We start from the raw sequence: 1037467 nt of genomic DNA on the forward strand, positions 1-1037467 counted from the left end.
TTCAGCTCTCTAGAGACTTCCCTTACTCATTGACAATGGGTGGGATTTAGCAAGTAAATGGTGGGACAAAAAGAAGATGGGATTTGCAAGTTCCATGGCTTGCTTCAGGCAGCCTATTTTTAAAAAAAATGCTCAGGAAAGAATGAGGGACAGCAGCTCTTGCACTTGCTACCTTTTGTGTGAGATGTGATGCAGCGCACCACCGCAGCTTGGTGGGACGGGATGGACTGCACTCTCAGTGAAAGGGCCCGTTATGGACCGGTGATTAATACAGGAATAATCAGGAGATCATGGGGAGCAGGAAAAAGGTAATCCGTAATGAGTCCTCAGATTACTTGTCAAGAATACTTTTTTTAATGACAAAAAGATCTTGTATTTCCCTAAAGAGTAAGTTTTATTGCCTAAAATAAGTATATGGGAAATCCCCATTCCAGTCTTTATAGATAAGCATTTGGAGTTAGTTGTGGGTGACCCAAGTTAGAAAAACAAAGCACTGACACAGAGGTACCTAAGGGCTCTTCTGCAGCCTAAGCTGTCGCCATCAGATCTGCAATGCCAACGCAGTCTGGGTCCAGAGAAGGGAAAGCACAAGAAGCCAGCTAGACAGAAACGCAAGATCCCAATAGCTTGGGCAGGAGCGAGATGCACCAGCTTTGCTTTGGGCAGACTAGTAGCTGCCAGAAAGAGAAGAGGTAAGCCAGAGAAGAGGTAGGCCAGCAGTGCACAGCTCCAGCTAGCCCCTAAGGAGCCCTCGGAGGTGAGGAAAACAGGACTGATGTTTTGATGTTTTCTTTGGCTTGTACTAAGCAGAAAAGAAACCTCTTCTCTAACTCCTTCAGGAAATTCCTTTTTCTCAAAGCCTTAGGAAACTATTTGTGTTGCAATTTGCAGGGGATTTGGGTAATGGCCTTGTGACAGACCAAAGTGGCATTGCCCATCACAGACCCAGTTAGAGCAGGCACAGAGCTTCCCCAGCGCTTTGCTGTGTCCGTTTGCAAGAGCAGTTTGCTTTGGGAAGAGTCTAAACAAGGAAGTAAAGAGAAATGGGGCTTTGGCAACAAATCTAGCACTTTTACTAAAAGCTTGGGGAGCTGATAGCCCAGGGATTAGCTGGGAACACCAAGCTTTGGGGACAGAGCATGGCAGGTCATGGGCTCAGCCCTGAACAAGGCATCACTGCAGGCACTACAGCCCAAGGGCTTCCCCCAGCAGAGCTGTTCTGAGCATAACAAGAAAAGAAAAAAAAAAGGTGTTTGTAAGTTTAACTTGGAAAATATTTTTTTCCCTTCATGCACATCTTTCAAGGAGTGTGTGCACGCAGGCAAAGGCTTGCCTCCCCTCGGCCTGGCCCCTGTGGCCGCAGCACAGCTTGAGGCCTCCACGCGGAGGTGGCTGGGACCCCTTGCAGGTGTCAGCACAGCGATTTCTTTGTCTTCTCACAAAAACCTCCTGCTCCATTAAGCTTCCCTAATTGCTGCATTTATCATCAGCCATTTTCTGCTTGCTCTCTTCCTCATCCAACAAGGACGTGTCAAAACAGAGCTCTCCCTGCCCGTCCCTCCCATGGACAAAGCTGTCCTTCAGACGCCGGCTGTGCAGCACCCTATTGACCAGCAGGTCCCTCAGCGGCAGTGCGTCCTACAGATTGTAGCAGCCAGGCCATGATGACTGGGTGCTACAGCCCTTAATTCCCCCTGAAAGCAGTCTGAGGAGTGGAGGGTGTCTAAAATGCCCTCAAAAGAAACTGGAGCCCCATTCACACCTGCATCGGCCACGGCCACACACCGCACATCCCTGCCAGCAGCAGGAGAAACTGTGAGAGGACATGGCTGCGTCTCAGCCAGGAGAAGGCAGGTTTCCACTGCAGTTTTTGTCAAACAACTGGGGGGGAGGAGTTTTCCTCCCTGAACTCCTCATCTGCTTGCTCCTGTGAAGAAACCAGGCACAATCCCTCACATCCAGCAAAGCCATGGGATGAGGAGAGGTGTAGGCCGAGGTTTCTGAAGGGAGAGAAAACATGGGTTCACCCAGCCCTAATTAGCTCTTCTACAGCCTTTGCTCTGCTAAGTGTCACAACACTTCTGTTAATAAACATTATCACTGCAAGGAAAGGAAACTCCATTTGGACACTGCTAAGTGACCAACTCCTCACCAACGCTCTGCTCCCTACTGCAGCCTCCCTCAGAGCGAGGGCCCTGGGGCCTGACTGGAGGCGCCGCCATCTTAGAGCTTTCTTCCAGGCCCTGCCTTAGAGACCCCCTCAGGAGCGCAGGCACACGAACACAGGCACACGAATGCAGGCGAAGCGAGAAAAGCAGGAGCAGGGAATGAGTTTGGGGAAGCTTTTCTATCTCGTTATTCAAAATATTTCTTTTCATTTTGAGTGCTCTTTTATTTGACTCCAAAAAACCCTGAAATTAGAGTGATTTTTGAGATGAAGGAAGTTTGTGGGGAAAAAAAAAAAAGGAATGAATAATTCCAACTTGAGAGGGAAGGAGCCCTGTGCTGGGTGAGGCCATGTGCCAGGAGGTCAGGACCTCTCCCACTTTGTGGTGATGGCACCACAAGGGTCAAGATGCTGGGAAGGCCTTTTTTTCAATTGTACCATGAGGCAAAGGCCCCCCAACACACGTCCCTCTGTGTCTTGGAAAGTCCTTTCATTCAGGTCAGTGTCTTAAACATCAATACAGGAACCACCAGGACCTGTGAAACCCTTCCTGGGGCTTGCTAAATTGCTGCCACAGACACAGGGCCAATGCAATGCTCTGCAAAGAGGAATTTAAGTCTGTCTCCTTAATGGCTTGTTGTACGAAAAAGCTGGAAGAAAACTGGCTGAAAGCATTTTAGGTTCCTTTCTGGGATCCATATTATTCTTAGCACCTCACCAATATGCACCACAAGCTACAAACCTCCTGCCTGCTTTTAAGGATGCATTCAGCCACAAAAATCCATTCCCACAAAATCCATTAAGATGCAGGAAGCCATACCTTGTCTGTCAGCCCACAAAGGACTATGAGGAGGAGAGGAAACAAGCGAGTGGCTTTCCTGCCATTTCTCAGTTACAAATTGCAGTGCGCATCACTGTGAAGATCACCTGCCTTTCCATGTGCCTGATGATGTTAGTGGGTACTTGGTCATGGGAACTGAGGTCTTCTACACCTGCAGAGTGAACAAAGGAAAAGGGAGGAATTTTATGGTCATTTTTTGTTTGTTTGTTTGTGGGGTTTTGGGTTTTTTGTTTGTTTTGTTTTCCAAAACTGAGATGTCTCAGGATTACCGGTTTATTTAATGGATGTCTAAGAAACTATAATGTGTAAAAAACACCTGACGTGGAATCCAAACTGATTGCTGGTTTGCGCTAAGCCCCTTTGGACAGGGGATGTGATAGTACCATAAAATATTATTGTTATGGCTTTTGTTTTAAATTGGAAAAGCATACCTTAATTCTCAGTGCATATGACTGGTAGCCCTGCAGAGGCCAGAAGCCAGCTCTGCTCTCATGGAGCTGTACAGGCTAATCACGTGTCTGCAGCCGAGAAAGCAGGCATTGAAACAAGATCAGCTATTCAAGGAATTAATTCAGCTTGCAAGGATGGCTCTGGAGGTCACACACAGCCAGATCAGTCTTTTCAAGAGCTCAGCATTTTCTACTGTGTCCTAAGGAGTTTCACTGATCAGACTCTTCAGAACTAAAGGTTAAGGCTCAGGCACGACCCAGCTGCCCTCCAGCCAGACACAGGATCAATGCCGTGTCTCTGGCCAACACACCAGGTCAGCGGGCTGCCAACAGCACAAGTCCACGAGGAGCCAGTGCCCCATCCCACGCCGCTCTGCAAAGCACACGTTGGCCTATTTGTACCGGCACTGGAGGATCATGTGGCAAAGAGGCGATGGCTTCTCTGCACCCTGCATCCAATGTGTTCACTGGATGACTTCACACAGCCAGACATGGCCAAAAATGTGCCTCTGTGAACTAATGAATTGGTTTAATTGTCTGCCAAACCTGAGAGCAGCCAAAAGTAACAAATTAAAGTTTACAATCCTGTGGTCTCATTTACAAGGGGATAATACAGCAACTGTTTATTTTGTGAGATGTTGGAGCGAGGCGGGAGAAAATTACAGCCCCTGTATAATATTAATAATCATCATCATCATAAAAATACTTTTAATAGGAAACACCGATGGTTGTTTTGCTCCATTAACTTGCACTATTGTTTCAGCCTGCCTGGCTGCCGACTCGGCAGGGCAGGGGGTGTTGATTCCCCGGGGGCTGAGCTGGCTTCACAGCCCCAGCCGTGCACAGCAGCTTCATGCCATCGAGCACAGCTTCGGTAAGAGGCACTGCTGGAGGCTCTGCAGGGCCAGGTGGTGCCTGACAGAGCTGGTAGAGCCCGACACAGGGTGTAAGTACTGCAGAGCTCATCCCCTGCAGCTCCCCGCAGGTGGGGCCAGGTTGGATGTGGCCCCAAAGGGATGGGTGCCTCCAAGGGGGCAGTGGCACCTCCAGCTGCAGGCTCCAGAGAGGTGGGGGCTTGTGAGCAGGGATTTGTTGGGGAGGGGGGTCCTAAGTGTGGGAAAACTGCAGTAATTGTCTATTTCTGCTTCAGAATAAATGATGACTGCACGAATAAGCTCAGCAGCTGGGTGAATGGCTGTGTTGCTGAAGGCAGCTGAATGGGAATGCAAGAGGGGGAAAAAATAAATAAATACATGCATACATCCCCATGAAACAAATCCTTCCCCATTCAGACATTTCCCTTTATTTCTTCCTTTGAGAAGCAAGGTTATCAGGTCTAACATCACATCCAAACATTTCAGCACTCGCGTTATACGGGATGCTCCAAGGTCAGCGCCTGCAGCTGTAAACTCATTAGTCTTGTCTTTTGTGAGAGAAGAAAGCCTCTTCATTCCTCTCTCACCCCCTTCCCCCCTAATTAAAATTAAAGTATTTCCTGGCCAAAAGTCATTTCTGCATTCATTCATCTCAATTCTTTTCTGTTTGGATAAACCACCCTCTGGTGCTCCGAGGGTGTTATGTATACAAACTATAAACTCTTAATGGTCCTGCAGTGTGTTATGACTGGCCTAAAGAGCTAACTCAGGCTCTGAAAAAGTGGTTCTTGGCAACGCTGTGTGTGGAGCTCACGCTCATCAGTCATATGCAATTAGAGATTAAAAGTGCTTGATGGACTATAGGGGAGACCAGCTCGGAGGGAGATTAGGAATGTAGGAGAGAAAAGGCAAACAAAAGCTTTTATCTGGCACAGCAGTTGCTACTACAAAAGCGGAGATGGGAGGACAGTCCTCATTCTCTAGAGGCACCCACGGCCTTTCTGGGCTGCAGAGCCCAGGCTGCTGACCACAGGGCCCCATCTCAGTGCTGATGACCACCCACGTCTGCAGCGGGTGGGGCTGGTCCCCGGGGACCACCAGGGCCGGTGCTTGGGGAGGCCGCAGGGAGGCTAGGCCGGGGAGGACACTTGCCTCGTGGGGTGGTGCCACCAGCTGCAAGGGATGCATAGTGTCTGGCAAAGCCCCCAGCTGCTGGCAAGGGCCAATCTGCCCCAAACAGAGGCACCTGGGAGGCATCAGGTGGGCTTATAGGGGAGGGAAGGGAGCATTGCTGCTTCTTCTGCTACTGCATGGACATGCCCAAGGGCAGGAACAACATGTAAGTAGGGGTGAGTTGTGCAGCTGGGACTGCCCTTTCTCTCCTGCCTTTCCTTCAGCCTACACAGTCTCTCTGGTTTTGGGCAGGCTTGAAACATTGAATTAATGCGGGCTGTGCTGAGGCACAGAAATGTTTTTGTTTGCACTGCAGAGAAGGTTAACTTCTTTTGGCTACCTAGGGAGAGCTCCGCTGGAAAGTTCCCCTGACCCAATGTTGAACATGCCTTGGGTAGTCCCATGAGTTGGTATGTTTTTCCATGCAGTGAAATGAAGTTGTTTTCTTAACAAGGTTTTCTTTGAGCTAAGGAAACATTTGGTGTGTTCCATTGTGTGGGAGCAGTGTAATTCAGCTTGGGGAGTAGTTGCAGCTCCAAGGTGAGATGTGGGCAGGTCGCTGAGGCCTAAGTGTTCTCCTTGCTATTGCAGTACCCAGGTGCCAGAGGCATTTCTGCTCATCACCAGGACTTCTGGAGCACCTTTAGCAGTTTGGTGCCACCCTCTGAGCCTGTGACAAAAGAGGGGGAGGGCTCCATTAGCTGAGCTGCCCATGTGGCCCAGCAGGCCTCCTGTGGGAACAAGGGTGCGGCCTAGCAAAGCTGCATGAGACTTGAGGCTTTGTTACCTGTGTTTTGAAGCACCTCTGAGCTTTGTGTAGGAGGAAGGTGTAGGACAGCTCTCTGTGTGGTAGTCACTGCAGGCCAGGGAGCCTCTTCCTGCAGGAGACATGCTTCATAATCCTGTTTGTTAGGCTGTGTGAGAGCATCAACTGGTTAAAAACCCAGAGGCTTCCCTCCTGTCTCCCTACAGCACAGCTGTCCCTCCGTCCTTGGCTTTTCTTAACCACAGGTAGCGAGCAAGCAAGGCAGGGAGGCACTGGGCCTGCCCAGCCTGAAGGAAGGAGCTGGTTCCTTATGGACTTCCATTACAGAAGTCTCAATCAACCATTAGAGATACATTTAAATGGGCTTTCTCAAGCATTAATAGGTTACAGTAGCGCATTCATAGCCAGCTTTCCTCAGGTTTTGCTGAAAGTAGTATAAGAGGGTTTCTTCGAGTATATATGATTGCTTATAGCTGCTGAAGTTGATTTGAATCACTTGCTACCAGGCTCACCAATTTAGCCTGATAAATTGTGCATTATTAAATGGGGGAAGGAACAGAGCTGTGTTCTCCTAGACAAGAAAATGCAGGGCTTCTCATCAGTGAGGAGTGATTCCTCTCATCAGCACAGCCTGGGAGAGGCCATGATGAGTCCCCGTGCTCTGAGATCCAGATGTGATGGGTCCTGCCCAGAGCCAGCCATGGGGACAGGTAAATCTAACAGCAGCGCTGAGCATGTGGCAAAGCGTGCTTGTATTGGCGCTCCTTGTCTGATCTTTCTCACTGAGCATGGAGCAAACAGATGTGAGTCCTACCCTCTGTAAAGCTGATGGCAGCTCTGTCCTCCTACACAGGAGCACTTACTAACTGTGAGCTGTGTGGAAGAGGAGTTCAGCCCCTTGCCATGAACGTTTGCATTGTCATAAGTAATGAACGTATTTGGCAGGCTTTTCTCTGTGATGTGCTGAATAGGAAGCCTCTGCTGTGTAGGAAACCCTCACTGAGCTCCAAGGAGTTGGTCTCGCTCTTGCCCACGCTGCCTGCTCACCAGTCAGGACGCTGCCTTCTCACCAGTCAGGAGTCACTTGCATGGATCCATACACTTGGTGCTTGGAAAGGGACATGTCTGCAATGCTGCAGAAATGAGATTATTCCTTTACATTGATATTTGGAAATGTATTTTAGGTGGTTTCAATACAGACTCCCCAGTCCCTGAACCCAGCTGCAGAAGTGACTGGGTACACAAATAACCCTCTATATTTGCGGACTCTGAAGTATAATTAGTGTTTCTAATGCACTGCTCAAGCACAGGGCTTGCTGGATCACACTGCAGGGGCTGTATGCTCAGGTGCCATGCTCTGCTTTCGCGTGGGCTCCGTGGTTATTAGTGCATTGCCGTGCAGCAGCCGAGCCCTGCACACCAGGTCCCAGGGGAGCGTGGGTGCCATGCATCTCGTGCTCAGCCTGGTGGCCCAGCGGATGGACCTGTGTTAACGAGCTCCAAAGGGACCCCAGCGGAGCCCTCCTTGCTGCAGGCAAGGGCCTCAGGGGTGGGATTGGAGCTAAAACGGGGCAAAGAAGAGCAGCAGAGAGAAGGGATAGGCTCCAGATAGCTCCTTTGGGGATGCGAAGATTGTGCTTGATTAAAAGCAGTGCTTTATGAAAATGTTATTTGCTACGCTTGGAAGGTGACAGTCAGTGCAATGAGGGTGTACAGCAAACCTAATATGCTCCCTGTGGAAAGGGCTGGTGCCTGCAAATGCATCTGATCCTTGTGTCTTTGATCCCTCCTCTCTAGTAGCTGGGTTTTTCCTCCTGGTGCAGGCGGGTTCCAAGCTCCCAAGTAAGAAGACATCCTTCCTCTGTGGCAGTGATGCAGAAAGGGCCCTTGATGAGAAGATTTGAGGAGCAGAGAACTGGCTGTCTTGGGTGTATGTGTGACTGGTATTGATCTCAGCCCTCAAATCCTGCCCTCATCTCTCAGGGTGTGTTTGCTTTTTGGCTATGCCAGCATGGCTGGAATGAGCCTTTCAGAAGGTGATGCACAGATCTATTTCCAAGTGGTTCACACTAGACTTTGTCTGGACGTGTTTGGTTTTCAGTGCTTTCCCAGAACACTTGTAAATTTTTATTTCTGCTGAGAGTGGGAGAAACTAGCTGCTGTGCACAGAATAAAGTTGATTGTCTACAAAGTTTAATGCTGTTTTCTTGCTCTATTATTTGGCCATTCTGTGTTTGTGCAAAACTTTTAAAGCTCACTCAGAGCTCCTGGGTTGTGCAAGGAAGAGAAGGGGGAAAAGCTATTTCTCTGCAGTGCCAAAATACACACAAGTTTTATGTACCATGATGGAAAGTTGAGGTGAAAAGGGTTGGATCTGAGACAAGAAACATTTCTTTAATTTTCTCTACTTTTTTTAACAGGATTTGCTGTTGCTTTGAAAGCCTCCTGCTATTTTACAGGCAATAAAAAAGAGAGACTGAAAACATTTATTTCCTGAGACTTGCCCGTTTTTTGAGCTCTGTTAAACCAAGCATGCCTAGCAGGGGGAAGAGGCAGCATGAGCCCCACGGACCCTTTGTCCAGCTGGGGAGACCAACGCTTGAGCGCCTGGTTCTGACAGCTGAAAGCTTTGTTCTCCTTGGCAGCCCTCGTCCCCTGCCCTGCCCCTGTGCAGCACTGGGATGTGTGAGGACAAGACCTGCATCTCTGAAGCCACACACGCTCCTGAGCGCTGCCAGCCCTGCAGGTGAGCTGGCCGATGCTTTGTTTCCTACCCTGGTGGCTGCTCTTGGTCACAGGGAAGCCAGAAGGCTTTGCACAGCCAGGTGTTGGCTGCAGTAACTTCCCCTGCTTGGGCATAATGTCATCTGTCATCTTCTTGTGGGCTGATGGTGTCACGGGTGCGTGGAGCGAAAATATTTTCATATAATTCTCATAGAGCTTAGCCTTAGTTTGACCTACAGCTTTTACTTACTGCCATTGTTTTTGGCTGAATGTTACAAAGCTAAAAGAGCATCTGTTCCAAATAACGCAGGTCAGGCTTCTGGAGAATGGCTCAGCAGCTTCCTGCCAGGAGCAGTTGCTGTGGCTTCCAGATTACTTTGAGGATGTATTGATGTTTTGGGGAGGATGAGGGAGTATCATGAGAAAGGTAGGAAATGTCTGTTTGTAGGAAGCCTAAATACCAAAGATCCAACTATCTGAACTTACCACATGTTTTAAAGATATATACAGTTCAGGTGAAATTTTTCAGTGGGAAAGAACGTAATAAAGCCTCTAAAGAGCATTAAACAAGAATGGTCTGGAGGAAAAAAAAAGCTATGAAATACTAAAAGATTACAAAATAGGATCATCTGAAAGGTAGGTAATTAATGGATCCAAATTTTCTCACATCTAAAGACTTTCTCCTGATTTAAGTTGCTGCCAGATGGCTGCTGGGCTCCTGAGAGCCCCTGCCCACTCCCACCCCAGCAGCCTGGTGCTGAACTCCCCTGGCTGGTCAGGCTCCAGTAGCCTTCTCCTGTTCAGCCAACCCAAATCCCTCCTGGATTCTTGGATACCATATTTTCCTTCATTTCTCTTCAAGAAATGGCTGAAGGCTGACCTTATTTATACCATTACACATGAATCCACGCGTGTTGTGGACCCGTGTTCATCAGAGGCACATAGCTCCATTTACCCCTCATGTGCCAGCTGCCTTTCCTTTTAACACAGCTTTATTTTGGGCAGAGGGCAGGGATGCAACCCCAGTGGCTGGGCACTTGCACCATGTCATAGAAGCAAAGAAAGGAAATTCTGTTCCCAGAGAGTGGCTCCAGCTGGTGTCCTACCACCCAAGCAAGGTGATGATGAGATGCACACTACCATATACATCCGAACCTATTTTTTTTAGCTCTGAGTTCTAACAATTTTATTTCTCTAAATTTCTGAAAATGCATAGCAAAGACATAAGGTGACTTTAAATAAATAAGCCTCAGTTACTTATTTCCCTTATTCACTCCAATATATTACCAAAAAGGACACACATGTACTGTCCTTTACAGTCCTACAGTTAAAATACTAACTATTAAACAGAATGAATGGGATGTCAAAGTCTGACCCCATTTCCCATTCTTGGCTTCAGAGACACAAGATCAAATCCCATAGTGAAGCTTTCTTTTTAAATTCGAACAATGGCAAGAGCTGCACATTTGTCACAGCCAAGTGTCTCTTTGCTCAGTCTTCACAACTTGAACTCACCAGCAGCAGTAGCTGGAGACCAGAGGTTACTGATCCTGCAAGCCAAGGGATTGTTGATGGGATCTTGTGTCCCCAGATCTGGTGCTGGGCTTTGTCGCTGCCAGTTGGAAATACGTGGCAGGGTCCTTGCTGTGATGGGGTGGGAAGGCCTGCTTTTGTCGTGATTAACTTGACTCCTGTTTTCTCTGGTATCTTGGATGAGTTGCTCGTGAACATGGCTTTGTGTTCCTGAGTATTATTTCTCTCCTTTCCTTCAAGTCTTATTATTCCTGCTCTAACAGTACTTTATTATCTGTTCAGGTGGTTAAACTGGAGATTAAATGGAGTAAAAAGTTATTACATTGAAAAAATGAAACTTCTAATATTTTTTTGGCTGAATTCCCTTGACTAAATTATGTGGGTATTTTATTTGCTATAGCAGGTCCCCAGGCTCGTGACTAATATTACAACATGTTAATGGTTTCTTTCACTTCCCTGCATCCCAACCAATGTCATGGTCTGTCCATCCTGAGTGGTTTTTAAAGTCCCTGCTTTGCCACTGTAATAATATTAGTGCAGGTCCATTAGTGCTAGCACACATGGGCCCTGTGGTTATCTTAGGCTGTCTAAATCTATACCCTAAACTTCTTGGTACATGAATCTTCAAAGAAATGATCAGAAGGAGGTCAGCCAGCTTGACATGCTTGTGTAGAAGAGGGTCACTAATTTATACTTACATGTAAAGAAAAATATTTTCTTGCAATACTATTATTGAGCTTGTAGGCAGACAGCAAAGTCCCTCACGGATGAATCTGATCCCAAAACAGCGGGCTACAGACCATTACTGTAAGAAGTAGGTTCCTGGGATTTTGTGGAGGGGTCAGACTGAGGCACATCAAGAGGCTTTCCCCAAGGTGGGTGCCCAGAGGTTACCTCCCCATTTGGACTGTTTGGAGCACAGGAATAACAGGAGCTTCCTCAGAGGAGAGCCTCCCCAAGTTAGGGATGGCTGCAGGGTGGGAGAGTTGCTTCAAAAGTCACTTGCCCAAAGCACAGTCCTCTGTTAATGAACAGGAAGATTTCCAGGTGCTATAAATTCCAGGAGGCTTTGCTTGGGAGCCCTGTCAATCATTCCCAGTGCACTCTAAGAAGAGAAATTTGGGCGGCTTATAATTCTTTGTTGCCTGCTGTGTATTGAGCACAGACTTTTACATCTGCCCTGCTGCTCATGAACCATGCAAATGCTTTAGTGGGGCTGTTTTGCTTTATCTGTGATGTGGGCAAGTGAGCAGCTGGCAAGGCTAAGCCGTATCCCTCCTACACCCAAAGGTTGAACTGTTGCTGAAATGTTCATTTTTCTAACATCCTAAAAGAGACAACACAGCCCTGGGTGTCCCGGTCCTGGTGCGCGCATGCCAGCTGCAGGCAGTGAGAGGGCAGATTACAGCAGCATCAGTTCAAATCTTTGTTTTCATTCCCACACCAAAAAGCCTACAAACAACCCTCCCCTGGGCTTCCATGAAATGAAGCTCAATGTTCACAAGGTAGTGAAAAGCAAAAACTAAAAAAATAATATAAGGGACTTGTTATTCCCCAAACCATGCATTATAAATGTAGGAAATCCACAATTAGAGCTGCACTTTCAAGGCACAACCCAGAAAAACCGTAGAAGAGCTCCAAAAAAAAGTGACTGCATGGGTATGGCATCCAAGGCAACCTCAGCCTGACCCTGTAGTGACCCTACGTAATGACCACAAATTTGTGATTCAGGCATTTAGGCCTGTTATTCCTGATTACTTCAAAGGAGAGCTAATGGAGCAGCGGGGGGCTTTGTTGCTTGTTTCCTGGTCCTTTTGTGGCCTGGCTGGGGGCAGTTTCCGTGCAAAATGGCTAGACAGAGCGGCCTGGAGGAGCTCTGCAGCCACAGGATGTTCCTGCGGGGACAGGGCAGCATCTGGGACCATCAGCACCAAGAGCAGGAGCTTGCTGCCACCGCCACAGGGTGACCTGCTGCATGGCTCCTGCAACACGCCTGGCTTTGGGGCGAGGGCTGCCTGGTGGAGCTGGGATGTGCTGGTGAGCATGAAGCTAACTTTGCAGCTTTTTCTAGATTTGCAGTCAATTCAGCGTTTTACAGGCTGTACCACACCCTGTGCCCAAGGCTTCGGTGCTTCACAGAGCTGCAGTCCTGCCTCAGTTTCTCCCCGACTAGCACTGAGGGCTCATGTCCTTAAGCACAGAGTGCTGCAGGAGCCTTCAGCACTCAAGTTTTGGGGCACAAGCCTGAACCCCTTAAAGAGAGAGACAGCCAAGCCAAGTCAGCTGCTAAAGCATCCCTGCCCCATCCTGGGCCCTCCTGTTCCCCCTGCAGGAAGGCAGCAGGCAGCTCAGTCCTCGTGTCACAATAACTCCACTCCGTTACTTGAGCTTGTTTGTAGCCTATATAATCATAGCAATTAGATACAACCACTCTTTGCTGCATAGCTTAATTACAACTAATGCACATCGTTTCAATTAATTTTAATTATATGGAAAATGTGAAGAGTCTGTTACTCCATTGTTAAAATCGTTTGGGACAAACAAGACTAAAGTGCTAAATTTCATAAAGGACCTAGTTATTAATTTTAACTCGCTAATGAATGAATGTGTCTCTAAATTCTCAGAAGATATATTCTCTACTTGAAGAGTAAGTGCTGTAGATTTATGGATTTCCTGGCTTGTACAGAGAGATTCAGTCGAGCTTTAAATGCAAAATGGAAGTCCCCCATGCTGCACTCCCAAACAACACTTCTTCAGAAGTTATTTTATATTAATTAAAGTAACCACCTTAAAACTAACATGCGCAGCTGCTGAAATACCAGCGTGTATTTCACTTTTCTGACAAAATAAATGTAGGCACGACATTTACTTGGAATAGTTTTAGCTTTTAATTAAGCCAATGATTTTTTTAAGATATTGAAATCTACCTCCTACTAGATCATTTCTATTTGGTCTTTGGAAGAAAATGTTTAATGTTCCTTGGGCAAGTTTGCAAAGTCTTATTTATGATATGTACTATTTTTATCTGCTCTTATAAATACCACTCCCTTAGAAATAAAATGTTTCTGGAGTTTGCTAAATTAAAAGGAAAAGAAAACATAGCAGAAACTTTGAGTCCTGTTTTAAAGCATAAAAGGGTTTATCTTATCTAGAGCAACCGGTACAGGATAACCAGTGTTATCTTATCACCACATATTGATGTCAGGGTTTAAAAGGACTTGAGGCTGTTATGCTACACGGAGCAGAACTCCTACACTGATAAACACTGATAAAGCCGCTGTGCTCTAATCTAAACTACACCTCCTTTCTGCCCCAAATACACATGAGAAGAGCCAGAAGCATTTTTCCTCGCACAGCACGCTCCTCTGGGCGAGGCGGGCTCCTGGGTGCTGCTGGGGACAGGCCCAAGCATGGCCAAGGCTGGCAGCAGCTCACAGGCCTCCCCAGCCTCTACGTGGCTGCAGAAAAGCCTGGCGGCCCTTCTCAGGGCTCAGTTATGCCTGTAGCCATGGCCGAGCTCCAGCCTCATAGGAATAACCTGAACCAGGGCGTGGAGCTCTGTCAAAGGGCGATGTTTGTCTGAGAAGGTAATGAGGGGGCTTAAAGCTGATTGCCTTCTCTAGGAGGTAGCAGCCCACACTTGCTGCTCTGACTATACCAGGTTCAAGCCCTCGGCAGCTTCCTGGCAGATTCCTGTTTGGAATCACTGGAATTTCTGCAGTCCCAAGGCCTTCACTTCGACACACACAAAGCAAACCCTTTGTGTCCAGTGAGGGGAGAGCTTGTCAGGCATGGGATGCGGCCTGTGAACCCGGGTGGCACGGGTGGTTTCTCCTTGCCTGTGATGTTAGAGAATGCCAGTGACTGATGTTAATGTAATCCTCCTGTGCTAAGCCACTGAATCAGCCTTCTGGAAGAATTAAGTGGATCCCAATTAACAACGCACTGACCCAGGCATGCCCATGCTGCTTAGGAACATGCTAATGACCTCAGGATCCTGCTTTGTCCTGCACAGCCAGCCACTGTGCTCCAGTTTTGGAGCACACCCACAAAAGCATCAGGCTCTGGATATGTCCTGCAGTTGGCCTAAATTTTCTTCAGGGTTTGCTTCAGGGAGTGGGTTTCTTTCCAGGCTGTGTTAAGGGCATGGAAAGGCGGTATGACACTGGTAATGTTGAGTAGGTTGGAGTTGAAGGGAAACCAAGTCATGGAGGAGCTCCCTGTGGCATTTCTGGCCACAGGCAGCCTTTCCATGGCAGTAGTGCAATGAGGCAAAGGGCAGAATGTGAAAGAAATAAGTATGTGCAGTACCGGTAACCAACACGAAAGTTCACAGCAAGGACCAAAGTACAAGGCTGAGACAGTCACACCACAGATGTTCGAAATGCAGTACATAGGACACCCACATAATCTATGCTTGAAAGCAGATCTTGACACCTCTTGCCTGCTTGTGCAATTCCAATTAAATCTGGGTGCATTAATCTCGCTATATTTAATAAAAATTCATTCATTTGCTCTCTCTCACCTCTATTTTCTGCCAACTACAGATAAAAAACCCAGCCAGCCCTCTGCTTATTTGATCCTAAGGTGAAGCGATCAAACAAGCTTGCAACCTCACTGACGGATCACACAGAATGAGAAAGTGGGCTGCAAGTCAGATTAGTGAAATAGCTTCCATTACAGCTTGAAGCAGGGCCATATGCTGTCTTGGCAAGTTTCTTTAACAACAAGCCCAACTTTCCTCTCGTCTCCTTCAGTTTCACTGTGGTGCCACAATCCCCTTCTCTAGGCACTCAGGATAACACTCCACTTTGGAAGTATGGTGCTGCGGCTTTGAAAAGCTCAAGGTTGCACTCTACCATGAGCTGCAGGGGCTGCTTTTACTTCGGTAGAGCTGCTCCCTCCAGATGTAGATGTCACAATGCATATGGTACAACATGCATCCTCGCCACCTTGCCTTGAGCTGACAGAGCGTGATTCCCATCCGCATGGCGGCAGGTCACTGCTGCTACAGTCCTGGGGACCGACATCCTGCTCACTCTTTCCATGCTTTGTTATAAACAATAGGAGGCAATTTTACCAATTAAGTGTGTGGGGAAGCAGCGAGCTTGGATCAGATGCACACAGCAGCTGCCACAGCATGACTGCGCCGCACAGAGAGGCTGCAAGCTCTTAAGCAAGACAGAATTATCATAGCACAAGATTAGTTCAGATATCATAAAGCACAGTTCCACTTCCAACAGCTCCCCACCAGGAAATCTCCACCCATCCCTGCAGTTCAGATGCGTATCTATCTTGCAGTGTTAATTGTGCTGGCCTGCCACTTTACAGTGTTTTATGTAGGCGGCCCAGCTTAACAAACCTGGACAGTAAGGGCATTCCAGTGCTGGGGTGGATAGTCTGAAAATGAATAAATGCAAGTCATGCAGTTCTGCTGAACCTGTGGTTTAAAGCTTCTAATTGCTAACTTTCATCTTTTACCAGCATAAATAATAAATGTGGCATGTTCCCCATTTTCCATCACCACCACATTATTAAAGCAATAAAACAATTTCAAAGGTGTGGTTATCATGAGCTAATGGCACCTCTAGGGGATTAGTAACACCCCAGGAGACTTCTTAGTCTTAAAAAACCCAATACCCCCTGTCAGGCTCTATTAGCTCAGCTCCGTGAGAGTGTCTGCACAGAGCTCCCTGCTCATGCTATGCCACTCGGCACGCGGGACAAGTTAAGTGACACAACTGCAGGCATAATTAGGTCAGGAGATGCTTCCAGGCAGACAATTAAATAAAAGAGAGGAGCCCTGCAATCACACACAGCTCAGATTATGTATACACACAGGTATCCCAGCTGCCTACAGGCTGGCTGCAGCTTTTTTCAGCCCAGCTCCAGAGCAAATGAAGTCACCCCTCTCACAAGCAGAAGTGGGGAGCAAGCACTGCCACGCAGAGCACCGGGGTGTGAATGCAGGGAGCTCTCCTTGCTGCACACCTGAGAGCATCTCCCCAGGATCAGGCTGGTGGTGAGGGAGTAGGTGACTTTGAGGGAGCCTGCCTGGAAGCATCACTTCACAGGGTTTTGCAAATCTGTGCTGACAGCAGAGCTGTCTGTGAAGCCGAGCCTGCTGCCTGGGGAGCACTCCCTGCACACAACTGCTCTGCAGATAGTCCCCCCTCTTGCCTCCGACAGTCTCTGGAATCTTGGCGTGACATCATTGGGAATTACGTTAGGTTTAGTATCTACTGGGGCGTTAAGACCGAGCTATTTAGCACATCAAAACAACAGTATTAGCAAACAGACCTTCATTTAAGGTAATTACGCACCAAGGAGACTGCCTTATCTTTCATCTCCTGTTTATTTTGCTAACAGTCACACAGATTCTTTAAGTAATACCTTCCCTGCTATCAGTTATCAAAGCAATGATGGAGGTGGAGGACAGCTGAATGCACTAAGCTCTGAGAGCAAAAGCCTCGCAGGTGGGAGGCGGGGGGGGGGCATGAATCAGGGTGAGAGAGGAGGGCTGCCTGCCTCTGCCTTTGTCTGGCCGTCAGCACTGCTAAGCTGGGAACCCTGATCCCACGGGACTTTGTGCAGCCTGGAGCAGGGATGGGATTTGCAGGGCATGTGCTGTGCTGCCTCAGTCCATTGAGGCTTCAGGTGAGTTCAGTAGAGCACAGCTCTTTGCTAATTGCTATTGCAATGATCACACTGAATCTTAAAGCCCTGCTGTGCCCACACTTTGCTATCATCCCCAGTGAAGATAAAGAGGACATGGGTGGGAGGATCTAGAGAATGGGTGTATGCCAAAGCACAATGACCTCAAAGATCGGTATCAAGCTAAACAAGGTCTTTAGATCCACGCTTCTCTCTGCTCCCCCTTGAAGGGTGTATTCAAAGTTGGTTGCAGTCAGCGGAAGGCACTAGCGCGACCACTGAGCAGTTCTGCCTTAACCACACCACCCAAAGCGCAGTGGGAACCGAGCTGCTTGATCCTGTGCTCAGCTGTAAAATAACAAAAGACAGAGAAATCTCAGGGACATTTAAATGTCTTTTTCCACTACAGAATGAGTGTGGGGGAATGTGACTCATGTCATAGTGATGGTGAAGCAATGGAGTGCTTGCATTTGGGAAGAACTACTGCAGACTGGATAGCCTTTGTTGCTGTTGCTGTGAGGACTTAGCCAATAGGCTGGTTGTGGAGGTAAAAACCCTCTTACTGTGACTCAGGGGAAGGATATACTTACTACCTGGGTTCTAATTCTCGAGTGCATTCAAAAGAAAGGAGCTATGAAATGTCTGGAGTGAACAAAGCCTTGGAATAAACCATCCTGCAGTGTTGAAACAGCAAAAGCACAAGGAATAAGCGTAAACGTAAGATGTAGGATCTGGCTGTCCATTAAGAAGAGAAAAGAGCAGAGGTCTGGAAGTTACCATAAGCTTATACATGGTAAAATGATACAGATTTGAAGAGGGAAGTCTCACAACATTCAGAAGTTAAACTAGCTATGGCTGATAAGTAGAACAATTGGGGGAATTGTTTTGGTTTTTATAGCTTTTTCATATGTGTCTCGTGGAAACATTAATTTAAGTCCTTTTGGATATTGGTGCGATCATGCAGATGAAAAAAATCATGAACTGTAAACAAAGGACTGCAAAAAAATGAATGTGCTATGTTACAGAAGGACATCCAAGAACGCATAATTCAGTCATAGTCTAACACAAAGAGTAAATTGGGATACCAGAGGATTCTGCTGACTATGCTAAATAGGGAGATTTTGAATGCACCCACAGGAATAATACCAAAAAAGGACCTAGATAGACTAGAAAGCAACAAAATGCTGAGATTTAGTGTGGAAAAACTGTAAGTAAATCTGTCTAGGGAAAACTAATCCAAAACACAGATGTTCTACTGGAGAGAGAAATCTTGAAAGCAGTCATGTTAAAGCAGACCAGGAATGACAACAGAGTTAATACTAAGTCCCCAGCGCAACAGGCAGCAAAAATCAGGCTGGGGAGTTTGCATGTGTGCGCTGACAGCCCACTGCTGGCTCGCTCGCTCCTGTGGAGCTGCTGTAATCTCTTGCCTGTGAAATGCTAATTCTAGCGGTGCGATCAGCAGAGAGATAACACAAAGTGGAGGCAACTCTGAGAAGTGCAACAGAATTATGACAAGCGTGGAGGAAACAACTCATTTAACACATACCACCACTTGGGTAAGGTGTAAGATCAGAGATAAGCCCATTAACACTGAAACTGAAGTAATGCATGTTCCATCATATAGCACACTTGAAAACTAAACAAATACCTAGAAACCTAGCAGCAAATCGTCTGTGTTGCAAAGGTCAGGTGTTCCAAAAGGCTGTCCTTTACCATTCTTTGTGAAAGTTCCTCTTAAAAACCTGCCCAGGACTGACAGACAAAGCATGCAAAGGCAAAAGCAGAAAAAGGTCTTCCTGTGTGACTTTCTCGAGAAAGTCTTTCTTCTTAAGAAAAAGCTACTGGATTAAAGGTAATTAATGAAATGTCTGGGTAGACACTCTCAGAAATGCTATTCTATACTCAGAAGAGGGAATGTTATTTTCTGCTGGGCGGAAAGGCTGCTGAAGACAGCCAAAGCTGGCAGTTCGTGGTGGTGACGAGGCTGGTGCTTTCACAGAATCACAGAAAGGCTGAGGTTGGAAGAGACCTCCAGAGATCATCTAGTCCAACCCCCTGGCTCAAGAAGGGTCACCTAGAGCATGTTAGACAGCATTTCCTACCAGCAGAATCACGGGTGTGCGTGGCCTGAGAACAGCTTGGGCACAAACACAGCACAGGCACAATTTGCTGCCTGCAGGTGAGGTTTGCTGCCCTGCAGTCTCCCGTGGGTGCCGTCAGGCTGGCTCTCGGCGTGCTGCTCCCCGGCTGCTGGAATACCTGGCATGGGCAGCACAGCCAGCCCCGCTGCCAGCTCCAGCTCTTATTTCCAGAGATGGCTGGCATCCAGTCTGGGAAGAGAGGCAGCTGTTGGAGGCACAGGGCAATGACAGCCGCCAGGGAGAATTTCTTTCCGCGTTTTCTCCAGGAGGCCGCCTGAGGTGTGGCAGGGGGGCACGGGGAGGGATGCAGAGTGATGCCCAAGGGGTGCCCGGGGTGCCCACCCCCAGGCTCCCCCAGAGCCGCTTTCCCAGGGCTGCTGAAGACCCACATTGCCATCTAGTGCCAGAGGAGCACCAGCACAGCCAGCAAGCTCCGCGGGCATGTCTCCCCGGAGCCTCAGGACGCGGCAGTAAATCTTGTGCTGCTCTGCTGGAACCCAGCGACCCGAGGGCAACCATGCCGTCGGGACTGCTCTGCCCCGCAGACGCTAAAAGGCTTAAAAAGCATGCAAGAAAAGCTTTGATTAAGCTCAAAACGCTGTAGCTCCTGATGACCTTGTGTTAAAAAAAGATGCAGCTAAAGTCAGGTTCAGTAGTGATTAAATTATCTGATATTTAGTTACTTCTGTGGAAGTTTACGTGCTGATAAACCTCCTGCCTCCCTGACCTACAGCCTGGGTGCCGCAGCCTGGCCCTGCCGTGGGTGTTGAGCAGGGCTGGGTACGGAGGGCTCTGGTCAGGCACTGAACTGTGACGGTTTCGGTGAGAATCGGGGTGTTCGCCTTGCGGTTCTGGCCAGGACCCACCTGGAGCACCTCAGCTCCACCAGCTGCGGTTTGCCTGCAGGGAGAGGGCGAGGGAAGGTGCGAGGCTGAGCAGGCTGGGTCCTGCCCACGGGCCCCGGCCGCACGCTGCTCCTGTGAGGTCTGGAGCAGTTGTTCCCTTCCACCCAGAGCTGATCACGTTACGGTCTACCTCCAAAAGAATAGATTGTAATTACAGTATTTTCTGCGGCATCTTTTCATGCCAAGCACTTGCATATACACAAAGGCAGGCATGTACTAAATATTTTTCATGGGAATTCCTGCCATTAGAGATTGAACTGTTAACTGTTGCTATTGTGTGCTACAAAAATGCCTAGAAGCCTCAGGTGAGATGAGGGCTTCCCTGTTCAATAGGGTTTACACACTTAATAAAACTCAATCTCGCCTGTGCAGAGCTGGTAGCCTGATTGGGATGGGAGAGAGGTGTGAGCAAGCACAGTGATCTGCTCCACACCATAAAGCAGGTCAGCAGGTGACCCAGGTCTTCCAGGTTCCAACTTGCCAGGCGGTCTTTCAATTAAATGTTGCATGCGGTGGAGTTTGTTTATTTTTCAGACTGTGGTCATACCCTCGTAACAAAGGGCTCCCAGGAAAACCAGCCACTTCATGCTTTCATGGGCTCATTGAGAGAAGAGAGATCCTGTTTGCTTGCCTTCCCTTCTCGTGCCATAAGTGGGAACTTGCAGCACCACTTGGCAAAGATGCAGAGAGCTGGCAAGCTGGGCTGGAATATTCATTAGTGGATCCTGAAAACTATATCAAGCAACTTGGTGGCACAGTGCAGTTATTAAAATTGCACAGGGAAGTGGCAATCTGTGACCAGACAGCTCATGGCTTTCCAGCCCAGTAGGTACAACAGCGAGCTTTGTCACCACAAAGGTGAGGTGCAGGGCAAGGTCAGCTGCCCGCTGCCACAGGAGGGGTGGGTGGAAGGGGTAAGGCCTGAAGGCAAATGTCCTCCTCATGCATTGTGATCTCTTGAGAGATCCCATAAAGGGAAAGACATTCAGAAACACCAGCTGATGGCAATCATCTCCTCAGCTCAACCGAAAGTCAGGCTCATCAGGTGACAGGAAGAAAACACATAATGCTTTGGGAGCTGGAAGTTACACAGGTTCAGAGGACTGCAGCATTTCACCTACAGCCCCTTAAATTGCTGCTGCAAGACAACATCCCCTGGGTGACACCCAGGCCCTGTAAACAGAACACCTCTTTACTGAGACAGGGAAATTTTAGCACAAAACAATTACTATAGGATCTTTTTTTTCCCCCAATACCAGTATCTCTGTGAAACCTATTTATTTCAGGCCTGCTGTGTCAGATCTAATAGCTGCATTTTTCTCTAAGAAAGCGGCAAGTTTTCTTTTAAAAGTGTTAGTTTTTCATGACATCCAGTCTCAGTTTCTGTACAAGGTTTTAAACTCCTGCTCTCTGATGCAGATCAAGGACCAGCTTCCTCCTCAGTGTAATTCTGCCTAAGCCCATGCATTTACACTGGGGATGAATTTTGTCCATAAGGTTTGTGATTCTTAGGCAGAGGCTTATTGACAAGCACTGTGCTGAAGACATTTACATTCAGCAAGGCTCGTAAGCCAGTGAACATCTGTTCTCTCGTTAGCAGCCTCCTCAGCATTTGCCCTGTAGGCAATAATCTACAGGACAAGTTTCCCAGCACCTAAACTACTGTAGGATAATTCTTTAACTAAATGGAAAGCAAAGCCCAAGGCCCTGGGAATTTGCTTTTGTACAATAATCTTTTGTGTGCATACAGTGGAAACCAGAGGATTATGGAGTCAAATCATGAGAATTCAGGTCAAGTGAGATTGGGGGGGGGAGAGAATATGACAGAAGCACCAGTGGGAAGGTAATGATCCCAGGGGAAGTAACGTGACACTTGCAGATAAGCCTGTTCTGCTGTCATGGTTTAATTTTACACATCAGTATTAAAATTTCTGAGCATTTGCTGAACATCAACTCTCCTTTTACCACATGAGGTTCTTCTGTAGTTTTCTTTTTTTTTTTTTTCCCCTTTAGCAGTTGCATAATTTTGGACTCTCCTTGTTTTCTTTTGCCATGCCTCCATTTTCTAGCTCTTTTACTATTTTTCTGCAATCTGAGTGTTTGTGTTTAAAGCTCTTTCCTCTCTTCCTCTGCCGTTATTTTTCTCATTCCTACACACTTAGCCTGGATCAAGGATTTTCAAGATCCTCTAGATATACAAAGCAGTTCATTTATTTCCCCTGGACATTCGCTTAATGGAAGGAAGGAAATGTTACTAGAGAAAAGCACTATGAAAAATGTGATGCTTTTTTTTCTTTCTGGCAAGGGATTGATCTGGATATCCAGACTGACACCCAGAAACTGTATTCAAATGACTGCCTGATCTTGCTACAATGCAGACAGAGCCAGCTGAATCCCATCAACTATTTAACATGTACTCAGCTGGTGTAGGATGTTGAAGTGATGGGAGGGTGTGCTGTTGGGCAGTGACTGCTGGGAAAGCAGGGGAACAGAAGGTGTTAAATTAGACATAGATGTAAGCGGAGAAAACAAGACCTAGGAAAACTTAGTCCTCTGCAAAACTGAGTAGCTGTACAGCTCAACTGGAAATGAGGATTTTCGTTACCTTTCTAAGAAGCTAGGTAATGTGGCAGAAAGGTTATTTTCTACCTGTGACACAACATCCTGTCTCAATTACCATGTATGAGACCTGGAACAAAATATCTTCTCTACTGTCTTTGTGAGATCTAACAGGCTAAACAAGATAAGAGCAAGCCATTGCACAAAGCAGCTCTACTTTCCAATCTGCAGTGGTGGTGGGGAGCGAGAGTCTATAGGTAGTTGGACCATGAAAGCACTGTAGGCTGGTAAATGTGCATGCGTGTGTGTGTATATATATATATATGTATTTCCCAGTTATAGCATTTTACCACTTCCAGGAAAAGAGTATGAGTCTGCATGGATGGGAAATCTTCGTTATATGAAAGTCACATGTGGCACTACATTATGAATTTATGCTACTTGCTGTACCACTATTTACTCACTGTCATGCTATTTGCTAGACAAGCTATGTCCTGCCTAAGTTAGCTCTATATGCAGAGAGTGTCACTTAATAAGCAGCAGCAGCAAACACTTTGCTTCCTAGTCATCCTCTGGAAAAAAAGAAAAAAATATACATATATAACCTTAGTCTGTCACATACAAAAGTAGAAGATACTTTGTTAGTGCTTGTTTTGGTAGACTTGCAGTCTATAAAATAATGTATACTATTGCCCTAAAGAATGACATAATCTTGATCATTGTAGTCATATATGTCGGAAAAGTCCAGAACTTTTTTTTATTGTCCAAGGACTGTTAATTCAGTCCTCTTCTGTGTGTGTTATGAAAGTCCCAAGTCCTCTGTCTACATGCAGTTTTTCCTAATACCTTTGAGAGATTCTGCATTCTTACTCTTTTTCCTTTGCATCCCATCTTTAGTTGGTTAGTTCACATGTTCCACATGAGCATGATGGGCCAGAAAGGGAGCATGGAGGGATCATGTAAGTCTTTGTAGGGAGTAACCTAGAGTTTGGATGTCACATTTTAAAAAGGACAGTAGAGAATACAGATGTTATGGATTGTATTAGCTTGGTCTGCAGAGATCTACATCCTGTATTGGATGAAATAGTTTGACCTCTTCTATTGAAATGCTAACGTCTGACCGTTTCCTCCAGCAAAGTGAGTCTCATTATTTCTCCTTGTAGCCTACGTTTACCCTTCCTCCAGTCTCCATCACCCTGACCCCAGAGTTTCTGCTTTTCAAATATGCGCTTAAAATTTGTCTGCTATGTGATCGTTTTATGAGGTGATATCATGAAGTATAAGTATGTGTTCCAGCTGTGCTAGTGACCCTGCCTATAAACCAAGGAGGTTGGCTTAGTATACTCTTGCCCTCCTGCTTAATGTGACTTAAGACAAGATGCAGTGATCCAAAGTGCAAAAGTGAAAGAGAGTGAAAATCCAGATTAGACCCTGGAAAAAGGAAACTCTAAGTGAAACCGACTTTTTATCTCTTTGCGTCTTCATGTTGACACTACATTAGGAAGGCTGACATCAGATATCCCCAGAGGCCCAAATTCAATTTTCAATCAAATGTGAAAGACTGGCTTGTAAAGGCCAAGAATGAATTGGTTCTGCCAGAAGAAAAATTAGCACAGAAACAAGCTTATTTCCAGAGAAACTACTAAAACAACTCTGTGACGACTTAATAGGGATCGTCCTTGTCTGATTTTTTTTTTTTTTAAACTTAGTGGAAGTCCAGGGTTTGAAACGATCATTCTCTACAAGGAACACATCCATCTCCAGACTCATTGCATGCAGTAATTTGTAGTCAAGATTACTTGATTACAAGATAACAAATATTTACAAAAGCTATACAGACATGTCAGTCCTACTTGCTTCCATTTTCCTCTGTAAGAAGCTGCAGATATTTTGTTCTGCGTAGCTGTCATGCTATTTCTTAGCACCGAGTTCTCATATTGCTATGGTTCTAGGCCATTTGCTATTACAGGAGAAGATTTAGGTCTGTGGTTTTTCAGCCTTTTTTGATTTGTAGACCCCTAAAAATTTTTCCAGCAGTAATGCAGTCTCCTTTAGGATTTTCACATATGTAAAGTGATGTTTGGCATACATGAACTTGCTTTTTCTCCATCACTTCATGCAGATTCTTTAGTTTTCCATGGGCTTGCCAGGCTCTGCAGGTCATGAGCTGGAAACCAATGATTTAGGTGAGCTCTTGAACTATTGCTCCTCCAAGTATACACTGGTGCAATAGATGAGTGCCATAAGACGAGTAACATCAAGGCTAATGTTTGGGGGATATTGCGACTTTCAGTGCTTTACAGTTTCAAACTTGAATACGGGGTGTTTAAGTGACTAGTGTTTGCATAAACAAAAAAATACATGGTGATGGTGCACCAAAATCGATGTTGTCCTACTGCCTCAATGGCTTTGGATGCGGAGCTGTGGGTATTCCAGCTGACCCATAAATTGTAACAAGTTGCTCCAGAGCTTTAGTTATCAAGTAATACATGTTCTTTGTTTTTTCTAAGCCTAGTCCAAATCAAATAATCTACAATATGATTACTTTAGATGGAGCTCAGGCTTAGGAGGAAATGTGGGATAAAGCCCATGCATAAATCAACTTTGTCTCTGCGCTGCTTTATGCACCATATTCTTCTGCCCCAGGAGAACTGGCACAATTTTAGAGGCCATCAACACCTCTCTAATGGCTGAGAGACAGCTATTAGTAGGAAACACCATCCTCACTGCAGTAGGCTGAGCTGCTCAGCCTTTGTAGCCCCTGTATTTATACAGAAGAGGGGTACTGCATCTTCTCCTGCTCATCACTTTGCTGTCAGTGACCTGGAGCGGAACAACATCCACCCACTTAGAATTATGGAAAGACTGCTGTAATCATTTCCATTACTATAGTCCCTGAATGCTCTAAGCGTTGACCACGTTTCTACTGTATGAGTTTCAGTGCTTGTGTGAAACATGAAGAGGGCCTAAAGATCATCCGAGGTGATCTCCTGACAACAGGAGATTGTTGTCAGGATTGTTTGTCTCCTGACAAAAGTGGGTATCAGGGAAAGGCAGATGGAACAGTACAAGACAACAATAAGATAAGATAAAGCCAATGTATTAGTCCATGGTCTTGGAACACCATCTGGGCCATCTGGTGATATGTGCTTCTGCAGGTACCACAGGGGAAAAAAAAAAAGTTTTGAAGGATGATGACTTCCTGTAGCTGTTCCACAGCACATATGGTAGTAGTCTGAAAATGTAACCAAGAAGAACTGTAGACTGGCAATGTTGCCAACCAGAACTGAACTCATAAAAGTGAATTGAAGATGATAGGCTAGATGGACACAGGTCACAGTCAGTCTTGGAAATGAATCAAACAGCTTTTTCCTTGCTGCAACAGAGAATGCTCAATCAAAGTAGGGAGGTAAGCAGGGCTCTGGTTAGGAAAAACAATCAAGTGAGACATCCAATGATTAAAAACACAGGAAATAATAATGCAGCAGCGGTGATGCAAAAGTGAAGAGAATGTAGCTAAGAGCTCTAGATGTATGTATGGAGACAAGGTTATGTATCTGGTCTGTTACAGTGGAAGAAACTATAAATGTGGACATTTTTTCTGAACAGGAGGGTCCAGAACAAGGTCCAAGTTGAAGAAGACATCTGACTCGCATTTCTTCTTACTCTCCTTTACTTGGCATCTGTTGTAAACCTACCGTTCCCTAGCCTGAGACTGATCTCAAGGTCATTGTTTTGATTCTACTCGTATCCCTCCTGCCAAGAATTTTATAGAGCTTGGTGTTCTTTATAATGAAAGTATACTGCCCATCAGCTGATACTTCCAGATTTTCAATTTTCTTTTTGGCCTCCTAAGGCTTTAATATGAAACCTTCCATCTCACTGTCCGTCAGAACCACTGCTCTTGAATTATGGCCAATTTCCTCTTAATATCCACAGCAGGAGTTTTTAATAAATCAAAACAACAAAAAAATGCTGGCCTATTCCCATCCTCCAGTGCTGATGGATTTAACTCCGTGCCAACAATAAGCCAGACAAGATGTTATGGAACCTTTTTCTGTACAGGCAGTAGAAGATACACTCTTCCCTTCCTCAGGAGTCAACTCAGTGTAAAAGAGGCATGTAACCCTGTGCCTCCGAAGATAATGCAAAATAAAAACAATAATGCTTCTCCAGCAAACGGCATTAAGAGAAAGCAAGGAAAAAGGTGAGATGTTCCATTAGGTCCAATAGGTCTCTGTTCTCTGAGCCAGTGAAACTTCTCTGCTTTAATTACATTTACGGACATCCTACTTGGGGCTGACTTTCCCTGCAGACCTGTAGAAAACCTGATGACACTCCTGAATGTCTTTTCTTCTGATTTTCTTGTCATTTTAGTTACTGTGTTTAGGTTTCTGCCCTTGTTCATAACCTGGTTGAAGCTACATGCAACTGTCACTACATCTGTAACTTCTCCCCTCCCTAAGGTCTTTCTTTCAAAGGCTGAGATGGATGTATTTCTCCACTCAGCCACTCTCAAAGCTCTTTTCCAAGGGATGCATCCTATCTGAACTTGGCAGGGAATGTGCATGACATTAATTGCAGGACCAGTCAGCACTGTTGCTGACTTCCTCGAGAGAAGCTCACGAGTGAACAGCTGAGACATTTCACCCTAAACAGCGGTGTCTTTGGCCCCAGCTGGAGGGGGCGTATCACTCACAAGCTACAGTGAAATGTGTGGTGTGGACAGTTATGTCCTTTGTGTGTATCACTTCTACATTTTTACTTTCCCATGGTGTTAATTTGGCACCCCCTGGAGGAAATACGTTTGAGAACACTTACAGGAAGCAAATATTTTAAAAATCACCTTTGATTAAATCTATTGTTTAACCAGTCTTTAAGTTTTCCAATTATCTATGGAGAGTGAGTCTTTGCAGAAATGTTAATGCAATTTTTCTGTAGGCAGATTTTTTTATCCTGAGATGATACGTGCATTTTTTTTCTTCTGTAGACTAAACATGTCAATCTAAGACTGTGACTGTGGAAGTGTTGGAGAATTTCTCTAACATCATGAAGTAAACGCTCAAAAATAAAAATGGAATGGCACCTATGACAAGACAAAACTTGAATCTGGCACAAGATACATAAGAATCGGTATACATACTTATTCTCATGGCTAGTATGGGCTTATTCCAGGTAAAATGGGGGAAAAGACCTCACTGTAGGCTGTGTCTGGATTTACAGACCAAACCAGTATCTTGGACCATAGCAAGAAATACTTCCATTTTGCTAATGAAGTCAAATCACTTTTTGTTAGACAGAAAAAACAATGTTCTGGGCTTGTGAACTAGCTACAGATTTTCACGGTCAGAAACTGAAAAATGCCGAAGTATCTCTTTTGCCACTCCAGGCTTTAAGGGGGGGAAAAAAAAAAAAAAAAAAAGATGTAAGTAATTCTAAGATGCATATTGGCACAGCTTTAAAATTCTCTTTCAATTGAACAAAATAACTGAATGTTAGCAATTTTTAAAGACGAAAGTCAACAAGGTATTTTGTAATTATTACCACTTTGCTCTCTTCAAGAAATACCTGATTGAATTACAAAGGAATTTTAAAGAGATCTGTGAACGTTGCATATCAGTCCTGCATCCAGTCAAGCTAACCTGTGAAGTGTGAACAATAATTGCATTATTTTTGATCTATGTTTGTCAGCTGGGCACAGAGCAGTGTTTTCATTGCTCCTTCTACCCCAGCAACAAAGCTGAGTCATTGTCCCTGGTGAAAGGGACTTCTTCCTGGAAAAATGCATTGTTTCAACAGCTCCTGCATGCATGTTTTTGGTGTGTTGTTTTTTGTTTGTTTTCCTGGAAAGTCCTTTGCATTTTCCTGGGGCCTGCTGCCTAGAATATGGTCCTTCATTTTGAGATTCTTAAATCCAAACTCGTTGCAGCTTAACCTTGAAACTCATGGGAAATTCAAAGGCTTTTCAGCGGACTAAAGGAGGAAGTCACAACACAGATATTGTCATGTTGGTTTCCACTAGATTAAAAATTTCCCAAACACAAGCAGTGGTCAGTAATGGATGTTTGGATAAACAGTGTAAGAAAAGGAACACAAATGATCCTTTTCCTGTTTCCTTCTCATACGATGCCTCTAGCCATCTTCCTTTCTCTACCACATAATAAGGCAGAGATCCGGGACTGGCTGCCTGATCTGGAAAACACTTTACGTTAAGAGTGCATTCCCATTTACATCAAGGGAAGAACATTGATCATTTGCAGGACTGGACTATCAGTATTTAGGAAAATGGTTGACAAAAAGGCTGTCCTTGGTATGTTTTCTTTTGCCCTACAAAGTTGTTTTTCCTTGTCCGCTGACAAGCAGCCAACAGTAGGAAACCACCATTGAAGATGGCTGTGATAACATTACTCTTGCTGGGTTAGGAAGATCTTTATTTTCCATGCAAAACACACAATTATTAGTTTAATTATATAGCATGTTTTTCATGTTGCATTTGCCAGATCTGATATTGTTAAGAATTTAATATTACTTTTGCCAGTGGTGAAAAAATGTAGAGAAAATTAAACAGCATCGGTCTTTCCACGTTATCTATCACGGGGTGACAGAGAGCTCCAGTCATTAATGTAATACAAATACATTTGAAATTTTACAGTAGGATATGATTAGCTGCCTTCACGTCCTTTTCAATAGGATTGATATCTATGTTATTCTTTATCAGGAATTCCTAAATTTCTTTTGCTAGAAACACTATCAAAGGTGCCAGTTTCTGGCTTGTATCCATCTGTGTATCATGGAGCATTTTGAAACAGCTTCTGTATGTACCCCTACAGGTAGGCAAAAAGGAAATAATATTTGTAGCTTCTTTTTCTCCTGAAATTAAAATATACCTACACAGTCCAGAGCCTGAAAGTGTATTCCTTTTAGAATGACCTGGAGTGTAGAAGGAAGAAAGAGAGGGAGTGTATTGCTAAAGAAACATTAACTGATGGAACAGATGGGAAAGACAGACTCTCTAGAAAAAAGTTCCTGTTCATTTTGCCCAGCTCTGGGCGGTGACTGGTACAAAACCAGCCTGTTCAGGGGTGGCTTCTTTGTAATGTCATGTAAACCACCCTGAGCAGGGAGGGACACGTCCTCAGTGTACACTGAAGGCAGCTATAGCAGTCTGCTGTTCAACTACATAGAGCAGCAGATCGGTACATCTCTAATTATTATTTATCTGGCTGGCTAAGCAGCGCAGCATTTAAAACCTAATTTGTTGTATAATTTAATTTTAATTGAGTCTCCCATCCACACAGGACTCGTTAAGCTAGCTGTATGTTTCACTTGCTGTCTTTTTACATGGATACTATGGGAGAGCTGCAGGAGCTGAACCAATCGTTCGCTTGCACTGTGCTATCACCAAGGTGCAGTAATTCCTTGGTGTGATTGCAGAGGGATCTCTTGGCAGGAATATTTGGGAAATACGTTTTCTCTATGCCACAGCGTAACAAAACAACTTCCTCCCTCAGCTAATGCCATGGTTTACACAAAAGATTTGGTTGTTGGGCTTTCAGTTACATCTCCCATATGCTGGTATTTTCCTCTGCTGCTCAGAGATAACAATTACTAGTAAATGTGAGCAGTAATAAAAATGAAGCACTGTGACAATGCTTTTGAGTGATAGTAACTTTCACTGATGTGCCTCTCTTCAAGTGTATAAAAGGCACTAGTTCTCAGTGAGGACAAAGTTGAAAGTAAGCAGGGCATTTTACAGACCAATCCTTTTGGAGGAATGCGCAGGCCTCAAAGAACCAATTTTGTGTAGTAATATTACTAAGGGAAGAGTTATAGGCTAAGGTCAGTAATGCAAAGCTCTTAAATACGTGCATCAATTTTGACTTACATGGATGCTTATGTTTTCTCCTGAACTGGGGCCCATGCGACTGAGAACTGTGAAGCAATAGTGTACTTTATATATCAGTTAAAACTGCAGATCTGAAACACTTTTAAAAATTATTTAGCTTGTACCCATAGAGATGTGGGGCTTTCTTGCATAGGCTGGTGTCACTGTGAAGTTCACGTGGCCAAGGGGATCCACAGGGGTTCCAGGAAAGCTTAAGATAAGAGCAAAGTCTCATCATTCAAGCCTGTGAATCAAGTAGGAGTATCAAAGCAAAGAAGTCCAAATGGTTTTGTTTTCAGTGTGTTTTCTTTTTCTTTTTTTTTTTTTTTTATGCCTTCTGATTTAATCCAAACTTCAAATTTTTTGGGGGGTGGTGGGGAGGCGGGGGCAGAGTTCACTGCAACTGTCTGGGTTGTATGACTAATGTAAGAAGCTAATCGTTGGTGAGATCTAGGGTATCTCAGTTTCCTCCTGCTCTATTTTGATGCACTTAAAACCGTCCAAGTTCCTTGGATGAATGTGGTGAAGGAACTCACAACCAGAAAGCTGCTACTGGTGTTGTGCACAAGGATAACAGTTAATCTGCCTAAGAGGCCATCTTACTTGCGGCGCTAATTGGCTTGAGAGGATTATGGTACTATTAGTACAAATGTCCCAGGAAACACTTGAAACAGATACACAGAAACAAGGGACAGGTGTGCAGGCTGACCAACAAATGGGCAGTATTGATAATTCTTTATGCAAGGGGGGAGGAAAGGACTAAATTCAGGTGCTTTCTGTCTTAATAGCCTTTGTGGACCTGATGTGTGTGTGTGGGGGGAGTTAGGTTATTTGTGAAGTTCTTCAATGATTCAGAGAAAGAGGCAGTGATGCATAAGAGGATATCTTTCAGGAGACCCTGAGGAAGATGCTCCAGACTACATGGATGTGTCCACCAGAGGACACGCAGCTGCTGGTGGGCAGGCATGAGGGCTGACTGCCTGAGGTAACAGCCGTGAGGCTGGAGGGTGAAGGCAGCACCAAGCACGTGGTGGAGGGAGACGGCGCCGCTCCATAGGATTTCAGACTGACCTAAGGCAGGAGCAGCATGTGCTCAAGTGAGAAGGTAAATTGTTCTTGGTCAGTTTAGCACCTTAAGGTGGCTCCCAACGGGATGGAAGGGTGGAAGGTGAATTAGAGGACCTGGGGAAACAAGGATGAGACTGATGGCCCCACAGAGGCTGGGTTAGTGCAGTGGGGCTGGGAGGGCAGGCCCTGCCAGCCCGGTAGGGTTGCCCTTGGGGAACTCATGAGACCTCCCACTTGGTGTTTTGTTCAGTTATGTTGTTTGTTTGTTTACAACTGTAGAAGAGGGTGTTAAAACAGGGTGCAAGCTACAACCTCAATGCTCACAGCAGAAAGCAAAGATTTAAAAACAAACAAACAAACCCTACCACCTTTGCTACAATCTCTTCATAGTATAAAAATGAGAAGGTTATGGGGATAACAAAGAGCAAGGTGATGATTCTTAAGGGTGTGGAAAGCGCTGCTGCTTGCTCTCGTCCCTGCTAGCCCTGGGTTTGGGTACATAAGGACTCCCTCAGTGATTCAGCCGGGGCTCCCCACTGTGGGCACGGACCCCACCAAAGGGCACTGATCCCACCTCAGTGTGAACATCATTTCTAAACGGTTTCCCTTGCAAGTATGTTTTTATTTAACTACCAACTCTTCAGTAACTAAGAGTTAAGCTACGAGTATTTTTCACTATCCGCGACCGAGCTCAGCCGCTTGCCAGCACGCCCGACCCCCTGTGAGACCCTCGGTCCGCCCTCAACAAAGATGGCGCCCGTTGCGTTGTTCCCCCTAGCGAGCCAGCCCACACCCAAGATGTCCGCCGAGGCGTCGCCCTCCGTCCCTCCCCTCCCCGTCTCGCTTCTCTCCCCGATGCGCCGCGGAAGACGCGACGCTCCAGCCGGCGCGGCTCGGTGTCGGGCGCCGGAAGGTCCGCCCCCGCCGCCGGTGCGTTCTCTATGGCCGCCTCCAATGGCGGGCCGGGCCCCGCCCCGCGGCGATCAGCTGAGGGCGGCAATGTCTGGTGACAGGAGCCGCCTCGGCCGCCGCGCTGGGTGTAAGGGCCGGGCCGAGGGGAGGGGGCGCCGGGCACCGGGCGAGCAGCCGGGGGGGGGACCTCGGCACCCCGCGGCGCCCCTCGGCCCCCCCCTCGGAGCGGGGCGGAGGGGAGAGGGGCGGTGAGCTGCGGGGAGAGGGGAGCGCGGGCCTGCCCTGCCCGCTGCCCCTCAGGCGGAGCCCTGCGAGGCGGCGGCGAGCGGCCCGGGGAGGGCGTTCCGCCTCGGCACAAAAGGGGGCGGGCGGGGGCAGGGAGGGGGCCCGGCGAGACCCCGGGGGGCGAGGGGCTGAGGGGCGGTGTGCGGGGCCCGGCCCCCGTGAAGGGAAGCGGCCGGCCGGCTGGCTGGCCATCCTCCCCCCGCCTCACCCCGAGTGCTGTGTGATTTGGGGTCGCTTTGTTTGTTTGTTTTTGTCAGATGTGAATCCAAATGGAGCGCTCGGAAGGAGGCGAGCAGAGCAAGCAGCAGCAGCAGCCCTGGGGGAAGCTGATCCGGCTGGGTGCTGATGAGGCAGAGCCGCACGTCCTGCTGCTGAAAAGAGAATGGACGATTGGTCGGAAGAAAGGTGGGACAGGCTGCTTGTGCTAGGGCGGGTTGGAGGGGACAGCAGGGAGCCCCTCCTGGCCTTTAAAGCATTAGGAGGTGGAATGTAAGTCGTCGGACTGAGAGTAGTTGGGTCTGGCCGCTTTCAGCTGTCGGAGGTGCTCCCCAGACTGTCCCTTGTTCCCCTTGGCACTGTGCAAAGAGAAAGTGTTACACTGACCTTTTTCTCGTTTTCATCAGATTTCAGCATGTGCACGTTTATAAGTGACTGTGCCTTTTAGGTCGTCTGTGACAGTTTGTACAAATAAGAACAAATGATAGTTGATTCAGAAGAGTGTCTGCATCAATCTTACTTAGGTTCCCTTTTCATTACTGTGGTTAAAATCAGTTGGAACTGCAATACAAAATGCTTGGGCTTCACAGAAATGAAAACGTCCACATAAAAGCTCACGCTACTTCTGGCTATATAAAGATTGCCAACAAGTACAGAAAGTTTCTCAGAGTGGATGTAAAAGCTTTATGTTCTGCATCTAAGGCTATTAATATTTGTCTCTTATTTTAATGCTTACTGTACTTGTCACCATGGTGTTATAATTTTTTCTACTCTGCCATGACAACCCTGATTTCCAATTCCTGTCCATCAGATCAAACTATTTAGCTAATTGCATTTTGTAAAGCAATAGTCTTGAACAAGTGCTAGATGTTATTGCTCTATGAGTGATGCAGATAGCATGTTGTTGGAAAAACGTTTTATGTATTTACACATGGTAATATATATTTAGATTGCTTAACATTATCTAAGCTGTAGATAAATCCTTCAAATTGAAGTCTAGATGAGGGTTGGATTTCTTGCAAGTTGAATTGTTTCTGTGCCTGTCTACTGATAGATCAATAAAATGAGTGACTCTGAGAATGACAAGCTTTGGCTTGTAAATATTACTCGTAACATTTTCAAGAACATTAGAAAGGACAAAATGCTCCAAATGAGCTTTCCTGCTACTGGCGTGATTCTGAGTAAAATTTAGTTTACTCGCTTTCATTGTGCTTCCTGTTGTTGCAAGTTGTGCAACAGTTAACTGTAGCTGTTGACTGTGCCCTGAGTCTTTGGAGCAGGATAGCAATAAGCTGTCACAACTGTCACCAGCATTAGTGGCTGCTCCTTTTGGGTATGTTGTTTTTGTCAGCTGAGGTACAGTGCACCTACAGTGTGAGTAGGTGAAAGAGAATCATATTTTTGGGGTTTAATTTTCCTGGAAGCAGGTCCTTTGAGTCATTTGTGAGAGAGATTAGTGTCTTACGCAAGGAACTTTGAGAATTGCCTTGAACAGTCCATGTTAAAGGGAAGTAAAAAACACTTGATTTGCTCAGAGCCCTGGAGCTGTAGGGAGGAAGGTCTCTACCATGTCAATATTGTCACTACGCTTCTCCAGCATATCCCTAAATCTTAGTCAGTCCTGGGGTTTTTAATCTCCAGTCAGCTTTAATAATGTAACAGCACTGTCAACAAAGATAAGGAATATTTTCTTATTTAAAACCAAACAAAAGAAAAAGGCAGGAAATTTATCAGCTCTGGGTTCCACTACTTCTTCCCACTACACCAGGATGAATCAGAAGTTAAATCCAATCAATCAGCGTTACACTTATGTGGAAAAAGAGCTGGGTGCTCTGTGACATATCCCTCTAGAATTTAGGTTGAATGCTTCTCAAGTATTTGTGAATTGGTACCACTCTGGAGCAGAGTAATTGTGACATGATTTCCATCTGTAAAGGCTGGGAGTGGGGAAAGAAAGGGAATGAAAATATCTTGAAATGGTTGATATAAAGGTGTATCAGTACATGGGGCTTCTTTATTTATGTATCACATAGATGGACTATGTTTCTGCCTATGTGCCAGTAGAAATTTTGAACTACTGCAGATGTACATGAGCCAGTTTGTTGTGCATTTATAGCCATGTAGAATGCTGATCTGTCTGTGTAATGTGTATTTTTAAGCACACTGGAAAATCTGCTTTCTTTTTAAGGTTGTGACTTATCTTTCCCTGGCAACAAGTTGGTGTCTGGAGATCACTGTAAAATCATAGTGGATGAAGAATCTGGTCAAGTGTCATTGGAAGATACAAGGTTGGTTCTCCTGTGTACTTCTGTTGTTGTCTTCTCTTTAGTCTGTGAAGTAAAATCTTGTGTATTGCTCAAGGCATCGAGAGTAAATTCTTCTCATTTTCCTTCCTTTTTCTCTCTTTTACTTTTTGCATCTGTGGGGTGGCATTTTTTTTAGATTTTTTTTTTTGGTAATTTCTAAGTATTTTTTTCTTCTTTAAAGGAATTAATGAAAAATACTGATGATGTAATAGTTCCATGGGATATTTCTTTAGTCTTGTGGGGGGGAAAAAAGATGATTACAGTGATGCCGATGTTCTTAAAAGCTGTAAGCATGAGTGTGCTTCATTTCAGGTACTTGTGAAGGGAGGTAGATACCAGCAGTGATGATCTCAAATAAAACTCATAAAATAGTAAAAGTCTGTATTTGTTATACATCTTTCTGGTATTCAAAACATCAATAGTCTGTATACCACAGGCAGCGTAGTTATCTGTCTGTTGTGGTGGGCATGTCAGATGCAGATTAAAGCCTATTCAATCTACTTGAATAGTAAAAGATGCTTGCTAGATTTCTACTGTTGAAATTTGTTTTGTTTTCTTTTGTTTAACCAGAATGATTTATTTTTTTTCCCATGGTGTCTGTATTCAGTTAAGGGTTTGAGAACTAAGGCTCTTAATGTAAGAAGATTTAAGCACATATCTCATTGTAACTACTGTTAAAAAGCAAAGCTAATTTAGTGGAACTACTTTTAGTATATAAATTTAATTACATGCTTCTTCATATACTGAAGGCCAACGAACTTGCTATGCTGGTGAAGTTATTTTCTGCAGAGTTTTAAGGCTACTGTGGAACTCAAGTAGCACTGCAGAGGTTGTGGGTGGTTTCTAGTGGATTTTAGTTTTTCTTTATAAAATTTGAAATGGAATTTGAATGGAAGGGGATTTCTTCGGAGATTGTAATCCCCTTCAAATTTTCATCTGCTTCATTTTTGACAGGATTTTTTGTCTAAAATTGCAGAAAGCTTCTGGTTTATTACATGTCAAGAAATCTGTGACACTTCAGAATGTTTCTGTAAACCACATTCTTTTTATGCCATGCCCCTGCAGTCAATAAAGAAACAAATAATACTTTTCTGCCAGCTCCCCCCATTCTTTGTGTCTAGAAGGCATTTTACCCAAAGATGAGGATAACAGTTCAAAATACAGTGAAGTATATGCATAAAGACAAAATTTAATGTGGGAGATTTTACAGGGTATCATACTGAATCTGTTGTTTCCTCTTCAAACATACTAGAATGCAGTTAAATATATTGTTCTGGTAGTTCAAGGTTAGCATCGTGTACTTGCTGAAAAAAATGTTTTTAGTTGACATCTTTCTTTTAGCAAAACGTTTGTCTCTTGTTCAACGAGAGGCTGTGCTGATATTAAAAGGAACTCACTTCTAGGTATTTACATGGGCTATTTATTTTTGTTTCCTCAAGTGAAGCAGAACGTCATGGAATTGTTCTGCTTGGAAGATGCCTAAGGAGGTCCCCTACTTCAATTTTTTCATTTCCCTTTGTTTCAATTTATGATCTTTGTTACCTCAGTAAAGAGCCTGGCTCTGTCTTCTTGGTAACTTCCTCATAGGTACTGGGCGGTTGCTATTAGGTCCCATGCTCCCCAAGCCACCTTCTCACAGGTAAAACAAGTCCAATTCCCTTAGCTCTTTAGTTCATAGGTATTGTGCTCCAGCCCTCTGGACATTTCAGTGGATATCTGCTGGACTTTATCAAGTTTATTAAGACCTTTCTTGTACTAGGTTACCCAAAACTAGATGTAATATTGTAAACGTGGGTTAATGAGTTCCAAGCACAGTGGAATAATAATCACTGCACTTGATCATCCGACTACGCCCTGTTAATACAGCCAAGTGTGCTGTAGGCCTTCATCACTGCCAGGGCATGCTGCTGACTTATGCCTAGGCATAAGTCCAAGGTGCATGATCTCATGCTTAGGCATAAGATCCGCCAAGATCCCTTGTTGATGTGTCCCCAGCCTTTACCGCTGCAGGTGGTTATTCCATCCCATGTGCAGGACATTGTTTTTGCCCTTGCTGAACATCGTGGTGTTCCCATCAGCCTGCCTAACACCCTCTCTAGAGCCCAACTTTTGCATATACTGAATATAACCCCTACTTTGGTATCATCCACAAGCTTGATAAGAGTGTACTTCCTCTCCCCATCTAGGTTGTAGCTAGAGATAGTAAACAGGATAGGTCTCTGGATAAATCCCTGATGGTTTGTGGCTGTTGGGAAAGCTTGTACTGCAAGAGGCTGTGGGATGAAATGCTAAACTTCAGGGAAAAAATGTCAGATCTAGCTAGGACATCTAGGTAATGGCTTGTAAATGTCATCCACCAATATTATTCCACAATTCCAGATATTTCAAACAGCAGGTCAGGTCATGTTTGCCGATCTGTGGTAGATTCAGAGGGCAGCTGTAAACCCAAGTTTGTAAAACCATCCATTGTTTCAGGTGCGTTTAGCTGGAAGAAGTAGTTCAGACCTATATGGTGATAAGAAAAGCCAAAGAAATTGTGAATGATGTAGTTTTCCTACCTTTCCTTCTTCCCCTCCCACACCCACATACCCAGCCCAGGCAAAAGGTGCAGCCAGCAGGAAGAGAACTAGCGAAGTCAAATTAGTACTCCAATACTGTGGAGTACTACCAGTTAGCTGCTTATGCATGTTGCACTTCTGTGTGGCTAACAAAAAAAGAATAAGGTCATCCATGTGTTCTGATTGCCTGTGAGTTGGTATGAAGCATAGTTACCTCTTGCTGAATGAAGAGACTAAACGAGTCAATGTAACTACTTGCAGAAGACCCCACTCTTCTGGGTCTTCCAATGTTTGCACTGAATATCAGCTGAGTTCCAAACAATCAAGCAGGCTGAAAGAAGAAGAATTTTGAATGTTTGAGTTGGCAATACTGATGCCTAGAGTCCCAGAAAAATACTGCAGCATCAGCTTTTTCTGCTGCTAAGTGGAAAATAGTTTGGAAACATTGCTGTGGTCAAGCTCAGATTTTTCTGGTGAAAAGGAATGCATCGAAGGAGGCAGTTGGTGTGGGACAGTTGAACTGAGTGGACTTTGTTTTTCTATTGTAACTAATTCAAAGAACATCATTAAACACATTGTTGACTGTCCACATGTTTTTTTATCTCTGTGGTAGCATTCTTGGATCTATTTTTGAAAGACTTACCATAAGTTCGCAGGTGGAAGGAAATGTGTGGAAAACTTAATTATTGAGTAAACAGAAGTTTGGAAATAACAAAACCAAGAGTTAGCAAATAGTACGATACAAAATCCATGGAATCACCCCTTTTTGATGTATGTTTCTGCTTTATTTTCCAAACCATGCCCTAGTTGCTTGGTACTCCTTGAAAGAAATACAAGTTAACCTAACACAGCTGAAGCAGTCATTGGTTTGCTGTAAGTAAAAGCAATTGTAAGATTCTTTGAAATAGAAATTTAAAAAGCAACTAAGGTAACTTCTAAGGACCTTCTCTTGTTGTATTCTAATGTGTTTTTTTGTTTGTTTGTTTTCAGGATTCTGATTAAATATTAAGTGATTTTTCAGAGCAGGAAAGGTTTATTTGCACAAAACTCTTACTTGTGACAGACGAGCCGGTATTCCCTTTCTGTGGGGGAACAAGAGATTGATCTTCAGTGGAGAATGGTGTCCTTTCTGCTACTAAATTCTACTTATCCTGCAGTCAAGCTATTTCTGTGAACGTAAAATAAATAAAAAAATGAAACCGATACCATATAGAAGGGCTTCAGTAATTTATTAAAATTCAAAATTAATTTCAGTTTATAGTGTGTTCAGGATAATATGCACTTAAATAACTTCTAAAACTATTAACCCATAAGCTTTACCATAAATTACATTATTTTCCTGGATGGACACCAGTAATTACTAGAAAGTAATAGACCGTCATTTTTCTGGGAAGGATACCAAAGTATCTTCCAATATACAGATCATTTATCTACTTCAAAAATGGGCGTCGTCTGAGCGAAACGTGGTTGTTCATATCAATTCTGTATAACAGCCTGGATAATGTATAGTTCATTAATCAAACTGTAAAGTCATCAGCTGTGTTGGAACTGAGTCAAGGCCTTTTTTTTTTTTCCGCCTTTTTAGAAAGGTGACATTGGGACCTTTCGTGACATTGTTTCACAACTCAGACAATTTATGTCTGATAGTCCTTTTTTTCTTCTCTGCATCAAAAAAAAATACAGCCAGTTAAAATAAATTCAGTAATAAGTCCACAGTAATGACCTTCATATTTAGGATTCTCATTGTATTTTCTACTTATAAGGACCTTACTATAGTCTGAAACATCAGAGGAACGTGCAAATATCATTATTTATTGTGTGTCTCATTAAAAATACAAAATTAATCCAGTATGTCGCCATATCTGTTAAATGTCTCTGAACATTTAAACTGAACCCTGAAACTGGAAATGCTAAGTGAAAGAATAACACAGTTATCTGGGGTAGTTGGATTTTTTTTTTCTTTGATAATTGTGAGATATGAAGACAACTGCTTCAGTTTGCTAATGTACTTGAGAAAAGCTTATGATCTTCTGTGTTAAGTGGGACCAATTTATTCCTACTTCATTTGGATCCGTAGAAACTACATAATTACTTAGTTCTCATGGATGTCAGTATAACTGTGCAGGACTGAAAAGATTTGGGTATTTGTAGCTACTTTGTGAATTAGGGTCCTGGGTGGCAGTTTCTGCAGCTTGCATCATTAGACCAAGAATGAGTGGTTACTGATGCATGATGGTGATAATTTTTTTTCCAAGAATGCCTCACTTGACTTATTGCCCCTCATAACCATCTTTTTAATATAGTATCACTAACATCAGTCTCAGGTTAAAAACAAATATAGTTTCCAACCGACTGACTAGAATTATTTTTTCTTCTTAATTGCTAAACTTCTGGTTCTTTTAGTGACATGTCTGTTCTGCTGTCGTTTTCGTTCTCCAGTCTTTCAGGCTTCAACGTCTATATGTCTAAAGTGAAAACGCAAGCTCAGAATAGTTTTTTTGCTTATAAGAGAAGCCTGAAGATTCTTTAATGGAGCAAAGATTGTTGTGACCTGAAGATTTTTGTTTGTTGACATCTGAAGTCGCTTTTATTATTATTTATATTGGATTAGTTGATTCATCCATATATAGAGAGAAAGCAGTTGCATAGGAAAAAGGAAGAACTAGTATCTTGTTCAAGACATGCTGTGGTTATTCAAAAGGACTTCCTTTCCCTTCTAACTTTTCAATGTAATGCTTTTGACTTTGTGTCTGAAAAGGTCAGCAGTCCAAAGTTCTTTTTTTTTTCTTTCTTTCTCTGTTGATATTACTAAATAACAAGAGAATTTTTTAGGCTCAAGTTGCTTTTTTTCAAGGAAAAATACGGAGGAGAAGGGAAGGTGCTAGTTTCTAAATAACTGTTGCTCTCTTCTAGAAAAACTAGGTTTCTAGGTCTAGTTGAAGACTGCAGTGTCCTGAGAATGAGTGGTGGCCACCAGGAGGTGGCAGCAGAGATTTGCTGTCATTTCATGGAGAAGCTTGCTCTGCTGAGGGGGAAAAAACAGATCTGTTCTTTCATATTTGGTACTCATTGCTGAGACTTGAAATAGCAGAAGTCTGAAGTTCTAGAATGCTGCAGCCCTGAAAGAGGCTTATTGCAATTGAGCTGAAATTTTTCAGTATTTGAATAATGTGATTGAGTTGTAAAGCTTGTATATAAAACATCACAGTGAAAGAGCAAAGATCTCTATTAATCAGCAATGCTTTGTATTTGCCTCTTCCCCGGTTTAATTTCTTCCATGAGTCTTGCAGCTTTTATAAATACCAAAATAATTCTTTCCAACTCATCTTTTAATTGTGCATAATGTTTTTTTCACTTTGTCTTGATTTCATATATTTCCTGTTTTATACTTAAAGGGAGGAGATTTTTCTACAGAAAGAATCATCTAATTATTTTGACACAGTGGCCAAATGTCAGGGATCATTTGTCTGTCTATCTGTCAGCTACCATCTCTTTACTAGGAGCTGTAAATGAGCTCTGAAGTCCAAATAGCCCTGAACTTCTGTCTCTCTAACAGTTGGTTTGGTGTTTTGTTTTGTTTCTGAACAGTTTTTTTTGATCCTTTCTTAAAATGTTTTTGAGAGACAACAGTTTTCGTCATGAAAAGTATCTTGTATTTTCCCTTCCTTCTCCTAGGTATTTATGAAAACATTTACTCCAAGTTATCTTTTCTTTCTCTTTATAGTACTAATGGAACAGTAATTAATAAACTGAAAGTGGTTAAGAAGCAGACATACCCTTTACAGACTGGAGATGTGATCTATGTTGTTTACAGAAAAAATGAGCCAGAGAACAGTAAGTAAATAATATTTTTTTAAAATGGTATACTTAGTCATTTTTGAATCATGAAAGGGAAAAAAATATAATTAAAACAGAATTACTTCATTTTAAGACAAACAATTTGTTGACGTGTAGAAACAAATCTCCATAAAAGAGGTCATGGACATGCCAATTTTTACAGTGACAAGTAGCAAGTTAGGGAAATCTTTCAAACCGTATTAGTTTGAAGTGTTTGGTTTAAAAAAAATAAAATCGGGGGGGAATGGGGATATATTTTCCAGTTGGTTTTATTAATATATACTCAGTTAGTTTCTCGATGAAACTTAGAGCATGCCATAAATCTGTTGTTTTTTGAGTTCATGCATTTCACAAATCTAAACAAAATGGATTGAAGAATTTGAGAAATGAATTAAGAAATAATAAGCTTAATGAAGCTTAATAAGAAGAACAACTTTCGCTGAATTATCGCTGAAGATACTCGCAGTCTGCTCTGACACAGAGCAATTTTAGGTTTAAGAAACGTTTAAGCCTCTGGTTCCACGGCTGGCACAAGTTAAACTTCACACAAAAGCCTCTCTGCCTGGTTTCCTGAGAAGAAAAGATCTTGCTGTGCTGTTCCTAATTGCCTCCTAAGTAGGAGTAATTAACATTGTACTACAAAGGTGATCCCTCATGTCCCTATTCTGTTGTCAGGCACTTTGGAGAAGCAGCCACTTGGACATAGAATTTGCTTGTGTGAGATTAAGGTTAGCTGTTTTTTGGTTAAAAATTCTGATTAATATTCTTATCTCTTTTAGATGTTGCGTATCTTTATGAATCCTTAAACACAAAACAGGATGCAACTCAAGAAACAGTAGGTAAGGAAGTAATTTAAGACCCAAGAAGAGAAGCTAAGCTAAGCTCCAATAACTAGTGCAACCTTTTTGAGAGAATTTGATTCCTTGGGAATTCTGAAGCCATGATGTGGTGACTGTCACACAGATCTTTCTTTCCCCTTTTTTTCCCCCCCTCACTGTAGAAGCTAATGTAGAAAACCAATGCCATGTGACCAAAGATACCTCAAGTACAGGAAGAAGTAATGATGAGACCCAAATTACCTCATCGCCATCAGCTACTCAGTCTTGCTATGAGGAACCACAGCCATCTACTTCTACATCTAACCTCTTTAATGCTTCTTCTACCTCTCTTATTGAGTCTGCATCTGAGCAGGATAATCCTTCTACATCTGGTAAGAATTGTGTCAAGTATTTAAAGTTTGTTATCACATCAGCTGTTATTCCAGATTTGAACTTTAACCTTACCCCTCTCTGGGTCTGTAGCATTTACTTCGTGAAATTCTAATGAAAATACCAGGTGGATGTGTGTACTTCCTCTGAGTAGGCAGGGTAAATCTTGGTGGATAGGTAGAGCAGTTACAATATCCTTGTAAATCCCAGACTGTTCTGTTGGTACACTATGGGTTTGTAGCAGTCTGGTGAAACCTTAGCAAATGTATATGGTTCATATAACAAAGCAAGTAGATACAAGTGCTTGCCTGCATGCAGTCACTCCAAGAAAATACTGTAGTTGTCACTGTTTCTGCTGCCAGTCACCAGACCCCTTTCTCTTGCTTAGAGCTCTAAGGCCAAAATATACCATGTAAATCCCTTGTCTGTGATCTTGTATTGGCAAGTGTTAATACCCCAGTGCTGCATAACTTCTATGATAGAACTGGAGTAAGAGTAGTTCTCTGAAAAATGGCATTTGTCAACAATTCATTGGGACTTCTTCCACTCGTTTGAAATATATGGAAATAAAGCTTTGTGCTCTGCTGTGCTCCTGACCTGTTGAATATTATCAATATTGTATAAATCCTCTGCCTAGCATCTTTGTCAGAAAATAATAGTCTTTGAATAAATACTCTATACTTTAGAGAAGGGTGAGTTGTGGGTGTTTTAAGTAGGGTTACACAGCTAATAGCCTTATTTTCAGGTCTTCCAGTTAGATTGGCTCAGTGTGCCTGTAGTGTAGTTAAGCAGATATTACTTCTGTGCTTTTGCACCACTTTTTTCTATTCAGCTGTTGAAATTGATGCATGTGCATCATCAGCATTTGAATAATTTTTTTTTTCACGTCCCATATCTGTATGCAGTTATGTTCAATCTTCTGTTTTTATTTTGCAGGATCGCAATCCTCAGTTTTCACTCCTGTGCCTGCTTTCCCAATCTTAGAATCTGTGTGTCTAAGAGCACTGCATGATGAACGTGAGAAGCTTGATGACAACACTGAAACTTCTGCAATTGCTTCAGAAATCAATGATGAAGAAAAAGCAGAATCAGATGCTCAAACAACAGGGGAGGAGGAAGTTTTGGAACCTGCTAAGAAGAAACTAAAAGAAGGCTAGTATACTGCACTATTCTGCAACCTACTCTGCACTCTAAGATTATTGTTGAAAGTTAGTTTAAAACGCTTAGACATAGCTTTAAGTTTCTAATTTAAGTTTTTTAAAGAAGCCCCGTGAGATTAAGAAAAATAAGCACAGATTATTAGATTTCTGTTAAAGTGAAGTAAATTGAAAATGCACACCTATCAAATGTAAGGAGGATTGAAAGGCTAGGTTAGCGTGGGATAGGTAATGTTTTCCCTCCTCACAATGTAATTCTATGTTTTAGTATTGTATTAAATAAGGAAAGTAACACTTAGCCCCCTCTCCTCCCATCTGCAGATTGAGTCAGGTCAGCTGTCATCAGTCCATTTTCAATTTCTTCTCATTTATTTGTTTTCTGGTCCAGTGAAAATGACGACTTCTTTAGCAGAAACTGTTATGTGTAAAGCAAGAACCTTTAGTGGGGCCACTGTCAGTGAACCGTGAATTAGTGTACACCTGTCAGGTCTTTTTTTTAACAATTAAAAAATAATTTAAAAAAAAATACTATGGAGTCTTCTGCCTTTGTAGATGAAGATTCCTGTCCAAATGTTCCAGCAGCAGCTCCAAGTGAATGTATAATTAAAATTGGCTCTGAAGATGCAAAAACATCAAATGTGAAACCAGATAAAATGGAAGAAACATTAACTTGCATTATCTGCCAAGAGCTGCTGCATGACTGTGTAAGGTAAGTATGATTGACAAAAGCTGTAATCATGTGATATTAAGATAAGTTCAGTGACAACTGCTTGAGGTGCCCAGGATATTTAGGGTATTCACAAGCCCTTCTGAGTCTTTTTTTTCCTCCCCTCCAAACTATATAGTTTAATCAAGCAGATGCTTTACAACTGTGTCTTTCTGATTATCTCAACGCATCATAAATATCTTCTGAGTGTTAAGAATGTAACTAAAAAATTGAAAGATTTGTATTTTACTTCGTGCTTTCATTGCTGTCATGCTTGTGTTTTTCAGCTTGCAGCCTTGTATGCACACTTTCTGTGCTGCCTGCTACTCAGGATGGATGGAGAGGTCTTCTTTATGTCCAACGTGTCGTTGTCCAGTAGAACGTATTTGTAAAAATCATATATTGAACAACTTGGTTGAAGCTTATCTAATTCAGCATCCAGGCAAGTTGAACAGTGTGTATAAAAGAATCTGATGTATTTCACACATTAGCTGTGTATGTAACTGATGTAAGCGCAAAGACTATTGTCTGTTAAATTTGTATATGTCATGCTACTCTGCTGTTTTCTCTGACATGGCTGTAAGAAAACAACTGCTTACATTTAATCTGACATAATAGCTTGTAATATTTCAGGTAGTGGGTGAGAATTAAAGGCGATTTAATGCTGTAACTGCATATGCTAGGAATTCTTAATTTTATCTTACTACTTAATCATGGGAAGAATATCAGTTCTATCAAATAGGAGGCACTGACTGATTAGGCTGCCTAAACTCAGATAATTCTGAAAAATATACTTGAATATGGATTTAATTAACTTTGATCATAGACTCATGAAAACAAAACTTCACTTGCCTGATATTAGAGTCTCATTAGCAGACAGTGGAATTTAACTAAGATCTTCTAGAACTGTTATCTAAGAATAAATCTTATGGAAATGAAAATGCAATAACCACATTGTTAAAGTAGGGTGGGAGTAAGAAATGTGATGAATCCTGTGCTCTTTTCTTGAAATCTGAATTTGGTTTTCATGCAGATAAATGTCGTAATGAAGATGATGTACGTAGCATGGATGCTCGAAACAAAATTACTCAAGACATGTTGCAACCTAAGGTGCGGAGATCTTTTTCGGATGAGGAAGGAAGTTCTGAAGATTTACTGGAATTGTCAGATGTAGATAGTGAATCTTCAGATATCAGGTATGTCTATCCAAATGGTGCATTAAATTAGATTTGTTTATGCTTGAATACCTAAACCCACAAACTAAACTAGTTCCACAAACACTGTTATTGCTAATATTGTTTCCATGATCATTTCCAGAATGAATCTTTTGTTTTCAGGTAAGTTCATTCTTACCAGTAATTATCTCGGCAATTCTACTGCCATCCTACTGAACTTTGACCAGTCAACAAGAAATATTTAATACCAGAACACCCCAAAGCCTAGCAAGATTCAGTTTATTACCAGGGGCTCTATCCGGAATAATACAACAGATTCATATGAGATGTGTGAAAATGTCTTTTGTGGCTGTTGCTTTACAGAAAATAGATTTCTGGCTAAGGTCTTGTTATGAGATAAGCAGTCTATGACCCTATGAGTCTAGCTGCAATAATTGTGCTTTCTTACATGTCAGGCATGCTGCTTTAACCAGGTATATGCTACTGAAGCATCTGATGCTTGACCTAGGGATTCCCAAACACGAAAATAGCTTCTCATTTCCAACAGCAAACACTTTTTGCTGTATGTCTAGAAGAGAACAGAAAAACTCTTCCAGTAGATAATTATTCCAACTTTGTTCCATTCTTTTTTGTTCATCTCAATTCCAGTCACGCCACTCAATTTTCTTTTTGAAGCTGTTAAAAATCCTTTCTTTCATAGTATTTCCTATATGTTACAACTAAAGCATTCTTCACAGCTGTGAGGTACTGAGTTATGTAAACTTCCATATGTTACTGGATGAAGAAATTCCAAATTTAAACTTCAAGAATGTGACCAACCTTGTCTAGCATAGGGATTTGAGTTATATTTGCATTTGTTGGGTGTTATTTCCTATGACCTTATTTCTTTTTTTCAGTCAACCATATATAGTATGCAGACAGTGCCCAGGATATCGAAGACACTCTGTTCCAACTCTGCCTGGCACAGGCCAAGAGACAGAAGCAGGAGGAATGCAAGCACTGGGAGATGCACCCTCTACATCTGCCAACTTCCCTGCAGGTTGGTGTCATAAAGTCTTCACAGAAGTATGCAACTAAGATATTCCAACTCATTCACCTGTTACGAACTAAGTTTGCTTACTGTAGTAGTACTGTGAGAGTGTCACCACTCCACATAGTTATCTTTGCACATATCATGAAATTTGGCTGTGGTTCAGATAGACTTCTGATGGTCGATAATTTGTAAATTGTTTTACATATTCAAATATTTTTACAGACCTCTGTAGTTTAGAAGTCTTAATGTAATTTTTCTGTTCTTTTAAAGAATCTTTCTAAATATATATATATATACTGCTTCCTTGATACTTGCAATTTTTTTTTATCTTGTGTTCACTAAGATCCCTAGTCCAGATTGCAATCCTGTGCATCATTCAGTCTATACTTTTGTTCCTTTTTCTTTGTCTTTTTCCATCCATCTAGCTGTCCAGGAATATGTGTGTCCTGCTCAAGGAAGTCACGTAATATGTACCTGCTGCTTTCAGCCAATGCCTGACCGAAGAGCAGAGCGTGAACAGAATCCTCATGTTGCTCCTCAGCAATGTATGTGTATATATATATTTTTTTAAGTTTTTCTTAAGTTTGGCTACAAAACTAAGTCTTGCCTTATTTTAGTGAAGTTTAAGTTTATTTTTAAGAGTGTTCTTTATTTGAGTATTCTTTATTGGATTCTTGTAGTCAGCGCATGAAATAAAATTTATTATTCCTCTATAGAGTTTATTTTAAATCTGAAAGTTTTACTTCTTTAAAAAAAAAAAAAAAAAAAAACAGGTTTATCAGGGCTCTATTATTATTGCTTTATAGGGACAGTGACTATTGAGTTTTGTTGTGTGCAGTCCTTACAGGGGTTTTCTTTGTTATTTTACAGGTACAGTTTGTCTGCAACCCTTCTGTCACTTATACTGGGGCTGCACTCGGATGGCATGTTTTGGCTGTTTGGCACCATTCTGTGGTATTTGGGGATAAAATGTTTCTTATGAGCATGCTTTCTTTGCAATAATTTCTGTCTGTCTTGAACTTCGGGTAATTTAAGAAATCTGATAGATTAGTTTGAAACACAGTCATGCAAAAGGAAACACAGGCTGTGTCCTCACATTCCAAACAAATAATTCTTGAGCAATGTGTATTAGCTTCGAGAGGATTTGATTTCTTGTGTCCTTACCATACTGAGCTTGAAAGCTGTGCTTGTCGAGCAAAATGCTTTCCAGTATAAAAAGGATCAAAGTGTATTTCAGCCTGGTAAGAGAATCGTGCAAGTCAATGCAAGAGCACTGAACATTTGGTGTTAACTGAATGGAAAAGAACCTTACTCTCTTAAATATGCTGAAAAACTGCTGAAACTCAACATTTAAAAAAAAATAAAAATAAAAATAAATGAGAAATACATTAGAACAGTTGAAATTACTTGACTGTAGTTTGAAGCTAATGGAATATGCTTTTATAACACTGTTAATTTGTGTAGATCACCACTACTTGTGGACTGAAGGTGAAATTGTAAAATCTTAATGTTTTATCTTTGATTTCAACTGGGAATTATGTATCACATGCTTTAGCACATGTTGAACACAGCCATGTGCTTGGAGCTCACATGAGTTTGTGCACGTTATTTCAGGAAACAGAAGAAACTTCAGAAAATGTTTGAGGGCCGAAGGGTTGGGGAAGAAATAGTAACTGTTCTTCTTCTTCTTCTGATTAGAAATAAATCTTGGTGACAAGTGTTTAGATGGAGTCCTAAATAACAACCACTATGAGTCAGATATCCTAAAGGTATGCTTAAAAATCTTTATGTAGGATGCAAAATAATAAATGTACATTGCTTAAGATTTACTCCTGAAATTATAGTTATGTGCTGCCTGACAACTAAAGTGATGGCATTGTGTCACTTGCAGCATGTGATTCTGGAAGGCAAGTCAGATGAGCCCTGAATGTTCATCTGGACCAAGACTGTAGTTACTGTATCTAGACTGGAAGTATTTTGAGGTGGTAATTTGGCTCTTCCCATCTTTGTATAATAGGGCATGAATCCTGTAGATACGTTCTATTCAGCAGCTCTTCCCTTACCACCCAAATTAACAAAAAGTAATTGCCATAACTCGTGAATTTGAGTTTTAATGACTAGAATTCAGATATGTTTAGTTGTTAGATCATCCATGAACTTTACTTTAAGTATTTGTTTGAAGTATTTGTTCAGGAAGTCAGTTTCCACAGTCTAAAGTGTAACATCTGAAATATTAATTAGAGAAAAATAAATCACTAAAATATATCAGGAAAATGTTTTTTTTCCCAGAATAGTTAAAATTGTATTTGTGATGCATGGAAAATATTTTGTCCATGCCATGCCTAGGCTATCAAAATTAGGTAAAGATTGGATGAAATCTTGATGCAAGTTAAATGAGAATGTGACTGAAGGGAGATGATGCAACTTAAATGAGAATGTGACTGAAAACAATTTGCATTGTTTTGGCAAAAGTAGGTATACTCTGAACAAAAGATACTGAGCTAAAGACTTTATTGGTGATCTGAAAATATCTTGCTCATTAAGCTAAAGAAAAGGTATTTTTATTTGTAGTCAGAATCATCCCATTTTGAAAGCCCAGTTAGATCTAGATTTGGAAATATTTGGTGGTAAATGACTTTGTCTGTCTTGTAATGTTGGAGATTTTTCTAATTTAAGTGCTTAAATCACTCTTTTTTTTTTAGGATTACCTGGCATCCAGGGGTTTGACTTGGAAAAATATGTTAAATGAAAGTCTGTTAGCTCTTCAAAGAGGAGTTTTTATGTTGTCAGGTATGTTAATGTTCATTTTGGTCTATGTGTAACTCCTTGTATATGTATAACTCAGTAAGTAATATTATCAAGAGGTTTGAAGTTCTGTATATATAACCAGTGTCATGATGTTTTTGTTAAGTCTGATTTCTTATTCCTTACACTGACATTATGTACAAACTGGATTTCTCCCCAGATTACAGAATTACTGGGAACACAGTGCTTTGCTACTGTTGTGGCCTTCGCAGCTTTCGAGAACTTGCCTACCAGTACAGGCAGAATATTCCTGTTGCTGAATTGCCAGGTGGGGATAGCTTTGCACAGTACAGAGAAAGTCAGTTAAAGAGTTAGTTTTATTCTTGTATCTTCTGTTTGAAGCCTTAGATTTAAATGAGATGTGTGTTTATATTCTCCAGGTTAACAGGTCCTGGTGTAGGGCAATTTTTTAGCACCTTTATGTAGCTTGGTGGAAGTCTTTTTGCAGAGCTAATACGCTGGTTGCTTTACTTGTCAGCTGCTAAATTTGCATATAGTTATTGTCAGACTCCCTAATGGGATCATTTCTTTCAATATGATTTCTTATGCATATAATAAATGTATCTGCTTAGTGAAAAGAGGAACTCAGTAAAATCCAGAATAGATTCATCATGAACTAGTTGATGTAATTTATTTTTCTCATTTAAATATGTAAGATGATACATTTCCTGAACAACTTCATATTCTTACCAGCTCTCGACTAGGAACAAGAATGTTTTCATAAATTAATTCTAAATCTGTTTGCATTTACAGTTTTAGTATAAAATAGCATACAAGCAACTGTGCCTCCGTCAGTCCCAAATCTGTTGGGAACAGAAGCTCTTCCAACAGTCTACTTTTAAACATTACGTTTGTCCAGTCAGTTCTTGCTAGAAACCGCTTCCATGTCTTTAACTATTGAGAACTCTGCATCTGTGCATAACAAAAGGCAGTCAGTCTAGCTTGTTTCTTCTTCGTGTTGCTTTTCTTTTTAGTGTAATGCCCTGCTGGACCACTGAGTTATAACGTATGTAAAACTAAGGAAGAATGACAAACTACCCAGATTAGTTTTTCTTTCATATGGAAATGTATATAGACATGCTCAGTGTCCTAAACCGTAAAGTCCGTTAAACAGTCCATTAGTCTATTAACTAAGTAGTAAACTTTCACTTGAAAGCACTGAGAAACAAATCTTTTTATCGTAAGTCTGTATGAGATTCGGAATGTTTTTTCTTTTTTGGTCCTTTACTGAGTGTTTTCTTCCTTTCTAGAAAGGTGAACCAAGATAGTTTATTGCAGTTTCTTGCAAATGTCTTGTTTCTTTACAATGTTTGCTCTGGTCAGTAACCAGCACTATCAGTGGTGTAATAGTATATACCACCTTATTCAATAGTTTATTTAATAAACGTAGCATTTTATTTCTTCTTCTTGTAGTGACTGTCACGTCACGTCCTGATTGCTACTGGGGGCGCAACTGTCGAACTCAGGTCAAAGCACATCATGCCATGTAAGTTATACAATTTAGAAAGTGTTTTTGTTTGGTTGTTTTTTTTGGCTTAAAAACAAAATCTGTCACGTGATAAAAATGAAATACGGAGCCTGAAAAAAGGGTAATGCTCTATTTCTCAAATGTTTTAATACATGTAAGAGATGTAGACTCCTGGTTATTCATGTGAAATGTCCATCCGAACTAAGGTCCTTGATTTAAAAAAAAAAAATAAAAAAATTCAAGGCCACTGATAACCAATGAAATGCCATTCTTAAAAGAAGAGGCATGTGTGTTAAGACAAATATTAGAGAATTTTAAAAACAAAACAAAAATTGTCCACCAGCTAACTCGCTTCAGGGAAGGTTAAAAAAAATCCTTCTTGCTGTATTCTCTAAATTCTCAGTGTGGTTCAAGACAGAAGAGCTGTAACCCCTTATTGAGAAACTGCTTTTAATGAACAGTAGATTTTGCACCATCTTTCTAATGCTGCAGTGAACATGCACACTTAGTATAATTCCTTTAATATTTCAGGTACTGTGGGTTGAAAATAACCAGTCTGTACAGCTTATTACAGATCATAAGAAAGACTTTTAAAATATTCATCCCCAGTCATTTACAAATTCAGAGGGTTTTACCAAATACCTTTCAAAAATAACTTGGAATTTAAGTTGCAGATTTAATTCAGAAGCACCACCGTTACCTGTAACTTCATGTTACAGGACTGTATATGTTCACACAGGAAATATTGTTTTGAAATGTTAGAGAGTTAATTCGGTATTAAAGCACTTACTAGGTGTGTGCCTTTGCATTTTGGTGGATAATTCCATCTAAAATGGAAATGACTGATTTTTTTTTTTTTCCTTTTACTTCTTTTCTTTCAACCATTAGCAGTTTCTAAAACTTCACTGACTGCTGCTGTTAGCTATTAAAATCCATAAACACAAATAAACCTGTCATACTGTTCCTAGATATCCAGTCATGGTTTTGTTATTGAGCTAAGCAGTTAAGTAGTTTGGTTATGTAAGCAAGGTTTCTTCCTAATCTTTCATCTGTTTCGGTAAGAGGGGAGAAAATTCATGGTCTCATTTGCATTCTCTCTTCCACACATGTATATACACACTCAGCACCCCAACTCATGTTTCACTTGTCGGGATACACATAACCCAAAGAGAGAAGCAGAATGAATAGTGAGAGGTTTTTGAGAATTCAAAAGGAGTACCTTGTATAGAATTTTGTGCTATCTGTTTAGAACAGGCAGACAGGCTTGCCATTCCCATAGAACCTAAATAATATAGAATGAGAAAAACGTTACTTATATTTTATCACCAGAAGAAGACTGTAAGCCAGCAAAAGAACATATTTGTGCTCAAATGTATTATTAGACTGCTTAATACTAATTCCCAGTGAGTTGTGTAATGCTGCCTACTAAAAATAACCTATGTCTCGCAGGACAAAATGAATTCTCTTGATTCCTGTTTTAATTGCCTTCTGGACTTGAAGTATGCAGAAGTATAGAGGAATGCTTTTAATAACACGTTTTCTGTATGCATAATAAAACTACCAAGTGTTAGGCAGAAGAGATGCTGAAAATCCTGTTACAGATAACATGTTAGTAGAGTTTGATCTAAACAGGTTCTTAAAAACACTGTTAGTGTGTAAATGTTCGGTTTTAAACATTTAAAATACCCCGTGAAAGATGCTGACTTCTGTGTTGCTTGACTTCTGAGAACTGTGTTGCATTTTAATATTTTCTTTTTTTTTATTTCAGGAAATTCAATCACATTTGTGAACAAACACGATTCAAGAACTGAATACTTGTAGTCTGTAGAGAGGGGACAAAAACTTGTTATACTGCTTGTACAGTTTAAGGTTTCAGGGGATCTTCTCAGTTCTCCCAGTAGCAGGGAATCAATAACTTTTGCATCAGGTAATCTGGTGTGAACTTTTTAATTTGTAGAATTTTACAGCTGTATATGAATAAGGTAGATTTTTTTCCAAGACAGTCAGCAAGCATTGCATTCCATCCTCATGACTACAGTGTCCCTGTATCACTTCAGTGAAGAACACATACAGAAATCACACACAAAAGCCAGCCATATCTTGGGAAGACCTAAGAATAAGGAGTGTATTTGCACTACTTGTGAAGAAACTACGTAAAATCCTTAGACTTAAAATAGAAATGTTTTGTATAAGTATCTGATGATTATTTCAAGAGCCATTAATATTTAAGAAGGAAATTGTCAGTGTATATTTGTAACTGCATTTTGCGGTAGTCTGATATTTTGTCACTACCCTTTGCATTTGGGCTAGAAATACATTAATCTTCATTTAAAAAGAAATTCCGTCCATTAAACAGCTGTTTCAGCTTAAAGCTTCTACCCTATGTGCAGTGTTATAGTGGAAGAAGTACAGTTTCTTTTCTTAGTTTTGTTGTGTTGATGGTTTTTATTCACGTTAAATTACAAAAATAATTGCACAAAAATTTGAAAATCACATTTAAAGTTGGGGTAATACTTGAAGCAAAACAGACTTCTGCTAATATTACTTCTGTAGTATTTTATATCAGAAGACCAAACCGTGCTTTTGACATAGAGCAGCAGCCAGTAGGACACTGGCTCATTTTTTTGTATTTCTTTTTTGGTTTGATATTGTATGCTAAGTATGTACCTCTGCCATGCAGCTGTTCTCTAGCATGCATACACTGGTAAAAAATGTAGAAAAAGCTATAATTTAAAACTGAATATAGCGGCTTTACTGGGAAGAACAATCTTACAGAAAATAATTACTTGGACAAATTGTAGCAATATGGAGGCATTTCTGGCTAGGGATAGGGATGATGAAGGGGAACGCTGGTGTTGCTGACATAAATAACATAGATCTTATTTTCATGCCTTTTGCAGAGTTCATTCAGGAAATGTCCCATGCATCATTTAAAAAAAAAAAAACAAAACACCACCACCCCTCCCTGCTCCACCAAATGATTTGATCCGAACTGTTTCATAATAATTTCGTAGTTAATGTTCACAAAGCTCAGCTGGGACCAATTTCTCTTTTTCATCATACTTAGAAGAGAGTGAAACAGAAAGAGAAGAAAGCATACAAAGTTACCTCTGTAGATACCATGTCGTTTTTAAGTATGCCTTACTTGTGAGTAGGATTTATACTGCAACGTTAAAAAGTCTGCACACTATCTTGCGATATAATGGAGCACAAATGATGCAGCACATCACGTCTACTGGTGTCAGTGAATTAAAAAACAAAAACTATTTCCAGTAATGCACATCTTAATATGAATGCTAATTAAAATTATGCATTTATGTTTAGATTTTTATTTTTTAAAATAGCTGCCGCAAGGCTGGGTCTGCTGACCATGTCCTTATGCTATTAAAAATACACTTTGGTGTGGACTTCTCTTCCTAGTCTCTGGGCATTTTCTCCTGTGAGTAGGGTTGAAATTGGATCTGGAATAATACTTGAAACTTCTTTTAACAACAACAGTGTGTTTCTGTCTTTTAGTATTATTAACAATGTTCTGTTGCTTCTGTATTTGTATTTTATGTTTAGATTTTTTTAATGGTTATTTGTATCTTCTCAGGACAACCATTCCCAACTGTTTTTGATCTCATTTTTCATCTCTGGCTGTGCATGTAGCAAAATGAGTGCAGTTGTAGAGATCAAGCCTTTGCACATTATATGCAGAAATGTGCTTTGCATTCTCATTCACCACTTCCCACACCCCAGATGGGCTTTCAGCATAGACTTGTCACTGTGCTAGTGTTCAAGCCTCTTGTGCTGATTTTTTTTTTTGGTCAAAAGTAGTATCTACAGTACTATGTACAACCTCGCTTGCACTTACTGAAGTTATGTTTGTATAGGGATATATTATGTGACAAAAAATCTGGAAAAAAATTGGAACTTATGTACTTAACATCTAAACTACCTGTGCAGTAGAGGTTCTTCAAATTCCTTTTAAAAAACCCTTTTTCCCTGTTATAGGTAATTGATCTGCCTTTCTATGCATATAGGGTTGCAGTAGTGCAATGGAATGAAGGGATTTTTTTTTATCATTTGTATTGTACCAGGAAGAGATGAGAAGTTAACTTGCAGATGGGGAGGGTGAATAAATCCTGATCTTTATATGCTCTTAAGTAAGTAAGAGTATCTGTCATGGGTATTACATACTCTATACGTTAGACCTTTTTAAATGTATGGTTACCAGGTGATAGTTAATGTGATAAATGTATGAACTATGCTTGGTGTAATTGTTTAAATACTGTAAAGGTGCAGCATATTTTTTAACCTGTCTAAAGCACACCCCCACCTCCTTTATAAGAGATATTTGGAAGCTAAGCATGAAATGTAGTAGAATAGATGTTGTGAGAACCAGGGTAATTATGATAGAGTTTGACATAGTGGTGAATAAGGTACATAGTCTCTTTGAGAAAGTTCTTTTATAAAGAAGGTGGAGTGTAGTTCTTCCAGTTCTCTTTTGTGATTTATTTTTTTTCTTCAATTAAGAAGTTATTAATTAAAAAAAAAAAAAAACACAAAACAACAAAAAATATTCACTGAAGTTGTCTGTTTCTGTTTCTTCTGTGGCATATTCTTTCACCACAGAAATAGATGTGTGTGACATTTTCTCGTGACTGGTCAAGCTAGCAATTATTCGAATGTTGAGATTTTACAATGAAGTATCATCCTTGAACTTGTAGTAACTGAAAATGACATGAGGTTTTTTGTCAATTGAAACTCAATCTGACACTTGAAAGTTTATACCACAAGGGATCATTAGTAGATCTACAGGATTTGTAGCAAATAATGGAAGTTTAAAAAGTATAATGTTTGCAAACAAGGTGACTTCAAGATACTAGTAAGGAAAAAAAGTTCACTTAAAAAAAGCGGATACAACTTATATTTCTTGCTACATTGTAGAGACTGACAGGGCAAGCATTATAACAGCGTTATAACACTACCAACCTTAACAGCAGACTAGAGAAAATGAATGTCATACTGTGCTAATCTTTATACCTTCAGGATTTTCAATGATCTAATGCACATAAATGATAAGATTTCAAATGGCCGCTATTAATGGGACTTTTTTAAATAGAACTATTCCCCTGCTGAAGAAATAGAAGGACTTGTTTGCAGTCCTTTCTGCGTGATGCTACGGACAGTGAGGCCAGAGTAGTTGAACTTCCAGTTGCAGCTTAGCATTCTAGGATTCTTTGTGGTGTTGTTGTTCCCACACTTGAAGCTAGGTTTCTTTAACTTGTTGTAGCCTATCTATACTGCTGTTCTTAACCCAAGTGTCATTTGTTCTTCAGACTAAGTTTAAGAGAGGCTCAAACTCACGGTTAAGTAATAAAAGAGTGAAAATGCTACGTTGTTCTGTATGCCTTAAAGACAAACTGACAGACCTTAAATCTTTTAATGGTTTTCATTTGTCCTGCACATATATTTGTGGTTTTAAGTGTTTTATGCTCCATTATATCACCAAATGACCTGTAACTAATTTAGTTTAAGAGGACACTGTTGATTTTTGGACTTAATGCCCTACCAAGTGATCAGTGCTGGCACAACATAAGCACTTCAGAGCTCTTCCCCCATAAAGAAAAGGGTATCAAGCTTGTGAGAAAAAACTTGGCCTTTTGCAACTGCAATAGCTGACAAAATACTAATCTCAACAGTTGGTTTTAATTTGAGAGTCCTCAGTATCTCAAGTATCAGCAACTTTGTAGGATAATTTGTGTTTAAGCTCTGTACAGTTTTCTTGGAATTTAATAGAATCTTGGTTTTGAAGGTCAAGCATTAGCTCATTCATTTTACAAAAAAATGCATCCATTTTATATCAATTTCTAATCTTTGGTAGAATTGTGTAGTGCAGATGGCTTAGCCTACAGAAAGAGCTTAGGGAAGTAAGTAGATTCAAGTACAAGGAGTTAGGCGGTTGAGAATGCTCCATTCTAAATTATGCTCTGAAAATCTTTTTTTTTTTATGGTCTCTTACAAAATTCTGCTGGAAGGGGGCCTTATTTTGTACAGTCTGCCCTCTAAAAATAAACCAACAGTCTCCGCGTTACTGGAAGCTAGGAAAAGGATCTTTTGGTTTTAAAAAGAATGTGTGGGGATTTTGCATTTTTTCTACCTATTTTATCTAACATTCTTTCTGCATGATGTTTGGGAGCTGAAATACCACTTACACAATTCCAAGGAATAACTTCTGAAGAAAACTAATTATACTATTTCCCATAGCAATGCTTAATATGCAGAGATTGCTACTAAATCTGCTTTTCAGGTCATCCTTCTTTTCTTCACACTTCACCATTTTGACTTTCAATGAGGTAATTTCACCCTTAAGCTCATTAGTTTCCATAGGAAATGAATTATAAAAAATGCTAAGTGTGCCATATGAGGTTTAACATCAAAGACATTTCTAGACACACCATGAATATATGTTGAAGCTAGATTTGGTCTCTGTTGGGTATTCTTTTCAGTCCTGCTGAGTTTCAGTTGCTCGCTTTCGTTAGGTAAGTGTTGGCTTAGGACTTATCTTTTTCCTTGCAATCCAAATTAATCTTCAGTTGTGTAGAATAAGATCTAGTAGCTGACTGCTTGGAATAGTTGAACTCAAACGTGTTTAGTTATGACTCATGTGCCCTTCTCGTGGAGGGGAAAAAAAAACAACCCACAGTTAAGAGTAGGATGTTTTATAACCAACTGCTCTTAAAGAAAAGGTAGGTTTCTGAAAGGAAACTTCAGCTCATATTTCTGCTAGCAAGTTATAAATGAATTTTTGTTTTTATTTCCACTGCCACCACCTCCCCATCTACATAGTGACAGTAGTTTAGGTACTACCTAAACCAACCACAATGCTCTGCTTTAACCAAAGTCATGCTGAATTTTAGTCTGTGTCCTTGAGGTTAGGATGCATGAGCTGCATGGTTAATCTTTCATTTCTTCCCATTGAGCCTCCATTCTCAACCATTTTAGCTGCCTGACAGCAAACAAAAAAAAAAAAAAACCAACCTGGCACACAGGATTCTTGTCAGCTTATATAACTTCAAGCTTTTATTTTGAATCTCTTATTTCCAACAATTAAAAAAAAAAAAAAAGGAATGCCCACAGTTCTGGTTCTGTGTGGTTTGTTTTTGTTTTGTTTTTGTTGCTTGTTTGTTTTAATGTCCTATTCAATCTATATAACACACTGGCTGGAGGGAGTGCCCAGCATGTTACAGAATATTATTTTTTTTAGTGTACATTATTCAAATCCAATTTTAGTGGGGGGAAAAAAACTTTTTGTTAGATCTATAAGATTTTAAGACATAATTTCATTCACAATTGAATAGGAAAATTTTTCTTCCTCTTCAGCAAGTGTTTAGCATGCTTATCCCATTTGCTGCTTAGTTACAGTATGCAAAATAGCACAGTGAAGTGACTGCATTACCACAAAGGTAAAACTGCATCTCAAGTCCACGAGCTGTGAGGTTTTCTCTCATTAAAAAGTTGCAGTGTATCTCCTCTCAAAAGTAATATAGCTGTTAGGAGGAAGTTAAGTGGCACAGAAACATTCCTGTTTAAGAACTAATCCTAGTCAATATTTACAGCTGAAAGCATTAAAGCACTTTATTCCACCCAGAGCTGGGCGGGAGGAGGTGTGGTGGGGAGAATTTCAAAATAGTTCCTCTTTGCTGTAAGAGGAGGAAAATCTCTTTCCTGTTCTTTGCAGGTACAAAATGCAAATACCTCTGTAGCAGGGCATTTCGGTGATCTGCCTAAAAATAATAAGAACTTGAAAAAGCAGGTCAGGAATTTAAGCTTAAGTCTCCCATATGTTGTGCTCCTGGCTGATAAGGGTTGAACGGGAGGGAGGGGATGGTATTCTGTGCATCTGCAGTGGGTGCTGGTTTGGCATTAGGCTTTGCTATCTTTCAGGGGTGTAAGATATCATCTTTGTATAGTGTAGGATGTCTGCCACCCCTGCTCTGAGAACAAGCAGCATTGTTCAATACTGCATACGGTTCAAGTTCAGGAGAGCCTCTCATCATGCACACGTAGTCCTTGCTGATCATGCGGTGTCCAATTTAGTGTCTCAGGTATAACTGGCTATGTATTGCTACAGCAGGCAATGACAGAAGCGCTACTCAGTGATAAAATGAGCAATATATGAAAGGAAACCCAAACTCCCACAGAAACCATCCTCTGGCAGCAGTCTTTGCAGATTTAGAAGTCTGCTCTTTGGTTACAAAGGTAGGTAGTAAAGAAAGTCCATGTAAACAACCCCCTTGTTACCTAGCTGGGTTACTGAGGACAAACCAGGATCAAAACCTTGAGTATTTGACTGAGCCATGCAGCAGTTTTTGTGCTCGTTTCATTGCAGCAACTGCAGCAGTAGGGCTGCTGTACTGGTGTACATCACAAGATGGCCTGGTACTCTGGGGCAAGGCATATACAACTTAGTATTGCAGCAAAATAAACTGTGTCATTACATTGCAGAAATGAATAGTTAAACACACTTTTATTGAAAAAGTCACTTTTCCCAGCCCTTCACACGTAGGTATTGTCAGTAACTGAACACAAATACTTTTCCAAAGTAGATTTTAGTAATTCAGTCTCCAGAAATGTAATAAGTAACATAGCATTGGCTCTGATTTACAATGTGTATGAATTTAACATGGTGGAAGTTATTAGAGTACTGTAGATGTTTAAATATTTTCTTGTCGTAAATATATTAACTCTTCCCTTTGATTCATGTAACATTAATTTAAAAAAACAAAACAAACAAAAAACTTGGAGCCAGACTCTTGTGCTTCAAAACTACTCAACGCAGTCTGGTAATAATAAATGCTGACATTTGTCTGCTGTTCATTTTTGAGTCAACTGCTGCTAAAGGGCATATACGTTTTTACTTCCACTGCTACTAGATGCAAGCCTTATATGTCTACGTAAACAAGTACACAAAATATTAGGCAAAACCTACAATCTTGTGTTGCATATCTCAGACAATAAGTGGCAGATGGAAGCTGTAATAGCAGGTGGAATCATAAATAATTCAGTTAAATATTCCAGGAATCCGACTTAAATGCCTTCACATAGAAGGATTAAGATAACGCGATGCACAGTGTAGCTAATATAGGAGAAGACTTGTATGGGAGATCTCTTTCTGGCACCTGTTTTATGACATGCTGTTGCCTTAGAACAATGTCCTGCATCAGCTGCAAAATACAACTTTATAGGGATTTTTTTTTTAAGAAAACAAAACGATTCAAGTTGCAAAATACAGCTTCATTGGGAGTTTCTTTCATTTAAGAAAGCACAATAATTCTAAGTTGTGGGTTGAATATTCAGGATTCTCTTGAAAAGGCAGGGAAATATCACCAGGAGGCATTAAAATAATGATTGGGTTATTAAAGGCGATAGGACAAGCAGGCTTCCCTTTGGTTCAGTGCTCTATTGAATGTGCTGGATTTGTGATCGGGGGCACAGCTACTTAGTAGTTCATTTTTAAAGAGAATGAGCACTCAAAGTTTGCCACGCTTAATTTTGTCTTTTAAGTCTTGCCTGCTAAAGGAAGGGAAATAGTTTCTCTAGTTAATGTGCGTTACCAGTAATAAATAGCTGGTGGATATAGGATCAGAGCAGCTGCAAATATCCAAGTGTTGGATACTGAAGACTATTCCAAGCAAGTATTTCAGTGTTTTTGTACACATGCTCCTGTTGCCATGAGGAGTCACCTTAAAACATAGTGGACTGAAGTGTTTAAGCCTATGTAGATCTAACAAAAATAAAGCTAGTCAGACTTTCTTAGCTCGTCTGCACTCTAAAGAGTTAGGATATGAGAGAGATACTCATGGTCTTTAATATTAGAGATGCTAATGCTTGGTACGCTTTGAGCTAGAGTGCAGAAGTTATGAAATGTTTAAAATTGTTTACAAAACAGTATGCAGACATGCATGATTGAATTCTTACCCTTGGCTTGGCAAGGCTTGAATTGTACAGGCATACCTACGAGCAGAATTTAACTCATAGCTTCTAACAGAAAGACTCAAGTGGTACCACAGTGACAGAGGACTGATTTACATTTCAGATATAAGCCATGATGTAACTGTCTCAGATGACATCCATGTCTCATTCCAGAAAAGATTTTCTGCAGTATGAAATACCTTTTCAGAGGATGCTTCCTTGAATAAAACACATCAAAATTCCATGCAGAAGAATAGGTTTGTTAATGAGCAAAAAGGAAGATGGCATTTGTGCTGTGGTACATATAGCTATAATCCCAGTGCCGACAGGTGGGAAGCAAAGATCACTCTTAACAAAGTTGTGTCCACGTATGGCTACCATGCTTGGCACCACTTCCATTCAGATCATGTGCCTGCTGCCTCTGTTTATGTGAACTGATGGTTGTCTTTCTGAGAGCATCATTGGACTGAGGCTTCACATATTGTAGGAGCAGCTAAGGTATCAAAGTTCTGTGAGGTCTCACTAGTATTAGCATCTACTGCCGACAAGCTCTGCTGGTCCCTGGAAGAGTTAGGGGCCTTCACTTGACCTTTGTATAAACCGGGAGACTTTGCCCAAAATGGAAGATTTGACATGAACGTGGCAGAACTGTTGCCCTCAGCAGTCAGAACCACGGGCTGTTTGTCTGGCACAGCTGGTGCATACACAGCATTTTGCTCAGAGAGGTGATCTCCACATTGGTTAAGATGTTCTGCTAAGACCAGAGGCTGCTGATCATCTCCTTCTTCAGAAATAACAAAAACCGGTTTGTTTTTATCTGTTTCTACCACAAGCTCTTTTGTTTTTGAACCATTGACCAAGTTGATTTTCAGGGTGTTGGAGCTCTCTAGAGTATTTGTGGGGCTTTGGCTGTTACCTGGCGATACTACCCCTAGATGTCTTGAGGGATCCAAGGGCCTCACACGTTTGCTGTCAGGGGAACCAGCTAAAAATCCAAAGTAAGGGTTCCCAAACCTGGATTTCTTCAAGTTGCAGGAGCTTAGCTTCCGCTGCCTTTGTGCAGACAGAGTGAGGGGATATGAGGCATTGCTGGCAGATGAATCAGAGTAAACAGTCTCTGAAGCTCCTTCTATCTCAGTGGCAGAAATCACCTTTCTGGTTGGAACACCTTGGGTTCTTGCAGCTGTAGGAAAAGCCTGTACAAAATAATAATAAATTGGTAGACATGCTTTGAAAAGAAACTCTTAAGAAACCCTGTACAAAATAATAATAAATTGGTAGCCATATTTTGAAAAGAAACTCTTAAGAAACATCGATCCCAAGGGAACTAAAAGTTAAAATTCCTTCTTAGGGTAAAGGTAAGATGCTTTCTTTTGCAAAAACCTATGGTATTACCCTAAAAGAAAAAGGAACATCCTCTGTTAACTTTGTAACAATTGCTGTTGGTTTGCTGATAACCATCAGTGAGACCTAGATATCCCTCCCATACCTATGGCCTCCTTGCTATGCAATAGTAATATGTCAAAATTAATGTAAGGTATAGCCAGGAAAAAGGGAATATGTCAGAAATCTCAATGAATGCAGCATTTTAGCAATTCAGGAAAGCCTAAATAAATTACAATATGGTTAGACAAAAGAGTTTCCCGTACACCAAGCAAGATGGTATGGAAAGTGCATTGCGTTTGCAGGTTGGAGAGGCAAAGCAGTAGGCCAAGGGGAAAACATGGCCCATCAGCAAGCGGACAGAGCACAAAACCTGACCACCCCATACTCCTCTCTTAGCAAGACTTACACTGTTGTCAACCAGCTTTGTGAAGGGACTGTTGGTGGTCCAGCTACACCATTTTTTCTGTAACTGTGGTAAGGGAGCCAGGAAGTCATGGAAAGTGCGGGCACTCCATGTGCGTTGTCTGGGATAATGATTTTCCATCTGAATATTCCCCTTCTCAACCGTGTCTGCTCCTACAGCCGTTGGATTAGAATTCAGCCAGTCAGAAACAGAGGCTGGGCTTGTGACACTTCTTTTTAGGTTTTTGTCCTGAAAATAATAAGTAAAGATCATTTACAAAACTTGTTGTGAAAAGGTTTTAAAAACACTTTAAAAATAGGCCTTTAGTGCAAGTGAGTGATTTCTTCAGTGGCTCTTTTCCCAGGACAAGACACAGGAATACAATTTCTACTCATTTCTCTTCCAGTATACTGCATGGGATTCACTGTCTTCACTGGACAGCAGTTTTACTTTGTTTCTTCAGTTTCAGGTTTTACAGTGAATTGGGAATTTTCAGTTATATAAGAAAAAAATCCTACCACTAACTGCATATATCAAATACCTAGAGCTTCATTACACTGAAGATATCTGACAGATTACAGTACTAAACTTCACAGTGCAAAACATAATTCTTCCACTCTGCTAGGCTCTTGGTAGGCTCCAGATGTGTTTTGTCAAACAAAACTCCAAGGAGGGGATGAGGCCCACTGGATGAAATCCAGAAGCAAGCAACAAGAGACTCAGAAGTCTAAAAAAATGCATGATTCAGGAGGAAAGACTAAATTAAGTGGTGCTCTTCAGTCTGAGTTAGGGAAGAATCAAGAGAATACAAAGAATTAAAACAAAGAGAAAGGCAGTAATCTGTTCTCGATGTCTGTGGTGAGTGGAACAAGAGACATAAGGCCAAGAGTAGAGCCAATTTCACATAAGAAATGTTTTTTCAGGTGGAAAACATGTTTTAGCAGGAGAATAAGATGTCTAGACAGGTGTAAAATTGGCATCATCAGGAGCTGAGCACATAAAACCACTCACCATCTTTGCATATGAGCAGAATTGCTCTGTTGAATTCACCTGTTGTTCATATAAGCCTCCTGTTTCACAACGCTATATGTATTTTTAATTTTCAGCTGTGTGAATATGACTGTCATGAGAAGAATGCAACATCCACATTCCCACAGTTTATGCAGTCCTTAAAGAGGCTCTGAAATAAATCCCACCATGTCCTGGATTTAAAAGTCCTGAGAGACCAAAAGCTTGTCATTTTTTGTTTCTGATAAACGGAATCTCCTAAGTTTCTACAAATCAAAGAAAGTATTTAGTTATGATGTCATACTGGAAAAGGATGGGCAGAGACAAGAATGAGCTTCTCTGTAGGAAGCTGGCAGAGGGTGTATTCAGGCTCCAGATAAATTTGTTTCAATATTGAGCTCCTAGTCTCAGATTTGATTAAAGTAAGAAACTTTATTTATACATTTATAATCCAGCTGTCTTCTCCTCAGAAGCCTTTTCAGGCTGTCTCAGGGTTTATTATTTTGATGGTTTTGAGACAGATGTACTGGGAACAACTGTCGAGATGAATAATGTATTTTCTAGATTTCTGAAAATCTTTCAGAAAAAAAAAAAAGTGATTCTTAAACGTCCATGATAGTACTCTGCTAGTCTTTACTCAAACCTGTTCCTCTGGAACTTGTCTGAATAGAAGTAACAGGTCATAGGTGTAAATTAGCCAAAGGCTGAGCGATGACTTAAACCAAACAGGACTTAGAAAGCCATGACCCTCCTGGGGACACTGTGTTCCTCAGAAGCCACCTTAAAGACACTGGTTCCTCTTGCATCATCAGCCCTGCCCTCCATTTCCTCACACTAGTCCCCATACAGAGAGGTGTGGTTGCTATCTCAGCTGTTACCTTCTGACAGGGGACTGATTTCATCAAATGGATTTTAAAAGCTAAAAAGCAAAAGCCAATTTATGACTGGTGCCTGCCTAGCAGAGCTGAGGATCACTCTTACTGAGAGGCGTAGAACCAAGAGGCCACCATTCCTCAGTAAAAAGATTTGGATTTTTTTTTTTTAAATGAAAACTCTTTGCTGTTTGCTTTGTCTAGATGAGCATTTTGGGTGAGATGAATCTGAAGACATCATTTACTGTGCTGTACAGGCTCAGCATTTCACTGGTCTTTTCACACGCAGATTACTTCTTGGGCCCTGCCAAGAGAGCAGCTAGGCCCCAGCAGGTAACTCATCCTACCCGCCCAGTGTAGGGGCGCAACACAAACACTGTGTACCTACCCTCTGCAGGGCTCAGAGACAAAAATCAGGAGCTGGATGGCCAGATTCATCATACACCCTAAAATACACATCTAGAAATGTAACTGTGAACATAAATCATCTTTATGTCTAATATTTAGTAACCCAATTAGCCTGAAGATAACACTTAAGTGCAGGTGTGCAAATCACCTGCTGGGCTCAATTTCCACCCCAGTCAGAGAGGATAGTCTTCAGCTGTGCTGAAAAAGCCAGTGCTTTTTTAAAGGTGGTCTTTCACGGAACCTCTTTTTTTTTGTTTGTTTGTTTGTTTTTGATCCTTTGGAGGTTTGGCTGAGAGCGCTGTAAAAAGGATATCACTGAGAAGGAGCAGTATCCTTGGTCAATATTGTGGTAAATCAATTTAATTCTGTGCATTATGTTCAGTTAGAGTTGCTGTAACACTATATTATATGTGTGTATATAGACATACATTCTCTGCTGGCTTGCTCGTAGAAGGCATGGTATAAAAGAAATGTTTTGCTTTAAGTGTGTTCTTCATTCTGACTAAAGTAGGGGAAAGAAGAAGAGAAACAGGTTTCCTCTCTGTCTAGAAGCTGTATTTGTAAGTGGCTGCCACCAGGTGAAGCTCTCTCCACTGGAAAGAAGGAGCAAGGAGCACTGGGGTTCAAGGGTGTCTGATTTGGGTATTTGGGTACCAATACAGTTCACGTGCCCTGCTCCTCAGAAGGTAATGTGCTTGGGCAAGGGAAGACACTAGATTTTCTTCTGTGTATGTGTGTGTGTTAATCAGTGCAGTTGACTGGAGGGGAAGCTTTAGCATGTGACTTGCAATAGTGTAGGAAAATTCTGACTAGCCTGACCCCCTGGCCAATATGCTAATCAAGTGTAGGGGTACTGGCTGCTTTTGTTCCATAAACTGTGACAGTATTGTGTGGACTGGTCCTACAGTCCACTGGCAGACCATTGCATTGTCACCTATAAGGTCCAAGGTAGACTTCTGAATTTGATCTTATCTAAGCTGGGAAGATGCTGGCTTGAGGGATCACAGCCCACATAAGTTCAAAGCAGCTCAGCCTGATGGTCAGGAGAACTGCCTGGTTAGTTCACTACCATTTCTGCAAGCAAGAAGTGTTAAGTGAAGGGATATGACAAGTGCTTTTCAAGAAGGACATCCTGTGGCTTGTTGGGCTTCTAGAGATGCCCAAGAGCATTCCTACCTGTATTCTGTAGGTGGTAAAGCTCAGCCCACTGGCTCCAGGTCCAGCAGAAATAATAAACACTTCATCGCTCCCTGTCTCAGTGGTCACTGCGGAGGTGGAAGAGGGCACATCTGGGTCAGTATCCTGTGGAGACCGTTCTATGCTGCCTCCGCAGGAAGTGACTGAGAAAAGAAAATCCATAAAGACTGCTTGGGAGAGTCCAAAACATCTGTTCCCGACTTATCTATGATAATCCCTCCTCCCTCACCTTTGCTTCTCTCCTCAGATAAACTAGACCCGTGTCTGGCTGTTGCACTAGTCAGAACAAAACACAAGCCAACAGTTTGCTTTCCTGAAACTACATGCCTTTAAAAACAAAACAAATGGTAGTGGGTGAGGGAAAGAAAGAAACACCCTTGGGTCTGCTGTCTAATAAAGCCAGATCCAAACTGAAATCCCCCATACTAAATGCATAAGGTTTTTCTGCAGATCAGAAACTTGCAGAGTTTCTTAACTCGTTCTTTATTTGTTGTTACTCATTCCTATTAATAGTGAACTTTGATTTTTGTCACAAGTGTTTACAAGTCCTTTTTGCTTGAGCCCTGGCGATGCTGCTCCCTCAGGCAGCCCTATGTTCCAGGCATTGCCATAGGTGTATGTGCGTGTTTGCATCTGCAAGGTCTGTACTTTAGGCCCAGGCCAGGAGAGCTCTGGCTTCTGGCCATAACCTTCTTAATGACTCTTGGCAGAACAGAAATAGCTTTTTAGGAAGATATCCACGTGAGAACTGTGTATAAAAGCTGATGGTTTAGTGGGAAACTGATGGTGTGTTGCAGCGCACCATGTGTGCCATGAAGTGGCTCCTTGTTGGCATCCGACCAAAAGGTGCGCTTACAGGATTCTGTGACTCAAGATTTCAACAAGTGACAATGTCTGCAGCTTGGCTGGAGAACTCCCTGTTCTTGTTCTGGAAACACACTGTGAGGTAAATGTCATCTAAAGCAGTCTCATCCATACTGCCCTGCAGAAAAATTTAGCTCCGGGAGTCAAAGTTGTTCAAAGCCAATGTAAGCATTGTAAAACCCATCCTTATCCAGACAAGGTTAGACACAGGGCAGATGAAAGTCTTCCACAGTTCGTGGATGATTATAAGCTGTGGTTGTAGCAGCCTGAAGCAGACACATTAGCGTTGCTAATGCAGTGCCTCTGCAATGCTCTGTGCTATGACAGCTTCTGCTGGCGGTGTCCCGGAGCTGTGCCTCTGTGTGTTCCTTGCCAGGGCAATTGCCCTACCAGTGAGGGGGGAGAGCAGCAAGGGATATTCCCACAACAAAGCCTTTCTGCTGTGAAGTAGCTCTCCAGCTGTGCCTGGGCGAGACGGGGAGGAGGATGGCAAGGAAGAAATGGTCTGATTAGCAGGCCGAGGCCTACAGGGTGCCCTGACCCGCCCCTGCCGGTGCGCCGCACTTACCCGCCTGCTCCCGGCTGACAGAGTGGTTGTTGTTTTCATTCTCCCGACTTGGCACCACGAGCTGGAGCTCATTGATATCAACGGCGGAGTTCTGGATCCCGTTCTACAACTCAGAACATGCCCCAGTAAACATCGTCAGATAAACAGTGCAACAGCCAATATGAAAGAGAGAAACAGAAATTGCTGAAGCCATTAGCACTAACCTCCTGGTCACTGCATGCGTTGGATGAGCTCCTTTTGGGGCACGTTCTCTGCCTGAAAAGGAGAGACAGCAACAACAACAAGAAGCCCACAAGTGAGTTAAACCCAGAGAAGGGAAGGTCTCGGCTGTGCTCTTCCTGCAAGGGTGGCCTAGCAGGTTACAAGCTGTTCGGCCTACAGGAGCATCCAAAACACTTGCCAAGGCTCAAGGCCTGTAGGCCGGGGGAAAGACTGATATGCTCATGTAGTGGAAAGTCTGCTGAAGAGGAGAAGAATCTGTCTTCTTCCCATGATCACCACAAAAATGGGAACAGAGTTCAGACCTCTTCAAAGTCTTACTGGCCTTCCCCCCACAGTCTGTTCTTTGATGTCAGTAACTAAATAGCAGAACTGAAATCCTTCCTTTGGTCTGAGCAGTGACATTGTTCTTATCCTGTTATACAGAGTATTTCATCTGCGTAGTTGGTATTGCATGCTGGATTATATTTAGCAAGCAGAGAACATAAAATGTTCATCTGTATGACCATTTTATTAATGGAAACTGCTATGGCAGATGGTTACCAGCTAAATGTGCCTGTTGGGATGAAGGGAAACAATCATATTCTTAACAATTTTTATTTTTTTTTAAGTTTTACTAAATCCAACATTATGAAACAACTAGTGTTATTTACATTTTGGATGAGTAAGATGTAAACATGTCATGAAGACAGGCTGAACACAATCATGACTGAAGCAAGTATATTTTATTTTGGTGTACAGCAGTTCTTCATGGGACAGTGCAGAAACACACAGGAGTGTTAATATATGATGTGACCTGTGTTACTATTTTTCCTTACTAACTGTGCTGTTGGCTGGCATATTTCCTCTTGCTGGCTTCCATACAAGGTTTGTGGTGGTGTCTTTTAAATGATGTGCTGAAGTCAAGATTTCAGGCACCATTTCATTGTTGCTTCTCTCTAAGACTTGGGGGCTAAGAGGCCACTTGATGAGTCTGGCCAGGAGTCAGCATCTGCTCCATTTCAGGCATAAGGTTTCATTTCTTCACCATATCATTGGAACTCTTTAAAAAATGGTTATTGACTGGCAAGTGAAATGATAGAGGGGAAAAAAAGCATGATGTGTCGCCAGGACTATTCCTAATGAATACGGAGGAGACTACAGAAAGAGGAGAGCAAGTCGGCACTTCAGACTTTAATTCAGAAGGACTCCAGATGGATAGCTGTTACTCCAGGAAGCAAGATCACATCAGCTGCCACATGGGCTTTGCCACGGTATGCAGGGCTGCCTTAACTCAGTGGTTTGGGGAGAGGGAGCAGCGAGAGATTTCTGAGAAGTGTTGTTTCCTAATTGGAAGATCAAGATCAAGCCAAGCAGGAAATACTCATGAGTAGAACATGCATATGTAAATATGCCCCCCCACACACACACATGCACACACACACCAGAAGTTCTTATTAGCCACCAGAACTATTTAAGCAGGAGAGACTGAGTAAAACATGACCCAAAATAATGAATTAGCATAGTGGTCAAGGCATTCAGGTAGATGGTGTGAGAACTACGTGCAGTTTCCTGCTTTTTCCATATCACGTTCATATTTTCTTCTCTTACCATATTCCTACTCTTTCCTGCTAAAGCCCATTTACTCAAATCTCAGAATCATAAATATTCTTGTTTCAAACAACTGGTGTGTTACAAACATTTATTGAAATATTACCACCTAAGGACTGAAGACCAAAAAGGGAATGTTCTCTTTTAAGAAAAATAAATAAATTAGCACATATTTCTTCTGCACTGAACACCGGGCCTTGTCAACCCAGACTTGTTAGTAAACTGGATGGTCTCACTTCCGAGTTTATTTGAACTCTTAATGTGACAAACAAGATGCTCAAATCCTTGGAAACATGACTGAAAATGTGTTCCTCTGAGTCCTATATACAGATGTCCCATTTATAAGATATTCATATTCGCTGGGACAAAGCTGAAAAGATGAAATATCCATTATAAAAGTCTCAGCAGCTGACAATTGATAAACTAGGATAAACAGTGCAAGTTCTGCACTAAGAAATGTCAATATCTTACACCGATCTGGTTCTTTTCCATTTTTTATAAATGTGCTTTACAATATTTAGCAGGCACCATAGCTACCTTGAAAGCCACACTGCAGTTTGGCAGAATGAACCAGAGGGACAGTAAGGTGTTGCCAGTTTTCCAGAAAATATCAGTTTTCTGTGCAAGGACAGTAGAAGAAGGGAGAACAGGAGAGGGAAGAGTCCTGTTCCTCCCAAGGTTTAAATTAGGATAGCAAAGTGTAACTGCTTGAAATATCCCCTATCTAACTTCTTCCTTTATCGTGCTTTGGGTATTGAGTGTCTTATTTCCAACAAACGGTTTGATTTACTGTCAAAAACTAACGCACACCAAGGCTAAGGATTTCTAGATTAGGCCAACAAAAAGTTCTGGTGGAAACTTGAGATTTTTTTTCTTTCTATTCAGAGCTGCAGCTAAAGTGCCTGGAGAGATGCTCTAATTTGCAAGACTTGAGCCAGTGGTCTTTAGTTCTCTCTCCAGCTGCACTGCACCTCCCATGGCATGCTGCAGTGCCTGGCCACCAAGTAGATCCGTGATTTAGATCAGTGCATAGCTCATGCATATAAAATACCCAATGTGCAAATATAACAGTTTTCATCATTTAAAAGAAGGTGCATTTTTTAAAAGCTGCTTAAACCTTCCCAAGTAAACCAAAAATTTAAGTCTGTTGAAAGCTTTGAGAAAATTGCCCTGTGCTCCCCCGCAGGCAGCTCCTTCTATGTCCAGCCATCTTATGTTTCTAACTAAACTAGCCTCTTGTAGAGAGACAGGAGCAGAGGACACATCTACAAACAGGCAGGTTAGGGTTTCTGGGTTATACTTAGTATGAGGATGGCAGAGAAAAGCTCTGGTTTTAGCCCAGAAGTGACTAGGATCCTCTAGGAGGGTGTTATAGGAGGAAGGAGAAGTTCCATCCCCAGGTGAAGATCAGGCTGCAGGCAGGGCAGCTTGTATGGAGTGAAATGGCAGCGCATGACAACGTGATGAAATAGCTGTACGTGTAGACGGGTTGTAATTGGAAACAGGTCACTGGCAGGCTATGCAGATGTAATATGCAGTTGCAATCCATGGATTGCAACCATTGAGCAAAAGTCTGGCTGCGCTGGACAGGATTAAAATTAAATAAGGTAGATGTGTCTCTTGTTTTTGGGGCTTGGGAAAGAAAATAAAAAATACCCCATTGCTTGAGCCAGGCCTCATGGCCAAAAGTAATTAGAATTATTGGCCAACTAACAACTGAAGCTTTCATTTCCTCCCCAAACAGCAAACAAAAGCTGCAGTGTGGCGGAGACTTGGAGTTTCCCCAGAGAGCTTTGCCCTGGCTGAATGCAATGAGCCTGAGCAGACACTGCTGACGACTTGGTGCATCAGAGTGGCAGTAGTTGCCAAGCCTGGCCTGGGCCATTTCTAACCCTGGCAAAGCTAACCCCCTGCTACTTTTAGCTGAGCAAGAGCAGCAGATAGAAATGGTAGAATCGCAGCTAAATGCCAATGTGGAACCAGAGGAGCAAGCAGAGCACGAAGAGAAGTGAAAGGCAAGTTTACGGGGCAAAGAGCCTGTGGGTTACTCTTGGCATCTCCTTTGCAATGGCATATTCCAGCCAGGGTAAGTACTGTCATGCCTCAGAGAGCCGGTCGCATTTCTGAATGTGTTGTGTTATTAAAGCATCTTCACTTCTTCCCTCAGCCCACCCCTTGCAGTCTTGACATTTTTGGCAATGAGGACAAGCTATGGCTAAAACACTCCTGACACCTGATTTCAAGCCCCTATTTAGGGCAAGAAGCATAAAATAGAGTTTGGTAGTCTCAAACTGAAAGAAGGTTAGATGTGCTTAATGGTCTCTGCAGTCTTATTCTAAACTTTGTTTTTAGAAAAAAAAACACAAAACCTCCACAGCTGGAAAGTGTAGGCGAGCTCCAACCAGCGCCAGTGGTGCTGGGGCCAGAGACAAATATCCTTAAAGCAGTTAGGGCAGGAAAGAGCGAAAAAGAATTTTCCAGTGCAGCCTAAGTGATGTGCTCAGCACAGGTCATGGCATTGCTTCCACACCACAGATCTCACAGGGTTTAAGTCTAACAAGAAATAAAAGTAATCAAGGCCTCCCTGGAATACTGTGCAGGGAACAGGCAGCTGGCATAGCAAAGAGCCTTTCACGAGACTAAAGGACTAGGGATAGTTCTCTCTATATACAGTCAATATCTGACAGATATTTTCCTTCCTTTTTTTTTTTTTTTTCAAGATGTCCTCAGTGACCAGAACATATAACATTTGGGGGGGGAAGCATTGTTTTCTCTGTCAGTCAACTATAGAACATTACTATGTTTTGTAAATATCTGAGAAGCAAAAAGCCAAATCGTACATGTGAGCAGCATGCCCTGACTTTCTGAGCAGACTGCACAGCACAAATTACAGACAGTGGAATCTCACATTGATTTACTTTGGTTTGAATAATACTCAGCTTCATGGATAGCTGCAGTGAAATTAAATAGGGAAAATGGAGCAAGAACAGCCTACTCAACATGTGTATTAGCAAGACTGCTGCCATAGCAAAGGCAGCATGTTTCTGCCGCTTTTGAAGTTTGGCAAGGGTATAAAAATGAAGTATTTAGTATCTGGAAGACATTTTCCACCAGACGTTTTCCTTTAGAGCTAGCAAAAAAATTGTGGTCTAAATTAGTATTCTGCAAGCTCTTTAAAAAGGAAAAAGGTTAGTTAGATGTAACACATGCAAGTTTAACTCTTGCAACTATGAAAAGCCCAGACCCTGAAAGCAGGAATTTCTATATACAGCAAGGGAGATTATATTTAAGCTCCACCACCTTGCCCACATTTTCTCATTCTCAGTACAGTGATGGCCTATATTTTGTATTTATTCAGCACAGCTAGAAATGCAGCCTCCAAAAGGACAAGGAAAACAAATTTCCTTTATCAAACCAACCTCAGCTACTAGACGTTGCTGGGCCATCCTGAGAACTTTTGTGTTGGAGGATCCAAAATACTTGAGGTAGAGGATACAGGAAGAGGGGACAGACCAGTTGAATGCTGTCACTGTGAAACAAACGCTATTACTAATACCCAGGCACTCCTGGCACTCCAGAGCCCACAGGGCTCTGCTGAGCCCTACAAGGGGCAGTATTTGTTTCAGTTTGCCTGATGCTTCCATTGCAGTCAAAATATTTGAAAAAATACTGTTTGTTTTGACAAAAACCTGGGGAGCTTGTGCTTTGTTTTGAACTTGTTGGAAGGAGAAGAAAAAAGGCAATGTTTTTACAGAAATGTTTTCACTAGAGTTAGTAAGAAAAATGCAAACGTGCTGGGGGGGTGGAGAAGCTTTCTCCTGATAGATATATCAGGAGAAAACAAATAAAAGCAATTGACTGGAGAGGACTGCTTTCATCACTGGCTGGTTTTAGCTGTTTAACTGGTTAGCATCAGGACCTGGAAACCAGCCACCCAGGCTAACCTTAAGCTCACTTGGCCAAGTCATTTCAGATGACCTTTGTGGACAGGCACAGATACCACAGCACAGCTCGTGGCTCTTCCCCTAGCAGTGACTGGGATGTGTAGGTAACTGCTTACCTCATGAGGTGCATTAGAATTTCAAAGTCTCAGAGTCGCTTGAATAAAATTTGCTTCCAATTGGAAAATGCTAGTTAATGTAGGTAACCACATGTTAATTCCAAGTGGAAGTATTTTAGTTGCTATTTACTTTTCTGCAGAGTGTTAATGTGCAGTGCTTGGCCTGCTTGGGATACTCAGGAAAAGGTGATCTCTGTTCTGCATTTGTCCCCAATGCACCTAGTGTCCCAAAACTGAGAAACAAGTAGCAAAAGCAAATAATGACCAAGAAAGTCCTCACTTTCCAGGTGTTTCTGCAGGAAAAATAAAATAGATTGGAGGCAGTGGAGCTGTAGATCTGGGAAAGAAAACTGTGGAGCGTGTGGCAGGAATAGAATCTGGCTTTGATTTCCTCTGTAGCCACACACTAATGTACTTAAAGGACAGCAAGCATTAGAAGAGCAAAGGAAATGTATATTTGTTTTCTGGTCTTTCCCATCATGTACAGATAATGTCACATGCTTCAAAGGCTCAGACATGCATCATCTTACCTGCAAGCTATGCAGAGGGCAGAGAGCAAAGCCAGTGCGAAGAAGACGGTCCCTGTTAAAATTGCCAGCATCATCATGTTTTCCTTTCTTTCCTGCCTCACAGCATCTACAGTGTTGGGTTCAGTGATGTTCTTGTATTCAAAGAGCATTGCAAAACCTCGTCCCCGGTCAGTGGTGGTAATTAGCTCCATGATAACCTCAACCATTTCCAGAGATGAACCAAAGACCATGGTCTTGTTTAAAGGTGAATTTGGTCCACAGAAGCGAGATGAAAAAGTGATGAGATCAGAAACATACAATACATCATGGGGACAGACATCCACTGCTGACTGTGGGCTGGAGGAGATTTCCACTGGCAGTACTGTTGTGGGGAGAGTCCAGCTCTCTCCCAAAACTTCATCTCTCTCACTAGCAGCTAGGCGGGCAAGCAAAATTTTGCCTTTCAAATCTTCCTCTGTTTCTTGGTCACTGATATTTTGTCTCTGCATCGTGGCACCACTCGCCACAGAGAATGGCAGTTCTTCTGTTTGGGTCTTGGTGATCCCTTTGGGTTCCTTCATCTGTTTAGACTGGTTTTCTTCAGATGCTTGTTTGGCTTCATCTTTCTTTGAGGCAGCTCCTGGAAATTGTTCCAGGTGACCAGAAAGCTCTTTTGACTGATCTCCTGTGCTGCTCAGATTCTGAGCCACCTTCGACATCCAGGTCTGGAGAGAGGATTCTGTGGTATGGAGAGCGAAGTCCAGGTTTTCCTCAGGAGGGGGCATGTCCTTACTTTCCGTTACAGCAGGGGCTGAAAAGCCATCCCAGGAGGGTGGAGTTTCACTAGAGCTTTCAAAAATGTCAAAGTCAAAAATTTCCAAGATGAGATGGGTTCTCATGGGAATGAAAAATTGCCAAACGCAGTGTGTCCCTGGGTAGTAGTTTTTTGGAAAACCTGGTGATAAAATCAGGCCTCTTTCCATTGATTCCACAACTGCACCACAGGAATAATATACCTGGGAAATTAAACAAATTAGCTTACATCTTGCCAGAGACAATATACAGGATGCAGCCTCCTAGACCTACTGAAAGTCCTATCCTTCCCCGTTAGTGACTGGTATAAGAGCCTCAAGAAATGGGAATTCATTAAGCTCATAAAAGTCTGTCTTCTACTTTCACATTTAGAGCATTTATCTCTCATATGGACAGCCATTCTTAAAGACCGTGCAAGTGTATATGGAATAATCAACCTCTGCAGAAATGTAATCTAGATAAGTAATTAATTTCCATTCCTTTTTCTATTACTGATCATAATAGCATCAATTTCTGCTTTTGGCTAAGAGGTGTTCCCAGGTTATTGATTACTGAATACATTACTTGCTGACATACAATTTTTTCACCGCACAAATGTGTCATCCTAAATGGCTTGTTGTATGTTCAAAATCTTAAGAAGCTAAAGAAAGACTGTCACCACAGTATCTTGAACTCTGTGTTATTTTCATTACAAAACCATTTTTTCAAATGTAAAAAGGCCCTTGCAGTGATTATTACGCATGATTCATGCAACCAACTCATCCTCTGTTTCAAAGACATTGTCTTATTTACTTCAATAAGCAGTAAAATTTAGGTGGTTGTTATTGGGTAAATTGTACTTCAAATGCAAAGCCTCTCAAAATAGTGATAGCAGATACCAGCTCTCACTAGCAAACTAGCAATCAACATGCATTTTGTGTAACAGTGATAGTCCAATGTGAAATATGTTATTTCTTCTTTCTCCATAAATAGTCTTCACAGTCCAAAGAGGACTCTCCGTAAATGGTTGTGCTACCTACCACTTTGCTTGTTCTCTAAAGGTGTATGAGGCTGTTTTCTGCATATCATGTTTACAATGACCTTCTCCCAAAGATGCTCTCAGAGCCTTTTTTCAAGATTCTTTCATAAATTTGGAGAGCAAAGAGCCCTGTCTCTGCCTTGGGCAATTGTTTTTGAAAAGGAGAAATAATAAGTCAGAAGTACTTAGGTCACAAGCCTTATCTAGGGTCACGTGTTTACTAGCATTAATTGGAAGACAAAGGGAAGGCTTTGGGGGTTTGTTTTTCTTTTTTATTATTATTATTGGAAATGATTAGTCGTCTTGGTCTGTTATCTATTTAAACACAAAGGAAGTTTGGCAGTAGAACAAACAAAGCTTATGAAGTCCATATAAAGCCACAAAGATCAAAATACTCAATTTTTTTTTCTCATGCTCCTTTCCATTGGCCCATATTGAAATGGAAAGAAAAAATAATGCAATGCCAAATGTTAAAAGCCCTTAAGTAAAAACAAAAAGCCAGACCTGTTCTGCAAGGCATGAACTTTGTTTTCCAGCAGGTGCTTTTCATATTCAGAGTAATTTCAGGGTAGATGTCAGGGTGGCAATAAAAAAGGACCAAAACAGCAAAGTGGGTAGAAATTGTTTTCCATACTACAGATTGAAATCCAATCTTTGACTTTTAAAAGTGTCACTTAAATCAAAGGTTGTGCTAATTATAGTGGAATAAACTACGGGCTTCTAACTTAAGGCACCTGGACTATGGCTTGAAGTCTCAAGTGGAAAAGAAACCATATTCATGCACCCAGATCATATTATTTTCTGTGAATGCTTTAGGTGCCCCACAGCATGTAATGCCAAAATAGGTAAAGAGAAATTTACAGATCTTTCCTCTAGGAGGTAATTTGTTGTTGTTGTTCTGATCTAAATTAGTTAATTCATGGTAAAAATCCAGCTGAGAACAGCAAAACTTTGTCAATTTAGGAGGATATGAATCCTAACATTTAGTTTCACTTCCTAATTTACTTTAGAATTACAGATACTTTTGTTGTTGTGTGGGGGATTTTACTGAAAACTAGATGATTTCCAGTGATTATACCCTTTCTTCTGTTAGGGAGAGGGTTACTCCTACACTAAGAAGAAAGAGGGCTTCTCTGTGACTTCCTTCTCTCGTGGAGTAGCAGTGCAGACATGTCTTTGTTCTGTCTCTTGAGCTCACTCTTAAATATTTGTATATCAGGAACCAACAAATAATGTCTAACTTTTCATTTAAAAGAAGTACCCAGTTTTGGAGCCAGAATGTGCACCAGAACTGCTGCTACTGAAAGGTACTCATGGCTGTAGGAGGATTACACATCAGCCCAAACTTCCTTAATTAGCAGTGATTGAGGGTTGAGATTTTATTTTGAGAAATACGTGAACTGACCTAGTTGTCTTTTTTCAGATACTGAGAAGGCAGTTGGAAGCATTCACAGCCCCACCTCTACTACCAGAAGACTTTGTTAACACCCAAAAGCAGCAGCCATCAGCTCAGTGGATCTCGTGTGATTAATCAACGAAGTGTTGAATGGGTAAGTGCATTGCTATAAATCCCTCGCCCCCACTCTCAAGAGACGTTCGAATTCCTGCCTTCATTTTCACTTGAATCTGTCATCATTTGGAGACTCTGTGCATGTCCATGGAGCCTCAGTGTCAGGCTCAGATGCTTTTTGTTCACCTGCGAGACACGTGGTTGCCAGTCAGCAGCAATATTTAGTTGAATCCCAACAGGTACCCTGTGTCCGCAGACCTAGGGATGGTGGATTTGTGCAACACATGCATTCCAGAAATATGGCTGAAAGGTCATGGCAATAGGGCAATTTTTCATTTATTATGGCTTGGGAGACTGAAAACCTTCAAGATTTGTTTGGAGAACAGGAAAAAAAAATACACAAGGGACAGGAAATGCAAGACAGATCTGCAAGGGAGAGGGGGGGAGGATTTCTGATGAGTTTATAATCCACAACTGAATTACTGACAAAACTGTTTAGTTCATTTACATCATCCATTATGAAGGCTGAATTTCATCAATTAAACACAGATGTTCCCTTCCGCAGCAAGTTATAAATTCACAGGCTTTTGACAGAGGCATGCAAAAAATTTGGCACATTTTTTAATCTTTGCTAATGGTAGGTTGTTTTTTTTAAAAAGCAACAGTTGATATATGCCTACACCAATTAGGCCAATTATGAAAAGGGTGGGGATTTATTTATTTTTCCAATTTTTTATCTGTTCAGAAGATAAGCCGCTGAGTTTGTTGATGAGACGCACATCAAACTCATGTGGGTTCAGAAGGGACCTATTCAGAGGAACATTTTTTTTGGCAGGCAGCAAGGGTTGCAGTTTTCAAGCATACAAAGGGGTGTGATTGGCAATGGTTAATGTACTGATACATGAAATACAGTGGCTTGCCAGAGGAAATCTTAAGGTGTGAGGAATGGATAGGTGATTACCAGGCAGGAGGGTCTTGCAAAAAGCCACGAATGTGGCAGCTTGCCCACAAGAGCTCTTCAGTGATGGGTAGCGGCCTCTGCCCAAACCACTAGAAGCAGGCAAGGCTCAGTTTTTCAAGCTTCTCTGGCCTGCCTCCAAGAGAGGAATGCTTCAGGCGTGAGGTGGTGCTGGGAGCCCAGAGAGAATGTGGGGAGGTTGCTGTTACATGTAGCTGGTAGGAGAAGGTGACACGGCTGTGCAGTTTAGCTTGTAAAGACGTATGCCCTGCTGAAGAGGAGACAAAGTGATGCAAGGTCCTGGTTAGGGAAACCCTCAGCCCATTTGTGTTCATAGCTTTTGTTGAAGCCCTGAGTGCAGTGGTGATACATTTTCTTCATTCATGTTAATGCTGGTTATGAGGAGCTGCTGTTCACAGCATTCTGGAGGACGCTGTCCTGCCTGCATAGTCCCAAAGACTGTTTATTTTTGAAGTGTTTATCTCAAAGAAGGGGAAGGAGGACGTCCTGTCTTGATGTTTGTTATTTGTGAGCACAATCTCAGATTCTCTGGCTTGAGACCTGTCCAGTGTAGTTTGTTTTCTTTTACAACATACCCAAGAAATATCAAGTTATCTTGGTGTGTACACAGAGCCAGAGTGAAAACCTCAGCAGACCAAACTGGAGACATACAGTGGAGCCACTAAATTTCTAAGACAACCTCAGGGGCCAAGATGCACACTTGATAGAGAATACCCAGTTTCAGGTGTGTGGGGAAAAGATGTGCAAAGATCATAATCCACTTCTCCCTCATTCATGCATTATGCACATCTCAGCTTCTGTGCATTTCTCACAAGTATTTCCAGTTTTAGGCATAAAAATGTCACTTCCACTTCTTTTTAGAAATGCCAGAGAAGGAATAATCAACTACACTTCAAGCTGACTGAACTTTTAAGAGCTGCCGCATTTATTAGTGTCTTCAGGAACAGACGTGTCTTATCTCCTTATCCAAGTTAAAGGGCTTTTAGGTCTTTGTTTGAAGGCTGTACTAGAAAGATTTAATATTAGAGTAATGAGTGAAGATGAGGATAGAACTTGTTTATGCAGACCTTAGGCCCTTAAAGAAGATCACTCTGAAGTCAAAATGTTTGGTTATGATCCTGTGCTTGTGACCACAAGGTTCTTTTATATTTTGTCATTTCCTGTAAAGTATACCCACTAAATAGATGATACATCACTGATTACGTGGTGGTTTTTTTTTGGGGGGTGGTAGTAAAAAGAGAACCCTTCTCCAGGTAGATTTTTTGCTTTGTTTATAAAACAGTCTCCTAATGTGTCGTGTGTCCCGTCCCGCCCACCCCCCCCCCGCCCACCAAGGCTGCCTAGTAGCCTTATCTTGTCAGCTTACAGCCGACTGTACACCATATGTAGAGATATGCAATTAGATGTTGGACAGAAATGGACGTGGTCTTAGAATACAAGACTGTTCAGTCTGGATAGTTAAATTTAGCCATCTGAACTCACCATAGTATTTATGGGGTGAAAATCCAGGAAGCTTTATTTAGGATCCATCACCCCTCCAAAATTAAAAACATATAATGTGCACACATGCATGTACATGTGTGTTTCTTTCAAAGAGTTGGAAATGTTTTAAGACTACCTCATCAGCTCTTTCACATTTTATTCTGCACCAGGGACCTCTTTAAAACCCTGGCTCAACCGATCCTTGCAATTGCTCTTAACATGCAGAGCTAGGTATGGTATCTCAGTTACTTGCCCCTCCAAGCACAAGAGGTTCATTCTGAGTTAAAGATCACTCAGACTCACTTGGATATTTGAACAGAGCCAACCACCTGGAATGAAATAGGAAGTGGCCTGAACTTTCATCCAGAGCAGAAAGAAAATGATTGAATTTAGGACTTAAAAAAGGAAAAAAAAAAAAAAAAAAAAAAGAAAAAAAAAGAAAAAAAAAAGAAGAGGGAAAGAGATCATTCCCCACTCCTAGCTAAAGGGGGGAGAAACAAAATATGGACAAGTCTTTACTTGCTGATGTGGTTGGAACTAGCTGCAAAGCTACCAGAAATACAATTCTTGTGGTTCCCAGCAGAAGGACCAAGTTCTCCTCTCACAGTATTTCCAAGTTACAGAAGTCTGAGTTTTTTGGATGCTCATCAGATACAGGATCTAAGGAAAGACTATCCCAAGAGTAAGATCTTAAACTAACAGTTTTATAAGTGAAGTTTTATAAGTGACCACGTTTACTTCACTAGCTGACTGATCTAGAGATCAAAGATGTTAGGGCTGTTTCCAAGTGGAGGACAAAGTTAATCGGAGGTTTTATAAAATGAGCACTCTACATAATTTTGTATTTTCAGCTCATCTTATCATTAAAGGTTTATTTTCTTTCATTAGAATGAACTAGATACAGCAGCAGCACATCAACTTATTTTTCCACCTGGCAGTACAGAAATTCCTGGAACTGCCTTGGAATCACCATTTTCCCCTCTGTCAAATTGCCTTTGCTGTTTAAAGCATGAGACAGCAGCAAAAGGAGAACCTCTCATCCTGTATTATGGCAACTCTTCAAGCATCTCTGGATGCTTGGAAATAGCATGCCTGGCAGCAGTAGATCAGGACATGGGATTGACAGAGCATAAAAAAACTGCTGGTAGCTTGCTTGAATTTAAGGAGTTGTCCCTGTCTCCTTTTTCCAGTCCTCAACGGTGACTTTTTTCAGAATGATCCCCCAAAGAGCTCTCAATTTGGAGAGTATTCTGTCTGGTGAGGGGTCTTGTTCTCTCCTTCTCAGTAGCCGTGTCCTGACACAAATCCATACACCAGCACACATAGTCTGTGTTCTTGCCTTGTGCCCTGAGGAAATTCACATAAATGAGCACTGAACAGGCCTCAATTGTAGGACCCTGAAACCAGGCTGAGCATACATTTGCTTTTAATACATTTAATACAGAGCAGTTGCACTCCTGTTTTTAAACAAGGGTCTAATATTTCTTGAAGTGCGTGCAACCTGCTGGATTTAAGCAAAATCAAAACTACATTTTTTTAACAGATGTTCTGTTATTTCAGTAGTGGGTAACAGCAGTTCCACCACATGATTGTGATTATGGATGTGACATTTCCACTCTGCAAATCCCATTTCCAAGAACCCAACTCATCTTATATTACTACTTGGTGCACATCAAGCTGCTTTACAGGGCCCTGTTTTCATGCCTATCGACAAGTTTTCTACTGTTCTTAATGGCTGACAGGACATTGAAGAGAACCCACATGCAGGTAGGAAGGGGAGGGGACTACGAAGGCCTGTAGCTGCAGGAGACAAGGAAAAAGTTTTGTTAGAAGGGAAGAGGAGGGAAGCAGGAATTCACTGCAGCAATTACAGCAAAATGCAAAGTCTGAATGAGACTTAGGACTTGGAGGCCCAAATGTACCTCAGACTGTAGGCATGCTATTTTGTCTTATTCTTCCCATATGTGACTTTGCTGCAGCTGAGCCCTAAAAATTTGCAAAAGATTGCTTGGAAGGTGCTGCTTTATTTCACAGGAGAACAGACAACCTTCTCCTCACTTCGTGGGGAGGAAAAAAAAAAGGCAAGGATGTTAATGTTTGCATAAGCTTGGAAAGAGGCAAGTAGGCTTTGTCACGACGGAAAGAGAATGATGGGACTCGGGACATCCCCACCTGCTCCTGGGTCAGAGTGGCCAGCTCCTCGTGCCTGCCCAGAGATGCAGCATTTCCTACGGCAGCATGCCAAACCATTAGGCAGGCCATTGCCACAACAAATCTCTGTGAATCAAAGCAGCTGCAGAAGTGGCAGGAGAAGGTCAGCAATCTCATTAGAGGCAGGAGGCCCAGGCCCCCCAGCCACGGCAAGGTCCCAGCTTCACAGCTGCAGCATATTTTGATACCTGGCCTCAAGCAGATTGCATAACTGTGCCATGAGGTCACCATCCCTCCTACTTGATCCTCTCTGAGAACAGGAGGTGGGGAAAAGGAGAAATAAAAAAAAAAAGAAAGAAAACACAAAACCATGGGCGCTCAGGCAACCACCAGACACAGCAACGCACTCCAGTTTCTGTGGAGAACAACAGACCTCCTCATTTAACTCCAGAGACGCAAGGCCTTTTTCTGCTTACAAAAAAATGCTTGTTCCCAGAGACACAACAAACAAGAACTGTTTTCCGAACAATCACCCATGGAACAGTACAGCTTTCCATAGCATGATCAGCAGTATACGCAGTCTGTGCATATATTGTAACTTGACATTTTGTACTTGCTTTCAGAGCAACCAGAGAAAAGTCAGGTTGATGCTCTCCTTCTTTTGAGAGGTTTTCAGATGAGAAGCAAAAGCAGTTTATCCTTATTAGGCCAGAGATGCCAACCTTCACTGGAGTTATGTATGGTGGGCAGAAATTTCTGCAGACATTTTGAAGATCCTTATGTAAGGTAATGAATAAGATCACCCAGCTGTGGTCCTTGCCTCCTTCTAGACACAAAAGGCAGAGACATTTCCTGCAGAGGGAAATTCATGGTCTTAACAGCCCTCTCAAACTAAGCCTCTCAACTAAGGTGGAGACCTTAGGAGACTTACTGGCTAACTCAGTTTTCTAAAATTTCCTAGGTGAAACCTGCCAGAATACTTTCAGGATACTGAAAAGATAACAAAAATGATTCTTGTTCTTTTTCCCAACATCACAAATATGCAGAAGTTTTAGTTCTCCCCTTTACAGTTCTTTAATTAAGATTGATTTGGATTCACCTACGAAAGTCTTGCAAGTTACGGCTATGTAAGTTTGGCTAAGTGAAGTTCTCTCTCCTTAGCCAGTTCTTTATTTGTTTTAGATTTTTTTTAGGGCTACCTCTATGTAGGTATTTCTACTTCATATATACTTCCACTATAGGTACTTCTGTTATTTGACAGTTTCCCAAGCTGAAGTTACTACCACAGGAGTACCCTGGTGTTTACCGATAACTCAGTAATTGCTGTATGCCAGGTGGAGAAGAACAGGTGAAGAAGTGGATAAAACATTGGAAGGAGTGTGAAATGCAGATAGAAATGCTCTGGAAGAGACCTAGGGCAAGGCATAGGACATTTTTTTTTTTTCCTTTAATTTCATCAATACTCTTACATCTGGGTGCTCTTACTAGAAACCGAGTGCCAGGTCTTATTCTGAGCTCTTCATCCCTCACTCTGCAGCCCCACATTGCAAAATTCATGTCCTCATGTCCTTCTTCTCATCTCAGTCTGAAAAAGAAAACACCCAGGCTGCTTTTCTATGAAATTATTTGAAAAATCTATTTAAAATATGCAAATCCAGTGCTTGGAAAGACCCATTTGACTAGGCAGTCTTCCCTTGGGAACTACAACTATTACACTTGTGAGGTAGAACTATGTCAGGTAGAAATCTGTCATTAGTATCTCAAATTTATCATGCTACGTTCATGCAACAAATGCAAGTGAGATGTGTCATTATGAAGGCAGTCTGATCGTTGTTTTCCTGCTCTCATCCCAACATTATTTTTTATGGTTAAGGAAGCAAATGATATGTAAGATAACATCCACCAGGGAGTGCTAGAATTCATATCAACGACCAGCTTTTCCATGCAGACTTTTCAGGCTAATCCTTGAGTGGAAGTTCTAATTCTTGTGACTGGACACTCAATGGACATATAGAGTTCTTCCAACAGAAATGCAAGATACCATATCACATAAGATCCTATAACCATACAAAGCTTGTTCTTGTTTTATTTTCCTTCAGAAAATACTCTTATTCAAATATCTAAAACATAAATAAATAAAAATAAAGCTTTAGAAAGAGAAATGAAATCATCATTTAGAGTGCCTCCTCAGGCAAATGATCACAAATATGACGAGGAGCATCATAAATCAAAGTAACGCTGTATAATAAAGAGTTCAAGATGCTATGGCCATTTGCTTCAGGGCTTTAATAGGTCAGCATAGGTCTTTTTTCTTATAAAGTAGGTTCTCATTAACAAGGTGCACACGACACACCATAAAAAAAAATAACAGTAAACGACAGAGTTGGTGGGAACTGACAGGGTGATGAAGGAGTTTCCAGAAGATCAATCTGGTTTTCATTTTCTATAAACTGAACAGGCCAAAGCAGCTCAAATTAAAGAGTAGAAAACATGGTCAGATTATGTCTGAACTGCTTGGTAACCAGACAAAACCTATAACAAAACAAAAGCTATAGCACTGCAGTAAAAGTTTGCTTTCAGAGTTCAATATAAAAGTCCATTCAACAAGCTAAGTATGCGTTCATAGCAATCTGTAAAACTAGTGTTCCGAAATTAACTTTAAATATATAAACCTCCCAAATACTTGGGGGAGATTTAAATAAATCCATATGCAGCTTAGGTGCTCAAATATGCTTTGTTTTGTGTTGAGAGTACCAAAAACTGGAGAATGAGGAACTGGAAAGCAATCACAAGCAAATTTTGCTGGCCACTTCCCAGCAAAAAATTTTGATCTTTAAAAGCAAACAAAAAACCACACACATACATGTAAAGTTGCTTTGGAAAAAAAAAAAAAAAACTGTTTGTGCTTGGATTTCCAGCTGCATGACCCTATTGTTTCATCCAGACACTTCAGATGTTCCACGTGATGGAAGCCTATTGTACAAACATATGGAGAAGGAAACATTCCACATGTGAAAGCTAAAACCTGCTAATATCGCCACTAGCATGCTGAAAATCTTTAGGAACTGGTTTGATGTTTCACTAAATGTCACTAGCAGGTGAGAGGGCTTATGCAGAAGACATGGATAGTGATCCGTAATAAGCAAATAAAGATAAACCTCCTCCCTTTCATGCAAAAAACTTGGAGTAAAAAATATTTGTAACTAAGTTGTTAAGCAAGTATTTGCTACAGCTGAGGCTGGCCATTCAGAGGTCTGTTATGGTCTGAACACACACAGACACACACACACACACACACTTGTCTTTGGATGGTATACAAACAGCAGCACCTATCTTCACCTCACTGTTTCAGGATTCATCTCCTCTTTTATGCTCTGAATAGGGAAATTTCTAAGACTCCTCCTTTGCCAGGATTTCAGAGAGCAGGATGCTTGTAAATTTTACTGCCTACGCATAAGGAGAGACCATGAGGGCACAGCAGGGACGGTGTGGGAGAACACAGAAAAAAGTATAACAGACGCTGCAGCCAGAGGAAAACCTAAGCACTGGGTTTGTTGTTATAGGGTCTCAACCAGTGAGCAGTTTATTTTTCCAAATAAATCTGCTTTGCAGACATCCTTTCTTCTTCCCCATTCAAGTTTCAACCAGGAAGCCTGGAATAAGTTACTGTTGATTTCAGAGGCAAATCAAAGTGTTCAGCCTACTAAGCTCGCATTTAAAGTTAGTCTTGATGAGAAACTCCTTGGGGCCCTTGTATTCAAATAGTGAAGTCTGAGATTCACCTGAACTGCCCACCCATGCAGATCTGTAATACAGGCAGGAAGATAAGCGGATGGGCAGCCTGGGCTTCAGGCCTTGGGTCTAATGGTATAGGCTCCATATTTTAAGTCAAATGTAGAAGAAAAAAACAACCTTTAATAAAATCCTAGTCACTCAAGACAGGAGAATACTTACTAACCAAGACCAGGAGAGGGCTGGATTTAGGCAGAATAAGTGGATTGGATCTCCAGCAGGCACACCCACTTTGGAAAGGCTGAACAATCGTCTCTCTGGGATTTGGATTAGGTTGGAATTTTAGAGGCATTTCATCCCAGATCTCCTGTATTCGTGAATCTTTCCTTACTGGCATCCTTGGTACCTGGCCCTTGTTAATAGTCCTGCTATTACTTAACAGAATAATGAAACACGATCACTATGGAATAGATCAGTAAGAGATCAGTGATCCAAAAGTCCCTCTTCAGACCTGACAGTAGTTCTGAATGGAGGCTTGGGCCAGCCCATTTTGTTGAGGTGGTTTGATGTTGCAACCTGGCTGCTAATATAAAGAAATTAGAAGAATAGAATAGTGGATGAAAATGAGATAGCACAGCAGGTTATGGCTTGTATGTGGCAAATTTGCTTTTGTTTTGCCACTTTGAACACCACCCACCCCTGCTTTATACTGAAGTGTAATGGTGTTGCCTGTACTCCCCCAGGACCAAGGATTTCATCTAATTTAATAGTTTCTGTAATTAGATATTTGTGAAACTCTGAAATCCTCTGATGAAAGGTGCTGTAGAAGTATTACCAACTCTTCTACCATGAAAGGACTCCACCCAAACCCAAATACAGATGTTGTCCTCAATGTACATCATTACTAATCCAAATCAGCAGTACTTATGGCCTGATTTAAATCCTCCTGAAGTCCAAGATGACTTCTGTGGTTTTCAGTAGGGCCCCAAGAATTCTAGAAAGGAAATAAAGGCAAATCAGCCTTTTCTCCTCTCAAAATTGGGACCTCCTTTTCCCCGGACAGGACCAAGACTACCTGAAGTGAAGCATAAGGCCATTTTCTGCTGAGGGCTTGTTAAGAGGAGTTATAACATCCTTACATTGAGTCCAAGGACTAAGGCTGCCAGTAAGGCTCTTCTCAACTGTTGTATAATCATTCTACATATTAATGCAAGACCCTGTCCCAACTCCACTGTCTTCCTGCCATGGATTTGTACAAGTAAAAGAGGATTATTTTTTACATTTAGTAATTCTCATACTCAAGGAAGGGCCTAAAATATCTTAAAACTTGGCTGGTGTTGTCATCTATATCTAACTATCGAGCTGGATATTGATAATTTAATATTGATAGACCTGAGATACCTGTGCATGGACTGAACTTGTAGTAATAATAATAGCGTGGAAAGGGAAGAGCTGCTACACCAGCTTTAGTCTAGCTAGCTACATACTGCTGTGTAGTCACTCTCTGGTACCAAACATGCCACGCATTCTTTTAAGAAGAAGGGGAGGCAGGAAGAAAGACAGACAGAGGAACATTTTATCACCATTCCTGGTCTGTCATGCAAAGAATTAAATGAAGGGGAAGAGTAATTGTTTGCTGGTTACTACAGGAAAGTTTGTTAACTTTGTTAACTGGGTCTTTTTAAACCAGTGCAACAGGATTGTTTGCTTCAAGCTACTTAGATATTAAAGGAACAAAAATGATTTCAGTGTTTTCATCTAGGAGATGGCTGGCATCTCTAGTGGTACAGAACGCTTTTACCTCCTTCAGCATAAATATTACTCACATCATTCCAGCAGGCTTCTGCCACTGGCTCACTTCTCTTACCTTGGCTGCTTCTTCTATCACCGGCTTTGGCAAACAGGAGAACTGTGGTTCAGCTCTACAAAGAGAGAGTCCCATGTGTTGTGCAGGACTCAAGGCCAGCCTCATCCATCTTCTCAGCTTTCAGCTTCTTCAGTGCTTCAGTAATTAGAATTATCAGGACTGAAACACTGTGGACATTATTGCTGCTTAGTGTGAAGTTAACAAGAGAGCCAGATTTACGACACTCTGGCCAGACAGAGAATTTATTAAAAAAAAAAAAAAGTTACAAATGATTGCCCAGTTCCAGGGATACATACTCCAGAATCTTATTTTGCCAGAGACTCCACGTGAACTTTAGCCTCTAGGAGAAATCCGCCTGCATTTTTCTAATTGAAATACCAGTCAGACCAGTGGCGGGATGCAAACTAACATGCATGAAAAATAAAAGTTCAATGACCCAAATCAATTATGTTTTAAGGGCACTGCTCTGGACTCAGTAGGAAATATTTTAAACAGGAAAAAGAACTAAATAGGATCATTCATTGAACTGACCTGGAAATGAGACAGAAATTTGTTAAATAAGTTCAATGCAAGCCAGTTTTATGTACCAATTAATAGAAAGAAATAAAGACAAAAAGAAAAAGAAAGAAAACAGATATTTCTTAGACTCCAATAGTGTTTCAGACTTCTGCGTACTAAAATGAACAGTGCAATAAAACAAAACAATTCTCGTGCCTTCCTTGAGTACAGGTGGTATAACACAGTTTACTTCCAGACATAAAAAAAAAAAAAAAGAGAGAAAAAAGCTGTTTATAGAAATCCTGAAACCATATCTTTATTAAAATAGGATGTCCCACAGCTCTTCTGTATAAAACAAAAATAATAATTCAAAGCAAGAGCATCTTCTGAAGATCAGAACAAGGTACTGTGGCTGGATTTTAATTTTTAAGCACACAGGCACAAGTTAAGGAGAAACAATGCTACTGCTTCAAGATATAAGAATATAGCTACTCTCCAAACATCCAAGCTTTTTGCACAGTACATATCTGCCAAGGTATATTGTAAACACAATAGGAAGCAGCTACAGCAATTAATCAAGATCTAAAGAAAATAGGAAAGACCTATCATTTTTCTTCTTCTGAAGCAAAAAGTACTTTCACAAACAGTGAAGAGATTAATAGACACTGAGCTTCTTGCCAGCAAAACTTTCAGGTACTGTGAAGGTGCCTTATTTGTCTTGACTGGTTTAGGTTGTTGGGCCAGAAAGACAGTCTTGTGTGCATATACAGTGCTTTATAGTGACCTATAAAGCAAAACCTACCTGGACCTTAATATCCCATTAAAGTGTAACTAAAATAACCTCCACACCTGGCAGCTGGGATTGAAACCAGATGCGTAGCACATCTGGTAAAGAACCGGGCTGCTGCTGTCAGGCACTGAGCTGTCTGAGGGATGTACTTTTCTGTCCAGCAGTTGTTTGGAGAGACTTCATAAAGTTTATCTATATTGCCTCCACTTTTCTTAAGGCAGACACGGACCAGTAACATGCTCAGACCAATTGTATGTCAATTTTAAACATTTGATAATTTCCATGTCCTTCCCTCCCAATCAGAAGTGCATATTTTGCTGCTCCAGTTGCGTAATTTACTGATTCAGCTGCATGCTTGGTTGATCTGGCAGGAGACTAGTACAGTAGTTGAGATTCTGGATACATTGCCAATTGTGCAGTGTGCTTTGTTGATCGGGGCCGTAGAATTTAATAGATGAAATTTCATACACTTTACTAATCAGGCCACATTCTTTGCTAATTGAGGTGCATATTTTAGTAGTTGATTATTTTTTTTTAATCCTTCACTGATCTTGGGAAGGATCCTGCTCCCTCTGAAACCAGCAGGAATTTTGCCATGGTCCTCATTGGGAGCAGGACTTTCACTAAAAGGTCAGTATTACTGAAGATTTCCTAACAGAAAAAAGAAAGGCTTGACATTTTTTTAAGCCAGCAAGTGAACAGAAGAATACTAGGTGAAAGATGGCACTGGCACAGAGACCTCCTCCACAGGGATTTGATTAAACAGATAATATTTTATGGACGTACAGAGACCTGGAATTTTGACTATGTTATTCTTTCATCAGCTTACATTCTTCCTTCAGGATAAACAAGCCGCTTATCTGCACATCTTGTTCCATCTGATACAGACACACAGGAGGAAACATCATACACCTTATCTTCAAATTTTCTTTCATTTGATCTAACTCCTATTTTAATGTTGCTGTAGTCCTTAGTAAAGGGTTCCAGAGAGAGCTCTATTTTGCTACAAAACCTGTTTCAAACATCCATGCTACCCAACAGCATCCCCAAGTTCCTCAACTCTGACTGGTGGAGACCACCTTCCTGGATGAAAAGAGCAGTTCAGTCTCCCATACATCATGCAGACTTTACTCTTTCCAAGGGAGTTCCTGTTTAATTTTCTTTTTTTTTGGTACTGCTAACTCTATGTTAGCAGTATGCTACTCTATGCTACTCTAACTCTATAATTAATTTCTCATAAATCTTTGAATACCTTTTTTCAACTGCTAAATTGAACTAGATTTGAACCATCAGTTTAGAATGAATTTTCTCCTAGCATAGCAGCACTGTCAGAATGTAGCCAAAAAAAGATAAAAATAATGAAGCCTACACAGCATAGTGCAGTCCTTGACAAGTGGAGAGCAAGTGCAACTTAATCAAAAAAATAACAAAAAGAGGGAGCAAGAAATGTACACACGTGTCTAATGCACAGATTTCAATGTCACATTTAGGAAGATAAGCAACAGAAAGTGCTTAAGTTTCATTCTGCAAAAGAAATTGCTCTTCATGTTTAGAGACTATAGGCAACATGTGATCAAAAGAATAATTGACATGACAAGAAGTCATGTCTGGGAAAGTAAGTGGGAGGCTGCTGCTGCTTCATTAAGGAGGCAGTTTCTTTTCTATGGTACCAGTGGTCAATACGTAACCAGTTCAGATATTGTCTGATGGGAAATCAAACAGTCCTGATACCAGAACTAGAGAACAACAGAAGCTGACTAGGAAACAGAAAGGGGAAAAAAAATCAAGCAAAATTAATAGAGCTTGTTGACACATTCAGTGTCCCACTATTACAACTCACACCCAAAGGCACACGACACAGCTAATACTTGTTCTGCCTCATGACTGCCCAAGCAGAATTAGAACAAAACTAGCACAGGAAGGATGTAATAACTTTGGGCAGCAATCAAGTTATACACTTTAAGTACGCAGCTGGATGAGGGAGTTGTTCATCTCCAGTAACAAACCCAAGAGGAGAGTAAACTTGCAGATTACATGATGCAATTCTGAGTTAAAAGAGAGACAAAAGACAAAAATCCACAACTGTACAATTCAATAGATTTGTGTGCACCTTTGTGAAGTTAATACTTAGTACTTCAGTGGCAAAAATGTGGCTTAATTAAGTTCTCGATGTAGCTATCTTCCTAGGATACCAGAGTGAGATAAAACATCTTCGTTTCAACCACAAAGTCATTGCTGTATTCGTATGTGCTGTGGCAGGGAGTTGGTGTATCAGGCTGAATTACAATGCTGTTTTCCACAGGGAAAGCAACCCCCCCACACTTATATATTTATATGTAACAAAAGACGTACATTCATGGAATATTTTTTTATAGCATAGTGGCTCATCCTTTGTGGATCTAAGAATCCCTAGCAGAAGTGTCAAATCCTGCTCCTATCAGAGTCCACAGGAAAAGTCCCCGCTGTGTCAGCGGGACCAGGACTGCTCACCCCTCTCAAAGCCCACAGCCAGGGTTTGCTCTGCAGCTGCTCCAAGTTATGGGGTGCTCCTTGCTTCCAAGTCTGCCTTTTCCACCACCGCTCTGCTTCCCCCGGGGCTCACCTCGTGGCTCCCAGCTATGCCAAGGTCCCTGTCCTGAGAGCCGCCAGGTACCTGGTTCACCTGCCAGCCCTGCTACAGACGAGGTGCACAAGCCTGGAGCGCACAGGGACAGTGACAGGGCACAAGGCGGTTGTTTGGCTCCCTTATGCCAGGCTACCGTTCCTTATGGATGCTTTTTGGGCGAGCGCTCCCATTTCTGCTGGAAATGCCGTTACATCGGTTACCGCGGGGCTTGCATAGATTTTGGCAATGCTTGCCGTCCCGAAGCAGACAGGGCGACTCAGACACGGGCCGTGCCGCCCGCTGCCCTTTGGACTCGGGGCGAGCCTCGCGAGGCGCTGCCGATCCCCGCCGCCGACTGGGCAGGGACCGGGGGGCACCGCTCCGCATCCCCTCGTCCCGGGACCGCCGCTGCATCCCCCCCGCCCGCCGGAGCCCGCTCCCTGGGACACCCCCCCCGTCCCGCCGGGGGGCCGCGGGGCTTTACCTTGCCTCCCGCCCCGCCGAGGCACAGCGCCGCGGCCGCCGCCAGGACCAGCCCCGCACCGGGGAAGCTCCGGACCATGGTGTGGGGAGCTGAGCCGTGCCGTGCCGAGCTGTGCTGAGCCGTGCCGGGCTTTGCGGAGCCGTGCCCCGAGCCGAGCCGTGCCGTGCCGTGCCGTGCCCCGGGCGGGCTCCTCTGACAGCGACCCCCTCCCTCCCCCGGCCTCCCCGCCCCTCGCCCCCTCCCCCGGCCGCTCCCGGCCCCTGCCCTCCCCCGGGGGGCACCCGCGGCGCGGGGCCGGGCAGGGAGCGGGGGTGGCCGCTGCGAGCCCCCCGCTCCCCGGGGGGGTGCCCGGCCCGGCGCTTTTTGTCCTCGCCGGGTGTGGAAACGGCCGGGGCTGGAGGCGGCCCGGCCCCTGCGGGCAGCCTCCCCCAGCGGCCTCCTGGGGAAAAGTGCCTCCCGCCGCCGGGGTTCGAGATGAGGGGCGAAGTGCGCCCCGTCGGCCCCCGGAGCACGGGCTTGAATGATCAGGGGAAGGGGAGACGGGAGAAGGGCCCTTTCCAAGGAGGGAAAATCCCTTTCCAAGGAGGAAAGGGAAGGACCGCTGCCAGGCACCCTAAGGAGCCCCTCAGCCTTTCTGGAGATCATGGCAGGGCAGGGGAAGCTCCTCGTTTCCGTGGCATTTCGTGGTTTTCCAGGTCAGAACCTCTCCTGTACCCTTTCCAGTAACAGACGCTGCAATGAGCATCAGCCAGCCCTATAGCCCCCAGCAACCAAAAAGTCTTCTGTCCTTGCAGGTGGCAGTGAGCACGCACTGATAGCTTCAGTTGATTCCTGTGCTCTGTGGAAGGAGTTTCAGTAGTTTATTTTAAAGGTAAAAGTTTTGGTCAAAAGACTGTGGTTTTATACTTGGAGCTGCTTTTATGTGGCTCAGTGACACAAACGCTCCCTGGTAAGCAGCACATGGAGCCCTCAGAGGCTCCAGCTGCCTGGTGTGTGTGGGGACACTGCCAGCCCAGGTTGTGTCAGGGTTTGTCATGCCTTCCCCAGAAAATTCCCATGCTGGCTCCTATTGGACAAAGGACACTGTCATGGCAAGTCCTGAATTCCTCCTTTCCCAAAAGGCAGGGATTCACTCGGCTTTCAGAGGACAATGTCATCAGTGCAAAATCCCTGGATAACACCTTCGGTTGGGGTCCAAGCAGGTACATGTAGTGAGCATGAAGCTGGAGGACTGATACCTGAGAAAACCAAGGGATTTTTGTCATAGATACATGGATGTGCTCTGTATTTGACTTTCCGTATTGTTCTCTTCATTGTGTAAATTGGAAGTAATGTCTTGAATTTATACCTTTTAGTGAAAGCGTGAGAGGCTGTGCGCAGGCACTGAGGCAGCAGTCTTGCACTGACTGCACGCTGACACTGAACTCATCTGGAATCCTGGGCTACTTGCCACAGGTTTGATGCCCTTTCTGTAAAAATAATGCTCAACTTCCAAAGAGGTGAAATAGATACCCACATAATCCTTGCAGTGCCTCTGAGCTGAGGCTGCCTGCTATCACTTATTGTACAAACCGGGGACACCTGGAGAAAATAATGACATGATTTGCCCAAGGCTCACAAGGAATTGGGGACAGGACTCTGACCGCTCTGTCTGCTCACTCCCCTCCTGGACCATGCTGTATTTGCTGGGGCAGAAATACCCCTTCAGTGGAAGGGCACATAAGCAATATCTTGGTAGCTAAATTGGGTTGTTTATCCTCCTTGCACTGAAGGAAGAAGATGCAAATAATTCTTTCTGTGGTCAATTCTTATTTCACTGTTTTCTTTTCAGGGCAAATTTTGTGTAAATGGTGTTCCCAGGCTATGACCTTGTCAGTCATTTACTGAGATTGCTCATGTTCAGATTTACATTTTGCTTCTCCTATGTAATATTTCTTTGAGTTACCTGTCAACTGAAAAAGCAGATGTATCTACGTTATGTCTATTCTGAATAAACACAAAGCCCAGGACACTTGGCATCTCTGGCAGGAGAGGGGGGTGTGGAGAGCAAAGGGATTTTTTCAAGCAGAACACTTCTGCCTGAAGGGCAGTTTGGTCTCTGTAGCACAACACTGTGGCGCATTGCTTTTCTTAACACTCACAGTTAAATCTCAGGGCAATGTCACCATAAATGCATGTTAAGCTTTCAAAAATCCCTGAAACAAGAAATCTACTTTTTTTTCCACATGAGGCTCAGTGTGACAGCAGTAAATACAGAGATTCCATCTGCTGTTTCCTTCTGTTAATGCACAGTTGTTGAGGACATAAGTCAAGGACTAGCTGGCAGAAAGGGGTATTCAGAAAGTGATTTTTTTTTTGTCATTTGGACAGGAGTGGAAAAATAATATAGAAAATATCCAAATGAAAGAAAGGGAACATGTTCAAGTCTAGCAATGCAGCTCTCTTTTTAAGGATCTTACATCCCTGTTATTTGGATTCTTTTCCAGGGGTCATCTGAGTGCAGGCACCCATAATCCTTCTGAGGCAAATAGGCTGCTGTGTGGGCTATGCTGCTGTTCCAAGCTGTAGACCTTGAAGTGTAGCACAGACACAAGTGTATGCTGATTTCTTGTGTTTGTGTTTACTCTGTTCTTGGCCTAGGAGTTTCTGTTAGTATGTCTGTGCTCTCTTATCTCGGCATCCCCTTGCTAGCAAGACCTGCCTGCACAACACTCCATCACTATGGCTTAGCAATGACTTAACACCCAGAATTCAGGACCAAACATATAGCAGTCTGCTTAAAAGTATTTTCAGCTCAGATTGGTTACCCTTTCAAACCATAGCTTTTGTGAAGATTGTGTTCTATATCTGTCAGCTCCCTTTGTAAGCAGGCAGTGGGACTCTGCATGGGCATGGGCAACTTCCCACACAAGGCAGCACACAAGAATAGGACCAAAAGATGTCTAATTACCTGCTGAAGGTATCAGCCATGAGGCAAGGCATGCATACAGAGCACATAGTTGCTACACAGCCTAGATGTGAGCTGTACCCATTCCCACTGGGCTGTGGAAGGAGAGATGCAGGTGCAACTCTGCACATCCTCAAACAGGCAAGATCAAGTTTCTTCCACACTCGTTGAGACGTTTTTAAGAAAGTAAGTGTCCTGCTCCCCGCATTGAGCCACCTGCTGAAAAATTCAAGGCATCCATGCTCCTTTAGCGAGTCCTTCCAAGGACTAGCCCATGTACTGTACTGTGCCATTCTGGGGGCTTCTGGGTTGCTGAAGCAAGCACTACATTGCAGTGGAACAGTGATATTTATGAAGTTATTGAAGTTAGTAGTTAGGATTTCTACATGCAATGGCAACACTTTCTTAACAAGTAGCCCCAGGCTGGGAAAGTCATTTGCAGGAGAGGAAAAAAAAAAAAAAAGAAAGAAAATTACTGTTCGCAGGCTGACAGCAAAAATCATTTATTGTGGGAAAGCTAAGCTTAAAACCACTAAAAACCAGTAATTTCCATCCCATCCCTCCATACACACACAACACACTCTGATACACGGAAAGAGAACTTTATGAATTCATTTCCTTAAGTATGTAAGGCATCCTGATACCAAAACTAACCCTGCTCACCCAGGGACAATATAGTGGAATGTTCCACAGAAATTAATGCAGCTCTTAGCAGTTTCTGTTTTTCAAAACAGCTGGTGTGACCAAACTGAATCCAGCTTTAAACAGGAGGAGGGCATTGGCAAGACACTCTCAGTAACAAGGCCTTAAATCTTAGTTTATTTTCTGTACGCAAGAATTCTCATCTGCAAACCTTCTGTTATACAACACTGCTTTTTATACTTTCCCAGGCTTCTTTTATGTAGAGTAAAGGTTGATTAAATCCCTTCTGAGTCCTGTTGTTAAATCAGACACACCACTGTTACATGTGAGTGTCTCCCCTGTTTATAGAAATGAGTCAGGAAAGTAACACTTTAAACTTATCCCTTCTAAAACAGACACACTGAAAATTGTTGGGGCAGAATGCTGTATAAATGCTTCATGTATATAAATAAAACATATAAGTACATAAAATCTAAAAATAAAATATTAAGGCAGTCTTTAATAAAGCCCATTTCTCAAGACCTGAGTGCTAGTTGCATAGTCTGTGTTTAATACAAAATCATTTTTTTTGGGTGAGTGGCTGGGAGAGAAGAGCCGGACGCCTAAGCCTGATTGCAGTCTGCCAGTAATGGAGCTATTTATATGTGGTTAGCACAGGTTTCTTTTTTAATGAAGTTTTTGCAGACTGAGTGACACCAAATAATAGAAAGATGTAAGCAGAAAAGTATGCAATAAGCAGAGGGAATTGGAACATGGTTCTGTCAGTGGTTAGAGAACAAGATCTCTGCTCAGGAATTATTTAGAAAAAACATGTTTGTAGCTATAATAACTGGAACTCCACACATGGGTTTTGTGCTGTGCAGAGAGTGCCACCCACTGCTCCTGCAGAGTATGGAGCTTTTCTCCCCCACCTCTCCGGCTGGTGCCGTTCTGACACATCCACGCACACACAGAGTTCATATTTTAGAAGCTGCAGCCTTTTCTCAAGAATGTTTACATTCATTACAGTGAGAGAAATAGGGTGAAATTCTGCAGCTCTTTGTGGATAGACTCTGAATTTAACAGAACTTCTGGTCTTTGCTTGGCCCGTCCCTTAAGGCATCAGAAAGGGAAGGGGGAGAGTGAGAGGAAAGATGTTTTCAGCTGAGGTTATTGCAGTGCATAAATAAAATACCCTGATGGATAGGTAATTCTGCAAATGGTCTGTCTTTACCTATTAATTGTTAGCTCATTTCTTTAATTTGGCATTAAACACATTTTCTTTCTTTTTATTTTATTTTTTTTTTAATTTATTTTTTTTTAATTTATTTTTTGTCAGAGTAAAGATGAATAAATCAGCCTTCCCCATTTAGGGGCAAGGCCCTGTGGGTTCCCAAATAGGACAATTCCTATTAAGGTCTGAGAGAGCTTGCTTGGAGAGAAGGCGGCAGGACAGCTTTGCAGGCAGCCGTGCTGCAGGGCAGAGGAATGCTGCGCTGGCTGCGGTTAAAGGACCAGTGCGCTACCTTCTGAGTTCTGTGTCTGGAGAACAGAAGAGCTCTCGGAGAGAGGAATTTCTGTAGACTTTGGGAAATGCCATTGGCTCTTTCTCTGCTGGAGACAGAGACTGCAGTGCACACAAACACGTCTCCTGCAAGTTTACAGGAATCTCTTCACTTCAAGGCCTCGTGTTAGTGCCTGATGATTTTCCCAACATTTTAAGCAACTACCATGACACCTCACTGTCGTGTTAAAACTTATTGATGATAGGTGTCTTTCAGTACGAAGGATCCCCTTTCTCCTTCAGGCAGCCTGTTTAAGCCTGCTGCAGCTTTGTGTCGTTCCTGGGTGGCAGCCTCTGAACTAGTGGTTATTTTTGTAGCTGGGGGGCTTGGTGCCATATAGCAGACTACTAAGTAAAATTAGAGATACTTTGGAGGTTTGCCCAAGCAATATATTGTCTTAGATGGCATGAAAATAAAGAAGAAAATGTAGACAAATATTCGAACTGAAAGGCTACATTAGTGTCTCATTAATTCTTAATTTGAGCTCTGTGTGGGAGGCAAAAGTCCTGCTTTTTATATTCTTACAATACAGACACAGCAAAAGATTGAATGAGCGTTAGACATTCTAGTCTTCTTCACCATACTGTCCTTGGCATCTTATGTGGAAGCGTATTTGGTGAAGGCAGAATAGCTGCTGTTAGAAAAAATATAAAGAAAGTATATCCAAATATACTGAAAGTATATCCAAATATACTTTTGTGTATGTTGTGTATTTTTTGTGATATTTGTGTAGCTCTCTTACTGAGACTGAATTAGTGAACAGCAAAAGGCACAATAAGTGAATTCAGTCATTCATTTCATCCAATAAATTCTCTAAGAAAATTATGCGATGTGCATACTACTCAACCCTTCTTGATCACGCTCATCTAGTCTGTATGTTTGGCCATCTCGCTTGCCAGCATCACTTGGATCCATGCTTACCTACTTTTCCACTTGCAAATAACCCTCTTCCTGAATTAATTTGTGAAGTAATGTTCTCTTCCAAATCTTGCCTTGGGGGCTACCTCTGCATAATGCTTACAGGAAAACACCCAGTTACTGCCATTAGCAATGTGTCAGGAGCCTGATTGACAGGTTTGTAACTGATTTCTTTAAACAATTTAGACTCACTGATAGTGTTGGTTTAACTCTCTTCCTGACTTCTACAAGTCAGACAGCCTCTCATCTTCCCAGAGAAACAGCTCAGTGTGTTCTTGTTCATATTTAGGATAATTTGGGCAGGTTAATAAAAGCAAAGAGGATTATATCCTGGATCATACCTGGAAAAGCTGACTAAGTATGTTTACACAGCAATTATATTTAGAGGGATAATACGATGTTGGAAGGCATTTTCATTATGAAAATTAAAAGGTTCAGAGAAAGGGGGCAATGATGGGAACTTTTAGAGAAATGTATGTTTTTCCAGCCATATTTATTGACATTTTGCACAATACAGAGGCTCTAGCAATGCCAGGTGTACAATCTACCCAACCAATAAACTCTTCACCAACCTCACTATAAAGACATCAGCTACTTCTACCAGTGGAAAAAATGTAGAAAAACAAAGCCCAGAAACCTAAGTGCAGAACGAAAGAGTTCTGTGAAATACCACTGTGATGTGACAGTTCTTGGTACCCATAGGATTTCTGGGATGCCCAATGCCAGCAAGATGCTAAAGCCTTTAAGGATTGATTCATGAGGAAAAGCTCATCAGGAATGCTGCAAACACGACGTAAGCAGGACATTTTACTGAACTCCCCAGACTCTAATCCAGTAAATGCTAACACTTCTGCACGAACGTGAATAAGACAGGTGAGATCAGGGTGCCTAGCGTGTGAAGTTAAATATGAGCACACTGAAGGATTGGGGGCAAAGGTGCCTCTGCTAATATCATAGTAGGAAATGGGTTGAAATTGGTGGAAATTAGTCACCCCCTCCTTCTAGATCAATGGAATGAGCAAATTGATTTTAGTGATATAAATGAAATGTGCCCCTGCAAAACGGCATACAGAGGAGATCAGCCGCTGAAGGACGCAAAAGGCAAAGCAATTGCCCATAACAGTGTAGGTTTGGGGCAGTTGTTTTCTTTAAATTGTGTATATGTGAAAAGAATAAAGAGCGGGAAAAAAAATATATGAAAAAAAAAAAAACAGGGGTGAAAAAAAAGCCAAACCCAGGAGCTGAGCACCGAACAAGCACCAGCACTGTGAGCCTGGGGCGGGCAATGACAGAGGGCTGGCTGGAAGCAGAGGCTCGAAGGATCTGCCGGCGGCATCCTGCCGGTTCCCACCACGTTCAAAGGCTCGGCAGAGATCTTGAGGACACCTCTGGTGCCTCGTCCTCGGGCACAAAACCGCCTGAGGCTCCCAAACCCGCTGCGGGCGCAGGCAGCTCCCCCGGGCACAGACCGAGGCGTTTCGAAATCTCTCCGGGCCTCGGCGCCTGGGAAGCAAGCGCGGCGGGAAGGGACAAGAGAAGCTGCAAGGGGCGCGTCGCTTTTCGGCACACATTTAATTTCCGAGGGTGAAGCAGGTGAGGGAGTAGGGAAGTCTTGCCCCCGCCGCGGGCTGGCCCTGCCCTCGCTCTGAGGGGAGGCCTGGCCCGGCTGAGGAAGCCGCTGCCCCTCCCTCTGCTGCCGGAAGGGTCCGTCAGGAAAAGCCGCCTCCTTTCCAGCCACCCAGCCGGCATCGGCCGCCTGCCCGGCTGCCCCCGGCGGCCGCGGCTCCCCGCCGAGGGGCCCGGCTGCGTGAGGGAGGCGGCGGCGGGGCGGGCACCGCGCCTGTGGAGGCTGTGGAGGCGGCGGCGGGTCCCGGCCGGGCAGGCCGGCGGGGAGGGAGAAACTCGTTGCACCGCCGCGCCCTCCTCCCCTTCCCGGCGGAGGCAGCGCCACGTCTCGGGCAGAGCCGGGCTGGGCGGCCCCAGGTCTGCGGGGGGCTCGGCCGGGAGGTGGGAGAAGGGGGCGGCTGAGGCGCGGTGCCCGCCGCGGGGGTGGGGAGGCCGGGAGAGGCGGCTCCGGGCTGCCCGCCCTGCGGCCTGAGGGGAGCGGGAGCCGCCGGGCCCGGCACCGCGGGTGTAGGGCCTCCGGTGCCTGTCCCTGCCTGCCTGGAGCCGGGCCCCGCTGCCCTTCCGAGCGGCCAGGCGGGCTGGGTCGGTGCCGCTCCGGTCCTCTGAGGGCACGGCTGGGCTGCCGTGGGGTGTGCGTGTCTGTGGGTGGGCTAAGGTGAGGGTACATAAAGGGCTTTGAATCTGTTAATGGGAATGGGTCACACAGGAGACCCTGGTTGTAAAAAGGTGCTTTTAAATCCCCTCTTAGAGCGAGCGCTCTTGTGGCAAGGAAAGGGCGCTGTTCTTGGTGGATAACAAACCCTCTAACGTCCTCTTGATTTGCAGAGGTGTGAGCAGTCTCTGAATCGTCCTTGCCTTTTGTCTGTGATTCCTCTTTGTCACTTGGTGTGCTGTCTGTTTGCCATGTGACAGCTGTTCTTTCAGACCGCCCTATTGTAAGCTTTCTGACACAGAAATGCTTTTAAAGTCTTTAACAAATTCCAGTGGAGGTTTTCATCTTTCTGTTCGGTGGACAGTTCTGTTTCAGAACCATGCCTCAGGTGTCTGGCAGCTTCACGGCTCACCTGTGTGGGCCAGGAGGCAGGGGCACTGATCTAGTCCTGTGTACCCTGAACTTCTGGTAGTTTCTGTGACACCCTGGTGATGAGCAGTGCACCAGGGCAGCTTGGTGCAGTAGCAGTTACACAAGGGCTCTCTGGAGGTATGGAAGGAATGTTGCTCAAAATGTCTGTGTAAAAAATGCAGCTAAAATATCTCCGACCTGAAATCCTCCCCTTTTGTTTTAACTGGGGATTTCTGGTGTTTCTTTAATAAACAGGAATCTGTAACATCTCCTAATCTGATTTCAGTTGTCAGTATCTATTTGAACAAAATTTAGGCAACTGAAGTGACTATTTACAACAGCTTCTATCAAATTGTATCAAGTGACAAGGTTTATAACTACGGGTACAATCTGAATGCCTAGAGAATGATTTGCAAACGCTATAAAAACTGTGTTTGGAAATCTTCCTCTTGACTCACTGTAGGAGAAGGCCAGCACTGGGCTGCAGCCTGGGCCTTGTTCTAACTGCCAGCGCACGCTGTAATTAGTAGTTCGGGCTCTGTACAGTGATAAGTACTGGTTGCTCTGCAGGCAAGTAAACAGTATGATGTCAGTTAAATAAATAAAAAGCCTGAATTCCCTCCTGCATTCTAACTAAAGTAATTGCAACTTAAATAGCATTAGGTCCTTGAGATGAAATATGTGGTATGAAAGTCCAGGCCGTGATTTACAGAGCAGAATGCTATTCTGAATGTTGTCCGGTTTATTAAAGCCGAGACCAAGGAAACATTTCTATTAAAAGGGACAGTGATCTTAAATCAGTTGTCTTGCTGAATATTATGTTGTTGCATTGTTACACTGGTGTATTAATGCAACTTAAAAAAAAAAAAGTGACAATAAAAATGCTGTTAAATAGATCACTTCCTATTCACAAAATCTGGATACTTTGTTATTGCCTCTGTTATTATCATGGTTCTGCCTGTTGAAGTTGGTGGGCTGGTGGATAATCTGTGAGTACTGCTTGCTTTTTTTAACTGGTATTTTCAAAGCCCTAAGGAACGTTTGTAAATTAAATACATTTGTTTATAGAGAATGCAGCTCCTTGCTGATTACAACTTTGACTGCAAGCTGTTTTCATGATCTCCTGGAATTATCAACTGTCTGCTGCACACCAACAGCTGAAAAGCTCAAAAAACTGTGCTCCTGCCTAACATCTCTAGGCTGTTGTTGCTAATGGAGAGAAACCGGACTTGGTAGTTCACTTGGCAGCAAATTTAAAAGAAATACTTCCCTGGATCTGGATCGTTTTTACCATGGACACCTCATCTGTCCAGCAGGACATTCTGTTGGATGATAGAAGCAGCAATGGGGTGCCTAACACCTCTGAAGAAGTCGTGGATTGTAAAGCCAAGTTGGACTTGCCAGTTACGAGAGATGAAATTAACAGTAAGTTATTTCACGTGAACTTCTCAACAATTTCTTATTTTGTTGTTTGGTTGATGCTTAAGGACTTTGTCCTTGAAGTCAGGAATTTATTGTACAGTGGTATGCAGAGCCATAGCCTTCACCAAACTTTCTACATATGAGAAAACTCTTCTATTTTAAAACTTATTCTTTCAAAACAAATCCAAACTGTTCACTTAACTACTGTTAGCCATCTACTGAGCACGTGCTTTTCAAGTGTTACTCTGTCTTCTGAAAATGTTTCCAAGAATGTCTATGTGAAGTTCTTTAGAACTAACAGTTCTGAAATAATTATTGGGGAATAAGCTTAGGAGTGGAATATTTTATTCTGGCATAAGAAATTATTCTGTTAATTCCATTAGGCAAAAATTAAAATGTACTCAAAAAGTCTCTCCAAACTTCCATAATGGAAGAGAGAGGCTGGCATCTATTCCCCAAATTATCTCACCCAAATTATCTCAAAATAATGTAGACAAGCTCTATAAGAAAATAATGCAACTGCTTAAAAGAAACTTAAGAATGTGCTCACACTGATCTGGGTAGATTACCGAGTCATGGAAAACTTCAGGCTGGAAGGCACCTCTGTGGGTCATCTAGTCCAATCTCTAGCACAGAGCAGATCTAGCTTTTAAGTTGCTCAGGCTCTTGTCCTGCTGAATTTTGAAAATCTCCAATGGGGGAGTTCAACAGCCTCTCTACTCAATGCCATTACTTAACTACTGTCATTGTGAAAATATTTATATTGTATTGAATTGAAGTTTCCATGTTTCCACTACAGATGTCTAGGGAAAAATTGATATATGAGGGTGTGGTGATAGGTGGGTGGAGGAGGTCTATATACCGTGGCTGTGTAGATGCACAAAAGTATACAGGGTCTTTATGTAAAAGGAACCTTTTTGTTGATATGGATGTCATCACGTGATGAAGTTGGTAGTCTTCCGCCCTACCCTGGTATCGCAGATTTGTCATCTTGTCGTGGGCAGGAAAGTGGAGTCCTAAGACTTTGTGTTTGTCGTGCTGCCCTTTATCACAATCGCAGCGTAACTGTATGATGATTCACTCATCGTTTATGAAGTCGGAGATCATACTTTCCTGCCTTCTTCCGTCTTGAGCATCGTGCAAACAATTGAATTGTGCCTTACAAATAGGTAATGTGTGTCTCTAGTATTTTCAGTCTAATTGCATCTCCTCCCCCACTGTTCTGACCACAGCTGTTTTGACACTAACTTTAGTTCAAGGCATCACTTAGATTCTGAGCGTCTCATGGCCTCAGGAAGTTGCCAGGAAACCATTCTTCTAGAATTTTGCTCCAGTATCTCTTTTATATATGGGTACCACTCATGGAAGTGAAGATAAAAAATAGAAAAAAGGTATTAACTTGATGCAGTAATAGCTGCAGTTTCTGAAAAGTGGGCAGAAACGATATTTCTCATTGTGTAAGATGTCATTATTTTTGTTTGCTTGTACTATTCATAACACTCACCTCTCTTAAATTTTTTGACAATCTAAGCTGCAGTTTTAAAATGTCTTCATCTGACTTATGTCGGTCAGTCGTTAAAAAAGCAATCCCATTTTCTTTCTTCCTTTGTGTCCTTGTTGTACCCATCCCTTCTCTCATGGTGAGCTAAATCAGAGAACTGATTCAGGGTAAAATGGCCTTCAAATGTTCTCTGTGTGATTAAAAAAAGATACCTGAAATTGTGTGAATTCAAAACTTAGTGAACTGATACGGTCAGGCCACTTACAGCTGAAAGTTTTAGATATATTTTTTTTAATCCACATTGCTTCCTTATTCAGTTTCCTCTGTGCTGATTCACTCTACAAACATCTGTGCTGGCTCAAGGGAGGATGTACCACAGAGGTGGGAACAAATGGGTAGCAGTGGAAAAAGTCCTGCTTTCCTACCTCTGACTTTTTCCCATATGGCTTATTTAATTAAAGAGGTATGCTTACATGTTCACCACGTAGACGAATAGCTTTATTTTTGAATTGTTTTGCTTTCAGAGGGCTGTAGTGATTCATAATGTGGGGGGGAAAGTTTAATAGCAATATGGTAAAGGACCGATATCTAAATCAATAAAGCTTTCTTTAATCTCTGTGATCAACTTCCTGGATACAGAATATTTGTGCATATGTGTCTTAGAAACACTTAAGTTTTGAGAGGATCTTTTTACTAATTTGATGTTTCTCAGTTCTGTTTTTTTCCCCACATCATAATTTTTTAAAAGAAAATGCAAGAAACTGCTTATTCAAGTCTGTAGCTGTGGGGAGAGAAAATAGAAGGAGGAAACTTGATTTTTCTGCTTGCAAATACTTTGATAAAAAATGCTAAATGTTTTCATACGTCTTTATGGAAAAAAATCTTCCATATATTCTGATGAGTTCCAGTCACTACAGTGGTATATGGTGTGTGAACAGAATGACAGTGGCTCTTCCTGTTCCCTGCTTGTTTGAGTTGTTTTACTGAGATTTAAAATAGTGCATTTAATGTTAGATGTATAGTTTTGTTGCAACAGCACTTTTATAAACATAAGTAGTCCCCAACCAAGTGAAGTGAATATGTGTGAGAAATCCAAAATACAAACCTATGAAGTGTTGAGCTGTTATTGCAGATGCATTTTTCATGATGGAAAAGAGGGAAAAAAAACACACAGATAAGTCAAGATAAGATTGGTATTAAAGTGGTTCTTGAATTGCCTTATAATTGCTAGATTTATTCTTCTAATTCATGTAAGGTTTTCTGCAGTACTTATGATTGGAGACATTTTCTTTGAAAAAATTTAAACTCTGTATAAAATACAGAAACTCTGCTTAGCCCATGCTGGGAGTTGGGCTGGTGGGTGCTTTCTCACCAGTGCCCAGAGGCATACCAAAGAGCTGAATCACTCAGCAGAGGCCTGCAGTTGCCACGTCTTATTTGTAGTAGATTGCGGCTCAGTGTGACACAGATTACATTACTTATATTTGGTGTAAAATGCTTCTAAATCTAACAAGATTTAGAAACCCAAGTGAGGTTTTGAAAATAATTTATGGCCACTTTTTTGAGATCCTGTCTGAAGGCACTATATTAAAGTAAATTAAAGGTGTTTCTTCATTTTAAAAGAGCAGAAGAAACATACTTTATAAAATTTGTTGTCATTAGCAATCTATATTCTTACAGTCTAAAGGCAATAGTGTTGGTGTTGTATTTATGTGGCAGTGTAAGGATAAACGGAGTAGCTTAGTGAAACTTTCTCTTTCAGCTACCAGTGTTAACATCAGTGAAGTGCCAAATGAAGAGGAAAGTCTGAAGATAAACATCAAAGTGGATGCCTGCCAGAATGGGCCAGAGTCGCTCTTCCCTGACTCTCCTATATCTTTTGATCCCACCAGCATTCCTCAGGGTCAAGAGTCATCCCCAGGTGTGACTGGTTTCCATGACAGCCTAAGGAAGTCTCAGGGAACTAGTGCTGAGGGCATAGTTCTTAGAAAAGAAGCTTTGCAGTCTCTCAAACTAAGTCTTCCCATGCAAGAAACAGAATTGTGTAAGCATCTGTTTATGATAGCGCCCCTGCTTTCTATTGCTGCATAAAGCTTTTTTCTCTGAGCCTGACTGTAAAATCTATAATATCATTTCAGCTTGGACTAAGTGTCATTTTGGCAGTAAGCTTTTACTTTGAACTAAAATTCATTTTCTTTCGGTAAACCACTCTGCTGCAACTAAAGCACGTGCCTTAACATTTAAAAATCATTCTCACACTGGACGGGAATTTATGTTTTCTGGGACTGAAGCTATTCTAATCTTCCTTCCTGATTATTAGAAATAATAGGTGACAACTTAAAAAAACAGACAAACAAACAAAAACACAGCACAACGAGGTGGTTTTAAGATAAGTAATAAACATGGGAGTAGAAGGGCAAAGCCTTTATAGTAAGGTGTCTAATGCTGCAGCTATCTTCAATAATGTTTTTTAAAAGCATTACTATTAGATAGACCTAATGTGATTTTACGAAGTAGAAAATTTATCTAATGAATAGTTTTCTCAGGCCTTTAAGGAATGAGTAGACTGTGTAGGTCTGTCTTAGTTTTTTAATTTCAGTACTACCAGAAGTGCAGAACAGATGAGATAGCAATAGTTTTGTTTTTGCTGTAGAATCTTTCTCTTTTCATATATATACTTGGAGGAGCTACAGTATTTGCAGACTAGAAAGCTGAAATACAAAGTCATTGTTAATGCTTACACAAAGATATATTAGAGAAGGGTATTCTGAGGTGCATGCAACGGGCTTTCCTTGTGTCCTTTGCTTAAGCATGAAGCATGTTGCTGATGGTAGAAGGGGCTTTTTCCTTTTGCATCAGATTTGCCTGTGTTGGAGGTTTCTTTCTGACTGTAAAGATACCTTTCACTTACAGGCTCAGCAGAGTCTTCACTCCCATTGGAGAATGAAGAACAAATAAGACTTCAGGCAAGAAGACGGCTAGAAGAGCAGCTCAAACAATATAGAGTGAAGAGACATCAAGAAAGAGTGAGTACCACATAACAGATGTTCTAGATTCAGTTGTTGATGGGAACTTTATACAGTCTATGCTTTAAATTACTGTTTGCTCTGCTTCAAATGTTCAGTAGCTTTTTTAAATGTGAGAAAACATTCATTTTCTTCTGGAATTGGTTCTCTGTATTGTTTCTCTGTTATTGCATTGGTAACACCATTTTTTTGCTACCTGAAATAAGAAAAAAAAAAACACAAATGTAGGCAATCTTAAGCTTAAGAAAACAGTTATTCGAAATCTGAATTCTTTAGTTTTCGTTTTTTCCTGTATCTTTCAGTTTTTAGACTCTACCTCGATTGCTTTCAACCTGTCTATATTTAGTCTTGATTGTTGCCATAGTTTACTCATTCGTGAAGTGATACAGAAATTTAAATATTAATATAATAGTTTAAAGCTTTATGTATTAAGTTCGACAACAAAACAAATCCTTGATGCCAGTTCAAATGTAACATTCTGAAATTTACTGTCTCGGTTTCTTTTCATCTAATCAGTCTACATCCAAAAACCGGCCCTCCAGCACACTAGATCCTGAGTTGATGTTAAATCCAGAAATCTTGCCAAGAGCTAGCACTGTAGCAATGACAAAAGAATATTCCTTTTTGCGGACCAGCGTCCCCAGAGGACCCAAACTGGGTAGTTTGGGACTTCCAGCATCCTCAAAAGAGAGAAGAAGTTCAAAATCTTCAAAGTCCAGTAAGATCCGGTCCTTGGCTGACTACAGAAGTGAAGATTCAGACTCTAGAAATGCTACAGGGAGTCTTCTGGCTACTGATTTACCTGGTGGGATGCTGAAGCAAAGCAGAAGTGGTCCAACATCAGTTGTTTCTGAGATTAGTCTACCCTCCGACACAGATGATCGAATAGAGAATTCCTCCTTGGCAGGAGATAGCATTTCAGAGATTGATGGAAGTGAAGTGGGAATGAGGCTGGATGGAAATGAAAGTGACAGCTCTACCTACAGCAGCGTGTCAGGAAAAGTGGTGTTTAACAGTTTACAGAATGCAGAAGGCAAACAGAGCATTCCATATACAATAAATGGTCAGAAGATACATCCTGATGCCATGGGGCAATTTCCTTCCATCAGTGAGGTTCTGCAGGCTGCAGCAGTGGAGCACCAAGCCCAAGAGCAAGAACTTAATGGGGAAGTACGGAGCCGGAGAGACAGTATTTCTAGCAGGTAAGAAAGATTGGTGGGCAGTGAGATGACTACGGTGTTATGCTTTTTTGGGATAGGCAGTCTGTTACTCTTATCTTTTACTAGCATTGGATCCAATTTATGTTCGTCATGATCAAATCAGCTTTTAACTTACGGATTCTAAAAGAAACTGAAAGGTCACTTCACTGAGTACCTACTTAATATATCTTTAGAGAAAAATAGTTTTGACACTGATAGAATGTTTTAAATGGTCTGCTAGCGATTGCTTCTATCTGTATTTGCTCCGTTTATTCACTGAATCACTTTTGCGGCATTGATCTTTAAAGCCTGAAAGTGTTGATATAACTGTCTCAAACAGTGATTTTTACTATGGTCGTTTACCTGATCTATGTATCTTTCAGACCTCAAATCATGAAATGCTGAGAGTCCTGTCCTATACGCTTTTACCCTCTTCAGCCCCTTAACTGTAGTCTCACAAGCTTGTGTGTTTGTAATAGGTATTAAACTTATCCCTTAGCCAAATACCTGCTCTTTCTTTTGCACTAGTTATTGCTATTTCTCAGGAACTTTTGCATTAAAGCAGGCATCGCGGACAACATTTGTAGAGATTTTGTTGTTCATATTATGTCCATTTGTCTGCTTATAAAGGCATATACAGCTACAGAACACACTGAAGTCAACCATTGCGTTTTTGTAAACATTACAAATATATGGGTACCACAATAAATTCTAGTTGCTGCAAATATAGGAAGCTAACATGTACAACTTCAGTGTAAATCTAATTTCTTTGTTCTTTGGATGGTAATGAAGGTTGTTTCCCTGTATTTTGGATCCATCATGAAGTGAGAAAGCATATCCTGATTTCTAGTTTAGATGAAAAGCATATTATCTTAGGGAGTCTGAGTACCTCTTAATTTCAGACTCGTTTTTCTTCAGCTAGGTGAGTGTTGTATTCTAACTCTTCAACTGTGTGTGTGGTATCTCTGTCTCCAGTGTATCTATGGAAAGCTCTATCGCAGGAACTCATGATGAAATGCTGCAGGTGCTAAAGGAGAAGATGAGACTTGAAGGGCAGCTAGAGGCACTTTCAGTAGAAGCTAATCAGGTACAAAATGAATTTCTGTATTTAGCAAATTATATTAATATGTTAATTTTCAAGAGCTTCCTACTCTTATGGGAATGTGTTTTGTAAAAACATTGTTGAATTGGGTACATTACAAGTACACTTATGAAGATAGTCATTAAAGCCTTCAAAGGTTTAGGAAAAAAGACAACAGAACTTTAGAGATGATGAATCCAGAATTATGCTAATGATGTCTGTGTTTTCTCTTTGTATTGACTGATGGTATAACATAGGTAGGTAATGCAAAGCATTCTTACTTAAAGTGTGGAAACACATCTTGTATGTCAATAACCATGTCAGGATTTTTGATAAATATATGTCTTGTCTGTGCCTTCTTCTGTTTTCTTTGAATATTTGAACTATTTGCTATGTGAGGTGTCACTTCAAAAAATCATTCTTAGAAGTAAGTGGTCTTTGCCTTAGCAAAGCCATTTTGCTAGGTATCTTCTCTAATCAGCCATTAATGTATTTTCTCTTTCATATTTAATTTTTGGGACACATTCAGGCTCTCAAAGAGAAGACTGAGCTACAAGCCCAACTTGCAGCTTTGAACATGAAGCTTCAGGCACAGATGGAGCACAGCCAAAACAGCCAACAGAAGCAGGAATCGCTGAGCTCAGAAGTGGCCACATTAAAGCAATCATGCTGGGATCTGGAAAGAGCAATGGCCGACCTGCAAAACACCTTGGAAGCAAAGAATGCTAGTTTGGCTTCTTCAAATAACGATTTGCAGTTGGCAGAGGAGCAGTACCAAAGACTCATGCTGAAGGTTGAAGATATGCAAAAAAGTGTTCTCACCAGAGACAGCACAGGTGGGCTGACGCAAATTTTGATCTCTAAATTTTATTATTCCATAAATCATTTTAGTTCAACATAATTCTGAAGTCCAAGAGCAAGAAATAATTTTAATTTGTGTTTTATTGATGTCATACTAAATAGCTGAATTTTAAGGTGATTGTTTTTTATGTTGTCACAAATGCCATAATTTGCAAGACACAGCCAGATTGTAGGAGGAGGCATAAATATTTAATCTAGTAACTGTTTGACGGTGGACTAATGTTTTTTAGAAAACTGCACAAATACTGGTCTGTAATGATGCATCTCAATGTCAGGATACCTGCTTTCTAATTTTGTGTGTTTTTTAATTCATATTTTCTGCCTCTAATGAGCTTTGAATGCTTAAATAAATTACTCATTTATTTTAATTTTGTTCTGTTCATGAGCCTAATTCTTTGGATTCTAGAATTTTCATTTTTTGCTTTTGCAGGAACAGCCAATCTTTATGTAATTAGGTGCATATATTTTTGTTCAAATAAATAAGCTATGAATATAGCAATAAGCCTTGAAAATGTGCGCGTAAAAATTGAGCAATGGAGTAGTCCAGGTCCTTTCTTTTCCTTTCTCTAGTTCATGATCTGCGACAACAGTTGGCTTCCTTACAAAACCAACTTCATAAAGTGCAGTTGGAACGGACCACGCTGACCAATAAGCTAAAGGCATCTGAAACAGAAATCACATCGCTCCAAAATGTGCGACAGTGGTACCAGCAGCAGCTGGTACTCGCTCAGGAGGCTCGTGTCAGGCTGCAGAGTGAGATGGCTAATATACAGGTATTGCGATTTGCTTGCACATAGGACTGAGAATCTGTTCTTTTAATTTTATCCAGATGTCCTAGTTTCAGCTAGGATAGAGTTATTTTTCCTCCTAGTAGCTGGTATGGTGCTGTGTTTTGGATTTAGGATGAGAACAGTGTTGATAACACATTAATGTTTTGATCGTTGCTTAAACTACATTAAGGACTTTTTCAGCTTCTGATGCCACCCTGCCAGTGAGGAGGCTGGGGGTGCGGAAGAAGCTGGGAGGGGACAGAACCAGGACAGGTGACCCAAACTGTCAAAAGGGATGGCTGTCCACAATACCATGTGATACCATGCTCAAAAATTTTATGGGGTGGCTGGCCAGAGTATGGGGGGGATGACCGCTGCTCAGGGACAGGCTGGGCATTGGTCAGTGAGTGGTGAGTGACTGCATTGTGCATCGCTTGTTTTGTACATATTACTATCATCATTATTTATCTTCCTTTTCTGTCCTATTAGACTAACTTCATCTCAACTCACAAGCTTTTACTTCTTTTTTCCCAAGTCTCTCCCCAATCCCACTGAGTGCTTAGCTGCCTGTCAGGTTAAACCACAACACCAGAGGACATTGAGAGCGGCTCCATTGTTGGAATTCATACACAATCTCTTTATACTTCAGGTGGAGAGCAGGCTGGACGGAGCTGTTTTGTTTTTTGTTGTAAGGTGTTAGCTCATGTTGATACTGAGGCATAAATTTAATCACTTGTCTTATGTGGATGAACATCTATAGTGCAATGTAAGTAGTAGTTGAGATTAGGCACAGATAGATTCAGTGTGTTGTGTTTTTTCTTTTCCTTCCTAGAACTTGCAAATTTGAGCTGTTGGTATTAATCAGTGATATTTTTTTCCCCCTCTTCCAGGCTGGGCAAATGACCCAAGCAGGTGTGTTGGAACATCTCAAACTAGAGAATGTGGCATTGTCTCAGCAGTTGACTGAAACCCAGCACAGATCAATTAAAGAAAAGGAACGTATTGCGGCACAGTTGCAGAATATTGAGGTGAGGTTGTAGGTGGTCTTCATGAATTATGTTCTGTTTAAGTTGTGTATTTAGTTTTTGCAAGCATAGTATTTGAAAACTCAAGTATTTTCCATCAAAGCAGCATGGAATTCTTATGAATTGGTTAAAATGATGCTTTATAAAAACAAGAAATGTTTCAGAACAAATAAATTTGCATGAAACTACAAACAGTAAGAGGGAGAAAGGCCATATGTTGCCCATTCCAAGGTGATGCCTGCATTTTCAGAGCTGGTATTTGTTTTTAATTGAGTTTTAAAAGTGGATGTAAATGTTCTGCTTTGTCCGTTCGTGAACTTTTCCAAGAGAAAACTTACTTGGAAGATAAAGTCAGTAATATTCTTCTTAAATATGTGAAATTGTTCGGTACTCAGGTTTATCCTTCCTGTACTTCAGGAAGAAAAGATGAGTAAAATCTATTCAAGTGCAGCACACTCACTTTCAAAGCGTTTAGAACCCATCTCCATTGCTTCTGATAGCAGTTGTGTAAATGACAGGATTTTCTATTTCATGGAGTTGCTACAGTATCCAAGGAATTTACTTTTGTTTCAGAATTTTCTGAGCAGCTTAATTTTAATACTTTAAATATTTGTCTTATTTATACCTTGTTTCATCCATTTAGAAAGGACATGGTGCTATATAAGGGACTCAGATTGTCACAAGTATACAAGACACTCAACTTATTCTAAGGTGTCTTAAGTATATGGGTGAGTGACTTCAGTAAAGATATACAGATGTATAAGGCAGACATCAAAATTATATTTGCTTGTTACTTTCTTCTAGAAATGTTCTTGATAACTTAAACTTTTCTTTTTTATTCCCCGACACACACATCCAACAGCCCCTGCCAATTGAAACCGTAGATGTTGACTACTTGCTTTTTCTGCGCAGGCTGACATGTTAGATCAAGAAGCTGCCTTCATGCAGATCCAGGAGGCTAAAACCATGGTGGAAGAAGATTTGCAGAGAAAACTAGAGGAGTTTGAGGATGAGAAAGAACAGCTTCAGAAAATGGCTGATTCTGCAGCAACATTGGAGCAAGAGTTGGATCAGGTAGACTGTTTTTAGGCAAATTACCAAAGGTTGTAAGGGAAATAGTTAATTGGCTGAAAAGGCAGTAGTAAATAAATACTGAGCTCTAAACTTTTTTTAAACAGTCTGAAAGATTGCTGCAAAAATGAAGTCCGTATCAAAGTCACTCTGTCCCAGGTGAAAAGGCCCCCCACATTTTTCAAAATCATCTCTGTAACTGTAAATTTTTTTTTGAAATTTCATATTCATTTTGTATGAATTTAATCTTACGAATTTAATCTTAAAACACTTTTTCTCAGGTCAAGCTGACTTTGCATCAGAGAGATTTGCAGCTTGAATCTTTACAGCAAGAACACCTAGATCTAATGAAGCAATTCACTATGACCCAAGAGACGTTGCACACCAAAGAGCAGTCCCTGGATGACCTGCAAACACAGTACGATGAACTGAAGGCCAGATTAGAAGAGTTCCAGAGTGATGCTACTTCTAAAGATGACACGATACAGTATTTGCAAAATGAGAAGATTGTCTTGGAAGTAGCTCTGCAGACAGCAAAAGCAAGCCAAGAGCAGCTTGATAAAGGAACAAAACGCCTTGAAGAAGACACGGAAGTAGCATCAGAAGTGTTGGAACAACTGAGGCAAGAAATGGCAATAAAGTCAAGCCAGGTAAGAAATTGCTGAAAATATCTGATTAAAAATAGCTGCTCCAGACAAGTATTGCCACAGGCACGTGACATTGCCAGTTACATGATAGATTTGTACATGATTTGATCATGTATATGTGAACTGGTGCCATCTGCTTACCACGTATGTAGATTAATGACACACACTAAAACGTTACTGGCAGGATAAGGGACGTTTGTTTACTCCCAAGGGTTGAGCTCATTATAAAGTGTGAGTTTATTTCCGTTGGGTTATCTAAAAGTGCCATTGAGATACCTAGTCAGAAACAGGATCCTCGTTAGATTAGGCAATTTGTACAAGCATAGCTAAAAATACTGTCAGTACTTGAAATAATGTAGAATATGACGTGTTTCACATGTAAAACATGTTTGTTTCTTTCCTCTGGCAGGTAGAAAATCTTCAACAGGAAAATGTCAGCCTCAGAAAACAGGTTCAAAAGGTGAAGGAACAGTTCCTGCAGCAGAAGGTAAGCAAAAGCAAGCTATTTCAAAGAAATGAAAACATAAATTATGTTTTACAGTGTAAGTATGTATTTCTGAGGGCTACTGTGAGGAGACTGGAATTCATTTTCTGTATCAAATAAAAAGAACTTTGCGTCATAGTTACATGGTTTCAGTTGAATTTTTACCTGCAGTTAAGAAAAAGTGGATCCATCAATCATTTCAAGCTTTCATTGGTCTTGAGGAAGTTTGCTAATTGATCCTCTTTGTAAAGTCTCTCTCTGGCTTGTTATTAGGTTTGCTTTTGCAAAAGCACTTAGAAAAATCTTCAGTTGTCTTCATTTTCCTTCAGTTTTGAAAAATTGTAGTTGCCTGAGGAATTGGATTGAGAATAAAATTGTTTTATCGCAAATTTTATTCTAAATAATTAGTTTTAAAATAGTAATTTAAAATTGATACGTCATTAGTTTTGTAAATATCTATTATGCATAGAGGCACCATTAATTTACCACTTGATTGCTCATTAACGTAATGCCAAAGGTGGTTTTTAGCTTATTTGGTTTAATTTTGAGAAGGCTGCTTAAACTGCAATTAACACCCCCTCCCCCTTCTCATGACAAAAGTTCTTAATTATGTGCATGGAATAGTTAATTTTTACAATTATTTTTTTATTTGCGTTTAAGTAGTGTAGTTCCATAAAGAATATGAAGAAGAGTATACCATACTGCTATAAACACTTATTCATATTTACTTAATGAACAAGTTGGCCTTGTTTAGCCTGGAGAAGAGAAGGCTGGGAAGGGATCTTATCAATGTATATGAATATCTTAAGGGAGGGTGTCAAGATGTTGGGGCCGGATTCTTTTCAGTGGTGCCCAAAGATAGGACAAGAATCAATGGGCACAAACTAAAACACAAGAAGTTCTATTTGAATATGAGGAAAAACTTTACTGAGAGGGTGACAGAGCACTGGAACAGGTTGCCCATAGGGGTTGTGGGATCTCCTTTTCTGGAGATATTCAAAACCTACCTGGGCGTGATTCTGTGCAAAGTGCTCTAGGTGACCCTGCTTGAGCAGGGAGTATCACCAGATGACCTCCAGAGGTCCCTTCCAACCTCACCCATTCTGTGATTCTGTTACAGATGACATTCGTTTGTATTCTTTGATACCACCTCCCCCCAAAACTAGAATAACATCGGTAAATATTTTAGAAATTTAAGAGTAATCTACAGCAAAGTTGTAACAGAGATGATATGTTGCTCTTGAAACTCTTGTGTGCAAGGTAATGGTGGAAGCTTATCGAAGAGATGCAAGTTCTAAGGACCAGCTGATTAGCGAATTGAAAGCTACAAAGAAACGTCTAGACTCAGAAGTGAAAGAGTTAAAACGAGAGCTACTGAAAATTCAAGTTGAAAAACAATCACTCGAGTCTGAACATTCGAAACTACAGAAGGAAGTATCTCAGGTTCACCAGCAGATGGTGGAAATAGAAAATCATCTTCAGTCAGTGCAGAAAGAACGAGACGATATGGAAACACGCCTACAGGTATGGAAGGTGTCAAGCTTTGGACTTGGAGAGAATATTACATACAGAATATGTTGCTATTTCTGTTAGTTTTGGAAATAAACAGAATGGCTGCAAGTTTAGGTTCTTGGATACATATTTAATACTGTATATATAGTTGAGCATATTACTACCACAATTCTGTTAATGTGACTGCTCATTAACACCTCATGTAAGTCAGTGGGGAGAAGCATGCTACAGTAGGGGTAGAAGTGTGGTGTGGAAGCACTTTGCCTGGTCCCAAAGTGAATGTTGTCTGAGAGCGGAGATCAAAGTAGAACTCTGTGCATACATGTTATGGTGGTGGCCACAGAGGAAAGAATTTAAAAGGTAATAAAAAGGAGTCAGGAAGCAGAGAAACTTGAAATAGGTGTTTTTTTTCCACATTTTTTTAGAACTGTAAATAATTTTGAAACTTTGTATTTATTTTCCTGTAAAGTAACAGAAAACACGTTTTTGTTCTTACCTAGTGTTTTTGATTTTTTTTTTTTTTTTTTTCTCCTCTCTCCCTATAAAGTCTTTGCAGTTCGATAAGGAACAAATGGCATCTCTTGCTGAGGAAAATCAGGCATTAAAACTAGAAGTAGAACAAATGCAAGAAGAAGCAAAAAAGTAAGTCTGTTCTTTTGGTACAGACAAAAGATCTATTACATTGATCTCTCATATCCACACTTTTAGTAATCAGTCTTTTCCTATTCTGTTTGGGAAATAACATCCATGGCCAAGTGCTGAATGCATACTGCGGGAGTTCCATCTTCTCTGATTCACTCATGCTTTTAAATGATATATATGTTGTATGGCATGAATTGTGTTAACATGTTGTAACATATTTAATGGAGTTAATCCTAATTTTCTTTCAGTAAATTTTAACCTTGAATGGCTAGAATGTTGGCCTTAATGAGAACAAGTTGTTGTGTTTTTTTTTTTAACTGGTAACCATAGAAGAAAACCTTTATACCGAGAAACGACGTACCCACTGAAGATATCAGATTAGATGAGACCTTAGTTAGATTCTTATTCTAAATTCTGTATTATTTATAGAGAGAGTAGTGTATCTTCCTTCATACTGGAATTTTAATAATTCTGACAAAGACCTCTTAATTATCATAACAACTTTCCTAGAATGTGTTCAAAAGTCTTAGTCACTACCTCACAAGGGGCTAAAATTGTACCTTACCAATCTGATGGCTTTTTCTGAGATGAGTGACTTGGGACAAGGGGAGAGAAGTGGGTGTCATTTACCTTAACTACAGCAAGGCATTTGGCACAGTCTCCTGTAGTATCCTTACAGTTCAGCTGGTGAAATGTGGACTATATGCAGATTTTACTTACTTCTTTCTTTTCAATTGAGCCATGCTAAAATTTAATCATTCAATATCATTTTCTGGCAAATTTTGTTTTAACCTTATGCTTTGTTTTTTGCTTTCGTTCTAGGGCCATTACTGAGCAGAAACAGAAAATGAAGCGTCTAGGGTCAGATCTGACAAGTGCTCAGAAAGAGATGAAAGCAAAGCATAAAGCCTATGAGAATGCAGTCGGCATTCTTAGTCGGAGGCTACAGGAATCCCTCACTGCAAAGGAATCTGCTGAAGCAGAGTTGAGCAAACTAAAAGCACAAATCACTGATGGTGGAAACAACCAGATCGCTCAAGTATGCAGGTGTCTTCTAACATTGTTGATACAAAGATAGCACTATCACATTATTAAATACATGTTGAAATATTACTATACACTGAAGTGATGAAAATACTTGGAATATAAAGTTAGATAAGAACCCTGGTATCAGTGTTATGAATACTGAGAATTTCCTTAATTATATTTGAGAGAGAGTTTGGCAGGCTTTGGATTTTTGTATTTTACTCATGTTTTTTGAGATTATTAATTGCTTGGGATCTGAAAAATTTCCCAAACTCTAACTGCCTTTTTTCTCATAGACAGTTGCCATCTCTTCAGGGTAGCTGTAATTTAATCATATATGTTATGACTGTAATACGGTTTAATACGAGAATTAATTTACAGGGGGAAAGACCTAAATTCCTTGGACTAATGGAGCAAAATATAAAAAATGCTATAAGTAGTGGTTGGATTCAAAGGGTTGAAAGCTCTGAGCTAGACCTTTACATTAATCACTAGCAGCTCATTTAATATTTGGTAGAGAAATAAACTTCCTAACAAAACAAAATTGCCTCTGCAGAGATGGATGATAAATGAATCAGGCTTGTGATCCCTTTGTCTTTAGGAAAAGATTCAAGCTCTGGAGACAGAATTGCAAACTGTTAGCAAAAGCAAGTTGATGCTGGAAAAAGAGTTGCAAGAAGTGATTTCACTTACCAGCCAGGAGCTTGAAGAATACAGAGAGAAAGTGCTGGAACTAGAGGATGAGGTGATTACCTGAATTTACGTGGTAGATGGGAAGGTGGCAGTAAAAAGCACCTAGAGGCGGGGAGAGATTTTCAGTACCATAATTTTATTCCAACAGTGCAGGAAATCAGAATCTGACATAGCAAGCATTGTGTTGCTGACACTATATAATTTTTCTGCCCTGTACTGTCTCTTCATGGTTTTATGAACCACTGTAGTATAGGAGAAAAGAAGATACCAGCTGTGTCTGGCCATAAGATAGTGAGTATGCATGAATAGTTATCTTTTGAAACTATTGGGAGTCATGTATGCTCAGTGATTTTGGAGGGCAGGGTGGTGGTGTTCAGTTGTAAAGTTGCACAAAAAAACCCATCAACTACTCTTTATCTCCGCATGAACAGTACTCATTGATTGTGCTTTCTAGCAAGCATTTTAGTCTTCCATTAGGAAAAAAATGTGAAAATGCACATGTTTTGAAGTACCTTTTTAAAAAGGGGGGCAGAGAGAGTGAAGGAAAACTGTAAAAGCAAAGAAATTAATTTACATCAGTTTTTTTTTTTGAGGTATTAATCTGGAGATGTTTGTATTTACTTTCAACTGTTCTTTGGTTGTAGCTTCAGGAATCTAGAGGCTTCAGGAGGAAGATAAAACGTTTAGAAGAAATTAACAAGAAGTTGGCCCTTGAACTGGAACATGAACGAGGAAAACTTACAGGCCTTAGTCAGTCAAACGCTGCTTTGCGGGAGCACAACAATATCCTAGAAACTGCTTTAGCAAAAAGAGAGGCAGATTTGGTGCAACTGAATCTACAGGTATTATGACTTTTTGGTATTATGCCTTAAGAAAGGAAATGGTTAATATTTCTGATAAGATGTATAGGTCTTCACTGATACAATGCAATGTTGGTGTGTTTTCTTCAGATGCAGGCCTCCTGTATGTTGCGTAACAGTAGTAACGTATGAGAATACAAACAGATCAGAAACGATATTTTGCACTAAACAGAGCTGTTTCTCTCTTAGGGTGTAAAGAAATCATGCTGAAATACTTGCAGTTGTGAAAGTGTGGCTTATTTAAGATTTTTGGAACATGCAAACTGTATCACATAATGATTCGCTGAGGTTAATGTTGATTTTTATGCCAATGGTAATGTATTCTTGTGGTATAAGAAAAAGGGAATATAGGCAATTCATTGCCTGTAATGTGCTACCATTTAACCATGGCTACTTTAAGCTTGAATGGTACTCTATAGAAGCAGTTATCAGTGAACAGCAGAGAGAAGCTTTGCAACTGCTACATTGGCTGATGTTTGTATTTACTCTATTGGCATTTCTGGTCTTCCAGTGAGTACACAAAATGTGCATTTGTTCTTGTGATGTGCTACAGGTTCAGGCAGTCCTAAAGCGAAAAGAGGAAGAGGACCAGCAAATGCAACAACTTATTCAAACTTTACAGGCTTCCTTAGAGAAAGAAAAGTCAAAAGTTAAAGACCTTAAGGAACAGGTAATAGGTCATAGTTTTATTTATTTATTTTAAAAGATGATTTAAATGTAAAGTATTTGAAAACTAGCTTTACAGAAAATCTATGCTTTGTAATATGCTGCTTCCTGCAGGGTCTCTGACATGATGGCTGATAGTTGAAAGATCAATTGATATCTTTTCTGTTGTGCCCTGTGTTAACCATGATCGCTGACTACCAAGAAAGTTCCACTTTGGCTTGCAGGGCATGGAGTGCATCCTAAAGTGATGCTACTTCATCAAAAATTTGCAGTAAAAAAGCAGTTTAGCAGACGTGATTTTTCATTATGTAATTATTAACTGCTATTAGCATTAAGGCTGACAACACTAACAGTATTTTTCTAAACAAAAATAATTATAAACAGCAAATTAACACTGCTGCACAATTTTCTTCTTGATTTGTTCTGTACCCTTCTAGCCTAGTTCTTTTTTGATTCTCGTACAGTGATAAAACAAAGAAAAATAGTATCTTTTTTCTTGCAGGTAGCAGCAGCCAAAGCAGATGCAGCACACAATCGCCGTCATTACAAAGCTGCTTTCCTTGAGCTCAATGAAATCAAGAAAGAGCTACAAGCCAAAGAACTCCTTGTCCAAGCCCTTCAGGCTGAAGTGGACAAACTGCAGTAAGTACGCTGTAATAAATGCCCAAGTTCTTGAAGTACAGTAAACAAAGTAAATCCTCTGAAAAACACATACATTAATGAATTTTTGGTTTTGCCATTCTGAAGTGGATTATGTTGAAATGCATCCCAGCTGAGACTGATCGTAAAATACATGTTTGAATGCTAGGCAAATATTTACATGTTCATGTCTCTTAGTAATTCAATTAGACCCGAAGTAGGCTGTATATAGGCTTCACCACCCTTTTTTCTCCAGTTTCGACATGGATTTTTGCTATTTCTTGTTACTAGTAAGGGTTAACACTTTACGTACATATTATCCTGTTATTCTCCCCTCTTACATCCCTAAGGAATTATGTAGAGGATGAATTTGAGCATTGCATATATCCCACAATATACTGAAATGCAACTTGTTTTGTTGTATAGAACCTATTTTCTTACATTGTAAGAAATTATCAGACCTACATAAGAATGGATATAAGACTAACTCTAATTCTCCTAAAACAAAAGCACAATTACTGACAGGCTTTTTGTTTTGTTCACTGTATAATCTGTTGTTTGTAATGGAATGTTACCAGTGCTCAAAGAATGTGGTTTTTGCGGCATTTAATATATTTACGCATCTGTCTTTTGTGACTTAACTCTTGCAGCAAATGTGTTGGCAAGCCTTCAAAGGTATCACCAGGTGTCATGAGCTGCCATATAATTAACAATTATATATTAACATAGTGAAGTACTTGTTTTAAAGGACAGATTGTGTAAGTACTGTATCTGTTTCTGTTAATATTGCTGTGTAGGGCAGAGGATGAGAAACATTCCCAGGAAGTATCACAGTTTCAGCAAGAGCTGGCAGAAGCCAGATCTCAGCTCCAACTTCTGCAGAAAAAGCTGGATGACAAGCTTAGTGAACAGCCTGTAGTAAGCCAAGAGGTAAAACCTGCACACTTACTGTGTTTATCCTTAGGATGTGTTGTATGATTTCATTTGTGTTTCATTCAGGAATTTTTAATGAAGTTTATTTTAGGAAGTTTTCTTAAAAATAGGAAAGGTTCATGAGACACAGATAATATATTTTTGTGATTGATTTCCCGCATAGAGAATTCTAAAGCTACTTTTTTTTGTTGTTAGGTGGAAGACCTCAAGTGGGAAGTAGAACAAAAAGAAAGAGAAATAGAAACACTTAAGCAGCAGTTGGATATGAGTGAACAGCGCAGCCATAAGGAATTAGAAGGGATGCAAGTTGTCCTACAGGTATTTAATCCAGCAGGTGGAGATTCTGATGGATACCTGGTATTGGTGTAGGGGGATAATTAAAACAGTATTTTGTAGTTCAAACACATTTAAAAGCATTTACACTGATTTTTAATATACATTTTTATTCAAAAAAATAATAATTCATGATGTGTTTTGCAGTCTTTTTCTTGATTTCACTGGGCTGTTAGTTTCATATTTCATTGACCTTACACTGTAAAAATAGGTTACTGACTTTTAATCTTACTTCTAGTTTTCTGTCAGGGTGAATTTGTTTCACATAGCAGTATCATTTTTTTATTCTTTTTCTAGTTTCCTCTGGAATCTGGAAAAGGTGATGAAAGCCTTAGTTCTGGATTTTTTGTATCGCTTTCTTGTATCAGATTGATTCCCTTATTTTCCTATCTAGAATATCAAGACTGAGTTAGAAATGGTGAGAGAAGATCTGTCAGTGACTCAGAAGGATAAGTTTATGCTGCAGGCTAAAGTGAGTGAACTGAAGAACAGTATGAAGTCACTGCTGCAGCAAAACCAGCAGCTGAAGTTGGATCTGAAGCACGGCAAGATGAAGAAGGTATTGGAGTAGGAAAAATATGTAGTAGTGTAACTGGATTGCAGTACTGGAAAATACTCTGCTGCAAGGAAACTTTGGTGAAAACTCTTAACTGAAATGTCTACCTGTGGCACAGAGTTACTGATGTTCTTATATTTAAATAATAAATATTTAGTATTTTATTTATTATTAATAATAATACAATAATAATTTTATAATAATTTTATATTTTAAATAATTTTAATAATATCAAAAACAACAGCAACAATAATAATATTTAATATTAATAAATATTTTGCAGGCAAAAGTAACTTTACTGGTCTTGACTTCTAATCTTTTTCATTAGAAAACTTTGTGTCTACCGTATTATCTTCCACTTACATTTTAACTTATTATAATAAAGTAAAAAAAGAAGTGCTTAAATTAAATAGTGAATCATGGCCAAATATTTAGTCAGTACTTTCTTAATGTTCATGTGTCTGTCTTCTCTATTCTGGTCCTATCTAGTTTTTCATCCTTCCACAATTTCAAAAGGTGACTATTAACAGCTTCTTTGATTATTTTTTTTCCTATTTGCTAATCACATACAGAAAATGCAGTAATAGTAGATCTCTTGCTCCTTCCTTCTCTGAAGTAATTCTCTCAGTTAAGAGAACTTCATATGGAACTCATCTGTATCATTCTTCTAGACATTAATCTAGATATTTCATCCTGCAGGTTCTAGAATTTCCAGAAGGACTTATTTGATTATACTAAACTTCTTTGTGGTTTTTTTTCTGATTTTTTTTTTCTCTTAACTATACTGATAGGCTGTTATTAAAATTTGTTGTGAAGATCCGGGTTTAAATCTTTAATGTTTTATTTCTTTCGTAAGGTGATTTCTTAAGTAGTCCTTCTGTATGCTCTGTGTTTACCTATAAGCATGACTAGAAGCTGATGTTAGGTTAGGAACTTTTGCTTGTGACCCATGAAACTTAACTGTATTGTAGAGCAGGTATCAGAACTACATTTATGTTATGTACCAGTAGTGCAATGTGAGACTTCGTGTGATAGAAGTGAAGTGGATGGAATAACCTGATTTTATTTATGGCTCTTTTTTTTCCTTTTTTTTTCCTTAACCAGAGGAAAGGAGAGAATAACTCTTCAAATCCTGTGACTCCAGTCAAGATTCCTGATTGTCCGGTCCCTGCTGCCTTGCTGGAAGAATTGTTGAAACCATCAACAGCTGTGAGCAAGGAGCCTTTAAAAAATCTGAACAGCTGTCTCCGGCAACTTAAGTATGGCCTGTTACTTAAAACCATATTAAATAATTTTTTTTTAATGTTTCCAGGAAGCCATCTGCCAGCCTAAGAAAAACAAGGATTTGTGAAATGAATTATTTTCCTCTTATGGGGCTATATTTAGGACACTAGGATGTTCTGTCATCCTAAGTGTTTGCTTAAATGGCAGTGAAATAACGAAAGAAGCCTTTACAATATACTAGGCAAAACGTCCATCCTAGATTGATTTTTAGTACGCAAATAAATATACTGCAAAACAAACCAGAAACAGCTATTTTTAGTTGTTGCCAGTGGAGAAGCTGGTGTTTCTCTCTTCATAGCACCAGCAGGGCTGCTTGTGATAGGGGCCCAGGCAATGTATTAATAAATCTATATAGAGAAATTTTATTCTGCCAAGAATTTATTTTCATGTCTTCCCTCACAAGGATACACGCACAATTCTGAGCTTGAAAGCTCCAGCTTCAGGAAAATGGGGATTTGGTGTTAATGTGGAGAACTGAGCTGCAAATACCACCTTCGTTGATGTTTTAGGAGACGGGATCATGGAACATCATCACAGGCTATTACCAGACTAATCTTTTTACTAAATTGGTGTCTGAATATGAGTCATAATGTGTTTATCTAGTTTATTTTTCTCTGGTGCTTTCCTTACCTCTTCGTCTCATGTTGCCTTTATACCAGCAATAGCACCATGTTCATCAGGTTGCAGTCACTTAGTGCCTGTGCTGAGGAAATGATGCTGCATCATGCCTGGCAACAAGTATGTGCAGTAAAGGAGATGCTGCAGTGTTGGCATTTATTTTTGGATTAAGCATGTTGTATTTGTTTTGCTCGTAAGTGAAAGACAGTTTCTAAGGTTCCTTTAGACTTCTTTCTCAGCTATAGCTTAGATTATCTCAGAGTAGTTATCAAGAATCAGAAAAGTAATTGTGATCTTGCATTTAACGTGTAGCTTTCTGCCTGATAATATTTGTTCTTTTTTTTTGTTCCCAAAACTTTAAAAGGCAAGAAATGGACAGTCTTCAGCGTCAGATGGAGGAACACACCATTACAGTACATGAATCAATGTCTTCATGGACTCAGATTGAGGGGCAGCTAATGGACCTTACTTCCACCAGTCCTGCAACTGCATCAGACCAGCAGGAGATTCCTACTGTAGATGAAAAGAAACAGAATTGCGATGTTAGTGACAGGGAGGTTTTGACACTATAACCTTCTCTGCAGTTGTCTTTCTTCCTATTGCTTTGTGTGTAAACAAATCTTTATCAAAATTATTTATTTATTTCATTTTAAAAATGGTGTTCAGAATATTGCTTTTGCCTGTAGAAGCCAAGGGCATGGTTTTGAAAAACTATCATAAGTGCCGAATGTGCTATTCCAAGGATTTGTTTGAAACCTTACCATAATAATTCTACCATGTTTGGGACTGCCAAGTGGTAAATCTGACTCATTTGGCTTTAGTGAGAGATTAAGAAGGTTCAAAATGAGGCCAAGAAGAGCATCTGCTTCCAGGTCTGCATTTGTTTAATCTGGGTAAGTTTGTTAATAGATGACTGTTAATTATGTATCATCTGGTTTTTGTTCTGTTTATTTTTTTTTTAGGTTGGGGGTCGGGGTGTTGATTTTTCACCCTCACAGTTTTTCCCCTTTCTTGGGCAGTATCCAAATTGCAGGAAAAAAAAAAAGTCCTGCTCCTGTTCAGTTATTAGCAGTGGTTGAGAAATGGATACTCCTAGTAGAGCATCCTTCTTCCTCCCACCTACAATGTCTTATTTTTTACATTCAGATTACAGATGTCTGCATTTAGGGGAAAAAAAAAAAATTGAAGCCATTTGTAGTTACGAAGATGACCTTTGATCTATGGCAAAAGAAACAGACTGCAAAGATGACAGAACTTTGGCAAATTTGCCTGGGATGTTTTCTGAAGTGTCACAGTTTTTCTCTTACAGTTGCAGGCCAGTAGGGAGCTTTGCTTCACTGCACAAACACTTCTTGCACCTTTTTAGTTCGACTCTTGAAGTAGACATCCTTGATTAAAGGTATGCTTGTAATATATATACATATATATATATAAAAGAAAAATCATAATTTTCTGACTTTGACTATCTGTTTTAATATTCTTATATACTGTAAGTTAAGGCTGACATGAGGGTTTTTGGTTTTGTTTTGGTTTTGTTTTGTTTGTTTGTTACTGCCATTTGTTTTAATGTTACATTTAAGTTTGCTGGTTTTTGACATACTGTACAAATGGCTTAGGGAAATTAGCCCCCCAAAGCCAGAGCTTTTAGAAATGTAATTATTTTACTGTAAAAGACAAAATTATAATGCATATACCATTATTATTTTGATTATCTTCTTCCACGTGCTGTTCCAACTTCCTGCATACTCTACAACAAGGTGTCCATTGTGAATGTAAACGGTGGAACTATGGCAGCACCTCTGTAGAGGTGCCTTGGCTAGATTATTATTAAAGCAGCCCACCTTAGTTCCTTCTTCTTTGGTCCCGTCGGTCTATGTGGCCTAGAGTGCAGTGATAAGCCCCTCTTCTCATTCAAAAATCAGTGCAGGGATGCTGCTTCATCTAATGTGCTAAAGCACAAATCAAAATATACATGACGTTATTTGGAAGAATCATTGGCAACTCAGGTACCAACATGTTTTTGTTTTTAAAACATATAGAAAACACATCGATTATATTCACTACAGATTGGCATTAGAAAATCTAATAAGATGACTAAATAGCTTTTTTTAAAAAAAAAAAGCATCTCCAATTATTTTTTTCATAATTAGCTATAACAGCATTCAGAAAAGTCACGTCTCTAATTTCTATTTGTCTTGTTTACGTACTTTTCTAAAGAGGCAGTTGCTTCTTTGAGGAGGCTTCTTTTGGATGGGTTTGTATGTTTCTGTGGGAAATGACTGCAGTTTGCTTAACAATAAGCCAAAACCCAAACAAGTGGGGAGAAGTGATGTTTATTCAGAGTCTTAGTTCTCATAATTACCAACTCAAGATCCCATCCAGTTGAACACTTTGCAGTTAGTGTTCCAGAGTGACATTGTGCCCTTCAGTTCCTTGGAATTCAACTTCTATTTTATGGGGTCAGAGTCAAGTGATGCTAAAAGACAAGGTTTTCAATTTGATGAAGGGAGAAATGCATTAGTGTGACATTAGGTGTCCAACATATAGAATTACTGATCAATTTAAAGAAAAGTCAAGAGCTTTACTAGCTTAGACATGTTAATGTCTGCATACTACTGCAGTCTACTTTGCAGAGTTAATGGTACTGATTATCTTGCTGCTGTCATGTTCTCAAAGTTGCCTGTGTATTAAGCTCTAAGAGGGGAAAAATATGCAGTGTTGTTAAATAACAAAATTAAAACTACATAGTGAATAATATATTCAGTACAAAAAAGGTTACCAAATGTTCAGGATTTTAAATAAAATAACACTTGTGCAGGGTTAATGTTGGTGTTCATTTTGGTGAATACATTGCCTGTAGTTAATCCGTTATGTTTTAAGTGCGTAAGTTTGGCGACAGTTGTAATAGATAAAGCTTTTATCTGGTATCGAAGAAGACAGAATTGTAAGAAACCTTCATAGGTCTTAAGAACATCTGCTCTCCTTTCTGTATCAATAAGAGTGCATTCAGTTTTCAGTGCAGTGCAGCACTTTCTCACTAGCTCTCTGAAAGACATCTGAGTTTATATGATCAAGTAGCCTCGGATGCATATTTTTCCTTTTAAAGATGAAGAAGCTGTTGTGAAGTTCTCCGATTAGATTTCTGCATTGATCCACCAGTTTCTCTCTCTCTGGAAATTCCTGGACACTAGTTACTTTCATTTTATGTCCCCCATGTGGCTTTCTATAAACACAAGCGGTATGCCATTTATTTAAATGAAGCACAGATGACAAGACTTGCAGTTCTAAGTCTGGTGAGGTACTGAGCCACTGATGTTACAGAAGTCACTGAGGAGCATTATAGAAAGAGCACTCAGCATGTGACAAAAGCAAACCCTCTTCTTTGAAGCTCATCAGCTATGTATCTTAATTATCCAGAGAAACAGTTGCTGTTATATTAAAAAGCCTCACCCTGCGGCTGAGCACACTCTGTATTCAAAGCTTCTGGTCTCTTGCTGTCTAGGCAGTAAACAAACTAGGTATGAGAATGAAACCTGAGTTCCCTCTGCATGTCTCAGCACTACCAAATAGATCAGAGGAGTATCAGTACCTCATTAATATCGATGTGTATTTAGAAATTTAAGAATAATTTTCCAAAGTTTTTTTTTCATTTTTTGAAGTAATGTGCAATTTTTTCCCGCAATGGACTGTGTTTTCCATGTCTGTTCAGTGGTTGCTACCCACTGAACAAGTTTTGTTGATGAAGCAGAAATGTTGTTGTAAAATTAGAATGTTTCCCAAATACTGAAAGTTGTTAAAGGCTGCAGCATAGCTTTTTCAAATGGGTTGGGTTTTTGAGGACTCTGGAATAATTGTCCATTATACAACAACAACAAAAGCCCTACAATGGAAAAAATCTTAGTTTACTGAGTCTGTGCTGTTGCTGAACATTGTATAATGTTCCATTCTATCGTCTTCCACTTCTCTTGGAAATATTTGTGCACTATATAGGGATCAGCTAAGCCCTTGATCCACTCATGCTGTGGGAGGATCTGATCCCAAACTGTTCAGGCAATATGCTAGCTGAAATCTATGAGAATTTCACACATTTAAAGAGTAGAGTAATACCTAGAATGGAAGTTCTAGTGCTCATATTTTCATGGATTACTTGTACCTCCATAGGGGAGTGAAATGCAGTGGCGCAGAAGTTTTAATGCTAGTTATGACAATGTTAAAGGTGCACTGGGGACAGATAGTATCAATACAAAATTAACTTAAAGATGACAAAGTCACTACTGGTGATGCAAAAGCTTGTGATGTATGTTCTAATAACTTTGCCAGGGAAGTATGAGTAGTATGCATGTGACTTGATGTGACCAGAGCCTTTAAATATTTTCATATGAAAGTAATTACAGTCCAAAGTAATTACTAATGCTCATAAGCTGTCAGTCTGATCACACTTGTCTCCTATTGTTGCATAACACTTCAGTCTTGGAGAGTAGAGCAGCTTATTTCCAATACAGATGCACAGATTTCTGGAGGAGATAAAGATGTTCTCAGTATTGTAAAAGAAATATGTTTTATACATGACATTTAATAATTTAATGTCTGCTTAGGCTGTATTTGTAAAGATGGAAGTTAATCATTTCATGTTCTTGAGTGGATGACCCAGGGGACAGAGGAGTTACGCTATGTACCATTAATATTTATGATCACATAAAGCATGTTGATTATAAAAATAATGTGCATAGGAATTCCTTTAAAAGTTTTGTGCAATAAACTATTTTTGGTAAAGGGCTCCATGATGTTTTTACTTGTAAGGAGAAATTGGTGTCTTTTCTTTATTGTTTGACTTTATGTTTTGGGACATATGCCACCCAGCCACTTAAAAAAAAAAAAAGTGTTATTTTGAAAGCCTATTGTCTAGTTGTTTTTTTTCCTTTTCTTGTAGTGCAATGCCTGTATAGTCTCACTATATCCATCAAATACTTACCTTACACATAATGAGATGACTAGTTTAAATCTGTTAACTGCTTTTTCTTCTCATGTACTAAGACCTTCCTTTTTTATGCTGTACGTGTTTGAAACTACTGCAGTATTTTGAGTTTGAGCTTTCTAAAGTGTCACAGTACCCTGCTTTTTTTTGTCTTGTTAAAGAGGATTTTTGAATCTTGAAAAATGCTGTAAGTTGTAAATAGAAATATCCTGTACTGCATTTTTTAAAGCGCCTCTCTCTACAGCAGCAGACACTTCACCTCATTAAAAGGAGCTTTTTTCATCGAACACCTTCTCCAGCAGGTCTCACTGAGGTAAGCTTACAGAAAACCTCCCTCTTTAGCAGCACTCTGTGCCGCACCTCTCCGGCACACGTCCTTCCTTCACAGCGGCGAGCTGTCGGCTCGGGCCGAGCACTCATTTAGAAACCGGCCTTTCCTCGGCGTGCGCGCCCTCCCTCCCACCGCGCACCGCGGCCGGGGCAGCGGGAGCCTGGCGGCGGAGGCGCGGGAGGCTCGGCGGCGGCGGCTGGCCCCGGCTGCAGGAGGGCAGGCACGGAACCACCGAACCACCACACGGCTTCAGCCGCCTGCTCGCCGCTCCTGCAGCAGCCGCCTCTCGGTGCTGGACCGGCCGCTCGCCTCGCAGGCCGCCACGCCCGGCCCTCAGCGGCCTTCCCCCGCCGTCAGGCGCCGAGCGGCGGCCAGCAGCGCCAGCGGGAGACTCGAGGCGGCCGCCCCCGGCACGGTAAGGCCTGGCCGCGTCCCCCCCTCACCCCTCCCGGCCGGGCTTGGGGCGCTGAGGTAGCGGCGCCACCTTCCCGCCGCCCCCCGCGCGGCGCCCATGAGCGGGCCGGGCGGGAGGAGCCGCCTTCCCGGCATGCCGTGGGGCGCGTTGCCGGGGCAACGGGGCCGTTTCGCGGCGGGGCGGGAGGCCGCTGAGGTACCGGGCCCGGCCCGGCGGGGAGGGGCGGCGGGCGGCGGGCGGGCCGCGGCATGGAGCGCTGGGCCGGGGCCGCCGGGGGCGGCTGGGGCTCTCTGTGGGGGACCGGCTGGGGCCGCTGGCCGGCCTGGGAGCTCCTGGCCGCCTGCGCCGTCATCGGCGCCGTGGGCTGGCTGCTACGGCTGCTGGACAGGAGGCCGCGCGGCCGCCGGGCCCCGCTCGGCCCTCCCGCGCCGCCCGCTGAGGGGAGCCGGCGCCGCGGCGGGAGCCGCCCAGGTGAGGGGCGCGGGGCTGGGGCTGGGGCTGGGGCTGGGGCTGGGGGGAGCCCCGCGGCGCTCCGCGGCCGGGCTGGGCGGCCCCCCTCGGCAGGCCCCGGGTGCCCGCTGCAGGCCCCGGTGGGCTCGGGGCCCAGCCCCCCCGCGCCGGGGTGCGGCTCTGCCGCGTCGCTCGGAGGCGTTTGGTGGTGACCGGCGGCACGGGAACGGCGGGGGGCACAGCCGCTGTTAGCCTGCGGGTCGGCGCCGCAGCCCTCTCGGTCGGTGTGCTGCGACAGGCAGGATGTGTCTCGTGGTGAATAACTGGCTCGAGGGGAAAACGTGTGCTTGTGCTGCTTGTTTACTGAAGGGCTTGATAAGCAGTGGGAAAAAAAAGTGTTCTCGCAGTGTTTATTTACTGAAAGCTTTGATAAGTAACGGAAAAAAGAAAAAAAGCTTATTACATTGCTAATTTACTGAAGGATTTGATAAGTAGTGAAAAAAAAAACAAACTGTGTTCTTGTATTGCTAATTTACAGAACGATTTGATAAATAGCGGAAAGAATAGCATTGCTGCCCTTAAAAGTTGATTATTCATTCTCTCCTGGTACTGGCCTTAATTTTTTGAAGTAGGTTCTGCAGTTTCATACTTATGTAGCAAGGCAAAAGAAAACACGTTTTTTGCCCATTCTTTCAGGTTTTGATTGATTAGGAAGAAGCCACAAACGTGCAGTGACTGTATTTGTAAAGCCACTGAAGGTAACTTGTAGGACCTTGTGTGTTAAATTAGAAAAAAGTAACTGCACTAGTGCTGGCCATACTCTGGATCATTCGAAATTACAGAAAATGCATTTAAAGGTTCAAATAATAACCTTTTGTAATCTGCACGTACAGAACCGTCAAAGGATTATCTTAAAACAGCTGCTATTGTGCAGGTTTGCAAGTCACACCTTTTGTTTTGGACAGATGGAAATAGGCGGTGCATTTAAAAATTGATAGATGTTTATTAGCATTAGCTAAGAGCTTAACGTCAGAACAAACGTTTCATGGAAGTTCTGTCTTATTTTTAAATAAATTTCAAAACTCTAAAATAAACCGTGTTATTAAAAATATGAATCTATTTAATGCTATAATAAATAAACTGTCATGGGAGATTCCAAACAACTATGTTGCTTTGAGAAACTGAATTGTGTTTCTGAACAGGAAAATATATTATCACGAAACTAGTCAGCAGGTAATTTGAATATTGTCTTTGACAGCTGGGTGACTTGTCATGCAAACGATTTTTATCCAGAAAACTCTTCATACTGACAGATCTGAAACCAAAGATCAGTTGCTTCACGGAGGGACTGCTTTGTCATTTGACTCTCTGATGTAGTTGTACACGGTTGTAATGGATGCATGAAATAAATTTATTTTCTTACACTGATGAGGAAGAAAATTAAATTTCAGGCAGTAAATTCTATCAAAATTAAAGATACCAGAGAAATCACTCGTTTCCTATGTTTTTGACTTAACCACAAGCCAAGGAGAAAGGTTTCACGTGTGCCTGCGTGCTCTACGTATATGAACTATACGTACTTTAGAGTCTGCTCTTGTGCAGTGTTTGGAATGAACATGCTGGTTCTGAACCCTAAAAACATGAACGTTTCCTGAGTTAATTCTTCAAGGCAGTATATAATGCCTTTCAAATTACTTCTGTTGAGATGTTTCTGCAATAACCTGTCTTGCTCTGAGTTTTCATTTTTACTGCGTTTTTCAGTTAATCTCAAAAATAAAATGATCAGAATAGAAAGTCTTAATATTCTTGCATATAATGTTATGGTCACATTTTATCCTTAATTAAAAGAGTGGCATAAAACTTATTAAAAAAAAATGAAGTGAGAAAATTGTAGAATCAGAGAATGGTTTGGGTTGGAAGGGACCTCAAAGCCCACCCATTCCAACACCCCTGCCATGTCAGGGGCACCTTCCACCAGCCCAGGCTGCTCCAAGCCCCCTCCAGCCTGGCCTTGGGCACTGCCAGGGATGGGGCAGCCCCAGCTCCTTGGGGCATCTGGGCCAGGGCCTCACCACCCTCACAGACCCTTCACGTGTGTCTGCGGAGTCGCAGGGCCATGGGTAGGTCAGATAACCCTAGCAGTGCGGTTCTCTGGAGGTTCAGGCATCACGAGGGAGCTGGAATACTCTGGGGAGGTGGCTCAGCAGCATCAACTGTGTCTTTGCACAGCTTGTTTTCTGAAGCTGCAATACTCTCATTTCCCAGGGTTTCTGTAAGGTTTCAGATAGTATTTGTGAAATACTCTGGGACTGAGGTACGTGCTCCAAGCACAACACGTTTAAAAGTAGGCATGGAAAAAAAAAACAATTACCGCTCAAAGAAAACATCCCTCACACTCACATAACTATACCTGCCAAGTTAAAATATTTGAAAGTCTACCTAAAGTTTGGCATTAACATTGTTTCCACAGTTTTAGAAAATATTTCCTAGTTTTAGAAATACGATAGCTTTGAATTCTGATGCCAGTGAGAATTTTCCTTGGCTGTATTTGCTATTCCAAAAATTTATGAATACTGAATTTTTTTATATTGAGAAGTTTCGCTCTTTGCCACCTTAACCTTCAGATAATTTAAAAAGCAATGCGGTCATGTATAGTTTGTTGATATATTTTGTGATAATGCTGCTGGCCATACGAATGAAATAGAAGGAGTGTTGGCTATACTGCAGTTCTGTGATGAAGATGCAATGTTGGAATCACTTCTGAGTTTGTCCGCTTTGACAAAAAGCACGCTGAGCGTGTTAGGATCCCGTGTTTGAAATGCTGCAGGCCTGCTGCCCTAGGGTGCAGCCGCTCACTGCTCGAGCCTCACATTAGTAACCCAAAGATGCACATCGTAGTGGATGTTCTGGTTCATGCGAAGTGCTGCTTTAAACCCTGTTCATAAACCAGGACAAGTCTTTGAGTGACCAGGTGTTTCTCATACCATGCTTAAACAACAGAAAGTAGTGCATGGGGAGTGCTACAGGGGAGAAAAAAAATAAGAACACCACAAAACCCTTTGCTTTAAATAGAAAGAAATAGTCCTAGCTGAGTTTCTGATCCATGCCTTGGTGTGCAAATACAACCGTTTAAATACTATTTTTACTTCTTCCATTTGTGAAGCGGTAACTTGCTTGAATTGGTGCTTAAAATGTCATGAGCACCAGCCCCAGGCGTGAACTGGTTAGGTGGTGAGGGAAGGGCCGAGTTAAGGAGGAGCGAAAACGAGCTAAAGGAGCGCGGCAGCGTAATCGTTCCTGCCATAATGCTGTCATTTCTAAATCGTGTACAGCAGGCAACATTCACAGCCTTTATGATTATATGGATGCATTATCTAATGAAATAATGTTGAAGCTTTTTATGTTACTGAACGCGCCAAATCCTGTATTTTTTAGGTTCAAAGGTTTTTCACAGCAAGGAATTTGTACTGGCATCATGTTTTCAGTATCTTTTTGCTGCCCATGCAGAAGCTGTAAGTGTGTGGGTAACGTGGAAGGAAGTGAGCAGGGAAATTTACGGTGTCATACTAGAGAGAAGGGTTTTCATTTGGAAATACAGAAATTCTTTCAGTTGCTGCTCTTTGTCAAGGAGGGAAATGTGAAAAGATCAACCGTTTTTCTGGCTGCTTGCTGTCAAAACGGGGGCTGAGAAAAAAATATGTTGTGTAAATAGTTCCAGCCTTGAGTCACTGCCAGAGATAGACTCCTCTTGCTGCTGCATCATGCTTCCGTCTTACACTTTTTTCAGCTAGAAATTCTTAGTGAAATAACAGAAATACTGGCTGTGCCTTTAGCTGTAGGCGCTGTCTAACCTGAGTCTCTTGCGGTAGCTATCGTGTCCTGCTATGCCATTACTCACCCCAGTTGTTCATTTCCTGACGAGAGTCAAATATTATCCCTGCCTGTCATACATTTTCATGCATGAACATTCTGGATTGAATTTACATCCTGAAAGTGTTAAAGAAATCTAAAAAGAACAAAAGAAAATAAAATGTACATTGTAAATACACTTTCAAGTATTCGTGAGAGGAGAGGGAATAATGGTTAAAGGCTCGTGGCTTGAAAACTCTACTGTTGGGTTGGGTTGAAAAATATTTTGCCTTCTCTGCATCTGCATTCACCTCCTCGGAATCAGAAAAATTGTTATAAGATACTTTTTTCTTTTTTTTAATACAGCATTTAAATAGTAGGAGAAAGGTTGTTGGTCTAATTTACAGTTCCTCTCATCTCTTTTTCCCCCCCTCCTACAGGTGAAATAACAATGGATGCAATATTATCCCGATTGAAGCAGCTCACCTCTGATGAGCTTAGAGAAGAAGTTGTAAGAGCAGGACTCAAGTGTGGGCCCATTACCTCAACTACCAGGTTTATTTTTGAAAAAAAATTGGCTCAGTTTTTGTTGGAGCAGCAAGGAGCATTGGAAGAAAAAGAATCAGGTTGGTCAGAGGCTGCTGCTGGAAATGTCCCTTCTGACAGCAGCCAGGCAGAATCTCAGAAGGCTTTGAAAAATGCAATGCTGAATCACAACCATGAGGGAAATGTTCCTGAAGAGGCAGACTTTGGGTATTGTGTGGGTCTGAACCCTCCAGAAGAAGAAGAAGCTGTGATGCACATGAACTGTTCAGCTCCAGTCTGTGGAGCAGGATATGCTGATTCACAGATGAGTGTTCAGACGCCATCCAGAGATCCTCCGCTATACTATGGTGTTTGTCCCGTTTATGATGACATATTGGCAAGAAACGGTAAATATCATGTGTGTTTCTGAGGTGCTCAAATCTGGCCTGTGCTTTTCATATTGTGTAGTAAAACAAAGTATTATTTTCTCAGGAGTGCTTTCCATAATATCCAGTTACATATCACTGTAAATTAAGGCAGTAAAGGTGAGTGGACACCAAATATGAGCAAAAAGCATTTGTTTGTGAAGCATGAATGCACATGATTTTACACTATTAAAATTGCCATGACTTCTTTATCTTTCTTTTTCTCCCTTGAGGAAAAAGGGAGAGGAAGAACTACGTGAATAGTAGCAGTCTTGCCAAAAAATGAAATAATTTCTATTGTGCAGGAATTAATTGTGGACATATCTGTGTGAATTAGTATTAAGAAACATTGGGCCAGTATTTAAAAAGACTGAGCTTTATTAATTATTAACAAATGTATTTTTATGTAAGTTACAAGTAACTTTGCTTGTTCAGATATGACATAATTAACCTTTGACTGCAATTGCTTCGTGGCTGTTTGCCCTATCAGCTGGGACATGTTCACACTGTTGTTGTTTCGGTTTTCATACAATCCCATAGCTAGGTTATTCAGGATTTTTTCATTTAAGACCTAAACTGGACGTCTGTTCTGTGAAGTTCTGCTTAGTAGCCCTTGTAGTCAGAGTGAGAGTTCAGTGATATTTGGGTGGTTTAATGAGGAGGTAGATGTATAAGCAACTGTTACAGAAAGTACTCTGTAGAATTAAGATGTGTTGATTTTGGTAATGTGATTATTTTGAGTTTAGAATCCATGCTGTACTCCCAGTTGACTAGTTTAAGTCAATCTGGAAAATCAGGATGGTATTTCATCCTTTTTAAAATTCCTTTCCTGAAGTCCACCATAGACTGCAACTGTGCTGTTTCAGTGACAGTTGGAGATACCCATTTGAGGAATGACACATGAAGTTGCCTCTCAACACACACACACACACAAAAACAACAAAACAAACAAACAAAAAAACATAAAGTTTGACTATTAAGAGATTGTGTATTTTGCTTTCTAAGATAGTAGACCTTTATAATAATACTCAAATTCTTTATTATAAATGATTTTCCTAGCATAATTTATATTATGCTTTATTACATTATTAGAATCCATGTTCTGTAAAGCACTGTAAGACATACTGTGGTTTCTTCTGCTCTGTGCTTGTGCCAGACTTGCCCCAATTTCTGTCTATCTGTGACAAGCATTATCTGAAATTGGACATACACAGTTGGGTTTTTTTACTTCCAACCATAACCATTTTACAATCATATGTAGATAGACTTTTTTCTGTAAAGCAGATGGTACAAACACCACTGTGCTACTATTTTAGGCGCTGATTGAAGCTGTGGTTTTTTTGTTCCTGTATATAGCACTTACTGGATCTTTTGAGGCATGGAAATACAGTTATGAAACATCCCAGCTGTTCTGCCATAGTATTTGATGCACATGAAAATCCTCTACTAGGTATAGCTTAGCTATAAAAAAATAGAAAGAAAAAATCTTTCTCCTTCTCTTGTACCCCTCCTGTGATTTTATTTCCACTCAAGAATAAAAAAGTAATCTTAAAAATAAACAATCAAAAAGCTATTTATACTACCATCAGTCGAAGCTAAAATGATATAACAAATTTCATATTTTCCTTTCTATCTGAATGCCAATTGGTATCAAGAGGCATTGGTCATTCTTCACATTTCACCTGTAAATACTGCCATAAGGAATTACTAAGTGACCTAGTGGCAGGCTTACAGTAGTGCATAAAGCGTCATGCACTCTGAGGCAGTAGTAAGTATTTGTTCTCATACAAAAGATAGTCCCGTATCTTAAGTTGAACAAAATTACTTAAATGGGAAAGGAGAGGAAGGAGAATGGTTTGATTGCTATCTAAGGTTCTGTGGAGAAGTCTGAAAGTTCTGACAGTGTGTTGGTCACTTACATACTGAGCTTCCTGCACAGAAAAACATGGAAAATAGTGCAGGGTGCAGCTCGAAGTTTGCTTTTCAGTCTAGATGTGAAATACTGTCATATAGAAGCTGGCTGTATATAAAAGAGATCTTCAAAACATTGATTGATGTGAACGTCCACTGTACAGATAGCACCTGATGTTAGTTGGAATGTGTAAAATTCTTCCTCTCAGTTTCCTAGGATAAAATTTAAATAGACTTTGATTCTTTTGCCATGTTCGTAGAGAAGCAGTTTACGACCAAACTGGAAGGATAGTCTGATAATTTTATAATCTGTTTCTAGGAACAAATCTGAGGTATTGAAATGCCAATGTTGATTGTACATTGTTTCAGAGAGAATACATGTTTATGAAGATAAAAAAGAAGCTCTCCAAGCTGTTAAGATGATTAAGGGTTCCCGTTTTAAAGCTTTTTCAAACAGAGAAGATGCTGAGAAATTTGCTAAAGGAATTTGCGATTACTTTCCATCTCCAACCAAGTCCTCTTTAACTTTGTCTCCAATGAAAATAGGATCATTTAACAGAGGTTAGTGAGAGTATTCATGTGTACTGTAGATACAATATGCAATCTGTTTTTTTAATCAGAAAAGAACCGACCACTTCATAACCAATGTACTTATAACAAGAAAAAAAAATCAAAGCGATACAGTGAAGCATCTTAATGAATTGCGATTGGTTTGTTGTGATAAATTTATTACTTTTAAAATGATTGCCTTTGTACTGGTTTGCACAAATTTTACACTAAAAAATATTGCTACTCTTCAAAATCTGAAATGTTGTTAACAGCCTGCATAGATATGTTGCTTAGTAGTGTCTGGTTATATTTGGTGGCATTTGATTCTACTCACGGACTTCAGGAGTTTCAGGTTTAATAAGGTGCAGGTAAAATTGCACAGTATATTAAAACTCTACTTAATTGTTCAGTAAGGTCTGATATTCAGAAATAAAATGGTAACCCATGATCGTATTTCACAGTGTTCCCAGTTGCTAGATTAAAGAGACTTGAATCATATAATTGCAAAAGCAATTTCAAATATTCAGAAAGTTCTTATTTCTTGTTGAATTTTGCTTTTAGTTTTGGATGGAAGCAGATTAGTAGTTACACAATTTTTCAGTCCATATTAACTCTGAAACAGTTTCACAAGACAATTGAGTCATATTTTCCTCCCTACCTGTTACTACCTACTAGTCTGTTGAAATGTCTTGTCAATAATATATATATATATATATGTATGTATGTATTTACCTCTTTACGTTAATGAGGCAAAATTAATAGTTTAGATTAAAAGATTATGATGGTGGTATTAAAGTAGCGATCACTTTAAAGAATGCATATAGAAGTATGATACTTTTGTTTTAATAGATGGCTTATGCTCCCCTGAGACGGAAACTGCTAATAAGGAAAGGGCCAACAGTTATAAAAGTCCACGTACTCAGGATCTTACTGCTAAACTTCGGAAAGCTGTTGAGAAAGGAGATATATCAACGTTTTCAGAACTTATTTGGAGCAACCCTCGCTATCTGATTGGATCTGGAGACAATCCAACAGTTGTGCAGGTAAAAAAATAAAAATATAAAAAAATCCCAGTTCTAGTTCAGTGATTTAACTTCGGGGCCTGATAAGCAGAACTGGAATTAATATTGTTCCTGCTCTTCCTTTGAGAAAACTTCTTTCTATGGTGCACAGTTTCTCAGTGTTTACTGATATTAGCTGGAAGCTTACAGAAATGTGGCCGTTGTCTGTCTTTCAGAAGTACCCCCAGGATATTTGAGTTTTCTTTGCTTCAGAAGAGCTAAAGAAACGGAGTATGCAGTTCTTGAGGGAAAGAATAGTTTTGATCAGTAATGGAGAATAGCCTTGTCTTCACTTGGTATTGATAACTTTCAACCACTATTTTTAATGGAATGATATTATGGAACAGGGGAGTGTCTAGGCTGTGACTAGATGATCCTACAGCACTGCTCACCTTGGGACCACCATGCTGTGAATTTCAAAACATGCTGCGGATCTAAAATCCACTCGTAGCTTATCATTTAGCAAACACTGGCAATCACACTTTAACAACTAACTTCTATCAAACCAGCTTTGTGAGGCTGTTAACATTTAGTATGTAATGTGTTACAGTGCACTGAATTTTATATATATGCCTTCTTGCTCTTTTTACATAGTGCACTTCCTATCCTTTTATTATGTAATACCTTAATACCATGTACCTTCTTTGCTACGTTTTTGCCCTAAATGTCAAAACAGACTATAGCTGAGTGGAAGGATAATGTAGTTAATTTTAAGAATAATGTGGGTATGTAGATACATGTCTTTACAGTGCTGTGTAACCTATTGCAGCTCTGAATGTTTACCTACTGTTTTGTAAACGTATTTTCCTAAGATAATATTAAGAAATAAAAATCTAAATATAAGACTGTGTGGGAACCTTTGTATTTTCATCGTTAAATCAGTAGAGAGTATGAGTGTTTAGATTTTTGTTCAGTCTAAGTCTGTTTTGTTCATTCTAAGTCTTTTTTGTTTTCAGGAAGGGTGCAGGTACAATGTCATGCATGTTGCTGCCAAAGAGAATCAACCTGGTATCTGCCAGTTATTACTGGACACTTTGGAAAATCCCGAATTTATGCGGCTTATGTATCCAGATGATGATAGTACAATGTTAAAGAACCGCATCCGATATATTGTTGACCTTTACCTTAATACACCAGATAAAATGGTAAGATTTGTACATTTGTCAGTTTCTTACTGTTATGAAAACAGCTGGAAGGGATTAGGAAAGTGTAAGGGAGAAGAAAAGACAGTAGAAGGGGTCATTTCTAGGAAAAATGAGCTGTTCATGGGTTTTGTGTTTTTTAATCATCATTATTCCACAGTATGGTGAGAAACGATCTATTAAGAGCCCGGTCAATCAGTCATGATGTTTGGTTACTTCCTAGTCTCAAAATAAAGTACAGGGGAGTGACTCTATTGTGTTTCCAAATATATGTGAATTTTCCCTCTTTCCCGTCACAGGGATTTGATACTCCATTGCATTTTGCCTGCAAGTTTGGGAATTTGGACGTTGTTAATGTGCTTACCTCACACCCAGCTATTGTAAAAAATCCAAGGAACAAATACGATCAAACTCCAGCAGAAGTAAGTCTCTCCATGGTTCACAACAAAAACATTATGCCTTAGCAGCATTTTTCAAGGTTGAACATTTACTGACTACTGTAGATAGAAGGCTGAGATACTAGTGCCATGACTAGAGTGTAAATCTCTGATAACATGGAAAATATTTTGTGTTGATTATATCCGAAAGAAAGTTCTGGATTTTATGATTCCCTGTTTTTTCTTTACAGTGTCCATTTTATGGATGTGGGTGTATTTTAGTGGTTAGTTGAACTATGAATTAAAAGAACTGGATGAGGTTGGTAGAAGCCAGTAATGTGACTATTCAAGAACTCATTGCAATTGACTGGAGATTGATGCCTTATGTTTTTTTAATAAACAACTATTATTATATTAACAGGTAGTGTGTGAGAGAAGCAAGAATAAATCTGCAGAATTGAAAGAAAAACTAAGAGAGTATTTGAAAGGTCTGTATTCAGAGTTATATACCATATCAGGCACATGATACATTTTATTCTTCGCCAGGACCTTTGCTGTCTTCTCTTTGTTTTCTGTAGCATTTCTGTTCATAAGTGGTGCTACTGTACAGTGCTGTAAAAATCAAAAAGAAACTCTAAAACTGGCAAGGAACAGAGAACTTTTTGTGTCTTTTAAATTATGTGGTCAGTACTCTTACTGTATGGATCACAAGGTGTTCCTCATAGCTCTGTAAGGTAGGCATGGCCCTTATTCTATCCATTGAGTCTATAACAGAAAATTTAATCTAAAAGCAAACAAAAGCCCTCTACAGAGCAGGAGGTTTATTTGTCATGTTTGGAAGTCATGTAATTTCCTCGACATGAAAGATTTCCCTGTTTTGTCACGTGTGAGTTTGGGCATTTGAAAACCTAAGTTTCGAACTTTGCTGACAATCTTTAGGAATTGTCGTGTTAATCAATGCATGCATTGTTGCATTTGAGAGAGAAGGGAGCCTGAACTGCATTACAACCTGCAAGCAGTCAATAAATACTGAAACAGTGAGTTTGAATTACAAGCATTTTTACTAATGAAAGTCAGATGGTGAAGTAGGAGGATTGATTTTCTTGGAAGAAACAGCAGGCTAACGTAACATGAAGTTAAGAAATGTATTATTTTATTTGAGGTCGATACTATGTACCACTGCTGCGAGCAGAAGACAATTCCTCAGCTCCTGTAATTGGTGCGCCCTGGTCACCCGATCAGACAGATGAGAGCCCCCAGACACCTTTATCTAAATACCCTGGCAGCCCCAAAGATCCGGTGTTGTCTATAAGAGCTTTTGCAGGCCCCATGAGCCCCTCAAAGGTAAGGATATAACGAGAACTCCATCCAACTCTAATGCCTTTTTTTTTTCCATTTTTATTTTTTTTCTCCAATAAGGAGAAAACACAGTTCATTGTTCCTCCTGTTATAGATCGTGGCTTTCTTGTTCTTGAACAGGGTCTACTTCCATAGTGAGGGAAAACCACAGAAACTTCTAAATCTTTTTATTGCTGAAAACACAGAAACAGGTGGCATAAATAAGAATGGAAATTTCATAGAATCAGCGAATGGTTTCGGTTGGAAGGGACCTTAAAGATCACCCAATTCCAACCCCCTGCCATGGGCACGGACACCTCCCACCAGACCAGGTTGCCCAAAGCCACATCCAGCCTGGCCTTGAGCGCTGCCAGGGCAGCCACAGCTTCTCTGGGCAGAAGCCAATCTAGTCGAAAGAAAGTTGTTCTGTTCTTTTTGTTACTGTAATCTATTTAAATCATTTTGGTCAAAGAGTATTCTTTAACAAATGTTGCATTGTCTCACAGATAATTTCTCTAACTTTCTAATGCAAAACAAGCCTTTATGTGTTGCTATGAACTGGGTTAAAAAAAACTACATCTTTGTCTCATTTCTAGGAAGTTTGAAGTAGTTCACCGTGCCTTTGCTTCTTGAATTAATGTTCATATTTTTTTCTAAATGGAAAAGCTGATGAGGAAGTAGTGGCTACTGGATAGTTTTGGAAGAGTAGTGATTGTATAGTAGGAAAAGTCTTTTGTTTTCATGAGGAATACTTAGATACCAGTGAAATGTATTTTAAATTTATAGGCATTTCCTTTACTCTTTCGTTTCATATGACCATGCTGACAGTACAACAGCTTTAGACGTAGTGAGTAAATGAGATTGAGAATGTTCTGTCTTGCGATGCTTCAATTCCTACAGGACAGAGTTTTACCAAAACGCTTAAGAATTTGTTTTTTTCTAAAGATGCTTTTTGGTCAATTTTCTGTTCACCTGACAGAAATGTAAATATGCTTTATACTCAGAAAAATTTTACATAGGGTATAAATAATGCATTATTTTGACTACTGACATACTGTTAGTGATCCTAGTCACTGTTGCATATATAAAGGCGTAGAGTTTGGGAGTTCAAATTCAAACTTCTGAATAAACAGCAAGAATATATTATGATAATCGAAACAAGTCTGTGGAATCAGATACATACATGTAAAAACACCACCTTTGCATCGTGGAAGCCTCTAAACAAATGAACATTTGTCATTAAATAAAATTATAATGTTGTAAGATACACCTCTTATTTCCTGCTGTGCACAAATTAAAACCATCTAGACCTAGTATCAATACAGATTACGCTAAGGTGGTTATATACTATCATCATTATTCTTTTAATAAATGGTTATGAGACCAAAGTAAGTTAATAAACATACTGGGAGGAATAACCTTAGATCCAAAATGAGATGTTTCCTAGCTAGAATTGAGCAATACTTGTGGCAGAACATGAGTTTTGTTGCCTGTAGACTGAACATGTAAACAGCACAGCAAAATGTCTTCTAAACCTTATAGGTAGGCATTTTGCCAGCAGTGATTTACTTTCATATTGTACGTGGTGATTTTTAAAAAATTATTTCCTTTTTTAAAGGCTGAAGAATTTCGCAGGCTGTGGAAGACTCCACCCCGAGAGAAAGCTGGCTTCTTTCACAATGTCAGGAAATCTGATCTGGAAAGAGGTGTTGAAAGAGTTGGAAGGTATCTAATAGAGTATCAGTATAGAGAATTAGCAATAGCGCAATTAAAAGCAAAACACTTGTACTAAGAGTACAATTATTACTTAGTGAACAATCTCTTTGGGCAAAAGTTATTTGCCAGAAATATTTTATAACGTATATTGTACTTGGATTTTTATTGTACTTTTGTATGAACAAAATACTTCAGCTAAACCTGTGAGACCTGGCTTTCCAGCTTTGCCAATAACAAAATATTTTGGTTTTGTTGATACATGCTGAATGCTTTTCCCAAACATTCACTCACCTAATTTGTCAGGAGATCTAAAATTATGCTCAAACTACTTATTCTGTAAAATGTGGAACTATTAAAAAGATAGCAGAATGAAAAGGTCCTAATACAAATGTTCTGCTTTACAAAAATTGTGTGTTATCATGTGTCCTTGCTGTTAAAATACCTTGTATCAGCAATATATAGAGAAAACCATACTTTGTTACCAGCTGATCACATTCCTTTCCTTAAAAGAACCCCTTGCTTCCTCTTACCTTCTCCCATCCCCAAATAATAAAAAAGAAAGCCATTAAATGGAGTATCATCCAAACCATGCCTACATCGGTGTGGATTCATGTCCATCTGATGTCTAGATACAGTCAGCTTAAAAATGGCAATATGTACAGTGCTAACTGTAAAAACAGATAACATTTGAAAAATATTCTAAAAAACCAGATGATACTATGCTTGCTAACAGCGTGTGTACCGCTTGCACAGACTGTTGATTGTTGTGGAATTGTGTTGCCTAGTTGCACGTTTATACTCCTATTAATAGCTGATAAAATGTATTCAGAAAAAGTTATTGTCAAACTAATATTTATGTCTTCACAAATGATTCGTTTTATTTTATTTATTGCAGGGAGTTAGCTCATGAACTGGGGTTCCCGTGGGTTGAATACTGGGAATTTCTGGGCTGTTTTGTTGATCTGTCTTCCCAGGAGGGGTTGCGAAAATTAGAAGAGTACCTGAGTCATCGGGAAATGAGCGAAAAGGCTCAGCAAGAGACAGGGGAAAATGAAACCTGCAATAGATTTAAAACTCCACATCCTTCTGGTAAGAAAAGGCAAATGTTACAAACAACAGGTTGTACCTAGGGAGAGGAGGGAGGGAAAAGCATGGTGCCCAGGGAAATGGTATTCACCTGTTGTGGTTGCTATTATTAATCTCTTATCCAAACAGTCTGATTATAGCATTGAAAAAGTAGCTAACAACAATGTGAACATGGGAGAATTAGAACAGACCTCATTAGAAGTTCTTTACTTGATTATAGCCCCTAAATGAAATTCCTGTAAGAACACCTCCACTTTAAGTATATATTTTTTTTTCTTCAGAGCATTTGGGAATTCCTTTGTAGAGTATGGAATTTTGTAATCCACAGATACAGAATAAATTACTTCTTAAAATACTGAACTAGCTATTTACACTTCAGGGTGAGAGATAGACTCAACAAAACCCAGGAAGCTTTTAAACGTTCTTAGATCACTGCTTGCTAGGTATTTATGGACTACACACACTGCTCCCAAGTCTTCGTACTCCTTCCTCATTTCCTTTGTGACTATGGATCTGAAGGGGGTCTGGTACTGGGATAAATCTGGGCGGACAAGACCCTGAAGGATAATCGTTGGAGTAGTCATAAGCATCTGTGCTGCTGAGGAGACAAAAACATACACTATTCCATATTAGTAATGTTTTCCTAGCCTATTCTGCTTTTGGATTTTATCCTTTGTTGCTGGCTAATGATTGCATTAAGGAGTGTAGGAAATAGGGTTCTTGGACAGCTAGGATATAAAAGGTTAGTTGCAAAAAAGATTAATCCGTGAGGTTGTCATTTTGTGTTGTAGGTTAAGTTAGGTTAGTTCATTCTGCTGCATAAGTAAAATTACAGGGGGCCTTAATAAATAAAGTAAGGCATAAAGACTGTGGTTTCGTTCCTACTTTATTTATTTGATGGGAGTTCTGTTGCAAGTCAGCTTATGTGTTGCTCTTATTAAAATTGTTTACAGGCAAGAGTAAAAAGTGCTGCAATTCTATTTCTGTTGGAGCGTTTTTGGATGAGGATGACGATGACATGAGCTTAGAAGAAATTAAAAACAGACAAAATGCAGCACGGAATAACAGCCCACCTATTGTGTCCAAAGAGCCTAGCATCGATGCTATTGGAGACTCTGAGTGTGATATCTTGTCGCTGGAGCGTACAGTAAACATCATAGAAACAGCCGATCACCCCAGGCACTACGAAAAGGTGGCTTCTTCCAGCAAAAATGGATTTTGTAATCCTGTGGCCAGTGAAAGGATAATTAGTGATAGAAAGCACTTGCGTGATGGAGAAGAATGCCGTGTATCACCCGTTCGCAGTTTGATGTCAGAATTTGAAAGCCTGACCTTCCAAGAACAAGAGGGCGCAGGAGAATCAAGTAAAATCAGTGAAAAAACTGTGAATGAGAGAATTCTGGCTCAAAGAACAAGTCAGGGTAGAATAGCCAAGGACCAGATGGATAAGACCTGCTATGCGGTTTCACTGGCAAGTTCTGAGCCAATTGCTACAGGTAAACCTGAAGAGGCCAAGTTAAGGACAGAACACAAAATACCATCAGAAAAGGAGCGATTGTCCATGGAATCTGGAATTCAGACTAATAAGGCACAAATACGTCAAGAGCCTCCTTCCCACAAATTTCTGTTGAAGACTCCACCCACAAATAAGAAATTATTTCTGCTTGGGTATGAATTATCTTTTATTTGTCCTTTGGGCCATATACGCAAAACAGAATGCTTTTTGTAGTATCACTGGCAGCAAGGTTAAGTTCATGTGATACTAAGCAACATTTAAGATACTTCAGTGCTTGTACAGTAGCCATAGGGCTCTTGCAATTAATTACCTGAATACTGTATCTGAAACGCAAGGAACAGAGACGAAATCTTTCCAAATCACAGTTTCAGGTAACTTTGCTGTTTACCATTCATCTGATGGACTTGTAACTTCATGGTGTGCCTATCTTAAATTAGCAAAGTGTTCACTACACTGTTGGGATGGCCTCAGATTAAACTTTCAAAACTTTCACAATGAGGCTACTGCGTAATAATGGACAGTTATTTATAGCTGGGCCTGCTGCAAAAAGTTCATACAGAAACTGTTTATAGAGGAACATGGGTAATTTGCTTTTATAAAAAAAAATATTTTGGAATTGGGATGTCTTACTGCCTAGACAAACGTGTCATTCTCTTTTATCTTGTTCTGTTTTTATTCTAGGGAACAGCCCTCGAAGCTGGACAGCGACGTCTTAGCAGCTATAGAAGCAGCACAGATTGATCCACAGAAGTACCCCCTTATTTACAAATGGAAACATGCGGTGCAGTCGTACTCGTCATCTGACAGGCAAAGGTACTGCTGCAAAGCCAAACAAATGAGCCATAATACCTACAGCACTAACCAAGCTCAAGTGGATTTTGACCTTAATGCCCCTTTTTTATGGGAGCATTGGACCAAAATCATCAGGGTGCTTCACAGGCACCCATTTCTTCTTCATGGCCATTCTGGAGCAAATTACATTTCACTAATTAAGCACCATGTCTAATTCACTGTGATATATTGTGCTGTCACTTTTTCTTCTCAGACATCTACCAGTTACAGTGCTTCTCTGCTGGTGCATTATTTCTAAGACTTACAAGTGATACTGAGTAACACTACTGCTCTCTCTATTGCAGTTCTCTTAACAAAATGCAAAATGCTTTTGTCTTCCTTCCAGTTGGCCAAGTCCGGCATTGAAGGGAAGATTCAAGTCCCAAAGCACAGCTGCTGGCCCACCAAATGCTTCAGTGTGTTCTAGTCCAGGAAGAAACAGTCCTGTGACAGGAAGTCCAGGGAAATATGGTAATGCTGCCTCACTCTCTCCAGACCCTGGGAGCCCTGGGCGCTACAGTCCAGCTTGCATCAACCATGCTCTGTTAAAACTGCGTTATTTTTCACAGCCTCCTGCTCACTAAGCTATGATTTATTTTCCTGGAACTTTAATTATATTTTCATTGTTAGAGTGGAGGAAAAAATTACAATGTTACTAAAGTGACATGAGGTTTGCACTTGGCTATTTATTTTTCCTCAATTGAGGACAAATGTATGTTGCAAAAATTGAATATATGTCTTTATGCCATATATGAGATGATAGATTACTGGTGATATGCAAGAAGTTAGTGACAGTCAGTGCAGTTGTCCAGTAGCTATGAATTAACCCTTGTTGCCAGTAGAGCAGTGAGCTGAACCTTTACTTAGAAATGGTGGTATTTTACTATCACCAGCAGTCATCACAATTAACTCATTAGCCCTCAACTACATTTCTTTGGCTGGGTAGTCTGAAGGAAGCACATCAGCAGCAAAGTCTTACCAGAAATCTTATTAGAAGGAATGGATGGCAGGCTGTAAAGTGTTCTTCCACTTGCAGGGGAACATGGCAATTGAAAAGCCTAAGACAGAGCCTCAGTAACAACGACCTTCCAGTGACGGGTATGAATGTGATACCGTCGTGCATAATCAGCCAGCAGGTTGATCTAGATAGTTGAATACACACACACACATATGCACACATATATATGTATGCATGTATTTACACAGAAAACCTCAAGTTTTACCTAATCTGAGGCTGTTACAAACGCCATGATAATAACAAGTGTTTTAGTAAAGGGACACTGTAGAAATTACTGGTATTCTGCTAAAGGTTAGTTTTAAGATTAAAAGATAAAATTAGTTTGTTTTTCCCCACAAAAGCTTTTATCATTAGCAGATGTTAATCGTTATCATGGAAAAGCACATCAGCAATAATTTCAGGAAGTTTACCAGCAACATATCTTAATGGTCTAGATTGTAATATATTACAGTGGTATCCAGTGGCCTGTGATACAGCTACTTATTTCCCAACTGTTAAGAAAGACGAGTAAGGCCTACAACTATTTTCACTGAAATCTACACTTTCACTATGTCTCTAGCCTGGATGTGGTAATGACTTTTTATTACAGCAGTCAATAATTTTATTCTTTCTTTAGCCTTCTGTAAAAATGACTTGTTTTGACAGTACAATGCTGAGACTGAAGACTGCTTTTTCAAAAACGAGACAGTTTCATGTTTGTAATGTTGCTTGAAAGAAGGCTTCCAGAAAGAGTTCTCTAGTGCTGCTAGCTGTTTAAAATAAATACATTTTAAAAGGAAAAAAAAAAAGGCAACCTAGCTTATATTTACAACACAAAACTGATTAGAAAAATAATTAAAACCTTAAAAGGCTGTGCAATTTAAAAAAAAAAAAAAGGATTAGGACTCATGGGTGCCGCAGGAAATGTGAGTATATAGCCTTCTGGGACTTTTGTAACCTAAATGTATGGCTAAAGAAACACTAATGGTAGGCAGGCTGTTATCATGTCATACTGGTCCCGTCACCACCTGTAGCTCTCACTGGTACAGAGCGTGGCTTTACGAATGCAAACCTTAACGGGATTGATGGCTATTGCTCACTAGTGACTGTTTCATACACACTTAAATAGCTTCATTATTTGGTATAAACCTGAAAACTGCACTTAATGCTTTTGCAAGCTCAATAGTGCCTTTTGTAACATACCTTTTTAATTAAACTTCTGTTCTTTTAAAGTTTAAAAAAGTGGCACCCGCTTACAGTGGGGCACACAAAATAGAGTTTTTCTTCTGGGATTTCTGGAATGGAACGTATTTTAACTTCTCTTTCTAAGTTTATTTGGTGCAACAGCTCTGCACTGTGGAAGAACATTCCTATTTTAGAAATTAATTATTTTTTAAAAATAAACAATTAGATCTTCCTTTATAATTCTTTTTCCAATAATCTAGACATTAGGAAGAACCATTTTACTCAAATGACTGTCATTCAGAGATATTCCAGACAACAAGTTTGGGGTGGGTATCATTCTTTAGCAGACATTTAAACAACTATAACTGACTATGTTACCGAGTATATTAACTTGACTTTTTCACAGTTTTTTCAGTTGTTTGATGCAGCAGTCTCTGTGGTCTCAAACTACTTTTGGAGAGCTCAAAATTCCTACAGTTTTAGTTAAAATTTTTTTTGGGGGGGGGGTTAATAATTCAATGTAAATGATGTCTTTGTCATTCTGGAGAAATTATTCAAATGATAAAGGGAAGTAATTGCATGATATCAAGGTAAAGACAAAGTCATAGGGAAAGTTGCTAAGCCGATAACCGGCCCTTCTTGATTTGTCATATAGCAACGTTGTACTTTTGATAAGGGTTTATCAGAGCCAGGAGACTGATACTAACACAGTAGTATTTTTTCCTTTTTATGCTTTGCTTTCTCTTTTTTTAATATTTAAACGTATATTACTGCTATGTATGTGTATACACACACACGAAAACACACTAAGACACTTCCCTACCCTACCACCACCAAACCCTGCCTTCCACTTTGTAATTTTGTTTTGGTTCAGTCAAGAGAATATTTTTTTATTTGTTAAATGATTTGCATTACTCCAGTTGTAGTGCATTTTAAAGGGGAATTTTTCTAACAATGTATTTTCTTCATCTACTTAAAAAAAGGAGCAATTTATGTAGTGATCGATCAGTCACCATGGTGAAGTAAAGCTCTTCCACACAGAGCCTGTGGAGACACTGAATCAGATTGGGATTGCTTCAGTTCACTTTTAAAGGTGCAAAAGATCAGGTTTTTGTTGTTCTTTTTAAATTAGCCAAGTGTCATGTTAAAAACAAACACAGCGTTACCCTGCTTTCTATTCAAAAATAAATGAGTGCTAAAAGTGTCACAATGTATTTACTTAATGGGGCATAATGGTAAATAGGTGGGGTTGATACCATGACACGGTTAAATTACTCATTACTCAAATCCTTTGTGTGTGTGTGCGCACAATGAGGTTTGATTATTAAGCCACTACTTAAGTACTTTCATAATCTTTAAGAGAAAAGAAATCTGCATACAATAAAAATTATCTTAATACTATCTTAATTTGATATTTCATACACACACACCCCTCAACTTAAGTGCCACGAAAACAATATAGCTAATTTTTGTACCTGTCCAAAGATGTTTGTACGCGCACTTGGGGCTACCACCACCAAGAATGGGGAGGGGGGGGAAGGGAATAAAAAGACGTTTCTTCCACATGTGTAAATAAAAAAAAGTGCACTTAACCTTGACCTTTAGAAGACTTGTTAACACCTCTGCAATATGTACACAGTGTGTGGAATTTTCATCTTACTTGCCTTGGTGTTCCTGTTCCATGTGCTGGTAAATGACACAGCATTTTACTATTCAACTGAAGGGACAAGAAAGAAAGACAGACCAGTTATTTTATTCAAAACTTTTAAAAAGTTAATAGACAAAAACTGATAAATTATTCTCATTGCATCAATGAGACGTACATCACAATGATTTCCTGCTGCTCCTGGGAAACTTGCACTACAATTACCGTATTTTGTTCCCTACCAGCCCCAGTTTCCTTTAAGTCATTCTGATGTAGCAGTCCTGTATGAAACGAGCCACTAAATCTTGTTGCTAGGTTCTGTGCCATGGTTATGCTTCACACAGCTCTGACAGAAGTGAGCTTGAGGTTTCTTCAAGATTTTTGGGATAAGAGAACCTATAAGACATGCAATGCCTTACTTTCACTGTACTGCAGCAGGTGCACTATCCATCACCAAGGCAGAGCATGCGTATGAAGAAACTTTTCAGTATTACAGGCATTGTGTGCTGAGTTATTAGCGTGGCTCAGGTGCCTATCAAACATCCTTAAACTTAAATGCTTCTGAGCCTTTCCCCAAAAATGACTCTTAGTTCTCAACCACTTGCATTTTTCCTAGAACAAGTCCAGCAATGTTAAAGTTGTACAAGGGAGTAACTTAAAGCATTCTGCCTGATGTTTATACTCGCACTTTGCCTAGACAAAACATTCCACAGATCCTTTTTCACTATTCGAGCAACAGCAGCTTTAAGCAGCAGTTTGCTCCAACACTGCAGAACCTCTGACCTGCAGTGCCATTACCTTGAATTCAGTGCTGTTATTTCTCTACTCTGAAAGCATGGTACCAAAAATACAAAGCAAGGGGAGAAAGCAGGAAAAAAAAAAAAATGAAAAAAGGCTCAACTCCTTGCAAAATCTAAGAGTAAGTAGAAGAACGCGCAGATAACTACTTTACATTCCTTCCATCTTACTGCTACAAAACTCACCCCTACATCCTTCTACAGACCAAGTCTTAATTAAACGGCTTTACAAGACTGAAAAACATTGTTCAGAACAGCTTAAAGTACTTACTGGGGATGCAGGAACACTTAATATAAGCAGCAGTTAATTCTAGCACCGCAGCTCTGAGGCAAATGGTTTTTTTACCCTCTTTTCTTTACAAGGTCCAGGCACAGTTTACACGAGCATTTAGGGGGTAGAGGGGAACAAGGAGACAACATAAACATACACCCTCAACAGCTTACAAATACTGAAGCCTTATCCCTTTGTCCTTCAAACAGCGAAATACCCTCAGTTCGTCACTTCCTCTGCAAGAGCTGGAACAAGCTGGCTCATCTTCAGTTTTAGCTGCAGTGTGATAAAGGCTGCTCTTTTCAGTTCCCGTATCATTATTTTCCTGCACAAGAAAAATATCCACAGGAGCAAGCTTTGGTTATAGAAATGCACAGGGGAATAAAAAGTCAGTGCTCTTGTAGCTGCTGAGCACACAGACATTCAATCTTTTTGTATTCCACAGATCAGCTTCAAGTTTTGGGGAATACTTGAGGACTGGACAGCTTCAGGCTTAGAAAGATTTCTTCTTTTCTGGACTGAAAGGCAGATATGAATAAGTATGAAGGAGGCAAGGGGCTAAAGGACATTTTAAGACAGCATCACATCTTAACAGATAAAAAACCTAGTGGTACTGTAGCTGAATGTACTAGTGCAAAGAGTCTAGAGGCAGCTCCTGGGTAGCCAGCTGTGTCACTCATTCAGGTGCGCGTGATTTTATCTGGAGGCATGAAACCTGTGTCACCCAGTGTTCGAAGTGCCACTCTTCCATTTGGCCGTATCACCAAGTGAGTTATACTGCCATTGTTAAGAGACATTCGCAACCAGCCTTCTGGGGGGAACTGCAATGCTCTATTAAGAAGAAAAAGAAAAAAGGAAAGAAACATTACTACTCATTCATCAACAGCTATATTAACATGAAGTTGGCAGCATCACCTTCTGTTCCAGATAAGGAAAAAAAAAAAATTGGTCGTTTTGCAGCTTGCATGCAAATGCTCCTACAGAGTCAGCTTTGGGAAAAAAAAAAAAGTATTTTTCTTGTGCAATTGATACCAAACTGCAGTTTCGGTAACTGGACCAGCGTCAAGAATACACTTCCATAAGCAGATTCCAGCAGATGGACGTGATTAATATAGACAGGATTAATTCAAATTGACAGAAGGTAGAAGCTCTAATGTAGTCTGGTTGCTGGGAGTGCTCTGAGCAACCTAGTACCGAGCAGGATGACAGATGCTCTATGCGCAGCTGGTCATTAGGCCAAGTGCTGTACAACAAAACCCCGCGCTGTTCAGGACAGGTAGAGCAGACAGCTCACTTCTCCCCAGTAATTCTCCCCAGCAGACCACAGGCATAAGCAGCACACTGCATGTATGCACCTACCTCTGTTGGGAAGGCTAAAATAGCGTAAGTAATAACACCAGAGAAGAGGGAATGATATACAGTTGGTTCTAGTTACCAGCATGTGCCTATAGAAAGAATTCACCAGAACTATTTTCCATCAGTGATATTGTTCCCCAGAAGAGAAAAAAGAGAGAACCTTGTGCTTTCTGTAGAAATACAGTCTCACGGGTCTTTTTAGTCTCCAGCTATTCTAAAAGTCCTAACTGACCAGCCTCAGAGTTAAACCACTTGTAGTAAACAACTCAAGGAAATAAGTTGTCTCAAACATCTTTTGTCTTAGATACTGAGGAAAAAAATGGTTTCTGACTCTACAACTGTCCTTTAGAAAGTCTTAAAAAAAGTAAGTAACAGCTACAGGCAAGCTAAACTCAAAAGGAACTCTATATGGATTGCATGTAATTGTTAACAGATAGCCCATAATGGCAGATATCGAAGGTAAGGTGAAAAGAAGATGGAAGAAATAGCAATGAGAAAAAGTATAGAGTGTTTCAGAAAAAGCCTAGGTAGCAGAAAGACAATCTCTTTGGCACAGGGAAGAATACTCTGTGTACCTAATCAATAATTTTAAGTATAGCAATTTTGAAAAGCTCTAAAGCAGTCCACAGAGCAGACAGGCTAGCATATAACTAGCTCAGCTAAAATAAGCTAACTGAAATTGTTGCAGCTATTGATCAGATTAAAGTTTAATCATATCTATCCTGCTCAAGACAAATTATCTAACAGATACCACTTTGCTGATGAGGAGAAAGAATAAAGCAGATGCAGGTGACTGGATAGGGAGACAGGCAAAGATCCAGAACTGTTTTCTCCTTCATGGGACACCTTGATGTTAGTTGAAAGATGCCCTCTTCCCTACAATCCAATACTGGATGTTTTGCAAAAACACACTAATACAATTTGAACATAATACAAAAAAAATTCAACCAATAAAGAATTCCCAAAACCAAATCAATCTTTCATTATGTAAGATCAAAGTCACATCATCTCAAAGATGTGAGTCAGATGCTCTAGAGTCAGATCCAGTCAGATGCTCTATTTGTTGTCTTTTCCAACAGTCTACACAAAAGTATTATCTTCAGGATTGTGTGAAGCAGAAGCACGTGGTATTAAAGAGACTGTTCAGACACACAAAAAGGTATCAAGTCTCATTGATTTGGCCATTTTCACTTTCACTGTAAAGTGTTCTAACTTTCACGTATTTCCTGTATCTCCGAATTCGTCCTGTGAGGTTGCAGGAGCAGTTGCTCACAATGCAAGCAACTCATCTCCAACTAGCTCAAACACACAAATCAACGGATCTCCAAGCTCAGCAGTACAATATGCCAACACAATTTCAGCAAAGCTATGAACTTTTAAAGAACAGAGATGAACATGCAATGCAACACGTACCTGCAGACAATGTAGCGGATCACGTTGGCATGACAGACAAAGATCTCGTAGCTGTCTTCTTCCTGCTTTGCATCAGCTCTATGAATAAAGTTTCGAAATGCAGCCTCAATTCGAGCTCCATCTTCGTAATACTGCTAATGGCACAGAGTTCAGAATTAAACATAACTCAGAGCAGCATGAGCCATTATCTGCGTTTGCAGATGGGCTACATCTTCTGACAATTTCTTCTTTAGAGGGGTCCACACTTGAGGCTCAACTAACACAGATTTTTAAGTTATTTCACTGGTTTTGTACACTTACGGAGGAGGAAGAAAGTATGCAATTATCTACGGTTTATGATGAAAAGCATCAGCTCAGATACCACAAGTTATAGCTTTTGTCAATTGAAGTATATTCAAAAAAATAAAAAAAAAGTAAGTAAAAAGTTACCACAGCTTCTGGTTTCCAGTGAGAGACTGGAGGGTCTGGTTCTATAGGCGCTCCCTCTCTCAGCAGATCAGTACTAATTTTTTTGACTCCTGAAATATTAAAATAGACATTCAGAAAGGAGTTGTTACTTCACATGTCCCTGCAAACAGACCCACAACTCCACAATAGATTTTTTTTTATACTCTTTGAGGAAGCCTTCCTCTCCACACTAAAGATATTTTAGTCTAAACATTTCCCATCAAGGTGTGTACATCTCTCCAACACAACTGTTTTGTCATCAACAAGGTGAAGTTTATTCCAACTGAGAACAAACAAGACAATTTGGCATAGCAAGTTGACTTCCCAGTCTGCTGCATTTTGAAGAAATGTATTTGTAAGGGTATTAATCTTAAATTATATGGCAATTAATGTTTACTAATTAGGCTAATTAATGTTAATGCTACACTTTTGATATGTTAATATTTATGTTTTAGTCTGAGGAAGGGGACTGCTCTTTTTAAACAGCAGCATAATCAAGAAAACAGATCAGTGAATATGTAAGAGAACTGACTTTTACCTAGTCATATCTGACTACATGCTAAAATAACAAAAGAATGCCCTAGATGGAACTATCTACAGTCAGCTATCTTTAAGTTTAGATTCTGGTATGTCTGAATGGCAGGAAAAAATAAACAACAACAAACAAAAAAACACATCCCAAAGCCCTACAAACAAAGGAGCCACTCTCACAAATTACAAAAATACATACCACCTTTGAGCATGCCACATCTTCCCCTGCAGGCAGGAGTAGCACAGCACACAATAAAGGCCTGTTAGCTAACCCACCGTTCATCACTACAAGAACTGGAGTTTAAGGCCCTCTTCTCACCTGCACTATTGCCCCCTGAGACCAGGTAAGGACTGAGACAACCCTGATGACCTGCAACAGTCTTTGCTTTACAAAAAGCCTAAGAGAAGAGTAACCAGGAGAGTTATCCGACATAGGAACACATACAGGCACCAGCCAGTAACTCAGAGGCAGCTCCCACTTATATTTTTAAAGATAAACTGGAAACCAGCAGAATTAGGGGTGTTTCTTTATAGACATTCACACAGGTCTAGAAGTTGGCTAATAATGGCTCAACTACACCTTAAGAATAAGCTTAAAATTTTACTGGAAGCAATTTTAAGAATGAGAAGATACTGAAAAATTAACAGAAGTCACTTACCTGGGAGGTATTTGCTTATAATTTCTGTTGTTTCAGTTGCTCTTGTCATGGAGGAGTGGATAATCTGATCAAATTTCAACCCCAAGCTTGCTAGCCTGCGTCCCGTCAATTCAGCCTGCTCTCGACCTTAAAAAAAAGGATAAATCAGGAAATTAACAAACACAACCCATTGTTTAAAGAGAAACCTAGCTCCATAACTACCTTTGAGATAAGATTAAGACAAAAGCTTTAGCCCTGGGGAATTACATCAGCTAGTGTGAAAATTTGCTGGAAAACCTTAAAAGAACAGGAAATTTCCTTTATGAAGTTTCTTTAGCATTAAGAGTTTTTCAAATGCCAAATAGCACGTTCTAATGTTTGGATTTAGAGGATCAAAAACTGAAAAAACAGATTTACTTGTACCATCTTTCTGACACAAAGGATCCAGAAAGTGGATTAAACTTTGGCAGTGAGACCAGAACAGAGCTGGGTTACCGACCCGTACTCATAAGGACGGCAGCACATGACAAGCACTTTTCTTAAAGTAAAAAGAATGATGTTTTTAGTAATACATACCAAGTGGGGTCAGAGTTCTATCTTTATCAGCCCGGCCATCTAAATTGTATTGAGAATGACGGATAAGGAAGATGTGCCTGGTGGCTTTTGCTTTGCAGTGATCTAAGCGGGAGGCAAGTTCTTCTTCCCCAGTTTCTTCATTTTTCTTCTTGAGGTTGATCAGAGCCAGTGGTTCACGTCTAAACACGCACATTTAAAACATCATTTGACAGATATATTCAACAGTTTCAAAAGCCACCTCTAAATGAATTCTAGTGATTAAAAAAAGCAAACAACGAAGAGAGTTAAATCCTAGTATAAACAGATGATGTCCACTAAAACACACAAAAGCTACAGTCTGTCTGGACAAGAAGATTATAAACATTACTGTGGTCTTTATATTGAACTCCTGATGATTTAATAATCGTTCTCAAAATTTTCACTGAAAAATCACAGGCACCCTGGTAGGTTATTTGACAAGAAAAAAACAACCAGGAATGACACCCAGGAAAAGAAAAAGAGGTATTGACTGATTACAAAGCAATGAAAATGTTTCATACCTATAAGGCCCTGTGATAAACTAAACCTACAAAATTAGCACTTTATCAATCACATTAGCAACAACAGCACAACAATATCCTAGAAATATTCCAGCTTTTTGAAATGCACCCAGAGAATTATTTTGTGCTTTACATTAGGTCGTATCAGGTCTCTCCAGGAACTTGATTTTTTATTTTTAAGCTTGAAGCATTTGTTTATCCTTTCAACTTTTTAAATCACTCTCTCCCCTGAAGCCACTTTCATCCTTCTTCCATTTTGTCATGCCGCATACCAACCTCCCTCTCTGCACACCATCCATTGCCCTCCTCTTGCACATCACCCATTCCTCAAGAGGACACCGGGCAGAGCATCTTCCCCTTGTCCCCCCCATTGAGGCAGATTAGCGGCACAGATTTCCTGCTGCTAACACCAACGCTGCACTATCATCATCAACCCTGTCCAAATCTGCCTCAGATTAGTCCTCTGGTCCCCTCCCTGCACTGAGCCTCTACCCGTTAATACGAATCTGCTGCTATGTCTCTCCATCTCAGATTATAAAATCCTTTCCCTTGATCTTATTCCTAAAAGAACAGTTAAATTCATTTAATCCATCACAGATTTCGTTTCTTCCATTATTATAATTAAACCTGCTTCTTTATCTGTTTATCGATTTTTAATCAGGAGTATAATTTTATCCAGTCTGAGGCAAAGTTGGTCACAGAGAACTGCTGCCTCACATACCTGCAGTTCACAGCAAGGGTAGCGTTTGCCTTAGTAAAGACATGATTTCTGTTAAAGAATAAGGCTCAACACATCCCTTAAACCATTCCTAACATTCAGCAAAGCATCAAAAATGAAACATCAGTCCAGTAACAAGAAGTTCCGTTGCTATTTCACAGGATATGTCTTTTGATTCAGTAGACGTGATGTTGTTAGAAAGATACATTAGAAAACTGAAAAAATGTCACAAAAATTCAAGCACATTTGTAAACTAACATAGGGATTAACTCACCTATGGCAGAAACGCCTGACAAGAAATACCTGAGCAAAGGTCCTCCCCTCTCATCCTTCAGCACCTCTGCAATTACTTTATGCTAACATGTGCTTTGAAAAGCAGCAGATGCTTTAACAAGTCATGAGGAGATAACCCAGCTTAACTACAGTTTTAGCATAAGCTATTTTTAAAAGAAAAATATGAGCAGGAAAACTTTTAATACTGCTAAAGCTTATCTTCACTAGGTTCTTTTAGGCTGCTGAAATTCACAAGTTGGCAAATGGAGTTTTCTGTACTCCCTCCTAAAAAAATCCCCTAAGATCATAGCTTGACAGAACTTTGCAGAAAAGCAACAGCGATATCTAGGACCGTCTTTAAACGCAATTAAACAGCAAATGCCATTTAATCCACAGCAGTGCCCTTTTCACCTCTCTTCCAGGAAGCCCTGCATGTCACTGAAACACATCAGTCAGCCTGACAATTTTTTAAATTCTTGTAACACACTTAAAAATCTAGATATTTTGACTTTTATTCCTCATAAAACTATTTGCAAGAACCACTCAAAAAATGAAGCCATAAAATTTAGACAATAATGAAAAGCTTTTTTTCTCCTATCCCATACCAAGCTTTCCAGTTAATAGGAGCTTAATTAGAACACCTTTCACATATAGTGCTGGCAAGTGAAACGGAACTGTAACTAGTCTTCTCCAAAAACTAAACAGTACAACATGCTCCTGCACATACAGGAGACCCATGCAACACCCTGGGTGTATCACCTGATCAGATCAACAGGACGTCCGTAAATAAGGTATTTGCATTCTTCTGTTTCAAACTTCACAAGGACAGTTGTTAAAAGAATATTAATATATGTGGTTATCTGCTCACAGAACTGTTCCCCCAGCCTGCCCCCCCAGGAGAAGTGTATTTATAAGGCATTTAACAACCTCACACATTAAGTGTTTCTGTCAACCTCACCCCAAAGTCAGAAGTAAGATCTCAGCCAGGTATTGCCAAAGCCACACAACAGGTGGACAATGTGGAACAGACAAACGGAACAAGCTTGCGATGATTATTTGCATAACACACTTCCACTGTTTGCACACTCTAACAAATGGTGACGTAGAACATTGCCCTTAGCTGCTATTAAATGTCATCCAGCTGCGTTTATTCGAGCAGTTGTGACAGCTCCATCAGTTATAACTCAACCCCTGCTTCCTGACCTGGTAGCGCTGAGGTGCTGCCGGCACAGGCACACAGCGAGGTCACAGCACTCGGACTGGACCCGAGAACCCCTGCACAGAGCCAGTCCTTAGCAGGAGCAGAAAGGCCAGGACCTGCAGCTAAACAGGCAGCTTCAGCACCTACCTCAGGGTGACTTTTTAACACGGTATAACCTTATTTAATGAAAGTCGGTTTTATTTTTGCAATTGGGGTGTAAAGGCCACTATTTATACAGGCATTTCATACTAGAGCATCACAAAAAAAAGAGAAAAACGATAATAATAAAAAAGCCAGGATACAATAAAAGTCTGTTAGTGCTTAAGTTTCGCTTTACCACGATTAAACCGGAGCCTGACACAAGTCTCCCCGGGGCAATAATCCCACCAGCCGGAACCTAACCGAGCCCAAGTTCAGCCCACACACTCGCACCCCCTCCCCAGCCCCTCAGAGCCCCGGTACCCCTCTGGCGGCTCAGCCCCACGCCGGACCCGGCCCTGTCAGCGCCGAGGGCAGCGCCCGGGCCGGCCGCGCTTCCCCTCCCCGCGCTGAGGCGAGCGGCGCCCCGCGGGCAGCTCCCCCCGGGACGGCACCGGGCCCCGCGCTCCACCCCCCCCCGACGCCTCCCCGTCCCCCTGGCCGCGCACCTGTCCCAGTTGCTGTCCCAGTAGCCGCCGGTGCCCCCCGCTCTCTCGATCCAGCCGGCGGCCGGCGGGCAGGAGGCGGCGGCGGCGGCGGCGGGCGGCAGCAGCAGCAAGCCCTGAGGCGCGGCGGGAGCGGCGGGCACGGCGGCGGTCCCCGGCCGCGGCTCGGCGTCGCCTCCCCCGCTCCGAGCCGGCGGCTTGCCCACGGCAACGGCGGAGAAGAGGACGGAGCCCCCGGCCAGCCCGCAGGCGGCCAGCGCCAAAGCGCGGCGGAACGACATGGCGGCGGCGGCGGCCGCGTGCCTCGCCTCGGCCTCGGAGCGGCCCCGCCCCGCACGGAGCGCGGCGGGAGGCGGGGGGCGAGGCTCCGCCGCGGGCTCCCCTCAGGAGGGAAGGCCCCGGCCCGGCACCGGCCCCGGCCCGCTCCTCCCGGCTGCGTGTGGGGAAGGGCCCGGTGCGGTGCCCCGAAATGGCGGCGGAGCGTGGAGGGGCTTCCCCGGCGCTGGGAGAGGAGGGCCGAGGGAGGCTTGGCCTCGGTGGGATGCTGTGGTGGTGGGGAATGCCCGCAGCAGGGCAGCTATATGGCTCAAAGGAAATATATCCCATGTAGGTCAAAGGAAAAGAATGTTAATTAATGGTTCGTGGCGACGTGAGCTGCTTTTAAATTACCGTGCTTGGGTGCCACTAAAGTCCATCCGTAATAGCATGTATTTCTGCACCAGTCAATTTAGCTTGCAGCAATCATGTATTACTTCATATGTACTTCCTTCTGTTGTTTTCTGAATCAAGGAAAAAGGAAAATAAATTTCTGTTGTTCAACTGATAAATTCATCTTCAAAAAAAAAACAAAACACTCCCCTTTAAACCTCACCCCAGAAAAGCAGAGATTTTTATCCCCCCAAAAAGAGACTACCAGTAATCTGTGCAGTCTGCTAGTCTTCTATTGGTATTCATTTTTATGCAGAAAGCACTCAAATTCTATATATATAAATTTATATGCAATATTATTTTAACAGTTACACATTTTCTAACAAATAGCCATAGCAGAGATTGCTCTCTTTTCCATGTCTTTACGTGTCTGTGTTCCCAAAGACCTATCAGGAACCATTAAAATGAAAAATGAGTTGCCATAGCTTAGTTAGGGTTGCTGGTTGGGATTGGGGTTTGTTGTTTTTTGTTTGTTTGTTTGTTTTGAGGCACTAACTTCAGTGTTTTCTTACATCACTGAAGTGAGTACCATTTTATGAGAAACTAAATTAGGATTTGATATTGCAACTCTGACACATTGGGTCTTAACAGCATACAGACATATTTTTCTTGAGAAGTTAAATTCAGTCTCATGCTATTTATCAAACGGCATTACTTGGTAAGTTTAAGGAACATGCACTTTTCTCTTTCCTACCATGCCAGATAATACTGCTTAGCCAAAGCTTCCTGTAAATGTGATTTAATTGCTAAATTTCAAATATCTCATGATCAATACTTTAGAGCTTTGTAAAAATTTATTTGCAAGCTAAAAAAACACAAGCCTTGGGGAAAGGTAAGCAGAGCCTGCCCCTCCCACACCCTTTTTTTTTTCTGAGCTGACATCCAAAATTCATCACTGATTTCTACCTGTTAAATTCAGAATTTCGGAAATGCTGACAGAAATCCTATTGAATCTGTGTCTCAGGATACCGGCAGATTTTAGAGATGCCATTACTCAGATTTTGCATAGTTAAGTATGCATTCTTATCATTCCCATCCACCTGTTGAAACCTCACCTCCCTGCCCACATTCCCCATACTGCAAATGGCACTATTCATGTTATTCCACTTATATGCCAGCTGGGTCCAGAGTTTCCAACAGCCAGATTTCAGTCAGTGTGACTCCAGAATAACTGCAGCTAGAGCCTCTTCCCTCTCCACAACCACCACAAATCTGTTCTGCCTGCTCTCGGGGCTAACGCGCTCCTCATTCTGCGGGACTTAACAGCTGAACAACAAGCACACTGGGCCTGCTAAAGAAGTTAAACCAATTTCCAGCTTTCTCAACTGAGTGTCTTTCCCCTGTCCACCACTTTGTGTCTCTGCCTCACGCATGTATGGTGTGGACAGAGAAATAGATCTGACTGTATTACAGGTCCTTTCACTCTTGAACATTTTGCAGATCAGCCATGGCCCCCGCAGGGCAGACAAATGAATCAGAAATCCTGATTAAAATTGCTACAGACTAGATCTAGATTTTTATTATTTTTCTTTAGTTCAGCTTGGAACTAGCCTAGAGGCAAGTGTGTGTATTTATGCTATATTTATGCTGTGTATGTTCTTTCTTATCAAGAGCCCAAAATGAAAAAGTTTATTTTCAAAACTTCACATCTGAATCTTCATAAAGAGCACTGTTCTTTTTCCCCAGCTGTCGGTCATGTAGCTTCCTGCAGATGACTTCTAAATCTTTTCCTGCGTAATTCCTTTTCTTTTATGCACCATAACACTCTTTTTCCTTTAACTGTCCAAATTGTATCCTATGTCTCTTCCCCTGCAATCTGCGCTCTAACCTGGAATCCCAGCTCATGCATTTTACCTCTAACAACTCATGGAAGAGGGAAGCCTGAGCAAGATGTCTGCACATATCAAAATTGCACTGGTACCATCCCGTGCCTGAGGGCAGGGACAGGTAGAAGCTGGATGGGACAAACACTACAATTCCTAAAGAGTCTCTGAGTTGCTTGAACTGAGGTCTAAAATTATATGTCTCAGTTTGCAATTTCAGTGTTACTCAAGATGCACCGATTGCACAAAATGTCCAACACTTGAGATCAAAATCCCAGTTTAGACAAAGGGAAGTTTGCCAAGTGCACAACTGGCACCAGCTGACACCAGGGCTGAGCTTAGACCACTGTCAGAAAAGTTTCAGACTGTTGTTAAGCAGTAATTAAACCTGTTTCCTCAGCAAAAATGTTTTGCTGAACATCTGGTAAATCTCACTGCGCTAGAACAGGAAAGTGGATAATATTGATTGTTTGCCTCAGTGCTGCATTTTGGATGTCATTCTTCTGTGATAACACCACCATCAGAAATCTCCTGTGCGGATGCTCACATTCCGCAGTTTATTTTTGGTTGCCTCTGGTACTATTATACACTTTACGTGCAAAAGTCTTTTGAGATTATCTTAGATTTTGATGAGTAAGTCCAAAAACGTTATTTTAAATTATTTACTGCTTTGTTTGTAAAGCTTGCAATTCAATTAGGTAAAAAAAAAACCAAAACAAAACAAAAAAAAACAAACAAAAAAAACCACTCTGGAATAATTTGTTGAAGTGTTACCACTAGCTCCATCATTAGTTCTGCATTACTTTAATAATTACTTAACTTCTCGCTCTTTTTTGTATAGGTAGGGGCTGTTGTTTTTTGTTTGTTTTTAATATTCATATTGCTACTATTCTAATCCAGTTTTATTGTGTTGTGTTTCATCTGTGAACAGAAAATCCACCTAAGAGGATAACAACCAACTGATGGTACCCACTAATGGAATTATCCTGTTAGCTAAAACAGTAAATGTTTGTGCTATTGATGCCATAGGTCCGATACTCAGGGATGACCCCCAGTGGGGTTATTCCATTTCTGTGGCTAGATGCAGAGATACCTTCAAGCCAGGTGCCCAAGGCTAAGATGGCCTATTAACTATGTTGTGACTGGAATAAAGCAAAACTGAAATCAGAAAGCCAGTACAGTTCTCAGAAAACTTAGTATGGATGGCACCTGACAAATTATGTTGCTTTCCCCTGGCAGGCAGAAAAATCTTATGGCAACAGCAGGAGCAACAGCAGTTTTGGGGGGTAACTTCACTGCACAAGGAATACGAAGAACTTCTGTTTTCTGGATGGGACCTGGATCACTGCAGGGATGCGTCATTGCTTGGATGTTTTACCATTAGCTACAGGGAGAGCACGAGCATGTCTCTAGCCTAAAATTGGCAAGTGAAATTTATGAACTTTCAGGCATTTTTTTAAAACAAAAAGTAATAAAAGAGCATTTGAAATGAAGAAAATGTGTTTTTGAAAAGCCTATTCCATGACCCCAGGCACATTTACTCACGATGTATCATCTTCCCACTGTAACAAATACAGCTGTAAATTTATTAGCAAAAGAGAGAAACAGAAGAGAGAGAGAGAAAAGGAAACTTTAGGTCATTGGATCCAAATGTATTCAGACATATACTGTGGGCTTACTGCTGGCTTTCTTAAAGGAAATATTGATGTCATCCTGGCTTCCTACAGATCCAGCAAAATTTAAATGATACACTAGTTTAAACTATTGGGTTATAAAATGATGTCTACTTAAGCTCACTTAATACATTTTTAGAGAGCAAGAATACTGCTTTTAAGCAACATTGGTTTGCATGACTTAACCAGCTAAAAAAAAAAAAAGTAATTTGAAGCTGTGATAGTGGCTTTGTGACCACATCTGACTGCTTCGCTGAAGAGTTTAACACAACTGTGCAAGTACTGTGTTGGTTAAATACAGTACAAAATCTAGGGAGATTTTGCTATGAAAGGAAGTTTACATACATTTATGCTCTCAGCGATTCAGATCTTGAATTTAATCTAGGTGTTGCGAATCACACACTAGAAGATCCTTCAGCTCTCTTTTGGCCACAAAAATGCGAGAGAAGCTCATTTAGGATGAAAGACTACTCTTCCCCAGACGCACTCTCCATAAGCATACTTAAAACTACATTTCACCTTATCTAAGGCAGAAAAAGTCAATCATGAAAGATTAACCCACTTCATAATTTTAAGCTCACAGTCACCATCTTTCTAGCTGAAGTAGATTGAAAGGAATTTCTTTAGCAATGCTGAGTATCACTGGTAAACAGAAGTACCTTGATACAGCTGTAAGGAACCGATCTTTCCCGAGGCTATTTCTTTCCTTACTCCTTTAATAAGGAGTAAGCCTCTTTACTAAACTGTGACTAAAGCCTTATTAACTCCGAGAATTTAAAATTTTAAAAAATCCCCTTGTAGACTGTCCCAGAATGGTTGAGACTACAATGACAGGACAGCTTTAGGATAAAAGTGTGTCATCTGCACATTAGTGTTATGAAGCCTTTCTCTCTGATGGAAAGTGTGAGAAAAGAGCTGCTACGCAGGGTGAGAATGAAAACTTCTAGAAAGCTTCCTCATGGGAGTTACCTGCCAGTTCTTTAGTTGCTCTAGAATCACAAGGGTGAGTGCCTTGAATGCTACAGGGTGTTGCACATTTACAAGAATGGACGTCACCCCATTAAATACAGGAAGTAAAAGATCCTTTCTTATTACGAAAGTTGAGCAGATACATTTGTGTTTTCAGATTTAGGCACTTATGAACAAGTCTTTCTCAGTGACTTAGCTTTTAGTCATTTAAAAACAGAAATTTCAGCCTACCAAACACACAGTTACAAATCAGAAGACATACCAAAACCATATTTGTGAAAAGAAAGACTAAAAACCAAACCAAAACAAACAAAAAAAAAAGCCATTTCTGACCTGGTAAACTAGTTATATTAATACAGTCTCTAGACCTTCCATTAAGTAAACATCCAGTTCTGCCCCTAAAGAAACTCATGAAACTAAGGGTTTATAACAAAAATACTAACACTGCATTATCTAACTGTAATGCTCTAATAAATAACGATGTATCACGCCAGAAGGGTTTAATTGGAAACAGATGGTCTAAGGAATGGAAACATAAGCAGAGTATTTTACTGTAATCACTATCCAGGAAACAGAAAGGGATTTGATATTATTGCCTCAAGAACAGCTCTCCCCCAGCCTTTTTGTCTTAGCTAACAGTAAACTTACTTTGCTAACGAAGCACAGGTGCTGCTGATAGCTCACAACAACGGCACACAGTTCAGGCATTTTTCTTGATCCTGATTAGCAAGTGAGAGTCAGCACTTGCTGCTTTTGCAGAGTTCAACTAATCTCTCTTTACAACCATTTTCTTTACTTTTTTTCCTGTTTTAGAAAACAATGAATTTGGAGTTGCTATGAATGTCAGGGTTGGATTCTGTTGCATTTGATAGTGTAAGTCTCTACCAAGCAGTCAGTGTTTAGGCACCACAGTCTAGGCCCTAAACCCAGCTCTGATTTCAGGTGCATTGACAAGCAATTATAAGACCTGATCTGTGACCTTCACTTAGCAGGAAAGAGAGCATTTGGCTTGCAAAACCAGGTGCTGAGAGGTACAGAATTACACAGTTTAGGGGATTTCCAGTTTTAACAATCCATTAATGCTTTACAGAATATACAAAGGCAAAATTCTAGTCCCCTCAAAATGCATGTTGCAAAATGTTCCTCTCTGTCAGGAGCTGGTTCACATCATCCCTGCTTTAATTCAGAAAAATCACCCTTAGGATGAGCTTGGCACAGGCTGTCGAAACCCTGCTCTTTCTCTTTTGGAAACAAGCATTTAAATGCAGTGTTTTCACATACAAGCCCTATTGAGGCTATGTAGAGAAAAAAAAAAAAAGCGGGATGAAATAGTTTTGGTGAAGTGCTGCTAACAGCAAGTCTGGAGAACCTGCAAGATATTCAGCCACATACGTATCATTCTCTGCTGGTGACACGGCAGAAATAGCAGCTGTTGCTGGGTTTTTGCTAGACGAGCTTTCTGAACACCACCCCCATTTTTAGAGACACTAAGGTCCATACAAAGCAAAGCACTTTCTTAATGTGTGCCTGCCTTGCTTAAAAAAATCACATTTGCAGGAGAAATAATGATCTTGACATATTTTTTTCATGTTTGGATGTTTTTGCAGAGGTGGTATTTTTGCATTTCAAACTTTTCTCTGTAATGTTGAAGAGTTTTTTTTTTTCTTCACCTCTCACAAAAGCTCAGAAAATCCCATAAACAGGTGCTTACTGTGACTTCAGGAGCTTGGGGCCTTAAAAATCCCAAGCACACAATGATCAGTCCATATAGCTTGAGAATTAAGATGAATTAATGGGACATTCAACTGTTTAAATATAGATGTATGCTTAAGTGTCTTATTACAGATTAGTTGCACCATCTAGTAACCTTGGTGCAAAACTAGAAGCAGAGAATTCTTGAATATTAATTGCTATTCTCTTCATTTAGTAAGAAACAGCCCAAGAGCATTGTCCTGGGAGCTCCATAGAGACTGTCTGAACACAGAGCCAATGTGGATGAGTTTCATGCTGTGTTCATTGGGCTTACAGCTCTAGGGAGAATGCTGATGGAAAGGTAAATTTGTCCCAGTGACCGTATTTCTCAAGAAAAATGGACATAACGTACATCTGTGTGACTGATGACACAGAAATAGCCTTTCCTCTCCTGATAGAAATAAGCACATCACTGAGCAGTGCTGTCTCCTGATGGTGTGGCTGAGAGCCATCAGTTCCAAGTAAGAGTTAGTACAGTTCCTGTGTCTGTTCAGGGTTTATTTTTGCCTAAACACAAAATGAAAAGGTCAGGACTGAGAGCCTAATCTGTTACAGCAGTCAGCACCTGGAATAGTTTGGCTGAATCCTTTGGAATTATTCCAAACTTGCATAAGTACAGTTGAGACCTGTCCTACAGCATAACATCCCCTCCCCAGATCTAAATCTCCTACCTGGGAGTAGCACATATTGATGTTATTTCACCCGAGGTTTGGGGTTGTGGATTTTTAAAATTAATTAAATTTTTTTTTTTGGATCAACAAGGAGAAAATTATGGAGAGCATCTTCTCATATTACAAATACTCATTACTACATGTTGTCTTTCTGTCTCATTCCCAATACTATTAAGTGCAGAACCTAATTATCCCCATTTATAAATAACTTTCTTCATCCTATCTCTATCCAACAATGTTTTGGCAGACATCCTCAGCAGGAGATTTGAAATTATGTCCCTGCCAAAAGCTATTGCTGTTGATGAATCACAGCACACACACAATTAAAAGGCTGTGGTTCTTATTATACATATCTACACACATACATATATACATAAATAGTGTGTGTGTGTGTGTAGTGATGTGGAAATTCTGTACAGTATTTGCCAAACATATCCCGGTGTCAGAAGTGGCCACCTGGCTTCACACTAAGTCTGTTTCTGAATGTCTTTGCTAGCTAAGACTTACAATAGGGTGCCAAAGATGTCCCCTGTCTCTGCTGGTATGGACTAAACAAGACATTAAGCAGCCCGTCTAGGATCCTGTATATTGTTAGCCCACTCTCACATATGACTGGACAGGCACTCTTCACACGATGGGATGTATATGCCGCTCACATGTCCAGATGTGCAACCCACCATGGCAGGATCAACCACTTCTCCCTGGCACGTGCTCAGTTGCAACCAGTCATTAAGACTACAGGGAGCAGGCTGGGCTCACTTCAAATAAATTATTGTGGTGGTTGTGTTTTGTCTGAAAATCAGGCAAAATGGCCTGGTGGCTTTTTCTCCCTTCCAGATGATGTTACTTAGCTCACTTGATCAAATTTCTGCTAATGTATTCATAAAATCCTTGGGGTTTTAAAGGAACCTCAGATGAAAATTAGCCCTCTGCAAGGAGCTAGTCTGACCAATACATCAGTTTAAGTTATCAAAGTCCTAAGTTGTAGGACTGAAGTGATGAATTTGTTCTTGAGCACGTAATTAGGCAGTCATGGAGCACCCAAGGAACTAGGCTTCAAAAATAAACATTAACCTCGACTAAAGAGAGCATCGCTTTCACAGCCTCTGCACGAGATTGCTAGGAACAACAGCAGAATTAATGCTGCGCTAGAGGATACCTTTGCTGCTTTTCTCATCCAGCGATACGGTTTTCACAACATCCTGTGGCAATTTAATCTATTTTCTTGAAAAGGTTCTGCCTTGTGTTTCCATTCTGCTTTTTGGTGATTTCTTGTAGTGCTCACTACTTCTTGTGCTGTGGGAAACAGAGAATACTCATTCCTTGTTTGCTTCCTCCATGGCATTCATAACTTTACATCATTTAAACCAGCTGATTTCAAGAGAGAGTTCTTGACGGGAGGAGTTTCAGAGAGAAACTCTTTGAAGAGAATTGTTTTTCTATTCTGATTTACCACTAGTATTTTACTGTTATAACCTGGTGTCACTTACCAGTGACTTTGCTTCAAAAAGAAGGAATGTATGAAAACTACTTAAAAATGGTTTCATTACCTAAAATAATTGTTGCCATTAGTAGGAATTAATGCAGCACACTTTTAAAAATATTAGCAAAATCTACATACATCAGCCATTGCTGTAGCTATAGCTGAAATACACAGTATACATTTTATGCAAGTTTTTTGAATCTGGATTTCAGATCCTGTGCAAGTTTATATATCTGCAAAATGAACAGTAATAAGCAATTTACTGTAACTTCAGATTTAATTTATATTTTGTAACAAAATTATTATGTCCTGCAAAACATAACTTTGAGCTGCAAACTGGCCTAGAAAATTACAAATGTTGTCTTCATGCCAACTCCAGCAACTTGGGAAGGGGAATTATTTTTACAAAGCATCTGTTGTTGTTTTTTTTTTTTTTTAATGGTTCAGTTGACAGACACATGGCATTGTGAGACTGGTTGCTGCTTAAAATAAAATTAAAAAAAAAAAAAACATTTTATACTAAAAGTATCCCTCAAAGATAAATACAGAGCAACTTGGAATTGTCAAAAACTAATGGCTATCCTGTGAGGACAGAGCTCCATTTGAACTTCTTCCTGCCAGCTTGCCTTCTGTCCCCAGTGAAATGTGTTAAAGGGCTCTGAAGATTTATGCTGGTACTCTGTCTTATACCCCTGCCCTTGTCAAGGCCCTGCCTACATTATACATTATAACCTTCTGACATTCTGAAACCTAACAATGGGAATCCACCTGGAGCAGGAAGAAGAGACCTTCTATGTACTTAACACCGTGCTACCTTACCCAGGCAATCCTTCGTGATGATAGCAACTGGAGGAAGTATTTCTTGCCAGCAATAAACCCAACTACTCTTTGTTCTCTTTTGACACTATTTCCCTTCAAGTCAGCTGAAGATACTTCTTTTCCCTTTTATATTACTTTTTTTTGTTGTTGTTTTCCTTTTTTGACCTGAGCCAAGGATTGTGAAAAAGCCCTCTGAAGCTCCACACCTCTGCCACAAGACGGTGTCCATGCCATCATCCGAAAGCCTCTACCAAGCAATGCCCCGTTGCCAACTGCTTCCAATCTGGCCCCAGACTCAAAAAGGCAAGTCATTTAGCAATTTAAATCCAGAAGATCTCAACTTCTGTGTCATACTGGAATATCAGCTGCTGAGCGTGACGTGACTTTCCCAAGGTGACAGAGTGAGTCAGTGGCACAGCTGCAAACACAAACTGTCACTGGTTCCTAGGTCTGCCTCATCCCTGCCATGTGCAGATACCACAGAAGAGCTCATTGCTTAAACCGCCTGCTGTTTCACCTAGGAGGAAGCACAGACACACTGGACCTAGAAAGACAGAAAAACACTTTGCAGATCTCTTCCTCAGGTGAGCAAAGCATTTCTGAGTGCATAAGTTGTCTGATGACTCTATCCAAGAGCAGGATGCTCAGTTTCCTTCTGGTCACGAGCCCATCATCTGGAAACTTCTGTGGATATGTGCATATATATATAAATAAACCACCCCAAAAAAAGGGGGGGGGGATAGCACACCCCAAGTCTTTTGTACCCTAAAGGACCCTCTCCATCATTTGTGGCACAGTACTGAAATGAAGTTCTGCAGCACCCGGGGCTTTAGATATGTATAAAAGAAGAGTTTGTACAGATACCTGATTCTTGTAGATATAACACAAGAAAAAAAGGTTTCAAAAATAAATGAAAAGTAATATAGTCATAAAGAACAGTTTTATAAATTCTGAATTAAAAATAGGGAGAAACACAGTAAACTATCATGGTATATTTTCTTATGATGTTTTACATGTTTTGGAAAATGCAGCCATTCTCTGCTTTAATATAAGTGAAAATAAATATATTTGATTTGCCTTTACAGTTAAAAAACTCCTGCTATTTTTATTTTCACATGCATACATCTAACTTTCCAGCTCCTTAGAGCAGGGTGTACTTTCCTGTGTTAAAAATCCCAACGATTAATAACTTTTAACCCTTTCCTTCCCCCTTTACTAGAAAGGGATTATTGACTAAAAGACCATACTAGCAAAGACACTATTTTTTGCACCAACAGGCAATGTTATTCCTTCTTTAATAATCTTCATGTGCTACGAATACAGTGCTGTGGGTAAATATATATGTATTTCTGTGCAACAAAATAGATACAAGAAAGACCGAAATTAATGAGAGTTTTCTCACGGTGACCTTTTTGAGGTCACTCCCAACATACAGCTGTTTTACTGTATTTCTGCTCAGTAATTTTAATTATTATTTATGTGAACAAGTATCCCAATAAACAGGCATGGAAAAGTTGAATTGCTTGAGGCAACCAGGCATATGGTCTCTTGGAATGAGGATAGTGCTGCGCGGGTATTATGAAGAGGGTTTGGATTATGAGGAGATATGCAGGAGGTCAAAGGAGGGATCAAGGCAGAAATTTCTATCATATTTTTACTAAAACAGCCTTTCAAAGTCAGTGCAAAAGACCAAGACTACTGTCAGCAACACCCATCACACAAACACACAAAAACTTCCTCCCCAGGAATGTGACCTGAAATGATACTTTCATTTGAGGTTAAATATGCCCCAAATCTGCCCTATTGCTCCTGGATGCCTGTGGGATGCATCTGCTTGGCTCCAGCCACACAGCTGACTGCAGAATGATAGGATTTGAGACTCTCACAGACAGTCACAACACATTTGTGAGGCCAAGAAGTCACATCCCCATCTGACATGGAGCGAGGAGGCACAGGAAGATGTACAAGTCCAGCAGTAATTTGTAGTGGAGGCAGGAACTGGTGCCAAACTGGCTGATGCCCATTCCTGTGCCTTAATTTTAGACCATGTTTCCAACTGAATATCTAACTGGTATGTCTCTTACTGCATATCACAGCTTAACACTGGGAAGCTGCCAACAAGATAGCAGTGCAAAGCATGTGCCTCTTGATACAGAAGATTGTGGCCAACAACACAGCAGTTCATCTGCATGGTGTCATAGTGAGTCTGAAAAATTAGTCATAACCAACACCTATTTATAAGTACTTACTTCCTTGTTTTTACATCTATTATTTTAGACATCTTTCCGTGAGAAATGAGGGCCGATCCTGAAGCCAGATGGACTCCTAACACGCAGGCTGCAAAAATAGGATCATGCTGTTACTCACTGAATTTCACCAGACACTGGTTTCTACAAGGTGAGTTTTTCCTACGAAAAAATAGCATTGGTTTCTATTTATTAAAAACACACACACATACATACACACACACACACACACAAAAAAAACTTTTACCATCTGTTCAAATGACTGTACAGGAAAAAAAATAAAAGCTGAATACTGTAAAGCTGTATTCCTGCTAAACCACCTGCGCCCAGGATTAGAACCAGATTATAACGCCGTTTTATGAACTTCCATAGTTATCTCTCATCCAAAGATCCCCATGTCCTGTGCACTTACATGGCTGAAAGAGACTTTTGAAATGTATGCTCCATGGTAGGTGTGCTTTGCAAGTGACACACACAGGATCCATCCACCTCATATTCATTCAAGCTGTGGATGCAGGAAGAAATCACTGCCTAGGAGCCACTTACCTGCAGACTGTGTGAAAGGACAAGCCAGAAGAAAGAAGTGTACCACTTTGGTGCTCCACTAGTACACCCTAATTCCACCTTGCTGGCTGCCACTCAGAAGATCCTACATGGAGACTGTGTAGTAGGGACAGAGGCTGCTTTAAAAATTGAGTTGTCCAAAAAATGGAACATTTATGAAATTCCACTTTCCCCATTGTTCCTTGTTGGGGAAAAACAGACTTGAAGTCCTATTGTCAATGAACTGTAGCAGTGAGCTAAATCCCATGGATGCCACTCCTAATAGCAAGTTGGGCTTAACGAAGCTCCACTAACATTAACAGAAAAACTATCGTAGATTTTAGGGAAGCTAAGATTTCAGTGTGAGCAAAGCACAGCATTCATGAGCTTCATGTTTTACTGTGCCACTGTGAAAACATTCTCATTTTAGGTGTTCATCTCAAGTATTCAAAGGTTGTGATTTTGGTGTGAAGTTCTACATTGACTTCCTACTCCTGACTGCGCGTAATGACATGATTTGTTGAACCCAAACTCATGGGCATTCTTTGGTTCCAAACAGTGCTTCATTTGTCTGGAAGGCTACATTTTCCCTTAAAGAGTTCTAGGCATTGCCCTTTCCCCACCTAATCAGACAAATCCTCCCCATCATTTCTCTCAGTTACTACTGACTTCAGTGGAAGGGTTTCACACACAGAGACAATGCTCAAACACATCCTTGAAAATCCTCTTTATACCCAATAATGGGGAAATAGATTGATAGTACAAACCCTACATGGAAGCTGGGAGTTTAAAGGTGTGAAATAAACTGCATGATAGAGTGTATGGACCTTATGGATTTTACATGGCAGATACCTTGTAGTTTGCTGAAAGGCTTTTGAATTACATAACTACAACTGCAAGAGTCATGTTGTGCACTTCTGGCCACATAGCTTGATCAAGCTGCCCTGTGCCCAAGAATGCAGGAATGACTTTCCTTAATGAGTTCTGGGTAGGCAGAATGTCTTAAAACAGTCTGGAAATACTGGTAAAGCTCAGCATTGCCCACACTCCTTGTGTGCTGTTCACCTCAGACCAGGTACTTCTTAGATCCAATACCATATGGATAGGACATGTCAATCCTTTATATTCCTTGCAAATAAATGGTCACACTACTGTCTGAAATTCCACAGAAAAGATGCATGTCTAAAAGGCAAAGTGGATGGCAACATAGCATGAAAGAATTTGTAAGAAAAAGGAAACATGAATAATCTTCCTTACAATCATGAGATGAGAGAGTCTCTTCTGCAGAAGTCATTTTTCTCTCTCTCTAGATGTCTGAAGCTTTGCAAAAGTCCTCATGCTGGACCTAGCCTGTATCAAGAATATTGCATGCCTGCTGGGAGAAAAAATAACACTTGGAGGAAAGAATCAGATTGCCCATTTGAAAGAACTAGTGGATCAGTGCCAGTGGGGCTGAAGGATTCTTTCTGTCACAGCCAAAAGCCAGGTTTCTCAAGGCCACTTGTTTGAGCAATTTCTGACAGTTCATCTAAGCTCTCAGCTTCCCCTGGAAGACAGCCCATCCCCTCCTCCTGCACCTCTCTTTTATAGGTCCAAGCACTGGGGTGCTCTCAGGGATCCCTCATGCTCTTACAAGTTTCCATGGACAGCTCCAACTCCAGGAATGCTCTGAGTCACCACCTGCTGCTGAGAGCCTCGTGGCAGGTATTTGAAAGATGCAGCATAGAAATACAGCATTTGTTGCAGCAGGTCAGGCCACCAGGGTCTTCAGGTCCAATAACCAAACTTATACATGGCTTCAGGAGAAATGATGCTTAAGAAAAAGGGAAATTCATGAGACAAGGTGCAATGGGAGGGTGCAGGTATGAAAATAAGGGCACAGCGCCAGAGTGAAGGGAAAGCTCCTTGATACATTCTCCACTTTCTCCATCACTGCTTTCTCTTCTCTGAATAGCCCGTAAAACAGTGGGTCTACCTACCAGCCTTCCATGGCATGGAACATAACCACTGGCAGAAACACTGTTTCCAGTCTGTTTTATTTGCTAACGTTTTAATAAGTATTTTTGGTTTTGTATTTTGCTGCTGATACAACCGTTTCTTTTTCTATCAACACAGATCAGTTCCATTTAAAATACACCAGATCGGGACACCTGTAACTAGTTTTACTTGAATATATGTACACAGTTATGTATACATTATATACATATAGGCATTATATATACATATATATATACACATATATATAAGGCACTGTAAAATGTACCATCACTTTTCTAGGACTGTTTTTAATCTGTGGAAGTAGATCATATTTCTTCATATAATTTGAAATGTCTAACCAAGACATTTTAAAAATGTTTCAGGGTTATACAGATATCAGCTGTGAAATAAACCTTACTTTAAAATTCAAGTTATTGTGACAAGATGAACAAAACCTATTTTGACAGTAACTCTAATCCATTTATTATATAACTGCTTCTCTCTTAAAAGATATATTCACCTGTATAAATAGTTTCCTTTGTCTCTCCTTATTACGTTCCAAAATGTGAACTGAAACTTGTCCTGCAGAATAAAAAATAACAATAATGGAGAACTGCAACTTGGATAATTTATCCATTCCTTAGCGAGAGGAAAGCCAAGATCTCTGTAAGCCAAGATGTCTGTAAATAAAACGTACTAAAACAGATCGTGACCTTATATAAATCTGTTTGATTTAGCCAGTGTCAATGGAGCCTGGTAATTAAGTTTCTGGTCATGTAATAAAGTAACCTCTGCCACATGAAGACACTACAGCACACAAATATGACTGGCATTTATAATGAACATGTTTGAATGGAATCTTGCTCGATATAATCAGCCTATATATGCAAATTACAGCATCAGAAATCCTGAAGCAGCTGCCACTAGGAGGGTTTAGCAACTGCAAATTATAAGCCAGTCTTGCAGATCAAATGAACATATTTTTCAAAGAATAGAAACAAATGGATAGATGAAGATAGAAAAAGTTATACATCTTTAGGATGTATAAATCCAGACATCCTGGATAGAACATTTCAACAAACATATAACATTTTTTCCACAGTTACTCTGTAGCAACTATTCTCAATTGTGCTGGAGCACACGATTCCTATTAACCCCCACAACTTGAACAAAAAGCGCTACAAAACCCTTCATTTAGTGTTGTTCCATGAACCACTTACTGTGGCCTCACAAGCACGATCCATTGGTCACAAGTAGGAGGCACTCTTTCAAAGACTCAGCATATTTTCTACTCTATTGAAAGCACCTTGAAAATGAGACTTCATCTGCAATCACTTTGTTTAATGTTTTGACACCGGGGGGTTCTACACTGGAACTGGCGTGTCCAGTTGTACTGTTTCAGTTCACGTTTTGCACAAGGGGAAATGAAAAGGGGCAGCACCCAATGAACCAACTCAGCAAATGAATGCATTTCAGGCATAACGCACCAGGGAAACCGGACACTTTAAAATACTGAAGTGACTCAAAGGTTTAAAAAATATATATGTATTACGAGAGCCACAAAAAAGGTTACAGACAGAGCTCCACAAAGCCTGCACAGATACATTCCAACAATTCAAGGTGGCAGAACAGGTGAGATACAGACCATAAAAACGGTTCGACATGAACTTTCCAGACTGTCAGAGACAGCAACCTTGACCTCATCTTTCCCACATAAAAAATAAAATAAAAATTGTATATATATATATATATATCTAGTCTGGACCACAGATATAGTCCAAAGAAAACCACATTGCAATTTCCACATTAGGCTTATAGGAGAATAGGCATTATCTGAGGAACGTCCGCTATAACGCCCATGAGGTGATTATCTTAGGCCAAGTTGACATGACATTACACTTGGTTAGCAATTTTGGAACAGCAACACAACACAGTTCATTTGCTGCACTTGGCTACTAATACAGCTCTGTGCAACCCTTTGAGCTGACTTTAACCAAACTACGTAATTACATTTGTTTTGTTTTAATTTAAAAAGAAAATGCAAATGTAAGGTATTTGGGCAGTTCACACTATCACCTTTCTTCAAAATTCAAGATTTGAGGACTTCTTTAATGTACTTCCTTACAGACACATCTTTCAGACTGTATTAAAGATCTTCAGGAAAACATGCCACCCTGAAGCATTTTCCCTTGTTCACTTCAGGTTATGTCTGCATCCAGTTTTGATGTAGGGGGCCAAATGCTGGTTATATATCAGTGCAGTATTTGGCCCAAAGTTTCAAAGTCTTTGCTATTCAGACTTTCCTATGAGGTCAACAAACAAAGCAGTAAAAAAAGAAAATATTAAGGCTTCAAGTAAAAATATTTCCTTTCTCTCCCACCCATGTAGTAAGTTACATTTAATTTCATAATACTCATTATATTATACAATTAAAGATACAGAGATCCAACTTTTCAAGGCAGATTGTACTACAATGAAAACCTGGAGGCTAAATGGGAGTTTATGAACAGGGAATGAATGGCTAATAAAATGCGATATGCAATGAAAATTGATGCATAAACTAAACAAAAACTATTGCTGTTCTTAAAAAAAAGTAATACAATCCACAGCTAAAAATAAAAACACGCTGAAAAGTTTTAAGACTTCTGAAACATGAAATAAACATGACAAAATCAAGAAGCTACTTTATAATATGTGTTAACTTGTGCTGGATTTTCATGGCTGATCCCCACCTACTGTAAATTAGCATCACTTACACTCGTTTCAGCAGAGCCGCACCAATTTATACCACCTGAAGATTTGGCCTGTAGTGTCTGTAAAAACTGAGTATCTCAGCAGAAGAAAAACTCTGCTGCTAATCTGTAAACTGTTTGAGAACTATGCTTTAACATGGGCTGGATTCTGCTCCAAAATTAGATGTACTAAGTAGGACCCCAGTCCCGCAACAGGAGCTGTGGAAGCAGACACTTACATTTTTGAGAAAACAGCTGTAGGTTCAGTGCCTTGGGTGGAAATGAGGCTGGATTTGCTGCATGCAATCTCCTGTTAACAGTTCTGCTTAGATTATTCTTTCAGAAGATTTGAATAACTTACTCCAGGCAATGTGCACTGAATTATATACAAACCTCAAAAGGAAAAAAAAAAGACTTTGGTACCATTGTAAACCTATTACTGTATCAGATGTGTCTCAACTGTGGCCAGAACTACTCACAAAATATATAATAATCCTTACAATTGAACCTGTAATGACACAGTGCATTCATTCTTTCCTCGCTTGCCCCTTGTGAACTATTTCAAAAATAACCCTGGATATTAGTGCTTTATACACACAATACTGTGTTTAGTCTTGCCGAGAAATTCTCTCATGAACTAATGTAGTTAACTTCAAAGGCTGTTTGGCCCTTCAAGTTCCTCAGTAGCTTTTTCTTTTATAAATGTAGGAGAAGAATGATTAAAGTGAAGCATCACATGGATGCAAATCTCAAATATTACATTGGTACAGACTTTCAGCCTTGCTTGCATGAATTTCATGTACGTATTCAAAAATACATGATAAAATGTGCCCTTGTTTAGATCACTAACCCAAATTCTGCGTCACTCATCCCCTCTTTCTGAGTGCTTACAAGAGGCATACATGATACTTTAAAAACAGATAAGTCTTGTGTTATTCTATGCACCAGAGTGAATTCCAGTCCTTGAGGAAGTACTGCACCTTCCTGAGGAGTTAACATCAGGGCAGAGTTGCAGATTAGTAACAGTTAAGGATGGAAGAAATCTATAAGGCCATTTGGTCTAGCCCCTTGCCCCTGCAGGTTCGCCTCTTACAGAAATTTCTCTAATGACTTGTCTGAATACGGTTTGACTCTGAAATAGGTAGTCTCCAGTACTCTGCCTTGGAAGACTATTCCACTGCCCCTTCCCCATCATCTTTTCTCCTCCCTCTAAATGCAGACCAATTGGTAACCAGTGACAATCCTTTGATTTCTATGATTTACCTTTGGTTTTATATTTTTTAACTAATATTTGTAAAATTATCATATTCAATTTCCACTTCATTGCTTAGCCAGTGACATTTTTTAGCCCTTTAAATCTTCTCATCAGCCAGCCTGTCCAGTCTTTTAATATATATATTGCTCCCTCTGTACCTGATACAGACTGCCAGCATCTTTCCGGCACTGTGTGCCTCAAACTAAAGGCAATATTCTACACGCCAGTGAACAAATCTGCACAGGACTATTGCTTCTCTGCTCTGTAATGTCCCTATAGTAGGCATTTAAAATATCACCAAGGCCATAAAATGCACACTGATTTCTAGTTCACTGTCTCATAACTGGCCTATTTCAGCCACATCATTTTGCAGATTTCTCTCTTCAGACAACATTGAGCTTTACACATAGAGATAATTAACTTTCTTATATTCTCTTCAATCTTCCTCTCCAAAAATTATGTGATACAAAAGGAACATATAGTAAGCATGTATTGCAGTGGATGTCAAGATTTATCAAATCAAAAGATAAATTTTAACCAGGAAAAACTAAGGTCAACATTTGCCTTCTGGAATAATTGATCTTGACATACATGAAAACAAGTACGATGTTATCAATGCACTCTGAATTGCTACCAGATATCTGGAGACTTCTCCATTATAGTCAAGGACTGAAAAGGACTTAGCGCCTTGAAACAAATATCCTGAAAAACAACCAATTTAGCTCTCCAGTCAAAACTATTCACCAGGAGAACCAGGTGGAAAGTCAAGGTTTCATATGATGACTGGCTCAGTGATAAATAATCATTTTTACTGACTTTGGCAACAGTCACTCAGGATATTCTTAATTGCACACATGATCTGGCTATTTAGCATTGGTCCAGACCTCAGTACTTTTGACAGTAAGTAAATGGGAACAAAAAGGAGATAAGGAAAGAAGAAAAAAAATGCATTTGTCCCAAAATTAGTTATCAGAGTCCTGATATCTATGACAAAAATAATGTAACTCTTTCTTGTTTTTTTTTTTTTTTTGTTTGTTTGTTTGTTTTATAGTAAAGTTGTCTTTAAATCCAGAAAGTAAATGTAGTTCTCAAGACAGGAAAAGGAAACCTTAGAATGTTAAATAGATTTGATAGATATTATTTTAAAAAGTTGTTCCCAAGGGGAAAGAAAACTCAAAAACCAAACATAAAAATCCTTTGTCTAACAGTATTGAAGACCAGAGGGAATGTGCTAGTCATTCGGCAGACAGCAAATTTATATCCTTTAGACTTATGCTTGGCTCAGTTACACACACTGTAAATTCAACAGATCGTGATAACCCTGCTGCAGGATTACACAGAGGGCACCAGGGCAAGGCAGTAAACCACGTTATTGCCTAGATCCAACAGGTAATAAGGAGGGTGCAGGGAAAGCAGCTGACAACTGTTTACAACATGTTCCCATCCAAACACTTCCTTTCTTATCCACTTGGTTTTGTTTCTGAGTCAGAGAAGCCTTTAAAAAACAGAGGGAGCAAGAGGTGAGAGTGGAAGATCCTTACTGGTGTTGCGGTCCTTCTCCATGAGAAACAAACACACGGGCGCACACACACGATTTCACACATGGGGAGGCACACTGCAGACAGTGAGAAGCTGTTGCTATCCTTTTTCCTGCACCCAGCCATGATAAGGGGAGCAGGAAGGCTTTTAAAGATGAGACGGCGTTCATTGCCCAGGGTGCCCCTGCCCTGCTCCTGCCCAGGAGGAGGAACCTGACCTGCAGTTCTTGTGAGATGCAGAGCAGTTCTCATACACGCAGACTGCCCAGCGCAGGGAGCCTGCTTTCCTTCTCAGTAGGAAAACAGCAGCTGGGCCTCTGACTCCTGCTGGACACACCACTGGCCAGAAGAAGCAGGAAGGGGCATGGAAAAACTGAATGATCCTGGACATTTCACTTGTTCACTGCACAACTGGTACACAATGGGTTTGTTGGACAGACAGACGCACAACGGCGTTAGCACTCTCTTGCATGAACAAAATCCGCTCTGTGGTTGTGGTGTTATGTGGTAGCCAGTTCCCGTCCGTCAGGTTAATGAAGAGTCTGATGGACTGTACAATTTTATTCCCTCAAGAATAAGGCTGCAGCTGGTTTTTGGCCAAAGGATAGAGATGAAAACAGAACAAACCCAAAACAAGAAAAGGAGAGTGGCCGACTGCTGCTGCTCCTTCTTTGTTGTTATTTGAGTCTTCACAGTGCTCCTAGCTTCATGGCTGGCTGAGTGGATGGCTCTTTATTTTTATTTAATTTTTATTTTACACTGAAATTTCATAGGTCGTTCCACCAACTCCAGACACCTTCTTAACATTTGAGTGTCTAGCAGGGCTGACAGGTGTCCCCTGGGAACTTGATGTTGAACCCAACCTGGATATTCCTTTTGGCTGTCCATTTATTTTACTGTGAGGTGTCTTCAACTGCATGTCATCCCTGCATCAAAAGAAATATCAAAAGATGCAGTGTTAGTTTCTGAAGTATGATAATGGAATGGCTTCATTGAGGATGAATAATTATCCCTGTTTCAATGAGTCCCACTCACGCAAAAATATTCAAGCATGGAAACAATCTGGTTGAAGCCAATAACTTGAAGAAAAGACACTGAAATGAGAGAATTTCTTTGCCCATTAGCTTAGTGGACCAGACCCCAGTAATATTTGCTCATTTGTTCATTTAATCACTTGCTTAAATACTTTGTTGAACCAAACTAGTTGCACAAGCATCTGCAGGAGGGTATAACTGTCTTCACTGCTGACTTTAATCCAAACTGTGTCTTTCTTACAGTTAGAAATACAAAACTCAGAAAAAACACTACCCAGTTAAATATTCAAAGTTAAAATTATGTTGCTCATCTCTGAAAGACATAGGAAAACTGAAATGAAGATCTTCTAAATGACTGAAGACACAAACTGAATCAAGTCAGGAAGCACAATAGGATGCCGGTAATTAAAGACCATATTCCTGATGGACTCTTTAAAATAATTTCCTTTCTTAAGACATACTGCCAGAGTGTACAGGCAAAATGGCTTTTCTCAAAACATCTTTTAAATCTAGACTATTACACTAAAACTTAGTGTGCCTCATCTCCAAGATTCACCGAGCAACTGGATAAAAGCCTACCAAAGACCTTGTGTATGTTCTGGAAGTGCCAGAACAAGTAGGATCTGCTGTATTCTCACATCTTCCTCCTGCATAGTGAATGTTTGTCTGCTTGGGTTTGGCTCACTGAAGTTTAAGACTGGCTCATGTCAGCAGCAGTGACCTAGGACTGAAATACCTTTTAGAAGGGAATACTTCCTGCCTGCCTGCAAACCAAAATGTGTTAGGTTTACAAAGCAGAGAGTACTTGTGGCAGGTTTACTTCACTAGGTAAAAAAGACAAATTTATTGAGCTATTTAATCTAGATACTCGACTTGATTTAAAAACTTGAGTAAAAAAGATCCTCTTCATTGGTATCAAATGTCTGCAACTTTCTTTAACATCTAATGGGATCTGTAGCTATTTTAATTGCTATTTTTAATTTGCTAGAGCACTTCTGCCAGACTTTGTGGTTTTTGGTATTTCAAAGAGCTGAACTAGAGTAAATTTACAGGCTCTACATTTTAAACAAACACAGTGTAAAAGCAGTGTGACCAACAAGCTGACACAGCATAACCAAGAAACAGAGACTGAGAAAATGCAATGCGCTTTTCATATTAGCATCTTTCCTAGAGCAGCAGCTGATGTGTCCAGAGCTCAAACAGAGGGCAGAGAGACAAGAGAAAGTCCACAGGTCTTCTTTTACTGAAATAAACTAATTTCTTTAATGTATGTGAGGAGGGGAGAATAGTCTGCCTGCTCAGTGTTAGCTCTTCCATCAGTAGACAAATCATCTCAATGAATACAATTCACTTGGAAACACCGGGGAAAAACTTGCTGGCACTAAACTCTGGGAGAACTACAATAACGGTTGTCCCACATTTCAATAACTTTCCCTAAAATGTTGGATAATGCAGGAGTGAGAAACTGGGGACCTTAACTAGAGGACAGAATAGTGCAGTAATTGCCAGGTGCAAAGAAAACCTAAATATTTCTGATTAGCCCTCCAGGCCTCACTTGGCTGAAATACTGCAACCTCAGCTGGATCACATGGCGCTTTTCAGACTTTCCTTTCCAAGGAACTTCCAAGGAACTTTCCTATTTCCAGAAGGAATAGTGCATGGAGAACCTGCAGCTGAAGATCTTGCTCAGACACCACTTTGCTCCCCGCTTTCTTACAGTAAGGAAGAAGACAGAGAGATGGCCTCTGCTTTTATCACCAGTTCTGTATTATGGGGCACTCAGTACAGCTAAACATGCAGCTCTCTATGACAAGCACAATTCCCAGGACTTGCCTCAGCCGCCGTGTCCCTTAGTGTAGGGTACACTTGCACATGCCATGATCCTACCTTTACTTCTGTGTCCAGGCAATGGCTGGGTCCAGCCTCCATTTAGGCTGCAAACTAAAAGAACTTTTTGCGTGTAACAGGAGGGACAATTTGCCCTGTATCTTGCAAATAATTATCCAGTTCAGCTAACACATTAAACCACTATGAATTTTACAACTTAACCTTCAGTCCAAGTTACAACAAATGTGCAAACATTTTGTCATGATGTGGTTGCTCTGTGGTGTCACAGAACTGAAGAGCACCCACAAATGTCCCACCCTCACTGGCCTACAGTGAACACGTAACCTGGGCCATGCCACCAGGGAAATATCTGTGCTCAGTTGCAAGCAGGCTCTCATTGCTAAGCAGCTCCAAAAGCAGTACGTACCTTTGTGCTCCCACTGATTGCACCTCTGTAATTTCCACAGTGTTTACAAACGAGACAGCTTTCGGGCCTCCATAAGAGGGTGACCTAGGCATCCCTGTGGGGGACGATGGGACCTGGTGGCCTGGTGATTTGTAGGAGCCATTGCTCACCCTGCCCTGTAGTGCTTGATGGGACTGGACATTGTTATTAGCTAAATCAGCTTGAAGAGAGGTTGTGGAAGTCCTTGGTGCTCTTGTCATTGCACTTGAGAGTGAAGACACTGAGGACTGCAGTATAGGGTTCCTTGTGCTAAAACTGGTAGCAGCCATCAGATTGTCTCTAGATCCATATCTCATCGCCATGCTGCGCGGGTCTTCAGAGAGCGTGCTGACTTGCTGAAGGCTGTAAGAGCTAGGGGTGTCATAGACACCTGAGTCTGCAAACACTGAATCAGGGTGTGAGTGGAGGAGCTTCTCCCTCTCTTCCATCTCCTTCCTCTCCTGGATGGATGCCATAATGGTTTTGGAAAGGTTGTCATAGCGGACTGGTGAGGGGTCTCGCTGATGTGGAGCTGGGCCCCCCAGCACTGGGCTGAAGCTCTGAGGTGGCTGGCGCTGCAGCTCACTCCCCCGTAGATGGCACATTTTGGCTGATAAATATGGTGAGTGGTACCCGACAGAGCTGACTGCAGAATGGGCGATGCACTTCCTCCCCGAGGGCGACATGGGGTTTAGCAAACTGTCATATGAAAGACTCCCATTTCTGTTTGACAGAGAATTGGGAGAAAAGATGCTTTTGTAAGGGGTGGAAGTCGCCCCTTCGGACTTTATTGGATGAAGGGGCACTTTGTCTGTCCCTCTCCTGCCAGCAGATTTCAGGCTCAGGGATCGTGAATTGATGGCAAAGGAATCTATCTGGAGTGGGGAAGACTGATAGGTCTTGTGAAGGGAGCTCTTTCGGTAGCTGGGGATGTCCAGGCTTGGTTCAGACTGGTAGTCAAGGCTCCCGCCATCCTCTTCTATCAGAGCTCCTTGACTGTGTCCCTCCTGCATGGTGATCTAAAACAGAGGTGAGTATGAGAAACAGAAGACTATAATGCATATGTACAGGTTTGCTCTCCATGGGAGTGCACAGGACAAAAAAAAACATCAATGTCTTCTCGCAGACTCATGGCCTAGCTATGACAGAGGTTCATTATAAGGAATCTCCTAACTCCTGCTCAGCATATGGATAAGCACCTCAGAAGCAAGGAGTCAGTCACAGTAAGCGTTAAATAATATTGACTAATAAGTAAATCAATACACAGACACAATGAGAAAACTTCTAAACTGAAACTCTGTTAAGGTAAATCAGATTGTAATCAGATAATACTGCCCTTGGAAAAGCACTTTGCTTCAACTTTTCTAGAAATAGCTCATGAGTTGAGGGATGTCTGCTTTTGAGTGCTGAGTCAGTCATATCTTAGGTTTCATTTCAACACACTGGGGACCAGCACACTCTTAACCACTTTACTCAGAGCTATGATGTTCAATAATTCTGAATTTCAGGTCATAGGTCTTCAAAATTAAGCATCTGAGATTAATTAAAGTAGAAAGGCTCCTTCCCATGATTTAGACAACAAAATGAAGCAATCTTCTTTTTTTTTACTGCCTGTGTAGAAGAGATTAGCGACCTCAGAGAAGGAAACATAGGCCATAACTTATTTACTTGCATTGAAAACAGATAGAACTTCCCTTTGTTTTCACTCCGTGAAAGATTGCTTGCAGTTCTGTTCACTTAAAAGGCCATTCTGTGCTAAGCAAATAATTTTTGCTTCTTCTTTAAGGAAGAGTTTGCCATAATGCATAATAAATTGGCTGCACTGTCTCTACAGAGAATGATTATCAGCCACATATTTAAGCAGAAATGCAGACAATGCACTTTGTTCTTTATCTATTTTTTAAAGGCAAATTAACAAAATAGCATAACTTGCAAAAATCTGTTTTATTCCAATTTTTTCTTAATTTTTTGGTCTTTAACCTAGAAGATAGGGAAATATGTAAAACAGCTCACTGTCTTCTAGAGCGTGGTACTAAATTTGGCCTTCTCTGGAAAAAGGAGACCAAGTGACAGCCTGTAAAGGAGGAGGAAAAAGAAATGACGTAGCTTGTAAGTGTATTTGTGCTACTTATCCTTGTGATCCGATCCCTCTTTCCTAACAGCTTTCACTGCTCAAAAGCAGAGTTACATTGACAGGCTGAAGAACTGATAGGAATGAGACAACATGATATTCCTCACACAAACTACTCTCTTTCTCTCTGTACGTTATACTTAGATATGGTTTGGCACACAAATACATGTAATCCTCTCGGATTGCCAAATGAACTCATTTTTATGATATTCCCACTTGACTACTAGAAAGTTGTGATTACTTGAAAATTGCACAAGTCTACAAAGCTCTTTGAATGTACACCAGTCAGCTTCTAGTAACAGCACTTTTTTAGGCTGAGATTGAAACTGCAACCCTCAGAGTGGAGACGCTGTACTCCGTTCTCAATTCATAACACCACCCAGTCTCCTGGCTTAATCAGAACCTATCCTGGATCTATATTGTATCTATGTGTGCTCAGAGTATCTTCACTGATGTATAAAGATTTAGATGCATATTGAAAGCTATATCAATGATTTTCAAATCACTCTTCTCTGGTCCTGGAGGGAGAACTTGCAACAAGCCTATTATCAGTGAGTTTAGTTTTGTACTGTTCTTCCAAAGAAAACACTGTGAACTGTTTCAAAATTTCTAAGACAGGCAACATTCATGCCAAGGAAAAGGCTCTCTGTCTGGACCTCGGTTTTCTTAATAGGAAGAAAAGATGTGAAGTGCTGGAAGTTTTTTTCCTCCAATATATAATCCAAACGCTCTCACAAGGTGCTAAAGCAGGTCGAACATGAAGAATTTTCCATTAATGTAACTAAAATATCTCTTGGGAAGCTTACATGTTTTTTATGTTTTGCCAGCTGACATGCTAAGGAATCACTGAGCATGTTGTCTGTTGTCTAAAGGATGTGATGCAGAAAAGCGCTAAGCATGCCCAGCTTCCACTGAAGCAAATGGGAGTTGGCATCTATGTCAGGAGAAGCCAATGGGAGGTGACACTTCTCAGCATCTCAGGATCAGGCCGAGACACTGGCCAAGCAGCCATGCATGCTTGCCAGCAAGGCACATGTGTCAAGCTCAACAAAGGAATGCTGCAAAAGCAGACATGTTTCCAAAAGAATCATAACGAAAATCTACACTATCACACAACAATGCCTAATGTTGTTATTTGTATTTACGCTTTGACATTCACAAAAGCCCTGCGGTAAATTTTTCCTCAGCTCCAAGTTGTCTGGTATTAATTGGGAACTGATTCTCCCAGGCTACTGCAGTTCATTCACCTGCTCAGCTGCAGCATGGTAGTGGACTTTGGGATTGTTGCTGAAAGCCGGCCGATACTTGTACATGGCAGGTGTAGGAGGGCTGATCAATTTGGGTGAAAGGCCACCTTCTGGAGAAGAAGAAAAGCAACAAACAATTTAGTATTAGAATGTATGGACAGCATACTATCATCCCTGAGTGCTTGCTATCCATGGCCCTCTGCAAACTGAGCTCTGTGCTGGAAAGAACGAGACTTGCAGTACTTTTGTGTATAATTCCACCAAAATCAACAGGGCCCCATGAGGAAATAACAGTGCCTGTGGCCAGATCAACAATCTAAAGAGAAGAAGAAAATATAATACATTAAAGTGAAATGATGTATTTTGGTGAGTAGTAATTTTGCCATATTTCAAATTACTGGTTATTTGGGTTGAATTCAACAAATAGTTTTGTCCGAAAAAGATTTCTTAAATAGTCTCAGAGCTTTAATTTAATCTTTTCATAAATGAAGTAATTGTTTGCAATGTCTAAGCATTTCACGTTAATATTTCTGATTCCTTATTTCAAAATGACATTTTTCATTTTAAAACTGATTGAAAAATTAAGGAGTTTAAAAGGGTTTAAAAACTCTCCAAACCGAAATGAAATATCCAGCCTAGGCTTGAATGAGCCACTTCAAGTCGACTTTTCTCCTTCCTGCTGTTTATTCCTCTAGCTCAGAACTCTTATAACCCACTACTGTTTTGAAAGAATACCACAAGCCTTTTGAAGAGGCTAAAATGTTTTCGTATTATTAAAAATAAAACTCTGATCCATGCAACTATACCTTCACTGGTTCCCAGCTGCCCTTTTAGCTCAGAGTACTTGCTTTGATCTCCTTTGGGTGGGAGAGGTGGCTGCACATCCATGCTTTTATCCTCCAGACCTTCCAGGCTAATTTTAGACTGAAAATGACCAAAGAATCAATCATTACCGCAACTTGGTTAGATAACAGCATGTGTCAGAGTGCTGGAGTTACCAAAGAATGAGAACTACCTGTAACAACAAATATAATTGAGCATTCACTGCAGACAAGAGCTGTCATACATGAAATTAGCATTGTCATCACAAGTCAGTATAATTTTAAATGCATTATCTTAGTCTACTTGGCACGCTAAATAACATTACCATCACAGTAATCATAGAATTATGTAGTTATCACAGAATTATAGAATGGTTTGGACTCGAAAGGACCTTAAAGATCATCTAATTCCAATTACACTGCCATGGGCAGGGACACCTTCCACTAAAATCTGGTTGTTAGTTAATATGTGGTAGAATACAATTGTGTTTTCTAGCATTTTCCAGCAACTTTCCAGGTAGCTCTCAGCAAGTAACTGTCCACCACAAAAATCTTACAAAGTGGCTTCTAATGAATCCACTACTTTTTTATAATCCTTATTTCTATTTCATGTCAGGAAAAATTAAACAAACAAACAAGAGGAGAGTGGAGAACTCAGCTTCTGACACAATATTCTTCACTGGACCACAAACCTCCCTACAGTCTGGAAGTTTGTAACTTTCCTCAAAGCAGAACAGCTGACCTGGTTCCCACAACATGGTAAGTTAGTTAAAATTAATTTGAACACCAGGAGGTGCAAAGTCTTGGGACATAAAGTAACTAACTATTGCAAAGAACAACAGCCTCTTCCAAAAGATGCCCAGAAGGCTGTTACTGGATCAAGAGCTGCTGTTATCAAATCTGTGTTACTTTCAGAAGATAAAGTGTAAGACAAGGGCTTAATCTCCGTCAATTTTTCCACGAGATGCATTATCTCAAGAAGACTTTCAATGATAAAGTTATTTCCAGGCTTGATAACACTTAAGACATGCTCTTCAAAAGAAGTGCTTGAAGACTACCTTACCTTGCTCCGGTTGAGGTTGGCTTGGATCCCATTGTCACTGATCTTCACTGTGATTTGTCGTTCAGATAAATCAGGTCTGAGGAAAGGAGGCTTCACGCTCACAGCTTGCTTCTTCTTGGGCTCGACTATATACCTGATTAATTGTTCAACAGTCATCATTAAAGTAAACTACAACCTAACAACTAGGCATAGAGACAAGAAAATCTTCCTACTTCCAGGGGATGATTTAAGAATGTGGTAGAATCTACATACGCAAGCTCCATTTATTTCAATGGATGTCAGCCCAGGTAATAATTAAAAAGCGATAAAAAAGATTTTTAGTGAGCAAAAGGAGAGGATGCATTAAAAACAAAAGAGAAAAGCAAATTTTGAAGCACTGATGGACAAGAACACAGTTGCACAGTTCATGTGAAGACAGAAAGAGAGGCCTACCACCAATGGAATTGATTTACTAGAGCTTACCTAGTTAACATGAAACAGCTTCCCTGCGGTGGAAGGTGGAGACTGGGGGAATAAGACCCAGCACATGGGGAATTAACATGGAGAAGATGATGTGTTGTCAGTTCTAGCTTACCACATTGTGACTTGTTTCTGTAGCTTGTTTAGAGTGTTCAAATAAATGGAGGAAAAAGAAACAGGCCTATAGCAAGCAACAAACCTGAAGGGAAATGGCTGATTTTAGACAGTTATTTTATTTCCCGTGGACTATAATTCTGTGAGCGCAGTTGGGCAGTGGTTGTACCATGTACAAATATCAAAATACACACACAGGCTTTCTCTGTTTTATCTAGTGAACAGGACATTCTGGTAATGATGGCTCAGTGACTTACAATATACAGGACAATTTGAACAGGTCTTCCCAAAACAGAAAAATACTGCTTGCTAGAAGTCTGAGAATAGCAATGATGATATTACTCACGCACCTCTCTTAACATGAGTATATCCCAACTTCTAATATTGAATTCTCTTAAAATATCTTGACCCGATTTTTAAGTTTTGGTAAGTTTGAGAAGCAGTGTCTTCACTTTAATACAAGTAACAGACATTTAGAACTTATCTGTTGCACAGCAAAATAAAATAAAGTAAAAAGACACATAGTGGTATTGGTGCCTGGGATTGCTCAGCACCCTGAAAAAGCTCAAATAAGTCTTCTTGTAATTAACACGTATACAGACTGGACAGCTCAGCATCTAGGATATTTATACTCCATCTATCTATTGCATTAAAATCTTGATTTCAGGATGTGAAGGGATAAATCTATTTCCTCAAAAATAGAAAGCCATAAATAAAATCCTAAGGTCCATAATGTAGACCTGGTTGAAAATCTGTTTTATGATAATGAAAGTGCCAGTGAGATTGAAAACCACAGCTGCCTTAAATTAGATTCAAGTCTCAAGGGGAAAGGCCAATTTTAGATTCGTTCTTTCTTTCTAGTAGACTAGAATCCCTCACCTATACTCAGACAATGCAAAAAGTCATTTTGGAAATAAGATTAACCTACTGAAATTTGTTACTGAAATTCACTGGATGAACAAGTTGGTGAGACAAAGCTATCAGCTCTTGATATAATTTGATTTGCTCATTCCAAATACATATTTCTGGGATGAGGATTATGAATTACATGAAGAAAGCAACTGCTTTGACAGGTTACAGCCATGCAACAGTGAAGCAGCTACCACAGAGACTTCTGGAGAGTTTTGCTTTACTTCCCTGTCATTTCATTAATTGTCTTTCACTTGTGAGCCCAACAATGCATGTTTTTTCCCTTTGTCCCAACAACTCCTCCACCTCCATTATTCCCAGCTGAGAGCATTTCCCTTACCTGGGAGCCAAAGGGCTGCAGAGCACATGTTCCACATTTCCACAGCATCCTCGGGTAAAAGGATTCACTCCCCCTCGAAATTTACCTGTCACCTGGAAACATATTCAGGACAGTGCTCAAGCTTCTTGTTAAATAATACTCATCATCCAGCCCTCAGAAAGCCAGGGACAAGTATTCCTTGTTCTAACACTACTGTCCTTCCCAAACAGGAGACCATTTTACCTCGAATGTTGCTCCTTTTCCCTCCTTCTCTAACACACCACCTGCAATTGCCACTTCTAGCCAGCATGCACACCAACAAAAGATTCCTTCCCCAACACACTGTGAGCCCAGTATATTTCCAAGCTGTCACGTTCACCTTCCAATGCTGTTTCCGCATGAGAGTTGTGCCTGCTGTCAGCCTGACTTCATGTTTTTGTCCCTTTCCTTCCCTGGTCACCTCCACTCCTCTACCCTGGCAAGTCCCCTCCAGACAAAAAGGAGTGTCAATTCTACATTCTCTATGTTGGATGCGATCAATGTTTCTACTAAAACAGCATCCTATCCCTAGCAGCAACCAGTATGAACCACTGCCTTATGTGGGAGGGTGCCAGGAACTCCCTGGTGATTACAATGCTTGCTTGGAAATTAGCTACTTTAATAAAAGTCAAGTCTCATTAGACTGGCAAGATATATTCAAAGCTTCACAAGCATTATACAGGGTTTGCACTCAACAGGCAGATACTTGAAAGTAACCATATGGGGATAAATACCAATAAAGCCAGAGAGATTAATAGTGGTTGCCGTTAAAAGCATTACTGTTGCTTTTTGCAAGTAATGCATTTTAATCAACTCATAGTCCTGATCAAGCACCAAGTTTAAAGAGTACCAGAAACACTTTAATTACTTGCACATAAAATACCAACGATTAAATGATTTTGCAATATATTATGCTGGCTTCTTTGATCTTCCATAGAACTCTTTAAAAGGCCAAGAGAGAAATGTTGGAAGTTCTGAGTGCTGGAAGAGTAACATGATGACTAAAGCATGGGCCTGGGACATTTGGCAAATCTACATTCATTCCTGGGCTTAAACTGACTTGCTGCCAGATATTGGCAAGGCAACTTCATCTCTCTCTGTCCAGTTTCTCAAACACAACATGGAAATAAAATTTCTCTAACTCACAGATTACATTACTAATTATATCAATTTGGTTTCTAAAGTAGTTTGAGATAGAGAGAGAAAGCAGTCTCAGAAGAAAGGGTATTTATTAACTATTCAGAAACTAAAAATACCAGGCTACGACCAGATGTTGGTTGTTTTGATTCCATTAAAGACTTTCAGAGGCATTCAGAAAGCTCACAAGAATCTAAATTCAGCCACTATGCACGCCTAAGTCACAGTCTGTCTACTATGAATGCTCAAAACCTACAAACCGCAAAAGGAACAACTACCAAAACTGTACAACTAGAACACCACAAATGTCTGCATCACTGGCCTATAAAATGTAATCAGAAAAGAGGACAAGTGTAGGTGAGCATATATTAACTGGGGACCTGACAGCAGATAACTAACAGTGTGAGAAAACAGATCAATAGTAAGACTGCAGGAGAAAACTGAATGTTTTAAAGCAATGGCAAAGCAGATCTCTTATCTATCACTCCTGGTCTGGTGTCCTAATGACTTAGATAACCCTCCTGTGAAAGGCACCTGAAGGCTGGGAACAACCATCCTCTAGTTCCAGCTATGTGGTAGACATGACTAGGCAGAAATTAAGACAACATTACATTTGATTTTCAGAAAATGGCACAGGAAGATGAGTTAATCTCTAGTGGTTTGGTAGCTCAGGAAACCAAAGCTAGCTAGGATGCTTTTTCCAATAGTTATTTCAATCAAGTTAAATGCAAAATTCTCAACCTATCTAAATGCCAGTGTAGCCAGAAATACAAGAATTAGATATATATTTTTAAATTAAATTTCTCCTTCCTCCTCAGCCTAAAATTTTCAAGGGCTATTTTAATCCCTGCACAGAGATAAGCCTAAGACAACATGATTTGGGCTAAAAGGCTAAAATGCGCTGGGTTTCATGCCACTATTGTTAGCACTATCAAACTTAATACTTGGCCAAAATCAATTTTAGAATGAAGAGCAGCTGACTCCAATCAAGACTAAGATGGGCAGAGAAAAGCATTTAAAGATTTACAGCTACAGTAAGCCGGCTTTGTTCAAAGGCCATGTTAGGCAACAATTCAGGATGACTTCAGATTCTTTGCTTATGTTAACTTCTCACACTATTCATGGATAAAAGCTTTTATTGTCTATTGTGGGATGGGAGACAACCTCATCCCAGTTTACAAAGGCCTAGACTCAGACAGATGTCTTCAACACTTACAGCCTGTGCAGCAGCTAGACAAGCTACATAAGTATTCATCAGCCTGCAAGAGCCAGAACAGTGCGCTGCTCTGCATGGGCTAGAGAGTCCATAGATGCAAGAGCAGCATAAACACGTGTGCGAAAACAGTCAAAAAAGTGAGGAGGAGGTGGTGGTGGTGGGAAACGTTAACCAACCAACCAAACAAACAAACAAACAAAATCCAACAACAAAAAAAACAGGTGTATGAGCACAACTTTGGAGCTGTAAAAGGGTAAAGCATTGGGATATCCACAATTAATCAGCCTTGGGCAGAAGGCTGACAGTACTGTGTGCAGCATACTGGCACGTTGCATGCCCCAGCATCACGCTTTGTAACTGAGCTACCCCTTACAAGTGGCAGGGGCATGTTATCAATCCCATGACTAGATCTCTGTCATCTGTTTCATGCTATTCATGTGTGCATGCGTATAGGTCTGGATCACCCACATAGCGGCTGTGTGTTATATACACGTGAGTAACTGTAAGGGAACTGAAGTTTCACAGGCTTTTTGGCACAAGATGCTGTGCTGGCACTTGGTTTGGAGAAGGAAAACAAGTTAGGTCCACTGGCCTCTGTGCATGTGTGTGTGTATGCACAAGAACAAGAGAGACAAAGAGAGCAAGACAAAGAGCTAGCTCAGACCTTGTTATGTGCAGTGTGGGTTTGCTGGGGGAGTTCAAAATACCAGGAGACAGGGCAAAAATATGATTTAATCTTTTCCTTTCTTTCATTCAGTCTCATGATTTGTTCAGTCTGAGTCATAAAGTTTGAACTTCTGGGGTTGACGGTACTCACCACATAAAACCTATTTCAAGGCCATAAGTAGATTTTAAATGGTAAATAAGACTTTGTGGCTAAGAGAAGGGGGAAACCTTTGTTTGTAGTGCATTCAGGAAAAAAAAATGAAAAACTAGGCAACCTTCCTAGATCCCCACAAAAGCTCCAATCAAAGTGTTACTGTTAAGATATGGGTCTTTTTTTATTTTTTTTATTTAACCAAGCTGACCTTCCTTCCCAAATCAACATTTTAGCAACAAACACAGAGAAAGGACTGTTTCTTACCTGTTCATTGGTTGTGCGCCCTCGGGCCACTAGAACAATATGAAAACCAGTGAGACCAATGACTGGAATAAAGAATAACCCAGCCACACACATGACAGCCATTCTGTATCAAGGAGTTAAAGAAACTGGAGTGAGTGAAAGGAAAAAGATGTCATGAAGATCAGGGAGAGGAAAAATAGAAAAAATCTTGGAAATAGGGAGCATGTTCCTCACCTTTATTTAGGCTAATTAAATTTTATCGTAAGTCTATCTGTTCCTAGCCAGGGTCCTTATTCTTGAGATGGTTCAAAAATAAAGTGAACTTATTGATTCTTGCTTGAACCATCTCGTAAAGACTGTTCTGCCCTACACTATCAGTGTGAGTAGCACCCCTCAGAGACAGGGCTTCATGTATTACAGTAGCACAAAGGGGAACTGCCTCTAGGGTGAACTCTACTGTATTATCTGTTTTAAATACAGCAAACAGTACCAGCAGCGCAGATTCACACCAGTTTGAAATAAATACAGGGAGGCATTGCATCTTTTTGCTGGTTTGCCTTCACAATGGCTGAGACAGACAAAAGGTTGGCTAACGTTTTGGGGATAATCAATGGTTACATAGGTCAGATGACTACAGAGGAAAAATTGTACTAAGCATTTACAGAGGAACAGCAATGGGAATCAAGAGAGGAGTAAATCTGCACCAGTTCCAGGAAGACAAGTGTTCATATCAACACTTTCACATTTTCCTCAAGGTCACCTTGTGTCTTCAAAAACCAAGAAGAAGGATACGTAATGGTGGTGTGAGCTGCTCCCAGCTTTTCCATATGGTTTAATACGAAGATCAGACCGAAGGTGAATACTCCAACCATGTGCGTACTTAAGGACAGCAAGAAGAGAAAAAAATAGCGGTAGTTCCTCCGTCCTATGCAATTGTTGACCCACGGGCAGTGATGGTCAAAATCCTTGTAAAGAAAGGGAGAGACGGAACAATATCCAAACAGTGAAAGGAAATACGTTTTTTTAGAGATATATCTGAACCATTGCCATGTAAAAACACATCAGGCTAGTTCTGCACCTTTACAAACACACTCTTTATAAGGACCAAGTGGTTTCTATATTTATGAATGGAGAGAGTTACTTCAGAGGTTATAGAATTCAAAGAGAGAATATAAAATAATAAAAAACATGCTATTTATATGCTGGTAGCAGAAGCACTGACTTTTTTGTCATCCTTAGCACGAGGAGTCAATTAAAATAAAGTTATCATAACCTATAATATTTTGAAGATGCAATACTGGCTTCAGAATTCTCTCCCCCACATTTCTGTATTTATACGTAAGCTGAATGAATCCACTTTAAATAATAGTGGGCCTCATGAAAAAAATCTATTTTTTTTTCTTTTACCAAGCAGATCCCTCCAAATAAGCAATATCTGGCTAAGACACAGGCAAAGTTCTGGACAACTAGATCGATAGCTACAAACCCCAAACTAACCAGTTGTCCCCATCAGAAGTTCAAAGTACCTTATAAAGTCACATGCCTTTTAACAGATTTATGAGGTCAGCCCACAGACATCTTTCAAGAGCCTTTACACAGTTTTATAACCATGTAAATCCACAGCCTTCAATGTGACTATTCTAGATGTGCATAAGTGAAAAGAAGATCAGGTGCAGAGAAATAAGCCCTTCCTATTTCTGTGTTGTTCAGAGCAGATATTACGCACCAATTACATCAATACATTAATTGTTTGTTCTTTGTTTTGTGGTAATGCTATCTTTAAACATTCTCCAATGATGACAAAGCAATTTTTATATTTGTAAAGTCTGCACAACGTATTTACCAAAAATTGACAAAATACAATAAATGGCTTAGAACTTTCTCAAAGCACGTTAGAAAATCACAGAGGCAATTTAATGAAGATCATTTCAGGCTACAATGCTGACATAGCATGTGTCTATGCTGTGAATCTGGTTGTACACTGCCTAAAATATCCACAGATTATGAAACTACATGAATGCCCACTGTGAACACTTCATTAAAGAAAACAGAAATCTGACTACTTTCGTCATGGATTCATTTTTGAGTCCATCTGGTCACAGCGGGCTTTAGGTTTTAACTGATTTTATTTCTGCATATGTTGCCATTTTTTGTTGTTAGCTTATTTTTACCACATTGGCTCAAAAGTTTTTTGGGCTGTGAACTTTCATAGCGCATTCTAGACTGAAAGTGAAAAGATGTCAATTACAACCCTGAATGGGTCCCCCATGGAAAAGCCAGCAGAGTCCCTCTTACCACTGTCCTCAAGCTCTTCTAGAATAGACAGGTGAGTGGGAAATTAGGATCACAAGAATCAATAAACTACAGTGTTTAAGATCACTTTTTCTTAATTCAGAAGTCATTAATGCTTTCTGCCTGTATTCATTCACAAGAGTCACAATTTAATTATACAAGCAGAGTTTCTTTCTTGCCCACCAGAACAGTAATACACATTGAACTGATCTGACCATCATAAAGCTTCTTGAGAGCTAGGAAAAGTCACCTTGTGTTCTGCTTTTTTATTTAGGTTACTTCTGGAATCTCTCCCATTTTCATTTCTGCTGCAGAACTGACTCCCCTGGAGGCCCTATGGCAGCATGAAATTGCAAGTGTTTATACCAGTGAGTTCTGGGCAATCGTTTTTTTCTGAGAAAACTTCATTAGTTGAAAATGGATTTTCATGCTGAGCCACTGGGGAGGGCAGAAGAAAGAAATTCCATGGGACAACAGAATTTATCATCATCTAAACAATCCTTGGAATCTAGAATTAGTGAAAACACTTATGTTTTAAAACTTAGGAATATATGAGTCAGGTTTTCTATGAAAAATCTAGCTCTATTTAACAATTCACAGCAGTCTAACGAAATTGTGTGACAATGAATAGTTTGTGGCTATTTCCTTCCACCCAGGGTCTTCAGTAGCTCCCGACTCTCCATCTTATCAGACACAGCATTCTTCTAAGGTCTTCCACAACAGAACAGGCTTGTCCTATCTATAGATGTTTAGTAGGCACAGTGCTGCTTCCAGCTAATTATAACTTAGATATATGTTGCCCTGGAGGAGAAAATAACTGACACAAGATAAACCCAGTCAGCTTTTCTCAGACAAGTAGCTGTGCTGCTTTCTTTGGGACTATTTCCTTGCTTTTGGCAAAAAGGATTAGTACAAAGATGGTGTATACAGCATTCCAGCTGACGATGGTATTTTTTGCCTTTCTGATTAGCAATTTCTTTCATTTTAATGGCATAGCTGAATATATTTTAGACATATTAAAAAATTCATCTTCCTATTGAAAACAACAACAACAACAACAAAAACTACAGAACTTGCAGCAGAAGTATCCTCAACAAGTGGAATTTTTAGCTCAGCAATAAAAATATTCCCCCTGGCAATACACTCTGTACTTAGAAGTTTAGGAGACATCTATAGCCCAAAAGCACACCTTACTGTTTGGGGATTTTTTTTTCTCAATCCTGTGTGCTTCACTGAGACCACAGGGCTACCATGAAACATGAAAGGCCCATAATTCAAAGGGACCAACATTAGAGGCATGACTGAGTTCATGGTCTGAGCTGGGGTGTTGACACAAACGTACAGCCCTACCACTGACTGGGGACCTACTCACTGGATTCGGAGTTTGGTTTTCCTGAAGTTCATGTGCACCCAGTGAGCTTAGGGTTCATCATTTAATTTGGAACAAACTGGTGCCTACATTAGTGGGCAAGCAGACAAGCTAGAACAGTTCACCCTGGATTTTCTGCTCTCTTGAACTCTGCCTATGCATGAACTCTCCCATTCACCCCTTTTTATACATTCATGATCCCTACACTACCTCCAGGAAGACATAGCCAGGATTATAAACTTTTAACCTAATTATCACTGGCAACAAAGCTGACATCAAGCGCTACTGCATATGTAACATACATCATAACTGAGGGCTATGTTCCAAATGATACCAATTGGTAGGAGACCATCAACAAGGCTAGAGCTGGGAACTTTCAAAAATTGAAATATTGGGGGAAGTACCCATCTACACATTTCCAGTAGTGCATGCAACCCCATCACTGAGGCACAGCCAACACAACCAACAGAACGGTTACCTCAACACAGTTGTCACAGACACTGCAGTGAGAGCAGCGTGGAGGACGGTAGAAGTGGCAGGTGGCACACCATTTCATCCGTACTTGGATTCCTTTAATCTCCACATTCTTGTAGAGTGGAGCTCGGAAGTCATCATCTTTATCTTCATCTTCATCTGCTGCTCAATGCAAAACTAAAAGTTAGTGGAAATAACAGCGGGTAAAGATGAAAGATCTAATCCAGGCAGTGCCTTGGATATAGGGGCACTGCATGTGCTCTTGGGCTTGTCAGAGAAACAGAGAGCTGTGGAAGTGATGGACTGTCAGAAGAGGTTGTCCTGGCTGCAGAACACTTCAGTGATCTGGGCTCATTTCGGCACCCAAGGCAACGCTCCCATGGGAACGCCAGGCAGCCAGTCCAAATCCTGGACAAAGAGAAGTGTTTGAGTCTTATCTTAGCCAGCAGTTACAGCCGGAATGAACAAGATGAGAGTCAAAGAGGGGATGGAAATCCAGAAATCACCCAAGCCCTTGCTGCAAGAAGTTCTGCTTTCAGGATTAATTCAATGCTAGTCTACCGGCACATAGAACAAAAGAAATTACATCAACCAATATTAAAAGAAGGTTATTAAAAGAAGGTTGTGCTAGCTCAAACCCCAAAATTAACCCAGATGACCCAGAGTGGTGTTTTGTCAAGCACTCTAGTGTCAGCCCCCCACCATCCCAAAGACCAGTTGCTCCAGGGAACCTAATGCCACAGTGAGAAGCAATTTGTGTGCCCGCAATGAGCCCTGTACCAGTGTCTGCTTCCTTATAGCATACCCTGTGCTCTCTTCTTCAGTGCGTGCCCTGAACGCTCTTACTTTAGTAGCTGTATATAACTGGTAAGATCTCACCTCCCTCAAAGGCAGTATGGTCTAGTGACCTGAGCACAGGACTGGAAGTCAGGAAGTCCTATATCCTAATTTTCTCACTCTGTGACCTTTGGCTATTCATTTAACCTCTTTTTGCCATTAGTAAGATTGGAATGACAATATGGCAGAGTTATGTTATTATGGACAACCCTGTGGTGGATGGGTGATCATCTCCACTAAGCGCTGCCCTGTTGAGAAAACAGACCATTTAAAAATAAATTCAAAAAATAAAAGCCAGTCTAGAATGGACAAATATATATTGGGAAGAAAAGGAAAAATGAGAATGATGTACATGGAAGTTCATCTTTTATTCTAGATACCTGCAATCTTTATTTGTTTCCTTTTGACAGAGAATATGTAACTAGTTCACATCTATTTAACACCTGGTTAAACACTGCAGTGCAGCTGGCATTGGTTGACTGGCTCCAAATTAGACAAAATTTGATAATATTATCCCAGTGGGGCATCAATAACTGTCATGTAGTTCTATATTAAATCTTCTCTAGATGTGTTATCCTTATTAAAATGATCCAATTTCCATTGACTTCAGGAGGAGTTTCTCCCTTCACTCAGATGAGCTTGGGATCTGACTCAGCTACAATATTTACCTTGCAAGAATATTCTCTGGGTTAATGTTTGTGCATGGAAGCAGACTGCCATACTGGCACCGTTCCCTATAATTTTCCTTCATAACTAATCAGTGGGACTCTTAGTGGGAGCTAGACTCTAAATCCCTAAGGGCACTTCTATAAATACAATCTGTGGGTTCTTCAATACTACAAAGTGGTCCATGCTGCAAAATACAATTGTGGGCATACAAAAACAAGATACTAGAATGGTCAAACCATTTAAGTTCTTGTAAAAATACTTACTATGCAGACATGCAGACAAAAAGTCTGTACGTTGTATATACCTATAAATACACCCATATACCTATATAGGTGTATACCTACATAAATACATTGAATTTGCAGAACTGACACACACTTGAAGAGTTTTTATAAAATAGATTCACATAAAAAGCACTGGAAGACAGTTTGTGGTTGGTATCTGTAATTAGCCAGAAACACATATTGCCATTATCAATCTAGACTGTAAATCAGATTTGTCAGGGAGGCCCCAATTTCAATGACTTAATACTTCCCTTTCTTGTCATTCATTTTAGCGTGTCACTGGCAACTCACTTGCACAGAGCCAATCCTGATTCATAACAGGATCATTCAGAGAGACAGCAAATTACAAAATGATTCAAAAAAGGAGTAATGGAACTGGGAGTTTAATTCTGGCCCTTTTCAACAATACAAGAAAAAGCTGGGTTTACTTCTCATCTGTGCCCCAAATTCTCTTTGCCAGAGAATCTGTAAGCTCATGGGATACAGCTAGATAAGTCTTTATCACCAGCCTTCAGTCATCTGAGCAGAAGAATACATTGGTAGAAGACACTATCTTACTACACAGACTCTCGTACTCTTATCCACTGACACAAGGCAGCCAAATCTCCTGTTTATATAACATATCTTATGATTTTTGGCAGCTTTCTTAAAGGAATCATGTGGTTTCAAAAGACTCTCTGCTTTTGTATTGCTTTTTTCTTTTGTTTTTGAAGTAAATTTGCAACCATCAGAAATGTGCTAAAAAGCTTGAAAATTAAGAAGATTAAATCTGCAATTTCAAGAACAGAAAGCAAAGAGATCCATTGTATATTCATTTTAAATCACTCCTACAATTTTTGAATTCTTTGGGTTGGCAGCTATGCGGGTGGCGTGGGGTGGTGATAGCTTTTTTAGCATGTACACTTGCGATCTGAAATAACATCTGCTCCCCTTTCTTCCCAGCTCTAGTATTTATAGTCTTTTCCATCTTTTTTTTTTTTCCTTATCAGATTGCTTCCTTCACACATTTACACTCTTACCTCATCACTTTCTTCAAGGATGACTCCCATTCCTTTTCTGGCCTTTTCCCCACTTCCCTCATTCCCAACCTCCTCCAGACCAAGTACAAACATACACTGCATAGAGAGAAATGGCCAAGGCCACAAATGAAGAGAAAAGGATGGAAGAAAGGGAAGCTGTAGGAAACTCCCCCTCTTCCTGCTTTGCTCCTGACTCCATTTTGTTAAAGCAGCTGGGAAGGGAAGAAAGGTGATGAGAATGTTTCCAAGTTTCCATTTGATCTCCCTGTCCTTTTCTCCTTTAAATGCAAAGGCCAAATAAAGAGCTTATTTGCAAGAAGTTAGAGAAGTGTAAAGGAAGGTGTGAATTCATGATATGCTTCGTACTGATCACTCTTAGAGCACAGTAAGTGCCCAGCAGCAGGCTCCACTTTGAGGGAACTACATCGCACAATATTAGATTCCCAGACTGTGACTTTCAAAACTGAACAACGCTGTTCTAGCTCTTCCCCTACTGAAGGCAAAAAGCATGGATGCGTTCAATAACGTCACACCCACAGCATATTCAACCACTGTTGTCTCTGATGAGATGGAGGAACGGAAAAGTGCAGGAAGCCAGGTAAAAGCTCTATGTGCTTCAGCTATTTTGGAAATCTCGGTAAAAGCTCTATGTTTCAGCTCTTTTGAAAATCTCTCTATCACCTATATGTAACTTTGGGCAGCTAAACACTGCATCATATAATCCCGTACAAATGACTGAATATTGCCTTTACACACAATTATTTCCTCAACTGGAGTGCTGCAACACTTCAGGGGTTCAAAAGCTTCAGCTGAAAGGAATGACAGAGAGATGCTCATCATTAGACCCTGCTACCTAGAGAAACCTGGCACCCACTATTCAGAGAAGCCAGCAGGACAGGTACCTTGTTCTTGTCAGGTACAATAGCAATTCAAAACAGGTATTGAATTCACTCAGTAGAGGTGGGTAAGAACAGCTTGAAGAGAGCAGAGATCCACTGGTTTAGCAAGACTGCCTAGAGCAGTCTCTGCTGCAAACTGCATGTGAATAATTATTGGAAGACAGATAAAACGAGGTGATAATTCTCTCATTAGGATGTGTTAAAAGAGGTAGCTCCACTGTGGTTCCTATTATAAGAGTCGAGTGATCTTTATCCTATTTAATCAGTTGTGCATCAGTACTAATTTAAGCAGGCATATCTTTCTAAATGTGTATGTTTTAGATGCTCTAAGGCAAGCTTTAATCATTATTTTTTTTAGCATTCAATGCTTATGCATTTATTTTAAGGCTTTTTGGAAGGAAGGTCTGCTTTGATGAAGCTCTTTCAGAAAGATCAGCCTCTCCCTTCCACCATGCTCAACTTCCTATTGTGAAGACAGTAACTTAAATCCAATGTGCCAGCATGACACAGGGGATGGCAATTGCAATCACATCAGTCAGGAGAGCTACTCAAACGAGAACCATGCTATGCAGCCCTGTGCCCTCAACTGCCAGCCTGAGCAAGTGCAAGGACAACTGACACCTCTCAGCTCAGATGAGGGTATCCAGCACTTCACTACCATTCCAACTCTACTGCCAGTTCAGTGTAAAAAATAAGTAAATACATAAACAAGAAAGATTACCAGGAAAAAAAAAAAAAAAAGGAGGACCACCCACCAGTCCCATTTTCTCTTACCTCGTGGAAAAACCCCAGGGTCCATGAAAGTTGCCATGCTGAAGTTTGCCAGTACAAACAAGAACACGAGCCCATTGTACACTGGGATGGCTGGTGAGATGGCTTTTGTCAGCCAGGGGCACCTGTGGAGGAGCAAAATTATAGGTAAGGGTTCTTTTGGCTGTATCAAGTAGTTTCTTCCCATTCACCATCATCACAGAGAAAAGCAGTCTCATCACCTCCCCACCACCCATTCAGCAAGGCTGAATTTGCAATTTAACAACAGAAATTTCAATAGAGCCAGTTTCAGTGATTTAAAGTACACTGCAGCCACCCTTTATAAGGACGCTTTATTCCATAGAACAGAAAGCAACAATTGCTCACGTGGCTTGTAGGACTTTGCAACCCTATTGCTTTATTTGCAACCTGGCATTTTGCTTCTCTGTGTAAAAGCTGCATCCTATTGTTGCGTTTCTGTTTATTGTGTATATAGGCTTGTTACAGTTGGTGTTATTTTCAATCCTCACTGGCATAAAGCAGAATAGGATTCTTAAACCATTGATCTCCCCAGCAGGTACAAAGGGAAGCACACTTGCTTCCCCCAGCACCTTCCCGAGTGGTTTTCAACTTTAAATAACGCTCACAACCAACACTTCAAAACCTCTCCCCAGCAGAAAGTTTGGTCAGACTGAGCATGGGCTCTGCAGGTGTCAGCAGAATCTAAGAAGGCCGAAAAGAAAGTGGATGGCATCTGCCATGTGAGCACCTTTCAGAAACGCCGGAAAGGCTTGCTGCACACCCAGCACACGTATCTGAGAGGAACAGAAAGTAAAGGAGAAAAACTAGGAGACTCAGGAAAGACAATGTAGAAAGGCCTGTTGTTATAGGACAATTGATCTAGCTGCAAAGAACACTTCCCACCAGCAGAGGAAGGCAGGACCAAGATAGGAGAAAGCTTATCCTACAGGCAACTTTATCTACTGAAAAGCAGTGTTTATTCACTAGCCATTTACAGCCTCTCTAAAGCTTATCTCTAAACACTAGACCAAATTTACTTCTCTGTTCTGCATAAAGAGGTTTGGTGCTACAGAGTAGCTGAGGGGGAAAATCCAATTAATCTTATTAATCTTGCAGATATAAATAAGGAAAAATATGGGACAAAGAATCTCTCTGACAAAAGTAAGACCCCTGACTTAGCAGCTCTTTAGATTTCCTCCTGCCTTGACAGCTAGGGACCCCACTTTGCTGCCGTGCAGACGCCATTCCACGGCAACACCTTGCTGCCATTAGCATATATCAAACATCAGCCCACATATTCTGGATCACATTTTGCCTGAATTATGTGTACAGTTGCATCTGGTTGTCTGCCAGGCTGCAGAGATAAAGAAAACAAACAAACAAACAAAAACAACAAACACCCAGCCTTTTCCCAAATCTAATTGGCACTGTTTGTGCTACTGATGTGCTGTTTTCAACAGCTGAGAATGGTGTTACTGACCTTGAAGAGACACTGTTAAAAACGCTCTTGCGGCCAGCATTAAAAGGGCACCACATTTTCTCCTCCCATTTCTTTGTGAGCAGGCAGGAAGAGATTATTTTGCACTCTCCTCCTCTTTGCAGCTAGGCTTTTAACATTGCATTGCTGCAAACTGCTTTTAAAAGGACCTTTACTGGTGTGTGTTTCATTCAGTCTGGACTGGAGTGAGTAAAAGATGGAAAAATCCTACCCAGAGTGAATGAACTGGAGAGCCAAGACATGTCTGTGGCTGGGGCCAAACCTTGAGGCTGACTAGGGGAGAAGGAAAAACTAACCCTTCCCACTTGAGTATGGATGCTTTGCTACAGCCCACAGAGAGGGAGCAGAAGCATGGGGTTTCTTGGGACCGGCCTTGAGAGGGGCAAACGGGGAAAGGGCCTGGAAATTAATACTTACTAGGAGAACAGGAAAGGATTGAGAGCTCTGTGGAGGAGGGCAGAATCTCTGTGTTTCTTTTGCATTTGGGATCTCATCCAGATGCTCATGGAGCTTGGGTACAGGAGCGAGCCTTGTGGCAGACAAAGGTGATGGACTAGCTCAGACAGACCCGGCTGGAGACAGCTGGGCTCTGTGAGTTGCCCTGCAACCTTTCCTGTCCCCAGGAGGTGGAATTTCAGCCTTCAGCAAGGTGATACCAACTCGCTGCAGTGCTCAGTTTTCCTTGAAGCAGCTGATGATGACTGAGAGCTAAGGAAAAGCAGTTCCTTTCTTGCCATAAAATGTGCTGTGGTGACCATGCCAAGCAAGCTGTGGGCCTGTCTCTTAACAATGGTTCCTGCCAGCTCCTTTGGAGGAAAGGAAAATAAATCCTGAAATAAGCAGTTATAGAATAAATTCTACCCAGGGAAAGGCTCCTCCCTTTAAATTATAGTAAAATTAGATTCAGCATGGGCATTACTGACTTCATTTCTTCCCATGAAGAAATTGCCTACACAGAGAAAGATCATGAAGTTACCCACTGCTTGTCAAGCATGGAGGAGAGATTTCCTTGGCAGTAAAGTCAAGTAAGTTGGCAAGTGAAGGGACAGGAAACTCTTTCTTACAGATAACCCTTTATTACAGATAACTCCTTACTCAGAGCAAGACTATGTGAGAGAAACTGTCTCAGATGATTAATGTAAGCATTTGTTAATGTTCTCATTCGTGATTTACTTTGTCATGTTCCCAACAAACACATCAAATACTAGGAAAAACTTTAGCCATAAGCTAAACTAAACAGCTCATTTAATGGGTAAATAGTGTATCTGAAAATACTTCACGGAAGTTGGAATGAAGGATAGACTGAGTCATTGTACATATTGGCCAGAAGGTCTGTTCACCATCCTTCCATTTTTATTTCTTGGAATCTTTATGCAGCATCAGATATTACATAAAATTTTAGATGGGATAAAAGAGGCCTCATTTGTAAACTAGGCTGACCAATAAAAACATCTGAGATCAAGTCCTGACTCATAACTGGAAAAGGGTCTGAAAAAGAAAATAAAATTGCTACTAGGATCCACAAACCATGATGCATCCTCCCTCCTTATCCCTCTCCCTTAAAGCACACGGAATTTTAGGCAAAGCAACAGAAATTCTAATCCGAGTCTGGCAGGTTGTTTTATTACTAACCCATCGCGCAAAAATCTGGCTTCTGACCCCCTGCACTCTCTGCTTTGAAGAGGAAGCCGCAGAAATGCCTGAGCAGGCCCTACAGTGAGATTCTGTTTACTCTGTTTATTTCCAGGAACTCCAGGAGATCTGCTTCCAGCACCACTCATCTCTGAGGACAAATCTGGCTGAACTTTTCAGATGCTTCTCCTAACAGAAGGTGTTATGAAGCCAGATAAACAACACATGGATTCAAAACTTTCTTTGCTTGGGGAACCCAAAATTTCAAGAGGCTGTGGTCTTTGTGTCATCAACTCCTCTCACCATGGAATCACATAGCATGAAGTCTATCACAATTTTTATAGGGCTAAATTTAGTAGAGCCGAGAGCACTGTACAAACCCCTAGTGGAGCACCAGCGCCAGATTTTTCTGAGACAAAAACTAAAGTCCAAAACTTCTGATATGCACTGACATCCAGGAGTGAAACCACCAAGTCCTAACCCAGGACCTTTCTATTACAGCTTAATTATTGTCTGAGAAAGCCGCGCCCTTTGTGTGCATTTTGAACATTTAAGTTCAAGGTAACTGCACTAGCATTTCTCTTCTAAAAGTAACTGTATGATCGGTTCTCTCTTTCAAGTTAATTTAGATCTCTCACACGAACCAGGAGACCTGAGGGATAATATTGCAGCTGCTGTGGGTACCAGCCACGCTACTTCAGTAACTACCCTGGAGAGGAACTTTCAATGGTTTTGTTTACTGCAGAAATTAAGAGCCAGCACACGCCACCATGGCATGCTAGAGATAATTATGGATCTCGAATTCTTCTGAACGAAGCACACAATTACACAGGCAGCATTTTCCTCATAATTATACTTCTTTGACACAGAGTGATTCTGCTCGTAACTCAGAGGAGAGTAATTCAGGGTGGCAGATTTAATCTCATTTATCCTATTTGCTTTTGAAACCCTATCCTAATAAAATGGAAAGTTAAAAAGATTAACAAATAGGATCACAAAACTTGCTAGGTGTCAGACTGACTTATGCATCATCAACTGCCTTCCTCCGCTAAATTAAACAACAAATAATCCTTTCTGCTTTTTTTGCTTGGTGCTTTGTAGCAAGACATGTTTGTGTCTTATAATTACAGTTCAGCCATCATTAAGTAATTGAATGGGACATTTTTCTTGAATCCTGCTCCAAATTAAGGTTGTTGGTTTTTATTTTCATTAAAACCTTACACATGCTTAGAGAAACATTAGGACATGGAGGATGGAGCCTGGGATTTTAAGAATCGTGTTTTAGTCTTGGCTCTGACACTGGCTTGCAGAGCGACTGAAAGCCATCTGCTTTCCCCCTCCACCCTGGTTCCAAATGAGACACAAACTACCGACAGACCGTCTTCCCCACCCCACCAAAGAGAAGGGATCGCCTTTGATTTTGCAGATCTCCAAGTGCCTCTCCTAGGGCAAGGCTGCTGGCCCCGGCATTTGCCTCCTGCGAGCCCAGCACCAGGCCTCCAGCACCCGTCCCAAAGCAGACAGTGGTGAGGCACACCACTCGCGCTGGTGGGCTGCTGTGTGACGGCATGTCTGTGATGTACCTGGTGAACGAGGTCCATTGTATGTTCTGCCTGGAGCACAACAAGCAGGTACATGCACACATGGGGCTCTCTCGGGGTGCTGGGTGCTCGGAGGCCAGAGATAAAGAGCAGAACATGGAGCAGGAGCCTACAATCCTTCTTCTTCTAACAGAAAGATGGTAAAATCTGCTTGTGCAGGGGGACAGAGAAGACATGGGAACATCAAGAGTACAGACAGGCACCCAAACGTTGGATACTTACTCAAATCTAATGAGAAGACCCCAAGGATTGCCCGCTTGACTGCTCAACTGCACCTAATAACTGATCTGAGATTCCCACACATCCTTCCCCTCGGACTCAAGCAGATGGCTGGTATGCAACAAAACAATTAATTTCCACAACACATCACAATCCATGGGTTTATAACATGGAAAATAAAGCACCTCTTAACTTGAATCATCTTCTTACACCATTAGGGTGGTTAAAAGAGTAATATCAACCAGCTGATTCTGTGCATCCAAGTAGAAGCAGCCCAGTGAAGTAGAGACTAATTAGATAAGAGGGGCCAACAAGAAAACATAATTTGTCTAAGTGCTGGCACTAATGTCACTGAAAACTTTCAAACTGTGTCCTTAACTCTGCAGCAGCCTGTCCTTGTTCGATACCTCTCCAGGAGCTTCTAGCCAAACCCTGACTGCTAGAACCACGCACCAATTTGTGTCCTGTGAAATCTGTGTAAGGGATCCCCATGCTGTGTAAGGAATCATCACCGCATCTGACCAAGGATGTTCTAACATCTCTGATATCCAGCAACCCTGGGAGCTGGACCAAGCATCCCGGGCTGCCTACAAGCTGCCCTTCCCTGGAAGGGCCCACGGGTCTGGCTGGCTGCAATGGCACATCGTGGGTACAGAGAGGCGAAAGTCCCCCCAGCGCTTAACCCAGCACTGGACCACATGGACCATAAACATAAGGGCAATCAACTGACTCATTCCAAATACCCAAATTTTAGAAGAATTCAGAATAAGATGCGAGTACAGTGCCTTAGGGCCCACTCCACCCAGGTATGTAGGACAGAGAAGGTGCAAGACAGCACCCTGAGGGGTGACCGCCAGAGCTCAGGCGTGCAGAGCCCCGTCTGCACCACAGGGCGCAGAACAGACGAGCTTTCAGCCTTTAGCAGTGGAAATCTAACACATTCCTCACACAGCCCACTCTGGGAGGGATTTTTCCATTTATGTGCTCCCTCCTACCCTGAAATCACAGAAAAGTACCTTTGTGGAATAGTAACAGAGGAAAAAAAAACAGCTCTCATTTTCCATTTTTGTTCACTGCCAAAGATAGCTGGGAGATTATTGTACAGCTAAAAATATTTTCCAAGGTGCTAAGTCATCAGTAGGTTTAGAAAGGCATCGCTGGAGCCTGTCAGGGGAGGATGGATCTGAGTGTCATAACCAACATGAAAGAGAACGGCAGGTCCAGGGAAAACAGCAGAAGGCTCGGGATATCAGGATAGCCAGGTCATTTGCACAGTTCTGCCACTTGAGATTTCAATAAATCATCTAATTTCTGCACCGCGTATTACTCATTGGCAAGACTGCAGCTAATATATTGTTGCCATAGCACTACACCCTCACTGTGACTACAGCAGTTGTACTGATAGAAAGTGGTATTAAAGTAAAGGATAACAACTCCAAACGTTACATAAAAATGGGAAGAGGAGAAGTAAATACTGGAGAATGTACCACTGAAAAACAGAGACTGATGAGAGCCGAGTGCCACATGGAGCAGCTCATGCTGGTAATGAGTGGGAGATACAAAAATATCCACCCTGGGTTGCCAGATACAGTTATCCATCACAAGGGGCCAAAAAAAAAGAGAAAAGAGCATAAAAAACCCCATGAATTTCATGAGACCATTCCTCATGAAATATAGCTGAACACTAGTGCCAGAGGTTCAAATCCATCACCTGCTTAACTGTGTTTAATTATTCATAAGAAATGTGCTGGGCTGAAATTCACTCAGGTTTAACAAAAGCTGATGGGGTTTCAGTGAACTTTCCATTACACCCTGGACTCAGTCCAAAGGCTAGTGGTTCATGTCTGGCAAAGTATAGATCAGAAGAGCTAAATCAATTAAAAAGTCAACTTGAGATATAATAGTCCTTGGTGAAAAGTCTTATCTGGGCTATACATCATCCCCAAAGTAAAATATACTCTCCCCTTTTCACAAAGCTGCTTGACCGCTCTGGAGCATGTGGCCTTCCTCCCTTTTTAAGCAGTCCCCAAATATCCGAGAAAAGACGCTGTTGTCATGTGAACTGATGTGGGAGAAACATGGAATAGGAGTGACAATACCGATAACCGAGCGAGATGACCGTGGGGATAACTGTACCCATCAACATCCTTGAGTTCAGAAGTCATCCGCTCATCCCAGGCCTATTGCACGGGGACAGACCGACGCTGCAGCCACTGGATAAGACATATTCTTACAAGCTACACATCCAACGTGACTTTACAAGTGACCGGTGAGCAGTCAGGCCTGCGTTGTGCTGGATCCAACACGCGTGCTCCGCAGCCATGCTCACCAGACACCTGGTACAGCTCCCCCAAAAGCAGCCAACAGGCTTCTGCTGGGAGCTGCATTCAGCTGCTCAGCGCAGCAGGGCTCGGGCAGGCAGTGGCTGGGCCGATTCACAAAACCAGATCAAAACAGCAAATCCTTCTTCACACACCGATCTGAAATTTGCATCACTGTGAGTGAATTAAGGACCTACCTGGAGCTGGTTAGCAGTTACTGACATAGTGAAAGCCCAGGGCAGAGTTTTTGTTTTGATGTACTTGTAAAGTAATACACTTATAACAGCGTAAGCATCACTTGAAATGCCCAGCTTTTATTTACACCTCAAATTGAAGTTATCCATTGAGCACTGATTCTAGGGGATGTGTAGGCTGGATTTCAGAGTACACAATAGCACTTTTATATTAAGAGAAGGCTAATGCTCACATCAAAATGCGACAGTAGGTCTTCGTGGCACTTCAAGCATCTATTGGGTTGCAAACAAAATCACCCTGAGCAGCCGTAAAGCCTCTGGTACATCATGGAAAGGAGCCAATTGCCAGTGCATGCGCAAATCAGAGTGGACTCCAAGCATGGCTTACAGAGCAAGTGCACGGATTCAGAGACAAGCCCCCTTAACTCCTGGGTTGCTTTCTCAGCCCCACATTTGCAAAGCCTAAAATACCACACAAGCTGGAAGATGCAAGGATGACTGTAATAGAGGCTTCCCAGACACGCACCAACCTTGTATCAGTACCATGCTGAGCAGCTGGAAACAACCCCTGCTTTTTCCAGCTGATAATGGAGACCTGAGTGTATGGGTGGCCTTTGGGTCATGGCAGAAGAGGACAGGGAGGAGTCACTGCAGAATAACCGCATCAGGAGATGCACTGGTTGTCCTGTCACACTGAAACGGTTTTAAATCCACTCGGTTAGAAAAAGAAGGGACTGCTGCCCAGTAACATTCCTGGGCAGTTCTGTCTGGATATGGCTAGCCACCAGCATCTCTGTACTGCAACAGCTGAATGACTTTCAGCCCGTTCCAAAACTCACATACGGGAATTATCAAGCCACAGAAACCTTGCTAAATGGGAAATGGGAGAATTACCTCCAGAAGATGCTGTATGAACCAATAACTCAGAACACAGCTGAGTCCTCAGTGCATGTGGCTGCACTGCCTGCAGGCTGTGCTCCCATGTGCACCGTTTCCAGCAGTAACCACAGTCCAGCTGCCCAGCACGGTGTCCAGCAAGGCTGAAAGATGCTTTCTAATATCTGAAAGGGTCACACATGCTATACAAGCTGAGTTTTTCTGAGTGTTTTCAAAGAAGCTATATGGAATGCAAACAAATGCGTTTCTAATTTGTAAACAGCAGAATTATTAAAGTGACGCCACACATGCTATGGCACTGCTAAAAAGAGACAGGCCCTCATCCTGAGTCCACCCCAGCATCATTTCTGTGAGTAATGAAGAACACAGTTTGTTTGGGTTTTACACAACTAGTGACCCTCATGATCTTCCCGACCTCTCAGCAAACTGACACAACTTTTTGCAGGATAGATGAAATTGCACTTGTCAGATCCCTTGTTGCTCTAATGGAAAAAATGCACAGGGTGGCTCCTCCCTGACTCAGAGTTGTTCTCTGGGGTTTTCCACATTGCCTTTATTCTTGTCAACATGCATGAATCTACCAGCGATGCAGAAATGTAAAGTGGGCTGCAGAGTCAGTTTTTAAAGTAAGTTATCAGAACCTTAATTCCAACACACTTAGGGGGACCCCAGCTAGAGGCAGAGGAGGACTTGTGCAGACTTTGCTCACAGCATTCCCTGGTCACATACCGGGAGAACACATCCAGGACACGTTCAGTGTTTGAATTCATGAGACTGGTGTAGTGGAAGCAAGGTACTTCATTATAAGTATGCTGTGATGAGAGAGTAACAGGTAGAGAAATATTAAGAGAGGAGAGGTGACATCAGGGAAAAGATACAGTATACATTACCCTTGTTGAAAAATTCATTTGACTTTTTAGATGTCCCTTTGTCACATGAGCTTCAGTAGAAAGAAATTAAATTTCACAAGAGCCATCATCCTTTTACAGCTAGTGGAGAAAATTATTTAACTCAAAGACAGCACCTATTAGATAAAAGCATGTGGCACTTAATTAACAATGAGCCAATATGCACAAGATACGTTTAATATGAACTCTGTCGACTGCGTTATCATGTCCTCAGTGCATTAGCTGAGAATTGGGTAACGTAACATGCTTTTCAATACATGGGGAAAAGAAGAAAAGCAGGGGGCACCAGCAGAGACAGCCCAGGTGTCTGAACTTAATCCCAGACAGCCCGGGGGTCAGGATACCTTTCACTGGTTTGCATCAGAGGGCAAGTTGTCTCTGCACTGAGAAGAGCTGCAGAGCTGCAGGGGTAGCGATTCCTAGCAGGGAGTATTTTATAAGAGGACCTTCTCCATCTGACACACATGCCAGACTCCAGAGAGCCCTGCCAAGGACGATGCATGGCCTCAGACAGAAGGGTGCAAAGGCCTGTCCAGCTGCAGGCGAGGTCTGACATCCCTGCTGCCTTCCAGGTGTTTGAGGAGGGAACGCGCCCTGGTATCCAGCCAGCCCTGACAAATCTGCCAGCTGCTCGTTGCAGTGCTGGGGCTGTCAGAGAGTCTTGTACGAACCAGAGGAAGGAAAATCCTGTGAGGCTGGTAATAGCAGTTACATTTCTTCCATGACTTGAGAGAGCTGTTCAGGAAATCTACAACTAATTAAGACCAGAGGTTCTTGCAGACTTGTCTGGATCATGTATTGCCTTTGAAATCTGGAAACAATACCTGTCCATGGCCTGAACAACATGCTTCAGAGCTGCTCTGCAAGTTCTTTTATCTGTACAAGAGCTTGCTGGTGCAGGGAAGGAAGCCAGTCCTAGCCTGAGCTCTCGTTTGAGGATTTCTAGACACATGCAGCAAAATTACTGCAGGTATTGAAAGGTTCCCTACATGGACCAGAAAGATTAGGGACTTGATATTTTACAGAAGAGATGAACAGAACAACGAGATAGATGTATCTCTACTGCAAACAGATACAGAAGATAGGGCAGACAGGGTAAACATTCTCCTACGTCAAGTATGGGAGAAAACATATAATAATAAAACAAAAGCCTCTCTTAGAATCTCATCTTTAATTTCCCTCTGGAATATCCTCCCAAAGGAGTTTTATGGAAACCTGAACTGGGAGCATGACAATTATGTATTTTGTTCTCACGATGCTGAAAAAGAGTATTTGCATGGCTGGTATAAGGAGGCCTTAATATGTGAAGATTTTAAGAAAAAAAAATCTAAATTTCTTTAGCTAAGAAGATAATAAAAATGAAAGACAACCTTCATATTTTAGCCTATCAAAGAAACTTTACCCTTGGGGAGAACACCCCCCTGTGTCTACCTGCTTTGGGACGTTTTACCCCTTCCCAAGCCACCAGCTGGTGCCAGCCACCTTTCCAGCCAGGACATCAGAGGACTCATCAGTGACTCAGTCTGTTTTGGCAACAGCTTAATCCTGCGATCCACAGACCTCACCACTGGGGCCAAGGTAACAAAACAGAATAGGACAAGTCATCTAGCTCAGCACCCGGCTATCCCAGCCCCCATGTGCACCACCTCACCCAGCCCCGCACCATCCTGACACTAAGCAATGTTTTATACACCTGGTCTTGGCTCTGCAGGACGGATGCCAGCAGGCAGCAGCAGGGCAGAACTGGGCTTCTCAAAGCCAGTTCACAGCCCGTTTCTGCTGCAGGCTGGGACTCTTTCAGGGCACTAGGACACAGCTGAAAAATCCTCGTTCCTTCCAGCAGAGGGTAGCGGGACACACAAGCCAGCAAGCAAATGTGTAAGATTGTATTGAAAGCAAGAGATGCATGCAGTTGAAAACAAAACCAAGGGTTCAATATCAGTAATAAAACAAAAAAACGTTGCTCAGCACACTGGAAATGTTACAAAATTAAATGCATTCTTCCATTTGCATTCACAAAATGAAGAAACATCAAACTTTAGCTTGTTCTCTTTATGTTCACCCTTCCCCTGTAACATCATCATCTTCATTTTACTTCCTAGTTTTGGGAAGGGAGACCTGCAGGCAGCAGCAGTGCCTGAACAGGCTTTTTCTGCACTTCTACATTAAAAATGTCTTCTCTTTTTCTATACGGTGCTGTTCCCCCTTCCTTGAGTCTCCCAAAAAATCACCAAATAACTTTCAGGCTCTATTTTCTCTTTTCTGCGCCCCATCATCCTGTGGCAGATTAAAAGGCTGAGCAGCAAAATCCGTGCCCTCGTGCCTCAGAAGAGCACGGTACTGCTGCTGCTGTACGCAGGAGACTCACAGCTGTCCCCACGCACTCTCAACAGAAACCACAAAAAGCCACTAAGGTAGAGGCACAGGCAGAGTCTCCTCAAGCTATTAAACAACTGTGCCCCCCCAGCTTAGATTAAGTGTTTCCAATTTTAGCGGCACAAGCCGAGCCCAAATCCCAAGCCTCTCCTGCCTGCACAGCAACAACTGCACCGTCCCTGCTCGCCGCCTAACAGCTTTAGGGCTGCCTTCTGGTGGCAGCTTCTCCTGCAGGTAAAATCTTATTACAGCACCTACCAAAAACAAAAATGCTTTTGGGGAGCAATAAAAAACTAAAATACATGGTGACTGTCATACTAACCGTCTTTTTTATTGAAACGATGAAACACAGCATCAACGTCTTAGGTTTAAATGTTTCTGTCAGCTTGGGCAAAATATAACAGGAATCTTCCAATATTTGGTTTGGTGCACAGGTATTCAATTCAGGTTGACAGAAAACAAAATTACGTTGCTTAGAAAACATCCTGAGAGACAATATAATCTTAATTACAGAGACAGGGAAATGGGATTCAACCTGGTATACAGATTTGTGTCTTGCCAACAGATTCGGAAGTGCAACAAGGTGGGGATCGCAGTGGCAGCCGTGGAGGTGAAATAATGGCAGGGACACATCATTGCTTTAGTTGTGCATTATTTGCTCTACCCCAAAACCCACTGCTTTCCAAAGACAGAGGAGTAGCTTGCTCACATACTGCAGTGGACATTCGGTAGCTGCTCTGGCGTTTTTCATATTAATGTCTCAGCTTTCACTAACAGCCTGTGGTTTTGTGATTTGGGGGGATGTTGATTTGAAAGAACCACAAAATTATCAGAAAAGGTGTAATTATGCTGTGGACCTGGGACCTCATGCATTAAAAATCTTCCAAATCTCTTGCCATAATTCAGTAACATAAGCCAGGTTTACAATTACCTGATATGCGTTAACAAAGCTTAATACACTCCCGAGTCAAAATGGGGCAATTAGCAGCTCCTGTACCAAAATAGAAGACTATGGAAATGGCATATGTGTCACCATCTGCAAACAATATGCAACAGGCAAACCAATTCAGAAGGAAAAAAAAAAAAAGAGATTAAATTTATTCCTATTTCCAAGAATCAAAGTGAATATTCAGCTTCAGCATTATACTTTCCAGATTCCCAGCTGGGACCAGAATGAGAAGCGTCAAGCATCTTATGATTTAACCGTTGAAAAATTTCCAGGCCAAACTGTCAAGCAAGAGGTTTGGATACAGATCTGAACTATGGGATGTTTTGTCTGTGGAGTTCTTCTATCACTTCCAATAGCAATAGTTAGCATTTGTATGTGTTCTTTTAAAATACCTTCTTGCTCCTGAACTTTGCTGAAGTTCATCCATTGGTTTCTTTGCCCTTGATTTAATTTAAAGTGTAGGATACATCATTTTGCTTTTCAGAAAAATATGAACATTTTCTTCTTGCTAAACAGCTAACACACTGGAATGGAAATAATTTACTGTTTGAGATTTTCTGAATGAACCCCTTATTCCTTCTCCTCTTCCTCCCTCCAGTATTTCCTGAGAATCGTATGCCACAAGCATTTTGGCTTACACCAGAAAATGTCTACAGCTCTGGGATACCTTAATTCCTTTTACATTCCTCTTCAACAGCAGACAGAGCCTACCATAATGGCCAGGAGAAGCATGGAGCTGCAGATCACAGAACAGCCACAGAGATATAAGCAAAGCTTGCAAGGGTAGAGCTGTGCTTTTATCTCCTTTGATTTGAAGAGGGGGGAAAAAATGGGTATCCCAGTAGGTACAGTCCTCTCCTGAAGCTGTTTTATGAATTTATTACATAGCACAGTTTTCCTGTTCTTGTATGTTACCATAAAAATTTTTGTTAGGGAATTTTTTTTCCCTTTTTTTTTTTTTTTTTTAACATGACTACTGGAAAATCCAAGCACAGAGATACACAATTCATATTCTCAAGAAAACTTATTAGAAAATTCATAACTTCTCCAAATGTTTTACACTGTACCTGACTCCAAAGGGCAACACAGTGAAAACGAACCATGTTCTGGGATGCTATATCCCCAAAGTACCCTTTGGTAAATGAGAAAAGCAATTTACTTTTCAGACAAAAAAAAATAAAAATTCACGTGTCAATTCCAGGATGCACATTTGAATCGTACAAAAATATTTTTCACTCACTCAGTGGAGTAAAAAAAGTCTCTTTTTTATTTATCTGAGGAAGTAGAATCTAGCAGTTATGAGTATGAGTAAGTGACCTGGGCAAAGGTTATGGTTTTCACCAGTTTGCCTATCGATTCCACAATTCAGACATTTTAGACCCGGTGCACATCTCACCTTTCACATTAACTGCCCTCCCCCAGCAGTGTTGGGGAGTTTTGTTTTCAAAAGCATATAAAAGTATGTCAATAAAAATTAACTGGAAAGTGTTACAGCCTGTCTCAAGAGAAGTTCACCAACTAGGATTACACAGATTTACGGAAATGGCTAAAATCGGTTACTATTAACACCAGGCCAGTAATTCCTTGAATCAAGAGATTTACACTGCTGCAGGTCAGGCACAGACACAGATGCTGAGTGGGGACCATCCTCTTTCCTCATATTCTGCCATAGCAGCCCTCCCTGAGCTCTCACTTGTGCTGTTTATGCTTAATTTTCCGGCACATTTACAGGCTTGTTTCTGTAAGCTGCAGTTAGGAAAAGAGCCTTTTATATTGTTTGTTCCTCAGGCACAAGTGACACATGCATTTATCAGCTCTTCAACATTTACTGCTCGACATTAAACATGGTTATCAGCAGGGTTTTAATTCTTTTACAATACCTGATCGAGCAAGCAACTGACAAGTTAACAAGTCTGTTTACTTTTCATAGTGCTTACTTTGATTTTTGTAATTAAACAAAAGTTGTTTGGATTCTCCCTTTTCTCCCCAAACTGAGTGCTGCCCTTGCAGGCACTTTAACTCTGTATTTACCCTTCGAAGCATGAAGTGGGTTCATTTTCCCTCTTCTCCCTCCCCAAGGCTCAAGGCAGACCACAGTCCCTGGGACATCTGGAGGCTGTGGTTTGGAGAGGTCCCTTCCAGCCAAGAACAAAAGCAATCATCTTCACTGAGTTAGAAGATACTTGAGACTTGTTAGTATTTCTGAGTTGCAAAACTCAGTGCTTGAAAGGCTATACAGAAAATAGCCCGCCTTCAGAAGTTTATTAAAAAGAAAAGCAAAAGCTCCATGTTTCCTGTGTTAGCTGCACAAGATGAGAAAATGTATCTGCCCTGAGTCTGTAGTAACGGTTATGCAGCAGCTCCATTAGTAGTCCCTGCTTCTCTTGAATTCACATAACCGTGTCTTGAGTTTGTCAAGGTCTTAGAGAAAAGAAAAAAAAAAAAAGGAAAAGGTTTGAGATAATGATATGGTTATGCTAAAGATACAGTGAGCACAGCCAGCAAGAAAATGTAAGTATCCTCATTCTGAACAGCAACAGATGCCAAGAGAGCAGAAGCCAGCCATAAATTGGAGTTTTAAAAAAATTATTCACAATTTGTGCCAGCAGACAAGGAAAGGGTTAAAGTGATTCCAGAGCACTGTAATGGATCAAAAAAAAAGCAAGAAGTCTGTCCAGAGAGAGTGCTCCCACCAGAGCCTCCCCGAACCTGGTTCCTTCCTCCCTGCGAGGGAGCACAAAGGGGCGAGGGGACAGCACAGCATCTGTGCAGTTAAACCATTTCAACAAAGCTGCACCCTTCTTAAAAGTCATGCTGGGTGTGCACTTCTGGCCGAACGGCTGCCCTGGCAGGAGAGCGGAGGAGCAGGCAAGGAAGAACAGATCCGCTTTCTACCAGACTCTTGTTTCCTACGTGTTCAACTCAACTCCAAGCGCTCGCCTTCACAAACACACAGGCGTTGAATCGTTCAAATTACATATAATCTTGTATTGCTCATTTACAACAGCACAGCCAGCGACAAAGAAAAGAACTTAAAGTGCTCGGCTCCCTTCAAACAGGAAGCAAGCCCGTGGTGACGGGCTAGAGGATTCGTGACTTGTTTTTCCTCCACCCCGTGCTGCACACATACCATGCTGCGTTCGGGAGAGCTCCAGCAAAAAAACTGCACACAGGCTCCGAGCTGTCGTCTGCATCACAGTGAAATAAATGTCCAGCTCCCCCTCCCCGAGTTAGGAGTACAGATCACGAAAGGCAGAGCCACTCTGAAACATCTCTCTTGCAAATTGCTGTAATTTCCCATCCATCTTCAGCTCGGTTGACTTCGCTGGGTCCACAGGGGCCGATTTACAGCATTCGTTTTGGATTAAGGGTTCCTAAACTGTGACTCAGGAGGCAGAGTAAACGATCTGCAGCTGTCTCACAGAGCCCTGGTAAATGGTGAAAGTGCCAGTCCCATGTGGCCCTGCTGTGCTAGTGGGGCCTAGGCGAGCCCAAGCCCACCAGTTACGACCTGATCTAAAAGTTTAGGAATCAGTGACTGAATCAAGTTCATTTGCAGACTGATGAAGATTTGTTCTAGACCCTCTATTTGTTTGTTCAAGTATTTATTTTTTTTAAACTAGTGAAGTTGTAGGCTAAACAAACCAACAAAACATGTATTTTTTGTTAGTGAATTCTATTGTCTGTCATTTGCCTTTGTGTTGAAAGCTACTTCTAACACCACACCTTGCTTTGTGTGCAAATAATATTACAAACAGTTGCATCTGACTTGACATCTATTCTAACTGCAGCACGGCTGCACAAAAGTTGGCAAAGGCAAAGAGGCAAAATAAGAACTGCATCCCCTGGATCAGAAAGTGTTTTCAGAAGAGACACATTCATTTGCTCATTATTTCTCTGGCAACTTCTGAGTTTTGGAAATTTCTGAATTTTTCAATAGGCACAAAGTCTTTTTTCTAGCAAATAGAAAAGGCATGTTTTACATTTGTTTTTTATGGCAGCATTTTCTGTATATTCAGTGAACGGCAAACAAAAGCACTGCAATAATGTGCTACTCTACCTTCCCCTCAATTTTCGGTTTCCATACTGTCACATTTTAGTCAATCAGTTATCACTGTTTATTTGTCTTTAGTGCTAAAAAAACTTTCCTGTATCCTGTGTACTGCTCGCAAGGGGAGGCAAGACTGTGACAGTCACCTTGAAATGTTTTGCTCCTCAAACATCTCCTTTCTGCGGAGAGCGGATACAACCTTACAGGTGGATGCTGCCAGCCAGTATTGCATAATTAACTGCAGAAATTAGAAAAATTGCATTAGTGTAGCCAAGGCTAACACTGATCTACCACATCAGTGCAAATCTGCAATGCGCGTCCATCAGGCTATTTAGCCAGTTCAATTAAGTATTCTGATTTCAATCACCGAAGCAACTTTTCTAGTAAACTGCTCTGCACCTTCTGCTCTGTGGAAGATTCTTCATGATCCACCCTAATTCTCCATCACCAGTTGGACTGTGCATTGAAACATCGTTGTTCAAACCAGTGCAAGCAGTCGTGCCTGCAGCGCTTGCTGTGAGATCCTGACAATGCATCAACTAAATAACCATAAAGAAATGCTGTCGGTATTAAAATCATTTAGTGTTACCTCATCTCTCACCAGCACAGCTCAGCGAGAAGACAGTGGTGTAACTGGAGATACTTGCTCAGCTTCCAGGTGCTCCCAGTTATTCTCTGTCTTAATGTGGCTGTAAATCCCACACCCCCAAAGCTTTTGCACCAATAGCTGCAACCCCCTTGTGCCAGGCTCCAGGTCTGCTTTGAATCTACGTTTAAGCAAAATTGCTTACAATGTGGGCTTTGAAATGTGGGATTTTTTTCCTGCACGAGAGCATTCCTTCCTTCTGCACGAAGAGGTGGTACAACCAGGACTGTAGCACCACGCACAGAGAACCGGCAAACCACCTGCCAGCACTGCCAAATTAAGCACCAGCTGGAGCCAGCCCTGCCCCTGGTCAAAAGGGAAGAAAGCAGCCTCTGATCTTTGCTTTCTAGAGAAGATGGCCAGCAGCACTGTCACCAACATTGCCCTGTACCAGATGGCCCCGTCTGCAGAGCAGCACAAGGAAAGGAAGAAGCAGGACTTTTACAGCTTTTCCTGCAACATCCAATTGAGTCAAGAGCTGAACTACTGAAATCACTGCTCCATGGCAGCTGATAAATTCTGTTGAGAAACCAAGGAAGCATGTCAAACAAGGTTTGATTAGAGCTGCCTGGGGGCCTGGCAAGACGCAGGGAACTTATGGCACACACTTACATTGCTGATCAGAAGTCTTCTCCCAGCAGACGGTGGGACGGCGCGTGGGAACAGCCAGTGACATTTCAGGGAAAGCTCTCCAAAGGAATATTCTGTCGTTCGGTGTCTCCAGCTTTCATTACCATCCCCACCCGTCATAACAACTTTTTTGGGCTCTTGGCTACCAAGAAGACTAAAGCTTCTTCATGCATATCCTGTAACTTCTCTTTGAACTTATTTCCTTCAATGGAGCTTTCCTTTAACTCCAAAAGGCTTTGCATACTATTGATGCGTCAGGAACACTCCCTGTACATAAAGAATTTACACACTATCGAACAGGAATCTTTTGAAATTGTTCACTTTTGACCAGAAAGAAAGCTCAGAAAGAAGCCCCCAATGGGGCATAAGTGGCAGTGATGGTAAAGTAGGAGGAGAGCACAGCGGCCATGGAAGAGAAAAAGAATTCAGTTGGACGCTGAAGTAGATGCTTGGAACATATGTCAAGGCCAGATCAAAACAGCCAATTGTTGCTGTTATCTACTTAATCTGGTCTTGTGTGGAAAAGGGAGTTAGGAAATTCTTTTCGGCCAACGCGACTGTCCAAGCCAACGTGACTGTCTAAGCCAATGCCCAAGGCAAATAATGCTCTAAACAATACGGCATTTTAATTCTGCTATAAATACTAAGTTTGCAAAGACAGCTGTTTGCTTGCAGTTTCCTTCTGCAATCTCCATTCAACACTTTATATTTACATAAATGCACAACCATACCTAATCCCCCCCACCAGGTTTTAGCTCCTTGAGAGAACAGGCAGGAGTTGAGGAATGGCTTAAAAATTTAATCCTTGAAAAATGAAATTAGGTTGCTTCCTCAAGAGCTGCCATATGGTGTCTATTTAAAAAAGTGATACTCAATAGAAGCACCATAGTGCACGAGAACCACTCATGGATTTTACTTTTGAGTTACTGAAATCTTTCCACAAGAGCATCAGTCATGGGACAGTTTCTTTGCAGAAGGACCTTTAGCAGAGGAAAGTCTCAAGAGAAGCAGCTCCTGTAAAATGGCCATTGAAACCAACTGCAAATCAAGACAGCAATCTGAAACCTTTGTTTTCATGGGAATCCAGCCCTCACAAACTAGCACCAGCATCGGACTGTGCCATGCAACGGTCCTTGATGCTTTAGCAACTACATTATTCACAGAGTAGATTAACTGATTGTTGCTTGCCCTACCTATTGTCTGTGACAAACTGATAAAATGCAACTTTGGCTAAAAACAGCGCACAAATCTGTGCCTTTAAGGTGAAGATATCAGTAAAACTATTCAAATCCACAAACAAATCTCAGTTTAAAGAAACGCCGCCCTGAGGGTACACTTATCTTCCTGTACATACAGTAAGGTTCTGTCATCTTCCTTTAGCAGCACTGACCTTGAAGAGCATAAAATTCATCGTTTACAATAGAGATGGTAGAAAGAGGGGGGTACATCTAAGTTTCAATATATTTAATAATCTTCTAAATAGAGGGCTCTGAAGGCTCTCATACCCTACTTTGCCAAGCAGGGACTTACCAGTTCTTGCACCCACACCAAACTCTGCTATACTTTCCACTCCCAGAATGACGATGAATGAACATGGTTCTTTGCTGACATTACAGGAGGAAACAGACTAAGCCTGCCTTTTTCTCCACCACCAGCTCTCCTACCTAAGATCAGATTTCTGCATAATGGCATAGCACACTGCAGATGCTCACGGGCTCACTGCTGCACATTGTGAGGATAATAAAAGTTCTGAATCTAGCATCATCCTTCTGGAAAAAAAAAAAAAGTCATTTACATGATTCAGTAAAAACCACAACCTCTTGCAGTCATAGTGTTCCGTAGAATCAGTACAAATCTTTAAGTTGATCTTAACTTACTGCCATCTCCTTTTGGAAGCTAACTTGCACATGGCCAGTCCAAGGCTAAAATAATCAGAATCTAACTTAACCACAGACCGCTAATGGATCGGACTTATAGCTTGAAAACTCGGGTATCTGAGATGCTATTGAAACTGTTATTGTTTGAAACTTGTAAGAAACAAAGAATCTGAGCCCACTGCAGCTCTTATACCCAGGTGCATCTTGCTTCCTCTTCACCAGGCACATGGCCCATTCATTGACAAGTGTGTTTTCCCAGTTTGGTTTCCTGGGAGTCTCTACTGGCTGCACATCAAGCCAAATGTTCATTTTTGCTATCAACATAGCCAGGGGGCTCGGCGATGCTAGCCAACCCTTGTTCAACTAGTGTTACTGTTTTACAACATGTCATGCTTTGTGATACTGAAAGGAAAAGCCAATAAAAGGAAAAATTAATCTTGTGATTAAACACAACACTTTGGATTGCTGGCTGCTGACACTGGCACCATGCCACCCTCTCGGAGGACAGAATAGAACCTGTCTGCTGTCTTCAACAAAAGGATTTTTTACAAAATAAGGGTCTCTTGCTATGAATGATCAAAATGAGCAGCTTGGCAAGGAGACCTGGCCAACCGTCAATTACAGCTTTGTTCTATCCCAACTTAAGGCTGATATTGTCCTGCTCCAGACTGAGATGATCATACAGAATTTCTGCTTGTATTTTTGCATGCCATGTAAGTTACAGCGAAATTCACAGTATATAGAATTTATAGCAAATTAATGAGAGAAGAAGAATATGAAAATTTGTTTTTTAAGATATATGCATGAGTCAACTCTGAGTACAGATTGTTTTGAAATCTGAATCCTCAGGGTTTGCTAAGCACCTGCTCCCTCAAAAGCAGGCTTATGTGCCATTGAAAGATTTGTGCTGGCCCTCGGCGAAGGGATTAATTCCTTTTCCACTATGAATATTTGCATAGGATCCTGTGCTTGTTATGCCAAAGTCCTCTCTGATACTTGCACTCTAGCATAAAGTGTAGTTTCTGTGATCGGGTATACAATGTTCATTCTTACAAACAGTGAATGTTAAAGTTTAATTTAAACTCTGCTTAAAATGCTTCCCTCAGGAAAATTCAGATAGAGAAATATACTTAGCCAAAACAAGAAAACTCATAAGCATGGTCAAATCAGAACACATTTCTAAATGACTTATCATCATCATGTGCGTAGCCTGTTAAAGGCCAAAACCTCTGTATTTTGAGCAGGAGGATCTGGTCTCTGTTATTTGCAAATGGACCCCACCCCCAGATCATCATCTTCCCACACATTATTTAGTCAACAACATCTCATCGCTTTATACATGAAGTATTTTCAAAGAGCTTAACAGCATAAGTACCAAATAGTATTTTGGAACAGGGAGGGCTATCATCCATGGCAAATCATGTGAATGACCAATGTAACTACCATCACCAACAAAACTATCAACAAGACCTACACATAAAACATGTAAATATGAAGAAATACAAACACAAAAGATGCCTCTAAATTCTTATTTCAGTTTCACTGCTGATGGTTTACCATCAATTTTGGCAGCATCAAGGCCTCTCAGTGGATCAGTGATGAATGATGCTTCTTATAAAGCAGCTTTCCAAAAACCTAGCTGTATATGGCTGTCTCCCAACAAACGTGATGGTGTAGCTGATTCCCAGTAATAAATGGTAAAGATACTACTGCTTCTCAAAACAAATTCTATCCTTATGAAAAACTCTCCATTTGTATATGTTTTATTACTCCCAACCATTCCTAAACTACATCAAAAGAGACATCGGGAAGTCTCACTAAGAGACTATTGTGAATACTAATATTTTGATCAGAAGAAACCTTTGCCGAAACCTTTGATGATGGATAGCAGAATAGCAGTTTCTGAAATCAACAACTGAAGCTTAAAATGGTTGTGGCAGACAAACATGAAAGTGGTTCGGAGACATAAATCACGTAATCTGAAGCAGAGCACGACCTGCTCGTTTATGTGCTTCCCTGCTGAAGTAATTGTAGGAAGCTGTTCTTCAGCTCACCAGGCAGGCAGAAATGGGTATTGATAGGAAGGGTGCGAGTGTTACCTAATGCTATGATGTTATAGAAGTGATGAATAACCCTAATGTTGATGCAGCCAGTGAGGAGATGCTGTCAGACCATTAAGCATATGCAGGTGATTTGTCAGTGTTTAAAAACGTTGAATTTTCTACCCTCCACTTCCTGCCTCAGGCTCCTTGCACATACACACATCCTCCAAAGCCATCTTTCATTACAACACATTTTTCTCTTCTCTCCCTCTATTCACCTTAAAAATCCTCCAGGTTTCCAGGATGTTTTCCAGCTCAATCCCTCCTTTCTCGGAGAGGCTGGGTTTGTGCACATACATTTATTAGAAGGTCTAGGTTAACGTACCGGACTGTGATTATCATGTTCTTTGTTCTTGGGAAATGCTTTGCTGCTGCGGTAACTGATAGCAGCCATCCTACATGTAGGCTTTTTTTTCCTTCTTTTTCCTCTTGTAGATACAGACAATAAATATTGTTTATATATGCTTTTTTACAGAGCAGTAGATCGGTATTAGATTCACTCTAAAGGCTATTTTATTGGATTAGTCTGATCAGCTTGGATTTCAGATCTGTTCCCCAACACATGAAAAATCTCTCTCCAGTTTAAGTTCTGGGAGAAAAAACAGTGACTTCTCAAATGTATCGTAACAGAGAAACAAAGCTCCCACTAAAAGCAAACCCAGAAGTGAGAGGCACTAAGGCTATGACAAATGGAGATAATAAAAGCACAAAGAAGCATCAGAAAGCTACTCCAGTAATACTCTCCTATGACCACTGTGCCGATGACTTTGCTAAGTAGCACTGCAAGTTCACATTGACATTTTTACTAATGTAAGCAATTCTGCTTGGGCCAGCAGGACTGTGCGTATGAGCAACCTGCCAGGGGTGTTTTCAGCTAAGAGTTCATGGTCTAATCTCAGATACAGGCAAGAGGGTAGTCGGAGCATTCTTCATGTTGTTCGTAGGGTGAGTGCTCTTTGAGTTAACCATGATGCTTGAACTGAAACATCTCACAGGAGACAAGAGGAACAGGCACAAAGATTACAGTGTGGGAAAAGGATCTTTAAAAACACAATACAAAGAAAGCATTTTTCACACCTTGAGCAACTAAGATAATTTCTATTGAAAAAATCCACTCCTGCTGAAGGCTAACATCCTGCATACAGTGAAAACAGCCCTGAACAGGATCTCAACTCTGACACACAGAAAGGCAGATAACCCGTTTGTTCTCAAACAAAGCCAACTTTGGACCCGCTATGGGGAGGGGTGGAGACACAGCAACCTCATTTTTGTCTCACGCGTTTGCTTTCCTGTAATTCATCAGCATCTCTGCGCTGCATCAATATTACTTTGCAAATGCTCCACAACATGGATTGTCTGGGCTTTAGGACAGTCGAGAAAACTCAAGTGGAAACTGTCCATATATGCTTGACACCTCATCTTCAGGCTGCTTGTCATGCCAGTATTAACAATGCAATGGCAGTTCTTCTGTGGAACAAATTCCTTATAAATATGGATTTACAAAACTGAAATGTCTAGGTAATAAAGACAGCTGAGAGACACAAACAGAATCGTATTTAAGACTGGTTGCAAAATATGATCAGACAGAAAATAACATTTCAACATCTTTATAAATCTCAAATATGAGAAAAACGCATTTAAACAATACAGCAGAGAACAAAAGTATCATTAAAGGACAAGAATGCAAGTCACAGATACATAAACACAGTATTTTATTATTGCATTACATTTTCAGGTTGCATAAATAATTGTACACACATTCTGTGTCTACTAAGCCACTGTGACAACCGTGACCTTATTGTGGCAACAAAATGCCAAGAAATCCCCTGAGGTCTAGCAATATTTTCTGACACCACAATCCTGCAGCTATCTCCACAAGCAATTAAATGGAAATGCTGCACTGCTTCCTGCTACATCCCAGAGAGCTGTATCTGGCAATTCACTCTGCCTAAGAAAAGCAGTGAACGAGTATAACCTGTGACTGACAACTGCCACTCACCTCTAACTTACTCATTGCAGCTTTTTGAAGGGATCCAGACAGACCTACAAGAGAAATACTACACTCTATTCCTCTGAAGATGTTAAAAAATATATGTATATCTTCCAAACGAGTTCATCTTCCTGAAAAGGAAACCTATATTCTCCATGGGAAAATAAAATTGTGGGGCTGTGGAAGATGCCAGATTGCTGTATACTTTCTATGCCAGCCCTTCCTGCCACCCCCACCACATACACAGAAACTGGGACACACTGCGCTGAGCATGGCAGCAGCCACCAGGGATATCCCAAAGGGGAAATACTCAGCTGAGTCCAGCCAAATGCCCAGTCTGTTGCTATCAACTACTTGCTCGGCAGAGAGGCTTGTGGCTGGCTAAAACATGCCAGCACTGGCATATAAAAAAGCCCTGGGAAGAGAACAAAATAATGTGGATGATTCCCAGGGAGTAAAGGCCAAAAAAGGCAGTTAAATCTGACTGCCTTGGACTAAGTGTGCATAAGAATAATCAGTGAGAACAGAGACAGCGGCTGAACATAGAAGAGAGTAGCAATGAAGAAGTATAGAGGACAAAGAGAAACTGAGGAAAACAGGAGTAAAGGAGGTGGCAGAAAGCGTTGCAAGAAAATTACATCTGTTTTCCACGGTGCTGTAGTAGTAACATACTGAAGACAGTAAGGGTATTTTTTGTTCCAGGACTGGCTTCAAGGAAGACAATTCTTCCACCTTCATTCCCTCTCGAATAAGTAAGAATCTTGCACGGTCAGTCCGCAGTAACAATCCCTGCCTCAGAAGGACTACTCAACACCAACTAAGCTTGTCCCTAGAATAAAGCAGCACGCTGAAGATGGATGGGAAGGTGTGGCATCACACTATATTGGTCACTGAACACTGTTAGGAAGAGCTCTAGCACATTCTTGAGCTCAAAGCTATCCCAGTAAACTTACTAGCATTTCTCTTTAGGGTTAGAGGTTATTCATACCAAAAAACAAAAAACAAACAAAAAAAACCAAACATAATGAGGGTTGCAAATTTTGGCTTGCCTTTTTGGAGGGAGGGTGTCTTGCCTAATTTTGTCTCTTTGCTTACTAAGAACTAGGTTAAACTCAAATATTTGATTGTTATGCTTGGTCATTCCTGAGCCAAAACACTGAGAGATGAAGCCTGTATTCTGCACCTGTGTGACAGCCTCTTTCTTGGGATGCTAGAATGACTACTGTGTCCAAAAAAGGACATGCTATGCAGGAATCTGACACACGGGAATTGACTTTAACTCATTATTCAGGATTCCGCCTGTTTTCATCATGTTTTTCTGCTACAAGCAAAATTACTTTCTGAAAGAATTAAATGATCAGGGCATCAAAAAAGCAGCGCCTCAAATTCCTGCCTAGAGGGCCTATGCTATAGCATTTGTAGACTCAATCAAAAGGTAAAGTTGGCTGACAGACAGACAGCCTTTAAAATTTCATTTGCTCAGACTGTACCAGAAGCATCCAGCACTAATACAATTCTCGCAAACATAGCAATCATTTGTTCTGCTTTACAAAGGTCACCAGACATCAGTTTAAATCTCCCAGTGAAGCCCATTTACCAAATTCTGCTTTCAGTAGCAGAACCAAAGACTCACTTCAAAATGAGCTGGGCCTAATTTTTTGCAGTGAGCAGTCAGGAACATTATGTCTTTCTTATGCTCCACAATTTTAAATTGGTAGCATATAATCCTGAAAACCAGGATTAAATTTAATATGCTTTGAATTCGCATGATCTCATTACAGGATCAGGACCTTGTTCTTTCGACGGACTATGCACAACCGTATGCTACATGTGCTCAGAGGCCCAGTGTGTGACAGCTATGCACATAACTTAGCTATTCTGCTTGGAAGGGAGGCTTTGTATAGTTTACTCAAAGAACCATTTGATTTTAGTCAAAATCCAAACCAAAGCAGCAAATTCTTAACACTGGAGTAGCCTCCTTCTTATTGACAACTTCCATTAAAACTGTTAGGCTTTATTCTGGGGCACAAAAACGTTTTAGAAGAATCTCAAGCTGTTCTCCTTTACTATATCAGGGTATCAATTTGCTCTAACCTTGCAGTCAGATTTGCAATGTAACAAACAGCAAACTGATACCTTGTGTAATTCCACAAGTGCAGAGGTAAGTGGATTGTGTGTCTAGTTTATGCACGGACATTTCCAGCTTTCAAAGGGGAAAATATGATTTAAATACAAGATCGACTGCCAAATTCCTCAAACAATTACAGATGTTTCTTACACGTCTGACCTAAGAGGACTGACTGCTGAAACCTAGACTTATCCAAACCACTACAATTTCCTCTACAAGCCATTTGTCTAGCGTAAAAGGACAAGAGGAGATCTAGATTTATGGATCATGACACAAACTTATAAATCTTTGGTCTTGGTTTACGATTTAAAAAACACTTAAATATGGAGTTTGTCAGACAAAGTAACTTTTGGTCCTTTAATCATGTGTTCCAGTTTAATGGAGCAGAAGCAGCATTTGTGTTTCCATGCCTTAACATATGCTTGTTTTTGCTCAGTGCCAATGTCCACGGCAAGAAAGCACGTAACCAAACTTCCAGAATATAAAAAATGCAGCTGCTAACTGCAATGGGGAATAGCCAGATGAGGCACCTTTTCCTTCCAGCTTTAACACTTTTGAAGCCTGTAGAGCTCCCTGCACACCAAAAGGCGTTGCTGCTGGCACACTATTGCTTCTCCAACCTCACAAAGAGATCGCCTTGCATGGCAGGAACAGAACAGCTGGCTACAACTCACCTGCCCAACACACGCGGTCTGTAACGTGTATCTGTGTCCGTCAGAACAGAGAATGGGTTTTGTTTTTTCAAACAGGTTGTCTGGACAGGTGTGAAGCCATCCCAGAACTGCTCTGATGTTCAGTTTCTTACTCAAGATCAAATTGCCCCAAAATTACTGTTGCTTGACAACTACAAGATAAAGAACCTGCCCTCTGTTTCATATATAACCAAACTTTGACCTTTTCAGGTGACTGTTCTGAACACGTAGTTTTCAGTCTCTATCAAATAAAATTTTCAGCTATTAAAAAAAATCAAAGTGAAAACACCTCTTGCCAATTAAATTCCAGTAACTTAATCTTTGTGATGCTAATGGTGATAATGTTTTGGGCTTAAAATTTGGCAGGGCGTTGCCACTGACATTTCTTCAGACCAAAACTTTTCATCATTTATTATCCCATTTTTTTTAAATAGCTTTAGCTGGTTCAAATTGCCATTTTTTCAGTGAATGAGCTATTCAAAAACCCTAATCAGGGACCCATTTTGCTAGGAGCTGTATAAACACAGCTGCTAGGAAGGGTCTAGGGCAGATTGTAGTGTAATGGTTTGAATTCTGCTTGGAGAAGAACCTCTCAGTGACAACTTAAACATGCCAGACATGCTTCCATGACCCTACAAAAAGCAATGCAATGTTGTTGGATTCAAAATAAAATGAATTTAATACTCAAATACAAAAAGCACAAGGTGGAAACAGAGCACCCATGATTTAAAAGTTATATATATTTGCACAAGAGCAATGCCACCTGAGTAAGAGAAGAAGAGCTGAGGGAAAAAAAGACAGGTCTGAGTAAAAAGGAGTGAAAACAATCTGAGGCAAACACTGAACCCAGGAGGCCAAAGAGGTCAGAGGCCAGTTCTGCTTTCCAGGGCATTGCTAGCCCAGACCACTGAAGCAACTATGAAACCACTAATGCTGAAGGGAGCCTTCCAGGATTTAGCAACTGCATGTGGAAAGCTCTTCAAATTGTATTCTGATTCATTTGGGTCGTTTTTCTTCAAAACAAGTCACTGCTTGTGGGATCCAGGAGAAATCCAGCGTGGAGGCAAAAACAGATGGGAAAATGCTTAACAACAAGCAGATTGTCTCGGGGCCAGTAGAAAGTAATGGTGATTCAGAGATAAGGCACACAGGTGGAAAGTGCTGAGAGGACTGTTTCAGGTGGTTGCTTCCACAGGCTTCTCTGGATGCTGCAGAAAAAGATCAAATAATGGTTATACAGAGTTTTCAGTGGATTTTAGTAATGGCGGGGGAGGAGGCAGCAGGGGAAGATTGGTTGTTTATTTGCTCAACTCTAAAATAGCTTAGTTCCATCTACAGACAGTTATAATCCTAGCAATCATTTTGGTGTGTCAGAGAAAGATGTATTTGAGATAGTTTGGCTTCAATTTATTCAGTATATATAAAAGTGGCAAGGAGTTTTCAAAAGGGTTGGAGGTTGGCCTGATGGACATGTAATCATTTTGGAAAGTGAAATGAATCATCAAAATAGCGGAGCAAAGCAAAAATACACACTGAACTCTCCTTAGCCAGGGAAACAAAAGGATAAGTTGTCACATTTCACCCGTGCTATAAGGCGTTACATCAAAACAAAACAAAACAAAAAAGGCCAAAACCACTGGAACACCGGAAAATTTCCTGCAAACTATGTCCATTTCAAATTGAAAGGGTTTCTAGGAAAAAAAACTTATTGGAATGGATGTGGAATTTGTTATAACTGAGTAGGTAGCTTACCTAGGTAACTGGTAGCCGAATCCTTATTCCTAGGAGAGAAGAGGAACATATCAGTGTTGTATTGTCAGACTGAAGCTGGGGGGTGCTGGAAAGAGAATTTGCAAAAATAACTACTTACCCAACTCTGCTCCTTTCAGGTGAAGAAGGTCCCTATATGTTTGATGATCTTCAAAAAAAAAAGAAAAAAGAAAAAAAGAAAAGGGGCGTCTGCATCTCAGGTAGTAAGTACTGGTGTCACGCAGCTTGAACAATCGGTGTCGGCTGCTGCAATTGAAATTAGTTACGGCAGAGCAAATCATCTTGGACAGCAGATGACTTGTATCCACTGCCAGTCCCTATACAAAAGACGGCAACATTCATTCAATAACCAGATTAGGTTGTTCGACTGACAGCTTTTCTTTGGGTATTTGTTTTTTTCCCTAAACTACCAGTTGTGTAACTGGAAAATTTTGTACAGAATAATTTATTCATTTTTTAAATTCCACAACAGATATATTCCATTAAAATTTGCAGTATTCCCTTGCCTTTCCCTGCTGGCAAGGCAACATATCATTGTGTCGTCTTTGGATCTTTTTTGCTTTCTTCTTTGTGGGAAATAAATAAATAAATAAATAAGTCTGGCCTTTCTAATAGATTGTACCTGTGAGAGATTTGCCCAAGCAGCAAGTTCACTCCCAGGGAATTTTTTTTTTTTTTTTTTAACCACACTCCTTAAGAATGATCTCTGGGATATACTGCCATGACTGTGGATGTTATCATGTTGCTGACTGACATAATCGTTCCATGAAATGGAGTCTGTAGTCTTGTTATGAGGATCCTTCTTGCTAGAACTGATCTTCATGTTAATTTTCTTTATGCAGAGATTACTAATTTGGAGATGGAGATCAGAATAGCTGAGGAGAACACCAGGGGGTCAAACTAAGCACAGGGGACAGGCCACTTGGTAGGGTAACTAGGGATCCCCGTATTTTGCAGTAGTATGTGACAGGTACATCATGCATTGCATTAAAAAAATAAGACAAAAGCCACAAACTGTATATTGCATTCAGATCTGGCAAGTTAAAGTGGGCTACGAAGTCCAAATCTGTTAGGAAGAAGCTAATAAGCTATGCTTGACATATGTTTGTTCTTACACAGCCTCTCTTCATAACTCTACTCTGGTATTTGTACGGTTCACTTTCTGAATTTGGTTTTGCAAGGTACTAACAGACCTGACAGAGGATATCTTATTTCTATCAAAAGAGTTATCCAGAGTCAACTGACAAGACACTGAGAAAAGTTCATTCCAGGCATTAACACTGATTCAGAAGAGTCTGAACAGTTTATTTTGCAGCTTTGGTAAGGAACTATCGATGGACTTCTGATGCCTTAGCACATCTCTTTCGCTGCCGTGTAGCTGATAGCACTCTGGACCTTTAAGCAAAAAAAATGTTTAAACCGCAGCAGTAAGTGTGAACCAATAAATTATTTTTTGTGGCCTTATAGGATTGCTTACACATCAACTGAACATCTATAATTACTGATAAATTCTTATCAGAGGTTGAACTTAATTAAGATTTCAGTTGATTATCCAAAGCCTTGGAGACTTCTTAACTTTGCGCAATGTGTTTATTACATCTACCAATATAAATCGGTTTTCTTGATCCTATTTCACATAATTAAATCCCTCTAGGACAGGTGTTGAGTTTGTCAGCAGTGTTTGATTCACAGTTGTAGAAGCTGAAGATTTTGTTTTCCCCAATGCAGCTAAGTACAGACCTAAGACCAAGTATCTCTATTTGCTGTGACAATGGACGTTTGTCCTTTCTGTATCATTTTTCCCACTTGAAGAGCCTTTGCGTGCATTCTCCATCTCTCCTACAATTAAGCTGCTACCTAACTTAACAGACAACAGCATGAGCAAAATTCAAGCCAGAAGCTTAGACATGATGAGACTGCCTTGCTAACAGCATTTTTCAGACGCATAATGAAGATGTTCCAGGCTCCACCACTGACAACATGTTAAAAGCATGGAAGCTTTCCTGACTCTCAGGCACTGATGAAGCATACCCAAAAGTACTAGGGCTGTCTGGGTCTTTAATATAAGACATCCTAAACAGAAAAGATGAGACCAAGTGGCCGCAGTCAAGGGCCTTTCCATGTTCATAAACTGGACAGAGTCCAGTTTGATTCTTTAAAGAACTGACCTAAGGTGTTAACTAAAAGATTAAGTTACACTTGCTTTAACCCATCTAATTGTGTATTACAATTATAGTTGAGACACAAACTGTGACAAGCTTTGATTTTTCCTTCATTTAACTTCTCTTGCCAAATTTGAATTAAAATACAGTTTAGTAAGCATTAATTTTTTTTTCCATAGCAGCAGATTAAAAAAATAAATGTAGATCGACTCATATTCCTTCAAACAATGTGAGGCTAGAGCTTAAAAACTTTTTCTGATGTACACCTTGTGACTGATTTTGCATTTTGATCCTTAACAACAAAGTTAATACTTAATTTGGAAAAGAACACTTACTGCGCCAAAACAAGGAGAAGAAAATCGTTGCTTCTAAGACAGCTGCTTTTGTCAGTAATCAGAATTTCCCCATGAAAACTAAAGGACGGCTCTTGAATGAATGAACTCTTCCATCAGGACTCCAGCAATAACCAGAGGTGAACAACACAAAGTAGCAAGACTCATAAAATCTCAGTTTTGCAAGGCATCCCTGTTCCCATTTTCCATGAACAACTTTTTTACTACCCTGCCTGACATACAAAGAGCGCACTGAGGATTCATTATAAAAATACTTATCTAATATGAAGGTAATAGGCATAAATCTAGCTTGAAATTGTTGTAGGCTAGCTCTCACAGCTGGGATTTATGTTTCAATGCTGAAAGACCGTGGTTCAAACCCACAAACTCTTTTGGGGTCATTGCGCAAGTGCTTTACGTTTTCAAAGACAAAGATAAGATTAGGTCCAATGGTCTGTTCTGGCCTTAATAAATAACAATACTAAAAATCTATGAATCATTCTCCCCTTCCTGAGTCAAAGCTTCCCAGAACCATTCCAGATCTCCCTCCTCCAGTCTTATTCTAATAGAACCCCTGACAAAGTGAATTGAGGAATCTCAGTGCTTGTTTGCAAGAAGTTTTCCCTCCCACACAGCAAGTGTTTTTCCACCCTTGGAAAAATACTGTTTTCCTTCCCTAAATGGGGCACCGCATCAAATAAATATCCTTCCATCTGAATAGGCAGAGGAATGAATTCCTCTTGTTTCTGAGGAGGAGGGCAGCCTCCTGGCGTGATAACAGAGCCTGAGACAGCAGGTAGAGACCGTTGTCTATTCACAGCTAATGATTACTGCAGGTATTTAGTGACACAAGTGCTGGAGCTGTGCAGCACTCTGCAAGGTAATTGTGCAGACCCATTCCCCGTTAAGTATGTTCCACACAAGCACACACAGTCGATCTCCCAGGAAACCTTGTTCTGCTTCATTTCTGATAGCATCTGAAACTCTTGATGGAGTATTTGACCCAGCCTTAATGTAATCAGATAAATCAGGTGAAAATGTAGAAAATGGTTACCAGAAACTTATTAACTTCAGCCTTTTCTCTGGCAGAAGACTAGGCAGAAACAAAAATAAGATTTAGTAAGACTGAAGATGTCAGGGAAAATCATCCACAAGGGACGGGAGAGGAACTGGAATCATAAAGGCAAACACATGGTAGACAATCAGAAAATCCTCTGCTGAGTTCCAACTCCTAAATTAACAGTGTATTCTGACGCATGTTGGGAAGAGACAGCACTGAGACAATCTGCTTGTTCCCTTTATGAGACAGAAACAATCTCTCACCCTTGCTCAACCTTTTAATGATAACCACCCGAGGAGTCACTTTTGTCCATCACACTGAGTCAGGATGCCAGCCCAGCTGGGTTGCACATGGCGCGTCCTTCCCCACCACTGATTTCTCTCTTCTCTGCCCCAAAAGCCAGTCCACAACATTACAGTTCACTGCTGAGCTCTTCCAGGGTTTGCAGTGGATTCACAATATGCATTATAATATGCATTGTAGTACTTCTGAAAACACCTGCAGGACTTAGCGACCAGCTGTATGTTGGAAGCGGATATGAGAAGGGTATTAGTCTATTCAACAGGACAGAAGCCATCAATTTGAAGACAGCTAGCTGAATTATGGGAGAAAACAGAACAACACCAGCACTCGGCAGGTATCCATCACACACGAAGGTGGATGCTGCTCCATACAGGACCACTCACTAGGGGATGCCCTCATGATGACCTGGAGTTCTACTGTAAGTTTTTACCACCTCAAGGAATGATCTGAGGCATCCTGGTACCTGCTGAATGCTACAGTGTACTTTTCCAAGGCTTGTAGGAAAGAAAGAAGCAGTTTAGATCAGTAGCTCCTACAGTGACAAGGAGAAGCAGGGGAAATGGTGCTCTTTTTTTTTCTTTTTTTCTTTTTTTTTTTTTTTTTTCATTTTGAATTTTAACTCTCAGGACATGCAACCTCTCAGAAGGCACCGGGAGGCCCTCAGCGCCAGCCCCGGTTTGCTGCAGTAAGAATCCACCCATTCACCTGTGCATCGCACCAGAGCGCCATAGCCAGATAACCAAACTGAGAGCCCAAGGTTATCTTTTGACAATAGAAAAGAAATGCAAACTTCAGCTGCCATATCGCTCGTGCCTAGCAGGTGTGAGCAGCGAAGATAAGAAATACACCTACAGCATTTCAAATTAGGTTTTAAAGAGAAAGGGCTTAAATCCATTTCTAATTAAGTCACCAGATGTAGAGAAATGACACTCTGGCTCTGACTGTACTGTAACTGAATGTATGGATGCAAAAATGGATGGAAAGAGAAGCAGGGTTACTCAGATTAGCACAAATTATATTACTTCTGCAATCTCCAACTAATCTTCAGGCAACACTAACAGTGCCAAAACTCCACGTGGCCAGTTTGAACGGGGAAAAGAAGCCAATAAGGGAGGACAGCTGTCCAAAGGGAGCACAAAAGCAGATTCCAGCAGCTTTGCTTACGGGCTCTATTCACACTGCTTAACTCCACACAATGCAGCCTGGCAGCACTTGCCTGACCAAATTAGCAGCGTGTCCCTAATGAGCCTGCCTGACAGCTCAGTATGTTGCCATTAACCAAGCAGGAGCTCGCAGCCCTCTCCCCCTGCCTGCTCAAGCGACAGCCTTGCCCCCCTCGCTACTGTTTCCTTAAGGCCATATTAGTGACCCATCACAGAGGCTTGTGATTTTCTTTTTTTAAATAGTATTTCCAGATGAACTACAGCTTTAAGCTGAGGGGCAGAGAGGAGGGAAAGTTCCCAAATCCTCCTAGATTTGCTAAAATTACTTCTGTCTGAAGAATTGTGCATAAAATGTGTAGAAGAGGAATACCACAGAATTCTGTGGTCTACTTCTATTCACCTCTTTCCCCACCGGTGTTTGTCTGAGTGCTCCTACAGGCAAAACTTTCATGAAAACTGAACAATCATTTTAAATGACATTCCAAGATCAACTCTTCCAAGTCTCCCTGAAAGTGTAACGTGTACAGTGCAAATGCAGCATGGGAAGCTTTCTTCTGTAAATTTGAAATCAGTTGGGTTGATCTCTAAAGCAGTTCAAATACAGAGCATAACCCTGAGCTTTTTACTAGGTTTCATCGTAAAGTTGACTATTCCACTGAAAGATCAAATGTTATGGCATTGAACTGTGAATTCAAAAGCTGGATATAGGGTGTGTGATACACATTTAACATCCTGCAAAAATCAAAGATACTGTACACGCTGCTACTTTCAGAGATATGATAGATGATGATATTTGTTCTGTGTTAGATTAAAAACTTCCACTATTGGGTCAGCAACCATAGGACTTCTGAATACCATAATGACACTACTCAGCCTCCACAGTTGAGTAGCAACTGCCATAGGAAGGAGACCCTCACTTTCCTCAAACACCAGCCTCTGTAATCGGGATTAGTTTAGCTGCTTTCCAGACAGCAGATCTTTGGTGACGATTCAAGCATTGACAGAAAGAAGGAGCACACTTTCAATTAGGAAACTGAAATAGCTCACAGAAATACATAGTGATCCTTGACCATCTAAATCCTTCAAAACAGGATGTGCACATCTCCCTAAAACATTGGCTTCTGATACTTCAAAGCAAAAGTTCCTAGAGCTGGGGCCTTAATTTTGCAGGAGACGAATTTTTGTCCAGAATGAAGTTCTATGAGGGAGAGACAGGTAAGATACACTCCACTGGACATACCCCAGCACCATCAAGAATGAAACCTTACTTAAATGGGAAATTCAGATAGAAAGAAGAGCTGTTAAGCTCATCTGTTTTTTGCTCAGAGCAAAGCTTGCTTTAATTCCTGTCCATTTTACTAATTATTCCACAGTGTACGTCTGAGCCCAGTGTTGCTAATCAGAGTGTGCAAAAAACAATACTCTCTCTGCAGTTACAGCCAAATTTACAGCTCTGCCGTCCAGTTCATAAAGTTTAGTGTTTCTATGAATAAGCACAATTAAGCCCTGGAGAATACCCAGACTTTAGGACATAATTCCCATGCAGAGCCTTTGAAGCAAGACTTTCAGCATCTTTCCTCCACAAGACAAAGCAATTTGTGATATGGCATAGTATTTTTTCCCCCTTCAACCTGAGACAGCTTAAAATGGAACACTGTTATTGATCGACAGGAACCACCTCTTCCTCTAGGTATTTTATGTTCTGGAATTTATCCAGCTCCAACATAAGAAGGCATCCAAAAATAAAACTAGGAAAAGAATATGAGCAGCCCCAGACAAAAGTGAATAGCACCTTATCGTTGTTTTTTTAATATTCATCCCATTTACCAACAAAACTGCTGAAAACCTCTTCCTTCCCAAGCCCCAGATTCTCCCTGTCTCATTGCAGGTTTCCATTCAAGGCCAGTGACTCAACACCTCAACAGGGAAAATAGTTCAGGCTGAAATTTATACCCAACAGGATGGGAGAATGTTAAGTTCATTGCAAGGAGGAAGGAAGGCAAACCCATTAGCAGTCAGAAAGGAAGCACATTTCAATAAGGCTCTTTTGTCTTCAGAAAAGGGAAAGCAAGCAGAGAAACACGTTCTCCCTTCTACACAGTTGTGTTTACATGGGCTTCTTGCTTGGAAAAATCTTTAATATCTGTAAAAACTACCCAAAAGAAGAAACATTACTAAACTCCTCCAGAAAAGAAAGCTCCCAAATAACAAAAATAACTTAGATCTGTTATGGAAGAGATGTAAACATTCGCACCTTCCAAGTAAACAGGCATAGTCAAGAACTGTAACTGCCTGATAAACAATACAAAGACCAATTTTTCAAGCGCAGCTGTTGAGCAATGATTGATCATTGGATCAGCTCTGCACGAGTGGCTGGACAGAGAGCCGGAATGCTGCTTGGCTGCTGGACCCCGTTTTCTTTTCTGTCTCCAGAAGAACATAAGAATAGCCACCCCATGGGCATCCCAGAGGTTTTTCTGGCCTCCGACACCCCATGAACTCACAAGACCGCTTCATTATGCAGCTGTCCAGCCTGCAAAGGAGAATTCAACAGGGACCTGAGGCAACAAGGTGCTTCTGGTGAAGGTACAAGGGTAAGCGTACCGGGACGGGTCCTCCAGCATACTGCACAAATACAAGACAGTCTTTGAAACATTTTTCTTCCACAAGTTTTAACTCCTCTAGAGCAAGCTGGCCATGGGCACAGACAGGCGTACAGCACAGGGAGCTGCAGGCAATGCCAGGTGGATTCTTGTCTGACACAGCATCTCCGTGAGCAGCATGGGCTGTGGGGCCGTGTGTGCTCGGAGCAGCAGCGCGGTGCAGAACAGCAGTGCTGTGCCGCCGTCCCTGCATGCTGCATGCGCCTGGACAGCTTTTCCAGAGAAGTCGCAGCACCTTCTGCAGCTGTGCCCGTCCATCTGTTTCCTGCTTTTGATGAAAACTCGGCAGCTTGGCTGGACTGGATTTGAGCCTGAACAAGGACTTCTTTTTTCCTCCACCCCTTCTCTATATGAAATTGGGCATTTAAACACAGCTACCTAGCAAGATCACAGAAGACAAAGTATTGTGGGTTATCATATTAGCTCCCTTCCATCTCGCAATTCCAGCAATAGGAGCATGAGGTACCGTTACTGCTTGCCCCCACTGAACAAAAGCTGCAGTACTTTTACACTTTCTTTCACAGTTTTAAGCCCAGGAGATTGTGACCAAGGTGGCTCAAGAGCAGTGCACCTTTGAGCACGCTGTGGATGCAGCTCAGCCGTTGTGCATGCCACTGCGCACAAAGCGCGCCTCAGAAAAGGGCCAAACAAAAGAGGATTTGTGAGATAATGTAGTGGAGCAGAGCTGAATACTTAACATTTTGAAAAATGCAAAGGCCTGACAGGCTAAGCAGAGGCGCACACTGAACAAAACCTTTTCAGGGGCAGACTGAGGCCTGCCCACACGTTACCAGCTACAGGCCTCCACGACAAGCGTGAACTGAGGCTCGATTGTGCAGCACAGATCAGAGGCTTTCGCCAGAAGTCTGGCGAACTGAAAAGCTCTTTAAGTTTCCAGCAGTGGGGCTGCTAGTGGGAAGCACAGTTTGTATGATTCCCCCGCACCCTCCTCAGGAACAATGATCCTCAGGAAGAAAAGCAACAGCCTATAAAAATGCATTGGAGTGGGATAAGCACTCCCCCAAGAGCAAAACAGCTCCTAACGGCACCTGGTGCCCCTTTGCTTTTCTGGAGGAGGCTTTTCCTCTGCATATTTTGTCTCTCCACAGTAGCTGAATTTATTTTTTTTTTTGGCTACAAAAGGTGTCATTAACTTATTCAGCCTTATTACAATAATTATTTTACACTATAGTCCATCCCCTTCCAATTATACCCCAAACATACTATTGCTGTAGCTCAGAGAAGCAAATCCTCTTCCCAGACCTGCTCCGAGCAGCTGACCCTGGTGTGGGACCACTGCCCAGGACCTGCTGACGGTGAAGGAGCTGCACACTTGTCCGAGCAGACCACGGCTCCCGACCTGGTAACAGCACAGCTTCTCCACGCAGATGGCTGGGGCTCGATCTCCTGGCTCCGCTGTGCAAGAAGCCAAATGCCAGCAGACCCAGCCCTGGCACCAGCCCTGCTGCTGGGGCACCCTCTGCAATACGCTCCGTGATCCTTGTTTGATATAGCAGGGAAAAAAAGGACGCCACTGCTGATTTAGGAGCACTCTGGACTGCAGTCATAGGAAGCAGGGCGAATGTTTTGGCCAAGCATCTCATCTGGCTTGTTCCAACACTGCTCTCCAGGCAACTGCTACTGGCTGCAGTCAGGGTCAGGATACAGGGCTAGATGGACCCAGTACAGCTGAAGTAGAAGTTGCAACAAAAGCACTGTAAAAGGAAAAACCGATCAACACAGATTTTTTTGATTTTTTTTTTTATGGTGTCCCATTGTAGATAATTTGACGTGCAGAACTTTGGCACTGAGGGGAGAGGCTGAGCATGCTGCAGCATCCAGACCAGCATGCCTGGCAGTGCTGCTCAGTGGAAAAGCAATTCTCATCGAGAGCCTCAAAAGGCTACAGGTTTCTCTGTGGCCATTCATTCTAAACATTCTGTTCAGAAGTAAAACTATTTTCAAGTTGAAGCAGGGTTTTTAATTGAAAATTATTTTTAAACCTAATGCATTTTGGCTTAAGGCGGTAAGTAGACAAAGTTCCATTTTTATTTATAGATCAGATTACCTCCTCACCATTCACATATCCATCTGTTTAAAAGGTGCACTCTTCGTTTATACCTTCTTAGGGAGAGAGAAAAAAAACAACTTTTCATTTCTCCAAAGACTTTCAATGAGTATAACTGAAATTAACAGCACCCACTTCCACATGACTTCATTTCATTGCTATTTGGCATATAAACCTCCATTCTGTGATCATGTTAGCTTCAACGACAAGAAGCAAGGAATTAAACTGAAACCTGGAGAAATATGACTAAACCTGGGGTGGGTTTACGCTGTCTGATTCTGAATGGATTGGAAATCCAGCTCATGCCTTGGTGCACGCCTCCCACCTCCCGCAGCACCGCTTCTGCCACCAGTCCCCTCCACAGGACAGGCTGTAAAAGCCAAACTAAGAAACAAGGAACAGGCCAACACCCTACTTTACAACCAACAGACACTTCCAACAAATGTTTGCCTGGATGTGCTACATGGGTGTGTTTTAAGGGTGTTTGTTAGCTTTTATTTTAAGTAAAAGCTTGCCTTCTGGAAGCAACAGCCTCAGAGACAGCTCCTCCTAAAGCTACTCTTGTTCCCCCTTAACCAGTCAGATTAAAAATATCACCGATAGCAAGAAAAATATTTACTTGATGCTGTAATCTTCCTAACAGTGATCGTTCTGGAAAGACAAGTAATGACAATGCATTGATCACTGTAAGCACATGACTGGTTTCCAAAGCCGGCCCTGGAAACCACACCTGCAGCTCCCTGCGCACCTGTGGCTGCTTCATCATCTCCTCGCACAGCAAACAAACCTGCAGCCTCCTCTGTGCCTGCCACCGAGTTCATTTGCAAAGCTACAGATGTGCCTACTTAAAAGCATGCTAGAAAGGCAGCTCCTCAGAACGTTAAGCTCCTTTACACCTACTAAATAATTCCAGCTGCCTGTACAGCAGGGATGCTATTTGTTATCCTATCCTTAGGGATTACAGTTCAATTGCTTTACTGTATATTATCCTCCACCCAAATATTCCAAATCACACTGCCTGCTTACGTGCGCAGGAAGTAAGAGTTTCAGTGGTACCGAAGGGGAGGAAAAATCCAAGCTGTGTCTATACTGAACCTCCTCTAACGTCCCTCCTCCCACGCCGTGCTGTGCAGGTTCACTGTCAGCGCTATTGTAGTTCAGCCAGACTCTGCCAAAGCCTACTTAAAGACTGAGCAACGGAGATTAGAGATGGAGTGGCTCAGAAATGAAGTTAAGCAAAACCTTTATGCATTTATCATAAAAGGATAGGCTTCATAGTCCGTGAGGATATTACTTGGAAAACAATCTGCAACTGTGATGAATTTCCTTAAGCTTCTGCAAGCACAGGTCTGTACAAAATGGGATTAATTCAAAACCTTATCAGCAAAAATTCATATGGCCCACTTCATGGATCCTGCTTTACAGGGTTAAAATTTAAGCTATCTGGCATACCATGGAGGAAAAAATTGTTTTTATAACCACTGTTACGATTCTCAGAGCACAATTCTGCCCTTAAGCAAGTTTGCTATTTCATTGTTAATAATGAAGTCCTAAAGGAAAAGTCAAAGGAATCAAAAGGAAAGAAAGGAAACCTCAAACTACTTTTTGTATTTATCTTCTCTGCTGATGTTCCCATTTCCCCTAAATAAATATTTATTATACTCCTTAAGCAAAATTACATTTAATCCATGGTTCAATTTTGAGATCCTGTTTCACATACCATGGATATTAGTACCATCCTCCTCTTCTAGCTATACAGGCTGTAGGTGAAAATACCCTGAACAAGTGTTTATTTTGTTGCTGGTGAAGAAAATTAAAAAATTCCCCCAGAAGGCTCAGACTTTTAAGAGCAGTGGGCCACACGCCCATCTCCTCGGTGACATGACAGTGACTGCCTCTGCCATCGCTCTCAGGCAGTTCGTGGAGCAGCGGCGTGCTCACGGGCCATCAGCTGGATGGGTCCTGCTGCGAGCAGATGGCTGCTCCTCGCCCTATAGCCTGGCTGCCCTGACAAAGACATCAGTGACAGATAATTCAAGTTATCTGCAGCTCCATCAGAAGCATGTAAAAGATGTTGACTGTATACCAGCTGGCTTCAGGAAGTGGATTTCGACATGAATTTGCACTATTTTGATTTCAGAACAGCCTCTTCCAGTTCAGCTGAAGGCTCGCAGATTAGGGAAGATAGATTACTGCAGAACTAAAACAGACCTGTTTTTAAACTCCATCCGGATTTTCCCTCAATATAACAGGTTATTCTTTTGAAGTTACAATTTGGTAATGTGAATTTGCTAAGAGACAAGCACTTGAATGTTCCAGGGCCTCTTCGGTATTATTTTCCAAGCAGAAAAAGCCATCTCATCTAATCAGTTTTGCTTCTCCTCCCATAGCCTCATAGTGTTTTATGTTAATGGTGAGGTCCCCTTACTAAGATACTGGGTCCTGAGAAGCCGCAACAGCTGCTAAACTTCACATCCTAAACCAGGAGATCAAGCTGAAATCTGGGGTGTAGCCTCAGTTTGATTTTGACCAGAGGCCAGGCCAGTTTTTCCACCAGTCAAAGCATTCAAAGATCGGAGAAACGCATGCTAACTTCAGTTACATTGTGATGCACATTCATAGCTGGAAACGTTTATTAATGTCTCTTTCCATCAAAGAAAACGGAAGAAGAAACTAGAGCTGTGAATGGAAATACAAACAATGAGATCACCTACAAGCACCGGCTCCACCAGAGGGGACGCTGACCTCTGAGCAGCACTTGGAAGACCCAAGTGCCTTATAAGAGTCACCGGTGCCTTCATGGGAGCCAGCAGCCTGTGATCTGTTTGAAACACTTCCCTCACACACCATATACTGTATCATCTCTGTATTTTGCAGTCTGTTTAGTGCTTTTAACAGCACCCACAGATACTCAGCCTGAAACGCGTTCATTTTTAGTACATCTCACAGTGCAGGATAAACTGAATGCAGCTCTCCAATGGTACCCCGACGAGGTGACTGCTCACCTCCAGCCAGCATCTCAAGCAGAACAGCCTTGATAACTGCAGCCTTGTTTGCCCAAGATCACCATCAGGCTGAAACCAAAGAATCAGCAGAGGTTTCCATCAAAGGACAGGAATACAACTAATGGCAATCTCAAGGGTTTTGTGACACTGCTATTCAAACACACTATTTCAGAATTTGAGATTGCAGGATTGGGTGTTGTAGTTGGCTGAGTAGCTAAGATTTGTGGGGCACGTGACATACACCACGTGATATTCTGACTACAAATTTGGCTCGTGTCAATAAAGCACATGGTAAATAAATTAAGGGCTGGCCAACTGACAGATCTCAAAGTAATTGACAGCACAAAGTCACTGGGGAATGGGGTTGTTTTGTTTTGGTTTTGCATTAATGAGAGCTAGCCAGATGCTCCTCCAGATCTATAAAAATGCTGAAATCTAGATATAAGAAATTCCTTGAAAAAAACACATTCATATAGATTGGCAGAATAATAACAATAAAAAAAGACCACCAAAGGAGTGCACACATTCAATTTATGTCACTAAATTGTCACTAAGTATGTCACAGAGCTACACCTCTGACCACGAGAGCACAGGCCCAGAACAGAGCACGAGTCCTGAAGAGCTCCGGCATCCCAGTGGATCAGCAACCTGCTTTGTCCCTGCCACAACAAAATGAACAAGTGGACACGACAGCTTGCAGCTGTCCCAAACAAGGGAGCAAGAGGTCAGTAAGCAATTCTGTGCACCACTGCGGTATTAAACTCAAATCTGGGTTTTCAAATTTTTCAATCTGTATTGCAAAATTGAAGGCGGCCAAAAAAAGCCTCCAGGAAAAGAATTTGAGGGTTAAAAAAATAAAAGTTTCTGGGAGAGATTTTAAGCTCTCTATCTGTTGAGCAGAGACAATTATGAACACCAAGAACTAATCCCTAAGAAGATCTGAAAGGGCTCTTAGTGGGGAAGGCACTCGATCCCAGAAGCCACTGCATAGCGCCAGCAAGACGAAGTAAAAATATAGTTTAGTTAACAGCAAACATAGCAAGTTTAGTGGTGACACCAAGTAGTCACTGGTTAAAAACTGAAGCAAGATGGCAGCAGATTGTTCATTTCATGCCATCACATCAAATTGTAAGGTTTTCAGAAAACTGCCATAATCAGACAGACTCCGAGTTCCCTGCAAGTAGAGGGGTAATGCCCATGGGTTACAGATGGTGAGATGAGATGATTACGTGTTCCTTCTGGCTGCAACATTTCGGTAATCTTCACGTGAGATTATAATATTGATTCATTGATTTCCAACAGTTAATTTTGGCTGGCTAGTTTGCTATTGTGTACATATTTACACAATCTTGCAGTCATTCCCTTAAAACCATATCACGCGGAACATTTGAACGTGCTGGAGTTCAAGAAGCATTTGGACAACACTCCCAAAAATATGGTTTGATTTTCTAGTGCTCCTGTGTGGAACTAAGAGTTGGGCTCAATGATCCTTGTGGGTCCCTTCCAACACAGAATATTCTATGATTCTGTGTTTTCCAAATTTTACATGCATTTGAAAAGCTTTCTGTGCCATCGCTTCTTAATTAAAATTTTGTTCATTATGTTTTAGTGCCTACGTTTAGGCATACAACAAGAATGAAACAGTAAGTGAAACAAAAGCCACAAAAAAAGAAAAATGGCAGAACTACCTACACTCATTCAGAAAGCATACTGAGACAACTTTTATGGTTAGCCTACTTTACCTAAATTTCCATCATGGAGATTCAATTCATAATTCAGGAGCCAGTGGAAGTAGCCAGGTTCTGTCTGAGGATGAGCTAACTCCAAGCCCTTTCTTGGATTAGACCCAAGCTCTAAAAAGGGTAAAAAGACATTTGTCCTACTCAGGAGCTTTCAAGACCTGTCAATATCAAAGGCAGCCATGAACCTTGTACAAGGTCCATCCATTATAATCTCTTGAGGGGTGATGGAAAAGTTTAAGGCTCAAGCCTACTAAATTGGAACATTTATGAAGAAAAAAATTGAAGTTTAATTGAGAGATTATCCCACTCACATCTTGCCCTACATGTTCAGATGCAAAACAGTGCTTTCCTCCATTTCCTTATTAAATCAAAAGTGGACTTAACATCCAGTAAAAAACAGATGCACTAAGAGAATTCTTTTTTTTTTTTCCACTGCTAAGTTTCAAAGCCAAAAGATGAAGTGAGCCTGTATGTATGTCTGTGAAAGTGTAAGTAGGATCAATCTCGCTAAATTCATAGATGTTAAAGTCAGGAAGCTTTGGAAATTCAAATTAATCAAGGAGAGAAGAGGGGCAGTGAACCAATAAAACAGCAAACTCAAAACCAACGTACGGGCAAAAACATTATTCTTCATAATACCAAGCTTCACTGTATTTACAATTTCAGATATTCAAAACAGTTCCATTTACAAAAGTGAAATCTAAAGACCCCTTAGAAACTTAGACAGATAGTAGACCTGTTTACAGTCCTAAACTCTCTGTGCACAAGTCCTGATCCAACCTTTTTCATATTCCGTCATGCCTTTCAAATAAAAAGCAGTCTGGCTAAAACAGATTGTTTTGCAATGTTAAAGATAAGAACAAGCATTTTGCTTCAAAGGTGGTGTGTTCTGAACCCCTGATCCATTTCTCTGTACAGTTTCCAGTTCTCATTCAAAATACAAATGTGATTGATTTGCCTCTCATTTTCGCAGATATTCTTTGATACATGAGCATGATAGAGGAAGAAAACATTTGCCAAAGCTGACTGAGCAAGTACAAGGATAAGTAATGAGTGGCGGTGGAAGATGACGTGCAACCAGCCACCAAACCTTCAGTAAAGGGAGGCAACGTGAATGCTTTGCTTAGAAGTTGCAGTTCTCCTCTTTGGCCTATGTAGGATGTGTTACATGAGTCCAGCAGAATTCACCTTTTTTCCTCCCCTCTCCTTCAAAGGGGGAGGAATTTCAAAATTCCTAAGAAAAAACCATTTGTATCATATCAGAGCATAAGTCCAGCAGGCTCAGCCTCCTGTCCCTAACACTGGCCAACAGCAGATGCTTATGGAAAAATATAAGAACTACTCATTCATCACATCTTATCTGTTCTAGCGTTCTTGCGTCACTGATGGTAAGGCTAAAGGCAGACAGAGCTAGCAAGATCATAATTTAGCACCAACAATAAAATCTTCCATTCACAAAGCAAGATATCTAAACTATAAAAAATTCAGAGCAGTTCATGACATAAGATGAAGGGCAGGTACATCTATCGACTGTGCTTTTGGTTGAATGCTCTTTTTTCATAGGGCTGGATTTGATGACCCTTGAAGTTCCTCCCTGCAATAATATCAAATCACACAGCACTTCATTTTCTTTGAGTTCAAGCAGTCAGACAAGCCCCAAAGAAAAACAACCCAAGGGCCAGAGCTATATTTCAGAGGAAATTTGCTTTACATTTGAGGTAGCCTCTTCTCTTTGTCACTTAGTCCCATTTGACATCCCCAGTTGCTTCTAGTAACTCCTCGTATACGTTATTCCAGAAATATATTGATATATATGTACAAAGAGAACATATAACAAGAGCTGCAGGGAAAAGATACTGTATGTCCTAGAGCAAGCTAAGGCTGTATGAACTAGAAAAAGATACTGCTAATGAATCAACAATCAATCATACTTGTAGAGATTAGTCTATTCATGGGTGGACAGAAGCTGGTTTACTAGAAGCTAGCAGCAAAGTGTGAAACAACTTCTGAGTCAGAAAATACACGTAGATGAAAAAAAGAAAAGCATTTCCACATGCGTGAGAAAGGAAAATAAGAGGGTTTTGTTAGCAACCTCATTTCATAATCATGCTCTATTAGATTGCACAGAACAAAAACGAGTTATTTAGTCAGCTAATAGGGGGAAAGTGAAACAAAAAAACACAAATGCCTTCACAGGTACTAAAGTGAAGAAGCTTAATTTCCTGTTTTGCATCCTTTACCCTCTCACCAGTTCACCCCTTCCTTCCAATAATCCCCCCATCCCTGCAGTGCTTCCAGCAGAGACAAGGCAGTGCGTGCCACAAGCAGCCTGCAGCTCCACGGTGCAGTGACCCCCAGTCCACCCTGGCCGATTTGCTGGTCAGCTGCTGTCAAATGATGAGTAACAGCTGAATGCTGCCTGCTTACTGCTTTCTCCTTAGCAGACACACACATGAATTTATGTCACCCATCTACTTCTGAAAGAGCAGTGCTTTTTCAGGCTTCTAGCTCTCTTTTCAAATGTGGTTAAAGCTGACCAACGATTTCAGAAGTTATTCGGCTGACAGAGCAGTCACAGGAGCCTGGCATTTTCTTAGGAAGCAGTCTAAAAGGGATAAACAGTGTCACAGAGTATTCGAGCTGGGCATCTTTGGTTTGAATATCAAAAAGAGTAAAGACAGATAAGAAGTTGTCCAATATACTGTCCAATGTCTTTTAGAAAGCAACAACCAGGAGTTTTATATTTGTGGATATCTGGGAAGTTGGGAAACGTAAACATCTGCATCATTCGAGCAGCATCCGAGCTGTAACCATAACACTCAGCGTTTGTCATTGTTAGAGCTCTGGCAGGCCAGGCCTTAACACCAAATAGCATCTACCATTTCAAACCCAGACTAATATAACACCAGTTTCGTTCTTCTTTTAGGATGAACTTTGCTTCAATCTCTTCTACAGAGCCAGATGATTAGAGCTTGCCCAATAAACATTTGACGGGTTTCTTCGTATATTCACATTATACATGCAGTACATGAAAAAAATATGACCCCAAACCAGGCTTTCTAATATTTCCACCACACAATATGCCCAAATATTCACATCTGTAGTTTTCAGCTTCTGAGACAATTATATAGCCTGCTTTGTATGTTACTAATTACGCAACTTTATCATTCCATTGCGTTTTATGTAAGGTCTAATCTCAGTGAGCATCAAAACTGAAAGCTCATTATTCTCAGGCAGGAAGGCAATAAATAGATTGTGGCAGACAAGGCAAAGCCCTCCGGTGTCAATTGCCAGGGGCCACCAAGCAAGCACCTCTGCTGCTCCCAGCACACCTGAAGCAACGCACAGTGGTCCCTGGAAATGTCCCTGATGAAGGAAACGGCGAGGAGCTCACAAACTGATGGCTGCTGCAGGACCTCGGTTTATCACTTCAGCAGATGCTATTTGTATTCTTTTTGCTGAGATGGAAGCAATTGATGGAGTCACTGATTAAGCCGAGAAACATTTTGTACTGCACTGTTATTACCATAGGTCGTTGTTCCAAGGTTCATGGCACGTAAGCCCAGGGTCTTTCCACAGCACTGATACATTGACAAGCTGTATCAAAGAAACAAAAACCATTCTTCACAAAGCATGTGATGAAGCAGCACCAATCACTTGTCTAGGAATGCCAATTGAAAAAAATAAAAGCTCATTATTTTGCCATGTATTAGAATATTGTTTAACAGTACTGAATATTTCCACCTTTTATTTCACGAAGATGCACTCCTAGGAGAGATGTAGTTTAGGAAGGCATCTCAGATGCTACGTCAATTTACAGCTCAGTGAGTTGGGTATAGGCATGGAGGGAAGTTTGAACCCAGATGTTGACATCTTTAGATAGCTCACAGTAATCTACATTTTGGCATCCTTAAAGGAATTCTCGGAGATTTCAAACACCCGCTGACCCTGAGCACTCAATCTTGCCTTTCACTGTCTTCCTGCCAGGAGAGGTGGACAATGCACACCAGATGTGACCTCCAGACCTGCTGTTTATCATATCAGTTTTGCACAAGGGAAGTGAGAAGCACCTGTAAATAGCTCCGTACTTTGTCCCTCACTGCAAAACTAGAGGCACACCCTCCAACCCCTCTGAACATCCCTACTGACAAAACAATGGCCTTGGACTACAAAGCCATTTTGCAGAGTCAACTAGGAAATGAAATAATCAACATGTGAGGAAGCTTTGTCATTAAGAATCTTTCCCACCTCCAAAACTACATCTCAAGCATCAACACCAATTATATTTCAGAACACACATCAGCTGTCGTGCAGAGAATTCAGGCTCAGTCTCCTAGCAGCATCACTATTAATAGAATCCATTTAGAATAATCTTCAGCTTCATCCTCGCCAAACTCCATGGATTGAACTTCAAAAGCCGGTATTATACAGCCATCCATACCAGATCTTTCCTCTTCAGAGTTCTGCAACTGCTATACGTAATGTCAGAATTAGCCTAAAGAGCAACATTCTCATTAGTAGTCTAAAAAAGAGGAAAAAGAATGTTTTACCTTGATTACAAATCAAGTAGCCAAACAGGGTGTGTGTTTTTGCCAGTGTGCTTGTATGACTGCAGAGATGTTCAGGGATTGTCTAGTTCTACAGAGCTGCAACTCCCTACCGCTAGCGTGACGCCTTCGAAATTAAAAATATACACACGGTGACATGTTTTCAAACTTGTCAGCTCCCATCTGGAGCAGTATTCACTCATCTCTACCTTCAGCTTTAAAACAGTGTTCTTCCCAGAGTCACAAATAGAGAAGAACCGTCTGCACAACCCTCGGCCACGTAGCCCAGGGATGGGATCCATTTGAGAAGCTCAGCAGAGACAGCAGTTGCATCTGCATCCCATTTAGATACAGCTTTCAGAGGGACTAACAGAAGTCTGATCTCCTCCTGCGCAGGTTCACAGACAAAGCTCTCCTCCAGCTGCTCTCTCACGCTCCCAGCTCCCAGAAGGACGTGTGCTCCAAGGTATGTGGGTTCTAAGTCTTTGGGAAGCAGAGTACAATCAAGGGGTATTAATAATTACAAACAGCCACTTTCTAACTAAACAATTACAACACACCTACACAGCTGCTTCTTTCCTCTTTGGGTTTTCAAGTACCAAGCCACAACAAAGTGATCCTTCCCACAGTCTTAACCATCTAAATGTTGCTCACAATCATCTGTAACATCCCTTTATTTCAGCTCCTTCCCCTTCAGTTCTATCATGCTGTAAGGCCATTTATGGCAGCTAAAAATATACAAAGATCTTATTGCTCTCTGAAACAGTCTCAGAGCTGCCTTTCACCTGCAGTCAAGCATACAGGAGACAATCACAAATCTCATTTGGGCAGGATGTTGATTGCTGTTCTGTTTATTAAGCTATTTCTACTCTCTCTAGAAAGAAAGGGTTTCTCGCTTCCATCCCTCTTGTATCCTGAACCTAGAAGTAGTGGTAGCTTCTTTGTCAAGAGCATCACTACCCTGGGACCTCTAAACAAACATTTCCAGGGAGGCAGATCCTGATTATCAATATCTTACAGTGCAAACTGATTTCATTGCATTGCTTCTTATCCAGATGGATTTTTCATTGTATCTACGGTGCTCTGACATCTTCAAAATCCACTTGTTTCACAAGTTGTATCCATAATGGTATTTTCATTGATCTCTTTGGCACATCTAGTTCCTGTGATGCAGGGAGTCGAGTTCTGTGAAAATGCTATGTTCTTTTACCTGGCCAATGGACCACAAATATAGAAATCTGTCTGCTGGTTGTTTTATATTCATCCTCTAAAGCTGAAGAGAAGCCTTTTTGCAAATCCAGTATTTGAGACATTAAATAAGCTCCCTAAAGACTTTGTATGGGTCCTTTCAGATTTTTTGATTGGCTTATATAGCCAGTATTTGTCAAATAAGCCATTATGTCAAATGTAAGTTGATAAATAAAGCACCTGCATTTTAGGGAGGAAAACAATTCTGTGAGACTGAAACTTAATTAAAGGTGTTTCTGATCATCCCCCAGCTATAAAAGCCTTGACACAGAATTTCAGGTTAAGTGGGGACACAAATCACTGGTAGGTTTAAGCCCTAATTACCTGGCTGACCCACACCCTATGGAATTTAGCAGAATACAAGCTTTGAACTACTCACATGCCCAGTTACACTGCGTAGGCAGAAAAAGAAAGATTACGGAACAGAAAAACACCCAATGACAATCAATTTGCCATGCACTTCCTATGCTTCATTTAAATTTGCAGAGCACCACTTTCCACTAAGGAAGAGGTAAAATAAAGTACCAGCCTCCCATAGAGAATGTTCCTGCTTCTGAGTTCAGTTTAAAGACCAGGAAATCCAGAGGAGAGACGCAGAAGTATTTCAGCTGAAGAGTGAATCTCACTCTAGATAAAGCTAATCCTCCTCTGGCAGGTCTGACTTTTGTCCATAGCTGAAGAGACACTTTGAATGCATAAAGTTTTGTATTTCGAATGCACCTTGATTCTTACGACACAGTATGAAAGGCAGGATGGCTCCCAGACCTCTCCACATGAGATTACTTTTCTTTACAAATCAAAATGAACCTCTCATCTGAGCAAATCTGTCCAGAGATTTTTTTTTTCTCATGAGTAAATCACCTCCTGGAAACCCAGGGTAATAGAGCTCTTAACTTTATATATTTTTACCAACAGGGGGTTGATATTTTACATTCAGCACAACCTACTTTATTAACAGAACTAAAAGCTTCAGCTTTCGGATAGTAAGGAAAGGACTTTTTATTTTAAGAATTTTGGTTTCTAAAGACTCACTACACTTCCAAACCCCTAAACGTGGCAACATTTCCTTCTTGCCAGTGCAATGAAATAATCAGAGCAGGTCACTGCAGCTTAAGCACAGTGTCCATGAACAACATGTCTGCAAGTTACGAATGGGCATACTAAGAGCCTCTCAGAAACTTCAATTACCTAATGGGGACAACTCCGAAATTATGATTTTGACCTTTACATCTGGACGTTACTGTTACAGGTAGAGGCTTGGTACAGATCAACCAAGGCTGAAAGGTTTGTACTATGCAGGCATACTTCTTAGCAAGAGAAACAAGGAATTGGGTCCGCCACGTCCCCACCATGCTGTCCCTTAAAGGAAACAGCTGGGATAAGCCAGGCAGACTGCACCCAATCAGACCTTAAACAGGATGTTCTTTAAAAAACAAAATAATTGCATTATTCTGTGATTAGGGAGATAAGACCTGCAGTTTCAAGATGTAGGCCAAGTTTTCAGTACTTGAATGCTAAATTAAGGCACTCTGTTCTATATTGGTTCACGTATAAACTCCCAAAGTAGACTATTCAATTATGCATATGATTGATATCTAGTGTCAAAGAAAGCCCATTGGGTATTGTGTGGTTTTCAGAAACAGATTTACAGTAATTTAGGAATGAAGTGCAGAGATACAGATCCCCTCTGGAGAAACAGATGAATACTCTCAACCCTCCGCAAGACTGAAGTACAGAGTTTGGGTCTCCGTTCAGAGTGTCTGAGACGTTAAAGGGGATTTATTTAGCCTTTTTCCAGAGTTCAAGTCCAGTGAGTAGGGAGAGAAGGGGAAGAAAGTACAAAAGCACAAGTTTTTCATTGGTCATCTCCACCCGAATGCACAAACAATATTATGTAGACTCTTGCCCAGCCATTCTGGTAAATGTCACTGGAAAATGTTCTAAAAATTAACTCTGATCTGCTTTCAAAGTTTGAATCTCTTTACTTACATATTCAGCTAGCTAAAAAAAGTCCTAATTTTTGGTTTGACTCCAAAGGCATTACCCATTCAGCTCTATAGCACCAGGGATCTCCTACCCTATGGTCTGTGTTTCTGCAGTCAAACAGCAGTCTGAGCCTTTGGCCTGAACGCATTGGCTGTGGCTGCAGGATAGCAATTTAGTCTCTAATCAGCTTTTCCCAGATCTAAGGGTTTTGAAAGAGAGCTTCTAGCATGGCTGGGGAGGCTGAACAATCCCACTTGGGCTAGCAGTTTAAATTTGATAATTTCCATTCAAGGAATAGGCTTAAATCTGTAGTGTTTGAGACATTTTACAAAACGACAAAACAATAGCCGAGTTCTCAAGGAACCAGAATCATTACAGAGGCTCAGAAGCCTATGCAAGATCTTATTTTGTTCAACTGCACTGTAAATCCACCCACCATCCCACGAAAATAACAGATTGCACTATTCTGTTGCTTGGATGAGATTTTCAAATGTTTTCTGAGTTGGCCAAAACATGCTCCAAGACTTTTACTAGCGACTTTAACAGCAGAAAAACTGACACGCTTCTGGGTTAGCATTGTGACCAACCTCGGTATGAGATATTTAACAAACCAGTCGGCTTTTCAGCCATGCAGGCAGTTAAAAATAAACAATGCTGAATAACTGTCTAGAACATGTTAGCTAACCCCCCCCAGCCAGGAAGTAATTTGCATTGTAAAATTGGATGCTAGCATGAAGCTTAGAGATTTACAAAGTAGCCAGAGGTATGTTTCAAAGCACTGAATTTCACTGAAAGTCCTTATTTTAAGTACAGCACTCCCTGTAGATAAAACCTTCTATTCCTCAGTTACACGGTAAATTATAAAATATACAACTTCTCTTGTACTAAATCATAAACCATACCTTTTGAATTCCTGAACTTTAAGGTCTGAACCATTAGAAGGCTGGTAAGCAGTCCTAATCAAAACCCTTCCTGCTAATACACTGTCCTGTGCTGTTCTGCAGAACTATGTCATGAGAATGAACACAGACTTCCAAAGAAAGCCACTTTTTAAATAAATCCTGTGGCATGCTAGCTTCCAGGATAGAGCTGTTTGAAAACCCATCTCCTATCTCTGCCTTGAACTAGTCCTTCAGCACAATGCAGTGTAAACTGCAAACTTGCACAGAAATGTATGGAAGAAATAACGCTACGTGGCACCTATACAAAACATGTATTTCCTGCTATTGAGTCAATTAAGTCTTGCTTTTCTCCCACTCGAAAGGCAGCAGCTGGTTATGTTGATCTACTCACTGAGATCTGTTTCTAGCTTCGCACGGTGCAGCATTCACAGCCTAACACCTTCCCCTGTTCCATTCCACAATCAGAAGATTAATACAGCATGCAGGGTCTCTGCTCGCTTAGGAAGCTCAAGTAATTACCAGTCATTACTCCTAATGCCTATACAAACTCTCTGGGTACTTTGCACACTGTCAGAAAAGGTATTAATTCAACTCCTACTTTTTTGCTAACCAAAAGCCAGCAAGCCTGCCCAGCTACAGTGAAGGGCTTGCTTAAATCCTGCTGGAGTTAATGGGTCTAATACATGCCAAAGCCTTTAGCAAACTGAAGCCAGAGTTTACAAGAAGCACAAGTATCACAGAGGCCTTCCTTTAAGGCAGTTTTTTCTCAAGATGTCATCAGCCTTCCAGGGCAATCTAAAAAGCTGACTACAGAACAAGACCTGCCCCACACCCCACCACTAGAATTAAAGCCTTCAGTTCAAAGCCTTGACTGCATCAGGGAATTACCGGAAAGAATACACGGAGTTTTTGAGCCATTTCCAACTAAATCTGCCTTTTCTCCCAACAGACTCAAGAAGTTCAAATTTGCTTGATACTGTTTCAGATATTGCTTGAATAGAAGTACTCTTGCCAAAGCAGAAATGATAAACGAATCTAGCCGAAGATTTCTCTCCAGCTATAACTTTACGTAGCATAACCATTTTCACTGTAGTGCCAACTAAAATTACCATGAAGCAATACCTTTTGAGAAAGGCACTGTACAAACATATACAGTCTTGAAGTGTTTTAGGACTCGTTGCAGACAATTTGAATCTTAGCCAAGAGTGCTTCTCTTAAAAATCCCATTGCTTGCTTGTACTGTAGCATCTTGCATGCATGGACTCTCCTTACAAGCATCAGGGGAATTCTATCACCACAGAACACTGAACGTAAGCACAAAGCTAACTACAGCCTGTGAAAGAGCCTGAAAGGAATAGCAAACTATCGGCTGGAAAGCGTTAAGGCTACCCAGCCAGGGAAGGGGAAGAAGAAACTGAAGCTTTCTTGTACTGCATACAAAATGCAGTTCATCTGGGTCTACTTTGCTGCCAAGATTTTATCATGGCTGAGTTTGGGTTTTATTTTTCTCTTCAGAAGATTACTGTCCAAGAATATGAATATATGGTGTATGTTTTGCTGTCAAAACACAAATACCATGCGTTTCATCCAGCAACACAATATACTTAAAGATTCATCAGAAATGGAAGACATACCGTAAGCTAAAACCATAAGTCAAGTAGGCAGCCGAGTCTGGGGCAGAATGTCTGACTTCCAGCTCCATCTCTAAAGACGAGATATTTTATACTCCACAAGAAAGTACTGATACATTCTTTGCTCCTCTGCTGTTTGAGATCCACTCAAAGTCTCCCAACGCATGTGTTTTCTTTAAAATTTCATCCCCATCCCTATTAACTGCTTTCCCAAAGGGAAATGTCAACGTGAAGAGGCCCTTATATTTGCTCGATTTATAGCCTTTTATTAGCTCCCCGTGCATATGGTGCCAAAGGCTGTTTTTTTGCCAAGTCTCTTCAGTCCCAGCTTAAAGCAGAAGCAGATGCTGTACATTGTCAGCACAGAAATACATGTTCTGATTTAAGCCACCCTGCCCCGTTATTTATAGGTAATTTCAATCCTCGCAGAAGCTTGAATATCCCTTTCTCAAGGACAGGGCAAGAACTGCTTAGGGGTTCAAACTGTCCTGTTGCCAGGCCACCACCTCACCATGAAAAATTTCCTCTGCACCTACCAGCAGCCCAAACCCAAGCCCTCCTACCTGGGAGGAGTAGAGTTGGGCAAATCCTTCAGCAGCAGGTGAGGATTTTCCCAGTAATACTGCCCAGACCATCACTCTGTCCTACGCTTCTGCTGAACGTTTGGCCAGAGCCCTGTCTGTTCACGAAATATTGCACAATTAATTCACTAGGCCACTGCACATGCTGCTTGATTAGAGGGTATTAAGAGCTACCCAATACCACTAACATGCTTATTCCAGTAACACGCTTTCCTTTACCCTTTCTTTTACAAATATAAAGTTCCTGTGCTTCCACTGAACATTCATGTGTGTGCTAAACATTTCTTTCTCCTCCTTCCAAAGTGAATTCTCAGACCTTGTGCAGCCCAACCACGATAAACAGCATGTGTCACTCCTCAAGGACACAAGATGAGCAAGTCCCATTCTTTTCCAAATGCTTCAAAATCCTGTTGCCAAGTAAAGCCTGGAGCTTCAGAGCCGGCTGCGTGCCGCCCCTGGATTAGCAGTTAACCAGCTCCCAGCTGCTGGCAGACAGCTTGATGCACATACATCCCTTGATCCTTTCTTCAGCCAGACAGCGAGTTCACAGCACATGCTCACTTGTGTGTTTTGAACTATTTCTCCTTCCTTCCTCTATCCTTCTCATTCCACGATCCCATTAGCTTACCTCTTAGAGAATGAGTAATTTGATGGCAGCATGATCCATAACAAAAGCAATTAAAAATATTAAAAACTGGCTATGTCCAGTAACATCATTGCTGTTAGAAGGAAAGCTGCTAGTTTCCTACCCTGCATATTGTCCCGACATCCACCAAAATCCATACCTTGCACTCTTCTCGACCGAAGTCAAACAGCACAGCACAAAGCACGAGCACATGCACAGCACTGGCATGGCCTCACTTGAACATCTTACACAGGACCAACCACAGTCATTCCAGTCGCCTTAGCATCAGTATCAGCCACACAAGCTTGATGCCCAAATCCAGAAAACCACCCTGAGGATTTTATTACTAAGAGAGAAAAATACAGCTTCCTTTTCCAAATCAAACACAACTCTAGAGAAATTTCAATACTCAAAACATTCAAACCACCATCTCCTATTTGGACATGGCTTTTGCTTACACATCCCTGATACGCAACTCATTTAAGTGACCGTTTAGCTACGGCAGGAGAAGGGAACAATAAGCTGGGCTGGAGCAACTACAGTAATGGAAAAACCAAAAGCAGAGAGAAAGCAGGTCCATGGGTATATACTGCACATGCAATGAGAAGCAAAATTAAACTGTTGACTCTTCTGAACAAGATATAATTGTTCTACTTCTGTTGGTTTCCTGCATGCATGTATATATACGCACATGTACACATACATGTTAGTGCAGCATAAACCACTGAAAACACTACAGAGGGAAACAAATTTCCCTGCTTCCCTGCCCAGTCACCTTAAGCCCTTCCTCAAATGTCTTACAAGCCCCAGGAAGCCAAAGGGCACCCAAAATGACATTTTCTCAAGGGCTCTGATTCCAGAAGTGTTAATGCAAGAAGCTGGATCCTACTCGTGGCCCATTTAAACCCCAACCACTGGATCTAGCAATCTTCTGTAAGTGATACAAGCCACAGTGAGAGACAGGATCACTCCTCATTTCTTAGAGATATTGAGGCACCTGGGAAATGAGCTCCGCAGCAACTTATTTCTGCTGATGCTTTATTGGCACAGCAAGCTATTTAAAGGTTTTGACAGTTACAAATCTTGCAGTATTTTTTCCCTGCAGTATTGTCTGATATTTTCTGCATTCCTTCCCCTTCCTTCCCACCTCCCTCCTTCAAACATCCCAGCATCTGCACAGTGAGGCAATCGGAAAGCCACATGCATCCTAAACCTACCTAAGAGACCCTCATGCAAGGTGCTAAGATCAAAGTGGCTCAGAGACAATAACCTACAGCAATGCAGAGTTGTAGTGCTTATGCAACAGTTTCCCCCCCTAAGAGCCTTATATAAACACAGTGTTCACAAGCCCTCAGCAGTCAGTGCCTGTCAGAAGAGTGAGGCATCAGCAGCTCTTGGCTCCCAATCCAACACTTCTGTAAGCTAATTTTACACCCGAGCCTGTTTAAATCAAGCCCTATGACACGTATGACAACATACATAGGTGTTCCAGCACTGCCTCTGATACCTTGTGAAATTCTAATTTTCAGATGCACTTGGAAGACAGGCACTAACTCACACCCGAGCCTACCTGAATGCAAAGAAACTGTTAGCAGTGTGCAATTGGCCTGGTTAATCACTCCTATGCAGATAAGAAAACATCTTCCTAAAACGTGTCCTAAAAGCACACTTCCATTTACATCATACTCACAAAACAATCTGATATGAAGGAAGAGGATAAATCACTCCCTTAACGTCCTAACGGGGCAGACTGTTTCAGAGCTTGTTTTCTAGCAAGGGAGTAAATTGCCAGTTTTGTAGCTACATCTGTGTAGATCTTTGTTAGAAACACTCCTCCACTATCTCAGAAAAACAGCAAATATGTGAGAGACACAGGAGGCAGATGTTGGCAAAAACCTTTCACAAATTTAAACACACACAAAAAGAAAACATACAAAAAAATCCACAACATGCAAGTTCTGGCAGGTCTTATGTTCTGCACGCTGGTACTTTGCCATGCTTACTTAACGATGGGTGTTCAAGAAGAGGGGAAGGATGGGACTAAGAAAAACAACACAAACCCGACCCACAACGATTGAGGCTGAAGTCTAAAATGAAGGAGGAGTGAGCTACAAGAGAATCCAGATGTGGCCTTGCTAGCAAGAACTGACAGATGCTTAACTACCGCCCTTAAACATCATTATTTGCTAACAATATGGGCCAGATCCAGAACTCTTTAAAAATGACTGGAATTGCTCCAATTAAATTCAATAGACTTTGCATCAGATCGTTAATGGGCCAAAAGCAAGCTCATCATTTCCTGATCAAAACCAAAGCTCAACAAGATGTGAAAATCTGTACTTTTCTTAGGAAGGTCAGGCAATTTCCCAATCTCGTTGGAGTTCCTACTGAAAAAGCAGCAACCAAAGCATATTGTTGGCTGTCTCACTGGTGTCTCCTAACTGTAAGTTGAAAACTCACAAAAAAATATTGTACACCTTTTATTTAAGTGTATTTATTGTACCCTTGTCATTAAATTGAACCAATAAATAAGAACTAAAATGAATAAAATTTCTGAAAGCTTTAAATTGTAAAATATCTTTTAAAATTCTTAATATATTTGGATTAGCCCAACAAAATACTTTACCAACTGGTAACTTGGACAAAAGGGTCCACTTTTATAAAGCTGTATTCTTGTCACGTGTTCAGAAAGCTTCACAACAACAGTCTGTTAGAGATCTTGAAAAAACAGCCTCCCCATAATGCACAGAGCTACATGGTCTCAGTTTTACTAGTAGTATGAAAGTTACGCTGTTTCTTCCAGTGGATGTTAAACAGCAAAGTATTGATACTCCCTCCCCTAGGAGATAAAGTGAAGTTTCCCTCTAGAAATAAATATACTTTTTGAAAATGTAGCGTTAAGCCATCTTACTGCTACAGCTCTGCAAAAGCAGCTGCAAAAACAGCTCCTACAGACCAATGCAAGGTGAAACAGACCAACAACTTGATGTGCCTCCTATTGAAGTATGCCTAGCAGAAGAAACTGCCTTCAAAACTATCTTCAAACGTGTGCAATTGTGTCAGTGTATTTTTGTCAACTTTAGAGGGGAATCATTCCACTAAAACCACAACCAAACCCTTTCCACGCTGTTGAACAGTGATGCAAAGACAGATCTTTCTCTGGCCTTTGATCAAGCCCTTTATTAGGGATAGACTGGAAAGAAGTAAAGAAAACTGTGTGACATTACTTTTTTCATGACCAAGGAATTCTTTTGTTGTTTCTCTAGACAAAAGGGTTACAAAAAATGTTCCAAATTTAGTCACACACTTGTTTAAAATTGTCCTATTGCCTCCTAATAAGGCAAATCCTAAGCGCAAGGAAGAAGATGAGCTCCCTTTGGCCAACTGAGCTTTCAGTAATTTAAGGAAAAAAAAAGTTGCATCAGTTAATCTACAGAACAGAAACAAGCTGGAGAGCTGGAGAAAGGGCAGGGGACTGCAGGGTCCATAAAACATAGCCCTGCCAAGTTTAGCTTTTTCTCAGTTCCAAAATACCCCAGTTCTCCAGGGTTTTCACTAGAATAACTCATTTCAATGAAGAATTGCATGTGAGCATTTTTATGGTCACACCTGCACACATACTTAGGAGGTCCATTTCCTGCCTTATTGTATACAAGCACAGTGAGGCTCCTGTTTGTTTGTTTTTTTAATCGCTCTCCAGACAGTATTTTTACATTGATTGAGAAATGAGAAGTACAAAATGAATTAAAAAAATAAATCTTAAAATTATCCTAAATATTGGTAGTTCAGGAAATTTCTGTGATTTTAGGTGGGTACCAGAAACAACGTGAAGAGAGCCGTCTTTGCCAAGAGTCAGTTTTACAATCAAACTGCCTCAAGATTAGGCATCTACAGGAGCTGCAGCATTAAGAAAGTGGCAGTCATCCAAAATGCTACACAGCACCCATCAGTGGTTGTCATCCAGGTGCACACAAGCATCTTTTGCTTAATCCCTCCAGCCACTCAGGATTCCTGAGAAGAAAACTGGCCGGGATCCTTGGCTGCACTCACTCTGCTCAGCAGACTGGCACAGAGGCACACCAAGAAGGAGCCTTCTTTCTGCTGGGCTGAGGAAATGCAGCAGAGAAGCTGGACATCGCCTTGTGGCTGGAAGGAACGAGAGGAGATCTTGGCTTCTTTTGCATACTCTTCATACGAAAAGGGATTTCCCATGGACAGGGATGCATGAAATAGCTTGGCAGCTGGGAACAACTGCCTGCAAGAAGGGAGACTTTACACCGATGGAGACCAATGTTCCCTTGATCATGATGCGGACAGACTTTAAATGCAGTAAAATCAACACAATTCCACTACTTAGCCTCAAAGCAGTTGCATTGCTGCAGCCCCTCTACATTTTGATTTGGATTTCTTAATTCTCCTCCACTTGTAACAAAAATAGCCTTTTAAATATGCCAAATGTGCATAGCAAACATATTTGGCTTCTACATTTCATTTTATAAACAACGAATGAGGAAACGGGACTGATCTGCAACAAATGGCAAGACAGTCTGTATTAGCATGCTCTCTCTCCTGGGCAAATTTTGTAGGGAAAGGCCTTTAGAGATGTAAGGGCTTGGTAAGGGATACTCAGCATAGTGTTAAGAGATTTTTTGACAACAGCAATAAATTAAATGAGCAATCTCCCCATCAACAGAATGTTAAAACAGTTATTCATCAAAGCTGCCAGCTCCTTCTGAAAAAGAAAATTATTACGAAGAAAGAAAATTGCACAGGAAGTCCCGCATCACAACTCAGCTTTGTGCAACACCATCATTCTCTCCTCATTTGTCTTTTACAAACACAGTATGATCAAGCTGATCACATGCTGTTAGATGTTGTTCAGTTGAGGCAGAGACCTAGGCGGTTTTCTTCAGGAAGATTCAACTTCTTGCTGCCCATCTACCCTGCACTCTTCTGCAATCTCAGCATCGACTCATCACCAAAATGGGATGAAGCCCAGAGTAAAAGATAAGAGGAAAAAAATCCTTCATGGGTGGCTGCATGACCACACAACTGACATAAGCATCTCTTCACAAGCCAGCTTTAAACAGGATTTTACATCCTTTCCTGCTTATACAGGAAATACGCACCTCCAGCTGGTTAGAATTAACCAATTTCCCTAGCTAGAACCAAGGGAAATCATTTCAGTAGCCTGGCTGCATTCACAATAAAAAGCTGGCATGTCATAACATGGTTCATCCCTTACACTGTTCTAAAAAGGTATTTCCTCCTAACTTAATTACTTGGAAGTGTCTCCAAGTCCAGCTCCCTCCAGAAAGCCAGAATTTAAAAATACCTTGGATACAAGTCTGGTCATTCATCCGCCACGGTTCTGGTGCTCCACAAAGTACAACAGCTTTTATTATCATTTCTCATTAAGTTGGAGGCTTCTTTTAACAGCAGGCAGAGAAGTGTTGTACAGGGAGCTGACGTTTGAGACCTAGTTAACATAGTTATTGAGCAGAAATACACACGCACTCCATTTATTCTTACCCTTCAATGTTTCTCTGTGCCATGAACAGCCTCCCAGAAAAAGTAAAATATTTCCACTTCCAGAGCTCCACAGTTTCCCTTCTGGATTGCCCACAAAGAACTTCACACAATAAAAAGCCTTTCTATATGCCAGAGGAAGAGAAACGTGAGCCTTCCCTTCAGCCATTCTATGCGAGATTTTATAGAAATTCACAACCATACAAACCAAGATAATTACTTTAAAACACTGAGGTATGCTGTTACTCAGTGGAAAAAGCTATGCAATCCTTTGTATATTCAGTACAAGCTCAATGATTATTCCAGGCCGTGGAATTTTTACGCTACACATTCCTGGAATGAGTTCGTTTTAGAAGCAGAAAGTTGCCATTTTTTTTTCTCTAGAAAAGGGATGTTTCCTTTAGCTGAACCACTTTATGATTGCAATAAAACACTCCAGGGCGTGGTGACAAACTGTCTAATAATCACCACACCTACAAATGAATGAAGTCAGTGTGTCCCAGCACAGATGAGGTGTGGCCAGATTGGACAACACCATCACATCCTGTTGTGAGTTCTTACTTAAAAAAAAAAAAAGGGTCAGGGAGGTTTAAGCAGTGCTGAACTCAGCTCTACATGTACAGTGCACAATATCGAAAGTCAAGGAAGCAGACAAAAAAAACAAAACTCATCTGCATGCTTGTATTTGCTTCAGGATGTAAAAAGTTCCTCAGAAAATCCTTTCCTAAATGTGCAATATGGAGATTTTTTTCTCCTTTCCTCTCCTTCCCCTGTCAAAAAAGATGAGAGTAACTTTTCTTTGATGAGTACATACTGGGCTTTTACACTGCAGCAAATAAATTACATTGCAAGGAAGAGAGCAAGCGATAAACATGAGAAACTACCATAAATCCTCTTGAAGTGAAGGCAACGCTCATTTTGGTCTTGAAGATGATCATGACACTGACCCAATCTAGTTTGGCTGTTTTTGTTGAAGCAAAACCAGGTTTTACGGTTGTGCTGTTTGCATTAAATTTATATTAAGACTGAGCTCCAGACATGCAGGAGACTATTTGGAAAATCCCATGTCTACCTGTAAAGGAGGCATCACTTGTTACAGAAAAGTGTATTCTGAAAGTTTTCTTTCCAAGAAAACAAAAGCAACTTTCGGTACCTTCAAAGTTGTCCCATCATGGAATTATCTTTCTCTGACTGTACGTCTAGCTTAAAGACTTAAAAATCAAAATTTGAACTCTTTACCATTATTTATAGAGAGAAAAGGGAGTCCTACAAGACCAAGCATGATTTAAAACTCATGACTGTTTCACAACAGATATTCTTAGTCTAAATGTTCTTTTTCAATATCATAACAATTTTCATATGTTTACACTCAAGTCAATGTAATAGTGTCAATTTTAAATGCTGACTTTGAGGGGTTGCTTAGAGCTGTAATTATCTTTCAAAATAAATGATCCAAACATTTTCTTCTGTCCTTTGGGAAATTAAGACTTGAAGCACATGGCTTGTTTTTCATGCAACTAGGAGACTTGGAGGCGACAGCCATCAATCCAGGCAAACTCAGTTCTCTTAATGCAAACCAACAAACATTAGGATATACAGAAGTCTGAATATCAAACAATTTGATCTTTTGCCATCCACATTTCTTTCTTGCAACAGAATATAGACATTTTGATTATACTATTCTAGACTGGAACAGCAACCACTCTTCCAGCAGCATGTCCTCCTGTTATACTCTTGTCCACCCTTCCCACTGCTGCCACCAATGCCCATTCAGTTCCCGCAGATACCTAAGTTGTTTTTAAAAAGCCAAATTTCATCAGAATTTTTTTTCTTACGCTCATTTAGCCTTCTGATACACATTACATTTTTTAAAAAAAATTTTCATGAGTTATTTATAAAACACAGGGTATTATATTTAGATAAGAATTTTAACTTTACTTTTATCTCAAAGCCTGAGACAAATACAGTTCAGCTATATATACACACACACACACATATATATACATACAATTTTTTTTAAACTAATCCTTAGTTAAAAATACTAGAGGAAAAAAAATCTCAAATCCGTGACTTTTAAGATACAATATCCTCCTTGCCACATTGTGCCACAAAAGCATGGTGATTACATCCTCCCCTCTTCCATCAAGGACTGATTTATTTAGTTGATGAATAGCTTTGCATGCAAGAATTTGAAATCTCAGTTATTTCTGTCACAAATAGTTGCTATGCTTGTAATTATTTCAAAGGAATAATAATTACTTTCATCCAATCTATTTGAAGATATAAATAAAATAAATCAATTTTTGAACTCAAATCCATAAAAACAAAACTTATAAAGTCAGAAAGTACTACAAAAGAGTCAAACTGGTAAAATACTAAACATTCATGGAGAATGCAAGAAGGCCTAAGGTTCTGTTCTTAAAATGTAAGACTGTTAAATTTATGGTATTGCTTACTGCTTAATACATTGTATGATCCCTTTTTTGGAAGTGAGAGATGGAACTGTCCAAGTTAGTCTTGCACAAATGTGACCACAACAAACTGAAACCCATAATTCTATTTGTAAAAATAGGCTGTGTACTGAGCTTAATAGACTTTACTGTAATTCCTGGGGAAGCAAGTATTTTTCCTAATATTTCTGCATGCAGTAACATCAGTCATTTGCACTGAGATCAGCTGTAATGATTTGGAAAATAAAGTGAAAAATGTACTGAAACAACCCAAATCAATCCAAGGCAACCCAAGCTGCTTAATAACCTTTAAGTTTTTCCACATTGGATTTTTTGCCTTCCTCAAACTAATAATTGGGAAAGAAAAAAACTAAGCAGTACAGCCTCAAGCTCAGGGATTATTTTTGCAACATGACACTGAAAGTTCATAGTTGTCATCATATTTTTAAAATATACTAAAGTGACAACCCTGGCACAAAGGCAACTGCTCAGAAAATTGGCTTGCCACAATAAAACCATCCATAATTCTTTGAAGTTACTTGCACATAACAGGAAGGCCAAATTTAATCTCTTTATTTTCTGTATCCCCTATAGGGTTGCTGCTACTTTAAGCACTGATGATGCTTGCTGAGCAGGTAGCTGTTAAGTATTTCTTTTCATTGTACCCAGACAACGCATGGCCTCAGGCCATATTTGTTGCATGCTATGCACATTCTGTACTCAATATAGAATTGTTCTCCTTCTGGGATGTGCTGTTATAATTAACTTCATACGAATGCTTCACTAACATTAGCGTTTATCATTATGACACCCTTAGGAGTTGTTATAATCCCTCCATCTTAGTCTGATTTTGCAGATGGGAACCCAAAAGGTCGGGTGCCCCCTAGAACCGGACTTTTCAGACACCTTGGCGTTTTGTAGTCAGTGGAAGCCGCCACGCAAACAATGTGAAGCTGACAGTGCTCAGAGCTGAAAGTCCCACATACATAGTACATCACTCTCCAAAAAAACAGGAGTGCACTCACTACAAGTTGAACTGAAAACAGCTTTCCCAGCTCTTTTCTGGCTCTTTGTTTTCCCCCTGCCATGCTCCCTAATTGCCCACGACAGAAGCTCTGAGAAGAGCCACTGAACACAGACCTGCTGCTCTCTGCAGAGATGTAAGAACTTGGACAGGTTTAGGAAAAAGACAAAAAAGGCCTAGCACAAAAGCCAACCTGCTGTCCCATTTTGAGTCCCTGGTTTACTCTCTCTGAACTTGAAGTTTCCCATAGGCAAAATATTTTTCCTTAATGTCATCCTGCTTTTGCCTAAGCACACAAAATGCCTCAGCATGAAGCAGATTTCTTGACCCAAATGGCTAGTTTCACAGAATTAAAAACTAAGGTCTTATAATGGAAATGTTGTGGATAATTATGATTAAGGTAGATTGTCACTGCAACCTGTAATTTAAACCACAAAATAGTGACTTAGTGCACAAGGGAGGCTCAGGGCATAGCTACACAAAAACTTGATGCCAGCACCAGCGGTAACTGCAGAGGGAGCAGTCCAGCCCTCTTTGCCACTGGCTACCTAGCACACTGGACCAGGGAAACACATCTAGATGAAAACCAACACCACCTTGCCACAGGAAGGCTAGTGCTGGCACAAGAAAGCAACAAAGGGCCACAACAGGGTAAAACATATGCTACCTTTCCCAGAGGCTGCACTAGGTAAGCCAGGTTCTGCTAATCATTAAATAATGTCCTACAACCACTGCGGTTTTGAGTAATTTCAGTCCTTGCTTCCATCTTCAACACGCTCAAGTTGGTATCTATTTCACTGCTTGAAGTCTTGCTTGGCTGTGTTTTTCCTCCCGTTGATGTAATATCCAAAGTTGGCTGGGAAAGATTAGAATAATCTGTATTTTGTGTGTTCAATTTCCCTACTTTTGGAAGCTTTTCACACAGAAGCAAAGAAAGAAAGTTTAAGAGACAGGAAAGACTGACTGATGGAGCTCAAGAAGCCTCTGGAAGTACTTGCTTTTAACAGGACTACCTTGCGACTTATTCCAACAGTCGAAAGCTGGGCAGCTTTCTACCTCTAATGTACATCTCAGTGTCAACATAGAAAGCTCCAGTTTGGACGGTTGATCTGCACTGCTTTGACTGAACAAAGTAAATAGAGAAGCTAAAAAAAAAAAAGACTTCAAATCATACCTTGGAGCTCCTGGCTCGCAGGCTTCTCATGAGTTACAAATGTCAACATGGAAGCTTTCCCCCAGTGAAAGTATTTCAAAAGTAGAACATAGAACTAACAGTGGCTTCCCATAGCTTTAATCATCTGATTTGCAGACAAGCTTGATCCTCAAATGGAAGAATGAACAGCAGAAAATTCGAGTGTCACTTCATGCCACTGTTCTTTTCTGAGCCCCAGCTGGACCCCTGTATTCTGACCCCATGCCTGTGTGCCAGTCCCATGCACTGCAGTTTTAGTGACTGCCAATGAAGCTGCTTCGTAGGGCACAACGGCAATTGAAGTCCTACCCAAACTGGTGAGTAAGGAGAAAATGTTTTATGAAAATTGCCAGTTCTTTATTTTAATTAAAAACATGCAGATCAATAGTCACTCTTCTGTGTATACATGGCATCTGCGTAATTAAACCACCGGGTTCTTTTCTTTACACAGCAATCAGTTCAAACCATTTTCATTGATTAAGCCCCAAGCATCCTGGCTCTTAAGACTTCAGTATACCACAAAAGCACTGAGCAAGTAAGGCAGTATACATGGGAGAAGAAAAGCCACATGTTTTCCATCCATGGACAACGATTATTTAATTTGCAGTCCCAATTGTTTTCCAAGCAAGGCCCTGCTGATATAACTGTGGGCCATAATACTTTCAGAGTTTGTTTGTGTTTTTTTTTTCCCCCTCCGAAGTAATTCTTGGCGCAAGAGCTTATCAAGGCCAAGTACTTACTCCCTCTCACCACAAAGCAGATACAAGAACAGACAAACATCCAGCCAAGCAAATCACATTTTTCGCTAAGAAAGTAACTTTGTGAGGGTGTGCATTTTCAAATTTTTTAACAAGGGTATAAAAGTCATGCAGCGTACACTGGTGATTGAAGTGGCTGCAAGTTTCAACACAGCAGCCCCCAGTCCTGGTCTCCATCTGTACTAGCACCCACTTAAGAAGATTAGTGGCTCATGCATCCAGAGGAATCAGACTGGTACTCACTGTAGTACAGTTTATCACTTGACAAATGTTCTTTGTTGTACTATATATCTAAGGAAATGGGCCAAATATTCAAAAAAAATTAAATTGTTCTCTACACATTTGCTGCCCAGCAACGGTACAGGTATGAGAAGCAACATGTTGAAACTAGATCTCTTCTGTGGGTTAAATGCCATGGCCAATTCTGGTCTTTGCTTTATTTGTTTATTCAAGACTTCGGAATTCTTTCAAGGATGACAGAAAAACACATAAATTCCACTACATTTCAATTATTCCTTTGCACTACCTTAAATCACTAAAATTGTTTATACAGAAAAAGAACTGAAGTCAGCAACAGATGCAAGACAGTCACGTAATTTTTCTAATGTACTTTAAAATAGCTAGTGTGAGATAAGCTTTTTATATAGTTTGGCACATTCATAAAACGTTTAAGCATTGGGAACTGAATATTGATTACTATCTTCTTTTGGACCTCTGACACACTCCACCTGTCTCTAGTCACTCCGGATCATATTCCCCCCAGAAACAAAACAGAATGCAACAGGATAGGCTCTCTCTCTTGCTGACGAAGGACTTCAAAGAAAGGTCTCTCTGGCATCATTCCTGGAAGGCCAAATCCCCCTGCCAGCCCCTGAGCCCCTTTCTCAAATTGCCAACGCAAAATAAAGACCAAGAACAGTGACCACAGCATTCAAATCCACCTTCTCTTGCTCCACCTCCCTTCTGTGCAGGTTTCCACTACAGGCCAGCAAAAACAACTTACGTGAAGAATAGCCCCAACCACACGATGGTTCTATTAAAGGCATTCAGTGCACGCGCAAGCAAGGACACATCCCCCCAGAATAAACCCACTTAATCTTCAACTTGTTAACAAAGAACTGAAACATTCTTCGAAAGCAAAAGATGAATTTGCTCCAGCAGGATTTTCATGCTTTGTTAACAAGTTTTTCAATGAGCCAACTATACTAAATATATCCAATTTGGGCTTCAGATATTCAATATATTCCTGGCAGCCACTTTCCTATCTATTCAAAGAGCTACTACTCCAGCAGATATTAGTTCCAGTTGTAATTCAAAAGAAGTACTTCCTCAGAACACTGTCATGGTACTGATAATAGTGTTTTCAAAAACCTGTAAATCATTTAAAATGCCTATATTCTGTTTAAATTGAGAAGGATTTAGCTACTACACACATTAAGCAGATCTGGCCAAAACACTGATGGAAAAGTTATTCTATACCCCAAATCAATTCTCTTCTCCAGTGAGCTTTAAGAGTTCATTACTAATATTAGCTTTTTGTCTGCATGGGATTTAAAAGTGAACACGAGATTTTTAGAGCCACACTGTAAAACACTGCCATTCAGTCCTTCCAATGTGCACTGAAGCAAACTTCTCCATGCTCTGCCTACACAAGCTGCACCAACAGCAAACTACTAATTACAATAAGGTTTCTGCAGTGGTTTTTCAGATTTGGGAGTGTAAGGGAAGAGAATGCCAACTTTTCATTATAATCCAATTTCAGGAAGAAAGAGCTGACAAGTCCAATGGTCTGAAGCCTGGAGAGAAGGAGAGTGATCTCTGACCCCTTGCAACACAAGAATAACTGGAGCAAGGGGATGTTCAAAAGGGCAGGGAGAGCAAATGCCACAGACTGGCTTTTTAAACCATTTGGGAACCAACTGTGATTCAAGCAGCAACTTTGAACCAAACAACTCCAATGTTGCACTATAATCTGCTCGGCATAGTTTTTGTGTTTCAAAACAAACTTCTATTTTATTTTAGGCTTGAATATTATTCTCCCTGATATAGAAAATATTTCTATCAAAAAATGACATTTCCAAGACTGTCTTCCACTGAAGTAAGTAATCATGCACCAGGCAAAATGCACTTCCTCTTGGAGAAGAAGTGGGAAGAATAAGAGATTAAAACCACCGCATTTAAAGTGGCAAGAAAACCTGTCAGGATGCTGATGAGCAGCTCACTCTCACCTCACTTAAATTTGCTCCAGGCAGAGCTGTAATTCCAGTCCAATGGAAGTAACACTATTTTCATATACCTGGGTTTCTTGCATCTAAAACGTTAACCAGATTTCAAAGTTGACCTGGAATTAGTAATTCACAGGTAGACTGCAAAAGTAAAATGGTTCTCATGAAGTCATCAAGCTTAACTACAGATGACTTAATATAACTAGTGATGATCACAACACAGACTGGGTGTTGATACATCTGAGCACTGCAGAAGTAAATGAATACTGCAGTAACTAGGATCATTCTGTATCATATGCTTAGGAACAATTGCTGCTCAAGCTCTTAGCTTAGGTGGTATTAAATAAGCAGCTCCTCATGGCATTAACTGTTAGCACAAGCCAGTGTCTGACATAAATACATATTTAGACAGCATCAGCTTTTTCTATCCAGCTATGAGGCAGTGGAATCTTAGAGAGGAGCCTCAGCTCATTAGACTGTGCTATAAACATATTTCCAGCAGTCTGGATACTGTACCAAAATAAACAGAAGCATTAAAAACAGTTCTCCTGTATTTTTAAAGGGACCCAGGAAGGACACTCAACTGGGTTTGCAGCCAATGTGTTTCTTCTAATTATACAAGCAGGCGATCTGTGGACTTATCTATATTAAGGTGAAACAACATATTTCAGGAGCAGATGAACAAATGTCTCTCCTGGATAGGCATCCTGCGTCCTTGTGTAACACTGCCCCAACCCCCACTGCAATCACTGCTCATGCTTTTTATGACTTCTTCCTTTCTGTATTGCCTCTGTATGTATATATACACTGAAACCTCTGCATCCTCCTTCGCAATATTACCCCTGAAGAAAATCACCTTCCAGTTTCCCTTCATGTCCCCCTAGCAGGCAAACAAAGGAAAAAACACCCAGCTGAACAGTTTTCTGACCAGGATGCCAAACTTGGAGATCTGTCCAGATGCAGCTGCTGATTTCACATGAAAGCCACTCCCTCAATAGGGCAATAATTAATGGTTTATTTCCTGTGCTCAGGCACCAAATTTCTTTTATCACCTTAAAGATTTCAGTGCCTTTACTGAACTTGATAGAAATGGGTAATGGATTTACAAGTTCAAAATGGAAGAAATGTACAGAACTAACAACATAAAGCCTCATTTCTTTAGAAAACAAGCTAAAAAACAAAACAACAACAAAAAAAAGGCATTCAGCAAAAATCCAGAATGCCATAGCAGACTTTCCCTAGTTTCCCGAATTATACAGTATTTGTGAAGAAGTAGGTACTTTCAGGAGGAATTCATGTACACAGGGTGGATCTGGCTATGTGCACTAGCCATGTTTAAAAACGTACCAGTGAGTGAAGGTAAACCTTAAGGGGCTTGGGAATAATAGAACTATATACTTACCTCTGCATACCTTCTCCACTGAAAAACAGCTGAATAATTACCATTAAAGAGATGTTCAGAACAAACCTCGAAACTCCTTTCTGTCTAATGCTTGGTGTTTCTTGCTATCACAGTGAGCTCGCCAGAAGCAAGGATAAGCTGTTTTACAACAAGAATTCAGTCCGTGCCTACATGTAGACCGTAGGTTTTATAGCCAAGTTTGCCTACTGATACCTACCACTGCCCAGGGCACTCAGAACAAATGGCTCTGAACAGTCCCACCAGATCTCTTGGTATCCAGCAAAAAAAAAAAAAAAGGCAAAAACAACATGCTTACATATGTGTACCAGGAACACAGAAATCATTTATAATCATGTCACCAGAAACATTAGCCAAAGGGGAAACGGTTAAAACACTATGGTTTGGCATTATCTCTACAGTAGAAGGATAAAAGCTGGCAGACCAGGCCAAGTACTAGAAAACGGACACATGCCACCTCCATTCTGGCAGGGCGAAACGCATTGCTGTCACACCTACAGAGTTTAGCACATAACAGTGTCATCTCTTGACAGGTGTAGTATGAGCAAAGGCAATTATGATGGAGTGCTTCAGGGTAGGAAAAAAAAAATAAAACTATGAACTAGGCTGAAGCTTTAGTATTTCTGCTCTGGAAACTCAATTTTTCATAGAGCTTTTGAGCTAGTCACTTTTACTGACATTAAAAAATCACTCCTCCTCCTTGTCCATTCCTCTATACTCTCCACTCCAGCAGTAGGTTAGGGCTACCAACGCTACCTAAATGCACCCACAGAAAATGAGTTACTTGTCTCACATTTTGTCCCTCATGGAATATACTGTATGCAGCCCTCTATTGTAAACACTGCCCTTAATCCCAGAGAGGCGAGAGAGATTCTCTGGAAAGTTTGTTCAGAGGACCTCAGCCTTGTACCAATACCCAGCATTCAACAGGCAATTAAAAAGAAAAGAGCAAGTCTTCCATGAAGTTGGCAAGAATGATGGGGCTTTTAAACAGTAAGTCAGAATAAATGCAGTTGAGATTTGAGGTTAAAAAGTAATGCCTGCAGCCAGCCCTCATGGAAGGGCTGCTTACAGCTGGTGCAGCAGCAGCCATACCACCAGTGAGCTTGTCTTCACCACAGCTTTCAGATGCACGAGAACAGACACACAGTTGTAACTTGTGCTTGAACAAAACACCCAGCTTGGACCCCGACAACCCCCAGACCGTGACAGAGCAGCTACTCAGGAATCCATAAAAATGGAAGATCCTTGAGTCACATCTGAAGAAGTCACATTTACATGACTCATAGAATCACAGTGGAAATTCTGAGGAATTTCATAAATCTGTGAGCCATCACCACACACTCACATTAAACAATTACCCTGAAGAGAGCGTTTGGTTAAGAGCTACTAAAAAAAAAAAAAAAGGAAGTTAATTTGCAGAAAGAATTAACAAAATCTGTTTTCTTCCCAACTTGTATGACTGACCTTGCTGGTACAGCTGGGGGTGATGAAGGTCAAAAGGGCTTTTTTTGTTCTTGTCATTACCACTGCTCCGTCACGGTCTCTCCTCCTGCATCTAAAGATCCATATGAACATAGAACTGTATTACCTACTATTAACTTCACATACCTAATGCTCTTCTCCATGAAGGTCTTAACCATATTCTGTATGATAGAACATTTACGTAGAAAGTATTCCGTGGGGGCCTGGGCTTAGGTGGAGAGGCACTGGCAGTGAGGGGCTGCAGGCGCCTCAGTGAGGTGAGGCCGGGGTGGCCCTGCACCAGAACCAGCCGGTTCCAGCCACCCCCTGCAGGGCACAGCCGAGCCCCTCAGCCACAGTAGTGGTGACCCAGGGAAAACACGTTGAAAAAAAGGGCAGAACAGTGCAGAGCAGTAAGACGTGAGGTAAAAAGGGTGAGAAACAGCCCTGTGAGCACTAAGGTGAGAGAAGGAGGGGGAAGGAAGTGCTGCAGGCACCGGAGCAGAGATTCCCCTGCAGCCATGGAAAGGACCATGGTGGAGCAGGTATTTCCTCACAGCCTGCTGCAGCAGATATCCACACTGCAGCCCGTGGAAGACCCCATGCAAAGGCAAGTGGGTACTTCCTGAAGAAACTGCGAGCTGTGGAGAGAAGCTCGCACAGGAGCCAGTTTTCCTGACAGGAACTGCAGCACGGGGAGAGCCCCTCGAGGAGTGAGGAGGAAGAAGAGACAGAGAGGAACTGTTATGGTTTGACTGCAACCCCCTATTCCCCTTCCACTTGTGCCACTCAAGTGGGCAGGAGGAGGTAAGAAGGGTTGGGAACAAAGGAATTGAGCGTGAAAAAAAAGAGGTGATTAAGGGGAAAGGTGTTTTAGTTTTTGTCTTTGCTTCTCACCATCCAAATCTATTTTAATTGGAAATAAATTAATTTTCCTGAAGTCAAATCTGCTTTGCCTGTGTTGGTAATTGATCACCCTGTCTTTAGCTCAGCCCACAAGCTTTTCATTTTATTTTCTGCCCTTCTTCAGTTGAGGAGGGGGAGTGAGAGCATGGCTTGGATGGGAATCTGCTCAATCTGCGCTATGCAGTACCAGGTCCTGACACTGAAAGCTTGCCTTATACTGACAGCCCCAGCACCTGGCACAATCTACCTGCAAAGAACATATCCAAAATCTGAGGCCATAATCTGAAGCAACTCTATAGGAAACATTACCATGTTCAGTGTAAGCAAAGGCACAGTTAAAACTGCTGTCATCGCCAGCTCTGATGTTTCAAAGCTTTCATCTTGACATTCACTTCCCTTGCCGTGCAATATTTGAGGTCTGGATGGAGTAGTAATAGGTTTCACACAAAGCAGTGAGGAAGCAGCAGTTAAAAAGCTTGATGCTTAAAAACAAAGAGGGTAAAGATGATTTCACCAAAAGTTAGCCAGTCAGATTTCATTAATCCTGACTGTACTCACAGGATCTACAAAGGACTACAGACTACTGTATTTCCTTACATAGTTGTTGCCAATCACCTGCTTAAGTTTGAGATGCCGCACAGAAAGCAGTCTTAGAGATAAAAGCAGTTAATAGTGGGGGAGGGGGGTAGCAAACAATTCCACTTGTTGGCTTTAAATTCATTAAGATACTAGATTTTAAAAGAATTCAGGAAAAATGGATATTGAGTTTAGAAGAAAAAAAAACAAAAAGCAAAATTTGGAATTTGTTTTGAAGACTATTTACAGTATTTTAAAGTGTTGTTGACCATAAAATGAACAAAAGTGACAAAAAATATTGCTGTATTTAAGTGCCATGTTCCTGTGATAATATGGAACAGCATCATCTGCTACAATAAAATGTTTTAGCTGATCATTTCTTGTCTTGTTTGGCACTCCGCTGACACACTTTTTAAAGTGTTAATTAAAAAAAGAATCAAGTCAACACTACAAATTGGACAGACTTGTACCCTACAAACAGTCTCTTCTGACCACTAATTTGTAGAGCTGGGGCTCAGCCAATTTCCAATGAATCTGTGGAGAGTTTCCAGCAAACTGTCATCACAGCAGGATGCACTTCTTGATAGGGTGATCATACATGGCATGTGGAGTGACGCAGAACTGTCACTAAACAAGTCTGTTTTATTGTGCCTGAATCTGTCTTTAAAGCTCATCCAGAAATGGAGATTGGCAGTTTATTTCCAGATACTCATTTACAATGTAATGCACCTAAAACCCTGTAGTATCCACATGTAAGCAAGCTTTTTGGATAATTGCAGAAGGATGACAAGGAACTCTAGACTAGCCATAGCTGTGGTACACAAATAGTTTTAATGGTTTTTATATTTAGCAAATAAAGTAGGCCACGACGGAAGAGAACTCGACATGCAGTATTTTGCCCTTAGGGATTCCTAATTTTTTTCTTGCTATTTTCTTTATTTTGAAATAAAGAATTTTAGATTTCATATATAGGACCATGATGTAAATGTGCCAAATACAGTAGCAGTCCTTAGTCCTGTGTTCATTTACTGATATTTAAGAAGCTATTTCCATTATATAGTTAAATAAGCACAACAAGAAAGATAATCCATGTGCAGAATATTAAGAATCATTTGGAAATTCAGTGCATATCTACTGACTTTTGACAGGTTTCTGCTTTCTGAACATGGACCCAGATAAGGTTACTACAGCACAGACTAAAAGTCAGCAGAATTACTCTGGGCCACCCTTGATGTACCTTCCCTCCACAGGTAAAATCAGGGAAGTGACAGTCAAGTGTTTTTATATTCTCACAGAAAAAACATCCCCTTAATGTTACTGCCATGTGAAATCAGAACATTCCTTATCAATTGGCAGCTTCATCCCATCTGTGTAGTTCTTACACAGCTTCATCAAGTTTTTAAACAGGCATGGTAAGAAACAATGGGAAGGAATCTAAAGAGAGAAATATGAGTTAGATGCAGACTCTCTAATTAACCATCTCCATATAACTATAAATGCTTTTTTTTTTTTATTGTAAAAAGCCTGGTACATTATAACTTGTTCCAGAGAAACGTCTTCCAAAAGAAGAGGCCAAACCGGGACTAAAAGACAGAATGTACATTAAAACCTTAAGTTTTCTAACTGAAGTGTTGGCAGGATTTGCATGCCCAAGAGAATCCATCCCTCGTCAGACATGCAGGAATCCACCCATCCATACACAGTATGCTGTTTTGGAGACATATTATACACGTGGCAGAAGCAGCCCAATAGAAAAGTATTTTGCGGGAACCAAGAAGTAAACTGGCAACACTTTTTGTTTTAGACCAAGCAGGTATTACACTCAAAATATCTTTTCCTCATTTCCAAAGCAGTTGAAGCAACAAAAATAAATAACACTACACTCTGAAAGAAGCAAACAAAAGCATAAAGCATATTAATCAAAAAAAGCAAGATCCAGTGCATCACAGCACTAAACAGGTCTCTCTTGCGTTCAGAGGAGGACAATTATTTGGCAAATTGCTAGACACCTCTTTCCCTATTGACCAGACCAAATTCTGCGTACTTTTCTGGATCAAATAAATTCATAGACTAAGAACAGAGAACTTAGTGGGGAAAAAGATAGAAGCATTGGTCAGCCCCTTTGGAGAGAATTCCAAAGGTCACAGTAAAGACAGTAACCCACTGATAGCACGTACAGTTTCAATACGGGAAAGTTGTTGCACGAACCCATATAAACCACTCCAGCACAACAGATGGGATGAGATTTTGAATTACATCTTGTAACCCTGAATCCTTTTTTTCTACTCTTGTAATAATAATAAAAGTCAAGGGTCGTGGCAGCAGTGTGCTACAGCAGCTACACAGTTTGGAGTAAACACAAGCCTTGGGGCCAGATACTACAAAGGATAATGAGTCTAAAGGAAATGACAGGCAATGAAAACATGGATCAGGCAACCTCCTCGTTCAGCAGCACTCTATGGCCCAAAATTCACAAACCCCTAACATCCACTGAAGGAAGAATTTAACAAACAAACAAACGAGCAAAGAGCAACACAATGAAACAACACCTAGATAGTAAATGGAGAGACGATAGCTAGCACAGAAGTGTATTTCTCATTTTATCAGATATGAATTATAAATCAAACACAGCAGCTAGAAAAGAAATAATTAATTTTTCAGTTCTTCAACCACAGATATCATGTTTAGCTCTATCCCACTAGCCTTTGTAATATAGTGGAAGAAATATTACTTGGCAAAAGTAATTAGCCTTTGTGGAATCACATACAAATGAAAGTTTAAATGCTACAATGTAACCATTAAACTTTTAAAGACAGCCAATGAAGCTTTAGTCCATGTATCTCCATATTCATATGTTCATGCAGATTTCAGTGTTACAGAAAACAGTCTTGCTGCATGACATTCACTTGCATTTTAGGATGGCCCAAAATGACATTAGATGGAGAATAAACCTTCTCTTCAGAAGCCTTTTCTGAAATAAAGATCTCCATTGAGTCCTGGGCTCAAAGGATGTTAGTCTGGAGTTGGCACATATGTGCAAAACTTCCTAAGCACCAATGCTCCAATTGTACAGTGCTTCTCGGCCTCAGTTTCTCTGATAGCACTGCCAACCTAACTCACAAGTTATGTTGCTGGAAACCAGGAGAGACTAAGACTTCAACACAGGGAGTGGGACACAGTTTTGCCCCAGCTAACTACCAGTACAGCCAGATAAAATCTTACACTTAATGCAGATGAAGGATTAAGTGATTTGCTAGAGAGAGTACAGACAGCTGTTTGCAGGATTAAGACCTGAGCCCAGGAACCAGGTGGTTCCAAGAGTAGTCCTAACCACAAGATCACTTATTTAAATACATATACATCCATATACAAGCCTGAACATTTTCCCAGGTCTGTATCTTTTATCACCTTGTCCTCTGCCTGCACAATAGCATCTCTTGTTTAGCAACGCATTCACAGTAGCTCTGACATTACCAAAAATTAAAAAGCATCAGGAAGAGTGCTGGTTTAGACACCTGTCCACTGGAAACTGACCTGTGACAGCAAAGCATTTCACAGTCATGACTAGTAGCTGCTGACCTGGTCTGATGGCTGGAGAATCAATGCAGTCAGAAAAACCTATCACAGGTACGCACCTAGCTGAACCCACCAGCTGCTGCCCACTGCTGTGAGGTTACTGGTGCTGCCAAGCCGCTGCCCAGGATAACAAGCTCCACACAGGTAAATCCCAAGTGGCCACGTCCCACAGTCCTATATAAATCAAGAAGGGTCCCATCTAGGCATCTGACCACACTCAAAACTCACTATCAGAAAGGGCCCAGATGTGAAATAAAGGACTACAGTGCTGTTTTGTCTAGCCTTCTTGAGCTCAAGCATTAGGGAAGCAAAGTTTCCCAACCTGTTGGAAATGCTGCTTAGCAGCAGCAGCAAGGTGAAATTCACTAACACGTGCAAGACCTTGTACCTCATTATCATTGCAAGCGATCTGTCAAATTTCATTTACTGAAAAACACAACATGACTGGAACCATCCCATTTCAAGGAACCAACCCTTTCACTATTACAAATGAAATGGTGTCTTCCTGTCCACCTCCATTCTCCCTGAGCTTCTTGAGAGCATTTCTTGTGTAGGTAGGCATTCACTTCAAAATTTAGCTTTCAGAATGGATTTTTCATGTAAAATGAGGCAATGTTCTCAGCAAATCTCTGCTGAGAAGAGCTGAAGTAATCCTTGCAGTTAATTTTCTGATACAGTCCTACGTCTGGACAAAGATCATAAGTTTTGTTCTGCAATTGCAAAAAAATCATATTGGTTTAATGGCCACACCCAGCAAGTACTGTTATTTTAATCTTGCATTGCCTTTGCACTTTGGAATTTCTGTTGCAAATATTAAACCGCTTTGCTGCTGTAGATGCTACAACTTCCATACACGAAATAGAAGTTACCTCATCAGATTCTGCAGCTCGGCTATCTCCTCCTGTTCGGCTCACACTACGTGTCAGAAAGCAACCATTTTATATATCCCTTCTTACAAAATTATCAAGACATGGTAATTTGAAAAAAATATTAGCAATGCCTGTTCAAGCTTCTATTGCTTTTGTCACAAGGACTTGTTAACCATTTTACACAAAATGAGATATATACAAAGCCAGCCTACCTGTGCACTGATTTAATTAGAAGGTGTAGACAGAGGCTGACGCTTTGCAGAAGGTTATTTGAAAATGCATATTGTATGAAATCTGTCTTTAGAGCTGCATCGCTATACAATCTTTCACTTTCTTCAACTTAGACTGCCAACTCAAACCACAAACCTCAATATATTTCAAGGAGTGACCCCTTAGGAAAGTCATTTGCTTCCACGTAGCCAGGTGGTAAGATTAGCATTGCAGCAAGGTCTCCAGAGAGGGAAGATAGGTCTGAGAGACATGCACTGTACAAAGAGAGAAATGAGGAAAAAAAAAAATATATATATATATATATATATGTATATAAGAACCTAGAGCTACAGGTTTGACCATCTGAAGACAACCGTACAGGCAGTCCCTACTCCACCGTTGAGCCTTGGGAAGTTGAGGAGACACCAAGATGACTGTGTGACTCCAGAGGGAAGTCTCCGGGCAGCGGTTCCTGAGCCCAATGCTGGATACAGACCCTGGGAAAGGAGAGTGCACCGACCTACATGCCTAACAGCTCCACACGCTTGGAGCCAAGAAACTACATAATCAAATGCTGAGTTATGAGGTTTGGTAAAACACAGCAGGTGGTTCAGCATGCTGCTGACAGCAGACGAGGGTTAACCACTGGTGCTCAGCGTTATTAGATCATAACACATCTGGAGAGTTATTGCTAGGACAAACATCAATCCTCAGAGAAAGCTAAACATGCAAAATGAGATCTCACTCATGAGAAAAAAAAATCATGAGGTTAAACACAATTAAAATAATCCCAAATAACTTTTGAAAACGGAACTGACTAAGAAGGAGGAGAGGAAGAGAGCAAAACAAGGAGTGAAGAAAATACCTGCCTCTTCCAGCCAACTGGGATCAGAGTATCTTCAGAAGTTTTAAGCTGAACCCTTCCATTTCAAAGCATTTTTGTGATTGATCTGAATTTAAATTAAAATGATACTTGTTTATAAATATGTCAAAGCTTTCCTTATTCCCAGCACCGTACTTAAGTTGTGTTGATATAGATATTACATTGGATTATTTCCCTGAAGACATGAAAGAGAGCTAATGCAAATGCCAATTTAGTTTTAAGAATCCTGGGAGAGTAAGGCTTTGTCTGACTATTTATGAAAGCCCTTATATATTTAAGCAGTTTCAAGTTTGCTTTGTTAGGCTGCAACTTAAAAACTAATTTGTTCATTTAAGAATATTCTGCTATTAATTTAGTCAGAGCGCATGCAGATGTTTCCTGGAGAGCAGTCATTTCAGAGTGGCACATACATACCTTATTTTCAAGGTACTTTCTGACTAGTCAGTTTCCATGAACTCCTCCCTTCAAAAAATAATGACACCACCTCATATGTGGCTTGATAAAAATCTGAATTTCTCATTCCCATCTTAAGGCCACCTTGCTTGATAAAACTTGTGACACACTTGCCCAAAGGGCAGCATTTCCTAAATTACGTGACTTCATCAGTAATAAGGAACATAATAAAGTGGTGTACGTGTACACTGGAAACAGCTGCTTTGGTGTTTAGATTTAGATCTAAAATTCAAGAGCTTTTTTTCTGCACCTGACTCCACTGTCTCTTGTTACTGGAAGATCTCAAAACACAGCAGTAAAGATATTTCATAATGATTTCACGTTTGATGTCTACAAATCCTGCACTTACGCTTTCACAAACAGAGAACCATGGTAACCACTGTGATATCTAAGTATGGGTTACTGTACAGTTTATTCCATAATATCCGTCCTGAGAAAAACAGAGTGAAGTACCCGCTAATGTCTGCATAACGGGTACAGGGCTTAGAATTTTAGGCACTTTGGACAGCTTTGAAGGAAGTAAAGCTAAACTGTATTAGTAATTGCAAAAGAACAATAAGGGACTAAATACATTTTCTTTCTGGATACAGATTACTGGCTGATGATTTATGTAGTACACACTATGTTGTGGTGTACTCATTTGAACAAATTACTGGAATCACCAAACAAGGATCCCCAAAACTGCCTCTCCTAAAGCAAAACAGATCCACGCTGACTACAGTTTTCCAACCGATGGCATTCTTTGCAAAAATAAAAAATAAAATACAGAATTTCCACTGAAAACTGCAGCATTACTATTTCAGCCCCTGTGCCTCTTCCTTTCAACTTCATTAGCAGCTCCCTTTGACATTTGATCAACTAATAGTAGTTCTTTAGCAGCGCAGCCAAATTGAACATTACCCTTGGGTTAGTCAGAAAGACGTCTTGTATCTACTGGCTCAAATCAAAGGACAGTAAATCAATGTTCCCCTTTTGTATTGGTTACACAAGAGTAACACCGATTCGGCTTTTAAGATTCTTCTCCCTACTCCAGTAGGCATCTATTTCATGCTCTCAACCAGCTTATACCACTATTACTGTATTCCAAAAACCTTCCCGTGCAAGCTAAACAAAACTTGTGGCTTCCCTTTGTAGGCCTTGAAGAGTTGCCTTGTAGCTATACACTTAGGTAAAATGAGAACAGAAAGCCTGTTCTGGTCATTGTTCACATGTCCCTTAAAAACAAGTACATCGATCCCAAGGCCATAGGGTCCTACAGTTGATTTAGGCTACGAAGCACCTAGTAACAGAATAAGTTGTCTATGCAAAAATTTAAGTGTATAAATAGCAATTGTCTCAGGTAATGGACCTTAAAAATCAGAAGTCCAAGGTCACCAAATGTGTCTCTCTCTCAATTTATGGTATTTTTATGTTCTGAAGAATAGCATCCCTCAGTTTACATTGCTAACAAACCAAACGAGCTCCCGTACCATTTGCACAATTTTGTAGAGATTGCTTCTATTTATAGAAGGACACACATGTGGCATACTTAGACAAACACAGACAGCATTTAAAAGAGTATCTTGAAAAGGACCTTAAAGAAAAATAGAAAAATGGTTTGTATATTTACGTGCAAAGGCTGAAAGGCCCACCCTGATCTAATTGAGGCAGTCTCTCATTCCTATTTCCATACACCCACATCCTTAATCTCTGCTCATTAGGAAAAATGGAAAGGAGGCTGCTACTGGCATAAACCACACGCTGACTACAGCTGGGGATAGCCCATGCACAGGAATAACTTTCACTGCATTAGCTATTTTGACTTCAAAACGAGATCTACAGTTAGCATTCAAATGCCACTGTGATGGCTGCATGCAAATAGCTGCACACTCCACAGCTGAAGATGTCTAGCTATTTACTACCATCAATGAGGATGACTCTCCTCCCTCCCCCAAACTACAGGAGGAGAGAATATTCTTGCTGATCATAAACATGGTGTTTTTTTTTTTTTTTTTTTTTTTCCTAAAGGAATGAATTTTAATAGCTTTCAGAAGTGTCTTGTATTGCCAACTTTGCTGGTCCCCTTGGAAGTGAAGATGATAGACTCTACTAGCTAAAAGCAATAAAACTGAGCTCTCTTCCAGCATTAAAAAAAAGCCTTTTCACACTTCAGCTAAATGGATTTTCCTGTTGAGATTCCCTGCCTCTTTATCCTGCATGACAAGTTTATCTAGATACTATTTAGAAAAAAATATATATACCAAGATGAAATTGCCAGAGCTTAAAAGGACATTTCTTTGTCATAAGAAGAATAAACATTTCTCAGAAGCTGACAGGCATGACAACTGAGAAGACTCAGGTCAATCTGGAAAGCCTTACCTCTTCCGGATTGCAGTAGTGTAGACAAGGAAAATCTGCCATTAAAGATGCATTTAAGATGGAAAATGCTAAAATACCTAAGGAGGCTACAATCTCTCCTGAGTTTTGCATTCTTTTAAATATTTGGCTTTTCTTCGCTCAAAATTGCACTACCCCAATCAGTGTTGGTTTCAGTGTGAAATCAGTCTTGAAATTCACCTAATTAAACTTGTAAACTACATGCTTTTTCCTCTCTCTACTGTCATCTGCATGACTGTCTGTGTATGTATACTTTGTGAAGCTGCTCCCTACCAGTTCCAGCAATTTCTCGGTTTGGCACATGAAAAAAATAATACTACTCAGAAATAGGCTAACATTTCAAGTAGTAAAGTATGGTTTGGAAAGAAATTCCAAAAAGAGTGAATTTGTTCTTTTTCACGATTAGCATCAACAATACAAAGTGAATCCCTGGAATGGCTCAGAACAGACAAGGACTATGAGCTTTGTGTTGTAAAGGCTTCAAAATTACGGGCACATCTGGTATGACATCATCCGGGCAGAACAAGGGGGAAGCGGATAAGCAGAGTAGCAGTGTTTCCACAGACACACCACAGCAAACCTTGAACTTCTGACATTCTAAGTCACAAGCAGCAACCACCAGAGCAACACAAATCCACAAGCCACCTTCAGCAAGTTACTAGGTAGCGGCCAAGCCATAAGATCACATTCCAAGGCACAATTTATGCCATTTAGCAGCTTCTAAAGATTAAGCAATCCAAGCTAAATTTTTTTCTTTATTTCCATTTTTGTGCACCTATTTATCAGTATCCAGTACTATTTCCTCTAGGCTGCTATAAAGTCAAAGGCTCATACCACCTGTAATATACTCTTAATATCACATTTAATCATTTGTTCTAACTGAAATTAGAGCACAGAACTGGTAGACATGAATAACTGAATATCTGCAACTGGTGTTCACTGAAGTCCTTAAAAGGCTTTAGGTAAGACAAACAGTTTTGGATACAAATTGAATTCACTAAAGCAAAGATGATCTTCTATTTACTTGAATTATGCTAGTGACTGAACCAACTAAGTGACTGACTAGATTAAAAACACAAGATGCTTTCCCCTCTTTTGACCTATGAACACAAATGAGTCACTGGAGGATGAGATCTAACAGACAGTTCAAGAATTTGAGGTACGCGTAGAATCATACTCCCACTGCCAACCAGAACAGTTACAATAGCTGTGAACTTTAAAATGCTATTATATATGTATTTTATGGCTATTCCAGTGCAGGAGCATATAATCCGGGGTGGGGGTGGTCAGTTATGATCTAAGAAATGCATTTATCTTAAATGTTTCTGAATTAATATACGGTTTAGCCAGTAGAATTAAGTCACTGCAGAAATACCGAGTCTTCCTAATTCATGAAATACAGTAACCGGATATACAAGGAGGGGGAGACAACCCCAATTTTTTTTTTTAAACACTCAGGAATGAAGCCAAGATTTTTTTTTTTCTCACTAAGGTAAATCCACAAGCCCTGCTACTGAATACAGTCTAACTGCCATTTTTCCCCTGATCCTCCTTCTACCAACTGAAGACTACTTCTCTATTTTCTTTCTATCCTTACTTTGAGTTCAACCTCAGTTGCTCTTGTACACCCCATTATTACTTCTCAGTTGTTTCCTGAGGGTTATTGATATTAAATTCCTGTGTCACAGACTGCATTAGAGTGCCAGTTGCATATGTCTGTGGTACACACCTATGATTACACCCCATTAAAACTTCTAAGCACAAAGTTCATCTCATTTTCAGCATTGGCTGAATGAGTTCTGACCTTAGCTGCGCTTTCACTTCACCCAGAAAATTACCCATTTTACTATGCCAGTGAAGAGAACAATAGACAGCAGCATTACTACCATTATAGCAAAGTAGTGGTGGCACCTGGATCTTTGTTGTGAATTATGTGTTTCTGCCAATACTTCAAAGACGCTTAGCTGACTGGATGGATGCTACAGAAAACACAGTCCTAAAACAGCTATTATCAGAAATTTCTAGTCTACAGTGTTCAGCAAAAAAATGAAGAGCTTTACTTTATCATGACTAAAATTAGCCACAGTGGTGTTGTTTTTTTTCCCTTAAAACCTTATGCTTTTAGCTTGTTGTGTAATCTATACATGCAAGTTTTGCAGCTGCTAGGCTAAAATTCAGAGGTTGCCAGCACTACAAACAACAGTAAGTAGCACAATTTAAGTAGGTGAAGAGAACTATTGGATCCAGCATCATAGGTCAGTGGGTGAAGTTATGTTTTATGGTATTATGCTTATGAATGACTAAGTTGTGTTCTCTAATACTGCAGTCACACAACCTGAAGTAAGGGAGGAAGTTGACGAGACTCAGGTTCTTTGGACAAACACACTAAAGTTTACATCATAGCAGTCAGCAGTCCAAGGCATAAGAGTTCAGACGTCACTGAAATGGGTAAAATTGTTATCACTAATGAAAAACCTTCTAAGAAATATGAAGACAAAAAAGGGTTTGGAAGAAATAAGCTCACATCTGCTGCAACTGAACCACTCTGGATTCCTGTAATGTTAAGCAGAATTGTTCTTCCTTCATTATGCCATTTGATTTGTTCATATGGGTAAATTACCCTAATTATGATATATAACATTATTTATACATTCCTTTGCAATGCTTAGAGTTAATGCACTTTTACTGTCCTACTGGGACAAATTAGACCACCTACTCACACGCTTGTATTTATTATTAAAGGAACACACACGGAGAGCTAAGTCTGCAATATAACTGAAATATTTCGTTGCCTTTCCAGGCAATAATGGTGATAGCTAAATAGTTTTGTTTCCCCTCGTAAAACCAGAAGGAATACAATAGAGGTATAGTGAATCCTAAATAGTTAGCTGAGGAAAAAGAAGCATCTATCGTGGAATTTTCCCCAATTAAAGCATAAGAGCACCACTGATCAACACCATCATGAAATAATAGCGCATACTGTGTATTTCAAACACTCTTTATACGCTGCTACTTGGTGAATTTGTTTGTACAAAAGCTAAAAATAAAGATTGCGTTGCTAAAAAGCTATCCCTGGCCTTCAAGTTCAAAGAGCTTTTCATCTAGCAGAGGACACTCATACTACGTGGCTGGAGCCCACAAACATGTCTAGGGAGAAAGTCTGGTCAGAGCCTCGGTTTTTTAATACAGGTTACTCAGAAACACTTGCAATGCTCAGAAAAGATTTTTTCCTTCTAATCAGTGTTTTTTTTTTTAAGTTATTAGTCTATTTTCCACATACATTAACCACCATTATTCAGTTCTAGAGCACTGAGGTTGCTCAAGTCCCTGATATCCCACTGAGCTGATCTACACACAAAATTTAATACGTGAATTGACATATTTCATGTATTTATAGCCAGGTAAGATCCTTAACAGCAGCCTTGGGGCTTAGCAAGACAAACACGAAATTAATAAAAACTCCAGTAAATTGTCACCCGCTAGAGTTCTTGTGCTATGACTAGCAGCCATGGAGGGTATTAGCAACACCGCTTAAAGCACTGTTAGGCCAGAACTTCAACTGCTGCTTATCACTGACCTACCTAACATCAAAGGAGTTGTGCAGATCAGCACCCCGGAAAATACAGGCCTATCTCAGCCATGAATAACATATCAAGACAGAAAGATCTTCAGGACACAAAACATTGTCTGTGTAAAAAGACGGAAAAAAGGGAGAAGCTCTAGAAAAAAAAAACACAAACACAACAAACAACAACAGCAAAAAACACCACACAAAAGCCACTCTAATCTCATACATACTACTTGCTTTGATTCTGAAACAAAGACAGATTTTACTAAAACTGCTCAGGATAAATTTGCACAGATTTGCTGTTGTTTTTTATCTGAGTACTTTTGAATGGACAGGACTTCAGATACTGCCTGACAACAGTTGCTCAATTATGTGTTACTTTTATTACACACATGGCTTGGCAGCAGCAGAGAACGTATGTCTGGGACAGTCCTCAAAAAATTTACTACCACTTCAAGATGCACAGGCCAAGTTACAATATGGAGAGATCCTAAAAATACTTCATTTTGCATGTAGTTATTCACTGATAACAGAGGGAGCAGAATTAAGTTTAACATTTGGTAATAGACTAAAACTAATTACTTCTGCCATACAGCAACAAATTTTAAACCAAACACCTCAGTTAATGTCCTGCTGCCAAAAGGATGTTTCAACAACAACTGTGTTACCAGGAAAGTCTTACATCACTAGGCAATTTGTAGCTCTACATTCGAAGTATCACATGAAAACAAACATACAGCTTCCAAAACAACCGCAGCATGCATCCATTTCTCAAGGTGCAGGAAAAGAAAGACGCTGGCATTGAGACCCCTTTTTTGGATTCTGAAACCATGCAAAAAAAACCAACCCAAACACCACAATGCCAGTGTGAGCCAAGTTCATCGCAGAAGCCAACTTCTGCCTTCTGTTTGCCTGCGAGGACCCAGCTATAATTAGATGCCCAAGCGATGAATGATGGGTTTATACTTGTACCAGCTCTTTGTGCTGAAACAGTGCAATATCCTGAAAGGATTTACCCGTATCTTCACATCAAATGCATTAAAAACAAGCAATCAGAAGTCAAGTCACATTAAGCCAAGAGCATAACTCGCTGCCAAAAGCTGCTCTGATTTAAGAAACTGTTAGACAACACAACATTTGCATTTTATTCTGGAATCCTACATTAAGACTGCCACAGCAGTAATGAGCAGTTTGAAGCATTGAGAACCGTACTACGGCGAAACTCCGAAGGGTACCGACATGGACACGTACTCCCACTATTAGACAGCCTTTTGCTCCTGCGGCTTCATTGAGCTCAGTTGAAAATTAGCAATGGCAAAACAAGGTGCACAGTTTCAAAATAAGCTAAACAGTCGGTCTTAATATCCACACAGTGATCTTGTCACCTCCCTGAAAAGCAACTTAGTCAAAGCTTGCTTCAGAGCAGTTTTGTAGCATCGCTCCCTCGAAATAGCAGCGATGCCTTTGCAGGGAAGCTGCCGCCATCCCGGCGAAGGAAGGGTTAAGGCTCTTCATAACTCAAGTTTATGTAAAGGGAGAGGAACCAGAGAGGCAAAGCAGCACGCCGCTCACATATTAATATAACGACGGGGGCTCTGCAAGCCGACCGCCAGAGCTCTGCTTTGCATTTAAGGGAGGTGGGAGCGAGAGCAGAGAAAACGGAGGGGGGAAAAAAAAAAAGTTTCCCCTTCCCTCCCTGCGGCAAATCCAAACCTGCCCGTTGGCTCCTCGGGCTCTGAGGGGCAGTTACCTAAAAAATGCCCAGAGCCGGGCAGCTCGAGAGCCTGGGACAGGATCGCTCCCGCTGCCAAGGGCTGAGCCGGGCAACGCCGCGGTGCGCAGCCCCGGGCTGCCTCCCTCCTGCCAGCCTCCCTGCCTCCTCCCCGGCCTCTCTGCCTCCTCCCCGGCCTCCTTTCCAGCCTCCCGGCCCCTCTCAGCAGCAGGGCAGCAGCCAGCCGGCACCCCCTGCCGCAGCCTGACTGCTCCCGTGCGCGAAATGGTGGCTCCGGCTGTCAGCGAGCAGCAGCCCTGCAGAGCCGGGCCGGGCCGAGCCGGGCCTAGAGGAGCCGAGCTCAGCCTCCCCCCTACCACCACCCCTTCACCCCACGGCGTTACTTACGTGAAAACAAAAAATAAAGTAGTCGAACCCACTAGCAAGGCGGCCGCTGTGGAGACGGGGATGTATTTCGTCGGTTTAAACCTCTTGCCGGTGCTGCTGGGCATCCTGTGGCTTACACATCACTGTGCGGAGCCGAGCCGGGAGCAGGGAGCCGGGAGGACGCGGGCAGCCTCCGGCACGGGCGGCGGGCGGAGAGGGGGAACCGGGCCGGCTGACCTCCAGCACAGGAAATCCCACCCCCGCCGCCCGGCCCCTCGGCTGATGTCAAGCAGCCCCTTAAGGTAGCGCTGCGGGCGGCACGGGTCGGCTCGGCACGGCCCCTCCCGAGGCACCCGGCCTCCGCGCTGAGGGGAATCGCTCGGTTTTTCGGGGAGGGGAAGGAAAGGAAGGAAGGAGAAGGGGATGGTCGAGCGCCGCCGTGCTCTTTGTGGGAGGGTGAAGGAGGAGGGAGCAGCGCCGAGCTCGGGGGAGGGGGCCGGGGGCGCCCCCAGAGGCTGCGGGACCCAGAGGCGCGGTGCGGGGCGGCCCGGGGCCGCTGCGCCCTGCTAATGCTGCGGGGACTGGGAGCGAACACAGCCGGAACGGCACCGTGCTGCTCTCCGGAACGAGCCCTGAGCGCCAGGAGGCAGAAATAAGAGGTAATTTAAGGTAATATCGCAAAGTTCATGGAGGCGGCTTTCTAGAGAGCGCTGTGCAAACGGGTCCTCCGCTCGCAGCAGGCAGCTCTGCGCAGGCACAAGGAAAGCCTCGCAGGGAGGAAGGGTGCAGGGCCACTTGGAAATTTATGCATCGAAACCAGGAGCTGCAGTCCTGTTTTCTTCCTCAGCTCGGGCTCCATTTGCAGCTGTCAACAGGCCGGTAAAGTACCCACTGCATAAGACAATGAAAGCCACCTTCACAGCTTCTGTTGGGTCTTCTTAAAAGTAAACTTACCTTACAAGGTATACACGCGGCTCCTGTTCTGAAGAGATATTAACAATCACCATTTTAAGAGACTGGATGAGCTCTACAGTCCTCGAGGTATTTGGAACAGAACAAGAAAAATCCAACAAAAAAGCAAGTACAGGCCCTGAGCTTTGCAAGGTTTGCAATAAAGTTGTGTGCATCAGCTTTAAATATAAGCAAATCCAGCAAGTTCCAGCCTGAAGGCATATAGTTATGTGAAATCTGCTTTTGCTAGTAACTGCTGTCTCCCCCCCCCCCGTAAGTATTCTCAGCCCTCTGAGAACAACTTTAAAAGCACCAGGTTTTATCCAAAAGGGACTAACTAAAGTCAAAAGGCAACTTAAAATGAGCTCCAAAGTCAGGTTTCTGAGGTAAAGGAGGGACAACAACTTGGTTAGTTTTGAATGTCTAGGGTACATTGTTTCCTACGCTTCACTACTCATTGTCACGCCAGATTATTGAAATAAATGGTTCTTAAAATGCTCACAACTAATCAAAAGGTCAGCAACTTTACACCGAATCAGACTCTGCATTCTAACCTGAAGCCTTCAGGTACATCTCCACTAGCATATTAAGTGGGATCAAAGGTGTACTTTGGAAGCAAATCTCTCATTCACCCTCACATACCATGGTTTGATGCATGTTTGATGCATGTTGCTGAGTGGCCCCAAAGTACGTAACTAGATTCCTTTTGAATAAAAACTAATCCAGAAGATGCATTTTAGGAGCACACCTAATACACCCACATCACAAGTTAGTTCTAAATGAACTTCCCCAAAAGACTTTGCAGTCTAGCACTACTTGCACGAACCAGGCGGAGACTTTATCACTTTTATCAGTTCAGGCCCTGTACTCCTCCCCATTCAGCCAACATTCTTGGTGAAAAACTTCAGTTGCAAACAGAACCCTGATATTTTTACACTGATTTTATTTTAAACTGGAAAATGTTACAAGAAGTATCATAGACAGCTTATGAAGTTTGGTTAGCATCCTCTAATGGACAGTGAGAGATTTACTACATTTCTTAGGGCTTGAAAATTATTCAAGAAGTTATCTCCCCACTCAAGTGGGTGTCAGATTTGCATTTTCAGCATGGACATGCAATAGGGTCTCCACAAGTACCTTTCAAGGTGCATATTTGGAGGTTGGCAATTTATTTCAAATTTCATTCTTTCTAAGGACAAGGCCTTTCTGAGAAGTAGCAAGTGTGAGCATGGGAGCTACACTTAAGGAAGACTATTCTTACTCTGTTCTCTGCACCTCATCACTTTCAGTTGTATTTTTCCTGTAGGGATTCTCACCACGCTAGAAAGCCTAGTTCTCAAACGCACCTTTGCAAGCAGGGAAGACTCAGTGTTCCTGCTCCTTCCACCCTACAGCATGGCTTTCTTACCACTTGGACACCTGAATGCATCTCCACAGCCTCACTGTAACAGCCCCACTCAGAGGGCCAGTATTTCGAGCCAATCACCTTATGAAGAGAAGTACTTGGCAGAAAGTAAATATGATTTTATTATTTTTATTATTATTTTTAGTCCTCCAGTCATGCAACACTTGCAGAGAACGACACTGAAAGATAACTGTAAGCATGCGGTATCAGGGGATTAAGAGTTGCAGCTTTCATAGCAACAAAAAGGACACATCTCCAAACCTGAAATGATCCTAAAGATAGCAGCACAAGCCTGGTCCGCACAGTCATCCTCTGGATCAAGATACTTTATCTGTGCAAGAGTGCGTCATGCAGAACCAGCATTTTCAAAAGAAGGTTCAGATGCTCCATGTTACAAGGCAGCATTAGGCAGAGATGTGTTTTGAGATGATTTCTGTGTGCGCTGCACATTGCAGATTACTTATCAGAAAACAACAAATTGGTGGGATTTGGGGGGTCCAACAACAATTCCCCCAGTTCACTCATTTCCTTTGCACTAATGTTCCAGTTCTTGAAAACACCTACTTTCAAGACAGAATAAAGCACTGCCAAGCAATGTTCAGTCCCAGTATTAAGAGGCAAGTATATCTAGAGCCATGAGATCACTTTAGGATTCAAGCAGTAACGATGCCTGAGGAGGACCTGACTCAAGCAGAACAGGCATGTCTCAGAACCGCTCTTCTGGAACAGCTTTATTTCATGGACTGTAGTTTCTGGATTCACACTACGTGATAAGTGTGCCAGAAGGTTTTGGCAGCCCTGAGGTAAACAGGGATGGCAGCATGAGTTAGAAAAAGATTTAATGTCTACCCAAAGAACTAATACAGCTACAAAGAACAATTTAAAAATAATCTGGCAGAGTCTGGCTAGTAACTGCATGTCTTTTTGCAAGATTTTACTCTGAGGTTTTATCCCAAAGGAGAAAAGGCCAACCACAGAAGTTGTGTTGGAGACACGCTCTGAAAGCTGGTAACACGAAAGGAAACACATGGCAGAGAAAGCTTCAGGAAAGCCTGACTGCCATGCACTTTTCATACCAAATCATGGCATCAATGCTAGCTGGGAAGCAGCTAAACAGTTAAGAAAATCCTTTTATTTTGCACACCTTGAAGAACTGAAAATCCCTGGCATCTTTTATTGGTCACTAGGCAATTTAGCTCCCAGCTCATATTAGCTGTTGTCATTAAACAATGATCAGAATAAATCATTCTCCTTTTCGTACTGGACTTGCTACCATAATAAATGTACTTGCCAGCTTGTGTAGTACCAGTGATCTGCAAAGTGTTCAGGGTCAGTGAAGGTTCAGCAATCAGGTGTTAAGTAAATGCTGTTTTTCTTTTAAACTTACAGTGCCCAAAACAGAGGACATTAGGATCACCAGGCACAACATAGTGCAGGCAAGACGTCCAAGCAAGGCTAGACTTTTTATGGGTACAAACAAGGCCCACTACGTTACCCACTGGAACTTTATTATGACCATTTTCATTTAGTTGTTCAAGTTTATTTAGTACTAGATTTATCAAGAAATTATCAGTAGCCTGAACAGAAATCTCACATCACCATTTTCCATGGAATAGGATTCACTTAAGATGTATCGGATAGAAGAACTCATATAACATGCACTTCCCAACTGCAGTGATGGGGCATGTCAACTTACAGTTATTATGAGATTTGGATTACTTTACCAACACACCAGTTCGTATGCGATTCCCACAAGGAGCTACTCAGAATAACACAGGCATCTGAACAGCTTAAGATTCACAAACTATCCCATTTAAAACGATTTATAAAGTGTAATTCTCCTCTGCCAGTATGGAATATTACTCCAAATGATGCTGCTGAAACTCAGAAAGCCAACCATAATTCATATACGAGCAAAGAAATTAAGATATTAAAACCAATAATGTGAAGCAATGTAACATTAATTACACCTAGTAGGGTATTCTTGTGAAATACCCTCCAAAGAATACAAGCTATTTGATCATTTTAATACCCAAACCATCTTTTTTGATATTTACATAGCTATAATTGCTTTTATGGAAAAATAACATTAGAAAACTATATACTTTTACCTGCTTGAAATGAAGACAGCCAGGACAGTATGAATAGACAAGAGCATGTGACATCATTAACTTATCTCAGGAATAAAATGCACATCTTGATACAACAGTTAATATCTACACGACAATGAGCTATCTGATATAAGTTAGCAGTGAAGACTGATAGACAACAATAAAAAACTGGACTTATAGCTGAAAACAAAGTTAAGAGTACAATGCTTATGAAATACTTCCAGTTGGCAGACACCTGCAAAATAAAAATGTTTGCAGTACATAACACCTAACACAGAATTGTGCTAGAAACTGATCTCTCTATTTAATAGATTTGTCATTATGTTGGTTAACAACATAACTATATACCACAAACTCTAGCTTCACTATTAACACTTTTAAAATTATTTTTAGTAGAAATACTTTAAGGAACTAGCATAGGTTGCCTTTTTACTAGGAGACTGTAGCAAACTACTTACACTCGAAAGTCTTTCAAATATGAAAAGGTCTTAAGTGTCTAATGCCCAGTGTGGCAGAAGTGGACAAAAACACTCCATACTTAAATTTGCCTATTGGAAAAATACACGAGTGATTATAAATCCCTAAGATACCTATAGCTGTAGATACTAATAACTATCCAGCTCTAAATATAAGGAGTTTTTTTCTCCCGTGCTTGTCCATTTTCACAACTTGAAGATTTCCTTATTAAGCAATTGCACAAGCTTCTCATTTGAGAGGGCATCTTGTTTTCACTTAAACTATAGTCTGAGAAATCACTTACATGTACAATCCACTCTACAGCTGATTACTTCAAACTTCTCTTCATCAAGCAAAATAATTCTGATCTGTTGCAGCTAGTTTTCATTATCTCCTGACTCTGAAAATGATATATTGTCAAAGATTTAGTCAGGGTTAGCGAAGGACTGGATCATCCCTCTTATTCTTATTTTAAAGCAAGAGTAATTTTAGCTAAAACTAATTGGGAAGAATTTTAAATCCTACAGAAACCATCATAAAGGCAAGAGTTAAAACAAAAAAACACACTTTTACAAACACCTCACCAATTAACTCCTGCAAGTTCACACATATAAGATTTCAACAACTTAAAAGACACTTTGAAATCAGTTTGACTAGTCAAAAATTAAGACACTAGCTGCCATATACAGCTTAGAAAATATAGCTTGCTAGAAACAAGCATGACCAGCCAGAATATACAGGCATACTGGGAACAGAAGTACATAAATGCAGGCTATGAAGCCTTCCATTTCAGATGGATTGGAGAGAGGTTTTGTTTTTAATAATCACATTGGAAGCTGCTGACAACCCGTACAGGAGATCAAAATAATGTCAGTTTTATAATCTCCCCCATCTCAGTATTTACGCAAATAGTTGCAATTATTCAATATAAGTAAAATACCAAATGGAGTTCTCTAAACTTCAAATTGGATAGCTTTTTCAAAAAAAGTTTATACTAACATTTAACATTTCCATTCAGTTATTCAAGTGAACACATTGGAACATGAAGCAGCAGAAGGCACAGCATTTCTGTTGTGGGATGTCAGAGTTCATCATGACTCATTAGCCATAAAGCACAGCATCCACCTTCTGGACCTGATGGATTCTCAAACCAGGAAATCCACACTACTGCTGTACAGCTGGTCTGAGCTGCAGGTGCTGCCTCAGAGGCAAGAAAGGCAGCCCAGGCTAGGGATACTTTCTGAACCAAATACTTCCCCACCATCTACACAGAGTGAGAAGAGAGCTGGTCTGTCTCCAGACCTCATCCCTTTTTGTCATCTTGGGCACATCCCCATCACAGTTCTTTCCATGGTGAAGATATATGTACAAAGTAATCCCTTATTTTTTCCACTTAATTCTTTCTATTTTTATTCAAGTCAGTTTCAAGACATTTAGAACAAAATTGGACCAACTGCTCAGACTCGTAGTCTTGTATGTAAAATACAAGCATTTCTTGAGCATGTTGCATCAAAAATAATCCACAACATTCTCATGCCTGCTTAGTGTTGAGAAGAATCTTAATTTTCTGAGGTTTTGGTGTCATAGCAAATGTATTTGATACAATCTACCTTATTGCACCGGAAAATTATCATTTACAGTGTTAAAATACAGCAAATTGGAGTTGTTGGAAACTTGTGAATGAGACACATTGTTATCATTAATGCAATCCTACTCCTGAAGAAAAAAGTGTAGTCTTCAGAATAATGTAGGATTTATAGAGAACTACCTCGAATTTGTTTTTATAATAATAAACTTAAGTCTGTTTTTAAGACTAACTACCTGTTAAGTATATATTTTTTGATGAGCATTAAAAACTACCATTTTGAAGTTAAATTCTTCATTCAGGTGTCCTCAGACATTCATCCATCCATTTTTCTACACATAAAACCATTAGTACCAACAAAGGCTGGGTTATTAAGCCCGGCTACATTTCATCTTTTATTAAGCCTGGCTAGATTACATCTTTTTGCACTTGAAGCAAGAAGAATTGGTACAAGCTACAGAATTTAGCACCTGACAATACTTCACTAATCTCATTATAGTTTCCAGTTTTATTAAAAACACATTAAAACCTCCTAAAAAGTTTCACTTGCACTTTCTGTAAGATTTGTCATATTCCCAGTAACCTTTCAGTTATAGAAGTGCTTAAAAATTCTCTAACTGGCTACCTTAACACAACTAACTCCCCATGATTTTTGTCTACATTTAAGCATGCTAGGAGTTACCTTGCCTCGCAGGGTGCAAAAGGGAAATTAGTGAACAACAGTGTTTGTTCCACAAAGTACCACAGCCTTGTAAAATAGCCTTCAAATAGCCTTGATTCCAGGTTGATGAAAAAAGTCCCAATACACCTTGATAAGGTGCAGAAATTATTTAAAGATTCACTGGATTTCTGTACTGTCCGAACAACATAAAGTTTCGCAGGATCCATTCTTTGTATGACAATACCTTCAAACAGGTTCAGATATTTAAATCATATTGGTTACTGCTATTTTAAAAACTAGCATATGGTAATTGTAGTTGCCTATAAATTCATAAAAGAATTTCTACATTACAAGCCTACCTTTTTGTCAAAGCACTATTTCCACTTTGGAGCCAAGTTTATTATTTTAAGATTCCCTATTGTCCAAAGAGACAGGCCAGATTCTGTTGTCTTGAGAATACCACAGTGAAGATGGAAAAGCGTGAATGCTTAGTATCTAGTGACTACTGGAAGGGGGGTGGTGAACAGGACATATCAAATAGAACTCTACAATACTCAGTGTACAGAAAGCTATAAAAACATTTTGAGGGCATCTCTTGGAAACTTGTGGCATGTACACATGAAACTTCATTATTAGAATGACTTAAAAACCTTACTTCACTATGATTGACTTTTAAAGTACTTACTACTTTTTAATTTGTAGCGCAGCACACCTATGGCTTCTAAATGATCAGAACATTGACTAGCCAGTCTTCAGTTTAGAAGACTGACACATTCTTCAGCCAAACGCTATCCAGAGGAAGTATTTTACTTAGTGGTCCTCATAACTTGGCTCTTGGAGATTGCAGACTTGCAGTAAGGATGACTGTAATCCATGAACTGTAAACATGGATCAGTTAACCTAAACAGGAAGGGAAATGTCTTGAAATCAATTAAGTATGCATGAATAAGTGAAAAAGGGGGAGGGAAGGAGAAAGAAGGTAATAAAATTAAGCAGCATTGTCAGTATTAACGTTAAACAAATTGTTTCCTCCTGCCTTCTGCACAAGATTTGATAGTGAAATCAAACACATACATTTTGTAGCTTCCACCAGTTTGCCCCTGCAGGCTAAAAATACATTCCCAGTAAGAGTTAACTTTAAATAAAAAGCAAATCCTTTAAATGAAAATTTAAATTTATTTTGAAGTTTTTAAATGTCATTTCTATCAATTTAGACACACTGTTTGACATTATCAGATCAGAGAATTTACAGTGACTCATGGATAAAGATTTGGCTTCTACATTCAAATGGTAAGTACTTCAGAAGAACTTTGTCTTATTTCCAAACCAGAAACACTAAAGAACATTTTTTTTCCTTTCAACCATCTTTGTTAATTAAGAGACTTTTGATATCTGCCATACTTGAAGTGGAACATGCACAACACCAAAGGAATTACTTTGAATGAAGTGAGTACCTTAATTACAGTTCCAGACTTAAGACTAGTTCATGGTAGCATCGAAAGGCAGTGCTAAGATGAAATACAAGATTTTTTTAAACTATATTTTCCTCAGGTTGATTGCAAAGTCTGATCTACTTAGAGAGCCTTTTAATTAAGATAAAATGGTCTTGCTATCTGATAGTAGTATCATAAGAAGTTTAGCAAGTTTTGTCCAGTTTTCATAATTGTGGGAACGGTAATAGAGAATTCCACTGCTATCTAATGCTATCCTTGTATTAGTGGTTAACAACAAAACTCAATCTATGAGACTTACATTGTGTTGATTTTATCACTTGCTATAATTTCTTCTACTCTCTAGCAGTAACTTGAAACCAGACAAACAGTAAATGCTCGCGGGGAGAGATTTGATCAATTTGCCCATTATTGGCAAGAAAATTGACCCTCAAATGTGTACAACACAATTAATTGACTTAACTGAATGCCAGAACTCCTCCCTTCAAGAGGGACAGCCTCCCACCACACATCTTACAAGTTAATAACCACTCCAATTTTTAAAAAACAACATAAGCTCCAAGGCCTTTAAAAAAAGCTTATAATTAGAGTTTAACTGTTATGTGCTGACACACAGCAAGGTACTCAAACTCCTTTGTATATGCCTTAGTGTAAGAGACCAGTGCTGCCTTCAGTCAGCCAGAAGCACATCATGGAAGATCTGGGATGACAGCTACAACTTTGTGCTAGACTCAAGTGTTTTTAATATTAACTACTTTCATAAGCAGCAGGGGTGAAATTTTGTTTTGTAAAAAGAAAATGCTACTCAGGTCTCACATAATACATTTCTTCCCCCACCTTTGTTTTCCCTGTCTAATGAAACATCAGTAATAGCGTGCCAGAAATGCTCTATCAGCTGATGCCACAAGTCTGCTGTATTTCAAGAAACACAGGCACAATCCCTGCTCAGGAACACACAGCAGGAAAGGGTGTGAAAGGTCTGTTACATTACAGTTTCAGAAGCCATAAAAAAAAACACATATGCAGTCTTAATCTTCCCTCTTGGTAAAGTCTGTGAACCTAGTCAATCCACAGGTATGATGATATGAATATCAACACCCAATGAAACAAATGTATTCATAAGCCTTTAAAGTATATAGAAAACTCAGTTCTGTCCTCTGATGCTGTTTCAAGTTTGTTTTATTCACTCTTTTGGATGACCATAAATAAGTGTTTCCACTATGGAAAAGAAAGTTAGCACAGTACATTTTCATGACTGGGGAATGGATTTTCTGAAGACATCTTCAAAAGGGCAAAAGCTTAGAAAAAACAATCTGAACACTGAATTCAGTTCCTTATAAAGTCCCTTGTAAAAATAAAAATTAAAAAAAAAGAAAAAAGGAAGAAAAAATTATAAAGGAAAAACTGCAAGGCCCAGGATGATTTATTGCTTTTCTTCATTTTTTTCCTTGGTCTCTTTCTTCTCAGCTTCTTTGCTCTCTTCCTTTACAGAAAGCTCTTCTAGTTTTTCAGCAACTTTGTCAGCGCTATCATTTTTGTCTGTGCCTGCTAAGAGATCAATGACAAAAAAGTTACATACAGGCAGCAGTCAATTTTCCTATAACAAGGGAAGTAGAAGCAGAGGATAAGGAGGGTATGGAGGAGAGAGATGGCTGGTATTTAGAATAAGAACAAAAGCAAAGAAGTTCTTTACTGATCAATGGAATGATTTATTCTGTTTCTTCTCCTTTGGTAGATACCTCTGATGCTAGTGTGTAATCATAGTGACAGAGAAACATGTAACATTTGGTCTGCTTTGATGCTACTAGTAACAGACCCCATACAACATCCAGTCAAGTAGATGTCTTAAGTCCCTAGCTTTTGCTGATCTTAAATTAAAAACATCCTTATGAAACCCAAGTTCCCCCAATTTGAAACTGAGACAGTCAGGAAGTTCTTAGGACTGAAAAATGCTCATGTAAATATCAGGAGCATTGACTGCAGACTGCTTGTAATCTGTACTTCAGGAAGATGGAAATGTTTATTTTACAAGGTAAGCTGTCTTGTCACAGAGACAGCTACAAAATGCAATGAATTAAGCTGTTAAATAGAAAAGGCCTGTGAAGAAATGCTACAGCTTCATTTACATTAACAATTATAAGAACAGAGTATCCTGCTTTCATGATTCCCTCCCAGAAATTTCACAAGTAAACTGGAAGGAAACACCACTGTGGTTGCAGTGCTCACAGTTCACTTGTGTACTGTGAACCAGAAATGCTTCTTTACTAGCAGTTCCAAAAAATCCATGTCCCAAAAGCAATTGTAACAGCCTTCTACAAAAAAAAAGAAGGCATTTGTCATGCCTGTGAACTACTACTCTCGCAGACAGAAAAAGCACCTGAACTGAAGCCTGCAGTTCGGTACAGAGTGAGTCTGCTCAAGCACAATGATACTCCAGGGGGTTATAAGCACTCAAAAAGAGTAGCACGGTACAATACTTAAGACTTAACCTTACCTTTCTTTGCTCTCTTGTCTACTTCATTCCTGCATTCTTCAAACTTGGCCTTGAATTTCTGTGCATCTGTTTCAGTAAAGACAATATTTATTAGCTTTATCTCCTTGTAACATTGAATACTTCTCAAGTCTTTCCTCAAAATCAGAAGTTTTGCGTAAACAAAACTTGCAGGCACTCAAAGTGACCTAGTTTAAAATCAGAGTGCTGTGCAAAGTTCTCCAATCCCATCTTTGTGCAGAAGCAGTTTGTCTTGAGCAAGTCTAATAGAGCCTCCTATTTTGCACCTTGAAAATATTTAACACAAGACTCCAGAAAGAGCTGTTCTGTAGTCCAGCTATCCCTGCCCTTTAAAAATAAGGATGACAGACTGCTAATATGACTGTGCAGAAGACTGAGGATTAGCCTTGAACTACCTTCCATCTCCACTATGTTACACCCCAGAAGAACTTCAGATCTGTACCATAACTTATGGCCTCAGCATTAAGTACTGAAGATAAAGCCTATTAGTAGAGTATTCAGATTCAATACCCAAAGACCTGGACTTAAATTGCTCCTGATTACAGTAGCTAGGGAAGCACAGATTCCTCATATGTCTAAGTTGCTTAATCAAGCTACAATAAATAATGTTTATACAAAAATAAAACAAGCAATGAGAGACAAAAGCTGATCAGTCAAGGTACTTTCTAACACCAGAACTATAAAAATGGTAACATGGTATGTCAGCTTGGTACTACTGACCACATGAGGTCACTGTTGCCTCACAGTAAATTCAGAAGCCACCATGAAACTAGCTCAGGAAAATATTAACTCTTTTTGAGATGCTTAAAGAAAAGATACATGAAGGGTACATTTATGCCTGTTCACCTGTTATTTGCTTAGTCAGTACTGCAAAGGGTAAACACACAGAGGACAACTCTATCAATACAGAAGACAAAACCATTAATAACCTATACAACCTCTACTGAAAAGGAGAGGGAAAGACTTTGCAAAGATAGGCAAATAATTACCCAAACCTTTTCATTTCACATTTGGTTAAGAAGCAAGCACTAAGCAGGTGGACCACATTTTTATGTGGCTAAACAATATACTAGAGACTTGAGGAAAAGAAAGCAAGCAATGAGATCTACTAAATTCTTCCTTGATGCAGGCAAATCCATCCCATGGGTATGCAAACAAGATAGTATTTCTCTCACAACATTTCCATATAGCCTTGGTACACTATCAACATTAAAAAGGTCAGCCTATACATAGAAGTTTGACACCAAGCAAGAGGTAAAAGCCAAGCTGATTGCACTACTATATAAAATATGCTGGACTAGAAAGGGTGCATTTCAAAATACAGAGCTACTTTATTACCCATCTAGCATACAGAAAGAAAAGGTGGCTAGTACACTAACTACTTGTGTGGTAGGTAGTAAGGCAACAGTATTTTTCTTTTTTTTCCCCTCTTGAAAAAAAGAAAATGAAAGTACTCCTTGAATCATCCCAAAAAGCTGGAAAAGCTGCAGTGGCACTCAGCCCTACTAGCTGATCCATATGTAATTAGGGACCAACTCTATTCTGGTAGTCAGCATAGTCACTCCAGAAAAAAAAACCCAACCAGTATGAGAGTCACATTTGATTTAATTAACCAAACATTCCATTTAATCAAAACTAAGATGCTACATCCTTTATTTTATAAAAGTATCTTCCGCTAAGACAGATGGACCACATCTCAGGTCAGTATTTCCTTTCCTTGCTTCTAACACAAGAATGGAGTCTTAACTAGAACTGAGCAACTGAGACAAATGAAAACAAGCTGCATGTACTAAACTCTACCCCCACAGCATTACTGCTTTTAGTTTTACTGTAACTAGCATTACACTTGCCTGAAATGACTTAAGTTAAAAAAGTTTCCTAGAGCATAAAGCTCTGTAAATATTACTCAGGATCTAATTATTATACTTTATGTCAGTACATTTGGTGAAATGATTAACTGACTTCTCTCAGTTAAAGCAGTAATTAGCTAATGCTACTGTGCAGCGCTAAGTTATGCTTTATGTACAACAGAGGTTTACAGTAGTGTTTGGACCTGTAGCGTAACATACAGCATATAATCAACACAAGTTCAGCACCAGTCCACTTACTTTCCGCATTTAAAAAACGGATTGCCAGAAGTTCAGGCTTGGGGCTTTCATCTGCAAAGTCAGCATGTGTGTTCCAGACCCATGCCCTGTCGCTTCCAGCATTAGGCTTCAGCTCCATTAAGGGTGTGACTGAAAAGCAAGCATTAAAGTGGTACAGAACATAATAGTAAATGTTTTCCACACCAGCCTCCGTACATCTTATGGACAGCTGACTGTGATGCTTATGTAAAGCACTTTACAAAAAAATACTTTTTGATACATAGAAAACAGTGTCCAATATAATTTTCTTTACGTCCTCAAATAAAATGATGCAACACCATTACTATATAAAAGAATGGTGGATTCACCATTATTTAGTTAAGAAATGGAGTTTGATTCAATTCTGTTTTAAAAGATGACTGCTGTACTGTAAGAGATGCAGACACTAAGCACAACTCTGAGAAACAGTCAAATAGTTTATGAAGAGGCACACAGATAGAAAAACAGCATTCTTCTGCCCACTGAAAATAACATACTACCCATGTCTGAAAATCTGAAGATAGTCAACTCATTCCCTTGCATTTTTTAATTTAGAGATGGGATTACGTTTTGTTTCACTTAATGTTTGCATAAATGAAAAGAGTCCTTTTGTCTGTATGTGAATCGCCATAAATTCAGTAAAGAAATCTATACTGCAAGCAGTTTTTCCAGGAAAAAAATTGATTACATGGACACTATAGATTTGCCAATTATGAACAGTTTCGCGCACATGCAACAGTTCTTTTCCTAAGCAAAGGGTTTATTCCTATTGGTTGCTGACTATGCTGCTTTTCTATTAACCATTTTTACTACACAGGAACACCTGAGTTCTCTGAAGTCTGACCTTCTGAAAAGATTTGCCCAAAGAAAATAATCGTTGTTTCTGACTACAGATTTGTATTAAGTTACATTAAACAAGTACTTCAAACTTACCTAAATGTAAGTTAACTCCACAGATACCTTTATATAAACCTGCGTACTACCAAAGCAATCAGGTAACATGAAGCATTACCAAATTGGTTTACTTGTTGCTAAATTGACTTTCAAATTTAGTTTCACTTCATTTTTGTTTTTATTCAAAAAGAATCAAAGGAACAAACCCCTCCTGCTCCATCAGCTCTCAATACATATTCTTTTTGAATAAATCAGCTGAATGTACCCCTTTCATTTCAGTCTGCTTCACTAGCAGAGAAAGGCAGCCAGACAAGTTTAGCACCTCAGCATCTGCCTTCAAATGGTGAAGTATTGTTTCTACCATTTCAGCCATTTAACTCAGGATACTAAATTATTACAATTGCTCTCAATATTTTGTTTTTAAATGAATGCAGGAAGTGGAGGCCTCAATATTGTTCATTATAAGGAATGTATGTTCTGGCTTGTTTTCATAAAAGAATGAGAAAGTAAGCAAACAGATTGTCCGTCTACTCAAGATAAACTTAAGTGTCTTTAGAACACCATTAGTCTAAAGAAAGAAAGAGTAACACTTTCAGTGTCAGCTCTGCAGGCTGTTCCCAAACCCAACTACAGCTTCCTTACACTAATAAAAGTAAGCGCTCATGGTTTTGATACTTGCAGTCTTGTGCACAGAGCAAGACACGACTATATTTACAGTAATATAAGTTAGACATTTGCTTTAAGATGCAGCAATTCTCTAGCTGCTACTAAAAAGCCACTGGGCTCTTAACCTTCAGTGTATGAGGCTTCACCAGGCTTTTTCAAAAAAAGGCAAATATAACATATAACATACTGTAATGGTTTGCACAGATTTTTAGGGTTTTATCCCTCCTCATGAGGAGGCGAATTGTTCCCTTCTCCTTGTGTTTCAGGAGTTTTACATCACCAGTTCCTCGTTCTTTCCATTCTGGTAGGTCATTCTCAGACGCAAATCGGAAAAGTTTTGCTCGCCTTAAAGAAGAGAGAATTTCAGAAGTTAGCCTGTATGTAGGAACATTTATTGAAACATGCTCAATTGTACAATACAGTGGATTTTTTTTCTAAAGCAACACTTTTTTTTTTTTTTTACCCCGGCTTTTATTCAGCATGTAACATTAGAAACTGATATTATATATTCAAGGTTAATAACAAGCCATTAGGAAATACATAACATACACTGTACTTCGTTATGTCCTGAACACACTTTTGGGGAGGATGATAAACATACCTGGTGTACATAATCTTTTAAATTAATGAATAATTAACAGGCTTTGCTATAGCTACCATTTCTAGGTAAATATTAGGAAACAATTGCTTGAATGAAGAATACTGCTGGTTGGCTGTAGCAATCAAACAGCTATATCAAGACTAAGACTCTTGTATAATTCCAAGCCCAGTGTTTGATCTACGGTTAACAAAGTGCCTCACCCTCCAGAGCCACTCATTCCCCTTCATCTCCAAACCTCTAGCTATTGCTATTCTTCAAGTTAGAATAAAAGAAACTTAGTGCTGCACTGCAGTGCAACATACCTGCTTCAGAACTTCATTCTTTAATTTTCCAAGATGGCAGTGTGTGTACCAAAGAAGAAACAGCAATAGTTTGGGAGGTTAGTCAACACTGACCTTAGAGAGATAGCCTGAAGAGCTTAAGACACTGCTAACATGAAAAGAAGCACCTGCTCACACTACAGGATAAAATGTATCTATCCTCTTGCCCAAGCAACACTAATTCCAAATAGTTACATCTCAGATAAAAGCACAAATTCTACATTGGTCTTCTGGATGTAGCAAGGAAGCATCAATATGGAGACACAATTTAAGAACTTCAGAAGTGCAGTCTTTGCTGCAAGCAGAAGTTAGTGGTCACTGAAGAAATGTTCAGGAAGAAGCTTAGCGTTCTACTTCTCTATACAAGAAGAAGGGACGGGGCTTGTAATTAAAAAGATTCTTCAAGAGAAGGTGGCAGATGTTAGACTTCTAATATAGGCTCTGATGCAGATGAACTACTGTTGTCCAAAGCAAGTCATTCCTTCTAAGCCCAAATGGCACTACGTAACTCTTCCAGTTTTAGCTACCAGAACAACCAGCATTCAAAAAGAGATCCTTTTCTCTCTTATTTGTTTTATACTGTGATTACACACCATCACACCACAGATTATTATCCAAGTTAATGCTTTCTTTTAGGCTAAACAAAACCATATTAAAGCCAGAGTCGTAGTATCAGCTCCTTTGCACTGTTCCAGACCTTATTCAGTTTCCTGGGACATTATTGTCAATCATTCCCCAACTCAATCTCTGTCACCACAGTAAATACCAGCCTACCTTATTCCTAACTAGTTAACCAGCTTTTTCATAACACATTCAAGTTAAAGTCTAATAACCAGCTAGATAATACACAGAAATATTCTACTTACATCTTAAAGAGCTCTTCCTCATCCTCTTCCAGAGTTTTTATTTCTTGCTCAGGAAGGGAAACTATGGGCTCAAACTGAGGATCATGGTTAGAATCATCTGCATTTTCAGTAGAAGTATCGTGCTCCTCATGGGTTTCCTGGAGAGGGGAGATGGGGAAAAAAAACAGAAAAATTTGTTATATACTTTAATTCAAGACTACTCAGTGATTAAAAATTAGTAACTGAAATACCTTGTAACAATAAACCAAAGTTGTAGATGAAAATGAATTGCTTTAAGGTCAACATACAATTATACTAAGAAAAAAGGGGTCTTGCAGAACTAGACGTTTTAGTTCTACCCACTAGCTTCTGGTAATGGAAAAGTTTCACCAATTATTTTTCCTGCTGAATGTGTTTTATGCTTCTAATACACTAGTGCTGCTTAGTGGCTAATGACCTATCACTACTGAGGGGAAAAAAAACAGCAAAAAAAACCAAAAAACAAGTACTGCAGCTTAAGAGACATTTTACATCCAGAAAAGCAGTGTAAGTTCATTATTCTCATCTTATGTATTAGAATTCCCAACAATCTGAGGTGTTTTTGAAGCACTGTTGCAACAGTCACGAAATCATTTTTTTCCTTTACGACTACGCTCTTTGGGGGAGCTTTAACGGGTAAATGGCCAAGACGAGACTTCCCATCTGGTTGCTGGGGAACCGGCCCTAACGTTCTCCGAGCTTCGGAATCCCTCAGCGTGCGGCTGCCGCACAAACGGCAGCCACAAACGGCAGCCACCCCCGGCGCAGCCTGCGAGGGGAATTCATCCGCAAGCGTAATGAGGCCGCACGCGGTTAGCTCAGGTGAAGGGACCCGATGGGGCTGTTTTGTTGTTGCTGTTTGGGTAACAAAAAGGAAAAAAAAAAAAAAGGGGGTGAGGGAACAAAAAGCGCTGTAAATGACTCCTGATAGCCAGAACCCAGCCAGCCCAGGCGGGACGGGAGCCGCAGGCTCGGGCAGGCCCCGCGGGGCAGCAGCCGGCCCCAGCTCCCGCCGACGGGGCCGGGCCGAGGAGCAGCGGCCGCTCGGCGCCAGGCCAGGCCCTGGCGGCGGCCACGTGCAAGCGGCGCCCGTTACAACGGCAGGCCCGGGCCCGCCGCGACAGGCCCGCGGCACAGGGGCTGCTCCCCCTTCACTGAGAGGGGATTAAGGGGGGGGGGGGGGGGGGGCAGGGCAGCGGGGCTCCTCTCCCCTCAGCACCCAGGCGGCCCCTGAGGGAGGCCGCGGCCTCCGAGCGTGAGGGCCGAGCGTGAGGGAGCGCGGGGGGGGGGAGCTGACGCCGCGGCCTCCCTCAGGCCTCGCCCCCACCTGATTCCGTTACTCCCCTCCCCCACCCCACTGCCCCCTTCCCATCCCCCCGACCTCCCCTATATCCCCCTCAGCGCCCCCCGCTCCCCCTGAGCCCGCCCGTTAGCCGCCACAGAGCCGCGCTCCCGCACCTTGGTGTCCGCCATGGGCCCGGGCTCGCTGCGCTCCGCTCGCCGCCGCCGCGCTTCCTGCCGCGCGCCCCCGCCCCTCCCGCCTTTACCTCATGCCCGCGACCCGCGCCGCCGCAAGGCCCGATGGGAAACGGCCCCCGCCCCGCCCCGCCGCGTTCCCTGCAGCCCCCGCGCCATGGCGGCTCCCGCCCCGCGCCACGGCCTAAGATGGCGGCCGCCTGCCTGAGGGCGCGCCGCGGTTCGCCGCGCTGTGGTTTATTTCGTTTTTTATGAGCGACGCGGGGCTTGCGAAAGGGAATCAGGACTTAAAAAAAAAACAAACTAAAAGTTAACGGGCTTCTCCTGTAGGAAGCACTGAGCACCGCGGCGCGGCTGGGCTTCAGCAGGCGGCGGGATGGAGGTGGCTGTGCCGGCCGGTAACGGCGCGGCCGGGCCTGAAGAGGAAGGAGGAGGAGGAGGAGATGGTGGTGGTGGTGGTAGTGGTGCTGGTGGCGAAGGAGGAGGAGGCGGCACCGGGGGGGACCCCACACCCGGCCCCGACGTGTACGGGTACACCAAGGGAGAGCTGTTCACCTCCGAGATCTATAAATTGGAAATACAGAACCTGCCGAAATACATTGGCTTCAACGACGTGAAAAAGTTCCTCGCCAAGTACGGGCTTAGCCCCCACAAGATCAAACTCTTTGGGCGGCAGACGTTTGCCTTCGTGACGTTCAAGAGTGAGGAGGAGCGGGACAAGGCCGCGCGGGCGCTGCACGGGGTGCTGTGGAAGGGCCGGGCGCTCAGCGTCAGGTTGGCCAAGCCCAAGGCCGACCCCATGGCGAAGAAGAGGAAGAAGGCCGAGGGGAGCGAGGCAGGGGAGGCAAAGCGGCCGGCCCCGTCGGTGGCTGGCCCCGAGGAGCCTCTCAGTAAGCAGATAGCCGATGTGGTGACTCCGCTGTGGAGCGTGCCCTACGCTGAGCAGCTGGCCAGAAAGAAGCAAGAATGCGAGCAAGTGCTGCAGAAGCTGGCAAAGTAATTAATGCCTGGTTGTAAAGCTGCCCTGGGTCTTTTGAGACGTGGTTATGGTGGGATAGAGCTAAGTTTGAGCAGATTGCTATCTCTAAGATAAAGCCGGTTAGAGGGATGTCAAAAAACAAATCCCAGACAAAGTAAATAAAAGATCATCTGTGATGCTAGGGCTGAAGAAGTGCTCCAGCTGGCAAAGCTTGCTGTTGCTGTTCTTGGTCAGCTTCGAAAGATCACTAAATGAAAGGACATCATTTTGGGAGTCCGTAGTGCCATGGGCCTAAACAGAAAGATGTTTGTGCCCCTGAAGTTAAAAAAAAAAATGTGCACCTGTCAAATGATTTAAGAGGCAATATGTAGAGAAGGCAAAATACCATTAGGGTTTTCTCCTAGATAATCCCCTCATTTTTTAAGTCTGGTCTTTGCAGATCAAAGTATCTTTTCCATCATTTGACCTAATCATGTAGATACAATTGGAATTCTGTTCGTGCATCAGTACCTTGCCAAATCTAGTACTAACCTTTGTAACTGCATTAACTCTTCTTTTGCCAGGTTATGGTTGTTGTAAAATTGGAGGGTTTTTCTCTGTTAAACAAAGCATTTATTTCAGAAGAGATATTCTTCCTCTGGCAATCTGATACTTTCTTATGCCCTAGCTTAAAAAGGAAAAAAAATATTGTGCAACAGTTAACTTTACTTTTTCCAAGTGTGTACTTTTAAATGTTTGTTTTTGATTTGGGCAGGGAAATAGGAAATAACAACAAAGCGTTATTACCTTGGCTGTTCCTGCAGAAGCAGAAGTATAATAAAATGTGTTGCCCGGTAGAGGGAGTGAAAGCATCACCGTTACAGGTAATGTAATCCTAGGTTGAGGATGAAATGGGGTTGATGAGCTCAGTGCTAAATTGATTATTTGGTCTTAAGAGACTGCAGACGAACTGAGTATTTGTCTTTGTTGTGTAATGAATGATGAATTTTAGACATCATAGCCTTTCGTGTAAATAGTGTATGGAAATATTTACAGGAAGCAGAGAAACAGTTAACTGGATATTCTACCTATAAAATGAGCATGCTGTCCCCAGAAGTTTGTGTTGTAAGCTAATACAAACATATTTCAAAGAATGCAGTATTTTGCTCTTAGAATAACATGATTTACTTAATACTTTTTCATTATTGTGGTTAGTTCTCATACATCAAAGTTCAGGAATATTCTCCATATGAACTGAAATGTCTTGTGGCCTTTTGCAAGTACGTTTAACCATGTGAAGGTTTTAGGACAAACTTGGCATGTAGAAGTAGGTGCTGTATAAATATCTTACATAACTTTATTTTAAATCTAGACCGAATATCGCAACAAATGTGAGTTCTTGATTGGGATTGGTGTAAATCAGGAAGACAAAACTGTGGGTTGTCGTCTTGGCAAATATAAGGGTGGTACGTGTGCTGTAGTGGAGCCATTTGATACTATTCACATTCCTGCTATTGCCAAAAAAGTAGTAAAAGCATTTCAAGACTACATAAGGTGAGCATAAGTAAATTGAATTTTCTGTAAATGTTTTGATGTCTTAAATACTCAAATATATTCATAAAATTAAATATGAAAAGTTTAGTGTTTGTTCTGAGCTTTATGACCTAAGGATATACCAGTCTCATTCTTTAGCAGTTCTTTGACATTTACGTCTTGTGCCTTGATCATTGGGTGTATGTCCCTTGCTCTTGCTCAGCTGTTTTGAGATGGAGGGGCAGATACCAGCATAACACAGCTTTATTGCTAGCGATGAGATATGTAAGTCTACAAGTGAAAGTGCCTGTTATTTAAGAGCTTTTTCCAATAACTGTAAAGAAAATTTTATTCTGAAAAATTCTTGTTAAAAGAGGAATTTGAACAACAAAAGTCAATTGCGTGCTTTGCTGATTTAGAGAAGAATCAGCCTACAAGTCAATAAAACAAAAGTGGTTACTTTGTGAGCAGTCACATTTTTTACAACAGGAGCAGTTGCTTTAAAAAGCAGTTAAATTCTGAAGAATGAAAACTCAGAATAATCATGAATATGGAAAGTTTCAACTTAGTGTGGAACACAGAAGCTGATAAAGGCATTTATAAAAAGTTGTGTCGTTCCCTGAGTGTGGTGAGAGGCTGCCTATATCCTATCTGTAATTTTGGATGAGTTAAAATGGATAAGAGGTAAGAGGATTGTGAAAGCTAGGGAGAGATTATTTTGCGATTGGAGATCTATTAATCTCTTTTTTTTCTTAATTAAGATTTGGAAGTCATTCTTCTCTTGACAAATCAATGTAGTCTCTGTTTGTACTTAACATTTTTCATCACTTTGCATGGTGAGCTGCTTTTGTTTCAATCAACTTGAATGTCATGCAAAAAATAGTTCTTTGTTAAGTAACTGAGCTTCTGAAAATTGCAGGTCAACTCCTTACTCAGTTTACAGCCCAGAAACCTATGAAGGTCACTGGAAACAGCTCACAGTCCGTACCAGCAGGAATGGCCACATTATGGCAATTGTTTATTTTAATCCTCAGGTATTTAAGATGATATATAATGTGCAGCCCAGACGCACAGTTTTAAATTACATAGAGCTGATTTTATAAATAGTGAATGTGAAAGAGAAATAGAATAATGACTTAGTGTGGTTTACTCTGCAGTACTGCTTTTTCATTTAGAATAATCTGATAAATGCAAATGAACGATTAATGTATGCCTTCTTTAAGCATATAGAAGTATATAGCAGGCATACACTAAATCATATCTTCTAAGTCACTAAGATTATTATTCTCTCTCTTTTCAAATGAAACCTTTAGAAATTAAGTAAAGAAGAGCTAGCTGACTTAAAAGTCTCTCTGGCAAAATACTTCACAGAAGGGACGGGAAGGGACAGTGGCATTACTTCTCTGTACTTTGTGGAGGAAGGCCAAAGGTAAGGAACTTGGTTTTGCTATGGGGAATTTTGGTGGTAGTGGGATTTTTGTTGTTTGCTAATTCCTAAAAGTAGAAGCAGCACTATTACTTTGCTGAACAGTTATTTACCTTTTCCACAAGACTCTTGAGTCTTCCAGTTTTCCTGTAGCGGTCGCTGAGTAAAGGCAGCTACAGTTTTCATGGGTTGAACCTGCTACTAGTTGGTGGCCGTCAAGCTGTGGAAGTGTTTGCTGTATTAGATGGCTACTTACTGTTATCAACAAGTAAATTTTGTCTTTTTTTTCCCTATTTTATGTAATTTGTCATCTCCTCATCGTCTTCCACAGAACACAAAGTCCACATTATCTTCATCTAGAGACAATGTAGGTCAAACTGTTTGTGTCAGTGGAACGAGATTTATAAGAAAAAACTCCAAGGTGGTCTCTAAAAGAATGTGATAAATGTTGCAATGTTATAAATTACTGTGCAGTAATACAGTTTTTAAGATGACTACAGCTTTGGTAAAAATTGTAACAAACATAATTGTTTGCTTTTGTTTGTTTGTTTGTTTCTCCCCTTCTACCAGGAAATCTCCCAATCTAGAAGACTTGCCTTTGGAGCATGTGGCTGGTGATAAGTACATATATGAAGAAATTCTTGGCCTAAAATTTAGAATTTCTCCTCATGCATTTTTTCAAGTAAGGGTGATACTAAGTTTCTAATTTACCTGGATTTGCATTGTTGTCTCTAAGATTGGCTGTTGCAGTGTAGTGAGATACTACATATTTAAGAGATTCAACCTTTTATGTTTCCAAAATGTGATTCTTCCCTTTGAACGCTTTTAAGCTTCAACAAGTAAGTAGTCTCTGCTATGTAAATGGAAAATAACTACTGAAATAGGAAGGAAATATGTTACCACCTGGGATCATAAATACATTGAAGATAAGCTGTATTTTCTATTATTTCCCTTAGATTTTAGGCTACTATTATGCATTTATTTATTTTCATCTGGTGGACTTTACTTGCCCTTTAAGTTAGAGAATGCAAAATAGAGGCACTGGTTTGGTGAACTTGCTGTATACCCTTCCTTAACAAGAAGGCACAATTACAGCATTTATATTAAAGCAGGTTTACAGACGAGGTTAAAATAAAGCTTGCTGAGTGTCTTGTCATGGTTATATTCTCCTGGGTTTGAATCTTTACTCATTCCATTCCTGTTCAAGGACCAGAAGTATTTTTAAAATCCTTTGTTTTGTAGCATTTTGCTTAATGATTTTTTTTGTTATCTTCTCTAGTTTTCAAACTTACTTTTTAGGTACTGTAGAAAATGTCTTGGTTTCAGTGGAATATAGATACCAAAACATTCCTTCTCAGAAAGGAATGATACTTTTAGGATGCAATGGTGACGTCGTAGATCAGTTATATACGATGATAACTTATGTGTGAAGTTGGTTCTTAGAAAGAAAAAAATAATCTGCTTTTACAAGACTTATTAAAAAAACATTTACTATTTATGAAGAAGTAGACCTACTTGACATGTAATTTCACAGGTAAATACACAGGCTGCAGAAGTTTTGTATACTGCCATTAGGGAGTGGGCACAACTGAGCCAAGAGAGCACAGTACTTGACATTTGCTGTGGTACAGGAACTATCGGGATTTCTTTAGCCAAGGTGAGTAACATCTCTTCCTGGATATAACCTACAATTAAGTCAGGTGTGAATCTTTTGTTGTGCTTATAATGAAAGAAAATACCTGATGTACTTGAAATGAAATGCATAATATCTTAAGTTTTAAAATAAATTTCTAATTAAATTGCCTGCGGCTGTTTTAACAAATCATTACAAAAGCTCACTCTTATGTTAAATACCCTGAATTATCTTCAGATTCAGTCAAAAGAGCATGGAAAATTTACTGGAAAAGATTTGTCTACTTAACTAGTTAGAGCTTTCTCACAAATCTTTAGATATGAATAACCAATATTTATTATACTTGCATATTTTATGAAGTGGAGTAAAAAGCATAAAGGAAGTTTGGCCCTCCAAAAAAACAAAAACCTACCATAACAGGAGTCTAATGGGATAGATGATGTTCATCTGAGAATTTCAGTCAAAAAGCCCCTGTTATTTGTACAGGTCTCTTCATGGACTCTTTTCTAGCTGCAAGCTAGAAAACTAACCACCTGTAAGTCAAAGTTCACATGCAGTAGTTAATTGCTGATGCTATGAATAACCGTTGTATTTACATCTCTGTACCATAGGCTGATCTTTTTCCCTTGATTCTGTAGAAAGTAAAGAAAGTGATTGGAATTGAACTCTGCCAAGAAGCTGTGCAGGATGCCAAAGCGAATGCCCAGATAAATGGTTAGTTAAGCTAAAATTCTAATATCTTTGTTTTCCAAGCATAGTTATTTCCAAGCATTCTTTGTTTTCCAAGCATAGTAGTTACATAGTTAATTCTTCTTCACCTTATCCAAGGAGCTTGAAATTACATGTTGTTGATAGTAATCTTGTCCATTTTAACTATTTCTCCTGAAAACAAGCATGCTAATCTCTGCAGTCATTTTTCTTGTTGACTAACAGCCAACATTACCTTTTTTTTCTTATAAACTAGAACATTTCAATGTAAATGTGAAACGAAGCTCCATCTAGCCTCATAAACAAAACTCTTTAACAGCATCTATTTTTCATGGGCTTTTGCTTTATTCTAGGTAACAGAGCATGCGTAAGTTATTGCTGTTTAAATAATTTGAAGTACCAGTCAGTGGTTGTTTATGTTACAATGGGATCAGGGTAGACTAAATAACCCATAGTTTCTAAGATATAAGACTTTAATATCCAACTTGAGTGTAATGAACGATGTTTTGGCTTGGTAAGTACTCTGATTAATACCTTGTTTCTTTGTTTAATAGAACTGAATAACATCGAATTTCATTGTGGGAAGGCTGAAGATATTGTTCCTTCCTTAATTAACATATTAGCTCCCCAGAACCTAATTACCATTGTAGATCCGCCACGAGCAGGACTCCGTAAGTTTACTTTCTCTGTTTTAAGTCCATTCTCCTAGCTGATGTTTAGTAGTGTGCCTAAGAAAACAGGAGCAGAACAAATAAAGTGTGAGGCTTCAACTATAACTTGAAGCAGCTGAGTATTCCACTAGTTTTGTTCATGCTGGCGTACAACCTGGAGTAGTTCTGGAAGTCTGTTGATGCACACACAACTCGCTATCAGCTCTCTTGCTTTTGACCATCTAGATTCCAAGGTAATCCTTGCAATTAGAAGAGCTGAACAGCTGAAGAAGCTTATCTATGTATCCTGTAATCCCAGAGCTGCAATGAATAACTTTATAGAGTGAGTAATTCTTGTATAAATAAGTAAATATGGTAAGAAAAATTGCTTTTTGGGGTGGAGGGCTGAGGCAGGCTTTTAAATCATGTTTACTGAGGTTTTTTCACTGTGGAACAGCTGACAGCTGCTACAAAGCAAGCTTGGAGCTGTGTTACCTAATAATGTGTAATAATGGAAATAGTAGGGGTGCTGACTAACCGTATTATGGAATGAGGCTAGGGAAAGAAAAACCTTTCTTAGAAGAGTAGTAGTATACTCTTCTAAGTGATGAACAGTACACTAAAGTACTAATACAGTTGTGTTCCCCTTTCCCATCAAGTCTGTGCCGTGCCCCTTCCAACCGAGTCAAAGGAGCCTCTTTCCGTCCTGTTAAAGCGATGGCTGTGGATCTCTTCCCTCAGACCAGGCACTGTGAGTTACTGATATTCTTTGAAAGGGTTGAATATGCAAACGGAAGCTCTGCAGAAGCAAAGCCTGATGATACTCAAGTCACAACAGCAGGATGTGATTCAGAGTGCTTGGACAGTACCAACCCATCTAAGGTTGATGCAAGCCAGACAACTTCTATGGATACATGTACGGATACAACATCCAAAGAGAGGGAATCAACTCAAGTCCTGTGAGATACGTTCCAGAAACTGCTTTTGCTTGTTAACTGCTTCAATAACGTTGTTGCTGTAACACCTAGGTAATAAATCTCTACAACAGAGTGACGGCAAGGCTTCTAAGTTATTTCATCATAATACTAATTTGAATTAAATTGGATTACATACCATTAAGCTAAACCCTGCTTTTCTCCTCCTGCCCTCAGAGGGAAACCAAGGTGAGTGAATTAATATATATAGTGGCCTTGCTCTTTATACAGTTGTGATATAGCCTTAAACATTATCCCACAAGTATATTGCTGAAGAATGAGAAAGTAGCTTGAACGCAACTTCCTCAGTTTTTGAGGTTATAACTGAAGTACTTTTGAACACAGTGCTTTCAACACCATCCCTGCACTAGATTCAAAGATCTTATCTAAGCTATCTTCCCAACTGTTTTACTCAAAGCACTGTGCAATAAGAGAAAAATTGAGTTGCATTTTGTGCAAAATCTTAACACAATAAACATATATTGCAGGCACCTGGGTCATAAGCAAGAGTCCTGTTAGTGAACCCTAAGAACTACAAAGCTTAGCACCTTAAATCACACTTTGCATGTATTTATGGGTTGTGAGGATAAGCCTGTTTGAGATTCCTACCCTTGCATGAGTTTGCTGTCCAGTCAAGATTCATACATCTGTACAGATGCTCAAAGCCTAATATTAATTTAAGGGATCCTGATCCACACTATAGGATAGACTACACTGACTGTTAGAAGGAATAACCATTTTAAAATCAAAGTTATTGAAAGTACTTTTAATGTACATTTAATATGGACTGAACAAAAAAACTTTTAGTACAGCACGCCCAGACTTGCTAATGCTCCTTTCTTTCCAGTTAGGCACATGACAGCAGGTACCAAAAATAGCAGTATTAGACTGTGACATCACTTAAGTAAAAATATGAATTCCAATTCAAGAAAAAATTTTAACACAATTTCACCTAAAGTGATGTCTAACCTTGTATGCATTCCATTCCTTTCCAAAAAAAAGTAATTCAACAACTACTTCCATAACCACTAAGCCCATACTGATCTAATTTGTATTTCAATATATCTACAGGAAGCAAAGGATCAAAGTTTCTTTTTCTAAATGTGCTTAAGTTATCACAATACTGATCACACTACACCATTTTATAATATCAAACTTTATTGCTCAAAACTAATTGTCTGAAAAATACACATGTAGTACTCAAAGACCAAACACATAGGCTTATATGATTGTGCAGAAAAAAAAGCAAGCAGAGGCTCAGTGAAAATGAGGCTTTATAGTTGTACCAATTTAGCACTGGCATCAAGCAACTGCACCCAATACAATTCATACAGCAACCATTGTTACCTACTTGGGCAATAAGATTGATTTTTTTTTCCACTTTTCCTTCTCAGATACACATCAGAATACTGTAACTGAACATTTTATTTGGTTAAGAACAGCATGGCTTCTTGCATTTCACATTTCTTCCTGCAGAAAGTTAGGCAGCTATCGCTTCCTGAATTTTGCTCTAGAACCAAAGTACAGTCTAGAGAATTAATAAGATATAATCATGCTTTTAAATACTTGGATGTTACAAATATATTTGTATAAAGCCTAACAGCATCACAGGAAACTGGAAGTTTACATACAACAATTAATTTTATGCATAATAGTCTTCCCAAATATCTGAGTACCCAACCACTTTGTCAGTTTTGTTTAATAAATATGTAAGAAAAAGCTGAATTACTGGTGTTTAAATAGGTAGCATCTGACTATTCACTGGAAGTCACAGTAAGTTTTCCATCAGTACCATAAAGATTTGAATGCACACTAATTTAACCCTTAAAGTCAATATACCACACTTTTGTCGAGAAGCACATAATATGCAAAGCACAAACTGTAACTCCCAAAGGATGGAACAGTTCTTAAAAATACACTCCATCCCTATAAAAATACCCATCCTCCTCTGTATATAGAAGGGATAAAGAACAAATGTCAGTGACAAAAGCAGCAGCTGTTTTTATGCATTCATATAATCAAGATCTAAACCCTTAGAGCCGATTACCTAGAAAACACACAAGAGTTACAAGACAAATTTAGGATACATCTTGAATCACACTGTAAGTGTTCATGCAGAAGCTGAAGTTAATGCAATGATCTATCCTCTATCACAGCAGCTCGTGCTTATGTGCAAATGCAAGACTGTTACACTCCAAACAATAGTAAACATTAAAACACAAGAATACTTCACAATGACAATAAACAGCAGTTAAGTTGTTTGTTCCAGCAGTTATTGCGCTATTTTCTGGACATCTCTCCAGTTAAAGGCTGCAGCAAGGTCTAATACCATCTTTTTCGTTTGTTTTTGTTTAGAATGCATAATATATGTTCTAGGCTTTGGTTCACAATGAAATCTCTGGATGTTTTTATTAAGGGCAATGGTCACATTGTGATTCTGATAGTGGCAGACTGAGGTAATGCAGCAATCCTCTTAAAAATAATGAAATCAAATTTGTAAGTGAGGCATCTATGTATATTCTGCAGGTAATCTGCAAAAACATTGACATTCTGATTTCAGAAAAATAAAGGATCTACAAGGGTGATTTGTCTTTTACAGTGCTGTCCAAGTAAAGGTTTTTTCTGCTGAAAACACATAAGCTGAAGTAAACCCTACCTAACGCAGTAATACATTTAGGCATAGAAGATATAAGCCCTGTCTTTATGAAAAAAATAAAAAAACAGAGACAAACAGTAATCACTGCTTGTCACTACTGCACCATTATACACCTTTCTTAAAAGATGGAAATTTATTAAAGCTATACTAAATTCAAAAAAAAAAAGCAGAGGCAGGTTTTTTTTTTTTTAGATAGGCCACTTCTTTAAATAACATTTTATGTATAGTCTTCCAACTACCCGTATCCTGCTATAACAGGACTACAACTTGCAGAACTGGAAAGCTAAATATAATAATGAACAGTGGGCGAATTCATATTTGCAGAGACCTCTGAGCGTATCATTCAAATAGAAACAGGTAAGACTCTAGGACTCCCATTTAATCTCAAGCACTATATGCAACATTAGCTTGAGATAAAAATCAAAATCCATGTATTTCCAAAATAACAGGGCATGATCTTAAAGGAGGCGTAGACAATACTGATGCCAATATCGTTAAAATCCAGTAGGCACAATACTCATTATACTGCAGCACTCTATATGTAACATGGTATTAAACAATAAAATAAAATAATAATAAAAATAAAACAAACAAACCAAGAACACTCCCCTTTCTCCCCTCTCTACCCCAAGCCCCCAGACCACTGTCCAGGTAAGTACCAGGAGCTGCAGCAATTAAAAACTGACCTCTTTCACTCCTACAGGAGTGTAAAATATACCAGTACAACTCTTGGGTAAATCATTGAAGCCCTACCACCAGCTTGGTTTTTATTCTCTTTTATAACAGACCAATGAATCTACAAAAATGGTTCTAAGAGAAGACTTACTGCAATCACCCAGTAAACAACACCAAATGAAGAAAAAACCTCATAAAGCAGTGCTTTCACTACAGCCAAAACTATTTCTTCTGTGCTTAATACAATAAAGCCTCAGATGACATAGTGAGTACTGCCTGTTCTCTAAGATTGTATTTTATAATAGTTGCATATTTGTGATTTTCCTATTTATCAGTAAAACTTGTTATGGTCTCATTCTACTCATTACTCTATGTCATATTCCAAATCTACATTCTAATTTTCATTGCAGAAGTTACATTTTTCTTCAAAAACTAAAAATGTAATTAAAAAAGTAAAAACAAAGCTTTTTAAAAAAAACTAAATTGCTGCAGTTATTTCAGATTTCTCATAGTTGTTATTATTCCTAATTTTTTCTTTTATTTTTTTAATTTTTATTTTATGGTGCAAATTAAGACTTAAGTCAGGTGTATTCTGACTCCAATGAAATGAGAAACTTTTTATTGCTGGGAAAAGGGAGTGGAACGTGTTTAAACACCATACTGGCAAAGTATTTTCAGACTGCCAACCATGTTCAGTTACATTTTGGCTCCAAGATTTGAAAACAGTCTTTCAAATTGCAGTTTTCATTTCCATCTAGTAAGTAGAGCCTTATTTTTCCCCTTTCAGCTGATCTGTAAACTAACATAGGCTCTTTTCAGTTAACATAAATCCCAATAATTTTGAATATCCAGCCTGTTGCTCTTAACACTACCAGGTATACTTGTTCTTTTCAAGTAGTAAAAAAATATGCATACTGTGATCTTGAATAACTAAGCCTGGCAGGAGACGAAATAACAGAACAAAACAAAAAAAAAAAAACAGCATTACTGGCCTAATCCTATGGCATTAGGAACATTGCTCATCATTTTCATGTATTTGTCACCAAAGTGTCTTATCAGTGCATATTATTATGTGCTGAAATGCAACAAAACTTTTCACAAAAATAGTTTTAGGCATGTTCATACAAGAAGATGTACATATATTTCTTTTATATATACATATATATGTATGTGTGTGTGTGTATATATATATATAGTATCAGCTTTAACCTGTACATAGAAATTCTGAATTTCATCCTTAAAACACATCCGTTTCAAACAACATGGATGGTTTTCAAGGAAAAAGTGCTTGCTTGAATTTATCCTGTGTGAACATGCCTGTCCTCTGTGCATTTGCCCAAGTAGAGATCTTTATGATCAATCCTTTAAACGTACATATCTCAGAGGTATAAAAAAAAGAAAAAAGGAAAAAGTAATATTGCCCTGATGATGCAAAAAGAACAATGCATAACTGAAGCAGCTTGGATTTTAAAAGTTATCTTGCATTCTGCAGCAAACATTTTTAAATAGTTGTTGAAAATCTAGTTCCTCCATTTGTGTTATTGCTCCCCACTCATAAATTTTTTCATTATACATCAACAGTACATAGAGGTTCACTACCAGGCTGAGCCGATTCTACTATTGTCATCTTGGGTTTCTTTCGTGTTTCCTCCTAAAAAAGACATGAAACAAAGCCCACCACAGTCACAAACAATATAACAAAAAGCACTTATAAAACATTGCACAACTTTAGCCAAATTTGCATTAGTCTCTGTGAATAGCTAACTTGTTCTAATGTTAAAAATCATTTTATTGAAGTAAAATTAAGTCATAAACCCATCTCAAATAGAGGATGAAAGTCTCTCTAAAAACATCCCTCCAAAAATAATAAAACTAAAAAAACAAGTTTTGAACAACTTTTCTTATATGAGATACTGTAGAAAACAAGCGAAAATTCTAAAAACAAGTGGTAAGTCTCACCTGTGGCATTCATCTTGTTTGTACGTAAATTTTTAAAAAGAATAAAAAGAGCAGCTTATACTCACTCTTTCTTGTGCCAATTTTTTCATTTCTTCCTGTAACTTGTTTAGGATGTGCAGATTTGGCTTGTTCTTTTTGGCATACTGCTGAAGCTCTATCACACTTTTATCAGAGGTCTCCTATTCAACAGAACCATAAGCAACAACAAATAAGCTTTTAAGTATATAAACATGTAATAGAAGTTTTATCTCTGATATTTATATTTCTTTAAGCAATAACATACATTTACATGAATTACTTACATATTAAATAAGTTATATATTTTCAGTCTAGAAAATACGACATTAACAGAATTATCATCAATGAAAGCACTCATTTTATGTTCTGGCAATAGCAAGGTATGAGAATCAATTCAGAAGAACTGAGGATTGCTCATCAAATGCACGCTGCCTTTACCATGGGAGGGAGTAAGAGGATTATGTTGAAATAAGATACCATTGAAGCTTTGCTGTAATTAAAAACAAAATCCACAAATATACAAAAGCAACAATACAATTACAAGGTAGGTTACAATCAAAGAAAATAATCTTCACCTGTTTAACCATCTTGCTACTCTCTCTACCATACATACGCAAAAGAGAGCCCCAATTTTTCACATGTGGATGCAGTAGTTGAAGGATTTTCTGTGAAGCTAATTGTTTCCCCACTCTTTTATTTTTGCCTGTAAAAATAACGATGAAAATGTGTCATATCAGCATCTTAAGGAATTAGATAAACACTGATGTTTACTTGTGTTACTCAAAATTGAGATACCAGAAAAAGAGTAGAAAAAGCATATAACATGTTAGGTAACTGAGCTAATACCTGCAGAATTGATAAAGGAGAACAGGAGAAAAGGAAGATATTGGAGGCCACACTAAATACTGTACTTACACCAGCCTCGCACCGTGTGCTTGCCACAAGTCATGACATATTCACTCTTCTGATTTTTACCAGGAATCACTTCAAATTTTATGGATGTGTCACCCATTCCATGGTTTCTTAAGCACAAACAAAAATCAGTATCATATGCTAAGTACAATTACAAATAACTGAACTCGTTACAGTTATCTTTGTCAATAATTACTGTGGCATTAGATACAGTAATAACAGATTTTTAAGATATCAATGAATCAGCAGTTATTTCTTAGATCAGTAACTTGAATGAAGAGGCAACCTTGTATAAAGGAATAACAAACAACTACTACATTCACATCTCCCACAATTAAATCCTAGTCTCAGAAGCAAAACCAGCAAAAATAAATTAAAGGAAGATACAATATTAACCAGTTCAGTCCATACTAGGTCTCTTATAGCCAAGTGAGTGAAATAAGCTTCTTGTGCCAGCCCACAAGTGTCCTTAATTCACTAAGCAAAATTGTGGGTACGAGCATCCAAGCAAACAATGTGCTCTGACCCAAAGCACCCGTACACAACAGAATTTGTTCCTCATTCTGCAGCCTTACCTTTTAAGGCACTCATGGAGAATCTGATATGGAGACAAAAGTCCAGCTTTGCTGGTCAGTTCATATACCCGTGAGTCCTCAATACTGATATGGTTAAAATACTACAAAGGAATTAAAAAGGGTTATTGAATTTTTACACACACATAATTTTAATACTGTTCTAAATCCTCATCTCTCTCACGTAGCTTTCAGCAGAGTAACAGAATCTGTTAAATAACTATTTTTAAATGCATAGTGGAGATCTTTACCCACGTCATTAAGATTGCCATACCTAATCATATGTTTGCAGACTTTTTTTTTTTTTTAAAAATCAACTCCAATTTTACATTAGAAAATCACAATCTCATAATAATTTTTTTTTTTTTAAATCATTCTTCTTCCCTCAGGACAAAGTTATTTTATCTCATTTTGGAATTCTACTTACCAAAATGACGTGGTTTAATAAAAGAAAACAGCTATTGGAAGGTTTTGTTTTCCATTTAAAAAAAAATGAAAAAAAATCTGTTTTCTTCATGACCGTTTCAATATTACAAGGCATGTGCTACAGTTTTAATTTAAAGCAAGCATAAAACCAACTCATTTTCTGTATAGCCTGCTTTTTAAAAGAATAACATTCCTTTCAGGCTTATCACTGCTTTTTCCTTTATTGTTGGTCTACAGTATGCTGAATTGAAGGTTAACATATCACAGATGAACTAGCTATTTAATACGTCCAATACCTGAAAACACAGCACACACTGTCCACTTCAAGAAACTATTCCTTTGAATTTTCTCAAATATCACTGCTCAAAGTCAGAAACATGAGCTGTCTGATCTAGCAGTAAGAGCTTTCACAGCTAAATGAAGAAGTTTCAGAAGCCATGGCACATTTAGTTCTTACTTGGTCTTCTAAGACAATCACACAAAATCCGAGAGCACGTAGCTCTGAAATTTTCAAAGCCATAATTCAGGAAGCCAGGTTAGTACAGGCCATCCAGTGTCCTGGAACATTTCAGGTCTTCAGCAAGTGATCTCATATTTCAACAAGGGGCTAGCTCTCTTCATCAAAACAAATTTTATGGTCACCTCGCATAGTAAAAATGTATTTTCATTATCATAGGTCTTGTTATAAAGAAAGAATTTCACATTTCTATCTGACTGAGAAAGCAAAGTTATGGATTTTCACCAAAGCTTCTCACACTGAAGGTGTAATGTTTTTAAAAACAGAGACTCCAATAATCACATCCATCAGGCAAGAAGAGGTCAGTACCTCAAGTTCTTCACTGTCTTTGGGCTTCTCCTCAGAGGTCTGTTTAACAAAGTCAGGAATAAGGATTTCCAGTGTAGCTCGAGCTGCAGAAAATGATTTAATGTCTTGATTACCTTTATTTTAAACAATGATTGTAAACAACAGCAGCAGAATGAAACACTCATTAAGCAAGCCTCACATCTCTCCTAGAAATCACCACTTATCTTAGAAAAAAACTTAACAGGTAAAACGAGCAACTTCTTACCACAACAAGTATATTCACTTGAACAAGAATTGTTTTTTCTTAAAAAGTGTAAGTTGATAATGAAAATCTTAAAACTATTAAACTGTACCTAAGAAAAAACTGCTATTTGCAAATGCATGAAAAATAGGGGGAAAAGTCTCTGTCAGATCAAGTGATGTGTCCTTGGGAACAAAAATTAAAGGCATGTTATCACCCCATAGTTGTTACAGCAGAATCCTAGGATTGTACCACTAGAGCACTCAGAATTTGCCTCAATTATCACAATGAAATTTCTTTTTTCATGCACAAAAAGTTGTGTGCTGTATTTTGATGTTTTAGCTACATTGACAAATTTCACAAAAGCTCCAAATACCACACATATATTACAGACCTCTAAATTTTAGGAAGTTATTTTTTCTTGACCTCTGTGCTAAACACATTCCAATCTGGAGATCAGGATGAAGTTCTAATGTGCAAGACACATGCTCATCTAGGTTTTCATTATATACACATTACTTACAGAGTTAAATGGTTAGAACTGTGGCTAATTAGATTTAAACCATTAATGGAGAGAATTACTTGGAAATCAGTATAAATAACATATTTCAGTGCAATTGTTTTATTATCAGAAAGAGATCCAAACCAACCAACCACTTGAAGGTTTTTTGTTTGTTTTTGTTCTTAAAGGAGGGCAAAGACTTAAAATTTGCTAAAAATCCATGAGCTAGGTGTTTGTATAGCAGACAACAGTATAAAGAAAACATATACTCATTGGTCTGATAATTAGAAACATATGTGATTACAGCTAATCAGTATAAATCAGTAGTTTATATGTAAATTAACTTCTAAAGTTTCTCCATGGTTTTCTATTCCAGTGCACTGTTGAACCTTGGAATGGCAAAAGTCTCTACAACAGTATTTCTTTTAATAAGACGACATGAATGGACATGTAGCTGTTAACAAAATTACTCCTACTTACTATTGCAAATATGTCATCTTCAAAGCAGAAATGAAAACAGATAAACAATTCACCAGTTGGTATTAAGAAAGAAAAGAATATTACCAGCTTTATTCTTGGCGAGTTTTTTACTGCTGGCAGTTCCTGCCCCATAAGTTACTCCATCAATAATCACTGAGGCTCCAAAAGGCTCACTTGGGTTCTCTGAAAATGGAGGAGGAGAGAAAAAGAAAGCTTTTCAGGACTCCCAATGCAAAGACAGTCGTGAACATGAAATATCACCACTGTCAAGATTTGTTTTCTTTCATTTCAACTTCAAGAGGGAGGAATTTTGTTTACTCTTCGGAACAACTGAAGCATATGAAAACCTAAGAGTTTCCCAGTAACAGAGACCTACCACCATGTACATCATTCTTCCAAATGAGGAACTTCTATGTTTTAAGAGATCTTTAAAATCTGCCAGAATTCAAATGTTAATTCTAAAGGTTTTTTTTGTTTGTTTCTTTTTTTTTGCATCACTAGCACAGCGTAAATGCAAGAGCTACACATTATGGTATTCAAAACTCAATTACATTCTGTAACACATTTATAAGAAAAATGTAACTGAAAAATTATAGCTTCCACACTAAACTAAGGCACCTGACTTTATTCCTTGTATACAAACATATAAGTCCTCATATATTTAACATCAATTTATACATATACAATTTTCTTAGGATGACTGGATTTATTATGAACCTCCATGGCATAACAATAATCGTAACATACAATAACTTGCACAGTTTTTTTTTTTTTAACTCTACATATCTAAAATAAAGTTTAGATGCAAGTAACTCACTCCAATCCACAATTGCTTATTCATATTTTTCTAAGCAAAAACCCATACACATTTTAAAATATACAAGGCCCATATCCATGTTTCAGATATACAGAAAACATTTCCTAGCTAGAATTTGGCTCACCATAGACTTTCAAGACACCCCCTAGGAAAACTGTCCATTGATTGAATTTATTTTATTATTAAGATATCCTAGCATGAGAGAAGCTTTTCAAAACTGCATTGTGGTCAATGAAAAACCTTAACAGACTTACCACATTCAAAGAAATTGTAAACAGGGCGAACCTTTAGGACTCGTTGCATATATTCATGCAGTATGCAAACTTCAGATTTCCCATTGGGATTAATGACAAATTCTACAAAAAAGAGGGGGGAGGAGAACAATTAGTTTCAGTCTTTAAAAGAAAATTACTAATACAAACTAATAAATAAATAAATTGTAAACTGCAAGGGAGAAGTGCCCGCTCATTTCCCTACATACACGTATCACCTTAAAGTACATACATTGGAAATGACAAGTATTTGGCAAACTGATTTTTAAGGTGGTATTTTAAACAAGCTAATCTATATTTTAATGCACTGCACGCAACACTAGCATTACATGGTCAGCAATTTTTTTTTTTTATTTTTTTTTTTTTTTAAATAGTCCATATAGCAATATTTTATACTACTTTTAACAAGTGCTGGTAACTTAAATCTTGCAAGGGAAAAAAAATCACTGACTTCAGAACACGTAAGTAAATGCTGACAATTAATATCTACAACCGAAGTTAGAAAAATCTTTACAATTCTCTTTTGCAACCATCATAGAATTAAAATGAGTTTTAAGAAAACCTTTAATAAATAGTATGCATTACGTTCAAAACGTTATGTTATCAAAACGTTATGTTCAATTACATTATGTTTCAAAACATAAGAGCTCTCACCTTTTAGCTCAAGGTTGATTTTTGTTGACAAAACACTTGATTTTTACAAATGTTTCCTTACTCAACAGTTTTAAAAAAATAATTACACTAGACCATCCTCTAAGTACTACTTTTATACTGGAAATTTTTTCCCACCATGGGAAAACATTAATCTAAATAGTATTATATAAATATATATTGATATGTAGAAAATATTTTCAAAAAAATCATAGTTAAAAAAAACAAAAGACCAAGCAACTCTCAATGAATAATCACAGATTACAATTCAACTGCATCTCCCTGTAACAGGGAATGGTCAATTTTTATTTCATTATGTATTTTTCATTTTTATTGTTTATTTTTAATTATAGATTTTAATTTGGAACAATCTGACATTTGTAACCAGTCCCTAATTTGGGACTGATTAGAACTGGTACATAACTGAAAAGACAGCAGCAGCAACTGGTGATTGGGTAGGATGGTTTTCAATAACCATTATTATTAACAAATAGCTGAAGTTAGCAACCAGTTACCAGGACTGAAGCCTTAAATAAAAATTTTGATAGTGTTTTTCCTTTAATTTTTTATATGATGGATCCAAGAATGCAAAGTTCTGAAACAAGAAACGAATAGATTCGTTGCAGATTTTTTTTTTTTTTCCAGTCCAGCTTGGAACTGCCTTCAACATCGAACATTTGAACTCTAGGTAGATTAACTAACCTTTCTTTGTAGGTGCATCTTGCACAGATAAGGTAATGAGTTTCTGATTGGCAGGCAGAATAGGCCGCTCAGATTCTGCCTGCTTCCGCTTCATTTCACGATTGAATTGCCGTCTCTCAGCCCAGGTTCTGAATTTTTTTACGGTAACTTGTTCAAAGTCAAAACGTTTCTCAAGATAGTGTCTAAAATCTTCCAGATCTAAGAAACACAAGCAAGTTACTCTCTATACTTGACCACTAAGCAAGGAATAAATTCACTATTTCCACTGTTTTAAACACATAATTATTGTTTTTAGTCTAGGAGCAAAAATAGTAGCTTTAGTTCACAAGGTTAAGATACTATTTTACACTAACAAAGCTAACTACAAGTTCTCTCATTACTGTATCAAATGCACAACGTTTGTGCAAACTGGAAAACAAACAAAACTATGTTTTTTCTGTCACCACAAGATTTTCCCCATGTAATACCCAGCATATTATCCAACAAAACACTGCTAGTAGTTCTACTTCACCACTTACCCACCTTCTCATTACCTGAAGCAACGTATCCACTAAGTAACAGTAGTTTGCTATTAACCTTAGTTTCCTGAAGCCAAAACTGACTATTGCTGCATATTTATTGAAATGTGAATCATGGAACACTATCTAATGATGCTCCGTGAGCTCCATGAATATTTTGCTGGCTTCTAAATAAAATATAACACATTCATTTTTACGTAAAAAGTACTAAAAGACAACCCCCATTGAAGTGTAACTACTACTCCTTTCTAGGACATTTCTGCAGATCTAATCAGCAAAAATAAGATGAGTAGCATTCCAAGATGTTAATGAACAAAAAAAAAAGCTGCTGACATTGTCTCCTTCCACAAGGAATTCCAAATGCAAGTCATGCTTATACCTGACCACTCATATTTTCAGTAATATAGAACAGATCCTATTTAAGGAGAGAGAGGTAAGTAAGTGCTCACTGGTTTTAGTTTTGCTACTAGGTATCGATGATTTATTAGACTTTAAAAGTCTTTTGACATGTTTTTTGGAATCAACAGGACAGATGTAATGCCACGTTTTGTGTTTCTGAATACAAACACATTCCATAGCAGTATTGTAAGCAGCACTAATTGACGTGGGTGGTATTTTCAGGTACGTAGTTGTGGTAAATGGCACACAAGCTTTCTGTCCAAGTTCCTGTCTAAGTTTGGCAGTGAATGTAGCATGAATTCTTTAGACTTTTCTTTGAATAAAACCTATTAGACTTGCATAAGTAACATATTGAAGCATCAAAGCCCTTGTCTGAATGCAACTATATTGTGTAACTTATTCTGTGCAAACAAGCAAAATATATCATTTATCTTAAGAGATTATATTGAAAAAAGAAAATTCAGCCAATGCAAACACTGTATAGAAAAGCTACTTAATGCAAAAGACACAAACATGCATGACAGCACTAATTCGTATGTACAGACTGATTTAATTCTTAGACTGAGATAAAAGTTTACAGGTCTGAGTCACCCCAAATTTTCACACTATTGTGTGTAAAACTTGCATATAGACTCTCAAAAGTCTTCAGCAGAAATTCCCAGCATACGTTTTCTTCCTTGTTACAATCAAAAATTATTTTTAAAACTGGATCTATTTTTCCAGATCTCTGCATAAGAAAAAACTATGGAAAGATGACTTACCACTTGACTGCAAGTAAGATATTATTCCGTCATCAAGTCAGGAATAAAGCGCAAGTGTCCCAAATGCCATTACCCCAACACCAGCCCAGAAGAGAGTCCACTTCCCATACATACCTACAGATTCATCTTTACATACTTCAACTTTGGCCTTAACTTGTCCCAAGGCTCCTTGTGCTGCATCTCCCCCCGAGGGGTCTTTGTCATCTAAAGGCCCAGAATCAGCAGCAGTGGAATCTGGCTCTTCTGTTTGGCAGTCCAGTTCTGAAGATTTATCTATGTGCTTTACGGGTGATACTTCCCCATTTGGGGTTATGTCATTATTTTGTTCCCTTTCCTCATTTTCCTTCATTTTTTTATAATGCAAGCAGGGAATGCTACTAAGGGGAGGATCATGTTTCTGCAAATGTAAAACAACACAGGTTTCAGTACCTCAGGATGATCAAAAGCAAAACCAAAACTCAAAACCAAAAGATGCAATCAAGATGAAAGCTAATTTTAGTTGATCTAAGCTGAAGCTGCTCTTTAGTTAGCAATCTTACCCTAGGCAAGACCATAGCATGCCCATTACCGTGGTTTCTTGGCACTGTGAAACACTGATTGTAACCTTCAAAGTGTGTTTCCCATTTTAAGTCCAAACTATATTATGCTCAATTACAAGCAAATACTCCAATGCTTTCATAAAATCCATTGAGCTTTCTCACGGTTTAAGTCTATGATGTTAAACCAACTCTCTGCAGATACCTTTGGTGTATGAATGTCACATGCCTACTTCTGTAAACGTGGACCATGAAACACATCTCAGGCTTATTTTTGGCTACAAGTAAATAATCTGAATACATTTCATAGTGGAATAAAAACAACATTTTGCAGCCATATTCTAGAACAAAGATGGCACAAAATAAGATCATCTCATTCACTTTAACTGCCCAAACTCATTGCAAAAAATGGAAAAACAAACCACCATAAGAAAGATCATACTTTAGAAATAGACGAGTTTATTTTTGAAGTACCATAATTCTAACACTGGAAACAAGCCTGCCAAAGCAGAAAAATATTCAACTGTTTACAGGAAATCGCCTCATTTTAAAAACCTTGGTACATAAGTAATTGACAGATCTTACCCTTATGCTTCCTGTTCCCAAGAAGTAAGGTCTAGACCAGGTGACAACTCTAGATTCTCTGTGCAGATATACAGGAATGCCTGAGTTATGGAATGTCATGATCCATCCATCTGGCAAAGGTTCTGTAGGAGGGCGGCCACGACCTTTAAAGCAAAGAATAGCTTTAGACTTGAATAGACAGCTTAGAAGAACAGAAAAACAAGATTTTTTTCTATTGCTTTCTCTATCTCAAAGCATAAAAAGACACTGAAACAAGACTAAAGAAGTTTTGTAGAAAGATTTCGCTTTGCTTTAATAAGAAGGTGTATGCTTCTAGCCCATGTTAAGTCCTGCCAAATTATACATTCCATTATATTTTGAACTGAAAAGCAATAGTAGCACTGATTATTACACAGACTGATTTGTTCATTTCACCAGTGAACTTCCACCTCAGTCTTCTCTATGTCAACATATCAACACAAGCACCAATATATTCAGTGGAAAAGTTGCACTTGCTTTTGAAACATCTTCAGTGTTATCCTCTACCTTTCTCAAATACTTGAGGGATAGATGGTTGACTCCTATTTCAGCCTCTCAATACTCTATTTCAATGCAGAAACTTCTATTTCAATTTCTTTGATAGCTGCAGAGAGCTATTTAAGAATCAGTTTGAAATAAAAAAGTTTTTTTTTTATATATGTTTTAACATAAGTACAATACAAACCAGTATGAAGTCTTCATGCCTATATACTTAAATATCTTAGCCATCAAAAATATTACATTTTACACAAAGCATGACTGAAATTAGAGTACAATAAACCAATACGAGGACCCACACAACAGAAGAAATAATACAGCAATAAAATGTTTATGTTCACATTCAAGGGAATACACATTTTTACTCATTTTTACTCCAGAAATTAGAGAACGTTCTCACTCCTTTCTACATCAGAAATCATGAGAACAGGCTCCTCTCAGCGAAGAGCTTCCTGGCAATCCTGTATTAATATAAAGCTTTGGAGCGAAGAACCATTTGGTTTCTTATTTCAGAATACAGTGAAGCTGTAACGCACTCCCCCCTAGAGCAGGTTCAAAGCTTAATTCTAATTCAGACTATTTTCAGTTACATTCTTCTGGATTGATTTGCATTCTCAGCTCTTTTCTATTACTAAGTTTGTAACACATGATGAACCTTGAAAAACTTAACTCACTGACTTTTGTTATAGTTCTAACCAGTACTGCATGCATAAAGACTTCACATACAACAATTTCAGCAACAGAAATTATCTAACTGAAGTAGGAAGAATTCCACAACCAGTCTTCACCTATTTCAGAGAGATAAAACAGATCCTTGTACATCTCCTCAGTGCTGAGCTAACATTCTTCCTAGTTTTCCACGAATCCATGCACCAAAACACATTCTTATTACATAAAACATATGAAGATAAGTACCCTGAAACATCGGCTTTACTCTTTAGGAATATGAAAATCACATCCTATAGTAAGAAGCCTTCAAACAATAAAACTGTGTAACATATCCACTATTGTACCAGAATTGCTATCCTAAACTTTGTTTGCTTGTGTATTTTTATTCTGTATACATAAGCCACACAAAGATTTATAGATAATTAAAGGGCATTAACTTACTTTTAAGTACAGTTTTAATTTTGGTCATCATTGGCTGCACACTTGTTTCTCCATCAGACTGGTGATCGCTTTCACCACCGTATTTCTCGTTTTCTAGTCTCCTTGTTTTGGGTGCACGAAGACCCTCTTCCAGTAGAGCATCCACATCGTTATCAAAGTCATCCTGAAAGAAATGTCATCAGATACCATCCTCCTGGGGCCTACTAACTTCCCTTTCCCCTTGGAAAGAAAAGGTATACGTTATCTCTATGTAATTCCATACAGAAAGAAACTAGACATTTCCAATGATCCCAGTAAAGACTGAAAAACAAGAAAATAAGTTTTCATAAGCGAGCATTAGCATTTTTCACAATAAAGTGATCTGCAATTGCATAAGAAGCCTTTTTAATGTTATTTTTAAACAACATTATAGAATACACCACACAACTCAAAAATTTTATCAAGATAATTAAAAAAGTTTTGGCAAAAGTTCCGTCTTTGAAAATTCTGCATTTTTACTCAAGAAGTGCATATTTTTAGAAGAGGGAATCTCCAGTGAACACCTTTGCATATATTTTTCTAGCTACCTGGAACCCTCTTGCCCATCAAAAAACATGCATCTACTTACCTCGTATGAGTAATTCAAGGTTTCTTCATCCACTTTATCCCTTTGAACGATTGCTTTAGATGTGAACCCTCCGCCTTCTTCATCTATTTCCATCAAGTTGTCCGTAAAATCTTCTAGCTCATCCAAAACTGCATATTCTACTCTCTTTTCCTGATCAACATCATTTTCATCATCCTTCTTGTCGTCATTTTCACCCCCTGTTCCTACAGCTTTCCCATTACTACCACCAAAAGGACAAACATGCAAATCCCCATTGACATTATTAATACCAAAATCTGCATCTGCCTTATAATCCTGCTCAATTCCAGTGTAAAGGACTTTCCTATCTTTGCTTTTGCAGCTTTCTGTAAAGCTAACACTAATCTTTACATCTTTAAGCAACTTAAGATCTGGGGTGAACTTTCGAACTGAAGGTGCATGACGAGCAGTTCTTGGGCTTTGGTCACTATTGTTAGGGTCTATTATAAGACGACTTTTGTAGCAGGCAGATCCCTTTGTGAGAAGCTGAGTTCTGCAGATACTGTGCGTGTCCCCAGCAGGGGTATCTGACTGTCCATCACCACCAGAGCCAACGTCCATTACCTCTGCGTCACTGGACGTTTGCAGGGGAGGTGGTGGAGGCTGTTCGTTAGGCGGCAGAGGTGGGGGACAAGTGTGATTCTCCACATTCATTTCTCTTGCAGGTTCTTTAGGGAGGGGTGGTACATTTTCATATTTCTCCATTTTTAAAACTGCAAAACTACTGTTTAAAAAAGAAACAATGCTTTAAGTAAATGTTTATATCTATATTCCTAACATGCATAAGTCCATCAAGATTGGTTTATCACGTTCTATTCAATATGCAACACTGATGATTCAGTTAAGCTGACTACATTGTTCTTTTCATTAATGTAGACAGCTTTCAGAATCACTGTCTCAATTATTGGAAATCACAATGCATTCAGCTTAAATAGCTGAAGACTAAGACTGCATCTTCACTGGACAAACAGGTCTCCCTTTCTTCTTTCAACCTACAAGAAGAAAAAAAAAAAGAGATATTTGTTACAAAAACAAAATGGAAACATTATCCCAGGCAAAAAAGAAAAGCAACTTCTTCCCATATTAATTTCAAGTAGAAAAACAGTAACATTTTCCAGTGAAAAAAAGCAGGGTATCTTGACACCATTCTGAATGAGGCTGAAATTAGGTTGTTTTTACAATTTACAACTTTTTGATCTGTACGCCAGCAGAAGAATTTGCTAACACAGAGTTGCCTGTATAAACTGTTGACCATCTCTGCTTGTTTAACAAGCAGGGCATTAAACATCGGTTTTGCAGTGTCCAGACTAAAAACCACATTTTAAATAATGTGAGAACTCCCCTAAATAATCTGGTATTCAAGCCGTACTTACCCACACAGCAGAAAGGATAATTAGCTTATACTTTAGGACAATCTGAAAAACTGACAAGCTTTTAACATCTATGGTCTTAAAAGATACATGGGTTTTTGAAACTTTTAGGTGTTTTTAAACCTTGCTCGAAGTTTTAACAGGATATCTCCTGATTTACTAAAAGTTCATGCAAAAACAATCTCTAGATGAGGAGATATTAAGCTTTTCATCCTATATTCCATACTGTTATGGGAGCATATATTTGTTACGTCTGAGGAATTTAGGCCTAGATGCAGCGTTAAAACACAAATTACTTCTGGGAGGCATCTAGCAGCCAATGTTTTTTGTAATTCATCCTGGCAAAGACATTCAATTGTTCTAGGTTAAGTGCATGTTGTTTTTTCTTTTTCTTCTTTCTCCTCTCTCCATTAAGTGGGTTCTTTCTAACATGGTTATGATGGATTCTTCAGTTAAAATTTAGTTATCTGTGCAGGACTATAAGCACATGAGAAAAGGAAGAGGATGTTTCATTATTATTTCTTACCTGCTAGTTTGGTTTCTCCAAGCCCCCTGAACCAGCCCAAACTGGGCTTAAATCTTCCTACCAGCTAGAAATAAACTAGTGTTGCTCTGCCTAAGACAATCATCTGAAACTGCTCCGATCAAACCATTTCCAGGTAGCAGAGACATTCTACCCAAACATTCTAGGGTCATCGTGTAACATTTGAAAGCAACTGGGCAGAACGTCTGGGTTGTCAAGAGGGACTTAGAAAAGCCAAATACAATTCTGTAGTGTATCTCTACACCAGTCCAGACAGAACAAATTTCAACAGCAAAGTTCAAACACCAACTGGGGCAAGGCAGGAAGCTGGGAATCAATGGTTATGATAGGTTTGATTCAAATTCAACAGCATACAGAAACCACCTACCTGGAAGCTGGAAGAAAGCAAAGCATACATGAGCTCAAACTCCTATTTTAGTGATTTGGCAATAGGAAGAGCTTTGCTGGGGCAGTAGAATTGTTAGGGGTGGGAGCATAATATATTCAAAATTGTGATATATTTACAACATTGAGCTTGACACACACTGTAGACTTACTAAGGAAGAAGACTCCATCTTAATAAAAGCTCTAAAAATAAGCCCATCTTCTCCGATATAAAGATAATACCTTCCAGAAGGAAAACAGCTCGCTCACCAATAAGACAAGCATTCTATGAATTTAAAACCAGTCCATCCTAAAAGATGATCATACAATCACCACAGAAGTGACCAATTCTTTCTTTCAAAAGGTTCTGAACCACTTCATGTTGCGCAGAATACCTCCAGAAATATATTCATGGCTAGTATCTTTCCTCATCCTCAAATAAAAAAACATGGCAAAGGACAAATTCTTAGGTTTTCTCAATAATAATCCATTAGTGTCTTCGTTGTTAATTCTGAACAGAGAGTCAAATATCACAGTACAAGTTCAGGAAACCTTAGAAACTAAATGCCTAAGAAATCTTAAAAATTTTTGAAGACTCTTGAAAAGAGTAAGCTGAAATAATACACACAGAAATTAAATCTTAAAGTTGGTGTTCTAGAATCTGACAGAGCTACCTTCCCACATGATCAATGAGCTACCTTGTCCAACCAGAAAAACTATTTATGACCAGTCATAAGACAGGATCAGGCATAGTTTGCCCATCCCTGATACACATCCTACTCCTACTCTAAAGAGTGTTTTGACACCAGCAATGTCAAAACACAAGAAAATTATCTTTACCTACCTAGCTTGCTTTGGCAGTCTTCTCACACTGCACCTCTGCTCTGTGCTGAAAAGGTGTCTTGTTATTATATTCAAGCACTATTCACAATGCCATTATTATTGCCTTTCCATTCTTGCTGGCCTTGAAGCAACGAATAGCGTACCGAATCACTGCCAGGGATTGTCTACCAGTGAGTACGCACACTGTGGCCAGAAGCAGTACTAGATCAGGATGGGTTTCAACTAGTTTTTGTGTTCCTGGCCATAAACCTGCTGCATCCCTAGGGTAAGGTAACAGAGTCTGGCAGCTCTACAGTTACAACAGGCTACAATACCTTCCCATAACCTACATTAAAAAAAATAAAAATAAATAAAAAAATAAACAGGAAGCAGCGGAGTAAGACAGGTCTAATTCCCACCTACTTTCTTGCAAACATACAATGTCTTTTATGTTAGAGACTGAAAAAAAACAACAAACCAAACAAGCCAACACCAATAAGAATTTTCCCTTAGATATCAGGTGTTTTAAAAGAAAGTGAAAAGGGAGTAAAACACAAAAGGATGAGTTATATGAGCCTGAAGGTTAAGAACAGCCAAGTGGACCTCAGATAAGGCAACCAAACAACCAAGTCTGAGCACACTAGGTTACATAGCACTAGAACAACACAAAATAGCTCACCTATTTCCATGCTTAATTACCTTGCTCTGAAAAAACACATTTTATTCTCCAAGGCTCTACCACGTGCCATCAACCATTTCCATAAGGAATCCTTAAAAAGATATGGGACATTATGGCCAGCTGCACCAGCTAGTACAAAACACTGAAGCAGCTCTGGATTAACTGCAAGAAACATGAACGCACAGCTGATGTTCTGCAGATCACCAATAAATGGAAATTTCACATTTTTTGATTACCTTACTTTTTACTTTCTTAGATCCTTTGAAAAGGTTTTATAGCAAAACCAAACTCAATGGAATAGATACATGCTGGAAATTTCCAGTATTCTGAAAATATTTGTCATGGCTTGGCTGTGTTATAGTTGTTCTTCGAAAGCTGAAAGAACAAAAATTAAACCAGCCAACATCTATGTTTAATAAGTACCATGCCTATTCTCTCAATCAATACAGACAGATCGTAACAAAAATCGCACAGGGAAAAGGGTATCTCTGTTTTCAAAGAGAAAAACAGAACATTAACGCTTGTAACCAGCACTGCCCAAACTTGGAGGAACTCCCTGCCCAGAACAGCACAGCAGCAGTCTTATAAGCAACTTCACCAAAGAACGCACGAATACCTGTATCTGCTATGAGAACAAGGAACAGTGTATCACACTTTCTCTTCGAGAAGCAATTTTCTAAAGAAGTCATCAATGCTGTTTAAGAGAAGTCAGTCTAGTGCCCAGTCATAACGATTGATGGCAAATACAGACAAGACTGAAGAACTTCTGCAGCTCAACCCATTTCAGAACGAGCAGAGTACACAGTTTGGGAAAGGCACCATCAGAAACACCACAGCAAATGCTACTTTGATAGCTTAACAAATTTTCTGGCGGAGTTTAGATGGCTTCAATTAACTGTGTGAAACAGGAAAGAGCTTAAAAAAATCTGCAATTCAGGGCTTAGTAAGGAGGGAAAAAAAAATATTAATGTTATGAATGGCTTTAGTTGTAAAGAACAACAAAATTAGGAACTAAAATCCCCTCTTGCCTTCTACAGAAGCCAAGTAGTCCTGGCAATCAGAAGAAGTTGCCCAGAAGAATCAGTGTGCTACCTCCTCACCCAGAACTAAAAATAGGAACACCTCACTTATCTCAGCAGCATGGAGAGGAGCGCTGCTCACAGATGAGAAGTTAAAGGCCCGTCCCACCGCCCGTGTCAGGGAGCGGGCTCACCCCGCGGGCCCCCCTCCGCCCCGTTCAGCAGGGCGCAGTCCCCGGACGCCGGGGGGGGGCCCGCCCCCCCCGCACCCGGCCGGGCCGCGCGGCTCGGCGGAGGCCTGGTGAGGCTGGGGCGGGAAGGAAAGAGGGAGAGCAGAAGGGAAACGTTCGGCTTTCCGATGGAAGGGAGGGAGAAGAAAAGGAAGAAGGGATGGAGAGAGGAAAGTTAGTTGACGGAGCCTCGCAGAGGCCGCCCGAGGTGACTGAGGAAGGGCCACCGCCGCGCTGCCCCGCACGCAGCACCGGCCGCGGAGCGCCCCGCGGGAGCCCAACGCCGCCCGCTCGGGTCCCGGCGCCTCAGGAGCGCGGAGGAGGCGGCCAAGCCGGCGACCGGCCCGCGGGGAAGGCGGGCAGGAAGTGAGGGAGCGCCTCAGGCGCCACCCGCCCGCAGAGAGCACCCCGGCGGGCCCCGCGGCCTGTGGCCGGAGGGGTCCCGCCCGCGGCCCGCACCCACCTGGGCCATGCCCGCCGCCCCCGCTCCGGGACGGGCTGAGGGAAGGGGAGGGGGGGCCGAGCGCGGCCGCCTCACGGAAGCCTCCCCCCGCGCCGCGCCGCCGCCGCCATCTTTAAACGCCTGCTCCCAGTGGCTCCGCTCCGCGCAGGCGGGACTCGACGCTCCGCAAGCCAATCGCGCTGCCGCTCTCATGCGTGACGGATTTGAAATGGGAGCAGCCATTGGGGGATCGCCACGCACGTTAAGTAGGTCGGCCAATAGCGAGGCGGAGGGCATACGCCCTCACGGTATCGGACCAATAGGAGGGAGGCGGGGGCGGGCCCAAGGCGGCGGGCGGGTTCCTTTGTCCGGGCCCGGGAAGGGCCGGCCCCGAGGGTGTGACAGGGCGCCAGAAGCGACCCCGGCCGGGGCCCGGCCACTCAGCGCTGCCTCGGTTCAAACTGGGGGAGTTCCAAACGGAGGACTGCTGCCCTAGGTCTGAACCTTCGTAATTTGACAAGAGACCACTTTCCTCCCTTCCCACACCCCCATGCTCAGAAATTGAAAACTACGCTAACTCCGTTATGCACTTAAGTTTGTACCAACAGCATAGACAAAATACCACACTGTCACCCACACTATGATAGTACTCAAGTGTTTGTCTGCTTCCATATACGATTTTAAGACATGAGAATCTTTTTCTGTTAATATTTCACTCATCTTATGTCTTTGATTTTAGTAATATTTTAATATATGGTAGTATTTTATTACCTTTAAAGTGGGGACCTCATTTTAAAGGTCCTCATTTTTGGGGGATCTTTCATCTTTCTCTTGGGTCTAACAAGACCAATGATTCTAATGACAAGGTAGTATTTATCGGACATAATTTCATGGTAATATAACACAAAAAGGTTACTGAAATTGGCTTGCATCTTTGAAAGCTGCCCCCAAATAGAAAACAATTTGATTTTTCAGTTATTTTTAACAGGCTTATGCACTCAAGCCCTTATTTCAGAGCTTTTTGTTAAAATAAAAGCAGTCATAATTTAAATAAACCACTTCAGACTCAATAAATACCCATGGCTTGCAAAAGAGCCATTTACATTGTGTTTCAGCCTTCAAAGCATGGGAAAAAAAACACTCACATTTAAGTATAGAATTTGAGCTGGTGTTGGCATTTGCTGTATCTCATCACATCATAAATTGCTATCACTGACAGGAGAAGATTGTCCTTTCCAAAGGGTCTACAAAAAAGCAAGCATCATGGCTTCTTTGCATCCAAGTTTTGACTGTATACAAAAAGGATTGCAATGAGTATTTCACACTGCAGAAAATACCTTTTTTTTTTTGTACATACACAAGCAGTAATATTTCATTTAGTTGGGATTGGAAGAGAGACAGTTTTGTCCAGAGATGTAACAAGTAAAATGCAGTGCTTTGAAAGTGAAAAATACAACCAGCATGTTAGTTTTTCTCATTGTTTCTATTTTCAGAGAACCATAATACTATGAATTACAGCAAAAGTGAAACAGCTGATGCTTCGAGACACTGGTAACACTGGGAAGTTTACTTCTCACTTTTTATAAGCAAAAAATCCAGTAGCACATCAATGATTACACCAAAACGATGTTAAAATCATGATTAACTTTTAACCCATAAGGCCCATATGACTTCTCAAATATGTCTTAAAGTAGCATGTCTGTGTAACTAGACATGGATTAATATGACTGGAGAATCTTTAAGCTCACTCGTCCACTTCTATTGGTAGTACCAGCTGACGTGGAGCACATTCCTACCCCTAAGACAGACACTAAGCTTGAATAGCTGTTAATACCAAATCTTAAATGCTTTTACAATGAAAACTGGCATACAAGACAACCTTTGCCAACACAGAACCCTGGGGAACTACATCTGATCTACATTTGACAAGTAGCAAGTTTACCCAAATATTTTTATTGTCTGGACTTCTCATGAGAAACTTGTCAAACATGCACAAAAAAAATCTTGTCTTTCATCCCGACTTCTGAATCAGAAGCGTGCAGGTCCACCTGCATAGTGCAATCAGGATTTACAATAGTATCAGGAAGCATCATTATCATCAGGAAAAAAAAATCATTTCCCCATGGCAGGATTTACATATGCAAGATAAAGAAAGGTTTAACAGAAACAATTGCTGTCAACACAAAATACTGAAGACAAGCCTATTAGGAAAATTACTACAGGCTTCCTAATAAAGTTAACAGGCTGCATTCATTGAAGTGAAAATTAGGTGGAGCCAATGTCTCCCATATTCTTAGAATGAATGCCAGTAGCTGCAGCACATACTGTGCTGTTCCAACAGTTGAATCTACTAGAAGACAGTATTTTCCTCAGCCTACATCATTACTGTTATTTTGGTAAAGTAACAACCGTTGGGGGGGGGGGGGGGGCGGGGGGTAAGAAGGGAGAGGAGGTATTTTACTTCCTGAAAATGTTCACTTTAGAAAAATTAGTATGACTTATCTTTCCAAACACACCTGAAACACTAATCATCAAGGCGTAGAAGATTTGAGGTATGAAACAGATGCGTGTATTTTACAATATATTTTAGGCAGACGGAAACTATAATGACCAGATTAATGGAGCTGAGCCACTCTAGATACAGCCAACAGCATGCTGGTTTGCACTCAAAGATCTGGATCTCTATTTAAAAAAAAATATCTTCTTAGTAATGTTATTAAAACAGACCTATTTTTAATGTAAGTGCTACGCAGGTGACTGTTTGTATAAAGTATTCACATTTCAGCCACATCACATAGCGAGGGGGAGGCAAATTGGTTCCAGACTATATCCATACTTCTGCATCTCTAAGAAATAACCTTTGAACTTCATCAGGGAAATGCGTCCATGCAGCCTGTTTGCCTGGCACCGGAGCATACTGGACCAGAGTGCAAGTGACTGAGCCTTCTGTACTTTCAAGTAACATTCCAAATGCAGATATGTAAATTGGAAGTCTGAAATAGCGCTCAAACATGGAAAGCTAAAATAAAATGCAATTAAAATATTCCACAAACCAATTCATGTGAAAATTATTTTTGTAGGAGCATAAGAACAACTGTCAGTCATTTAGTATTTATTGTACATACACTTGTTGTACTAGGGACAATTCATAATAAATCAGTACCCAATAGGATTCTTTGCACTGAGTTCACTTAGATTTCTCTCAGGCTCCAAGGTTGAATCTGAGGATTTATGTGCCACAGAAGCATCTATACTCAGAAGACTTATTTTTAGTTTGGATCTGGTCGGAATACACTGCATAGCAAATCAAGCATACAGTTCTCTAAGGAAACCTAATGCAGACTTTATTCAAAAATTCATGGAAGGTTCATGACATCTAACTTCGGCATCTCATTCAGTTTGCCCATAAGGAGAGAGAAGCAGGTTCTTAAGTGTACAGAGAAGTCAATAAGCCTCCTGCATCAATTACATGAAAGAGCTCAGGTTCCTCGTGTAGATACCCAAGTTACACACTTAAAGCTAAAGAAAGTGATATCAGAGCTGGGATTTTCTCCACGTTTCAAAATAGGGTCTCATTTGCCAGAGAATGGTAAATCCATTGCATTTTTAAATGGAGACAGCAAATGTCATACAGAAAAGTGGGAACTGCCACTATGTTTTAGCTAAAGCAGAATGGGAGGGGACAGGACAAGAAAATAAATCTGCCTACATTGTACATTTTTGTCTCACTTTTACTGAAAGCTGATTTCTTCAAAGTAACCTGTCAGCCAACATGTGACAGCCATGGTAAGATGTCGAGGGGACTCCATGTGTAAGCTTGGAGAGCTTACAAAGGTGGTTGATTGCTACAGATAATAGCCAAAGTAGACATCCTTTGGCGCAATGCTACCAGGGAATTACTCATCTTGCACTTGGCATCCATGCAGATTTGAGCAAAACTAAACTGTCATCTACAGAATCACAACTTCTGACTTCTGTTAGAGAAGCTTCAGCTGACTGGTTACTGTTCTAAAGCTTCAGATTGTTCTGTCAGCATTTTGTTCAACAAGATAAACATTTTTTTTTTTTAAAAAAACATTACTGAAGTGGGACATGATGACTAAGGTCAAATAAAAAGTAGCAGTTCCACCCTGTTACAGCCCACAAGTCATGTTTTACTAAAAATATACATTAATATATGCACACACATATATGGAATGTTCTTGTGATAAATGCACCTGAGTACAAAAACAGAGATCTGAATTTCTCCTTGATATGAGTGACATTGCTGTCACTTAACATATCAGCTACTACTTTTATAGAAAATTTACAAGGTGGATACAGATGCAGCTTAAATATCAGACTTGTTCAATGGCAAGGCTCTTTCCCTCTCCTCTATCGTGGAATACACACACTGCTTCATGCAGTTCTAACTGGAAGAAGAGCACCTAGTTAGCTCCACATTCAGTAATCTCCCTGTGACCAATTTTCTTGAATCACATTTAAAAAAATTCTGAAGTCAGATGAAGAGACTAATTTTTAAATAACTAGATAGTCTTTACGCTGAAACTGTACTGCACAAGCCACTCAAATTAACGTTCTTTGTAATTACCAATTACTGGTCTGCCTTTGCTTGTTCTTGATGTGTAGAACAAACTCGTTCCTAGGGCTGAATATCCACCACTCTTAAAAACATTCAATTTTTGCATAAGAAGAAAAGAATTTAAGTCATATCAATATGGGACAGAATACCAGTTTTAATACTTTGCTTCCTATAGGTCCCTTCGTCTGAATAGGTAATGCTTACCTGTTATCTGTGAAGTTATTTGAACTATTCTAGAAAAGATAAATTTAAGCATAAAAAACAAATCCTCTGAATCATCTTTATGGCTGCTCTCATGTCAGCCACCTCTACCATATGCTACCATTTAGTTGCTAAATTAGCCCTGCAAGCCAACCTCCACTAATTTTCAAGAGCTATAGTAGTACTCCATTGACAACTACTTCTACTGTACACATTTCACATTCTCCTAAACTACTCCAGCCAGTGACTTCGGTCAAGTCTCATTACATATTGCATTGTTTTAAATTCAAACCCATGCGATAAAGCATTCTTTGTTGTTCCATAGGACTGCTGTGAACTACAGCTAAGAAACTGTGGCACCAATTACTTAGCTTAGAAAGCTGAATATACACTGAGACGTGAATTGGGAGCATAATCTTTGGCTGCCAAAAGTACATGTGTACATTTGTAGTTGCAATGTACATGTGTACATGTGTAGTTGCACTTATATGAACAAAACTGTAAGCATAACTACCTTTGATTTCCCCAGCAGCACTGCTCATTTGTCCTCTGTTGAAAGTACAATTGTACTCGTATGGCTGTTTTTTATGCAATTGTCGTTCTAGGATTGCTTTGCTCATCTAAACACATACATATTTTAACAAGGGAGTCAGACTTGACTGGCACAATATACTGCTGAAGAAAGTAAAAACTGGCAACTACCATGTATCAGTATCCTTGCAATAACATACATCTACCATATGCTACATCTGTAAGTAATGAAGACCAACATAAGTATAATTATACAGTAAATAATTAGGGCTGAGTCCATGCTATGTGCATTCTAGACAGTTTTTCTTCAAACTAAGCCTATTACCTGTTGGAGTACATTCAGTACATTCCTGAAGCACATCTTCCAGTTCCATTTCATCTGAAAACAGTCTAGCCCCTGTGATCTGAGGTTGCCCTGCAACATGAAGCCAAATCACAGTCAGTAGGGACTATAAGGAAAATCACATAAGAAGTGTGCTATTAATCCAAACTGAGGTAATAACGTAAACCCATCTGTAACTGAAAGCACAGTTAACTCCTCTCTAAATGCCAGACTTTCAAATGAGATGTGACAAACATGACACAGATGAATGCATTTGGCTAAGAGCTTAATTCTGTGCCTATTTCCAATAACCATTCACAACAGAGCTAGTACAGCAAGAGAAAAACTTGCTTTCTCATACACAGTTTACTTGGAAGAGCAACATTCTTACAATAAAAAGGCAAAAGTCTCCATTATTGAATACTAATTGTAACACTGTACCACAAGAAGTGACACTATTGGCTCCACATATTCCCAGCTTATTATCTAATATATCTTGATTAACATCTGAAAAGTGATGTGGTTTTCTCCACCGAACAGAAGCAATCGATTTGTTTACACCATCTGATAAGTTATTGAGTGTGGTTGGCTCTGTGCCTGTAAGGGCTGGCACGTCGGATGAGATACCCATTGACAACACTTTCCCTGTCACTAAAGCCAGGCTTGTAAAGCACCTTACTGCATTTGTAGGTACTGCCTTTTTCAGAGGCCACAAAGAACAAGCACATTAAAATAAGGTTTCATAAAACCAGCTTAAATCAGAACGTTTCACCGAGAACGATTAAGTAGATACTGCTAATCATGAATATGCTGAAGTACCATTAATTCAGAGTTTGTTAAATAAGGACTAAAAGTGCTTTTAAGAGCTCTAAAGGCCAGATTATATATTTGCCTGAAGTCTTTCCTAAGTCACTATTACATAATCATAACTGCAAAGACCAAGTATACAGTAGCATCATTACACTTCATATTAGTTTTTAGTAGCTAACAAGACTGTATTGATCCTCTTGCAATCAAGGAGGTCCAAAACTCATTTATGTACTACTTACCCTACACTGACTAGTTGTGCAAACTCTCCTAGTATCTAGAAACTGTTTAAATATGTAAATAAAGAAATTATTGAATAAATTGTATTTTGGCATCTCTTGGCAATCAGAAATCTAACAAAGGCCTTCCAGAGTATGGAAAGTCTGATTTATAGCTTCCTCTGCATCCTGGTTTCAGCCAACATACCACTTCCTCCGTGTCCTGGTTTCCATTACACTTGCATAGTGTTTTTGTTTTGTTTGTTTGAAGTTCACACACATCCTTGAGTATAGAAAAGTTGCACATCTTTGTAAACGGTATCAGAAATGTTGCTACTTTGTAATAATTAATAACCAGGAGATGGTTAAAAATTACATTAAGCATATAGAAGGAAAAATATCAGTGATCCATTATTAACTTAATATTCAGTGTTCAAAGTAAATAAATTCAGAACACCAATAGCAGCAAAATGACTTAAGATTTTAATATATCTTCATATTAGCTAGAATCCTTCCATCACCTACCACTGGCACTGAATAATTGAAAACCATGCATTTAAATAGCTTTTTAATTCACAGCTGTTAGGAAACACAAAGCACATCTTAATATCCAACTTCTTCAGCAATATAAAACTGCAGTAACACTCTTACAACAGAGCTATTTTACTAAAAAATATGAGCAGTCATTCCAAGTTTTGACATATTACACCAATAAAGAAGTGAAGGCAAAATTGCACATGTACAAAATAGATGATATAAGTAAACCTCATACTCAGTTTCTGTTTGCAAACTCCTTACCTGCCTGCTGGGGAAGAAAACGATACTGCTAATTAGACTATCAGGAAACAAAATGTCACCATACAGATAATTTTATTCCTTTCAAAGATAAACAAGTCAGCTTGCCTTTTTTTTTTTAACAAGTTTCCAATGAATAGAACTGTAGAAGAAGTTCAAACACTTTGCTACTCTCAAATCAAGTTTTAGAATTAAGATCCATTAAGAATTAAGATTGCTGTACTATTTATAAGAAACCAAAAAGAATCCCCCCCCCGCTCCGCCTTCCCTGGGCAGAACAGTGCACCACAGCACTGCTGAAAAGTTTAGATGTTACTAACGCACATAATGCTACAAAGATTTATTTAATGCACATTGGTATCAGCTATACAATCTTAAAATTTTATGTTGAAGGGAAAGCAAAGTTTGGTAAGAACAATAAAAGCAGCAAATGTTTCCCCTTCTCTGAACAGAAAGCATGTTTAGTATTTAACAAATCCTAAAAAAGAGAAAAAAGCAAATCATTGGCGTCTTGGGCAAAGACAGCCTTGCCCTGGAGGCAGGTGATATAAGCCTCATGATCCCTTCTGCACGTATGTTCTATGACTTCCAGACATTGGTTTCAGGCATCATACAATAAGGTTGTATTTGCCCACAAAGAAATTAGAAGTATCTGTGAACAGAAATGGAACTGTAGCTGATTTCTTTTATACTCTATGTGCAAATAAAACTTAAGTTTTAAACAGAATTTAGACTGGAAAAGTTAGCTTAAGCCAGATTCTCCAAGAAGCTGCATGCATTTTCAGCGCCAACTGAAATCAAAATAAATTAATGGTATGCAAGCAAGACACTGGATCATACCCAGAAGTATTACGTTGGTACTTTCCATTGGTTTTTGTAATTTTTTTAAGCTTCGAAGCTAGAATAGAACGCCACACAATCAGAAACAGATTTTTAAATAAGTTGCTACTTAATATAAGAATACTAAGAAACTTGGTTTTCTAAGAAACTTGGTTTTATGCAAAGGATTTGTGACTTTAATATGGTATGCTACCAGTTTAAATAAACTTTTGTTTTTCTTGCTATTTTTGGCTTCTGGAGGCTGGCAGAAAACATTTACTGGAGCTTAACAGCTTGTTCTCTCATTGCTTTTATTACAATGCATTCAAATGGAAAGTTGTTACGTGTGCAGTTCGAATTCATAGGTGCTTGTTTCCCACTGGCTGACATCTGCATTGACCAGGTTGCGCTCTGTGAAAGTAACATGTCCTTCTGAATCAATGAGAACAACCGTGTTAGTCCTGAAACAACAAATGTAGAAGGTTAAGCCTTATACACATTCTGTAAATTTGTAGGGTCCCATTCCCCACCCCCAAAGGTTTTAATTCATTTTTCTCTTGACCACATCATCACCACACAAGCAGGTCAGAATTCACCCTGACAAGTTCAAATAGTCATTTTCAGACCCTTCTTCCTTCATTCCATTGCTCTGATTGCCTGTTGCAGCTGCAGCAGCTGACAAGCATGATTAAAAAAGATTTTTTTTCCTGATGTGCCAAGTATGTGTGAGTCAGAAGTAGTGTAAGTTTTTCTTACTCATATCAACAGTACTCCTTCATTCTTTCCTTCCAAATGAATTGTCCATTACAATTCAAAAATCATTGTTACCGTCACATTGTTATGATCACAAAAGCTCTTCTTTCTGTAGGAACCTTCTGAAGAGGAAATTAGTTTTCATGAAAAGCAGATTCCATTCATGCATCTGTACTACTCTGTCAGCAGATTTTTTTCATGTACGCTAACAACATTTCTCTGTGGACACTGCGGTACCCAGCCAGGGAGACTGCTGAAGCATGAGTTACCCCACCACCATGATGTGGTGGTCTTCCAAATCATTTCACAGCTGTTTGCTCATATGAAGTGCTCAACTTCCTCAGAAGAACACTATGAGGCCTAATTAACAATCTCTAATCACTAAGCAGTGTTACTAAGGGAAAGATAAGTGAGCATACAATTATAGCAGCAGGGAAGACTTGAAATATAGTGTTAATTCACAAGAAAAACGTCAGTATTTCAAGAGATATCCCAGAAATAATCCTGTTTCCTTTGAAACAGTTGTACTACAACCTGTGGTACAAGTGTATGAAAATGCTTCTTTAGCATTTGAAGTCTTCATTATTCCATATTTAAATGTTCTTGACATTCCTTTTACAGAGACTCAGTTTTTGCCATCAGAAATACCAGCTTAAAATACATACTGAAATGAGCGCTCTGATTATCAATTTACATCTATACAGTTGAAATGCAATGGCTGACTAAGCCAGAGAATCTGAAAAAGTCATTGGTAGTCTTAGAGCAGGGATTCCCTACAAGCAGAAACTGGGTTGACCTTTGATTTTGTCCCTCTGAGAATTAAATGCAAGACATTATACTATTCTTCTTCTTGCAGCTTCTGTAGACTGTCTGAGTAGAAGTAAGAAACCCAGTAGAAACTGAAGCACCAGTTAGGGGAAGTGGAAATACATATCCTTTCAAGAAGATTAATAGTTCTTCATTGTGTGAAAATGGCAGCTGGATAGAACAATGATATGCCTGAAGAAACCTCTGACTTGCTTAGCTGCACAGATGACACCATTCTGTCTCTTGGAAGAGAAATAGGTTCTGAAATTGCTCAAGCGTAGATCATTTTATTTTTATGCTAAAAAATGATTTTGAAGTTTTTCATGTTTTGTTAAGATCAAAACTAGAGGTGGTCAGATCTGTTACTACACTGGGGAGCCAGGAACTCAGTCTGACAATACTCAATTGGCAGTTAGAAGATGCTAGCATTCCCTGAAACAGGACAATCCCAGATGACAAAGGTAGCTGACAACAAGCTGCCTGGGGAAGTGTGAAATGTTGTTGCAGTTTGGGTATGACTTCACAACACTTGCAGCTTAGACTAATTGTGTGGATTTGAGATGATACGGGAGAAAAGCAGTGAAAGAAATATGAAAAAAGGGAGGACCATATGGTAGGAAGGGCTGCTATATAGCATGCAGAATAATGGAAATGAGTAAACATTAACTTCAAAAATGTTAGCAAAAAGAAACTGGATGGTAAAATTCTCCCATTTAGAAGAACTGCATTATCTTCTTTTGGACAAACTGAAGTTGTGTCTTCATAACTTCATTCCCACCAACAATGAATCATAACATGTACTTAAAGTGCTGATCAGTAGCATATTTAAGAGATCAGAATATTGTGCAAGAAAGTACTTTACTAAATTACACTTCATATCTGAATAAGTTTGAAGCAGTCACTACGTAGTTAAAATTGATGACAGCATAATTTCGATTTGATATGCTGTGATTCAGTACACATCTATATTGGATTACGAAATTTTACCTTGTTCCATAACCTGGGCAACGAACACATACAGCTGCATACTTGTTCAATATAGGACGTATGTACTCCTTCCCTTGGTCTTCAATCGCAGGGTCAGGTAATTGACTGAAAAAGTTGTAAAGTAGTACAAAATATAGATATCTATTTTAATTCTCCCATGCATTCACCTCTCTTGCACTAAGACGCGTGTTGACTGTGTGGCTGGCAAATAAAAGTAAGATCAAAAAGGAGAAAAGTGTGAACTGTGTTTGAAATTATGTGAATAGAAAAATATAGAACAGCTTGTCAGCTCCTTCCAAAAGATTTCTGAAGTCTAGAACTTTTGTCTCACTTAAATATTTTTCATATCTTGAGAAGTTTTTCATTTTCTTTGTTATTCTTTCATTGTCTTTGTGTATTTTAGTTTCCCCTAAGGTCTCAATTAAGACGTTAATGATCAAGCAATTTGAGGCATGTCACAAACATGCATTTTCCACTGAGACTTCGGAGTTCTTTGTGTTGAATAGAGACCTCTCTGCTTCTTTTTCTTTTGTATGGAATACCTGGAAGATACCTATGAGAACTCTTACGTTAAAATTTGTGAAGATGCAGCAGAATGCAAACGTGATCTTGTGTATAATCTCTTGATACATAATCCTATCGAAGACTGAAAGATACTTAGTAACTTAACTTGAAAGACTATCAAGCTTCGTTTATTGTAACCGAACAAGTACCTGCATCCCACAGAAGAGTTGCTAAGGCCACAAAAGGTTACTGCAGCAACCCCATATCCCTGACTTTCCATTCACATCAACAGAATATTCTCATACTAGCCACAACTACAGCTTCCTATTTCAATAACTAAAGATCCCAATTAAATTGCAGTTCATTTTAACTATCACTGCAACAGGTTTGTTTGATTTTTAAGCCTCTTCCATCTTGAAGAATATCACACTTGTGCCTCCTAGCACAGACCCACTTGTACGTATTCTCTTAAAGTGAGACCCAGTATTCTCTGGCTAAATTTAACAGCCTAATCAGCTGTACAGGGGAAGAAGGCAGAACAAAACACACAGATCAATTCAACCCCATTTTCAGAGCTCGTCCCACTCCGCAGAGGAGACTAAGCAATTCATCATGGCTTTTACACCAAATTGGGCTCATTTTCTTTGTTCTGGTGGAAAAGAGGAGCTGGGGGTGTCCATGTGAGGGAAAAGCAAGAATAGGTGCAATTCCAGTATGAAGAGAGAACTAAGCTCTTCTCACTCCTGTAGTGGGCATGTGGCTGGAGCATTCCATGATGCAATGGAGAACACGTACAGCATGGGACTTCAGCCTGTGAGAACTGACAGCTTCCATCTCATACTCCACCACTAGCAGTTCTCGTATACTAAGCCCAGTCTCAAGCTTATTGGCCCAAAACAGTTTTAAGGACAGGAGTTGTAATACATCTCTGACAACAGTCAAAGCCAGGGCTAATGCAGGAAAATGGAGGCGAGGGACAAAAACCTGCATCTAGGAGGAAGGAACAGAATTCTAAGAGTAAGTCAACCACTTAATTTCTGTAACAGTGATCATAAAAAACAAGCAATAAGGTATTTTACAAATGTTCAAAGCTATTGCATATAAATATGTTCAAATTTATTAAAAAGAATCATTCCCAACATGTGCTTTGGAAAGATTACAGACTTCATCTCAAATATTGATTTCCATAAGTATTTCCATTCTCTATTAAGATGATTTCAGATAAGATCGTACTGAAGTGTTGAACAATAAGGGAAGACTATTTTGACTGCATTGTATCTTAGACTTTTTTAAACCAGTGAAAGGTACAGGCTAACAATTTTTGGAAAAATCACTTGATGTGATATCAAATAAAGTAATTAAGATCATTTAGCAGACTTCACAATTACTACTCATTGCTCAGATGTCTAAGTTTATAAGTAAACATTTACTCCAAATTGCTAAAAATTCCACAAATGCGTGTTTGCATAAAAATCAGTTTAAGGTTAGGACACTAGGTCTATATAACAGAATCAGCTTGACTTCAACACAAGTCTCCTTCTAGATAGGTCAAAGGAAGGCTAGACATGCAAGTTACTGGACAGTGAGCAAGGATGCAGATTTAGACCACAGCACCTCCTTTACCCAGTTTCATGTCTGGACATTCAAATGTTATCAACTTCATTTGCTTCTAGATACCTAACTTAGAGGCTCAGGTTTACTGTTGAGCCAATGGTGAATGCAGGAACCTTACTCAGATTCTCAAACTCATCTCTTAGGAACATCCTTGACCAGAGGCCTAAAGCTACACTACGCAAATACTCCCTTAGTTCCTTCCCCTATTTAGCTTAAAATAGCACTTTTGAGGAAGACAATTAATTCTATTTGAAAACAGTTTGTTCCTTTGCCTTCGATGTCTACTCAGGGTTAACAACACAGAGTAGCTAGCAGATATTAACACAAACAGGCTCATGTATACAAGGGTGTAGTATGTAGCAAGAACCTGAAACTACAGTAAGCCTCCACAAACCCCATGGCAAGCAACATACACATCCTTTGTCTTGCACTCATTATCCTTAATAAGAAATGCAATTTTTAAGGGAAAACAGCTCAGAGAAGTCTGCGTGTGGTCTACGAGCAGCAAGACAGTAACTGTAGCATTTACTGTTTCTGTTGTAAACACTTAAAATTCAGTCTCTGGAGAGATGAAATTTTGCCCTTCAGTCCCCAGATATAAGTCAATTAATACAAGGCAAAAGTTTTTTTTCTTTTTACACTCAAGATAGTTTCTATGCAGCTTCTACACTGGTCACATTGCATTTTGAACAAACTCAATATTGTTTTCTTACGGCTCTTGATTATTCATCACTGCAAGAAGCTCCTGTACCAAGTCTTCTCTGGCAAGGTCTTGACTTCTCTTGATCACTTCTGTGAAAAGCTGCTTCCCATACTGAAGTTTCTTCCATGGTGTATCCAACAAAGAATTACTCAATCCATATATTCCTGTACATGCATACAAAAAATAAAATAGACAAACAAATTAGTTGTTATTTTCACTAAGAGTGACACACATAGACCTTTTCTCAGCAACTGTTCTGGACCACTACTTCTGACAGTTTTAATAGAAAAAACACCCAAGAGCATCACTACTTTACATTTACTAAAATGGGATAAATTTGTGATTTTCAACACTTATTAACACAGCATACACTGTGGTGTGAAATATCAAAGCTTCCCTGCCCACATCATAACAGTAATAGAAACTTCAGGGTATTACACAATCTAAGCACAAAGTAACTCTCAATAACGATATTGTTCATTTCTACAAAGGAACTCCAACCCTCCAAGCTTTACTTGTCATGAAATTAATGAAATCTGTAATAAGGAGGTTATATGATAAGAATTAAAAACAATAATCAAATGTTAAAGTCCAATGGCTGTGGACTACTAGCTACATATAATCTACATACATACTATAAAGCCCAGGGCAAGCAACATCACATTTGGCTGTGCTTAAGCATTCTTCTGTGCTAATATTCAGTACTTAAATTGTCTTATTTGGTAATGAATTCTGGAGTATTATTCTATGTAACTGACTAGCAAAGGACTAGATTTTAAATATTTTAAATCAGTTTACCTGATAAGGATGAAAATTTGTTTTAAAGCCAACTGTCGCTAGGTGAGCACAATGCCACCATGCTCTTAACACCGCAAGGTAAAAAAAAGTTAGGGTCAAACCCACAAATCTTTAAAAATCCCATTCCTCAAGACAGACCTCTGTCCTTCAATCATAATTATTTAAGTAACATGCCAGTAATTGCAGTGGAAGTGAGCACACTGATACGGATAGAAGCTTTTTATGAAATATTAATTCTTTACTGACATGTATTAGCAAATATTTAAATGACTTGAAGGACATTTTTAAAGAATACAAAGAAAGTTAGTGAAGACAATGCTTATATAGCCAAATTACTAGAGCAATACAGCTATATTCTGATTTCGTTAAAGTAACAGAAAGTCATAATCAGACTCTTCTGAAGCAAACCTACCAGGATTTAGGAAAATGGGTTCTGGCTCTCCTTTGTTTCCATAGTAGCAAATTACATCTCCTTTGGTGGTACTGAAAAACAAACAAGAATTTCCCCTTGAAAAACCACCAGCTTCTATATTTGATTACGTGCTAATTTCATGCAGCCTTCAAACACCACAAGATGTTTTTTTCCCCACTGTTACTACTATGATACCACAGCCCAGGGATTAATTGATGCATGATATTACTCTCCTACTCTGAAAAACTTTATCATTACCATTGTCAAATGTTAACATTATCATTTTTAAACACAACAGTAATATAATTCAGAACGGCTGCACAGAAAGCAGGCAGGCTTACTGAAAAGAAGAAAGTCTTCATGCTTTAAATAACTGGACACTTAGGTACTGATAGGGGCTTAAAAATGGATAACTCGTCACAACAAATAACATTTTGCCATCAGCTCTTTTGTATGACTGTTGCATCCTAAGAGGCTCACCACTATGAACCATTCCATCTGGCAGAAGCAAATTTTAGGTCCACTTGCAGCCATATGACAGGACACAGAAAGGGTCTTTTTAATTTACAGATATGCATCATCAGGCTGTTTTCACATAACCGCAATAGACAATACTCTTCAAGAGACATTCAGTCATTACCATCTTAATCTGTGTTTGTTTTTTTTTTTTCTCCACTTGCCAGAGCTGCCCCTGTTCACCCTAAGGACAACTAAGAGCAGCTTTGAACTTCTTTTCCATGGACAAGTAATAGGCCCAGATGCATCTCTTTTTTGCTAAAGACTGAACTATTTCCCCATTTATTCTCCCTCTCATCATATTCTAACATTTTTCCACATTGCCAGCATTTCTAGCACTCACAACCTACCCATTCCTCATGTATTTAATTGATAACCAGCTTCTGTCAAGTATATTCCGCTGAGCTGACCAGCTTCCCAGGTTCTGAATAACATTCTCCAGAACTCTGATGCTTAACACACTTGTTTGCTGCCAGCTTTTTCTCCAGCTCTAATGCTGAAACTCTGATCTCTCTCATAAGTCACTATGGCTCACCAGCCAAGAACCTGAGGTTATGGTAGCTGTTCAGAAACAACTGTGTGGAAAAGCAATGCACCGTCAAGTCCAAATTTTTCGATAAGATTCGTTGGCATTTTCTAATATAGTATTTTTGTTTGTTCTTTATTTATTTACAAGTCAGGAAACCTACAGCATACAGTATGCATAAGTACAAACCAAATCTTTGATTAAGAGTTTGACAGTTGAAAAATCATGGAGGGAGGATAAGGAGTTTTATAATTAAACAGAAGCATCTACATTTCAGAGAAATTATGGAGCCAAGGTTTTGCCTTCTCAAAGAAGGCACACACAGCCTTCAGGGGAAAGACTAATTATGGGCCATTAGGAAAAAGAATTAAAACATTTTGCAGCGATGATTAGTATACAAGATGTACCTCCAGTATTTAAAAGATTAAAAAGGGAATTATGACAGGAGTAACAATAGGCTCTTACCTGCCTACTAGCAAGAGAAAGAGCTCTTGCCTTAGCTTGTAACAAGATTCTATATTGTTACACTTATGTGCTAACAAGTATTTGTATTATTATCTTTCTCCTTTGAAATTTGAATCATGATGTTTGTAGACTTACTTGAAGTCAGCTGCTATTAAGTTAAATCCATTGTAAAGATGTCCTTCTACTGAAACTTTCTTCAAGTAAGAGTAACTGTCCATATCTGAAGTCAAGAAGTTAGTTACAAGAGCACCTAAGAAAGAAGTACATGGAGCAACTTGAACATGTAAACTCACTTCTCTGTCAGACTTGGTAAAACCAGTAGCAATATACAATATTTCTGCCACCAAGAGGATACAACAGTGGGGAAAAAAAACAAAAACATCTAAACACCTTTAAAAGCCTTACAGCATCGTACCACATTCAAATTAAGAGCTTGACATCTATTCTGAAGAACTCAGTAAACTGCTTGTTTCTACAGAGTTCATATTTACTAACTCTTCTCTGCTGGATGTGCCCTTCTTCTCGCCTCTTTACCATAACTTCATTTTATATATGACATTAAAATAAAATATAGATGACATGGTTCATTTGTTTCTCTATGTAACATGATGTTTTGCCATTGTACTATCATATAGCAGTTAGAAGCAGAACTATTCTTACTTTTAAAAGAGCTCTCCCAGAGGAGGTTCTCCTTTTACTTCTGCCACTCCAATTCATCGTGTGAGAAGGAATCTTTTAGACTAGCATCTACCATAATGCAAGTTGCATTGTTTCCCTAACTTAGCTCTTATCTGAAGAGCACACACATTTAAAAAGCCTAGTGTAATCTAAATCTAGCTTCACCCTTGTCTAGTTGTTCCAACTGTTAATTAGAATAATCATTTTAAGAGAAGACAGTTGGCGTTGTATTTCTTGTCTGAACGTTTCCACTTAATCTTGTTTTATTTTTTGCCTGCTTGATTAGAACATCATAATCCAAGTCAAGTTCCCTGCACAGGGACTCCAGCTTGTTCATAAATCCTATTCAAAGCACATATCACTTTATAGCTTAATAAAATGGTTAAAATTAATATTGTAATAATAATTACAAAAAGTATCATTGTAAAATTAAAATTGTAACTTGATTTAACTTGAAAATGTTAATGTAATGTAACTTGAAATTAATATTATAACTTGATTTAATTAGGACACTAGGATTTGCTTGTATGCTTTTTTCCATTTCCTTCATACCTCTTCCTTTTGCATTTTTGTCTGTCTTTGGCTGCATATAGTTTGTCAGGGCTGCCATCTTGCCTTTCTTACTGATTCCCAGCCACGTCCCACCTTCTTTTCCTTCCTCCATATCCAGACCTAGTAAAATAAGTATGAGTTAGATTACATTCATTTTCAAAAATCTGTGTTAAGAATTTCTTAATGCAAATCCAGAGTCTTGATCAGGCTGTATAAAATGCAGTAGGTACAAAACTGTCTTTCTGGACTACTACAGGTAAAGTAAGCCCATTTACATCACCCATCCCCAACTGTGGGCTAAGAATTATTTTCCTTGTTGCTGAAATAATAGATGAGAGAGAATAAGTAAATTAAGTGTAAAAGCAAAATTTTAAGCTATAAAATCCATATAAAACTAAATAGACTCAGAATTTCTTACTTCAAGATCATGTCTCAGAAGATTAATGTTGTTTGCAAGTTTAACGTTAGAAGTAACCAGAATAATTTAGAGTAAATTAGGTAACTAAAAATTCTGTACTCAGGTAACAGTAATTTTGCAGGGGAGGAAGGAAGATCTGGTGCTGCAAAAATGAAGCCTACTTCCACACCTCTTTGCACAGAAGTAGTTAAGAAAAACACTACCTATTTGCAGCAAGCTCATGTTAAACAGCAGGTGTTTAATGGAAAAAAAACTGGTTTGATATATCATGCTTGCTGTTGGAAATGTTTTAATTCTGAATCATGTCATAATAGTACTTTCATTAAAATACAACAAGTTTTGGATCCTTATTCAGAAACTCCTTCCTTTCTTTAGTAGCCAAAACTTCAATATCAAGTTTTAGCTATGTCACAGTTTCTCACAATACTTTATTAATGTTCTCTACCTTAACTGAAAGGCACGACAAGGGAAAAAACATACCGACAAATGCCCAATGATAAACATATGCAATTACTGTTTTCCTACATTGTTTTTAAGCTTATAAAATCTTTCATTAAGTCACGAAGAATTAAATTTGATTTTTATTGTTTTTTGGTCCAAACTGATGCTTTTATTTGAGATAGAATTATTAACTCAGGATGTATTAACAGGCTCTCCAGAGATAAACCCACCGAATGGAGAATATGGAGAACTAGTTTCTTACGCCAAATACAGCCACAGCTGAAAAAGGTATAAAAGACAAAAAAATCAGGGCCCTTCAGTTTTCAGGATAATTTTATTTGGTTGTTCTCTTTTAAACTGCTGTGTAGCAGGGGAAGCAGCATCCAGAATGTCTGGCATGAAATTGGAATGTCAGCCAGAACTTCAGTTCTGCAGTGCAGTGGGAGTAATTTATCCCCACAGGCCTCCCTGCCAACGGTAATAACACACAACATCAGCAAACAGTGTTTGCAAAGTCAAAAACTTGGACGCAAAAAATGCTTTGTCTTCTAGAGCTTCATTTCTGTTTGAGAAAAGGGAGAAATATTGATCATACTTAAAAATCTGAGATTCCCTACAAAGGAAAACCAGAAAACTGACAGCATTTTGTTAAAATGACTGTACACAGAAATCTAATAAGCCGATGGATTAACAACAAACTATTCTGTAGCCTATAAATTGCTAACTGATAAGAAGTTGGAAAAAAAATATTTCCTTCAGGTTTGGTTTAACGGTTTCAAGTCAGTATTAGAAACGGTGAGTCTGTAGAATAATTCCATCTATTTTTACATAAGTATTTCAGTGTATCTGACAAAGCTAAATTCTGAGGGACAAATTAATTTATTTCCATTGCACTGCTTGGACTGCAATCAGTTAAAGAACATAAAACTGGGAAGGAAAAAGCCACATGATATTAAAACAAATTCAAATTTGTGTTCTTCTTTCAAACTCATGTGTGTTCTTGTGTTCTTCTTTCAAACTCATGACATGTTTTCCCCAGAAGTATAAGGGAGATGCATATTTCTTAGCAAGGCAACCCCCCCACCCCACCATAACAAAAACCCACGCCCTAATTCCCTTATAAACTGTATCAAAACTACTTAAAACAAGAAGTACAATAAAGTTACATACCACTAAGGATATCATTGCTGCTGTCCCAAAAATCTGCAGATTTGGATGGTCTGTTGTAAAATTCATCTCTATTAGCTGCTAGAATAAGTCTGTAGAACACAAGAGTAGTGAGATACTATTATTTAGAAATAGCAACTCCACAGTACAGACAGGAGCTAATCCTTGCCACAGCATTAGCTCATTCTAAGTATGAAACTATCTTTACCTTACCATCTCACCTTTATCACTCTGATAAAGTTGAATCACAGCTGACCACAGCCTTCTCTCAGACTTGTGAAAGGTCTCAAGACAATCTTGTTGCATGAATGAGTCAGATATTTTCAAAGAACAGAATTAAAAGCAATCTCTTGCCTTGCAAGTGTTAAGATGTTAATTTAATCTTAATCAACACACTTCAGTATGCAAAGTTACAGCTTAAAAAAGAAAATCTAAATGTAACCCACAGGTTTAGAGGAAGCCTATCTGAAGAATGTGTGCGTGATTTGTTCCCCTAATGTTCTCCATTCTTTCCAGCCACTTTACTTAATATTTAATTTTAACAAAATGCCATCTTTCAGAAACATGCAGATTTCCTTAACTAGTTTCCTCTAACATCTGCATCTTCTTCACTATCAGTTCCTCTTAACACTTGCACGTCAATTACATTTATGCAGCAGAAGCCAAGTTTGCTACTGTAAACTGAACCATACGCTTTTCACTAGTTTTCAAGCCACAGCACAAGAATCGATTTCTTTATTCAGCATTCAAAGGTACTGACATTTTTCACAGGTTTAGACTTTTCCTGCAAACTCTTCATTAATATAAAGTTGTGCAACATGATCATGAGTTCTCAGATGCACACTGGTGATGCTGCAGAAACAGTTGTAACCAGCTATAGAGAAAAGGCGGCTGGTACTTCAGTGCCATCCTTCCTGTTGGGCAGATACTTAGTATTTTGCCCAAAGACAGCACCTTTTGGAAAGCAGAGTATGTATGTTTTATCTTTCCAATGCCAAATAGTCATAACATTCAATTCAGTCCGGCATTATTTCTTCCCTCTTCCACCCGATTCCAGTCTTTGATCTATACATTTTTCAGCTAGTTTAAAGCTATCATCTTGCTTAATATCCTCCCTTTACAGCAAGCGCCTTATTTCCCCAGATTTCACTTAAACATCTCTACCTTAGTTTGAACTGTATCAGTTCTTACTTCCTGAAGCTCCAATTGGATTTTTGCCTTCAATAACCCCAAACGTGAGAACAGTTTGTTTATAGGACCTAAATAGCAAGAGAAAGTGAAAGTTTCCCAGTGTTAGAATATTCCCCATCTCAAAGCCACAGATTCCAAAGTTCAGCAAAAGTTTAGTACACAGGATTACTTATTCAAAACATCTTCATTTTGTATTTTATGGAACTTAATCATACTGAAAAGAAATACTATTAAGTGACCCTCATTATCTAATAAATTAGAAAAGACTTACATGTTTTTATAGCTGAAATAATTCAACTGTATCAGAATTTATTTATTAAGATTTACTTAAATGTTGAGGTAGAGATGAAAACATAAGAAATCACTCCATTAAAGCAATTTCCTACAATATAATTCAGTTCCATAAAAAGACTGATTATAGCTTTGAAGCTTGAAATGTATTTTACTCCTAAGATGCACACAGTGTAGTCTGAAACAGTATAATGGCAGCATGTTACCTTTGACAATAATAATAGACTACAGTAAAACATCTGTCACAACACTAAACTTCACTACAGATAGGCCTATAGAGAGCACAAAGGCTAGAAAATCAAGTTTCAAGTGTACAGGAAGACAGATTCATAAATGTATTAAAAAGGTGATCTGTAAGCTTTTTGCTTAATTAGGTACTCACAAAAAGCGGCCAATATACTGTTCTAGAAACCAAAGACTACTAAATATCTGAATTTGGGCCAACACAATGTTTTCCTGTTTTGACGCTGATAGCAATTTGTTTCCTGCTATGACTCAAAATTTCAAACTCAATGCAACTTGACTCAAAGGCTAAAGTTGTAAGCAAACTACTGAGAATTTTACTTTTAAATAAAATAGAAAATTCACTTGGCAAGCAACCATAATTTAAATCCAAAGGATTTTCCCCAGAGGCATTAAATTGATTTTTTTTTTTTTTTTGCTAACTAGCAATACAAAGAAAGTCATAGCAAATAAATTGATATATTAGTTCAGTACCATTTACATCAAACAAACCCTTTTCAGGCAGATTCCAGACAGAAAGGAATGCACGCTATGGACAACTGAAGCTTTGGTTCTCAATCCTTTCTTTCTATAGAATGGCATCCTCTGCTCAATACAAAAGGGCAGAAAAAACAAGTAAATGAAAAGCGCAGAGCATACTAATTCTGGAAGTTTCTGGAAGAATACTGATACTTGTGCGTCACAAAGTAATATGGAACCTATACAGTATGCAAAAATGCAGAAAATAGAATGTGACAGTCTTCTTACTAGCCTGAAGTACTCTTTCTGTTATCTACTGAATGTGCTCGAAGACACTAATGTTGGATATAAGCTTTAAAGATTAAGGCCTGTAATGGGACAAAATTGTTAGGGGAAATTTAATGTTAGTGAAACTCACTGGATGACATCAGTGTAACCAGTAAAAAAAAAAAATACAAACTTACCTGGAAGCACGAATACTTGTTTTGACTTAAGCTTTCAGCTAAAGGTGTCATACAATTATATAGTTTATTAGCTAAAATTTTAACTGCAGCCAGATTTGTGGGGGACATAGAGGGGGGTTGCTAGGACATTTACTAACAGCTCTTTGCTTCCAAATTTGCAGTACTAACTTGTTATACATTGATACAGGATTTCAAATCCCACAGTTTTCAAACTGAGCATTTTTTGAAAAATATTTAATTTTAAGACAAACAGCAACTGAAAATCTTCGAGTATCACTTTTCCCAAAAGCAAACTCACAGACAAGTAACTATGTGGATATCTTGACCACACCTATCTGTATTTTTGAATGCAGTTGTGCCTATTCACAAGCTGGTTCTGTCATAACCAAAGTGCAATATGGTGTGGTGAGTAGCCATGATTTAATACTGAACAGAGCAGTGAACTATGCAGTGAAGAAGGTATTGTTGTCGGGAAGAAGCAAGGTCAACCAGAAACTACACAAGCAATATGGTCTCATCTTTAACATCTTTTGGACTCAATGTGCTAGTCTATTAGCTTACAGAAGTGGACCACTGATTGGTATGTCAGAACTGCACAGTATATATACAAAGAAGAAAAATTAGCACATGGAGCGGACTAATAACTAATACTTCTGCTCCACTGGCTACCTTGCACTTTCCAGACCAAATTCAAATTATTGGCTTCAACACAAAAGCACTAGAAATTTCTAAACTACAAGAAGAAATTGCATCTTTTCCTAAACCTTATTGCTACAACTGTCCTTCTCCAATAAGGATGACTTCCCTTAGTTTAAAGGATACAACAGAAGGCAGGACTTTGAAACTCTGGATTACAATTTTTAAAGGCTGCATCCTACACAACATCATAGACCATCATCAAGAGGTCTGTGACTACAGCCCAAACCTTCTGATATTTGCAAAACAAAGGGTTATCAAAGGGTAACAGTAAGTACTCCAATGAAGGAAGTCACAAAGTTTGACATTACCCAAGCATAACTGAATACCTAATACTGACTTTTGAATCTACAATTCAAACACAAGCTACAAGAAGAAATGGTTAAAACACACCTGTTTCCGTAATTTTTTATACAATCTTTACCTGTAAGCATTTTTTGAAACTGGTCGGGGGTCAAATTTGAACAGCAGGATGCACATTGAAGAATGATGATTAGTCTTGTTTCTTCTACAAATGCTCAGTGCAAGGTCATTCTGTAACAGCCTACAAAGAAAATAAAGATCATATATTACACTGCAAATTATAAAAAGAGAACCTTGCCTCTATGCTGAAGCTTAAAGATTGCAATGTTCACACTAATAGCTTTCAATAAAAATAGATAAAACAGGACTTCAAAAGTGCGTTTGTTTCAATAAACAGTTTCTACTTTTTTTTAAAAAAAATCTATTGTTTAAACATGATTCTTGGATAATTCTGAATTGTACTAAGGAAACAACAATCAGGAAAATATTGACAAAACCTAGAGCATTAGCAATACATAAGACTCATGTAATTATCTGCTCATTAACAATAAAGTACCACTCCTTTTTTCAGGTCTTAAGTAAGGCAAAATACTTTCACTATAATGAAAATAAGCGACTGTTGCAGAAGCTGAAAAGGCCTGATCAAAGACACTCCCGAAGCTGTAAATAAAACATACTTTAGGCCAACCTACCATCAAGGATAGTCACCTGCCTTTCCTGAATTATGCAGATCTCAGAGATTATTGTTTACATAACTTATTGCATAGGTCATACAGACACTGAACAGGATTTTTTTTTTTTTTATTAAGCTTTGCCATGCTATTTCAGAAACACAGCTCAAAGGAGATCCCAGCTGATTCTGCAAAGCTACCAGACAACAAAAGGCTTACATAAAAACTGTTGCTCACAAACTCTTCTGGCAGCTTTTTTTTTTTATTTATTTTTATTTTTAAAAAAACATCACAATTCTCTGGAGAGACAAACATTTTCTCAACACTTTGAAAACCTTTCTAGAACCCATCATTATCCTTTGGTATTACTGCTCTGGCAGAAGCATCTGTCTCTCACCGTATCAACCCTGCTTGGTGTTATTACAGTTCAATAATATTCATTTGTGCTTTTAATAACTACAAATATCAAAATTATTATTTACCTTGGGCTCCACCTACTGGCCTTGAAACAAGAATAAATGTTTGTAGGTCATGTACAAACAATCCAAGCTTTTTTTTAACTCAAATTTTTATGCCAGCTAAAAAGCACAGCTACCCCTTACTACAGCAGTGATATTTAATTTGGCAAAGGAGGCAAATAATGTGTTTCAGTATCTTCTTTGACCAAAGTTGACATTCGATTTGCAACACCTGCCACATTTTTATACCCAGGGTTGGATATTAGCTTAATATATTAAGTAATAAAGTATTTTAAGTCAGACCTAAATTTAGATATGCCAAAACGAGATAATTAACAAACACTGAGAGGAAAAGAACCAGAGAGGCTGTCTGCTGAAGCATAACAAAAAGAAAATCTAATATAAGGAAACTCCTTTATCTCCTTCCAGTCTGAACCTAAGTCACTCCACAGTTATGTACAATTTAGGGAAAAACCTTAGATAATGCTAAATATCCACATTTCGGACAACCAGGTAATGAAGGAATAGCTACAACATTTTAGGACAGAGCTGAGAAAGACAGAAAAACTTGACAAGTGTTACCCCAGTGCCTGACTGCAGGGCCACAGCTCCTTTCAAGACAAGAGAAGACACAATGCAGATTGGCCTGGATCTCTGTGCCCTGCTGCTGTTTAGCAGCATGATACCCATGCCTGCTACACAGCCACACACACACTGCTTCCTGCTGAAACCGAGAAGGGCAGCAGGTTAACTGAGAAGCCACATATTGTTCTGTGTTTGATCAACTTCCTTCATAACTAAAATGCTTCTAAGAGAGCATCTTTACAAAGATTATGTCACTACTGCTCCATTTTATTTTCCTCCAAACAGAAAACCCTGCTGCAAACAGGTAACACAAGGTTGAGACTGTCCTAAAGTAGACATCAGATTGCACTGAGAAATTTTAATGCTTGCTTCTGCAGAGAGCTACAAGACAGAATACTGACTATTGTCCATGCTTACTGAAAAACTAGCTTCAGTATATTATCGTCATCAACACAAAAACAACACGAATTCAAGATGGAAGCTGAACAACCATCCTTTGACTTATGAACTACATTAGCTTTGGGTTTTGTTTCGCTTCTTTAAGCTTTTGACAGAATATAAAACTTTCTTTAAGGAAGAGTTTTCTAAAGAACCATTGTTTCACTAACGACATAATGGTAATTAATAGACTGAGGTCTCACTCATTCTGCCATAGAGAAAATAATAGGCTTCTGAAGAAATAATATAATTTTATACCACAATTCATATGGAGTGGGAAGATTGTTCTGGATTACCACTGTGTGCTTTTCATTGCTCTGCATTATTAAAAAAATTCTCTTGAAAAATCACTTTTCATTCAAGAAGAAAAGCACAGTCTTCAAAAATCCTTCTTTGACTAAGTAGTTGAACACAAGATTTCAGCGACTAGCTTTCTTACTGTAGTCTCACCTCAGTTACTCAACTTTCATTCTTTTAGGTTTTTTGATATCACTCCAATTACCTCATTAGTCTTTTACCTTACATGAAGCTTAGACTGTAAAATAAAGCACTTCTATTGTTAGTTACAGTAGACAGAGCAGCAATAGAGATGAGAAGAGAAACATTTAATCAAAAGTCTTCATACAGGTGTCATTCTTTCAAGTCTACACTCACATAAAAGAGGGTGCTGCAACCACAGGCGCGAGATAAGCCTATTGCACAGAGCTGCTTTACAAAGCAGACGTGCTCAGCTCAGCCTTCTGATCATTCAGGACAGTCTCTCACATATCAAGGAGAGGAACAGGATTTAAAAAGCTTAGGTCAGCACTGGCTTCCACACATGCAACTTTATCCCATGGCAGGTCCAAAGCTTGATCAAAAGTTGACTTTCTAGCTTTATTTCAGCAGAAAGTGCACTTTCAGAATTATCCTTAGATATGCAGAGGAGGTTTAGCAGGTTTTTTTCCTGTTAATTAAAGAGTTCAACTAAAAAAGGCTAGGTTATGGCACAACAAATACTTTCTGGTTTTCTTTCTGAAGACAATTCAAGTCAGAATATGCATCCTGTCCAATATAACAAGCTCTATAGAATGGAAAAAAAGTTTATCATAAGGTAGAGACAGCAAAAACTTACTGCACTCCAGATAATGTGCTTCTATAAAAACTAGCTTTATTATTCCTAGTCAATAGACTGACAGTTATCAAGCGTGAAATGACGGCAACAATCTCCTATTTCTGTAATATGTTTTTAGTCTGCTATCTAACTTATGCCTAATACACACAAGCCAGCTTGACAAGAGTTACAAACATCCTGTAATTAAGTGTTCTGCTCCAAATGGCACTGCTGATTTCAAAATGACATTAAAGTTACTAACACTTATTCCGTGCTACTGTACTCAGTTAGACCATACACGTATTGTTTTACTAGCTTTAATAATCTGTTAAAAGCCTGAGTGGATACCTGCCAGTACACAGTAGTGTTTAGAAGCACTATCAAGAGAACAAGACATGATAGATTGTTTGCTCCTTTCATAGGGTTCTACCATCATCTGGTTGATTAGAAGCAATCAGTTCACAATTTGGCATAAAACCATTTTACCCTTACGGTCTCCCAGTAGCAGTCTTTGAAAAATGAAGCCATTTGCTACATATTTTGTTTTTGCAAATGAAGCATCATAAATAACATCTGCCAGTTACCACAGCAATCTCAATTGCTTCTCAACCGATCTAAAACTGTTCTTTAGGTGAGTCTAAAAGACAGCTCAAGATCATTAATCACTGGATTATGATTGTTTTATGTACCACAACAATAACTCCGACATCTAAAATTACTTTACTACTGCTTTTGCATTTGTTTAAAGGCAACTGAGGACTATATCCCTCAAATTTCCATAAAAGAGTAAGACTGAATGCATATTCTTTCAGTACTAGAATGAGATTTTTATACCGAACTTCAAAATAAAGATTCAAATTAAGAGGCGTTTGATTACATTAAAAGGAACCTACTTTTTTTTTTTTTTTTTTACCTCCCACCCATGAAAGCATCACAGCTATTTTGTATTTTAAAGCATTTTACTGGTTTCATTTTGCACTTCCATTGTCTAACACACTCCTGTGTGTCATATTAATCACATTAATCATGAGCTTACAACCGCTTCAAAAGCGACGGGACAGAGCCCAATGACTTACAGAGAAGGACTGAACAGGGAAGATGAATTTTGACCAAAAAAAAAAAAAGCCGTACACGAAGCAATCCAGAGAAGAAACAGCACACACAAAAGAAAACAGTTTTAACTAAATCAGAGCTCTGAAACCTGAAACAAGTTAGATTTTTCAGGAACAGCAATATTCTTATAAGTAAATGGAGAGGCCTAACATTTCAAGACTTGTATTTCCATCTGAAACTTCCCAGAGGGTACAGGTGATGACTCCTTTCAGTGATTTTAATTGTAGCTTCTCAACATGAAATATATAGGAGTTCAGAAGTGCATATATGTGGAACTGTTGGGTAAAACACCACCATATACAGGTATTAGGTGGGATTTCCTCCTAAGACTCAGAGGACCTGTTCCAGAACATATTTCATCCTTGAAAGCATGCTTTTAATTTACTGTTGTACCTTTCTGAAAGTTACGTGAATATGAGAGGGAAGAGATGGATCTATATTTTGTCACCTTTCCAGTTGTTCAGTATAAAGACAATTCACAACTAAACTAACGTTTGTAACCTTACCAAGGTGAAGAGTTTTCACTTCACGAGGCAGCAATGCAAACTAGAACACTTATGAAAACAGAAAATAACACATAAGGGGCATGCCATTGCCAAGTCCGATGAGGTAAGATTTAAACTAATTTTTATTTTTGGCTTCCGGTTTTCTTCCTCCGGCATTTTACTAGGTTAAGTCCACTGCACAGCTCCCAGGAGAAACAAAGAACAGTAAACATCTGCCAGCACACTATACTTTGGGAACATTTACAAGGGGTGGAACAGGACAGCCTTTCCCCCAGTTTCTCAATAGTAACCGTTCTCCTCTGACACATCTCTGCAGACCCAGAATCCTTTCCAGACTTTTCTCCTCTTACGCAAAGACAATTTATTATTTTTAGCTTCCACAATTCTTTGGTTTCCTTTTGTAATGAATCAGCTAGGAACCCTTTCTGGACAAGAAAATCCATTTCCCATTCCTTACTCACAAAAAGTCTAAGTTACAAGTTGCTGGAGGAAATACTTAGCAGAAGAATCGTACATACTTGCTCTGTTCTTGTCCTCTTCACTGGGGATGTCCTGCTAGATACTTAGAGACAGGACACCAGTCTATACAAGCTTTGGATCTGACCTGGTCCGGGTGGTCTTAGATTTTTAAGCTTAATTTCCTGTGATGGAAAAACTGCAATCATCAGTTACGTATTTATGTTTTTAATCCCGTCCTCCCTACCTCATCTACAGCAACTCTGAGCGTACAATGTACCCTGAAGAAAATGTGGTACGGTCATGGGGTGGTAGACACCTTACAGACTTGGGAGCGGGAAAGACAGAAATCAACAAAAAGCAAAACCCAACAGTTAAGTAGAAGAAAGAAGCACTAAGAGTATCCTTATTTGAGAAAAAGCATGTTTGCTTCTTTCAAGATAGCAAATAGAAAATTAGCGTTGCAAGACAATAATGATCTTCCAAAATTATTGCTTTGATTCCAGGAGGTGCGAGGCAAGGAAAGCAGGATGTTGTTAGTTGTGCTGTTAACAGTTATTTATTCAATGTAATGTTAACACGCTCGCTGAAAACACATGCCCATAAACGTAGCTTTGCTGATTGCTATCAGGATTCACCAGATTTGCTTGGAATTGCTCCCACAAGAGCAAAACCAACATTAGGCCTACCTGCTTTAACACACATATGTTATATACCTGTTAGAACATATAAATATTCTATCTGAAAAACAGCAAAATTGCTTCAGGGACAACTAAGATAGTAAAACCAGTATTGCTGTAACCACTTAAAACTGGAAAGGGCTGCTAAGAACTACAGCGGAAGCCTGAAACAACTTAACTAGCAGAAAAAGTAGCAAATTTGACCCAAAAAAAGGCCCAGTTCCTGATACACATTTTACCTTTCAAGAACTGTGTGCTACCCAGCAGAGAGCGCCCTGATAACCGGGGTGCCTCAGGGCTCCCGTACCCCAGAGGACCTCAGGTAATCAGCAAGAAAATCCTCAGAGAAGAGAAGCCCACAGTGCTCTCAATGCCTACAAACTAAGAAATCAGTAGTGTGCGGTGCGTTTGTGCGACTGTTTCTTCACACGGCCCCACAAAACGGCGGCTGGGCATTGCATGACCCGCTTCACCCCCCCGGTACGCGACCGCAGCCGCGGGGGAGCAGCAGAACGCCGCGGCACCGGGGCGGGCTCGGTGCGGAACCACCGAGCGCTGCGCCACTGCCTGAGGGAGCCGGCAGCGGGCACGGAGACCCCGAGCGGCCCGCGAGCCCCCGCACGGGGCTAACGCAGCTCGGGCACCCACGACATCTCTGCCCACCCGGGGACACCTGAGGCAACCCCCGCTGCCTCACGGACCCCCTCGTCGAGCGCGCAGCGGTGGCGGCGCTGCGGGAGGGGAGGCCCGAGGCCGAGGTGACTCTGCCAGGACCTGGCGACCCTGCCAGGACCTGGCGGCCCGGCAGCCCCCTCAGGGAAGCGCTGGAAGGGCCCCGCGCGCGAGGCGGCAGCGCGAGCCCAGCCGTCAGCAGCCCGCCCGCCCAGCTCCGCACTCACCCAGCGCGCTCCGCCACCACCCGCACATCCCCACCTGCCCGCTTCCGGCAGCACAGCCAGTTTAAAACAACACTTGCCTCTATTGGCTCTCGGTGCCCCGCCCGCCGAGGGCTATTGGACGCACGGGTCTCCCACCTCTCCTCCTCGAGATGCTATTGGATAGTTCCTCCGCCGCTCAGGGCGGGCGCTGAGGGGTGCTGGCATACAGGTGCCCGCTGGGCACCGCCTCCTGTCAGCGGCTCCGCCGGCCCGGGCGGCGCGGGTCGGGCTGAGGGAGTCTTGGTCCCGCCCCGCGGCACAGCGCCTGCTGCTGCCTGAGGGGGGACGGTGTTGGGGGAGTTCCAGGCGGCCCGGCACGGGGAACTAAGGGCCCGTCGCCTTCAGCACAGTACAAAGATTTGTGCATACTAGATTTGGTAGCCATTCAGATCTTTCTTTCTATTTCCCACGTTTAGTTTTTGTTCTAAATAAAACAGCCCAGGTAACATTGTCCCTTGTAGACCCTGTCTTAGGTCATGCGAGTATAGTTCCTGTTTGTCAGACTAGAATAGTCTGATCCCAGGGAGGTGGTGATTCTGCGTCCATTTTAAGTACTTTTAGTGAAGATACTGGTACTAGCTGTGAGCACACAACCTCTAGAAAGCATTACAAAAACATACAAAAAAAGATGCTTAGTGGAAAGCTCGTACAAATGTCCTAAATCTGAAGAACTAAAAGAGAAATAGTTCTGACATTTGTTTCAAAACTTTGTGCCATCTTCTAAGTGCTGGAATATATGTGTTAAGTGGAACCCATAAAGCATACCTTAAATGGGTTAAATATCTTAATTTAGAGCTCTCAAAAATTATTTGCTTAGGTGGGGACATCAATGACCCAGACAGAACAATCTACATGTGTAGGTGGTAATGTAAGATCTTTATGGGTAAAATCTGTAAAATTTGTGGCTTAGTAGCTGAAATGATAGCTCACATTACTGATTTTGCTACAGAATCACGTGATGTACCTGATTTAACTCATCCCAACCCAATAAAATACATTTTAATATCAAAAAATGTGAATAAAATACATCTGGAAACAAAGCATGCAGGGATAGAGATAGCTTGGCAAGTACTTTAGAAAATAATGTAGCTGTTACCACATATAAAAGCTTCAGCAGGACTGCTCAGGGTAATACTGTGGTAAATGGGACTAATGCAATCCTTTAAAGTCTAAAATATGGGATATCTCGGAGAGACAGGGGAGCGATGCTGCCTTTGTCCACAGCACTGATGAGGGCAATACTGGAAGGCAGCCCCATTTCTGGCATCCAGTTCGGGCAGAGGGGAAAGACGCTAGAAATAATTAAACGAGGAACATAAAGTAAGGACGGAGGAGGTGGCAGGACGTGAACCGGAGCCTTTAGGGACGCAAGCCGTTGGGTTTATCCCACGTAAGGCCGGCTGCACTCGGTCACCACGCAGCAGCTGCGGGGCACCGCAGGCGGGGAGCGGCTTCCCTGCCACACGCCCGGCCCCGCTCGGACGGACAGCCCCGCCGGCCAATGGGCTTCGGAGCGGCCAGCCAGAGGGGCGGGTCTGGGCGGGAACGCACCAATGAGGTTGTGGTTGCTGGGCGCGATCGCGAAGGCACCGTCCAATCGGAAAATTGGCGGCGCAGGAGGAACCCGCTGCTCCGTGAGGCGGCCGCAGGCGGGCACCGCTGAAGGGAGCGAGTGATGTCGCTGCTGCCCTCCGCTGGCCGCCGTGTGGTGGTGGTGGCGGCGGGGGTGGGGGCACGGATCCCCTTCCCTCCCTTCCCCCAAGTATGAATGTTGAAGAACGACCGTGCCCGGCTTTAAAAAAAAAATTAAAAAAAAAAATGAGGAGACGGCACCGGTGCGGCCTGAGGGGAGGGCGCGGCCCGCCCCCGCCGGGCCTCCCCTGAGGCAGGGCCCGCGGCCTCGCCCCGGGGCTCCCTCTGAGGCGGGGGGGGGGGGGGCAGCGGGGACCCCCCCCGGCTGCTGCAACAACGGTGCCAAAAGCAGTCAGAGCATAAGGGAACGCGGGGAAAGGGTTCTCGAGTCCTCCCCCCCTCGATATAGACGGTCCTGGGCACCCTTTGTAACGGGGAACGTGGCGGCGGGAGGGGAAAAGCCGTCCGGCGCTGTGCCGGGGGGTGAGGAGGCGGCGGGGGCTGGCGCAGCCCCGCAGCTCCCCGCCGAGGATGCGCGGGGCCGGGAGCCCGCGGGGCTGGGGGGGGGCGGGAGCGGCGGGCGGGGAGCTCCGGGAGACGGCAGCCGGGAGAGGAGGAGGGCGAGGGGCTCGCGTTGATGTGCTGCCCAGCGGTTGCTGAGTGTTTTATTGAAGAGTTTTTTGTTTTTTTTTTTTTTTTTTTTTGGTACACCCGCCTCCCCGTGATACCGCGAAGCCGGCAGAGGCAAGGAAAATAGGTTGAAGACAGAGGAATAGGAGAAGACGGAGGAGATGGTGAGCAGAGCTGTGGGATTGGGGAAATGGGTGAGGTTGCCAGGCTATTTTCTGTGAGAGGTTCTCGTAGGGTGTAGTACGTTTGGGATGATTGTACATCACGGTTGCAGACCAGTCTTCTTTGTTTGCTAAAGATTGCTCTTCAGGGTTTAACAGCCTTCATCAGTTTATGGTGAGATACGCAAGGAGGAGTTGATGTATACGAAAAGCTAAAAAATTACATATGCTAACCACACACACAAGCAACTCCTAAACAAACCAACATTGTGTTAATCCTGCAATATGATGGCCAGTTCTTGTCATGGAGGGAAGTCATTGCTCAGGTTATTTGTGGCATGCATAGGGGATGAGTCTCTTTGTAGCAAAGACCAAACAGAACTAACCTATTTCTTCACAAATATAAAATCTGTTATAAAGTTAAGAGCAAAAGTTAGATATTTTTTTTCTTTTCATTTTCCCTGCAATACTGCTGTGAATGATTAAAATCTATTGCTTTCAAAACTTGAACAACTCTCTAAAACGTTCAGTTCAAGCATGCATGTAGCAAAGACTATCTCTTTTTTTTTCTAAATGTAGGCTCTTGTTTGTGTATGTGGTAGGAAGAATTCTTACAATGTATACTTGGCTTTTTACTGTGTACTGTTGTGCTTTAGGCAGGTCACAATACAAAATGTGGTTCTTAGCATGTAAAAAAAAAACCCTGATCTGATATTTAAGTCAAGTGAAGACTTGCTTTGATTCTAATAATATTTTAAACACTAGATACAAGTTTGTGGGGAAACAACACTGTTTTGTATTAATGAGAATGATTTATGGTAAAAAATCACGATCTTAAGTGACAGAATATTGACATTGGCTGATAGTATCTTCCTTTGGATGAAGTGCTGCAGTCTGTATTAGGTACATTATCCCTTTAAGCACCCAGAAATTTGAACATATTTTGTTTACAAAATTGCAGAGGACTGCATGGTGCAGTAGTAAGACCTGAAATTTTAGCATCTTTAGAAATGTTGCAAGGCACTGCAATAGAGAAAACTGCAGCTTCACGTTAAATCTGCTTTGGAAAAAAATGTTTTGTTGTATTAATCACTATGTATATGCTGTATTACTTTAAAGTAACTGAAAGGGCTGGATAGTTCAGAGTTCCTATAGGAAAAAAAATAAGTTGTGAGCTATGCTATCCTCTTCATCATGCAAACTATTTGAAAGGATTGCTGTTAAATTTATTTGAAGCAACATCTCTAAATGTCTGTCTGAAATATTTAAATTATATGCTCCATTAGGTAAATGGGTTTATCTTTCCATTGCTTGGCTAAAGGAATGTATTAGGAGGGCAAGGTTTAGAAGAACAATACAGTTTGTCTGCATAGTTTCGCTGCATAGTTTATCCTCATCTATTGTTCAAAGATGCTTAGAATGTATTTTATTTGACATTGGTGATCTTTACAAAGTTGACTTTGATTTTATTTTCTATGCCATAGTTGCTGCCGATGTGAATAACTGAAATACAATTAATAAAACCATAGATTTGACTTGATATTTAGCTAGAATTGATGAAAAATTGCTCCCTTCTTTGATTTTCATCTGTTCATTGAAAATCCCTGCAGTGGATTTTAGTCTCAGCAATTCTTTAATATTGGAAGAACTGATAGGAGTTGTAAATAGAGACAAATTCCCGTTGTATTGGATTAGGACACTGCACTAGAAATGGCAAAATTCCTGCCTTTTTTGTAGGTTTTCTTTAAACTGCAGTTTAGAGAAGATGCGTTGTCTTGATGACCATCTGCATGCATATTACAGGTTTATAAAACTAAGCTTCTGTATTTGGTTTTATGTAATGCAACACATTATATCTGCAGCATTTTTGTGGATTTTGGCTAATGTCAGAATGAATACGCTGTGAGGAAAACCTGTTAGAATTCTTGTGCTACCAGGTTTATAATTTGTTGCTCTTAATATTTTATTATGTGAGTACAAATCATTGACACATGCGTTGTAAACAAATGCTGAAGCAGCTAAGTGTGAGATTACGTTTAGCTTCTCTCTTCACATTTTGACTAAACTATAGTGGTATCTTGTCCAGTGTGAGTGCATTCTGTTCCTAATAGCTATCAAAGTAATCATCAAAGTTGAAAGGTTAGGTCAAAATTTTCACTTTCTTGCCAGTCTTTACGGAAGAAAGAGGAAAAAGGCCAACTCCAGTTTACACCAGGATGGACAGGGAAATAATTGATCAGATGTGCTGGATTCAGTAAGGTCATTTAGACTTCATATGAGTCACATGGAACTGCATTTAAAAAAAAAAAATAAAATTCCCGAGTTTTCAGAAAAAGTGTTCTTTCTATAATGCAAAATACTTAAGATGCACGTGTAACTTCGCAAACATATTTTCTTTAGAAAAGGGCATAAAGCCATGATACTGCTAAAACATTAAAATAAGAACTGGGAGATTACTTAAAGTATACTCTTAAATTACAGATTGTATGTGGTCTACGTGTGTGCTGAAGCAAGAAAGTTAGCTACATATCTCAATACCTGAAAAGAGTGAAAATTTTTGTTTCCTGTTAGTGCTTTTTGCTCCTACCCTTGCATGTTATATGCAATCCAAAATGAGCCGTAAAGCTATTTTTGGTTCTCTATGCTGAGTTTCTAGGGGTCTAGATCTTCTGCATTAGCTTAGGTCACATTCATTTTAAGTAGAATGCAAGACAAATAAGTTGCCTAATTCTAGTGAATCTAATTCATCTTATGCCTCTTTTTCTACAGTGTTGGAAGAACAGGCTGCTCAATTAAGTAAGAGCCAATCTTTTGAAAGGCTGGAAGTCAGGCTTGTAGCAGTCACATATTCAAGAAGTAGCATTTTTGGTGTATACACGTGGCTAATCATTTAATAATAAGTGGACAGCATCTATTATTCATCATTAACTTATATGTAGTACGTTAGAAAAAAGTCATTTTAGAGTCATGATTAGACTCATTGACTGCCATTGTGTTTTGGAATACTTTCACGTTTTGACCCATCAAAACGCGTGCCTCTCTGGAACATTAGTAAATCTTGGGAACAAAAAGCGTATAAGAAACTCACTAGGAATATATGTATGTATGGTATTTTAAAATATTTTAATCTCTTTTAGAGAACACTTCGATTTAGCTGATGAAGCTCATATCTAGTCACTGCTCATTCCTTCAAAGAACGTGATTGAATACATCTTCTTACAATAGGTGTCATTAATGGGAGCATACCTCTATTGAAACAAATGTCCTCTTTCTGAAAATAGTGAATCTTAACTAAGCAAGGGACCATTATACCCCTGGCTTTATTTATTTTAATTTATTTTATCCAATTCTGTAAAAATTGATACTGTTTTTATACCTTCTTATTTTGCTGTAGAATTGTAGTTTTGTCATCCAATCTACATAAAATCGATGAAAAAGTCACTGATGGCAAATAAAAGCCATCTAAAGTTGGCTTTAAGAGGCTCACCACGATGAAGTCAAAGTGATTTGCTTAATCATATCTTTCAAAATTGGGCCTTCTGAGGAGTTAACCTGGGAAACCAGTCAGTGGGTATTTTTGTAAATACTTCAATTTGTGTTTTCTCAAGTGCAGACTTTTTGTACAATCTAGAAAATGCTTACTAGGAATAGTACACTGGGGAATGAACCTGTGAGCCTGAACATGTGCAGTTCTCCATCTCCCTGAATACCTCTTTGAAGGATCTCTTGGTCTGATTCTGCAAGTCTTAATCCTCTGTAATCAGCTGATATTAATTACAATGAGCAAAGTTGAGTAATTGAGTATATTTAGAAAGACTAAAGTTGTTGTATTTAGATCACAGATTCCAGTCCAAGTAGCCCAAGAAAGTAGTTTTCTTCCAACATTCGTTTAATGGCTGTTGAGAGAGGTTTGTTGTCATCTAGATGCTGATAGATGAGTCCTCACATTCATTGCAGTCTTGGAGATCTCAAAATTGTGTTGATGTGTGAAAGAAATGATTTCCAACATAAGAAATGGTTCTGCCATTTTAAAGGCAAAGCAAAGCACGTTTGAGAAACCTGAAGAGATTGTATTCCCCTTTCCAAATTGATGCGATGAAAAGTAAATCTCTCATCTTAAAAATTTAGCACTCTTTAAGACTAGTTCACTTCCAAAAATAAATAAAACTGCATTTAGGATGTAACGTAGTAGTATAGAAAAAATGGAACCATGAACTAGAGCTATTACTACAATGACGTGAAAGCTGTGGAGAAATCAGTATTGGAAGGGATTGGAAATAATTACATGATATTGGGTTAGGGAAATGTTTTTCAAAAGGCAAATATTGTTCTGCCTGTACAGAAGATCCTTACTACTTAGTGATAGTACTGTGTTTTGCAAGATTTCACAGAAATCAGTAATCATGAACAGTAACGGCAGAAATTTTGTCATCAGTGATGACAGTCTTTGGTTATAGCAGACTGGTTTGAGTGTTGGTGTCTGTAACAAGAAGCTAACTCTGGTCACACTACTGGTGGCAGTATTACAAGATAGTAAGATCCGCCAGGAAGACATGGGGTGGATTGTGTTACTGTGCTTCACTTCCAGTTTATATTGCCCTGGGAAAGCCTTTCTGTGTTTCTCAATATGTGCAGTATGCTGTATCTCTACAGGTAGGATGGCATTTTTGGACAGTTTGCAGTCTTTGTTCTGTAAGGTCTTTGACTGCAGTGTCAAAATCTTCTGTGCATGCTTCAGTTGATGTTGTTTCTAGTTAAGGTTTTCCTGCATCTCAGTGGGCTTGGATTTTGTTTCAGAAGCTGCAACAGGATTTCCATGAGCTACAGTGTGGATGTATGCCAGTGCACCGCTAATCTATTAGTTTATGATTTGTAGGTCAGGGAAAAATTGAGATTTTGCTATCTAAGCAGTATCTTCTCTTTGCTGCTTCGGTGCTTACATGACATCTCAAGTTTGCTGAAGATTAAAAGGACGCTGTCAAGGTATCTTTCACAATTTTATTTTTATTATTTATTTTGTTTGCCTTCTTATTGCTATCATAAGCTATTGGAAGCTTGAAGTCTAGTGCCTTGCCAACGGGCTTTTGTCCTCCAGAACAATTACTATTTAGCTACTTATGGGTTATTTAAGAGTTGTGAAGCATTTAGTGTCTTCTCAAATGCATTAGTGAAGAGTTACAGCTTAAACATTGCAAGTGAGAGGGGGAAAAAGTAAGTAAATCAGTTTAGGGACAGTCCTGCCAGTGTGTACTTATGGTAAACCCAAGGTAATTTTTTCCTTATTTTTTTTGGGATTTAGTAATTTGGTTGTATAGAATTAGGCGTCAGTGCTTCTTTTGCACAGGCACTCTTGAGAATGGACTTCTCAGGGGATTGACATTAAGACTCCCGTTCTCAGTTGGATATATTTTGAGTTATCTAATGAGGCAATCCTTCTAAGGATTCATAAAGGTACAGTTGACATTGACTTACTTTGAGGTGCAGAGCAGTAGCTTAATTTTAAGTACTGTCCAGAAAAATCAGGGTCTGGGCTTTGTATCATATCTGCCTCTTTGCTTTTATGATAGCAGAAATTAAAAACAAAAAAAAAGTTTAGAAAAGAAATGTTCACTTTTTTTGTTTGGTACAGAAAAATGCTACTTTAACTTGTCGCTGTAACAAAGTCTTAATTGCTCTGCATTTGTTGAAATGCAAAGTTAGTGAAACTAGAGCTACATTTTGGGGGTTGGATCTGATGATCTCTCGAGGTCCCTTCCAACCCCTACAATTCTGTGATTGCTGGAAATTTAATTGCCTGTTTTTCATCTGCTCTGGTGGTATAATTTCTACTCGTGAGTTGGAAGCATAAGCAGTATAGTTCCTCCATGGGACCTCCTTGTTAAAGTAAACATTGCATATTTAATTTGTGTAGTGACAAAATGCTAAGTAACTCCCTCTCAGGTCAGCAACAGAAGAGACCACGTAAACTTTCACTGGATTATTCCTATGGCTAAGAGACTGTATTGCAATGCTCTCTACTCAACAATGTCCACGTCAGCTGGATAGACTGCTTGAGAGAGCTGAATGAATGTAGTGATATTGGGTAAACCTATTTTTGCAGATTTTAAATTAAAAATTCATAATAATTTGACAGTATGTGGAGTAGCAAAGGTCACAGAGATTCCCCAGAGCACAGTGGATTGCAGAATGACTTCAAATATGGTTCATAAAGTGTGGACTGTCTTTGGGGAGGAGAGTCTGAGATGTGCCACTTCTGTCTGCAAATGAAAACTGAATAGAGACAGACAGACTTCTCTAGAAGCTGATTCATTCTAAGAGTCTGAATCAAGTGTTATAACTGGCACCTTGAAGGAAACTTTCTCTCCCCTTATTCTGAGTAGCAAATATGGATTGTATATGGAGATTAGCATGATCTTAAACATGCATGTCTGGTGCTGAAAGTGAGGTGTCATGAATGTTTTTCTTGGCATGTATACATCAAAACTTCAAAACTTTTAACAACTATTACATGGTGGGTAGGTGGGTATTTTAATCACTCATTGATTCATTGAGTGTTTTTCTTTTTTTAGACAATCATTCATACACCTTACCTGTGAGGTTAATTATATGAGATTGAAGGGAAAAAAATAGTTTGTCCATTTTGTGCAGTTGTCAGAACTTTGCAAGAATTCTGTTGATTCATTGAGTTTCTTGTGATGTGTGCTAACATCACTCGTAGCAATTCAGTAGGATCAGTAAGCTTGCCACTGCTAGAGTTTCTGTTTCTATATTGCTTTTTTTCTGGCAAAGAGAGGGCAGCCTTCGACAAGAATGTGTATGGAGAAAAATGTGGGCATGATCATGACTTAGTGTACATACTGGGTTTGTTAAGGAGAATCCCTTAAGTATCAAGAAGAGAAATACCAGAAATATATAGTGTCTCTTTTAGAGAGTGTTTCTTTAAAATAGTGCTTTTTCAAGGAAATGCAAATTTTATTTAATGTTGCCATGCTTCTCTAGAATGTGTACAGAACAATTTGTTGGTATAGACATTGGTAGTGATACTCTGGTCTTTGAGATACAATTCTCCTAACATCTTGTTGATCCTTTGCAATGGGTTAAAATAGCATAGAGATCAGACTGCTGGAAGTAGGAAATCTTTTGCCTCATGCCTGGATCTGTTTCTCCATTTCAATAAACCAGTCAATGACAGCGAGTGCTCTTGTTTTGCTATTTGTCATCTCTGAAGTATTTAAAAGAAAAATCCTTATATATGCTAACATCACAATTGTAAGAAGCACTTTATAATAACATCTATATTTAACTTTTCACTGCTTTGCAAGTCTTTGGCTTACTGTTAGTCTTCTGCTATTGTATGTTGCTGTCAAGTTTTGATTTAGAAACGAACTCTTAAAAACAAAACAAAACTAGGCAGAATAATTTACCATTCCTGGTACAGCTCTTAGTCTAATGCAAGAAAGTTTCATTCACGTTGATCAGTAAAATGACAATAACTCTGCATAAAACTTAAATTCAGTTTCACGTGTCAGTAAGTGTACCCAATAATGGTGCCAAGGTATTAAAAAAAAAGTAGTTTTATTATATGTAGTAGCTCTAAATTTAAGATTTTGCCAGTATGTTTAAGGAACGATCTCTTCTTCCACCTGAATAAATATCACATTTGACTTTATTTTGTCAATGTTATGTCAACTGAAGTGTCAAACACGAATCCTAACTTAAACTAGCAGTGTTCTGCTTCTTTGCACCACGGGCTGGGTCAAGCCGTGTTGGTGTAACTTCGCATACTTTTAGTCTGGTACTTCTTTAATTCAGTGTGACAATACAACTAGTGAGTTATTGACAGCAGCTGAAGTGAGACCATTATGACTGTGATCAATAACACACCTGCATAGAATAACAACTACTACCAGTGACATATTTTGTATTGATTCAGGAATTTATGCTGTCTTCACTACCCCCAGCCTGCTACTTCCATAATTTATGTAATAAAATCTCTACTTCAGAGAAGCTGTTACTAAGTTAAATACTAAGAAATGATGACATATCAAGATGTAAATTGCATATTGAAGATTTTACTACAAGCAGAAATAGCACTTGCTAAATTCCTGTGGGTTCTGATTCAGGACCGAGGCACTTCCCTACTGCAGGCTGAAAGATAATGGAAGTAAAAAACCACGTTTCCTCTCCTGGGGCAGTATGTAGAGGTGTAGGTAAGGCATTGTTTTTAATGTGACGTGGCAGTGGAAGCTTATTGAATTGTCTAATCCATAAGCTTGAAGTCTTGGTAGAAATTCTTTATCAGTAACAGTAACCTTCACTCCAGTTCCCTCCTTAAACTGGAATGTAATTTTCTCTTAATAATGATACATATTTCTGTCTCTTGCTAACTGAGAAACATATTTTAAAAGATTGATGCTATCTGATTTTCTTTTCTAAGGCTGAAATCAGTGAAATTAAACAGACGGTAGGAATTTGGGTATAATTTGAGTAGGAATTTGGGAATCACAATATTCCTTGAAAGTAATGCCTAGATTCCTGGACGTACATGTTCATTTTGTTGATCAGATGATTAGCCATGAGTCCAAGGGAAAATTACTGTGTATTTATATTGAATAAAATCTCTGGTAGGTTTTAAGCATGATGAGAAAACTTTAACTATATATTGCTAATAATCTTGGCATGTGAAGTCTTAAGGCTTTAAATTCAATTGCTCATGCAGATTGCTACGCACTCTAAATCTTCGTTTGAATGTCAGACAGAAAAACTCAAATTTGCAAGTATTGCACACACTAGCTGTCTAGATGCACAGCCTTCTATTCTGATGCTGTTACCATCTTCATATCCAAATACATCTACAGTTTGTCAACAGGAGTAATCTTAGTGTAATTTAGAGAAATATGAATGTCTTCAAGTTTTCTGTTCTTCAGATTATTAAATAGAATCCTAATTCTTGGTTAACTTCTAGATCTTATTTATTACCTGTCTTCAGTTTCACAGTATTATACAAAAACTGTAGGCTGTAGAATCAATTACAGTGTAAAAGAGCTGGTCTGTGCTTTAAATGTTCAAGACTCTGTACTAAGGAGCTCAGCACAGGATTAGTTAAGTGAAACATGTCCATACTATGCTTGAGCTAAATCTAACCAAATTAAAGATATTACATTCTTTTTATGTAATAGTATATTGTATACTTTGTTTTGTTGCTCGGTGCTGAAAGAAGAATTCCAAAGTAAGAAAAAATTGAAATCCAGACAGAATGGTTCCCCAGATGATTTCTCTAGGGTAGTATTTGTGCATTAACCCGCTAGTTCTTGAGAACATGTTTTCTGCCTATATTTTGTCCTATACAAAAATTGGGCTATTTTCTTGGAAGAATATTTGCCACATTAAATTTTTTTTACCAGTTTTTCATGCTGGCATGTTCATGTAGGTGATAAATGGAATCTTCAGCTTTTACAAACTACTTATTGTGTTGATGGTGGGGTTTCTGAATTCCATCCCGTGTTCATCTGCCTGTCCAAGGGAATAGCTGCCTCCTTTGATTCATGACACCACAACACATTTTTCGCTGTTTTAGAGCAGAGAAACTGTATGATAACTGAATTTCAGAAACATTATTTTTTATGGGACTAAAGAACTGATGTTCAACCGAACTTTGTTATATTCATTAGCTGTCTGGGAAGATCTAACGTTACTTGTCTAACATGCATCCCAATGACAAAATTGTGATGTGTTGCTAGCAGTGGTTTTTGAAAATGAGAGTTAACAAACATTAAATATTATTAAATGTATAAAAGTTAATCTCTTCTCAGTGCTAGGCAAGTAATTGCATTTAGATGCTCAAGAAATAATGGAGGATTTTGTTTTCCAAGGGATGTTTGAACATATACTCTCTTCCGAATGCAAAATTTTAAATTTCTGAACAGTTACCATTGTACTCTTCCTGAGACTTACTGAGGAGACACTGAGGAATTTCTTGAACTGCTGGACCTTCAGCTGACAAGGTGCAGAGATCTGATGAGGTTTGCAGCCTATCTTGTTTAGATTTCATTTGAAGGAAGGTCTGTAGTGAATGAATTCTGAGTAGAAGGACTATATGAGAACCTTTCTGTGATTTATAGATAAGATGATACCTTGGCCAAGGAGTTTTCAGTGGTCCCTTTGGAATTTAGGCCCAAATTCTTAAAGGGATTTAGCACCCAGACCCTGTTAAATTCCATTATATTCCTTTACAATACTGTCATTGAAACTAGGGAATTAGGTATTAGAATCCTTCCAAAGGTATAAATTTTCTTGTTTCTTTTAGGCTTATGGGGATGTTTCAGATTTTATTTTCAAATAAAGATGGGTTGATTTGGTAAGATGTATTAATAGTTTTTTTTAAAGAATTGGGTTATTAGAATTATTTAAAAAATACACTTGCAAATCAGTTTGAGAAAAATGTCAGATTCCTCAGACTACCAGATTATGAAGAGCTTTTAGCATAAAACTTGGTTTTTACTTTGCTTATTCTAGAGGATTTTCTATGTCCAAATATATTTGTGTACTTTTGTGATATCTCATTAGCTACTGAAATTCATAAGATTTGGAAGAATTCAGGCCGTAAAGTGAACACGAGAATTCTATGGCCTTTTTCAGCACGTTTGTTTAAAAATGCACTCAATTTTGAAAACATTTAAAACATTCCCAAATCTGACTAAAGAAATTCAGAGGTAGTTAAAACCGAAGAGTTTCAAAAAGTTTCCATTTATACAATTGTAAACTGTGGAGTTAAGACCAATCTCAGTTTAGATTGTATAATTTGGAGAATATTGAACATCCACACTTGCCTCAGGCTGTGTAGCGGGCTATATTGCCCACAATTAAACAGATGAATGCGCTAGTAAGGATAGACATCCTTCCAAACAGTTCTATCTATATTTAGCAAATTCTTCTCATTTCCCTCTCTGTAGGAGGGTAGCGATGTTGGTAACCTTAATGTTGGCTGATAGAACTGTGAATGTTTTTAAGCCCTGTCCTACAGGATGTTTTACTTTCCCATATTATTTTGACCTTGTATTCTCTCCTTTTCTTTTGGATTAAATCTTTTTATGTCTTAAGTGAGAGGTTTGCTTCACATTCTCTGTCTGAATATATAAAAAAAAAAAAGTAAAAGCCATCTCTTTGTGCCACAGAGGAGTAGGAAGAACTTGAAAGTTTCTCAAGATAAATGTTCTGAAATGTATGAAGGATATAACCAAGGCAGGAGGGCAGTGCAAAGAAATATCATTTTTCTGGAAACCAAAGCTATAGATTCTGTAACTTCTTATCTCATTTTCTGCATTGATATTTGAAGGATTTAACTCTGTGTTTTCATCAGGAAGTAAGTTGTTTAACGCTAATTTACACAGATTGAACTTCAGTTGTTGAACTCACCACATCATTTATTAACGTCAAAATAAGATGCAAAAGCTTCTTGTTGCGCTGAATCTTATAGAGAGATGGCACAGAGCGGAAAAGCTTTGGAACTAAAGCGTCAGAAAACAAGTTAGAAGTTAAATCATACAGTAAAGACGTAATAGGTTGTCTGGTCCATCCTCTGCAAGATTTGTCCATATGGCATACAAAGTCTGCTTCAAACTGGAATGTTTCATAGCAATCAAAGGTCTCCTTCAATCACGTTTTCCCTTCTGCTGATATTAGAATAAGTTATTTCACTTGTCTCTTTGCTGTTTTCGTTTCCAAGGATCCTAATTCTCAATATTTAAGTGCAAGGATAATTAAGGCTGAGACTACAGATACAGATCCTGGGACATCAGATCACGATGAACTGCATAATACTTGTTTTGGTAATATAGCCCTTACCATAGTATATGCCATGGTTCTTGAGTCAGCTGCACCTCTAAACCTCATAGCTCTGAGACAGTAGGCTGAGTTTAGCACTTCCGTCCCTTTCTTACGCTTAGGGAAATTAGTATCTCCTTTTATTTCAAGTATGAGTTTGTATAGGTGCTATAACTTCCCTCTGCTTTTCTTCAGCCAAGTGCCTGGCTTTAGTGTTTTAGGAGAATAAAGTAATACATAGCAGCTACATCTAAAAGAATGATCTCTAAACTGCAAGTACGTTACAGCATTCATTTGTCATGGTAGAAGCCTGAGCTGTAGAGTTAAGCAAATGATTTTGCTGAAGTTTAGCTTGTGGGCTTCCCTCTGAGCCTGGACAATCCTGCTGCTCTTCTGCCTTTACAGCACCTTCCATGTAATGTCTGCTTCACATTACTCATCATTCTGATGGTTAAAAATTTATTCATACCTCTATTTATTTATTTTATTTAGCTAGTTCTTATTGATTTGGTTTTGTGCTTCAGTGACTCCTCTCCCTGAGAATTGCATGTTTAATGTATTTAGTGAGAATGATTCTGTCTCCTTTCAGCCATTGTTGTGCTGGACTAAATAGTCCGAACTCTTACTCTGTGCTCATAAAACGGGCAGTCTGTTTTCCGGTAGTTCCAGTAGTTCATATATATGCCTAGTCAGTCTTTCTCTACTATGGATCTTCAGAGTACCATGCTGAAATCCAGTTGTAGTTCTCCTGTTGTCATATACCCTGGTATTAATAACTTCCTCCTCCTACAGAATACAGTTCACTGTTACATATTATTATTACGTTGTCCTTTTTCACGTACAGCTCTCCCAGTTCTTAGGTAGTTGACTAATTTTTTTTTCCTTTTGCTGAAGAAATCCGAACTAGGTCTACAGACTTTAAAAGTCTGTAAGTTTACTAAAAATGTGTGCGTATTTCAAGGGAAATCTTCTTTTGCTTCTCTGATGTAATCTAATACGCTGTGTTTCGTTGCTTTTTCTGTCAGACATAATGAAGGGGCTTCTATAAAGAACCAGGCAGAAGAGATAAAGCAATACTTTAGATAGGGAACATCCCAACAGATACTCAAATAGAATAACTAAGCTTTATCCAAGACAAAGTATACTGCTCAGTGTTGTGTCACATTTCTGTTTTACTAGAAACCTCTCTCATATTGACCTCAGTAACACTCACCATTTCAGGGTCATAAAAAAGAGGGAGGGATTTATGTATTAGGGAATGCTAGCATACTATCCAGGAAATGGAAACAGTGAAAGTGATTTCTCCGTCAGGAGAGGGGCATTAGTTGGACTGAGAGAACGAGAACAATTGTCAATAGGCAATTAATGCATAAATAAAACTATGTATTGGCTTTTTATTGGTTATTGGTTTTGGCTTTTGTGCTACAGGCTTTCTACCTGTAGAATAATGAGTAACTACCACTGCATTTTGAAAGTGCTGTTTTACTTTATTAAACAAATTGGCTACTGATCCCTGTGGTGAAAGAGCTTACAGGTGCCAAATGCAGTTGCGTCTGTTGCAATAGCGTAGTTGGGAAAAAGAAGCTGTAGGCTAGAAATTTAGTGTGCGTGTGATTGTACTGCATGGTTCCACTGATGATGCAGCAAGCTGGGCCTTTAAGAGAAAGCTAGCTTTTTAGTCATTCAGAGGCCTAAAAAAAAAAAGAAATCTGTAGTTTGTCGTGGTACCACGAAAGAGGGGAAAGACTAATGAGAATTGCAGAATAAATACAACATATTTCTGGTGAAAAGAGGTTGAAGTCTAGGGGAAAGCTGCTGGTTGCAGGGAGGAGAGGTTTTTTTTTAGATTTTGTTTTTTCTTTCTTTGGAAGCAGTAAACCAACATTTTATATTGGTGTTGTATGAGAAACAAAACATTAACACACGTATCTGTTAAAGAACAGAGCTATTGTGTCAGAAGTAGACAAAGTTTGAGCTGTAATCCGTAGGAAAAGTCCTGATCTTCCAAGGGTTTCTGACTTTGGTTAAATTTATGAGTATGAGTGATGTAGAGATCTCAGCAGCTTTACTGTCTGTGTAGTACCTCTGTTAAGAAAATAAATATTTCACATACTGTCTGATTTAAATCAGAGCTTTCTGCTCTCTGTAGATTTATTAAATATATCTGCATGTATGTGTGAGACTGCTATACAGAGAACATATTTTTATTTACCATTTTGAGATGGATGTGAATGGAATCAATATCCATTGCTTTGATTTTCATTACTGAGGGCATCTGAAATGTTGACCAACCTTATCTTACTTGTGTCAAATGGATCACAAAGCCCTTATATACACACCATTTGACCTACTAGGACATCTTTCAAAGAACTGTAAGCCATAGACTGTCACTTTCTTTTTCTGGCTCAAAGAAATGCAATCTAAGTAGGAGGATCCTACAATATAGATACAAATTGTAGGTGCACACAGTGTGTGGGGAGCCCAGTATGAAAGTGTCTGGTTTTTTTGTTTCTTTTAAAGACCCTGAAGTAGGATTCCTTATTTTAAAGTACAAGATTGATTATTTAGTGACTCTAGGAGCTGCACAGATATAAAATATTTACAGCAAGTTGGAGAATTCTAATGGGGAAAAGAAATCTCTCAAGGCATTTTCTTCTAATGAATATAAAATAAGAAAGGAATTATGTACAAATGTAACAATTACAGAGTTTTCGTATTTGTGTTTAACTACCAGATACTTATTTCCCGCATCTGCACCCAGGTGTAGTTTGACTGAATGCACCTAAATTACAGTGTTTTAAGAGGAGGAGACTCATGAACAGAATTGACTCTTCCTTGGGAAATGTTTGACATTTCACTGCCTGCTAGCGTTGTCCTTCTTACAGCAAATGTCATTTGAGACTTTTCTAATAAAAAGAAAAACAAAACAAAAACAAACAAAAAACCCCATACCACCCAACTTGTGCATTCTTCTCATTTCACATGAAATCAAATGACTGATTTCTGATAGAAATTTCAAGATCTTTAAGGTGATACAGTTTTCTCCCAGTTCCACCTCAGAATGATTACTTGCTTGTATTTTTGGAGGCAAGGCATGTAAACTGTAGATTCTTCATTATAAATTAAGTATTTAAAATGTCTTTGACATTATGAAATGGAAAGAAACATACCAGACATCTACAACCAGGTGATAAAATCCAACTGGTTCAAAGCAGGTGTAACATCCAGGAGAAGAGAAAAAATGTGTTCCTGTTTTGTGTGTCCTTGTCTGACTAGGGAATTTAGAGCAGTCATTGGAAGATGAAGGAATCCAGCTCTCTCTGCATTATTGGACCCAGAGGCCATACTGTGTCATTACTAATGCATGCAGGCATGTTCAATAAAATTCATGGTTATACATCCCATTGTCATTTTCAGAGCTCATTGATTTAAGTAGCTCCCACCAATTCAGAATACTGCAACAGGCAGCACAGCCTAATATGCTGGTAGGTACCAAGTGGAGAGTCTTATTTCAATCAAAAAGTGAGAAGAAAAAGAAATTACTTTAAGGATGAATCAAACATTGGAGCAAGTTGCCCAGAGCAGTTGTGGAGATTACATCCTTGGAGATTTTCAAAACCTGACTGGAAAAGATTGTGAGTAACTTGCTTAGATTGACTTAGCTTTTAGGAGGGGGATTGGACTAGATGATCTCCAGAGATCCCTTCCAAACTCAACCATTCTGTGATTCTGTCAAAAGAAGGTATTTAATAATTGAATATCCTTCAAATTATTTATCCTCTACAAGAGGAAACAAATTTGCAAGGATCCTGTTGCTGCTAGAGGCAGGAAGACCAGGAAGCAGTTTCAGGGGTGCAAGACAATCTCCCTTTACATTTCTCACTGGTGTGTGTAACCCATCACTTAGTCTCTGAGCATGGGCAAGAAGTGTGAAGGCAGAGCTGGATGAACAGAGCTGTGTGGTGAAGCTGGGGTATGGCTGCAGTTCTGAGGGTACTGTTAGCAATCTGCATTTATGAAACTCCAGTTATGGTCCAAAGCAGCTGTCTCCTGTGGTTTAAAAATGTAGCAAAGTTCTCTCCCAGGTAAGAAGTGGCAACATCCTTTCAAATGCAGAGGCTGAGTCTGGCAGACCAGACTAAATATAATTAATTTTTAAAAAAATAAATAAAAATTAACCAATATGGTTGTATCCACTGAAAATAAACCTTAAGCTCAAACTTTTAGTGAGATAAAGTATGTTAAAAGGTTTATTTAAATGTAGAGGCTTCCACTGTCACTTTATACAGGTAGATTCAAAGCATATTGAATATAGTCTTGTAATGAGCTTTGGCTTTACAAGGAGATGCATGTTTCTTCCATAATTTTCTTTGTTTCTATTTGGTATTTTCTACTTTGTGAGTAATATTTGCAATTACTTTTCTACAATACCGTGTTAGTAACAGCAGCAGGAAGCCATAGTTAGCTCAGCTGGAACATTTTGGTCTCTAGAGCTCTTGTTATTGCATTCTGAGTAAGAAATAACTGCCTGCTTATCTCTGCGGTATTTTGATTCCATTCTTCCTCTCATCCCCTTTTCTTGTTCAGCGTTACTTTATTGGTTAGACTCAGGACAGATGCTAGGAATAGTAAATTCAAGTTGATTGTAACAGATATTGTCTGACATTGGCATGTCTGTAACTAGGAAGATGAAAACAATGGGAAGTAAATATTTTGGACAAGCTGAAAGAATTTGCTAAAATAATTCATAATAGTCTTGTCTGTTAGACTGTGTAAACAAAACAAATTATTTCCTTTCATTTATGCACATTTTTGAAGAGCCTTGGAATTGCTGTGATGGTGTATTGAACAGTGAGCGCTGAGCAGAAATACTGCTTCTTGTTGACGTTTTTAGTGTTACCATCTCTTAACTTCTGGCAGTGTGATCCTCCTGTAGAGAATGCGGGACTGTGGCACACTCCTGGGACTTGAGGGATCTGCTTGGATTTCACCTGCAAAACTGGTCTGCATGAAAGCACCTTGAGGACATGCTTGTAAATATTAAAATGAAGGTGCTTAGCTTCTGTTTAAAAGCCTGTACCTGTGGGACTAGGTTACGTAATGAGCATGTTTTACTCATCTCATGGGGACAAAGCCTGAGCCGTTAAATCTGTGGCAGCAAAATGAAACAATTTTGGAACCAAGTCATCATTTTCAGCTTAAATAGAAGGTCATGCCCTTGTCAGCCAGCATTGGTTCAGCGTAAGGTTCCAGTCAGAATTGTCTGCATGATGCCTAGAGCTGTTCTTTAAGAGACCTTCACCCTTTGTTTGGAACTGCTGATACGGTGGGTCTTTTGAATATTTATAAGAGGCTTTCTGAGGTAGTCCTTACTGCAGTCAGAGTGTACACTCATTGGTTCTTGGTAACTGATCTGGCAAAAAGAAATTTCAATAAGCTCTTGATAGGCCACCAAATCAAGTGCTCTTTTTCCATGATTTTTTTCCCCCTCCTTAGTGGTGTATGTTAAGCCATGGTACTTATTTGGCAAGTTCAGAACACAATTCCACACTTACTGCTTTTGTAGTTTCAATGCCTACTTGATTCCTGATAAGTTGAGACGTTTGGGATCTGGAGTTTGGCAGACTAAACTTTTTTAATAAGGGTATAAGTGAAGGCTGGAAGGCTTGTTCCCTTGCATTGCATTCACTTGCTTGACTTGCCTAGTGTTTTGCTCAGCTCCATTGTACAGAGGTGTTCAAAATCACATTACATCCACACCCCTCGCCATTTCAAGAGTATGTGATTCCAAAAGGTTAGGAGTTTCTTTTAACAGCAGGTGACTGTCCTTGTGAAGAACTGCACTAGTCTGTTCTTTTTACAGTGTACACGTCATACACTTGAATTTCTCTTCCCATGAGTTGAATGCTCAATAGTGGTTACTTTTTAATCAGGTGAAAATTGCCAGTATGTGGAACATACTTTTTGAGCTATGTTACTCATAGAAGAGAAGTAGTAGATATATAGAGAGATGAGTTATATATAATTATAACTTCTTCCTGAAATCTTAGATGCTACAGGCATTTGTAGGTAGCAGAGCACCCAGATTTGTAACTCAAGTGACATCTGGATTTTTATGGCAAAAACATGAATTAAAATGGCTTGCCGTTCAGCTTTTGTTTTTCTTCATCAGTGAGATTCTTAATAGTGCTTTTTTTTAAAAAAGGCCATAATTTTTCACTTTTTAACAGTAGGAGCTTTTAAATGCGTCGTACAGGACTGTCATACTTAACAATTTTAGAAGGGCCAGCTTAGGATTTGTTGCAATGTTTTAAAATTTAACCAAGTAAATCTTGGCTTTTTTGCTTGTTTGTTTTAAACTGTGATGTTACCCCACTAATAGCTGTTTAATATTGTTTCAGTTTTTATTTTTTTTTTTTAAGACAAAAGAAAATGCATATGTAGGGCAAAAATAGCAAAATTTTGGTTGTGCCATCCAGATTGAATGGGTCAGCAGGTGAAGTTTGAATTGCTAATGAAAGTGAAACTTTAGGGGAAAATTCTTGCCTGAGGTTGGATTTGTACTGGTTCTAGACATTTCTTCCAACTCTGCTATCTCTCTCAGTGCTGCTTCTGGAACAACACGACCTCTTTAATGAAATTTTATTTTGTGACAAACTGAATTTCTGTGTACGTGCTGTACTTGGTAGTATGTTTCATGTTTGTGATGGGGTTTCTCCTTTGTTCTGCAGTACTTAAAAGCATTTTACTGATCAGAGTTGAGGATAAATAAAGCATCCTGTTTACTAATTAGATAAATTTTCATCAAGTGTTGTCCTAAAGGCACTGTAATTGTTGTATTAAGAGAAAGTGTTGCCTTGAAACTTGTAAATTGTGAAATGATATGTAAAATTTACTTTGGAAGGTGAAGGAACACATGGAGACTACCTGGGCTTATAAGGCAGCCAAATGCTGACTGCTTTTCATGAATGAGGGGAGAAGTCTTTCTTCATAACCACAGTCTGCAGATAGCTTGGTTGGTGCTTTCTAGGTCTCTTAAAAGAATGAATAAGCTTCTGTGTTCAATTGAGTGCTCCTACCTCATGTATGGGCCTGAGTGTTAGTTGTTTGTTGCTGTTGTTAGTGGGTTCAGCTTTAGGCCTTGGATGTGACCAGTCTTCACTGAGGACTGGGGGAAGAAAAGGAGTAGCTATTTGTGATATTGATCTCCAGTCACTGCTGTTAAGGGATGCTCTTTATGTCAATATGAGAGTCCTACAAAGCATGTCTTAGCCAACAGTAGAAAGACCTGGTGGTGCTTTGGCACTGTAGTGACACAGCTATTCTTGGACATATATATGTGTATATATTGCATGTATATGTAGGTATGCAAGAGTATACGCATACTTTTACACGCACACACACACACATATTTTTCTATTTGCATCTTGCCCAATATGGAATTCTATGGCACTGCCATGCACGCATTTTTTATTTCTTTAATTAATGTCTTTTTTTACAAAACAATTTCATTTTTATGCATTACATTAATTATTTTGTGGCTAATACATGACTCATCTAATATTCTACAAACAAACTGATTCTGGCTATTAAGACTCATTGCTTTGGTTTTCAGTTTACCTGTAATAGAAGTGTTAGGTTATTGAAATAAAGTATATCATCCGGAATAATTGTTTAAGCAAAGAGGTAGGGTGTACCATGTTAGCTATTTTGCTTCTTGTTATCATAGTTTTGAATGATGTTGTGAGCCAGAGATTTCAGCAGAAACTTGTCCACATAGTAGAGCATTTGAACCAGATAAGAAATTTCTGCCATGAATTTAGCCTTCAAGAAGCTGCACCTTTTGAGGCTTATCAAAGTCTTGCCTTAGATGTTTTGAACTAGGGATAGCAGTGCAGGTTTGGCAAGTGTTTGGGTTACAGAGCTGCTTAGAGAGATACCCCCTTGTGCAGGTCAACAAGCTAACAGTCACTTAGTTACAGAACTTCTGTTCAGAATTTGATCCGTCTCTTGTGTTTTTCAGGGATATCCATAACTTTGCGTTCTGCTTTATGAACAAGGGAAGGGGCCTAACGACTCTCCTGAAAGGGTGGTAAGAGTCAAAATTTCATTACATACACTTTTTATTTTAATATCTACACTTATGGCTAAAAAATCTAGAAGAGAAAATGGCTACTAAATTAATCCTCCTTGCTCTTTACTGTTCCAGATAGTCTCACAATTGTCATTCGTCAGCCAACAATAAAGTGATGAAAGACTCATTCATTTTTTAGTAATAGTCTTCAGTGGCCTTTCTCAAACAGTAGGGCTTTTGAACTGAGCATGGCTAAGATATGCAAGAGTTCGAATTAGTCTGCTTGGAATAGCAAACTACCATACAAAACCAATTGTCTGTATAATAAAAATGCAGAACAGTTAACTGTATGTAAAGTAACTGTAATAAAGCCTCCAAAATGTTATAAATAGACCTTTTCAAAATATTTTTCCAAATATCTTCTACTGCTGTCCCACTTTTTAGACAAGGGATAAATTAGCTTCCAACCTTTTAACTGCTTCTTCTCAGCCACTCTAAGCTTTGTGTCCAGTTGTACCATCAGACTTCATCTGAGGTTGTTCTCTGGACTATCTACATAGTAAGGCTGCTGCTAGTTATTTTTACTTGGAATATAAAGGTTTTTGGCTTCTGGAGTCAAAGAATCTACAGCTTATTAGAGCTCTGAAGGAGTATGATTCACCTTGGAATTTGTGGCATGTGAATTTAACAGGTACAAATTCAATGTCTATCTACTTATGCAATGGGATGTATGGCTTTCTGCAGCACTTGACCCTTCTGCTGCCCTGCTTGTTTTAAGTGAAGGGCCATTGACAGAACAATATGGTCAAAAATCAAGTAATTTATTAATTTATATGACTTCTGATGACTTGGGAAGCCGCTCCTGAGGTAACTAAACAGTAAGTTTTCTTACACAAGGAAAAACCAGCGGGGTAAAGGAACATAATGAGAAGAAGTAAGTCTTCAAATTTACTAAAAGCATAAGACAGATGTACTTGCTAAGTGACTAAAATTGATTGAATAATTCAAATTTTTCGAAGCCTTAATTATGTAACCTGATTTATTGTAATATTCTCTTTCTATCTTTGTTTTAGGGGAAGTAGAATTTTGGTTGAAAGATGGGAATAGAGTTAGCACAGTACAAGAGATACTGAAAGTTGCGGGTTCCTAGTTTTCCAAACAGTAAAAAGGTAGGAGACTTCCTAGGGAAGGCAGGAGACTTCTCAGGAGGTTTTCTACTGTAACAGTCATTCTGAGGTGAAATTTGAAGTATTTCAAAAAAGGAAAATAACTGCAGGGATGAAAGGGAATAACATAATAGGAACTGTAACTATAGAGCTTTTCTCCTACCAAACAGTCTTGCTGTTTGTTCAAAATTAGAAAAAAGTAGCAGGCTCTATCCATTGACAATCAAATTAGATGATTTGTGTGGATTCATGAGCAACCCATTATTATGTTGTAGCATATTTGTGAACTATGGAATACCTAACTTTGAAAATGTTCCTGTTCTTTCTACACTGAAGAAACAGTAATAATTGTGCTAGCATTAGCAAATATACTTTTTATAGAGTTCGTGACTAAGACTGATTTGCTTGTGTCAGAAGTGAGGTGTGCTCTGTACTCATTTTAAAGAATATGTCACCCTTAATCAGAAGTGCCATATGTTTTCAGAATGATGGTGCTTTCAATGTATTGCTCATAAGCCCTGGAGAATGCTGGTTAGCTCCTTTACAAGTGCGACTCACGGGCTCAGACTGCTCACTTATATTTTAGGCTTATTTTGAGTAGTTATTAGTTCATGGCTCATAATGATAAAATAGAATTGCATTTTTCTCAAACCATGGACATCTTGGTGGAAAATCTGAAAAGTTGGAGCCATTTGGAACTGCTCTTACTCCCACTGAGGTCGGCAATAGAATGTCTGTGGCTTTCAGTGGGAGTAATGTTATACCATCTAAATGTGAAGACTTTTCCCCTTTTCTCTAAAATGGGTTATAACAGTCTGTTACAGTAGAGCTACATGAAATCGAAGTAACTATTATACTGTTTGTTTATTAAAGGAGTGTTATTAGTAGAAAAAAAGAGTCTGAAAAAGGAATGGCATGTAAAACATTAATAACTGCATTTTCAGAAATGAATACTATAAAGGTATTTCCAGTACTGCAGTTGTGTGATTGAAATGGACAGTTTTGATTGTAATGTGCCAAATGGAATTGACTTCCCGATTGCCAGATTTCAGACTTTCTGGGCCATCCAGAACATGTGCTTTTTATCTATTATAAACATTTGGGTCCTTATGATCCAGTTTGTTTGTTGTTGTTTTTTTCTCTAACTCACTGATTGCAGATTAATGTCTGCTTATTTTGTGTTTATTATAATCTTTCCTGGGATAACCACAAAGTATGAATTAATCTTGTTTAATTGATGGATTGCTCTAGATTAATCAAACTCCTGTTTAATGTGCTTAATATTTCTTTCTTAGCTAACAAGTTAATTTTTTGAAAATTGTATGTAGTTTGTTATAAAATAGTTTAAAGTTTAAAAAAAAGTTTTAAAAGTTTATTATAAAACGGTCTTGGGTGTGTCAGATTGTTTGCCACATAAGGGAAGTGCAAGATAGCGACCCCAAGATAGCATTTTGACTTATCAACATTGCAGTATAAACAAGTATTCACTAAGTAATTTTAGAAAGGAATTTCCTCTTCATGTAGTAGATATTATACGTAGATGTTAATTAGTGATTTCCATATGTAGCTCTTGGAAATTGTTTTTATCTGGTTTATCTGACACCACGTTTATTTATCTTGAATTAAAACTTTTACCATTGTCTCTGCGTGACATGACTTATGAACCAAATCTGATTTACTCTGGGTTGTATGCTTGAGAATTTAACTCTTAAGTGATTATCTTGCTAATGACCATACAAGCCTTCTAGATTTGTGGATGAGTCCTAATTTTGCCTTCATTATTATCCATGATTCTAGTGCTTCTGGTGTTGTGGAATGGATTTAAGAAGGACAGTTCAATTCTTATCTACAACATTCACAGATTTAATTTCATGTACTTGCAATGGTCTAATTTAGAATCGTTTTATAGTTCCTAATAAAAATGGTTACTTGTTTGAAAACGTGAGAAATTTGCCTTCATGCTGCTTATGACCTGGCACAGTTTAATGATGATCCTGGGGTCCAGACAGCCTTAGAGCTGAAGTCCTGTTAGCCTGTATGAGGCCTGGATTTCGAGCTGATGTATCTACGTAGAGAGGATGCTTGGGTATTCAAATATGCCTTCTGTAAACTGTAGGTGTGGTACAGCACTTAATGCTGGGACCCGCCATGGCTGGGACCCAGTGAGACAGAGAGGACGGGGGGGATTTTTATTTATTTTTTTGTATAGGTAGTTGATTTCTTGAAGCGCTATATCTGCACTGCTTATTAGCAAATGTCTTGCAAAAGTACTTGTCTTTGTGAAATAGAGTTTCATTGAATTGTCTGGGTAAGGTTAGCCTTAAGAGTGGACTTCTGTGTGCCAAGGTCTGTATGATACTTCATAATGTGCCCTCTTACTTTCTACTTTGTGGTTCAGAGAAAACTTGCATCATCTAAAATGCATTTGTATTCAAAATTTGTATGCTTTTCTGGACCCAGAGACTAACAATCTGTAGTCACTATATGCATATGGAAACATACTAATGTGCATCTGCCAAAAAGTCCTACATCTGTGCACACATCATTATCGAAAACAAACATGTAACTTTTGATCCTTAAGATAAGCGTGAGTGCTTCCATTTTGGTTAAACAGAGTTTAACTCCTCTGTGATACCTTTTGCAGGCATATTCCCTGAAGCCACAGTGGATTTCCCCATGTGGATCCAGTTGGGAGATTAAAAGTTTAGAATTTAATCTTTGCTTCCATAGCAAGAGTCATGGTAGGCCTTCTTAGTATTCACTCAGTGCTGTTGGAAACATCTCTGGTAATACTGTAGTAATATTGGCATGCTCTATTAAAACTACAGTGAATAAAACTTTAAGACCCAATGTCTTGATTTACATTTCTTACAGCAACATCTAATAGAATCAGTAAGGCATAAATGTGATTAATTTTCTCGTTTTATTTAACTCCATGAAAGCCCCTTCCAAGTAGATAAAGGAAATTTAGATGAAAAGAACTGACAAATAAATATCAAGAATTATTCTAGAAATGCCTTATTTGGAAAATAACTGTTCTTTACCTTGCCCCCCTTAGAGACATATCTTCTTCAATTAGCTTCAAATTCCAGAACTGATACAGATGTGATTGAAATGCAGCCGTTTTGCAACAGCTGCACCATGCTGTGGGACTGTTCTTAATTTTTTTCTTCAGGTATTAAAAAGTATACTTCATGATAGAGGACAGGCAATTTTATTTGCCTTTGCTACTGTCTTGATCTCTTGTAATTCTAGTATCGTTCTTCTGTTATAAATACTTTCAAATTATTTTGTAGAAAAAAAGGCTTTGAGTTAAACATTGATTAATCATTGCTTTTTTTTTTCCCCCCCCCTTAAAGCTATATCTGGTGTATAAATTTTTGATTTTAACAGGAATGTTCCCGGAACAAGTCTTCCAAAACTGACTTGTCAACTTCATAGTAGGAACTAGTTGAAGATAGAATTTTGCTAGACTTTCTTCCCTTGTACAGCTTATATGATCCTCCTTCCTTTGAAAAGCTGATGACTTAATAGTTTCATGCTCTTGACATTACCATGCAGGTATTTTAAGGTCTATTTCAAAATTTAACAGTCACCCTTGCCTTTTAGATTTAAAGCAGAATTTTCACTCCATCTGGAGGGTTATGCTTGAACAACTCTGGAGATGCCTTGTCTGATGAAAGACAGGGATTCTGGCAGGGATTGTTTCCCTGAAACAGTGTAATCAGAAACAAAAGGGAAATATACCCTGATGTGTCTCAGAAGCTGAAAGCATTGCTTGTTCCTCCTCTCCTTCCTGACTGGAATTCCAGTAATTGTTGCAGCTTTATCATCACCCACGTCAATAAAAATTTCTTTGTTCCTTTCAACTGCTATTTACCATTGCAGTGATGGGTCCCAGGCATTTTTGTTTAGGGATGCGGAGACATTTATGGCTTTAAAATGATCATTAATATATTTTTCCATTGAAATTATCTTCGGCATGTTCTTCCGTCTAATTAAATTGTAGCCTACTGTGTGGTTGGCTTTCCTGAAATGTTCCTTCCACTTAAGATAGTTGTATAGAATCAGAATTGATACCTCACTGAGCTACAAGACAGTAGATTAAATTCATAATACTGAAGTGCTGTGTTCCAAATCCAGTCAATGTTTTAAGAATTTCTTCTCTTAGTGCTAGGCATCTGTGAAAATATTAGCAAGTATTTTTTTCAAGTTTTACTATGCAGGTGTATGGAATGTTATTTTGACTTAAAGATTTAATGCTCTATTTGGTGACCAAGATAAAGTTTTCAGAATTCTTGGAGGAAGTTTAGTATTGGTTTGGTCATTGCACATTGATCTTGGTGTGTTTATAGATGTAGAGGGCAGCACAAAGGCTAGATGCTTTCCAGCATGTGGTAATGCAGTAGTATATCTTTCAAGAACTCAAGAACCTTTTTTTTTTTTTTTTGTAACAGACCTAAGTTTGGAAATATGTTTAAAAACAGCCTTGTCACACACATCATCAAGGTCAGGAGGGAAAGAAAGCAGAGGCTTCAGCATTTCAGATAAGCTTTGTGAACGGAGTGTAGACTGCTAGTTTGCTAACTAGTGGCTCTAGAACAGTCCTGCAGTAGAGAGAACTCAAACCATTTCTCCTGTTCCATGAAATGTTTAGTTGACACTGCTGTTTGGGACCTGAGCATTCTACTCACATGCAATATACTTGGTAAAATCCACAGATGATGAATTATGGATCTGAACTGTTAGAAGTGGTACTAGGTGAAAGCCTGGAATGCACAGTGCAGAAAAATCTCTAAGAGGGAGGGAATATGGTTTTTGCAGTTGGAAGTACTCTAACTGCTGATATAGTAGAGAACAGAGATTAATTCACCCTTTCTACTTATAGACAGTAGAGGCTTATTTGACATAGCTGTAGTATTTTGGAAAGGGCCTCTTACAACTTAGTATTGTTGACTTTATCATGCTTTCTAACAATCAGTTCTGAAGAAATGAAACCGTTCAGTTTCCCGTTACAATGACGTACTGGTAAGTGGTGAATACCACCTGTGAGTCCTAGCTTAGAGCACTTGTTGACTTCAAATAAACATCATCTGAAAAATACTTTTCTTGAGGGTTGGACCTGATTAACACACTCATAACTAGTTTCTATTTGTAGCAATTTAAGTTTATTACTCATAGTTTTGGGAAGCTGCCATGTGTGTTGGTGGCACTGTTATTAATTAAATTTATTATTAACATCAGTTAGACTAACATTAGGATCCTGAATCTGGAGGTATACAGTCTTATCATAAGTGGTCTTTCTATAATAATCTTTGCCTGCCAGTGAGATTGTAGGATAAATGCTACTTTGTGTTCATTTTTGAATCAAGAAGAGGTCCCCTGATTTATTGGATTTATTCCACACTTAAACTACTGTAAGAGCATGCTGCTGCTGTGTACACACTTTCTGCCAGCAGGTGGAAATACGTATACAACTCATTCATTGACTTATTTCTCTTTTTGGCTGACTGGTGTCACACAGCTTCTCGAGCTTTTTCATGGTGAACTTAGCTGTTTGGTTTCAGGGGGAAGAGGAGGGGAAGAGCAGGAGAAAGTCAAGAGCAGGAGAAGCTGTTTTAGAGGCATTGGTGCTTGATGTTGGGATGAAGTCAAACTCTAGAACGGAGTTCGGAAGAGTCTTCTTTAAAGTATGTGTCTGGATGATCGTGGAAGCAGGGGATGAAATAATATAGATCTGGGCTAACTCACAAGGTGGCTAGAAAAGCTGTTTGTTTTTACAAAGAGGACTGACGCTTGTAATACTTGTCCCATTCAGGTTGTATTGCAGCTATGTCGAAAGAAGATAATTACAGAAAATGATTTTTTTTTTTTTGAAGCTGATATGCTGCATTTATTATCTTTAATGTCAGCAGATGCAGTAACATGAATTCTCTGATTTGGGAGAGCTTGCTAGGAGATATGTCATGTCTGCACACTTTCAGTTTGAGCAAATTACTGACTGTACTCAATGGGGTGCATAATTTTTGGGGGATGAAAAGAGTTATATGCAATCTAGAGACTACGAGAAAAATGCCTTTGCTTGCAGTGGAATTTGTCAAGCAGACATGCGTGCCATGGAATTGTTCGTGCTTGTAAGTGGCTAATTGGCCCCCTTACAGCTCAGCTTAGATAGGAAAGCTTTTGCTTTCTCTTTTTCTGTGTAACACAACTTAGAGGAGAGTGTATGACTGGATCACCTGGTGTGTTTGGTGTCATCTTAACTTTGCAAGCTGATCACACCCTGCTTAACTTGTGAAAACAGATGGCTTACAGCATAACACTGGTATTGCTTATTTTTCTTTCCTGCTTGCTGAATGTTATAGCTGTTGCTTTTTGCCTGAAAGAAATGTGGAATTATTTCTATGTACGCTTCCAATCAAAAGACACAAAGAGCTTCTTTCCTAGTATCCCACAATTAAAGAGGAAATGGTTATCTAGCCTTTCTGAGGAAACTCATTAAAAAATATATATATTTTTTCCTCATTTTTTTCCTGAATAATAATATGAACAGATTACATTTTGCATCTTGGTCCCAAATCCAATCAACTATTATGTAAACTTTTTGCTAATTTCTGCATATAATGTAACTCCTTGGCTTTTTGTAGAATACAGCAATGGTAACTAGCCAGTGTCTTTGGATTTTTTTTTAAAGCAAGTTTATCTTGGTGTAGTGAATTACAAGTCCATCATCAGTCAGAAACGTTTGATCAAATGTGAAATAAATAACCAGAGTGCATTAAAGTCTGTGACTAAAATTTCAATTTTTTAATATGATTTAATCTAAAACTGTACGTGTAAAATAGAGTAGAAATAATTTTATCTGGGTCCACTAAAGTCAATTAATTGGAAGAAGGGCAGTGCGGGAGAGAGTGGCATTTTATTTTGTGACCATGGGGTATTGCAGAATAGTACAAGTTTGTTAAAAGGCAGGTTTTGCTGGAAGGGATAAATGTGGGCTTGTGTTTGTCAATTTATAATAGGAATGGAATTTCATTAGCACTACTATTCATTTGTGTTGTGGGAGGAAGAGTAAAATAGATTCTCATTGACTTAAAATGTCACTGTCAATTCTGGCTGCTGGAATCCTCAGCAGTCTGTTGGCTGAATATGTGAAAGAAAATAGGACTGTGGGTCAGCCCTGTTCTCTCTAATTAAGTTCCTTGGGGTTTTGTGTGGGCTTACATATTTGTTGTTGTTGTATAACATTGTGCTTTTGTGTTTTCTCCAATACCCAGGTGTTCTTTGGTTTCTGATAGAGCTTCATTTTTATTTCTGTAATGCAAGCTGTCCTCTCAATTGCAAAAGAATAATTTCTAGTGTCTGTACTCCATGCCTTCCTTTCCCCCATTCTCTTGTAAAGTCCTTGACATTTCATTGCTTGGTCTATCCAGCATAATGTTTACATAATTTTCTTGTCCAGATGCTGACTGTCCTTTTTTTTGGTATTTCTCTCAAGATTCCGTTTGTCTCCTTCTAAGAGCTGCAGAACAAATTTGTGTTTCCCTTTTCTTTCTTCACACTTATTCCATCTTCTGCTCCATTTTTTTCTTTTCACAAATTTTGGTGTAGTTCTTATGGGACATCATTTGCAATCAAAGTCTGCACTCTTGTAGAAAGATTTAAGTGATTAGTTTTTGCTTTGACTTAAACAAAACTAAATTACTATCTCTGCCAGTTCCAAACACAGAGAATTACCATCTGGCTATTAAATCCTAAACTTCTTGGAACAAGGTTTCTTTTTTTTTTTTTTTTTTTTAAGTAGTTGGTAAAAGTTACTGAAAAATACTGTCCTCCTTGCTTCAAGTGGCATGTTACGTTGGTCATGGAGTTTTCTGCTAGTACTTAAAAGCCAAATTCAAGTTATTGCTCACGTAGCTCTGTTTTAGTGTACAGTGAAGGGATTTTAAAATCAAAATCAAATCAGAGATACCTGTTGTAGTATTTTTGAATGTGAGGTTAACCTTAGCTGAAAATCATCTTGGCCTTTTTTTGACTTTGTATCTGCATAACTTGTGAAGATTGTCATATTATTTTCCTGACAGCATTTTCTGTATGTTAGAAAATTGTATAAAGAAGGGCTTTCATTTATAGACCACCAGCCTTTCCATCAACCTTTGTCTTTAATAACTGTATTTTTTCTGATTGTTTTTAAAGATGAAGAATAAATGTTCAAGTTCCTTCTTCCAATAACTGCAGAGGAAATTGCAGTATATCACCTGGGAAAGATTCACTGCTTCTCTGTTCTCTGTTATTTTTAAAGTCTGTATTAATCACTGATATTCACCACAAGTATTGAAGAGCTCAGCTCTACAGGTCTTTGAGGCAAAATGAAGTGTCCCTTAAGCCACTTGGGCACTTGTTTCTGCTGGACTCAGAGAGAACATCATTATGTCTTTATAATAGTAATTATTAATGGTAGAGTGTTCGATAGGATGTTGTATTTCTTTAATTCCAAAGCAGCATGCAGTAGGCATAACGAGCAAATACCTTTATTTTTAATTGTTTAATTCCTGGCTGTTTTGTAGAAGGCCAAGTCTAACACTCCCCATTTTAGATATGGCTAAAATACGGTTTAGTTGAACTACTGCTTCTCAAAATATTTCCACTTATCTATGAAATCATAATTACAGCATTCATCGTATTTGAATATAATTGCTGCACTTTGCATTCTGTTCAAGTCTTGGGACTTAAATAAAGAATTCATCTCAGCTATTTTTTTTTTCCTACTGTAACCTGTATTTGGGACCCCATCTCCTTTGTTTTTTATCAGTTATAACACAATGCTTCTAATGAAGCAGTGTCATACATGTAGGGGATTCATTTTAAATGGAAACAGATATTTACAAAGTAATAAACAGATACGTCATGTATGTGGTTAGGAGGCTTACCCCTACCCTGTACACAGAGGTTCTGGATACAGGAACTGCAACAGCTCTGTGTTAGTCCTATTGTAGGCAAATTTTCCTAGAACATGCCATTTAATTTCTTAAAGAGGTGGAATAATCTAGGAAATGAGGAAAATACTATCTCTGCATAACAAGACTTAATTGATACTTGTCAAGTGTTTGCGATACTCTGCTTTCAGGAGGCGTTGCTGGGTAGTAACGAATTCTACCATATAAAGTGAGTGACTTGGTAGAACAGACCAGTACTAAATGTGTGTGCCTTTAATGTGCCTTAAAATGCTTATAACTTGCACAGAAGTAATTGGAATGTTTAGAGATTTGTCTTCCTGGTAGATGATGACTTCTTGAAGCATTTTCAAAAGCCTGGTAAGTGCAGTAAATTGTGGATGTCCTAGCATGTTCGCTGTGTAGTACCAAATCATGCTGAAACTTAGTTGAAGCTTTAAAGTGCTGTAGGGCTATATGAAAGCATTACTCTGTCTGCCTTTTTTTGAATGTATGACCAGCTGATGAGAGAGCTGCACATCTGTACTCTAAAGTAGGTATCTTCAGTTTGGAACTGATTAGAGAATAGTTGCTAACCCTTTTCTGCCTCAACCATGATGGTTAATGTAAGTACATTTTCAAGCTTACTCCTAAAAACAGTTTGTGTTTTGCTCACCATGTTTTTATATGATTTCGAGATGCTTTCAGACTGCTATACTTCTGTTGGGTAGAATCCTTCTAGTTTTCACCAAAACTGATAGCAAAGATATATACTATTTTCAAAGTAGCGGATTGATGACTTTCAGATAAGAATACTAGTGAGAATTTTAATAGAACCTGATGATGCTTGACCTTGTCCCTGCCATCTTTTCTTTTCTTAGTCTCTGTTGAAGAGAAATTGAGTTTTGGAAGAACTTCTTCACAGTATCCTTCTCTCCTGTTACTTCCCCATGTGACCAGTAATGTTGGGAACAGTTTTGATGCTCGTGAGCCATCTCTGATGCTCTCCGCTTCGCTCTGCTGTGCCTTTCTTGCTGCATACAATGAAGAGAAAAATGTGCAAATCAAAGAGTGCAACAGAGGATGGGGCCTGAGGCATTTGTGTAGCTCTTCCCACTAGCTATCCCAGGGAGGTGACAGGCTCAGCACGTTGAGCACAAAGCTCTTTGAGGCTCTTTTAACATTTTTTCCTTTTTCTCTTTATCCGTCTATTTACTGGGGTGCTCTGAAGTTTCTTAATCCTTGGGAATTATTTCCATCTGCAGCCTTGCTACTGAGCAATTGTGGTAATAGCAGAGTCCAATTTAGCAGTATTTCTTCAAGAACTTGGGTCCTTGACTGATTTGTAGAGGACAAATGAAAAAAGCAATTGCAAATGGGTTTCTGTGTTATTAGAGCTCTAAACAGCCTTCCCTCTTGGCTGTGTGGCAGGTTATACCTCAAGGGAGGATGGTTGGTCCATGAACCTTAAAAAGATTTAAATACTTAAGTTCAGGGTCAAGTATTATGTCAGTGGGTGTATTAACAAACTGGTCGTAGAGTGCTCAGCAATAACCATTTTCCTTAACATTTTTAGGTAGCATTGAGATTGACAATTGAGTAGCAAGTTTTAAGTTCATGAATTTCTTCATCAGCTGTCCCTATGATTTACTTATGACTATTTCACTACAGAACCTCAATATTTGATTAATTTTTGTAAAGCATAGTGACAAGTTGTTGTGCTGTGGTTAAAATTTATCTACTGTAGCAATACCAGCACAAAGAATTGGTAAGCCAGAGAAGTGAACCAAGTCAGGATAGAAACAGGTTGCTATTGTTAAGGGCTGTTAAAAGAACTTCTCGGGGATGACTATTAGCATACAACCTCTTGCCCTCTGTGAACTCTTTCTTTTCCGCCATTATTCAGTGTTTTTAGGCTGAATCAGCAGCATTTCAGTGTTTCATCAATGCATGACCCTAATCAGAAGAAAGGGAATTACGAGCTTGTGAAAGCTACCCTGAAGCTCCTTGAGGCTGTGCAGCCTCTCTTCCCATACAGATAGCTGGAGTTCACCTCTTAGGAGCTATCAGGTCCAGCATATTGGAGCATTCACCATTCTCCATGACAGGCCTGTAGCCCTGAAAGCATTTTTTTATTCCTCTCAGGTCTGCAGAAGGTGCTGTGCTTAAATTGACTTTGGCAAGAAGCCATAATATATGGATGCAAGGCGACGGTCATCTGTTAGTATGGAGTAGTGGTTTCTGGATGTGAAATACAAACCATGATCTTTTGCTTCACCTGCTATTTTGATGGCTCTGGTTCAATTCAGACTACTACTTAAGCATATTTGCTCTGTTGTTTATATTTGGTTCTGCTCTCTCCAGAATATATCAGAGTAAAATGATGCTATAACAAAGGATCCATATGTTGCAGTGAGAGTCTGTGCCTTGGACATAACAAGTAGTGGGACCGTGGCTGATTTATGATTCAGTCTGTTGATAACTGTCTGGTCTCTTCATTTTTCTAATATTTCAGATATAAAAATGAGGTATTGCTCCCTATTACAGAAGTGGGTTCTTCAAAGAGAAAGGGTAGTTACAAATCAACATTTTCATTTCTCTTTGAGGATAGCTAGTTGTGAGAAACTGAGAGGAACAGCAGAATGGAAAAGTTTAAGAGTTAAGTGCCAGTATCTCTGACCTCCTGTTTGAGCATCCAGCCTGCCTTGTATAATAAAAGCTATTTATAAATTGCTGGTCTGTTAAACGTGTACAGAATTTTATGATGCATAAATTGGCAAACTGAGCCAGCAAAGGGACTTAGCAGAATGATGAATGGATGACAGGGTGCAAGACCGAAACTGCATTTTATTCAAGATTGTGAGCTTAAGAAGAAGAGCTGCTGGGAAGGGGTGGCAGTTGAAGGAGAAAGAGACAGAACCCAGGAGTTAAAGAATCTAATGATCTCAGAATTATCAAGCCTTGTTGTCACACTTTTTTTGGCAGTTACAACTCCAGCTTAGTAGCTTTTTCATTTACTACATTTTCATGGGTAGTTCTCCCAGGTCTAATTACACCACTGACAACAGTCTCTTCCATTGTCACAGCCTTAATCCTCCTAAAACTTAGTTTGCTCCCTTAGATGTAAAGCAACAGGTAGAAACTGTTGTTTTATTTCCACCCTTTAAACCGCATCCTGTCCCCACTCCCTCTCAGGATTATAGTACAGAGAGAACATGATCAAGCAACCCAAAATCATAATCTTGATCTGGATAGAAGTTCACATTCTAGACAGAAGTTTGTGAATCTGTTCAGTTGGTCGTCTGTCAGAGACTGGTAACTCATTAAACTGGCATTTAATTATATTGGTCATGCAAATATTCCTCAGCAGACTGTAGTTAATACAACTTAATTCCAAACACATGAGTCAACCTAAGGTCACTAGGTTGCAACTATTCTTTGTAATGTTGTCACAGCACATGTTCAACATGCAGGTGCATTTTATATCCTCGAATACCACAGAGTAAAATCAAAATGAGGCTAAAATAAAACTGTTTTGAACCAGTTAATGAAATCTCTTTTTCACTTGTTTTTTACTCCTTTTATAAACTTGTTGTAAGTTCTTCATGTATCGAATTTAAAATTGGCAGATAGATTATTTAAAGATCCGTGATTGTACTGTGAAATGCATGTTTTTGTCTTTTATGTGTTCTCTATGCCTTGCATCGGTAAGGATTTCTGCCAAAAAACATTGAAAAGGAAATTAAAGAGGCACTCAGGATAATCACTACAAAGAAAAGAATTCCCTTTGCTGGTAGGAACTAAAAAAATATATCCTCATTAGTTTTACAGTAGGGATGGCCTTTAATTTTCTTCTGGTAACTTGTGAAGTATTTTCTTAAATAGGTAGTCTGGAGGACTTTTTATGTTTGGGTAAACTGCAGCACTTCTAATTTTCATGCAGAAAACAGAAGAGATTCTTGCAAGCCCCTGTGTTTTGACATTAATATATGTATATATCTTTGGTTGTGACTTTAAATGAAATGTATATGACTGTCTGGATTATTGCTTTGGGCTGAGTTGTGTGTTGAAGACTAACAGTACATATTTGCTCACCAGATATCCTCCTGCTTTTGGTCAGCATTGTAGCTGAAACCCTCTTCAGAATACAAAGGAAATAGGTTGAAAGTAGATTCATTCTTTTCATTAACCTCTTTTACAGTAGCTTGATATTTTTCAGGGAAGGGCCTATTGGCCTATTGCTGCCTGAGCTTGAGGTGTACACCTGATGATCCCTTAGGTTACGCATGGGTGAGTGTGAGAGCCTTAGATCCACAGCTGTTATTCAGCAGGCTGCGTGCTGCAAGCAGGCCCCTTAAGTGCTGCTGATCTCTGGAGTTGCTTTGCATGCTTATTGGTGTATAAGTGAGGAAAAATAGCTGTGCTGTATAGGAATGTTCTTCTCAGCCCTGGTGCATGAAGCATGCACGGGTTGAACTAAGGTCTGTCGCTGTGCATCGAGTATTTTGAGTTGTATGCCATAGTAAACATCATTTGAGGGGGCTTCTTAAAGTTTGTTTGCATTGATAATAATTAATACCGTATGCGTGGAACAGTATGAATACCTGTTCTCCAAATCATAGCAAGCACAGCCTGCACACTAAGCAGAAGGCAAGAGAAGCATGATGAATGTTTTAGGAATGACTCAAGATTTTAACTTTCAAGTTAAGGAACTATTTGTTCTATTACAAAATTAGTATTTTTGAAAGGGAAGATTAGCAGACTTTTTTTTTCTGTAGCAATAACTTCATACTTTTCCTCTAAACAGTTAAAGATGTTTATTTAAGAAAGCATGTTTTTGCTAGGTACTTACTTTATATGGCTATTTTATGGATATAAAACATACCTATGTAATATTTAGAATGAAAGTATGTGGATCAGAAATGGCTTTGACGTAACTCTAGATGGAATTTAAGATAACTGTAATAACCAATCTTTTGACTTGCTAAGTATGGAAAATTTGTTTTGGCAAGTTGAAGCAGTAAATATGAATTCCCATGCAATTTTTAGACACTTCTCAGAGTAGAAACCCATTTTAACACTGGGTAGAATTGTGTTCAGAATATTTAATATCAGCATATTTGGGAAATGCTACAAAGATGGTATTGCTTGTTGCCACATATCACATTTGGTCACTAAGTAGTAGTATTTTTTCTTCAGTGCTTTTGCTGATGTTATTTCCTCCCTGATGCGTTGATGGTAGAATCAATCACTAGAAGTAGAGCACTTGTGTTGAGAGGCTAAGCATACACAGGAAAGTTTGGTCTAAATACTTGTGTTGGTTTATGAGTTAGTTTAGTTGAGGCAATGTAGTAGTGGTGCTGCACTGTGATCAGCCAAAATGATGTGATGAAGGTACTTTTTTCCTTCAGTGTCTGTTACTTTGGGATTTCTGTATACAGAGTTTGTGTAGGAATTAGACAAGCAGGATTATGCGTGTGACTTGAAACACGAAGTGGGAAGGATAGTACAGGGTATCAAACATGGGGCTCTGGGAAGGGGGCAAATTACATACCTGCCTGGAAAAAAAAAAAAAGCTTGTTAAAATGGTGTTTAATGTGTTCTACCTAACGAAAGCAATTATGTATTTTAATCCTTAAGTCCATGAAATAAATGCATTACATTTGCCACTTTTGTAAACATTAATTTGTTTTTCTCTGGAATTGGCAAATTAGACTTGGTTGATACCAAAGCCAAATGACACATGAGGCAATTTCATGCCTTGTGAGTTACTGAAGAGAATGTTTGGTACATAAAGCTTGTCTTCAGTTAGCTGGCTCCCCTCCCATTTCTCTTAATCCCATTTCTCTTAATTAATTCTTAATCTGGGAATCTTTGTTTGAACTATCTTCAAGAGGCTCAACAATTTCTAGAGGCTGGGTAACCGCTGCAGTGGAATGGAAAGAATTTTGGTCTCCTTTTCCCCTTATACTTGTTCCTTCCTGGCTTGCAGTTCTTTTTGCTAATTCTAGATAGCAAATATACTAGAGAGCAATATATGCCTTGACCATAATGGTGAACCCTGTCACAAAAATCGCTGTCTCTACGTGGGGTCAGAGGTTGCTTGGGGCAGTTGTTTAAAATCCTTGAAATTCTATATCTTTGCAATAAATTCATAGAAGAAGGATAAAATGATCTGTTTTCTTACTCAAGTATATTTTTCTTTTTTATTTGTGTAGTCTGGTAAGTTCAGGTTATTTAAGGCAGGATTGCTGGCTTTCTTCTTTAACAGCAGAGTGTCTGAAGAAGAAGGACAAAGATCTAAACTTTACATATAAACATGGTGGTGGAATAGAATATACCTCAGATTTTGGTCAAATGTGAGCCTTCGTAATACCTTTGGGCCTGAATCTGTCTGTTGGTTGAAAAAGTGTCCAATGAATTATGACTTTATTTTTGAAATGAGGCTATATACAGGGGTAGATTTAAGACTGGTAAAGATGTTTTAACTTTCCTTAAAGACATTTTCTCAATGGTCTGAAACCTCTCTTTATATTTCTACCATTTGACTTTGCCAAGGTCTGAAACAGCATTTATTTAAATGGTAGATATGCAAAGATGTACTAAAAATATAATTTGTGAACCACTTTGGAAGCCTTTGGGGTGTAAGTATAGATCCACACAATCTGTTAGAGAATTTTAAAGACTGCAGAAGAGTATTTTTAACAGATTGAAATTATTTATATTGATTTAATTTTCATTGTCACTTGTGACTACTTTTTTCCTCTTTCCAGGTACTTTTTACATAAGATAAGATCAATACATTCAATTTGCTAAGAAGTCAAGGTCCAGATTTTTCTTGATTTAAACAGAATGATGCATGGAAACATAATAAATGAGAAGGGTATTGCTTATTTAAAACTATAAATTGTATTAAAATACTTGCCATCTAGAAATGGTTGTGTAGGTGTCTTTTGTGTTTCCTCCATATGGGATGATTTGTGTAATCCCTGTTATTGATACGCTGTAGAAACTTTAATAATAGAACAATTTTATTACTGCATAAATCTTTGTTATGGCAACATAAATCTTATATGACAAACTTGAGACAAAATCCTATTAATTTTGTCCTTCTATTGACTTCAGCTGAGTCATGTCCAAATTCCCTGATAAAATTAAATACGAGGAAATGAAAAGAGGCTGCTTGTCAGTATTGCCAGTATAGACACAGCTAAAATAATTCAAAACTGGGGGTAAATGTACTGACACTGGAGAGAGCAGAAGTGTATAGATGTTGATTAGTTTGACTGTTTTTATGATTACAGAGTCCTCAACCACATTTCTCATATAACTAGCTTTAGTGTAGAAATGAACGAAAGCACTATGATATTACTCAAAGTAATTGAGATTAACATGATGTAGCAGGGAATCCTGGCAAGATCACTTGGAAGATGGGAAAAACTTTTGTTCTGGTAGCATAAACTCATCAAGACAAATCTGGGTCTTTTCTCAGTATAGGTTGCTGTCTATGGGAATGCCATCACACTTTCCTTGTGATGCAAATGGCAGGCACTAATATGAAGCTTTGGATCAATTGATTCATTTCTGACTGGCAATAGCTTACCCATGCTGCACTATAATGAGCTTATTTTCCATAGTGATTGTATGTAGGTGGGGGTAGTGTAGAGGGAAAAAACAGAAGGGATTATAAAGAAAAGCAAAGGAGGTGATTTAAAATCCTTCATGTGGAAAAAGGGGCTTAGAGATGGCTCTTTTTCTCACTTTTTGCACACATACTTTCTTAATTTTATGAGTATCTCTAATTAACTAGCTGTGTTCCAATGGCCTTCAATATATATGCAGGAACTTGCATGACAGTGAGAAATGTTACTCCCAAAGATTAAAACTTGGCTTTGCATCTGCTCAGTCTGGTTATTTTGTTTTTAGTGTAATGATTTAGATGCTGAGGATAATTACCACAGGCTCTGACATGGACTGAAAGCTCACGAGAGAGCTATTTTTAACCGTGGTACTAAAAGCTACAGTAAATTATTAAAAAATTCAATATCCAATTTGGCAAAACCTGATAGTACTTGCCTTAACTGTTCATAAGCTACATAGTAGGCTGTTGAAGTATATTCTTTAAAAAAAATAAGCAGAAGTAGCAATTTATTAAAGGAAAACTGTATTCTTTCTTGTCCTGAACACTGCTGTTAGAGCATAAATAATCAGTTTGAGCATCATGAAAAAAACCTGGAATGAGCATGGAACAGTTTTTAGATCTAAGTTTGTATTTGTTACTGCTCACTGGAAGTAGCCCTTTTGTTTCGATGTGTTGCAGTGGGGATGCAATAGTGTTTAACAGATGTGTCAGCGTACTGTGGAGCTTCGATCGTGCGGCAGGCAGATTTTGAATGAAATGGGGCAGGGCTGGAATGTGGGACTCACAGCTCTTTAACAGAACCACATATAAGATGCTTCTGACTCCCAGAGCCAGAGCCTACCAGTGAGCTATGATCTGTGTCTTGTCCCTTGGTAAGGCTGAAACTCCTAGTTCTGAGTTTCTGCTGGCATGGGTCACCTTTAAATTTAGAAGTGCTAACTGTCACAATTACAGCATAATCTGATGTCAAGAGACATAGGCTGTGACCTTGGATGAATCAGATGGTCTCATGCAGAGTAGAGATCTTACATGGGTAATAAAGTTATTACCTTAAAAAAAAAAGTTAGGAGCACAGTTGTTTTACAATTTAATGGTCAATTCAAGCGTTGAGGTGTTTGCTGTGGGACTTAGGTATTTTTACAGAATCCAGTGAGTATTCCATTCATAGGTTATTCAGAAATGCATTTTCTCTTTTTTTTTTTTTTTTTTACTATTTTTATTCGTGTAGTGACACTCAGATTTAAAGTTGTGAAAGAATTCCAAATTCGCATGAGCAAGTTTAAAAAAAAAAAACAAAAAACCTCTAGTGCTTAGCATCTGGGCAAAGGCAGGAAGCTTTCAATTGGTGTTCAGTTTTGTCACGGTTCCTCCTTCCCCCTCCATACAAAAATTGACTTTTCTTGCTAGTTAAACAGCTTCTGTATTTTTCTGCTTTGTCATTTCTTCCTGGAAAGCGCAGCATGTCCTGAAACAGTTGAGTTTGTAGCTCTCTCGTTCCTGTAGGTGTAGACGTCGTCCACAAGTGAAATGTTGGGCAGAAACAATGCTTAATATACAGGATGTTGCTACTACACAACAGTTCATGGAATGTTTTTGGCAAATAAAAGATCTCTTAAAAATGAGGTTTTGTAGGTTCTGAAACTGTTTGCAAAAAATGTTGAATAGTTTCAGATAGGAAAAATACTGCATTTAGATATTCAAAACAGAGAAAATGATGCATCCTTTCCCCTTTTATCCAGAAACGTACTGACTGCCCAGGATGTGGGAAACCTGATTCAGCACTGAGACTGTAAATCACACCTCTTGCATATCAGGCGAATGCTTACTGCTGGTGTTTCTGGCCCAGGCACTCTGAGTTTCTTCTGTTGCTGCTGTTGCAAGATAATTAAATGAAATTTCCTAGCATGCTTCAAATAGTAGGTTTGAGTTAACTGAAGGCTACAGTTGAGCGTTAGGACACCAGTTGAGAAAGATGTCTTAACATCTTGCTTCTAAGGTAAGTCTCCTTTGGTCTTTTTTATTGGAGAAGGTTCACTTTGAATGCAGTACTGCGTAGCTGCTGTTGAATAGATGGGCAGAATGACACCTGAATTCTCAAGCCAATTTGTTTTCAGGCCAAGTATGGTGTGAAGCCGTAGCAGCTTAGACTGGGAGTTCCTATGAGGTCATGGACAGGGTGTAGTGGCACATTGGCAGAACATAAGTACAAATGTGCTTTCAGTTATTGATAATGTTATGTAAGAAAATAGGTCATTGAATATCAAGAAACTTAAAAATGTTAACTATGTATTTCAGTAAATGAGTCTATTTTTCTATCTAATCTTAGGCTCTTTTGAGCTAGCGTTGTGAAGTTTTATTTTTTTCTAGTGCCTATCCTTTTATACTGTCTCTGAGACCATGCATCATGAATGTATGGTTAACATTAAGACAGCACATTCAGCATGCTTTAACTTGCATGCAGAATACAAGAATTCCCTATGGGAATATTTGACCTAAGGGGAAAATAGTGCAGCAATTAATTGGAGGCAGTACACAGCTCTAATGGCCCCTGTTACGACTTCAGTGGATGCAAAGATGCCTTAGTAAATCTTTGCAATCAACACAAGGGTGAGAAGTGACTGTCTATCCTCCTGCAGACCCATCGATATGGAGATGAAATCAGCTTTGTCTTCTTTCAGTTACCCCAGGCCAGCATGAGTCTGGAGCTCTCGCTGCAATTCAGCACTGTGGCTTCAAGCTATTTATAGTAGGATCGGAGGGAGTAGTCAGCTATTCATAGTTGGACGCAACTGGAGAGAGAGAGATAGGGAGGCAGAAATGGCATTTGGATTAGGATCCTTTGGGTAGGCAGTGACTTTATAGCTTTCTAGCTCAGAGTGCTCATGTTTATAATGGGCTTTCATTTCCCTGGTGTCATTTCTGCATCTTGTCTAGGATTTGTCATTCTGTCATCAGTCCCTTTTCTTTGTGAGTTTTTGTATTCAGTTTTCACTTTTCTTTAAGACTCTTCTCCCTGTCTGTTTCATTCCAGCTTCCTCATTAGTTTCTGGCTTTACACCGGTCCCTTTTTTTGGTTTAATCCAATAAATTCATTCTGTGTTTCCTAGTCTAGGGCTTAACTTTTTGACAACACGTTGCAAGACCCATGGTCGTAATACATGTGGTATCTTCTTAGTCAGAGGACATGGTTTTTTTTTTGTGTGTGTGTTTATATGATTGTTTTCCTAAGTTTTCTAAGATCCAAATATTCTCTGGGCTATGTTGCATTTGTTTCACCATCAGATATGATCCATTTCTAAATACCTACATTGGACATTTCTAAATTGCGGTGCAGAAGAGCGTTATACTTTTCTATGGAGTTCCTAAACTATGCTGAATGGAGCAGGAAGGCAGTGATTTATGACTGTAAATGCTGGGAAAAGTGTCCTTGACAGAAACTGGGCTTTATGCTCCATCACCACTTGTGCTGTTTGCACAAAAGCCCTAACTTAACCTTCCCATATATGAAAATGCCATACCTTTACAGATGCAACTGGGAGATGTAGCCAGTTAAGAGACTTGTAAAGCTTTCTGTTGTGTTTATTTCATTTCTATGATCGACTTAAATATCCCGCTAGAAAGACCTCATTCATTAAACTGAGTAGGTGTTCTGAAACAATTTCAAACCTATTTGCAAAATTTAGCAGAGAATATATCTGTTTATAGAATTTCACAGGTTTGATGGAAACAAGCCTTACAAATGTGGCCTTGTTTTCTCTTAAATTCTAGATGTGTGGTTTTTTTTAATGAGAGGTGTTGTGTTCTTTATGTTTTTTCTTTATTTTAGTAGTCACTGGAATGTGCTGATGTTTCTATCATGGAAAAAGTCTAAAAATTTAATCTAAAACACTGGAAATGGTCTTCTTTCTTCCCTGAGCTTTATCTATTTACATGAAAAAGACTGGGTTATTGACACTGTATCATATTTATTGTAGGTTCCTGGATCTTGTTGCCATAGTTACATCTGGTAGTCAGAAAGAGTTTTGCTGGGTTCAAAGTTATGCTAATTGACAGATTCTTAGGGAGAATAATCCTCAAATTTCAGGCAATAATAATTCTTTCTTGCTCTAAAACTTGAGAAACTCTTTAGTTTTCTACCATGACACCCCCAATCTACCAAACCAATACGATCCTAAGATTGCATGTACTTAATTTTTCTCAGAGAATGTTTTTGTGCTTGACTGCTTTTTGCCATGTGATCAATCCTCCTCTTGTTTTTTTCATCTTACCCCAGCTGAAAAATAAAGAGCCCTTTACTGATCCTAGTATAGATTTTTCTGGAGAAGTGACAGTAATAAAATTTCTGTCTTTCAAAGTTTTGATTTTTGTGGGTAATGCAACCTGCTGTCCAAAGAAAGATATGCAGGGTTAAAGATGTGGAAAATCAAAGTATTATTGCTGATGCACCATTTATCTCTTACATGTTCTTGAAGGAAATTGACTTACTCTTCAAACAAACAAATATAAGAGAAATCCAAACCTACCAGAACTCTCATGTTTGGTCCCAAGTCTTTTCTCATGTTCTTATCAAGAAAAGAGAAGCCAGGGTGGTTTAACTGAGCATAGGTTTCGTATTGAAGATTGATTATAAACAACCCTTGGAATGTGTAAATGGCACCTAATAGAACAGCTGGATCTACAAGATTATTGCAAATGCACAAGATGGGATAAGCTCAGAATTTGTTAATTTAATTTGTTTTAAGATAAAATCTAGCCACATCTACTTTGAGACTCCAGCTTTACATTAGTGTAGCATGGGAGAGTTTTATCTAGTTTCAAGCAAGTACAAGCTATGCCTGCTGCAATTTCTGCTACTCTATGTGGGTAGCTAAAATCCTCTTCTAGAAAAGGCTTTATTAGAGCAGACATTTACATTTTATAACGCTAGCGTGTAATAGTACTCAGACCCTGAACTGCTCTCCTTTAGTAGAGAGAATAGAGAAAACAAGAAAAGCTGCTAGTCCAACTTTCTTGTCCACTTACTGCTATATATTCAAGGTATTTTAAATGGAGTCTTCTGGATGATGTCTGATAGTTACCCAATGAAAATGTTAGAACCTCAGGCACTTGTAAGTCACCAAACGTATCAGAAGAACTAGGACTGGACAGAGTTTAACGTGTCTTTGTCTTGATGAAAAAGTGATTCAGGGGGAATTAACTGCAGGTATTGCACTAAACACCTCTGACGAAGTGCTTTTTTTTTTTTTTTTTTTTGGACTGGTGATAACTAAAGACTTTCCAAAGGTGGAGTTTATTATTGAGGAACAAGACAGTCTTTACAGCATGCCTTCTTAACAAGCTAGTTACAGACTGCTTAGCTCTGTGAAGGGCTGAGGGCTGGTGGCTTGTGGTGAGAGTCTAGCATATAGTTTAGTGGTCTGAGAACAACTGCAAGCTCTGGCTAAGAATCTGTGCCCCAGAAACTGCTGGGACAGTTGGTATGGGATGCTCCCAGAACCAGAGATGTAACTGGGAACATCTGTGATGGTGTATTTAGGAAATTATAGATGGGCTAGTTAAGTCTGTCTCTTATTCATTTTCCTCTTTCCTAAATGTTAGTTTGGATCCTAGAAGGGGTGATTCTGCTTGTATTATTCCAAGGTGATTTATCTTACCAATGACTGAACTCCTGTGCAAGCATTTTGAGTTGCATTTTCTGTATTCAGTCCACCCCTGAGCTCCCGCAGTATGGGTCCACCCTGCTAACCTTCTGTTCTTCCAGCATGCTTGTCAGCTTTGGAATATGCCTTGGAGGGACCTAGCTGCTCAAGGAATATACAAATGGTTGGGACTTTAATTTAAAGCTCAATGCCTAGCTAGGAGTACAAAATGAAACTTGCTGAAATCAGAAGCATGGTCTAATGGGTGAGATAAAGGGTTTAGTGCCAGGAGGTCTGTGTTCTATGCCTAGCTCTTCTGTTGATTTCCTGCAGCATTACACAATTCATTTATGCTGTATTAGCCTTTAATGACACTTTCCTAAAACAGAATAAAAAGGTGAAGAGGGATGGCAGTGACAGCTAACTGCCTCCTTTAATAATGTTTAAAAAATGATGAATTTAAGTTTGTAGAATACTGACAATCCTCATCTTTGGAGGCAGTATATAATAAATACTGTTTTCATAGTAATTCTCTGTTGGAACTTGATATACCAGCAAGAGTGTTAAGCCTGTTGATGCTGACTACGTTCCATCTGCAGTTTACACGTTCCGAATTTGAACTCAAAATATAGTCTCTGTATTGTGCCCTAAAGCTATAGTTCCTTTTTACTATTGTTTAGCAGCTATTGTATGCCTGTCTCCCCTCATCACCAGCTCTGAAAGGCTGCTTTTCTAAAGTGGATGAGGTATTCTTAAACTTAGTAGCTTGTTTCATCAGTTTAAACTTGTATTTTTTTTTCTCCTTGTGGTAATAACATATAATATATAAATAAATGTATATCATGTTTTTACCTTAGGTAGTTTTTACCTTTGCTAGTTTATGTATCCTGTTAGCATTTGTGAGGCAATTTTTTCCTGCTCTGTGTACCGTTAAAGTCATGTAAGGATTGTGCTGGTAGATTTCGCTTCTGAGCAACTTGCTTCAGAGGGTTTGTGGTTTAGATTCAAGTACAGGAGAGCAGTTCAGCTGCAGGCTGGTTTTGAAGTTAACTCACTGGGCAGCAATCTTCTTTTAACTTAGCTTAAAATGCTATCTTTACAGAGAATAGGACAATTAGTAGGATCTTTGCATCCTAAAATGTAATACATTAGAATAAATACAATTTATATTTGGCAGCTGACGTATTTGCAAAAACACTTATAATCAGTACAAATTTAAGATTAACATCCAATTGCTTTATTGTTTTTGCTTGTTGTACTCACTACCAGCTAAGGCTGGCAGTCAATCTTCAGGTATTACATGCATTTTAAATTTCTGAGATTTAGTTTAGGCTTTGCCTTTTTTCCCCTGTGTGTACCCTAAGGCTTAGTTTTGTTTTCTATGTGAAGTTACATAAAAATAAACTGTGAAGACCTTGAAAGAGTACCATGTTAAGAATATAACTGCTTCTTTGGTCTTTCACTGTTGTCATACTGAAGTAGCAGAGAGATTTGCTCCTAGTATTGTTTATGGTTGTGTTTTTCTCTTTTTGAATGCTCTCTTATGCAGTGACTTAAAAGTCTTTTTGGCAGGGACAACTGGTCTTTTTTTTAAAGGTGGTATTAAATTACTGATCTTCCACTCCTGTGTAGCTGTCTGCAATTAAGCATATCTTAGAATTAAATCGTGTTTAAATTGTACTGACTGTTAAATTTCTGAGGATAGGACTGAAAGTTTCCTGAAGTTTAACAGTGGGTAGTTGGTATTTTAAGTCAAGCACGTCTTTTGTTTGAGTTGCATGGCAGCCAAATTGTGCTATATCTGTTTCTACTCCTTCACTGAATTGCAGGCATTTTCAGCTTTATTTTATGCCTCAGTTGAAAGTGCTATCTGTGGGGTGGGGATAAGCAAAGAGAAGAAAAGAACCAGCCTTTGAATGTTAGGGCATGGTGCAATAAGCTACAGAACTCAAGAAGTTTACTGACTTCAAATAGATGCTCAGTAGCTTCCTGATTTGAGCCCTCCATATCTGTTAACTGTTTTGAAAAGGTGAGTGGTTATATATATAACAGTATCAACAACAAACAGACATAAGGCTCTGTTATCAAGACTACAGCCATTAATGTTACAGTTCAAGAACTTTAATTTTGTTTGAGAATAGGTTTGACTGTTCTATGTAGCAATACACAACTTAACTTCCGAAATTTTTTAATTGTATATGCATAATGGAATCTATCAGCCTGTAATTAACAAGCTGTTCTTCCTGTACCTCCTTTTATTTTTTTTCCAGTATACACACATGTATTTATTCTTCTATTTCAGAGGAAAGAAAAGTAAATCAACACATTAATCTGTCCTACTGAATAAGAAATGCCATCCTAGTAATGATGTAAAAGTAGTGTTTGTGCGTGCTTTACGATCCAGTTTTACCGTGTTCTGTTCATAGCAACCTGCTTTAAAAATTCTTTTGTGTGTCTGGCAGATTATTTTCTAACCCTGATACGAAGGTTGTATTGTCTGCTGGTAGAAGGGACTCACTGCAGTACTCCAAGTTATGGCCTAAGTTTACATTACGAGATTTTGATGCGTGACAGTATGATTATGCAGTAAGCTATGGTGTGATTTATGAGATCCAATTTTGTAGGGCCTTTCATGTTACTGAAGCCAGTACCATGATGACAGCGTTATATGTTATGACTTTATTTCCAAAACCTATTTTTTAATCCTCGTAAAATACTGCCAGTACATATTCTTGTCCCGGTTGCTACTGAGAATCTGGGCTTGCCCTTAAATCAAAATTAAAGTTTAGATTTTGGGGTCAGGATATCAGACTCTGAAAAGACAAGTCATAAGATGCATAAGTGTACTGCTAGCTTGTGTTGAGTACAAACCCCTTGTCTGACAAGTTGCACAAGGGTTTGATGCATGGACTCGCAGAAAGCAAGTGAGCTAACACCATAAATAATCAAGGACACAGCATCACCTAATATTCTATGGTCTATTTATCTTCACAAATGTAATTTAATTTTAATTATTTATGATTCTTCTCGTATGATATGATGTTGCCTAAAAGTAATGAAATCTTCTTAATATGAGACCGTTCTACAACTAAACCATTAAACCTTTCCTCAGAAGCGTGGTAAAAAAGCCAGGTTATTAGTGAGAATTATTTTCCTTGTATTAGGTGAATTGTATGGCTCTGCACAATCATCTGTCTTTATTCAGCATGCCTTTCAGACCAAAGACCAGTTCCACTTCGGTTGTGCAGTTGGCCACCACTGTGTTTAATGGGAATACAGATTCATGCCCACCTTAAACGGGAATGGACAAAACAACAGGACTATCCTAAAAAAGAAGTGGCCAGAGGATAAGGACCACATATCGTTCTCCTATGGGTGATATGTAAATCTCTTTCCTTCTAGGAAATATATTCATACATCTAGTTTGGATGGCTCATTACTGTAAAGTTCTAGTAAACCCTCATGGTATATGCAACTTTTTTTTTTTTAACTTTCACAGTTCCCAAAGTAGTCTAAAGAAAACAGACCTGCAATAAACCTGAGAATTATATTACTACCCCCTCGTGCATATGATAGTATGTGATCACAGACTGCAGTGAAAGTGCCACCAAAAAAGATTACATCTTGCCTTGGTTTAGTATGTGTGGCAGATTCACGGGCAGGTATGAATTAGAGGTGAAATGAGTGCAGTTTTTGCAGTTCTTTCCTGTTCTGGAAGCTATGGCTATGCAACTTAAAAATCAAGCCCAAAATGTTTTCCTCAGGAAATCTGATGTATGGTAAGAGTATACACATAAATCTTCTGAAACTTTCTTGTCTCTAAATGAGGTATTTTTATGAACATGCGCTTACCTGTAGTGTGCATAACTTGAGTCACATTCAGCGACATTAAATTCATGGACCAAATGCCATTTGGAAGACAGCAATATGTTTTAGCTGTACAGAGTAAAACTAAATGATTGGGTTTTGTACTGTTCATTTATAGTAGTATTTTTTTCCATGGTAAAAGTCTATAGGTAAATATATTTGCCTATTATATATATCTATATATAATTGGCTCAGTGTTTCAGTACATTCATAAGTCAAAATAGGCTAAGATTATTTTGTTTTTAAATTTTCTCTGGAATGCATTAATCACATATATACATAAGTGTGTATATATATATGAATGTAAATGAGATGATCTACACACCAGATATAAAAAAAAAAGCTAGTTTAAATCAGATATTTTAAACAGGGACTGGGGAAAGTGAGAAATATATTTTTTAAAATTAATGATAATGTGTATATTAAAAGGCATTATGTATTTTTAAATAAATAGGGATATAAGAAAAATGTTCAGCCAGGTTTTTGCAAATGTCAAGTGTGCAGTTATGTAGAAAAATATGTGTAGCATGTAGCTAATGTGATTGGGATTCAGGGATTTGTTATGTAATAGAACTCAGGGATTTGTTATGAAATAAATGCATCAAATCTGCTCACAGCTGGAGTGGAGGTGATATTTTTAAACAGGACACGTAATTACACACACTTTGCAGGCATTCTTCTGGGTTTTGTTGACCATTTTCAAACAAAATTTCTAACCAGCAATGTAGCTAAGTAGTATAAAACTTAAAAATATTTCAGTTGTATCATACCTTACATGACTTTATGGCAAATACATTTAATTTACAATTTGATCTGTAATTGAACAACTGTATATTGTGCTTTAACTGAGGGAGCAGGTTATAAACATATGTTGTTCAGAAATCTGCAGATGCTTTGTCTTTAGTAAAAGCCTGGTATCTGTTTATGGCCTTAACCTTTGTTTATTTTTACTGGACCAAATCTACCCCAAGAATGGCTGCGTCAACCTACACCTGTGTAATTAAGTGTAGTATTTGTTGTTTCATGGTGCAAATTAGTCTGAGGCTAGTCATGTTTTTATGTGTTATGCCAAAGAGGTGAAGCTGCAAAAAAGATGTTGGATTGTGTTTGTCTTAATGGGATTTAGGATTCTCGGAAAATTTCTTGAACCCATAAACATCAGGTTTGGGCTTTTCATTTTTTTATTTTCCCTCCCATCCTGCGCAGTGTCTGTATTCATTGTTAGTGATTTGATATGATTGCACTCATGTCAAACTGTTCCTCATTTTTGGAAGCAGCTGCAATCCAATGCAGATAGGAGCATTTCAGATGTTTTCTGTGAAACTTAATTCAAATACAATAGATTACATTTGGCTTTCTATAACTTCTCAGGGCAGGAAGCTCCATAATGTTGGAGTCTGAAAGCTTGTTTTGGTTAGTTGACCTGCATCTTAGTTTATCTGGGCAATTCATAATTACACCCTGCCAGGAATAAGTGAGAATTTGTTGTTGCCTTTTGGCTCCAAACAAGCATGGGAATATTGGGACTACTTATCCACTCACTGAAATTCAGTGGAAGTTGATATTAATGAGGGAAATGCAGCGCAGAGCTGGGGTGGAATCCACCACCGTTTTCCTTAGGGTATTAATTACTTGCTAGACAGGACGTGCTCTTGCTCATGGCAAGGTTCTAGGAACAAAGCCTGAGGGTGTGTTTGCACCAGCAATTAGGCCTTCCCTCCCCTCTCGGCACAACCAAGCCGTGCAAGTAATTTCACCTTGAGAGCACTTCTCTACTCTCTGTTCTGACTGTGCCAGCAAAGTTTCTGGGCGCAAGATGCTGGCTTAGGAGCCAGCTCCTAATGGCACGTGTCCTTGCTGCGCGGCAGTGAGTAGGTGGGAGGGAGGGTGCTGTGGAGGTGCCCCCGCAGTGCTAGGTTTCTGCTCTTCACTCGCAGAAAGGAAGGCAGGTTACCCTCCATGAGCAACACAGCCAGGAAGGAACACACTGGTCTGGACTGTGGTGCTGGTGGGAGGCTGTGCTGCTGCATGCTGCTTGAGAACAGCGACCTGTCAGTCTTTCCTCCTGTCCACTCTTCCATTGTAAAGTTCATCAATGTTGAGTTAGGAGGTAGCAATGAGAGAGAAGGTAGGCTGAGTCCTTACTGACACGGGCCTGTCTCTGTGCTAACCGAGCATCAGTAGTTGGGTGATATGCTTGCCAGCCCAAGGCTTGGGTGAGTGTACAGATATCCACGTTTGCACTTAGTATTTTGGCATTCCTCTTGTCTAGAAAAAAGACAGGATGTGAAGTATTGAAATAAATTAGTTTTTATAGGATAGGAGATAGGAAAATAAAGGGTTCTGATTTTACTGAAGCACTTGGCTTTCCTAGTGCATGGTGGAAAATAACAAAAAAACACATTCTTTTTTACAAAGATCAAAAGTTACCCTCAACTTAATCAATAATCTTTTTCTTATGCTTTTTATCTATATAGTTCTTTCTGGAAAGACAGTTTAAGCCAGTGAACAATGAATTAATTAAAAATTAAAATTGAACATGTTTTTATTTAAAGTACAGAACTTACACGATGCAACTTACTGTTTTTGGAAAAAGTAACTGAAAGCATTCATTCCAGTCTCCTTGCAAATAAGCTGAGGAATTTATAGGGTAAATTGTCTCTGTAAATTGTCTCTTTCATTGTTGTTGTGTATTACAGCTGTAATTAGTTGGATGTTTGTGCATCACAAATAAAAAAGAACAAAATAGTATTACTAGAATATAAATGTTTAGCGTGTTTTCCATTGTGGCTTGATGGCCGACAGCCAGCATTGAAGTGGAATCATTAAGCAGTGCTGACGATGAACAATCTATATTAGTGTTGTACTGACATGGCTTCATTTTGATTTGTATAGAGGGAGCAAGTGTATGCAAGTGTGATAAGGAGCTCCAAGTGTCTGCGTTAGAACCTGTTCACTTATCTGTGTCTTCTCATCCCAGAAAAGTAATTCAGCTACTTCTAACCTAAAAACATGCAGAACAATCTGATAGCAAAATTCAATATGGCTTTGCTGCAAGTTGTGTGGATTTTGTGGGTGGTCAGCCATGGTGATTATAGCAGGGCTGCTTTTCTTCCTAGCATTGCTTTAGCAAGATGAATAAACTTAACTTTCATGTCAGGTCTTCTGAACTGATGATTTCTACTGACCAAAAATAAAGATTGCAAGTAAAATTAACTTTCTTTACTAGAAATTAAGTATTCAGTCTGTTTTTAAATTTATTTATTTAAAAAACATTACATTTGAGTTTTTCTGGTATGTTTGATTGTTCTGCAGAGTCAGAAACCATTAGCTAGGATGAAGTTGTGCTGCCCAGGTAGATGTTCCCTTGCAATACAAGCTGTTTGTATACTGGGAATGATGTCAGAGTTGTCAAATACCAAATAATAGGCTGTGCTTTGATCTATTTTGATGGCTTTCTTGACAGAATATTTGGGCTAGAAAATTTACATTTCTCCTATTGGCTGTTTGGGGATTCTTGTTAGCCAGCTCAGTTGCAGATTTCAGGACTCTTAAGGAAAATGAATCTCTTCTTTGGGGGGCTTGGTTGTAGAAAAATACTATCACAGCACTTCTAAATTATGGGAAAGTAGTAGTAGGACAAAAGATATGTAAAGTTTTAGCAGGCAGGAAATGGTAATGAAGATTTAAACTTTCATCCTTAGTCAATGCTTTTGGACTCAAGGTGTTAAAAAGGCTTGTGTCCGAAGTATTTGGGAGAAGCTATAAAGTTTGAAAGTATTTCTTTTACTAACACAAATCATAACTGGCTTTTCCATTTGTAAGTAAGCAATATTGTAATTTCTGATTTTGCAGCACTTCTAGAGAGGGACACTGATTCTCCAGTCTTGAATTATTATTTCTGAAATAATTATCGTTACCCAGATGCGTTGCTTGAATAGCACTAATGACATTTTTTTGACGCATCTCTATTCCTTTTTCTTCATCTTGTAATTATAAAACAGTATACAAGAGGTAGTACAAAGTTAAGCTACTCAGCTGCTTGAGCAGATAGAAAGTTATTATTTGAAACGGAGAGCTGACCTCAAATACCTGGCTGCATTTGACTTAGAGAAAATAATTGTTAAAAAGCAGGTAGCTAGTTCAGGCAGTGTCAGAAGCACCCAGGCTACAAGTCATGTATGTCGTATCCTTCCAGCAATCAAAATTAGGTTTTTCTCCCTTAACACTCACAAGTAGGGATCTTAGAGAGGGCTCTGTAAGCATACAATCACTGCAAATCTTCAGTAATGTGTATGGGTTGTAGATATGTAAATGCGTAGTCCATGTAGTCATAAGCCAGTCAAAATTTGATTGTACTGGGAGAGTCACTTAGGTGTCTTGCTGTAGCGACATCTTCTTTGTGGCATATTCATTAATCTGAAGGTGAATTATCTGAGCCAGAATCCAGAAACCCTAGTTGATTTCTTCAAAAGCATTTTCTATTCCTTAGCAGGTGTGTCTTACAGCTAGTTGTTCTTTCTTCTGTGTAACTCTGCTAAAAGTTTACCGATCTGAAGTATAGTTTTATGATGCTTAAAAAAAGAAAAAACTAAGCTAAACTTTCTTTATTACAGCTGTTGGTTTGATTCTTTAAGTACTAAAAAGAATATAAGCTTGGGATACTCCTGTCTTTTGCTTTACTTTCAGACACAAGTGCCTAAAGCCTTTAAGTCCCTATGTGGAGTGGCCATCTTCTTGCAAGTCCTGCTAAGAATGTATTTATTAAGGAATGACAGCAATGAATATATAGCTTGGGAAATATGTGTATATTTGTAGTATATTTTCTCAGGAAAACAATTTGTTTCCTACCTAGCACACTGCTTATGTTCCTGTTCTTTTTAGCTTTCTGTTTAAGTGTTTTATTATATCGGATATCTATCTCCATACTTGCAGTGAAGGTATTGCTTACTCTCCTACGTGATTTCACTAAATTCAAAGAACTAGTAACAATTCTGTGCTGAGCTTTACTTTTCCCATAAACTGAGATCCGTGGCATTGGCTCAACATCTTTATCTTCTCTGTAGGACATAGCATATTGCTTTAGCACCACAGATGAAGTAATGGTACTAACTTCTGCCTGCAGAGAAGGTTTTATTCAAGATTCTTTTGTATTTTACTCTGCCTTCAAGGTAATACCATTGGGACTAAAAGTAAGGAATCCCATTAATATTAAAATATAAGCTCTGGATATGACAGGTACGGTAACTTATGTACATAGTATGGTACTTACAGAATCTGAAAGACATTTTTAGATGAAAACAAATTTTGGCTTTGTCTACTTCTGACAGATAAAGGCTATTTAAAATGGATTATTTTTCAGTTTTGTGGCTTTTTGCAGAATAGTATTAACTCTTTGCCACAGTAGGCTAAAAGGCAAAAGTTTGTTCTGGTTCTAAGTTTTTGTGTGAGACTGACACATCCCTGCTAAAACCTGTTTACATGATGTTGCAGAAACAGTTCATATTTTGTGATGAATATCATAATGGTCTACAGTGCCAGAGGAAAGATGCTTTAATTTCATTCGTAGGACGACAGCAGTACAGTGGAACTCATCTATTCAGCACAGTCAAGAGCCAACAAATACCTTTAACGATGCCCATTTGCAGAAAGATAGTAATCTTTGAAATCACTAATTCAGAATTCAAAATTGCTTTCTTAAGGCTTGCTGGCTACTTTACTGTAAACTTCTAAGATTACAGATTATATGCCTGTGTTTCAAAAGGGGATTTTTTTTGTTCTTTGCTTTCTTCCAGACACATTAGAAACTTCTCATTTATCTGATGACAGCTATGATAACGTTTAGGTCCGTTTTGTTCTTGTCGGCTGAGTGTAAATCTTGCCTGATGGTTTCAGACAAGTTACATAGCTGTCCTCAGGTGTATGGTGACAGCAAAGATGGCTAATAATCCTTGCTCCTAGCATAGTGCTGTATTTGGCACGACAAGGCTGTTGACATAAGGTGACTGATTTGCCAACTTAGCTGTTAAGATTTATTTGGTCAGTTATTATTGAGAGGAGTTACACAGTAGTCATAATGCATATTCAATAAACTAATTAAAAGTGCATGCTCTTGAGAAATATGCAGAGTCATAAAAATCATATATGAAGTCCTTCCTTTAAGCAACTTGAATGAGAAAGCACCATATGCTAGATATAAACACCTTTTTGGTTCTGTGCTGTGATATCATTAAGGACAGGATATGATCAAGTCAGATCATACACAGGCTTTTGAAGTCTGTAATAGAAGTTTCCACATGAAGTGTAAACCAAAACCTGTTTTTGTTTCATCATTTAGAATAATTTTCTTAAAATCTCGGATTTTGGTAGGTACTGATCTTGAGAGCAGTGGTTTCTGGACTGAGTTTTGCTAAGTGTTCCTTGTCTATGAAACCAATGTAAATGATCTATGAAAACATTTTAAAATGCTTTCAATAGCATTTTTAATGAAAAATTTCATGAAGATGGACGGTATTCCACAATAGATTGGAAAATTTGTAGTTGCTCTTCTGAGCCAAACTTTTACGCTGTTCATTTTGGTGGAAAAAAATGATTAAAATGAAACAAGTAAGTGTAACAAGGCAAGCTGATTTATTACTAAGATGCATCTGCTAGGCTAATAGAGAGGGCCATACTTAAGAGGGAAGAGAAGACCGTGCCAAGTCCTTGTCTATTGCAAGGATAAAAGCTAGAGAGGAACTGATGCAAGTAGAACCAATGCCTCATGTTGATTTGCTGAAAATTTAATTCCATACAGCATGTCTCTAGTAGAAGTTCGGTCTAGACATTTGAGTAACTGCTTTGGAGTCTTTGTCTAGTAGCTTGTAGAGGGGTAAGACCATCCTCTTATTTTTCTGCTCAGCAATATATTTAGAATAAAAGTTTACACAGATGCACTCTCAGCAAGGAGGAAGTCAGAGGACTGACATATTATTGTACTAATGGCAAGGTCATTAGTGAGATCTGTGGTGTAGCACAATCAAAAGATTAATATCGTGACTATTTTTAACATGAAGAATAGGATAATTTGTCTTTGGCTGTGGAATATGTTACTAAAGATTATAAAATTACAGGACCTGGTTATCTGTCAAATTTTTAACAACAGATCACATTTAACTGATAAACAGATTAAGTCTTGCAGAAAATAACCTTTTTAATTGTGAAGATTTTAATCAGACTAGGTACTCTGTGAAAAATATGTAGAAAATTAAGCTGTCTTTATACGGAGTTCACTTTACTCTCTATTTATAAGACTGGTCTTAATTTTTTCCTAACTTGTAAAGAAAAAAAAAAAAAATTGTCACGTCAAATGTACCTAAGCATGGACATCCTGTCATTCTTGTTCTGCTGCCGTTAATATCTTTATGGACATATCCACTGGATCTGCAAAAGAAGTTGCATTTTTGCTCATGTAATTGAAGTTTTTGTTGTAAAACCAGTACTGTAAAGAAAACGGACAATTCAAAATTATTAGACTCACACAAACAGTACATTCACTTATAAAATTTAAACTTTTCCCACAATGCTCTTAAGACTCGTTGATATCATTTTACAGGTCTGTGTGTCTTTAACCCCCTATTGTTGTGTACTTAGCTGGGGCCTTACTCTGGAACGTGAATCAGTCTTTGAGGAATTCCAGGTTGATCTTGTATTTTCTCCCAGCTGAAAGTGTCATGACCTCAGATAGCATGTAGGCTGAAGAAGGCAAAGCTGGCCTGCTGAACGTAGCTGTGCTGTATTATTTGTCAGCTCCACTGGAATACTCTTTCTTGACACCTGTCCCAACAGTGGCTTAGAGAAGGGCTAAATACTGAGATGCAGAGCTTGTCTGCCATGGTTTTGAGGTAGAAATTCATGGTCATTCTTCAGGATTGAAGATTCTCATGCTTTAATAAGGCCAGCTGTTAAGATGCTCAAGAGAAACATTGAGAGAGACTTAGGTTTTTAGTGCTTCAGGTGCGTTTCAAGCTTTCCCCTATGGTGAAGCTGGCTCAGGAAGCTACTTCCTAGCCTTTTTCACCATGCCAAGGGTCAGTGTAGCTTTGATTGTATCACGGGGGTGCATTAGATTGTTACACCTAGCAGTTGTTAGAAACAAATGAAAAATAGACAAAAACACTTTGTTGACACAGAAAAGGTTTGTGGAGAAGCTCTGCTTTGAGAGGCTCTACTCTGAGAAGCATCTGTTAAGGTTAGTCAGTGGAGTTACGTGGAGAGGGATCACTTTCATACTTGGCTTTATCCTTCTATCAGCTACTGCAGTAGTGCTGTTCCAACCTCACACATCCTTGTGATTATTAACATAATGAGTACGTGCTGTTTTTACTTTGGATATGACAGTTTAAACTATAGCATGATTTAGTAACTACAATCAGACTTGTTAAGTGTTACGCAAGAGATCAATTCATTTGTCTCTTTCCTCCTTAATGCCTGTGCAGCAATTGGGCCTGTGTCTTAAGCATTTCTGATGCAATGCAACTGTCTGCTGACCATTCCTTACCTGCTAACACAGATAACCACCTAGGTCTGTGTCTGATTCATGGAGCAATTAAGAATAGGAGAGACAGTGTGAAAGCACTGTAATTGGGGTCATGTTAATCTTTGAGGGTCTGCCTACACAGACCTGACCCAACGCAGCTTCCCTGATGGTTTCCGATATGACCCAATGCAGGCCATGACAGTGTTTATACATCTTGAGGAGGATATCAGTTTTTTCCTGTTCCCAAAATACCATAAATAAAAGAGCTTATTTGAAAAAAGGGTCTTGCTTAGCATAAGTTTCTCTAGAGCTTTCCTTATGGTCTGCACTCGTCCCCATGTGATAACTAATTCTAAAAATTCAGCGTTCAGTTCTGCTGGTATAACTTGTCTTTATTTGGTATGTTACATTTTCTTGTCTTTTGCTACAGATCCAACATCGCTCAATACCTTCATTGGATCTTACATTGGAGAGGCAATATGTAACAGTGGTCAGTTCGCTGTCTGTGAATTTATCTTTTGCTTAAACATGTACTGAAGAATATAGAGGTTGAGTTATTAAGCCTGGCTTAATAACTTGGTTATTTTTCCATCAGACTAGTTTTGCTTGTTTAGGGTTAAAGATACATTTTCTCCAGCTAACAAATTCAGTGTACTCCTAGAAAAAGAATGTGATTGGAGTTTTCAACCATGTCCTCCGCTTTTCCTCTGCTCTTAAGCAAAACTTCTCTAGTCCTGGGAGCTGAGCTTAGCAGTTCATGAAATATCGGTATCTCTTAGGTTATGTGGCAGTCTCTTTGCATTCTGATAGTTGATTCTATTCCCTTTTAATCAGGGAGAAAAATGTTATTTACAACAAATACACTAGGAAAAAAAAGCTGTTAAAAAGAGAACAAGATATGTATTTCTTCTCTGTGTATGATGAATATTAAAATTGATCATGAGCATAAAGTTTTTGAGATAGGAAAAAGAAAGTCTTTCTTGCCAAGATTCCCACTTCAGCAGTATATCTGAGTGAAATCTTTGAATAATAGTTGGAGTGACTGACACCAAATTAGATCAATTGCAATATTTCTGACGTTGATTGAGAGGTGTTAAGTGAGGGATGGAAAAATGTATTTGATCAAGATTAATATTTTTTTCACCAATGCTCCTGTGTTTCCTAGAATTAATTTGTTTCCTATAAAGCTGCTTACAGAAAACTGAAGAGCCAAATCGTGACCCGCTGAAGTTCATATGAATTCCAGACACAAAGGTTCTTAAGGACCTTTAAATCTTTATATCTGTGAACCTTTAATTCAGCTGAAATATCACTACAGTTTATTTGAAACCATTTAGTATTACGGATGCATAGCTTTGTCTTAAAAATCCTCTTTTCTCACCCCCCCGGGAAAACTGCAGTGTAAGGCAAACTTAAATGCTTTGAAATGATTCATGTTTTTAACTGGAAACCCACCCACAATTTTTCCAAAGAGCCGGTCACTGAATCCTAATGCCTCTTTTAAAGAGAAGGGAATTTCAAAAATTGCCAAAGATACAGCTCAGATTATGAGTGGGAAATGAAGTTACTTCCTGCATTTGCTCACTGCTGAAATTAAATCTGTCTTATTTGACATGTAGTCAAGAACATTTAAGTACAGTACTAATGCTTGAAGTTGTCCAAAAGCAGATTTGGTTGCAGGGTTTGTCCTGCAAAAGCCAAGGAATCGTATGAGATATGAGGCTACTTACATAAGTAGTATAACACATACCACCTCCAAGCTCTGAAAAAAAACCCTTAAAAAAGCCTTTTTAATCACATTCTGCCTTTTTATCTTTTGTTTTCAATGCTACTGTTGCATATAGCAGAAAGTGTATATTAACCTTGTTAACAAAAATGGCTGTTATTTGTTTTTTGCAGTATGAAAATAGGACAGGTTTTGCTGACTATTTCTTGAAAATGCTCAAATATGCATTTATCAGCATTCACTTTGAACAAATACCTACTGGCTTGCAGTATTAATACTTTCTTGTTAATTGACTTAATTTTGCACTGCAAGGGACTGAGTTAATGTCTGTGCCATCTCGCTCTCTAAATTCTCCTCCAGTCTTTATTTTCACCTCACTGTGCTACAATTAAATTCCAAACAAACAAACCCAGACAGCATTGTTCACCAAAAGCTACCGGAGAAAGTCTTTCAGGTCTGGAGTTCTGTGAAGCACACTGCTAAGCAAGGCAAAGAAGGAGAGAGGGGTCCTTAGGAGGAGGCAATACAGCTTTTGTTGTAGTTCATAAAGAACAGCTGCACTCCAGAGGTGGTTGCTGATGATGTGCCTGTGGCTGTTCTTCTCCCCATGTACGGTACTTAAATAATTCTGAAGTAGTTGCTCTTTATGTTAGCAAAAGAACTGAGGGCCAGGCTGATACAAGCCAGACTATTTGCAGCAAGGCACCCAGTGGTGCAGTTTAGGCCAGTTGTCAGCCGTGTAATGATTTAGGATGCAGCTGCTGTTGGTAGCCTTCCTATGGAGCGTCAGCAGCTGCTCTGAAACACCCATTCAAGGGGGGGCAGAGACCAGCTACCTGCCTTTCTTCTGCAGAGGGGAGAGCAGGAGCAGGAGAGCTTCTCCTGGACTCCAGAGTATGGGTCAGATCCCCAGCACACGTGTGTTCTGGGAACTGCTGGTTTGGCTTTTGTGGTGTAATTCCTTATGAGGAATATATGATCACACAGTATAACAAATATGCAGCCCAAAGAGTACTTTTAGCAGTACTGACATGGAATGCTAACTTAAAGAAACATGCAATTTCTGTAACATGGTCATATTTAATTTGGCTTGTAACCATTAACTTTAAATATTTGAGGAAATCAGACTGCAAAAATGGATGTGAAGGGATTAACACATACCGAATTGTTCTGATGAACAGAAATTACCTTCTGAAGAAATGTGAACTTGGGATGACTTTTTACTTTTTGTGTAATGAGGGGAAAATGGTTCATTTTTGCTCTTTAACAGATGCTGCCTTTGAATTGTAACAAGAAGGCGGGAAACAGATAATGATTTCCAGTAAAGTCTAATTTGTTAAAAGGCACAACTAAGCTTTGTGATAAAGCATTTAGCTTTTAAAACACTGAGAGTAAGGAAATCAAACTCAATTCTTACCCACTGCCTATAGGGTAGCGTTTTGACTTGTGTAGAGGGGAGCATTGTGCATTGGGGGAAAAAACTTGATTTTTGTGGTTGTGTTCTGGATCCAAAACTACACATGTGCAATGACAGCTATTTTACATCTATTTTAGGGCAGGTTATTCTATTTGAACCAGCAGAACAAAATTTTTCTTCTGAGAAGCTAAGCATGTTGCTATAGCTACTGAGCTTGTGGCTGTGAGATTTTTCATCAGTTTCTCAATGTAGTTGTTAAATAAGGCTGGTACAAGGCCTGGAAGGTTCTGGTGTCGATTCAGCTTGAAGACTTTTTTTTTTTTTTAATAATATTTTATTTTTTATTTAATTCTACTGGTGCTTTTAAACCTGCACATACCATTTTAATGTAAACATGTGAAGACATAAAATGAAAAATTGACTATGCAGGTTTTTTAAATCAGGATTTGTTTCAAATAGTGTTTCTCTTCCTCTTGTTTAGCTTGCAATAGGTTGTGAACTTCAGATCTCCAGTGCTTAGTACTACAGCATGAGATCCAGCTGAATGTGACAGCTCTGTGAACCATATGCTGAAACTCTGTTCTTGAAAATGATCTTAGCGTTCCAGTGTACTTCATCTAAACCAGATGCACTAGTTCAAGGACTACTGCTGAAATATATCACAGATATTAGGCGCAGATTTTTAACATGTGTAAAGAGCCCTTTCAAACAAGATTTAGCCTGTCGTCTAATTTGAAAAGGCTGCTACCCATTCCTGGACTTGCCTACAGCACTTGCTGAATTCTTAGTTCCCTACAGTTGTGGTCCAGATTATTATACTGTCTTTACTAATATCAAGCAACATTAATAGAAATGTAGTATTGGATTTATCATGGGTAGTGTTGTGGTTTTTATTCTTTTTTTTTTTTTTTTAATCATCCCAAGTCAACTGGGGGACAAAGTCCTCTATGCTCCTTATGACAGGGTTGATGGCTGGGGTGCTGCACACTGTAAGGCAACCCAGAGTATGGACATGAATGAAGTTCAGCATGGAAATTCTAGTGACCAAAGAGACACTGGAGAAATTGTAATTATGAAAATATTTTTCTGGCAAACAGTCTGATTTCTGCCTGGAGCATTTAATCTTTAAATCAGTAATCGTGAATTTTTTTTAAAGGTTTATGTTGAAATCTTGATTTCATGTAATTACCTGATTACTTAATGATTTGACAAAAAATGTTATCATTTAACGTTGTCTCACTGGACTGTTTATGAATAGGAGAAATATATAATGTCTAGATTGTGTGCAAATGTATGTGTACATGTTAAATTAATTTACTCCGTTTCAAAATATAAAGCATTTCAGTCACTGACCATTTTAAAGGGATTCAAATTATATTATTCTAATATATCTCACCAATACCTTTAAAAATACTGTGGGCATAATCACTTAAGGTACTTATCATGCAATTCACCGAGTGACTGTGACCCATGATGTGAGAATTCTTGACTTATAAAAATCCAAGCTTTAATCACTACTGTAAAAATTAATTGCAATTAGAGTTTAATCAGCATATAAAATAAGAAGTGTTTAAAATCTTACTTTTGTTTGGTGATAACACCCTCCTTTCCGATCTTTGTAGACAGCCATCTTTATGGGGATGAGATTGACCAGTTAATATAATCATTTGAATATTAAAAAATTTACTTAACTAATTCTTACTGATTTTTTTTAAGTGGTTGGAGTATTGTAGTTAGAAAGGTAAACGGGCAGTGGTATATAATGCATGTCGGTTACTATGCTGACAAATAAACAGTCTCTCAAAAAAAAAAAACCATTGTTATTTTTCTAGTATATGATCACTTTTCTCTATGTATTTTATGCAGAAATGAATTTAAAAAATCCCGGATTGGCTTTAAACCTAGGGTATTAGAATGGGGGACAGGCATGAATTTTGTAAATAATCCTCACAGAGCTGCTCTGCAAGTAACCTCAGTTCTTTTACAGGGGCAGGCAATCTCTTATTCACTTGTCTTCCTGATACCGTTGGTAATAGTTTTGCATAAAGCAAAAGCTGGTATCAGTAGTGGAAATCTGCAGCTCTACTTCATTTCCAGATCAGGTGGTGCTGCCTGAAGTGTTAGCTTGCTGTGATCACGTTGCTTAACAAGGTGGTGTCTGTGTTCTTGTGTCTTCTACATCACAAGTTATGTTTGGATTCTCTGGAACACAAATATAAATTGAAGAACATTATCATTCAATTAAGTTACCTTACTTCCAATTGTTTTTTTTTTTATTCTCAAAAATTTTCCATACCATTTTGGACATCTCTTCTGAGAAGAGATCTCCCTGCATTGACACCTTGTTTCCTCATAGAGTCCTCTGACACGTGCATATTCAGAACCTCTTTGCAGGGCCAAGTCTCTGCTTTCTTCTGCTTATCAGAAGGGCTTGTGATTTTCCTGCATTTCCAGTAGAGCTTGAAATTAGCTTATACTGATGTTCTACTGAAACAAGCATGGGACTCAAATTTAACATGGCTTTTATTTGTAGCTTGTTTTGTGCATGGTCATAATCTATAACATTAGCAGCATACTGCTTGCTACGGAGGCTTTTTAAAGCCTGTATGGTACTGTCTTGGCAAAGCCAGCTGGGTGGGACCAGTTCCTGACTGGCATCTCTGCAGCTGTGATTAGCGTGGCACAGACCCTTGCTCGTGCAGCAGATAAAGCTTTAGCATGGGTTCATGGTTGCAGCTGTGTGGCTTCCAGGGGGCCTTAGCATGGGTAGAGGCCCTCTAGAAAACAGCACAGTGTGCAGGGGCTTCAGGTATATCTCTGTTCCTTGGAGTTCTTTTTTATTAGTTTCTCAGTGGCAAATGTAGAAATAGGTTTTATGAGAAGAGAGTATTAGCAACAAGGTGCAATTTGGAGCTTTTGATCAGGATTTCTTGCATTTGTCTTTTTAAAAATGGGTTTAATTAAGTCCCCACACTTTTATTTCTGGAATCCGCCTGTAGTTGACTCCTTCCTTTACTCTTCCTGGTAGTACACTTAGAGCAGTTGTCAGCAGCCTTTACCATGGAAGTGCTCAATCCTACTTGTGGACCATTGGGGTATCATACCAATGCTTTTATTATTGCTAAATGTATCTTGGAAATGTATTTGAAATGACTCGTATTGTCCTGGTGCCTCAGTGTTACAAGTTAGTGAGAGATGGAGGTGTGTGCATATGGCAGCTGCATGTATAAAAGCCTGCATGAATACGCTGCTTGCATTTAGTTACTGGGCAATAAGCATATCTTACTTGGAAGGGATTGTCCACTGGGGAGTTGAAGGAGTTCCACAGTGATTTTTTTTTTTTTTTAAAGATCTAAAACTCAGGGGAAATTCAAGGAGATTTACTGAAAAATACAAAGGACTTGGCAAGAAGAAAAGTCCTCCAAGTAGCCTTTATTTTTTCACTTTTAACTATAATTCTCTGTCTTCAAGTACATAGTGATTCACTACTATTGATCATAGAGCCTTACCTCTGTGCAGAGCCACCTTTACCGTATTTCAGGTAAAATGTATATTTTGAAGGTCACACAAGAAAATAAGTAATTTCACAATGTGAAAGTTAAGTGTAAGCAGAACAATGAATGTTGTTTTGACTAAGGATTGGGTTTAATAGGTGGGGTTTCATTGCCTGCTGCCAATGAAACCTGGTACTTCATCCGGCCATAGCAGAGTGTAAATGACCCTTATTGATTTAGTTTTTTTTCCTTCCTTTTACCCAAGGTCTCATTACAGTAAAAGCTGATGTGTGACAAAGAAAACTATAGCAATAGATGCTTCTGGGACTTGCATACCAAGCAGGTAATTGTTTCTGTGCCTCTCTGCAGCAGTTGCCTATCTCCAGCTATAATGATACACCAGAGAAGCAAATCAAATCCTGGTCAGCTCAGTACCAGAGTTTTTCTCTTAATCAAAAGAATATATTCTTTCTGCGGAGCCAGTTGCTAGCTCCAAGAAAAGCTGGAAAGTGCTTTCCTTGTCCCTCAGAAGCATTTCCCTGCAGGAATGGTTTTGATGGATGCATGAAGAGAATACCATCTGCCTTAGGGATGGTGGAGGGGGCTGTGTAACACAGGGCTCCCAAGGGGTTACAAAACTGTAGGACATTTAGGAGTGTTGGAGAGAGAAAAGAAGGGCAAAGGAAGTCTTTTCTGCTGAGAAGCAGGCTATTGAAGCAAGATGTGGATGCAGTTTGTCTTCTGTATTTCCTATCATCTCAGTACATCCTGGCTATTGCCTCTTAGGATTTTTTACCAGACTGTCTTCTTCCTATCCCCATAAGTCATTAGTGACTTATGATGTAGAATCCTTTATAGGCTCTGCAGGCTTAGCTGTAATTTAGATTGCTACGAAGATGTTAATTGGCTGCTTCCTCCTGCTGTCACTTACAGACTCCATAGGTGTCCTTGCCTTTCTTCCTTCTGGAGTTGCTTGATTTTACAGTCTTAAAGGCAAACAGTTGTGAAGGTTCTAACATGAGTTCCTGGGCTTAGAGGTGCTGCATGTTTTCTTGGTGAATTGACCTCATGTAGGTTACGGAACTCATCTTCGTGATGGGGCCTACTGACCATTCTCATGGCATCTCTGTGGCCTTTATTCATCTCTGAGTGTTTTAAAATCAGCTCCATCGATGTAATACTCTTTCCCCTATCCTAGAGCTTCTGAAGCTTGAGGTGTCTCTCAGTTACTCTCCACATTACTTGATTCATATCTGAAAGAAAGTCTGATTCAAAAATCAACCTATATAACTGGAAAAGTACAAATCAGACAAAAAGATATAAGATACACGCTCAAGCACAGATGCTGTGCAGTAAGTAACTAATACAGTTAGTGCTGGCATTTGTGTTTGCATTATGGTACAACACAAACCCTAACCGTGGAACATGTTGCATCATCTACTGGTCAGGAGTTCACAAGCTATAATTCCCCCTATTTGCCTAGGTCTGATACAGGGTGCGGCTGTGTCTGGGAATAAAATAAGTAATAAAATGTGTATTTGAAAGCATGAAGTCACTGTGAGGGTACTTGAAGATGGTAAAGTTGTGGAGCATTCAGGAAGAAACTCTGATGTGAGGCTCTGGTAGAGCAGTTTCTTCCGTCCTTTAGTATGAGCTGTCCCCGTGAAAGGGGTATGAATTGATACTGAAGCTTAATAAATGAATATGATGTATGTAGGTAGATATATTTATTGCATCAAGACACAACCGAGTAACAACCAGACATATGTTCAGCGTTCACCTTTCATGTAGTACTAGCTGAAATCAACAGCAAGAACATTTTTATTTTACATTGGAATTAAGGGTAATGTTTAATTCATGTTCAGATCCTTCAATCTTTATTTTTTTCATTTCTTTATAATATTTCTTTAAAAGATTTAATAAAAACCTCAATTCCCATGATTACCCCTTCAGAGATGTCACAGTGTATCCCAGCTGCAGAGGAAGTTCTGCACAGCATTAATTATGCACTGAAAATACAAAGAAAGCACTTGACATTTTTCCAAAATGCATATTGTGTTATGTGTTTTTTTTAAACCTTCTCTTTCTTGATTTAAAAACCGGGTTTTGAAGACTTCTTTCAAAATTGGCTTTCAGTATGTAGAATTTTTCCCATCTCTTAGATAATGGCTATAAAAAAAGCGGTCATTTACTGTCCCTGAAGATTGTTTAGGGCTATATTTGAAGGTCTGTAACTAAACATGACTAATGAGATCATTGGCAATTATTTCCTGTGCTTCCTTTCCTGGAAGCAACACAAACAGTAACATTTTGTTTGTCCATTGATTGCATTATTATTTAATAAGTAAAACAAACACGATGATAGGACATTACCATTTCACAGCATGATCAGAAGACTATTTGATTTGGTGGTACACTCAGGAGCTAATTATGTTTGGAATCTGGTATACATACAGAACTTTATCACCATTCAGAGCCTGTTATCTTTTTTGTTCTTAATTCTTTCAGGAAAGTGGAAAGTTCCATAGTTAAAAAAAAAAAAAAAAAAGCTGCAATAGAAATCCAAGTAAATTTAGTTTCTAACTAGTTTTGCACAGTTGAATTAGGCCTCCAAGGGTGGTCTTCTCATTTTAAAAATAAGAGTGCAGAAATAAAAATGAAGTTGTAAAGACAATTGTTAGCACTGACAATGATTAAAAACTCACACCATCTGATACGATAAATCCTTTTTTGTGTGATTCAGATGAATTCATCTGAAAGAAGCTATGATGTTTTTGTCTGCATAGCATAGAACTCTTACAGAAGCAACAGAGGAATGTAACCTTTCATTTTCAAATTTCATTTCTACTGTTACATAAGATGGAACAATTAAAAATGAGCAAAGGAAGTTGCTCTCTTAGGTGTTCGTAACAAATAAGGAACATAATGTTTCATAGAAATAAGAGGGAACCCGTTAACAATTCCCAGCTCCTCCTAAAGAGCAAGCTTGCTCACACTTGCCACATTAAGTACTGTTCTGAGCAAATAAACAACCCCCTCAGTGAGAGCCAGAGATTAACTGCCTTCTCCTGTGGAGTTTCCAAAGCAGCAACACCTTCCATGGGAGCAATTTGTCTGAGAAGTTGGCAACATGCTCTTCATCTCAGTGATGTTGATCCTAGCAAGCCCAGAAAGAGATGATCATTTGTTACATCAATTGATGCTAGAATTATTTTGAATAGACATCTCCCATCTCTCTGTTGGTCTTGCTCCCCACCCCTCGCAGCTATGCTCAGTACCAAGCATGCAGGCATTGCGCGGGGGCCAGCCTGGAGTGTTTTTCACTGGGATGGAGTTTCCATGCAGAAATCTAATAAAAGGATGGCAGTGTAAGTTGAACTAGAACATGTTATTTGTGCACTGTAACAGCAAAAATACCTTGGATATGCATGCTGTGCCTCAAGATTTGCAAACAGATTTCGTTTAAGTTAATTACATATTGGCATATCAGTTAAAAGGTATCAGGAAGGACTCCTGCTTAATATACTGTATTAAGTATCATATGTTTCTGTTGTAGTAATGTAAATTAATCTGGAATGATCAGCTCTGACATTTGTTATGCAGCCTGGGCATGGAGTTAACAATGCTGAAGATGCTTGTTATTTCATTTTGCCTTTATTTGGCTTTAAAATAAAGCTTCACAAAAGAAAATCTTGTATAACAAAAAGTGGGAGGGCTCTTTCTGTGTCTTAAAGAGATCAATTCATGCTAGTTCTAAATAAAAATGTCCCGTCTCTTAATAAAATTGTAGCAAATAGAGTTTTGAAATGATGCCATGATGAGTAACTCCTGGCTTTGTAGGTAGACAGGAACCTGGTAAGCCAGTCGGCCTTTTAAGAGTGCTTGTCGTATTCCTGTGTTCTCATTCTGTTATTCAATAGTAAAAGAAAATGCTGTTTGTAAGGCAGGTCAGTAGGGTGAAAAAACAAGGCTGGTGCGGTGATGGGGACTGTATGTGTGAATGCAGACAGGGAGGGGAGAGAATAAAAGAAGTTACACCACAATTTTTACATCAGATTCTTTCGTCATGTGAGTAATTGTACTAAAATCTCTAAGCAAAACCCACTGAAGAGGTGAGGGGCTGTAATTCCCAGTGACTTCAACAGAAACTGCCAGTGCCCAATTTCTGTCAGCATTTGACTTCCTGAAAATTCCGAGGAAGAAAGCCTGAGGGCATACGTCCTTTTTGAAGGTTCTGTTGTTGTCTTGCTACTTAGCATACGCCTTTGGAAACCAGAGTGGTTTTTGCCTTAGAATCATTGAATAATTTATGTTGGAAGGGACTTCTGAAGGTCATCTGGTCCAACCTCTGCTCAAAGCAGGGTCTTTAAGCATTTTATGACATCCTTGTAAGACATGGGCACATACAAGTAGTTTGAAGCTTTGTTAGGTATGACTCAGCCATAAACCTTAAACCATAACTGTTTTCGCTCGAGTTAAATGGTGGGTGGAAAAAACTCACCTTCAAATCCTGCGCTTGAACTCTTCTATGCACAAAGATAGGCATCTCTACTGGGTTATTCATAACTTATGTAAGCATAAAGGAAAGGAAACTAATAGCACTTTTAGATGATTATCTTTGCTTAGCGTTAGCTTCACTTTGTTGTTTATAGGCACTGGTCAGATAGATAGTGCTGTGTATACTCATTCAGATTCTGTGACTGATGGATAATGCATCTGTTTCCTCTAAATTGGCACGCCAAGATGAGAATGTGAGCATCTAAATAACTGGAGTCAAGAATATGCGTTTAGCCCTCACTTGGGTAATCAATCTCACAGACTCAATAGGAGGTATGCTACGGAAATAGCAGGAAAGAGAATCTGAAAAGATGTGGGATGATTTCTTTAGCGTAAATGTGGTTTCATGTCACTTTATTTCCATGACTCACTATATCTAATATAAACAATAAAAGACAGAAGAGGACTGGCTTTCTGAGGGTGGAATCAAATATGAATAAATTTAACAGGGATTTAAGCTGCGGAGAGCTCTAGTAGAACTTTTTTGGGTTAAGTCTGACACTTATCCTGTCATTAGTGGCTGAAAAATAAATGTTTCAGCCTTTTTATTCAGCAACGATAGCAAAATAAAGGTCATTTTAACCCTCCATCCCACTGTATATAGTTGGAAGTTTATGGTATTCCTGGGGCGTGCTAAGCACCTTTCAGAACAAATAATAAACGTGAACTCGATCCCCAGTGTAATGCAGTTAGAGGTGGTAACAGATGCGGGAGAGAGAATTGAGGATTAAGCACTAAAAATAAAGCTTTATTTTAAAAGTACAATCAAGTACTGTTGAAGTGTTTTATCCATGCATCTTTCAAGCTGCCTACAAGAACTGAGGAATTTTGCACAGAGCACATCACCTTGCTTGTCTGGTGACTAGGCTGCAACAGCGCCTGGAGGCCTCAGCTGGGACTGAGACCATACTGCGCTTGGCACAGTACAAATGAGGAAAATTAAGTCAGTCCTTGCCCAAGAAACTCAGCTGAGAAAAATCTCGCTGTGATGACAGTTGTGGTTAGTTCTCTGTGGATGCATATTAAACCAAAAAAAATCAGCTCCTCTTATCAAGAATACACAAACAATTCAGATCTCTGTTTGGCAATACCTGTATCTGTAGTGATGTATGACAGAAGAAAGACATCTATTACAAAATATCCCCGTACAGAGCATGCTTATTTTATTTGTCTTGCTTATTAATAGTGGTTGTAACCGGGTTTGTTTTTATTTATCTGGCACATACTATAGTCAGTTCTGCACACGTGCATTTGGTAGGTTTAGCTGACCAGGACTGAGGGGCAGGCATGTCTGTGTTTTCTCTTGTTCCTCTCATATCCTAACCATTTGGTGGGAGAAGGCTTTGCATCTGGAGCATTTTCTGACTGCAGGACTCTCACTGCAGGCTTTTTTTCTAAGTAATTCCTCTTTACATTCAGCTCTGAAATCCCACTGGATGCCTGCTCAGCAGTGCTTTAACTTCTGAATATTGAAGCCAGCAGGTATGACGAGAATGGAATATTTTAAACAGCAGAAGACTGGCTCAGTATACGTTGCATGCAAGACAAAAGCTCTTTGGACTGCCAGGATATGTGAAAACTCTAAAACAGAAGAGTGGTGCCAAGTGGTGGAAAAAAGGAAACTGAAAGATGTCTCTAGACTGGTAACTACTTTTAAGACAAGGCAGATCTAATTCTAAATCAAAAGATTTTGCTTGGCAAGGGTGTAAGATGAGAGACATTTATCAAAGGTGGACAGTTATGGGTAAAGAATCTTATTTTACTGCCTGTCTACTCTACAATGTGGAGATTATTATGCTAAATGTGCATCCTTTTAGATGAAGTTGTTGGCTGTGATATGATCAGGCTCTGTTATGTTCAAAGGTTTTTGTAGCTAAGTGTGACATTCAGCAAAAAAAGAAAAATTTGGTAGAAACTACACAGGAATACAAAATAGGCGTGTTATGTTCAGGGGGGCAGCAAGATGGGTGGTTCTGGGCTAATGCGATAGCTTCTTGACACGTCCCTGAATAATAGGCATGCATGCATGTGTATTGTAAAAGAGAAAAATGGATTACAGTCCAGAAATCAGATTCTATAACCAGGTATGGGTTTTTCGTTTGTTTTTCTTGGGTGATAGAAATTGCTGTGTAATAACTCTTCTGTGAAGTCCAGAGGAGGCTCCTCTGACATAAAGTGGGGGACACAGGGAACAATACAAAACATGATATGGAAAATAATGGGAATATTTTTAAGGGATCTATTTCTTTTTTTTTTAGGGGAGCTATTGAAGTAGAAGACCTCCCTGAGCATGGCAAAAATAAAATGCAACCTAGTAATTTTACCGATACTCTTCTGAAATGCCTTTCTCAGTTTGTTCTCAGTAACAAACATGAAGAGAAATGCTAATTCTGCTAATAAAAGATTGTTTCCTTGCTATGCTTTATTTCTTTGCATATTTAATTTACCCTGAACCTTAAAATAGCTTTCTGGTGTTTGTCTTGGTGGCCTTGTGTTGCTTTAGTTGCTTTTGAATTGATTTTCAAGCTTTCACTTGTTTCCTCTTTGCATGAAGATCTTTGGGGATAAGGGGATTGCATCTCTTCCTCTCCTTCATCGCCAAAGCATGTTTCATGCAACATTGATCCCATCAGCTGGGTTTTTAATACTCCAAATGGAGGAGCCCCGTAATGGGAGTTGGGAAGCACTACTGTAATACAGTTGGCCTGTATGACTAATCAGTTAGATAAAGAATTCAGACTGCAGAGTAGCAGAGCCTTCATGCTTGATTGATGATAACAGCAGCCCACTGACTTACTGCCCTTACTGCTAGCATCCCCCACACTATTAGAGAGGATTTCCAGCGTCGTACAATAGATTTGTCCTAGTAAGCATAAAAACAAAACAAAAGGAAAGCAGGTCAAAATGGATGGTTCCCTGAATGCACTCGGGGAGCAGGAGTTGCAGGAGTCTGGAACTAATGCTTGCTCATCCCCTACCTGCATACTTCCTACCAAAAGAAGAGGATTAGTCTCCGTACTCAGCACAGTGTAAAGAATCTCTTATTCCTTTACCGTGGAGCTTGTTTATCTTTGGCTAATCTCCCAGACTGGAGGCAGGGCTGATTTCTTTGGTTAGTAGAAGCTATTCTCTTAGAGTCAGGACTTATGGAACCAGCATTATACATAATCCGAAAATATATGGACTGAAATAAAATATCTTTAATGGAAACCAGAAGAAAGGAGGAAAAGATACATTTGTTTAGTATAACTGTACGTTAACTTCTCGTGCTGTACAAGGTATAAATGGTTTTTAGAAAAACTTAATGGCTCTGAGTTGTTTTTATTTTGTGTGTGTGTCTGGTGATGTAAACTTTACTGTATTATCCACAAAGCTGTGAATTACACTATGCTGAAGCTGCAAAGAACTGGTTGAGGTGGGAGAACTTTCTGTTGCAAAAAGAAAGATGGAGATTTTCCTAGATGAAATAAAAATCTGTTTATGAATCTCAGAGGAGTGATTCTGCTCTCCTGTTTTATAGGAGAGTAAGGAGCCAAGAATTATGTATGTTTCTAACGCATACACATAGTAATATGTTTTATGGACACTGCGAACTTATCAGGTGTCTGAGCCCTGGTTTATGGTTTGGAGGAGGCTAGCAGATTGATTGCGTTCTGTGTCACTGCAGAAACTTAGCTGTGTTATTTTTCTTTTTAAAAGTCATTCTGATGACTGTTCACAAAACACCCACTAAAACAGAGGCAAGAAACCTAAAATGATCTCTCTCAATTGGATGCTTTAGGTTGATGTAGACCATGTTTGGAACAGAATTCCACTGAGTGCATAAACTGACATATAAAATATATCAGTAATCAGAGTTCACTTGCGGGATTGAGATATGTATTCTGATTTACTATTTGCACAAAGAAGTTGCCTGAAGTCTAAAGAACTGGTGATGCTTTCTGTCTGGAATTCGAGCTTTGTTTGACTTAGTACCTGAGAGAGAGGTATTAAACTACAGCACTGATCTTGATTTGAAGTTAAATGCTGAAAATTCATTGTGAAGTTCTTCATAGCAGGGACCTTATGTGAAGAACTAGATTAGAAGCTGTCATTTTATTTTTTTTGACTGACAAACACAACAACCTCAGAAAATGATTAAGATTTTGTTCTCTCACTGATTCATCAATAGTCGTCCTTCCTTTCTGGGTCCATTATTTATAACAAAAAGATTTCAGTATCAAAGGGAACTTTATCTTTTACAATTAGCCTTCTTTTCCTGCCTGCTTCATTCTGTGTTGCCACAGTCTGAGCCACAGAAACATAATTATGATATTGAATGACTGAAATTTATGATACAATTTAGCTTTGGGAAGTTGTTTAAGACGTAGGGACCTGTCTGAGTGGCCGAAAGCTAGATGCCTGTGCCGTGGATGAGGGACAGCCCTTCGCAGGGGACTTTGCTGATGGGAAGATTGCCAGTTGCACTGCACTGCATGCTGTCTGACAATGGCTGCTCATTCTGGAATTAATCTTTTGGTCTACTTTCCACATGAACTTAACAGCCAGCTTGTCACAGAAATGAAAATTGGGTAATGTGTGTTAACCCGCAGCTGAATCTAACAACCATTTTCATGCTATCATAAAACAGCAAATTCTTATGTGGCTTAAAATATACCAGATTGCATCTGTTAAGCTGTTATGTTAATGTTCTGTATTTATATATGTGCATTACCTAAAAGATGCAAAGTGCTCAGAAGGAAAATAAAAAGTCTACAGTATCTACTATGAAATGCATCTGCAGAATCTATTTATAAGCAAGGTTTGAACGGATGAACTTGCCTTATGCTGTGCCTCCCAAACAGATGCCAGAGATAGTTAGTGAGTCCAGTTATAGAGATGTCATAAATCTGGTGCAGCTTGAGGTGCTGTATGCTCAGTGTTCTTCTCAGTCATTCAATGCTCTGTGCTTGACATGTGGGGAAAAATCCCAGATTTAAAGCCTGGATGGAGCAAGGGATGTTCTGGATATATGACCATTATGAAGGTGGAATTTTAAGCAATTTTGTCCAATGGAAGCAATTTCATACTCATATTTCATACTCATTTTTTATATTTTTCAATTTAGGCATGTCTTAAAGACAGCTCTGAATGGCTAATTAATTTAAGCTTAGTCTTTTGTGATTGACTTGGTCTCCTGTGGCTATAAATCAAAACAATTGATGTTTAGCTTGTTTTAAAGTTCAAACATATCCAGACTTTTGGCTCTGATGAGCATTTTAGCTGTAGAGCTCTGAAGTAATGTGGAGTGGATGAGGCAAGAAACATTTTCTTCATTTTCATTTTTCTTTGGAAAAAATGAACTGGGAGCAGGATTATAATCCTCCATTGTTTTGGTGAAATAGATGGGTGGTGCAGAACCTGGAAATAGTCTGGAACAAGACTTCTCCAACCAAAATGTTAGTGTGTTAGTTCTGGTGCTCTGTTGAAAGTAGAGAGGGAAAAAGGGACACAGAACAAGGAGTGCGTAAATGGGACGAAGTATTGACACTTCAAAAACTCCCTAATTATGCTTTATTGTCTGTTAACAGCAGTTTTTGCAGCGTGTCGAGTGAATAATATTCCAGCATCCACCAGGAACCAGTCCTTGCTCTGCTGATTCTCAGAGCAGCGTGTCTCTCTGCAGGAGCATATTCATTTTCCATTTATATACTAGCTGTAATTCCATACGGGGAAATGTGCAAACATGAGCAATGTCCTTTGGACAAATGCAGAAAGGATGTAAGAGAGGGGAGATGTGAGGAACTATATAGTATGCCTGAGATTGTATAGGATCTATTAAGGAATTGAGATGGGTAGAAGTCACGCTTGTTCGCTGTTCCTGCACCTGAAAGAAGAAATGTAGCCTTAAAATATTGTAGAGCAGTCTAGCCAATACAGAAATTGATGCATTGTTCTGATATGCTTACAACGTGTATTTCATATTTTGTCCATCTCCATTGTACTTCCACTTGTAGAGATCTTCAAAAATCCTTTGCTTGGATCTCTTTGCTCAAGTGTCCACTTTAATCTTCAGAGAAATTTTAGAAACGAAAAAGCCACTCCTTCCTGGTTAGTCCAGACACAGGTATTTTTCTTTTCTGCTGAAGTCTTGCTTCCTGACTCAAACAGCATTATCTGTTCTGGGTTTTAAGACTTCATTAGCAGATCAGAATGTATTTACACCATTTTTGGCAGTGAATAGCATTTTGTCCAGCAGTACAATCAGAAGGGGACACCAAAGCCTCTGTCCTGTGAGAACTTTAATTCTTTTGTTTCTTCCATGAGACATCTTCCTATTATCGTTGTAAAGTCCAGCATCTTACAAGTCAGTTTGATCTCTTTGCCTCAGTTTCTTAGCAGTGATGGAACATTTGTCTTTAATGTTGTAGCACTTACTTGCCAGTATCAACTTTTCTTTTCTAAGGATCTGTATATTTCCATTCCATAGACAGAAATTAATTTTAATGTTTTGAATTCAAGGTGGGTTGTAAGATCAATGATTCAAATGTAATTTGTAAATGAGTGAAAACTTACTTTTCCAAATACATTTTTAATTTTTCCCTCAAAGTTAGCTGTTTAGTAAATGTTCTCTTGGAAAAGTTGTTTGCCTGAATACTTGAGAAAGTGGAAATAGCATGACAACTACTGAGAAAAATAAAATTGCATAAATAAAGAGTCCCATAAAATATTTTCAGTCAATTACTTTAAAACTGCTGTAATTGTAAGGTTAAAAGGCACAACAGAGGTTCTGCTGACAGTCAATAAGTCACTTTCCCAAAGGAGAGTAGTTTCAAAGCAGATCTACCCAGATTTACCAGGTTGCCCAGTGGAACCTACTTCAAGGCATTAATCGATAAACCTGTGCTGTTTAATATTAAACAGCGTTTCTTCTGTCATGTCCTAACCTGCTTTTGCTATTCTGTTTGCACAAGAGTGACAGAATTTGGTAGAGGAAAAAAAAAATCATGAATTTTGTGGAGATTAATTTTTTTCCATCCAGGCGTGCACCAGCCATGCTGGAACATTGCTTGGATCTGCCAGGAGAGGGCACGTGTTGTCCAGAGCAGGCAATGTCTCCCACTGCTGTCCTGCCTGCTGCCATACACCACTGGGTAACCAGAGCTGGAGCAATTTCAGGCATTAACCCAAAGAAAGGCTTGACATTTTTGTCGGTCTCTAAGGTAGGCTGCTTGCTCTTAAGGGCTGACATTCCTCATGGCAGTTGGACCAAAAAATGTGCAGTGACCACCACAAAAGTGAAGCCTTAAGATTGACTGCAAAAGTTTTCATCTTCCTCCGTTTTAACAAGCTTTCTGGCAGATCTGTTTCATTTGATTTTGTGTGTGTGTGTGAGGGGGGTTAATGGCTTGACAGGTACAGGGATATTAATAAATAATTCTTAATTATAAGCTCTATTGAATTATTAAAAGAGGAGATAATATCTCTTTATGACAATATTGTACGTAACACAGCTAGCTTATGAAATCAAAAGGGATAAAATAATAATTTGCACAGTCAGATATGTTGAAGCCACAGAGGCCAGGAACAAGACTTGAACATCATTGATTTGTCTGTGAGCAGAACCAGAGTACAGGCAGGGAGTTCAGCAAAATAACCTGCTGGTGTGTCAATTACATCTCTCTAGTAAACAATCCAAAGAAGTGAAATTCTGCTTCAGGCATTTGGTGTCTGTTTCTGTAGCAGTAGCTTATTCACTACTGGACAATTTTAATGATTAAATAGCAGTTTTTTGTTGTTCGTTTACATCTTCAAGGCACTATCCAACAAGATTTTGCATGGATGGTTGCAGTAAATATCTGAATGATCCTGATTTTAGCGATAGAATAAACAGCTAGCAATCAGTTTTAAATGAGAGGCCAGAACTGAACAGAAGTTCATAGTTCTCAAGCATTGTCCTTCATGAAGTAACCACATCATCTTAGACGCTGTCTACGATGAACATACAATATGTATGTGTATTATAAAAAGTAGGCGATTTAACCTATAAAAATCGTGATGTAATTTATTTTTTATCCTGTGTTGTCATTTTGTTTTTCAAAATAGGTATGAATGGTAGGCACCTTTGATGCCTAGTCATGGACCAGTACTGCACTTAGGTTTTAGAGACAGAGTTTTATAACTGACTGTTTAAGTTTTTGAAGTTATTTTGAAGGATGGGAGTCTAGATGCAAACTTAATCTCTCAGTGTTAGCTTAATTAAACATGGTTCTTCTGTATTTACAGAAACAGAAGGATTCACTTAACTCACTACAGAGACATAATGTAGGAGAGTGTCTTAGATTAGTTTCATCCATAGTGAAGTGTGCAGCAGTCAGGGTTATGTTTACAACCTTATTTCTATTACCTTATGAAACTCCCAGGTGACATTTGAGATTGCAGCGTTCCGTTTCTTGTCCTGGAGAACTTCCAGAACAAATTAACAAATTTGGTTGCAGGCAAAACAGACAGCTTTAGAAGACCCATCTGAAGTGCAAAATACTGTAAAGACAAGGACTGTATTAGGTTGTACAAAGTAAATAAAAACTAGTTTTAGATTACATCACATTAAAATGTAGGACCATATGGCTTAGCCCTGTTTCGCTTACTATAAATGTGGTATACTCCAAAATCTGCCTCAAGTTTCTGTTGCTTCTCAGGTTGTCATGGGAGCTTATGACACAATGCTGAGAAGATGAAAATGGAAAAAACTGAGCGAGCTCTGGGTTCAGGTTTGTTGTGGTGGAATAGACGAAAGATAAATCTGAAGACACTGCCAATTTCTCCATGAGAAACCTAGCATAAGATATAATAGGAAATATGCAGAAAATTGATACCTTTGGTACTCAAAAGTGTTCAGAAGCATCCCCAAAATTTGTAATTTACAATCTGCTGTGGATTGTATAATTTCCTGCCTTTCCTTGCAGGAGGGATCATTTGATGGAAAGATTGATCATTCGAGGGTCTGGCTGCAAACCACAGTGTTGTGCCATGTTGCAAGGAGATGAGAAAAATGCTTGCTATGCTGTTCTGTAGTGTTTGGGCTGTGCTATAGATGTTTTCTACTGCTGTAGTAGAACATCTAGATTCGTTATCCAGGATAGCAGGCTACTTTCCTTCTGTGTGTAACATTATTCTGGGAAAGTAGTACTGTAATTTTGTTTCTGTTCGTACTTTTCCTTGGCATCAGGTATTGGCCACTGTTAGAGTAGAAGTCCGGAGTACTGGAATAGCTGAAATAGTTAAGGCTAGTCTTCTTGCACTGAAGTTGAATTTGTTCCAATTTCTACATATTTTTAGATACTGTAGCATGAAACTTCATGCCCTCCAAACCATGGCTTCAGGGCAGTAGCACTCCTGTGGCAGTTCCCTTGATGCCAGTAGGACTAATGGCACGAGCACAGAGCACAATCTGCGTCCGTTCTTTTCTCATTATTTAATGAAGCTCATTAACTATCACAGCTTGTTTTTCAAAGTAAATTTTGACACAGTCTATACATTTATGCATAAATTTCAAGTAGAAAGGGGAATATTTCTTTGTGTAATGAGAATTTGTAGTAGTACCTGTTGTTCTAGGCAGTATGGTTATTAATAGAGTGGAAAAATTTTAAGTCCAAGGGCTGCCTATGGTGAATGAGTCTGAATAAATTGGTATAATAAACTGAAAGGAAAACACAGCACTTAGAATGGCATTTTCAGCTTTCTTCATGTGTTTCTGTATAAAGAGGATTTTTTAATGATCTGATTTCTTTCTCAGGTGGACTCAGAAGAGCAGTTTTACATAAAGAAGGAACAAAGTGAATGTTACACAATTTTACAGTGACAGGGGGAAATGAAATTTCAAGGTTATGACTGGATAACTTATATTACCAAATATGATTCAAGATGAACACTGTGCCCACTTTACCCCATTTGATTTAACTGCATCCTCTTTAATGAAATGGAAATATAAAATGATCAGAATTCCACTTGGGGACATTCTTCTCTAAACCAAGAAAAAGTATACTTCTGTCCTCTAAAATTAGTTTAATTATTTCCATTTAACTGTGATTTTTAAGTCTCACAGTTTTGGATACAGCTTGACAGCTTTGGTTACTTTTATTTTGCTCTAACTTTCTGTTTCCCTAACCAAGTAAGAGCATGTCTGTATCCTTTCCTATGTTTTGTAACAACTGTGCTTGATTTACTATATGGGTAAGTGTTTATTGCTGCTGTTGTGCCCATCAAACCCTTATCTGTACAGTGGCCTCTCTCACACATGCACACAAAGTTATGTTTATGGACACTTACTGCAAAATAGTTTTATAAACTGAAGTACTTGTGGCATATCAAAGGGAACTACTGTGGCATCTGTGTTTTTCACTGTTGACTTTTAATTGCAACTGCTAGAAATTTAACAGCTAGCAGCTGACTTAATTGTGAAGAGCAACAAACCAGACTATTTTTCATACTTTCTTCCATTCTTCATGCATACTTACATGCTTAGTGACATGGTTTAATGGTGGACTTGGCAGTGCTAGGTTAAAGGCTGGACCAGATGATCTTAGAGGTCTTTTCCAACCTAAATGATTCAGTGATTCTCTCTATGATAAGTTTTATTTTTGCTTCAGTGTGCTTTCAGGGTGGGAACAAAACCACTCTGTCACTTTCTTAAACTTCAGACCAAAAAAAAAAAAAGAAGGAACACTGACCCCTGCCAAAATAAACAAATGGAAAAAGACCTGGACAAAAGGAAAGAATATAGCAAGATCTGAGAAGATCTTAAAAAAAAAAAGTTTATAGGCTTCCTGTAAGTTTTCTGTTACTTGGTTTTCTGTTTTATTTTAGGTGAGTTAATCCTAACCCCTCAACCATCAGTGAGAATTTACGTACCTAAAGATCTTGGTGAACTTGGTCAGAGCTTCTCTTTACCTCCCGCTCTGCAGACCAATGCCGGTAGCACTGTGGCACCTGAGAAGCAACACACATCCTGTGGTGAGGATAGCTGTAATTACAGAGCCCAAGGAAGAGTTTTGAGTGGTGGTGGCCGAGTGAGTTTCTTGATTTGGAAAAGCGATCCTGACCTAACTATTGTGACTGCTTTGAAAATCACCTCTCAAAGATGTAGGGATATCATGGTATCTACTAAAAGAATCTGCAATACTTGTCAAAGCAGTGTGTTAAGCCTGATAGGCCTTGCTTTTGCCTTAAATTCATGTTAACCTAATTAACCTGATTAGTCATGTTTGAGGGCAGAGCTTGTGTTGGGAAGAGAAACAGACAAAAACTTACGAGTCTTATAGAATTGAAGTATACCCTGTAACACTCTGCTTGCTTAAATACAATCAGAATAATGCATGTTTTTTGTAAAGAATTTAAGTATTAAATCCTTTTAAAGTCTTGGCAGAGCACTGCGTCCAGCAACATGGCCATTACTGTGATTCCATTCAGGCAGTTTCAGTAAATTGCAGCAATAAAACTTCTGTTCCAGCAGCCAAGTTAATCATTTGACTTCATTGGAATGACTGTTTCCATGACAATTGGATGGGGTTTATGATTGACACACATACAATTAAAATCTGCCCTTCAAAAGTGTAAATCACAGAGACATAATGAAAGCTCAGTCATATTCTTAAACAACTTTTCACGAAAAGAACATTTGATTGTGACATCTAACAGCAAAGACACTACAGCTTGCAGGTCTCAACACCAGTGAACACAGTAGAGTAAGATTAAGATAAGATTTATTGTGGGCTTAGCCTTAAATTTTAATCCTACCTAAGTGTGAGCTTTTTATTCTATTACCAATTTAAACCTTAGTAGGTTTGTTTTCTTATAATTAACATCTAGATTGAAATTATGCAGTTCTTGGACAACCTAATTTCCCTTCATATAGAGGTTAACAGTTGGAAAGACTACTAGACTTTGTAATAATAACATTATACACATAAAAACTAAGAAAATACATACTATAGCGTCCAAAATTTATGGACGATGGTATTAAAACTGTAGTAGGATTAATCAAAGTATGTTAATAGCATAGTTTCAGTGGAGAGGGGAGCCTTTTAGTGTTTGAGTAGTCTCTGGACACATGGAGATGTCCATCTTCCTTTCTGAGGGACCAGTAAGACTGATAGGGGGCTACAGGGAATGGCAGCTTGTTTGATTTTTGTCACGGAGATGTATTTGCATTATGGGCAGCTTAATATACAGCGGCTTTGCAAAATTCTTGCAGCCTACAAAGGATGATTACCTTTTTTGCGAGCAAGTAAAACATTATTTGTTCTTTCATTACAATCATTTTAACAAGATGCAGACAAACGCTTGTCTGCAAGTATTTGTGTGCAACTTTTCAAGGCTGACATAGTGTCATCATATCTGAGACTGTCTTCATAGGATTTCTGTATGTTTTCAGATCTGAGAAGCATCTACAGCCTTTGGCACTGTTGTGACTGGAAATCAAAATATCTTGCTGATTTCCAAGGTACTTGTATGAAATGTATTTTTTTCTAATAAATAACTAGTCAAGCTGAGGTTTTTTGAGTCCAGTATTTTTGATCTCATCAATCCTTCACTGCTTTTTTAATGTTGCAGAAACCAGACATGTCACTGAATCATTCAGGAGGAATAATATAATTAGAGAGGAGAAAACTAGCATCTGAGCCATAATGGTCTGCCACAGCCTCCTAATGATGGAGTCAGACTGGAAGCTGGCTCACAAAGTGTTACGGCTCTGTAGCGTTTGCAGTTGCTTTGCTGCTTATATTAAAAGGCGTGCATTCCGACTAAAAGAGCAGATGTGCAGCCATATTCTGTCTCTTAAATCTGAAGATTATAAACATTTAAGATGCAAATAAGACTTGTGTGATGGAGTTACTGCTTCTGTGGTTTTGATAGTTAGGCCTGCTCCTCAGTTTTATCACATTTGCTGCTTGTTAGGAGGACGCTGTCCGGGCTGGCAGAACTAAAATTAGATCTGCCAGCTTTTCTCACTGCTTTGTGGTTGCCCATGTCATCTTACTCTCAATTCTACCTGCTCCATGCTGGTGAGCGTGGAGTGAGTTTGAACTGTAATGAGTGCTTTGACAAAAAGGTTTTTTAAGACTCAGTATCTCGATCACATCTGCGATCAGAAAGATCGAGTGCATGGTTAGTTTCTGTGACCTCTTTTGTTCTCGTTTTATTTCTCTCTGTTTTGGAAGCCAAAGTAGTACTGAAAAACTGAGTTGACAGGTATATATCAAATGTATACTGATAAATATTTAAATTGTAAAAGCAGTGCAGTTTCACATCTACAAGTCTCACCAGAAACATATATTAATCCCACTATTGACATGAGCAATTTGCAAATTGTACACCTGATTATTTCTCTTACGTTAATTACCTATTCCCTTTTCTGACGAAGTGGTAGGGATACATAGTGTGTGCTTTCTTCGCTGTTGAACTTAGTTTCCTATTTTCCCTGCTTGCCTATATTTTTTTTCTGCTCATTTTTCTTCTGCCTAGGCACAAAGAAAGTTTTTTGTAGTCACTAAATCATGTATCAAATAACTAATTTCAGATATCCATTGCTACTTCATGCCTTCTGATATTTATCTAAGCAAGTTATCACAGCAGCCACAAGACAAATACACTGAGAGGGATAAATGTAATGATTCAGGCACTTACTGACACTTCTGGCTGTAGCTCCAAATACACTTTGGCATATGCTTACATTGCCAGTTCACACTTGGCACTACTGCTGCTGTTTACACTGGAAATGTTGGTCTCCTGAGTGCCTTTTCTTGCCAGTTTTTCTGTGTTCTTCCCACTCACATATTTATTTGGCGTCAGCAGGTTTCGTTGCTAGGCCTTCTAGCATGTGCTATACTCCTCAATAGTACCACTGCTGTATTTAGTGGCTTACTTGACTTTTCAAAGACATCTTTCATCTCTTATGTCTCCACTATTAACAAAATGCAGTATTCGGGGCTTTGTAAGATCAAGCTGTCACCGAACTAGATTAACCAGTTTGCTGTAATTGCCAAATTTCTAGTGATCAGCCTGCTGGTTTTAAACACAGGCAAGAATTGAACTAAGTCTCTCTCCTCTTTCCCGTCTTTCCTCTCTCTCCATTCTTCTAATGTCTTGTACCTCCTCTGAATTGTTGCATGCTTCTTGTTCAGGTTTTTTCTAGCACTCCACACCCAGTATTTCTTAGAAAAAGCAAGAAGAACTGTTTTTAATTAGCAAGACGATTACTTGCCAGAATATGAGGAATATGATTTGATTTAATTTAATCTCCCTTCACTGGCCTTAAAGATAAATATAAAACTGTGTGGGTCTTAGGAAAGTTTTTCAAGTTCTTTACAGTAGGATCATAGTAAATTTTTCTATATCAATAGAGCTAAAATAGTACATGAAGAGATGGGAGCAGTCATCATAAAAATGGAAATACTACGGCAAAGCAAATAATTCTGTTTCAGTAGTGCAAGGATAAACACATTCTTACTGCTTTCACCCTATAACCTCTTTTAAAATACAAGCCAGAGCTCTTTTTTTGGTGTTTAAAACCAAGATTATACCTAACAAACTGTTGTGATTCCACAGTTCTTAAACTTATTGAGCTGAAAGCAGTAGGAAGCTGTTAAATACATATATTTAGCGTGTATCGATTAACATAAGATTATAGATGCTAACATAATCATTTTGTGAATATGGAAACACTTCTGTGAGTTAATATTACACATTTTCGCTGTTCTTGTTTGTCCTGGGAACTGAAAAAACAGAAGCTGAGTGTTTGAATGTGTTGGCATATCTTGAAGTAACCTAAGTAATATGACTACCCAGTAACCTAAGTGTATTAAAATGAAAGACACAGCTTGTCAGAGCTCTGGGACTTGGCGTACTTAGTATTTTCTTCTTCAGTAGCTGTCTGCGCTTTGTGTGCAAGGTCTTGGTTTGCCAGGAAGGGTTCCTGCACTGTGATCTGTAACAACTACAGAGGATTGATTTCTTCTCTCCTTAGATATTCTTCCTAGCCCTCTTTTTCAAGTTCACAGACCAAGGAGTTTGGATGCTTTTTATATCTTTCCCTAGCAATTGTTTTTCATTTTAGACTGCTACAGTATTCTACCTTTAATTTTCACCTTGCTTATAGAAGCAATTTGTGTTAGTGATCTTAATCTGTGCTAACATAACGCTGTTTTGTGTGTGTGACTGAAGATTATGGCAGAGATTATACTTTTTCTCATAATATGAACTTCTCCCTTCAGGTCATCAGTAATAACAGGAACCTACTTAATTATTTTTCAACAAAGAAAAATGGAAACGTTATTTGATTAAATAGATCATACCTCATTTTTGTGTAAATCAAGCAGACGTGTTGCACTCTTTCACTGTCACCCAGGTGACAGTGAATTTCAGAGACAGTGAATTTCTGAGAGTAAGGATTTCAAATCCTTACAATCTCTACTAGCCAAAACTTCATTCGTAAAATCAATGTTTCTGTAAAAATAAAAATTGCCAGAGCATCTGAAGTAATCTAATTACTTCTGCCATTTGATTTCCTAATCATTTGTATGTAGCTTATTGGCATAAATATCTTATTTATGTGAACTGAGGTGTATCTGTGACATTTTTGAACAGTGCTCTTGCATGGGAATGCTCATTGGGTTTAACTGCATACACGTGCCTAATCAGTCAGCGTTCTGGAAGGTGTGTGCATCTTCTACCCTCCATGACAGTGCTGTGGATTCTCCAGGTTTACTTAGAGGCTTCCAGTTGTTTCAAGCTTTTTTTCTGTGTTCTTCTAAAAAAAAAATCTGCTTCATGTAAGTAGCCAGAAGAGTTGGAGATGTGGCTGAGGCCTCATTCAGTTGTCTTTCCTTAGGAAGACAGGAAAGCACCGTGTGTGTGTTGAGGCCTCTTGCCCATGACTCTGACCTTCAGCAAACTGTCACTCTCCATGGGATTTCTCTGCTCCTATCTGTGTTCTATATTCCCGGCTTCTGACTTTGCTAGAAAGCAGTGGTACTGTGTCTGTCCATGGTGAAAGTCTTCTGATGAGTGCATGGCTTGGGTACCTTTGTAACAATAACTGCCTGAGCAGTATTCTCCGTGACAGTACAGGCTAGTAAGGATAGTCAGTACTAATGCAGATTTATGGAGAAAATACTGTTCTTCAATAAAGCTAGTTTACCCCAATTTTATTCACAAAATATTGTTAGCTGTTAAGGTGTCTTTTTTTTTTTTTTCCCAAGATGGTTTTCTTCTTCCATTTGGGCACAGTGTGTGCTCAGAAAGAACTGGACATTTTTCAAGTACATATTTTCAGTAAGAAATTATCTGGCTTGACAAAATATCTGGTAGCTGCCTTTTGTTCAGAATTGAGACCTTGCCAGCTTAATTGTCAAGCCAGTAGATGTTAGCCACTGGCAGTCAGAAGAGCATAATTAACATGCTAGAAGGATGTCAGATAGACCCAGAAACATCTGACAATGTTGTCTGCAGACTGCTTCTGGTTATTGTAATCATAATGAAATTGTTACAGCATTGTGCTGTTTTATAGCAGCTAATCTGTGTTGTACGAGTACAGTACAATATTAATTGCAAATTGCAGAATTTTTTCTTGAATGAAAATCGTCAACAAAAATTTCCTTTATAGAAAACTAGGTTTCTTTGGCAAGTGGGTGTTGAAGGAAATACTTCGACACTCTTAACTTTATAGTTTGACTGCACAGTAAGTTTAAAACCTGGTAGAATAGCAATGACACACATGTATTAAACTTGCTTTTTTCTTTCGGCAAGACCTTTTTTCTCTTCATCAAGACATTTTCAAATAGGGGCCAGATGGGAGAGCTTAATTTCTCTCGTTTTGTTTCGGTCTACCATTTCAATTAAATATGGTGAATTGAATAGCCTTGAGAAATTGAAGTACAAACCTTTGGCTAAATTCACAGCTGGAATCTGCAGTATTTTGTCTCTTGCAGTCAGTGTTGAACTTGTCTGTTCACACACAAATTAAACAATTTGCTTCTTTCCTCTTCTCTCTCTTACTTCTGAGATTCCTCCTTTCTTATTTTCTCTCCTGATTTCCTTCGTTGTCTTCCATCATTCTACTCCATTTAGCCTGCCTTCTGCTGGTCCCCTGCACAAAGCCAATAACTTTGAATTAGGAAATCAAGCTCAGAAGCTGCTTCTCTCCCTCTAGCCTGTTTTTGGACTTCCTGATTGGATGGGAAGCTCCATAAAGCTGATGTTAAGCCTCCAGTAAGCAAAGATCATCTGGCTTTTCATAATTTTATGGTTGGGGGTGACTGCACTGAACATCCATACTTTTTAACCATTTTAATGGTATCTGTGTCATTCAGAAATTTGAAAATTAAATCTGGTCATGTAAATGCATAGTACAGTTATTAACAGGAACAAGTATTACTAGTAACCAGAAATTGCTCTTTTATTTAGAAAACAGCTATTCTACAAATCACTTATTTTTCAAATCCAAAATAATTCTTATAATGAAATTCCAATGTATTAGTTTAATATTAAAATTATGTTTGGAGTTGAACAAGTTGGTACATGTAAAGTAATGCTGAAAAAAAGCGCACAGAAAAAAAAAGGGTTAGCTGTTAGAAAAGAAATTAAACCTATACTCAGATCTTACATAATGGTAAATTAATCTTACTGATTGACTCTTGTTGTCAAAATCTGTATTGAGCGCAGCATTCTTCAGCAAATGTATATGAAAGAAGAATGATTTTTCACTGCCAAAGGTGACTTTGGTTGCCCCATTGAAAAGCTATCATGTTCATCTGGGATATCTTTGATATATACTGGAAAACAGAAGTAGGTAATTCATCAGCTAAATTAAATGAAACTGCATATTAGCATATAATGTAATAAAATTCCTTTTCTAGACTTGCATAAAAGGTGATCAAGTGCTGCATTTTAATTTAATTGGGTGTGATGAATTCTTGTGCATATTAGGTTGTAAAATCTTAAATTACATTTTTATAAAAGGTGTTCAGCTATTTTTAGCAATGTTATTGCAAAATAAATATTTGAGGAACAACATTGTTGGCAAAGTTTCATTTATTACATACACACGTAATATATGTGTGTGCGTCTGTGTTACTAGATTCTGCAGATACCTGCTTGTTCTTTAATTCCTAGATACCTAATGAGAAGTACTAGGAAGGTAGTACTATCAGCTGTCAGCAGAATTTTGATAGGAAGATTATTATGTATTAACTTTAAATAGAGTTAGAAATATGTAATTCATGCCTACTTGGCAGATTTTGCAAATCTCACCAGTGCTGTACATTTGGTAACCTATATGACATGAAGAAAAACAAATCTTGGAAATACTGTCATTTAGATTTGTGGCTATCAAGAAACTGCAGTTTTAAGGTACCTTAGATGTTTAGGAGAAAATCCTAGTCCTATATTAAAAGCTGCCTGGGCTTCTTATAAGTATTTACCAAATGCACAAAAATCTGTGGCTCTTCCTTCAGTAAAAAGGATTAGCTTAACTTGTGCTTGCTCATAGCATACTACATTGAAGTGAATCACTATGTGTTGACTTCCGTAGTTTTACATTTCCTGAGTTTTCTTTGAAAGTGCCATGTCTTTATCAACAAACTAATGTGCTCCAGGAAATAGGTGCATCTAGTTTGCCAAAGTTAGTTCAGCCATCATTTCCTTAATAAATGATGTGCATCACTGTTTGCATTTAATGACTTGAGCAACATTTTATAAGCTGTTGTACGCTTCTCAGTTCTGACATTTTAAAAAGCCACAGTTCTTATCTATGACTTGTCTGTGTGGTGATGCATGAGCTTTTTACCTCTTTTGTAATACTTGTATAAAATTTATTGGCAGTAACTGTTATTACCCAGAGCATCTATTTTGAAAGGTCTGTGTATCTATCCTTGTTGACTAAGCTGTTAAGAGTTTTTTTTTTTTGTAACTTTCTGGGCATTTTGCCACTGCTTCTGTCCGAACTTTGTCTGCATTTTTATCACTTGCTTTAGTTAATGTTTGCTTGTTAGATGTTAATGCACTGATTTACATTATAATTAAGAATGAGTAGGAGTTCATAAGGGAACTCCAAGTTCATAAGTAACACAAAAATAATGCTGTTTTAAATAAATTTCTAAAGATAATTGGGTGTAAATATTAGAATATCAAACAGCTTGTAGTCCACCTCTTTTGATGGAAAGCCTTTTAATGAGTGTACAGTATTGCTGTCATTAAGCTTGTTGTATGGTAGCTGTGTATGTATCACATCTTTAAGTGGAGAGACGGTGCTTCCCGTGAGTATTTCATATGTTCTGATGCAAATTATGGTAGAGTATGTACACACACACGGAGTTGTATAATGTGGGTACCTGGTGTTTTCTGTCTGACATCTTCTATAAAAGCAGAACCAAGTTGTCAGTCAGAATGGTCATTGGCCAGTGACATAACAGCAATATGGCAAATGAGGATATAAGGCAAAGGGAAGAGGACCTCAAGGAGAAAATACTTTCTGCTCACCTCCTTGTTTATTGGTTAAGAAGAGCAAATCACAGCAGATGGAAAACACAGCCCAAAGCGTGCTGTTCAGTTCTGCCTATACGACCAGTGATTTATCTGTGACAAAGTCCTTGCTGAGGAAAACATACAATTGGAGGGCATGAGCTTCTTGCAATCAATACAGACAAAACATAAACAGACTCATTTAACTTTGGATCAAGTGAATTCTTTTCCACCTGTCTTTTTCATTTATGTAACTCAGTTGTTAACTGAAGTTACGCTGCCTGTAGTACAGTGCTGTAAGGGAAATAGTAGTCCATTAAGACTAATTTGGGGTTGTAAGTGTGCAGTGAGGGTGTTAGCTATGATTTTGCAGGTAATTTTTGTATTACCAAATAACGTACATCATCCAAAGTCTTTGTTGGTTGTTACACTGCCAGAAATGCCAGAGAGAAATAGCTCAACTGAGTGTCAGAAGGATCCAAAGACACAGGCTTTCCATTTCCCGTGGCAAGGTTTTGCAGTACTTGCTTATAAGTAGTAGTACAGCTGAACTGAAAAGTGGTCTGCTTGTCTAGCCACACCATTTTAGTGTTTCTCTCATTTATTTTGGACTTTTCTACTTGCCCCACACATAGCAGTTTTAATTGTGCCTGTTTCTGTGCAGAGATGAAGAATCTAGTCAGGAGCAGGCAACGCATTTCATTAGTGGTTTTGTATAATGCTGCCTCCATGGCACCAATAAGCAACCTACCTGAGCGTAAAGCAGAGAGCGGTCGAGTCGACTGCATTCAGTGCGTTTACCCATGCATTGCGTGTCCGAAGAGTGCATGTCGCACAACTGGCTGGGCTATAATCCTTTTCAAGAACTGGGTGCATGTTTAGAAGCTTTTTCAGTAAGGGACCAAGGAGGCTGTAACAAGTGGATTACAAGCACGATCCAGGCTTGGCAGAGAATGCAAAATAAGACACTAGGGAAAAGGAGTGGTAGGACAGATTGCCACAGTACTTTGCATCGTATTCAAATCATGTGTAAAAATGCTCATCTGTCACTACTGCATACAGTTGCAATGGGACAGCATCAAAATTTGCCCTTAAGGTTTCCTCTATAAGAACAGTAACTTTCCTAATAAGTTACTCACATTTTCACCCTATGAGAGAGAAGTTTTATTAACCAATTGTGTTCATTGGAATAGGAGAAGAAGCAAGTGATGGTTGGGATGCAGCTCTGGAACTCGCGGAATGGCAAGAAATTGTTTGCTGGTAGATGCTGTATTTTTTCACACATTTTGCAATGTTAGTGTCTTGATGTTCTAGTAAATTCCTTATTCTGAAAATATTTATTTTAATTAGTTATTACAGCTAGAGACTAATTGTTTAATTTCATTTTTTTAGTCATTTGTTGGCAAGTGAACATGGAAATGCTCAGAATCTCTAACAGTGTGACTGGGTAATTAGTTGCAAGTGGGCAATAATAAGCAATTAGAGAAGGTATTACAGTTTGGTTTTATTTTTCAACCTTATCTGAGAGCTATAAGACATTTGATTAAAATTGATGATAAAAGTATATCGCTGGAATGAAGCAGTGTTTATATAATGGAGTACAGGTTGTGTTTTATTAAATATCACATGCTCCAAGCTGGTGCTTTTTTCCCTTCTCCCCTGTGGTGCAAGCCATGTTGTCAGATGTGAGCAACCAAGGACCAAAGAAGGGACTTTGCAATATAGCCATGAGCCTCAGCAAGCTCCAGGCTTCCCAGGATTCTGTGATTCTATGATCTGGGGCTCAAACTGTCAGCTGGCATCTGCCATTATTCAACTAATACTTGTTTTCCCAATGTCAGTCGTATGGGCCCTTTACAAATGTGATAACAACGGCATGATCTGTCAGCATGAGCCTATCCGGTTGTTTGCCATAGCCCAGGAAGCACCTTAGGGATTGCCATATCCTCAAGAGGCAAGGTAGGCTAGCGTCTGTCTTGCAAGAGGAGGTAGGTAGCCCGTGTGGTTCTGAGCTCCTGTTTCAGCTCCATCTTTGTGTCACCCATAGTGTGGATGTGTCATGTGGGCGATGCAGCCACCTCCAGGCTTGCCTTGATCATCTGTTGTACCTCTTTGCTGGCTTTATTTATTTTACTTTTTAGCTAATTCTGGCAAAATATTGGCATAACCCCAACTGTGTGGGATAGATTGTGGATAGATTATGTGTTAGCAAAGTGATGTGTTCAGCAAGTAATGACTTTGTTTTCTGCCTTACAGTTATATATTAATCTGGATCTTTTGCATCAAGGTTCTAAAAAGGATCCGATTCAGAGTCAACTTGCTTTTACAACTATGTTAGTCTGGAGCAAGTATTTAGTTGGCCAGCCTGTTAGGAGGGTGATGCTGTGTAGAATACAAGGGGCTGAAAACACTGCATTATGGGGAGGATAAAAAAAATAAAGTAGAATAAAGTAAGAATGAAAATTTGTCACAATTTTCTCAGAACTTATTCTAACATCAGAGAGTTCAGTCTCACTGCAGGTGGAAATTATGCAGAGACTTTTGAGAGGATCCTAGCAAAAGAGTAAGTTTTCTAGATATCTTTTGTAGCAAAGAAACTGTGATTCTTTATGCCTTTAATTGCAAGTATATAGCCATTAAATTTTAGTTAAAACTCTTAAGAATCCTGTTCTATCTGATAAATCTCTCAAATGTGAATTGGAAAGAAAGGGACCAGGAAGCAATGTGGTCACGTTTCTTGTGGAGAGGTCGATGTTACTAGTGTTACTAGTGTTAATTGTTAAACTTTCTAGTTGCTTAAATTATTGTGTGTTTTCACACAAAATCTGTTTAAAGAATAAAATAAAACAGATCTCTGTTGAAAAAAACAAATAGTCTTCCTGATAATCAACAATAAATTTCAGAATATACAAATACGTCTTTTTCACTAGAAGACGACTGGTAATAATGTGGGTGCTTCTCTTCTGAAGTACCTGATACCTCATGATATTTTGTATATAAATTTAATAAGATGTTGTGAAGTAGGAGAATGCAGTTTCTTCCCAGATTATGCTGTACAAAAAGGTTAAATAGCCCCCAGCCATACATGCAGGCTACAGTGGATCTGGGTCTTAACCAGGATGTCCCAATTGAAGACAAATGCCTTAGGCCGCTTGTCCTCTTGACCTTGACAGTTAAAAGAAAAAATACGGGTGGGAAAGGAGGAAGGATAAATCAAGCAAGGTATTATTTCAGTAGGTTTTGGCTGCTCCAGGTGGCACTAAACGTAAATCACGAATTACTTCATTTCTTAAAATGGAGCATATTTTAATAAAATACACAAAATTCACCTACACAGAGGAGGTCGTCGTATTCTTGTTATGCGAAAAACACTAAAAGAAATCAGGACTCAAAGAAATGCTTATGTTATCTCAGAAATATATAATTTTGTTTTAGCAGCTGTTTGGTTACAGTGAGTCTGAAGGGCTGAAGTGTTTCTCATTACTGACCGCCTGGGTTTGGACTTGGTGTACTTTCCAGCCAAAAGAGGGCTGGAGGAAAGGGTCTAATGGTGAAGCCAAGTTGCAGGCTGCAAGTGGAAGGGGAGTGACAGTGTCTGTTTCTGTAGGTAAATTTTCCTTCCTGAGTGGAGCTATGAAAGGATAAGCTGCAGGAATCAGCTACTCGGAATGTTCTTGGTCTCATGAACAGGGAAGGAGCCTGGGAATCAGAGACAAAGCATCCTGTTTGTAATCTGTAGGAGAAGTTTCTGGGGTAAGGAACGCTGTAATGAGAATGCAACCTGAAGCTCAAACTAAGAGGGAGATCTTGAAAAGTGTTGAATTCTTCCTGGTGAATTTCAAAGGTGAATTTCTTCCTGTCCTAATTTCTCATATTTCCTGCTGCTAGAAGGTAAAATGTCAAACAGTATGAGATGTATTTATGTAGCCACAGTTGACATTTTTAGAGTCACTAGATGGTATTTAGGCCTGGATGGCTGAAAATGCTATGATGTGTGCTTATGAAGGAAGCATTTTTTACTTTTAAATCTATGAATCAATAGGAAATTAAATATACTTTGGATTAAATTCTAAGTTGGGAACTGTTTGATCATGGACATATGGGTGGTGCTGGGACAGAAACCAAGAGGATTAGAATAGCTCCTTAGCCAAAAGAGCTCTTGCTATCGAGCTTCCTTTCTGTGCTGTGGGATTTTGTGGTTCTCAGGTAATGGTGGAATAGATTACAACACTTTTGTGTTACTTCGGACAACAGCATGACTCAGGAAGGGAAGGGAGGTCAAGAGAAGGTACATTTAATAAGTTTCCCCTGTACTAGGTAAATGTTATCAGTTATTTAAATATACCCCTCTCTTCCTAACCCCCCAGATGGAATGTCTTTTTTTGTTGTGTTTCGTTGTTTCTCTGGCAGAGCTGTCATTGAACCAAGGGAGAATTTCTGTCTTAAAGCCAGTTCAAGAAAGGAACACTGTAAAAGGTATAATGTTTCTGTAATTGCTTACAGAGTCTCTCTTGAGTAATCTGTTGCTTTGTCATTATGTATTTTCTTAAACCATTGCACTTTTTTTATATTATCTTTACACCTCTCAGAAATTCATTAGTATTCATGCTGTTGAAGGCCTACTAAAATTGGTTTTAAAGTAGGGGTCAGGTGATAAATATTAAAACTGTGGAACTTACGCAGGAACCTTTGTAATTCTGTATTGTCTATGGTGAGGGTGAAATTTAAGTGCTAGGTGACAACATTTCTGTCTTTGCTTACTGAAAAGAGGGATGACAGTATTTCTGTTGGGGCTCCACACTATCTCTGATCGATGTCTCTCTTCTTGTTCTACCATGGAAGTCCTCATTTAGTTTCCTTCTCCCCCTGACAGGGCAGGAAGTGTCTCCTACTATGTCACTTTGGCCTTCAACTACATTTACAGCAGGTGGACACTTGCTAGCCTGTTCTCAGCTTGTGCTCCTACTTTCCTGATTTTTTTTCTGTACCTGAGCAAGCTAGTTTAAAGTCTGTGTGAGTATGTCGTGCATCCCACCTCTTTCTGCAGTAAGGGTCACACTCTTAAGATGTCTCCTGCTCTCTGCTCCCACCCTGCCAACTATGTCTAAGCCATTCCTGAGATCAAAAGGCCAATCTTCTGGTTGCTTTGAGGATGACCACAAGCACTTTCAGCTGCTGTGACTTCACCTCAGTACTTTGATGTGTCTGGTTTTAATCCTGGGGCTTCGGCAGTGAATAATGGGATTAAATGTTACAGTACTGTTTGCTTTCCTGAAATATCACTCCCTTCTGTGTACTGCTTTATTTTTCTCAGTGTAGGTGGATTGTAGTTTTAGCCAAGCATTCATCTAAAATAATCCTCTGAATTAGAGGTACCATGTTACTAATTTTTTATAAAGGTCTTTCATTTTTTTAGATTGAACATTGTCACATTTATATAAGTCAAAACTGAAGGTGTGTGTATAGCCCATATAAAGTTGCTAAGCTGTTTGTGGGAAGGATTCTGAAGAGAGATTACATTGTACTTGCTGTCTGAATTCTTTGCTACTTATCTCTTATATAATCTTAATAAACTAAGTTAAAAGTATTTATTATAGCTGGAAGATATTTCTACTTATACAGTGCAAGATTGTGATATGAAAGAGGGAACTTGTTTAAATATTTGAAGTGCCTAGACAGTTAAAGCAAAATTATAATTTTTCCCACTCAGCAGTCATCAGCAGAATGTTTATTAAAAAGGGATGTTTGAATAGAAAGTTGTTTCTTGGAGAAGATATTTAATGATCTGGAAGAATTATTTCTGCATTCAAATAACTGTAATTAGGCAATAGTGATAAGTGCATTCCTAGAAAGAGGAAATATTATTGACGGGCAACATAAACTACAAAAAGCCTTGAGATTTAGTTAAAGATACAAAAGAAGAAATGCCTTGGAAGGGACAAGGTCAGTGACTAATTATAGCTATGTGGAAGAAAGCAACCTTTCCAAAAGACAATTGATAGTGCCCCCCCCCCATTCAATAACGTCTCCCCTTCACGCCCCCCCAAATTCAATACTTTCCCCAATTCCAACTGATTTTTGTATTAGGCTCAACCTCAAGCCAAAATTCGGTTGTATCGGATGCTTTCTTGAGTCCGTGTAGGCAGCCAAGAGAAGTACCTTCAAGCATAGCACTCAAATGCACTTCAGTGACTTTAGGGCTGTGATGCACAACTGTTTCTACTATTTTAGAAAAGAATTAAATGCAGAGATCTCTACCACCTTTGCTATTGATAGTTTTTGCATGTGTGGTAGCAGAGTGTTCAGTTGTATCTACTGGATTTCTTGTCTTGAATTAGGAGAACAGAAAAAAAAAATCTTTACTGTGTTCAGCAGGCCATTTGTAAAAGCTATCTATATCACTTCTTCCTGGGGCTGTGATTGTTTTTAAGGCTCTTTGATTCTTCATTGCTATGATGGGATAGAATTTAGCAATGAAGACACTTAGATTATAAGTGTTGCAAGTAAGTTGCAAAAACTAGGATATGGTGCAGTTAGGGTTATCTGAAGACCTTAATTTGTATTCTGGGCCATACATATTGCATTACTTTTCATCTGCTCCATGTCTCAGATACTGACTTCCTATTTACTCGGATGCCAATAGCAAAAGCATCAAGTTTCCATTCATCTTTTTGAACTGCAGACCCAAGAGGAGCAACCACACAGAAGAAGTAGAGTAAATGGGGTCTTGGTGGAGGCCTATGATAAGGCCAAATCTGGAGCAGGTTTTATAGGCAGGAAAGGAGGAATAGGTAAGAAGGAAAATAGCTGGAGGTTCAATATGGGTGTTACGTTGCTAGTTACAAGCTACGGTGACCTCTGCCAACCTTTGAGCTTCATACAGAGCACAATAGAGACTGCGTATCTCTGCACTGTGCTGGCAGCCGTAGGGTTGCTGCTGATAGCAAGTTGCTTGACTGTGTCTTCTAGGCCACTGGTGGAAAAAACTTGCACTTTTTTATTTATTTTTTTAAATGATATGAAAAACAGTCAAATTATTCTAGCTGAAGTTTTCCTAAAAGAAAAATTAAGCCTGAAGGAAAGACCTATCAGGGAAAACTTCAGCCCAAATGTTCAAATTTTGATGGAGTTATAAGCTGGTGTGTAAAAAGCTCTTACAGTAAAGAATCAATCTTAGCTGTGAAAATTGCTACTTACAGTGATGCAATAAAAATCATTTTTGATAAATAGATGAATGTAACACTTTGCAGACTAAGCACAGCACTGCATTTCTGTCTCATGCAAGTGAAAGATCTAAATGAGTAAAGAACATTTTGAGTCTGGGCTAATCAATGGGGTTACTATGGCTCCTTGATTCACCCGATGATATGAACAAGACAAGTCCTGAACGTTAGTCTCTGAAGGCTATTTTGGCTGCCAGCATAACCCACCCTAAAGAAGCCAATATGCTTGTCAGATAGAATAGAAAATGTTTCTGAGTGATAAAAGATTTCTGCTTTGAAGATTCGACAATGTTTTGCACCTGAAGACAGAGAAGTTAATTGGCAGTTCCTGTGACATTGTTTCTGCCACTCAGACAGCAAGGCTCTAGAGCAGGATGTTTTGCCATGTGTAACAAAGACTGTTCGGTTGGCAGTGCTAGAGCTGTTACATGCCAAAATCCATCATATGGAATGATGAGTCTCTTTGAGACTGTCATTAAAATGTATCTGTTTTTCCTGCCTTTATATGTTTATGCATGAACTGGATGATTATTCGAGACATCAGATGAGCTCAATACTTCTATTTTGCTCAGATATTATTTGTTATGCTCAGATGCATGTTTGTCTTGTAACACTAAAAAGCTGCGGTGTTAACCAGGACAAACTTGGATTATGTCCTAAACTTACAAGGGTAAAAGGAACTTGGATTGCATTTTAAATTTACAGATGCTGAAACAGTGAAGGGTCTATTGATGCCACCTTTGAATCTGCACATACAATTACGGAAAACAGATCTATAGTTTTGGTCTAACAGAGTAGGTTTTCTTAGTGCCTCAGGCTTCCAAATTTAGCTTGGTGAAAAAAAATACTTGATTGAGAAGGAGACAGATGTTACTGGAGAGAATTAGAGCTAGTGGGCCTCGTTCTTTTCCTTCCCTCTTTATGTATTGTATTAATCTCCTCTTCGTTGATACTATTCCTGGTTTAAAGCAATGTAAGGTCTAAATCTGGCTGGTTTTAGTAAGATTGAAATATGGGGGAGTAATGCACTAGGATTGATTGGTAAGCAGCAGCTAATAAAATTTGGTTGATTTAGTACCTTCAAGAATTAAACATGAATATTGACATTTTTTTCTTCCCTGTTTAAACTAATGTTTTCAGTTCCCTTCTGGGGCAATGCAGAAGCCACACAACCCAATAGATATGACAGTGAGAGTTAAACTAGATATATGTTCAGCAAAACAGGAGAGGGTTTATTTTTTGTTGTTTGTTTTGTCTCCTGAAAGCCACAAGTAAACCACAGGAAGATGCTTGCTTTGAACACCAGGATTGTGATTTTTTCCTAGCCATGGCAGTTTGTTTATTGGAGTAAAATACTAAGAGACATACTAAGTATTTGATTCAGGTGGGTTAAAAGATCTATTTCCTTTTGATGCGTTTATTTGCATTAATCTTAAAAGCATTAATGGGAAATGCCCTCATAAACCTTGAGATCAGAGCTATAGAATTACAAAACATTTGTTATTACCCAGGAATGTAGCTATGCAGTTTTATTAGCCTTTCTTCTACTGTAATCTACGGATCTCATTTAGCTGCATGCAGCCCTGTTCTTCTGAAACATAAAAGGAAGGAAATTTCTCAATAGCCTGAAATCAAATTATCTGTCTGTGCTTATCTCCATGTAAAGCACCCAAGCCCACTTTTTTTTATTTTTTAAAAAAGGAGAATAATTTTACAGATAAGCAAAGCTAGATTGTGTGCTTTAGATACAAGCATTAAGTGGTTTGTTTTGTTGGTGATTTTTTTTTTCAGAGTACTATTTATAGCATCAATTAACTCCTCATGGTTGGGATAAGTCATTTGACACATCTGTTGCTGAGCTTAAACACTCACTGTTTTGTGGGGTCACGGTTCGATTTTTTCCCTCTCCTCTCAAACTGTGTAGCAAAATGACCATTTTCTAACTAATGTCAGCTCGTTTAAATACGCTGTCTGCTGCCACTGTTATTGTAGTGTTTGGAACAGATGAAGCAGGCTGTTGATCTGCTTAACTGCCTAGCTGTCCTGATCTTTGTTGCCTGCCATTTTGTTATTTATTTTGTCGCTGTTAGAAGACACCACAATAATATCAGTTATGAAAGGATGATTATGACCATCTGCAAGATTTTCCAGCCTTGCTGTAATATTTCACTTGTTCCATTCTGTTAATGAGAAACTGGCCTGGCAATGGAAATCGCTGCCTACCCACCAACTCTCATGTTCTTGCACTTTGCAAAATGGAGATGTAATGGTTGTAAATATATGGCTGTTCTCAGCTGTAGTTCACTGCACATAGACAGCTTCAGATTGCCTTGCCATCAGTAAGTAGCCTTTCTCTTCAAATGGAAGCCCTTTGGCCAAAACTCAAAATCTGGAGGCCAGAAAAATGAGGATAGTTGTGTATTGCTTGGCAAAATCTTTTAAGTATTCTGTGGAAGTAATTACGTAGTGTAATCACAGTTTGTTCATGGGATGGGCTTATGTATGGCCAAGCTGGACTTTAAATTGATGAAGGGAAGCCTCAAAATACTAGCAGAAGAGCTAAAGAGTGAAGTTATGAAATATGCTGCTTTTGATCTTGATTTTTTTTTTCTTACTGAAGTAGCCCTGTTCCAAGAATAGACTTTACTGATTTTTGGTGGCACTGCTTGCAAGGGTAGCCTGGCGAGGTAGTGCAGTTTATTAACAAAGTATTTCTGTTGAAATTGAGATCAGACCAAGTCCATCAGTACAATCCTATGCAGATAGCTTGTATGCAGTGCACTGATAGTTAATTTAATGCCTGATGCTATCTTGCATTCACATAAGCTGCACTGCTTGAGGGTTTTTTCCTAGCTGAGTGGAAGAGAGTATTCTGGTAAAATGGTGATTTTCTATTGGATTCCTATTCCTATTTGTATTCCAATTTTTAATTGGAATTTTGTACTAAGTAAAAGTTTGCACAGGTAGCTGCGGATTTTGTGCTCACAGTGGAAGCACAGAGGTTAAAGCATATATTGATGTCAGTGAGAATTGGATTGGGGTCAGAGGAAGTGCTGAAGCTCAGTACCTATAGCTTCTGCTAAAGGCAGCTGTGAGAATACTCTGCAACCTGCATATACATGAATCAGAAAAGGACCACAAAGTGCAATCCATTTTTAAGTAGAGCTCCTTATTGATTTCAGTTGGGGAGACCTTTCAAAAATCAATGACATGAAGCAGCTTTAGGATGCAATGGCATGTGTTCTAGGGCGTTAAAGTGATTGCCCTGTGAACTAATCAAGCCGGTAGCAATCATGCTTGCAGAGTTCCAAGGCAAGAAGAAAAGGTGTCAGAGGTTTGAGAAGCAGCAAATTTGCTATTCGTATTCCAGACTTGGCTTCTTGATATGGGAGAAAAAAAGTGCTGTCTCCCAAATGCTGCCTGCGTAAAATAGATAAACAGAAATTAAGTTGTGCAAATCAGTGATTCTTTTTATGTAGGGAATGAAATGATTTATGATGCTAGTATTTCCATGGTCTTGGCTGAATTTGATGGAATTAACACTCATTGAGATAGAACAATAGCAAAGGATTTTAACTGTCACACTCAAGTTATGCAGACTCGTACTGAAGTCAGGATTTAGCCATGGCTACGTTGCTCAGTCTTTTGATATGTACAAGATTAAATAAATATATATTTAACCTGGAAACTCATTTGAAAATATAGGAGGAGGGTTTATTTACACAGAGAATTTACAGTGCACAGTGTGAATTTATAGCCTATCACATACCCCATTAAACCTTAGTGTGGACACTTAGTAAGTGTGAGGTAACATGATGCCACTTTGCTGTGTTATTTTATGCTTAATTAACACAAACACTGATCTTTGAGGGAAGTGTGGCATAACGAATGCTCTCTGATTGAAGGCTTGAGCGTTCTCAGTGTAGGCAAGTTCGTAGGTCCCGAAGAGCAAGAGCTCTTCTTCAGAAAGGTGCTGTCATGCTCTTCTGGGCTATAAATGATAAATTTCAAGATGAAATGGAAATTTTTATATTGGGTAAAACTAATCATAGGCTAGAACATTTACTTAAAAATTACCCTTGTAAAAATATTTCAATTTGAAGTTTAATAGTTTGCTGAATTATTTATGCTATTGTATGTATGTGGTTGTTATAAAGGTGTTCTGTATTGCTCTAATTTATTTTCCTTTCCATTTGGGAGTATACAGTAGCAATAGAAACATATCTTATTAGGGAAACAGAGCTACAGTATAATTAAAGCCATGTAGGCATGCTGTATCATCAAGCCCTGAAAACACTGCATGAAATTTTAGAAAGAAAACTAGAAAAAATTGTAGTAGTAAGCTGTGCTGAAGGGGTGTTAAAGAAATTGAGCTACAGTATAATTAAAGCTGTGTAGGCACACTGTATCACCGAGCCATGAAAACACTGCATGAAATTTTGGAAGGAAAACCAGAAAAAAAAATCTAGTAGCAAACTCTGCTGAAGTCATGAATCATTTCCCCAGGGAAGGTGTAGAAAGACCATGACTGGTATAATTTAAACGTGCACTGGTGAATCCAAGCGAGATTAGATATAAGAAATTTTTGTATTTAAAAATACAGTTAAGGTGATATCTGCACTAATGATTATGGCTGCAAATAGAAGTTGTTAGTAGAACTGTAAAATTTGCTTTGTTCAGGCAAATTACAGTTGTGATGGAAAAAGCAGTTTTGCCAGCAAAGTTGTATACCAGGAGTACTTGGTTCTGTGTACTAGTTTTTCTCTTTGAGATCCTGTGTATAGGAAAGACACAAGAAATGCTTTCAATTAATATGATTTATATAAATAAATACTACTCACAACCTCTTTGATCAAGGCCATTCAGTTGCTTTACAAAGATGAATACCTACCACCAGAGAGGCTGTAGCTGGACGAACCAATAAGGAGATGTTGTGACCTGCCCAGGGCTTTCCTGCATATGTATCTGTTGGTGTTTTCATGTGTCTATAAGCTTTGTGTAAAATAAATCCCCCCCGGCCCCTCTGCCCCCCCAAAAAAAACAAAGCTTAAGAACACCATTTCCCTGTCCCCCACTCACTAGACAAACGCCTTCTTTAAAAGATGTTTTAAAACCTGATTATCCAAGTCATGCACTGTCTGTTTTGCTGGGAATCATATCTTTTGTAAGTTAGTAGAATACAATTTAGGTGCTTTTAATTAAGAGGTTAATTTGTCTAATAATTCTCTTTAATGGATTGGATTATAGCAGGCAGCCCAATAACTGTTAACCATAACTGTTATAACAGTAAGATCTGAGTTACTCTGGTGCTGCTGCCCAGAGCCAGTTCTCTAGTGAGTGAAGTGCTGGGTCTGCATTGTGCAGGCAGTGATGTGTGCGTGTTCCGTTTCTTTTTGGTGGTGTTGCTAAGGCCAGACTGTAGATGCTGTTCTGCAAATTTGTTTGCAGAACGTACTTATTTCTACAAAATTATTCCTGCTAGATTTCTGATTGAAATTTCTTACTGATGTAAAATCTCAAATATTTTACATGGACATTTTTCTGTAATAATAGAACTGGTGGGCTGTAGTGTTTGTTCATTGCTATGCTCTTAAGATCCCAAGTTCCTTCTCAAGCAGCTTTCCTGTTAGCATTTCCTCTTCCCTTGTTCTTTCCCTAGTTGAAGCCTTGTTTCACAGACTGCTTCTGTCCAAAGAAACAAAAAAAACCCTGACCAGCCTTTTTTGTTTCTTTTGACACAACACAGTATGTCTGTCTGTGCCCATGAGAGAACTATATTGAAATAGCTTTCTTTGTGAATTCCTCATTGCTATTCATTGGTGGAGATTGTCACGTAAGGGTCAGATTAGAACTCAGTCAACCAGAGCAGCAACGAGAAGAGCCAGGCCCAAGACAGATTTCGCCATAAGGTCTGAGAAGCGGTTTATTTGGACTTTGTTACAATTAACATGCATTTATTTTTGCACAACGTTACTCTTTTGTCTGTAGAAACTGAATTATGCTTAATTTATTCCCTAGGGTCATTTACTTCAGAATTAATCTTTCACTCTACCTCCTGACTTTCATCTTTGGATGTATCTTTGCACAGTTTTGTTAAATTTAGTAAGTTTTGAGCACAGAATTTACTTCTGTTAGTTTAAAGAAAATGATTTTTTTCACGTGGTGATTCCGTGCCTTTTGAGATTGAATCAGTGCAAAGAAAGGATCATATTTCTGGTATTTTAGCCAAAACATAAGAAACAGTGTTTATGCTGGCATCAAGAAGGCAGACAGTACCTGGTCAAGCATAAAATCTGCTGGGGCAAAATTACTCTTTGAAAGTGTTCTAAAATATTTGAACCAGCAAAGTGAGTTTGTACTGGCTCTGCATTCGTGCCATGTGGTTGCAGCATTTTTACATGGTGGTGGCTTAAAACTGGATATGCTGCTTCATGGAACCATGCCTTTGTGAAATGGATTCTATTCTGTATGTTATCCAGCAAAAACAGGTACTAAATTTGCAACCACTGACCCAGAGAAGTTCCATGCTAAATGTTTTATGACAAAACAAGTCCAAGATTTACTGAGCTAAACAGAAGACCTAATATCCAAGAGCCTACTTTCACTAGCGTTTCCTATAGGATTAGATTACAAACAGGGAGAATAAACAAAGCAGTTGCTAACTATTGTGCTGTGTGCATCTTTCAGAAATGAACTTACCCTCTCTGACAAGTATCCATGAAACAATCTTGAGCCATTTCAGGGCTCATGCATAACACAGGGGGCCTAAAGTTGTGTGCCTAAATAATTACTATTATTTCTAAGAGCTTCATGTTAGGTTTCTGTGTTCTAAAATGTTTGGCTGCAATATCCAGTTTTAGAGCACACAACTATTGACTGCTGGTAACAAACCAGACTAACTTTTTTCTTCCTTTCCTTTAGCAGTCTCAAGATTGCCTTCTTTGAATTTTGTTTGTTTTTGTTCCCTGTTAGGAACAAAACAGTATCATAAATGATCTATGATAAGTAATTATCTATGATAAATAATTTATACAACAAAGTAAGGAGAACATGGGAAACAAATGTGAGCAGAAGAGGCTGTAATACCTTGTTAACTAACTCTGTCTTCTTTTTCATCTCTCTTATAGTTGGTTCTGCTTGAGGCTGCTGTCCTACTTTGTCAATACTTTTCTAGTCTTAGCGGGTGATGTCACAGCATCTTTGACATTCAGACCCCAGTAATCCACTAGGTGTGTATCTTGCTTGTTTTTCTCTGCATGCTTTCTGATATGGCATGGGGGATAACAGTCATTTTGTGCTGCTCATCTTTTGTAGCACTTTAGGGTGAAATATTATTAGCATGTGCTATGCTTCAGTTCCACAGATTATTTTAGTCCTGCTTTTGCTTTTATTCTGATGGCTTTCCTCCCTGTAGAAGCACATAGCTATTGTTCCCATGCATGCTCACAGGCTTTCATTTTGCTCCTACAGCTGCCAGTTTGCTATATGTACAAGCTTCTTGTTGCTCATTGTAGTACCATCTCTTGTTAGTAGGACCTAGTGGACTTGAGTTGGGCTGGGAGAGAGCAATTTCTGTGCTCAGTATTCAGACTATGGGACCTGAGAAATTTCCTGTGTGCTTTGAGAGACACTTCCCCTCCCCCGGAGAGAAGGCTCTGCAATGTTCTGTGGCTGACTGGTGGGCACAGCTCCTCTCTTCAAATCCAGCTCACTCAAGAACCTGATTGCCTTACAAAAGCAGAATACTTTGAGAAGTGCAGAGGATTAGAGATTCTCCAGAACTGTTAGGATTTAGATGCCCAAAGCTCCCAGAACTCTATCCCCTTAGTCACAAGGCTCTCTTGACAGCTCTTGACCATCAGCTACATCCTGTACTAGCAAAATTAGCGTGCAGAGCTCACTGACTTTTTTGCAGAGGACCAAGTAACCCTAGGCATGTTAATGTTTCTAAGAGCCTTCAAACTTGGTCATGAGTTTGGGTGTTAGCTGTGCATAGGCCCCGATTTTGGCCTCTTCGCCCAGGGGTGGTGTTCATCCCTATTGAGCACTTAAGCTGTATGGACCTACAGGAGGCCATTTGATGCATTAGTTCTTTATATGAACAGTCAGAAAAAATAGATCGTCTTTGCTCTAAGTCTAATGCAACACAATAATATATTTAGAGTCACATAGGCAGAAGGGAGAAGAGTCGCTGCTGTCAGCGTAGCCTTTGATACCATGTAGACAAGCGTTTGCTGTGTTTAGAAGTGCAGCCTAAGGAATAATCTTTACCTGGCTGCTATAGGTCTAATATTTTCATCTAGTTGTAGGCTTTTCAATGCACTTTAATTTAGTTACAAATTGTAGCAAATTGCAAGTGGCAGCCTGAATAAGTAACTCATGAGTCAGTACTTTTATTTTCTTCCTCTGGTCTAGACTGCTGATAATGTAAATTGTCGAAACCCTGGGTAAATAATTGGGAGTGCAATCAACAGCAAGCAAGTATTTATCTGTTAATAAATCATTTGAAATGCAGAAGTCGGTCTTTGTCCAACTGTTCTTAAAAGGCAGTTACTGGTCCTGCTGTTGTTTCTGCATAGGAATTAGGATTTTAATGGTCACTAATTGTACATCTGAAAATTTATACAGTTTATTTTCTGCCTATGTTTTTCTTTGCACAGAGGAAAGAACCACAGTATTTATGGTTGTAAGGAGGTTAACATTATATTTTCTGCATGGAGATCTCTATAGCTCTCTAGAGAGCTTTACCATTTATAGAACCCAAATTTTCTAGGATCTCTCATGTGTGGCATCAAGTTCTTACACCTCATTAAGAATTTTCAGAACGGGATCTTCGTCTTATTCTCAGAATGTGACTTGAAAGTTATACATCAGCTAAGTCATCAACTGCAGCTTTTATTATTCAAGCTGTTACTGCTTCAGAATCAGTATTAGAGGAGGTGTTTGTCAGTTTTACATGCTGCTGTTGGTAATACTCTTCCCTGGAACAGAAACTTGCAATATATATTCTGAAAGGAGTGTGTTTTTCTGAATTTAGTTATTGTGGTTTACATCCTGCCATCTTCTTCCTGCATTCCGAATTGATTCACGTTTTGAAGTTAGTACATAGAAATATCCAGCTGCCTGGGTACCCAAAAGATGACAGCTATCCCATCTCATAGTCACAGGTGAGAAAAACTTATTTTAGCTGCAGACAATGAATTGCCTGAATAATCTGAAGGTACTACAAAAGATGTTTGCAGTTACATATTGTCAGGTAAGGTTCGATTATTTTCTTCTTTTAAGTGGGAGTTCTTCTAAATCCTTACACTGAAGTTTAACCAAAGGCAGATTAATTTATAGTGTTTTTTTCTTTTGAGGTGAAACTCTGGTCTCCATAAAGAAACACAGTAGATGGGTACAGCACACATGATTAGCTCTGCAGCGATAACTTTCTAGTAGAGCTCAGTTCTGACCTTCTCCTGAGGTGAAAAACCTGGAGGAATGCTGAAAACTTCTATACTTTGCTTTTATTTCTTTCTGTTGTGTATATACGGGCTTACCACTGTGACATATAAGCCATTTTTTGACCTGTGGATTTTTTTTTCTCTTGAGGGAAATTCTATTAGCCTAAAATCCACTACTTATTAGGATTTCCAGAGGGGTCTTCTGATCTGTTCACTTACAACAGAAGCATTTCGTCCTGCCTTGGAGCTTTGTCAAAGGTTCACCTGGTACGAATACATTCAAGATAAAATTGAAGCTCAAGGATTGCTACACTGCACGTTGGAGGAGTACTGTTCTGCAATGGTTATAACAGATTGGCATAGTAAAGGTTGGAGAAAACAATAGAGGTCCTGGCTTATCGGACGAACTACCTACAGTAAGCAAGAGGAGGTGACCCTGCTACTGAGTAGCATTACTGAGTCCTTCTCATCTGTGCACAGGGAGCACTGCACATGGCTGTACTGCACTGGGCCTCTAGCATTTAAGAGAGCTGGAAGAATGGGGTGGTATTTTTATCTTTCTGCATGTAGGGTTTCAGTTCTCTTCCATGTAGTATTTCCCATTTAATGCAGATTCTTTGTTTGTAAAAGGGACTGTTGGTCTTGAGTAGATACACAAGAAGTTGTATGAAAGGAACAATAGTTTATACCTTACATGTCATCGCAGTACCAGCTATGGAATGGCTGTGGAGTTCAGACTGTTCCTTATGCTGGCATGGCCTCTGGGCTCAGCTGGAGAGAACATGTGGATACAGCCTCCGAGTTTGGAACTGAGAAAGCCAGAGCTTTTCCCACTGTCAGGCTGAGAATGGACCCAGCACCCTCATCTGCTCTGAGCTAGGCCTTGAAAGTACAAGCCACTTAAAGCTCTTAAACTTTATTCAATACATTGTCAACTGTTGGAAAAGAAAAAAAAATGCAGCTGTAGTAGAGAAGTTGGACTTTTGGGGGGTAGTTGCTAAAGTCATTTCTTTTTGATGTGAATCTGAGAATGATTCCACCTCTAGTATGCTCACATTTTATAGAGAGAGGTAGCCATGACTGTCCTAGACTTCTGCAGTGACTTGTACCTTTGATCCCTTAGGATCTTCTTCCCTCTAATTCTGTCACCTAACTTAGTTAGCCAAGCTAGTTTGGCCTCTGAGGTCTCCATGGATAGTTGGCTGAGAAAGGTGGGCCCCTGCAGAGAGAGACTGAGGAAACCTGAGTTCCTGCTCTGCAACGCTTCTCAGGAGCATCTCTCCATTAATTAATCCCTGGCCCCTTCTGATTGATTCTCCTTGGGCCTGGAGCTTCCCTTCATCTAAGGTGGGATTGGGTTTATGTGGCAGTCAGGCTGTTCCTCTGCTGTAGCATGAAGGCCATGATAATTAGTAGTCAGGTAGCTGTCTTTTGGAATATGTGTTTAGAAATGTCCCCCACCCCAACCCCCACATGTGTTTTTCCCAAAACACGGCTCATGCCTGGGGCTGTGCAGTCCCCCTTCCTTCAGTCTCCCTTGAAGGATCCTGGGAGCATGTCTGCACTCCAGAGAGGAAGGACGACAAACAGAGCTGTCTCCATATGTGCAAAGCAGGGAAGCACAAAAGCAGAAACACGCAAGTAGGCTGCACGTGAGCCAGCTTAGGTCCAGAAAGCCTGGCTGTGTTTATGCGTAGCTGTGCCAGGGCTAAATCATGCTGAGATGTAGCAGGTGAGTCATGCAGTACCGTCCTGCATTGCATGCACTTCTTGAGTTACGCTGTCCTTCTAGATGGTGGTGAATCTCCTTTGCAGAAACCATAACACAGTGATGGTTTTGTGGTCTGTTGATAAACTAGCATTGCAAAATAAGATTCTCAATGGAAGATCTCTGAAGTTGACAGCTTGGTCTATGTTTGACTAGGATGTGGCATCTGGAAAATCCTTTGGTGGTTTTTGGTTCCCTTTCAGATTCTCAATAGGAATTTAGTCAAAGCTTAAATAAGAAAAGTCTTTAGATTGTATAACACTTGCTTACCGGTATGAAAGCATGAAAGGCTAAATCATGGTGGTAAATAAACACTGTGAAATTAATACATAGTAGTCCTTGCAACTTGATTTCTTACCATCCTGATTCCTTTCAAAAGCAACTGTTTAGGAGTTAACATTGAGCTGCAGAGCTTATGGCAGGTTATTTCCTATGAAATCAAAGTATATATCATTGTTTTGGGGTCTGGTACTGCTTCTTCAGCGTCTTTTGGGCCTCTTGGATGATTTTGACCAAATATGACAAAGAATGGAGACATCAGGGTTACTTCTGAGTTTCCATCAAACTGAAAATATACAACTTAATATCAGCTAACACCTCTCTTTTGGGAACACCACAGCATGTGACCACATTAGCATTAGCTACCAAAGAATCAGCACAGGAGAAAGACCTGGTAAATAATGTTCCAGTCATGGAAAATGAATCAATTCAGAGCATGCACCAAATGACAAAATGCAAAGCTTCTGGAAACTAGGGTTTAATATCACCAGTGGTCATGGAAATCCGTCTTAATAGATGGGGAAAACAAAGAATCTCTGTGGCAGCAGGAAGTATTGCTCCTGATTTGCACATGAAGGGACAATTTCTAGACAGTATAACTCTTAGCACAGAGTATGAACTTTTCTTGAATTACAGCAGCTGAAGAAAATCTGGCCTCTGTGCACTCAGCTCAGAGGTGCCTTAAGTAGTTTACTAGTACACGGTAGCAAACTAGTCATTTGTTTAGCTTTAGTGAAAGGATTCTGTTGAAGCCAGTATTTAAGCTTATATTACGTTGCTGACTTTATACTCATATGAAAACATTTTAACTGATGTTCAAATGATAGATCTGTGGAACCAATGAGGAGTTTTGCTGCACACACCATACAGAGGGAAATAGGGTTTTAAATGAAATTCTCCGTAACCCTACTAGAGAAGAAATGAGGGAGATGTATCCCAACTATTTATTTTCTGATTTTTTTTGCCCTGCACTGAGAGACAATCAGTCCTGTGTGTTTTCCATTGAAGATGCTTGATTTGGGCTTTTTCATTTACATTATTAGCAAACAGCTGCATGACGGACTGCTTCATTGGCTTCATTGGCTACCATGCTGAAACCATCCAGCACATTTCAACTGCAATTGCACTGTCTGTATTTAAAAATATTTTCCATATTACAGTGTACTCCTGTAATTTCAAAATTAAAACTATTTTCAGCTACTATCTGCTAAATCTGGGGGACTTCTGTTCACTTGGAAGCCATGGATGCAATTGTTTTCTTGTGAAGTTTGTCTTTAAAAAATGCTAGACTTCTCATTTATGCTGATAAAGTGAAAAATTGCAAGTGCCTGTAGCAAGAAAGGTTGTGTTTGTCACCCCTCCTAAGTCTTATTTTTTTAATATAATTCTTTTAAGTACATTACTATTTGCACAGTGAAATTAGCTCTGCAAGAGGGATGAAAACCTCTGTCAAGCAATTTTAGCAAAAAGATCAAAGGAATTGAATATAAATTCTATCCAAGGTGGGCATGTATTTCTCTCCTTTTTGAACAGGGAAGCGTTAGATTAATTACTTCTAATTTAAAATCAAATCATTGAAAAGAAAGGAAGTCTTTTCAAAGAGCATTGGAATTTGCTTCTTAGATTGAACGCTATTCTAGTAGGGTGACTAACAATGTGCATTTTTATTCTTAACCTCTGACCTGTGCCCTCCCCACCCCTTTACCTAACCCTTTCCATTTGCCCATGTCAGTTAACAGGCAGGAGCATTTGAAAACAATCATGGATGACTATGATATCAGGTCTGCTGCCAGCATTTTAGCATCTGTTAAGGAGCAAGAAGCTCGTTTCGAGCGGCTTACCCGGGCACTTGAGGAAGAGCGGCGCAATGTCTCCTTGCAACTTGAGCGTGCCAATCAGCCAGCAGACCGAATGAGCATTTGCAACATTGGCAATGGTCAGCCACTGGCAACCGCCTGGCAGCAGCTTGTCCTGCAGGTAACAGCCTGCTCATTTTACCTGTTGCTAGAGTTCACCTAATCCAGAATTTCCCATTCCTGAAAGTCAGGTGCATCGTGTTTGTTATCCGCATTTCATTCTGTAGGTTGTCTTCTGATACCCCGGTGACGGTGCGTTTCATTGATTAGTTTCATAGCTCAGATTTCAGAGCCATGGCTTAGATGTTGCTTTACTTCTTAGCTCATGGGATATTTGTGTAAATGTATGCATCCTTGAGTATTAAACCGTCAACAGAAATCTTCACTGCCCCCTTTCAGTCTGTGTGTATGGTGATGTTCTGGTGATTGCAAAACAATACTGAATCGTAATCTCTACAGCAAACAAAATTTCCATTAGAAACGCTTGGGCGTTGAACAGGGGGAACAGCATTAAAAGCAGGGATTGCCCTCCTGCAAAGTCTCATTGTTTGTGCAGGGAGGACTTCATAATTTGTTTTCCATATTTGTTGAAATGACGGTTTTTATTTTAATGATGCAGACTTAAGCTTCGTGGTAGCTTTAGATTTCCAGATACTGTTTTGCCTGATTTGTGTTCTTTAACTGCAATGATAAACTACTTATATCTCTAAATTACTTTAACTAGCAAATTCCTCTGACATGCAAGGTAAGTCGTGCAGAAGCAATAGAACCATTTGCGAAGGTCTGTTTCCTCAGAAAACACTGTTCAGTTCAGAGAGAGACTCCAGGCTATGGGGATTCCGAAAGTTGTTTCCCAGTCATCCTAGACTGCTTTACAATGATACCTGCATTGAGCTGCATTCAGGCGGACTTGGTGTTATATTAAGTTAGCATAGCTTTTCTATTAATAGCTGCCATGCTTCCGTACGTGTAGATGCTTGAATGTGGGACTTCATGTGAAAGGAGCAGCCTGCACTGGTTAGCCTAAAAGTATGACAGTAGCTGGTAGGAGCTGTAGGTCATTATCTCCTCTTGAGTAGCAGCTGGGCTGGGGAGGGGCAAGATGTACTTACAGATTTTTTTTATAGAAAAGGACAAGCTCACCTTCACTTTTCTGAATGACTTTGTGCAAAGTGCCTGATTAATAGCTTCAGAATGAAATTCCTTATCCACAAAACTGATGAAGCATGGGTTTTCTGCAGTTATGGCTTAAGGTCTAACCACTTCCTAGAAAACTTAATAAAAAGAGTTTAAGTTACCAGCGTCTACGTGACTCTTGTGGAAAAACAGCCCCTGGAGGTGACACCAAACTGAATCTGTGTATGCTCGGCTCCTTGTCACTCTGGAGCAGGGTGAGGTGGTGGCGATGAGAGAAGGTTTTAGTACATGAACATTGTTGAGGTTTTTAGAGTAGCTTGTATAAGACACAAAATGGTTGATTAGCTAAATATGCAGTTAAGAATTAAAGTAAGGTTATTTAAGGGAATTTTTGTAAAATGTACTGAGGGCCAAATTCCTTCCTGATTTAGTAAAATTAATTAGTATTTAAATGAAGGAAGAAACCTGTACCTTCAGTCTTACGCAGGATATATAGTGATTATATTTTTACTATTATATATTGAACTTCGTTGTCAAGAGTACAGAGAGCAAAAGGTACTGTATGCTCTGCTCCCTGCAGGGATTGCTCGTGCACTAGTCAAATACAGCTCTCTCTGAAGCTGTGTTTTGGTAGAGACTGACTAATCTCTGCCTATCACCCTATTCACCCTTATGTTGTAAGCGATATTACAAAATCACTCCAGTAGGAGCTTTTCCATTTGGAAGTGGTGAGGGTAATTATACATAATCTAGTTATTCTGTTTAGAATTTGGGCTAGAATTGAGAATTAACTCCATCTTATGAGGGTGCTGAATAATCTTTAATGATCTGTGCAAATGGACATCAGTTTTCCATGTTGTTTGCTGGGATTGTGTACAACGTAATGTCTTTTGGCCTGTCACAAGAAATGTCAAATCTGCAAATAAGGTCAGGGATGTTCTGTAATTGCCAAAAGACTTGTGCATAGATTTATTTATTTTTTTAATTGTAAATTAAGAAGGTGTGAAGGATTTTTCTGAAAAGCATCTTGTTGTTTTAGCGGGATAAATTCGCTGTTGGACAATCTAAACAAATCATAAGTGGTTTGTTCAGATATTAATTAGAAATAGCAGGGATTGTTCCTTAATAGGATTTTTTCCTCCAGAGGATGGATTTCTGGGAGATACTGTCATCACAATTAGAGGTGCTAAATGTTGCTGAAATGTCTCCCATTAATATCAGCGAGAATCTTTTAGTGATAGAGCAGCTGAAGTATTTGTGTTTTCGTAGCCCTTTGCAGAAGGAGTGCCTGCCAAACCTTCAGACTGTGCAGATGTTTTGTACCCATCTCCCCAGCCTGCAACAGGCCGTAATTAGCTACTGCTATGTCACAGCTAGCTTTAACCTGTAATTGTTTCTGGTTAATAGCAGCAAAATGCTGCATTTTGTTAATGCTGTTGAACAACTGGGTAAATCTGTCCTGTGTACCTTACATGGACTTTAAGCATTGCTTCAATTATCCTGTATTGCTGTGTGTATACCTAGTGACATTAATTAGGGTGCTTTAACTCTTAAACTTCTGGCAGATGCACATCGTAGTAGGAACACTGATCTAAAGCCAAAACTGGAAATGTGGACCCCAGCCCTGTGCTTTCTAGGGAAATCTACCTTACTGCAGATTTAGAAGTGGGCAGATGAAGTGCTTTTCCAGGCTAAGAACCCATTGGACAACAGGTCATTAGTTGCTTACTAAAAACCTTTCCACTAGTCCGAAAATGTAATATGTAATGATCTTTTAACCTGAGAGCTTTTATCAGATTAATAAAAATCTTCTAAAAATCCTTCTATTCTTTAGTTACATTCTTGATTTTGTTCCCCACTCTGGCTTCAAGTGCTGGGAGCCACGTGGCTGGCCATCACTCTTAGTTTCTGAAATAGAAAACCTGGCTATACTAAAAAAGAGCAGAGCTGTCTGTTAATGTGTCTTTGCATTTGCTTCCCTAAACTTTGCACTAAACCAATGTAAAATAAATAAATATATTTTTGTTGTTATAGTATCCCAAGCAGTGGGAGTCTTGGCAGCACAGATAGACTTTGCCTTTTTATCAGCTTACCAGTGCATGCAAAGGCCAATAAGCTTTTAAGTCACCGGTGAGTAGCACCTATCATGTGTCTTCTACATATTAAAGTCTCTGGTTGATGATGTTTTTACGAGCTTGATAAATCTTAATACTCTTCATGTGTGAGGGATTTAGTTTAATCTGCCTGGTTCTGTTTCACTTCTTTCCAAATCAGCCTTCTGCTGCTCTTCACAGTGGGAACTAAAGTTGGGCAGGGAGAAGATATGAAAGTGCATGGGTAGGGTATGTACTATAGGAGGCTGAATGCTCAAAGCTGCGATATTATCACTGGATAGCCATTCCAAGCATAACTTTTTAGTAATAAAGAATATTGTCTTTTCTTTTATTAAAACATCAGACACATGACACTTATTAAACACAAGGCTATATCCTGAGCTGGTTTAAACTGGCATGGCTCCATGCGTTGTAGAGAAGCTCTGTCAAATCTGGTCAGCTGGGGAGCTGAACAAAAATGTTGGCATTCAAAGACTGTTTCCCCATTGGTACACATTGACAATTTCCATTCCTGTTAATGTTTCATAACCAAAATAAAGTACGGCATCCAATAAACCTGTTTTGCCAAGAAATACAATAAAATTGTGCTTTCAGTGATCTTGAAGTGACGTATAGGGATTTGAGAGGTGTTCCCAATCACTGTTTAAAAAAGAAAAAAAAAAGTAGTTATTCCTCTTCTTGTAGGTACGAAAACTGTGGGTGTTACAGACCCTTGCAATCTGGTGCAGAGTCTTTTCAAACTGACCCTTATGCCTGTAAGAACTAATATAAGTTCATCTGACAAGTCTTTGCACTGACAAAAATTGTCCGATAATTTAAAAATGTAATCATTTGACTGTTACTTCCCATTCTTTGTTGGTTTTTTTGTGTATTTTTTTTTTTAAGATGACAGGGTATATTTGTCTTAGTAGGTACTTGAATAGTTTAAACCCAAAATGGAGGTTCTCTGTGTGCATGTATTAGTATAATATAGATTTTAACATGTTTATTACAAAGCCAGTTATTAAAACAAAAAAGTGTCAGCATAATTTCACCTTGGTGTACATTTTTTTTTTTTTAGATTATATATTTTTTTAAACTTACTGTTGTTAAGCTGATAGTCCTGTTGCAAGTTTCATAGAACTCTGCTGTACTTGATGGAATAACTCCTACACTCACCAGTACAGCCCACAGGAAGAAAGCTGCGTTACAGTGGTGCCCCAGAAGTGGCAAAGACTGCTGAGGAGTTAATAGTGGCTGAATGATGGCTGTAGGTTTTGTGATATGCATTCTAGAGGGTCTGTCAGTCAACAGCATGTGTCAAGAGACCGCGGACAGTAACTCCAAGTTAAATCAGTTTAAGAAATTTTAAATCAGTGACCATTTTCTTTCCCTAAGAGGAGTGGCTAAGGAGCTTATGTTGTTTCCAAAAGTGAAATACAAACTTTGGATCATGTTTTGACTTCAAACTTCAATCCACGCAGCTTCACTGACAAATTTCTGACTCAGGCCAGCAGCTTCGAAGGTTTCATCCTGTCAATCTGATGTGCTTTTTCACACTGCATAAGAATCAGGCTTGCTGAGATTCTTAGTGGTTGTGTGTGTGTGTGTGTGTTGTATGGGCTGAAACGTCTAATAAGCAGACCAAGCTGAATCAGCATGATGTGATACTGGTGAGTATAGCTTAATATCTCATATTTCTCTAGCTATTAGGCCTAGTAATGTACATTATTATACAAGCTTGTCACTTGTAAAGCCAGCCAGCTCTGGGTGTGACTGTGCAATTGCCATAGTTAATAGGGCATGAATATGGTGTTGGACGCAGATCTGAGCTTGTTTGTACTTTGGAATACTGTGCACAGTTATTTGGTCCCTTAGATGTGACTGAGACAGATTTCTCCAAAATAGGGCTTGTGGGTATGACATTTATAAAAGCTTATTCATGATTCACCAAAGGCTGCTCTGCAGTTGTTTGGTACTAACTTCACCTTTTCAGGACAAATTTGGTTGTGTGTTTTTTTGTTGGTTTTGTTTGGTCTTGCTGCTGTTCTTTAAACTGAAATAATGTAATCAGTATGATGCCTGGTAAAGCCAGATATACCGTGAAAAACCTTGTTCCCTTTAGAGATGGGTATCCTCCAAGTGGTGAAGTTAGAACAAAGCAAAAGCTGTTCTTTCTGAACTAAGGAAACACACAATAAAATATTGTTTAAATACAGACCAGGAGAAAACAATTTAAATAATTCAAGTGTTGAGGATTTTGAATCAGTCTCTTTTATTGCTGCGTTGATTATATATTCATTTTGAGGTATGGTAATAAACACAGGCTAAAAATTATCTATCTTATTTAATTAGTGTCCTAACTCTATCACTGATAAGAGCTTTTCCATATGTTTCTCCAGCGTGGGTATATATATGACCATGATTCTTCATGAATTGATGCATAGTTTTGGTGCAGATGTGTAACTTTGTGTATAGCCAAGGTATTAACAAAACAGAGCTGAAAGGAAGGCAGACAGGGGGAGTGGGAATGAGGAAACTTGAAAGAAATTACGTAATGTTTTTTTTTTTCTGTTAACACCCTTGTGAGAAGAAAAACCCACAGACATCCTCCCAATAAATAATATCCCAGAAGGACATCTTGAAATGCCAATATTTCACCAAGTTAATAACAATACCAAATTTGTGTTTTCTTCACTTTGCAAATGTGATTATAGCTGTTCAAGGAAAATCAAGTTAAGGAACAAAGCTGCAGAATATTTTCATAGTTAAGATTTGAATCCTTTATATTTCAACTTACTTTCCAGAAAAATAACATCTCTTTAAAAACTGTCAAACACATTTTCCTTTATTTATTTTTTTATTTTATTATTTTTAGAGAGTTATTTCTTAGCCATAACCAAGCACCAGTGTTCTTCAATCTGTATGTTAATCTGAGGTACCTGTGACTTCTGCCAAAAATGACAGTTTGTGAATTGAGGGTCAGTTTCCAGTAAAAGGTGAACTCTAAAGCACAGTAGAACACATGGTGAGAATGAAAGAAAATACAAGATTAGCTCAAGTTGCATTTCTAAGAAAATACTGTCAAGTTAACCATTCTAAGTTACAGTTTGGGCAACAATAATTCTTCTGTCTGTATTTTATTAGATTTGTTTGAGATTCTTTGCTCCACACTGACATAATGTGGACTGTTAGAACATATAGACCATTTTCAGTGCTTTGACAGTAAGAACATGCATGCATTAGTATTGTACATATGTTGGAATATATGCAGAGAAGAAAGAAAAATGGGTTCTGAGCTCCAATAAGTCCTCACTTTTCTTTTTTTCCCCTCTCTAGCTTATACAGAGTGCAGTTTCATCTTTGCTTACAGTATAAACTTCTATTTAATTACTTGTTTTGTAGTGCCTCTTGGCTGTAGAGCAATTTTTCCTTGGTTATATAACGTATTTGTGCTCATATTAAGGGACTGACAGCATGGAAGATGACATGCATTGCTTGCCTTACAGTTAAGGTCAGGTACAGACAACAATGCTGTAGGTTCATGACAGCTCCCTGGTGCTGCAGTGCTATTTCCCAATATGATGCCAAATACCTGGAAAAAATTCATCAGTAGTTAACCTGCGCACATTCTACTTGTGCTGGTACTGAGCAGATCGCAAATGTGAAAGACTTTCTACAGATAGTCCTATTTCTTTTATAAATCCAGCTGAGACCATTGAAATCTAAGTTCTGATTTGGGGGTGTGGTATGGATGGGACAGACCTTGGTGTCAGAGATGTGCCACGATTGTTCTCCAGCCAGCTGCTGGTGCCCTGTCTTTTTGCTCCTCTAGCTCCGTAATTCAGCTCCTGATTTCTTTCGGCCTGCATATCACTGTGCAGTTATGCATGCACTAGCTATGCCGTTAGCCTGATCCTGTAAATGCAGTACGTATGAGTAGTCTTACTGAACTTCTAGGAATGACCAGGGTCAGGTTTCAGGTTCTGCGTATGTGCAGCTATTCAGAGGATGCAGGGGGTGGGGACTTGGGAATATGATTCCCATGGGAGAATGAGTCTTTGAGTTCTTGGGTCAGAATTCAGTGTGAGTGGAGGGGGGGAATTGCTGTACCTGTGAATCCCAGCACAGTTAGGAACCACAAGCCTTTACTCAGCTGCCTTTCAGGGGAGCATGGTTCTTGCCATGCATGAGGCATGGTCCCAAGCCGGCTTCTGCTGTGTTGGGAACAATATCATCGAGTTTAGCTTGGAGGTCAGAGCTTTTGCCTCCTTTTTTTTGTATGGATGTTGTCCCATCTATGTGAAAGCAGCAGATCCAGGTTTACAGTGAGTCAGGATCTTTTGCTGATAGCTCAGCAACAGTGGAAACCGGGAGCATCAGATGCTGCTTCTCAGAGGCGAAGTACTGCTGCTTGCTTACGACAATGTTGCTAAGCCAGCCTGCATCTTCCAGGAATTCAGCCAGAGCACTAGCTCTCTTGGAATTAGTGCAGGTGTTCGAAAGGCAGAGCTTCCAAAGTGACATTATGACTTATTGCACTCCTGTGAGCTCAGGAAACTCCTGCTGTTTGCCTTTTTGCTGGGATTAGCCAAATTCCAAGAGAAATCATAGAACCTGCTTCCAGTATTGCAGGAGGAATGTGATGGGACAAGGCTACAAAAGAAAAGGGGTTGTGCAGCCTTCATCGTGGTGTAGATCAGTTGGAAGCCTCAGAAAGATGTAATCAAGTAGTATTTCTGTGAGAATTTATGATTCCTGGTTCTTCTTTTTCTTGTTATAGCTTCTCCCTTATGATTGCTCTTCAGTCTTCATGTGTAAAGCCTTAGATGGCAAAAACATGGATATAAAAGTGAATGGGAATATTAGCATAAATTTCAGCTACAGCTAAGAAGATTTGACCAAATCCATCAGAACCTGTGATGTTCCTTCCCGAAAGGATTTGGTAAGGGAACACTTAAACCCCACTTATTAGAGTTAGAGACTCAGATCAGTTGGCATGGAGCAGAATTCACTCAAAAGCTGATGCATTATCTGAGAAGTGTTTGTTTAAAACTTTGTCTGCAAAGCTAATTTAAAAAGTAGATCCCAAAGGAATCATTTAAAAATTAAAACAGGGAACCAAGCAACTGAGAAACTCGTCGTCTGTCTGGTAAGGAAGGAATTATTTTATTCTTTCCAACAGAATTATTTTTTTCAAAATTCAATTACATGTTATTTTATAGTTTTATATGTGTGGTTGAAAATTTATGTTAGCTTAAAGATACATGCCTTTGCAAAATATCTCATTTTTCTCTCTATAATCAACAGTAACCCACCTTCACGTCTCACACTTCCGCTCTGAAGTGCGTGCTCTGCAACTTTGTATGGGAACTGCGAAATTCCAAAGTGCCATCTAATGTCTGTCAGAAGGAGAGCAACTGCCTTATGCTAATGATTACAATAGTGCAAAGCAATGACCACATTTTCCCTAATCATCTCAGAAATATTTTTGCAGTTTCATTTGACTTGGAAAGCCTCACCTTCTTTTGTTTTGTGTGAATTTTTATTGAATGAGGTTTTGGAAGCAACTGAAAGGCAAAGATTTTCTTTGTTTGCCAAGATGTGTGAAAGTGAGAATAATTTTCCACACCTATTAACCTTTTGGGCCTGGAATTTTGCAAGGTTTAAAGCAAAGTCATTTAATTTGAATGACAAATTCACAGTTTCATAATAATTTTCCTTAATTTTCCATTGCTCTACCAACCGAACTGTTTTCTTGTAGAAGTACATACAAGAGAAACACATTAAAAATAAGTTCGGCTTGCCTTGTGCACCTTTGTAGGTAAAGGGGCATCTGAGTTGTTCTTTGCACAATGTCTCTGTTGCAAGCTCAGCCAGTATAACTTCAAGTAATTATTAAATATGTCTTTAAAAGGCAGGAACATTCAAATGTAAACATTAAAACATTAAAGAGTAATATCAGGCTTGACAGGATTTTTTAGAAAAACAACTTTCTAGTCACATTTAACACATTGGCTTCTTGCTAATTAACATGAAAAGCATCTTGCCTTCTAAAGTTGCGATTTATTTTTCATGTTCTGCTGCTGGTTTATTTCTCAGCTCAGACAGCAGAACATGATTAATTGTACTGGCTTTTTAAGATTTTTATTTCTTCAATGTTTCAGTTCCCAAGCATACTACTGTACTAGTTCAACTAAGGAAAAAAAGGTTTTAAGTCCTCACAGAACCTTTTTGCACTCTCTCAATTTTATGAAAAGATTTTGTTACTAACACAGGCCTTGATCCTGCATGTATGAGCAAGGCAGACCTTTATCCCTACAAGACATCGCACTGTAGTCAGCCAGTCTTCATAAGCCGCTACCCTTCCTGATCCACATGTAGCAGCAAGAATGTTTTGGAGAAACTTTAAAAGCAACTTGCAAGTGAACTGGTAATTTCTTCTTCCCCTGATCCCCTTGAGCTTGGGACCTGACGAGGCTTTAAAAACCCCAAATTTTCTACAATTCCGTTTCTGCTGTCTGCGGTATCTATAAACTCGGTGAACTAACGCTGAAAGAGTACGAGAATGAATGCTGGATTATGATGACATTGATAAATTACTGAGCCTTTTGCTAGTTTAGGCCCATCCTGTTAATGGTTCAAATTACGCTCTTGTTCGCTTTGTCACAACTGTGGAGTAATTCACTGAAGTCGTCGGTGTGACTGAGAACAGAATGGCCAAAGATGGCCACAGGCTGCCCGAGGCTGAGTGCCAGCTATAATTATAGCCTCGATTTAAGTGAATGTTAGAATTTATGCTTTATATATACATATATATATGTATAAAAGCTGCTTCCCTTTTTAAGCTACCAAATTACTATCTGAAAAGGATATTTTTTAACCATAGCTATGACTGGGAGTGCTGTAGGTTACTGTGTGAGTTCAGTTTAGGGACTTAAGCTAAAATGTATCTTCAGCTGCTGGCAGGGTGGTATTTTTAGAATTCTGTCATGAAAGATTGAAAAGAATTATACTCTCCTTGTTTCTAACCCATCTCAATTAGCTCTTCTTTCTTCTTGCAGTCTTATTTTATATATATTTCAAATACAAGAAGCTTCCTTTGGAATAAAATTTCAAATACAAAGAGACCTTAAATCTCTCTTCAGAAAAAAATGAAAACAAAAACAACAACAACAAAAAACATCTTCAGGTTTTGGTTTGAGGAAGATCATAATTAAGTCAAAAAGTATCAGAAAAAGGGTTGACTGTACAGACATCTATCAATCCAGTAACGACAAAGCACCTTTTCCCCTCTGAATGAGAGAATGCCATAAGTTGATCTTATATTTTCTGAGCAAATAATGGTAATGTTCAGCTTGAAATATGGCACAAATCATCTAGAAAATCCAGGGGTAGAAGGGGGGTGGGTGGGAAGGGGGAAAACAACAACAGCAACAAAAAGTAAGGAGTGAAAAATAGTTAATCCTGAATCTGTCTTTCATACATGTCTTGGTATTCCTTTCCAGTAACTACATTATGAAATTATGGCCACAGTACCAGCCTTAAATTTGATTTGTTTTCCTTGCCATTGTCATTCTGTTATAAATGTAATGATATCTTAATTTTTTTTTCTTAAAATAGGAAGTGATTTTTTTTCTAGTTTTAAGCTTGTAAAATGTGGTTGATTCTTATCTAAGTGAAGCTGCTGGGAAGAAACATAGGTCATTCATTCAGCTGCGCCCTATATGCAGTGACACGTAGCTTCCTTTGTCCTTTATTTCTAATGTAAGCAGTGCTGTCATCAGACTGTCCTTGTTCTCATCCTGTCATATGACAACTTGGATGAAATGGAGTTGACTGATATTAGATGTAGCACGATGGAAGCTGTTTGTATACAAATGAAATCCTCTGAACTTACTGAAGTGCCTTCTGTCTCCCTCTACAGTGTGTGGCTGCTTCCTCTTTGTCATACTGGTCTTCAGCTCTGTGATCCTCTAGACCTCCTCTTTAATACTAAGTTCTTAAATAAGAATGACATAAACCCCTCCATTTATACACAACCTACTCCCTGATTAAGGCTATCTGGCTTGATCTCTGTTTCTAACCTTGCAGTATCCTACTAGGGTAATGCAACAATTTTGGACCAAGTACGGATGCACCGAAAAGGTTAATGTAATTTTTAAAATGTTTAAAAATGATGGAAATGGTAACAGAGGAAGATTTCAAAATTTATGTTGGGGATCTAATTTTCTGTTTTCATCTGCCCCTATTAAAACCATTACAGTATGGCAGGCACAGTGACACATCGTGATGTACTGTTCTTTAGCACTCTGATTACCTTGTTCATTTGCTACATGAAATTCATAGAACAATAAAAATACCCTTGGCATGGAAGGTACCTATATGAATATAGGCTGGCTAATAGTGAGAATTGCATTGGGTGATCATTGGGCCTTTGCCTATATGGTTATCTGGGACTCTTGATTCATCTTGTGACTTCTTGCTCTGTTGGCTTTATGGAAGTTACATATCACTGAAGCCATATGTTATGTTTCCAGGCAGAGCTGTAAACCATTTCGTTTTTACTGCCTCTGAGAGCAGATCAATCTATAGTGCAGCACTACTGATGGAAAATTTTTAAGGGTAATGGAAGAAAATAAAAAAGAGAACTTGGAAGATGGACTGGTATAGTGTCTCAGCCAGAGAATTAAATTCCTTCCTACTTATCAATTGTTAATTTTTCAGAGAGCAAAAAGATGGTTTTCACCCTACTGTTGCAGCTGGGAAAAATGTGACAAATTATGAAATCAAAGTTCAGCTAAAAAAAATGGTGGTGGGGAAAAAAAAAAGAGTTTAGGATGTAGTCAGCAGTCTGATACTAATGGATAGAGTGTTTGTTGCCAGAATTTAGAAGTTCAGTATAACCTTAGGGATCTAATCCATAACTCTTATTTAGATAATTAGTTCTTTTACTTCAGCATTGCCAAACCCTAGCATTCAGAATCATATGAGCTCTAAAATATTGCAAGTGGCTAAGAAATAAGGGAACGTGAAATGTGCCTTTTTTTTTTATAGGGAAAAAAAATCTTTGAGTCTAAACATTTTCAAAACTTACTTTATAGCCAGAAGTCCTACAAGCATCTATTATATTTTTGAGAGGAAAATGATCATTTTAAATAACAACCTGAGTCCAGAAGGTGGGACCCTAAAATTCAACAATGCTAATCTTGCATGGCTTGCAAAAACACCTGTGGGTTTACAATGTGAGAGACTTCTTATGTGAGTAAGAATTGGCAAGTCCATCCAGGAAGGTTTTCAGTTTCATCATTTTGCATTCAAGAGTAGCTACTTCAGTGCCCTATGGATATAGACTTTATAATGTTTTTTTCTTTGACAGCGTATAAAGGTCTGGCACATGTCCATGTGCATGCCTAAATTGAATGGTACTTTTCTATGCCAGCATGGCCTCAACAAAAGTTGAGCTATGTTAGTTAGTTAACTGAAGAAAAGCTGGGCAAGGAGAAGGGGGGGAGAGTGCTGGACAAGTATAGCAGCCTCATACAAAATGCATTCCTTTCGCTTTGCTTTGACTTTTAAGTATTTCATTAAGGGCCGCTACCAGTTGCCTCTAAATTATTCCACTTTAGATAGACTCAGAGCATGTTTTTTCCCTCCACTGGAGCAAATACTTTATTCAGCTAAACCTTGTAGGTTTCGTCAACCTTTACAACATTTATTTTTAAACAAATTAGGATCAGAGTTGGGTAACACAGTTCTGCCCTTTCCTCTGTCCCTAAACTACAGAGCCCTAGCTCTAACATTCAGCTGGAACTCTGCCATTGGCAGTGGTAGGAAAGCTGAAATTAGGGTTAAAAAGGTCTGACACATTCCTGCCTGTCTTGAATGCCCCCATTTTCATGTATTTTTTTTTTCTGTAGGATTGATATTAATGACATAGTAATTGCATTGACCTGAGGAGTGTGTTTTAGAATTTCCAGGGAACCTGAAGCTGGATGCCAAGACCCTTTTGTGCAAAGGTGCCTATTATGAAAATTATAGAAAATTTGATTGTGATCTACCTTCCTTTTTTATTTTTGGCTGGTCTCACTGTCTCTGACCATCCCTGCTTTCCAGAGACAGTCTCTAATTTGATTCCAGTAGCTTTCAGTCCCTAATTACCACTGTTCAGCCACCAGCTGTTAGAGGCTTGGATTTATTCCTTGCTTGGGTTTGCTGCTGGCACGTAGCATGAAGGAGAGGGGAGGTAGCCACTGCCTGGTCATGGCGAGCAGTGCTGGTCTGTCAGGGCTGGGCAGCTGCTCCCTGATGTGGGGCAAGGCTTAGAGCGAGAAAAAACCTGCAGGTTTGGTTAGGGCTGCTTTACACCCACTTACCTCAGTCTCTTTCCTGCCCAACTTGCTGTCCTATACTTACCAACACCTCCCCCTTCTGCACTTTCTCAGCAGAAGCAGAAAGAAGGCTCACGGCCTCCAGCTGGGATGCAGGGAGCCTCTTTTCCTTGCCCAGGGCCACAGCTGGCCACCAGCTCCTACCAGTGGGGGCCAGGAGAGCTGGGGGCACTGTGCGGAGAAGCCCAGGGGGCTGGTGCAGAACAGGGTGGGTGCAGGGTGCCCTTCAGTTCGCTAACGAATAATTTACCAAGACCATCTTTTAGTGGATCTGGGACAGGTTTGAAGGCAGGTGAACGATTTAAAAAAAAACACAACGAGGCAGTAGGACTTTGAGCTGTAACCTCACCGTTTCTGAGTAAGATCTGAAAGGGAGGAGGCTGTGCCTGCAGCCCGTCCTTTTGCGCTGCTGGTGCAGCAGGGATGGCATCAATCTCTGAGCGAAGTGCCAAAAGTAAACAAGCCGCCGGCTTTCCTTCCTTGCGCCCTCCCGTTCGCCCTCCCCGTGCCTTCCCCAGGCGGCAGGCGCCACGTGAGGGGCCTCCCGCCTCAGCCCCGGCAGCTCCCCGGCCCGGCCGGGTGACATTTTCCCTCTTTTGTCTGCAGAACGCGGCAGGACGGAGCCCCCGGCAGGGGCGGGCAAGCTCCGGGGACCGCCGCCGCCCTCCTCGCCCGCCCGGCGGCAGCGGGCACGGACCGAGGCCGCTCCGCTCCCCTGAGGCGCCTCCGAGCCTTCCTCGGGCCGCCGAGCCCCCCCTCGCGCCGGACCCGCCGAGCTCTGCCCGCTCCCCCCGGGCGTGGCCGAGCCCCGGCTGCCCGCCGGTCCCGCCCCTGGGGAGCGCCGTGTGAGGGGCCGCGGCCCCGCCGGGAGAGCCGGGGGGCTCCGCTCCGTTCGTCTCTTCTTCTGCCCCGGGCTCCGCGCCCCGCCTCGGCTCCGTCCCCCGGAGGCTGCCGCTCGGCTCGCAGGAGGGAGCTCCGCGCAGGAAGGGAAGGAGGCTCCGGAGCAGGAGGCTGGGTCCGCAGGGGGTCGGCGGGAGGCGAGCAGTGCCGGGCTGGGGAGCCGGCCCCTCGCCTCGATGCCGGCGGAGCTCCAACAGGTGAGCGGGGAGGGCACGGGCTCCTGGGGCTCTTCAGTTTGGAGCTGGGAGCTAGGAGGGAACCTGGGCTGCTTTTTCTGCCGGAGCGTTCCGGAGTGATTCTGCTTTTGTCTCTGTTGGGCGAACTGATGAAACGCAAAAAAAGCAAGCTATTGTTTTCTTTGACCTTCTCGTCCTGCTCAATATATCTGCAGAGCTCTTTGACAGGGCATAGCTAGAAATAGTGCTTTTTTAAAAACAGAGCTTTGCTGTTGTGCTTTTGCTAAGTGTTTGCCTTTCCCATAGAGCACGCCGGTGCTTTCTCTTTGATTTTCTTGTTGAACATAGGAGGGAAATAACTTCAGTTTCTGACTCAAAATGTTATCTTCAACAAAAAGCTCTCTTTGCTGTCACCTCATTAACCATAATGGACTGAGAGTACTGTGGGAAAAGATTTCAAATATTATTCTTTACCTTGGAGCGTCATTGGGCATTGCAGAGTGAAGCTGTTGCAGGCTACATATAAATAAATAGAGATCACGTAGGTTCCAGTAATTTAGAGGTGCTTACCTTGTTAACCCCCTTCACCTACCTTGTAATCATTGGGAAACCCTGTAAATGCAGTGGCAGCAGGGTACAGCTGCTCCTCAAACTTGGGTGAGGTGCTATAGTTTTTCTTAAACGTCCTTTCTCTTCTCCACATTTTTAATTGAAAACTGTGTGTTTTGGGAGAAGAAAGTAAAATGCACTGATAGTGCATCCATGGATTTGTGTAAGTTCAGCACGCTGCAGTTGTGAGAGGTGCTTGTTTGCTTTAATCGTGGTGTGTGCAACTTGTCCATCTCAGTAACAGAAGGCTGAGCCATTTCTCAATGCAAATAGGATATTGGTTTCTCTGGAGGGGAAAGTAGCCCTTTCAGCTGGGCCCCTGTGTGGTCATTTCTTTGTCTGTAGCTGGTCCCTGTAGCTAATGCCCTGCTGCTCGAGGTTACCGAGCTCTGGGGTGGTTTGGGTGCCTGTTTGTACGTTGTGCTACCTGTGGGCTTCTTAGGGAGGAAGGGATTTTATCGGGGTGTGTGGGCCTGGTCATACTGCCTGGCCTGAAGTTACTGTACCTGTCAAATTGCATGCAAAGGCTTGTTGATTTTGCATACATAAATAATCAGCAGGGTTCTTGGACTATTTTTTTCCCTCAATAAAAGAAGAAGAAATGAGGCAAGGAGCAGAATGCTAACTGTATTTAAAAAAAAAAAGTCTAATGCATTTGGCATGTGCAGTAGAGCTGTGTTCTTGTCTTCTGGCTTTTCTATTTGGATAGGAGGAAAAGCTTGAGTGAGTGGAAGATTACCGTTAATCACTTTAGGTCATGCATTTCAGTTAATTTGTAAATTTCTCTGCCATATCAAAACAAAACAAGAAAAAATCTCATGGTTTTAATCTTCCTGCTGCTTGTCATAGGAGAAGATCAAACAGAGATGTGTTATTTTGTCTTTTCTGATGGAAGATAGGTTCTGGATTCATTCTGAGGTTTTTCTGCAGTATTCTTCAACTTATCAGGTTGAAGCTGCAGTAGTATATTAGAGAAGGCTTTGCGTAATGAAAGGCAATAGTTTTAAACTGTGTTGTCAGAGGAATTTATTGTGCAGTTACAGAGCCTTTAGAAAGCAACCTTTTAACTTTAATGATCACAATTAAGTAAAACTAAGCCAAATGGATAAATGACTGAGGTGAATGACAAATCTACACAGCCAATATAGACAAAAACTGAAGAGATACTAAAGGGATTTCTGCCACGTTAACAGAAGACCCAACGCCTTCACAGACTCCTTGCATTAAAATCTGAGAAAAGACGACTATTGAAGCATATTTAAAAAGAACCAAGAGTAACTTCTAACTATCCTTTTGACTTCTCCTGAGAATAGTTATACTTCCTAAAGTTCTGGGCCACAAGGGCAGCTTTCTGTCTCAGAAGACTGGTAGAAGAAATGTGTGCTGAAAAAATACTGTTGTGGCCAAGAGAGTAAAGGTTGGTGTCTCCTTCTTGATGTTATCCCATGGCTCTTTCCTCTTCTACTGATGAGCTGACCAAGGATGAAGACTGCTGAAGTTTGTCCTTAGTATCTGCAGTATGAATTCTTCAGTGGCCTGAATGTAACAACAGAGTTCATGAAACTTGGAAGGATGTCGAAGTCTGGGACTGTTAAAGATATTTTGGTCCACTATATGTCATACAGCTTTGATCTGGATCTGAAACTTTAAATACTGGCTTGCCTCAGGGCCCTGAAGTTGTGAAGAGGGAAGGAGTCTCTTAGTGATTTTTGCCAAAAAAAGTTCTGTGTTATTTCCGCTTCAGAGAATATGCTTTGTGAGCATTACTAACTCAGGCACCATGCTGCCCCTCCTCAGCACCTTGTCCCTGAAGCATTGTGCTAGAGGATGATACTGATGTGAGCAAGTACGAAATCGTAGATCTGGCAGGGTGAAAAATTGGATAATGCATTAGTGACATACCTGATGGAGCCTGTACCAGCGATGGAAATCTTCTGGAAGAAACGTTCTTAGAGGTGCAGCATGTTAAGGCATCATCACTTTCCAAACAGCTGGGCAAATCGTACTGGAAAAACCAAGTGAGAAGGGAGCTTACTGCTCAGCATGGATGCTGTATGGATTCACACGTGGACTCACATAGAATGGGCTGCCCAGTGTGAGCGTAGGCCTGAAACAGCTCTGCTGTGTTCTGGTACCTGGGAGTGCAGGATTGCAGCAGGCTGATGCTGACTCCTCCCCAGTCCCCGAAGTAAAGCCTGTGCCAGCAGTTGTGTAGCAGAGCTGGGCAGGGGGAACGTGTTGCCATGACTTAGTTACAGAGACACTGAATGATGTGCTGGAGCAACTGAGCGGAGGCACACACTCCTTTCTGCCAGCCCTGCGGCGGAGGCAGGCATTCCCTGCCGGAGAGCGGGTGTTGCAACTCCTCAGGCACTTGCTGGCAGGATGGTTGGGGGCTTAGGTGCACAGATGTGCCTTTGCCTCGTAACACAGGCGTTTGTCCAGCCAGGTCCTTTCCCGTGACTGCAGCACAACACAGCGTGGGCTGGGAGTACCGAGGTGCTCTTGTTCTGAATGTGCTGTGACATGAGCTGTTTTCTTATAAAAGTGCTGTTGTGTGCTTTTGGAGCTATTGGGACACAAAGGTTCATAATGTCCAATTTGTGTATCTGTCCGTGTGAATGCAGCTTCGTAACAGCAACAGGTGTTCCAGGCACAGCATTCCAGTGATTGTGGTTCCTAAGCCACCTGTCCCAAAGGCCGTGAGGTGAGCTGGTACACGGGCAGCATTGGGAGGTCTGCATTTTTTTGCTTAAGTAGCCCTGCAGTTGCTAAAAATACAAGTGTTTTTTTTTTTTTAAGGCATGTACACTGAATGTCTTTCATAACTTAGAAATATCCATTATTGTAGATGAAATGGGAAAGAAAATGCATGGAGTTAAATGTCACATTTGAAACTGGATGGGCTGGGCATTTCTAACAAGGCTGTTCTCAAACACAATCTGAGGGGTTCGGTTCTGCCACCTGGGGTTTTAATACTGGCTTCAGTGGGAGTGGAGTCAGGGCCACTGAATGAATACAGTTGTGACATGTATAAGGTGTCTCTGTAGTTGGATGTTAAATACGGCGTTTTTCTGAAAATGTAATCTAGTGTGTTCTCCATGTGTCTGTCCACTGCTGCATCTGTTCCTCCGTTATTCTAAGGTAGTTTCTTCTGTTATAGCAAAATTGTGCAGCTGTATGCAGGGAAACTTCTTAAAAACTCCTGTTTTGTATGAAGTAAGCCATAAAGATGTAGTGTGCGTATTATAACATACTTCTCTTACCACATCTTCCTACTGCAGATCTTCTGAATAGCCTGTGCTAATTCAGGGAAGTGCTCCGCCCTTCTCCTACCCCCGGGACACTTCTCTGAGAGTCGGAAGCAAAATTGTTGAGATAATGTGGATTTTACTAAGGAAACTAAAATTTCACAAACTCTGCCAGTTGTTCTTCTCCTTGCCTGAAACATTTGTGGGTATGGCTGGGGGGACGGGAGTTTTACCTTCACTGGGTAACGAAGGCCCTGGCCTTTGCTGCTGCTGGCTTCCCAAGTTACACAGCAGGTTGCCCTCAGTCCTGTGAACACAGATGTTTTCAGGGCTGTTCTGTGGGTAAGACCAGTGAACTGGTCCAGCTTTAAATCTGAAGTGAGCCATACACACTTTAGGAAAAGAAGAATTGTCTTTAATCACCGGGGGGCAGAGTATTAAGTAGGTAGGGAGGGGGAAAGAAAAGGGCAAAAGCATGCACATCGGATCTCATGTAACTACTCCTTCTGATTAAATATTATCTTGATGTTGTTTCATATCTCATGTGACTTGGCCTGGGAGTTCTGCATATGTTTGCTTTGGTCAGATTTTCCCAAGGACAGAGGGGAGTGTTAAAAACAGCTTGTTCTTCATGGTCTTGAAAATTGCTGTTGTTCCAGAGGCGTCCTCTGTGTGACTGCTGTTGCCCAGCAAAGCTCAGCAGTGTCCAATGGTGACTTGGTGGAAAGTGGCAGAAGTTAAGGTTGCATGTAAGGGTTGATAGTGGATGGTTTAAGTAATTTTTATGGGAACTTGCTTCTTTTTAACTCTTCTTTCCAAGGTATTTTTATTAACAGGAGTCTTCCTCGTTATTTTATATTAGGCTTCAGTATTTGTCATAGCAATGCACAGAGTTGTTTATGCTACAGAACGTAAGAGAAGGAAATTAGCATTGGAGTAGCTGTAGTAGTAATAAGGTTAGGATAGTAAGAGGTGATGTTTAGTTTATGTTGAAAGGTTTTATTTCTAGTGAAAAATGGAACATAGAATTTTGCTTGTAGGTCTGCCTGTTTTTTGTTTTGCCTTTTAAGGATGAGGGGAAATGATGATTCTACCCTGCGTCCCAACCACGGAATAAATAGCAAGAAAAAGGGTCCAAGAGTGAATGGAGTCCCTGAGTTAAATCTCGAGATTAGAAAGAGTATTACAAATGACTGATCAAAGGAAAACTGAGACTCAAACTTCGATAGTTTTAAATTTCACAGCGTCCTTTGTGCCTCATGTATTTCATTAGGTTGCTACCCAGCTTTGTTTTTCTTTCATTCACTTGTCTGCATGCCTAAACAGTGAACCAATGTAACAGTACCCGAGAGAGGCTTGGTGAGCACATAGAGCCTAAAGTTTTGCTTTCTCCGGGGAATCGTAATTTTTTATCTATACAAATGTGCAAGCAAGATCTCTTCTGCCTTACTAAGGGGTGGTGTTTCCATGGACTCGGTGCTCCCTGTATACTGCAGTAATGTGAAAATTCATTACTTCCAGTGGTGTTCGCTGCCTCTTTGATGAGTCAAGCCCACACCTGCTTACAGCAGGAAATTGAAATGCCTGAGTTTTCCCTTTTGGCTAATCCCACGCATCTATCCTTCACATCACAACTCTTCTCTTTGGCATTCAAAAAATAAAGTGAAAACTGTTCTAAGTAAATGTGGAGAATGTTTGAGCTTGGGAATTTCTGCCTCTGCAAGCTAAATCTCCTGGCACAGCTCTGAACTCTTATTTTTAGTAAAACTTTCACAGCCAAACTATTGTAATGTTCAGAGAAAGATGTTCCTGGAAGCCTGAAATGAAACCAGAATGTGAGGGCTTAATTTTGTATTGTAGATAACGTGTTTGCTTGGGGAGTTGTGGCTGCAGCAATATATATTTAAGTAGTATTAATCTGGATGTATGCAGTGTAACAGTGATCAGAATCATCCTGAACATTCAGAAGACTTTTCAACTTACAAACTCGCCATTTATTAAGGAGCTGATAAGATATGCAGCACAATTTGTTTGTGGATGGTAGAGCCCTGAGATGTAAACAGTTCCATGGTCGATCAGGATTATTCTGCTGTTTGAATTGTAAACTCTTTCAAATTATTTGAGCAAGTTTTGCATCTGAAGCTATTTGCATTTCTCTTTGAAATGATTCTCAGGGGAATTCAGTGTTCAGGGAATAAAAGCCCTTTTGGCTTCCAGGCATAGCAGCATGTGGACCTTAGCTGGTTTGTTTTGCAATGCATTTAACAAAGAAATAAACCAGTGTTTGTACCAGAACATTATGCGAAATCTTGAGCTTTCTAAGCTTGAATGAGATGGAGTTAAAGTCCAAGTAGACGTGGAGAGAGGTTGGATAAGAAAACTGGTATATAAGACTAAAACCAATATATAAGACTTTGCACAGTACTGCATTACAATAATGCGAAACAAATGGTTTTGAATGGACAAAATGACTTATTTGTAAAACAGATTATGCAGGTGGCTGTATTTTTCTGTTAACACCTCCCTGAATCCTTGTTAATCACCAGCAAACCAGAGCCTAGTTTTTTAAATGGAAATGGTGGCTAGAAGTCCCCCTTTCATGGGCCCACTGTTTTCTGTTGGCATAAATTCTGTAGGGCAACTGCTCTGGTTCTGCATAAAGTCCTGCTGGTGTTCTCCCAAGTATGTGGTTAGTTAATTTGTGTTAATGTGTTGTCCTTCCTAAACCTTCTTCTTAATAGAAGCAATGTTGACCAGGATAATCCTCCTATTGTTGGTGTACTTTAAATTAGGAGGAATGTGTTGTTTAAATTGAATCCAGCAGATGTTTTATGTTACTAACATCAATTACACTGGTTATCAGCTCATCTGGAAGAGCTTGGCAGTATGTTTTGGGATGCCAGTGTTGCCCAGTTTGGCTCTTTTGGTGATGTCTTTGCCATTTCAAGTCTCTGATGGATCCTAGATAAGGTTTTCACTAGTTTAAGAGTGCAGCTCTTTATAGATCATTTTTATGACGCTCTAATGAGGCAATGGTTATAAATACTCTTTTCCAGAGTTGTAAAAGATTTCAACTTAAATGCTAGATGTTGTGAAAGAGTGACTTTGTAAATGGCAGTTTTTATTTGTAAAGTACATGTTGATGCTGTTTAAGACTATAAAATCTAACTCTCGCTGCTTTCACAGCATCTGTCCATCAGATGTCCCCTTGAACTGTTGGATTGCTGGCAGACCTTCTTTTTTAAGAGTAACTAATAATATTAACAGTTGCCCTTAATGAAAAGCAAACGGTTATTTCTGTGCTTGTAACTTCAAAAGCTATATAGTTTTGTTACTTGCGTGAAGTGCTGCTTGGCTTGTGCATTCTCATGCCTTAGTTGTTTTCTGTTGTGTTGGTAATGTTTTGAAATCAGGTGCTGCAAAAGAAATAATTTACTGTCTAGTTGCTTTTCCTTTTATTGCTACTAGATAAGTACAGTCTTATCATCAGTATTTGAGGAGAAATTGCATTCATATTTTATGAGCGTTCCTGTGATTCTTGAATGCTCCTGAGAGAGGTGATTGGACTTCAGGGGTGAGGTGTTTCCCTCCGTCGGCTGATCTTCTTCGGGTAAGAAAGGGAGCAGCTGAAAGCCCCTCGTGAAGCCGCAATTGACTGTCCTGTTCCCGAGCAGCACAACGTGGTAGGCCTCCCACCTCCCTGGGGCATCGTAATGGCAGTACTTAAAACATTCCCCAGACTTAACCGTTTGAGATGTACATAATGTCTTGGTTACACGTGCATGGAAGCCTACATTGGCATGATTAGGTCTTCAAAACCAGTGTCATTTGTAGTGTGCTGTTACAGGTGAAGTGGTGCCTGCCCCGAGAAGCAGCATGGCTGTTTGGAAATAGGAGGGGAAGCAAAGTTGTCCTCTGGAAGAAGGGAGGCAGCAAGCTTGGGCCATGGGATCGGTTCCAAGGAACACTGGGTGGTTGGGTGAGGTTAAGTACACGGGGATTTGTGGATGAAATTTCAGTGAATCTGTTAGGTGGAAACCTTGTCCTTGCTTTCTCACACTGGCAGGCAGGTTGCTAGGTATTGAACAAAATGTATGGAGTCTTTCTGAAGTCTGATAGTTAGGGCATTAATTCACTTCTGCAGGGTGATCGTGTCCTAGTAATAACACAGTGTCAGAACCTAGTGCTGCGGCTCCCATCTTTTTTTCTTTTTTTTTTTTTCTCCTTTGGTCGTGGTTTTAATAAGCTTATTGTACTTTCTGGAGCTTCATTCTGCCCTTTGCCCAAAAGGAATGGACTAAGAAATGTTTACAAGATTTCTGAAAAACTGTGTTGCTCACATTAGCATATGTAAATGGAAGTGAATTTATGTAAATGTATGCATGATGAGGAACATTTCATATTTGTCCTTAGCAATTTCATCTTATCTGGGTCATTCTTTCTCTTCCTGTCATGACATGGTGTTGTACTACCTGAGGTTAGAATGTGTCTTAGTTGTGGCGACACATTTATCTTGTTTTTTATGATGTGATCTTATCACATCCCATCTCTCTTCTTTTTCCTATTCAGCATTTCAGCCATCAGTGACAGTCATGCCACCAGCTAGTGGCACAGTAATACCAGGGCTGTGCAGTAGTGCGTACCTTTGGCGATTTTTAAGGGTAATGTTTTGCTTCTAATGTATGATATTCTTTTTAGCAGGTTATTTCTGGGGGGAAGAGACATTTGTAATTACATCAAAACCAGCAGCCATCAGTCATTTTAGATGTAGAAGACAGCAAAAAGAGCTTCCTTCAAAAATGTTCAGTAAATATGAAGCAAACAGAAGGTGACTGTGTTCTTCTCCCTTAGCTGCAACAGTAGAAAGAGGTGCAAAGAAGTGCTAATTTGTTATTTGTGTAACAGCAACAGAAAGATCTTTGTACTTGCAGTTGTAGCTTCTATATTTTAATCCACAAGAAGTATTTTCCATCAACTCTGTGAGAAGGTAAAGAGAGGGAGAATGCCATTCAGTTATTGAAAAGGTCATCACCCTTTTTAACATGTTGGATTTTAAATATACTCTTTTATAATATTTGTTTGAGGACCAAATCTTCAAAGAGAAGACTGTTGCAGTACAGGCAACCAAAAGCGAGGAGCAGATTTCAAACAAGCTAGCGTACAGGAGGGCTGCAGTAATCCACTGAACACTTCTAAAGATCTGGCTGCTGGTTTTGGTGCATATATAGTTTTCTGCTGCTTGGTTTTTGGATCTCCAAATCATCTTTGTGTTTTAGTTACATGGAATCTGTTTATTTTACTTCCTTTCACTAAGCTGACACTTGAAACATTCAGCTTAATAGTGTGAGTTTTCAGTGCTCAGATAAAATGTGATTTTCTTCCTTCGCTGCTTCTACCAAGAGGTATAGCAAATATTCTGTAATGCCTGTTCCGGGATTGGCTGCATTCCAGAGGCTTTCCAGAAGAGACCCTGGCAGAATCAACATCTGCCATGTACGACAAGATACTGAAGGAAGAGTGTCCGCAGCAGCTGAAGTGCTATGTGTGCTTGTATAAATATACTGCAAATGTGTGGGTGTGTTTCGTGAATTGTTGCTCTTTGAATTTTCTTGTTTTCAAAGAAACTTGGCGGAGGCGCGTTATGCGGATACTGTTTTGGCAATTGGAGTCACAAAAACATTTACGAAGACTGATGGGTTCTTCCCCCATGCCCTTATCCCTCCTTCCTGTACTTAAAATTCCCTGAAGCGTTCTATTTTATTTTTTGAAACCCACAGTTTTCTTTTAAAGGGGCAGAGAATTAGCTTTCTTCTGGGTATTAAAATCTAGGTAACTGCTTTTAAAGAGGTCTTTAAAATCTTAAGGTAATGACAGAAACGTGCCACTTAAACCCATTTATTTACAATTTTAAATGTTTGCAGTGGATCCCAAAGACTATACTTCCGGGTGGCTAAGAAGTTGGGAAAATGTACTTCTTAAAACTCCACTTCATATTCTCCTGAGGAAAAATATCAAGGTAGCTCTGGCACTTCATGCAGTGTGTAGTCAATAGAAATACTGTTTTGCAGTTCTGATGTGTTGTATTTACCATAGCAGTAGTGGCAATGCAGCACTGAATGCCCACAGAATCACGGGGGCTTGGGGTTTCACCACGAATGAGCGCAGTCGGTGATCTCCTCGTGAACTGTGCTAGGAAGCGTGGTTGGCAGTGGGCTGCACCCAGTGTGTGGAGATGGTGTGTGGTGATGGAACTGACTTCTTCATTGGACAAAACAACCTAAATATTGACCCTGGCAAATGGTGAGAACAAATTCCTCATAAATTTTCACTCAGTTTGACTAGTTGTAACAGCAGACTGTTAAATGCACTTTTGGATTTTCTTTCTCTCTCTTTTTTTTAAACTGGTCCCTGAAACTCTAGATTGAATCCTGCTAACAGCACTCATGGTAATTTAGAGCTGCTATGCCTTTTGGGCAGAACTCGTCTTGCCAATTCTGGTAGGAGCGCTATCGCAGTCTGGGCTTCAGGCAGATAACGGGTCTCTCTAATCTCTCTTTGGATTTAGTTGAAAATTTGAAGTGGAAGAGAAGACTGTCACGAGCCGATCCCTTGCATTGGAAACGAAAGAGTTAAGAAGGAAAATCTGATTGCAGAGCTGAAATCTCAATTTGAACTTGTCTCTTGAAAGAAAATGCCATTCAGCACCGTTGCACAGAGTTATTTCATTCTTAATTTTAATTGACATGTCCCAGAATGCAACCTTCTCTTATGAATCTCTTACAGTGCAGGGATGGTTTGTGAGTCAGTGTGTCTGTAATGTGGGCAATTGCTGTGTTTTAAATTCAGGTCATCATTAATTTCCCTTTTGATACCAACATCCTTTCTAGTTAACTTATTCACTCACTAGGTTTATAAAATTTGAATGAATCTTTCCCTAAATAAGATGTTGGTCACCTCTGGGAATTTCAGCTTAATGACCTGAAGCTGCTCCTTTCTTCCTCTGTCTGTCTCTCCCTCGGTGCTGTGGATGCCAGCTGAACAGTTAGTGATGCTTTCATCGAAGTGTTCGCGCCTTGCCTTAGACACAGGGGTATCCTGTAGAACTATAGTAACAGAAATGTAATTGTTCTATTCATGGCTGTAAAAATGGCATCAATGCGCCACCTTTATTAGGGAAAGAAAGCAAAATAAGCAGAAACTTGTGCTGGTGTAACATCAATTTTTCATTCCTCTTCTGGGTTTAATTAAAATCCAGTTATTTCTAAAGCCAGCAATAGCAGCAGAGCTGTGCAACTCCATCTTTAGGTAGTTATGAAGAGTAGAGATACTTCCATGAAACATTGATGAATATTTTATATCTCCAGGATTGATTATATTTCCCAAATAAGTTCTGTGGTTGTCCCACATTGGGTTTATCCCAGAAATTAATTACTATTCTTACAGGTGTTGACTGCGTTGTATGAAATGGGTGTCGGTTTCAATAATCAAAAATGGCAGAGCCTAAACACAATAATTGCAAGTACAGTGAAAAATTTGTGCTTCAGAACATGAACTTGTGGTTTTAAATTTGTTTTTAACCTGCAGATGAGGACAACTGCAGGTAAATCTGCTCACCAAGGACCGTTGAAAGTTTCACTGCAATCCAAACTTTGATTGCCACTTCTGCTTAGAAAGGGTAGGGTTAGAGCTACAGGTCTAAATGCCTTCAAAGTGTAAGTCTCCAGTGTAGAATTTGTTTCTAGCTATGTTTTTATGTGGCTTATCTTCTGTGTCTTCATGTCTGCTTTTGTTGGCACAGTATTTTGCCAGTGTATAACATGTCGTAGTTATCATTTTGGAGAACTGAATCTTATTATCTCACAAATTTTTGGGTAACGTCAACTCCATCACTGAAACCGTGCATTAGAAGTATAATGATCAGGCATACTGCATCAGTGCGAGAATATTTCAGTCTAAAAGACAGTAATTGAAGTCTCTTCAAGGCTTTAGCTTTTTAAAATAATATCCACTGTTCATCTCTTCCAGATTGATTGTGGTAATGTAGGTAGACTAAATAGGAAATGACAGGTAAAGGGCATCATGTGGTGCACTCTTAATTTTTAATTAAGTGTTCATTTTTTCCACATAAGCCTAAATGGGGTTTGTATTGTTTTAACATGGGAAGTGGTTTTGTATCGTTATTGTTCCTATCGTATTGAAGTTGAAGTAAGCTTTTGTGTGTTACCCATCCTAGTGAGTCTGCATTGCTCCTCACGTAGATTTCCTCACTTAAACACAAAATGAGATTGTTCAGCAGGAGCCAGAAGGGGAGAGACTAACCAAAAGGCTTAGTGTTTCTTTTTATGGCTATTTTCTGATAAGACTTGAACACCCCTAAATATCAGGGGACAGAGCTCCCTGTTTTTGTCCATATAGCAAATGGGTCAGCCGTGCGGTTCTGTTATAAGGTCTTCTTGCTTTAGTGTTCTACTTCCATTTGGGAAAAAAAATCTTTTGTTTGAATTTCAAGCAGTTGAATTAAAAATGCTGCATTTTAGTCTGTTTGTACTCTTGTACAGCTGACTGACCACCTTGGCTAGGGTGGGATCTTAATCAATTATTAAAGCACAGACTTGTTTGGGTTCTGCACTGATGCTGGACAAACCAGACTGCTAAAGTTCCTGGCTGGAGGGGTGAGTAAGAGCTTTGTTCTCAGCAGAATCATCTCTCGTGTGTGTGTTTCCTCAAAAAATGAAAGGATTCAGAATCTGTTAGCGTACCTGTATCTGTTTCTCAGGAGCTGTACCGTAAAAACTTGTGGCCCTGTGTATACGGTTTGATTTACTTCTTAAACTTTCTTTTCTCTCTCCCCCACTCATATATACTCATATACTAGAGATTTGGGGGAAAAATCATTGGTTTTGTGCTGCCTATTGTTCAGTTAAGGTGCATATTATCAATGGTCACATGTTCTGCTTAAATATTTTATAAGGTCAGTGTATAGAAGGCTAACACTGCCTTCTTTCTGTTGTCTGATTTCCACTTATACCTAGCTAGTAGGATAGACAGGCTTGAAATGTGTATGCTTTTTAGCAGATACTTAATTTCAGGCATGCTTTGTTCTGAAAGTTCCCTTTCGTTGTGCTGAAATGACAGAGCTTTGAGTAATAAGAAACTTTTTTGTCCTCATATTCTGACTGTACAGTGCCGAAGTAATCTTGTACCTGCACTTGGGGTTTGAGTAGGGCAGAGTCCTGCGGCGAGACATTGGTGCCTTTGCAGCATCTCGTGGAGCAGGAGGCTGCTCCTTGGTACCGGGAAGCCTTGCTCACTTGGCTCTGTGCAGGGAAGGAGAAGCTGTTCACCTGGTGCTGTTCACCTTCTTGTAAAACCAGTGGTTTCTGTTCCACTTAAAATGCTTTTAATACAACGGCAGGTTTTAGTGATGGGTTTTTGACAGGTGTTGGGCTTGGGCGACTTTTGTGCTGTGTTCTGTGAGTTAGGAGCAACGTTCTTTCTAGGTTCAGGCCCCACAGTAAAATAGAGACGTTCCAAGAAAAAATGAGGAACTGTTTGAATCTTTTCCTGGCTCAGGGTGGACAAAGGTCTGTGCTTCCCTGCTCCTGCATGGCAACAGCATACAGTTGTGAAGCTTGGTACTTCTGGTCTGACAGCAGGAATTATTTGACATCTCTCCAGATGGTCTGCTTTCCACTTCTCTGCTGAAATTTCCAATCAAGTATTGCAGAAATTTACAGGAGCTTTGTCACTAAACATGGCAGTAAAAGGTCTCTGGACCATTTGCAGTTCAGTAGACCTTAAGACTCCTCGGGTACAGGTCCACAGTGGCTGAAGTTGCCACTGACAGGGATTGTCCCTAGATTTTTTTTGTCTGAGTTGCACTTCATTCTTATTTGGGCTAATGAAGAACTGTTGCTTGTTATTATGTTAGGGTCGTTACTCTGAGGGCAAGTGAGAACAGCTTATGTTCGAGTTCGACCTCCGGAGTTTCACAAGTCTCCGGAGACAGTGGTTTTCATGGCAGTGGTTTTCACTTTTCTCCCTTCTGCCCATCCAGGCAGATTCAATAGAATGGATTTTTGATTCTTTGCTTAGTTGAAGTTCTTCTAGGAATGTCAGTCATTATCTCTGAAGGCAATTTAATCTACAGGAAATGCATTCAGCTTCTTGCAGTGTGTGAATCAAGAAAATTTGAGTAGATAATTAATCGAAGGAACTGGAAATTAATTGGGAGGGAAATTGTTGCTTTAAAGATGTGTGAAATAATCACCATTTTACTATATTTAGCTGTCTATTAAGATTTAGAGAAGATAAACCACTACGGTCTGGTGCCCCTTAGTTTGGAAGGACAACACAATACAAACAGCCAAATATTTCTACTTCTGGTTCATCGGATTTTCTGAAGTGCAGAAGGTTAGCTGGCAGCTGTCGAAGTTTGACTGCTATTGGGTACCTGCCTTGTTGTAATATACTTTTTAAAATTTCATTTCTCTTTGTGACTTTTCAGAACTGGAAGTCATCCACACGACTACATAAGTACTTTGGAGCTCTGGGGCCTGGAGGCTCTGCTGTTCCTCACATTCGGTGGTGATGTTTGAGGAATGACCACGGAAGTAGTGTGACCCTTCAGGACAGCCAGCTGTAACCCTGCTGGGTTGTCTTTGGGAGGCAAATGAATCCCTAGCAGTGGCAAGGTATTTCTGGGCTCTCTCTTCAGGGATAAAACATAATGATGAATCATTTGAAGAAGTGTTTCCTCAGTTTTCTTCTGGACTTCAAAATGGCTGCCCAGTGGGAACTGCCACTAGAATTTGTTGTGCCTTGAAATCACCACTGAGTGGAAAAGCTAATGTTGGAAGCACACGTAGCATGTTTAAGGCCTTTTGGGGAGTGAAATGTTTTGAAGACATTCTTTTTGCTTGACATTACATGATCTTAGCAGTCCAAAAGGCCCTTTATGTGGCTTAAATGCTACAGCCTGTCAGAGGAGATCCAGGCTCTGGGTTATCTTTGGGGGTCAGTGACTTGCTACCAAAGTAATAGCAGGAGGCTGTTAAGAGGAAGGTGTTGATGGCACAGCAAGTTATTTTTGCTGGTGCTGAGATGAACTTTCAGCCATCTTGCGATAATGGTGCCACTTTTGAATTCAGTCCTTCCTTATTAGAGAAGTTGGATTGAAATGTGATGAATGAAGATTGTATGCAATGTATCAGCTGCATGTTTGTGTCTGACAATGACAAGGAGCAATTTAGTGAGAAGCACGATAGTAGTCATAATATGCTCTGATTTAAAATCTAATTGACGACCTTTTTCCTCATGAAGTGGCTGAGAATGTCTACGTATGGTGTATAATAATATAGGGCAACGTGTCAAAATCATGGAGACAGCCTGGTAGAAATGATAGGGAATTAATTGCAGAAAACTGTGATGTAAAGGTTAAACATGCAAAGGAGTGTGACAGAGCAGGTATTTGTTATAGTCTTAAGAATATATTGCAGACTGAAAAAAATGAGACCATGCCTCCTAGCCCACCGTTTGAGACCATGTGATTAAAGGTACCTGATTTAAGGGTCTGATTTGTAGAACTGGGGCCTCTGAAATCTGTTCTCTAAATAAGTCGGGTCAGAGAGTGGAGAGGGTTTGTAATGATGATTGATGATCTGGTGGATTTTAAGGAGCTTTTTAAAAGAGAGATTGCAGAGCGTATGCATGCATTCTTTGGCTCCTTACAGCAATCGTGTTAGCAGGATCAGAGCAGTCTGAAGGTGTGCTGAGACAGCTTCTGCTAGGCCACCCGATGCAGCCGGTGAGAGTGGAGATAAGAAAATGGGCAGGCTTTGAGGAAATCTCCACTTTTCTGGTCACCTGGTAAAGATAAATTAAAAAAATCCTTTTGCTGTTTCAGGCAAGGGAATGCTCAACGCTTTGTTAAGGAGAGTGTTGCAGTCCTGGGAGCTGTGCTCTGCAGTGCAGAAATAAAGGGATGTAACTTCATGGTTATCTGAGGCAAAAATTCAGTATTTTTGGCTTTTGAGAAATCTGACTTTTAGACCCTACCTAAAGCATATAGAAAGAGTAAGGGATGTGCTTTAAACTGTGTGGAACAGGTATTCAGGTGAATTTAATGCCTTAATCCATAGCACTTCAGTTTATAGCACGTTAACATCATTATTTGGACAGATGTGTTGTGAGTTGAGTAGGTATCTAGAAGACAAACTGTTACAGAGTATTCCTTCCTTATTTTTGTATCTGTATTTGGCTTTATGATGGGCAAAAGGAAGCTCATGGTCTTTTTGTGTCTTGCTAAGAATGCAGTGCTGACTCTTTATTTAGCCCCAAGTAAAGATGATGATTGCTATGTGTACATTTATAGCTGCTGCAGGTTTGAATGTAGGGGAAGCAATTCAGAAAGCCTTTGAGGTTGTTTTTTTTTTTCCTGTTGCTTTGCCTTAGGTGGGAATTGTCTCAGGAGGAATTAAAATGCAGATTTATACTTTCAAAAACAGTAGGATGTATTTTGGTGGCTAAAACAGGATGACCAGCTGGCTGAGGTTGGAAGGGACTTCTGGAGGTCACCTGGTCCAACCTCCCTGCACAACCAGAGACACCAAGAGCTGGCTGCTCAGGACCGAGCCCGGATGACTTTTGGGTATCTTCAAGGAAGGAGATTCCACAGCCTCTTTGGGCAACCTGTGCCACTGATCAGTCACCTGCACTGTCAACAACTGATTCCTGGGTCTGGAACCTCCTGTGTCCCAGTTTGTACTCATTGCCTCTTGTCCTGTGATGGGGCACCACTGCAAAGAGCTTGGCTCTCCTTTGCACCCTCTGTTCAGGTATTTATACACATTGTTGTGATTCCCCTTGAGTCTTTCCCAAGCTGAACAGTCCCAGCTCTCTCAGCCTTTCTTCATAGGAGAGATGCTCCAGTCCCTTAACCATCTTCACGGCCCTTCGCTGAACTGTCTCCAGTATGTCCAGGTCTCTCTTGAATTGGGAAATCCAGAACTAGACCCAGTACTCCAGGTGTGGCCTCAGCAGTGCTGAATGGAGGGGAAGGATCACCACCATTGACTCACTGGAAATGGTTTACACGATGTAGCCAGGAATACTGTTAGCTGCCTTTGCTGCAAGGGCACATTGCTGACTCACATTCAATGTGGTGTCCACCAGGACTCCCAGGCCCTTTCCAGCTGCATGGCCCCAGCACCTTCCTCCCCAGGGGCAGGACTTGGCATTTCCCCTTGTTGAACTGAAACTGAAACTTAAGGTAAAACTTGCTGAACTTGAAGTGAAATTGATTCAGCATATATTTAGATGTTGTTTTTAAACAGTAATCTTTGGCTTGAAACATTTAAAAACAATGCTGTGAACATGCCAAAAATGCTGAAAAATTTCAGACATGGCCTAATTAAAAACTAAAACATGCACACCAGATATTTTTAAGCTCAGCTGACATTGTTAAAAACAATAAGCTATTTTAGAAGGATGCTTGTTTATTTCATGCTGCTTGGAGCAAACCATTTACTGATTTTGATAGTTTTTTTGTTTGTTTCCAGAACCTTTCATTCTCTTCCTGTGAGATATGAAGACTTTTAATGCAACCCCACGAGGTGAAATAGCTCTGGTGTTGCTGCTTCTTCTCTCACCTGGTACAAATGGGGAGAGAAAATGACTAATTCTGGGACACCTGAAACCTCACTAACTGTTTGTAGGTGTGTGAAAGAGCAGCAAGATAGGAAGACTAAATTACTAACTTGAGAAAACTGCCGGCTGTTAAATTATAAATCCTTGCAGGATGCTGAAATTTCTTTCTAGTTCAACAGAATAAGAATTAAGTGCTTTGAACACCGTCGTTTTAGACTTCCAGGAAAAAGGTGCAAATGAGTGAAAATGCAAAATGTAGACATCGTTCTCAGATTTCGCTTCCTTTTATCTTGATGACAAATAAAATGAAGCTGCGTATTTGGTAAGATTTATGCTTAGTTCTTTATCAGCTAGTCATTGAGTGACTTTCTTTCTGTGAAGGTGGATGTCATCAGTGCCTTAAAGTCTGATGTGGAATACTTTTTTTATTTGAATATGGATAACTAACATGTATTTATCAAGATTCCTGCCCTCCCAAATTAAAACTGAATGTTTTACATACTGTTCTAGAGAATGATAAAGAGAATTTTAAATCTGGATTTGCTACTACCAAAACAGGCTAGAATAGAGTTGTGAAGTGTGGTTGGAAGCCAAGGCAGAAAATTCAAGCTAAGTTCAACTTCTATTTTTAGTGGCAATAAGAATTAAAAGGAGATTAATCTTGAGTTTTCAGTTCTGAAACAGTGTAACTGACATAAAGGGTTTGATTTAAATCCATGAGAGTGTTGTTTTCTTTAAAACCAAATGCCACCTTTTGTTCTTGTAAGAAAGAAATAGAGTGGCAGGGTAAACCATTTCACTGTGCCTCTGATAGATAGATACCTGTTGGACTGTTTGAGTGAGAGAAGAATCGTTGTCCTGTTAACCAAAGCATTCTCAAGTCACAGTTTTCAATGCATCTTGAATTCTTTTAGTATCTATCATGTTGACCCCATTTTGTCCTCAGCAGACTGTTCCATGGCCCATCTCCTCAGGCTTTCACAGGTTCTCATTGAAGGCTATCAGGTCAGCACTGATGCTTTATCGTGGGGGCAGAACGAGTTCAGGTGCGAAACCCTTAACTCTGTGTGAGTGATAAAATACCTTTCTGTTCAGAAACGTCTTGATTAAATTACCTGAAGCTGAAACTGGATCAGAATTGCCATAGGTTTTACAGAGACAGGTTTAGTATGTCTAGAAAAACTTCACTGTTTCGGTTCAGAAAGTGATGCCTTTAGTTACAACCATTGCAAACTGCCATCCCTGCAATTGGTGCGTGCACTGTTTGAGGGGCTTTTTTGCAGAGGGGATTGTTAAACAGTAATTGGAGAACAAACATTTCGTAGTTCAGCAGTGTGGTTGAGTACAAGCCAGCTTTTAATTGTGGAATGCGAATCCCACTGCTGTTTCCAGAGGCATTTGGAATTGGCAGCAAATGAGTTAGCCAAGTGTAGGAGGATCATTTCTGGGGAAATGCTCCCTGTGAAATTTCCAGAGTTTAAGGGAACAGAAAGTGTTTTGTCTTCCTTTAAGATGTGACAGATGCTGGTCAGGTGGAGAAATGTTGGACTTGTTTTTCTTGTTGCTGAAATTGATGTGAGATTTCCATTCCAGTGGTTCTGAATAATTCCAGCTCCACATTTCTCATCCGACGTGATGAGGATGTAGCGTGATGTTGATGTAACAGTGAGGTACCTTAACTGCACCATGGTTTTTGGAATGTGGTCACACGCATTGTTACCGCCCAGATGAATGTCCTTGTTTTTCTTTCCTGTACTTGGAAGGTCTACAAAGAACATTTAGAACCTCTTGTGCCATAAGGCTCCCTGGTTTTATTTATTTTTCTAGAGAAATAATCTGAGAAAAGGATCCTGGGCTTATCTGGTTTGTTCTCCCTCTCTCTCCATCCTCCATGTTGCATGTCTTATTTTTGTCTTATAGGAACAAAAGGAAGGTAAAAAAATCCACATGTAGTTAATTAAGAGTAGAGCCCCTTTTGCTGCTGAGTGCCAGCTCTGAGAGCCTGTTATGGGGCTGAAGAAGAATTTGGTACCAGCTTTCATCCTGGGGAGCCCTGCTCTGGTGTGCTACTTATGGAAAAGTTTGTTAAGGTGACTGCGGGGAGCTAGTTTGGTGTACTGCGTATTTGTTGACTGTCTCCATGAGAACAGAATATCCAGGAAAAGTTACCTTCTGAAGTCTGGGATAAATTTATTTAAAAATTTCTTTCTCTTTCCCAATGAGTGATGTGATTTTTTGAAACATTTGCAAAATCTGAAATGATACAAGTACCAAGTGTGCTGACTTGAATTCCAGATAACACTTCAGAATTCCTAGATAACCTAAGGAAGTAGAAATATAAAGGGGGGGGTATGTTTGTACATCCCATAATGCCAAGGAGCTGGACCAGGAGAGGTGGCCCCGCCATTCACTGCCCCTTCCTGTCACCTCGGGCAGCTCAGCGTGTTTGCTCCTGCTGGAGCTGTTCAGCCGGGCAGGTTCCTCATGGAGCCGAGAGGAAGAGGAGCTGCAGGAGCTGCTTGGCCTCTAATCATTCTCAGGGAGCCTGAGGCTCAGCTGCTTGCTGTCCCCTCCCTGCTAGGGAGGCAAGCTGATAGAGGGCAGTCCTTGGGCAGGTTAAATGTCGCTGAACGTTCTGGCAAAGTGAATAATACCTTCCCTGTGTGGGTTTGGATGAAAGCAGGCGATATGCCAGGAAGCATGGCTCTGGGGCTGGAGATTGGACCTTTAGCTGCATCTGTGTTGCCAGCATCAGTGATGCTTCCAGATGCTTGTCCCTGTGTGTTCACTAGGTGGTAAGAGACACGGCAAGTGAAACACATGTAGTAAACATTGCCCACAAAGTGCAGATCTATAGAGCTTTTGCACGTACATGCAACTGGAGCATGACCCGACTGCTGGCTAGTTTTAAAAAAATAAATCCAAAGTCATGCTCTTCCAGTCATCAGTCTTCCCCTATTCCCTTTGGAATTCTTCCACTGTTTTTCTGCCACTCCTTATTCTGCTTCTCCTTCATCTGTTCTTACCCCAGATTTTGGCTTCTTCCCCAGGCTGCCCTTGCGCAAGCACTGGCTCTCAGGGCTCGCTTGTGGCCCCTGTCTTGGGCTGCTCTCAACTGGATGCCGTGCCTCCCTGCACCTAGGGAGGCAGCAAGATTCCTCCTTGGAGTGACGGGAGGGTGAATCTGGCCTTCTAGGTATGTTGATAATCATCGAAAGGCCCAGAGTCCTAATGGGAAGCAGGGGAAGGGAACAGACTCAGAGGCTGGAAGGCAGGGGGATTCTAAATGCAGTTTCACAGTCCTGGCTTGGCCAGGCAGCTTGTATGAAGCTCTCCAAGAGCACACCTCTTCTGTGAGCTGCTGGTTTGTCACCTGAATGCTGGGGAATATTTAAGAGGTTGTTCTGGTGCCCTGTTCTTGTACAGCGTTTTTAGATACCCTAGTGGAGATGGTGTCAGGTCACTGTCCTAACTGCTGCTGGCTAGGCTTTTTGTTCGAAACACCCCGTACTAGCATTCAACTGAGGTAATGTATTTTGTACCTACTGCTGTGTGGATTGTTGACATTGTCAATGGTATTGAAGTTGTAGGTGTGTTGTTCTTTTACACATGCACATCTTAAGTACATGAGCCAGCAATGGCATGAGTGTAGGGTTTTCTCCTCTCTCTCTAAAAGGCCGTGATGGCATTCGACATGTAGCGGCTGCTCTGTACTGCAGTACCTCTGCCCTCTCCATTTTCCTAGTTTATTTAACAATATACGTGTATTAAAGCTCTAATGCATGGGGCTTTCTTTGCATGATCAGTTGTTGTCAAGTTTGTCCCCTGGTTTCCTGGAAGGCATGCCTTGGACGATGAGGCAGAAACAGGAACACTGCAGAAACTTGCAGGTACACAAGTGAACCCAGTGAGTGGATTGTGACAGTTCCTCTCTGGCTGTCACAGAGCTTCTGCGTGCGACTTCTGCTCCCAGCCTGATGGGAGGCAACTTCTCCCTCAAACAGAACTGCTTGCCATGTCAGGGTCTTTTGTGGGTCTTGGCCTTCTTTCTTTGAAGACCAGAAGGGGAAAATGTGACCATATGTGACTTGTTGAGGGAACTGGTTAGTGGAGAGGGAACTGCCAGAGAGGTTATGCATCTTGAGCAGATTCTTGCCCCCGTGCTCTTTGTTAATAAAAACGTGATAGCCACCCTGTGTGAAAGAGGATAATCTGCTGGTGCTGCACAGTTGGCTTAATCCAAGACATCTTTTTGTGGAGCTCCCTGAAGCTGTGTGATGGAATGATGTTTCTGGAAGCCCTAGCTGAGAAAGGTAGAGTTATATTAAAAAAAGGGGAGAGGGGGAAAATATCAAATGCTCTCAGTTTGTTGCAAACATAAGGCATTTTATATAAGCATAATAAGCAAAAAGTCTGTTGCATAATTTCTGTCAATTTTTGTGTACTTAAAGTAGGTAAAAATAACTCAAGTGAATAGTTTTCTCCTGGTGATGATTTCTGGAAGAGTTCAAAGATGTGTCCTTGATACTGTATTTTTGGTGCGTATAATAAACTTCATGGACTGTTTGAAATGGATTGGTTAGGGTGCTGTTTTCTGTGTAGTGGCATGTTGGCTTTATACATATTCTAATGCTCTTGGCTAGGACTGAATGGAAGTTACTCGAGTGAGAATTTCCCAATGACACTCGAGCCTGAAAACTGGTATTGTGTAATATGCGTGGTTACAATGAAGCAGCTTTACTGGAATACAACAAAAAGACTATGTTCTTAGTACAAAATAAATAAATAAAAAGCAGCAGATTTGATTGTTTTCCATAGGTGATTCAGAAACTTGAACTTTCTTTTACGTAGAGGCTATTAAAGCATCCTTTTGAAATCATTGTAATGAATAATTCTTACACTGCATTAGCAGTCATCCCAATGAGCGTGCACAAACTAAAATGCATTTTTTAAATGCCTGCATCAATGCTATTTCTGCAATAATGAGGCTGTATTTTCCGGAATGGACAGGCTTCATCTGTACAAAAGATAAATGGCTACCAAAAGAAAAGCTAGAAAGAGCTTTTAATAAGAAGATGAAAAGATTTTTGTAAAAGGATCTTGCCTGTTTTGTGATCAAAAACATGTAGGATATAGGAGGAAGAAGCAAATGGGAATCCCAGCACAATGCAGCACTTGGGATGGAGCGTTTTGGTGCAAGATAAAATGGAAAGAAATGGGAATACTTCATGGGAGGTAATTCCAGTGCCTATAAACTATTACATCTCCATCTAACCTGAGGGCAGAGATGTAATTCGATAACCAGTCTCTGTGGGTATGCATGTTCTTACAGCAAGTCCTGCTAATTTTGACGTGTTTGCTACAGAAAACCCGATGGCTGTTTGCGTATTCTTTCTCTGAGAGCATATGATGTATACGATGCCGTCCCATTATCTGTATTTTAGCTCATTAGCTCAGGATGTTTCTTTTACCTAATATGTTCGTGTAAAATACGGTATGGGATACTTCCAAGAAGAGATTTCAGCTTAGTCCCAGTAAACCACTGGATGTCACTATGTTTCACAGGAATCCACCTGCTCTTGTATCTGTCAGGCTTAATTATGCAAGCACTGGCATTGCGTGTTTAATTAAAATTGAGGCAATAGCCATTTTTCTACACCTCCGGACACTATTAAGATAGCATGGCTGCAGTTTGTACACCGCACTCTGGGTGTTGTATTGGAGAAGGTCCATGGTACGTGGTAGGGTTATCAGGTGATAGGTTCTGGGCCCCGGTTGAATGTCTCTGACTCTTAGGTTTGCTGGTGTAATTTATTATTTTTATATGCTCTTGAGAAATATTTGCTTTCTTCATTGGCTTTTAGATATTTCTCTGGCATTATAGCTATTTGCAGACTTGAAAAACAAACACAAAAAAAAACCAGGCTTTTTCTTTAAGGCTAAAGACAAGGTCATGATTTCCAGAAAGATTGGCTGACTTTAGAAGTAAGCTGGGAAGCTTTTTCTTTCATCAGGATGGTCAGCAATTTAGAAAATACAGTGTTGTTTGTCACATTTCGGTATGCCTATAGTTTCTACATGGGAAAAAAAAACAAAAACCTTCTAGCTGAGAGGGAGCCTTATGTAGCCCTTGGATTCCTGGGCTGACTTTTTGTCCTGTGAGATGGCCTCAAAGTGTCAAGCCTTGCTACTTTGTGGACTAACTTCTGAGCAGCAAACCAAGCTGGAGAAAGTAAGTGACAAACATCTGAGCCCTCTCTGTCTTTGAGCAGGCTTGGCTGTTGCCTTGCATCTGTTTACCTCTCAGGAAGACGGGTGTGAGTATTTATATGGCTTGGTGCAGCATTTATTCCTTTTTAGAATGTCTATGAGTAAGTATAAATAACCGTTTGGGCACAGTGGAATCCCGTAACTTGCTCAGGTTGTAATGTTCTGATCACATCTATATAGATACGTGCACATAAATTTCTTGTAATCCTTAAAGAGGAAAGAGGCCATAAATAACTGAAGTGTTATTTTGAAATATACATGTCTGGTTTGCAAGGCAGCTGTTCTTTGGGAGCAGTAGTATACTGCATCATAAGGGAGTAAATTATCAGCAGTTTGTGGTTGGTGGTATTTTGTTTTGTTTTAGTGTAATGAAGAAGTCTATTTGTTTTTGGCTTCAATGAGTTGCTGCCAGGCCCTCCACATTTCTGATGATGTTAATTTTTGTATGTGTGGTTTAATTTGGTTAATTCCCCATTCTCTTGACGTGCTGATTGATTCCTGCATTTTCCTGCAACCAGCTCAGATTACTGAGAAGGCACAAATGATAGCAGGGTTCCCTGCTGTCAACAGGCGTTCTTCCAGCAAGATGCCTTTTTTCTGGAGTGAATGCATCTTCTTTGCTAGGTCAGGAAAAGCTTTGCAAGACCTGTTCTGCTACTTAATGACCAAGCACTTCTGCTGCTGAAATCTGGAAGCCAGCCATGGATCACATGAGCATCACACAGTGTTTTCATGAATTTAAATGCATCTATGAGTTTCACAATTCAAGCAACAGTGAAGTTGAGCCCTGGAACTGGTGAGCTATCAGCAGTTGTGTATTCAGGGGAACGTTTTCATTAGCTTGATGGTTTGCTGTTTGCTTCACTTAGAGACCTGGCTCTGTGCTTGTTCTCTTGTTCTGACCAGTTAGGGTCAGGCCAGGCTTGGGCTGGCAAAGAAGCTCTGCATTTTTGTGAGCTCCAAAGGGCTGTCAGAAAACAACTTGTCACTCTGGGGGACTGCGGGAGAAATTCTTCTGACAATTCTGTTAGGGATGAGAAACTTCCAGGGGAAAAGCATGTGTTTATTTCCAAAAGCATGTTGGTATCGGCTGAAGTAATGTATCCTGTTTTGCTGGAGCAGCAGAAGGGTTATCGCCTTTGTGTACTGGTGGTAGGGAGACAAGGCTGTCTTCATTTTGCTAGCGTTACAGCTGAGCTGCACATCTCCAGTTTGTGTCTGTGCCTGTGTGATGTAACTCCTTTAGCAGACAGCTTACAGAAATACGTACTCCTTCCCTGCTCTGAGACTTCTTGTAAAAGGATAGGACTCACTTCTGTTAAATTCTTTAACTTTTAAACATGTTTTTATTCCCCTTGCCTTCTGTCTTCCTCTCCCAGAGGTGGCCCAAGTGTTTTAGAAACAACATAGTCAACTGGAGCTCATTGAATAATTCAACTGTTGCCTGAAGTGATAATAAAAAGAGAACGACCCATTTAATAAATCAACCAGAGCTAAAAGCTCTGTGGTTTGTAAAAATGTTCATCTGCCCTGCCTTTCAACGATCTGAAATTGTCTTCTGAAGCACGTTTTTCACCCCTCATTTGGATTTTGCATACTCTGGAAGGACACCTTCCTGCCCAGCTACCTGTGGCTTATCCATGTGAGTTGTTTCTGTTAAGCAGATCTTTTTCAGAAACATCAGGGACTGTACCTTCAGCACCATTGTGAACCCTTCTCTCTATCCACACTGTTCCTATCTAGTTGTCCTCTGCCATAGTTGCTGCTTAGTATTCCCTGCTAAGGGCTTGCAAGGTATTCTAGCATCAAAGCCACTGCTGCAGCAGGAACTTCTCCAAGAGCTGCTAGAATCACTTATGGCCTTCCTTGACCATTGTCACTTAACCCAAGAAATAAATCTCTTTGGGGCTCCTGATGTGTGCCTTCTAGAGCAATGAGAAGTGACCCTTCCTTTTCATAGATGCTTTTGCTTTTCTTTAAATAAGAGAATTTTCAAAGTACTCCTTGTTTGTGTGTTGGAGCTCTGTTACCTGAAACAGATCTAAATGCAAACTAAATGCAAAATACTGTGTTTAAGGGACATTGCACAGAAATATGAGTATCTAGGGAAGCTCATAAACCTTTTGCTGAAGACATTTTTCTGTCTGTAGCTTGTGTCAGACTCTTTATTTAATCCCTTTGGACAGAGGCTTGGCAGTACATCAGTGTGTTACTGTATAAATTGCTTTTTTCATTGTAACTGTAATTGCAAAACAGTCTGGCTATCATAGCCACCCAATGATCACAGCATTATCTTTCTGCAGAGGTGCAACATTTCATGGGGTGCAGTGGGGTCCTGCCTGTTGAAATGACAGGTATTTAATAAATTGGCATCTCAGTTGGGGCTCAGTTGAAAAACTAGCATAGTGATCAGTTAGAGAGCCTTGCTATGTGCCTTGAAACATCATCGTGCTTCTTGTAGCTTACTGCCTTGTTTTTTAAACAGGCCCTACTTCAATCTGTGTATGTAGGCTTGTGCTAGCCATATTAGATTACTGAGCTTTGTGCTTCAGAGGCTGCTGGGGACAAATGTGTGAACGCTGATGTGTATAAATAAATGATTGTAGGTTTAAAATCAAGGTCTAGGGATAAATGATCCATTTGTTTCTCTTGCCTGTTTTGACTGGAGAGTTGAATTAGCAGCTAAAATAGGTGCTGTAGCGTGTTGAACAGCATTCAATAGGAGGCTACAAAATTAATCCCCCGGGGATGGGTCGCTGGGGCTGAAACCTTTAAGCACTGAACCCTGTGCAGGCTTTGCTGTTCCTGCTCTGAGTGCTGAGGTGGTGGCTTTTTCAATAAAAAGTTTGTACCCTTTGAAGCATCCCAAACCTCTTCCTTAATCAAGAGGGAGAGCAAGGAAACATCATGCTTTATAGTTTTCAAGAGCTTTTGGCTATTTTTGTACTCTGCTGTGTTTATTTTTTATAAATGGTTTGATTGCTTTCTCTCTAGCTGTAAGGCAAAAAGCTTCCCATTCCAACGTGAAGCTTATTCCTCACCCTCTTCTCACAAGTGTATTCACAATTAAATAAAAATATTAATAATAAAGGCACTGGGTGTTCTCATTTGTTTCTCTTGAAACAGTCACATTCAGATGACTTACTCCAGATATAAACTACAGAGACTGAGCAGCATGTCTGGATTTCCTTGTGCCCTTCCCTTCTCCCCAGGCAGAGATCTCCTGGTGTGTGTCGGTTCTTACGCTGTGTTGGCAACATGGGAGTTCAGAAATGACCCGGGTCCAAAAGAAAAGTTGACTTAAGTCATAAGAGTTACAGCAGCACAAAGAAATTAAAGCATCTGTTCTCTCTTAACATACTTTCTGCACTTAAGCCTTGAGAGATCTTAAATTTTTGTTTTTGAACCTTTTGATAGAAGCTAATTGAAGCTGTTCAAGAATAATTCAAGTGAGTATTGAGCCCTCCTAAGAAGGGCAGATGACCTTTCAGTTGCAGCAAATTGCTTCGTCCTGACTATGCAAAACTCTTGCTGCAGAAGTTGTCGTGGTGGAAAAGTTGCTGGTGTCTTGGCTATGTGGTGGAGAAGGACTGGGAAAACATGAATAGTTGCATATTAGAAAGCCAGTGATCATGCATCTGTAATTTAAACAGACTTCTTGGCTTGCACGTGCCCACCGCTCAAGTAAGTTAGTGTCTACCCTCTCACCCCCAAACAAAATATTGTGACTTTTTCCTGTTCCAGAGGGAGGTAATAAATAAGGCAAACTGACACCGGAGGAACTTGAAGTACTAGATAGTTTTGAGTGCTTCTCCTCCTGTAAATGAAACTTTAAAGTAAGCATAGATAATTTGGAGTTGGTTTAGAGTGTATTTTTCAAAGAGAGGTTCAGGGACTGAATTTGTTTTTAAGCTCCATTTAGAAGTAAGCCTGCCAGTTTCCACTGATCAGCTTTAATTTTATTTTTCCCACTTGCCATACAAACAGCAAACTACGTTATCAAATGTATGCCCAGGCCAAGTCAATAAATTCTAAATGAGTCCTCAATTATTTTCTGTCCATCTTGCACATTTTTATGAGGTTATTGAAGAGCTCACTTGATGCACGCTTAGATGAGCAGGGGAAATTAAACTGTTTTTCCCCTTCCCTTTCTTTTCCCTCCCTATGATAGACTAACGTGCTTTGGCTTGAAATTATAAAATGCCCTTTAAAGGTCTCTGAAGTAGACAACAGAAATGCTCTCAACTATCATTTTTCATAAGTATATATGTAAATGGTTGTGGTTTTTTTTCCTATTTAGAAACTGAAAAAAATATATATTTTCCCTTTGAAATCTTTCTCTGCTACTGGAAGGCTGTTCTGTCTTCATGGAAAGTACTTGGTGCTACTGTAGGACAAAGTGGCCAGGGTGTTTGATTAACATGGTCGCATTAAGATGATACAGTGTGAAAAAGTCATTGTCCTCTATACTATCTTTGTATGGCCATATTGAGCAATCTGGCCCATGTGGGGTTGGGAACAACAGATGATTATTATGTGTTTTAGTAAGTGGTTTGCTGTTGGATGTGTTTGTACAGAAGCTGGCTGAAGCACAAGCCAACCTTATGCTGATGCTGTTGGGTGCCAGCCACGTGTTTGCTTGTGCATATAAGTCGCTGGGGGCTGCTGTTGTGTAAGCTCATTCCTAAACACTCTGCTCCATCTTTTATCACTTCCTTAGACCGTAGTTGCCCTATTCGTGCCCCGTATTGTGCATAGAAAATGAAATCTCTCATTGCTGTAAGGTTTCTTTGGTTTCTTATTCCAAGTAGGATAATCCTTTTGTGTTGTACAGGATTGTGTTCCTTCCAGATGTACATCTCTCAACACTAGTGAGAGAAATACTGGGCATCAGCAGAACTTAGGTGCTTTAGAAAATGTTGCTCAACAGATTAGAAAAAAAAATAAATTAAGCTTCAAAAAGACCAAGCCAGTAAAACCAGATCTACCCAGTGACTATTTCAGCTGCATCAAATTAGCATCAAATCCAAGAAGCATACGTACATCATTCAGCCAGTAGATAAATAACTTAGTTGTACAGCCACCCCTTGGAGCAACAAAACGGCTCTTTGCTGTACACAACTGGTGGTGGCCCGTGAGCCTGTCAGACTGACTGCTGCTCTGCCCTTGGCTTTCCTGCCACGGTGCAGGAAAATTCATGGGTAGGCTTCTGCATGTAGCCCTTGGCGTATCCTTGATGTGCAAAATCAGCTTGTTTCAAAGTTTGGCATACACCTTCGTGCTAAGGTGGCAGGGTGCTGTGAATGGCCTGACTGGCCAACAGTTGCTCTGTGTTTGTGGGAGGAGGAGGTGGTGTTTGTAACGGAGAGGGACGGCGCCGTTGTCAGGCCAGCAGAGAGCTGGCTGTGTGCCCTGCAGCCTGCCAGCAGATCCTGTTGCACAAGCCAGCCTCACCAGTGCAGCAGATGGCGAGACCAGTGCCATGGCGAGCCGTGTAGTAGCAAGGAATGACTGCTTAGAGTGAGCCCCAGCTATTGATTAATTAATACAGAAATCAGCAGCGAGGATGCAAAGAGGAAAAAATGGTGTTGTTTTTTTTTGTTTTTCCTTTTTTTTCCCCAGAAGGATTACTCTAAAGGAAAGGCACCAGCGAGCTGGTGAGCTATGAAAATAGCTAGAAGAGTCTTCATAGGAGAAATGCTGAAGCACGTGTACGACATGCAGTCAAATTTAGCTGTAAGGCTAGAAAAATCTACAGAGTGGTGGTTTGTCTTCCAGCTGTTGTCTAAGCAGAATTCACGTGACTGGGAGAACTCTTTAGGGTTTGTAGTTGTGAAAACAGCCATACTTCTCTTCGTGTCAGTGTGAAGAAGTAGTCGGGTTTGGGATTTGACCTATGGGTGTGGAGAGCTGGCTTCAGTTTGGAGACTAAAGGAGCACTTTCTGGTTTTTGGAGGACAAGATTTTTTAAAAGCACAGGGATGATCTGCAGGAGGAGAAAATACTTTAGAAGTTCATATTAGTGTGGAGATATTACTGCAGGATTTTAATCCAGTGGAAAAGGCTTCTCTCAGTATGTAGGGTAAGAAATTAGGGACAGGGAGTGTTTCTGGAATACTTGATATACCTTTTCAGGTGCGGAGTTTTCATTTGCCTGCCAACTAAAAGGTGAGAACTTCTTTAAATTATATTGTTACTTCATTTGTTGTTTGCCGTTTGCTGTTCTTTGTTGTTAGCTCGTATTCCAGAATCTTAGAGATGATTGTGTTGATACTTCCCAGGAGGAAAGAAGCTGTTATTAATAGAGCTGCTTCCAGCAAAAATCAAGGTTAGGTTTTGTGGAACTAAGACACTACAAATAACCTCAACTTGAACTGTGCTTTTCCAGTTACAGATCATAAAGCTTCTTGCAGAGAAGATAAGTGTAGCTACTTGCCCTGTAGATGGGTGACACTGGGTCAGTCACTCTGCGTCCCTTTTCCCTACACTCTCCATTTTGCCATCGGTTGAGGCAGGGGTCCTGCTTTGGCATCCTGTTCCGTACGCCTTTCTTAAAATGAGCAGTCCCCGCAGTACAGTGGAAGGAAAACCCAGGTATGTTAAGAATTGTGATGGACAGCAGGTTGCAGGAGTAATAAGTGAGATGGTTTATTTTGGCCTGGTGCCTTAGATTGAAAGGGACTGTTAATAAAAACTGTGAGGCAGAGCTCCTTTGAATTGTGTTTGATGTTTGTAAAAGATTGTGAAAGGGGAGGAAGGAATGGCTCATGCTGATGTATTGGTCAAGGAGCTGGCTTTTCAGAGTTACTAAATGGGAAGCTGAGTGCTTCAGGCACGTACTGAAGGGGATGGATGCTGAGCATCGGATGCTAAGGTAGGATGGGCAATAAAGAAGCAAAGGGCGAATGCTGTTTGAAAACATCGAAGGAGATTAGAGCTGCTGTGCTGCAGAAAGGGTAGCTCATTGGGAATCTGAGAAAATCATCTAGATACGGAGGAAAACAAGGCTTTGGCATGGGGAATGCTTAAGAGAAGTAACAAGTATGTCTGAATTGTAGCTAAATGGAAGGGAAAAAATTGTGAGGGGAAAAGGACAAGATAATAAAAGGCTTAGGGGCCCTAGGAAGGCGTGTCATGCCATAGAGTTCTGTGCTTTGGTTCTTTCACTGTTTAATGCTGCTATATTCTCATTGCCCTGAAAGAGCTGTGGTCAGTGTTCACAGGAGTTCTGCAGTTTAAAGCCCTGTATAGTTAATCCATCATATTTTACTCCAATGAGATTGCATTACAGCAGCAGTCTAAAGTGATACACAACATCTGTGTAGAGCATTGCTGAAATTCCTAATAAATGAGTTCCAGAGGCAACCTTCCATTTGTGGGACGTTTTTTGTACAGCACGTTTGGTGAAGAATTTGACCAGCCTAACTCTTCAGTGGCCTGCAAAGGTAAAGAACTGGAGTCTCCTATTAGGATTACAGGAGAGGCTGGAGGCTGTTTCTGCCAGACACTGACGCACCTGCATCTTGCTTTGCTGTTGCTGAGAGCTGCTGTGTCCTGTAAGCTCAGCCTAACTGGGGGCACTGACACACTGGGGGACAATCCGTCACTAGTCTGTGCCTTGGTTTCCTCTTCTGTGAAATCTGGACCTTTAAATACTTTTTGAAATTCTCGGGGTGTAGATCTCTGCATCCTGATTGTGAACTGCAAAATGTTACTGCAGAGTTGTTGAATGATTGCAAGTTATATAGTGTGAATAAAAACAGGGCCTTTGTTTGCTTGGGACGTCTCCTGCAGTACTGAAGAGCTGTTGCTGTCCCTACTTTGCAGCAAGGTCACTTGTGTCAATACCATCCAGATGTGTATCCTCAGGGTTCGTCTAAACACGGTTTTCACTGCATGGTGTTAATAGCTCTTACGCTGGCTCCCAGCGGGGTCCCACCCCTGTGCTTTCACCTCCATGTTTATCCGCTTTTACTACCCTCCCACTGCTTTCTATTTTTTTCCTCTCTTCAGCTGTCTTATTTTAAAAGTTCTGGGCAGTAAATCTTCTTTTCTTCTATTAGAGAAAAAAACAAAAACAAAAACAAAGGAGCTAGAAAGCCCGTTACAGAAAAATGGTGCATAGGAGCAGACCTGAGAATTTCTACCCCTGAGAATCTTTCTAGTAGCAGCGAATCAGTGTGAACTTGGAACAGGTGAAACAGTGCAAGGTTAACCGTACTGGGAAGTCACCTTGTATTAAGACACTTGTGGATTGTTAGAAATGACTTAGTGAAGTGCTGCGGGAAGCTCAGGGCTCTGTTCATGTCTGTGACGTGGTGGAGCGTGGCAATGCCTGTGCTGGCAAAGTCAGGTGTTGGAAGAGAGGAGGTTTGAGTCAGGCTGGGCATGTGCCTGCCCGAGGATGGTATTTACCTGCTCTGTTCTTGCTTCTGTTGACAGCTACCAGGTGATTTTAGTTAAGCTCAGGAAAAGGTTATGAAAGGTTTTTCCTCTTTGCTGGTGGGTGAGTAAAGGATGCTGTGCATGTGCAAACGCGAAGGGATGAAACCGAGCACATCCCCTTCCAAATGTGGAACGTGATAGTGTCATTGCTCAAGGCGTTTAGTACTGAAGTCAGCGTAGGAGATAACTGCTTCAAGCCAACGTGGACATAATCCAATCAAAACTTCATTTTTTGCCTGATTGTGTTGGCCTGAGCAAGTCAAATGTTACCCAGTTTTCTGACCCAGTTCTGTTCTATGCCTCCAGGGCAAACTCTGTTATATGCTTCTGTCTTTTCAAATATGTTTTTCAGCGTGTTTGTGTGAGTTCCTGAACCAAGCTGGAGTTCCTGAACCATTTCTGGGTTGGGAGAAAGAAGTACCAGGCGAAAGAAAAAATTAGAAAAGCATCTAGTTAGATTTCTTTTTTCCCCCCTGGCTTTTGTTTTCTTCTGGTGTCTTTATCCTAGCAGAAGCAGTGAGTTGTTCCTTCAGTTGTACTCTGGTGGTGATTTGAATATAGCAGAGCTGTGCCTGGTGCAACCTAGTATAGGTAAAAGCTAAATGAGGTTTCCTGTTGAAAGGTATCTTGCATCCCTTCCGCTCAGGTTAAGGTTAGGCTTTTCATTTTAGGATAACTGCTGTGGTATTGGCCATACTTGGGTTGCTAGAGGTTATTAAAGGACTTGTTAAAATGAGAACTAGACTGAAAGTAAATCCCTTGAGTACCATAACATTTAGCTTTTTGGAAAGGCAAAAATGTGGGGTTCTAGAGTGGGTCAGAAGACTCGGAGGGCTGCTGCTGACATAGCATGCGGTGTGTAGCTGCCCATCTGCAAAACGGGAGCCGATCGCATTTTTTTCTCAGTTTTGTGCAATGGTTGAGAATCTGTGGCTTCACTGTGGTGGAGCTGTAATTCAAAGGTGCCCCTTGTCACTGGGGTTTATTTATCCCAGTTTATAACATTAAATCTAGAAAATTCTCTTCCTTCCAACATTCAGCTCTCGTGTAATTTAATTGTGTGCCGGCTCCATGAGCCAGACCTGGCTCTCGACTTAAATGGAGCCACATTCATTTAATAGAGTTATGCTGTAGATGAATTTTCCTCTCTGTGCTAAATCTGGGAAGCTAGTCAAATAGATTCTGCTGGCCCAAACATACGCTGAGTCCTCCCCTGCAAGTTCAAAGGCCTGCATAGAATTGTGTGTGCATAAGAGCTTTTTTTTAATAACACAGCTTCTCTAAATGATGTGCCTAAAAAGCAGTTGGGAGGCAAAAATTTACAGACCAAGATGGTTAGCTTTTGTTTAATGTTTTAATTGGCATTTGGTGTGCTATGTGAATTCTCACAGTTGTCCTATCAATATCTGGCCAGATTTTAGTCTTTGCTCTCCCACACCCAAATGGCTGCAATTTCTGAGAGGAGCATATTGTCTCATATCGAGCTGGCACACGTTGAACGATTGTGTGTTTGTGGCTGTATCACAGCATAGGTTTTGCTTCCTGTGTAAATCTTCAGGCTGGCATCCCTGGTGCTGGCTGGAAGTGCTGATCTGCAGCATTTCAGGTGCTCAGTAAATAGTCAAGAGCAAACTGCTTGTTACTTCCTCTACTGTCGCTAAGTGGAAGATGCGTTTCACTGCTTTTTTCATGCTTTAATTCATTATTAGCTTCAGAAGCTTTTATTTGTGAGATGTAAGGAGAGTGGTGCTAGGAACTGCACTGTAATTGCAATCACAATGGTGCACGTTCACCCTTTCTGTGAGCACAAATGCTTCCAGGGCTAAAAACCTCTGTGCAAAGGAGGACATTTCAGAGGAGCACATTTAAAAGAAGAGGAGTTTATTTAAACAAGCAGTCAGTACTGAAGGCTTTGACTCCTCGTACCCACCAACACTGACTGCTGTTTGGAAACACTTCAGGAAAACGCCACTCCCTTAGCAGGAACTCAAGGGGGGCTGGGGCTTTGTTCTGTTTGTTTCGGTTGTGTTTTTCCGTTTGGAGTGAAGCTGTCATGGGGTTGTCCAAGTGAAAGGCTCACAGTCACTTTACTCTTTATTTTTCTCCAAGCTCCAGCTATTGTCTTCTACCTGAAGATTAGGGTGCTTCTCAGTAGTGAAAGAGAGCAGTGGACTGCTAATATAACTTCTCAGGCCAGTGCATTTGCTAACTTTAATTACTGTCTTCAAGAAAGGATTAAGTGCACCTCAAGCTGGGGTGCTTTCACGTGTGTTAAAATTACCAGAAAAGAGGTAGTTATCTTCTGGGTCTATGTAAATGCCAAACTGAGATGAAGCATAGAAAGGTGAAATGAACTTTGCCTTTTTCTTAAGGAAATCACAAGAGCCGTGCCCTTTTGAAAGGAGTGGATGGAGAATATAACAGAGGGTATGCTGGTGTACTTGCAATTCCTCATGCCCTCTTGAAGGTGCGTTGCACTTGTTTCCCAACTGAGGTCTACCATGTATATTTAAAAATCCTGGTTTTCAGAGGAATAGCTGTTATTGCAGCTATACAGGTAAAGAAAAGGAAAGTGGGTTAATAATAGTAATTTATGTCCTCTCCCTTGGAGAATGTTGTCCATGGTAGAAGGCCAGTTGTTATCCTGAAATAAAATTGGGATATCAGAAGTAACAATCCCAAAAGCACACGCGAAGGCTACAGAGGAGCTAATGTTTGAAGAGACAGGGAACTTCACAGTGCTGGGCTGTGCTGAGCAGTGTCCAAGGGGCCGGAGCCCATCAGGCTGCAGCGTGCGGCTGCAGGGCACCAGCCCGCAGTGAGCAGTGTGCTGGGTTCTCCGAGTAGGTGTCTTCAGTGTCTCTATGAACTCGGCATACACTGAATGAGCTTATTTGGATGCTTATAATGAATTAGATGAACAGTGAAATAATTAACGAAGTAGACACTTAAATGGTTATTGCAGGTTTTACAGCTGACTTTATTTAGATGAATGAGGTAGCTCATTCTGTTATTAGCTGCACCTTAGAAAAAGATTTTTTTTCCTTTCTCTTTAATGAATAAACACCACTAATACGGAAAATTAGTGTGGCACTCATTGGAAAGACAGCACAATGGTCTGCGTCCTTTGGACAGAAAACATCAGAGACTCTGAAGTGACTCACGTGCAACTTCTGAAAATATTTTGTTGTTTTTTTAGATGAAGAAATGTTCCCAAGTTCTTTGATACAGTATTAGAGATCATTAACTCATCAAATGTCAATATATGACTTATTGTCTAGTTAGATTATGCCCATAACAGTTTTCCCAGGTATTGTGTTAGAGTACAAGTAGAGGCCAGGCCTGCATTTTTGCTGTTCTCTGGCTGCTATTTTTATTCCCTCAGTCAGCAGAGTTGCGTACACTTGAATGCTCGTGGATTCCTCTTGTATTCCCCAGTCAGCTGTAGGGCTTTCAGATACTTCACCCCAGTGACTGGCTCCTAAACTGGAGAGCCTTCATGCTAGGATTTAGGGCAGGATTTTAAGGCCTTTTCCTGGTCAGTGTACATTGGTATAACTAAACCTAATAGTCAGCCTCTTTGTGGGTTAAGTGGCTTTTATGATTCTTACTCAGTAGAGATAATTTAGCAAGACTTGCAAGCTGTTTAGTTTAGCTTTCATTCTGTTACATATACCACATGTAGCTCCCTGACTTCCCGATGAAAAAGAATACCAGCTAGCGGTGAAAACCTCTGACCTCAGTTCTGCAGGTTTTCTCTTTATCTGTTGCAATACAGCAACTGATCTGTGCAAGACTCATATGTGTTGTGAGAAAATGCAAGGGAATTCAGAGGAGTGATTCAGATCACTGCAAAAGCTGACTGAGTTTCTTATATTTTAAGATATGCAATGAATGTGCTCCCCCCCTCCTCCCCTTTATTTTTTTAAAGAACAAGAAAAAAGACTTAGAAAATTGCCTTTGACTGCATGTACTGGTACTCGGAGTGGATGCTGCTGTAGGTACTCTATTCATGGTTTGGTTTTATTTTAAAGGTGTTACCAGAGATATAAAATGCAGTGGAGATGTGAAGCCTATCTCGTAAAAACATTTTTAGTAAATCTTTAGTCGTGATTTGGTTTTGAGCCATGCTGAACCATTTTAACCAAAGTAATTTTATCACCTTCTGTTTGCATTCTATGTGTACACATTCACTTGACTTTTTCTTATTGAAACAGTCATTATGTGCACTCCAACCATTTGGTACTCAGCATTCCCTAGTCATCAAGTTATTTCTGCCTAAGATTGTTACCTTTCACTGTTCCCAGCACATCTCAGAAATCTGGAATGGTAATTGGATGGGAAAACCACTTGGTCATTTGTCCGTCTGGATTGGTCCACGAGGAAGCAAATTTCAGGCAAGAAGCAAAGCGTTTAAGCATGATCTGTAACATGCTTCTTGATCATTTTGTTTTCTTGCAAACTGAATTTGGTGTTCATAATGTGTTGTCTTAAAAGCCAGTCTTTTAATACATAGGATATAGAACGTCATACTATGGAAGATTTGCCTGTATATTCTCCTGAATTCCTATTGCAAGCCTTACTTTGCAAGCTTTGTCCTGCTGTTGCATTCGGGGAGATGCTAAGGAAAAATCCCGTGACTTTGGAGAAAGACAGACATATTAGGATAGCTGTGCTGATCTGTATTTATTTCAGTGTAAATTTTCTACTTTACAGATGTCCTTGGATGGATTTTATTATTATTAAAAGTGGCTTCACTCCAGAGTAATTGCTCTGTTTTACCAGTGGTTTTATTTTCTTCTGAAAGAGCACTGTTTTCTCCTTCAGGACAGAGTATTTGCCTGAGGAATTACTCTGAGAAGCTGTAGTTGTTTCTTTCTGTACAGACAGCCTCCAGGTGATCCACAACTACAAAAGAAATCAAGAACTCATCTGACAGCCTGCACTGTGAAAGCAAGAGCTGGAGTCAGAAACTTTTTGAGAGGTTTTGGTATATTTATATCTTGCAATAAGTCACTAGTCACTTTTTGTCTGGGGAGATCTCTGTGGGAATTTGTTTTTAACTCTGTCTTGAGAAACCTGAACAATATTTTCTGTTTCAAGAGCAGAGAGACTGATAGGGGAGGTAAATCTAAATCAAATGGCTGATTCCACTGACAGCACAAAGCGTGGGTTTATAGAAAAATGAAACAGTAACTGTGGCCTTTTTCCTTTTCAAAAATCCCTAATTGGTATTTCCCCCCTCTCCCTTTGTCAGATGCTTTCATGCTTTGGCGGTTGAGATGCATTAGCTTCTCATGGACTGCTTGGGTTGGTTCCTCTGAAATACCTTGAGAGCAAGAGCTGTCTGTAAGGGGCTGAACCGGCTCTTAATGAAGTGAGTGTGCTGCTTCTCTTGTCAGTTGCTTTTTGGGCTATATTTAGCAGTTCCCTAGAGCTGTGTTGCAGACATGAAAGAATAAATATGACATCTTTCTAAGGACTGGGTGAGCAGTCATGGTGGACGTAATCTTTCACCACCAACTGAATTGTGTCTGGGTGCAGAGCCTTTTTCAGCATAGATGTCAGCTCTGTGCTTGTTCCTTGGTGTCTGGGCTGCTGAGGGTGAAGGTGGCAGTACAGATCAATACTTAATATCTTTTTACCCTGTCTGATTTATATAAAACCCAGTTAAAGGAAGGTTTGCAAATTCATCCACTGTGTAATGGTCACCTTTTGTAAGAGAACACAAAAGACTCCCATCGTATGTGATTTGAGCTGGTAGGTGCTTTGTGTACTTCAAGTCATTTGTCCGAATCCATGGGTTTTGATGAGAAACTTTGACTCCCTGGCTATTGTATGGAGAATGAAAAATACTGCTTTTTTTTACTATGTTCAGCTGGATTTTACATGATGTTTCTGTTCCTTTTTCTTCAAAGAAAACAATGAAGATACAGAAGAAAGTCCAAGAGCTTTCTGTATTTGATTTTCTCAGAAATTAATCATTAATGACTTCCAGGTGGACAGCAAATGTGTTATGAAGTCTTAGATGTTTGCATGCAAGGTAGTGAAACAAAACATAGTGATGTGCTTGGAAAGGATCCCATCAAGCCTGAATCCTCAAAGAGCAAATTGGTGCCTCTAGGAGCAGATCAGTCTGTGTGCAAGGGGATGACTGAGGTTATGCTGACTTGATGCTGTGGGTACTGTGGTTTCTGCTTCTTGAAATCCTTTGTGTAGGCTCATGGCTGGAAACTGAACCTTTATCATTTTTGTTGTCTTATGCATTTTACTAGCATTTGGAGTAGAAATACTTGCTCCTAAATGAAATGTCAGAGGATTTAATCATTGGATGGGGCAGTTATTATGACTTGAATAGGAGCAGTTCATAGCTTTGAGAAAGATTTGACAGCTCTTGGAAAGATGAAGTGCCGTAGCCAGTTCCACATGGCACGTTGCAAATCTTTCTGAAGCTCGTCTCCCAGACAGGAGAAATCTTCCCACCTTTTTTATTTGCTGCATTTCCAAGTGGTGCATTGCACGCTAATGTTTTATACTGATCGCTTTGAAAGGCTTGCTTGTCATATGCCCAGTATAAAACGAAAATATGTTTGCCAGACAGGTAGCATAGATCCTGCTGTCTCTAATTTGCAGCCTGCTTCGTAGCAAATGTTATTTCCTGAAGCTAACTTTATTTTTTTATAGTTGTCATATACTTGTAAAGAAACAATTATTAGCAAGGGCTCTGATTTAGGAATGTGATTTTAAGCCTCTCTGCAGTCCCTTCTGTTTCTTTACCAGCATGACCCTGTGGCAGCTTCCTCCACAGGCAGTAAGGTTTGAACATGTTATAATCACACCTGTGTATTCTGACAAATGTGGTGTGCTTTAACTGCTTCCTGCAGCAGAATTGCCTCGAAGTTCTATACTAGCCTGTTTTCAGCTTCATTTTTTGGTGTCTTGAGTGTGGTGCTGTAGCTGCACCAGACCTTTGTGATGTTGGGAGAACAGTTTCTGACTAGGCAGTGGTTACACATCTGCTCTTTGGGCCTGTGCAGCTTGCTGCAGACAGCGTGTTATTACACTGGAGGCACAGTAACAAAACCTTGGCACGCAGTGTGTTAATTTAGCTGGGACAGTGCTTTTCTTCTGTAAATGTTGACTTTAGAATATTTGACGGGGAGCTGGGGAGCTAGCTTGGTCTGCGTTATGGATGCTGCTGCGCTGCTGTCACTGCAGTCTGCGCTTACCACTGGGTGTGGTAATTATAGTTGGTGGTATTCGAGTTTCTAAGTGGGTATTGTGTACGTGAGGGAATACTGAAATTGGAGACCTGGACTAAATAAACATCAAAGGCCTTCGAATCAGCCCGCTAGCCTGCCATAATGGGTGCTTGTCCTCCCTTACGCCAACACGGAGCTTGTTTGGCCCAGTCACGCTGTAGGTGCGCATGTTCACGGAGGGGCTGGGAGAGGTGGCACCACAACTGAGAGAGAGTGGGGACCCGGTGAGTAATGTGCCCTCATGGACAGGGAGATAACCTGCGCTAGTGCAAGTTCATGAGAGGCTGGTTATGGGATGGCTCTTCCAGCCCTCTGCTTCTGTGGCCTGGGCTTACGGCTGCTGGAGGATGGCTCCTGTGCAAGCAACTGAGAGGAGCCGCGCACCCTGCCACTGCTGGGGGCGTGAGGAAAGTCTCTCAGTGAGATCGATAACATTGGAAAACTGATGTCACTGTACAGGCTTGTGCCAGGTGTAGTCAGAGTCCGAAAATACTTCTCCTGCCCTGATGAAAGGGAGGAGGAGGAGAGGATGAGGTGGATGTAAGCTTGGTAAGAGTGGCACCAGCTGCTAGGACTAGGTCGTTGGAGGGAGTGTGAAGGGAGCACCAGGCAACCTTCAGGCAATGTGCTCGCCAACGAGCGGATGGCCTCAGATGGGCATTTTCTTTCCTTCTGTTTCACTGCTATATGCCATGCTTATGTCTGAAATGAGAGCACGTGTAGGCTTTTTTGTTTTACGTCATTATGAGTTGGGCATTTTAAATGCATTTTACATGACTTTGCTTAGATGGACACACTTGGAATTTGGTGAAGTGGAAACATGAATTAGTTTTGGATTAATGAAAGTGTCCCGAAGAACTTCCTGAGTAGCCACCACACCTGACACCTTTCAGTTGTATCAGTAGGGCCGGAGTCTTAGAAACACAGCAGAGCATATGGGGAACCAATTAATTCAGCAGATATTAATTAAACACTTGTCCTCTGGGGAAAACAGATTCACAGATTCACAGATTCACAGATTTCTCTAGGTTGGAAGAGACCTCAAGATCATCGAGTCCAACCTCCGACCTAACACTAAGTACTCCACTAAACCATATCCCTAAGCTCTACATCTAAACGTCTTTTAAAGACCTCCAGGGATGGTGACTCCACCACCTCCCTGGGCAGCCCGTTCCAATGCTTAATAACCCTTTCGGTAAAGAAGTACTTCCTAACATCCAACCTAAAACTCCCCTGTCGCAACTTTAGCCCATTCCCCCTCGTCCTGTCACTAGGCACGTGGGAGAATAGACCAACCCCCACCTCTCTACAGCCTCCTTTCAGGTAACTGTAGAGAGCGATGAGGTCGCCCCTGAGCCTCCTCTTCTCCAGTCTGAACAAGCCCAGCTCCCTCAGCCGCTCCTCGTAAGACTTGTTCTCCAGACCCCTCACAAGCTTGGTCGCCCTTCTCTGGACTCGCTCGAGCACGTCCATGTCCTTCCTGTAGCGAGGGGCCCAAAACTGAACACAGTACTCGAGGTGCGGCCTCACCAGAGCCGAGTACAGGGGCACAATCACTTCCCTCGACCTTCTGGCCACACTGCTTCTTATACAGGCCAGGATGCCGTTGGCCTTCTTGGCCACCTGAGCACACTGCTGGCTCATATTCAGCCGACTATCCACCAATACTCCCAGGTCCTTCTCGGCCAGGCAGCTTTCCAGCCACTCATCTCCCAGCCTGTAGCTCTGCTTGGGGTTGTTGCAGCCCAGGTGCAGGACCCTTGCAGAACCTTTTAGTACATCAGCTCTTTGGCCCAAGATCACACATGCATGAGTGGACAGTCAACGTGCCTGCCTGGATTGTCACTTGTTATTTCTCTCAGTAGGCTGGGGAGTGCCTCCTCTAGACTACTACTGCCAGGCTTTTAGGAAAGTAGACTGCAGTTAATGCTTAAGCTGTCTCTCAGCCACCAGCTTTCTCACATATAGCTGATGTTAACATGTACTGTTTTTTCACTATTGCCCCATGGACTACTGAAGCTGAGTCTGACGAGCTCCTGGCAGTCTATGGGCTCTTTGTTTTGAGAAGCACACTTCATCTGTGGTGTGCATGTGGAATTATTGACTCTGAATATAGCTATTTTGTATGTTAAAGCATACACAAACACTTGCAAAAAAGAGCTCTTCCATGAAAGGGTAATGTATTGTAAGTGTGCCTTCCTGTTGATATCAAACAGCTTTGTTTGTGTCTGCGTGGTGCTGCACTGACTTGAGCATTGTAGACTGAGTGGGTAATAGACACTGCAGGGCGATTCAGCTGAGTGACAAGGTTCCACTTAATTTATCTGCTGTTAGAAAGAAGTCTGCTGGTCTGCCATCAAGATCATGTAGCTCTGCTAGAGAGAACAGTAGAGTAATGCTTGTGTTGTAGTATGGTGATTGACAGTGAAGATCTTTAAAAAAAAATCTCTCCACCTGGTCCTGAACAGCTAATCAGTTCTCTTGTGAATCTGTTTCAGTAGTAACAAGATGCAAATGGTTTACAAAAGGTATTTACTACTGACCATTTGAACTTGCTTGATGGCTGAAATGGCAAATAATGCTTAATGCTATAAGCAAAGGATTTCACTGATGGTATCTTCTGCCACAGAGTTGCTGCAGGTACAGCTCACGTTCCTGAAGCAATTCCTTCAGTGATTTATTCTGAAGGTGCTTTTTTAACTGAGAAAAAAATCCTTTAAACTCCTTATGTGGGTTTGTATTGATATTTGCTTACCTTCTGCTGAGTATAAAGATAGAAACCTATTATTGGAATGCAAATATCTGATGATGGAAAATCACCTTCATTGTAAAATATGGCAGTGCTTCAGAATTGGCAACGTGCTGAAGATATGACCTTAGTGGTAGAGGATTCGGCCAGAAATGTTTAATTTAATCTCCCGTTATGATTTCTTATGTTCTTCTTATTACATGAAATATTATACTCTTCTTTAAAAAAAAAATCTTGTTTCTTGTGGTATGCGTACAACTCTGAAAAGGAGAAATTTCTTCAGGAAAGACTGCAAAGAAAACAGAGGTTTATCTGAGGATCTCCCTCCTACTTGGAGAAATTACGAGTACAAAATGTGAATGATAACAAACCTATTTTATCAATTATGGCTTTAAAAAGCAACAAAATTTCCAGAAGATGAGTATTTAAGTAGCCTATTTGAACTCGATGAAAGAAATAGTGAAATGCTTCAGGGCTTGTGTGCTCTATGTCTTTATATGGCTTTTGTTGTCAGCTTTTCTTTGGAGATTTTTAGAACATTGTAGGACTGGACAACTTGGTCTTCTATTGCAGGTAAAATGAATTGTGATTCTGACTGTTTTCCTGTAGTGTAAATGACTGACAGAGGGAATGGAGGCAATGGGGCTGGATGCAAATACAGCATGAAGAGGCACATTTCCCAACAGTAGCCGTATGTTATACCTGCCCCTGTTCTGAGGTGCCTGGGCTGACATGAAGCTATGCCACCACAGCATGGCTTGAGGTTGCTGAAGATGGGTTAGAGAAAGTAGAGCTCTGAGTTAAAATGCTTCATCTTCGAAAAAACAGCAGGCATCTGGGTTGGAGAAGGACTTACTTCAGCAGCTTGTCGAAGTTTGGAATTTATGAAATTAATTAGTTGAGAATAAAGCACCTTTTATTAATGTTTGACTATCTGTGTTCATGTATAACTTAGTATGATAGAACAGCTGATGCATGCCCAGTTTCCCTTTCTAAAGCAAAAACTCTAAATAAGCTTATAAATAGTGAATAGTAAATAAATAAGGCATTATTTGGTTATTTCAGAACATGATTCAGAGTTCTAAGCAGTGCTGTGCAATATTCAGTCACTTCTGGGTTGTTTATGTACTTTTCAGTCTTTAATGAAGGACCTTGGTTTTCATTAGTATGATTTATTTAGAATGTCTTTATGGCTATAGTCAAATATCTCCTATTAAAATGCCACCAGTCTTTGTCAGACACAGGCATAACCTTTTTCTACTCAGTATTTGCAGCCTATATCCTTAGCAGGGAAAATTATTAATCCCTTATGAATGCAACTGAAATGATACATGAAGTCAGCAGAAATCCTTCTATCCAGTGAGCCAGCAGGGCATGCTTATAAGCCAGCAAACTGCAGTGGTTTGCAAAATATTATGGATTCAAAAGCGTAGTGAGTTATGTCTACAAGGTTTACAAAGCTAGGATTAAGACTAGCTAACGTCTACTGCTGAGGGTATATAGAGCAGGTTATCTGGCATATTCTCTGGGTCTCCAAACACATTTTAGATATATACTGATGGTCTGCTAGAATTTGTTGGGTGGCTTTTGTTTAGTGAATGACACAGTTATCCTTAGGTTTTTAATTTTCTAAATAGAGCTGTACTCAATTTACATTTCTTGGCAAGCATACTGTTCTGTTTATTTTCTGTGATTTGAGCTCTTGCTGATTAACTTTTCCTTGTTCAGAACAAGTTGATTTAATTTATGCACACGTGAGCTGATAAATGGTGGGAAGATGGAGATACTGACGTGTTTGGTCACTTGACATGGATACCTGTACTAAGTGTAGAATCAGTCCTGTCTTCCTTCCACCTGTGGTGTATGAAATGTTCATTGGTGGGTGTTGTCTTTTTTTTTTTTTTTTTTCCATTATAGCATTTGCTGTTAAGGATGGGTATCTTTGTTTTCCACCCAGATAGCTAGATTGCTACATTTGGTCTTCCTGACTTGCTGTCATCCCCTGTAAGCAAGATTTATTCATTTGGTTCTGTCTGTGGTGTGTTGTTGCTGCACTTGCCTTTGGTATTTGTGGCTTAGGGCAGTATTCTTCCTCGATCCTGAGCCAGTGTGTCAGATGCAGCGAGCCAGCCCACTGGGAGGCTGGAAGCAGTGTCTGGCACCACGTGGGCTTTTGGTGTGGCAGATACATCTTGATTTGTGCTCCCTCTGTAAGTTCTGAAAAAGACCCTTTCTCACCTCTCTTAAATGAGTTGCTCACACATTGGTATCGAACAATTCAGGCACAATTAATTCATCCACCATCAAAATCCTCCTGACTTGGTGGTGCCCAACAACCCTGTAATTCAGGGTGGGAGTCTGACTTCAAGGATACGGTCAGGTTAGGTGAAATGGAAGCAGGTCTTGCTACCGCCATGCACCCGAGGGCATGTTTGTGGAAGTTCAGAAAGTTGATTGTGTTTTTGGAGCAGCACTGTTGAACAGAAAGATGTGCCTTCTCTCTTTCTCATATTGACTGAGTGCAGCTCAGTAGGCCTTTTTTGGCATATGTTACAACACAGTAACGTATATAGAAGAAATACCATTAAGTTGCAACCCAGGCATGTCCCTATTGCTTATGAGTGTTCACTTGTGCAAGTTTGAATGCTGGGCTTGTGTTTAGGTTTCTTGTGTTTTATGTTCTCCTGTCTGTAAGTGCCAGGACAAGATACACATCTAATGAGTCCTGAGCAGCAAAAACGTAGGCTAGGCAAACCAAGCAAAAAGCCAAAGAATGACATTGTGTTCTTTGGGAAGTCTTTAAAAAAAAAAATCTTTATGCTGTAGTATGTGGGGAGAGCTGCTATTTGTCAAATGATTTATATGGGGAGCTAAAGCAGTGTTAACACGCTGGAATTAAAGATGGAAATGTTTCTCGCACATATGGATTCTGTCTTATCTCCTTTTTTCCCGCTTTCCCCCTGCTCCTTCCCTGCTGTGCTTTTTTGTTTTGTTTCTCCCCTCTGTGGTTAGACTTATGCCTTTTGTAATGCTTCTAGCTGTCCATCTCTTCTTGGTGTGCCTCTGGCTCCCAGCACTGCTTTAGGATCTCCTTTCTGCCCAACGTGCTCTCTCTTCCATGCTTATGTTAGCTGTTGGTAGCTATGCTGCTCACAGATTGAACACATGGAGCTGTGGAATATTATGGATTTCTGTCAGACTGTTTTTGAAGATGCCTGCATCGTTTTTTAAGAATATCATTATGAGTGATGGGTTAGTCCGAATCACCAAACCTGTCTCGCTGGCTCAGTGGTACCTTTCTGGAGGTATTTTTGTCCTGCTGGGGACTCCAGGAAGGTATTAAAAGGCACCATTCTCTTTTTTTTTTTTTTTTTTTTTCCTGGAAGAGGCAAATCTGAAAGCTAAAAATCAAATGAGAATGAGTCCTGGAGGCAGGCACGGTGTTTATGGCAGGGTGTTCATGGCGGGCTGTGGGCTCGCTGCCGAGTTTGTGCTGACTGAATGTGTCCGACTGGTTAAAGGGGGGTGGGATGACTTTATTTTCGGATTGCTCCTGAAGAGTTGGAAGAAAAATGAAACAACTTCATTTGAACTCTGAGAGAGACAGCTGTGTGTATAGCTGATAGAAGAACTGCTAATGCTTTCCAGAGCGGGCTGTTCCTCTGTGATGCACTTACGGGAGCTGTGCTGTAAGAATCGGCATCCTTCTGCCAACACGTTAGTGGTGGAGGTGGGTTTCAGGGAGGCAGTTCCCTTTAGAGAAAGGCAAGAAGGTAAGGCTGGGTACCTGGCCGCTGCTTATGCTGCCAAAACAGATGAAAATGGTTCATTCTGTGTGATCCTAAATAACAAAGGAGACTATCAGAGGAGGCTTCTTTGCATCAAAGCAAGGCAGTCGCTGCTGCCAGCATGTACGCAGGGAATTACGCACTGTGAAAAGCTCTGGCCAGGGTATGAGCAAGCTGGCTAGGAGTTTGCTAACACACTGTATGCTATTTGCAGCCTCAGCTTTGCAGGGTTGCTCTGGAAAATTAAAGATTCCCTTTCCTGGCATAAAACCACAACAAAGAGCGAGAGTGAAATGCAGCTGGCCTGTTCCTGGGTTGGAACAGCAGTGTCGCAACTTGTCTTTCTAACTGTACGAAAGTGCAGCATTCAGAATATGAATCTAGTTTTCTGGCTGATGCTAGGTAATAGCAAGTCCTTAATTTCATCTTGTATGAGGTCTTGTTGTTATCTGTATGCTTAATTGAGAAATGGCTCTGAAACACCCTCTGAGAACCTGTTTGAGAGAAGTGACTTAGATCTCTAGCTCTAGGGCAGTGTCTTGTCTTAATCTTTGTCGCATTTGAATTCCATTGCGAAGTGCCAAATGCATGCACAACAGAAATAATAAAAAATATATAATGTAAATTTTTGCGTGGTTGGCAAAGCATTTGAATTGTAAAATCCCATTTAATCCAGAAGTGCTGACTGTATGCTCAGTGCCAATATGAGTGGCCACAGAAAGATGCTCGTTTCCAGAAAGCATGTGGAACGCTTTGCCATAGCTGATGTAAAGTGGGGAGGGGCAACAAAACCCACATTTAACTTACCAAAAAAAAAAAAAAAAAAAAGCTATTTTAGTTTTAAGAAGATGTTTCATCTGGGCATGTGACTTCCACCTCAGCTTAAATGACTTTCCCTTTCTGGGACTCATGCTCATCATGCAGGAATAGCAGTCCTTCACTATTCTTATTTTGCCGCTGAGTGTACACAGTTGTTTACTGTGAATTTTCTTGATGGCAGTACCTGGATGAACAGTGCTTATTTCTTCTTTTTTCCCTTCAGTTACTTGTTCCTGCTGTTATGCAGCCATCTCAGGCTGACGTAACAGGTTCGGGGAGCTATGATGTAGGTAGCGAGGGCTGGGGAATGGGACAGGCAGCGATGTGATGCCTCGGTGGCAGGGGTTTCCCAGCTGAGTTCGCACAGTGCTCTGGTTCGGAACTTGACCTTATCTGAAGTGCTGCTGGCACTGCTGAGAAGGGGATTCCCGATGGTTCACCGGTGTGGAGAGAGAGATGTCCCTGAGGCAGAACCATTGCTGACTAGGAAACCTGTTCTGAGCTGCTTCCTTTGCTGACAACAATCCCTTTACTGCATTTAAGTATGATTTTTCTGGGGCTGGGATGGAGGAATTCTTTCACAAGCTTTAAATAATTTGCTCTTAGACTGGAAAACCTTCAGAGGGGTGTAACAGTGAAGTATGAGTACTTGTGTGCAGAGACATGAGCACCTCTCCATTATCAGGTTTCTGATTAAAGAGGAACATGTTGCTTAAAAGGTTAGAACTCTTCATTTTTAATCAGTGAAGGAAATTCTAACATGAAAGTTTTTTTTCATTGCGCTGCTTACTCTTGCTTTCTAAAAATTAAACCAAAATACGTATCTTGCAGATCCTCAGCTTCCTGTCAGTAGCACTAGTTAATCCTTTACCTGTGGGTCGGAAGCATTCTCTTTGAGCTTTCCCTTACTCCTTTAGGCACTTGAGCTATGATCAGATCACCCCTTGACCTTCTTTTTGAGGTGAACAGCTCGGACCTTAGGGCTGGGTGCGAGACGTTTCTCATCTCTCAGCTGTTCTGCGCTGATCTCTTCGTAAGACTGTGCCGCCAGCTGTGTTCTGAAGCCATCACAGCATATCTGCGTCCTTCCACGCTGTGCGTACAAGGCCCAAACAGAGTTCGTTCAGCAATGGCTATGCAAATGCCAAAGAGAGGTGATGCAATGTTCTTCCTCAGCATTTTCCCTAATATTCAGGATTTATGTTGTTGAGGTTTTTTGGCCTTTCTGTTAAACAGGGAGCTCCATGCTCACAAAATGTGCTTTGGGAATCTCCTCAGCTTTGCTTCAACAATGTTCTTTTTCCTCCCCAATGTTTTGCTTTTTTCCCCTTCTCTATCTACATTTTAGTGCTAGTTTAACACCGACTTAGGAAGTCTACCTGCTGTCTTTCCAGTCCCTGCCAAGACTATCCATGTACAAGTAAGGGTGTAAGCTCAGTCCTAAGAAATGCACAGAGAATGCATGAAGTAAACAGACTACTGAAAAAAAGCTGTCAGTGAACTCTCTCGGGCAGTTGAAATAACACAGTAACTGCACCACACTGGGGAAAATTTGCCTTTCTGCTGTAATCTCCTCTGTTGGGAAGATTTACGGCAGATGGAGCGGCCTCTGGCTTTGTTGGCTTGTTTTTGTCTTTTGGTGTTCACATGGAGTTGTAGTCATCAGAGACCTCCCGCAAAGTTTTCCTGCTGTCACGTTTTAGTCTCTGGGGATACATGATACTGAGAGCCGGGCCTATGTTAGAAGCCACTCCCAGGTTTTCTGCTATGTTTTAGTTAGAAAATGACTTTTGGTGTGCGGCTGGGAGGGAGTGGGGCAAGGTACAGAGGGAAACAGAATTGATTTAACAGCGATAATATTGTGGGGAGTTGCTTGGACTGAAGCATTCCTGCTGTCTTGATGCCAAGCAAACCTGCTTCTTGGTGCCTGATACTGGGAGACGTTGGCAAGCACATTCCTTATGAGATGGGTGATGAGATTTATTGTCAATCACTTTTGTATTCTCTAGAATGAGAAATAATTTAGTTTAGAAGCCACTTTCTTGGAATTCAGGCTTAAAAATTCATCAGTGGCCAATTTGTTCTTTCTATCTCCCTCAAGTTTATGGAAGTTTTTTTTGTTTCTTGTGTTGTAGCCATGTGTTTTGCCACAAAAGCATTCTTGTTGCATAGTTCAGACCTAGAGGCAAAATTGTGGGTGGATGAGAAGATTAGTTAAATTTAACACTGATCTGATATGGCAGCTAGGACACCAAAATAATGTTCCAGTCTTGGTTGTAATTTGAAGAATGCAGAGATGGTTTACATCTGCCTTGAAGTTCAAAATGCAATTCTCTAAGGTACCTCTGTAGCAGCGCAAGTAGGCGTGCATGTGTTAGCCGAAAACTGACGGGCTGGTCTAGCAGATTTTAGTTTAACACAGTAGTGGTGTGTTTAGGTGGCTGGGGTAAAGTCTGGGACACACAGACTGCTTAAAGAAACTTTCTGCTGTACTCTGCTAAACTGACGGTTCTTTCTTTTGTTTTAGATGAAGGACCTAGCTTGTACTTCTGATTCCTATGTGCATGTAAGTTGATATCTAGTAATACATGCATCAGTTTAATTTATGACCAAAACTCTGCGGGGTCAAGGAGAAATGAATGCCTGTCTTGCAGAAAGGAATGTACAAATGAGTCATCCCACACCACCGTTAATGCCAGCATTGTAGAGGCAGCAGGTGGAGATGGAGGAAAAAGCTTGCTGGAAAATTGTAATCCATGATGTAACTTCATCCCGCTAAAAATCTCCCTAATTTAGCCTTGCTTAGTTCATCTGAAAGACTCCAGAGAGGAAGCAAGTCAGATCTGTTCTGGGTTTGGTCAAAGATTAGACACAAATTTCTGTTGTGTTTTTGGGAGGTGTATTGACTAAAAAGCTGCAGACCTAAATTACTGCAAATGGTAGTGAACTCTCTGCACCAAATCTCGGTGAGAAGCAGTCATTTCCTCCTCATTTAGTATGCTTTCCTGGTGGACAGACTTTCCTGATATACACACTTGACAGCTAGGAGAAATAAAGCCACCCATAACGTGTGTTCCAAGTGTTTGTTCTTTGTTCTTTATCATGTTCGTATTAAATGTAGGACTTACGCTTCTGTTTTACTACATGATCTTGCCAAACTGCTGGGGAAAAAGAGCTTGTGACTAAGGGATTGACTGATGGATTGTGATACTCTCATCCAATTCTGGGTTTTAGTACCTGGGCTCCGAGGCCTGGATCCCCCAGTTTTAATGCTTTCTTGAAATGCCACAGGCTGGATGTAATTCCCTACAGAATTGGTAGCAAGAGCTGGATGTGTCCCAGGATGCGATTTAGTCTGTGCAAGATCTGATTTGTTCTCTGAAGTTCCAATTCTTTATTGAATGGAGACGGGAGAGGAAGAATTAAGTTGTTGTGCATTTAGGTACCTTGCTAAGCCGCCTGAAGATGGGTGATGTGAGTTTGAAGCTATTATGTACCTCTTTTGCTACCTGGAAGATGCGTGTCCTCACTCTTCCCTCCCAGGAACTCTTCGGGTCAGCAGATTGCTCTCTCAAAGTGCAGTTGTATCATCCTTCGGCAGTGCAAAAGCTACTAGTGATTGCTTGGTTCTGAAAATCGGTGGGTATGCTTGATTTGCTGAGCATTACCTTTATTTTGTAGTGGGTCTGCTTAACGTGTAATATTTAAGTATATATCATATCGCTTCTGCTGAGGCTGACTGGGATGTCGATATCAAGACATCTTTGGTTAACACCCGGTCAATCTGAAAAGCAGGGCAAAGCAATGCAGAGCCCTGAGAGACATCTCACTTGTCAAAGTGACAAATTGCCCTTTCTGATTCAAAGGACCAGCTTGCATGGCAGAGCTAAGTAGCTACTGGAGAAAGGGGAGGAGAGCATGGGAAAAATACCCTATTTGTTTAGGCCTACCCCAGTGTTTTTTGTTGTTTGTTGCCCTGAGTTTGAAGGTCTTTGTTTTCCATAGTCTAAAACAACTTCTCAGCAGGTTGAGAGGAGCAAGGCCTCTCCCACTTTTCGTTCTTATAAACTGTTTACAATCTCCCTCAGTTTTCTAGCTTTGTATGGAAAAGTTCAGTGGGTCAGCTTTCCCTTTAGCTTCATCCATCATTCCAGTCAATTAGAAATAGTTGAGGGCCAATTGCCCGGTCTTCCATTAACTGAGACACTTCAGATTGTTTAAAATAGCATAAAAGCCCTCTTTGTTGACCGTTGGGCAGGCACTGTGGATTTCCCTCTTGATGGGCAGTTACCGCGTGGCTGAACAGAACCCCAGTGTCTCTGGCAGTATTTGAGGGATGACTATTACTACTACAGGCCTTGTCTGCGTTTTGATTCCTTCTCCTTCACCTCCGCCTCTTGCTTTCCCTGAAAGGTGCGATGCCTTCAGATGGTGAATTACCATGCCTGCTTGCAAAAAAAAAAAAAAAAGCTGGTTTGTGGCTTTTCAAAACTTCTGTAGTAAAGGGTGGTGTTTTTTTTTTCCAGTTGCTGAAAAGTTCCTTTTTAACCTTGGTGCTTTAAAAGCTCTTGGCATTATTTGTTAGTTGCTTGTCGTGTGTGTTTCTAAAGGACAAAGGAAGTGTGTAAGTGTTCAGGAAACAGCCAGGGCATTGTGGTGTGCGGCTGAGTTCATTCTGGTACCCCATGCCAGGACAGCCTGCTTTCATTTAGGGCTAACATTTTCCTTATGTTCAGAACTGCCCAGCCTCAGGGTAGGGCTTGTGTGAGAGCTCCAACAGAGCGCTGGAAGCTTGTCATAGGTTAATGTGTTTGAGTTGACACTGAAGTGAGCTGATATGTATAAAAATATTACATTTTGTTTCCCATGATATTTAACTGGAGAAGTAAGCTTACTGAGAGGAGATCAGTTTATCTGTAGCAACGTAGATGTTTATGTATTCCCGTCTTGAAATCCTTGTCCATCTTGCAAACTCTTTCTGATGCCATATACTGCTTTGGTTTCAGTATGGCCTAATCCATGTACTTCTGTTGTTCTGGATCCATTTTGCCTGAGTGATGTGTTATCATTTGATCCCAGCTGTACAGCAGTATTTCCCCTGATTGTGAAGAGTCTGGATAGCTGTGACTGAGCAGCTGTGCTTGGGGCTGATGGCCTGGATCTTGCTGTGTCTTTTGGAACTGGAGGAAAACAGTGTGTGGCAGCCCTTGATTATGAGGAGGTGCCCTGTCGTAGTAGTGCTAGCATGTGAGGGCTTACCTGTTTCTCTGTCTGCTCATCCCTTTTTGATCATGCTTCAGGAACAGTCTCCTCTGTGGCTGCCTCTCAGATGACAGAGGCTCAGTGATGTGCATGTGCTAGTGAGCTTGGATTTCAGCTCTTGCGCTACTGAGAAGCACAAAAAGCTCTCTGCACAAATCCAGGGCAGAGGGTGCAGCAGGGATTTGGGGGCTTGGATAAGAGAAAAGGGAGCTCAACGTGTCAGGGGAATATGATGATGATCAGACAGCTGCTTCGTAGCTGGATCTTGTACTGGAGAAAGGTCTGCCACAAAAGTACCAAGCAAGCTTCACCAGTGACTTTCTTGCTCTGTGATGTCCTACTGGGATACCGATCTAATATATTCACTCAAACAAGGAACGTGGTGATCTCAAGGCTTGTTGGACTGATGTGTTTCTAGAAATTTGCCTTTTTTTTTTCCTCCTCCTTTCTCTTCCACATGCCTTCAGCAAATAACAGCCTAAGGATGTCTGAGCTAGAAGTGCAGACCTAAGTTGGAAGGAGACCAGTGGGGCAGAACATCAACCCAAGACTTGTTTCTGACAAAATAGATGTTTGTTTGCTTTGTACTTGTAAATTATCTCATGCTTTGCAGAAATTGAAGCTTTAATAAGTAATTTAAACAAAGTATGAGAAGGGGAGGAGAGAGAATCCCTATTTGCTGTAATTAGTGCTCTTATTCAACGCCATTAATTATACCCAGCCTTCTAATGTTCTTCACAGGAGTTGATACATTTGAGCTTTGTCTATGCTGGGATCAAGTGAGGACAAGTATGTCCACTGATGTAGAATCCAGCCTTTGTGCTTTGCAAAACCCTTCAAATTCGGTGTCTAGCAGTAGCCTGGAGTAAGCAGTAGCCTGAATAGCCTGCATTGCAGTCTGCTGAACAAAGGATGCGTCTGGGAGAATGATGATTCGATGTACATGCTTTCCGTGTTTTTGAAGAGGGACTGTTTTAGTGGAAGTAATAATCTACTGCAATTTTATATTATTGCCAGACTGTTTTAAATTGTTTCATAGGCAGAGAATAAAGAACTTTGTTTACTGTTTTTAAGTAGGATGTCTGATCCTCCTAGGGTAGGTTATTCTTTTATTAAGAAAGATATAAAATAGCTGCTTTGATGGAAATATAACTCTAGGAATTGAGATGGTGATGATTATAGAAGCTGTAGCGTTCTAATGCAAAATAAGCCCTAGGAGGTATGTGCCCTAAATGGCAAATCACTCTGTTTTTTAACAAAACGGGAATTACTATTATTTTGATTCTTGCTTATTTTACAAGGTCTTTAGCTATTTCATCTGCACTTAACTTTTACAGGCTGGGGATAAATTGATTGTTGCTGTTGTTTTGCTTTTTAAATAGCTTGGCGTTTTTAAAGCATGCTGGAGATGGTAGCACGGATCAACAGCATAGGATTCATTTGATACTCAAAAAACGCAGGGAGAAAAGCCGTGACTACTGATATCCTATGCACTAGCTGAATTACAATCTGTTCTTATAACCTGGTGTTGTCTTGTGATCTTCCTGGAAGGAGCCAAAGATCATTATTTCAAGGGGACCTCACAGCTAATGCATATTAATTTTTGGGAGGTAGCAACTTGACGTGTTTGTTTATTGCAAGAGATCTCCTGTAGCCATTTTACAGGGGCAGTGGGATCCCTCAGGGCCCTGAGGATACTGATAGGCCTTAGTGGCTCTGACCAGCCTCAGGTGGGGCTTCCACCCACATTCTCAGCCCAGAGGCCTGGGCTCTGGGCCCTCAGTTGTGTGGCTGGCCATGAACCCAGCTGATCCAGACCCTGACCTACAGACTGCCTTCCTGGCCTGACCTCATGCCTGCCTTGTCACTGTGGACCTGCCTGGTTATCACTGGACCTAATCCTAACCCCGTCCTGCAGATTTACTTCCCAGCTAGGCTTCAAGCCTCCACCGTCACTTATGATACTACCTCTTGGCCAGGCCTGGCTGCCATCTCCAGGTCTGTCTTGCTCACCTCACTTGGGTGCTGTGTCTGGGCACCAGCTGGCAAGGCCCCTGCCCTGTCATCCATGGGGTCCCACCTCAGCTCCCATGTCCCTCAGGGAGCTGCTGGCCCTTACTGTTCCATAATCTCTGTCATTCTGCTTTTCTGCTTAACTGTTTCAAAGGGAGCCTCCCCAGAGGAGGAGGGAGCCAATGTGCAGCATCTATCAAGATTCCTGACAGTCCCCCCGTTGAAGAGTACTGGAAAGAAGTTCCCTTCAGATTTAGTTTTCCCAGATGCTCAGCTGGGAGTATAGTTGTTGCTGTGGCATGGCAGATCCTTCTTGTGCTGGGGAACTCCATTTTGTTTGATGGGGGGGATAGATCAGAGGGACTTGGCCACTGTGGTAGGAAAAGAGGAGTTGCCATCTTGCTTTTTGCTTGGAAAGCTGTTCCAAACTGGAATTACCTACCTTTAGCAGGCAGGGAATTACCAATAGGATTATTCATTAGGAGTCTCATATTCCAGCTCTATCTGGTAACGTGTGTTTAACTTTGAATAATTAGACTCAACTGCCAAATGTTTGGAATCTGAGATGCTGAGATGTATTTAGCAAATGCGTCCTAGATACTGCCTTAGAAGCTGAGCACAGAGGAAGGTGGTTGAAAGGGGTGATGTGTCCCAGTTTCTGCAATTTGCAATGACCTAAAATCCATAATGATGGAAACTAAAAACAGATAACAAAATCTTTGCATCTTTTCTCTGTTAATGCTAGCTTGTGACAACTACAAGTCAGCAATGTGGAGAAAATACTGGTTTGGGAGATGAAAGAACCACTTCCTTAAACTGATTCAGGAAAGAGTAAACTGGATGATATTCTGTCCTCTTCGTTCACTGCATTCCTCAGTAGCTCATGTAGTAAGAAGGAAAATAGAAGAAAATGCGGTCTGGTTAGTTGTTTGTGTTGGGATATTCAACTTGAACTTTGTAAGCTTTTATTCTGTCTGATGCTCAGGACAGTCTCTTGCTAAGAAATCTTTCTCCTGCAGATCTGTACCGTATCTGTACCTGAATCTTCATTTTAGGAGCAGCCACAGGATAAAACCTGGCTTGGTGTTTATTTGAAGTCAATATGCTCTAGTATGCAATTTGCTCATGTTTAAGTGCCCAGCTTTAAAGGTTTGCTTTGCCTACAGGCAGTCTGAATACAAAGGGATGCTATTTTTTTCATAAAGTAAAAGTTTTACAAAAACACAAAGAGCAAAATACTTTTTTCCACCTTCCATCTCCTCAGATTTATTATTGCAGAGCAGAGTTTGCTTCTGAAGAATCCAGAGAAGGAAGAAATGTGAATTCATGCAGTTATCTCGAGGTGCAGGTAGAAATGAGCAAGGTGGATGAGATGCGTCTATGCATGTCCACGTGTGAGAGGAGTGAGCAAGTTGCACCCTGAATCAGTTTTGGCATTTGATGCCACAGAGATGACAAGGAGGTTTACAGGGACGAGATGTAATGGAATAAATATTTTTGTGTAACTAGTGTCTTTGATGTTGGCCAGACTGCTTGTGTGAAGATGCATGGAAGTTCTGAGCCTTCACTGTGTTGCAATATTGTGTAAATCCTTCTGTTTAAAGGGAAGCTCTGCTGTGGAGTGGGGAAAACTGAATTGCAGTTGGAATTTATTATCTTTGAGGAAAAATATGAAGGGATTCAGGTATGTATCTCAGGAGCTAGTTCCCTTCCTGAAGTTTTAGGCAAAAGACACCATCTGACATCTGAACTGTACCATAAAAGATTCAGTGCATCTTGAGTTATCGGCTGTAACAATGAAGTACTGTAGACTGAAAGGGGTGATTTTCATTAGGATCTCAAAAGCCTTATTCTGTTGATAAATTCTGTAGCCTGTGTTACTTTCTGATTTCAATAAAAATGAGAGCAGTGCCTGCTTATATCACCTCTGGTGGTCTAGCACGTGCTACCTTTGAAGGCTGTCCTTGTTGCATTTTGGCTGAGATGATTGCTGAAGGCTTATTGTCATGGTCTTGGTTAATATTAGTACTTACCTGAAAATGAAAGCAGCTGCCTTACTAGAGCCCACATTCCAGAATGTCAGAATACAGCTGTAAATAAAGGAAACTGAACAAGGGCATCTTGGCTTGTTTCAAAGGAAATTATAGATCACACAGGAATTAAATGACATGTTTTCCGTGTGGAGTTTAATGAGACCTCAGTCCCCTGTTCCTGCTCACTGGTAAAAAGTCACTTGGAACGATAATGTCCTTCAGAGCTTACACTAAACCGTGGCACAGCAAAGAGGGCAATCTAAAGTTTATCAGAATGAAATGCACTTTTTCTAAATAAAATTTTACAAAATAAAATTTTGTAGTTCCATGGTGATGAGGCTTCTCACAAGTACAGAGTATTTAAACCTTGAGGTGATTAGATTTGATTCCCACATGGCAACAGTTTCATCCCAATCATTTTGTTTTCCTGTGATGTGAAAACATATACTGAATTTGCCCATGGTGTTTTCTTTAGAAAAAGTGTATTAACTTTGCAAATTAAGGCCCTGTGTCATTCTTCTCCATTAAAAAAAAAAAGTGTGTGTGTGTGCATATATATGTTCTTTAATAAAGGCTCCTCTTTGTATGCCTGTTAGACAAGATGAGCAAAGCTTTCTTTGGCTTTGAGGCTTGTGTAGCCTGATAGCTTCAGGAATTATAATGAAACGAATAGTCTGCCATTTCATTTCACATAGTTGAGGATTCATAATGCCGGAGAAAAGTCTTATTTCTCAGTATGTAAGCCAGGTCTTTATTGGCCACTTGCTGTGAAACTTCTAAAATACGTTCATATACCAAAGGGGAGCTTCTCTGATTTCTGTGCTGAGACACACAATTGCATAAGAAAAAGGAAAGTTCAGACGTTTGTGCTGGCGAGAAGCAGAAACATTCTCTTTGGGCAGTATTCCTGCAAGAACTGGCCTTTGATCTAGTTTCTTTCTGTTTAGTGTTTCTGTTTGTTGTCTATCTGTTACAAGTTTTAAACGAGCTTACAGCTGGTTAGATCTTAACCCCTTGGCAAAGGGAAGATGTCAGAAGGGTGGCGTTGCACGTAATGCAGCTGTTAATCTGTAGCTGTCCTTTTTAGATTATCATTGCTTTGGACAGTTTGAGACAGGTGTCAGTTTAATGGTAGGTATTGATGCTTTATAGCCTTCTGTAGTCTGCAACTGAGTGGATTTTATTAAATGGAAATTATCTTGCACATTATTAAAAGTTTAACTGCTTTGAAACCCCGTGGTTCCATTCGCTACAGAACAGAATAAATGTTTTTCTGGACAGAAATTCCACTCCTCCTAGACCGGGCATCGAAGAGGAAGCTTAAGGCAGGCTTAAATATAAGGCAGTAGTCTGGTAGTCTGTAATAGGTTGCCTATAAATATGAAGTTCATTATAGCTGCTTCACATGATTTCCATTTACTGAGCTGAGCCCAGTCATACCGGCATAGTTACAGCATGCTTTTATGAGGCAGTAAATTATTCTTTCTTTGAATCTCTATTTGCAAGTTGTTGGGTAGAATGTGTTACTCAGTTGAAAAAGCTGAAATCAATAAAATATTTATACCATGATGGTAGAAGTGAAAAATTCTTTTTTTTTTTTTTTTTTTTTGCCTGCTTCTTTAGGAACAAAGCCCCAGTAACCAGACATCAATTGCAATGATGCAAGAGCCTCAGGAGATGGTGGAAGAAACAGTTACTGTGGAGGAAGACCCAGGCACTCCGACTTCCCATGTGTCAATTGTCACTTCTGAAGATGGAACCACAAGGAGAACTGAAACCAAGGTGAGAGGTTAATAACCGACAAAGAAAATGGGAAACCACCAGCTAATCACAAAATAAAAATAGCAGGGATTAGCACAAGCGATGAGAATCATCCTATTTTGATTCTCAGTGATTTTTGAGTATGTTGCGTTTACTAGCAAAGCTGAGTTAAAGTTGTTTTTCAGTTTTGTCTCTATGTCCAGATTGCTCCCAATCGGTTGTGCTGACATAGATGTTCATGGAGCTGCAAACTGAGCAGCAAAAATTATCCGGGTTAACCAAACAGAAATACTAGCACCCACTCCCAGACTGCTCTTTTAAGGTTCGCTTTGTTTTATTGACACGATTCACAGAATTGCCCTGTAAACATGTACAGTGATGTGAGAATTAGATGAGATAGAAGGGCTTGGAATAAAAGACTTTTGCAGCCAAGGAGAATGTGCTTGGAAGCATGTCTTCAAATTAGTTATAATCTGTAATAACAATATGCAGTTATGCTTTTGTCCTTTAGAACAAGAAGCATCCCATTTAAATGAAACCACAACATCTACATTCTGCACCAATACAGTGAATGGGATTTTACTCGTGATGAGTAGGGTATGTTCTCAAGCGACCTGTACCGCAGGTTCTGCTGGATTAGACGCTGCATGTTGTCTTTTCCTGATGTCTTTTTGCTCCCTTTTCTAGGCTTCATGTAAGATAATTTTGCAATCTCTGATGAGCAGGTGCTGCATGTTCATGGTTGCCTTGCATGCTGTTGGGTTCGGTTTTTGGAACAGTAATACGACTTGGCGTTTGGGTCTTGAGTTGAGCTGACATCTTCGTTAGGTTTTGGTCTTGTGGAAGATCAAGGGTGATTCCTTTTTTAAAAACTTGTAAACAGCACTGATTTAAATAAAGGCTGTCCAGCTGCTTTCCGTGTCAGGAGGAGTTTAATGGAGGTTGTTGCATATATCAGTGTTTATTTTTACTGACATTCCAGAATTGCAGTCCTCTAAGGTTTGCAGAGGACACTGGAGTTGCAGGTTAGAGTGAAGGAACGTCTGTTTCCTGAGATCAGAGGGCCTGCACGCATTCATATAAACTGAGTATCTGCTTTAAAATGTTAGTTAAAAGATAGATTGAACTGGCCTATTTTCTCCTTCTTAGAAGGAAATGAAGGTCTTAAAAAATAAAACCTAAAAAAAAGACAACAAAACCCGTGTTGATTACTTCTTCAAATAATCTACTGTATTTCATTTGTGACTTATTTGAAATAAATCCTTTTTTTTTCTAGTGGCAGCAACAACTGTTTACAGGAAGGAAGCGATAAACTTACAGTGGTGATGGACACCTTTTTATATGGACTAATAGTAGTGCATATTTTTAGGACAAAGCGCAGCTATGCAAAGGAATAAAATGATAGCTATGACTATAAAAATAGAATAGAGGCCATGTAGTAGTCCCTAGATAACGGAACCGCATGGAATGAAATAGTTTGTCTGAAATAGTCACACCACTGATAAATCTGCATGTTTGTCATAACAGACAAGGTGTGTTATTCTCCTTTGTGACATAGCTGTTGTTTTACCATCTTCCCACAGAAAAGGGAAGTGGTAGCTCCAAAAAAGGAATTATGTCTGCATATGGGGAAAAATTGTAAAAAGAACATCTCTACAACTGCTGTTCCGTTTCAAAGAGCAATGTTTTTCTCTGTTACTCTAGTTCATTCCAGGCACTGAAACGCATTAAGAACAGGAGGAGAGTGCATGGTTGTCAGACTGTGGTTTTATGTAGTTTCAAATAATTCCACTGATTCCTACTTATGTACTATCTGGAGATGTTTCCTAGTATTTCATTGGTCTATTTAGCAACTCTATAATAAATAAATAAAGAAAAATCCAGCTGTTGAGAAAGTGGCTCTGAAACGTCTAAACACAGACAGGGCTGGCTTAGCCCTAACTGTTGAAAGAAACACTGGGTCTTTGCTGAGGTTGTTGCTGTCTGAGTGGTTTTGTTTTGACTTTTCCTTATTGTGATAATGTAGTGTAAATTTAAGAGCACTTAGAGATGAATCCGAGGTCAGATTTTTTGTGTTGTTTTTAATCACTTTGGTTTCAACTTGTGTTTTGTTTTTGGTAGTGAATGTGAAAATGAAAACTGTTATCGTTGGAATTCCATAGCATTGGTTAAGTGTCCTGCAGTTAATTGGCATTGACTTCCTATCACTTCTAATAGGTATCATCACGGTGCTTTTATAGGTCACACTATTACATGTGAGTGCCTTACGGAGAAAATGAAGTTTGCTCGTACATCATGTGTGGTGGCAAAATTCTGACCTTGCTGCTCAGGTGAGGACAGTGAAGGAGAGTTGCTGTGGGTTGTGAGATGCAGACGTGTCCCCTGGGCATGCAGCGTGCTGCAGGAGCAATGGTTCTCCTCTTGACTAATGGCTACAGATGGGGCTATAGTTGAAGTGTATGACTTGATCAGCACCGTCCTGGTGCTCTGCTGCAAGCGCATGAGTACTTGAGCAATTTTAATTGCCCTGGGCCAGTGCTGCTTCTCTGTAAACAAGCACACTAATCAGTACGTACCCTATTAACTGCTGGTTGGGACCTACAGAATTTGACTACCTAGAAATTGGCTATCTCAGATAAATTGCCACTCTATTGCAACAATAAAATACTACTTCAAGGCAAAAATGTCATCTCTCCTAGTTTAGAATCTGCCTGGTAGAAGAATCCAATGCTGTTACAATTTTGCCTTTTAAGATTTATTTAATGATTGTTCATTTGTATGGCTGTATACACAATGGCTTTCAGAAACCAGTGGCGCAAGTTGCAGCATGTGCCTACTGGCAGGAGTAGGGCTGGAAGTTGTGGTGCTGATGCCAGGGGTCTGTCCCCATGCCCTGGGTGCAGTGGGTTTGCTGGCTGACCAAAGCACGTCTGAAAGGGAGGATGCTGCTGCCTGGAGAGAGTGGGAATTGTATTGTCAGTGGACTCATTTTAATGAGTTCTTTGGTGACGCTCTCGGTAGTAAGTTCTTTTAAAACTGCTGTTTGGTGTCTCTCTGCCTGTTCCCTCCCAGATTTAAAAAAAAAAAAAAAAAAAGAGAGAAGAAAAAAACCACCATAAATCTGGCCTTGCTTTTGTTGTCTTTGCTTTTTACCTTTGTAAAGGAACAGCATTTTCTGTGGAATCCTAACATCTATTTACAGTAACAATGTAATCTGTTACTTACTAAGGGTAATAGTTAAATTTGGGATAGTCACACTGCGTTTGTTCAATGTTGGGAGTTTAGTTTTATGTTAAGCTTTTTTTTTTTTTGAGCAATCAGTTAAAGCAAGTTAGCACAACATACAAATAAAGGTTTTTATGCTCTACACTGTTGCATTTGCTCTGGGCTTCCTTGGAGAAGGCCTTAGAACCTCTCTCTGTTAGGTCTGTAACCAGATGGTTCTTCTGGACAGTGCCAGTCACGTTTTCCAACCCTACTTGTCTTAAAAAGCAAGACAAGTTGCTTCCTCAGTCAAAGTAACACAGGTCATATTTTTAAGAGATCAAGAGACCAGAGGAGTTTTCCAAAGGTATACTTTCTTGTTACATAGCTTATGTGGGGATTAGTCAACCCTCTGTGTATTTTTGGACGCATCGAAAGAAAACTGTTGTTTGTTTTTGCTGTGTTGTACAACTCGCTAGCTTGCTGGAGTGATGTCTACGAAATTATTGCACTGGAACTAGAGCATAGCAAAAGCTATAAATGCGGATGCTCCTGTATGCTGCTGTTCCTTGTTTTCTGTTATAAATCTCTCCCTCTCCCCCTTTCCTTTCCCTTCCTCCCTCCCCCTCCCCTCCAAACCCTTATGTATAGAGGTTATTCTCTCCAATAATACATTAAGTAAACAACTTTAACGCAGAAGCATTGACAGTTTGGTGTGCTTTTCCCCCCACATCTCTGATGATGCCTGTAGCAGTGAAGCAGGAAGAAGGCATAATAGAATTTAATATTTGACATATTTTAAATAGAGAACATCTGCCTTCTCAAAAATGAGATATCTGAGTAATTTTCCCCAAACTGTTATTATCTTAGTACTGTGCTGGCTAAGTCCCTATATAACATTCCCTGCACAAAAAACATATCAGATAATGCTTCATTTCAGCTTTATAATCTCTCTGGAAGCCGAATACCTATCGTGCTAAACCAGTGAAAGTCACCTTGGGGACAGGACTACCACTTTTCGACTGAAGGCTGGAATGCTGCCATGTGTCAAAGGGAACATGTTTGTAAATGAAGAGAATGGAGTAAAACAGACGAGATTTCTGCATGTTTATATTAATGCTTGCTTTTATCTTTCTTTAGGCACCTTTTATTTTTGTCTTTGTTGAAATGCTGAAAGATTTGAGAGATCTAGGTCACTTTTCTTCATTGAAAGTGATATTTTATGATGACAAACTGTGAAATCAATCTGTATACAAAGCTCTTTTATTTCCAGTCCATCCATTTGCTTTGCGCTCTCAAATACTCACAAAGTCCAGGTCTTTCCCTACAGTGATTCCTGCTGCTCTCCCTTCTTAGCACCAGTGACTGGAAAGTGCTTGTGGCTTCAACTCCTCAGTTGTGTTGGTGCCAGTTAACCCGGGATGCAGTTCTTTGAAACTTTGCAGAAAATTCAGAGGGAATTAGATAATGGAGCAGGAATGGATTTCAGCTGAAGTCAAGGGCCCTTTGAAAATGTGAAACATTAAGCTTAAAATTGAAGGGGGGAAATTTGAGCTGTTGTTTTGAAAACCTATGGGGTGAGTTCTTACATAACATTTAATAGAAAGAAAATAGCTTCAGCCTGCTTGAGCTGATTAATTTTTACAGTCCATAGTTCAAAAATAAGCTCTCAGAAATGTCAGAATGCTTTTATCCTTGCACATTCTTTCTCATCTGTTTTTGCTTTATGACATAGTCTCAACAAAATTTTTAGCCCTGTCAACTTTTATAAAGTACTTAGTTCATCAAAAAAAAAATAAAATAAAAAGGAAAGGAAAAAAATGTGGGGGACAAAACATAACTGAAAAACAAAAGCTCTCAGTAATGAAACGGAAGGCAGGAATTAGGAGTCATTGTTAAGTTGACAGCATCTGCCCATGACAGCACACTTCCATTGAAATCTCAGTACTGTCTTTCTCCTCTGTCTGAGCACTGTGCACTTTGATGAACCTACTTGTACCAGCTGGACGTGCATCCAGTAAGTCAAGTCACTATTTTCCCATCACTTGAAGAAAAATATAAGGATAAAGGACAAAAAAATATGAAAGCTGCTTCAAATGTGTGAATATTTCCTTTGTGTTTTGTTGGCAAATGGCTTTCCAGAGATGGAACTAATGACTAATGTTATCACGGAACTTGTAGGGTAATTACCTAACAGAATAATTGCAGCATGGGGTTGGAGGGGAACAGTGATGAGGTCAGTAAAACTGCATTGTGGTTATATTTCTGTCCGGGGGGCAGGTGAGTGTGTTGAAAGTACCCACATGCTGTTCCTTTAGAAGACTGATTGCTTTAGGATTTTGGCTCCAGAGGGCCTGAATAAATTGGTACTTTGGAACTTTTTTTTTTCTGTGGCCGAAACCTTAATATAATTTACAGGAAATACACAACTACAAATATTTTTCAAGCATATTCAAATAATCTCTTCCTAGAGAAGCAGTCTGTAGCTCTTGTCTGGTAATCTGTGGGATTATGGCAGTGAAACAATTGAGCACCCTTTGATTTGTAATCAGGCTAAAAACCTCTTTAAATGGATTTTCTTTAGATAAACAGAGCAAGTCAAATTGCAATATCTCCAAGTAACTTGTATGTCTAAATTGTTCATTAGAACATATCTGCGGTGCAGAGTTCATGCTAATAAATCTTTCTGGAGATTGGGCGCATCTGCGGGATCAGGTGTCTCTCAGATAAGACACTGCTGGGACTCCCGTTTGGAACAGCTTCGTTTTCTCTGGCTAATGCATCAGTATTAGGAAACCACAAAAATCTTGGGAGAGATGATTACTGTGCTGTCAGCTATTCAAGAGTGCCTCTGTCCTTTTAAGAAATATAAATGAAACATTCCCTTGAGCCGAGTTTACTGAAATAAAGGTTTATTGTTTTTTTTGCTTGGAAGCCTAATAAATGGACCTTCCTCTGTGTGCTGGCTAATTGCTTCCAAAAGCTTCCCTCTATTGTCCTGTAGGCAACGATGTCTGTTTATCAGATGATAAATCTTCTGTTTTGATGCCTGCCCCTGACAAATGAGGCGTAGTGCAAACACTCCCTCTCTCAAAGTAGGAAGACTCGGTTTGATTCCCCCACTGTAACACCTGTAGCATTATTGAATGCTTTGATGCTAGGAGAAACGTGTACTTTAATGCTTGAGTGAAATGTTCCTTTTTATGTGTCTGAGAAGGGGTTTTTGGTTTTGCTGATTCTTTCTGCTTAGGGGCAGCATTCAGCAAGTGGCAGAAGTGAAGCTGTGCTAATGGTGTAAGCATGTTCTCCTGGGTGTTGGCTGATGCTATGTCTCTGACTAGCACAGACATGGAAAACTAGTCTATGCTCAAAGAGAGGAAAATGAAGCAAATTGGGAAGAAATTGCAACTGAATCTCCTGTATTCTGTATTGATGATAGAAATCTCTGTACTCTGTAGAGCACCAGAGCATGGTGAAGAACTCTCAAGTGCTATTAAATGTAACAGTTAAGTCACAAATTGAAGTCACAAATTGCGTAGGAACTGTTTTTCAGAAAGTTCTGATTTTGTACTTTGTCGTCTTTTGTGTAAGTGTACTGAATTCCTGTACTCAATTGTCCTCCCTATGGCGTTTCTGTGTTGTTTTACCCCCATCCTGTTTGACAGCAACAATGATTGTCCAAAAAATGAAACAGGTAGAAATTACCAAGCGTCCACGCTGGCAGGAGAAATGGTGGCTGAAGACATGCAGCAGTGGTAGCTCCTCTGCAAAGCCTGTGTCCGAGGATCTTGCAGGTCAAAGCTTGTTCCTTCTTTTGTGCAGTTGCTGCAACCATACACAGTAAATTAGGTATCTTGTGTTGTCTGATCTAGAAAATTTTGTGAAAAGTTGCCTGACAAACTATACATGCACTACACCACGTGTCTTGAAAATAGGAACTCGGAATTAGATTTAGGATATCTGGCTTCTGCTGAATAGCGCTGAAAGAAAGAGCTTTGTGAGGATACGCGAGCCCTCTTCTTGGCATCGGGAGAGCTGCTTTTTTGTTCTTTACTGTGCAGAAGTATCAATTTCTGATTCATCAAACTGTAGCAATGCTACCTGACTTCCTGTTATTCAGGTTACTGGTTCCCCAATTCAAGAATGCAAAGTCCCAGCACTTTGTGTCCAGTCTTGTCAGGGCTTTGCAAAACTCGCGTATGTCAGGCCTGAGAAATGTTGCTTTTTCGACTGTTAGAAGATCACTTTTGAGCACACTACTTTGAATGAAACTTTTGTTTCAAACTCAGTAGGAGAACACTGAGCTGTATTCCACTTGTTTATGTCCACATTACAAAGAGCCACTGTAAGCTGCCCCAAATCTTTTTCATCCCTAAATGCTGTCTAGTTTTATAAATGCCATGACAGTCGTCATGCTCATGCTGAATGGAAAGTTGGAGTATTGTGCACAGGTAATAAGCAAATAATACTGTTGGATTCTGTCACAAAACAATTTTTTTGTTTCTAGCTTTCAGTTCCTTTATTTTAGTTATTATAATGTGTGCCTTCAATTCAAAAGGAATATTTGGAGGGATGGGAACTAGCATCTTTCCTGAAGTTTACTTGGTAAGGAAATCCCTTTGGGATTAAGAGGAAAACTTTCAGCTGTGGCCCAAATTAGGCAATAAGGTTACATTGGTACCTGGCTATGCTTTATTCGACATCATGATGCTGCTTAATTATGCTGCTGGTGGAGAGCCATTGTGCTGCTTGCACTCTTGCAGGATTTCATTGATTCATTAGGCTAAAGTATCATTTACTCACAGATGCCTCGAAGAAAAGAAATACTGTTTGGGTGAAATTGTTTGGGGTTTCTGTGTGAAAACATCTGGCTAGAGGACATGTCTGGAGCTGCTTCAAGAGATGTACCCTGATTATTTTGTTTAGCGGCAGTTTGGCTAATCCGGTGCCAGTCTGTATGCTTAAATCAGAGGCTACAGGTCCAGGTATCTACATGGGCTTCAGGCCCAGGGAGCAATCAGGAATACCTGCAGTAGTCCTTGTTTCTCCTGATGTACGCATTTCACTCTGCAGCTTCTGTGAAGAAAAGTGTCATTTATGTATGCCTATTTCTCTGTATACTTGCTTTAGAAACCCAAAATAACTGTCAGTAATTGTGTTGTGTGTTCCCTTCCTGTGCATAATCCACTCTTGTGTGTTCACTCTCCCTCTCATCTTTGTGGATGTGCTTTACATAAGACAGAAAGTCAGCATTTTCTTGGGGTAACCTTTCTTATACATAAAGGTAACTTTGTAAGGGGGTAACCAAGGGTAGCTTGGCTCCTGATGGATTTCTTGTTCTCCCCAAAGCAGCTTTTGCTGGTCATTGTGGAAGACAGTACAGAAGTTGGTGGACTCCACGTATCTAACAAAACAGAAATTTCGTTGGTAGCTTGTAAATAGCAGTGGCTTTTGTCCAGAGCCGTCTTACGCAGATTACCAGACTTTTCCCATGAAGGCAGAATGCTCTTGGAAGCTCTTGAGGAATCTTTGTTTCTTACCCTTTAGCAAGAAATCCTGAACACAGTGCCCTCTGGACACTTCATTTGCAGCTTTTGTCAGTTATGTGAACTAGTCTGATTCTGTCTGTTGAAACATGCTTTACAAGAAAAAGAGATAAAGATGTATTTGTGATCAGGTTTTTCGTTAATACTTTAAACAAGCTTGTCTAGGCCAGTATGGTTAGGGTAACTGCAGTTGCAAGAGCTGTGTGAAGTTCGTGTTCGTTGTTCAGATTTGTTAGTTTCAAGACTAACAGCACCAAATGGAGTGAAACCAACTACTTTGTGGGTTTGTATGATAATGGTTGGATGTGAGCAGATCTTCAGAGGGAATGTGGTTGTGTTGTCTAAAAGCTAGTAGCCTGTTCTAGGTCATGGTTTCCTAAATATTATTGCCAAGTTTGAGCTTCAACCGCTACCCCATGGGACAAACTTCTGGATCAGGCAGGAGCACATAACTCTTTGTTTCAGAGTAGAGAATGTGATATAGTATTTATGCCAATAGGGGGAATGGGCTGTGGCTCTTCCACATCATAAAGTCTTTTGTAGGAAAGATATCTCTTGAAAATATTTTGGGCAAATTTAATCTGGTCTGATGCATTTGTACTGCTTCTTCGTGCTGTCAGCTGGCTGCAGAGTTTTTGATTTGGTATTAAGAGTCCCAGAATGCACTCAACTCTGGATCTATGACCCGTCTTTTCAGCTCTATATAGAGATACTTCCACACTATTAATACAGCATACTAAATGTAATATGTGAATTTGTAATAGGAGTACACCAGCACTTCTATTCAACAGGTTTGTCATTGTAGTATGTTTTGTGGTGCTTTCTCCCAGTTTTACTGATCTGGCTCTCCTTATGTCTCATCACATTGTGCAGCAAGGAGAAAATTAACGTATTTATTCACTACTTTTTCACAGGTTACCAAAATGGTCAAAACAGTCACCACCAGAACAGTACGTCAGGTCCCGCTTGGACCCGATGGCCTGCCGTCAATGGATGGCTCGTCTCCCATGGGCAGCTACACAGATTCAATCGACAGAAGGTACATGAAGAACGGGGAGAGGTACATCACGCCACAAGCATCGTCCACGTTAACCAGATCTTACAACAGCTACAATGATTCTTACCCTGACAGCCACGAAGGCCAGTATCGCCCTTATATCAGTCACGATGGCTATGGAGATCTATCAGACAACTATGGCAGCTTGTCCCGTGGTGTCAACTACCGTCCTCGTTACGCCTACGTGCCAGGAAACAGTTACCGGCCAGACGATGGTAGCTTCACTTTGCCAAGCAGAAGGGATAACTACGGTCCAGTTGCCCAGCCTCAGGTGCCAGTGGGCAGCAACGTTGACTTGAACCGCTCTCAGCCAGAACGCTTCCAGCCAGAGCCCTACGGACTGGAGGATGATAACCGCAGCCTTGGAGTAGATGATGAAGGATATGAACTGGATCCTGATTATTCTACTGTGAACCGAAGGACATCTGCAGGAGTGTCAGAGAGAGGAAGACCTCATAAAGGAAGGTAAAATTCATGTTTCTTGCAAAGCTGTCTGTGGTTGTTTTGCTTAGTTGAACATGTACATCTGAACTCTTAATGGCCTGGTAAGTTCAGGAATTAATTGTCAGGAAAAAAATGCAGTGGCTGTGGTCAACATAAGCACTGTAGTGAAATAAAGATCTTAAAATCTTAAGAATGGGAAAATTGAAGGATGAAGTGGGAAGGGCATTACACGAGACACAAAAAATAAACTGGTTTGGAATTGCAATGCACTTGTGATCTTGGCTAGGGAAATGATCATCATGTCTCAAAAGCAAGTGTAGGAAAAAAATATGTCCTAAACATAAGAGTGGGAAGTACAGATTGGCCTTCTTGAGGAAGAATTTTCTTCTAGGGAAGGGGAGAGCTCCCTAGCCTACTATGAACAATGTAGAATACGTCATTCCGTTAGCCAATAAATAACTGCAAAATGCACATGAAGTACAGAAGGGAGTGAGTGTAGTGCTCAGAATCCCTTTCACTATGTTTCTGGACCATTCTAGTGTACGTTTAATTCAGCAAGAAAGAAACAATCTGGAAGAGTGCTCGGTGATTTTTTCTTCCTAAGGAAGTGTGACTGCCCTGAGTTGTCCCACTGCTGTCCCACACTAGCAAGGTAAAAAAAAGGGAATTGTAACCTGTGAGACTTCTGACAGGTCTGGTTATGCACGCATCTGCCAAACAAAAAATTAGAACAGCTGTTTGGTTGCAGATGAGCTGATACCTGGTGATGAGGGGATGCCTCATTATATAAAAGCTCTCTTGTGAGGTGTTGGACAGCCTCCGCTCCTCGGCCTGTGTTTATCATACACCCTCAGCTGTGTGACAAGGCTGTGCAGAACCTCACTGAAGTACTTCAACCATTTTGTAAGATGGGATTGTTATTTTATCCTGTCAGTCTAAATAAAGGGGAGATGAGAACATCTGTGTTGCCCTAAATGTAACTGAAGAGACCAGTCACAAATTCTGGTTCAGTCCCTTTCCAAGGGTCATTTCTATTTTGTGTCATATTTTCTGGTGTTAGTTGTTTATGCTGTGCTTGCAGCTATCACCTCTTGCATTGGAGGAAAAAAAAAAAGCTTTGGAGTAGTCTTATTACTTGGCTGAAAATCATCTTCTCTGTATGAACCTGAAAAAATTCTATTCTTCTTCAAGCAGTGTTCAAATTTTGCATATGTCTGCACGAAGTCATAGCCTCGTGATTTGTGCTTTGATATGGATTTAGTTCAAATGATTTTCCTGTAGTTTAGGGTAGTTTCCAGAGCTGTGAAGAGTGGCTGGAACCCACCAGCCTCTGTGTCTGTAGGTCATCCTTAGACATGACACCTCTGGCCAGAGGCTTCTCTTCAGCAGCAGCAGTAGTCCATGGTGGGATTTGTGTGGGCCTTTTCCTTGTTGTTTTTCTTGCAGCTCTCCTGCTTGGAGAAGTTACAATGCTGATGGCTTCTTTCACCCTTTCATAGCTCTGTCTTCCTTCACACTTCTAGAAGTTCATTCTCAAGTTAAATGGAATCACCAAGCACCTGCAAATTGCCATCTGTATAAAAAAGAAAAAACCACAAGGCGGCAAGGCGTATCTGCCAAAACCTCCTGGAAGTCCCTTCTGTCATCTTTGCTCTTGCCAGCTTGCTAACAACTGGGACCATGTTGAGGTTTTGCAGGGCTACAGTGGGTGCCAAAACACTAATCAATTTATCAAACTTTAGGTTCTACTTTCCTGCATCTGAGCAAAGTTTACAGTGCTAGTTAAAGACAGTCAGGCAACAGGACTTCTAAAGTTTTTATTAACATTTTTCTGACACTATGCATGATGAATAATTGAATGCATTCTTAGAACCTGCCTATTTGCATTTTTAAAATATATTTTTAAGCATCCTTTTGATTTATTGTTCCTTGCAGTTTGGATAGGACCAATTCACAATTTTTGTTTTACATTCCTTTTGTTGTGAGTTTTTCCATGTTTAATATGATCAAGAGGATTTGACAAGTAATTAGCCTGACTGTGGCAGCAAACTTTAGCTTGTGAGCACATAAGAAGATTGTTTGAGGGGCCTCTTCAGAAGTAGTTACTTTTTGACATTTCAAAGAAATACTTGAACAATTCAATAAACCTGCGTTTCAGATATGCTACTGATCTGCCAGAAACTAATGACAATAAATAACGCTTTGTACTAGGGGAGGGTAATTACTACTTGATTATTTCTCTCCCTAGGTTTTTTGGAAGAGGTTATTACTTGTGAAAATGATGAAATGAATGTGATAAATTGATGGAACCTTCGTTTGTAAAAAGATTTTATGTAGAGTAGGTATAATAATAACACTGTTAGAAGGTCTTCTATCTCACACTGACTTTCAGGTAGGGCAACTTCATCGAGTGGTGCTGGGAAAGAACTGAATTCTTCTGTTAGCTGACTGCTGTGGAAATTCAAGTTATTCTCTCTTTCTCTTCCTTTAAAAAAGTTTTCTTCCCAATACGATGCTTTCACTTTCCTGTAGTTTAAAATATAAAAAGCATCCTTCCTGTCCATTACTACTTGTGATGGTGTTGTGTCTCAGAGGACAGAGGGAAGTCTCTCATCCAAATCCAAGGCAGTTAAGTTCTCACCTGTATGTGATAGGCAGCATCTGTAGGGGATCCTAGTCAAGGGAACTGCAACTACAGATTGTTCTTCATGCTCCTTTCCTGCTCCACCTGATTGATTCCAGAGATGAGTATCCATTGTGGTCTTCTGTCATCACCAGCCTCATTTTAAGCTACTTATGTTTCGTTTTAAATTGGGGGGAAAGTATGTCTCTTCACCAGCATTTACAAATCCAGACAAGTGCACAAAGGCAAATATTCCATCTGTTTGCTCTTCAGTGCATGTGGCTGGCTTTGGTTCTCATTACTTTTATATTGAGTCTCTGCTGTAACCTGTATTATTTTCTGAAAGAGGAATACCTGGCATCTGATGTTCTTGTCCTCAGCATGTGCTCTGATTTGGATTAAGTCAGATTGCATAACAAATTAGGGTGAGAGGAAAGGCATTTGGGTGTATGATATTGATCTAATAGTGCTCAGATTTACTTGTGTGAAGGTATTTACACATCTTGGGTTTGTCTCATTTTTTTCTTCATTGGGTAGGTTGTCTTTATTAAATAACAAGTATTTTATTATAGTTTCTAAAAATACATAGTCTCATGGTGGTGATAGGTGTTTTGCATACAGCCCTTTTTAAAAGAGAAGCAGGAATTACTGAATATTTTTCATTCACAGAAGACATCCCTAATATTATTTGAATATTTTTGATCATTACATTGCGGTTAATACAAATGAGCAGGAAAAAATGGCCAGTCATAATTCATCCTTTTTTTTTAATCATCTTCTGTTCAACTACTTTTCTTTTGCCTTTGTAGTGATTTCTTTCCATAGCATGTCATTACAGTTTGCACTTGTATTAGCATCCATGGGACTTTTTTTCCCTTAAACAACAACAAACAAACAAAAACACACTTTGGAGCAGCTATTGCTACTGTGCATTCCAGACTAGACAGCATGGGAATTTTTCATGTTAATGGGAATCAACGACAAACCAGCTTTCTGCTGTTAAATTTTCTGTCAGAGGCCTGATTTAAGAGACTAATGCTATTTGTTGCTGGTTACTTCACGATCCAAGTTTTTACCAGTAGGAAATGGGCCAGATTTTAGATTAAGTAACTGTAACACTAGGTCTTTCTTGCTTCTGTTATGTATAGATAGCGCAAGAATATTGGTACCACACATTTCTTATTCACATTCTACTTGTAGTCTCTTTTTAATCTAGAATATAAAGGTTTATGTTTGCAGATTAGCTTTCAGTCAGCACTTCTGGCCTAACTCCACCCGCTTCTGGGCTCCCAGCAGCACCTGTGCAGGCACCCTTAAAGCTGGGGAAACGTCTGTCACGGTAAATCAGCCTCTTTGATTTAGAAGCCAACTATAGGAGTAATGCCAGGGTGTAGTTAATGCTGGGACGCTGTCTCGTTTGGGGCAGACACGCCTGGCAGAATGGGGTGGAGCACAAATGCAGTCAGTTTCGAAAATTTTTGTGTTGTTTTGTTTTTTTCTCTGAGGCTTCTCCCTAGAGTGAATTTGTTTGATCTGAGTTCGTTGATCTGGACACAGGTAACAGAAGACTGATGTATGGCTGAGTTTTTTGTGGCAGCTGCAGCCTGAGTCAGCTCGTCCATTAGCAGCTTTTAGGTGGTTCCAGTCAAGGTGATTTCAGTGTTAGAACCATATGGCCTGTAACTTGGACTTGTCTCAGCAGAAAATTCAATCCAGTTTTTGAATCCTCTTGCACGTCCTCCCATCAGGGAACAGGGGCTGGCAGAAGCAGGACCTCATTCTGCAAAGCCTTTAGATTTTCCTCTTCAGTGTTTTGGCACAAAGTTCGCTACTGAAATCCCAAGCCTTTTTGGTCTTATATCCAAAAGCAGACACCAGCTGCAAACTGTGATGAATGTAACTCTTGTATAAATTGCTGGGAATTAAATGTGTAAATCCTTCACCTGTTTACTTAAATGTGCCTGTGCTGAAGCCACAAGGAAGATGATAAATCCACAAGTGCTCTCCTAGTTTTTATCTGTGCTAGAATGTGTTTCAATCAATTCCCTGAGACAGGTGATCAGTGAGACCCACAGCATCCTATAAACTCAGCTGCCTTGCTACAAACAGATGGAAGGCAAGATGCTCCTTGTCAGCAACCCTGACACACTACCAGATCTCTTCAGTCCCAAGAGTAAAGAAAGAGCCTTTGGCCTCCTGAGCACAGGTGACTATCTACTGAGGTTCTCGTTACTCCTCCTCCTGTGTCAATAGCTTCCCTTTCCAGCATAGCTGCTCAGTTGGTTAGTAGTGAACAGTTCACATAAGAATGGGACTAGCTGAAAATACAACAGTTGTTAAGTCACTCGTCAGTATCCATATCGTTCAGGTTCTGTTTCTTTGAGGACACTTTGCCTCTGCTGTGGATTGGGGCCAGGAGTACGTGTTGTGGTCAACACTTCACAGCGGGGCAGTACCTGGTGGGTTATAAGCAGTGCTGCTCTCTCCGTCACCTGTGCAATTCATCCTAAACCATCCATACTCACAGCACTCAGGAATGCAGCCTCTTCCTTGCAACATGAAACACTTGTCACCATCCTATATTTTGTTCTAGCACAGCTTTGTGTTCTGGATACTACATCAGAGAGGGATCATCAAAGCATCAGTTTTTGTATTGATATAATGGAAGGAGAAACTTTTTTGTTCCAGTAAGCAGAAAGTTTGGGTGTGATCCTTTTTTTTTTTGATGCTTTATTTCAGGTATTCGACATTCATATTTAATAACCTGCTTGACAATTAAAAAAGAAAAAAAAGAAAAAAAGAAAAAAGGTAGTGTTGGTATAAGAGTTATGTGGTGTTCTCTCATGTCATGACAGCATTACAATTTGCAATCCTAATTTTGAAGTTTTATTTTGAGCAAATGTTACAGAACCACAGAACTTTGTGTGGCGCAGAGGAGAAGATACGGCATAAGGGAGATGGACCCATCTGCATGGTTCTTTTTGGAAGGCTTCATCACAGTAATGCAAACAAACTGCATCCCAAGACATTAATTATCTTTGTGTATTTGCATGGATGCCAAGGAGAGAGATACTTAACTGTGCAGGTGTAGTGAGGTAGTGTATGGTTACCTTGCAGACAGGGCTGAGAAGTGCTGAATTGCAAGTTACCAAGTCAAGCATGCAACAGCTGTGCAGAGGGCAACTACCAAAAATAATCTTCTACTTTTGTGCTGTCAATAAGAATTTAACTTTAGGAGTTGTTTGAGAAAATAATTTCTTTTTGTTGTAATTTTAACGCTGGTTGTGCCTAATTTGCATATATAAAAACAAAATTTAGTTTGAGTAGCAGTTTAGGGGTTTTGTTATTACTTCTGCCCTATGTATATGCACAAAGTAGATCTTTGCAGTGTTGTTACTTTCTTTTTGGAATGATGGAAGCAGCTTTGTTCTGCAACACAAAATGAAACAGCTCTCCAGACGTTGGAAATTACTGTGTTGTAGGGCAAGTACTGAATTATACATACACAAATAACTGCACCAATAAAAGGACTTCTTCAGATTCATTCTGAGCTTTGGATACTGGCCCATTTTATCCTTTCATTCAGTTTGTGGTTTAGAACAACAATTAAAGCAACTTAAGGTCAGTAGAGGTGCTTTTAACATTAAAAGCATTAATTGTGCAATACTAAGTCCAGTCTCTACCTCCGGTTGCTTCTCTCCCCCGCGTCTAGTTGAATGAGCAGTCCCTTTAGGATGACTGCAAGCTCTGTTTTCTCCCTGAGTTCTAATGGTCTCTATCTCCTGTACAACATTAGAAACTTTTCAGTAACATCAGACAGTGCTTAAAATGAAAGTTTTATAAGTCCTTTTGCAGCGATTAAAACTACTTACCTGACTGAGATAACTACAATGCCCTTTGAATAAAGGATCAAGCATATCAGTGGGTCTCAGAAACAAATTCACAGGTTGTAAATTTCTTTCCTTATAAATCTTGTGCAGAAATGTTCTGCCTTAGTGGCTCATTGTAGGAAGTGATCTGTGTGGATTTTTTTCTGAAGGCTGAGGATTATAGTTGCAGTGGTTGCAAATAAAGAACAAGAAGATTGTATTTGGCAAACACTGATTTATTTATTTTTCGTAACTAATATGGACATTTGTTGTGTGCGAATATACTGCCTTTGTATATTTTCAGCTGCGTAGACTAAATTTGCTCTTTGTATGAACAAGGACAGCCATATCTTAAATAGGTGTGTTCACTGGTTTTGGCTGACCTTACCTCAGTTAAGTACAGGGAAGGCACAGCAAGATGGGTGCCATTCATTCTAACCCTACAAATGATTCGAACAGCGTCTAACATCCAGGGTGGTTGCTGAGGTGGAAAGCGGAGGAAAGCTCAGAGTTCTGGACTTGTTTAGGATGTCCAGCAAATTACTGTGGTGTTAGAAGTTGGACGCAGTTCTCCTGACCATCAGTCTCTTACCTTTATTCCAACTGATTCTATGCAAGACGGACTTCTGTGATGCGCTTGGATTCAAGCCTTAGGTTTTCAGTCATCTTTGACAAATCCTTATTTCTGTAGATGAATTCAGTATGCTCGTGTGAGCATCAGCTCTTTCATGGAAGTGCAGTGGATCTTCTCAGACTTGCTGAAAAGTGTCTGTGGTGTCTTTCAGCCCAGGCCTTGAATGCCTTTAATTAGAGTTTTGGTTTGTCGCAGAATTAGCGGCATTAATGAAGCTCAGTGTTTCCTGCTAAATGTATTCCAGCTCTATCATAATTGCTTTGCTAAGTGACCAAAATGAAAGCAATCTGTTTGATGACTTGCAGTTCCTGTCATCATTTCATTGCTAGCCAAACAAATACAGTGCTGTAGTCCCATCACTGCTGAATGCTCAGCTACTCCTAATTTTCAAGTTACTACAAATAAATTATTTGGAAGTGCAAATATGTTGTTCCAAATGATGTTTGTGATATTAAAAGATTTGATCACAGCTGAAATCTCCATGCTGACTCGGGGCACAAAATGTTTAAATGTGCTTTTTTCCCCCCCCCCTTTCTTTCTCTTGGGACTGCTGCTTTTTACAGGGGCTACGATGACCCCATCGAGACAGAGATGGTTGAAGAAAGGATCCCTTACCTTCATGGTGGCTACGCAGCACCGCTGGCACAGCCAGAGAGAGGAAGCATGGCTAGTATTGACCGCCTGGGGAAGCGCTCACCCTCTATTGACAGCATTCGTAAAGACCCCAGGTGGAGGGACCCTGACCTCCCTGAAGTCATCGCCATGCTCAGCCACCCTATTGATCCAGTCAAGTCTAACGCCGCGGCCTACTTGCAGCACCTGTGCTATGAGAATGACAAAATCAAAAAGGACGTGAGGCACCTTAAAGGGATACCCATCTTGGTGGGCCTACTTGACCATCCGAAGCCAGAGGTCCATCGTAAGGCCTGCGGGGCTCTCAGAAACATCTCCTACGGGAAGGATAATGAAAACAAGGTGGCTATAAAGAACTGTGACGGCATCCCTGCTTTGATCAGACTTTTGCGAAAAACAAATGACATGGAAGTCAGAGAGCTGATTACAGGTCAGTGTCTACATTTTCTTTAATAAATTATTCTTTAGAGGAGTCCTTTCAGTTTCAGGAGCAAGAATTTCTGGAGACTAGAAGATTGAATTTAGATCACTGGCTGCAGCTGTTTTTTAGGCTGCTCAGTGTTTGTGGTATGAGAAAGCCTAAGGCAAATGTGCCCTTTAGGAGGAAATCAAGATCATCTGTATATGTTGCACACACTGGTTTTCCTGAGTGCTGAGAGATGGATGGTGCTTCTTGGATGTAGCTTGCAACTGCATGTGGTTGAGTTACTGAAGCTGAAATGAGTTATAGCAACTCCATTGACAGGTAATTTGTACTGTGCCTGCCCTCAGTGTGTTATAATCATGAGGTAAGATATGCTAATCTAAAACTTTCCTTGTTAATCTCTCATAAAGCGATCCCGCTGCCGTGTCCCAACTCCTTTATATTGATAGAACAGTCAGGCTCCTCAGGAGCGCTTCCTACCCTGATGCCGGTGCATCTGAGGCTGTACATAAATTGCAGCACTCCTGGAGCTGAGGGTTGGGAAATGCTAAGAATTTAAGGAGCCTGCTGCAAGATGTTCTGGTGGACATGTGGATTGTCCCTTACAATCGGAAAAGGGAGAATTATATTTTGAAGATACTGAGCTCTCGCACACTTTCCAGGGATTTTTCAATCACTTAGAACTCCATTATTCAACCTATTTTTATTTGAACTTAGTCTTGGACATCATCCAAAAGGAGTAGTAAAGTATATGCCAAGTTTCAAAGTTCTGCCACTAAGTGGAAGAGGGTGGAGAAGTATGTCATCTCCTAAACTAAGGAGAAAATATATTGTTCTTCAGTCTCTCGTAGCTCATGAGGAGTGAAATGGATTTCCCTAGTTCTTCTCAGAAGCAGCAGGGGAAAAACCAGGGGAGCTGTGGTGGATTTCAGTGCCAGAATAAAGATTTTTTTTGAAAGTTTTTTGTATGCAAAAATGGGTCCAGGACTGAAACATTTTAGCTACCTTATCAGTTTAGGACTGTCCAAGCAGACCCTACTGCAGTGTGATTTAAGCCATTTGAAGTAAACATCATAATTCTATAATCGCCTCAAAAATATGGCAGCTGTCCAGGTTTTTACTGGTAATCAAAATTCTCTGAGATGAACGGTGGCTTGGGGTGTTCCAACTGTTCTTCCCCCCACCATTATAGCATATTGAGAATACTGGGTCTAAATACACAATATAGAAAATAGATATTTTTTTTTGCAGTCCTTTTCCAGACAGCTGGTAGAGGAGAGCTCTGTGTAGCGTGTTTTGGTTTTGCCTTGATTGCTGTGTGTGCTTGGTCTCCTAGCGTGGAAGCTCTGTAGGTAGTATTTATGTTCCATTTGTTGCACTCATTTAGTATGATGGCTGACTTGATTTTATTTTTTAAATAAAGAGTTTCTGTTTATCTACTGTTCTAGTTTACTCAAAACTTATTTCTGGAGTGCTGAGAAGGAATAAATTTACTTCTGTAGATTCAAGAAAGGAGAAACCAGTCTGTAATTTACTCTGAAGGAATATCATTATAATGCTAAATGGTAATCAGTCACTTTTGAGATGGCAAAAACAAACTGGATGTTTTCCCTTTTCACTCTAAATGGTGATTGCTTTGATTTCCAGTTGATTAATTAGATTTATAGTTCAAATAAATTTTATTTGGCAATACCTCCTGCTAATTATAGTATTTTTGTTCCACTTCATTTTATGCTATTTAAAGATCTTTATTTCTTTTTACTGAGAAACACCAGGAATACTGAGGGCATTAACCTAAACAGATGTCCAGCAACAGATGATATGCATTTAATCTCCACCTAACTAGGAATTATTTCATTCCACTTCTAAAACAACATCACCAGATCCGGTGTGAGACATTGAAGCATCAGTATAGAAGAGAAGAGTATTCCAACAATGCCTGTGTGGCTGATGCTAGTGTACTTTGCAGCCAGTGTTCAAAGCCTCAGCTGATAATGTGGAATTGCTCACTCAGAAATAAGATCCACAGGACAGCAGAGAGAAACTCAAGAGCCACCTTAAAGGCAAAGAGAGCATTCAGCCAGGGCTGCTACAAAAAGATGGTGTTTTGCAGCCTCAAAAATTCAGGTGACAGTTCTGGTGTTCTCGTGGTAGAAATCTTGACTTCCTATCAGGGAACTTTTCCCAAGTGATAAACCAAAGATTACCTTTGCCATGAAAGTTTTTCATTCTGTCTAGCGTGAAATCTCTGGGGACTTCTGCAATCATGCAAAGAAAAAAATCTTTTTCAGATCAAAATGGAAGAAAAGGCAACTGCATACAGAGGATGCTTGTTTATTTCTTTTAAAAGGCTGCACATTGAGGTTTGGTATGAGGCATTGCCTTTCCTGTGCTTTGCTATTTCTGTAATTCAGCACTGGCTGTTTTTTGAAGGCTGGGTAGTCGTAATCAGCTGGTTATCCCAGATGTGGATGGCCGATGAAATAATCCTGCTTTCCTAAGAGATTTAAATAATTTAGATGCCTGAATTCAAGAGCGCTTCCAGTCTTGAAGTTTTGCTTCTCCAGGTGTGGGGCACTGCCTGCCTGGAGGACAAGAGGTACATGGGAGCATCCAAGAAGCCACATTATTTGCAGTTGGGGAGGGTGCCTTCTGGCAGAAGTGTGCATTGTTCTCTCATTTGTGAGAGTCCTTGGCTGTAGTACAACTCCGGGACCTCTCATTAACTTAGTGATCTGACACAGCAGCCGCAGCTGTCCAGGGCAGGATGAGCTTGGCCAGCCAGCTGGGCCTGGCCAGTGGGTTAATGGAGTGGGGAAAATGCAGAAGAAGTCGATGCAGCTGCATGGAAGCATGAGGAAGGAATTGGATGTGTGATGCCCACTGCTGAATGCGTGATCATGAATAGTACGTCAGAAGAGTGTTTACTTGACTATTGCCCAGAATATACTTCTTGGAGAACATAAGTTAAATGGAATTTTGGAAGCAGGCTGAGTATACTGATAGAGCACTGCTGCCAGGTTAAGGAAGTCTGTAGCATTCCGCCCCCCCCCCCCCCAGATAATGCAGTTTTTAGTGGAATTGAGAACCTCTGGGTTAATGTCACAGCTGTTTCACGAGTCGGTCTTGATATAATTGCAAATGGCACTAAACTGATGTACATCAGGCTAATACAAATTCGTGAGGCATGTAAAAAATACTTTTAAAACTCAAGATACAATCATAAGGTATCACAGATCTCCCTTTTCTTGCTTTTTAATGTGTGGAGTTACAAAATGGCTCCATCAACTGCACTAAGGGAAGCTTGATTTAACTGTCAGTGTCCATAAGTAAATCACAAGTAGCATCGTGTTGAGAAATATTCCACAAAGTTCACTGTTGTATCCCTCTCAGTGGATCATTTTCTTGATAAATGGAGGGAAATGAGGATTAAGCTGATAAGGAATGAAATCTGTTCTGATTGGGAAAGCTGCAAGAGTTTTTTTATCTTGAGCGATAAGGTTTTTTTGGAGCAAATGTTCCTATCAGATATGCAAGACCAAAATTCTATTATGTTCTTTAAAAGCAATCAGAAGTTGGTAGCATTAATGAATAATTTTGTTCTTTGTGGGAAAGTTGAAAGTAATTTTGTTGTTTAATGACATTGCACAGATTTTAAGTGGTGCAGAACGTGATTTTCCTACTGCTGTATATTGTCAAACTGATTTTAATTGAAAAATGATTGACCTTCAAAATGCTCTGCGGAGGATGTATTTTGATCTAAAACTATAATAGAATCTTTCTGATTGATCAGCTCACTCAGAATTCACAACTGCTGGTAATTCATGTATGCTAAGATGCTGTGAGCTGATCCAGCACCATCTTCTCGATGAAGTACTGTGCTGTCTTGAACTTTCTGATTGTATTTTCTATGGGAAGGCTTGTCAGAAGAATGTCCCTTTTCCAAGTGTGTTCTGCAACACAGTAGTTCGTATTGAGGTTCTGAGCTTGACCATCAATCAACTCCAAGAAGCCCAGCTCCATTCTTTGGGACTTGGAATGGTGCAAACAAGTCTATATGTGTCCAGTAAATACGTACAGGACCACCATACAACAAGAAGTTCTTGGTGAATGTAATGCTGAGTGCTTTTTTCCCACATGCTGAAAGATTTAGAATGGACCAGAGACAAAGAGTTAAACAGCTTCGTGATCTAATTTTGTGGTGACATTGGATTTTTGCAAGTAAGCAAGCACAGCAGGAAAAGATGTGCCTTGGATTTCGGAAGGTAATAGCAACATTGTGCTCTGGCAGAATTCCTTCAGAGATCTTCTTTACAGAGTTAGCTCTGAGGAGGCGGAGATTTAGAAAATTATGGCCGTGGCTCTAATCGCTTCTAATATGACATAAATTGTATAGCTGTTTATAGCTTGTAGTAATTTTGATATATTTGTACGGTAATCAGTACTTCTGAAATAAAAATATGTAACTATTGTCCCTGCTTAACATGCTGAAAGAGTAAGGTAATGATTACAGTTAGAACTATATTAAGTACATTGCAAATAGTGCTTATGAATAAAATAGAGTTGATCGTGATTGTGATCATCTTCTGAAAAGCAATAGCTCTTTGTCAAGTCCTAAAATTCATTCAACCTCTGGTCAAAAAGGCAAATACTTGTGAAAGCATATGGAAAATTTAGATAACTTCATTTCCCTTCTGCTGCTGTGTTAGCGACTTAATTTCTCTTGAGTGCTATTCGTTTGAATAGATTAAAATTAGAGTTTTAAAAACGGTGTTTCTAGCTTGTTGGATCATTAGTGTGTTATGCTAATAGAGGCAGGGAGTGATTTTTACAAGATGAATGTCAAATTTAGAGGGATTTTTTTACTCAGATTTCCTTGCACTGCTGAAACCTACAGTCTGATAAGAATTTTTTTCACTTTTTTTTTGGAGTTTATGTGGCTGTCACTGTCTATAGTTCTACCATGTGTTTCGTTTCCTCAAGAGCTGAAAGGATGCTGGGATTTAGATCTTCGTTTCGTAACTTTGAATAATAAAAATGTATTATTGCTTTTTATTATCTTTATCTCCTATTGTGGACTATTTTCCCCATAAAGTCAAGCTTGAATTTGATTTTTATTTTTTTTTCTCCCTGCCCCTGGAACCACAGGACTCCATCATCACTGTTTATCTTGGGCTATCTTTCTGTGAAGAGCTGCTGTGCATTTTTCTTCACTGAATGCTGTTCAACAGCCAAATTCCTTTGGTTTTCCCCATGCGTCAAGGAGGACATTATAAATATAAGCGCTTTGACATTTTTTGAGTAATTTGAAGAGTTTTCTGCTGTATATTTTTCATAAGAAGACACTTTTTATTCTTAGTTTGTTAGTGTTTTCTGTGAAACATTTGAGAGGTGGGTGAGAAACTGAAAAGCTTGCAAACTGTTTTTTGTTTCTTCGGAGGAGATGGAGGAAAGGCATTCTGTTTAACGTCAATCCCTGCTGTCTCGTAGCCACTTGAGGGCAAGGAGATTGACAGTCAAAATGTGTTTGCTTCTGAATGGTTTATTGCATAAATTGTATTCAGTCTTTTATTAAAAATTCAGGATGAGTATGTACAGGAGATCCCTTTGTTAGGTGCAGGCATTGATGAGGTTCACTTGCGTGGTGTAGATTGACAGGATTGCGATGCTTCAGTTCTGCAACCCAGTGAGAATACTAAGCCCAGCTGGATTTAGTCTCTTGAAATAACTCCTGGTGAATGAGAACGTGGAAGAAAGGGAGTTTGGAGGAGATGATTTTATTTTGCAGATTTGGTTTGAAGGTTGAATCTAGACGCAAATCTTCAAGTCGGAAAACAAGCAAAAGATTTGAGCACTGGAAAACTTTTGGATAGTTCTTTAATATTCAGAGCTCTTGGAAATTTTGTAGGTATTTTTGTCTTTTTAAGTATTTATCTGCCTGATTGTTTTTAAGCACTGAAATTTGCCTTTGTAGTTTCATAACACAGACAACACATTTTGTCAGTCCTCCAGGAACGAGGAAAAGGCAGAATCTCATTTCAGATGCAGAAGAAACATGTAAGAGCTCCTTCCTGAAATGCACGTACAAAGGGCTCTCAGATTTTAAAACTTAACTTTCCCACATACAGATGACTTTTAATCTTGACACTGTTCCCAGTTGAAATGTCTTCCATTTCAAAAGGACAGAAATGCAGGCTCCTTACAAACACCGTATGAGGTTCCTCAGTTTCTCTTTTCCTGCCTTTTTTTTTTTCTTTTTTTTTTTTTGGAGCATTGCAAACAGCAAATGCTTCATCCATGTTCCTGTGGAGGAGCCCTGACTTACACTGTATAATTTTCTGGGATTTATCTATCTAGTTCAGTGCTAGATGTTGTGATTTTGCATCTGAATTTCAGAAGTACTGAGCCAGCAATGCATTTAGGGATCCAATTGTAGTTATTATTTCTATGTCAGCGAGTCTGATATGCTTAAGGAATTGGTGTACAGTGACTAAAGAAAGACTGTCTAGTGAAGTATTTAAAATTAATCTGATAACTTACGTGTCAGGTTTTATAGCCTTATTATAAATATTGACTTACATTTGTTTCTTAGACCAATTTGTTACGAAAATTAAAGATGCTCTTCCACAACAAGTTGGGACCAATTAGTATTTCCAGCTTAGTTTTGTTTGTTTGTTTTTTATTGTCTGTCATGTTTCACAATGACAAAGGGTAATTATTATAAAGGGTACAAAGAGAAAATTAATTTACGCTTCACCTATACTGTCTAGTTGGAAAGCTTAAAAAAGAGTTATGAAAAATCTCAGCATATCTACGAATGGCAAGGTTAAAAAAGAAAAAAGCAGTATTTTTGTGTTTTTGTCTTTTTTTTTTCTGAGTCTGAAAGTAAAGAAATGTTGTGGCATTCATTCTGTTGTCTGCCTCTGAAATTTTGTAGTTTCCGAAGTCTGAACAGACACCTGGCTTTTGTAAAGCCCACTGGGAATAGGAGACAGCCCAGTGTTAGACTTCGGAGGCTCTGCTAAGCACCAGCCTTTGAGGTTATCATATAAGTGCCACTCACTGCTCACATGCAGATAAAATTCCTTTTCTCACACGGTGCTTGCCATGACCCTATATGGATAATGCTCTGATATTAAAATAGGACATTGGGCGTTTGGCGCTTCCAGCTTGTAGCTGTGAGAGCTCGGGTGCTAGGAGAGTTCCCACGGGGCAGCCGCCTTGTCGCCTCCAGAGGCGGCCGTGGTGCTCTCCTGCCCGCCGGTGCCTTGTGGTGGCTGGCAGGGGCTCAGTGAGGCAATGGGGTTATTGAACAAAAGTAACAGATCCAATGTTTTTTTTCCAGGCATTTTTGAAGCTTGAAGGTTTTAAAACCTGGAGTGGTTGAAAGGGACTGAAACAGAAGGTTGCACCTTTGTTTTTCTTTTGTGTTTTGTTTCAAATATGGCTAAGAGGCAAATATCTACATCTTGCCCTGTAACATGCACGAATTCACTTAAAAAAAGATTTCCTTTGAGTTCTGGGGAATCTTGCTTTTCCATGCAGTCTATCTGAAGTTTGGTGCATCGTCACACTTCTCCGTGGAGGTCAAAAATGTGCATTTAGCTCCCTCCAAGTGCTGTTACTGACTGTTTTTAAACCTTAGCAGGTTGGGCCTGTGCAGAAATTCTCCCTGAAGCAAATGTCCTGTTTTAGTCCAAACTTCATTAGCAGTAACTACCAGGACAGTGTTACAGGTCTGATGGAAAATTTTATCGTGTATCTAAGACCAGGTATTTGTACAGTTGTGAGGCTGTTCTGTTATTTTGATACTTGACATCTGTCTATTTTAGCTCATAAGTGAGGTAAAAATGGAAACACTGAGAAGGAGAACTGATTTGCAGCTTCTTCAAGGAATTGTATGCTTATAGCATTGTGATTTGAACACAGATATTGTCTGTGACAGCAGAATGTGAAAGTAAATAACAGAGGAGTCTTGTGTGAAATACTGTCTGGTGCAGAGGATAAACATAAGATCAATAATCCTTCATAAATTCAGCCCTGTTTTTAAGGCTTGCTTAATATACTTGTCTGCTTCACTGGATGAATTTTGCTTTTTGAGGCATAGCTGGGCTTGACAGTGTAACAACATCAACATTTGTATATAGTAGAAATATCCTGTTCATCTCCACATCACGTGTATGTACTCTGTTGTACAGCTTAATGACTTCAACATTATCCGTATCGTGGTAAAAGTGATCCTGTATCTTTGGAAATGCTTCCATTGCAGCAACTGTGGACTTTTCCCTGAGCTGTCTGTGTAGTCCGGCCCCTCATCAAGTGATCACTTAGTTTTGTGATTTAACCTTCTCATGATTCTGTTTAAGCTAGAGTTAAAAATAGTTGTTATTCTCTTGTTATTGGTTTAATTATACCTGTTTCTCCTGAAGGCACCCTATGGAACTTGTCTTCCTACGAGCCCCTGAAGATGGTCATCATCAACCACGGCCTGCAGACGCTCACCAACGAGGTGATTATACCCCACTCGGGCTGGGAGAGTGAGCCGAACGAGGACTCGAAGCCTCGCGATGCTGAGTGGACGACTGTCTTCAAGAACACTTCTGGTTGTTTACGGTAAGGCAGAACTGGGAAATATTCATCTGTTGTTCACCACATCCTGTGTTTAGGATTCTCTTAGAATTCTTTTTATTTAAAATCAAGTATCATATATCTTCTGTTTTTGCAAAGAGCCCCCCATTTCAATGGCCACGATAGCAATGCTGGAGGTACTTAGTGTGCCATCGTTTCTTGTTGTAGAACCTTGTCAATGTAGGTCTGTCCAGTGAGGTCTGTATGAAGAGTAGGTGATTTAGGCAGGTTTTGCAGAGTGGCTCTCTGTAGTGAGGTGTATAATGCAATGGGGAGTGACCCAGTTAAGAGGTTAACTGCCAAACTGAGTACAGAATAAGCATCTTCCAATGCAACCTGTGCCATAAGTACCACGAATCATGCTTTCATTTATCTACTGTGCTGTGATTAGTGGGATGTTTCTATAAATTTTGAGTATGTTGTTTGCTTCCCCCAATGGTGCAGTTTTTATTTATTTTAAAGGCATGTTTTCAAACAGTTCCCTTCCTGTTCTTGGGTTTCTTGCTATCAAAAGGCATTTTTTGCAGGTGCTAGGAAACTGATTTCATGGAAATATACCTAGCCTGAAACATGCATCCAATTTTAGCGACAGATGCTTTTGTGGAAATTACTGATATGCTCCTATTCTAAGCTCAAGTGGTTGAGGACCTATGGGAAATCAGTTAAGGACCTAAACTACTGAACATTTCTAATATTACTGGTATTCATTGAAAAGGATTTTCTTATGGTTAGAAATGGTATTTGAATTTGAGGGCACCTCAAGAGTCAGATGATACGTGCTAGTAGCTGGGGTCAGGTAAAGTCAGAAAAACCTGAAGAACCATGTGCCCTAAATACTGACTCTTTCACTTTGCTTGTCTCTGAGATAAAATAGCGGAGATGTCCTGTTAGATTCTTCAGCTTCATGAAGAAGTCAATTAGTTTGAATGAAGCTAATAAATATTTGGCATTGTTCCTTCTGTTGCTCTGAAGTATACTTCTGTCAGACTTCTACTGATTAATGCTTCTTCTGAAGTTGGTTCATTTCTGTTTCTTGGGCTTGTGGTCTCTAAATTGCAATAACTATTCCCCTGAGTAACATCACAAATGAAGGAAGTAATGAAAACTGTTCTGAAAGGGCCCATTACTGAAATTATTTGCAGTCCCACTGGAGACTAAGGTCCTTTAAGTAGGCTCCAGACATCATAGGTTTTTCCTTACTTGTGTCCCATTTTCTAATGGTGTTCCACAAGAGGAAATTAGTCGTGCTGGGGGATAAAAGGTTTATCTGAATGAATGTGAGATTCTCCAAGAAGTGTAGACAATAAATCGATCATTAGCAGACTAACCTAATCCGCGTCATAAATTTTTATTAGTCTGTACAGTGCCCTAATCCACTCAAACTTCTAAATTCCGTGAAACTTTTTAATGAAGAAAGGCATTGGCTTTACAGGACATGAAAATAGCACATACCACTCGGCCAAGTTATTTTCCAAAGGCTGATGAAGAGGGATGCAGAGAACAGCAGTACTGAGATATGCTAGTTAGAGAATTCCACTTTTGATAATTCAAGTGTCCTGTTTTTAAAAAAAAAAAAAAAAAAAAAGTCACTTCAAAAGCATCAAGACAGCAGTTAGAGAACAGTGACTGCTTCTGTTGTTGAGAGGGAAGATGTCTGTAGTCTCTGCTGTCTTAGTCATAGGGGACTAAGCATGTTGCGGAAAATTCAGAGCTTCATTCAGTCAGGTGTGGGGCAAGGTGATTTTGTGCCTGAAAGTGGCTGCTTAGGGTAAATGGAAATGTGTTGGCAGATCATCAGGAAAAGGTAATCTGTAAAAGGTATTTTACTGACGTCTTTGCTATGCTGAGGAGGGAGCAACCCGTTGTGTAGGGACGGGGAGAGTTGCCTTTTCTGTCTCCTCTCTGTAAGAGAAAGTGAGTTAAAACCAGTCTAGGACAGCAGAGATGCAGAAGTAGGAGAGATACAAGCTGCCCTTAGTGTTGCGAGGTAGGTGATACTACATATCTTTTGCAGAGCATTTCCAAGTCTAGGGTTAGAAAAGAACATATCAAAAGTAATTATCATTATTTCTGTTGGAAATATTTTTCTGTTGTTTGTTGAAATCCTCTGCAGCTCATCCTTACAAGCACCCTTCAGATAAGACAGTTAACGCCAGTAGAGAAGAAATGTTTGCAGCCATCTGTCTAACAGACATCAGTGTTTAAAAAATCCTTTGCCTACTCTTCTCTTTTTCACACAGTAGCAGGTCCCAGAAATTCAATTTTCCATGAATGGAGCTTACTGCGAACTACAAACTGTGTACCAATTTGATATTTAATTGGGAGGTTAGTCCTCTTGATGCTGTGCCAGCCTCCTTTGTCCCCTTTGGAATCAATCCGAAAATGTGTGCTACGTTGTCTTCAAAGATGCTGTCAGTTCTTTTGGAACTTCTGAGTTTTCAGATGTCTTTGCAGTTTGGATATCCAAGCACAAGACAGGCGTTACACATGCAGGACTGCTTTCATTTCAGTATCTTTTTTGCAGTAACTTTAATGAAGTTTGTCAACAAATGTGGGCGAGTTGATTTCAAACTCATTGACTCACAGCATGAACTGCTGCTTTTTTTTTTTTTTACACTGCTTTCTGATCTTTACTTTGTTCTTCATCTAGGTCTCTTCTTTGATAATATGGAGTCTTGGAAACACTTATTTCAAAATAATTGAAAACAAGGATTTTTTTCCAAGAAAAAACTAATTTGTCCTTGCTTCTTCATAGAATCTTGATCTATCCCATTTTCCCTTCCAGTCCTAGTTTGTCTACAATACCTTGATGAATGGATCTGCAAAGCCCATAATCACTTTACTTCTTAAAATGGTCATGTGTCGTATGATAGATGATACGTCGTGTGTAATTTTATAAAGTAAAGATGTTTTTATATTCTGTTGAAGCTGTTGAGAGAAATAGGTAGGTAGGAAATTTGGAAGGGAGCAATAAAGAAAAAACAAACTTACAAAAAAAAAAAAACCCACAGATTAATTTATTGAAATCAAGTGGATTTTTGGCTTTAGAAAAGTAGGACTAGAGAAGAAGTAGGGAAGATATTTGATAGAAAAATCATCAAGTATTCACAGGTGTTCCTTTATCTTACTTGGAATACAAGTTTTGTGTCTTTGTATTTTATTCTTTTAGGTATGCAGAGAATGTCTTTTCGGTTACTGTCTTTTTATCTTTAAGCCCCTAAATCCCTATTGGGGTTTGCAATCCAGAAGCATTCACTTTTTAATTGTACTCTCCACCAGTTTAATATGATGATTTGGTGCATTTTTAACAAGGTCATTTTGTGATCCTTCCTAGAACTCTCCCCAAGACATGAAGGAGGAGAGAATGAGGTGAATTGCTTGTGAGAGTGCTGGGGGTGAGGCTAACTCACTTCCATCCAGTTCTGGTTTCTCCCAAGGTGCTTCTCCCTGCTTCAGTGTGGGAGTGCTGCTCTGTGGGTCAGAGAGCACTGCTGCAGTCACATCACCATTTTTGTTTTCTGTGTAGATATCCACCATGATTATCAGTTTTTCAGAATCAGCAAGGATTAACAGTTTAAAAATTAAAATCATTCTGAGCTTAATTGCTGTTTTCTGCCTAATTACTTTTAATTCTCTCTTGGATTTTTTCACTTTGTAGAGGACAGAGTAGAACTTGGTTTCTAAATTGCCAACTTTTTAGCCCGATTCCTGTTCTAAACTGACCTGCTGTCAAAAAATGTTAAATGAATTAATTTGCATAGTAAACAGATGCAAAGTGCCCCTTTTTTCCAGGGTACCATCTGTACTTGCAGCGTTTCTTGACAATTCTCCAAGTACACAGAAATTCACATTCACAAATAGCCTCAAGGTTCAGAGACCTGGCCGTGGGTGTACAAACACAAACAAACTGCACCCACTTGACTTCTGCTAAAAACATGCATCCTTCAGATCAAAATTGCATATAACAGCTTGCCCAACATCAGCTCCTGAGAAGAGAAGGGATGACCTGGTGGCTAAAGTTGTGACAAGGGACTTGAGAAGCATGAATTTAATTGCTGTTCTGCTACTGTTCTGACATAACTTCAGGCAAGATTAACTGTATACATCTTTCTGTGGTCTAATTTTTAATAGCCCTGCTTTCTTTTGATTTGGGCGAGATTTGGATTCCTGAGTGCTTGAGTGGATCTGGAATTCAGTCTTTCATCTTCACTTTTCCTGTCTTGACATTTGCACCTCTGTTTTACCTTTCCATGAAGATGGTAAATGCCAGTAGTTCAAGTATTGTGCAGTGGTTGGTCCAAGCGACAAGAACTGGGAATAGATACGTCCTGGAGGTATAAATTAAGAGTGCTGTCCTGTAAAATCAAAACCTGAGAATTATGGTAAGTGTGAGGCAACGTTTGATGACATGAGATAAGGACTCAGTAGATTCAGAGCCAAAACAAATATATCTTTCTAGGGTGGAAAATGATGTATAAGTGTGTGCAGGCTCCTGTTACTTTTATTTTACTTCAGAGGAAATTGGACCACAGAAGCTTGATAGTGAATCATTAATAAGTAGGATGTGCCAAATAGAGTTTTTATGTGAGCATGTTTTAAACCTTTTTTTGAAGAGGACAGAGAGCATCAGTGTACGTGCACATACATCTTGTCCTGCAGATATAATTTACTGTGCTTCTGTCATATGTAAGTAACACTGCTTAATGGTAATGGGCTCGTTCCTCAAGCTGCAATTTCTGTATATACTTGCAAATAGATGTGTGCATACCTCCAATACACACTGGAGCATGTGCGTGTACTTGTAAGACATGCAGAGGTAAATAGGGTTTGTCAAACCAAGTCTGTGGTCTTGTTTTGAGAGAAGAGTTCTCCCTTTGTACCTGGGAGAGGACTGAATAGCTCTTGGTGACAGTGGTGTTCCCATTTCTTTCTTCCTATCTCTACTCCTGCAGTCCCTCTTGGATTTTTTTTTTTTGGAAAATTCACAGGGACTGCGAACAGAAAGTGGGCTTGGACTTCGGCTGCTTGTGTTTCTTTGTTGCTTGATATTTACTAGTAGATGTCTAAGAGGACGAATGCTTTACGTAGAAGCTTATTATTTTTTATTAGTATTATTTTTTCAAAACTGTTACCTTAGTTGGGTGGGGAATGAGAATCCCCTTATATTGCATTCTGTTCTTCTTGAAGTCACCATGCCTCCAGTCAGAGCAATCTGTGGGATCTAGTAGTGCTGCTAGAGCAAGGGCCAGTGCTAAGGCCTTTGTGTTTCCGGTGCTGTTTGAAGGCCTCCTGCGTCCTGGCTGCAAGGCTTGGGGCTTGCTTCCCCTCATTGTCTCAGTCAGGGTTCCTCATGCCTCTGCATGCTGAATTTGAGGCAAGAAAGGCCATGTCAAAAGCAGACAGCTATGCCCTTCTTTCTTCTTAATGATTAATGTATAGCTTTCCTCTGAAGAAAAGTGCCTGGGAATTAGAGCTTTTGAAGTGAAGTACCTTCAAGTTCTATCCACATTTAAATCCTGCTGCTGTGATGCAGGATATGGTGACAGTCACATAATATTTGTCCTACCTGCACTCGCATCTGCTTGAGGTAGCCTTGATCTGCAAGTGACTGAAGAAAGGAGGCACCTAAGTGCAAATCCACGGCCTGGTTACAAGTAGGGCACAGGAGGTGAAGCTCAGGTGATGCCACCACAGTGCCACTGGCTGAGCTGCCCTCCTTGTCAGGGGAACTTTGGTGACTGCAGCAAGGCAGGACTGAGAAGGTACTAAATGAGAGTGTTCAAGTGCTGGCTTTTAGTTTTATCTTTGGGACAGCAGTAAATTGGTAATCGAGCTTACCTAGTCCAGGATTTTTATGGAGCCCTGTCACGCTGCACAAAGGGTCTTCTTGGAGCAGCTGTATTTCCTCCCCACCCTAGAAAAGATTGTTTGACAAAATCATTTGGTTGACTTTTCCTCTTAATTAGTGTGCCTGCCTATCGTAGTTCAAGTAATCCTTTTCTATGCTGTTGTACAGCAGTCATTTAACCAAGAAGTCCTGAACAGGACTTGGTACAGAGCTCACCCCTCACCAGGAGGAGATGAGGGCAGATGCTGCCTCGTCTCTGTCCACCCACCCGCCGTGCCTGGGGCTGCTGCACTGGTATCTTCTTCACATGTGGGTACAGCCTTTGGGAGGCTGCTGCTCCAGAAGCCGGAGCTAACGATACTGTGTTTTGCTGCATCATAGGTACTTTTGAACTGGACGTTTAGCAAAAGAATAGTTTTAGAAAGATAAAAATGGAGCAAAAATTTGCCTGTGAGTCTTGATTTTACAGCACAGAAGAGGGAGAAGCTTATCTGCCCAACCCAGACTGGAAAAAAACAACTCAAATTAAAAACCCACACCTCTCAATATAGAGGAGTGAGTGAAGGCAGTTTCTTAATTAGCTTACTGAAACTGTGCAGGATCACAGCATATGGCTGTCCTGGGGCTTATATGATGAGCAGAGCGTTTAATTCGTGCTAGTAAGGAGCCGTTAGGGTTCTTCCTGACAGTTCCTGATGTTTAGCTTGTAATATAAATAAATTATGCATAGATTTTAGCAGCAGAGACATAACCTAGTTACAAGCAACCTTAATGCTTTACAATCAAATCTGAAGTATAAGTGTAAAGTTGTGCACTTGCTTATTGCCTTCTGTCATTCCTTAGGAAAAAATGCAGGTCCCTTCCCCCTGGGCTATCAATGAAGGAAATAGGCAAAAATGTCTGTTGCTGTGGTAGGATGAAGAGTGAGATCGAAACAAAGCATACTGCGTGTAAAGGACGTAGTTTGCTTTGGAAGGCATGTGAGCTGTGATCCTCTATTAGATAACTACTACCTTATTTTTGTATTTTTGAGATTCTTTTCACATTGCTATGAGAATACATGATAAAGCAGGCAGAGCCTATCAGCCTTTCCTCCAAGCAAAGACTGAAATTATTTGAAAGCAAAGTAGCTGCTGGGTATTGTGGAATTCTTGTCTATTGCGTTTCTGCATGGCTTTGTGTTATAGGAGAGCAAACTAAGGCCCTCCAAGTAGGTCATGCAGGAGGTGACCAGTCAGCATTTTACTAAAAAGACATTACATGGTATTTTGGATGTAGAAAGCCACAACTAACAAAGGATGGAATTCACGTCTGTATCTTGTTAAACTTTGCTGCTGGCTGTTGAGCCCTGGCTTATTGCAGGGGGATCTTAGAAACAATCCTGATGTGATCCTGAGATGTGCCAGCATGCCTTACAGATGCACTGCTCCACAGAAGTGTTTTCCTGGAGCACAGGCTAAACTCGTGAAGACCGTTTTCAGGGGTGGCTTATATTATGTTCTCTTGTAGGCATTTGGACAATTAAACAAAACCAATCCCTTTATTTAAGTATCTGGAAGGGGCTTAGATGCAAGGCAGTCAGAGCTGCTCTGCTTGTTTCTTGGGTCTGGCCGGTAAGTCGATACTTAAATGGAGCAGGAATCTCCAGTAAGATCACCTGCCCGGATCTGATGCACCTTTTCTCAGCTGAACAGCTGCTCTCTACCAAGCATCACCATCAGTAGAGCTCCCCTCTCTTTTCTGCTCATTTCATGTGGACTTTGGCTTTGCTTGACTTTTCATCTGCTTTGCTTGATTTCTGATTCAGCTGCCTGCTGCCAAACTCCGTTGTGTTGTATAGGTCTCTTTTACCAGTGTGGCCTGGATCAGGCTATCTTCATGTCACAGGCAGCTTTTTGCTTTTTCTGTCTTATTTTCGGAACAATGAACTTAATAGCAATAAAACTTTTTGGTATTTCATGTGAACTCAAGTATGGAATTCATTGAATTTCTGCATGAAATGATGGAATGATTTTAAACTGCTCTATATTCCTCCTTCGGGACATTCAGTACCTAGAAATGCACTAGGAAATAGAATATGTCTGCTGCAGCTGTTACTTATCGATCTCCTTTGGCTGACATCCAAATAAAAATTTCTTAATAATGAAGCAAAGCATGAGTGCAGAAGAGTGCTTTTATAGCAAGGGTTTTGACTGTCAGAGTAGGTGGGATATTAACAGCTAAAATATTTAAATTAAACTTGGGTAAGCCGTACAGTATCTTATCAGATGAAGTAGAAAACTCAGTGCCTGGTCAGGGAAGCCGAAGTGGTAGTGGTAGTCAAGGTTTAGCAAGGCGTGTGTGCTGTCTGCCAGCTCAGCCCCCTGGTGAAGTGCCTCCCATTAAACCTGCCAGGAAACCCCAGTGCTTTGGAGCTCTATGGCTTTCAATGATCACAGGGGTTCACCTTCTTTACCTTCTTCACCAGTGCTGAGATGGTCTATATAGGAGCCAATGTTCGTTCTTGGCTTGGCAATACAAAAATCACTATTGGAAGGTTGGTTACAGTTGTAAAAAGTAGTAAAACTTATTTGGATCCTGTGGTATGCACGACGAGGCTGTTGAAAAGAGCTTTTCACTGAGCTAGCTTCAGCTTATCCATGCTTCTTCCAGAGAGCTGAAAATCTTACTAGAAACATATCTAAAAAAATTCCATTTCAGCTGTTTATATTAAAAAAAAAAAAAAAAAAAAAAGACAGTCCCCATAGTCCCCAGCCTGTTGCCTTTGTCCCCAGCTGGGTCTCTAAATAAAGTGCTTTTTATGCCTGGAGAACCGAAGTGGGATGGTAATGCTCTAACCTCTGGCTTTCGGCTTTATCTGCAGAATGGTAGGATAACAGCTGATGGCCCTTTCCAGCCAGGTGGCAGACATAGCAATAGTCTGGGAAATAGAAGTTTTAAGTGTTCAAAGAAATAATGTCTCCCTGGTGCTTGTATTTTCAAGTTTCTGTGTTTAAAAAAAAAGCAAACAAATCAGAACACACACAAAACCAAAAACGCAAGCTCTCAGCTTTTGCATTGTTAGAGAAAGCACAGTGGGGGCATTGCTACATGATTTGCATTGAAATCTTGCATATTAAGTGCCATGCATTTAATTACTTTTAAATCTTCTCTCTTGAGGATAATTTTGGTGTGTAGCACTGACCGTAGTAATGGCTCGCCTATCCTAGAGGTGATGCATGCTGCCTGTTCTGTGAATGTAAATGTTACATTCAGACTTGCATGTCATTAAGAAGACTATTTGGTGCTAATGATAACTTTATCTAAAGTATGAACAGATTTCTCAGACGCTCCCCACCATTTTCTGAAGTCTTTAACGCCAACAGACTGGATTCCTAGTCTGAAGCGTTTCCATGCTGGTAGATGTTTGCTTTTATTTAACATTTACTTAGCCCTCTGTTTTGTTTTCCCAGGGAAAGCATATATTTAAACATCCTTGCAAATCTTCTTTCACTAGTCCTGCGTACAGGCTGGACTGCAAGAATTCGAGGAAGAATCCAGGGTACTCTGCCCAGCTAAAGGCTGGGGTTTTCAAATCTTTGGATGAGATGTGTGCCTTGCTGCTTCACATAAAATCAGTCATAGAGTTGGTTTCCATCCTACATATTGACTAATATGGACAGTAATTTCATTTCTTGCTCCTGGAATTGCTTTTTTTGAGTGTATTGTATATATTTATGGCAAACACACTAGGCAGCTTTCTGTTACCCTTTGCAATACGATGTGAGAAAGATACTATTCTTGTTTTTAAAGTATATTTTCATGTAATGGACCCTTGGAAAAGTATTCAGAAGTGGGTCTTAGGGAAAGCAGGGGAGGCCTCTCTTGGGGACAAAGAGAAGCAGACTGTATGGTACACCAGAGGTGAATGTTCCACCCAAGACTATGAGGGGGTTCATTAATTTTGAAGGCTAAAAGAGACCATCAGTCAATCTAGTCTGAGTTTTTTTTTGTTTTTTTTTTTTGCCTAGGTGCCTGCTTTTCTAGGTGCCTCCTTTGTCATATGAGGAGTATGCTTTGTTTTTAGCTGTTTATTTGCAGGAGCTGATGGTGTCCTTTTTAACGAGCAGCCTGCAGAACATCACAGGCCTTCCAGCACTAGCTCTTGCCCAGGTGATCGCTTCTGCCTGCGCACTGCAGTCCCTCCTGAATGCCCAAGGTGTGAATTTGACCGATGATGACCAGGTGATCATCAAGGAGGCAGACTGTAGTATTAACATCCTGAGGCAGAAATGCAAACTGGCGTTTTCCTGGGTTGCAGGACCCCTTGGCCATTTTGTTGAGTTCAGCAGGGTCTCGTAGCCTCAAGTTAACCAGCTTTCCAGGGTTGTTCCAGATGATGGACTCCAACCCCGGGAGCTCTTCTCCAGGGACTGCCAGATAACAGCTCACTCAAAGCCCACCTTTCCTTGGTGCTTACGGATGTTTGGTGTACTTGTGCATGTATCTGAAATGCAAGTATTCCCTTGGAAACAGGGAGCTCTTTGCTGCCTGGTGCAGTGTCAGAGCAGCAGAAAGAGCACGTTCTGCCAGGCAGGACCAATCTCCCTAGACGTAGTCTCTCTGAGGTCTGTGTTGCCCAGACTTCTGTGTGTGAAGGATGTGGGCTGAGCTCTCCGGTATGTCTGGGTTATACTTACAGACAGGGAAATGGGTTTTGTTGTTCCACGTTAGGTAAATCCCATGGGCTGCAGGAATCTTGTCACCCAAGGAGGACTAGCAAAATCCCAGGAGCGTCAGGTGTTTGTAGAGCTGATGTTTCTGCACGAGATGCTCACACGGATGTTTTCCAGTGTATTAGTTGCAACATTAAAACTGCTAAGTTTGATGCCTGGGTAGCTTATACACAGTATTAATTAGCTATTAATTTGATCCTGCAGAATTTTCATGCTCATTTATGTCTGATATATGTGGGAATCTTTTCTTGAGGCATTAATTTTCATTAAGTTCTTCTATAGTTGAAGATACAGCAAGAAGGTGAGGTTAGCAAGCCACACTTATTGATGCACTTCATAATATCTCTTTCAATTATGATCTTATCCATGTCTACCTTAATATTAATCCTATAACAGATCAAGAAGTAAGACAGCAGGATAAAAAAATCCTGTGATGCAGTCAATAACCAAAGCCATAAAACAAATGTTGTTAAACGTGTGGGAGCACAAATGAAAAAAAGAATCTCTTGTGTATCGGCCTTGAGGGCAAGAAAGGTGTTAAGGAACATTTTTTGCAAGATTTGATTTATTTATTTCTTGAAGTTTGAGAGTGTTTCTCATGTATTTTAGTTTGCTATTTCTAAGACTTAATGAGTGAATAAGAAATCTGATACAGCTCAACATGGACCATTTTTAGTGCATTTCTGCCACCCTCAAGCTTAGTAGGTAATGTTTGACTTCTAATAAATGTACTTTGAGGTTGAGCATCTGTCGTTTATTATCATAATACCTGAAAGATATCTCAGAATTCTAATTCAAATTTCATTTTCATAAAAACTTTACATTAAAATTCACGTTTGGGCTTTAGATATTAAAGGATTAGTACAACAGAAGATGAGAACACAGCATGTAGAATTCTCTTCCATATATCCTGTGTAATTATATGTTAATATCCACTTTACATGTCCTGTATCAGCCATTGCTAGAGGCGAGACTGCGTTAGGTTTTAGGGAAAGGACTCGTTTATCTGTGTATTTCATTTGTGATCTTAACTGCAAGTTAATGTGCTGTTAGAGCAACCAGCTCACAGTTAAGTGTCTTCAGATTTTGAGAGGTCTCTGAGAAAATGTTTTTTTCTAGTTAAGCAATTAACATACAAGCTTGCCTGGGTGATGGGGAGGGTGGACCATGGTTGGCTTGTTTATTACTTAGAGATTGGCAGTCCCTATAGTTAGGTAAAAAGAAAAATTGGCCACATTATCCTGATAGCAGAAGGTAATCGCTGTGTCCTGAGCTTTTGAGAGCGAACGTTACATGGATCTGAGAACTCAAAGACCCTGAAAGCTGTAGTGTTGACTGTGGTGTTGTCAAAATTTGTGCATTTCAACTTTGAGAAAACTTGTGTGTAGGCTTACCAGTGAACACTATTGAGAATTGTTTTGTCAGTTCATTCCCCCCAAAAACATGGCAGGTTCATAGTTAAATAATCTATAGCTTTTTGAATATCTATTTTTAATTTTTTTCATGAAATCAAAATGCATTTTGCAATTTCTGTGGCCTGGAGCATACTGCTGCTGAGTAGTCTTCAGCTTCAGAAAAAGTAACTTTTTATATATATTTATATAATACATATGTAAATTGTACTAACTGTGCCTGACTATGCATTTGACTTGTAATTTTGCCTCCACATGTAATTTCTTTTAAAAAGGTGAAAGTATTTTTCAGATGAAAAGTTCTGGCTTTGAAAATAAATTTTTAGATTGGGTATTGTTTGCTATGAGAACTCCTGTCCAGTTCAAGGTACATTGCTGAACTTACTAGCAATGCAGAAAAATGTGTGTAGGCACCTCAGCAACTGCATTTCCCTTTTCGTTCAGATTAGGGTCATTGCGGATGCCCGCGTTTTACTGAGGTATAATAGTTTGTCAGGCTTCTTTGCCTCCAAATTGTTGATCTGAGATAATGAGTTCTTAATAATTGTAGTATAAATCAACACACCTTCAACCTTGCAGTGAAGGTTAGAGGGCTAAATTTTCTTTTAAATCTCTTCTATTAGGAACGTAAGTTCAGATGGAGCAGAAGCACGCAGAAGACTAAGAGAGTGTGACGGCTTGGTGGATGCCCTCCTTCATGCCCTACAGTCTGCAGTGGGCAAGAAGGATACGGACAATAAGGTGAACTTGAGTATCAGAACTTGAATGGTTGTTTCCATTAATTTAAGCTGAAGTGCTGCACTGGGGTCTGACTTCTGTTTGCTAGTATCAGAACATGATTATGCTTGCCTCAGAAAATATAGTAATTACCTTCCTTTCACCTCTGTCATGGTATTGATGGTTCTGCTGATGGGCTATCAGCACAATGCTGCTGTGTTGCCTTGTCTGGCTGTTGAGGTGAGTAAAGACAAGTGGCTGTGATGGGTGGGGAAGAGTAGTCTTTTATTCCTGCCGGTGGCATTATTGCTATTGTTCTGCATTACTTAATTGACATTTGTAAGTGCAGTTTGCAAATCAGAATTGAGTCCCATTGTGTTGTGCTTTGCACAATGTTAGCAAAGGAGTTGATTCACATCTTAAAGACTTTATTCAACACCATCTTAAAAGGTTGTAGTGCTAAGACATTAAGATGTCTTTAGACCTGAAACATTGTGGCTTTTTTTTTTGTAGGTACAAATGTTGATTCATCTGTTCTGATTGTCATCTGATCCTATAGTATTTAAAACAATATTTTTATGCATACGAAATATCTTAAGTTTAACCTGTTTAAAAAGTGAAGAGCATGCTATTGCTTTATAACACCAATGAGGCTTTTAAGCATCTTTATTTTATTCTTTTTTAGTCCCACCATGTGGTGGACTGTACAAGGGAATTCTAAAGCCCTGTCACTTAATCAGATAATTTTGGAAGTGGATTTTGTAACCACCTGGAGGCTTCCATTGCAACCTACAGAGCATTGCTCTTGTCAGAACCTGAAGTGCTATGAATGAGCTATTACTACAGAACAATGAGCGTTCTCATTGAAATCCTCACATGCCCTTAGTTTTGACCTAGAGAAAGTTTAATAAGTAGGGTCTCTTGGGGATTGTAAAGGTTGGAAGAGTGTTACAGCACTGTATTAAAATAAGAACCTTAAATGATCATTTTCTGCTGTGTGTTTGATCTTTTGGTGAATTTGTCATCTTTATGCATGATTGGATGCTATTTTTGATTAGAGAGTTTTCATTTTGAATGGGTACTATTTATAAAACACTTCACTTTTAGGAGAAAAGAAGTGGTTTTAGAACAAGAAAGAACCTTAAATTAGGGTATTTTTGACAAAATTTCCTTGATCTACATTCTTTTCCTGGTATGGGTGGCTTCCTTTTTTTTTCCCCTCTCCACACACTTCCACTAAGCGATGCAACAGTTTGCAAATAGGAGGGTTCAATACTTACTTGTAATGTAATTTATTTTTTTTGTTAAAGTCCGTGGAGAACTGCGTGTGCATCATGCGGAATCTTTCCTATCACGTCCACAAAGAAGTCCCCGGAGCTGATAAGTATCAAGAACTAGATGCCAGTCAGACTATGAGCACAGGCGGCTCTCAGAAAAAGAAGAAAGATGATGCTGGTTGTTTTGGTGGAAAAAAAGCTAAAGGTATGTCTTGCAGAGAACTCAAAACTGGAAATGGATCTGTGGGTAAATTTTCAGTGTAGTCCTGCTCTTGAAAGCTCTTTCATCATGTTAGAGCGAGGTAGTTTGTGGAAGTACATGTCTATAGTGCTGTGGCTTGTGGTCATCTCCCTTGTTGTAATACTGCTAGGTATTTGGGAAGTATTTCCACAATTGCTATCCTTCTGCTTGGCTTTAAATAGAAGTGGTGCATGCTGTTGTAAGAAACTGCTGTTGGGCAGCAGTGTATGTGCTCTGCCTCTCCTCTGCTTGTCTGCGTCCTTGCATCTGTCAAATCTGTGCTTAGTCCACTTGCTCGGCTCTACAGCATGTGTCACAGCCCTTGCAAGCCAGGCCAGCATGTGTTCATCTCTGTGCATGGTAGTCCCGTCTGTTCCATGCCTTCAGTCTCTCACATTTGAACACAAACTAAAAGCCAACGCCTCCCACCCACAGCCAAAACATACAACCTCCCAATTTTGTCACTCAATAATTTAAATTGCAAACAGGATTTTGTAGCTTTTAATTGTCAGTCGCTTCTAGACCTTTTCTTTCCTCTAGGGTATGAGTGTTGCAAATGAGTTTCATTACAAGAGAAGATTAATAGTCTCAGTAACCCCCATTCCATCTTCCCTCTAAAAAGAGACACTTAAATGTGTTTGAGTGTGAAAGACACTTATATGTGTTCTCTTTGTTGTTTTAGAGAAATGACTTATGAATTCAGAGATAACAAAGTTAGTTTTCTGTCTAGGCTCCATTTTCTGCATTCATGTGTACTCACATCCTGGCTTACTATTTATGCCCAGGGTCTAAGGAAGGTTATGATGCTGAAGAGCAGACAAGGAATTGGTTGAGTTTGAGGGACTGTGTGCTGTACATTAATCTTCCTCTGTTGTGACCTGTACATGTTATTAAAATGTTTTGTTTCCATATGTGTTATAAAGTCATCACTGTGTGAACTTGCTATTGCAGACTAGTCTGTCACCAGAGAGATTTAACATGTGTCTAAAAAACCAAAAAAATTAATCGAGGGATTGAGGGGAATGTTTTAATGACTGGGGGAAAAAATGGAAAAAGAATTTTAGCTGCCTGGCCAACCTGTTCTCACAGTGAATGACTAAAGCTATACTGTGATACCCTTTGGAAACCCTGAATGTGTGCTGAGTCAAACCAGTTTCCTGACATTTGTCCATGTTGTTTTGCTGCTTGAAAGCAATGCAGTCAGTTAAATTTTTGTTTTGTTTTGTTTTACGTAAAAGCTGTGTGTGTGCACTGTGGAAGAGGGGAGTGTGCTGATAGAGAACTGTCCTCATCCTCTTGATGACTGAAAAGACAGCGCTCTCCGGTGGCTGCCCGTTGTCAAGTGGCTGCCAGTTTCCTGTATTTTCTGCATCTGTACACCCTGATAGCTTCAGCTGAGCAGCCACAAAATCTGATTGTGCCTTTTTGGATTAATTGATCTCAAAATCATGTGACACTGTGGATGAACCTGCAGATTTCAGCAAGCAGCACTCAGTGACAGCCTGGGTTTGGCCCTGTGTGTAAATACACTTTTAAAGTCATAAATAGATAATTCCTTGTCCCATTACTAAATTTATGTGGATACCTAGGCTGAAACTGTCTTAATTTTGTCAGTCTAGGACTTTAAAATAAGTCACTTCGATTCCCTCCCTCTCTTGCTCACTTAATCTTGCAGTGTTTCCATGTTTATTTTATTTCATGGTCATTGATCATAGCATTTCAAACACATCCGCAAAGGGCTAGTCACCGTCCCCTCAATTCCTGGAGCACTTTTTTTGTAATGAAAAGTGAAGGGGGAAAAAAAAAGATCTACAGGGAAAGACTTTTCAGCAGGAACAAAAGAGATTTAAGTAGAATATCCATTTTTTTTTGTGGGTTTGTTTTGGGGTTGTTTTAGTTTTAGGAAGTTCCTTGTAAATCTCAGGCTTTGAACCTATTCTGTAAAATTCTGCCTCTTTGTGACTATTCCTTTGTATTTTCTTCCTCCCTGTAAATTTTTGTTTTTCTTTTGCTGCTTTTCTGGTAATTAGAGGAATGGTTCAATCAAGGTGAGTCTTTGCAATACTTTTTTTTATCATCACCATAATCTGCATTGTTCTGCTTTTACATGCAAGGCAAAGAGCTGACATCAAGGTCTTGCTCATTCGCCTTCTCTGCTCCCCCAGTGCATCCTCCTGTTCATTTCAGCAGGCATGGAAATCCGCTGTCTGATTGAGGCAGCATTTTATGTTTGGTCTTCTCACATTGCTAATAGAAAAGACATTTTTATTCAGTCCTGGTGTAAGTGCAATAACAGAACTGATTTGTGACTGGCTTGATAATCTCATGAGGGAGGGCACAGGTAAGTGTGCGAGTTGCCTTCCCAACCCTGTCATGGCAAAGTACAGCTTTGCTAACTCACCTAGGTAGCGATAACTGTAAAGACTCAGCAGCTTGGATGAGTATTCTCAGAGAGCCTTGGTGTTTTGTCTGACTGGGCGCAGGTGCCTTAGCTGCTGCATCTTTATTACTGACATTCACACTAGCTAGATGAAGATACCTCCAGTAAATTGTTGGGGGCTACGCCCTTCGGTTTCGCATCCTAACACAATAGGGTGAAAGTGCAATTGAAATGTGCAAGCTTACCTCCCTCCCTCCCTCTTCAGCTGGCAAGTTCAGTTAGGCTGTGGAGTGTCCTGGAGTTATTGATGGGTGCACTGTGTTATTGATACTGATCTGGGGGTAAAGACAGGCTCGTTTTCGGTCTGTGACACTTGCTTCAGATCAATGAGGTCTGGAGAGCTGAGCCAGAAAAGAAATGTTGAAAAAATTGCTCCCCCCAACAAAAGGTGCTCATTAGCATTCCGTGAGATGCTGATTTCTGACTGTGACTGGTGAGGCCTGTGGAGGGTGGGCATGCTGGCAAGGCAGAGCTCAGCCCTTGCTTTCTGTTACTCCACCACCGTCCAGTTCAGTGGGTGTATTAACGAGCACGGTATTGACTGCTGGGGATGGTGCTGGTGTCATGAACAAATCTCTTTGCTTTTAATTTATTTTCTTTAACCAGAAAGGAAGCGTTTGGGAATTAATCCTTCAGCAAGAGTGGTCTAGCTGAATAGCTGTATTGATTATCCAGGAAAACAGAACGACATTTAAGGAAGATCATAAACAACATTAGTGGTTAATAACACTGGGTCACACCTCAGAGTCTTACTGGCAGAATGAAAATGCAAAAGGTCATGTTTTGGTTGTTTCTCACATAGAATTAGTGGGGGGAGAGGCAAAGAATTTTAATCCCACTGTTTCAGAGACTGTAAATTGCATCTTGTACAAGCAAGTCTCGTGTCAGGCTGTTTTCCCAAACCCAATTGCAGTGCCAATTCCTACAGCCAGGTTTCATAAAACAGACCTGTCAGCAGGCACATTCAGGGCTGTCTGTCTCTTGGCCAAGTTCGAAGCTCTGTTTGTAATCCAACAGCATTGTCTTTTGTCTAGTGTTGCTAGGTCAGGAAAACTTGGGGAGGAGGGAGGCACATAGAGCAACAGAAACTGAGATGTCCAAAACCAGTGCTTTCAAATTTTTAACTGCTAGTGTGGTCATTTAAGCATCCCTGGACACTAGTGATCCTGGCTGGCTTGAGGGATAGCAAGATGTTCAGCGCTCCAGTGGCTGGCAGGGAAGCTGTTTTTCTTGTGGTATCAGGCAGGCTAGGTGATGGCTGAGAGCTGTGTAATTGATAGGCTCTTGAAATTGCTAAATTCTGTCACCTTTTTAGAAAATCCAAATCAATATTGTGGGTCTCACGGAAATTAAATGGGAAAAGTAGCAGCTGGGCCACCTTTGTCTTCCAGATGGATTTCTTTGGAATCATCTTACAGCTTATTCCTTATGTTCCTAATCCACTCCCTGTAGGAAGGCTCTGCAAAATGGAGGTGCTTCGGGTATTTCTGAACCTGGCCTTTGTTCAATTTGATTAAACAGTTTGTAGAGTTGAGATCCCCATGGTCAGAACTCTGTCTTCTGAATTTCTTCCATTTGTAAACAGCTGGCAGCTTCTGTTTTAAACAGATGTGGTTTTGCCTAAGGGCTGGATTAGTTCCTCTGGGGGCTGCGAGACAAACCAGAAAAGGTTTCACAGAAGAAGTCTGGTACATTCAGCCTGGCCCTGAAATTGTGAGACTGGAAATGAAGTTCACGAAACACAGGTGGAGCGTGCTGTCTTAGTGAAAGATGGCTTAATAAGCAGGCAGCTGCTTCTGTGCTGCCAGCTCAAAAGCTGTAGGAGCCTGCACTGTTCTCCTGGACAGTCCCTTAAAAAGTGCTGCACGAGTACGTGCTGCTCACTGACCAGTGCACCCTAAAGAAGGAGTCTGGCTCTTCCTGCGCCATCTCAGTTCTGCAGGGCTGGTAAAAATAACCAACTCAGATTTTAAAATTATAGGGAGAACTTCTGAAATGAATAGTTGAGTCAAGTCTGGCTCTCAGTGCAGTTATTTTGAGGTTTTTAACTAGCTAATGCCAGAGACGTGAAATTTGGGGGCATGTGAAAAAAGTTTGTCATACTTGTAGATAAGATGCAGTCACATTTATTGGTTTGTTTTAAGTCTGTAATCTTTCCTAAACACTGACTTCCTTCCTCCTGTGCTCCTTTTTTAATCCCTCTGGCCTGCTTTTTCCTCTCCATGGTCTGAGGGTCAGCAAGGGTTTGCAGCCAGCAGCAGGGCTCAGCTGTCGTTATGAAATGCAGTGTCCTTCGCTGTGCGTTTTGTTCTTTCTGGTATTCGGTTCCCCGAGCAACATGTTTCTGGTTCTGTCACGGAGCAAAATCTAGATGGAGGGCTGCAGTCTAGAAAGATGGGCTTTTTCATACTTTAACCGAATTACTTCAGATGAACAGAACTTCTAGATACGTTTTGTTTTGTTCAGTATTTACAGGTGGTGTTGGTGTGTTTTGTTTTTTAAAGTGTGGATTTCCAAATAAAGGGAGGGAATGTATTGCTAGCCTCAGGTTTTAGTTTCTTTCCTCTTACTGTCATTTCTAAGTGTTCATATTGGTATTTAAAAGCAGTTTCTACTCCATATGGCATATGTTTGTTCTTTTGTCAGGAAGAAAGGTAGAGCAGCCCATTGACTTCACCATGCAGAAGCTGTGCCAGCTCCCTCCTATAGTGGGGTAGGGATTGGCCTTTCCTGTTTTGTGACCTATTCCCAGTCAAGATGAGTCTCTTGTAACTCTCCATGTTAGGTTTTCCAAGGACTGTTTTCCTGTTTGCTTTTAAGCATCCCGACTGGTGGAGCTTTTAGCCCTTCCTGTAGCCCTCCAGTGACAGTCTGGTAGGGTCCCTGCTCAGAAGCCACCCCTGAAGCTTAAATTGAGTTGTTCTGAATTCATCTCATCACTCATTGTTGCACCTTCTTCCCCTGCTCTTGTGCAAAAGGGACTAAATAACTGACTGGATTTTCCCCTTAAAATAAATTGGAAAAGCTAAATTGCACAATGCTGTCCTCAGAAGCCATGAGGGTTCCTGTACTTCCTTGAAAATCTGCTCTCAGGACTTCCAACCACAAGGAGCTTGGTTCTCCCACAGCATTCAAGTGTGCTTAGCCAAGGCAGTGTGTCCCCTTGGTGGGGGAAGAGAAGATTAACACTTCTCTCCCCAGCTGTGTACATAACCTTGCATTCCTAGCCTAAAACTCAAGTCCTGGTGGCAGTCCACTTTTCTGTGAAGGACTGTACAAATTAAAGCTGATGAAATGGTTTAAAACTGTCTCTTAGCAAAAAATATGAAATTGTTTCCATCAGTTTCTACTAAATAGCCAAAATTGCACTTCATTGATTGAAGGGCAACTGAAGGTTAAGTTGTTGGTTGCTGTCTGTACTGTGTTAAAGCTAGGCCTCCCTACCTGGCAGTCACAGTGAGGACAGAGGCTGCTAAGCAAGCCTGTTGTGTTTTGCTATGCTGCTCTGTTTCTTCTTCAGCTAAGCCTCAGGTCAAAACTTCTCTGTGGGAATAATGAGAAATCCTGGGCCTCTGAGGGAGGGCTGCAGCTTTGCAAAGAAGAGAAATGGCACCGTTTTTGTAGATTTTAAGCACTCTTAAGGCCTGCTGAATTGCCAGTGCTCTCATGTTAGCAGATCAACCTGAAAGTTGCACAGATTTTTGTCCTGAAATTACTCAGGCTAAAAGCACAGCTATGCAGCTGGATTGCAGGTCACACATGTACAGATTCTGGTAATAGTCTGATTTATATTCTGAGTCAATATCTTCTGTCATAGATGCGCATGACAGTAACTTACCTGTCAGTACGCTGATAGTCTTTACCATCTGTTGTCTTATTTTTTTTTTGCACAGGAAAGAAGAATGGAGATTTGGACAGGAATTTTGATACACTTGATTTGCCTAAGCGGTCTGAAACAGCAAAAGGTAATGCTAATGTTTGTGCTTTTGGGAATAACAAGTAGCATGGGAGCTGGAGGCTCTTAAAGGGACTTGAGACATGAGCATATCAGGTTGATCTTTTTTTTATATTCAGTTAATTGAAATAATAGATGTGTCAGAGCTTATTTAGTATTTAATACTGGATATAAGCAGCTTTTATATTAAATTGCTAAATGGGGAGAATCTTAAAGAGGCTTGTCTGAGTTGGTATTAGGTGGTATACCTCCATAGAAGGGTAAATGCATGTGGTTGTCTTTTACAACTCCATTTGCAAATTGCCTGCACTGAACCTGAATGTAAGGAATTAAGAAATGCATTAGCTGAGTGTACTTATCACTCATCTTTTCCCTTTCCTGGCATCTCTATAGTTCTTCAGTTTCTCTGCATTGTGCTTTTGCATTTCAGCTTCTGGCAGAGGTGAAATCTTGTACAGACAATCTGCATCCCACCCTGTATGTGTGGTGCTCTCTCCTTGATTGGAGGTTAGGAGATGATTTGGGTCTCGTCAGGCTTCTTACAGCATTGGACAGTGTTTTGAAACTTTTACGGGTTTTTGAAGTGTGTGCAATATCACTGCAGATTCAACCATTGTTGTGGCAACTGCTGTGGTGCCACCCTGTCAGCCTGGCGTTGCAGGAGAAGCTCTTCTAGAGCACCCTCACCTTAACGATCTGTAAATGCTGAGGACTACCAGAGTATTCTTCCAAAGGAAAATTGAATTCTTCCTGTATCACGTATACAGTTCCAGAGAGTATAAAGACATCTCTGGATTTTCTTTGGATACCTGAATTCTACCACCACAGTGACCTTGATCAAATCAACTGATTTGTCCTTCAATTTCCTTTCTGTAAACTGAGGGCAGCAGCAGAGGCAGTATCTAACATTCTTAGAGATGTAATAATGGTCAGTAATGGCACAATAATTGCACGTGTAAAGTGCTGCACTCAGTTAAATTCATGGGCAGTGGAGCTCTGTTTTGATGATACACAAACTAATCCTAATATATAGATGGATCTAATTAATTTACAGACACCCTGTACAATGGGTACAGTTTCTAGGCTGATGTCTAAACACAGATTTCCATCTGGTGCATTATTGCATGAGATACTAAGGCGCCTCCTATAAGGTACAATGCCATCGTGTTATGGGAGCTGCAGGAAACGTCTCTTAACCAACTTTCACTTCAGTGTCTTCAATTCAGGGCTGGGCACTGATCACATTGCAAAGCAAGGAGACTTCTTAAGGGTAGGGTGTTAATAAAAAAAAAAAAAGGGGGGGTGGGGAGGGGTGTCAAAATATAGCAAGGGCTTCAACTCTTTAATTGTTTTATAAACGTGATTGGAATGTAGGTGCCAGTAAAGGAAAAACTGATATCAAGGATTTCTGCAAAGGAACGTATCTTGAATAACTTTATTTAAAATAAGTTTTAAGTCTTTGATGTAGCTTTGCTAATGGTAGAATTTTTGTAGTGTGTCTGATGGGAGCTATGTCTTGCTATCTGAACTTATGCAGCTTGTTATCATATTCAATTGCTAGAAATGGCACACTCTTGAAGAGGTTTGTTTGACAGTTTTGGAGATACCCTAATTTAATCTAAATGGAATAGATTGTAATCTGACTACATATCTCATACTAGATTGGGTTAGGTGATTAATCCCCCGGTTTTGAAAGAAGCCCATTAGCATGGGAAAAGGCATGAGGAACTATTCATTTGTGTGCCTAAAGGGCAGACAAAAATTGTGACACATTTTTGTTTTCTTTTACCAGCAGTTTCCTGCTAAGCATCTAGTTTACATGAGAGTTCCTGGATATTAAAGGTCCTAACAAGATTGCTAGGACTTTGAATTGTTCAGTAAGATAAGGAAAATAAAATTGCAGTTTCAAAACCCTTAAAAGCTCAGGTCAGATGTATGCCATAGAGTATAATTGGTTCTGATGAGATCAGCTCTCAGCTGAAGCAGAACCTCGTTACTAAGATTGAAAAATCATGCAAGTTTTAATGATCAAAAGCACTCAGTTTGAGTGACACAATGAAGTGCTATTTCAAAAATCAACAATTATAGATTAATCTCTTTCATGTATTATTAAAGCCATATTAAAGTGAGTTTTCAGCTGGAATCTTTGTGGGCAAATGAAACTGGGGTAATAAGATTTGTTCATGCAGTGCAGCAAATGAACATTGTGGTAGTTAACTAAACCTTGGGATGCAGTGTTGTTAACTTTCCTGTAATCTTGAGTCAACATCCGTGGTGTTTATCTGGTGAATCTAAACAGGCTTTAGGAAGCTGATGACATGATTTCCTTATAGAATAATTTTAGATGTGATCACTGAGCTAAATTGACACTGTGCTTATGATCACTTGAAAAACTGCAATCTAGAAAATGTGAGCTAGTTTAAACCTATTTTCTATCATCTCTGGAAATTTTGTTTGGTCTCAGAATGACTTTAATTACACGAATCTCTGCTTGTCGCATAGGTGAACGTCATAAAAGCAGAACCTTTAGGAGTTCTAGTTGTGGGGTAATGGGACAGGTAAATGTCTGTTTGTATGGCAGAGATTTGTTCAGTCTCTTTCAAGATAGCTTATGAACATTTTCATGTCCTGAATAGAATAAAGGGAATTTGGGGTTATTACCTGGTTTAAATACTAGTAATTTCTTCCTGGAATTTGTTTGCTCTGGAGAGGAAAGAATGAATGAAGGCCATCTTTTTTTTTTTTTTTTTACTAAGGGATGATCTGGAGTCCTCTTTCTTTTGATTGCTCTTGTTTCTTTTTTTTTTTTTTAATGGAAATCAGATTTTGTGCAGCACGGCATTTGAGCAGCCCTGAAACCATTTCTAAACCTTTAATAACTTTATGTGCTAGGCATTCTGGCAGGGGATGCTTCCAGTTCAGGGTTATCATTTGTAGTAAACTGGATAATGTCAGATGAGAGATCTTGTAATGCTTTCAGAAGCTGTCTCATCTGATATTAAAAAAATAAATATATATGCTCCGGCAGCATCCAGAGTACTGCTGTCCTCATGAGGAAGAATTGTCAAAGAGATACTTCTTGTTTCCTCTTTGTTGAAAGGAGCATTTTTTTTTTCCTGACAGAAAGGGAGAGAGGATAAATTTGGGGGAAACAATAAGAGCTTGCATAGAGCCATATGAGAAGGGGACAGCACTGACAAGAAATTATAAATGCTGTCCTTAGGACCTTGCTAAATTTAGTACTTTCAAAAAATTCCTACTTCTGGGAGAAAAAACAGTCTTGCTAAAATCCCTTCCCCAATATAAAGTAGGTCACTGACAGCAGCGTTGGCTGACTCCTCTGCAGACTGCTCTTTCTGCGCTACCTTGGTATGAATGTTGATTTCTCCTGTGTGCACGTTAAATACGTAGCATAGTACAGTTCTTTGGCTTTGTGAGCAAAGTCCTTATTTCTGAGCAGGACTAGTGACAGGAGGCTCATACAGTAGGGAAAAGATCAAGATTAATCATATCTGTGCAGTGGAAAGCAGTGTCTCAGATGGCAGACTGGTAGATTGAGAGATAAGGCTTTCTGAAAAGAATCAGCACTGATATATGTCAGCCCTCTGAAGATGTTATGAAGGTTGTAACGTTTGATCCTCCTGATGTGAAGGTGCTGGATTGTCCACCTCTGTTCATCAGAAAAGCAAGTCTGCTCTTTGTATGTAATTGGTCAGTTATTCCTAATTAAGTCCAAAGCAGTATGCTCTTTAGTTTAGACAAATCTCTTGGCTTCTTTCTTATGCTTGCATATATCTAATAGCGTAAAAGTGGATGCTCTAAGCTGCTTTGGGTGTTGAAAATGAAGTTAAGTTCTAGTTTCAGTTCGTCTCATTCAGGAGCTGAAATTTTTCAGCCAAAAGGACATGTGTTCAGGTATATTTCAGCCTGGTGGATAAGCTAACTCATTCTCTCCTATAAATCAGTTAAAGTCTTTATTAATTTTTCTTTTCTCTTTTGATTATTTAAGCTTACTTGCATTTTAATGGGAACATAAGCATAGGAATAGAGTAGAGCAGAAATACTGGGCTGGCAATAAAGCTGCTTATATTTGAACAAATCCATTTTGTTGTAGCAGGGACCTGAAGGAAAAGCTGCGTATATTCAGAAGCTCAGCGTTGTGCGTAAACTTACCCTGGTCAGTAGCCTCTGTACGTAGGGAATGAGATTTTGCATGAACTTCTGTCAGCAGGTGAATTTCTTCTTTCTCTGTTATCTCAAATACTCAGTCACTTTCCACATAGCCCAGTGCTGATGATAGATTTTCTATTCCAGAAGGTGAGTGTTTAAATTCACTTATAAATCTGTGTGTTACTGCTCCAGGAAATTAGACTTCCTGGAACTGTCAGGGTAATGACTTTAACTTAGTAGATTACCAAAATGCTAGCAATTTGTCTTCAGCTATAGGCAACGCTGTAGTGGGGGAGAGAGGAAACTTCACTGAAGCTTTACTCTGACTTTGTTTGTAATTAAGATTAGCTTCTGTTCTCATTTCAATGCCATTTTAATTTGCTTTCTTGAAATCTTTAAATGTTGACACAAACTCTCACCTGCCCTTTCCATCTCCCTTCAGTCATTAATTTTGATTGTTGTATGGTGAGTGAGTGGAATTGCTTGATTAATGGTACATCCACACCCCTCCTGTGCCTGCTAGTGGAAATTGAGGGGCTGAGAAGACCTCCTCTGTGAGAGCAGGTAACATGTTCTTGTATTAACATCTTAGAAGTATTTCATGCATGGCGATAGAATTCCTATCAGAATTAAGTATTTTATATTTCTGTTGCTTTACCAAGTAAATTTTTTTTTTGCTACCATGTGGTATTGTGGTTTTTTTTTGTAATTTACAAAGCAGTGAAAGATCTCTCATCTGTGTTCCAGTGCTTTGAGTCAGAGAAAATTTATTAGCTTGGATAGAAAAATTCCCTTATGCAGCCTGCCCTTGCCAAACTTCCTCCAGCCTTGTACCTATAAATTCTAATCCTTTTTCCCTAAATCTGCTAGGAATTCAGAATGGACACCAGTGGTTTGTTTTTTTTTCCTTTCTTGTGCGCACATTCATTCTGTAACCGCCTCTTTGTAGTGCAGAAGTCTAATTGTTCTGGAATATTCTGCTTTATTTTCATCATCTATTACAGTTCTTACGTTGAGTCACTTGTTTGATCAAAGCTGGGTTGCGAAGCATGGCAGTGGGATTGCTTCCTGGTCTTCTGAGTTGTGCTCTACAGAGGGAAACTCTTGTGATCTTAATGGGTTTAATTTTATAGAATGTGAATCTTAAGTTTAGGGCTGAGACTGAAGGGTTTGAAAAATCATATGGGGAGCTGGAGCTGGAATGTGGATTGGAGGTCCAGGAGTGGGTTACGGTGACACTGTTAGACCTTGCATCTTATTTCTGCCCTGACACATCTTCCACCAATGGAACAAATCAATCTGAAATAAATTATTGTTCTTGACATTACAATGCAAGCAACTTTAACTAATACAAAGTGCTGTATAGAAAAAATATTTAAATTTTAAGTAGCCTGGCCAAAGCCTTTGAAAGTTGTAACCTGCCCTGACACGCGTTTAGGGTTTAATGGCTACTTTCTTAGCATGGATTTTAAATAAAGTGCAAAATCCTGTCTCCAGTACTTAACTTGAAAAAACTCTTAAAACAGAAAACTGTTGCAGTAGAAGTGTTCTTCTTTTAACAGTGTGGTGGGCTTTTTGTTTTTTTTTAAGAGTTTACAAACAGCACAAGTTCTCTGTAAACTCTAGATGAGGTGAGCACTGATGGGTGGTAGTGACTCGACTGCAGTGGTGAGAAGGTGTTTCATTGACTTCCGACTCTGTCTTGGTCCCAGTATGTGCTCCAGGGTACCTACAAGGAAATTTGCTGTAGGTTTGTACCTGATTAGAAATGTTTCTTAATTCTTGCTTGAGAAGTTTTATGTAGGACAAAAAGGTAGAAGAAAGAAGTGGAAAGAAGGGTCTGTGTCTTTGCAGAAGTAGCTGGCTTTGAAACCTGTTGAACCAACGCTGCTCCATTGCCATGTTGTCCCTTGTTGATTGCTATTCTGAATTTTGCTGTCTGTTGCCAGGATCTGTTTGCTGTCTGTTGTTGGATTTGTCACACTCAGAGCTGCTGGACTTCATTGTTAAAGTAGTCCTGGCAGTTACTGATTCACCTTGTGATAAGCTCACCTTGCTGCACAGATGTTGCATAAAATAAATCATTAGCACAACTCTTAAGGGTTGTTCTTTTCTTTTTGCTACATTGTACAGCTGGTAAACCTTGAACAGCCTGGCAATATAAAGATTTTTGTCCATGGAGCAACCTCTGTTTCTTTCTGCATAATTTCGTAGCATAAGGTTAAAATTATATATATTTATATGACCCAGCCTATTTTTCAACAGGTATTGAACTGGCTTAGTAGTTAATGTGGCAGATTTTCCCCAAGTATCTTGTTTTGCTTACTGGTACCTACAGGCTTTTTTTCTTGTCTGTTTTTATTTACTCAGATGACAGTGGGAAGTCAGTGGAATCTGATACTCTGGTGCAAAATAGAGAGCAATACATGGATTTGACAACACATGCAGCAGCTCTTGGGTATAAGAAGTGGAGAATAGAAGGAAAAAAAAAAGCCACCACTCTTCTAGCTGATATCTTATATTGCTGCATTGTCTTGGGAGCCTTGGGTTGGGAAGGGGCAAGTCAGGTGCAAGTGGTTGCATCTAGCTGTGAGGTTTTAGGAAATGTTTAGTAGCGGACAAATAACAGATGAGTTGGTTTGGATGTATTCATGCTGTTATCTCTGTACCTTTGCATAACAGCTGTCAGATATCAGGTATGTGAGACTTACAGTGCCTGCTTTGGGGTTTTTAACAACACCTGTTTATTTACAGTCCAGGAGTGAAAGCATTCTGTTCTTCTTACTTGTGCTTGTGTGAGAAGCTGGCTTCAAGTTCTGGTGGATTTCTCCTTCAGGAGAAAAGGAAGGCTAGGTTGACTTCACTGTTGCTCTCCAGCTCCTCATCTCAAAAGAAAGTATATTTAGGGTTTTGTTTTGGTGCCAAGTTAGAATTCTGACACCCAGTACTTTATCTTCTACAGCTGCTGCTGTGTAGGTGTAGTAGGTGGACAGATGGATTATTTTTGTCATCCTGTCTTCGATTCTAACCCTGCATGTGGGCACTCAGTGAGGACCATAACTTTTTGAGAAGGGTACTGTAAGTAAGGTCAATTCTTATTAGTCCTCACAAGGGCTTTGAGAAGATTTGAAATGTGCCATATTAGAACGTGCTTCCAGCTGCAAAGGTTCTTTCTGAAGTTGAGGCCTGTTCTGTCTGTGAGAGATCGCCATGGCAAAGCTTTAAGCAGGTGGATGTTATCACTTCTCCTCACATCCAATATGGACACTTCATAGCACGAATGTCTTTTTCAGTTTTAGATCATGTAGCTTTGAAATCTAAGCTGAGGAGCAGTGGATACAACTGCTGGAAGGGCGAGGGAACAGGAATGATTGTAGTGATATGGGAATTTATTTCAGTTCTATATTTATACAGAGCTGAGAATGTGAACATCTTTATGAAATCGTGACAGGGTTCTTCATGTCCATCAGTACTTTTGGCTTCATTATAACTTGTTTACTTCTAGAGCTCCTCCTTTTCCCTTCGTCTTCCTCTGTCTTAGCAGCTAGAGGGAATATGCGAGATGCGTCAGGAAAACAACTTGCTTCCTGAACTGTTTAAAACTCTTCCTTCTGAACGAGAAAAAACTGACACACCAGAAGGTCCCTGGTTATCCCAGGAACAGTGGATGAACATCCACAACTATTCCTCTTCTTTATCCTTCCCTTGCATTCTTGAATGTTTAGACTTCCTCAGCATGTGGAGGGGAGAAGCTGGCAATTGGAGACAAGATTGTCCCTCTCCATCTTTAGGTCCTTTAGGATGAAAATAACTCCCGTAGTCAGTTTCCAGCTCCTTCTTGCCTAGGGCTGACACCCAAGATTATAGATCTATTATAACAACTAGCTGTATCTTCAAAAGACAAGAATCCCTGGTGGTAAATTCCCTTTCCAGCCTGTTAGGAATTTGTGGCCAAGTTACAAATGCACAGAAATGAGACTTACAGTGTATGTGGTTATAACATCTTCAACTAGAACAGCCTATACATACTTGCATAATAAAATAGCCTATGAAAAACTAAACAGTAAGAATTCCACTGAAGCACATAGTAATTATGGCAGCTACTGAGGAGATCGAGTGATTTGAGGTTTCAGCAAAGACAGAGCTGGAAGTAAGGAAGTCTCGTTTTCACATTCCAGCATTGCTACTGACTTGCTGAGTGGCCTTAGGCGAGTTAATTGCATTCAGATGCCAGAGCTGTAGTGGACTCATTCATGAAGTCTAGCTAATTCCACTGACTTCAGTAGAATAATTACTGGTATTATCACTGCTGCTGTGATAACCAGTGCAGAATGAGTGTACATGATGTGTTTGTGAAAACAGCAAATTTGGCCAAAGTATTGGGTATCATAACTGTTGCTAGCACTGCAGTGATATGAATATTAAATAAAAACAACTTCTGTTCAAGGTGTGTGGTAGTAGCTTACTCCAGTGGGATGTTTTGTGAATGGAAATTGGAATATTTTGTGATGACTTCCCAGTGCAGAGAGTGGTTTGAAAATACATAATACTGGGAATTGCTTAGTATTCTTGTTACTGATGCCACGCTTTGTATTTTTATGAAGTTCAGCTGCCTTTTTTATGATGCTTTGCATAGATAAATATATTGAGAAACCATTACATAACTTGCTGTTACTGTACTTGTAAAACTCAGCAAGTTTTACAGCCCAGCTACAGCATTTACTTTAGTTTCAGCTATGTGTTATCTGGAGATTCAGAGGCAGCTAACAGGATCTCAGTCCTTGAATCAATGACTGGACTTGCATGTTGGCTACCATTTCTCAGGATAAAATAGTTAATGTTGGAATGTGTTATTTTTCAGTTATGTTTTTTATGCTCACAACCTTCCCTGCACTGTTTGTCCCGTTCTGAGAATAGTTAGTACTCTTCTCCCTCCAGGCTTTTGGTTTGTGTGTATGTTTTTGTATGTCTCACTTTGCATTTTTATTTGACAAGCAATGCAAACTGTTACTCCGAAACAAAATGTCTGTTATTGCAGAGCATAACTCGTTATACAGATGCTGATCAAGGACTATTCATAAAATGAGAATATGCCAAGAAAATTTGCCAGAAACAAAAGCAGAAGTTAGTTAAAGGTTGGACTAGATGTTCTTAGAGCTCTTTTCCAGCCTGAGTGATTCTGTGATGGGGCAGTGTTTATCTCACATAACTTGAACCGCCTCAGCCTTGGGACTTAGTCGCTGCAGTGAGATATCCATCCATCCATCCATCCATCCATTCAAAACTGCTGCTTTATGTTAAATTTGTGCCGTATGACTTCTTCAGTTTTGGTTAAGAAACAGCAATGAAAGCTCACAGACTTTTTACCCCTTCTAGCGTAAGTGTAAAAAATGAGATATTACACTTTGAAGAGAGGTGCAAATCAGAAAATTGTCCTACTGCCTAGCCAGTATTATTGTGAAAAACAAGAAAGAGGAACTCAGTATTGGCCAGAATTTAGAGATGAAGTTTCATGTCAAAATCAATCGCAAAAACCTTGTTGCACAACTTACAAGTGTCTCTGGTGTCTGTCAGAAGTTAAGGCAGCAAGGTTCTGCTGACAAAGCTACTTGACAAGTTAAGGGACCGGCAGAAAGTTTGAGCAGCTGAGGCAGAAAACTGGTATAATGTGGGGTTTGAGTCCCTGGCCAGATTTCCAGAAATAATGTGTGTGTGTAAGTAAAGGGAGTAGTTAGAGCTCCGCGTGAGTGTTATGAAGGCTGTGCCTTCAGGGGAGGAATAGGCGGATGATGGCTTTCTCAGAGGCCTACACGGCTCAGGTGTTTTCAAAACTCAACATTAGCCTGATATCTCTTGAATCTTACTTAAAATTCTGTCTTGGATAGCCTGACCATCGTGTCTAGTACTCATGCACACAAAAATGCAGGTTAAGCTTTGGAACAGGTTCACAGAGAAGCTTTGCTGGGTTTCAAGGCCTGACTGGACAAAGTCAGAACTAACTTGGTTCTGGTTCAGCGCTGAGCCTGCTTTGAGCAGGGGGCAGCCCACGTCACCTCCCACACTCTTTATCATCATAGTTGTTCTCTGTGACTGTTTTTGTTAACTGATTACCAAGTCAGCCAAAAAATGTCTGCATGCAAAGAAACAGTGTATTTCTTTTTCTTAGGGACAAGTGTTTTTCAAAATGGCTTAACCCCCAGCAGCTAGCTAGGCAACTCGGAAGGGAAGAAGTATGAGAGCCCATTTGCTCAGGGCACTTGGGGAAAAAGGAGCATAATATGCAAAATGCCTCTTATTTGTTGGCTCTCAGGTTGATTATATACATATTTATACACAGATTTTCAAGGTATGGCTTTTTTTTTAAAAAAATCTATTTTTACTTATAATATGCACTTTTCTGGTGTTGGCACAATAAACCATGGATTCCTCATAACACTGTTAATCAGTCATTGATGGTATGCTTCTAACAGCTAATGATGGAGGAGAGAGAAAGGGACAACAAAAATGGAAGATGGGTGATTCTGAACTAATTGCAAATTGAGGTACTAGAGATCAGACCAAGGAGGCCTGTCTTGTAGTACAACCAATACAGAAGTACATGCAGTAAGGTGGCTAATATTTTTCCACTTTTGCTTGAGCAGTATTTATTAGAGTTAATGGAAAGCTTTAATCATGGAGTTAATCTGAAAATTAAAATAAACTGGATTGTCATATAACCTGTGAATTCTAAATTACAGAAGTTACTGGTGCTCATTAGTCAGGTTGAAGCTGCAGATGTGTTTTGCAGAAAGGCAAATAGAGAGAATGCGAAAAATTAACTTCTGTTTTCTCAGCATTAATTTCTGGTGCATTTACCTACACAGTTGCTGCAGTCATATTATCTGACTCATTACTTTGTAAACCACTTTGAGATCTTGAATGTGAAAGCTGTTCTACAAAGCCATATTTATTTCTACAACCCTGAGTGCTCTACACAGGCTTAAAAGCTCCCCTCTTCTCCATCATGACAGGGCAATGACATGACTTAATATGCCATATACATCTAACTGTGGATTGAAGTAAAATGACCTTGAACTACGAGGCAGGCATTTTACATCATACAGTAGACACTTAAATTTACCTGTCAACTTTGGAGGGGAGTGGGAGAGCAATCTTACCTCTGCGTGGTTTGGAAAGCAATGTCAATCCAACTGTTATTTGCTCTGAACCTACTGAGAGCTTGATTGCTGACCCAGGCGTTTTCAGATGATCTGTGTGAATGTTGATCAGTATGTGGAAGAAAAAAGAGCATTTTTATTTCAGCCTTTCAGACCATTACTTTCAGCCCTGAATTTTCTCTGTCTTGGTCGTAGGGAAAACTAGAAGTCTATACTAGAGTGAAATGTTATTTGTCTGTTTAGGAATGGACTATGGCTGAGGCTTATCTGGAGTGAGGACATGAAAGAGCAATCCTTCCATCTCACATCCAGTTTAGTCATGTTTTGCGTGCCTTGAGGTCTCCGTATTTTACTGAATGTATTGTTGCTTTTGTAGGAGCCATTTAGAGCAACTTCAGTCTCTAACTTTTACCAGTAGCCTGACACTATGACAGTGTACTTGAACAGGCCAAGTCTAGATAGGCAAGACAGAAGTCGTGTGGGAGGGAAAAGGAGAATACAGATTGCTAAAGTAGCTGTGCAGAGTTACAGAGCATTTCAGTGGCAGAGCTCAGAAGAGAGATTGTTTCATGATTCCTGAAGCAATTTCTTTCCAACTGGCTCAAGGTAACAAGCGAGGTAGAAAACCCACTCCATTTCAAAATGTCCGTTCTTCATGTCCGTCTCAAACAAAGCCAGGAAGAACATTTAATCTAATGTAACCCCTACAAAATATGAGGGGACATGAATAGGAAAACATCTAGAGAGGGTTACTTCTAGGAGACTGCTTCCCTTTGGGTTACTGCTAATATCTAAAAATTGATATTTGGTAAAGCCATGTATGACTCTAGTTCTGCAAGTTTTTGCTTAATAGCTAAATCCCAGCAAAAGCAGGTTCTTTACAAGTCCTACATAGCTGCTTGCTGAAAGCAATACAGAGATTAAACCCAATGAAATGAAACTGTATTGACAGTTTTCCGTGAGATGATTCCAGCTTTCCTGAACACTTGCAATTTGGTGTCCCAAACATCACTGCAGTCTGGAGGCCTATTTCAAGATCCAGCTGTGGGCTGAGATGGCCTATGTGAAGTTAGAGAAGAACACTGTCATGCATATATGAATGATTAGAAATGGGTATATGCTGCAAAGTAATAGAGACTTCGATACTTCTGAAGAAGTACCTCACCCCATTTGCACTTATGTTGACGTTTTCAGAGTTTCCATAGACATGAACAACCTCCACAGTATGTGTCAGCTTCTGCTTGAAAACTTTCCATGAGTAGTTTTAAGTTCAATTTTTAATTGCATTATGTTATCATAAGAAAGCTGCACTGGAATTGAAAACTGCCTTAAATGACCTGTTTTCCAGGGTTAAGGATCTTTTCGTTATTTTAACAGTGATGAAGTGGTTTCAAGGAAGCTGTTGGAATTGCTTTGAGGTAGTGTCTGTTGTTGCATTGATGTGGAATTTCCCATACGACTCTGGTGGTTTGTGAATGTGGGCCGTGCCTGTAGGATGGTTAAAATGGGGACAGACTGCAGTTGGATGCTATCTAACATTCCTATGCTGTCTCTTGAAAAATGTCTCAGTGCTTACTCTATTCATTTCAACTAAGTATCTCATTCATTGCCTCCTACGAGCTGAGGCCCAAATCTTTTTTTATTTTCTTTTTACTTACAGATAGATTTATTTGTGGTTGTAAAATGTGTTTGGGCCGCTAAGGCTTCAGAGAGCTACTTCTGTCCAGATCATGTTGTCGTATCTCACAATTTAGTCCAAATTCAACTTTTATAGCAAGATTCGTGTTTCCAGGAAACCTATTAATTTTATGAGCAAAACTGTTTGTCAGCTCTACCAATGATTATCAGGCAGTCAGTACATCAGACATATTTACATTTAATAGAAATTTTCTTGCTTTTCTGAAAAGTTGGCAAGTGGTTGGCAGAAAAAAAGACTATCACCTCCCTCCACACCTTTAGTGTTGTGTATTGCAGCTCAGTGAGGGAGGAGCAGCAGCAGCACCTTCTCTTGCCTCTCACCATCTGTAGCCCTGGACTGGATATGGACAAGGTGCTTTGAGGGTGGTTGGAAAATCTCTGTTCCTGAAGGCATTAGGTTTTCCAGCTGAAATCCATGAGAATTAACTACCCAAATGCTTTACCATGAAAACCTGAGCTGCAAGGTCAATTTTTGTGTTAGAGAACTTGAAGAAAACCTTCTGTTCGTGCTGCTTCCACTCTGGCCTGACATTTAGTTGACATTGAAAACATCAAGTTCTTTTTCTTGGATGCTTGGGAGATGTTTGAATTGCCTGACAGCAGCATAGTGACTGTAATTGAGACAGATTAGAGGCACTGGGCTTCCTTTGGGTGCATGTGGCAGCTTTCATGAAATAGAGAGAGAAATTGAAACACACTTTTGACTTTGGAAGCTGCAGCAGGAGCTAATTAGCTATTTTAGAACACAAACAGGATTGGAGGGATGTGTTTGCGTTTGCATATAATAAATTATTTAATAATGTGAGAGAGTCTTTCCATATGGTACTTGCCTATAAAGTGCTTTGACAAGATTGCAGGACTATGCCTGGAATGAACTGAACAGGCTTCCCATGTCAGTCCTGCTGATGAAGAATCACTGACCTTTTATTTCTCTAGGCTGAGATTGGATCTGCTAGCTTCTTGGCTTGGATACTGCTAACCTTTCCCCAAGGAAGGTTAGACGTTTATACCCAAATATATCCTTCTAACTGGGAAGTATTTGACGTTTCCGTGAGGGCACGTACACTGGAGAATAGACAGATTTATTCCTCCTTCGTATTCTAGGAAGTCAAGCTAGGGAGTTCTGCTGCCCTTCACTGCCTTAAGCAGACAGGCCTCTAGCAAGCACCTGGACTAATAAGAATAACCATACCTGTGTAATGGCTTCTGACCATTTATGAGATTTTTATATAAAAAATCATGATGAGAAGTGGAAGAATAAGTAGACTCAGTGAAGCATGAGTAACCCAGAAAAAAGCTTTCAAATTGCCTTCCAAGTGTAGTTCAGTGTGTGAGCTGTGAAAGATTTGTTGTGTTTTTTTTTTTCTTGAAGTTGTTTTTCCCTTGGCACTGAAGATAAGACTCTGCAAAGACAGACTACGAAGGGGAGAACCTGACAGCTGCCAGCCCAAGTGGAAATACTGTCTGTCGATCCCGGTCTGTCGCAGCTCTGAACCAGTACCCGTTGCTGATGCATCCAAACACTTGTCAGGGATGTGCAGGCTTTCAAACCAGAGCTGGAAGTCCCTCAGCAGCAGAACGTTTTTTTGAAGCACCGTCAGCGGAAACCCCCCTAGTCCCATACCTGACAAAGCAATCCAATTTCTGTAAATTCCCCAATGATGGAGGATTTGTTTTTGCCTCGCTGGTAAAGATTCAGTGGCAGCATCCACTGTGTGTAAGAGCAGTCAGGGCCTGATCCGAAAGGGTGCTCCGGGTCTTCCCCACACCAATGCACCACAGGCCTGGTAGACAGGAATCACATCCATGGAGGCCTGGAGGAGTGGGGCTATCAGTTTCTTCAGGTCCTGTGGCTGCTGCATCCAGGCCAAGCCCTTCCACCTTTCTTGCATAACTCAGTGCTCACTGTTTGAGGGTGGATTATTTACTTATTTCAACTAAATAAGCACTACCGTATTGTTTTGGGTTTTTTGTTTGTTTTCCTTTGGTGCCTTCCACCTGTCTTTCGTAGTGTTTCTGCCCTTTCTTCCATGCTTGCCTATTTGCTGGAATTTTACGACAGTAAGTTTATAAAGCTTTTCAACATCTGAACAGTTCTGAATAATACCAGAATCCAGTCCACGATTCCTTTTGCAGTAAGTGTTTTTCTGCAAACAAGTTTCTACTACTGAGCTGGGAGGAAGCTAAAAGCTCATTAGCTTCCTAGAGTCAGAGCATCTGATTAGCATCTGGAACTGCAAGGCTGAATTGGGCAGGGGCTCAAGGCCAAAAAAGGGCAATTTGGAACACACGATCCTTCGTTAAACACACACCAAAAACTAGGGGAAGGATAATGGTAGGTCCAGGCAGCCAGAAGGCAAAGGAAGGAGTCCGTTAACAGTGCTGTTAATTTGCAGTGATGAGTCGAGTTCTGAGACATTTCTGTTATGAGGTTCTTGAACTTGTTGATAAGGTACTAACAGCAATATGTTGTATTTTATTATTGGACATAGCTGTGGTGTGATATTTTCATGGGTGTTCCTTCAGGGAATTGCTTGGTATCTTTCTCTTTAAGAAACATATTTTATGCAGTAAGCTCAAACGTTCTGACAGTTGGGCTGGACTGTTAGGCATCTGCAGTAGTGAAGGCAGTGAAAAGTCTGTCGTAGATCTCACATCTGTTCAGCTGCATCACGTAGCAGCTATGGTATGAAAAGGAATGGCATGCTTTTACTGAGCTGGATGTGGGTTTTGTAAGGAAAATATTTTTATCCTGTTTTGGCTTTTTTTTCCAGTTTAAGGACAAGTCCCTAAAAACATGCATGTTCTGGCATGTACACACAAATATGCACTTGTAAAACCACATTTGCTTATATAATGTGAAAAGTAACAATTTTCCTCAAGCTTCCAATCCTCATTAGCTTTACCAGCCATCTCTCTATTCCTTTTGCTCCTTTGGGAAAGCTTGGCTAAATAGAAAAGACCTTTGCAATATGCTTCGAAAAGCAGTGAGTTCAAGCCCTCCCATAGTGGAGAGTAAGCAAGTTCCAGCCTAGAGATTCCTTCATTTAAAAGCTTCATATATTAAGAAGCGTGGTTCATTTTCACACCTGCTTGTATCAAATGAGACTTTCTGTAATGTCCCCTCATTGCTGCATCTGTCCAGAGTTGCAAATGGGAACCATCTTTGGCTGTGCTTTGGATCTTGACTGCTGTGGCATCCCCACATGTTCGTGGCTTGTCCTTACAGCTCTGAGGACATTAAGTGGACACCTCCCTGGGCTTCCACATTTTCTACTCATGCAAACTGTCCCAGAAGCCAGACAGACTGGGCAATGTTCTCATTTCTACCTTGGATTGTGCAATCCATGCAGTTGCTATCCGTGAGTGAACAGGAGGGGTGACAAAACAGAGCTGTTTGTTACCGCGCGCTAGGAGAGACCCCTTGGGGCATGTGAGCAGTCGCCAGGCTCTACCATCTGGGCCCTTTTAGGGCGGAAGAAAGTTCAAGTGAAATTCTGGACCCTGGTGGAGACAGGAACAGATGTGTCCGAAGCACCCGTGGTAGCAGCAGCACCTCTGAGATCTAAAAGAATAAGCATGGACATTTGACTTGGTCCACTGTTGTTCAAATATTCCTATTATGTAGCAGACGGCATCTGGAAAGTCAGGTTTTCCCTCCCAGGGAAACATAACATGATCAATGACACGCTTCATATTGATCTTGTGTGCTTGGGCCAAATTGCTGTCTGTTTAAGGAGTCCCCAGTGCCATGTGCATCAGCACCGTGCCCAGTGTCCTGTTGGCATCAGCTGTTGGAGGCACGCATCCAACCTGAAAGCTTCAGGAAGAAGCTTCCCTGGAGGCAGCAAGCAAGACTGTCTGCATCTAGGAATATTTGCATTGCTGCTTTCCTAGCACATCGATCTGCTGTCAGTGAGATCACCGGCCTGATAAACCTAATCTGTCTTCCGTCTTCCAATAACGAAGCAGTTGAAGCAAGAGTACGCTGTAACCCGTAAGACTACCACAAACGCACAGAATCTCCCCAAGGAAGAGAAACGTTCACCTGCAGCTTTGAGTCTGAGGTGTGCCTGAGCTACGACAAGTACACTACCCTGCAAGGGTAGCGGCATCGCGCTCTGAAACCCTGCAGAGCTGGCAGAGCTTTGCTGAGATTTAGGTTCCTATTCACTTGCACATGTGAATGAGGATTCACTTGCACATGTGAACCAAGTTCCAGTTTGAGATTTGGCATTGGTGTTGCAGGGCCTGAAGTGCTTTTTGGGGCTTGCAGACTCCATGGAAAAAGGGGAACCTGTGCTTTCAAACAGATAGTGTTTGATCTGTAGCTCATAAAGAAGAGACTCCAAGGTGTGTGGCATGTGTGAGAGAGAATGATTAGTGGGTGATTTTAGGTAAAAATTGCATTTCAAAACACACTGGTTTTGGAATAACATGCCTGTCCATTCTCTTTAAAGGAAAATGTATTTAGTTATTTCTGTGAAGTAAATAGTAACTTTGGATCAGGTGAAGTAGTGAAAAAAGGAAGTATTGACATTTCATGTACTGTGTGTAAAGCCTTCAAGGTCAGATACAAGTCTTCTGGGTCTGCCGTAAAGGAAGCTATTTACATGCACCTTCCATTTTAATAATTCGGCCCAAGGGTTTAATGTTAACTTCAGATCCATAACATTGTTGCTTGTAACGATGGTTTTTCTCAAAAAACACACCAGAGGTGACCTACAAATGCTTAAATGTGCAGTTCACCAGCTCTCCCTCTCAGTGGAGACCTTCAGCAGTTTTCCCTTCTCTGCGTCAGCCCTGCTGCCAGGTATTCCCTGCCCTTCAGTACCAAGCCTTCGGGGACATCCCATTCCCCTTTTCAACTAGTAGCTTGGGTAGTGCTCTAGTTATCTGCAGCAGCATTCAGATCCTTATTAAGTATTGGTCCTCCAGAGCCTTCTCTACTGATTAGTGAACAGAGGAGAGAACATTGTTAACTGAGTATCTCCAGCTGCCAAGAGACTTTGCTGCATAGGCTTGAAAAAAAAGCCTTTGTTGTTGAGCAGTGTGTCAGAAGCTGTTGGGAGAAATGCTGCTTGCAGGTTGCTTGGAAAGGAAGATCTGTGGTAGCTTTAAAATATCTGCTGGTAGAAAACAGTGTGCTGGAACTCACACAAGGTCAAAATGGGTTGTGTTTAATTGAGCCGTCTCTTTGTTAAATTTCATATTCTTTGATATGAAACGGAATACAACTAATCTCATACAAAGCAATCTCTGTAAGAGGAGATACCCTGATGACAGCTCATGGAGCCTGGGAAACCTAAAGAATAACAGAAACAGCAAAAGACAGTTTGCTTTCTCAGGCATCCTTATTTCTCCTGTGCTGCCTTGCCCTCCCATTTCCTCTCGCTGCCTTTCTGCCTTCCCTGAGACTAGCCCCTTGGTTTTTTGCATACCTCCACGCTTTGAAGTGCTGGGAGCATTCCTGTTACATCCTTGGCAGGGCTGAGGGACTGCTTCCCTTTTGAACTTGTGAGCCGTTGCTTTTTTCATTGGGGGAGTAGGTGGTAAACTGGGAAGAGTTGACGTAATTTTAGAACTTGAGTGACTTGGTAGATTAGTTGGAAAGGTCACACACTATGGCTGTATTCGTTTTCTAAATAGAAAACCTCCTCTTAAATATTCCCTCAAGCCTGATTTGAGTCTCATGTGTCCCATATTATTCTGGTTGTTCTTTTCAACAGTACTTAAAGGCAGTTCTGTCTTTCTTCAGCGCTCCTGCTCAGTGGTCGATGGTGCATTCTTGGCTGAATCTCTGCAATAAGCATAATACCTGTCCTGACTTGTGCTCTACCCTGACGTGAAAGCTAGAAAGACTCTTCATCATGTTCCACCAATTGTTTCTTCATCATCCATTGGAGAAATTTGCTCTGCCTCTGTTGTATGACATTCAGTATTCTACGTGTATCTGTATTGAGCTGCATTCGCCATCGATTATTCCGAGCATTTGGCTCTGTTGGAGCTGGCTGTGTTTTCACTGCTGTTAAGCCTTTCAATTAGAATAATCTTGCAAGTTTATGTTGGCATTCAAGCTGTGCACCGGGTGCTGAAGCACAGCATACAGATGGAATGGAGCTGATGTTTTTTTTATTATTTTATCTTATTTTAAGGATCTGATTACTGTTTTTATAAACTAACCAGATGCCTCCCCCCCGCCTTCTGTGTTTGTTTTTTTTCATATAGCATACTATGAATCTGCAGGGTGAGGCTTCCTGGAATGGGAGGTGTTGAGCTGCTAGACTGACTTGCTGCGTAGTAATGAAAATATATCTGTAGAAAATGATTATGAATTCTGATTTATAGCTGTTTAACTTGCAAACAATGAATTGCATAGTTTTTAACAAAGTTACCAGCCCGCTGTCAGGAGAGGGCAGGAGTCTGAGACGTGTGGATCTTTTCTTTCTTGCAGAATTCAATTGTTAGTTTCTTTTACTGACATGAGTCTTCTCTTTTGGCTCATAGCTTCCTAGTTGCTTAGGCAGCTGCTTTCTTTTTCTACAAAGTCTGTTAGCGTATGACCTTGCAGAGAAGTTGCAGTTTGGGCTCCACTCGCTCCATCTGCTGGTAGCTGTCACATCTTGCGTCCTGAATTGGCCGGCACAGAGGATGAGTGTATTAGCAAGTAGTGCAGCTCTGTATGAGTAGATCAGCCCTTGAACTTCCTCACGTTGCTGGTCAGCACACCCTCAGTGTGGTCCTGGAGTGCATCTGCTGGTTTAGTTTCATCCCAAGATGAGTCCAGATGGTGCTCTGACTGCTCTGTGTTGGGAACCAAAGTGCAGTAAGTGCAGGGCAACTGGGAAATTTGTTTCAGAAGGGGTCTGAATTAAAACACTACTGTAAATGTGCCTGTGGACACTGCAAGAACAAGTAACTGTAAGATTTCATTTTAGTGACTTTTTTTCTTTGGAGCTAAGTTTTTTTTTTTGTTGTTGTTTTTTTTACGGTGGTGTTCCCTGCATCCTTCTAGCTTGGTATGAAATTTGCTTCTATTTTTAAACAGCAAGTCAGAATTTTTGTCAAGATAGAAGTAAAGCAGCATGTCTGCTCCAGCAATGGGACTCTAATCTGACCTATGTATGCATGTGTATAATTTCCCATGCCTGTAGGGCGACAATAAATCCTAAATGATGTGAGAGGTAAAGGGAATTCAATTTGGCCACCTTGCTCCAAAGAGAGATGTCTGAATCTGAGATTAATCTGGTATATCAGAGAGAGGCACCTGGTGCAATAATTTGTGTTATTGCCAGAATGTAGCTAAGTGTAGGCACGGTATCAGCATTGCCAAGATGAAAGCAAATAAGTTAGTGGATGAGATGATCCACAAAGTGCTGCATCATTCTCAGCACACCGAGCACTGAATGGATCAAGATGGCTATTCAGTTAATTCCTCAGGTCTTTTCCATGCAGGATTGAAATCACTGTCTGTGCTGTTACTGTTCTGTGGGTGAATAAAGGATAATCCACTTGGCAGCATTTGGTAGGGTGAACTTCACACAGAGCTAATCCCATTGCCAGTCTTGAGCAACTTGGATGGAAAGAAGCTCATCTTCCTTTTTTTCCAAAGGTTGAAACCACAGCATGTTGGTGAAGATGAGTCTAATGTGCAAGATCTTTCTTTGTGTAAATATTCATGCCAGTGGCTGGGGGGAATGCGTAGATGCTGTAAAATGTCTGACACTCACAATGACATCAGTGTCCAGGGCATTTTCTGCTTCTCTAAAAGGGAAAAGCTCGTAGAGCCAAATTGTTTGCTTTGCATTTTGCAAATGTGTGTGTGAGCAATAAATGGCTTATTCCCAAGTGTAGATTGCAACTCAGCACAAATCTATAACCTCTGGAAAAAGGCTCATTTAATCTGGGAGAAATTATCTTTTTAAAAGGCAGTGCTGAATCTGGGCTATAATTGCAACAGTTTTTAAAGGAAAAGAAAAACAGTGGGTGTTTTTTCTCATTTGATATATTACCTATTGCTAATGACCCTCTTTTCTCATTTCCATTTAAAAGATGGACATAAGCAATTAGCCATATATTGCACAAAAGCAGCATTACCTGAAAAAATAATTAAGATGATCCTGAAATTAAGGAAATCAGTTTAGAAGAGAAGCAGGTGTTTAATGGAGGTGAGACCAGCTGTGCTTCCCAGGAACGTGCTTAAAGCACTTCGTGGAAAAATGTGCAAGGCCTCCACACAACACTGGAAGGGAACGTATAATAATTCAGATAAATTGCATCCTATAAATAGCAGAGCTGGACTCATTAGGACAGGAGGCAGATGGAGAAAAGACAAAACTTGTTTGTTTCTTTTTAAGGGACTGTAATGCTTATGAAAAGTGTCAGCTTGTCGTCAGTGAGGGAAAAACCCTCCGGTGCAGGAGTAAGTTTCTTGCTATTAGGTTCTCATCTCTGCTAATGAGCAGCTATCCATGAGGGGCATTCCTAATACTTTGGTTTAGTAATTCCTGCAGTTTTTTGGTATAGCCAGACTTACACAGAAGTGTTGCAGTGCTGGAAGTGCACAGCAGGTGCGGAGCCCCCAGCTGGGGCAATGACACGATGGAGGACAACATCTCGTATCTGGTGCATAGCACTTGCTAACTCCTTTTGAAACAGGTGTTAATGGAGCAGAGGCAGAAATGTAGATGGAAAATGGGGCTGTGTGGAATGAAATGGGAATCATCCACCAAACAGGCCTAAGAGATTATGCCCCAAAGCAAAAATGTACTGGCAGTTGGTAGAAGAAATGCTGTGTTTTGTTGAACAGAGAAGGTGGGAGACACGAAGACGTTTCTGAGATGCTCTTACGTTGGTAAGTAGAAAAAAGGAGAGGCTTTCATGCATGAAGAGAAGTAATGACAGCAGGCAGGTGGGGGGTGCGTGACTGGAATGCAGCTCAGACCGCAGGAGGTAAGCGGAGGTGAGAGGGTTATTGCTTCTGTGTGCATCGGAGTATTCATACCCAGGAAGGTGCTGAGAACTAAGAAGGAATCCAGCCAAAGTCCAGCCAAAAAGGAACATACAAACTGACAGAAAGGGCAAATTGTAGACTGCACTGAAATCACAGAAGAGGGTGAACTTGTGGGGATGTTTCCAAGTGTGCTGCAATTATGACTAGGCAATTTAAAATTAAGCCATCAGAAGAGGACTGCAGAACTGCCTTCTGTTCAGTCACACACAGTTCTGAGCTCGAATACAGATGCGCTGAATGTTCTGTATGAATATTCTGTTAATGAACCTACCTTCAGCTGATGAACTTACCTTCTGATTCATGTTTCAGCAAAGCTTCCTTAAAAGATAACACAGTTTCCAAATTCCAGTAAGCTATCCTAAGACTTTTTTAAGTATTAGTGTTCCGGAAAGTAATACTACACACTTCTCAGGCAGCAGTGCTTTTTCTTGAGGAGTTCTTAGATTGCCAATTCACCTTGTGAAGTGGCAGAGGAGAAAGGGGATATGAAGGTCATACTGGAGTCAGATAATCACAAACTTATTCAAGGAATGGTGAAGAGCTATACAACTGTTCATGCTTCATGTATTAAGTAACTACAGTTTTTCTCAGCATTCAATATAGGGGGCAATGATCCCAGGGCAAGGAGAGGACACTGGAGAAGAGGAAAATAAGTGGTATGGATTGGCAGGATGCCTTTGGGGATTGCCACCTGTTGCAGCTTGCACATAGCTGTAGGTGTCATGTCACAAGCAAATGGTGGCATTAAAGCCAGTCTCAGACGTGGAGCAGGTTAACTATCCGGTAGTTTAAAAAGAATGCATGTGTGCTGGTATGTGTGTGAGGGAACTGAGCTGGGAGAGTGTGAGACCGCACACCGGAGCTCGGGGATCCTCATGCATAGATCAGTTTTCTGGTATGGAGCAAAGAAGCCCCTGGCAGATGAAGTGTGTTTTCAATGGGATAAATGAGCCCTGTACATGAAGGGGGGGGTAACATGGCCTTGAGTTTATGGTTAGTGGTACACAAGGTTTAGAGTTCTGAGTTGTGAAATCTTGGCTCACATAGTCCCGCAGCTATACCTACTGTGAAAACCAGGGAAAAACAGAGATGAAATGTAAGGCTCTCATTTCAGAAGGCCTTTTTATCCTTCTTAGCAACAGACAACTTTTAAAAGAAAAATTCTGACAGGATATCCATTTGATAGGGTAGCATTGTTCAGTTTTCAGTTGGCTTTGAGATGTCTGAAATATGATAATTTGTGATACGTGCTGAAAAATATGTGTATGAGAGATGGCTGATTTAGAAGAGAGTACTGAAGAGAGGGAGTGATTTGTGTTTGTAGGTTTCTTGTCTTGCTAGTGGAAAACTCACTTTGGATTATGCTACGCTTCTGGGACAGCATCTTTTTATGTGAAAACATTCTTTTTGTGTCTACAAATATCTTGTTTTTAATTCTACTAGCAGACAAGCTTCATGTTTCCTCCTTACCCACGCTCATTTATACCTTCATGCTTTCTTCCATGACATCCTTTTTTCCAGAAATGTTTTCACAGATAATGCCTGCTCATCGCAAACTCTCCAAAAGTCATCAATCCAGAAACACCTTCCAGCTGCAGTCACTGTAGATGTGTCTTTGTTGACCATAGGCTGTTTGTGCTTTCCTGTATTCAACAAAACGTTTTTAGGGGGATTAATTTGTTGTTGACGTAATCTGAACAGCACCATGATCTCCTTGATCTTGTTTGTCTAGCAAGCACTCTAACTGGGTATATACTGGTAACTGGGCATATTCTTCTCTCATCAGCGCAGTATCGTGACACACCTAGTGAAGAAAGATAGATAAAATTGCTTCAAAATGTGCAACAACTTTCTACTAATGATGTGTCCTTGCCTAAAGCAGGGCCTTTTTTCTACTGTGGTGGATGGGTAAATCCTAATCCTTTGAGATGAGGAAATTAAGACACGGATGCTCCTGTCAGTTACTCAGCATCGCAGAAGGAAATGGCAGAGCTGGGAATAGCTCCCATTCCTGACGAGCTTAAACTGCAAAGCCAATGCAGTGACACTGGGGATACTTAGTTAATATGTGTCTGTTGCAGTCTTGCAGTGCGATGCTGGTGTATTTCTTTACCTAATGTCTGAAATAGAGTCAGCATTTCTCCCTGCCCATTCCAACTGGGGATCCTTGTCATTTTGACATCCTGCGTCTTTTTTTCCTCACATAGGAGTTGTAAGAAGCGGGTGGGTGATGGGATTGTAGCTTGCTCTCTTTGGCCTTCTTGTTGGTGACTGTGAAACTGAGATAATTCGAATGAAAACAGGAGTGCAAGTTTGCAGCCCAGGCTACGGATGCAAAGTAAGAATTGTTGCAGACAGTCATTGTTTCTTGTCACCTTGTTATTACCTGCATATACTCACCCTGCTAGACAGTCATACAGAATAGCACAGGTTACAGAAACAATTATCCACCTGTAGATGAGCAAAGGGACCTTCAGCCTAGCTGAACGTCCTGTAGATGAGTTCCCATGTGCGCTGCTTTCAACAAGGGTGGGTAAAACAGAATGGATGTGGTAGAAGCCCTTCTTTCTGTGGTATAGCTTTCTCTTGGCTGTTCTCTTATGTGATTAAATAAAGCTAAGTTACATGTTCATTCAGACATGCCTTCTCTGCTTCTCTTGCTTCCGTTCTCCGCTTCCCCACCTGCAGGCTTTGAATTACTGTACCAACCAGATGTGGTCCGCCTGTACCTCTCCATTCTCACCGAAAGTCAGAACTTCAACACTCTGGAAGCCGCAGCGGGGGCTTTGCAGAACCTCAGTGCTGGCAACTGGACGGTGAGTGTAGTCTTCTCTTTAGTCTCTTTTATATCTTTTGTGCAAGCAAAGAACAAAGCTACATCCATTGCAAGTGCACTATAACCTTGTGCATTTACGTGTCCTTTAAAAAGGAGGGAGGTGGGAACCCTGAAGAAATTATTTCCATTTTATTTGTCCACTTAAGATGCTTTGCAACTTCTGGACAGATGGTGTTTACATAGTGTCACTTAGCTCATGACAATTTAACCATGAGCTGGGTTTACTACTTAAACCACTTAACCATTGCCACATCCCTTCAGAAAAGCTTGTTAGATGTTTGTGTTGTGAATACTTAATTCATTGGATTGTCAGATTGCTCAGGAAACTGTACTCCAAAGTGTCCTCTGATTTTTTATTTTTTTTTCTCTGAGCCATCCCTAGTGCTAATCAGGCAGTTCTCAAAGGTATGCCTGATTACTTCTAGAACCCTATGGCTAAGTGGGACTGAGCAGCAGCCTGAAGATCAGGAGGGGGACACTTTGCAGCTTTCTTGCATACAGTTGATTTTAAAATCAACCATGAAAAAGAGTAAAAGCATTTAAGTGGAGGTGGGGGAAGATAACGTGCTTCAGACGTCTTGCCATTCCCTCCAAATGACCTCTTTTTCCTAACCCAGAGGGATGTGTTTTCACACTGAGATGTTTACAGAACAGATGCTGGTGGATGATACTCCTTTTTTTCTATTTCTGTCCTCTTTCTCCATCATCTTGCGAAGTTGCAAGGTGAACTTCCACATCCTTTCGTCTTGGTGTTCGATGAATTTGAATGATGCATTAAGTTGTAGATGCATCAGCACAATACCTCCTAGATAGTCCTTGTAGGAAAAAAAAAATGAATTACAGCACTGAAAGAAATGCCAGAGGCAAGGCAAGGGTGGGTACATGAACTCACAATACTTTGTGTTTCTTTTTCCTTGTGTGTTCTGATCAGTGGTCCACATACATCCGTGCAACAGTGCGGAAGGAGAGAGGCTTACCAGTGCTTGTGGAGCTGCTCCAGTCTGACTCCGACAAGGTTGTAAGGGCTGTATCAATTGCTCTGAGAAATCTTTCTATGGATCGCCGCAATAAAGATCTTATAGGTATCTTCTGAACTTTTCTTACCAGGCTGGGATCTTGGATACCCTTGAGAGACCTCACATTTTTTTTTGTCAGTTTGAGGGGTCATTTTGCATGCAGTTTCCATCAGTGCTCATTACTCTGTGTAGCCACCAAGTGAAGAGTTGTCAACTCAGGATGTATTTCCAGCCCATTCAAACAAGCTATGGTTTAAGAGAGATTTCTAACTCAGGTCTAAAAGTAGATGTGGAGTTTTGCAGGAGAGGGGAGTGTGTGTGTAGCTATGCAGAGGACTGGGTGGGTTAAGAGGCCACTTGTCTCTTCCTTAGCTCCGGCTGACATGGCACGTGCTCCTGGTTGCATATGGTGGTTACAGGTGTGTTGTTCCTCAGGTCTGCTATTAGAAATAGAGTGGCAGCCTTGTACTTGGTGTGCTGAGCTTGCCTGGGGCAATGCATTGGGCTCTCAAGTTGTCCCTGTTTTTTTTTTCCTCATGTCCTTCTTCCCTCCTCATCCTTCTGTGTGGTAGCTGCTGTAGAAGCTGGATACCAAACAACTTACTATTGAGATAGTCTCTTTCAAATTAGTTCTTCAACAGTGCTCACTAGCTCCTATCCAGTGGTGTAAATACGCATTTTTTCAGAAGGATTCAGCTCTGGATGCCTCTATTTAATTGATGTATGTTTAAACTGTGACCTTGTTAGGCAAGGAAATATTTGGGACATATTTAGGGCCATCATCCAAGTTGATACTAACAAATTGCAACATGGAATCCTGCCTTAACACATCAAGTTTCTCTTTTAATAGTTTAGAGATGTAGCTAGGCAAATGGTGCAGACCAACACCTGGGAGTGATAAACTCCCGGCTCCCTGTTTTTTCTCCATTACCATACAATGTGAAGACTATCTGGACCCAGGAAGAAATACTTTTACCTTTGTTAGATGAAGGTTAATAAATGCGTGGCTGAACACCTTGCCCCAGAAGGCCTATTACAAGGCTAAGTTGAGTAAACCGTGTGCGTGTATTAGCATGAATATGTGGCATTAGCAGCAGCTACTGGATGCTTTTTGCCTCAGGCACTGCGAAGTATGATAGATGCTGGCTGTAAAAATCCCAATAAAAACTGCATTTTTTCTCCTCACTACCTTTTAACATTCATGATGGAGGAGTTTGTCTTGGATATCAACTCTCAATCACCTTGAAATAATGAATGATAAACCACTATTAAGTTACAGTGTTGATGTTCAAAACACTTGCATTATTAAGTTTTTTGATCTGGCAAGCACCCTTGAACTTTATCATTCAGGATGGGAAGCTGAAATGATTATTAGGGCTGAGTAATGGTATCTCTTCCCCTTATCTAGGTAGTTATGCCATGGGTGAACTGGTAAGAAATTTGCCCAGCAGGCAGCAGAGATCCGCAAAGAACCTGGAAGAGGATACAGTGGTTGCGGTGTTGAATACGATCCATGAGATCATTACTGACAGCTCAGAAAATGCAAGGTCTCTGATCCAGACACAGGGCATTCAGAAGCTGGTAGCTATCAGCAAGTCAAGGTAAGTGACAGTTGAAAGCAAAATGCACGAGAACTCACTGCAAACCTGAAAATGTTGCTGTGAACAGCAGTGGTTTGCTTTGCAGAAGTATTTGAGCATCCTAGCCTTTCAGAAGTGTAACTAAAGCAATTAATATATACACAACATAAAGTCACACCTTTAATAGGTTTGTGACCCCCCCCAAGAAAGTGAATTGGGTGAAAGGTTCTGTCTTGTTAGGACATGACATGTTAGAACATGGCACCATTCTTTTCCAGGAGTGCCAGTGATGGAATCTGCTCCTTTTAAATAAAATGCTTAATGATATTCAGTAATTATTCTGGCCAAGGGGCTGGTGGTGGTAATTCAAAGTGACAAACTTTCTCTGTATATTGTTGAAAAACTGTTCTGACTGCTTTACAGAAAAGTTTGTTTAGACAAACAAACAAATTTAGTTCAGCCAGTTAGACACAAGCTCATTTTTTAGATACGTATTCAGGAAATTTTTGGGAGAGTAACTGAAGCCTTTGCTGGGTTGTATTTTTATGAAATAAGAAAGACAAATATCTAGCCCTGCATTATTTTATAGAGCTTGCTTGTGTACTGACTTAGCAATGAATGGCTGGAAATTCATTTGGGGATTAAAATTTACTTATATTTTGCTAACCTAAATTGCTTTGTAAGGTAAAACAACCTCATCAAGTTGTGAGGTGTATATATATAAGTTGACGTGGAGGTTTGAAAAGCAGCTCAGAACACTTGGGGGGATGGGGAAGGGTGTTCTCTAAATAAATCCAGATAGAATTGGAATCCATGTATTTTCTGTTAATGGCAACTACAGAACAAAATGGTCATCCTGGCCTCAGTGCTTGCCCAGGAATGCAATGTTGAGAAAACAGAGATCTGCAGAATTTATGGCTTGTTGGATTTTTCTTTTTGTCAACAAATACCCATATATGTGAAGAAGTCGTTAAATGATTTCACATACATCCTATAACTCATCGGCTCTCAGAACAGCTCTGTGAAGTACTAGGTACCTGGATCTTGTTTTGGTGCAAAGAGGTAGACGTGAATAGTCTTACGTTGCTTGATATTTGACACTAATTTTGTTTTGCAAATCAGCCAGTCTCCTAGAGAAACAAAAGCAGCATCTCACGTTCTTCAGATGATCTGGAGTTACAAAGAACTACGAAATGCCTTGCAGAAGGATGGTTGGAACAAATCACACTTCCAGGTAAAGATGCTGGGTCTTAGGTTATGGAAATACCTGAGTGGAACGTGTCCTAAGTTAGTCTAATACTGATGTCGGATAGATTTTGCAGGCTTTGATTCTCTTCCTCTAGGTGATAGAACAATATACTGTAATCTATTCAGTCATAACGTCATCCATATATACTTGCTGAGTAGGTTTTTCAGTGGTCTGTGAAATGGAGCTTTTTAGTTTTTGGAAGTGTGCCACCTTGTATAGGCCAACTGCCCATGCTTTACTCAAGAATTAGCATGTCTTTTCTCCTTTGAAATGTATTCTATTCAGCAGCATAGGGCATACACCCGTTCTTGACGGGCAGCTTCCTCACCTTCCTTTGTGAAAAGGTTGAGCTCCTTTTACAGACCAACAATGCAGCCTTGTAGATAATGCAAGAATAAATAAATAAATCCAACAACAAATCTATATGAAAATAATAATAAAAAATAAATACTCCACAGCCATATTATCAACAGAAGGGGGACTTCGCAGCGTTCCATGATCTTATTCCATACTGTTGGTTAGTTGATTTTTTTTTCTTGTTCCATTTCCCAGACTGGCAATTTCATATTTATGTGATTTTTTCCTTGTAGTCTGTTTCTGCAACTCCGAAGGGTTCCAAGGGTACTGCTGGCAGGTCTGCCTATGACGACAGCACTTTGCCTCTGGTGGATAAAAGTCAAGGTCAGTTCTGCTCATTATCACTTTTTGTATTGTGCTTTGCTTGCGTGCTTGCTGAATTTGCCACGTCTGTTGTAGAAGTGAAAAGGAGGGCAAGGAGTGAAGGGGTAAACATATTTTATTTATGTGGTGCTTTTTTACTCCGCAGTCACAAAATGATCAGTCCTATTAGCTGGATATAAGTGGTATTCCTTCCCCTGTGAAATGCATGCTACTGATATTGCATACAAGTTGAGAAAACAACATAATCAGTTAAGTCTTCTTAGGAGAATTTGGGATAGATGTGAAATGGAATATAGAGGAGAACAGCTTTTTTTTAACCACGATATATATTAGTAAATCTCGCTTTCAGCCAGGCAGTGGGCTTGGAATCTCAGTACTGGAGTTTTTCCTTTCTAAATAAATGTGGCTGCTTTGGCAATGCTTCTTCCTCTACTGTGCAAGTTTTTTCATTTGAGGTGGTTTATCCAAACGCTAGCTAAACCTAACTGTTGTTTGTTCATCGGGCCTGACACAGCTGTACCAACACGGGTGTGTAAAGCTTCAACTTTAGTTTCATTGTGACTGCTTTGTCTCTGAGTCTAGTTCTGGTTTCCAATACTCAGACATCTAAATTTCTGTTAGGAAATCTGTAGTCTCCCTATGACAGTGTGTTATATTGCTCTTAACCCTGTTTAACTGCAGATTACTGCAAAAAAAGACAGACACGCTGTCCTGCCACCTTCTGTCTGTTTGATCAAATTTGGCAGATTATGCAGACAGAGAATGACTATGGCCAGATCTGCAAATGGATTGTAAACTTTTTATTTTCTTTGTGGGTTAGCTTTCTGTTGGCTCAGCAGGCTGCTTGATTTGTTTCTGTGACTCAGAAGCTTGTTAAGTGGTAGGTAATCCACAGCAGAAATGGCGTTTCTGTTATCACGTGGAGAGAGGGAGTTCTGTATTGCAGTGCCAAAGCAGAAAATAAGGGTTACATGTGCTGTCTGGAGAGCTTAAATCAAACTTACCTTTCTGAATGGATAGCAGTTGATTGCAGGCTTACTGTAAAAGACTACTCAGTACTTTATGGACCTCTCTGTTCTGTGACTAATATACAAGTACCAGGTGTTGAGAAAAAGCAAATATAACTCAGGTAGTTTCAATGTTTCTGTTTTATAGATAACGAGAAGGCTGGGAGTCGTGATATGATACCTATGGATGAACTTGGCCCAGGTAAATTCAGTCATAGATCAAACCCTCTGTCTGTTTCAATAGAGCACACTGTCACTCAAGGAAAGTTCAGCTATTTCTCTGGGTGATACTCTTTCAAATGGATAAAGCTGACATTTAAAAACAGAACATTACCTTACAAAAGATTGGTCACTTTCACTTTTTTCTTTCCTTCTTTTTCTTTTAAATGCACCTATTGTGTACACACCAATTTCTCCACTACTTTAAGCATAGAATGGAGAAATCTTGTCCTAGCTTTCATTCTGTCTCCTGGCTCTTGAGGCAGCTGCATTCCATATTACAGATCTGAAAACCTGGAGATGCAGAAGGAAAAAGTTGAAAATTTACTTCGGCGTGACACTTAAATCCATTCTGCCTTTGTTTTCTATAGGTAATAACAAAAATGTTAGTACGTACAATACTCCGGTCTCTGCCTTTCATTTACCTGCATCTTAAGTGAGCCTGTCTTTTTCTCCAGCCAGAGAACAGACAGCTACTGTCAATGGAATGCTTTCAGATTGATAAACTTTGCAGTTTACAACTTGTAGAGTGTTTTTTTTTCTTTACTTAGGTAGGTTTATGGTGCTGTGTGTGTATGTGTATGTGTGTATGGTGCTGTATTAGGTGCTGTATGTTCTTAGGAATTTGCTTTAGTTCTTTTAGTTGATAGTACTTTTATTTAAATACTTATATGAATGCCTCCAAATCAAAGTTTGATATACTGCTATTTGTAGCTGAAAAAAATATCTTGTGCCACTGCAGAATTCAGTGGGTTTCCATGCTGTGCACACGTTAGAGGTACCTATCTGTTCAGCTGGGCCCTTCCAGCCAGGGTGTTTATCCTCCTCCCCTGCGTTGTGGAAGACCAGGCTTGTTCCAGAAAGCGACCATCTTCCTCCTGCTGTTATATTGCCTCTTTTTGTTATGGTTGAGCTCTCTGGGTGCCTGGGCCTTTACTGCTAACCCATGTTGCCTCTTTTTCAAGACTGCAAGAAGCAGTGTGCTGTTGTGATCTCAGCTTGTTTGCCAATGCCGTGGACTCATCCTTCTCTGTAAACGGAATTAATTTGCAATCAGTGTGGCTAGGGAGGCAGAAGAATATGTTCCCCATCAGCTGGCGGTACTGGGCCAGTCAGTTTCCTGTTGTTGGAGAGCCTGGGCCAGAGCTTGGTTATCCTGAGCGATGGAAAAAGCATGTATTATGAGTTACTGTGGGATGCAGTAGACAGCCCGGTGCAGAGATTCCTCAGGTCTGTCAGACTTTATCAGCTCCAGACAAGTGACTCAGTGCACAGCAATCTGAAGATCATCAATGTATATTGTCACAGTGCTGCCTCGGGGTGGCTGTGACCCTGAGCTGTCTGTAGAAGTAGCAGAACTGTGATCTCAAGGCTGTATACCAAATTTCCTTGGTTCTCTAAAACTGTATCTGTGCCGTAATTAACCTACAGTCAGTCAGACGAGAGCATTTTAGAGGTGAGAACTGTTCAAAACAGAGACGCAAAGTTCAGATGCACCTCTCTTAGATGCCTGTCTTTAGGCATAACTTCTTCTTTTTCCTTCTTTTTGGTGGGTGTAGAGGTTTGATCTTTAAAAGTTGAGAGCTGTGTGAGGGCATAGATGGACTGACATTCAGCATGCATTTGGTCGTGTCATTTGTGATAATATAAAAATGTCACTGCAGAATGAATGGCAGTTATTCAGTAAAGCAATACATAGACAACAAGGAAAAAGTTGAGACAGAGGAATAAAAAAGCCAAGAACGAGAAGTGTCTCTGCTGCCAAATATAACTTGTCTATAAACTGCATTGTATTAACTCAGAAAAATGCATTGATAGTGTGGAGCAGTAGGATCAGCACAGGTCTCCTTCGTGCCACAGAAACAGAGGTAATTCTATTAACTTACTTAGAACGAATTTGAAACCTGGGAGAAGCAATACTCGCTAGTTTCATTGGAGAGCTGTGGTCCTTGAGGCCCTTAGGTATTACTTGTCTGATGCAGCCTCCAAGATATTTATTTTTTATCTCATTTTATTAGGTCTAAACATGAACTTCCTATCTCTGCTGCTGCATATCTTGACAGAGTTGTAGCACAGAGCTTGGTTTTCAGAAACACAGAATCCATTAGTGGTGATGTGTGTGGCACCATCAGCATACAGGCCACACAACAGTGGGCTTACAGTATTAACTGCAAAATACCTTGGAATTTGGGTATGAAAAACAAACTTCTTGACTATTCTTTGTGAGATTCCTGGCACTGTGCAAAAGTGTGGTGTTCCTGTTGTTGCTGCCATGGTTAAGCAGGGTTGTGGGGTTTTTTTTTCGTTGTTTTTGATAGTATTAAGAGACTGTCGTGCTTTTATTTTTTTTTTTTTGTGATTACATATCCCTTATTCTGACCTTGCTCGCTGGGATGTATTACAGCTGCCATACTTTACCTCAGTAGCTATAGTTTTCCGGGGGCAGGTTAAAGGTTTCCCTTCGTATCTTAGCAGTTCATTTAAAAACGTGTTGGGATGAGCCATGATAGCAGTACAGAAATGCAAAGTGATCTGTTACATCACTGTAAGTATAATTAATATCTGACTGCAAAAAGCAACCTCTCAGTTCAGAGTTTGAATTGCTGGAAATCAGCATGTTTCCGTCATTTAAACATAGACATACGTGAACTATTTACTCCTAAATGAATGATGAATCCTTAGTAGATGACTTACTAGCAACATTCATGCCAGTCATTTTAATTATTGGTCATGTGTACCTCCACATGTGCTGGCTGGGTGACTGGATGCAACTGGAAGGCTTTGCGTTTCTTCTTTTTTGTTCAAAAGGAAAAGCCAAGAGTGTTAGCTATCTTTGTTGTCAACATATAACTGTAAGTGAAGTTCTGTGCAGCAATGATTTTTATGCTTTAAGATCTGGGTACTACATGTGTAACTCAAATTCTTTAGTTATTTTTAGGCAGCATGGGAAAGTTATCTGCTACTATCTGTGATGTCATATATATACATTATCCCAGGTGCTTCTTGCAGGTCTGTGTGCACTTTGATTCACGAGATATGTAGGAAAACTTGAGCTCATTTAAACCTAACTTGACTGTGACCAGCACGAACGCCGTTCAGGACCCTGTGCTGTGACTGTTTGGTGCAAGTCACAGTAGCTGCATGCACTTTTGTCATGCAGGCAGGTGAAGCCTCTTTCTGACAAGGAAGCCCCACAAAATACTTGATTTATTTTTTTCTTAATGACCTTTTGCAGGCAAGTAATACACCAAAAGATGAGCATTCTGGTAGCTTTATAAAAACCTTTTGGTGGTATTCTAAGAACCTAGTTCATCAGAACATGAAAACACTAATGATCCCTCAATTACATAGGAGAAAAAAGCCTATGGGGAGCTGTGAATTTTTTTACTCCATATTACAATGTTGCAAAAGCAGAGCAGGACAGGATCTATTCGTTACTGATAATGAAGGAAATTTGGTGCATCAGGAAAATAAATTAAGATTTGCATTGGCGGACTGATTCAAAGCAGAGGTTATGAAATAATTAGAGCTGTTTCCTTATAATACCCTCTCACATTTCTCCTCTGTGTGCTAATTGCAGTTTAATATTGTTTTTAGTTGTCAGGAGAAAAAACATCAACAGGTGCTACTCTGTAATGAAAGACAGTCCTAGCACAGCAGAATTCACATCAAGATTTCTTCCAGCTCGACAGTCTTCTTCTTCAGTTTTCTCGATGCTCTGAAAGGGACTATTCCAAATTACTGTTATGTCCTGGTTGCAGTCAGGCTCAGGAAGAGTGGGAACATGCTGCAGAGCATTCAGAGAATGAACACAGCCAATTAATCAGGCTGCTAAGCAAGGAACACAAGATTTGAGCTGAATTTGGAGCTCATTAGCCACAGGGCGTGAGATGACAACTTGCTGCTTTCCTTGGGCACACTACAAAACTGCAGCAGACTGGGATGAAAACAGTGCTGCTTGCTAATGAATGCCAGCACCTGGCAGTGATATTAAAAAAAAAAAAAAAAAGACTTTTCTGGTTTAAGCTGGTAAAAATAAAATTTCAGAGCTGGAGCACGTGTGAAAATCAGGCTGCCAGCATCTTTGGGTGTTGACGGTTTATTTTCCCATTTCTTTGCTGAAGAATACTGCTAGCATCAGCTCTGTTTTTGCTCTTAGTAGTGCGTCATGCCTGATTGTCATATTATTTCTCCTCAGATGGGTACTCCACCATCGATCACCGGGACAAGGAGCGCAAGTATAAGACCAGCGATAACACAGGAGATGCCTCAGAGAAAGAACCTTTAAAAGTGAGATTCCTCTTATTGCTGAGTGCTAGTTAGTCCCTGTAAAAGAAACAGAGCCTGGTGTCCTCCACAAAAAATACAGGGTAGTTAATTACCAGGGGACTTTTAAGGTTGTTCTTTTGTGTGTATATGTGTGTGTGTTTTTTGCTTGTTTGATATTAAGCTAAAGGCACCATTTTGTAATTCAGCAATTAATTGGATAACTAGAAATAAAAACAAAAAGCTGTTTTCCACTGCAGGAGAAAATGCAGGTAATTGATATATTCTTGTAAATGGATGAGGCTATAAAAATAGGAAGTGTTTGTTCTGTCACCTTTGTGCAGGCAACATTCCCTAGCCCTAAAGTGAATAACTGTGTTCAGACTTTATTCCGAGAATAGTCCCTGCAAACCGTCACACTGCTTTATTGTTTTCACCACAAGAAGTACGTGTGAACTTGTGTGTCTGAGTAGAGCAGGGTGGCAAACAGCATTCGTTTCACCAACACTCAGGGTCCTGACAGTAGACATTGGGCATGGGCCAAAAAGATGGAGAGGGAGGGAGAGGCATGCATACTTAGGAGTGTGTGCCTTCTAAAAACAAAATTTAGACAACCTTCTAGTTTAAAAAAAAAAAAAAACTTCACAACTTCACAAAGCCTTTTGCATAGTATGTTGTGTGCAAATGTCGCTTAGTGGGTTCTGTTTAATTTCTGTTGCATTGCTATGCCTTTTCAGTAGATTTGTTTATTTTAGAAGTTGCTTAATGCTTCTAACTATGCTGTGGCCATCGCGTCTCCCTGGCCTGAAAACTAGCTTGTATTTTCTCCTAGGTAGGTCATTCCTGAGGGGGGTGTTCCTTCAGTGAACCAAGAATCCATTGCAGGAAACACTGTTGTTAGTCTCTAGAAAGCTGTCCTTAATAACCTTCAGCATGTTGCTGATAATATCCGTAAATCCAGGTGATTCGTGCTCAGTGGAAACAATTAAATTTCAGTCGATTGAAAGGAAAATACACTATATTGAACAAGGGAAATGAAAATGTGATTTGGAGAAAAATCTTTCCATAGAATTAGGAAGAGGTCCTGCTGTATCAGTCTGCCTGTGTTAACTTGCCTGCTTGTGCGTTACCTGCTGTGTCCTCCTTTCCTCTGAAGGTATACCCTGGAGAATACCTTACATCCAGATGCACTTCTTTTAAGCACAGATCACCCTTTTTCCATTTGCCAGTTCTGGCTGTAACTGCACCTTGTTGGAGGCTGCCCAGTTAGTTTTTTTTAATATAATCACTAATTGTCTCGTGACAACTCCATAGTGCCAACCAAAGCTTCCTGTTTTGAATCAGCAAGTGAATGGCCTAGAGTAACGTGGCTGATCTGAAACACTGGCCTGTTTGCTTCAGCTGCTAGCTCACTTATTTTCTCCTTTGACCAGTTCTAGAAATAAGTGAAGATTATGGCTGCATATTGTTTAGGAGGCCTCTGCCACCCAAAAAGCTTTTTGCAGGAGAACAGTCATTACAGTTTTTCCATTTAGTCATCTTGCAGCTCCTTTGCAAAGTCTGGACATGTGGTGACACCTATTAAAGGAATCCACTAGCAATAACCTTTCTGTTTAAACTTTCCCAATCCATTTCTGCTTGACAAAGTGGAGTGAAGACAGAAGAGGAACAAAATCTCACCACTCCCCTTGGAAGTGGTTGTGCTCTTTCAATTGTTTTTTTTTTTTTTTTGGAATTGATACAACTGAGCTGATTACTCAAGGCTTGCAGCATGCCTCCCTGCTCCAGTGTTGCTCTGAAGTGGCAAGAGATAGCCCAGCTTGAACCAGTGCTAATGGTACAGACTTTCTAGTCCCCTCATCACAGTTCTAATGTATTATAAGGGTGCAGTGAGAGTGGATGCACTAAGCGACATAAGAATTCTGATCAATAGGAGCTTGACAGAAAATGACTTTATAGAGAAAATAGGCCAAGGAAGAAGAATTAGCAAATGCTTGTGTTTTTTGCCACTTGTTTCATGAAAGTCGTCTAACACAATCCTCAAAATTGTGTAATTCAGCCCAAACTCCCAGTGTATGTCTGAGGTGAAGCACAACCCAGAGCTCCAGGGAGCAGCTGCTTTGCTTTCATAAGAAAGGAATAAAAAATATTTCACCTCAGTGATGTGCCTGCCACAGTCTGTACTGCCTCCAGGTTTTAAGGATAAAGGATAGCCTGAATTCAGCCTGTTGTATGCCTCAAGGGTCTGCACTGGTATGTCCTCAGTTAGAGCAAAGCCTGAGTAGATGCTACTCTTCCTTCTTCCTATCCTGTGAAAAAGAAATATATCTGTGGGGTCTTCTGGCTTGTGAACTGTTCAATAACCAGAGCTCTGAAGCTCAAGAGTGACCAAGAATTGTGAATAATGATGGCAGGGAAGTGCAGCCTTTTGGCTGCTGCAAGTGCTCTTGTCAGTATTGTGCCTTTGCTGATCTTGTTTCTTTCTCTACCACTAATTTTCCCTTGTGCTCCTTTGAGCTGACTTGTTTGGTGGTTTTGTTTGATTAATCCGCTCTGTTTTGCCTTTAACTCCTCACCCTGTGCTGCAGAATGACACAAATAGGAAAAACATTAACAGGAGTAACAGGGCTTCGGTGAATCTGGTGGATGCCCGTGACATTAAACCCCAGCCTGTTGACTCTTGGGTCTAATTTGCATGCATGGTAGGTTATTTCAATGGTAATTGGTGCTAGTGATTAACTTGTCTCGTGCATGATCTGTATCACTGTGGAATCTCTTCAAGGCTAACTGCTAACTGGGTCCTTTCAGACAAATGATAATGCATTTGAAAAAGCAGTGTTTATATTATTCAGCATGTCTTTAATGCAATCAAACACCACTGTTTGATTAAAAAATAACCTGTCAAATAACCAGACAGCAAATTAGTATCTTGAATGATTGGTTGTCAGCTGAAACTTGAAAAATTTCTCCTCGTTAGACCATGGGAATGAATTTGAATAGTGTGTTCCTGATTCCAACCATTTTTTCCCCTCCAGACTCATTGTAAGGACTAGCCTGAGACTTAAGGAAAACCGTATCCTTGACTGTTCATGGATGTTCCCTGAGGTTCCCATGAATTACACAGCCCTGCCCGCCTGCTGGAAAGCTGCTGCCTGTACAGTTACTTTGCAAGGAGAGATGATTTTGGTTACACAAGAACCATTTAGCTACAACTCCCACTTCCCAGTTCTTTCTTTTTTGTCGTTGTTATTTTAAAAGGCACCTTTTTGTCACTCTATAGACCTCAGCCTTTGCCATGTGCCCAGTTCCTCAGTAATGTCACTAGCCCTTCTTTACTCCTGCCGCTGCTCATCTGTCTCCCCCCGTCCCACTAGGCAGCCCTCTGCCCTGGTTGTAACTTCCATCACTCTGTCAGTGGAGATGCGATGTTCCATTTGGAGCAGCAGGTTTTGTGCCCCTGGCTATGACAAAAGGAATACCAAAGTGACAGTTGTGAAGGCGCTGGGCAACTTTCCCAACAGAGTATACAAACAGGCCTTTAAGGCCTACATTCCAAAATGTGAAGCATCATCCACCCCCGCAATTGTATGTGGAAATTACTCGCATTAGAGCAAGTACGTTCTGGAGCTTTGCTTCTGGGGTTCCCCCCCTTCTTCTTTTAAGAGTCTAGTAAAAGTGCTGTGTGTTTGCATCTTGTTTCTGTTCCTGGGTTGGAAGCACCTAGCCAAAGCAGTCTTGCAACACCACCAGGTACCCTTGTGTAGCTAGGAGCAGACCCAGCACTTCTGGCTTCCCGCAGCTGGTCAGTGCTGTGTGCTCAGCCTTGTGGGCCCAGCCAAATCTATGTGAATAGTGCCTGTACACTTCTACTCATGTGTTCTTCCTCTTAGCAGTGAAGGTGTATGGGTGGAACTTTGACAAACAAAGTCTGTGCTCGTTTTCTCCCAGTCATACCCTTCAACAAACCCATATATTGGGGATAGATTGGCATTTCCAGCCATTGTTCTACCACTGGGTGATGGAGATCACCAATGTCATGTTACTTGTTGGTATTAATCAGTTCTGACTTTATTTTGCAGGGCTAGAGTCCAACCACATTTTTTTAATTGAGGGGGAGGAAAAAAAAAAAACCACTGAATTGACACAGAGGATCTCATCAGTCACCACTGCCATTCAGATCTGGAGGGCGCTGCATCACTGACAAGGCTGCAGATTCTAGGAGGATGTGGGGAGAAAACACAACTGACTGCCATTGCCAACCCCAGAGCACCATGCCTTACAGCAAGATGAATTTGCTTTTTAAATCAGTTTTATTCCCACCAGACATAGCCGCCTCCCCCCTCCCTCCCACTCCTGCAAGAAGAAAGCATGCAAGAAGAGAGAATCCAAGCTTCCATCTAGCTGCCTGCACTCTTAGGTGACTCTTATGTGTGGATGGTGCGAGTATGAGAGATGAAGGTCACGCAGCAGCAAAGAGGACAGCTTCACAAGTGAAAGAGAAACTGCAGAATATTTGAAATAATATCATAGGTGTAGTCATGAAGATAATAGCACTTTTCTGCTTTGGGTCTCATTGTTTTGTTTTATTTTTGTTTTGGGGGATTTATTTGAACTGTGAATCTAACATTTTTTAAGAGTTTTTGAAAAATGTTGAGGTTTTCTTCATTATTTCCACAGGAAGTGCAGGAATGTTGAGTTGGATTTATTGAATTTCAATGAAGAGAGAAAATACAGAACAAAAACTATTAAATGCTGGTCAAAGGAACTGGAGAGTAGATAAAATTGATGCAAGCTGTATAATCTGCTTTTAGAGTAAGCTATATCAATCACAGTGCTATATTATCGTTATAATCTGGTGTACAATACTTCTGCCTTTTGAATTCTGTAATGGCTCTGTTTTTATTTCCACATACGGAAAACAGTTCATTGAAGGTTTCAGCGTCCCCGGTTCAGAAATCTATGCTGAGAAGACGAGTTGGCTGATTTTTTATTTTCTTGTTCTCAAAGGTTGCAGTAAGGAGCTTATACATTTTAAATGTTGCATTGATAACAATTAACAATTTTTTTTGCCATAGCTTTTAACACATTGGAAGAAGTAGGAGCTTCTTTGCGGGATTATTTTGAACATGCTATAAGTTTTAGATGGGTCTGTCACTTACATTTGATGGTAAATTTATCACTGTTAGATCCATGTTTCTTTGGGCTGTGGATCCTGATGAAAAATGCCGCAAAGGGAACTGGTTTGGTGTTTAAGTCATCATGATTTCTGTGTTCCTTTGGTTTTGTTTTGAGATTACATATTTTAGTTGGTATGAAAATCATCCATGTGCAAAAGTTCTCCTCTTAGATGCCATGGCATGCTCTGGACAGGGAGGAATTTTTACCTCATGAGAACATACGCTGCATATACCGTATCTGGTAATACAACGAACTAAGTGACTTAGATCACTGATTTTTCTCCAGGCATTGGTCAAGGGAGGGCAGCAAAAGAGAATAAGAACCAAGTGTCTCACTAGTAGCATCAGAGGACTTTTGCTGGTTTTGTTTGGTTGCCGCTGTTCTTGTATGCCACACTTAATTCTAAACAAGCTCCTAAAAATGGTGCAACTGGAAAGCACATTTTTGAACCTAGCAAACATCATTTGGGGTTTTCAGTGCCTGCTGTTTCCTTTGTAATTAAAAAGGAGAAATATTCAACAACCGTGCATCACCCAAAATATTACTGTAATAGTAAATGTCTGAAGCTTTTGTAAAAAAAAAAAAAAAAAAAAGGGAAAAAAAAAGCAAGTACCAAGAGCTTTGTATCTTCTTGAGTATATTAAATTTGACATGAATACATATATATAAATAAAAATCTATATATCTATATATATATATTGTTGTGCAGAGGCTAGGTTAACAAAACTGTGTAAAGTAGTTTGCAGGAGAGGGAAGCATTTGTTGATTCAGGGAAAAAGACTGATGCCAGAAGCTGTCAGTGATTTGGATGACACACATGCTCCTTCGGCCCTTCCCTTTTGACCCTCATCTTCTATGTATATTACAGTGGTCACTTCGGGATCCTAGGGAAGGTGAAGTCACTTGGAGCAAATTAAGATAGCAAAGATAGGGGGGGAGGGTCACCTGCATGAGAGTCCTGTTGGACCAAAGATGCTTAGCAGATCAAGGGAAACAAAGAGATGCGTCTGTGATTATCTGCATTTGTGTCAGGGGCAGTGTCTCTCTGTGTGTAGACATAAAGTGTGGCAATGAAACCAGAAACATAGTCTGACTGTATATTAATTATATCAATGGTGCTCTTTTCATACTTGTTCTGCCAATACGCGGAGACCCTTTTAACCAAGCTACACAGAAACGTTTTATATCACTTTTGGTTATGTATTTGGTGTATTCTTTTTGTATATGAAAGGATTTTTTTAAAAACGTTCAGTAATTAGCAATGGAACCTGCTTTGTAGCTAATTAGAACAGTGTAAGAGAAGGGTCGTGCTGTCAGTCTGTCCCTGATCTACTTCAAACCATATATTTACCAAAGGATTCTGAGCAAAAGTTCGCTTAAAATAAAGACCTGACTGTTGAAAGGAGTCTCTGCCAAGACTTTGTGATTTAGTGGTTGTACAAATATTTCAAAGCCAGCAAGAGGTTAATAGAAAACTGCAGGAAGGGGGAAGTGACGTGACTAGGGGCCGATGATGTCCATAACCTCCTATCCCAGATACCATGTGGCTTTCAGTGGGGCACTACAGGGACATTCAAAATCTGGTTGGGAATCTACTATGGGCTCTGTCACTAATGAGCCCAACACTAAGGAGAAGGAGCAAATTCAGACCCTATCCGACCCCCTCCCCCCTAAGTGCTTTTCATATTTATACTGCATCTTGTGATAAGCAAACAAAGTTCCCTATCAGATGAGACGGAATTGGCTGCCCAGGGTCATTGTAGCAAACTGTTCTTCTTTCTTTTCCCTAGGATAAGTGTTCTTGGCAGCCAGGGTTCTTGAGAGTTGACAACATGGTTTACTGCAACAGGAAAGCAGAGGATAGTGTACCAAGAGGTGAAATACCAAATCCATGTGCCAAGACTTCCCCTGGGAATCACGTCTTACCCTTACCCTTCCCATGCCTTACAGTAATGATTGATTCCAAGGTATGTAGCAATAACCAAGAACCCATCATTTACATTACTGTGTTTTTCTCTTCTCACCAAACTGTTGTTTGGATGTTGAGGAAGGTAAATGGACTAGGGGTGACTTGCATATGAGACGATCACCTTGTATTATCAGCTCACCAGCCAAAATCTGTAGCAAGATTCGTTGAACCAGGTCTGGTGATTTATCCAATGCCCTTGTTATCTGTGGCAACAAGCTCACTTCTGGAAGGTGCTGGTGGGATGTGTGCCCACGCATGCCCTTACCTCTCCCCTTGTTGATGTGAGTGTGACTGGGCCGTTTGAGCTGTTCTGGGATGTGGGTAAATAAACCAGTAATTGTTGAGTTTATTTTGGCAGCAGGGACTGTATGTTAAGAAGGGAAAGTGGCAGTGTGTGTGACTAAAGCTGCAGTAGGGTCTAGAGCCTCCTGGTAAAAGGCAGGCAGCGCTTTTTAGGGCTCAGGAATGTGACCTCCTCTTTTTCTGTTGGCTCCACTGTGAAAACTGGAGGCAATCTGCCTGCAAAGGGATGGGGTAGAAGAGATTTCTACCTGAAGAAATTCTATTAGGAGGGGTGGTTGTGGAAGGAAGAGATGATGTTGCAAGACTCCTAATAAAGAGGAGGAAGAGATTTGATGGCCCAGTGAGGGCTGGGATAACATGGGGAGGGGAGAGACATCTAATGGCAAATAATAACTGCAGAACTTTCATCCCAGGGAGGTGGCTTGCACATCTCCCAGGTATATTCAATGAACTGTGGAGGTTAAGAACAGATAATCAAAAACAACAAAATCACTTAACGCTGATGGGGCCATTATGTGTTAAGACTCCCCTAGAGAAGCATCAAGTTTGGCTGCTGAATACATAGCAATTGTGCTTGTGCTTACAGCTTCCCAGGTTGGTCTGCCTGTGCAGAATCCAGAACAAAGGCAAGGCTTTAGAACATTTTGTTTCTGTCTTGGAGCTAAATAGTAATTTAGCCAAAAGTGTAACTTGACAAATCAAAGATGTGTTGCCAGCTTGAAATGCTCCCCAGGGAACGATTTGTGCAACAAGAGGTCCCGATCTTCCGTGTCCTATGGGCAAAACACCTGCCTATCTTGGTTCTCCTCTTGTGCACTCAGACATGCAGATTCTGAATGTGTGCATCAGGAAAGTAAATCGTGTCCCCTTTGCCAAGACATCATAAAAGGGATTGACTTTGGAACTAGGACCTGACTTGCTGTAGGTGATGCATCAAGAAGGCAGGGGTGGCATGCTTGTTAGAGTCAGTCAGTACGTTCTTGCCAGTTCTGAGGAGTAGTTTTCAGAGATGCTTTCTAGCATGTGTGGTTTATGCTGGGCAAAGCAGTTTTCACTCCTACAGCAGGTTTTGTGAGCTTGAAGGTGATGAGTTACCTTCTGTTACTTGCCTTAAAGTTGAGCTTATAGGCTTAGCTACCTGCGAGAGAGGCACATCTTAAACCCTTAGAGTAAGCAAAGCTTCAGAAGTCAAACGGGCACATTACAGACTGATTATAGTCTCTTCTGCTAACTGCCCACTCAGTGAAAACTGTAGTGTGCCAATAGGTTCAGACAGCAGTTTTGTGCTGTCGGGGCTGGATCCTGCTCTCACCGCTTTTGGAAGTATTTATATAGGCATAGTTTCTTACTAAGTTCATTTGTTTTCATGCCCCTAAAATCTGGTTTCTCTTTGACAGAGAAATTCTCAGATTTATTGGTACAGTAACTAATCTAGTGCATTTAAAGGGAAAGGTGTTACAAACCTCTTTTATTCTGTCTCGTTTTACATCGGGGTAGGATGTTAGGTCAAATTGCAAGGTGAGGAGGAAGATAGTGCAGATACTACAAGGCCTGCCAACCTGGTTCTTACTGTTCAGAAAAGCAAAGTAACTAGACTAAGAAGCTTACTGGTAATTAGTAGCTAATGTGTTTGTAACTATCATGTGCCTTAAAATTTTCATGGTAGGAGAATAAAAACAAATCAACAATGTGTTTTCTGTAATACTACTCAACATTCTCTCTGTAGTTTAGACTGGTGGGGTTTTGCATTGTATTTACACTGTACTATAAACTGAAACACTTAGAATGGTTTGATTTTACCAGTATGGAGAGGAAAAAAAAAGGTGGATTATGCTTTTCATAGAACAAATGTTACCGTGACAGAATGTATTACTATTATAGGATCTTTCCATAATGCAGACAAGTAGAATGCTTGTTAGAAACCAGGTATGTAGGATAACAATTTGGTGTGTTTTCAATAAACCATGCCTGGAAAGAATACATGTGCCATTGGTTATCTTTTTGTTACATCAGGTATCTCAAATATTCTTTGGCTTTGCAACAGCAGTTTTCTGTGGCAGGGAATTATTTAACGCTAGCTGAGGTCAGCACTCTGTGTTAGTAATAGGTCAGTGGTAATGAGGGCAATTGGAATATCCTTTAAACTAGTACAGCTGAAAATTTTTGATTCATTGCCATTTGGTGGAGTAGTAGCAAAAAGTCCTGTAAGGGCCTTGGACTGTAGGTCATGTTTTTTTTTCCTTTTCAATGTATAAACATATTTCTATGAGAAAGAAATCTCTGACATTGTTCAGAGGACTGTGCATTTAGGACCACAAGCCTAACTTGCTGATGGTTTTTCAATTTGAGAAGCTATTAACCTTTTCCAATTTAGTCATAAAATTTCTGTAACTTTACAAAGATTTCGCATCTCTGAAATGCCTGCAAGTATTGTCAGAAATATAACTGTAAAAGAATAACAGAAGATCTTTAAGTTTGTCATAGCTATGTATGAGATTTGGTTAAGATGAGAAATTGTTATTTCAGGGATGTGCCAAATAATTTACATTTGTTGCCATGCTGGGGAAAAAAATCACGATATTGAAAAGTCAGCCATGTATTTCAAGAAACAGCCAGTTAGTGACAAATCTTTCCTGGGCGATTCTCCTGAGGACTGCCTCTCGTAGAGAGACCGATCACCTAAACATACCATGCTAACTGATACGCCTTTGTGAATTATGACAAAACCCTGTAAATCTTGACATGAGTGTTGTGCAAGGTTTTAGAGCAGAGGTCAGTTTTTCTGTGATTTAAAGGTGGTTGAATCATTGCTGGCCACAAGAGTTTGCCATACGTTAATGCCTGCTTGTGCTATTCATTCACAGGACTGTAAGGTTCCATTTACTTGCGGATGCTTGCTGACAGCATTGGGAAGGTTGTCTTCAGCTTGCCTTCCCTCCTTATTTCAGATATCCTGAGTGTATCCCCAGGAGTTTTGTCAAGTCATCAACAGTTTGTGTTCTTGCAGCTGGAGGATCTATTTTCACAAGCGTTGGTGGTAAGATGTGGGCTCCTGAGCTTAGTCTCCCTGCTAGGTATCATCACTGGCGTTCTACTGCAATGAGGAATCTGATTTTTTTTCTTTGTGGGTGCACTAATATGACAATGAATAGCAGATGTTATAGGTAAGATACTGAGCTTAAACAAGTATGTTGTTTCTCCAGCTGACCTTTTATAGCTGTCAAAGTGATTTTGTGTCCAGCTTATCACAGGTTGGGCAAATGGAAGCAGTGAGTCCTGCGGGTGAAAGGTTGACCTGGTAACAACGGGCAAGAAATACCACAGTCCTTGTCTGTTTCAGGTTTCAGCAGTGTCTTAGGGGAACATCCTGTCATCATTGCTCCCTTCCCCAGTGTCATCTCTGTGTTACTGAAGCACAGCAATGGCAGAATCTTGTGGTACAGGCTGACAGTGGGGGATTTGTTACAATGGGAAGTTATTGTGTTACAATTAGACCATCAGCTGAGCTGCAGAGGCAAAGACACTAACATTCTTTTACTATGTTTAGTATGTGTGCAAAGCAAACAGTAAGCTGTTACTCATGATACTTTATTTACTGATTCTTAATTGATTGCTCAAATCAACCAAACAAGCACACATCACAGCCCTGTGGTGCCATCTCTGTCGGGAGAGGTCAAATCTCAGTCATCTCTTGCCGCTCTTGCAGGGATTTCTCTATGTTCACTGCATCTAATGTTCATGACTCACTGCTCAAAATTTTTCAGTGGGGTGCTTTCACTTCCTTGTACCAGTGGGAGAAAGCAGTAGACCCTATACAAACATGTGACTGCTGTTTACTCTGGTGAGTAATTTCCTCTGTAAGGACTGCTACATGGGTGCTGTTACACTCAATTTGGTATTAAAGTAGAAAGCAAAAGGGACTAGGGGTAGGTTTGACTTCTTCATGAATCCTCCACCTCCCTTGTACACCGAAATAAAGAATCAGTTCAATATTTTGAAAAACATCCTGTACCTTTGAGGTAACAGAGAGGCTGTGGCAGAAACCATACTTCACTTTCATGTGTTGCTTGAATCCCTAAGACTACCTAGAGAGTAGCTGTCACTTGGCTAATAAATCTTAATTAACGGTATTTGGTGGGATCAATCATTTGTGACATGAGTTACAAGAATGTGTTGAAGGCTGTTGGTTTTGTTCTAGGAGAGATCTTTCAATTGGGTGCTTTTTATCCATGGTACACTCTTAGCAGTCTGTTTTACGTACTTCCAGGTGCCCTGTTTCATACGTGGGTTATGCAAGAATAGGTTGTGTCTTCTAATTACAATAGGTTGATACTGCAGTAACACTTAGTAGGTTTTCAGAATATATTTGAATTAGAAGATCCATTTCCTTTTGCTTCTCATAGAATTCAAAGCATGACTTTATTTTAAAAAGTAACCCTTCTCCCTTGGAGATCTCTGATTTTTATGTCAGTGACTCAAGATCACATTTGCTCAACTGACCAAAAGCCTTTTTTTTTAATTGTCAATCACCCAAACAGTCAGGCTTTTTCCTTTTTCATCCCTTGCCACTGATAATTAAGAGCATTTCAGAAGTGTTGTCAAGCAGAAAAATTTATCTTGCATGTGGAATTTTCTAAATAATCTGATGATACGTACGCTGTGTTTATTTTTACATCTTGTCATGTGGGAGATACCTTTTTTATACTACAAGGTGGCTGTTACATTTGCATATATATTGCACATTCATTATTCACTAATACATCTTTTGAAATATCCATGCCAACTCTGTAGGTTCCCTCCATTCCTCATTTTCCTGATGGTCTCTCATTAATTTTGGCCACACATAATGGTATTAACTAGCAGTAGAAGTTTATTTTTCTGACCTTCTCTTGTAAAGTGCAGAAAGTCTACCCATACTTAGGCATCCTTCAGTGTGCATCTATGAGACTTATTTGTTCACTAGTATGTGGTAAGTGCTCTGCTATGGCAAGAGTGTCTGTTTGGGTGCAAAGGTGTGTCAAGCTAGAAATGAAAGAGGGCTCTTTGGAGACAAGGCCTTAGATGCACAGAAGAAAAATCTGGTCACCTGCAAGTATCTAGTTTCCACTGTGCTCTAGAAAACTGTGTATGCCAAGTTGGCTTGAAGATTTTCTTCTTCGCAAATTTTACAAAAGTTGTTTGGAATCTCAGTGACATGGAGTTGACCATGAATACCAAGAGGACCTGGTGCTAAGCAAGCTTACAGAATAAATCATTGACTTGTTTTACAATGCAAAATAAAATAGAGGTGTCAGAACACAGGGACTGCTCCTTAGCAGCACAATAGAGGCTGAGAGGCTGCTTCTGTATGATCCAAACCCGCATAGAAAATCTTGTGTCTTTCCCAACTGTGACAGAGTTTAAACTGTTAAAGAAATTCTGATAATGTTGTCTTCTCTTATCCCTGTGAAATGCACACGTTACAAGCCAGCTGGGTCACCATGGTTTTCCTCATCCACTTTTGAACGGTGTCACCTTAGCCTGTTATATTTTTCTTTTATAATGTGGAGCAGTTTTCTATGATGTTCATAATTGGTGTCCTCAAGATGAATTCATCGAGGCCAGGGCTGATATGCCACTTCAGTAAGGTGGTCTGGTCTATAAAAGGAAGAAGCTGATAACATGTCTGAAAGAATCCCTGGTGGAAAAGACAAGGAAACGGTTATCCCCACTTTTCAACTGTTGGGTCTTTCTGTGGTTGTTCCAAGGATGGAAATCTCAGTGCAGTGCAGAATCCATGGGAAACAAAGGAAGTCACTTGCCTGCTCTGTTGTTTTTCAGATTTTATTTATAAATGCAACCATTGCCTCATTATATAATGACAGTAAACATGGCAGAGAATACCAGTGGGTATTCCATAATTTTAAGTACAACAATCAGGTAAACCAGGACACACCTGATAAAAACCCATTCTCTCTGGTTTTTATTTTTGTTTCTTAAACATACACAGCACTTTAGAGTAAGCAACTTGCCCTGCCTCTAAAAAGCACACACTATGTATACACTCTCTAATAAGGGGATAAGTAAGCATAATAAAGGGACAAACAGGACAAACAATATTTTCTCAAGATCTCAGTGACTTTGTTGTTTTGGCATTCTGTTAGAAAGAACCTGTTGCTTTTGTTATCTGTCGCTGCATTTATTTTAATTTTTCTTCTTCAATTTTCTCTACCTCTGCACGTGCAGATTAACAAATTTGTTTCCTTGTCCTATGCAAAGTTCTGATACATTTTCTTATCACTGCATGGGTCTTTCTTCTTTCAGTACATGCCCTTTTCTCCAGCATAGAGATAATTAACTCTTGCAGTAACAATGAAAAAATGCATCTGATATCACTGTAGGAACTTTCACTGCTTGAAGTGGCATGCTAACAATTTAGCATAATCAGTGCTCCTGAAGTGCTCTCCTTGCAACATGCATGCTTTTTTCACTCTGGAGAGTGATTAGTCAGTTTAGCTTTGGGACACGAGTTTTCAAAAATTGAGTGACTTTTTCCACCCTGCCCTAACCCCAAACTGTGGTTGTTTGGGTTTGAGCTCTAAGTAACAGACTATGTTTTGACAATGTGTTGGTCAAGGCAAGGCAATTTGCATTACCTTGGGTTTGCTGAGCAGTGTGTAACAGGCCTTGGAGCAGTCACCCTACTTACTTCAGATCTTGGTTTCCACTTGGTCTAAAGTGATTTCCTCTAGAATTTGCTTTAATTACAGGCTCCAAAAGAAGAAGAAAAAAAAAAAAGGCAAAATTTAAAGCATAGACAATTAACTTGTGCAGTCACATTTACGTTATTTGAAACAAAGGTTGAGTATTACTGGCTCTCTATCCCAAAAACACAGCCTTTTCCATAGCATCCTGCACTTTCATATATTCCAGATGAGATGGGTAGTTAGTGCATTGGAAACGGGGGTTGTTGCGGATATAGTTAACGAATTCTGGAGCTCCTGGGACGATGATATTGTCGGCCAGAAGAACTGAGCCCTTTCTCAGCAAGCTGCATTCCTAGAAAGAAGAAAAATTGCTTCATAGTGGCTGTTAAGTGGACATTGGCCTGAATGTAACGTGCTTTTGTCTTAATCATATCATACTCAAGTGCCTGCATCCAAAAACCCATTGTACTTTGGAAGTAAAAGGAAGAAAAGACATGGGAAAAGCTGAAAAACTCTATCCGGTCCTTTGTCGTCATGTTTAACATGCTGACTTTTTCTGTTAACACAGTCGGTGGAACACCAGAGATGCTGATAACATATTAGGTCATTCAGGTTCTGAAATAACAAATCAAGTGCAGTGGAGGAGTGCAGTTTGCTCATATTGTTTCCAACCATGCTGCTCATATTGTTTCCACTTTTTTTAATACATTAAAATGTTGTAGTAGCTCTTAAGGTCACCCAAGAGATTGGCATGTACCAGTCTGCTTTGGCTTGTCTCAGAACCACTAACTGAATAAATGAGACTTTCTGAACTTGTTTTTCTTTCATCTTGTGTAACTTTCTGCTGCTTTGTTCAGGAGCTGGGCATGAAGCAGAGTTTGTGCACAAGGAAGATCACTGACAGATTTCCATAAGGCATAATTATCTTGCAATAGTCACTTCAAGTTCAGTGTTTATCCTCAGAAAACCTACAATCCTAATTTTTACTGGTATTTTTGTCCACTAGAAGTTGCTTATCTGAGTTAACCAGCTCTTTTAGAACAGGAATTTTGAGGTTTATCAGGCCCGTTATTACCCTGTGGTAACAGGCAGCACTTATAGCTGGAACATGGTGGGTTTTGTCATTGCCAGCATTATTCCCAGCAGATAAGTCCTGCTGATGAGTGTGCTGCTGAGGCTGTTCAGCTTACTGCTCATGCCTCTGGTGACTGAACACCAGTCAGCACACAGAAGTGATTTTTTGGCAAATATCCTCTGGTCTGTTTCTATTGTGCAACTTACAGAAGCTTGAAGGTGACAACATGCTGTATTTCCCACTGGTCATAAGGATGTCAGGCTTTTCTAGACATGCAGGAAGGGGAATGCTGTCTGGGCCATTTGAAATACATACCAAAATTGCAAGTTAGTTAACATCTGAGAAAGCTTGGGGACTTTTTTGTCATCTTTCTCTTCTGAATTTCGTAAGATTTTAAGCAAAGCAACTTTGTGTCACGGTTGCATCAGACTAACCACAAACTTGGAGCTAAGCTACATGTTTGTTTTGGTTGTGTTGGGAAGGTTAAGGTCTGATAAGGGTGCAGATATCTCTTCCCTTGGAAAGAGCTCAGTCATCCTTACACAGCCAGTATAAAAGAAAACATTCTCTGGATACACATAACTGGGGGGAGGGAACATTTTCTTCAGCTACTTCTGTGTAAATTCAATACTGGAAATTTGAACCCCAGATTTCAAACAGCTATCAGGAAGACAGGGGTGAAATTAAAAAACAGGAGAGCCTGGATGAGAAAATATTGTTATAGGCCTCAAGCAGGGGTCAGGAAGTAGATGGTGGGCTCTCAATGTAAGAGGCAGCCTCAAAAAAAAGTGGATTTATTTGTGAAGAAAATAATTGCAAAATGGCACTTCCATCCAAATAAGCAGTTCTAAGAAGTTTTATCAGTCTGCAGTGCCAAAGTTAGGAGAGTATCTCTGTGTGCTGTGTTTATACATACAAATGCTGTGAATCTCATTTATTTAACAGTTAAAAATATCTTCCCTTCCCTGAGTACTCTAGAATATAGTTACCTCACGTCCAGTGCTACCCATCACTGCCTACTGCTGTTATGGACAACTTGTTTTGTAATGCTAGCAGTAACTGTTAAGGGGAGTTGGGAAGAAATTAACACAATTTTTCCACATGTAGGGCTGGAGATAGTTTGACAGCACTTCTCTAGCAAGTGCTTGACTGGGGCAGCCTGCACTCTTCTAAAGGTTGCTTTACAGCCAGTTAATTAGGTGGAGTAAAGGCTCCCAGAAAGATGATACCCAGCTGCACTACCAAAATTGTATGTCATCAAAAGGCTCTGCTGGCGTAGCAAAACCAGGCAGAAAAAGGGATACTGAAAAGTAAAAGGAAATTGTAGAGGTGGAGCTGGGATATGCGGGTCCTGAGTCTCACCTGCTCCCAGGATCAGGATGTTTTTGGGTCAAGTTTTCCAGTTTAGTGACCATGCAGATACTCCAGTGAGTGTAACATCCACATCCTGCTCTCCTGCAGCTGGGATTTCTACTGCAGACCCGTTTGTTCAGTAAACAAAATGGCTTAACACTATTTGCCAAGTCCTGAGCTGTGTACTGTGGGCAGTTGTCCCAGATAAAGGTTTGGGATCCTGTCCTCAAATCCTCTTTTTTTCATAAGGTTGTTATTTTGGCTGCTATTCTTCATTTTACAGAGGATGAGGTTCTTCTGTTAGAATGTAGGCCTCACAGACATCTAGGTATTTGCTACTTTACTTTTAAGACAAATTGTGCAAACTGACCTGAAGCAGGATGGTGTCTGGTGTGTATCTATCTTTCCAGTGGTCCAAGAAGACAAAATCCAGAGTATCCACTTCATATTTTTTCTTCAGCTGAGGGATAATTTCCTCTGAAGGGCCTTCTACGAGTTTTACCTGAAATGCAAATCTACCTGATGAATTGTGAGCCATAAAGAAAAGTCACATGTCCCTCATTTCAAATTGTGGGAAGACATCAGTGATCCTTTTTATAGTTCAGTATAGCCTTAGTTGATCTGGTAGAGTTGGATCATGCAGACTTTTTTTGACAAATCAATCCACACGTGTTCCAAAATATTTTTCTTCTCTATTACTATTAAAAAAAAGTTTTCTGTTGTTTCTGTTGGATAATGTGATTTTTAGTGGAAACACGGGAATCTTCTGTTGAAAACAGAACTTTTATTATTTTTGTAGTTGTATCTCACTTTAAATAAGTAGTCCAAAGGGAAGCAGAAGAAACAACAGGTTAGTTTAGAATACAGCTGGAAGCTACTGTATGTCAAATTGATATGGCCAGTAGACGAGGCAGGACAGACTCTATTACATTTCGCTTACAGGTTTAACGGCGTAAGTACTGTTAAACTGCAAAAAGTTGCTGCACCCTGACTTGTTAAGCAATTGCCATATTCAAAGTAGTAAGGAAATCTGTCTGGTTTATGACTCAGCTGATCAGGAGATTAATCAGATGCGAGAAATGCAATTTTAGATGTCACTGTTACTTCAGGTTCTCATCAAAAAGTTAACAAACACATTTGAAGATCTCATGGTGGGATTTAGTTCTTCAAGTTTTATATGTGTTGAAGTGAGTTGGTTAGTCAGTAGAGAGGCACTTCTCAGGCATGAGACCTGACTGGCTGAAGATGTCTGCTCTGGGCTGAGATGGATTATAGACTGAAAATACCTGCAGCTCAGCCAACTGTACAGGGAGTTGAGACACCTTGCACTGCAAAATTTAGATATGTATATTGTGACCAACTAGTTTTGGGCAAATACATCTTCTCTGAAGTCTGTTGCACATAACATAATGCAACTCTCTTCTGTGAGATTCTGTAACAAATTAGACTATACTTTAATTTTCTTTTGTATTCAGTAATCAGTGTTCACTGATCTGAAGGTTTTAGTTTACACACAGAAAACCAATACTCTAGCTTTTGAGAGGTAACGTTGTGAAGTTCTACTTCTGGGAGAGATCAGGGACTAACTAGGCACAGAGCTAGTTAAATTAATAAGAGCTTGGTGCACGAGTAAAAGAAAACAAAACGTCTATGAATAAATGTGGGATAGAAATCATAGAAAGGTTCCTGATTATCAGGAGGAGTTGCCTGTGGGGTAGTCTAGTAGTTCAGTAATGGTAGTAAATCTTGCCAGTTTTGCAATGTGGTTGCTAATTTTATGGAAAGAGCTGTGTGTGCTGATGTCCTGTGACTGTATTAAATGAAATAACTGACTCAGGAGCCTCCCTTCAGGTCCATATTCTTAGAGTCACCATGAGCTTTGAAAGTAGCTCTCAGCAAATGGCGTGTCTATTGCAATAACCAGTGAGTAGTCTTGACAAGCCTTGACAAGCCCAAGACTCTACTAACCCTAACCCTAACCCTGACCCCTAGCTGGGTCTGCATCATACTTGGGCCCCTGACTGGTGCTCACATGTTTAGCTCAATTCCACCGTGCAAAAGAGATGACGACTTTGGTCTTCTGTATGGACAATGATAGCTTTTCCCTGCTATCTAGCCTGAAGGTTACTCTGCTTGTTCCCAGACACTTATGGCGCTATACTTGCTTGACAAGTAGAATAACAAATTTAAACCTATTCGTGTTGCTTCTGTGCATAAAGTCCCACTCTCTATGTATTGCTTTCTGAGAAAAATGGTATTTACCTTATCTTGTACTCCAGCAAACTCAATCATCTGTTTAGCTATAGCTGCAAATTCTGGGTTGAACTCCACAGTGAGAAGACGAGCGCCTGCTTTCAGTAGCCGAGCAATCCTAACTGCTGAGTAGCCGCAGTATGTTCCCAGCTCCAGTGCAACTGATGGATTGATCTCTTCCACTGTCTTGTCTAGAATTAAACCTGAATAAATGAAAACAGGTTAACTTTGGACAAAATCAAGCTAGTTTGCATGCAGATGGGTAAATTAGGGACGAGAAATTTGCAAAGTCCATGCACTCAGGTGCTCGGGACATTAAAAATATAAGGGTTGATGTCAAATTGTGTACTGTTTCCTCTGCAAATAGGCTTGTCTATGATTAACTTGATCAGGGACATTCTAAGATTCAAAAGGCACACTTTCAACTAAAAAAATCTTCCTTAGTTTCACAATTTTTAAATATTTATGAGCGAGAAAGTGCCTGAGTTAACTAAAATATTTATAGTGTTACAAGGGAAAAATGCAATGTGTTTTCCCAAGAACTTATTGCAGAAACTGGAGGTGTTTGCGAAATATATAAATCCTGACTTCTAAGTGCTGGTATTTTGTTGCAGTGCTACATGCAGTAGTCTGATACAAAATGTCTCAGTCTAAATAGTTGTCTAAAGGGAAAAAGAAAAGTCTAGTTATAGGTTGCAAAGTATTTGAATTCACCTGATGAATTGTGGGACATAAAATACTTAATTGTTAACAAAAAATATTCTCAAAAGTGAGTGACGGTGTGCTATATCTAATCCTGAAAAAAAAAAGGAATTTAATTGTTCAAAAGCTGTCTGCTTTTACTTATATGCTTAGAAACTAGATAGCTAATCTTAAAAGTATCTGAAGGGATTTTACTCTGAGCCATGGACTTGCTCAGGGCATGTACACATTTCATATGTGAAATTTCCTAGGTGTCATTTGTTTATGCATAGTCTGATGATAATGCTTGCATCTTGAGATCATGTGGTTCTTCTAGAAATCTTCAGAACTAAAGGTGTATTAACTCTGATGGCTCTTCTGTCCGAGGAAATTTCATTTGTTAGAGCAAAATTAGAGTGTAATTATTAAAAATATAATCCCAAATGCTCAAAGTTTAGAGTTTTAGGATTTCCTACTTGGCCATTACCTACTGTTCTGTTGCCCTAACTACCCCCGACTGGTATGCAGAGAAGCTAGTTTCAAAAAATGTACCCCATGACAGAGAAGCATTTTTATTATAGCACTTGCAGTTGTACTTCATTAGGTGCATTAATCCCAGGCTAAGCTAAATTTCCCTGCAATTTCCTAGTAAGAGGTACTTCTGTGTCTAATTCATAAGGGAATGTGTTAACATTTTGCCATTACAATTTTTTGAACAGACTGTCATTTTCCTGCGGTTAAGAAAAAAAAAATGTTTTGTCCACATAGTTTCCTGTAGACAAGAAAAAGATGATTTACTTGCCTAGTAGCAAAAAGACCTGATAGCTGCTTTTGTGTATTACATGGGTAGGATCTTTCCCCTCAACAGTAACTTGTAATTTATACTTGCAGATACAAAATTCATATAGTTTAAAATACTTCCCATGATTGGTTGTTTGTTGTTTTTGTTTTTGTTTTTTTTCATATTCAGTATCTTTCTATTAAGGATCTAAAAGTCCTTGATGTAAGGAATTATTCCTCAAGGCCGCCCTTTATGGGAACTAAGGCACAACATAATCATAGATTCTTTCCCATAACTTGTCACCCTCTGCTTACACACTTGCACGCACCACACAAAACTAGATTTGATCCTATGACTTCCTGGATTACTCACTAGATCCTCCTCCTCAAAGACATCTGCACAAGTATTCATTACTGTTTACAGAACTACTCTGCTGACCACAAGGCTGTTGTGGATGTGATTTTTTTTTTTTTTTTCCCTCCCAGCGGATGGGAGTGACCAAATGAACACAATAAAATGTCCTATAATCTACTAGTCTTGAAGGATCTTCCAAGTGCTGATCCCTGCTGCAATTACCTTTCTCATTGCCAACATTCATGGCCCACTCTTTCTGGGAGCAGTACTTATCTATAGCGTCCATCACGCTACAGGGGTCCCCTCGGACTGCATTCTGCAGCACAAAATTTAAAATTCTCTGTTCTTTGCTCTGGTTCATGATGAAATTAGTTATTTTCTCCCGGATTATTTCATTCCAGATAAGGGCAGCAGTGCCATTTCTCCTGATGAGCACCACAGAGAGCAACAAAATGAAAAGCAGGACGAAGACAATGAACAAAGGGACTGAAGAGCTCTCCAGCATCTGGAAGGAAAGAGAAAAAACAGCCCAGAGTTAAGGTGGCCCAGGAGAGAGCTATTGTTTTTTGTAAATATTAAGCTGAGTCACCCACAACCCACCATGTCGAACAGCAACACACACAGTTTAATTATGACATTGTACAGAGAAGCTGAACATGATTGTGTCACTCGATAATGGATGGTGCTCTGTGGCACTCCCTTTAGAAGCCAATTTTACAGGCAGTCAACAAGTAGCTTTATTTAATGCTCTGGTCCCTTCCCCCACACAGCTGCTCAGTCCTGGCTCCAAGCATGCCACTGCACAAGGAGCCTCTCAGCATCAAATCTGTTCTAACCGTCTTCAAAGGATTCAAAATCTTAATTAGACTCTGCATGCGATCTCACTCTTGTCATTTTTAAACACTGGAAAACTACTGAGCCTTGGTAAGAAAATATGGAACTTTTCACCCTTTATTTTTGAACAAAGCATCAGCAGAAACTGGACAGTGTTAGGCACCATTCTGTTTGAAATCAGACTGCAGGTCAAGTTACTCCGTGGCATGCAGACCCCCTTTGCTAGCGCCTGCCCTTCTGGCGTGCTCTGCAGTGAAGCTGAGCTGGACGTTTCAGAAGGACTTGAGCTGCCTCCCTCCTCTCACAGCCTGCAACAGAGGTACCCAGGTGGAATAGTTCACAGAAGATGGTTGCCTTTCTCTTGCTCATAAACCTTTTGACACGAACCATCAATATGACACTTTTGAGAACAAAAGATGCTTTTTTTCTAAAGCAGAGAAGTTTTATCACTGGTTATAAAAAATGTAAAGCTAAATCCCTGAACCAGAGAAGAGCCCAGGTTCATGCAATTCGAGAAATGTAAGAGAAGGGAACGTTCTATTACTCCGACAGGCCAGCTCAAATTATCTGATGGAGTTGTGTCTATTCTTCCCCTGAAATTTAGTGTCAGCTGCCAGTGCCTGTGTTTGCACAGCATGGGTCGTGTGTGCAAGTTTCTGTTCGTCTCTCTGAATTCAGGGCATCTGAACGTAAAGCTCAGCAGATGGGATGCATGTCACCCTGTACAGCTCAAGCAATAAATCCTGTCAAAGCCATTTACTCTGATGGATTTCAGACAAGCCAGTATAAAGAAAGGTGCATTTATTTCCATGCAGGAGTCACAGCACAAAAGATGTGGTAAGTAAGGGTTCTTAAAATTAAGGTATTGATTTAGCCTTTGAAAGAGTGCCAAACTAAGGGTTCTGAGTCGCCTGAGGCTTCTCTGTATGAGGAGTTCCTCTCATCCATCCCAAAACACGGCTCGTCTCTGCTGATGTCCCTTAGAACACCACGTTTCCACCACTGCTGCCCACAACCAGGAGCTGACAGTTTTTTACTGGGAGGGCAGCACAGGTTGGAATGCACTGCAGTTAGCATTAGGATGAATGAATGCCAAGTTCCTTTGTTCTTGAAGTCTGATTTGGCATGTGAGCACAGGTCTAAAGGATTCAGAAAGTATTTCTTAACCGCAGCATGCTGGCTTGAGTCGCAGTGTTTTTTAAACTGTTATTTTTAAAGAACATGACACTCAACACTTTGTAGTCTCTGCTTCTTTCTGCTATGACTCTTCCTCTTCCAGCTTGCTAAAGATGGTTAACAGCTTCCACTTGTAATTGTATTAATGTTCCACCTACCTGGTGGAACATTCAGCAGAACCATTGCTGCAACTGGAGCTACAACATCCTCAAAAATTTTGCCTAAATTGCCAAGACCAGAAGTAAAGGGGCTACATGCCTAGGCAAGGATTCCCCTAGATCTATTCCTACCTATTCTTGCTTCTTTTTTTTGTTTGTTTCCCCCAAAATTGTCCCAGGAAAGTCCTAAATTTTATGCGTGGTCAGACCTCTGTTCTGCAGTGGGACCTGGCACACACATCACCCATGGGAAAAATCTGCAGCACCTCCCTGAATTTTGAATCATCATGCAGAACACATTCCGAGTTCAGAAGATGACTGAGTTGCCATGGAGACATGCTCAACCTGCAGTACAGTTGATGTTTGTTCACCCATCTACTTATCTTAGTGGCACAGCAAGTATAATTTCCTTGGAGCAGTTAAAAGTCTATTTCTTTCAAACAGTCACCAATGCTAATACTTTCCTTTATAATGCTTTTTTTGCAAAGACTGACCTGACACTTCTTTTCAGGGCTCACCAGCATCATTAGCGCATGAAAATCTTGTTTCTTGGGCATTCTGAATTTTGTTTCCTAGCTAGTAGGAACCTGCTTCTTTACCTTAGCAGGATCATGAAGGTCTAGATGTCAGTTTTTCTTCTTCCCTTCTATGCACTAGTAGTTCTGCTGACTTAGAAGTGCTAACTGTCCTGTGCCTTCCAGATAGGACTTCTGCTCAGGAAGAGCAGGGCTACAAAGATGGTGAGGGGTCTGGAGGGCAAGACACATGAGGAGCAGCTGATGTCCCTGGGTTTGTTCAGCCCAGAAGTGAGGAGCCTGAGGGAGGCCTCATAGCAGCCTGCAGCTCCCTCACAAGGGGAGCGGAGGGGCAGGCGCTGAGCTCTGCTCTGGGGACAGTGACAGGACCCGAGGGAACGGCATTGAGCTGGGACAGGGGAGGGTCAGGCTGGGGGTTAGGGAAAGGTTCTGCACCCAGAGGTGGTCGGGCACTGGGACAGGCTCCCCAGGGATGTGGTGATGGCCTCGAGGCTGCCAGAGTTCAAGAAGCGTTTGGACAATGCTCTCTGACATGTGGTCTGATTTTTGGGTGGTCCACTGTGGAGCCAGGAGTTGGATTCAATGATCCTTTTTCATCCCTTCCAGCTCAGGCTATTCTATGATTCTATGGCCTTTCCAGTCCTTCTACATGAAGATGTTCCTTCCATATGACCTGTCCTCTAGAGATTTGGATTGGGCTATGAAAATGTCACTGGTTTAATAGGAAAAATCTCTCTCTAGCTTTACTTGGCTTGTCTTTGTATAACTTTCGTGGCTTACTTGATTGGATGGCCGTTGTTGGTGGACTGGGATTACTGTGAAGAGTTGATTTTCTTAGTTTGTGGGATTTTTTGGAGTTGGTGGTGTTTGTTTTGGTTTGGTCTTAATACCTTAACAAAACGAACCTGCTTGAAGGTAAAAATCCGTCCCTCCCCTTTCATATTGCTTCCCAGGCATGCAATAGGGTAAGTCAGCAAACCAGATTTCCATTGTCTTATTTTCCCACACTGATACAGGTTTTATACACCAAAATTATAAAACATCACAAGCTCAAAAGCCCACGTATTAAGGAAGGGCAGCTTCTTCATCATCTATAGCCTGTGAAATGCTATTTCATAACACATCTCTGTTACCCAGTACAGAGAAAACAGCTTGGATTAGGCCTGCTGATTTTCAGTAACTTCATCTGATCTTGAACACTTCACTTTCATGCTTACTTGGACAGCAGTATTTTCTTAAAGATGTTGTTGTTTTAAGAGAGTGAACTTAGTGGTGTAGAGCAAGACACCTCGTTTCAGAGATATATGACATGTTTTCAAAGGTATAGATTGTATGTAGGCTGCTGCCACCCTTAGCAGGTATTGTAGTGTGACATCCTGATACCAAGAACCAAGTAGCTTGACAAAAAAGTGTACTTTGGGATATACTTCTGAATCACACAGTGAGCCATTGCCTTCTGTCTCTTCTAGCCATTCCTCACTCAAAAATATGAGTAGGCTAACAGTCTTTTCAGCTTGTCTGTAAGGACAACAACTGCTGGTTCTGCTGGACCACCCACAAAACAAATTTTGTATCTTCAGCTTTGAAATCTTATTGCTTGCAGTTTACCCAAGGATCCTCCTGGAAGGCAAAATACAGACCTGCCTTTCTCTTCATGTCATAACGGATCTAGACTGGTGAATGGCTGTTAGCACTGAGTTGTGTGCAAACTTTGTCTAACGTTCGTCAAGTACACAAAAAAAAACAATAAATGTAAACCCAAATGTTTATAATTTGGTGATGATCTTAGATCTAAAGCTAAAATAAGGAGGAACTTCACCTTGGCCATTCCTGTGATCAAGTGCTCAGGAGGATCCATTTCTTACAGTGCATCAGTCAGATCTTTGGACTTCTGAATCCCTTAGTTGATGCTCCCATCCGCAACAGCAGAGCCCACCTGCCTCCACAGATCCTTAAACACTCACTGGCAGCAATAAACTATTCAGTACATACTGTTTTTTTCTTCTATTAGACCGGTTCACTTGTTTTGCTGTATCAAGGAGTATTTCTCAGTTATTGTTTTTCTTTGTTTGCTTTTAATTACTATACAACATCCCAGCACCTTCTTAAACTGTCAATTTCAGTTGTTCTTAACAAAACCTCCTTTAGGAGGCAATTATACTGAAAAAAACTTTCCAGGGAAATTAGCTTTTAAAAAGAAAGAAACCAGACTTATCTGGTTCCTTTTATTGTTTTTTTTCCTTTTTTTTTTTTTTGAACACTGCTTCTTTTTCCAAGGTGGTTCCTCCTTTAACTTCTGTCTTCTTGGATGTAAAAATAAATTTAGTGATGGCAGTAAACTGTAAAAGTAGCCTGCCAAAGGCAAGATGCATTAGTGATAGTCATGCACCAGGAAGAGGGGAAAAAAATGTACCAAAATAGGTAATTGCTTTCATATTCCTAGCTGAAAAATATTTGATATGAAAATTAAGTGCATAATTCAACCAGTTTAAAGCTACCACTACATAAGAGACAGTCTTATGACAGCTTTAGAAAATGCAACTGTAATTTTAACTTTAATGTGGATTCATGGGATTCATTAAATATTCAATAAAACTGAACTTGTGCATAGTCAAGCTTCCCATTACCACTTATTACAAGACAGTCGCTTTTTTAATCAGTGAGGTTCCAAATACACAGGTTAGCACTGCAACCTCTTCTGTGCATTAGAAATGTCCTGATAATATGACCCTTACCTTTGAAAAATGTGAAATTGAGGAAGGAAATAAACAGAAAACTGAATGGATAACATTATGGAAAGGGATGAGTAACACTTATAACTACATCTATTTTCACTAAGACAGAGTTTAAAAGAAAACATATTAAAAATTCAGGCCCAAACCTGTCAAACTACTGGCAAGTCTTTCTAAGGCACTGCATTATTTTTTTCTGCATTTAGTCTTAACTCTTTTTGTTGGGCTTCATGAGACCAAATCATAACTCAACAAAGTAGTTCAGTAGTTTTTTCCCAATACAAACTGTAATCAAGCTATCAGCATTTAAATGTGAATTCCTCTGTTTCAGATTACAGGGATTAAAAAAAAAAAAAAAAGATACTTTCAAAGAAAGTAGCAAACAAAAATTGTGGGACTCTGTTTCCCTGCCTTACCTGTCTTGAATATAGTATACTTAAGTCATTCCAAAGGCTATAAAAGAATTCTCAAGAGACTGGCTCAGACTTAAAGATCTATTATTATGGCAATATTTAAATTACAGGATTCCTACCCCCACCACTATTATAGGATCTCCAATTTTTCTAAAAATATAAAAATACCTGTGAGATGGAGCACAAAACAATACATCCTATTCTACACCTACAGATTTTTGCACAGGTGACTCCTGCCATTTCACCACAGATTACAATAAGGGCCTTTCAGTGATACTATTCATCAGTCCTTCTGGTAAGTTTTTCCAAGTACTGTTAAAAACTATTTGGTCTTATTATTCCCTGAAGTGAAAAAAATAAGGGTTAGAACAATTGGTAACATCAATTTTTAAGGTAAGTCTAGGTAACATGGTGAATTCAAACTGAGATTTTTCTTAGTGTTCAATAAAAACTGCATTAAGTCTTCTTAAGGGTGCTAGAGCAAGGTGTATGGGGATTTGATCTAATTTACTGATTGCTGCTGTTTCTCTCTCACATTCTGAAACAACCTCCCTCTGCTAAATATATATATATTTACTGAGAAGAAGAATAAACATATTGAAAGTAAGCACATTTAAATACTTGAGTTTTAATAAGGACATGTGCCTTAATGAGCATCGCACTTGGTGGATTAAGAAAGTATCAAATTTGATTATTTAACTAGTCTGAAGCTCATTTCATTATACTATGAATAATTAACAGGAACTCATTTCCTACAGAAATGAGATGCAGAAATAAGAGCTGGCAGGTATTAAAAATACTTGGGAGATTGAACACTATTGGATAGAATATTTTTCTAATCAAGGTGAATCCTTACAAGCGTATTTGTAGGACAAACTGATACTGCTTTGCTTCATACTGAAAATGAAGTCCTGAACATAATCACAAAAGTCTCTTCTACAAAGACAGCACGTACATTAGACTACCATTCTCCAGGACTACCATGAGAGTAAACTTTGTGATCCTGAGTCAGGGGATTTAGCTTTGAGTCTCATTTTGGCAATGGTTTCCGGATCTGACCTTGTGGGAATTGTCTTACCTACACCTTTGCTGCCATGCATAAGTTAATGTTACTGCAACTTCTGTAACTTTCAAGGTGTTGTGAAGCTGAATTCATCTTTGTCAGAGAAGTCTGTGCTATGGATATATGGATAACACCCAAGGAAGCACAAAGTGATTTTATCTGTGTTAACTAGACAGATCCATTCTGAGATACCAAAGTAGCAAACACCTACGCGACATTGCTGTTCTTGAGTTTATGAAAAACAGGGAAAACGTAGAAACAAAGAGTGCCTCAAACATCTTGCTACAGTGATTTCAGCCTGCTGACAAATCAGGCCTCTGAGGAAAGATGATGTTACATCCAACATTGCTATAGTTTTGCATGCATTTGATCTAACTGCCAAGTACTGGTTGGCTGTTCAAGAGTTTATTACCGGTCTCCAAGCATCCAGACAGTACTTTAGCATTCTGATACCAAAGGGTTTAGAATCTAATTTAGATTTTATTAGCTCACACAACGTGGTGAATGGGGAGTGCTTGGTAAATTTATACCCTTCAACCTTTTCTTCACAGAAGAATCTCTCTATCAGTCTGATGATGTTGATGGTAATAGAAATGGATGACAATAGTAGAGTGCCTGGGGACAATGGGGCCTGAACTCCTTGCTGAGACACTGCTGCTAGGTCTGCAGAGAGGATGTAATAACAAACTATTTTCTAGAGCTTTTCTACTAAGGCCATGCAAATTAACAGATTAACCCCTCCACACACACCTTTGTGAAGGAGGTGGGAGTACTCCCTATTTTTAGAAAAGGGTTGAAAACATTTTTCAGGAGGTTTAAATTCAAACCTTTTAAACGCTTTTGCTGAAATTATGCCCTTAAATATCTGATGCACTAAAGTACATGGAGGATTTGCATATTAGTGAAGATATATTATCTGTTTAAGAAGCATTGAAAAAACAATGCAGAAGAGTTGGCACATTTCTACACATTTAAGAAAAAATCTGATACCCTGCAGTAGATCAGAGGAGATCTGTGCTGCGCCATGACAGGGACAGGAATTCCTGACTCTTTGTCCTGTGCTCTCTTGACTGAAGCGATTTCTGTTTTGTGACATTTTGCTTTTCTTGATCTTTTCCCAGAGCAAGAAAGGCAGAGTATTTTGATCAGAAAGCCTGAACTAACTTCTGCCAAACATGTTGTACCCTGTTGCTGTAGGCAACACAATTCAACAGCTTCATATTTTAGGACTTTTAAAGGTCAAAAAAAATATTCTTTTTACCTCTTATTCTTTCAGTATTGTTTATGTATTTTCAATTGAGAGCAACACTGTGAAGAATAATCAGTGTATTGCCAAATGTGAATAGCTTGTATTTCAATGGAAACTTAGTCTGGGCATTCAACATTCAGATTTTCCACTGACATCATGAAAACAAGCTGAACAGACTTTAGATAATTTTTCACTAAGTATTTCTTGCATGAAATCTAAATTTCTCTCTCCCTAGGCTTTTTCAAGCTACTCCAATTTAGCTTCGCTACTGTGACTACAAAAATTCAGACTTCTATAAATGCAAAGTTCTGATTATTTTTTTTCCCTGGTCCTCTTGGTTTTTTTTTGTTTGTTTGTTTGTTTGTTTTTTCAATCTCTTCTGAGATTGAAAGGTAACAAATACAAGTTTCTTGTTACTGAATGAAAGGAAAAGAACAGAAAAGTGTCTATTGCCTACTAGGGACCCCATCAGCTAAGCTTCATGAGGGTGTTTTAACTCCATTCTCCCTGGAAAGACTTCAGTTAGGATAATTAGTATGCACTTAAAACTTCCTTTACAGTAGCTATTGTCTGAATGGTAGTCAGTACACTCACCCAAAGGACAAGGTTTATGTAATGGTTATGTGCCCCATAAAACAGAGTGGGGTTTAGAACAAACTGGCCTCACTCATCTCCACCCAGCAGGAAGGCCCACATGGATCCGTAGAATTCTGATTCAGACTGGCCTAATGAACACAGTGAGCAATTAATGCCAAAGTCTGGAGCGAGGGAATTCTATGATAGGAAAAGCACTTTAGTTTTCAGGAATAAGCTCCATTCAAGTACGCCTAGGTAGTGTTTTTTTCTGACAGTCCTTACTCCCGCTCCCGAGCACTAGCTTTGTTTGTACTATTTCTACCTGCGTTTGAAGCCAGTTGAGTTGTACAGATCCCACCTGGGAGGCAGTGGACTCTTGAAAGAACAAAGCACTCTGCTTTGTCAGCACGCTGCGAGCTGGCCTGGAGAAAGTTTTTTGAGCTGAGGTTTTCACATTGCCCAGGGGGTGAAACAAGCTCCTTTTGAATGATTCTGACCCCTCCACCCCCAAATGGAGAAAGGGCTGAAAGAGGAAAGACCAGAATGGCTAGTTGACTTCAGCATAATCACCTGTGACAGCCCTATTTTGTATTCTCTCCTTGTATCACAAGGACCAAGGGCTGAATCCTCAGTGTCCCAAATCCCTACTGCACAGTCCTGTCCTGCTTCCAAGGCTACCAGCTAATCTAGTGTAAATCTGTCTCTCTACCAGCACAGCTTTCTGCTCTGCACAAGCTGCTCTTCTGGCCAGGGAGAATGAATGACGGAAACCTGGTACTGAAGACACCCACTGAGGGATCTGAAAGAATAGCAAGGAAATCACTGCTGAGATGAAGGTTTATATCCATGAGAATGAACAGCTCTAATAGTCCAGGCACAATGGGATCCACCACAGCACAGCAGGTAACCAAAGCACTGCATGGGAAGAGGCAGCCTCACAGAAAGCAGGGCATGGGACCTTGGTCTCAAATCCTGAGTAAATAGCCCCAGAAAAAAAAGTAGCTGGAATGGGCAGAGTTTCTCATACTTCAGCTAGAAATTGCCTTCTGAGAAATCCCTCCTGAGAGAGTTTTAGTGAAACTGGTATGGATGGCCTCACACAATAAGATTTGGTTTCAATGACCACTGCCAGAATCGTGTTTTTTCAGAAAATTCCTTGTCAGTTCCAATTCCAGTGATCCTGAAGGAATGCTGAAAGTGTGGGACTGGCAGATAAACATGATACCAGCTCCAGGCTGCTAAGAAGTACTGTTAAACTTGAATGACAAGTAAATTGTTTGCTGTGTTAATGTGGTTAAGCTCTTTTTCCACTTAGGCAAACTAAAGCTGTAAATCAGGTAATTTTTCTTTCTCATTTAAATACTGCAGTGCTGTGCAAATGCATGAGGTTTTGAATCTGAGGGCTTTGTTAGGGGAGTCCACGCCTCCAAGCAGAAAAAAGTAAGCTTAAGTGCAGAGATGAAGCAAAGGTTGTTTATAAAGATCACCAATCTGACATGCTGTTAACAATACAAGTAAATATGAGTTTGTTTTTTAAAGAACAGAAGGTAAGGGATGTCCATAAAGGGCATCAGAAAGATACTCTATAAGCAGCAACAGGGCTAGCATACTAGCTTTTGTCATTATACTTCTTCACAGACATTTTGCTGTTGCAGAACTCCCTATTGAAAATTTAAATCCCCATAAAATACAGCTGCAGAAACACATTTATAAAAGCAGCTATTCATAGTCAAATATGAATAAACTGAAGCTTGACTTGCATTCAGCTTTTTCTTGAGTACAAATGAGTACCAAATTCTAGCATACTTATAGCCATAAATTACTTTTCCAATTTAGTTGGGGTTATCTCATCTCACTTCTTTCAGCTGTCAAGGTTTACAATGCAGTAGAAATGCCTTACACACAAATATGTCCTACTCTTTCTCTGTGAAAGCTCTAACTGCCCACAGACTGGCTTCCTGACAATGAGTACCAGTCAAAATGTGGAAAACATTGCTTCTTTCATATTCGGCACTGTTTAAAATAGTGGCATTATCTAACACAACAAATCATGTCAAGTCTGAGAAATAGAAAAATATAAATATGTACCTTTCTCGGTACAGCAGAAGCTGTTCCCTCCAATCTTTTCCTGTGCTGCTGTGATGTGGGCTTCGTAGAATAAGAGTCCAAGAGCCTGCAGTATTCAGTCACATTCAATCACATCAGAGGAATAGCTTATCGGTTCTGTTACACGGGCTCTAAAAGGAGCGGTGTCCTTTTCCCCAACTCCTCCTTTCACTCCTTAAAGGTGCTCAGTGCTCTAATAACCTTAAAGAAAGCTATTTGTCTCTCCCCTAATGACAGTGTTCTTGTTACTTAGTTACAGCACAGTGAATGCTGACAAAGTCAGGTATGAGCCAAATCTGTGCTCAGTGTAAATGCACTGTGTTCAATCAAGCAACTCCAGGAATGAATTTGGCCCAAGGGATTTAGTTCTTTTTTCAGCTCAGACGTGGCACATACGGCCAGTGCAGAAGTTGTAGAAACAAGACCTAAGCATGTGGGTTAAATATAGAGTGCTGCTGGAGGGAGGTGAGTGGAGATATGTACAGCAAATTGCTTAACAACAGCTACGGAAGGAGGTGCAATCAATACATTATAAATAGTATATTTGAATTTCTATAGCTTCTTATTGAAAAAAAAAACACTGAACTAACAGCCGTATTATAGAAGAGGCTTATTCCAATAAACTTTGTTTTTGGCTTGACTGTCTATCTTGTCACCTTCAAGGTGGAAACAATATAATCAATCTGCAAATAGATTATACCATAAAAGAGATTAAAAAAAAACAAACAACAACAATTATAATAGTTCTCTGCTGTATTCACACTAAGCTCAGACCTAGTCAGTGAGTGTTTGAAGCTCTAGCCTAGAAAATATTTAAAGGATTCAAAGAAAGGATTTCTGTAAAACACAGCAGCAGCTGGAAATGAAGAACTAAAACCAGGTTTTGTCATATGAGGGAGGAGATCCTTGAAAGTATTAGGGGCTGCCTCAGAGCATGACAAGAGAAGAATAAAAATATGAAGTGGATGAAGTGAATACAGAATTGTATGAAAAGGAGGTAAGTGAGGATGAAAGTGTTTCTAGTAACTCTAAACAAAACACGATTAAGACCCTGCAATATAGCACAGTGCCCAGTGTCAATACAGAATAACTTTGAAGTATCCTTTCCACATATAACAGAGCTTTAGCTCAACAAATATTTTCTTATAATCTAAACATCAAGCAGAACAAAGAATGAAAAAAGCAATAGCATTCCCCAGCTCCACCAACAGTAATTTCCTGCCTGGTCTAAAGCTAGTTCAAAAAACATGACAGGTTGTCTCTGCACAATCCCTGATGCCACCCACAGTTAATTTTAACTGAGAATTTCCTTAAGTGCAGGGCTGTGGTGAAAAGACCTTAAAACAGTAAAACTTAATTCTGTGCCCTGACCTAGTCCAGTAATCACAGAGTTATTATTTGGAAATGTCCTTGCAGTTAAACAGCGATGGTTGGGAACTGGTGGGTGGTATCAGCCCATACTCTACTTAGCAGAACAAACCAGTGCCAAGACTTACCAGACTGAGTAGTGTCCCATGAAAACACTTAAAAAGAAGTTCTAGTTTTGAGCTGAATCATGTTCTTCAGGCTAGGAGCATGGGAGGAGCAAAATTGCTTCTGCCTGCCCACAACTGTTTACTTGCATGATAAACACTATGCCTGCAAAAGTAACCCTTTCTCTTGTCTAGATATTCCATTATGTAAGAAAAAAATTGTGAATGGCAGTAACTGCAAAACTAGGTAAAGCTATAGGTTCAGTTAAACCACCCAAACCGTGTGATAAAGTCCGTAAGTTGCTTCCAAGTAGCAGCAAATAGGCAGTAGAAATCTTGTAATAGGTTATTACTGGATATTTTTTTACGTAAGAGAAATTTCTTTGATAGGATGGTTAGATATTGGTTTACGCCTTTCTGTAATTTACCTTTTTGCCACAGACAAATGTAGGGACAAGATCTTAAAAGATAGATGTGGTATTGTAGAGCAGTAGGATATTACATTCACAGGGCATATCTATGCAAAGATGTAGACCCAGATGTCTGAGCTTGAGCGCAGCACCGCATTAATGGCAGCAGGTAAGAATAACTGGCTAGTTCAGACTGACTTGCTCAGACAGTGACAGCGCTGAGCTCTGAGCTGTCTGCACAAACTTGACTGGACTTGCTCCAGAACGCTGCTTCCAGTCTCAAACAGAGGCTACACAGCTGCAATCACATGATGCGGTGTGGCAGCATTATCCCCACTGTGCATAGCACGGAGCAAAAGCTTTCCCAGTAAATCCATGCCTGGCATAACAACAAATGGCATTCCCTGCTTCTAACAACCCTGGCCAAAGACTTTTTTAAAAGCCTTAACAAAAGAAGACAGGAGAGCTAGCACATCATAAACCCCACAGATCATGTGAAACACTGAGCGGAAGAAAATTCTTTTGAGCTTGCATTTTCAGAATAGCAGGAGGGATTTGCTTTTATGTGCATTTGCTGTTTTCCACAGTCAAATTAGTTTCTCTTGCTGAGAAACATGCAAAAGAGGAATTTTGAGAAAGGAAGCACTACTCGTACAAATCAGGAAACTGCCTGGAGATATCTAAAATAAGAAACAGCTAACAGAGAAGAACAAGGGCCAGCAAAGTCACAGTCTAGAATTTAACAGATACTACAAGCAGTTAGGCTACTTTGCGTTTACTGTGTATCATAAAGGGTTACCACATGGACTGAGAAAGCTTCCTGCTTTCAGTGACTGTGTAACTCCTCATGAAAACTTTGGCGTTCTGTTAAGTCTATCATATTTCTGTATTTTCTCAATGCACTTTTTAATATACCTTAAAGCATTTGAATGAAATCAAGAATGTGTGTTACTTAAAGCTTTATTGCTTCTTGCTGTTTTTTTGTCACATGTAATCAGTTAATTGTTTAGGACAAACTATGAACATAAGATTCTGTAGGGTTAGAGAAGGAAGGAAAAAAATGGCAGAGATGAATTTCTGAAAAACGAGTCTTACTCTCAGACAAATTTCTGAAAATAATGGTAATAAAAAAGAAAACAAAGGGGTAAAAGAGCAACAAAGCTGAAATGTTTAACCATTTTTGCTGGTTTATGAATCTATGCACAAATGTTTCCAGCAGAGGAAATACTGTTAGCTGAAGGATGGATTATTTGTGACAAGATGTCTTTTTGGGGTGCTTAGCATATATTAAAATGGTTGTTTTCCTTTTAGAATAGCATTTTAAAATGCAATTTAAATTATGACCTTATTTAGAGTAATTCTGTGATGTGGGTGCTTTTCTTAGCTTCCGTCTTAATGTAGTTGTTTTAGATATATTTTCAGGCCTTACACTGAAAAAAAAAAATACTAACTAACAGGACGTGATATTTGTCCCATGTTTACACAATCTTGTAACCTTTGTAGACTTCACATGGAAATCTGATCTCCACCTTGATCTCATAAACCAAAATTAGTCATTTTCTTCCCTTACCAATTTAACTTGCAACTCTTTGAAGACTGATTTGTCAAAACTCTTAAAATCAGAATCTCAATGAAAGATATCCAAAATACAGAAAGCTTTTCTATTTTCAGGTACATCAGAGTTTGATTGTAAGCAAACAGTCACAGACTCATTCATGCCAGTGTAAAGCAACATCCAAATAAAAGTAATATTGGAAAACACTTGCTACAGAAGTCAGGTAAGAAGCCTTGTTACAGTGGTAAAAATACATCTATTGTTTACCCAGGATCTATGTCTTCGAACAAGTGTCCTTACTTGTCAGCATAAACCCCCATGCAAGAATACTTTCCATGTACTTAGCAACTTGATTTGTGATAAGGTTCTAACTTGCTTTGGAAAAAGTCTAGGAACTGTTAACCACCCCTCCTCTCCTCTGCTACCATTGATTGTGTCTTTTTTGTAGCTCTGGCAGGCAGTTCTCTCAATTGCCAGGGACTGTGGCACTGTTTCGACTTCTGTCTTAACCATGTGCCATGCCTTTCTTCCATGGTGCTTTTCTTTCCCTCCCTCTTCTTCATTAATGATAAGGATGCCATGTCATACACTAGCAGAGGAACAACTGAAAAAAAAATAGGGTAAAAGTAATCACAAGAGAGATGGAATGAAACGAGAAAGTCCTACCTCACTGCGGAGACCTCTTAGTTCAAACAGTGATCCAGTACAGTTCATTGATACTGCCATAAATGATTAATTAGGTCACACCACAAAATGCAGCCTCTGATATAATTCATTTCTCACCCCACCCACTAAGAAAGAAACAATGTGATGACTTTCAAAGATGACATCTTCCTGACACCTCTCACTTTTCCCCACCCTGCCAGGTCCGTAATCTGGGAACATTAAACATAAAGCAATCCATGCCAAGAAAAACAGAACAGACAAAAAGTGCTTGAAAAGTCAGAATTTCTAACATATTAAACAGAAAGGTGTTTTATTCTGGTTGTGTTCACTTACTCTTCATGAGGAAGAACTTAAATAAACCATTGATAAATGTAACAAAAGTTACTTCTTATGAAGAAAAATTAAGTAGAAAATTTCAAGTTTTCCTTACAATAAATTCAAAAGCAGAAAGTCTGCCTGTTAACAGAACCAATTAATGGCCTCCAAAACTCATATTATTGTTGACTAGATTTATAGACATTCATGAAACATATCACCCTGGCATTTCCTTTGCCCTCTTAATACCGCACTGTTTACAGAACACAAAATAAACACCCCCCCAGAAATAAACAAAACCACATCCAGCTCAGGATAGTCTATGATTCTAAAGTATGAAATTAATTTATTAAATATTGCTAGCTACAACTGATACAATTCCACAGAACTAACATAGTCTGATAGCTATCTTCTAAGAGTTGTGGTTTTTTTAAACCCAAGTATCTAAAAAATACTATTTCATCGCAGAAACATAATACTTTGTGTAAATGTTTCCTTATACTAAAATGAATTTGTCACTAAAGGACTTCATGCTTGCTTTCTTAATATACACATATTAATACACATATAAAATATGTATATCACTAGTTATTCTGATCAGCTTAATGATAACCACAAAATAATTAAAATAATAGAATAGAATAGAAAACAGTAGGAGATGAGCCAAATATACATTATAAGCCATACCAGAGCAACAGAACCTGTTTCTGGTCCCTGAGAGGCTCTTGTAGTGCAGACACCTGCTCAGTGCTGACTGCAGCAAGTATCTCTGGCTGCTCCACTTAGTGATATTGTGATCATGGGCAAAACCTACTCACTACTGCTGCTATTTGCCCTTTTTAATCTCAGTGATCATACTTGTGAGAATGTGCAAGAACAAGCAGAGTGGCATTACACAAACTTTGTTCTTTGTTTTGAAGACAGCAGTGCTGATGAGAAAACCTTTGCCTGTGGAACTCCACAGTGCTTTATCATGAGCTGTGAGATACAGCCAGAGGGCTTCATCCCAGCTTCATGCAGATTGTTAGCAGCACAGCAGCAGCTACGGATAGCTTCCTAGATGACTTAAGGTGCCAAGTGGCAGCAACTGACTCACATTTAAAATAGAAAAGAGTGGGCGTGCTTGGGAAAAGATAAACATCTAAAAAAGCTAGAAACTCACCACCACTGTGTAGGCTGCGGTTCATACAGATTCTGAGCTTTAAAATAATAAAAAGCAGCCAGGAATGAAAGGAATGCTAGTATATGATGTGGCTGTTACACAAGGCATTTGGCCAAGTCCTTTCCTTAAACAGTTTAGAAGCACTTTTCCAAATTTATTGGCAATTCTCTCCTAAATTGCCACTGATGTTGCTGTTTAAGGTAGTGTTTTATATCAACAGCTTTGCCACATCTAAGGCATTTTCTTAATAACAAGATAACATAATGCTGCAAGAACATTTCTTCACATAAATTTGTTTTGTGTTTGAGATGATTTAATTCTACCCTTGATCCTACTACAGCTGAACTAAATGCTGTGTGAAGAGCATATGCTCAACACTGCCTGATTCAATTCAGCATAGTGGCTAAACTGAACAGCTAAAACAACTTTGCATGCACATACCTGAAGAACATAAGTCATTAGTATCTCAATATGCTTGAGGTTTTTTTTCATGTACAGGTCTCTCAGTGTGCTCTAGTCAGGTCTTTCTACTGCTGTTGCAATGGGTAAAAAGTATCTTTAGTGATTTATTGATTCTACTGCTGTAGAATACAAGGTTTTCAGCCTTTTTTTCCAGCAGTGATACTGGACAACTCATTGACCATTAGTAATTCCAGTTTCATGTATTTTCAAACATTAACCGAGTGGAAAAAATAATAATCTGACCTATACTAGGAGGTGATACTAGTTATACAAAAATTTCCTTTTAAGAATTTACTGCCGTCTTCCTTGGACTATGGATCAGATGGATGGTTCTGGTACAAAATGGTTAGATGCTGCCCCCTTGTGAGGTGAGCTCCTTGCTCTTGACTGTTTTCTGTCACCAGCTCCTTCTCAGTAAGAGGAAGGGGCTGATTCTTTGTTCCAAATTGATTTGACCATGGTGATATTTATTACACACGACTCACTTTGTACAGCAGCAGGTAGGGTCACTACTATGCTGCAGTAAAGACCAACAGCCAGCACTTCTGAATGAGAACAACCTTGTTCCCTGTGGTATGGTTTTGATCAATACCTATTATTAAACCTTTTACCTTAGGCTATCAAAATACATTCCAAGCATTAATATCTCCCATCTGAAGCAGGTCAGCAGCTTCACCCTTGTTTAACCAACAGAAGATGTGGGGCACCAAAAGGGTCATCCAAAGCCTGCGAAGTGTTGGTGGTGCTCCGACAGGCTGTCCTGTGTGGACATTTGCCGTATTGCTGTTAAACCTTGCACTAAAGCTGTTGGTGCTGGTCTCCCTCACTGATGTGTGGTGTGGGCCCAGCCCCACCATTTTGGGGTGAGGACGGTCTCTTCTCTCAGCCAGGAGTCTCTAGCTCCTGCTCACAATGCTGGAAGCACCTCAGTCACAGGAACCCGAACCAACAAGGCAACTTGACTGTAATGCCTTGTGGGAGGGAAGGACTTTATTCACGCCACCTTTTTAGGGGTTTTTAACTGTCAGTCTGTGTACAGCACCTGAGGCACCTGTGGAAGGGGTTCTGACAGCCCGCACCCCTCATGTCTGCTACAAAGGGATGTGCAGCTTCAGAGGAGGAAAAAAACAGGACTTTGGATATCGGTAACAGCTCTAGGCAGCCGTGTTCCTCCTCCTTTCTGAAAGACCTTTCCTGACCCCCCCTTTGCAGCTTTATGTTAACGGCAAGCCAGTCTAAAAAGTGGTGTTTTTTTCCCCCTTCCAAAAAGTTCGATTTTAACTCTAACTGGAGTCTGCGTCCACCTGCTAAAAAGCCCCCTCCAGCTTTCGCAGCAGCTGAAGAAGCCGGAGCTCCGGGGCGCCCCACGGGTAGGGAAGCAGCAGCCTCCCCTCGGGGCTGCTCGCCAGGGGACCACCCTTAGCGCCTCCCGTCCCCTCCGCCCCCCCCCGCCGCCCGCCGCTCAGGCGCTGCTCGGCCGCCTCTCCGGGGGCCTGGCGCGGCGCGGCGGCCCGTTGCCGTACAGCATGGCGGCGCTGTGGCGGAGGCGGCGGCGTCTCCTAGGAGCGGCGGGGCTGTGCCGTACAGCGCGAGCCCTCTCAGGTACGGTGCGGCCGCTGGGTTGGGGCCGGGCGGAGGCCGCGCCTCTGCCTTGGTTCTCCTGGCGGGCAGCGGGCTGCCCTCTCCTCCCGCCGCCCGGAGACGGTGTTCCGAGGCAGGGAGAGGCCCGCGAGCGCCTTACCTGAGGGGCTGCTGCCGACACCGGGGGCCGCCGCCCCCCTGAGGCGCCGCTCTGCCCCTTCAGCGGCCCGGCCGGGGAGAGTGGCGGGCTGTTGCCATCCTCAGGGGCTTTCGGAGCCGCTCCCCGCCGCTCTCGGCTGCCGTCCTTCGGCCCCTGCCTTGCCGAGGAAGCCTTCCGGCCGCAGGTGGCTCTGAAGCAAGCGAGGCCTCCTGCCCCCTGCGGTTTGGCTTCCCGGGGAGGTCCCTAGGCGGCACAACTGACCGCCAGGCCTTCGCTTTAGACTTAACCCGACATGACGGGGCTGTCAGCCGTCCCTGTGTGACTGCCCGCGCTGCACCGCCGAGAACAGTCCCCACCCTGCACTCAACGTATAGTGGCTTAGGTGGTTCGAGGCTGCTGTGGCCTTGGCTGCCCTCCCCGAGCCGCTGGCAGCTCTTTGGAAGCCCTCCTGCCCTCACTAAGAAAGTTCTCTCTCACCTTGGCATTTCTTCCACCGCCTCCAAACCGCTCCGTTAGAATGGGCTGAGCTGTGGGGAGGCCGAGGCAGCAGAAAGGGCCAGCTTCCCTCAGCCTCACCACGCCTCTGCAAGTCCTGTGTTGTAGCTGAAGCTTTGCGAGACCGATAAGGTGACTGGTGAAAAATGTAGGGGTAGAAACTGCTGCGGTAACACAGAAAGGGAAGGCCCATACCAGACTCCAGCTGCAGCTGTCTAAGCATGCAGGAAGAGCTTCTTAGGATATTGCGTAAAATTTAATTATTTTCCACTGTTGGATTGCTTTATTTCCTGCATTTCATTTACAAAACCAGCCTCATCAGTCTCATGATTTTTGGAAAGTGCTTTGGGACACTGAGGAAACACAGTGCCCTAGTAAAGGAAACACAAATCAACAATAATCAGTTGTAAAAAAACAAACAAACAAAAACATACCTTTTTATATTTGCCTTTTAACATACCTCTCCTTGTCTTTCTTGTCTGTTGCTTTTCCTACATTTTTCACATCTTCACAGGAAAGCCTGAGTATGATCTTCTGGTAATCGGTGGAGGATCTGGAGGCCTGGCTTGTGCAAAAGAAGGTTGGCATACATAAATAAGTGAAAATTTTCTTTTAGCTTAAGTGGTTTTTATGGAAACTAAGAGAAGCAATGCTGAAAACATTAAAGGAACGTAGTATCCTGTGCATAAGCCCTGTGCGTTAATCATTAACTCAGCTCCATCCAGTTAATCTGCAAATTATTCACACCCTCAGGTGTGGTGATCTTATTTGGCTTTCTAGCTACTCTTTTTTAAAAGTATTTCTTCTGTTACCACAGGAAAATCTAATAAACATTTATTTCACTGTTACTGTGTGCCTCTGAGTGCCTCCATAGATTTTCTTTGTTACTTATACTTTTTCTTATTTATGAGTTAAAACAACAGTACCTTCAGGCTGTTTTGAATTGTTTAACTTCTGTAGAGAACCTTCTCTTTGTAATGCGTTACCCCTATGTAATGCGTTCAATAACACACAAGCTTCTTAAACATCTAATTTCGCATCAAATCGTGTTTTTAGGGTTGGCAGAAGCTGGAAGCTCTAGTAAGGATTATTAAGTACCTTCTGGAGAATTTGCTGACCACATGGGTAGCCTGGGCTCTTAGTCTGGTATCTTGAATTGGCATAAACCACCAACTGTCATCTCCTGTATTCTTAATCTGTGCTTGTGCTACTGAATGTATTTCAATTTGTGTGTTTCTTCTTCCTCTAAATACCTTTTCTTGCTTTTTGTTTAAAGCTGCTCAGTTTGGAAGGAAAGTGGCCGTTTTGGATTATGTGGAACCTTCTCCACCAGGTATGGAAGAGAAATACTAGAATATTTGGATATGTGTATAAAGCCATGGTCTGGCTGAGCAGGTTGATGCAGGCAGCAACTTGGCCAAAGCCACGCTGCATGCTTTGCTTGCAGTTAAAGTCCTTAAGCCGAGCTTGCTGTTACTACTCGTTCCTTCCCTGCTCTACCTGCTTTTCCTGCATGCAAAGGTTGTTAGCAGTGTTCGATTTGTGATGGACTTTGGACTTAAATGTGTGAAAACATTGTCAAAATGTCGTTACAATTTCTGAAGCATACAAATCACGTTGTGTTAAGGCTCTTCATACACAATGTGTAAAATAAGATCTGCAAATAATAAATGTGAAAGTGTAGTAGTTGGATCTTCTGAAACCTGTGAAAAATCTTGAGATGTTTTGAATTTTAGAAGAAAAATATTTAGAGTTGGTCTTTATCAAAACATGTTAATGTAGGCATAGTCAAAAGGTGATCTGTAGGAGTAAACTGTGTGTTGTTTCAGAACTTCTAATGCTAATTGCACGAATAATCTAATTCACTAAATAACCCAGTTGCGTTAAGTTAAACTAACATGGTTCGTTTACTTTACTTTTTTTTTTTTTTTTTAGGAACCAAATGGGGACTTGGTGGAACTTGCGTGAATGTTGGTTGCATTCCTAAAAAACTCATGCATCAAGCAGCCCTTTTAGGGAGTGCCCTTAAAGATGCCCAGCACTATGGCTGGAATATAGCCCACCCTGTTCATCATAACTGGTAAAGAATATTGTCCCTATCTGCTGCTATGTTCTGCAAATGTATATGAAAACCTTTTCCTGTTGATTTTTTTTTACGGCCAGTTAAAGAACTGAATTTTGGATTAAGCTTTTTAGGCTACTCCTTGTTTTAAACACAAAACAGTAATTAACAGTTTATCAGGGCAGATATTATGTTAGTTTGCACATGTTAACTTACTTTCATAACAAAAAGTATTGCAGAACATTCGTAATTTCTAGCAATTGCCTGTAAATTGAGTTGCATTATCTGAATTTGTAACATGATGATTTTATGTTCAATTTCTTGGTTTGTGATAGGTCGGAGATGGCTCAAGCTGTTCAGAATTATGTGAAGTCCTTGAACTGGGGACACAGAATACAGCTACAAGACAAGTAAGTAAGACTTGAAGTTCATCGTTCCTCCTGTAATCAAGGAGCTCTTGTAGAATTGTTGAATTGCCTTTGGAATTTCCCATTAGAATTAGTATTTTGAGTTTGTAAGTCCTTTCTTCTCAGGACTGTAGGTGCCCTTACCAATGTAAGTCACACGTTTCTTTTTCCCGTCTTCTTTTCTGGAAAATGTTGGTTAAAAGTGACCCCAGGAGAAAACTTCCTAACAGTATAGTGATCTAGGAGTGTTCTCTCTAATCTGGAAAGGTTTTGCATTAATATTAAGTAGTCTGGGTTTATTAACATAATTTTGGGCTTGTCCACCAAAACTTACGTGCCCTGCTTACAAGCCCACAGATAACACTACACTAGAACAGCTGATTTTTTTTGCTTTCAGTGTAGGAACTGTTCCAACTTTTTCAGCATGCAGTTCCTTTATAGAGAGATCATATTAATTTTACAGATACTAGTCTTATGACTCGTGCTGAGTCACTCTTGTGTGCCCTCAAAGGAGCATTGTAGTAGTAATGTTATAAATAGTAATGCTATGGATAGTGGATCATGTATCAATTGAAGAGGTCAATAACCTGCTCCCAAAGCATGCCATATACTTTGCTGTATAGAGGGATGAACTGTGACACAAAAATTAAGTCTGTGGTAGAGCTGCACACTGTCTTAGGATAAGAGATGCTTCCTTCCTTTTACTTTTCTATGCCTGTTTGCCTTTTTTTTTTTTTTTAGCAGTTCAAATAGGGGAAGAAGAGCTGTTTTTATTTCATTCCTGTTCTTCTTCATTAAACGTACGTTTGTGTTGTTTTCTTCCAAACAGGAAGGTGAAATATTTCAACGTGAAAGGGAGTTTTTCAGATCCACATACAATCCGTGGTTTAACAAAAGGAGGTAAAGAGGTGAGCTGCTTTACAGCACACCTCAGTTCTGCAGTATTTTTCACTTCAAGCATCTCAGGTCTTCTTGTGTTGGTTTTCAGATTGGCTGGGATCTAGACAGTACTTTTCCAAACTGCTTTAGGTATTCAGTATTGTTCCAGTGAGGGAGATTTTTTTCCGTCTAGAGGAGATGTTTATGAACTTGACCATTGCCTACTGTGCCCTTAGCCCCTAACCTGTAGGTTAGGTGCTGTTACTTTTTCTTTGCAGACAGAAACACTGAGACACAGGGTAATTCGTTGTATTCAGAGTCAAATTGCTTTGATGGATACCGACAGAGATGTAAAGAAAACCAAAATCTCCCTACTGCTCTGGGCATTAAATCAGTCTGAGATGTTTTCTTCTTTCAGATGAATTGTAAAGGCACTTAGCTTTCTAATACAAAGTGGTGTGTGGGAAGCAATTATACTGAATGTACCAAATTTAACTTAAAGCAGACAGGTCAAGTAACAAAATAGTGACTATTTCTGCATATTTAATAAAAGACTGAAAATGCCTTTTTAATGTCTTTTTGAGGGTAATTATATAATGTTACTGGTTAATATCAGCCTGAGAGAGCAAAAGTTTCTTGAGGTAAATGCCTAGCATTGTCTAAAAACATGTCCTTTTTGAGGTACCTTAACTTCTAGGCCTTAGAGACGGAATTCGCTTGGTGTGATTTCTGTTTTTTGTCCTAAGCTAAACTGACTTTAATAAGCTGCTATTTGTGTACAACTGCTGTTTGCAAGTAGTCCTCAGAATCTTGTCCAGTATAGGAACAATTGTAAGCTTAATATTAAAATGAAAAGTGACAGAGAATGTGTAGGAGAAACCTTCTGCCTGTATTCATTTTTTTCATCTCCAACCTTTTTTTAATGTAGTACTTATTATGTCAGATAAATAGCAGATGGTAGTGCCAGATTTCTCACATATTACTCATTTGTACATAGCTAAGATATAAAGGCAGATAAAAGGATATCAAATGCTTGATTTTTGTTTTGTATTTTTGTTTGTAGACTATTCTTACTGCAGAAAAAATTGTCATTGCTACTGGAGGAAGACCAAAATATCCTATACACGTAAGTTACGCTTCCCATCTGACAACTCCAATGACTTTACTGTCTTTGTACCAGATAAGAATGAATGTTTAGAGGATTAAGGATGTCAACAAAGTAACACAAGGGGTTTCTGTACTTGTGATGAGTGTGAAAAAATATTTTTTTGCATTAAAATTTTCAGAAAAACGCTTCCCTAGAAAACAATTTGCATTAATTTAGTATGTCGATGTTCTTAGAATCATGGAATCCTCACATACATTGGAAGAGATCTTCAAGATCATGAAATTGAACCATCAACTTGAGCTACTGAGTTCCATCACTAAACCATGTCCCTTAATGCCACGTCTACACGCCTCATATCCCTCCAGGGATGAGGACTCTGCCATTTCCCTGGGCAACTTGTTCCAATGCTTGATCACCCTCTACATGAAGGAATTCTTCTTAATATCCAATCTGGACCTACTCTGGTGCAAATTGAGACTGTTTCCTTGTGTCCTGTCACCTGAGAGAAGAGACTGGTGACAGTCTCCTTGCTGCAACCTTTTTTTGAGTAGCCATCAGCCTCCTCCTCTCTGGACTAAATAACATCAGCCACTCCTCCTAACTTGTCTTCTACTCCTTTCACCAGCTTCATTGCTCTTCTCTGCACACACTTTAGCAGCTCAACATCCTTCTTGGTAGTGAGGGGCCCACCTCACTACCAAGGTAAAAGGTAGTGATACCTTTTATCAGCTTCGAACCTTTTCTCTTTCAGTTTGCCTGCTGTGTCTTATCCTGCCCTGCACCACTGCGAAAAGCCTGGCTGTCTTTTTTTGATAACTTCGTCATAGTCGTCATAGCTTTGGAAAGCTATTATTAGCCATCTTTACTCCTGGTTGAACAACCCCAGTTCCCTCAGCCATTACTCACTGGTAGTGTGCTCCAGCCAACTGGCCATCTTCGTGGCCCTCTGCTGAACTTGCTTCCGTCAGTCGGGTTCTGTGTTGTATTAGGAGGCCCAAAACTGGACCGTGTTCTCGCTGAGGTTTAACTAGTGCTGAGTAAAAGAGAGTAATTGCTCCCCTTGGTATACTGGCTACACGTCTAATACAATCCAAGGTGCTATTTGCTTTCTTTGCTGCCAGCACTGGCATTTTACAGTCAAGATCTTACCTGTGTGTTCACAGGTTGCAGGTGCACTGGAGTATGGAATCACAAGTGATGACCTGTTCTGGTTAAAAGAATCTCCTGGAAAAACGTAAGCTACTCTACAATGGCTTTAATATATGCTGTCATTCATACTTTTTCCTTACAGCAAGGTGAAAAATGTACAAAATTGCCTTTTATATACCAGTTTTTCTCTCCTTGTGTTTTCCCTCTTGAGAATCTGTTTTGCCATGCAGCAACATCATGCTATTAATCTTCATAAGTAACTAATACATTTTTTCCCCTATAGTATTCCTATTCCTGTCTAAAATCAAATTATATTTAAATTTTTACCTTAGGTTAGGTGACTTACTTGCTGTAGCAAAGTTCCTTGTTTCCTCTTGGAAGTCACAAGAGGGCAGCATAAACTTAAATGAAGGCTCTACTGTCCTTATACTGTCCCTATTCGTTGCTGTGGGTATATGTGAAATTACTTCTCAGGTAGAAACTCCGGCATAATTTTATGTTCTTTTCAGTGGTGGCACTACTGAGAACAAATCTGATGAGACAATAAGGGTACTTTTGCCCTTTCTTATGGCTTGGAAGCTATTGTTTAACTAAAATACTGAAAATTGTTTTTAGTTGAAATACGAAATTACCACAGTCTGTGTTTTACAGTGCACAGTACAGTAAGATTTGGAGTCAACGCTGCACTACAAAGCAATTTCTTTATGCAAATAACTGTGATAGGAAATGCGTATTTGCTAGCGTGAAAGTCAGTTAAGTCTATTTTTACTTGACTTGTAGTTGCAGTCTGTGTCCCTAGATCAAGGATTTCACACAGAATCACAGTAATTTAAGTTGGAAAAGACCTCTAAAATCAGCAAGACCAGCCGTTAACCTAGCACTGCCAAGTCTACCACTAAACGATGTCCCTAAACACATCTGTATGTTTTTTAAATACATATTTCTGAACAGGGAAATTGTGTTTGTTGCGAGTATCTTTTATATATAAAAATACTGGTGCTTTCAAAGAAAATAGAGCTGCCATTCATGGCCATGATTTGCTAATATAAAATTGCAATGTGTGTTAAGCTAAACATCAAATAGATAAAACAGGGGTTCATTGGTACAGTTTAAAAAGGCAACTAAATTTCCATTTGTTTGCAGTATATCAGTCACCTCTTGAATTTTGAGAGCATGATTTATGTGAGGAAATTATTTAAAAAAAAAAAAATTATCCCTATAAGACATTTCTGTGAAAATGTGGCTTTTGTCCAGTCCCTGCTAATGCAAGTTGTAACAGTGTAATGTGGGAGTCTAGTGTTTATATGTTGCATTCCTAAGATTTAGTCAAAATAAGCCCGCAGGGGGTACAGTAGCATTTCTGTGCTTTATCAGGCTGTGTCCTAGCAAATGAAGGAGGGAGTTGTTAAAGGTTTGTTTCTGACGGATTTGTTGCTGTTATAAATACTCCCAAGGTTCAGTTCAACACCTTTTGTTTTTTAGTCTGAGCTGTGTTCTACTTCTTTCTTTCCCATTCCCCTCCAAATGTACATATCTCAGCTGCGAATTGTATGGCTGAGGGTTGTAGAACTGTCAGTCCTGCAGTTATTCATATAAAGCACGTGTGTGTTTTTTTTTTCTTAAAAGGCAAACCGTTAACCGAGCAACCGTTAACCAACTTAAAAGTCCCTTAGATATACAAACACTGATGAAATTCTTGCTACTGAGATGAAGGATTTTGGCAGAGTGAATTAGAAAATTTGCCTTGAAATATGCTCAGAATGAGTGAGAGATTGAACAGGTGTGGTGAATGTTAGGTTCTGCTTTCAAAACTTTTCTGTTAGGCTCTGACGATGCCCAGGAACCCTTTAGTTTGTAGAAGAAACTGTGAATAATGTGCTGCTGATGTTATGAGTGGGTGCCAACTGGCAGCTATTTTTTATCTAATGAAAAAGAAGAGCAAAAGAATGCATAAATTTTGTATATTCTTATTCTGTTCCCTGTAACTCCCCTCAGATATTTATTTATGGGCAGTATGTGGCCTTTTGCAGCACTTATCTGGAGCTAGAGGCTAAAAGAGGGGATGTTCATCCATTCACAGATGAATCAGATGTCCTAATGCTGTAAAAATTATTTCCCACTGTGCTAAATTGTTTGCCAAACATAAAGCCCAGACCAGGAAACTGGTAGATATTAACCTCTTGTTATGGATAAAAGAAAACGAGAAAGTTCTGTGGCTTATGCTTATAATGCTTGTGCTTCATTGCTTATGCTCCTGACTTTAAGTAACCTAGTTAAACTCTGTGATTATATGACTTTGTAATTTGAGTTTTTAAAGTAATTTCTAAATTTAAGTAATTTTCTAAAATCTATAGCTTTCCAAATGGAATTAGCAGCTTACTTTTTCCATACCCCAAACCCCATTTTTCTAACTTTTGAATATAGCAGAGAGAGGCCTGCTTTAAGAACAAAAAAAAAATCCCCAAAAAGTGAATGAAAGTTTATTCTAAAGCATGTTTCCATATCTGAAGATCACAGTCAGAAAGAGCCTAACACTCTATACAAGCCTCTTAGTAACTAGAAATGTTGATCCTTAATGATGTTTTTCCTAATTTAGAAATATAAGGAAAAACTTACCTGTGGGTGGAAGTACTACTTGGAATGCATCTCCAAGCTGTGAGATTTTGACAAGCCTGAATAATACATGGGTAGCAAAGAAATGTGAGTGCAGCTTGTCCAGCGGCTGTGTCAGTGACTGGCCAGTTGGACCCACTTTTACCTCTGGAACAGGGATTGAGTGCTTTTAGGTACCCAGCACACACAGGGAACTGAGGATATGGTCAGAAGAGAGAGAAGTGCTGCAGTGTATAGGCATCTGGGGACAGGTGTAGAAACTGCAGTGCTGGAGAGCTGATAAACCTCATAACTTAGAAGTGTTGATGGACAGACAGCTTTAGTGGTATTCATGGTTGAAAGAGCATAAAATACAGGGAGAGATGGGAACCGGAGTTTTATTCAAGATCTCAAATGGATGTATTTGGTAAACAGTAGTGTAGTTAAGTCTATTAAACAGATCATCTGTAGCTGTGTACACAATCTTTTAAAGTTAGGCAAGGCAAATATTTGGCATTTGGATAACATGATGAAAAAGCAGATGGTTATAAATCAAATTGAAATTTAGCAATGACTAAAATCTATAAGTTCTCTTGGGAACTATAATCTACTTGATAAGAAAATGACGAATTTAATACGTACTTAACTTCTGAATGTCTTAAGTTTTCTTAAAAATACTTGAAAAGTTATTTTGTAGCTAAGATACATCTAGAGATTTTGAGATATACTTTTAATTCTGGTAAGACTGCTGCATGTCTGTATGTTTATATGTTGTACACTGTGTCAGAGGCAATGGTGTCAGGAGGCCCTGTAAAAATGAGGAATCAGAAGGAACAGGCACTGTGCGGAGGGTGAGGGGGGAGGAACAGTGTCAATTTCCACGCCAAATGCTTCCAACTGAGGTATATATCACAGAGCACAGCTGAAGTATTTGTGATGCCTCTTAACTTTGTTAGTTGTTCTGAGTTTTTCCATGGCTTTCTTCACCTTGTCTTTCAGAATACGTGTTTAAATGTCTCTTTACAATATAAAAACAATTCCTTTTGTCTTATAAACGTTTTTTTTGTTGTTTGTTTTTAATTCTGTTAATAAAATAAGCTCAAACGTTAAAAGATTGTCTTTGTTGGAGTTGACAAGCCACGTTCTTTCTTCCTACCTAACAATATCAGATCCACTGCTCAAACCTGTGATCTTATAACTATAGATATTTAAAAAAATAATTTGTTGGTTATGCAGAAGTATGCGCAAGTTCATTCCATTGCTTTATTCTTTCTTTCTTATTCAACAGGTTGGTTGTTGGAGCCAGCTGTATCCTTTGAAAAATCTGTGATTTATGATTATAAGCAGCGTAGTTGTCTTTACTATGAAAACTTAATTTTCTGAATTCCTTTGCTCATGCCCTATAATTAATATAAGTTGTAATATAACAGGAAGAGTTTTATATGCAGTATCATTGTAGGAAACTAAGGTCAGCTGAGGATGAATTCTCAGGATCTTGAAAACATTCTTACCTATTAAGAAAGTATTCTAAGGCTTTGGATTTTTATTCTGTACAATAAAAGCAAGCTAAAGATGTGTGAGGAGAACTTGGTATCTCTAGATAGAAACACCACTTGTATATTACCCTTTTCGTGTTGCGTTTATGTGAAATTATTGTTTATATTTCTTTAATTGATACTTCACCAGATATTTCACTTGAATGTGCTGGTTTTCTAACTGGCATTGGACTAGACACTACAGTCATGATGAGAAGTATCCCACTTCGTGGGTTTGATCAGGTCAGTGCAGAACATCTTGCATTTCCTTATATATCACGTATAAGGTATGTTTGATCAGTTTTGTCTCTTAAAGAAAAAGTGGCATTGGCTTCTCCAAACATTTCCTGGCATACAGTTTCTGAAGAGTAACTAAATAAATATTAGCTCATGTTTTCCTATTATATCTCTTGATCCTGTATTCAGAAAATTAAACCTTTTTTTTTTCCTCCACTTAATTCAAAACAGGATTGAAAAGATCAGGAAGCAGGGGAGAGATTTGGATTATGCCATTGCTAAAAGTATTAGCCAATTTCTTTAAAATAATCTAGAGTTGCTAAGAGATGCAGATAATGACTTTTAAAATAAATTACTGAACGTAACATGGAGTGGTTCAATGTGGAGTTCATTATGACAAATATAAATAAATCACTAAGCTGAAAGCTTTTAATGATATAAGAACTGGAAATCTTGACTTTACTGCTTTCATAACAGTGGCAGTTATAACTAGGTTTTAAAAAAAAGGTATATAGAAAGAGTGTGAGTGATTTTGGTGGAGCTATCAAGCTGGAGAAAATTATAAGCAAAAGAGAAACGTTAAGAGAAAGGATTGTGTTTCAAGATCAAGAACAATTTTGAGGAATTTTATTCAAGTGTGAGTGGTCGTGATTGTGCTGTCAAAACAAAAAACAGTTTTGGCTAGAATTCCATTCCTGTATAAAGACAATAAAAGAGAATAGAATTAACAATGAGAAAAAGCAGCAAAACCAAAGAAGTTTTTATACAGAATTTGTGTTAAATATAGAGTTGCTTAAATAAGCAATAACAGGTAGTATAGCAGGCTTAGGTTAAGGACAAATTATTGGATCTAGTAAAGGCATTACTTGGATGTGATTTTTGTAGCCTTTTTTCTACCAGTTAGATAGTCTATTGGTTGGTTTGATGGTCCTTTTGTTCCCTAAATCTGCAGGGAAACTGTTTTAAAGGTGATTGTAGATCTTTGTCCCTGCGAGACTTGATACTAACGTTACTTTGAAGGAAAAGTTTCTGTAGTGTTCTTAGGTGAGTTACGGGTTTTCACTCACAGCTGCACTGAACTTTTTGTTTTTAATTTTCTAATAATTTTTTTTTCTCAAATAACTTTGGAAAATTTCAGCTTTAAGAATGAAGACTCTGTCTTGTTAATCTCTTGAAAACAGCATTTCCAGAGTTGAAATGAATGCACATTAATTGTTCCTGGTAGCATGGATCAAGAGTGTGATTTTTAATGCTAAATTGCAATACTGCAAAACATTTAAAGGCCAAAGTTGATCAAAGAGTGATAGAGCCTATGGGCTTGTTTTTAAGAACTGCTTTGCATACGCAGAAAGTAGGAAAATATTTTAATGTGTAACAGCACAGTTTTTGAGGAGGGAACTTTGCTGTTAGAAGCAGCAGTGATAAGTAACCAATGCAGGTAGTGACAGCTCCTGGTTGCACGCCAGCTACTCCCACTTTGAAGTCTCTTCCTTAAAGCTAGTGGTATGTGTACCCGTTTTGCAAAACACTGTTTAAGAATGTGTCTTGGGAATTGTGTTCATCATTGAAGAAATCTACACCTGGAACAGCGTGAGATTTGAGCAAGCAGGGAATAGTGCTAAGAGTGCGTGGGTGGCACTTCATAAAACAGTAGGGCTTTCTTTGAGAACATGATCTTCTGTAGGCAGCAAAATAATACAGTGGAAATTTCAAGGTTAAGAAGAAATAGAAAAAATAATTTTACTCAGTCTGTAGCCACACTGAGTCTGATGGAAACTGACTAGTGAGCTGTCATGTTTCTGAAGAGATATAACCATGTTGTTGTTTTTGTATTAGTTAAAAACAACTTCAGAAATAAAGTTGTGTAAGTCAAGACCTTGCATGTAGCTCTTCTGTGTGAGTGGTTTTGTAAGAATATCCTTTAAGTAATAAATATATCCTTTGACAAAGTGTGACCTGAATTTCTGCAGTCAGGAGCAATGATATCTTTGGATAAACCTGTCAATGCAACACTTTACTAACCAACTGTAGTGTGGCATTATTTCAAACAAGCTCTTAGGACAAAAGCATTATTTCCTTTTGGTAGTAGAACTTTTCAGGAAGTCTTCATAGTGATTCATAGTCACAGCAAAGAAATGACAGGTGTTATGGCAAAGGGAAATACTTTTCTTCATTAACTTTATCAAAGTGTTTAATTCTCTCCAAGCTGCCAGAAAATGGTAATTAAGGTAATGTTAAACTGAATGTGCTCTAGATTCTATTTTTATATATGAATCAAATGACTTATAAGCAACCATTTTAATCAAATACTATTTCAGTTTCTTGAAAATAATTTGAATATTCAGATGCAGATACCTCTTGGAATAGAGTTGCAGGCCATAGTAGCTCAATGAATTATCATGTGTTGACAATGCACAGTAGCTAAGTGACAAAGAATGTTTGAAATGCGTGATGGTTTTACTGGATTTCATAAAGACAGCTGAATTAAAGTTTTGCATTAAAAAGGTCATATCTAAGAATAAAAATTTTTCCCCCTACTCAACAGCAAATGGCATCTTTAGTAACAGAGTACATGGAATCTTATGGCACAAAATTTTTAAAGAAATGTATCCCAACAAAAGTTGAAAAATTGGAAAGCAACAGATTACAAGTCACCTGGAAAAATACTGACTCAGGCACAGAAGAAACGGATTCCTTTGACACAGTGATGTGGGCAGTAGGTAAACTTGATTATCTTATTGTTTATTTGTAATCCTTTGCATTCTGAAAATGAAGCTCCCTCGTGTTCTGCGGGGCCAACCATTTTCGTAAGTTCAGCAACCTAAACATTGATATAATTACAATCCATATTTAGAAACTGCAAAATGACCAGTTTGGGTGGTTGGTTTGTGGTCTTTTTTTTAGTGGACTTTTTGTTTGTGTGTGTGTTAAAGTTGGCACTCTATCCTTAAGGATTAAACACATTAACGGTTAAAGCTGGTTAATTGATGTGCAGTCGGTATGATTCATTGTTTTTCTCTGTATCAACACACCCACACCAGGTGTCTCAGATAATAGACTGGGAAACTGGGTAGTGTTGAGGATTTCCTGTCTGCAGATGTGCCAGTTACAATACTGATTGAAGAAAGGCAGCTTGTAGAGTTAGTTAAAAAGCACCCACTATTGTTAACTAATTGTAGGCTGAGTTATACTAGGTATTTCCTTAATTTTTGTCAATACATCTTGGAATTTTACTTGGAATTTATTATAATTAATAGGATTTTCAAACCAATCAAAATATTTGAGGCAACAAAATGATTTGGATACATTTTTAATGTAACTTAAAAGTTTAAATCCAAAGCTTTTGTGGGTTACTGTTACAGGACTGTGTTACCTTGCTGAATGACTGTACTCAGTTATGCACCAGGTCATTGAAACAGTTCTTTCTTGGCCTTTATTTGGTTCTGTCTGTCATGTAATGTCCTTCTGTCTTTTACTAGTGCTCTGTCTTCTACTTTTGTGAGAATTCTCCTGAATTAAGCTTCTGTGTATTTTTTTCTTTATGGAACCAATGAACTTTTAATATTATATAGTATTGCTCCTGCTCTTAAGGACACAAAAAAACTTTATATGATAGATGTCTGATGTACCTGAGCTTCAAAGCAATGGTAAGTTTGTGCACATATAGATGGAATGTAGGGTCTTTGCCAAAAGAAAAGGGTACAGACTGACACCTTTATAAATAGATGCAACTGCTTATCTGCAGGGCGAAGTTGCAGGAAATCAAACTTTGTACAGAGTGCTTGTTTCAGGTATTGGAGCACTAAAACCTGTATATTGAGTTCTGCAGCTGCAACACAGCTAATATATAACAGGAAGGGACAAATAATATTTCCATTTGAATTTGTGATAGATGGCAAAATATTACTGCTGTAGCTGGAATTTGTCCAGATTATTCACAAAGTCCTTAGTAAACATACTGAATTACTGTTTATCTGACTGGTGTCTGACAGCGTGGAGGAGCATCACTGAACTGATAATTAAACTATGCAGGCGTTTATAAAGTATTCTGGAGTGAGTTTGACAAAGAAAGTGGGATAGAATACTAGTAAATTGTTAATAGAGTGATGGCCAGCAATAGATCTGAAATTTAGCTTTACAAAAGAGAGTTGTCTCCCTGATGAGGGCAGTGGAACAACCCTTAAGTTCCTTTGTGATCATTGGCTTAGAGGAAAGCCACTATGCCTTTGAAATAATATTGTCTTTGCTATAAAAAAGAAATATACCTTTAGCTCCATGTAAAGTTGAACAGGTATCTGGTTTTGCACATCATGGTATGAAGCATGTTGCCCTCTGTGACAGATCAGATGCGTGGCAGATTTATTTTGCAGTGCAGTAAAATAAGATCATCACTATTGAATATCAAGAAAGGGTTAAGTATATGCATTTTTATAGTAGTTTTCTTGAAATCTTATAACCAAATCAGTTTGGATTAATTAAAAACAGAAATGTTGTTTGGAGATTTTTTTTGAAAAGTCCCACGTGGTGAAATATGTGAGAACCTCTCTGCCAGCCCCACTAGGAAGGGGATTGGCTTTAGATTCCTCTTTGTGAAAAAAACCTTGCCATCCAGTTTTTAACCTTTGAACTGTTCAGTGAAAAATAACACATCTTGGTCGATCTCAGAAAATGGTTAGTGCTAATGTGGTGTGGTTTGCTGAGGCTCTGGTTCTTTGTTCTGAACTCCCCATGTCTCTTTCTCATTAATTTTAATCCAGGACTTTCTTGATGAGATGTGTTTTCTGCAGTCCTAATGAAAGTAGTCACTCCTGTTACATCATCCAGTGCTTTTAGTTCTTTTCCCAGTGTATAGTTCTACTGACATTCAGTCAGCCTTGCTTAATGGCTATTTTTAATGTGCCGATAATTTGTTTGCACTAAAAGGGGTGTGAATGTATGTTTTGCTTCTGGTTTTTGTTTAACCCACCCATAAACTTTGAATGTAATTCTTAAATGCTGCTTATTTTAGCAGCTTGTGACTACAAAAATCACTTCTGCATGTTGAGGAAAAGTTAAACATTAGGCTATGCCTCTAATCTGCACATGAGAGAACATTTTGGAACCTGAAGTATAAGGTGATATTTTAGTTGATATGTGATGGCCAGCATTTGCCTGAATGGTGTTATAAGTAAACAAAAAATTGGCAGAAAAAGCTTCAAGTAATTTTATGTAACCAGTATAATTATTTCTGCAGAATACAGGTTCTGTTCACCCATCAGTGTGTAGGAGAGTTTGAAACCAGTGACCTCACTTGGCAGTGGCTGATGGGTCCTAGTTTTTGAAACTGCAGAGCCAGCCTTTAAGGCTCCACAAAACCTTTGGTTACAGCAAGCTTACTGTGGGAGAACCGATGTAAAGATGAACTGCAGCTTTCTTTCCAGGAAGTATTTCCAGCACGCTTTACCTTGCACGGGACCTTGAGAACGAAACAAGTAACAATTGTTAGAAGTCTGCCTAATGCTGTAAGGAAAACCTCACAGCCACCCGTGTAACTGACTTGCAGTGGTTACACAGCATTTGGAGCTGCTTTTTTGTTGTTGTTCAGGTAGGACCCAAGTGAGATATCCTTGGCTTTTTGTCACCATTGCAAGTAACTTCAGATGTACATTGTATACTAATGCCCAGGGCTCCCACAAGCTTTCTCCTGCTATTAGAAATAGTACAGCCTGCCTGACTTAGTGAAGCACCTAGCTGCCCCAGCACTGAATAAGGATCAGATTTTTTTTTCCAAACTGTGGCAGACATGCTGAGAATCTATTATTAATGGATGAAATGTTCAGAAATGTAAAATTGGTACACTCTACCATCATCGGGAGTATGGGTTCTGAACTTTTTTTTTAACCCTAGTTAATCTTTCTGAAGCCTTGTAATTGGAATATAGCTTATGCTGAGTTGGTCTTTATTTGTTGTTATCAGCTGTGTTTTTGTGAACACCTTGGGTTTTCAGGAGGGATTTGAAGGAGGAGGGGGTAGTGGTCTTGAAACTGTTCTGGTGAATGTGTCAGGCACCCAGAACAAGATGAAAGAGAACACCAAGACTGGGAACACATCACATCTTGATTAAGGTCAAACCAAGGTCAGCTTTGGTAAAGTTATGAAGTGATGTGTAAAAATGAAAATGTATAGGGGAGAAGTGCAGAAGGCTTGGGCTTAGGTTTTATGCCAGAAAAGCCATCCTGCCACCCTGCGGTATCCTGACAGTAGCCATCTGTGGTATCATGCCTAATGCGAAAATACTCAGTTGGCTCTAGTTTGAATTTTTCAAATGCTGGGGGGCAAGCAGATATTCCAGCTTCTGTGATTAAGAAACTGCAAGAGACCTATTATAAAATTCTACAGAGTTGCTGTCAGCTGCACCTTTATCACCCTGGGAGATCTTACTGTACACAGGAGTATACTGTCACACATTTACTGCTGATATTTGACTATGTCTAGTCGTATGGTTTCTTCTCAGTTTAGCTGCTTCAGTCTCTACCATTGTAGGTCCTGCACCTGAAGGTCACAGTAGCCTGATACTGTCTTCAACTTAGTCTGTGTGGAAGCGTGATTACCAGAGCCGCTCCACAGATGATAGAATGGAAATGTCACATCACAATACAACCAGCCTGGTTTGTGTCTGAGACATGTGCTTTAGTGAGTCTCTTGTCGCTAAGCTGGCTGACAGCCCCCTCAAGAAGCCATGTTGCTGGGTTTTACAAAAACAGATTAAAAGCTGTTTTTTCTTTTAAAGTTAAGCAAATGAGGGCAGGCCCCTAGAACGGGGTTCTGTGTGGTTTTCGTAGCTCTGTGGCTATTGTATAGGTCTATTGTATAGGTATGAGATTATGATGTGGTATTAAAAGTGCTAGAGGCAGGTAACCTTCTTAAGGTTTGAATTGGCATCATTCTTTCTTCTAGATCTCTGGCATAATACCTTGCTGTTTTGAGTGAAAGCTAAAGCTAGTCTTGTGTCTTAAATAATCATACGCTCCTTATTCAGGAGATTCAGGACAGTGGGCATCTTCAAGCCAGAACTGTTCAAGTATCTTTGTGTTGTGTATTGCCCTGTGGATTGTAGGAATAAGCTGTAAACTCATGCTTTCTTGAAGCTATAACTGTTTAAAAATATATATATATAAAACAAATGTTCTTTTTATCCAATACTATTGAAAAATGGTGAGAACTGATTCTACAACACATGTACTTGAATGTTGGGAAATCTGAGAATTTCCTATATTTGGCATTAAAACTTACCAAGCCACTTTAGCTAGTCATGAACCTAAGCTAGTGAATTTGAGGTGAAGCAAGACCAGTAATTGTAATCTTGCTTTATGGATGTGATCCAGTGTGGGTCTAAAGGCCAATAAAGGTCCAGTTTAGATTTTAATGTTTTGTTATTGATTTTAAAAATAATATTTAGACAGTAAAGATGAGAAATTTCACTAAATAGCAACACCTTTTTATAAGTCTTAGCTATTAATACCAAACTGTACACATGTTAAAATAGATTGGAATTGAAAGGTTAAGTGTTATCCTGCAGATTTGATAAACTCAGTTGCTGTTGTTGTCACAAGTCTTTAAATGACTCTATTGACGGGTTTTTCTTTTTTTCCCTATTTCAGTGCCTTCCATTGCGTGCTAAGCGTTCTCTTGGCTCTGCCTGGCAGGAAAAAGGGGAAACTAGAAAACCCCATTAGCTGTCCATTTGCAGAATATCCAGGCTTTACTCTCAATACACAAAGAAATACAACGGTAGGAAGTTGTTTCACATCCGAGCCAAGATAAGGTCCTGGAGGTTTATTATTTTTGTTGCCTGATAGCATCAGGACTGGGGAGCAGGGGGCAGAGAAGGAACAGCAGATCAACATCCCATGGGGACAACAGAAGGGAAGACAGACAGATAGCTGAGTGCCGACAGCTTCAGTCAGTACTCCCAGAGGAAGTGTTGGTTTCACCAGATGAAATTAATACACAGAAGTCTTTACAGAGGCATTCAGATGTGACATTGTTTGGGGGGCCTGCCTATATGGCAGATGTATAAAGCAGTGAATCATATGTTTACATATAATTAGGTCTGTATTGACAAGCCAGGTTTTCCTTTTGTTTAATAATTTCCTACATTAACATCAAAGAGCTTGTTTTTATAATGAAAACACATTTCCCTTTTTGTTTTGCTTTGCCATAGCTCTGTATTAACTTCAAACACAAAATCATGACTCACACAACGGAGATATATATATGTAGATTTAGATATGTCCATATGCATTTATAGCCTCTAAAAATGTGTGCAATGTTATTAAGCTTCCTTCATTTGGATATATTCAGATAATCTCTGCTATACAATCTTGTGTGTCCCTAACAACGAATATCTGATATTTTCACTGTGCTTATTAACCTTCAAATACGCTTGAAAAAATGATTTTTATTTAAGATTCAATTTCTGGATCAAATAGATACTCTGTAGACAGCTCAGTAGAGTTTGTATCAAGACTTTATGCAGAAGACACTATGAAAATATTTTTGAAGATGTGTAGGTTGAAAAGTAATTTAGAGAGAGAATAGTCATATGGAAGAGATATAACTTAAAATCTTTGGAAGAGGAAGCTGTAATAAAATCCAAGTTCAGTAGAACTTTGCCTAATTTGGTTTATAAATACATTGAAATGGTAGTTTTAAATTCTACAGAATGGTTATATGGAGCTTGAGCTAAATATTAAATATTTCAGCATTAAGGACTTGAGAGCAAAGTTGATGAACTTTATCACCCAGACTGAGGGAACTAAAAAAGGTTTTAAATATCAGATAACAAGAAAAGAGGACTTCAGGAATGTTTGACACTGAATGGAATTACTAATCATTTGTATCCGCAAGTGTGCACAACAGGCTATTTGTTAATATTGAGTGCCATTCAGTTAGTGTTTATTAGAAACTTTCAGCATAAAGTTGCTTTATTACATATATATTTATGGTACTTAAGCAAATATTGCACATTTAGAATCTGCGATAAATTTTAAACCGTCTGGGTTTTTTGCACTTTGTGCAGTGGATGGTGTCCTGCATATTTTTAAAGAATAACTTTAGTTGAAATAATCTGAGCAAAGGCAATAGTAATAGATCTGCTTTCACAAAGAAATTGATATCCGTACTTTCTACTCTTATGGCTTTTTCTGTGTCAGATACATTTTGTCTTCTTTCTACTTGGACTATCAAATCGCACAAAGCTCTTGGAAACGTGCACTGGAGGATGCCAGCTTTTTAGATTAACACTGCTGAAGTTTTCCAATGGTTTTTATTTTAATTTCTTTTTTCCTTAAGGTCGGGCTCCTGACACCAAAGCTCTCAATTTGGAGACAGTTGGAGTGAAAACTAATTCTGAAACTGGAAAGATCATTGTGGATGCCAGTGAAGCTACTTCTGTTCCTCACATTTACGCAGTTGGAGACATAACAGAGGTACTGAGTCTACATAAACTATTTTACAATAACAGGAAGCCAACTTTGTTCCTGACTAATAACTAGTCCCCAGATGTCGTCATGCTCTAGCATATATCTTAGTGTTTTGCTCTTTTTCATTTTGTACAGCTGTAGTGTTTATGCCCGCCACCTGGGTCAGTAATTTCCTTCACATGGATCTCGTGAAATATCAGCATTAGAGATTATTACTGATGTTTATCAGGGAATGTATCATTGGTCAGAGGCTCGTAATAACGTCTTTATCACTTCAGTTATCTTTCTAATAATGTTTTTATCACTTCAGGTGTATGACTTCATGCTGCCTTAATGCTGAGTGAAAGTAGTTCTTACCTTCTGATGTTGAATACACTTTTGGGGAATGACCACAACAATTCTGCTGAGATTAATCATATGATAGCATTTCTGCTTCCTGACATAACGTGGTCTGGACAAAAGTATATGCCTCTAGAACAAGAAAAAGCCATTGCTTCAAAAGCAAAGGCGTTGACTTCTGTCAAAGGATTCACATGACTTGTGAATGTTTATGCCAAGTAAACATTAGTGGTGGTGGTGTTTGTTTTTTTGTTTTTGTTCCTTTGTTTTTGTAAAAGGAAAAGGTATTATTAACTTAAGCAAAACAATTTACTACTTGTTACAGGTGCAAAACCAGAATTTTGTGACCTTAGTCTAGCACTCTTGTTGATCTACAGTTATCTGTAATAAGAATATTTTTCCCTGATCAAAGTGCACTCAAATTCTTTCAATCCCTAAATTTTCAGTTTACAGAAGAACTCAGAATTTCTACTCTAAGTTGGGAATCTTTGACAATGTTATAATATAATGTATGCTGGATTCTGAACTGTACAGATACAAGGAGGATGTTTTCATCAGCTGCTTACTGTTCCCAAAGAAACTGGGCAATAATATAGAATATAGAGACTGGGCATCACAAGATACAGAATTCTCATATCTGTCACTTAACTTAATGGAAATGAGCACATCCCTTCCTATTAAAGTTGCTTTTTATGTATAGTGAGGCCATCTTTATGAAAGTCTGGTAAATCTAAATACTGTGGTGATACCCAAACCACATATATAGTATGATTTGAGAGATCTTTTAAAGATTTCTCATTCTGCCACACATAAAGCTCCCAGGTGTTCTTGAGTTTTTGAAGAGATGTAGCGGGTTACATAATGTCTTGGAATAGCCTGCAGATCCCTGACTGGATGCTGGAACAGTCGGAGACACTTAAATCTCATAAATCTATTGGCGATTCCTGACCTCTTTACCTCTTTGTAGACGTGTGTCTTCCTGTCTGTCTCCATCTTTATGTGAATGACTTGCTATTTCCTTTTAAACTGTGTGAAAACTCTTTCCTGCTCAGCTATTTCTCCTTTTATTCATTGCTCTCCACAACTTCTCTGTACTATCCAGTCACTCAGAGAGAGCTTTGGGGTTATGTACAGTTCTCCTTTCTTCTCTCTTCACATAGAGGTGCCCTCTGTGTTTGTCACTTCATGCTCTGGGATATTTCCTGAAGTCCACTTTCTTCTCAGTGACCTAAGGCGCCTGCTCATCCCTGATATATGCCTTGGTTAGGCTTTCCAATTTCATAACTACTCTTTTTAATTTAATCCAATTAGCAGTTGTTAGAGGCAGTGCTGGCAAGGTCTTAAGTTCTGTTGCTCCCTTTGCTGCCAATCTGCTGTGTTATTTTGGGCAAGTCGTTTCCGTTTGGGTGCTTTTTGTATTCTGCCTTTTGAGGATTTAGTTGAGTTACAAATATAAAGTTAGAGTCAGGATGCTCTCATCTTTCCTATTCTGCATCTAGAAAATCAGGTCAACATTTACTTGTCATTTTCGTTTTGTTGTTAAAACCTGGATTTCCTTTTCCTGTTTTTGTTCTTAGTAGTGCAGATTTCTGAACCCGAGTTGTGTAATATGCACTTCTAAATGTGTTAAGAACAGCAACACGCTTTTATACCGTGTACAGTTGGGAAAACTGGACAGTTAAATCAGTGTTCTGTAGAAATATTCTCAAGCTTTTGTCTCCATATGGGCTAAATATAGGGAATTAAGGGAATCACAATATAGTACTTACGCATTTATAGAGTTTAAAGATAGAAGGAACTATCTTGTCTGACTCCGTTACAATATGAGCTATGTAATTCCACTGGGTAAGCAATACAGTTATTTTGTTTGAATATCCAAATGAATTTTGTCTTTTGTAAAAGCAGAATAGATTTAGATAATAAGTTTTATTGGCATGGGAATCAGCAGTGGAACAAAGTTCCCATTGTTGGTGTTGGTGCACATCTCAGCTGGATACACTTGATTCTTCTGTGCGTATTCTTTAAGAACCACAAAGCTGTAGAGCTTGGCATGTAATATTGTCTGGGTGAGACCACTCAAGGGGCAGGAAAGGGAATTTTGTTCCCTGTGAATGAGCATCTGTGATCCCTAATATTATTTATAAAATAGGATTTAGTCTCTGGTGTCCCTCTCAGGATCGCTCATTGTTCTTCTCTCTACCTGCCAGATTTTCTTTGCTATCATAAAGTGCTATTGCTTATATGTTTGCAAGTAGTTCTCAACCTCTCCTCCTTCTTCCTTTACCAGGCCACACTGAATAGACACTAAATTTCTACTGAATAGCAAAAACTTTTTTTTTTAAATTCAGTGCCCTGGCTGAAAGGGGAGTAGTGAAAGAAGGGAAAGGGGAGTTTCATGATATGGTTAGAATGAGTGTTTTCATTTGGCAATCATACCCATCTGGCACAAATGGGAAACTATGTGTGCATGGGTGTCTTGTTGCACCCTTGTATGAAAAAATAAATCCTAATGTTATGCAAGCTGTTCATCTGGAGAAAGGGAAGGGGAAAAAATACAACCTCCCAGAGATTGGTCAGTCTGTCTACCATCAAAAAAAAGATTCTCAGACTTTGGCAAAAATATGTTTTCAACTGACAGGTAAAACTGCATTTAGGCATTTTCATTTTCTGTAATCATGATGAGGATGACCAGGCTGGAATTTTAATGTGATTTTTTTTTCAGTGATAATATAAGCTCTGTCTGTTAAAATCCTTCTTCTAGTGGTATTAATGTTGAAAAGCATGGCACAGAGCATGAAGAAGTTCTCTTAGAAGGAGGTTTATCATATGTGCATGCCACTATACATCTGTCATATTTCAAAGGGTGTTGTAACAAAGATGTGTAGAGAAGGTGGAATGTACTGTATGTTTCTTTGAATAGAAATAAGACCAAAAAAGAGTCGTGTTAGAACAAATACACAGTACTTCAAAGCTTTTTAAACTCTCTTAGGAGCCATCTTGTTTAAATGTATAATACATTAGAGGATTCTTATGAACAATTTGTATCCATAATAATCATGAGGGCAGTTCTACACATGACTGCAAAGTGAATGTTCTTTTCAAATATTTACCAGGGAAAGTCTTTAAGCCATTGTTTATGAGAAATTGGACTTTATCTGCATGGATGTTTTTGTAATTAGTTGGGTTTTATGGAATGCATAGCAGTGCTTTCACAATTTTATCTCTAGTTCCAATCTTCTATTCATTTCTGGAATGCCAAAACAACATCTGTATTTCCTGCTACAGAAATGATTGGCAGCCATGTTTCAGGCAAATGTGTGCAAGAAAAAACAAATGGCAAATTTCATCTGCTAAATGACATTTACAGACTTGAAAGTCAAAATGCTGTTTTTGAAAAACCATGACGATGTATCTTAGGGGAAAAAGGCATAGACTTACAGTTTTGTCATTTGTCGTGAGCTATGGGGAAAAATAGGTTTGTCTTTGTAAACAGAATAGTAGTGTCTGTTAACAGGTTAGATATAATGTTTCGGTTTATTTTTTGCAATGAAAGTTTTAGCATAAGGGGTTATTAGTATAGATAAAAACAAATGTGTTTTAATATGCAGATAATTGATACAGTATGTGTAATGTAGTAAACGGTAGCTAACACCATGTACAGAACTTGTTTAAGGGAATATAAAGAAAAGAGAAGCTGGGAAAGAAGAATGGTTTCCAGTAAATGCTCAGAAAAGTCAGGTTAATGAAGAAACATTTGAAAAACTTCAATGTATGTGGTGGGAAATCCTTATTTTGTTTTCTGCTGAAGGCTGTTTTTGAGGGCTTGCTGAATGACCAGCTCCAAAGTGGAGTTTTGCATAAATGTGGCAAGTGTTGGATCTAGATAGGACCTGTATGAAGCAAAATTTCACAGTCTTTATAAAGCATTCCTCATTGTCCCGTAAAGGTGTTGTTTTTCAGTTATGGCTTTCTTATGTCTCCATATCTTTCCTTCTAGACTTGTGACCCCTTTCCTAATCTCAGACAGGCATCTTGATACAGTCTTAGATGAACTCTTAAATAACTTTCTTTGACTAGATTTATGAAGTTTTCTCTGGCTTATCAACGTCAATGGACTATTCTTCCTCAGGCTTCAAAAAACTTGCTTTGAAGATGCCATTTTTCAGTTTGCAAAAACTTCCAGCTTCTTTAAAACTAGCATTGGAGTTCTGATGCTCCAGTGGCGTTGTGTCAGCACTAGAAATTAGGATTCTGGCACATTGCTTGACCTGTTTGGATGTAAAAAGTAGTCAGGACTTGTGGCTTGAATTGAAGCATGTCCTGGTCGTATTTTGCTGTTATGTCATTTTTCATTTGCAGGAAGTTAGCATTTGCCCACAGAACATCCTTTTCATGCCTCTCCCTAACACCAGAGCCTGAGATTAGGACCAATTCAAACTATGGGTTGCAGCGTGGGCAAAATAGTGTTCCTGTTTCCCAATCCAGGGCCAACATAGAGAGTCTATGTCTACAAATAGCGAAGTTTGCGCCTGTTGACTCCGTGTTCTGTAAAAATGCATCGGGCAACTTTTTTAAAAAAAAAAGTTCTGGTAGATTTTAAAACACTGTTCCTTATACTAGTTTTTTTTTTTTTTTTCCTGCTTTAAAAAGACCATCTGGTAAGCTTACCGATGGCTTACTTTGGAAAGAGAGGGTGAAATGGATGGTTAACATGTTAACATCCTCTGCTTTTCAGGGAGTGACATAAGATGTGAGGTTTTTATACATTGATTGTATGCATGTTTGGACGGAAATTATTAGTGCCTTCTCCATTTGGAGCACTGGCTGCTAAGCTGGAATTCCAAAGATTTGGCCTTCCTCTGCCCGTTGTCCCAGGAGAAATCCTTGGATGCTACTTCTCTTAGGTAAAACAAAGCTTTGTGCTCTTTTCTCAGGGCCGTCCTGAATTGACACCCACAGCAATAGCTGCAGGAAAACTGCTGGCTCAGCGTCTTTTTGGCCAGTCTTCAGAATTGATGGACTATGACAATGTGAGTTACTTCTTTTTTCAGTAATAAAAACAAATCTTTCTTTTTTCTTTTTTTATTTTTTTTTTCTGAAAAGGGTATTTAAAGGAATTGTATTTTTCCATCTGGAATCTAGTTTTGACAGCCAAAACAGATGTGTGTGACAGAGCTGCTCTTCTCAGTCATGCAAAATTCTCCCCTGCAGCTGCTTCATATGGTTCACAGTAACACTTTGTATCCTGATGAACAGGTACCTACTACAGTTTTCACTCCCTTGGAATATGGTTGTGTTGGGCTGTCGGAAGAAAAAGCCGTGCAGTGTTACGGATCAGATAATATCGAGGTATGAAAATGTTTTTAATTTATAGCTTGTGTCAGAGTTGTACTATGGAAAAAATAAAAGTCCCCCAAATGCTGTATTTGCAGCTAGGGAGTTGGTGTCTTCAGAAGAGCTCAGGACTTTAAAAATATTGCAGTATGTCATAATGGAAACTATTACCTAGTGGGCTTAAAATTATTGGCTGTCTGATGGTTTTAACCTAGCTGCCATTTCAATAAATGATATTGCACAGCATCATTAAATAACAGTTACGTTCCTTTTAGTTGTCAGAAGTGCAGGTCAGGTTGTTTAGTCTAAGTTTTATGGATGTCCCCAGAAACATTCTCACAGGTTGTTCAATGTTATCTTTGTGGCTGAAATATCTTGATATGATGTGTGTGCATTGCATTTTGATGAAGAAACCTGATATGCCATATATTCACACCCAACCTTCTGATATGAGGATGAGATTAAGGTACGTGTGGTGAAGAAATTCATAATCACTATATAATAAGACAAAATTCAAACAAATCACACTTGAAAAGATATTTTATGTTATTTTTATTCACTCATCAAAAAGAATGTCAGTATATGATGCAGTAATTTATGGAAATACAAAGTGCAGTACTCTACTTCAGTTTGTTATTAGTTCTGATTTTAATGCTTTTGAAATATACCTGAAGTTTATACTTGAGTGTTCCAGAATTGTTACCTGTTTTTTTTGTTTAAAATAATGAACATGAATTAATGTTTTTTTCTATAACGTTATCAAATATGTAGTAATAGTAATGGTTATAATATAAAGCATCATTTTTTAATGTAATAGTACATTCTAATACAAATGTTACTGTTTTCCTTACCAGGTATACCATGCATATTATAAACCTTTAGAGTTTACAGTGGCTGAAAGAGATGCAACTCAATGCTATATGAAAGTGAGTGTTGTGAGCATTTAACTTGCTTTTAACTTAAAACAATATACGTGGTACAGCCAGCTTTGAGGAATACTGTCTAGCAAAAAAAAAAAAAGAGCACTTTCTGAAATGGTTGAGATCTTTTTTGGTGATAGCCTGTTTCTCTAGCGTAACTTCAAATATTTAATATTTATTACTTACTCCATTGCATCTTGAAAGTGCTTTGTAGGTATTAGCATTTTTCAGAAGTGATGTTCTACTGATTGATACCATCTATGGGCTGCTGTTAAGGTCCAAACAAATATTCTAACTTCCATAGAGATCAATCTCTGCTTCCCCCAGTGAAGTTCTTAACTAGCTCTAGTAATATTTGAGGCCATCTCTTATGAAAGTATACAACCATTTAAAAAAAAAGATGCACAAGGCTAACAAAACTAGCATAACTGTTCCCTGTCTTAGTTATGAAAATAAAAACCACCTGGTTTAGACCAAAATGTTGGATTTGAAGCATGTCTTCTAGAGCAATCCAATTTCTTCACTCTTCAAAAGTTCTGTGATACACCTGCCCATAATAGAGAATCTTAAATAAGGTGAATGTATCTGATTGTTAGAATATATCATAGTTTTCTTTTTCATTCTTTTCTCCTAAATATTAGGGAGCTGTCTTACTGGAATAAATGTAATAATTGCTGTATGTGAATCACAAATTATTATGCTATTATGATTTTGTTAAGTAAGGAATATCCATTGTTAATAGCTGTAACCAGTTTTTCTAATATTTTGTCACATTGGACTTTTGTAAGTAGCTTAGCAACTTTGCCTTAACTATCCCAAGCGCCATTGCAGCTAAGGGGATGCTAATTCTTTTAGCTATTCCCTTTGAATTGTGTCAATGAAAGTGAATATTTGAGAACAAAATAGTAATGTCATAATAAATGTTGGATGGCATTGAATATGGTTCTTGTTAAACTCCCCAAACAAACGAACAAACGTTGAACTTAGAATTTAACACTGTAGTGCAAGAGGGTTTTTTCTTTAAAACTTTATTTAAACTACCATGTCAGAATTGCTGCTGTTACTGGGATTCTTAATGACAATATCCAAGTCTTTACTGAGTAGCAGAACCAAACAGATTAGTGATGATGTAATGCTTGATGGGATGGTATAGGGATAGACTGATTTTATTCTCATAACGATAAACATGATGTCCTTATAGGAACAATTTTTTTTTTTTTAGTCAGTTCTCTGATAAAAGTTAAGTGTGTATTGACTCAGGCCTTCACAAATGCTTAGTTACTCACCCTCATCTTTGCTTGCTACCAAGACTTGACTGCTGTTTAGGTTATGTGGCTGATGTGGTAAAAGCGTCTTGCCAAGCAAGCTTCCGTAAGTGTAAGGAATTACAAAGGCACAAAATATCTTATAATTGGTAGCGGTCATCTGCGGAAATACCGCTGATTAGCTACTAAGAATACCTGCAAAAGCTCAGACACTGAAGGTGGTCCTTCAGTGTCAAGATGTCTGTAGTGTAGCAATTAAACTAATGAAGGTATTTTGAAATTTTCATACAAATGACAAACAGAAAAGTATTCAATATACCACAAATTGTTGCTGTCAGTGGCTCCCTGAAGTCTGAAAGAAATATGCTAATAAAGCTTTGATTCAGGAAACTGCTCAGGGACAAGCATAAGATCTATTGAAGTCACTAAGATTTAAGCAAGTGCGTAAGTTCTTGGCACAGTGGGAATTGACAGCTGAACTAGGATCTCGGGGCACTTCAATTTCATTTAATTCAACTTCGTGCCTTATCTTTAGATGTTCTAAGAAAAGATTTCTATGTAATGTATTGTTTTCAGATGGTGTGCTTACGAGAGAGAGAGCAACGAATCCTTGGCCTTCATTTCATTGGACCAAATGCAGGCGAAGTTATTCAAGGATTTGCTCTTGGAATCAAGTAAGTACAAAAGAATGTCTCTAGTTTCTAAAGCCTGCTTTTTAAATTATTGTAAGATTATAAAAGATAGCTGCCTAGTTTTGGCAACACTATAAAGAATCCTTGCTTTTTGTTACTTTATGTAGTATTGCACATATTTCTACTAAAAATACTGCAGTTCTTCATTAAGATATACTGGATTTAGCTATTGTAATACCGGATATAGTTAAGGAACAACTGATGAAAATACATCGTTGGCTCAGTATCATTAAAGCAAAAATTATAATTGTGCATTAACAAACTAATGTTAGTTTTCTCGAAGTGTAGCTGCTTTTGCATCCCATGCACAGGATAGGAAATTGCTGCATAGTTTTGCAAGTCCCTTTAAAAGGATATTTGTGTTTTCCATTAAAAGCTTTCTTACACCTGCCGATCGTTTCCTTTTTTTTTAATCTCATCTTTAAATGTGCACGGTTTGCTCCTTAAAAAGTCAGCAAGGAGTTGCATGAATTTTAAGCTTCTGTGTATAAACCAACCAGTATGTGATAAGGTAAGAAGCAGTATCTGTAGGTTGATGGGAGAGGGAGGTACCTTTGTCTGGAACTGTCTGATAATTCCAAAAAGAAATGTACCCAAGTAGGTGAACTTTTGTGTTTTGATCTGGTTCCAGAGTTTACTCAGATTTGAATGTAGGAGTGCACTTTTCCTCACTTGTACATCTTTATTTTCACTTTGAAGGAGTAAGAAATGATTCCAGGTCCTCTCTGGTTAAAGGGAGCTGTTTTGCTCTCTTGTGTGCTAGACTTATTTGTTTTTCATTTCCCTTCTTTCTGCTGGTTTACATCTTCAGAAATGTGGATTTGTATATTTACATTATTATAGTTTTTTAAACTCATCTTTAAAGACAATAATCTGGGTTTCAAGAAATGCCCTCCCAATTGTGGTACTAGCTCATTGTCCTAAATATCATCGCTATTTTACTGCAGTTTTACTCGTGCAGTTGTGAGTGACTAGCATAAATGAAAAGCAGAAAGGATTAAGAAGGCAGGACCGCAACTATCATGTGAGCAATATCTTGGAAATCATTGATTGCAGTGTACCCTGAATACACATTTTCAACATGTGTTTGTAGTCCACTAATTGCCAGTGGTATAGATTCTAGAACTACATTTTTTAGGATGTCATTGTTTTGAAGTTTTATCCAAAATAACCAGTGAAAAGGAAGCATATGAAACTGGAGTGCTTTTCTGCCTTTCCTGAGGGAAATTAAAGCTTTAGCCACAGTAAGAGGTTTTCAGCAGGTCAGATTCTTGTATTGGTTTCTATTGTATTTCACAAATCCAGAGTTTTCAATGTGGAACACCCACTGTAAAAGCTGCTGTTCTCCATCGTCAAATATTAGGTCTCACTTCTGTTTCTCCAAAGGATGATTTTTCATCTTCACTCTCCACTTAGCACTCTGGTAACATCTATGCTCAGCGGTGCTTTTCGCTTGTTGGTGCTTTTTTGGGTATATGTGGGACACCAGAAGACTTCTGTGACTCTTTTCCCTGTATTTTGTACAGACAGAGTACATTATTCCATAGACAGCTTGAAATAATTTTCACATTTAAGTCCATTTCAGCTATTCTTACAGCATGACCTGCCAGGAATAGCAGCTCAAAGGAAAGTCATCAAATCTAAGAATGTTATTGGACAAGGAAAGGAATTAGGCTAGTGGGATTTTTAGCTCAGCTTTTTGTTCTCTCAGATGATGGAATTTTTCCTCCTGCCTATAGCATTGGTAATTTCAGTGTAAGCACTAGACTTTGTTAACAATCATAGAAGAATATTCTGGTATTACTTCCTTCATGAGATTGTTGCCTGCAGTCCTAATTTAAGATGTTCTTCCTGTGTATGCGTGGATATGTATGTATGTTTTTCCATCTGGAGTTGTTGAAACACATCTATGTACAAGAAAAGCTGAAGGCTGCAGTTTTGTCATACGTTTTTGCCATAGGCTCAGTTCCTACTTGGGATAAATTGCTTAATTCTCTCTGTCTCAACTCTTAGGACAACTCTTCTGTGCTTAACAGTGTAGTGCATTTCAATTTTGTTGTGCAAGTGCCTAAGAAATAATAAACAGCACTGAAGAATAAATGCTATTCTTCTACCTGATAAAAGTGACAAGAGTGGGATTAGCTTGACGTTTTAGGACGTTCTACCTGCTTCAGGGTGAACAGTGTATGACTTTGTGGGTCTTTTTTTTCTTTTTGGTAGATGTGGTGCTACCTACCCTCAACTAATGAAGACAATTGGCATTCACCCTACCTGTGCTGAAGAAATTACCAAGTTGCATATTACAAAACGTTCTGGCTTGGATGCAACAGTCACAGGGTGCTGAGGTTAAATACCATCCCTGGAAAGAAGGAAAAAAAGCACAAAATATATCTGAAAAGAAAATGGACACTTGAGTTGAAACAGATGACTCAATGAAACTCAATGGCTTGAGTTCCAGAAATCTTTCTCATTCTTCCTGTAGACAGCTTTTTCTCACAGCCAGACAAAGAAATGGTCTTCACACCAGCTTTAAAGCCAATGCAGTCGTGCTGTGACAAATCTCTCTTCCAAAGTGCATATAACTCTTCTCTTGTTAGGAGCTTGCGAATAATCACAGCTTTATGTATAAAAGTATATCTGAAATCATTAACATCTTGAGGTCTTCTTAAGTTTAAACAGTTGTTGTCTGAGTTTCTATGTTGGTATGGCTGACTGCCAACAGAATTTTCTCGCGCTGTTTGTGTACAGATGCCAGGCATCAGACCGGGCTTCCCTTAGAATTTTGTTGATGGTCCTATCTCCTAAGTACTTGGATAGTTCATTACTGATCCTAATATTGAACATTGAATCTTTTTGCTCACTAGTAGGAACGAGTTCCCAGTGTACGCAACAATAGGTAAGCAATCATCTTTTTTTTTTAACCTTCAAAATGTAGTATAATATCTCACAAATTACTGCTTAAACACTGTATATTAAGCAATGTTGAAAAGTAGAATCAAAGCCACTAATAATCCAGCTCATGCAGCATTTTGTGTTTGTTTTAGAATGTGGAAGTCTGGCCGATGAAGTGGTGCATTTTCATTGGTTTTGTTTTTAATACTGTCTAACTGATGAGCTGGTTTCTGCTTTTAAGTGGATTTAGATAAAGGCATATGTTACTGAAGGGAACTATATTAAACAGTGAACTCAAAAAGAAATGGCCCTGCTCAGAACACACATGGAAAATAATTATCTGCAAACTCTTTTTTCAGAGTACTGGCCAGAGTAAGAAAGCATTAATCTATTGCAAGTTTCTTAATGCAAGTTTCTGATTATTTTCCTGCTATCCACAAGGGGGAGATGCTGGCTAATTTGTGGCAAGGAAAAAACAAAACTGATAGTGAAACTTGTTCTGCGGAAGCCTGTTAAATAGGTAGCGTGACAAAGCCACAACACAAAACAAACTTCATTGAATTTCAGTCTAAGTTGCAGTTGCCATCATGTTGACATGCATAGTCAGTTTCTTGCATAGTAGAATTGTACATGTAGGAAAGGGAGAGATCAGAATGTATACTTCTAGCAATTAATTTATATCAGTGTTTTTGCATGTGTAATTTGATGTTTTCATAGCTGTCCTATGTTCTGCTTGCTACACGTTTTGGAAGAGCAGTCTGATCATGCATATCTTTTACTATTTTTTCATTGACTATTTTGCTGCTACAGATTGCAGCATGATTGATTTATTTCAAGTGTGAAATAGTTCTTTACTGTGAAAATTGTACTTGTCAGAGAAACTATTGCACAAAAATTGATCAGACATTCTAAAATACGTAGTAATAGCATTTATCATGCTCTTGTTTTCACTCGAATACTCTGTTTTTGAGGATTTGCTCTGACTTTAACAGTGACAAAAGAAATACTAAATGTTTTCTGTTCAAAGTTTCCTTATATTTCTGATCCATGAAAAAGGAAAGGCTGATGCAATTTGACTGCAAGTGGCATTCCCTATCAGATGTGCTGTTGCAATTTTTTTCCTATGAAATCATCAGTAAGCTTGTAATAGGAAAAAGAAAATTCTTTGAGTGGAAGTGTAGTCACAATACTACCTAAATATTGCCTTTAGAGGAAATGGTATGAAAACCCTACTAGGAAAAAAAAATTCCAAGCTGTAAAAATGTTTGTAGTAGATTATATTTTTGAAAATAATTTATAATATAAATTATAAAATATAAAATAATTTTATAATATTTTGAAACATTGAGATACTGAGCATCTCCGACTACAGAGATTTTGTGTTGAGAAACATCCCACCTCTGACTATACTCTAATGTGATGTGTGCAAGATATTTTTTTCCTACTGATTACCTATCATAGTTCCTTTTGCACCCCTGAATGAATATCAGTGGTCAGTCATGTGAAAGTGGCTTCTCTTCCCTGTCCTACTAATGCATCTAGTAGACTTTATCTGCCCCACAGACATATCAATGGAGAGATGAGTTCGTTTCATTCATCATAAAGTTGAAAATGATTTGAGACAACTAGTAAAGAGATCTCAAGGAAATGTGTCCTCAATATATTTGGTGTTTGAAACTAAGGCCTGTCAGCATACTTGAAATAATAGGAACTCGGTTTTAGAATTGTTGTGTTGACTGCATGAAAACTGATCCTGTATCTTGAACTGCAGCCTAGTTCTCTTCCTCATTTAGTGGAAAATGTTGCCAACTGAGGTAAAACTAAATGTACATTCGCACCTACAGAACCCTAATGTCAGAATCAACAGTAAGATAGAAAAATGACTACTAGTATGCTTTGTGCTTTTTTTCCTGAAGGATTCTTTGAGGAACTCTCCAGGGATGGTCCTTAAGAATTGTTTTTAAAAGCCTGACTAATGTCAATTGGAATGGCTGATGTATGCCACAAATTATTATTACATGTGAAAGTTAAAAATAATTTTAGTCGGGCTTTTTCTCAGGATGCCAGCTGATGAAGTTTTGTTTGTCAAACCACAGCATGGTGCAAACAAGTCTGAGCATTGCTGGGTCCCTCATATGTATTATCCTGATATTTATTGTGATGTGAATTAACAAATTAATAAACATTGTATTTTTTAGCAAGTGCTTGTATTTGGTTAATTTTGTACATATGGCTTCAGCTTGTAAAAGATTTATTTTTTGATCTTAACGCTGTTTCTCGTGGTTGAAGTACATGTTAAGGAAACTAGTAGTAGTAGACAGACTCAGGCCTGTTAATAAGGAAATGTTGATACCTGTTTTTCTCTGATGTGTAAACTGAATATCCATTATTCTGGGCTGAGTGACCTTCTAAACTATTTTAAATTTAAATTAAGAGCACCTCTGGACACAGTAGATATGGTTTCAAATATTCTATTTATCCAGCTAATGAGGTCTAACAGGTATGTTCACAGTCCATGTGTGTTGACGTGCTTTGTGAAGACTCATCAAGAGGTAACTTGGAAACTCCCCTGAAATGCAGTGCAGTCAGAGTGTTGTGCAGGGCTGCGCTATTATACATTTAGCTGTTTGGGTTTTAAACTAGAAAACATAGTGGAAAATATACGTTACAGCAAAGCCAACTAATAGCTGTGGGTACTGATAGATAAAAACACTGGAAAATGAATGAAGAAATGCTAGCAATATAAGTTTAAAAACTCTGAGAAATTTCTGTCAGAAAAGAAGGGGGCTGCATTGTTTGAATTAATCTCAGATTTTTTTCTTTACATTCAGTTACTTTGATCAGAAGTTCCCATTAAGTTGGGAGATGCTGAGCTTCTGAAAATGACTAGTTTAACGTTATTTTAGTAGCTTCCCTGGATTTGATACTGAGAAGGAATATGGACTTAACTACATTTAAAGTTATTTTTACTTCTACATTTTTACTCTGTTCTAATTTCCTGGAATATTTCACTGCAGGTTCTAACTAATTAGGATAGCTAGGAACAGTGGCTAAAAAGGGAATAAGGTAAGCAATGTTCTTGATTTTTTTCTCTGTATTTTCATATACCATTTAATCTTGCAACAAACAAGAATAACAGACAAGTATATAGACAGTGATCTTCATGAATTTATAAAATTGGGAATTGAACATACCATGTTACTTATACATAATGATAGCTTGTTCTGTACATTTAAGTTTTGCATTGTTATGCATTTTCATTTACATATGCATGTACTGTATGCCACTATACCTATTGGAAAACATTTCTACAGTTCAGATAATTCCAGATCAGGAGCTAGAAAAGTTTCAGTGCAGCAGACATGTTGCAGTATGGATCTATGTTGTTAGCAGAGTAACCATGCTAACAAACAAGTGTATTTCTAACCAAAACAGTTAAACATTGTACAGTTTCAAGTTTGAAGGCTTCTTTTCAGAGGGTAATGCTTATCCAACGAAGGAGGCAACTTTGTGTCCATCTAAATTGCCATTTTTCTAAATCCCAGTGAAATCAATGTACTAAAAGTTAATGTTAGCCGTTAATTTCAGTGGGATGCAAGCATGTGTCTTAAGTGCTTTGTTAAAGGGGAATCAATATAAGCGTATGCCAAAATGTCTTTCATTATTACAGTTGGGGAACAGGCTGCAATTATGATTCAAAACATAAAAGATACAATAGACATCTATGATTAGGCAGTGAAATATGCCTTTAATAAGCATAGTGCAGACAGTTTGTTTTGCAATAAGTAAACTTGTATAAAATTCATTGACTTTTTCATTCTTTCAGATGTGTGCTCTCTTTTAAGAGAGTTTTTTTCGTTTTATGCACAAAGTTTTCCTGATGTTATTCCAGCAGAAAGGCTAGGTTTGCATACATTTATTCTAGTGCCAAACCTGAATTTTACTGGGAGGGGAGAAAAAAGAAGAGCAGACCTTTTTTGGTTTGGGGTATTTTTGTTTGTTTGTTTGTTTGCTTGCTGGGGCAGCATGCAACAGATTTGGTGTAATTACCCTATCTGATTTTTAAGAAATTGAATGTTTCTGTCCACTGCATGTCAAAGAGCTAATTATGTTTCCGCTGTGGCACTCAAAGTCAATATTGTCAGCTCTTCTTAGTTCTAATCCTCTACATTGAATTTTGATGGGCCAGGTGAAATATCCCCTTCAGCACCTTACTGCAATTCTTGTCAATCATCTTGCCATGAAAAACATGCATATTACAAAGGCTTTGGCAACGCTGCATCTGATTTCAGTCTTTAATCTTATATGCACCTTAAGAAAACACCATTCCAACTGCTGACGTTCTGTTTGGGACATGAATGGGATTCTGTTTGCTGTGGGAAACAAAAGAAAATGATGAAATCTCTAAAGGATATAATGGAACACTTAGGCTATCGCAGCATGTAAGCTCAGTACTAAACCACTGGTCTAGGAAGAAAGCAAACAGGTTGGTGGATAGGTACAGAAATTAAGCAAAAGATTTCATGTAAGAAGGAAAAGGCAGGTGTCTTTATTTGTCATGTGATTATAAAATACCTCGTTTCAAGCTCTACTAGAGTTAGGAAGATTTCACCCCTATCTTTGAAAGCAGTGCTGTTCACTAAAGTCAATTTCTAAGCATGGCATCTGAGTACTGTGTGCCATTTTCTTGTTGTTTCTTATAGACAAGATCTAGCACATTTAAAATCTGCTGGTCCTACTATGGAAAATTAACATCATCCCTTAGAAGCTGGAATATAAACTAATAAGGCACATTTCCAGAATCTGATTGCATCAGTCAGAAAGATACAGTACGAAGAGAAAAGTGGATATTACCTGGGGGTGTTGTGTGAAATGGAGACCAGTCTTGTTTGAACAAGGTGCTTTGCATTGTTAGCTAGGTAGAGGTATTGGGAGTTGCAGCCTGTCAGAACCAGCATCTCCAAGGAGGGGGCGGGGGAAAATTTTTCCAGGCAAAAATCTATGCAGTTTGTGATAGGGTATGTCTAATGTATTAATACAATAATTTAAGGAAACCCTCTGTGCTTCATGAAAGATGAATACTCACCCTTTCTGCGTCTCCTCTCCCATTTTCCTTCAGCGTATACGAAGACCAGAAAGTGTTGTGTGGATTTTTTTTTCTGTCCTTCTTTCCCTTACCTTCAAGCAACCTGCGAATCAGACTTGTTCTTCCTTGTTTTGGCAGAAAACAGAAGAACAACAAGATTCCTCTTAAATCTTTCACAAGAAGACTTCTTTTTCCCAAGGCTGTGTTAGGATTTTGAATTATATATGTGGTAACAAATCTAAGGCAAAATTACTATAGATGCTTGTTTATTCTATGTTTATTAAAGTATTAAATAAATATTTTAGTAAAATAAGGAAATAACTAACATTTTCTAAAATACCAAGGGGAAGAAAACTGAAAAAAGAAAAGACAGCTTTTAGGCTTTACGCTTTAAAAAAAAATATCAAGAAAATACATTAATACTTCACCTTCTTTGCAATGTTACAGTAAGACAATGCTCAAATGCAAATTATTACACTGTGTACTTCTAACAAAACAGAGTCAGAACTGAATGCAACCAAACAATACTCTATTCACGCAGTGTCAGAGCAACAAGCTATGTTGCAGCTTTTAACTATGCAGGAGGTTGAGCTGTCTTACATGATGCCTTAGAGTTTCTAACACAATTAGTGATGCTCAGGAATCTTTATTTAAACAAATTTAGTTTTTCAACAGGGACAAAGGATTGAGCTTTGGCATTTTTATTAAATCCTGGTAATCTTCCTTTTTGTGTCTCAAAGGATGAAGAGGAAGTGCATTAATTTTCACATGAAGGCAAATTGTACAAACACAGCTGAAAACATCAGGAAATACAGGGATTTTCCTTAGAGAGATGCCATTAACTAATGTTCTGCTGGAAAGAGACTCCTAAATTATTGGGCACAGTAGTTTGGGCGGCAGGACACTCATACTCTGATAGCACTGTTCAGTTCAGCTTGCTTAGATGAATGATTCCTGATTCCAGTAATATAGAAAGCAGAGATTATTAACCATATAACAGGAAGTAATTTAAAAGACACAGGCTGATTTGAAGACTTAAGAAATGGGTTTCAGATTATCAAAGGATTTAATTAATTTACATCAGACTGAGATCTAATTAAATCATGAGAGACCTTTTGATTTTTGCCTCTTCAAGTTCTTATTGAGTTTATTTTTTAGACCTATTTCAAACACAGGAAAAATAAGGACAATTCTCTTGACACTTCGGATTTTGCTTGCATTGATTCCTGGCCATATATCCCAGACATATGTAGAATGTAAGTTTTGGGTCAAGATTTTGATCTTGTCCTTGAGTAGAGAGGAATAAAATTAAATGTCTTTCTTTTTTTTTTCTGGCTTTCTGCAAGATTTTCATTCTATTACATTTAGTTACATTTAGTCCCGTTCAAGAGTTAATGAGCGAATCCCCTTTGGATGGGAGTCCAAAGCGTCCAATGTATTCTTAAGAGAGCATTTCAGGATTTTCTGCTTGCCCCTTCCTTTAACTCCCTTGCACTTTCTGAACCTGGTAATGCCACAGCATCAGAGGAGACAGTTCTAAATAACTCCTGTCCTTAGCTGTGGCGTAGTCTCTGTTGAAGAATAAGAGATCATCCATTTGAGAGTGTTTATATTGTGACCTTCTGAAGGGCGTCATCTTTCCTTAATGACAAAATGCATCGGATTCACAGGTTGTGACAACAGTGCCTCAGGGTTTGCCTGACAGTGGCAGAATGGAGCATTAGATGAAATCTGCTTGTAAAATGCAAGGTGGTTTTCTCCGTCGCTGTGGTTATTGAGAGCTCTAAGGTCTTACACTTTTTGTATCAAGTAGCAAAATATTGAAGCATGTGAAGTACCCTGGACTGCACTAAGATTGTCTGCATGTGGGGCTAAAACCTCTTTGTGAAGCCACCTCCTTGTCTTGCCTTCTGGTTCTGGAAGTCCTAACATTTCTCAAGTTCACAAGTTGGATGAACGTTTGCTTTAAGCTATTGAGTTGATGGCTAAGAACAGCAGAAGGGGGTGCTCACTTGGATCTGCATTATTGATTGAAGCACTCTCTCTCACTGTACTTCAGTGAAGTGTAGCCAAGAACAACAAGATAAGAATTAATAAAAGTGACAAGGGAGTTTCTCAGCCGGTGCTGGTGCACATTAGCCTGGATGAAGAGAAAAAGAAGCTGATACTTGAGTCCTTTGAGTTGTGAAGGATCTGGTCAGTCCTTGAAGGGGAAGCACATGAATGGCCTAGTTGTCATCGCATTTTATTTTTCCTCCAACTTTGACTAATGGTGCATTTCCTCTGGCCTCCTACGGCCCGTCCGTGCCTGACTTGCTTTGTCACTCTTCACGTCTAGTCACTGCCTTTACTGTCCACCCTGTTCCCATGGCAGGAACCCAGTGTCCTCTAAAAAAATGCACAGGCACAAACCATCTGTCATTCTTCCCACTCCTCTTTCAAGCGACCACTTCCCATATTGTGTGGCCTTGCAGGCTGAAAGCAGTCTGCCTTCCCGCTGTGTGCTTGGAGTACATGCCAACTCTCCCTGCTTGATAAGGGAGCTCCTGGCATTCTGCCTGTAAAAATACTAATGGGCATCTCCCTGTTGATAACCAGCTCTGCCTTTATTGTGTTCAGGGGGTGATAAGTTGTCTGGACCAACAAGAAATTGCCCCTTTTGCTTCTTTGCAGCCGAAGTTATTAGGGTCAAATTAGGTGTGAGTTGTGAAATTAATCATTACAAGCAAAAACAATTTGTAGTGTGCTATGGACAAAGGAAAAAAGAAACTGGAGTATAGAAGGGGAAATTATTGTAGACACAACCAAAATGGTCAGGAAGAGGAGGAAAGAACAGCTGGCAATGATGTACAAGGATGCTGAGCTAAGCCCATAGGCTGTGCTGGATTTCTTCTGCTGCACCTGTGGACTATGAAATCATAGAACAAGGTAGTTCTTTTATGTCATTTGAGAGTCCCAATTAATCTACTCACAACGTGTCATACAGAGAAGAAGATACCTGGCTTCTCTTTGCATAAAAGCACTGTTTCTATTGCATGCGTTATTTACTGGCATTCCTTGCACATCTCTAGTTGTGTCCCTACCAGAAGCATGTTCATGGGGCTTTTTATAGTTAGGCACTCCAGGAGAATCTGCAGCTCTGGCCACCAACATAGACTGAGCTGTGCCCAAGCTGCATCTGCCAAGTGGGCAACACTGATAGTATAATTAGATATACGTTTATCTATGAAAACTCTCAACAAATAATCAAAGTTTTCTGTATGTTCAGTTTTTAAAAAAAAGGCTATTTGCTTGTTTTCTGGGGGAAAAAAATTGTTTTCTTCCACTGGCTTGTGGAAGATAGGGTCTGAATTACATGGACGTAGGTCTTGCTGGAAATGAAGTCCAGCAGATCTAAGTTATAAGTGGAATTTCTAAGGGGAGAGTCTAGTCCATCCTTCTGAGGCAGCACCTGACAATTCACGTGTGACCTATGTATAGGAATGCTGTCCTCTGAATCACGTCTTTTCCTTAGCAACAGCCCCCTCCCCATATAGCAGGACCCATGGTACTGACTGACAGTAAAAGAGATTATGGGAGTGTGTTATATTGCTTTATTTCATTTTGCCAAATTCTACAAAGCCTGTTACTGACAGTGGGAAATAATAGCATTCAGAGCAGTGACTGCTTTCATCTTCACCTTAGTACAGTCACTGATAAACAGCTTTCTCAAAGAGCATTCTGCTTTTGCCACACATATGAAATTCTTGTGTCTTTGCCCCATGTAGTTGTGTGCAAGATCAGTACCGGAGGGTTCTGCCCAGGTATAAGCAGCTATGGGAGTTATCTGAACCACCAAGTGGAGCCACGCTGCGACTGGTTTAGGTGGCTGCTGTATTGTCTGACCCAGATGTCATACTTCCGAGTAGAGGCTGTGCCACGGATTGTAGCTCCAGTGTGTTCCCTTGAGCTGCTGGAGACCAGGGAGATCCCACCTGGTTTGCCCAGATACAACAGCATAGCTTGGACTCGCTGCCTGGGGACACAGCTTTTTGGGTGAGTTGTTGCTAGGGCTGCACTCAAAGCAGTATTTAAGGGAGTCGATTAGAAGCAAGCAATGTAGATAAACCTTCAGGCTATGCATATGGAACAACGTTGTTGGTATGACAACCTTTCCAGTCTTAGTTTCTGTGTCTATTTTTCCAGAACCATTAAACAAGTTTGGGAGAAGGAAGATGCACCTCAGAGGTCAAACGTATGAAAGCAAAGCCTGCTGGATGCACCAAGAGCTTTTTTTGAATTCAATTCTAACATCAGAAACTGGGGAGCTGTGAGGGGGAGAAGGGCCAAGAAAATAGTGCAGCGCCCACTGAAACGCTTCCATTTTGCTTTCTGGGGTGAGAAACCTGAACTTTGTGCCTAAAATATAAAGCTGAAGGTGTGCTGGATTTGCTTGGAAATGCTGCAAAGCTATTCTCATTTCCTGTAACTATTGAGAGATTGGCCTTCTTCCATGGCTAAGCTCCGGTTCTTAGCTAGCCAGAATGAAGTGGCAAAAGAAATTCACTCTCTCTTTCATCTTATAGTATATGTACCAAGGCAAGAACCAGAACTTTGAACCATTAATTCCTAAGTCTGTGCCTTGATTTCCTGCAGTAGGAACTGTGTTAAGGGTTCCGTCTTCTCTTACCAAATCTAATTGTTAATTGCATCTTCTTTTCTCTAGCCCCTGCCACAAGGAGTGACTGCCTTCTGTGCTGATGACAGATCTGCCCTTCTGTTATTAGGCACTGCTCTTTTGCCATCTCAGTTTCATAACAATTGCCTCTGCCTGAGAGCCAGTGGAGCAGCCATGTTGGGCAAAGTGGTCCTCTGAGGAGAATGATGGATGACAGAGTGATTGCCTTCGACATAGCTGGGGCACTGAGGTTAATTTTTTTCTGTCTCCCCATATTCACCCTTTTCCTGCTGTGCATTCTTAAAACGAATCATGATATAACTGTATGAACAGCACACCCAGATGATGATATGGTAACTTGAAAAAAACATTTTATCACACTGCTGTGTGTCACTTTTGTCGAAATTGTCAGGAAAGCAATAATTGCTACAGGTGGCAGAGGCTGCCAGATGACCATCATAGGGCACATAGGGAAAAAATTTGACTGCCTTTGCCAAATTTCTGGTGTTTACGCCAGCAATGCTGCTTCACTTTTTCCCCCTATGCTCACATGTCATTTTGCTACAGCTCACATACTGGCCTCAATCCTCTGCCCAAAAAAGAAGCAGGTCTGGCATTCATACTGTGCTGTTTCTGCTGGACTCTAGAGGATGAGTTTGCAGTGAGGATACTGGCATAAAACTTGGGAGATAGCATGCCAGAACAAAGCATAGTGTGTGTGGAATCAGCTTGCCCTAAAAATTGTCTACAGGCAGTACAGATGTCCTCATGGAGATAAGTTCTCAGAACTGGATCTCAGCTGTATTGAGAATCAGCTTTGTATTTACATCCTTCCCTGAAATATTCTCTAATAGTTGATTTAACCAGTCTTTAGCAGAGATCATATTTCTAGTTTGGGATTCCCTTTATACATCTTTCATTAATACAGGGATTCTCTGCACTCAGAGACCAGCACCGCAGAACAGCTGGATCCATTTTGGCTTGACAAGGGGCATGGACTTTTTTTATATATATATTTATGGCTCTCATGAATGTTCAGAATGCTTTTTATAAATATTAAAAATAATCAAGGGTTCTGGAAAGAATTCATACTGCATTGCCATCATCTGCAGGAGTTCTTCCATCTTCCTCTAAAATATGTATTACTAGTTGACACTGGGAACTAACTGGTCCAGCCTGTGTATTTCTAGCTACAGCTAGAGGAAAAGGAGGCTACAAAGGGAATTGGTATCTCTTGATCATCAGAGAGAGCAAATATAATACAGGCGGCAGCCTGACTGCCCCCGGAGCAAGTCAGAAGCAAGAAGCTTTCAAGCAGGCACCTCAAAAAGTTCCCCAGAGTTTTACTCTGCCTGCTGTACCCGCTGTGGTTATTTGGTAGGTTGCTTGCCCTGCTTGTCTTGAGGTAGCTAGAGTTGAAGCATGTGTTTTCCATTTAGAGCTTGGAGGATGCCCAGGTCTGACTTGGCATGCTGTCTGCACTGGGCATCAGCAGTACAGATGTGGAAACCACAAACCCGATTAATATGAGCCTAGGGTAAAGACTCAAATAAGCTTATAAATAAAACCAGACTTGCAGATTATTTGTTTCCATATTAGTCTATAATAGACCCTACTCAATATGTTTGTTTTATTTGGTTTGGTGACCAACATAGGTATTTATATTTCTAATAAAAATTTAAATCAGAATAAAACAGACCAAGTAAGCTTAAATTATTTGTGCAGAAGATGATTGCAACTGTCTGTAGCATGTAATTCCTTACATGAAATGCTAGCATTCTTTGAACAGAGATGTGACAAATTCCTCAGTATTTAATTTACTGTTCCTTCCTGGCTCCAAATTCTACATTTATATATTAAAATGGACTCCTAAACCTCAATGAACAATTCAGAGGTGTTGGATGGCTTGGTGGGTCAAATTCTTGATGTAAGCACCATATGTATGATCTTGGGTGAGTCACTAAATGATCCTCACGTCTTAATTTGAAGTAGTGATCCTGTGCTAATGGCAGAGGGCATACAAGTACCTGTTAAAACTGGTATTGTTTTTTTCCCTACAGGTCTGCTGCAGAGCTTTGGGCATACCTGAGGACCTCCATTGCTCCTTTTCACTGTAACTTCAGCTGCTGCAGTGAAGCTAATGAAACCATTCAGAGGAGAGATCCAAGGAATCATCTAAGAAGGTTCTTCAACAGTACTGACACTAGTGGAGATAATCTTATCCTGGGACCCGCTGGCCCCTTGTTCCAGGTGACATTGCCTTGACTCAGCTCCCTTGAATCACAGTTGTACCAGAATTATCTATGGTTTGGCAGCAATAGGACATCTGGTTTATTCTGCTTGCGCTATGACTCTTAGGATGGGATGTCTACACAAGACATAACAAGTCTCTCAAGTGAGACTTGTGCCAAGGCTTTGCGTACACCTGTGGTAAGTAATATCTACAGCTGATCAGCTAGGCCTACCTAGTTTTTAGACCATGTCAAGGTGACGTAACTGGAATTAATGCTTCTGTCCCCTAGATCTCCTAAACAGACAACAGAGGGAAATAAGCACTTCCACATGCTGTTTGGATCTCACATAAGCTATCAAGGGAGTATGGAGTTCTTGCATCCCAGTGGAATGAACCTGAGCCTTGGGTAAGTGTTTGCAGCGACTTTTTTGTGCTAGTGTGGCTCCAAGACAAATGAATAAACAAACGGTGCTCTCTTCCCATCTTTGCCTTGCAAAAAAAAAAAACAAGGGAAAAAATGCTCACACCCTTTGTTAGGTTGTCAATGCCAGAGGAAAGACACCAGCAGCTATTCCATTCAAATGTCCAGTTTTTCTTTCCAATTGTTTCTTTGGGTTCCTTTTTTATTTTTTCTCCTCTTCAGCTGGTTGAGCGATGGTCTGTTCTTATGAAACAAATTTTTAGCTTCACAATGGTCCTGACTTCTCATTGTTTGAAAGGCAAGAGGGTCACTCAAAGTAAACTCTCTCATAGACAATGTTTTTCCACGTGGAAATGTCGGAGGGCCACTCTGTCCTGTCAGCCCAGAAAGGCCAGAAGATGCCTTCAGACTCCCCAGGTGCATCTGTGTTTGTTTTCTAATGTTATTGCACATAAGGTATCATTAATATTATGTCCAAAGCTTGTCTTTTGAAACAGAGTCAACACGTCTAAACTATTAGTCAGCCACAGGGAAAAAGGAAAGGATTAGTCATCACTGTAAGGAATTAACCCTTTCCATTGCCCAAAGAAGAAGTTAAAGATGATATGACCTCCTTAAATTGCAAAAGGGACGTGATTATTTTTTCTCACAAAGTAGTGGGAATAATTTCTCTTGCTTTGGCAGTCAGAAATAAAATGTAACAGCCTGTATTATGTGGAAATCAGACAAGACTGCTTGGTGACGTTCAAGACATCATTCTCTTTCCTATAGCACACGCCATTGAAAGGCAGGAAATTTCCCTCCCACCCACCTTTTTATTTTTTTTAAATCTCCTTTTCCCTGTGGGCTGCCTCAGGTACTGGGCTAGGCTTGGCATGTAGACACAACTAGAAATGTAGGCGAGACTTCATGGAGCAAAGTGTCCAAGTGCTGAGTGAGCGTCCAATGGGCCGTAGCAAAATGCACAACCAAGTCAAAGAAAAATGGAAAATATTTCATAAAATTCATCTTTGCATCCCTTTTTCCTCTCTTGATATATGGCCTCTTATTCACAGCTGCCCAAGCCCCGGCCCGTGTGTAAATATGTCAGTGCACCAATGAGACGGAACATGGTCACAGAAATGCTGGCGGCTGCTCCCAGATAAAAATGCTGAGCTGGAGCCGAGGCGTTTATTGTAAATAAAGATCAAGGCAAAGCAGCAACATTTCTGTTCGACTTGAGCTTGCCAAGGTTGCTAGTCCAGCTCCTTTCACAACTACCATATGTCCACATGGATTTCCCCTTCCAGAAAGTGACATGTTACTCTTATGACAGCTCTGTAGCTGTTGCAAGTTCCTCGATACTTTCCATGTGTTGTTTTGTAATAACCTGGCAACACTGATGGCAGATGGGTCAATGGGTGCATGTGTGTGCATGCAAGGGAGAGGTAGACTTCCAGGTCTAATACTGCTGTACCTTAACAGCAACTTTGCAGGGCCTGGGAAACATTAATGCTTTTTTTTGTTCTTCTCAGTAGAGGGCACTGGATCCTATAAATAGGAGGTGGTACAGTGCAGCGTAAAGGGCTTGATAGCTTTAGCAGATGGGTTGATTTTATTTTTTGGAGGGGGAGATGCTGATGGTGTGGAAGAGAAGTCTGTGGCTCTGTCTGCTGCACACCAGTTGAACAAGAGACATCCAATGCCGTGTGTTAGGTGATAAACTTGTGGTTTTTTTATGTATGTTTTATTTTACTTAAAGTGGCAGCTAAAAAATCGGTCATCTGGAAACCAGGTTGGCTAAAGCACTAGCCATCTGGCATCCTTCTGAACAGCAGCACCAGCCAGCTGGCACAACTGGGGAAGATGCAAGCACCTACAAACTAGAGCCTGAACAGCACAAGCTGGCATGGAAACTGCTTGAATTGTACAGGCTTGTTCCTCCAGTCCAAAGAGAAACTGTAGGAGTGGTCTGTAAGGAGTTGGTTGAACCAGGGAGTTTTGCCTTCTTCGTAGCTGTTGATTCAGAAATGCCCAAAATTTCAATATATGTATTTTTTTCCAGTGAGTGTCCTGTTCTCAGCAATACCTGCAAATGCTGTACTGTCAATCTGCTCTGCTCTCCCTTTTTTTGTCGTTGAGGTTTCTTTGCTGTGTGCTGGAGTTTGTATTGTTTTCACTGATGGCTCAGATGAACTGTAAGCCAAAGAGACTAACAAAAATATTAGGAACGCAGCTTTTTCAGATGATTTTTTTTAAGCTTCGATGGATCTCACACATATCTTGTAACAATTCTTTTAATGGAAGTTTTAATGTTAATAGAGAATATTTATTAAAAAATCTTCCTAAGCCTTCACCTGGGACTCGTCTAAGATGTTGAGGATTTGGTACAATTAACTCATATAATTCAAGAATAAGAGATTGAATTATTTGTTTTCCACGCTAACAGATACTAACCTATGTTCTTGAGCTGACTAGGGTGCTTCACTGAAATTGATGGTTCCACGTGCTCTACTAGGCAATAAAATTGAATGCTGTCACAATATGTGCTTCAGCTCTGCTGAAGAAAATTGCGTGGCCATGCTGTTTCCTAAAAAGCAGCTGGTTAGTTATTGAGGGTTTTATACTTCTATAGCTTCACATCTCACCACACCCAGGCAATTGTCAGACTCAAGTTAGAAGTTAAATTTGCTGGGAAATGTGGCTGTATCTTCCAGCATTTACTGTTTCCTGAGCTTAATGCGACTCAGGCTTACTTGCCTTGCATAGCAGCAAGATCAGTCTCGGAATAGGGAGAGAGCAGCAGCTTTGCTTTCACATACCCTCTCTCTCACAAGTCTGAGCTCCTCTCTTTTCCTTGTCAAGATAATATGGTTCAAGAGCTGCCCATGAAGCACAGGTGGCTGGCCTTTGGCCTGTAGTGCTGTGTGCTGCTGTTCCCATTTAAATCAGGTAGAAGCTGTGACTGCTGAGGGTTCTGGGTTTGTTCTTTTATTAAATAGCAGGTCCTAACAGTTGGCAACGTTCTCCAATCCAGAAGCTGTGTGATGAAAGGCCATATTATGGCAGGCTCCAGTGTATCTTTTCATCTGTCCTACTTGGTACGGCATGTTCCAGGTAGAGACTGGCAAGATGTTAGTGCTAAAACCTGCTGTTCCCTAATGGCAACAGCAGTATCCTGGCTCCTTGTCATGGGTTCAGATCTCAGCTCTGTTTGACTGCCCTGAAAAGTAGTGCTCCCATCAAAGTTCTTTGATATGTGAAGACTTCCTGACTTGGGCACACTATTCTGTGAAGGGAGATGAATGCCTTTTAACTCCTGTACAAACAGATGTGCTCTTGAAGTGACTCCTATAGTCTGCATTTTGTACCCAACTTCACCTTCCGCTGCAGAAGCGTGATATTGTACCTTCATTTCTGGTACTGTAAATCATCATTCCTTAACCGTTATTCAGTAGAGAAGTAGGTAGATGATAAACTTGGCCATAACTTGGTTCAGTAGCAATTTCCCTTAGAAGTTTTAAAGTGTGATTTATTTATTTTTTCCAACAGTTCTCTGACAGGTTAATGGGGTACATGGACAGGAGACTTCAGCTTTATCCCCTGGAGCTGTGACAGTCTGAGGTGTTGCCTGGCTCAGCTCCTAGATGTGAAAGGAAGGAATAACTTGCACTTCTTCCCAGTCATTTCCTGATGCTCACTGGTAGAAAACAGACGTGATTCACTCCAGAAGGTACCATACTGCTGAGTGCTCCCAGGTGTCTGATCTACCAAGCAAAGTTGGTAGCATCAGCCGTCTCTAAAGTTTCCCTTTCCTGAGGAGAGGCTAGTGTCAGCCTCAAACTCTCAGAGGCCTGACATCAAACTGCGTACAGTTTTGTTAGAAGCTGACTGAAAACGTGGTGCTGTTATTATCTGACACTGGCTGAAACAAAAGCCAAATGTTGATGAATGTCTGATCCTAAAAGTAAACAGTTTGATTTTTTTTTTTCTTTGCGAGTCAGGGGCCCTCAAGGGTTTTATCTGATTTTGGCAATCTGCTGCACATTTTGGGCCTGGAGCATGGTTTTAATTGTTACATCACAAAAGTTGCCAAATAATGTTGAATGCTCCTTAAAAACTCTCTCAATTTTATGGAACTTCTCAACGGCTTGACTAATACAATAATTACTTGAACTCGGCTATGTTGCCTAGTGGCAAATGGAATTTTTTCATAATGATGCTGTCTGTCGTTAATAGCAGGATTTGTTCTTTCTCTCAGCGGGAGAGAGGCCAGAAAGCCATGGTATCTGTCTTTTTTAATGACAGCCAACAGCAAACGGATAAAATAATCAATTATATCTACAGCTAGGTAGATAAAGTATAATTTATCATGTCAAAAACAAAAATGTTTTTAATTGGGCTGTTAATCATTTTGTAATTTTAACTAAAGAGATGAGGGCACTACTTTACGCTTAGACATCACTAATATTTCATAAAACGTTAGCTGTTATTATAGCTTTAATAATAGTGTTTACTACTAACTGCCAAAATACAAAATGCCATTTCTGCTTTCATTAGCGGAAGCCTTGGCAATTATAAAGGACTGTCCTTTTATTTTTCTCTTTTAGAAGGGTCCAGAAGAAAGAAAAGGGTTCAGCTGACTAATTAGCTCTAACAGTTTTGAGAATATGCAGATCTTTCTGTTTAATTAGGAGTACCCATGCTAGTTACCACCAAACAGGTTAATGAAATTGCTTTGTTTTGTTTTTACAGGAAAGCGTAAAAGCATATCAGTTTAACACCAAAGACTGAAAGTAGGGATTTTTTTTTTATTTTCAGCCACACCTGTGCTGTGTTGTGGGAAGCTGGGCAGATCACTTAATCCATCCTAACTTGTTCTCCCTGTCTGTAACATAAGTGTTAGGTGCTTCATCAGGCTTCCATAGAGTATATTAGTGGTGCACCACCAGAAGTGGTGAAAATTTGATTAAAAAATAGCAAATATATGGGGGGTTGGCTGCAATAGGAGCCTCTCCAACACCCTTTGAGGAAGGAAATAGGAAGTTTACAGCTGGAGCTAAATCCTCCCCATGTTATAACTAAAAATGTCCTTGTGATGCCTAATTTCAGGATCAGTGGGAAATAACCCACCAGAAAAATCTCACAGAACTGGAATACTTTGGCTGTCTATTCTTTTGTTATTATTCCTATTGATATCATGACCAGATGACCTGTTTAGTACCGGATTTCTATTTTTCCTATAAATTCTACATTTAAAAAATGCCAGCCATGCTAGGAAATGTTGTGACTGTTGAGAGGCCCTGTGCCTGAAATACAACAGAATTACTTCCCTGCTTCAGAAGTGTCTTGCAGAAGCCAATGAATCTCCATTTCTTTTAACTTGGTTTCCCTCAGAAAAGCTCTACCTGCCTTAAATCAAGAGGTGGTCTCTAAAGTACCTGTTTGGGAGTAGAACATGCACATAATGTTGTTTGGTAAGGGCAGATTTCACTTTTGCTGCTACACTGTTCATTTTTTATTTTGGGGTTGTTGGTTTGATGCTTTGTTGTTGTTGTTGTTATTTTCTTTTTTTTGGTTCTGAATTTAATTTTATGTCCACAGCATCTCCCAGTGATGCATGTAACACAGAGAGGGGCAGAACTGCCTTTCCTGTAACTGGATCTTCCCTGAGAGTGGAGGAAATTTAGTTGGATTGAGTAGGTTTTTTTACAGGTCTAATGGCAGGATTGAGGCTGTATTCATACTGGGAAATAGGGAGGAGAGGCTCTGGGGCTGACTTGCCCAAGCATAAATAAATAGGAGGTACATGAACATTCAAAAAATTCCCAGAGAGTCACGTTGCACAACTTAATGGGCCTGGTGCCTTCACCTGTGCCAATTTTATGTGACTCTTAACTCTGGCATTAAATAAAAATGAGACTTGCTCTAATGACATCAACAGCCTGTGGTGAAGAAAATATGCTGCTACTTTGATACAGATCCCCTTTTAAGGAGGACACAGTAGACAGCCAAGGCACTTTTTCCCATCTGGTAGGTGAATGTTACGATTCCTTGCTCAGAAACGTGCTCTCAACAACACCCCTCCGCTTTCAGTGTTACGCTAGATGATTTTTAATAAGAATATGGTTATCTGCTGCCCCTGGCTTTGCCACCTTGATTTTACCCTCCTTTTCCATTACATGAAAGGATGGAAAAGGAGGACATGCATTGGCTGGGGGAGGGGAGCAAATAGCACGGGGAGGGTGTTAAATGGACCAGCTGTTATGTGTGAAGTATCTGCTTTCTAATTGCTGCTGTTGGAATTCAGGGTAGAAAGGCACTGGCTACACTTAATTAATAAGGCAGGACTCACATAAACTCCAGCTGTGAGCATAGGACTGGTCTTTAAAGAATAAGCTTGGGAGGTGGGACAGAGAGTTTGATTTCCTTGCACTAAATCCCATCACATGCTGCTGGTAGTGTGTGTGTGTGTGTGTCCACTTAAGCCCTTTGGTTGGTCTGTCTGAACCAGACATGAGGTATCCGTTGCTGGTCATGTACCCCACCCCAAGAAAAATGATCTGTGTTCAGAAATCAAATGTGTGAGGCTGTGTTTCATGCTATGGTGAAACTGCTGCGCTTTCACTCTGCCTTGGAATCCGTAATAAGTGGGGATGTTTGTATCAAAGGGATTGGTTCAGATATAACAAGAACGTTGGCTTTTGCAGATAGAGCTAGATTTAGGTTTGTGCCTTGGTCCTCTTTTCTGACTAGTTTGGATTTTGCATCCTGCCAGTATCCTTTTCTTATCTGGGCTCTCAGCCTCAGCAATTTTGCTGCAAGAGTAGCACTGGTGGGGTGGTCATACAGCTGATGCCCCTGGACAATGTCCCCAGGCCATTTTCCAATGATCCCTTTGAGGAGCACAGTTAATTTCTTTTTTTTTTTTTTTTGAGAAGGGCTCAGAAAGATCTGTAGGAATTTCCCTGAACTATAGACAAGGCTCCTGTACCCCACATGAAAACGTGAATGGCACAGCATTCCCCATTTTCTTCTGTTCCAGTGCTCAATGCCACAGGACTCCCCCCCACACCACACCATCAGCACAAGGTCTTCCCAGTCAGAGCACAGCAGCGCTGGGAGCTGTGCTGAGACCAAAGGCTTCTTCCACTTCCCATGGGGTGCCACCTCTGGATTTCAAAGCTTGTTGTTTATGTGCATTACACTAGGAAACAGTGGAATCAGAAACAAAGGTGATGGGGATGTTCCCATGTCGTTAAGTCTGTTTTTACTCACTGGCTGTGGAGGGAAATGAGCTTCCTGCTTAAGGTGAGGTGTCATTTGCTGGCCGGAAACCTTTGCGTCCCAGCTGGCCTGCTCCTTTGGGTGCCACCAACCAGGGCAGGTCTGTTCCAGTGCGATTGCTCTCCCTCCCAGGCCCTCTCCTTTCCTGCCCCATGTTCCTGCCTTGCATCAGTCCTCATGCTACTCAGATGCATGTTAGGGTCAGCACAAGGGAGGGGACACGGCCATGTGGCTGCAAAAGGATTGGGAAAGGAGGAGTGCACTTTTTGGCATGGAGAGCCCTTGGGTAGGCCCAGCTGTTCGTTCTCACCACACCCTTCCTCCTCAGGCTGGAGCTGAGCAAGTCCGTGGTGTTTTCATGCCCCTTTCCCCCCCCCTCCCACCTCTTGGATTGAGATCACCTATTGCCTTTCATAAGCTCCAAAAATGCAAGAACTCTTCAGATTTCTGGCCAGAGCCCTTTATTGTTTTTGAAAGGTAAAATAATCCAAGGTTCAAGCAACCAGGAGGATTTTGGTGTTTCACTGCTTCTGATTTCAGTGACAGCTAGGCCTGATGTGGGTCTGAACACCCAGACACGCCAAGGGCCCCACAGTCCCTAGAGGTAGCTGCGTGAAGCTACACATCCCACACAGAGAAAAACAACTGTCGGGTGTTACAGCAGGTTTCCAAGCAAGAAAGGAGGGGTCTTGCTTCACAGTGCTCTATAAACAGCAGCTCTTTGTCTCCTCCATTTCTCTTTACCCCGAATGTGTTGCCGTTTTCAAAGGTTGGTTTCAAAGTGCTGATTCACAGCCACCAGCCGTATTGTTTTATCTGAGGGAGATTAGGGCTGAGAATGTTGTGGTTTTGTAGTGTAAAGACTCCATTGGAAATAGCAGTGTGTTTGACATGAGACTGTTATTTATGCTCAAATAACATCTCATTTAAGGATGAGGAGGGTGTCTTTTTTTCTTTTCTTTTCAAGTATAGATCAATCGTGTATGAAGGCGAACTCCCACTAAGCCTCCCTTGGCCCCTAATACTTTCATTTAATTCTTCTTCTGCTCTTTATTTTATGGTTTTGTCCTTGACTAGTAACATTTCTCTCTTGTTCTTCCTTACATGCGCCATAAAGGATGGGAAGAACTTATATTTAAAGCTCAAACCTTGTCTAGATTTAAGCTGTAAATAATGTTTTATACTGATTCTAAGATTATTAAAACCTTCCAGTTTGCCTCCCTCTTACTTTTACAGTTCATTGGAGTAGAGCGGACATACTCTTTTGAAACTTGTCTTAACTATTTCTGTTTTGATTTTGCAAGCAGCCCTGAGAAGATACAATCTGGCTGTATGCATTGTTAATTGGAAGACTTGCCGTAGGAATCCAAAAAAGCTGCCTGCAAGAGAACTGATCGTTGGCGTGGAAAAAAACATCAGAGAAACCCTGTAATTCTGAGATGTGGCTGACTTCCTAAATAGGTAAGTCTACAGTTGTTGAAATTGAAATCCAGTTATTTGGGGAGAGAAATGCATTAAAAATACAATTCACTGGAGAGGGCTGAGAGGCCTTTCATCATCAGTGAAAGAAATGAGGAGTGTGAGGAGATAGTAACCCATTTTGGACAGCTGTATGAGCTGTATGAGCGAACACTGGGCTCTGTGCATTGCCTCAGCATAACTATGTATCCTGCTGATCTTGATACCAGGGCCAGGTATCACAGAGCCAGGCATCTGAAGCTCAGTTTTCCCTATAAATGCAGCTAAACCAGCTTCTGAATTTTGCAGAGATTCTCACACCATAGTGCTGAGCTGCTCTTCATTCTGCTTGATGAAATCTGCTCACCTCAGCCTGTGTGTCACAGGCATGGCCAGTTAGACAGGCCGTGCCAGTATTACAGACTGTGGAGCTGAGCACGTCAAGGAAAAATATCCATACTAGAGACAGGTACTGAAAAGCTGCTGAAAAGCCTCACGGTAGACAGCCTACACAACTAAACTATCTCCTCCAATTAGTCTATGGTCATCAATGAGGTAAATGTCTCTGCCTCCTGACCCAGACAGGGTGGAGTTTTAATAATAGGCATAAATCTATTGTGCTTCTCTCCTCATGACCTAACATATGCTGTCAGGGCAATGCATACCTCAGAGAAGGAGTAGAATTTATGTGTACAATAAAACAATAGAGCTTCAGTGATATCAGCTGTTTGATGAACTTTAATATATATTTGCTATAAAACAGGCAGCAATTACCAGAATGTGATACCCAAATAAAAATCCTTGATCCATTTGCATGACAGATCTTCAATTTACTCACATTCGTGTGAGAGACACACATAAAAATGATATCCATGCTTAAAATCACTTAGAAGCAGTCTGAAAGACCCCACAGTTGCAAGTGATACTGCAGTACTTAGCTAATACTCATGTTTCCATGGCTTTGCCTTCATGATTCTTCCAGTGGTTCCTTTATGTTTTCTGGTATTTTGCCAAACACCTGTGAATCAGCGCACAACAAATATTCCTGCCATTTAATTTAGCCTTGCACAGAAAGGCTATATTAGGCCTGCTGCAGACCTAATCCCAAACCTCTAAAGAGGTTTAAGGCACTCTGGTTTCACCTAATCCCGAAACCTAAACCAGAATCATTGAAAACCTCCATAACACCACAGGAATGGGCAAATAAAGGGTTTCCACTATGAAATTATTAAAAGGACACAGTGTATCTTTTGGATTTGAGACCTAAAGCTTTACCTAAGGAGCTTGGACTGTCCACAATAAAGTGTTTATTTTAAAGATAGGAGTTCGAAAGGTTTATTTAATGAGAGGGCTGATTCCACCCCTCCTACCCAAAAAAGAAGAGAGGTAAGCACTTAGAGGAGTGAAAAATGGGGAAAAAAGGATGATCAAGTAACAGGCAGTCAAAGAAGATGAAACCTGGGTTTCTGTTTAAGCCTCAGTCACGGAACTCTGTGAGAAAGAGCAATAGCAAAGCCCCTGGCGCACAACCAGACTGCTAGTCCCTGATGTTCTTCACAGCAGACATGTAAGGAAGAGTTATTGGTGATACAATAAATACATTGCTGCTGTTCAAAATGGAGAGTGTTTGAGATCTCTTACTGATGGGAGATAACATGTAAAAACGTGCACTGTAATGTGACTTTCAATTACAAATTGCATCCAACTGTAATAAATTTGATCTTGCATTAATTCATGTTAAATTAATTGGATTCTGTCATTCCTGAATTCTGGTAACCACCTTATCTCGCCATATAGCTCATTATCTTTATGTTGTGAAAGGGATATTTCATTTTCAAGGTGACTGCAGGGAATAGTAACTGCACCATATTCTCATAAACATCTAGCTCCTAACAAATTAAAGACCTGAAAGTATGCTGTACATGTGGTTTCACTAGGAATTGCATTTTATAGCAATGAGCTGCTGTTCTAAATCTCTTAATTCATATCATTTCAGCAGAACACGTACAGAAGTAAGGGGCTGTATTTATGCATTATAAAATACTGAAGGTATTTGTTGGTGCTTAGGACATTCTCCATAATGAGAGGCATACACTCCTCAGTGTGCTGTGTCCGAGAATCAGCATTCCTACTGATGACGGGTTTGAGATAATTTGAATAGAAATACAAATTCTGGATTTACTTTGAAGAACTCAGTGAGATTTTCATCAATAGAAACAGAACAGAATTAGCATGTAATAACACCGTGGTAAGCATTTAATAGCACTGTGGTACTCCGGGTGTAATTTAGCTTTGAAAGGCTCTTTGGCTCCACGGTCAACAGTGACAGAAAAGTTGTGAAGGATGTTTTATGTTTTATCAGTCTTCCTAGCTGGACTGACTGCAGCACAGCCCTCTAAGAAGGTCGTAAGTAATGCAGCTTTTCTCTCCCGGCCGGGTGCCACAGGCAGGTGATGCTTTGCTTCCCCTGAGCAAGTTTGGGTGCAGCTGGGGAGCAGCCGGGGCCTCCCCGCCGCGCCGCCGGCCGCCCCTCAGCGAGCCCCCTCACACCTACGGCGGGAGGAGAACGGCGGCGCTGCGCCCCAACGCGGACAGCGCATGCGCGCCCCCCCCCGCCATCAGCGGGGCATCACGTGGGCGCTCGGCGCTCCTCTGCGTCTGCCTGGTCCCCGGGCGGCAGGCCGAGCCGGCGGAGGATCGCCGAGTCATCGCTGTGCCGCTGCCCCACCCCTCCCCTCCCGGTGAGAGACTGGGGGGGGGGGGGGGATCGCCGCGGGGGGGGCCCGGCGCGGCCGGTGGGGAGGGGGGGGTTAGGGGCAGTGCGTCTGCGCGGGGGCGTCGCCATGGCAACGCCTCGCGCCCGGCGCGTGAGGTGAGGTGAGGGGCTGCGAGCACGGCCGCTGAGGCGACCGCCTCAGGGGGGCCCCGCGCACCTCAGGGAACGCCTCGCCTCAGCGAGCCGTAAGCGGCCCGGCCGGCTGGAAGGGGGGTTGTGTAACCGTAACGCATCGTCTGTGGGCTGCTGCACAGCCAAACCCGGCTTTGTGGCCAGAAAAAGGAGCGTTACTGAGGTGGTTAACGGCACGCGGCGGTGAGCGGAGCGCGGCCTGCTGCGCATGGAAACCGGCCCTGCCCCGGGGAGCCTTGCTCTGGGGTCGTTTTCTTACGTGCTCCAACGCCCTTCTGCTGAAAGCTTTTGCTAAAGTAATCCGTGGTATTGTTATTTAATACGACATACAGTAATACGAAAAAATAATACACTATTTATTGCCTGGATAGAGCGCTACTCAGCGTGGTCTGGTCTCATAGCTGGCCATACTGTGAGCTGGAGGCCTCCTGACATCCCTCCCATCCAGAGTGACCCGAGGCTTTTATATTTAATACATCATCATTTCGTAGAGCAAACTTTAATTCAGAGACAGCCTGCAGAAATCTACAGAACTAGCTTTTTATAAACAGGTTTGACTACAGTCCCTGAGGTTTTATTTTGCTTACTGTCAGAAAAGAGTGGAAATCTTGCCTTAATGGATTTTTCACATATTGCTTCGTTGAAGGGGAAAGAAAAAAAAATCAACACCGTTCATTAGTCTTTGCATAGTACCTAGCCTGGGTGTGCTGCTCCTCATTCACTGAGGGGCAGCACCAGTACTTTCAGGTTTTGGGTAGCAGGCTTTACTTGCTTTTGCTCCCTCTACTGGCAGCCTGATTCTGCCGCGAATTATTGCAAATTTATAAAGTACGTGGGACGTAGTCTGTTACAGATATTTTCAGCATGGGCACTTTGTGTTCTGTGAAGCTTTTTGTGGGCCTAGCTGTCATTCTGAATGTAATCTTGAAGTGTTTGGATGACATCTGCATGCTGATAGCTGAAACTTGGATTCTTTTATTATACGTTTTTCTTCTCAGTAGTGGTGGTTGTTTGAAATGAAGCAAATTTATAAAACTCCATTATATGCCACTTTACAATAGAAAATCAACCAATGCCCAGATGCAATAACTTCATTTTGAAATGACAAGGTAAAAAAACAGACAAGGCGTTTTCTAGTGCTCTAGAAAAAATAAAGGACACGAGAGATCAAAATCACTGGGTAACTTCTGCTCTCTTTCTGCAAATTGTTTGAAGAGCATTTCTGCATGCTGTTTAGTACAGTTTCTTTGTGACCTGTCATTCAGATAAAGCTCCCTCCACCAAACCTGAGTTTTAGCAGTATTTCCCTGAGTCTTTTAGAGTGGGCTCCGTGACTGGGAAGCATTTCATTAATAATTCGCCTTGTCTGCATAAGTTACATGGAATGCAGAGGATGTTTTATTTCTTTCTAACTAAATTTCTATATTTTAAAGAAACTACTGGCATAACTTATTCTTGTTTTTTTAACTTGCTTGTGTTTTTTAATTATTCCTGTTAACATTTTTATTGACTTGCAGGTAAGCTTGTTTTTTCTTGTTCGTGTAAAATATCCTGTGATCAGGAAATCTAACTTGGTTTGTTCTGGCTCAGATGTATCATTATCAGTTATACAGATTCTGCAGATGGAAATTATGTTTGTGCATGCACTGGAATAGCTGCCAGCTTCTAATTTCAAATAGTCTGGTTTTGGTTAATTGGTGTAAAGATTTTTTTAAGTATTAGAATTGCATACAGCATTAGAATGTGAACGTACTAAGAAGCAGATCTGTTGACTTAGTATGGCCATACCTTTCCTGAATCTATTGATCATTTTAGAATGCATCAAGTTTCTTTTTGCAATGCAGCCCTTAACTACTGACCCGTGTATGTTCTTACATTCGAAAGAGACGTCTGTTGGCTCCGTATCCTATTGTACATCTGGCTATATTATGTTTTGTGTTTGCATACCTTTTATTTTTCGTTTGAGCACTATTTCTCTGCAAGCTCAGCTGTAACAACATAACATTTTGTTGGAATAGTAAGAACTGGAAATCAGTCAGTTGTAGCTAATTAGCATATATGGGGAATCTAATGCTGAAGATTCTCGTTTACCAATTTGTTGTCTGTGAAACGTCTTCATTGCAGAAAATAGCTACTGTGACTACTCTTGTATAATTGTTTTCTTGCAGATAGGTTGGATTATAGATCTATGTTAGATTTCCGAGGTTGTGAAGACAAATTTAGTAATAATTAAAAAATGGTTGAACTTTCCTTTCTGAATACCTTTTCTAAGTTGTGGTACTGATACGTTACTTCTGTACAAACTTGAACCTCAGCACAATATTACATGCTTGTGGGTATGTCTTATAAAGAGAAAAGGTCAGCTGAGTGGCTATAGTAGCACTTGGATCCAAAACCAAAAAAAATCAGTGTGGATGAATTTATGTTTTCTTTGTATGAATGCAGTTTAACTCACTAGAATATACTTGGTAGTACAAATGAAGGGTTTCAAATTAGTAATAGCTTGAAAACTTCTTTAACTACTGGTGGTTTTTTTTGAAAATATTGGTCTCTGTGGAGCAGTAAAAGTGATCACAAAGCAATGAGAAAGAAAGAAATCTGCAAAAAAACCTGCACAATTTTTGCCCAAGCAAAACAGCTCCCTTTTGAGCCTTGTGCTGGCACAGTTGTATAATAAAAAGTGGACTCTTTGCTTTTCCTAAGCAATATACATATATATGTATTTCACAACAGTAATGAATGTACTTCCTATGGTACATTTTAATTATATGCAGCTAATGATGGCATAGCTCATCTTTTCCAGCATTGTTTCAATGGCATTTATGACTTGGTGTAAGTGTTCTTATGTTGTGGGATTATTTGAAAGAGCTGGTACTTTGAGGGATGTCAGGTTTGCTGTGCTGAGAAAAGTGACTCATTAAACAATAGGTGCTTGTTATCAAAAGTAGATTGTAGGTCACGTTTAGGTGACAAATGTTAGAGTCCGCAGATTTACTTAAAGGGGTATCACTGGATATCATTTAAAAAGGCATATATCAGCCTTGACAGTTTCCAGACCACTAAGCTGGAGAATCCGGGCTGTGTCGTGATTCAGAAGCATTTAAAATATGAATCAGTCTTTTCTGCATCTAAAAAGTGGAAGTTACAGGGAAAACCACTGTAAATGGATTTACCAGCACTGCTCTTCAGAGAAACTTAGAATTGTTATATCACACTAAGCAAATTAGGAGTCTTAGGAGCAAAAAATCTTCTAGTCAGCAAATTAACTCTCTCACGATTTATTTTTAAAGGTCAGAATGTGACTGTTAGAGTCAAAAAAAAAAATGTACAGGAAAACCTTCCCAGGTGATATTCAACCCTGTCTTAAACCTCTGAGTTTGCAGTGTTACGTTTTCCAGAGCAAATGTTGGGTGTAAGGTAAAGCTGAGCAGGAACTATTTGAAAAGAAATGTAGAACAGAGGCAGGTTTTGTTGTTATTGTTGTTTTGTTTTTAAGCTTATTTGATTTAGGGAAGGGAAGGATTCTGCTTTAAAATGTACCAGATAGGAATCTTAGGACAGATTTTTCACACTCAAACAGCTGGAGCAGCTGTATATTCCCCACTGAAATTAAAATGCTACACTTCAAGATTTAGAAAGGTAAAAAGTGTGACGAGAGCATTAAATAGAAGGGCCATATGATACCAAAATTTAGCTCTGTGTTTATTATAAAGAAAATCCTAGTTGTAGAAGGGAAAAAATGAACTTGTTCCACCACTTTCTTTTTTTCCTCAGGAGAAAACACAGAATATATCCTAGGTAATAAATCTGTTTTATGGCTCACATGAGAAAGGGTGGAGAAACTCCCATTATTTTCTTCCCAGAAATTGAAATGCACATGAGCTAACATGGGAGACACTGGGATTTTCATCCAACAAATGCACAGCTGGCTTCTGCTTTTATTATTTTTCTAAGCCTAATCATTTTTCATTTGATTAGCTGGTGGCTGACAAAACTATCACTTGTTCAGTGTTTTGTATATTTAGTAGACTAGGTGTGATGCAAAAAAAGATATTGTAATACATACCCAGAAGCATAGCTCAACTTGTTCAGTTGATGAGGAATTTCTATGTCCTTCTCCCTAAAATGCAAGTTTCTATCATCAGGTTTTGAGTTTGAGTATCGAAAAAGTAACTGCTTGAGAACTAGAGACAGGAGAATTGTGTAAGCATTTAAGACTTTTTTTTTTTTTTTAATTCACATTATAAAATTGCAGGATGCTCTATGCATACAAATAGATCAGCAGGAATCAGTTGGAAGTCCACAGGGCCAATTTTGCCATGAGAAAGTGGTGAGATGATTTGAGGAAGGAAAGTCCTAGTTAGTGCTAGGAGGTGGGGGAAGACAAGCTGCAAACAAGGATTTCAGTGTTCACAGGGTGAGTTGTGCTTTATTGGATCAGTAGGTTTTGTAGAATGCAATTTTGGAGAAGACCTGTGGACACGCTGGGGGAGGGAAAAAAAAAGCATAATGAGACAGAGTGGTAAAGTGAGCACGCATGTAGATGTGGGAGAATAGGAGGCAAGTGGGAGTGAGGTTGCGCTGAGCCATGACCGCGCCTGCGGTTGTAGGTAAAGCCCTGGTTTCTCAGTTTGAAATCAGGAGGGAGAACAGCCTATCACAAAACTCCTTCTGCGTGTTCTGCAGAATCAGGAAAACACATTAAAGAGCCCAGCATCCTAGTCCATTTTGTGTTGGCCGTTTATACCAGGGGCAAACCAGACTGGCTAGTTCTGAATTGGCGCTCTTGGTATTTAACGTGCTACGCTGTGTCAGGGCTCGTTATCTTTGTTGTTCTGGGCAAGGCAACGCTGACACCTTCCCTAAGTAAGAAGAAGAGAAGGAAGAACAGAGTTTTATCCCAGATTGGTAGGTCTGTGTTGTCCAAGTGTTTGGTGTGTTTCTAATAGTTATTGTCAAAAATTCCAAAACAACTTGACATGTTCTGGGGGCAGGAGAAGATGTGGTCTGTCTGTTTCCACTTCAATATTTTGTGATGTCTTCTCTGTTTTTAATTTGTAGGCATTTATAAATGGTAGATGTTCAGAACCGTGTTAGAAATTTTAAGTGAAATGAACTTGAAGTTCATTAGAAATCTTGTAGAAGAAAACTTCAGCCTAATTTGAGGTCAGTTCTGTGTTTTTTTATGTCGTGGTTGGCTGGGGAAAGAATGACTGAATGATTTTGTCAGGATTGGTAGAACCTACGTACCATTTATCTACATTTTGACCTGGCTCCTTTGTACCCACTGAATAATCGTTGATTAGTTCAAGCTCTGTAACCAGAAGATTATGACTATGCTGAATGCCATGAACCAATATATTTTCACAGTTAAGGAAAATGGCCTTAATGGAAAAATACGAGACTACTGAAGAGTCAGTAAAGCATCATGGGAGCTCTTTTTTGGATATATCTCCCTCAGAGACTACGGATCAGAGTACTTGGTGTATGGCACTGCTTGGGGCATGGAAATGCATGAGCCTGTATCCGTGGTGACTTGCTCCTGTTGGTTCTTGCCCACCGCAGCGGCTCCTGTAGCAGTCTCTGCAGAGGAGGTGCCATCACACAGCCAGCTTTGCTGCCCTATTTCCGCGCAGCCTGCCATGTTGGGATTTACATCTCTGGCCTGCCAGTTTAGCCGTCTGATCTAATACATTTTCTCTCCTGCAATGGGCCTATGTGACTGAAGCTGTGCTTTGACTCCTAACACCTGCGTTAGGCCCTCAGATTCCTTTGTCCTCTGACATATGAGGCGCGGCCAGATTGGCTCCTGGCTGGGGGAGCTGCCCCTGAGTGCCTGGAGGCAAAGCATCCCTGGCGTGCAGCTGGGCACCCGCTGGTTAGCAGCGGCCCTTGGAGCCGAGGTGGCCTGCCATGGTGGCATACACTGTGAGCAAAGCCCCGTGGTCTGCCTTTTGCACTCTGATCCCATGTCCCAGGTGCCAAGGGCTCGCTACCAAGCTGCAAGTAGGTTGCAGAGAGGGAGAGAGCTCTGGTGTTGTGTTGTGTAAATGTGTGATGCAGTCTTAGGTACAGAAACGTTTCTGGCCTGGTACTGTTACACAGTGTTTATGCTCCTTGCGTGAGATTTGACAGGTCTGCTGTTGATAACAGTTTGACGTTACTGAACAAGACTCAAATTTGAGAATAATTGGGAACATGCGAAACATTCAGGATTTTTTCATTTCTTCTCCTTTTTTCCAGTTTGTTTAGGCCCCCCACCTTTCACTTCAACAATTGAGGGTGTTGGTTACTTCCTCTTGTGTTTATGTAAGAAAAGCTTTTTATAGTTCATTTTTCCAGTTGGCCTATGTACTTCCTCCACGGCAGCCTAACACATCATTCTTCCCACTCCCTCCCAACCACTGAAGCTAATGGAAGACTTTTTTTTTTTTTAATTATAAAAATGGGGCTGTGGGATTGGAAGTGGTGTTTGTTCCTACTTGGAAATGTATTTTTTGACAAACTGTATTTTGTTATTAGTAAAGGAAAAGCATGGAAGGTAGCAAAGAATAATCAGCCATGTTTTGTTTACAGGACATTTAGTTTGAACTGGACATTTCCAGATCAGTTTTTGTTCAGCTGTAAATCTACTTAGAAAAACAAGAGTTCGTCAGAAACATGAGTGGAAGTGGGCTGCATTCTGTTTTTTGACAAAAGTTTCTTAATGCAATGCCAAATGTAAAGAATTTTTCAGTATAATCCATCCCAACTTATGCAAGGCGTGCAGGAGGGGTGAAGGCGCTGTAGGAGCTCCACATCTACCCATGATTTTCTCCTGTCTGGATGCGTCTTGCACACCAACAGCACTTGAGCCTTGCAAACCAGGATCTGTGCTGGAGGTCTTCCGAAAGGCACATCATTTGCACCAAAATGGGAGAAGGTGGCCTGGACACTTCCCCTTCACTGTTCTCCAGGGGCATCACTGCTCAGGACCGCATGCACTTCGTCCTGCTTAAGGACAGTGCCGCATCTGGTTTACCAGGGCTTTACTCCTGCTTGCTGAAAGTTTTTATCACCGTTTGTCCAGGACTGTTATTTAGCCCCCAGATAGAATTATTAATATTTAATACTACAGTATTTTTCCCCCTCTATGACAGACAGCTTACTGAGAATATCTACTGGGAATATCCTTAATTTCCTATAGTTTGGATGCTATTTCTCAATAAAGGTTATGTTTTGGAACTCATTTTACAGTTAAAATATTTTTGTTTGTCAAATACAATCTTGAAAGGTTTTCCAGCACTAATACAGATAACCTTCGTCCGTCAGTGGAGATACGTGTGCAGATGTAGCCCCTGTCTAGACTAAGTTTAATTTGAGGTAGACTGAACTATCTCACTGCTTCAGTTCTTTAATATTGTTAGTCTCTATATAAGTCTTTGTTTTTCCCAAATGGCTAGTTTTAAAGTGACATGGTAACTCTGACCTACATGGGACAGGAATTCACTTTTTCTTCTGCCATAAACTAGCCACCAGCTGCACTACAAACTAGCAGCAAAAAAAAAAACAAATTAGATCTGAGGGATGCAGAGCCTGGACCTGAGAATCCTTGCACCTTAAATCTCATGTCTCACCCTGGGACATTTAACGTCCTGACAGGTCATTTAGCCCCTCTTGGATTGTCTGATTACTCCACGGAAATAACATCTTAAAGGCACTTGCCTATTTTATTGCTCCATTGCTTATTTTATTGCTCCATTGCTAAATTATTGAAATCAACAGTTAGCATTTAATTACAGTTATTTTAGGCCATAAATACTGCATAGTGGCTGATGATGTAATTGGGCATTTTATAATACCTTCTATTTTAAAAATACAGGCAAAATCTCTGAAATTCATGTCTTCATGCTTGTGCCCATTAAATGTGGTTATCATTATCTAGTGACGACATATGTTCTTCCTAACTAGGATTCTCTCCTCTTTCATGCCGATACTATCTTCGTGCTAGATTATTCCTGTCCCTAGAAGCACCTCGGGGCAGGAGTGGGAAATGAATGTGTCCCATATGGCTGCTTTGGGCAGCAGGTTTGGGTCTGGGGACAAAGGAAAGGAGAGGCAATGGGGTCTTCATGCCTGATCCTTCCCTTGCTATGAGCAGGGCACGCAGAGGGGGGGAGCAGGGCCATGCCTTCCTGTACTACGGAGCTAGCTAGGAGTGATGTGGGAGTACGTTTCATTCAGAACGGGTGAAATTATTTGTTCTCCCATGAAGGAGGAAGGGAGCCAGGGAGGAACGGTGTCTCTGAGTCACCCGTTCTTCCTGGAGCGCCTCCTGGGGTGGTGCCACTACATGCAGCACGATACAAGACTGAGCCTGAAGGCTTGAACTAGCTGATTGCAAATATTTTACAGAAGTCTTATTTTCTGGTAATTACTTTAATATGATTCAGTGTCTTCTCTTTTGTCTGATCTTGTTGATGATCCTTCATGCCTGATCCTCCCCCACTGCTGTGGGAGCCCAGCAAGCCTTCCCACACCATCTGTGCCATTCCTGCTCTGTTTCTCCTCTTGCTTCAGTGGCAGCAAGCGGGTACATTGGAGCATCGTTGGCAGTGTTGCTGCTTAATACAGTGGACCTTGTAGTTTCTTTAAGTTTCTATCTTGTAGAAAAATGACTGATCCTGGACCTGGTCTTGCAAACCTGGTCTTAGAGCTTCTAAGCCCCCTCAGATGCTATGGGTAGAGTGGTTTGCAGACTTGGGGTCATGGTACTCTTTGCCAGTTGACATTCGTTGTGATAGCCTGAAAGGAGAGCTCCTGTGGAAACCTCGTGCTTTGCTCCTGAGGCAAGTGTGTATGAACCGAGTCCAAAGCAGCCAGTGTTGAATGGATATGTGGAGAACGGCTGGGATTTAGGTTCCAGTGGGTTACCAACTGTATTTACTAGAGACTACTAATAATAGTGAACAGACTCATTCCATTCCCACATCTCTAGGGTTTTAAAAATCCAGCAGAACCAGCAAAATATCTAAAGCTTAGCCAGTGAAATCTAGCCAAGTTTTGTAAAGATTACAATGGTAGTTTCAATTAAATATAAATCGTGCACTTTCAATGTACAATTTACTTAAAAGGAGTTATTTGCCAAACCATAAATGTACCAATAACTAAACCAAAGAAATAGCAGTTTAAGAAATCTAAGTTTATAAGGTTTAGAAAAAACTTTCAGATATTTTTATTGCTTCTATTTAACCATGTGATTCATATTTAATCCTGGTTAGACTTAATTTATACATACATATCTTTATAGCAGGCTGTACACTTCTCAGAAGCGAATGACTGGTCTATGTTAGCGCATTTGTTCAACAAGGGGCAGAGAGGGAGAGGTGTAGAGTACAACTCACTTGCATAATCTTTTGCATATATGAGAAAAAGTATGTCTCACATTATACCTACAAAAAATACATGGGTACTCATAATTCATATTATCCCGTAAAATTTAGAAGAGCATTCTGAGACTGTAAATGAAGGTAATTTATGTATAAAACCTCATCCATGAAGAATTTATTGCTATAGTAGGTATAATATGCTTTGGCACAGACTTCTCCCCTGAAATTAGTACTTGCAGATTTGAAAAAGGAACATACCTCGCAGGTTAAATTATAATCAGGTTTTATAGAAAACACATTATTATGAAGACTTTTGCATTTGAGAGCGCTAAAGACAGTAAGTTATTGTTCCATGGCTGTTGCTCACGGATGTGCGTAAACATCTTCACTATGTGAGCAGTCTCCTTAAAATCCACAGGGAGAGGTGGTTCTTGTGTCCTGTAGATTTTTGCTGGAAGACTTGGACATGCAGTGGCAGAAGTGAGGCCAAAGCAGGGCTGAGGTTGTATTGTGGCAATGTTGTGCCCAGTGTTGGGGAGATTTTGGCACCATCTCCTCAATGCTTGTGCAATGCATGCAGCTGGAACAAAGATATATTTCCTTCTAGTTGGATATGATTTATTTTTTTTCTTTTGAGCTTACATTTTGTGTATGTGCTTTTATAATTGTCTCTTTTTGACCCAAACACTTTTACATCCATGAAAGTTAATGATATGATACTAAAATCAAGGGAAAATAAACAGCCTGTTGCTACTACAACTTTTTCAAATAGTACAAAGTAACCTTAAAATAGGGAGTGATCTGGTTAACTGTGAAATATACCACTTAAATGCATGTACCTGGGAATAGAGAGGAAGAGCTGCTAGCATGATGGGATTAGAGCAAGAGAAACTACAGAGTTTATTCCCACAAAAATGGACCAAAGCTACTGAGCATGGATATAGAACAGATAGGACCTTTAAATTCTTCTCTGAAAAACACACAGTTGTGTAGGGAAGCAGTCTATTAGGCTTAGATGGACAGCGAACACTATCAGTTCCTCTGGGATTTAAACTAGTAATTCTAGGAAGTGTAGGTGTTTCAGGAAGTGCTTTCCTAAAATACGGTGATATTTCTTCCGGAGATAGGTCCTTGGACAGTATGCTTACACTTAGCCTTTTCTCTGTTGGCTTGCCCTACAGCAGAAATCCTAAACTACTGAGAGCAAAGACAGCTTCCTCTGCCAGGTGTATTAGACAGAATTGCATCTCTGAAGAAAGAAGTAACTTCTCTCTTTAAAGTCACGTGATTTTTGAGGTCACTGAAGATTTATCACATCAAGGTATCGTTTTGCTACTAAGGAAAGCCTCAGTGAGCTTGCATCTGAAGTACTATGTTCAATTCTTTGCTTTTCCAGATGGATTTAGTGGAGTTAGAGATGATACCGAAAATTACAACTGAAATGATCAAGGGGAATGGAACAACTGTCATTTGAGGAGAGAGAAAAAAGGCTGGTACTCCAGTTTTGAGAAAGACAGATTTATCACTGGGGTTTACAAAATCATGACAGTGATGAAAAAGCTGAATGTGAAACTGTTGACCTCCAAATCCTGCAATGCAGGAACTAGAGGGCACTCAATGAAGCCAGTAGGAGATCAGGTTTAAAACAAGTAAGATAAAATATGCCTTAATTTTCTGAAACTTCAGATAGTGAATTTGCTCCCACAGGAGGTAGTGAAGGCAGTGGTGGTATCAGCAGGTTCAAAAGGGATTAGACAATTTCACGGACAGCAGGACTACAAATGGACAGTAAAATTACAGTGTCTTGTAACTTCGTTAATGTAGCAACTGTGTTTGGGGAAGCCTGGGAGGAATGGACTACCAAGCAGTCAGGCTTCTGTCTTTTCCCTAGCTAGCATCTCTAAATACCGTGCTGCTGCTGGAAACAGGATGCTGGGCTAGACAGACCACTCGCCTGACCCTGCCGGGCATTTTTTATGCAATGCTAGCACCATTGTATGCTTTCCTTTGAACGCTCTGATTTCTTGCCAAATTCTTATAATCAAGAAAAATTGGTAGCAAGCATGTTAATACTACATTGTTAATACCTGAAGTATTAATGTGCTTCAAAGTCTGATCCATTGATAATCAAATGCCTGCCTGCTACTATACGTTACTAACATGGCATTTATTTGGAAAATGTACAACTTGGAAAATGAATTTTAAGTTTGTATGTAAGTTTATTTATTTTTCTTGGCAGTGAGTTTTAGTTATCTGTGAAGTGAAAAGCCGTCCAGGTGCAGTGAAGCTGTATGGTGCCACGAGTACTCCAGCAGGAAGGTGTGCAGGACAGGTATGCAGGAAGCTGAGTAGGAGCAGTTCCTTCACGCTGCCATACTGTGCGCTACTGAGATGTCTTTGTGCTGGTTTGAAGTAGGCCAAGCTGTGAAGATGAGACAGAAGTGGGACTTCGGGCTGACCACGTACATGGGTGGGGCCCAGAGCTTGGGACTTGGTCCCCATTCCAGGCCCTGGGCTTTAGTGCCACCACAGAGCTGCAGTGTGCAGCCCTGTGGGCTGGGGCTTCCTCCTCACGCACTGTTTGGTGCCTGCCCCCTCGCCTGATCACTCAGTCGAAGCCAAAGTACTTAGGCTACTGCTTTTTATATAGTACCTAGCCTTTTCATTATTTATATAAATGTATTTGAAAATGTATTTGGATATTACTTCGTTATCATCTGTAGCATTTAGAGGGGACCTGCAAATAGTGTAAAACAACACTAATTCATTTAAGTATAGTATATAGAAAAGTTCTTCAAAAAGTTTTGTCTGTGTATGTCTTAACTTTTTGAAACGTTAAGCATGTCAACAAAAATATGCTCTGTTTTAATTAGAGGATGTGTTGGATTTGGGGTGTTTTTTTACATGCAGACTTTTGAGTATTTGTGTCGCTCCTCTACTCTGGACACTTTCAGTAGAGACTCTTACAAAAGCCATACCGATGCAGTTCAGGTCAGTTCATTGTGTCTAAGGAAACTGGTAGTGGTGTTCTGTTAATGAGAAATCCAGTGTAAAGAAATCTGCACTAGTGGTCTCAGATGTGCTGTTTGGAAACATGTTTGGGGTTTAATCAAGAGAAACAGGGTGCTTGGTTCTTAAAAGTATTTTTTTTCCCGTTTCAGTTAAATAAATGTTAACACAAATAAAGAGCTTAAAACTGTCTGACTAAAACCTCAGCTAACTGAGTCCTGGTTCTGTGAGCATTTTGATGTAATTGTCCTTTTTGTTTTCCAGTTTTCCGGGGAGGTACTTCAGCTGTAGGGCAAAAATAAACTAAAGAAGCCTTTTAAGTCTTCTTCACACCTAAATGTATTTATGCGTAATTTTAGTCACTGTTTACTGTTTGCAAATTTATCTTGATGTGAAAAAAAAAAGTTTCAGATGTATTGTTCTCTTAGCAAAGATTTGACCCTCATCTTTACAGACACAATTTCACCATTTTCCTATCAGCCTTTAGTTCAAAGGAGCACTTCTAAGCATGCAGGCAAAAAAACAGTTCTATTGTATAAAATAGAGATGTGTGTTTTATATCACGGGAGTTTAGAGAACAATGCAAAGGTCAATTGTGTTGCTTGCTCTCCTGTCACATGATGTGGGTGTGTATATGAATGCATCCCTGGAATTCCACTGTGGGATCTGCATCTTTGAAGCTGATGCTAAAATTACTGCCGAGGCTCTTCCAAAGGCGGATACTGATAGAAGATTCAATGAAATCGAAGGTCGCCAGTCTGGTAGGTGTTGAAAGATACCTGGCTATGATACTATTTCTGATTTAATAATGCGAATGGGAGGCTAGCCCTTTGTAATAATTAGGACTAATTACTGAAGAGGTGTTGACAGATGGGCTAAGAGGAAACAAACTGCCTTTATCCAGTGGCTTAGAGTCAGATTACTAGTCTTGTGTTATCTGTTTCTCAGAAAGTAGAAGCTTCAATCATTCACTAAGTCTTCAAAGGGGAAAGGGATCCTAACAATATACAGGATTTGGGATGAAGCTATGAAATACGTCTTTGACTCAAAATGGCTAAATTAATCTCCTTTCTGTAAATTATCATACTTTTAAAGTTTTAGTTACAGATGGAGAATCTGATTATAGTCTTGAAAAATAAGTGCAATCAATATTGATGACTGTCCTGTTGTTGTTTGTTGTTGCTGCTCCTGCTCATGGATTAGCCTATGCTTGGTTCCTTGCTCTGTTAATAATCTTAATATGGATCCTTTGTTTCCCTCTTATGCTGTGCTTATTATCCACCTGAAAACGAGACAAGGGAAAATACTTAGTAATCTCTCACATTGTCTTTGTTTTATGCAGATGTCATATCTGTTTCTCAGCAGAAAATACGTCTGTCAAATGACTACAGTTACTTACTTTTTAGGAGACAAGATCCTAGATATTTTAGGAAGAAAAACAATTACAGATATAATTGTGTTTACTAAGGAATTACTCATTGATGTAGGATTTCCTAAAAAGTATTTTTTTCTCTCCTTAAGGAGGTGGTGTCCATGCAGTACATCTGGATGAAGTAGACGTGTGTATCTGATATGAATGGAGTTAGCAGAGACATTCAGGGGTTAATCCTTTGTCACTAGAATGAGTGCTCAACGTGACTTACTTTAGGCAAATGATTTAAAAGTCCAGCAGCCCTCCATCTTCTCAGATGACCACTTCAAGTGCATTTCTTCCCACCCTCCACCATATATAGGTCCTGTTTTTTCTGAGAAGTACCAGATACATACAGTTGCCTTGAATTGCAGTTATAAGATGAGGTAGCTTTCAATTATTTATTTACTTTTTTAACAAAAGGGGCCTTTTAATTAGTGTTTAAATATTTATAACAGTTTTCTTGTGCTGTAAAATCGGTTATACTTTGATCTAGATTTTCTGGTTTGAGATAATAGGGCTGGTAAAAGTTTTCCTAATGAATTTGGTCAGAACATGACATAATCTGATTATCTGATGAAAGATTGACACTTCAGTTCCTGACAGAATAAAAGTGCAGTACAATAGGGGGGCTATTCAGCACACATTCAAAGTCTGGGAGTTCAAGTTCAGGTACTGCAGAATTGTTCAAAGTTTCAAATTAAGGCGGTGAAACAGTTTTGCATTTTTCACTGTATTTTTGGTCAGGAGTAGTTTATCTTGGATGTCAGTAGTAGTCTGAAGTTACGTATGTAAAGCGTGTGAACTCTGTCCTGGAACTTTTTTTTTTTTTTTTTCTCCATCTCTGTTATTCCTTGTAACAGAGAGACGAACTGATCAGAACATCGCACACGTAGCAAACAGTCAGTAATAGAGACTGGGAACTGAGCATCATCAGCATTCAGCTGGTGTTCAACTTGTGACCAGCTTTTGACTGATATCCTTCACATTTTAATAATTTAACTGTTTAATATATGATTAGCCTTATTTCAGAGTGTTGGAGATGAGAACATATTTAATTAATGCATCCTACATGCTTATGCAAAATGGATATAGACTTACATGATCAAACTGGCATGAAAGAGCAATTGTGGGTTTTTATCTAAAGCATAAGCTTAGCCTAAACTGTTAAAATAAACATTTTTTTTATTTGATATTCAGGTAATATTTGCCTTGTAAATGTCATTCCTGTTTGCACTGGAATTATAGCGATTCTTACTAGATTTCTAGGGCTAATTTTCTCTCCAATAGCTTGGCTTATCCAAATGACATTTGTTTATACTGTATTGGGTTGGAATCCTAATAAACAAGTTATTAATCAGGCTTGAATTTTGGGGGGTATTTCATAGCATAAAAATACTTCATAATGTGTAACTCTGACTCACATATATAACTCTTAGGCTTTCCTTTGTTTAAATATTATATTGAAAAGGTTATTGGAAAAAATAAAATGTATGTACCAAGTGGTATGGTCTTTAGTGAAACACGTATTGAGAATATAAACAAAGGAGGGTGGGTGGACACAGGTACAATATTCTGATATAAATGTATTTCCCACTGTGGCAATTCTGGTAAAGTATTTAGCCTGGTCAGGTAAGCGCAGAATCGTTTTTGATTCTTTTAATGAACATGCATTTTGTGAGTGTGGTGAATAGTTTTCTTTTTCATTCTATGAAATGTAAACTGCCTGATTAAATTAAAAGGAAGTATTTCAGAAAGCACTGTCAGAGCTCAACTTGCAATGCATTTTAATGTAATTGGTTACCTTTGTGAGGTGTCTCACTCTAGGTAAGGCATATAGGGAGTTACTTCACAAGCATTAGAAAGCGTACAGACACAAACACAACAAGTAGTAGTTTAAAAAGTACCTAAATAGTACATTGTTTTCATTGTGTCTTCATAAGAGACGCTACCGAGCATTTTCTCCCACCAAAAATGCAAGAATTGAATTTCAGGGACGTTCTTGTTCAAAGAAACTTGAGGACTTCTAACTGTAAGTGGCAGTATTTTTTACTTCAGGTGTGGCCAAATCAAAATAAAATACACTTCTAATAATTCCGTGTGCAATAAAATATTTGTATGCGTTTCTGTTTTACCACTGTTAAATCCAAACAGAATAGAGTAAGGAATGGTTTAATGTTCTTTGGTTTTAGTTGAATATAAGGTAATGAAGCAAAATTAAAATACAGTGTCTTGAAAAACTTACTGAGATATTAAAATGAATGTAATTTTAAGATAAGTATGAAAATGGGTTTTGGCCTCTTTCTCCCTTATTGTTGACTGTTTCGGGCCAGATCCCGAGCAGAACTCAGTGCCAATGGAAATTACTCCATTTCTAGCAACTCTGGACTTGGTCCTGTACATCAGGAATCAATTGATAAGTCATGTGCGATGTATTTTAGATGTATAGGTTAATTTCCTATAGGTTATTTTTTATTATGCAATATCATGTTACATATACATTTCCTTAATTCCAAAACCTCTTAAGTTATATTTCACACTTTGATGAGAAAAGTATAGAAGACAAAATGTCATCTGATGTGTATTGTGTTTCATGTTCCTATGCCCTGTGGGAGGAAAAGAAAAGTAATAGAACAGACAAATAAATAAACGTGGTGTTGAAACTGGCATGACAGTTTCTGCTCTTGCGCAACAGAACTGCAATCAATTTATTGTCTTCATTGGTCAAATGCCAGAATAACAGTATAATATTATACAAGAGTAGATTAATTAAAGTAATTAGAACAGAATAAATTAAATAATCATACAAGTTTGTCATGGGAAAAATATGTGTTTAGAATTAATTAGTTTTCAAATAAAGTGATATTTTAATTGCTCAGAGTTACAGAATCTTTAATTGCAGACACATAATTCTGGCCCAAATAACTTCAGTTGCTGTAACAACTTGATATATTTCTTCTCTGTCAATTCTTTTTAATAGTTTGTTACTAAACAAGATTATTGCAGGAAATGTCTGCTAAAATGTCTGGAAGATGTTTAATTAAGCCCATGCTATCTGAGGACATTATTAGCTCTTGGAACCAAAAGATTTGTAGCTGATGCTGCACTAAGCAGCACCCCTAATTAAGGAGGAAGGGCAGACAGAGCCCTGTGGCTGACAGATTGCTATGCATGGCTGAACTAGAGGCTACTCAAAACACGCTTTTGATGGTCCTTGGCTTATCATTTTTCTGCTAGGTTACCATGATTTATTGAGTGTACAAACTTAAATTCATTTTAGGTCTGATGCTATGGTACAGTGAGGCTGTTGTATAAATCCTTCTTATGTTGTGCAATCCTTCTTATATTGTGCATTTTCACATTCTTCAGATCTGGCATTTGTAGTCCCGTATGTTTTTTTTTGTTTGTTTGTTTTTCCTTTGCCATACCTTTATGGGAGGGTGTGTCGCAGAGCTCAACTACTGTGTGCTTTTGTGTCTGCTTGCTTTCTCCAAACAAGGTTGGCTGTAGTTACATCACCGCACTTTATCAAGCAATTAATGGTTTCAGAAAGTAAAACATATGGGTGTCTTCCCTTGTCTGCAAAGTGAACCTGTTTATGAAACACTAGAATTTCATCTGCTTCAGCTGTATTTCGATGATGTATTTTCGACTCCTTTATTAAAAGCTAGTGCAATGACATTGTGAGGCAGGAGCTCTCATGTTTTCAGTCCCCATATTTTTTGGCATAAACGTATCCATGATATTTTGCTGTCTCCAAAATGTTTACTTCAGTAAGATTTGCAGTGCCCAAAATGTTTAACTGTGTTAAAAAAGGTCAACCAGCTGATAGCTGAAGGCGAATATGTCAGAATGAAAGACTGAAAAAAAATTATCAGTCCGACACAGTGGGAGTATTAGAATGATTAATGTTTATGTTAATTTATGGCTTTTACATATTGATTAATAGCTTTTTGTTTCAGTGACCAAAATGTGTAAGTGGCAATGAGATCCATATGCTAACTCAGTGTCTTTCAAATAATTACAGTCATTCTTAGTTTTGTTCCCATGTTGAATCTACGTTTTCATATGGAAGATAATTATTATACAGTGACTTTTTAAAAAATTGCAGATGGGAGTATTTGAAAGTGAACCTTAAGACAAAAGCCTAGGTTTCAGTCTTCCTGAAGGCTGCACATTGACACTTATATACATTTTTCTTGCAAACTTCATTACTTAAAATCATAATATATTGTGGTTTAGCATCTTTCAGTTAAGGGATGCTTAGAGACAAAAAAGATGCAAACACTTTGTGAGGAGCTATTATCTTAGTGGAAATCATTAAGAATGTGTTCCATTGCAAGATGGTTATTAGTCATTTTCTTTTCTGCTCCCATAAGACTTCTTGGCGTATCACCAATTGCTGATAAGCAATTTTGTTTTCTATCTGTCCATTGACTTTTACAATTAAAATGTGGAAACTTCCATCATTCATTGTGTAAATGTTAGGAGACCAGGCAAGTTTGGGGAAGCTCCTGAGAGAGGATGAACTCCTAACCTCCCTCAAAGTCAATGGGAAATGGGGGTTCTCAGCACTTCCCAAAATGCGACTTTTTCTTGAAGTGTGTTTGTGAGCAGGCAGTCATTGTTAGCCATTAGAAATGACTTGGTGACCATGTAGAATGAAAGCTCTGACAGCATTTAGTGTTCCCAGCCTAGTAGCCCAAGTAGGACAGGGTTCTTGTCAGTTGTAATGCTGCCTGTGTGGCAACAGGCTTATAATATCAGTTAATAGAAGATTGTATACTTTGCATTCTCTTTGACACTGAGGTGTCTCTGTAAGTTTTGCAAGCAAAAGCATTCTATCTAGAAATCTGTCTACACTGTGTAGACACTATATTCTTCAGAGCAGGCACACTAGTGAGTGCTTCCAGTCCACTCTTGTGATTTTTTTTGTTGTGTTAGGTTTCAAAGACAATTACGAATACACATCAGTATGCTTAATTGCTCCTTTGCTTGTCATAGATAGGAGGCAGTAATATGGAAAAATAACCAATTTTAATAGAAAACATTGATTATTCTTACTTCTAAAAATTGAGTGCTTTATTAATACCTCTTGTTGGTTAAATCAGAATTTTCTACAAATTCTAATTTCTGTTTGAAATCAATTTATTGATTCAAAGATATCTACTGATTTCTATTTTCCAATTTAAATATTTTTTTCTTTAAAATTAGCCTTAACGAAATCATAAAATTACAGTACAGTTTATATCTACATTTAGCACCAAAGGTTGCAAATGGAGCTGTAAACTGAAAGAGTAACGCTGGTGTTAGTTGACTGATGAGTGAATTTTCACATATATTCCAAGGCTCTGACCTATGCAACAGTTTGTGTAGCACTCTCACATCCCTTGACCTGTGCAGGCACTTGCTGTATGAGATTTCCCTCTGATTCTGCTTTTACTAGTGTGGGTTTCAGCCTTTGCACACAACAGACATATCATGTGTTTCAGGACTGGGGTCCCTTTCAGAAATCAGGCTGCCTGGCTTTTGATTTGGGATTTTAATTGGCCTTTTCATTTTTCCCTAAATGTTTTGTACGTGCTAGCTTGCTACACGATACAAAAAGGCATTTCTTTGTACAGTCAGTTATTTTTTACCCAGGTGCAAACAGATTTCTTCATAAAGTTGTCTTGCAAGTTCCTTCTTCATTGCTGCCTACATTGCAGCTACCAGGGATGTGATGTCAAAGATGTCTCCAAGACCAGCTGTGCTGTAGCACTGTAATCCAGTGCGGCGCATCGGGTGCTGCAGGGACGCCTGTCACTCTGGCTCGCCAGCAAGGCAATAGTTGGCTGGACAGGGAGTGGCCACGGTGGTCCCAGGCAGCCCTTACAAGGGTGTTTGCTGGGCAAAGGATGTTTCACTGCTGTGAAACCCAGCTGTCTGCAGTGGCTGGAAACTTGGGAAAACTGTTTGGGAAGCTCATACTGTAAGGGCTGCCTGCTGTATTTTAACACTGGAGATTGTAAATGTAATGGAATGAACAAAATTTTTTGTGCTGCATTATTCATTTGATGGGGTCTTTTATTTCCACTGACTTCCTCTACAGGCACAGCCAGTGACCCACTCTGAAAACACAGCTGCGCACTAGAACTAAGCTATGGAACGTGGCAGAGTGTCACAAAACCTCTGAGTGAGTGCAGGTACGCGCAGAAATGCAGGCTAAAAAGGGGCTTTGTATGAATGAAAAAGAAACAGCATGGAAAGGGGGAAGATCAATTTATTCACATCTTTCCCAACTCATTCTTTGCTCTGATTTTTCCTTTGGGAGGGTGGCACCTGGTAGACCAGGAATTTTCAAAAAATAACAGGGATTTCATATATCTGGTTGTGAGCACACCTGGATGTGTTGAATTTTTGCAGTAGTAATTATGTCTGCACACCTGCTGGTTTCAGTCCCAAATCAGTTTGCCAGACATGCCTAGAGAGATTTATTTCCCCTATACCTGAAAAAGTTCTTACCGTGGAGTTTGTGCTATCGTGAATGAGCCTACAGAAAAAGAGGATTTTTTCTTGTCTTTGTTTGAACCATTGGTATCTCAAACTGAACTGTGGAGTTTGCAGGGGGAGGAGGGTGTTTGGATGATATTTTAATAGCAATTTGTTTTTGCTTCGATGTGTGATAGAAATGCTAGTGACAGGAGTGGGAACAGGAGAGTTGCTGAATTCTGCTGGAATTTTTCCTGTGGGAATCTGTTAATGTTTTTAATTCTCTGAGAGATTTTTCTAAGGTAATCCTTTTGACATTTACATATTTTAAATGACTCTCATTAAATAAAAGCTTAACTTTTTTATATCAAATGCTGAAGTGATGATACTGGAATACCACTGCATAGAAATTCAAATGGCTTGACGATTATTCCAATTGCAACCTAAACGAAATAAGCTTCATAAAGGATATTAATAGTGAATTGTTCTTTAAATGTTCTGGCATTTAGCAGAAGCATATTTTGCTGTACAAAACCCTTTTAGTGCCCAATGTTTGCTGTGTTTAGCCATTTGCTAACTGAAATGCTGATTTGAACGGCTGGGTTCTCCACTCGTGGCTTGCTTAGCAATTTAATTTGTGTAGGAGCCCAGGGTTTTGCAGCACACCTTGTGAAAAATACCTTCAGTTGTTTGTATCATACTGGAGTGTAGCTTAGCCTCTAAAAGAGGATCCTGCTACTAGCACGGGGAAGGCTAGAAGAAATCAAAAGTAGGACATCTTTTAAGAAACAAGACAAGAGAATGGTGATGGGGTATTTCATCTCTTACTGGTGATTTCCTCTTGTGAACAAATTATGCCTTAAGCAAAACCATTCATATATTTTAATGTGCTTACATAGGTGGCAGGAACCAGAGCATGACGATATCTCAGGCACAAACGTAGGATGCTTTTAAATGAAATTTCTTCTGTAGGTTGCAGTTTGCTAGTTCAAGCCCTTGAGCCAAATTTTGATCTCAGACCAGCCTAAATACTAAGTAAATTCATTTAATTAAATTTGCTGTAGATATCCCCAGTTAACAAGAACAGATTGGTCTCCCTGAGGCTAGGTGGAGTTAACAAGAAAATAAATGTTGTGCTAATTAGAGAACTCATTTTCAAACACCTGGGGTTAAACTTTAAAAAGTCCTAGAGATTTAGGTTTGAATGTTTATTTGGAAATAAGTCTTTTGCTTCTAAATCACTTGGGCACTTTTGAAAAATTTACCCAGGGGCTTTAATGCTTACGCAGGCATCATATTTATCATGTTTGGAGCTGTCTGTCTTAGCAAAGCATGGTATAAATATTGTCTGTTAGTATACTGCAGTGTAGTTCCTTATCCATAAAAGTAAATTGGAGACAGTGAGCTGCCTGGTGGTTGAAGGTAGGCTAAATGTCCTATTTCTGAGGCGGCTAATGTGTCAGTAAGAACAGATTGATGCTTTTTCGGGGGGGGTTAAGGGACCAGTGTACACAATTTCCATCCATTTGAGTCCGTGGGGGACTTTTTGCTGATTTAGGTACCTAAGAACTTTTATTAAAATTTTGCTCTTAAGTGACTTGTTTCAAGCTTCTACATCCATGGACATGGAAGGCAGCAGAGATGCATTTTTATAGTTGCAGGAAGAAAAATGAGACACTTAATACTGTTGTGCTGCCATTCATTTGCTGATTCATGATAGGAAGTAATAACATGTCGTATCATATGTCCCATAAAAAAAAACATAGGTTTAATATTAAGCTCACTTTCAAGATTTGCCTTTCTGATCAGTAAAAAAGCAAGCAAAGATCCAGGCTGCAAGGAGTAAAAAGTCACTTGATTTGCTTATAGATTGAAAATATGTTTTCATAGTTGTTGTTGCGATTTTGTTTTTTCCTTTTCCTGTAGCCAGTCTGAAGATTTTTCTGACATACTATCCTTGTAAAGACATGCATTCGTAGTGTCTGTTTCATGCCAGGTAAAACCCTCCCCATAGCCAGGCACACACTTGGTATCTGTCAGCAAAAACTTTTGTGTCAGTAATTAGGAAAATGCTATTAAAAACCTGCCTTGTTATCCCAGGTAGCCTTTGGTTTGACTCAGTTTTGTTTTGTCTTCCTTGCTAGTACAGTAACGCAGGATCGTTCCACTGTGAAGAGGGACCTTCCTTCTCTGACAAGCCACCTAGCTACTACATGTGGTTCTACAAAGTGTCATTTTGAGGATGACAGCATACTGCTGGAGCATCCAAAAAGGTGACCTCTGGTGACAAAACTCGTAATCCAACAGGTTTATATCACAGGTGAAGCATGTTACTGACAGGCACGTGGGAGCTGGATCTCACCATGGGGGCAAACCTGTGCAGCATGGAATCATCTGAAAATTTGCTCCAGCTGAGCATCTTGATCATCAGACACTATCATAAAGCAGATGAGTCAGGGCACTAAAACATGGAGGTTATCCACATCACTAGTCCTAAAACATAATTGTGTTTAATTAGGACCTATAGATACCATGGCAATTAGTGATCTATAAACACTAAAGGTAGACGTGCAAATGAGGTGCAATAGCAAGTGCATCCATTAAACACAATTCAAAAGCTGCTGAGGTGAACTGACAATTGAAAATTGAGCTTTTACCATGTAACTTGTAGCTCTACCACTCTGTTATGGTTCTCTCCAATTCCTTTGCTGTGAGCCAGCAGGCATAAAACCACCTGCTGATCTTACCCTACTGGATTTGGAAAACTTCTTGTTTAACCTGGTCCAATATATGCATGAATGGGAAAGAGTGATTAGAGTTGGCATCAGTTGTGACAAAGCTGCCCTTTTCTGCATGAAGCCAGGTAAGAAAGGTAGAAGCACAAATAGGCACAGGGAATAAATTCACAGAGAAAGCAGAAAAAATTTAAAGGTGAAAACTCTTCTTGTAATGCATGCTATAATGCAATTTCCAATTAATTGCAAATTAGAGTTGTAACAGCTGCTGGTTACATTGCCCTTGCACAAGTCTGGAGGGTCATTTGTCGCTAGTCAGAACACGGGGAAGTTGTCCTTGTCCTCTGGTGACTGTGCAGGAACTGCCTGCAGAGATCCAAACGTGAATGGTCTTTTTTTCTGGTGCAGAAATCCTTTGTAAAGGTGCCAAATCAGTAAGAGTGTGCCTAATCAGATCATACAAATTATCTCTGTTAGTTCATAATACATTGTTCTTCACATTTCCCATGTTAGACTGGGCAACGTGCTTCCCCAAATGCTTGTCGTTTTCTTTGCTGACTTGGGCCACATTTGAACCAATGACATAAAGCTGAAAGCATCCATCTCTATTGATTCTTTGGGGAATACAAACCCCTTGGAATAAAATGTATAACACAGTAGTCAAGTTAGGGTGAAATAATGCATTTCTTTTCTTCAAGTAACCATGCTTGGAACCAAAAGTTCAAGCACTTGAGAAGAATGGCAATCCTGTGTAAAAATGATTGTAGCTCAGATCTCATCTGAAATTCTTTTCACTGCATTGATCTTCTGCAAATGGTTGTGGGTACAAAGCTGAGAAATGGCATTTTATGGGGTGGAAAGGGTAAGACTTGCCAAGAGGCTAAGTGGAATGATAAATTGCTTGCCCACTGAAATTCTGGATATCCAGTTTCTTGCACTTAGTACCTGTTCCTTTTTGCAGCAGGGAGAGCAGCTGAACAATTTTGTATTTACAAGTATGTGCATACACAGGGACAGCTCAGCACTTAGCTAGTTTAAAAGGGAATCATTACCTACTGTCAAAAAGCAGATTTGATAGATGCTTGATCAGTCAGAGTTAGGAGGAAATACTTCCACAGAACTTCATGGGAAATAGAAATAGCATCCAATAATGGCAATTTGAAGAGGAAGCTAACTAAGCAAAGCAAATGTCCTCGTCAGAATATATTTAGAGTTACAATTTCACATTAGGCTGTCTTACCCTCTATGATACCTGTGTCATCTTGCTCCCCCAGTGCATTGCATGGATGGCTGCGCCACCTCCGGATCCGCAGTTTGTGCTGCGAGGCACCAGTGCTGCAGTCCACGCTCTGCATTTTTCCTGTGGAGGCCAAGAGCCTGATGTCCCCATTCTTTTCTCTGGGTAAGTAAATCAGGATTTCTGGCTAAGCTGAGCATCATACAGACGTGTCTTTTGAAAATAAAGTATATTATTTAGATAAATTATATCTGGAGAAAACAACAAAATGCATGACTGGCAAATGATGGGTGTGTTATATTTGTATATACAACTTCAGTATTAAGGTGGGGGGGAGGAAAATATGGGACAGTCTTATCAGATTGTGTGCAATGGTCACGCTAAAAATAATCTGTTGTTACTGGCAGGTCTGAGAATGGGCTTATCAACGTCTGGAACCTAAAAACACGCAGAGTAGACAAAGCACTGGATGGCCATGGAAGAAAATCTGTCTGCTGGGTGGAAACGATGGATGGTAAAGACAGGCTCCTCAGGTTAGCAAAGGCAAAAAGCAATGGAAATTATTCTTGCTTCTGTTATGTACCTGAGTTATAAAAAAAGGAATTTCTTATTTCTGGAGTCTGTTCAACGCGTATAGAAAATGTACAAAAATACAAAAATCCAGAAAAGATGAAGAACCAAAGGTGGAAAAAAAAATATACAATTGATTTCTTTATTTACGCATGTGGCTACACCTGTATCATAAAGAAATTAATTCTATCCTTTTTCATTGTAGTTTCATTGGGTCTGTAGCATCCTTGTACTGAGATCATGTGAGGTCTCTGGGTAAAGGAAATGAACTTGGATATGAAGTTAAGTGCTTCACAACTGGTTCTCAGGGAATATCAAATTTGATACAGTTTATAAGTAGAGGAGAGAGGGAGAAAAAGTAGGGAAGGAAGAGAAGAACCAGAGGTGGAATGGTGGAAAATGAGCAAGAATGCTGAGTTGCACGCCTGTGTTGCAAAATGTCTTGCGTTCTCATTTAGTGAGGGAAGGTTGGGAAGATTTGTGTACTTTGGATTAGACAGGTGATCTAGAGTAGAGTGGATGCCAAAGCGTCTGTATGACTAGGAGGTGTTCTGACATGTTTATCTAGAGAAGACATCTCTTATAATATACAGTGGAACTCATTAGCATTTATATTTATCTACTTAAGTACAATTATCAACACTCTCCCCCATAAAATCCTATTGAATGAGCATTGTTTGTATAATTATAGTTTTTCATTACCTCTATTTTTGGTGTATATTTATAACAGCTCACATAGCAGTACAATTCTAGGACAGCACTTACCTGTATTTTTTGTTAGTCTGTTCTAAAACTAAATCACCACAATTTCTTGCAGTACCACATTGTTTGTATGCCCAGTACCACAAATGTTTTCAGTTTGTCACTCAGCTGAACAGCAGATGGGAGTTCCTGTACTGATGTTGAAGAAGCCCTAATTGGTCAGATTCGCATCTACCTGTTTTAGTTACATACTTCTGTCACGTGATACTGCTAATTAAAAGAAGAAATAGATGAGGGATTTTTGATGACTCTTTGTCCCAGGTGATGACACAAGGATAGGCATCCTGTGCTACTTACTGTAGTCTGTGAACTGGGCAAACTAGAGCTTCTCCGCAGCGGTAATTTGTTCCAGAGAAGTGGAATCACACAAATATGTAGCAACTGATGCTGCACCCTTTGAGTGGCGTCCTTGGCTTTACTGCTTGGGACCAACCCATGGACTTTTCTGTGGCATGGAGAGGGGTGCACGAGTCTGTGCTTGACTGGGCTGCACTCGTACATTGGTGGTGCCGCTGCAGCCACCGTTTTTTCTTTTTTGGATGTTTCAGCTGCAGTGTTTTATTGTGTAATTCCCGCTGCTTGCCAGTGCCTCACCTGTTGTGTATTCATACACAGACAGTTATAGCAGTCTTCTCTGCCCTCCCTGTGGCTGTGGAAGTTGACCACTGAATGACTGTTGCTTTTCATTTACCTTTGTGGTCTTTCTTGTCTTGCTATTTGTCTTTCAGCTGTCAACATGCCTGATAATCCCATTTCATTGCTAGGGTGAAAGAATATTAAATGTGCTATTCTGTGGATACTTTTGATTCCCTTTAAATTAGTTCTAATCAATGTTAACATGTAAGTATAATGAAAATATTCAAATAATCATAAAAAATGATAAATATTTGTATATATAGCATATCTGTGTTTGATCAAGTGTCTCTTTGTAAGAAAACATGGCTAACTGTGACTGCCATGTATCTGACTGACTCGGGTCCTCCCTCCTGCTGGTAATTTTAAAACCTACTGTCCCGTTTTGCAGCCAGTAGGAGCGTAGAGTCTCAGTGATACCGAGTTAGCACACGTTTCATGAAAGACCCTATTAATAGACATACAGAAGCTGTATTAAGCTCAGCCCTTACTACATGTTGAAGACCCAAATTTGAGATACCAACCTACAGGAAGACAGGTTTTCTCAGTCCTGCTGCTCACAGAACAACTTGTTTTATTGTAAAAGCCAGGGTCGTGACCAGAGGATCTGTCTGTGGGACTTAGCAGAGGGACGGACTTCAGTGATGGATTCTGTCTTCACGGAGAGTGTGGGATTCTGCAGATGTTCTCTGTTAAAGGTGGCACAGGGACGCTGGCTAATGGCCATGGCAGCCAAAGCCGTGGACGAGGTAGGAAATACTTCTTTTTCTGGTGCTTGGGAGATTGCTTTTGTTTCTTAAATTGGAAAATTCTGAAGAAAGTTCAGGAAGTTCTTCATTGCTTTCAAATACTCTGCTCAAGAGAGGGCAGCACAAGGAACCTTCAGGGGTTCTAATCACTAGTACATCCAGGAAGATGACTGAATTATATAACTCATGCTCCAATAACAAGGATACCACCCCAAGTTTTGTCTGACATTTAAGTATTTGCAGCTGCTGCTGGTCTTTCATGTGCAGGAGTTTTGAAAACTCCTCTGGTGCTGCTGCTGAATGCTGTTAAAGGGGAGAACAGTCCTTCTGGGGAACTAATGGTCAGAAAGTCTGTCATCAGATGGCGGTACTCATCTTCCATCTCTAGCTGAGAGTCGTGTCTGGTGAGAAAAGGGGAGGTGCAGGTGATTTGTAATGCGATACGTGGTCTTTCACCTCAGGCTAATTCTTTAACTGGTACTTCGGCTGGAAATAGTTGAATTACTATTAGCGGCCAGAGGTTTGCATGGTTTGAAATAATTGTAGGGTTCATTTCAGTTCCTACTGGATAAGTCCACATCTAATACCCATTATCACACCAATCATTGACTGACAGCTTTATTGGCAGTTTCAACTTCTGTTTTGTAGAAATTGTATTTTTTGTTTTCTTTGAATTACTATTTGAGGACATTCTGCAAAAATAAAATAATTCAGATGCTTGACATCAAAATAGCAAAAATACAAAAAAAAAAAAAAGAAGTGGCATAAATAAATAAGAGAAATATTGTAGCTTATTGCAAGCTGTCTGTGAATGTAAAAAGTCACGAGCTTTTCTGGACCCTAGGATGCATATCTTGAAACTGAACGTTACACTTTCTATATACTAAGTAATATGTGGGAATGATGCCTGTATTGCAAGAAAATAAGAACTTTTTATTGTTCAGAAACTAACCATATATTTAAGTACTTTGTTGGATCACAGCCAGAATGCTCAGCATTTTACAGAACCGAGTAAGCCCATAAAAACAACCACTGTATCTGTAAATAAAACTACTCCAAGGCCCAACTATTGTTGTGATCGAGCAAGGAACTACCCTCCCTTTTACAGAAGTGTTCAATAATACTTAACTTTAGCAAAATTGAAAAGTGCACTCTTGTATCAGGTGGAGAAGCGTTTGTTTCAGGCAAAGAGTACACACATGTTCTGTTCATGAAGAATTAAATAGTCATCTAATCCAAAGAGGAGATGTTTTACCCCAATGTCTCTTACAGCTCATCTCTGTTTTATTTTCATTTGTTCGCTTGGGTCCGGCAAACTGATAATGATTTGCTGTCTCCTGAGGTAAAAGAATCCCACTCTGTATATGAAGCTTTACATTAGAACTGTGTCAGGTTTCAATAAATTCACATACTCCCGTAATATATAGTGCTTCCAAATAGGCAGCACTGTGTGAGACACAGTACATTTGCAGCTTATGATTAAAATTAAGACTTAATAAGTGTTTATGTTTGGCTGGTGCCCAAAGAAGAGTAATTTTGTCTTAAAGCAGGTTCAGTCCATAAATAATGAGATCTGAACAGGCATTTATTTGTTCATGATTGCATTTAAATCACCAATTATGAGTTACACGCACTTTTCTTGCCAATTTGCCAGAAACATGTTAAAAGCTTTATTAATGTGAAAAAGAAAAAGGGTGTGTTTCCTTGTGGCCAGTTTTAGCCACCCAGGAACACTATTAACCTCAGGCAAAGGAAAATCTTTCTCCTATTAAGCAAAACCAATATAAACACAGAACTTCAAGTTTTAGGTTACAGTTGTCAAAATATATGAAATAGTATTTATTTCTAAGGCTCAGTTGCCTCTAATGCAGACAATCTCTGGAACTGTCAATCTAGCACAGGCAGCTCATGCCTGACTGCCTTTTGCAAAAAACTTTTCTCATCTTTCTGTTTTTCTTTGTCCTTTGAAGCCCAACTGTAGCCCTTGTACCAGTTCTTCCCTTTTGAATCAAGATAAAGCAAAGGAATGGCTTTTTTTATTTTTAACCTGCAGGAGTACATTTATCCCTGTGTTTACCCTTCCTTATTACATAAAAGTTACAGTTTTGGTTTTCTTGTGATCTAGCAAGCAACGCCCTTTGGAGAGCCAATGATGAAAGACACGAGATGAGAGCGGGTCATCTTCATATTTATAGCCCATTTCCTGTAATAGCTAACTTGGTCGTTATGTTGATAGCAAGAAGGTTGCCAAGAGAAAATCTTTTGTTAAGAGCGTAGCTCCAAAGAACCAGAATTCCCAGGTGATCAGACTTTGGTCTGTTAATAGGTTTGGTCTACACATCGGATGACTCTGTGCTGTAGTCCCCAGCCCTCATATCTGGAGAATGATTTCCTTCTCCATTGCTAACTGGCTTTAGAAAGTGTTCTGTATATTGTGTTTAGTACATTGTCGACTTGCAGTCCTAGAGTGCAGCTGGCTTTTGGCAGGCTAGCTGACAACCTCTAGAAATAGGAAGATGTTCTGGCAAGCTTTGAACTAAAGGTATAGGATTGGAAAGCCATTGCAACTGCCGTGGTCTTGATTGATGGCTCCCAAAGGAGCCATATTTGTGTAATACCTCATCTCAGATGCTTAAGGAAATTCGCATGACTGGGGCTGTTCAACAGCACTATTGGGCTTTTGCACATTCAGAAATAGCCCAGGATGGCTGGTGATGCTGGATTTATCAAATATTTGAAGTCCTTTATTTTTATGAGATAATGCAGACCATTGTTTATTTAATTAAAATAAAACATCACCTGAGTGATTAAGTATGCATCTGAGAAAGAGCAATATAAAAAGAAATGTTCCTGGAAGCAAGTTTTTGATAACTAAGAACTTACCTTTCTCCATAGTTCCAGGCTCAAGAATCAGCCTAGAGACACTTTCGTGTCTGTCAAGAGACTCGAGACCTTCCAGTGCCAAACTGCAAAGGCAGACTCCCCTGATCTTGCCTGCTATCATCCTGAGGTGGAAATGAGCTACTTCCTTGGCAGAGGAAGGACTTCTTGCCCCGTGTTTTAAAAAAAAGTAAAAAAGACAGAGCCATAATTCATTACCATCTGCGCAAGCAAAAGTAGAGGCTGCTATGTAGACAGAGAGCAGGTGTTAAATACAGTATTGTCTGACCCTTCAAAGCAGGGTCAGACACTATTGTAGTAAAAATACCTGTATGCCATCAGTGCTGCAGTTTGCATTAGCAGATGATTCTGGGGTTTAAATTTTGCTATTTTGCTCATGCATTCAGCCAGTAAATAAAGAAGTCTACCATAGATAGCTAGATAAATAGTGGCTATGTATCCACACAAGCTCTGTGTGGATATAAAAAGAGATAAGGGAGAGGAAGCAGGGAAGTGTTTTCAGATTAAGCGGTCTGCAATATTATCGTGTGCATAGCATCATCGAGTCTATGTGAAGAAGACTGTAAAATACAGACAAAAACAGAAGAGCAGAAAATGAGGATGCGTTCTAGCAGTTCTGCCTGGTCTTTCATTAAACAATGCGTTTATTTAGATAGCTGTAGATTCCCCTACCGCTCCAGCTTAGCATGTATTCCCCAGTTTCCTCCAGACGGTTTTTACTGGAAGCGCTTACACTAGCCTTAATCACCTTAAAAGACTTGTGATTTTAGCAGCAGAATTTTGACCTGGAGCCTGACCAAATTCTCTTGTTTTCCTGATGTCAGGTTCAGGTTTTGGAGCTGCCATCCAAGACATCAGTCTGTACCTTGAAGCCAGAGGCGGGTGCCAAGTTGGGCATGCCCATGTGTCTGAAGTTATGGCAGGTAAGGCAAGAGTGCCTGCTAATTGTGAAATGTTTTCCCTGTGATTCATTTTATATGAAGCACATGAATCTTTCTTCACTTGGATTTTGATTTATTATCAAACCAATCAAGTAATTATACTATTAAAGGGGGGAAAGATTTGTGAACATCCTTAATGTAACTTTCAGAGCTTTCCAAGCCTTAATGGAAGATTCGCAAATACTCAGGGAAAGCTTTATATCCTTAGGATAGATACAGTTTTTGCATCAATCAAGAAGAAAATGAGTGACTTACTAAAGCCAGTTGTTTGATATGGTTTCTCGCTGTATTAAGAATGATGAGAAATGATTGGGTTACTTAAAAACAGTGATTTTAATGGTAGGTTACATTCACTGCAGTGCCCTCAGGATAAGGAAGCACTCTATGAACATTTCTATTACAGGCATACAGTAGGAAAAAAATATTTATGATTGTATTGGCTTTGGACAAAAAGGTAAATGAAAACAGTTAATGAAAAAAAAAAAACAAAAAGCTTTTGCAGAGCATTTAGCAAATAATGTTTATGGGGTGCCAGTAGTGAAAGGCAAGTAATACAAGAAGGTGGCAGTAGAGGGAGGAAGGAGTTTGTGATTGGCTTTAACTCTTGAAAGAATTGGTTGCAAAGCTGATTCCCTATTTTAACTCCCGACCACATACTACAGGTCTGCAGTATCATCCGAGCTGATTCCTGCAGGTTTGTCCAAAGATTTGTATTTGTCTCAGCTGAAGAAAGTACAAATCAGTTGTGAATTTGAGGCATTAGTGTCTTCACTCAAGGTCCTGGAACTGAGTGAAGTCCAGAGGAATTCAGTTGCTGACTTCAGGCAAAAATAGGAAAGGCCACAGTTCAGGTCCCATGGTGTAATTAGCTAGAAGGAAAAAAAAAGAAAAGAAAAAAGCAAATTAAATAGACTGATTAGGCTTTTATTAAACAGAAAGCTGTTTATTCTAAAAAGGCGATCAGTGTTCAGTACTCACTGAAATAAATGTGGCTTTCTGTTTCCTGGGCATGTTTTAATAAGATGAAGATAACTGAGGAAATATTCAGTGTAGAAGATTTTGTAGCCTGTATAAGAAGTCCTCTGTCTTCCGTCTTTTCTGTGAGCAGTAACATTGCTATTCCTCTAGAAAGCAGAGCAGGTGGAGAGTCTTATTTAGTTAGTTTTTAATTTTGTTGCCAGTGGGGATAAAGCAGAGGACTGGGAATTATGAGAGGTAAATTACTCCATGCAGATTCTGGCTTTGGGAAGTCACCGCAACTTCCTAGACCGCAACAGGCAAGGACAGATAATCCCTTACAGTCTCACAGCTGTATTTGTTCTTTTACAAATATGCGCAACTCAGTTTAAAAGCATGGGGGAGGAGGATACTTTTAAGGGCAAATGATTACATGTGGTACACCAAAGTGATGCTCTGTGTTCTGTTTTGTGGTTTCACTGAAGTGAGACCATAAAAGCAGCTAACCCAGCTGCAACCCTTCCTGAATATAGGCAGTTCAGGATTTCTTTCTCCGTTCCTGCATTGGGCAATATAGACATATCCAGGAGATGAGAACTCCCCAACCCTTCGTTTATGGGCAATACGTTGCCTAAGAGACTATTTGATGTTGCTTATGGCACAGTAAATTAACAAGTTGAAACAGAGGCTGACATGGAGAAAGCCGCATAATGGTCTGAAGTAAGTATACTCAGGGTTGTTGTCCAACAAGAGTTTGGGGACTACAGCCATGTGTATCATCATATTTTTCTGCATTCCAGTAGAAAAGATCTATGTACCAGGGAAACAATACACCTTACTAGCAGCAGCTTGAATTAGAAACTTCACTATAGAGTGGAATGAAGCTGCAGCTTATGTTAGACTTGTGGATTAAGCCTTCTCTAAGCAGTTAAGAAGCTGGCAGCAGTTTATTTTGTTGTCTGTAAATTTTTTTCCCCTCTTATTTTACTAGGTCTGTCCTTAAATGTATTAGTTCATTCATTTTTTTTTCCCTTGTGAAGGTTCATATTCTTAAATACATCATCCCTTCAGCTTTACACCTTCCTGCTATTACTAATTGGGTGGGGTAGGATTTACAGGAGTAAGGATAGTCTTCCCTTAAATTTTTTGCACTCCTTGGGGAAGGCATCATGTTGCGTAATGGTGCAAACAAAATAATTCAACATGAACAATGCATGTAGAAACTGGAAATGCAGAGTTATTACTTTATATAAACTATACCAATTATTCCTGTTGAGCTGACAGCACATCACCTTTTCTTCCTTCCTTGACAGTTATCCAAATGCAACAAGAAAATGTTCTGCTTAGGAAGAACAATGATTTATAATTTAAATTTTCCAATGAAACCAGAACATGGCTGGTGAAGACTTTTCTCCTGAAGCGTTCATTATTAGCAGCTGAAATAAATAGGCAGTTGTGAACCACTGCTTTGTAAGCCCAGGCATCAGTCTGAGAGCTTCCCTGATCTTTCAATAGCTGTTATTGTTTAAGTTCAAGTATATGTATTCATTAAATTATTGTACATTTCATATAGTTTGGATAAATCAGGAAGGAGAAGTGTGGAAGACCTTGATTTCACAGAAAACAGTACTTTGTTTTCAAGATATACAAATCTTACATCTCATCTTCAAATTACCGCTTTTCAAATCTAAGCTAAGATGCCCACAGCAGAAAAAAAAATGATTTTGCTTGGCATTTGCCATGATGCTTGAGCACCCACCTGTCACTCTTGTCTTAATGAGGGCTGCTGGGTTATGAGCATCTACAAAAAAGTGGCCACCCCGTTTTAATTGAGGCAGAGGACCCAACCCTGCCCATCCATATCTTGTTTCATTGGAAAATGAAAGCTTTACCTTCTGTAGAGCCCCAGGGCCCTGGAGGAGTAAGGCTCACAGAAAGCTCACAGAAAAAGCTCACAGAAAAAGAGTACAAATAATTGTTTTTTTGGTTTTCTGCCCAATCTGGGGCTTTTTTAAACTTAATTAAAGTACATATGAAATACTTTGCTTGCTTTGAAGGTTTTAACCTTTAGTAAGTATGAAAAAAATCTGGAATGTTTGTTTAATTGAGATTTAAAAAAATACAATTCCCCAACATTACACAAAAAAAACAAAACAACAACAAAAAAACACTCCATGTAAAATAGCTGATGATTTAACATTTTAAGTCACATATATTTGAGACATATTCATTGCTCTGATGTTATATTATTTTGACAGAAAGATAGTGCCCACGTCTGTGCGTTATGAAAGACCTTTGAGGGCCTTTCTAGCCAAAGCGAGGTCCCAGCCATTTCAAAGGAAAAGGGACCTTCAAGTAACGAATGAAGCTCATGCAGGATTCAAGGTGTGGGCAGACCTGCTTAGAAGGATGTGGATTTTGCCTTTGTTTCTTCATTTTAAGGAGCAATTTTGTTCCCCACACAGTGAGATACATTCCTCATTCAAACACTTCTTTGGGCTGAATAAATCTGAGAAAGAACATCAGGCTTTTACTCAGCAGTCGTATTACCTGGACCACCCAGCTCTTGTTAGTTTAACTCCCCCTAGAACAAATAATAACCAGTGGGAGAATGGTCTGGACCAGTAATGGAGATAGTACGCCTTTGGCCAGTCCAGATTTGTGTCATGCCAGTGACAGCCAGTCGGTTTGAAGAACCTCATTCAATAATGTGATGCTAGTAAAAAATAAGTCTTTCTAAACATCCTTTAACTTTATTTTGAATTGAATACCAAACAACGGAACCCTGTAGGATCAGACAGGGTTTGGAAATACCTGAATAAGCTACTGGATGCAATTCTTAGGTTAAGATGTCCCTGCAAGAGGTAGTTGTAGTCCCACTGTCTATTTTGGTGGGTTTTCTCCTGTTAAAGAAATAACTGGTATTAACAGATGGCTATTTTTTAGTTTCTTTTCATTAGAGATTTGCATCTTCACTCACATAACCAGTTACTGCTTACAGGGTCATTAGTCTTTTGGCTGGAGCAATGATGAATATTTTCCTTAAGTGTGACATGTAATCCAGTAATGTTCCCTTCTTTGAGTTATTTCAGAGGCTTAAATAAATTAGGTGTCTGCCCAGGGTGCCATGCCCTTTGGCCTGTGACATCATTAATCAAAATAGCTTTCAATTGGTTACAGTGGGACTTGGGAGCCTGTTAACCCCTTGGTGACTCACCCAGAGATTCCTGAAGAACGGATCAGTGTTTACTTTTAAGCACTGCCGTGCACTTGGGTAAATGAGCCGTATGAGTAACCCTACCCTTGGCGATGTGAAACTGGACTCTTCAAGCATGGCATTTCTTGTAGTGGCCATGCGGTTTTGTATAGCAAAAATAAATAAATAAATAAATTGTACTTAGAGCATCATTACTTCATGAATAAATAATTCCTTTTTTTTAAGGAGCACAAGTGAAGTTTAGGCCATGAAGAAAGCTTCTGAAGACTTCAGGGAGTCTTTTTTCAGGTGATATAAATGGCAATAGTTTGGATTTTCAGTAATTTTCTGTATGTGTATATATATGTATATGTTAGATACAGAGTATGTGTATCAAATAGGTAAGTTTATACATAAATACAGACGCCATACGTGCATGTTAGCAGTTACCTGGTAACATTTTTTGTAAAAACACAGATGGACTACTAAGATTTGTCATTAATGGTAGCATTAATATTCAGGTTTCTAAACTTTTCACATCTATACCAGTCAGCATTTTCATTTATTGGTGCTTGAACTAAAACCTAGTTGGGGGTGATAATTTTCTTAACATACTATTCACTTTTCAAACAATTTTCTCTTTATCAGATCAACTGTGATTCCCAACCGTTGCTTCTGTCTGGCTATGAAGATGGATCAGTGGTCCTTTGGAATTTGTCAATGGGAAAAGTGTTGAGCCAACTTTTTTGCCACCAGGAACCAGTGATGAGCCTTGACTTTGACTCAGAGAAGGCCAAGGGGATCTCAGGCTCATCTGAAAAGGTGCTCAGCATCTGGAGCCTCAATGAGCAACAGAACCTCCAGGTCAGCATCATTGGCCCTCTAGTGTCATTTATCCCACTTTGCACTAACAGTTTGATAGACTAAAAAAAATATTTAGTCATGAAGAAGAGTTGTTGCAGATCTCTGGCTAATTAATCACAGACTGGTTAGAATGCTTGTGCTATGTGACTAGACTTAGCAAAAGATGGTGAGGATTTAAAAAAAAAAAAAAAACACACAAAAAAACCCACCAACCCTCTCTCACATGTTTCTGGTTTTACCAAAGTTGCAACAGGCACACAGGCCTAGCATTACTCATGGCATTGCCTCTATATCTTCATTTATCATGTTAGTAGTATCCAGCTCTCAGAATGTCCTGAACATTATAAATGACTTATAAAAATGAGAAACAAAGGATTACTTTTCCAAAGGTTCTGCTTGAATGGATAGAGCTTTCCTTCTGCTGTGGGAAAGACAGAAATATTCCATTAAATACTTCACAAACAAAAAGAGGAGGCATAGCCCAGCTAGCACCAAGAGGGCATGAGGTCTAGGCAACTAGCTTCCTTTTGTACTTGCAGAGCCCTAGCCAGGGACAGGGAAAATGAGTTAATTGGATATATCAGTTTATATCTCAGCTACACATACCTGGAATAGCTGGTTCAGAAGTAGGTCTCATAATTACCAGTTCAGTCTATGCTAGTGAATGGCAATAAATATCACTTAATCTAGACAACTTTAGCAAGTGTTCCAACAGTGCCAAGGGGTTAAGTAGGTTTTAACTAGGTGTGGAAATGAATGGTGTAAATAAAGGTTCATGAAAGTGAAAATGGCCTATCCATAGCCCCTTTACTGCTAAGTGCTTTAATTTTTATTTTAAGTGGTAGTTGTCCCCATAACACACAGTGAAGAGGACATGAAGTGCAGCCCCTGTATCATTCTCAAGAAGAGAGTCACTGGATATACCAATTCATGGAAGAAAAATAATTGCTCTTACAGCTTGCAGCTTTTTGGGATTTTTTTTTTTGGTAGTGTTTTGAGTTAATGCCATTTTCTGAACAGAGTTACATGAAAAAATGCAAGTTCGTGGGCAGCTGACAATGACACATCACCTGTGGGACACTATGACGACATATGGTCTGTTAGGTATCACCAGAGAACTAGCACTTAAGGCTCAGTCTGCCAGTAGGACTCCAGTTCATGGTGTATGAATGGCGTATGCAACCAAGATGAAGTTTGGAGGACAAAGTGCTCACCAGGTCCTGAGGAGAAAGTCTGAACTTTAACATGCAATAAGACATGAAGTAAAAGAGGGACTCTAGACTCTGAATTTAGTAGAGCAGTTCTAAGCAAATGTGATGAAGAGTTTAACAAGAACGGTACACAGTTGTCACAGTTTGGTTTTGTCACGTTTGCCCCAGCAGCCCCTTGGCCTTTCTGTCCCTATTGGCACCCACCTGCACGTGGAGGCCATAGCTCAGGGAAGGAGGAGGAAGGTGAGCAGCTAAGTAAAACTCAGTACTGTGACTAGTTTCCTACGGCTGTGGTGTCAGAAATCGGACACCATGATAGCCTTAAGGCTTCAAATACTGTGTTGGAAAGGAAGCTGTTCCTTCATATTAGTTATAGCATGGCATTTTCCTAAATTCAAAGAAAATACTGTTCTCCACAGCACATTACAGTTATGAGTTAAGTGTAATGCAGGGGTATAGGTATGCTCCTGGGAAAAACAAAAAGTTGTTCACCTGAAATATTCCAGTTATTGTTTTCCACAGGGTGTTCACATTCCCTGGATATGCAGAGTCAGTTACATCTTCAGCACATCACACTGAAAGCCAGTCGCATTTCTCAGAAGAAATTTAAATTCCAAGTATTATAAACTATAAGTAATGTCTCTGTTTTTCATGCATAGTGTGAATTCCCTAATAAAATGCATTTTTCATATGAGCACTAGAGATTGTCAAGGACATAGATTAAGTTTTTTTTTTCTCTCCACTATTGCATTAATAATATAAACCAGATGGGGAATTTTTTTCTGGCATTCCAGTTACCTTAGGTAATGGTAGATGTTGGAAAGCCATTCAGTGGCACATTATTTTTATTCTAAAAGGTTTTAATAAGTAAACGTGGTGCATAGCTATCTGCCGTTGGAGAAATAATGACGCAATGATGGTACTTCAGCTCTGTTTTCAGTGGCAGTGTTCCAGTGTGTCAATGAATAGATGATGAAGGTAACTTCATAGTTTATCGCTATGGGGAAAGGCTGGTGTATTGTCTTCTACAAGAAAATTGCTGAAATCATCACTGTCAGCAAATGACTGGATTGGTTATGAGCTTTCTGATTTGGCTGAGATAGTATAATTAAGTGATGATATTTGTGGTAGAAGAACATAGGAGGTAAACAGCTTCTGCAGGTGAATAAACAAAGGAGAACTAAGAAATCTGATAATCACGGAAGCACCTTTTTACATATATATAAGAAAGAAATTTATATAAGTAAGTACCCAAGTTCAGTTGGTTGGGTTGCTGAGGTTCTTCCCTCCAATGCTAAAGCTAAAGTTGCTGCTCTGTCAGCTAGTTTTCTATAAAGAATAGGGCTTAAAGATATGATTTGGGTGTAGGGGGGAGAGAGATATAAAGAAGAAAAATCATAGATGGCATGTGTTAAGGAAGGAAGGCAAGGTGGCTATCTGTTGGCTTCAGCATGTCAAAATTTCTTAAAGTATCTGCTGGTAGATGTAAGCATCTTTGGTCATGACTGCCTGAAAGCAGGTCACCTGCTTTTTCCTTTCTTTGCTTAATTATAAGTTGGTTTTCTAGTTAGGAAACAGTGTTGGTATGCATTTGACTACATACAGTATTTGGCTGTTACTGACTGGATGGCCAAATCCTGGCAATAGGATTTCACCTGGGTGCAAGTATCTTGAGCAAGTTGTTCTGCTTTGTTTTTGTCTCTCACCTCCTGTATTTGCAAATCATGCACAAATGCCCACTGTTCCCTCATGTTCCGTAGCCAAAAGGCATTACCATTATAGGCCTCATTTTCAAGTTGTAGCACGCTGATGACATGCAACTTCTCCCAGTTGTCCTGATTTTGCTGTATGGATCTTGCCCAAATTGACAGTAATGATGGGAAGCACCACACCCAGGATTGGCTATAGCCATTAGCTAACAATCTCAGTTACAGAGTAAGGCCCATCTTACTTCCATCTGACAGGCTGGTGATGTAACAGATACTCTGCTTGCTAGTGCATATATGCCAACAAAAATCGTACTGAAACCATGCTGCGATACAGTAACTGGGGAGTTTGGAAGAAAATACACACCAGCAAAAAGCACAAGTTTTAGTACTCTAAAATATCCCTCCCCTCTACCCGTCCCCCTCCCCAGGCCCTCATGCAGCCTTCTGCTGCTCATCAGACATCAGGCATAATTTGCTGTCCCCTGTTCTGAACTGGTTGAAGACATTTGTCAGGTTGTGTTTAAAATAGGGGTGTTTGGAGCAGGCAAGAAGCATGTCAAGTTTCATTTAGCCTTTTTTTCTGACGGAATTTGCACATCTCTTGCTGTTTGAGTCGTTATATAGTTGAAAAGTAACTGCTTATAGCTTTGTACCTGAAAGATTCCAAGATCTTTTCAGCTGCATCTGAAACCAACTTTGACGTATGTTTCTGGAGTCTTTAGTTTTCTAGATTCAGTATTATAGTTAACACAGTCTGCAATTAATATATTCTGTAGAATCCTGTACTAACTGTGCGTCATGGAATGTCCATCATGGGGGAAAGTTACTCAGACAAAAATGTGTTTTCCCATCCCTTCTCTCCACAGGAAAAGGGCAGACAGCATGCAGTGTATTAAAACGTGAACTTAATTATATTAAGCTTTGGTACAAGATAGTTACACATTCAGCCTTTAGTAGTTGGCAGCATTAATGTGTCATTGCCAATTGTCATTGCCAATTGTAATCTTAAGTTGTGCTTATAAATAACAGCACATTAAGATCAGCATACAGTCAAAAGGTGTCATCCACACTGTGACAAAGCTAGGCTATTTCAACCCCCACACAGTGTGATGCATACACTGCATGTGTTTCAGAGAGAGACTGCTGACGAATGTACGTTATCTGAGGTGAGAACAGCAAAATTGTATTGTATGGAGTTTTTCCTGTGCTTTAGGGGATGCTCATGACTGAGTGAAACTTTTCTTTTCAAGGGCTAAGTCCTGTGCCCAGTGCCTCAAGAAGGAAGCTAAATGCCCTCCAGTTTAATCGTGCCCCTCAAAAGCTTGTGCCCCAGTAGTCTCCAAACAGTAACAAAAGGCTTCCAAGATTGAAATCAATAACTTGTTCGTAATCCCCTTCTTGGAATTTGGTGTAAATAAAAGTCTCTGGGGAAGCAGTACTAGAACTACAGATTTCCTGACACTGTAATATAATTCCTGGAAGCATTCCTTTCTCAAGACTGTGGTAAATGCTACCACAGCTTATTGAGGCTTTTGTGAGGGGCCACAGTAGTAGAAATAAGTAGCAGGTAGTTTAAACATCAGCTCAGAATCTCAGCATAGGAATATTGCAAAAGCAGGGAAAACGCATGGCCATAGCTCTGAACATGGCAGCTCATGCAAGAATAACTGGAAAGGCAAAGCCACATAGTGCAATTCTCAAACTCACACCCCTGACTCAGAGCTTCATTTGTGACCAAACATGAATAGCTTTAAATGCGATATAAATTAAAAAACATAAAAGGGATGCTTCTGTTTTTAGGGAATGGTGCTGGAGATAGATAGGCTCAAGTTAAGTTAATTGTTCTCACTAACACATTGTCCACCATGTGGTGAAAAGCTCCTACTATCTGCATGATACCAGTGTGTATACGGGTGGGTACTCTGCCTTCAGAAGTCCCAGAAGGTTCTGTTTTCTGTTGGTTTTAAACAGAGCTCATCTATAACTTTCTCATACAGGTTCACACAACACACAGACTTGTCAACGCTGGCATATCTGATATCACCATCCGTCCAGACAAGAAGATTTTAGCAACAGCAGGGTGGGATCATCGCATCAGGGTCTTCGGCTGGAAAAAACTGAAGCCCTTAGCAGTGCTTGACTACCACACGGCAACTGTCCATTGTGTGTCCTTCTCAGATCACAAAAACCCCAGTGAGAGACTGCTCGCAGCTGGTTCAAAAGATCACCGCATAAGTTTCTGGTCAATATATACACAGACGTGACATGGTCTGCGCTATCAGGGCCTAGGAGAGTAAGATTGGTGAAGAAAATCACTGTAATTCAAACCTGGATGTGGGGAAGTAGTAGAATGTATTTCCAGGCTAAAGTGAGAGTCCCTGGAAACTGCTAGATTAATTTTTATGCTGCTTGTTCATGTGGCAAGTTTTGTTTCCCATAGAGGGGAGTTATTTTTTTAAAAAATTTATAACAAGTGGAACAATGCCAGTCTTGAACAAAGACACAGGACAAGTCACTTTAAGTTCTGCTACAGGTTTTTGCAACAGCTTTTCTTTGGCAGGTTGCTTAAATAACTTGTGCCAATTTCTGGAAAAAGGACTGGAATCTCTCAGACAGCTGTGGGGGCAGAATATGTCTGTTTGTAAGTCATTTATGTATCTAGGAATCTGAATCACTGTAAAATACCACTTTTGTGAGAATTTATACCCATTAAACCACCTCCAGTGGTTTCTCATTGTCAGTTACTTTTTCTTCCCTGTAACTGAAAGGCTATCAGAACAACCTTGATTTGTTCACACTTCTGTCAGTTTCTAACTTAAACCAACAGCTAGGAATGTGACTAGGGACGGCCTTTGGCATTTATGAATTTCATTATGTCTCCTGTCACCTCAAGCCTCACAATTAATCACAAGAAGAAAAGGAAAAAAAAAAAAAACCTTCCCTTGCACTGCACTGCAAAGCTATGTAAAGCCTTTTACAGAGCCAGTGCTAAATCCTTTCCATAGACTGACTAGCTGAAGGATTTAAACTCAGCAATCCAATTAGCGCCTTCTCCTTGGAGAGTTAGGGGTAAGTTTCAGCATGGCAAGTCTGGGATTCAGCTACACAACTCACATTAGCATTTAGGCGAATTTCATGGATAAATCCTTATCCACACTGTGCAAATGGATCCATTAACTTGTCATCTCTACAGTCATGGAAACTGAAATTCATTCATGAAGAAGGTTTTCTGAATCGTGAAGCATTAGCATTCTTTCAAAACATACTAGACATATGACAGTCTGTTCATGGATAGCTTACTGTTGCATTCAGTCACAAAGTTGCAGTTGCAATTGTCCAACTGAAGCAATTAAGCAAGTGCCAATTTGTTGAAGGCATTATTTTAAAAGGAGGTGTTCTAGAGACTAAAACACAGCTTTACAAACCGGAGTGTCTTGTGTCCAGGCTGTGCACTGTTGATATTTTATTGGAAACATTTTTTAATCTGCCTCTGTACAGGGTTGGACATCAAAGAAAAAGTCACGAGAATTGTAGCGAACAGCAACATCAAAAGATTTCAGAAATTATTTCACGGAAAACACATGCAAATTAAGGTCTGGATCTGCTATCCAGCTGTGAGTTGCAGGCAGAGGGTTGAACTAAAAGTCTTAAGCACCAGGCCTGACGTTCTTGCTATTACAACACAGAAACAGCATACTGTTACCAGGCTTTTCTAAATAAAACTTGGCCTTACACCTTTTGTAGTTTGATGACACTTCAAATAATTTGTTTCTTTGATTATTTCTTTACTATTAAGTAGCTGCATGGAGGATCACACTGCAATTGAAAGTTAAAGCCTAAGTTTGAGTGACCTGAGTCAAGTGGAGATGCTGGTGGTCATTACTTCTACCAGACACAGTTGTGTGGATGATAAGGGCGCTGTCTCCACACTCACCCACCTCCTGCGGAAAGGAGGGGCTGCCTACACTACACAGGAGTCTCCACAAACCTGCTGCAGGAAGAAACCTGTTTTTTTCCCACACACACACACCCCCCATCCCTTCTTAAAGTTGGTCAGAATCTAAGCGTATAACTATATATAGATATAATAGGATACTTCTATGCATACACAGAATATATAACTACAGAAAATATTGCCGTGTGTAGTCCAGGGACCTGTCATAGTGTGTTTGCGAAGAGCTCCTTTCAGCTGTCCCACGTTGTAGTGCACCGCATGTGAAGCCTGTCAGGCAGCCTATAGACTGCTGCCTCTTCTATTTGGGGCATGCTCTGTATACAGAACGCAGTTCAATTATGCTGTATGAGAATGCTTTCACAATTCTTAACAGCATGTAGCCAGTGGTAAGCACTTAAGTTTTAGTCTCCTTGCCACTTAGATTATAAATAAATCACATGAGATGTGTTAGAACCCAAGTCCCCATCTGCTCAGGAGAGCACCCTGCCCACTGCTCTCACCTGTCGAATTGCTGCACCCTTTTATCAACAACCTTGCTATGAGAGATGATGAAAGCCTGTGCCCTGAAACTACTGTTAAGCTGGTGGCTGGGCACTGTCCTGAGCTGTGAAAAGACAGCTTTGCACCTTCTCTAGCATGGACTCTAAGTGTCCTGTGTCAAAAATTAGCACTCTACACCCTATCTCCCGCCCCCTCTGCTGCCTGAGGTTCAGAGGCAGAGCTGGTGCAGTCATTCTGCAGGGTGTTTGAGCACGGCCAGGAATGCCACCTTGGGACACCTGGACAACAGGCACAGGACTACTCGATGCTGGAGCCCAGCATCAGTGTTCAAGAGGCATTTGGATAATGCCCTCAGTAGCGTGCTTTAACTTTAGCTGTGAAGTGGTCAGGCAGTTGGACTTGGTGATCTTTGAAGGCCCCTGCAACTGAACTATTCCCTTTTGTTCTGTGCTAACATGCTTTTAGACTATCAGCTGAAAAACTTAGCTACAGAGCAAAATTTATTTCCATGGTATATCACTCTAAACAACAACAACAGAAATCAACACAAACATTCCAATTCTGAGGACACACAGCAAATCCCTGCACTGTGAACCCACACTCAGTTCTCTCCCTAGCTATTAAGAGTTCCTTCCCCCCCCCCCCCCCCCCCCCCCTTCCTGATGGACTTGAGAGCTGCGCCACAGCAGCACTGCAGGTGAGGGAGTAGCCTGGAGGGAGCAAGCATTCCTCTTCTCCATGGCAGCAAACAGCAGCCTACAATGTTGGGCAATTTCCGCAGAATTCAGCCGTAGGTTTTATGCTCATCCAGCAGACAAGGAAAGGAAATCCAGGGCTTGCCCATCTTGAGTGAAAGGTTACTGCAGGCAATGAGAATGGCCAAACCTGCTCCCTTTAGAGAAGGAAGAGCGCTCTCGCCTCCCTTCCTGTTAACAAGAAAGGGCAGTTCTGCCACCAGAGCACTGCAAGCAGCAAGAAGCCAGTTTCAGGACTGGACTGGGTGTTAGGATGCAAACCTTCCCAGCATTTCAGGGCAGCTCTGTGCTCAGAACACACCCCTTGTTCTTAACACCAGTTACCAGCACCTAATGCTCCCGGGGCTGCGTGAGCCTCCAACCCAGCCTGGCGTTTGCTCCTGGCACAGCTGGCTGATGGGCTGGGGCAAAGCCACCCCAAGAAGTATTTCCCTCATGAGTTCTAGGTCTCAAAACAGTATGTAAAGTGGGGCTGTAATGAAGGCCTGCACACCTTACAGCCACATTTATAAAAACTTCTGACGCAAATATTGGCATGGTGGCAGACCTCCCTTCTTCCCCAGAAGACTGGATTAATACCCCATGTCTTAGTAAGACCGCTAGTAGATCACAGCCACAGAGTTAGAAACTGTTGAGTATATTCTTTTCTCTGAAAAAATGCCATTTACTGTCATGGTTGGTGTATAGTAATTACAGAGATTCACAAGGGACACCGAGATTTACTAATAGCTCTTTTGGAAGATGTGCTATGTGCTTTCAAATCTAAATAACTGCCCTTTGCTAGGGGTTAAATATTTATGTTTCTCTGACTAGATAGATTTAAAAATAAACTCGGTCCTGCAAGCACAAATTGAAAATGAGGACACGAACTGCATCTGTAATCTTACTAGCAGACAGAAACAGGTAAAGAATTTCATCAGCTTCAAGAGGAAGGACACGTATGTCGATCTGCTTGCAAGAACAGACCCATCCTGTACTTACTTGCTTCCCTTCCCATTACCAAAGCACTAGCCATATAATACTTCTGCATGTTATATCTATTAATTCATTATCACTGTAAATCACTAGTGGTCTTTTAAACAGTAAAGGGAAAATTATTTTTTTTCACATTATAGTTTCCTTGAAATGAGCAACCAGACTACGTTAGTTTGATTTAGAGTTGCGCCTAAATACCATAGTTTGAATGTGAATTACAGTTTTCTAGAAGTTTATTTGCTTAAGGAGCTGACCTGGACTTTCCCAAAGCAGAATGATTTCCAGCAGGAAGGACAGTCTATGTTTATACAGACTGTAAAATATAGTTGTCTGATTGCATCAAGAAAATTAAACTATTTTCAAGAAAAAAAAAAAGTTTAAGCTCTTTACAACTGTAACGCGAGCATGGTTATCTGTCAAGATTTCAGCTGACTTGCTAGCAGGAAGGTTGTGAGTAAAGAGCCACCTTAAGCTGCTGGAGTTAGCTCTGGAATCTCACCTGCCAGAAAGGAATAGGGCTAGCCTGTACCTGGCCTAAAGGACTCAGGAGTGAAGGTGATGACAGCTAAATTATTACAAAAGGCTTCCTCCCAAGAGTCACTGTCTTTGGCACTGTGAGAGGGAAGAAAGCAACCAGTATTCATAAACTAATAGAAATAAATCCCAAACACTAGCATTTGTGCAGCAATTACATGGAATATTTATCACCACTGGAATGAATGGTGATCTCTGACCCACTAACATTTTCTGCAAATGAATCTATTAGTTCCAGCCCCTTTCTCTTATCAGTACGTGGGCCATAAAGCATTGCAGTCCTAGGTGTAGATGAGCAAGGGAAGAGAAGATTAATTGTATTCCCAATAATGAGTGAAAAAGGAAGTAGGCTGAGGGCCTGCAACAAGCCAGTTGTTAAATTTAGGCCGGTATATGATGCAATTGCATGAGTAAACCAAGAAATTGGTTTACTCATGCAAGACCAAGAAATTTGGTCTGTGCAGCTTGACTTGGATTGTTGCAAAGGTTTGAGTTTCAAGGAGCAGATTTTTATAGTTAAGTCAATAATAGCTTCTGGACTGCTTTGGTTTTTAGCACATTTAAGATGCATCTACAAAGCCAACTTCTTACAAATTCATAAATCTTTTCTTTAATTCAGTCTGCCAAGAACAAAGATAGAATACTGACTACTGCAGAAGCCACGTTAGTGATGTAAACCAAAGGACTAGGGATTAAACAGGGATTACTGAGCGCTAAATCAATGTGTTTCCTTTTCTGGCTGTGTGTCTGTGGTGTGAAAGTATGGATCATTACATAAAACACGGCACATGACTGCCTGTATTAATACTCAACAATGTTAAAGCACCGCTGAGACATAAGGTTTGATATTTAAGCATGACCATTCCGTGTGCTAACAGAAAAGCGATGGCAATGAATAAAGAAGGAATGGCTTTTTCTGTTGTTTGTAGTATTCTGGAATTTTAATCTGGATTCCCCTTCTAGACTAATTTTCCAGGTAGGCCTGCCTGTGTTTAATGCATGCACTACTCTTCTGGGGCATGCTGCTGGAGGTTTATTTTATAATGTGAAGAAAACTAACAAGAATTAAGATCATAGTATTTTTTGGCAATTCATTTGAGGATCTCACAGTATGAAATTAGCTACAACAAAAACCATGTGCTGCCCTACCAGATACAGCAGACAGAAATGTCACATTTTAAATAGACTTAAATTAAAACACACTAGTTGCAAGACTTGCCAACAATACCAAAGGAAGCACAGAGCAAGCTGGCAGATTCTTTGTCCCCTGACCACGCCACATACTCCCATCCTTTTCAGTAAAGACATGACCAGCGTCCACTCTTATGCATGCTGCTTTTTTTTTTTTTTTTTTTACCACCCACCTTACCAAACAGCACAGAAGAACAGGTTTGGGTTGAGCCACCCACTCCCCTATGCATTTTTAAGACATTGGCTACATTTACTCAGCCTATTACAACTTTTTTTCCAGATTAGTGACACCCCCCCAAATACATTTACTAGTGACTCACACCATCAATACAATCCATCACGAAAGCTTTGACAGTGTAATGTATTATTAAAGCACACAGTGGGGGCCATAGCAACATAATTTCTCAGTTGTGAATGTTGTGCTCATCTGATCAGTGGTATGAAATGTATCTGTGTGTTCTATCAGCATTACTGTGTAACTGCCTTACTCTGACTTCTCTCAGAGGAATTTGACTTGCAGTTCAGTGTTCTAAGAGAGAAAGAAATGGGAAGAGGGGGCAAAAAGCAGAAGCAGCAACATGCCCTTACAAAATTAGGTGTTACAAAGATTCTCAAACGCACGAAGACCCTTGAAGCAAACCCCCTCCAGCAAGGTGCCAGACAGCTTCTGGGAAAAGGGCAGTGTGGAGGAAAGTACCTAGACAAGCAGAAGGTGAATCGTGCACACCAGCTTCAGACGTACTTGCTGTCACCCTCCCACCATCCTTTTTAAAAGGTGTTGGACCATTAGGAAATCCCGTAAACAACAACCTGCAGCTCTAAATGAGCCTGTGCTCACCCAGAGAAGCATATATTTATTGTTCTACTATGAACAGCCACAATGCCAAACGTTACAGTGCCACTGGAGATACTAGCAGGAGGGACTGAGTTCTCGGAGCAGCCACATGCACTGCAGAAGAACCAGCCCAGAGCAGAACTGACCAACTCCGTACAGGAGAGCGACACAGCAATGCAAATATTTGTTCTAACAATTGTCTGTTTCGATTAGAAGTTCTAATTAAAAAAAGCTGTTACATCAAACTGAGATTACAGCTGGATGCTGTTTCCTCCCAGTTTTTATTCAAAGTGTACATAAACTGGAACAGCAAAAAAACTATAGAAATCCTGTGGCACTTTCTAGACAGCAATGATCTCTCTGTCCTACCAGCTGCGGGGATGATTGATCCTGATTATGTCCAGATCAGGGAACATAGAGAGGATATGAAAATGCTGAGCCAGACCTGCTCCATAGCTCTGGTGTCTCATGCACGCGGAGGTACATTTTCCAGGCACCCGTTGCGCTGCTTGCTATAAACATGTTCTGACATAGGTAGGAGGAAGGCTGGTGCACTGGGACTCCCTTACAACTTTAAACATGGCAGAATTTGTGGACATGGCATTTGTCTTGATAGTAACTTAAAAAGTTGCCGATATGAGATCTCAGTGATTCATGGATAGACTGTGTTCACAGAAAAGCATCTAGGCTGCTTTTAACACAATACTTATGGTAAGTATTGTCCTTTAAGATACTTTTGCTCAGATATTTTGATGGCATGCAGACTTGACATCACACTAAACAGAGACATTGGGTCTTTATAGTGTTATCTCCTGAGCCCATCTGGTTTGAAGTAGCTGACAACAAGCAGGAGAGAGAATAGAATGAAAGACTCACTTCATGTTTGCTGAAATAAAAGTGTAAGGCAGTGCTCAAATGAAAGCAGCCTGGGAGGAGGGCTGCTGTGCTCCCCTCGCACCGGCCCTCCCCTGCCCTTTTAAGATGTTGGGAGCTAGAAGGCTTCGCCCTTCCACAGCCTGCTTGCTGAGTGCTGCCCTGACGAGCACAGAAAGAAGGGGAAGCGGCTGCCCAGCAGAACGAGGGACAATGGGAGCACTAAGGAAGCAGAACAAGAAAGCAAACACCAAAGCAGAGCCCTTGTCCATCAGCCAAGCTGAGGCCATTGAAGAAACTAATAGTGCGAGCACCTTAGATGAATGTGCTTCAGTAAGTTTTACATGTTGTTTATTCTGTTTTTAACTTCCTTTTGCAATTTACAGACACAGCCCAGGAACTTCAGCCCGAGTACCTGGGCACTTGTGCAACTGCCTGTTTGGCAGGCACAGGGCACGACAACAGCGTCAGCACCGTGCTGCCCTCCTGAGCTGACAGAACTGCCTTAGTGAGTGCATAGCTGGCGGCAGTAAAGCATACCCCTTTCTCCCGCAGCGCCCAACGACCATGACGAGCAGCTCCTACGGGAGTTGCACAGCGCTGTAACTGCAACTCAGGCTGGAGCAGCTGTACAGGGGCACTTGATTTCTCAGGGAGGTAAACCCCACGAAACATTCATCCTCTCAAGGAGGTGATGAGAGGCTGGCCTTTACCAGCTACAGCATCCCCCTGGAGCATCAGCTGGGAGTTGCTATACAGGCATCAGCAGTTTTACACCGCGGAGCAAGTACTCCAGAAAATGCATACGGTCCCTTTACCATCGCACTGCTCGGTATCCTTACCGAATTAAGTCCTAAATGTGACTTATCTGGCTTTTGTTCTTAATCACTTTGTTGCAAGTTCAAATTTATAATTTCAACCTAAATAGGAGTGAGTGATTTATTGTAATTATTTTGAATAGGCTGCTCTTCATAAACTTTTTTTTTTTTTTAAATCTGGAAAAACATTTAATTTCCCATATGGAAAGAACACATTTATCATACTTTACTCAGATATACTTGGCCGACTATTGCACATATATGCAAAACATATGTGACATACTCAAGGCCGAATTTTATAAAACAGAAATGCTATGAAATGTGATATAATAAATATATTACACAGACATATGTGGCCAATTTATAAAACTATAGTATCTTTGGTAAATTTACAATAGGTCATTTCCATTAATGGGGGAGAGTAAATGCATTTTTCTAGCATATGCAACACATATAGGACTTTGCATAGATTTCCTGAAGGGAGATGGACTTTTGAAAAGCAGGAATTCACATGTACATGTATAGTGAATACAGGACATGTCCACGTTTTTCGTTGATGTATACCTTCAAAACCAGCTCTTGCTTTTTGCATTGGACAAAAAACAAAGTATGGAATAATGTGCTTGGAGATTAGCAAACCTCTGCTACACTAACTAGTCCTTCTCACAGACAATGGGTGTCTGTTGCTTTAATTGAGAACACATTTTATAAGCACGCACTGTTTATGATAAAGGCCATTAATAGAAATCTGTGAGTATGGTTGCTTTTATCTAGTGTGAAACACTCTTGTAAATTAAATATCTTTCCAATCAACTGAATTGGAATAATTGAGGAAAAAATGTATGTGTTTAGATAAGCGTTACATACATACTAGTTTGTACACTATGCTGGCTGGACTTAACATGGGCTAATAGCAACAGCTGAATTATTGCTGGCTGATTAGCCTCCCATTCTAACCCACAGATTACAACACTTCCTTATTCGTGCCTGTGTCCTTTAAGGATAGAACCCTGGCTTTCCAAAACAAATCGATATTTTTCTTTCTGGCTGTCCATTTGCAAGTTTAGGCAGATGTTTTCTTAAGGGCTCGTTTTCCAGGTGTTCCCCGTCTAAACCGTGCGATGCACAGCTCTTCCCTCTGGAGGGAGCTTGCCCTTCAGCCACCGGAGCCGCGGTGCCGGGATGCCCGCACCCACCACCCCGCAGCCCCTCGCACCCGCTGTCCCACCAGCTCCGCCTGCAAAAAACTGTTTAAAACCCGTCGCGAAACCGAACAACAGGAGGAAAGGCAAAACGAACCAGAGCATATGTACATGCACCCGCTTTCACCACCCTCCAGCCCAGCCACGTTCAGCAGGCTCACAGCAACTTGTTAAGCTCCTTGGGCAGAGATGCAAAAACACGATGTGCAGGTACGGCTGTGTTAGCTCTTCCAACACTCCTCTGGGCTGCAGTGATCAGCGTCTGTTGCCCCAACCCAACCCATGGCTGCCTAACTTACTTCTGATGGCTACAGGGATCCCTTTACGCAGGCAGAATTTGCACTGCACGTGAACTTGCCTTTCCAATTCCTTTCAGATGAGATCCAGGTGACTGCCCCTTACCCACGCATCACCAGCTGAAGCCCATCTGCTGGGGTGGGAGAGGCTGGCCTGCTGGGGGGGCTGCGCACCAGTAGAGGCGACCCAGAGTCATGCAGCCCCACGCACCATAGCTCGTCCCCAGCACGTGGGAGACCCTCCATGTCCTCCAGAACACCTGCCCTGGGTTACAGGGGGCTGCTGAGCTAAGGGGAGCCTGTAATGGAGGAACTGTGGGGGAACGTCAGCAGTCCAGCAGAGTGCACCTGCCCCACTTGGGCAGCAGCACGGCTCTGCTCCAGGCCTTGGCCTGCCTCTTGTGGGGGCTGCTGCAGGAAGTCGTCCCATGGCATTGGCCCCCCACATTCCCTCCACAGAGGGAGCAAGCCATGGCAGGAGCAGGGGGCAGAGAGGACCTCATTTATAACGTCTTTATTTGGGAGAATGGAGCAGAGACAGGGGAACACTGAAAGCTACTCCAGGGTTGCTGCATCCTGGTAAAGAAATAAACAGAAATCCAGCAAGAGCCATGAATATCTAAGTACTATGAAGGTTGGGGGCAGGGCTCTGCTCATGGTGGGTAGAAGTCTGGGCATCCATCAGCGCTTCCGTGAGAAGCACGAATCCCACCACACACAAAGATGATTCTGCAGGTGAATATTTACTCTTTGTGGCCATATATCTGGATCTCACCATCAGACCAGGTTGGGAAAAAACCTGCAGGGCTCCCCAGTCGTACAGAGAAAACAGTGACTAAACCAAACCCAGGCCGCATCTCACACAGCCTGGCCTAGTGGCTGCAAAATGATGTTTCACTCTTAGTGCTGTCCTTGGGTCGCTCCGCAGACTGCGGCATGGAGGAAAGCAAAGTAGGTGCTCTCCTGGCAATGGCCATGCATGTGGGTGCTTGAAACTGCCTTAAGAGATCCCAGCCCCCAAGGAGACTGAGGGGCACCTACTGGTGACCCCATTCACCCAGAGGATTTCTAGGGTCTCCCTGAACAGTAGGAAAAATTAAAAACAACATCCATGAAGCATGTGAACAGTATGCATGAACGCTGCAAGCACACTGAAGCCTTACCCCCACACTCTTAATCCTACATTTAATTTAGTCAGATTTACTAGGAAGGAAAAACAACAAAATCCCCCAAACCCTAGGGTATCCCCTTTGTTTGGGTAAGTGATCAAGCAAACATCTCCCTTGTTTCACCTGTGAGTGCCTAATTCTTTATTTACCCACTGGAGTGTGTGATGTGTTTTTCAGACCTTTGGAGCAATCAGTAAATTCAACCTGTAACTTTGGCAAATGGAGCCACACGGCTAATTTATTCCCTAGCCCTCTTTGGGAGAAACAACGGATGCTTGTAACCTTGGTGCTTGGGCCTGTTTTACTAGCAGCTTTTAAATATACAGTGTTACGTGTGACTTGAGGCAACCGTAAGTGGAAGTATTGTCTGGAAACGCTGCAGATTTCTTTCAAGTATGTGCTGTGGATCTCGGTGACCGCATGTACTAAGTGAAGTTTAAACATACATGTAACCAAATCATACAAAGTCATTTTTCAAATGAAGCTGCAATACATACGAATAAGGCATGGCCTGTACATGATACATCTTGACTAACTGGCTGACAGGGAACATGAAATTAAAGCATTACAGCTTTTCTGTGATTTTCGTAAGGCTTCTACTGCCCAATGTGCAGTGTTACGAGCTTTTTTGTGTTTGTTGTGATAGAAGAATAATCCTGCATGTTTTCCATCTCTGGAACACTCCCACACAATGAGATAGGTGTAGAAAGGACAAAATGCTAGTCAAAGCCCTCAGGTAGCTTGCTTTTGGGACTAAAATATGTTATAAAAAGGACTGCTAACAAGTGTAATACTAATACAGGCAAGCACTGTGCCAGCTGATGGCTTAAACACAGGGGCAGAAATACCATTTTCACAGTTAAAACTGTGAGTCTTGACACAGTTGCACCTTCTCTCCTTCCCATTCAGAACAGGACTCCCTGTAGTGGTTCTTCTAACCCAGAGGATAGGGTAGTGATCCCACAGCCATAAGTAGAAGTTCTGTGATTTTCTTTTCTTCTAAAGGAGTTATGTTTCCTACAGCCAAGGCAGGGACCTTGCACCACTTTCTGCAAGAGCACAGTTTAGTCCTGGTGTCTTGGGTCATTCAGTCCTCTCAGCTCTCGCAGAGAAATAGATTTGAAAAGGTGTGTACTGAGAGCCAGTGGCACTTCTTGCTGCACTCTATGTATGTTTAAAGAAAACAAGTGCTAACAAACACAAATAGAAGCGCACTTTATCCATTCCAACTCGAGCCCCCAACCCTGCATGTTGTTGCAGAATGACAGATCACCAGCAGCTGGGGGAAGAGAAGGGAGGGAGCAATCGCTGGGAAGATTCACTGTTTGCTCAGGGTAAACAACTCCTCGAACTCCAGTTTAGCATCCCTCCTTATTTAAATGGCCTCATTTGGTAGGGGAGGTTTAGACTTCAGAGCAAACTGACCAACAAACACAAGTAACCAAACATAAAAAGGCAGAAGGAAAGAAGAGGAAAAGCATTTATAAACGTCACTGTCCAATGTCTTTTCAATTTAAACGTAATAAGATTATCTACATATATCTACAAATATCTACAATTATCTACACTGTTTGCAGCTATGACTCTTTGGTTGTCTTCACTTTTTCCCTACTCTGGAACTAACAAGAAAAAAAGCATTTGTATAATCTTTGAAAGAAATAATAAATATAACAACTTCATTAAACGTTTGACCAAAGCTTTGGCACTAATCCGTTTACACATAACAAATCATAACTGAAAACTCTGAAATAACAGTGGCAAAGCAACAGAGCACATCAGAGAGCCTTTTCCCACTGACCAATAATAAGCACAAGGCTATTTTACATCAACCTTTCTGAGAACATTAATTGTGGTTTAGTCAGACACTATGAAGCTCACAATTCACTGCAAATGTCAAATAAAATACATATTTCTTGCACAAGTCTTTTTCATGGATCCAGATATATTTTTTATAACAGAAAAAAAATACACATAAAATATTCATGTTATCCTGCACCCCTTCTTAAATCCTTCCAAAACGTTTTGGAAGCCCAATGCCCACTGCGAGACGGAATAAACATTACTATTAACACTGCCACCTGTGCAAGGGATTATATTTTAAAAGATATCAATAAACAGTTGCAGAGTTTGTAGTGAAAATGCACAAATATGGACGAATAGAGGACTTACAAAAAGAAAAATATCCCCTCTTCTTTTCACAGAATCATGTGGAAGAATTGGGAAAGTGTTTATAATACTGTATACCAACACAGCTGAGGAGCTGTTCAATACCTTCTCTGAAGACAAAATGTCTGACATTCAATAAGCAGTTGACAAAAAACACAAGCCAACTGCTCAAAACGCATCGCTGCAGTAAACCATGATGAACAGGCCCAGCTTTCCAACATGCAAGGAAAGACTACCGAAGGAGATAGTTAAGAAAAAAGTACTTACCAGCTTTTAGAGGAAAGATGCAGCAAGCAGGTAGATGCAGAATAGGTGCTTTGGAGCTACTGCAGTTTGGGTCAACCAAATATAAGGAGTGAGGCATGCTGGGGAAAAACTCCCCTGTTCCTCTAAAAGGCACCTCTCAGTGGGAGAGCATCAGGAGCTCAGCGAAGGATGTAGGAAGGCAGTATTGTAAGGCTGCCTCTGGAAGCAGCCTGTTCACCAACTATTGCTGAGAACACACCGCGGGGTTTCCCCACCACCACCCCCAGCCTAGTTTTTACATCTTGGTACGGGTTGCTGTGAGAGCTGGGAGCTGTGCGTGGCTGTGCTTCATGGCCACGGCCTCCTCTCAACAGCTCCACAGAGCGCTGTGGTGGTTGAACCGCCGGGTGAGGCCCAGCGCTCCCGGGCAGACGCAGGGGCGGGCTAGGTGTAGTTCTTACAGTGACGATTCAAACTGTTCCCTTAAGTTAAACTGTGTCCTTTGACAGGCTCCTCCAAGAGCCCCCTGAGCCAGCCGCGAGCGAGCCCGAGGATCCCGGGGTGGCTGACGGCAGTTCGTGTAGGCGAGGCCCCTTCCCAGGGCCCGCCGCCGCCCCGGCCGGCCTCACGCCGCCCTCGGGGCCGGGCGCCCGGCGCGGCCTCGGGCACGGCACCTCGCCGCTCCCCCGGCCTCCTGCCCTCTCCCCGGGAGCTCAGCCTCCGAGCGGGGAGCGGGGGGACAACGCCCGAGGGCTCCGCTTAGCGCCGGGAGGCGGCGGCGGCAATCCCCCTGCCCCTCACAGCCCGGCCTCCTCACGGCGGAGCGGACGCAGCTCCGCCCCACCACTGGCCCCACCGCTTGTCAATCACCCGAGCCGACCTATCAGCTCCCGCGCAGGGCGGGCCGAGAGCGAAAGGCGGGAAGGAGGCGGCTGAGGCGAGCGGCCGTTTAACGGTCGCGGCACGCGGGGCCGGGGGAGGGGGGGGGCGGGCGGGCGGCGTTACCGGGGCCCGTAGTCGTAGGCGGCGGGGCCGGCGGGCGGCGGGTACACGTTGGCGGCGCTGACGGGGTGGTGGTGGTGGTGGTGCGGGTGGTGCGGGTGCGGGTAGCCGTGGCCGCGGATGGCGGGCAGCGGGTAGGGGGCGGGCCGGCTCTTGGCCCCCAGGTAGTGCTCGTAGGCGGCCGGCGGGTACTTGTAGGGGTGCTGCTGCAGCGCCTCGCCGGGCTCCAGGCGCACGTCGTGGTGGGGCGGGCTGGGCCGCCCGCCGCCGCCCCCCAGGGGCACCAGGCCGCCGCCGCCGCCTCCTCCTGCTGCTCCTCCGCCGGGCAGCGCCGGGCTCAGCACCCGCGCCAGGAGCTGCTGGTGCGCGGCCTCGGCGTGCAGCGGGGCCCCGGCGGCCGCCTCCCGCTCGTAGTCGCGGCGGGCGTCGGCTGCGTCTGCGGGGGGCACGCACGGAGAGTGTCAGCACGGAGGTGGCAGATCCCCCCCCGGACCACCCCCGTCCCGGCTGGCCCCGGCCCCCGCAGGGTGGGACGGGACCTCCCGGCCGCCACAAAGGGAGCTGCGGCGGCTGGCGGGCCGCGACACGCCTGGCATCGCCGCGGTTGTGCAACGCTGAATAAATAGAGGCGTCCCTTGGTGTCTGCGGGAGGGGGGTGGGAGAGGGGCCCGCGGTTGGCTCGGCTGTTTGTGTAATGGGAGGGGGGCGGTGGGCAGGGGGAGCTGGGTGACCCGACGGCAGCTCCCCGACACGCTGCTGGGGTGTGCCGAGAGGGCACGGGCCCCATGAGAAGCAGAGCTGGCAGCCCAGGAGCCCCAGGTGGGACTCATTACATAAATAAAAGGCTGCTGTTCTCTAAAGCAGCAAAGCTGTTTAAGCACAACAGCTTTACACCTAAGAAGGGGGAGCTAAGCTAAAAAGGTGGCTGGCTTTGTCTAAAAAATACACAGTAGCACAAATCTCGTGAGCAAGGGAGCAGTGCCTGCTGCAGGCAGCTGCACACCAGCATGGCAAGCGAGGCTGGCCCCAAGCACATGTGTCGGCCCGGCCACGGGGAGTGCTCACCTTTCTCTGTGCCGTTTTGGTGTGCAGGGGAGGACACTGGGTTCCGCGATCTGGCAAAAGCACTCATGAGAGGAAGGGCCCCCGGTCTGTGATTCCTGGGCCTGGAAGAAGGAAGGGAGAAGTAATACGGAGGCAGTGGTCCTGCCAAGTGAATACCTAGAGCCTTGCTGCCAGCAAACACAGCTGACCCAGTGGCACCCAAACACCATGAAAAGTCTTGTGCAAAGGTGCACTGGGCAGGTGCACGCTACACTCGGTGAGAGGGGGGCTAGCGGTAATCAAAGACACATCAAAGGCTGTGTGCCGTACCAGTCCTCAGGGTCGCAGTCTCTGAATCCCTTGGCAAAAGGGTTGCTGGCGATCTTCAGCTGCGTGATCTGTAAGGAGAAGATGGGAAATGTCTCAAAGTGGCACATGGGGCACCTCCCTTAGCGAGCGTGTCTCTGAGCAGCTCCAGGAGCCCGTGGTGCCCGGTATTATGGAGCCGAGGCGCTCCCTGCCACAGAGCGCAAACACGTGCGTTCCCCATTGGAAAACACGGGACAGGACGCTACCTAATACGAGTTCAAGGCGAAGGGAGAGGCGGCTGCAAAAGCTGTGTAAATGCACTTGTAAGAGAATGCCACATTATATGGGTCACCACCGGAGCAGCTAAGACAAATCACTGGATAAATCATACTTATGTATTTATTTAATTCAGCGGGGAGAAGGCAGGACATTTTCTATATTTAAGCAAATCCACGGATAAAGTATGTGATTGTGAGTTTCCGGAATGGGTTGAAAAACAAACTTTAAGCCCCTCCGTGACAGTTCCAGCCTTAGAGGTCAAACTGATAGAAAGCAGGAGAGAAAGAGCAGCTGTCCGGAGCCATCAGGCAAATGCCAGCCGGGGAGGGACTCCGGAGCCCCTTAAAGGCACAGCCTTGCTCCGGCCCGGCCGCAGCATCCCGCGGGGGCCCCGGCATGCCCGGAGCGGCAGCACAGCGTGGCCCGGCCCCGGCTGCTCGGGGACAGCCCTGGGGACAGTCCCTGTGGCATCAGCGCAGAGCCGGGTCACCGCTGAAAAGCCTCTGCTCGGGAACCGTGCTTGTGATTGCAGCCAGCATTCCTGCTCCTTACGCTGCGATTTAGAGGAGCAATTGGATTAAGTGCTGCCCAGAAATCCGCATCAGTTTAGGGGGCGGGTTGGTTCGGTTTTAAATATATTGTATTCTGAGCGCGAACAGACCGAGCCCGGAGAAGCAAAATCACAGATTTAGCCAAACAAATTGTGAGTGACGTCCCTCAGCGGGGAGCCTCCAGTTTCCCATCGAGCCCGGCTCTCGGGTTTACAGCCGCAGGGAGCTGCCCCCGGGCCAGGGAAGCTGGCGATGGGGCCAGCGCTGCCTCGGGGCGCAGCTCCTGCCAGGCTCCCAGCGCTGCCCCGGCCCCGAGCTCCCCCGCCTGCGCTTCTGGGGCTCCCCACCGGCGCCCCGGTCCCGCTGCCGCCTCACCCGGTGGTTCTGGTAGGCGGTCACGGCCGTGAAGCGCGTCTCCTCGAAGACGAAGGTTTTGAAGTTCTCCTCCGCGTATTTCTCGCTGTCTTTCCGGGGGTCCACGTAGACCACGTGAAAACGCGGCTGGTATCTGTGCATGGAGTTCAAAATGATCTGAATGATAAAACGAGCAAGGAGACAATAACTGATCCAGGCGGAGCTTCGAGAGAGGAGAGCGCAGCCCTCGGTCCCCCCTGCCCAGGGCAGGGTGCTGAGCCCCGCGGGGACACCGGGGTGCGGGCAGCGGCCCCCCGGGAACCAGGGCGCGGGGAGCCCCCGGGGCTCGTCGCCTCCCCTCGGGAACACTTACATGCCCGTTGTCGTCCAGCAAGTTGTTGGTCAGTTTGAGCTTATCGAAGGAAACGATCTGCTTCATCCACTGCGCCCCTTTGGCCGGGGAGTCCGGGTGGTAGTGCACCCTGCCGGGGGTGGCGGGGTCGGCTTTGCCGGCCACCAGCCAGGAGGAGCTGTGGAAGGCGTACCTGCCAGCAAGGGGGGCACCGTCAGCCACGGCCCGCGGTGCTCCCGGCCCCCCCCCACGGGGCTGCAGCACTTGGGGACCCCCGAGGAGCCCATCCCGGGAGGGAGCCCCTGGTCCCGGGAAGAAGAGGAAGAGGCTCCCGACAGCCGGCTGGGTTGCAGGGGGAGAAATCGTATTTGACGGGGATGGAGCCGTCGGGAGAGAAATCTGCAGGACGCAGGAAATTTATAGCTACCTGTACAGATTTGGGAGAGAAGCCACAAAAGCTCCCCCTTCTTCTAAAAAAAAGTGAAAGGGAGCTCTCTATACAGTAATGTTCTGGCTCTAAGCGAAGAGTGGAAATTTATGTGTAGATTAATAGCAGGTCCACAGTTTAGCAGCCTTGTTTCATTCTTTCAAAGTCCGTATTCAACAGTAACATTTAAAACAGAGAAACCAATCTTCTATACACGTGTTTACTTTAAAAGCCAGTGTTTGCACAGGGGGAATTAGACACCATTGGACTCGAGCAGAAACATTACTTTTTAAAGATATACTCAATTGGATGTTATATATCCCACTTCCCTTGACAAGCAAACATTTCTAGGACGCCCTGAGAATTTGGATATCTGTCTAAATATTTATATATCGGACCTGCGATTCCTACGCGCACTGCCTGCTCGGCGTCCTGATCTGAAGCTAAATACATAATGCGCCTTTCACTGTCTTAAAATTAAAGGGGTTGCAAATCAGACCGCATCTCTGCCTTGCAACTCACTCATTTCTGAGGCCTTCCTACACTGCCGCTGGAAACAAGGGGAGGGTTTTGTGGCTCGGACAGCCAGTGCCTTCCCTGCAAACAAAACCTGCTCTCTTCACCCCAGCACCCAGCGGGCGAGCTCCTCGGCGGGCAGAAGCAGCCCGGTGGGGCGCTTGAGGAGCCTTGGGGGGATTTTTGCTCAGAGCAGCAGGGTGGGGAGGCTGTCCTGGGCAGGACAGCACTGAGCCCTATGCTTTTGGCTGCCCTGCTTGTGTCTGGGTGCTGCAGTCGCTGTGCACAAGCCTGGGGGGGGGGGGGGGGGGGGGCAACCCAAAACTTGTCCCAACAGGCAGGAGAGGGGTACTTGCCGGTATCGCTTGTCATCCACGGGGACAAAATCCATGAGGAGCATGTAGTCAGCCATGGGGTCCATGCCAAATATCTTCACCTGGAAGGTGGGGAACATGCGCCTGCCGCAGAGCAGAGAGAAGGGAGAGCTGAGCTGAGCCAAGCTGAGGGGCCACAGGGAGCCCCGAAGTGGGCAGCACGGGGGTGCTGGGGCTGGCTCTGGGAGCCCCACGTCTGGGGAAAGGAGAGCAGGGTCATAATTCCCCGCTCTGGATTTTCCCCCTTTTTCCAGCTGATCCTAACTGAGGCTGATGCGAGGCGTTGCCCCTACCCTGGACCCACACCTGAGCCAGGTTAGGGCCCTGGGCTGGCATGGCCGGGCCCTTCTGCGGGTGACCGCAGGGAACCAAATTCCCGTTTCTGCCCCTCCAAAATTGGTGCAGTTTTAAAGCAGCAGCCACAAGAGCAGCGCAGCCCCTACAGTCAGAGCAAAACCTCCCCCAGCCCGGAGGGGCAAACGAAGCCCCGAGGCTGGTAGGAACTGGAGGGCAACTGGCATCTCCCAGCGAGCCCCCTCCCGGTCCCTGCAGCTCCGCAGCAGGAGCGGAGCGGGAAGGAGCCGGGCGCTGCGCAGGGCGGCCCCGGGGCTGTCCCCGCTCTGCTCCGCGCAGCCCCCCGGGGAGGTGGCCGGGCTGGGGCCGCGGCTCCCGGGCTCAGGGAGGGCACGGTTCCCCCGAGGGGCTGCGGGGGGAACGGGGCCGGGGGCCGGGCTGGGCGCACAGTTCCCCACCGGGACACGCCGAAGATGCGCCCCAGCTTCGGCGCTGGCTGCGGCTTCCGTTTGGTTCCGTGAGGATTTTCCCGAGTAGGAAACAAAGCGAGCAGCGGCGGGCGGTATTTCGGGAAGGGGGGTTGCAGTCGTTGAAAAACCAAACTGAAGTCGCCGCCTGCAGAAGCAATCCGATCAAAAGCGGGTACCAGGAGTCCCCCCCGGCTCTCTCTCGGGGCGCACGGCCGGGCTGCTGCGCACCTCCCCGGGACCTTTTTGGTTGCGTACTGCTCCCTGCCGCCGAGGAGAGGCTGCCTTCCCCTGCCTTCCCCCGCGGCCGTGGCATCCCCGGCACGGCCCCGCCGGCAGCACCGGGGACGGGGAGCGGGGTCTCCTTCTCCATAACGCCTTAGGAAACTCTGGAGGACGTTTCCAATAGCTTCCTCTGTTATTATTATTTTTAAAGGTGTAAAAGCCCCCATTAGCTCCAGTTCCGGTGTTTCTTGTTTTAAAACGAAGTTTTAAAACAAACAACCCGAGTTGATAAGACCCACCTAGACAAACAGCAGGGCCAGCCCAGAGGCGCTGGGAGAGAACAGGCTTCGCAGCGCCTTCCCCGAGCCTTTTCCTGCCGGTTTTACCCCCATTTTCTCCTGTTTTTATCCGCCTGCCTGGATATTTGTCGATGTCATAAAATAAACGAAGAAGAAGGGGGAAGAAAACCCGCGATTCAAATCGACTTCGCTCCTTCAGGGGCCCTTTCGGAGTCGGCTATGTGCAACCCTCCCGCTGGCTCGGAAGAGCGAAGAAAGGCAGAGCGAAGGGCTCCTGTTTGCAGAGAGCGTCCGCCCGGAGCCTGGCCGACCTTTTCCGCTGAGGAAGGCAGCGCCGAGCCCGGCGGCAGCGAGCTGCACGGCCCGGCGCCGGGCGGCCACCGGCTGCGGGAAATGCCGCCCGGGGTCCCGCAGCGCCGGCCGGCCCCTCGGCGGCTGCTCCTCCGGCGGGCGCCGCGGTGGTTTGTTTAGTTTGTTTAGTTTGAGGAAATTGCTGTATTTTTAAAAAATACGCAAATATTTGCCTATAAATATATTTAAGTTTGGGCACCCCCAGGACCCTCCCCATCGCCGGAGGGGACGCGCGGCCGCTCTGGCTGGGCCGTTCCCGAGCGGCCCCGGCCGCTGCAGCCGTTCCCGGGGCTCACGGGGAGCAGCCACCGGGGCGTTCGTTAATTTGGTTGCTTTTCTTTTATTTTCTCCCCCCAGCCGGGATCGCTTTAAATCACGGGAACGACGCGCTCGCCCCCCAGGAGGCAGCGTCTGCCCGCAGCCCTCCGCAGCTCTCCCCGAGCGGCCCCGGCGATCGCAATTAACCGCAGTAATTAGCGCAATTACTGTTCTTCACTCCCCCCCCCACGCATTCTGCTCCCTTCCAGCGCGGCCCCATCCTTTGCAGCCCGGCCAGGAGCGAGCTCCCGGTCCCGGTGCCGGGGCGCGGCGGAGCCGCCGTGGCCGCGCAGGGCCGAGACGAGCCGGGCTGTGCCGCGCTCGTTCCGCGATCCTCGGGAAATGCGATCGGCCTGCAGGGCGCTTTGAGGTTTCAAACCGCCTGAGCGGCTGTTTGCAGTCCCCGACGAAAGGAAAAGTTGTGCCCGTGCTAAAAATTTGTCCAGTTACAGGTATTGACGGGTGCGGGTCGGGTGTTTTCGTTTTTTTTTCCCTCCCTTTCTGCTGCTGCCCGCCCCGGGAAGGACCGTGTCCTCCGAGGACGGGGCCGCCTTTAAATCCCCAGCGGGACAACCGAGAGCCGGCGGCCGGCGCCCTCCCGGCGGCGGCGAAACCCCGCGGCGGAGCCTCCACGGCCCGGGCCGGCCCGGCCCGGCCCTGCCGCCACCCGCCGCCCCTTCCCCGCAGCACCGGAGGCCTTCGGGCCGCGGGAGCTCGCAAATTTCTCCCCGGGTAAGAGGCCGAAGGTCAACCGACGGCAACCCTGCGGCCGCCCGGGGCTCCTCACTGACCTGCCGGCCTTGGTGACGATCATCTCGGTGCCCAGCTGGTTGAATTCGTCCCACAGCGCCTTCATCTCCAGCTGGACGCTCACGTTGGCCACCTTCGGGTTCTTCTTCACCGGCGCCTTGGCCGCGGCGGCCGCCCCCGCGGAGCAGCCCGAGACGGCGGCGGGTCCCGCGGCGGCTCCCCCGGCGCCCTCGGGCGGTTCGGGGCCGGGGGGCGGCGGGTTGGCCCCGGCCGCCGCCGCCCCGCCGAAGGGGTAGCCGTGCTGGGGCTGGGGCGGCGGGTGCGGGTGCTGCTGAGCCGTGCAGGGCTCGTAGTGCGGCGGCTCATGCTGTCCGTACGGGTCCCCCGGGGAGGGGGAGAGGTGGTACCCCCCGGAGGCGTTCAGGCTGCTCAGGCTGTTGGCCGTGAAAGCTGCAACATCGCAAAAATGGGACAGCTGGGTGAGCCAGGGGCTGGAGATAGCTGAAATCATTCCAAAAAACAGGCAGGCGGTCAGGGCTCCGCTCCGGCAACCGCTTTCCCCCCCAGCTCCGCGCCGCTCCGCGGGGTGCCCTCCGCCTCCGCCGCTGCCCCGCGCCCGGCCCAGCGGGGCGCCTCCCCCTTCCCGCTTCGCCTGGCCCCGGCCCCGCTCCCCCCGGGGCAGGCGGGGAGCTCGCTGCTCCCGCTGCCTGCCTGCCTGCCTCGGCGCTTTTTTTCCCCCTTTTTTTTTTTTTTTTCTTTGCAAACCCGAGAGATCTGCCAAGAGCCGCGGCGGTGCATTGCCGGTGTTATCTCTGCAGAAGGCCTCCCTCGCCTCACGCGAAATGGGACAAAGCAAATTCCCTTTCCCTCCCTCCCCCAAATGTATTTTAAAAAAAAAAAAAAAAAGGAGGAGGGGAAAAAAATAAAAAAAAAAAAAGGAAAAAAAGAACGAAACCGGTTCTTATTTCCGTGTAGTGACGGTGCTGCAGGTAACGTCCCTCGCTCTGGAGCTGCGGGGCCGTGGCTGACAGGGGCAGGAGGAGCGGGGTTGGCAAATCCCCCCTGTGTGGGCATCCCCGAGCGAGAGCTGGGGGCGGCCGGGGCCCAGCGCAGGGCTCCGGGCTCGGCCCAGGGCCCCCGGCACAGCCTCGGAGCGCAGCCCCCGGCCGCCGGCCCGAGCGGGCCCCGCGGCGCAGCACAGGGCCGCCCCGGGGACGGGCGCTCCTCCGGGTCCCTTCCGATGCCCTGAGGCTCCTCCAGGCCCCGCGGTCTCTGGGATCACCTCCGACGGAGCCCCCGGGCCGGGCAGGGGCTGCAGAGCCGGCGGGAGCCGAGCCCAGGCCCGCCGCAGCCCGGGGCACGGCCGGTGCCGTCGGGGATGCTCCGCGGGCACAGCCTCGGCCCCGTCCCCGCCGAGCCGGGGGGGGGACACCGCTCCGAGCCCCCCGGCAGCGGCCCCGCGGGGGCAGGCCGGGCTCCCGGCCCCTCCGTCAGGCCGGGGGGCGTTAAAAGCGTCCGCCGGGCGGCGGTCGGGGGGTCGCGGCTCCCCGCAGGGCGCTCACCTTCCATGTCCCTGGTGACGGTGCTGAAGTGCATCTTCGGCGGGCGGCTGGCGGGGCCGGCGGGCGCGCTGCGGCCACCGCGGCGCTCCTCCAGCGCTCCCTTCCCTGCTCGCTCGGCGGCGGCGGCGACTGAAATCAGAGAGGCGATACTGAAAGCATTTGCCTTGGGAGACAGAGGGCTGTTTTCGTCCATAGGGGAGACACCAATGCAGGAGCGGCAGCCGCGGCAGCCTCCCACCACGAGCCCCCCCCTCCCGCCCCTCACTCCCCTCCTTTCTAGCGCGCCATCCAGGGAGGTGCGAGCGGGACCCCCCCTCCTTCCACAAAGGGGGGAGGGGAGCTAAAAAAAAATAACACAACAAAAAACACACACAAACAAAAAAAATAAAACAACCCAAAGCCTCTGCCCCCCCTCGGGAAGGGCGTTGAGGAGCAAAAAACTGCCCCGGGGCCCTGTGCGGACAGTGCCGAGCGCTGCAGCGCCCGGACCGAGCCCTGCTGGGGACAGGGGATTGGGGCGGGGGGGGGGGAGGGATAAATAACCCCCCGAATTTCTTCCGCGGGGTCTCAGTTTCTCTCCCCCACAACTTCTTTCTGTGCCGTTTATTAATTTCTTTCCTCTCTTCCCTTCCCCCCAACCACCACCTCCTGCTCCTGCCCCCCCTGCCCCCCCCGTTGGCTCCTGCACGCAGGGACAGTGGCTCCCTTGGAGGCGCTTTTCCCCCGTTCAGCGGCTGGGAGGCGTCACATGGAAGCCGGGGGTGTTTGCCTGCAGAAGCGGCGGCGGCGGCGGCGAAAGCGAAGTGAAACTCCTGCCGAGACGGTGTCAAAGGGCTGGGGAGGCCCTTCCCCGCCTCCCGGGCACGGCGAGCGGCCGCCGGGGAGGGCCGGGATGTGCTGCGGGGCGGGCGGAGGGGCCGCCGGTGTCAATCACGGCGCCGGGAGCCGGCCGACGGGAAAGGAAGAGCCGAGCCGGGCCGAGCCGAGCCCGGCGTCACGCTGCGGATGTCCGGGAACGAGAAGGGGATTGCTCCCTTCCTCCGGCACGGAGCCGCCGCGGGGCTCCGGGCTGCCCCGGCCCGGCCCGGGGCTCGGTAGCCGCGGGGCTCCGCACGTCGGGGTGCGCTGCGGGAGCGGGTGCCGCCGGCAGCCCCGGCCGTGCGGGCTGGGAGCCCTGGGAACCCGAGCCCCGGGCCACCAGAGCCCCGAATCGCACGCAGGCGTTGGAGCGTTCCCTTCGCCGATAAAAACATAAATAAAATAAAATTCAAAAGCGCAGAAAACGGAAAGCAAGCGGCGGGGCACAAGGCGAGCCCTTGCGCGGCCCGGCGTGAGAGCCCGCGGTGTCGGCAGCACCTGCCTGGCTCGGGGGCCGCTGTCCCCGGTCCCCGTCGTTGTCCCGGCGAGGCGCTACTCACCGCCCGGCACCGGCCCCTCGCAGAGCCGCCGCGTCCCCCGGGCCCGTCCTCCGCATCGGCGCGGGGCCAGGCGGCACACCCGCCCCGCCGGGCCCGGCCCCGGGCCCCTGTCCCCGGCCCAGCCCCGGTGCCGGTGCCGGTGCCTCCGTCGGGCGGCCGCAGCGAAGTCCCGGGGGAGCTGCCCCCGACGGGGCGGGCGGAGCCGTGGGGCGCGCCGGTGGCTACCGCCGCACCGGGGCTTGCATAACCCGAGCGGTGCGCCGAGAGCCCGAGTGAGCAAGCGGGTTATATATAGCTGCCCTGTCTGTAGCCTGCGGGGCTTGATTCTTCTGTTGAAATATTATCTTTGGATGCGGTAAAAATATTTGCAGAGAAAAATCTAGACTACCCGTACATATTTGAGCATATGTTCCTGCCGCTGAAGGCACAAGGGCAGAACGGGAGGCGATCGGGGGGTTGTTTCTCCGCCGATGCGGTTCCCGGCCGGGGCATTTTCGGTGCCGGGAGCAGGGGCACAGGGTGTCCCGGTGCGGCCCCGCGCTGCTACCTGGCTGCGAGCAACGAAGGAGGGGAACGGATTTCGTTAGGACCCCACGAAACAAAGCTCCCGGGGTGCGGGGGGAAACGAAGAAGCCGCGAATGCGAGCAGCAAAGAGGCCCCGGGACGTGCCCGGCCCTGGGGCAGCCTCTCCCGCGGGAGGTAAAAATATCTGGGAATTAAGAAGGGCCCCGAACCCAGCGCCCCAGCAGAGGAGGTTGCCAAGGGGTTGCTGCCCGTGCTTTGCTTGCCCAGACTTTCTCCCTTTCTCCCGGCTCTCTCCCTTTTCCCCCTCCCTGCTTCGTGGCTACAGCCGCAGCGGGAAGAGGCGCCCCGTCGGGCACAGCCCGGGTGCGGAGCCCTCGGCCTGGCCACTCGCTGGGGGCTGCACGGGACCCCCCGGGAGCACGGGACCCCTCGGGATCAGAGGGCCCTCAGGGATCAGGGGATCCTCCGGGAGCAGGGGACCTGCCGGGAACGGCTTCCAGCCGTGCCGCAGGGCCGCCCCCCCCCCCCCCTCCAGCCCCCTAGTCGCTGCTGCCCTCTGGGACGTGCAAGCCCCCGCGGCCCCACTCCCAGCCCCAGGCCGGCCTCTCCGTTCCCCCACCAAGACTCTAAAGTCCCCGGCCACGTTTGCTGGCTGTCTCCCCAGCCCCCGGGCGCTTGTCCCGCTCCCCGGCCTCTCTGCTTCGCCGGAGCGCTGCGAAGCGAATCCAGCCTCGACGCGGGGCTGTGCCACCGCCGGACTGGCACCGCGCTGCCGCCGGCGCTGCGGCCCTCCCTGGTCCGGGGCTGAACGGATCGAGCCTGGGGGCTGTCGGAAAGGCAACGGGGAAAGGGTGGGTTGGAGGTCCTCTGAACCCCCCCACCCCCCCGACTCACACCCCGCCCGCTCAGGCTGGGGGGGGCAGCCCGGGCTTGTCCCACCGGGAGCGGCTCCGCGCTGCGGGAGAGGCGAGAAAAGGCCGGTCCTCCCCCGGCCCGGGGCACCCCTCTCCGGTGGCCCGCCATCCTCGGGCCTCGGCGGTGCAAAACCCAGCGGCGGCAGTGGGAAGGCAACGCGGCGCTCCAGTCCCCCCGGCCCCCCGACGGCAGCCCCAGCCCCGCCACGGCCCGGAGCCGAGCCCCGCCGCCTGCCCGCAGCCCCGCCGCCGGCTCCCCCCGTCGGGGCCCCGCAGCCCGCAGTGTCCCGGACCTTTCAGGCGAGCCGGGGCCGGACGCCGCGGGCAGCTCCCTTCGTCCTTCCTCGCAGGGTTTTTCCCCTCGGGCTCCTCTCCCCACTGGCCGGGTGCCCCCGCTCCGCTCCAGCCCCGGGGTCGGGCGGCGGCACTTTGGCTGGGGATGTGCCCGGCTTCCCCCGGCCGCCCGTCCCCGCGTGCCCAGCGGCCGGGCTGCGCTGCAGGTGCGGCCCCGACGGGCTCTGCCCGCTCCCGGGGCCCGGCGGGGACAGAGCCCCCGCGCTCCTCAGCGCTCAGCCCTCCGCCCGCAGCTCCCCTCCCGTCCCCCCCAGCCCTCCTTTCTGCTCGTCCCCCGGCCCCTGCCCGGCCCCGCTTGTCCCTCCCGCCCCTCACCTCTGCGCCCCGACGGGCCCCCGGCGAGCCCGGCCTGCGGGGGAGCTGGGGGGAGCTCGCACGGCCCGGCTCGGGCTTGCCGCGGCAGCCCCGGCTCCCCGCCGAGCTGCGGGGCTCGGGGAGCAGCACATAAATACCGGGGGGTGGGGGGGTGAAGGGGGTGGGGGGCCGCGGCAGCCAGCCGGGGCTGCGGCCGGGCAGGGGCAGCCCCGCACTCCGCGCACGGCCCGGAGGAGAACACCCGGAGAACAGGAGGAGAACAGCCGGGGCCGGGACCGGGCGAACCCCGCGCTCGGAGCGGAGCGGAGCGGTCCCGGTCCCGGTCCCGGTCCCTGCGCGTCCCCGCAGCCGGTGCGACAAACCGGGAGCCGGCACCGCGGCAACACCGCGGGGGCGCTGGGCTGGAGGGAGCCGCGGGGAATGCGGGATTCGTTGTGAGAGGGCAGAGAGGGGAGAGCCGGGGGTGTCGGTAGGTGAGGAAAGCCCGCAGCTCCCGCAGCTCCCGGGGAAAACGGGGATTTTCTGGCGTGGGGTTTGGGACCGTTATCGATGAGCACTGCTATTTCTCTCACAGCCAACATCGTTATTGTTCCGACTACGGCGACTATTAGGATTATTTTCCAACTGCTGCTTGAACTACAGGAACCGAAATTAACGAATCTATCTGACGGATCGAAAAATCAAACGTGTCGTTAACCAGCAGCCACCGAGAAAGACTGACAGAAGGGCAGAACGACAAAGTAAGAAGGAAACGAGAAAGCGATAAAGACACATAAAGATAGAAAAAGAGGGAAAGAGAGAGAAGAAGAAAAGAAATTGAAGCAATAACAGAAGAAGTAAAGAAAGGAATAAGAAAGAAAGAGAGAGAAAGAAAAGAAAGAAAGAAAGAAAGAAAGAAAGAAAGAAAGAAAGAAAGAAAGAAAGAAAGAAAGAAAGAAAGAAAGAAAAAGAAAGAAAAGAAAGAAAAGAAAGAAAAGAAAGAAAAGAAAGAAAGAAAGAAAGAAAGAAAGAAAGAAAGAAAGAAAGAAAGAAAGAAAGAAAGAAAGAAAGAAAGAAAGAAAGAAAGAAAGAAAGAAAGAAAGAAAGGAAAGAAAGGTAAGAAATCAAAAAAAGGAGAGAAAAAAAGAAAGCAAAAAAAGGTGACAAAGACAGAAAGAGAAAGCAAAAAGAAAGCGAGAGCGCCCACGACGCCGCGGAGACCGCTACGAGCGGACAGCACGCGAGGGGAGGCGGCGAACCGGGCTGGTGGCCCCGCAGCCCTGCTCGCCCCGGGGCTGGTGGCCCCGCAGCCCTGCCCGCCCCCGGCGCTCTCGGGGCTGCCGCCGCCGCTCGCTGCTGCCCCCGGGGCGCCCCCAGCCCGCTCCCCTCGGGGCGCAGCGCTGGCCCTGCCCGGCCCGGCCCCGCAGGTGCGCGGCCCGGCCCCGGGCACCTGAGGCCGAGCCGGGAGCGCGTCCTGCTCCGGCCTCCCCCGGGCGCCGCACGGGGCTGCTGCGGGGGTCTGGGCCGGGGCCCGGGCTGGGAACGAAAGGCAGGAGGTGAGAAAATGGAGAGAAAGGGAGAGAAGAGAAGAGAAGAGAAGAGAAGAGAAGAGAAGAGAAGAGAAGAGAAGAGAAGAGAAGAGAAGAGAAGAGAAGAGAAGAGAAGAGAAGAGAAGAGAAGAGAAGAGAAGAGAAGAGAAGAGAAGAGAAGAGAAGAGAAGAGAAGAGAAGAGAAGAGAAGAGAAGAGAAGAGAAGAGAAGAGAAGAGAAGAGAAGAGAAGAGAAGAGAAGAGAGAAGAGGAAACAGAAAAGAAAAAAAGAAGAAAAAAAGAAGAAAAAAGGAAAAAAGAAAGAAGAATAGAAAATGAAAAGAATACGAAAACGGAAAAGAAAAGAAACAGAAAAAGAGAAAAAAAGTAGAAAAAAAGGAAACAAAAAAGAAACAGAAAAAAGAAAAGAGAAACAGAGAAAAGAAGAAAAGAAAAGAAAAGAAAAGAAAAGAAAAGAAAAGAAAAGAAAAGAAAAGAAAAGAAAAGAAAAGAAAAGAAAAGAAAAGAAAAGAAAAGAAAAGAAAAGAAAAGAAAAGAAAAGAAAAGAAAAGAGAAAAGAAAAGAGAAGAAAAGAGAAGAAAAGAGAAGAAAAGAGAAGAAAAGAGAAGAAAAGAAAAGAAAAGAAAAGAAAAGAAAAGAAAAGAAAAGAAAAGAAAAGAAAAGAAAAGAAAAGAGAAAAGAAAAGAAAAGAAAAGAAAAGAAAAGAAAAGAAAAGAAAAGAAAAGAAAAGAAAAGAAAAGAAAAGAAAAGAAAAGAAAAGAAAAGAAAAGAAAAAAGAAAGAGAGAAAGAAAGAAAATAGGATAGAAAGAGAGGCAGACCACGAAAAGTGATTGTGAAAAAGAACAAAAACGAAAGAAAAACAAAAAAGAGAGAGAAGCCCCGAAGAAGAAGAAATTCAAGAACAAATAATTATTGTTACAACCAGCGCAGTCCTCCCGAACAGCCGCGGCTTTCTCGCAGAAAGGCAGTGATGCGCCCGGGGAAGGCAGGACTCCAGCAGCTCCACGGGCTGCCTGACCCCACGGCCAGGCACAGGGCAGCCCTCGTGGGGTCCGTGGGGCCAGGGAGTGGGGCTTGGCTCCCGCACCCCACACCCCCGCACCCCCCACTGGCTCCCGCTTGCCAGCCTTGGCTCCGCGTTATTTGCTATGGGGATTTTGGGCTGGTTTTATGGGGTCACTTGCCTGCAGATCCCAACAGAGAGATCACGCACAGTGAAATTCTCAGAAATAAAGCTGTCAGCCACCCACCGCCGGCATGCAGCCGGCGGGGTTTCTCCCCTTCTTTCTCCCTTTTTCCTTCTTTTTTCCTTATTTTTTTTTTCCCTCTGACAACAGCTTGTGTTTTCCCAGAGCAACGTCTGTACCTTCCTGCAGTGCGGCTGCCCTGCGTGCCCACGGGTTGGGACCACGAAGTTTGCAGGACCCTGCTCAGCCCCGGAGCTCCTGGGGTGCCTGGGGCTGGCCTGGCCGAGGGCCCTGGCATTTGGGGTTACCCCAGCTCGTCTGGTTGTGAGTGCACCGGCACTCATCCCACAGCTGTGGAGGGGGTGACAGAGTCCCCAAGGGCAAAGTGGCCCTGAGTGGAGCTGGAAAATGATCAGGGTGAGACGGGATGCGGAGAGGAAGCTGGAGCTTGGAGGGGCAGTGTTAATTAGCAGCTCAGCGCCCGCTGTTCTGTCCTGCCCCCGCTCCAGACATGGCTCCCACGAGCCCCTTTCCTTGGTGAGAGCCTGTCAGCAGCCCTGCACACTCCCAGTGCCCAGGCAGGCTCCCTTGGCAGCCCACAAGAAAAGGCATAAATGTATCCTAACGGCGATCAGAAGCTCGTAAAGAAAATAAAACAAGATGTCTGCGGAGTCGGGCGCCGCATGGTACAGGCTGCCCATCCGGCTTTCCCAAGCTCCTGCCCCACTCTTCGCAGCCCCTCCTGTGTGCTGTTCTTAAATGCTGTTGGAAAGCTCTTGACAGGGGTGCTGCTGTGCTGTGCTCTGTGGGGGGTGAATTTGTGCCCGTCCCCTCCAGCCTGGCCCTTTCCCTGCTCGCACCCCAGCCCCGTGAGCAGGGGGAAGCTCCTGCCCGGCTGCCTGCACGCCCCGAGCACAGAACTGGGGCCGCAGCCGCGGGGAAATGAGGTGCTTTTAGTTTGAAGGAAGGATCCCCCTATCCCCCTCGCCGGTTATGAGGTGCCAAAACGGGTTCAATTGAAGCGTATTTCCTTATTGCAGTGCAAGTTTGGGGCAGAGCAGCGGGGAGCCCCTCCTGCGCTCTGCGGGGCAGGACAGTACTGCTGTGCTGCAGCCGAGGAAAAGCAGCGACTGCATCGCTCCTCTCTAGGTGCCCCCTGGGGGGGCAGAGATGTTTTCAAGCCCTCCACTTGCAAGCGAGTCACCGGAGGGAAAGGGCAGCATTTCTCCGTGACTTGGTGGTTGTTGCACCGAAGGTTTATATTCGCTCAGTCCTGAGCAGCATCCTGTGCAGACATTTATTTTGGCTAAAGCCAGCCCGGTTCGCATTTGGATGCAGTCGCTGAGGCTTGACCCACGCAAAGCTCCGCGCTGGTGGAGCCGCGCTGACCACACAGGTTGGCTGCCTGTTGGTTTGCTTCCAAGCAGAAGGGCCCGGACGGAGCCATCCTGCGCGGGGCAGCGGGCAGGCAGGAACAGTCCTCGTGCACAGTGGAACTCAGCCACCACCCAGAGACACGGTGTCCCCAGAGCTCCCTGCCTGCAGCTGCCGCAGACTGTCCCGTAAGGGCTCTTTCCTTGCAAGGACTTCCCCCCTTTTCTGTTGGGATACCTGATATTCCTTGCTGTCCCACCTTGTTCCCTGTCACGGCAAAGAGCAGATCATTGTCACTTGTTCTGGAGCTCACATGTTTTCACGGGGATTTGGTGAGGCAGATGATGCTATATATTAATCACCGACATAACACAGTATGCCAGCACAAACAAATTAACACAAACAATAATCAGCAGCGCTCAGCGTCCTAACGGGAGGCTGCACAATCTACAGGGCTCCCACTGGGATAAATCTCCCCACGTTGCCGGTTATTTAATTGGACACATTGCAAACTTGACCCAAGCACCATAAGGAACGGATGCTTCAGCCAACGTCAGCTGCTTCTTCGAATCCAATCCAGCATAAAAACTGACTAACTCCATCTCAGAGATTTTTCTTCTTGCGTCAATGCTGGAGCTGTACCCTCTGGAACGCGTCCAGCTGAGAGGCACCCGGGCTCTGCGCTGTCACTGAGGGCGGCTTGCGCATGTTAACAGCACGCAGGAGAGTGCAGTCTCTGGGAGCACAAACCAGACCTGAAAATGAGCCTGAGATGCTTCCTAGAGCCCAGATCTGTCTTCATAAAGGCAGCGTGGCTTCTACCAGCTTGCTCCACTCCTTCTCCTTCTCCTTCTCCTCCTCCTCCTCCTCCTCCTCCTCCTCCTCCTTCTCCTTCTCCTTCTCCTTCTCCTTCTCCTTCTCCTTCTCCTTCTCCTTCTCCTTCTCCTTCTCCTTCTTCTCCTTCTCCTTCTCCTTCTCTTTCTCCTTCTCCTCCTCCTTCTCCTCCTCCTCCTCCTCCTCCTCCTCCTCCTCCGTCTCCCTTTGCCCACCTATACATGTGCCCATCCTCAGAGGATTTTGTGACCAGTGGGTCGCTCTCAGCAACATTTGCTTTTTCCTTGTCCCTCGTGGGACACCTTGCCCATTTTCGGAGCGCTGCAGTGGGGTACCTTACTGGGAGGACAGGTGAGGCAGGGGCTTCTGCCTGCTTGCTGACCCACACCATACAGCACAGCCGTCCCCAGACACAAGGCACGTGAGGATTTCAGGCCGTTGCTCTGGCTCCTGCCTCCACCACGCCACCAGCCCAGGAGGATGCAGTCCTGCTGCGGGTGCTGGGGGCAGGGTGCTCACACAGGGGGACCAGCCAGCTGGGCGCTCAGCCCTACCCGTGGGCAACACGTGGCCTCGCACGTGCCCCGCGCCCTGCATGTTCCTGCTGGCACAGTCCTGGACAGAGACCTGGCAGGCCACAGCAGGCGCCTTATGGGCAGGAAGGGGCAGGGACCTCCCCGGATGCCGGGAAGGCCCTCACAATGGGCTTTGTAATCGCTGCCCGAGCTCTGGTAAGGGCAATGGCGTGTTACTGAGCTACCTCACCGCTGTGAAGCAGAGCGGAGCTGAGCAAGGCTCAGCACTCCCAATCCTGCCTCAGCCGTGGCTCAAACAAGTTTGGTGTGGGGTGCCCAGGTCACTCGGCACTAATTTAAAGCCTTTTGCTAGCTGCATCTTGATGTGCTCAGTGTAAGCAACAACAAAGATGTTTACTTACCTTGAGAAGTCTGTTTGGCATTGAAAGAGATCCAGGATAATTTTGGCCTAGGCTTCTGTATAATTTATTTATTGTATTTTTAGGTTTTGTTGTATAAAATAACCCTGCACCATTTCTAGCTCTTCTCCAATGACGTCTTAGTTAAATCTTGTTCTTCCTACTCATTAACTTGACTTTCCACTTTATAGTTGAAATGGCAGCCTGGAACCGGTCAGGAATCGCTGTTCCCATGGATTTTTGTGTTTCTTGTGATTCTTTCAAATAATGCTTTTAATGGAAAAGGGTGATTGAATCCAACTTGTTCTCAACCAGGGGGCTGCTGCGTGAGGAACATCCTCCTGCTTGTCCTGGACAGGTTATGGACATGAAGATGCACAGTCAGGCTTCCCAAAGGTGAGAAAGAAAACAGCCGTTTCCTTCCTCTCAGTTTTTGCAGGAGAAAACCTGGCCCTGGTGAAGCCAGCAGCAAGATCCCCATCACCCGAGAAAGGCACGTGTAGGGGAACCTGTAACCCGTGGGGCCCGAGCTGTGCGGCTGCCGGCTCTGCGGTGAGGGCTCTGCGCCTCTGCCACCCACCGCGCTGCGCTCTGCGGGCGCTTCCCAGGGCCACGGTCTGGGGATCGCCACCAGCCCTGCAAAAAGTGCAAACCGAGTGGCACTGAGGGGTGGCTCGGCTTCAGGAACTGCCGATGCAGTGGCTGATCTTTTCCTTGCCAGCACAACTCGGCTCAGTCCTTCCTCTGCGGAATTTGCACAAGGACAGATTAAAGAAAGCCAATTTCCTTTCTCATCAAATCAATTCCTTCTGGGGCAAACAAAGCCACGAGCGCAGCGCTCTTGTCCTCCCGTGATCTTGTGGTTTGCTCTGGCTGGAAGAGGCAGCTTTGGAAAACCCGAGCCCGTTTCCTGCTCTGCGTGCTGCAGTGTATATCCTCGCCTCAGCCCTGGAAACGCTTTGATGGATATTATTAGGCCCGGAAAGCATTTGGAGCTCCTTTCTTCCGTACGAGCCGACCAAACTGCTACGGGATGAAAGAGGGGCAAATTGGAAGGGTCTGTGGATGCTGTGGGCAGGCAGCCTCACGCAGGAGCCCACGTTGTGCTGCTGCCTGAGATGGGGACCAGGGCTGGGTCACTGCTGGGCCCCAGGGAAGGGAGGACTGCATTCCCACTCACCTGCCAAGAGGCAGAGCTGTGGTGGGGATGGCAGCTGCCAAAAGCTCTGCTCTGCTGTTGGCGGAGCTGCTGGCTGGAGTCCGGGTGCTTTGAAATTGGGACGGAGTCAAACCCTGCCACCCCCTGGTTTCCACCCCAGCACTGTTACAGCACCGTGCCCCCCACAACTGGTTTTACTCAGCAACTTTGAGGCACGCTTGTGCTAGCTGCGGGCACGGGAAGGGACTCACCAGGCTAAGGCAGTGTTGCAGAGGGGAAGGCTGTGCTGGTTTGCCCTCAGGCTGTCTGCCCCTTGATTTTGTTGTCCTCCAAGACAGCTCCTGCCTTTCTGTTGCCCACCAGCAGGATGGGCTGTGCTTGGTGCTGCTGGGCAGGTGGAGCAGGTGAGGCTGGAGAGGGGCAGCATGCACCAACTCGATGCCAGCACAGCCCAACCCCTGCTGCCTGCATCCAGCCCCAGGCAACGGACTGTGACCCCTTCTTAAATAAATATTCCAGGTCCAGCGAGTCCCATCCCTCCCCAGCCTGTCCTCATCAGGTCCCAGGAGTGAGGAGAACCAGTCTTCAGCCCCTCTCACAGAAACCATTGCCCACCCTGAGGCCTCGTTCACACTCAGCCCTGCAGCCGTTGGGAGCAGGAGCCTCTCGCCACTTTGAATGGAAAAGTGGCTAAAAGCAAAGCCAAGCAAAACCTTTCTGCAGCTTTGCTTTGTGCGGAGCTGGAGCTCTGATCAGTGCCTTGCCACTAACACAGTCAAGAAATGACAGTGCGGAAATCTTGGGGAGCGAACAGCACTTGCGGTTATTGGTGAAATCCCATATTAGTAGAAAGGTCTGGTAAGTGGAAGCAGGAGTCGCTCTGACTACAGCATCTGTTGGATGTGGAGAGTGGTTATGGCTCTCTCCAAATACAATGCACATGTACTGGGGAAAATGACTGCTACAATAACAGGAATAAATCTTAATAGAGACTTGGGTGATAACAGACACCATAGGGGAGTCATCGAAATGAAAAACATATGGCAGCGTCTCTGCCAGACCTGAATGGAAACCCCTTGGAAGGACCAGCAGACCTTATACCTGGAAAGGAGAAAAGTGCAGGGGAGATGGACAGGGGAACGGGGCTGAGGGAACAAGATGAATCCCGTCATCATGCCCTGATGCAAAACTACAGCAATGGGGTTTGGTGTCGGTCCTGCTGTCTGCTGCCCTCGTCCACAAGTCTGGGTCCAAACGCAGCCCAGTTCACACTTACCCACTTCTTGGAGCTCACAGGGGCCATTTCTGACTGCTTTCAAACAAGACCTCAGCCTGAATTGTTTGTCAGCACGAGGTCCCATTTATTTTCTCTGCCTTTCAGCAGCAAGCTGGGGCAAGGCTGGCAGAGGAGGAATCGCGGAGGAGCAAACTCAGGGCCTAGGGAAGTTCAGGCACAGCCCTGGCCTGCAAGGGCAGGATGGATTTGTTTTCCTGCAGTTATAGGAGCTACAAACTGAGCCCAGACTTCATGGTATGGCAAAGAACAAGCAGACGGGAAGCTTGGCTGGAACTGACAGTTTTTTGGCATGAAGCAGTGAGAGACAGGACAGAGTGACGTTAAATGAAATCGCACCTTCTCCCGAGCGCTGGGAAATGTCTTCAGCAGAGGAGAAACCACAGATCAGCCAGAGCGTAGAAACCCAGCTTCGCTTTGCTCTCCCCGAGTGCAACCTGGCGAGTAACGATGGATAAACATGTGTGCCGCAGAAACAGAGCCAGATTAGCACAGGATGAGGGCATCGTTTTTCCCCTGGGTTTGCAGGAAGGAGCAGGAGGTGTGAAGGGAACCCCCAGGGTCCCTGGGAAGGTCAAGCCTCTGCCAGCCAGACCCCGAACTTGGGGCGAGGAGCAGGACATGCTGTTTGGTTACCTGGGGTTTTCCCACCACCACGGTGACCAACTGGAGCTTCTCGATCAGTTCAAACGCTGGTCCCGCACCAAAGCCCGGCTGTGCCGACCCCTGTGGCCACACAATGCTGGGGCAGGGCTCAGGGGCAGGGGTGGGTCTCAGGCGGGGACTGTTACCTCCTCGTTCCCTCTCAGAGGTGAATGTGCAGCCTCCAATCATCCCATCCAGCCCAAACTTGACAACTGGGGATTAAATGGTGGAAAATTCAAAACACAGCTGAGGAAAGGGTTAATCCTAGTCAAGACACACGGCTTGCTAGCGTTAGACAACCAGGGGCACCAGCAGTAAATAGAGATGTTGTAACGGTAACGGAAACAAGGCTGGAGGGAGGGAGGATCACGAACCAGACCCTAAGTGCTTAATGCCTCTAGGATGTCAGGGGCTTTGCCCCTTGTTGTCATTATTTTAGTTGCATCCTAAGTTTGCAGCCTCTGGTTGGAGCAGGTGTCTGAGGACAGCATCCAGGGGATGGAACGAGTCTGGTGCTTGCCACAGCCCAGACTGCACTGATGTCAGAGTTGGGCACGGTGTTGGATGCACCAGTCATCCACCTTGATCCAGTCCAGGTTTAATAACCCAGGCTGAAGTCTTGTTTGCTTACAGTCAAAAATCATCCCTGTGATCAGCAAGGAGGAGCCTGGACCTTTGGGCTGGTCTGTTCCACCAGGAGAAGGACAGATCCCATCCCAGCTTGGGACTCATTCCTGCCCATGGCTGGGACAGTCGCTGGGACAAGCCTGGTGGGGTGCAGATGCCTGGTGTTGGCTCGACGTAACGTGCAGCAGGCGAAAGGACTGGAGATCAAACAGCATCTTTACAACAGCCCGGACCAGAAGGTTTGCTTTATCTTATGTTTAGTCACAATAAACAAGCCAATAAAACAGTAGTAAGTGGTCACCAAAAATTATTTCAGAGTCAATAAAACAGAGAGAGAGCTTAACAAGGAAGAATGAATTGTTAACACTCCTCCTCTTCCCTGTCACATAAAACGGGAAGGGTTTTACAGGCGATGAGCAAATGCAAAGCTTCCCTGCTCTTGTGGCACAGGCAAGACCATCTCTGAAAACCCCAAAACCCCATCAGCAGCAGAGCCCCAGCTCCCGTTGCTGCTGGCTGGGGACCCTCCCTGAGGCTGTGTCCCCCCGGCTGCAGGATGCGGCCCGTGCCCGCGTTTCCCCTTGGCTGGGGCCCGGGGAGCGCTGCAGTGCTGCTGCCTTTCCCCGCACAGCCGCAGCGCCGTCGGGAGCCAGACAGCAAAACCGCGGGCGCTGAGCTGAGCTCTCGTGCTGAGCAAACAAGCCTTCCGAAAGGTTTAGAGGACCACCTTCACGCGCAGAGTGACCCCCCGTGTTTAAACCAAACAATCTTGACCTCTCTATGAGTTTTAACCACATAAAAGCTCACCTTTTGGACTCTCCATTAGGTTTTATGATGTGCTTCCATATTTAAATGGACATGACTCACACCAGGGTTTCTGCCGTGCCTGTGAAAGAAAGAAAAGATGAATGCCAGATGTTACGTATGACTTACTTCAGGGGGAAAAAAAAGGAAAGAAAAGTAAATTAAATGTTGGGCTGGGCTTTCACAGCTCTCCCCACTCAGGTGAGCATCAGGCTGCTATTTGCATTTGCTTTAAAAATGTCAAAATGTCAGAGTGAACAACCTGTTTGCTTCAATTACCCACCTCCATCCCCATGGCCATGGTGCTTTTGAGGGGAGGAGACAGAAAACCAAGGCTGTGGTGCTGGTTCCACTCCTGAAAAGCACAGCCAGCCTGGGAACCTGAGGTGGGTGCCCAGGACACCGCAGCTGGCCCGGGGCAGCACAAGCCCCTGGGGCTCCTGGAGGAGGCAGAGCCCCGGGCTCCCCTGGGCTGCGGGGGTATTTTCCAGCTGTGGTTTGTGGCTTCCCCAAATGCCAGGAAATTACTGATTTATTATTTTTTTTAACTCAAAATTACAATACAAAGACAGCCTTCTCAGGGTATTTCTGTTCGCAATGTCAGTGCCACAGCCCCGGTGGGGACGCACAGCCCAGCGGCACTTCTCATTATTGGCACGGCCAGGTCTCACTGGGCTCTGCGACATGAACCGGGCCAGGCCCAGGTAGAACCAGGATGGCCCAGTGCCTTTACTGGGGCAACTGAGCTCCTGGCTCCCTGTGAGCACACCCCCCCCCCCCGCTCACCCTCCTCACCGGGGGGCTTCGGTCGTCTGTCAAAAGGCTGCTGGGCAAGGCTGGCGCTGTCAGCACCTCCCTATTTATTTGTGGAGAGGAAGGGAGCGGAGGGCAGCTCCACCTTGGGGTGACGCGGTCCCTCACCCGGAAAACCTCGGGGAGGGCAGCGGGATGGCCGTGTGATGGAGGAGCTGCATGGGCAGGGGCTGAGCAGGCTGGGGAGGCACGGGCATTTCCCAGCGGTGGGCAGGGAATGGCACCCAGACGGTGGTGAGGGAGAGGGGGGTGTTTGCTACCGGGGCCTCACTTTAGGGCTGGATCCAAAACCTGGAGCCTTCTCTTGGCTTAATGAACTTTGTGCCAAGGACAACTTCAAGGTGTCTCTGCGGCAGACCTGGGCCAGCGAGGGCTGTCCCCATCTCTGGATTTTTTCCCAGCGAGGTTGGACTGCTTAACCCAGAGCACGATGTGGGACAGACAGACCTGTTGGGGTAAGGCACTCGGTGCAGCCTTACTGCTTGTTTTACATGCCATGAGTCTGGAGCACCAAGAGGCTTTGCAAAGGTGTCTCAGAGTCCCCCAGGGGAAAGAGTGAAGCTGGAGTTCAGGTGCTGCCCCCACCACCGGCACAGCACCAGGCAGGACCCAGCACTGGGAGGATGACCCCAGAGCCCCAGGTCAGTATAACGTCGCCTTCACGAAGCTCTGCCCAGCTTGCAGAAACGCTCGCTCCCTCCCCGTCTCTCCAGCGCTTCCCAGCCATGCCACCCGCCCAAGGTGCACGGCGTGAACACACCGTGTGTCAGCCTGCACTCGTGCACACATCACCGGGCTGAACTGGGGCTCTTCTGCCACGCTCACAAAACCCAAATTGCTAGTTTTTGTCTAAAGCTTTAGTTATTTTCCTGCGGTGGTAAGAAGCAGGCTCGGTTACTTGAAAACAACCCCTTTGTTTTACCGAGAGACTGTGACTCCACTGGTGCCTTTTCTTTGCCTAGAAGCCATAAAGGTCTCATTGTGTGAACGTGAATCTTAGCTAAACAATCCCCTTTCGGGGGCAGCGAAGGCTTCTGAGAAGCCAGATTTCATTTCTACGCGCGGTAGCAGGGATGGAGGGGGGTGAGGAGTAGGGGGGTTGTTCGGGGCTGTTTTTCAGGCTCCAGGCTTGTGCCAGACCCTCCAGTCGCAGGGCGCTTTGCCAGCCAGGGAACCTGGTGGGCAGAGACCAAGGTGGCCACGTCCCATGTGTGCTGTTGTGTGCCGCAGAGGCAGTGCCTTCCCTGAGGGACCCACCCCGCACATACCACCTCCCCTCCCCGCAAGCCTGGTGGAGGGGATTTTGGCTGTGCATAGCAAGGAACACGGCACTGGGTGCTGCAGCGACACCCCTCGTGGCAGCCCGCCCACCCCCAGCTGTGAGCTATTGCCTTTTCCCTAGTCTGGCCTGGCCATCCATCCATTTCATTTGACTCTCTCATTTCTGCACTGGGCACAGCCAAGGGTCAGTGACCCGTGCTGGGCATGTGTGGGGACACACATGTGCTGCCCCATGGCCCATCTGCTCCCAGTGCATCAGCCTCCCCCCGCCACGTCCTTCCTCCAGCAGTAACATTTGCCATATTCCTCCCTCGGCTCTGACTTGCATCAGCGTTTTCCAGGCATTTTCCTGAGTCAGCCCCCACGTGGCCCTCCCCAGCCCCGAGGTGTCACACCACTGGGCGGGCTCCGCCAGCACCCGCTCTTGCCTCGAGCGAGCCAGGTGAGCGGCGTGGGCTCGAGGGTGCCCGGCCGTGCCGGCAGGTTGGCTTCCCACGAGAAAACCTCTGCCTGGTTCTGCGAGTAAAAGGAAGAAGAGGCAACTCCACTGCTCGCTCGTTGCTTTTCCCTCCTGGCAGTCCAGGTGCTGCCCCCCCACTCCTTTCTAGCAGCATCGTTTCTTGCCCCATGGGGAGAGCAGGAGGGAGTCAGCACCAAGCCCTGCATAACCAGCTCAAAGCCCTCGGCAAACTCCAGGTCTAGTCCCAGACCGAATGACAGAGGATCCAACCTTTAGGTGCTATCTGCCCCACCAGCTCCTTGGGAAGGACAGCATGACCCACGCACCTACAGCACTGCGGGGCTGTGGTGCCAAGGGGTGGACATCTCTGCAGCGAGCATCTGCAGGGCAGAACCCAGAGCAGGCGAGAGAGGTAGGCATCGTGCCTCGCCCCCACCATGAACCAGCTCGGCTGCATTTTGTGTTGTTTAAGGAAGGGTCACCCTTAAACCAGCAGAGCCAAGCAAGCATGAAATCCCCAGGCTTGTGCTGTGCGTTGGTCCTTCCCTGTGCTGGGTGCCGTACACAGGGAGCACGAAGCATGGCTTTGCCCATGCTGAGGTCACCAGATCCTGCCCATTGCATCTTTCCCAGCACAGCTCTATAACAGCCCCAAAACACAACCAGCTATTCGTGCTCAGCCCTTGTCGGGAGGCTCCTCTGGGGAGGACCCGATGCTCCACGTGGCCGCTCCTCCCCGCAGCTGGCCGGGGACCGGCACATCGACATGAAAGGGGTCCTGCTGCTCCCAACCGGGGAGGGCTCTCCTGCTGCAGACAGATGAGGCTGAAACTCCACACTAAGCATGTGTAAGGACATTAAGCTGTTGGAACTAAAGGATAATTTGAAAAGTATTTTTCTTAATACTGGCATTAGGTTTCCCTAGCTTGCAGTTGGTAAAGAGAAAAAGAATGTCCTTACTAAGGGAAAGCGGGTGAAAGCTGAACCGGCGAGGAATTAGGGGGTGGTGGGTGCTCGGAGCCAGGTCCCCTTGGTTGCTCAGGGCTCTGACCACGCGTGGGGCGAGAGGGAGGCTGTTCCCAGCCCAGGCCCTGCTGAAATGCCCTGGGGGCCACTGCTTTTTTCTCACTGGCAAACTGCAGCACGGCCACACATGAGCATCCACACCATGTCCTGCCCACACTGAGCACAGGGCTCGATGCCTGTCACAGCCCTGGAAACGCTCAGGTTAGGCAAAAGCTCTGTTTGCCAGCGGTGATGGGCTGGAAGGTTTTTCATCTCCACATCCCACAGAAAGACCCCTTAGGTACCGGCTGAGCACTGCGACGTCCTTATACAGCTGCTGAGTGAGCTGGGCATGAACAGAGAGCACAAAGCGCTCTGCAGCTTCTGGTTCCCTTCATATTTTGAGGCCTCTCTCCTTAGCTGGGGCAAATCAGTGCCGATTCAGTGCGATATGTCCGTTCTCAGCACCGTCCCGCCCCTGGACCCCGTGGGGATGGCAGCGCAGCCTCTCCCCTGCCTCTCTGCTTTCCCACCTCTGTCCCATCAAAAGCCCCATGGCCACAGGCTCTGCGCTTGCCTCTGCTTCCGCTTGATGCCTCTGCCACCACGGGCCAGGGTGGGATGCGGGGCCCGACGCTGCGCCCGTGCTCCTGAGTGCAGGAAGCTGATAAGTCGGTGGCTCGGGGAGCACGGTGAGGCGCTGCGCTGCCCGCGGGGCATCAGAGGAGCCCACGGCCCTCATAGAGGAATTCCTGTGCCCTTGCAAAATGCCCGTGTGAACGGAGGCAGGAAAATTAGCTGCAATATGGCTTTTTGTGATCGCAGAGAAATTGCGAAAGGAAGGAAAATAAAAAAAGGTTCCGTTTTCCTCTCGCTCCCCTTCCCCGCAATGCTGGAAAGGCTCAGGAAGTGCCCGGCCATCAGGAACAATGTGAAAAAAAGCCAGCACCGCTTTCCCTGGTGAACCTGGCGGAGTCCCAAGCAAGGTCTGTAACACCCGGCGGGAGCAGGGCTCCCTGTGCCCCTTGCAGGTGAACGAGGGCTGGGCTTCCCCCAGCTTTTTCATCCTCTTCCGCTGCCAAACCCCGCTGCCGTGCCCCCAGTGCGATGAGCTTGGGGAAAGGGTGGGGAGGCCAGCAGGGAGGTCTCACCCTGCCTCTTTTACCACCCGTCTCCCCCAAAAATGCCTTTTGACTGAGCATTGGGGCTGCCCCAAAGCTGCCTCATCCTGAGACATGCCCTCACAGACACCATGGCTGTGACAGTGGGGGAGGAGGAAGGGTAGGGTCCGATTCCCAGGGTCACACCTGGTGCATCGCTCACTCCGGGGTGAGGATTGCTCTGTGGACAGGACAGGTCCCCATGTCCCCACTTTGGGTCAAGGCTGCCAGCCGGTGCATTGCCACGAGCCTGCCCCATGGCCTGGCATCCTCCAGGGCCTCGCACATCCCCTGTGCTTGTGCTCAAATGCTGCGCTTCCCCAAATAGATGCTTTTCTGGGAATGTCCCATGGCCCCACAGAAGCTCGGCTGGTTGGCATCGGATGACCGAAGCTGTTGCGTGCTCCCATTGTTCCCCAAGGTGGTTATTAATAGAGCACCATAATAATAGGGGATATTTATAAAAGACCTCCGTGCCTGGGAATCCAGAGCAATCTGCAAACCTAGGCAGGTCCCTCTGCCAGCCACGAGCGGCTCTGGCTATTGCCACAAAGGGAAAACGAACCCTGTACCTCATTGAATGGTATGGGAAATGCGCGGGCTGGAGGGGCCACTGCAAAGGGCCAGTACAAGACGTGAGCGCTGGCACCGTGCTCCCATGAGGGCACAGGGCAGGGACAACCCCATCCTGGCCACTTCCCTGCCAACAGAGTGAAAAAGGGCTGGGGAAGTCATAAATGCTCTTCCCCAGGTTGGGAAGAGCATTCCCACTTTGGCTTAGCTTTACAGATGGTAGAAATAAAACAAGGCGCAGAACTCAGAGCGGTGCCAGCCCTGCTGCGCTCCATGGGCCAAGGCTGGGATCGGTGCCTGGGAGCTGCCGTGCAGGTGAGTGGGTGCCAGCTGTGGCAGGACGGCACGGGACGGAAAGGCGCAGAGCCTGGCTGTTGCTCTGTACCACCAGCATCACAAAACCCAAACAAATTCAGTCCTCCCTCCAGCCTTGCTTGAGGAATTAGAGAAATGAGGCCATTTATGTCTTCACACGGGCGACTGAGCCTGGCAATGACCTTTGGTCACTATGGAGCGGGGCTGGATTTGAAATGTGAACTAGAGAGCAGGAGGTGAAAACCTACGTATCCCATTACAAATCCCCAGGGATGCCCAGGGCTTGTCAAGTCACAGTGCTTTGCTGCTTATTTATTACTATTTGTCTACCATCGTAGCCATCGCCAGGGCTCGCGTTACTGCTCGGGCAGTGGCCAGCTGCTCAGCAGCCTCGGGGGCCGGCGCTGCTCCCGTGAGGCTGGAGGCCGGGAGCCCAGGGCTGGGGTGGCCGCGGTGCCGCTCCTTGCTGGTCCTGCCCCGGCAGCAGGCAGGAGCACCGCAGCGGGTGGCACGGTCCCCAGGCTGGTGACAGCAGGGAGCGCTGCCTCTGGGATGTGCTGGATGGGGCGGGCAGATGAGCTGCAGCGGGAAATGGATTCACACATAGGGTAATGAAGCACACAGCCCTGCACAATAAGGATTGAGATAGCACACTGAGCTATGTTATGGTGAAATTAATTAACATATTGATATGCAAAATTATACACTGGCACATTCACAAGCAGATAACACCTCTCAGTACTGGCACTAGTTGCCATGCTGGTCCCCGTGCCAGCATCAGCTCCTGGTGTGGGGTCAGACTCTTTTGCAGAAGGGGGCCAAAGCAAGCCCCGGGGCAGCCCGGGGCAGGAGCCCCGGAGCAGCTTTGCTGGATCTACCCTCCGGACACAGGGGCAGGTTCCCATAACCGAACAATGGGGTTTGCAAGAAGATGTTTTATACAAGAAGTTTTAGCACCCCTGTGTGGCATCACTCTGCTATGTGTGAGCCGAGCAGCGCACAGAAAATCTGCCTGAAGCTTCATGGACTCGGCAGCAGCCTGAGTGTGCTGATGGAAACGTGAGTCTGCCGGGAGGCCGAGCCCTAGCGACTTCCCCGTTAACAGCTCAGCCTCCAGGGAAAGCTGCAAACCCTCCTCACGGTGGGGATGGACACTGCGGGGCTCTCTGAGGCAGAGTTTCCTTCCGAGGCAGGTAGGTCTTTTGGAACAGCAGAGAAAAGTGTGCAAAGAGCTGGTAGTGATAAACTCATGTAGATGGATGTGTCTGGCTGTGACATTACATGCTTCACAGCAGAAGTGATGATAATTAAATTGCTTACAGTGTGGGACAGCTGACAGGTTACTGAAGCTGCTGAAAGTCAGCAGAGCTGCATTGATTTCCACGCAGACTCAGGGGCTCTGCTTGTTACACCTGCTGGGTTACTTCCTACAGGGCTGCAGTGATTCAGGAGGAGGAGTCCTATTTTCAGAGGGGAGAAAGCACTTCAGCGCCTGTCCCAGAGTATCCACAGGTTTGCCATCTGGAGGTATTCAGACTCTGGTTGGTGATGGTGAGAGACAACAAAGCCCAGCAAAGATGAGTAAATCAGAGCAATGCTGGTCCTGGCCTCCTAACAAGGCTTATTAATTTCCCTCAGCACTCTCTGCACTACCCAGGGACCCTTACACACTTGTGAAGACGTGATGCAGGCTGCCAAATTGCTTGGACTCTCTTGACAACGCTACCCTAAGTCCCACCGACTCTCAGGGGAATTTATGCTCTTACATCAATGACTCTGGGAGTGCCAGCCCAAAAGCGTGCACTTCTTAAGGGGCCCTGGAGGTGCTTTCCCCCAGGGCAGGCAGCAGCACGTAAGGCAGCTCGAGCAGCAAAGCTGCTGGAGGTAACTGGTTAACCTGCTGTGTTGACCCGTGTCAGGTCCCATGCCTCTTCTCAGCCCTTCACTTCTGGGAAGCTCCTTTCCCCCGTGGGGCTGCCCTGCTTGGTGCTGCAGCCCATCTTCACAGCAGCATCATTACTTCTGCACGGTGCCTCGCGTCCCTGCCATTGGCACAAGGATCCCAGGGGCAAGGGGCACAGCACAAGCACCTGCTGCTTAGGGGATCAAAACCACTCGGAGGGTAGGTCAAGAATAAAACCTAAAAAAGAGAAATGTGGGACTGTGAGAAAGTGCAACGCAGGCCTAGTGCTGGATAATGGAAATTCCCAGGATTGAGGCTTGCTGGTGGCTCTTCACGCATGAAGTTAAGCTTTATTAATCCAATAAAGTGAATTGTCCAGTGCAACCTTTACAGTAGAGCAGCCGACGTATTGAACAGGATTAACTTTGGGCTCAGAGCAAGTAAACACAATCTTTGTATCCGAAGCTGAAGCATTCTGCCTCATTGCATTATTGGAGCCTGATTTATTTTCCATTTTCTTTCTTTAGCAGAGGCATATAGTGGTCAACCTGAAATTACAACCTGATTCAACATGCAACAGAAACTTTAAGGTTTCACTGAAACACAAGGTAGTCAAGCGTAAATAATGATTGTACTGTTTATGATCCTAAAACTTAGACTGGCTTCTAGTTAAAATTACATATCTGTTCCGTGTGTTTGTTTTTGTTACTTGTGTTAGGAGTAGTCCAAAATGCCTAGGACTACATAACAGCTTTGGGAATATCACATTTTCAGCCCAGTGGCTGGGTTGTGCAGTAGTGATTTTAGGCTTCTTGAAAACATGGACAGAGAATACATTGGCTAAGCAGGAGAAAAAACTAAATGTAAAATCTCCATAAAACAATCAATGTGTGCAGTCATTGCAAAATAATCTGCCGAACCTGTTCTTCTGTCAGTGTTCCTGTGCTGAGAGCACTTTTCATTTCAATGCCGGGTTTTAGCGGTTTCCACCTTACTTCATGCTCTGACAAACCTACAAGCACTTTGCCTGGCGCAGTGTGAAGTGCTGTGCTGTGCCAGAAGAGGCAAGCAGCTCGGAAGGCGAGTGGAGGCAGGAAAACATGCGCAGCTTTCGCTGTGGCACACACCCTTGTCGAGCACGGAGGAAGATCTTTGACAAAGCTGTGTGGTCACTCTGTGCTCAACGGCTTGGACAAAACTTTCCTTCTGCCTGGGTACTGGGTCAGCTTCCAGCTCCTTTACTGAAAATCTGCTTCCTTGTAAAATCTCCTGTCCGAGGCATGTGGTGGGCACAGGGTGGGTCTGTGTGGCAGCCTGGGCATCCGTCTGCCTGGACCATCTGTGGAGTGAGCGGGGCTTCGGGGCACAGCTGATGCTGCCAAGTCAAAGTGATGGCAGAACAGGTACGAGCTGGGGCAGCGATGGATTTTCAGTATATTTTGAGAAATCTGGGTTTAATCACACCCCTTCACATTCCTTCTGCATTGAAGTGTCAGGGCATCTCTGGGCACAGACCTCTCAAGTGCTTGCACTGCCTCTAGCGAGCGGGTGAAACGCCTGCGAGGCAGGGCTGGCATGCAGTGCGATGGGTGCTCACTGCAAACAGAGAGCGGATACAATCCCACGGCCAAATTGAGTGTGGGTAATTACATTTCCCCATTTAAACTGCTGGCCAGTCTCAGATGGATAAAGTGTTCCCCTCTGGAAGCGTTGCCATGCCCTGGGAAACAGCTGCTGTGACGAACTTGGGGGCAGCTGCCACGAGCAGAGGGCAGACGTAGCGGTGGCACACAGCCACTCGAGCCCAGGTACGTGGCGGCAAGAGGAAGCCCGGTCATGAGTGCTCCTGGGCTTTGGTACAGCTCGAACCTGAGCCCAGATGGGGAGGGAGCAGTGGGAGAGAGAAGGGCTCAAAGGCAAGTGCAAGCAGGACTTACAGGACTGGGGAAGGGGCCATCACTGCCCAAAGCACTGCCAGCAGCAGGGTACGTGGTTTGGGATGGGGGAGAGATCTCCCTACACCTGGGTGTCAGGGTTCCTTGCACAGCACGCTGCCCCAACCATGTGATACTGATACTGTTAATTTTGCAAATGAGACTAAATCCAGAGACATCTGAGTTGAAGGCAAGCTGAGTCAATGGCCCAGCTAAGTGAAAGCTGGTGAAATGCAGACTTTCCCCTTTTTCTTCCTTGCAGCCCTGGTGAAGTGCACAGTCTCTCAAGTAGGTCTTTATAAACGATCAAAGCATCTGTGTGGCTTTTCCACTCCCAAACCAAGGTCCAGTTTAATAATGTAGCTTGTTAAATAAACAAGTGGCTATGCAGAGCCCCAGCACTGTGACGATGGAGAAGATCCGGTGTTCTCTTCCCACTCCAGCGCCAGCTGTTGATGGACATCTGTCTGTAAAACATTGGGCCTTTTATTGTTTTTAATGCAAGAAACGCCTTTTCCTGGAGACCACCACTGAATACTGCTTTGCCAGAATGGCCCCTTCACAATCCAAACAGAGAGCAAGTGAGCATAGAGGATCCATTACCCAAAAACTCAACAAAATCTTCCTCACCCATGAAAAGTGTATGCACAGTGGAGGACGATCTTGGGGAAGGGGCTTAGCGGAGGGGGCGGCTGTTCCAGGAGGGCGGCATGCTGGGACCCGCCGGAGGAAAATGCAGCCATTTTTCTATCCGATAACTCTATTGCCAGCTAACAAAAATAATCCCTTATTAAAGATACCAGGAGTCTGGCTAGTATAATGGATTCATAGAGACTGATGTGCTGAACAGTTTTCAGAGTTTCTGTGCCTTCAGAGAGACTAAAAGTATCAGCATGCCGGTGGGGACAATCTCTCTTGCAGACACAGTTTGGGTTCACATTTTTGCACATACATTGGGATTGTAAGCTTGAATCTGATCTCAGCCACCAAAACAGAGTTGTTGGGGTCTTAGCCTGCCCAGGGAGGTGGCCCATTCAGCCTAGCATGCTTTGGGTACTTGAGGAGTGTGTGTGTAAGAAATGCTTTTCACCAAAGGCCTGGAGCCACACTATCTTAATTCTCACGCTTTTGTTAGACCAGAGATTTGTTTTACTAAGAAAATATAGAAAATGCAAATGCCAGTAATCTAGTCCCTTAACTAAGCCAAATTCCACATTCTCTTAAGCTCTCAGATACTCTCACAAGCAGCATTATTTTTTCCAGCGTACAAAAAGCACAGCAGGCTCTCAGAGCAGGACAGCACAGCAGAGCCACAGGAGAAGCTGTGGCACGGCTTCCACCTGCGGGGGCTGTCCCGCAGTCCCCCACCATGGGACAGAGCAGCCAGAGGGTTACAGCAGCCCTGCAGTGCCACAGGTAGCCTCAGAGTCACCTCACTGCCGGCACACGGCCCTGTGTCTGCTCTGTGTCGGAAGAGGTGATCTCAGGCTGACAGGTAAAAGCAGGCGTTCTTACGGATCGCTCCTGGAGGAGACATCGGCGCCCTGATAGATGCTGATTGCTAACGAGAAATGGTCCATCGGAACTGGCAGTGGCCCCAGCTCTGAGGTGCTAAATAACCCCAGTGCTTTGTTGGCAGTAGAGCAAAAATCTGGTTTTGTGCAATGGTCAGCAGAGGTGAACTCAACCAGAGCAACCTTGGGGTATGCAGGGGGGCTTCGAGGGAGAAGTTTAAGCCAGGGTTTGTTTTACTGCCTTGCAGTATTTGTGATCCTTTTTTGTGCCCGGAAAAGGTTTGCTTCAGTATAGGAAAGTTCCACCCGTCTCAGAATAGCTTTGGTTTTCCGAAAACAATTTGATGTCATCAACAATGATTTCATGCTTTGCCTCTTCAGGGGTGAAATTGCAGCTGGGTGACATTCTCACGTTATGCAGGGACACACGCAGCAGAAATTCCTCCAATTGAAGAGCGCTGGATCGCAGGGTCACCTTGTCACCTCCCCACCTTGTCGGCCTGGGCAGCAGGCGTCCCTTCAGCTCCCACCAAGGGCAGGGTCGAGGGGGGCCTGGGCCCCGCGGCTCCCTCCGGCACTCGGCTCTGCCAGCCCGAGCTCCCCGTGCCGTAGCAGGGCCGTGACAGCGCCAAGCCCAGACAGCCATCTCCCTGCTCCTTCCATTCCTGTTTTTTGCAGATGAAAAGAATGATTTCCTCCTGGTAACACCCAGGAGCTGGCAAGTTTCAGCCTGGAGTGATTTCTTTCTTTCTTTCTTTCTTTCTTTCTTTTTTTTTCTAAAGAGCTGTGATAAAAATAACCCCAGGGAGAAAAAAAAAAGCTCAAGTGCTCAAATCCTCGAGGGCCTGACGCAACCTTCACCCGCAGGAGCAGTGGGGCCGACAATACCATAATAAAGATCTGAGGTATCACCAAGAAAAATAGGAAGCAGCCGAAGAAAAAAAGGTCACCACAGGCTCGCTGTAAACACGCTCGCTTTGCACGTACCTCGGCTTTGCTGGTGTGATTGCTCGCAGGCGAGAGTGTGACGCTGCATTTTCGGTGCTCCAGGTATTTATTTTACACTCTGGCTCCGAGTCTGAGCCTCTGAATGTAAAAACAATCAGAAGGCTGAAGTGTAAATTCTCCCTGCTGATTTATTTACTGTTGTGTTTTTATAGCACCACATGGCTCTCAGTTTGCACTGGGCCCATTCAACCAAAACCCGTGTCATACACTTCCAGAGAAATGAATGACTTTATAAATTCTCTACAATAATAATCCCACGTACAGGAATGCATGCAGAGAACACCCAGACAGGGCTGGAATGTTTTAAGAATATAATATTGTGCTTTTTTGGTCAGGGAAACACATTTCTCTCAGGGCTATGTGGTGTGGCCTAGGCTCCAGCCCTGTCTGCCTACCACCTGTAATGAGCCCTTGGGGAGATTTTAGTTCAGGCCACCCAAACCGTGAGCTGGGCAGAGACATCAGCGCCGCGATGTTAACAGCCTTAATGAAGCCCGGCCCAGCAGAGACTCAAGCATCCACAGCAGGGGAAAAAAAAGGAAGAAAGAAAAGAAAAGGCTTTGATAGGAAAAACATCTGATCTGTGTTCTCTAATCTTTGCTTTGTTACTTAAAGCACCTTTAAAGGGCTTAATGCCTCTGGAACAGGGATCTCTTTCTATCCCTTCAGAAATGCCACTTAGAAAAGCAGGAAACTGCTTCCCGAAAGGGATACTCTTTAAAAGAAAAGTTAACTTTAGCTCGAGGGATCCGACCGCCTCTGTTTCACAAGCTGTTTTCCCTGTTGTGTGGCTGAGCGAGGGCTTTCCCCAGGGCGAGAAAGCAGCTCCCTGCGCCCACCCTGCCGCGGAAAGCGATGGCAGCGGGGAGAGGAGAGGGGCGACCTGTGGAGAAAAAGGGACGGGGAGACACGAGGGTTTCCCTCTTAAATACAGCACACGGTCAGCCAGCCTGACTGCTGCCAGCGGGGCTGGCTGGGACGCCCAGCGGCACCCCAGGGACCACGTACCGCATTCCTCCTGCCCCAGGTGGCAGCAGGGATACTGGGACAAGTTGCCGTCACCTGTCCGTGGTGGCTGCTGCTGCTGCAGCCCCCAAAGCCAGGTTGGGCCCTGGGGACTGTCCTCCCCGAAGGCCACCCTCCCTGATGGCTGTCCTCTGTGCCAGGCCATATCGCGGCCCCAGTGCAGGCACAGCTGTTCCAAATGATAAACCCGCTCATCTCCACGGACCCTGTTAACCCAAAGCCTAGAAGGGAAACATCTGAACAAGCTCCTGGCTCTGTTCATGGAATTCCTGGACAAAGTCCATGCTAAGATCTTTTTCCCTCTAGCAGAGTATTTTTCTTTAGACCTCAGGGATGTTACAACAGCTGTTTGTAAACATTTTGCATCCAAAGTTAGCAGGGGGGTGAGCTGGGGAATCGCATATCAACTTTGTCCTCTCAAACATCTAAAAAATGTTGCAGCTACATTGGCACTGCCCCTGCAGATTTAAGAAGCCAGCCTGAAGGGCCAGTAGCCACCAGGCAGCCGCTGTGCCTCCGGCCACACAGCCCGCAGGTGCCTGCTGGCCGGGGGCGTTCGCTGCCTCTGCTGGGGCTGGAATCCATCCCTGAGCCTGCAGCCAGGTAGGGACCAGAACGAGGAGGTTTTCTAGGGGAGGAAGGAGGCAGAGGCTGATACGAGCGGTCGGAGCCAAGACATCGCAGGGCAGGTGAGTGCTTTGTGGTGAAAAGGCAACGCTGGGTCTGACGAGCACTTTGGAAAAGCTGGTGTCCCACTACAAAAAGCTCGGGTGGCTGCCAGGTGGTGTAGAGCTGGGCTGGAACCCAGGTGCTGCCCCCCTCCCCACACCCTGTGCCCCTCACAGTGCCCAGCCCCAAAAACCAGATACAGAGCCGGGTCCTTCCCTGTCCTCCCCTCCACCACGAGTCCCTGCTCAGAGCCAGCTGAGGTTGTTATCAAAGGCAGAAAACTTGCAAAAAGATGTCAATAATCTCCCTGCATGGTAATAGGGACAGAATTATATCCTGACATGACTGCATAAAAGGATTTCTGGGTTTTGGAAGGATTATTGCTTTTCTACCCAGCCCGAAATGGTCTGGTCCCTGTGGGAGCTCAGCCCCGCTGCGTGAAGCTGTTGAACTGTGACCCCTGGAGACACCTGCAGGCTCTGCAGCCCTGACCCAAGATCTTAAAGCCAGGACAGCCGGGGCTTGTCACCCTCCAGAAAGAGCTGCAAGGGTCACAGCACCAGGCACCGCAGGGCTGGGGGGCAGCTGCAGGCCACCTGACTTGGCAAAGTTTTTCCCATCCCTTTTTCTTCTCAGGGTGCCCTTGAGATTGTGTTACCTGTCATCATATCTGGCAACAAGTGTATTTTAAGAGACATCTTTAAAACTGTGTCCAGTAACAGGCTCCTGTTCGTACACTGCCCGGCGTTTGCTCCCTCAGGCTTTCCCCGCCGGAGATGCCTCGGCTGCTCGGTTCCTCCCGATGCCTCCGCGCTCCTCGCGGCCGGCCCTGATTGACTGGCGCCGTGTGCTGGCACAGCCCCGCCGGCCTGACAGCTCCGCGGGTGTTTTTCTGGACGTGATGGATTGGCACAGGCCATCAGCAGAACCCAGAATTTTTCTTTCCATCCTTTGCTGGCAATCTTTCAGCTGATGTTGGGAGGACCTTATTTGCTTTCTTCTTCGACTAACACTTTCCCTGGACGCTAAAAATATTGGCAATGGTGCTGACGCTGGCAACAAGTCGAGAGTATTTTTTCCAGCTCCAGTGAAAAGGTGAGCCATGACTCATTGTGCTCAGCCTGACACCAAATAATTCAGGGTGTAGATGAGTGCAAGATGTGCGAGTGTTTTGTGTGCATGTGCCGCGGCTGCTGCTCGCTTTCTTTCTTGTCTGATGCTATTCAAGGCAACCCAAACCTAAACAGAGAAACACAGCAGGCTGGAGCACACGACCTCTGCAGACTGCTGGCATGCCATCAGCAGTGTGAGCTGCCTGAAGTGCGGGCAGGGGGCCTGCCAGTGCCAGTTCAGTGCCTGGATTTTGCAGCAGAGGGCCACTGCAGTCTGCTGAGAGCGCTAAATGCTTACCCAAAGACTGAGACGCCTGGTCCCAGGTACAGCGCGGGGTCCCGAGGCTCGGTTAGCATGTCAGCATGTGCGGAGGTGCTTATGGACGTCACAGCCCAAAGCAAAGTGACCAGGATGTATGCTGTAGGTAATTGCTGAGTAAGAGAGGAGAAAGAAAAGGTGGAACTGGTCTGTGGGCTTTCCCAGGAGAAGGGCCTTGGCAAATAAAAGCAGAGCACTAGCCAGAGGCTGGGAATTACTGTTATCTGCTGCTGACCATGCCCACTGCCTGCTTTCTGTTCTCCCAGCCAGATGACCTGCTCTGCACCAGACGTGGTCCCTCCGCTGCTTGCTGCCACTCAGACGCTGCCTTGCCTTTGCTGCCTGTCCCGTCAGACTGAAACAATACAGGGCATGTTTTACAAGGTACTTCTGCTGTGGGGAGGGAGAATTTGTAATTTTATGGAGCTTGTAAATGAACTTGTAAAGTCCTTTAAAGCCCACAGCTTGGGCATTTCAGCCTAATGATGCTCAGGGATAAAGGACAGCGAGGGCAGAGGTGAAAGGGGCCAAATTCATTGCTGAGGTAACTGCAGGCACTGGAGGTTATGCAGGGAATGAGTTAGTAATTGTTTAACTATTACCTTTACAAAATTAGCCTAGCTTGTCTCCCTTGCAGCTCTTGAGAGCCGCTCAGTGCTAGTTACATCCTCGTGGGGATACGTGAGCATGAAAAGCTCCAGGTCAGCACAGCAGATACACTGAAAGGCCCCAAATGAGCTCCTTCTGGTTTGCACTTCACCAAGTACAGTGGCAACTTACACCTCTGGCAGGTTTTGTTTATGTGCCTCAGAGGTCGGGGTGAGCACCCACGCGCAGCGACACCGCAGGAATGTAAGGTACCTGCTGAAGCAGCCCCGAGAAGGAATAAATAGCCATTTATTGCAAAGCACCAACCATGAACGTAATTGAAGGCAAACGATAGTAACAGCGAGCGTTACACAGGGGCTTCTAATAAAGCCCACTCTGTGTCCCGAGCCAACCGTTTACCTGCTGCTGTAGGCTCAGCAAGGTAATTATTCCACGGGCAGCCAGGATGATTGATGGAGATATTCATTAAACACAAACCTGACACTTTGCTCTCTAAGTCCAAATAATCCGGACAGGCTCTCTTGGAATCGGGCACCCTCCCCTCGGCACGTTTTTGACGGGGGGGTTCAAACTAAAAGCAGCAGGCGAGTACCGGCGCCCAGACCTGACGGGGGGATCCCGGCTCGCTTCTGAGGGCCGAGGGCAGGTGCTCGGGCCAGAGCCAGCTGTGCACACACCGACCTAAGCAGAGAGTATTAGGCTGTGACAGCTGCAGCTGGCTCTGAAATAAGCACTGAGCATGAAGAGATTATGATAGATTTTGCCTGTATTATGAAACTGATTTTACATCATATACGAGGTAAAAAAAAATCTGTCTCTCAAAGGGCTGGAAATCCTTCTATAGGGCCAGAGCCGCCAGCAGAGCCGAGCTAACAGCATCTTCTGGGCACAGTGGCTGCTCTGCAGCAGGTGGCACAGAAAACGCTGGTATCCAGTAGTCTGTTTTCGTTTGAGGGAGAAATGAGCTGTCTTATTCTTTCTTTTATCCTAATAAAACAGCTTTCAAATTCCTTTCCTATTTTTGACCGAGAACCAGTCTGCTTTGGTCCAGCTGTTTTTGTAGAAATAAAAGTAGGGGAGAAGGACTCGTGCCCTCTCTCTTCATCATCACCAGCACGGGATGCCATTCCCACTGGGGACTATCACGCTGTGCTTGCTGCGCTTCTAGGACGAGGCTGCAATGACAAGACTGAGCTGCTGGCAGTGCCTGCCCATCCGTACCGAAGGACTTGGTTTCAGCAGGTTTGGAAAGAAACGGCCTCAGAGCAGAGGGGAGGCCAAAGCGATGGGGGCTCCAGTGCAGCCCAAGCTGGGGCCCTTCTGTCACTGCTACTCCACGAGCTGGGGGTTTCAGTCCATATTCAGCGATTCCTTGTGCCAGGCAGACTTCAGTGGTACGTCATAAAGCCATCAGTCTTACAGTGCTGAATAATACCAATTGCACAACCAGAATCACCTCATTAGTCCTCTAGTAACTGCCGTGCAGAAGAGAAGTGTTTAAAGAAACGGTGGAATACAACTTTAAAAAACCACGAACATTTTTACTAGGATCTCTGCAGCTATTAAAATGCCAACGTTGCTGGTAAAGGGCTTTTGTTACTGGTGAGAGGCTGTACAGCTCGTAGTGAATTTTTATGAGTAGATTGAACTATACGATTTGAGAGCAAATAGGATATGTGCTCATTTCTTGAGCAGATCACCTGTTCTGTGACTGAAATAGCATCTAATTGCCCTTCAGTTAATGCCACAAAACAACACCCATGCCAAAACTGAAGAAAAGCATTGTAAATACATACATAACTTCAGACCTTATAAAACCTTGGCTGACATGTCTTAATGAAAGGAAGTTCCAATTTTGGACACCATAAAGTCTCTGTAAAAAAGCTATCAATGCCTGTTACCTTCACGCAAAGATAGATTCTTCGTCAATAACTCTGCTGTGAACTGGCAGAGTACCTCTTGGGCAGCAACCAGCTCCCAGGACAACGTCAGCAAAAGCTCTGTAAGCAGGGTAAGGCTCTCCCACACCTTTGCTCTCCAGGGGCAAGGGAAGGGCTCATGGGCACTGAAGAAGGGGCCTGCAGGGTCTCAGCGGAGCAAATCAGCAGGTTTTGTCTAAGGATGGACAGTGGCCCAGCAGCAAGTCACAGAACTGGGAAGTGGGGCTAGAAAATGATGACTTAAACACATGATCCAGACAAACATGTCAAGGAGAGATCCCCTGATGGGCTGTAAGGAGTTTGTTTGAATCCTTGGAAAGCTTTAATTGGTTTTTCTTTCCAGATGATCCATCAAGCAACCCCGCTGAGAGAGCAAGGACTCTGCTGCAGGCAGCCGGCTTCAGCACAGCCTGTGCGTGGCTCCACATGCTCTTGCCCTGCTTGGGGCGCCTGCTGCTGTGAGACAGCTGAGGGTGGCTGGAGAGGCCACTGCTGCTTCTCTCTGCAGTCAAACTACTGGAAAGAACTAACTGGGGTAATAGGACTAGAAAATAAGAGCTTGTAAATTCCTTGCTGGATATGGGTGGGTGTTTGAAGTCTTGGCTGATGGCTGTAGGATGCCACTTTGACCATCTCAAGGCAGGTTCAGGGCAACAAAGTGATTTGCTCCTAAAATGATGATGATGTGAAGGACCAGCCTCCTGAGTAGCCACAATGTGGACCATGCGTCTTCACTGCCCACAGACAGTAAATGCTGCCTTTTCCCATGACCCTTCTGTAAGCCTTAACCACAGCAACCCCCAAGGTCTAAGGAGCCCTTCAGCTAACTCAGGTGAGAAACACAGCTTGAACAAAGATAACCTTTGGCTTGGGAAATTAGAGCAGTCTGAGCCACAGATGGCTGAGCTTTAGGGCTGTTTCTGGTGTAAGCTTGCCCCGCTCTCCCCTAGGCATTGGCCACTGCTGGATGCAGGAGGTGGGCTTTGGCGAAGCTGTGGTTGGATCCTGCCTGCTGCACCTTGCCAGGGCCCTGGATACCAACGGGAGCCGGTGGGAACCAGCACTCCACGACATTTGCTGGGTAAATACTCACAGAGCTGCGTGTTTTAGGTGTTTTACTTGCTCTTGACTCTCTTTGAAAGCTGGTGAAAGGCTCGTGGTTCCCAGGGTGCATCTGACCCCTGTGGGATGGATCCTGGCTTCCTGCATGAACCAGGTGCCGGTTGCGGTGCCTGGGGAAATCCGCATGGGGAAGCAGGATGCATCAAGGGCTTCAGGCTCACCTCGCAGCATTATTTAGTCACTGGGGTTATGGGAAATAGCCTGAGCTCTCCAGGAACTGACAGTGGGACCCCATCCTGTTATCATGCTATACGATTGCCCATCAGGAAATGACATAAATACCCTCGATACTCTCTATTTTATTTTTCACTATTGTGAAGCATCTTTTCTGTTTTGTTTCTGCTGGCAGTGGGTGACCAGTTGCAGTGCCCTGGCTCCCCACATCCTGCTGGGCAAGGTCTGCCTCTGGCCCTCAGAGATTCAGGCAAAGGATGTGCCTGTTTGCCAGTGTTTTTTCTCGCCGCCCCAGTGATATTGCCTAGGTCAGGAAATAAACTAATTTGGAAAGTGGCAGGAAGGCAGGCTTTTACTGAGCTGCCTGTGTTGAATGTGCACAGCAAGATGGGCACCGTGTGTCAGCCAGGACAAGTGCTCTGGGACTGTGAGATCCCGTGGGTCTGGCTGTTGTGATCCAGAGGGACTGTGGGTCACTGCATCCCAGCAGCCGGCCCTTTCTTCTCGGAAACCTGCTTCTGCCTTGAGCGACCCTAACAGCAGCGCCCTTCGTGTAACTTTGGCACCTTGCGTCCTGCCTGTCCTCTGAGAATGGAAGTTCCTTTTCTTTGCATCTCTATAAATATATGAAATGTTACTGCAGATTAACTGTGATCTGAGAGCTATGCACCAAACTGCTACTCAGGACACTCACAAGACCCAGGGGAGCACCCGCCTGTGCAGTGAATACCTTTGTCCTCCCTTGCCCCGGTCGCAGGCTCCTGGAGGGCAGCGATGTGGCTGCCCCGGGTCCACCCAGCACCGCGCACTGAGCAGGTCCCGTCATTGAAACACCAGCCTGAGACCTGGGCAAGGGAATCCTCTTGCTCTCATCTGCCTGTCCTGCTCCGAACAGCCCAGGGAGAACTGTCACAGGGTGATTCTCTGATTTACAGCAGCAATGTGGGAGAGTATTTCTAGCTCAGCTAACAGCTGTTTTGTTAATTCCCAATTTCTCCCATAATCTGTATATTTTTGTCCCAGCTAGGGCACGGTCTGTGATATATGATGGAGAGCTCTCCCATTAATCAAGTGCAAGTGAAAGCATAAACTGGTTTTTTATTAGTTTTCAGAGTGCCAGGTCACATAAATTAACTGGAGCCTGTGTTTAATGTGTCCTGAGCAGTGTATCCCACCTTTTCTGGTAAGACAACACATCTCACAGAAACTTGCTTTACCTGCACGGGCAGCAGGACTGTGCCCTTTTTGTGCGGCCCTTGGGGTGACTTCTGCCTACACTGCCACACTGGGATTGGGCTGATTATTAGAAGGACAGAGTTGTAATGAGCCTAAGTTGAGATTCAGAAACAGAAACACAAGAAGTGGGGCAATGAAAATGGTGTCCTGCTTATTATGTTTCTTACGCAGCAACTTTCCTAAAACTTCACGAAACAAAAATATCTACCATTTTAATTACAACAGCATTGCTGGGGCTGTCCTGGCACTAGATCTTGTATTTACATTTTGGGTGGCCTCTCTATCCCTGAGAAAAGGGGCTTTTATTATTACTAGAGGTTATAGATGAGAGAAACTAAGGCAAACTGAGATGACACAGCGGGTGTGCTGGCAGTGTGGGCAGAGCCAGGAGCCAGCCCATACCTCTTGAGAGAGACTTGAAGGATGTAACTGTGAGATCAAGCAAAGCTTTCCTAAATGATTTCACTGCAACCCAGTATGCTCCTGCATCTGAAACTCAGCTGTCTAGGGCAAAGCCATGCTATGAAAAAAATAGTGACTCAGCTTTTCACGGGTTCCACTGCATTTACTTTTCCTGTGGTACACAGGGAGTATCCCTTCAAGGGCTTGGGGTTTTTTTGGAAGGAAGGGGTGTAACCAATTCATTAGCTGACTGGCATCCCTGATTTGCATAGGATGCTCTTGCTCTGCTCTGTAACTCTAGAGTAATGATGGTGATTATAAACACATGACGGAGAGGGGTGAAGGTGGTGAAAACCATTGTAATCACACATGGGGCAATGTGCTGATGGACGGGCTGTGGTTGCAGGATCCTGGGCTCTGGGCAGCCTGCTGTGCTCCCACGTGCCGCGGGAAATCCCCCACAGGGGCTCTGCTGCTCTCCCCGCAGGAATCCTGCTGCCCCCACAAGGGTCCTCCCAACATGGAGCCGTTGCAATTGGGCGAGAGAGAAAATAAAATATTGCCTCTATGAAATGTTGTCATCCAACTCCCAGATCAGAGCCTATGATCCTGCACGTGCAGTCTAGACAGCCTGTGTCTCAGTCCCGCAGCTCAGAGCCCCTGGCTTGGCAAAGGCAGGGCAGCTGGAGCACAGCGACCGTGTCGTGGCTGCACACTCCTGGCCTGGAAGGGTGCAGAGGCTGTCCAGGTGCTGACGCAGACAGGAGCCACCTTCGGGCTGCTCTAACCCACGCTGGCTGCCAAGCCCCTGTGCTTGCTCTTGTATTGTAGGTGGGCCCGTGCTCTCTCCTGACCTTAAATATTCTCGTTTGATCTTATTTGGATATCCAAATTTTGCTCCAAACACCTCCCATTCTTCTTTGTCATCAGAAGCACCTCAGCACGAGGACCAGATGTGGTACCTGCTCTCCCATCACCCATTCACTCATACACAGGCTATTAATCTGCGCAGGAGAGTGTTATAAATGGTTTGATATGTATGTAAATCCCCGAGCTGTAGTGTTGTTCTTGGCAGCTTCTTCCACGAATTGATGCACAAAACTGTTTTCTTTGAAGTCTGCAAACAATTTGCTGGATCTCAGCACCTTCCATATGAATTAGCTGGGGCTCAGTGTGGGAGATGGGCTACGGCAGACTAACCTGCCCCTTGCTTTGGGGAGCTGTCAGATCTTCCTCCTGCCTTCTTCCAGATGAATGCAGATTTCTGGTGGTCTGTCCCACTTGCCTCTGATGCACCCCAAACAGCTGCAGATAAGATTCCAGTGACTTCATTTTCCTGCTCCTTTGAGAAGGTTCAAACTGGAAAACACCTCAAGCCCCTCTCAGGACTTCATTTTTGTCTGTCATGGTCTTAAGGACCTGGGCATGGGCTGAGCCTTCTTTGTGCTAGTTCTCCTAGCAATATTCCTGGTCTCCACTGTACTGTTTCATCTCTGGAGAGTAGCTTGCAGCAGTCTTTCCTGTTAATTTCTCCTTGTCCTCCAGTCAGGAGGGACAGTCAGCAAAGAAGTCTTTCACTGTTTGCAGTAGGCTTTAGATGAGCTGCACACTGCTAAATTGCAGGGAGCCCAGGACCCACCCAGGTGTGTCTACATTCAAAACTGAGGGCTGAATGCCACGTGTCCAGCACTGTGTCAATCCACCCACATTTTCTGCAAAGCCAAGATAAGGAACACTGGCATGCTTAATGGCTTCATGTCAAAACTGTTCAACTGCCCCCAGACTTGGAAGCCCAGTGAAGGCATGGACTCCCTCTAGGAATGATGTCCAAACATTAAAATGTGACACACAATGGAAGAGGGACTACTGGACAAACAGTTAGCTTATTGCTTTTCTCTAGTTATGGATTATGTGTTTAACAGATTTCTGCTCTATTGTCATATAATTCCCCTCAGTAGGGAGGCTTGTTTTAACCAAATACACCACATTTTTCTTTGTTTTTCTAAGACTAAACCATCTGTGCACCAGGGAGTTTTTTTATGGGCTATGAAGGAACACTTCTAGGTGCAAAGTATCAACATTCCTGTAAAATTAAATTAATTACCTGTTAGGAACAAGGATTCCTTTTTCCCTGGTTTGATTAAAATTCCTGGGTCTGCCCTCCAGTTCCCTTCCAAACTGGGAACGCACTCAGATTAATCAAGGCTAAAGACATTTCCGCTCGCTATTCAAAACATTGCAACCCGTGTTTTCCCTTATCATAGTGCTGTTCAGTCACACACTGCCACGGAGGAATGGCTTGGTTGGGGCACAGGGACTGTGTTCATGCTTCCTTTAACTCAGGTCATAACTTTCGTCCCTTTAGAGTCACTGTGGCATCTTCCAGTGCTATGAGTCCAAAAGAAAAACCTCCTCCACAGGGACACAAGGTGCTCAGAGCTAGCAAACGCACGTGGCAAGGTGGAAGAACCTAGGTTGTAATTTCACTGGTTCATCTTTCCTACGAGGTCTGTGCCTCATTTTTGCTGCTCTTCTCTGAGACTGATGCATAACTTTCCTATCCTTCCTTTATCTTTAATTTTCAGATGGCATCACCTAAAAAACGGCTGCTATCATATCCTTCCCTTTGGTATGAAAAGGATCCATAACCCCTCACAGCAAATGGCTCCATTTTGGCAGGTATGTGCTCAAAATTCAGTGATTAGTGTAAAATATACTGGACATTTTGGTGTGGAAGGAAAGTAGGGAGGCAAAAGAGACATGGAGCACTGCAGAAACCTATATAAACCCAAGAAGCCTCTTTAGATTAGAGCTGGGGCAAAATCTTTTCGCAAAAATAAACTACTCCCTTAGAAAATATACTCTCTTCCTTCTGATCGAAATACAGAATTGCCAGCTGCACAGTTGTTATTTGTGCTTTCGAAAGCCATTTCAAAGACAGGTGAATTTCACAAGAAGCTCACCAATCAAGCAATTTATGGATCAAATATGGAGAAATCACAACCGAAATGGTGGGATACCCAGTGAACACCTTCCCAGCTGTTAAAGCAGTTCAAGGATTTGGGCAGTGAAAACTTGGCCAATTTAGCTTAAGAAGCCCAGCATACAGCCATCCGTCTGATCAGAGCCTTCAGGGAAAACAAGCATGTAGGAACATGAAGGGCTGCCCATGGAGATGTTCACATCTCTAGGTTAATGCACGCTTCTTTAATGCAGCCTCAGTCGCTGGAGCAAACCCTCCATGGTCTTCTCAGCAATTGCATGCTACAAACGTTGGAAGCAGATAGAAGCACTTAGAGCTAGAAGTTATAACTTTCTACATTCTTACAGTTGGGTCTTGAGTTTTTAGGCAGTTGATTCAGGAGATCACCTACAACAGAGATGTGTCTATGTGTCCCCCCAGGTCCCCGAGAACAGAGCCCAGTCTTACACTCCTGTGTGCAGCTGGCACCAGCAGAGCCTTACGTGTCTTGGACAGGAGGTTTCCCTCACTTCTCTTGGAAGATGTTTAGAAACCATCCCCTGGACATTTTTTGGTTTTAGCTTATTATTTAGCGTGACGGTACTCATGGTGTTAGTGCAAGTCCACGCAGGCGCATCCGTGGGCTGAGCTGGCCCAGCAAGAGCTCCCTGCTGAGACGGTCGGGTTGGGGAGCAGACAGCGCGTGCTGGCACGCGGCTCGCAGGAACTCGGCACCTTTAAGACAATTCTGTGGCCGTGTTCATGCAGGAGGAGGAGTTTCCCCCTTTCTTTTTGTCCATGTGACACGCACTGAAGGATCCCTGAAATATTAAAATAAACAGAAAGCTTGACTTGCAGAACCTGTCTGCTAAGCCAGGAATCACATTTCTTGCTGCAGTTTCAAACCGTCATCCAGAGACTTGTAAAACATTGACAAAAACCTCTGTGCCCCCAGAGCTTTCAACAAAAACAACAGCCCAGCACTTGCACCCATCCCTGAAAGAGCAAATATTTTAGAATCTGTTCCCGCTTCACTCTCCTTGCTTTTACCCCTACAAAAGGAGGAGCTCCGAGCACATTCTCCTTTGTAATTTCAATTCCTTTTCCATTCTTTCTCTTCTAGCTGATTTAAGGATTAGAAGGCCCCAACATGCCAGATGTGGGGGAAGTGAGCTTAATGGATGTAGTAAAAGAAATGCAAGGAAAACCCCTGATCTAAGGCCCATTTCCTGCTAACTCTCATCGCCGCCTGCTTTCAATGAGCAAGCCTGATCTCTTGTTCGACAGAGCACTGCTAGCGTGTCAAGTGGGACTGCTCGAGGACAGCTTATTACTGCAAGGTGGAGTAAAGCACAGGCTGCCCATGAGACAGAGGCCTCTCACCAGGTTCTGGATGGAACCGAGTAGATGTTACATATGCACTGGCTATGTAAGCTCCCTTCCTCAACAACCTGATGGCCTGAATAGCGACGACAGGAGAACCCATGGCATACACATGAGGACAGGGCAGGGCTAGACCCTGTCTCACCCAGGGGGTCCGTGGCACAGCAAGGAACTGAACCCAGGTCTGAAGGATGAGTGTTTCTGTTTTGCATGACTGTTTCTTCACCTTTGAAGATTCCTAATAAAATGTCTGTTGCCATCTCTACTGTGAAAAGTCAGGGACTTCCCTAAATGACTTGATCAGAAAAAAATCATAGCGAGCAGAAATCATGAAGAATATTCATGGCTGGGGTGTGAGCTTCATAATAACCAAGTATTTTTTAATCTCCTAATACTTCTTGGTACTGAATAGATACTCAGAAGGATGCTGGAAATGTCTTATTGAGACTCCTGTGAGGTGATGTACAGGTGATGATTTTTACAGAATGTGACCCAAACCCTTCTGTCCTTGTGTTTGGACAGAAGGTTCAGCTTGTATGTCACCCACAGGAGCCATCGAATCTTAAAACAAAGATTGAGTCATTTCCAAAGGGCCTTGTCTAGATCTTTCTGTTCTCCTCTAAACTTTGCCCCTCAGCAATCCTAAGCAATGGAATTTGAGATGCTAATTGAAATGAAAAAGCAATTTAATTCTACATTATTTCCAAGCAAGGCAGCTGACACTATCCCACCATTAGGACTCAAAAGTGCCACAGTAGCTGCTGTCAGAGTTTCCCAGGCTGGGTGCCCAGCACTTCTAGCACTGCCCACCCATCCAGCAGAATCCAGCTGGGGTAGTTGGATCCCCTTGCTGAGCTGGAGTGTCCTAGACTCTCTCCTTACTGTCAGCCTAGATGAGCCTTGAGAGCCAAGTTGGAAAGCTGGATATATCCAGACGAGATCCCCAGTTCTTTCGGCGAGGGGAAGGACAGGTGCCAGACAACAGACAGAGCCTTTCTAAAGCAGCAAAGAGGGAGGGGGCAGCTGGCTGGCCTGCCGCGCTCTGGGTGGCAGGAGACAAAACCATCCAAAAATCAGCCAAGGCAGATAAACTGTTCAGACCCTGACAGCTCCCTGCTGGATGAGCAGCTCATAGCACCTGAACTGTTTCTGTTTTCTCCTTCCTCACCAACACTTGTGTCCATGTGTCTCAAGTCTTAACAAGAAATATTCCCTTTCCCTTTCCCTTTCCCTTTCCCTTTCCCTTTCCCTTTCCCTTTCCCTTTCCCTTTCCCTTTCCCTTTCCCTTTCCCTTTCCCTTTCCCTTTCCCTTTCCCTTTCCCTTTCCCTTTCCCTTTCCCTTTCCTTCATCAGGAGTATGCTGCTAGCCTGTTTTTCCTATAGCTTGGCTGGCTCTGTTTCAAATTCTTTTGAGCCGATTGATCAAGAAGCTTCTCACTGCTCAGTGAAGAAGCCTAGAGAGGCTGTGGATCCCTGGGACCTCTGATCTGGATGAAAGACCTTGACCCTGCTGAAAGCCCAGGATTTCACTGACACCTCCCAGCTGTTCATTGCTTCCTTTGTGCTCAGTTTTCTTGCAGTGCAGAGTCCAGGACTACAACTATCAAGTTAATACTCCACATTTCAGTACGATCAGGCCTCTACTCCAGCTCTTCTGCTGCACAGAGCTCTGGTGTCTATGGGGGAGGCTGGGTGGTGGACACCATCTCAGGGACTTGTTCTCTGGGATTCCCGCCCACTTCCACACATGGCATTGTCCTGTGCACAGCAGATGCTGAGACTAAGTGTGACAGCTATAAAACCAGCGAGTCTGGTGGCTGACACCAGGAACTAACTTGGTTCTGGCAATAGGTATAAACCAACCCTGGTCTAGAAACCTCCTTACAGTCAAGAGGAAGAGAACAGCTGGTTTTGCCATGGAGAGGGTCAAATCAGGCCAGTCTCTATGTCCATGGTGGGAGCTGCAAGATAGGGGAGTTGGGAATTGGGATGGATTTTAGCAGTAGAGCAATAGCAGTCTCCTGTATGGGGAGCCCCATGCCTTGGGGATGTTTGCATTCAGTTTAATAGAGAGGACTGCCCATACAAGCCCCAGGGACTGAAGAGGCCAGAAAAGCACGGGACTTAGCATCTCAACAACTCGCCAAGGAGGTGACGTTGACATGGTGAGACAGGGAAGAGCGTACAATTGTGAGCTTTTATTAGGTGCGGATGACAACAAAGGCACTCTAGTGATTGCTATGTACTCGGTGTCCCAGGAAAACTGACTCCAGAACAGGCACCTAGGGAAATGAGCTCTCCAGACTGTAAAGCTGCTGAGAGTGTAAGTCGGCTCTTTCTTTATTGAACAGTGCAGGAGACCAAGTGAGAGAATTAGGCTCACCTGAACCTGCAGATCACTGCTAAGTCATTGCCTGGGCTCATCTCTGTGCAAGCAAGCACGGCTGGCCGGCCTCCACCAGCGCGGGCTGAGGGGTTTGTGACTCTTCAGACATGAGTGATGGGAGCAAGGCGCGAGATGCTGGACTGAAATCGCCTGCTGACAACTTCCAGGGGAGCGAGGGAAGCTTCCTGCAGCCCGTTCCCTCTCACACCCTCAGACTCTGGTGACCTGTCCACAGATGTATAAATGGCATCGCCGAGGCCTGTGCGCAGAGCTGGTAGTTTGTCCTCACCCAGTCTATCCCCCACCGGTATGCAGAAACATGCTTGGTGTGAGAAATGAGTCCTTGGCATGAAGCCAGGGCCCAAACAGACAAAGAAATAATGTTTACCCCCAGGGCCTTTCTGACAAACAATAAAAAAGCAATAGAGTCAAGATAGATTACGCGTCAGCTAAAATATTACCTCTTCCTGCCAATTCTTATAAAAGGAGGCAAAGCTGCTCTTTGCGCTGAACTAAAACTTCTGTTAAAATACTCAAGGAAAATAATCATTTAGACAGCGTCTTTCTCCCTAGCCAATGACATTAATATTCTTGTTAAATCTTTATTGTGACAGTCTGCTTTGTGGGATGCAACAAGCAGTTTGCTGTGTTTGAACACAAGGTCGCTGTAGAGGTCCTGCAGCCCAAGATGAACGTCCTGTGACAGCACCAGGCAGCCAAGCTCTGTGCAAGGCCAGTGAGCAGTCACAGGTGGGTCGCTGGCTTCTCCCTGCCATGTGAATAAAGGCATCAGGAAACCCTGGCCAGCGGGGCATTGGGCGATGTGGGAAGTGGGATGGCCGGGCTGCCTCCACCTGGGCCAGGAAACTGCTGCCAGGCACCGACTGGATTCCTGTGCTCACCTGAATGGGTCCTAACCACAAGGAGATGAACAGGCACCGTGTGAATATTTTATTCAGTAAACTTGGCTCTGCTGTTGTATGGAGGGTGAGGCGTATGATTTATTACTTACAAGAATTTGGACAGCCCCTGGCTTAATGTGAAAGCACTGGCAAGTGTTAGGAAATTCATGAACTTTACACACATGATTATTGATGACTTCTATTAGCAAACAACCCTGGATATCCTCCCTTTTGAAACAATGTCACTAACCAGGCAGAGCAAAACAACTATTGGAACTAAGGTAGCAAATCACATGCTGCCATTTGCAAATAAACCATAATCCGTTTTTTTTCTGGGTTACATCAGCAAAAGGCAAAGGTTCTGCCCTTTTCTTTTGCCCAGACTAAGAGAAGGGCTTACACTTCTGCAAAGCCTGGTAAGTCTTCAACGGGCACCACCGATAGCAGCGTTCAACACAAAGGCAAAGCCGAGTCCAGCTGCAGCTCTCCTTGACAAGCATCGCTCAGAGTCCCCATGGATGTACATGCTATGGTACGAGCTGACAAAGGCAAATCACATCTTTACAGATACAAATCTGATCTGAGAGATGGATGAGATAAGCTTGAGATAGCATCCTTGGTTTGGCAAGCCTAAAACTTCCTGTTACAGATAACTACTCTCTGCACCCAACAGAACCGATTGTGAATACTGGGCTTCCATGTCGGTTATCAGATGAAAATAAATGTTCCCGTGAGTCAGCCAGATCCTACTTACATCCCCCCAGACTTGTGCGAACCCACAGATCTGGCGGTGAGACAAAATGTTTACTCACTAGCATCCGCACCTGAAATGGAGAGTTCAAGTGGCGCATATAAGCTAAGTATTTACTATATAAAGTATGATAACTTTTAATAAAGACACTAACATTACTTAATTGAGGCAGGGAGTCCCATCTCTCCTGAAGCCCACGGGTGATGTTTGCACAGCAGAGATCAGATAATGGGTCCCACTGCGCACAGACACAGGGCATTAGTTTTGCCGACACGACGATCTCATTCTGCATATGACTTCAGCACTCACTGGTGTCGCTGCTTTGGAGTTAAGAGGTTGTTCAGATCTCTGTTAAGTACTTAAACATATGCTTAATCAAAACCTATTTAAGGACAAACTGCAATGGAAACTAAGCCCCTCCAGTTTAATGGTGTTTAAGAGTGCATTAAATAACCACTGTGAGAGGGAAAGTAAAAGCTGCCTTTCAAAGTAAGCAAAGCAATGGAACACTACAAGAAACATATCCAGAAGTAGCGAACCCCATCAAAGCCACGTATGACCACCCCATCACTCAGGAAGCAGTCTCATAAATACCTATTTCTGGTTTTCGAATTTGAATAGAAAGAAAAGTGGTATATTTATACCTTTCAGTGATAATGTCCTCCTCTCTGGTCCTTCAAAACCAGGGAGAACTTTCAACAGGAATCAGTCAAGTGATATATTTTTAAGATCAGCAGAAGCGGGAGCTGTATGACCTGCTACTGTTGGTTTTAAGGAAAATTTGGAACATGAGGGAAATTCCACAGGACTGAAAAGAATTGCAAATTGTTCCAACATCTGAACAGGAGTGGATGGGAAACCCCAGGTGGTATTAAGCCAGCTAATCTGATATTGATTCTGGGTCCAGTTGTGGAAAGACTGATACTGGATACAAGCATTGAAGAATTGAAAGGTAGCATATTTCATGCCAGTCAGCGTAGTTTTGTGGAAAACAGGTTTTGCCAAACTCATGTTATATTGTTTTTTGATGGAATTACAAGCTTCGTTAATAAAAATGTCTGTGTTGATGTAATGCAGAGAGTTTCCTGTAAGGCATAATGCTTAGTCTGCAAGACATTCTGACAAAAACTGTAAGCACTCTGAAAAATAGTGTAGCATTTCTAAAGCTGATTACAATTAGGGAACTGTTAGAACATGGAATAGATGCAAATGAGGAAATGTGATGAAATGGGGCTGTGTCTGGTAGAGCCCTAGCAGGCACTGCCCTTGACCAAATGCTAGCCAATTTCTCTCTCAAGGATATTGAACCAAAAGTGAATTTATCAAGAGATGATGCCTATAACTGGCTCCATGTGGCTGCTAGTAACAAAGATGAAGAGCAGCTCCAGAGACTGCTGGGGAGCTTTGGCTCATTTGACCATTGTGCAACTGAATTTGACCAAATGAAGAAACGAAGAGACTGTGTGAAAATTGGAGGTCCCATTTCTAAGATGTGAAGCCCTGAAAACATTAGAAGAGACTGGGGGAACACAGACACAGCAGTGTAAGACTACGACTAAGAGCATTTGGACTTTCAAAGAGGAGACTACTGGGGGAGAAGAAAGTGATATTATCTTTGCCTGAGGAATTAGCGAGACCTTTGCAAGAATATTCTGTTCTGCTCGTGGATCTGCCCTTCAAAAGGATGTGGAGAAAACTGGGATGAAATCCCAAAAATGTATATCTAAATGAGGCGAGGTTTGGAAAGTATTACATGTAATGAAAGGCTTCTAGAATGTAATCTATGTAGTTCACTGAGGAGAAGCTGAGAGCAGGCTGTGACGAAAGCTGCAACATTTTCAGTGTCCATTTTTGCTTGGAGTGAAACCAAATTTTAAAACCTGACATCTTTCATGAAATGGATCTTCTGCTCTCTGAGCTGTTCTCATCACAGTGCCCCTAAAAGCTAATGAATCCTGTGCTAAGAGTAACATAAAACTGAACTTTAACTGGAGATTGATTACATTTCTTTCTAGATAAATCATTTTCTGGTGCACGCAGCTACAGAATTACACACCCTGATGTCATGAACAATTTCTCCCTGCACCCAAAGAGGCCAAGTGGCTGAGCAGTGGCTAGAGAAAACGAGGACTAAGCTGGGAGCACCCTGGGCTCTAATCCCACCAAAGCCCCTGCCCAACATTTTGAACCTGAGCAAGTCGTTTAACTCCCTCAGCCCCCAGCCCTGCTGTAGAACTGTGCAAAAATCAAGATCTTGCTGAAAACAGATGTTGTATCTCAGTCGAGCTTGGTAAATACACATTTCTAAAAAATAACTCAGTGAAAGCACCTGCTGGGGAATGCAGGCGAGTGGATGGATGGAGGCTGTTGCAAATACTGTAAATTCACACTATTCACATGGATTCCTAGGGAGAAAGGGGGGGAGGCTTTTCCCTGAGGATCAGTTTATCCCAGTAACATCCCCAGCATTCAAATCCCAGTGATTTCACCTACAGTGCTGCCAGCAGCCAGATTTGGCTTTCGAGGCCTGGCAGCCTGGGCAGTGCCCTGCCGCAGGGAGAGGTGGCGGAGGGCAGGCGCTGCCTTGCCACCCTCTGCTTTGGAGCAGGCCAGCAAGCCCCGCCACTGGAAAGCCCTGTTTCAGCTCATATTTATTCATATGCTTGTTTTTCTTGTTTGGTGAATATTGCCTGTCAATATTTAGTCATTGCTGTGGAAACAGCAAGATGCATACAAAGGGAAAGGAAAAAAAAGAGGAAAGAAAACAGCATTTTAAGGCCCAACCAATTTGGCTGTACTTGCCCCTTTGACTCAGGAATGTGAGTTTGTTTTGCCCGTGTGCCTGCAAAGGGAAACAGGAATTGGAAAGGGAAGTGGTACCAAACTGTTTACGTGAAACTGTGGGCAAGAACAGGAGCCAGAAGGTCTGGGAATCCCATCAGGCATCCTCCGTGTGCACGCAGCTCCCTTCAGGCAGGGAACAGCAGCCCTTAAGAGTTACCCAGGGCCAATGCTGCAGCAGAGCCGTGGTATTTCCAACCACCTCCCCTTCTCTGCGGGGCTTACGGGATAGTCTGACCATCGCTGGGAGGAGTTCCTCTCCTGATGCCTGGGCCTGGAGGGGCTGGATTGGAGCTGAGGGTGGGTGGTGAGGACCAGAGATGTGTAGAATGAAGAGGGATGTGATGCTTGCTGTGCTGGATGTGGAAGAATGCCATGCTCTCACTCACAGATGTATCGCCTCTGCTTTTGGGTGGGTGATATCTGCAGCGGCAAACTGGTGTAATTCAAAGGCTTCCTTGGTCAGATGCTGGAGGCTAACATAGAGGAGCTGTGACTGTTAACATCAGTTTATGAGTCTGCCCTGCCCTGCTGCAATGCACATGATGCTCGTGGGCTGTGCATCTCCTGGCAGTGTTTCCAGCTGTGGGTACTGCCTGAGGGATCTGCCCACCTGCCAGCAGCAGCGAGGCAATGCAGCTTTGGGCACCTGGTCCCCCTGTTTACATGCAACTTGACTGGAAATGCAGTGATGACAAAGACAGTTCTCAAAAGACTTCTGCTAAGAAGACCTATTAAACGCTAGTGACAAATGAAGTTGCAGTGAGTAATGCAAAAAAAATTGCCCAGCATTTTTTAAACTTTATTGCTGCTGATAATATATACCTGCTGCATAATAAAACCTAAATGACATTGGGGAAATACTGGATTTTAATTACAAGGAAGGACATGGGAAAATTCCATAAGCTTTATATTTGAGTTATTTTTGATTTGAAAAAATAAAAAAAGAAAGAAAATGCAGTGGATGTGATTTCCAAAGAACATTATTTGCTTCACGTATACCAACAAGTTAGGTGAGGTCCCCTTGTCTCTGTTGTTTAACGTGGAAGGGGGATACCTCTGGAGGAAGAGCCGTCAATACAGCAGAGTAGTTATTATCTGTTGCACTTGGCAGTGGGTACATCCTGAACAAAGATACAGGGATGTGCATGCAGAGACCTGAGACAAAGTCTAACCTGAAGGAAAGGTCAGCTTGTGCTGCCAGTTAGGGCTGCAGGGGCTGTTCTGCTCAGGCTCCAGTCTTTCAGTATGACACTACCCTTTGTCAAGAAATGCCGAGCCTCGGTGAAACCCTGGAGAAAGGGGAGACTGCAACACCCCCTAGGCTTTGGCAACAGTTGTAGAAAATGTGTGTGTGTGCATTTAGATCCTTGATTGCAAAAGAAAAATGGCATTAAGCTGGCACAAAAAAGGAATTTTATACCTGTCAGTTTCTGCACAGGTCTGTAAATGGCAGAAACTTTCAACATCTGCCAGAAAAGCATCAGGGTTCCCAGACACAAAGCCAGAGAAATGATATATTTAGAACAAATATAAGAATTTGATTTTGATTTCAGTACAGTCACTCTGGATGTAAAAGCTGAATAACTTTGCAGAGACCTGATACAATCACAATGTCAATAGTCCTTGGTACTTGGAGCCATATCTTACATCTCTGTACTCATACCAGCCTGTAGCTTATAGGCACCAACATAATACACTTTAGGAGATGCATCTAAAAGCTGCATTGACTTACAGCCACTGATGTTTGTGAAAAGTCTAATTTGACCTTTCAGCTGTCATTAAGCACAAGCCAAAGGAGACGTGCAGTTTTGCCCTCTCCATGGCAGTGCTTCCAGCCTGGTATCACGATGGTATTTGTGTGTTTTCTGCCTTCTCACATGGGCAGGAGCTAACCTCTGCGTTTGGGCTAGGTGTGGGATGCAAACCCCAGTCACCATCAAAGCTGGCCTCTTGGCTCCAGCCCAGCAGTGCAGGAGGGCTCTGGTGAGAGGTCCCGGCATGGCCTGGTGCCGAGGGGGAAGACCCAAAACCCTCCTGCAGCAGATGTGTGGTGCGATGCCCTTACCTGGGCCTCATTGTGGATCTCGTTCTAGTACCTCAGGATTGGCCTTAATCCTGAAGTCCCTCCATAATTCTAAATGTCAACAGCTGAAGATGATCTCTCCATAGGTGCCAAGCCACTTACAGGTGTTTCTAGGCTTTGGACCTGTGCTGCTGGGCGCCAGCTCTAAGGAAATCTGCAGGCCGAGCTCCAGGCCGGTATGGAGGGCTGCTTTCACCAGGGGTGCTCCTCCCCGTGGCTCTCCACTTGCCATTAAGAAACTGCAGAAAGCAGCTTTTGGCTTCTGTGCCACGTTCCCAATGAGACCAACGCTGTCCTTTCTTGGAGAGGGTGTGTAACTTGTGCCAGGGCTGCACTGTGAATGTTGAGTACACGCAGTGCCTTTTGAATCACAGGAAGTATGTAGGCTTTGGAGATTATCAGCCCATTATTAACATTTCAGAAAAATATAAAGTGGTTTCCGCTTTATCTGTTTACTCTGTGGCTGATAAAATATTAACATTTTTCAGCCTCCACTGAATAATCCCTGGTCCCCATATTCCCAGACAATATGGTGTGTGGCTTAAACAGATCACCCCAAATGAAGCTGTTTCTCTTGGCTACTGTCATACAGGAAGCTGGTGAGAAAAAGGTTGTTTGCACAGGATTTAAGCATTTTGAAAAAAAAAATATGAAAATGTGATGCTGAGGAAAACATCAGGCAAGTAGTAAAAGTGCTTTGCATGTGCGCAGCTGTTTCCTGGCCATTTCTTTCTATTGCAGGGGCACTTGGTTTACAGGAAATTCCAGCTCACACACAATGCCAGCCTCCCCAGAAAATGGGCTCTGGGCTCAGCTGCACCGATCTGCTTCGTGCAAATAGTGGTGCCAGTGATTTCACCACCTGCATGGCCACGGGCAGCAGGGACTGTTTTGATTTGATCCTAAGTGGTTTGTAGGAAATAGTAAATTCTCTTCCATCTGTTTTCTAGCAGGGCTGTTAATTCTCATGGTCAGCTTTGAAATGACCTGCCCAGATTAGGTACTGGTCCAGGTATAACGTAGCACCCGAGCTCTCTGGGCAGGTGGGTGGCTCTGGGCTTGTGCTGTGCATGAATGGAGTCCTGAGTTTTGGTGGGAGCTCCGGTGGAAAGAAGCAGAACTGCACATCTACAAGCTGACGTGCAATCATGGGCCAAAGATCTCAGACATCAGCCTTGTCTGTACATCCAGAATTTGTACCAAGTTTAGGGGAGCTGAGAAATTCGTGATTTCTACCAGCTTCTAGGCTGTTTTTTGAAGTTTAGAAAGGTAACAATGGTAGGTGGGTGGAAACTCCAGCAAGCCCAGATAAACTTTAAATGCTTCCTATTTTCTGTTGGATAGAAACCCTAACACTCTCCAAGCCCTGGTATGGCTCTGAGGGAGAAATCCCGTGGCAGATCCAGCCATGTTCACTTCTCATCCGGAGGTGCTGGGAGCAAGACAAGTGCAAGCAGGATTAGCTGGAGTTCCCATTCTGCTGAGTTGGCAGAAAGCCTTGTAGCAGCAGATGCAGGGGGATTGAGATGATAAATGGACTTTGGAAAGCAACCCAAACATGTACATACAAATTAGTATTTAACATACAGTTGCTATTTGCAAATTATCCCCTTGTGATTCTGCTCTTGAATAAGAGCAAATGTGTTAGCTGAGCAAACAAGAGCAGAGGGCGCTGCAGAAATGCACCCATCCTCAGCCCCCTGCCCTGCGCACACAACCCCTGCAGGCGGTGCCACGCGAGCCACCCCCCGTGAGCTCTTCTCCCGGGCAGCATGAGCCACGTGCGCCTGCCTCGCGAGCCACCAGCCCGTGTCGGGGTGAGGTGCAGGGGGCTGATGGCAGGTCCCACCGCCAGCACGCGGGTCGCTGGCGGAAGGGAGGCAGGCGGCCAGGCGCTTTGCCAGCTGATTTGGCGGCAGACGAGCTGGGTTGCTAGCCCAGCTTTTTAATGGGAAGTGAAGTCATGGCAACACATGAATCATAACTAATTTGACACCCAGAGGAACAAGCCACGGTGGCTCAACACCTGAGCACCCGCCTCGATATCCGGAGTGACACAGTGGGCTTGACACAGCAGGCCAAGCTCCGACGTGTGTTGCGAACCCTCCAAAACCCCGTAACTCCTCCGAACCTCAACAGTCAAATCCAGACCTTCCCAGCCTGGCCCAAGAGCCCCAGTGCTCAGAGCCTGCACTGCCACCAGACCTCTGTAGGGACCAGGGCAGAGGTGAGGGAAACATGGATGGGCAGCACAGCAAGCTGAAGTACCAGAAAGGTGGTGTACCTCAGTGGCCCAGTTCTTGCAGGTCAGGTCTTTCCTAGCCGCAAAAAGAGGGAAAGGATTTTCATTTCAAAATAGTTTGCGTGCCCTCTGGAGGGAGAAGTCAGAGGTAGAGCCAAGCAGCTGCTACTGCATGATTTAAGGAGATAAGAAGAAGCAGCAAGAGGGAGAGAGTGGGATTTATGGCATCAACCCTAAAAATAGCTGTTTAGAGAAAGTCTAAGTCTGGCAAAGCCTCACTGGGAGTAGTCCCATATGCAATTGCTCAGCTCAGCAGACGGCATCTAGGTGGGGAAGATTTGGCTTTGAAGTTTGTCTTCCTCAGGAAGTTGCACCACGTCAGGTACCAGTTTATGACTGAGTTCCAAGTGGCTCAGCCCCTGGTGCAGGTGTCCCTGGGAGACAGGGCACACTGAAACTCAGCTGTTAACACGGGAGCTCACACTGGTTATAAAAAGAAAGTTCAGCTGAAGCCAATCTAGCTCCCTCTTCGAGCATCTCTGAGCGGGGACGTGACTTGCCCAAGCAGGCTGGTGGCAGACACCGGTGTGGAAAGGGGCTGCATCTGCAGCCGAACCCAAATCACATGCCCAGGTTGGCAGCTGGGCCTAGAAAGATCCCCTGCGTGTTGAGTCTAGTCCTCCGCAGCCGCAGACAACCATGTCATATAATCCACTTAACTTCCTTAACTACTGCACATCTCTTCGAACCTACCAGGAGCTTTCAGCCCCTCTTCCGTCTGCTCTTGTCTTTTTTACTTCCATGCCAAAACAAAAGTCCCCAGTGCAGCAGGACCACTAAACACACACTTGACACCCCACCAGGAAAAGCTGTCAGCTCCAAGGAAAGAAATATAAAGCCAAACCCTGGTGAAAGTGAGATCAGTATGTGTCAGTAAGCTGCCAGCTCTTCTGCTGGAGATGAGCTTTGTGCTTGCATTGGCACTGAATGTCACCCCCACCCATAAAAAGACACCGGTACTGTTGCACAGATACATTTTGTGATATGCTGTGATGAGAAGTGCAGCTTAATAAAGTGTCTGGTTTGGAAGTTACTAGGAAGTCGATTTGCTGCCCAAAAAGAAATATCCTCCTGTATTTCCAGGTAGGGAAAAAAATCTATTTTCCACTAAAAGAGCATAAACATCAAATTTTTGATCCACCTCACGTTTGATTGCCTCTGTCTCTCCCCTCCCTCCCCGTGCTGAGCACCCTGTGACCCCAGCCTGTGCCCTGAGCTGGCCTGGCCCTGGAGCCACATCCCCCGCAGCTCAGCTGGAGCCGGCGGGCGCGTGCCGGGCATCGCTGGGCGCCTCGTCCTGCAAGCCTGCAGCCTTCGGAGGCGTGCTCGTAATGCTGGCTTTGCTCAGACTGTCCACATGCTGTTTCTAATAAAACCTGATCCCGATCCTTTTGACGCAGATGACAGGAACTGGCCCTGGTTTCAGTCACCCTGCCGGGGAGCACACACTTACGATAACACTGTGGAACTGCAGAGAGGGAATCAGGAAGCAATAAATCAACTGTGCTGAGTTATGACATTGGTGACAAAGGAACAGTTTCTCCTCCAGCAAGCCCTGCTGAAGGTACGTGGTCTTTGAAGGCACTGTAGGGGCTGGGCTGGCAGGCCCCATGGCGGAGCAAAGGGTGTTTATTTGTCCTGTACGCACTCCAGCAACAAGCAGCACTGCTGTGCATGTTTACATACAAGCCTAATAAATAGTATCAATAAAACCAAAGAATTCATACTTCAGTAGCACTTTGTGTCCCCACTGAAAGTCTGCCTGTTGCTATGCTGGGATTATACAGCCTCCTCATAGGAACTGGCTCGTCCCTAAACAGGAATGATGGATGAAGAGTAAGGGAGGCAGCCGTGCAGGGAGCAGTGGGAAGACGCTCCAGGTCACCCAGCAGCTTGCTGGTTCAGTGTGGTACTCACTGCTCCTCCCTGCCCCCTCTGCTGTTACTCACACCAGGGAAGTATCCGATTTTCAAGTATCTTCAGTATTATTGGAGTGCTAAATCCCGTGATGGAGACAGGAGGAGAGAGACACTGGGAAGCCAGAACCAGAGTCCTGAAAAGCTACAGCTGGTAGAAACAACCGCTCTGACAGTGCAAGCCCAGAGGAACCGCAAGGCTGGTGCTTGGACAGACAGCCCTCCCTGAGCTCCAAGGACACCTTGGAGAACCCATCTAACAAGCACCATCAGTCACTACAGCCCCTCAGCCCTTCCAGGAGGGCGGCGTTGTGACAGGGGAACCAGGAGGCCAGGGTGCCAGGCGTATTTTCTGCTCCATTACCCTCCTGCTCCAACCAAGAAGTAGGATGCCCACTCAGTGCTGCCTGGCACCAAAGCCTCACCCACACAAGATGTCCTCAACCAGAACGAGGAATTTGGGTGGAAAGCTGCAGCAGGTAGCCATGGTGGCCTGGCTGGTTTGCCTGCACATGGACACAGAGCTGCGTGGCTTCTAGGAACAAAGTGTGGTGAGCTCAGAGTGATTTCCTCTGCGCTGCCCTTACTGGAAAGCAGACGGGTCTGGGCCAATCTAATGGCAGAGCCGAGCCCGTGCGCCCCACGCCAGGTTGTGCAGAGCACGGCTGCCTTTGCAGGCAAAGGCCGGGGTAATACAGTGTGTGTCCAGCTCTGTAGGGGCTCCAAAACAAATAAGAAAGCATACATCTCGAACTCTCAGCTTGTAAAAATGTCATGTCGCCCTGTTTACACGAGATTCCTCTGTGATATTTGCTCAGACAGAAGGTAAAGTCACACCAGAGAAGCAAACAAGAACGGAGAAGGAAGTCACACAGAGGTGAGCATTAAGGAGAATGGGGTCTGTGAGTATGGCCAGGCCACCTCCCTCCCTCTCCCGTGCATTCAGGTATTTGCAGCCGAGGAGAGCAACCAGTTTAACAGACACTGGGAATTCTCTTGTGGGAAGGCTCAGACACCGAACGGGCCTTGACTGCAGGGCCCCTGTCCTGCAACCTTCTCCCTCCCTTGCCCTGACAAAGCTGTGGGCCTCGGCAGATGTGACGGAGACTCTTCTGCCACTGGGGCGTGAGTTGTGGGTTCCCCCTTCCCTCCCATCTGCTCCACAGACAGTAGATGATGAATTGAATGCATTTGACACCTCAGAGCAAATTCGGAGGTGACGTAAACCCAGTGTGAGTTACACATTGGGTGCGTGTTGGTCAGAAAACAGGTGTACGTGTGGCAAAGCTGCAATTTGGCACTTGTCGGGTATGCAGCATGTAAGTGACCCCAGCCAGCATTCTGCTGGAGTCCTGGGAGGGCGCAGAGATGGCTGCAGGTGGAGGTGGAGGGCTGAGGGCTGATGCCACCACACTTCATGTCCTCTTGTTCCGTGCTTTTCCTGTGCTGCAGGGCAGCCCTGCGGTGTGGGAGGGCTTGTGGCTCCGTACACCCGCCGAATGCCAAACCCAGCGAGATACCCTCACAACAGCTGTTTCCTGACTGCCTTATCCCAGCGTGTAAGTGATACCACGGCTTTGCCTTCGACACAAAAGGATGAGGGTCAAGGTGTGGGGGGACTGAGGGAAACAGCCCTGCGACTTGGAGTAGTGCCATATTTCCCACGGAGGTTTGCTGAGATCCGTACGCGTAGAGCCAGGCCCTTGGCTATCAAACTGATGTGTTCCACAACTCCACCATGCAAAGCCCCTTCAGCTGTTGGGGCTTCAGCAGACTTCAGCCCTCTGGAAAAAAAGAATTTAAATGCTGCTAATCCAGAGAAAACAGGAGCTGGGGGGGGGTGTCTTTTCCCTAACCCCCGATCGGAAGGAGGATGCTGGTGTTTGCTCCCTGAGCTGCCTGCCAGCCCCACACAGGCTGCAGGACCCGTCGGTCCTCCTCCAGCCCCTTGTCAGCAGGTTGGTCGATCACTCAGCCTTCAGCGCCCTGCCACCTTGCTCAAGCTGCATGTTTTCACACCCGCAGAACTGCTCTCAGCAAAATATTTGAACAGCTCCTTCTCAAAACACCAGGAGATTAATATTAGGCACGTGCAGCACTGTGAAGACATCTCTCCTGGCACGAGGAGTGCGGTGAGTCCCACTCTACTTGTAGGCACCTTTTTATTTCTGCATGGCCATGCCATGGCAGCCGCCCTGGTGCACACCAGCATCAGCCTGGCTGCAGGCTCGGGCTGGTGGCTCTCTGGGAAATGCCACTCTCAGACAAAGCTCTCCACGTTGTACCGGCTTGGCAATGCTGCGCTGGGTGGTACAGGTGCAGAGCAGAGCTGGGCCCTGCCCATGTCCTGTACTTTCAGCAGATGAACTGGGACTTTTCTGACCTCACATCACAGGAGTCTGTAAGCTTGAACGGTCCTCTGGCCAAATGGGTAGCAGTAAAACTGGGCAATCTCTTGGCATGCCGAACACCATCTGTTTTTTTCCCTCCATTGCCATTTAATAAAATATAATGACTTCCCAGTAACCATGGGTGCCTTCTCAGCATGCATGGCTCTCTCTGGAGGTCTGCCAGGGGCAGGGGCCAGGGCCCCCCCATAGGACAGGGTGAGTCTCAGGCGGTGGCACTTGCTGGGGTGTGCATTCAGAGCTACCCACTTCTCCCTCAGGCCCTAGGTGGGCTGTCAGCACAAGCATTTTTGAGCTCAAAGGTAAGAAAATAACTTCTATGTGACAACCTAACCCTTACATTTCTTCAGTCTCTTTTTCTGCTCCCACAATTGCTTCTATCCCCTTTCTCCTTCCTCCTACTTTCCATTCTTCTTCATCTCCATCCCTGAAAGCTGCCTCTTCTCTTTGCTGTGCTTGTCCTTGCAGCAGCTGTCACCTCTCTCCAGTATCAGTGCAGCCCCTTTTCTATTCCACTTCACTTGTCAGCGGGGGAACCCTGAGCTGATAAAGATGTGTGCAGCTTACAGACAGGTCACGCTCAGCAGAGCTGTGGCACGTCCCTGGAGTTGGGCAGGATCGGTGCTGGTGCATCTGCAGCCTGCGGTGAGACAGCGACTCCTTGCAACCTTGATGGTTAGAAACTTCCTTGAAAAAAGAAAAAGGAAAACTGCCACTCGGGAGAACTTAGGACTGCATAAATACCTCGGCTGGATGGGACCTGTCCCACTGCCTCTGTGCTTGCACCTCTGGCTTCACAGGCTCGGACTGGATCAGTCCCAGTAAGTGACGGGAGGGTCTGGGAGCTGCACACGCCTGTCTGCAGGCTGCTCTGTCTGTCTTCCAGCTCTTCGCTCCCTCCTTCTGTCTTTTCCTTTCTGAGGGTGTTGATGTTGGATCAAGAAACACTTCTGATCAGCTTGTAATAAATGAAACACAGTATTTTAGCTCCAAGAAACTTTGGAGAGACTCACGCAAGGCTAGAATTTGGCTTTCATTCCGAAAGCCAGGCTGCAGAAAAAAGCCTTTTGAGATCACTTTATTATTACCTGGGTTACTTTTTCCCACCCTTTGGCAGGAGGCTACAGCGCCAGAAAGTGTCAATTTACTCTTGCTATTGGGCCAAGAACATCCCTGGTACAAATTTATTGCTCTTAATAGGGCTGGGCCTTTAATTCCTAGCACATACCTGTGAAGAATTTTGGCTTGTCACTGAGGAGCAGGAATTATTTTCCTCTCTACAGGTAGAGGCAGGTCTCCCTTTGGCTGAGGGCTCTGCACATCCCGAGAGAAGCATTACTGCAGCGCTCCCTTAAAGGAGATTTGAAAACTCCATAAGCACCTGCCTGTGCTGAAAGCCAGCAGCAGAGTGGCTACTGTTCAGCACAAGGGATTTTTTTCTTATTCCTTCCCCCTTTTTTATTGCTCTGCTACTAGTTCAAGTGCTACTGTGGGATCAATCTGCTCCCGGTCCCCTGAGGAATCCCACAGCGGAGTAAAAGGCTCTTACAACGAAGACAGGGCACTTTTGCTGTTGAAGTCACTAACAGCTGAAGCTAGGACTAAGGTTTCACAGCAGATTTTATGACTTCTTCCCATTTGTAAAGGGATCTGGTTTGCATGCTGGTCAGACTCAGCTGGCTGGGTTTTCTGCCATGCTTGCCGACACACAGCGCTGACGTTCTCGCTGCTGCAAATCTGCCAGTGGCTCCTGCGCACGGACTGGGGAAGGGGCCGCCGAGAAAGGCAGCCAACAGAAGGCAATTCCCTGAGACAGGCTTGCTGGCAACGGGAAGGAGCCTGCCTCCCGTGAGCTGACTCAGTGTCTGTTCGACAAATCTCTGCTGAACACGGATCACAAGAACACCTGTCCCACAATCAGACAATCAAAAACCAGGCTTCATGAAAGCAAAAGGCAGAGATGAGCACACTGCAAACACATGCCAAAAGTCTGGCCAGCCTGTTGGTGTGCCACCTGGCTCCCCACCAGTGTTCCCGACCACACAGTCCAGGAGAGATGAAGAGATGTCCCCAAGACAGTGCCCTTTGCAACCCAGAGGTCAGCCGGGCTGGGCCTGACCAGCTGCTCCGCTCCCAGCTCTGGGAGATAAAACCCCGACTGCTGCAGGAAGCGGTGGTGCCAGAGGGTGCCACTGCCCATTCACATCCCCACCACGCGCACCTACGAGCTGGGACCACCAGCACTGCAGGTTGGGGCTGAGTGTGGGTGGCAAAGAGGCATGGTGCCCTCTGGTTCTTCTCTATCCTCATCCCAGTCCGGCTGGAGATGCTCTGCCTGGTTGTTTCATCCTGCGCAGATGCTCCCTGCATTTTGTCAGGACAAGTTCTGCTCTCCAAATTTTCTCCTGAACATTCACTGCGTTCCGTGAATTCACACCCGCACAGCCTGGGTGGGACAGGGCCACTTTGCAGAGCTGATGGAGGAGCACCGATGAGAGCTCCCCGCTCTCCGTTCATCCCACTGCGTGTGGGGAAAGCTGTGTGTGGCTGCAGCATTTGTACATGTGACCCCAGCTTGCAGTGGGCTTCCTTTTGATATCTTTCCCAGTAACACCAGTAACTTCCCCCTTCCCCGTGAGGTTGTTACCCTGTGAAAGCACCATCAACAGCACATGGTGGTTTGCAAATTTATGTGAAAGATGGGATTTTGTTTCAGTTGTTCACATTACTGAGATGTGAACGAGAACTGCAGACAATCAGCCAGCGCTTTTCCTCTGCAAGGAATAAAAACCAGGCTCTGTGATCAAAAATCCTCTTTGGATTTCAGCTAATGGGTGCCCCTGGCTTGATCAGATCTACAAAGGAGGATTTGTGATGGTTGGAAAAGCCCAAGTAAGAACATCTGTGAGAATGGAAAACAAAGAAAATTCCAAAGTGCCTTTACCTCCCTACCAACCTCCTTTGTCATTACGGGACATTTGTGGGTAGGTGTAATAAAAAGGGTCTCTGTTCTTGCAAACTGAAATGATGCTTACAACAGACCTTATCATCCCAGGGAGGGGGCTTGGCAGATCTGTCCCTTTCTCTACAAATCCATTTCTGCTTTCAATGCCTTTGTACGTCTCATGATGTTTCCTGTACATCTGAGAATCAGCACAGAAACTCAACAAACCATTTGCCTGAAGCCTTCATTTCATGGATACTAATGTGGGCTGAAATCTCCAGACAGATAAGGTTGCAGAGGTTAAATAGCTAGTTACAGTACGTAAAGTTTTTATCCACTCTGCCTAGATGAACCTTTTCCCTCATTTTAAATGCCCTTTAAGTGTTTTAAGTTTTTGTCTTTACGAAGAAGAGAAAGATGACTGCAGTCACATCCCAGCTTTACCATACAATCCCAGTTTAATGGTAATAATGTACAAAATCCGTCCTACTTTACAGACAAACACCTGCATTTCCCTTCTGCAGCAGTGAGAGACACCGCTCAGCCTGCCAGGGAGACTCGGCGCTCGGCAGTCTGTCCAGCCCAATGCACTGCCACGTGCCCTGCCTGCTTTCCTCGTGTGCTGATTCCAGATCAGGGTCTTCCTAAATGCTGCTTCTCTAATTGATGTTATTCATCACATGGTGCACTTTCATTAAAAAGATTATGGCATCTATTTTTCAACAGAATGGGAACAAAAATGTTGAATAGAGCAGCACACTTCATCCTGAGTTACTTGTAGCTCCATCAGAAGTGGGAAGTACCAGAAATCTACAGTCCTCACGGGACTTCTAGCCCAGTTTTGAAGACCCAGGAGACACAGAAAGAGAGGATAGGTCAGACAAGTTTAGTATTTATTTCAATGATTTCCAGCATTTTACCCTGTATCAATAATTAATTACTTCTACCCAAGTGATTACTGTCAGAGGTTTTTAGCATATCGCAGCACTGCCATGTAAGTAAGTACCGCTTGTTTGCTAACAGTACAACACAGTTATTTTCTTTTTCTTTGCTCTCTTTAAATAGTTCTGAGGTATTTAGGCAAGGATCTAAACTCAAACTTTGGAAAAAGAGATAGATTATGTGAAATGCGGCATGCTGGAAAACCCGCGGTAGTTAAGTGGTTGCCTTGGAGACACATGCTCAGAAGATAAAGGAGCTTAAAGTTAGAAAGTTCACGCAAGCCGTATAATGAATTGTTTTCATCTGAGCCTTTTGCCTGTGTGTGTATGTGTGTCCTTTTCTGTTGGAGTTGGAGGAACTATTCCAAGATGTGACCTCCACTCCGACATGAGATGAATTTTTCATTTTTTTCAAAGAGCAGAAGAAACAATTTTTCTTAGAAATGGCCAACAGAACCTGTAACAACGTCAGAGCAGACAGACCACCTAGCTGGGTCAGCTCACGGGGGAAAAGGGCTTTGAATTTTTCCCACATAGCAAACAACTGGTGGGACAATCCACAGGAAATTTAGAGAACTGGAGACAGAAAAACTCTGCAAACCTGTCTGAGCTGCCCAGGCCTATAAGTCTGGGCTAGAAATCCCTTGGGAACAGATTCTGCCAGGAGTCTCCACTATTTTCAGGCTGCCCCTCTGCTCAGGACACAGGGACCAGGAAACAACCTCTCGGGACTTCTGCTTTAGGTCTGACCATAGTGAGCAGGAGCTGGAAGAAGATGGGAAGTAAACTCCCCTGTTTTCAAACTCTGAGGCACGTTTGGTTCCTTCTGCCTTGGTCTGGGCCAGCAGGGAGGCTGACACAAACACCCTGCCCATCACGTTTGTCCCAGCAGGAGCTATCAGATAGGTCCTTGCCAGGGGAGAGCATTAGCAACACTTCTGATGCTGATCTTATGCCTCTGTAGTTCTTTACTAAAAGAAAATTGTTATTTAAGAGCACCATTGACATACAGATGATTCTCTATCAAAATACAAGATCATAGCTCCTTGATCCAAAGCCGTGGAGGCATATGACACAAAGTCTGTAGACAATGACATGAACACAGGATAGAACGAAAAAATGGGCGTATCCTTTATTTTCTGTGGCACCATACTGCATCGTTCCTTTCCCCTCACTTGTCACTGTTGGTCAGGAACAAGAACAAGATGGCTCGCAGCAGATGTGCAGAGTTGGAAGCTGAAGGCCTGCGAGGCATCCCGCTGGGCTGGGCCTGGGAGGCTCTGCCAGACACAAAGGGCAGCAGCAATGGAAAACAAATTGAGACATCCCTACAGTATGCCTTCTTCCCACTGCCAGCTTTAAAAATGACACTGATGCAATTACAGGAACAGTCACGGCAGAGGGGTTGTAAGGCCTAATTAATGTTGTAAGGGAGTTGAATTTCTTTGATGCAAAGTGCTCTGATTATTATTATGGCTGGGAAAAGGGAAGATTAAGAAATTAGGTTTGGAGGAGAACGGCATTTGTCTAGAAAATAGGCTGTGAATCTTATGAAAAAGGTATGACTTGTGAGAGTTCATTGCCTCAGGGGTAATAGGTGTTTTGGAGGGGAGGGAGCCATAAATTGAAGAGGAATGAGGAGACAGGTCTCAGAGGCCTGACAATCCTGTATTTCAGACTTCTAGTGAGGTGAGCAGGGTTAGATGCAGTGGGGATCCAGACTCCATCCCCAGAAATTGAGCTCCACAAGTAATTTCCTCCCTTTTATCAAAAGTATGTAGCCAGCATGTCAGTTCCTTCCTGCTGCGATATGCTGGGCAATTTGGGATCCACCTTACTACCAGATTTCACAGAGAAGGTTTACAGAAGCTCCTGCAGTTGGTAGTGGATCTTCCATTTCATTTCATAAAGTTAAGAATCTTTCCTAAATTAAAGGCTCATACCATTATCAGACACTCTGTGGTGGCCTTGATGCAGCTACACAGTCCCAGGCATCCAGTGCCACCACTTCTTCCTCCACCAGGCCAGAAAATGCCATCTCCCTGGTGGCCTCTGGGCACATCCAACGAGGAACGATTCCTCCAGGGGCTCACAGGTTTGGTGCCTTGTTCCTAGCCGCTATCTTGTCCTTAATTGCTCTAGTGCAGAAAGCGAGGAATTTTCATATGACTCGTAAGATAGACAATTAGAGGAGCAACCTTGGCTGCATCTAGACTGTCCTACTGACCATTTTCAGCCATCTCGTCCATGAGAAATATGTTTTGTTTTTTATAATGATCCCTCTGTGCTCTGCACAGGCACATTTCACAGCACTACCTACTCACTGGACCACAGCACACTCGAGTCTGTAAATAGACGCGAGGAAGCAAAGAACTGCAAGGCAGGAAACGGCCACTTGGCCCAACGAGTCTAGCCCTTTAAGTTTATCTCAAACGCACCTCCTTGCTTTGTCTCTGCATCTGCAAATCTCCTTTCTCCTCATAAAAATGTCTAGCTGTCTCTTAAACCCATTCAAACTATTTGCTTAAGTGACCTAACTTGGCAGCGACTCTATAGCGTTCGGGCCGGCCGGAGTGACATAACGCTGCTAGAATCCCCTGTTTATTTTTCATGTTGCCCGCAATCCTGCCAGGCTGGGCTGGGCCGCAGCAGATAAACAAGTCCTGCTCAGCACACAGGAACCATCGACGGAAAACCCAGGCCTACCAGAAGTGGCAGTGCTGACTCAGCATCCCAAAGCCTTCCCATGAAATGGCAGAGGAGCCAGCCCCCTGCAGCTCAGGAGCGGTGCTGGTGGACAGGCCGGCGCTTGGAGGACATCGCATTGGCCTCTATCGTGTTTTCAAGGACAGACAGAGAGTTTCTGCCACCCTCTTCCCACCTCAACTTCTCTGTAGTAAGCATATTGAGGCATCTCTAGGTCTCGGTTGCCAGGTGGCCAATTTTAAACTTGGTTACAGTTAAATAGTAAAGATTTTGGGATGATTAGCTGACTGCTGTGCTCCTTCTAACTTTTCTTAGGACAGACATCCACCTGCTTGGTGTTGAACTAGCACTGCCATTTGGGACCATCTATTATGGCTCCTTCCTCCCAGCTTCACCTGTCTGCTCAAACCGACAGAAATTTGGCCTCCCACTGGAGCTTGCAGATCACACTGCATCTACGGACGCGTTTTGATGATGGATTGCATTTATACCTACCAGTCCCATACAATGGTTTTCATCCATTTTTGCTTGACAGGCCTCCCAGTTCCCTCTGTGAGGCTGTACACCTGACAGCAAAGCAAACTGAAGCCAGTGAGCTTGGCGCCAGATTCCCCCACCTCTCTGGGTCCTGGGGAAGACTCCAGGGTGAAAATCATAATCAGGGGAAAAACTTGATTGGAGAATAGGGAACCAGATCCATATGCACTATTACCTGTTCCCTAGTGGGTATACACATTTACTAGTGATCTATACCCCGTCTAAAGCCTTAATGAAAGGCACTGAAGTGAATACCTCAATATCCAGCCTTTTGCCTGCTGTAATTCATATTCTTGAACACACTGTGAACAGCTAGCACTGTTCCCCTCTGTTAGCTGCCTGAAAGTCAGCTGAAGTTCAGCAGGGGGGAGGCAGAATAAATGTCTCCAACTTACTCTTTCCACAGGCACTGTGTTCTTAGCTTACAAGATAAGCCTACATATTCTTGTAAGTGTGGTCTCACTAAGGCAAAGTGATCATTGATACAAAAACTTCCCTGGCGTAACAGGATCTCTTCAGTTCTTGTTATTTTCAGGACCATCACAGGTCCTGTACATGGAGGGAAACAAAACAAAACAAAACAAAACTACCTTTGCTCTTGATTCAAATTACAGCTCCATAAACATTTGAAGATACTATTATTCCAGTTTTGCAAATAAAAACAGATTTTTAAAGCATATGAAAACAGTATTTTTTTTTCCATCATCCCTTTTGCTCTGCTCCAATTGTTTTTTTGTAGTATTTTAAATGACAGGGTTCCTGATGTAGCCCTTCTACAATCACTAAAAAGCTATTGCTGTTTGATATTTTGTTTCACTTTTTGAGTATCACTGATGTGTTTTATATCTAATGGTGCCATCCACATAAAGCACATGTCCGTCTGTTTTCTCATCTTGTCCTTGGGTGCACCTGTGCCTTGTAAGAGGACACTAGAAGCTGCTCTCACTGGAAACCTTAGTTCCAGCTCATTTCATCTGGTCTATAATAAAATCTTCTTCCCCTTTTCCCAATGGACTCTTACTGTTTAAGCCTACCACATGTACTACCAGGTTGTGTTGACTAAAGCTACTTCTTCATCAGCGTGCACACAGAACATTCAGCATTCACAGGGACGCAGGCAGTACTGCATAACACTTCCCTGTTGCAGGCACTGAAGAGTAAGCCCCAATCTGTGGAAGTCTGGATGAGTATTTGCCATAGCCTTAAGCCATTTCCCAGAAACTGCCGGTCATTTCAGCCTGCATTGGGATTCCACGTTCACTTTTCCCCAGCCTGGCCAACAACTAAAATTCACTCAACAGCTTGATATCAACAAATACTATACCAAAGAAAGTCTAAAGCTCGTTTAACTGCACACAAAGACATACAAAAGCTCTGGAGAAGTCTCCAGAGAAATCCAACAACGCACAGCTACAAGTCCCGTTCAACCCTCTCTGCACCCCCACAGCCCCAAGCAGCCTCACCCTCCCCGCACATCTTTCCCACAGCCACAGGGCTGCAGCTGGTGCAACCCCTCCTGCACAGCCCAGCCATCCCAGCATGGGCCACTGCTTCCGCAAAACCCCTGACTCAGCCCTCGCTGCTCCCCGGTGTGCAGCTGTAGCTGTTAAGCCAAGGAGCACCCAAGTGCAGCTCATACAGTCATTTAGCTCATTAGACTCAGACAGCTGTAGATTACACAGAGAACAACCAGAGGCAAACCTACCAGAAAAGGGAAGAGAAAGCCCCAAGGATAGCTGCCTCGTAGTATTGCTTCTCCTGTTTCCACACCACCATTTTTGGCTTGCTCCTCTAAGTATTCCTAAGCAGAAATCTGATCTGCACATTTGGGTTCAAAATAGGCCAATTTCCTGCCGTAGCACTACATGTGTTTGGTATCCAGATCGGCATGGGAAGGGAGCTGCCTTCCACAGCAGGGACTCTGCAAACCTTCCCTGAATTTCAACGTGGAGGCCTGGCTGTGGTTTCACACTGTGCACAGCCCAACCATGAGGAGCAGGACGAGCCTGGGAGAGGGGGACAGCCTTCAGAGGAGAGCTGGATACTGAGAGGCAGGTTGTACCTGCCTGGGACGTCTTTTGTCACTGATGACGACAGATAATGTACCCTCCCGCATGTCCCACAGCAGGTGTGCACAGAGCAGCTGTGCTTTGGGCTCCGTTGCCCCACAAGGGCACCCGCGTGTCCTACCTACACCTCTGTCCGAGCAGCTGTGAAATACATCTCATAACCCGCTGGAAGGTGACTTCCCCGTCATGTCACAGGAGGCATATTTTCATGTGGAGAGGACGGGAGGAACCAGGGCTTTGCAGCAAGAATTGTGCCGAACAATATTCAAAGTCCCACTCCTGTCTCTCTGTCCAGATGTTTCTAGAGACACCAAACCAGTGCATACCAGACTCAGGGCTGCTCGTTCCCACCAGACAGGCCCTGCATGAGGAAAGGATATTTGCTCTGTTTAACCTCATTTATTCCTTAGCAACCGAAAGCTCCCTGTATTTTCCCATCTTGGGGGCTTACGTGCGGATCCCCATTCAGTGACATTCTCACACCATGAATGATTAAGGAATCTGAATCTTTAAAAATTGCCAGATCCCATTTCTGTTCCTAAACACAGCCCTATAGAGAGAGATAAGCCTGGGAGGCCAAGGGATTTTTGTTAGTGATCCCCTTTTATGGGGCCAAGAAACAGTGCTAAAAGGGAGGACTGGGCCATTCCTGCCCCCCATGCCCATGCTTTGCAAGGATTTATGCATTTTTCCTGTTTCACCTAGCTGTGCTGTGTTCGCTAGGAAGAAAGGCTCGGCTCTCGCTTGGGTTGTGCCACACAGCCATGCAGCAAGTCTCAGAGGGTATGGTCTGCACCAGCCAGTGCTAACGGGAAGAGGGGATTAATATCTGCTTAATCCCTGGGTATCCATGCCAGCAGTGAAATCCTAACAAGGACAAGGCCATGGGCAACTACCTCAAGGTTAATTGAGGTTAATATGAAAGGTTTAAATTAGATACTAGACTACTTTGAACAGTCTCTTCCTGAGAAAGCTGCCCATTGCCATGTCTTCACATGTTGGAAATGAATGGGATTTTGCTTCTCATTCATTAATATCGTATTTTTATCCTAATGAGGGCAAAGTGCGGAGGGTTAACCTTTCAGCAAGGTCACTGCTATGCAGGACATTTTTCCCCAACAGAGCTCTTGAGAACATTGCATTAGAGTGGTTTACTGATCTACTGCACTATTTTCCTGGCTGGACAAGGCTGAATGGACCTATTTAATTTATGCCTAGGACCAACTCAGTCATCAATCCACTACAGCTTTGGCAGATGAGTTTCACTGTCTCATTAGCTGTACCTTCTTGTGGGAAGAGATGGGATTACAAACCAGAGGGCAGGAGACAACAGCCAGGAAACACAGAATGTCCTTAGCAGCTCTGCTTGACCTTAAAGCCTGCAGGCCCAGGGAAATGGTAGCGTCACCAGCAAAGCCAGCAGCTGGAATTCAACTGCCCCAGCAGGAACTGGAAACAAACGAACGGACTAATTGAAATATACCTTCGTGCTGATCTCTGTGAATCAACACTATGCTATTTACAGTAGTGTATAATAATATTGAATCAAGATTTGCATGGGGCAATTTCTATTCCACAGCTCAAGATAACTTTCCAATAAGCTTTTTTTTCAGAGATGCGAAAACATTTACTTTAATGATAATGAAAATAAAGTCAGTAAAATCCCTTTGTCCTGTCGTTTCGATCAGATAAACCATATCTACCAACTGTTAGGAGGAGGATTAACTTGGGTTGACATTTTTTTTATGTACTATGAGAAAAGCCCTGGGGCCAAAACATTTACAGGCCAGGTTTTAACGTATGTTGATCTAATAGTTTCTCTGAAGAAAATTTCTTTAGACCTGGCAGGTGTGTATTGGTTTTCATTACTTCAAGCGTCTACTAGCAAAGTTTTAATTAACAGGATTGTACATAAAATATTTCCAGTGTTGTAAGAGTGAGGAAGTTGGAGGCAGGACTCCTGGTTCTCTTTCTGAACAGGGCATGGTGGGCAGAGCTGCAGTACTCCTGCCTGACTCTCTGGTGGCCCTCAAGCGAGGGGGATAAAACCTCCTCTGATACCCAAATGTTTCTCTGATGTATTATGTACAAGATCTCAGTCCTGATGTGTCAGGCCCTGCAGAAACTCTCTACTGTGGGCTAAAGGGAAACAGAGGTACCATGAGGTGGGGGGACTTGGCTGCAGTCACCCAGCAGGTCTGGGACAGCAGCACCGGGGACAGGTCCTCACACGCCCCAAGACCCACTTGTATGATTTAACCCTCCTCAGCTGGCTGTCCACGTCTCCCCATTCCTCCTGGGGAGATGCTCACTTCTGAGGTCCGTGGAAGAGCAGGCAACAAGCTCAGCAAGCTGCTTGCCTACTGCAAACATAACAGGAGAAACCCCAGCGTTTGCTTTGCCTCTTATCAGAGACGTTAGACCGCAAGAGATAAGGTTATTAGCAAAAACATAACGCTGGTGCTCCAGTCAGATCGTGGAGGAGATAGACCACTTATCTTATCAGCTCTTTTAGAAAAGCTCCCTCGCTGTTGCTGTAATTTTCTGATAATATTATAAACAAAATTGATAACATTTTATTCTTTCTGATCAAGTTCTTTTCACTTACACTTTTTTTAACAGGTTGTCTTTCTTCCTCTCAGTAAGCGCATTTTCCCTATGAAGTCCTCATTCCGGCTGCTCCATTTTTCTCTTTTAGATCTGTTTCATCCTGGTTCTAGATTGTTTTGACTGCATTTTTTTACAGTCCTCTGCTTTATCTCTTTCAGCAGAGATGCTGGTCAAGGGAATCGGTTTTTGATAGTGACAGCAACAAATGGGACAACTTGCACTTCATCCCAAGCCCCATTCTTTATATGCTAAGCGTTTATTTAACATGGATTGTGGAGTCCTTTTGTGCTTGGGAAAGAGCAACTTCATGATTTAGCTTCGGATTCCCCGAAGAGAGGAGGGTGTGTTCCTGCCCCGCAGGCACACAATTAGACAGGGCTCTCCTTTCCTTGTCATCTCGGTGGTGATGAGACGCGAGTGGTGGGGAACTGGGCTTCATGCACCACGGACTTGATGCCGCATGAGTCCAGGACCAGCAAACCCAGCTGCTGGGCAGCCCAACTGGGATCCAGGAAAAGGTATTTCTCTTGTGTCCATAGACCTGTGTGCCCTGTGCATGTCCAACAGTCCCTCGCAATTTCTTCTTTCACACCACCATCCCTGTTTTTGAATGCCTTCATATTTTCTTCTGTGAATGTTCCCATCCCTGGCTCAGTGCTGTGTTGCTTGGGCCCCATCACCCTGCACTTTGTACCTCAGCAGTGCTCTGAATGTTAATTAAAAGCCTGCTTTTATTACATTACTTCAAACTAAAAGAATCAGCAAGCATGAAAGCTCTCTGGTGACCTGCTTGCAATGGCGGGCTGGGCTCCCTGAGCATTACCTGCTGTAGGTGCATTTTCTTTGACATTAGATTTCATGGCTGGGAATGTAAAAGCACCTTCATGCAAACAAAAATTAGGTCCTAAATTATGAAGTGCTAATCCTGTACCACTCAAATTAGTGAGAGATTAGTCACTTGTTTCAAAGGGCATGGGGTCAAGCTCTACCAGAAAAACACAGTCAGCCTCAATTTATTGTGCAGGTTTTCATGGGACAGTCTTTGAGAAGATCTCAGTATGGCAAATTAAACGGTATGTAGAAACCCCCATTAGAACCATCTGTATTCTCCTTATCGTGCCATGCAAGTCAAGCTGAAAATTTGGGTCGTTACCATGCAGATTATAACTAATTTCATACATATGATTTTGAAAGAGATCACTTTACAGGACCTTTGCACAGGGATTACTTGCAATCCTCCTTGAGGGGTGATCTCAAAAGTTTTTTCTCGGTATGATAGATTGATTTTTCTTTTGTCCATTTGGATGATTAAAGCAGAGATCTTGACAGGTCCTCCTACAAAGGGTCAGGTCCTGCTCCTGGAAAGATGGGAGCTGGCATCTGGTAGCCTGAAACTGGGACAGGCATTCTAAAATCCAAACACTTGGCCATGGCATTAATTCAAAATGTCTGGATGGGACTGTGTTTGTCTGCCCGTGCGGTTCTCATATGCACTTTCCAGGACTTGTCCTTCCTAGAATAACATAAATCTCCGAGTGACGCTGTTTGACTGCCCTCAGAGTACCTCAGCCAGAGTAGGACATGTTGCTTTAAATCATTTTTAATCCTGTCCCTTCCGTGGCGTATGTTAATGTCTTGCGTATGCTGCTCTGGCAGACCGGCCTCTGGCCTTAGAGCCCAGGGAGGGGCTGAGTTACTGCGCTGGCTGGGGAACTAAAAGCTCCATGCACTGGTGTATTTTCCCCATGTGTCAGTAGTATATGCTTTAATAAGACTTTTTTTCTGTGATATCCAAATACATCATATAGCACCTGAATTTTATACTTGTGGCAAACCGAGTACTGGCAAAAAATGCAGGGCAAGATGATTTTTCCTGATCAGCAGAGTACCTTATTTACAAAGCAAGAATGCAGCAGCCCTTCCCCAGGGGCAGAGCAGCGCTGCTCCATGCAAAGGCTGGCAGTGACTGCAGCGTGCTCCGTGCTCTGCAATCCAGCCCGCTTCCGTCTTCATTCCAGGAACACCAAGCAGCCCTTAAAAGCTTGACTTTGTTAATGGATGTGGTTTCTCTATAAATACTGGCCTGGTTTGTAATACGTAATATTGGGTCATTTTGGCTCTGTGTCATATGAAGATCTCATTTATAAATGACTTCTAAAGGGAGGGTAAGTGCTTAAAACCACACATTTTATACATATGAATGGGCTCTATTATAAATGGTTACGACAAGATGGGAGGAAGATGTCACAATGTTTTGGAGGACCTCTTGGACTCTGTAAAAAGCACTAACAATCAACTGACCTATTGGTCATTCAGTAACAACTTACATTGTATTTGTAAAAGGAAAACTCAAAATACATCCAAATTTTCCTTTTTTTTTTTCTTTTTTTTTTTTTTCCTAATAATAAATATTGCAGGCTAAGGAAACTTCTATTCTAACTTGTAGGATCTCCTTGAAGACCCCAAGATCCACATGTAGGAACAGTAACTCCAACCCGTTTCCCTCTCGCTGCTCAAATCACGACCATGAAGCAAACAACCTCTAACACAACACGCAAAGCAGTTTGGAGACTTTTTCAGCTGCTGCCAGAACTCCAGTAGCCTGGAACACATAGTTCAAAATTGATTTATTAACATCTACAGACAGACCTAAGACATACATATATCTCCTGGTTTGAGAGTGTAGGAAGAACCTGAAAGGGACACCTGAAGAGAGACGCAGGTCCTTCAGCTGCTAAATAAGGTCAGAAGTCTTTATTTACCTGACAGCAATGTAATGCCATCATTTCTTAGCACAAACCGAGCTCCAACCCTTTTTCACCAAAGGAACCAGTGGCAGAGGGAAGCAGAGCAGCACTATGTGAGTGCTCAGCTGGCCGGCCCAGCCAGCTGCCTGCTGCATGGAGCGAAGAGGCTTCGGGGCTTGGTGTGGAAGCGCACCAACGTGAACCCCGCTGCTGCATGCTGTCTGTCTCCAGCCAGAGCAGGAATTGCTTTGACTCAGCTGCAGAAGCACTCAGGGGTTGTGTGGGAGGCCCCAGAACACGTAACAAATCTTGGAGTAACAACGGGAATTAAAAGGTGGTAATGTGATCCATGATTTAAGAACTTGGATTAAATATTGAATTAAGCCCCATTCCCTGTTCAGCCTGCAGCCGGTCCTTTCTTTGCTATAAGATGGCACTGGGGCCAAATTCTGCTCCTGCATCCATATGAATGAGGAGGAATTGCAATGGAGTTATGTCAGAACAAGCCTGGGATGGCGAGAGGAGCCCGAAGCCAGGGCAGCAATGCGGTCAGGGCATGCCCAGGAGGGAATGGGATGAACGGGTCTCCTGACACAGTTGTCAGTGTAGGCAGACAGGCCCTAATTGGTCTGATCTTATTACTTTTTCTAAAAGCTTTGAACTTTGCACAGGATGCCTTGGGCCTGCAGGAGCCTCGCAGCTCTGGGTGGGGAATTAGCACAATGGCCGGGCTGCCTCCGCCTCCCCCCTAGCTGAATGTTATCATCGAGGGGCAGCGGTTTGGTGATGAACGGCTGGCAGGTGTGATCAGCTGATGGCCATGGCTGGGGATGGGGCATCCACACTGCAGCTTTACCAGGCCGTAATGTATTCTGCAGTAGGCAAAGGATAAAGCTTGTAAAACGTTTGTTTTAAGTCTTAAAATATCAAATTCCTCATAACTATGGGCTTCCTAAAACTGGCCCTGGTAATTACAAGTGTTGAGCCATGAATAATTTCACGCTAGGAGGTGCATTAATTTTAAACTCCCCCTGCCTCCTCCAGACATTGTGAAAGCACATTACCAGTGAGGACAAGTTTATGATCTTATCCAGGACAACTGGTGCAATAATATGAAATGAAAACCAAGACAAAAATGTCATTGTCTGCGCATTCTGTACAAAGGGATACTGAAGAAAGTTCCCTTTGCAGCCTGAGAGCGGAGGTGCTCTGAAGGTGTGAGCGAGATTTATGGAGCCTCTCCAACCCTGCCAGCTCCGACCATTGGCAGCCTGGTGTCTAGGGACTGATTCAAGGAACAGGGAGGAATTTCAATACCGTTGTCCCTACAATGGTTTGCATTTAAAATCTTTAACTATACCTTCACAAAAATTCCCTGAGACCTCAGACCAGGTTGAGCCAGATGTAGCACGCTTGGTCCCAGAAGAAGTAGCTGGCAGTCCGGGGTACTTGGGTTTGTAATCTCACTGTCATTAAGTTCAAGGCGGTGGCATAAATGTCAAGGATCTGTTTGGCAAGCTCTCCCTGCTTAACATCTACACGTGTTTCTGTCTGCTCACATTTATGGCAGCAACCCCACCGTTTCACAGCTCACTCAGAAATTGCACCTCAGTCAGAGAGGAAACAAGCAACTGCAGAAAAGATCAGAGATTTCTATCTTGGGCAGGGCACCTCGCAGCGTATTTACCATCCAGGCCGTGTCTGAGGCAGCACTGTCAACACCGTCCTCAAGGAGGATGTATAATACAGATGTTAAACACCGATTATCCTGCTGAAAATCAGGTAAGTTAAATACTGGTAAGGGTGTGATGCTTAGCACTGAACACACTCAGGATGATATTGTCCCCGACTTTCCCAGATGCTCCTGTAGTAGCTCTCCTTCACCCCATACTGTTACCACATCAAACTGCACATGCTGTTACAGCAGTGCACGGTTGGGAGGCAAAAAAACTGTCTTGACTAACTCTAAGAAGCCTCGGTGCTAACGCGCTGACAAATTCATTCTCAGTTGTTCTCAGTCCCTTTGGACTGAGCTAAACACCCTGAGCTGGAGGTGCAGGAAGTGCAGGCAGTCCTGGTTTATACCAGGACACAGCAGTTCAGAGGTCATGAAGTTCTTGGGCTGCACAAGGTAGAATTTTGCTTCTGTGCCTCATCTATGCCCCTGAAAAATAATTTTTAGGGGACTGTTTATGACTGTGCCCTATTTGTCCTTTATAACAGTATAATACCACTGAAGTCAGCCATAAAATATTTTCTTGGGATTTTTTTGTGCTTCCTTTTGAACCTTTAAGAAAAATATGTCAGTGTGACACTATTATTAGGATGAAATTTTCCCCTAGAAATCAAAGCACAACGAAAACTCTTTATCAGTTTCCCCTTTCTCTTCAGAAAGCTGTGGTAGCAGATGCTTTAAACTCTTTCGTGGGTGAAGGGGAAAGGTTGGATTACTGAAAAAACAAGGCAGGCTTCAGTGTGTGGAGGAGGCATTAGGAACTGCTTAGGATCTCAAACCTGCAACACCTTGAACCCATCACCAGCCAGACCCGTGATGGATGGGAAAGGATAAAGGGCAGCCTAGCTGACCCATGATGCCTTCCAGTGCCCTCCAAGAAACAAGAAGAAAAGAGATTCTTATCACTCTGTGAAAGAACAGAGGGGAAAATTATCATTAAAATGCCTTCCTAATAAAACTAACAAACAGGGGCTCTCTTTCTTTCAAACTCCATTCTCTTATCCCTTCCCTACAAGCTTCAAGATGGCCATGACTTGAAGAATTTTAGTCTTTGGGTGAACCTCTCCTGAGCAGAGGTCACATCCTTTTGCCTAGACTTTAGTTTTGTTAGACAGTCTTCTTTGAAAACCTCAATAAAATAAATAATTTGGGGTGTATCTTTTTAGTCTTCAGTGCATCAAATTGTTATGTAGATTTATGCTAATACACATCATTAATACATGAAATACAATTGTATTTGTGACTCTGAATTCACACCCCACATCACCTGCTGGAGAATCACTGATGAAACATGAATGAGTCACTTTATTTCTCTGTTTGCTTTAGGTCTGGGAATTTTGCTATCGCTGTGGTAAACAGTGACGTCAAGTAGTGAAGAGTTAGGTGTGTTATGGAAACCAAAGCAATTACAGATCTCGTAGCAAACAACTTACAGTATAATGCTGACCACTGAAAGTTAATTTCCTCATTTTCCCTCATTGATATTTGCAGACTGGCACTGACAGCCCACCAAAACCCATCCATTTCCCTCCCAAACTTCCATGCCCAGCTTTCCCCTTGCCTCTACTCAGCATCATCCTGCACCCCAGGAACCTGACTGCCTCCTCATGCTCCAAACGCCTGCCCAGATGCTCTCCTGTTTGTGGCTCTCGGAGGACAAGCCTCTGTCTCTCTTCTCAGCTCTGAGAGCCCATCCTTCTTAACCTCCCACTCCCCTCCTGCTCCCAGGGCTCTGCACCTCTCATCTTCCACGGTCAGTCTTGAAACTGAGTACCAATTAGTTTGAAAGCCAAAAAGCAGGAATTTCTTTGGACTTGTGAATGTGTAATAAGCTGGTATCTGTGGTTCCCTAACATCTGGTGCTCCATAATCCAAAGTCTTAGGAAGCCTTTGGGCTCAGATTCCACCTATGCGTCAGGTTGTTCGTTAGGCAGACACCACGACTCTAAGGGAAACAGGCACAGCTCTAGGAACTGAACCCTAAATCCAGGAATTCTCCATCCAGCTGTCCTAGTATTTGGTCACATATTAACCACTCCAAAACATTTGATTTTAGGTTCTTTGAAACCAATCCTTTACCCCAGTATTGGGTTTGGGTTGTTAGCATCACACTAATCCCCACAGACCTTTGGAATTTATTCTGCAAGTTGATGACTACATCAAAGGTGTCTGGGTAGGAGAAGCCAGGACAGATATATTCATTCTTAGCAAAGGAAATGCCCACTGTCCTGTGGCTGAGCTACCATTTGTGAAGGTATCCTCAAGTTCTTTCCTTTGCCATCCTCACCACCATGCTGCCCTCTCCTGAGATATATCCAAGAGTATCGCCCAAAACAGGTTTCCCTGGTGGGGAAACTGAGGTCAAACTCCTGAAAACCAACGCAGGAAAAAAGCTAAGCACACTCATATCTAGTAACTAGGTGGGACCTGCTCTCTGCTTGGGTCTCAGAACTGACATGCAGTTCTGTGATCCAGCAAGCTCTCATTCCTATTAATTCAAAGCTCACCCTGCTAATCCTTCTCCTTCCTTTTCACGCTATTCAAACCAAGGATCAAGGTGTAGTTTCAAAGCAAAATTTTGCTCTTACTCCACAACTGCTCTGTGAGAGCAGAGTTCTGTGCCCCTCGCAGCCAGCCAAATGTATTTACAGAGATCACGGGTAGCTTTAGAAGTCAGACCTGCACAGAAGTGACATGATGCAGCAAGTGTGCTTTTGCATCATACCTTCCTGGTGGTCCTAGGGGCTGTTAGGACAAGCCTGCAAAGCTGAGTGGTTCCCAGGGTGTTCTGTAGTGCCCAGCTACAGGACACCTTACATGGCTTCAAGTTCTGGACAACTGAAATCAAGAAATTGCACGTGGAACTGCTGCAGAGTCAGTGCTGAAACACTGCAGTGGGGATGTTACCAGGTATTGTGGTCTTTCTGCTGAGTATGGAGCTGGAAATGTTTCCCAAAGGCTGTTGTGATGTGGTGTCCCAGATTTTGCCTACCCTGGGACATCACACTAACACCAAGGAATTGCTTTTGGACGTGAAAAAAAAATCAGGTCACTTAGACATACTGGCAAAAGACTTGGTTTAAATGTAGCTAAACCAGCAGAAAAAGGCTCTTTTGCCCCTGTGCTGTCCATCACCCAGCATAGCAGCTCCTCTAGCTGGAAGAGCTGTACCAGGCAGCCAGGGCAGTGGGGCTCACATCAGATGCTATAAAAATGTGTGATTTCCTGGCTTGCCACCACACAGCTCCGGCCCATTCCAGCCTTGCTGCTGAGTGCCCAACTTACTGAAACACCCCAGATCACTTGTAAATCTTGGCTCTTCTCCTCCAGAGCCTGCCAAGTTCCCATGATCACTGACTGGGGGGTAGTTTGTAACCTTTCTCCATTAAGGGTTTATTCCTAATCCTGTCGGTTCCTATCTCACAATGACATAGCTTGGATCCCCCAAACATTCCAGTAATTCTTCCCTTTTGAGCCGGCAGACGCTGTGCTTCCTTGGCAAGCAGGCGTCCTGCATTCCTGGACTCGCTTCCCAAGCTGCCTTGCCCACTCCTTAGGAATGGCTCCCTGCAGGGACTTATTTCCTTAAGGATGAGATGTTTTCATACCCTGGCAAGTTTCCCACTTCCTATCATCGTATGTATCCCATGCAAAGAGGGAGCAGAGCGCCACGGGTTTCTCCTCGGTTGCTGTGAACGCCTGGACACCTCAGGATGACAAACAGGTGCCTGCAGGGTGTGGGGTCCCTCCCTGCAACCTGGGGGCCTTGGTGCAAGCTCTGCCTGAGGTATAACGATCTACAAGGAACAGAAGTGCCACATTAAGTGCAGTACAAGGAGGCCTCATATTTACAAGCTGTGCTGCTGCAAGATTCCAAGCCCTTTTCAAGCTCATGTGAGAGTGCCTGAACATTATGATTTTCTCCAGAAGCAGTTGCTGATATGTACCTGGGCTGAGTTTGCTACTGTGTACACTGTGGTGCTCCTACTGTGGTGCATATATGCGCAGTCCAGAAGAGCAGCACTTGGCATCCCACCACCTCCCTGGTCCCACTGGGATCCCTCAGCAAGAGCCAGTGCAGGGCCCCCATGCAGGGCTTCCTCAAGCCTTGATTCAGGTGTTTTCACCAAGCAGTGTGGCACAGAGCTGGATACAAGCTAAACATAGGCTGTCGGGCTGGTTATTGCAGGTCTCAGCCAATGGGCTGTTTGGTTTAATCTGTCTCCAAATGCTCTTAGCTACTTGTTTTCTCATGTGCTTTCCACCTCCGGGCTCCCAGGGTTGCTGCCAGCACTTAAACACATTTCTGTATGAATTCCAGCTTATTTAGGAAATGAATGAACTCCCTTCCCATTGATGAAGAAGCCCGGTGTTGGAAGGGAAGGTGGGCACGGCTTCTGGCACACACGACGCTCCGTGCTGCTCCACAGAGGCTCAGCCTGCAGCCTCCCTCCCGCAGCCTCCCTCCCGCACAGCTCCAGCTCCAGCCCGGCCCGGCCGGGGCAGCTCCCAGCCCGGGGGGACCCCTGGCGGGCACAGCCCGCACCGCACCGCACCGCGGCCCCGGCCCCGGCCTGCCGCAGGTTTCCTGCTGTCAGTAATGGTGGTGTTTTTTTTTTTTTCCATTTTCACTGAAAAATCTACATTGCAGATCTAGTTTCAGGGCCCTTGCTGCCTTGTGCTGGTTCAAACACAGCCTTTAATTACTTCTGCCAGGATTTTAAAGCAATTATATAGGAAGATAATGTAAAAAGCATTACGATTTTCACAGTATCTCTGTTGAGGAAGAACTTGGCAGCTGTGACTACGCAGTGTGCCAGACTCCCTCTCCCTGTCCAAGCCCACTGGCCCCAAGAGTCACTGTCAAAGCAGAAGCGCGAACGGGGTGAGTGAACGTACGCATTGGCCTCGGGAGCACCTGAAGCCCAGCAGCAGCACAGCAAGCTGGGCAGGAGGCCAAGGGCAGGGAGATGCACAAGTCTGCTGGCCAGAGCAGATGCTCTAAGTCAGTATCCAAGAAGCTGTCACTACTGCAGGAGCCCAAAACACGGGTGATCCTGGGACAGCCTCCTGTTCTGCACAGGTTTTCAGGACAGGCTGGAAAAGTTGTTCTCCTTTTTAATGTTTGAGAAAAAAGACGGGGGAGGACACTGCATCAGAGCTGAGGCGTTCTCCCATACGGAAAATGCCACACAGGTCTGCATGTTCCCAGCACGCACCCAGCGACATGCAATTTCTTTCCCCAATACTGCGAGGGGATCACCCACTGCATTGCCAGGAGCGAGGGAGCGTGCTGCAGCTGCTGGCTGAATTCATGCCTCTGCAGCTGAGCAGCTGGGTCCCTGTGAAAACAAGATGCTGGGAGCTTCTGGTGCTGAGGAGTGCCTGGGAGGTTGCTCTAGCTGAGCACTTCGATTTCCTCAGCTTGAAAACAAGGTAGTAATGTATGACCTGCAAGGGTGTCATTAGCATTGCAGAGATCTTTGACATCCCTGGATGAGAAGTACTGGAGAAATGCAACCTATTAAAAATGCAGTTTTCTCCTTTGCCAATTCTATTCTGCTCCAAGAAAAGGTGTTTTTGCAATGACAGCCAGGATGAGCTGGTTTTGACAAGTCAGGGTATGCAGATTTTGATGGAAGATTTAAGTGAAACATGACTAAAAGACTAATATGGAGTACACTGCCTTCACCTTCCTTGCACAGGTGCTTGAGACCACAGAGGCAGGGTGCTCCGAAGTGTCAAGAAACTCATGCTGGATTACAGCAAGACACCAGTGAGTCCAGGAGATCACGTGGAATATGTTTGCTCGGATAAATTCTCCAGCGTATTCTCCCGTTGGGCTTTCTGCTGGACCAGCCTGGAGCAGAGCCAGCTGTGTCATGGCTGATCTCCTCAGCTGCTGTAACTCACTGTAGTTTTCAGGTGGTGGATTTATTACAGGGCATGTTCTCACACTTATGTACCACTTTCTAGAATTAAATCTTTTGCTGCTAAAAAAATCTGTTTTTATTTTAATTTTACAGTGAGGGTGGGATTTCCTCCAAGTCTGGCTCCCTCTCTCACACATCCTTGTGGGAGCTGCACAAAGGCTGTCCAGGGCCAGCTGAAAGACAACGCTTCCCTGCTCCAACTGCTGGTCTTTGCTGCAGCCAAAAGCCTGGCTTATGATATGCCACTTGAAAACAAAATTGTGCTCAATAATTCTGGGACTTGAAGTAAGTCTTGGGCACGTCCAGGTAAACAGCAACAATTTCTTTTGGAACAGGTCAAGATTTTGTTTTTAAAACCTTGCGCTAGGAAACGTATCTGCATGGCCAGCTTAGGGACCAACACCTGCACTTAGGCTAGTGACAAGCCCAGCAAAGCGAATGTGCACTTACTGAGTGCCCCGGAGGGGCTGCGGGCAGAGCTGCATGTGAAGGTTTTCCCTGGTGTGCCTTGCAGAACGCTGCCCAGGCTGGCTCGGGTGAGCTGAGCCTCACGGACCAGAGGAAAGGTGCTGGGCAGAGAGGAGCGTGCTGCACCCGTGCTGATGCGCTGTGAAAAGCTATGCTGGATGCAGCAGTTGGTCTCGGGGCTCTGCTGACAAGTGCTGGCGTGCCTGCTCACGCACATGGGAGAAAGCATTCGGAGAGGTTCTTCTGATTTTATAGCATCAGCTGACATCTGGGGCCACAACCTGCTTCAGCGGAGTTAAGGCAGAACAGAAAGGAGATTTTGCCAATGTGTTAACTTTTAATTAAACCTTAATGCCTTAATTAAAGCAAGGAGGGCTTAATTAAGGACTTAACTAAAATTTAATACTTTAATGGGACTAAAGACTTTAATTTATCACTGGACTGAAAAAGAAAAAAAAAAAGAAGAGGGCTCCCTCGGAGATGCACATACACACACCAGCCAATTATGAAAGAATCCTGGGGTGTCAGGTTCATCGGTCAGAGCGTGCTGTGCACTCGGGGGATCTGAGCTTGTTTTCCATGATACCTGCCTACAACTTCAGCGTAACTAGAGGTCGTCAGATTAACAGGTACGTGGTACCTTAGCTTCTTTCCAAAGAAGATTTTTCAGAGCTGTCTGGGCTGTCCGACGCACACTGTGAGGTCAGCCCAGGGACGAACTGGGTCTCCTGGTGCACCTGCAGATGCCCAGGCTCCCAGCCCACAAGCTGCGTGGCGGGGCGGTGTGTGGCTGAAGGTGCCCCATCACTGGCACTTGGCCCATGGCTCCCAAAGGACTGACCAGCCCTGCCCAGCAGTATTACAGCAACAGGAATGCTGCGAGGCATTTGGCTGGCTTTTAAAGGGCAGGCTTTCATGGGGTTCAGAGCTCAGTACCTCCCATCTTCCTCGGACGGGATGTTTATCTACTTTGTGGCATTTTGTGTGGCTGGGAAACATGAACGCAAGCCAGCAAATCTCACTTTCAGCTTCTCAAGTGTGCTAGCACTACACAGCAACGTTTGGGCCACAAATAAGTGAACTTTAAGGGACTTCTGTTACAGCATCTGAAAGAGTTCCTCCATGCACTGACCTTTCAAAGGAATAATTTCCAACCATTTGGCTTTTGAAAGCTCTTAACCCACTGAATCAATTAATGTAGTTACTTAAAAAGAAATCAGGACTATTGACAAGAACAAGAAAATCTACCCTTACACAACTGTGGTTTTGCCCTGTAGTATTTTCAGCAGTGGGTCTGGAAAATCTTCTGAAAGGCCAGTAGGTATTATTTCAATTTTACCAGTGCAGAAGTTGAGGTACAGGGCAGTTAAATGACTAATCCAAGATCAGACAGTGACCTCGCAGATATTTTGAAGACCCTTCCCTACCAGGCAGTGTGCAGCTGCATGCCTTTGAAGGGGATTGGAGCTTAAAAAGAGCCTTAGGTTCAGAAAATGCAGCCCCTCTCCTGGGTGTAACGTGATACTGTATGGAGCTTGGCATTTTGGCCAGACTGTCATTTCTTCCAACAGAAATCTGCCCAGCCTATGTAGAAAGGACACATATGTTTCCTATAACGAGACTGTACGTTATTTTTTATATACATAGGAAGACTATAATACTTGAGAAGACTCATTACTGGCTATCCATTCATATCTGCCATTCTCTACGGAATTGCCTAGGCCTGATATGTTAACTGCATCAGACGTACCGAGGGCCAAAGCTTCATCTCTGTCCAAGGAGCGCACAGCGCAGCGTGGCGCGGGAGGGCCGGCGTGTCAGGGTGCCAAGTCTGCTCCCTGGCTCTCTGCCTGCCTTCTTTGGGAGCAGGCAAGCCCCCAGCAACCTCAGCAATGCTTCAGCAGCTACTCACTGCCAGAGGGGAGAGCGCAGCTGGGGAGCAGTGGGGCAGGGCGTGATGCAGGTAGCCCAGACGCATCCCCTGGGCCAGTTTGCTACAGGGACACTGAGGCACAGGAGCCTCCAGGGCACCTTGCTGGGGTGCCGATCCCAGGATGCACAAGCTTTAGGTGCTCCTCCAAACCACGTTGGTGATTTGTCCCGTAAATCAGGAAGCTGTGGTAGGTTTTGCTGCTGGCACCCCTCCCCAGGACGGTGGGGGAGCACCCTGATAGCACAGTCCGCTTGCTGTGTCCGCGTGCTCGGCCCTGTGGAGGCAGCTGGGGGCGTGGGGCTGGGGACCTGCCCCGTGCACTGCCAGTAATTATTCCACTTTGATTCTTGCTCATCTCTGGCCCATGAAATCAAGGCCAAACTCTGGAGCATGTGTAGGGGTGAGGAGATGGAAACTGGGCCCAAACCGCCTTAACTGGTTCCACAGAGCTGCTGCTTTCCGCAGCGAGCAAGCCAGAACAATGTCATCTCAATACCCCGCACTAATCTGGGGGAAACTGAGCGTGACTGACTTCACGCATGACAGCCTGGAAGCCAAGCATGGGAGGTCAGCACCAGCCTTACTCCAAGCTCCCTCGCAGCCGGCTTGGAGAGATGAGGCCCACAGATAGCTGTCCCACTGCCCTGTCACCCTCAGCATCCACTGCCACCGGGCTTGTCCATCACTCCCAGACCCCAGTCCCCATGCTGACAGCCTGGCCAGGCTTCCAGGGTCCCACCTACCCACCGACAAGAGGCCGGTGCACGTTTCAGGCATGCTGTCATTAACAAATGAGGCACAGCGCTTGATTAATTCCACAGGTTTCTTCCATTAGGAGCCACTACATCATTGCTACACGAGAGCCTTCCTCCCCTCAGCGCTGACCTTCCTCCCACAGCTCGCCCATTTCCCTCGGCTGTGGAAGTTATTACAGACTGGTTATTTGAAAGACCTGGAAACCGGGGCAGCCGCTGCTTCCTTTCATCTCCAGCTCTGCTGCTCCTCACTCCTTGGCAGTTTGGAAGGATGGTGGAAGTAATTAATGGCTGGGGAGGGGAGGAGGAGGTGCTCCTAAGAGGGGAGTCAAAAATTCCTCTTGACAATGACCACATGTCTGAGGCTTGGCTACTAGTTCACCTGACAGCAGTAAGGGCCTAATAGTCATTAGTCACCACTGCAGACACGCTCCATGCACTTCGCGTTCTTTTTTTTCCCAATGAAGGCAGAAAATAAAACAGCATCAGCCACCCCAGAGCTTTCAACCATCTTTTGTCATCTTGTGGGGAAGAAAGCGGGGAACTGATGGCTCGGAGAGCTTTGTCAGCATGCTTGGCCAAAGGCAGAGAAGTAGAGCAGATAAAACTAAGGTTCAAAAATCCCAAATATGATCAACTAGGGAATGAGACAACTGGGAATTGATGGAGAATTCCCGCAGGGATTGGTATGGAAAGGTTGTGTGATCTGATTTCGTGTGGCTTTAGCACACAGTACTCTTTCTGTAGAAGACCTTCTGTCTCTCTCCTCAGTAGCCTTTCCTCTACGTCCCTGCCTTTCATTTTGCTCTGTACCTGACACTGGGTTATCTAAGGGCTTATTTTCAAGTACTTTTTTTCCTCAGACGCAAGTTACAGGCGTGCAAATACAATGATGGTGCTGTGGCCTGGAATGAAGCAGAAGCTGTGCTCTGAAGCAGCGTGTTTGGGGCAGCATGGAGCAAGGGTCAGAGCTCAGCTCCTGCCACCGGCCCCGTGCCTGCCTGTGGCCGAGAGGCTGAGGCAAGCAGCCTGCATGCTGCTCTCCTTGCTGACTTCCCCGCCCGCTCACACATGATAATATCTGAGGTTTTGGCTCAGAGTCACCCATAATTAGAACAAAACTGGCAGCTTTTTGAGGCTGAACTCCAGATAAAATTGGTTGTGAATGAAAAAAAAATCAAAGAGAATGAGTACTATAAAGTGGAAATGATATACTTAAGAGCTGATCAGGATCTAGAAGAGCGGCACAGGAATGCTAATGCTCCTCTGTGGAGGATTTGGATATTGCATTTTGGATCGAGTGCAAACCCAAAACATTTTGAAACACTCTTTGGAAGTGAGCGCGGCTCTGGATCTTGGCGGTCAGTCTGCCTGCCAAACCATCCTGGAGCCACAAGCCGTGGAGAAAGCCCCGCACTGCGCTTGGCCCAGACCTAGTGGCTCTGCGAGGCTGGCGGCTGAGCGACCAGCCGGGCATGGCGCCTGGCCCACCTGCCTGGCTGCTATCACAGCCCCACGCGCTGGCAGGCAGCGAGCAGGAGAGCTGGGTGGGCTCTGCAGAGGTCCCTGCCGAACGCCTTTAGCCTCCCTTGCAATGGGGCTGCTGCCCTCATCGGCTGCATTTTGGACCCAATGTCTTTCTCAAGCAGAGGCTCTAGCTTTGCTTTTCTGAGATCGCGGCAGTTTTTCTATCTCGGCACTCTTGACCACCTACCCCCCAATACCTCTGCTAGACAAATTAATCCTGCTGTCCCCATTTTACACAGAAAAATGGGGGCATAACAAATCACAGCAGCCGGCCCAGGGCCAGACAGAAGACCTGACCTGTTGAATCCAGGTCGCACAGTTCTTCAAGCAGGGTCTTAATTGCTGTATCATCCATTCCTCCATCTACAGCTGTCCAAGACAGGATTTTTCTCCCAGAAAAGAGGGTAAAAGACTCAGTGGGCCCAGCTGCATTTTGTAAGTGTCTTTGCCAAGCCTTTCTGCCCCATTTAAGAGGACCCAGCCGTGCTTTATAAAATATCAGATAGAGATCTCTGAGATAAAGCCATGCTTTATCATTTTACACGAGCCATTTCATTTTGTCCTGCCTAGTACTGTACGTGATTTGGCTACAGAGGAAATGCATTGCTTATTCACAAAAGAGTTCTCCTATCTGTCTGACCCAGAAATCAGTCATTATAAGTAATTGTTGTATTACCGAGAGAAGAGCCGGTGCTTTCCCCGAAGAAGCAGCCATACGGCCTTTGAGGAGAACTGCACCTCTCCAAGGAAAGCCGCGACAGGCTTGATTGGCGCCCGACTGCCATGCAGAAGTTAAACCAGATGAGCTGTGTCAGCCCAGTGGAAGGCAAATGCATGGTAGCCACTCGGAAAGCCCCAGATTTGTCACTGACTGCATTGTTATCTGCAAGGGGGCAGAATGTAATCAGAAACACATTTTTGAGTGAAGGACTGACCTCTGCAGAATCACCAGGAATTTCTGAGGCTGCACAGCTGTGCATGTGCCTTCCCATCTCAGCGAGGCAGAGCCATGCCAGCTTCATTTCAGTACTTCAGGCTCTCATATGGTACTTGGTCCCATTTCTTTCCACCTTAAATCCATGTACTGTGCTTGAAACACAGCTGTGGAACGCTGACCTGTTTCAGAAGATGGCAATTTTATAGAGCCAGAAAGTTTCAATCCAAATGAAAGAATCATGGACTCTGATCTGAGCCGTTCCCTACCCCAGAACTTCACATAGGTACCTCTGTGAGGAGTGCTATACCGTGTGCTTGGCTGCTGCTCGTCTGCCAGAAAAGCATGGTCTCTTGATTTGAAGACAAGCAAGAAGTGCAAAAATATACATGTAGCCTTATTCTAACAATTAATTATTCTCTATTAATTATTTTTAAAAGTGTCTAATTTTGTATTTATTTGGCTTCAACTTTCAGCTGTTAATTCTTGTTCCGCCCTTCTGCTCTAGATTAAACAGCCTTTAGTACATTTGTTTTCCTTCTGAACAGATGCTCATACACTTCACCCAAGTCACCTCTCAGAGTTTGTTTCGGTACACCAGACGGTAATCTCCCTGCGCTCTGCCTTGTCCCACAACCCCTGTTTTAAAAGCATGGGGCTACCCCCAGGTACGGGCCAACCAGCAGGTCCTAGCACCAGTCCCAGTGGTGTAACTCAGTGCTACAATCCCCTCCTTACTGTCACGTGCTGATCCCTTTTCAGAGTGCAAGGCAGAACCCTGAGGCCATCCCTCGACACAGTTCCCGCTTCGAAAGTATTTTTGTGAAGGTAAAAACTCACTTTAGGCTCAGGTGTGTGCAAGCTCTGGAGATTCTGGCCTCAGTCTCTAACGGAGCAGTAGAGGGAACTCTACAGAAGCTACTAACAGCCTCGACAGGTAATTCCTTTCCTTCAGGAAGCAATGGTTGAGGATGGCCCTGCTCTCAGCAATGTGCAGTACCCCCAAGGCGCTCAGCATTGCAAACCTTTGAAAACGTGGCCCCCAGGGCTCAGCCTGGAGGGTGCTGAACACCTTCAGGTCTCCTTGAGGCACCGGAGCCGAGGTGCTCAGCACTCCCAGGCTGTGGCCTTCAGCTGTCAGTCAGGGTGAAAATCCCTACCGAAGCTCAACATGCAACAGGCCGTGCCTGGAGGCGGCATTTGCGTGCCGAGGTGATGTGTTTGGCGCGCCTGTTCCTGCCAGCAAGCTGATCGCTCTGCTAATGATTCTGGGCAATGCACGCTCTCAGTGGAGCTCCTGGTGGCTCTCTGGGAGGGAAATGCCTCTTGCAGCTTCCTGAAATGCACCAACTTGAGAAAGAATGGCTTTGAGATGGAAACCCTGGAAAGGATTTGTTGGCATACCGATGGCAGGAGCTTACTATTGCTATCACTGGTAAAACTTCATAACATAAGAGCTATGTTTTCCTTGTTCTCTTTCACCTTTGTTTTCAGGAATGCATATAGAAGTCGAGTGAAAAAATTCTGAATACAAAAATTATAAGGATAATATAATACCTAGAAACTGAATAAAAGCATTCAGTTATTGCTCTGTTTCCTTATTTTGTTCTAATAAACTTGATTTTCCCCTAACCCCGCTCACAAGCTTGCATCAACAGAATTGAACTCATTCCAGCAAATGGGTTTCACTTTAGGAGAAAGGATGGCTCAGCAGTGATAAGGAACATGTTCATTTTCCAGTGATTTAAGGTCACTGTGGTATCAGAGAGCAGGTGAGCAAAACGTGATTTTTCTTCTGGTTTTGCAAGTAAGGGCAGGCCTCACAATTCCCTTGCACACATTAATCCCATAACTGCCTATGCACCTCATATACAGGATTAAAACCATTTCAAGGTGAGAAGTTGTAGCCACAATGCTGTGGTTGGAAAGCTGAGTCTTCACCTGGCACAGAGACAATTTATTCACAAGTTCGTGCTCTTGACAGCTGGCACTGCACTCTGCTAAATGCAAGCAGAATATTTTCAAAAGAGCTCGCAAAAGTTTAGAAGTTCTATTTCAATAGCCAAAATAAGAATCAGCCCATCCAAAGCACTTGGCACCTAGCGGTGCCCCTTTGAAAACCTCCACAGTCACTTCTGTGCTTATTTCTATAACATCTGATGACTCCCTGTCATGACAAGGCACTGCAACAACCCCTGTGGCTCTGTTGTGGCTACCATGGCTTTTGCTTGTTTCCATCCTGAGTCTCAGCTGCTGGATCGAGGAGCCGGTGCAGCAGAGTACCTGGCTGCTTCTCTCGGTTACTGGGAAATGCTTAAAAATGCAAAACAAACGTGTCCTAAAGGCTCAGATGCCAAAATGAAGATTATATTTTAATGTCTTGATTTTTTGGCCTGCTGCATACACCTTGTTCACTGGGGCTTTTGCAATTATGCAAAAGGCTGAAGAACCCTCTGAGGCTGTGGCGGAGCTGGAGTACAGACCAGCATCTGTAATAAAATCCCATGATGACTTAGGAGTGCCACTTCAGGCAAATACCCCTTTCCAAGATAAAGAGCAATATAGGATTGCAATAAGCTGGGTTCTTTTCATTCTTTTGCCTTCCCGATGTTTGGCACAAATCCAAATCCTCTCTGTTCTCCACCCACCCATCAGACATCTTCTGCTAAATATCCTGTCCTCTTGTCGTTTTGGCAAAAAATAAACTATGCACGAGAAAGAATTATGCCTGTGAGGCTCTCATAAAAAAATTCCTGTGAACGATAAATCAAAACAAAATAATAATTATCACCAGCCACAGGACCACATTTATGTTTCTCATATTTTCCTCTTACTTTTCGTAGATTATCAAGTCTACACAAGAGTGAGAACCTGATTTTCCTAAAGATATTGATACACTGGTAATCTCAAACTCTGAAGCCCAAGCCTACCTTGCCTACAAGAGAATTCTTGATAGTATTGATGAAGAGGGTCAAAATCTTCCCTTAGAATTACAATGGTTCATTTCTGTTCTGGAGCTGAGAGGCCTCTTTCTTTGCTATGGCTACGTAAATCTTCTACCACCCCTCTCCTACATTCTGATTGCATTTAACAAATAATGAGCACTTAAAAGGTGGTTTTTCTGTTTAGACTCTCAAAGTGATTGGTGGGGAAAGTGAGGCACAAGGGACTTGCCCAAACTCACAGCATGGCTGGGTGGAGGCATCGGCCTCCTGGAGCAGCACTGGCAGCAGATCCCGATTAGGCCCTGGGGCCACTCCGCTGCAGGAAGGATGCTCTGCACAAAGGCATCCTCCAGCCACGCTGGGGTCGGGAACTTGAGGGGGAGTCTGAGACAGGAGCTTCTTGCTCCTGCCGAAAGAGTTGGGCTGTGTGAAGAGGGGCAGGCCGGTGAGACCACCTCACCCCCTCTCACCAGGCAGTGCCCCTCTGTGGATGCTGGGCATCAACGCAACATGGACCAGCTGGACACAGTGGAGAGCTCAGAAGAGAATGTTCTCTAAGGAGTGGTTCAGTCTAGAAAAAAAGGAAGGGAAAGCAACACCCTACTGTTTGTTCCCAGTGTTCTAGTGTGCTAATGCTCTCAGTAGCTGAAAACAACCTGGAGCTGTGGCAATCAGCACCCAGAGCTAAGGTGTAACCTTGCCTTTCTTTCCCCAGCAAGCCAGGAGTTTGAACCAAACTCCAAGAGCCAAATCCTCCAAAAAGGCCAAGAGCAGATGGGATTAATGTATGAAAGCCCACCACAAGAAATGTGTATGGGACTTCTAACATCTCATAGGGCCCCAACCAACCATCCAGCCTCTGCATCAGCAGCTGTCAGCACTTCCAGCTCCACCAGGCAAGCAGGAGCTGTGGCTGGGTGTGCTCTTACAGCAGCAATTAGGCTCAGTAGAGAGAGCTTCAGAGATACTTTTACTTATCAGCCAAGTTCAGAAGGTTCTTTAAACTTAGTTTGATAATGCATTCCCTCATAGGAAAAGATAACCATGATCCTACACTTTCACCATGTCTCAGCAATTCGGGAATGTAACAGCACCTTTTGCTGCGTAAAAACAAACCAAAAAAAAAAACCAAGAACAAAAGACTTATAATTGCTAAGCAAATCCCCTCAACAGGGTCATTGAAATAATGACTTTTTGATGAGCACTTACTGTCAGGATTAAGTAGGAAATAATGGCAATGCTTTTATGTTAATACCTCAACTTCTGTGTCAATACATTAGCTGTGCTAGTGTCAGACAAAATCCCGATTACAAACCGAGGTAACATTAAAAGGTGCAAGCCCAGCCAGATGCATCGTGGTGTGAGGAGTTACCGCAGGCTCTGCATAAGGATGAACTTCACTCCCCAAACAAACCGAAGTAATTAATGGTTTACAAAAGATAATTCAAGGCATGGAAGATTTACAGAGAAACAGCACACTTCTGAGCCACGGAGAGATGCTGGAGACCACAGAGACCTAAGCTGCAAACTCAGGTTCAGCACAGCCCAGCACCTCCAATGTCTGGATATGCTGTTGGATGAGCTGAGCCCTGCATGCACGCTAGTAAACCCTGAGATTTATTGGGCTAATGCAACCAGATTGCATCCAAATCCAAGCTGTTTTGTATCTAACCTGTTTAGGTATCACTGCAGTGTGCCCTCCTACTCATCTGGTCCATGGCTACCACAGTTTGACCCATCTGGCAGACCCTAAAATATTACTTACGAGAAGTACTGAGGAGAAAAACAAGCCCTCTGAAAGCATCCATGGAGGACGGCAAATCACACAACAGGTAAACTGCTACAGGAGAAGGGGCTGGAGAAAGCAATGCACTGCTGAGTTCTGTGATAGCTGGAGGGTTTTAGTTTTTGCTGCAATTTGGAGGAGGCAATGTCTGGGAGGAAGGGAGCACAGAGGTGACGTTAGCAGTGGACTTTCTAGCCACAAATAGCTTCCTCTTCTGTAAGTCTGTTCTGAGCAAGGCCAGGACACTCATGCCTTGTCTCCTCCTGACCACGTACCTGGCTTTGCAAAGGCTCTGGAGGGCTTGTTCTCACCCTTCCTGCTCTCCCTGCTGGTGGTAACTCCATCCCCAGCCAGCTGACATGGAAGAAACGTTATAAATGAAGTCTCAATATGCTCTGACTCTGTATGAGCTTTTCCACATCAACTGGGGCTAAACACAGAGTTGTATGAATTGACCCAAACACTTCGAAGATAGGAAATGCAAACAGTGAGATGGAATAAAGTTTCCTGGCTGCTCATTGACTTAGAAACAAATGAGTTGAAGATTCAAAAGTCCCTGTTCCATTAATAGCTTTGTAGACCAGCATGGCTGAGAAAAAAGATGTCTGCGCAAACACACTGCTAACATAGGGGGCAACTGATGAAATACAGCTCTTGGGAGCCAGAGCTATGAAATAGAGTTATTTCATGGAGTATCCTCAAGATCTTCTTCCCAGTTAAGACTCTCCTGTTTAAAAAGGGAGAAAAGGAGATGATGCTGCTATAATAAGTAGAGTTGTGTCCAAAAAAAAAAAAAAATCCCCTTCCTTCTGAGAAAACCAGGAATACAATGCAATATAGAACAAAACCAGGAATAATAAATAGTGCAGTCTGTAAAACTGAACTCCCTGCAAGCTGTGGAGAACTCTTGCAGAAGAGACGGTGGGACACAGCGATGGGATCCAAACTTTATCACTGGAGCTAATCTGATACTACTTGGCAGCACAGGGTGTTTCTGCAAGACAGAGCACGAGGGACGTGCTGGGTCAGATATGTTTGGATGGTCAGAGGTTTTAGGGCCAGACTGCCCACTGACATGGCTCAGGCCAAAGAGCTTGCCCTGTGAATCCTGCACCCAGTCACCCATGGCAAGGCATTAGGGGGAAGCCTGGGCTATTAGCTTTATTTTCATAACTACAGTCTCCCAAATATAGAAGCCAAACAGGCACATCATAGGCCTGGCAACGTGAGCCACAATCTTGGAATGTGACTACATGGTAATGTCGAGGGCAAATTTCTAAACACTCCCCACCCTTTCCTGAGAAATGCAAAGACATGGCTATTAAATAATCTCCTCATTTTAGCAATTTAGTTGCTGTTTGTACAGCAACTAAACGTGCACAGTGCCACAGCACAGAAATGCTAAGTACTGTGTTATTTAGCTGCAAAGCCTGTGATAATCCCTCATTATGAAATAATAATTAATCATCATCATTTTATTCAAGAGCTCCCCACCCCCTCCCAGGCCCTTCAGGTGCTGACCAAACTCTCTCCCGGTGCACGTCTGGACAGGATGGCTTGGCTCTGGATGCAAAGTTCAGCTATGAACTTTCCCAAAGTTCAGGGCTGTGCCTATCGGAGCATCTCACCCAGCCCAGCACAGGGAAAACGCTTCCTAATCTCCAGCGGAGGATCAAAGCTGCGATCCACCCAGCCCAACCATTCCCGTCACCATCATTAGTCCAGAGAGTGAAATTGAGACATTGAAAGGGTAATTGAGGACGCCAAGAGGCTGAATCAAAAGGAGCTAAGGAGCTCTTCTCTTCCCATGCAGGACAGAGCCGAGGTTCCTGACTCAGCCACCTCAGCTATACCTTCAAACTGGGGCACATCCTCTGGGCCTACCTCCTGGGGACAAGGACTGTCCTCTTGGTAGTGGCTGCCCAGAGAAAGGTGAAGGGCACTGTGAGGCTGTTTGGTTTCAGGTCTATCTTTATGAAATGTAATTTGACATCTAGCATATCACAAAATAGAGCAAAAATATAGCCGTAGCTTCTGCGGGCAGGGACCAGAGCCTAGACGAGTGAGAAGCCTGAGGGGACGTGCTGCAGCAACCCTGGGACACTGAACAGGTCTACTAAAGCTAAAGTGCAAAACACTGTGAGGTAGTTCGTGCTTCATCATGCCATCCGCGAGAGTACTGAGGTGATCTCCTAGTGAGCAAAACAAGGACAAGCTTAGAATGAGCAGGGTTATTTCTGAACTCCAGACAAACTTGAGCAAAGTTTTGTGTACATCCACAAATAAGCAGCACTCCCCAAGCAGCTAGTTCAGCAATAATTGTCATTGAATTGGTGAGTAAAAAGGAATGGCTGTGGGTGGGGATGGCTGCTATGAAGGGTCATTTAGGCACAACAGTTGTGGTAATCCTGTGGTATGAGAAGAGCATGGGAGAGTCCAAAAAGTTGGTGTGCTGCAGGGTGCAGTCTCCTGGAGGTGCAGCTCCACTGGTGATGGCTCTTCCCCTGCTAGAGCTGTACGAAGCCACACTATGCCGCTGCTAGGCTTCTGCTCTGCTTACAGTCTGAATTAACTTATTCAAGTTTTCCTTTTGTAACTGTGCTTCCAACTTTGTAATCAAGAGCTGAGCTTTCTTTGATTCAAACTAAATACACTCTTATTTTAGGCTAGCTCAATGTTTAACGTGGAACAACTCCCCCTTCCTGGAGATAGCAAACCCAAATAAATCAGCATTGATGACATGTCCTTTTAAGCTTCTGCAGTTGAGGTAGGAATGGTGTGAGCACTGGTGTCAGGCAGCGCCAGGTAAAGGGAGACTCACACCCTTTAGCAGATGTCCACCACCTGCCCAGGGAGGTGGTGGAGTCACCATCCCTGGAGGTCTTTAAAAGACGTTTAGATGTAGAGCTTAGCGATATGGTTTAGTGGAGTACTTAGTGTTAGGTCGGAGGTTGGACTCGATGATCTTGAGGTCTCTTCCAACCTAGAAATCTGTGATACTGTGATGTCACACAACAGTTTGTGGCATGGAGCAGACAACAGCAGGACAACACAGCTATAGTGAAGTAACCCTCATCATCACCTCTATTTCTATAAAGCACTACAGTGAGTTCTTTATGATATTGTGAGCTAAAAAGTGCTATCAAAAATCTGTGCGGGATACATTAAATGATGTATTCTAGTGTTTGCATAGTGATAGTTCAGCATGATAGATTTGGTATAGGCAGATTTGCAATAATATAAAAGATATGGTCAGAGAGACCAGAGAAGCTCCCTTCCTTCCGTTTAAACCAGCCAGCTCTGACAACCCAGTGGGCAAGAGACACAAAATCAATCACAGGAGCTGAACTGAGACTGACCCACAGGGACCTGACCTTCCTCTCACTTTGATGGGTGCCACTTATTGGCAATGGAATCACATCATTTTAAAGAAGAATTGGAACACAACTTTTTTGGTTTTTACAGCATTCTATTTTGAAAGCTTATAGTCATGTCCTGCAGAGATCAGTAACAAACCTCAGCGCTTCACATAGCATAACGAAATACTAATCATAGTATTTTGCCTTCCTATACCCACTGAGCGACCAGTTGCTCTCCAAAGCCCTCTGGTGATTACACTATTTCATTGGCATCTGCCTGTTTAAAAAACCCTTTGGGAAAATAAAATAAAAATTGTGCTGTAAACTTCTTCCCATCAGAAACCACTGGGAATTCAAGCCGCAGAAAGCAGCAAAGCCTTCCCTAGCGCCCGGCAGCAAGCCACATTCCTTGCCGGACAGGAGGACAAGAGGTGACCTTGCCCTGCCCGACTTCCTGATCCCCGCCGGCTGCCAGCGCTGTACCGCGAGCCCCGGGCTGCTGCAGGCTTCCCCACAGTCCCAGCGCTTCGCGCAGCCGGCACCAAAGTGGCCTGACGGGGCTGGAGGGAAAAGGAAGCTGTTCCTATTCCCACAGCCTGCTGTTTGTTTTTCGTGGCAAATGGCAGCTCCATCACTACGGCCCCGGGAGGGGAGACAGGGGCTGAGCTGGGGCGGTGGAAGTGCTGCGCAGGTGCCACCTCGGCTGTGACCCCACAGGGGCTCAGGTGGGGCCGCAGTGGGCAGCAGGTGCCTGGAAGCAATGGGACGTCAGCCCTCTGGTCCTGTCCCCAGCACAGTTTGGCTCGATACCTGATTTTTTAATTTATTTTCCTCTGCTTCCTAGGTTCTTAAAAAAGAGATGATGATACATGATGTCATGTACATCTGGACTGATTTTTGGCTTATTAAGAAATTAAGTGAAAGTCATTGGACATTCTTGTATAAAAAGTGTAAAGCACCATCATTATTAAAATATAAAAATTTGAATAAATCCTAAATGATAGAATGTACCAATGAATCTAGATAAATAATAATAATAATAATAATAATAATAATAATAATAATAATAATAATAGTGGATTCACTAAAGTGTGTGTCATTGTAGAAAAAATCTGAATGGGAAAATCATTGATAAAGCCTCAAAACAGTCCAAATTAATGCCCAGTTCAGGGAAGAATCCTTACCCAATAGGGAAGCCTGAATGCTTATATAAAAAACTAAGCACCTACTTAAATGATCGTCTGACTCACAAGTTACTTTTCATTCACTGGAAAAAAGACTTATCAGTTACATTTCATTGCAGCGCCGGAGACAGATGAGCATGTAATTCATTGGGCAACCCGGAGTAAGACAGGGCTCACGTGGAAAGGGAAAACAATGACAAACAGAGCTGGTTACTGGAGAGCTGCATGGCTGGAGCGAGCGCCTAGCCCTTAATCCCCAGTGCCTACTGCCTCTCACCATGGTGCTCAGGAGCACGGCTGCAGTCTTTGCATGCATGCAGCCTGAAGAACAGTGTTGGCTTGGCCATGCGGACCACCAAGCCACATCTGAAAGTCTGCTTTCAGTTGCCAGGCAGCCAGAGATGTTTGCTCCCTCGCTCACAGGATTGTAGCCATCCTAGTTACTCATTTGGGGCTGATCTCAGGACTACTGCCAGACGGGATAGTGCAAGGTCTCCAGGCATGGGAACACTGTGGAAGAAGGTAGGGTACCAAAGCACATCATTCGCATGGTGCATAAATCCAAACTTTTTTTCTGGTTGCAAACGTGCCACAGAGGAGGGCAACAGCTGGTGAAAGCACTGTTACTGTGTGTATTAGTGGCCCACATGGAAATCTCAGTCCTTCTGCAAGAGATTTGTAGCAACAGAGGAAGAGACCATCAAGAATTCTGTCTAATTGGATCAAACTCCATCAGAAATGTTTTTTCTGGGAGTAACCAGGAGCACAGGTAGTTCCTTTTGCTTCCCAGGAAACGTCTCTGAGGGCATGCAAGGGAGATATGCAGGAAGCTCAGCACCAGATCCAACTTGTCTTTCTCAGGTTAATCACTTGTCTGTCATAACACAACAGGTAATTCTCATCGTACAAGCAGGCACTTGGAAGACAAAGGCAGCCAGCCATATATGTGAGGCTTAAAATGACTGGCAAGTGCAGAAAATCATCCTACCTGAGAGAATTACGTGCCAGTCTGTGAGTTAGCTTGGGGTTCCCCTCGTAAGAACCTGGCAGACATGCAGTGTTTCTTTTGCAAAAACAAATACTTTTTGCTAAATAAACCAGGGCTGGCCTGGCTGCCTCATGAATTCTCTGAACTTGAAGTTCTTTCTTACTCTTTGGCTCTATGGGACGTAGCTTTTTAGCTGTAATATGGCTGTCTCACCCAACACAGCTTCCTGCGAAGACAAGTTCTTTCCAGGTGGCTTCTGAAAGTGAAACTCAGAGGGGTTTTGCACCAAAGGTTTTCAGCACAGAGAGCAGTGTGAAGGGCTGCAACCTCTTCACTTTTTCCAAATCATCACTTGCTTAGAAAGGAAGAAACTCTCAATACTGTAACCAACACTCCTAGCCTCTTGCAGGGCTGTCTGCACCTGGTCACCTCTGCCGTGCTTCATTTGCCCCCATTCTGCCAAAGCTTTAGCTGATGCCATGCAGTACCAAGACGTGCACAGGCGCAGAAGCAAGAGAAGTCTGTTTCATGGCCTCCTCCGCATTGACATTGGCTGGTGTAAGGTATATCCACGTCCCACGGCAAGAATTATTACACAGTCATTCATGACTATTGCTGTGTGCTTGATTCTGTTCAATGTATAGCTATTGTACCCTTAGGATTTAAATTGTCAAGCGAAGAGCCTACTCTGTATTTTCTTTGCTCTTGTTTTGTGTCTGCTTTACATAATGATGGAGGATTACACTGGTCTTACCTGCTTGTCAGGCAGCTATTCCACTAAGTACTTACTGTATTGTTCTAAATGTCTCACATTTCTTGACTAAAATTCAATTTACTTTTTCGTCACAAGAACCACATATCTGATTGTCCTGGGCTCATTCTTTTTCTCTGGTTTTCCTTGTCTCTTCAAAATTAAAAGCTTGCAGAAAAGCTTTAACTGAGCTAATGGAAGGAGAGATTGTTGTTTTTAAGACAGATGTGTGTCTAAGAGCATTTTGGCACAGCAAAAGGAAAAAAAAAAATAGCCAAAGCAAAGGCTTCAAAGAAAATCAGTCTCTGCTGTCTGTATTCTGCATGCTATCTAGCAGTTGGCGTTTGGCAATGGCGTGGAGAATGATGACTACATATAATCTCCTCTTTCTCTGTTCCTCTACTACCCACGCACACAGCTCACACCAGCACACTCAGTTTAGAGGTTCCCTTTACCAGAGTACCCCCTCCTCTGGCCTGGGGCACTGCCTGCGTGCCCCAGCTCTTGGGGAGCAGCGGTGGGAAGAGACCCAAAGAGCATCAAGACATTTCTGGATCATGTGGCATAGAAAGGGAATGGTTTGTTAATGAAGAATGATGGCACGAAGAGGGGAAATTTGGGGGCAACTACCAGGGCAAAGGGGAGACGAATATTTCATTTGTTCCGGGGTCTGGAATAGCTCTTAGCAGCCATGAGTCACTTTGCTACGGGGAGGGAGGTGGGTGCCAATTTGTCAGCAAAGCTGCTTATAAACAGCAGAGTGAAGCCAAAGATTTATGGGTGTCTGGATGATCCTTCCAGCAACCAGATACTGCTCAGGGTAGGTGAACCTCACCCTCTGGAATGATAACAGAGCTCAGCCACGGTCACTCAGTCTGGCCTGGCCGGAGAGCACTGCTAACCTCATGCTTTCAAGGCTGAAAGCTGCCCCATGAGTCCCTGCTGCCCAGATGTTCAGCTGTGGCTGGGCTTTAAGTGCCTTTTAAAATGCCAGTCAGTGGGTTAAGGGACAGAGTACAGCCCAACAACAGACCCACGGCACAGCCAAGACAAGAGCCTGATCTCTGGATTTACAGAGACAGCACATGGTTCATACAGCGACACGTTTGTGAGGCTATCAGTCCCATTTCTGACTCTCACAGTGGTGTTTTAGTATAAAACACAATGTTTGTTTAGGTAGTTTTTATTTGTGTCCTAGTGGAAGGAACAAGGCACCAACAAGCAGGACAAAGGTTCTAGGTTTTGTCCTCAACCCCCTGTTATTTCCAAACATGAAGGACAAAAATAAACCCAGCAAACCAACGCAGTGTTATCTGAGCTCCCAATAAACCCTGACAGCTACCAGTGCCCCAGCCCAGCCTTCACAGGCACAGGCACACATCTCCCCCGTCCCACCCAGCGGTGCCCAGCTACTTGCTGTCCCCTCTGCCAGCCCCGCACTGATGGTGTTTAATAAGCTTAGCTAAAACCAGATTGGTTTTAAAACATTTTAAACCGATTAAACTGAGCCATGTGACGTGGCTAGCCCTTCAGGTGGAGTTGAGACCGCAAACAATTATTTTACCTCTCAGGTCGGAGACCCCCCAGGGGGAAGGTGAAGTTCCAAGCTGTGATGGGCAGCCTCCTCCAGGAGCCTAGAAAGCACAGAGCTGCACAGCGTCAGCAGCCTCAGAGCAAACATTTCTAACCCTGCTTGCTCATTTCGTATTGCTTCTTGTACTCAGGGAGCAGGGAAAAGCCAACTCAGGCTGATAAAGATATTAGAAACCATGGGGGAAAACCACACAATGAAAATTATGCCTCAGCTGTGAGTCAGGTCCCTGAATTCTTTTGCCTTTAATAATGCGTCTTTATAGATACAAGAGCTTTAAACATGAAACGCTGAGTAACCTCTTAGCCTCAGCTCTTCAGCTTTCAGCTTGGTTTTAAAAAAGTATTTATTGCGTATTAACAAAAGACAAACTGATAAAAACGTACTTCCGAGTTTAGTAGCTAGGTCACAGACACGTGCAGTTGTATTAGAATAGTAAGTAATTCCCATACTCATCCAAAATTGTTGATCTACACACTGTTTAAATAGTCTAATGGAATGTATTTCATTTTCTTGTTACTAAACACAAACCAGAGGCGTGTCTGTGAATCTTAATACTGAAGGTTCCCTAAAGCTCAGGTTGGAGCAGGAGCTCCTCTGTACAGGGGAGGGCCTGGATTACTCTGTTTGCATAGGAGGAGACTGATGCCAGGCAGCTGAAGAGGTATAAAACAGCCAGGCAGTGAGGCTATGTGTGGAAAAAAGTATTGCATTACTGACAATAAATGGTACACAGAAGGAATAAGCACTTGAGATTACTTGTGCAGATACTACAGCAGTGAGAGTACAGCAGGCTCCAGTCAGCACTGTCAGGGGAACCTTCAACGCCCTTTCAGTTGAACTCAGCGTAGGCGAGATGCTGTTTCCCAAGTGATGGGCTGGCAGACCTCCAGAGTTTTGCCAATCCTTTAATTTGCTGCACATCAGCTACACTCCCACTGCCCTTAGCTGGCTGTGCACTCCCTAGCCTCTCGTGGGACTGACCCCTCTAGCTCTCCTCCGATGGCAAGAGCTGGGCATTTACTCCAGCAACAGAAGGATGCAAGCTCTCCTGTGAACTGCAGTGCTCCCAGGGTCCGGGCTATGCAGCAACACCCCAAAAACTACTGATTTCACATGGCTCCTTTGGTGATGGAAGCCTGGGGCACCTACAAACAGCGGCAAGTATCCACTGGGAAGAAGTATGCTGAAACATTTCAAGGATAGGTAAAACTTAGAGGAAGCTGCAGGTCGGGAATAGCCAGGCCAATCCATTTCATGAGATTTCACCAGTCACGCAAGGAGATATGCAAAGACAGACAGCAGAGCTGCCACCAGACCAGTCATCTGGGTGCTTCTGGGAGGGGAGGGCACCAGAGGTGCAGGTCCCTGACGGAGACAGGCCACTTGAACCCATTCCTCCCATTGTCATAGGAGCCCTGTGGCTGCTGAGCCGCTCAGTGCAGCTCAGCCTTGCTTGTCTTCCCTGGAAACTCCACCCTGACCCCGAGAGTCCCGTTTCAGGAAAAAAAAAAAAGAGAGATTTTTCTAAAAAATCTCATCTTTGTTTAGAATTCCTAACCAAGCCTATTCAGGATGAAAATTTCCAAGTCTTGCTCCTACTGCTAAAGCAATTATCACTGGAAGAAACCTGGAATATGTGTTGAAAAGGATGACATATTTTTCAAGAGAAATACCCCTATTGGAGTTCAAATTCAAGGTGGCATTCGGAAAGGCAGGGAGCACAGCCTCTGCCCTGCCCCTGGCACACAGCCACCCCGTGCTGCGCTAGCCTCTTGTTGGGGACCTGCTTGAGAAAAGGGTCCTCGATGAGTCAGGAATTAGAAGCGGACACAAATATATTTATGAAATCATTTTTAAAGAGTTTTTAAGCCTCCTACTCCCTCCTGTAATGCAACAGCCTTTTGGAACACTGTTTTTTTTCCTTCACTCAGCCACTGCAGCTAGAAGAGGCAAGATGGGACAGACCGTGCACATCTCAGCACAGTGAGGCAGGCAGACTGCTCCAGCTGGGTCTCTGCCCTGGGATGCCTCCTTCTGATTCACCTCAACATCTTCCCCTTCTCCACACGGGATGCCAGCCGGGGAGAGCACATCCCGAGAGCACCTTTCTCTTCAACACCACCTGGTGCTGAGGCAGAGGGTCAAAGCATGCTCATGCAGCCAAACTAAGTCAACCCCATCCCCGCCCCAGCTGAAAACCCAAAATCATTATCTTCTAGGAACAGCTGGCCCTCGGGCTGCAAGGAGGAGGGGTGAGGGACCCTCAGCCCTGCACAGCTCCCACTGCAGATTTACTGGCCTCCTGTCTCGTTTTAACAGAACGAGGTTGGGGGAGAGAAATACCACACATAAATTCGCACCATCAGTCATACAGGGGGAGAGAAAAAAAACTCAGTCGTCTCCAAGATTTACGAGCCCCCCTGAGCTACAGCACAGAAAAAACAAAGACACACACACATACACACAAGGAGCGAAGGGAAACGTGATCCCACTTGCAGCTTTATTCCTTTATCATGTTCCCTGACAGCGACCTGGACCTGGGCTGTACAAAGAGGAAGCGTACAGAAGGTGTGGCTGCAAACAGCAGAGAAACAGCACCCGATTAGCAATGTGTGTTTTCCACTTGCTTGGCACTTTTCCTTCTGGATGGTCTCAAAGCACCGCAGAAATCTTCCAGGCCCCCTTCTGACCGAAGTTAGACCTGAACAAACTGAGTCCTGCCATCCCAGTCAACAGAGCTGCTGCAAACTCACCCGGTGTAAGCTGGGAGCAGGGTGCATCCCATCGCTGTTTACGTCTTCCCTATTTGCAGGTACGTGCCCCCGTGGGCGCTCACTTTCTGCACATCTTATTTCACCTGCAATTCTTCTGCAATTTTTAGAGAGCTGCACTTTAGCAAGGAAGAGATCTGTGGACCTAGATCCTCAAATATGTCTCCCTATTTTGGACATCTTGCTACCTGTAGAAACCAGATCTCTTTAAACATCCTCAGTTTGGGCATTCAAAACTGGAAGCACCAACCAACCCCATTTTTTACACAAAATCTTGTTTGTGGAATCTCCTGTCTCTCACAGAGACAGCAAATGGTACATGGGTAAATGATACACTTAAAACTATCTAAATCAAGTGAACATGACAAGAGCTTATCATCAATGATCAATCACACTGCTTGTTGCTACATTCCACTCAGCTCCTTACAATATTATATCATCCGCATCGGCTGCAGCATGACAGGAACATTCCCCTCTTACACGTGTGTACAGCCCCAGCGCACACCTCCACACCAGACCTGGCTCTGACCGCTGGGGAATGCTGCCACTGCTCAGCTGCTTGTAGGAGTTAGAGCAAAGGTAGCTCTTCACACAAATTTATTATTTAAATTAGGGTTTGGCCTGGTCATTGTCTCTGAAGTCTCCAAAGCCTCAGTGAAAACTGTGTCCTTGAAGCTAGGGATACTCGTCTTCAGCAGGCAAAGAAAGCGGGCAAACACCCCCACAGAGTCTGCAGCAGAACTTGGAAACTGAACTGGGATCTCCTGAGTGTCAGCTGAGTTAATTTTATTAATGTGCCTTTACAGCATGAATTCACTAAACATTAACTTGAATGTTAATTAAAGTCCTTCTACCATTTCCGCACCTCTCTCCTGCTCCTTTCAGGCTAGGTTCAAACCCACAGACCTTACACTCAGCATCAGATCTCCACAGCCTGTTTTAAAAGCTCTCTCTCACAAGTTTACCTTTAACAAAATCAATCTGAGGGATGCTTGGAGAAAGTGCACCTAAGCATCTAAACAGAGATATGGCTCAAAGAGGCAGTCCAAAAGCACTGTAAGTTTTCCCACTGCTGCTCCAGCCACCAGTTTCCACCTCTTTCCCCATTAGCTGAAACAAGCAATTTCATCTGTGGCTGTCCTACTGCAAAGATGAAACAGCCAGCGACCCCTTTGGTTTTTGGGCACATCATACGGCCGCTCCCAATGAAGGCTCTTAGACAGCCCCCCCAAGTCTCAGGCCACTGGGTGTCTGTGGGATTATTTGGGTATGTTCCCATTCAGGTTGGATTTCTGAAGTCACTCTGAGACTTCTAGTTTAGCTTTGCTATGGCCTGGGCTCATTAGTAGTGTCCACAGACATGATGCTCAATCCTTCCGAACACATTTAGGAAAGGAATGGCAGGTGCAGGTGAGAGCAGCACCATCCCAGCTCTGCCATGGGCTGACAGCATTATGCTAAGTCACTCAGTGCAAAGTTTTTAAAAATAAAATGACTTGGGTGCAAGAGCCATCTTTGCAAAAGTCAGTGCTGAATTTTGATAGCTTTCTAGGAGAAACGGATCTGTGCATGAAAGTGCAGGAGCTGTGCACCAACCTGGGGGACAGCTCTGCCTGCTCTGTAGGAGATACTGCCTCAAACAGAACTTCTTCAGGGCCATGGGCGGGCTGGGGGAGCACTATCACACTACCTCAGTGGCTGCGGGATGATGTATTTGTGCCTCGCCATCACACCTGTTGTTATGGAGCTCAAACGCGCATTGCAAAAAAAGTCCAAACCTCACTCCAACCAGATCTCATGCAATCCAAATCCTCTGCTCTCCTACCTCCCAGAGCTTTTGTGCAGCACTTTCAGTGCAATTACATGCTAAATATCTGTCTGTCAATATGCTGGATCCCCTCAATTTGTATGACACGCTTTAACGCAGGCCTAGCCAAGCCTAATGGAATGACAGCTATGCCCTCCAACCATAGACCGAGTGCTGCTGGGAGAGTCTGCCCGGCTCTGCGGGGAGCAGGGGAGGGGGTAGAGGGAAAACAGAAGTGCCACCAATTAGCGGCCACACTCGGACCTCTGTCTCATAAGGAAGAGATGCTGCCTTCTTCCGGGTTGCTGGCTCTCGATGCAAAATCAGGTAGCGAATGCCACGTTGTGCGTGTTACCCTGCCCCAGAGAAGTGCACAGCATCTGTCGCGGGTGGTTTGCCAGCACGTGTGAACCTGGGTAGCTGTTACTGATTTTTACCGGGCACTGCTGGCTTACAGCAGCTGAGAATTAGATCCCTGGGTCTTTGCACTGATGCCACAGTATGGGTGTTTTAGTCATGCACACCAGGGAAGAGCCAAAGTGAAAAAAAAAAAAAAAGTTTTATTTTTGAAAGAAAGCCTTAAACCCCCAGGCTAATCTTCCGTAATATCGATGAATCTCTCCAAGCTTGTTTTTGTCTTCATGTCCAAAACAGCTGGGAAGGTCCTTAGAAATGACCAAATCCATCATTCTCTGGTAGGGAATGAGAAAAAAGGGCCAGAGAAAACTGCTTAACAACCAGAGAGAATTCTGTTTAGTCAAAACCTGGGTACAAGGGGGGGGTGGGGGTTAAAATGTATCCCAACTGCACGCTGTCAGGAGAACGAAAACCGACTAGAGGGACACGGCACTAAAAATAATGATTTTTCAGCCAGCAGCCAGACAGCCGTCTAATCCCAGCTGAATAGAGACATCACTTGAATAGCACCCGTCAATGTGACTGCTGATGCCGATTCCAGCTGGACAGGTCTCACACAGCCCAATAAACAAACCTCAATCCTATGCTCCAGTTAACCTTTTTTTTTCTCTTTTTCTTTTTAATTTTGCTTTTTTTTCTGCATCCTTATTGTCTCTACTGTAACCTAATTTTTTTTTTTAAGTTACATTTAAAACATTAAATGAAACCCACACATTAACAACCCTGGCGTTTCAAGGGACTACCCTGGCATTTGGCTGCAAAGGTTTGTAGCTGGGCTGTGGGGCTATTCCCTTATGTGATATTTCACAACGTTAATGGTACAACATCCATTTTTTTAACAGATAGAAATTGTTGTTAATTTTCTTTTTGCCATCACAAGCATTTAACAAACACCTCCATATACCAAATACCAATTCTTTTGCCTGGTATACCAGCTCTAGACAGGGATTCAGCTAGTCTGAATCCCCCTCGATGGCTTCTCAAAGGAAGCCCTGTGGTTGTTGATGCCAAGATAGACAGGTAAAGGTGGTCTTTTGTTTGTTTTGCTGCTTTTCTTGTGTTTGTTGGTGTTTTTTTAATTTATGCAAGAATTTCCTAACTTACATTTATGGAAGAGAAGACAATAAATCAAATGGATACCAGCCAATCCCTGTTGCCTGAATGTTGTAGCCTTCCCTCTAGTCCTCCTCTCCTTGCAGGATCCATTGGCCCTCTGCAAACCAAAGGTGACCGCATGGCTCCAGCCAAGGAGGCACTACAGATACCATAGATCTGGGCCTCCTGCCTGGGCTATAGCTCTACAAACATGACAAAGCACTGCGTGTTGTTAATGCTAGAGCAAGACTGTGTGGGCTGCAACAAGCGACACGCAGCTGAACTTGTCCTGTACGGATCCCTTGGCGTGTGCCAGGCCTGGCCAGCTGTCCAGTCTGGGGAGGGGCACTTCTCCTTTCAAGACTTCCTTCATGCAGGCCTAATGTCCTGTCAAGTAGCTGACATGCTTTGTTGCACTGTTTTGCAATGATTGCAACACGAGCGTGCAATTCAGCATCCCAGACGAAGCACGGCAGGGCTGAATCTATGGAACACCAGCTCAGTCCTGCTGTCTCATAATTATTTTTACAGCCTTGAAACACAATGGTCCTGCTAGCTAACCACTGCAGTGCACTGAGGATGCTTTGCTTTGTGATTTATGTGATCTTCTTCTGGTCTTCCATTAGTGTTTAACTATGTCTATAAACAGGTATAATCCAAAAACACCTACTTTCCTTTATGATAATGAGAACCACAGAAAAGCACCCCTAGGAAGCAGCAGCACTTCAGAATTACCAACATGGCATCTTCTGGTCTTCTTCGTTCCCTTTTGAAAGCTGATTGCTGAATCCGTTACTGTAATTTACTGTCCCTCCCACACCTGGACTTTTCGTGCCATGTAAGCTGTGCAACTACAAATCACCTGAGAGAAAGAACGAAGGTCACGGGCGAGGATTTAAACCTGGCATTCAAAGCATGTGGACACTTGAGCAACCTCTGACCTAGTCTCAAAGGGTAGGAAATGAAGTGATCCAGACTAAAATGCTCCAAAATGAAAGCGCTCAGAAAGCAAACTGAAACATGGCTCAAAGTTTCTGAGCAGCCTCATTTTTACAGAGGGCTGAAATGAGATGCAGTTCTGCATTTTAAGCATGTCTACTGAAATACAGAAAACACCTCTGCTCTTTCTGAGTTCAAGCACATTCTCTACTAAATGACCCAGAATTAATACCTGAGCTAATGTCAGCAGATGTTTAGCATTTATAAAAGTTAAGGCGAAACAGCTCAGTCCAGCAATTTTCCAAATGCTCAGAAGCAAAACATCCCAAAACATTTTCAAACACGTTGAAGTCAGAAGTTCCTGGTGAGGTCTCTGTGGAAAGATTTTTGTTTTAAAGTTGGCTTTATGTTTTTGTTTTGTTCTGTTTTGTTTTCTTTTCCAGGCCTGAATAATGGTGCAAATCTGATGAGAATTAAGACAGTAAAGGAGCCTACAAAATCCTTTGGCTACACAGCCACACAGAGGGGGTCTCCAGAGAAGGAAATTTCATCCGGCTGCTTTGCTGACAGGAGAAGGCTCAGTGTGATAAAAGAGATCCTGCCACTTGCTCTGAGAAACCCAAGCAAAACTCTGCACTGATACATCTCTGCTGACACCTGCTCCAGCTGGTCCTTTGCAATTTGACAGGACTGGAGGGCTGACGGCTAAAGGAGAGGTGGGCCAGGTCCTGAGAACAACCGTAACATTTCATGTGTCTGATCTGGCTCTTTGCTCTTGCAAAAGCTGAAAATGAAAAAGCCCAAACATTTGGGCAACCCTTCTTTTGTGCTGCCAAGGCAGAGCATGCCTCCCCGGTTCCAGTCTCAGGTGCCTCACTTTATTGAACATCTCCTGCTATGCAGACTGGAATTCCCTCTGTAAGAACTTCCCCCTTGGACCCTTCTCTCTGTTGTGCTATGTTCTCCCCGTGCAACCTATCCTCCCCGATGTTTCTCTCCTACTGTAAGTTTATTTCTCAGTACAATGTTGCTAGACACTTATTTCTTTTGCTTTTTAGTATCTTGTCCTACAAATCAATCCTTTCGGCTCCCTATTCCCTGTACTCCTCGCACGTTTATCTGTATATGAGAACCTGACTCTGTTTGTCCCTCTCTAGTCCTCTGGGGAATCGAATATGAACCCTGAGAACATGAAAATGTGAACTGTCCCTGGCTCTAGGGCACAGCCAAAAAGCCTTGGAGGGTACAGGAGACCTGACGCAGCACTGGGATGTGTAACACATCTTTCTCAATTTACATGAAACATTCTTCTGCAAATACTGACAACCCACAAAGGGCCGACAACCTCCATGCCACGGATTACAGACCATACATACATGCCACAGCATGACAGCATCAGCTAATGTTTCTGTTAGAAAGTCTTAGAGAAGGGTTTTCTACCACGAGGCTAGCTTCGTAACTGCCTGGTTCCAGGCTTTTCTGTGAGTGTTATTGTTTGAGGCTGTGATGTATGTCAGTTCTGGACTGGGAGGAGAACAGTATAATGGTCTGAACGTTACTGGAAGTCTAATTTTTCAATCACACATACTGGCACTGCTTTTCTTTCTGGACTGAAGGAGTGTTTAGTCTATTTAGCCTTTGTAATTCATGAAACAATAAATAAACAGGCACTGACTGTGTTGTTCTTTCCTCCCCTTATAAATACATCACCCTGATATGTGTTATCTGCTGCAAACACCAGCCAATTTGCTCTTTCCTTTAGAGATAAGATGAAGCATCTTTTTTCAGTGAAGATGAATAGCAGAGACAGACCACGTTACCTGGGGTCGGGTTGGAGGTGCCTACCTGCCACACATCTCTAGCCCACATCCCTCAGCTGCTGTGCTAAGTAAGCAACTCTGCTCAACCGCTCCGAGGTAGTCCACTTCCCAGGTGTTTCCCCACGTTATAACTCAGTTCTTGTAAATGGTACTAGCAGAGGAACAAAATATTTTGCCTTCATTTCATTCACTTTCAGTCCATCAGTGTTTAAACCCAGCCTGTAATCACTGAAGTTTAGCTTCCTTTGGGAAAAAAAGAAGCAAAGTAAAAAAATCAGGAAGGATTACACATTGGCAAAAAAAAAAAAAAAAAGTTAAGAACCCACTCCAATGCTATTTTCTAAAGGCTGTGCCAGATGGAAGACTGTCAACTAGGAGAAAAACTTGGAAAACTCCCATCCTGTCTTTTGGCCGAATGACTGTGAGCAACTGTATGTTCCGCCCCGCCGATACGAAAGGCAGGGAGATGCAGTTCATAAATTATAACCTGCTCTTGCCATCAGGCATGAGTTACCGACTTATAATTTTCTACAGATTATGCCAATGTCATGGGAAACGTAAGCCTGTCCTAAACTCTCAAAATCTCCAAAATTACCTGTGCTTGGTGGCACAGGTAACAACGCATGTCCTCGTGGGGCCAGCACAGCACCCGCCCCACTCCGTAATCCAGAGCTCCACCTTGCATGAGGTTTGTGGTTTACACATCATAAGACACATCAGTTCTTATGAGTGCAAGATGGATTTTCACCTACTCCACAAAGTGAATAAAAATAGCTACCAGGCATTTTTAACATTTTAGTAAAGTTTGGCCCAATCCAGCCCTCCATTTTTTAAGTATTAGGCGACTGGCCACTTGATTAAAGACTGGTCCTTGATGCAGGAATTTAGGCAACTGCTCTGCTCCAATCTACTTTCATAGGCAAACACAGACTACGCAAATGTTCACTAACTGATACAAAGATTTGACTCCAATGCAACTAAAACATATTCCAGTGCCTCCTTGCTGCCTGCCCCAATATGACTTGCCTCCACATTTTTCCTCCTGGCCACAGCAGCCTCCCAGATTTCTATCTCACACCTCCCCAGAGACTCCCTGGCTTACACAGCCTGGACTTGTCCGGCTCATTCCCAAGGGCCCAGCTTCCAGCAGCAGGCAGAGCCCCCTGCTTCCACAGGAGTGAGCGGCCATGCTCCCCCCCACACCTGGTGGGTCACAGTTTCTCATGGTCGCCCTCCATTTTGCGGTCTACGGCCTTCTCTGCCCTAGGGTTTCACACTCCTGTGTATCCATACGTGTCTGTAAGGAAGGAATTTGCTCTTTGGTGACTTTGGCAGACTCCCAAACCCTGGCCCAGAGCACAGCATGATAAATAGGCTGTGCACCGAGCGGGTCTGTGGAGCCCATGGGAGGAGAAATGAATCCTCTCCCCCCAGACCGTGCAACAACTGCTGGGCTTATCCTTTGGTTAGCGCTGCTGAGCTCCAGCCCCCCACCCTGCAGCCGCTCTCCCTTCCCGCAGGAGGTGTCACACTGCCCCGCAGGAGCGGCTGTAACCGACACCGGCGGTCCCACCGCCCCGGCACCCCCAGCTACCTCTCGGTTCTGCAGTGCCTTGTGCAAATTACAAATTGCACGGCTTGTTCCATCCTCCCAGCCAGAGCTACCCTTGCTTGTGATGTGCCAGGCAGGGGCCCCCGTCCCCAAGCGTGGGCTCGTTAAACTTTTGTGCTGTCCTGACATCACCATCTGGTGCTCCTGCAGCCCCTGAGCTGACGGCAGTGCTGCTGGGTGAGACACCACGGCCAACTCAGAATAGCCCCACAAATGCAGAGCAGCCTCCCTGGGGTTTGGAGGCAGCTTGGGGAAACCACAGCCCCTGGGGCTACTCCTGAGCTGAATTTTCTTCCCAAGGAAGGGAGAGAGCTGGTGTCAGGTGAGAATTTCAGGGTCTGGCTCATCAGATTGCAGGAAAATGGCCACCCTCATAACCCCAAACAGCTGCTGTGTTTATAGTAAACATAAACGATAACTGGGTGGCCTTTGAAGCCACCATGTCCATTGCTGGTAATTATGGACAAGTGGATACAGCCACAACGATCCAGAACACTCGCTTAATGTTCAGGCATAATTATGGCCATTATCAAATTTCTGCCCCCTCAGCAAATGGGGGGATGGGGTAAGGCCTCCAGTACCACAGGCAGAAACAGAAAAGGAGGGGTTTCTTCCCTGGGCAACTCACGCTGGATAAAATTCCTGAGTACCACCTGGTGCAGTGAATGGAGACGTCTTCACTGCGACGGAGGCAGGTGATGATGGAAGGCCCCTTGGGCACCCCAGCCAAATGGATTCAACACCAGGGCCTCCCACAGAGCCGTCCTGGCCCCTGTCCCTTAGGTCGAGGAGACGGAGTAGTTCAAACGCCAAATACATGCCTGGGAATATCACTTCTCAAGTGAGGGGAGAGGGCAGCAGTGGCATTACTAATTACTAGGAGGTCTCTTGTGTGTGTTGGGAAGCCTTACCCCCCATGGTGGCACCCCGTCCCGACCCACGCTGACTGCTTTGTGAAGGATGCTCCCTCTCCCAAACACTCCAGCTTCAAGGCAGAGGAAAATACCTAGTCTGCAAAGGGCTACTCCAAACACCAGACCTGAAGAAAAAGGTAATGCACAAAGCCTGTACAGTGAGAACTTGAAATGACCCACAGGGAGAATTCTCAACAAAATCCACCCAAGTATGTCTCTGAGAAAGGCTGGAGGGATGGGGGATGGATTTTACTGTAAGGAACCAACCTTTACTATAAGGAACAAACTGAATTAACTTTTTTAAAGTCAGCAACATAATGCTAGGATCCATGTGGCATGTTTCGATTACAGAGCATCTAAAAATTCCCCAGAAGCTGTGAATGCCCAGCCGCTTTCAAATCACGTTAGCTACGTGGTTGTCTTGCTCTACATGCTAGTATGAGAACATCACCTACTGTGCCCTTCCGCTAGGTGAAATGCACCATCCACAGACACCTGGGAATCCCAAAGGCCTTCTCGGTTGTGCTCTCACACAACAGCCCTTTCCCTCTCTGGAGAAGAAGCACCAAAAGAGCAAGACCTCAAAGCATGTTGCCAGTCCCAGGGGTCAGGAGCAACAGCCCCACCGTGGCTGTGAGACCGTGCAGCGCAATGGGGTGGATTGCAGCCCGGGCACCGCTCCAGGCACCGCTGGAGGGGCTGCAGCTTGAGTGGGTCGGGTGGGCCAGAGGGCTGGGGTGGCTGCTCCCTTGGGAGCTGGTCCCCAAGGTCAGGGCTGGGGCACAGTGCCATAAGAGCACCGGGAATGTGCTTACAGCTTTCTATTCAGTGGATAAACAGAGGGCTGAAGGCTCTGGGGTTGTTAATCTGTCACCTTTCTCCAGCACTAAATTAATTTTTTTAAGTGTTTAAAAGAAAAATAAATACAAAGAGAAAACAGAAAAGGTGATAAATGAGTCCCGCTCTGTTCCCTTCATCTTTGGGCAATACCACCCAGGTATCTGGCAGGGATGAAATATAAAAAGGTCTCCCTGCCCTGCCAGCCCTGAGGTCCATTTAGAGCGACGGAAGCCCCAGCTACCTCTCTGTCTCCCACATTTACTCTCCTCTTCTTGTACCTACAGGGGCTGTGATGCAGTGACCCTGCTGAGCTTCCACGAAATTCTAGATTGTGTGAACAGTGTTGTGCAAGTAGAAACATAATTCAACACCATTCCAAGCTCTTCCAAAAAGATGCTGAATTTCCATTGTGCCACCTTGATTTTCTTACTAAAAAGCTGGAAGAAAGCGTCGCACAATCTGAATCTATCCTGTGCAGTTTGCAGCTGTTAAAACAGCAACGTATCTCCCAGAGGGTGGATGTGTTTGATGTAGACCCGAGTGTGTGAGCTGCCTGCTGCACTGGGCGGTGCATGGAGCTGGGGCCGGCAAGACCCAGAGTCCGGCCCACCTCTGCCCCTGTGCGTGCCCATAACCGTGTTACTTCATCTCTGTGCCTCTGCTCCCCAGCTCACCACTCCCTTCACTCCCTGTTTACCCTGCCAGCTCCTCGTGCTGGGTATGTCTGCTGGAGTCTGGCGCAGATGACACAGACAGGCCCCGATACCTCCCTTACTAATACTAACATTTGCTAGCCAGCTTTTGCGTGACTTTTCATAATCCAGCGAAGGATTGTCTTTCCACTGCAGACAGTGAAACCCAGTGAGAGCAAGTACAGACACCGCCATCGCCCAACGAGCACAGACTGCATGACACACGAGTCCTGCCAATGTTTGACATCTTATCCCTAGGAATCACTGCCTGCACCTCAGGGAAGACCTTCTCTGGTGCCCAGTGCCTCTGCAGCCAGATGCGATTGGCATCTTAGACAGGAGGTGCATTAGGAAGTGCATTCCTCTGGGGAATCCATCCAGAGTTTCTCTCTTTCTCTTTCGCTAGAAATTATAAGTGAAGAAAACAAGTGGTAGCATGTGGCAGAAGAGGAACATGCTCCAGAGAGTGCTGGAGTGAGCAGATTCCCACTGACAACCATGCTTTCTGGTGCACAGATGACCTCAGCTGGATTTTCTACTCACTTCCTAATGCAGCTGCCTTTAAACAGGCTGGAGCAGAAGGCAAACGTCCATCCCCCATTGCTAAGAGTACCTCCATATGTGCACCATCTTTCCAACCAACGGAGCTAAACATTTCCCTGAGGTTTGAGCCGATTACTGCTGCTGATGCGCCAACAAGGGCTGGCTCAGCAGGAGACATGCAAATGCCCACTGGAGCACTGGGCTGCCGTGCGGTGCTGCTCTGAGCAGAGCTGCAATAATCTCTAGCCCAATATTTACCTTCCTGAAGAGCGCAGTGACCAGGCACCCAGCAGCACCTGGCGGCTGGACAAAGCCCCGGCGAGCTGCTTCCTCTGCTTTGTTGTGAAAGACGACGGGGGGCAGCTGATCATTTTTTCTCTCTAGCTGTATCACAGAAGTAATCAAACAGTTGTTGAAAGCTGGGAAGGGAGGTGTTGGGGCACGAGGGGGAAAAAGGACCGTGTGTTAACCTAAGTGATAAGCTGTGCCCAGCCACAGCTCAGCCTGCCTCGTGGGCAGGATGATGGGTGTGCGGGGTTTGTTCTGAGCAGTTCACCTGCTGCTGGCTTTCAGCACGTTTTATTCAGTCATTCTGTTTATCTGAGAGGCCTATTGTCATCACCTCCGTGCCGCAGGGCAGGCCTCAGGTGCGGAGCAGTCCGTGGGGCACTTGCGGCACAGCCACCGCCACGGCCAACAGCCACGCCGGGGAGGGCTCCCTGCTCCCTGCTGCTTATGAAAATTGCTTCCTTTGCTGATGGTGATAAACGCAGACAAACAAACACCACTCGGCCTATTGAGCTTGCCTTTCTCCTCGGGACTTGAATTGCATGGAGTACTCAAAGCAGAATAAATAGACCTAATTTCTAGTAATGAAGCTGGAGTAGCCAGGAGCAGGCCTGAGTAGCACTTGATGAAAGGTTCTGTTATGGTACTATTGGATGAATGGAGGTGCTAAGCATGGCCGTTGTTTTCAAGCATAAGTTCCAAAAACACCTTTTCCCATCTTTTGAGCTCCCATCTTCTGAGCTCCCATCTTCAGATGTAAAAACCTCACCCAACTGAGCCAAATACATTTTCACAGGATTTTTGGATAACTATTCACATCACATACTCAACACAGAGCCCATTGGAGGCTCCATGTGCAGGGGATGGCATGCCACCTTACTCAGTTCTGTAAATTTTCTATAAGGGGGGTGTAATTCAGTAGAACCTGTGCCAGGTTTTTAAAGAAGCACCTGGGCAGAAGAAAGCAAACAGGGGAATGCTCACCACTCTCTTGTGTGTCCTGAAGAAGACTTTAACTAAAATACAAAGCATCGTTCCCTTGTGTGAGTACATCATCTGCCTCCCTGGTATTTACTCTGAACACAACAGTAAAGGTGGGATTTCCCAGCTCTCCTAGACGGCAGCAAGGTTCCCTAGCTCTGCTGGGAATGGCTTCCTGGAGGCACCCAGAAATAACAGTTGCCCTTCTCACGGTGGCACTGCACAGCTTGTTTTCACACCACGAGCGGCTCACTGCCCACTGCCGGCTTCATGACTGCTGCAGCCAGTCAGCTCGAGAGCATCACACGGTGAGAGGGAGCACACCAGGAGAGGCCATCTCATGATGGTTGCACCACCACGCACGGACTTGAGGAGCACCATCCCTAACCAATACTGCCAGTGATACCTCTGTCCCCATTCGAGTTCCTCTCCCCTCTGCACTGGGCACTTTCTGCTCTTGGATCGAGCACAAGAACGGCTGGCTCTCAGGCCTCCCCTTCAGATGCACAGCCCCACGGCCAGCCTAGACCACAGCTGCTCAGCCGTGCTGCTCAGGAATAACAGTGTGCAGCTGCCAAGCCACACAGTCAGCCTCTGAGAGCTGTGCTATGGGTTTTAGCAGGATTTACTGCACTGAAATGCAGAAAATTTCGTTGCCTTTAGGATTAGTCTCTGCGTTTGCACATAGAGCAGTGCGTACAGTCTGGGTCTGCTCCACTGCACATGGTGCTCAGTCCTTCAGTTACCTCCACCAGGACTTCTGCCTGCAGGACACCCACGCTTTTAATTCCTTCTATCAGCAGTCACTGCAGCTGGGCAGTTTCCAAACACTACTGGAGTAAGGACCATCAGCAATTTTATGACAGCTAACCTAACCCGGGTTAATTTGTGCAGATTATGAATTGACCCCAGATTTTCCAATGGAGACCGACATTGCTGCAGTACAGGATTTTTATAGTGCTCTTTGAACTAAAAAGTAATCTTATAATTTGAGGTGTTTTAAATTTCCATTATAAATGGTAAATAACAATGATGAAGCAAGTTAGGCTGAGGAAATGCTGCCTGGGCACGAGCAATGCAGCCCTCAGTCTCCACTGCAGCCACCAGAAACTCCACGGGGAGTCCAGCTGCACTGCCTGGTAGCGTCCCACAAGAATAACAGATAAACACACACGCTTCCCAAGCCACTGGGCGCTATATTTCTTCTGATGAGAACCATCCATTATTCTTCCATCCTCCTCTCTGCATCACATTAGCTAGAGGTTTTACAAAGCAAGACAGGGGACAGGTTTATTTACTCCCAGCTGCACTGCACAGCACCCAGGTTCGTTCGTATTGGTTACAAATGACCTCAGGTCTTCCATTATGGGCTAATGTCTGCAGCCCTCTGACCTCCGGAAGTGCTCGAGGAAGAGCTGCAGTAAATCAGAGCAGCACTTCGCAGGGGAGGAAGAAAATCGCTCCTTACCAATCTGCCAGTGGGAGAGGAAGGACTCCGGCTGTGCTGCTGAAGGGGAATGTGCTCGGCTGCTTGGAAAACTGCAGACAGAAGTGGGCGTTGTACTCGCACTTTGCCAGCGAGGGGTTGCTGCAGTGAAGCAGACGGGCAGTAAGCCTGGCTGCATTCCTCTTTCCACCTTGGCAGGCAGGGGAGAGCACAACTGACTTCATAGTGACTTGTGACACAGCTGACTTGTGTGCACAGGCTGACTTCTGCAGTCAGCCAGTGCAAACATGCTCTACATCACATACAACTCAAATGACACCAGTGCATGTTCCTCTGCTTGAAGTCACTGCGAATGTCACTAGAGCCAGCCATGCTGCCCCGGCTTGAAAAGAGCTGCAGCAGCTGCTGGACTCACAGCACAGATGACAAGGAATGAAGGCTTGTTCAGGCTGTTGTTACCAGTGGTTTTCAGAATGCCATCTGAGGACCAGCATTTGCAGTGGTGAAAATGGCCAATGTGATGACTACCCACGATAGAAGGTCCCTTTGGAGGTTTTTGATGGCTACAAGTTAAATCCAGAAGTGGAAAAATGGTGGGCCGCTAGCCAATCTGGAGATGTCTATGCTTGTCACCACTTGGCACAGATGAACGGTTTTGCTGCTTTCATCTGAAGGATGTCTGGTCTCACACACCTGCTCTATCACAAAGTGAAGGCTGTATTTCAGAAGCCTACACTAAAGCCTACAATCAGTCCTGACCACTCTGCTTACCAGAAGGATCTAAACAGTCCAAATTAGTCTGTGTGGAGTCAACCTGAGGATGCTGTTAAACACCCTGTGCATCAGAGCATGTAGGATTATAGGAGGAAGCAATAATGTAACCACACAACACCACACTTGCAAATCATCTTAACCACAAGCAGTTCTCTCCATGAGGATGGAAATAATTTTCCACATCCTCTGTACAGACAAGTGGAGCCCCAGGAAAGGGCATGGAGCAGGGAGAGCATGTTATAGAGCAGAGCTCCTGTCTCTGCAGGTCCTGTGATCAGCAGGGGATTTCAAAACTAGTAACAAGCAGCTCCTGGGGAGCTGCAAATGAAAAAAGCAGTTGATCAGCCTGCTCAGCTCTGAAGAAGGCTTGGAAATACAACATCCCATCTACATCCCTCATCCCAGGAGCAAAGCACCCAACATAAAAAGTAAGGGAAGCAAAGGGAGCACAAGGATTTTTAATGTAATCAAACGCATCACGTACTTAAAAAGTCTTCTGTTTTCTCATATACACTATAAAAAGGTCACTTTGTATGTGTTTTTTTACTTCTGCCCATCTCCAGAACAAACACTGCAATTTTACTCTCCCATAACTGCTTCTTGGCTCCTTCTGCACATTCCAGTAGAGCAGTATCACAGACTGACTTCAGAAAGGACTTAACTCGATCAGCTGATCTAGTTCATTGCCAGACTAGCATTACTCCCTATTGTATGAGGACTAACTCTTCAGGGGAAGAAGGGTGTAACATTCACCAAAAGGACAGGCTCTGTCCTTCAGGATACAGGAATTAGTACCAGAATCATTATTTTTTTTCTGACAGAGCTTAAGTCCAAGCCATACAAGAAGCAGGGCCAATGGCGAAGCATCACCTCCTGATGACAACTTGCTAGGTCACCTGGAGAGGTTTTCTGTGGCTTATATGCTTTGGGGTTTTTATTTGAGAAAGAAAGTTTACAGTGAGGAGGTTTATGTTTAGCTACAGTTAGAAACAGGCACAGACCAAAACCTCTTAATTACAGAATCCCAAATCTGGACATAGCCATAGATGTATTCAAACTTCACAATCCTGGCCCAGCTTTCCACTACATAAGGATCAGTAATCACCTTTTAACATGCAAATTTGAGGCTCAACCAGCCACACCGATTCAGATGTTGCAGAAAGAGCAGCATGTCAGTAGACGTGCAATATAGCACAGATTTTGCTCTCACAAGAGTCAGCAGTGCCAATTGTGAGATGGGGAACCTCGATCCCAAGTCAGTCTGAACACAGTAAATGTGACATCCCATTTCTCAGCATCTCTCTTTAACTGCTCGTTTGCTCCTTGCTTGGTGTTTCAGAAGTACCAAGCAGCAAGATCCAGCCCTGCCAATTCTGTCACTTTTCACTTGACAACTGTCCCTCTTCCACATGGTGATAACGACTTTGAAATTCACTTGGCGTTTCAGTTTCCTTCCTGCTTCTCTCAACAGCTACACAAATGATTGTCAACACATACAGAACAATAGTCTATCATGAGCAGATAAGCACAAAGTGCACAGGAGCCTGTGTCCATAGGGTGATTCCCAAAAGCAGACTTGCATGCATTAAAAATTAGGTAGAATAAATAATTCTAGTAGAAAGAACAGCATTTACACCCCAAGCCAGAATTCTGTATGTGCATACGTTACCAAACCTGTGTATGGTGACAGCTTATCTCAGTCCTATTAGACTTTCCCTACAAAATTATCATGTTCTCAAGAGGTTACTTGTCTTTCAGTTTCTTATCTTCCTCGGTGGAAAAGTAGATTTGAACATTTCTCTAACAACAATAACAACAAAAAAGCAAAATAAAGTCCGTATGCAAAACCAAAGTTATTTTTTGTGTTGGATACATTTAATGCCAGTTTCATGTTATGACAGCTCAAAAAACTGGGGTTGCCCGTCAAGACACTACCTGAAACAGAACAAAAAATGCAACAAGTCTGTACCCGAAGAACGGCATCACCGAGGCGGTACACTGATGGCACACCGGTTTCGGCAGTGAAGATATCCTTGCCATCAGTGCTTCATCCTGTTCCCAGAGCACTATTATAGGAGCACTGTTTTAAAATCAGGCTCGTTCAATGACCAGGTGTATAGCACAAGCAGTTAGGGAGAGGAGAGAGGGGGGAATATGCGCGCTGCGTAACACCAAGCCTCTACAGCAGTGCCCAGGCAAGGGAGTCCAGCCAAGAGCATGCTGGGGAAACCCTATTGATACAGCATGCAGGAAGATCATGCCAAGAGACTCGTCCTTCTCCTCCTCATTCCTCCTCCATAAGCACTCTTTAGATCCCCCTGGAAATGTCTTTTGTTCTTTTGTTTTTTTTAAGCAAGCAGTTTTCTTTCAAGAGCATACCCATCAGTCAGCTGTTGAAGAGCAAAATGTGGATGCTTATGTGGGCATTTCAAACACCAGTGACATTTCAACTTGTGCTAGAATTTTAAAGGTCTCTAAAACAGGAGTAAACGCAATTCAAGTGCGCAAAGTAGCTTTTCTATAAAGAAGAATAGATTGAATTTGACAGTTTTGAAAACTTGATAGTGTCAGTGAAATCTTGCTACTGTGAAGACATCCAGTCTTTGCTCCCTCCCATAATCTATCATTTTAAAACCTGTTTGCTGAATGTTTTTACAGGTACTGTAAAGTGAGAAAACTTCCAAATTCACACTTCTCATAGTATTTTTTTTTTGCCACAGAGAATGTTACTGCAATTAGTCTGGTTTGTAATGGAAAGCAGATGAAAGTATAAATTAAATCAAAACCTTGCCACATATCTAAGGCGTTTTCATGCCATGCATCCCAAGAAATTTTCCCAAAAACAACAACATTAAATTAAAAGCTCAAATATTTCAACCAGACCCAATAAATGCAGATTAAGTTTAAATTTAAAAGGGAAGTTAAAAGATTTTTCCTTCTCCTCACCTGCCAAGTCCTCAAAGTTTGGGGCTCTGTGTTCCTCTTTCAACACTTAGCGGCAGAAACACCTAGGGTTGAGTGGAGAGATTTCCTCCTCACACTGGCATTATTCATTATTTCTGAGGTGTTGACAAATGTCTTCAACACTATACAATGCATACAAACAGAGAGTCCCTGCCCCAATGAATTTACAGTCTGCGGCTGTTATCTTTGTTCTGCTTTGGTATATCACCACAAATTTCATCAGGGCACCAGATGAGCCCAATACAGCTTCCACCAGCAGTTTTCCACTGGTTTTGATAGGAGTTAGACCAGCCCCACGCAGACAAAGTTATAGGATTAACTATTGCAAGAGAAAGCTGAGGTCTTGGCATGTAAGCAAACAGCAAAAGAACTGATTCTCAACAGTTTTGTTTCAAATTAAAAATATATTTCAAAGTTTTCACATGTAATACATTTTGAGAACATAAAGAGTTCCCTTTCACTATATCTTTCAACCAAAGCAGCGTTACAGATCAACCAGCAGTAGGTAATTTCTGACCAAGGCAGACTGGCAGCTACAGTAACAGCTCCAGCTGGTGGAAGTTGGTGAAAGTTTTGTTTTGTTTTCTGGAATTTTGTGCTAAGCTTTCTGCCAGCACGTTTCACACACTGGAAGTGTGTATTTTCTCTGACATTTTGAAAGTCCCCAAGTGTTCCTGTGAATAGCTTAAGAAACCTACTCCACATTCAAATTGCTGCAATTTCTGCATATCCAAGACTGTGCGCTCCCTGCCTTTCCTCAGCTGTAGCTTGTGGAAGAGAGAGCATAAGCATGCAGTCCCATGCGCTTACACACATGGAAGCACATACAGATATGAATACCCAAAAGGTAACATGAGGATAGCACCAAATGGAGATATTGCCCGTCTGGTTTATGCTCTAGATGGGTCTTTGGACACATTGCTCTATAAGCCAAACTCTTTTTTGAACCTGGTAATCATTAATTACTGCTGTTCAAGCAGCCTTTGGAATCACAAGTGAAACACATTCTAGCTAAGAGCAGAATGGGCATTACTGCTGTGACTGGGGAAAGAAGCATCCTAAAACCATGTGCCCCAGTTACGGCTGATTCATACGAAGCCAAACCCAAGAATTAGCACATCCAAACGCCACAAGGGTGGCTTACACCAGACTGGCCTCGCCATGCCATAAACCAGGCTAAGTTCAGACTAACGCCCCATGACATGACTGAGAAAACTCTACAGAGTTCACAGAGCAGTTCCAAAGCCCCATTCCCTCCGTGTCCCCATCCAAAGCCTTCTCCAGCCTACCTGGTGCTGTCTTCGGGTCTGGAAGGACGAGCAATTGCTTTCCTGATGATCGTGTTTTGGTAATGTGCTGTCTCTTCCAGGCAGGACATGGCCATTAGCTGTGCTAACATCCAGGCAAGATGCTGGTTCCTCTCCTTCTGTCCTCCAGCTTAGCAGTGCTTCTTGCAGTTATCCCTGGTTACTAGTACTATTTTCCCAATTATCTCAGAGATATCCTCCTGCCTCCAAGATAAGTCATCAAAGTGGTTTCCATCCTCTTCCCCAACCATTTGGCTCAGCCACTCAGCCACCCTAGAAAGCAAAAATCAAGATCATAAGATCTGTGTAAAACCACACCCAGTTTACTATAAAATGTGACAGAACACCACAAAAGTTTGCTATGGCAATTTTTCTGTTCAATCCAAGCAAATTGCTCCATAATCCTTTTTAATGGCAAATGACTAAAATAATACTGTTTCTTGCTGGTTTTGTTATTGGTGGTGTTTTTTTTTCCTATTTCTTTGATATTTTCAAAAGTTCCAAAACAAATGTATGCATAGTTTTAATTAGAAAGTATCCAGCCTACTTACCTGGAAACGCCGTTTGGGTATTTAATAGGCAACTACTTGTCTACAGTACATGAAATTATATACTTAATTTCCCGAACAAAATGTTTAAAACTGATTGAAGTTTTAACTTGTTCTTAACTTTTTTTTTCTTTTTTTAATTTTTTGGAAAAGCATAACCTCCATTGTCTTGCTTTCTGTAGCATCATCCTCCTGATTCCATATTCCATGGAGAGACAACAGGACCAGACAGTTATCTACTGGGTTCAATGTATAAATCAAGAAAGTCTCTTTCCATCCTAAACTATCTGTTTTCTGTGAACCCACTATGGTATACAAGCCTAGTATCAGATCAGTTATTTGGATAAGAAAGAATTTTGGCCACATCTTTCATATGGGAATGGACTGCTTCAAAGTGTGTTAGATTTAAGTTGTTATGAAAAACGGAACCACTGGGAAGATCATATCCAAGCTTAACTTCTGAATGCTTACAAAATTTTAAATGCTCAGGCTCAGAGAGCAATTCCAAGTTCTGTATAGAAGCTGCCTTATGCTCAAAGGAAATAAGGACTCCTGAGGAACTGTGACTGATTTCCTTTATAGACCCTGGAAAGTCGTTGGGGAAAAGAGACTTACATGGTCTACATTTTCACCATCTAGAAATAACCTCGTCTCACTCCCTGCCTCCCTTTTACTGCCTGCTGCCTCCCACTCACCCATTTCCCATAAAGGTTGTTTCCAGACACAATTGATTTGAAACCTCAGATTATTCTGTTAAAATTGCTGACTTTGGACTTGAGACCCCAAGCCAGATTGGGACAATCCCCTCAGGTCCTTTCTCCAGCTAATTTATAGCAATTTTTGTTGAGACAAGGAGTTATGGTCTGTAAAAGGCTTGCTGTCGGCCTCTCATAAAACCCTAGCACCCTGTCAGAGAAGGGCCAGAGCCTGGGAAGAAAGTTTCGGCAGCGATCAGCTGGTTTCCAGATGGGTGGCCTTCTACACACTGTCCAATCCCATGGGTCCAATAAAGCAGCCCTGATTTTGCACTTTAAAAAAACAAAGATACAAACCCTCCTCTACTCTCAGTTAGGTTTTATAAACACGCTCCCAGTCTCCACATCAAATTTATTAAGAAGAAATTCATTCTGCCGTCTCTCCTCTTTGCTCTCTTTGCACGCATGTGACAGCTCCTTCTGATCCAGTTTCTCACTTCTACATGGGGTGGAGAGAGTTGCATCATGATTTACATCCTGCTGGGTTGTTTTCCCATCAGAAATAAAGAAGGGGGCAAACAAGTCAGAAAGTTGAGGGATTGGCCTCCAAGGTATAAAACCACCCACATGAGGCAATGTTTGTTCTCAGTCTGGCAAAAATTCTCCTCTTATTCTGCCCTCTCCAGCATAACAAACCAAAAGAGGACGTGATTAAAAAGGTAAAAGGTTGCTCAGCAGCTCCGGTAGTCAGAAAACAGCATACTTCTGGCTAATTAGGTGAGGATGCTGCCTCTGAAACAGCACTGCTGCAGAACCGAGGGGCTCCTGCTCAGAGGGTCTGGTTCTGTCTCAGCATAGAAAGCAAATTCACCCTGCACCCACGGACCTTGACTTCAGTTTGGCTTTGACTTCTAAGTAGGAAATCTCTAACAGCCTCTAGACAACTGTTTAATCAGCTATCATCTATATTAATTGTGATGCGCATTATTTTCCCTGTATTTAGCTCAAACTCCCCTTTTACTTTCAGTTCATTGCTCTTACTGACATCTTCCACTTTGGCAGTGCCAGGATTTCACACCTGGCGTTACCCTGAAGGGAACCAGGAATGGCTGATGTGGCTCCTGTGCCTGGCAGACATCTCAGAGCCAACATTCAGGCCTTGGACTTTCCTTATAAAGCTGCAACTTTAAGCCAATTTTGTTCTTATCTCAACTCAGTCTATAAACACTACTACTCCTAAGTAGGACCAATTAGTACCATTTTCTCAACTAGCCAATCAAGACGACAACCTTGATCACAACTTGTTCAGAGACAGTCAAAAAGCAGCAAAAAAAGAAAACATAATTGTAGGGGGAGTCTGATTGTCTTCACAAAGAGTGGATAAATATCACATTTAATCAAGATGTTGAACTAAATTTTTGGACATCACAGATGTCTGCTCACTAAACACATAGTTATGGGTGATCCTGGAATTGGAGTACTTAGACTTGGACTTTGTACCAAGCAAAATAGTGGGAACTGCTAAGGATAAGGATGATCTAGCTAATATTCTTCAAAGGTTTTTGTCTGCTTGTTTGTTTGTTTACATTTTCTAGAAGTTCCCTTATCAAAGATTCCTAATGTTGTTACCGGGTGAGAAGAAACAGCCTCTTGTAGATTAGTAACTGATTGAAAGAGACTAAACTCCTTTCTCATAGCAGAGCAGGGTTGCTGAGACACTGTTCCAAAGAGCTGTCCTGGCATCTTCCAGGAGCCTGCTTTCATGCACTGGTTCTTGATCTGTAGCATGATGCAGTAATGTCTTCGTGGCTTACACTGCCTGGGAACAGTCATACCCACGTAAATACTTTTCATTGAAAAATGATCCATGTGTAAGGCACAGATATTGTTAGGCCAACATCTTGTTAGATGCTTTATGGTACAACATGATTGTTGGCCTAAAATATCTGTAAAGCTTCTTTCAAATTCCACATCCATATACACAAATGGAAAAAACATTGCCCTCGCTGTTTTGCCTCTATATAACACTCTATGGCAAGGCGTTTTGCAAACCAGAGACACATTTTTGTGAACAATCCCAGGTGTAACATTTTCCCATGGCAACAGATCTGCAGATTTTAATGCATTTTGCTACTGGTAATTGTTTGCAGAATGGAGAGCATCTCAGAATTGCAATTTTTATTTGAGGAAAAAAAACTTTGCAAAACAGTGAGAGCTCTGCCTGTGTACAGGCAGAACGAGGTCTTTGGGAGGATCCCTGCAACGTGCTCACCCCTGGGAGGCAGATTACAACCAGCTGGCAAGGGGGATTTCTAGACTATAACTAAATCACCATCCAAGTATTCCACTTTGTCTGTAATGTTGGGCTTCTCTGCAGTAGCTATGTGTCACATCTTCAGCGGAGACAATGAGTATCGCCCATCATTTCTCTGAAATATCCATCATAAAAATCCAGCTTTGCTCGCCATGACTTGCAGCCCCATTGAAGGCCATAACCAGTTTCTGATGGACTTCAGCACAGACAAGATTTCACTCTCAGACAGGAACAAATCTTTAAATAAAAACAAAGTGTCCCACAAACAATTACAATGTTTTCCATCAACACAGTATTTGGCAGGCTCAGAAGCACTGACAATGTTAGCACAATGAATTTTTGGTGGGAGCCTACAGGAACCTCATGGTGTAGGATCTGGGTTATTACAACATTTTTATTGGCATAAAATTCCCTCATCAGGTGCACTGAAAAGTAGAGCTCCTTTGCAAAGGATTAATACTTCACAGCCACTATTAATAAGCTTTCAGCACTGAGGTTCGGGATTGCCACAAAATGCTATTACCAAGATTTCCCATGCAGCTCTGCCCATCTGCAGTATTTACCAGAGAATTTAAAGTACAGTGGACTTGAGTTTTCCAGGGAGCAGCCATCATTCCTGCACTCTCTCTAGAGTGACTACTGGAAGCCAAAAGCATTTAAGCAAAGCTAGATAAAATCAGCAGCACCCAATGTGGGTTCTTTCTGGTTTCCTGCAAGTAAACAGACATGTTTACAAGGGGCTGTACATTCACATCAATCATAAGGTGACTTTGTTTACAGTAGAGGAATTTCCTGCAGGCTTTTGCTGTCCTGGTTTCTTTCTCTTTGTATTTACTTTTGTTCAAATGCAATTTAAAAAAGCCATAGGTACTCCAGCTCAATTCAAAACGTGACACACAGAAATCTAAAACAGGCTATAATTCATGCCCAGATTTAGTTGTTCTTTTTCTTGTTTGTTTGTTTAAGCTAACACACACCTCCGCACTAAAAAGCCACTTTTCTCTACCCATCCAATTCATCTACACCTGGCAAGAAAGCAGCTTTGATTTGTCTTCTCCATAAAGAACTGCTTTTCTCATCAAGCCCACAAAACACCAGAAGCCCACCTGACACAGGGATTGGGCTTTTACTTCAGGCATTTAAGAGACAGATCCCTCAGAGGAATTAAAGTCAAAACGGTATTGAATGCAAATGAAAGACTAGCATTAATATCAGCTGAGCAGCCAGGGATTAAGCAGTTTTGCTGCCGTGAATAAGAGGGAACCATTTCACACCCCTTAATAGAGTAAAGAGTGACTGCAGTGGGGATTTAATTAGAAGAACTGCTGCAGAATTTGGCTGTATACTCCAGAATTTTGACAGAAAAGTGCATCTCAACAGCAAGTTCTTCTTTTTCTATGAAAGAAGTCAGAGAACCTCTAAAGACAACTTCTGTACGAGAGCTTTTTATCTGCAGTCACCCAGAGATGGATACAGACAAAATCTGAATTAAAGGAGCTCCATGGTCACTTCTGCGTGACGCCACTCAGAGCAAACATGCCGCACTGAGCCACAGGGCAGGAGGAAAGTTACAACACTCCTGTCCTCACTTCTCTCTGGTTCTTTCCTTCAGCCCCAGCTGTGCCCGGAGAGCAGACCTGCTGCTCCTGGTGCACAGCGATGAGTGGGGCCCACAGCAGTGCAATGTGACCACTCATTAGGTCACTGGGGTTTGTGACACCTGAGCACAAGCAAGCATTAACAGGTCAAACAGAGGAAGTGCCAGGAAAAGGCACTCCTTTGACACACAAGCTTGTATATTCCACAGAGGCCACTAAAGACAGAAGAGCTAGAGCAGGAAGTGCAGAGCCAGGGGGTTGCAGAGAAAAGAGTAGACCCCTATTTCCGAGTGGCAGAAGAAGGAAGTGCTGTCCCCGCTTGCCCTTCCAGGTAAGAGAAATTCAGCTGGAAAAACCTGAGCAGGGCCCACATGAACATGAGGCTTTGAGAATTTCTTTCCAGGAGTCTCCAATGTACAAGCCATGATTCAGTACAAAAATAGTCTATTACGGGCTGTCTTTGTTAGCATTTGTTAGCAAGAATGTCAGCTAATCAATACATTTTTACTGCCAGATACCTACAGGGCTGGAAGAGACACCACTTCTGACATTATTTTCAGTGTTCTTACAGCTCACGATCCTGGAAGCAGTTTTCCTTCACCTTGTGTGGCATCGTTACTCATCTTCACCGATGCTTATCTAGCTCCATCAATCTGCAAATGCCCATCCAGAGAGCTGTGTTCCTCTAGACGCAGACGACTAAACTCGCACAGCTAACCTTCTCCTCCCCATCACTTCATCCTGCCAGACTCCCACCTGCGGCTGGGTCAGGATTCAGCGCTTCATGGAGCAAGCACCCTTGTAGTTGACTTGCACTGTCCCCCCAGAACAGTTTCCCCGCTCTAGGCAAAGAGAGTGAAAAGCTGGGACTTGGCAGTGCACAACAAACAAACCTTCCCAGTCCTGTAATCCAATTTACAAAGCAGCACCTCGTACCACATTTGTGCATTGCAGGTGAATAGAGCCACAAGCCATATCTGTTAGCAGCCCTTGCTGCAACCATAGACTTCTACAGAGCTATTTGGCACACTGGAGAATACACGTTAGCAAGCCTGGAACTGCCTCCTGGAAACTTCCCAGCCTCTCTTCTTGCTCTTCCAGACACCTCTTTTCTCTTCCTAGGTATCTGTGTGTTTTTCTCTCCCATACACTGGCAGAGCCCGGGGTTCCTCAGTGCTTTGTGCTTTTGAGGAATCCCAGCTGCACACACAGAGCCCAGAGATTAACCGGCAAGGGATGCTAAGCCCCAGGTGCTACTCTGCAGCACAAGCGCTGCTCAGCAGAAGGACGTGTAGTGCAGGGCACGGGGTGCTCTGAGCCAGCGGGGCAGCCCTACAGTCTCCTCCTGCCACTCACCTCTTGGCACCTGGCGAGTCACTCACCTCTTCCACGTGCTGGTAAGCTCAAGCACCACTGTGCCTTGTCACTTCGGATTAATGCACTGAGCCCAGTGATAATAATATACTGCTGTATGGGCTAGGTGAATCCAAGCTTACAAAATACAATCAGCAGAATAAATACCAAGTATATAGAATATATTATCTCCAGGCTACTGTCAGAAGGGAATAAAATCAAGGGAAAATTCCACTGTCACTTTTAGTGAATAAGGCAATATCAATTAAAAGAGGGGACACAGCCAGCAGTTCCATGCACACTCTGGGAAACACATCAATATCAATAGTATCTTGGAATAACATATTTAAGAGAATTAATTTAATTCTGAATACTGTCTTGCCTCAGGACCAGTTTGTATTTGTCCCAAGACATGTTGAAACAATAAAGAACATTTTCTTACCAAGCCCCTGCACAAAAATTTCTCTTAAGGCTTAAAAAAATTGGCAAAAAGCCTTCTGCAACAAAAATGGAAATCCTCATTGCCGCATAATCATCACACTGTCTTGAAAAATTCATATGGATATCGGTGAATTAGAAAAACTTACAGGTTTAAAGTGAGATCCTTTTCTGGGAAGGACAAGCAAACAATCTCCCTTTGGCTATAGAAAGGGACAGCACCGAGCAAAACTTCTCAGAGTATCTTCTCTGAGTAAAGAGCAAACAGATGATTTCCGTAAGTACTTAGACTCTACACACCAAGAAGCACGTGCTGTACTTGACAAGTAGGTTGTGATATGTTTGTTTAGCTGCAGGAAAATAAAATTCTGGGGCTCCTAGCTGCTAATACAACCCAAAGGATCATCAGGTATTTTGAAGAACTAGAAATAACCAGGACACCACAGTAAACATGCAAGCATTTGATATTTGCATTACATTAACCAACCTATCAGGTCATCTGAATATGCCTGGAATGTACATAAAACTCCAGTGGGCTGGTCAAAATGTTGAGGCTGATCAAAATGAGGAGCTACTTTGAATTATATCTGACTGCAGCTTTACATTCTTTGAAGGAAAGCAGCTGACCTATAAGAAAAAAAGGAGGATTATTTTTGTGAACCTCTTTGAAGCAGTATCTGCCACACAGAAGATAGTGAGGGAGAAGAAACATCCCTTGTATCCCACATGCCCTGATATTCTGGAAGGAAACACTAGGGGGTAGCCTGACATTCATCAAACTTCAGAAGGCAAAATGCAAGTTCCAGCAAGTTCTTTATAAATGTCTGGTTTTCAGTGGAGAAGACAATAACAACTGTTTAGCAATATACAAGGATGTTGTGGAATAACAGGATAAAAGGACGTGCCTTGTTAGATGGATCTCGCTGGATAGTATCTGCTACAGCTATCTCAGAGCCAACCGGCAGTGGGAGAAGGAGGGCACTTGAAGGGAATTTCAGCGTGTCAGAGACCCTGCAGTTATCATCCTCCTGAGGCATCACTGGTGCAGAGTGGACTCACTACAGGAAGAGACAAAGAGGCGCAATGAAATGACTCCTCCTGCATCACACACTCGATAGCTGCACTTAAAACCCGGCAAGAGCACCTCCACAGCTTGCATCCTGCTGGAGGCACCCGGCATGTGAAGAGGAGTTAATCTATGCTGTAGACATGTACAAGGTAAACATGTGATCAAGGTAATAGGAAGAAAAATGACTGAACCTAAAGCAATGCTGTCACTGGGGAATGGCTTCCTCATCTTTGCACCCCATGCAAGAATAAACACAGTCTCTTCCCCACTTACTCAAGGTAATCTTGTGAGTTTTGGTTACATTTTTCATTAGAAAAGGCGCAACCTGGGCAAGGAATATAAATGAGCTCCAACTGGGGGTGTTTATCATGCTTAATGCACAGTGTACAGCAGTATACACTTAAGTGTTTGGTCTTTCTCATCCCCGTAAGAAAAGGGTTTCTACATTTCAAGAAAAGGAGAAGAATCTCCAGCGTTCTGGACTCCTTGACATTGTTCATGGTGAACATTTGAATAGCAGATCCTGCAACCTATACTTTCTTTATCCAGGCTGTGTGCATGCTCACACCTGACCACAGTCTTGCTGTATTTGCTGCCATAGAGATTGCTTGGGAAACATCAGAATTCCAGCAGCAAACCCAGCTATTGTTCTGTTGCAAGAAACCTAATCAATTCACATGGTTTTACTTAAGCTAATGTAAAAATCATTCAAGTGTTCTTTCCTTCCCCACCCTGCTGCTGATTAAAGGTTATTATAAGATTCACAGACTTCCCATTCCTTCCCATCTAGTAGAGCCATTTGTCCAAAGCACTGGTGTGTGTGGTACAGTCATTTGTGCCATCCGTAGGCACAGATGTAGAGAAAATTGTTGGAGCATGTAATTAAGGCCCTCCGAGGACAATGTCAATGCTAAGCACATGCCCAAGTGCACTGCTGAGCTGGCAGCACTGGTAAATCAAGATTTTCAGCTGTCAGGCTTTGAATGAGGAACTTGATACCTGCACCAATGGGTGAAACCTTCTGCCTCAGAGTTTGGCGACTGCTGCAGCTTTAATCTGTTGGCAACTCCTGGGGCTGGTGCATCCCTGTCTCCAGGCATGGGCAGCAGACAGAAAGCAGGCACCAGGGCATCAGCAGTGCTGATGAGCATGAAAGAGCTGCATGAGCAGTCAGGGACAAAACTCAGAAAGGTTCAAGACATTGGATGAGATGTACATATCAGGAGATGTCATAGCCAACAGGAGATGTTATAAACGATCTTGAGCATCAAGACAGCGAGGAAAGAAAGTGCTGCTGGCCCGCTCACCTGGGAGCAGGGCTTTGATCCCCAAGTTCAGGAGCAAGAAGTGTTGTCAGCAGGGAACAACTGGCCCAGGGCTCTGCTAGCTCTTACATCCTGGTCCTACTAACTCATAGGCAAGCTGGCATGGCACAAAGGTGCAGTGGAGTGCGGTCTGGGGGCAGTGCTGGACTCCTTGGGCAGATGATTACCCCGGCTGCACTGCCAACCACTCCTGGGATCTCCCTCAGAGCCCGGCTTGCCCTGTGGGCCTAAGCAAGTCTGCGTCCAGGTGGTGTATCTTCAGGAGAGCAAGCGTCTGCAAACACATTTCCCAGGCAGCAAGCAGAACAGGAAAGGTAACGGCCTCCAGAAAGCAAGAAACTTCTGACGTTAACCTGTGACTGGAGAAAGATTCTCTTCATGCAAAGCCACTTTCCATCCAAAACCAACCCCACTGTCCTTCATTTTGATTTCTACCAGGAATTATCAACACCCTACCAGGACAAAATCCACCTCCTGTATTCTGCTTCCAGCTCTCTCCAACATCATTGGAGTTCTAAATGTCCCACTGAGTTCTTCTAACATTTTGTAAGGTAGCTACTTAAATCCTTGTAATCTGTGCCCCTGACTATGATTATCTGAATAAAGTATGAAAAATAGGATTTAGGGACAGTGGAACCAAAGCATCAAAAAGCAGCTTCTAAACATGACTGCAGCTGCAGAAATGAGAGTCTTTGAATGTCCAGCAATGGGGCTGCTCTCATGTAAACCAGGTCACTTAGACACCAAATCTCCTGGTATGACCACACCTGCCAAAGCCTGAAAGAAGCAGGGAGAAAGGGAACATGCAGAGAGACGCAAATTCTCCATTTGCAACACTGGCAGTATGTATTTATCTTGCAAATGTCTCAAATAGGACAAAATCTAAAGGAATGCTTGCCCATAACTGCTCTGCTCAGGAAATAGTAAAAAAGTGGCACAATTTCTCTGTATAAATCTGGGCAAAGAAGGCTTTTGCCCAGAAACATGGAGAAATTCCTGCTCTCTAGATTGAAAATTGGTTAGCTAAAAGACTAAATCCCTAAGGGGGGTTGATGCCAGAATCAACAGATGAGATCTAGTGACCCTTTTTATGTTGGGGGTAGCCGAGATGGCCAGCTGGCTGGTGACTTACTTCCTTTCTCCCTAGGCATCTGGACAAGTGAAGCTTTTAAACAGCTCAAAGTTAGAATGTGAACCAGGAAAAAACCTTGTCATATTCTATCCCCATTGGAGGGGGTCAGAAGAGGGGGAAAGTTTAAGTCTGGATGAAGATCCAAATATTACACACTGAATGTAATAGAAATGAGTTAAGAGCTAGCTAAAGCTAATAGTGTACTAATGATTAACAATGAGTAAGTCATATCCTAAGCAACAACAAACATACCAGCTTCCCAACATGTCAGCCTTAAATGCCATTTATACAAGCCCTTCCAGTGTGTTACATTTTGATCACTTACTGTCATGTTGGAACCACTTTGTTCCTGAGACCATCTTGGAAACGATCATTAAAAGAAACCACAATTATAAAGTGTAAGCCATGAGTATCCAGACGGATACAGTGATTCTCAGCAGCATTTGGCATTACACTCAAGGTCATTTTTTCACTAGCTTGTAAGGGATCCGTAGTGACCTGCAAGTGCAAGCCACAAACCTGTAGGTCTTAAATGAGCTAACAGCGCACACAGTCTCCAGCCTTTTAGGGTAAGTGTGAAGATGCCTCTTAGATCAGATCCTCGAGATAGCCTAAGGATACTGGTGCATTCAGGTTTGAAATTCATGCCAAAACAACTCCAGATAAAATTGCTGTGAAAAATCCAATCTCAGAGTGTCTAGCTTGGAAATGAAAGTGTCAAAAGCATATGAGTTTTTTTGCTGGGAACACAACTTTTAGAAAATGTGGGCTCATTTAAAGAGTACGTGTAGAACTCTTGTAACAAAAATACTCTTAATTATCAAACAGTAGAGAACTAGCAAATGCTTCGTGTAAGATGAACCTCAGAGCATCTCTCTCTCTCTCTCTCTCTCTCTCTCTCTTTTTTTGTTGTTGTTGGGAGTAACATGATACAGTGATCTTAAGGGACACATCTCCCCTAAGTATCCTGGATTGCACCTTCATACTCTAGTGCATGGTGATTGCATGAGCAGTATTGTATGTGCAGCTCTACTCATCTGGGTGTAAAATCTGCACTTACTATATTTGGAGGCAGAGTAGAAAGCCAGCTGACATCTCCTACCCTTCCCCTGCAAGATACCCCTTTATAGCCAGCAATCACCAAGCACTAGACCATACCTTTAACCAGTCACTCATCCTGACCCAAGTGTTTGTAAGGGTTCCCATTAGTCTGTGCTCCTGTGATTCACACCTCCAGCATTTGAGCACCCATTAAACAGAACCAAGGAGACACTCAGACATTACAGATCATCTCAGGATACTTTATATTTAGAAATCAGCCTCAAACTACAACAGGTCTTGAGACTCCTAATTATCATTTGATTCGAGCATATGCTGTATTCCCTGAAAATCACTTCAATTACAAACTGCATACAGTTACAAATTGCATACAAGTGGCAAAAGCCACAGGGGAGCATGGGGCTTCCACTGAGCCGAGAAAAATGCCAGGAAACAGAGGACATGGCCCTAACCTCACGTGAAATTTAATCCAAGGGTTGCTCTGCTCAGTGGAAATCTGGTTTTAGAAATAATTAGATCAGCCCCCTTACATTTTATAATTAGTTGCTTGCTTTCATTTCACAAAATACTTTTCTCAAGCACTGGCTTAAAGGTTACCATACTCTGGTCTAACATGAGCTGGCAAAAGATAAACATGAGCTGCCTACAAGATAAATCTAAAGAGGATTGCAGGCCATCGTACAATCCTCCATTGCATCTGTTCACTTCACATGAACAACTGCTGCAATCCGGTATTTCTATCCCAACATATTAATGTGTTTCATACATCAGCGGCAAGCGATTAGGCAAAGCAGCCCCAACAGTGCAAGCAGCTCACCAGCTGAACTGTGCGTGTGGGACGATCAGCTGCCAGCCTGAATCCACATGGATTTTGTTACCTGTTGCCCCTGTGCAACACAGTAATCAATATTAAGGGATTACACTCTAAGAACATGAGCTGGGTTCAGTTTTCTCTAAGTGACCCAAGCACATGCTCAACGTGTTTGTATGAGGAGATCAAGTGAAAGATCCATTAGACAATAAAGCAGCACAAGCCCACGTTCCTGTGGGCTGAAATCAAGGGCATATTTTCAAGCTCTGAGTAGGCTAAAGAAACCCGATGCCATCTGAAACAGCCCTCAGTCAGCATGCAGAGACTGGACAGAAAATTCTCATTATCTTCTTACCCTGCTTTGTACCTTGCTGGGTTTTTGCAGTGTCCCGGTAATAAAAAAGCTAAGCAGCATCCCAGAAGGATGCATTGAAGTGTCACACAATGTTTTCTTTATCAAGTGGTTCATGTATCTGCCTCCAATAACCCGTTCACAGAAGCTAAGGATATTCCTGGGGAGGGGCACAGTGAAATCAGTCTGCATCTGGAAAAGTTGCTATGCTCCTTACTTGTTGTAACCCGAAGCCATTGACTTCTTTTTTCTTTTCTTTCTTTTTTTTTCTCTTTTTTTTTATTTTTTTAATTTCTGGTACATATTTGAGACCTGAGCCAAAATAATATCAGAAGGAATCCTGCTGTGGCTTTGTTTGTTCTTTGAACAGGTCCACTGCCAGCAATAAACACCCATGCTGATAGCAGAGTATAAGGCAGTTTCAAGTCAGGCCATAAAACAGCAAAGCCAGATGAATGCTGAACAAAAATGGCATCTAATGGGAATGCATGTGGTGATCTACTAGTGCAGTGTAATGCCAGGTGCTCTGGTAACTCCTCCTGCTCCAGGAGCTGAGTGCTTTACAAATACTCCTGAGCTAAACACAGCAGCATCCCATGGAAGCAGGGAGGTCTCCCTTGCTCCACTCTGCAGCTGGGGACTGTGATCCCAGCAGGACCACAGGATGCTCATTCAGGAAGCTATTGACAACAGTGGCACTGAACCCTCCACTCCCAGCCTTTTCTCTAACCGGGAATACCATCCTTCCTCCAAGGCGTAAGAAGAAAATAGACAAAGAGATGCTGCTAGGCTGATCTGAGGACAAATGCTGTGCTAAATTTCCACATTAGACAGTTGTGATAAAGACTTAATTTTTATATTGAATGTACAGGAAGATCACAACACAACTTATTTTAATAAATATTTAAGGCATACTCATATAGTGTCAAACCCAAGTTTATGATTTAGTCCCCCAAACCATGAGACTAGTATTAAAATAGCATAACGTGGCAGGTTGGGTTGTTGTTTTATTTTAAATTTGCCCCCTACTTTCTGAGCCTTGAGTTGTGTTTTACAGATTTTTATTTATTTCTTGGTATGATGAAGAGGGCTAGAAACTGCCTTGATTTTTGAAAGCTGAGATTCTCCCCTCATTACATGCGTGGCCTAGGAAATACAGCAAATATAACTTGGCGTTCTTACTGTGTTTCATGTTCAAAGCACTTTGCAAACCTCAGCTAACAAATGCTGCAACCACTGGTGTATTTGGAGGCAGTCAAAAATTATTGCTCTGGGCAGGACTTGGGACCCAGACAGGACTCATTGGAGGATCAGGCCCTAAGCAAGCTGTCTCGGGGTCATAGGAGGACTCATAACTGGGATTACAGATTTGAATTCCTCCTGTCCTGAAAGCACACTTCCCTTATAAAAGATATTAGCACTCAGCCAGAGCATGATCCACTCTGGGGCATCTGTTTACATGTTCTAGGTAATTTTAACCTATTTACATTACTGACCTATCCTTCCAGCCAACCCTATGATAACAAAACATCATACAACAGCAATAAAAATGTGTACAAAAAGTTTTTAAATTGAAATACTACACACCTCTAAGACTGGGGGAGCAGCAAAGCACAAAATGGCAGCTCGTGTTTCCACACCTGCCTTTCTTCCCCATCCACCCACCCAAAATTTTAACAGGAGTGTTTATTTGAAGAAAGACAAATTAAAAGCTAATGGATAAGAGATGCACACTGGGGATTCAGAGGGCCCCAGTCTAGGGACAGGGAAGGTCTCATTACACCTGGAGAGCCCTTTCTCCTTTCACTGCTAAATCCCACTTTTGGGCGTCCCTTCTGGAAGGCTTTCTGAGGTTGGCTGTGTTTGCCTTCCTTTGAAATGCAAGTCTCTCCCGCTCTGTTTGTTTTTGAAATGGTTTGAAAGGGAGGAGCAAACGTCCTTGGCTACTAAGGCTGAGCTTTCCCAAAACACAAGCTGCTGCTCTTTGTTTGCTTCTCGTTAATTAGCTGTGTGTCTAATTAGTGACAGGTTCCCTTTGGCTTTCCTGAAACCAAAGCCGCTCCATGTCAGTAGAGGTCCATCAGGGGACTTGTCAGTGCCCGAATGGTTTCCAGCTGCTCCGCAGTCCTCTGCACAAGCACACGTGCGCACACAAACGCGTACCCACTTCAGCCGACTGACTGGTGAGAGCCCTGCCAGTGGAGAAACAAGTCACCACGTCTGCACAGAACCCCCGAGTTCAGCCAGATCCAATATGTAATATTCCAATTCACATCAAATCCTAATTTACTGTAGATACAGATCCACATCAGGATAGAAACCCGGGTCTTGACTTGTAACCCTTTGCTCTACTCCACTTTCTCTTCCCACTGTTTTGCTCTGACACTCTGGTCCAGGCTCACCTCTCAGTTACTGCAGTCCAACAGCACTGATTCCACCCAAAGGTGAAAACAGCCTTTCAGCTGCACAGAGCATCACTCAGCTTTCAGGGCACTCACCATCGGATACTGTTATTGCAATTTGTTTATTTAAACTGAGGTGAGTCTAGCTTGTTAGCAGCTTTAAATCCACCTTTTCGGGGACTCACTGAAAAATCCCTTCAACCGTACATGATGGTGTGAGAAAGAGGAAAGACACAGACTTGCACCATCCCAGGGGACCGCCAAGACTGTTCTTCCCCCACGCACATGCTTCCTGCTCTTCCCTGTTCACTTCCCCCCTATGGGTTTCCATCAGCAGGTCCCTAAAGAGAGAGGAGTTTATTTAATTCCCCACTGATGTCAGATCCTGTTGGTGCCAGAATGATTGATGGGCAAGCCCCATGACTGACGGGAAGATGCGCTTTCAATTAGCTGTGTGGGCTGTTTCCCCCTCTCTGCCCTCGCTCCCCACAGTCCCTCTGGGGCAGTGCCCTCGTTTTGGGGCTTCTCTTTGGGCCAGTGCTCTGCATTCCCTACCCTCTGTTGTATCAGCAGCACCATTTTAAACAAACACAGATTGTTTTAAGCTGGGTAAAACTGAACGTAGAACTCTTTGCGTTGGGCATAAAACAACCCCAAACCCCATCAATCCTAGGCCATCAGAGAAGACATTTCTCCCAAGAAATACACTCTTGGAAGCCACAGGGTTCACAGCATTTGATTCAAAATTTCCCCAAAGCCTTGCATCTGTTGTACCCGGCAGATCACAGCTCCAGGGAATCAGACAGAACCAGAAGAAAATCTTACATAGTCTTAACTCCTCTTTTGCAATATCCACTCTAAGATTGGAGTGCCCATACAAACTAGAATGACTCCTGTGGAACGCTACCAAGTGCAATGGAGTTGAGAATTCATCCTTCTTGATTCCTTGTTTCTGCAGAATGTGTAATATCTTAGCTCTTGTTGTCATTCCTGTGTAACAAGTCCATCCCCTAGCACAGCCACTTGTGAAAACAGGACAGCATGAGGACATCAAACGAGCGTTTTCACAACCTCCCTTTGGCATTCAGTTGAGACAGCCAAATTAAAACACCTAAACCAAAAAATTCCTGCAACTGTAATAAAGCCAAGACAACCTTCAGCATTTAAAATGATGATGGTAAAAGCAAAGCATCCTTTGAGTTTTTAACACGGTCTTGAGTTGAACTGTGATTAAAAAATGCCACCCAAAGGATCCTGGTGTGTAGAGCATTAAACCGTGTACTAATAAATCCAGTAAGTCTGTTTTACAGCAAGAGTCCAAAGGACCATCTGCTTTGACAGCATCACATCCTGGGAAGTATTTACCTTGTAAAAGGCACCTTATATAGTAGTCTCACTTGGGAGGCAAACACAGTTTTCACAAAGGTAGTATGCTACTATTTCTTTCCAGGTTGCACTAGAAGAAATACCATTTCCTGGAAATCTTTTCCTACACCAGGATTTTCCATGAAGAAGAAATTGTAAAATCTAAACATTAACTCCAACCCAGAAGGCTGAAACCACTTTCCTGTGTCAGAGGTTTAGCAATAGCCAGATGTAGATGAACAGCAGGTGCCAAAAGAAAATATCAGCTCTGAGCTCACATGCTCTTCACCAGCCAAATCCAAAGCATGAAGCTTTGGATTATTTAACTTTCCACAGTATAGGCGACCTGTTCAGTGACAACTGTGTGGAGATCAAAGAAATCAGGGCAGTAATGAGGGAAGAACCTACGTTGTTCTGGGACAATCGATCCCAAAAATAAAAATGGTAAGTTAAGAGTTGAAGAGAGGTATAGACAGACTTCGCTGGTGCCGTACTGAAGATATGAATGTCAGGCCTGCTCTCCTGATCAAACAAAGCTGTTCTGGGGAACTTACATGAAATTAAATCACGGCAGAGAAATTTACCTTAACCTAAACCACCTGTGATTGGTTCTCGTGTCCCGTACCCCATCCACAAACACATTCATGGTTTGAGCTACATCCAACAGATCTATACAGACCACACTACAAAGCTCCCAGCCTACTGGCTCTACAATTTTCCAGAAGCACTGTTGTCTTTTGCAGTTTACAGAAGCCTCTTTCATTCAGTTTTGGAAAAGCACATCTAGTGATATCCAGCATTTATATAAAATTAATGAATTTAAGATAAACAGTTCTGTACTGGCTGGTAGGAAGATTCTCTACCTATGCAAATTAAATTGCATGGCAGTGTCAACAGCGATTAAATACAGATACAAATTTGTCTGCCTTTTCCAACACTGAGCCAAATGTTCCTGGTTTTATTTGGGCAATGTATCTCAATGTCACTTACATTGTGTTTGCACTGCTTCAGGAATTTTCCAGAGGACTGGAAAGAAATAGCTTGTAATAGGGATTCTTTTCCACATCTCCATGTGTGAAAAGAAACCTCCAAGGAATGGCTCTACTGTATCTTTCAAGCCTCTGTTGCTTTTCTAGTTGAATTTGGAGCAGAGTCTGAAAAAGCCCAGTGAAGGTTTCGTAGGAAGCTCTAACATAGGCAGCACTAACTCTTAAACTGCCTGGCTCTTGATCACAAGGGGTGAAATGCAGAAGAGCTGCACCCTGAGATATATTCCCTGCAAAGCATTTCCAGACCACCTGAATCGTGAAGTAAAGGAAAGGCAGAAGCAGCAGTCGCTCCCCATGCACCTATTATTTCTGATCCAGCCACTGACCCTGTCAACAACAACCTTTGCCTCGGTCACTGGCAGCAGAGATGAGCGGGGACAGCCGCGTATGTCTGAGGCAGGCAGCAGGATTCGGTGACATTTTTGTGGAGCAGCCCCCGGGGCCATTCCCCCAGCCCTGCTGGCTGCGAGGAGCAGCCGGAGGGGAAGGTCTGGCTGGGAGAAGTTGGCACCCAAAGGGCAGAAATCCACCCCCCCGCAGGACGTCCCGTTTTCCTCCCCTGCTCGCTGTTTGAAAGAGCCGAGCAAGTGCATCCCGAGGACTCTCCAAGTTGTGGGTGCCCTCTGCCGACCAACGGGAGGAGGATGAGCCTGGTGGGAGCAGCAAGGGGGAAGAAGGCCCCTGCTCTCTGCCAGCCCGTGGCCTCAGATACAACAATCATCTCCAGCCCACCCCTCGGCAAAGCAAACTTCCTCCCGCTCCTCAGCTTGGCCAGGTTCCCTGCAGCAAAGGGACAACACGTGCCACAAAATCACACGAGGGACGACTTGCAAGAGCCATCCTAAACACCAGCGTTCCCGCTGCTCCCAGCCCCTCCCCAGTCAGCAAGGACAGGGCTGAGCTGAAGCCGTGTCCCAAACCACTCAGTTTGGGTTTGTTTTCAGGGAACAGCCCCCTCAGCACGTACTGAAGTGCCTCAGCCCCTCCGTTGCTGCACTACAATAGCACAGGGGAAGAGCAGCGCAGCCCACGAGCACTCTGTTTGTTTGGAGTGAAAGAGGGGATTGAATTATCTGGTTAGGTCTAAACAAGTGCCCTGAAAGTTCAAGCGATGACCAGAAACAGAAGAAAACAAGCCGTGCTATGGCCACTCTGATGGCAAAAAATAAAGCGGCTGATGGCTTAACGAAAAAGGCTCATTGCACAAGAGAAATGGAAGGTAAATTGCTCCTTTTATTTCCTGTCCGTGTCAGCTGGTGATGAATTAGGCACATGGATCCCTGCCGCAGAGCTCCAGTGAGCCGACCGGCCGAGAATTTGGGAGGTTCAGCTCCGCAGGGACACATTGGGCTGCCTTGCCCAGCAGCAGCCTCCTGCAGCCTCCCGTGGGCTCTGTTTTTCATTGCCAGCTGGGAGAAGCAGCCGGGAGGTGCCTGGGGACTGCTGCTGTGCCTGGCAGGGCAGCTTCCCCCCCAAGCTGATGAAGTGGACAAGGAGAGAGGAACAGGGGCTCTTTGCAAAAGGTGTGTCAGCCTTCAAACTCTGGACCTCTCCTCTGGGGTAGGGAAAGAGCCAGTGCAGCCATATGCCAAGATCAATATGCTCTGCTCGCGCTGGCCTGGTTGATCTCAGCATTTCTTTCCACCATTCAGACAAATTCTAAGTTACGAAATCCATTCTCATTTCCAGCAAGGCCAGTTTCTAAAGGGACTCCTCAGAAAAGCATCCTAAAGGAGTTTAAAACAAACAAAAACAAAACAAGGAGCAACTTGATCACAGGGCTGCAGAGCAAGTACAAATACGGCCCAAAGAACGTGGGGCATCTGTGAGACGCGTCTTCCTTCAGGACAGGGCTTCCTGGAGCAAAGGGGATTTGGTATGTGCAAGACAAAGGAAGTAATCCTCAAACTATTCCTCTGAGGCCCAGAAATGAGACTGCATATCCTACAGATGAAAAAGCTTACTGAGATTGTATTCAGATTTTAAGTCAAGCTCATGCATTCAAAGCTTTTCTGCTTTTCCTGGCTGTATCAGTTCATCTGAAAAAGGATATTGTCTCTCCCTAGAAACCCAGCCAAGCTTTCAGATAGCAGCATGTGGAAGGAGAGAGATGGGCTAGCTGATCCCTTCCTGTAGTATTGGGATGTAAGGACGTGGGGACATTCGTCATTCAACAAGCCCGCCTTCTTTTGATTTCCACGCATTCAGCATACGGCTGTCCCACCCCATTCACTTGGAATTTACTCAACCAGGCATCCAAGGAGTGACGGTGCTAGGAATGAAGCCATGGTACCTGCTCCACTCAAGCCTGGGAGGGGAAGGAAGCCGCCTGGTTCATCTGGCAGTACCTTTATCTACTCACTTTGCACTCCCGGCAATAAGCCAGGTGAAAAGGGCCCTTCTAGAACAAGAAAGGGTCTCCTTGGGAAGGAAACAGTGGCTGCACGGCACTATTTATCATAAAGGCATGCTGTAAATAGCTGCAAGGAAACAGGGGCATTTGTGGCAGAGCCATCCTAGCAGGAGAAGGCTTTGTAACTTTCTCCCTGGTCTATCAGGGCTTTTTACAGGATGGAAATACTCCTTTAGCAAAGCTTCAGTAGGGACGATACACAGATTTCAGGCCCCAGCAGCTCAAACTAACAAGCAGAGATTATGGCTTCCTTCAGCTCCAGTCTGTTCTTGTCCCCAGCTGCTCAGGAGCAGTCAGAGCTGGCTCAGGGCACCTTCACAAGGGGTTTTGCAAAACCCCACAGCCACAATGTTGTTTCCCACATAGAAAGGAGTGAACCAGCCCCTCTAGAGAGATCCACCAATTTACGGCAGGCTTAGCCCTCGGCCAGCCACAGCAGTTATTTCCTCTTTGTTCATTAAGGTGGCACTGGGCTGAAGAGGCCCTTTCCCAGCACTGTCTTGGAGCCAGCTGACTTGTCTGAGAGCCCTGCTTCCTTGCCTGTCTCACCACACACTCTGCATGCAAATATAACTATATTCATCTGCACCTAAAGTGTGGCATGCAGCAAAAGAGAACAGGTCTTGGCATCTGCTCTGCAGGCCCAGGCGGTGTGCACTGAAAGGCAACTGCTTTCAGGCTATGGGAACAACTGTCAGGGCTCCATTACAGAGGGCGATGACAGTCGCACTTATACAGGTGACTAGGTTTCACCCACAAGAGACAGGCAGAAGGACGCTTTAATAAAGGGCACGCCAAGAAGAAGCACCTTCTCTTGGTTAACCTCTGCCCCCAGTCCTTGCCACCCACAGTGAGCTAAGGATGCTCCCTGAGCACAGATGACCAGTTTTGGTGGCAAGAGCACTGCTCGCTGTCACAGAGCACGGGCTGGAGCTCACAATAAATATTGCTTTATAAAAGCACTTCCCCGTGATCTCTCCCTTTGGTGGCACTAGCAGCACCTCCCCTTCACAGGTGCCGTCTCCTGGACTAGACCTCAATTAACTCGCAGCCTCAGGCTATAAATCAAGTCAATAAAAGGGGCTGTAAAATAAACATGAACAGGTCTTCCCCTTTCCATTCAAATGTGCTGAACTGACAAAGGCTTTTTCCAAGCAGAGCTTAGACACCCTGTGCTTCACTGGCCTCACAAGAGGGAACCCAATGTGCTCAGATATTAATACAGGTGACCAGGTCACCGGGATGCGGGTAGCGCTAAGAGGTGCCCCATGGCTTGGAGGTCAGCTTCAGGTCACTCCTCCGGAGTTTCCATGGGATGGGCAGGTCTCATTTACACAGCTCGTAAGAGCTGGAAATGAGGATTTTAGAGATGGAGGTTAAATAAGCAACTTTGTTGGTTTTTATTAAAAGATCTGGCCTAGCAGAAGACAGAGACATAAATTGCATCCAACTGACTTACCTGACACCTCAAATAAGGAGGAAAAGCAGATTTTTAGTCTCTGAGCCAAAATGTGCTTTGAGAGCTGCCCACAGGGTCAGCAAAGCTGGCTGCAAGACACCATTGACACAAAGGACTAAATTCTGCTGTTAAAGCAGCAGCCGTGAGAGCTGTGACCTTTCCTGGAAATTTGCAGAGGAAGAGAACAAAGGGTCTATAAAGCATTATTATTTGTAGTGCTCCAGTGTCTAAAGCTTCCAGTTCAAATAAAGGGCCACAGCATGCCAGGTGCTTTACGCCAACATGAGAGAAACACCCTGAAGAGATGAAATCCCTCACACAGGCAAGAGAGGAAGAAGGGGAAACCAGACTGAGCAGCAAGAGCAGAAGTTCAGCCCAGTTCTCCTGATCCACATCCCAGTATTCTCTCCCCGGGCAACGGAGCAGGATACCCTCTCCAAAGGCTGATGGGAACAGCCAAAAAACAAAGTAACATATCCCAGTTTAGGGAAAGTTTCAGTTAACTCTTCTGCCTTCATCTCCTGCAGAGTTTAACCAACTCTACTCATTGCCCAGCAGTCTCACTCACCTGGCCTACAGACAAGAAACTAGATTCACTAACCAAAACCTGTGATGGGAAATAATTTAAAAACAGCTCAGAAGAACTGAGCTACTCATCGCACTGGGGAGTGCATTGAGCACATGTGCACACATCTGCAGTGGAACAAGAGGAGTAAAAATCCTTTTGTCTGTCCTTCTGTGGCCACTCCTTCTGTGATGATCATGGGTTTGCAAATAAGTGCTCATTCAAAGAAGCAGGTGAGACATCTTTAGAGTCATAAGATGGATCAGAAGATAGAGAAAAAAAGAGTTCAAGAGAGGAGGAAAAAAGCTGAAGGGGACTAAAATCCTCCTTCAAGCCTTTGTCCCTCCTCTGTAAATGGGGAGCTATGACAATGCTTCTGTAGTTTGTCCAGTTAATTATAGAACAATACAAGGAGGAGGGCTGTGATGGATTGGTGATTTACAAGATAGGGGTGTGAGAGCCAGAGAATGGTAATTACACAAGCGCTTCCACGCTGCCTATACAGCCAACTGTTTGACTAAGGAAAAGAATCCTTCGTATCTGCCTTCCCGTCGCTGATAAGAGCTGCATGCCACACAGGCCCAGGCAAACAGCACAGCTTGGCTTCACTCAACCTCAAGAGGATGCCCGTTGTCCTTCCCCCCAACCCCGATCCAGGAGAGGCACCCAGAGAGAAGGCACAACATCGGCGACTGCTCACCTTCGCTGCAGGGAGTGGATACCCAGGGCAAAGATAAGAATCACTGAAGCAAGGCCACAGGCGAGCGGACAATGGCGAGGCTTTGGCCACAAAGCCATCCATCACATGGGAAACAAAGCTGTTGTCAGCAGGGACGGCTGCATCCTCCAGGCATGTCAGTTGTTGAGTGAGCTGGATGACAGGCCCATCAAGGGCTGACAAGGCCTCCAGGGAGATGCCAAGAGGAGAAGAAAAGCCATACAGGGACTGTCCTGATTCTGCACCCGTGCCAGGAAAGGCCACGCTGCTTCACGGATTCCCTCCAGGTGAAGGAAGCATCTCAATGGTACCACGGTCAATTTTTCTTAATTGAAAGCTTCCTCCAGTGGCTGAGGATGCAGGACGTTTCCTTAGCACAAGGGATTATTACAACTGCATAAATTAAAGCTCTTTATGTATTCTGACCAAAAATCCAGGCTCAAAACATTCAGGGAACACCAAAATGGGATTTTTCCCCTTCTTTTCTCAACGGTGTGCGCTTTTCCCTAGTTAGACTGTTGTAACTTTGAACAGACATACAAGAAACCCCACCTGCCTTACAGCCCAGTCTGGATCCTAGAGCTCTGACTGGCAGCTAAATGCGGCAACCTTTGCTCCAGTTACTTCATGACAAAACGAAGGAATGTAGTGGGGCACTGCCTGCTAGAAAAGAAGACATGCAGAGGAAGAGAGCTGTAAGGTGGTACACGTGACAGTCCTCACTTTCCTTCATACTTTATGCATATCCCACACCATTACTTAAGGCTAGCCCCAGGAACAGCTTTTTTGACGAGGCCCTCCAGTTGGATGCTCTTATTCCAGACTAACACAGCCAGCTCATTTCAACTTCCCTACCCATTCAAGTCTAATCACCCAGTGTAGACAAGCCCTCGTGTGAGCAGCTTCTAATATACGTAGTTCCACCAAATCATGCACCTCAAAAGAAAAAGCGAGCTCCCAGCAGGTCTGGCCTCCACATGAAAGCAATACAAGAGTATTCTGAGTTCAATACTGGCCAGAAAACAGGAATGAAACACATGGTTCTGATCATTTCAGAAGCTCCAAAAGAAGTTTGATTCAGAGAATGGGCTGGAGTTCGAAGGGGAAGAGGGGAAACACATGTCCTGTTTGAAGTGTAAGGGCTGATTTTTTTATTAAGCCATCTTAGCCACTCTTAACACGTGCACTTGAAGTGTCAGCCCAGGGCAACATGCAGAGCAGTTCACGATGCAAGTATTAGAAGTTAAGACATCCCAGAGCTTGGGAACTGCTGAATCCAGCAATGCGGTCTGAACTCATTATAAAGAAAGGTTAAAGTGGAGATGAGGGTCTGAACTCAGACTCACAAACACCAAAACTTACGCTGGGGTACATCTTGAATTATAAGCTGTTCTCCCTCCTTTCTTTCTTCTTGTTGCAGCTCCTGGGACTTTCCTTCTCTGTGTCATGTTTGGTGACTTTTTGCTTATTTTTCTGCAGTCGGGAGAGATGCCACGAACCTGGAGCTGGGCCCTTCCACCCATTAATCAAAAGCTACAAGTGCTCTGCAGGGAGACAAAACCTCTGTGTGTTTTCTCTGATATTTCTGGAGCAGGGCATGGAGGGCGGGGGGGTGGGCCAAGGACCCCTAGTTAGATTAACATTTTATTCAGAGACCTATTAATCAAAGTCAGAAGTGGCGTGAAGCAGCACCAAGGGAGAAAAATGGCTGGACAACCAAGGCCCTTTCAAAAAAAAAACTTCTCAGCTTGTCCTGATTTACTGCAGTTCACAGTACTGGATGGGGGGGTGGAGGGGGATTTGCAGCCTCTATTCAACAGGAGTGGACCATACAGGTAAATTCTGTTTTTTTTTTTTTCCTCACGTTAAACAAACAGATCCGTATCCTGCCCCCATCACAAGTCAAAAAGGTCCCTATCTTTCTTTCTCCGGAGCATTACATGCTTTCATGCAAGCTTACACTTTTTAATTATTATTTTTGGAAGACAGCACTATTAGACTCCTTTTTCTTAAAAGGAAAGACAGGCTCAGTTAACAGGAACAGGTCTGGCCAGCGTTCTGCTTGATTAGGGGTTTTGGAAGGGAGCAGTTTGCCCCACAGAGGAGACAAATGGCCTTATGCAGCATGATAGCAACAGGAGTCAGGCACGTATGTGTCAGGAGACAGAACAACCCCGCATTTGTTCCCTCTGGCACCAGTGCTAACCCGCCGTGAGACAAAGCACAGGGACACAGGTTGTATGAGCCTGAAAACACACAAAGGCACTGGGCACAGTGGAAAAGGGGTATTTTGTTTGAAGATAAAAGTCCACCACGGAAGAACTGAACGCTCATCTCCCCAGATGGGGTTGGGCCACTGGAGCCCAGCATACTTCAGCGAGAGTGCAGCTGCAATTCCCAGCCTCTGTCCCCATGTGTCGTTTGGAGTATTTTAGCTCAAGGACCTCAGAAACCTCGAGGCACAGAAGGGAATTGGGCCCCATGGCCCAAAAGGGCAACAACGTATTAACATCATTCTCCAGGGGTCTGAGCAGTAGGAGTACTACATAAATTAAACAGAGCTCAGAGGAAAAGCCTGTGCCTTCCTGTCCCCCTCAGAAAGCAGTGGAAGCCTGTTAGCTAGAAGAGAGGGAACAAGGGCTAAGCTGGAGAGCAGGGTTGTGCCCAGTCATGCCAAGCACTCCTAGGAAGCTCTGGCAGTTGGCTTGTGCAAGGACAGCTCTGTTTCAGGGAAGGAAAGGCTTGGCTCCTTCTCAGAGGAGATGGGGAAAACTCTCTGTGTGCATCCACAGACAAGGCCTCCACGTCCACCCAGGAAAAGCCAAGGCATCTCCAGCAGCGTTTGGTGGGTTTTCTCCCCTGACAAGCTCCTGGCAGCTGCTGACAGCAGGGAGACTTGAGGAACTCGATCCCTTCCCTCTTCCCCAGGCTTCTGCCCCCTCCAATCCCAGAACACAAATATATGGATTTTTCCTCTACAGATACACAAGACGCCAGGCAAAGAGAGGCTTGTGGAATGCACAGCCCAGTGGATCTTGTTTCCCAGAAAGACTGGCCTGGCCTTAGCGGAAGGTTAATTAATTCTGGCAGCTCAGGGCTGGAAAATGTCCACTTCATGCATTGAAGTGCCTATCCATGGGTGGAGTGGGGGCCAATCAAACCATAAGGGCAAAGGTCCATCTGCAAACATGTAGGAAAAGCTTGGCCGGCTTTGTGCCTAGGTCCTGCGGGAGGAACACAAGAATGATTTATCCAATTGCTATAGCCAGCGCGGGGTGCAAGGGGAGAACAACAGAACCACAAAAGAGCTAGAAAAACACAGCCATGCCAGGCGTAGGTGGAGAAGCATTATCTTATGGGGCAGGCATGCACTCTGCCCTCCCTTCTCTGAGCTCTGCAAGTGCCTTTGTATCTCAGCCTCCAGCAAGTACGGCTGAGGAAGAACGAGCCACAGACAGAGGCTTGAAGACCCAGCCCTCAGCAGGTGGTATAGTTCAGACGCAGTGGAGCTGCGCGCATCGTTGCAGCATAGCAGAGAAATAAAGCTATTTCATGGCCAAACAGACCTGCTGGGAGCAGGATCCGGCTGCTCTTGCCCACTGAAAGAGGACACTGTGCCACCTCTGCTCCCACTGCTAGTTCTGCGCCTTGCCAGACTGCAGGGTGCATTTCATGCTCAGCAGGACCAAAGTTAAAGGTATCTCACCCCAACATAGCAGCTCCCAACTGCAGCACGCACTGAAAAATGCCCTTGTCCCCTTGTCATTCTGGTAACATCCAGGATATGAATGTTTGCAGAAGCCTCATGACAGCATTTTATGAAACTTCTGCGAGGAGGCAGCTGGTGCCCTTCCATGCACAAGCCCTGAATACAGGCAGTGCCCCCAGTATGCTGATGCCAGCCCAGAGCACCAACTCTTCCAACCCCAGTTACACCAAAACCTAGAGGGAACTTGAAGGCTAACTTAACCACAGGCACTGAGGTCTGGAGAAGGGGAAACCTACCTGAAGAACAGGGGAACACTGTCCCTCTTCTGCAGTGTGCAAGATATTCAGAAGCTGAGGAAGAGCTACATGCAAGGCAACCACCTTGGGCTGTGCATCCTTCCCTCCCAGTTCCCAGGAACTGGATGCAAGAAGCAGCAGTGTTCAATTCCAGCTTTGCTGCTGACACACACCGTGAGAGCAGGCACATCCCCAAACTCCCCCCCAAAACAGTACGTTCATCACAAGGTGGGTAAGAGGATGAACAGCGCTGCAGCGATTTTAAGGTGTCTCACCATCCAAAAGGTAACTCAGACCAAATCCTCTATGCTGAGTTAGGATGCAATGAGCAGCAGTTGGGGAGCTTACAAATCTGCTCAGGGAAGCCTTTGTGCAGCAAAAGGAGGGTGAGACATTAACACAGAATTTCTGTGATTCCTTGGCTTGCTGCTCCAGATAAGTATCATAGTCTTAAATATTTGAGGGAAATATTAAACCTAAACAAAGTAAAGTAAGGTTCAAACTGAATTATTTGCAAAGAATAGGGAAAGAAGAGAGAAGAAATAGAGGCCAGGAGACATTGGACAAGCCAAGGAAAACATTTTGAGAACGTCATGCCACTTAGTGCAGTCAGATACATTTTAAAAGCAAAGAAATAGTTTTTCAGAAGTTACTGTATGGCCAGGCTGCAGACAGGAGGTATATCCTTGCCCATGCCCTGAACCACAGATACACCCTCTCCCTCTGCCCAGCATTTTTCACTCACCAATCTCAAAGCGCTTACAGATGTTCAAACTTAGCATACTTCTGAGATTAATTTTCTTGATAACTCTACTCAGTAAAACAGATTTCAGCTTTTTCCTTTTGCTCACAAACTCCCTGCAAAAGCTACTTTGCTGTGAAGCTGAGGCATGCCTCGTGGCAGCCCACAAGTCAGTTCTCCTGCTTTTCTCTCCATTGCAAGCTCACATGCAGCAGTTCCCATAGAGTTTATGGGAGTTTATTTTATGTACAACTTGACATAAACTGACAGTATCTGGGAGTGTGCAGCAACCCCAGCAGAAGTACCTCCCTTTCCTGCTGTGCTGGACTCAGCCAGGGCTGAATTAGCCAGAAAGGTGAACCAGCATCGAGAGGCAAGGAAATCCTGGCATTCCTCTCCAAGTGTGTAACCAGATCCTCTCTCCTCTGTTATTCTTGCCACTCATTCCCATCTGTAGGAACTGCCGAGGATACAGCAAGGCCAACTCAGTAAGCAACTCAGCAATCAGTCCAGACCGAGCTCCTTGTTGTCAGGAAAACACCTTTTTTCTTCTCTCTCTGGTTTACAGTTTACCCAAAAGTCTGTGTGCACGGACTTCGTCCTGAGGACTGCTTGCTGTCAGGCTGCTCTGAGCATTGCTAGCTCTGAAGCTGAACACCCCAGTGAGGTTTTTGCTCTCCACCTGAGCAAGGGAACCTCTTCCAGGCAGCTCACAGCAGCAAACAGGTGCTCAGCCCAGACCTCCCTTGTGCAGGGGAAAGACCTGAGGACGGGCTAGTGTTGGCCACCCCGGGCAGCTGCTGAGGATGCCTCCTGCAGCCCTCGGGGGCTCCCCGCAGCACCAATCCAACCCTGCCAGTGCCAGGTGGGGTACTGCCTGTCCTGCTGGATACAGGAAACTCTGGCAGCCCAGTCGTGGCCCAAGGATTCAGGAGAAGTGCTCCAGAGAGGGGTATGGGATAGTGCCCTGCACTCTACCAAGTGTCACCTTTCCTCGTGGGCAGTCATTAAAAACCAGAGCTGAGTTTACATAAGGCTCCTGCAGCAGGAAGGACAGCAGCTTCACATGCCTCTTGTCCTGGGCACCGACATGATTCCAAACCAGTCTGTGTCAGCAGTCCCCTCACGCCCTGCTGGCGCCAGCACAGAGGGCTGCAGGGACCCGGCAGAGCGCAGCACCTAACAGCACCGCGCTCAGCATCACACAGCCCAAGGAGCCCTCGCCCCAGCCCTTGGGGGCTGCACCCTGCGCCCAGCGAGGGGAGCCCAAGGCCCTCGGCTGTGCTAAGGCCAAGCCCCCTGGGCTGGGTCAGCCTCCAGGGCCCCTGCCCGCTCCGCTCCCCTCGGACGCTGCCTCCTGCCCTGCCCTCTTCCCCCAGCAAAAGCTGCTGTGTGATGGGCACTCAGCTGCTCCCCAGCAGGGGAAATGTTCCCTCCCTGACTGCTATTTCCTTTGAACTAGGAGGAACATGGTGGGTCCTGCACTCCCAGTGTGTCAACCCGTGCAGCTCAGCACCTCCAGGGGTGCTGGGACTCGTTCCAAGACCTGTGGATGGATTGCTGTCGTTAATAAATTCTCAGCATCTGAGCAGCAAAAGCCCTGTGCTTTCCAGGGGAGCAACCCAAAATGCCGTCAGCCCTGCGCTGCTTCCATCAGGCAGATCCACCTGCACAACAAAATAAAGCTGTGACATAGGCCGGACCCAGCCTCCTTCAGAAATGTTAACTCCACGGAGATTAACGCTCCAGGTGGGACCACAAGCCACAGCTCCTCAACAGCAGCAGACCACCAGGCCCTGGGGTCACTGGCAGTCTCACCAGGAGAGATCATTTACCCCATCCTCAACTTCCTCTTCCTCTGCTGTCTTGCCAGGCACAAGAGAACACCCCTCAGCTGACAGACCCTCCTCACTGCACAAGGTAAAATGCTGGTGGACCCATACACTGAATTATTATTTTCATCAGAACCCACCAAATTGTCAAGATGAAGGAACAATTGGTAGAAGTACCTATTTTTAAAACAGGGGACCAAAAAGCCTGTGGAATTGTTTAATGTCTGTTTCCTAGTTCACAAGTACTGAAGTTCCTCCTCCCCCACCCTTTTAAGGTGGGAAACATCCCAGATAATTTCCCATCCCACAAGGATTTCACAATTTCCCATCCCTGGGAACACAGAGTGCCTGGCACGTGGGGCCCTGCAGACACCTACAGATAGAGGCAAGGCAAGGCAGGAATGTGGAAACCCACAGACAAGCGGTGATTACAATTACATGCATTTTTTTCCACAAGAAAGCTAGTTAACCGCTGGAACAAGGCTAGGGGGTACGCTGCCCAATTTTCATCCCAATTTCCTCTCATTTTGACAGCACTTGTACACTTTTGGTGGTTTTAGAAATACTTGCCCTACTGTACGTAACTAATGTCACACTACCAACATGTGCATAACCAAGTGCCCTCACCCCCCAGCTGGGCCTTCCCGTGTTGGATCTCACCACGAGCCATCGCAGCAGTTTGTGAGCAGGGCCTAGCACACCTCTTCAGCACCCTCCAAAGGCTCGGGAAATCCTGGCTTTGTTGAAGTCAGTGGCAGCACAGAGCAGGGCTAGGATTTCACTCCCTAGTTCCCCTGCCTTTGAGTTAGACACATTTTCAGCAGCTGCATCTTCACATCATTTTTTCCCTCCACACTTAGGATAAAAACCTGTTCATTGCAACACACAGCGGCTTGCCCGAAGAGTGACTTCTCGCACAGTGTGAACGTCACCACACATTTCAAACTGTGCTGCATTTCATGCAAAGCCTTCTCTCAGATCTGCATTGGTGCATGATCTATTTTCAAATTACAGACAATGGACAGATGCAAAAAGCTCTACCTGAAGTACTATGGGAAATCACAGGGGGATTTGCAGACTGAGGTTCAGGTACATCACTGAGAGGGAATTTCCCTTCATTTAGGGGTAGAGAGCACAGAAGTACAGCATTGCTTCTTGCACTTTTGCAGGTCTCAGGCAAAGAGGAAAGGAAGCAATGGGAGCATTAAAACGTCGTCCTTGACAGATAGTGGCAGAGGGGATGAGAGGAGAGGAAGTGAACGAGCTCACCAGTGTCTTGCTTTCAAAGCCTTCTGCACTGGATAATCAAATTAATCACTGTGGTGGTTTTGGTGCAGTTTGGCCAGAAAAGTACCAAACACAGCAAAGTAGCAAGCTGTACTTTACGTACAACCTGAGAAATGCTGACAGCACTTGGAAGGGTGGGGAAGAGCAGGTACCAACAGAATAGGCAGTGGGGCTGAGGATGAGGCAAGAAGGATGACGACAGCGTTGGTTTGAGAACAGGCAGCACAGGGTGGAGGCTTGGGACTGGACCTGGAGGGAGGTGTTACCAGGCAGAAAACCACGTACGGCTACACAGGGAAGTGGCCCTCCACTTCACAGGTTTGAATGCGGACACTCTTGCTGCAGCATCGGGTGATTTATGCAAACTCAATATGAAGCCCAGTCCCAGTGACTGTCACTTTGTCTCATACCCCCTGGAACACAAAGACTTGGTGCTTTATCTCCCTTCTCTCTCCCTGCAAGAATCCGGGCAGCTGATCAAATATGAAGATTCACCCGAGAAAGGTACAAAATGGCCTGGGGAAAAGCCTTCATTTCACCAGCAGGTTCATTCACAGAGATCATGCCACAGCACATAAGGGGGCCATTGTTTCTGGAATAAAATCTCCAATTGAGCTCTCTACTTCGGCCATGATCAATGGGAGGGAATTAAAGTCTTGTCCTGGGAAAAAAACTATTTTTCTAACACTGTGTTGAAAGATCAGGTAATGGAGATGGAGCAAGTGTGGGCACCCGCAGCACCTCTTGGTGAGTTTCAGAGTGATGGAGGTAAAAGCCCCTGCTGGATAAAGCTCACCGAATTCAGGCAGAGCTTTTCACAAGAGAGGCAACCAAACTGAGGGCTATTATTCACAACAGGCGATATCAGTGTTAAATGGTACTTCAGCCCAGGGAATCAACACTATTTCCATCACAGCCTTCACAACATGACACCTGCATTTCCCTGCCACAGTTTGTCTGGTATTTTGGAATGCCAACAAGAAAGGGACTATTTCAACCAGTAGTCACGGGCTGAAAATGCAGTGTCTGCTGCTTGGACATCGCACCTGCCTTCATCCTCTCCCTAGCCCACATCTCACATTGGTTTTGCTGATAAAAGCAAACAGAAGATTAAAAGCTATTTGCTGCCCTCTTCCGAGCAAACCCCGACTGCATGTCAATATGGGAATCATCTCGAGAAAGTCATTTATTCAGTGAGCAGAGCCCTCTCTCCATGCAAAAGAGATGACACTGTATGGCATCAAGCAGCTGTGACAGGGCAGCTTAGGAGCAATCAGCAGCTATGACAGACGGGGATGGCAGATCAATGTTACGCAGCCTAAACGGACAGTTATCCATAGAGGGCGTTCTTGGCGTGTTGGTTTGTAGCTCTCAGCTTAACGCTGTGGTATGGGAATATAAAGAAATACCTCGCAGCATATTCTGTTCCCATAGTCACAGACGTTTCAGAACCGAAGCAGACCATGAGGCACACAAAGAAATGAAAAAAAAAAAAAAAAGACTTGTATATTTAAAGAGGGTGATTTGGTGTTTTTGTTGTTAGTTGGTTTGGTTTAGACTGAAACCACTCAAATCTTTCGTCTTCCAGCAGAGCTCTATCATATCCTTCCATAGAATATATACCTTTATTTAGATATACAGTATGTATGAATGCATTATCTTCAAAAAGAACCTTAACACTGCAACCTGATGCTTTCAAAGCATTTATTCAAGACAGCTAATCATTCGTAGAAACCTATTAAATTAGAGTTTGTGCTCTCCATTCTTCTCCAAGTCTTAAAAAATAAAAAATAAATTAAAATAATAATAATAAAAATACTTGTGAGCCTGAGGGAGCCTCAGTTTTCATACGCAAATATACAAAAATGTAGAAGCCATTTCTAAACATATCTGAAATTGTTCTTCTCCTATGTACCCTAGGACAGATGAGATGTCCCATGATGTTGAATTACCACTGCTTTTTTTGGCACTCTCTCTGAGATGCCCTGCATACTTCAATCCTGAAGGGGAGTCAGGCTTTTGAAGAAGACCAGGTAGCCTCAAATTAATGACCATGAAAAATGTCTTTTGCAATTTGTAAGCAATGCAACAAATCCCAGACCAGGCTGCCACCAAGGCATCTATTAAATGTTCCCATTTGGGCATACAGAAAGCACACAGCTGTGACTATGTGTGACTGGAATATGCCATTCTTCTACAGGACGTGCCTCCACAAGATCTCCAAGCACTGCTTAATTCCTGACTGTTGCACAGAATTGGTCTGTCTCAATGACCAGGCCCTGCAGTGAATGTTAGCAAATTGTTCTTTATGTGTACAAACGTGGTATTTTTATCCCACAAATGAGGGGTGCGGAAACTATCAAAGTCTACTTAAAACAACAAAGGTAAGTTCCCAGATGTCACGTAAACCCAGTCAATTTGTAAATGCTTGCAGCAATCCTGAGGCAAAACATAAACCTTATTGCTGTAAGCAGAAAGGACTTAAAAACTGATTTTCTGTAGGATTTTTAATTAAAATTCTCTAGGCTCCAAAATCAGCTTGTTCTGCTTTCAGGACTTGTTTGCTCTACAAGCCATGTAAGAATCACCATGCAGATACCTAAAAACCAGCACATTGAAAACAAAGAACAGCCACTGAGTCACCTACCAGCCATTTAGTCCTTTCCTTAGGTAGTGCTGACCTGCTTTGCAGACGTCTCAGGTTTACAGTTTTGCACCATGAAGGCTGCAAACACATTTTGGTTCAGTTTCCCATTTTTTTCAGCCAGAAAGACGCTGCTTTGAAGCACCCTGAACTTTTGGCAATGCAGCAGCCTGTCCAGCAGGCCTGGCAGACCAACCCTGCATGCCCAGGTGTTGGATTGGCTTTAATACCAGGAAAGAATTCACAAGGAAGCTTTGCAACTATTTTTGCGCTATTTCAGCACTGTTTTTTCAGACCACTGTGCAGCCTTGGACAATCCCTTCCTTCAGCAGCAGCACAGCAGATCCTCCGCAGGGCAGTGGAGCAGGAAAGCATCTGTGACATGCAGCTTTCTAAGCCAGGAGAAGACAAGACATGCAGGCCCTAGATTTATGGATTAGACATGCTGCCATGGCCTACAAATCACTCTGCGCTCAGTGCCATTCATTATCACATTGCTATGGCTGTTCACATTCTTCACAGGTGCAAAAGATGCCAAAAAGGCTTTTTACCTTCCACGTGCCAAGACTTAATGACGCATAGTCAGGACACTGGGGGAACTGAAACCGAAGTCAGCAATCATTCTGCCTTTGTGGGCACACCAAGTCCTGAAGGATTTCCAGCACCCCACAGCAGTGCTGACAGGCAGGCAGCTGAGCACTCACAGCGCCAGGATCGTGTCTGCTCCCAGTCCAGCCTCTCCCAGCAACTGAGCCCATTCCTGCAGCACTGTCAGTACCTTCCCACATGTACTATCAACATCCTCCAGCCCAGGTAAGTGCAGCTGAAAATCTGCAGGCAAAACTGGGGATTCACCCTGCCTCACTACCATGCTTGGCAGTGGCATCAAGCAAGCAAAGGTCTTTTTACATACTTTGTATGGATCAGAAAATAAAATGAACTTTGACAACAGGCACAAGGTAGCTAAAATAACTGCATAATTAACATTAAAAAAAAAAAAAAGAGAGAAGGGCTGGAGGGAAGACAATGTGTTGTGTGACTACTTTACGAATCTGCATCTTGATTCTGGGAAAAGGACACCAGAGAAGAACAAGCCAGGAAAATAGTCTTTCTATTCCTGTGGAAAGTTTGTTCCTCAGGGAAGTAATAATAATGCTAGCATACTTAAAACCCAGTGATTTGAAAGTGTCACGGGGCCTCACGGAGCATCGATTTGGGCATCTCCTCAGGGTTTGGCCCCCAGCAGAGCTGTGTGTCTGCTGTGCCACGGCGGTCGCTGGTGATATTGATCAGTCCCCAGCAAGAGGTGCATTGGCTACAAAACCCATCAATGCCCAATCCGCAGAATTTAAAAACAAACAAACAAACAAAAAAAAATGGAGTGGAACTCCTTCACCCAGCCAGGCAAATGGCGGCACAGAGGGACACGGGAAGAGAGGAAAGGGCGGGAAGAGGCCACCATGTCACTCACCTCACCTCAGCTCCATCCGGCCTCGGCCTTCAGCTCTGGCCGCTCCTGGCTCCACCTTCCCGCCTCAGACTCCACCTTCACACCTGCCTACCAAGGGCGGGGGGTTGCCCGTCGCCATAGGGCATGCTGTGGTGGCCCCGCAGCCAGCCCGGCTCCTTGCCGCCCTCCCCTCCTTCCTCCCCCTCACGGCTTTCCCCTCAGCAGCCCCCGTCCTAAAGGTGCGAAGAGGCTGCCGGCGGCGCCCGTCGGGGCCGGCCAGGACCGCTAGGGGGCTGTAGCGGCCGTTAGGGGCCTTTAGGAGCCGTTAAGGAACCGTTAGGGCCGTTAAGAGCCGTTAACGACCGCCGAGGCTCGGCGCGAGGCGCCTCTTCCCTCAGCGCCCCTTCCTTCAGCGCCGCGCGCGGCCGCCGCTTCCCGCCCTTTCCCGCCTCACGGCGCGGCGGCGCTGCAGAGCACGTGAAAAGATAATTTAAAAAAAAAGCCCCTTACAGCATCAGTCATCGTTGTTTTATTTCAGTTTTGCTTCATTACAAAAAATATCTGAGGCATAATAATCGGCAGTGGGCACGTTAATGGGTTCTGCAGCTGGGAGCCCCAACGAGCAGGTCTCTGTGGGGACAGGGGCAGCGCCAACATGGCCCCGAGGAGCCTCTGGTGCCACAGCTCCAGGCCTGGGGGGATTTTCTCAGGAACACTGGGGCCTGCTCTGACTCAGGGCAGCTGAAGTCAGTATTAACACTAGCAGTAGATTAAAAAGAATGAAGATGGGGTAAACAGGTAGGCTATTAAACATTCCCCCTCTCTCCCACAGAAGAATAAAACATACGCATGAGGCAAGAAGAAGGCAAGAAGAAACATCCTTTCTGTTTAACTGATGGAAAACTGAGGCAGGAGAAGACTTAAGTCGCTTGTCCAAAGTTACCAAAGCATTCAGTGGTAGCACCAAGGAAAGTGTATTTCTCTGTTGTCCTAGTCCAGTATCCAGTTCACCGTCCACCTCTGTCCTGGCCTGACCCAGTAAAACCACAAGCATCATGGAAAGCACAGCTGAAATATGCTAGCACAGGAGGGACTGAGTGCTGCAGCCCCTAAAATCTTGTGAGCCTTTTGAGTCAGTTCTGGTTGCTGTAATTTATGGTTTCCATAGTCTACCAAACCAGAATTACTTCCAGTTCAGCAAAGCAATGAAGATGATGCTGAAGAGTTAAAAAAAAAAAAAAAAAAAAAAAAACATTAAGAAGCAAAAGATGCAAAAGATCTGCTCTTTGGAAACACAGCAAGTGCCTGATCAGTTCCAAGTCCTCCTCTGGACTGCAGTCAGGATCAGATGCTGCACAAATCGGTCCCCTCTGGGTATCACAACCCACGTGGCTTTGGCATAGCAACATCCAAGGGGGACAGGGACCCTCACTCTGCTGATGTCAATCACTGTTGTAGGGGCCAGGTATCTGCATGCTGGTGTAGATCTTGGGTGGTACTCCGGGCTTCGGCAGTCATCCTCCGAAATCTCCGCAGGTAGAGAATGATGAAGATGACCAAGATAGCCTGGACTAAAAGGAGAATGAACAAAAAGAGCTGAGAGAAGAGAGCCAGGGTGCAGTACCAGTGCTGGCACGTGGAAATGATCTCGTCTTCTGTCAGATAAGCGATGATCCGGTCCTGAAGGTGAGCTGGGGAAGCACATTTCACATCCCTGTAAAAGGTCCGGTTCTGCTGCCACTGGAGCCAGGAGCGCAAATAGAGAATGTCACAGTTGCATTCCCAAGGGTTGCCGTGCAAGTGGACTGTCTGGAGGTTCTTTAGGTTGTCAAAGAGCCCATTGGGAATAGAGGTGAGACTATTGTAAGCAAGGTTGATAATTTCAGCTGATGGCCGGAAAGCAACGGGTAGTTTTGTTACAGTTAGGCCTTTTGATGTGCAGTCAATAATGTTGGTGGCACACTTGCATGGCAGAGGGCATGTAGGTATCACGAGTGGGAGGAAGCCAAGGAAGGGCAAGAAGAGAATCCTTCTGTTCATCTTCACCTGCAAACACTCCCCCACTGAGAGTGGGTGAGGTGGAGATCAGGCAAGTAGACACCACAGACTTTTGGACTACAAAGATCTGAAAAGAACAGAGTTAAAAAAAGGTGTTGTGAAAAATCTTGGTCTTTCATTACAAGAAAGGCAATACTCCTGGTCTTCCCAAACATGAGCTTGGGCAGAGATATGAGCAGATGAATGCTGGGAGGCTTAGTTGCAGCCATCAAATTTTTACTAGTCCTCAGAAGCATACAAGAGCTGCTGGTACTTTCAGCATTACTACAGAACAATTTATAGGGAAGCCAAGAAAATTCATGTCAGGAAGTAAAAAAATAGAATACGAAACTGCTCATGCCTTATCATAGCACTGAATTACATCTGTAAGCAAAACTGTTGTAAACTGCAAGAGGAGATTCAGAAATAAATTTACTGTTACCACAAGTAAAAAAATAGTCTTTCCAGTTTTGAATAGACACGATAAAACAGTCCGCACGCAACAGAGAGGGTGCTGACCACTGGGAGGAGGTCTGTGGAGCTTTTCACACTAGACATTGCTCCTGCAGATGCATAATCTGAAGCTGTGACCATGCTGGGAGACAGTTCATTGACCCATGTCTTTGTATTGCAGTCTCATACCATCACTGAACACAGCCTGCTATAACTTCTTTAAGAGAATACTACACGTGCCTGCAATGAGGCACTGTTTTTTCATGCAATCTGTCGAAAGAAAGAAAGAAAGAAAGAAAGAAAGAAAGAAAGAAAGAAAGAAAGAAAGAAAGAAAGAAAGAAAAGAAAGAAAGAAAAGAAGAAAGAAAGAAAGAAGGGGCAGAAGGGAGCTTTGTTGACTTACCAAGGCAGATCAATCCTTGCTTTCTTGCTGGCTTTACAACACAAGAGAAAGGTCTTAAGGCAGTCCAGTCAGTGCAAGAGTGTTTGCAGCTGCATAGCTGAACCCCTGAATAATCCCCTTGCAGCTGGCTCACAAGATAAGGGTCAGGCTCATCCCAGGGACACCTCCCATATGAGGCCTTCTGCAAGTTTGCTGCATGTCACCGGAAGCCGAGCCTTCATTGAGCAAGTCTTCCAAGAAATGGGAGCTGGCACTGCTTGCAAGAATGCGTTTGCTGGCAGAGATGCTGACAGCACCGATAACTCTGATTCTGTGCCCACGTGCTCTAGGTAACAAGTAGACCAGCAGTGCAATGCATTCAAGTATGCTGAGGATGATGACAGCAAAATATACTGCCCAAGTGTTTCCTTGTTATTCTTGTACAGGCAAAATATCTGCAGGGTGAAGACTTTGCCTTTCACCACTGTAAGTGGATGAGAAGGGCTTCCTCCACGTTATTTTCTCAGGTTTGAGCCTTTGGCTCTTGGAAATACAAAAGAGATAAAGCACAGCTGTTAGCACTTGCCCACTTAACAGTCAGCCAGCAAAGTCACAGACCCTTTGAGGAATCCTCTTGTGGGTCCAAGTGCTCTCCTTTGTCCTCTGGCCCTTTGGAACAAGGCAATTTAATTTCTTATGTTGAGCACCTCAGGGCTCACAATAAGCATCTTGTATGTGCCAAGTTAGCCTCAGAGCCATGTAGAGCAACAACAAATCTATGCAGAGAATCTGCTCAGAAATTCCAGTCCTGGCTGCTCCAAATGCTAGCTGTTCAGCCTTGCTCCTGTGCAGTTTGGTGAGGGGGAAGAACCCTTCCCCTCCCTTCACTCTGGAGGAAGTTTGGGCACTGGAATAAGAGAGGATCACGCTGAATCTAGCAGCGTTTCTGTAGAGAGCCATGGAATTTGTGGACCTTATAGAGCTCAGAATCAGCTGGAATGTGATAACTCTGGGCGATGCCTTATGATAATTTTCAAGTAAGTTTCACAAACTTCCTGAAATTATTTCTCTTTGCAGTAAGCTCAAGAAACACACTTCACCTGCAGCTTTTTATCCCTGAATAGCACTAGGATGAGAACTAAAGGAGAGAAAATACCTGCAAGAGGAAGCACCTCGTTTTTGTTTAGTCCAGAGTCACTTCCTCTGCATGACATCCCTTTTCTCCACCATTTTTTCTGGCCTTTTCTTTTAAAGATGATTCACTGTGAATAGAGCCAGGGTACGTACACCTGGTGCACAGAACCAAGCAGGCCAGACAAGGAGACAAAGTAGGACAGCATTCTAACAGAAACATCACCAAGTCTCAACTGCAAAGTAGTAACTCAAAACGTACTTCAACATGGAAGGTGATGTTACTGGTTTGTTCTACAGTCCATGAGCACCGTGGCCTTTGGTTTCCCATCTCATCAGGAAGACTATTTGGCAGAGTGGTGAGCCCTAGCACTTCGCAGTGTGCTGTCCCTGAGGTTTCTCTTGAAGCAGTGAAACACGTCTACTCCTAATAAGCAGTGGAAAGTTTGCTGAAAGAAATGGATTTCCAGAGGCTTCATTGCTGTCAGTGGTTGAGCCAAGGAAAAAGATCCACCATGTTCTTGCATCCTTTCTTGATTATTAGAGGTAAAATACAACTCTTAGCATTTCACTGTCTACGCCAAAATAAAGTTGATTGGTTCCACAGGAAGGACAACAGACCGGGGAACACAGTGTTCCAAGGGACTGGTCTTTTGATAGCTAAGTGACTTGGCAGCTTTCAACAAGTGAAACTTGCATTTACTGAGAAAAATTGACCACATCCTTCATTCAGAATTTGCATCACACACATACTTGAACAGATAAGTCCAAGGGTCAAAAATATTCTCAGGAAATGTAGGCATAATTTTGTCTTCTTGAGGTCATCACACCTTCACAGACATTTTCTGCAATGGGCCTGACTCTAGGCATTGGCTATCCTACAGGCTAAGGCCACCCGAACTACATTGTGAAACTGTTACCCCACTGAACCCAACTCTCCATTGCCTTGCAGTGTGCACCCAGTACTCAGCATAACGTGGGGGAACTCTGGTGGTTCAGAGCAAAAACAGTGAACACCCTGAATGTGCTGATGTTAGGAGAATTTAGGGTGTAAACAAAAGCGGAATTTGGCCCTAACCATGGGAGAATCTCTTTGTGATGCTCTAAAACAATTAAGCTTTACACTTCTAGTAGGTTGGAGCAGATCATTCCAGTTGTTTCACTGTGGCAGGCAGGCAGAGTGGCAAAGGGATCTTGGGCTAACAAACTAACGCATTTTTTCCTGCATTATGCTTGGGAGCCACCTTAATACAGCAGGGTAAGTTTGCCCAGCCACAGCCACATCTCACTTATTTGGGTGGTACTTTATTCACAGGCAGATGTTCAGGCCAGGTGTGGCATGGAGCTAATCTAGAGCCAGACCCAGCCTGACTATGCACACAGCAGACAGCAGTGATTCTTTGGCTACTTACAAAGTGGATTTCCTGGGATTGGATCCTGCCCAGCTGCTCATTGCTGATTTAGACTGCACTCCTAGGGGAAGCTTAAAGACAGAAGAACTTCAGGATCATCTTGTCTAGCCTCTGACATAAACACAGTCCAGAAATCCCATGCCTGCCTGGAGCCTGCTCTGATGGAACTGGATAAAAGGACAGACAGTTTTGCCCTCTCTTGTCCATAACGTATCACCGATGCTGCTGAAGGGGACTGAAAAATCAAACAGAAAGAGGTTGGTTTTTTGAATGTATTTATTTCACTGATCAATTCAGGTAGTAAACATTATTAATAATAATAACAATAATAATCATTTAATAAAATGGATATGTTTTAAAAGGTTTCATTTTTCTTTGTTCACAATGACAAAATGTTCAAACAGAAATTTACAAAAAAATATATATTATAATAACCCAACAGACAGACGGGAAACAAAGAGCTTAGGAGTGGAGTTGGGGGTGAGGAAGTCACATGGTAGGAGCAAGCCAGTGTTAAAGCACAGCTGGGGTTGTGAGGAAGAGCAGGGAACGCCATTGCACAGCACGAAACGTGGGACCCCCTCCTTCTCTGGGGGGAGGCATGCGGGGAGGCAGCAGGAAGCTCCACACAGGCAGGACCAGCACAGCAGCAGCACACAAGGAGTTCATGCCACAGCTCCCTCCCTAGTCAGGCACAAGGTCTGAGACGTACCAACAACCCCAGCTGCAGCCCAGGACAGACAGCTCTGCGGAGCGGGACGCAGCCCCTGCAGTGACTAGCTCGGCAGGGCAAAGCTTGGCAGAGGCGTGGGAATGGGCCTGGGAGCGCAGGGGTCGCACATGAGACTGCGGAGGGTTTGTGTGAGGGGAGGTGTTAGATTACCTTCCTATCCCCACTTCTCACTGCCAAAGCCAAATGGCTGAGCTGCATTTGTTCGGGAGTCTCTTCTTGGCTTACTGTGCAGCTGAATGCAACAATACAAAACATTCATCCTTTTATAAACTGTTGTCACCTTCCAGGCCAGAGTCTGGATCCCTGGTGCCCCAAAAAGTCAGTCCCTAATCCCTTGCCAGGCAGCCCCCCAACTCTGATGCTCTGGGCAGGGAACCTCTGACATAGGGATGTGAATTTCAACAGTACCCCTGCCCCTCTGTAGAAGCTGTGTCTCTAGTGCCTCACTCCTATGCATTTTGAATAAGTGCAGCTCAAGCCATCTTCTGCAGCTGGTAGTTGAAGACTTCAGCTCTGTAAAGAACAGAGCTGACGTTATCAACTTGATCTAGAAGCCATGTGCACTGAGCTGATGGAGACTTCCTCACCCAGAGGGACAAGGCAGATACACACTCAGCAATCCTGCCTGCCTGCGACCAGAGTACCCTGTGCTCTCACCAACACGCAGCACAGGATAAAAGCTGTCTGCCCTCTTATGTCCATGCTGAAGGGTAAAGATCTGCTTTTTTTTCTGGGAGTTAATCTGTTTGAAAGAGGAACATCTTTAGCTGAATAGTGCTCATCTGCAACAGAACATCCTCCTAACAGACAAAACTCATGTAAGAAAAGAGAGGGGACAGGTACTGCAAGGTGTTTCCAGTTACACTACCACGGATAAAGCTGAGAACTCAGCAGTCCTCCTGCTTCCAACAGCAGCAAAGCAGCTCTAGGAAACCTGGAGGAAGCTCCTACCTCAGGTTACTCCGTCGCTCAGGCAAGCGCATTGCAGAAAGAAAGGCTGTATTTCCTCCTTAAGCACCTGGCCCTGGCATGTTACTGAAGACAGGCTGAGCCCTTTCCTTCTCCTAGGCTGGCACTGTCAAATGTCACTTATGAGCCTGATACAGGGGAGAAGGAAAAAAAAAATGTTGTTGGGACAGAATAGCTGCCTTCATCCTTGCCCTGCTGAGCTCATCCCCAGGTGCCCCTGCCCCACTTCTCACCCCTCTGAGGCAGCAGAAGGGCACTTAGGAGAGGTTTGCCTTGGACGCTGCTCTTGCCCAACTTGCACATTTCTGTCAGTGGGCTTTCACCCTTGCTTTGTCTTTCCACACTGTGTCGGGCTGTCTCCCCTGCCCCTACAGCCCATGTTCTAGTCGAACAGAGGTTCTGTACAGAGAATAACCTGAACCTGCCAGCCTCTGCAGCTCTAAAGCCCCACAGGGGGAATCAGATAAACGCAGCACCTAACAACAGTTATGGGGCTTGGCTATTCCTGGCCATTGCTGCCTCCTGCCCAGGGAGGTCTGCTGGGGAAAGCCTGAGATGGAGGAGCTGATACAAACAGGGAAGGGAGACAGGGAAATTGGGCTGGCAGCCAAAGGAGCAGAAGGGTCCAGCCCATGGCAGCACTCCCTGGAGTTGGAGGGAAGAGCCAAATGTCTCTCACTCCAGCAGCCCCTGATTCTCTGCACACACGGCAGCGTTGCTGGTGAGTCCTGCCCTGTCAGGCACATCACACTCCAGGGCTCTCCTCTGGCTGATCTGGAAGTTAAAAATACTGCAGGAAGCAGAAACAGGACAGAAGCTGCTACCAAAAAAGCGCTCTTATCTCTGCCCAGCAGATCCACCAGCTTTCCCAGCACTGAGACAGGAAGAGAAGAGGGCTGGGGAGAGGGAGAAGGACTGAGTCTCAGGGGAAGGGCAGGGGAGGAAGGGCCAAGTCTGCTGGGCTGTGCTCAGCCCAGTGCAGTGACTCTCCTGTACCTGCCACACTGACCCACAGCAGCTCTCCATGGCCCCCCTGCCACCCCTGGCTCCCTACAGCGGTCTGCCTGGCCAGGCAGCTTGCAGACCTCTGGTACGAGCCTTCAGAAACTGCCCCTTTCCTCAGGAGAAGCTCAGAGCGACCAGAGCTAAACCATGAGATAGCCTCACCCAGCCACTGCAGCGCCCTGCTGTAGTGCTTCTGTCAGCCCCTCCAGCCTGCCATGGGAGGAGAGCACGGCTGGCAGGCTGGGGAGGTGTTCGCGCCCATCATTGCTGGTAATCCTCAGTAACTCATCCTCTCTGCCAGAAAGACACAGCCGAGGGCAGTGGAAGCTGTTTTCTTCTAACCAACCCCTTGACAGACTCAGTTCCTTGCCGCTCAGTGCAAAGTTCTGGAGTTCGTAGGAAAAACAAACCCGGCCATCCAACCAACCGAAGGCAAACCAAATAACCCGGGCAGGAAACCAGACAGCCAGCAGGCCCCCTGGGCAGTGCACAGAGAACCCCCCAGTCCCTGCTCTCTGGTCCAGAGCTGGCCCCTGGCAGCGCAGGTTGAACTCCCAGGAGGGAACATCTGCCTTTACAACACTTGTGCTGGCCCTGGACAAGGGGAGTGGGGAAGGGGGCACAGCACCTCAGGTGGGAGTAAACATCTACGTGCATCGACACAGATATTCTTCAAGTTCGTACACCAGAGAAACCAGGACTTTAAATACCAGAGCATTCCCAAACAAGAGATTAGTACATGGGAAAGGGAGATCTGTTTCTTTTCTTTTTTTTTTTCCCCTTTTTAGGATGCCTTAAAAGACTTCCCAGGCTAGTTCCTTTTGAAAAAAAAACAAAATGAGAAAAAAAGAAAAGAAAGAATAATAAAAAAAGAAATACACATCAGTAAACAGTTAAGTGAACAGCCTTCTCCACAACCCAGCTGACCGCAAAGCCAGCATTGCTGCTAATAAATTAGAGGGTGCGGGTGCAGCTCTTGCCCACAAGTCTTTATACAACGGGAAACCTCTTTTTAAACGTCCACAGCTCTTGCCAGACTTCGGTTGGTCGCTGAGGGATTCCCTTTGCCCTCCAAGTACCTGCACCTCACTGATCCTGCATCTGCTGCTGCATCTTCTGCAGCATTTCTTGCATCCGCCGCAGCTGCATGAGACAGAAGAGAGACGATCAAAGACGGATCTGCTGGGGCTGGTGATCTGCACTGGGGGCTGGCATCATGAAATGAGTTTCTGGCTCCCCCAGCCCCCAACCACAGCCAGCAGGTGACAAGTCTATCAAGCCTAGCAGGACAGCTGGGCAGGGAGCCCAGCATATCCCATCTGCACCGCACAAAGCCACAGGGCCAAGCTTCAGGCTCTCCATCAGGCCTCTGACAGCCAGTGTGGCTGACCAAGACAGAGGTCCTGGACAAAGAGGCTCGCCCTGAGTGGTGCTGATTAACAGCGTAACGGGCATGGGGGTGACGGGGTAGTCCCTCGGGGGTGACAAAGGGATTTCTCAGTGAAGATTAATTCCTGCCTGAGCACAGAAGCATCAATGTCTGGGGTGGAACAGAGCCACGTTTCCCTGACAGGGGAAGGTGGGCACAACATCCACATCCTGCCCTCCACACCAGGAGGAGCCCGCAATGGTGGGAGGCAGGAGCAGGAAGCCCCAGGACAGCCTCTGCGGGGCAATCCTGGAGAATCAGACTTCAGCTCCAATATTAAGGCAGCCCAGGCAGAAATGGGTCTCACCTCCTCGTCCTTCATTTTGATCAGCTTCTCTGTCTCAGTGTCCGGTGTTGGGAGAGGCAGGATAGGAATTGGGCTTTCTATCCTGTTGTCCTGAGTCAGCTTGCTAGAGAGACAGAGAGAGGGAAGAAACAGTCAGTTACGCTTCAGGCTGTCCAGCTTTGGTGTCACCACATGATGGCTGTCACTCATGATGGCAGACCTGCCAGCAATGTGGCAGCATGCACCCAGCCACGTGGAAGGGCTGTGGGGGCAATCTAGCACATAGGTGTAGGATGCACTTGGAGAAAACCCAAACCAGGATTACACCAAGAAAAAAAACAGCCAGAAAGAGCTGGCAATTCTGACCACTTTACGTAACAACATTGGAAAATTTAGCAGGGACATTTACAGCCAATTTCTATCTAACTATCAGTATCTCTAAGCCACTACACGCACACCATGTTGTGGTGCTTTTTTGTTTGTTTGTTTTTAATGAAAATAAAACCAGAGGAGCAGCTTAACTGCTGCAAGTCTGATAACAAAGCCTGGTCCCTATACTCAAGAGGTGGGAGGCATGACAAAGTGCTGGCAGGGGACAGAGGAAGGAGGTGACTTTCTTCCAAAAGCTGGAGGAGCTATCCATAGAAAATCTGGGAATTCAAGTTGCCACTTTCTGGCTTTCACCACTTGGAGTCACCATTTGCTCATTATTGAGTCAATTCCAGCTCTGGAACTTGGTATCTCCTCCCAAAAGTTTCTTCAGAGAAGAACCCGTATCCCACTGCTAGAAACGGCCATGCTAGTTTTCGCTGAGAAAGAAGCAGCCATGGCGTGAGAAACAGTACCAGAATTTTAAGCCGAGCAATTGCTTTTTCATCACTCTGTTCTTTTAATAGATACACAGCCTGTCTAAATAGCAACTGTGACACTTCTGACAGATCTCTAGTGTTTCACATGGTTATTTTGGGACTCCCTATTATCACTGTTGAAAAAGACAGGCTCATCTGCTATGCAAAAGTACTGGGATACAGCGTGTGTGAGCAGAACGTGCCAACCTGCACATTTGCACACATGCTGGGCTGTTCCTCGGTGAAGTGCAGCTATTTCTGCTCTGCAACGTGGCAGCATGCAGTCACCCAGCCAGTTCAGTCAGGAAGTGAAGGGGATGGTTTACAACAGAAGAGCCAAAACCTATTTAAACCTAAAATTTGTCACCAATATTTCAGTCACGGAAGGGAGAAGGAAAAGATATGACCTTCAAGTGAAAAGCCCATGAGTGTTCTCTGTTTTCTGATCTCTGTGATTAAAACTACAGAGAATCTAATGCAACAGCAAGATAATGCAGAGAAATCTTTGGAGATGTGATAAGACTCTTGCTAATTGCTTAGGCTCCATTGTCTGAGAAACAGCAGCATCCCAAGGGTCATGCTGTCTTTTGGACAGAACTGCAGATTGCAGAATGCCTTCTTCTTTGGCAATGTACATAGCAATAACCCACCAGAGAAATGGTTTATCTCATGTTTCATTAGGCTGGATGTATTTCACCCAGTGCTCGGAACAGCTCTTCTAAAGAGCATTTACGGCCAGGCCTATTTCCCAAGATCTGTGTGGGGAATCCTTGGACAGGAACATGGATTCTCAGAAGCATCCTCACCGTGAGCTAAGGCTGTGGGAGACAAGCTTGGATGTGCTGTATTACTTCCCAGGGCCATTCCCCAGAGAAGCCATTCTGAAAAAGTGGTCCCCGCTCCACAGAGTGAGGTACCCCTGCAACCCCCAGGCAAAGTGGGGGACCCACCTGGTCATTTGCTGGATGCACTGAGCTCGGTAGTTCTCATAATGGACATCACAAGTGACATCCTTCAGGTCGTGCATGTGTGTCCGGATCAGCATGTTCCGCAGCTTCACAAAGTCGCAGTGCGCCTGATTTTCCACTACAAAGCAAAACCGGTAGAGCACCTGGATGTCACACCTCATCAGCCCCATCCAGGGAGTCCCTTCTCACTTCTCTGCACCAAGGCCTGGAATAAAACTCCCCCAAGGGCCCCTTCCCCATCCATTCCCACTCTCTCCCTCCCAGTGCTGGGGACTCCCCCCCTGAGCCCAGCACAGGCCTCGATGGAGCTCTGCGCTCCTCGACCCTGAGGCCAGGCTGCCGAGGTCACTGCGTTCCCAGGACTTTTTCTGAGTAAGAGGGTTAATTAACCACATATAGCAGAGCCCTGAGAGCATGCTGCTCCCAGGTACAGCGAATGTCATTATTATAACCCAGTGAAAGCAGCAGCTGCTGGAGACTGGAAACTGGCCATTTCCTCAGACCTTAGGATTGATTGAAAGGCCACTGTAAGCAGGATGGTTTCCACCAGGGATCTTGAATCAGCCCCTGAGGTGCAGAGCCATTAGCAGGCAACAGACTAGAGAGCTGAAAAAGCTGCTGTTACCATGGGGAGCCAGGCCCCAGGCAGCCCTGTGGGAGTCTGGGGGGAAACGTGCTTGGTAGCTGTGCACTTGCCGTGGTAATCTCCATTTCTCTCTCTGCAGGGCTGGGGGGAGCTGGCTGTGTGAAGCCCAGGGTTTCACAAAGCTGATCTCACTGCCAACTACCAACACTCTGACAGGTACAGCCCACTCAGAAGACAGCAAGAGAGAAGAGCCAGCAGCTGGGCAGCCCAAGCAGCTGACACCAACCCACAAGTGCACACAGAGGATTTGGGGATTGAAAGCTGCAATATCTAAAGCAATGTGCCAGCACGGGGGAGTCAGCAACAGCAGCAAAAGCCATTCTGGGGTTTTTCTACCTATGAAATTTCTCCCTTGAGAAAGGGAGAAAATTAGGGACAAACGCTCTGTGTGGCAGCACAGCTTCCTGCCCTCCCCCTCTAGGTCTCGCTGCCGCTTGAAGGAACCTTCACAGACTCAGCTCCATCCCCACAGCAGTGGCACCACATTCGGGCTCCTCCCTGAACAAGTGTTGCACAATGCACCATGGTTTCAGGGGCAGGGTGACTGCTCTACACGCAGCAACAGAGCAGGCAGCTCCCAGCACCTCCCTGTACCCTACCTTGTCCCCTGCCACGTGCCAAAGGCCGCACAGTTGGTCAACAGTTGGTCAAGGCTGCGCAGAGGTGAACTCCCCACTGCAGTCCCTGCTGTACGTGCCCACCTCTGTCCTTGCCCGTCCCTCCCTGCCCTGTGCTCAGTGCCAGGACCAGAGGCACTGTGCTTACCTTCCACAATGCCCCACGGGTACAGCCGTCCACGGACTCGCTGGCCTTTTGCCTCCACCACTGTGTTACTGCCAATGACAGCAAAGGGAGCACTCTCCTGGAACGAGAGGCATTGCTGAGCCTGTGGCTGCCCACACATCCCTCCTCCGAGGGCCGAGCTCAGGCAGAGCAGAACAGGAGGATGAAGACACTGATAGGAAAGGCACGGGGATATCCACACATCCCACAGCATGAGACAGCACAACACGATTATAGAGAAAAGCCTCAGGCACTAGGATCTGAAGGCAGCTTGATTCCCAGCCTGACATTCTCAGCTGTCCTGAGGAACACTGTCTCTGCAGGTGCCTGCATCTCTTTTTTGTGGGGAAACACTACAAGGAAGTCAGAGCAGAGAGGCTGGGACATCAAACAAGTGGGACAATGGAGGTCAAGAGCTCATCCAGGCAAGGAAGTACAGGCTGTGCTCCTCTCTGCTCAGAGACCATGGCCTTTATCTGGCAGGAGAAACAAGGCCATACTGCACGCACACACTCAGCTTAGGAAAGGGTCAGGCCTGGGCTGCTGGGGCCTCCAGCCGGGTCTGGGTGATCCTGCTGTCTCCCCCACACAACTGATGTATCAGAGTGGGGATGAGGCCTCTTCACCCACAAACTGTTCTTAGTTGCTGATGGCTTCGCTCAGACATAGGTGCTTACAAGTGTCAAACAACCCAGCCTCCACCTTATACAGGCTGGGGTAGACCAAGGAAAGACTGACATTGCCTGGTAGGACACCTGAAGTCCCGTGTCTTTATGCTGCACTTCATGGCACCAGCAAGGACATCAGCCCTCTTCTCCAGGCCACCTACCACGTGAGCCAATATAGGTTGCCTCCTGCGTATCAGCAGCACAGCACAGGACTTTGGCACACACAGGGCAGCTCTGGCTCCTTCCAGAGCAACCAGTGTACCCAAGAGCCAGACTCTGCAGTCCCTTGATGAACTGATTCCTTACCTTCAGCTCTCTATCTTGCTGCTTGAACTCCTCATCTTCATCAGAGTCACACTCAGGAAACTGATATACTTTAATGCCAAATTTGTCAATCTCTTCCCGGATCTGCGCCCATGCAAGACAAGAACAAAAAAAATGCAGCACTGAACAACACAGAAATGCTGAGTCTATTCCCTGTTTGTACTGCCATGTTTCCTGTAGAGCTGGCTTCTATGCAGACACCACTTCCCTTCTCACAGGTATCACATAGCACTGCTGCAATTAGATCTGCAGGTACTATATATATATATATATATATATATGTATACACACACATGCGCATACACTATAAATATATACGTACACACACACTTTTCTTTTTTTTGCAGGTATACTGCTTTTCTCTTTCCTCAGCATATCCCTGCCACCATTCCAGGTATGCCCCTGTAGAGAAACACCATCTCACCCTCTCTTTTAGTTTCCGGATCTCAGAGGGGATCAGGCAGTCAGCTTTGGCAATGAGCGGCACGATGTTGACCTTCTCATGCAGAGCCTTCATGAACTCGACATCCACAGGCCTCAGCCTGCAGCAGGGATGAGGAGGGATGTGGTTAGCAAGGACACAACGGGCAGCTCCCCCTCCAGCCTCTCCCACTTCACCCATCAGCCCCAGCAAGAAGGGAGAAGGACAGCACTGTCACAAGAGTCTGGGGCAGCCCTCAGCTAGGGCTGCATCTTCAGGAAAGCCGTCTCAGATTTTAGATGCTGAAACACGTCATGCAGACACAGGCTGAGCATTCACCTTACAGAACAAATATTGCCCAGGCCACAGCCACAGACCTCCTCCTGGCTGCCCCGTGCTGCAGGGAGCCAGCACGGCTGCTCCAGGCTAGGCTGGGACACAAGCCAGCAAGGTCTGGCAGGGACTGAAGGCAGCTTAAAACTCCCTTTCCTACCCATCAGTCAGGCTTAGGTAGATAGGAAGATACAAGTCTGCGTGGCACTGCTTCTCCTGATTTCTCTCTCAGGCCTGTGGCCTGTTTTTGATCAACTCTGCCTGATCACGGGCAGCCTGTCATGTCAGCGAGGAGGGAGGCTGTGTAGGACTCAACAAGGGGAGCAGCTGGATGGCTCTTCACCTGTGTCAACAGCCTGGACACTGGACACAACACACTACGAGGCAATCCTGGGGCACAAGGGTCTTCCCCCCAGCCTGAGTCATACCCCATCCCAGAGCGGGGTGTCTCACCCGTGCCCAAAGGGCGAGATGAAGTAGAGGCAGCAATGCACTCGGTTGTCCTGGATGTTCTTCCTGTTCAGGCCGCTCTCATCACGGAAATACTGTTCAAACTGCTGGTCGATGTAGTCAGTGATGGGCTTCCAGCTGGGAACGAGAACTCAATCAAAACCAAAGCATGTGTGTAACAGGACACTGTCTCCAGGGACTAAGATGCAGCAGCATTCCGTCCCCACTGCCAAACCCCTTCCTGTGAAGCAGCCACAGAAAACAGATGTGGCCAAGGACTAAGAGGAAGGCAGCACTGGCCTGCTCACCACTCAGTGTTGTTAACAGCATCTCCAAAGCCTGGTGTGTCCACTATGGTCAGCTTCAGCTTGACGCCCTTCTCCTCAATGTCCACTGTATGCTTGACAATCTCCACTGTCTGGTTGATTCTCTCTTTGAACAGGAATACATGAGTTAAGGCCAGCCATTAATGGTGGGGATCCCGACTCACACCCATGACGAGATGCTCCCCGCTTATCACTCAGCACAGGGAGTAACACAGGTTTCAAAAAACCTCGACCATCCTCTAAGAAGCTTCAGGGGTGGTAAGGGAGACCAGCAGCAGGCGGACAGACCTCTGAGAAGGCACACAAACTTTCAAACTGCTTGTAGCCCAGCTGTTCTGAACATGTCCAGTCACTTGGGAAAGGGAATCCCTACCACACACTAGCACCCAAGAACAAAAGACAAATCTCAACTTCTCAACCCAAAGGGTTAGTGCTGCTCTACAGCCTCACCTCCCCCTCGTAGGGCAGAAGAACCCTACAGCCAAACCCTTCTTGCTTGGATCCTAGTGTCCCTGCAGCCAGTAAATGAGAGCAGAGCAACAAAAACCAGGGCTGGGATCCAGCCAGGCTGTAGTTGCTGCTGAATCAAGGAGCCAAAGGACTGGTCTCCTTAAGACGGTACAGACTTGGGGGTACAAGAACCCATTTGACCCCCTTTACCCCAACTTACCCTCTGCATTGAGGAGCTTTCTGTCTTTGTAGAGATCCGTCAGGAACAGGCTGTTCACGAGCGTGGATTTGCCCAGACCCGACTCTCCTAATTGACAGAGTGCAAAGGGGAGGAGGGAAAAGCAAACAACATGACCCACTAATTGACTTACAAATGAAACTCTGAACAAGGCTTTGAATCCTGAGCCAGAGGAAGTGAGAGATATGAGCTGCCTGGAGCTGTTTATGGGCATTACGTTTTTCCAGCAGTGGGAGGCCTTTTGCTGCAAGAAATCTCAATCCTTGTATAAAATCATCCTCCCTTCCCTTCCTCTCGCTCATTTCCTGGCTGGTCCTGCCTTCACCACCCACCCAACCGCTCTGATGGAGAAGCTCAGTGCTCACTTGAGAGGGCTACAAGTGGTCAGGGCGGTCCCCCTCCACACACCCACCATGCGGCCCAGCCTCCTCCATCCACAGCAGCCTCACCTGCAACCATCAGGGTGAAGTCGAAACCTTTCTTCACAGATTTCCGGTGGACCTGGTTCGGCAGAGTGGCAAAGCCCACGTACTGCTTCTCATGGTCCTGCAGGGCAGAGGCGGGCAGGAGAAGGTCAGGGTGTGCCACCACTCCTGCTTGAGCATCACAAAGCAACAGGGGATAGGATTCAAATGATTCAAAAAGCCCTGAGGCAGAGCCAAGGGGTGGAGGAAGGACGGGTCCCTGCCCCAGCAGCAGTGTGGGACTCAGGGACAAGGCTCAGGGACTCCTGCCCTTCCTGCAGGTGCCTGGTGGCACCGAGAGCCACCTCCGCGCAACCACTGCCAGGATTAGCTGCTCTCACCCGCACACGGGACCAGGCACAGCCTGCCTCCCCACCACAGAGCAGATCTGGGGCTGCTGCTGACGAATGTATCTCATAACTCTTTGCTGCTTCTGCACAGTCACCGCTCCCCGGGTCTTTCAGAGCCATTCGTGCACCTCTCCCAGCAGAGGCGTGCAGCACGCAGAGGAGGGCTCTGTGTAATTAGCAAGAGGGGCTCAAGGTGTCCTGAGCCACGGCCAGATGAAGGCACGGTGGCTTGGCTTCTGCGTGACCTGGGAGGGGATTATTTCTTGCTGTGTCACAGCCACTCCTGGCTGAGTAAGAGGAAATCCTGCATAATCTCTGGTGTTATTTCTGAAGAGACGAAAGTTCAAGGAGCATGGCATGGGGGAAGATGCGCAGTATCTCTGCCTAGATAAGGTGCTTTTGGTGACAGTATTACACACAGTATTACTGGAGGATTACGTACTGCCCTACCAACGCCCAGACCCCGCTTCCTGTCACTCAGCACTCTCTCACCACAAAAAAGCCGCAGCCACCCCGAGGCCCGCTGTGGGCCCCGTACAAGTGCACCACACGCACGCAGAGAGCAGCACGTCCAGCGGCACTTCCCGAGCACACAGCACGCATCCTGCAGCCACCAGCAAACACCCAGCCTGCGCCGCGTCCCGGGGTGCACCCCAAAGGTGAACACGGCTCGTCTACGGGGTCCACAGACCTGCTCCAGCTACTCCCCACGCTGGGCTCAGCACGCAGTCCTCCGCTCACAGCCCGGGTGGCTGCAGGTAGCTGCGGGCTGCATGGCTCCAGCCAGCCAGCTCCACCTGAGCACCCCTGGGGTTTCGCAGCCCGCTCCCCCCGCAGCAGCGTGTTCCCCTCCCCAGGGCCCATCGAAGCTGAAGGGTGGACAGAGACCCTGGCAAACACCTCCCTTCTTACAGGCTTTCCAAGCTAGACCCAAACACCTGAGCTAAAGACATCACAGACTCTGCATTTCAACATCACTTAGAATAAGTACACCCCTGGGATTCACACCGCAGGCAAATCTACGGAGCCAGGAGTTCCTCCGAACCAGCCCTGGCTCCCAACTGGTCACACACCATAAAGCCAGCCTCCCTGCGGCTCTCTGGCACTGGTTCTCCAGGCACGGTGGGGAAGGTCTCTGTTCCCAAGGTTAACTGGCTCCATTCCTGGGCACGCACTCACACAAGTCACTGCCCTGTGTGTCGAGCTTAGGGCAGTGCTGGCTCTCACCTCTCATGGTGCACTCAGGCCGACGGACACTGTCACTGCCTTCTAGAAATTCACCTTTGGTTTGGGTCTCAGAATTGGTTTCTTTTGCCCTGACAGAGGGACTGCGGGTTCTGGTCTTCACCTCACCTCCATGTTAACGTGGCAATGCTGCTTTACCACCCCACAGTTCAGAAAGGCAAGAAGGAACAGCACAAATAAATTAGAGAATTACAGAGTGTCCAAAGCACTCTCCTGACAGCTCTAAGGGCTGAGTTAAAAAGCATTGGCATCCCACAGCAGCAGTACAGTGAGCAGTGAGGCCCCAGGATGAAAAGTGACGGCAGCCACTTACAGGAAAGCAACGTCTGCCTGGAGACACTGCACGGCCACCCAAAAGGCTCTGCAAAGGGAAGACACAAGGTGTGCAAGGCACGGAGAGAAATGTGTTCACAGCAATATCAAGAAAAGAAGATAAAACGGCCCCCTTCCATCCTTTCTGGCTGCTCTGGTTCCTGGTGAAACACAATCACAAATACAACCAAGGCGCACAAGTAACAGCCCGTGCCTCACAGCGCATGGAGCAGCGAGCGGCACAGATATGCAGCGTCCTGCCCTTTGTGCTTCTCGTGTAGCCAAGCTTTGCTTCAGGAGCACGAAAGAGACCTGCACCAACCTTTATCAGACTTTGGAAAGGCAACGATTACCTGCTCTCTGCAGTGACTTTACATGCCAAACAGCAATAGGCGGACATAATAAAACCGTGGCTGAGGCTTGGGGTGTGTTTCTGTTTCTTTGCTTTTTAAGCTAGATGACTAAAGGCTGACAATGGAGATACTGGGAAGCTGAGCTCTGGTGCAACCCTGCTTACTTCAGCCAAGTGCAACTGGCTGAACCTGATCTCTTGTTTCTGTTCAGCCCAACCAAGAAAATGGGGATTTATTGTAGCTCCAGTTACTTCCCCATAGCTCAGTGGAGTCAGGACAGTTCGCAAGAAGTGAGCAAATCCCAGCTGGTGCAGGATGCTGCCCTTTTCCCATGGCTCATGCGGTCATTTCCCTTGGAATAAGACAGAGCAGTGCTGAGCACAAGGTCAAGGGAAGGGCTTCCCTCTCACAGGGGAAGGCAGCCAGAGGTGTGAGGGGAAGAGCCCTGTCCCTGGCCATGCCCCCCTCCAACCAGCCACAGACACACTGTGGAGGCCCGGTGGCAGCCAGCGTGTCTGTGAAGGGGAAGGCCAGAGATGCAGGGCCAACAGAGGGGTGATCGCCTCCTTTAACAGCCATCCTCTTGGGAACAACAGCTCGGCCCCTGCACTGCGGTCAGCCTGTCCCATGGTTCTTCCCCGGCTTTGAGGCACCCAGCGTGTGCTCCCACCCTGGCCGTGTTGGGCACCTGTGACAGGCACACTCACCTGGGTTACAGCCACCTTCACTAGTGTGCCAAGATCAACGTGGTGTGTAAGGAGCCCAGGTACCATCCTGAGCCCGGTGCCTGCCTTCCTCAAGGCTCTGCGCCACTCACCACCTTCGTTAGTGCACAGCATGGCTGCTGGCTGCAGAGCAACTGTGCTCAGGATGCAGAGCCCTGAAGGGGGCAAAGGGGGATGGGGAGGGCTGGTGGAAGAAGGCAGGTGGCTTTCTGCATAGTGAAAAGCTGAAATCCATTAATCAGATGGCAGACTTTGACTGAGGGGCCTCCTAGAGGCATCACAGCGCCCTCCTCATGCTCCTGACCCACGTGAGCAGCTCCCATCAGGCTGACAGGGGCCAGGACAGCTGGGCACGGAGCTGTGCTTCCCTCGCCAGCCCCAGCTGTCAGGAAGCAGCCCCGCCAGCAGTGCTCTGCTCCATGGAGCCCCTCTCCCCAGCACCCCCTCCTCATGCTGCCTTTGTTCCCGTGCCTGGGAACGTGTCCCGCACACCGCAGCAGAGGCCACCAAAAACGTGGCTGACCTCTGGGGCCCTGTTACAAACCAAAGCTTCCCAAGCCAAGCAAAACACATCTGTGCCCTCCCTCAGCACACGCACTACGGTTTGCTGAACATCACAGTGACACACCGTGTCCTCACATCCTCCACCACCCCGCTGAGGCGCTGAGGCTCCCTGGCACACAGTGAGGTCAAGCCAAGGAACAAAGCACCGGTGGGTTCAGGTCCTGTTCCTATCTGGTCTACGAATCCCCATGACCGAGGTGTTTTGGGGGCTGCCTGCACTACCACGGAGAAAGGCAGGAAGGCAGCAAGGACTCCATCGCCCCTCATTCTTTCCTCATCTCCCTTGTGGATGTGCTGCTCAAAGCGATCCAGATCTCATGTGACTTTGCCACTTATCCTGGGGATAAATGAGGCTTGCAGAGTGCATTCAAAAGTGCTAAAATTAAACACCATAGGATTACAGAAAATCTGAAGAATGGCCCCTACCCTATCTCTGGAGCAAACCCCAGAAATGGTAAAGCTTGTGATGGGGTCCTGATGAACCTGCCCCCACCAAGGCCCCAAATATTCTATTCAGACCCTTCCTCTGAACACTACAGAGCATGATGCCACTGTGCTGCCAGCCACAGCACTTTGGGGGGCTGCAGTTCCCCGCCTCGGGGCCCTGTGCCCGTTACAGCACAAGCCGCCCAGCTCTCTCCCGGCCGCCCTTCCTCCAGCCGTTCCCCTCCGGCCAGGCACGGCCGCCACATCTGCATCTGCACAAACCAGCAGGGCCCATTCCCAGAGGAGGGGCAGACCTTTGCATCCTTTCATTATCGGAAAGCTGCATAAATTAATGACACAAACAGCCTCCAGGGGATCCCCCATGTACATCTGCCTCCTCAGGCCCGGGGCTGAGTACGGAGCATTAGCCAAACCACCCGCCCACCAGCGTTCGGTGCGGCAGGAAGAAAACTGGCTAGCAAAGCACGGCTTTAACATAACGCAAACCAGGCTGCTTTGGGGCACACGCACAGCGCTAGCTCGTGCCCCGAGCCCCCCCAAGCGCACACACGCCATTCAGAGCAGGGAATCGCCGTGTGAGATAACCGCCCAGAAATATGGCACGCATCTCCCAGCTGTCCAGCCTGCTCCTCCGCCCTGCGCCCGTGGGGCTGCTCCCCTCCCGGAGTTGCCCGCAGGGTCCTTCTGTCCCCAGCCATCTCCCCCTTACCGGCTTCCTTCTGCTCCTCTGCTCCTCAGAGGTCTCATCTTGTGCCGCACACGTCTGCTCGGGCACCATCCTCCCCCCGCCTGTCCCCGCTGCTCCCTGGCTCGCAGGGTGCTATAAATACATCCCCGTACCTTCAGCTTGGCTGGGTGGCTTCGTTGTGCCTGCGTCCGGGGGGAAAGCAGCCTCTCCACTAACCGCTCCTGAATAATGATCGAATCCATAACCGCGGCCGGCAGGACGGACAGCCACCGCAGGCCAAGAAAAAAAAAACCCAACCCATGTGTTCCCTCCCAGCCTTCGCTAAATCCATGCGGCAGCCCCCCCGCCCACGCATGCACACACACGCAGGGCTGGCTCGGCTCGCCTCGGCGGCCCGCGAGGCGAGGAGCAGAGGCGAGCGGAGGAGAGGAGAGGAGAGAAGAGGCAAGCGGGCTCCCACGGCAGCTGCCCGGGATTTCCTGCCTCTGCCTGTGCTGCGGGAGGAGCCTGCCAGTGAGGACAGGACAAAAGCCACCACGGCTGCAGGCCAGAGCCAATGCCTCTCACTCTGCCAGCCTCCCGCGGAGAGGTTTTGCACGTACCAGCTGCTGTCCCAGCTCCGAGTCTGACTCCTCGCGTCAGCCGGAGGGTTTCTTGGATGTCCTGGTACAGTCAAGACAAAGGTTTGCTGCAAGGAAACTGCTCTTGGCAAAAATGTGCCGCTTCTGGCTGCGTGTACGGAAGACTAAGGGGTCCAGAAAATTCCCAAAAATCTGACTCCAGACTTAACCCCCTGGCCCCAATCCTGGTGGACGTGGGTCCCCCTCCACACAGTGCCGGTCCCTCTCTATCGTCCAGTCCAGGCGCTATTGGAGCTTCACCTCTGAATCCACGTGTAACAGGCAGCTGGTCTGTTCTGCACCTTATAGCAACTGTTCCAGCTTTGGAGAAAATTCAAAAAAAAAAAAGAAGTATCTGTGTGTTTGTTAAGCACAAGTAGCCAGCCTAGTAACAGCTTAGTATTCACAGAAAAATCATTTAAGCTTCAAGTTTAGGATCTGAACCCACATATAAGTCCTGCACTTCAGCTCTTCTATGCAGCCATAGAAACTGAACATGAATTTATTTGAAACAAACAGTTTTAATCTCATATAATCACATGATCCCAGAATCTGGGGGTTAATCTCACGGCACTCATAATAGAGCCACACGAGATGGCAACACTGGTGGTGCTGGAGGAACCTGCAACTTGACACACGGGTTCCTGAGCAGCTTTCTGCCCAAACAGGGCAGGATGCTGGCTCCCCGCTACACTCCTGCCTCTCTCCCAGCCCCAGCTCCCGCTGCTTTTCTGGGAGCCGCAGGTTTCCAGCAGCAACTGTAGAGAGCACGGGATCAGTGGGGCTGCCCTGCTCAGCCTCAGGCTGCAACCCAGGGCCCCAGCTGCACACCCCACGCGGCTGATAGGAGGTTCTGCCGCAAGGTACAGAGATACCAGGAGATCTCCAGTGGCCTGGAGTCTGGGAGCAGCTGCAAGAGTAGAAAGGTCTTAGAAGCTGGGCTTCTGCACACACCGTACTGGGGGGAGACTGGACACAGAAAAAGAACGATGTTTTACCTACACTACCATCCTGCAAGCTGAGGAAAGGTGAGGAGTTGCAGGCACGAGGTTCTAGAGGCTGAGAAACATAAGAGGGAGAACTGGGAAACAATCCCAGAGAGGAAAACTCCCTCCCTGTGGCAGCTGTGATATCACATGCACAGAGCCCTTTTCCAAACCACCTTGCCCTACCGGTAGCATCCTTAAGTTCTGCTCACTGGGGTTTGTTCCCAGTCATTTCTGAGTGTAGTGGCCAAGCAGGTCTGGACTGAGATCCAGGTGTGGCAAGAGTTGCCACTTCTCAGAACAAGGCATTTTGCCTTGCCCCCTTATGGCAGCTCTTCCACTACTCTGAGGTCGTGTCCATTTTCAGGGGGTAGATAACACTTGCAATGTCCTCCCAGCTCAACAGTAGGTCAAGCCACACTCATGACACTTTTTTTCCCCCTCCAAGATTCACAATATCTGATTCCTGCTTCCCTGACTGGAGGACTCCACCACCACAGTCTGCAGCTTGTATATGACTGAGGAGCACTGAAGGTGTCACACTGTACCAGGCAGCAAGAGCAATGGCTTGGGGATACACAAGAAACAAATCTGAACTTACTTGCAATAACACAGAGGTTCCACCAGTCCTTCCACCCCATAAACCACAATAGCTGCAACCAAACCCTCTCCAACCTCCACGAATTCTCATGGCTTGAAAAACCCTTGTCTGAAGACCACAGGCCACACGGCCACCAACCACAAGCATCTGCCTGGGCACAGGGAGGCACACTGTGTCCTCACCAGCCCACTGCACCCAAAGGGAGCATTCTTCTGAGCTGGGATCACAGATGAAATCAACAATGATTTGGTTGCGACAAAACCACAGTGTTGTTCATGGCCCCAGGAACCGTGCTGACGGTGCAGCCAGGAACAAGGAGCTTCTGTCTCCTGAGCGCCTTGAGCTCTCACATCACACACGGCTCTCGGGACTGGCAGCCAGGGAGGAATTCCAGCCAGGAGGCCACGCCTGGGAATGGAGAGAGCAGATCGGAAAAGAAGCCCAGAAGGGAAGGACTTTGCTACAGAGAGCACTGCATGGCCAGCGCTACAGCTTTCAAAGCACTGAAGGAGGACTGATGGCTCCCAGACTCGGCCTCCTCTGCCCCTCCTGGAGATGCTCGTCTTGGCTCCTCTTCCACCCAGAGTCACCAAAGCAGAAGCGATGAGCCAAGGACAGGCTTGTGCCACACAGACGTGCTGCAGGGCACACCCAGTCATTGACTCAGGTTGGTCCATGTGCAAACCTCCAAAGATGGCCAGGCCAAACCTTATTTTGTCTTTGCCCTTTCTCATTTCCCCCCTCCCTTTTCACACAGGCCCTGGAAGTGCCCAGTAGAAGCTCTGACCTGCTCCTCCAACAAGAAGCCTGATGTACAACACCCTTGAGAGAGAAAAACAGCACAGAGGACATCTCACACGCTGTGAGCAGTGGAGCTCAGCAGGGAAACGCACATCTTCACCCTTTCAAAATATAAAGCGAAACCAAAGTGTCTTCTGCCACCAGCAGCAAGGGAAACGCAGCTGCAGGGTGCACCAAGCCAGCCCCACCTCACAGACCAGCCCTTCTTTGTCACACTGCAACAGCAAAATAGACAAGAAGTCACCAACCAGTGCCATCAGGCACAGCCTGACCTCTCGGAGTTACTGCTGCGTTGAGCACGTGCCTGCCAGCAAGGGGGCCAGGGCAGAGCCAAGGCATGTGCCCAGCTTTCTGCAAGGTTTCTCCTTTGGCTCGGGGCGGCTGCTGCCTGGGAGCTGCCCTGGGCAGGGGACGCAGCATGTGGGAAGAGCTGTGGCTGCACACCAGCGGTGAGGGAGCGATGTCCTACTTTTCCCTTTGTTAAAGGAGATTTCTAGCCTGCAGAGCTGAAGACAGTCTCTGAGAAGAGGAGAGAAAACACATTAATTCATGGTTTTAGGTATAAACTCTCAGAAGGCAGAATTTACCCCTGGACAGCTGGCCGGAGAACACAAAACCTCCCTGGGAGCAGCACATCAGCCTTGGGGGGGTGCGGCAAGCCCTCACACTGCACACCCACACCACACACCCATACGAGGAACAAGGAGCCACAGCAGAACAAGGGAGATGCAGGGCACCCAGCACCCCAAAGCGGGGCTGGAAGCGGGATGCCCACTACAGACCAGGCAGCGCTCGGGGCCTGGCAGGGATGGGCAGAGCTCGGCTACAAGGAGCTCAGTGCTGCGAGTGTGACGAGCAAGGAGCAGCGACGACATGAGGATGGGCAAGGAGAGAACAGATCAGAAATGGAGGCGGGGAGAGGAAATTCTGTCCTTGGCTAAATATACACCGTCCTGGCTGGGCTCCAGGGACAGCAACCAGAGCCCCGCACACCTTCCCCCCAGCAGCCCCCAGCTCCCAACTCAGTTGCTGCCTTCTCCTCTCCCACTGCGTGGAAAATCGGTGCTGACTGTGGACAGGTAAATCTCGTGGGTGTCACGAGGCTTACACTGATGCTCCAACACCAGCAGAGCAGCACAGTTACCCTGAGGCTCCCGCTGACCTGACCCAAGAGAAAACACCTGGCTGATCTAAACTCTGAGGATGAATTAAACCTTGAACTTGTAAGCAAGGCTCTAAGTCAGTGGTCACAGGAAGCGTCAGAGCTTCATCCTTTGATGCTCTGGAAAAAGCAAGAAACCAGACGAGCAGAGCTCTGCTGAAACCCCAAAACACAGGACTATTCTCCTGCACATACAGGGCCGCGAGCACAATCAACACAGCAACCAAATCTCCTGTGTTTTCTTTTACCTACTCCACAGGTCAAGTTTTAATTTCCGCTGAAGGATCACTGCTGTTTTTCCACATAATCCCTCCAGAAATCTATTAAATTGCATTTTAATGGTATTTGTGCTCCCTGCTCCCACCTGAAGCACCTCAGGCTTCCCAGGCGGCACTGTGTGACTCACCAGGTGCCTCCACTTCCAGCTCTGAAAAAGGACCAGGGACCATAAATTCCCTCCCACTTCTTTAAACTTGTGACTCCCTCTGGAGCAAGTTGACAGCTCTTGTCACACCCAGCTCCTCTGCTCTTCATTTAGGATAATCTGTAAAATGTAAGAGGTTGGACAGACACGGTCTCTGGCTGGAACTTTTCCATGAATGCTCCGTTGCCATCCTCTCAGGAGAAGCACAGGAAAAGCCACTTGCAGGCAGAGCCTCCCTAGTGCGGTACCGACACGATCCACGCGAGGGAGAAGCCGACCAGCAGAAAGGCAGCTCTGGTGGGGACTGGCTGCCCTCGGTGTTGCAGCCAGCAGGAACAGGGAGCTCCCGCATCAGCTGCCCCTGACCAGAGCCGGGCAGAAATCAATTTATGGAGCAGACTTGCAGCCCTTGTTGCCCTGCCTCATGTAGGGTCCCAGGCAGCAGCACCTTCAGCTGTGAGCGCATTCCAAACCGTAGCAAAGGACGGGGATTTCCAAAGCTGGGCTGTTCAGACCGGAGGAGAAACCAGGCGGTGCAGGAAGGGCTGCAGCAGTCCCTCAGCACTACCCTGCTCCAGCCATGAATCGGGCTTACCTGGATTCCCTCCCTCTCACCTCAAAGCCACAGCTGGGAAAAGCAGAGAGGCAGCACAGAGCCCTGCCAGCCCTGGAAAGCCAGGAACAAGAACGCCTGAGAGAAAAACAGGTACACATCGTCCCAGGGCACAGACGTTGGCTGGGCTGGGAGCTCTCTGGAGAGAGAGGGTGGAAAATAACAGTGACTTATCCTCAGAAATGGAAGGGCACTGCTTCTCCAGCTCTCATATTGTCCATCCCAATGCCAAGAGCATCAGCAGCTTTGGAAGCTGTTGATGCACATTTATGTGCTTGAACAGCAAAAGGCTGGGGAGAGGACCCTACAGAAGGTCCACTTTCAACTTGTAGGCAGTGGTCCCAGTCCTGCGATCCTTACTCACAGAGTAGTCCCACTGAAATAGAGATGTCTGCTCACGTGATTAAGGGATGGAGGATCAGGCCTGCCTACCAAAGAGGCTGAATCCAAAACCAGAGAGGACGTCACAGCCCATGAGCATCATGAGACACTCCTGCCTGGTCCAGCAGGGCCAGCCCTTGGGCATCAGCAGGGAAGGCAGTCCAGGCTGGGGCAGCACGGCACGCCGAGCAGGGACCAAGCAGGGGACAAACAAGGCTGGAAAAGGGACCCAGGCAGGGATGCTCCTGGTTCATCCCCAGTACACCCATCTCAGGGATGCTTCCAGCTCTTCAAGAAGGTCTTGAACATGCTGTCTTCCCTGCAGGCTCCCAAAAAAGTATTGGGAGAACACAAGACAACTATCTTGGGCCAGTTCCCAACCCCTGTCTGGGTCTCCCAGCTACAATTAACATAACTTTAGGAGTAGCTGATGCCCACAAGAGAGGAGAATGAGCCCACTCTTAGCTCACAAGATCATTTTTAATTCCATTACATTAGTTAAGGGAAAAAAGGCAGTGCTTGAAAGTAACCTTCAATCGTGGAAGGCACCCAGCAAGAGGAATGCCAGCCCCAGCCTGTGAGAGCAACCACCCCCAAAAGCACTGCAGCCTTCAAGGGCAGACAGACTGCTGTGCGCCATGGAAAGGAGGAAGAGCACCTCCTCCTTCCCAGGGGGGCTCCTGTGGGTCTCCCCCCAGCCCCCAGACCCCCTGGCTCCAGCCTCCCACCCTCCCCCTGCTGTCCCGCGCAGCCACCCCATGGTAACAAAGCACAGTTCTTGTGCACGCTCACTGACATGGCAGAGGGGCACAGGGACCTCCACCTTCCTTCCCTCACCCTCAGGCTTGTACCACCAGCCCACCTGAGCCAGAGGAGCCTGCTGAGAGGCTGCCAGGCACTCACCCTCCTCCCTTTACACCTGCGCAGCTCTGCCCATGCTCCACCAGGACATGACACGGTCGTACCCAGCTGCAAAGCTCAGCCCTTGGAGCCTGGCACAGGGCACTGCCTCGGAGAAGGCAGTTACCTGGTCTCACCCGGCTCCCTGTAACGGGCACTTGGCCACCAGACATCCCCGACGGGACCCCCAGGACTCCCCACTTCCCAGCCCTGGCAGCCCACATCAGCCTGCCCCGGGCTGGGCCCTGCGTCAGGACTAAGGTTTGTCTTTGCAGATGGATAATTAGATTCCCTTTCCATTTCCTTTTCCTCCTGATGGTTTCTCTGCCTGGCAATTTCCCCACAGCCCTGCATGATCCAGCAACATTAGTCAGAGGGAAATTCTGCTCCCTTCCTCCCCTGGATGTTTCTTTTGGTTCAATATAAACAACAGAGCGAACTGCGCAACAGTTGGAGTATTTCATTGCAGAAGCATTTGTCCTTTGCAGTCTGGCAAACGCGGCTTTCCCTCCCACACCTGCACCCTGCTCCTTCTCCCTGAGTGACACGGAAAATGACTGTGATGGTGTTGGCAATTGGAAGCAATAAGCTAATCAGCAGGAATAAGCAATAAGCGACGCTGGGGTTGCAGCACACCTCGATTTATGAGCAGTGGCGCAAAACACTGCTTTAGGGCAGGGATTGAAAGGCACACCTGTTTGTCAGCAGTGCTGCGAGACGTTCTCGGGAAAGGATCATAGCACATGACAGCAGGAACAAAAAGCTGAAGAAGAGACGGAGGAACCATGAAACCTGGGTAAACCAGCACAGTGCTCTCTGCGCTCTCTCAAAGCATCCACAGAGATCCTGACTGAGCACACAGGACGCCTGTCCTGCCCTGCCACCAAGCAGCTCCCTGGGAGGCAGTGCTGGTCCCTGAAGCCCGGATGTTTGCTAAAGCATCCCCAGGACCCGCAGAGATGCACAGACACAACACCTCCACCCAACAGAGGACAACAGAGCTGTCCTGCTGGGATTTACAGCTTCCCTACTGATCCCCCGTCACCAGAGATGTACAGATTGAGGCGGGCAGTCGGCTGCATGAGAGAAGAAGAAAAGGCAAGGGCTGCAAAACAGCAATGGCTGTGCTAGGTCCACACTTCAAAGACAGTCAAATTGACAGCCCAAGGCTTCCTCAGCTCTGGCCAATGGACAAAGGCTGGGGAACCTACCGGGCTGCAGCTCGGGACGATGCCATCAGAATAATTAAAATAGGAACACGGAGATGCTGTCCAACACCTGCTGTTCCCTTCTTCCCCATCAACTTGCTCCAGCAGACACTAAGCTTGGATACACCTCTGCTGCACAAATCACTGCTCCTCTGCCCTGGAGCATGACTGGAGATTTACACGTTGTTAAACGTTGTGGAGATGGGAGAAAATTTCAAGTCACTGAAAATCTAAATCAAACTGTGCTGTCTGTCAAAGAGAATTTAAAGAAAGTTTCTTTCAGCCTTCAGAGTAGTAGTCAGGGACTGCTGAGCATTGCTTCTCCTTACCAGAGATGCTGACCACTATGGAAAATATGAGGAGTTAGCCTGAGTTTGCAGTGAGACAGAGCAGAAGGCCCTCTGCCTGAATCTTAGCAGAGATTGTGCTGGATACGAGAGAACTTCCCACGTCCTGCCATCACGCAGGTGATGCGAGGTCTGAAGCTCACAGTCGGGATGCCCATTTGGATGAGGTACCCAGCCTGACGGACACCAACAAGGTCTGGGTGGCTCTGCGGTACCCAGCTGAGCACCCTGCCCGAGCCTGCTAGGGGAAGCACCGCCGCAGGGAGGGCAGCTCAGCACCACGGCGGTGGGAACACCCCAGCGGGGAGCTGCGAGCCAGCGCGTCCTGTCAGCACGGGAGCCTCGCTCTGCCTCAGCCCAGCCCGACTTCATTCGGGGTTGTGCAGCCCTGAGAGATTCCTGCCGACCGCTGAGATGACGCCATCTGTTTCCACTTACGTGCGGGCTCGCAGGAGCAGCTGCAACGGACTCCAGAGAGCCATTGCTCTCCTGAGCGGACAGGGACTGAGCAGCCAGTCTGTCTGTCTGTCTGCCCAAAGCAACCTCATACATCCCTCTGTGCCAAGGCACACCTGGGACGCACGGCAGCCCTCCCAGTTCGGTTTTGCTCTCAAGCTCTGCCATACACCCACCCACAGGCCACCTCCCTGCAGGCACAGAGGACTTGCTCCCAGCAGCCAGCACAACTGCACGAACCTCTCACTGTCCTGCAGCAGAGGAGGGGCTGACCAAGCTGTTCCCGCATCTCCTGGTCTGCCCCCTACAAAGCCAAAAAGAATCTGATCTGATGAACCAGGATCCCAAAGCTAATAGCTCTCTCCTTGTGTATCAGGGTCCTGCAGGACTCACACTGCGCAGAGCAATCTTTATCCACTCCTTTTTCACGTATTCGTTTTCCTGTATACTCGGGCCAACCGGGCATCCACCTAACCCAAAAAGGGGCAAGACCTGCCAGTGGTGGCTGCAGCAGTCCCAGCCAGCACAAGAGCACAGAGCAAACAGTGGTGATAAAAACAGCAGCGTGTGGCACAGGGATGTTTGGGCTGCTTCTGAAAACAGAATCAGTAGGAGGGAAGGGAGAAGAACTGTGTGCTGGGAAGGATTGGCCCTGTCTGGCAGCTGAGCTGCAGGAGGACTCTGCCTCCTCATTTTACCGTTTCCACCTGCTTCAGGAGGGAAAACCAGTTCTCTTGCTCAACACATCTCATGCTCTGAAACAGATTGCTTAATTCTTGGCAAATTGGGTTCAGCAACTACCCTTTTCCTGTGGTTACTGCTTCCTCTCTGAGCACACAGTGTTTTCTGGAGCCAGCAGAGACCTCGTGCTCCTCTCAGCCTGCCCGCCCAGGCCCTGTGATTCCCCTCAGCCATTCCTCCCTTTGGAAGAGCCGGTATCTGCAGCAATCACGGCAGAGCACTTACTGAGCTCTCCTTTCCTTCTCAACAAAATCTTCACAGTCTTGCTTAGAGCCAGCAGAACAGAGCTTTCCTGGAGAACAGCGCTCCTCGGTTGGGAAGGAGGGAACACCAGGCCACAGCACGAGCACCACGGGCAGCAGCAGCGCGCTGTGATACCGCAGCAGTCACAACCGCTGGACAAAACTACCCAGAATCAAAGCCACAAAGCATCCAGCGCAGTTTCACGGAGGGGATCCTTCCCAACGTGATCTTGTCCTACTGCCTCAAGCCCATCGCCGGCTTCTCAGCCCACTTGTGGTGGTTTCGTGTACCAGCCGCTGACCACACTGTGCAGCTCTCTCTCAACGCCCTGCTGAGTGCCTCCTGTGGCCACAGCCATGCCGAGCTCTGCGCCAGCGTGGCACCGAAGCTGCATGCAGCAATGGGAGGGCAGCCAGGGGAGACGACCCCAGGGGAAGGCCTCAGGTCCATGTGCAACAGCCTGCAGGGCCCCACGCGTGGCACGGGGCAGCCCGGCTGCTGAACACCACGAGCTGAGAGGCCAGCAGTCCTGCCTCCTGCAGCTCCTCAGCCCAGCGGGCAGAGCCCCCCTCGACCTGCTGCTCAGACCACCCAGAGTGAAGGAAGAGCGCAGGGCCGTGCCACCAGGCTGCTGGTTAGCCCCGAGCCGGGGGAAGCTGGGCGCAGAGCCCTGCATTAGCACCGCAGCTCCAGAGCCGACAAACCTCCCGCTGCTGGCAGTGCCTGCTACAAAAGCTCCTTTGTTCCTGACACACGAGCCCAGCCCAGGCTGCCGCCCGGACACACCATCTTTATTGTGCCCTACTGACACGGGCAGCTGGCAGGGCTCGCGGCTCAATGGCTGCTCTCTGCATGCTGCTGGGGCTCGCTCACAGGAGGCGCAGATGGCAGGGGGGTGCCAAGGGCCTGAGCCCAGCCAGGCAGTGAGCACCAGCACGGCAGGCCCTCCATCACCGACAGCAGCACAAGCCTCCCTCGGGGCTCTGCTGACCCAAACCCCTTGTCACAGGCACGGCAGAGCTCCTCTGTCACCCAGCCGGCCACACTCACCTGCCACTGCACTGCCATGTCACGTGCAGAGCTGCAGGATGCTGAGCAGAGGGCACAACGGGGGTGTTTTAAAGCAAAACCCCTGCTTGTCCATGCACTTTCAGGTTGCTCCATCGTGCACAGACACGGAGACCAGTCTCAAGCAGGAAAGAGGTAAAAAGACTGTGAGCTGCCATCCTCACAGCGACACACAGCAGGATCTGCTTTCAGCCCCTGCTCCCACCCAGTGCAAGAGGGGCAGGAGAGGAAGAGGAAGTCTCTTGCTGGATCCCAAGAAGGGTTAAATTCTCTCTATTCAGCAACGGTGGGAGGGAATTTATCTCCAGGCAGGAGTCTTGATACCACCTGGGATGAAGCCAAGAGAAAAGCAAATTCCTCCACTGAACTTATCCCCCTCCAGTGCTGCCTACCCAGCCACAGGGAGTTTCCTCTGCAGCCACACAGCCACAGAGACACAAGACTGTTTTTGTTTTCCCAGCCACAGTCTGCCACAGCCCAGCATCTCTTCAGTTGAGTTTGAGCCAGAAGACAACTAGGCTTAAGGGGAAGCGGCTGGACTCCCCCGCATGACCTGCGAGATGGCGCTCAGAGGCTGCTGTTCCTGGAGCACACAGTCACTTGCTGCAGTCCAGAGCTGCGCTTGGCAGAGCAGCCCCAGCAGCCAGGGTGGAGCTGGCCTCACTGGACACTAGCACGGTCCAAGGACTTTAGGCTCCAAGTGTGCAAGAGAAAATCCTGTCCGTCTCAGAGGAGCAGACGTCAGGGCACGAGGAAGAAGGGTCCTTTACCGTGTCAGGAAGGAGAATCCTCCGGTAGTCTCTGCAAGCAGTGGCTGCCTGGGACCTGGTGGTGACCGCTCAGATGGCTGCCCCCACCCTGTGCTCTGTAGGACAGGGCCTAGCTCTTCATCAGGAACTGCTCTGATACATGGTATTTCTAGCTGGGCCTCTTGTCCAACTGTCTTTGGACTCTGTGTTGTCTTCTTTTCCTTCCAGAAAGATAAAACACCCCACAGCCATCCCCACCTCTCGCACACTCGCACCCCGTGCCACAGCCCAGCGTGCAGCTACACCCCTTCCCCAAGCAGCAGGGCAGCTCAGACAGTGCCAAGCAGCCCTAAATCCTGGCAAATGGGGTGAGATGCCAGCACCTCACAGGGAGAGGAGGGGTTGGGGGCTGGCATGCTGTGGGATGTAAGATCCTACCTCCTACATGGCAAGAGCCCTCCGCTGAGCGGGAAGCACCGGGCTCTCCCCAGACACCCAGTCTCTCATCTGCAATGTTCAAAGAGCGATGTGAGCTGTGGTCGTGGCTCCAAACACTGCTCCACCTCAAAGCTGGAGACGGATGAGGTCACCTCCAGTCTGAAATCACTTCCTTTCTCAAGCTGCTCAAAAGACTGTGCCACAGAATAAAAAGTGTGGGATGGGCGGAGAGGGAAACCCAAGTCAACAGAGCATGTTCTCCATTAAGAGCTCAACACTTCATTAATCTCTGCCTCCCAGTCAGCTGCCATCCGAACCCACCACCTCCCCTCCCTCCTTCCCCTGCAAGAAGGAACCTGGCAGGGGCTGCTCTGAGTTAACAGCAGGGCATGGCACAAGCTGCATGGGTCTATGCCTGACCCCCAGCTCCCCAGATTCCACCCAGGCAGAGCGTTGAGGATTAATCACAGCCTAGAGCTGCCACAAAGTTCAGCCACACTGCTCCACCTTGTGCCCAGCTCCAACTGCTGACCCTCAAGCGCCTGCCCTGCAGCAGCCCAACTCTTTGCCCCCATGCACGTGGTTTGAAGTGACCCGTACTGGTAACTAATCCATCCGCACCGAACACAAACACCACAGCCCTGCGGCCTCTCCAGCACAGCCCCATTCTCCGGTGTCCATGGAGAACACATGGCCAGACTTGATCTCAGGACAGGTCCGTGCTGGGAACCTGGGCAGTGAACACAGCACAGGCTGATCCAAATGAGTTGTAGAGGAGGTGGCAGAAACACGAGCAGCTGAGGATCTAACAGGCTGTAAAACTTCTGTAGGCCTCCAGACAGTCAGTGCTGCAGTGAACTACTGGAACACCACCACTCACGTGAGCTGGGCCACCACGCTGGCCACAGGGACAACAGGATTCTCACTTCACATCCAGCTCAGGCGGTGCTGAACCCAGCACCACGAGGAACCAGGCAGCACAGGGGCATCCTAAGGAAAAGAGCCTTGCAACAGCCGCGCTTGGCCAGCAGAAACCAGAGGGACTGTTTAGTGGCATCATTTTAAAAACCCACTGACCACAGATGAATCAGTGTCTCATTCTTGGAAGCACTAAACTTACCAGTGTCCAACAGTGCCTCAAGCAGTAACGGCCAAGATACGTCACAGTCACACAGCTCCTTCCTCTAAGGCCATGGTTTTGTCCCCTCACCCCAGAGTTTGCTCTGCAGAGGGAGGCACCGAGGTTTTCTCAGCCCCTTCCAGAATTCCCCGTCTGCCATTGCAGAGGCAGCCGCAATGTGGAAGGGGCCATTTTGTGAGCAAATACAGATGCTGCAAGCCATATGCTGTTCAGGCCCAAACCAACTCCAGCCCATGCATGAAAATGCACAAGACCTTGGTCTTGAACGTGTGCCACAGCAGCAACTGGCTAAAGCAACCCTGGGCGGAACTTCTTGCTGCCATGCAGTAATGGGAGCTGCAGTAAGTGCAATGGAGATTGAAGCAAGGGGCACAGTATGTCGTGTGCACAGCTGTGGATCACATGGCACTTATTTCTAGGATTTCCTGCAAGCAGATAAAAAGCTGGAACTCAGGACCATTTGCTGATTTCTCTAGATCACACAACATCCCTGGAGCTGAATGGCCAAAGAAGTACAGCATGACTGCTTCTCCTACAGAGCCCTTTGTTCCCCAAACTTCTTCCAGAGTCCATCCCTGGACATCAACCAGCCAAGAAGATAATGAAAGCAAGAGCTTTCTCCCTTGCGGGCTTCAGCCTTTCTAGAAGTGGTGGACACCAGAGAAAGGAATCTCTTCTAAATTCTGGCTCCAGGCACAGAGACCTGGGCTGTACGTGTGGGTCTTCTTCAGCACAGACTAGGAATAAATACACTGTTGGATGGACACGTTTTGGTGAAGGAAGCAGCAAGACGTTCCCACCCGGCTACCTTCCCACCAGTTTCTTTCTGCCAATTCTAGCCTCACATCTGTAACTTGGTAAGATGCCAGCAGAAGCCATCAACATAGTGAGGACCCAGTGGGGAAGCAAATATCCAACAGCCAGGTCACCTCGTTTGGAAGATGAGCAGTTGCAGCCCTTTTACACAGCACTGCCTGCTGGCTCCCATCAGGAGAGCTCCATCAGCAGTGAGCTGAGCCGAGCGTGCTTCAAATCCCACTGCCCTGAGGAGCACCAGTGCAAGGCAGAAACATGCCTGAAGTCAAACATTTGGGCTAAGGGGACTCCTGAGGCTCAAATGCCTCTAGGAAGCTTCAGTTGCTGTGTGATTGACTCAGCCACAGAGGAGTGGAGCCACTCTTCCACCAAAGCAGCTGTTGCATATCCCTAAAGATCATGGTCTCCAGACAGAAGTGCAGAAGTATCATGTCCTGGGCTCCAGTTCTGCCACCTTTTAACAGCAGCAGGGAAGACTCACTAGGAGCACCCAAGCCTACCCTGGCTGGGCCAGGGATCCTGCCGAGCCATCAAGGATCCTGGGCTCAGAGGCATTGAGGAAGGGCTGTGCTTTCACCCTACACCCAGACACCCTGGAGAGCTCTCCAGGCACTCACACCAGCACTGTTTGCAGAGACCTCCTGCTTCCTGTAAGCTTCACACTTTTCCAATACTCAGCTGCTCCTTGTGTGCAGGAACAGGCAGTCATTTTATCTTCAAAGCAGCTGTACATGAATAATTCTGCAAGTGAGAGCAGGCATGCACTAAATTCAGATTCAGAAATTTCATATATGTTTGTTTTGGTGGGATTTTGGGGGGACATTCACTCAACATACAGGTAAACGCCGTTCAGACTGAAAGCAAAGGCTTTGCTCAGTGCAGCCTAATAAAAATCAGACTGTGCCATGTTTGAGGAACTCACAGATAAGAGGTTAATATACAAATACACACCTTGTACTTTCCAAACCTAAGCTCATGGACGGTTGAACATTCTGGGCAGCAAGAGCTAGAGGCTAGGGAAGGGATGCTGTGAACTGTTAGTCTATTAAGATCAACAGAAAGTAACCTAATTCCAGAAAAATCTCGCTTCCCAGGCAAACCAGGCTTCCTCTCTGCAAAGGAATTCCACAGACTCAAGGACATCAGTGCCCTGGCAGAGTTAGAGATGACGAAGGCTGTATTTTCCTTTTCCAGTAATACTTAGATTTAACTATACAAACTGTTCCCTTTGGAGCAGATCCTATTTCAGTGTTTACACATAGACTTAGAACTGGATTTTAAAGGTGAAAGCACCTACTCCCAAACTGCAGGGAGCCCCCTAAGTACAGATGTTCCTGCTATAGCAAACAGCTGCTTCACTGCACTTCTCTCAGACTCTTTGCCCAGCCACCCTTGATGTCATTTGCTTATCCAGAAAGAGCAGGGCACAGGAGGAGTTCAACCAGGCAAGAATGTCCTCAATTACCAATACTGCAAAAGGTAAGAGGAGATCTGCAACAGAAAAGCTTACAAGAGTTTTCCATGCTGTGACGAGTCTAGGTGAAGCAGGGACAGGCACAGGGGATGCAGAAGCTTTCAGCCTCAGGGTAAAGCACTGCCGAGCTCTGCAGCCCTGAATTTATCATCCGGAGAGCGGATTGCAATCAGCTACCTGCTCCTGGGGAGCACATCCCCATGATGAGGGCCCTGAGCCAGAGTACAAAGGCCATTCCTGCCCCAGATGGCTTGCAATCTGAAGCATACAAGAAAACTAACGGGTTATCACATCAGAAACACAAAATAACTACACTTCCCTCCTCCAGATGTATGGAATTGTGCATATGTTGGGTGGGGATTGATCCTTTCAGAGCCATTTTCCAAGAGCTATGGCTCTTACTATTTTTTTTTTTTTTTCAGACGGAGATGAAAGGACCATTCAAAGCAGCCTGGAACCTACCTCCTGCAGTATTTTCCTAGTTATTTTCCTCCACCAACCCCTTTCCTGGATCTAATCCGTGGACCACAGCACATGAAAGGCAACTGTAAGCCTGGCACCAGGTGTGTAAACTCCTCAGCAGCAGCTTGCTCACGGGAGATGGCGAGAGCTCCCACTACACAGCAGCTGAGATCAGCTACAGCAGTGAGGGGGAGAGCAGCGGCAGACAGCTCACTGAGGCTGCATCTGTAAAACTACGGGGGTCCCTTGCCCCTCTCAGTTTCAAAGGACTTGGTCACTTTCATCCACGTTCACAGAAAGCTGGCCTTAGATTTGTATTTTATTGCTAATTCCCTAAAAGATTTGCCTTTAAAATAACTATATTTGACAGTGGCCTCTGTGGAAAAGCTGATGTTTCATCCTATTGTCTTCCATCTCTACGTCAGCCCAGACCAGAAGAACACGTCAGCTCCCTGGTTAATCCCAAATACGCCTACAGAGGCACCACGGGTGGGATCGCTTCAGCCGGGGCGGGGGCATAGCACTGAGATGCAGGGCTGTGGCCCAGGAGAGGGCTTCACAGACGCCATCGCCATACACACACCAAACAACCCTGCCGCTGTGCCACAAGGCCCCACTGTGCTTAGCGCTGGGAACAAGAACATCAGAGCTGCTCTTATGATCTTCCCCCAGAGGCAGGGGGTTTACAACCCAACTCTGCCATTCTGGCAAATTTCAGCAGAGGTAACACAGTATAAAATAACGTGGCCAGAACAGGAAACGTACTTTGATCAGGACAGACCTGGAATACTGGGATTTTCCCAACAAAGTCTCAGGAATGGTATTTTCTACCAGATTTGAAAGGCATTTTTCCTCTCTCGTCATCAAAAACCACAGCCTTAGGGACAAACCTTAGCACAGAACTGGACTGGAGGAGACAGATAGCTAAGCCCTAAATCTTGAAGAGGGTCATTAAACACATTCTGAAACATACTGCTCCACTCCTCCTATAACTCTCTCCACCTTAAGGTAACAGTTTATTTCCCCAAAATTGAGTGAAAAAGCAATCAAAAAAGGTTAGCACCCCAAACTGAATAACTAATGTCACTCTATCAGTGACACAGCCCAATCACAGAGAATAATCGGGGTTCTCGATAACATCTGTTCTTTCCAGATAACATTACTGTGGCTATTTCAGTCCTGACTTCCACTATAATTTGCAGTTTATCCAATCAGAGCCATCAATATAATCTGTACTTGCCCTGCAGCAAAACTGTTAGCAGTGACTCACTGATACAGTCCTGATCTGAAGGAACAGCTAATTGAGAAATCCTCGCCCTTATGGATTTTTTTTAAATGGTTTTGTTGGTTTCATTTTTTTTTTCCTGGGCTTCACCTGAAAATAACAAGAATGGTAAAGTACAGGAGATGGAAGATGGGGGACATTAATGGAATGGGCACTGGAAGAGCAGAGTTCATGGAAATGTCACCTTTGAAGTGATTATAATGGATTTCTGGAAGCCAGAGAAATGAAACTGGACTAAAGAAGTTATTAGAGGAGACAAAGTCATTTGACTGTAAACGCTGTGGTTGTTGGACACACAAAGCACAGCAATACTCAACGTTAGAAAGAACTTTGAGGCAGTGAAGAGGAAAAATTGCATTTGCTAAATTGTGCTTTCCTATGAGGCAACCCAAAAGCAATGGAAACAGCCACACGGGTGAGAAGGAAGAGTGGGGCAAGACGAGCAACGTTCAGCTCAGTCAGTAAGCTCACAGAACCACGGCACGCCCCGTGCGATGCAAGCTCAAGTGAAAGCCGCAGCAGGCCAAGAGCTAAAGTCACTCACGGCCTTTTAATGGCCATGAATAGCTCTTGGGACCTGCAGCACAGCACAAAGTCAAACCTCTGTATTTGTTAGAATCCAGGGCTAAACATCTCCAAGCAAATCCCAGAACCGATGTTACATGCCCAACGGGGAGGGATTTTCTTGGGCTCCTAGCCCAGGTTCAACTCCATAGGCCAAACAGAGGTTTCTTGGGATTTATTTCCTGGAACTGGATCTCTAGGCATGTTTTGTGGTGGGATCTCCTCCCATTGTCCCTTATGTGCCCTCAGACTACACAAAGTCAAGCAAATCCCACAGTCTTGGGAGATAAGAGGAAAGCAAAACCTGTAACATGAGCATTTCTGACCTATGCACAGGGTAATGCTCCCTGACCTGCATATCACTTGAACAGACTATTATTTCCACTGTGCATGATCAAATTCAGGGCCCAGCTTTAAGAAGTTGTGACGGGACTCTTCTCTGTTGTAATTTTGCTCTAAGCGGGGAAATATTTTTCTTTTCAGGCTCATTTACGAACCACTGCGTTAGGAATAAAAAGCAAGACCTGCTTTCTCCACTAGAGGAAATGCATGCTGGCCTGTTACATACACGAAGGAACATCCACACACTTTGCAGAGAAAAATAAGATGGTTCAGGAAGCTTTCAGACCAACCAGTTCCATGATATCCCTCATTAGCAACCCCACGCACACACTGCACTGCTGCTACATGAAGAACAACTCCACTAGCACCATCACTTGTTTACCAGGAGAACAATTCTGCTATTGACCGACACCTGCCCATGACAGTATGACCACGGGAGGAGCAGGAAGATGTTCAGATCAGATCAGCCATTCAAACTAGCCAGCAAAACGCCTGGCACTGCCTGGAGCCTTCCAGCAGCTGCTGAGGACTGGCCCTACCAGCTCAAACAGAAAGGCTTTCACTGCCATTAATGAGAGCTGCTGAAAATAATGCCATCACACAGCTAGGAGATGGCATGCAGCCTTTCTGTTTGAGGACCAGCAGGCCAAACAGAGCAGGCACTAAGAAGATGAACCCTGAGTTCCATCCAATTGGTTTTGGTTTATTTAAACTCCTGTGAAGTCAAATGCTGTGAACCCAGCATGAGCTGAGTGCGGTGGGGCAAGCCAGATGAAGCGAGGGACAAGAGGACGTGCTCCTGCACTGAAAACATGTCCTGCTCGTAGTAGCGATGTTTCAGAGGATCCCAAACGGATCGGTGTGACAGTGCTGGGGGGCACACAGAAAACATACCTCTGACTTTCTCGCCTCTGTGGGCCTGGTCTGAGCTTCTGAAGTGTCAGGCTTCTGGCAGACAAGCAGATCCAGAGCATTCAGCTGCTCGGTGGACCTGGAGTCCTTCCCAAGCATGTGCCTGGATTAACTGCCCAGAAGAAGCACCAAGTCCTGTTAAATAACTGTCCTCTCTAATACCCGCTTCCCTCATAAATACGCACTCTGCCAAGGGCTCCTTTCAAGGGAAGGATAGCTCTTGAAAGTAAGCAGACGAACAACAAAGGTATTAATCTCAGGAGCTAGGCATGAGCAGCTCCCCTTCTGCGTGCTCCAGCCAAGGGAGGCAGAGCACTGCTCCAGCTGTGTCGCTGAAACCACCTAGGCAGTGTCAGGGCTGTAAGTGCAGCCTCTTGGAGATAAGAGAGCATCTCAGCATCTCTCTTTCTGCTGTGATGACACGCTCTTGCTCACCTCTCAGCACTGTACAATCGCAGAGGCAGGACTTTTCTACAGGCCAGCTGTATCACTCGGTTTAACCCCCTCAGCCTTGATTCAGCCCGCTCCCCAGAAAACAGGACAAACACCAGCTCCCCAAAGCCTGGGTTTCTTTTTCTTCTCTGACTGCCTGACCAGCTGGCACCAGCTCCTCTGAGCAGGATGAAGCTCTGAGAATTTATAGGATCCTAAAAGCCTTAAACCTCTCTGACATTTTTTATGGCAGGCCTTGACCAGAGAGAAATTACTGTTGGTCCACATGGACATTTCCAACACTGTCCATCTACATTTCCAGTACTTCACACCACTTAACTCCCGATGCAGAGACTCAGGAGAGCTTTAAACTACACAGAAAACACAACCAGGGGACAATGTAGGTAGGACAGGCAGACAGCAGCTGCCCAACTTTGTGAGTCATATTTCACCTGGACATATACTTTATGTAGTATGTAATTTATTTAGAAATAAAGGCGGATGGAAGACTGCAGGATTTAAAAGGACTTCACATGTGCGTGTATCACGGCAAGAATGAGCTCAGCACAGCAGGCAGGATTAGAATAGTTCCCACACTGAGGAAATAGCCAGGAGACATTACAGAATGTGTGGAAAAAAAAGAAGTGAAGTGACTTGTCTGGGAAGTGATCTTAAAAATAATTGTAACACAAACTAAAGCATTAAAAGGCCTGCCTGGCTCTCTTGTGTGTGCTCACACAGCTCCGAGCATCAGGGGTCTGCAAGACAAAATGAAACAGTCACTGGAGCACAGACCATGTCTGTACCACCGGGGGCTTTGCCTCACAGAAAGCAGAAGGCAGACACTGAGCCCTTGAAGCCTCTTTTCCCACAGGCGGAGGGGATCTTTTCTTCCCCTCCCTTGCTTCTGCACTGAGAACGTCCAGAGGTCAGCGGGACGGGCTCGCTCCCCATGGCCGCTCTCCAGGAGCTAGCACTCACGATCCCGCGGTTTATTTGCTCAGCCTGCATTCCCAGCTCCCGGTTCCCCGGGGCCAGAAGTCATTCTGGGAGAACGGCACCAGCTGCCCTGGGTGGGGTCAGGCGGAGACAGGCCATCCCCGCTCCATGCACACACCCTGGACACTCTTGATAACATGCTTCAAAACAAACGGGGCACTCCCAAAGTTCCCAGGAAGAGCAAAGATCTGAGACGAACAAAGCTGGCAAGTGCAGGACCTCGGCTCTCCTGCTCCGAGCAGTCACCCCACAGGGCCGCAGCAGTGGCAGACAGGGACAGGTCTGCCACCACCCTGCTCCCGCCTCCCCATCACCTAACTTCAGTGAGCACTTCAGTCCTGCCACAGGCTCTCACTGCTGGCAGCAAGCGCAGCTGTGTGGAGAAGCAGCCCAAGGTGCAAGAGAAAAGCTGGAGGTAAAGCTTGTACCAAGGGCTGCCCACCTCTGACTGCCTGACAACTCCACCGGCGCCTGGCTCACACCTCCAACTCCCAAGTACGCACCGCAGCGTGAGATCCTCCAGCACGCCAGACTTGTGCAGTCTTCACCCTGAGCCTCCTTAGCCCTCGCTGGCACACCACCGGGCTGATGCAAGCTGAAGACTGCCCAGCTGCACCCAGCGAGGTTTCTGCCATCTCAAGCATCCCTGCGTTGTGCTGTCCTGCACGGCATAGCTGTATCTCTCTTCTAGAAATTAACTTCAGCTTTAACTTCTACCCCCTCTTTTTTTTTTTTTTTTTTTTTATTTCAGAAGCAGACAGTTGTACTAAAGCTAAACAATCCTCCTCCCACTCTTGGCATTGCACCCTTGCAGATGCTTGCGCAGGGTTTCACTTCCTCTTGGCCAACACTCGGCCAAGCTTTGCTCATCAGCAAGCCGGGCCCTGCAGCCCTCCGGTGCTCTCCTCCCAGCTCCCTCCAGCACGTAGCTGCTGTGGCAGCGCTCGGGGTGACACACGTAGGTAGGGGCCGGGAGTGACATGCCGAGGGAAGGCACTGCAGTCTACAGCTGAGTGTTAGCAAACCATAAGATTCCAATTAATGTGCTGGAAACACACTCCTACAAGACGGGGAATTAAGAATGCTGATCTATTCAAGCCTCAAAACATAAAGGACTCTTATTTGAACTGGGAGCAACAGAAGATGTCTTTGGCTTTTTGCAGTCCAGCCCCTCTGGGTAGTGTCACACATACAAATCCTTCCCCTCAGCACACTCAGTGCCACCTTCCACTACTCGTTTTAAACGATGTTCCTGGGATACCAAGTCACGGATGAACAGCAGCACACACACTGATGAGGAGCACATGTTCTGGGATGTGATCCCAGCCTTTCTGATACACCACACACAAATCCAGCTCCTGAACATCCCTGTGGGAACAAGATGACTGCAAATCTCTTCACTGCTCCAGGGACGATTCTTTGGGACAAAAGGAATGCGTAACAGCCGACAAATATTTTTCCTGTGCTTCAAGGCTAACCACACTGTAGACATACACACACAGAGAGACAAAATCCAGCCCATATGGAATTATTCCAGTATGCTATGAAACAACTTGCATATGCCTCACAAAAATCTGAAGTCACACAATGTATTAGAGATGTCGCATATTTCCTTCATAAGTAACGGAGGGTTGCTCCAGGAGATTTCACTGTCCCAAGGAAATCTCTGCCTGGGACAGGAAGGGGACAAAGACATAGTGTTGGTCAGGCAAGAAAGCTGTGTGGGTGAGCAAAGAAGGTGCCCTCCAGTTTGTACTCTGCTATCCAGAAAAAAAAAGTAGCACAGAAGTCACCTGAACTGGAAGAGAAACCAGAGAAACCCTCCTGGCTTAGTTAGCAGATATCTCGGCAACAATTGCTTGAAATGTTAAAGATGGAACAGAGCTCTCCAGGCTTGGGTTCAGCACACGTGGGCTCCGTCTGACAGCAGCAGCATAGCTACAGCAGCCACTGCTACAGCAGTGGGGTGACACAGAACTGCTGGGGAAACCCCTTGGACTGAGTATTTAAAACTAATTCAGCAGAGCTCTAACACAGCAAGGACCCAACCTGGCCTGGCACAGTGAGCAACCAGCTGGCTGAACACGGAATCCTCGCTGGGTTCCCAAGATGTCCATTTCATTGGGTATTTAACGAACAGCAACTTAGGCCGAGACAGGGTAGCTGTACGGGCTCCAGAAGACAGCAGACTCGGGCTGTTCCTCTCCAGACTAGCTTCCCCTCAGATCTTGCTGCAAAGCACCCTCTGCTCAAAGGGCGGGACAGGACCGTCACAACAGCCTTACATCTATTTCCTGCCAGGACAGTCCGGCAGAGAATAGCATTGGTGTGCAGTTGGTATTATTCCTGAGAGCATTAGGAGGTTGTATGAGACTCCTTGACTTTGAAGACTAAAAGCATGCAGGGACTGGGTTTCTCCTTCATTTAGACAGCAGCAACACTTTCACCTCTGTACCTATGAACTGCTTTTCATAAGGCCCCAGCAGGCTGCAACCCAGCAGCTGAGCAACGGTGTCACAAGCATCTCTAGGGGTTAAACAAACTGCTACTTTGTTAGCACCAGCGAGGATCAGACCACAACATCTGTCACACTTACACATTTGGCTAACGTGCCCAAAACAGCCTTGCCCAATTCACACAAGGGCAGCACAATTTTGGACTCACACATAAGTAGCCAAGCAGTTCGTGGAAATTCAAGGGACAAAAATTCCGTGTGCAGGAAACATTTACTTCTCCTTTTCATAAACTGCAGATTGCTACTCACACAGAGGGCCGGACCCCTCCCTGGCCCTGTACTGATGACCACTTCGTCCATTTGGAGCATAAATAATTGAAGAGAGAGAGCAGCAGCAGCAGGAGGCAGACTGTGCCCAGCTCTCCAGCAGTCCTGTTTCACCATGCAGCCCATGTACTGACCTGCTTTTACAGCCCTTTTCTAAGGGCAGGCAGAAAAAAAAGGGGAAAAAAAAGAAAAGAAGTCAAAGTGCCCAGGATGGACCTCCCTCCAGAGCTCAGAATAGCCCGTCTGCGTGACCCAGGGGCCTCCTGCAGCAGGACTGTTTAGACAGATGCACAGCAGAAGGACAAGTAGGGCTGAATCTCTCGACCTGCTGCAGTCCCACCCAGCTCCTGACACACTGTGTTGAGCACTGAGCCCTTGCCCAGTTTGGAGGGCAAAGGACCAACCTTACCTTTTGAAATGGGCCAAAAAAAATGAATGAAACGCACAAGGCTTCTCACAGAGAAGTAAAAGCTTCCACCCCAATGCTACGTCTGGCCAAGATACACTGGGACAGCAGAACCACAAGCAGAGATGTGCTGCTTTAAGACCATTTCCAGTGTTTAGCTCTAGATTCTGTGACTAATTTGCTACTCCCTTTCTGGCAGGCACATATTGGTGGTCAGAATGCAAGACCACTGTTGGAAAATGCAGGTTGGAAGAAGCATTAACATGCAGAGTCAAAGCGAAGCAGCCTCACCCAGAGCAATCGATGACACAGTGAGAGACGATCCAGCTGTGGGGAAACACCCGTGTGCCAGATGCAAACATCATTTTGCTTTCTCCTAGAAAAAAAAACCCTCACCACAACCACCCCATTTGAATTGATACAGATCACGACGGACTCGTGCACAGCAACACAGATCCCTGTTGACGCTCCCAATGACTCAAAGAATCACAACTATAAAATCATAGGGTTAACCTTCAGAAAACTAAAAAAGCCTGTAGAACTGTTTCTCTTCCAGGTTCCATGTTTTCTCTACAAGCACAGGTGCAAGAAAGCAGAGCTTTCCCCACATCACAAGATTACAATAAGAGTTATTTTAAGGAAAATACTTAGGTGAAAGATAAAAATGCTGTAGCCACATAACACAGGTATGAATCCTCCAGGCTGCTCCAGCACAGAGCTGGAGGCCAAGATCAGCCCAGCAGCAAACTGCTGCACATGGGAACCTATCCTCACACAGTACATTTCATCAGGTATTTCACAAAATTCAGCTAATCTATTTTCGTCACATACACGTACACAGAAACTGAAGTCACGCTAAGGTCATCCTCAACTAGTTCAAGACACAGGAATCACCACTCCTCCCTCCTCCTAATCTGCTCTTTGTCATGAGCAACCACCTGCACCTGCAGTGTGTCACAGGCAGCATCTAGAAGTATCTCTGGTACCTCTGCACTACGCAGAGGGGGGTTACGCAGTTCTTGTAAGCCCATCTGGGTTTTTCTCTCCATAAACACAGTAGAAAAAAGGAGAAGGCAGCTCATATTAGCAGGGATTGGGGGATTTCCATCAGCCAAAGTTATCTGGTAGGCAAGGCTAGGTTGAAGGTTGACCTGAAATTGATGCTCTGTGTTGGCACAGTTGCCATTTTAGATGAGAGACATCTCTGCTTTTGTGATATATCTACCGCCGCAGTAACAATGGAAATCACTGATTTTTTCTTTTTTTTTTTTTCCCCTGTGGAGAAAGCAAAGGAATTACGCATTTTGAAGATATAAAACCCAGAATCTCAAAAACAGAGACAAATGCAACAAATTCAAGAGTTCTCAATGCCCAGGCTCACACTGAAACCACTCCTCTAGCCAAACAACCTTTTGCACAGCATCCTCTTTATACACAGTACCCCCTACGTATATTTTTTACTGACATGCAGATCACTTCAACATATACTTAAGAAGAGAAAAAGACCAAGCTGAACGCAAAAGGCACAGCCCTGTAATTTCAAACCCACTGAAAGAACTGGATCCACCAGGTAGTCTCTGCTCCCACACCCAAACAGCTTTGCAAGTTGATGGGGCGGAGAGATCAACTTGGGAAGGAGAGGTTCCCATCCTCCCGATTTAAAGAGAAACAATGACTTCAAAGAACTTTAGAGACACGGGCCTGAGTGAGCAGGAGCCAGCTCCAGAGACACGGCAAGGTAACACCCCAAACAAACACACGCCAACAACAAGAGCTAGGAGGCACGTTCTGCAGGAGCATGCCAAGAGACTCCAGTTTAACTGGGTATTTAGAAGGTTTCACCTGTACTCCTCCCACAGCGATACCCTGGGCTTTGGCAGAGTGTCCTCAAGCTGCACTGCCCTGTTTGGTACTCAAGTCAATACAGTCTTGCAACAAATTGCTAGGTTTCCCTTACACATGGCCTACTCTTATGCATATGGGTTATTAGCCACAGCCTCATCTGCCTACCCAGCTTCGCCACAAGAGGCTTTCCCTCTTAGAAAGCTCTCCAACAGTACGTGAGTTCCTAGGAGAGAAACCATCCCGATTTGACAGGTGCTGAACTGAGGTTGATTGGTGACACCAAGCTCCTTGCTGTAGAGCTTTGAACCAGAGACTGGTTTCTCCTAGTCCAGGGTCCTAAAGCAGGGTCCTTCCCCTTGGAACGGTGGGTGCTCTGTGCACGGACAAACCTGTCCTGACTCAATGGCACATGAGTTCAGAGCCAAACACACTTTGAAAATCAAACATGAAGAACCTGAGAAAACTGGAAAACAGAGAGAATCTACTGTTATTTTCTATTCATAAGTGGTAGCCACAAGGAGCCAAACCCACAAATCAGAGTTCCCTGGACCCAGACAATGCATCAGCCCTGACTATTATCTGAGGGAAGATGAACGCACATTCTTTGACACCATACTGTTCCTGGTTTTTTTGACTCAGCAACTCATTAACATTATTATTTTACTGAAGGCTACCCTGCTTATATGCAACCTATTGTACTGCCCTCTCCTTAGCTTTTATAACAATTTTTTAAAAAACGTTTCAGGCAAGAATTGCAGCTTCAGTAAACCTTTTAAAATTGGTACTTGCTGCCAGATGCAAGAGGATAGGAAAAAGGTGGCACAGGAAGAAAATCCCTGCTCTTGAAGTATGCTAAATAAGGCTATCATTTGTGGTTTAGTACGTTCACTCTCATTTCAGCAGATTGCTTTGTATTCACAGCTTGGTTTCCCTCCACCATCCGCAAGTAATACAGCTGGCACAAATTCATAATTCACCATGCTCTGTCACGCAAGACCCGCTCTACACTCAGCATAAAACACAGGGACACACACGTGCACACCTCCGGACTTGAGGAAAGACCACTTTTGTGCCAGAAGAGCCTATGCCATCCTGCAAACACAGACACTTTTGGGTATAGTCTCCAGCCCACTCTTGCCTATAAAGCGTGACAAAAGCCTTTAGGAATTATGATAACATCTACACCAAAGCACTCTGATATCTGCCACACTTCTTACTCTGGGGAGTGAGCAGAAAGGAGCCCTATATATAACCTTCGTCCCTCTTTGTTTAAGGACAAATAAGCTAAAGAGCAGCGTGATTTTTGGGTCACAAATCTCCTCTGCAGTTCACAGCTTACCCTGATTTTTCTGTAATTTCAGAACACAGCCTGCATTGTTCCCCTCCAGAAATAAAAAAGAATTGGAATAACAGCAATACACTAAGAAATAGCTACAAAATGCTAGTAAAATTCCAGTAGCTTGGGAAAAACATGCCTGATAAGACCCCTTTATCCCATTACCGCTAGATTTACTTTGTTCCTCTCACCACTGCAATCAGCAGCTCACAAAACCACACACGTGCCTTTTCACAGACAAGCGCCCAAGCCTGCGCTATAGGGAAACACCATTTCTTGCAGTGCCTGGGTGAATGCCTAAGCTGCTACAAAATTAGTCTCCTCCTTTGTGGTCCAGAAAGGCTGTGCAGTACCACTGCCTCGGTAGGTAAGGTGTTTGCTTCATGGGGAATTACAGCCCCAGACAGAAATAAAGCAGACCCCAAAGCAAGTGCAAGCCAGGCTGGGGATGGGTGGATTCCTTCCTGCTGCACAGCCCCACTGCACTGCCCTGCTGTGTCAACCATCGCCTCCATCCCCACCTTTGTGAGGCACAAAAGCTTCTCCAAGCTCATTTACAGCAGACATTGCCTATAATCACGATGATGGGTGCTAAGGAACACATGGCACTCTGCTGCTTACCTCTTACATAGACATTCAAGCCCACCGGAGAAAAATTCTTCCCGTGAAACACCCTAAACCCCTCCAAATACCAAATGATGAGCCAAAAAACAACCGTCGATGTCATCTGATTGCATCACCCCCTCTATCTCTCGGGGACTCAGAGATGTCTCCAAAGAGCTATTTGCTTTGCAAAGCAAAGCAGATGTTCCCTAACGCCCAGCTTCGGGCTGCCTGCAAGGAGGTGATCTGCTGCGCCAGCAAGGAGCGGCACGACTGGGTCAGTGCCTGCGCATCTGTGCTGCGGAGGGGAGAGGGAGCGATGGGCAACGTGCTCCTAATGCTGAGAAGCCTTTTCCAGCCCCTGCGCTGCCTTTCTGCATCCAAACCTACTCGGCGCACCCAAATGCACTGGAGAAAAAAGGGAAAAAAGGAAACCCCATCCAAAGATCCAAAGCGGGGGGGGATAAAGCAAAGCAAAGGCGCGTTCCCCGGATGAACCCAGCTCAGAGGAGCCAGGGCTGAACGCCGCCGCGCTCAGGTGCCGGGGCACCACCCCAGCACCCCGGGAGAGTTGGGGGGGCTCGGACCGAGCCGAGCCGAGCCGAGCGGGGCGAGCTCACCTACCTGCTTCTCCTCTGCGGGGCGCATCGATGCGAGCGGGGCAGGCGAGGGCGGGATGCCCGCGGCGGGAGCCGGCAGGGGGGAGAGAAGAGAAGAGAGAAGGGGCCGTGAGGGACGGCTGCGCCGGGGCCCGGGGCAGAGCGGCCGCGCGTCCGCCCCCCCGGCCCCGCCGCCTCACCTGGGTTGACCAGTTTGCTCTTGTAGCGCATGCCGGTGCTCATGGTGCCGGGAGCGCCACCAGCGCGGGGCTGCCGCGGATGGGGCCGGCCCGGCTCGGCTCGGCTCGGCACGGCCAATCCCGGCCCCGCCAATCCCCGCCCGCCCCGCCCCGGGCGAACGCCCCGCGCCCGGCTCCGCGCTCGGCCCCGCGGCAGCGCCGCGCCCCCCGGGAACGGTGCCTGCTGCCAGGCACGGGGACGCCGCGGAAGAGGAGAAAAGCAGCGGAGGGGAGGCGGCTCCGCATCCAGCGTCTCCCAAGGCTGGGGGAAGTCCTGAATCACGCCGCAAACCCACCGGAGGAATACCGAATGCAGCCGGTGTAATACACAAAATAGACATAACACGCAAGTCCCAAAGTGGTCCCTTTCTGCTGAGCCGTTTTAAGAATAACACTGGAAGCTATTTTAGGTGAAAGCTGTCGGTACAGCTTTAAGAGGAGGCAGGAGAGAGCTGGAATGAACCTAAAATGCTCCAAAAGCGGTACTAGCCCACGATTTAACAGCTCAAAGGAACCCCAACTGAACTGTGAAGGTGCAAGCGTGGGGATGGAAAGGCTCAGGAAACCCAGCTCCTTCCACCAGCTGCCACAGCTGCAGAGAGGGCTCATCTCTTCCACCTTTCAAGGTCAGGTAAATAATCAGACTTGAAACTCTTCTAAATACAGGACAGGACAACCCCGGCATGGTGATGGCTGTGCAAGCACAAGGACAGGGCCCTGTCTTGGAACAAAACTGACACTGATGCCACAACACTAACTTTTCAAATCCCTACCATCATCCCAGCATCTCGTCATGTCTTCCACCTGCTCATTGAAAACACACCTCATATCCCAAAGCAGAAGCTGGCAGTCCAAGGCATGGATGTTTTAAAAACCCATTAGTTTGTTCTCAGCTTGCTTTTAGCCATTGATTCAAAGCATCAGAGAAAATATTTCATGTAGCTGTTAGCATATTTCCTCAATTTTAAATACTAGACAGCCACAGACCATTAGAGACTCCACACAATTAAAGGCACCAACAATCCAATGGGCCTTTCATGAGTTGTATAATAGTCTGCCACAGTGCTTTAAAACTAATGAAGACTGAAAGGACTGCAGTTGCCTGCTTCTTGATCCTCCTAAACAGAGTCATTAAAACAGTTACCTGCGGGTACTTTCTCCCACTGCTGGCAAATATTTGCCTGGAGAAGGCCTGGGTGGAATTCACAGAGAAAAAGGGACTTGTCTTCCACAGCCGGGGCACTGCCAATGCCAACAGAGTGCAAATGTTAGGTCCAAAATTAGGCTCTAGTCAGAGCCATCTCTCCAGAGATCTTCACAGTAGCAGACAGCTTAACAAACACATTCTCCCTTTCAGCTCTGAAGTATTTTAACAAAACCAAGTTCAAAAGTAACTGAGGATTACCATCAGACAATATCAAAGAAATGACATAAAAATTGACTATGTAGAAAGGAAAACACTCGGGTATCAGTAGCATTGTGAGTCTGGTTTTGAGACAAAACGCTCCAGCTGGAACTGACAAGCCAGAGGGAGGCATAGACTGATCAGTACCAGTGGCTGCTACTGGTCAGTAAGGCTTCCCACACCAGAATTGTGACACTGAGTCTAGGCATCTTGCTTTGAAAAGAGAGGGGGGAAAAAAGCTCCATTTTTAATAAAATTAAAGAGAAGATGCTTTTGAAAGCCTGCTTCCCTATTGTACCAGTTTCTCTTGAAAGATGAACCTTTCATGTTACTTTTGCTCAGAAAACTGCAGTCTGCAACTAAATGTCTTGGTTTCTCAGGAAGGGTGTGGCTGTCCTGGCTTTCACAAGTACAAATGGACAGCATCATTTTAAGAAGGTTGCAAAATATGATGCAGAACTCTGGAAGAAAATCAAGAAAGGCAAACATAATTGTGCACAATTAATGAGAAAAAAAACATTCACAATTAAATCTCTCACCTTGGCCCTCTTGACAGACATGCTTAAAATTCAAACCTCCATAAAACCTGCAGAGGCTTTGCATCTCAGAACAAATCTGTCACCTCAATTCTTCTTTCAACTTCAGTACAGTAGCCAAGATAACAACATTATGTCCATTTTACGCAGTTTTACTCTGAACACAGGCCAGATACGCTTCCCTGTGATGCAAACTTTGTTAAGTCTATCCTGATGAAACAGTCATCGCTAGACAGCAGAATTACGGCTAATACCTACATGAAAGGCGCTCCAATTTAGAACAGAAGACAAAGTATCTTAATCCCATATTTGCAAGATAATTTACACTTACGTGTATATAATACACACAAGACTACAGAAGTATGCAAAAAAGCTATGTAACAACATACAGGAAACAGCAACATTCATGAATTCCTACACGAAGTTGCGAGATCAGATTTTCCAAGGTATTTACAGACCTAAGCAACATCAGAAGATGCCTAATGGACTTCGTAAAAACAGCCAAAAAACAACAAAATCCACCCCAAAATTCAACTTTTTCCACATTCATACATTTATTACAAAACCTCAATGAAAATTAGTGTCATGGTATATAAAAGGTTCGGTACACGCCATCACTCAGCTGAGAGAAAAATGCCTGTGATAGGAATTCTTGGAAGCAATACTTGAGACCTGAAGACACATCTTCAGAGGCATCCACAGAAATTTCTGGCATGCATAGTGTTCACAATATTTTAAGGCACAATGATTTAGAAAAACCAGCTTCTCTGCATCACTGGTGTATCGTCAGTGTTTTGTATATTTTCTCATACATCACACAAATACAAATCACCAGAGAGGAAGCTTGAAAAGTAATCAGATCACAGAGAAAGTTACGAAAAACATGATACAATACAGAATGGCTTAAAATAGCAAGTGAAAGTTACGATACTGTGCAAACACACATACATTTACTGTAAACAGGCCACAAAGTCTTTTAGAATTAATCACAAAACTGTTCAGAAGAATCTATCAGATACACGATTAGCTCCTTAAACCCAGCACGACTAGCCCAAACAGCGTACTCTATGCATTTCTGTATCAAAAAGTATAGGAAGGATAATAAAAACACATTGATAAGTATGAAGACAGTGTTACCAAAGTACTCAAAAAAGATACAATATAACTTGATTAACATTGAATATATAAAACAAGCAGTTTTACAACACAATCTTCAGACTTTGTGTTTGTTTTAACGCAGGTCTTGATCTGCGGCATCCGGCATTTGAACGTTACCACTTGGTCAAAGAAAACAGAGCACCCATCCACTTAGAGAAGTGTATACTGCTGTGAACGAAAGTGGAAAACAAAGAGCATTAGAACGGACAAATTCTCAGCACTGTCAGAGCATTTTTGGCATTCTGACCCCCTCCTAGCAAAGCAGCGTAACACAGGGAGCAGGGCACCAAGTTGCTGCCTCACAGACCTGCACTAGGACTGGATCGACTGAGCTGGCTGATGACAACGGCGAGTTCCTGACGCAGTTTGGCCCCAGATATTTATCACAAATGTCTAATAAAAGCACAAACAAGAATCTATTTTTAGTTGCATACTTTCTTAGGCACCCACACTCCCTCTAGCCTGTGAGAACACAAGCACTGTGTTAGGGCTCATCTAAACAGTAACACAAGAGATCAACCTCTGCCGCCTGTTACGTGAAGCATTACTTGTGATGACAAAAACTGAATTTTAAAAAAGCTTACCATCTAATCATGGTTAAAAATAAGCAGCAAGATTAATCATTACGTATGAACACTCTTATGACACTGCTTAGGTAAAAAAGGAAAGCAAACATTTTTCCAAGCCTTCATACAGCAGCACTGATTGACATGGCTGGAGGCAGGGATATTGACCTATCACTTCAGAAATGACTACCAGTTTTGGAATGTCTTTGCAGTCACTTGCCAATTGAAAAGGCTGCTACAGAGAAAGCAGAATTCCAGCTTTTCCTGAAAATTAAGCCCTGCTTAAAAAAGCTGTGGCAGATTTAGAAGTCGGGAGACCCCTCTGGTTCTCCAGGCCCAAAAGTACTTATTCACAAGAGGAAAAAATAGCTTAATTGAAACATTCATCTGGATGGAAATAAAGAAATACCCTAGAAAACATTGCTGTGCCAAGGAAAGTACAGTGCAACACCCATCCAGACTGCACTTGCTGATTACAGTTGGGATAACAAGGAAAGGAAGCTGACAATCGGGGTCCTTTGCTGTTTATATATTGAAAAAAATTCCCACTGTGAGAATGGCAATTACCTAACATCTCAAGTAGGCCATCACTTCACGTAACCACAACAAGCAAGCCAGCAGTAAGCTTTAAAGCCAGAGTCCACACATTGTCAAACACATTCAATATTCAGATGCAAAACTAACCTCATGCTACACTGTTACTTCAAATATGAAAAAGAAACTAAATTCCTGCCATTGCCTGCATAACCTTCAATCTGTTATGAAGGGCATATCAAGAGGCGGTGGGAACTGATTTCGCAAAAAGACTGGAGTTTCCAATAAACGTGAAGGCTCTGGTTATAAGCACAAGTGTGTTGGTGTTACCAACATTAGCAATGCAGTATCTGTGTTTGTTATGCTTGTAGAACATAACTGGGCAAAGTATGCTTGTGTATTTTCAGTGTGGATTCACTTCACTGCTTTCTTCCTAATCTCCTCATGATGCAATACTTTATGACACATTAGATTGACACTGTTCATTACAGATTTTATCTCCACTTTTATACATTAACTTTAAGACTCCCCCATACGTGTCTTTATTAAATGCCTCCACCTGCAACATGAATTCCCACTGTTATTTGATGCACCACAATAAATACATTTCTGCAGTATGCCACTAAAACGTAATCAGCAAGTAGCCTAACTAGCACTACATACACGTGCACCCTGATGCACTTGTTCAGAACACTGAACAAAGTTCGGTTTCAAAAGACTTAGGAAGGAACAGGCTTGCTTTGCCCCCCTTCAGTTGCTTCAAAAGACACCACTACAACGCAGGGCAGCTTAACATATCTCCCCCTACAGTCCTCAGTTGCCAGGGAGGGAAGTTTTATAACCAGTAACATTTTCTAACTGACCTAAATTCTTCTTCTTCAAGTATCACCCATTTTATGTTGTAGCTACAACCATTTTGCTTTCCAATCACTAGAGCAAGAGCTTTGAGAAACTGAGTCTTTCCACAAGGCTTGTGTTTTATAGTTAAACCCTGGAGCTTCTGTATCAGAAAAAAAAAAAAAAAACATTTGGAAACTTCGTTAGAACTCCTGGAAAAACAAAACCATTAACTATTTGATAAAACCGACGTCCTGTTGTTTGCTGGTTTTGATTCATGTTGTTACTCACAACCTCAATCTGGGTTATAGCTACATTTATAATTCTCTGGTGAGTCCCATGCTTCAAGTTTGTTCCATTTCCTTTTGCTAGTCTGTAGCAACACCTTTTATTTCTCCATAATAAATGCCATCAGCCAACCATACAGTTACAAAACTGGCTTTTGAACTGTTTTCCTACATTTATCAGTTAATTTAATGTGCTAATAGGCTTAATGTGCACTGAGTCATATATACATACTAGGCTCCAAGCTCCACAACTATTATAAAAGTTTCTCTGAAAATGCTTATGGAGTAAAAAGCTGCCTGAAGCATTTAGAGGCCCACCACGATAACACGTCAGGCTTTGGCATAGCCCTAAAAGGTCTGTGTACTCCCCTCCTTGGCCCACTAGCGCCTACGAAACTCTGGCAGCGAACACCTCCCTTCACCCTCTGCATCCAGTGCAGAGTGTCACTGAGATACCATAAAAGGTGGAAATACTTAAATTGTATCATTCCTGAGAAATCAAGCCTCTCAGAGGCAGGAATGCAAGGTACCACTGCATGTATTCACAGGAACTGAGCATGTCACTGCACTGCGGGCTTAATCTTTCCCAAAGCATCTACACATTAGTAAAAAGCAAATAAATGCATTTCCACTTACCCCTGACATTTCCCCACAAAAACAGGATTTCTGCAGGGACCCATTAGGAATTTGATCTGCTCTCTATTCAGGGACCACATGGCAAAAATCAAGGCAATTTGCATTAATCTATTTACTTATATTTTTGTGTAATTATGTGAAATTATCAGAAAATTTGCTTTTGGGTGTTTCAATTGTTTTCATTTTACATTTTGCAAACTCATCGTATTCCTTGGAAAGCTTCTAAATCTGCAAAATGGAGGTTGTTTTTGTTCTGGGGAGGAGGGAGGGTCATTTATCTCTCTGCTCTCCTCTAGAGGGAACAGAGTAGTTCTGGAAATTGGTCTCAATGGGATGCAATTTTCAAGATGCATCTATCCTAAGAGTTAGAAATGAGATACCATTTCTATTCCTTATTGAAATAGGTCTTGACAAATTCCAGGAAATTTTGCATACAGAAGTTGTACAGAGAAGAAAATCCAAGCAAGGTTCTTTAAATAGACCATATTTAGGTACAGCAGGTTTACCGACCATAATAACGATATGTATTTTTTCTGTACAGTGTTTTGAAGACTACCACTTTAACAAAGTCGTACCTAATTTCCTACTGGAAAGAGCTTAACTGTTTATTTTCTGTCAAAAGCCACAGAGATACTGTAGAACAGCCAAGGTCACAATCCAAGCACAACATCACCTCTTCTTAAGTTCCTGGATTGCAAGTGGAAGACGACTAATCTACCAGTTGAGAGAAGTATGGACTAATAGGGAGTTGTAAGATATTTTTAGATGAACAAGTTCAAATGAAAGCTTTATTGTTCTCTATGACGAGAATTAAAAGCCATATAATGTCCACCACCTGAAGTGCACCTAGCTGTCTTCACATTATGCACAAAGGCAGGCAGGCACCAGCTCCAAGGCAGGTCTTAAGGACACTGCTGAGATCTCTCTACAAGCTAACGTCAAGGTCCTGCGGAGCCACACCAATTTAGTACCGTACAACTCTGCTGTACAGTAGCATAGGAAAAATGTTGATTTTAAATCAGAAGTCAACTCTCTAAGGGAAACTAAAATTTGTGCTAATCTATCAGTGCAGGGTTTGTTGAACAACTCCGAAGTTTAGAGAGCTGAAAAGTGCTGGAGAATGGCAGCGCTCCTCTAGGCCAGTTTCTAGCTAGAGAAACATCCCCTGACAGTGCCAGGTGGTTGTTCCAAATAGTACAACTTTGCCAAAGCTCCACATTCTCTAGGCTTTCAATTTCAGCTGCCAAAAACTACAACATGATCTTTACTTCCTCAAATGACATTTCTCATCAGATCAATTCAGCATTCAGCAGCATCATTTTAGAAGGCTGGTTGCTATGACAATGCTTTGTGGTGTTCTGTTAAATGCTGTCAATTCACTGGTAGAAAGAACTAAAGAACTAGCTGTTTGGGGCCTTCAGAGCAGTTCTTATCTAGAATCAGAACAGTGTTAGAGAGCTCAGAAAGCTTTAAAATACTCATGGAAATCATGAGCTTTACTAAAGAATTAACATCCTACAGATAATTGAAAATGCTTTTTTTTCCCCTAAATACATTTCCTTAACCATAACTATATTTCCAGCTGGCTATATTCGTTTTCCATTGCCTGGTTTCCGTTACTGCTTTGTCCCACTATGATCTTGAAGCTGTGTACCAGACAGACAATTCAGATTTGTAAAAATAACAAGAGGAAAACAGATTGCAAAGACCTACGCTTTTAGAAACAGAAAAGGAAGGGAAAAGCATCAATAAACATCTCACTTTACAAAAATAACTGCAGCTTTTCATAACAGTTGCTCATCTGAGATAGGTTCAGAAACTAGTAAATATGCTATTAGGGTTACTGCAGACTTATTTCAACAGGCAAGAAGCATTTCATATTGGAACCAACAAATAAAACTGCATTTGTTTTAGTTTCTGGTCATTTCAGACCTCCATCTCTTTTCTCTGTGAGCATTCATTTGAACTGCCAAATATAAGAAGCAATAAGCCCCTCCACTTTACAGCAGTCTTGCCTTTTGTAAGCAAGAAATGTGAAAATTAAACTTGTCTTGAAGTCTTCATTGTGCTTCACATGGACTCATAAGATTAGCACATCAAAAGTTAGGGGAAAAATGGTTCCTGCTTATTCTACCTTTATTCTCATGTCAGCTGTGCTCTCACTGCCTGCTACAAACAACTCTACATGTACAATTTGTAGAAAATATTTAGGTGGAAAACTGCTCTGAAAAGTTCTTAATCACCACTATCATATATAGTAAGTACTCACAGACTTGTGTCAAAAACTGCACTTGGCACAGTGGTTGCTACCGTTCACAAAATCATCTTCCTTTCCTCAGTCTCCACCAGCGCTTTTCTTCACTTCCCCTCAGATTTCTACTTCTCAAAAAAAAAAAAAAAAAACAGCCCACTGCATACAACCTTCACCTATGGCACTCCCCCGTGCTTCTCTTACACTAGCCTGAACGCAAAAGAAACTGAAGGAAACTGCTTGCAGTCAATTTTCCCTTCACTCTTTCCATAAACCTTTAAAGACGTCCCTATTCAAAGGAGACCAGATAAACCAGACCTTCCTTCCAGTCATCCCTTCTTTAGAAGCATTTTATGCTACACAGACTTGCTGGTCTTTGGGGGGAAGATTTGATTTCACCTTTATCATCATGCAATGCCAGACCCTTTACAGAAAGCCCCAAAACATTCAGCAATCTTCCCCACCCTATTCCAAAGTACATCTGAAGCCCAGAAGTGGGTATTTCACATATTTGGACATCACCGCATTTAATTTTCCAACTGTTCACTCTCCAGCTCTTACCCATGAAGACACTTACATCCCATTGTTCTTTTTCCAAAATACCTGCAAACACCTTTGTGTGAGCTTTACAGAGATTTAAGGGATTTCTGAAGAAAATATATAAATACATTTTCATCCAAAATAAGAACAGTTACTTTACATGTTGTCTACGAAATTACGTATTTTTCTCAGTGTAAAGATAAGCGCAAAAAAGCAACTGGAAGAGAGACAATGCTTTCAGCAGCAGTGCTGTCATAGGCTAATACTTAAATTCTTGTAGAACTAGAGCCTAAGAGATGCTCGAGATAAGCTGCAATAGAACAAAAAGATATCAAGTATATTTTGATATGTGTTGACATTTTTGTTCTGTTAACTACTGTGTTAATTACAAGTTTCCTGCTTTCCTTGGAAATAATGTATTCAACAAAATACTGCAAATAAATTTGGTGGGAATAGTGGAGCTTGAAATCATCATTCCTCCTTATCCGAAGCCCGTTAACATACATGAGAGAAGCTTCCCTAGGGATAAGTTCTTGATGAGGATTCACTTCAACTTACTAACGGGCTCATACAGCAACACTCCAGTTTAGCAGGACTGCAATTGCAGTTCTGACTGTGCGTATTAGCCAATGAGTTATATTAAAGTCTATCAATCAATATCTGAAGGGTTACCAAAAAAATTTCAAAACACTTTCCTGAAAGCAATCTATCAAACAATACGATTTCCCTAGCAGCTGCAGAAATCTAGCTTAGCAGATTCCAAAAAACCACCAGGACCTTTGCACATGAAGATCTCACTCAAATCCTTCTTAACTTTTTTCACATTGAATATTTCATATCAGGAAACTTTTTCGATTTGGTTCAAACTAAAACACTACAAGATCACATAGCCTAACCTGGAAAGATTTCCTGCTTAACACATTTAGTGATCCAAGATGTATTCCAGATTAGTGAACTACCTAAAAAATAACATTTCACTTGGATACACGTAAGCATGCTCAGAGATTTGTTTACTTATGTAGCCATGGCTGCAAATTCAGCTCAGGACACACCATGCTGCAATTTGTTTTCATAAATACCATATTCAGTATTGCCAGAAGCTGTGAAACACAAGGAATCTGGTGCCATTGCCGGCTAACCCTTACTGTGAGCCCTCAGATGCCAATTTCAGACGTCTTATGCTCTGCAAGCAGCTATAGACAAGGCAATTAGATTTAGGGTGCTTTTTTCTTACCAAATATAACTTCAAAGGATGCATGTTATTAAGCATGATTTGTAAGTCACAGAAATAACTGAACTTGCTTGCAAATAGCAATAGTAATTTACACTATATAAGGTTTCCTGCATCAAACAGCTTTTTTCACAAGACGCCAGAGTCTGGCCTTATGATAAAGTCGGCATGAAATCTTGGGACCTTCAGTTCAAGCTAAAATATTTAACAGTCTGCATAATTACCAGCTCCTGTCTGAGGAAATGAGAGCTTTATGTCAGACACTGATATCACATACGCTTGCATGGTCAGCCACAAATTAACCTCAGAGTTTAAATTTCCAGCTGTGGGAATATATATCTTAGTATGAAAGTTGGAAGACTTGATGTGAAGACTCCCCTACCCACAAGATTTGGAATTGTAAGAGTAAGAAACCTAAGTCTGAATGACTTCTTTCCCTTAACTACTTTGCTGAAAGATCACAGTACACATACCATTAAAACCATCAACTTCTGCTTAAACAGGAATCCAGTAAGTAATCTTATTCCTTAGGAGAATCTTTATTTATTTATTTAATATAAACAGGAAGACTGAAGGTTCAAATAAAGGCAACAAAAATCTCCTTATTTTAGGCTTGGAATGTTGGCAGCTGCCACAAGGTCATAAGGGATAATATAATCCATTTTATTCAAGCTTTACATTCCAGAAGACCAGCAATCACAACTGGAGTATTAAGCAACAAGACTCCTCATATTCTATGTTTTATTCTTGCATTTAAAAGGGAAATTATGCCAGAAAAGCTGTAGAAAGCAGAATTTCTGAAGAAACCGTATTTGCTACAAGATTTCTTCATTCACTCTGATGTGCTAAAAAAGTGCAAAACTGACAACAATCACTATGAAAATCTTATGTAGGAGAAGTAAAATGTCAGAAAAGTCATACCTGATGCATCCAGATGTTAAACATCTTAATCATCACTGGGCTTCATCCTCATTTGGGCTTGCATCTGTGCAATCATTTCCTGCATGCGGCGCAGCTGTAAGAGAAAAACACCCACGTTTAGGACAATTTCTCTTAAGCTTCAATATGGAGTCCAAAATCCAGGAAATTTTACACCATTTTCTTCCATGGTACAATGCAGATCCTATTTACATCCTTTTAAACTAGAAATGTTAAATTCAACCAGATAACTGAACACTTTGTTTCTCCCATCCCAGATTCTTTAAAGTATTACATCCAGCTTTCACAAGAGTTTTGTACGAATACTTTGCAGAATTAATCAATAAAATTCAGATCTTTTGAAGCTAGCAATGTTTGCAGACCTGTGAATTAATATTTATTCTAGGATAAAGAAAAAACATTCTCTTCATGTATGTAGAGATACAGTGCTTGAGTGAGGTGAAGAAGCTTTGCTCTGATACAAGTACTCAAAGCACACTATCCTTCATGAATACTCATCTTGTGGCTAACCAGATAATTACACAAGTTTTTAGCAACAGTAACAGCCAAAATTGCTGACAGAATTTAAAAATTTCTTCAAAGGCAAAACAGAAAGATGCTTATAAAATTTGGAAAGACAGGCTAAGCATATTAAAACTTTTTTTTTTTTAATATCTAAATGATGACATTTTCTTGGAAATAACTGTATTTCTTAAAGGCATTTTCTTAGGACGCTGACAAGTTCATTTCCATCTCATAAAAAAAATGCTTGTTATGTATCACGCCTTTTTTTATCCTCTTTTTTTTTTTATATGTATCATGCTTTTTTTCCCATTTTTTTCCTTTCTTAACATTCCTAAGAAAGAATAAGAAACACCAAGGCAGATTTTCAAAATGCATATGCAAATACCTCTAATTTGGTATACAAATAAACAGGTGTTCTGTCGTACAAATTGGAAAAAATAGGCTGCAATTTCCATGCACGCTGTATAAGATGATGCCATTTCAAACTGAAGATCACATAATGGATCTGCTGCTTGTGTAGCAAATTTTTATTATTCTAAGAATAATTGTATTGTTTTAATATTCAGCCGTTAAGCTTTATTCTTCAGGAATAAATACTTAGAGGATAACTTTCGGGTGGGGGGGGAGGGAGAAAGACGACAAAACTTTTCAACTCAAAATGCACTGTGTAAGCAACTATACTGCATTTTCATCCAGGCAACCACATTAGCCACAGAGATACTAGTTACTTCATTACATTCAGTCCAGAATAATCTGCAATGTGTGTGCAAGTAAATACGTGCAGCATTCAGCTGTCTTGATTGTTCATTTTAAACACAAAGAAACATCATGGAACAGGGAAAGAATAGCTAATGGTGCCTATATCACATTTTCTTGCCTGGCTTCAGAGCATAGCTAGAGGTAGCAGAGCTTGCCTAGAACTAGCTGGCTTACAGACTGGTACACATCTCTTGACGCAGCAGCAGAGGTCTGTAAAGGCTAATTCAGGTTCCTGTGACTACAGCATAGACAGACCCTGACAGAAGGAGATTCACACAGGAACAGCGTGGTACAGTTAAGTCTGTAGTGATTATTATATATCCATCTACAGCTTTCTGCTAAACAGTCAAAAAGCCTCTGATCAAAAAGACGACATTCTGTTGCAGGAAGGAGAAAAAGCAGAAAGCCTCAGAAATGAAGGGTTGTGTTGATTCCCTGGTTCAGGAAAATAAAGTTTCATAGATGAACTTGTACAAGTGTAAGACACCTGGTCTTTTGAATTTCCCCTCTACAGCTTTGCCATCAGAGTAAAACTAGCCTATTGGAAGCTCGCCTACTTTCTTTCCCAAGAGCACTTGAAACTGAGCCCCAAAATATTCCCAAAATAGCAACCATTCAGTAATCACAGGGAAAGATACTGCTGCATGTGTATTATGGAGATTTGCTCGAACACAGCATTCTGCTAATAATCAACATCATATTTTAAGACTTGATTACATCACCAAGTCTCACATTTTCTTAACCTTAATTGACACAAACGTGCCCACACCATGAAAATCATATGCTGGAAGACTCAAATCTAAGACAGGACAAAAAAAATTAGATCTGCTCTGCTCCAACACTGAGTAAGATTTTCTTTTTACATTTTTACGTAGAGCTTTTGAGATCTACTGGTGAAGAGTTAGTTCCATCCTTTAGTTAAATAATGGCAGGTTGCTGAAGCTTTCAGCGTAATTCAGTAGGAAGACGTTCAGGCACACACAAACGTGTTAAACTAAGCACGTTGTTGTATCCCATGGATGTTAGTTCATAGTAAGACATTAGTGTTTCATTTTAATAAGGGAAAGTTGCCCCCCCCCAGAAAAAAGAAGAAGAAAAAGACATTTAAGCACATCTATTTACCGGAGTGTTTTTCACTGCATTTTGTTTCGGCTTTTGTTGAGCATTTGATATGCAAACAATTCAGAATGGTTTCTTGTTCTAGAACTGGAGCTTCTCAAGAGCTCTTACCAAACTCACAACTATGCATTTCATAATAGCATGCTTAACAGACAACCTATGAGTAATGCTACATATCGCACACTAAAACCTGACTGCGCAACTACAATGCTGAAGTTTGAAGTAATAACTGAATTTAGAGAGAATGCACGTAAATATCTTAAGAAAATCATTTGCACAATATGAATCCTGGCAGCTCAAGCGTAAAATTCACAAATCAGCTCTTCTGTGCCTTCCTTATTTACTACTTATGTCAGGACTAAAACTTAGTTTAAACTATTGTGTAACTACTGGGTATCTATTACATGCAACTCCTGTAGCAACACAGAAAGGACACGAGCTTCTAAAATGAGAGTGAAAGTTACAGAGTTGAATCACACAGCTTCCTAATGAATTCCATACCATGGTATGGAATCCATACTGTAATGTTTTGCCCAGAATACAGACAAGTACTGCTCCTGTCTGAACAAGGTGTCTCTTTAGGGACAACCCCACAGATATCGCAGGAAAAGCGATATTAAGAACTGAACACTATTTACTTCCCACTGACATGCTTCTCCTCCCCACACCAAGTATGATTATTTCTGTCCATGCTTTTACATAAAAAGTTCCTAACAGAAGAGGCTGCAAGAATAGAACAAGATGGAAAAATGAAGTTGTAGACAGTGAATTTTCTAATACACTAGGATGTTCCCACAATAGCTGCTGTTTGTTAAAAATACTTTCAGTACCAAAGAGAAGAACTAAACTTGTTAACTGAGGACAAGAAAAATACTCCTGATAAGGTTGCCACATTGGAAAAGGAGCTAACATCAAGCTAAACGTACACTTTCATAGCACATGCTGACACTATAAATAACAGAAGTCGCTATAGTCACAGCCATCACGCTACATGGGCAGCAAGGATTGTTCCTTCAAAGAACAACTCAAAAGGACAAAAAATGCAGTTACTCAAAAAAAATTCTTCACTCCAACCTCCAAGGGATTCCCATTGCTAATCATCTGCTAAGGGCCATCTTCTCACGATGTTCTCCCAGGACTCACTTCACAGAGGAAGGCTGCAGTGTTCTGCATAAGGTGTACCTCCTTCCCCCTACGTTGGGTAATAACGGTCGACAAAACCAAATTAAACATTAGAGGTGTTTCTATTTCTGTCAGGTCTGGAGGCCTTTATCAGCAGTCACGCTGCCTCTCCACATAAAAGTTTTCACCTTATCTTTCATGAAAATACTTATGCAAATACCTTAAATTCCAGCCAGCTACCAACACATGGAAGCATTTGGCACACCCTCACCTGCCCACGGGGCTGCTGCGAGACCCTGGCACTGCAGGCTGCCCCCGCGAGGGCTCCCATACTAAACCTATGGCAGAGTTCTTGATCTCAACTGCCAAAGGGCTAAAAACAATTCAGGAAGTAGAAGGACAAAGAGAAAACAATTTTAACACTGTGATTAATTCTTTCGTATTCAACCAATTGCTGACCAACTCCTCTGAAGACACTGGAGCCCGAAGTCTCTGGGTAGCTCACTGGAGGGGAGGAAAGAGAGAAATCTTGTTCCGTGCTGTTTTCATATAATCACAGCCTTAACATTTTTCTGGAAGTATTCTCTCTCAAAAAACTTTGAAAGATTTTTATTACAAGATATTTTCAGGGTAGGAGAAGTATTGCACAACACTATAAACTTTCCTAAGTTTGGGTGCCCATTTACACCACAATGTCAAAATAATCTGAACTGTAGCATGTTTACAGGAAAGAATGTGGATACCTTTCTTCTCGTTTTCACTTCCCAGCTCAGAAAAACAGATCATCACTTGCAGATGAACAAAAAGCACTACCAGACTGAGCAATAAATCCAAGATGACAGACTAGCTATTCCAAATTGCTGAACTGGGGACCACTTCCTTTGGCATAATAAAAGATCACTTAAAAGTGATGCCTTGATAATGATGATCCTGGCACTAACCCAAGCATTCATTCCTTCCAAGGTTATATAAACCTTAAAAAACTGTAAATAGAACTTCAAGCACCGTTACTGATGGGAATGCAAAACAGGAGGGGAAATGGATATTTGTTTTCTCTGCAAAGGCCATGGAATGCAAACCCATTTCCTCTGTGCCTCTTTCCTCCCCAGACTTTTCCCAGTCTGAACCATTGGGATGATACAGAGATGAAGGGATTTCATACCAGCTTATCTACAGAAGATTCAGCAAAGCCTCTTGATCTCTTCAAGACAATAGAACACAGAGCTTAAAAATCTACTTGTTTTTTCAAGTTCTATCCTAATCCTCCGCAACTTCAGCAGCAGTTATTCAGAGATGATTAGTCCCAGAGGGAACTTGCAGAGATCATCCTCCAAGAAATTCAAGACTTCCCCTGCTTAGCCATAATATATAAGAACTGCATTACATACATATATATAAATACTACATATTCATTCACACAGCACGGTCAGCATAGAACAGTATATGATAATGTGCTTACTGTATCAACAGTTTCCAGCAGAAACAGTTACAGAAGATTTTTTTCAGGTGTAAACCTGAAGACAAATAGTTTTAGAAAGATACTTAAGTTTCTACTTAACTGCTAGGCAAGTACAATTTATACAGTTTAAATAAAATAAGGAGAAACAGTTATCACTTAAACTCTTTAAGTGTGTCCCATGAAACTTTGAAACACTGGATTATAAAAAGTGTTTCCAAACAATGCTCTTGACCTTTCCACAGCATCTAGTACTCTGCTGTTGTTTTGCACATAGGTCAGTAAATCCAAGGCAGTGGATTTGTGTACAGAGCACTTGCAGAAGCTCCACTGCCCTAAACTAATTTCAACAACATAGCTGCATTTTTATCACTGCAGAATTTTAAGTTACTCTATCTTATTTAATCTCTGATAATTCATATTATTAGCTACTAGTTATGGTGATAAATACAAAAAAAACATCCTAAAAGGAAATGCAGAAACAGCTGATTATGTCAACATGCCAGGTAGCCAGGGTTAGCTGTTTTTAAACGTGGATGCTACAAAGGAAAAAGGAAATGCACAGATGGAAGTAACTATGTTCCATAAGCTTCCATGTACTGGAGTCTGAATGTTTCATCTCAGAAACACACAAAATTGCTTGTATTTTTATTTATAACTTCTTACTCCAAATCACTGCATGTATGCATTGGCCTTTTAAATCATGCGTCCTCCATTTATGGACTTGGATCCAAGCTGAATTGGATAAAAGAAGGATAAATAGAAAAAAAAAACACTATCTTCCAGTTGGCAGAAAGTGTTGCCACAATGAAAGCAGTCATAAGCCTTGGCACTGTAATACTTGAATTTAAATACTAGGCTGACAATCTCTGAATCTTTAGAACTTCAGCATAAAAATACTAGGTTGAAAGGCTTAGCAATAACTTGAAAGCAGAGTAAGAAATCAGGGACTGAAAAGACCAAATCCATAAATTGACTGATAAAAAAGAAGTATCAGGAATTTTGCTGCAAGTCAAGATTAAAATGAAAAGACATGCACACTAATTGTATCATGGGATTTTTAAGACTTGGTAAGCTTCTTCTACTCTGTAGCCACATGACGCACAGAGAAATTTATTGTTAACATGTTTGTACTAAATCATGCACATCAGAAATGACATTAGTCTACCAGTCTACCCCAACATATGTTTGTCAGCTACATGTGCTGTTTTAAGCATAAATTGACTTCAATGCTTAACAAAAAATAGAAATTATGCTTCGGAAAAATCAGCATGCGTACTGGAAAAGAAAAATACCCTGCCTAACAACCAAGAGTCCACATGCTACCTACTATCCATAGTATGCAATTAAGTTTGCATGGGCAGCCTGTATGTTCAGATTAGGTCTTATTTTTCACAACTCTCATCTTACAGTCTCTGGGCAGTAGTTGATGCAGAACACTGAAATTGGACCATGGAATGTTATATTAAAGAACAAAAAGTTTTAGAAGCTCTGCCTTACCTCAGCCTCTTTCTGTTGGAGGATTCTATCCTTGTCTACAACTTCTTCTTCAACAGGCCTGTTGAACAAAAGAATGCATTGATGGTCTAAGATACAGAAGAAAAAGTCTCCAAGAACAGATTGAAGGCTCATATTTCAGTTAATATAACAATGAAAAAGCATGCATGCCTTCTCACACGGAACAGAAGACATTGTTAAACTCATTTACACCCCTTTTGTAAAAATGCCATCTTCTATCTGTTCTTTGCCTACCTTGCCTTCTGTTATTTCCACATTCTAATTTTCTTCTTTCGTTTCTTATAATGGGATTAAACAGCAAAAAATTCCTATAGCAATGAAGAAATCATAAGATTCCCTCCGCCACCTGTCAATACTGCAAAATCATTCATAAAAGCAGCAGTGAAATAACTGCTTAAGCTATTTCCTTTCCTCTACGATCAAAATGCTTAGCTGAATATTTAACAAGGAAAGTAGGGAGAAGAAAAAGTTGCTATCAAGAAGGATGCAGCCTGAATAGTTGTGGATTTTTTGCATCAAATCTGCCAAGGACAGAAGCTTTATAATTATTTAAAAAAAAAAAAAAAACATTACCATAAAATCGGACTCAACTTCTCTCCATACATGAAGGAATAAGGAAAAAAGCCAGCATGGCAGTCTTGAAATTACTAGAGAAGCAATATCCTACCTAACCAGATAGGCTGTGTCCTATATAAAAACGAACTCTAGGAGGCATATTTTTTTCCAGGTAGACATCATTAAATAAAAACCTATCTTGCCTGCAAGCCCATTGCTTCTCTATGCATAATTCCATTTAAAAGCATAAAGAAAAGGGAATGAATATGAAAACAAGAACAGCTGTTTGTTAGCATGGCACTTTGCAAGTTATTACTCTTCAAGAAAATAGTCACACGTTTCACTAACTCCATAGACTGCAATCTCATGAGAAATAATGAGATACAGGGGAGGATTAGTTAGGAGGATGAGTGTGTCAGATGCCACAGAGAAAAAGAAGAGACTCACAAGTAACAGGGCCCAGAGGGACACACATACTTACTTGCCAGTTCGTTTTAGCCTCTCTGAACGGAAGTTCTCATAGTGCAAATCTTGGGTCACCTCCTGCAGGTCCTGCATGTGCGTTCTAGAACAAGCAAAGGGCTATTGAACATTTTGTCCTTCTTGTCAAAGGGAAGAGAAACACCCTTTTATCTTCCATTTTCATTTCATATAATGGATATATTCACTGGAACATTAATTGCTGTACACCAAGTCTGCCATAAAGCTAGCCAGAATACTGCTTTCATGTTCACTGGTCTTTTAATTCATGGTTTAGTATACTCCTACCAATATTATTAAAACACAGAAAGTATGCTGTCCTTTTCTTGTTCACTCATTACTTTATAGCATTTTTTTTTTACATGAGCCTGAAGCACAAGAACCTTGTGAATACTGTTATCCAAAAAGGTATTTTAATTCCTAAAGTATTTCTTGACTCTTAAGTGCCGTTAGCTATAATTTGTAACTGAAAAGTAGGCAGAGTTCCTTGGCTAACATAACAGCTGACATGGCATAACTTTCAATTGTCAGAAGAGAAAAAAATGGTTGCTAGAAATGATGGCCAGTAGAGGGCAATCCCTGCCCAGCAGAGAGTAAAACTCAAAATCCACAACCAAATTCAATTTGCAACAATAGCAAGATGTCATAAAAATTACTTAAAGCTATCTACACTGGCAGAATATCTGTATCAGCTAAAGTCATAAAGGGTGAAGGGCATCACATTTAACAAAGGATTTCCCATGCTGGCAGGAAAACTGAGCTTTTCCTTTAGAATACTCATCTTCATGGATTAATCAATCATTTTCGTATTTTAAAAGCCTCTCTGCCCCACCCACTGCACTATAAGAAAACTTCAATTTACATGTATAGCCATAAAATCTGTTAACGTAAGATGTAAAAGCTATTACATGCATCTTACAAGAAAATATTTTCTATATTTTGCATTAAGTCAGATCAGAGGATCATAGAAGTAAATCAAGCTGCAGAAGGAGTATGTAAAAAAAAGTCAATGTACACTGTCATCAGGACAACCACTGAATTCAAGAATATAGGTTCTTACGACTCTCTAGTCGTTGTAACAGAATTACATTACCACAGGGGGATGGGATAATTTTACCATTACTCACACCAGCATTGTGCGCAATTTAAGGAAATCATTGTGCTCTGGATTTTCAACTTCAACAACTCCCCAGGGATACAGACGGCCTCTGATTTTTTTCCCTTTCACCTCAATAAGTTGATTGGATCCAATAACAGCAAAGGGAATGCTAGCCTAGTTGAGACAAAGCAAAACAAGTTACTGTGTAGAGTTTTGATTGGCTATTTTTTTTTTTGTGGGTTTAGTTGTTTGCCTTTTTCTTTTAAGGAAAGCGCAAAGGTATTATAAGTAACAGACAGGAGACAGGGAAAGGAAGTGTTGACAAATGTATTTTACTAAAACCCTTCTACATGAAAAAACAACAAATCCTATTCTGAACAATGCAACCTCTCATTATTAATACCTGCAGTTTTGTTAGGATCAGTTTGTCTTAACAGAAGTTCAAAAGGAAATGACGCTTTGCTTTAGGAACACTTGACTGTTGTTGAAATACAGTTTGGGCATAACGTGTCATCTGACATAACATCATGCATGGAAAACAGCCAACAGAAACATACTTCAGATTCAGATTAAAGTATCTAGAGACTGAGAATTTCAGATATGTTCTTCAAGCATCTTTGTAAGTATCACAACACAAAGAGGAAATGACTTCATTAAAACCCTTATCTATTCTAACAAGAGGAAAGTTGTTAATTAGTGTAGTAACTGCACATTCTCTTTTTGCTTACATGTTAAAAGGTTTGAGTCAGAAAACAGACAGCAACTCACAGTTCTTGGTGAACAGTTGCTTACATTTAAAAACGAAAAGTCGTAACACTACATTAGGAACTCTGACGAAGCAAATGGACTAAATAGGATTATAGTTCAGAAAGAAAACAAAACTTGAATTTTCTATATATATTATAAAGGAATGAAATATTTTTAGCACACAGTAGGCCTGCATAATTACTGCAGCAAAATAATAAATTGAGCAATAGTGATACTTGCCTTTAAAACTCTGGTTTGTTCTTTAAATTCCTCATCTTCATCAGAATCTGCATCAGGGAGCTGGTAAATTCTAATGCCATGTTCAGAAATCTCATCCAAAACCTGAGGAGTTTAAAAAAAAACAGGAAGGAAAATAGTAAAATCTTATTTCATTGAAAATATATTATTAGGTTAAAGATATATGCAATAGATCTACTAGACTGTTAAGTATAGAAGTCTCAAAGCATGCTTTTCTGCTCTAAGTAGTTCAAAAATGATTTAAAAATCCATTAACAGAAATTACCATTACTTATTCTTTGACTATATTACGTTCCATTAATTTCATCCTGCCTATGAAGAAAAAATAACATTTTTCATTTTTTCTTCATTCAGACAGATTTAGACCTCAAATCCATAAATACCTTAAGAAGAACAGCTCAAGTTATAAAAGCACCCATCCAGCAACCTACATGTTCTGAGACTTAAGAAACAAATACTAAGTGGGAAAATAATCACACTTATAAAATGAGCACAGAAACCCACACTACGTTTGGATTTTAAAGATTTTATTCTGCTACTACAAAAAAACGCATCTTAAGAACATCGCTGAGATTTGCTAACATAGAGGTTCTCTCTTTAGAAACAGCTTACTAACAGGCATTTAAAAAGCCAAAGCATTTGCTGAGATTACCTCTGTACTACACTAATCCATCTGTGATACAATCTACAGATTCAGAAATGGCTAAACACGAACAACTCACCTGTCTACTCAAAGGGAAACAGACTCACTGACTAAATAAATGTTTTGTGACATTTCTAACGTATGTTTGTTTGCATATGACCTTAACTAGCCTATTTTTGTTCTGTAATAGAGATAAAGATCTTAAACCCTTTTTGGATTTCAGCAAAGCTTTTGATACCATTTCTCACAGAATCCTTCTAGATAAAATGTCCAGAATACAGCTAGACAAGTACACAATGAGATGGCTTAACAATTGGATGATGGGTCAGGCTTAAAGGGTTATAGCAAATGGGGTTACATCAGGCTAGTGGCCAGTCACTAGTGGGGTACCCCAGGGCTCCATTATAGGGCCAGTTCTCTTCTGTGTCTTTATAAATGACCTGGATGCACGACTCACTACTGCGGTGAAGTTTGGGCAAAAAAAAAAACAACACACACCAACTTGATAACACAATTAAAGCTAGATTTCAAATACGAGAGGTCTTAATGAACCTCCATGTAGTATTGTTGGGTTCCTTGATCTTCTGCTGTGATAGCAACTGATAACTACAGTATAAATAAAACTGTCCAAGTAGACCTTGGTTATTAAACAGCTGTTGAAAACAAAACAATCCCTCACACCATTAGATTAGAACTGACCATGTATGAACCACAGCTATTTCCATGACAATGCTTTCTTGGCAGGTATATAAACGTCCCCCACAACCACACATGCGCACATACAATAAAATATTATTAGCCCGTACCTACACAGAGTAATACTTTTAATAGACAAAAGAGAACTAGGAATAAGTCCTGTCAATAAGCAAATAACAGTTATGTTAGCTCCATTACATTTAAATCAATACGTGTTATTATTGCTTTGCAAAATGGAAGATAACTAAATTGTCACCAAATAATAGTAAAACACAGATCTGGAATGGGTTGGGCAGTGCGATGCCTTTAAGTATCTGCATAAAATAAGAAAGCACATTTAACCTGACTGAGATCTTGAAGATAAAATGCAAGTGAAACAATAGCGGGAAAGCCAACAACAAGGGGTGCTAGAATAATATATTACAGCTGTTAAACCTAGTGCTTTCCTGAAAGGAAAAAGAAATGCAATAAAAACAAACTGTATTTTATCGTCCTAACAATGAAACAGCATTTTGCTTCTTCAAATCTCAATTTTATTGGCCTCAGAGGATTCTGTGTTCTTAAAGATTAGCCTTCCCATGGGAAATTAAAAAAAAGTCAAAATATTAGTTCCCCTCTCATGAAGTCATTCTTTTGAGCAGGTTTCCTTAGCAGCCTTGCATGGCACAGCTTGTGAAACTCCCTTGCATTTCTTCCCACTCAAGAGTTTTAAAAAATAACTTTGAATTCCAGAAAGACCAAACAGGAATTACTCCAAGCTGGGTTTCCTTTGCAAGCACCACAAACTGATTTTGCTGCTTAGTCCAAAGCAGCAAAACAAAAACATTTTACTTTAGATTGACGGCCAAATGGCAGAGAGATCTTAAAAAAAAATAAAAAAATACTTCAAGCTGCGTCAGCAAAGCAGGATTTAGATTCTTATTCTTGATTAGAGATTCTGTTAGCAGAGACGCTTTGAGTTAGAACAATATACAGTAGCTAGACTTTCAAAGCTTTGGAACCACATTATACATTTGACTTAGTATAAACTCAGTTTCTTGAATGACCTTTACCAGCAGAACAAAAATAACGAAGACTGTTGTTTACCTGTTTCCTAACCGCTCCCTCAGACTACAGTGAAAGTGCTGTTGATTTCATTAGTTAGCCCATGCATAAGTGTGGCTTGGTGTAAGCAGAGACTGTTTTAAAGACTAGTTAACTAAAAGTAACTTTGCTTTAAACTAGAAGGAACTAGACACAGATTAGCACAGAATATGTTCAAGAGAGGCTGCTTTTAAATTAACCTGTTCATCAAAGGCTGTAAATTGTAATTCACCTCCATACTCCACAATAAACAAGCACTGAAAACCCTCAATATAAGTTCAGTTACAAAACTGTACCAACTCCAAATTCACATCAGGAAATGCATTTGCCTGCACTACTGACATGTTGTAGCTAAAACCCTGTGTTAACAACCCACAGAAGCAAATGTTTAACAGCATGTGCACTCTACTGTGCTTGACCCTGAGACCAACAAGCAGCAGATAAAAGGAGCACAGAAGAAAAACTCAAGATAATTACAGCAAGCAACAAAACCTAGTAAGATTAAGTTCCTCTTCATTTCACCTAAGAACTGTTTTTGTGAAAGATGAATGCAGTTAGAAGCCATTTTATATCAACTTATTTTAGGCATTTGAACTGACACAAAGCAGAACATTCAGCATTCCCAGTGAACTATATTGTCAAATATTTCTTTAATGTTCCACTTAAATGCCTGCTTCAACTCTTTCAACATCATTCTGTTACCAAATGCTGAACCGGAAAATCAGTACCTATGAAAACTGAGCTTGAAGTACACCGCTGAAAGATCAAATACAATTTTATAAGTAGCAGCAGCTCCATGAACAGTATTGATATCAGATGAAAATCTTTCACCAAGTCAGTATAACCACAGGAAAAAAAAAGGGAAAAAAAAGAGAAAGACAGCATAAGCAGCCACACATCTGCTTTGTTATTTCCCTGTGAGTGACGTCCCTATAGAGTTCTTTCAATTTGTCCACAGTACCTGTTATTTCCCCATGGCATTTGTAGAAGAATGAAATAAAAGCCCAGGAGCCTGGGCAGAATTTCTTTCAGCAAGACCTAAAGATCCTTTTTAAGTCAATGAATGTTTTTTGTTTGTTTGTTTTCCTTCCCTCCACCTAGTTCATCATAAAGCTGGTTGCATTCATATAAACACCTCTGCCCCTTCAGTGAATGTTTGTTTATGTTGCAGACAAGGTTCATACAGCCACAGCTGACCCCATTTTAAATTCTCTCAAAGACAGCGGATATATTAATTTTTGAGGCAAGTTTTGTTACATCACCAAGCTGTATACAAACACAACAGGAACACTAGCAGTACCTTACTTTGCTAAATTATGGTTGCTTACAAGTCTACACAAACCATAGTCACACCTTTCACTGTGGCACTGCTCCTCTCCAAAAAGAAAAGCCCTCTAAATTTAGGCTGAATTCAGTTCAGCTAGTGTGCTCTTTTGTAAGGATATCTATCTATACTATTTTCTCAGTTAAAATAAAGCTGTACTTCCTTAAAACCAAAATGAAAACAAACAAGACACAAACCAGAAAAATACCCCCATACAAAAGCACTTGGAATAAAGATCAAACAACCATTCTAAAGAACTACTGGAAGCCAGAGGATCACAATCTAAATATTAGCCATGGACCCCATCAGAATCAAAAAGTGGTAGTACAAAAATGCATTTTAAAAAAATAATATAAAAGATTAAGGCAATCTTACCATTAAAAAAAGTTTGCATAATCTGATACAAAATGCAAATGGCACTTTAGAAGTAATGATTATCTTTATACCCAAAACATAAGTTACTAAATATGTAAAAACTCAGAAGGTATCATTTTGCTTTGTAGGTTTCAAGTCTGTTACACTGATTGCTCTGCTTTTTAGTCAATAAACCTGAAAAATGCTCACGATCAATAAATTTTACTGATCCACCTTATGTGAACAGATGTGAACAGAAAAAATGCACACAAGAACACCCACGTTTTGATAACAATGGAGCTAGAGAAAGCATCCTGCTAGTAAATCAGCCAAATATCCTACCTCTGTATTACTGTTCTCATTTGTATCATGGGTGCACTTACTAAGAAAATTTCCAGACACCCCAACTTAACTATGTTTTTAGTATAAACCATACAGCATAGCTAGAGCACACAAACCAAGTCTCTTTTGGATAAAATTAAATCTGAAGCTATACTCTTAAAACATACTTATCACACTCCCATCACTAATGGGCATGCAGTCCACTGGACTAAATTAGGACTAGTCTGAAACAACATCTGCACTACATGTATTTCAGAATGATTCAAGTCCTCACTACAAATGGTTTCATTCAAAAAGCCTTCCCTACTGGGGTACTCTGCTTGCTAGGATAGACAAAGCCAAGAACATACAGATTCTTATCATGTGTAACTGGTAAAGTGCATCCAACTTCAGAGAAGATTTCCCACCCCAGGCTTTTTGAAGATTAGTTCCTTGGCCAGTATCATTCACCTCTCTTTGGTCTGAATTTGCTTTATACTTGGCTTTAACATTGTATGGGTCACATTGTTTTCACGATGAAGTGTTAGACCTACTCTTCTCTTCAGCCTCTCTCTCTCCTTCAGTGTCAGTGTGTCGGCCTTGGCAATCACAGGGACAATGTTGACTTTTCCATGAAGAGCCTTCATGAATTCTACATCTAATGGTTTCAGCCTGCCAACAAGTGGAAAAAAAATAATAAAATAAAATAAACTGCAGTGGAATTTGTTTGCTTTGGATTTATAAAAATCAAGTAATATATTAGAAACGATTTATTTCAAAGTATCTACATAAATAGTATGCCCAGAATAAATTAAACCAGAGCACTTGGTTATTAGGTTGGTTGAATTGCAATTAATATTATCACTATAAGATAAATTCAGTAAGCTCTTACTGTACTGTAAGCTCTTACATTTCTGGGCGATAAACAATGTAATACTGTCTGCTTCAAAACAATATTAAATGCCAAAAAGGGGACAAAGCAGAGGAGAGTGTTAATCCCCCAAGACCATTTTAATTGCACTGGCTAACTGACTGTGGGAAGTAACTCAGTTAACATAAAAGTTTTCATTTCAAGTAATGAAGACTTATGAACATTAACACCCTAAAATACAAGAGGTTTTTCTTACCCATGTCCAAAGGGAGAGATGAAGTAAAAACAGCAGTGGACCCTGTTGTCTACAATGTGTCGTCTGTTTAGACCACTCTCATCATGAAGGTATCTTTCAAACTGGTTGTCAATGTACTGGATAATTGTTTTGAAGCTGTGGTATGGAAGGGGAAAAAAAAGAATCATCTTAAATCAGGTTTAAAACAACAAGAAATGAATTATGCAAAGATAAGAACAGATAGGAGAGCATGATTATGCTTTTAAGACCTTTGCTGTTGCAAAAATTCAACTTTGTACTATTATATCTACTACCGAAGAAAAGCATTTTGATATACAAAAAGGTATTTTCATATCAGCCACCGAGTGTCTATTTATGCCTAAAACTACTTTCAGGTGTTACTCAGTCCACCTGGACAAAAAATTCAAGTGCAAGCTCAGAAAAAAAGCACTCAGTGGTGAGACAGCAGACAGTAATAAAGAACTGTCTACTTTTTTCTGGGGATAGGTGGTGAGTATTTGTTTTTAAACCAGCTGAAAAATGACATATCCCGGATATCCTCTTGCTTTACAACCCTGACCTAGAGCTAGGTTTCTATAGTTACTTATGAAAATTCTAACATTCTAATCTATTTGAGTTAAACACAAATACATTTGAAAGTCATGCACCAAAGTATCACATGATCTAGGCTATTTTTATTACCTAACAGAACCCTTTTCTGTTGGCAAAGAAACGTAATTCCTACTTAGTTCAAAGCAAATTAAAATACGCTCTGCAAAGAAGTAAAGGAACGCAAAATTTGATCATATAGATTAATCAGATACAAAGAACAGTGACTAGAGACAGAAAATAAAATATGATGCAGTACTAAGAGGCTTGTTTTAAGATATTCCAGAGCATGTAGACACCTGCAAACAACATTAATACAAAAGGACACTTTATATTAAGTACTGCAGGGGAAGGAAAATGAACACACTGATGCAGATAAGATTAGGCAGATAACTGTGTGTCATGAGCATATCTTAAACTACTTGGTGGGGGGGGGAAAGTGAGCAGAAAGCTTACGTTGAAAAATATTAGTGTTGTTGGGAAATTGTAAATTTGAGTCGAGAAATTTAAGAAGTAAACAAACAAGAGAGCATAAAAAGAATTATTAATCAGGAAAACAAACACAAAATGTTGGCAATTACTGTGACAGGCAGAGAATTCCGACCCCGGGGTGTGTGGCATTACTGAATATAATGAAATAAACTACGAGCCATGATGGAAGAGATCCTGAAGGGAATTCGATTTTCCAAATCTGAGTAAGCTTTTGGATCTGGGAGGAATATATATATTTATTCTACTATGGATTTATACCCACACACATTTGTATCTTTGCAAAATTTGCACCGTTTTAATTCATGCTACAGAAGAAGACAACACAGCAAAATGTGGAGCTGTTTTTTGACCTTTGTGCTACTCAAGCCTTTAAGAACTAGCATCTTAATATTTGTGTGTGTTGGAAAAGGACAACATGTTTTATGTTCCTGTTGATCTTTAGATACAATCCTTTTAGCTGGTGAAAGGTAACAAGACTGAAGACATACAAATATTAGGACAGAAACCAAGCACAAACAATGGGAAAGCAACTATCACACATTTCTCTGGCAACGTAATCAGTTTACGTGCAGTTTTCTAGTTCTAACAGCTATAATTTTCCCTATAAATATGGTGTCAGTGTCCTGTACCTCCTGACTTCCGGGAAACACCTGGCTTATACCACTGTGCTATCATTACTTCAGAGATAGCACATCCTGTATTATAACAGCAAACAACGTAACCATTGCATTTAAGAAGCCCATTGGGGGAAAATGAACAATATTACCAAGCTGCCAAAACCCACAAAATACAACTTAACATAAGCCAGTAAAAAAGACAAAAGATAAATAAATAGTTAGCAGCAGCCAGAAAGCAGCATCAAAAATGACCTGGGATGCTGCAACAAAGACAAAACAAGGCATATCATCACCACTATCTAATAAGTTGATCTGCAGATTTATTTTTTTTTTGTCAGCCACCATTTTGATGGCAGATTTAATCCCAAATCTGTGCATGAAGCTTCTCCCTCCCCACCTTAAATCATTTCTCTCCAGTCTGATGAAAGACATTACTTCAAGAACATATTTCTCTTATGATCCCAAAGTACATGGAATACCCATTCTGTGCTTCAATCCTCCCACCATTAAGAATTTTGCTATTCTCCAGACTTTTTTTAAGCCTATTTTATGGATTTGATACAACACATTCAGTGGTAACTCATTCCCCATTCCAGTACTGCTATGGTTCCAATCCAGGCCACCCATCCAATAATCTCCCAACCACTACCAGCACTTCTTCTGTGATAAAGAGCACATAAAAACTGACCTCCAGCTCCCACCCTTGAAAGTCAAACCCTGATAGGAAACTTACTCAGAAGAAAAATATTTTGAAGCTGTATTAGTTTATTGCTGCCTCCTAGAGGTATTGTGCCAGTTTGATTTGCCAGTTCAAAAAATAACCTCAGGAAAATTCATCACCCTAACAAATGGGTAGTCTGCATAAATTGCAGCTTTCAAAAAAAAGTTTTATGAAATTTGAACTGGGATCAGCACCATCTACTGGTTAACAACCGCAGCAAATGTTCCTAAACAAAAACACAAGTTTAACAACACAAGCCTGCTGCTTCCTCTGAAAGAAGGTACTTGCATACGGTTAGTCTTGATTATAGTTTGAACAAGGAGTCTATCATCCATCCAAGTTCCTCTGACATGCTGTAAAGAACAGAGTTTGTCAAAATGACATGCACCACAGCCCAGTTAAAGTCTCTATACGTTACACAAGAATATGGGACTAGAGAGAGAAATCCAACATTAACTGCATATTTCTATTTTGCATTCCGTAAGTAATGCTTGTTCCTGTAATGTATTTTGATGATTAAGAATTGTTACAGAAAATAAGTATAAAACACCAAGTTATTCTACTGGGTCTGAATCATCACGGAATGACTTCTACTTAGCAAGCCTCCAAAAAGAAAAACTCTGAACACGCACGTCTCTAAGAAACATCTTACCAGAATAAACAAAGGGCATTAGAACACAATCAACAGGAAGAGCTCTATGTAACACAATGCATGGGCTGCTGAGCTCTTAGCTCCAGCGGAAGGAAGCTCTAGTCGACAGTGCACAAAAGAAGCAAGACCATACTACAGTCCCGAAAGATGTCTTACTGTTACTCTAAAAGTTTCATTATTTTTAACTTAATAACATTGGAAAAGTGGAAGAAAAATAAAGAACCCGCTACAGCTTCACTCTCAAACTGTGATTTAATATATTTCACACTAATGCAAATACCATTAAATAAATTTATTTCCTTAATTTTTGCTGTGTTTCTACTGTATGCCATAGAAAGAAATGAAAAATCATGTCTGATAAACATGTTATTCACTCTGCTCTGGCTACTGCGGTATCCTGTCAAAAAAAAGCTAAAAAAACACAAACATCTACAATGCTAATAAAATGTTTCATAATCATCTACATGCCTCCTTTCCAGTCCTTAACTTAAATTGAAAAACTCTTATTATACCACTGTTAACTTAACACTCCCTTTCTATACATAGTAACACCATTTGGCTTAGTATTCCAACCACCAAAATAAATGTCAACAAAAATAAAAGGCTATGCAAAATAATTATTGTTAGAACTTCCTCAAAGACAAACACATGGCAATTCAAATCTTAGCTTCTAGTTGCACTGGAATAATTCAGGCTTCCCAGTAAGTGTATTAATACATTTCATTTTATTTGAAAAAAATTTACAACAAAACCAGTCTTCTCTTAAAAAGTGTATGGTGATTTGGAACTTAGAGTTGTGAACAAACTTATTAATTCTAACGTATGTTACAAACTGCCTGGTTCCTTCATTGCTTTTTTGCCATTTTCTCTCTTCATGATCATTATACTAAAGCAATTGTGTACGTTGTCCAATGCATCTGCACACACTTAGTTCAGCCGTTAAAGACAATCAGTAATATTTAGGCCAGAGAGAGATAAGTAGTAACTGCATCATAAATAAAATTCAGTTCTACCTAAATTGCTAGAAGTACAACACAAAGAAGAGGGAAAAGTACTTATCTTCCTTACAGAGGAAGTAAAAGACAAAGAAAAAGTTTCTCTCCAGCAGAATTCTGTCCAACCAGAGAGGCTACGGAGACAAAGAGTTAACTGCAGCTGTCACAGAGAACCTTACTGTAGGAAAACCATCAATTTTAAAGGGAAAATCCTATATAGCCTAGGGAACATTAAGAAAACCTTTTTTTAAAAAAGTGGGTAGAAAATTAAAACAGGAAGTTTTATTAAGTAATACAGTTTTCCTAGATCTGTATTTGATGCAACAACAACAAAAAAGTTAGAGAAACTTGGTTTTAAAGCTCTCTCAAATTAAATGATTTTGCCAGTTATAATATGAAGTTGAACATCCAGAGTGTCTAGGAGTGCTTAGAAAATTGTGCTTAAATGCAAGAAATCTATAGAGATACTCAGACATGAATTCAAGGTAATACTGCATTAACGTTAAGAATGATGAACCTGTTGCTTCCTTTCAGTACATCACAGTTCTCCAAGACCACCACCTTGAATCACTTAAGTACAGATGGACAGACAAAGTTGAGAAGTGTTTGTGTAAGGTACAAACTACCGAGCAAAGCAGTATTTACACACATACCAGTCCTGGCTGTTAATGGCATCTCCATATCCTGGTGTGTCTACTACTGTTAAACGCAGTTTCACCCCTCGCTCCTCTATCTCTACTGTAGAAGCTTCGATTTGAACTGTTCTCTCTATTTTCTCTAAAATAAAGGAACATTTTAATTGTTATTATGTCTATCAATGCTGCAGAAAGCCCTGCAGGAGAGAATAATAGAGAAGGAAATGCAATTCCTGTATTGTAACCTACGCAACATAGAATATCTTAAAGAAAAAGGTTAATCAAAATTTAACACCATTTCTTTGTTAAAAAAAAAGAGAACGCAAAAATAGATTTATTCATGATAAAATGCAAAATTAAATACTCAGAGAAGCACGCTAGCTTCTTTGTCAAAAGGCATTTACACCTCTAATTGGGATTTTTAGACATTACAGGTGAAAAACATTAGAGGAAATAGGGATTAGAGTAAAACCATGTTTAGGTACATTGACACCTACAAGTGTTCTTATTAAGAAGCAACAACAAAACAAATTGATGAAGAAACAGTAAAAAATGAGTCTTTGAAAGGAAATTAAAACGAGAAAGTGACATCTCAAAAGGCTGCAATTGGGAGAATTAAAACACATTAAGATAGTGTGAAGAAAGGGTCTCGTGGGTGAAGACCATCAGAATGAAGCAGTGCTAGCTGGAAGAACATGAAATTTCATAGGGTTAGACGTATGTGCTGGAGGAACTGCAAAACCACATTTACCTGCTGCTCCAGGAATATAACGTTCTGGATAAAGATCAGTCAGGAACAGACTATTAATTAAAGTGGATTTTCCCAAGCCAGACTCACCTGTAAATACAATAATTCAAGTTATTAAGCATATACACCTTTTACTCCAGGCTTTTTAAAGTACCTCCTCTTTCCCAAACCCATATTAGAGAGGAAAAATAATTTGTTCATCAGGATCCACCCTAGCTTTGAGATAAAAACATCAAAGGTTCGGCTAAGCAGTTTTTAAAACACAGGAAAAACAAGCTTTTAGTGTGTTTATAAATATTACATGAAAATGCTAAGCTTACTGTAACAGATTTCATAATAAAATCTGAAAAGTCATACAGCACTTTAACCACATAGATCTAGAGATAGCTGGCTTACTTCATGGAAATAAAGGTTGTTTTTTGTTTGTTTGTTTGTTTAAGCTTAAGAAATCAGGACCTGTAGCTTTTCTGTTGGAAGTTTCTGTGATATTTAAGGTTTTCCTAACCTAGAAATTGAAGATGAAACATTGTTAGGAAGGCAAATAAATAAAGCAATACCAAATTTACAGTAGAGCTTTGCACCCTCGAGGTTAGGCTAAATACATCCTATGAAATATGAAACAAAAAAAAATTATAAGAAAATCACTCAAAATTCTCTTGAGAAGTTCCATCATTCTATAATTTCAGGTCATGTAATTTTTGCCCTATATCAAAGTAGTAAAGTTAAACCTGTAAATGTAATCACTAAATCTGAATTTCAAAAAGTTACTTTATCTTTCCTAACACAAGGAATCAGAGCAATCAGCGTTTAGAACAATTGGCCATGTTATTTTAGATTCTACTAACCCAACCTGAGAGACGGAGAAATTGTCTGTAACTAACATCAGACTACATTAAATAAAAAAATTCCACTCATCTCAAATTACCTATTTATCTTACAGACATTGCTAAATGCTCTGTCACCAAGTAATCCCAAACAGTACAACAGAGCATGTAGAATAAGAAGGAAGCATTATGCATCTCTTCTCATCTTCATTTTTCAATAACATGCAATTCCAAGGTAACTACTACTACAAAATGAAAGGTAGTATATTGTACTCCCTTTGCATTCGTATAACACTAAACAGATTTTATGCAAGTACAGCACTTAAATCGGCTTTGTGTCTAAAGGTCCTTCCATCAAAGACTCCTCCTACAGGTGCTCACTCATGGAACAGACAAATTAAATGTTTATTTATGATATCAGAATGAGTCAGTATAGAACAGTAGAAAACACAAGAACAGCATCACTATGTCAACAGAAAGGCATTCATGATGTGCATTCATGACTTCAGTGTGGAAATGGAAGTCAAATAAAGACTAAGCAACTATCCCTAACATCTGATGATGAGTCAAGAATACAAGAATGTCCTGTTGGCTCAAAGTCATCTTCTTTAATCACTACAAATACTCCCTTTAACATTACCAAACAGAGATTTAACTAGATAGAGTACAGAGGTTTGAAGCTTTTTAATTCTGTATGCCAGCAAATTGCTACCTAGGAACACATACTTGTCTATGTGTTGTTTTTTTTTCTCCTTGTTTAACAGTCAAAAAATATATAAACACGTGACTTACCAACCACCATCAGTGTGAACTCAAAGCCCTTCTTCACAGATTTCCTGTGGACCTGGTTGGGCAGATTAGCAAATCCCACATAGCCTGCTCCGTCAGAAAACTGACAAGACAAAGAGAAGTTGAATACAAATCAGACCCTCTTCCCCTCAAAAAAGTTGAAACAGAGTTCATGCGATCCTATACCATAAATTGCACAGGAGCAAAGCACACAGAGCACATGGAGCACATAGCAAAACAGAAAACAAAACATTTTTTTGCTGTTGTAGCAAGGCAGACCATAAAACAGGTCCATTTACCAAGCAGTCTGACGGTGTTAGAAATCTGATAAAGAACCTTGGGCTACCCATAAGCAGAAGTCTCCCGTTGGGTAAATATATATATATATATAGGCAAAATATAAATACACACACAAATTTGCAAGAGCATACTTCCATAATCTAAAGCTGTAAATAAACAAAGGAACAAAAAAACTACGACACAAACATTTTAAGCCAGAGGGCAAAAAATGTCTGTTCAAATTTGTTATCTGCTGCTACTATCACCTATAATAAATAATGCGTACACTCGTGTAGAAAAACAAGAACACTGTAGTAACACAGAGATAACCAAGATACAATCACACATCCACCTTCTGCTTTTTAACCTGTTCACCTATCTTCATAACGCTTAACTTCTAACACAAAAGCAGGAAAAAGAAATGTGCCTGAAAAAACTTATCAAATAAGAGATCTGAGCCATAAAAATGGCAGTCTGTTTCACCATCTGTTATAAATTGACTGAATATTTAATATGAGCCTAAAAAAGAACTGCAGCCACTTGATTTAAGGACATACGAGCTAGCTGTAACCAAATGTTTCTTCATAAATGAGCTTAGGAAGAAAACAATTCTTACGCAATGCCATACGTCCAATGGGGGTGGAGGGGAAGTCACTTAAAAGCCAATTAGTTTTTTCTAGCAATCCTTTTAAAACCCACTCAGATGAGCAAAAATACTAGAAATAAAGGATTGTTAAATGAAATTTCTTGAGGTAAAGGCATCATTTTAAATATGCAAGCAAGCACTGAATGCATGGCAAATATCCAAAAGCATATTACTAGAATCACATATAAGCATGGTTTTCATTAAGTAGTTATTTTTACAAAATGGATCTGAAGCATTAAGGTATCATCTATTTACTGTTTTAACACTTCAGTAAAATCACAAGTATTTTCAGAAGTTGAATAGGTTCAAAACACAGAATTTTGGCTATGCAGTCATCTCTTTACCTTTACTTTTTCACCTGACTGAGACATGTTTCGTCACTCCAAGTTTCAGACACTGGAAAATAAAATTCAGAGTACAGGTTAGGTGACCTGAAGATTACTTTTATTTTAATTTTAAACTGATTAATTGCATATAATCACAGCATTTTGTTTCAGTAGAATGAATTGTTACGCTGAGAGAGATATGCTGCAGAGTAAGTAAGCCATAATCAAAATGGCTGCTTCTGTGAAGCTACTCAGACAAAAGAAACTACGCAGGATTATCAAAAACAGAACACTTCATTTAAATACTTGTTTTTTTAAGAGCAAAAAGTCTCCTCAAAAACTCAAAATATTAAAATTCAGTATCCTTAAGGATCTTTCATCCATTCTGTCTTTAAAGGAAAACCATCTACTAAAAGCTAATGCTGAATATGCATTCATCCTACGGATGTTTGGTTTGTTTGTAAGTTTACTGTGGTGAAGCTAATAAAACTTAATTCAAATATTCTGCTCCCAACCCTCTATGCAGAATAGCACAAGAACGTTCTTTTTCCTTTCATTTTCACCCTTTCTACAAATGAATTATATTTTTCCTTAAAGTTGCTTTGGTTTACAAATAGCTTAACGGAACTGTTGTCCAAAAAGTAACATTTGAAAACTGCAATCACGTATAAAAATGCTCCAGAGAACAGGACACCTATTGGCTTTCCAGGTGAAGGTTATAACATTACTTTCAGTCACTTCAAATTTATTTCTCTAAACTTTAACCAAACACTGGAGAACCCTGGCATTTGGCTAATCCACACTGGACATGCAAATTCACCCTGACTTGAAGGGCCACCAAAGGTATTTGTACTTTAGTTTCAGACATCAAGAAAGGCTGGGTTTTGGCAAGCCTTTATCTTTTTTACTCGAGGCCGAGGCGGTTAGTTGTGCTATAGATTAGTTATCACGGCAATAGTGAGGCCCTTTGATTTAGAGTAGCCAGAGAACACTGACAGGAAATGAAGAAGTGGAAGGAGCACTTCACAGCTTGGTTTGTTGACAACACAGCTCTTGGCCTGGAAAGCAGGGAAGTGACCTATGCAGGCACCTGTGTGTTCAGACATAAATGCTTTCCTGTTGGGCAGCAGCAGTCGTTCTAGCAGGATATGGTACGGGTTCTGACAACAGCCGCTTGACAGTCAAACCCTCGTACAGAAATACCAGGCTTTGGACTAAAGGAAGAGTCAAAGTTAGCAAAATTGCTACCTGGAGTTTTAAAGAAAGCATGTCTTCAGCTCACACACGTTTAATTCGCCCTGAAGCAGGCATTTCAAATCTTGCCAGTTGTGTAGACACCTGCCACCATGTAAGCAAGGAATTTTTTTTTTCCCTCCTCCAACTACTTTCTCCATATTCCCAGTTCATTTGCTTGCTCAGGAAAGCCTAAGACATCCACCACTAGGAAAACAGGAGGTCTTGATCATAATCACCTTCTGACCGCCTCTAATCAGGCGTTCCTCAAAACAGCCTCAAACACCCCTTAAGAATAGCTTTGAAAAAACAGTTTATTTTTCTTTAACCATGACGTAAAGGCTCATGCAGGCCTGCGGCCAACCTGTGATGCAGATCCCTAAATGCAGTCACAGCTTCATTGACAGATACAACTCATTGCTTTGTCCAAGTTTTGTTTCCACATTTGGAATCCACTGTTGCCGCCTCTGTCCAAAAAATCAGTAACATAATTCAAAAGGCTCAGAGAAGTTCCCAAGTTGTCACCGAGTGTTGACATGGGCAGACCTGGCTGGTTTGCTCACAGCAATGGAAGCAAAGGAGCCACCCAGGGCAGCTGCCGATGGTAAAAGGAAGGAGGGGAGCAACTCAGATTTAGATATGTATGGCAAATTCTCTGACAACTTCAGTTTTAAACTGACAGTATAGTCACATCCATTGCAGCATTAACTCAAGATACATGATTAGAAAGAGTCAAAATTGACAACTGCATTTGAAACACCTGGCTTCAAAATTCATCTGTCATCTCCCAAAATGCTAGATGTACAAGAAATCATTCCACAAGCAACTTACGAAGCCTGTTTCCTGTGGGCTTTGTGCCTTGTGGTTGAACCACCCCCTATCTAGTACTACATGAGCTCTGAACAAAGCAGCTCCTTCCAATGCCAGCTTTGGCACTTGTAGCTGCTGCTTGCCCCTGGGTACAGGGGCCTCAGTCTCCTCCCTTCCACCCCTCGCCAGCTGCCTGTTTTCCTTCATTCTTAGAAGACTTAAATATGTTTTCTTAACCTTTGAAAAAAAAAAAAAAGCCATCTGAGGCTCCCTCGTATCACTAACAAACTGCACCACTGTTACAAACGTGGCCTAATTATGTAGTAAGGGAAAGACCAATGAGTTGATGGACTCAGTCTGCCTTTTTGAAAGCAATTATCAACATCATAAAGTAGCCTTCCTGCAACCGGCACTTTTGGAAGTAGTCAAAACAGAGAAGTCAGGTAATAAATATACTTGAAAATTGAACCCACATGAACCTTTGCTTTCCCAAATGATCAATTTTCCCACAAACTACCAACCATAGGCCTAACATAACAGCCTAAGCTATGAAATGAGCTATTACCCTTACTTGCATAAATATTATTAATGGAATAAATAGTTATAACCTAAACTCAGTCACCTACAAGAATGATTTAATCTTAAAACTGCCCCAGGCACCTGTATTACCGAGGCACTGCCCTTTCCCAGATCCCACCAGACAAGCTACATTCACCTCGCATCACTCTGGCCAACAGTTGCAAATAGAATTCCTATTCTTCATTGTATCTATGTAATCTTTCACAAAGTACTCTGTAATCATTTGAAGTACAAAATGAAGAGGCATTTACAATCATCTTTCATCAACTCCTAATTTTAAGATACTGCAGTTTGATGAACATACAGGACTTTTGGAAATTAAATTTACAGGTGTTTTTTAAATACCTATAAAATAACTTGAATAAAAAAAAAAATCTGTAAAACTAGGAATTAACAAGTTCCCTTCAAAGGTTTTCACATCCTCTTTTATATGGTTCTATTATTAAAGATAGCTTAAAGTAAAGATGATGTACTTATTAGTTTAAGACAATTGGAGCAATTTTCAGTTTAGGTCCTATCCTACAAATGCAACGTGACACCTGCGTGCTGCTGGTTTTACCAACAAAGGATTTGGAATGAATTCGTGTCATGTTATGAACCTCCAGAGTCTTCTGGGAGATCGTAATCTGTTGCACAGGACACTTTTCCTGACTAGTAAATTAGGTTAGAAGGTCTATTTCCTTGTGATTAATGCTTGCACTGAACATCAATCAACAAAACTAAAAGTGAAATGCTGTCTCTGTAATCAGAGAATTAGCTTCAAAAAAGTCTTTTTTCATATCTTCTTATTCTTTCTACCTTTCTAGGCATATTTTTTTCTATCCAAAGGGCTAGGATAGTTCAAGCTGAACAAAAATTCAACTGTCATAAGTACCTATCATTCTTGGAAAAATAAAAAAATAAAAAAAGCTATTCCACAATGCTTAAACGAGGCACTGAGGTTCAAACGACTCCTCAATCCTTCAGCCTCAACATATTTTCTAATTCATAATACTGCCCTCATGAGGTTTTCTAGAAAATTATTCAATCAAGCAACTTCCCTGGAAAACCATGAGCTGTCTTTCTGAAGCCTTATTGTATCATTACAAATCCAAACCTTAGAATCAGCCATTAAACACTGTATGTTACATCTTCTTGCAGCTTGAAATACCTGCAGCACTTACAGCGTCACTTACACGTTCTAACTTCTAATGGATCAGACTGCACAATGCATCAATGACTGCTGAAATCTGTCTGCACACAACTCAGTCAAGCATTAAAATAACATGTGAAGTTGAGTGTCTGACAACGATCCAGATAGTTGCACATCTGATAAATTGTGATGGTTGATATTCCATCAATTCTCCATAACTAAAAAATAATGATTAAGGGAAAACAAGTCACCGCTGTTCTCCTTTCTTTAGATTTTCAAAGGACTATCCCAACTGTTACAAGAAGAACAAAGCAACGTATACAAAGTATTTCAAAAAGAAATGCAAAGATAAGATAAATTTTATTAACAAATTCATCAGCAGTGAAACTTTATTTGTAAGTACTCGTAGGTCCCATTTTGCTCTAGCAGAAAAAAAAAAAAAAGGACAGCCAAGCTGGAGTATAAGAATGTTTAACAAATTCAATTTTTAAACTACATTTTAACATTTAACATTTTAAACAACAGATATCACAGTGACATTTCAGTTTGGAGATCAATGAGTTCTTATCCTAAATGCTGTGCTGGTCAACAGTAAGGGCAAGCAGCGGACCACCAAGTCCAGCTGCAGTTGCCTCCCTACAAGTACAGAGGCCCAGGTCATGCCTTCCTACCGTCTTCTGCTAGGAAAATACATTCCAGCGAGAGAGAAAGAAAGGGGAAGGAAAATGGGTCATTTCCTTTGTTCCTGTCAGGATGCAAGAAGTAAACTCTTAGGAACAGGCAGTCTGGGAGTTTCTTAACAGTAGGGAGCACAAAGAAAATGCTATGAAAACCATACAAGGAGTGCTTCCATATAAGGACATTTAACAACATTTGAAAGTAATCGCTCTGCAGTGACCTTAACCATCTCCACAATCAGAACAGCCTTTCTGATTCATCTAATGAGTCAACTTGCTTTTCATCTGAGATTATATAACTTTGATTCCCTTTTAAAAGAAAGTGTAAAATAACCTAATACTGAACCACAGAAAGCAGTAACAACTTCAGTAGGTTTCTGAGTGCTGAAAAGAGCTTCAACAACGCCAGCTTTCTGAAGCCACATTTTCAGACTTAAAGCAGACAGAGGAATAACAAGAATATCTCAATAAAATATCACAGGCTGGTTTCTCTCTTATCACAAAAGCCCACAAAAGAAATGGCACAGCCGAGTACTGAGACACATTTAAAATAAATAAAGGATCTCAAACTTCTCCAAGTGTCTTACGTAGAAAGAAAAGTTACGCAAAAGTTAAAAATTTTCTCACTGCATTCTAAACTGGAAACAGGGGTATTCAAATACAAAGCAGTTAACTTTTTTGTCGCTTATGTTACCAATCTTGCATGAATCACCCAATTCTATCAAACAACTGTGGGTGCAGCAGTTCCACCATACTTTGTTTGCAGCACATCCTCACCTCTGTGACTGAAAACCCCCTCTCAGAAGCTGGAATGAGAAGTGCTCACTCCCTCTCTGCCAACAACCCCGGACAATGCCTTTTTCCTCCTTCGAAACAGTTACTACCCAGGGAATCAATCCTCTTTTACACAGAGGCAATTTAATTACATTCTGCTCTGCCCTTACTCAGGAAAATGACTGTATCACTTCACCAACCACAGAGTCCAGAATGTAACAGCATATGGATAAACAACCAAAAACCCAACTATAGCACTTGCAGGTAGACCAACTCAAGTGTATGTCACTGCTTTGTCTGTCAATCCAGATTCAGTGTTCAGAAGTTCTACAGACTTTTATTTTTGATAATGTTTGAATCAATGACACACAATACTGTTACCTTTGTTATTAGGAATGCAGCACTGTTCAGCAAAACTAGTAACATTTCTATGTCTTTAGAAGTCCGCTTGATGTTAAAACAACCAGTGTAGCATCTTTCACATTGAAAATGCAGTCTGGTACACTGCTGTGACTTCACAGCATGCATACCCCCAGCAAACTGAGGCAAGGATTAAGCAAATAGGAGGAAAGAACATTGCAATAGCTCTGGTCTTAAAAAAAGCAACACATGAATCTAGAGCTGCAAATATTTTATTTAGGGGTCCACTTCAATGTTAACATATTACCCTTGACAATTCACTTTCTTATTGTTATTTCAATTAATTCGGTCCCTTAAGAAGCACCACGGAGACAGTGATACTGCTCACATTAATGATTGGTTTTAGCAATTGTGTGCTTTCTACACAAGCATCTTTTGACAGTGCTTCCCCAGCATTAGTGTATCAGAGGAAAATACCGTAACACAGTCCTGTAAGCCAGAAGGCTTTCTGTGTGAACAAGCTAAATGTATTAGCCACGATCACTCAGCAGGACACAGGCAGCTCTGCCTCACACCCACAAAGCTTAACTATAATTGTGCACAGATATTCATTCCGACACTTTTGCTTTTAATACCAAAAAAAAAAAAAAAAAAGGAACTCTTCCTTTTTGGCAATGCACAAGAAACAGCGATAAGCCAGCACTGCAGGTCACTTCCCAGCGAGGCCCCCAGCACCCCGCCGTCCCTCTCCTCACGCCAGCACTAACCCAGACCGATAGAACACGAAGCACCGTGCCCAGCTGCCGGGGCAGGCTCAGGGGGCCCCGCGCAGCCTGCGCTGTGCCTCAGCACGGCGCTGAGGGGCCGGGCCCGGCCCCCCCGAGGCAGGCCGGCTCTGCCCGGACCGTGCGCGGCGGGGCCCCGGGGCCGGCCTAGGGCCTCCCCCCCGCCCTATCGGCGGCTGCAGGCCGGGCCCGTCCGCTCCGTCGTCCGCCGCGGGGCCGCGGGAGCAGGCACCGGAGCGGAGGCGCCCCCCGGCCCCCGCCGCTCACCTCCGCCGGTGCCGGGCTGCCAGGCCGCGATCAGCCACCTCCACCCGCGCGGTCCTCCAGCATCCCACAGGCCCCCGCGGCAGAGCGCCTGCCTACCTCCCGCGCCGCTCTATGGTCCGCGCCCCTCCCGGGGTGGCAGCGAGGCGCGGCCGCGGGACGAGCGAGAGGCGGGCTAGAGCGCCTCCCTGCCTGACGGGCCGCGCTCCTCCGGGGGGCTGTGCGGGGCCTCAGCGGGCTCCCCGGGCCGGTAGCGGCTGTCCCGTGCTCGGGCTGCCCTCCCGCCCTCAATTAATTATTGTTTAATAGTTAAAAGTAAAATTAAAAATATCAGCATGGAGCCTAGTAGACCCCCATTTCCCAGAGCTCTCCCAGGCAACCCCCGGTCCTTCTCCCCCAGCACTCGGGGCTGCGCCGCCCTGCCCGTTCCCGTAGCGCACAGCAGCGCCGTTGGGCTGCGGCACCCGAGGGTCTTCTGGGGACTCTGCTCTGAGACACTGATGAGCGGTAGTGGGTGCTGCCTCTGCCCTCGCTCTGATCCATGAGAGGCCCGCTCCAACAGGAGCAGCTCCTAACCCCGCTGGCTTCCCAGAGGAACACACAAACGCTCATCTCAGAGCCACACTGCCAGCGTTACTCCTCTCAGAGGTCGCTACACTCCAGTCGCAGGAGATGATAGCCCGTGTAAGAGCAGTAAGAACTGAAATCGTACAAGTCTGTCTCGCGACACTAACTTCACATCCTGCAAACATAACGTTTTGGCTTCTGTCTTCAAAACTGCCTCACTCTGGAGCTATACATGAGTCAAAGAGTGAAACACAGAGCCCATTTTGCTTAAAATATCCCCTTGTCAAATTGTTTGGCTCCTAGTTCCTCCACAAATACCTTTGGGCTTTCAGATTGCCTCCGTCTGCAGCAGGTTTTAGTGGTAGTCCTTACGGTGGGAAAGCTTTTGGTATGATAGGTATGATAGCCAGTGGGAAATCGAGCTTAAACTTTGCGGTATTTGATTGTAATTAACCATGTAATGAAAGCTTGCTTGGTTTGCAAATGTGCTTCCACAAGTGAAGCAATTTCTTCCCAAAACATTATAAGAAATATGTTAGTTTTACCTACCCTGTTGTTATTTTCTCTTCGATCACTGCATTTCCTTCTGTTTAAGTGAGAGCCATTTTGCCTTGGTTGTTATCATCACGGAGAGGGTAAGTAGGATTACTGCAGGCAACTTCTCTGAGGTATCAAGGTCTCCAGCACATATAAACCTGGAGTGCAAATGATACCTGCAGTCAGATTACAGAACCAGATCATTTTCAAACAGTGAAACAGGGTTACATAGCTCAAGCATTCAATACAACACTGGCAAAATTAAAACATCAGCAGAAGTTTGGGAAAGGCTCATTCCCACCTAGTAGCTGCAGGGACGGGATTGAGAAAATATTTTGCAATCCATCCAAACATGTTGCAGAGGGCAGAGTTTGTATGTGTGGTCTACCAGCAAATCTTTTGCCTTGCAGTTTTGAATACCAAGAAGCACAGTTCTGTTTTGTTTGCATTTCCATCCATTAAGCAAACAGGGTTGCAGTTCACAACAGGAAAATGTGGAAGTGAAACAAATGCTACAGAAGGCAGACTGGCATTATTTGCTAATTCACATTGTGCTCGTATCATCAATTAAGCATTGATGTGATCTGTGTAAGAACAAGATAAAAGCCAGTGAAAGCGCAACCAGGTTCCGTTTCCTAGGACAACGTGTAATGTTATTACACAAAGTACTGTTGCGCACTGCCTTCTTGGAGAAGTTAAAGGATGGCATTTCAGCCTTCTTTAGAAAACAAAGTCTTCTGTTAGATTATTTCATGGATATCACTATAGGTGTTTTGTACTATCACCAATGGAACAACGGTGGCAATTTTTGTTCTTTCACTAAATGTGAACACTGTGATGCATGAAGTATTTCACACACATAAATAGGCACTACAAATAAATATTTAGCACCTGAATAAACTAGAAGAGATTAGCGCGGACAATGCCAGATTACAGACTGGCACAAACACAAAGTCTAGCGGAAATTAGTGCTTTCCCATGATTGTCACTCCTTTCATTTTGCAGGATTTACTGCTAGGGGTGAAAAATTCTCAAGCCATTTAAAATGCCTCAATACCAAGGCATATAAATCATTTCCCCAAGTCATTGGTGAATCTGATGCTGACCAACTGTTGTACAAAGTGTTCAGGGAAGTCGCAGTCCTCCCCAAACCATCCAGTTGTGCTAGCATGTAACGTGAGGGGCACTTTGGGTGAAAGGAAAGATCAGCTGTAGTCAGTGCCCTACCTCTGCAGTGCCCAGTAGCAGATGCTTCGGAAAAGATAAAAGTAGTCCTGGGGCTGTATATCCTCCCAGCTTCCGGCAATCTGGAGCTCAGCAACTTCCTGAGCCAAAAGCTTTATCTTGATGGTTTTCTCTTCCATGAATTTTTCTTGCTGCTTTTTGAACCCATCTCAGCTTTTGGCATTAAGAGCATCCTGTGACAATGAGTTCTACAGTGTAATTACGCACTTTGTGAAAATATATTTTTGTCACTTTTGAAACCTGTTATGAGACTTGTTATGAAACTGCAGCGTGCAAGACCCCTGAGCAGCAGAACTGGAACTATTAGGTGCAAGTAATTGAGAAATGCTGCATGGGAGAAACCTACAGATAATGCATGACCACAAAACACATTCTGCATGTTTGTAATTTCTCACACTGGTATTAGCAGAGGTGCAAATAGAAGAAATCCTTGTATTAAAGAACATTATTCCCTCCAAATTGTTAGTTAGTCTAGAAATGCTAATGCAGTCGATGGCAGTCTGACTGTGAATCAATCACTCGTTCCCATAATTATTATTTCTGAATGAATTTTGTTTTATTCTTCCCTTGGAATCTCAAATGCCTTTTATACAAGTTCCTGGTATATCTAGGTTTATATTATCAAAAGCACAGAGTCCTTCCTTGAATTCAAATCTTAACTTTGTGTGGAGTCACGTCTTAGCAAGTTAGAAATTCCTCATACATTCAGAAAAAAAAAAAAAGTATCTTTTGTTCTGCTTTTTAGCATAGAAAATGGTATGATACTGATTGTAATAAAGCAAATGCCACCATATAACTGAAGACTGGATTGTGTTTTGATAGATAAAACAGACCCATGTTCCTTGTTATGATTTGTGTTAAATTAAAACAAATTAGAAGATATGCTGCTTAGATGTAATAAAATGGTTTCTTTTCAATTATAAGATCCCTTTTAGCTTTATTTCCTTTCAATTGTGTCTTCTCCTCACATAGCTGAATACTTGGGATTTCAGCCTAAAATTATGTGCATTGCTGCAATGGCTGTGCTGTTGTTATGTGTTTTATGTTATAAGGGCAATTCATGCAGATATTGACTGACTACCATAAGAAACTGACCATCCTGAACTCTCTCAGTCTCCCCTGGAGATAAAATTACTCAAGTCCTGATTTAACTACTTATTCCTAAGCATATTCATAAATCCTTCTCATTTCCATGAGATTTAAGTTTGTGTTTGAGACTCAGAATATCTGTGTATACTTTGTTAAATTACAGTCCATGCTTCCAGAGCCATTAGGAACAAATACATAACAGTTGCATTCTGTCACTGACATCCTCTTTCAAGGCATTAGCAGAAAAAAAGGGAAAGTACTTAGAACATAGCTACAGTGGGTGTCAGATACTGTAACTTAGATATTCCTTGGGCTAATTTGAAGTATTTGGGTGTAGAGACACATACTTGTGACAGGGAACTTCCAATTTTCTGTTAGTGTTTGGTAAATCAGTGATTTGATCAAAATGCTATTCTGAGTAGTTAGTTATCTGTCGAATAACTAATGGGGTACACTATTCTAACATCTCAACCTTTTCTGTTTTCACCTGTGTGTTTGCAGACATGCTGCACTGGGAATTGGAAATCTCAGGTCACCTGAAAGTTGTTCTCACTTCTGAGCCTCTTTAAAGTGTGCAGTGCAGAGCTGGAGCACTGGCAGTATACAAACATTAAGCCAGTATCTGTAGATGTACCAGAAATTATTGACAGAAGCTAATTTGCAAGTTATTTAATAACCTAGAAGAAAATCAGCAGCAGATAAATATTTTTCCTTGCTACAAAAAAGAGAAATACATTTTTAGTATTGCGCTACAGGAAATGAAGATTGTGCTTGAATTATACTAGTCTCAGAGGAATAGAATTGTTACTTTTGTGTTTATAAGCACACACAAGCCTACCTCTTCAAGATGCTAATTATGGCAACGAAGAAACAATATTTTACCTAAAAACGTTCTCTGGAATAAGAGACATTTCACATCCTTTCAGCAGTAACAGCCATCCTTTAAAGTACTTCCAAACATCTGAAGAACTGGTGGAATTTATTTGCTGATGGCTTCATTTCCTTATCTATTTTTCTGTTTCACAGGGATGTTTCCTGCTCATACTGCTAAGAATGAAACCCTAGTGCAAAATGAAAGTTATTCCCGAGGTAACATTTCTAAGTAAAAGTGAACATTTTCTCCTTTGCTCTTCCATTTTTTTGTATTACTGGAAGCCAACTTCACTTTTAAGAAGGGAATCGGGCCTGACAAAACACATACAGGCTATTCTTAATGACAAGGTTTGTCTCACACATATCTTGTTGAGAACAGGGACAGCGCTGCTCAGAATTAATCACTCTTATAATAAGAGGAGGTGTCCCAAACCTCTGACATGTTCTCAGGAACTCTAATTTCCTGGGACACTGGAGAAATGTAGCATGTTTCCCATCACTAGCCTTGAAGATTTTTCAGTTAACTCCATGGTCATGTTTTTACTAATTACTTTCAACATCTGCAATGTATATTTAAAACAATGGCATTTGTCCTTGCTGACGCTGTTCTTTACAAAATGACATCTGATGTGATTTCCCAACAATTACATGGGAAAGAGATCTACCAGAAACCTGGTACACCACAATCCGTGGAAGGAGGCTAACTTTGGAAGAGGACAAAATTAAACTACAGTTCTCCCGATAGGAAACACAACATAGAATAGACTCTTGGGCATGAAACAATGTATATTTCCTATAGCTTTTTCCCCCTGCGTGTCCAGGCTTTAATACATTCCCAAGAGCTGTCCATAGCATACATGAGAAGTATTTGAACCAGCATGACCTAGGCATACATTCAGTCCTCTTGGTGAGGGGAGTGATCAGGCTGTTTAGATATTGATGTACAGGAGGGACAGATACTGATCTACGGAAGAGCTTTGGGAAAGGGACCTTCATCATTCATTGTACTAACTGCCCTGAAACATCCTTAACACAGAGTTACAGCTGTCCGGTTGCACCACAGTGTCCTCTGGAAAGTCCAATTCAGAAAATAAGATGCCGAACAGTTAGGTGCACCTCAAGTCCCCAGGGCAGCGCAGCTGGTGCTGACAGGGTGTCTGGGAAATGGTTCTGTCAGGGGTCTGCTTTAGTAAGATACAGAGACATGAAGATAGTTCAGACCAAGGGGAAGTTTCAAACACTGATCTAGACGGTTGTATGTAGAGGAATTAGAGTAAGGAGGTGTGGAACTCAGTCCTAATGATGGTTTTGAACAATTAATTTCCACATTTTGTCAGGAAAGGGCTCATAATACTGTCTCAATGTGACGTGATGTGCAGCCCAGCCAGAATCCCCTTCTGCTGGCTCCCTGGCAGTGCCAGTGGGCAGTACACAAGAAAAAGTCCAGGCAGGGAGTGCCTCTAAAGTACACAGACCTATACAGGGCCAGGACAGCTTTGTTTAAAAGGGAAAGTACCACAGCAAATACATGAAGGCTGGAAGCAGGTCTGTAACCCCTTTCACCTTTTTTTCCAACTGTATCTGTTTCTTCCCTTTCTTCCACGCAAGTCTTGTCCCATCACCACTGAGGGGGAAGAATAGCGTGCGCATCAATTTCTCAATCCTGAAGGGTAGCAGCAACACTTGTACTAAAAAAAAGGTATTGGTCAACCACTTCAGCTTGTTCCCAAAATAAACAGTCTCGAGATAAATCTTATGGTGAAATTACGTACTTTCATTTTGTAATAACCTGCTCATTTGACAAGTATTCATCCTTACGTGTCAATCTCCTGATGTGTCACACTGGTCTGAAGATCTGTTGGCACTGCTGATGTACAAGAACATCATGGAGGCCCACTTTTCTGTGAAATGCAGTATGTGAACTCAAGCTCCAACTGAATCTCTTCTCTTGGGAAAAAAAGTTGCATTTTAAAGGTTAATTCAGAAAGGAATGATGTTGACAGAGAAAACTTAAGCTTTCTAAGTAAAGGACAGCTTGACTAACGTTTCTGTATTTGTAAATTTCCTTGCCTTTGTTTCAGTACCCATTAGAAGACAAAATATGGCACAAAATTTTTCTGTAATAGGATTCCTGATTCTTCACTTTTGCTTCTGTCTGATCCAAAAGCTATCAGTAAGCTCTCTTGAGATCACTGGGCTTTGAATTTATCTTTTGACTCATGATCTGTCTTATTCACACAAACAATACTATGTTTGTGCATAAGCTTGATACTAAATGGCATTTTCCTAACTTCCAGATGCTTATGGTTTTAGGGCTGAGAAGGAGCAGAAGCACATATGTATGAG

At 42.1% G+C, this 1037467-nt stretch overlaps 18 protein-coding genes and 4 long non-coding RNA genes across 94 annotated transcripts; 9 read left to right on the forward strand and 13 right to left on the reverse strand.

The window, feature by feature from the left end:
- The first annotated feature begins 5647 nt into the window (after positions 1 to 5647).
- LOC310883520 lies at positions 5648 to 13834 on the forward strand. Its single transcript, XR_014573582.1, has 3 exons — positions 5648 to 5671; positions 8917 to 9017; positions 12600 to 13834. It is a non-coding gene; the product is annotated as an uncharacterized lncRNA (long non-coding RNA).
- A 17723-nt stretch (positions 13835 to 31557) lies between these two features.
- Positions 31558 to 56120, forward strand: CHFR (checkpoint with forkhead and ring finger domains). 4 transcript variants are annotated; one of them, XM_083803306.1, is made up of 18 exons: positions 31558 to 31780; positions 33198 to 33345; positions 35345 to 35444; positions 41745 to 41854; positions 42637 to 42696; positions 42858 to 43067; positions 44002 to 44217; positions 44775 to 44931; positions 45216 to 45370; positions 45962 to 46124; positions 47000 to 47142; positions 47562 to 47681; positions 48007 to 48090; positions 48835 to 48905; positions 49839 to 49926; positions 50102 to 50209; positions 51355 to 51427; positions 53178 to 56120. In XM_083803306.1, the coding sequence occupies exons 2-18, from the start codon at positions 33210 to 33212 to the stop codon at positions 53218 to 53220; spliced, it is 2037 nt and encodes a 678-aa protein (XP_083659432.1). In that variant the 5' UTR covers positions 31558 to 31780; positions 33198 to 33209; the 3' UTR covers positions 53221 to 56120. The 4 variants fall into 4 exon arrangements, with proteins under 4 accessions (XP_083659432.1, XP_083659433.1, XP_083659431.1 ...); XM_083803307.1 differs by lacking the exon at positions 31558 to 31780 and adding an exon at positions 32556 to 32673; XM_083803305.1 differs by lacking the exon at positions 31558 to 31780 and adding an exon at positions 32632 to 32782.
- Positions 56121 to 59909: 3789 nt separating this feature from the next.
- Positions 59910 to 92906, reverse strand: LOC310883265 (uncharacterized protein). The gene is made up of 8 exons (XM_083803304.1): positions 92383 to 92906; positions 88006 to 88060; positions 74475 to 75469; positions 68279 to 68330; positions 68076 to 68178; positions 66623 to 66786; positions 63162 to 63407; positions 59910 to 62565 (listed from the first exon to the last, which is right to left on the reverse strand). The coding sequence occupies exons 3-8, from the start codon at positions 75434 to 75436 to the stop codon at positions 61828 to 61830; spliced, it is 2265 nt and encodes a 754-aa protein (XP_083659430.1). The 5' UTR covers positions 75437 to 75469; positions 88006 to 88060; positions 92383 to 92906; the 3' UTR covers positions 59910 to 61827.
- Positions 92907 to 100084: 7178 nt separating this feature from the next.
- GOLGA3 (golgin A3) lies at positions 100085 to 129165 on the forward strand. 4 transcript variants are annotated; one of them, XM_083803457.1, is made up of 24 exons: positions 100085 to 100440; positions 102191 to 102547; positions 105808 to 106089; positions 106959 to 107071; positions 107588 to 108273; positions 109246 to 109357; positions 109881 to 110187; positions 110783 to 110985; positions 111873 to 112010; positions 112920 to 113081; positions 113360 to 113728; positions 114135 to 114212; positions 115470 to 115733; positions 116269 to 116363; positions 117186 to 117402; positions 117991 to 118134; positions 118727 to 118924; positions 119496 to 119612; positions 120111 to 120250; positions 121045 to 121177; positions 121376 to 121498; positions 121908 to 122072; positions 123174 to 123328; positions 124336 to 129165. In XM_083803457.1, exons 2-24 carry the CDS (start codon positions 102415 to 102417, stop codon positions 124541 to 124543), a joined length of 4542 nt encoding a protein of 1513 aa, XP_083659583.1. In that variant the 5' UTR covers positions 100085 to 100440; positions 102191 to 102414; the 3' UTR covers positions 124544 to 129165. The 4 variants fall into 4 exon arrangements, with proteins under 4 accessions (XP_083659583.1, XP_083659582.1, XP_083659585.1 ...); XM_083803456.1 differs by having other exon boundaries at positions 100085 to 100416; XM_083803458.1 differs by having other exon boundaries at positions 100086 to 100416; positions 105808 to 105966.
- Positions 129166 to 129809: 644 nt separating this feature from the next.
- ANKLE2 (ankyrin repeat and LEM domain containing 2) lies at positions 129810 to 148274 on the forward strand. Its single transcript, XM_083803460.1, is given in 14 exon segments — positions 129810 to 129920; positions 129923 to 130163; positions 134432 to 134923; positions 137222 to 137413; positions 138251 to 138444; positions 139419 to 139607; positions 139904 to 140026; positions 140403 to 140469; positions 141144 to 141325; positions 142938 to 143044; positions 143931 to 144124; positions 145075 to 145789; positions 146319 to 146450; positions 146815 to 148274. Coding segments are annotated over 14 exon segments (3162 nt in total). The 5' UTR covers positions 129810 to 129824; the 3' UTR covers positions 147053 to 148274.
- A 2113-nt stretch (positions 148275 to 150387) lies between these two features.
- On the reverse strand, positions 150388 to 160285 carry PGAM5 (PGAM family member 5, mitochondrial serine/threonine protein phosphatase). Of its 2 annotated transcripts, none has more exons than XM_083803515.1 (6): positions 159703 to 160285; positions 156325 to 156503; positions 155770 to 155895; positions 154562 to 154650; positions 154133 to 154263; positions 150388 to 152194 (listed from the first exon to the last, which is right to left on the reverse strand). In XM_083803515.1, the coding sequence occupies exons 1-6, from the start codon at positions 159978 to 159980 to the stop codon at positions 152044 to 152046; spliced, it is 954 nt and encodes a 317-aa protein (XP_083659641.1). In that variant the 5' UTR covers positions 159981 to 160285; the 3' UTR covers positions 150388 to 152043. The 2 variants fall into 2 exon arrangements, with proteins under 2 accessions (XP_083659641.1, XP_083659640.1); XM_083803514.1 differs by having other exon boundaries at positions 154133 to 154266; positions 159703 to 160283.
- A 14118-nt stretch (positions 160286 to 174403) lies between these two features.
- ZDHHC8 (zDHHC palmitoyltransferase 8) lies at positions 174404 to 288817 on the reverse strand. 8 transcript variants are annotated; one of them, XM_083803476.1, is made up of 15 exons: positions 288424 to 288565; positions 230908 to 231053; positions 230790 to 230818; positions 219562 to 230245; positions 202330 to 202451; positions 197852 to 198009; positions 194505 to 194677; positions 193734 to 193836; positions 190279 to 190370; positions 188919 to 188960; positions 188457 to 188589; positions 187379 to 187496; positions 186573 to 186682; positions 183177 to 184213; positions 174404 to 180814 (listed from the first exon to the last, which is right to left on the reverse strand). In XM_083803476.1, the coding sequence occupies exons 4-15, from the start codon at positions 219564 to 219566 to the stop codon at positions 180643 to 180645; spliced, it is 2265 nt and encodes a 754-aa protein (XP_083659602.1). In that variant the 5' UTR covers positions 219567 to 230245; positions 230790 to 230818; positions 230908 to 231053; positions 288424 to 288565; the 3' UTR covers positions 174404 to 180642. The 8 variants fall into 8 exon arrangements, with proteins under 8 accessions (XP_083659602.1, XP_083659601.1, XP_083659603.1 ...); XM_083803475.1 differs by having other exon boundaries at positions 230908 to 230955; positions 288424 to 288563; XM_083803477.1 differs by lacking the exon at positions 230908 to 231053 and having other exon boundaries at positions 288424 to 288547.
- Positions 288818 to 288979: 162 nt separating this feature from the next.
- Positions 288980 to 298412, forward strand: LOC310883368. The gene is made up of 2 exons (XR_014573495.1): positions 288980 to 289061; positions 290904 to 298412. It is a non-coding gene; the product is annotated as an uncharacterized lncRNA (long non-coding RNA).
- On the reverse strand, positions 296728 to 306622 carry RANBP1 (RAN binding protein 1). Of its 2 annotated transcripts, none has more exons than XM_083803541.1 (6): positions 306484 to 306622; positions 305008 to 305144; positions 303408 to 303565; positions 301643 to 301771; positions 299517 to 299582; positions 296728 to 298567 (listed from the first exon to the last, which is right to left on the reverse strand). In XM_083803541.1, exons 1-6 carry the CDS (start codon positions 306496 to 306498, stop codon positions 298446 to 298448), a joined length of 627 nt encoding a protein of 208 aa, XP_083659667.1. In that variant the 5' UTR covers positions 306499 to 306622; the 3' UTR covers positions 296728 to 298445. The 2 variants fall into 2 exon arrangements, with proteins under 2 accessions (XP_083659667.1, XP_083659666.1); XM_083803540.1 differs by having other exon boundaries at positions 296728 to 298570.
- Positions 306623 to 306655: 33 nt separating this feature from the next.
- Positions 306656 to 314453, forward strand: TRMT2A (tRNA methyltransferase 2 homolog A). The gene is made up of 11 exons (XM_083803482.1): positions 306656 to 307497; positions 308235 to 308343; positions 308832 to 309013; positions 309912 to 310026; positions 310306 to 310421; positions 310989 to 311100; positions 311953 to 312075; positions 312690 to 312765; positions 313314 to 313430; positions 313656 to 313752; positions 314069 to 314453. Exons 1-11 carry the CDS (start codon positions 306878 to 306880, stop codon positions 314370 to 314372), a joined length of 1971 nt encoding a protein of 656 aa, XP_083659608.1. The 5' UTR covers positions 306656 to 306877; the 3' UTR covers positions 314373 to 314453.
- A 1070-nt stretch (positions 314454 to 315523) lies between these two features.
- Positions 315524 to 336767, reverse strand: DGCR8 (DGCR8 microprocessor complex subunit). Its single transcript, XM_083803481.1, has 14 exons — positions 336612 to 336767; positions 331104 to 332113; positions 330497 to 330659; positions 328871 to 329013; positions 327864 to 328146; positions 326072 to 326269; positions 324701 to 324802; positions 323714 to 323812; positions 322428 to 322510; positions 321179 to 321279; positions 320607 to 320713; positions 320267 to 320394; positions 319739 to 319852; positions 315524 to 319365 (listed from the first exon to the last, which is right to left on the reverse strand). The coding sequence occupies exons 2-14, from the start codon at positions 331824 to 331826 to the stop codon at positions 319282 to 319284; spliced, it is 2328 nt and encodes a 775-aa protein (XP_083659607.1). The 5' UTR covers positions 331827 to 332113; positions 336612 to 336767; the 3' UTR covers positions 315524 to 319281.
- A 7036-nt stretch (positions 336768 to 343803) lies between these two features.
- On the reverse strand, positions 343804 to 366868 carry TANGO2 (transport and golgi organization 2 homolog). Of its 10 annotated transcripts, XM_083803529.1 has the most exons (11): positions 359975 to 360094; positions 358406 to 358516; positions 357371 to 357465; positions 356428 to 356502; positions 356210 to 356298; positions 354181 to 354300; positions 353086 to 353200; positions 351444 to 351514; positions 350244 to 350397; positions 347413 to 347517; positions 343804 to 345326 (listed from the first exon to the last, which is right to left on the reverse strand). In XM_083803529.1, the coding sequence occupies exons 6-11, from the start codon at positions 354290 to 354292 to the stop codon at positions 345206 to 345208; spliced, it is 678 nt and encodes a 225-aa protein (XP_083659655.1). In that variant the 5' UTR covers positions 354293 to 354300; positions 356210 to 356298; positions 356428 to 356502; positions 357371 to 357465; positions 358406 to 358516; positions 359975 to 360094; the 3' UTR covers positions 343804 to 345205. The 10 variants fall into 10 exon arrangements, with proteins under 10 accessions (XP_083659655.1, XP_083659657.1, XP_083659656.1 ...); XM_083803531.1 differs by lacking the exon at positions 358406 to 358516; XM_083803530.1 differs by lacking the exon at positions 356428 to 356502.
- A 2290-nt stretch (positions 366869 to 369158) lies between these two features.
- On the forward strand, positions 369159 to 645558 carry ARVCF (ARVCF delta catenin family member). 14 transcript variants are annotated; one of them, XR_014573475.1, is made up of 20 exons: positions 469932 to 470019; positions 476016 to 476260; positions 540204 to 540242; positions 548608 to 548766; positions 558410 to 559017; positions 566686 to 567185; positions 575609 to 575792; positions 588406 to 588523; positions 589810 to 589981; positions 596351 to 596422; positions 621139 to 621266; positions 622218 to 622368; positions 623711 to 623903; positions 625005 to 625116; positions 625722 to 625812; positions 626968 to 627021; positions 631237 to 631328; positions 633893 to 634006; positions 635384 to 638449; positions 641619 to 645558. XR_014573475.1 is itself a non-coding variant. In XM_083803464.1 (19 exons), exons 3-18 carry the CDS (start codon positions 540204 to 540206, stop codon positions 633992 to 633994), a joined length of 2775 nt encoding a protein of 924 aa, XP_083659590.1. In that variant the 5' UTR covers positions 369159 to 369217; positions 389061 to 389129; the 3' UTR covers positions 633995 to 634006; positions 635384 to 640732. The 14 variants fall into 14 exon arrangements, 10 of the variants coding, with proteins under 10 accessions (XP_083659590.1, XP_083659589.1, XP_083659592.1 ...); XR_014573476.1 differs by having other exon boundaries at positions 641703 to 645558; XR_014573477.1 differs by lacking the exon at positions 641619 to 645558 and having other exon boundaries at positions 635384 to 636116; positions 638273 to 640732.
- LOC310883367 lies at positions 438334 to 476235 on the reverse strand. The gene is made up of 4 exons (XR_014573494.1): positions 476125 to 476235; positions 452990 to 453195; positions 446961 to 447038; positions 438334 to 444590 (listed from the first exon to the last, which is right to left on the reverse strand). It is a non-coding gene; the product is annotated as an uncharacterized lncRNA (long non-coding RNA).
- Positions 644562 to 671740, reverse strand: COMT (catechol-O-methyltransferase). Of its 7 annotated transcripts, XM_083803516.1 has the most exons (6): positions 664277 to 664324; positions 662763 to 662847; positions 652160 to 652442; positions 650131 to 650324; positions 648239 to 648370; positions 644562 to 645792 (listed from the first exon to the last, which is right to left on the reverse strand). In XM_083803516.1, the coding sequence occupies exons 1-6, from the start codon at positions 664294 to 664296 to the stop codon at positions 645613 to 645615; spliced, it is 894 nt and encodes a 297-aa protein (XP_083659642.1). In that variant the 5' UTR covers positions 664297 to 664324; the 3' UTR covers positions 644562 to 645612. The 7 variants fall into 7 exon arrangements, with proteins under 7 accessions (XP_083659642.1, XP_083659647.1, XP_083659644.1 ...); XM_083803521.1 differs by lacking the exons at positions 662763 to 662847; positions 664277 to 664324 and adding an exon at positions 671519 to 671740; XM_083803518.1 differs by lacking the exons at positions 662763 to 662847; positions 664277 to 664324 and adding an exon at positions 671493 to 671638.
- TXNRD2 (thioredoxin reductase 2) lies at positions 666373 to 748494 on the forward strand. 6 transcript variants are annotated; one of them, XR_014573480.1, is made up of 22 exons: positions 671573 to 671638; positions 672335 to 672391; positions 672994 to 673138; positions 673456 to 673530; positions 674357 to 674435; positions 675470 to 675532; positions 676678 to 676748; positions 680544 to 680563; positions 680942 to 681033; positions 683573 to 683747; positions 690361 to 690497; positions 695765 to 695860; positions 696087 to 696179; positions 697019 to 697090; positions 698926 to 699023; positions 710787 to 711054; positions 711205 to 711395; positions 711725 to 711926; positions 713737 to 714106; positions 714199 to 714315; positions 722904 to 723057; positions 748371 to 748494. XR_014573480.1 is itself a non-coding variant. In XM_083803494.1 (17 exons), the coding sequence occupies exons 4-17, from the start codon at positions 673053 to 673055 to the stop codon at positions 701383 to 701385; spliced, it is 1281 nt and encodes a 426-aa protein (XP_083659620.1). In that variant the 5' UTR covers positions 666373 to 666440; positions 671573 to 671638; positions 672335 to 672391; positions 672994 to 673052; the 3' UTR covers positions 701386 to 704131. The 6 variants fall into 6 exon arrangements, 3 of the variants coding, with proteins under 3 accessions (XP_083659620.1, XP_083659618.1, XP_083659619.1); XR_014573481.1 differs by lacking the exon at positions 748371 to 748494 and adding an exon at positions 717862 to 718042; XR_014573482.1 differs by lacking the exon at positions 748371 to 748494 and having other exon boundaries at positions 722901 to 723057.
- GNB1L (G protein subunit beta 1 like) lies at positions 725673 to 767423 on the forward strand. 2 transcript variants are annotated; one of them, XM_083803513.1, is made up of 7 exons: positions 725673 to 725795; positions 750231 to 750358; positions 750601 to 750726; positions 752745 to 752907; positions 756633 to 756731; positions 761551 to 761766; positions 766684 to 767423. In XM_083803513.1, exons 2-7 carry the CDS (start codon positions 750243 to 750245, stop codon positions 766948 to 766950), a joined length of 987 nt encoding a protein of 328 aa, XP_083659639.1. In that variant the 5' UTR covers positions 725673 to 725795; positions 750231 to 750242; the 3' UTR covers positions 766951 to 767423. The 2 variants fall into 2 exon arrangements, with proteins under 2 accessions (XP_083659639.1, XP_083659638.1); XM_083803512.1 differs by lacking the exon at positions 725673 to 725795 and adding an exon at positions 748366 to 748494.
- On the reverse strand, positions 756738 to 776597 carry LOC310883366. 2 transcript variants are annotated; one of them, XR_014573492.1, is made up of 4 exons: positions 776487 to 776597; positions 760521 to 760609; positions 757728 to 757873; positions 756738 to 757618 (listed from the first exon to the last, which is right to left on the reverse strand). It is a non-coding gene; the product is annotated as an uncharacterized lncRNA (long non-coding RNA). The 2 variants fall into 2 exon arrangements; XR_014573493.1 differs by lacking the exon at positions 776487 to 776597 and adding an exon at positions 776423 to 776447.
- A 2391-nt stretch (positions 776598 to 778988) lies between these two features.
- On the reverse strand, positions 778989 to 913934 carry TBX1 (T-box transcription factor 1). 9 transcript variants are annotated; one of them, XM_083803485.1, is made up of 11 exons: positions 913611 to 913934; positions 905742 to 906032; positions 803594 to 803672; positions 789677 to 789805; positions 788156 to 788615; positions 785393 to 785494; positions 784115 to 784286; positions 783763 to 783918; positions 782579 to 782646; positions 782270 to 782370; positions 780456 to 781640 (listed from the first exon to the last, which is right to left on the reverse strand). In XM_083803485.1, the coding sequence occupies exons 3-11, from the start codon at positions 803607 to 803609 to the stop codon at positions 781204 to 781206; spliced, it is 1641 nt and encodes a 546-aa protein (XP_083659611.1). In that variant the 5' UTR covers positions 803610 to 803672; positions 905742 to 906032; positions 913611 to 913934; the 3' UTR covers positions 780456 to 781203. The 9 variants fall into 9 exon arrangements, 8 of the variants coding, with proteins under 8 accessions (XP_083659610.1, XP_083659611.1, XP_083659616.1 ...); XR_014573479.1 differs by lacking the exons at positions 803594 to 803672; positions 905742 to 906032; positions 913611 to 913934 and adding an exon at positions 778989 to 779210 and having other exon boundaries at positions 780224 to 781640; positions 789677 to 790419; XM_083803490.1 differs by lacking the exons at positions 803594 to 803672; positions 905742 to 906032; positions 913611 to 913934 and adding an exon at positions 793204 to 793276.
- Positions 913935 to 940900: 26966 nt separating this feature from the next.
- Positions 940901 to 945938, reverse strand: GP1BB (glycoprotein Ib platelet subunit beta). Of its 2 annotated transcripts, none has more exons than XM_083803544.1 (2): positions 945800 to 945938; positions 940901 to 942509 (listed from the first exon to the last, which is right to left on the reverse strand). In XM_083803544.1, exon 2 carries the CDS (start codon positions 942422 to 942424, stop codon positions 941831 to 941833), a length of 594 nt encoding a protein of 197 aa, XP_083659670.1. In that variant the 5' UTR covers positions 942425 to 942509; positions 945800 to 945938; the 3' UTR covers positions 940901 to 941830. The 2 variants fall into 2 exon arrangements, with proteins under 2 accessions (XP_083659670.1, XP_083659669.1); XM_083803543.1 differs by having other exon boundaries at positions 943278 to 945914.
- Positions 945939 to 946057: 119 nt separating this feature from the next.
- On the reverse strand, positions 946058 to 989964 carry SEPTIN5 (septin 5). 9 transcript variants are annotated; one of them, XM_083803500.1, is made up of 12 exons: positions 989761 to 989874; positions 989586 to 989596; positions 957126 to 957222; positions 956659 to 956745; positions 955971 to 956094; positions 955666 to 955800; positions 954883 to 955000; positions 954441 to 954542; positions 953449 to 953545; positions 952020 to 952155; positions 950243 to 950345; positions 946058 to 949649 (listed from the first exon to the last, which is right to left on the reverse strand). In XM_083803500.1, exons 1-12 carry the CDS (start codon positions 989801 to 989803, stop codon positions 949593 to 949595), a joined length of 1110 nt encoding a protein of 369 aa, XP_083659626.1. In that variant the 5' UTR covers positions 989804 to 989874; the 3' UTR covers positions 946058 to 949592. The 9 variants fall into 9 exon arrangements, with proteins under 9 accessions (XP_083659626.1, XP_083659627.1, XP_083659628.1 ...); XM_083803501.1 differs by lacking the exon at positions 989586 to 989596 and having other exon boundaries at positions 989753 to 989964; XM_083803502.1 differs by lacking the exon at positions 989586 to 989596 and having other exon boundaries at positions 989761 to 989893.
- Positions 989965 to 992269: 2305 nt separating this feature from the next.
- LOC310883350 (septin-2) lies at positions 992270 to 1032257 on the reverse strand. Of its 6 annotated transcripts, XM_083803508.1 has the most exons (14): positions 1032216 to 1032257; positions 1031927 to 1032072; positions 1024215 to 1024266; positions 1022949 to 1023048; positions 1021336 to 1021422; positions 1020603 to 1020726; positions 1015885 to 1016019; positions 1015312 to 1015429; positions 1010319 to 1010420; positions 1009360 to 1009505; positions 1008234 to 1008317; positions 1007180 to 1007237; positions 1000702 to 1000795; positions 992270 to 993066 (listed from the first exon to the last, which is right to left on the reverse strand). In XM_083803508.1, exons 3-13 carry the CDS (start codon positions 1024239 to 1024241, stop codon positions 1000727 to 1000729), a joined length of 1050 nt encoding a protein of 349 aa, XP_083659634.1. In that variant the 5' UTR covers positions 1024242 to 1024266; positions 1031927 to 1032072; positions 1032216 to 1032257; the 3' UTR covers positions 992270 to 993066; positions 1000702 to 1000726. The 6 variants fall into 6 exon arrangements, with proteins under 6 accessions (XP_083659634.1, XP_083659635.1, XP_083659633.1 ...); XM_083803509.1 differs by lacking the exon at positions 1032216 to 1032257 and having other exon boundaries at positions 1031927 to 1032178; XM_083803507.1 differs by lacking the exons at positions 1031927 to 1032072; positions 1032216 to 1032257 and adding an exon at positions 1030910 to 1031245.
- Between the last annotated feature and the right edge of the window lie 5210 nt (positions 1032258 to 1037467).

This window comes from Anser anser (genome assembly GCF_964211835.1).
Source record: "Anser anser genome assembly, chromosome: 18".
Taxonomy (NCBI): domain Eukaryota; kingdom Metazoa; phylum Chordata; class Aves; order Anseriformes; family Anatidae; genus Anser; species Anser anser.

What these genes read in the sequence shown, in the direction of transcription:
- CHFR (XM_083803306.1), top strand. Translation starts at nt 33,210, where the DNA reads ATGGAGCGCTCGGAAGGAGGCGAGCAGAGCAAGCAGCAGCAGCAGCCC. An exon ending in TGCAACTCAAGAAACAGTAG is followed by an intron (nt 42,697 to 42,857) that starts GTAAGGAAGTAA and finishes CCCTCACTGTAG; the next exon opens with AAGCTAATGTAGAAAACCAA. An exon ending in ATCTGCCAACTTCCCTGCAG is followed by an intron (nt 47,143 to 47,561) that starts GTTGGTGTCATA and finishes CCATCCATCTAG; the next exon opens with CTGTCCAGGAATATGTGTGT.
- LOC310883265 (XM_083803304.1), bottom strand. Translation starts at nt 75,436, where the DNA reads ATGGAAAGAGGCCTGATTTTATCACCAGGTTTTCCAAAAAACTACTAC. An exon ending in GCCCTCTGCATAGCTTGCAG is followed by an intron (nt 68,331 to 74,474) that starts GTAAGATGATGC and finishes TCTCCTTTTCAG; the next exon opens with GCAGAGAACGTGCCCCAAAA. An exon ending in TGTCAGCCGGGAGCAGGCGG is followed by an intron (nt 66,787 to 68,075) that starts GTAAGTGCGGCG and finishes TTCTTTTCTCAG; the next exon opens with TCACTTCCTGCGGAGGCAGC.
- GOLGA3 (XM_083803457.1), top strand. Translation starts at nt 102,415, where the DNA reads ATGGACACCTCATCTGTCCAGCAGGACATTCTGTTGGATGATAGAAGC. An exon ending in GTGAGATGGCTAATATACAG is followed by an intron (nt 110,986 to 111,872) that starts GTATTGCGATTT and finishes CCCCTCTTCCAG; the next exon opens with GCTGGGCAAATGACCCAAGC. An exon ending in CACAGTTGCAGAATATTGAG is followed by an intron (nt 112,011 to 112,919) that starts GTGAGGTTGTAG and finishes TTTTCTGCGCAG; the next exon opens with GCTGACATGTTAGATCAAGA.
- PGAM5 (XM_083803514.1), bottom strand. Translation starts at nt 159,980, where the DNA reads ATGTCGTTCCGCCGCGCTTTGGCGCTGGCCGCCTGCGGGCTGGCCGGG. An exon ending in TAGAACTCTGACCCCACTTG is followed by an intron (nt 155,896 to 156,324) that starts GTATGTATTACT and finishes CTTTTTTTTAAG; the next exon opens with GTCGAGAGCAGGCTGAATTG. An exon ending in TATAAGCAAATACCTCCCAG is followed by an intron (nt 154,651 to 155,769) that starts GTAAGTGACTTC and finishes TTAATATTTCAG; the next exon opens with GAGTCAAAAAAATTAGTACT.
- ZDHHC8 (XM_083803473.1), bottom strand. Translation starts at nt 288,527, where the DNA reads ATGCCCAGCAGCACCGGCAAGAGGTTTAAACCGACGAAATACATCCCC. An exon ending in TGCAGCCCTTTGGCTCCCAG is followed by an intron (nt 188,961 to 190,278) that starts GTAAGGGAAATG and finishes TTATTCCCCCAG; the next exon opens with TCTCCACCTTCCACCGCAGG. An exon ending in AGCTGTTTCATGTTAACTAG is followed by an intron (nt 188,590 to 188,918) that starts GTAAGCTCTAGT and finishes ACAATTAATCAG; the next exon opens with GTATATAGTCGAGCCCAAGA.
- RANBP1 (XM_083803540.1), bottom strand. An exon ending in GAGGAAGAGCTCTTTAAGAT is followed by an intron (nt 303,566 to 305,007) that starts GTAAGTAGAATA and finishes CTCTTCTTTAAG; the next exon opens with GCGAGCAAAACTTTTCCGAT. An exon ending in CCGTTTTTTAAATGCGGAAA is followed by an intron (nt 299,583 to 301,642) that starts GTAAGTGGACTG and finishes TTACTGAAACAG; the next exon opens with ATGCACAGAAATTCAAGGCC.
- TRMT2A (XM_083803482.1), top strand. Translation starts at nt 306,878, where the DNA reads ATGGAGGTGGCTGTGCCGGCCGGTAACGGCGCGGCCGGGCCTGAAGAG. An exon ending in TGAAAGCATCACCGTTACAG is followed by an intron (nt 308,344 to 308,831) that starts GTAATGTAATCC and finishes TTTTAAATCTAG; the next exon opens with ACCGAATATCGCAACAAATG. An exon ending in GCATTTCAAGACTACATAAG is followed by an intron (nt 309,014 to 309,911) that starts GTGAGCATAAGT and finishes TGAAAATTGCAG; the next exon opens with GTCAACTCCTTACTCAGTTT.
- DGCR8 (XM_083803481.1), bottom strand. Translation starts at nt 331,826, where the DNA reads ATGGAGAAATATGAAAATGTACCACCCCTCCCTAAAGAACCTGCAAGA. An exon ending in AATTAAAACTGTACTTAAAA is followed by an intron (nt 329,014 to 330,496) that starts GTAAGTTAATGC and finishes TTTGCTTTAAAG; the next exon opens with GTCGTGGCCGCCCTCCTACA. An exon ending in ACTCGCCAAGAATAAAGCTG is followed by an intron (nt 322,511 to 323,713) that starts GTAATATTCTTT and finishes CATTTTCTGCAG; the next exon opens with CTCGAGCTACACTGGAAATC.
- TANGO2 (XM_083803523.1), bottom strand. Translation starts at nt 360,030, where the DNA reads ATGTGCATCCTGCTGTTCAAATTTGACCCCCGACCAGTTTCAAAAAAT. An exon ending in CAAAAATGCAAAAGGAAGAG is followed by an intron (nt 353,201 to 354,180) that starts GTATGAAGGAAA and finishes CTTCTTTCTTAG; the next exon opens with GTGCTCTTGTAACTAACTTC. An exon ending in ACCCATTTTCCTAAATCCTG is followed by an intron (nt 350,398 to 351,443) that starts GTAGGTTTGCTT and finishes ATGCATGTACAG; the next exon opens with GAATATATGGATTGAGTAAT.
- ARVCF (XM_083803463.1), top strand. Translation starts at nt 476,045, where the DNA reads ATGGATGACTATGATATCAGGTCTGCTGCCAGCATTTTAGCATCTGTT. An exon ending in CAAGGAGAACTGAAACCAAG is followed by an intron (nt 548,767 to 558,409) that starts GTGAGAGGTTAA and finishes ACTTTTTCACAG; the next exon opens with GTTACCAAAATGGTCAAAAC. An exon ending in AACACTTCTGGTTGTTTACG is followed by an intron (nt 575,793 to 588,405) that starts GTAAGGCAGAAC and finishes CTCTTCTATTAG; the next exon opens with GAACGTAAGTTCAGATGGAG.
- COMT (XM_083803516.1), bottom strand. Translation starts at nt 664,296, where the DNA reads ATGGGACACTACTCAGTCTG. An exon ending in CTTCTGCTGTACCGAGAAAG is followed by an intron (nt 652,443 to 662,762) that starts GTACATATTTAT and finishes CTTTCCTTCCAG; the next exon opens with ATGCTGGAGAGCTCTTCAGT. An exon ending in CAGACACCATCCTGCTTCAG is followed by an intron (nt 645,793 to 648,238) that starts GTCAGTTTGCAC and finishes TCTTCTTTCTAG; the next exon opens with GAATGCAGCTTGCTGAGAAA.
- TXNRD2 (XM_083803492.1), top strand. Translation starts at nt 670,349, where the DNA reads ATGGCGGCGCTGTGGCGGAGGCGGCGGCGTCTCCTAGGAGCGGCGGGG. An exon ending in CACTTCGTGGGTTTGATCAG is followed by an intron (nt 681,034 to 683,572) that starts GTCAGTGCAGAA and finishes CCTACTCAACAG; the next exon opens with CAAATGGCATCTTTAGTAAC. An exon ending in CACAGTGATGTGGGCAGTAG is followed by an intron (nt 683,748 to 690,360) that starts GTAAACTTGATT and finishes TTTTTCCTTAAG; the next exon opens with GTCGGGCTCCTGACACCAAA.
- GNB1L (XM_083803513.1), top strand. Translation starts at nt 750,243, where the DNA reads ATGGCTGCGCCACCTCCGGATCCGCAGTTTGTGCTGCGAGGCACCAGT. An exon ending in GGTAAAGACAGGCTCCTCAG is followed by an intron (nt 750,727 to 752,744) that starts GTTAGCAAAGGC and finishes TTATTGTAAAAG; the next exon opens with CCAGGGTCGTGACCAGAGGA. An exon ending in CAGCCAAAGCCGTGGACGAG is followed by an intron (nt 752,908 to 756,632) that starts GTAGGAAATACT and finishes TCCTGATGTCAG; the next exon opens with GTTCAGGTTTTGGAGCTGCC.
- TBX1 (XM_083803484.1), bottom strand. Translation starts at nt 789,869, where the DNA reads ATGGACGAAAACAGCCCTCTGTCTCCCAAGGCAAATGCTTTCAGTATC. An exon ending in GTGGATGACAAGCGATACCG is followed by an intron (nt 784,287 to 785,392) that starts GCAAGTACCCCT and finishes CCTTGCTGGCAG; the next exon opens with GTACGCCTTCCACAGCTCCT. An exon ending in CCGCCTACCAGAACCACCGG is followed by an intron (nt 782,647 to 783,762) that starts GTGAGGCGGCAG and finishes TTCTCCTTACAG; the next exon opens with ATCACGCAGCTGAAGATCGC.
- GP1BB (XM_083803544.1), bottom strand. Translation starts at nt 942,424, where the DNA reads ATGAACAGAAGGATTCTCTTCTTGCCCTTCCTTGGCTTCCTCCCACTC.
- SEPTIN5 (XM_083803496.1), bottom strand. Translation starts at nt 982,633, where the DNA reads ATGCTTGAGATGGCAGAAACCTCGCTGGGTGCAGCTGGGCAGTCTTCA. An exon ending in ATCTCGCCCTTTGGGCACGG is followed by an intron (nt 955,001 to 955,665) that starts GTGAGACACCCC and finishes TCCCTGCTGCAG; the next exon opens with GCTGAGGCCTGTGGATGTCG. An exon ending in AGCAAGATAGAGAGCTGAAG is followed by an intron (nt 953,546 to 954,440) that starts GTAAGGAATCAG and finishes CTCTCGTTCCAG; the next exon opens with GAGAGTGCTCCCTTTGCTGT.
- LOC310883350 (XM_083803508.1), bottom strand. Translation starts at nt 1,024,241, where the DNA reads ATGTCTCAGTCAGGTGAAAAAGTAAAG. An exon ending in AGTCAGGTGAAAAAGTAAAG is followed by an intron (nt 1,023,049 to 1,024,214) that starts GTAAAGAGATGA and finishes TTGTCTTGTCAG; the next exon opens with TTTTCTGACGGAGCAGGCTA. An exon ending in GAGAGAGGCTGAAGAGAAGA is followed by an intron (nt 1,010,421 to 1,015,311) that starts GTAGGTCTAACA and finishes TAAACTCCTCAG; the next exon opens with GTTTTGGATGAGATTTCTGA.